The 917010-nt window shown below is 46.4% G+C and overlaps 4 protein-coding genes across 4 annotated transcripts; 2 read left to right on the forward strand and 2 right to left on the reverse strand.

The window, feature by feature from the left end:
- The first annotated feature begins 128157 nt into the window (after window positions 1–128157).
- Window positions 128158–612120, forward strand: CIBAR1 (CBY1 interacting BAR domain containing 1). The gene is made up of 8 exons (XM_086965988.1): window positions 128158–128337; window positions 140253–140487; window positions 212411–212479; window positions 217855–217956; window positions 347863–347967; window positions 472739–472852; window positions 514752–514874; window positions 611580–612120. The coding sequence occupies exons 1-8, from the start codon at window positions 128309–128311 to the stop codon at window positions 611661–611663; spliced, it is 861 nt and encodes a 286-aa protein (XP_086822114.1). The 5' UTR covers window positions 128158–128308; the 3' UTR covers window positions 611664–612120.
- On the reverse strand, window positions 215224–216409 carry LOC147724437 (large ribosomal subunit protein eL14-like). Its single transcript, XM_086967019.1, has 2 exons — window positions 216144–216409; window positions 215224–215374 (listed from the first exon to the last, which is right to left on the reverse strand). The coding sequence occupies exons 1-2, from the start codon at window positions 216407–216409 to the stop codon at window positions 215224–215226; spliced, it is 417 nt and encodes a 138-aa protein (XP_086823145.1).
- A 221230-nt stretch (window positions 612121–833350) lies between the features above and the next one.
- RBM12B (RNA binding motif protein 12B) lies at window positions 833351–877221 on the reverse strand. Its single transcript, XM_086965989.1, has 3 exons — window positions 877056–877221; window positions 836269–836308; window positions 833351–835730 (listed from the first exon to the last, which is right to left on the reverse strand). Exon 3 carries the CDS (start codon window positions 835703–835705, stop codon window positions 833696–833698), a length of 2010 nt encoding a protein of 669 aa, XP_086822115.1. The 5' UTR covers window positions 835706–835730; window positions 836269–836308; window positions 877056–877221; the 3' UTR covers window positions 833351–833695.
- A 1394-nt stretch (window positions 877222–878615) lies between these two features.
- Window positions 878616–880088, forward strand: LOC147724439 (uncharacterized). Its single transcript, XM_086918048.1, is given in 3 exon segments — window positions 878616–878984; window positions 878987–879824; window positions 880006–880088. Coding segments are annotated over 3 exon segments (1290 nt in total).
- The last annotated feature ends 36922 nt before the right edge of the window (window positions 880089–917010 follow it).

A 917010-nucleotide genomic window follows, 5' to 3' on the forward strand; every position in this document is an offset into this window, starting at 1 on the left:
TGATTTTTTAACTGGATTTTATGGTGAGGAGAATTCTCATCCCATCCTGCATGATTTTTATATAATGCAGGGGCTTGGACCACTGCCCATTTTCTAGCAAGTGTGTATTTTTTATGAATTGGAATGTGATTTGAGAAGGCAGGCATAATCATTTCTTCGCCATGTGGGTACTCCCTGACAAACTCTGGTGGCCAGTTTTTCTCTGCTAGAAGGATATCATAGCCTTTAGATAGATTCTCCCAAAAGAGACCTTTTATTTTCCTAGTTTTATCTCCCTCTATACGTAATGTTATTTCATATAGTTTATGGGGCACGCTAACTCGAGTGTCTGCAGTTTCCACTTGAATGTATTCATTCGTGTCCACTGTCTCCAGAAGATTCATCAGGATCTTGCGAGCTATGGTCACTTCTGCTGCACTGTCTAGCATTGTCTGGGCCCACTCTCCGTTTTTCAGTTGTGTCCTCAGAATTCTCGGCATGTTTTATTTTAATACTGGCTACCTTCTTTCTGGGAATTATTTTTTTTACTTTGATGAGTAGGTTCCTTGTCTTTGGACTTGACGTGCTCTTCTTTATGTTCTGACCGTCCTCTTCTTTCTGATTTCTTTGAGGAAGTCTAAAAAGATTGAGAGGTACATGTATCAATATCTTGATATCTGTCAGGTGTTTTCAAATTGTCCCTATTTCTAAGGTTGTATCTTTTTTCAGAGGGCTTCCATTGTTGAGACTTCCCCCCCCCCCCTTCTGGAGATCTATTTCTTCGTAGGGGAGACCTTCCTCTGGACTGAAATTGTTTTTCTCTGGGAGTGGTTTGTTTATTACTCTCCCACTTCTTCTTTTGAGAGTTGAGATTATTTTTAATGAAAGTATTTTCAGGATTTTCAATTAGGTGGGGTTTTACTGGTTTACCACCCAAGCTATCTCTACCTAATTCTTCATAGGATTTTTCAATTATTCTAGCAAGTTCAAAAGGTTGTTCTGCTATATCCGTCTCTTTCAATTTTTGGCGGATCGCCACAGATGCTGCTTCTCCTTTTATGTTGGCTAATAATATAGCCGAGACCTTAATTTCATACCTAGAGTTAAAGCACATTCTGGACTGTATTCATTTTTAATCTGTCTTAGTACGTCTGGTATAACCGCCATAGACGGAACACCATGTGTTTTTGTGTAGATAGAAGCAAAGACTGATTGATGCTGGATGTGAGCCAAATAATGAAGAGAGTGTGGGCCTACCAGAATAAGGGGCCTTCGGCCTGTTGCTCCATGCAGTATGTTCCTTTCCCTTACAAGACTGGAGCAGGGACCCTCTGATATTACACAAGGGAGGATGAAAGCGCTGAGGTCTTTTGCTCCTCAGTAAATGGATTGAAATATTCGTTAGTGTGGGTGCATACATTTTCAAAATGAATGGAGGTATGTCCAACAGGGAAGAATGATGCAGCAGCAAGTGCGCAGTGCTTGGGGAAAGCCATCTCTCCTAGGTTTGGCGTCCACTAGGTCATAAATAGCGATATAGGAGATCACTTAGTGACTGCATTTTTGCACAAAATATTGTTTTGGGGAATAAGGTATAACCTGCATACCCCATACCACCCCCCAACGTTTCTAATCTCGGACACCCCAGGGGAGTTTATTTCGAGTGGGCACTTCCTGTCACATTTTAGAAGCAAGTCGTCGTGTTTCTAAAAAAAGATAAAGCTTTTAATTATCCATCCGAATGCGGACACCTTTACTCGCAGGTTTGCACGGTGTATGAGTTCATTTGTACCTACGAGAACAACTCCCACTTTGCTTAGAAACCTAAACTGTCGGTGTGGAGCCGAGCCGAGAGTACTGAGTACTGAGGGAGCCACGGAGCTGAGGTGCAACTGTCGGAGCAACGAGCCGGAGCCATGAGCAGAGACCCCGCAGTGAGCTTGTTCACAGTGAGGAGCCACGGGTGACGGAGCCGCGAGAGGTGAGCGGCGGCAGCAGCAGTGGCAGCGAGGGGCCGCGGGTGACTCAAACTGAGAGCCGCGATTGGCGGATAGCGTCAAGGAGTCTGTGGGAGGAGCCAGCGGCGGCAACGAGGAGCAGGCTCACTGCGGGGTCTCTGCGGGGTCTCTGCTCGTGGCTCCGGCTCGTTGCTCCGACAGTTGCACCTCAGCTCTGCGGCTCCCTCAGTACTCAGTACTCTCGGCTCGGCTCCACACCGACAGTTTAGGTTTTTAAGCAAAGTGGGAGACACAGGAGCTGCAAATCAAATGCCCAAAAACACCAACCGGAGCCGCAAGTGGCAGCAAGCAGTGAGCAAGCAGTGAGGAGCGAGAAGCCATTGTGGAGTCCAGTGAACTCAGTGAGCCTGTGGTGAGCTCCCACGGTAGCACTTCTCTTTTCTTGGTGCACGGGAGCTGCAAATAGACCGGTGCATTGGTGTAGTGAGTGGAATTGTGCGAGTAAAGTGAGCATTTTCGGCCGCTGTTGTTTCACCAGAGCTGGGCAGGACAGGGGGAGTTTAAACTTGCTAGCCGGACGTGCCCGCCTTTGCCCAACAGCAGTGAGGGTCGGCAGCCACAGTATCTCTGCCAACCTCTACCTCCTCCCCTCCTCCACCCCACTCAGCCTGCTTTTCTGCTTGACTCCCTGCAGGAAGATCATCTGCGCTGGAGGCAATTTGGGACGGCAAGCTGTAAAAGAGATCTGCATTCAGTAAAAAATTCCTTTCCCAGTCCCGGCCTCCGGATTCAAGGGGGACTGAAGGACTCAAGGAATGAAGGCCCATAAGGGGGGATTGTGAGGAGCCGCTGAGGCCCCAAGGACCGTCGTGATAGCGGCAACGACTGTCCTCTGTCCACTGACCTATAGCAAGAGGGAGTAAAGAGTGGGGGGGGAAGCCAGTGGCTGAGGCTGTTACTGAGACTGTGCCAGCGAGAGTGGAGTCTAGCTGGGATTAGCTTCCCTCCCGTGCGGTTAGTGGCAGCCACCAGCATCTGCAGTACAACCCCTACCTTCATTGTGTGAGTGCAAAGTCACCAGTTCCAAGTCTCCTTTAAGATGTAGTGAACTAAGAAGACCTCCATAAGTTCACAGCCAGAAGTTTATGCGAGACCCAAAGAGCGCTAAGGAATAAAGCAGGAATAACGTAGGAAAGGAGATCAGGGAAAGTTCGTCAAGTGGCGGCAAGTAAAAAACCACAAAAAAGTACTCGAGGAAGGCTCCCCTACAAGCCAAGGAGGAAAACCTGCAAGATTGAGAGAGAGGCTGGTCTCGGTACCAACTTTCGAAACAACCTCGCTGATTCCAAGAAGGAAAACCGGGATTTTTAAATACTTTTACTTAAAGGATCCCATGGTGGCGATCTATGCATCAACCGACGAGGCCTCTAAATTGCCAAGCCCCATCGTTCCAGATAACACAATTGCCCCCTCGACACAAGTCTCGACTAAAATTAACGATGCCCCAACAGGGATCCAACCCCCACAGAACCAAAAGTTATATTAACAAATGCACAAGTCAGTATTAGTAACAGCACAAGTGCACCAACTGAAAACCCCAATAAACACAAGGGAATCAACGGGAAGCTCAGCAAAGAAGGGAAGTACAGAGGATACCCCGCCAAAATCAAAACTAAAGAATTTAAGTAGAAGTATAAAACTCTGAGACATAGTATCTGAGGGAACTACAAACGTAAAGGATATCACAAAGGAAACAAGGGAGGAAATGTTAGAGTACACAGAATCCTCCAAGCAGCTAGCCCAAGATGAGGAACCCTGGCTAAACTCTTTTTCCTTATCTAATGACCCTAATCTCTTAGAAATCCTGGAGATAAAAACCCAGAACAAAAAACCTCAAGGGAACGCCTTACTAGCAGCAACATGTTCTAAAGTTCAACAGAGCATTCTGGGAATGGTGGTTTCTACTCCACGAAGTGCCTCGGCTAATAAAGACCAACAACGGTTTGTACTAGAAGATAGCAGTGGCATCCCAATCAAATTAGATCATTCGAATCTCTCAGCACCTATAACAATTTTCTCTGTCAGTATGACTGATCATGAATCAGATGTTTTGCAGAAGTCCCAAGAACAAAAGCCAAGCACTCAATGGTGCCAGTCCTTGCTGGGCACCCTAGACCAAGCGATAAAGGTGTTGAATTATCAATCTGACAAAATGGAGGTCCAAATAGACCTCATAAACTTAATCGCAGGCCATATCTCAGGCATAAATGCAAAGATGGGCTTACTCACGTCACTTCTAACCAATAGGGGGAACCCGGAGCTTCAAACGTACAAAGACAAACAACAGTTTAACTGCGGCTGCAAGATATTGGCAAGTCTACCGGACATTTTAAAGGACATCTTAGGGGCTGTAAAACTGACCCGTAATAGCAAACAGAATAAAGAAGTGCAATACAATTTGGACATACCGGCAATTCCAAAATGCAACAACTTGATAACAAATTTAAGTAACAAGGTAAAAGATGATCTAGAGCAAGCGGCTCCTGAGGAGCAACCGGAAATAATAGACAATCTAATGGAAACAACACAGTCCTCTAACAAAACCTCGCCCCTTGTAAAACCAACAAAAAGGCAAAGAAAACGTGCAAGGGAGGCAAGGCTTAAATACAAAAAGCAACAAAGCATAGACTAAGGAAAAAATGTATCTATATTTAAAATGAGAACTCCCCGCGGAGGCAAAAGTAAATGAATACGTCCCCAGTGCGGGGCATTAATCAACGTAACTCAACAGAAGTACAGCTTAGATTCCATTGCAACGGAAGGGAGCCCTGTCTCTGGTGTAACCATCATTCCCACCTTTCAGAAAAATAAGACGATCCAAATTCTCCCTCTAGACCAAGGTCATCGAGCGAAAAACTAAACGGAACCTAAAAGTAGACAGGAATCGCGAAATGAAAAACCTGAAAAACCTGAAATAATCAAAGGTGCAGGACAAACAGGAGCATCTCAAATGACATAGACATTCGCCCCCGGGGACAACATGCGTCAAAAAAACGCAATGGGAGAGGATTTTCTGCATGGGTCCAAAGGATGTAAAATACAGAACGCATATAGATTACAGGAAGACTTAAAAAACAAAACGCACAAGAGAAAAATAACAACTGAACACTCAACCAAGCCAATCTCCCTGAAAGTTTCAATAATTCGTAGGGACCGAAGATGCACACTACCCACCAGGGAACCAGGGCTAGAACAAACAAGGATAAGGAAAAGAAGTACTCGGAAAATAACAGAGGAAAAAAACGAGGAGGTGAACGAAGTACGAGAGGATCAAGAAGCCCATGCCAGGTGTGATGTCTTTACAATTAACAATTCTGCAACCTTTAAAGGTGATATTTCACAATTGGCCGGAGGCCACCCTAACCATACAGAGGCGTTCGAATCAAAACTGACATGTGTACCAGAATATCCCACAAAAGCAAGGCAGGATATCCTGAATCGAGGGAATCTGTTAAAATTGTTTAAGGAAATCCCTGAATTAAAAGGGATAACAACCAGGATTTCAACAAAAAAGAGAAAATCCGGACACTGATGAATCCGTGACAACCTGGGCCACAAAAGACCTGGTGGACAAGATATATTCTGTGAGACCAGGATTTGGAGCCTGGGGAATTACTTTAAAGCAACATAAACGTCATAGGACGTTTACCCCCTACTTCATTGCCCAAGAAATGCAAAAAAGGAAGATAAAGACGGGAAAAGCCAGACCACATGCATTCGAGGGGCACGCGCCACCACACCAGCATTTCCAATCAGTGGAAATAGGGCTAATATATCAGTAAGCACACAACACATGGGACGTGGAATACTGGATCGGATGGATTGGTCATGGGTGCCAAAGGCGCTAAGCAAAAAACATACCTAACGAAGTTTCAAACACACCAATGGCAATAGAGAAGCAGGACCAAATCCGGAGGGAAAAAAGGCTGCATAGCATCATGTCTTGCTCTTGGAACGTTCATGGTTTTCAGGAAATGGCCCAGGACCATGAAACCCTAGCCTTCTTTCAGCAACAGGATATTATCATGCTCCAGGAAACATGGAAATTGACGCCCATTTCAATCCCAGGATTCAAAGAACACCATATTTTTGCAGAAAGGCTTTCACCTTTTGGGCATCCACGAGGCGGATTATCAACATACGTAGCCCAAAAATACGATTGGTTGTATTGTATTGTATTGTAAGGGGTGCTTGTAAAGCGCACTGACACCATGGGTTTCCTGGCGCTGGTTGGAAGTAAAGAGGACAGAAGGACTAGCCAGATTGGGGGAAAAGCCAGGTTTTTAAAGACTTACGGAAGAGGGTCAAAGAGTTAGAGGTTTTGAGAAATAAAGGAAAAGAGTTCCATAGCTTGGGGGCCAGGTGTGCAAATCTCCGGCCTCCAGATCTGCAGAGCTTGTAAGAGGGGACGGTCAAGAGATGAAGGTGAGCGGATCTCAGATCCCGGGATGGGCGGTAGGGAATGATGAGAGATTTTACAAAAGCGGGGCAGGCCCCAGCTAACGACTTAAAGATGATACAGCCGATCTTGAAGGCTACCCTTGAGGTGACAGGGAGCCAGTGGAGTTTGGCAAGGAGGGGCCTGGCGGATTGCCACTTCGGGATCCCTAGGGCCAGTCTCGCCGCTTGATTTTGAACCGCTTGCAGTCTGGCCATCGATGTTTTAGGCAGACCGTGGTAGATTGCGTTAGAAAAATCTAAGCGGGAGAGGACGAGGGCCATGATGACCCGCAGGAGGGCATCAGGTGTAAGGAGGTATGCCACTTTCCTGATCCTGCGCAGCTGGTAGATGCAGGACGAGACCACCGTCCCCACTTGCGGCCCAAGGGATAAGCCGGAGTCGATTGTGACCCCCAGACTCTTCACCGAGGTCACAGGAGTGGGGGAGGGACCAAGTTCCGCCGGCCAGAATTGTGGCCCCCAGAAGGTGGCGCTCCTGCCAGGAAGGAGGAGCTCCATCTTACCGGGGTTCAATTTTAGTTGGTTGTGGCCCATCCAGTGGAGGATGTGGGACATGACTGCCTGAAAGTTGGGAATAGCAGAGGGGGAGTTAAGAGAAAAGATGAGTTGTAGGTCGTCCGCGTAATTAAACACGGTAACGTCCCACTGCCTCAATGAAAAAAGAAGGGGGCGAAGATAGAGATTGAAAAGAAGAGGGGATAGAGAAGAACCCTGGGGGACCCCACAGGGCGAATGCTCCCTGGGAGCCCTGAAAGTGCCCAGACTAAGGGTCTGAGACCTGCCGGTCAAAAAGGATTTGACCCAGGCCAACGCCAGGCCTTGGATGCCAGCCTGCTCGACACGGTGGAGAAGGATGTTATGATCCACCGTGTCGAAGGCGGCTGACAGATCTAATAATACCAAGGCCTGGGGGGTACCCTTGTCGACACCGTCTCTCAAGGCATCCAGCACGGCCAAGATCACTGTCTCCGTAGAGTGGCCGGGTCTGAAGCCGGCTTGGTTAGCCTTGAGAAAGTTGGAACTCTCGATAAACTGTGAGAGACAGGTGGTAACGTGGGCTTCCAGGATTTTAGAAAAGAAAGGTAGGAGAGAGATAGGGCGGTAATTTGCCGGGATGGCGGGGTCAGCCCCTGGCTTCTTCAGAAGGGGCACCAACACAGCCTCCTTGAAGGCGCCAGGCACCGTACCGGAGGAGAGAGAGGAGTTTAACAGAGGGAGGATGCAGTCGGGTAGAGAGTGGCAGATGTCCCGGAGTATGGAGGGGGGGCAGCAGTCGCCTGGGGAACCAGACTTGATGCGAGTGGCGAGAGTGGCCAGAGAAGTAGAATCTAGAAGGGGAAGTTGTGTAAATGAGTGTTGTGGGGAGGGGAGACAGATCCAGCGCCAGGAGGAATGACTGGAATGGTGTCCCTAATCAATACAATTTTTCAATAAAAAAGGTGCTAATGGTATTACATGCTTCCTGTGTGGGGGCCTGAGTTGGGAGCGTCCTAGGGTCGGAGGTAAATTCATTAAGAACTTTAAAGATTTCTTTCGACTGGCAGGGGGCAGATAAGATTTTCCCTGAAGCGTAAGCTTTTTTTGCTGCGATGATGGCCAGTTTGTACCTATTGCGGGCGGCCACATAGGCATCTCTGCTTAGAGCGCAGTAGTCTCTCCTCCACTTACGCTCAAGCTGCCGAAGTTCCAGGTGAAGGGTCTTAAGATGGGGGGTAAACCATTTGTGGGAGTTACTGTGCCGGGATTGGGGAAACTTAGTTAGGGGAGCAAAATTGTCACTGGCTGACGTGAGCCAGTCTGCCACCGACCCATAAAGCCCATCGGTACTGATGTCATTAGATAGCAGGGGACAGGTTTGGGACAGATGAGCCAGCAGTTTGGGAGAATCGACAGCCTTCCACTTGCGAGCAGTACCGCCTTCCCGCGGGGGGACCCTGATCTGGCCAGCCGCCATAAATGTGGTGTCGATCAGGAAATGATCTGACCACACACAAGGTGTGGGCGAGAGGACTTGACCCCATGGGTCCAGATGTGATCGAGGATGTGGCCACCCTTGTGGGTTGCAGACCTGACTATTTGGATAAAATTCAGGCTCGAGAGACCCTCGAACAGCTCGGAAGCGTGCGGGCCAGCGTCCTCGTGCTGGAACCAGTAATTGAAATCACCAATGATGACTATACGAGGGTGGGAGGTAGCGATGTTGGTCAGCTGATCGATGAAAGATGAGGGGAAAGACGGCATAGAGTGGGGGGGGCGAGAAAGTACCATGAGAGTGACAGCACCTACCTCAGTCCCAAGGCTGAGAACCAGGGTGTCCACTTCCGGTAAAGTCATGACTGCGGAGGTGACAATCTTGAGATCCTTGCGTATCACCGCCGCCACCCCTCCCCCGGTGCGAACCCCTGATCGATTGGTATTCAACAAAAAGTAGTCTGGGGGCAGCGCAGCCAGGATGTCAGGAAGTGAATCATCAGTGAGCCAGGTCTCCGATAACAGTAGGACGTCAGGGCTTTCTGTCATAAGTAAGTGCAGAATGTCTGCTTGGTGCTTGACCATGGAGCGGGTATTTAAATATAAAATCCGAATCTGCGACTCGATAGAGGCCGGGGCAGTAAGTGCTGGCATCGGCATAAGATGAGGGAGTGAAGTGCCTGCAATGCCGAGTGATGTGATACGAGTCCAGGTATCGGGTGGGAGAGGGCTAGCAAAAGCGTGTAGGCACCTAAGAGCGGGAGAAGAGTAGAATGTAGGGGTGGTAGCATCCCTAGCCCCTGGGCCGCGGACGGGCGGAGACGGGCTGGACTTAGGCGCGACTTCGGCACGCTGACGGCGTGCCCGCTGCGCCCATCCGCTGCGCTCCCTGTAAAGGGGCCCCATTTTATAGGGCTGGGTCGGTGCTGGTCCGAGCGCTGCACCGCTCACCCACACACCCTCCCTACCCAAGATGGCGGCCACCAGCGCGTCCCAACAGGAATTAATCTCCTGTGAGGGCGCCCGTGGTCATGAGGCGGCAAGCAACAGGAGCGCGAGAGGGACTGCTCAGCGCGCAGTCAAGGTGAGCCCTGTATAACAAAAAGGGGTTAACATGCACAAAATGAATAAAATGTTTTTAAAATATCTTAAGAGAAGCGCGGCAGGCGCGTATCACAGCGCGAGTCGGGCGAGTGGCTGAAATCCCACTGCCTCGATGCATCCAATCAATTGCATGTCCCAGAACAATAGTTTTTATAGGGCTGGGTTGGTGCTGGTCCGAGCGCTGCACCGCTCACCCACACACCCTCCCTACCCAAGATGGCGGCCACCAGCGCCAACAGTTAACAGAAGAACAGGACGTGGGGGTTAATTAGGCTCAAGTGGTTAAAATTAGTGATAAGTCTCCATTAAAGAATCATAAGTGGCAACTTCGACTGATTAATGTTTATATTCACCCGAAGAGGAAGTCCCAGAAAGAAAAATATTCAACTTTAATGTCCCTGATAAAAGCAATGCAAAGATCCTATGCGCAATGCCCAATGTTAATCTCAGGAGACTTTAATTGCAACCTCATTACAAATATATCAGTTTGAAGGGAAGATGCAAGTGATCTATGGCGGACGAAAAATTACAAACATTCTAGAAGACTTGGAATTGACAATTTTGAATGGCAAAACAAAGGGCGACATGCCAGCAGCTGTCACGTACTCGAGTGGCAAGGCTCGCTCAACAATAGATTTTACAATCACTAGTAATAACTTACTCCCCAGTATCGATAAATTTTCAATCGACCAATGCACAGAAAGTGATCACTTTCTTCAAATAACAAGATTGAACATCTCTCTTATTTCAGCCCTAAGATCGTACTCTCTTATAAAACACCCAGATAAGTTCAACTTTAAAAAATTAAAATGGCGAGGAGAAGGCTTGAAAAGTGTCCAGAAGACGGCAAGGGAATATGTGACTAAATTAGGGCCTCAACTAGAGGAAGAACGCATAAACAACTGGGAACACTTGGCCCAGGTCCTTATCCAAAAATGTCCAGCACTGCCAGGTAGTCAAAAAAGATCAAACACCATGAAGGAGCCTTGGTTCAACACGGACCTACGAGACCAAAAGAGAAGGGTCGCAAGACAGGTTAGACTACAGGCGTTGGCAAAAAGGATGGGAAGAAGTCCAATTAATAGTAAACTATCGGAAGTAAGGAATGCATGTAGGAAGATGTTGAGGGTCGCCAAAACCGCACATAAGGAAACCATCTGGAACAAATTATTGTGCGCAGGTAAATTGCCAAACAGTAGGGATTTCTGGGGCATCATAAATGATCTTAATAAAGATGCAAGTCTCCATCAAGAGGCAGGAATTGGAGAGGAAACGTAGGTCCAACACGTGCGAAACCTGTATTGTAATACAGACTTAAGCATCATTGAAGGTTCCTGTGGGATGGCATCAGAAGTGGGAAAAAGAAAAAGAAAGCTGAGTGTGGATATCAGAGAAAATTAAGAATGCAAACAAGAGATTGGGGGCAATGAACAAAATCTGCTAATCACCAGTAAACAATTGCGGGGCATAATATTAAAATTAAAGACAGAAGGAGCTGCAGGTCCAAATGGGCTGCCCAACGCGCTCTTTAAGAACGACCCAGTCTTCGGGTCAGAGATCCTAACGCCCCTTTTCAACCACATCTATGCACATACTGACGTCCCAGGCTTTTGGAAAGGAAACATAATACACCTGATATTTAAACAGGGAGACCATCGCAAGCCAGCAAATTATAGGTTGATATATTTAATTGATGTAGAGGCCAAACTGTACGCTTCCTGCCTTTTAGTACAGCTACAAGACTGGATGGACGACACAAACATAATTCCCAAGTTCCAAACAAACTTTAGGCAAGGGATGGGAACAATAACAAACATGGGTATTTTTGCGCTCTTAACGGAAAAAGCAGTAAAAAAGGGAACACCGTTGTACGCATGTTTCGTTGATATAAAATCAGCTTTTGACCGAGTGAGCAGAGAGCACCTCTGGGCAAAGCTAAATAAATGGGGACTGCCGAGCCAACTATTAAATGCAATAATCGCCCTTCACAGTGACTCCTGGGCGAGAGTAAAATTAGGCGATGGACGTACTACAACTTCGAGCATCGCGACGCATCAAGGCTTAAAACAAGGATGCGTGTTAGCACCAAGGCCTATTTAACCTGTTCCTTTCAGACATCAGCAAAGTAATGGAAACTGCAGAATGCCACCCGCCGACCATGGCCAACAACTCCATCACTATATTACAATACTCGGACGATATAGTAGTGCTAAGTCAAACACCAATAGGCCTATAACGATCTTGCACAAATCTTTTAATGAACTTGGACGCTTAGACTTATTCACCTCTCCCTCTTGTATCACAATGCAGGATGTGAGTATCATAAAAAAACAGTTTATGTCTAGGGCATGCATGTTGCGAGAAGAAGTAGAATTATCAAAACCATCTGTTCGAATGCACTACTTGTCACTCCAGTCACTTGCAATTGAGCCTTATTTATGTTTTGTCACAAATCCTTTCCACAGATTTTTGTTAACTAGATTTAGATTTAACATTATTCATTTTTATTTGGGCAATTTTAATACCTGGACGAAACCTGAGTTAGCACCCCCTTGCACTTGTGACAATTTTTCAGTTCAAGACAGTTTACATTTTGTTATGTTTTGTGATTTCTTCTCTGCGCAAAGGAAAAAATACCTGCTACCAGTCCTAAGAGAAGCGGGCTTCTCCTAGGTGAGACCAGCCATGCTATATTTAAAATCACTGGGCAATATCTGTATTACTTTCGCCATGGCCAATTTCCTTGTGGCAGCAACCAGAGCCAGAAGGAGCATGAATTTGGAGAACTGATGTACATAACGTGTTTTTTAAATATTTTAATGCATCCATTTTGCCAAATTAACTTGTTTACAAATGAAACTGTTTAATTCTTTTTTAACTGTAAATAATTCTGTTTTTATGTACTTTGTATGATTTTATCAAATCGAATAAAGTTAATTTGACTGACTGACTGCCTATAACGAGCAATAAATAATCTATCATCCTATTTGAATCGGTAAAAATTGGAATTAAATAAAGCAAAAACAATAGTTGTTCGCTTAGCGGATCCAAAGAAAATCAAGTTCACATGAACGGCGAATGGGGCCACGGTGGAGGAGCAAGGGTCCTATAAATACCTCGGTATAACAATTGGACAAGGCTTAACACACAAGGAGCATAAATCGGCAATAAAAGCCAAAGCGCAATCGCTAATTTTTGCATATCGATTGTTAAAAACAGAACTGGATTGCCCGAATCACAATCACCTCTTAAAGGTGATGGCTTCTCAAATTTTGCCCACCCTGTCGTACGTCTAGTCACTTGGTGTGGCAAGGATTCTGACCTACTAAATGATCTTTAGACCAAGATTTACAAGGCAGTTTTCAACCTGCCAAAATCCGCCTCCCCATCACAGGTGTGGCTCGAATTTGGCCTCTAACATCAGAAATTCCGGAGCATGAGCGGCTTTGTGAAGTTATTCCAGAAATTTCGATGGGCAGACCCGGACTCAATGGACAGTCTATGCTCGGACGAAATCATGTATCAGGCGGATCAAGTACCATTGAGTGCCTGGGGAAGGTATTTGAAAACCTGTTTGGCAGTCCATGATTCAGAAACAGTCTGGGAAACCAGGGTAGATAAAGCAAGAATTAGTAGAGCAGTAAATGACGCAGCAAAAAGGAAATCCTTTTTGGAGGATAAAAGTACAATTTCTAAACGCCAGCATGGGTGGATCATCATCACCTCCTATAAATTATTAAAACCGCAAGCATACTTAGTATCACATTTTAGCGGGCATTTAAAAAAAAGCTACACAGACTATCGGATGGGGTAGCACGTCTCAAAAGATCTTATGCCTTCCTGGAAACACAAACAACTAACAGCGCAATGTCATCTATGTGGATATAAAAAGGAATCCTTACCCCACCTATTATGTGTATTCCCAGCAATCAAGGCCCTGAGGACAAGGTACTTAAAAACCATTTTTAATGAACAGGACATTCGTACATGCAGACAGGCGGTAATAAGCTGGTTGGGAGGCGCCTCCATAATTCTGACATGCCGGGGAGTAAAATTCCTGGCATAGGTAAGAAAACGCTTATGGCAAGCCAAGCAGGAGAAAAACAGAGAAGAAAGTTCCTCCAGACCCGGACCTTATGGACCAACTGCTCAATACATGGACTGAATGCAAAACAAACCAAGAGCTTACTTGACGGCAGGATTATAGAAGCTGGACTAGATTTAACATTTTAACTATTGCTTGTAAATCACTTTATATGTTAGCCAATTACATGGATCACAAGTTATAAATGGTAATTTTTTAATGTTGCTTGGTATTATTCGTGACTATTATGTAAATTTTATTTCCTTGGGATGACTATAAAGATTTTAATTAATCATACAATAAACTTTTTTGACTTTTGACACCCCCCAACGTTAAGGCTAGGAGGAAAAGATGAGGTCCAAAATAAAAAAAGAGAATAGATTACTAGTAAAGGCAACTGTTGGAACAGGCCTGATATGGCCTGAAGCTCTGCCTTTAGTACTGCCTGCAATAGGGGAAAAGACTTCTAAAGCAACTATAGAGACATGGTCATGGTGAGAAATATAAAAGCTGCTTCTCTTAGTTCTAGGTGGACTGGGCCAAAGATGGTGAACCAATGCCATGAATGGATCAAGAGGACAAGATGCGGGCAGCACCCCAATGCCTGAGAGGACGGGACCAGAAATTGATGAACATCTGTCACCAAAAGACCTGCGCAACACAACAGTCTAGGAGAAGACAGACCATACCATTTCTATGATCTATGAGGGCCCATCATAAAGTGTCAGAGGGACGTGACATCAACTGATGCTGTTGAGTGAAGTACACAACGCAGTCTCGAAGAAAGGTGATGGTCGGGGTCGTGGCCGAGCCGCGGCGAAGATGGCGGCGTAGTCTCGGAGCTTCGCTGAACTCCCAGGAAACCACTGCCATCCCAGAGCCCACACGTCATCATCGGATGCAGCTTGCCAGCGGCTGTTTTATCTTTAGCACCCTGATCATGGTGGTATTTTAATTTTGATACTGAGAGGCCCGGAACCGCTGAACCCGTGATGTGTATGCCGTGGCCTATGAAGCACCGCTGACCCATGGCCTCAATTGCGTCCTCCCGGCCAGCCGGAGTGACTGGCGACGCCCACTGGACACAACGTGTGCACGTATGGGTGTGAACAAATGGCAATGAGGCATTCGCAAGAGTCTTGTTACTCCCTTGATGTGGCTGTCTCCTCATAGTGTTCCTAAACTACACGGGCACACGGATAGCAGAGGGTAAGCCCGCATGTATATTTTTATGGCCTGGGACGCGGCATGACCTCATCGGGCCTCGTCTGGTTCTGGTGGGCCGGCTGCCTGGTGCTCCCTCTCTCCAGCTGTCCTCGCCCCTTTGGTTACAACCTGACGCACTACAGATAGTGGGGCATAATTTGGGGACGCATGGCAGGCCCGTGGTAGTGTTTGGTCAAATTGAGCTCCTCGAGGTGCCTGATTGAGGAACGGCCTCTCTGAATGCGAAATCCCAACTGAGGTTGGATCGCATCTCAGGGCGCTAACAGCCTGGCAGACCTTGGTCATGCAGGCCAGAAGACATCACAGGGGCGCCACACTTGAGAACTGGAGAGGGTGCGTCTGGAGCCTGATTCAGTCCTCACGGACAACGCCTAGATTTGGGAAAGTACACAACGATAAGTTCAGGGTGTATTGGGACTGTTGGAACTCTACTCCATGTGGCCTCATCCCAAGGCCATGGGCAAGGGGGATCAGAGCAACAGAAATTAACCTTTGAAAAGTCAGGAGTACACACAGACTCGACAAGCACCACAATGGTAAAGGGAGGCGATCAGGCGGCTTCCCCATCACAGACCAACGTGCAGGGCAATGAAGCACTTATGGCAGAACTTAAGGCGGTCTTCCATGCATTAGACTCTCGCTTCGACTCACTGGATAAATGCCTTGACAGAATGGCGGCCCGTCTGAACCAGCACGATAAAAGGCTTGGCACTGCGGGGGCAGAATTTCTGACTTGGAGGATGGCTAAGCCCAAGCAACAAAACAGTTAGAGAGGATGGAAGGTCTGTTAAAGAATGTCGCCATTAAGAATGAAGACCTTGAAGCCAGGGAAAGACGCAACAATGTTCGCATCATGGGCATGCCAGAATCCACGAATACGGATCAATTAGATGAGTTCATTGAGGGCCTCCTAGTGGACGTGTTTGGGCGTGAGTCCTTCATTATCACTTTTGCTGCTGAAAGGGCGCATAGAACCCTTGGTCCGCGGCCTAACCCTAGCTACCCGCCTCGCCCAATCCTGGCAAGGCTGCTGAACTTTAAAGACAGGGACACTGCATTGCGATGGCACGTGAGCGTGGGTCGTTGGAACGGCAGGGCTTTTCCATCTCTTTGTACCCGGACTTCACAGCAATGGTGCAGGTGGCCGGGCAAAAACTTGCGACGATCAAAACCACATTACGTAAGACCGGTCTCAAATATGGCATGCTGTACCCAGAGCGACTGAAGGTGGAGGTTGATTGAAGGACCAGGATTTTTCCCCAGCTGAGACCCAAGAAGTTCTCAGAATTTGATCCAACACTGCTCCACCAAGAAAATCGCCCACGCCAGAGCGATCACCCCCGATGCCGAACTCTGGCTCCAGCTTGGAACTGTTTTCAGCGAGGTAGATGACCTTATCATGAGATAACGTTGATAAGTATTAACGCTATTTGTTCCATGTCTTTATTTACCTTTTTTTCCTCCTAGATTTTTCCTCTTCATAATAGTTCAAACTGTGGACTCCGGGCTCTGGCCGTATTGTACTCTATTTTCTAACATGTTTTTAGATTTCCGGGGGCAAGGCGTTGTCACTACCCTAGAACGTTTTGCCCATTTCCTGCTAATGACTACATTTGGTAGCAGCGATTGTTGCTTGACAGTATTCTGGGGCTGTGGGATTTCCCCTAGTTTTCGATTGTGGGGATGGGTGGGTGGGTGGACAGTGTGGTTTTCTTTGGTTGCACAGTGTCATTCGTTCCTGTTCCTCTTGATTTGTTATGATGTTCCGTATGCTCAAGTTGACGCACTCATGTCCTTTGCAGCTATGATTACTTGCGAAGATGGCAGGTAGGCTCTCCACTATCTCTGATATTAATTTTGTTACATGGAATGTGCAGGGTCTCAATAATGCCAGAAAAGGGAAGCATGTGTTAAACTATTTGCTGCGTCACAAGGCAGATGTGTTTTTTTAGAGGAGACGCACCTGTCCCCCTCCTCCCCTACAACGTTTGCTTCTAGCTGGGGTATGCATCGTTACTCAAATTACAGCACATACTCCAAAGGAACAGCCATACTCATTTGTAAACGTTTTCCCTTCCAACTGCACAAAGTAAATACTGACAGGGCAGGCCGTTTCACATTGGTTACTGGGAGGCTTGTGGGATACAATATCGCTTTCATGCGTATCTGAACACCAAATGTGGATGATCCAGATTTTTTTCACTCTCTGCATACCCTATTGCTCCCCTTAGGCGTTGATTATGTTTGCTTGGGGGGAGATTTTAACCTACTTTTTAAACCTCCATTAGACAGTACTGCAGACTCCCCTGCCGCGAAACCCTGAGCCACTACAGTACTTGGGGATATTTGTGACTCCATTGGCTTAGTAGATATATGGTGCATGAGCTACCCCAAGGACTCCGCATACACCCACAACAGTTGGACACGCCTGGACTTTTGGCTTATCTCCCATACCATGGTTCCCTGGTTTTGCACCATGACTGATTTGCCTAGAATGTATTCAGACCACTCACTAGTCTGCATACATATCCAGATCCCCAGGCCAGAGGGTGTGGAGCTGCAATGGAGGTTCCCGGGACAGGCTTTAAATGATGCGGTATTCTCTACGGAAATTCGAAAGTCAATAGTGACTTATTTTGATCTCAATGTTGGCTCTGTCAGTACATGGGTGACGGTGTGGGAGGCATTCAAATCATACATAAGGGGGGAATACATTGCGAAGCATGCCGGGGTACTGAATTTATTAAGGGGCACACTTACTCGAATAGAGGACCGTTGAAAAACCTTGGGCGCAGACCTACTTAAACGCTCAGATCCAACTAGGCAGGCCAGCATCTTGCTGTTGCTGGCAGAATTCAGGGAAGCGGCAGAGAGTGAAACAAACTTTTTTGGGAAATACGCCACTGCCAGATGGTATGGTGAGGGGGATAGGCCGTGACGCACGCTAGCACAGTTGCGACCTTGTTTGGGGAAGGCTTACATTGCATCTATTCGCTCTGATGATGGACAGATTCACACATACACGGTCGCGATCAGATGAGTTTTACAGTATTACACTACTTTATACAATACACATGTGAGTCAGGACAATGGCGATTGTAGGGCCTGCTTAGATGAGATTGCTATGGTATGGTTTGAGGACTACATGCAGAGATTTTTGGCAGAGACATTCTCTAAGTAGGAAATTATTAGCTTTATATATGCCTTGAATGGTACTACAGCACCAGGACTGGATAGCTCCACTGGCATTTTCTACAAGCATTATAAAGACATTCTCACACCTTAACTTCTTGAGGTCTATGATGAAGCCTTCGCTAATAAATCGCTGCCTCCCACACTTCGCGAGGCCATAATCGTGTTATTGCACAAGCCTGGCAAAGATCCCTTGAGCTGCGGCTCTTACAGGCCACCATCACTTTTGAATTTGGACTCCAAAATCGTAGCCAAAATGATTGCGTTGAGGCTTGCATTAGTCTTAGATTGCATTATATCCCCAGAGCAATTTGGTTTCATTCCCCGCAGATCAACTGCGCTGAATCTGTGTACATTGTTCATGGTACTAGACAGAATTACACCAGAGATCCCACCAGCGGCGGTTTTGTTGGACTCCGAAAAAATGTTTATTTCCTTGGTAAGGCCTTTTTATATGGACTGTAATGAGGAAATTAGGCATTTCCAAGGGCTTTATAGACCTCACAGTGTTACTTTACACCTTCCCCACTACAAGACACCGCTTGAACGGCACTCTGTCTGTCCCATTAAACCTTACATGTGGCACCAGGCAAGGTTGCCCGTTATCCACTTTACTTTTTATACTGGCATTAGACCCCTTGGTTCACCACTTTCAGGAGAAACATATCCATAGAGGTGTACAGGTCAATACAGGTCTGCTCCTCATCTCGCTCTACGCGGACGACATTGTGTTGTATGTATGCTGTCTGCAGGTCAATCTAGACCCACTGATCATGGAGATTCTTCACTTTGGTGGCTACTCAGGATTGGGCATTAACTAGAGTAAATACGAACTGTTCCCTGTGACCAATGGCACCATGGAGTGGGAATGAGAATTCCCGCTGAAGTGGTGTCACGATTCAGTCAGGTATCTAGTTATACAGATACATAGAGAGGTGGAACAGATGGTGCAACTGAATTACAGTACAGCCATACACAACATTGAAGCGCAGATAGAACGTTGGCTACAGCTCCGGTTGTCTATGTCCGGCAGAATTGCGGTTATGAAGATGATAGTTCTTCCGAGGTTTTTACATGTTTCATAACACTCCTATTTCGCTCCCAGACTGTTTCTTTAGGACCCTTCAGTCACACCCGACTCGCATGGGGGGGCAAAAGATCAAGGATACGATAGGACACCATGACTTCAGAATGTATTATCTAGTTTTGCCCACTCATGGTACCACCCAGATCCGCACATTCCCCATGGGAAGCCAGAGGTGGACTTGGCACTACCGACTCCTCTCCATGCCATTTTGCCCCAGGTCTTCCCTCGGGACCCCAAGGAATTTCAGACTGTATCCACCACAAGCTGGGCATGGTGGAACCCCTTGATGATCTCAGGGCACGGATCCCTGTACTCCTCTGACATCCTTGTAGCGCACAGCCTATGGCTCCCCATCACAAATGAGAAACTGGTCTTGCGAACACTTAAATCCCATTCTATGACAACGTTTGGCAACCTGTTCCCGATGGGCATATAGTTGACAACACTGAAAGAGATACTGTGACTCCACTGACCTTTTATGGACCAGTTTATTTTTTACTAGAGTGTTAAGGGCTCTGCGTGCGAAAATATCAGAATACCTGCTTGAGCCGCCTTCATTTGGACCCTTATCCCTTGTTATAACAAACCCTGAGGGGTACCAATTGATATCAAAATTATACAAAGCCAACATGACTCTGATCCTGTGCCACAACACTAAGATTCGAGCCGCCTGGGAGCTGGACCTAGGTCATCCCATCCTGGCCAACCAAGGGGCCTTTTGCTGTGCACAGACTAGGAGTGTCTCCCTCAACAGCAGGCATAAGTTGATACACTTTAAATATCTATGGAGGGCGTATATGACCCCAGTCAAACTTTACACTATTGACCCTTCAAGGCCTCACAACTGCAGGAAATGCAACAGCCCTTATACTGATTACCCCAATCTGACATGGACATGCCCCAAGATTGCTGAGTTTTGGGTAGCTGTTTTCGAAACATTATAACAAATAACTTCGCTGGAAACAGTCCTCTCCCTGTATTTGTGCTGTTAGGATATGTTTATAATATACCCAAGAAATTAAGCAAGTTTGTTGCTCTCGCGTTGCTTTTAGCTAAACGAGAGATAGTGCTTAGAAGGGGCAGTAAGCAATCTCCTACAACTGGTGCATGGATCACCAGTCTCACATTTTGCAATACTTACTGCAAATAATATGCTACACTACTTCCACCCAAGTCCCGACCAAAAGATATCTGGGGCCTGCTCAAGACATAGCTACAGAGTTTGAACCCTGATGCCCCAAGCCATACCCCTGATTGTATAGTTCCGACTGGTGTGGGCTAAGAGACGAATATGGGCAATTTTACCAGGTTTTAACACATCAGATAAATTGGGGTTGGGAGATTGGCTAACTCTGGGATGTAATATTACAAACAAAACTCACATGTTGTGAAATGTTGTGTTTTTCGTGTTATTACTGTGTACCACTTTACGCAAAGGCACTATATGAGTGGAACTGTTAGCGTATTCAGACGGAACGATTTTTAAGATGACATCGATTGTGAAACTGCCCCTGAACAAGATGACTGCGGATCAGGAGGAGAAGCAGATGACCACTCAATGTGTGCCTTTAAATTAATGACACTTGCAGAAAGTGCCCAGGAACTGAGTGACTAAAGTGACACTGTAAAAACAACAGTTAATAGACAGAATGCAGAACAATGTCAATGTAGCCATATGCATTCCATAGAGCAAATAATATTTGTTGGACAATTTTTATGAGTATGCTGCCGGTATAACGCCAGCCTGCTAATATAAAAATAAATAACGATCTCATCAGGATGTATCAATGTGACAATATATGTATTTTATGCAAACACTGTGCCATCCAAAGATATGTAAATATGTTTCATATATAGATATGTATATTATCTACTGGCGGTCACCAGTAGATAGTTATAGTTAGGACCTATTTTCCATAGGAAATCCGCATTTGGAATAACTTTGGTGCCAGTTGACTAATCTTCGCAAAATTTCCAAAACTAATGACCAGCTCCTGTCCGCTCCTATCCTGAAAGTCTCTGGGTGATTCATCAAGTGGCGGCCGAGAAAAAAGGGGGTACCAAAACATGTTTTTCCCATGCAATTTTCCATAGGAACAGTTCATCTCGGCTACAGCCCGGACTGCTGAACGGAATTACACCAAATTTGGCAAAGAGGTAGTCCTTCGTTCAGACTCGTGCCTTTTGCTAAAATGGTGTAATTTCGTTCAGTAGTTCCTGAGAAAATCAAAATTGAAAGTACATATATATCTAGAGCCGCGGAACCTCCCGTGCACGAGCTTTATACTAATTGGCTGTCAACACTTGAAACCAGGAAGTGTTGGTAACCATCTTGTGCCTCGGAAGCAGAAAACAAATGTGCAAAACACGCAAAGGGGGCAGGGTAGACACACCCTGACCCCCTAGGCCTGCTCAGGGGGTCCCACAAGGACCCTCAAGGCCACAAAAATGTTTTATTTTTATTATTTTTTTGGTCCCCAGGGGCTAATTAACAATGAAGCTTGGGAGCCGCGCTTCATTGTTAATTAGCCCCTGGGGGCCAAATCCCGGGACAATATGTATTATGTGATGGGGGCCCAGAAGGGCCCTTCAGCCCCGGGGACCGCCACCCCGGGCTTTATAAAATTATGTGGGGGGCTCTCAGCCCCCCAGCCCCAGAAACCACCACCCCCTGGGCTACAAAATTAAGTGTGGGGGGCTCAAAGGCCCCCCCAAGCCCCGGGGAAAACCATCCCCCTGGGCTTTATTTATATATATATATATTTTTTTTAAACCTGTGTGGGTGGGCTCAAGCCCCCCCACATGCCCCGGGGACTACCACCCCAGAGCTTTGTAAATTGTGTGGGGGCCACGCAGCCCCCCTCCTGGAGCCTGTTGTGGCCCTGGGGTCCGCCACCCCCCAGGGCCGGCTCCTGTTGGTGTCCCTGGGTGCCCACCCCCGGGACCTACTGTTTGCAATGACAGGGCGGGAGCCTTGTGGCTCCCACCCTGTCATTGCAAACTGCTTTGCTTCATTGCAGCAAAGCTGATTGCTTTTCCACATGGGGAGCAGCATGTTAGCTGCACCCCATGTGGAAAAGCAATGCCGGCTCCCGCAGGAGGTGGGAGCCGGCTGGAACTGTTGGGGGATTGGGGACCCCCCATGGCCCCCAAAGGAGAGGGCCAGCCCCGGGGGATGGGGTCCCCGGGGCTACAAGTGGCCGGGGAGGGAGGCCACGAGGCCCCCACAAAAAAAAGGCTAGTCCCGGGGGATGGGGTCCCCGGGGCCATAAGTGACCACAGGAGGGGGGGGGCAACGCAGTCCCCCACCAAAAAATTTATAATTAAAAAGAGGGCCATGCCCCGGGGGATGGGATCCCCGGGGCAGATTATGTTATGTCCTCGGGAGGGGGCCACGTGGCCCTCCTTCCCGATTTGTAACTTTTTTAAGTAAAATTGGGGGCAGGCCCTGGAGATGTCGCGTTTCCAGATGGGAACGAATTCCAGTATGCGCCAGGGGCCTGCGTTGTAGAGCAGTTTTCTGAGGCCACTCCCCTTTTTACACCTCTCTGCAATGCAGCTCCCTGGCGCTTACTGGAGGTACCTGGTGGGCTAGTTGGCCTCAAGGGAATCTCAGGATTCAAGGGGACTTAATCCAACAACTTAAAACGCGCCACAGGCCGCGTTTGCACAGTGGTGAAGGTAGGGGTGGGGCCTGAGGTGAAAACACGCCCTGTGGCGCGTTTCAAGTTGGGGAATGAATTTCTCTTCAATCCTGAGGTCCCCTGGGGGCCAACTAGCCCACCAGGTACCTCCAGTAAGCGCCACAGAGCTGCGTTGAAGAGTGTTGTAAAAAGGGGCATGGCCTCTGAACACCTCTCTGCAATGCAGCTCTGTGGCACTTAATGGAGGCACCTAGTGGGCTAGTTGGACCCTAGGGACCCTCAGGATTCAAGGGGACTTAATCTCCCAACTTAAAACGGACACAGGGCGCATTTACATTGGGGTTAAGGGAGGGGACGGGGTCTGAGGTGACGTGTGCAAACACGCCCTGTGGCGTGTTTTAAGTTGGGGAAATAATTCCCCTTCAATCCTGAGAACCCCTGGGGGCCAACTGGCCCACCAGGTGCTTACAATAAGCGCCATTGTGCTGCATTGCAGAGAGGTGGTCCAGGCTGTACCCCTTTTTATACCTCTCTGCAACAGCGCTTACTGAAGGTACCGAGTGGGCTACTTTGACCCTAGGAATCTTCAGGATTCAAGGGGACTTAATCTCCCAAATTAAAACGGCCACAGAGTGTGTTTACAAAGTGGTGAAGGGAGGGATAGGGCCCGAGGTGACGTGTGGAAACACACCCTGTGGCGCATTTTAAGTTGGGTAAATAATTCCCCTTCAATCCTGAGTCCCCTGGAGGCCAACTAGCCCACCAGGTGCTTCCAGTAAGCGCCACTGTGCTATGTTCCAGAGAGGGAGCCCAGGCCGTGCCCATTTTTACACCTCTCTGCAACACAGCTCTGTGGCGCTTACTGGAGGTACCTAGTAGGCTACTTGGACCCTAGGGACACTGAGGATTCAAGGGGACTTAATCTTCCAAATTAAAACAGACGCAGGGCGTGTTTAAACAGTGGTGAAGGGAGGGGATGGTGTAGGAAAGTGGCTATATATATAGTGGACCAAAGTAAATCAGCCGAACTACGAATTCTGATTTACTCACCTGTTATCAGAAGAGACCTCAGTGCTGCATCTTTGAGCCCAGTACTGAGCCTTAAAAGTAATTCTAACCGCACTTACCAGTAACTTGAATTTCCTTCCATAGGATATCATTGCCTGCTTTTTGCTGAAAAAGTTTCTAAAACTGTTGATTTCTGAAACGTACAAATATTCCTCTAAAATCAGCCGAACTACGAATTCCAATTTACTCACCTGTTATCAGGAGAGACCTCAGTGCAGCATCTTTGAGCCCAGTACTGATCCTGAAAAGTAATTATAACAATACTTACTAGTAACTTGGATTTCCTTCCATAGGCTAACATTGACTGGTTTCACTTGGAAATTTAAAATATTCACCTAAAATCATCCGAACAACGAATTCCGATTTACTCACCTGTTATCAGGAGAGAACCCAGTGCTGCATCTTTCAGCTCGAAAACAACACTGGGTGTGGGCTTCCCACAGTAAGGCCAAGCCACTCGATAACTAAACAACTGAACAAGTGCCAATACTGTTATTTCTAGTTTACAAACCTTGAATTCTACACAAAAAGAATTAAACTTAATGTGGGTTATAGACTTAAGTATAGGTCCGAATGAATCACTTTATTTTTCATATATTTTTTGTAATTTTGTGTTGGTTAAGATTCACCAAATTTCACAATTAATATAGAAGGAGCAATACAAAAACACAATTTCATAAAAAAACAATTTCATAAAAAAACACACTTCATCATTTACTTTCATACATCGTTGATCAACATAAACATTCCAATCTCACACTCTCACACATACCTCACACACATTTCCTTATTTACAATTAAATATAACAAAGCACAAATTATTTACACCAAAGATAGTTATTTCATTAGTTTGAAAATTCTTGTCACATAAGTGAATATTTTTTGAAGAATCTTATGGTGTAGAAAAGCGGTCTATGCGTTTCGAACCCCTAATTAGTGGGGGGTTCTCATCAGGACCTCATAGCTGTGGAGAAGAAAGAAGATCTCTGTCACTATGAGTGAGGGTAAAAAACTACTGAACTAACTGCCCCTAATATTCGCTGCCTCTTACCTTGAGACTGGAGTTAGCCTTACTTCGTGCAATACCCGGCGTGGACAACTGTAAGAAATAGAGTAATCGAGCACAGTCACTAATACCATTCCCAACTCTGGATGTAAGCAAAGTTTAGCCTGCTCAATCATATAAGCATAGACCAAAATCTATGATGTGGGTCTTACTTACCTGGTTTTCAGATTCTGCCATGAGTTAAGTGCTGCCCGAATCACCTTTAGACGGACTTTCTTAAAGAACCTTATAGCTCCAAATTTGTACAGGAAACCATCTTCACCCCCCCTCATGTGTTGCCATAACCTTCAAGATCCTCCCCAAGTTGTTAACAAATAATATCTGGTAATGCAAGCCCCCCCATTAAGTAATCTCCTCTTCAGCTTCTTCCAGGATAATCTGGAGCTCTTATTGGCCCATATAAAACTACCGATCTTACTCTGAATTTTCCCAAAAAGCTTGGAGGGGAATTTGAGAGGGATGGCGCTAAAGAGATATGTTAGCTTGGGTAAGATTACCATCTTAACTATATTTATTCGGCCATATATTGTGAGTTGGAGTTTTCTCCATCTAAGGAAAAGATGATCAATTTCCTTTGTTACTCTATTTAGGTTAGTCAGGGGGATGTTCAGCAAATCTTGCTCTATAACAATTCCCAAGTATTTAAATCCAGGTCTCCCTCGTCTTTCCCAGCCTTCAACACCCCAGCACATTATCTTGGTCTTAAGAGTGTTAACTGCGTGGCCAGAGAATCTTCCAAACTCACTTAAGGAGTGCTCGACCTTTGGGAAGACCTCAGCAGGGTTACTAGTATAGACTAGCAAGTCATCCGCGTAAAGAGCGAGTTTATTATTTAGATCTTGAACTCGAAAGGGGGTTATTTGGGGATCTAGCCTAAGCATTTGCGCCAATGGTTCTATATAATTATTGAATAGTAGGGGTGAAATAGGGCACCCCTGTTGGGTGCCTCTCCTTATTTCGAACCTAGGTGTTAATTTTCCATTTAGGAGAATAGTAGCTGATGCACCATCATAGCATTTTACTAATGATCGTATAAGCAGTGGGCCGAATCCCATAACCCTAAGGGTTTCCCAGAGGAAAATCCAGCTAACACGGTCGAATGCCTTAGCAGCGTCATTCGCTGCAACTGCAAGCGGTTCTGACCTTGCTACCGCTAAATCTATGCAGCCTATTAGTTGTAGTGTCTGTTCTTGTATAAACCTACCCGGCGTAAACCCCTTCTGCTCGTCCCCTATTACCTGTGGTATCACCTTGACCAATCTCCCTGCCAAAATGCTAGTAAAGATCTTATAGTCTGTGTTTAGCAAGGAGAGTGACCTATAGGAGTCTGCTTTCAGTGGGCTCTTACCGGGTTTTAGTATAAGGACAATTGATTCTTCCTTCCAAGACGGGGGTATTCTCCCCCCCTATGTAGATGTAACTAAATAACTCAAGAAGTCTAGATGTAATTACCTCATCGAGGATCTTATAGACTTCCCCTGGAAGTGCATCCATCCCCGCTGCCTTTTTGTTTTTGATCTTAGCCACATGTAGTTTAATCTCTTCCTCTGTTATAGGTCTTTCAAGTGACTCTTGACTGTCATTGGTCTATCTTGGCAGATCTTTATTATTAAGCCACGATTGGATGCAATCAGTGTCAGGGACTGTCTCCTCTTTATATAGCTCAGAAAACAGAGAAAGCAGGCATCGCTGCATATCTTCATGCTTACTTGATGTTGTGCCTAGTTCATCTATTATTAATTTATTAATGTTGTTATTAACCCTCTCAGCTTTTAACTTCCAAGCTAGAGTGGCGCTTGCTCTCTCCCCATATTCATAATGCTCCATTCTGTGAACATTCCATTTAGCTTTCACTTTTCCCTCCAACTTAGCTCTATACTCTGAGCGGATTCGTTCTAAGTCTTTTAGAATAAAAGGGAGGATCTCAGGTTGGCAGTGCAGCCTAACGTTCTCTAATCTGGATATCTCTAATTCCATTTTATGGAATTCTAGCCTATTCTTCTTGTTTTTAAAGGAAGCAAAGCTATGAAATTCCCCTCGAATATAGGCCTTAAAAGCCTCCCCTACGACATCAGGGGTTGATGACCCTACATTGTCTAGAAAGAATTTAGTTGTTGATTCCTTAATGTTAATGATCAACTTTGGGTCTACCAATATACCTCTGTTTAACGTCCAACGGGGGGGGGGGGGGATTTTGCTTTGCTACCTACATGTGTGAATGTTATAGGTGCATGATCAGAGAGAATAGATGGCTGAACAAGAATATCCTCTATATTTTCTACTGCTACTGCGTCCGTTAAAATGTAATCTATTCTGGAGGAATAGCCGTGTTTTTTGCTGAAGTAGGTGAACCTTGATCCTGTTCCCCCCTTGGCTTCCCACGCGTCCGCCAAGGTCATGGATCATATTGATCATTGTTCTCCGAGTGCGCAGTGCTACTACATATTTAGTATAATTAGACCTATCTCGAGCGGGGTCTAGAAGAACATTAAAATCGCCTCCTATTATTATTGAAGTTGTAACTTCTGTTAGTTTGGCCTGTACTTTAAGGAGACAACCAGGGTCATCTATATTTGGGCCATAGTAGGATACTATAGCGATCTCGCTCCCCCCAGGTGTGCCTGCACCAAGATCCACCTACCCGAGCCATCCGTTGATACATTTTTGATGGTATTGATAGCTCCCTTCCTTATTAGAACCGCCACCCCCTTGTTATGTGTCAAATTTTGGGAACAAATGGAATGCTCTATCCATTTATATCTACCAAAAACTTCTTTGGTTTCTACGTGGCTTAAGTGGGTTTCCTGAATAAGAAATACCTGGGCGGTTGACTGCACAAGATATTTCATGATCAGGCGCTGTCTTCTACTACACCGCAGACCATTGACGTTCCACGATAGAAACTTTAGCCTTTCTTCAGCCATATTGTCTGTAGTAATCCATTTTCCTACTTAAATCGATAATCCAAACTAACATACTTGTCTTTAGCAGAACTAGGTTTAAGGACAATTTTTTTTTGTTTTTCCCCACTGCAACCCCACCCGTGCCACAACCTCCCCTACCCCCTTCCCAACCCCTTGTGACCCCTCTACCCCTCTAACCCCCTGGGGAACCCTCCCTTTCTTCTTGGGCATACGCCCTTTGGTGGAGCCCCCCCTGGTTTGTGTGGCTATTTAAAGGAAAAAGTGATACTTAACAATATACAAAGTGATGTCGGCGTTTAATTTTAATTTTGCCCACATTAAATCTATGTCAAAAGGTTTTTTTTTGGTTTTTTTGTTCAAATACAGCATCTTAATAGCATATCATTCACTCTTTACTGACTACCTCACCCCACCTCTATCCTGGTCTCCTCCTGCCCCCCCCCTTTTTGATCTTATCTATTAGGAGATCCACCTCTTCTGCGTGACGCATGTTATACATGTGGTAATCCCACATAATACGAAGGGAGGCAGGGAATCTGAGTTGGGTTTTGGCCCCCAGCTGGTTCAGTATGGCCATCCTTTTGCCCAGTTCCCACTGTCTTGTGGCAGTCCGGTGGGATACATCCGACCGAATAGAAAACGTAAATGAGGTGGGAGTCAGATTGCTTTTCAATTGGCAGGAATAAATGCAAGAGACAGGATTTTCTCTTTAAGGGAGTACGTTAGAAAATGTACTAGTATTTTCCTCGGACGTTCCCTCCCTGGAGTTCTTATGTAGGGATCACAGTGGACCCTTTGTATGTCAAATTTTTTTTTTTAACTTTATTGTGCAATACCAATATCATTACAAGTATGGGCCTACAACCACAGGGGCCGGCCGCTAAAACATATAAGGCAATCATCAAACCTCACAAAGCAGCGACTGATCCCCTAGAGGTCCAGCAAGATACAGGATACATTTCTCTGCAACACAGGATGGAATCAGGATATGGAGATTTTTAATTTTTTAGAAACAAGAGAAAACACAGAAAAACAAAACTCAAGGCGGAGAGCATTATAGACAAGGTTGAGCTCCTACGGGGGGGACCTTAGGTACAGGATGGAGAATCAGGAAGGCAATAGAGATGACCGGGGGGGGAGGCAGTGAGGAAGTCAAACAATCAGGAAAAAGAGTGAATTATTTCAGGAACTTCAGGATCAGGGGGACAGAGAAATGTCCGGAGTGTCCTCAAACGGAGACGTAGAGATGTTCCCTCGGTAGGCGTTCCATTGACCCCAAATTTTATTCGACGCCCTAGGCTTGCCCCTAGCCAAATATACTGTCTTCTCTCTAGACATGCACCAGTCCATATTCTCCTTCCATACTGACACGGTGGGGGGCCGTTGGGAACCCCACAGCTGCGCAATGTCCCTCTTCGCGATCATGTTCCCAAGGCCCGCCCACCGGGCCTGAGCAACGTTGTAATCATTCGGTTCCCACACATTCAACAAGCATCTCCGAGCTTCAGGCAGCAGAGCGACCCCGATTCCAATACGCCGCCACCTCACGGCATTCCCAAATGATATGAAGAAAGGTGGCACTCATTCCACATCCGCGCTTACATAGCCCATCTGAGGAAAAACCCATAGCAACCAAGCGAGGACCAGTAACATATACCCGATGAAGAATCTTAAGCTGGACGAGATGGAGACGGGCAGGAATGGCGACCTCTTTCGGGGAGGATAGCGCAGACTGCCAGTCTTCGTCATTAAACTCCAACCAGTCTCTGGTCCAGGCCTCCCTGCGACGCACAAGGAGATCTGCCCGATTGTTAATTAATTTCTTATAAATCAAGGAGATCGTACTATCGGGCAGATGACCATCAAGTATACGGTCCTCGAGTGGGGAAGACTCGGGACATTCTCATTGGCGGCGAAGACCGACATCAAAGCATGGCGAACCTGCGCATACCTGAAGAACTCCCTATCACTCAACTCATACTCATTCTGAAGCACCGCAAAGGTCTTCACAGCACCTTTCACCCAAAGATCACCAACTCTGCTTATACCAATCATGTCCCAGTTCTCGAAACCTTTCGTTGTCCAGAGGCAACCCAGTCTTTCAAAGGATACAAAGGGGTCGCTCGTGTCAATCGATCATTCCATCCCATGGCCGCATTCACATCGTTCCACACACGCACCGCAATCTTAGTGGGTCCCGTTAGGTTCCTCCCCGCCATCCTAGAATAGAGCGCTCTATTGAAGTTACCGCCGGGCAACTTATATTTGTCCATCTCGAAAGCCGGATTCAGACCGGGTGCATACATTGCGTGGTTGATTGCGGACAACTGGGAGGCCCAATAATACCCCCTGAAATCCGGGAGCGCGATGCCCCCGTTGTACCAGGGGAGAGTTAACTTTGCAAGAGCGATGCGTGCGCGGCCATCCCAAACAAGCCTCCTCTGTAACCCTTCCACCTCCCGAAAGTAGCTCGCTGGAATAACGTCAAACGAGTTCTGGACTGCGTAGAGAAACCGAGGCAGGGACATCACTTTAAAGAGTGCCGCGCGACCGAGTGGCGACAACGGCAATCTACGCCACCGAGCCACGTCCAATTTCAATCGTCGGAGAGGAGGAAGAAGATTGTGCTCGTAGCGGGCAGCTGGGTCTAACGATATAAAAAAAACAAATACTTGAAGCCAGATTGTGTAATATGAATGGGAAACCTACTCGGTAAAGGGGGAAGGCCGCCCGAGATGACGTACACACACGATTTAGACCAATTAATAATCAAACCAGAGTTCTTGCCGAATGAAGTGAGAACGTCAAACAGGACGTTAAGGGATTTACGAGGGGAGGTGAGGTACAAGAGGATATCGTTGGCGTACAGCGAGACTCGATCTTCAAAATCGGGGGCCCACTGAATGCCCTTTATCGACGGCTCCCAACTGAGCCAGGCCGCAAGTGGTTCCAAAGCAAGAGCAAAGAGCAGGGGGGACAGCGGGCACCCCTGTCTAGTACCCCTCCCGATAGCAAAGGACTGGGACACTCTACCATTGATGACCACCTGAGCCAGAGGTTCCGTATATAAAAGTTTCACCCATCTGATAAACTCCGAACCGAAACCAAATTTCGCCAGGGTGGCCCAGAGATAAGGCCATTCTATCGTATCAAAGGCCATCGTGGCGTCCAAGGAAGCCAAGATGGCCGGCTCCGAAAGAGACTCCACCCTAGCAAGAACGCCATGTAAGCGCCGCAAATTGAGAGCAGTGTTCCGGTGCGGAATAAAACCGGATTGATCCGGATGGATCAGGTCACAGATTACTGTGAGTAGACGATTTGCGAGGACCTTGGCTAGAATCTTAGGCTCAGCATTCAGTAGGGAGATAGGCCTGTATGACGCACAACGATCATGAGGCTTGCCCTCCTTGGGAATTACTACGATCGTTGCCAGACGCTGGTCACAAGGGAGGGTGCCAAGATCACGTGACTCCACAAACATATCGCGAAGATATGGCGCAACTTTATCCAGGCGCAGTTTGTACAGCTCAATAGGCAAGCCGTTTGGGCCCATAGCCTTGCCCGAACGGAGGGAACGAATTGCGGTCGCGATCTCGTCCACTGACAACGAAGCCTCCATGCACACTCGATCCTCCTCAGAAAGGCAGGGCAGCGCAATGTCCCACAGCAATAAACGGGAGTCATCTTCGTCTCTATCGGACACCGGGGAGTAGACCACACGAAAATAGTCAGCAAAACACTCCACAATCTCGCCAGGGTCAGTCACACTCACACCATCCGAAGTCTGAATCACTGGGACCACACGATTCGCTCTTTCCTTCTTATCAAGCCAAGCAATCAATTTACCCGCATTATCCCCGACATCATACAGTCTACGTTGCTGTTACCTGTACATTGACTTGGCAGCATCCGTGACAAGGGATTTATAGCCAAACTGCTTCAAACCAAAGGGCGTGGAGTCCATCCTGGGTAACGCATAATTCTAGGTCAGCCTCCAACTCCAGTATTTTGGCCTCCATACTCAGGACCTCCTTATTCCTAGCTTTCTTGGTATCAGCTATTAAAGATAGGGCCTGTCCACGAATGACAGTTTTAAAGGCTTCCCACAGGGACACAGAGGACAAAACAGACCCCTCGTTCTCCAAAAAATAGTGGTCTAGGGTCTTTATCAGACTGTTACACAAGTCTTGGGATTGCGCAGGTACCAAGGATTGATAGGGGCGATCCGCCCCACAGCGTGTATCCCGGTATCCATACTAAGCCACAAAGGAGAATGATCCGAAATGCCCCGGGCCAAGTGTCTGATCTCCCTAACGGAGGAAGACTGTGCAGCCGGCATGAGGATGTAATCAAGCCATGAGCCCCAGAATGAAAGGTGCATTGACATTGTGTCGGATGCATTAACCTCCAGCAATCCACCAGACCAAAGGTGTCCAAGGACCCACTGAGCCATGATTGGGACTTGGGAAGATCCCTGGGGGGGTGGCGATCCATACCGCCAGAAAGCACCGAATTAGAATCCCCACCCATAAGGAGAAGACTGTCAGGGAGCTCCAGCATCACCCGGCCAACATCAGAGAAGGTAGAGGTCTGGAGACCCAGGGGAACGTATACAGAGACCAATGAAAGAGTCTTACCCTCCCACCTACCAGTGAGGGCGGCATAACGCCCTCTGTCGTCAAGGATTACGTTATCAATCTCTAGAGGGAGAGAAGACCGAACCAGAATACCAACCCCTCTGGAACCAGTGGTGAACCCGGAGTGTGCAACCAAGCGATAACCCCACCTATTCATAGCATGACACACATTGCCGACCAAATGCGTCTCCTGCAAGAGTACCACATCAGGAGCCAAACGACGCAGATACTGCAGTACAACACCCCGTTTTATGCGATCCCCCAATCCATTGACGTTCCAAGATAGTAACCTCAATCCACTACCCCCATCCCCACAAGTGATGCATGAGTCATCCCACACAGAGCAAGACACTTAAAGCAGAGAAGAAAACAATACGTCGCCTTGAGAGAGAAAAACACATACACAAACACCCCATCCCACCCCCCAACCAAAACCCGTTACAACTCCCCCCTCCCTGCACCCCTGCAGTAGACTAAGAAGCCACCCCAACATGCAGTGTGCCTGTCGCCCTAACAATCCCATTCTACAAAAAGACCCCGGAGGAGGAAAGAGGCCTGTCACCATCCGACACCCGGATGTGGACCAACAATAAGACATAATATACAAAAGAAATAGCACCCAGCTGAGCAATGTCTGATGTTCGGAAGTCAGGGGCCGAAAGGTCACTTCTGTGTAGGCTCACCACCCTCGGCACCTTTAGCGCTGAAAGGAAGAGGTGAAGCTGCTGAGGTGGTTGTTGTACCCGCTGTTGTGTAGGGGGCCGCGGAAACTCGCAACACCCCGCCCAACACGCTGGGACTAAGCCGCCTCCACTTCCTCGCGGCATCCAGTAACCTACAGCCCAGCAGCTCCCCGGGTGTCTATGCAGGTGGAGAGGCGGGAAAAGAGGCGATTGTACACACCATCAAAGATTACCTCTCTCTCTCCCTCGGATTGGCCCGAGCGCCGCCACGCCACTCCACCGGAAAAAAAGAAGCGTTTTGCCAAGAATCAAGGGTGGAGAGGCAAGAGGGAAAGAGGGAAACTCAGCTGAGCGAAGGGATGCCAATCCGCCGACACCACCGCGTAGAGAGCATCAGCAGAATGCGCGCGCACCCCACATCGCCGGGACTCCTCCTACGGCCGTTAGCTTCCGGCCGTCATGCTCCCCAACATTGGTGATTCTATGTGAAAAAGTTTCTTAAGTGTCAACTTTTAAAACACAATAATATTCCTTAAAAATCACTACTGTAACCAAAACGCTTTTACTCAACTGTTTACAGGAGATGTCCCAGGACTGAATCTAGGATCCAGTCCTGTGGATAGTAAAGTAAACCATAAAGTAACTAATTGCATTTAACTAGAAATTCACATTGACGTCAATGTTGCATTGTATTTGAAATTGTGTTGCCCATTGCAACAACTGTAACTACTGTACTTAAAAGTCTATTGCCTATTTGCAAAGTATTTAAACTAAAGTAATTCATTCTGAGAAAGTATATTTTGTAATGTAATTATAAATTAATATAAAAAATAAAATTTCACAAAAAAAATAGTTTAAAAAAATGTAGTAAATCGGTTCCAAAAAAATAAATAAAACAATTAATACATTTAAAATTGTCATTTATAAAACCTTTGAAATTCACTGAAAAAAACCATAGGTTTCAGACATGTTATAGTTAGGAATTAGCATTTAAAAAACCTTGGAAATTCACTGAAAAAACCATAGGTTTTAGGAGTGTTATAGTTAGCTGGACATTTCACTCGTTCAAAACCATTGAAATTCCTCCGTTAGAGTTAGTTGTACTAACTAGAACTTGCGCATCATTCATGACATGGTCAGTGACGTCACTGATTACATCACTGATGACACTCGTTTTTTCCCTGTATTTCTGTGCCCTCTTGCCTTCTGTGCCACTCGTGTTTTCCCTGTGTTTCTGTGCCCTCTTGCCTCTGTGACACTCATTTTTTCCCTGTACTTCTGTGCCCTCTTGCCTTCTGTGCCACTCGTTTTTCCTGTGTTTCTGTGCCCTTTTGCCTTCTGTGACACTCGTTTTTCCTGTGTTTCTGTGCCCTCTTGCCTTCTGTGACACTCGTTTTTCCAGTGATTCTGTGCCCTCTTGCCTTCTGTGCCACTCTTTTTTCTCTGTATTTCTGTGCCCTCTTGCCTCTGTGACACTCGTTTTTTCCCTGTATTTCTGTGCCCTCTTGCCTTCTGTGCCACTCATTTTTCCTGTTTCTGTGCCCTCTTGCCTTCTGTGACACTCGTTTTTTTCCCTGTATTTCTGTGCCCTCTTGCCTCTGTGACACTCGTTTTTTCCCTGTATTTCTGTGCACTCTTGCCTCTGTGACACTCGTTTTTCCTGTATTTCTGTGCCCTCTTGCCTTCTGTGCCACTCGTTTTTTCCCTGTATTTCTGTGCCCTCTTGCCTTCTGTGACACTCGTTTTTCCTGTATTTCTGTGCCGTCCTGCCTCTGTGACACTCGTGTTTTCCTGTGTTTCTGTGCCCACTTGCCTCTGTGACACTCGTTTTTCCTGTGTTTCTGAGCCCTTTTTGCCTTCTGTACCACTCTTTTTTCCTGTGTTTCTTTGCCCTCTTGCCTTCTGTGCTACTCGTTTTTTCCCTGTGTTTCTATGCCCTCTTGCCTCTGTGACACTCATTTTTTCCCTGTATTTCTGTGCCCTCTTGCCTTCTGTGCCACTCGTTTTTCCTGTGTTTCTGTGCCCTTTTGCCTTCTGTGACACTCGTTTTTCCTGTGTTTCTGTGCCCTCTTGCCTTCTGTGACACTCGTTTTTCCAGTGATTCTGTGCCCTCTTGCCTTCTGTGCCACTCTTTTTTCTCTGTATTTCTGTGCCCTCTTGCCTCTGTGACACTCATTTTTCCCTGTATTTCTGTGCCCTCTTGCCTTCTGTGCCACTCATTTTTCCTGTTTCTGTGCCCTCTTGCCTTCTGTGACACTCGGTTTTTTTCCCTGTATATCTGTGCCCTCTTGCCTCTGTGACACTCGTTTTTTCCCTGTATTTCTGTGCCCTCTTGCCCCTGTGACACTCGTTTTTTCCCTGTATTTCTGTGCCCTCTTGCCTCTGTGACACTCGTTTTTCCCTGTATTTCTGTGCACTCTTGCCTCTGTGACACTCGTTTTTCCTGTATTTCTGTGCCCTCTTGCCTTCTGTGCCACTCGTTTTTTCCCTGTATTTCTGTGCCCTCTTGCCTTCTGTGACACTCGTTTTTCCTGTATTTCTGTGCAGTCCTGCCTCTGTGACACTCGTGTTTTTCTGTGTTTCTGTGCCCACTTGCCTCTGTGACACTCGTTTTTCCTGTGTTTCTGAGCCCTTTTTGCCTTCTGTGCCACTCTTTTTTCCTGTGTTTCTTTGCCCTCTTGCCTTCTGTGACACTCGTTCTTTCCCTGTATTTCTATGCCCTTTTGCCTTCTGTGACACTCGTTTTCCTGTGTTTCTGTGCCCTCTTGCCTTCTGTGACACTCGTTTTTTCCCTGTATTTCTGTGCCCTCTTGCCTTCTGTGCCACTCGTTTTTTCCCTGTGTTTCTATGCCCTCTTGCCTTTTGTGACACTCGTTTTTCCCTGTATTTCTGTACCCTCTTGCCTTCTGTGACACTCGTATTCCCTCATTTTGTATGCCATTTTGCCTTCTGTTCCCTTCATCGTCCCTCACCACCCCCACCGCTGCGTCCCCACTCCCCTGACTGTCCACTACCCATTCAATGCCACTGCCTCCCGCCTGCTCCTCCCTCCCACCTCCACATATAGGCTGGCCGCTGCGCGGTGAGGAGAGCGACCCTTGACCCCACCAGGTAGGTCGCTCCCCTCCGCCCAGCACCGCCTGTGTGTCCCTGCCCCAGCCGCTGCTGCTGAGGAAGTTCGAGGCCCTCCACCACCCGCAGGCTACCACCTGTGCCTCATCCCTCGTGGCCATTGGTAGGCCCTAGGTTTGTTCATCTTCCGCTTTATTGTATTGCCTGTATTTCATTTTTGTGTCTGTGACTGCTGTTGTTCTTCCCCAGCTGCCTGTTCATGGTCCGTGCACATTTTCCTTCCTCTGTTACCCTCGTTGTCCCCGTGTCTCTCAGCCTGGTTTTTCCTTCTGTACCCCTCGCTGCCCCCATGTCTCTGCCCGGTTTTTCGTTCTCTACCCCTCGCTGCCCCCGCGTCTGCCCGGTTTTTCCTTCTCTACCCCTCGCTGCCCCTGTGTCTCTCCGCCCGGTTTTCCCTTCTGTTTCCCTCGCTGCCCCCGTGCCTCTCTGCCTGTTTGTGCCTTCTGTTTCTCGGCTGCCCCTGTATTCTTCTGCCCCTTTTGCCTTAGTTTTTTCCCTGTTTTTCTGTGCCCTCTTGCCTTCTGTGCACTCGTTTTTCCTGTATTTCTGTGCCCTTTTTGCCTTCTGTGCCACTCATTTTTTCCCTGTATTTCTGTGCCCTCTTGCCTTCTGTACTTTTAGAAAAACAATGGTTCAGGGATGGCCTGATAAGGTCCTAAAGGGAGTATAGCGTATGATTAATTAACGCTGGGGAGCTAGAGATGTAGGTTCATATAGAATCTTTTATTTAATTTCTTTTTTATATTAACAATTTTCATAATGTTTTCAGGTGCTCAAGGTGCAGAACGTGACACAAGTGAACATAGTGAAAAAACGAAATGTCACTCAACTACAAGGCTAAAAACCACAGAGATATATACAATGAAGTGGGGGTATTTCCTTGGGTAGGTCGACGACGTTTCGATCTATATGAATTTAGATCATCATCAGGACTGATGAGCCTCCTGAAGCTGCAAAGAGGTGATTGAAATTAAAATTAGCATATGAACCTACAGAATCATTTTCTTAGCTTAGTGATTCTTGTGCTCCCAGTGGCATGATTTATTTCCATGCACATTTCGATTTAAAATAGGTGAGGGGGCGCTTGGCAGTCTCACCCAATGTGTGCTGCGCATATTTATTTATCTTAAAAGGGGGTAGCATGTGAAGGCATGCAATGTCCTTATCGTCGTACAGGTGACTTACTTTGTACTTTAGAGCAGTTGAACTGGACAGAAAAACTTGATTCAGAATAACCGGAATATCCAGTAATTTGCCAGAGAAAATTTCTAAAGGGGACAGAAAACCGGTGTCATTTCAAACATCCGTTCTGGGGTTTAGAGCATTGGGCATGTAGATAGTTGTTAGTTATTGCAGAGCTCTAATGGTCATAGTAGTAGCTTTCCACAATGGTACAGTCTAGCCTTGGACCAGCGTTAACTTGACAAGATGTTATCGCTACAGCATATGGAGTGTCAATGACTAGGCTCAGTAGCGCTTCTAATAGTCATAGTAGTGGCTAGTTTTCAGTAGACTACAGTAGTCGTGGGGCAAGGCATAATTGGTACAGCGTTAAACTGCCAGTGATCAGGCTCAGTTAGCTATGATAAAGTATAGTTGTCAAAGGAGGAATCACGATTAATAGCAGAGCAGAGGCTCAATTAATGCTGGACTTACTAGATCCGAAGGAGTATCTGTTTCCGAAGTTAGAGTGGCTGATCAATTTGGCTTAAATGAGGGTCCTTCTGGAACCTACGGGGCAATATGTCAAGCATTTACATAAGGAACTAGCAGTTTAAAGAGCCTTTGGCAAAGTGAAAGGGCGGGGGGAAAGGAACTTACTGAGTATAATAAAAAAACGTAGTTTTTCTTGGGGGTCCGATTAGCGCTATAGTCGCTATGGAAGAAGGTAGCTTGTTGGTAGAGTCGGTCGCCTGGAACTACTGGGCAAGAGTGCAGAAAATTAATTACAGCTCCATCGATTTAACTCATAGATAGAGCGCGGCCGACAGGGGACTTACTGAATCAAGGCGGGTTGGCGGCTGTAGGAGGGCGTCCGAGTGCCTCGCTGCTTAGCTGCTCTCACGCTGAATGCCGGGTTGGGCCTGCAATAACAATGCTTCCTGGTTGCGCACGCAAGCGCAAGAGCGTCTTGTGTTCGCGCATGCGTGTTAGGAGACCAGCGTAAAGCGCCAGTGTTGTTTTAACACGCTTGTGTACCATTTGAGCTACTATGAAGGCATTTATTCTGTTTGTAGTGCGCCTGGACAGCGTTGGTTATTTTACCTTAAAGATCATCGGATCGGTATTGTGGGAATTGCTAGAGATTAATTTAACGGGACGAATTTGTGGGATTTTTTTGGAATTAACTAATTGCAAGTATGGTGGGGGGGTGATTACTGATTAATTTTCAACTACTATATGTTCAAGCATATATTAAACAAGCATTACAACTTTGCAATAAACAATATTAAACAGCTCATTTTTGGTCGAAGGATAGCATGAGAATATCGCGCAGATAGTGATCAGATACACATGTTCCATGCATCAAGGGAATTGAGTCCTTTCTCAATAGTTTTGCAATAGTAAATCCATTTACATTCCAGGCGATTCAGGATAGTCTGTTGATTTCCACCCCTTGCATTTGGTGCAAGTTTATCGATAACTTGCCACTTGAGGTCATTTTCAGAGTGTCCTAATTCAAGGAAATGTTCAACAAGGGGAGCCGTTGTCACTTTGCACCGAATCCTGCTCCTATGTTGGGATATCCGTGTCTTAACTTGTTGGGTCGTTTGGCCAATGTAGAGCAATTTGCAGGGACATTCAATGCAATAAATTACATTTTTCGAGTTACAATTGGTGAAGAAATTGAGAGTGTGCTTTCAACTTTCATACTCGAATACTTTAGTGTTCTTTGTGAATTTGCATGGCATGCAATTATTACATTTAAAATGTCCTAAGACAGGTGGTAGATTAAGGCTTGTTTCAATTGTATTGTTCTTGGTTGGACAAATTGCTGCTCTCACGAGGTGGTCTTTAACGTTTCGACCTCTTTTAAAAGAGAAAAGGGGGAGACCTGTATTTAGCTCTAGAGGGTCTAGTACAGTCCAATGTTTTTTAATTAGCTTGGATAACTTATTGCTGACTGTATTGAAAGTGGTAGCACAAGTGATTTTAGATAAGGCTTTTTTGGGGTGGGGTTCAAGCAGGTTTTCTCTATGTGTATACCACGCTCTTTTCATAGCCCTTCTTACAAGTTTTCTCGGGTAGCCTCCGGATGTTAATTTTTTGCAAAGGATTTCGGCCTCTGTAAAGAAATCGTTTTTATATTTACAATTCCTTCTGATCCTCAGGAACTGACCGTAGGGAAGGCCGTCCCTCAGAGCCCTTGGGTGTGCGCTGTGGTATTCCAGGAGGGTATTGCGTTCTGTGGGCTTACGGAACAAGGTGGTATATAATTGTTCATCCTCACATTTAATAGTCACGTCTAAGTAATCAACTTGTTGTCTATTATGCGAGTAGGTGAATATGAGGTCTGTTTGATTTGTATTTAGCCAGGCACAGAAGCTGTGTAATGCCTCCTCCTCGCCACTCCAGATCATAAGGACATCATCGATGTACCTGCGCCATAGTTTAATCTGGTCATGGAACGGGTTGCTTTTGGTAAGGATGATGTTTGACTCTAGGTCGTCCACAAAAAGAATGGCAAAGTTGGGGGCAAAAATTGCCCCCATGGAAGTTCCCTTACACTGTCTATAGTATGTGTCTTTGAATAGAAAATAATTTTTGGTTAAGGCTATTTCAAGGAGACTGATTATGAACTCGGTGGGCACTTGGTGAGGTGCTGGGCGGATGTTAAGGTGTTTCTTGATTACAGCTATCCCTTTTTGTTGCGGGATGTTTGTGTAAAGTGACTCCATGTCAAGAGTCACAAGAATTTCACTGTTGGGATGGAATGGCTGTGACTCAATAAGATTAATTAGGTGCGTGGTATCCTTAATATAGGTAGCGGTATCCTGGACTAAGTCTCTAATGAAAAAATCGATGTATTTCCCCAAAGGTTCGACAACTGACACAAAACCTGAAAGTATTGGTCTACCAGGTGGTTGTTCTGCGTCTTTATGCACTTTCGAGAGTGTGTAGAGTACTGGGGTACGAGGGTCTTTGTTATTCAGGAATAGGAATTCGTTTTTGCTAATGAAGCCTTGGTCAAGTGCTTCTTGGGTAATGAGGAGGATTGTCTCACTTGTGCTTTTTACATGATTACCCCTTAGTTGTTCATAGTGATCCTTGTTACTAATTTGACGCATAATTTCATTTTCATAAGTAGTGCGATCTTGGATGGCGATCGGTTTTCTGTCCCCTTTAGAAATTTTCTCTGGCAAATCACCGGATATTCCGGTTATTCTGAATCAAGTGTTTCTGTCCAGTTCAACTGCTCTAAAGTACAAAGTAAGTCACCTGTACGACGATAAGGACATCGCATGCCTTCACATGCTACCCCCTTTTAAGATAAATAAATATGCGCAGCACACATTGGGTGAGACTGCCAAGCGCCCCCTCACCTATTTTAAATCGAAATGTGCATGGAAATAAATCATGCCACTGGGAGCACAAGAATCACTAAGCTAAGAAAATGATTCTGTAGGTTCACATGCTAATTTTAATTTCAATCACCTCTTTGCAGCTTCAGGAGGCTCATCAGTCCTGATGATGATCTAAATTCATATAGATCGAAACGTCGTCGACCTACCCAAGGAAATACCCCCACTTCATTGTATATATCTCTGTGGTTTTAGCCTTGTTGTTGTGTGACATTTCGTTTTTTCACTATGTTCACTTGTGTCACGTTCTGCACCTTGTCACTCATTTGAGCACCTGAAAACATTATGAAAATTGTTAATATAAAAAAAGAAATTAAATAAAAGATTCTATATGAACCTACATCTCTAGCTCCTCAGCGTTAATTAATCATACGCTATACTCCCTTTAGGACCTTATCAGGCCATCCCTGAACCATTGTTTTTCTAAAAGTACATTCTCACCCCAGGTTCGCTTTATGGGGTACCCTTCTTCTCAAAATATACCTCTTGCCTTCTGTGACACTCAATTTTGTGCCCTTTTGCCTTCTGTTTCCTTCATCATCCCTCACCGCCCCCGCCGCTGCGTCCCCTGCACCCCCGCCCCCCTGACGGCCCACTCGCAGCCCCCGCCTCCCACCTCCCAGCGGCTCCTCCCTCCCACCTCCCCATATGTCCTGGCCACTGCACGGCTGCAAAGCAGACGCGTGCAGCGGGTGCGACGCTGGCGCGCCGAAAGCGTGCCTAAGGCAAGCCCGTCTGCGCCCGTCCGTGCCTGAACTGTGCCCAGTGCCAGAACCTTTGGCCCCCGCACCCCCCACGACAATCGCTGCCACTACGACATCAGCACTCAGCATGCTCTCAACTCCGGACGACCCACACCTGCTTTAAGGCCGCCCCGAAACGCACACACGGTCCCATCACCTGCTGGAACTGCAGCTACACCAGCCTCAGAGCCGACGAACCACCCGCCAAGAAAGACCTCAACCTCCACCGATACATACTGCTGAACACCCGCTCCACACGCAAACACGCCATTGAGCTCTAACAACTTCCTGACAGAGACCTGGTTGAACGACTCCTCCGCACCCGACATTGCCATAGCCATCCCAGACGGCTACAAGATGACTCGCAGAGACCGCACCAATGGAGTCGGAGGAGAAATCGCCATCGTCCACAAGAACAGCATCAGGGTCTGGACTAGCACCGACGGCGCGCTCAACACCGCCGAATACATGCCCTTCCAGATCCACACAGACCCTAACTCCACCCTCAGAGGCACCCTCATCTACCGACCCCCCGGACCCCGTCCTCAGTTCAGCGACTCCATCGCCGACTTCATCAGCACGCATGCCCTGACCTCCACCGACTACATCCTACTTGGAGACCTGAACTTTCACCTTGACAACAACTCCACAACCTTGCTCAATAACCTCGCGAACCTCGGACTGAAGCAACTCGTCACAACGCCCACCCACTCCGCCGGCCACATGCTCGACCCCGTCTTCCCTTCAAGCCCCCACGTTTCCGACAGCCACACCACCGAACTCCTCTGGAAAGACCACTGCTGCATCCACTTCACCTTGCAGAAACCCACCACACACCACCGCACCCAACAGATCCCCTGCCGCTGCTGGAGCAAAATCACCGAAGACCAATTACATGCAAACCTCACTCTCAGCCCACCCACCGAACCCTTCAACACCAACGACGCTGCCCACAGCCTCAGACGCTGGATCGAGGACTGCGCCAACACCCTTGCCCCGCTGAAGAAACCCCCCACAGAGACACCAGCAAAAGGGCCAGCTGGTTCACCCCAGAACTCCTTGCCTCCAAGCAAGCCTGCCACAAACTAGAGAAAGAATGGCACAGTAAACAAACTCCGGACAACTACGCAACACACAAGGACGCCATCCGCAACCACCACCACCTCATCAGAGCGGCCAAGAGGACCTCCTTCAAAGACCGCCTCAACAACAACACACACAATAGCAAGAAGCTCTTCAACATCGTGAAGGAACTCTCCAACCCCAGCTCCAACACCAACGACATCCCTCCATCGCCCTGTGTGACTCCCTCGTTACCTTTTTCCACCGCAAGATAACAGACATCCACGACCGCTTCAACACCCAGACAGCCCCAACAGACAAGTACACAACAGACCCTCCGCACACCATCGACCACGACCCCCTGCTAGCCTGGGCCAGCATGAGTGTTGATAACACTATCGAGACCATGAGCACAATCCACTCCAGCTCTCCGTCGGACCCATTCCCGCACCACGTCTTCAACAAAGCAAGCAGCTCCATCGCACCCCACTTGCACAACGTCATCAATCTCTACCTCGAGACCGCGACCTTCCCAGAGAGCTGGAAACACGCCGAGATCAACGCCCTACTCAACAACCTAAGGCAGACCGAAGAGACCTCAAGAACTTCCGGCCCATCTCTCTGCTCCCCTTTCCAGTTTCCAGTTTTTCAGTGAATTTCATAGGTTTTTTAAATGCTACTTTCTAACTATAACGTGTTTAAAACCTATGGTCTTTTCAGTGAATTTCATAGGTTTTTTGAATGCTACTTCCTAACTATAACGGGTTTAAAACCAATGGTTTTTTCAGTGAATTTCATAGGTTAAAATGCTAATTATTAATTATATCGTGATTACAACTTATAGTTTTATTAATGAATTTCAGTAAACGTTTTTATCGGAAAAAAACAGTTTTGTTGATTTGCAGAGTTGTTTAGAGACTCCTTTTTATAGCTCTAGTGGATTAGAGAGTGTGTACCTTGCCTTTTTTTGAACGTTTTGAAATTTGTCAGTTTTTAAAACAGATCGCCTTTGTAAACTTTTGTGCGCGACCGGGCGCGCGCACCGCGCTATATATTTCCGGAAAACATTGCAGTTTCGACCCATCGAATTTCTTCATAGACCCCCCAGAGAAGTTATAATAGGTCAAGGAGACTGTACCTTGCCTTCTTATTAACGTTTTGAAACTTTTGACTAAATCGAACACGACGCCTTTTTCAACTTTCGTGCGCGACCCGGTGCGCGCACCCCAGGGCAAACACATAAAAAGTTGTATACTTTTACAATTTTGAACTTGCATCTTCTGAGAAGATGTACAAGATCACGCTGTGTTTAGCTTTCCTACTTTTTACGTTTTGAAACTTCAGTGAATTAGACCGATACTTCCAAATGACGTGCGTAACCAGGGAAATGTCATCGCGTACACGTCCTAATGTGCGCATGTCAAGTCATGTGACTCGAAAAGAACACTTTCAATTGGTTGTTAGTAGTTTCTGCTCTGGAATTTTCACGGATCCCACCCACTTCCCTCACTATCTTCTTTACTCTCAAGAGAGAAGAACGTTTTACATCTTTCCGAAGACTTTGGTGAAATGGCTGCCGCACAGAATTCATCGTCAGAATCTGAAGAAAATTATCGGCTACCTTTAAGAAAAAAGAAGGAATCTTCCATCTGGCAATTTTTTTCTTTTCCTAAGGATAAAAAAAAAGTGATTGCGCCCAAAGTCACTTGCACAATTTGTGACGCAGTTCTTTCAAGAGGAAATCCTTCCAAAAAGTATTTGTTTTCAATACATACGATGATGAGGCATGTGAGGCAAGTGCATCCTGAGAAATTTGCACAGGCATCGACAAGAGCTCTGGCAACACAACTACCATCAGCTGTGGCCAGCACATCTTCTGGTGGATGACCTGTATCGCCATCCAGTGCAGAGATGGACTTGAGACCATAGTTGTCAAAGGTGCATATGAAATGCAACTTGTGTGGAGAAATTATTGTGTACGTAGAGCAGAGCCTCACTCTGATTGAGAGAAGAATTAATGAACATCAATGCTCCGACAGAAGATGATTTTTCTCATTTCATTTTGATACAGTTTCACAGTTTTAAACTTCAAAATTTCGGCTCCATTTTTAAAAGTCAAAAACAATATAACACTTGTTAACAACAACAACAAAAAACAAAAAAAAAGTTCTTTTCAGAACTAACTCATTGTACCAAAAAGAGCTCTATTCACAAGCTGAAGTATCAACGCTTTTTTTCGGGACAATTATGCAAAAAAGCGACCATACTTGGGGCATATTATGAAGGAGACGTAATACATTATCATCGGTTTCATCGACAGGACACTGCCGATAAAACGACGATAATAGCCTTCATAGTATGTTCTATGAATTGCAACCAAAACCTACGTTAGTTGTCTTTACATCTAACATTAGGTTCGATTGCAATTCATAGAGCATATTATCAAGGCCGTTATCGCCGCTATATCTGCACTTTTCTGCCGATAAAAGCGGCATTAATGTTTTACCTATCCTTGAAAATATTCTCCAGCACCTTCGTGAAAATGGCATTACATCGCCTGCCGTAAGACCACTTTGCATATGTTGCGCACAGTAAGTTAATGACATGCAAAGTGGGTGTAGATCAAAGCACATGCAAAATGTGATTGGAGGGGAAAACACCCTATCACGAAAAGAGGCGTTGCGAGAAAAAGAGGTGGAATAAACTTGTTTATCGCAGGACTGCTAAAGCCTGCTCTAATCAAGCATTCGGCAGCGTTAACATGAGGGTGTGGAAAATAAAACTAAATCCACCCCGTCCCCTAATTACAAGGCACACATTGCTGCGTGAAAACAACGTTTGTTTTCACGCGGGAATGTTAAGTACCCCCGGCTGTTACAGGATTTACTATCACATATGTGTTCCCATTGATATTAAAGCACTAACACCGCGGAAAATTCCGCTGATAGCGTCGATATTTAGAACGCGGAGCAGCGGCGATTTTTCTCACTTACGAGCCTTACTATTATGAAGGTTTATCTCCTAAGTCTCTGATTCTCAAACTGTGCACCGCGGCTCCCCTGTGCACGGTAATGAGGTGCCAGGGGCGCCGCGCACATTCTAGAGTGACTAACCGTCCATAAATTCCACAGACATCCATACCCTGTTATCTGCAATTGTGGCCATCAGAAGGAGCTGCTCCCCTCCGAGAGGCCTCACTCCCACTGCTGGAGCGGACTCGCACTCCTCCAGGAGCACAGGAGCAGCCCCTCCCGCCCATTGAAGTTCTGTATTGGGCTCATTGCCACTTACTGAATGAAAATGGGGCACTGAAGGATGTTCAAGTATGTAGCGCTCCTCCTGCTACAGCGTACAGAAGGGATTGTGTTAGGTATAAAAAAGTGAAACACCCACACTAAAATGATATAGAGCACTTCCTTTAAAGAAGCCTGTGAAATAAGTTTAAAAGATCAGGTTAACCTTCTTTTACTCTCTCATCATTCTTGAACATAAGTATTTACAATAGTATATTCAACAATGCCATGGTTGCTGCTTTTTTATTTTAAGAAATTAGCAATCATTCACAAAGCCAATAGTCATGGCTTCTTTTTCGTGAGAAAATACTTGCTATATTATATATCTGCATAGAATGTCAGAAACAACATAACACCAGTCGGGCGCAACACTATGCTAAGCGCAGATTTTTAGACTATGTATTTTAAACTGCCCTCTGAATTACAACCAACACTCTCTTTGAAGAGACCCCCCAATTTTTTTAACACCTCTTAAAGCCCTGGAAACAACACCATTTAACATCATTAACCTCCAATGTTTTCATATATCAGCGTTGTTGAACTCACTTAGTGAAATGTCGCTGATTTCATAAAATCACTTTTAAGGCGCTCTTTATGACAGTGCACCCAATCCTGTGTGGAAGTGCTCACATAAAACATGACACGGGTATGACCATGATAGACAAAGAAATAACACAGTGATGGAAAAGTTTCTTTATTTTTTATACTTACCTAAGAAATAGTAACAAAGTAAAACTAAATTTCTTTAAAAAACATAGTATCTGTGGAAGAAAAGTAAAAATAAGGTTATAATGTACATTTCATAAAACAAAAATAGTAGGAGTGAATGAAACAGAAAGTGAAAGAAAAAAAGACTGAGGGAGAGTAAGAGACACAGACAGAATGTGTAGTATATAAATCAATGAGTAAGGTAATTAATTGAAAGAGATAATAGCACTGAAGGAATGTGTGTCTAAACGAAAGTAAAGTGAGAGAGAAAATAAGAGTATGATCAGTGATAGTACAGGAAATAAACAGTCTCTTAAAGAAACACAGTAAGAGTACAGGAATATCTTAAGGAGATAGATAAAATAAAGGAAAAACAGTAAGAGAAACAGAGTAAAAAAGGGTGAGAGACAGAAGATGAACGGAGAAGAAATACACAAGGACTGTAAGAGACAAATAAATAGAAATGAAGTAGGGTAAGGGAAGTAAACTATGAGCCTTATTTATGGAGGCCTTGCGCCGCCCATGCATCACTTTTAAAATGGGAAAAAGTGGCGCATCGGTGGCGCAAGGCTTTCATAAATGGGGCCCTTTAGATTTAAGTTTAAGAATTGAGCATAATTAATGAAAGCAGACTAAGGGAATAAAATTAAAGGTACAGTAAGACAAACGAATTAAGATTCTAGAAACAAAGGTGATATAAGGTCAATAAAGGTGAGTCACCATGAGACAATGGAAGAATCAAACTGAAGAGATAGATAGACTGAATAAAATAGTGACAGAAAAGATGTTAGAGAAACAGGAGAGAAAATTAAACAACGCAAAATGTGGATGAATTAAACGGAATAAGCGTGACTGAACAGTACTGACAAAGGAAGGTGATGAAAAGAATAAGGATAAGAGAGAAGCAAAGGAAACTCTCGGATGTTATTAGTTGTACTTACCTTTTAAATGTAATATCTGTGGAAGACAATAAAAAAATGTGTTATAATATATATTTCTAAATCCAATGTAACAAAATAACTTAAACAACATATTACATGGTTTATTTTTGCTGTCCTCAGAATATATTGATTTTCACTATAAACAGTGATTTCAATAGTAATCATCATGGAACAGCGGGGAAAAAAAACACAATCCAAATGATTGTGTTTAAAAAACCCGTACAAGAACTCTATATATAATATAAATACCTGAAAAAAACATGTCTTAAATGTTTTTCTCTAATTCGCAATTTCTTGAGTAAGCACAGTACATCTTCCTCAGTTATAAACTAATTAAACCATAACACTTATTTTTAAATATGTCTCAACTAAGCTCCGTGCAAGTATGTTCTTAAAACATTTATCTTACGTATACATTTTCTTCTCTCATACCTTTCCGCGTGCCAAATAGTATGAGTTAACTCGTTATTTTTTAAATACCTCTCAACAAACTTCCGTCCAAATTTATTCTAAAAACATTTATCTTAAGTACACATTTTCTTCTCTCATACCTTTCCACGTGGCCAAATAGTATGAGTTAACTCGTTATTTTTTAAATACCTCTCAACAAACTTCAGTTGAAATATGTTCTGAAAACATTTATCTCAAGTACACATTTTGTTGTCTCATATGTTTCCGCGTGTCCAAATAGTATGAGTTAAGTAGTTATTTTATCAAATTAGTTAATCTTAGTGTTATCCATTTTTATCTCAACCTTTCAAATAAAAATTCTAAAGTGTTCTGTACCATCAAACATTAAGTAAACTTGTACCTGATACTATCACTATGCCAAATATAAATTTCATTTCTAAATTTGCACACCCTCAGTCACATGATATTTCTAAACAACAGAGTTTTATATCTTTACGGTGTTAATCTTCCTACACCAAGTAATTTTACTGAAATTTGGGTTGCAAAAATAGCAGATAAGAATTAGTTAAGTCAAAAGGCAAACGTTTCTTAAAAGTCAATTGACTATCATTGCAGAGTGTCCAGCCTGTTGGAGACTTCAAATAAGCTGTGTAATGTCCTGATGAAGTTGAAGGCCCTTCATGAAAAATAATGGCTACAGTTACAAATGTTCTTCTAGAAATAGATACTTGAGAAGCCACAACATTTTTAATTAAAGTTGACAATTTACTCCCATCAGCTCTGCATCGTTGAAACATTAAAATTACATATTGTCCATTTCTGTGGATAAATAATGTTGATAACATTTCAGAGTTACATTGACAGCAGACTATGTTCTGATGCGCATCTTTAACTAGTTTATTAAAGGACACTTCTTTAGAGTCTGGTAATGTTAAATATATAAATCTTTCAGTGTGTATATCAGTAGTACTTGAAAATGAACAATTATCACACTTATGTTCCCATTTATAAGAAAGGCCAAAAGACTATCAATATCTACACCTTCATCTTCCAAAACTGTAAGCATATACATAATAAATTCCTGACAATCTTGCTGAATATTCTGAGAAAATTGATTTAGTCCTGCACATATGTCTAAAACATTCCTTAGTTCTGAAACACTTGCTACTTCACTATTATCACTGCTACATTTTTCCAATACAGAATTTAACGAAGAACAAAATGTTTGCTCCCGATTTTGTACAATCTGTTGCTGAATTTTTTTTAGAAAAAAACAACATTAACAACTACATTTGCATAGCAGTTGACACCAGACCTGTTTTCAAACTTAAATCCAACAATCTGTTCAATACTAACCTTTTTCTTACTGCTACATCTTTTTTTATTCGTTTCTCTACTACTTCAGTACATTTTTCCACATTTCTCCTTTTCTGACCAACCATACACTTTTCAATTAAAGGATATTGAGGTAAACTTGGAGCATATTCTCTTCTTAAGCTATTATACTCCTTCACACAATTTAGATCTGCACTAATCTTTGTCTCATCAAAATCAATTAGATAAAGTCCACATAAAGTCCTAACTCGAGATAGAGCAACATATGCCATACCCTCTTTGAATACAGTGCTTCCAATATTTACCAAAGCACAATCTACACTTAAACCTTGAGATTTGTGAATAGTCACTGCATATGCCAAACAAATTGGAAATTGCTTCCGACGGACATATAAGTCTTTCACAAGCAAAAAACGAGTTGAACAGCGACTGAATTGTTGAACTTCCTCAATTCCATCAAATTTGATTCTTAAAAATTCAATCTCATCTCTATTTGAGTAATTGACAAAACCAACAACATTACCCATTGCTCCATTTACCAAACCTCTTTCTACATGTAAATTTCTTCGTAAAATAATACGACAATTTAAACATACATACAGATTTTTTTCTAATCCAGCAGTTTTAGATATAGATTTCTGAAGAGAATCCAATTTTAACTTCAACTTTTCAGACAAAACAATAGTACTACCTTCATGCTCTATTCTATCTTTAGCTTCCAGTTTCTTAATTTCTTGATTTTCTAACTTCAACATTTTTTCATTGAAAACAGAACATTCTTTGAGAGTTGGCATCAAGTATATGACTGACTTATCTGCTACCTCTTTACTATATATTTTCTCAGGTACATTATCTTCATTAGGAAACAGCTTGGAAAGTAATTGTGTTCATAGGGTTTCTTTCGCATCTTCAGTTAGTTTTCCAATCCTTATATCTTGAAGAATATTTCCATATTTAGTATCCTTTGCCTGTCGCATATTTTGAATCAGTTCAGTATATTTGAAATGTGACCATATATTAACATTTCCAATACTGCCCAGGCACTTTCTGGTCTCTTCATGTGTAACAGGTTGTCCTTTCACAGGAGTTAGCTGCAGTAGATCTCCAAAAACTATGACATGTTTACCTCCAAATAACACATCATACTCTGTCTTAAGTATCTGTTGCATTCTTAAATGCACAAAAGCAAGCATTAAATTGGATACCATGCTTACCTCATCAATAATGAGAAGTTTCATTTTTTTAAGGACTCTAGAAACTTCAAAACAAGCTTCTCCAGATAGCTTGTGATATTGTAATTTATTTTCATGTTCAACTGGCAGCATCAGTAAACGATGTAAAGTAATACCTTTATTATTATGTGCTGCCAATCCAGTTGGAGCAGTAACAACACAAGACAGTGTTGACTGAGTTCTTTGCTGTAGATATGTAGTAATTCCTTTAATTAGGAAACTTTTACCAGTTCCAGCTTCTCCACTTACATATAGTCGAATAGGTTCAAATGACATACATGAGCATTCTATTTTCTCATGACGAGAGCCATGCTCAATGTGCTCTGTCACTTCATCATATATCTGTCTTTGCTCAAGATTAAATTGCTTCTTCAATTCTTCTAAGTTTATTACTTCCTCTTGACCTTGCTGCATTGCTCTTTCCACCTCATCCATGGCAGTGGCTGCTTCATTTTGGATAATTGGTTGTCCCAGTGGATCTTGACTTAATAAAGCCGAACTTTGACTACCTTGTGAACTGTCTCTAGCAATCTCCGCTGCAATTGTTGCTTCTTGCTCTATTTCGTCATTCAACATTTGGAGATAATTACTGAAAACAGGACATTCGATACTACTTTTAGATGTGTTAAATGAATCTTCATAACTATCAAAGTCACCAAGTAGTTCCTCTTCTGTACGCCATGGTTTAAAGAGTTGCAAAAGAGCTAAATAGTAAAATTCTCTTTTGTCAGGTGTTTCGCAACTCAGTTTTCGATGATTAATCAAGTGTCCTTTTCTTTGTTTCACCAGACATTCTTCATGTCCAATTACAGTGTGTACACCTTTATCAATATTCTCTGTAATATTCCTTTTAAAACTGTACTTTTGAAGTATTTCATACAGACAAATATTTTCAAGCAGAGTACTTCTATTTGGATAGTATGTATCCAACATATTTGTTTTCAGAATGTCTGTACTGTTTGGTTCTTTCTGTGCTAAATATTCAATTTCTTGCACAGGTTTCAGAACACTGTTTCGTGTTTCTGCAAGACCCAAACTCACCCACAGGATAGTTCTTGATTTTGCATAAAGACTTGCTGATGATAAGCGATCACAACATTCATATGCTCCAATTTCTCGATGAGACAACATCTTCAAACTGTACGTATACAATTCTTGCTTTGGCTCTTTTCATGAGAAATGTCTTCCCACATCTCCTTCAGTTCCGTCTTTTCAGATTTCGTGATGTAAGACGTTACATATCGAGCCACAGCAATAGAGTTGTCTGCAACATATTGTATGTCCATGTTAGCATTCCACATGGACAAAATGACTGGGTTATAGTCATTTATATATTTGGATTCTTCACCTCTTCTTAAATTGTACGTTTTTTTAGGTGACCTTCTTGTTTTGTTATGTCGCAAAGATGACATCAAATTGTTGACTCTTCCTTTTGAAAGTACCGGTCCTGCAAATCCAAAACGACATTTGGTGTAGAATTTAGTCTTTGATTTAAATTTTTGCCGACAATATTTTCCACAATGATGACTTTGAAAGCATAACACTTTTCGTCTTAAGTCCTTATCAGTTGTACTATTAGGTATGTCACAAGTGGCATATTGTTCAATAAAAGACAGTACAGTCTCATCCGAGTCTGTTCCAAATTTAGGAGCATCCTTGATCCATAACAGCATATGAATATGAGGAGCACCTCTTGCTTGATATTCTTTTCTCCAAAAGAAATCCAGTACTTCACCAAGAGGTGGATTTTTCTTGTTTGTAATAAAAGACATCATAGCTTCAAATCTATGATTAAAATATCTGCAAACATTAACCGGATCCATCGAACACAGTTCTCCAGGTGTCTTGTAGTTTATATTTTCCATGTTTGCATTCGCCTCCCGAAGAAATTCAAGTAAATCTTCCCAAGCATACTCTGCACAGCTTAGAGTTAAAAACCATGTAGGTGCTCCTAAGTTTCTAAGCATGCACTTCAAATCTCCATGACGACGGTACCAATACTCATTAGTACCACGCTGACAAGCCATTAAATTAATTAGGTGTGAATCCAAAACACTATCTTTCTTTTGCACTTTATCCATAAATTCCGTTGCTGAAACATTTTGCAGATGCACTCCATTTTTTAAGATATGGTTTACTGCATAAGAAAGACCAGATAAATCACTCTCAAATAGAAGATGAAACAAATATGGAATGCATTGGCGAAACCTCGGATCTTCTGCATATAATATTGTTGTCCGGTACTCAGATGCAGGAATCTGCATAGGTCGATCATCATATCGTGTACCTTCACCTGTAGGGAATAACTGTGGGAAACAACGACCTTCCAAACTTTGTTCCCAAACACTAATAGGATTTCCTTTTGCTTTTTTCATCTGAAATAATTCAATAGCATTCCCTATTGCTTCTTTGGAATGCAGTGGATGAGCACTGTAATGCTCATAAATTTCTTCACTTCTGGATAAGTCAACTTTTTCAATTTGTCCAATAGACAAATCATTGTCCTCTTCTTCACTTACTTCTTCTTCTTCTACGTATACATCTTTATAGTATTTATTGTTTTTAACTAAATAAAACGTTGCCTTTTTGACTTTTCTAACATCCACTAAATCTTGCCGGATTTTCATACTCTTTGTAGGTACACCATTAACTAGAATAACTAGAGGTTCCTCTTCTACATTTTCAACACCAATTGTTTCCATATTTTGTTTTTAAATCAAGTGGCAAATATACAACTCTACCCTTTAATCCTCTTTGTAAATCTGAAGGATTTAATTTGCCAGTCTTAGGCTCCATACGAACAATAGCCTGAAAAGGATGTACACATTGAATCAGAATAGTCTCATAAGTATTTAAATCCATCAGTTCCGATGGAATATTTATCAACTCAAGATTATTATGTACAGCTCTAGCAGGCATTCTATTTTCATTTAATTTATTATAACAATACTTACAAATACATTGCTCAAAACCCAAATCAAAATAGTTTTCTACCAACAAATAAGTTGCAAAATCTTTCCATTGACTATTACTTTCATCTTCACTTTTTAAATATAAATCAACTAACCTAGTTTGACTTTTGTAATGAATGCGTCGACAACACACACAAGGAAAATTTGGTTTCTTACCTGCAATGACCTTAAACTTTGTTATTTCCTGTTCAAAATGTTCAATATTAAAATTTCCAACATTTTCTAACACATTTCCTTCTATAACTATATCAGTTTCTGCATTGTCTTCATCTGGACTAAAATAACTTACCTCAATTTCTGCACAAATCTTCTTAACATCTAATTCACATCCATGCAAAAGAGCACTATTTAACTGTTTAAGTTTAAGTGCTGGACTTTTTGCATAATACAACTTTCTCACTAATTTTCTCATTTTCGTATGATGTACTGCTAACATCCTGAAGTGATGAAACACACTCTGGCATATTTTTTTAGAAAGACAAGCCAGAGAATGGCCTTGCAGACCTATTTTTTCTCGCACTCTGCAATGATCTAATTCTTGCAACATTACAATTTTTTTAAGACTTTCCTTAGTGTACTTACGTAAGAAATTGCGAAAGAAATCAATTGAATCCTGTCGTACACTGTAAATGCTACTACAATTCCAACTGTAAACAGGAACATTAGGACGTCCCTCTAACACTTCTCCAGCTATCACCTCTTCTGCATTTCTAACCACAATTTTCTCTTTCTCAATTACACAACCATCCTTCACCTCATATGCTCGACCACTGATGTCAACTGCATGCAACAAATCGTTACTTTGAAAGTAAATCTCTTCATTAAAAAATGGCTCAGAAGTTGAAGTATGCATCCACTTCCCAGAAAACACTTTACAAAAATTACTTCTATTTATGTGTCTCTTCCATTTACTTTTAGCTTTTAAAACTCTGATTGCCTTATTTAGTGTATTTATTCTATTAATTACTAAAATAAATAATTTTCTTTTTGTCTCAAACACGCGCTGAACAACATCCTCTATATGTTCTTTCTTCTTATAAAAATCAGATCTTCTTTTACAAACTTTCTCCTTTTTTAATAAATTCGAAACTACTCTGTTATAAAACATACGCTTCCTGATTTCCGTAAACTGATTTGTACGTGTTTTGCTGTATACATTTTCCTCTCTGCTGATTCCAGAAACATTTTGATTTTTTGTAGCATTTGTCCTTCTAGATACTGTTAACTGTTTTTCCTTTTGAAGATTATCGTTTAAACTTTTCCTTTGACATAATCTTCTTAAAAATTCGTTGGCTTTCTTACCAGGAGCACTCTTCTTTTTATCCGTCCTTTGTTGTTTTGATAATTCTTGTAATTCTTTCCTCTTCAAATGGTATGTCCATTTATACAGCTTTCTTTTTTCATTTCTGGTCGGCATACTAATTTATGTTTCTGATGAAAATGACAATCTGTAAAACACAAACATAACAAATATTATAGTTGGCTACTAGCATATAACATACAAATTAAAACCACAGATTCATTTTCTAAGTACAATAAAGACAAAGAAACAGTCTCTGAACAGAGTAGGAAATCCTGTAGTGAATGTTGGTTCTAAATTTATGACAGTCCATAGCTGTGTTAACATTATAGACGTATTTTCTGATTCTAATTTTTAAAGCATACAAACAGTACACTGTTTTTCAAGAACTGTCGGTGATCCTAGTGCTTTAATTTTTTTTACTATAATCTCTTATACACTTCATGAGAACATGTATTGTCACTTCCATAAAGCAGATTAACGACGAATAGGACAAGAAAACTGTCTTCAAGAATGCTTTAGTATCCAAAATAATTTTATTTATTTAAAAGTTCATAATCTAAAAGAACTTGAAGCATAATGTCATCGGGTACTTCTTCCAATTCATGACCCTCATCCTCCAAACTCTCCTCTTCCCCTTCCACCATCTCTAAATAAGCACTGTCCAATGATATATCCATAAAGTCCTCATTTTCAAAGTTTTTTTCGTCCTCAAACACTCCTTCTAGTAAGTCCTCCAGCAGATCATTTACGATTTCAAAATGTATTTGCTTTTTTCAGAATAATTCACCATCTCTAATTTTTTTTCATTCTTCTGTATCCTTTTAAAAAAATATAAAGACTAAATTATATCTTTTTCATAAATATATAACTTAAAAGTACCTTTACTAATTTTTAAACTACATACATTTTTATACTTTCTAACTCATTAACTAAATATATTAAGATAGCACCTTCCTCTTGTTTTGAAAACAAATTGACACTATAAGCCTAGACATTAACACTGTTCCTTTTTTTCATTAAATAATTACTGCTGTAAAAAGACATCTTACTGTAAAATTTGTTTTTAATTTTTCTAGATATCACAACTATTGATAAACTTAATAATTAATTTTTAGGGATCCATTTTCTGAGTTCACCACTACAAACTGCTATTCAAACTATATACAGTCTGAAGGGGAGGCTCACATTGTACAAACCATAACATTCACTTAACAGATTACTACTTCCCACAGAGACAGTTGCTTTTATGTTTCAATAGCATACTCAGCATGTGAATTTCATAGCATGTACAAAATTTCATGCTAACCATGAGGAACCACATCATAATAAAACTCTGCAAATATATGTAAAACAGTGCATACACAGTCACAGATATGCAGAAAAGATGCCCATCACACCAAGAGCCATATCATAATACACCTCTGTAAATGAAGAAAAAAGACTGCCAAATATAATACAGCATGAGTTTGAAAAATAATGAACACTTAGCAAGAATTATTCCATGGAAACCGCAAAGAATTTTAGTCAAATGATAGATGAACCAGAACTGCATCGAAAAGAACACATGCACCAGGCCCATAAAAAGTTAATATCAAATGTCAGTGGAAAAATATCTCAAAATACATATCTAGTACAAGCAGATACAGACATGGCAAAAATAGAAGATAAAATCATCCTCCAAACCGAAACTTTGCAAATATTTAAAAAAAATCTTGCTTATTATTTTAATGTGCACCCAAAAAAATTGCCTTTCAAAAATACCAACTCACCTGAAAAAAAGAATATGATTCCTGAAAACTCTGTAACGTAGAAGGCAGGTTGTTGCTGTTCAGCACCAAACACTATAAAGAAGAGAAATAATGAAATGTAATTAACATATTACAGACATATTTATTACACAACATAGAGCCATTGTAGCAAACAACACGCCTAACAGATAAATTACCTAAGATTCTCTTACAATTAGACATCCTAATGCCTAACTAAGTTCAATAATTGTTTTTTGAACACATGACATAACTAAATATTAAATAAAATATTAAATATAGAGTAGAAAATAGATACAGGACAGGAGAGATACAGACTACAGGAAGAGGAACATACAGAGACAGACCAGCATTCAAAGCACAAATGGATAGACAGAAAAATAACAGCAGCACTGAAAAGTCAAGAAAGAAAGGGAAGGTACAATAAAGAAAAAGATGACCATGCATAGGGAGTCACAGAGTAGAAATAACAGACAGAGCACAAAGAAGACAAAAGACAGGAGGCACAGGGACAGAGAGGACAGCAGGCAAACACTACATTAGGGTGAGATAGAGCAGAAGGAACACAGAGATGGACAAACAAAGCAGAAGAGAGAGAAAGATGGCGAGAAGAAGAGTGAATAAGAGGGAAAGAGATATACACCACCATACAGACAATGTAGGAGGAAGACTGAGAACAGGACACAGAGAAAGATACAAAACGAGCACGAGAAAGAGAGAGATATCATAAGGGACAGTGAAGGTAAGAGTGCTTTCAGGCAAGAAAAGAAAAGAATGTCAGAAATGAATAAATATAGTGAAAAGCACAACAAAGACAGAGAGAGCAAGAGAAACAAAAAGAATAGGACACAAAGGGTCTCATTTATGAAAGCCTTGCGCCACAGATGCGTCACTTTTTTCCATGTTAAAAGTGACGCACCACCGGCGCAAGGCCTTCATAAATAAAGCACCATGTGAGGGAGAACAACAACTGCATAGAGAGAAAATGTATGAGAGACAGGAACGGTAAAAATCAGAGGATAGGCAACATGGAGAAAAACTGCACAGTAGACAGAGATACAGAGGGCGAGCCAGACACACTAAAATATATGAAGTGAGCAGCACAAAAACAGTATGTTGAGAAAACGAAAACAGCAACACAGATATATGTATACCGACTCCACTAACTTAGTGCAAGAACGTATCTGTTACAGGAACTTCTGCATAATCTTAACTCACAACTCTTTGTTTCCCTTTAGCCCCAACCCTTTCCCTCTGAACTCTCACCCACCATTGCAGCTCTCGGTCACAAACCACACTGTAAATTTTGCCCTCCATATTTTTACATGTAGGTATGGTACAACACGTAACATCATACCTACAGAAACTAAGTACTAATACCTTTGACACAGATTAATAGCTGCACAAGTTAACTAAAAAGTCTGCCTACGCCAGGCCTCAAAAGTGCAGCCCGATAGACAGCAAGCCTACCTTTAAGAAACTGCCTGTGCTGAAACCCGAACAGACCCGGCCAACTTAAAGCCCTGAAACTATCTTAATTTTCTCCTCTCTCTTTAAACCTTTACATTTCATTTTCAAACCACGTTTGCTTTCCATGACACACGTTTTTTTTCAATGTTCCACATTCATCGCCTAGACACTTTTCCCTTTTTAGTATCCGAAGCCGCAATTGCAACATGGCTAATGCACGAATTAATTAGTCTACCTTTCGCGTTTTTTCAGTGTTCAAATTCTATAAATTTCTTCACATAAATAGATACCAGCGGCTCTGTACCTCCTACAGTCATAAAACCAAGTCGCTCCCTTTCACTTACAAATGCCTGGGAGACGGCAAAAAAATGTTGGGCAGATTTACAACCCCCTTACGCCACTTTAGCGTCACTTTTAACATGGGACAAGTGAAGCAAAAGTGCCGCACGGAGCATGTTAATCTGCCCCTATATCTGTATAGAGATGAGTGTACTGAAACATGTAATGGCACTTTCAATTACATGACTTATTTAACTAGAAGCGCTGTAATGTTGCATGTCTTTTCAAAGATACACCAGTGCCTGCTATAATGCTGACTTTTTCCTTATTCTTCAACAGTGGTTATTTTTTTTCATGTAATGAGAATTAGTATGAGTTTTTAAACGGCAAAGCTTACGCGGTAATAGTAACTCTGCATATGCTTCCCTGTAGGAATGTAGTTTATCCACCCCCGCATGGGAACCTTGATGTTTCCATCTGGCCGCGAATTCTGGCCTTGAATCACAAGACATGAACAACAGCCTTATTGTCACAAAAACAAGTTACCCTACCATCTGTTCACAAACATATCTCTTTCACTTAGCTAATATTCACAGAGAAGTCCATTCCTTATAAAATAGTGACCTTCCTTTACAATTTGCTGAGGTGACTCCCATAATCTTTAACGCATCCTCCACTTCAAGGCAGGCCAATTTTTTTTATTTAATACTAAGCAATGGTTTAGTGACTTCTTTGCCAGAAATTATTTGAAGTCATTCTGCCCTCTGATGGTACTAGAGGCTCCCGTAATTCAAGACCATGTATGTTCTTTTCCTCTTTTCAATTGGATGGCTGACATGTTTTCGGATGATAACAGTGACTTCCTTTTAGAAGCGGTAGCTGCTTATTTCGCCTACTCAGTTGTTGGATGACTCTTATGCAAGCCATTGACGTCTACATTTTGTTTTCCCTCCCTATCTTTTTCACGTTTTCTTGGACTTTTTTTTTTATATGAACAGACCTATTGGCTTTACTAACAGTAGACATTACAATTTCCTGCTGGTCAGATTTTCGTGTTTTATGTGGACTAAATTTTTTTTCCTCAGCTACTCGATTTCGAACTTAACTTTTTATTGAACTCTAATTTCAACAATTCAGTTGCATATCTTATCTTATCTTATTTCAAACGTACTCGGAGCAAAGCAGGGTGATATATGCTACATGTGCCCTGATTAATGTGTAAAGTTAGCATGAGTTTTTATAAGTTTAAACGCCATTTCCCCTTTCAGCTGCTTATTTGCGCCTCACACACCTCTGCTGCTTTAGTTTTCCATGTACTGAAATATTTTTTATTCATACGAGAAAAATATGTTCTTACACTAATATTTGCATTACTTTTCGTGCTGTATTTCTGATGGAGTACTGAAACCTCCAAAAGATATGTCAATACAGTAGTTGTTCTCAACACTGATTTTCGAACGTTCCAACAGATAGCATACATGCACCTCCAGCCAACTTGTCGCTTTTGGCGCGTTTTTTTTCCCTTACACAATAGCATAACACATACTTTCGTGTGTAAAGCTGCAGATTGCGGTATTACCAACACTGAAAGTTGTCATTTCTCCCTTGGCATATCTTCCTCCATTTCTATCTCCGGCCTCCTTTTATATCGCCCTCCTGCTGCGCTGGGGAATTTTGTGGACTCTATTATTGAGGCCATCATTCCATTAGCCGCTACCTCATGCAACTTTGTACTTCTGGGGGATTTTAATCTTCACTTTGATGACCCCAATGACGTGGTGGCAAGAGATTTATTGAGCTCATTTGATGCTCTCGATCTTCACCTCGCTCACTTGGGAGCCACTCATAACAGAGGTCATCAGCTTGACGCTGTTTTTGCTAATACTGCCAACCTGCAAGCCCTCCAGATGTTGGCCCTTCCCTGGACGGATCACCACCTTATTCCTTTCAGTTGGTTGTTGAAGAACCGGGGAGATCCCGTGCCTAGACAATACACTGTGGAACGTCTTTGGTCGAAGCTGCCGGTTGAAAGTTGGGTTGAAGAGCTAGCGATAACTCGCCCTGACCCTGTAGATGACCCCAACATTGCTGATCAACATCTGGCTAATTGGCTCACTAACTCTCTTGATCGACTAATTCCTAAAAAAAGAAGGCTTATCAGGGAGAGAAGAACTGCTTCTGCCCCCTGGTATACTCCGGAACTCAGGAGTTGCAGAACCTCCTGCAAAAGGCTTGAACGTGCCTGGAGGAGAGAGCAGACGGAAGAAAGCCGGGCTAATTACAAAAGAGAGATGAGAAAATACAAAAGTGCACTGAAGGATGCCAAAAAGATTTTCTTTAGTGATAAGATTGAGAGGGCAAGTAACTCTCCTAGAGAATCCTTTAAAATTTTTAAAGAACTCCTCAAAGCCCCAGTCCCGCCAGTCGTGCACGTCAACCCTAAAGACAAATGTGAAGAACTGGCTAGTTTCTTCCATTCTAAAATAGATACAATCCTATCCTCTCTGCCCGCTATGCCTCAAATCTCTGAGTCGGTTACTGGGCCTATAAGCTGCCCGACCGAACTTGTCTCTTTTGGCCCCTTCTCGGAGGAGGAGGTTACAAAGGTCTTGGTGGAGATGAAAAGTGGATCTCCGAGCGATCCAGTGCCCATGAAACATCTGAAACTTGTGGCTAATACTCTGGCAGCTCCCCTTACTGACCTTGTCAACCTCTCTCTCTCTCATGGTATAGTCCCTCAGAGATGGAAAAAGGCAGTAGTAAAAGCCCTATTGAAAAAACCAGGCTTGGATCCCGCCAATCTGACCAACTTCAGGCCTATCTCGCTTCTGCCGGGGTTTTCTAAAATCGCAGAGAAGCTGGTTAACCGTCAGCTCTCTTACTATCTTGAGTCCAACCACCTGTTGGGAGACTCCCAGACTGGTTTCCATCCCGGCCAAGGAACGGACACAGCCCTGCTGGCGGTAGTGGAGGAAGCAAGGAGCACTCTTGATGCTGGAGGATCAGTGGCAGTGATCCTCCTGGACTTGAGTGCTGCCTTTGACACCGTGAGTCATCAGGTGCTCCTCCAACGCCTGTCAGAGGTAGGTGTCTCAGGGACGGCCCTGAAATGGTTGGGATCTTTTCTCTCCAACCGTTTCTACCAAGTCTGGGAAGGGGCAGAGCAGTCTTCCCTATTCCCTCTTCAATGTGGAGTCCCTCAGGGCTCATCGTTGAGCCCTACTTTGTTCAATGCATATATGACTCCACTTGAAAGAGTGGTAGCCCCTTCGGGGTTGAAGATCATCAGCTACGCTGATGATACTCAGCTGGTGGTGGGCCTCACTCAGCTGGCGGAACAACCCAACTTGTTGCATGACTGTCTGGCTAATGTCTATCAATGGATGTCCAACTCAGCTCTGAAGCTCAATGGAGGAAAAACGGAGCTGATGCTCTTGGGCAACCCCAGTCCCTCCATCATTGCCAGCTGTTGGCCCCGGTCTCTGGGCAACCCTCCATCTCCCAAGAAGGAGATCAAGTCCTTGGGAGTATGGCTGGAGGAAGATCTGTCCTTTAGGACCCACGCCAGAAAGAATGCGGGGGTTTGCTTCGGTCTACTGAAGTCTGCCCAAAAGGTACTCCCACTGCTTCCGGATCCAGCTAAGAAGCTTTTGATGCGTGGTTTAATCCTTTCAAGGCTTGACTTTGGTAATGCCCTGTTTCTTGGTGCCCCTGAAGCCACCTTTAAAACCCTCCAACAGGTGCAAAATGCAGCTGCCAGAGTTTTGATGGAGATCCCTAGAAGGCAGTCTGCTGCCCCGGCCCTGAAAGCACTTCACTGGCTCCCTGTTAAGGAGCGGGTGAAATTCAAGGCGTTGTGTACGGCCCATAAAATTCTTCATGGCAAAGGCCCCCCCATCCTTTTTAATATGGCCCGTCCTTATAAACCTCCCCGCCTTTTGCGCTCAGACCAGCAACATCTTTTGCAATCTGCGAGAGTCAGGAGAGCCCGGACTGGGGGCAGGCGCTTCTCGGTACAGGTGGCATCTCTGTGGAATTCCCTGCCCCTTAAGATTCGCTCAGAGCACAAGATCCTAGTATTTAGGAAACTTCTGAAAACCTACTTGTTTCCACAGTAATGAGCTTTCGAGTTCCTCCTTCTTTGGTCTGTTGCGCCGGGATGCCCCCGGGTAAGCTGAGCGCATTACAAATTTCATATAATAATAATAATAATAATAATAATAATAAAGTTGATAGTGCTTCGCATGCAGAGAGCTGATTGTTAATGAGCTGATGTCTAACCACTAGCATTTTCATGTATCGTTGCTAAACTTAAAGGAAAGACACCTTCTTAGATTTAATAAAATGTAATGTACTTCCTCATAACGGTGTAGAATGGAAAGGGAAGACCACTCGGTCCCCCCTAACGTATGGATGGGTGCCCTGATCCCCCCGGGAAACCATTTTGGGCGGGGGGCGTGGTTCGGCTGGTATGCCCAAAGCGGCGTAGCCGGAGCACGCCCTTCCCGCCCAGAAGGGGTTGTCCTAGACACCCGCCCGGAAGACCGCGCCCAGTGGGCGTGCCTGAGGAGGGTCCCCGCCCTCCCGCAGACGGATAAATAAAACGGGAATCCAATGAAGCATCCTCTTGTTCCAGTGCTCTGAAGGCTGCACCCCTCGTTGCTCGTGAGCCCTCGACGGAACAAGCGGCAATTTTGAGAACTTGTAATCTTGTTGTTTCTCTTTCAGTACCAGGAGTGTGAAGGATCTAGGACCTCGTCAATCGACTAGAGCGGAGTACACGAAGCCATGGCTGGCAAAAAAGCGGGAAAGAGCTCCGAGCTGGAGAAGGTACTGCACACCTTGTCGAACCGAATGGCGGTCGTGGACCGAAAACTGGGTAAAGTAGATTCGATCGGTCGGGGTTTGGCCGAGGTTAAAAAGCAGTTAGCGGCCCAGAACAACCCCTCGGGCCGTCCTAAGAAGGTGATAGGTCCGGCCTTGCCGGGAGTCGTCCCTGAGGGTCGGGGGAAGCGTAGTAAAAAGAGGGCGGTTTCCGGGGAGGACCCGGTTCTGGAGGCACCTCCAGCTGCCCCCATCACACCGGCGGACAGCCCGGTACCGAGTCCGGATGTGGGGTTACCAATCCCTGTTGTAATTACTCCGGTTAATGATGATCAGATGCCCCCCAAACTGGCCCTCCAGTTAGCGGCAGTGTTGCCCTGGCTTAAGAAGAAAACAGGGGGGGGCAGTGGCTGCGGGGGACCCGGCCGAGGAAGCTAGATTAATAATCGAGCAGTTACGGCAGTCAAGGGAAGCCGGGACGGCAAATGTTCCTTCTATTTCCCCACAGGTGGCCCCAGGAGTATCTACGGTTGGCCGGGAAAAGACAGCGGACACGGCGGTTGAACCCGGTAAGAACCCATTGCCGATGGTGGGGGAAAGTTCAGTGCCTTCAAGGAGCGAAAGGGTGGCCCAGCACATCCCAGCGGCCACGAAGGAAATGATATGGGGACAAATATGTTAATATGTTTTCATTATTGACCGACCATCGTGAGATGGAATATGCAAAGACCCAGAAAGATTTATGGCACCCCAGCGTATGGCGGGCCAAGATAGCGGAATTTACGGTCGACGAGACCGTAGCGAACTGGGTGAAGGCCTTTTCTATATTTACGGCAGTAATGGGGGAACGTAAGCCTGAAGTGTTGCCCGATCTATCCTGTTACCAGAATAGGATCATGGATTTTTATAACATGTACGGGGGGAATGAGTGGAAAGGATATGACATGCAATTCCGAAAGTCTAAAGAGTTTAATGTAAACTTTAACATGGGATTGCCTCGACACGGTATCGTGGCACAAGCAGCTCTTGCCTGGATCGGCAGGTACGTCCTCGCCGGGCGGGAGCGGGTCTGGGACAGTTCAGCAAAGGCCTGCGCAGCCCTTTCGAGCAAGCGCCGGTGGGGAATCACAGCCCAAGACCGGCAGAAATGGGGGCAAGCGCGGGGTTTGTTGGGGTTTCAACAGAGGTAACTGTAATAGGCCCCAGGGAACATGTAGGTTCCGGCATGCTTGTGCGGGCTGTGGGAACTCCTCACACCCGGAAAGTAGCTGTAGGTCCAAGAGCAGTGGTTCGGGAGGAAAGGGGGGGTCCAAGCAGGAGTGAGGTGATGCTTGGGAAGCAATCATCTTCACCCATCGACATCATGGCTTTGACTCCCTGGTTGAACAAATACCCTGTTCATGTATCCGCCGGGATTTTGAGGAATGGTTTCCTATATGGCTTCAACATCCCGGCGGGGAATTTTCGGGGGAGCCCCTTTTGTAAAAATCAGCAATCTGTTCAACACAACCCAGCAGTGGCAGCCAAGAAAATTACCAAAGAAGTCAGCTTGGGGCGGGTAGCAGGACCTTTTCCATGCCCGCCGGTGGCGGATTTCGTGTGTTCACCTCTAGGAGTGGTTCCGAAGAAAGACCCAGGGGAGTATAGACTCATTCACAACCTGTCGGCCCCGAGGGGGGCCTCGGCAAATGAAGCCATTGACCCGGAGGTCTGTTCAGTTCGATACGCATCGTTCGACGATGCCGTTGACCTACTGAATCACCTGGTCCCTGGTGCTCTGATGGCGAAATCAGACATCGAATCAGCATTCAGGTTGCTCCCGGTACACCCGCGGGACCAGCGCTTGCTAGGATTTGCCTTCCAGGGGAAGTATTACATGGATAAATGCATGCCCATGGGCTGCTCAATTTCTTGGGCTTATTTTGAGATGTTCAGCTGTTTTTTAGAATGGGCATTCACCGAGGCCACAGGGCATAGACAAGTGATGCACTATTTAAACGACTTCCTGTTCTTAGGGCCGGCCGGCACTGCGAAATGTGCACAGGCACTGCAGGACTTCTGCATTCTCATGCAGAAGTTTGGAGTCCCATTGGCACCAGGTAAGACAGTGGGGCCATCTACTTCACTGGAGTTTCTGGGAATTGAGCTTGATTCAGTGGAGGGATGCTTCCGTCTGCCAATGGAGAAGGTGGCCAAGTTCAGGGCTTCCTTAATACAATGCCTGGGCAAAGAAAAAGTGACCCTGCACCAGTTACAACAAACAGTGGGTCAGCTTAACTTTGCCTTGAGAGTAATACCGATGGCTCGCCCCTTCTCACGCTCCATTGCACAAGCTATGGTCGGCCTCAAGGAGGGACACCACCGCACGAGACTGTCGGCAGAGGTTCGCCAGGATATGCGCATTTGGTTGGCATTTCTGGCGGACTTCAACGGTCGAGTAGCGTGGAACAAACCCCCAACGTCGTCGGACGAACTGGGTTTGTGGACTGACTCAGCCGGGAGCGTGGGATTTGGCGCCATTTTTGGTAACCGATGGTCGGCGCAAGTATGGTCGACGTGGTGGCACTCCAGTGGCCTAACAGGTAACATTGGGTTCTTGGAGCTATTTCCCATTTGGGTGGCTCTGTTGGCATGGCCAGAAGATTTTAGGGACCGCTCAGTTGTATTTTGGTCAGACAATATGACAGTGGTCGAGTGCATTAATCAGCAGGCAGCACGCTGCAAGTGCATCTTGAGACTGTTGAATGAAATTGTATTACGTTGCATGAGATTGAATGTACAGTTCAGGGCAAAACATGTGCCGGGTGTACTGAATAATGCAGCTGATGCACTCTCTCGTTCACACATGCAGGCTTTCAGGGGCTATCTACCTACAGCGGATCTAGTGGCGGCACCGTTCCCCGAAGCACTATGGCTGATCGGTGCCCCGGATTACAGGACCTCGTGACAGCCAGTTTAGCGCCCAGGACGAGGAAAGCCTAAGAGGGAGCGTTTTGTTCTTACTGCGCCTTTTTAGTGCCGGCAGGGAGTCATAGCTGGAGGCAGGAGGAATCCTTCCTGGGGTTCCTAGTGGCGCTTCATAGAGAAGGCCGATCAGCCGCGACTGCCAAAAGACATAGGGCGGCCATAGCTTTCATGGCACAGCTCCACGGAATACGGGACCCGACGGGTTCCTTCCTAGTCAGAAAGGCTCTCCGCGGGTGGCAACGCCTTGAGGGTCGCAGGCAGGATACGAGGCACCCGATTGGTTTAGAAAGATTGTCTCTGCTACTAGCAAAACTAGATGAGACATGCTCCTCCACTTCCGAGGTAGTTCTGTTCCGAGCGGCTTTCGCCTTGGCATTCCATGGGGCTATGCGGGTGAGTGAACTTGTAGCGAGGAACAAGAAAGATGTGGAGGGAGGCCTATGCAGGGATCATGTTCAAATACGGGGTGATTCTATGCTAGTCTCGATAGCCAGGTCCAAGACAGACCTGGATGCCATAGGGAGTAGTGTTGTTGTGCAGCGCGCTCGAGGGAGCCCCAGTTGTCCGATAAGGTATGTTGAGGACTACCTGGCACAGAGGCCGGCGACTTGGGGAGGGAGTCTGCTTAGACACAAGGATGGCACCCCGTTGACAAAATTTCAATTTCAGAGGGTGCTGGCGCTTACGATCGCTGCGGCGGGCTTGAACCCGTGCGATTTTGGGACCCACTCATTCAGAATAGGGGCCGCTACTGAGGCTACGGCTAGGGGTCTGGGTGCGGAAGAAGTGGAACAGCTAAGCCGTTGGTCCTCGAACTGTTTCAAGAGGTATGTGCGATTGCACATGTTGTAAAAGACTGATGAAATGCACTCACGCTTGTTGTCTTTTGTTTGAATTACAGTTTCGCAAGCCTGTGACGCGGGGCGGAATTTGGGATCAACCCATCACCAGGGGACCAGCGGTCGAGGATCACCGACTGGAGAGCAAGTGGTATGGGTCGTGGGCCACTCATACGTGAGGTTTGCCGGGGACGTATTCATGGCAGGTGACGCGACTCACGCATCTGGGGAATACGGGTTCAGAGTGACCTTCCGTGGGAAGGGAGGACTCTGTTTTGACCAATTTCAGTCTTTTGTGGAGGGTCTCTTAGGGCGGCAAAGGTCACCGCCATCTATAATCATAGTACACCTGGTGGGTAATGACTTGGTAAGACTGGGTAGACGAGTGTTAGTGGAACACATTTTGTCGGCAGTCAGCTGGTTGGCTAAGAGGCTTCCGGGGTGCACAATTGCCTGGTCCCACATGATCCCCAGGAGAGTTTGGCGGGGGGGTTTCTCTGTGACGGCGTTGAACCACTCCGTAAAGAGGGTCAACAATAAAATTGGGAAATTGTTTCGCTCCGCGCATTTACATAGCATTCCCCCTGGGTGTATTCGGGTGATCACTTTTATTTGAATGATGGGGTTCACCTGTCCAGGGCGGGAAAGGACTTACTCATGGGAGACTTCATAGCATGGCTAGTGGGATTGAGGAGGCATGACCTTTAGGAGGTGTGGGGGGGCCGGATAGTCGGTCAACTATCCGGCCTGTGGCGGTAAGGTCATGATCGGTGAGCAGTAATTTCAAGGTCCCTAGGGGGGACGCCACCCAGAATGGATGGGAGTGCCCGGGGGGAGGCAGCCATTGGCCCCTCCCACGGGAAGGCGGCACCCACTACGGATGGGTCGCCTAGGGGGAGACGGCCATAGGCCCCTCCCAGGGGGGAGACGGCTAGATTCCCCTTATAGGAATTTCCCGGGGGCCGGATATCCGCTCCGGCAGAAGAGAGTGTGGGGAAGTGGGGGAGTCCACGCTGTCCTTCTTACAGATACCTCACACAGGAACTCGGACGACCTTTAAGATGGCGTCGAGTGAAAGGGGGACCCCACGACAAGGGAAGTTACAGTTGGCAACGAGGGTAAAGTCCTCTGCGCATGCGCCACTCACACCGTGAGGGCGGGAGTTTGGTAGTAGGGATCTGACACTGGTTAAGACCTTGCCGTTGGCCCTTAATGCTAGGATGTACAATTTTATTTTAGAATGTATACATTTTCAGGATGCTAGACTCGGCTAGGAAACCTTTGTATTAGAGATCTGTTAAGGTTAGCCAAAGAACATGTCTTCATCAAAATGTAATGAAAGTAAAATTGTACATAATTTATGAAACGTTTTAATTTAATGTTTTAAATTTTGTTTCATATTTTAATAAATACGGCCGGGGGGTAACTCCCCCCCGTCTTCCAAAAGCTCAAACTTGTGTCTGTCTCCTCCCCTTGGGGAATTGGTGTTGGGAGGGGGTGGCGGGCATCCCGGCCATATGGAAAGGGAAGACCACTCGGTCCCCCCGAACGTATGGATGGGTGCCCTGATCCCCCCGGGAAACCATTTTGGGCGGGGGGCGTGGTTCGGCTGGTATGCCCAAAGCGGCGTAGCCGGAGCACGCCCTTCCCGCCCAGAAGGGGTTGTCCTAGACACCCGCCCGGAAGACCGCGCCCAGTGGGCGTACCTAAGGAGGGTCCCCGCCCTCCCGCAGACGGATAAATAGAACGGGAATCCAATGAAGCATCCTCTTGTTCCAGTGCTCTGAAGGCTGCACCCCTCGTTGCTCGTGAGCCCTCGACGGAACAAGCGGCAATTTTGACCCACCAACCAGCCCCTTCTTGCAATGTTTGTTTGACTAAAGTAATTGTTGGTGATAATCGAATGTATTAAAGAGATGCAGTCACATTTTACAGCATTGGTATATGCCTTGATTGGAATAAATGTGTGTAGGCCTTTTTTCCCCTTTTAGAAGAAGTGAAAGAGTGTAAAGTTTTGTCTTGTGCTTTAGGACTTTTTTCCCTTTGTAGAAATGATAAAGTGGATGAATCATCAAGCTGTGCAGATTAGGCGTATTTTCTTTCCTTAGTAGGTAAAATAACTGTCGTATTTATTTTTGGTCAGGCGGTAAGGTCATGATCGGTGAGCAGTAATTTCAAGGTCCAAAGGGGGGGCGCCACCCAGAATGGATGGGAGCGCCCGGGGGGAGGCGGCCATTGGCCCCTCCCACGGGAAGGCGGCACCCACTACGGATGGGTCGCCTAGGGGGAGACGGCCATAGGCCCCTCCCAGGGGGGAGATGGCTAGATGCCCCTCCTAGGAATTTCCCGGGGGCCGGATATCCGCTCCGGCGGAAGAGAGTGTGGGGAAGGGGGGGAGTCCACGCTGTCCTTCTTACAGATACCTCACACGGGAACTCGGACGACCTTTAAGATGGCGTAGAGTGAAAGGGGGCCCCCACGACAAGGGAAGTTACAGTTGGCAACGAGGGTAAAGTCCTTTGCGCATGCGCCACTCACACCGTGAGGGCGGGAGTTTGGTAGTAGGGATCTGACACCGGTTAAGACCTTGCCGTTGGCCCTTAATGCTAGGATGTACAATTTTATTTTAGAATGTATACATTTTCAGGATGCTAGACTCGGCTAGGAAACCTTTGTATTAGAGATTTGTTAAGGTTAGCCAAAGAACATGTCTTCATCAAAATGTAATGAAAGTAAAATTGTACATAATTTATGAAACATTTTAATTTAATGTTTTAAATTTTGTTTCATATTTTAATAAATACGGCCGGGGGGTAACTCCCCCCCGCCTTCCAAAAGCTCAAACTTGTGTCTGTCTCCTCCCCTTGGGGATTTGGTGGTGGGAGGGGGTGGCGGGCATCCCGGCCATATAAATTTTGCTAAACCATATTCATTTTACATCAACTATACCGTTTGTATTCTATGTACTAGTGAGTATGCCGATTACTTTGTTTCTTACAATATCTGTACTCGTATTAGATAAGAAACTTGCCTTGAAATCAGTGCATTTCTGAATAAACATTTCAAATAAACACGTTCTCTCTTTTAATCCATATTCTGAACTGAAATAATTGTATACTGAAAGAGTATTCATGTGTTCCACGTAACCTCAGCTGTACTAAGTTCATGTTTTCTTTTGTCGACCTGAGTTACTCATACTGCAACCCGCAGGCCTATGACGGCCCGTCAAGCCTTTCTTAGCGGGTCACGGACCATGCAAACAGTCGTACCTCTGGTAAGAAAATAATTTATTACTGTTACCAAACACCGCCGCAGTTGCGCTTCACTCACACTGATAAACACTGCTCCCCCGCTTCTACAGACCAGACGCTATGTCGTATTTCACTCCTTATTACCCTTTCATCTCCACTATAACAAACACTTCTCCGCCAGCCACCAGAGAACAGAGTGCAGATGCAGAGGCACTAAGAAGTCAAATACGATATACCCTCTGCTCTGTGGAACCAACCGAGCGGTAATTGTGAAAGTAGACATTCACTAGCGCTTCAAAAAAGCATCTCAATTATATAAATAGTTTTTTGAAAACCTGCCAAGTACTTTGATGCGACTATCTGTGTGTGCCTGCAGAGCAAACTTCCTCAGCCCGGACTAAGATAACACAGGGCAAAGGAGACGGAAAACAGGAGGGAGACAAAGATGGAGTCAAACGGCAGGAGGGAGAGAGATATTTGTATACTCGGTCTGCTACCTCAATGTATGAAGTCATGTCCTGCACAAACCTGTATACAACCTCATAATCACAAGTTTTTATTTTATTTTACTCCGCCCCCTCCCCCTCCCACCCCCACCAGTGCAGTCCGCGGCCACAAACCACATTGTAATTCTGTCGTCTGACAGAAAGTTTATGAATACCTTAAGCATTAGCACTTTTTGACGACGGTTTCATAGTGTACTACACGAACCTGTGTACAACCTCATGGTCACAACTTTTCATTTTATTTTACTCGGCCACCTCCCCCTCTCACCCCACCCCCACCAGTGCAGCCCGCGGCCACAAACCACACTGTAATTTTGTCGTCTGACAGAAAGTTTAGGAATACCTTAAGCATTAGCACTTTTTGACGACGGTATCACATGTAATGTACCATTTCTCACTCTATCTGCATTATCTGTGTCTCTGCTAATACCATTTTTTCATCTCAAAACCAACTTCTCTCATTATATGTAAACCCTTCAAAATCACACAAATAATTACTGTCTATATTAAACATATTTTATATTCCATTTTTTGCTGTTCACTAAAATTATATACAAAACTATAATTTACATTTGAAAGAATGTGAAAAAAAGGCGTGCAACCCCCATTAAATTCACAGACCTTCAGGCCCCCACCCCCCTCCCGTCTGGTCTGGCAGCCCAAGGTAACATATATTCCAGATACACACACAGCCGCACCTGAACGTTTTACATCTCTGTAAACATCCATTTGAATGTTAATTAGGCCTTTCAGTTGTTTTACCCCTTCTAAAAGCCCCTGCAGCTTTACTCTGCCTACTAATTAAACATTCATGTACGCCTAACAATTTTTTTTAATTTGCCCCCCCAAAATTTCGTTCCAGTTTAGTCTCTGACTGACAGTGAATTAAAAAAATCTAACAGTAAAAGATTACATAAGAACATGACTGAAGACCATTCACCTTACTGAAATATATTATTCAAATTTTTAAACTAATAATTGCAAACAAATAATGTTGTTAAAGAGTGATGAAACGAAATGGAAAAATAGTTTTAAAAATACAATACATTATCACAGTCAAAAATAAGGTTACTCAGAGACTGTGAGGGAAATGAACCAATTATAGTGACTAAACCACATTTTACGGTACATGACAAAACAAACAGTTACAGACTTACCTTTACCAATGCTTTGTACGATGTAGAACAGTGACAGTCACAAAACAGATATTCGTTTGCGGAACACTGAATAATGCTTCTATCACTGCAACCCAAATTCAATGGCACAGATATCCTGTCAATACAGACTCATATATGTCTCTTCAACCAATCATATTTGTTCCCGCAAAATTTTAAAATCAAATTAACATTTCAGTTGGTTATCCCTTACAATATTTTCAATGTCACATAAAAGTCACCCATCACCCACTGCCTTCTCTGGCTGTTTCCATGGTAACACCTCATTCTGCACCTGGCTGAAGGCACAGGTCAAAAGTTTGTATCTCAACGTTCTACATCAAACCAAGAATGCTGATTTCCCTCCAAAAACACCTGCCTATCCACTGCCCTGTTACATGTCATTTTTTTGACACCCAATAGTACTTTTCGTTTTACATAAACATTAACATGCAACGTAGTCTTCAATCTTGAGGTATTACAATCAACCAATCATTTTTAGTTTTTCAACCACACCAAGCCTCATCCATTTTTTTATCCTGACTTTCAGCTTCTAACTGCCATTCCACTTCCAGAACCCATCTGAGTACGAGTGCATCTGCCTTTAAAATGAAGGTTTGGCTTTTAGGACACAGCTATATTCACTGGAGTGGAAAATATGCAGCAAACAGACGAATTTCCAACCTTGATTTACCAAATGTGCAGATAACGTGGATTGGCCAGAGAGGATTGAGATGTCACCAATTGATACCATTGGTGAAAACTTTTATGCATCTCCCAGAACCTGACCTTATAATCGTGCACTGTGGTGGGAACGATCTAGGCACATTGACTGGGGTAGGTCTGGAAATGCTTCGAAAAAAGACACCTTTCGACAATTGATGACACTTTTTCCTCGAACTGCCTTGGTATATTCCAATATATGCCAAAGACAGAAATGGAATTGGTCCAATCAACATTGTGCACAAATTGAGAAAGCAAGGAAACATGTAAATAAATCTGTTTCTGCTTTCCTCAGAGATTATAGCATGGGTTCTATTTACCACAACAACTTGCGTTACAACATGCAAGGCATCTATAGGAGAGATGGTGTTCATTTCACGGATGAGGGAAACAGAATCTTCCTCTGTAACATGAGACTCTGCATCGGTACTTACTGGAAAGGGGCGACCATTCGGTCCCCCCGAACGTATGGTGGAGTACCACGATCCCCCCGGGAAGCCATCTTGGGCGGGAGGCGAGTCTCGGCTGGTATGCCCGAAGCGGCGTAGCCGGGGCGCGTCTTTTCCCGCCCTGGAGTGGGTTGTCCTAGACACTGACGCAGATGGCCACGCCCTCGGAGGCAGGCGGGGGCGGGTTTACGCCCGCCCTGAAGACGGATAAAAGGAGCAACAAGCCAAGAAAGCATCCTCTTGTTCCTGTGCTCTGAAGCTGCACCTCCCCGCTGCACGTGAGCTCGAGACGGAACGAAGAGCCAATTTTGAGCGTTGTAATCTTTCTCTTTGTTTTACAGATATCTTCGCTTGAGAATGCCGGGCAAGAAGGTCGGAAAGCGGGTCGGGACCGATCAGATGCTCCGCATGCTCATAAAGGAGGTAGCCGATTTGAAGAAGCAGATGGCGGCTAAGGACGGGGAGGGAGGACCGAAACGACCTTTGCCAGGAGTAGTCCCTGGTGGGAGAGGCAAGAGGTCCAGAAGGGGGGCACTTGGGGGGGAAGCCCCGGTTCCCGATACCCCACTTGAGGAGCCAACCCCGGTGCCGAAGGAGGGGAATCCGATCCCCGTAGTGGTCACCCCCGTGACCGGGGAAGATATGCCTCCCGAGTTAGCGGCACAATTGGCAGCGTGGTTGGGAAAGGATAGCGAGGGCACCACGGCTGACGACGCCCGGGCAGTAATGAGACAACTGCGGGAATCTAGAGTGGCTGCGAAGGCACCATCTTCTGTTACCCCGCCATTTCCGGCGGCGGAAAATGCAACAGGCCCAGGTGCGGCGGCAAATGCAGCTTCTGGTTCAGGTAAGCGGCCATTGCCGATCGCGGGGGAGGGGTCTGTACCTTCACGAAGGGAGAAGGTGGCTCAGCACGTTCCATTGGAAATTAAGGAAAAGATTTGGGCGAATAAGTATGTGAACATTTTTTCTTTGCTTACCGACCATTACGAGATGGAGCATGTTAAGAGCCAAAAGGAGCTCATGCATCCGGGTGTTTGGCGCGCAAACATGGCCGCCTTTAAGGTTGATGAGAACATAGGTACTTGGGGCAGAGCGTGGGGCATTTTTACCTCCATCATGGGTGAGCGCAGGCCCGAGTTGCTGACCGAGTTGCCTATTTATCAGTCACGTATTATGGAGTATTCTGTATCGTACGGGGGCAATCAGTGGTTCTGTTACGACAATATTTTTAGAAAAGCTAAGGAACACGACCCAGTTCTAACTTGGGATTGTTTCGACTCCGTTTCATGGCAAAAAATGGAGAGTTCAGGAATGTTAAAAGTGCCATTGTCAGGGAGTAACGGGGGGGAATCTTCCCGCCAATCCTCTGGGACATCCTTTCGGACGGGTGCAGGTGAGTACCACTCGAAGTCGAGTGGCAACACAGGTAAAAAGGGGATTTTTTGGAATTTTAACAGGGGAAAATGTACGAGGCCCCAGGGGTCATGCAAGTTCAGACATGAATGTGGGGGGTGTGGGCAGCCATCCTATCCTGAGTCCATGTGCAGAGCCAAAACGGGTGATAACGGTGGTAGGGGAAGCGCCAAACAGGTCTGAAATAGTCCGAGGGGCGCCTCTACCTACTCCGATTGATACCATGGCAATGATTCCTTGGCTCAACGAATACCCGGATCATGCTTCCGCTCGGGTGTTGCGAAACGGGTTTTCATATGGTTTTCGCATCCCAGTGGGGGATTTTCAGGGTGTAGCAAATTGTAAAAATCAACTGTCGGTCTTACAGCATACGGCGGTGGTACAGGTAAAGATTGGGAAGGAGGTGACTCGAGGTCGTGTCGCCGGTCCATTTGATTTGCCACCGGTTGATAACTTTGTTTGTTCCCCTCTAGGGGTGGTCCCCAAGAAGGACCCGGGTGAGTTTCGGCTGATACATAACTTGTCAGCCCCACGTGGTCTTTCCGTTAATGAAGCGATAGACCCGGAAGTGTGTTCGGTGCGGTACGCATCTTTCGATGAGGCCGTTGCCATGTTGAATCGCCTGGGGCCCGGGGCGCTGATGGCAAAATCAGACATCGAGTCAGCGTTCCGGTTGCTCCCGGTGCACCCAGACGATCAGCGTCTCCTTGGTTTTATGTTTCAGGGTCGCTATTACATGGATAGATGTATGCCAATGGGGTGCTCGATATATCCTGTGCCTATTTTGAAAAGTTCAGTTGTTTTCTGCAATGGGTATTCACAAGGAAGACGGGTTTTCAGCATGTTATGCATTATCTCGATGACTTTCTGTTTTTGGGGGCAGCCGGGGATCCTGAGTGTGGACAGGCTGTGCATGAATTTTGTGTCTTAATGAAACAATTCGGTGTGCCATTGGCGCCAGGTAAGACTGTGGGTCCCTCAACTTTGCTCGAGTTTCTGGGGATCGAGCTCGACTCGGAAGAAGGTTGTTTTAGATTACCCAGGGAAAAAGTGTTAAAATTCAGGACATCCCTTGAAACATGTATTCGTGCGACAAAAGTAAACCTGCATCAATTGCAACAGGTGGTGGGTCAGTTGAATTTTGCCCTGAGAGTAATGCCAATGGCGCGCCCCTTTTCCCGCTCGATTTCACAAGCCATGGTCGGCCTGAAGAAAGGTCATCACCTTACGAGGCTCTCGGCAGAGGTTCGCCAGGACATGCGCATTTGGTTGGCATTTCTGGCGGATTTCAATGGTCGAATTGTCTGGAACAAACCGGCAGTGTCCTCTGAGGAGCTGGGGCTTTGGACGGATTCCGCGGGGAGTGTAGGTTTTGGCCCCATATTTGGTACACAATGGTCGGCTCAAAAATGGCCGTCATGGTGGCACGAGTGCGGCCTGACGAGTAACATTGCTTTCCTTGAACTCTTCCCTATTTTGGTGGACTTGAAAACATGGCCGGAGGGTTTTCGTGATCACTCTGTGGTTTTCTGGTCTGATAACATGACTGTGGTTGAGTGTATCAATAGTCAGGCAGCACGTTGCAAATGGATTCTGAGACTGCTTAAGGAAATTGTGTTATTATGTATGCAGTTGAATGTGCTCTTTAGGGCAAGACATGTCCCGGGGGTACTGAACCAAGCGGCTGATGCGCTTTCTCGTTTCCGTATGCAGGCCTTCTGGGGTTTTCTGCCCGCAGCGGACCTGGTGGCAGCACCCTTTCCCGAAGCTCTCTGGTCTCTCGGTGCCCCGAACTACAAAACCTCGTGGGAGAGAGTTTAGCACCCAGGACAAGGAAAGCATATGAAGGGGCGTTCCGTTCCTATTTGTCCTTTCTGGGTTCTGCTGGGGGGGAGCTTTGGGGACAGGAAGAGCTTGTCGTAAGATTTCTGCTGTCTTTACATCAGGCAGGCAAATCAGTAGCTACGGCCCAGAGACATCGGGCCGCCATTTCCTTTATGGCAAGGGCTCATGGGATCCAGGACCCGACAGCGTCTTTTGTGGTGCAGAAAGCGCTACGTGGGTGGCAACGCCTTGAGGGTCGCAGAGTGGATGAGAGGCACCCGATAGGTCTGGATAGGTTGACCCTGTTATTGTCCGTACTCCCGGCAACGTGTTCATCCCAGTACGAAGCAGTGTTATTCCGAGCTGCATTTGCGCTAGCATTCCATGGGGCTATGCGGGTAAGCGAATTGGTGGCGAAGAACAAGCAGGATACGATGGGGGGACTGTGCCGGGAGCACATTCAGGTCAGGGGGGAGACGATGACAGTCTCGTTTGTTAGGTCCAAAATCGATCAGGGTGCAAATGGGCACTGCATAATCATTCAGAGGATCCCCGGGTCTTCCATGTGCCCTGTGGTGTGCGTAGAGAAATATTTAGCACAGAGGGTGGCATCATGGGGGGGGACCTTGTTGAGACACGCTGACGCCACCCCACTGACGAGGTTTCAGTTCCAGCGGGTGCTTGCGATGTCGATTTCGGCCGCGGGCTTGAACCCCGGCGAGTTCGGGACCCATTCCTTTCGGATAGGGGCTGCTACTGAGGCTACAGCCAGGGGTCTGAGTGTAGATGAAGTAAAACGTGTGGGGCGTTGGTCCTCGAACTGTTATAAAAGGTATGTGCGGTTGCACATGTTGTGAAGCTGTAATGATGTACTCACGCTTCTTGTCTTTGTTTGGTTTTCAGTTGCGCAAGCTTACGAGGCGGGGCGGACTGTGCAGTCGACCCGACACCTGGGGACCAGCGGTCAGACATCACCGGCTGCGATAAAGGAGGTGTGGGTCGTGGGCCACTCATACGTGAGGCGTGCCGCGGACGTATTCAAAGCAGGTGACATGATTCACGTGGCTGGGGAATACGGGTACAGGGTGTCCTTCTACGGAAAGGGCGGGCTCTGTGTTGATCAGTTTCAATCCTTTTTCGAGGGTTTGTTAGGGCGGACAAGGTCACCGCCGTCTATAATCATAGTCCATCTTGGGGGCAATGATTTGGTTGCCACTGGTAGACGACTTCTTCTTGAGGCAATGCTTTCCACAGTAAGTTGGTTGGCAAGAAGAGTTCCAGGGTGCACAATTGCATGGTCCCATATGATCCCACGGAAAGCGTGGCGGGGGGCTATTTCGGTTTCTGCTCTGAATCATTCAGTAAAGAAAGTAAATAACAAATTGAGTAGATTGTTTCGGTCAAGTACACTGCATTCTGTTTCGCATGGTTGTATCAAAGGGGACAGTATGTATTTGGGGGATGGGGTTCATTTGTCCCGGGTGGGGAATGAGTTACTCATAGGGGACCTCATAGCTTGGCTAAAGAGTTTAAAACATGACCTTTAGGCAGAAGTTGTTGTGGGGGGTCCGGATAGCCGGTCAGCTATCCGGCCTGTGGCGGTAAGGTCATGATCGGTGAGCAGTAATTGGAAGATCCCTATGGGGGGGCGTCACCCATTACGGATGGGAGCGCTCGGGGGAGGTGGCCATTGGCCCCTCAACGGGGAGGCGGTCCTTTCTAAGGATAGGCCGCCGGAAGGAAAGGAAAGGTGGTCAAGGCCCCTTCCTGGATAGGAGGGGCTACGGGCCCTCCTGGGGAATTTCCCGGGGCCAGGACATCTGCGACGGCAGATGGGGTAAGTTGTGTGGGGTTCGGGAGGGGGTTTACGCTACCTTTTAGACACCTCACACGAGTCCTCGGACGACCGTTAAATGGCGTCGAGTTCATTGGGGCCCCCGTCAAGTACAAGGGAAATTGGTAGATGCACTTGAGGTACGCCTCTGTGCGGTCGATCCCCTCACAAGTGAGGGGGGGTATTTCTGGTTTAGGGATCTGACACCGGTTACGACCTTGCCGTTGGCCCTTAACGTTAGGATGTACAATTTCAAGTCAAATGTTTTGTAGGATGTTAGTTCGGCTAGGAGAACCTTTGTATTAGAGATCTGTTAAGGTTAGCCAAACATCGTAATGTGGAAATTAAATTGTACATAATATGAAACTGTTATTCTAATGTTTTGATTTTGTTTCATATTTTAATAAATACGGCCGGGAGGGTCACTCCCTCCCGCCTTCCAAAAGTTCAGAACCGTTTCCGGTTTCCCATCCTTGGGGATTGTGTTGAGAGGGGGTGGCGGGTATCTCAGCCATATGGAAAGGGGCGACCATTCGGTCCCCCCGAACGTATGGTGGAGTACCACGATCCCCCCGGGAAGCCATCTTGGGCGGGAGGCGAGTCTCGGCTGGTATGCCCGAAGCGGCGTAGCCGGGGCGCGTCTTTTCCCGCCCTGGAGTGGGTTGTCCTAGACACTGACGCAGATGGCCACGCCCTCGGAGGCAGGCGGGGGCGGGTTTACGCCCGCCCTGAAGACGGATAAAAGGAGCAACAAGCCAAGAAAGCATACTCTTGTTCCTGTGCTCTGAAGCTGCACCTCCCCGCTGCACGTGAGCTCGAGACGGAACGAAGAGCCAATTTTGACCCACCCACCAGCCCCTGAGGACAGCGAGTTGTTTTGAATAAAGTTTTGATGTGGTAACTCTATTTCTTACAGGTTGTGATGATTGTCGTGATATCTTGAGTATGCAATAAAGAATGGTCATTTTTCAGTATGTTTTTCAAATAAAGTAATTCTGCACTGGTGTTGATCAGTAATCATGCTTGTAATAGTTATGATTGTTTTGTAATTTAGTAATTTAGGTAAATTGTCGTATTTATTTTGGTCGGGCGGTAAGGTCATGATCGGTGAGCAGTAATTGGAAGATCCCTATGGGGGGGCGTCACCCATTACGGATGGGAGCGCTCGGGGGAGGTGGCCATTGGCCCCTCAACGGGGAGGCGGTCCTTTCTAAGGATAGGCCGCCGGAAGGAAAGGAAAGGTGGTCAAGGCCCCTTCCTGGATAGGAGGGGCTACGGGCACTCCTGGGGAATTTCCCGGGGCCAGGACATCTGCGACGGCAGATGGGGTAAGTTGTGTGGGGTTCGGGAGGGGGTTTACGCTACCTTTTAGACACCTCACACGAGTCCTCGGACGACCGTTAAATGGCGTCGAGTTCATTGGGGCCCCCGTCAAGTACAAGGGAAATTGGTAGATGCACTTGAGGTACGCCTCTGTGCGGTCGATCCCCTCACAAGTGAGGGGGGGTATTTCTGGTTTAGGGATCTGACACCGGTTACGACCTTGCCGTTGGCCCTTAACGTTAGGATGTACAATTTCAAGTCAAATGTTTTGTAGGATGTTAGTTCGGCTAGGAGAACCTTTGTATTAGAGATCTGTTAAGGTTAGCCAAACATCGTAATGTGGAAATGAAATTGTACATAATATGAAACTGTTATTCTAATGTTTTGATTTTGTTTCATATTTTAATAAATACGGCCGGGAGGGTCACTCCCTCCCGCCTTCCAAAAGTTCAGAACCGTTTCCGGTTTCCCATCCTTGGGGATTGTGTTGAGAGGGGGTGGCGGGTATCTCAGCCATATTATAAATGCAGAAAAAACTCAATTAACACAAGGGCTCGTTTCAGAGCCACCTTATATCTAAACACTCAAACTTCTGATTTATCTCCATTTTCACACTCTTGTAAATAGGTGTGCGCGACCGAGTGCGCGCACCCCGCAACTTTTATTTTAAAAAATAAAAAATTATTTTCGCGTTCAAGGGCCTTACTGCACCCCCTGAGAAAACCTACGCGGCCAGACAATCTCTACCTTGTCCCCTTTCCATGTTCCAACGCTTTGAAATGTACAATATATTCATTCGCACTAACAAAATGGTGGTCAACACTTCCTGATTTCCTTCGAATCGAACGTTCACAGACGTCACACACCAAAACAAAAATTCCGCTCGCGCGCAGCCGCATTAGTGCGCGCACCCGAGCGCGCTTATAGATATATAATTGAGTTCAACTTTAATTTTCTCAGCAACTACTGAACAAATTTACACCATTCAAACAAAAGCGTAATCTGCGAGCCGGACTCTACCTTTTTGCCAAATTTCTTATAAATCCATTCAGCCGTTAGAGCTGTAGCCGTGTCTAAACGTCCTATGGAAAATAAAATGGAGAAAACACGTTTTGGGACCCACCTTTTATCTCAGCCCCCACTTGACGAATCCCCCCCAAACTTTCAGGGAAGGAGCACAGCGGACCGAGCCATCTTCTTTGAGAAATTCGCAAAGATTCATCCACCGGGGCCAAAGTTAATCCAAATAGAATGTTGAGGATTTCCTATGGAAACTAGGTCCTAACTATAACTACCTACTGGCGACCACCAGTAGGTAATATATATATAGTATAGTATATAGCCAATTCTGATTCTGTGCTGTAAAAATATATATATGTATATATGATGATATAGTTTTTAACTTTATCTTATACATTTTATTTCTCTTCTTTTTCAGATATTTTGATACTATTTTTTCATTCTTAATATTTTCTACTATTTTCTTGTATATACACTTTTAACACAATTTTATATATATGATGATCTCTCTTTTCATGTTTGTGTATGGTTCATCGCATATATCTGGCCAGGAACATCTGGATGTATACACGCACATGTCTATACTGTTTTTAGGGTGATTTTAGTAAATTTTAAATGTAACTATCTCAGGGATCTGAGTACTTACAAGTTACAGATAATGAATTACTTCTTGACCTCGCAGTATGCACTTTTTGCACAATTCTTACACAGTCTCACATGCACTTTATCCTATTGCTGCTTTTCTATTTTTGCACTAATCACTTTATTGACATATCTATGTTGAATTTCTTCATGTAATAGTTTGTGCAATATAATGTATTATCAATGTATTTATACAGATTTACTTTTGTTTCTTAAATATTTATATTATATTTTTGAAGCTTAACCAAATGCAATTTACGTTTTACTCAAAGAAAAAAGAAAAAAACGAAAGAAAGAAAAAAATGAAAATATTTTTTTCATGTCCATGAACATGTGATTCGTGATGTCATCACTAGATGTGTGTTCACTTCACAAGCATATAAAAAAAGCAACATGTTTATAGTAGCATTACAGTGTGAACAAGGGCGAGTTGGCCCGAAACGTGTAGCTGTAACCTGTGAATAAACTACCATCTGCTGTACCTGGCCGGTCCGTCTCCTTCGTTGCTGGCGCGACGCGCTGAGCTGTGTTGCAATGAGCTGCTTCTTTATATATATATATATATATATATACATCCTAAAGGGAGGATTGTTGAAATATATATATATATATATATGTCCATATGAATTCATATGAATGCACTTCAAAGATATCATGCTTAGATATATCACACTGGAATATATGATGTCATACCGCAGACAAACATCCCGCATACCATCATACCGCAAATTTGATCCCGCAAGTACTATTAGGCCGCAAATAAAGAGAACAAATACTTTTAAAACGAATATGCCTTTAACACGCATGCCTTTACAATGAAAAGGCATGCATATTAAAGGTATACTCGTTGTTAAAGTAGTTAAGGTAAGTAAGAGTACCCTACCCAACCCTACACTACACTGTAATGTAGAACCCCTGCACCACCCACCCTTGACACACAGTCCTTTTCCTACATTTACACAACCCAGCACGACCCCCCAACACTTCCATAAAGCACTTTACTTCCCTACACATACACTACAACACTACCTTAATACACTACCCCCAGCATGACCCTACACAAGCACTACAATACCACCCTAAACAACTACACCCCAGCATGACCCTACACTACACAAACACTACAACACTACCCTAAACCCTAAAACACTACACCCCAGCATGACTCTACACTACACAAACACTACAACACTACCTTAAACTCTAAAACACTACCCCTACATGACCCTACACTACACAAAAACTACACTACCCTAAACCCTACAACACTACCCCCAGCATGACCCTACACTACACAAACACTACAACACTACCCTAAACCCTACAACACTACACCCCAGCATGACCCTACACTACACAAACACTACAACAATACCCTAAACCCTAAAACACTACCCCTGCATGACCCTACACTATAACACTACCCTAAACCCTATAACACTTCCCCCAGCATGACCCTACACTACAACACTACCTAAAACACTACCCCAGCATGGCCCTACACTACACAAACACTACAACACTACCCTAAACCCTAAAACACTACCCCCAGCATAACCCTACACTACACAAACACTACACTACCCTAAACCCTAAAACACTAACCCCAACATGAACCTACACTACACAAACACTACAACACTTCCCTAAACCCTAAAACACTACCCCCAGCATGACCCTACACTACACAAACACTACAACACTACCCTAAACCACTACCCCTGTATGACCCTACACTACACAACACAAACACTACAACACTACCCTAAACCCTAAAACACTACCCCCAGCATGACCCTACACTACACAAACACTACAACACTACCCTAAACCCTAAAACACTACCCCCAGCATGACCCTACACTACACAAACACTACAACACTACCCTAACCCCTATAACACTTCCCCCAGCACGACCCTACACTAAACAACCACCACAACTCTACACTACACTAACACAACACTACACTACACAATAACTGCCCCAGCACAACCCCCACCCCTAAAATATTAACCCAAACCCCCTTACCTCTCTCGTCAACGTGGTTTTCAAAACGCAAATGCATTTACCATACATGCCTTTACAACGTAATTCGTTGTAAAGGCATGCGTGATAAATGCACATGCGTTTTGAAAAAATGCGGCATGATGGTATGCGAGGTCAATTTCCTTGCGGGTAAATGGTATGCGGCCTGAAAGTCCGCGGGATAAAAAATGCGGGATAATGGCTGCAGACCATCACACTGACATGAGGCCTGGGGCTCCAAAGGGCTTCCTATCTGACCTTGACTGGACAAGCTTCAACATTCCACCTTAGAGGTCACTTTGCATGTCCTGACTTCATGATAGTTTCCTTATCTGGTTGTGCAATTTGCTTACACAGTGCCAAGCCAGCCTTTCATGGTCTGCCAATTTCTAGCTGTTTATAATTGGCATGGTGCAGATCTTGTTCATTCCTGTTAGCCATATTTGACTTGGTGCCTTATTCTAATTTTGCTGACATGGCATTACTAAAACGCATATAACACCCAGAAACCACTCACTCTGGGAAGAAGTAGTCTGAGAGCCCCTAAGGCAGGAGAACTGACTTCTTCCTTGATGATCAGCAATGATGCATGCATTAGTACCAATAAATACATTTCCCTCTGTTTTCTGAGCAACCTGTTATGTCTGGTGAGTTTCATTCATTTGCTTTTGGGAGGTGCCAGTATCTCCCTAACAGTCTGGACTGGTGCAAGGCGCCCAATCAGTATAAACACCTAATTTAAAAAGATTCAATGCAGTGTCCCCTCATTTTTTGTTATATCCATAGATAATTTCTAAACACATTTCAGGATTAATGGTCAATATTCTTTGTATAGTTCTTGACAACCAATTTCAGTAAGAGCAGAGTATTTCGACACCAAAGTCCAACGAATACTTGACTCCCTCCCACAGGCTGCCCCCGCTGCTGGCGATGAAGCCCCCCCTGCCCCGATTCATTCACCCCGGCTGGACAGTCTTAGAACCATCACCATGGATGACTTCCGCAATACGCTCTCCGCAGTGAAGAGCGGGTCTCCATCTGACCCTACACCCATGTATATCTTTAAACAAGTAGCTGATACCATCACCCCCCTTGCAACAGATTTACTAAATGCTTCGTTCATTAAAGGGGTGGTTCCACCCAGCTGGAAGCAAGCAAGAATCAAGACTCTTCTGAAAAAACCAGGCCTAGATATGGCCGACTTGGCCAACTATCGCCCTATCTCGCTGCTGCCTGGTCTGGGAAAAATTGCTGAAAGAATTGTAAATAAACAGCTCTCTGGGTTTTTAGAAAACAATGACCTGTTGAGTGGCTCGCAAACGGGCTTCCGCCCAGGCCAGGGCACTGATACAGCCCTCATAGTGGTAACTGAGGAAGCAAGATGCATCTTGGATTCAGGGGGATCCGGAGTTCTGATCCTCCTGGATCTAAGCGCTGCATTTGATACGGTGGACCATAAAATACTAGTCCACCGTCTTGCAAGACTCGGGATCACGGGAATGGCCCTGAAATGGTTGGAATCCTTTCTGGATGAACAAGCATTTAAGATCTGGGAAAATGGCATCATGTCCAAATCTACTCCCCTCCAGTGCGGAGTCCCCCAGGGCTCATCCCTGAGCCCTACCCTATTCAATGTTTATATGGCCCCACTGGAGGAGGTAGTAGCCCTGTTCGGGATTAAATGTGTCACCTACGCTGATGACACCCAACTAGTCGTCTCGCTGACGCAAAATTCGGGATGCTCAGACAACCTCTCAGCCTGCCTCTCGGAAATTTTCTCCTGGATGTCTAACTCCAAGCTCAAATTAAACGGAGCAAAAACCGAGATTCTAATTCTGGGTCACCAACTCTCCTCTCTACCCAATACATCTTGGCCCCCCTGCATGGGAGAGGTGCCCTCACCAAAAGACAAAATCAAGAGCCTGGGGGTATGGTTCAAGCCTGAACTAACCTTCAGGGCACATGCCCAGAAAGTGGCAGGCACATGTTTCGGCCTGCTCCGAACTGTGCAGAAAGTCCTCCCACTGCTACCCTTCCAATCTAGAAAACTACTAATTCAGGGACTGATCCTGTTCAGATTGGATTATAGTAATGCTCTGCTCCTGGCAGCCCCGGAAGCCACTATCAACACCCTACAACGAGTACAAAACGCTGCTGCCAGGATGCTCCTGGGTGCCCCAAGAAGAGCATCAGCAAAACCATTGTTGAAAACCTTGCACTGGCTCCCAGTGCGCGAGCGCATCTCCTTTAAATCATCATGCATCGTCCACAAAGCTCTTCAAGGTAAAGGACCCCAGGCCCTAAGTAGCCTGATACGCCCGTACAGACCCTCACGGGCCTTGAGATGGGACCTTGAAAACCTGGTCATAGTCCCCAGAATTAGGAAAGCCCGCTCGGGAGGCCGTCGCTTCTCGGTAAATGCAGCAAAGGCCTGGAACGCCCTCCCGAGACACATTCGCACTGAACCGTCCCTTAGCAAATTTTGCAAATGTCTTAAATTCTTTCTTTTTCCCAAAGCCTCTTAAATTCCCCTGTCCCCTTCAGAGCTTCTTATTTTCGCATGGTAGCGCTGGGACGCTTACGGGCAGCCATGCGCTTTATAAATCCAATTTCATTTCATTTCACATGAAGTTCAGCATATGTGTTCAATTCCCATGGATTATCAGTGCCCACTGATAAGATCCATCTTCATTATTATCTCCGTAGGTTTAATTCTCTATCACCCCCTCTAGGTTTCAACATGATCTGTTGGATTCCATAGAACACAAATTTACTCATGTCTCCCTTGTGCTTATCCCGATTAAATAAAACAACCTTACTTGTGGAGAGAAGACGGGCGCAAGTCATGCCTATGCTGTTTCAAAGGGAGCCCCGTAGTGTGGAGATCGAGCCCTTCGCGGCAGTAATAAGGAGTTATTACTGTCGCGAAGGGCTCGATCTCCACACTACGTCTTCCCTCCACAAGTAAGGTTGTTTTATTTAACCGCCGAAGCCGAAGGGTATTAATACCGGAGGCGCATTTTTTCTTCGGCTTCATTACTACCTGCCTGACCTCGCTGTTTTTCATCAACAGATTGTTGCAAGGGCTTCATATTGCAGGTTCGGGGACGCCCATGGAGCCATAAATTCCAGCGCTCCTAGTAAGATATTACTAAACGCCAAGCAGTGTTTGATTCAAGTTTATTCATTTCTCATCTATTAACTTTCGCTCACACGCAGGAGGTACCCTGGTGCCGTCAGGTTCCCTTGGAAAGCGCGTTTGATTTGGATGCAGATATGTATGTGCTGACAGTAGCTATGCGCACGTACCACGATCACTTCTACCTCGACGACTAGGCATGACACCCACAACGCTTATTACTCTGTGTGACTGTCTTTTTCACTAGTGTGGCCACACGTATGGATGATAGCTCACAAGAAATACGTTTCCAGTGGGTTGAACTAATATAGACACTGATATACGGCTTTTTTTTGTAATAAGCACGTAATGTCTGAAAGTTCTATTGGGCATAGATCACACACTCTCAGTTAGTGTGAATCATTGTTGGTCCGCCACCAGGTAATACCACTGGTGTTGTTGGGACCTCACAAGGTGCAATTATCACGATAAGATCCATATATGTGTATTTGTTTGTACGTATACGTCTGTTACCCACAACCCTCTCCCCATCTCTTTTTTTTTTCTCTAGGTTTTTTTCCAGAATTCAGGAGAACACACTTTTTGATTTAGAATCACATTTTGTGATTCTGACTTCGCTACCAACGTGGACAGGGTGCGCCTTAGCGTGCGTAGACCATCCCGTTGACGCAACATTGGTCCTGACGAAAACCTTACAATCATACATAGGTTGAAACATGTAGACCTCTTTTTAATAACACTATACGACTTATTAAAACACCAACAGCCCACCTAATCGGGCAACAGGTGTCCCACATTTTAATTAGTATCCAAGACACTCCAGAATAGTCTTTGAGTTGATAGCATTAGATACCTTTTAAAAACACGATTACCTCTCTTGTACATATAAAGAAGAAACCAGCTCCACTGTAGTCAGGTGTCGCAGCACACCTGGACGGCACTCGGCTGTTCAGGTGGGACCCCGATGATGAAGCATGTCACCAACCAGGTTTGTGAGTGAGGGGTCTTCTAAAGGACAAAGGATGTCCCATAAAGGGTTGTGATTAACGCACCTCGTCCTCCCCTACTGTGGTTGGGATTGATTGAAAGGGTTTACTCCTTACTTTGTTGTTTAATTCTGATATAAGGGGACCAGGAGTCCCGACCCTGCCTTCACTGGCAAAATACCCTTTCTCTCTCATATTGTTTCGCAAGGGTCTCCAATCCCCCTACGGTCCCGCCAGCTCCCTTTGTCCTTCGGGAGCCAGCATTGCTTATCCACATGGGGAGCTGCTAAGATGCAGCTCCCGTTGTGGAAATTCAATTTGGTTTGTGTTTTGAAAAAGAGCAGGTTTTTAAAAATTCAAACCAAGTTTGCTATGGCAGGGCGGGAGCCGCTAGGCTCCCGCCCTGCGATAGCGAACTACAGTGTCCCAGGGGTAGGCACTCCGAGACACTGTAGGAGATGGCCCTGGGGGATGGCAGTCCCCAGAGCCACCAGTGGCTCCAGGAGGGGGGCCGCGCTGCCCCCCTCCTCACATTTTCAAAGCCCCGGGGGTGGTGGTCCCCTGGGCTGAGGGGTCCGTCACGGACCCCCAATCTAAATATTTAGAGCCCTGAGGAGGTGGCGGTCTCCGGGGCGTGTGTGGGGGGCTTTAACCCCCCCACACAGGAAATTTTTTAATTAAAAAAGCCCTGGGGTGGCGGTCCCCAGGGCTGCGGGGGGCAGTTTGCCCCCCCCGCAATCTCAATTAAGTCGAGCCCCGGGGGGTGGCGGTCCCTGGGGCTTGGGGGCCTTAGAGGCCCCCCAACATTATAATATTAAGCCCTGGAGGGTGGCTGTCCCCGGGGCTGCAGGGGGGGCAGTGTGCCCTCACGCAATCTCAGTTAACTCGAGCCCCGGGTGATGGCGGTCCTCGGGGGCCTTAGAGGCCCCCCAGCATTATATTAAGCCCTGGGGGAGTAGTGGTCCCAGGGGATGCGGGGGGCAAAGTGCCCCCCCCCGCAATTATTCATGCTTTGCCCTGGGGTGGGGGTCCCGAGGGCAGTGTGGGGGGATTGCCCCCCCCCACACTTTATTTTGAACATGCCCCCGGGACTTGGCCCCTCGGGGCTAATTAGCATCGAAGTGCGGGAGCCCGCACTTCGTTATTTTTTTTATCTGCAGGACCCGCGCACCCTGAGTGGATTTTGCTGATTTAAAAAAATAAAAAATTGGCCTTGGGGGTCCTTGTGGGACCCCCTGAGCAGGCCTAGGGGGTCAGGGTGTTTCTACCCTGCCCCCTTTTTGCATTCTGCGTGTTTTTTCTTCTGTTTTCTTGTGCCTCGGTTCTACTGAGGCACAAGATGGCTGCCAACACTTCCTGGTTTGGAGTGTTGACAGCCAATTAGCATACAGATCGTGCTCGGCAGGGTGCGCGGATCCTCCGCGCCCATAGATATATATGTGATTTTACTTTTGATTTTCTCAGGAACTACTGAACGGATTTACGCCATTTAACCAAAAGGGACGACTCTTAACCAAGGGCTACCTTTTTGCCAAATTTGGTGTAATTCCGTTCAGCAGTACAGGCTGTAGCTGCAGCTAAAGGTTCCTATGGGAAATTGCATGGGGAAAACACGTTTTGGGACACCCCTTTTTTCTCGGCCCCCGCTTGACGAATCACCCCGTGACTTTCAGGATACGAGTGGACCGGAGCACCCCACCAGTTTTGAAAATTTTGCAAAGATTTGTCAACAGGCGCCACAGTTATTCCAAATAGAATGTTGCGGATTTCCTATGAATAATAGGTCTTAACTATTACTACCTACTGGCAACTGCCAGTAGGTAATATATATCACGACGTAGTTTTTGGCAAAGCCAAGTCACATTCACGGCGGGCATACACGGCAGGGATGCCACTCCCAAATCTTCCAACACAACCCAGTTGTTAAGAAATAATTCACTGGTGCCGCGGCCACAATTCTTAAACGGTATTTATTTAGGCATTCGGGCAAACCCGGCGCGTTTTGCAGTTAACCTCACTGCTTACCCGTGACAAAGCAGTGAGGTTAACTGCGAAACGCGTCAGGTTTGCCCGAATGCCTAAATAAATACCGTTTAAGAATTGTGGCCGCGGCACCAGTGAATTATTTCTTAACAACTGGGTTGTGTTGGTAGGTAATATATATATATATATGCATATATTTTAGGTGCTCTATATATATATTAGGTGCTATGATTTCTTTGACAAGGGTGGCTATAAATGATGTGAAAATTAGGTGTTTGTCTACTTTACTGAATAGACTTGCTGTAGGCACTGTTGGAGCTTTGAAACAGGTAAATGTAGTGATAGTTGCTGTTAGAGTTATGGTTAAGCACAACAGATTAGCATTAGATATTCTCTTGGTAAAAGAAGGAGGAGTCTGTAAAGAAATGATGGCAAAGAGCGGTTGTACATACATGCCTGATAATAGGAGAATTATAGATTATTCTAATACATGGGTTTCTGTGATCCCTGTATAAAAGCCAGTCTCTAATTTCTTTATAAGCGGCGGCTTGTGATTCACCCAGTCGCCAGAAAAGACGTCAGAACCTGGCTATAATAAGTAAGGCTCCCGGTTTTCCGTTTAAACAGAATTTTACATATAAATACAGACGGAAAACTATTTTCCACTGTCTGTATTTATAAGTTAAAAATGGGAAAATACTAACAAACTGTGCGCCGCAGCCCCACTCCTGCCCAGGTTTACATCGGCAAGCCCCTCTTAGTAATCTACACCACTATGGCCCATTTAAGAGAACTGTTAAGTCACACAAGGCAGCAGATGGCAGTAGGTGTGGCACATTAAGGGGGAGGGGTCGCAGTAAGAAGTGTGAGTAGTTAAGGTTTTAAACAACACTGTGTCCATCACAGGATGCCTAATTGGCGAGGACAAGGTGTTAATTTGTGCATTAGCAGGTCGGCTCCCTGATAGAAAGCTTTATGCCTCATCTGGCGGGGCCTGCTGGGGTCAGTGCCAATAAGATAGCCTGTGAATGGCAATCATTGGCGCAAGGCAGAGACCTGTTAGATGGTAGCGGCGTGCTTTATTGCAGGTGGCAGGCATTGAGGATTTTTTTTTAAATGACATACCGCTAGTGTACAAGCATGATTGCGATCCCATTTCAAGAAAACATTAAATTCTTTCTTCCTTCCTTTATACTTTTTGTTAACTGTTTCCATGTGTAATGCCAACTGTTTCTGTGCAACTAGCCCTTCTCAGCGAGATGTGTGGATCGCAGTCTCCTTCCTTTAATGTTGCCTTCGCAGAAGTCATTTGCCATTTGCTTTCAGGACTTTCTTTATTCCTATTCTAATCTTCCTCAATAACGCTGCGCATGCTCTTTGCATCATGAAGAGTTAGAACGGGTTGCAGCAGGTAACTTCCAAGAGAGATTTTGTAACACAGTTTGATGCCAGTCCAATAACAAAAAAAAATTCAAACATTGCCAAAAGAGAGGCTGCCTCCCCCTTCCCTCCCTCTTCGAACACGGTACGTTACTTGCTTAAAGTTCCCTGGAATTCTGTCATTAAATGCACACTTTCTGTTTGAAATAGAATGTTCTAACTTTCAGTGTTTTCAGTTTGAATTGGTAACTTTCTAAGTGCGTGAAGTTCTTACAATCTCTCCATAGCCCCTCTCTCGCATAAATAAGAAAAAATACTAGCTGCAGCATCTTCTTTTGCTTGGGACAATAATAAATGTGGATAAATACAGATAAAATGACAAAAAAATAAATATGGATAAATACAGAATGAAATGGTAAAAAAATAAATACCATAAAACCGGGAGCCCTAATTATAAGTTATTACAGTTGAGTTCTGGGATCACAATGCCTGCTACTAGTGCCAGCAGCCGAGGTAAAAGGCAGGTCAGGTCACAGAGTATAACTGAAGCAGATGTTTAAAGCAAAGAAAACAGATTTTTTTTCTTTCTTCCTCTCTATTTTAATAACTTACAATGAGAAGTATAGAGAATATGTTTATTTTGTGCACTCCGTAGAGAAAAGCTAGATTCTGTGTGCATGTTTCAATACAATCAGAGTTACTACTGCTTTTTTGATAAAAAATATTGAACTGTTTCTAATATATGCAAAAAATAACTAGAAGGCTTTGATGTGTTTAGTTTTGCATACAATGTTTTATTTTTAGTTTTCAGGTTTACAAACATGCTTGTGCTTACATAGGAAATAAATACTATGCACCAAGGTTTTAAGTGGTTTGTGGGAAAGGTAAATGTATGACCATGAATTATATGGGATAATGCCCCCTGGCATACATGATAAGGATATTGAAAGTCACCTTGGAGTTCTGTAACATTATAAAGGAACTCAGCCTTCAGCCTCATTCCTCTATATGGTTAATGAACTCCTCTGTGGCTTGCAATATCCTTATAATGTACGACAGGGGATACTTTATCTCTTATATATTAATAACATTACTAATCTCTCACACGAGTAGCTCTTGCCAAAATGATCATGGTTCCCAGATTGCTCTATCACTTCACCAATCTCCCGGTAATCCCACCACACCCTTTCTTTCAGGAGCTGGATACCCTGCTCGCAGAGTTGATATGGGGAGGGGGTCGATAAAGGGTAGCATTAACCACATTATATTTGCCCACGAATCAGGGAGGGCTGGGTGCTCCATCCTTTGAAGCATACTTCCTGGCGGCTCAACTACAGTGGCTGTCGCACTGGACGTCAAAACGTCATATAAGAGAAACAGTTACTGATGAAGGTCGCGTACCCCTCCCTGCAATCCGGAGAATGCTCCTGCCAGGCACCAAACCACTGCGCACCTACCCCCTGCAGGTGTCCATAGTCCGCACACGCAAATCCATCGCATGTCCAGAGAAAAACCCCTGTACTCACCTCTGCTCCTACTGGTATGGTTGCCCTGAAAGGATAAATACTATACCACCGGTGCTCTGCAGGTATGGACCGATCATGCAGTCACGGAGGCAGAATTCCTGTTCGAAGATGGACAGCTTAAGACTTACGCCCAAATAGCTAACCACTATGACCTTCCGCTGGGTCAATTCCTGCTACACAGGCAACTCTTAGACAGCAGCCGTCACTACTAAATGAGGGCGAGCCTGCGACACACCTGGTGATACACACCATTTTGCATATGGGAGTGGGTAGACATTTAGTTACATGGCTCTACAAAGCTGTTCGGGAACTGATCCTCAACCCTCTACAATTGGAGACAGCACTAGAATATCCCAAAAAGGTATCCGGGAACGCGTGTTTCAAGAACATTCAATTCAATATCCTGCATACTTCACACCACACCGCCTCCACTGTTTTTATCCCGACACACACTTTGCATGCCCCCATTGCCAGACCCCTGAAGCGGACTTCAAGTACATGTTTTGGAATTACCCCACCATCCAAAAGTACTGGGACAACATACACCGGACACTCCGAGTGACGACCAACATTATGACCATGTCCACATGGAAAGCATGAGCCCTCGTGATATTCAGCAGGCGGAAGACCGAAAAAGTGCATCCCTAGCCATTCTCTTAGCAAAAAGGGAAATAGCCATGCACTGTCGGGCCCCAACGGGACCCCCCGAAGCAGCCTGGGTAGGCGCCATGAAAAAGTAGGGTGCAGCGGATGAAGAGTTTTGAGAGAGGAGGAAGTGAAGGGAATACGTAAACATTCCATATCTCTGGAGTGGGCGCATTTATTATATCAATTCACACATGAAACAGCACCTAATGAATCACCTGTAGCCTCGCAATCTAAGACTCCATCCCTATTCCCCATGGGACCGACAGTAGATAGTACAAGGCAGAGCCCAGACACCTAAGGCCAGCGCTATGTTACGGCCACATTAGGTGGTCTCAACAACTACACCAGGATGATTCACCACAGCCCCTCCATATGCATGACACCGCACCGTGAAATGGAAACACAACCATCCACATAATTGATCCCACAGACATACATTCCGGCAGCTCCCCAACATCTTCCTCAGTTCACCCCCCAAGTCGGCATTTCCGAACTCGATGATTCACAAACAGGAACGCATTCATGAAAATTTTCTGTGATAGCACACAAAGGTAAATGTGGGGATAACACATCAATCCACACTCATGGGAAACGAACCCAGCCAGGTTCTAGAAAGAATACTACTACAGAAACGGAGTCCGGCAAGGGGGTCCCCCCCAGAATTTTTTACTGTGCCTAGTCTATAGTGTTTAATATGCAGTAATGATGTACATATTATTCTGTACAGTCATTTTTCATCTGTCTGCCATTACATGTCAATATACTATACCTATATTATGTGTTAGCATGAAATGCTAAATCCCAATAAACCAAATTTTAACAACAAAATAAACATAACTAATCTCTCACATGTAATTCCCTTTTTTGACTCCCATAATCTTTAACGCATCCTCCACTTCAAGGCAGGCCTATTTTTTTTTATAAATACTAAGCAATGGTTTAGTGACTTCTTTGCCAGAAATTATTTGAAGTCATTCTGCCCTCTGATGGTACTAGAGGCTCCCGTAATTCAAGACCATGTATGTTCTTTTCCTCTTTTCAATTGGATGGCTGACATGTTTTCGGATGATAACAGTGACTTCCTTTTAGAAGCGGTAGCTGCTTATTTCGCCTACTCAGTTGTTGGATGACTCTTATGCAAGCCATTGACGTCTACATTTTGTTTTCCCTCCCTATCTTTTTCACGTTTTCTTGGACTTTTTTTTTTTATATGAACAGACCTATTGGCTTTACTAACAGTAGACATTACAATTTCCTGCTGGTCAGATTTTCGTGTTTTATGTGGACTAAATTTTTTTTCCTCAGCTACTCGATTTCGAACTTAACTTTTTATTGAACTCTAATTTCAACAATTCAGTTGCATATCTTATCTTATCTTATTTCAAACGTACTCGGAGCAAAGCAGGGTGATATATGCTACATGTGCCCTGATTAATGTGTAAAGTTAGCATGAGTTTTTATAAGTTTAAACGCCATTTCCCCTTTCAGCTGCTTATTTGCGCCTCACACACCTCTGCTGCTTTAGTTTTCCATGTACTGAAATATTTTTTATTCATACGAGAAAAATATGTTCTTACACTAATATTTGCATTACTTTTCGTGCTGTATTTCTGATGGAGTACTGAAACCTCCAAAAGATATGTCAATACAGTAGTTGTTCTCAACACTGATTTTCGAACGTTCCAACAGATAGCATACATGCACCTCCAGCCAACTTGTCGCTTTTGGCGCGTTTTTTTTCCCTTACACAATAGCATAACACAAAGTTGATAGTGCTTCGCATGCAGAGAGCTGATTGTTAATGAGCTGATGTCTAACCACTAGCATTTTCATGTATCGTTGCTAAACTTAAAGGAAAGACACCTTCTTAGATTTAATAAAATGTAATGTACTTCCTCATAACGGTGTAGAATGGAAAGGGAAGACCACTCGGTCCCCCCTAATGTATGGATGGGTGCCCTGATCCCCCCGGGAAACCATTTTGGGCGGGGGGCGTGGTTCGGCTGGTATGCCCAAAGCGGCGTAGCCGGAGCACGCCCTTCCCGCCCAGAAGGGGTTGTCCTAGACACCCGCCCGGAAGACCGCGCCCAGTGGGCGTGCCTGAGGAGGGTCCCCGCCCTCCCGCAGACGGATAAATAAAACAGGAATCCAATGAAGCATCCTCTTGTTCCAGTGCTCTGAAGGCTGCACCCCTCGTTGCTCGTGAGCCCTCGACGGAACAAGCGGCAATTTTGAGAACTTGTAATCTTGTTGTTTCTCTTTCAGTACCAGGAGTGTGAAGGATCTAGGACCTCGTCAATCGACTAGAGCGGAGTACACGAAGCCATGGCTGGCAAAAAAGCGGGAAAGAGCTCCGAGCTGGAGAAGGTACTGCACACCTTGTCGAACCGAATGGCGGTCGTGGACCGAAAACTGGGTAAAGTAGATTCGATCGGTCGGGGTTTGGCCGAGGTTAAAAAGCAGTTAGCGGCCCAGAACAACCCCTCGGGCCGTCCTAAGAAGGTGATAGGTCCGGCCTTGCCGGGAGTCGTTCCTGAGGGTCGGGGGAAGCGTAGTAAAAAGAGGGCGGTTTCCGGGGAGGACCCGGTTCTGGAGGCACCTCCAGCTGCCCCCATCACACCGGCGGACAGCCCAGTACCGAGTCCGGATGTGGGGTTACCAATCCCTGTTGTAATTACTCCGGTTAATGATGATCAGATGCCCCCCAAACTGGCCCTCCAGTTAGCGGCAGTGTTGCCCTGGCTTAAGAAGAAAACAGGGGGGGCAGTGGCTGCGGGGGACCCGGCCGAGGAAGCTAGATTAATAATCGAGCAGTTACGGCAGTCAAGGGAAGCCGGGACGGCGAATGTTCCTTCTATTTCCCCACAGGTGGCCCCAGGAGTATCTACCGTTGGCCGGGAAAAGACAGCGGACACGGCGGTTGAACCCGGTAAGAACCCATTGCCGATGGTGGGGGAAAGTTCAGTGCCTTCAAGGAGCGAAAGGGTGGCCCAGCACATCCCAGCGGCCACGAAGGAAATGATATGGGGACAAATATGTTAATATGTTTTCATTATTGACCGACCATCGTGAGATGGAATATGCAAAGACCCAGAAAGATTTATGGCACCCCAGCGTATGGCGGGCCAAGATGGCGGAATTTAGGGTCGACGAGACCGTAGCGAACTGGGTGAAGGCCTTTTCTATATTTACGGCAGTAATGGGGGAACGTAAGCCTGAAGTGTTGCCCGATCTATCCTGTTACCAGAATAGGATCATGGATTTTTATAACATGTACGGGGGGAATGAGTGGAAAGGATATGACATGCAATTCCGAAAGTCTAAAGAGTTTGATGTAAACTTTAACATGGGATTGCCTCGACACGGTATCGTGGCACAAGCAGCTCTTGCCTGGATCGGCAGGTACGTCCTCGCCGGGCGGGAGCGGGTCTGGGACAGTTCAGCAAAGGCCTGCGCAGCCCTTTCGAGCAAGCGCCGGTGGGGAATCACAGCCCAAGACCGGCAGAAATGGGGGCAAGCGCGGGGTTTGTTGGGGTTTCAACAGAGGTAACTGTAATAGGCCCCAGGGAACATGTAGGTTCCGGCATGCTTGTGCGGGCTGTGGGAACTCCTCACACCCGGAAAGTAGCTGTAGGTCCAAGAGCAGTGGTTCGGGAGGAAAGGGGGGGTCCAAGCAGGAGTGAGTTGATGCTTGGGAAGCAATCATCTTCACCCATCGACATCATGGCTTTGACTCCCTGGTTGAACAAATACCCTGTTCATGTATCCGCCGGGATTTTGAGGAATGGTTTCCTATATGGCTTCAACATCCCGGCGGGGAATTTTCGGGGGAGCCCCTTTTGTAAAAATCAGCAATCTGTTCAACACAACCCAGCAGTGGCAGCCAAGAAAATTACCAAAGAAGTCAGCTTGGGGCGGGTAGCAGGACCTTTTCCATGCCCGCCGGTGGCGGATTTCGTGTGTTCACCTCTAGGAGTGGTTCCGAAGAAAGACCCAGGGGAGTATAGACTCATTCACAACCTGTCGGCCCCGAGGGGGGCCTCGGCAAATGAAGCCATTGACCCGGAGGTCTGTTCAGTTCGATACGCATCGTTCGACGATGCCGTTGACCTACTGAATCACCTGGTCCCTGGTGCTCTGATGGCGAAATCAGACATCGAATCAGCATTCAGGTTGCTCCCGGTACACCCGCGGGACCAGCGCTTGCTAGGATTTGCCTTCCAGGGGAAGTATTACATGGATAAATGCATGCCCATGGGCTGCTCAATTTCTTGGGCTTATTTTGAGATGTTCAGCTGTTTTTTAGAATGGGCATTCACCGAGGCCACAGGGCATAGACAAGTGATGCACTATTTAAACGACTTCCTGTTCTTAGGGCCGGCCGGCACTGCGAAATGTGCACAGGCACTGCAGGACTTCTGCATTCTCATGCAGAAGTTTGGAGTCCCATTGGCACCAGGTAAGACAGTGGGGCCATCTACTTCACTGGAGTTTCTGGGAATTGAGCTTGATTCAGTGGAGGGATGCTTCCGTCTGCCAATGGAGAAGGTGGCCAAGTTCAGGGCTTCCTTAATACAATGCCTGGGCAAAGAAAAAGTGACCCTGCACCAGTTACAACAAACAGTGGGTCAGCTTAACTTTGCCTTGAGAGTAATACCGATGGCTCGCCCCTTCTCACGCTCCATTGCACAAGCTATGGTCGGCCTCAAGGAGGGACACCACCGCACGAGACTGTCGGCAGAGGTTCGCCAGGATATGCAAATTTGGTTGGCATTTCTGGCGGACTTCAACGGTCGAGTAGCGTGGAACAAACCCCCAACGTCGTCGGACGAACTGGGTTTGTGGACTGACTCAGCCGGGAGCGTGGGATTTGGCGCCATTTTTGGTAACCGATGGTCGGCGCAAGTATGGTCGACGTGGTGGCACTCCAGTGGCCTAACAGGTAACATTGGGTTCTTGGAGCTATTTCCCATTTGGGTGGCTCTGTTGGCATGGCCAGAAGATTTTAGGGACCGCTCAGTTGTATTTTGGTCAGACAATATGACAGTGGTCGAGTGCATTAATCAGCAGGCAGCACGCTGCAAGTGGATCTTGAGACTGTTGAATGAAATTGTATTACGTTGCATGAGATTGAATGTACAGTTCAGGGCCAAACATGTGCTGGGTGTACTGAATAATGCAGCTGATGCACTCTCTCGTTCACACATGCAGGCTTTCAGGGGCTATCTACCTACAGCGGATCTAGTGGCGGCACCGTTTCCCGAAGCACTATGGCTGATCGGTGCCCCGGATTACAGGACCTCGTGACAGCCAGTTTAGCGCCCAGGACGAGGAAAGCCTAAGAGGGAGCGTTTCGTTCTTACTGCGCCTTTTTAGTGCCGGCAGGGAGCCATAGCTGGAGGCAGGAGGAATCCTTCCTGGGGTTCCTAGTGGCGCTTCATAGAGAAGGCCGATCAGCCGCGACTGCCAAAAGACATAGGGCGGCCATAGCTTTCATGGCACAGCTCCACGGAATACGGGACCCGACGGGTTCCTTCCTAGTCAGAAAGGCTCTCCGCGGGTGGCAACGCCTTGAGGGTCGCAGGCAGGATACGAGGCACCCGATTGGTTTAGAAAGATTGTCTCTGCTACTAGCAAAACTAGATGAGACATGCTCCTCCACTTCCGAGGTAGTTCCGTTCCGAGCGGCTTTCGCCTTGGCATTCCATGGGGCTATGCGGGTGAGTGAACTTGTAGCGAGGAACAAGAAAGATGTGGAGGGAGGCCTATGCAGGGATCATGTTCAAATACGGGGTGATTCTATGCTAGTCTCGATAGCCAGGTCCAAGACAGACCAGGATGCTATAGGGAGTAGTGTTGTTGTGCAGCGCGCTCGAGGGAGCCCCAGTTGTCCGATAAGGTATGTTGAGGACTACCTGGCACAGAGGCCGGCGACTTGGGGAGGGAGTCTGCTTAGACACAAGGATGGCACCCCGTTGACAAAATTTCAATTTCAGAGGGTGCTGGCGCTTACGATCGCTGCGGCGGGCTTGAACCCGTGCGATTTTGGGACCCACTCATTCAGAATAGGGGCCGCTACTGAGGCTACGGCTAGGGGTCTGGGTGCGGAAGAAGTGGAACAGCTAAGCTGTTGGTCCTCGAACTGTTTCAAGAGGTATGTGCGATTGCACATGTTGTAAAAGACTGATGAAATGCACTCACGCTTGTTGTCTTTTGTTTGAATTACAGTTTCGCAAGCCTGTGACGCGGGGCGGAATTTGGGATCAACCCATCACCAGGGGACCAGCGGTCAAGGATCACCGACTGGAGAGCAAGTGGTATGGGTCGTGGGCCACTCATACGTGAGGTTTGCCGGGGACGTATTCATGGCAGGTGACGCGACTCACGCATCTGGGGAATACGGGTTCAGAGTGACCTTCCGTGGGAAGGGAGGACTCTGTTTTGACCAATTTCAGTCTTTTGTGGAGGGTCTCTTAGGGCGGCAAAGGTCCCCGCCATCTATAATCATAGTACACCTGGGGGGTAATGACTTGGTAAGACTGGGTAGACGAGTGTTAGTGGAACACATTTTGTCGGCAGTCAGCTGGTTGGCTAAGAGGCTTCCGGGGTGCACAATTGCCTGGTCCCACATGATCCCCAGGAGAGTTTGGCGGGGGGGTTTCTCTGTGACGGCGTTGAACCACTCCGTAAAGAGGGTCAACAATAAAATTGGGAAATTGTTTCGCTCCGCGCATTTACATAGCATTCCCCATGGGTGTATTCGGGGTGATCACTTTTATTTGAATGATGGGGTTCACCTGTCCAGGGCGGGAAATGACTTACTCATGGGAGACTTCATAGCATGGCTAGTGGGATTGAGGAGGCATGACCTTTAGGAGGTGTGGGGGGCCGGATAGTCGGTCAACTATCCGGCCTGTGGCGGTAAGGTCATGATCGGTGAGCAGTAATTTCAAGGTCCCTAGGGGGGACGCCACCGAGAATGGATGGGAGTGCCCGGGGGGAGGCAGCCATTGGCCCCTCCCACGGGAAGGCGGCACCCACTACGGATGGGTCGCCTAGGGGGAGACGGCCATAGGCCCCTCCCAGGGGGGAGACGGCTAGATTCCCCTCCTAGGAATTTCCCGGGGGCCGGATATCCGCTCCGGCAGAAGAGAGTGTGGGGAAGGGGGGGAGTCCACGCTGTCCTTCTTACAGATACCTCACACGGGAACTCGGACGACCTTTAAGATGGCGTCGAGTGAAAGGGGGACCCCACGACAAGGGAAGTTACAGTTGGCAACAAGGGTAAAGTCCTCTGCGCATGCGCCACTCACACCGTGAGGGCGGGAGTTTGGTAGTAGGGATCTGACACTGGTTAAGACCTTGCCGTTGGCCCTTAATGCTAGGATGTACAATTTTATTTTAGAATGTATACATTTTCAGGATGCTAGACTCGGCTAGGAAACCTTTGTATTAGAGATCTGTTAAGGTTAGCCAAAGAACATGTCTTCATCAAAATGTAATGAAAGTAAAATTGTACATAATTTATGAAACGTTTTAATTTAATGTTTTAAATTTTGTTTCATATTTTAATAAATACGGCCGGGGGGTAACTCCCCCCCATCTTCCAAAAGCTCAAACTTGTGTCTGTCTCCTCCCCTTGGGGAATTGGTGTTGGGAGGGGGTGGCGGGCATCCCGGCCATATGGAAAGGGAAGACCACTCGGTCCCCCCGAACGTATGGATGGGTGCCCTGATCCCCCCGGGAAACCATTTTGGGCGGGGGGCGTGGTTCGGTTGGTATGCCCAAAGCGGCGTAGCCGGAGCACGCCCTTCCCGCCCAGAAGGGGTTGTCCTAGACACCCGCCCGGAAGACCGCGCCCAGTGGGCGTACCTAAGGAGGGTCCCCGCCCTCCCGCAGACGGATAAATAGAACGGGAATCCAATGAAGCATCCTCTTGTTCCAGTGCTCTGAAGGCTGCACCCCTCGTTGCTCGTGAGCCCTCGACGGAACAAGCGGCAATTTTGACCCACCAACCAGCCCCTTCTTGCAATGTTTGTTTGACTAAAGTAATTGTTGGTGATAATCGAATGTATTAAAGAGATGCAGTCACATTTTACAGCATTGGTATATGCCTTGATTGGAATAAATGTGTGTAGGCCTTTTTTCCCCTTTTAGAAGAAGTGAAAGAGTGTAAAGTTTTGTCTTGTGCTTTAGGACTTTTTTCCCTTTGTAGAAATGATAAAGTGGATGAATCATCAAGCTGTGCAGATTAGGCGTATTTTCTTTCCTTAGTAGGTAAAATAACTGTCGTATTTATTTTTGGTCAGGCGGTAAGGTCATGATCGGTGAGCAGTAATTTCAAGGTCCAAAGGGGGGGCGCCACCCAGAATGGATGGGAGCGCCCGGGGGGAAGCGGCCATTGGCCCCTCCCACGGGAAGGCGGCACCCACTACGGATGGGTCGCCTAGGGGGAGACGGCCATAGGCCCCTCCCAGGGGGGAGATGGCTAGATGCCCCTCCTAGGAATTTCCCGGGGGCCGGATATCCGCTCCGGCGGAAGAGAGTGTGGGGAAGGGGGGGAGTCCACGCTGTCCTTCTTACAGATACCTCACACGGGAACTCGGACGACCTTTAAGATGGCGTCGAGTGAAAGGGGGCCCCCACGACAAGGGAAGTTACAGTTGGCAACGAGGGTAAAGTCCTTTGCGCATGCGCTACTCACACCGTGAGGGCGGGAGTTTGGTAGTAGGGATCTGACACCGGTTAAGACCTTGCCGTTGGCCCTTAATGCTAGGATGTACAATTTTATTTTAGAATGTATACATTTTCAGGATGCTAGACTCGGCTAGGAAACCTTTGTATTAGAGATTTGTTAAGGTTAGTCAAAGAACATGTCTTCATCAAAATGTAATGAAAGTAAAATTGTACATAATTTATGAAACGTTTTAATTTAATGTTTTAAATTTTGTTTCATATTTTAATAAATACGGCCGGGGGGTAACTCCCCCCCGCCTTCCAAAAGCTCAAACTTGTGTCTGTCTCCTCCCCTTGGGGATTTGGTGGTGGGAGGGGGTGGCGGGCATCCCGGCCATATAAATTTTGCTAAACCATATTCATTTTACATCAACTATACCGTTTGTATTCTATGTACTAGTGAGTATGCCGATTACTTTGTTTCTTACAATATCTGTACTCGTATTAGATAAGAAACTTGCCTTGAAATCAGTGCATTTCTGAATAAACATTTCAAATAAACACGTTCTCTCTTTTAATCCATATTCTGAACTGAAATAATTGTATACTGAAAGAGTATTCATGTGTTCCACGTAACCTCAGCTGTACTAAGTTCATGTTTTCTTTTGTCGACCTGAGTTACTCATACTGCAACCCGCAGGCCTATGACGGCCCGTCAAGCCTTTCTTAGCGGGTCACGGACCATGCAAATAGTCGTACCTCTGGTAAGAAAATAATTTATTACTGTTACCAAACACCGCCGCAGTGCCGCTTCACTCACACTGATAAACACTGCACCCCCGCTTCTACAGACCAGACGCTATGTCGTATTTCACTCCTTATTACCCTTTCATCTCCACTATAACAAACACTTCTCCGCCAGCCACCAGAGAACAGAGTGCAGATGCAGAGGCACTAAGAAGTCAAATACGATATACCCTCTGCTCTGTGGAACCAACCGAGCGGTAATTGTGAAAGTAGACATTCACTAGCGCTTCAAAAAAGCATCTCAATTATATAAATAGTTTTTTGAAAACCTGCCAAGTACTTTGATGCGACTATCTGTGTGTGCCTGCAGAGCAAACTTCCTCAGCCCGGACTGAAGGCAGACACAGACAGACACACACACTAAGATAACACAGGGCAAAGGAGACGGAAAACAGGAGGGAGATAAAGATGGAGTCAAACGGCAGGAGGGAGAGAGATATTTGTATACTCGGTCTGCTACCTCAATGTATGAAGTCATGTCCTGCACAAACCTGTATACAACCTCATAATCACAAGTTTTTATTTTATTTTACTCCGCCCCCTCCCCCTCCCACCCCCACCAGTGCAGTCCGCGGCCACAAACCACATTGTAATTCTGTCGTCTGACAGAAAGTTTATGAATACCTTAAGCATTAGCACTTTTTGACGACGGTTTCATAGTGTACTACACGAACCTGTGTACAACCTCATGGTCACAACTTTTCATTTTATTTTACTCGGCCACCTCCCCCTCTCACCCCACCCCCACCAGTGCAGCCCGCGGCCACAAACCACACTGTAATTTTGTCGTCTGACAGAAAGTTTAGGAATACCTTAAGCATTAGCACTTTTTGACGACGGTATCACATGTAATGTACCATTTCTCACTCTATCTGCATTATCTGTGTCTCTGCTAATACCATTTTTTCATCTCAAAACCAACTTCTCTCATTATATGTAAACCCTTCAAAATCACACAAATAATTACTGTCTATATTAAACATATTTTATATTCCATTTTTTGCTGTTCACTAAAATTATATACAAAACTATAATTTACATTTGAAAGAATGTGAAAAAAAGGCGTGCAACCCCCATTAAATTCACAGACCTTCAGGCCCCCACCCCCCTCCCGTCTGGTCTGGCAGCCCAAGGTAACATATATTCCAGATACACACACAGCCGCACCTGAACGTTTTACATCTCTGTAAACATCCATTTGAATGTTAATTAGGCCTTTCAGTTGTTTTACCCCTTCTAAAAGCCCCTGCAGCTTTACTCTGCCTACTAATTAAACATTCATGTACGCCTAACAATTTTTTTTTAATTTGCCCCCCCAAAATTTCGTTCCAGTTTAATCTCTGACTGACAGTGAATTAAAAAAATCTAACAGTAAAAGATTACATAAGAACATGACTGAAGACCATTCACCTTACCGAAATATAATATTCAAAATTTTAAACTAATAATTGCAAACAAATAATGTTGTTAAAGAGTGATGAAACGAAATGGAAAAATAGTTTTAAAAATACAATACATTATCACAGTCAAAAATAAGGTTACTCAGAGACTGTGAGGGAAATGAACCAATTATAGTGACTAAACCACATTTTACGGTACATGACAAAACAAACAGTTACAGACTTACCTTTACCAATGCTTTGTACGATGTAGAACAGTGACAGTCACAAAACAGATATTCGTTTGCGGAACACTGAATAATGCTTCTATCACTGCAACCCAAATTCAATGGCACAGATATCCTGTCAATACAGACTCATATATGTCTCTTCAACCAATCATATTTGTTCCCGCAAAATTTTAAAATCAAATTAACATTTCAGTTGGTTATCCCTTACAATATTTTCAATGTCACATAAAAGTCACCCATCACCCACTGCCTTCTCTGGCTGTTTCCATGGTAACACCTCATTCTGCACCTGGCTGAAGGCACAGGTCAAAAGTTTGTATCTCAACGTTCTACATCAAACCAAGAATGCTGATTTCCCTCCAAAAACACCTGCCTATCCACTGCCCTGTTACATGTCATTTTTTTGACACCCAATAGTACTTTTCGTTTTACATAAACATTAACATGCAACGTAGTCTTCAATCTTGAGGTATTACAATCAACCAATCATTTTTAGTTTTTCAACCACACCAAGCCTCATCCATTTTTTTATCCTGACTTTCAGCTTCTAACTGCCATTCCACTTCCAGAACCCATCTGAGTACGAGTGCATCTGCCTTTAAAATGAAGGTTTGGCTTTTAGGACACAGCTATATTCACTGGAGTGGAAAATATGCAGCAAACAGACGAATTTCCAACCTTGATTTACCAAATGTGCAGATAACGTGGATTGGCCAGAGAGGATTGAGATGTCACCAATTGATACCATTGGTGAAAACTTTTATGCATCTCCCAGAACCTGACCTTATAATCGTGCACTGTGGTGGGAACGATCTAGGCACATTGACTGGGGTAGGTCTGGAAATGCTTCTAAAAGACACCTTTCGACAATTGATGACACTTTTTCCTCGAACTGCCTTGGTATATTCCAATATATGCCAAAGACAGAAATGGAATTGGTCCAATCAACATTGTGCACAAATTGAGAAAGCAAGGAAACATGTAAATAAATCTGTTTCTGCTTTCCTCAGAGATTATAGCATGGGTTCTATTTACCACAACAACTTGCGTTACAACATGCAAGGCATCTATAGGAGAGATGGTGTTCATTTCACGGATGAGGGAAACAGAATCTTCCTCTGTAACATGAGACTCTGCATCGGTACTTACTTATAAATGCAGAAAAAACTCAATTAACACAAGGGCTCGTTTCAGAGCCACCTTATATCTAAACACTCAAACTTCTGATTTATCTCCATTTTCACACTCTTGTAAATAGGTGTGCGCGACCGAGTGCGCGCACCCCGCAACTTTTATTTTAAAAAATAAAAAATTATTTTCGCGTTCAAGGGCCTTACTGCACCCCCTGAGAAAACCTACGCGGCCAGACAATCTCTACCTTGTCCCCTTTCCATGTTCCAACGCTTTGAAATGTACAATATATTCATTCGCACTAACAAAATGGCGGTCAACACTTCCTGATTTCCTTCGAATCGAACGTTCACAGACGTCACACACCAAAACAAAAATTCCGCTCGCGCGCAGCCGCATTAGTGCGCGCACCCGAGCGCGCTTATAGATATATAATTGAGTTCAACTTTAATTTTCTCAGCAACTACTGAACAAATTTACACCATTCAAACAAAAGCGTAATCTGCGAGCCGGACTCTACCTTTTTGCCAAATTTCTTATAAATCCATTCAGCCGTTAGAGCTGTAGCCGTGTCTAAACGTCCTATGGAAAATAAAATGGAGAAAACACGTTTTGGGACCCACCTTTTATCTCAGCCCCCACTTGATGAATCCCCCCCAAACTTTCAGGGAAGGAGCACAGCGGACCGAGCCATCTTCTTTGAGAAATTCGCAAAGATTCATCCACCGGGGCCAAAGTTAATCCAAATAGAATGTTGAGGATTTCCTATGGAAACTAGGTCCTAACTATAACTACCTACTGGTGACCGCCAGTAGGTAATATATATATAGTATAGTATATAGCCAATTCTGATTCTGTGCTGTAAAAATATATATATGTATATATGATGATATAGTTTTTAACTTTATCTTATACATTTTATTTCTCTTCTTTTTCAGATATTTTGATACTATTTTTTCATTCTTAATATTTTCTACTATTTTCTTGTATATACACTTTTAACACAATTTTATATATATGATGATCTCTCTTTTCATGTTTGTGTATGGTTCATCGCATATATCTGGCCAGGAACATCTGGATGTATACACGCACATGTCTATACTGTTTTTAGGGTGATTTTAGTAAATTTTAAATGTAACTATCTCAGGGATCTGAGTACTTACAAGTTACAGATAATGAATTACTTCTTGACCTCGCAGTATGCACTTTTTGCACAATTCTTACACAGTCTCACATGCACTTTATCCTATTGCTGCTTTTCTATTTTTGCACTAATCACTTTATTGACATATCTATGTTGAATTTCTTCATGTAATAGTTTGTGCAATATAATGTATTATCAATGTATTTATACAGATTTACTTTTGTTTCTTAAATATTTATATTATATTTTTGAAGCTTAATAGGATTCATCCTGTTACCAAATGCAATTTACGTTTTACTCAAAGAAAAAAGAAAAAAACGAAAGAAAGAAAAAAATGAAAATATTTTTTTCATGTCCATGAACATGTGATTCGTGATGTCATCACTAGATGTGTGTTCACTTCACAAGCATATAAAAAAAGCAACATGTTTATAGTAGCATTACAGTGTGAACAAGGGCGAGTTGGCCCGAAACGTGTAGCTGTAACCTGTGAATAAACTACCATCTGCTGTACCTGGCCGGTCCGTCTCCTTCGTTGCTGGCGCGACGCGCTGAGCTGTGTTGCAATGAGCTGCTTCTTTATATATATATATATATATATACATCCTAAAGGTAGGATTGTTGAAATATATATATATATATATGTCCATATGAATTCATATGAATGCACTTCAAAGATATCATGCTTAGATATATCACACTGGAATATATGATGTCATACCGCAGACAAACATCCCGCATACCGTCATACCGCAAATTTGATCCTGCAAGTACTATTAGGCCGCAAATAAAGAGAACAAATACTTTTAAAACGAATATGCCTTTAACACGCATGCCTTTACAATGAAAAGGCATGCATATTAAAGGTATACTCGTTGTTAAAGTAGTTAAGGTAAGAAAGAGTACCCTACCCAACCCTACACTACACTGTAATGTAGAACCCCTGCACCACCCACCCTTGACACACAGTCCTTTTCCTACATTTACACAACCCAGCACGACCCCCCAACACTTCCATAAAGCACTTTACTTCCCTACACATACACTACAACACTACCTTAATACACTACCCCCAGCATGACCCTACACAAGCACTACAATACCACCCTAAACAACTACACCCCAGCATGACCCTACACTACACAAACACTACAACACTACCCTAAACCCTAAAACACTACACCCCAGCATGACTCTACACTACACAAACACTACAACACTACCTTAAACTCTAAAACACTACCCCTACATGACCCTACACTACACAAAAACTACACTACCCTAAACCCTACAACACTACCCCCAGCATGACCCTACACTACAACACTACCCTAAACCCTAAAACACTACACCCCAGCATGACCCTACACTACACAAACACTACAACAATACCCTAAACCCTAAAACACTACCCCTGCATGACCCTACACTATAACACTACCCTAAACCCTATAACACTTCCCCCAGCATGACCCTACACTACAACACTACCTAAAACACTACCCCAGCATGGCCCTACACTACACAAACACTACAACACTACCCTAAACCCTAAAACACTACCCCCAGCATAACCCTACACTATAACACTACCCTAAACCCTATAACACTTCCCCCAGCATGACCCTACACTACAACACTACCTAAAACACTACCCCAGCATGGCCCTACACTACACAAACACTACAACACTACCCTAAACCCTAAAACACTACCCCCAGCATAACCCTACACTACACAAACACTACACTACCCTAAACCCTAAAACACTAACCCCAACATGACCCTACACTACACAAACACTACAACACTTCCCTAAACCCTAAAACACTACCCCCAGCATGGCCCTACACTACACAAACACTACAACACTACCCTAAACCACTACCCCTGCATGACCCTACACTACACAACACAAACACTACAACACTACCCTAAACCCTAAAACACTACACCCCAGCATGACCCTACACTACACAAACACTACAACAATACCCTAAACCCTAAAACACTACCCCTGCATGACCCTACACTATAACACTACCCTAAACCCTATAACACTTCCCCCAGCATGACCCTACACTACAACACTACCTAAAACACTACCCCAGCATGGCCCTACACTACACAAACACTACAACACTACCCTAAACCCTAAAACACTACCCCCAGCATAACCCTACACTACACAAACACTACACTACCCTAAACCCTAAAACACTAACCCCAACATGACCCTACACTACACAAACACTACAACACTTCCCTAAACCCTAAAACACTACCCCCAGCATGACCCTACACTACACAAACACTACAACACTACCCTAAACCACTACCCCTGCATGACCCTACACTACACAACACAAACACTACAACACTACCCTAAACCCTAAAACACTACCCCCAGCATGACCCTACACTACACAAACACTACAACACTACCCTAAACCCTAGAACACTACCCCCAGCATGACCCTATACTACACAAACACTACAACACTACCCTAACCCCTATAACACTTCCCCCAGCACGACCCTACACTAAACAACCACCACAACTCTACACTACACTAACACAACACTACACTACACAATAACTGCCCCAGCACAACCCCCACCCCTAAAATATTAACCCAAACCCCCTTACCTCTCTCGTCAACGTGGTTTTCAAAACGCAAATGCATTTACCATACATGCCTTTACAACGTAATTCGTTGTAAAGGCATGCGTGATAAATGCACATGCGTTTTGAAAAAATGCGGCATGATGGTATGCGAGGTCAATTTCCTTGCGGGTAAATGGTATGCGGCCTGAAAGTCCGCGGGATAAAAAATGCGGGATAATGGCTGCAGACCATCACACTGACATGAGGCCTGGGGCTCCAAAGGGCTTCCTATCTGACCTTGACTGGACAAGCTTCAACATTCCACCTTAGAGGTCACTTTGCATGTCCTGACTTCATGATAGTTTCCTTATCTGGTTGTGCAATTTGCTTACACAGTGCCAAGCCAGCCTTTCATGGTCTGCCAATTTCTAGCTGTTTATAATTGGCATGGTGCAGATCTTGTTCATTCCTGTTAGCCATATTTGACTTGGTGCCTTATTCTAATTTTGCTGACATGGCATTACTAAAACGCATATAACACCCAGAAACCACTCACTCTGGGAAGAAGTAGTCTGAGAGCCCCTAAGGCAGGAGACCTGACTTCTTCCTTGATGATCAGCAATGATGCATGCATTAGTACCAATAAATACATTTCCCTCTGTTTTCTGAGCAACCTGTTATGTCTGGTGAGTTTCATTCATTTGCTTTTGGGAGGTGCCAGTATCTCCCTAACAGTCTGGACTGGTGCAAGGCGCCCAATCAGTATAAACACCTAATTTAAAAAGATTCAATGCAGTGTCCCCTCATTTTTTGTTATATCCATAGATAATTTCTAAACACATTTCAGGATTAATGGTCAATATTCTTTGTATAGTTCTTGACAACCAATTTCAGTAAGAGCAGAGTATTTCGACACCAAAGTCCAACGAATACTTGACTCCCTCCCACAGGCTGCCCCCGCTGCTGGCGATGAAGCCCCCCCTGCCCCGATTCATTCACCCCGGCTGGACAGTCTTAGAACCATCACCATGGATGACTTCCGCAATACGCTCTCCGCAGTGAAGAGCGGGTCTCCATCTGACCCTACACCCATGTATATCTTTAAACAAGTAGCTGATACCATCACCCCCCTTGCAACAGATTTACTAAATGCTTCGTTCATTAAAGGGGTGGTTCCACCCAGCTGGAAGCAAGCAAGAATCAAGACTCTTCTGAAAAAACCAGGCCTAGATATGGCCGACTTGGCCAACTATCGCCCTATCTCGCTGCTGCCTGGTCTGGGAAAAATTGCTGAAAGAATTGTAAATAAACAGCTCTCTGGGTTTTTAGAAAACAATGACCTGTTGAGTGGCTCGCAAACGGGCTTCCGCCCAGGCCAGGGCACTGATACAGCCCTCATAGTGGTAACTGAGGAAGCAAGATGCATCTTGGATTCAGGGGGATCCGGAGTTCTGATCCTCCTGGATCTAAGCGCTGCATTTGATACGGTGGACCATAAAATACTAGTCCACCGTCTTGCAAGACTCGGGATCACGGGAATGGCCCTGAAATGGTTGGAATCCTTTCTGGATGAACGAGCATTTAAGATCTGGGAAAATGGCATCATGTCCAAATCTACTCCCCTCCAGTGCGGAGTCCCCCAGGGCTCATCCCTGAGCCCTACCCTATTCAATGTTTATATGGCCCCACTGGAGGAGGTAGTAGCCCTGTTCGGGATTAAATGCGTCACCTACGCTGATGACACCCAACTAGTCGTCTCGCTGACGCAAAATTCGGGATGCTCAGACAACCTCTCGGCCTGCCTCTCGGAAATTTTCTCCTGGATGTCTAACTCCAAGCTCAAATTAAACGGAGCAAAAACCGAGATTCTAATTCTGGGTCACCAACTCTCCTCTCTACCCAATACATCTTGGCCCCCCTGCATGGGAGAGGTGCCCTCACCAAAAGACAAAATCAAGAGCCTGGGGGTATGGTTCAAGCCTGAACTAACCTTCAGGGCACATGCCCAGAAAGTGGCAGGCACATGTTTCGGCCTGCTCCGAACTGTGCAGAAAGTCCTCCCACTGCTACCCTTCCAATCTAGAAAACTACTAATTCAGGGACTGATCCTGTCCAGATTGGATTATAGTAATGCTCTGCTCCTGGCAGCCCCGGAAGCCACTATCAACACCCTACAACGAGTACAAAACACTGCTGCCAGGATGCTCCTGGGTGCCCCAAGAAGAGCATCAGCAAAACCATTGTTGAAAACCTTGCACTGGCTCCCAGTGCGCGAGCGCATCTCCTTTAAATCATCATGCATCGTCCACAAAGCTCTTCAAGGTAAAGGACCCCAGGCCCTAAGTAGCCTGATACGCCCGTACAGACCCTCACGGGCCTTGAGATCGGACCTTGAAAACCTGGTCATAGTCCCCAGAATTAGGAAAGCCCGCTCGGGAGGCCGTCGCTTCTCGGTAAATGCAGCAAAGGCCTGGAACGCCCTCCCGAGACACATTCGCACTGAACCGTCCCTTAGCAAATTTTGCAAATGTCTTAAATTCTTTCTTTTTCCCAAAGCCTCTTAAATTCCCCTGTCCCCTTCAGAGATTCTTATTTTCGCATGGTAGCGCTGGGACGCTTACGGGCAGCCATGCGCTTTATAAATCCAATTTCATTTCATTTCACATGAAGTTCAGCATATGTGTTCAATTCCCATGGATTATCAGTGCCCACTGATAAGATCCATCTTCATTATTATCTCCGTAGGTTTAATTCTCTATCACCCCCTCTAGGTTTCAACATGATCTGTTGGATTCCATAGAACACAAATTTACTCATGTCTCCCTTGTGCTTATCCCGATTAAATAAAACAACCTTACTTGTGGAGAGAAGACGGGCGCAAGTCATGCCTATGCTGTTTCAAAGGGAGCCCCGTAGTGTGGAGATCGAGCCCTTCGCGGCAGTAATAAGGAGTTATTACTGTCGCGAAGGGCTCGATCTCCACACTACGTCTTCCCTCCACAAGTAAGGTTGTTTTATTTAACCGCCGAAGCCGAAGGGTATTAATACCGGAGGCGCATTTTTTCTTCGGCTTCATTACTACCTGCCTGACCTCGCTGTTTTTCATCGACAGATTGTTGCAAGGGCTTCATATTGCAGGTTCGGGGACGCCCATGGAGCCATAAATTCCAGCGCTCCTAGTAAGATATTACTAAACGCCAAGCAGTGTTTGATTCAAGTTTATTCATTTCTCATCTATTAACTTTCGCTCACACGCAGGAGGTACCCTGGTGCCGTCAGGTTCCCTTGGAAAGCGCGTTTGATTTGGATGCAGATATGTATGTGCTGACAGTAGCTATGCGCACGTACCACGATCACTTCTACCTCGACGACTAGGCATGACACCCACAACGCTTATTACTCTGTGTGACTGTCTTTTTCACTAGCGTGGCCACACGTATGGATGATAGCTCACAAGAAATACGTTTCCAGTGGGTTGAACTAATATAGACACTGATATACGGCTTTTTTTTGTAATAAGCACGTAATGTCTGAAAGTTCTATTGGGCATAGATCACACACTCTCAGTTAGTGTGAATCATTGTTGGTCCGCCACCAGGTAATACCACTGGTGTTGTTGGGACCTCACAAGGTGCAATTATCACGATAAGATCCATATATGTGTATTTGTTTGTACGTATACGTCTGTTACCCACAACCCTCTCCCCATCTCTTTTTTTTTTCTCTAGGTTTTTTTCCAGAATTCAGGAGAACACACTTTTTGATTTAGAATCACATTTTGTGATTCTGACTTCGCTACCAACGTGGACAGGGTGCGCCTTAGCGTGCGTAGACCATCCCGTTGACGCAACATTGGTCCTGACGAAAACCTTACAATCATACATAGGTTGAAACATGTAGACCTCTTTTTAATAACACTATACGACTTATTAAAACACCAACAGCCCACCTAATCGGGCAACAGGTGTCCCACATTTTAATTAGTATCCAAGACACTCCAGAATAGTCTTTGAGTTGATAGCATTAGATACCTTTTAAAAACACGATTACCTCTCTTGTACATATAAAGAAGAAACCAGCTCCACTGTAGTCAGGTGTCGCAGCACACCTGGACGGCACTCGGCTGTTCAGGTGGGACCCCGATTATGAAGCATGTCACCAACCAGGTTTGTGAGTGAGGGGTCTTCTAAAGGACAAAGGATGTCCCATAAAGGGTTGTGATTAACGCACCTCGTCCTCCCCTACTGTGGTTGGGATTGATTGAAAGGGTTTACTCCTTACTTTGTTGTTTAATTCTGATATAAGGGGACCAGGAGTCCCGACCCTGCCTTCACTGGCAAAATACCCTTTCTCTCTCATATTGTTTCGCAAGGGTCTCCAATCCCCCTACGGTCCCGCCAGCTCCCTTCGTCCTTCGGGAGCCAGCATTGCTTATCCACATGGGGAGCTGCTAAGATGCAGCTCCCGTTGTGGAAATTCAATTTGGTTTGTGTTTTGAAAAAGAGCAGGTTTTTAAAAATTCAAACCAAGTTTGCTATGGCAGGGCGGGAGCCGCTAGGCTCCCGCCCTGCGATAGCGAACTACAGTGTCCCAGGGGTAGGCACTCCGAGACACTGCAGGAGATGGCCCTGGGGGATGGCAGTCCCCAGAGCCACCAGTGGCTCCAGGAGGGGGGCCGCGCTGCCCCCCTCCTCACATTTTCAAAGCCCCGGGGGTGGTGGTCCCCTGGGCTGAGGGGTCCGTCACGGACCCCCAATCTAAATATTTAGAGCCCTGAGGAGGTGGCGGTCTCCGGGCGTGTGTGGGGGGCTTTAACCCCCCCACACAGGAAATTTTTTAATTAAAAAAGCCCTGGGGTGGCGGTCCCCAGGGCTGCGGTGGGCAGTTTGCCCCCCCCCGCAATCTCAATTAAGTCAAGCCCCGGGGGGTGGCGGTCCCTGGGGCTTGGGGGCCTTAGAGGCCCCCCAACATTATAATATTAAGCCCTGGAGGGTGGCTGTCCCCGGGGCTGCAGGGGGGGCAGTGTGCCCTCACGCAATCTCAGTTAACTCGAGCCCCGGGTGATGGCGGTCCTCGGGGGCCTTAGAGGCCCCCCAGCATTATATTAAGCCCTGGGGGAGTGGTGGTCCCAGGGGATGCGGGGGGCAAAGTGCCCCCCCCGCAATTATTCATGCTTTGCCCTGGGGTGGGGGTCCCGAGGGCAGTGTGGGGGGATTGCCCCCCCCCACACTTTATTTTGAACATGCCCCCGGGACTTGGCCCCTCGGGGCTAATTAGCATCGAAGTGCGGGAGCCCGCACTTCGTTATTTTTTTTATCTGCAGGACCTGCGCACCCTGAGTGGATTTTGCTGATTTAAAAAAATAAAAAATTGGCCTTGGGGGTCCTTGTGGGACCCCCTGAGCAGGCCTAGGGGGTCAGGGTGTTTCTACCCTGCCCCCTTTTTGCATTCTGCGTGTTTTTTCTTCTGTTTTCTTGTGCCTCGGTTCTACTGAGGCACAAGATGGCTGCCAACACTTCCTGGTTTGGAGTGTTGACAGCCAATTAGCATACAGATCGTGCTCGGCAGGGTGCGCGGATCCTCCGCGCCCATAGATATATATGTGATTTTACTTTTGATTTTCTCAGGAACTACTGAACGGATTTACGCCATTTAACCAAAAGGGACGACTCTTAACCAAGGGCTACCTTTTTGCCAAATTTGGTGTAATTCCGTTCAGCAGTACAGGCTGTAGCTGCAGCTAAAGGTTCCTATGGGAAATTGCATGGGGAAAACACGTTTTGGGACACCCCTTTTTTCTCGGCCCCCGCTTGACGAATCACCCCGTGACTTTCAGGATACAAGTGGACCGGAGCACCCCACCAGTTTTGAAAATTTTGCAAAGATTTGTCAACAGGCGCCACAGTTATTCCAAATAGAATGTTGCGGATTTCCTATGAATAATAGGTCTTAACTATTACTACCTACTGGCAACTGCCAGTAGGTAATATATATCACGACGTAGTTTTTGGCAAAGCCAAGTCACATTCACGGCGGGCATACACGGCAGGGATGCCACTCCCAAATCTTCCAACACAACCCAGTTGTTAAGAAATAATTCACTGGTGCCGCGGCCACAATTCTTAAACGGTATTTATTTAGGCATTCGGGCAAACCCGGCGCGTTTTGCAGTTAACCTCACTGCTTACCCGTGACAAAGCAGTGAGGTTAACTGCGAAACGCGTCAGGTTTGCCCGAATGCCTAAATAAATACCGTTTAAGAATTGTGGCCGCGGCACCAGTGAATTATTTCTTAACAACTGGGTTGTGTTGGTAGGTAATATATATATATATATATGCATATATTTTAGGTGCTCTATATATATATTAGGTGCTATGATTTCTTTGACAAGGGTGGCTATAAATGATGTGAAAATGAGGTGTTTGTCTACTTTACTGAATAGACTTGCTGTAGGCACTGTTGGAGCTTTGAAACAGGTAAATGTAGTGATAGTTGCTGTTAGAGTTATGGTTAAGCACAACAGATTAGCATTAGATATTCTCTTGGTAAAAGAAGGAGGAGTCTGTAAAGAAATGATGGCAAAGAGCGGTTGTACATACATGCCTGATAATAGGAGAATTATAGATTATTCTAATACATGGGTTTCTGTGATCCCTGTATAAAAGCCAGTCTCTAATTTCTTTATAAGCGGCGGCTTGTGATTCACCCAGTCGCCAGAAAAGACGTCAGAACCTGGCTATAATAAGTAAGGCTCCCGGTTTTCCGTTTAAACAGAATTTTACATATAAATACAGACGGAAAACTATTTTCCACTGTCTGTATTTATAAGTTAAAAACGGGAAAATACTAACAAACTGTGCGCCGCAGCCCCACTCCTGCCCAGGTTTACATCGGCAAGCCCCTCTTAGTAATCTACACCACTATGGCCCATTTAAGAGAACTGTTAAGTCACACAAGGCAGCAGATGGCAGTAGGTGTGGCACATTAAGGGGGAGGGGTCGCAGTAAGAAGTGTGAGTACTTAAGGTTTTAAACAACACTGTGTCCATCACAGGATGCCTAATTGGCGAGGACAAGGTGTTAATTTGTGCATTAGCAGGTCGGCTCCCTGATAGAAAGCTTTATGCCTCATCTGGCGGGGCCTGCTGGGGTCAGTGCCAATAAGATAGCCTGTGAATGGCAATCATTGGCGCAAGGCAGAGACCTGTTAGATGGTAGCGGCGTGCTTTATTGCAGGTGGCAGGCATTGAGGATTTTTTTTTAAATGACATACCGCTAGTGTACAAGCATGATTGCGATCCCATTTCAAGAAAACATTAAATTCTTTCTTCCTTCCTTTATACTTTTTGTTAACTGTTTCCATGTGTAATGCCAACTGTTTCTGTGCAACTAGCCCTTCTCAGCGAGATGTGTGGATCGCAGTCTCCTTCCTTTAATGTTGCCTTCGCAGAAGTCATTTGCCATTTGCTTTCAGGACTTTCTTTATTCCTATTCTAATCTTCCTCAATAACGCTGCGCATGCTCTTTGCATCATGAAGAGTTAGAACGGGTTGCAGCAGGTAACTTCCAAGAGAGATTTTGTAACACAGTTTGATGCCAGTCCAATAACAAAAAATTCAAACATTGCCAAAAGAGAGGCTGCCTCCCCCTTCCCTCCCTCTTCGAACACGGTACGTTACTTGCTTAAAGTTCCCTGGAATTCTGTCATTAAATGCACACTTTCTGTTTGAAATAGAATGTTCTAACTTTCAGTGTTTTCAGTTTGAATTGGTAACTTTCTAAGTGCGTGAAGTTCTTACAATCTCTCCATAGCCCCTCTCTCGCATAAATAAGAAAAAATACTAGCTGCAGCATCTTCTTTTGCTTGGGACAATAATAAATGTGGATAAATACAGATAAAATGACAAAAAAATAAATATGGATAAATACAGAATGAAATGGTAAAAAAATAAATACCATAAAACCGGGAGCCCTAATTATAAGTTATTACAGTTGAGTTCTGGGATCACAATGCCTGCTACTAGTGCCAGCAGCCGAGGTAAAAGGCAGGTCAGGTCACAGAGTATAACTGAAGCAGATGTTTAAAGCAAAGAAAACAGATTTTTTTTTCTTTCTTCCTCTCTATTTTAATAACTTACAATGAGAAGTATAGAGAATATGTTTATTTTGTGCACTCCGTAGAGAAAAGCTAGATTCTGTGTGCATGTTTCAATACAATCAGAGTTACTACTGCTTTTTTGATAAAAAATATTGAACTGTTCCTAATATATGCAAAAAATAACTAGAAGGCTTTGATGTGTTTAGTTTTGCATACAATGTTTTATTTTTAGTTTTCAGGTTTACAAACATGCTTGTGCTTACATAGGAAATAAAAACTATGCGCCAAGGTTTTAAGTGGTTTGTGGGAAAGGTAAATGTATGACCATGAATTATATGGGATAATGCCCCCTGGCATACATAAGGATATTGAAAGTCACCTTGGAGTTCTGTAACATTATAAAGGAACTCAGCCTTCAGCCTCATTCCTCTATATGGTTAATGAACTCCTCTGTGGCTTGCAATATCCTTATAATGTACGACAGGGGATACTTTATCTCTTATATATTAATAACATTACTAATCTCTCACACGAGTAGCTCTTGCCAAAATGATCATGGTTCCCAGATTGCTCTATCACTTCACCAATCTCCCGGTAATCCCACCACACCCTTTCTTTCAGGAGCTGGATACCCTGCTCGCAGAGTTGATATGGGGAGGGGGTCGATAAAGGGTAGCATTAACCACATTATATTTGCCCACGAATCAGGGAGGGCTGGGTGCTCCATCCTTTGAAGCATACTTCCTGGCGGCTCAACTACAGTGGCTGTCGCACTGGACGTCAAAACGTCATATAAGAGAAACAGTTACTGATGAAGGTCGCGTACCCCTCCCTGCAATCCGGAGAATGCTCCTGCCAGGCACCAAACCACTGCGCACCTACCCCCTGCAGGTGTCCATAGCCCGCACACGCAAATCCATCGCATGTCCAGAGAAAAACCCCTGTACTCACCTCTGCTCCTACTGGTATGGTTGCCCTGAAAGGATAAATACTATACCACCGGTGCTCTGCAGGTATGGACCGATCATGCAGTCACGGAGGCAGAATTCCTGTTCGAAGATGGACAGCTTAAGACTTACGCCCAAATAGCTAACCACTATGACCTTCCGCTGGGTCAATTCCTGCTACACAGGCAACTCTTAGACAGCAGCCGTCACTACTAAATGAGGGCGAGCCTGCGACACACCTGGTGATACACACCATTTTGCATATGGGAGTGGGTAGACATTTAGTTACATGGCTCTACAAAGCTGTTCGGGAACTGATCCTCAACCCTCTACAATTGGAGACAGCACTAGAATATCCCAAAAAGGTATCCGGGAACGCGTGTTTCAAGAACATTCAATTCAATATCCTGCATACTTCACACCACACCGCCTCCACTGTTTTTATCCCGACACACACTTTGCATGCCCCCATTGCCAGACCCCTGAAGCGGACTTCAAGTACATGTTTTGGAATTACCCCATCATCCAAAAGTACTGGGACAACATACACCGGACACTTCGAGTGACGACCAACATTATGACCATGTCCACATGGAAAGCATGAGCCCTCGGGATATTCAGCAGGCGGAAGACCGAAAAAGTGCATCCCTAGCCATTCTCTTAGCAAAAAGGGAAATAGCCATGCACTGTCGGGCCCCAACGGGACCCCCCGAAGCAGCCTGGGTAGGCGCCATGAAAATGTAGGGTGCAGCGGATGAAGAGTTTTGAGAGAGGAGGAAGTGAAGGGAATACGTAAACATTCCATATCTCTGGAGTGGGCGCATTTATTATATCAATTCACACATGAAACAGCACCTAATGAATCACCTGTAGCCTCGCAATCTAAGACTCCATCCCTATTCCCCATGGGACCGACAGTAGATAGTACAAGGCAGAGCCCAGACACCTAAGGCCAGCGCTATGTTACGGCCACATTAGGTGGTCTCAACAACTACACCAGGATGATTCACCACAGCCCCTCCATATGCATGACACCGCACCGTGAAATGGAAACACAACCATCCACATAATTGATCCCACAGACATACATTCCGGCAGCTCCCCAACATCTTCCTCAGTTCACCCCCCAAGTCGGCATTTCCGAACTCGATGATTCACAAACAGGAACGCATTCATGAAAATTTTCTGTGATAGCACACAAAGGTAAATGTGGGGATAACACATCAATCCACACTCATGGGAAACGAACCCAGCCAGGTTCTAGAAAGAATACTACTACAGAAACGGAGTCCGGCAAGGGGGTCCCCCCCAGAATTTTTTACTGTGCCTAGTCTATAGTGTTTAATATGCAGTAATGATGTACATATTATTCTGTACAGTCATTTTTCATCTGTCTGCCATTACATGTCAATATACTATACCTATATTATGTGTTAACGTGTAGCATGAAATGCTAAATCCCAATAAACCAAATTTTAACAACAAAATAAACATTACTAATCTCTCACATGTAATTCCCTTTTTTGAAGAATTTTGGTTATGGGAAAGTGTGGGTTCCTGGTTTAGTGAACTAGGAAAGAGTACTGATAAGATTTGCGAATGGATGGATAATTTGGAAGGGAGTATTTTGAGGGTTATACTAACCCCTGTAATATTTATAATGGTTTATGCAGTTGTCATTTCTTTTGCTAAACTTTTCAGAGTGTTTATTTAGAAGACGTAGGAGTAAAAGAAACAAGGCTGAGAATGAATTGAGTGTATTAAGGATCATGTCTAAAACCATATGAAGAGGGCAGTTGAAAATTCCAAAAGGCAACTGAAAGTAATGATGATGTTGACTGTTCCTGATTAATAAGTTTTATTATTTTTTTTTATTAATTGTTACAATAATCAGAGGGAGGAACTATGAAAATGTTTTTAAGATTTGCATTTTCGTGGACAATAAATGTTGTTGATAACGATAATGATTTTAATAATAAATTCAATAACGTACAGAAGTGTGTTTATCCACATATTCTACTTAGGCCACATTTTGATGAAAACTCCATTTTAGGTTAAAATCTATGCTGCTCTGATAGATCTTATTTCACTAATGCCCTTTCTCACTCCAATTTCGTCCCAATGCACTTCTACTCTTTCCACAGGTTAGGCAGAGCAAAGAAACATCTTAGTTCTATGTTAGGACTGGAGGCTCCGATTATGCTTCTCATTTTCTTTACTGAAAATTCTCAGCAGCCAATCAGAAAGTAAAAACAAAAATACATACTACAATACCCAACAACCCTAGTGGGTATCACATGAAAACTACAGAGTATAACCTATATAAGGAGCACAAGAGAATACTACATCCTCTTTCTTTGCTGTTCCGCAGCCAGTTAAGTACATTTCTGTCTTCATTTGCATTTTTTTAGCATTCTTTAACGTTTATATTGCTGAGCTATGCATTTAATTGCCTGTTCATAGTCTGTTTCATGCTATGCTTTGTGCAGCGCTGCTCGCGCTCTGTTAATTGCTCCTGCTGTGAGCCTCAGGCGTGTTGAAGTGTTTGCCTGCTTTTCCCCCGGCGCGCTGTTGTCATTCTGCCTGGCAGGGGGTGTTTGTTTATGGATGTGGCTTTATTCCGTTTTGCAGCTTCGGTGCTCTTGTGCCTTTAGCGCTGTTAATCAGACCTTCCAGGATTTCGCGATTTGCTGCGAAATCGGCACTTTTGTAAAAATGCCGCGATTGTTACAAAAGTGCCCGCGAAATCGGCACTTTTGTATAAATCGCGCAGCATTTTTACAAAAGCCGCTATATCCTGGGGGTCTGACTAATGTTTAAAGACTACATGTCCTAGTTTGCCCTGCGGGTACGCTGTCCTCGCGCCAAAACAAAGGCACGCGCTGCTGGAGGAGAGCCGGGAAGTTCGCAGTCCCACGCTGGGTGGCAGCCTCGGATATAGCTCTGTCGGCGACTCCTTCAAGAGTCCTGATACTTTTTTAGACCCAACAGCCCTCGGTGGGAAAAACAACTGCCGCATGCCAATGACATCGTGCTGCATTTTATTTAAACGATTTACAAAAAGGGGGTGGTGATGAACAGAGTGTCTGAGTTAAACAGACCACTCTTACCCAGTCCAAAGATCAGGGCTTGATCCATCACCGTTATTTATCTCACTGCCCCATCCCAGCTCAGAACCTGGCTATATGCAAATCAGTCTGTCCCTGGCCCAGTGCATCATGGGAACAGGGCAGACTAAACTACCAAGCCAATTCTTCACCAGAAAGGAGACAAGCTACCGGGGACCGGTTTCTGGCATTTCAGCCTTCTTCGGCCCGGCTTGCTTGAATCCTGATGGAGCAGTGAGAAAGGGACTCATGTCTGAGTATACCCTGCCACACCTATAGTGGCCAAAAACGATTTACAAAAAGGGGGTGGTGATGAACAGAGTGTCTGAGTTAAACAGACCACTCTTACCCAGTCCAAAGATCAGGGCTTGATCCATCACCGTTATTTATCTCACTGCCCCATCCCAGCTCAGAACCTGGCTATATGCAAATCAGTCTGTTGGATCTAGCCCTGATCTCTTGACTGGGTGAGAGCTTTCTGCTTAATTCAGAGACTCTGTCCCTCACCACCCCTTGTTGTAAATATTTTTGTCCACCCTAAGCGTGGAAGGGTATTCTCAGATGTGAGACCCTTGCTCATTGCACCATCAGGATTCAAGCAAACCGGGCCGAAGACGGCTGTAATGCCAGAAACCGGTCCCCGGGAGCTTGTTTCCTTCCCAGTGTAAGAATTGGCTTTTGTAGTTTGGTTTGCCCTGTTCCCATCATGCACTGGGACAGGAACAGACTAATTTGCATACAGCCAGGTTCTGAAACTGGGATGGTGCAGTGAGCTAAAAAACGGTGTTGGATCTAGCCCTGATCTCTTGACTGGGTGAGAGCTTTCTGCTTAATTTAGAGACTCTGTCCCTCACCACCCCTTGTTGTAAATATTTTTGTCCACCCTAAGCGTGGAAGGGTATTCTCAGATGTGAGACCCTTGCTCATTGCACCATCAGGATTCAAGCAAACCGGGCCGAAGACGGCTGTAATGCCAGAAACCGGTCCCCGGGAGCTTGTTTCCTTCCCAGTGTAAGAATTGGCTTTTGTAGTTTGGTTTGCCCTGTTCCCATCATGCACTGGGACAGGAACAGACTAATTTGCATACAGCCAGGTTCTGAAACTGGGATGGTGCAGTGAGCTAAAAAACGGTGTTGGATCTAGCCCTGGTCTCTTGACTGGGTGAGAGCTTTCTGCTTAATTCAGAGACTCTGTCCCTCACCACCCCTTGTTGTAAATATTTTTGTCCACCCTAAGCGTGGAAGGGTATTCTCAGATGTGAGACCCTTGCTCATTGCACCATCAGGATTCAAGCAAACCGGGCCGAAGACGGCTGTAATGCCAGAAACCGGTCCCCGGGAGCTTGTTTCCTTCCCAGTGTAAGAATTGGCTTTTGTAGTTTGGTTTGCCCTGTTCCCATCATGCACTGGGACAGGAACAGACTAATTTGCATACAGCCAGGTTCTGAAACTGGGATGGTGCAGTGAGCTAAAAACGGTGTTGGATCTAGCCCTGATCTCTTGACTGGGTGAGAGCTTTCTGCTTAATTCAGAGACTCTGTCCCTCACCACCCCTTGTTGTAAATATTTGTGTCCACCCTAAGCGTGGAAGGGTATTCTCAGATGTGAGACCCTTGCTCATTGCACCATCAGGATTCAAGCAAACCGGGCCGAAGACGGCTGTAATGCCAGAAACCGGTCCCCGGGAGCTTGTTTCCTTCCCAGTGTAAGAATTGGCTTTTGTAGTTTGGTTTGCCCTGTTCCCATCATGCACTGGGACAGGAACAGACTAATTTGCATACAGCCAGGTTCTGAAACTGGGATGGTGCAGTGAGCTAAAAAACGGTGTTGGATCTAGCCCTGATCTCTTGACTGGGTGAGAGCTTTCTGCTTAATTCAGAGACTCTGTCCCTCACCACCCCTTGTTGTAAATATTTTTGTCCACCCTAAGCGTGGAAGGGTATTCTCAGATGTGAGACCCTTGCTCATTGCACCATCAGGATTCAAGCAAACCGGGCCGAAGACGGCTGTAATGCCAGAAACCGGTCCCCGGGAGCTTGTTTCCTTCCCAGTGTAAGAATTGGCTTTTGTAGTTTGGTTTGCCCTGTTCCCATCATGCACTGGGACAGGAACAGACTAATTTGCATACAGCCAGGTTCTGAAACTGGGATGGTGCAGTGAGCTAAAAAACGGTGTTGGATCTAGCCCTGATCTCTTGACTGGGTGAGAGCTTTCTGCTTAATTCAGAGACTCTGTCCCTCACCACCCCTTGTTGTAAATATTTTTGTCCACCCTAAGCGTGGAAGGGTATTCTCAGATGTGAGACCCTTGCTCATTGCACCATCAGGATTCAAGCAAACCGGGCCGAAGACGGCTGTAATGCCAGAAACCGGTCCCCGGGAGCTTGTTTCCTTCCCAGTGTAAGAATTGGCTTTTGTAGTTTGGTTTGCCCTGTTCCCATCATGCACTGGGACAGGAACAGACTAATTTGCATACAGCCAGGTTCTGAAACTGGGGTGGTGCAGTGAGCTAAAAAACGGTGTTGGATCTAGCCCTGATCTCTTGACTGGGTGAGAGCTTTCTGCTTAATTCAGAGACTCTGTCCCTCACCACCCCTTGTTGTAAATATTTTTGTCCACCCTAAGCGTGGAAGGGTATTCTCAGATGTGAGACCCTTGCTCATTGCACCATCAGGATTCAAGCAAACCGGGCCGAAGACGGCTGTAATGCCAGAAACCGGTCCCCGGGAGCTTGTTTCCTTCCCAGTGTAAGAATTGGCTTTTGTAGTTTGGTTTGCCCTGTTCCCATCATGCACTGGGACAGGAACAGACTAATTTGCATACAGCCAGGTTCTGAAACTGGGATGGTGCAGTGAGCTAAAAAACGGTGTTGGATCTAGCCCTGATATCTTGACTGGGTGAGAGCTTTCTGCTTAATTCAGAGACTCTGTCCCTCACCACCCCTTGTTGTAAATATTTTTGTCCACCCTAAGCGTGGAAGGGTATTCTCAGATGTGAGACCCTTGCTCATTGCACCATCAGGATTCAAGCAAACCGGGCCGAAGACGGCTGTAATGCCAGAAACCGGTCCCCGGGAGCTTGTTTCCTTCCCAGTGTAAGAATTGGCTTTTGTAGTTTGGTTTGCCCTGTTCCCATCATGCACTGGGACAGGAACAGACTAATTTGCATACAGCCAGGTTCTGAAACTGGGATGGTGCAGTGAGCTAAAAAACGGTGTTGGATCTAGCCCTGATCTCTTGACTGGGTGAGAGCTTTCTGCTTAATTCAGAGACTCTGTCCCTCACCACCCCTTGTTGTAAATAGCATTTTATTTAAAGTCACTGCGCGGCGTGTAAAGTAGGCATGAGCAGGACCCGCTTGTACCGGAGGAAGGCGCTTTCGGATGCCCAACCGGGAAAACGAAGGGCACGAGGCAGAACCACATTAAGACCCCAAGAAACATCACTGAGGCCCATATGGGAGAGAAAAGTCTGACCGTAAACAAGATCTGCTAGCATTTTCAATAACCTTGCAGGCCGAAGACTATTAGCAGCCGGGCTGCAAACATATGTGCAAACACAAACAAGCAAACATCTTACACGTCAGCTCCAGCACAGGAATGTGAAACGCTCTCACATAAAAGGCCAAAGCAACTTCTTCGGGTCAAATGTCACAGGAAGGCATTGCAGCCAGCACTGGGCGACTTTTCCTCTTTCTTCGGAGTCAGACATATAAAATGGACTATTATCACACTTCAAAGGGCTGCTTAAAGAAGGCTACTTGCTAAAATGGCTTAAAAGAGAAGTAGTTGGATGAAACCACAGTTGGTAGTAATGGATGGCTGCACCTCTGAGACAGTTAGAACAAAATACTGTATCCAATCGGGGCATTTTAGGTATTTTAATTAACTTTTTTTATTAATAAAGGTGAGTAGGGACGCACATATTTGTATGAGAAAAATCCAAGAAAATTAGTTTATGTTTGAGACTGAAAAAATCGGTGCAGACATAAATAATGCTGAATGCCATATGGTGTAGGTAAAACAAAAAAGTTATTCAGAATAAAGTAATGAACTATGACAATGGGTTTGATGCGGTACAGGAGAAAATTCTACAAAACAGGGGGTGGTCAGAACCGCTTATTGTTCTGATGCTGCCTTAAAGTATACACTCTTTCTAATGTGTACCTCTGTTGCGTTATAGCAAGGCTCGCACTATATAAACACGCATGCAGTAAAACAATTCGCTAAGTATTGAGTAGAATTTTACAATAGATGCATACCAATAAATAACAGCTAAAAGTAAAATGCAATAAAAGTACATCACTTAAACCAATTAAGGAGAATTCATTAAGGACTCTTGACATGGTGGTAAGGGTAATCCTTTGGAGGATTTACAACATATGTAACTGCATCTGTTCATGAAGGATCAGGTCATGAGCACTTCATGAGATGTGCTTGTTATGGTTTGCATGGCGGTTGTGTTAGAGATGGACTGTGGTCCTAACCATAAGTTGTGACTCAGTGCGTTTCCAATATAATTGCATCCTAGACGCTAGCAATTAAAGGCCGGAATGTTCTGCAGGAGGCGCATTGAGAGATATGTTAACTGTACTGTTAAGGGCTTATCATTATTTACCCTTTTGGCATTCTGCTAATCTCCGATCTATGCCCTGCTTGACAGCTACTCACTCTCCACGCTATTGAGCCCTTTGTTGTAGGAAAAATGGCCAAATAAAATGCCGCAAAATTGCTGCTAAATTTCCATATTTGTGTCGCTAAATTTTCATTTTTGTGCCGCTAAATTTACTAATCCATGCCGCTATATCCTGGGGGGTCTGGTGCTTGCCTTTGTGATTTCTGCTGCTCTGTTGCCGCGATTGTCGGCGTATTTGTCCTGCTATTTCTCGCGCTTTGTTTATTCTTCTGTCCTCTTTTGGTTCGTTGGGAGCGCTCTTAGCCTCCCTAGCCGGGAGCTGAGTGCCCGCGCTCTTTGGTGGAGCAGGAGACGAGGGAAGAGGACGATCGTCGTTCCGACGCTCAGTCCTATTTTTGTGGCATTGCATCTGGCCGTTCCACGCATGCGCGGTGGCCATTTTGTTTTTTTATTATCTTCCCGATTTTGCAGTTTTTCAGGATTTGACAGGGGCAGCGCTGAACATTGCTTTTTCCCACCAGTGCATGCCACCCTCATTTGACGCTCAGGTTTACATTCTAAGTACCTGGGCTGTATACTACTGCATAGGCTTTGCCTAGAGTGGTGTTATTAGGCACATTCAAATTTGTTTGCACACAGCGGGTCTTGCGTCCCTGTGTTGCTGTGGCTTGCCTGGGGTTTTGCCACTCTCCCTTGTTGTGTCACTGTCAGCCTACCTACTTTTCAGATTTCTTTTTTCTGCACAGACAGTGCATATATTGCTCCATATTTTCCTCTGGTAGGTTTATCAGTCACTTATACGTGGCATTATGTCTGACTATTACTATGAGGATGAATACTTTCAGGAGGACTCCTCTGGGTCTTTGGAGCATGAGCTGGTTGAGGCTCTTGATGTAGGAGTCCAGCACTCCGTCAATAAGGCCATGGTCAGGGCTATTGAACCCTTAAAACGGCATTTGTGTAACTATGCCCTGCAGCAGGGTTGGCTTCCAGGGTCTTTCGTCCAGTTCTACATCAGGCAGAAAAGGTTAAAAAAAACACATTCTTTAGATTTTGAAAAGTTGGCCAAAACGTTAGCTGCTGACCATTCTTATGGCTCTTCCACAAAAGATACTTCTTCAAGCTCGCCTCTCAAGGATGATGGTGATACCACCTCTGATACGGCGAGGTGTCTCCACCTGCAAAAAAGAGACACAAAGAACGTTTTGTGGATGCTCTTTCCCATCCCACTGCCATTGTCCACCCTAATTCCTCCTCCTGGCTTACCTGTACCAAGGTTGCAGAGTATGTGCAATCGCATCTGTGTCAAGCCTTTGATAAAGATGTCCGTGCGAGGTTGCGCTCGGAATGCCCAGACCAGATTTGGCAGACAAAGTGGCGGACGCCCCAGAGTATCAAATATTTGAAGAATTGTGCTTCCTATACACACCATGGCATTTAATCCCTATAGTTGGTAAAGTGAATCACCTGCCTGCCCAATGCAACACAATGTTGTTGAAATTGTAAGGTTTCCTTTGGAATCAAGTACAATCGGGCCTATAAGATGTTTTTCCATCCTGCAACTTGTCCTGAAAAGAAGCAATTGACAATTTTGTCAATTTCTATTTTAATATTTAAAATACAGTAAAAACATTTCAACTGAAGCCTAGCCCTAAATTGTGTTAAAATTGACATCAAAATTATGTTTACAGGTTTAGTAAACAATTTTTGGGGGGTAATTTTAGATGTGCGATACAACTGGTTCTACTCTGGAATTCTACTTAAAACTGCTTCGGGCTTGGGAAGAGTTTCTCAAAATCCGACAACTCGGCGCCGTCACAATCAAGTCTATACTAGCATGAAACACATTCCATCATTAGGTGCGCCTCCTTGATACACTCCAAACTCGCAAAATGAAGTGCGATTTGCCGTTTGTACCGGAAATGTCATATCAAAAAATACCTAATCATCGAGTCATAAGCATGTGCCCAAAACGAAGATTATCGCAGTCCCTAACCCCCAAAACACTGCGAAAAATGCAGACTTCATTCACGTGACGGTCCCCCAAGCCAATTTTAACAGAGCCGCCAGTCGTCTGCACAGATTAAGTGGGTCACAAAATGTGCGGTCATCGGTTAGCATGGACATAAAAAAGGGCTAGAAAGGAGTGTCGTTTAAATAAATCGATTATTTTCGAAATAATGGTGCACGCGATATAGTTTTAGCTTGCATTGATGATCTCATCCGTTTATTCTCCTACCTTATAAAAGGCTCGAAGCTGTGATTTTTGCGATCAATATACAGCGCGAGTGAACAACCAGTAACATAATATGAAAAGAATGTAACGAGCACTATTTTTACATATTTTATTGAACTACGTAATAACACTCTATTTCCAAATATTCATTCAGGCACTTCGGTGACCAAATCTTTACCTTCTTAAAGATGGCAGCAATTTGAAAAATAAAGTAACGAGGTGGGGAATACTATTGTTGTCCCTCTTTTGTTTCCACTTTAATTTGCGCTTTACGTTCCGAAGTCTGAAACGAAACTACAAGAGAAGACGCAAACGTCAGACGCCCAGCGGATTCTATGGCAACTCGGTCGCCAAAGAGACGATTGGTGGAATCTTTCAGAAGTGGGCGGGGCCTCTGGGGCTGGTCCATCCCAAAATCTCTCACCGTTATACTGGGGTGCTGGAGGCGCCAGCATGAACCTCGCTGCTGATGCCAGGGCCAGGTAAGCAGTGTCTGTCTGGAAGGGGAGGTGTCGTTCCGTATTTCCGGTCACCTGAGTGTTTCATAGAGGGACTGCAGCGGGTATCCCAGTGAGCGTTGGACCCAATGAATTTACGGTGGTGCTTATTTTGTTTTTGGGCAAAAGTGGAGGTTCGTGAGCAAAAAATACAACACAGTGTAGCCATATATTGGTGTAGTTAATCGCATAATCTTTCCTTGTTATTAAGTAGCTCCCTTTGTTTTTTCGGTACTTGTGTTAGCTTTTAAATGTGCTGGTAGCAGAACATTTGTCACATGCAGTCTGTGCTGTTGTTAAGTGATCTTAACAAGTGATGGAATACCATAATTATGTATATGCTGTTTTATCTGGTGTGCACACATACCTGTGACAAGACATTTTAAGCAAGTATGGGAAACTCCTTCAGCACTATATGTTATGTGACAAAAGTAAACAACTACAAATCTATACATATCATACAATATGAGGAAGGAAGATAAGCAGTTGGGTTCCCAGCTGTATGTAATTTTCACGGACTGGCCTGAATTTTTGTGTCGTGTCTGTGAAAGCATGACTTGTCTGTTACTAATGTATTTTATCTGAAATGTTACACATTACATTAAAAATACTATCTGATGTGATAGCTGGGCATGGCATTCCTTGCATTTCATTATAAAAGCAATTTAAAGAGCAGTAAATGGTGCCCCAGCTCTTGGGTGTGTGCAGAAAACTGTAGAGCTAATCGCCCACAAAATCAAGACCACTCGCTTTTTCATGATAGCATAAAAGGCCACTTTATTCAGGATATATGAATTCCCATCAAATAAGTTTGTTATCATCATATGCAATTTGGCAAATCAAACTAAACCATTTTTCATCTTAACTTTTAATATGAATTGAGACCGAAACCATCCATATATTTTTCTTGTATTCCAAACTGAAATAAACTTCCCCAACATTTTCTTTACATCCTTCCCCTCAATTGCCTGCGAGCCTGCCGCTGCCTCTCAGCCTCGCTGAGCTAGCCTGCCCGCTGACCACACCCCCCGCCGTCGCTCGGGGTGGCGTCCTGCGCTACTGTGTTTTCCTAGGTGTTTGGGCTGCCTTGTAGCCTTTTTCTACGCTTTTGCCCCCTTTTTCGAATCTCTGTGCCCCCCTTGTGCCGTGTTCCCCTGTGGCCTCCCGCCCCGCTCCCGCTTCCTGCCGGCGTGTCTAAGGACACGCCCCCTTTGCCTTCTGTGCCCTCCCCGCTCCCGCCTCCCAGCTGCTCCTCCCTCCCTCCCACGCACTTCGCCAAAAATGGCGAACGTGCGCACGCGCAGAGTTGAAGCGCAGCGGGCGCACCGATTGTGCGCCGAAGGCGCGCCAAAGGTAAGCCCGTCTGCGCCCGTCCGCGCCTGGACCGCGCCCAGTGCCAGGACCCCTGGCCCCCGCAGACACCAGCCCACCCGCCGGACCTACGACGCCACCGAGCTCAACGCACTCAACGCCGGCCGGATCCCGGGGTGCTACCGAGCTCCCCCGAGACGCACCCACGGACCTTTCTGCTGCCACTCCTGCAAGTTCACCTGCATCCGGACCTGCACTACACCAGCACCGACCAAGACGAGCACCAGCAGCAGCCACCTGAAGTGCATCCTGCTCAACACCCGCTCCGTCCACAGACACGCTGTCGAGCTCTGGAACCTGCTCGATACCACAGCCCCTGACGTCGCCTTCCTCACGGAAACCTGGATGAACGCCTCCTCAGCGCCCGACATCGCCATCCCGGACGGCTACAAGATCATCCGGAGGGACCGCATCAACCAGACAGGAGGAGGCATCGCCATCATCCACAGGAACACCATCCGCATCACGACCAACACCGACGACACCCTCGCACCCGCCGAACACCTGCACTTCCAGATCCACATCAACCCCAAGACCACCCTCAGAGGCACCCTCATCTACAGACCCCCGGGACCACGCACACAATTCAGCGAAGACATCGCCGACTTCATCAGCCCACATGCTCTCCCCTCCGCTGACTACATCCTCCTCGGGGACCTCAACTTCCACCTGGAGAACAACAACAACCGCAACACCACCACCCTGCTGGACAACCTCGCAAACCTCGGATTCAAGCAACTGGTGACCACTCCCACCCACTACGCCGGCCACACGCTTGACCCAGTCTTCTCCTCCAGCAAGGACATCACCTTCAGCCACGCCACCGGACTCCACTGGATGGACCACAGCTGCGTCCACTTCAGCTTCAGAAGGACCACGACCCACCACCACCAGCAACAGGTTGCACGCAGAAGCTGGAACAAGATCACAGCCGACCAGCTCGCGACTTCCCTGAGCAAGAACCCTCCCACCGGCGCAACAAACCCCAGCCAGGCGGCCATCAACCTCACTAAGTGGATCAGCAACTGCGCAGACGACCTCGCCCCTCTGAGGACCCCCGCCTAGCAGACCCGGCAGCAAGAAAGCCCCATGGTTCACCGACGAACTTAAGAGCTCCAAGAGGAACTGCCGAGCCTTCGAGAAAGCCTGGCGCAGAGACCCAACACCGGACAACATGACTGCCCTCAAGCTCGCCACCTGAAAACACCCCCAACTGATTCACGCCACCAAGAAAACTGCATTCAAGGAACGACTGGACAACAACGCACACAACAGCAAGGAACTCTTCAACATCGTTAAAGAGCTCTCCAACGCCGGAAACAACGACATCACCCCTTCACAAGACCTCTGCAACTCCCTCGCCTCCTACTTCTACAACAAGATCGCGGACATACACAACAGCTTCAACACTCAACCGACGCACGCCACGACCGAACCACCGCCCCCCACCACCACCCTCCGCGCCTGGACCTCGATCAGCACCGAAGACACCGTCCGCACGATGAACTCCATCCACTCCGGATCTCCGACCGACCCACCCCTGCCCTCACCACGTCTTCAACAAGGCCGACGCAGTCATCGCACCCCACCTGCGGGACATCATCAACACCTCCTTCGACACCGCTACCTTCTCGGAGAGCTGGAAGCACGCCGAACTTAGCGCTCTACTAAAGAAACCATCAGCCGACCCCACCAACCTCAAGAACTACCGCCCCATCTCGCTGCTCCCGTTTCCTGCAAAAGTCATCGAGAAGACCGTCAACAAGCAGCTGGCCGCCTTCCTCGAGACGAACGGATCCCTCGACCTCTCGCAGTCTGGTTTCCGGGCCAACCACAGCACCGAGACTGCCCTGATCGCAGCCACCGATGACATGAAGAAAGAAACCCCTCCGAGCTTTCCTAACCTGCGCCTCTGCCTACACCTAATCTCGTCACCGCCTACGCTCACTAAAACGCTCCCTCACGCTCTACCCTATCTCGCGCCTGGACTGTTCCATGTGCGCGAAACCCCCCGGGGGAGACGGCTCGCGCCGCTCCCCCTGAGGGCCCATCGCCCACAAAATCAAGACCACTCGCTTTTTCATGCTAGCATAAAAGGCCACTTTATTCAGGATATATGAATTCCCATCAGATAACCGTTTATTGTTATCATATGCAATTTGGCAATTCAAACAAAACCATTTTTCATCTTAACTTTTAATATGAATTGAGACCGAAACCATCAATATATTTTTCTTGTATTCCAAACTGAAATAAACTTCCCCAACATTTTCTTTACATACTTCCCCTCAATTGTTTTCTATAAGTCCCCCTACCCCCCAACTAATGCCTGGAGAAGCACGCTCTAGACTTTTCCTCCCCAAGATTTTTTGCCACCCAGGAAAAACAAAGAGTTTTCCTGGCCCCACCCTCCGCTATCCTGAAAGAAATCACAATTTAGAATTACACCACAAATTAACTTGTAGCTCCTGGGCCAGCATATACCTTATTTCCATTAAATAATAAGCAAGGCTTAAATGCGACAAATGTACCCCGTCCTCCTCTAAAAAGGTGACCCTCGGTGCTCGTGATGTTATGCACAATACATTTGATCTGCATCACAGTACAAAAAACCTGCATTGCTTTCTCCTTGCTTTCTCCACTGCAGTATGACATCTGGCATTTCTCCCAGATTGTCTATAAATGAATTCAGTCCAGATGATGCGAGTGGTCGGCCAATTGGTTTTTAAAACCGCCAAATCTAATTGCATCCTTTTGATGAGTGTGAGGCCTGATAAGTCCACCAAATCATTTTCTCCAAGATGAATAACTAGATAATCTGGGCAACCTTGCATATGAAACATGTTTGTGAGCGTTGGAAACAAATCAGCCCATTTCATATCTCCTTTGCCTTTCCACACCAATTCATGCTGAGCACTGGGAATGCCAAGAGATCTTCCGTAAATCTGTTTTTCCGCAAACAGAGCTGCCCATTTGACAAATGAATGACCTACCATCCACGTTTGCTTTTTAAATTTTGATGAAACTCCCTGAACAGTACCTAAATAAGAAAACAAAAATTAACCCACTGCAAAATTGTTTATCAAGCGTCACTGCATGTTTATTTGCGCACATATCTCTTGTAACAACTGGATTTCCACCTTCCAATACGTCCATCCCCAGCCCCAACCTAGCTGCCTCTGTAGCCGCCCCTATTCTGAATGAATGCGTGGCAAAATTTTGTGGGTTCTCACCTAAGAACGTTAACGCCCTTCTCAATACTGCTAAAAAGTGCGCACTCGTTATTTTGTTTCCATTTTCATGAATGAAAATGTGGCCTTCCTGAAAAGAACGTGAAGAGGAAAATTGTATCCATTCCTGTACTGGGCAGCACTGATCTATCCCGCTGTCGTTCAGAAAAACCCACATACCCCTACCCAACTGATCAGTTTTGGACCTCCTTACCCAAATACCAAGCTTGTGCTCAAAAACTGAAATCTCCTTGCTGCGTAAACCCCCACCACTCTCCAAACCCAAAACGTCTGATACTCTGAATGCGCCAAAAACCATCCAAATCATAGCCAATCTAAATTGCCTCAGTTCCCAAACATCATAACAGACTAACGCCAGCTGCTCTAATAACTGTTGCAGTAGCTCAAACGTAATGGGGGACCTTAGCTGTTGAGAATTAACAGTCCCCCTCTTAAGTCCCTTCAACATTTTCCTAACTAAAACATTATCTACTGGATCATAACCCCACAACAACTGCCCATAAAATGACAAACCCGCTAATTTCCCTGCAATAGTTGTGTGAGATAAACCCTTATCTATTAATCGTAAAACAAAGTCACAAATATTTACACTCTCTGGTTCTGCCGACCCTGCCTTACTGAAATCCTGTTTATAATGCAAAAATTCTTCCCATGCATGTACATAACTTTGTGTAGTCGATGGACTGCTCGACTAGCTGTACGATCCTCATTCCCCTAGGTCCCAAAGTTTGCGTGGCACCCTCGTTTTGCTGACACCCGCCCCCGGCGCCAATTCTCTGAACTTCTGCCAAGAGAGCGAGAAAGGGCGCCAGCAATGGAATTGTTAACTCCCGGGACATGCTTAGCTTTGAAAATCATGTTTAACTGCAAACTCAACAGCATGAACATCCTTAGTAATTGCAATACTCTCACATCCATGGCTTTTTAGTTATTCACCAAATTTACCACCGCCATATTATCAACGTGAAATAATACAGACCTATTTTGGAATTCATGGCCCCATACCAACAGAGCAACAATCAAAGGAAACAGCTCCAAGAAGGCAATACTGCGGCCTTGGTTCTTCCAATGCTCAGGCCAACCTTCGGCACACCAACTCCCTTCCCAAAAGATACCAAACCCACTAGCTCCAGTCGCATCTGAATAAATTTGTACTTGCCAAACAAAATCCTCATCCAGAAATTGCAATGGTATGCCGTTGAAACTGTCCAGGAAACATAACCACACTCTCAAATCCTCCTTAATTCCTTTAGTCACTCGAACTCTATGGTGTGGAAGAGAAGCACCAGATAACGCCATGCCCAATCGCCTACAAAATGTCCTCCCGGCTCTCACTACCCTACACGCAAAGTTCATATATCCTAACAAGCGCTGCACTTGTCTCAACTCAATCTTCCGTGCTTCGAAGACCAGGAGCAAAAATGATCTGATTTCTTGTATCTTACACTCAGGGAGACGAGCAGTCATTTTCAGTGTGTCAATCTCAATGCCAAGAAAAATCATTATCGGGCCCGGCCCTTCAGTTTTTTCAGGAGCCAAGGGAACCCCTAAAGACTCCGTCAGTACTTGGAATTGAGTGAGTGCTTCCCCGCACTGCCCTGACTGAGCTTTCCCCACAAACAAGAAGTCATCTAGATAATGACAGCTGACTCCTGTGGCACACACTTGAGAGAATACCCACTGAATGAAAGTACTGAACATCTCAAAAAGCGCACATGAAGCCGCACAGCCCATTGGTAAAACTCTGTCTACGTAGTATTGTCCTTGGAAAAACATCCCCAACAGTTCAAAATCAGAAGGGTGTATCGGAAGTAGACGGAAAGCTGATTGGATATCGCATTTAGCCATCTCCGCCCCTTCTCACATCAGAGTCACTAATTTAAGTGCATCATCTACTGTGGGGAAAGACACCGAAGTATCAATGGTCGAGATGAAATCGTTAATGGAGCCACCTTCTGGCCAAGACAGATGTTGGATCATCCTATACTGTCCTTTTGACTTTTTAGGTCTCGCTATTCGATGCGCATGCGCATCGAGCTTGCGAGCATATAGGGCTTTAACCAGAGTTAAACTAACTGGGCGATTTGGTGCTGTGCCCGTGGCTCTTAGGTCAATGCGCAAGCGCATTGACCTAAAATGCGCGTGCACATCACCAAATCGCCGTCTGTTCCCTCTCCCCGCTCCGCCCCCTCCCCTGCCCGCTGTGTCGCATTTCTCCTCCCCCCTCCCCTTCTCTCTCTTCCCTCCGTCTTGTTTATTTATTTTTTTACCCGCTCCGCCCCCTCCCCTGCCCGCCGTGTCGCATTTCTCCTCCCCCCTCCCCTTCTCTCTCTTCCCTCCGTCTTGTTTATTTATTTTTTTACCCGCTCCGCCCCCTCCCCTGCCCGCCGTGTCGCATTTCTCCTCAACCCTCCCCTTCTCTCTCTTCCCTCCGTCCATTGGTCACCTACTCTCACACAATCTGCTTATTTCCACCCCAGTGGTTTTTGTAGTCTTGACTGTTCATCTCATCCCTCTCTCTCACACGCTCCTGTGTGGGCTGTGGGCACATCAGGACAGGTCTGTGAGGGGCGTGCACACTGCACTATAGGTGCACTATCATCCATTGCCAGCTCAGACATATGGAATGTCTCCAGCCGTGAATTCACCTTTGACATGTTGGGTGCACTTCTTTTCGTACAGCCCTGTTGAGGCTTCAGTAGGTTTGGTCTGAACACGTCACGGGCAGCATGCCAGGGTGCAACGATCATTATAGCTGTACGTCGCGCACAATGTCTGACCGCCCCAGGAATTGGGTGTGTACGCCTCTTTGTGTTCTCTGCACTCAGTTCTGGCTCATATTGTGCTGTATGTTGCAAACTGTTTCAGTTGTGCAGAGGCTGTGTTCTTTCGGTGCATTCGCCTTTTTACTTGTGTTTTTCAGTTGCGTACTGCTCTGTGTGTAGTCTTTGCATTTGATGCACGCTGGTTTGGTTTTGTATGGGCTGTGTGTTCTTTATGTGCACACTGCACTGGCTTAGTGCCCCGTCTTTGCATTTGATGCACGCTGGTTTTGTTTTGTATGGGCTGTGTGTTCTTTAGGTGCGCACTGCTCTGGCTGTGTGCAGTATTTGCATTTGATGTACGCTGTATTGATTTTGTATGGGCTGTGTGTTCTTTAGGTGCACGCTGACCTGGCTCTGTCTTTACCGTCTTTGCATTTGATTTGCTCTAGTTTTGTATTGGCTGTGTGGTGTTTAGGTGTATGCTTATTTATCCCTGTGTGCATTTGTGCATGCTGCTTTAGCGGTGTACTTGCTCTGAAACAGGGTGCAGCAAAAGCAGTTTTTCATAAGCTGTGTGTTCTTTAGGTTGGAGCGTCCTAAATTTTAGAATGACAACCATTGCGACTCACCTAGGTTTAATGGACATGTGGTGTGCCCCCCCCCCCCATGTCATTTTTTCTAATACTGCTACATTTATTATTAAATAGCAATATCGAAAATCTAATTGCTTGCATATGCTGGGACTTTTTCAACTCGACTAAACTGGCGCACGATCCACCTGTGGGTCACACAACCCACTGATTGGGAAATGCTGGTTTGGCTGCATGCTGCTTAATCCCTGTGTACTTTGATGCACACTGCTCGTGTTATGTGTACTGTCGGAACTATTAATGCATGCTGCTTCAGTTGTGCATAGGCTGTGTGTTCTTTAGGTGCACGGTGCTCATGTTCTGTGTGAACCGTCTCTGCATTTGATACATGCTGTTTCGGTTTTGTATGGGCTGTGTTTGTTTTTGGTGCACGCTGCTCTGACTGTGTGCACTGTCCACCACATCCACCACCACCTCGACATCCACCGCCACATCCACCACCACCACATCCACCACATCCACCACCACCGCCACCACCGCATCCACCACCACCGCATGCACCACCACCACCACACCCACCACCACTTCATCCACCACCGCATCCACCATCACATCCACCACCACATCCACCACCACATCCACCACCACATCCACCACCACATCCACATCCACCATGAAATCCACCACCACCACCTCCACCACCGCCACATCCACCACATCCACCACCACCGCCACATCCACCACCACCACCACCACATCCACCACCACATCCACCACCACCGCCACATCCACCACCACCACCACCACATCCACCACCACATCCACCACCACATCCACCACCACATCCACCACCACCACATCCACCACCATCACTTCCACCACATCTACCACCACTTTCACCACACCCACAATCACAACCACCACATCCACCCCCACCACATCCACCACCACATCCACCACCATCACCACCACATCCACCATCACCATATCCCCCAGATCCACCACCACCACATCTATATGAGTGTGTCTCTGTGTGTGTGTAGGTGCAAATGCAATGTTCTTGGATTTTCGTCACAATAAAATACACTGAACATAATCTTCGCAAAAGTAATTTACAAACGTTTAAGCTATTGCCATTATAAATTACAAAAACTTTTATTTAAGTATTAATTATTTACAAAATTAAAAGCCATTGTTTTTTGTAATATCAATACATTTAAGTCACGTAAATACAACACACATTGCATTACAAATGCTATAGGTGTCACATTTGCAAAAGTCAAAACTATTGACATTGTAACTGACAAAGCTATTAATTTTGCTACTTTCAAAACCAACACATAAATAAAAAAAAGTGTCATTTACAATACTAATAGCTCAAACTTTCCTAATGCGACCGCCACATCCTCCACCACCACATCCACCTCATCCACCACCACCGCATGCACCACCACCACATGCACCACCACCACCACTACATCCACCACCACATCCACTACAACCACCACCCCATCCACCACTACCACCACCACCGCATCCACCACCTCCACCGCATCCACCACCACATCCACCACCACATCCACCATCACCACCACATCCACCACCACATCTACCACCACTTTCACCACACCCACAACCACCACATCCACCCCCACCACATCCACCACCACCACATCCACCACCACATCCACCACCACTACCACATCCACCCCCACATCCACCATCACCACCACCACCACATCCACCACCACCATATCCCCCAGATCCACCACCACCACATCTATATGAGTGTGGCTCTGTGTGTGTGTAGGTGCAAATGCAATGTTCTTGGATTTTCGTCACAATAAAATACACTGAACATAATCTTCGCAAAAGTAATTTACAAACGTTTAAGCTATTGCCTTTATAAATTACAAAAACTTTTATTTAAGTATTAATTATTTACAAAATTAAAAGCCATTGTTTTTTGTAATATCAATACATCTAAGTCACGTAAATACAACACACATTGCATTACAAATGCTATAGGTGTCACATCTGCAAAAGTCAAAACTATTGACATTGTAACTGACAAAGCTATTAATTTTGCTACTTTCAAAACCAACACATAAATAAAAAAAGTGTCATTTACAATACTAGTAGCTCAAACTTTCCTAATGCGAGACCTATTGCATTTCCAATGCTTGTTTGGAATGACACAGAGCGGGGACACCATTAAATTTGGTAAGGGACAGTGTTGAAAGGGACCCGTTATCCTGCCTGCCTTGATTTCTGCGTCTAATTTCTTACTGACCACTTCTGGCAATTCTTTAGCAGAACGCAAATTGTCAGCCCACCTACGATGCCTGGGCCCTTGATATCCAAGCTTAAAACCATCCTGGAAATCCAAGCTTAAAACCCTCCTGGAAACCCCAGAACAATCTGGCTGCCGTGTCAGTATCTGGATATATGTTTAACCAGGGCGTCAGGCTTGACAATCTAATTGGTGTATGCGCCTTTTGGAAAAGCATGGAAAGGGAGCGCCCCTTCCCCTATAAGCCCAGTTGGCCTGTTCGTTAAATCTCTGTTGGTCACCAAATCTGTGACCGCCAAAACCTGCCGCTGGGGAACCGCACTGCGTGAGTGGATGACGCCCTCCACACTGCGAGCACTCGTGTTTAAAAAGGCATAGTTGTCTAGTACACATCCCACTATTATAGTTCCAACAGGCCCCCGTCCCAGAGCTGATACCCCTTCCCCATACACCTGCCCCTGATTGAGCGGGACGCCATAGAAAGGGCCGGTAAGGCACCGGCAGTCCGCTTGCTGTGTGAGTCGTGGCCGGTGAATGCATTTTACTTTGAAAGTAAAAAAAAAAGCAACCTTGCTTTCAAGCTTCTTTATGTATTTGAATATGATCAGGAAGCTTTCTGGTAGCCTTGCATGCATCATCAAATTACACTGGACACACTGCCTGTAATTCAAGCTGATGTCATAGCTCACTGCATCTCCTTATAAGCTCTCACACTAGCTGCATTTCTTTGGAAACGCTCACCCTAACTTAAAGGCTTTTGCATTGGTAATCATGTATACACGAATGAACGGAAAAAAGTCTTGCCTTAGAGGCAGACAGTCTCTTCTTTCCAAGAGCTATACTGTGGTACTATAAACTGGCAACCAAAATGCTCATGCTTGAGGAGGTTGGATCCTTCTTGTCAAGAGGACAAAAAAAAGATGAAAACTTATTGTGCTTGATCCCAAACAATATGTACATAGTGGCCAGCAATGAGAATTCCATACCTCTGGAGGGCAGTTTCAACCTGTGAGACCTAGATTTTAGCTAGACTGGGGAACTTTTTGCCACCATTGGCTTGCTCGTAGAAATGTCCTTGAAATTCAAATAGTTCTTAGTCAAGACAATCTCAATACACTCATGATTAAGCAAGTCAATGCATCATAAAACCATTCCTTATTATTCTGCTCCCTCACTACAGCTTTTAAGGTGGCCATGTAGGGTTTATTAGCATAGAGAACCTCAATATCTAATGTGATCACAGTCCAACTCTTTAATCAACGTCTATCTTGTTTGTCTTGTTTTCCCTTTCTATCTTCACAGCAAAACTTTTTCTGAACTGACAGAGGTATATTGATAAATGGCTAAATAATTCAATAGTTGATCTATCTTTGGGTCTCCTTCTTGGGGATAATATTGGTACCCCAATCTAGAAAATCATTCAATTTTGCAGCTTAGCACAGGGTGGATAGCTGTGAAAGTGATGGCGCATCACTTGCAATTTATATCGTAATAGTAGCAGAATATGCACCTAAAATAGTAGAAGTAAAACAATACAAGTGATGATAATGATAATGATTTTGAGACAGTTACTTTTCTTTACTTGACTGTTAATATTGAAAGTAGTCATTTTCTCACATTCTATTTTTAGGGACATTCATACTAGACAAATCCAGGATGCTGTTACAAATGTGGAAAAGCATTTTGGAGATCTGTGCCAAATATTTGCTGCATATGTTCGAAAAACTGCTAGACTCAGAGACAAAGCAGATCTTCTAGTAAAGGAAGTTCACGCCTTTGCAGATACAGAGACACCAAGCCTGAAACATGGGTTGAAAAACTTTGCTGATGAACTTGCCAAACTTCAGGATTACAGACAAGCAGAGGTAAAACCAAGAAATTGGAATACTTGTTGCAAACTGGTCTCTCTCAAGTGACTTGCACTCCTTTTCTGTAGGGAGAAGATTGTAAAATGTGTTTAACTCATTAGGGGAATGTTCATTTTTAAGATTTCAGAGTGTGTGCTGCTGGTGTTTCTCATGAATTAACACATAAATGGTTTAGCGTAATTATTTTGAATGATCTATTTTTGGTGTTTTGCATATTTTTAATTTTTCTGTTTTGCAATATGTGTAACTGTTTTTTGTTTTTGGTTTTAATCTTGAATGCACATGCACATTAACAGTCTAGCATCTTCAATCTTGTGATGTTATAGCATTACAAAATAGTGGTCTCTAAAATATGAGTGTATAGATTCTAGAAGCCTCCAAACATGTTGTTGCAGAAAGGAGTAAGGGAATGGCTGACGGATGCTAAACTTGTGGAGACCTCCTTTCATAGAATTTTGTGTATTCTGTAACCATGTATGTAGTGATACATATTGATGATGCTTTGTAGACTTTGATAAATGCAGCTGGTGGCATTTTCAATGAAAGCTAAGCCTGAAATGAGGCCCTAACAGTCATGTTAATCTAAGTGTAGCACCAACCGCAGATTTGAATTTGCTCATTTCACAACCCTGACTAGTGTCACACATCGCTTTGTGCACCTAGGTCCCAAAACAACTTCAACAATGTTTCACCAAAGGGAAGAGTTAAGAGCCTGATTAAGATGGCTGCGTGAGTGCCCGGCTCCTCTGGGACTGTCCCCCAGCCTCAGCATCCTGACCACTATCCTGCCACCTGAGCGTGGTGCCCGACATCGGAAAGTGCGCGGTGCACCTAGAGCCTGGTCTGGATCCCCGGGGACACTGGAAGCCTGAGATACAGGCGGCGCGATTTTGGGCCTGCTCCGGGACCAACGCCGGGGCCTGGCGTGGAGGAGCAGCCACCGCGGAGACCAAAAACAGCGGGGAACCGGACCGGAAGTCGCCGGTTGGGTCCGCCCGTGTGAGTCGGCAACTGCGGGAAGCGATGGAGGTTAGCGGCGGGAGGTGAGCAGTGACTGCAGTGGTGGTGAGAGAGGCCCCCCATGCTGCTGTCCGAGCCCTTTGAATTCATTGTGGAGGAGGGGCAGCTGAGGAAAGACCGGAGTGGTGGCGGGCTGCACCCTGTGAGGAGACTGGGGGTGAGCTGAGCTCGTGTCCATTGGTCCCCCTCCCCATGTTGCAGAAGTGGAGAGGGGGAGGAAACCAATTATCGGGCCCTGCCCTTTGGGTGAAGGGTGTCAGTGAATGGGCCCTTAGAGGAAGTGAAGTGCCTCCTTCCTGCATATAGGCCTGTGTGGAGAGACCCGAGGGATTGGTGCCCCCCGCTGGTGGAGGAGGAAGTGTTGCGGTTGCCATGCTGGTGCTAGGAGTGGGAAGGCGATCCTAGTGGGGATTCAGGTGGACGGGAGTCCCATATCGCTGTGGTTGTCTGCTCCTGGCCCCCCTGGCGAGCCACACGCTATTGATTCTGAGTGGACTGGTGGACACAAGCCCTGGGTGGATTTGAAAAGCTATATCCTGCAATCCATTCTCGGACCGAGGCTAGTGAGCGGGGCGAGTAGCTCAAGATATGGTGACCAAACTGGATAGCGAGAGGCACCCATCCAGGGTATCGAAAGGGCATAAGCACGTGCAGACCAATAAGTTAGACCGTTACACTATGCCTAAACGTTCCCCATCTGACTCTCAGCAAGGCGCAGTGGGCGGAGAAGATTCATCGGGACCGGTGGCAGAATTGACGCTTCTTGATGTCATGGGGGGCAATAGAGGGGATAAAGTCTTCCCTGGGGCAACAGATGGAAGCGCTGGACACAAAGGTGGACATGGTGTCGATAGAAGTAAACCTAATACTTGCAGACCTTACTAAAGTAAATGAAAAGGTCAAATCTCTGGACATCAAGACCGCTAGTCTGGTGGAGGACGTGGCGCAGTTGCAGCAAGAAGTGCATGATTTTAAACTGTGACAGGACCAGGTGGAGCGTAAGCTCAATGAATATGAAGGGAAAGCTCGGCGCAATAATATCCGCATCCTAGGTGTGCCTGAAAAATCTGAAGCCCGGCCCGACCTGTTTGTGGAAGAGTTGGTTCTCCAGCATCTCAAGCCCAAGGGGAATGGAAAATTCTTTCCAATCGAGCGGGCACATAGGGCTCCGGGGCAAGACCGAGGCCCAGAGCGCCACCACGTCCCATGATCGCCAGGGTCCTGAATTTTTGGGACAGAGACGCTATCCTGCAGGCTGCCCGTCTGGGAGGACCCCTACGTTACGAGAATGCCACACACTCCTTCTTTCCGGACTTTACTCAACTAGCACAGAAGAAGAACCGGAACTTTCTGGCAGTCAAGAAAAAACTGCGAGAGAGGGGGTACAAATACGCCATGATGTTCCCGGCGCGTCTAAGGGTGGAGGCCGGGAGAAGGGCATGGTTTTTTGATAATCCGGATATCGTATCAAACTGGATTGACAGCCGCCCCCCTGATGGCCCTGGGTTCAATGCTCGAGAGGTGGAGGAAGCCACTGAAGAACAGGATTAAGTCCGAAACTGATTGTATGGACTGTCTGTACTCTGTCAGGTATTTGATGGGTGCACGATCGCCTGCCTGGTAAGATCCTCCCGGGGAGCTCGGAACTGTATCCAGACATGCGAGTTCAGATGGACAATTGTTTTTCTTTTTGAGTGCGGGGTTGGGGGGGTGGGAACAGGTTGCAGGCACCTCCCTTTTTACTACCTTTAGTAGCTTTGTAGTTTTTGTGTGTCGGGCGACGGGCGCACTCTGCTAGTTGGGGATGGGCGTATGCCGTGTGTAGGGGTGCAGGGAGGGGGGGGTGGAGGTTAGGGGTTGTATTGCTTTTTGTGTTTATGTTAGTTAGGTTTGACTCTTGTTTTTTTCTACACTAATGGATCGCAGCACAGGTCTAGACTCTCATTTATGGAGGCGTTGGGTCGCTTGGTTGTGACCTTGCAATAGATCCATTGATGTGCACTAAAAAAGAATTAGGGGTCAGAGTGCTCACTTGAAACGTGAATGGCCTGGGGGACAAGATAAAGAGAGGCATGATTAACCAATTTATTAGAAGGCACACTCCAGATGTCGTCCTTTTACAGGAAACACACCTAGTTGGGAATAAATGTATGGCCTTACATAGAGGAGGGTATAAGCTAGTAGCGCACGAGGGATTCACCTCAGGGTCACGGGGTGTTGGCATACTGGTTAAAAACTCATTCCCCTTCACTATCCAGGCAAAGTGGGCAGACAAGAGAGGCAGATATATTGCGGTGTCAGTCCAATGGAAAGGGAAGACAGACACATTTATGTCGGTCTACATCCCATCAGGCTTGCAGACAGACACATTCAAAGACATAAGTACAATTTTCCTCTCACTCCCAATGGGTCATCTAATACTAGGGGGGGATTTCAATGCAGTAATGTCAGGAGAGCTTGATCGCCACCCACCGCATGCACTTAAACCCGCGGCGAGTTGGTTAAAGAATTTCACAGAGACAATGGGGCTGGTAGATGCGTGGAGGATCGACAACCCGGTTAGGTCACAATACACCCATGTACCAAGCATGCACAATAGTCTTTCTCGCATAGACTATGTTCACGTCCCGGCGATGCAGGCGCAGACTATCCGGGAAGTTAGGCACCTAGGTCGGGGCATATCAGACCACTCCCCAGTGTGGCTAAAAATTAGTATAGAACAGATGAGCGTTGGTAGGCTCCTCTCAAATCCTGGTACTTGAAGGACCCACCCACTCGTGAGAAAGTAGTCGAAGGACCCACCCACTCGTGAGAAAGTAGTCAAAGCTGCAGACCATTACTTTCGGGACAATGTGGGCACAGTGGATTCCGCTCAAACCCTGTGGGAGGCCTTCAAAACAGTCATCCGGGGAGAAATTCTCTCCCTGGTTGCGGGGGAAAAGAAAGAAAGAAAGAGAGGAGGAGGAGGAGGAGGAGGAGGAGGACCACGTGGAGGACCACCACCACCACCACCCGGACCCGGAGGAGGAGGAGGAGGAGGAGGAGGAGGAGGAGGACCACCACCACCACCCGGACCCGGAGGAGGAGGACCACCACCACCCGGACCCGGAGGAGGAGGACCCAGAGGAGGAGGAGGAGGACCACCACCACCACCCGGACCCGGAGGAGGAGGACCACCAGCACCCGGACCCGGAGGAGGAGGACCCGGAGGAGGAGGAGGACCACCACCACCACCACCCGGACCCGGAGGAGGAGGAGGAGGGCCACCACCACCACCACCACCCGGACCCGGAGGAGGAGGACCCGGAGGAGGAGGAGGACCCGGACCTGGAGGAGGAGGAGGACCCTGAAAGAGTACACCTCCTCGAGCTGAGGCAAGATGAGTTTAACAGCATTGCCTGAGATAGAGCTAGGGCTCTGAGCAGAGAGGTCCAAAGTAGGATATATGAACATTGGGATAAAGCTGGAAAACTTATTGCGCGGTTGGACAATAGGGAGTGGGCGTCGCGATTGGTGCCGGAGGTGCAGGGAATAGACTCCATTCCCACTACAGACCCGCAAGAAATAGTAGATGCATTTGCAAAATATTATCAAGGGGTATATCGTTCGATGGGGAGATACACCGAGACGGAGAATGGCGGCCTGCTCAGAGATATAGGGTTGCCCGTACTCTCAGAAGAAAACGTCCAATACTTGGAATCCCCGCTGACAGATGATGAGGTGGCGCAGGCAATTTGGGGGGTGAATTCCGGGAAAGCAACAGGACCTAACAGTATTGAGGAGGAGGAGGAGGAGGAGGAGGAGGACACCTCCTCAAGCTGAGACAAGATGAGTTTAACAGCATTGCCGGAGATAGAGCTAGGGCACTGAGCAGACATGGGTATAAAGCTAGAAAACTTATTGCGTGGTTGGACAATAGGGAGTGGGCGTCGCGATTGGTGCCGGAGGTGCAGGGAATAGACTCCATTCCCACTACAGACCCGCAAGAAATAGTAGATGCATTTGCAAAATATTATCAAGGGGTATATCGTTCGATGGGGAGATACACCGAGACGGAGAATGGCGGCCTGCTCAGAGATATAGGGTTGCCCGTACTCTCAGAAGAAAACGTCCAATACTTGGAATCCCCGCTGACAGATGATGAGGTGGCGCAGGCAATTTGGGGGGTGAATTCCGGGAAAGCAACAGGACCTAACAGTATTCCCGAGGAGGAGGAGGAGGAGGAGGAGGACCCCCTGAAAGAGTACACCTCCTCAAGCTGAGACAAGATGAGTTTAACAGCATTGCCGGAGATAGAGCCAGGGCACTGAGCAGACATGGGTATAAAGCTAGAAAACTTATTGCGTGGTTGGACAATAGGGAGTGGGCGTCGCGATTGGTGCCGGAGGTGCAGGGAATAGACTCCATTCCCACTACAGACCCGCAAGAAATAGTAGATGCATTTGCAAAATATTATCAAGGGGTATATCGTTCGACGGGGAGATACACCGAGATGAAGAATGGCGGCCTGCTCAGAGATATAGGGTTGCCCGTACTCTCTGAAGAAAATGTCCAATACATGGAATCCCCGCTGACAGATGATGAGGTGGCGCAGGCAATTGGGGGGGTGAATTCTGGTAAAGCAACAGGACCTAACAGTATTCCCATTGAATTACACAAATCGGCCCCGAATAAACTAGCGCCCCATATCCGCGCAATGTGGCATGAAAGTAAAGAGAAAGGAATAATCCCATATGATCAACGACTTACCAATATAGTTGTAATATACAAGGACGGAAGACCCAGGACCATCTGTGCCTCATACAGGCCAATTTCACTATTGAACGTGGAACCTAAGGTCCTGGCTAAATTGCTGGCAACACGTTTAGTCCAAGTCATAAGCACCTTGGTGCATCCTGATCAATCGGGCTTTATGCCACACCGTAACACAGCACTTAACCTGCGTAGATTACATGGAGTGCTCGGTAGAGCTCCCACAATACAGGAGTCATCCACAGTGATATTGTTAAACGCTACCATGGCGTCTGACATGGTCGAGTGGCCATACTTCTTCACGGTCTTGCGCAAGCTGGGGTTTGGTCCGGAGTTTACGGGATGGGTTCGTCTTTTGTGCTCCGGCCCCATGGCCTGAGTAGTGGTTAACAACCGCAGATCTGCAGATTTCCCGCTCAAGAGAGGGACACGTCAGGGTTGCCCCTTGTCACCGCTTCTTTTTGCGTTGGCACTGGAACCATTGGCGGCCTGGATCAGGCAAGATCGGGTAATCCGGGGAATGAGGTGGTCGCTTGATTGGGAGGATAAGATATCTTTATATGCAGATGATATCCTACTCTAAGTAACTTCCCCCAGGGTGTCGTTAATTGGCCTTCTGGATATACTGGCTATATTCGGGAGATACTCGGAGTTTACTGTTAATTGGTCTAAGTCAGTGATTTATATCATCCACGGGGACCCACCCAGAATTCCGCCAAACTCTCCAATCCAGTTGCGCCTGAAGACTTTCTGTATCTCGGCATATATGTGACGCTGGACTTGAGGTTCCGATTTGCTCGTAACTTGGATCCTCCCATACAGCGCTTTAAAATGGATGTAGCACACTAGAGATCCCTTCCCCTCTCTTTGTTAGGAAGAGCGGTCCTGTTTAAAATGATGGCCTTGCCTCGCTTCCTATATGCGCTCCAGAATGCGATGGACCCGGTCCCAGCGTCTTACTTCAGGGACGTGGAGAGCCTCCAGAGGCAACTCCTTTGGGAAGGTAGACCTCGTATAGCGCTTATTAAACTAACTCTTAATCGATACGACGGGGGGATCAGCCTTCCAGACCGTAGGAAATAATATTGGGCGTCCCATCTTGCGGCTACCAATCATGGGATATATGGCCGTCCGGATGATCCGGGATATGCTATGGACAGGTGGCTGCTCCCTGGCGGTGACTATAATGGAGTTTTGTATGCCAAACCACGTGGATTTCCCCTGATTGGACCCACGACTCATTCCACTCATGTATGGCATGCAGTTAATAGGAACATGCAATGGGAAAACAAACTCACTCTGGCTACACCACTGTGGGGTTCGGAGACACTTTGGAGCCTTTGGCGTACTAAGGGGTTTGATAAGTGGGACACAATTGGGATCATGTGGATAAAAGACATCTGGGGGGAGGGTACAGTCCTTCCCTTTGCCTCACTGAAACAACAATGTGGTCTGGGTGATACAGAGCATTACAGATATCTCCAGGTCCGGCACGCCTTACTTTACCAGATACCGAGAAATGCCACGCTCTCAGAAGCTTCCTCTATGGAGGATAGAATATTAGAAAGACACCTTCCCGAAAAGACAATCCCCCTTATCTACAAGAAACTATTTAATAATATGGCAGATCCGCTGCAGGCCCTCAAGAGGAAATTGAACAGTGATGGGTTGGAACTTGATGAGGAGGACTGGCAGGTGGCGCTATCATCCCCACGGGAGGTTGCAATTCCGGCCAGATTGCGGTTAATACAGCTTAAAATACTCCACAGAACGTATGTGACAGGTTCCCAACTGGTCCAGATGGGGAAAACGGAAAGTGCAGAGTGTAAAAGAGGGTGTGGAGAACCAGGGACGTTCTTCCACATACTGTGGGAATGTCACTATATACAAGCATACTGGAAGCACATACATGACACCCTGCGGGTAGTGTTGGGGGTACACTTGCAACGAGAGGCGCGAAGGTGTATTCTCAACGTTTGGGAACCCACTGATCTAAATACAAATAACACGCGGTGGGTAACCATGGCATACATGATCGCAAAAAGAAATATTGCGCAGTTGTGGGAGGCGCTCCAACCGCCCCACATAAGGAAATGGGAGGAAGATTTAGACTGGAGTATGTATAGGGAAAAGTCGGTCTATGCGCCTTGATACCTTCGGGTTTAGTCTGCGCGTTATAAGTTGCATAATAAATAAATAAATAAATGCGGCCAAAGGATGCCCTGGGAAATGGAGTGAGGTGTGGGGAGCAGGGAACCACTATAGAGGTGACATTTGTGCCGACTCGACAAGTTGATATAGGCACTCTAGAATCCCCTTGATTTATGTACCTCATTCATTCTGATTGTTATTGCAATTTCAATGTTAATAATGTGGAATGATGTGTCTCTGGCCTAAATGTAACTGTGGTGATATATGTCGAAAGTGTTTAATAAAAAGAACTATGAAAGAAAAAACAATGTTTCACCAGTTTTGTAGTGTAGTTCCTATATTCCCAATAGGCTCTGCGCATTGGAATAATATATAGTAGACAGTAGATACAGTGTAGACGTAGGACTGAGGTCGACTAGGTCTCTACTGACTATATTAGACTTAAGTTTCGCCAGCTAGCTCAGAGGTCACTAGAAACTTTCTCGAATAAACGAGGAGGAGTCTAACCTCCCTGGATAGACAAGAAGGGATTAGCTTCTGACAACCATATAACATGACAACTTTGCTCCCTCAGAATAAGAGTATATCTCTAGAGTCATGTGAAAACAATAGACCGTTACTCAGTCAGAAGTGCATACTTAGTTTCACCAGAATGCAGAGAAATAGAGAGACGGGCGTTTTCAATAAAAGGTGTAATTTATTGAGCAGTCTTTTTTTCTCATGCAAGAGAAATGAATTGCCACAATTGCAATACTTAATGTAAAGTAAAGTGCGTACAGTAAAAAGAGTATTATGAAATAATACTGTAAAAGCATTGAAATGGTTTCTTAGCCATAAGATACATTAAAATGGATAAAATATATACATACATATATACATTGACTAACGTACTCAACTGGTGCTTCTAGAATACGCCTACCGCGGTGTACCTGACCTAAGCCTAATACATGGGAAGGAGTAAGTAAGTAGCAGTTTAAGTTAAGCTGGTTTTGCCAAGAATCTGATTCAAGAATTATCTTTAGGGGTTTAGTCAGCGCCGTACCTGGGTAATAGAATGCAGGAGGTCTGGTATCTCTCCTTCAGGACTCGATATCCCAGCAACCCACAAGGGTAGGCTGGAAACGCCGGAGCTGGATTTTCTCGGCTGGAGAAAAAGACAGCGTCTTTCTCAGCGCGTCAAAGAGGAGGGGCAGCGTCCGTGGGCTCTCGCATCAGCTGGGCTCTCGGGGAAGTAGTTGGCTGCTCCGCTCCAAAACCACCACCGTGTGTTTGCTTAAGGCAACGTTGGTATATTTATACCTGAAAGGTGCCGGGTTTGACGTAAGGTTGGACATAAGACGTCAATAAAGATGTCACTAAGAACTGGCTATTCTTACAGTGCTTCACAGGAGTTCTAGGATGAAATCAAAACAAAAGCAAGTGGGGATTTCCCAGGTTGCTGGAGGTTTGGTTTGTTTATAGAACTCGTTGTGCTTTCTAGGAGCTCGGGGAAGTAGCCTTGCTTAATGTACTGCACGGGCTACAACTAGATATGGATATGATTCCTTATGCCATTATAGGGATATTATTGATTTATAACCGTACAAAGGCATAAAATAGAAATATCAATATAGGTTCCTAGATAAAAACACAATACCCACTCCGCGATCTAATGTCCATCATTACTAAAACTAAGCAATAGTAAACATTTAAAAGTGCATGTGTATTCCAACCCACCACAAAATACATTGTATGCATTCGAAATGGTGCACACGAAATACACGAAAATGATAATTGGTACTGTACGCATTCAAGCAGTGTAATCATTCAGAAAAGAAATTGCTTATATATATCAACCGAATGATTTTGCGAAAATTACACATGAAACAGCTCTTAATACAGAAAAGAAGGTTGAGACCATTTCATCACATTTAAATACAGTTGCTGTAAATGTGCTAGAGGCTGAGGTAATATATTGTCTCTAGAGTTCCTAAAAGTAGAAGCTCTGTTATTTAAGAATAGTTCTACTTTAAGCAGAGTACATGTGCCAGGATTGGGACTGACCATGTTGTAACATTAGTAAGTCCTGATCTATTATATCGATTGCAGATGATACAATACTGTCCAGTGAATATATTCTGGAGGACAGAGTCATTAACCCATTGCCCACAACAGAAAGTGATTTTTCCAAATTAATACGATCAATTTCTCGTATTTTCTCTGCTGTCTCAATTTGCATTACTTTCCAAGCTTCGTTGTACGTAGCATATATACCGGCTGCTATGAAACGGACGCTGTTTGCATGGTCCCATTATGAAATAACGCAAGTCAGCACCGTCTTTAAGTAAAGTCAAGTGTTGCTTAATTTTTGCCAGTGAGGATCTCTCTAGCCATTCAAGGCATAGTTTCCCTACACTGTATGTTGTAACTATCCCTGGATGTTGTCTCTGGGAGTATCTAGGGTCTGGTCTGGTCACTTTGAACCCCTGGATTTTGTTCAGGAATCTATCTTGACAGTTATTTGTGTCTGTTGGCCAGATCAAACACTTTTTCTAATCAGGATGTGTTCCGTTTTGTTGTATAATATGGGATACGTCTATCTCTACATCTGTAGTGGTGTTACTATCAGGTATCGGCTTTGGAATAGACAGTTTGTTTAAGTCTTTTATCTTAGCTAGGCCAAGACAAGTAGTCTGCTGAATGGTGTCATTCAAGAATATTAGTTGTTCTGGGATCATGCAGGCTCTAAATAATGCTTCCAAACCCTGGACCTGCCATTCTTTTGTACCCCAGATGGTTTTCGTTTCAATATTTTCTTTCCAGAAATCAAAACCAAATGTGATCATTTTTTCATAAAATGTTTCGTAATAAATTAATTTAGTATTTGTCAACATTGTTTTTATCCCTGTCTTATTTAACACTTTAAAATAAAATGTTTCTGCATCACGCGTGTTAAACCCTGAGAATTATGGAAATTTCTTATAAAATGTTTTCGAACTGCTTTTAGGTGGAGTTGCACAATGTTCCCATTGATTATATTTAAAAACATCTCTAGGCTGAGCAGATTTATGCAAATGCTGATGTGCATAGTGGTTGTAACAGTAAATCTGTTCATAGTTCGAAGAACCCTGTAAATAATCATGTTCTGTAAATTTTGCTGACAATACTAAATCTGACATCATATTATTTATGCTTTCAAAGTCACATTCATCAGAGAAAGTACTTGGTTTTTCAAAGTCACTTAATGAAACCTTGAATTGATGGGGATATTTCAAGAGTTCAACCGGGCCATAGATTTCGTAATCCGTTTTGTCCCAAGCTACCCCCCCCCCCCCCCCCGGAAATTGGAATGGCTGTGACATTCACTGATGATAGTTCTCTTTTCTCGATGTAAGATGACTTGTGTGGCTTTAGGACCAAGTTGATGTTCTGACTTGCTGTGTCCATTGTACTGTATTGTCCCTCAATGAATTTTCCCAAACAAAGTACCATGATGAGCCAAAGCAGGAGGAAAAGTACACCTAACACAATCCAACATTCAATCCATGGAGAAATCAGATAGGTTTCTTTGAGTTGATGAAAGAATTCAATTACTTTATCTTTGAAAGTTTTTGTTGTTGGCGTTTCTTCAGGTTCGCTTGGATCTTCAGAAAAGTTATCGAAATTGATGAAGTAGCCAGATGCAGTTCTGTCAATTGTTGGAATTGCTTCCAAATTTTCTTTTGTTTTTTCAGATTTTGTTTCATTAGTATACTCTGAAGCCTGTCGTTTCTCGACGAACTGTTGCAATTTGGGTTTCAAGAGGCAAAAGTTCCATGGCATTGTTGCATAGTCCTTTCTTATTTACTTCAGGTTTATCAAATGTGATTAGTCTCTCAGTTTGAACCTCTTGGATTGTTGCAAATTTTGGTATTCTGCTATTCCTTGGGAGTCCACTTGGCCTACTACTTATTACTTACTTATTATTGGCCACATGATTGTGGTTTTACCAGGTCGATGGATACAACTCGGTTCTCCTTTTTACCAGCAAGGGGCGGTAGTACAACTGATCTTGTTCCGCTGATAGCTAAGACAGGTACTGCTTTTCTGTAAGAAGGCCCAAATTCCTTCTTCACCGTGATCTTCTCTCTGACCAGATCCCCAATCTTTGGAATCCAGACAGGCCTTGCTGGGACAGGTGGTTTATCTTCAGTGGTTGTTGGCTGATCTTTTAACTTTATGTTGCTCAGGGTTTTTCTTGTTTCATTTCAATCCTGTAAGACAGCCAAACGATCTTTGATATCAAAGCCTTTATTTTCTTTTACCACTGAAGTCTGACTATCTAAATCCTGAATATGCATTTTAGTTCCGAACAATAGTTCGTACGGGCTGAAACCTTTAAGAGAATTTCTTGGCAGATTGCTAAGACTACGTTGGATACGTGTTAAATGTTGGACCCACCCATCACCCGAACCTAATACCCTCGCCGTTATAGATTGCTTTATGTCCTGGTTTTTTCTTTCCACAATCCCATTTCCCTCAGGATGGAAGGGACAAGAGTACCTCAATGCAATGCCCATGCTGGTCATGGCCTCCTTATAAGCTCGAGAGCTAAAAGCAGGACCCTGATCAGAATGTAGCATGCCAATTGCGTATGTGCCGATATAGACTCGCAAATCTTTTATAACAGTTCTGGCGTCAGCCAAGCACTGAGGCCACAATTTTTAAGTGTATCTAGTCTTAAAAGGATTTTAATGGGACGCTGGACTTTACGTATAGATAGCCTTATGCTAACTACTAGAATGGCCATGGCACTACTCCGGTCGGTTCACTGCTGCGATCTCTGTTGCAGTTTGAACAGCTCTTTACACATTTGTAATGTTGCAGGCGCATTCCCGGCCACCAGTATTCCGATTGTAATTCTATCAGAGATTCTTTGATCTCTTGGTGCCTTAGACCCAATCCCATGTGTGCGTCTGCTATTAAAAAGATTCTCCTGTTCGTGTTTGGAATTACTCTATCCCCCACTCCAGGGATTCGAGCAAAAGGAACGGAGTTTGCATCAATTATGTATGTATAATTGAGTGGATAGTTCACGGGTAGTGCTGCACAGTCGCCTTTTGAAGACATTTTTACCGCCAGCATGGTTTCCCCATCTATGTATTTTTCTGAACGCTTTTTTGTGGCTACGGAAGCCGGTTGAAATGCTTCCGCTGTGGCTGTATTAGCCAATGAATTCCCTGCAACGTGAACGCCATCACGTTGATGACTCAGTGTATATATCACGTGAGTCTTCTGTAGTTCTTTTTGCAAAAGGACTACCTGTTCCCAAAGCTTCTTATGCTTTATTGTGGTACCTGTGTCATCTTTGTAATCGTTTTGAACCCAGTTCTGCAAGTCATTATTGTAAGATTTGACGCAAAAATGTGAATCGCACACTATTAGTGTTGGGAATTCGCGATCAGCATTTTCAAACGCCATCTTTAAAGATCTGATTTCAGCTCGCTGAGCCGAACAGTTTCTCAGTGATTCAGTTTTTGTTACTTTTGGTCTGAATTTACCACAAAGCCAGCGGCCTTTAACAATCGCGCACGCTGCACTGTAGGATATATTATCCACATCGTAATGTTGTGCAAATCTGTCCATGTAGATTACGCAAGAGTACTGTTGGAGAGGCAGAATTTCGAATGGCAGAGTATATTCTTCATATTCTAGATCTTTCCGTTTTTTTTAAATTCGGGTCAAAATAGTATGTCACTTCCTTTGCAGCAAGAGAATTTTCCCATTGTATCCATTCCGGATCTAGTGCCACCGTTTTTAGGTTAACTGGGGTAAATAACGCCTCAAGAGCTGATTCAGCTGTAAAAACAGTTATTCTTTTGCCTTGGGCTCGGGCTCTTTCTTTTGCTACAATAGATTTGACCGTATTTACAATTTTCTCTGTATAACCGAAAGCTCTTTCAACTTGTGTGTACAAATGTGATTTGTAAGCTATTGGTACCGTTTTTCCCTCATTAAAGGTCAGGTACATGAATCCGCATCTTCCTGGGATGACTCTGATTACAAGGTTGCGTGTGTTATGTAATTTCGTTTTAGCTAACGTCTGTTTGCAATGACCTCAAAATTTCTGTGTGTTTCTGAGTCCAATTAATTGGTTTAAAATCAGGTTTTATTAATTCATAGAGAGGTTTAACTCTCTCCGCATAGTTTAGAATGTAAGTTCTTCCGAAATTCAGGAAACCTAGTATTGATTGTAAGTTCTTCAGCGTTTTTGGTGCTTAGAGTACAGCACACTTCTCTAAGAAGTTGTCTGCTAGGCTTTTGCCTTCACTTGATAATTCATATCCTAAAAATAGGACAGTTAGATGGACAATTCGTGACTTTTTAAAGTTGAATTTGTAACCCTCTGCTGCAAAACCAAGTATTATGGTGTTCACTCTTTTCAAGTGAGTATCCAGGTCATCATCTGTGAGATAGATGTCATCGTCATAAGATAATGCCTCATCATCATATATTTGTAGTAACTCTGTTACCCTTGCTGAGAATAATCCTGGGCTAATCTTGAATCCTTGTGGGAGTCGACAGAAATTTGTGTGACCCCATTATTGAGAAAGCGGTTAAGTACCTGCTTTCAGGTGCAATATTTTGACAAAAGAATCCATTAGAGATGTCTGTTTTTCTGTATTTTTTGCAAACGATGTTGTTCATTAGTGCTGCACTATGTGCGTTTTGTACTGCAAATGTTTTGCAACATGAGTTAAGGTGTCTGTAGTCCAAGACTAGACGATATGAATCGTCTGGCTTGGAGACAGGAAACAAAGGATTGTTCATTTGAGAGGTGCATGTTTCGATCACCACTTGGTATTCAAGCTGATCTAAGATCTCCTTGACTTGTTTTTTAGCTTCTTGCTTAATTGGGTACTGCCTTTGTGCAGTTGGTTGACATTTTAACTGGATTTTGTGAGGAGGAGAGTCCTCATCCCATCCTACATGATTTTTATATAATGCAGGAGCTTGGGCGACTGCCCATTTTCTAGCATATATGTATTTTCTATGAATTGGAATTTGATTTGAGAAGGCAGGCATAATCATTTCTTTGCCATGAGGGCACTCCCTGACAAACTCTGGTGGCTAGTCTTTCTCAGCTAATAGGATGTCATAGCCTTTTGAAAGGTTATCCCAAAACAGACCCCTTACTTTCCTAGTCTTATCTCCCTCTATACGTAATGTTATTTCGTATATTTTATGAGGTTTGCTAACTCTGGTATCTGCAGTTTCCACCTGAATGTATTCATTCGTGTCCACTGTCTCCAGATGATTTATCAGGATCTTGCGAGCTATGGTCACTTCTGCTGCGCTGTCTAGCATTGTCTGGGCTCACTCTCCATTTTTCAGCTGTGTCCTTAGTATCCTCGGCATGCTTGATTATCTTAATACTGGCTACCTTCTTTCTTGGAATTTTTGATTTTTTACTTTGAGCAGGTTCCTTGTCTTTGGACTTGACGTGCTCTTCTCTTTGTTCTGAACGTCCTCTTCTTTCCGATTTCTGTGAGGAAGATCGAGAAAGATTGATTGAGAAGGATCGAGAGGGACGTGTGTCAACATCTTGATATCTGTCCGGTTTTCTTATTTAATCCCTATCTCTAAGGTTGTATCTTTCTTCAGAGGGTTCCCTTTGGGGAGACTTGTCTTCTCGGCTTGGAGATCTCTCTCTACGCTGAGGAGACCTACCTCTGGACTGGAATCTTTTCCCTTTGGGAGGGGATTGATTATTTCCATCCCAGTTCTTTTTTGGAGTATTTAGATTATTTTTAATAAATATCTTTTCAGGATTTTCAGTTAGTTGGGGTTTTACCGGTTTACCACCCAAACTATCGCTACCTAGTTCCTCATAGGATTTTTCTATGATTCTGGCAAGTTCAAATGGTTGTTCTGCTATATCCGTTTCCTTCAGTTTCTGGCGGATCGCCACAGATGCTGCTTCCCTAGCCAGTTGAACTAATTCTCTATATGCCTTTGTTAATTCTTTTAGTTTGACTAGGAGTTGTTCGCTTGACATTGTTTTGTAGTCTGGGTGTGTTGCATAGTTGCATAGGACCGGACCCGTTGCTTCTGGTCTACCTAGTGGACCGAGCCTGGTTATGTGATTATTATGTTTTAGGGCGCCTTTGAACCAGAGCAAGTGCTCTTGGTATTTTAATGGGATTTCAACCTCCTCGAAAGGAGTGTATTCATCCGGAGGTTCCTCTATTTTGTGATAGTGGAATTCGTGTGTTACAGCGTTTGCTCCTGGAAAGTTTATCCATGAATAGAATACTTCTGTCTGCCGATATTCATGGGCCTCTACCACGAATATGACTGTACCACCTCGTGATGTCAGTCCGTTTTCTATAAGTTTAAGAGTTATAGTTTTTCTTATGTTGACCGGAATGAGTATAGCATTTCGTAGGAGACTCGTGTCCTCCTCTAGGAGTTGAGCTGCTATTCTAGCTGCCTCCGTTTCTTCCGCACTTTCCACCATTTTTACTGGTAGAAAGTTTTTGTTGCAGATCAAGTTTCAAGGAAACCAAGATTAGGTGCACAATATTTTGGAACACTGTATCCTTCAACGTTGACTAAACCAAAAACTATACATAGGAATCTCTTCCTACTAAGTTCCGGCAGATTTTAACCTCTTACCCACTCCAGACGTCTTTTGGAGTATTTACGGGAAAAAGGGTCTGTGTGAAAAAGCACGACTGAGTTACTCTAACGTCTTGCGTTAGTTTTATCGCCTTACCAAACGTTGGGCGCCATGTAGTGTAGTTCCTACATTCCCAATAGGCTCTGCGCATTGGAATAATATATTCTGCAGTGTAGACGTAGGACTGAGGTCGACTAGGTCTCTACTGACTATATTAGACTTAAGTTTCGCCAGCTAGCTCAGAGGTCACTAGAAACTTTCTCGAATAAACGAGGAGGAGTCTAACCTCCCTGGATAGACAAGAAGGGATTAGCTTCTTACAACCATATAACATGACAACTTTGCTCCCTCAGAATAAGAGTATATCTCTAGAGTCGTGTGAAAACAATAGACCGTTATTTCAGCTCGGGGACGTAGCGATGCTTAATATACTGCACGGGCTACAACTAGATATGGATATGATTCCTTATGCCATTATAGGGATATTATTGATTATAACCGTTCAAAGGCATAAAATAGAAATGTCGATATAGGTTCCTAGATAAAAACACAATAGTTTAATCCAAAGGTGTCTATTTCCAAAGATAAATGTGATCATAAATGAAATTTTACAACCCAGTGTACATTTTCTGCACTTAATAGAAATCGACAAAAGGATTCCCGACAGGAGTATGTGCATTTACAAGTGCAAATTCATCTACCATGAATGTGGAGAAACCTGCACTCGAAAATCCAACTCAACGGGTAGACTTTCCAAGGTGCCTTTTTTTCTTTTCTTGGAAGTTTGGGTAGTCCACAAATCTGTATTTTTGTGGGCTTCCGAAACTCTTGAAAATGGTAAAAATCCTTACTCCAGTTAAAGGATGAAGTAACTCCCCTTCCAAAGTGGAAAGGGGAACTGATCCCCCCCCCCACCCCATTTCATGTGGGTCTGGGGAAAGGCCTATCTCCACGGGGAAAATGTTTTCCTTGCAGAGATGGAAAAAAAAGGAAAATTGGTCATAAGCACAAGGGCTCCCTTTCCTTTGTGGACTGCTCCACTGTGCAGAAATCCCTACAGGGATAGTAGGATTCCTTGGGAATAGACACATGATATTCCAGGAAGCGGGCCTGGAAACCTGAGCTTGGTGCAGCTTTCTTAGTGTTCAAATGGTGATATTTATAAATCATAAAAAAGGAGGAAATCTTTATCCTGTATGTAGATATAAATCAAGTGCATTTTAGTATTCTTTTTGTGTGTGATTTGAGCCTAATTTATGTACAATGTCATTCCGTCGTAAGTGAAGTTTAGAATTTTTTTGGGAGTATTGATATCAATATACAGTTAACTATTCTACTTATCACTGTCATACATTCAAGTATGTTTTTGTTTGGGATAACAAGTTCCACAAAATGAATTTGAGGCACTTCAGGGTCCTGAGCCATTTGTTTTATCCGGACTTGTTATTGCCACTTCAAGAGCAATTCAAATCCATGTCTTAATTGGCTTTCTTCTTTTCAAAGGACAAAGACTTCTCCACGGGATCACTCGGAGTATTTACCTTTTATTATTATTCATTTATTAAGCTCTCATTCACTGAGGCATCTTGGCGCTAAGACCGCCAAAACAAACAAATAAGTGCTATAAATAGCATCTAACGGAAACGTCACAAAGCCAGACGAACCATAGCAAAGACCATAATATACACAAAATCCTAGTCGCTGGCTCTTCATAAAGGGGCCACAATCAAAATGCATAGCCGGTTAGACTAATATTACACCACTATATAAACTTTTCTTCTTTTTTTTTTAAATTTCTAAAAGTTATGAATTGGTCAGATATTCAGTGGAACATTATTCCAAATCTTTGACCCCAAAAAAAATGGAAAATATCTCTACCGACTCAGCTTTACAAAGCTTCAGCACTCTGGTCAACAAAGCAGTACTGGAATGCAGTGTTCTTATTGGGCAATACAGAATAGTCATCCCTGATAGAAAGAGGTTTCATAGATGGTTCTGTGCAAATTTGTAATTCAATCCTTTTTTTAGTGGTCATCCAGCCCAGTTTTTCTCTAGCACCTAAAATGTTTTTTAATTTCTTTTGAGTATACACAGTTCTTATAACCAGGTTCTGAGGGTGCTTAAATGTTGCTAGAGTAGAATTAAGCAATCTGCTATAAATGGAGTTAAAATAAACTATATGTAATAAGAACGTAGGCACACTGGCCTAGTATGAAAAGGTTTCACTCTCCTTAACGTTTTCTAGCAAATTATAGTTGTTTTTCTTAACATATACATACGAAAAACCAGCAGCATAGACAGATCCTACAGTTAGTGCAGTAAGTGTTATTACAAGATCAGTGGTATGTTCTCAGTGCGAAATTACTTTAGACATATTCATCTCATTTCATTCCTCAGTGTCTCCTTATCCCCAATTAAGTCAGTAGACCCAGCCATTTCCCCCCACACGGGTCTTGTTTGGCGGGACAGCCTCTCACTTTGTATATGGGTTTTTCTTGTGCTGCGCACCTGGCTACCCCTCTACGCCATTTAGTGATATTAGGGGGATCAGGGTCCTTTCATGCCGCTGCTATGTTGCGTTTGGCCACCATAATCGCTGTTCTGAGGACATTTTTTTCTTCCTGGGTCCCACCCAGGCCGTTCAGGACTCCCAAGAGCAGGGCTAATGGACTAAGTGGGACCTCCCAACCAGGACAGCGCTCAGATCACACTATTTTCTCCTAGTATAAGGTGAGGGGGCCACAGGTCCATACCATGTGATAGAAATCTGCGGGTTGCATCTGGCATCGTAGGCACAGGGGGGGGGGGGGTGTCTAGAAGCCCTACTCATTGTAGAAGGGCCAGGGTCCGGTATGCACAATGTAGGTAATCGAGCTAAATTAGCCTAAGCTTGGCTTACATGGTGGTTATTCGGGGGGCCATCGGAGTGCCCCTCCAGTTTTCCTCTACCAGGGGGCCCAGCCAGCCCTCCCAGCGACATCTAAGGGCATCCAGGGGGGAAACAACCTTTACAACGCAACTTTTACAACGCACTACCATTACAACAAAACTTTTACAACGCAACATCCATTACAACGCATGACACTACAGCACAACCATTACAACGCATGACACTACAACACATACCACTACAACGGATGTCATTACAACGCAGCCACTACAACGCATACCATTACAACGCATAGCATTACAACACATAGTACCCTTACACTATCCAACACTTACCCTACTGTTGCACCCCCTGGAGTTAGAATAGTAATTTTTACCCCTACACTATCCAACACTTACCCTACTATTGCACCCCGTGGAGTTAGAATAGTCATTTTTACCCCTACACTATCCAACACTTACCCTACTGTTGCACCCCCCTGGAGTTAGAATAGTAATTCTTACCCCTACACTATCCAATACTTAGCTTACATGCAATGTAATGGTATGCGTTGTAATGGTATGCGTTGTAAAGGTAATATGCGATGTAAAAAATGCGTTGTAAAGGTATGCGTTGTAAAAGTATGCGTTGTAACGTCCTACATCCATCTAGGAAGGTCAGTGAGTTATTGACTAGGGAGCGGTAGATCTTAGATACCCCTCCTTTCCCAAGGTCACCCATCAGGATTTTGGCTTCCAAAGGACTAAATTCTGGGAGCGTGGTGTCCGCAGGTGTGTAGGGGGTGACAGCATATCAAAGTTGCAGGTATTTATAGAACTGGGTGGGGGGCAGTGCTTATGAGTTTGGGTTTGTAAGTCACGAAAGGAGCACATGTGATTACCTCTCTATACGTCCCCAAGCTGCGAGATTTCAACCACGTTCCATTTGCAAAAACCCTCTAGTGTTCCCACCTCACCAAGCCAGGCGCCATTCCACAAGGGTGTTTGTATTGTCATTTTATTGTCTCACTGTGTGCAACGCAGCACTGAGCGCCAGGTGACCAAAACTGCTATAGAGACTGTGGCGAGTGTGCGGGGGATCGGAGCTCAGTAGAGCATGGATTGGATCCGGGAGAATCCAAGGTTCTCCAGCTCAATTCGATACGCCTGGTCGGACCATCCAATGGTGAACCAGTGATGTATCCGGCAAAAGTGATGTAGGAGGCAAAAGATTGGTCATGCCCAGTCCACCATTGTACAAGGCCTTTTTACAGGAGGTGAAGTCCGTGCTCAGTCTAGAGGTATTCGATAGGAAAGCTGTGGCTATTCAGTCTAGTGTTCGGAACCATCTGCAAGCGAGGTGTAGTGGAAGCCTCTGAATTATGTATAGAGACCGGGGGAGTATCCTCATTTTTAATAAGGCAACTGTACCCATCGGTTTGAGAGGAAGGGATTGGCATTTGCGGAAGTCCGTTTTTGTTCTCTGGAGTAAGGGAGTGATGTTGAGTGACCAGGTGAGTTCTGGACACAGTGACACCCAAATGCCCAGATATTTAAAAGAGGGGCGTTTTATAAGGATATTCGCCTGTGAGTCTATGCACTCCAGGGACACGTGTAATGGGATCAGAGTCTATTTGGCTGGGGTTAGACGCAAGCCTGAAGCCACTTCGATGGAGCGGAGGAGCTGGAGGAATCTGGGGACCAAGCAGGCCGGATCCGCAAGAAAAACGAGGACATCCTCTGCATAGAGAGCGATGTGGTCCTCATGCGCTCCCTGCCAGCTCCACGGACAAAGAAGGCCAGAGACTCAATGGCTAGAGTGAAGAGGAAGGGCAACATAGGGATCCCCGTCTCGTCCCCTGTCGAATTGGGAAAGTGTCTGAGAGGGCTCCTTTTATGAGCACCCGTGCAGAGGAGTTAGAATATAATACTTGCACTAGACTGAGCCTTCTGTACTGCCTCAAAATATTGCCAGTCGACGGTATAGAAGGATTTTTCAACGTCAAGCAATAGAAGGGGGAGGTAAGGGGTGAGGAGGAGGCAGTGGGCCAATGCCAAGTGAAGGCAGCGTATGCAGTGTCTCATGCTGCGGTATGGCATAAACCTGCAATGGTCTGGATGGATGAGGCTGTTGAGGACCTATTTAAAGCGCGCAGCTAGAACTGTCGCATAGATCTTTACTTCAGTGTTGATTAATGAGATTGGGCGGTATTATGAACAGTAGGCCGATGTGGGTTGTGTCTTAGGTATGACCACTATTGTTGCCATATCCGTCTCCAGCGGGAAAGCTCTTGCCTCTACCAGTTCCCCATACACTTCCCATAAAGCTCATGTAGGTGAGCTATTAGGGTATGCCAGTCCGTCATTTGTTTAGCGTGTTGCGTCCTAGATGGAGACTGGACGCCGGTGGCATACTGGGATGGTGGCATGACTGCATTGAAATTGCCTCCAATTATTGTTCGGTCCGGGGGGAGGGAGGAGATGGCTCCAACTGCAGTTTCAGGGTGGGTGTGAGAGTTGCTGGAGGTAAATAGAGTGAGATCAGGTTAATGAGCATTTCTCCTAGGGTTCCAGTAAGGGCCCAGACGCTGCCCTGTGGATCTCTGGTTATGATGATGGAGTGAGTGAGTGAGAGTGAGGGTAGAGTGTAGGAGAATCGCTGCTCCTCGAGAACTCAATTCAAACCCAGAATGCGAGACCCTCTCGAAACCTTGGCGAGCAAGGAAGGGGCAGTGGTTGCCCATGAGATGGGTCTCCTGGAGCAAAAGTACATTGGGGGCTAGTCTTCGAGAGTTTTTCAGTATTGCAGTCGTTTCACTTTGTCTAGGAGCCCATTTACATTCCAGGAGAAGAGTCGTAGGGTTTGTCCTTGAGGCTCGGTTATAGCCATATTGCGTGTGTGTGGTTAGGGGGAAGCAGCAGTGTAATTCGTAGGCTGGGGTGCCTGAGACCGACTCTGACTGAGACCGACTCTGCCTGGAGATCTAGTCTTCCCATATTGACGGTTATGTGTATCTGCATCTAGTGAAGTAAGGTAAATGCTCCATCTAAAAGCAAAACTTAACAGAACTTTAAGACAATGGTCCTAGTCCCTTCCCACAACCAACCCAGCACCCCATACTTCGTAAAAGGAAGCATATGTCACCCTAACTAGAAGAGGGTGTAATAAGACTAAACAATATGCTTAGTGTATCAGTTGTGTGGTGGACCCCTCCAGGTAGTACGATGTGGTTGAGTCTCAATCAAGTCGTATTAATTACACTTGAGCCATAAATGTTAAGGGCAGCATTTAACGGATGTCCTCTATAGATGGCTGCAATGGCTGGTTCCAGTTAAGTTTTCTTTAGATCGTCAGGGTCTGTGACAGGTTGGTGTCTTCTCATCTAACAATCGGAGGTGAGTGTGGACTCCCTTTGGATCTTGTCTCCTCCATTTCTTGATCATGTGGCTGATCTGTAAAATTCGGAAGCTTGAGCAGTTTATTGGAGGTTCGGGCGGTAGCCGTGGGTGAAGTGGATGTCTCTCTGCGTCTGATTAGTCTCCTGCGGGAGTCCGTTGTTTTTGAGGCCTAGGGCCTTTGAATGCCGTGGTTCCATAGCACAATGCAGGGGGAAGAGGTGGTCTTGCGGTTCCGAAGAAGAGACATTCCTCAGTTGCTCAAGTCCATGCCTCTTCTGGAGTGTCAAAGAAGAGGGTTTTGTTTTGGAAGACCACTCTTAGACGAGCCGGGAACAGCAGTCTGTATTGGAGGTTCAGAACTTTCAGTTTCTGCTTGACTTCCACATAGGTACAGAAAGAGGAGGTCCAAGGATAGATGCAATTATTCTAGTGCGAGATTGAAAAGAATGAAAACAATAAACTCAGATAGAAAGTACATTTGTTATTTAATCACAAAGTACTGCATGTGAAGATTGGCGCATATAGCATTAATGCACAAATCAACATGTTATAATGCCCACAGTGAGAGGGGAGGGGGGAGGAGGAGAGGGGAGTGAGGGTAGTTAAATATACAATGTTGCACAAATAAAATATCTACAGTACAAGTCACAAATACTCCTTTTGCATAAATATTCGGACAATGGGTAAGGTTGCGCCAGGCACAAGAAAAACGTATCAATGGTACTGTATTTAATCCCAATCATGCTTCCAAAAGAGAAAGCCAAATTATTTGTAGCCAGGGCAGGAAGCTGAAGGGGGATCCAGTTGTCGACGTTTCAACCCCATACATAAGTAGAAATTGGTTGGCCCTTACAGGAGGGTCTTCATCAGGACACGGGAGGGTGGGGGGGTTGTGCCTCCTGACTGTGGCCCAATGGGGAAAGAAGCCCGGTGGAAGTGCAAGCGTCGCTTCACCGGTAATGGGTGTCGTACATCTAGCCACACAATGCTAGTCTGTGGGGTTACTAAATTCCTGAGTTGGGCCTGGGTAATAAGAGCAAAATCTTTGTGATGTATCACTTTTTAACTAAACATTCTTAATTTTTATTTTTACAAAGCTTTCACTGTTTAATATGCCTCTTAATCTATTTATTGTAGTATGGACGCTTTTTATTGTCATTAACTCTGTAAATTGTAGTGACCTATGAATTATGGTTCCTTGTTTTTATCTTGTGTATGTGCTTTTATGATATCACATGTTTATCGAAATAAAGCTTTGAATTGAATTGCTTGAGTTTGGCCAAGCGGAGGGTCCCGCTTGCACTTCCACCAGGCTTCTTTCCTCATTGGGCCACATTCAGGAGGCACTAATTAGAACCTTTGGGAGACTCTAAATAATCATAAGATTCACTGCCCTATCAACTCCAACAATACCCCCCCCCCCCACCCTCCTGTGTCCTGATGAAGACCCTCCTGTAAGGGCCAACCAATAGACTCGACGAAGCAAACCCAACACATGAAAGCAACCGCTGGCCGTGTAGGCAGCATGCTCCTTTAATGACAAAGTGCGATTGAGGCGAATGCCCCGGTTTTTAACCAGAGCCTTCGGGGCATGGGGAGAACCAAGGGCTGCTGGCCACCAATCAGGTAACCACAGCAAAGGAACCTCACCGAAGAGCATAATCCCCATCTTCTCAGCATTAAGTTGGAGAAAATTACTTTACATCCAATTTGCGGTAGCTGTCATACCCACCGAGAAAGAGGACTGCGCCAACAAGGAGGATTTGTTGAGCGAAAAGAGGAGCTGGTTGTCATCAGCGTAGGAAATCGGCGTGAAGCCACAAGATCTAAGAAGATTAGCAAAGCGAGCAATGTTGATATTAAACCATGTGGGGCTCAAACACGAGCCATGAGAAACTCCCTTGGTGAATTCCAGAGGCTTTGACCAAAAAGGGCCCAAATTGACAATCTGGGAGCGGAAAGACAGAAGACTAGTCATCCACTGAAAAGCGAAGCAACTAAGTCGAATATCTTCTAATCTCCTGAGCAAGATTTGGTGAGAGATCGCGTTGAACGCAGCTGAGAGGTCCAACAGCACGAGATTCATAGACTGACCCCCATCTAGGGTCATCCTAAAGTATCTGTAACTTCTAACAGAGCATATTCCGTGCTGTATTTGGGCCTGAATCCAGATTGAGAAGGATCCAGGCTACCTGTGATCTCGGCATGGTTCAACCACTGTTTGTTAATATATTTTTCCAACACCTTACTCAGGAGAGGAAGTAGGGAAATAGGGCGGAGATTGGAAAACTCTTCCTTAGGGATTTTTGAGTTCTTACGGACGGGGATAACTTGTGCCATCTTCCAATCCCGAGGAAGATAGCCCTCCCTCATAGAGAGGTTGAAGATGGTACCTATAGGCAAGGACAGTTGCTTGGAGAGGGAGGAAACTACCCTATCAGGAATGGCGTTTAGGGGGAGCCTGATTTAGCTTTACAAGTTTCCACCTCCTCTGTAGATATAGGAAGAAAGCTCTCCAGCAGATGCTTTGTAACAATTGCTGGTGAATCAAGATGATGGGCATCCAATTGCTAGCTCCCAGAAGGAGAAATCTTGTCATAAATACGTTCAATTTTTTCCGAAAAATACTGTGCAATACCATCACAAAGCGCTTGCAAAGGAGTCTCTAGATTGTCGCAAGTTTTCGGATTAGTGAAAGATTTGAGTATTTGAAATAAAGTTTAAGGGGTATTCAACGCCTCTGCAAGCTGGGTGGCAATGAAAGCTTTCCGCGCACCCTTTATGTTTTTATGATGGATGGAAAGGGCTCTCCTAAAATTGTCTTTATCCCTTGTCTCCTGGGATCTACGCCATTGTCTCTCCATATTTCTGCATTGCCGCATTTCAGCGCGGAGGTCCGGGGAGAACCTGGTAGTCTGGGGACGTCTCACTAAATTGTTCGAGAGTGGAATGGAAGTAAATCTTCAAGAAGGGGGGTATCTAGGTTGCAGCACGCCTGGTGAGCGTCAAGGGTTGTGCGCCCGGTCCCCCAGGCCAGGCCAATATTTTTAGGAAGGGGGGGAGAAGGGGATCCCCCGGTCCCACCGTTTGCTCCTTCCACTCGGCTTTGCAGACGGATAGGGCGTAGGACCTCTCCGGTGCCTGGGTGATCTGGAGACTCCCACTGCCTGTGGGCCTCTGCTTCTGCCCAGCATAGGTGGCTGGGGTCGCTTCAGTCAAGGAGCCTCTGCAAGCACTTGCCCGTTGCCACTGTGGCCCCACTGCTGTCTGGTATTTTTGGTCTGTGAGTCAGACCCTGCTCTTATGGGTTGGACCGCCATCTCCTCTGTTACGGCGAGGGTGTGGGACACCTCCGGTGCCTGGATCTTTTAGAGACTCTCACGGCCTATGGGCTTTTACTCTGCTTCACTTTAGGCCTGTTTGGTGGAGGTGGCTGGGATCATCCTTGTGGGCTGCTGTCTTGGCCTGCACCGCTAGGGTGTGGGACAACCTCTGTGTGCAGACGCCTCCAGGATTCCCACGGTCTGCAGGCCTTTACTACTTCTGCAGGGGTGGCTGGGATCGTATTGACTCTTGGGGCCTCTTCGGGCGTAGGCCCATCGTCCTTCAGATTACGGGCCTAGTTGCAGTCGGGCTCCCGGTCCGCGAGCCGGTCCTCGCTCTGCCTTGATGGGCAGTCGCCTCAGCAGTCTTGGGGGGTGCCTTCAATTGAAGGAGCCGCCGGTGGGTGGTCTCCCTCGCCAGGCACTTGCAGCCCAAGGTTTCTTCTCGCACCGTAGACTGTCCGAGGTTATTTCAGCTTGGTATGCGTATCGTTTGGGATTGCCGCTCCTGGGGTCTCTGGCGTAGATTCAGCTGGGTCCTCCATGTACAGTTGGTGCCTGCAGCTCCTTCTCTCGTCCCCACGGACTACACCACTATCTGAGAGGCCACCCATGGCCTGGCTACCCCCCCTCTATGGCATCTTCACTCATCGCTGATATTGCCGGATGGGTGGCACCAACCAGGTTTCCGATGTGATGTCAGCTCAGTGCTTGGAGGCATGACCAGATGATGGCTCACTGCCAGCACCTCCTTGATCTCTTCACGCCCGAGGCCCTAACTCCTCTATCTCTTGTCTGACGGCGGCCATCTTCGGTTTATGAGCGGGCAGGTCGCGGGGTGTTCCTTTACACAGCCGGCCACCGGAGCTGTCGATTTTACCGTCTATGAGCTGTTGCTGCATCGGTGGGTGGGGTCTTCTCCGATTCTGTCTCTGCAACAGCCCTTAAGTTACCGCAACCAGGTTATAGGGCACAGCTACATCGCTGCCATTTTGACTGTGGGTGCACGTCCGTTATGTCGGCACCACCGTTGGCGAAAGTGCAGGACAGTGATTCCATGCTCGCGGGCAACTGCAGGTACTGTCAGTGTACCATATGGGGCAGTTCTGGTGACTTTTGATGACAAAGGGAGGCTCGGGATACGATGGAATGACTGAGGGGTCCAGAGCACTCTGAGAGTGCGACCACCATCTTGACGCTCGAAGCCACGCCCCCACTCTGCTGAGTGTTAACATGCCAAGTGATGTGGCCCATACCTAATGAATTTGATGCAGAAAAATTAAATGCTGGTTAAATAAAACCCCTATGCTCTTCACTATAATACCAAGTATAGGTGTTTCTTCCAGTTGCAAAGGTCAGACATCCTTAGACTAGCTTTCAGCCGATCCTTCAACAATACGTATTTCAGTTTTATTTCCATTGAGCTTTAAGTAATTGTCAGGGTACAAAAAGATATGAAAATCTTGGGACCTAATCAAGTTGCTCAACTGTTTCCCTTCAGTGTGTGCAAAGTGTGCCGAAACATATCCCACATGGTGTATTGTTCTGTAAATATACTCTACCAGAGAGGTAGGTGCCTGCAAATAATCCAGAGTTATATATAGCTTTCCATTGAGTGAGTAGGCCTGTTTCATATTGAACGTACAAAATGTGTAAATCAGGACCCCCAGTTACTAATAGACGCTCCTAGGACAGGGGAAATACAATTGTGAATATGAAAAAATCTCTCGGCAACATGTTGGTCAATTGGATTATTAGACCATAAAAACATAGTGAGGCTAGACCCAATGCACCATAATTGAATATAAAATAAAACATTTTATTAATACAATATATTAAAATAAAGGCTCAAATTTTATGAGTCATGATATCAAATAAAAATATACATAAGATGACCAAACAAGCCTGCGACCAAGATGGCCACTTAGGGGCTCGGCTCCGGCGACCTCTCCTACCTCCCACGACATCCTGCCAGAAATCCTGAGCCCCGTACCCACTCCCTTGTCGCGGAGTGAAAGTGACGCCCGCGGGTGCTGTTTCAAGCTGCCCCTGAGGTCCGGCGGCGGAGGTATGCCGTCGGGAAGATCGCGGCCGTGACAGCCCGGGAAAGCCGGGACCCAGAGTGACTGCGTGGCCGCACAGGAGTGCGTCAACATCGGCCGCGGTGGGCCGGGAGGTGCCGCCCGATCTCAAGTGCAGCTGCAGTCTGCCCGGGCACACAGTATTAACACAGCAGCTGGCCGGCTTGAGGTAGGGCACCGATATTTAGCTACCGACCCAACCAACAGGCATGTTCCGGAGTGGAAGCCCCGGGGGATCCTTGCCGCCTCGGGGGGATGCCCAATGAATGTGATGAGCATGCTGCACTGATGGGAACCGCACTTGAGGGGCAGCGGACCCGTGCTTGAGTAACGCACTGCTAAGACTGGAAGGCGCAGCAGTGAGGAAGGCTTGTCCTGGTCTACATTGGCCGCGCTGGGGCTTGTTGCCATTGTTGTCCGACTTGGGTGACCGGGTCCGCCACTGACCAGGACTCCCTGCGCCATATAGAGACACAGAGAGGGATTGCTCCGAGTTAGCCACGGCATAACTGAGACATCGTGGGGGAGTGGTGCACAGGCTGATACAGTGGTCTGGCCTCTAGGGTCAAACACCGACTGGACCCCCGGGGAGCGAAGATGGAGTCGTAGTCCAGAGGGGCTGCACGGATGCTGGAGGTGGTGTAAAAGGCCATTTATATCACCGGCATGACCATACCGGGGGAAGATCCCTGTGGAAGACCGGAACCGGCCCCCATTGGTGGTGCAGCAGACCAGTTCAGGGGGGTCATACTGATAATAGGCTACTCGGTGGGGCATTGGTGTGTTGACCCCAGCGGGACACGGAGCAAATGGCACACTACACGAGATCAGCCGGAGTCGGGGCGTTGGTGGTGGTAAAGGAGCAAAATGGCGAATAAAACGGACCAAGACAGAGCTTTGTCCCGGAACACTAAAGGGTCCAGGAGTGCTCAGTCCAACAGACTAGACCGATACACCTTACCGAGGGGCTCCCCGGTGGAGGCCAAAAGGCCGCAGGAGGAGGTGAAAAAGACGCTCCAGCAGTGGTGGAGCCAACGCTCACAGATCTCATGGCAGCTATAACGGGAGTTCAGACATCCCTGGGCCAGAAAATGGAGGCCCTAGACACCAAGCTTGACACTGTAACCATAGAGATGGGGCTGATTAGAGCAGACCTCACAAAGACTAGTGAGAAAGTGAAGTCGCTGGAGGTAAAAACGACCAGCTTGATTGATGATGTCCGCCAACTGCAGCAGGAGGTACGTGATCTTAAGGCTTCGAGGACTCTTGCGGATCGTAAACTGGATGAGTCCGAGGGTAGGGCGTGGCGGAATAACGTATGAATTCTGGGAGTGCCTGAGAAGTCAGAGAGGCAGACACCCGACCTGCTTGTTGAGAATTTGATACTCAATCATCTTAAACTAAAGGGCCTCAGTAACTTCATCACGGTCGAGAGAGCTCATAGGGTCCCGGGGGGGCAGCCCAGACCCGGGGCACCCCCCTGCCCTATGATTGCCAGGGTCCTAAACTTTCGCGACAGGGATGCCATACTTCAGGTGGCCCGAGTGGGGCTTCCACTCCGCTTTGAGAATGCAACTATCTCCTTTTTTCCAGACTTTACACAAGCGGTGCAAAAACAGAGGCAGGGCTTCCTATCGGTAAAGCGGAGACTGCGTGATAAAGGAATGAGATATGGCATGATGTTTCCGGCCGCCTTCGAGTGGAGCATAATGGGAAGTCATGGTTTTTTGACAATCCTTAAGTGGCGGCGGATTGGTTGCACAGTGTCTACGTAGCAGAGTCTGAGGGTCAACCCCGAGAGGAGGCGGATGAACAATAGTTATGGTACATGATGCCGAAATGGGACTGATCTACCATGAGCTGGACGAGGAGGAGAGTGCGGGAGGGTAATGCTTACCTGATGCTGCCAATCCGAAGTGATCGTTTTGGGGAATGACTACATGTGGGCAGCATGGTGGGGGGGAGAAGCAGGGGTTATTCCCAGGTCCTCATCCATTTCTACGTTTAGTTTGCTGTAAAGTAGGTTGGGGCGACAGGCCCACTGCTAGTTGGGGATGAGTGCAAGCTTCAGGCAAGGGGGGGAGAGGGGAGGTGGGGCACGAGTTGAGGGGTGTGCTAGAATGCGAGAATTTTTAGCAATTTTGAATTTAATATATGCAGCGAGTTTACAGTATGAGTTTTGTTGTGGGTTGATTTTGGCATCGGGTGACGAGGAAATGATGTACCACGTCTGTCGTCTAGTAAGTTGGAGTTTGGGATTGCCACGTTCAGCTGGAATGTGAATGGGCTAGGGGACAAGATAAAAAGAGGTATGGTCAGTCAGTTGATTAGGAGGCACTCCCCAGATGTTGTGTTGCTGCAAGAGACCCACCTGATTGGAAATCGTTGTATGGCACTACACAAGGGTGGGTACAAATTGGTTGCACATGCTAGGTTCACCACGGGGTCCAGAGGGGTGGGGATATTGGTCAAGAACTCCTTTCCGTTGACTATTCACGCCACTTGGGAGGATAATAGAGGCAGATACACTGGCATTTCGGGGATGTGGGAGGGAAGAACTGTTACCTTTTTGTCGATATATGTGCCCCCGGCCCTGCAGGTTGACACCTTTCAGGACCTGTGTAGAATCTTTTTGACATTGCCCATGGGGTTGTTGATAGTGGGGGGAGATTTCAATTCTGTGGTGAATGGCGAATTGGATAGACATCCTGCCCGGACCCTCCCGCTGTCGCAGTGGTAGCTACCAGATTTCTTGGAAACTACGGGGTACTACACCCACGCCTCCCCCGCGCATCATTTCCTCTCTAGGCTGGACTATATCCTGGTACCGACACCGCGGCTGGCGGAAATCCGGGAGGTGAGACACTTGGGCAGGGGGATATCCGATCACTCACCGCTTTGGCTTAGAATGGAAGTGGGTCAGAGAGACGTGGGTCGGATAGCTCCCATCAGCGCGTGGCACCTGCGAGACCCTGCCACTAAAGTATTTTCAGGACAATGTTGGAACGGGGGAGTCTGGTGGCTCCTTGTGGGAGGCATATAAGACCGTGCTCAGAGGGGAGGTTCTATCATTAATCGCTGGAAGGAGGAGAAGGGGCCGCGCAGAAGTGGATAGAATTGAGGCGGAGTTGGCAACACTGGAAAGGGAGGAGTCGGGAGATAGTACCCCAGAGGAGAAACATCGACTGAGTCTCCTCAGAGATGAATACAGGAGTTTGGCACGTGGAAAGTAGGGTGTATGAACATGGAGATAAGGAGGGGAACTGATAGCGTGGTTGGAGAAGGGAGAGTGGGGGTCCAGGTTGGTGCCGGAGTTGCAGACAGAGTGCTTGGGTAGAATTACGGAACCGCAGCAGATAGTGGAGAAATTCTCTGCCTATTATAGCACAGCGTACACGGCTACTGGTATGTACACGGAGGCCGATAACGCAGCTATCGGAAGAAGATAGGAAGTACCTGGACTCACCTTTTACTAATGAGGAGGTTGCCCAGGCCGTCAGAGAGGTACACTCCGGGAAGGCCACGGGACCAAACGGAATCCCTATAGAACTTTACAAATTGAATGCCAACAAGCTAGCGCCGTTTCTCCGAGAGATGTTTGTGGAAAGCAGGGAGAAAGGCCGACTTCCGTATGATCAATGAGTCTCTAACATAGTAGTTATATACAAGGACGGTAAGCCTCGGACACTGTGCTCCTCCTATCGGCCGATATCACTTTTGAACGCTGAGCCGAAGATATTGGCAAAATTGTTGGCTACTAGGTTGGTCAAGGTGATCACGACCATAGTCCATCCGGATCAATCAGGCTTTATGCCCCGTCACAACAGAGCCCTTAACATTCGGAGGTTGCACGGGATTATAGCCGGAGCATCGCAGGTACACAAACCAGCGGTATTGCTCTCATTGGACGCCACTATTGGGTTTTTACAGAGTGGAGTGGCCCTACTTGTTTGCGGTTTTGGGCAAGATGGGTATAGGGCAAGAGTTTATAGAATGGGTCCGCCTTTTATACTCGGGCCCTCTTGCCAAAGTAGTGGTGAATAATCATAGATCGGATGATTTCCCTTTAGGAAGGGGCACCCGACAGGGATGTGCCCTTTCCCCGCTACTGTTTGCGTTGGCGCTTGAGCCCCTTGCGGCATGGGTGCGCTGGGATAGGACAATTCGAGGGCTGAGATGGACCTCCAAGTGGGAGGATAAAATCACTCTATACGCGCATGACATTCTGCTCTATCTCACGTCTCCCAGGCAGTTTCTGATCAGTTTTCTTGACATAATGACAATATTTGGAAGGTACTCTGGCTTCGCCATTAATTGGGGGAAGTCGGTGTTGTTTGTTCTTAGCGGTGAACCCCCAGTGGTCCCGGGCTCCTGCCAGTTGCAGATGGAGTTGGTGGGATTCCGATATCTGGGCATATATGTAACTAAGGACCCGAAGCTGCGATTTGAAAATAATCTCAGGCCCCCACTGAACAGGCTCCGTAGAGATGTAGCAAAGTGGAGGGCACTGCCGCTTTCCCTATTGGGTCGAGCAATATTGTTCAAGATGATGGCGCTTCCCCGTTTTCTATATGCCCTCCAAAATGCAATGGACCCAGTCCCCCCTTCGTATTTCAGAGAAGTTGAGTCCCTCCAGAGGCAGCTCATTTGGGAAGGTAGGCCACCAATAGTGTTTAACAAGCTCACCCTGCCCTGGTATGACGGTGGGATCGGACTACCGGACCTCCGGAAGTATTACTAGGCCTCCCCACTAGCGGCAATTAACCATGCGATCTATGGATCTCTAGGAGATCCTGGGTACGTGATGGACAGGGGTCAGCTGCCTGGCGGAGACTACACAAGAGCCCTATATGTTAGAAAGAAGCGCCCCCCCCACTGGTGGGACTGGCGGCACATGCGGTTCAGGTGTGGCATACAGCTAATCTGCACCTTAAATGGGATGAAAAGATTATGCTTGCCACTCAGCTGTGGAACTCAGAGGACCTTGGTAGTCTGTGGAAATCGAAGGGTTTCGACAGATGGGACCTAATTGGGATTTCGCAAGTCAAAGATATGTGGGGGAAGAATGGGATTCTCACGTTACCAGTTACGGGAGAGTGAAAGATTCCAATATTTGCAGGTTAGGCACGCTTTGTTGGCAAAGATTCCCCCGGGCCGAGCTTCCAGAGGCCTCCCCGTTGGAGGATCGAGTGCTGGACGGTCACCTCCCCACTAAGACAGTTTCACTGAGGCGTCGTAAAGGTTGTGGAGAGATGGGTACATTCCTGCATATTTTATGGCATTGCACAGAAATACAGGACTACTGGGTTAGAATACACAGCAAGATTCGAGATGTACTGGGGTGGAAGTGCCGATGGAGGCCCGAAGATGTATCCTTAATGTATGGGAGCCAACTGATCTTAATGTGCATGGGAAACAATGGGTGACACTGGCATGCATGATTGCTAAACGTAACATCGCACAATTGTGGGGAGCTACCAAGGTGCCACAGATTGGGAAGTGGATGGAAGACCTTGATTGGTGCATGTTTAGAGAGAGATCAGTGTTTGTGGCCAGGGGTCGACCGAGAAAGTGGGGGAGAGTCTGGGGTGCGTGGAACTCCTATAGGGGAGATATATGTACTCCTCCGTCTGTCATTGAGGATGCTGTGACGTTGGAGTCACCTGACCCTGAGCAAAATCCTTGATAAAATGTTTGACATGGAATTGTATGCATAATCGCAGCGGTTGATTGCCCTTTACCAGATGCCTTTTTATGTTGTTTTATGTTAATAAAAAGATTTTTTTTTTTATAAGATGACCAAACAATTTAATACATTGTGGTCAAAAATAATAATAGGGGACGGTTTTACCATGAAATTTATGTAACTGGATACTTCGATATTGCTTTCACATAACAAAGTCAAGAAATTCTCGAAATAAAGATATAGCTACAAACTATACGCCGAACTATACAAAGCCAATACAAATGATAATACATAAAACGAGCCAAATGAAATTATTAGGCACAAGAAAAACAGTTAATTGAAAAAATAATACAATGTTTGTTCTTCAGAAATTCAACATGAGGAAGTATGTCATTAACGCCCTCCAAAAAGTCATGTTCAATTGGATGCGAGGAAACTAGCATCTTGAAGGATTACTAAGGGATATAGGTATTGTATCTTAAAGCGTTCTCCCATGGGTTTTCAATGTTGAGTCCTCTTCTTATGTGTGTCAAGGACAAAAATCCAAAAGACCTCTCTCGCCTTGTAAGGATTTCACTGCTTTTAGGTTCTTGCGTTATTTGTATTTTCTCTAGAATATGCCATCTGATGTCGTTGGCAGTGTGGGCTTTGTCAAGATAATGTTTGCCTAAGGGAACTATTACTTTTCAAGTCCTGATCGCCAATCGATGATTCGTTAATTGCGTTAACCGTTCAGCCTGGTGGGCAGAAAATATGGATTTTATTAAAGACACTGAGGCGAAGATTATCCCTCTACTTATTAACCCTCCCTAGGGGTTTTAAATTTTCACCTATAGTCTTTTTACTTCCAGAATAAGACGTTTATGGATTGTTAATGAAAGGAGTGACTCGTTCCACGTCGAAATTGAAGTTCTGTTTCACTGAGTCTTGGACTTGGCCCTTCTGGCAGGTTCACCCCTAAACTTTTTGCTTTTTAATGTGACTTGGTGTTAGTTATTTTTTGGCTTCTGCGCACTTTAACACTGTATCCCAGTGTAAAGTGCGTGCGCACTCTGAGTGCGTGTGGTGAGATTGGCCTGCCCTCCCATAGGAATGCATGGGGAATATGGATGTCCATGATAGTTTCTGATGTGTGGGGAGTGCAGAGTAGAGTTTGGTATTTGCGAACTCGTGAGATCAGATGCTGTGCGATGATGTGCGTGGATTTAATGTGTCTGGTGTGGAAGTGCCACTTCTAGAAGTTGGCATGTCTGTGTAATAAATGTGAAGTGACTGTCTGGCTTGTGATTGGCTGGAGCTGGCTGTGTGCCTGGCTCCAGGAGTCAGGATGGGTCTGCCCCGGTGGTGAATTGAGAGATCTGCATGTTAATGGGAGGGGGGTGCACTTGGGACCTGAATAGGGCTAGGCTTTCCCTCCACAATGCTGGCTCCGCCCCCTGTGGTGCGCCTGATGTCCCTAACCTGTCCTGAGAATAGGGAGAGGGGCTGAGCACAACAGAGTGCTCCAGAACCAGCTGCGTCTAGTTTTCCCCCACCCTGCACCCTAGAGACAAAGGAAAGTGTGTATAACAAGCATTTTAAATGTCGTATACTTGTAAAGCGCACAGCTGCCTCAGCAAAGGTGCGTCCCGGTGCTGTATACCGCTGGGGAAACCATCCTGACTTTCCCTGTGAGATGGTCCCTCCTGGGCATCTCCAAGGTGAAGACAAGCATCCCCGGCGCTGATGGGGCCGTTAGTAGAGATTAAGCAAGCTATTGACCAGAGTTGCTGAGTGGGACCCATGGTTGGAGTAGGCACCGAGGAGAGAATTATCGAGTCCGCTGACCTTGGCCCAAGACCCTGCCGCATCTGGAATCGAACCCTGGTCCCAGGCCGACCTCTGCTTCCGGGTCTGCCGCCTCTAACCAGTGAGCCACACCACTCCACACAATGCAACAGTCTCGCCTTTGCAAAAGTTAGAGCTATTGGCATTGTAAATGGCAACATTTTTATTTATGTGTTTGTTTTGAAAACCGATAAATAAATGGCATTGTCATTTACAATGCCAATAGCTTAATCTCTCGCAAATGCCACACACAAACATACAGACCCACACAGAGCCCCATACACACAAATCCCTACACCCACACACAGAGCCACACACACACACACACAGAGCCACACACACACACACAGAGCCACACACACACACAGCCACACACACACAGAGCCCTACACACATACAGAGCCCCACACACACAGAGCCCTACACACACAGAGCCCTACACACACAGAGCCCTACACACATACAGAGCCCTACACACATACAGAGCCCTACACACATACAGAGCCCTACACACATACAGAGCCCTACACACATACAGAGCCCTACACACATACAGAGCCCTACACACATACAGAGCCCTACACACATACAGAGCCCTACACACATACAGAGCCCTACACACATACAGAGCCCTACACACATACAGAGCTCTACACACACACACACACAGAGCCCTACACACACACACAGAGCCCTACACACACACACAGAGCCCTACACACACACACACGCACACACACACACACACACTCAGAGCCCTACACACACACACACACACACACAGAGCCCTACACACACACAGAGCCCTACACACACACAGAGCCCTACACACACACAGAGCCCTACACACACACAGAGCCCTACACACACACAGAGCCCTACACACACACAGATCCCTACACACACACAGATCCCTACACTCACACACACAGAGCCCTACACACACACAGAGCCCTACACACACACACAGAGCCCTACACACACACACAGAGCCCTACACACACACACAGAGCTACACACACACAGCCCTACACACACACAGCCCTACACACACACAGCCCTACACACACACACAACCCTACACACACACAGAGCCCTACACACACACACACAGAGCCCTACACACACACAGAGCTCTACACACACACAGAGCCCTACACACACACACACACAGAGCCCTACACACACACACACAGAGCCCTACACACACACACACACAGAGCCCTACACACACACACAGAGCCCCCCCACACACACACACACACAGAGCCCCCCCCACACACACACAGAGCCCTACACACACACAGAGCCCTACACACACACATAGCCCTACACACACACACAGATCCCTACACACACACACAGATCCCTACACACACACAGAGCCCTACACACACACAGAGCCCTACACACACACAGAGCCCTACACACACACAGAGCCCTACACACACACAGAGCCCTACACACACACACACAGCCCTACACACACACACACAGCCCTACACACACACAGAGCCCTACACACACACAGAGCCCTACACACACAGAGCCCTACACACACACAGAGCCCTACACACACACAGAGCCCTACACACACACAGAGCCCTACACACACACAGAGCCCTACACACACACAGAGCCCTACACACACACAGAGCCCTACACACACACAGAGCCCTACACACACACAGAGCCCTACACACACACAGAGCCCTACACACACACAGAGCCCTACACACACACAGAGCCCTACACACACACAGAGCCCTACACACACACAGAGCCCTACACACACACACAGAGCCCTACACACACACACAGAGCCCTACACACACACACAGAGCCCTACACACACACACAGAGCCCTACACACACTGAGAGCCACACACACTGAGAGCCACACACACAGAGAGCCACACACACACAGCCACACACACACAGCCACACACACACACACACACAGCCACACACACACACAGCCACACACACACACAGACACACACACACACACACACACACACACACACACACAGCCACACACAGCCACACACAGCCACACACAGCCACACACACACACACAGAGCCACACAGACACATACAGAGCCACACACAGAGCCACACACACACAGTCACCTATGACAAAACTCACACATTGTATCGGCATTATACCTACAGATGTGCGTTGTGAGTGTGACATTTTACATCTGTGCGTTGTGTGCGAGCATCTGAAAACTTAGACTGTACCAGCATTATATCTACATGTGTGTGTGTGTGTGACAACTCACATATTGCATCTACGTTATACACACATCTATGCGCTGTGAGTGTGACAACTCGCAGACTGTGTCATCATTATATCCACATTTGTACATTGTGAGTACGACCACTCATAGACTGTATCAGATTTGTACCTACATCTGTGCGTTGTGGATATGCTATGAACATTTGTGTACAGATGGCAAGGGTACAGGACAGGAAGTGGTAGTTGGGGCGAGCCCTGGTGCTGGGCATCAGTCGATGGAGCGGAAAGTTGATCAGAAGGGGAGCGTGTGTTGGAGGCTATCATTGAATGCACAGCAGAGACCCCTAAAGATGGAGGAAGGAGAGAAGACCATGTAAGTATAGAGACCCTGCAGGTAAAAGATTAGTTTAGGAGGTTGGTCTCGATGATTATGGCAGACTTGTGGTATTCAACAAAGTACTGTCGGATGGGGCTGTTGGTGGCAGTAGCTGAGGAAAGCGCCCACCTGCTGGCGGGCGTGCGAGATGACAAGAAACGAGGTTAAGCTGGGGGAATAGTACTAAGAACAGTGGCGTAAACGCGGGGTATGTGATAGCAGGTACGAACAAGTCGTAACAGAGTAATCCATGTAGTGAGAAGACTCATGGGTGAATATGGCCCTGGTGCGGGCCCAGTAGGTCCCCTTAAGGATACACGTTGAGCCGCTGGCCCATGTCCTGCAGTAAATTGGCAGCCTGCTGCCGGCAGCCCAGCTCTTTATCAGCGTCGAGCCCTGCTCGGCGGGACGGGCTCTGTTGTAGCTTCTCCCGGCTGTAATACCAACAGCTACCCTCCATCTTGAGACCGTAGCACAGCGCATGCCCACTTCGCGCACGCCTGTGCACTTCCGGCTCAGAGTGGAAAGCATCTACTACTGTTTCCGGCCCAAAGAGCATGGCATGCGTGTTTACTTCCGTCTTGGAGGACCTTTTAGACAGACCTCTTCCGGCACAGGAACAGATGATGTAAACACTGTTTGAACGCGCACATTAGCGTCTTCTCTGAAGGCCACTTCCTGAAGCTGGTAGTTAGTCCTATTCTCAGTTTTGTTTTTTTACAAAACGAAAAGACATGGCATTGTAGTGAGGAAGACGCGGAGTCTTTTGAACAGGTTCAATAATTTATTTGAGAAGCCATAATAAACTGCGATCTTCCTCTCGCCAGTCAAGCTCAACTGGCGAGAATAGAATGAAACATTTTCTAGCTTATGGGTTAATAGATTTTAGTTTAAGGAAATGATAGCGAGGGTTATGATTCTCGGTTCTTTACTACAACATTTCAGCAGCCAATCACAGTAAAATAAATTAACAAGAACAGCGCAAGGGGGAAAGTTCCACCATCTTTCTCTGAGGTCATGCGGAAATGCCTCGGAGAAAGGCACCGTCATTTTGGGATTCGGGGGCGTGTTTTTCTTTCTCTCCTCTTCCCATTGGCTGGAAGGTAAAATTCCAGCCAATGGGAAGAGGAGAGAAAGAAAGTAAAAAACACCCCCCTGAATCCGGGCTTGAACGGAGTGGTGGCCTGCTCCTCCAATGGCTGGCCTCCGTTTAGGAAGCCAGCCAATGGAGAAGAGGGGCGGGTTCAAGCCCCACTCTGTAAAACATCTCCCCAGCGAGACTGCGCAAGCGCAGCCTTCGCTAGGCGGAGACCTAAAGAGTGGCTGTGACCCCATGTAAAATGTTCTCTCTTTCGATACTATCTGAGGGGGGCCTGCTGCTGCTGGGCGCCAGGAGGTACCGCCACTGGGGACTGCCTCCCTGCCTGGAGGGCCCTGTGAGCTGGACCCTGGGCCCAGCCTTTGCCCCCCCTGCCTTCCTTCCCTGAACCTTGCCCTGGACTTTTTACTTCAAGAGCCTGGTAAGCGGTTTGTTTTCCTCCAGGGGAGCGCTTTTTGGTTGCCAACTGCAGCACGAAGCTGCCGGCATCTTTGGTGGGGATTCTCCCGCAGTTGTGCCTCATTGCGGGGACCTACCCAGCTTATTGTTGTATTTTATTGCGCAGGTGCCCACCCTGTGACTTGACTTTGTGCCAGCTTTGATATATCTCTAGCGGGTGCCCACCCCACTTTCTATAGTTTTAAAGAGGGAGCCCAACCCTCGAATCACCGCCGATTGGTCCAGGGAATCCCCGGAGCACTGCGCGGGCTCCCTGCTGACATCAGAGGGGAGCCGCGCTGTGATTGGTGCTTGCACCGGGAATGCCCAGCAACAGAGGAAGCGTCCTCCAGGAAGTCGGGAATGGTGGCCTGAGCGTGGCTGGAGCACCGGCCCCACGCACTGCCAGGAAGAAGCTAGAGGCAGATGGGAGCCCACCCCGCGCTCCGGTGCCCGAAGGAGAGGTGCAGCTGCCAGCGAGGCCCCGGTGAGGGAGAGCCCCGTCCGTTGCACCAGTGAAGCTGCCGAGGCTCCCACGAGTGTAGAGTCCCGGCTGACTGAGGAGATAGCCTGCGTCCCCCGCCGCCTCCAGAGAGCAGACCAGTGAGTGGAGCTGCCAGGGAGGGAGGGAGGGAGGGAGGGGGGGGGGGGGCTAGAGCAAGGCACAGCACCAGAGTCCCTTTCCTGAGCGGGGCGCCGTTGCGGGCCACTCTAAGGAAGGGGTGAGAAGCAGAGTGCCAGTCTTGCTCCTCCGATCTGGGGGGCATAGTGATGGCCTGTCCCACACCCCATTACTTAATTCAGAGCCCCGTGGCTCCCATCTGATACAGGGGCATTTCTTGGCAATTCCGAGCCCCGTGGCTCCAACGTTGTTTTTGGGGCAAATTGTTAAAGACCCCACGTGGCTCCCACGTGGGACATTTCAGAGGATAGAGCGGCCCCGGTTGGCAGGGGGCCGCTCCCACAGTGTGGCATTGTAGTATCAGAGCCCGTGAGGCTCCAACGTATGGCGCATTTTCTCCAACGTGTGGGGGGCCTTTTTTATGTTCAGAGCCTGCGAGGCTCCCACGTTGTTTTGGGGGCACTGTTGTTTATTTAGAGCCCCAGAGGAGAGCCAGGGTGCACGCTGGTACCCAGGCTCAGTTCCCCAGCTGCCCAGTGTTTACTGGGAAGCTGCATCGTTTAGGCCCTAAAAACCCTTGCGCATTCTTCTTTGGCTGCCTGCGCAGCCCAGCCCTGACATTTTGGACAAAGGGCGTTTGAGCCCCTGAGAGGCCAAGTTGGTCTGGGGGTCAGTGTCTAATGTAATTCTACGCAAGGTGATGGTATTTGTGTTCATGTTGGTAAATGACCTGATGCCTAATGTGATATATGCGTAATGTGCAATGCCTTTGTGCTTGGGATACCTCTAACTGTGTTTATATGCTTAGGAGGTTGTGTTGCCTAGTATATTTTATGCTAGTGAGCAGTGGCGGTTTCTCGTTGAGGGCGTCGGGGCTCCGCCCCCTTTACTTTATTTGGCACTGTCAACTAAAAGCAACGTGTTTTATTCACTGTTTTATGTTACAGTGGAATAATGTACACAGACTAAACACCCATCATTAGTTTATTTTTCTCAGCGCCTGCTACTCACTCTGGGATGAGGCAGTCTGCAGTGACGCTGGCGCTGAGTGACAAGGTCTTCAGTATTTGCCGGGCTCACGATCGCACAGCCCTGAGGTCTGTGACGTCATGAGCTCGGCAAAAACAACCCTGATGCCGCGGGAATACAATTAGCCCCGGGCGTCTTACAGTGAAGCCCTGCAGTGCCAGGGCTTCACGTCAATCAGGGAGTGAAGAATCAGGAAAGTCACACCCCCCACCTCTCTGATCACGTGTGGGGGGTAGGATCACTAACTCCACCCAGCAGCGTCGCAATGTCAGGCTCCATGGTTTTCAAAAACATGGCGGGCTCCTGCAGCTGGGACTTTGGAGGGCTTCGTGCAGCAAAAGGAAGGCAACAGGCAGCTGCAGCCTTCCTCGTAAGAGCCACCTGCATCCAGTGCTTGTGGTAGAAAGGGTTAGTCTCTGGGCAGACTAGACCCCCGGATTTGTTCTAATCGCCACGGGCTGATTTCAGAGTGTTTGCGCCTCAGAGGAAATAGCACCGTTCATAAAGCGGAAGGATTAAGGAAGGTGAGAAGGAGGGATTGAGACTAGAGATAAGTAATGAGCGAGTGCCCACCCTGACCCCTGCACATCTGGAGACTCCCAGACTCCTCGGCGCCTCATCCTTCTTTCTTGTTGCGAGCCGGTCTTCCTTCGTGGGCCCTCAGTCCTCTTCCCTGCACGCCTTCACTTCACTTCACTTTCCCTTCCCTGCCCTCCCTCCTCTTTCATGGACTGCTCTGGTATCCCGGCTTGCTTCTCCTCCGAGATGGGAGGTGACTGCTGCTGGCCGCTGCTGAGAGCCCTGCTGATGATGGCCGCCGTCAAGGGCCAGGGGTGGCCCCTGCTAGCCGAGGAGCCCTCCTGCCAAGGTGCCTTCGACCACTAGTTCGTGCTGGACAAGTAAGTAAAGTGTTATTTAACTTCGAGAGTCAGATTTTCAGAGCACCGTAATGAAGTGCATGGTACTAAAGATCTCACGCCAGCCAGACAGCTGCTCTGGTCAGTTCGGTTCGCAGAGTCTCAGCGCCTGCTCTGAGTAGTAACATCTAATGCAGCACCTTCATACCTCTTGCACAACACAGCACAAGTGCTTCATTTGTAAACATCACAAGTGGCAGGGCCCTCTCAGGAGGCCACTGCAGCTTGCAACACACATTGCCCCATGAAGTGCAGCCGATGATAGTAACAAAACTCCTAACCATCACACGCCTACAAGTGTGACAATTCAGACTATTCTAGGCCCCTAAAGCTGTTAAGATGGCGTGAGCATCAGGTAGTAGTAATTTGTAATGTATATTGAATTAATAATTGACTGTGGTTGTGGTCATCTCTAAATTAGCCAGACCTTGCCACAAGCATCGACTGGTGTTGACACAATTAAGTGCAGGTGCAGAGCCCCGAAAAACGCTGGCTCAAATTAAGCACCACACAGCGCAGTCATGGAGTATTTTTTTATGTGTTCACTGTAAACTGTACTGTCTCAAGTGGAGGACCCATGTTTATTCAGTGCTGTACCTGAAGGGTAGCCAGGTCGTATAATGCCCTTTTCCCCTCCACTATGTTGGATAAGAAAAAATAAGTCAACGGAGAACTTAGTGCCTCCACCGTGATTTTGGTGCTTTACTTGTGCAAATAACAAGAAAAATCTACTTGAAGTTATTTTATCATTCGTTGTACATTGTGATTTCTGCCACGGGTATGAGCTTGCAGCACCAATGGACCCTGGTGCCCTCTGATCCCTGTTTAGAGGATTCTTTAAGACTGGTGCATAGTTTGGTTCTTCATTTTAATACACCACAGCGTAAATAAATTGGTATTGTGTTGTTGGGAATTGGATTTGTTGTAGGTTTGCTGGGTGTTACCAAAAGTCTTGCCAAGATTATACTTGCGAAGCTGTCAGGGTAAGTAGAAAAAAGGTGCAAATAAAACCAATATCCGTGTTTCAGGCTGCTAGTCAGGAGGGAGACAATGGATTAAAGAACCCTCCATTAGGTATCCTCTATTTCCCAACTACGCTTTGTCCATGGAGGCAATGAGTCTATAAAGAGTTGTGCATACCTCATCGGTTCGGATGAGCTGCAAATACTCGAGTGCCTCTTTACATTTCCTAATATTTCAATTCCTCACATGACGTTTCCCTTGCTGTGGTCTCTGTTCTTTATACAACTCACAAATAAAGATAATATACAGTTGCGATCTGGGCACTATTGACTTGCATGGGCATGGTATCAGGTCTTTCACAGAATACACATTAGAGGGATGGGACGCCAACATTTGGGCCAAGGCAAGCCTAAATCGTAATAGGTAAAATCTCTGCTGGCATTGCACCTTTAGCAGGAATGGCTTAATACCAGGAGTTGCGCATAATGGGAGGTATGTCACCACCTCCTTAATTCACTATCCTGTTTCATATCAGCTATTGATCTTAAAAGTTCACTTTTTCCAATGGTTCGGCCAATTGATTAATACACAATGGATTTTCAAACAGTTCCATCCTGTTAATTACCTGCAAATCATCTTTTACATACATAAGCCATTTCATTTTGTGGGCCCTTCCTAGATTTAGGCAATCATTAATCATTGTTTGTGTCAATGCTACTTCAGGCCTGGACCACACTGACAGCCACAGCATAATGGGTGCCTACCTTACAATGTCTTCCCAGTTACAGTAGTCCTAATTCCTCATACGCTATTTTCGGCGGAACGCTATGGGAGAGTGACCGGAGTCTTCCAAACTATCTATAAACTTCCGGAGATCCATCCCCGTGCTTGCCATGAGCACTCAGTCATACACAAGTACGGGTACTGATGGCACCCCATAATAGGCGGATAAGCTGCAGCAATCAATCAATCATGGCATTTATAGCGCGCACTACTCACCCGGAAGGGTCTCAAGGGGCGTGGGGAGGGGGGTCTGCTACTGCTCGAACAGCCAGGTCTTGAGCTGTTTCCTGAAGGCGAGGTGGTCCTGGGTCAGTCGCAGGTGGGCGGGCAGGGAGTTCCATGTCTTAGCCGCTAGGTAGGAGAAGGATCTTCCTCCAGCGGTGGCTCTCTGGATGTGAGGCACGACGGCGAGGGCGAGGTTCGCCGATCGCAGCTGGCGGGTGGGCGTGTAGAAGGTCAGGCAGTCGTTGAGGTACCTAGGGCCCAGGTCGTGGAGAGATTTGTGTGCGTGGGTGAGGAGTCTGAACGTGATCCTCTTGTTGACAGGGAGCCAGTGTAGGTCTCTCAGGTGGCTTGAGATGTGGCTGCGTCGGGGGACGTCCAGGATGAGTCGGGCGGAGGCATTCTGGATGCGCTGGAGTCTCTTCCGAAGCTTGGCTGTTGTTCCGGCGTAGAGGGTGTTTCCATAGTCCAGTCTGCTGGTGATGAGGGCCTGGGTGACCGTCTTCCTTGTCTCGGTGGGAATCCATTGGAAGATCTTGTGGAGCATGCGGAGTGTGTGGAAGCAAGATGAGGAGACTGCGTTGACTTGCCTGGTCATCGATGGGGAGGAGCCCAGGATGATGCCCAAGTTGCGTGCGTGGTCTGTTGGCTTGGGTGCGGTGCCTAGGGCTGGGGGCCACCAGGAGTCGTCCCATGCGGAGGGGGATGTTCCCAGGATGAGGACTTCTGTCTTGTCCGTGTTCAGCTTTAGGCGGCTGCTGTTCATCCATTCGGCGACGTCTTTCATCCCTTCGTGAAGGTTCGCTTTGGCGGTGTCGGGGTCTTTGGTGAGGGAGAGGATCAGCTGGGTGTCATCGGCGTAGAAAATTATGTTCAGGTTGTGGTTGCGGGCGATGGCAGCTAGTGGTTTCATGTAGATGTTGAAGAGAGTGGGGCTGAGCGAAGATCCTTGCGGGACACCGCAGATAACTTTGGTGGCCTCTGAGCGGAACAGCGGGAGGCGTACTCTTTGTGTTCTTCCGGAGAGGAATGAGGTGATCCAGTCCAGGGCCTTCCCCTGGATGCCGGTGTCGTTGAGTCGTTGGACTAGGGTGCGGTGGCAAACAGTATCGAATGCAGCGGAGAGGTCTAGGAGGATGAGTGCCGCTGTTTCACCGTTGTCGAGCAGGGCTCGGATGTCGTCAGTGGCTGCGATGAGGGCGGTCTCGGTGCTGTGATTGGCTCTGAATCCGGACTGCGATGGGTCGAGGGATCCGTTCGTCTCGAGGAAGGCGGCCAGTTGCTTGTTGACGACCTTTTCGATGACTTTGGCCGGGAAGGGGAGGAGCGAGATGGGGCGGAAGTTCTTGAGGTCGGTCGGGTCCGCTGTTGGTTTCTTCAGTAGTGCGCTGAGCTCGGCGTGCTTCCAGCTCTCAGGAAAGGTGGCTGTGTTGAAGGAGGCGTTGATGATGTCTCGGAGATGGGGTGCGATGGTGGGGGCCGCTTTGTTGAAGATGTGGTGGGGGCACGGGTCGGTCGGCGATCCGGAGTGGATGGTGTTCATCATGCTTGTTGTGTCTTCGAGGGTCACCTCGGTCCATGTCTGGAGGATGGCGGCTGGGTGCGTAGGTTCGACCGGTGGGTGCGGGGGTGAAGCGCTGAAACTGTTGTGGATGTCGGAGATCTTGCGGTGGAAGTACGAGGCGAGGGAGTCGCAGAGGTCCTGTGAGGGGGTTATGTCGTTGTTGCCGGTGCTGGGGTTGGAGAATTCCTTGACGATGTTGAAGAGCTCCTTGCTGTCATGGGCGTTCTTGTCCAGTCGTTCCTTCAGAGATTTCTTCTTTGTGGTGCGGATGAGCTGGTGATGTCTGCGGGTGGCGAGTTTGAGGGCGGTCATGTTGTCGGTGGTCTTGTTGAGGAGCCAGGTCTTCTCGAGGGTGCGGCAGGCCTTCTTGGAGTCCTTGAGTTCGTCTGTGAACCAGGGAGCCTTCTTGCTTCTGGGTCTGGTGAGTGGGTCCTTCAGTGGGGCGAGGTCGTCAGCACTTGTGGTCAGCCACTGCGTGAGGTTGCAGGCTGCTGTGTTAGGGTCCGTTGTTCTGACGGGTGGGTTCTGGCTGAGGGAGGTGGCGAGCTGGTCGGCGGTGATCTTGCTCCAGTTCCTGTGGGGAGCCTGCTTCGGGTGGTGGTGGACCGTGTTCTTAGCGAAGCTGAAATGGACGCAGCTGTGGTCTGTCCAGTTGAGTACGGTGGAGTGACCGAAGGAGACGTGCTTGCTGGAGGAGAAGATAGGATCGAGCGTGTGGCCGGCGTAGTGGGTGGGGGTGTTGACCAGCTGCTTGAGTCCGAGGTTGGCGAGGTTGTCCAGCAGGGTGGTGGTGTTGCGGTTGTTGTTGTTCTCCAGGTGGAAGTTGATGTCCCCGAGGAGGATGTAGTCGGTGGAGGGTAGGGCGTGTGGGCTGATGAAGTCCGTGATGTCATCGCAGAACTATGAACGCGGTCCCGGGGGTCTGTAGATGAGGGTGCCTCAAAGGGTCGTCTTGGGGTCGGTGTGGATCTGGAAGTGGAGGTATTCGGCGGCGCTGAATGTGATGCTGGAGTCAGTCGAGATGCGAATGGTGCTCTTGTGTACGATGGCGATGCCTCCTCCGGTCTGGTTGATGCGGTCCCTCCTGATGATCTTGTAGCCGTCCGGGATGGCTATAGCGATGTCGGGGGCTGAGGAGGCGTTCATCCAGGTTTCAATCAAATAATCATCTAGGTCATTGTTATAAAAACTAAAGAGGAAGGGGGCCAGCATAAAGTCTCACATGACCCCTTTTTGGATCTTTATATGTAGCTTACTCTCCTTGTTTGACCAAAACCCAACACTTCCTTTTATATCCACATGCAGCTGGGAGAGAGGGTGAACCATTTTGGGATTGGCACTTTTGTTTATTAACATATTCCACAGCTTCCCCCTTGTGACATTATCAAAGGCTGTGCATGAATCAATAAATGCCAGTAAGAGACAACCCTCTTTGGAGGACACACATTTACTCATATCTAGATGTAGATTCAAGCATTTATCTACAGTCCTTAGGCCCTGCCTGAAACCATATTGTGCAGATAATTAAACTGCACTTCTCATGTGCCCAGTTTTCAAGTCGATCCAACAAAACTCTCTGTCCAGTACTTGGCTGGGGAATCATTTAATGATAATGGATGATAGCAATGGAAATCACTTCTGTCCCCCGTGTGGGACAATTGTTGCCCTAGACCATGGTTTAGGGGTATCAGCACAGCTTGCACTCCGAAGCATATTCAGCAGTATTAGGGCCCAAAGTGCCAAACTGTCCTTAAAAGGGTCAACAGGCACCCATCTGGTACCAGTGCTTTGTTGCTTGGGCATCTACTCAGAGCCGAGATTATGTTCCCAAGGGAGATTGTTAGCTCTTCTGCACCTCCTAGGCCAATTGAATCCTTAATGGCGATAATCTTAATGGGTTCAAGTTTATTAGATTCATAGAAATTCGTAAAGTGTTCGACCCATACATGTTCAGGAATGGTCCCCATACATGTTCAGGAATGGTCCCATCTATGCTAATTGCGGAGCTACTTGAAAAGAAAGGTGCATTGACTTCCTTCCAAAATTGAGACGCATAATTCCTTGCACAGGCAACAATAAGCTGCTCCTAAGCCTCCCTTCTGATCTCTTCTTTCCTTAACCGAATGGCTTCTTTATAGAGCGTCCTACAGTTTCTAATTTCTAGCAGAACCCTCAGCAAGCTTTTTAGAGCTTGTCTGAGGCTAAGATGAGTTGGTGAGCATGAGTTATCAAACCATTTATTGTGCCTCTGGCATACTGTTGCTTAAATAGTGTTAATTTTAATTTCTCAGTTGGCTTCCTACAAATTCTGGCAAAGGCCCCTAGTACCAACCCCAGATCGGGTTCAGCACTGAGACAAAGCTCAAAGTGCTCCCTCTGATTCTCCACAAGCTGGGCTAAGAAGACCTTTGGTTCGTCATCCCTCCATTTATGGCGCACACCCCTATTTCTCATATATTCGATGTGGCAAACCATCCCATTCATAGACACCAAGGGCGGCCGTAGTTTAAGGCCTAAAAAAAGTCGGTTATGGTCATTCAGAAAACTCTTTACAATTTAAACGTACACACCTTTCTAGCCCAAGCCTTAGATAGTGTGATAAAATCAATTAAGGACGTCCTTCCTCTACCTGGGTACGTTACATGACTCAGGATTTCTTTTGCAACTAAATCAATACTGGGTATGAGGCCATGTGTCTTCAAGAGCCTATTCAATTTGTCACCACATGGGTTATGATCAAAATGTGAGAGGCCTTAAAATTCATTGTCACTAGTAGGATTCCTGTTTCTCCCACTGAACATGCCCTGAGGAGTGTGAGAGGCAAAAAGAGCCCATTCTACCACTGAGTTCAGCATTTACAAGCCTGTACATTTAACATAAAAAGTTGGCCAGCACCTGGAATTTGTATGTGCTTTTGTGATTTTTTTTATGATGCTACTTTTCAGGAGAAATTCTTCTGTAACACACATTACAGCTGTAAAATTGTGGCTTCTAGAAGCAGTTACTTAGAGAAGGCTATGAATAGACCTAGGCATTCAGCTCTTGACTGCCGCTACATCTGCGCCTTCCTTTATCAATCCAGTCACACCCAGGCACGTGTCCATAACTATTTAGCCATCCATGTACACTCCCACTCTAAGGCATCCATTGACGCAGCATTACCGACACTGGTGCATTAATACATTCACCAATGTGTGTCTGTGCACGGTCAGTGGCCCCATTGTGTTGTGGCCATACTTTCCTCAATGCACCAGACTTAAACTAGAAACAAAATGGCATAATGTTCTGGGACTTGACTCTTGACTTTCCCTGATCCCAGCATAGCCATGACAATGCAACCTATCCCCAGATTTCTCTGTTTCATGGAGCTGGGGAAGCTTTTATTTTCTCTGCCTTCAAAATGGGGAGATAACGGCAAGCATCCATCTTTTCACACATATATCTTTTCATCCATGCACACATGCTTTCATCTTTCCAGCTATGCACTCGCTCACACGCATGCATTTGCACCCTCTCCCTTCAGCCTGCCAAACCCTTAGTAGCCCAATAGTCCCATTCTCCCAATGCAAGGACCTAGGCATTGGCTTTCATCTGTTATTTTTAGATCTTGCGTACAGCCGCCTTTTAGCTATCTGTGCGTAAAAGACATTCTGGGAACCATATCAAAAGCTTCCAGTGGACTTTGTGCCAGCCCATTGCTAATCATTAGTTGCCTGTCTAATCGCTTGTTGCTTGCTTCTTAATTGATGTCTTTTCTTCCTCTCGTGTTTGTAATTCCCCTGGAAAATAGCTTCTTTACAATCGCTTTGACTGGATGGCATCCATCCTTCCACTGCTTACATTCATATAACTACTTTTTTACGTCTCAGCCTACCAAACCGCATAGCTGTCTGGTTTGCTAAAGACATTGGGGACATTCAGAAAGTTGATCCAGGAATGCATCCGCCCGTTGCTTACCATTAGCTGTGTGGTTTGTAACTCACATTTTCTGTTTGCTGGCTTTGTTTTAGGCTGTCGGGTTTGTCCCTTCCATTGCCAAAATCTTGTATACTGTGTTTTTCCACATACTTGCTTTCTGTAAACAAGCTTTTATATCTTGTTCTTATCTTGTCACATTTGCTGTGCAATCAAAGACAGAGGTCACATGTTAGTCTGTGTCTTCCAGGGAGCTTGGTGTTTATGTTTCTTTCTCTGATTTACATGTGAGTAACCTGTGCGTCCCAGTTTCCCAGGGCTTTCATGAAAAGTGTAAGCAAAGTTTGTGTGCAGGGGTTTAAGTGGGATGAACAAACTGGGGGGGGGGTCTCTCGTCGGGGCAGCCAATTTAATTATAAGTGTGGCTTAAAACTGTTAAGCTAAAAATCTGTACTTCGCATGGTGTGTTGCCCCACTGGTATTGTGCTTCTTCTGTCATTGCCTCCAGATATATAATACGAGTGACATTAAACCTACAACTAGCTAGGACCATAGGCTTTGTCAATGGTGGTAAGTTGCATAAGATAAATAAGAACAAACTGCAGCATTTTCATTATTATATACAATGAAAACATAGTTGGTTCAGAGATGTGTTACAGGTAGGAAACACTTGGAGGGCCTGTTTCCGTTGGTTGTATGTGCTTGGCTTGGGGGTCATTTTGCAAGCAGGCCAGTTTGAGGATTGGGCACATTTTTTATTTGAATCTAATGTTTTCTTCACACTTGTGCTTCAAAATGCTATATTTGGATCCCCCTTTTTTCAACAATTTGCAGTAAATATGTGGTGTAAAACCCACCATTTTAATACATTTTTTTCAAAATTTTCTTGCAGGGGGAGAACCCCCCCGCACCCTCCTTTTCCAGTTCGGGCTCGCTCGCTTCGCTCGCTCGCTTCTTAAATTGGGGTACAACATTTTTCGCCCACCACTTTCTAAATCCACCAGCCGCCACTGCTAGTGAGGTCATGGTTCCCTGCGTGATATATGCCTAAGGTGGTTCGGATTGATTAGTGTGTACCTACCTGTTACCAGTGGTTACTGGTTGTGTTCTGCAAGTATTATTTGGTGCTACAATTATCCTATGTTCTAAGTGATGATTCTGACAGTGGTCCCCGTGGATCTGTCCTGTGTATATGATCCCCTGTAAATACTGCCCAGTGCCAGTTGGCACAGTGTAATTATGTGATTATGATCTAATGTGTTTATGGTAATACAAAGGCTATTTTGATATATAACCTTGTGTGGAGTTCCTTTTTGTGGTGTACCTAGTGTGTTGCTGCTGTGAGTGTGTGTTGCGCAAACGCTTTACACATTGTCTCCGGTATGAGCCTGACTGCTCGTGCAAAGCTACCAAGGGTTGAGCAGGGGTTATCTCGGCGGGTGACTCCCTTGCCCTGACTACAGTGGTGGTTTCTGCCTGGCTTTGGCGCAACATTACACTAGAAGGGGTTTAACCCATGCAGTCGCGGGGACCTGGGCGCTATGTGGTACATATAAGTGGGGGGTCCCCGCAAGAGAGATATATTGCACTAGGAAGGCTAGTACTTTTTGAACACAATTAAAGAGATACTAAAGAAATACACATTTTAAAGCGAATTACCAAGTATTGTGGTTTATTAACAACACTGAGCACCTAAACTGGTGACAATTACTTAATAAAAATTGGTATCTACTAAGAAGCCCCAGGGAGAGGGGAGAAAGGAAAAGAAGGGGGGTGCTTAAAGATGTGAAGTGCAAAAAGAATTAGGCATATTTAATCAGAAACAATCAAACATTGACAAAATAGAATCAAACATTTCAATTGTGATAAGCCGAAATTTGTGGCCAAAATTAACAAATTTTTAGAAGGACATTCAGCGGTCATAGTCTATCAATGGAAAACTCGGGGATTTGGACCGGATGTCAAAGTGAACACAAGCCGTCGACGTTTCGACCCCTGTATGATAGGTCAGATAAGGTCCTTAAGCGGGGTCTTCATCAGGACAAAACAGGGAGGTGGTAATGGGGCAAGATTATCTGAAAATATCAAAACAGAGTGTCAGACATCAAAAAAGTAACAACGAATGTTGTCAAATGACAGAAGACGTCGTAAATACGACGTCAAAATTACTAATAATCACAATTACCATGGTCATCAGGCCCCTAGCGGCCCAGGTGAAGGAACTCTGGTAAGCCACTCAATCGTAATGGATAACCGCCGTGACAAAAATTTCCCAACTACAGAGGATTAGATTAAGAGAACGAAGTCCATTGTTAGACACACTCGGGTCGAGAAGAGTCCTTACAGATATGTAACTTAATTAGTCGATTCACAGAGGGTAAAGCCTCTTACATCAGATCATAGAAGTTATCTCGGAACATAGCGGCCTGTGGGTATTTGACATGATTCACCACACATTCGGTATGGTTACTACCAATGTAATCAAAAGTATGCTCATGATCTAATATAAAGAGAGTTGTTGTCTCATAATCACACTAAATACAAGGATTTGTGAATTAAAACATCAACTTTCAGCAGACATAGCCATAGTGCTCACCCATGTTTTGGAGAAGATTTGGAAATCTAGGAAAACCGAACTGCTTGTTAAAATTGCAGATTTTCTACACATACGTCATGTATATTTAAATCTGCAATTTCTTTGCTGAGGGTGACAACTTGTTCTGCAGCAGTCTCTACCCCCAGCACCATCCAGTTGGCGCAAGCCTTAGCCAACCAGAAATCCCATTTCTAACATTGGTGATGAGCCGTGGGATTTGGACTAGTTTTTGCTCAATACCACAGCGACAACTGGTTGCACTACAAACCTGCATTTAGATAATCATGTGTTTGAGGTTTATTGTTTTTGAGTTCTATTTTTCTTTCTCCTAAAGGTGTCCTTTGTGAATTGTGTACTCCTGTTTTAGCTCATACACCTAGGTTCCTTGTGTTGAATTTTTCTCGAGATCGTCCGCCATAATGGAGCCTGCTTTTGGTTTCTGTGGTCTGTTTAGATAATTATGTTGGAGTTGGTAAGGTTCTGTGAAGAGAGAGACATAGAGGTGGGTGAGTCAAACACCCAGTCCAAACTAATGGACAACCTGATCCTATGGCAGAAGGATGAATGGGAACGTGAGCGCAGTAAGGAGGAGTGGGCCCGGGCCGCACGCCATGAGGGTGGTGGGTCTGAGGGGAGCCCTGAAGAGTCTGAAGAGGAGGAAGAAAATGACAGTACATGGACGCCAGTAGATGGTGAAGACCCCATAGATAGTGAAGACCCCATAGATAGTGAGTCCCTTGCTGGGTCCAGTATCGGAGGCAGTGCCTCATCCCTTTCCCTGTCCCCAGAGGAGTGGGTAGATAGGAGGGAAGAAAGGGAGCACCAGCTGGCTTTGGAACAGCTCAGGTTAAAGCATGCTAAGGAGATAGCGTAGCTGGGTGTTAAGAAGAAAAAGCTCGAGACTGAGAGGGTCTTAGCGCAGGAGAGGATGGAGGAGGCTGAGAGGGCTTTCACCAGAGAAAAATTAGCTCTGGAGGGTAGATTATCCCCTGTGCGCAGTTATAGTTTTCTGGATTCCACAGGGAGGGTTGAGTCCAGTGGTGGCAGCGATATAGAGCCCAGTGCAGGAAGTCCCATTCCCAGAGTATGGTACCTTTTTGCCAAGAAGAGGAGTATAGGTTGAAATTCAGGGGCAGTAAGAAACTGTCTCACCAGACTTGGGAGGAGTTTGTGAATGAATCTGATGATGCACTGGCCAATTGGGTAAAGCTTAACCCCGAACAGATTTTTGAGGAACTGCTCAATATGGTTCTCAGAGAGCAAATGCTCAGTATTTGTTGTTGGCTGGAGTTGCGCCAGCACCTGTTGAGGTGTGACTCCTTTTGTCCTTGGGAGCTTGCAGAGGAAGCAGACCGCTGGGAAAGGGCCTGAGGTTCTGAAGAGTCATTGGTGAGTGATTCCAAAAGTAGTGGTTCAGGTATCTTCCAGACCAGCATGGTGGAAGAGGTTCAGAGTAGCCCAGCTAGGTCCCAGAGTAGTGAGAGGGGTGTAGGAGCTCACGACCTGTCTCAGTGGAGTAGGAGTGAGCTTGTGACCGAGAGTCCCCAGACGCCCGAAGCCTTGTCTCAGAGCCTGGATGGTTTCTTTAGGGAACACCAGGTTGGGGACCTAGGTTGTCCTGTTAGTCCATTAGAGGAGGATCTCCTACTGTCTAGAGGACCTAGAGCATCTGTAAACAGAGCTCCAGTGGTTCTAATGTCCGGCAGTGCCACTCCAGTTGGGAGGGCACAGAAGTCCGAAGTGAGAAGTGAATGGGGGCTGTGTCCACCAGTGGAAGAACCAGTGGGTCAGGGACTAGCGAGTTGGGCTACGTTCCCATGGAGTGACCATGGTGGCACCACTCCTGTTCTGGGGGATCTTCGCGCACTGTCAGATGAACAAGGGACGGGAGATCTGCGCCAGACAGATGTCACACAACATATGAGTCATGTGTTAGCCTCGGGGGATAATGTGTGAGTCCCCAGGAGTCCTGGAGCGCCAGGCAAGTATTCCACCAAAGGTTTTAGACCCAAGGTTGGGAGGCCAGGTTCAGGATCCGCCTGACCTGGAGGGAAGACATCTGTAACCAGTGTCCTGACCGGTTCATCTTCCAGGGGTACCACTCCATTTGGGATGGTGCAGAACTCTGGAAGGTGGTGCAGAGGATTGGAGTCCCCGCCTCTGACCCCGGTGTAACCTGAGGGCTTAAACTCTAGGTTGGGAGAGTGGTGTTCTATGGGTGCCTTACAAAGGAGGAGGAACCCTAGAAGGAGAGGTAAGGGGAGTAGAGCCTCACCCGTGACTTCTAGTCCGCCTGAGGGTGCAGAACCTAGGCTGGAGGATCAGGGCCGTCTAGAACTGCCCTGAGGAGAGGAAGAGTGGAGAATGGCTACTATGTGCCAGGGGTTACTACCCCCCACTCTCAAGGACCAGTGGCACCAGGGTGGCCTAGGGCCTGGTTTGGCCGCGGACAGCTTAGGAGTACCAGTGGGGTAGCCCAGTTGTTCCAGACAGCGTTTTTAGAAGGAACCCCATGGGTTCACCGCGGCGTAGAACAGGTGGGTGTCCCTGCAGTTGCGGGCCCGCGTCCGTGTTCTGTCGCCCAAAGCAGGGAAGCCCATCACGTTGGAGATTCGTCAACCCTGTGTTTTGGCTGGAATGGGGTTGTGTTGGACTTGGCCCTTCTGGCAGGTTCACCCCTAAACTTTTACCTTTTTAATGTGACTTGGTATTAGTTATTTTTTGTCTTCTGCGCACTTTAAAACTGTGTCCCAGTGTAAAGTGAGTGCGCACTCTGAGTGCGTGTGGTGAGATTGGCCTGCCCTCCCATAGGAATTTATTTATTTATTTGTATTCTTCTATAGCGCAGGAATCGACCCAAGGGTATCTCCGCGCTTATGGTCTTCCAAGATGCCAGATCAGAAACATAGTCATAGAGAGCCCAAGATCTTATACAGCCGGAAACAGATGAGTTTTTAGGGATTTCTTGAAGGCATGTATGTTAGTGATTTGTCTTAGGACAAGGGGCAGATTATTCCACAAAGTGGGGCCCTTGTAGGACAGGGCACGACCCCCTTGTCTTGCCTTCTTGATCCGAGGGACTTGTAACAATAATAGGTTGCTAGAGCGCAATGAACGGGTCGGGATATACAGCTGAAATAGTTCAGCCAGATATTTAGGGCCGGCTCCCTGAAGGCATCTGTGGATTACACAGCACACTTTGAACTCAATTCGCTGGCGAATAGGCAGCCAGTGGAGTTTATGCAAAAGAGGGCGTGAAGAGGACCTAGGAGGAGCGTCCAGGATTAATCTGGCCGCAGTATTCTGGACCACCTGTAGACGGCTCAGTTGCTCCTTGTTGGCAGAAAGGAGTAGTCCATTGCAGTAGTCCAATCTACTGACGACCAGTGTCTGGACCAATGTTTTCCTGTAGCAGTCATCCAGGAACGGGAACACACGCCTCAGGAGCCCAATGGTCCTGAAACAGGTTCCCGCTACCAGACTCACATGTTCCTTTAGTAATAGCGCCTGATCAAGCCGCACCCCCAGATTTTTTACTATCTGCTTAGGGAGAGGAGCAGATCCTAAATCCGGGGGCCACCACTCAGGTGACCACAAGAGGGGGGCTTCTCCAAAAAGCACGACCTCCGTCTTGCTTACATTGGATGGCCTCCAATTGCCTACAATGCAATCAGATACTGCTCTCATACCGGTGGCAAATGCATGTTTGATTGCTGGTGTCAGGGTATGGAAGGGGAACAAAAGCGGAGTATCGTCAGCATATGATATTGGAGTGAACCCATATTCTCTCACAATATCCGCCAAGGGGGCCACATACACATTAAAAAGTGTAGGTCTTAGGCATGAGCCCTGTGGAACCCCCTTAGTGAGCTCCCTAAAGATCGATTGATGGGAGCCCAACCTGACGGTTTGTGATCGACCTGAAAGAAAGCTTTTTAGCCAGGCCAGAGCTGAACCGCCTATTCCAACCTTCCGCAGACGACCGAGAAGAATATCATGCGAAACCGTATCAAAGGCCGTGGACAAATCCAACAGCACCAAGATCATGGAGCCTCCTCTATCCTGTGCCATCCTGATGGTATCGGTCACGGAGAGGAGGGCCGACTCGGTGCTGAGGTTAGGTCTGAACCCAGATTGAGAATGGTCCAGACCACCCGCTACCTCGATAAACTTGGATAGATGGGTATTCACATGTTTCTCGGTCATCTTGCTGATATGAGGAAGTAGAGAGATAGGACGGGGATTGGAAAGGTCTGACCATGTTAGGGCTGCATTCTTTCGAATAGGGTTCACTACCGCTCTCTTCCATTCACCTGGCACATGTCCTTCTCTAAGGGAGAGATTGATCACTGTTTGAATTCCAGGTAGAAGCAGATTCCCTAGAGAGCCCACCATCTTTGCTGGCAAGAGATCTGAAGGAGATCCTGTTTTAATTGGACTGGCCAGGGAAGTAGCATCAGGAAGATTAATCTCTGGAAATGTGGTAAGTGAGATACTGGCACACACAAATGGCGGAGGTGAAATAGGTGAAATAGGTGATGTCAGGGAGGAACTGATGGTATTACTCCCAACAATCCCCGACTGCTTGATTTTCTCATAGATAAGCTCTATTTTTTCCCGAAGAATAACAATATTTCATCACACAGGGTTTGAGAGAAGTCATCTGGACTCTTAACAGGCCACAGGTTTTGTAAAGGACTGTAAGATCTTATAGAGTCCTCTGGAAGAGTTGCCTGCTTCAGCCAATTGTGATGCAAGACAGCTCCTCCTGGCCATCTTTAAGTTTTTATGGTAGGAGGCCAGGGCATCCGTATACTCTTTCTTACTATCATCCATGTGTGATTTCCTCCAAGCTTTTTCGAGCTTTCTACACTTCTGTTTCTCGCCTCGAAGTTCTTCAGTGTACCATATCTCTTGTTTGGATACTGGATGCTGTTTATGAAGCTTCAGCGGCGCCAATAGGTCCACTGCTTCTAGAAGGGCTTTATTGTACTTGGCTAAGCCGGACTCAACATCATCTATCGCTGCGAAGATGGGTTCCTTCCAGACCCTCAGTAGTTCATCTGGAGTTACTTTGTGCCATGATCTCCGCAAAATAGCCGGGAGAAACTTTTGATGTGAAGCGGCCAGACCACAGAAGAAGAATTCAACCATATAATGGTCAGACCATCTCACTTGGGACGTTGACCAATATTTAATTTTAGAACAATTGGTGAAGATTAGATCCAAAGTATGTCCACCAATATGTGTAGGACCCTTATTTTGGATCTCTAACCCTAAAATTGTAAGATCGGAAAGTACTAATGCAGTATCAGGGTGACTAGGGAGGTCTGCATGAACATTAAAATCTCCAAGGAGAATAAAATCTTCTTTGGCTTTTAAATATGGAGCCAGGAATTCCACTAGGGAAAGTGAAAAGCCTGCGCTTGACCCTGGGGGACGGTACACTAATACCCCCTTCCAGTGAGTTCTGGGGTGAGATGGATCTTAAAGACCATAGTTTCCAGCATGGGACAGCTTCTTTGTTCTAACAGGGAGATCTTCAAACCCTCTTCTCTATACACTATAGCAATACCTCCCCCGGTTTTGACAGGACGATCCAATTTAAGGACCTTATAACCCCTCGGAACTCCTAACGTAATGACAGGAACTGTGTGGGGCTTTAACCACGTTTCTGTGAGGAAACAGATGTCTGGTTTTACAGTAGTGACCAAATTCAAGATGGTGCTTTGGTAAGGAGCGAATGTTTAAAAGAAAACTTTTTAGACTGTTCGCTGGCGCAGTTTCCTCAATATTAGGGCAGATGGAAGAATTAGGTGGAGATGTTTGAGAACAGGGCCTAATGGGTAGCTTGTATTCCTCAGCAATACCATCAGTTTCCAGACTAGTAGTAGATGCCTGAAAGCAACAATGTCAACATGAAAACGGACCTTCGAGGCATAATAGAGAGCGCACAACACAACCTACCAAAGGATCTGGCTGCAGATCTTTAAGAGCTTGGGAGGAGTACCGAAAGCTAGGACTGATAATTGTAACTGAGTCCTTTACAGCAGAGCCCATGGCCCCTGGTCCCGTCCAGTCGCGTCCCGGGCAAGACTGGCTTCTCTTCGGCTTGTCTTAGGCGCGCTCTTAGGCGCGTCCCTGCACGCGATCGCTGCGTGCTCAAAGCTAGGGAGGGCTAAATAGCCCTTCCGAGGAAAAGCCTAGAGCCAAACCGCTGCTCCGACCGGAAGTAGGTCTGGCTCTTGTCTGTCCGCCCTCCGCTCAACGACACTGATTGCCGAGTCGGAACGGGGCGGGCAGGCTGGAGTATCGAGCCCAGACTACTCTGTATTGAAATGGGCCCCTGTTGCCCCTATGAGTACAGCGTTAGGACCGTGAAGGGAGTTAACAGTGAGTGAGTGAGAGCAAGTATTAAATATTAAAACCACAATTTTAAACGCAATTCTTTAAAACTGATTCCTGGCGTCAGGCATGCGAACACGAGACTACAAGCGTGTCTGACACTCACGAGACAACTGTGCTGGCGTCAAGCGGGTCGGGGAGACTCTGCCACCGTCCTCCCTACGGGAATGCATGGGGAATATGGGTGTCCATGATAGTTCCTGATGTGTGGAGAGTGCAGGGTCGAGTTTGGTATGTGCAAACTTGTGAGATTAAATGCTGTGCGTGGATTTAATGTGTCTGATGTGGAAGTGCAACTTCTAGAAGTTGGCATGTCTGTGTAATAAATGTGAAGTGACTATCTGGCTTGTGATTGGGTGGAGCTGGCTGGTGTGCCTGGCTCCAGGAGTCAGGATGGTTCTGCCCTGGTGGTGAATGGAGAGATCTGCATGTTGATGGGAGGGAGGAGTGCACCTGGGACCTGAATAGGGCTAGACTTTCCCTCCACAATGCTGGCTCCGCCCCCTATGGTGCGTCTGATGTCCCTAACCTGTCCTGTGAATAGGGAGAGGGGCTGAGCACAACCGAGTGCTCCAGAACCAGCTGCGTCTGGTTTTCCCCCACCCTACACCCTAGAGACAAAGGAAACTGTGTATAAAAAGGGGCTGTGACCCCATGTAAAATGTTCTCTCTTTGGATACTATCTGAGGGGGGCCTGCTACTGCTGGGTGCCAGGAGGTACCGCCACTGGGGACTGCCTCCCTGCCTGGAGGGCCCTGTGAACTGGACCCTGGGCCCGGCCTTTGCCCCACCCCCCTGCCTTCCTTCCCTGAACCTTGTCCTGGACTTTTTACTTCAAGCGCCTGGTAAGCGCTTTGTTTTCCTCCAGGGGAGTGCTTTTTGGTTGCCAACTGCAGCACGGAGCTGCCGGCCTCTTTGGTGGGGATTCCCCCGCAGTTGTGCCTCATTGTGGGTGCCTACCCCACTTATTGTTGGATTTTATTGTGCAGGTGCCCACCCAGTGACTTGACCTTGTGCCAGCTTTGATATATCTCTAGCGTGTGCCCACCCCGCTTTCTATAGTCTTTAAAGAGTGAGCCTACCCCTCGAATCACCGCCGATCGGCCCAGGGAGTCCCCGGAGCACCGCACGGGCTCCCCGCTGACGTCAGAGGGGAGCCACACTGTGATTGGTGCTCGCACTGGGAGTGCCCGGCAACAGAGGAAGCGTTCTCCAGGAAGTCCGGAATGACGACCTTAGCACGGCTGGATCACCGGCCCCACGCACTGCCAGAAAGAAGCCAAAGGCCGATGGGAGCCCACCCCGCGCTCCGATGCCCGAAGGAGAGGTGCAGCCGCCATCGAGGCCCCGGTGAGGGAGAACCCCGCCTGCTGCACCAGTGAAGCCTCCGAGGCTCCCGCGAGTCGAGAGCCCCAGCAGACTGAGGAGATAGCCTGCATCCCCCGCCGCCTCCAGAGAGCAAACCGGTGGGTGGAGCTGCCAGGGAGAGGGGGTGGGGGGGCGCAAGAGCAAGGCACAGCACCAGAGTCCCTTTCCTGAGCTTGGCCGCCGTTGCAGGCCGCTCTAAGGAAGGGGTGAGAAGCAGAGTGCCAGTACCGCTCCTCCGATCTGGATCTGTCCCCGCCCCATTACTTAATTCAGAGCCCCGTGTCTACCATCTGATACGGGGGCATTTCTTGGCAATTCGGAGCCCGTGGCTCCAGCGTTGTTTTAGGGGCACATTGTTTCAGAGTCCACCTGGCTCCCACGCTCATGGGGGCATTTCAGAGGGTAGAACGGCCCCGGTTGGCAGCGGGCCGCTCCCACAGTGTGGCATTGTTGTATCCGAGCCCACGAGGCTCGCAACATATGGCGCATTTTCTGTGATTCTGAGCCCACGAGGCTCCAACTTGTAGGGGCATTTTGTGTTCAGAGCCTGCGAGGCTCCCACGTTGTTTTGGGGGCACTGTTGTTTATTTAGAGCCCCAGAGGAGAGCCAGGGTGCACGCTGGTGCCCAGGCTCAGTTCCCCAGCTGCCCAGCACTTAGTGAGCAGCTGCATCGTTTAGGCCCTAAAAACCCTTACGCATTCTTCTTTGGCTGCCTGCGCAGCCCAGCCTTGACATTTTGGACAAAGGGAGTTTGAGCCCCTGAGAGGCCAAGTTGGTCTGGGGGTCAGTGTCTAATGTAATTCTACGCAAGGTGATGGTATTTGTGTTCATGTTGGTAAATTACCTGATGCCTAATGTGATTTATGCGTAATGTGCAATGCCTTTGTGCTTGGGATACTCAAACTGTGTTTATATGCTTAGGAGGTTGTGTTGCCTAGTATATTTTATGCTAGTGAGTTCATGGTTCCCTGCGTGCTATATGACTAAGGTGGTTAGGATTGCGTAGTGTGTACCTACTTGTTACCAGAGGTTACTGGTTGTGTTCTGCAAGTATTATTTGGTGCTACAATTATTCTATGTTCTAAGTGCTGATTCTGACAGTGGTCCCCGTGGCCCTGTCCTGTGTATATAATCCCCTGTAAATACTGCCCATTGCCAGTTGGCATAGTGTAATTATGTGATTATGATCTAATGTGTTTATGGTAATACAAAGGCTATTTTGATATATAACCTTGTGTGGAGTTCCTTTTTGTGGTGTACCTAGTGTGTTGCTTCTGTGAGTGTGTGTTGCGCAATTTCTTTACAAATTGCCTCCGGGATAAGCCTGACTGCTCGTGCCAAGCTACCAAGGGGGTGAGCAGGGGTTATCTTGGCGTGTGACTCCCTTGCCCTGACTAAAGTGGTGGTTTCTGCCTGGCTTTGGCGCAAGCCTTAGCCAACCAGAAATCCCATTTCTAACACTGAGTTTATTTCTTGTTCGCAGCACTTGGCAAAGAAGGAAGATGGCTGCGTGCTCAGGGACTATATACTATAATGGACTGTTGTTTGAAGTTCTATATTCTCTTCATTGTTACTGCTGAGCTGTGGCAATAAAGGAGATTTGCATAATCTTGGCCTCCATGTCTTTAATAAAATCCAGAGTTTCTGCCCACCAGGCTATGAAAAATCAAAATCTTATCTTCAAATTCAGAGAGTTCAATTTTCAGTGAAGCAACTAGTTGTTTAGCTTTCTAGATTATCAAAATCATTAGATCTCTGGAGCAGCTGTTGGCTATCATGCTCCACTTTTCTAGAAATTGTCTGATCTCGACGAACAAACCAGGTATGTTACGTACTCTTAAACCTCGCGGAATGACTCCCCCTCGAATATTGTCATACAATATGCTCTCTGGAAATTGATTCCTGACTTTAATAAAAGAAGTAACTATTTAGAAATTGATCAGATGAAGATGGTACCACATTACTGGATTGACAAAAATATTGTCTGCAACCTCCAAGGGTTTACAAAAGATTAAATGAAGGATGTGACCATGATGTGTGTGGGTACTTCCACCATATTTTTTTAAACTCTTTTTTATTAACATAGCTCAATAGACCATCCATTACAATAAGCATTTCCAACAGTCCACAGGAAGGCAGTCGCAGTACTTCATCAACAGTATGTTTACAGGGTGCTTATAGGCAGTGGAGGCCCCCAATACCGCTCAGTCACCCGAGATCATTCCTCTGTACTTTCGCCAGGGTGCCCATATCTTTTCAAACTTCATAACACAGACCCTACTTTTGTAGATCGTTTCTTCAGCTCGCTGGCAACAATCAAGGTCCCGTCTCCAGTCCTCCAGCGTTGGAGCAGCGACGCGTCCCATCCCCTGGCAATGTTTCTTTTCGCTGTTCCTGCAGTCAAAGCCAACCATATTCCCTTGTGTCTGGACCAGTCAAAGTCTTTTTTTATCATCAGAAGCAACCATTTCGCATCCGATGGAACCCCGCCCCCCTCCCCACAATCCTGGACGTACTGTCTGTGATTTTTTGCCAGTATCTAGCAATCTCTGGGCATGTAGTGTAGTTCCCATATTCCCAATAGGCTCTGCGCATTGGAATAGTATATCCTATAGATATGACGGACTTAGTTGGTGGTACATTTTTGTAGAAGTGAAACACACGTGTTCTTGGATCTGCTTCAGGGAAGACTATCCATGAATAGAATACCTCGGTCTGGTGATATTCATGTGCCTCTATCACAAAAACTATCCTACCACCTCTTGCTGATAGGCCATTTTTTATAAGTGTTATAGTGATGGCTTTCCTTAAATTTACAGGAATGCTTACCGCATCCTCGTCGGTTTCTTGGAAACCTGTTATGTCTAGAGCTTGTACGGCGTTGTCGCCTATAGCTCCATTTGCCCCGGGATTGTTATCCCCTGTTAGGGACATTTTGTTGACTGAAAGTTTGCAAAGCAAGTTTCCAGGAAACCAAGATAAGGTGCACAATATTTTGGAACATTGTTTCCTTCAACGTTGAATAAGCCAAAAAGCTAATACGTTGGATTTTTCGTCCTGCTCAGCTATGGCGGATATTATCCCTTTACCCACTCCAGATGTCTATTGGAGTGTTACGGAAAAAGGGGTCTCTGGGAAAAGCACAACTGAGTTACTTTAGTATCTAGCATTAAATTTGTTCCTTACCAAACGTTGGGTGCCATGTAGTGTAGTTCCTATATTCCCAATGGGCTCTGCGCATTGGAATAGTATATCCTATAGATATGACATAGAGACCTACTGACCTAAGTCCTATCGAAAATACTAGACTTAATAGTGAGTGCCAGCTAGCTCAGAGGTCACTAGAAACTTTCTCGAATTCCCAAGGAGGGATTAGGTCTTGACAACCGGATAAACATGACAACTTTGTTTCCCTAGGACTGGAACAAATATCTTCAGAGTTGTGGAAACAATAGATAAGTATTTCACTCAGTCAATCGTGCATGCTTCGTTTCTACAGAGTTGCAGAGAAATAGTGAGATGGGCGTTTTCAATAAAAGGATTTATTGAACAGTCTTCTTTCTCATGCAAGAGAGGTGAACTGCTACAATCGTTAGACAGAATGCAAAGTATAATGCGAACAGCGTAAACAGTAATATAAAATAATACTGTAATAGCATTGGATGTATGACGTGACAACGCATACTGTTACCACGCATACCTTTACAACGCGGTATTTACAACGAATACCATTACAACGCATAGCGCTTAGAGGTGCTGGATAGTGGTAAGTATAATTTTATATTCCAATTCCCCGTGGACACTAGGGAAGGTGTTGGATATAAAATTATACTTATTCCCTATCCTAGAGCGCCCCCTAGCGCAATGCGTTGTAATGGTATGCGTGGTAATGCCTGCGTTCTAATGGTAGTGCGTTGTAAAAATTCTGTTGTAAACGTTGCATACCAATAGCATTCTATGGTTTCTAAGCCATATAAAAATACATACATAAATAACACAGGCCAAAATACTGAACTGGTGCTTCTAAAATAAGCCTACCCCAATGTACTTAACCTAAGGCTAGTACGAGGGAAGAAGTAAGTATGGTCTTTAGCATAGGTTTAGTTTTGCCAAGAATCTACCAAAGGTTTCTCTAGGTTCTAATCAGCTCCTACCTTAGAATGAAGGCGGTCTGGTATCTGTCTCGGGACTCTATTTCCCAACACCCCGCAAGGGGAGTTAGAAACACTGGTGCTGGATTTCTCAGCAGAGGAGGGCAGCTTCCTGATCAGTGCGTCAGCTGGTAGTCGGCTTCCTTCGGCACTTGCTGTAGCAAGCTGCGTCTGGTCAGTAGTTCGTAGAGCTGCTCCGAACCACCGTGCTTTGCGATAGCAAGTGAAGGTATATTTATACCTTGAAGGTGTTTAGGAATGCCATGTTTGACGTAAAGTCGGGCATATAAACGTCATGAATGAACCCCTAAGGAATAGTTGTTCATTATAAAGTAACTGAGTTCTTGGAGAAATCAATATTCAAGCAAGGGGAAGTCCCTAACGGCTTTAGCTGGTTTTCCAAGAAATCGTTGTGACGTTTGGTGAACGGATGGAAGTAGCCATGCCTGTATTTAGGTTGCATAGGCTATGCCTAAATAAGGGCTAGATTTCTTTGCCTATATAAGGGCAACATGAATTGTACCTAATATAAGGGCATGAATCGGAAAATCCATTTGGAATCTAAAACGCCATACAACGGGAATTCCCACAAAATGTGCATGAAGGTTCCCTCTCCCTGGCATCCCCGCACACATTGCACTGTAGGGATCCTGCCCCATGTGTATAGGTGGGTCCTCGGGTAGTAGGTCCGATGTAGTACCTTGAGTTGCATTAGTCTAAATCGGGAGCGGACTCCTATTTTTCTTGGGCTCTGAATCGCTTCCTGACATTCCTCATCATCTGTGGGTCCCAGGTCTTTTACCCACGTGTCTCGGAGGGCCCTCAAGGGATCAGGCACATTATTTATCAGCTTGCGATAGACCGTAGAGGTTGGCTTCTCCTTGATTGGGTCCAGTAGCAACCTATCCTCTAGTGAGGAGTATTCTGGAATAGAGGTGTCCCTGTGAATGTGGCACGTAGTGCGTATACCTGCCTCAGGTGTTGATATCTTTGAGCTTGGTGCAAATTATATTTCTGCTGCAGTTTCTCCAAAGTAAGGGGGAAGTCTCCCTCCCACATGTCACCCAGGTATTCAAACCCTATCGGCTTTCACCCTTGAAACCCCGATAGGCCCCTTCCTTCCTTGGGGGATCACCCACCCACAACAGGGTTTTACCAGTCCGCTTCCCCACCCAACCTAGTAGTTTCTTAGCCTCTCTCCAACACTGTATCACCATATTGGTGTGCTCCGGCCACTCTGCTTGTGTCTTTCAGGACTATAGAAGAGGCTCACAGTTTTGTCCCGGCATACCACAGCTCTATTTGATCTATTAGCTGGTTCGTCTATGTCTGTGTATATCCAATCATTGATGACCTGGAGCTGCGAGGCCCAATAGTATAGCTGAATGTCGATAACTGCCAATCCACCATCATACACCCCCTTCTGTACCTTGTGCAGCGCTATTCTGGGTGCGCCTCCCTGCCAAAGCAATGTTCTAACTTCCTGGGCCACTCGTTTAAAAACTGTTGGAGAGACTGGATATGGGGTGTTTTGGAGTACATAGGAGGCAAGGTAGTGTCATCATTGTAAATAAAGCCGCCCTACCCATGAGTGAACTTCCACCATATGTTTTAAGCCAATTTCCTCTAATTTCGTGGCTAATTCTAGATTGTTTGAGGTAGAGTTATTACACCCACGGTGATTTAAATCGCTAAATGTGACTACTCTCATGACTAAGGAAAATTATGCTGCATAGTTATACAAACCTCTCTAAAACCATCTTTAGACCCAGGTGGACGATGGGCCAAAATCATTGCAAGAGGAATAGTGGGAAGGGTTTGGACTCTACAGACTAGTAGTTCTAGTAGATAGCCAGTACAGTATCTTTTTTTTGTAGGGAGACTTATTCCTTATTGCCTGATCTCTTTCCTTGTTGAACTGATTCTTGTTTTAAAGTCCTTTCTCCTTTTGCCATTGTTTTCTTGTTTACACTGTACAATATGTTTTGAGTTTTTTTTGTGTAATTATGTGAGCACAGTTTTGTAATTGTTTTTTAAATATTTGTTACCTTAGAAAACATATGTTTTTGTAATAATTTTTTTGTTGGGTACCCCTTTAAGACTTCTTTGTTTAAATATTCCTCTGTGTTTTCATGTGATTGATTGGTTTAATTGCCGATTGTGAATATTGTTCTCGAACCATTGTAGCTTTAATATTATACATGGCGTAATGAGGCAATACCTGAGACCCACTACAGCCCTGTAGTGCCAGGAACGTCTTTGGAATTCTGACTTGCTCTGAGTTTCCAAAGACAGTAAATTCTTAGAGAGACCAGATCCTTTAAGGCTATTTGGGATCTTTTAGTATAAATGATCTCTTTTCACATGCCCAGACCAGTACGTTAGTGGAGAGATTCAGTAAGTTCTTAACAAGTTCAGTGGGTACAATGGATGCTTTGAGAGAAAGTAGGAATTCCTTCTTATTTTCTTTGCCTACTGTAAGTGCTTTTTAACGAGTGAAGTTCAGTCCCTGAAAACACTTGTCTGAGCACCCCAGCCATGACCCCTTGCTTTAGTGCAAAGGGTATGATTTGGAAACCCAGTGCCCTGACTCATAATGTGGTGGACTATGTGCTGGGCCCCAGAAGAATGATGTAGTAAGACAAAGGAGCTCAAAGGCTAGGGGTTGTATAGGAGGCAAGCCATATAAGTTGTCAAAAGGATTATGAAGTTGTGTTCCTGAATCCGATTTATCCTGAACTTTAGTTCACTGTCTTAAATAAAATGAATGATGGCAAGTACATAGTTGAAAGGGAATCTACAGTGATGAAACCCTATAGAATCTATTTTGTGAAAGATCTTAAGCGCTAACCCTGGCGAGTGGGAGTGTCAGATGTATTTTTAACTACAGGATGCCCATCTTGACCTGTAACACAAAGCAGACCTCAATGGCTTTGTGCGGGGAGGGAATCTTGCCTCAGAATGAACACCTAAACATCAGATAGAATAAAGAACAGTGTTGGGTTGCTTTTCCCGCCTGTTCTTTCAAATGCCTAGGTGAACCCTTGATTGTGTACCCAATATTGCCATAGAAGACTGTCTGCCTTTCAAAACCAACACCGCTAGAATTCCAGATAGGCTGCAACACCCTTAGAATGTCAGATAAGCTGCTTTTTTCACCTTTTGATATTGATGCCCAAACTAGTCCTACTTTGTGTGCACAATACTGATGCAGGGTATGGTCTACCTTTCAAAAACAAGATTCATAAGATAATGTTCAGAAATGTATTAAAGTGGAGGTGTTCAGTATTCTGTGCTTCGGAGTCCTTGTTTGCACTTGCAATGCACTGCCCAGCCCAATAGTGATACAGCATGGGATGGTCATTTACACTAAGGCATGGACTATTATGGCCTAAATTCTGTCATCCCTTGAGCTGAAAACCTCACTGGTAAATGGCCCAGCTGCATTTCAGGGGCTGGTGAACCTGGTACTAGCCCAACTCGAAATATTGTTGGCCTATTTATCATGAGTGACCGCTGGAAGGAATACTTGGTACACCCAAAACAGGATTAACTTGCTGCTATGCGTTGTCAGTGGTCTATAGTGCAGCCACATTGTGGCTCTTTTCCTATTGCTCTTCCCCCATACACTTCGCAAGGTACCTCTGGAACATATTGCTCTTTATTTTTTGTTTGTTTCATCTCACCTTTATTGTCATGTCACCTTGTCCATGAAATTCCCATTTGCTCCCGTTTCAAATTTCTAAATTAATGTCACAATCATCTTGTCTCTTTGGTGCACCTCAACCAACTTGTCAGGTTTTCCATTTTTCAGTGTAGTTAACTTGCTTTAGTAAAATGTAATATAAAGGGCCCATATATGCACTTCCTTGCCCTTTCATACTTTGGCAAAGTTCTGCTTGAACTCACCTTCCCTCTTCTCGCTCTTGCATATCCACAAATCATTCTTTAACCACAGTTTCTGTTTACATATCACCCCAGCTCATTGTTTAAGTTTCTCTTCAAATGTAACTTCACTTTAGTATTGCATTGTTACCCTGTAAAGAGCACACTACTTTTCAGTGCCATAGTGCTCTATAAACTGTTAAATAAAATGAAAATACAAAAAATTCAATCTTGGGCATTTCAGTCTTTTACATATCCGCAAGCTTCTTGATTGTTCCACATCTTCTTCTGTAGTGTAAGTATCAGACTCTCATTGTTTACCTTCCTCGTGGTGAAACGCTTTTTAGCCACAAACTGGGCATTACATTGGCTTTCTTTGCTGATATCCAGTATCCAATTGAGAGCAGAGTGGCTGAATTCAATTGCCCCCCTCAAATTTGTTATTATTACACCTTGAACTAACCCCTTTTCTATGATTTGCATGGCTTCTCCTTGTGTAAGTTGTGATCTTTTTGTTTGTACCTAGATGAAGGCACACACACATTCTGTTTGTATTATTTGTATTGTGTTTTGTTTTGTAAAACCACTAATAATTTATAAATTAAAAAAATATATATATCCTGACTAATCCAATTTGAAAAAAGGCATGGCCGTAACGCTCAACCTGGAAATCTCGCTGTCCGACAGTGGGTCTAGTCCAATACTGGGCCTATATTGAATTGGAGACTCTCTGCAGAGATAATTGCAGGGGGTAGGCAAGCACGAACACACACACAAGTGTGAAGGGGCTGGGATTCTTATCTAGATTTTTACCTTATCAATTCTCCAGAATCCCAATACAGGCCTACTGGACCTTTTTGTCCTCTAAGAAGTGTAGAGGGGAGGTTTCCCAACTCATAATTAAACAGCTTTGCAAATTGACAATCAAATTCAATTTAAAGAACCACTGACTACGAACTGAAGTTAAGAATTTATTACAAAGCCAAAAATAATTGGACATACAAGCACCTCAACAAGAGGTTCAAGAAAGAAACTGGCACTAATACAAACATAATCCCACGAAGGAGTCTCAGATGACTCAGAATGAAAAGCAAAGTCAATTCTAGGAACATCAGGCATCCAATTACTGTCCCTATTTGAAGTCTGGACTGTATTAAGGTAAGGAAAGGTTAGTCTGTCCCTACACTAACTCTAAGGTGACATCCCTATTTAACAACTCCCTTTAGGCAAGAGTAAAGGTGTAAGCTGTGAAGACTCCCTAAGAAGTGCATTCACGTTTCTCAAGTAAGTAGACTAACTATTGAGCTCATTCTAAGATGCTCCTTCCTACACCCCACTCTACCCTAAGTTCCCTCAACGCTGTCTAAGATTGCCTACATCCTGTTCTAGCAACCCCCTGACAAGATCTGCTCTCCACCCTCGGGGTCTGTCTCTAATATAAAACTCTCAAAATCGCAGATACGCCCAAGGCATGACCCTCTGGGCAGGTGTTGGTCTTCGGATTTTTCCAGCATGGCATCCTTCCATCCAGCATCCGTTGAGGTGTCCTTGGATTCCAGGCACCTTCTCGCCAAATGTTGCAGATGAACATTCCTCTGGCATCTACTCGTGCTCACTCCTATCGGCCTAACTTCCAAACAATGGATCTTTCTAACTAACAAGCTCTGTGGCCTTGCACCTGCAACTGAAATACATGAGAAGCAACCTTGTGCACATCCAAAGTTACAATTCAATATTCGCTGAGAACAGCACCCTTCCCAACCAGCAACTATTCACAAGAATAACCAATGCTAACTAAAGAAATTACAGTTAGGCCTCTATTGGCTTTTCTTCATGACCCAGGCCTTTACGCGTTTAAATGCATTTATAAATGATTCTACATTATAAGCAGGGCACTCTATTCCATTACAAAGACATTACATTTCATCTCTAAACGTAAGTTCTTTTCCACATTAAAGCGTCACATTCTATCTTCTACACGTGCAACTCTTAATATGGTACGTTTATTAATCTTACAATACACACATTTGGTAGCTTTTGTACCTCATATAAAGCATTACACTCCTGTTAAGGCTCTACATTAATTTGCATCATTATGAATAAATCGATTACACATTGCACTAATTCCCAACCTGTTATATCTCTAAAAACATTCATTAGTATACCCTCTAAATATGCAGGTGCTGACAACGGGAGATATGGTGCACTCCTACAATTTTCAAAATGACATGGCGCTCTCTCAAGTGGAATAAGCACTTGATAGCTTTTCGGGAAGTTACAGACCTCCGCAACAATAACACAGTACCTGTAACATGAAGACCCGCTGGTGAGTGCCTCTGATGGGTTTTTAAACTTTGGAGCCCTTTATCTATGGAACTTAGCACAGCTAACAGGACATGCTTCAAGCAGGGATGCTTTGCTGCAGTGACTTTGACTGCTCAACAGCACTACTGATGGTTTGGTGACCCTCCCAGATGATGTGTTGGGACCTCTTTTCCCATTGTCGTTTACCTGAATAATTGTAATCATTTAATCTGGTCTGGTGTCAAAACTTACATGGACTAACATGTTTTGGAACGGTTTCCCTTTTGCTTTGTTTAGCTTCTTTCAATGTTATTTTTCAAACACTCCAATAAAATATGTCCTTAAAACAATCCTAACTGGTCCAATTCATCGTTGCATTCCTCAGAGGTCGAGTACCATTACATTAAGTATTGGTACAATCAGTTATTTACAATGTTTTAAAATGGCAAAAATTGCAGTTTTTTGTTTATAAAAAAAACAGGCGGATGTTCAATAAAACTGGAATTTTTATTTTATGTATAGCTCCTCACAGAAGAGGGAGGGAATTTGGCATCTTAATACTGTGGAGCCTGAAAAAGTTAGTGGAGTTATCAGCCAGCGGCTTGTTGGAATTCACAATCCCTTTGCATGTATTTGCTCACCTTGAACCTGATCATATGTTTGTTCTGTCAAGCACAGGAGTAAAGTGGTTCCCATAGTGTGGAAGGGCAAACGCCACTCTCCAACTGGTGTAGATTTAATATAATATTTGTACACAGAAACAAATTTCCCCTGTGCAGAGAAACAAAAATGTTAAGCAGGTCAGAGGCACTAATGCATTTGTGAATGTACGCTTTGTAACTTAGTCTCTATAGATGCTGTTCTAGTCTATGCAATCCCCACAGTATTATGGAATTCTTTGTGAATTTCAAGAAAGTTTGATATTTAATTCAAACACAGTGGTAAACCCAGGAGAGCAAATGTAAAATTTTCTGTGAATTTGTCTCGCTGTCAATAAGTTGCATGTTATTTGCATGAAAAACCTATCTTATAGAATGTATTTGAGCAGGGGAAAAAAGGATAGCAAAAAATTATTTTAATTGTATATAAAATAAATGTAGTCAGCTTTCCCTTTTCTGTTTGATGGAAAGAATGGTTCTTTCCACTTACGAACACTGCAAGCAAATCGTACACAGATTCAAATATTCTGCATGTTTTCAGATTTCTTATGTTCTAATTTGAGATGTGCCTGCGTATGTGTGTAAAACACAAACACCTTCATCCATGTTAATTTGTACTTTTTTTTTTTTTAGGTGGAAAGACTTGAAGCCAAAATAGTGGAACCTCTCAAAAGCTATGGTGCCGTAATAAAACTTAAAAGGGTATGTTCTTGGGCTTTCCAAAAGGCCTTATTTATATATTTCTTTCCTTCAGAAGGTATAACTTTTTTAATGATGTTGGGAGCCAGATCAAATGTTAAATGCTTATGTATCTACATGTTGCTTTTGCAAATGATATCACTTGTGGTCCTCTTTAAAAGAAAAGTACTACAATCTCTGTAATCATGTACTGCATTACATATCAGCCTAATGATTAAACCTGCAGACACTGTAGAGTTTTGGACATACCACTTTTAGGTTTCACCTACAGCGCACATTCGCTGTAAGCAGAAGCTATTGCTCATTTAAAAAAATAAAACATAAACTTACAAGGGGCTTAGAGATGGGTCCAGGGCTTTCCTCAGGGCTAGGAACCTGCTTCTCCCTATTTGAATCCCTATCAAGTACATATACGTCCACTCAGTGCACACATACATACTATACAAGTTTCTAATAGCTGGTAATAATCATGAAATTGCAGTTTGTCAATGGTAGGTTTCCTAAATTCGGGACAGTTAAACCTCATGGAGGACTGGAATGGCAGGGGAACCTTGTAGTCAAACATTTGTCAAAGGTCTCTCCCTGCCATCAGCACCTACTCGAATGTCTATGTCCTCCCGATGTTGGTCTCCGGCCCCATGTTGGGCTGACACATGTCGACTTCGATAGGACACATGCTGCGTAATTGTGCCTCATGTGTCCGACATCCTGTTTCTAATCACCCCTACACGACCCATCTAATAAAATACAAAATTTAAGTACAAGTAGGTACACAGGGTTTTTAGATGCCAGGATGCCCTACTTCTTGGAAAATCCCTGAATAGTCCCTCTATCCACAACGAGGGCCGCCTATCAAAGATTTCCTGTCAAACAGATGAAATACCTGAAGAAGATTTGTGACTTGATTCCCGTTCTTTATCTAATTGATTTTTGGTGGTTGACTCCAATTCAAAAGAATTTACTTTTTCCTGCCAATACTCGCACACCTTACTCCTGAATTTGATTTTTTTTTTTGTTGTTATCCAGTTGTTGTTACTTCAAACAACCTTTTATTAGATAAAATTCCAGGTCATGCTCCAATTTACTTTATTGAATGTAGATGATTTTAAAATGCCAAATCTGAAAGTGAGCAACCTTTGATGTAGTACTGACTTTGGAGAACAAGAATATTTTCCACGAAACTTATTTTCACAAAATGATCCCGTACAAACATCTTTTGCGATTAACTGTAATGGATTTTAAGGCTACCATATGTGGAGTAAATATTTCTTTATTGGCTAATCAATCATAATAAGATTAAGTTACGGTTAGGCTTTCTCAATTAGAAATTAGGGTGACGCACTAAAGTATAAAAAAAAGTGCTGGATGGAATGCTTGAATTAATCTCCGCCACTGGTAATCACTTGGGGGCCTGCATCCCAGTCCACTGCTATTTTGCTCACCATGCCACCTTAGTTTGGATCTAGCCATATGCAAAGCATTCCATCCATCCTTCCTTTTTTAAAGTCGTGCCTAGAACAGCGCATGCGCTGTTGCTCGACTTTTAGTAAGGGGATTTTCAAAGTGCTGCCAGCCGCTGGCCTCAAGCTTGCTTGCATGTGCGCATGAACGTGCGCAGAAGATTTGGATTTCACTATGCTGGATGATCTTAAAAGACGTGATATTTATGTATTTATTTGCACGTTCTCTGTGCGTAAGTGTTTACATCTTGTATCTGTATGATCATCTTCTGTCTCATCTTCATACTCCAGACAAACAGAATGCTTCTGATGACATCAGTGGACCCGCCCGCTTAATAAAATTCCTCATCCTCCAAAAATGTTTGCCCTTAGTCGGTTTCAGTAGAACCCCCTCAGAACAATCAAACTAGTCATTCGTCGACTGGAGACCGGTGCTTTAAATGGACGGGTACTGAGTACCTGTACTTCTCAGTTGTGCTACACTGCTTTTAATGGTGGGGGGGAGGACTTACACTTCTTAGGAGCTAACAGATTTCTCTCATTGAAAGCACTGTAGAGCAATTCAAAAAGGCGCAGGGTTATCATTAACTTTGAAATGCGCTCGTGTTTTCATCACCTGTAGGCATGTCACTTGGACACCTCTCCCAGTAGGTTCCTGAAGTCCAGGTTTTCATACTGTTCGCACTTGAGCAGGGAGTACAACGTGGGCCCGTGCAGGCTCAGCGACTGCTTTAGCAAGTCCTTGTCCATGCTGCAGAGACGACGAAATAAATGTCTCCCCTCCACAAAGGCTAAACGAACGTGGGCTAACCCCTGCCTTATACACGCAGATATTAAAAAGCATGACAAGGTCTGCGTATGACTGTAACACCAATTTCGAACGCAAGCACTAGTGGACATTGAAAAACTAGTTTATTGTGATAAACAGGCCAATGGGTGTTACTTTTGTGGCTGTACTGCTTCATAAAGTCTGTGATTGGTGGGTAAAAATGTCCTGCCCCAGATGAAGCTGTCCACCTACCCGGAAGCGATGTCCTACCGTCCCGGAAGGAATTGGATCATAATAATTTCACGTGCTTTAATAAGTGGTTCTATGCTTAGCTAGTTCCGGCTTTCTTTACACACTATTGGTTGTCCAGGTAGCCCTAACTAGGCCCCGCGTCCTTCCGGAGAGCTGTGGTTTGGTTGACTTGGTATGATTTGCGAATTACAAACCGTAACTGAGTGCAGACCGAAGCAGCACCTTAAAGAAGAAAAGAAGAACTCTTTAATGAACCACTCAATTTACTATGGCTTTTTGGAAGCTTTCTTTTGGAGTTTCTTTACTTCAGCCTTGATGATTTTGTTCCTCATCCTCTTGGCCTTCATGACGCGATAGCGGTCAAAATCTGTCATCTTGGCTTTCTTATCTCTGGCATCAATCTTCTTTGAGAAGTTGAGTGCGCTACTGGGGTGTAGGCGCATCCCTGTGGTGGGCACACTTATTTGGTTCTATGTGCTGGGTAACACAATAGATTCCGAAAAAGTTCAATAAACGATTCCAATTATCAAGGTTGTAGGGTTTATTTGAAGGTTTTCATTTAAATGTTTTCATGTTTTCCTTCATGTGAATCATCAAATGATCAATATTGTCAACATCATAAAATTAGAATGGCTCCAATGCATTTCGGACTAAACTAGTCCTTTCTCAAGGAGCACTGCAACAGAAAATACAAAAATGACCCAAATCAATGATTATGCTGGAACATCAGCGTAACAAAATATAGCATTAATGTGTAAGTGGGTCAACCACATGCTGCCCTCAGACTTAAAAACGTAAAAAGACTCCAAAAAGTGTTCGAAGGGTGGTCAAAGAGTGACAAGAGTGAGCGCGAACAGAATGGCTGGCAGTGAATTGTGAGGACGTGATATTCATGCGGGGAAGGTGGGGGCAGGTGATGGGAACAAACAGTGGCAAGCCGCAGGTTTACGAAAGGATTCTAGGCAAGGTAAACAGGAGTGATAGGGTAAAAATCCTCAGAAGCGCGAGGCTTATGTGGTAGTCTCCAAATATGCTGCATTCAGGACGCACCAGAACAGTTGCGTCACCTGTAGGAGCACCTTTAAATTCAATCACCTTCACCTTACTTTCCTCTAACTAGATCTTCAAAGCCCACGCTGTGCGCCGTGCCTACCTTTCCTGCTTATCAATCTTCTTTGCTCATCCTGTTTGAGACCATTTTTCATTTACATTTTCTTTCTCCCAGGAACGTCTTACAAACTTCTGACAAGCGCTATGGGGGAACTTGAGCACAAAGACAGTAAGCTGCATGCACTTGAAGGGCATAGCCTGCCTTTTGACGCCACTGCAAGGGCCATCCACCAGTGCCCTATTTTGGTCAATTACGTCAACAATTGCAACCAGCTTCCATGCATGTGGGTTGAAGGAGATGTAGGCAACCTGGCCAATCTGTACAAAACCCTTGAAAACCATGGTGGAGGTCCATGAGCTGCACCTGTGGCCTTCGCTTCCCCGAGCTCACTCTGCAAGGAGCGTGATTGCTGGAAAGTCTGCTCCAACTGCTAACTTAATCAATGATGCGTAGTTATTCATTTACTCTGACCCCTATTGCCACCTTCGTTTCTCAGGTGTCCTCCTGGAAAGGCAAAGCTTCGGTTAGGGAAATAAGCACTGGCAAAGTCCAAAAGGTCTTGCCTATGCGAATTGGTTTTGACAATGTTTTTTTAGCCACGTTGTGCAGCAGCGTGTCCGCTGTCTAAAACACAGTCCTATGAATGGTCTATGACAGCTGGGCGCTTTATAGAGCTTTTTTATTTAAATTTTTACTTACAACTGTGTGGATAGCAGCCACGCAGCTGCAGACGTGCACACGGCAAATACAACATTGAGAAAGCTAAATAGATTGACAAAGCTAAATAGCTTTACTATTTGGCTTTTTCATGCCATGTTGTACAGCTGCGTGGCATGGTTGAATGTAAAACAAGCATTTGCATAGCCAAAAGGTCTCGCTTTAGGACCTTATAAGTGTTTAGTTATCCAGTACAATATCCTTCTTGCAACAAGATCAAGTGTTGCATGACTAAACACTTATAAGGTCCCAAAGGCCAGACCTATTGGCTACGCCAATGCTTGTTATACTTTAATGTGTCGCCCTAAGCGGACGGGTGTGCTCACACACTGTTACTAGAACCAAACTATCCCTGACTGATGAGTCTAATCTAGGGCAAAACCGGTCCTAGGTTGGTTGTGTTCTAGTTTAGGGAGGACCTGACCGGGCAGTTCGATCTGGACTGTTCCTATTTGAGGAGGGTCAAGGCTGATTTGCATATGGCTGGGTCCGTAAAATATGGCTGGATCCAGAACTTCAATTCATGTCTGTTTGTTGAAGTTGACTGAGATTTGCTTGGCGTTGAAGGTTTTCCTGCCCACCATTAATGGAAGACATGTACTCTTTCCTCTTTACATCTCCACCCCTAGTTAGTCACAGTCTTGTCAAATTATCCATTCAAATGTCACATGCACATAATTTGATAAACGAAGGCTGTTTAACCCCCACTATTAAAATACCTAATGTGTATCCTTTCAACCTAGTCAGTGAGTAGCCCATCATCTCTCTGCCAGTGCAAGCAAATACATGAAAAAGGCAATTGGCCCACAACCACATCCATTTATGCACTCTCGTTCCATCCTTTCCTCTATACAATTTGGGTTCTAACCGTAGCAAGTCCGATCCTATCTGAAAGGAGCAGCATAAATATAAAACTCTGGTTTTAAGTGTAAGGACATTTTAAGTAATTTAAATTAATTGCTGCAACAATAGTGAGTAGAAATGATTTTCTTGTTCTGACATTGTAATTGGGTTTTATATATTGTATAAAATATATGAACAATTTTCAAATGCATATTATACTTTACAGGAGGACTTGAAAGTGACCTTGTCAGCAAGAAATCGAGAAGGAAGACAGTTGGCACAGCTTGAGAGAACACGGCAGCGGAATCCAATGAATCGACAAGTTATAGTATCCTTACAATGCAGTTTTCTTATGTACTTCTTTTATCACAAGTCTGCAACCACTTTAAAGGACTTTTTATGATTTGAAACAAAGATCATCATGCTTGACATTGCTGCACACTTTAGGAGTGATGTCCCAGTATGACTGAAAGGTTTGCTATATGTTCACCTACAACAAAACAGCAATGTTCAAATGATTGAGGTGAGAGCCTCTTTGAATGTGTTATTCAGTAAATGTGCACTTAACCACACAAATCCCAGACCTGTTTTTGAGGGGAAAACAATTGCCCTGATTCGTAGCTACATTACACTATGGCATTCGTGAATGCTGTAAATCAGCGCTTAGAGATCTGTTGGTGATAACGCGCTTAATAAATACCAATTAACAATAACCATAGCAATAAATGAAAAACTAATAAGTATGCTTTTAGAAATGAATTACATGTTGTTGATGCTTTTCCTCAAGAAGGTAGCTGTGGGTAATCGAAAATGAAGCACCTTAGCAGTTGTAGAATGTTACAACCATTAAGAGTGGAGAATTGTTCTCCAAGATTCAGCTGCTATGTCTGCTTTTGATAGGATATTTATATAATATATAAATAAATGATGTACAATGTGGAGCACATAAGAATTGTCAGGTTCATGGATTCCATGAAATGGAATTGAAAAGCTAAAGATATTAAGAAAAATTACTGAAATTGGGCTAAAATGAAAATTTGGTACCTGTTGCCAACAAGATTAATTGTAGGGCATAAGGAGGCATACCTCTCCATGATGGTATTTCCAAGAATCAATCAATCAGTTTTATATAAAGCGCGGCTACTCACCTGCAAGGTTCTCGAGGTACTGATTGGGGGAAGTGGGGGTTAGATCTGCGGTTCAGTCAAAGAGCCAAGTCTTAACATCCTTCCTGAATTGCGGCAGCGAAGGTGATTGCTTGAGGTGCAGAGGTAAGGAGTTGCAGGTCTTCGCAGTGAGGTAAGAGAAGGATCTTCCTCCAGCAGTGGTCTTGCAGATCCGTGCGATGGTGGCCCGGGCCAGTTGAGTGGAGCTTAGATGTCTGGTAGGAGTGTAAAAGGAGAGGCGGTGGTTGAGGTATGCAACCCAGCATTGTGGAGTGCTTTGCAGATGTCTGTGAGGAGCTTGAAGGTAATTATTTTGTTGATGGGTAGCCAGTGAAGGTCTCTCAGGTGGCCAGTGATGTGGCTGCGGCATAGGGTGCTCAGGATGAGTCTGGTGGGGGCATTCTGGATGTTCTCCAGTTTCTTTAGGAGTTTCTGTATAGTGCTGGCATAGAGGGCGTTGCCATAGTTGAGTCTGCTGCTGACGAGTGCATGGTTGTTTGTTTTCTTGGACTCAGTAGGGATCCACTTGAAGAACTTACAAAACATGTGGAGCGTGTGGAAGTAGGACGGCAAAACGGCATTGATTGGGCAGTTCATTGAGAGCGAGGAGTCCAGGATGATGCTGAGGTTTCGTGCATGGTCCATGGATGGTTTAGGGGCAGAGTTCTGCGGGCCACAACGAGTCGTCCCAGGCAGAGAGGTTGGAGCCCAGGGTTAGGACTTCAGTCTTGTCTGAGTTAAGCTTGATGAATAACAAGGGAGTATGGAGGGATGAATATCCAATTTATTTCTAGTAAGGGCACAATTAATTACCCTGACATTACTGTATAATTATTCGTGGACCAATGTTCATTTTAATTTAACACACATACATGCCACTGGACCAGTCTCAGACCCACATATCACTTCAAAAATATACGTGGATTTGTTGTCGGGGAGTTAACTAAATCTAGTGTGGTTGCGTAGTGGTTGATTTTAAGGTGGACGGACCGTGCACAGTTGGTAGCATAAGGGAAATGGAGGCCTGGGTTAATCATACGGCCAGCACCATGTAAGGTAGCCCCAGCAGGGATGCCAGCCCCAGAGGACTGAGGGCGCTTGGATTCAGGAATTGAGACCTGTTTAGAGATTGAGAGCAGATTGAATTGCTTGACGTAAGCCCATAGATTTTGCTTTACCCTTGTCCTGAGGAGGCCTGAAGAAATTGAAGGCTGAAACACGTCTGCGTCAACAGCTTTATATAGAGGAGTCACCATTAATGCAAATATTGTTGAATTGTTCGGAAGAACGTTATTTGAAAAAGGGAGAGGTGTTGTACCCCATGTGCTAGAAGGACTACCTCTAAGTGTATCACCCAGATATTATGAGTAAATACTAGTGATTCAAATATCTTGTTGGAATTTTGGAGATAAGAGTCTTGTATACATTAATGTATGTCTCTTTTTTGTCATTGTATATACATTGTTGTATGTTTTTTTCATCAATTTATTTGTGAAGTGATATGTGGGTCAGAGACTGGTCCAATGGCGTGTAGGCGTGTATGCGTGTTAAATTAAATTGAACATTGATCCTTGTAAAATTATACAGTAATGTCAGGGTAATTAATTGTGCCCTTACTGGAAATACATTGGATATTCATCCCTCCGTACTCCCTTGTTCATCAATTTGATGTCCTACGCCCAGGTATAGGAAGGTGTTTTGGGCATACCCCTGGTCTTGTGTCCTACGAGTTAAGCTTGAGGCAGCTGTCCTTCATTCAGGTGGTGACTGCCTTCATCCGGTTGTGGTAGTTGCTCTTGACAGCTGTGGGTTAGTCTGTGAGGGAGAGAATCAGCTGAGTATCGTCAGCTTTAAAGACAATCTTGAGTCTGTGGCTTCTGATAATGGCTGCAAGCGGGCCATGTAGCTGTTGAAGAGGGTGGGGTTCAGGGAGGAGCCCTGAGGCACTCTGCAGCTGATCTTTGTGTGTTCTGAGTTGATCAGTGGAAATCTGACTTGCAGTGTTCGGCGGGTGAGTAAGGGGCAGAGCATTCCAGACCGCGGAGGATGAGGGAAGCAGTTTTGCCTCGGTTGAGGAGGGTGCGGATGTCATCTATAGCGGCGAGGAGAGCAGTCTCAGTGCTGTGGTTGCATCCAAAGCCGTACAACCAGGACTCATATAACCACTTAGAACATCAACGTAATCATAACCAGTGCTACCAGAACAAGCCAACTCCCTTCAGTTGGATATGAGGCAAAGTCCTGTGCACACGTATATAGAGTATTTAGGCTTTGTGGTCAAAACTAAAAATATACAATAATGTTCTTTAGAAAAGTAATGGAGGTCGACTTCCAAGGTTTCATGTGGTATTTCAAATAGGATCAGTACAAACGTAAACAAACCAGCCGACACGTGTTTCGTCACACTGTGCAACAGTGGGACTCTTCAGGGCGTGGCGCCGGTGTGGTTACCAAACGGTCGCAGTGAAATAAAGGTAAAGGGAGAAGCAGGAAAATGAATAACCGGAATCCCTGTCTCTCAACAAAAGGAGCAACGAGCATCGAGAGGACGGGTGCGTCCAATTTAAATGGATACCTGAGCTCCTGTGGCCGGGTGAAGTGAAACCTCACGTGATCCGAGTGATGGATCCATCACAGTGTGACGAAACACACGTCGGATGGTTTGTTTTCGTTTGTACTCTTTATACGTGTGCACAGGACTTTGTCTCATATGTGTCGTGTGGGTCTTGACCCGCACACTTGCAGGGGTTGTTTCTCCTCTGGGTTTGGTTCCCCTGACCTGTCTGCACCGTGGACTTATCAACTATGATCTTGAACTCCTAAAACACACGCAAGAGCGCCACTTCTTCCTGTACCCAATCCAAACCCTCAACAGTGTTTTCCCTTCAGTTGGATGTTTCACACCACAAGCAGTTAAGAGAAGAACCGGGAAAAGCAACCCTCTAATGCTGGTCCTAGCATCCATGTTGCACCATCTACCAGAAAACCCGAGCAAGTTCCAAGTTTGCTGATCTGATATGTTCTTTTCGGAAGGGGGACCAGAGGTGGAGGCAGGTTCTGTTACAAGGGACGCACAAGAAGCCAAGGATGGCAGAATGGATTTCCACGAATAACCAGAAGCAAGAGGAGAGTCCAGTTTAAATCATAGTGAACCTCTCTTTGTTCTATCTGTGACAGAGAAAGAAGTCCAAAATAAAGGTGTAAGTTTTGTACCCACACAGACTTGATCCCTTAAAGGTAGTACTGGAATTTCAATCTAAAGTGTGGAAAAATTCAATTAACAAGTAGTTCTACCACAAATCTGGCTCACCAAGCTATTTGTTCTGCAGATTTTAGAAATCAGTTGGATTTCACTTTACCTAGACTTGGTCTGGAGATCTTCACTTTGAAATAATGTTCTTCAAGCAGTCACAGAATTGGAAATCGAGAAGAAGAAACTATGCTCCAATCTTACGAAAGAAGAATAATTGGCCCTTGAGAGTTTAGAAAATAACATGAAAATTATTATTAAACCAGCAGACAAAGGAGATGCTATTGTGATGATAAACATCAGTGGTTATCGTAGGGAGGTCAGAAGATTATTAGACAACATGAATAATTGGAACCCCACTATCAAGGGGTCCTACACCTGAACTCTAGGATATGACGTGGAATATAGTGGGAAATACAGCACAATCAAGATGGATTTCCAGCAAGGAGTCCATATTTTTGATTCCTAAACATCCACGAGGAACAACATTTTATATGTTGGATATTTGCTGGATCTTTTATCAACATTTGCTGAATTTCTTTTTGAGAATGTGATTCTACCGCCATCATATGGCAAACATACTGGAGGAGTATTAAACATTTTTAATAAGGTACAGTTTGATCCTTCAACACAGTTTTTCGTGCCAATGGACATTGAATCATTGTACACCATTTTCATTCAGATGGCTAACCTGTTTGGATCTGAGAAAGACCGGAGAAGGAGTGATTGGGTTTATGAGGCTTCATCTGCCATCTTTTCACAGTGCGCTGAAAGTTAAAACTATTGACATTGTAAATGACAAAGCTATTAATTTCGCTATTTTCAAAACAAACACATAAATAAAAAATTTGTCATTTACAATACCAATAGCTCAAACTTTCCTAATGCGAGACCTATTGCATTGCAAGTGCTTGTTTCACAATGGAGATCAGAGGTGCCTTACAGACTGTGGAAAAAATAAAACAGCAGAAAGATGCGAGAAAGAATCCCACCAGAGGGGAGATAGGCGGTATGAAGGAAGATTGCATTAGAAGATGATCTTTAGCAAAGCAGCTTGTTTGGCACTGCTCACATTACTCATCAGACAACAAGTCAAGTATACCTGCCTTTTTAGGTCTCGCCTGAGGCAGCGCATGCGCTGTTTGACTAGACTTTTAGTGAGTGGACTTCAAAAGGCTGACCACAGCTTTTTGTGTGGCCTTGAACGTGCATCCATCTGGCTTTCCTGTTTCGTCATAGCTCACTACACCCTTACAGTCACTTTCACGGCTTCGCTGCCAATGCTTGTTTGGCTTGATGTGAGTCGTGTTTGGCTTTTATCTGTTTACTACATGTCTGTATTTTAGGGGCACTTTCACTTCTATCTCCTTGGGCCCAAAAGTCAACCTGTGTCTCAGCAAGCAGTCCCCAATGCCTGTGTCAGCCTGCACCCAAGGTTCAGTATAACTTCAGAGTATCTCTGCATGCAATCAGCCCCCTGCAGCGGATCAGTAATATATTAGCAGTTGCAGCTTTCTCGCTTACTTGATCTGAAGTGTCTGTAAGCAGTCACGGTCCTGTTACTTGGCGCCGGTTCCAGTACAGGTCCACCAATGGAAAGACTGTGGGCCCCCCTGCCAATATGGCTTCTTTATCCTTCAGTATACTGGAGGCGATCTGCAGACCCCGACACAGATCCTATAGCACATTGCTCTACTGCAGCATTATGGGTGTCTTACTTGTGTAGCTTCGCCTACGAGTGGGGCAGTCCACTGCTTCAGGTTCAGTGAGCCCATAGATATTTCCATGTTGCTCTTCGGTGCAACCCCCCGGGCAGCCTACATCCTCCAGGCTCGAGCACAGCAAATGTGCCAAGACAGCTTCACCCCCCCACCCACTCCCCCAGGAGTCCATCACAGGTGGCTTGCCATCTCTGCTATCGCTCCCGCGGGCCACCCGCTGTTCTTCGGTAGGCTTCCTCAGGCGCCGACCAGCCGCTGCTCCCAGCCATTGTTCTTCCAATCCAGCTTCCCGGTTCACAGTTTGACACGGTAGGGCGGATCCGCGCACTTCCCTGGGACAGCGTTCGTTCACCCATGCACCTCACTCACTCTGTGCTAGCGGGTCCTTCGATGACACCGGCAGTCGCTGCATTGCTGATAGCAATTCGGCCGACGTCTCCAGCCATAATAATACGATAGTTCACTTGTTTATTTATGCCATGACGAAGTGCGACCTAGCCGTGTTGTCTTGGTATCCCAGCCCTTACGTTTGGCTGGGGAGATTGCATCAAAAAACTCCCTGAGGCTGGACCTTCTCAGGCCCCGCACACCAAGATCAATTTACTCCATCTGTGGTACAGAATGGTAGGATTAGGATGGATTTCTTCTCCAGGCCGATAGAGCACCACTAAAATGTGGCCAAGTTGCCTGGGGCACTCTAGGACCCTCTTACCTTGCAAAACACTTATACAGCCTGTTTGTGAAAGTTCAAAATTGCCCCAATTTGCATACATGTGCCACTTTTTTTAGCTATCTAATTCAAGCCTATTCTCTGTCACAGTTCAGCCTTTCTGCCAATTTCTTCCAGGTGGCCTGCAGATACTTTTAGCATTGATGGCCTCCCTAGACTCCCTCATGCCCTGAGTATTGTATGCTCCGTGACTAGTAATGCTGCTCAATGGCCTCATATTGTTGGTGATCTACTGCAATCTCAATGGATTGAAGCATGCCCTTTCTCCACAAATCTAAGCATGCCCTTTCTTTAAAGGCATGTGCTTGGGATTTGCTACTTAAATTGGAGTATAAAGACAAGAGATCGAGGCTTGTTTTTCTTTCCAATGCGCTTCTAATTTCACGTCTTGGAACCGATTCTCATTCTGATGCCAGGCAGGGGAGCTGTAAATAAAGTTTAAAGCACTTTATGGGTATTGCCAGCACAATTATGGGTATTGCCAGCATCACATCGGGATGTTTTTGTTAAAGGGACTTTTCATTTTGTAAGTGCTTCTTCGAGGAGGAAAACGTGGGCAGAATAACCTACTGTTGAAAAGAAACTTCAGACTTGATGTCGCAGAATTAATTTCCAGTGGAGGTCACTGAGCAACACTATAAATGTAGATTTGTTTTTAATTTTTCGCCCCTTTGCAATCGGAAAGCAAACATTCCGATTTTACATAATGAGTAAAGCGAGGCATTAAATCCCATCTAGTCGTAAATAATCGTCGTAATAAACTGCGCTTTTTCTAATACAGTTAATCAATTTGTTTCAATGAAAATTTTTCCTGCTTTTATAAATTGCAAAATGTACATTTTGTTCAATTTGTTTAACATTCCCAGAAAGTTTTTTTTTTTGTTTCTTGTCCGGTTTTGCTGTAAGCCCTTTGATTTTACTTGCAACCAATGTAAATACCTCCTGCTGCCGTTTATATTTCGTGCAGACATATTTGTAATGCGAATTGTTTAATCTTAAAACAACTATTATTAATGAACAGCAACAATAAGTTACTGGCGAGTGTATAATGAATGTGCGCATATAGCTGCAATAACATATTATATTATATACAAAATAATATATTCATTGACATATGTCTTTTTATTTGACCATTTGAACCAAAGGATAAACTCCCTCAGACTAGACCTAATACTTTCGGTAGCAAATGTTCCAATTTCTTTGCAAAAAGTGGCCTACGACTTGGCTTAGTTAATAAATGTTTTACCTCCTTTACACAAAACAAGAATCCCATCCAGCTGTTCGTGCTGTGGGTCCCACCTCCCCTTAAACCCCGCCCCCTCCCCCATTGCTCCACCAGCCCCCGCTTCACCCACAATTTCTGTTTTCTTTGGATGCAGCTAATACTGACAGGGATTTGGGGCCGAGACTACCATGACAATCAAAGAATGCATGGCAAAAAGAGCAGGTCAGCTGGATGACGCCCGCCTGACCCCTCCATCTGGGCCATGCTCCCAGCCTGAGGAAGGGCGCGCTCACCCTGAGAGCACGGGTGGACCCCCATTACCATAGTGTCCTCAAACATCCCAAAGCTACCACCATCACTCTTTCTTCCACTAAAATTGTTCTCCCATCTGCCATGCCACATCTACACCGAGCAGGATCACTCCCCACCCCATCCCTACATGCCACTCTGGGGGCAAGGGCACCACTATCCCACAACACACTCCTAGGTCTGAATAAAGCTCCATATCCTCCATGTCTCCCCTCACACTTGACAGCGAGCCCGATCCCCCACTGCCCCATTTCATCCCCACACACCCCACAAGTAGCAGAGTGCACTCCATCTCCCCACCACAATCCTCAATCTAAATCCCTCCAAATCCGATCACTCTTTCTCTCCATGCAAATCGATGCCTAATGCTCAATTATGTACAAAAACCCCAGCGGGTGTGCCGTAACAAACAGAGCTGCCGACGTTGGACTTGGGGAAGGTATTAGAGTATTGGCGTCTGTTTAACAACTTTGAATTTCTGGGTGCAAATCACTACTCTTGCGCTGCTTCTAAAAAGTGAATGTGTTTTTGTGCAATGTAATTAGTGCTCATGTAAAGCATCCAATACCTTCGGGTCGAGTTCGCACTATTTAAAAGTGCAAAAAAACAACAACAAAGAAACAAACGTTTGGTTGCAGCTGACAAATGCCCTTGTGCGAGTAATTGTTTCTTCAAAAAGTTGCGTCCGGCAAGTGACTTGTATTACACAGAAGAAATACTTCTGTTGTGTTTGCGAACAGTTTTTCCAGTTCTGATTAATGTAGTAACGCACTCGGGAAATGCTTTGGCCCCCCTGTTTGCGTTTTTCAAACAGTCTTTGGGACTCAGCCATGCTTCCCTTGTATGTTGCACCAGAATGGTACACACAGAGTATACAGCTGTGAGGGACCTTTTTTTGTCCGTGTGTCTGTGTGCAAGGCATAAAAAGAATGAACATTTCCTAGAGAAAACACACGGGCACGAGTGCGAGTTTTATAGGTGAACAAATGTGGACTAAGTAATGGTTAGACTGGTCAAACATTGCGCTCTTAATTTAGCCATATTGGTTCTACAAATTGTACTTTTACCCAGATTATTCTAGGACCATTAACAGAAGCTCCACTCACCTCAACTGCACAATATGAACAGCCCGGCTACGGTGTTTGCCACGCGCTGAGGGAACACGTAGTCACTCAATACCTATTATTGCTTTAACTTCCATTGTGGAAGTCGAAATCCTTAGGCCCAGTTTGTTTCCGAACTATCCCTCTCACGTGGGAGCTGCGCAGTTAACCCCATAAATACAGGTAGACGGCATCAATCACATACCCTCCTCCATTCATTTGTCCAGAAAGCTTCTTTGATCCCCTTTACAGAGGAAACTGAGATGCCCTCTGGGCACTGCCAAAGATCAGGGGCCCCTAATGCAGAAAGTGATTGCTTCATATAGCTTAGCCATGGCAGAGTGTTGAGTGTTGACACACATTTGGATTATCTGTTCTGAAAACATTCCAATTTGGGAACCAACCATAATCTCAGCCAATATAAGATTGGTTTTAATCTTACTATGGCATCGATTGGGTAAACATTTAGGTCCACTTCGAAAAAACCCGGTTGTGTCTTGGGGAAGTCTAAGTGCTGTTATGAAAAACTTGTTTTCAACAATACCCAACGTAACTTTGCTATGGCCACATAGTTCAGAGCCATAGATAGATGCATCCAGGGCTTGTGCTCTTCAGATTTCCAGTAGTGAGGATATTGGATGGAAAGATGTATTCTTAGCAAAATTCAGCGTACCAGCTGCCCTATGATTAAGAAGTAATCCACTCTTGACAACCTGGCTGTTCCATGAACTGGTGTTGGACAGATGTATGCCCAGATAGTCAAAGTCTGGGACTCTCTCCAGCTGAACTCCCCCTAATTTAACTCTTTATCAATATATATATCTATATATATATATATATAATTACCTACTGGCGGTCGCCAGTAGGTATATATAGTTAGGATTTTTTCCCTATGGGATTTTTGAAAATTCTATGCCTAATAACTTTGGCGTTTGTGGGCGGAATTGGCTGAAATTTTCAGGAAAATGGCACATTTTGTTTCTGAGCAGCTCCTGGAAATTTGGGGGGGGGGTCGTCAAGGGGGGGCCGAGAAAAAAGGGGGGTCCCAAAACGCGTTTTTCCCATGTTAATTTCCATAGGGCGGTTGGACTCACTTTTAGCCCGAACGGCTGAATGGATTTTCACGAAACTTGGCAAAATTGTAGGGACTGTTAGCCCGATGTGCCTTTGCTAGGTCTCAATATATGTGCTTCAGTGGATTTTGAGAAATTAACGTTTAAATCAAGATATATATCTGTAACAGCGCTTCGGGTAGCGATCCGGTTAGCGAACTTTTCGCGTATCGGAACTTTGCGATGCGAAGCTGATTGGCCCTCCGGTGTCTGTCAACATTCTAAACAGTCCGGAGCGGCCGCCATCTTGTCTCTCGGTAGGATCGAGAGACAAGAGGAGGCCAAAACAAAGGGGGAAATTACCATAAGGGGGCATAGTAGATCCTCGTTGACCCCCTAGGTTTTATGTGGAGGTTTTAAAAGGGCCTAGGAGGGTCCAAAAAAAAATATATACATATTTTTTTTTTGCGTGGTAAGCGCCAAGTTCGCGAACCGGAAAGCGTTCTGGGCAGCGTACTTTAAGGATAAAAGAATGATAGACTTTTCTAATACTGTATGTTAATTATTTGTTGTTTTTGTTCGTTTTTTTTTATTTATTTATTTATTTTGATTTAAAAAAAAATTATTTATTATTTTCATAGTTCATTAAAACTTCCAGCATTATATCATCTGGTATCTCGTCAAACATGGATGTTTCTGTCTCTTGTAAGCTTTGAATAAATTGTTCATCAAAAGATTGATCCATAAAATCTTCATCCACATTTTCTTCAGTTAAAATGTCTTCGGATGTAATGTCGAAGGAAACATTCGTTTTTTCTTGCTCCCCTTCCATTTTTTTGCTGTAAATTGCATAAAAAAAATAATTATATTAGAAGAGTTAGGGCACTGTTGGGTTTAAGTTCAGACATGTAGTTCTGTTTTTTTAACAGTGAAGTTAAAGTAAGTAAATTCATAATTATAGCAGAGAAGTGTAAGTCAATCAATAAATGTAACTATAGCAGGGGGACAGTAAATAATTATCAATAAACGTTTTTACAAATTAATTTAAAGTGCCACTTACAAATTATCAAATAACTTTACAGGGAGGTGAAAAGGCTCTTGAAATGTAGTTCAGGAAGTAGCAGTGAAAATGGCTGTGTTTCCTTCTCTTCCTTTATATATATTCAGGTATATAACCAATCAAATGTCAGGTAATAAAAATTGTAAATGAAAGTAAAGTTTTCATTGGTTGTCAATTCCAATATTTTAGATGTGTTTTGTGAAGTAATTTACCTCAGGGTATTTAGATAGGTCTACAGGCTAAATGAAATTTCAATCAAATTTGTGAGAATGAAAGGGATTGTTATGTAGTATGAGCTAATCTATATTTGGTGAGAGTGTCTCTAGTCGTTTTTCTGCTAATTACTTTCCCACCTTTTTTTAGGACCGCTTTCTGGAAAGCGGCCCAGTTAGCGAACCTTAAGCGTCACGGGAGTACACCATTTTGTGTTTCGGTCGCATTAAGATACAAGATGGAGGGCAAATAATGTTCAGAATGTGTAGAAGGGGGCACGGTAGACTTATCTTGACCCCCTAGGTTTTCTGAGGGTGGCTGAGGAGGCTTATATGTGCAGAAAAAAAACATTTTTTAAAAAAATTCTGCGAGGTTAGCTTTCGGTTAGCGAACCGGGGAGCGTATTTTGTGGAAAATTAGTGAAAAAAGTTAGAAAAAAATAATAATTGTGAGTGATTAGATGAAGGGTAGCTCTGAGAAGAGCTTTTGGGTTTATGGTACATTTAGGTACTTATAAGTAGGTACCAATGCACATTCTTAAATTCAGAATGAAAATTCTGTTGCCCTCATCTGAGAAGTGAACTCCATCTCCTCTGTAGATATCTTGCATGTAGTAACGCAAGTTATTGTTGTACAGGGAGCCCATTCCATGGTCTCTCATGAAAGCTGAAACAGATTTGTTTACATGCTTCCTCGACTTCTCAATTTGTGGACAAAATTGGTTGGACCACCTCCATTTCTGTCTTTGGCATATATTGGAATATACCAAGGCAGTTTGAGGAAAAAGTGCCATTAATTGCTCAAAGGTGTCCTTTAAAAGCATTTCCAGACCTACCCCTGTCAAAGTGCCCAAATCATTACCTCCACAGTGCACTATTAACAGGTCAGGTTTTGGCAAATGCATAAAGGTTTTCACCAATGGTACCAATTGGTGACATTTTATTCCTCTTTGGCCCAACCACTTAATTTCCACATCTTGTAAATTGAGGTTGGGTAAATTTCTGCTCTCAGCATACCTTTGAGCCCAGTGGATGTAACTATGTCCAACAATCCAGACGTTAAACATGGTGGGAGAAGGTTGTGCTGCAGTCAGATGAAGTGTGGTAATGAAAGGGCAGTTGAAACAGTAGGAGTTTGTAAAGAAAAAAAACTGTGGAGTTCCAATGCTAATGATTCATTAGCAGTGATTGGTGCATTTCCATTGCTGAAAACAGAAAGTTAGGGTGCATGGATGTGTTCTTTGAAAGATGTAATTTGAATGGTCAAGGAAGAAACTTTTAATGAAAGATTGCACTGGATACGCAGGTGCACTGAGAGTTCAGAGTTCAATTGAAACATTGTTGTGTGAATTTGCAAACATGAGAGGTCTTCCAGGAGGTCGTTGCTATGGAAAAAAGGCAGAGAGCGCAGAGGGGGGAAGGGTTTTGATTTGAAAAAAGTGAGGGAAGAGTTATGATTGGCTAATATGAGAGATATGTGAAATGAACATCTGTATTTCTGTGCTTTCAATAGCTGCAGACTCTGGAGTGCATCCTTTTTCTTCTGCTGAAGACAATTTGGTGTATTTCTGAGACTGTTTTCAAAACTCAAAAAGTATTTGCTAAGGTGAGAAAAGATTTATTTATTTTAGATAGAGAATAGTATGAATTAAGGAGAAAATGATGAAGAAAGCTGTGTTTTTAAACTGTGGCTTTGTCTGTAGTGATATAGAAATAGATTTTGTTACTTTGAGAAATTGTAATTGCATATTCGGTGTAGCATTCTGGCATGCAGTAACACAAGTTATTGTTGTACATGAAGCCCATTCCATGGTCTCTTATGTAAGCTGAAACAGATATGTTGTTTTTAAAAACCATTTTTGAAATCAATTACATTTCTGGATATGTACTGCTAGAGCTTCATAGGTTGTTTTGGGTCATATTTATAAGGCATTTGAGTGTAATTGATGTTATTTTTTTCCTTTTTAAATGGAAAGCATTCCTCATGGGGCAAGTGTCTTGTAAATACGTTCCCACCTGCGCTTGGCAAATTTAGATTTTGATTATGGGAGTTACATAGCCATGTTAATAATGTCCAAAAAATGGTGCTAGGGCATTCCAGAAAACGCTTTCATGTGTCTCAAGGATATTTTCAGTCATTTCCTCTTGAATGCAGGTATACAATTGATTTATATGTTGTGTTTAAAAACGATTCTTTTCTATAATATTATTTTTTCCTTTTTAAATGGAAAGCGTTCCTCATGGGGCCATGAGCAGTTCTTAGCCATGTTATCCAATGGGAGATGGATAACATGGCTAAAAGCATATGCTGGATAATGCATGAATATCGCTGACTTTTCAGCAATATTGATGCATTGCGGCCGCTTCTTATCGCATTTGCGAGCAGTTCTTAGCCATGTTATCCAATGAGAGGTGGATAACATGGCTAAGAGCATTTGCTGGATAATGCATGAATATTGCTGACTTTTCAGCGATATTCATGCATTGCGGCCGTTTTTTATCGCATTTGCGATAAACCTTGCTAATAGCAAGGTTTATCTGCGATAAAAATCGCCGATGTGCGGCGATAATTTTTGTCTCTAAAGAAGTTATCGCTAGTGGTTGGTAATATACCCCCGCGTTTTTGGTTGCAGGAATCGGGAGGCGGGAGAGTAGCACTGAAATCAGTAGTCTGACGCCTGAATCGGGAGGGTTGGCATGTGTGGATTCTCTACAGCTGGGGCTAGGTGATAGCCTGGGACCGGCCTGGCATCTAAAATGGCTGCCGTGCACGACAAAATTGTGGCATTGTAAAAAAGACAAGATGGCGCAGACAATGTTTATCAATAAGGATTCATTTATAACAAAATATTTTATCGCACTGACAAATTGGTTGTCAACACTTCCTGATTTCCTTCGAATCGAACGTTAACAGACGTGACGCAGCAAAGAAAAAAAAAAAGCTCACGCACAGCCGCTGGAACACATGTATCAACATATATGAGCCTTCTCAGCCACCCTCAGAAAATATAAGGGATTAGGATACGTCTCCCGCACCCCCTTATACTTAGTAATTTAATTAAAACGAAGCACAAAATGGTCTCCCGCACCCCCTTATACCTATTCCCGTTTCGCCAGCAGTTTGCGGCCCAGTTCAGTGTTCGGAAAGCGCTTCTACCGTGAAAAATATATATTTTTTATTTTCCCCACGGGACCCTTTAAAAACCCCAACAACATTCCTAGGGGGTCAAGAGGGGTATACCTTGCCCCCTTTCATTAAATTCCCCCTTCGTTTTTCACCTCTTCTTCTCTCTCGATCCTACCGAGAGATAAGATGGCGGCCGCTCCGGTCTGTTTAGAATGTTGACAGACACCGGGGAGGCAATCAGCTTCGCATCGCAAAGTTCCAATTCGCAGGTGGGAGCGTATTTATAAGAAACTTGCACCATGAAGAACGCTTTCCATTTAAAAAGGAAAAATAACATTATAGACACTCATATGCCTTATAAATATGACCCAAAGCAACCTATAAAGCTCTAGCAGTACATATCCAGAAATGTAATTGATTTCAAAAAATCGTTTTTAAACACAGCACATAAATCAATTGTATACCTGCATTCAAGAGGAAATGACTGAAAATGTCCTTGTGATGCAGTGCTGGTGCAAAAGATTTTCTATGTTAAATAATAAGTAGGGCGTTAAGTTTTTGATGACTGTTATTCATTTACTGTTTGGTAATAGTGGTTAATAACATTTTTTATTATATTTTTCCACAGATTCAACTGCAGATCTTTTTTAAATTTGAAAAATGCCTACGAAAAATAGAATTAGAAAGGCTAGAAAACGTCAAAGACAGCAGGATGATGTTTTATTGCAGCAGTCCTCTTCCCCAAATACTTATCAAAACACCAAGAAAGCTCCGGGTAAGAGCACAAAATCATTCTTAAAAAATATTTTTAGTAAAAAAAGTATTTTTCGCCAAAATGTTTCAGTTCAGAAAAAGAAGAGTAATTTAAATGGAAAGGAAAGACCCATCAAAAATGTTACTGGTAGAGGAAGAGAACTCTGTGCATGATAGTAGAAGGAAACAACAGTTTAGGGACATTCGAAAACGAATGTTCCGTAACAGGATAATAGTTAATTTATTAAGAAATATTAAAAAAGGCCAACAGAAAGCGGCATTTTATAAGAAGAAGAAAAATGTAGAGAAAATTATTGATCATGCTTTTGGAAATAAAGCGAAAGTTGTTTATTTTGGTAATCAATAGAATTAGGAAACTAAGCAAGGTAATTTCTGATTTCAAAACAAACAGTAGATGGAAGAGAGTAGTAAATCGTAGTAACTTTTGTGAAGTTTTTTCCGGAGAATGGATGCATAGTTCAAGTTCTGAGGCATTTTTTAATGAGGAGAGTTATTTTCAGGATAATGATTTGATGTTTGCAGTTGACACCAGTGGTCGAGCTTATGAAGTGAAGGATGGTTGTCCAGTTGAAAAAGAAAAACTTGTGACAACAGAGACAGAAGAGGTGCTAAGTGATGAGGTTTTAGGAAGACGTCCTAAGGGTCCTGTGTACATTTGGAAGTGTAGTTCTATTTGCAGTGTGCGACAGGTTTCCATCAATTTGCTTTGTGATTTTATACGGACATTTAATAAGAAAAGTTTGAAGCAGAAAATGAAGTTGTTGCAAGATTTAGATCCTTGCAGAGTGAGACAAATGACAGGTTTGCGTGGTCATTCACTGGCTTGTCTTTCCAGGAGAGTATGCCAGAGTGTTTTTCATCATTTCAGGATGCTAGCAGTGCATCATAATAAAGTGAGAAAATTAGTGAGAATGTTGTATTATGCTAAGAGTCCAGCAATTATGCTTAAACAATTATGTGCTGCTCTTTTGCATGGTTCTGAAATAGATGTGAAGAATATTTGTGAAGAAATTGAGTTTTGTTACTTTAGTAGTAAAGATGAGAATGTTCAAATTGACCTTGAAGTAGAGGGTAATGTTGAAGATAATGTACAGGTTTCCAGTACAGATAATTTTCAGAAGGAAATTGCCACTTTTCAGATGAAATCAAGTGAGAGGCCTAATTTCACTTGTGTATGTTGTCGACGCACTTATTATAAGAATCAGACTAAGGTAGTGGATTTATATGCAAAAAGTGAAAGGGAAAATAATAGTGAATGGAAGGATTTTGCCACATACTTGATGGTAGAAAATTATTTTGATTTAGGATCGGATCAACGTGTGTGTACTTATTGTTGTAATAAATTAAACCAAAACCAGATGCCTGCTAGGGCAGTTCATAATAATCTGGAATTGGTTGAGATTCCTTCTGAATTGAAGGATTTAAATACTTATGAATGTATTTTGATTCAAAGTATCCATCCCTTTCAGGCTATTGTAAGAATGGAGCCAAAGACAGGGAAGTTGCCTCCAGCAGATTTACAGAGAGGATTAAAGGGAAGAGTTGTTTATTTGCCTCTAGATTTGAACAAAAACATTAACACAATTGGAATAGAAAAAGTGGAAGAGGAACCTCTGGTTATCTTAGTTAATGGGGTTCCGACAAAGAATAAGAAAATATGGCAAGATTTAGTGGATGTTAGGAAAGTCAAAAAGGCAACAGTGTATTTGAAGACAAATAATAAGTACTATAAGAATGTATATGTTGCAGAAGAGGAAGTAAGTGATGAAGAGGATAGCGATTTGTGTGCTGGCCAAATTGAGAAAGTAGAAGCCTCTAAAAGTGAAGAAATATATGAACATTATAGTGTTCATCCTTTGCATTCCAAGGAAGTCATGGGGAATGCTATTGAGTTGTTTCAAATGAAACAAGCTAAAGGGAGTCCCATTAGTGTTTGGGAGGAAAGTTTGGAAGCTCGGTGTTTCCCACAGCTATTTCCCACAGGTCGAGGAGGAAGATATGATGAGCGACCTCATCAAATTCCTGCGTCTGAATACCGGACTTTACGATTGTATGCAGACGATCCTAGGTTTCGTCAATGCATTCCCTATTTGTTTCATCTCCTGTTTGAAAGCGATCTGTCTGGACTGTCATATGCAGTGAACCACATCTTAAAAAGTGGTATACAGATGCGAAATATCTCGGCAAGGGACTTTATGCATAAAGTCAATGTCCAAGACCGTATTTTGGATTCTCACTTAATTAATCTCATGGCGTGTCAGCGTGGTACTAATGAGTACTGGTACCGTCGTCATGGTGATTTAAAATGTATGCTGAGGAACTTAGGAACTCCGACATGGTTCCTCACTCTGAGCTGTGCCGAGTATGGCTGGGAAGACTTACTTGAATTTCTACGAGAGGCAAATGGTAATATTAAAAACATTGAATTCAAGACACCTGGAGAACTGTGTTCTTTGGATCCTGTGAATGTATGCAGGTACTTCAATCATAGATTTGAAGCTATGATGTCTTTCATCACAAATAAGAAGAATCCACCTCTTGGAGAGGTGTTGGATTTCTTCTGGAGAAAGGAGTACCAAGCAAGAGGTGCTCCTCATATACATATGTTGTTGTGGATCAAGGATGCACCTAAATTTGGAACAGATCCGGATGACTTAGTGATGAATTTCATAGAACAGTATTCTACATGTGCTGTTCCAAACGCAACGGAGAAGAAAAGCCTAAGAGAACAAGTTCTACGTTTCCAAAGCCATCGTTGTGGAAAGTACTGTCGTCGTAAATTCAGAAACAAGGACAAGTTCTACACCAAATGTCGTTTCAACTTTCCACGACCGGTGATTTCTAAAGGAAAAGTGAACAGTTTGATGTCTTCACTGCGACATAATGTGACGAGGAAATCACCCAAAAATACATACAATTTGAAAAGGAACGAAGAGTCCAAGTACATCAACGACTACAACCCAGTGATTTTGTCCATGTGGAATGCTAACATGGATATACAGTTTGTGGGTGACAACTGTATGGCTGTGGCTCGGTATGTGGCATCTTACATCACCAAAAAAGAAAAGACAGAACTGAAGGATATGTGGGAGGACATTTCCCATGAAAAGAGCCTCAGCAAGAAGTTGTACAGTTTCAGTCTGAAGATGTTGTCGCATCGAGAAATCGGAGCTTACGAATGTTCAGATCGATTGTCTTCAGCAAGTCTCTATGCCAAATCCAGGAGTATTGTTTGGGCGAGTCTTGGTCTTGCTGCAACGCGAAATCGGGTTCTAAAACCTGTCCGGGAAATTGAATATTTGGCAGAAAAGGAACCAAACAGTACCGACATTTTGAAGACCAACATGTTGGATACATATTATCCAAATCGAAGCAGTCACCTTGAGAATGTTTGTCTATATGAGGTTCTACAAAATTATATATTCAAGAGGAACATCAAAGAAGATATTGAGAAAGGAGTGTATGCTGTAATTGGAAGTGAGGGATGCCTGGTCAAGCAAAGAAAATGCCAATTAGTAAACCATCGAAAATTGAGTGGCGAATCTTCAGAAAAAAAGGAGTTTTTCTATTTAGCACTTTTGCAACTTTTCAAGCCTTGGCGTGCAGAAGAGGAACTGCTTGGAGATTTCCTCTGTTACGAAGACTCTTTCACTGCTGCTAAGGATAGCATAGAATGTCCTGCTTTTCCCAAATATCAAGAAATGCTAACTTTGGAAATTGAGCAGGAAGCAACGATTGCAGCCGAGATTGCCAGAGACAGTTCTCAGGACAGTCAGAGTTCTGTTTCATTGAGTCAAGATCCACTTGGAGGACCTATTATCGAAAATGAAGCTGCCACTGCTATGAATGAAGTAGAAAGAGCCATGGCACATGCTCAGGGGGATTCAGTTAACTTAGAAGACTTGGAAAAACAACTCAACGTTGAGCAGAGGAAAATATATGATGAAGTTACCAAGCAAATTGAGCATGGATTAAGTCATGAGAAGAAAGAGTGCTCATGTACATCGTTGAAGCCTGTCCTACTGTATGTGAGTGGAGAAGCGGGAACTGGAAAAAGTTTCCTCATTAAAGCAATTTCATGCTATCTGCAGGAAAGGACTGAGTCATCGCTGTCTTGTGTTGTCACCGCTCCTACTGGACTTGCAGCACATAACATTAAAGGTATTACTTTGCATCGTCTACTGATGCTGCCGGTGGAGCATGACAACAAATTACAATATCACAAGTTATCTGGGGATGCTTGCTGTGAAGTTTCAAGAGTCTTGAGGAAAATGAAACTACTTATCATTGACGAAGTAAGCATGGTTTCCAATGTCATGCTTGCCTTTGTGCATTTGAGAATGCAAGAAGTACTTAAAACTGAATATGATGTGTTATTTGGTGGCAAACACATCATTGTTTTCGGAGATCTTCTGCAGCTGACACCAGTAAAAGGAGAACCTGTGTTCAAAATACTCACGCATGAAGATACCAGGAAGTGCCTAGGGAGCATTGGCAACGTCAATATATGGTTAAACTTCAATTATGCTGAACTGCATGAAAATATGCGTCAGGCAAAAGATGAAGATTACAAGAATATTCTACAAGATATTAGAATTGGAAAAGTGACCGAGCATGGAAAAGAAGCTTTGAATGCACGATTACTTTCAAATTTATATCCCGAACAAGAGATTGTGGCTGAGAATATTTTTCAGAAAATTACTGAGAAGAAATCCGGAATATGTTTGATGCCAACTCTTGCAGAATGTGCCATCTTCAACAACAAAATGTTGAATTTAGAAAAGCAAGAGATTGTGAAACTTGAAGCTATTGACAAAATAGAGCACATGGAATCAACAATTATTTTGTCAGAAAATTTGAAATCAAAATTGGATTCATTAGAGAAGACTATATCTAAAACAGCGGGTTTTGAAAAGACTTTGAATGTGTGTTTAAATTGCCGAATCATTTTGAGAAGAAATTTACATGTTGAAAGAGGTCTGGTAAATGGATCAATGGGTAATGTTGTTGATTTTGAGAAGTACAGAAATAGAGATGGAATAGAATTTTTTAAAATTAAATTTGATGGCATTGAGGAAGTACAGCTAATTGGTCGTTGTTCTGCTAGGTTTTTGCTTGTTAAAGACTTATATGTTCGCCGTAAACAGTTTCCTGTTTGCTTGGCATATGCGGTAACAATTCATAAATCGCAAGGTTTAAGTGTAGACAGTGCATTGGTGAATATTGGCAGTTCTGTGTTCAAGGAGGGTATGGCATATGTTGCATTGTCACGAGTTAGAACTTTATCAGGATTGTACTTGATTGACTGTGATGTCACAAACATTTGTGCGGATGTAGATTGTGTTAAGGAATACAATAGGTTAAGAAGAGAGTATGCGCCACATTTGCCTCAATATCCTTTGTTTGAGAAACGTGTGGTAGGCCGCAAACGTAGAAATATCAGTAATAGTAGGGAGGTTGTTGCAAAAAGACTAAAAGTCAATGAACCGAAAATTGTTAGCAGAAAGAAAGTGGATTCTGTTGAAGATGTTGTCGGTTTTCAATTTGAAAACAGTTCTGGTGTCAACTGCTATGCAAATGTAGTGGTTAATGTTCTCTTTTCACTAGAGAGTTTAAAAGAACAGATTCTGTTGAATTCAGAACAAATTTGATGCTGTTTATTGAATTCTGTTTTCGAGAAATGTAGCAGTGATCGAACAAAAGTAGAAAGTGTGTCTGAAGTTCGTTATCTGTTAGATGAATGTTCAGGGCAAACAGACTTCTCTGAAAATAATCAGCAAGATTGTCAGGAGTTTTTAATGTATATGCTTGATGTATTGCAAGATGAGGGTGTAGATGTAGATCACCTGTTTGGGCTTTCTTATCAATGGCAGCATGACTGCGAGAATTGTAGGGTATCAAGTACTACTAGTGTAGACTCAGAAAGATTTATATATTTAACTTTGCCAGACAGTAAATCAGTCTCCTTTAATAAGCTAGTAAATGCAGCGGATCACAACATGGAGTGTAGCCAATGTAAATCTGAAATGATGTCAACATTATTTATACGTAGATATGGACAGTATGTCATTTTAATGATTCAACGATGTAGGCCTGATGGATCAAAATTGTCAACTTTAATAAAAAAATTTGTGGCTTCTCAGCTTTCAATATCAGGAAGGACTTTTGTAACTGTAGCAATTATCTATCACGATGGTCCTTCAACAACATCAGGACATTATACAGCTTATTTAAAGTCTCGAAACGGCTGGTCATTCTGCAATGATTCCGTTGTAACTTTCAAAAAAAAATTGCCGTTTGACCTTAAAAATTCATACCTGGTGTTTTTAAAACCAAAATTTTAATGAAAGAATCTCGGGATTTCCTGTGAAGTATTGCAAAAGGTTCATGAAGTAGAGGGAATGTAAGTCTGCAATGCTGTCTAGATTATTGGTCCAAAACTTTTAATTATAATGTCAATTTAAAAATCCAACTATATAAACCTGATGCAAGTAAGTCTGCTTCATAGTAAGCAGTATCAGTGTCCTAGGAAAAGGAGAACATGAGTGACAAAGAAGGGTAAGATATTAGTAGTCCAGGATTGTGAAAATAATCTTAAATGTATTCTTTTTGAAAGTTGCGAAAATAGAAAATGTCGGGATTTGATTGGAAGAATTACAAGAGTAGCGAATCGCGGCAACATGATTTGGCCTAGTGGAAACATGTGATAGAATGAGAGAAGTCTTTTCTTCTATGTAACATATTTTTCGTATCGATGGAGGTTTTCTTTCAGAAAGTGGCGGGCTGAAAATATTTATAGCACAACAGAGTGAATGCTGTTCATAGGAGATCCTTCGACGTCATTGAAAGTAAGTTAATTTTAAGGAGTTTTGAAATCAGATTTCTTAGGTTGTATGGGTTTTTTAAACACAGTCATTTTGATTGTGGTTTTTTTTCCCCGCTGTTACATGATGAATACGTTGAAGTCACTGATTTAAGTGAAATTTGATACATTCTGAGAACAGCAAAAATAAACCATATAACATGTATAATTAATGTTCTTCTGTTTGTACTAATGATATACATTTAGAAATGTGAGGTAGATATGGAGAAACTGAGTCTTCTGTAAGTGTCAATTTTAATGCTTATAGTGCTGTATTTCCGGGTACTGTTTTTTTAAAAAAAAGGAATAGACCTCACCTCAAAGAAAGCTCTTCAAAGCACACATCTTATTTGCATCCTGAAACTATCATTTAAAATATTAGAGACAATTTTATGATGGCTTTACATCTTTTTTGCGCTGCTATTGCATCACTATTGTGAGACATCAGCAGTGCAAAAGAAGTACCATGTTCCAAAATAGGTCTCAGTTCATCAGCATGAAGATACTGTTTATTTAAAATATATATCTTTAGGATTGTGTAGGGGACGTAGAGAAGCAGAGGCTTCTGTAAATGTCAAAATTGTTGAAAAAGTGTTTCTTCTTGAACCTTTTCCCTTTTCTTTTGTAATTTTTAAATACATGTAGTAATATTTTTGGAAATGTTTGTTCTTTCTTTTACAGATTGAAAGTATGAAAAAATATTTGAAGCGAACCAAAAGAAATAGAGCTTGCTAGAGTGCTAAACATTCTAGCAATTTTATTTGAAAGGGGAGGTAGTTCTGAAAAGAACTTTTTTTAAATGTTTTTGTTGTTTTATTTTATTTATTTTTTTTTCAGAACATTTTTTGTTTTTTTTGTATTTTTAGAACAGTTTTATGTTTTTTTTGTGTTTTTCATGGAGGGGAAACAAGAAAAAAACAGGCATTGAAAAGGGCTCAACAGGAGCAAAGAAAAAATTACTGCTTGGGTGGGTTAGGGCAGTTATGGTTATCAAACACCAAGTTTATTAAGTTTACGCTCATGTTGCCACATGAGAGCATAGCACCACAATGTATGCACGTTAACTTCATGTGCTTGAAGTTTGGCTGTATGTTTGGCACAGTTTCCTGTGCCTCTCTTACAGTCAAAGATATATTAGAAGTTGATTTGGCCACAGGAGTTGTCGGGGGATTATCTTGCAGATCCCTTAACTCTGCCCGGCTGTAATTTAATGGATGCCACCTGACCATATGGCGATGCATAGTATAGTTGCCCATACTATACTTTTTCTCTGTGCCTCGAGATAATCTTTTTTTGCAAATTAGGCAGGTGGCATATTTGGCATTAACCTTCTTCTCCCCTCGAGGAATTGAGAAAAATTGCCAAATGAAACTTGTTTTCCTTCCGGAAACACAGGGCAACTCCGGAATAAATTCAGGTTCATCAGTGTCCTCTTCTTCTAAGTCGTCTTCTTCCTCCTCTCTGTTTGAGATGAATTGAGATGGTGGTCCTCTCTTGTCATGAGGAGGTTGAGGTGGTGGTGGGGGTCCACCAGCTGAAGCAAAGATAGAAGCCATTGCAATCAAAATGGAAAGTGGTCTTTCTCTCACCAAGATGAAAGTCAGAGTGAGGAAAGAAGAAGGGGTTTACGTGATTTTGGAAAAGCAAAAGTTCGGAACCAATGAAAAGTGTTATTTTTAGGTCACATGACCTAGTCATACATTATTTGGAAACCAAAAGTGAAATGAACCAATGAAAACTTTGATAAACAAGTCACATGACTTGTTCCGCTCACGTTACGCGGTGCGCGCCGCGTCCCGCATAGTTTCCGGTTCGCGGTCCCGAGCACTTTCGGGAGCGCTAAAGCGGCGCGTCATAAGACGCATTACGCGACAATGATACCTCGCGCTTCCGCGACGCGTCACAGTTCCGCTAACGTAACGTTTACCGGTTCGCGTACTAGATCGCGGCATCAAGATGAGCTAACGGAAAGCTTCCCGGTTCGCTTACCGGAAGCGAAGAAAAAAAATATTTCAATAAAAATTATCAATAAACATCTAAAATATATTTTGGTTTTAAAGTAGAATACATTTTACAGCTACAGATGTTAGCTTTTAAAAAACCAATGAAATTCACAGAAAAAACCATAGGTTATAGTCCATATATAGTTAGGAATTTGCATTTACAAAACCTTGAAAATTCAATGAAAAAACCATTGGTTATAGAACATATATAGTTAGGAATTTGCATTTACAAAACCTTATTTTACTCGCATAAAACCATTGAAATTCCATATATAGTTAGATGCGCTAACTATATATCGCGCACCCGCAATCCACTGCTGATGATGTCACATATTACATCATTCATGACATGGTCAGCAGTGACATCACTGATGACATCACTGATGACATCACTGATGACATCTCAAATGACATCACTGATGACATCACTGGTGACATCTCAAATGACATCACTGATAACATCTCAAATGACATCACTGATGACATCACTGATGACATCTCAAATGACATCACTGATAACATCTCAAATGACATCACTGATGACATCTCAAATGACATCACTGATGACATCACTGATGATATCATTCATGTGACAATACAATGCATCTCCTCACACTTTAATATAACCTCTGTTACATCCAGTGTAAAATACAGAATATAATTTTTAAAAACAATTAACACACCAATACTAGTTACTACATACACACTCACTGATTCCAATGTCTACACACAGATTCACTCATTCACTCATACAATCATTCATACATACAATCACTCATCTTTACAACACTATCATATGCACTCATACACCTATACAGACACTCACACTCTGCCACTCATCCATGGAGTTACTCACACACCTAGTCAGTCCTGTAAAGAATCAATCACACTTCCATTTTCTAATCAATACAGTTAAACATAGAGTACCTTACATTTTCAAACATATATTAACACATACTTACTCTCTTATACAATCATTGATACAAGAACACATTGACCTCCACAGAGTCATACATCTCCCAGCCAGCCACACACACACTCAGTCTCCCATACAAATACTTCGACAATCAATCAATAACCCATATAGTTACTCATATAGCTACTGATCAACACATGCAGCAGTTTACAGACCAACAGACATAATGATGCACAAATTAAGACAGTTTAGTCACTAACCCATGCACTTAGTGAGACACATTTGATCACTCACTCAATCAGTCAGTCACGCACCTACTAAATCCTTCATCCAGACACTTCTACATCTACTCATTCTTCAATATGTAAAACATATTTAAACTTTACAGAAACACACAGTCACTGGATGATGTCCTCAGTGATGTCATCAGTGATGTCATTTGAGATGTCATCAGTGATGTCATCAGTGATGTCACTGACCATGTCATGAATGATGTAATATGTGACATCATCAGCAGTGGATTGCGGGTGCGCGATATGTAGTTAGCGCATCTAACTATATATGGAATTTCAATGGTTTTATGCGAGTAAAATAAGGTTTTGTAAATGCAAATTCCTAACTATATATGTTCTATAACCAATGGTTTTTTCATTGAATATATATATATATATATATATATATATACGAACAAATCCCTATATATATATATACCCCCAACGGAGTGTGCAAGAGGATTAGGTGAAAGCAAGAAAAATGGATCACAATGCATCACCCACCGAAGGGACAAAATGGACAAAATTGTGGGATTGAAGGCGGACCACAGAAACCAGTATGCCTCATTCACTGAGACGAGTGTGGCGCCCACCAGGGGGCAAACTTTCCATCCAGGCACTTGTGACACCCATTTAGGGGGCTTAAAATCATCGTGAATGAGCATTTAGGACTGTGCGCCCTTCACCCAAACTGATGCATCTGGCTTCCTTTGAGAAAGGTCTGGGACAGACCGAAATGCATTAGGAGCAAAAACCGCCAGTATCTTGCATTGAAATGAAAGACTTTCAACTCACCTAATGAGTACGACTCATTCCTTTCTTTGAGAAAGCCCTGTTTCATGTTAATGGCGTGGTCCTGCACCGCCATCACAAGAGCGCCGAGAACTGCCCGCCATCGGACCGAACTTTGTTTCCTGCGAGAGCACATAGGGCAGTGGCTGCCACCAGGGACCGGACCTTGGCCACGGGTCCTCAGCAACCCCCAACGGAGTGTGCAAGAGGATTAGGTGAAAGCAAGAAAAATGGATCACAATGCATCACCCACCGAATGGACAAAATTGTGGGATTGAAGGCGGACCACAGAAACCAGCATGCCTCATTCACTGAGCCGAGCACGGCGCCCACCAGAGGGCAAGCTTTCCATCCAGTCACTCCTAATGAGTGCGACTGATTCCTTTCCTTGAGAAAGCCCTGTTTCATGTTAACGGCGTGGTCCTGCCGTGTGTCTGCACCGCCATCACAAGAGCGCCGAGAACTGCCCGCCATCGGACCGAACTTTGTTTCCTGCGAGAGCACATAGGGCAGTGGCTGCCACCAGGGACCGGACCTTGGCCACGGGTCCTCAGCAACCCCCAACGGAGTGTGCAAGAGGATTAGGTGAAAGCAGGAAAAATGGATCACAATGCATCACCCACCGAAGGAACAAAATTGTGGGATTGAAGACGGACCACAGAAACCAGCATGCCTCATTCACTGAGCCGAGCGCGGCGCCCACCAGGGGGCAAACTTTCCATCCAGGCACTCGTGACAACCATTTAGGGTGCTTAAAATCATCGTGAATGAGCATTTGGGACTGTGCGCCCTTCACCCAAACTGATGCATCTGACTTCCTTTTAGAAAGGTCTGGGACAGACCGAAATGCATTAGGAGCAAAAACCGCCAGTAACTTGCATTGAAATTAAAGACTTTCAACTCACCTAATGAGTGCGAGTCATTCCTTTCCTTAAGAAAGCCCTGTTATATATATATATATATATATATATATATATATATATGTCAAGCGAGGATGGTCAGGATGATGCAACTGAGCCCTCGGGTTTTCAGGAGGAGTATCAAGTCATGCGCACGAAGCAGTATCCTGGAGGAAGGGGCAAACCCCCAGAAAGAAGAACACAAAGAGGAAGACGAGGAGGGGGGGCTGGAGCCACAAAAACCGCAGGCTCGCCACCAGTAACCAGGAGCATGAAGAGTGCCTTCAAGAAGAAAACCTAGGCACTGAAGATAACCTTACGATTGTGAATTTGACTCCTAAAATCCTGACTACCGAGGAGAAAAATATCCTAAAATTGGGATTGACCTTTTGCCCAGAAAAGAATTTCGAGTTCACACAGACACGAATAGATCTGTTCAAATACACCCGCAAACTTAAGCTGTTTAAATACTTTAAATTGAAACCTCCCTTACCCAAGCCAGCGGCTGCTGGAGAGACAGAAGAGAGCATGATGCTATGCAAAGATCTGGAGGGTATTCGATCCCTGGAAGAATTAAGGAGGGAGATTGATGAAGATGATCCTGTCAACTTAAGAGATACACAGATGTTGACACATATGGAGGTACAGCAAAGAGGGGGTGCAACGAACTTCAAACCGAGTTCCACCTTTATGCCTATCATGGGAGCAGATGCGATAGACACCTTTTCAGAAGCTGTAATTCAGGATTTGAAAATTCTCAGAAGTAGACATAAAACTGATTATGGCAAATCTAACTTCACCTATAAGCAAAGGATGTCTTTGAAAAAATTGTGTGAGGATTCTTCCCTGGTGTGCAAGCCCTCGGATAAGGGGGGAAACATTGTACTGCTTACTAAATCGCAATATGAACAAGAAGCATTGCGGCAATTAAATGATCCTAATACATACACAAAGGTGAATGAATCAACATACAATAAGAGCATCCAGGACTACCACGACATGATACTTAAGTGGTACAACAGTAACATGCTAAACGGTGATGAACACTTATTTTTGAGATGTTTAAATCCAGTAACTCCGACCTTTTACTATCTACCCAAGATACATAAGGATCCGGTAAATCCACCTGGGAGGCCCATTGTTGCCTCTCAAGGCAGCCTAACTGAAAACCTATCTATCTATGTGGACTCCTTTCTCTCACCTCATGTTGTCAATTTGAAATCCTATCTGAAGGATACGAAACATTTTTTGAACTGTATTGAGAATATAGTTTGGTCAGAAGGGTATACTATGATGGTCATTGACATTGCTAGCCTGTATACGTGCATCGAGCATGAAGAAGGACTACAGGCCATTTCCTGGTTTCTTGGGAGTAGACCAGTGAAGTATTACGAGCATAATAAAATGTTAATGGAATTTTTAAGATTTAGCCTCATGAACAACATCTTCCTTTTTGGCACCAACCTCTACAGACAGCTTACAGGCGTGGCAATGGGCACTTGCTCTGCCCCAAGCTTCGCGAATTTATTCGTGGGGCACTGGGAAGAGCAGGTAGCTTGGTCCAATACCAACAAAAAATGGAACGAACTGGTGAAATATTGGTATCGTTACATAGACGACCTGTTCATTATCATTGAAGGATCAGTGGAGCTAGCTGAAGAATATCTGGAGGTACTCAACAATAATGAGAATAATCTGAAATTTACAGGAGAAATCAGCCAAAAGGAAGTGAACTATTTAGACTTGACTGTTTTCATTGAAGGAGGCAATCTGCACACTAAGCTCTATCGAAAAGCCACCGCTGGCAACTCAACACTATATGCTACCAGCGGGCATCCCAAGAGCTTGGTTCACAGCATACCCTATGGTGAGCTTTTAAGGATAAGGAGGAACAATACTAAGGACAATGAGTTCAAAAAGGCCGCCAGCGATTGTATAAAAAGGTTCAAAGCAAGGGGATACAATGCTAGAACTTTGCAGCAAGCATTAAGTAAAGTTGAAACCCTTGAAAGGAGCACATTGTTGTAAGATAAAGAGAAGAACAAACAATCGCAGAATGGGCAATTCAGATTAATAACCACATACTCGAGGAACTCTTGTGACATCAAACGCATCTTGCGGAAACATTGGAACATTTTGATGACGGACAATGTCATAAAACATGATTTGCCCTCCTATCCTATGATAACATTCAGAAAAGCAAGAGCATTGAAGGACTATTTGGTTCATAGTCACCATGATGAATTAAAACCAAAACCGAAAATTGAACCTATGAAGGGTTTCTTTCCCTGCGGACGATGTAAGGCATGCAAGGGAAGCAAACGAGTAACCCAATACAGCATCCCAGGCGTCAAAGAGCCCAAAAGAATTTTGAAATTCCTCACATGTTCTACGCCTTACGTGGTGTATTGTCTAACATGTCCTTGTGGCAGAAGGTATGTGGGCAGTACCACCAATCCAGTTAAACTGAGGATACTGGAGCACCAAAGAGCGATACAGAATGCAGATGCAACTTATCCGGTTGCGAGACATTTTGACAAGGAACACGCTCGCAACAGAGAATTGTTGACATTTTTCTGCTTAGACTCTGTCCCGGTGAATGTAAGGGGTGGCGACAGACTCCTGAAATTAAGGCGTTTGGAATCCCGATATATAATCGATTTGCTAAGTAAAACGCCAGCCGGATTGAACATGCATGAGGACTTAGCTGTGCACCTGGGATGATTTGATTCTTATTGACTGGAACTTTGCTTCATGTTTACTCACTGTGTATATATGAAAGGATGAATGAACTTCTATCATGTAAACAATTTAATTCCATAAGGGTTGTGCACGTTGTAGATACCGTTATGGATTCATGCCCATCCAGGGCGATATAGCATAAAGAAAAGAGAGGGACCTCTTACATGGTGTAAGCCCATACAGGGCGCTATGATTTAGTTGATATTGTTGCATTTTGTGGAAACATATTGAGATATTACTCATGGATGTTCTAATATATGTGTATAACACATTGCAACCATTACCATTACAAGATGGCGACCACCATTCTATGTTTGAATTATCCTTTGAGGTTAGTCCTACCTTTATGTTTATTACCCGTGCAACGCGGGAGTTTAAATACAATCTATTGTTGATTATCAGCGTCTCATACCTGACGAAGGCCGAGTGCCGAAAGCGCTTGTGAGATTAAATCTTTGTGCATCTATCTTCAGAGTGCTGCCTCCTAATTCCCTAGGATTGTGGGGAGGGATTGTCGGAGCTGACATATATATATATATATATATATATATATATATATATATATATATATATATATATATATATATATATATATATATATATATTGGATAGTTAGGGTGGGACGCTTTTATGATCTTCATTGTCATCTGTGTTTTAGAACGTTTTATGGACTACTGTCTAAATAAATAAACGTACTTATTTACTTACTTCCTCAGAATTGTTTGTGGGTGGATTTCCATAAATTTTGTTTTGTCAGCATTTATTAGTAGCCCTTTGGTAGTACAGAACTTGGTGTATCTTTCTAACAATGGTTCCAAACCTTTAGCGGTTTTTGACACCAGAAGTGTGTCGTCGGTGAATAACAATGCTGGGAACATATCAAAGGCAGCCTCAAGATCCACAAATGCTCTCTCCATTGAGATCTACAGTTTTCCACCTTAGCATCGGGAAATCAAGAACCTAAAAACCTGATCTTTGGTACTTATTTTTGGGCAGGAACCTGCCTCAAATGGGGACAAAATATTATTGTCTTCCAGCTATGTGTTGCAGAGGCTCAGAACTTATTTACAAAAGACCTTCTGGGCTATATCTATCCGGCTTATTGGCCAGTAGTTTGTCAGGACCGATCTCACACCTTACTGTATATGGGGACCAATGTTCCCTCTAATTTATTTCCTCTGTGTGCAGCAGTTTAGGGTCTCTGCGCCCTGCAGCCATGGCTATGTGCGCCAGAAACCAGACCGCGCGTGTGTGCAGCACCAAATACCCCTCCAAACTTTTGTTTTAAAAACTGAAAAGAGGGTGCATTTCCACACACACAGCGCCACGTTAAGGGTCTTCAGGCAGATACACACAAGCTTATGTTTGTTCAAATCTGCTGAGTGAAGGTAACCATGGTTATGGAATGAGGCTATGTCATCTAGAAGTGCGTTCATACTTTGGTTTTCTTTCGAGGCAGCTATCATTTTGTCCGGCTGTTGCTCCGCTGCTTTTATACGTCGGTGTGGTTACGTCCTTCTGGGTCCCTTGATTTCTGGCCGTGCATCGGCGCTGAAATGTTGCTCATGCTCATTCGACATAGCTGCGGTTTCTCTCCTTTGAAACAACAGCTGTCGCCGCAGCAGGGATGAGATATCCCCGCCTGTGGTTGGCTAGGGCAGGGGGCTGCCGCATGAAGGGAAGGCTTTTGTTTGCTTGCTGTTCCTGGGGCCGCTTTCTGCTTTTATTGGCCTGTTGGCCGAGAGAGAGGAGTTACAGTCTCACGGGTCCGCGCACAGAGAGCTGGTGTTGGCGGATATCTATGGCCTGCCCGCTGCTGTGAGGCATACTGTGGACGGGGTGGCACCATGCCACCAGAGCTCAGCTGCTACCGACAACAGCGAAGTTCCTCTTCGTCCCACCTTCACCCTCCACCCCCGGTTCTCTTTTTGGTACTTATCATTCGTTAATCTGCCTGCCTCCATCCTGGCTTCTGTCTCATTGTCACCTGCCCCACTCTTTCTGTCTTATTGTTTGGCTATCCCTCAGTCCATGAGCTCTAGTGTAACGTCAAGGCTTTTAATCAGATACATATTCCTCATAGTCACACGCATTTCCACTTTATTAATCTATTAATGTACTGATGCTTACGGACTGTTATGGAGCACACATGCATGTTTAGCTGATGTCTCACATATTCATTTATATAACCCAATCCTGGAGGCATTATCCAACCATATGACCATCTGCAACATCTGCATTATGAGACACAAGGGATTGCAAAAGCACATTCTTTCATTTGGTGAAATACAGCAGTATATCTTATAAACAAATCTATCTTTTGTAAGTGCCTTCTCTTATTGGCTTCTCACATACCCATTTTTTCTCAATTCCTATCAATTTGGCCACAGAGCTTTGTTCTCCTCTTTAATTTTCAGTTGTATCACTCGTTTCTCTCAAGGTCTCCCCATGCCTGTTTCTCCATTTCTCCTCTATATTTTTAAACTTTTGACTCTCTTCCGTTCAAATCATCAGAGTATCTTAGTCTATTTTTAGTGCTCCTCTTTCCGTTCCGACTCCTTTTTCCTTTCTTTTTTCTTCACTCACTCCATCATTCTCTTTCTTCTCTGAGTTCTTGCTCACACCCCTCAGTTCTGTTTGTCACTCTATATTTTTTTTTTGCTCTTTACTTATTGTTTCTTTTCCTACGTTCACTCTGTTTCAGTGCCCCCATTCATTATTGCAGGTTCTGTCCCCCAATTAGGAAAAAAAAGCACAGTGTCCAACACGGCGTGTGCTAAAGCACACGTCGTGTTTGAAACTCTGTTTTTCTTTTCTTAACAGTGCACCGCTGCGGGCTGATTGTGGGCATAGAGTTAGTATTCAATGTTAATTGCAGCGCACACGGGCTGCAATTAACATTGAATACTAACTCAATGGCCCACAATCAGCCCCGCAGCGGTGCACTGTAAGGAAAGGAATGCAGCAAGTGCAAGGGCCATTTGCACGCCCTCCCAAACCCCACTTACTTATCTGCTGCTCCGTCTCTTCTTGTCTACAGCAAACAACTGCTTTTCGCGCTGCTCGCATTTTAAAAGCGGCGGCGCGACCAGTATCATGATGTGCATGCTAAATAATGAGCACTGCGCACTTGGGGTGCCTTCAATGTGCACGCGCGGCCGCGCAGGGTATTGGGAACAGTGATGGGGACTATTATTGCTCCCTTCCGGGAATCTGGGATAGGCGCACCTGCCACAATAGTTACAAATGCGGTTTACGTATGGTGCCCAGATTTCAGGTACAGATTTAAATAAATCCCTGGGAATTCTGTCTGGCCCAGTAGCCTTTCCAGCTTTCAATTGAAGGATAGCCTTTTGTGTTTCTCACAGGGTAAATACCAGAGTATAATTTGTGAGCCCTAGCAAAGGCCAAGATAAATCTTGGCCCGTGCCGGGTTGGTCCTCAAACAAAGGATCTTGGACGAGGAAGTCCAGTTCTGTGTAAATTAGTTTACCCTTGCTATTGAGGGATTGGCAGTGGACCACCCAGTTCTTGGGCAAAATGTTGATATCGGGTCTCATTGTACTCTATTTACTTCCTTTGCTAAATATGTGCCAGAAGGTGGCTTAATTTTCAGTTTGAATGGCTGCTAGGGCATCCTCTCAAGTTAGGAATCCCAGGTTTTCTTGCTATTTTTAGGGTTACTTTATACTTGTCTATTGCTTCCCGAATTAATGATTGTTGGTCATTTTTTATGGATTTGACAAGGGAGATTTTAGCCTCTCTGCACTCTTTATTGTACCAAGAGTGATTGTTGGTATGTGTGTAGTTTGTGTTTCCTATGGTTTTGGTGAAGCAGGTGTTCCAAGAACAGTGAAATAATTTCCATGGAGCTTTATTACATCCGCAGGGCTGATTATTCAATAATATCGGGAAGGGCTCTAAGTGTCTGTATAGTTTACTTAAGGCATCAGGATTCGAAAAATACCATCCTAGTTTACATCTCTCCTTTTGCTACAGCCAAAGCCCCTATGGCCAATTCTTTGGCCAGATTTACTGGAGCGAGGCTGCCCTTGAGAGTTGGGAGCAAGGGAAAGTGATTGCTTTCAAATCTTTTCTCAACCCACATGTCTATCAGTACATACCACGAGTTAAGATCTAGGAAGAAGTAATCAATGTTGCTTCTGTAAAGACCCCTTCTGAAAGTGGGCCTCCTCTTTAAATCTGAAGGGTTCCGGCCATTACAGGTTCTTAGTCGGCATGAGAGTGAGATATCTACCAATTGTAGGGCAACCTTGGAAGTAGTTGAAATACAGGGTCCTTGCTGCTGTGGGATGCCATAATGGCAGCCTTCTTCCCTAGCTATTTCTCTGATCAAAACAGAGGGTTCAAAGGATGTATCAAAATCACCCCCAATTATAATAGCAGTACTTCTCTCAGGCTAGATAAAAGCTCTGACGCTACGGCTATAGTGGTTTACCTGTTGTACATATTTTACAAAAAGAGGGTCTTACCATTCCACGGCCCGAGTTGTAGCCCCAGAATATCCTTGGAGTTAATCCTGAAAGGTTTCACTCAACACCTTATCCTAGTACTGACCCATATTGTAAGGCCCCCATGAAGCTCTACCTGAATGAAACTTCTGTGCTGGGATAAAAAAAGCTTTTGTAGCCTTGCTTATCGGAAGCTATTAAGTCCTACGTCTCTTGGAACATAATGATGTCAGCCTTATTAATAAAACTTCCCCAGTCTGTTTGAGGCAATTTACTTTTTAGGCCAGCAATGTTCCAGGATACTTTTGTCAAATTGTCAGCCCCCTGCAGGTTAGTTAGTTGAGCCCCCTCGTTTAACGTTAGCGTGTGTTGGTATTGGTGGTGACTCAGCCTGGGGAGCACCCAAGAGTGCCACAACATTAACTGAATCAGGGAAAAAAGGGTGTCCAGTTGAAGGAGTTCATTATATGGTTCAGGTAGGGGGGGGGGGTTGCCTCAAGCCACAGTCAGTATAGCCCGTCAAGTTCACTTAAGCAAAAAACCTGTTACTCCCTGCAAACTGTGATGAGATTTGCTTTGTTTGTAAGAACCCTATTGAGTAACTAAGGATTTGGGTTTATAGAAATACCCTAGAGGGAGTGAACAGATGTTAGTCTGGGTTTGGCCATAACATTCGTACAATTTCAACAAATTTCTTACAGATTGGAATCTGCAGAAGTTCAATACAATACCGTCCCCATCTGTTGTTCATTGGCCGGCCTACCCATCCCACCCCTCGTACTATTATTATCTCATTTATATTTACAGGGTTGAAATTTTTGTGTTCAGTGAGCCAATTCACACTTTTGTTTCGTAACACAACCTAGGATTCCCGCAGGTGTTCCTTTAAGGGGGAAACAACCTTTACCACGCAACCATTACAACGCGTAATGGTTACATCGTGGTTTTAACAACGCAAGTCATTATGTCGACTTGCACTGGAGGGCGCTCTAGACTAAGGAATAGTATGAATTACTATTCCAACACCTTCCTTACTGTACGTAGACTGGAGTTGGAATAGTAATTCACACTATTTCTAATTCCAGCGCCCTCCAAAGCAAGTCGATGTAACGACTTGCGTTGTCAAAACCACAATGTAAAATACCACGTTGTGATGGTATGGGTGGTATCATCATACATCCCTTTAAGGTGGGGAGGGGGTTAGGGGGTGGAGGGCAGGGTCCTGCCAGAAATAAAACTTGACAGGAAGCTGGTGACAGGTCCAATTGGTCTTTGGGCGGGATGGAATGAGATCCGGGAAGCATTGGTTTGGGAATAACAGACTTGGATGGTCATGGGTTCTGTGCAGTCATGTGATCTATGCACAAGGAGACGCCCTCTGCCATCTGAGAATCCTGATTCCTGGTGCCCTTTAAAACCCCCAAGGAGCTGCCCCCCCTGTTGCAGCTGGCAGGATTAACATTCTTAGTTATGGCTGTGGTTGAAGATGGCATAGAGGCAAATTTGTGCGCGTTCTCAAAAATAGTCATCTTGGTGGCAATAGTGTACAGTCTGCTTTCTATACAGCTTAGTTGTACCTTAATTGGACTGAGTGTTTCCTCTAGGATAGAGCATAGCTTCTCACACTGCATGCTAAGACTAAAAGAACCAGAGATTTCTAGATCGGGTAATTGGATTGGCTCAACATGATCAGATTTTCGCATTGGAGCTGCAGGGGGAGCTGGTTGAAGTGGGAGATTTGGGTTTTGAGGTTCCTGAAGTCTCTGCGTTTTCGGTGTCCTATGTGGAGGTTACCTGGATGAGCTAAGTTTCGGTCCTGGTTTTGCAACGAAAGCAAAAGATGGTTCTGGTTTAAATGTACTTTTCTTTTTAACTGCCGTCTCACAGGGACTGTAATTGGAACTGTGGCTAGGGCAAGGGACAAGGCCAAGCCATGGGTCTGATGTAACAGCCACTGAGCTGGACGTGGGTGCAAGATATCCTCTTCCCTCTCCTTATGACCCAGAGACTGTTGCCATGCAAGGTGATTGTCTTCCAGGTTCTACCCCAAGGGTGGGGGGCAGGATTTGCAGATTGTGAAGTGGTCAACTGCATAGTACAAGAGTTTTGACCTCCTCCGAATCCTAGAGAACACCATCTCTCCACCAGACCGATCTCATTGAACACCACACTACTTACAGCCTGCACTAGAACACAAGAACAAGTCTAAGGTGGTATCAGCTTTAGGGGAGGCTTTGGGAGTGTCTAAAACTTCTTTTACATTTGGTAACTTGTGTTTTACTATTTTGAGTAAAAAATGGTCTGGGCAGGGTGATTGAATGGTTGAGTAATTGAAGATTGGAAAAGAAATTCTATATAGAAGTCAGCCCAACATTGTTTAACAGTGTCTGCCAGTTCCGGCACTGATGGGAACAACCAAAAAAGCCCATAGATGAAACTGGAATCAAAGTCGGTCAGAGCCAAGCAAATTGGGTCAAATCAGTCAAAGATGATGGATAAAGACTACCACCAAGAACTTACCTCCACCCCTGGTCCTCCAGACCTGCTGCCGCCTCCACTGCACACACCGGTATTTTTCTTTCGAGCAAATGAGTGAGCTGAGAACTTGACTCTAGGCCAAAGGATGAGACCTGTTGGCTGAAGGCTGAAGTTAGATCACTGCAGTTTCTAGACAGTCTCTGCATGTTGAGTGTAGAAGATCTCTATCAAACCCCTGGGAGGCACTCGGGGTGCTCAAAAGTTTTATTCCTGCTGGGTCCAATGGGCTCAACGCCTTTACGTGCAGTTGAGCGATTCAGCAACCCGCCCCCGCCCTGCCATACACCTACGCCTACTCGCCTCCGCAAGGAGGCCAGGTGCAGTGGCCAATATGGTGTCACTGTGCCAGCACCGGTCAAGCAACGCTCTGGCTGCTCTGGACCACGAGTGAAGAAGCTGGCCCAGAAATCTTCCCTACTGCACGATCCCACACAGCAACTCTCACTTGTTGACTGCGGGACTGGCACTGGGCTGGGCGGGATCCGCAATCAGAGGAAGGGACTGAACCAGCACAACAGGCAAGGCAACATCCTAAACAGTCTGTGGCTTGCCTCACTTTCACCCCCTCTCGTGACCTGGGAGCCGCACAACATCATCAGGCAGAACGGGCAACGATGCAAGTCACTTCCTGGTCCTGCTCGAGAACCTCCACAGCGTGTTATGCAGGTGTGTGTGTGGGCAGGCATGAGCCCAGCTACGGGGGGAGTTGATACAGTATCTTTCTGAGGAGGGAAGCCAGTTTGCTGGTTGGAGGATCAACACATTAATTGTTTGGGTTCAGGAATAGCCTGCTGCTTGACGAAAAAGCACTCTGGCGCCTCGCGGGTGTAGTAAGGGCTATATAACTGCAATTACAATTATAATTACTATTACAATCTTTGACCGCCCTAAAGCTGTCAAGATAAACTGTTAAAGTTGGTGTTTTTCTTTGTTATAAAAACAATGAATGGGATTGCACTTGCAAAGACCATCTTAAACTACTCCCACCTTCCCCAATCATATATCCCTGTTGAGTCAGGCTAACTGTTTTTAGTAACTTTGTTGTAGCTACTTCTTTATATAATCTTCAATTTGTGCTCATCATATGTTGTGAATAATTTTATATAATTCTATTGTTAGAAATGGGGGTCTATAGTTAGCAGATGTATGCACCTTTGTCCAAGTAGGGACCTTTGTTTCTAGTCAGGGTAAGGGAATTACACATTTTAGATAACCCCTGCTTATCTCAAAGGCAGTGAGTAAAGTATTTGTAGACACAGTAACACATGAAGTGGATGAAGTCCCCCTGACTTTTACTCAGACTGCATACTGTGAAAGTCTGCACCCTTTTCCATTGTGGAAGATGCTGCGTGCATGGCATCACTCCGAGTCGTAACTTTAGCAATTTTAATTTCTGTGCTTTTGAATAGCCCAGGTTAAAGTATTGTTGCGGGGCTAGGGCCTTGTACAAATTCAAAGTCATCCAAGCATGCGCTCTTACAGAAAAAGCAGTTTTGCCCTCCACCAGCGACTGTATTTTCAGCGACTTCCACACAAATTTTTTTTTTAATTGAATGATGATACTGTGTATCCCATAAGGGCGATAAGCCTGTGTTTGCCGGTGACTCCTGAAGGTACAGTCTTGCGGGCCAATTCTCCCTCTGTTGTAGATCTTGCCACAGAAGGTGGTTTAATGTGTTAGGGTTTGATATTCTGATTTTATTCCAACAGTTGATGTATACTACATATCTGGCCCAGGTTTGCTTTATCAGGCCAAACTCCAGTCGGATTTGCGCCAGGGAGTTATAATTCCGGAGGCTGAACATAGTTCTGTATGATTTTACAAGCGTTTTTCCAAGAAGATTGGTATCTCTCCCGCGCAGTGCTTCACTACCATAGGTAATAGTAGGTAGGATTTTGGCCCGTGCTGCCGCTAAAAGAGGGCTAGCGTAGGGCCCAGTAGTCTGGCTGATAAACTTTTCATCGTAAAGGCAAGGTTCATCCCTTTCCTTTTGATCTCTTCTTGTTGACGGGTAAATGATCCTTCCTTATCTAAGAAGACTCCCACATACTTATAAGACTCCACTAGTTCAATGTGTTTGTCGCCCAGATGCCATAGGTAGCTCTTTGTAAATCAAATATGGTAATCATGGTTAACCAATCCGAATCATAATTTGCACAGAGAGCATATGCACTTTAGCTCTGATCAGCAGTGGTAAAGTGCCCAGAGTCCTAAAGCCAACACAAACAGGTCAGGAAAAATAGGAGGAAGAAGCAAAACAACTTGGGAATAACCCTGCAAAAGGTCATTTTCAACATCTATACAATAAATATTTGCTACTTTTTTCTACTTTGCAAGGCCGACCCTCCGTAGTTGGTTGGATGATAAACCATACAACAAGTAACATGAGGAGAGAGCGAAAGAAAAAAATAATCTGGTTGGAACTGAGATCTACACTGGATAATTTAAGGAAATTGTGACAGTAGGTCAAGCCAGAACTAATTTGCATGCCAAAATGGTTTTGGTTGATGTGTGTAATGGTTCTTATTGTGACCAACAAAATTGTATTCTGAAATTAAATGAATGCTCAAATGTTCTGTCCCCATCTGACCGTGATCAATGCCTCCTCTTCATATTCCTTTTACACTGCATCGGCCCCAGCTCTTTACTACCAACTAACAGTCCCAGTCTGGTGAGGAGGAATTACCCTAATTGTTTGTGTGGTGGAAAAAAATCTAACGACAGATACTCTGATGGCGGACAAAGTAAAACCTGAAACCAGACAAAAGGGGCCATGAGGATGTAGTATCACCGATGACTACAAACTCAAGAAAATCAAAATATTATAAAAATGTGGAGTCGGTGGTGTAGCCAAATGCATGAGCAGAGATTTAAAATTTTACAGAGACAGTGGGGCTTTAATGTTACATTGTGTTTAGGTTTGTATATAAGGCACTGCTGCTTCACGGGAGATGCTCAGCCCACGGTAGATATCAACCGACTAACTGAGCGCATGAGGTCAAGGGAAAAGTTGTAGCCTCAGTCCTCTCAATACTCTAATACATAAGATGGTTTTCAGAGAAATGTTTCTACTAATATATATTTATATATATATATATATATATATATATATATATATATATTCCACCAAAGCTGACCTCATTAAAAAATCAGCGGGACACATGCTCCGGGCACAAACAAAGGATTTATTTGGTTCATCATTGGTTCATCACAAACGCACTCCTGTAGTCCGTGAAACGCTATGGCAGACGCGTTTCTGGCCGTCATCAGTGCCGGTCCCACAAGCTATGATATTTCGTGGGCTCCAGAGACCACTCCCTTAATAGCAGTCTCTCGACTCCTCCTCCCACAGGCAGGTGTGTTAATTGCGCTGCGCCTCCCAGGAGCACTGCATGATGGAAGTTGCAGTCCACGAGGTCCCGCATACAAATGTATGGGACACAGGGCCAAATTAATGTCCCCAATTTCTTGGCGCTTTACTGCATTCCACCTCAGAGGTCCTGGGTATGATGTTATGGCCAATACCTTCTTTTGTGCCCTTATCAGGCAGCGTGATGCTGCCTCCTCTCTCCCCTCACGTAGATACACCCCATGTGGAGAATACCTCTGGTTTGGGGGGGCACCGCGTTGTACTCCTCGTACTACACCACTGTTTTGCTGATTACGCGGAGCTCCAGACCGAGAGGGCGTGCCCCATAAACAGCAATTTCCAATCTGGAAAAATCTCACGGACGCCTTGAATGGGTTTGCAGGTAATTTATTCGTACAAAGACTGCACAGCAACGCGTTTCGACTTTCGTCTTGGTCAGGCTGAGAAGCAGAACAGTTTACGCATCCTTATACACATCCTTACTAAACATAAACAAAGGACTAGTAAAACACAGTGAAAAACAAAGCATACATTGAATTAAAGGTGAGGAACGGCGCCGCCATTTTGTCATGGTCAAAACTGACATGAGGTGGTCAATAAATACAGCTGGTGTGAAACAACCAATGCCTAATATGCAACCTCAAAATGTTATGGCAGTTTAATAAACATAATATTGTCTTAATAGATTATATCACAAAATTAAAACGTTGTTTACCATACTAGACTGACTTTATGTAGAATACCATATTTGAGGCTTTGTTGTTCGAAATTTGAGTTGAATACACGTTCCATTCAAAAAGCCCCAAACTTCATTGAGTGGGACGTACATGGTAGTCAATCACCCCTGATCACCAGTACTAGAGTTGCATGAGTTAACTAATTCAGTCTGCCTCATTGGTTGAAAAAACAACACCCCACAATAACGCCCCAGTGGGCTGAGAACACCTGCTGTAAAATTAAATCACACAATTATGCCTAAGTGGGCAAATAATGCCTCATTACTAATAGTAGAGATCGTTCCAAATGATCTTGTTGCAGGTATAATCATCCAAAGACGCCGACCGCCCACACCACAAAAAATGTGCCATAACCTAAGAAATGAAAACACAGCATTAAAAATGCATCTATTTGTAAGAGACAGCAGATATGTACATACCTAAAAAAATGTGCACGGCAATGTACGTGCCTACACATTATCGAGAATTAATTACACAAAATCTATGCAACATTGTGTCAATTAGTGTTACCTAATTAATGAAGGTGCACAGAAAGCTCTTCATTAGAATTTAGTCCAAGCAGGATCATTGTTTCTAAGTCGATGATATATTTTGACTCAAGTTTACGGAGTAGGAGTTTCCTGTTGCCCCCCCCGTACACTTTCAGGAACATCATCAATAACTACCATCCGTAGCTGTTTCTCATCCTGAAGATGATGTTCAAAGAAATGTCTGGCAACTGGCTATTGTCTGTTGTTAGTACTGCCTATATAGGCCTTATTGCACGGACAGATTAATGCATAAACACAATAGGTGGTATTACAGCGTAAGTTCTTCTCGATTGTTACCTCCCTCTTGGTGCCAGCAATGGACAAGATGGTGCAATCCACGCTGTTACTGCAAGCCTTACATTTTCTGCATCTTTTAAATCACCCACGTGAGATTCTACTGATCCCACCAGCTTTGGTTACCAAATTAGGACTCAATTAATCTCTTAGTGACTTACACCTATGAAATGTGATCTGGGGATTAGTATTCAGATGTTTTTCAAGATTGTTATCTGTCAGCAGTACATGCCAATGTTTGCGCAGTATTTTGAATACTTGTGGTGCTTGTCCTGAGTAGCTTGTGCTAAAACGTAAAGTACTAGTTTCAGGATCTTTTTTTATTGTTGGGATACAGTAATTGTGTACGGGTTACCGCATTTACCTTAGTGCAGGCCTCGGTAATGGTTTTACTACTGTATCCTCTCTCCTGAGATCGTCCTATCATGATTTGTTTTTTTTGTAAGTAACTTTCATCAGAGCTAGAGTTGCATCTTGCCCGTAACAGTTCGCCATACGGGATACTGTATACTAATTGTCTAGGGTGAGAGCTTGCGGCACTTAAAATACTGTTACCTGCGGTGCTCTTGCGAAACAATTTGGTCTGCATTGAGTTATCAACAATTTCAACTAGAACGTCCAAAAATTCAATTTTTGTAGTGCTCATATGCTCTGTAAACTGTAAATTATACTCGTTGTCATTCAGCCGTTTAACAAAGGTTTGAGCAGATTCCATGTCTCCATTCCAAATCAAAAAGATGTTGTCTATAAATCGCAACCACAGGACACAGCGATCGTACTGTTCCAAATGGGCGGCCACCCGCTCCTCCCACCAGCCCATTACCAAATTGGCGTAACTGGGGGCGAAGCAGGTGCCCATAGCTGTGCCCTGTGCTTGGTGATAGATGACATCATCAAAAAGAAAAAAAAAATTCAAACAAAATTCAATCATTGTAAGAATCATCTTAGAATGGGACAAAAAGGCAATGGAACGTCTATTAAGAAAGTATTCAACTGCTTGTAAACCCAATTCATGACGTATGCATGTATACAAGCTGCATACGTCCAGTGTAATCATGATGTAGCCAGGTTCCCAATATATACCCTCAATAATAGTCAGAAAATAAGTGGTGTCTTTTAAAGAAGCAGGTAGGCTAACAACAAATGGTCTTAAGTAGTGGTCAATGAACCGTGATGTAGTTTCAAGCAAAGATCCAATGGAAGAAACAACAAGTGCGCAAAATACTGCGCAAACATTGGCATGTACTGCTGACAGATAACAATCTTGAAAAACATCTGAATACAAATCCCCAGATCACATTTCAGAGGTGTAAGTCACTAACACTAGCATGCATCAATCTCGGCATTTGCGATTCCTTAATTGCGATTTTTAAGGAATCGCAAATAAGGAATCGCAAATGCCTATGCATCAAGAAATCGCTAAATAAATAGCGATTCCTTAGAATTCCTTATTTGCGATTAGCATTTTGCGAATCGCAATTAAGGAATCCCTTCCCATTCATTCCTATGGGCCTAGAGGCCCATAGGAATGAATGGGAAGACCATCTCAATTTGCGATTCGCAATTAGCTAATCGCAAATTGAGATTGCGATTTCAAGGGTGCAGGGGTGTCCAAAGGACACCCTGTTGCACCCCTGAAATCAAACAATGCACATATGTTGTGTACACACATGCCCTAAGGGCATGTGTGTGCACAACATGAAAGTTAAAAATATGAACAAAATTGCATATTTCTAACTTTTCGCAAAATTACCATGAGGTCCAACCTCATGGTAATTTTCTCTCTCTAATTGCGAAATCGCAATTTTTTTAAGTTTCATGCATTGCTTTTAAGGAATCGCAAAATTGCGATTCCTTAAAAGCAATCGCACTTGAAAAAATCGCTAATATAGCGATTTTTTCACTTTTAGGTTGATGCATCCCAAATAGTGATTTGGGAATCGCAAACGGCCGAATTTAGCGATTCGCACCGTTTGCGAGTCCCTAATCGCTTGATGCATGTGCCTGTAAGAGATGAATTGAGTCCTAATTTGGTAACCGAAGCTGGTGTGACCAGTAGAATCTCACGTGGGGTATTTAAAAGATGCAGAAAATGTAAGGCTTGCAGTAACAGCGTGGATTGCACCATCTTGTCCATTGCTGGCACCAAGAGGGAGGTAACAATCAAGAAGAACTTAAGCTGTAATACCACCTATTGTGTTTATGCATTAATCTGTCCGTGCAATAAGGCCTATATAGGCAGTACTATTCATTGTGCTAAGAAGCGTGTCTTAGAACATGTGAGGGCTATTAGACATAACAACAGACAATATCCAGTTGCCAGACATTTCTTTGAACATCATCTTCAGGATGAGAAACAACTACGGATGGTAGTTATTGATGATGTTCCTGAAAGTGTATGGGGGCAATAGGAAACTCCTTCTCCGTAAACTTGAGTCGAAATATATCATCGACTTAGAAACAAAGATCCCGCTTGGACTAAATTCCAATGAAGAGCTTTCTGTGCACCTTCATTAATTAGGTAACACTAATTGACACAATGTTGCATAGATTTTGTGTAATTAATTCTCGATAATGTGTAGGCATGTACATTACAGTTCACATTTTTTAGATATGTACATATCTGCTGTCTCTTACAAATAGATGCATTTTTAATGCTGTGTTTTCATTTCTTAGGTTATGGCACATTTTAGTGGTGTGGTCGGTCGGTGTCTTTGGATGATTATACCTGCAACAAGATAATTTGGAACGATCTCTACTATTAGTAATGAGGCATTATTTACCCACTTGGGCATAATTGTGTGATTTCATTTTACAGCAGGTGTTCTCAGCCCACTGGGGCGTTATTGTGGGGTGTTGTTTTTTCAACCAATGAGGCAGACTGAATTAGTTAACTCATGCAACTCTAGTACTGGTGATCAGGGGTGATTGGCTACCATGTACCTCCCACTCAATAAAGTTTGGGGCTTTTTGAATGGAACGTGCATTCAACTCGAATTTCGAGCAACAAAGCCTCAAATATGGTATTTTACATGAAGTCAGTCTAGTATGGTATAAAACGTTTTAATTTTGTGATATAATCTATTAAGACAATATTATGTTTATTAAACTACCATAACATTTTGAGGTTGCATATTAGGCATTGGTTGTTTCACACCAGCTGTATTTATTGAACACCTCATGTCTTTTTTGACCATGACAAAATGGCGGCGCCGTTCCTCACCTTTAATTCAATGTATGTTTTGTTTTTCACGTTGTTTTACTAGTCCTTCGTTTATGTTTAGTAAGGATGTGTATAAGGATGCGTATACTGTTCTGCTTCTCAGCGTGACCAAGACGAAAGTCGAAACGCGTTGCTGTGCAGTCTTTGTACGAATAAATTACCTGCAAACCCATTCAAGGCGTCCGTGAGATTTTTCCAGATTGGAAATTGCTGTTTGTGATAGTGTACAGGGCTGCCGGTACCCTGATCACGGACCGCCCTAAGTGACGGCCTCTTTCACTACCGGAGTTGCTGTTATATATATATATATATATATATATATATATATATATATATATCTCCTACTGGAGGTCGCCATATATATAGTTAGGACCTATTATCCATGGGATGCGAGCAGCATGCGCCCCTGGTGCAGTCTGATATTTCCGCCATTCCCCTGTGGACTCCGGTCCGGATTTTGCAGTGAGCCCCACACGCCGCCATCGAAGCACAGCAGAGGAGGAAGGAGGGGAGAGCTGTTGCCGCATCGTGCACCACGGAGCCGAGCCTGTACTCCGGAGCACTGTGTCCCCGGAGCGCTCGGGGGGCCGCAAGCAATAGAGGCAACAGAGAGGTTGAGCGGACCGACGGTAGAGCTCCTGGTCGGCTCCCGCTCCTGCCTCCCCCCTCCCCCCCCCCCCCCCATCCCATGAGCCAGTCTCAGGTCTCAGCACCGAGAGTGGAGCGGAGCCGTCGCCACCTTACAAACCCGCAGCCTGCAATCGAAGATCCAAGAGTTCCCAAGGAGAAGCAACAGAGGGGCAGTGGGGCAGAGCAGACTAGCGGTTGAGCAGTAGAGCCCCAGCTTCGCTCTTGGCTGGCTCCTGCTCCTGCCCCTGCTTTCTGCTCCCTCGCTCTCCGCCTCTACAGCTGCTGATAAAAACCACGAGTGGTCCCAGGAGGCATTTGTAACCCTGACCTTGACCCTAATTGCAACCAATTTCAAACTGCCACCCAAGCCCCGACGCCAGGAGGCGAGCTGGTCTGCAGGTGAGCAGGAAGGGAAGGGAAGGGAAAGGAATCAAGTGGGCGACAGTGTCCTTGTGTTGCTACGTTGGGGACTACACCTTGCCCACCGAGACCAACCCAGACCAGATCAGCGCGCCTTGAGTAAAGCCTCCACTCAGGTTTTGTCCATTGGTATATTTTCATTACTTCTACTTTTAACCCTCATTCATACCCACCTGTCGCATCTTTCCATAACTGCTGACCCCCCACCAGCCTTCGGGGCAGTAGGGCAGTCACTGGGAGAGACACAGGCGACCCAGGAGAGGGGTCAAGTGAGACTAAAATGAGATCGGGAAAAGAAAGAAAACCCCCAACATAGCTACCATCCAAACGAAAAATATATGAAATAGCCACAAGCCTAGAGATCACAGACAAAAACCACTCAAGCACTAACAATAAAAAGGTTTGTGACAACATCGTACAAAATGTTATCTTGGAGTCATCAAAAATTGCACTGACGATAGAGCGCCAATAGATAAAGCTCAAAGCCCAGCAACATCACCAGGGTAAAGTGACGCGAAAGTTCAAATACAAACGCCTAGAAGCGAAAAAAACGAAAAAAAACCCACAAATTAATCAATATAGAAGACCAGCCCTCAAGGAAAACAAAAAGCTACCTCCAACAAAAAATGTGTACAAAATTTGGCTTCCTAAAAGATCCAGGAAAAGCTATATATTCAACTAACTACCTCATTACTGGCCTAGTCTCCACTGCACCCCGTTGGTGCAAACTGCACGTTTCTTCAGCTCCGAACTTTGCGGTTGCAGAGATACATACATCATTAATTCCAACGGAGACCCCGGCCCACATAAGAAGTATTCCAGGGGCTGACCCACACTGGGCACAAGCACCTAGAAGACCTGTAGCAACAGAGGGTGACACCTGTCAAATCATTCTACCAACGAGGGTAGATGACCAGGATATTACCTCAACGGGACTAGTGCCTGAAGTGGACACACAGAGCAAACATGTCTCTGAGCCCGAAGGGCCTCCGGAGCACTACACCTCCAACCACACTACCAACACCATAAGATGCCAGCAATCCCCTACTCATATCCCCCCACTCAACCAACAGGCACAAACTATAAACGAACAAGAGAGCTTTACATCATACACATATAAAAATAATCCATACGTAGAATCAAAAACTCAAGGGGACACCTCGTCAGCCGACACGCAGGAAACAAAAATCGATCCTGTAAACCCTTCGCCTAACATGGCATGCGAGGACCCAAACACTTCGGATAGGGACATGACCTTCTTGGCATCACAAGAATGGAATGAACTAATGGCATCGTACAATTCTTGGTCATCTCCAAACTGCACCAGTGGAGAGAGCTTGCATCAGCTAACCGAGGGGAGTAAAAGTCCCACCGAAACCTTTTGGGCAACTCTACTCACCACAATTCAGCTGTCGTCAACAGCATTACAGTACCAATCGGATAAACTAGACCTGCAGCTAACAGTCCTGCAAACACTAGATGAGGCTACAATGGGGATAGAAATAAAACTTGCAGATCTCAATGGCCTCATAAAAAGAGGACAAGAGGCAGAAAACTAACACAAATAGAAAGAATAAACTGCGTCTGCTCACCAATAATTGACAAATTATCCAAACTCCCCACGATGCTGGGAAATCTTCTGGGGGATCTTAAACTAAATATTACAACGCCGCTCATAACAGAGGCTAAGCCCAGCAGCTCAACCTCCAACAAAAGCCCACTAGGAACCCACAACGACGCTCACGCTACTATCAATCAAGGGCAACAACCAGGTACATCCAAAGTTTCACTAGAAGAGTACCCTCAGAATATTTCAAACAAAGAAAGGGGTGATCCAACGAGCCCAGTGAATGCGCGTGCAAGTCGCAAACAAAAAAGAAAGGGCAGGAATCCCTGCAAATTTTTTTAACGATTTCATGTGCAGCTGGGCCCACACCTGCGCCCGGTGATCGAGGAGGCGCGGGAAAGTAGAGTGCTCCCACCCGATTTGGAGGCACGCCGAGGTGGTGGTTTTCCTGAAGCCGGGACGGCCTCCGGAGAGCCACGCGTCCTACCGCCCGATATCGCTGATCAATACGGAGGCCAAGGTCATGGCTAAGGTCCTAGCCAATAGGCATAAGCCCTATATCACAGACCTTGTCCACCCGGACCAGGCGGGCTTTATGCCCCGGAGGGCCAACCGACACAATATCAGGCGTGCCCAAGTGGCGGTCTCGGCCTGGAGGAATCTGGATGAGCGGGCTGCCTTGTTCCTGGCAGACATGGACCGTGCTTTTGATTCCCTAAGTTGGACCTACCTGTTTGCCCTGCTAAGCCGCCTTAATATAGGTCCTCGCTTTCTGGACTACGTGCAGCTGTTGTACACCGGCCTCACAGCCTCCGTGCGAGTTGGAGGGGCTGTGTCTCGGCCCTTTCCGGTTCAGAGGGGTACGCGACAGGGGTGTCCCCTCTCCTCATACCTGTTCGCGCTGGCCATGGAGTCTTTAGCCGCGTGGGTGCGCATAGACGCCCAGCTCAAGGGCTTTCGCTGGTCCCCGGGCCCTACGGACAAGATAGCACTATACGCTGACAACGTGCTGTTCTTCCTTACGGATCTTGATCGGTTGGGGCCACGGCTGCTGCGCATCTTGCAGATCTTCGGGGAGTCCTCCGGCCTCTATGTGAACCCGGGTAAATCCACCTTGTGGGTGCTGGGCGGCGGGCGGCGGGCGACCGGTAGGTGACTGGGCAGCTGGCTTACAGTTGGCCCCCGGAGGAATGAAGTACCTGGGGGTCTTTCTGTCCGAGGATGCAGGTGTCTCCCGTGTTTGTAACCTTGCCCCGATTTGGGATCGCACGCGGGAGGATCTGATGGCGTGGGGTCGCATGCCACTGTCCATTTTTGGGAGGTCGGCCATATTTAAAATGGCGGCGCTCCCGCGACTTGTGTATCAACTACAGAATCATCCCTACCCCGTTCCGCCTCGCTGGTTTCAACAAGTTAATTCGGCACTGGGCGGGTTCCTGTGGGAGGGTGGGACTGTCAGGGTTGCGCTACGGACATGCTTTCGGTCCACATACGTGGGGGGCCTCGCTACATCTGATATACTCTCGTACTATCAAGCCGCGCATCTTTTGGTCCTCAATGATTGGTGGTACGGAGACAGGGGGATCCAGCATATGCTGTTGAGCGCCACCTGATGGGCTCATCGTCCATTCACACCCTACTGTACTCGGCACCGCTTCGGCGGAGTCTTCCATCCGCCACACAAGTGGTATTCTCCGTCTGGCGGCAGGCGCTGCACCAGATGGGGTGGTGGAACGTTCTCACTCGGGAGACCCCCTTTGGCACAATGGTCGCCTGCGCCAATTGCTGACCCTCAGAGGTTCGACGGGTGGGACGCCATAGGTGTCTCCTCTCTGGGGGACGTGATGTCGGGCGATACCCTGAAATCGTTCCAAGATCTGCCGAATGACTTTGGGATGCCCCGTTCTCAATTCTTTCGCTTTCTCCAACTTCGACATGCACTGGCACCTTACCTGACGGTCATAGACACCCTTCCAGACTTTAGCCCACTTGAAGCCCAGCTGTTTATGGGGAACCTGCCTGACAAAAAACTGTCCCGTATATACCAATCTCTGGTGCGGCACTGTTCCCCGGACCTACAGAAGTTGCAGGAGGCGTGGGTGGGGGATGTTGGGAGAACTAGAGGAGGAAGGCTGGATGGAGGCCCTGGCGAGTCCTAGGGGGGCGGCGATCTCCACACGTCTGAGACCTATACAATTTAAATACCTCCACCGCACATACTTCACGAGGGAGCGCCTGTGGAAGGCAGGTATAATAGGGTCCCCTGACTGCCTGCGATGTGGCTCAGAGGTAGGCACACTTCTGCACACAACATGGGATTGCCCGGTGCTGCATAGGTTCTGACCGGGGTCTTTCGATGTCTATCAGAAGTACTGGCGTGGGAACTGCCTAGAGAACCGAAACTGGCCTTATTGCATGTTATGGAGGGGGTTGGAGGCAATCGATACAAACGCCGTTGTTGCTTGGTTTGACTTTGGCCAAACGTGACATTGCTAGAGCTTGGAAGGCGCCTCTGGCCCCACCCCTGGCCACCTGGAAGAACGGCATGGACTTCTGTATGGGGCTGGAGCAGCCTATTTTCCTGGCCAGGGGATGCCCCCGTAAGCACTTTCGAATTTGGAAAAGGTGGGTGGATTACAGGGGGCTGGACCTAGACCCTCCCCCGGAAAGTGACTCCACTCTGACATTTTAATCACACTGGAGCACGTTAGTAGTGCTCTGGCGGTTCTGGCATGAGCTCATTGTATATTTTATTGTTTTCAGTGACCTGGTATATGGTAGCAGCGCGACCTGTGGGGGTGGGGGGGGGGGGGGTTGTATCATATAAAAATGTCTGACACTGCTGTGCTCGTTCCATTGCTGTGTGCAACAGAACCCGGTGATCGGGGCTTTGCATTTATACTCGTGCAGACTAATAACATGTGTTGTGAAAAAAAAAGAAAGGACAGGAATCGGAAGCCGGCAGCTGCAAATTATACCGACGAGAATCTCCAAATTACATCATGGGGTAACGAGCAGCCAGGAACAAAACATAAAAATCACCAACCTCACACAAAAACTCACCGAAAGCAAATACATTGAAACACAAAGGGAATTTAAGCAAACAGACTAAGCAGAAGCCCATTAGTCAAATCAACAATTCACCTTCTAGCAACCTATCCGATCTGGACAATGAAGGACAAAGAAAAAATTATCCTTCCACAGGCAAACCTCCGGTAGCCACGCTACAACCGGCCACGGAGGTCGCAAAGCAGCCCTTAGATGAGTTTCCCACAGTCAACACAGACCCCATGATTTCTGCTTCTCCCAAAAAATGTATTTGTAATAGAATTGAGATTACTATCCACGAACCTAAAAGAAATCCTAGGACAATAAGCATCACAGAAGCACCCAGCGCACAGACTAAGGAGCAAACCAAGGGAGAGAGCACATCACGTTGTGCCGAAACAATCAAATTACAACATCTACAGGAGGCAAAGCAAAGCGAGACATCCACACAACAGCAAACATTATCTCCTGGGGAAAAAAGAGTCTGATATAATTCTCTTTATTACAAAAATTTAAATCCAGAGGACGAGTGGTCACCCTAAATAGGGGCAACATCTCAAGGCTCATTAACTCAATCGACAAATTAAAAAACATCAACACAATAGAATTGCTTGAAATCGAATTCTCCCCGCCACCGTCCGACAAAGCCACGAAACAACAAAGACCACCTGGAAAACGAATGACATTGCAAATGTAATCATGGGGGAAACATTTTGATTCTCACAGTGGGGAATAAAACTCGAAGCTGGAAAAAGGCCAGCCTATCCAACCCCGCTCCTTGAAGAAAGAGTACAAGAACACTCCCAAACAGCTAAATCAATATTGAAAGGAGCACGTAGCCACTCGCCAGGCGGTGACGGTAACCGACCGCATCTACAACACCTCATCCCTCATCAATTTGTAACAAACAGAACAACAATACGGCGAACCATATCCATGGAGAAGTGTGGCTCACTGGTTAGAGGAGGCAGACCCTGAAGCAGAGGTCAGACCCGGGACCAGGGTTCAATTCCCGACGCGGCAGGGTCTTGAGCTCAAATGTCCACGGACTCGATAATTCTCGCTTCGGTGCCTGACTTAATCATGGGTTCACACTCTGCAACTCTGGGCATTAAGCTTGCTTAATCTCCACAACGGCCCCCCGCGGCGGGATGCCTGGCTTTCACCTTGGGGATGCCCTGTAGGGGCTATCTCATAGGGAAAAGCCAGGACGGGTTCCCAAGGCAAGTGCTTAGAGACCCCTGGGTTATAAGCGCTATATAAATCCAACATACATACATACATACATACATACATACATACATACATACATACATGGGAGACACTAATTGACAAAGAAAAACAGCACCAACCTCCAAGACAACTGCTACCCCCAAAATTAACATATGTACCTGGAATATCAACGGCCTCTCAGACTAACTGGGGGACCCCGAAATTCAACCTTTTTTCAAATCTTTTGACTTGATTTTACTTCCGGAAACCTGGGAAGAACAGGAAGCATCACTACAAGGTTATACAACTTTAATCCATCCAGCAACTAGAGGCTCCATTTATGGCCACTGTTCAGGAGGCCTGGCGTCACTCGCCTCAATATCATCTATTGGAGCAACGGAAGAAATTGCAATAAAAATCACTCCACCCAGTGCTGTTCAGGCACTAGCTATAACAACTATAAACACTCAATCATTAGGTCCGCAAAAGGTGCTGCGCTCCCTAAAAGCACAGTAAAGGAAAAAAACATGGGAAAGGAAAAGGCAGCTGAATGACAAGCTCTGGGTAAAAATCTTGCATGATTCAAAACAGAAGAACAGCTCTAGATTCTGGAAACTAATACACTCCCTCCAACGCCCAGGCCATAAAGGAATCAATTCTAACATCACTGAACCTGACTGGGCTAACTACTTATCAACTCATTTCAACACCGAAAACCTAGCGGGGTGTTCGCCCAGAGGTAATTGTAAAAAGGGGCGTGGCCTCTGAACACCTCTCTGCAACACAGCTCCCTGGCGCATACTGGAGGTACCTGATGGGCTAGTTGGCCACCAGGGGACCTCAGGATTCAAGGGGACTTAATCCCCCAACTTAAAACACGCAACCGGGTGCGTTTGCACAGTGGTGAAGGTAGGGTGCAGGGCCTGAGGTGATGTGTGTGCAAACACGCCCTGTGGTGCGTTTTAAGTTGGGGAATTAATTCCTATTCAATCCAGAGGCCCCCTAGGGGTCAACTAGCCCACCAGGTACCTCCAGTAAATGCCACAGAGCTGTTTTGCAGAGTGTTGTAAAAAGGGGCGTGGCCTCTGAACACCTCTCTGCAACGCAGCTCCCTGGCGCATACTGGAGGTACCTGGTGGGCTAGTTGGCCCCCAGGGGACCGCAGGATTGAAGAGGAATTAATTCCCCAACTTAAAACGCGCCACAGGGCGTGTTTGCACACATGTCACCTCAGGCCCTGCCCCCTTCTTTCACCATTGTACAAATATTCCTCTAAAATCCCAGCACTGACCCTGAAAAGTAATTCTAAGCGTACTTACCAGTAACTTGTATTTCCTTCCATAGGAATCCATTGTGTGACCTGACCTGACCTAGTCGGAGCCGGTCGCTCCACCCGCCGCGTGGCTCCTCCAGAGTGCGCCGGTGTCCGCGCTGCTGTCTCCTGTCCGCCGCTGCCCCCATCGCTCAGGTGTCCCTGGCTGTGCTTTTCTGTGATTCTTCCCGTTTTTTGTGCCTCGCTGCTGCCTGTTGTGCTGTGTTTTTTCACTGCTGTGTTTTTTCTTTTACTACTATTGTGCCCACTATTGTGCTCACTGAGTGATCGTCATGCCCTGTATTTTCCAGTCTTGTGCCTCCTTGCCGCCTGTTTTCCCGCTGTTCTCCCCGCTCCCTGCTGCTGCTCCCCCGCGGCCCCGCCCCCCTTCTTCGTTCTGTATCATCGCCCCCTCCTTGCCGCCACCCCGCTCCCGCCTCCCAGCTGCTCCTCCCTACCACTTAGCCATAAATGGCGACCTCGCGTACGCGCAGCGGTCACGCGCCGATTGTGCGCCGAAGGCGCGTCAAAGGCAAGCCCGTCTGCGAACGTCCGCGCCTGGACCACGCCCAGCGCCAGGAGCGCGCCCAGCGCCAGGACCCCTGGCCCCCACCAACGCAAGACGACCCGACAAACCTACGACGCCGCCGCCCTCAACGCACTCGATACCGGCCGGAGGCCCACCTGCTGTCGGGCCGCCCCGAAGCGTTTCCACGGACCCTTCACCTGCACAACCTGCAAGTTCACCTGCCTCCGAACAGGCACCGCACCCACCAAGCCAAACTCCAGCAGCGACCTCAAATGCATCCTGCTCAACACCCGCTCCGTCCACAGACACGCCGTCGAACTCTGGAACCTGCTCGACACAACCTCACTCAGCCCCCAACATCGCCATCGCCATCCCGGATGGATACAAGATCATCAGGAGGGACTGCGTCAAAAAGACCGGAGGCGGAATCGCCATTGTCCACAAGAACACCATCCGCATCACGACCGACGCCGACGACACCTTCACCGCCGCCGAACACCTCCACTTCCAGATTCACACCAACCCAAAGACGACCCTCAGAGGCACCCTCATCTACAGACCCCCGGGACCACGCGCACAATTCAGCGAAGACATCACGGACTTAATCAGCCCACACGCCCTCCCCTCCGCCGACTACATCCTCCTAGGGGACCTCAACTTCCACCTGAAGAACAACTAGGACCGCAACACCGCCGCCCTGCTGGACAACCTCGCCAACCTCAGACTCGAGCAACTGGTCAACACCCCCACCCACTACGCCGGCCACACACTTGATCCGGTCTTCTCATCCAGCAAGCACATCGCCTTCAGCCACTCCACCGAACTTCATTGGACCGACCACAGCTGCGTCCACTTCAGCTTCAGAAAAACCACCACCCGCAACAGATCCCACACAGAAGCTGGAGCAAGATCAACGCCGACCAGCTCACCACCTCCCTCAGCCAAAACCCACCGGCAAGCACACCGGACCCCAACGAAGCAGCCCGCAACTTCACGCAGTGGCTGACCGCCTGCGCCGATGACCTCGCACCACTGAAGAACCCTCCCAGCAAACCCAGAAGCAAGAAGGCCCCCTGGTTCACCGACGAACTCAAGGACTCCAAGAAGACCTGCTGCACCCTCGAGAAGGCCTGGCTACTTGACCGGACCACTGACAACATGACCGCCCTCAAACACGCGACCCGCAAGCACCACCAGCTCATCCGCAACATCAAGAAGAAATCACTAAAGGATCGACTGGACAACAACGCCCACGACAGCAAGGAACTCTTCAGCATTGTCAAGGAGTTCTCCAACCCCAGCACCGGCAACATCGACATCACCCCTTCACAAGATCTCTGCGACTCCCTCGCCTCATTCTTCCACCGCAAGATTGCCGACATCCACAACAGCTTCGGCGCACCATCCACGCACTCAACCGTCGAACCAACGCACCCCACCGCCACCCTCCGCACCTGGACCACGGTGACCACCGAAGACACAGCCCGCGCGATGAACACCATCCACTCCGGATCCCCGACTGACCCCTGCCCCCACCACGTCTTAAACAAGGCCGACTCCACCATCGGCCCCCAACTCCGAGACGTCATCAACACCTCCTTCGACACCACCCAAAAGTGCTGGCAGCCACCTTTGGACCAATATACATGATAGTACCCTATTCAAATGCATTAGAGTGAATGGAAGGTTTTGAGGGTCACCAAAAGGAGAACATATAAAGGGTGAGAACAGACTTTAGTTACATTATAAATCATTTATTATGGTACCATACTAATTTTAGGAATTGTGGTGTGTTCTAAGGTTATTTTACCCTGTGAAAAAGCCTTCTGCTGGGATATCGGAAATCATGTTTGATAGAGAACTATTTTCTCATGCTTTTCCCATAGAAATTTGGAAGGTGCTCCAGAAGCTAAAATAAGAGCATATTTTTTACAAATTCACATTATCTTTCTCATGTGAGAATGAAGTCTGACATTCTCAGTAAAACATGTAAATCCAATAAGGGAAGAGATTGTGAGTGGATTCTTTTGTGTTCTACTGCAGCTTCCCAGAGTGTTTTAAAGAGCAACTAGAGCGCTAATAGTCTTTACTTATGACAAAAAGTATGGCACACCTGAAGCCAGCTTGATTGGAATAAACTGGTAACACTTAAAACATTTAATATAAAAAGGAACAAGAGGGGGTTATGTAAATGTAAATGTACAGGAATTTATATAGCGCAAATCACCGAGCGGTTTCTAAGCGCTTGCTTAGGGAACCCGTCCTGGTATTCCCCTGTGAGATAACCCCGGCAGGGTATCCGCAAGGTGAAAGCCAGGCATCCCGCCGCGAGGGGCCGTTGTGGAGATTAAGCAAGCTATTGCCCAGAGTCGCAGAGTGTGAACCCGTGAATCGAGTAGGCACCCGAGCGAGAATTGTCGAGTCCATGGACATTTTAGGACTCAAGACCCCACCGAGCCGGGAATTGAACCCTGGTCCCGGGCTGACCTCTGCTTCCAGGACTGCCTCCTCTAACCAGTGAGGCACACTTCTCCACTGAAGTTCCATAGAAATTATTATTAGTGCTGCAGAAAGTAAAATTGGGGGCACATTTTGAGTGACTTCTCAAATCCTCTTCTATTTCATTAAAAGATTCTGACATGTAGACTGAAACATGATCTTTCAATGCCAGCAGCAGACTTCCAGTTAACTCCTTGGTGAGCAGTACCTTTACTACAGTGATCTACTGAGCAACTAGAGTGCTAACATTCTGAATTCATGGCAAATGTGTGACACATCTGAATTTCTTCTTGATGGAATCAAAGTAACAAACTGAAAGCATTCCTATTGAGGAGACTGCAGTAAATAAGGGAAACTTCATAACAAATAAGTCCCCCAAGATGGCCACCAGAGAAAAAAGAGCCTAAATGTAGCACACATATCACCCAGATGTAGCCCACGTATAGCCCAATGACAAGTGTGCAAAACACTTTTTTTTTGGTTTGTATGCAGTTTTTTATAGTGCAGACTGGTCCGGTATTGGAGTAGTGCATCTTACTTGGACCCCTTTTTGCTTATTTTGCACTAAGTACTTGAGATTGATTTTGTGAAACGTTAAACTTTAATATTCTGTTAAACTGAAGTTGTTCCGAGCCGGGCTTTGTAACACCAGTTTTTACCTACTCGTTTCAATTAATTCATTGTATTGTATTAAGAAAGAGGATTTACTGTTTTTATGTACACTTTTATGATCTATGTTTCTAAATCCCATCAAATAAAGTTTATTGAATTGAAGTCTCCCATCATGGCTACCAGAGAAAAAGGAGCCCAAATGTATATAATTTCTAAAACAGTTTTGATTACATCAAGATGACCTCAGGCGTGCCACACTTTCATGATAAATATAGAATGTTGGCAATCTAGTTGTTCATTAGGATACTGTTGAGATGCAGAGGTCAGGGGCACAGACTAGAAAAATTGAAGGCAGGTAGGAGGCTGCAGAGGCAACAATTTGACCTCACTGGGCAGGCAGGAAGGACAGTGGCAGCAGCCGCAGACTTTTAATGGCAGTGGAAAGGGGGGCAGTGGCAACAAACCAACAATGCAGGGCAGGCAAGAGAGGCTCTGTCAATATAATAGACCATTGTGGGAAGAAGGAAGAGGCAGTGGTAGTACAACAATACATGCCAACAGACCCGATTCAGCCAGGAAATGCCAAATGTTTTTAAGCCCAAATGGGCTTTATTTTATCAGTCTCCTGTCTACAATCTCCTCTCTTTCTATGTAAGTCAATGGGGAAAATCAATTCCCCAGATTTTTTCTCAAAATCTCCCTCTTACCAAGTTCAAAATGTTAGCAGGCATGGTACAAATGGATCATGTAAGGCAGGAGGAATTGGGGTAGGGACATGGACTCTGATAACCGGGGACAGGAAGGACATGGACAGGTGCACCAAACTGGCCTTACAGGTCAGGCATCAGGGTTTGCAGCAGTACAATATACCACACAGGGCATGATGGACGGCAGTGCAGCACTCCAATCCATAGAAAGCAATAGGGAGGGGACTGGACCAGGCACATGGACAACCGAGAACAGAGGGGAAAGAGGCAGGGGCAGCAAGATGGCCATAATAGACAGACAGGAGAGAAAGCTGCAGCATAATTGACCATATGGGGCAGGAGGGACAGCTCAGGGGCATTTCAATGGAACAGACAAGCCAGGAGGGAGGGGATAGGGATCTTCACATGGAAAACCGAGGGAAGGGGGCAGGACAGGAGCAGCAAGCTGACCATGGAGGTCTGGCAGGATGGGCACTAGAAGCACAAGACACCATGGAGGGCAACAGTGAGACTATAATGATATGCACACAGACCATAGAGGGAAGGTGGGAGGGACAGCTAGCTGACCAAACAGGGAAGGTGGGAGGGGCTTGGCAGCACAGAAGACCATGCATGGCAAGCGGGAGGGTTAGTGGCAGCACAATGGCCATGATGTGCAAGAAGGAGGGGGCAGGGGCATGCACAAAGGACCATGGAGGATAGAAGGGAGGGTCAGGACCTGGGCACAGACAAGAGAGGTCAGGGGAAGGGGCCTCACAACAGACCACACGGAGCAAGCAGGACAATGCTAGGCAGGTGGGAGGGGAGTGGCAGCTCAACAGAACACTCAGAGTAGATAGGAGTGGAATGTCCATGGAACATGGTGGGCAAAAAGGATGGAGCAGGGGCATGCACACAGACATCGGAGGGCAGCGGGAAGGAGAGTAGGAGCAGCAAGCTAAGCACAGAGGCTAAGCAGGAGTTGAAAGATGGGGCAGAGAATTGGGCAATGGATGGTAGGAGGAGTGGACTGGGACATCATGCTAAATGGAGAGCAGTGGCAGCACATCAGACCATACATGGCAGAGGGAGGAGGCGTGTGCAAGGATTCAGACAACAGAGGATCGGGAGGAAGTGAATGGGGCAGCAAGCTAACTGGTCTGAGAAGGCAGGAAGGCCAGTGGCAGAATGGCCACACAGGGTTGTAATGAGGGAGTAGGGGCATGGACTTGAACGATGGCAAGGAGGAGGGGAGGCAGGAGCAGCAAGCTTGGGTGGAGGCAGCCCAATGCCAGGTCAGGCCCTGGTTCCAACCCTGTACCATCCCTTGTGATAGGCATCATACTTAACATTAAAAAAACTAGAAATTTGCTTACAAAAAAAACAAAGATTACAGGGACGTTCTAGTTAGACTCAGATTTCACTTGTACAAAACCAGTGAAATTCAGCAGTATTAGTTACCTGAGCTAACTATAACTTGCGCCCCTTAGTGCACTGCTTATGACCTCAGACATTACATCATTCATGACGGGGTCAGTGACATCACTCATGACATCTCAAATGAGCTGTGAATGGAATGGAACTATAATCGCTAGAACTTTATTTAGGGATAGTGTGTGTATATAAACACCCCTTTCTTTCTTTTCTTTTGTGTAAGAACCATTATAATACGCAAAGTGCCCAGATCAACATGGCTGATGGCCTTTCACTTTAAAGTAATGTGAAGTCCATTTAGGTTTCCAATCCTAAGTATGTTTATTATGAACAAGTCAGATTGACGAACATACAGGTATGGTGGTCACGGGGCAAGATATGCTGAAATGACATTGTGTGCATGTCAACACTTTTTTCTTTATTGTATGAATTCCTGAATTTTTGCATTGTGACCAGGCCAATATGGTCCCCAGCCTTTTGGATTAATGTAATATGTAGTCTTAATGTTGTCAACTGGAGACATTTGTACATTTTAAATAAGGAAGCTACAGTGACGTCTTGTATCTTTATCAAGGGTTGGATGAGCTGAAACGCATGGATCGCGTCCTTTGCAGATAATACTTCCAAACTGCAACCTGAGTGCTGATTCCTTCCTTGTAAGACTGAGAGATTGAACACATATATATATATATAATATATAAAATTCACTGGAAAAAAACACAGGTTTCAGGGACGTTATAGTTAGTCTGACATTTCACTCGTACAATACTAGTGTAATTCAGCCGTTATAGTTAGCTGAGCTAACTATAACTCATGCCCCTGCAATGCACTGCTGATGACGTCACATATTACATCACTCGTGACCTGGTCAGTGACCTCACTGATGACATCACTCATGACATCTTAAATGACATCACTCATTACATCATCCAGTGACTGTGAGTATTTCTAAAACGTTTTAGAATGTGATATATATATATGATGATTCAGTCCGTGTGTGACTGTATAAGTGAGTGATTATATGTGTCTGTTTAAATGTATGGGCGAGTGACTAATCTGTGTGAATGTCTGTATCAGTCTGTCAGTTGGTGTGTAAGTGGCTGCATGGGTTGGTGAATAGGTACATGAGTGTCTATATGGGTTATTGATAGTTTGTCTTAGTACCTGTATAGGTGCCCGAGTGTCTGTGTGTTGTGTGACTACCTGCATGGATGTGTGAGTGGGTGATTCACCGGGTGTATGTGTTTATGAGTACATCTGCGAGGGGTTTTATGGGTGAGTGAGTGTGCATATTGCTGTGTTGGTGAATGAATTGATGTCTCAGTGGTATATGTGTGAGCAACTGCATATGTGAATGGCAGTATATGTGAGTGATGGCGTATATAAGTGACTATGAGAGAATGAGTGATTGTGAGTGTGGATGTATGGATGAGTGTGTGCTTGTGTTGGTGATTGTATAAGAGAGTAAGTATGTGTTTGTATCTGTATGAATAAGTGAGGTGGTGTGTGTATAACTATATAGTTGAGTAAATGGCATTGTGATTTACTTTTTGAGTGACTGACTAGGTGTGTAAGTAACTCTGTGGGTGAGTGGTGGTGTGTGAGTGTCTGTATGGGTGTATGAGTGCATATAATAGTGGCTGTATTGATGAGTGATTGCATGTATGAGTGAATATGGATGAGTGAGTGGATGTGTGTGTGTGTAGACCTAGGAATCAGTGAGTTGTTATGTACTAACTGGTATTGGTGTGTCTATGGTTCGATAATGGTAGTCTGTATTTTAGAGTGGGTGTATGAAAGGTTATATTATGGTGTGAGTAGGTGCATCAGAGATTAAGTGGATGATGTCATCAGTGATGTCATTTGAGATGTCATCAGTGATGTAATATGTGACATCATCAGCAGTGCATTGCAGAGGTGTGAGTTATAGTTAGCTCATCTAACTGTAACGACTGAATTTCTCTGGTTTTGTATGAGTGAAATGTCAGACTAACTAGAACGTCCCTGAAACCTCTATTTGTTTCAGTGAATATATATGTGTATATGAATATATGTATATGTATATATATATAAAATTATTTTTTTTTGGAATTTGAATTATCAATGGTTGTTTTTTAGATGCATTTAGTATCATTCTATTTGTGATGTGTGTAATGTAAAAATACTGTCCTTCTTTGATCAAATTATACAAGTTTTTCCTTCATTATCGTCTTCAGACACAGGTGAGGAATTTTGCTCATTTGCAACCTAACACTGAAACCTTTTATAAAGTGTACCTTCAAGAAAGAAACACACATTTTCTTAATGTGCTATACTTCCAGGAGTAACTGAAATTATTGCTGTTTGACGCCTGCTCAAGGGTAGTAAGCGATATATAAATGCGATTACAATTGCCTATTAGAAAACTTTACTTACCTTCACTTGAGAATTACTGTTAAAGGTATAGTCACCAGATTTCTTACCCAATAATGTTTCCCCAACAATGTTTCCCTAACTTCAGACTGGAATTCTGAAATAAGCATTTTATTTTTTTATTTTAAAAGGCTTTTATCCTTCAAGCAGTTTTTTTTACTTCCAGCTTAAATCATTTCTTGATGGCAAATCAAGTACTGGACGGTCTTGGAAAGCTGGTGTGATGATTATTTTTTTATTGCAAACAAATGCCACAAAAATAGAAGCAAATTAGCAATATTCTTAGAATAAAAATGATAAACTAATCAATAACCATAACCTTAAAATATCTTAGAACAGGGGGGCGTGGCTTGGCGGGCGAAGATGGCGGTCGCAGCCTTGTAGAGCTCCCGCCGGCCCGGACTTAATTCGATCATTTATCCTGACCCCCGAGCCCACTGTTGGTACCCAGTGATTGCTTTCGATCTAGTGAAGTCTCCTGTCTACTTTGGTGTGTCGATCCTGCATTTCTTCCCTTCCTGCGATCGGAGGGAGGCGGCGGCGGAGTGCGGCCTGGTGGCCGGCCGGAGACCGGGGTCCTCGAGTTTCGCGACACCTGGTGGCAGTTGCGACCTGGCGGGTGCGGGTGGCATCCGCTACGCCGCCCTTGGCTCATTTCTTTGGCCGCGACCGTCTGGAGATCGGGACGGTGCCAACAGCCCCTACCCATCGGCTCACCCCCTGGGTGACCAACGAGCGGAGGCGGTGAGGCGTGGCCCCGCGACAGTCCGGAGACGGGGTTCCTTGTGCCCCGAGGCGGCCGGTGACAGACTAGTGGACGGTAGTGGCATCCGATCTGCCTCTCCTGGCCCGGCCCGCTGGATACAGCTGCCCACAGACCACGGACCCACGGATTCCACCTTTTGTACCTGGGACGGCTGCTTGTGGGGACGAGTGCGGGTGCGGCCTGTCCCGCCGGGGTGACACCGGGACCTCGATTTTCGCGACACCTGATCACGGCGGCATTCCTCTCTGGGGCCTCATCTGGGCCGACCTGCTCAGGACTTGTGACAGTGCCCGAAGGTTCGAGGGTGGTGTCCGCCCTGCCCAGCGCTTGCCATGACCAGGGACAGAGGAGGTGGCCCGCCTAAACATGGCCCCATCGATAAATTCACCGGGCCGAGTGGTGGCGCCGGGGCGGCCGGTGGCAGCGGCAGCCCCGGGCCGGACAATGCAGCTATACTGGCGGCCATCACCCAATCCCGAGACATGCTCGATGCCAAGATTGGAGCGGTTGGGGCGGATGTCACGCTCCTGCGCCAGGACCTCCGCAACGCGGTGGAGCGGATCGCTGGGGCTGAGACCCGTATCACGGAGACTGAGGCGGACATTGGTGGCCTGAAGAAGCGACTGGCGGAGGTGGAGAGCGTCCAAAAGACACTGGCGGCCCGCGTGGAAGATGCAGAAGGGCGCGCGCGGCGCAACAACCTCCGCTTCATTGGCTTTCCGGAGCGGTGCGAGAAGGACAACATGGAGCGGTTCCTAACCGGGTGGCTGGAGAGCTGGCTCCCCGAAGGGGCACTGTCTACGTGCTTCGTGATTGAGAGGGCCCACAGGGCTCTGACCCAGCGGCCACCGGAGGGTGAGCGCCCACGGCCAGTTATCGCTCGCCTGCTGAACTATCATGACCGAGATGTTATCCTGCGGGAGGCGAGGAACAAGGGCTCGCTCGCCTTCGAGAATCATACTATCATGATTTTCCCGGACTACACGAAGATGGTGCAGCAACAGAGGCAATCCTTCATGGACGCTAAGGCTAAGCTTAGGGGCCTCAAGCTCCAATACTCGCTCCTGTATCCGGCTCGCCTGCGAGTAATATATCAGTCTCGGACCCATTTCTTCGATTCGCCGGAGGAGGTGTTCCGCTGGACCGATGAGGCGGTGCGACTCAGGCCCCATGCCCAGCCGGGGCTGGACCCGGGCAGGTCCCAAGGATCGTCGCCGGAGCGGACGGATCGCCCGAACAGGAAGGGCCGCCATCGGAGGTCTCGCTCCAAGAAAAGATCGGCTTCCCCCAGTGCATCGCAATCGGGTGGTGCCAGGGACTCGGAACACTCCGATGCGGGCAGCTGAACATTGCTGGGCCTACACGCACTTTGTATGCTGCATACTGAACTGCTCTGCTTTGGCTGGTGAGACTGTTTCATTCTGTCCTTGATGTGCCAGTCGGTTCCCATGCGAAGACTTCAGTTATTGCCATGGGGCTCGGAGGGTACCATTTGTGGGCCTCAGACCCTCACGGATGTGAGTGTTGTTGGGGGGGTGGTGTGTGTGTGTCATTGTGGGGTTGTTGGGATCCATTGGTATGGCGGGCCCTGGGTCCTCTGTTTTGGACCCGGGTCTCTCCATGCCGCGACAGATACTTCAATGTTTTCTGAGGTATTGGGGTGGTGGGTGTGGGGCGTGGGGGGGAGTTCTGGTGTTGCACTTGTTGGGGGGGTTCTGGGTTGGGAAGGGGGCGCTGAGTTTGCGGGCTGGGGGGGTGGGTCCACACATGTCTGAGGCTTTGATTCTTGTCGATTTGCGGGTTGCACCAGGGTGGGAGGGAGGGCCGGATTCTGGACTGTGTATTGACAATGGCTGATACTGCGCTTATGTCTCCTTCGAAGACCCTGCGGGTGGTGACATGGAATGTGCGGGGTATCCTGGATAAGATCAAGCGTGGGGCTGTGCTGCGGTGGGGGAAGAGGGAGATGGTGGATGTACTCCTGCTCCAGGAAACTCACATGCTGGGCTCCAAGGCCCTTAGCCTTCAGAGGTTCGGTTATCAACAGGTCTATCATGCTGGCTTTACGAGGGGATCACGGGGGGTGGCCATATTGATACATCGTAGGGTGGCCTATGTCCATGAGAAGCAATGGATTGATCCCCAGGGCAGGTTTGTCTTTGTTAAAGGCCTACTGGGTTCCGAGCCGGTGGTCTTTGGAAGTGTTTACGCCCCTCCCCCCCTGCAATGGGCATTGTCTGAGCGGCTGTTTGCGTTGTGGGACGAAATCCCCGAGGTCCTGACCGTAGTGGGGGGTGATTGGAATGAGGTCATGGATGTGGGCCTGGACCGCCTGAGGCGAGCGCATGTAGTGTCTGACCCCCCCCCCTCGGCTGCTCCCACCCGATTGTGTGCGACTGTGCGTAGTCTGGGCTGGATTGATGTGTGGCGGCATTTTCATCCCGCAGTGCAGGCCTTCACGTATGTATCGGCGGTGCATGGGTCCTTCTCGAGACTCGACTATTTGTTTGTACCGGGTGCCTGTCTGAGCCGTGTCAGGGACGCCACGATACTCCCCAGGGGCCTCTCGGATCATTCCCCTGTCCTGGCCACCGTGACCCTTCCCTCTAAACGGCAACCCTTTCGCTGGCGTATGTCCGCTTGGCAGCTGCAGCGGCCGGAGTACGTGACGCATTTACGCGAAGAGATCGATCACTTCTGGCGCGAGAACTTGGTGGGGGGTGTCGATGCCATTGTTGTGTGGGAGGCGCTGAAGCCTACGATCCGGGGCATTGATATAGCTTGGTGTGCGGCCGCTCGGCGGGAGCGCCGGGAGGCCATTGTGACTGCCGCGGCCCGCGTGGAGGAGCTGGAGCAGCGTGGTCGACTCGGGGGTGACGAGGGCGTCGTGCGACAGCTCCTGCAGGCCCAGCAGACGTATTCCTCGGTCCTGTACGAGGAGGCCCGACAGGCGTGGCTCGCCACGCGCAGCAGGGTGTACCAGTGGGGCGATAAGTCCTGCACCATGTTACATAGGCTTTGCCAGGCGACTTTCCAGCCCCTAGAGCTGCCCGGCCTTACGGCGGAGGACGGCTCGGTCATGACCGACCCGGGTCGGTTGGCGGCTAGCTTTGCCCGCTACTACGAGGCACAATACGCTCCTCGTGACCCCATGGTGGAGGGCGAGATTGCCTCATACTTGGACGACCTACTCCCGCAGGCAGTCCCGGAGGAGACTAGAACGGCCTTGGAGGCCCCGCTTACGTCCGAGGAACTTGGGGAGGCCCTTGGCCAGTTGAATACTGGGAAGGCGCCCGGCCCGAGCGGTTATCCTGCCGAATTTTATAAAAAGTTCCATGTCCAGCTGGGACCCCACTTTCGCAACGCCCTGGAGGCAGCGCGGACTAGAGGCGAGCTGCCACCTGACTGGCGCCATGCCGAGATTGTAGTCTTTTTGAAGCCAGGCAGGGCGCCGGACCGGCACGACTCTTACAGGCCGATCTCCCTCCTCAACATCGAGGCCAAGATTTTGGCGAAAGCCCTGGCGAACCGCCTTCTGCCCCACATCGCCGACCTGGTCCACCCGGACCAGGCCGGGTTCATGCCGCGCAGGGCCACCCGGCATAATATCCGGCGGGCGCAGGCAGCGATCGACGCCATGGGTGCTAGGGATGAACAGGCCGCACTCCTCCTCGCGGACATGGACCGGGCCTTTGATTCGGTGAGTTGGGCATATTTGTTCACCTTGTTGGCCCGCCTCAATCTAGGGCCTGTCTTCTTGTCCTATATCAGTCTCCTATACACCAATGTTACGGCGTCGGTCCGTGTAGCCGGTGCGGTCTCAGGGCGCTTCCAAATCGGACGTGGTACTCGGCAGGGTTGCCCGCTGTCCCCCTATCTGTTCGCCCTGGCTATGGAGCCCCTGGCGTCGCGGATACGAATGGATGCCCATCTACGTGGCTTTGTCTGGAACGATACCCTAACAGATAGGATTGCACTCTATGCTGACGACGTCCTCCTGTTCCTTACCGATCTGCGGCGCTCGGGCCCTCGAGTTTTGGAGATCATGCGGGGGTTTGGCGAAGTCTCGGGGCTTCGCCTTAATCTGTCTAAATCGACCCTGTGGATTTTACATGGCGGAGTGGTTGCCGACCCTTGGGCCGCCGACCTGCGCGTGGCGACGGACGGCCTGAAGTATCTGGGTGTCTTCCTCTCGACCTCGCGAGCCGTGGCCTGGACACGCAGTGTCTTGCCGGTGTGGGAACGGGTCCAGGCTGATGTCAAAACATGGTCCAGGATGCCCCTTACAATCTTTGGGAGGTCGGCCATCTTTAAGATGGTGGGGCTGCCGAGGCTGTTGTACCAACTCCAACACTTCCCGCACCCTATTGGCATGGAGTGGTTCCGCCAGGTGAACTCTGTGCTGAGGCGCTTCCTGTGGGATGGCGGTGCAGCCAGGGTGGCCCTGAGGACGTGCTTTTTGTCCACATACTGTGGTGGTTTGGCCACATCCGACCTCCTCTCCTACTACCAGGCGTCACACCTACTTGTCCTCAATGATTGGTGGTACGGGGACAGGAGTGACCCGGCCTATGCCCTGGAGAGACATCTCATGGGAGATCGTACGCTCCACACCATTCTTTATTCGGCCCGTATACGCCGTGGGTTGCCGTCGGTAACTAAAGTGGTCTTTGCAGTGTGGCGGCAGTCTCTGCGCCGCATGGGTTGGTGGGGCAAATTAACGGCTGAAACGCCGCTATGGCACAACGGCATGCTCCCGGAACTGGCGGCCCTGGCCGGGTTCGAGGGTTGGGAGGCTATTGGGATTACACAACTGGGCCAGGTCGTATCAGGCGCCACCCTCAAGTCCTTCGAGGAACTCAGTGTGGAGTTCCAGATGCCTCAGTCCCAGTTCTTCCGTTACCTACAGCTGAGGCATGCCCTTGCCCCGAGCATTGCTGGCCTCCACTCCCTGCCGGAGTTCAGCCCGATTGAGGCGAAAGTGTTTATGGGAGACTTGGGAGACAAGAAGGTCTCTAGGATCTATCAGTCACTTGTTATTCACTGCTCATCCACCCTCAGCTCCCTTCGGGAGGCGTGGGAGGTAGACGTGGGCGCCCTGGATGAGGACGATTGGAGGGAGGCGCTGGAGTCCCCGCGCGGCACCGCTATTGCGGTTCGGCTCCGCCTGATACAATTCAAATACCTGCATCGTGTCTATTATACGCGTGAACGTCTGTGGAAGGCTGGCTTGATTGCGTCATCGGAGTGCCTGCGCTGTGGGGAAGTGCCTGGCTCCCTGATGCATACGGTGTGGTCGTGTGGTCGCCTGGCTGGATTCTGGAGGGGCGTATGGAGTTGCCTGGCTGAGGTCCTGGGCTGGGATCTTCCTCGAACCCACCGGCTAGGCCTGCTGCACGTTATGGAAGGGGTTGGGGGCAACGTGTATAAGCGTCATCTGTTGCTCCTGGGCCTGGTGGTTGCTAAGCGTGACCTGGCTCGGGCCTGGAAATCTGTGAGGGCCCCCCCCCCTGTCTGCATGGAAGGCGGGGCTGGACTACTTTATGGGTCTTGAAAAACCGGTCTTTGAGGCGCGGGGCTGCCCACGCAAACATTTCAAGATCTGGAAGCGGTGGGCCGACTACCGTGGCCTGTCCTTGGAACCCCCAGCGGAGCAGGAGGAGGACATTTGATCGCAGTGACTCTTCTGGCCCGAATGGCAAAACCCTGGTTGCATTATACCTGCTTCTTCTATGTGTATCGTCTTTGTGTTGCTTCTGTACATGTGTGAGGGGGGGGGGGGTGTTGGGTACGGGTGGGGGTGTAGTTGGGGTTGGGGTGGGCTGTTAGGGCGTTTTTAAAGCTGAGCTTCATTGACACTTGCTTCATGGAATACTATGTATGCCACCATTACATTGATACTGTTGTGGGGATCTTGGTGTGTGAAGATACCACATTCTTGATACTCTTTTGCTCAATAAAAATGGTTGTGAAAAAATATCTTAGAACAGAATGATTTATTTTATTTTATTTATAAAGTTTTATAAAGCGCCAACATGACCCTTGTGGGTATCGGAGCGCTGTACACACGGCGAGTACATGAATAAACGCTGTACAATAGAAGTCAACACAGTGGCCCCATAAGGAGTACACAATCAAGATCAGGGACCTGGTAGTGGGTCACACTAGATCCAATTCTCCTAGGTGTAAAATATTTCCTATAGCATTTATCAAAACATACAAAAGTGAACATGACACAACATAATATAATAATTGACAAACATGCGGGGAGGGGGCACACAGATATTAAACAATTAACAACAAACCTAAAATGCATGGAGAACAAAAGTTGGGATAAATGTTCGGTCAGTCAGTAGGGGACATAAAAAGAAAAGGAACATGATGCAGCAGATAAAGGTTCTCTCAGGAAAATCAGTTTGGCTTGTTTCTTGAAATAGGCAGTGGAAGGATTAGCTCTAATCTCGGCAGAGCGTTCCAGATTCTTGGTGCCAGTTTGGAAAAAGCACGTTGGTTCGTACATTTCTTCTTGAATTTAGGTGGTTTCAAGAGAAGGGTGGACATACTTCTTAAGTTCTGCCTTGAGCCAGAAAGAACGAGCTTGTTCGCTTGATAAGCCGGAGTGTTATAATGCATGGCTTTATGCGTGAGGCAAGCTATTTTAAAGCGAATCCTCGCTTCAATATACATCCAGTTAAGCTGCAAAAGATCTGGTGTAATGTGGTCGTGTTTTTGGAGCCTGTGATGAGCCTGGCCGAGGCATTGAAAGTAGCTCTGAGAGGGGCAAAGCTCTCTTTAGGCAACCCCGCAAGGGTCACCAGACCATATTCAAGGTGTGATATCAATAGGGATTGCACTGCAGGTTGTAAGTCTCTGGTCGGAAGGAAAGGTTTGATTTACTTGAGGGTGTTAAGATGAAAGTTGGCACCCTTAGTAGTGGCACGGATGTGAGCTTGCATGTTAAGTAATTTGTCTAAGGTAATGCCTAACGATTTAGCGAAATCAACCACAAGAGTGGTTCAGTTAAGGGCTGTGAGTTGCTTTATCCAGTCCAGGGTAGGTGCAGATTGATTGTGGGGGTAATCAGCAGGACTTCAGTTTTGAGGGTGTTCAACCTGCAGATGGTTCGGGGCTAACCATTGTTAAGTTTGCGAAAGAGCCCCATTTAGCATTTTAATATCAAGCGGAGAGATCTTCGGGTAAAGTTGCGTGTCATCCGCATACATGTGGTAGAGAATGTTAGACTGGTTTAGAATGACAGTGAGTTGTTCCATAAAAAGGTTGAAGAGCATGGGCGAGAGTGTGGGTCCTTGTGGAACTCCAATCCTGACCTGGGTAGTGGAAGCAAGGGACTGGTTTTGTTTAATCCTTTGAGTGCGGTTGTGTAAGAAAGAGGTACACCACTTTAGGACCGGAGCCACTAAACCCATCCTCCGTTGTAGAAGATTAATCAGTGTTTCATGTTTGATGGTGTCGGAAGCAGAGGACAGGTCCAGCAGGATCAGAAGACAAGGGACATTCTGATCAAGGATTTCAGAGCGTCAGCCACAATGTGCGTTAGTGCAGTTTAAGTACTATGCCCTGCTCTGAAACCTGATTGATAGGGCCCAGCAGTTGAAATTTCTCTATATGGTTGCAGAGTTGCTGGTGGACACATTTTTCGAGAAGTTTGGCTAACGTCATGATGTTAGTGATAGGTCTGAAATTGTTGGGATCAGATAGATCCGAGTTGGGCTTCTTAGGGATGGGAGTGACATGCCCAATTTTGAGGCATTCTGGTTCGCTCCCCTGCAGAAGGGATTCATGAATAATCCGCGACCACAGAGGTAGAATTGCTAAGTTAAGGTCTTTAAAAAATGTAGCAGGAAGCAGATCATTGAAGTGGTTGGCCGGTTTTTGATTTGCCATCTCGTGGCGTAATTCTGTGTAATCTGGCAGGATAAAGGAATTCCAAGAGACGTCAATTTTTGGGGAACCTCTGAGAGAAAAGGAGACTGCCGAGGGAACTAACTGATCCTCTGGAGAAGTGGTGAGGATTGGGGGCGGGCCCATGGGAGTGACCGGTAGGAGCTCAAGTTCAATTTTCCTAGCTTTTTCTGAGAAGTGCACTATGAATTCCTGCCCGCTAGGAAGTGGAGTCACAGAGGAAAGGTTTGGTTTGGAAGTGTGGTTAGTTTGCTGTTTGATGATTTCAAATAGCCTCTTTGATCTGATTGAGGAGCCGTCCTGTTGCGCTCTGAAGTGGTTGGTTTTAGCGATGCAGATCTTTTTTATTGTAAGGGCTTCTCATTTTCTCATTTTCCTTAGCTGAAAGAGGCTTGTGGTGGAAGGATTGTTTCTCCAAGATCTCTCTAAAAGCCTAAGTTTGCGACGTTCCTCATTTAGGGAACCATTAACCCAAGGTTTGGATTGTTTGAGGGGAATCCTTTTAAGTTGTTTTGGCTCAATGGTGTCAAAGATATTGGTCATAGTACTAATGTAATGATCCGAAAGATCATCCAGGTTAGTCATGTTAGGTGGAGGCTGAAGTGTGTTCATGGTGATGGAAGTAAGAGCATTGATGTTTACGTCTGTCATGTTGCGAGACCATTGTTTAGCTTCAAGTGTTTGACCCTTTCTGCTAGTCAACTTTTCCAGTTTGTGGAAGGCAATTTGATGATGATCCTACCAGTCGCAAGGTAAGATGTACTTCAGTTGCATGAGATTGTCTCTAGCAATAATGAGGTCAAGGGTAGCGCCTTTGATGTGTGTGGGTCCCTTACAGAACTGAGAGAAGATGAGATCTGCCAGGAAAGTCTTAAAGGAGTTGACTGAGAGATCATTGGTGTCATTCCAGTGGAGGTTAAAGTCTCCCAGGAAGATATGGTATGGCTGATTAGAACATGAGCTAATGAGGTCCATGATTTGCTCTATGAAGGTCAAATTGTCACCACGAGGATGGTAAATCGTGTGGATTGCCCTTATTCCAAATTTCTGTCATTAGTAGTTCACAGGAAGATGGCGGAGCCTTCTGCGATTGCTTTACGGTTAGGCTGGAGCGATGAATGCAAGCAATGCCCCCCCACTCCCGATTTTCCATGGACGATCACCTCGGATAATGGCATAGTGAGGCGGTACTAAAATGTCCAGAACCGGGGAGGAGACATCGTTGAGCCATGTTTCCATGAAAGTCAGTCAGATCTTGCGCTAAGATGAGTGCCGAAATGTCAGCAGCATGTTTCACAGCTGATCTGCAATTGAACAGCATAGCATTAATGTGAGGGGAGGTGTTAATCTCTTCAAGATGAACAATATTTATTTGTCGAAGAATTTTATTATTAACTGATCTAGAGTTAAACCTGGGTTTCCGGTCAGGATCAGTAGAAATAACGGGGATGTTGATAATGGAGCTAGAGGAGGTGACAGACCCGAGCTACTATACAAGAATACAAGAGCGTAGATGTCTTCCTCCGACAGCTGAGGATGAAACCTACGAGGTCTGTAGTGATGGTTGGACAGGGGCCTAGAGATCCAGCTGGGACTAGATGTGGATCGGAAAAAGGGTGCTTCATCCCCAACCCTGCATATTTCTGGAGTGTAGCAATGCCCATTCACAAGTGGAGGGTGTAGATTCCATATCACCTCCATCTTCATGGAGAACTGTAGGAAGGACTGCATGAACTCTTTGACAATTAGCAGATCATGCTTGACATCAGCGAACTTCTCCTCCAGGTAAGGCCCATTAAGGTACTGCTCCACAGCCCTAGTAAAGGACAAAGGATGGGAGCCCGAAGCTTGTGAGGAACTGGACGGTACTGTGGACGCTTACCGCAGGTACAAAGGGGGCTAGAGTTCCGCTCTATTGTGGATTTGTCATCAGCCAAGGATGGACTATCAGCAAGAGATGAAGCAAGCAGGAGCTGTACCGAACCCGGGTAGGGTTTTGTAACCAGCATGTTAGTTTCAAGACAGACAAAAGGAGAAGCACAGGAGGTAGACACAGGTGTCAAAGGGTAACGTGGAGACTGACCTGCAGCTAGGTCCAGCACCCTGAAGGTGGGAGAAGAGACATAGGGTTATCATGGAGGGAGGTGTAGGGGGCGTAGTCCACAACACTTTTCTTGTTGGCGCTAACGGTTCGACCAGTGTGTAGGGCCGGAGACACGGCAATAGACGTCATGCCGGAGAGAGGAAGAGAATTTGTAGGAGCAAAACCTTGGTGAACATCACTCAGATTGGCACTCCCAGAGCCCAGTGGGGGAATAATCGTAATGTCCGTGATTGAAGAGTGTGCGCTATGAGTGTCCTCTGACTTGTTAGTAGAGGTGCACGAAGCAGATGGTGAGGATATGGCAGTGTGGTTATTGTGCTGAATAGAGATAGCAGTCAAGTTATTAAGAGAGTTTTTAATCCTCATAAAGATATCGTTACAGCATTTTAGATTTCTGTCTGTGACTTGAATAAGTATGTTCCCATTATTATATAAGGAGATGGTCAACTCGGCCTTAAGGGCAGGGGAGGGTAACGTGGTTAAGTGGAAACCATGCAGAGTTTTGACCAGGAGCTTGGTATTCAGCATAGAAGTTAAAGATTTTCTCCACTGCGCTTTTCTATTTGTGAAGAACATGAGGTCAGTCACCACAGAGCCCTTAGAGGTATTAAATGTGTCCGATATAAGTGTTTCCAGCCAGCATTTGAGGAGGTTGTGTTTGTAGTTCTTTTTCGATTTACAAGCATTCATGCCTAGCCGAGTAAGTAGGTCAGAGGTGCCAGATGTGTGTTGGGACATGATGAGTTTAGGTCATAGAGAGAAAGTTCAAGTGAAAGTGCACACTCTAAATCGAGGAGGTAAGGTAGTGGTAGTCAGGAAATAAATAGCAGACATAGGTATCCTAAAAAACCATACAAGTCGGTAGTAAGACTGACCACCACCCATATAAAGATGGGCTGGACGAGTAGCACTCTCTGGCCTTTACAGCGTTGCAAGAAGGCCTCCCCTATATCCATACGAGTGCTAGTTGGTCTAGAGACAGTCCTATATAGAATGATTGAATATAGAATATATTCATATATTATAATTATATGAATATATTATAATATACATAGTCCTATATAGAATGATTACTTCTCAAGTAGCAGGTATACTTAGAACAGGTAAAGAACCCATTTTTAGTTTTGAATGCAGATCACTGGAAAATAGGATTGATATTAGCACAAAGAAAAAGTAGTACTCGCTTCGGTTTACTTAACCTGAAGAAATAGTTCAGAAACACAAGGCTGGCAAAAAAGGTAAAGAATAGAAATTGAAAATCACTTGACTAATGTCTATGCCAACTAGACCTTATTTTTTTCTTGCAAATGTGTGACGAGGAAAAATGCAGTCCCTCCTAGTACAAGTGCACCATTAGTTGAAGTAGACTGAGCCATTGCTCTGTGCTCTGGTGGACGCATGTAAAATGTGAATGATAGCTGAACAGACCAGTGGATGAAAAGTGTGGACCAAAATCATTTTTATGTATGCATATGTGTGAATTTGTTATGATTACTTGACTTACAAGTGTTCATAATAAAGCTAAAGCTGTCTCGAAGCCAGACCTAAAAATAGTTAAAAACCCTAGCACTCGGGAGGGGGTGGTGGGGAGGGGGGGGCTTAGCAGGCCGACATGGCGGACGTGTGCTAACCAGCTCCGTCCAGCCCATCATTGATCGACAATTATCCTGACTCCCTTGGACCTTAATCAAGTCCTGGAGGGGGCATCTTGGTGCCAGTCACCTGTGGTGGCGGTCCGGTGTGCAGCGGCGTTGTCTGTAGTGACTGGGCACTGCAGCCACTGTGTCCATGAGGCACGGCCTGGTCTCTGGTGACGGAGCCGGGGAGTGGAGTTCAACGAGCCCTGGAGGTGGCGCGAGCCGCACGGCTGTCTGTGAGAGCCTACGGCGGTGGATGGTAATCCCCACGGCTTGGTGGAGGCAGCGATCTTCGTGGGGCGAGTGGCCCAGGGGTCCAGGCTGCGTGTGCCGGTGAGGAGCTGAGGGGGCTCCCCAGCCGGCGGGAAGCCTTCGCTGAACACGCGCACCGCGCCCGGGAGAGAGGCTGGATTCTGGGGCCTTGGGCGCGAGGGTCCCTCCCCCCCCCCCCCCCCAGACATTTTGTGACTAAAGTGCGGCAGGGAGAGTGGGGGCCTGCCACTTAATACACATGGGAGAGACCTCCGCCCCCCCCCACCCCCTCCTGGACTGGTGCTGGTGCCTGGGGACCAGCAGCCATATCGGGCCGCTTTGGGGGGGCTAGAGAGGCCTTATGGGAGCGGACTGGACCTTACTTGCTTTGATTTTTGGGGCCCGGTGGTGGAGGCGGCGCATTGGCCCTGCTGCATGGCCGCTTTGAGTGTCTGCGGCGGCATGCCAGTCGCGGGGCGGATCGGCCCCGGAGCTCTGTAGAACTTTGCCGGTGAGTTGCTGAGAGGAGGGGGTCCCCCGGCCTGCTGAGGGGCCCGCGCACCGCGTCCTGGGGTAAGGCCTGGTTCGAGGGCCCCGGGCGCGGGCTTGCGCCCATTCCTGGCTGGTCCAATGCTGCTGGGAGGTGATTGGGTGCCCACCACCCCCCCACCCCACCCCGGCTGTTTTTGCACTGGGGACCAGCGGCTGTATCGGGCTGCGTGGGGAGGCAGGGAGAGCCCTGTGGGAGCTGCAAGGCCCCGCGATATAATGTAATGTGAAATGATGTCTTGTAAAGCGCATGAATCACCCCACATGGGGTATCTCCGCGCTGTAGACCGCTGGGGAACCCGTCCTGGCTTTCCCTGTGAGATGGTCCCTACTGGGTATCTCCAAGGTGAAACCAGGCATCCCCGGCGTATGTGGGGGGCCGTTGTGGAGATGAGGCAAGCTATGATACAGTAGGGGATTGCTGTGATCAGGCTCTGGTGGTGGAAAACCACGAGTGCGGCCGCCCCCCTCAGACTGCGGTTGGTGCCCGGGGATCGGCAGCTATATCGGGCCGCGTGGGGGTGCCTGGTGAGTGCGGCCTGGTTCCACCTTGTGCTCCGGAGGGCCTTGGATTAATGGCGTTGGAAAGGCACCGTGGAGGCCCTGGTGCTTGGGGACCCCTGATCTGGAGCGGCGGTGGGCCTGGCCGGTGCATAGCCTTTTTGTGGCGCTCCGTGGTGACCCGGTGCCCAGTGAGGGGCCGAGAGGGGTGACGTTGCCGACAAGAGAAGTCGATTGATGGACTGCTGACCTTAGCTGCTGCTTGGGCCCTGGGCGGCAGGTCGGTGGGGGCTCCGCAGGCTGGCCGTGGCCCCCAGGTAGTGGATTGCTGGCCCCGCTTCAGGGGTGCCTTCCCTTCTACTGCTCTATCTTGCTGCTTCGCTTGGGATCGGGCCGAGTGACGGGGTGACCTGCAATGTGTCGGAGCTGGGGCGGACCCAGTGTGTGTGCCTAGCCTAGTCATATTGGGCTTACCGGGGGTCCGTGACAAGTCATCATGACCAGAGACCAGGGCGGCAGTGCTCCCACGAAGCATGGTCCAATAGACAAGTTCACTGGCCCGGGAGCGGCGGGCAGTGCGCCTGGGGGAGCCCAGGAGGTTGTGCCTGACAACGCGGCTCTGATGGCGGCAATCACCCAATCCAGAGACATGTTAGATGCCAAAATTGGTGCGGTGGTCACGGATGTTATGCTGCTACATCAGTACCTACGGAACGCGGTGACCCGCATCACGGAGGCCGAGACCCACATCTCAGGAGTGAAGGACGACGTTTCGGTCCTCAAGCAGAAGGTGGAGAACCTGGAAGGCAATATGGAGTGCTTCCTCAATCAATGCCTGGAAGGCTGACACCCTCCAGATGCACTGTCCCGGTGCTTTGTCGTGGAGCGGGCGCACAGGGCATTCATTCAGAAACCGCCGGTGGGGGCTCACCCGAGACCAGTGATTGCGAGGTTGCTGAATTACCTTGACGAGACACTGTGTTGAAGCAGGCCTGTATCAAAGAACCCTTGCTATATGACAAATATTCCATCCTGGTGTTCCCAAACGATACCAGATTTGTGCAGCAGCATCGCCAACTGTTTATGGCGGCAAAAGCCAAACTGAGGGAACTTAAGCTCCCATATGCCTTCCTTGTTGTATTTCAATCCTGCACCCATTTCTTTGACTCACCGGAGGAGGTCTTTAAATGGACTGATGTGCGGTGCGGGTACATACGCCGCTAGGGCTGCAATCTGACTCGTCCCTGAGTGAGGGGCCGTTGAAGAATCCCCGTGGACAACACCGGAGGGGGCACAGAAGATCGCGGTCTCGGAGGTGTTCAGTGTCCTGCAGGGCCTCCTCCCGGGGAGATCCGGCTTCCCAACATCAGCCTGTGGATCCTTGATTCTTGTGTTTTGAATGGCACCGAGATGCTAATCCAATTGGACTGTGTGATCGATTACACTGTTATGTTGAGGAACCCCTAAAAGGGCTGAACCCCTACCTGTGTGGTGTGTGTGTGTCTGGGGGTTATGGGCTATGAGTTAGGGATCCATTGGTGGGTGCAGACTGTGCCTCCTCGTTGGGGGTATGGTGTTGACTCCGCTGCGACAGGTACTTCAGTGTTTTTGAGGTATGAGGTGGGGGTTTTGTTGTAGGAATGGGGTTTAGTTGGGCTTTTACACTGGGCACACCACTATACGCACGCACACTGCCGGGTCCTACTGTCCATAATGTACCATGCTTGAGGCCTGATGGCTAGTGGGGCAGTAGACATTTGGGTGTCTGCGGGCACCCTCCATGTAATGAGCTGGAACGTGCGTGGGGTCTTGGACAAGATCAAACTAGGGGCTGTCCTGCGTCAGGCCAAGAGAGCCGGAGCTGATGTCCTCCTGCTACAAGAGACCCATTTGATGGGCTCCAAGGTCCTTTGCCTGCAGTATTATGGCTTCCAACAGGTCTTTCATGCTGGGTTCACGGAGGGTTCTAGGGGGTGGCAGTATTAATTCACTGCAGTGTCCCGTATGTGCATTCGCAGCAATGGTTGGATTCGGTTGTATGACACTATAACGCGGGCTATTACCACGCGTGCCATTGCAACGCTGTTTTTACAACGCAAGTCGTTACAACGACTTGCGCTGGATAGTGGAATAGTTACATTTTCTAATCCAACTCCAGCCCACGTTACAGTAGGGAAGGTGTTGGAATAGAAAATTAAACTATTTCCTATCCAGCAGCGCCCTCCAACGCAAGTCATTGTAACGACTTGCGTTGTAAAAGCAGCGTAGTAATGGCAGCGCATGGTAATGCCCCCGTTGTAAAGGCTGCTCACCGTTGGATTCGCAGGGGCGCTTCGTGTTCCTTCAGGGCACGATTGGGGGGAATCCCATTGTGCTGGGTTGTGTGTATGCCCCTCCCCCTTTACAGTGGTACTTTGTTGAGCGGCTGCTCTCTCTGTGGGCAGATAGGCCAGACGTGGCCTCAGTAGTGGGTGGGGTACATTGCCGCCGGCAACAAAAATAGTCTTCCAAATTTGGCGGCAATCCCTGAAGCGCATGGGGTGGTGGAACACACTTATGGAAGAAACCCCCCTGTGGTATAATGGGCGCCTGCCTGACATGGCGGCCCTACAGGACTTTCGGGGTTGGGACTCCATTGGCGTCTCCACCCTGGGCAATGTTGTGCGCAATGGCTCCCTCAAATCGTTTCGCGATTTGCAGGTGGAATTTAGCATGCCCCAGCCGCAATTCTTCCGGTATCTCCAGCTCAGACACACGCTTACCCCTAGTCTGGAGGGCCTTGACTCTATTCCCGAGTTTAGCCTGCTGGAAGCGAAAGTTTTTATGGGTGAGCTGGAGACCAAAAAGATATCGCTAATATTCCAGACCATGGTCACTCACAGTGCGTCCCAACTGGGGAAATTACGGGGGCTTGGGAAGATAATGTGGGGGTCTTGGAGGAAGAAGATTGGAGAGAGGCCTTAGCCGCACCACGGGGGGCAGCCATAGTAATGCGTCTCCGCCTCATCCAATTTAAATATCTTCACTGGGTTTATTTTACTCGGGTACAATTGTGGCGGGTGGGGCTGATTGCATCCCCGGAATGCCTCCGGTGAGGTGGGACGGAAGGCACATTTCTACATACCGTCTGGCAATGCTTGTCATTAGATCGTTTTTGGAGAGGGCTATTCGCCTGCCCCTCTGAAGTCCTGGGATGGTCTCTTCCACGTACGCCACAATTTGCCCAATTGCACATGGTGGAAGGGATCGGGGGCAATATCTATAAACGGCATTTGTTATAGTTGGGCCTTACATTGGCAAAACGTGATATTGCTCAGATGTGGAAGGATACTCGGGCGCCCTAGGTGGCCGCCTGGAAAAACAGATAGGACTTCTGCAAGGGTTGGAGCGGCCAATCTTTGTGGCTCGGGTGTGCCCGCGTAAGCATTACAATATTTGGAAGCGGTGGGCAGACTATAGGGACTTGTGGCTGGAGCCTCCGGCTGAAACAGGCGATATCTCGGTGGAATGAGGGTATGGACGTGGTGGTTGGGCCAGGCGCAGGGGGGGGTGGTCTGGGGTGTGTGTGTGTGTGTGCTCGGGTGGGTGAGTCTCAGTGGTGGTTGCGCAACTCAGAGGGTGGTTGGAGGGGGGGAAACATTTGGGGCACATTGGGCTGTTATCCTAAATGACACTCATTATCGAATGTGCTGGTTGTCTGGTTTCCTTAAAGTCAATTGCTGCAATATAACTTTGTAATGTGATACTGCAGTGGACTCTGGAGTGCAGAGCCATGCGCCTCTTGTGCAGTTTGTTTAAAAAAAAAAAAAACCCTAGCACTCGAAGAAAAAGTAACAGCTCTTTTAAATTCTGTTTCTGTGGGACATTAGAGCCCTCTTTGACTTGCAGAGGTAAACGTGTGTAAACTTCGCAGTGTCTACACAACTTTAGCTTCAAGTTGACCTTTTAGAGATGTTCTGTGTGCACTACGGCGTAGCACACAAGAAATTCAGCAGTATTCTACTGGGTATATCTTATTGCTACTGAAAATATGGTAAAAGTCATGATTCACAAGCTTCACAAGTTGAAAAGATTTTCATAGAGTTTATTGATGGTTGCAAAAAGCAGTTCTGTGCGCGCTCCTGCTCAGAACGAAAGTTACCATTTTACTGATGTTTCTTTTTGTTATTAGGATTTTTAATTGTGAATTACCTGTACTACATAGTTTATCAAAATACTTATTGATATTACATCTCACAGTAGTTCTAAAGAGTACAGACACCACACTAGGCTGTGCTTTACAATAGAATAACAAGATGATAGTGTCACAAAAATCTATTCTTGAATCATTACATCATGCACGTGTTTACAGAGCTTAGCCAACTACCTCTACCATGGTACCTTTCTCATCCTGTTTCAAGTTGCACAATTATAACCTGTAGTGACCCCTCGCCCCCATATGTTCTCTCTCATTGAATGCACAGTGAGATAAAACATTCCTGCTCAATAAACATTGCAAGGTAGCTAGTAGTGGCATACCTCATCTATCTCGGTGCAATTTACCTTTTTATGTTAACATTACGTCAAGCAAGATTTCCCTTATTTGGCTAGGAGATAACCTAAGACTGTGCTAGTTAAGTAAACTTGGGATTCAGTGGAATCTACTCTCTTTACAGCCTCGCAGACAAATGGATTTCTGCTCAGGTGCAGGGCAGAGGTCACAACTTCAGTGGGGGATGAGAAGGCGGGAGTGTGATGTCACATCGGGTAGTGGGTTGGGTGGATTGAGGACAGCTACTTGTTTTTTTTTACATTTGGGACTCGGATAAGAAGTTATGTTATGTATGCCTCCATATTACTGCTTTTCCCCCGCATACCAGCTGAAAGCAAGGGTAGATTATTCGGGGGCCCATATGCAACATTACATTATACATGGGTAAAAAGTGAGTGAGATCGTAGAGGACAGGAGCACTCATCTATTTGACTTCACCCAGAACCTTTTTGTGAAAAGCCTCCCATGATTCACTATTGTCTATCTATATTTTGGTATATAATCACCTGACCAGTATCTAGAATAGGGTCGTTTGGATTGAAGTTTCAATTTTCTAGCGAGCAGCTGCAGGCATGACATCATTGAAGCCGAGATACTCTGAGCAAGTGGCCTTCGAAAGTATATAAAATGATTTACACCATATATCGGTGATGAAGTCTGTGTTTGAAAGGAATGTTCCAAATAAGAGAACGCTGAGTCCGTAATTGCAAAAAAGTGTTCAAAATTCCTTTAATGTTCCAATTGAAAAACCAGCCAACGCGTTTCGTTCCGTCAGGCGGAACTTCTTCAGGGCGTAATGGTAGTTGACGAATGTGAATATTTCCTGAGCCGGGATCCCGAGATGCGATAGATATCTATATCCTTTATCTGGATTTTGGTAACGTTCGAAGAAGATTTGGCGCGTGAATTGCCGAGACGCCGACTGAGGGTATTGAATGGGACCCTTTAACTACCTTAATGTGACTGTGTCTTCGGAGCCAATTAGGGATCCACGAGCCTAAACAAGTGACAATGAACAACATGCACATCATATGCTCCAAGGATAACAGCCTGCAATAAACTACACAGCTTATCGGTACTGTGGAGGAAAAAGCAGGAGAGCCTTTTCAAGGAGTACTTCTCTTTGAAGCTATAAGGTGATTACCATATTCGCAATTTGCATCTTGTGACTGACTTTGGTTACCAAAATCCAGATAAAGGATATAGATATCTATCGCATCTCGGGATCCCGGCTCAGGAAATATTCACATTCGTCAACTACCATTACGCCCTGAAGAAGTTCCGCCTGACGGAACGAAACGCGTTGGCTGGTTTTTCAATTGGAACATTAAAGGAATTTTGAACACTTTTTTGCAATTACGGACTCAGCGTTCTCTTATTTGGAACATTCCTTTCAAACACAGACTTCATCACCGATATATGGTGTAAATCTGACGGTTGGAGCGGTGCATTTCAAAACTTGGCTCAATATTGATTTTTCCCAAAGTTGTTGGGATATACTCTCTGGACAGGGAGTATTTTGAAAACTGCACGCTATTTGAAAGAAAACTTAAAATTACATATTGGTGATAGTTGGATTGGTGCTTAGAAGGTGTTAAAAGTGGTCCATTGTCCATATTGTGTTTCAGAAGTATATAAAATGACCAGGGTTTCTACAAATAAAGCAGTTCCCAGAATTCCGGAAGCGGATGCCAAATTACAAGCCCTATATTCCCACGAAACAGGTGTTTCTATTTATTAGTTAAGTAAAGAGGGTTACTGATGGTTATACATTTAAACATTAGCTTAACTTTAGTTCGACATTTCCCCATTTTGTGCCCTTATTACTACTGAATGTTAATCATTTCAATTGTTTCTTATCCATCTTAAGAATGTAACATGTATAGCATTCTAAATTAATATTATATGATTGATAAATGTTGATTTGTACTAGTAAGCAGAAGTGTAACAAGTGAATGAAGTACAGCAATGGTGAGTGGAAAAGCCAATGCAATCTTCTTTGCACCTCCACCAAGCGTGCATCAGCCACCACTGTGCACCATCATGTTGCCAATATGACAGTGACAGTGACGGGGTGCAGAGCAGAGTAATAAGCAATTGCTTTCTTCTTGTCACCACTATCAGTTAAAACCCCAAGGACAAAGCCCTCCTTTTAATGACTGTACGCTACTATAATTTGTCCAATGACAAAGCAGTTTTGAAAGTGACAAAAGCATTCTCTGCTTCCTGGAATAAAAGAAGCAAAAACATTCTCTGTTTCCTTGAATGAAAGCAAAGGCTGTGGGAGGTATCTCTTTTGGTTAGATATTTGAAAAGATTTATAGTTCTGACCTGTTCTAAAACCCAGCCATTCTGCATTACCTCCTCGTTAGTCTTCCTCGCCACATGACTAACAAAGTGAGCTTCAGCTCCACACCCGAACCCTCCAAAGCAAATAAGTCAGCCTCCCATGGCTCCCATCCCTTCCCAATATGGCCGACCCATACACTCCATGACCACTATAAGAGGCGGGCCGGCCCAAACCCAAAGCCTGTTTTTTTAGTTCTGCGCACGTCTCTCCAGATGCGTCAGGTAAGTGGTGCCTGCAATAGCAGGTACATGGGTCTCGGGTGGCGGTCCTGCTCTAGCGGACCCTAGGACCTTGGACTCTTCTCCTCCTCCCCCCCCCTTTCCCCAGGTGTGTTCTGTATTGAGCCGGTTAGGCTCTGCTCTAGCGGGTCATGGGTTTCCAGGGGGGGGAGGGGGCAGGGTACTGTTTGGGATGGAGGCCGGTGCTGCCATGCCTCTTCTGTCTTCAATGTGTCTTTTTCTTCATTTCGGAGTTTTAGGCAATTGTACTTATATCCCTTTACCCTGGGCCCGGATGTTTCTGCCCGCCTGCCTTTCACGGTGCTGCGGCGGGTGGCGGCTTTGCGTGTTGTTTCCCTGCGCTTTGTTCTCGCCGCCCGCCTGCCCCTCGTGGCACTGCGGCGGCTCGTCCTCTTTTCCCCTTTCAGTCGGGGGGGCTACCGTCGGCTGCAGGCGTGCTGGCTGGGGAACCTTTGGAGCCCACACATTATTTTTAAACGGACTCGCCGCCCGCCTTCCCTTCGAACTACGGCGGGCGGAGGCTGTTGTACTTGATTTTCAGGGTTTCCCGCTGGCGCGCCTACCCTTTTAGCGCTGCGTCAGGCTTTCATTTCCCTTCCGATGGGATTGCAGCTTTTAGACTGTGGGGTTTCCCTTTGTGGGCTCTGCGCACTGGTGCTTATGCAGTGTTTCCTGTCTCTGTCTTCAGGTGTGTTTTGAGGCACGGCTACTGTGCGGGCAGCGGCGGTTCTATGTAGTGTATTCCACGCTAGCGCCGCCGGCCCTGACTACGCGGCAGCAGGCGGCAGCTGTTTTATGCTGTCTGAGGCTCGCCTTGCCGTACTCACCGCCCTCCTTCCCTGCAGCAGGCGGCGGCAGTTGTGCTTTTTCATTGTTCCCTGCTTACCTCATGTTTGTTGCCATTCTCAGCTCTCAGCCTGCCCTTCGAGGCGTTGCAGCGGCGGTGCTGCGTGGCTTTTCCCGTCTTTGCGGTGTGGGTCTCTGTCCTATGGGCTGTGTCTTCCACTGAGCTCCCCGGCCCCTCTGGCTTTTCTGCCCTCCTCCCTGTGCCTCTGATGTGATTCTTCCTTACGGGCGGGGTGCCCCTTTCGGCGGCGTTGTGCTCAGGCCTCCGGCTGCAGGTCTGGTCTTGATAAAGGGGAACTGAAGGTCCCCCGAGACCCCTTTAAGGGTGTGGTCACGTTCACTGTGAGTTGGGGTACCGTCTCGATAATTCACTGAGAAAGAAGGAACAATGAGATGAGCTGACGAAAAATCATGTTGAAGTGGCACTTTTATTACACAAAACACATGTATTTCAATAAAACGCATTGCTACTGAACACTCTTAAGAAAACCTGGCTTCACTCTGCCAGGAGTACATGCTAGACAGCGACTGCTTCTAAAAATGCTGCGAGGCAAGCAGAAGTGACTATCTACTAATATATGAGGCTTAATTAAAATGGAAGTTTAAGAAGACATTAGAACCTGTTCAAGAAAATACTTCGCCTCACAACTTTCCTAAAGAACATTATCATTGCAGGTCTAAGCATTGTGGAAAGAACGAAAAATATCAGAAACTAAGATCCTTAAAAAGGTACAGTTGAATTTAGCTGGGTTATACAGAATACATTTCTATCAAGCCTTGTGCCTTGAAGGACCTAACTAGGGAGAGTAACCCTACAAGATCTAATGCTGCAAAGATACCATAAAAATGCACGGAATTGGGTGTGGAGGGAAAAATACTTGGTACGGTCAAGATTTCGAAGAGAATATAGCCTATTGGGGAGGGCATCACCTGATAGAGTAGGCTTGTCAGTCCCAAATCAGATAAACGGCCGGCCGGAGAACTCGCTCTCATAAGGGATACAACAGCAAGTTCAGCCTTCTGATTGTGGAGGTGGATCTTTTAATCCTGAAATTGCAGAACTGACACTGTCCTGACGTACTTTCTGACGCAGGAGGCTTGACCGCATTGTCCTAGGACAGTGGGGGCGGTCAGGTGTCCTAACGGTTGGTTGGCCATGCTTGACCGCACAACATAAACAAAGATCATTTTGTTCCGTACATATTTCTAAAAATGTATGTGAGAACGGAACTTACGCCAGGTGCTAGCATTTGCAAGACGTTGCGGCTTTTATTTCGGCAAGCTAAGTTTCAAAATAATATTTCAGTAAAAAAGTCCAAAGATGTGCCAATTTGTACCAGCTGGGTTTGTGTGCGTGTGTGGGCGTTGGTCTTGATGCTGTTGAAAATTACTGTACTTTGTGGTGGCCCAATTTACCTCGTTGTTTTTAATGCAACAGAAACGCACGTTTAACATTATTTTAGGCCTAGTGGATTTTGGTAACCTAAGGCTTGTCTTTTTGACCTTTGGCTTAGGTCTATAAACCCGGAATTCAGGCAATCTGTGGGATTTAATTTGCTGATTATACATGGCAAAATATGTGGGAATCTAAGCATATTTCCAGATTCTCTCTGGTGGGGCCATATAGGACCTTTATGCTAACAAAGTAGATAAGAGATGCTCTTTTTGGTGATCAGATGGTAGAGCCTGATGTTAACCCTTCATCATCCCCCTCCTCTTGTTCATTTATGAACATACTCTTTATTGAGTATCTTGGTGACCCTTCAGATAGTGGTTGTATCCAGGGTGTGTCGTTAACATAACACTTAACGCTGTCTTGCAGTGGCCCTTGTTGCCTGGCTCTTTCTCCTATTTGCCTAACTAGTATTTCGGCATAATCTGCACCTGATTCATTTAGCAGACGTTCATATTGGACTGCTGCAGGATTCTTGTTTAGTGTGTCTCTACCTGGGGGAAGTGGGGGAGCAGTTGGTATGCCATAGTGAATGCCTGGTGCTGCTAACTCGTTCATTTCTAATTGTACTCCAGTCCCATCCCCGGGAATCCTGTCCATGTCTTCATACTTTGCTACCTGCTAAATCCCTGTGCCAGCATAATTCATCCCTACTGCCTTGGTACTTAATCTTTTAATAGTGACTCCCAATCTGAAAGGTGCAACACAGAAGCAACATAATGTCAACTATGGGTATCATCAATTTCAGTAGTGCTGTAAGCCATGAGGGCATCCAGCCAAAATTGAACCAGTCCGTTGGAATAAAGTCTGCAGGGCACCTCCTTCCTCTGTCATTTCTTTTCCCAAGTTGGTCAACTCCTCAATGGCCCTCGCTATTGATCCGTTATCCTTATCGTTTCCTGGTACTAACGTGCAGCAAGATTTTCCGATTCTATGGCACAAACCACCATCTTTGGCAGTTAGCATGTCCAGGAAGTAGGGATGCTCCAGAACCATCAGTCTTAAGGGGCGTAGTTCTTCCCTAATTGCATTCAGTCCGTCCCTCGTGCTGTTCATGGCCTTCATGACCTCATAGCGCGTCACTTCCAGTCAGCGAGCATTAGCCTGAGTTTGGAACATTGGAACTGCCCCTCCGAAGAAAAGCTGGGCCTCGTTGAAGCGGCGGAATTCTTCTGGAACGTTACCAAGAGGCTCTGTTGTGAAGTACTCAGCTGTTCGCCGGTGTCGGTGGAGGAATGTAATATCACCTGTCATTGGGTGCGACAGTATGTGGGAAGCATTCGATGCCGGCACAACCAGGTGTACTTCATGCCGAGTCACCAAAGAACACAGTCTGAGCCACTGAGGAGATAGCTGGAGATAGAGGCGTTCTCCGCAAGCCCAGTAGTAGTCCATTAACATTGAGGTGCCGAACTGCATATCAAAATTGAAGATAGTTGTGTTGCAATCTGTGTTCCGCCCAACAGATACTGAGCCTTTACCTATGAAACAAAGAGAAGGGTTCTTTAGTTTAAATGCGGTTTTAGGTTTGGACATTCCTTCCCCTCCCCAGGTATATCTGCCACTTTCCTGAGCCCATATCAGTTCACAGTCCTCATCAACCTTCCAGTCAACGTCTCCCTCCTAATCTGTTTCTCTAGTCCAAGGGGGACCTAAGGAGGCTGCTCTACATACTAGGCCATAAACAGGAATCCATCTGCCCTTTGTGTAGACCTGTGCTGATAATTTCAGCACCGTCCTATCGCGGCATGGACATGTGCGGTCGTTATGTGGTAGAGAATCATCGCAACTGGCTTCGGGCACTGATACTGAAAAATATCCTTGTTCCAAGATGGTTGGTCCATAAAGGTCCATTTTCTCATGTCCCCTTCTCCGTGTTGTTCCTATCGCCTCTGTCAAGGCGGCTGTCTCTGTGATAACCTTGTGTAGAATGGGTGTATAGTCACATGTAGTGGTATTCACAAATACTATATCTAATTAAATTTTACTGATCTGTGTCTGTCCCTGTGTGCGGCAAAGGTACAGGTGCAGAAGGCACATAGCAATTGGAGGTGGGACTTCTTTAGGGAAAATTAGTCTGTCAGCTCCTACTGCATGAGGGATGTATGAGCATACGTAGCATGATTCATTTGTTATCGTCTCCCCTACTGCTGTCATGTCCCTGTACCAGGAGTTGTCTACTAGAGAGGAGTGGACTGAATAATCTTTTACTGACTGCTGTAGGCCTAAAATGGGCCCTAGGCCCCTTTGTATCTCTACAAGATGTTGGAATGTCTTAGACCCTGCCCTCTTGTTTGTAGGCTTGCGGGGGACAAGAGGCTTAGTTCTGTGAGGGGCAATAGCGAATCGGCGGGCTCTGTGGTGGCGGGAAAGGCGTCGGCGGGACACTTCTTGTGGTTCTGTGATGTTGGCAGACCTATCCCATGAACTATCCCTGTCCTCTGGGGTGGAGGGTGAGAGTCCAAGATGCACACTGGTGCACGTATTGCTAGCAGTGTTACTCTCTGGGAGTTTGGGACCTAGTGTGCTGCGTGTTGCTGCCTGCTGATTGAGTGTGACCGCTGGTACAGTGGATGGAACCGTGGACACTAAGGCATTTTTGCTTCCTATGTCATGATAACTTTTTACAGCAAGAAAAAAGATATACCAATTAAATGTTGCTAGTGCCACTCCAACGATGATACATAACATGAGTGTGGTAAGAATATATAACTTCGCATCACGGCTGCTATATTCATGGAGCAGCACGTGGGTGTCTTCTCCTTCTTCTTCTTCGGCAGTGGAAGGGAAACCGCTGTCCTCATTCAGGGGGACCATGGGCATGTCGCTTTCTTCTGTTAGTCCATTGTCTGTTGCTGCGGAGGTGCAGGGTCGAGCCGAACATCTCGCCGATGTACCCATGCCTTCCTCTCGGCTATGCGGACGGCAGTTGGAGATGAATCCATCACCTCGAAGGGTCCGTCAAATTTTGGGTCCTTCCAGCGCCTGACGTTCCTCCCGACGAAGATCAGAGTCCCAGGACGAATAGGTGGGAGTTCTGGATTGATGCAGCTCTTCTCCTTCCTTTTGAACACCTGGGCAGAAAGGAACTGCGTAGCGCGGGTTAGTGTGTACAAAAAATCATAAAGCTCGGCCTTACCAATTTCAGAAGATGACTCACTATCAATTTTGGGCCTGGTGGAGGGGATAGTTTCATTTATGGATCGTCCGGTGACAAGTTGGTGGGGCGTGAGGTGGTGATCCGAGCTTTGGGAGTTTCTTAGTGAGTAGAGGGCAAGTGGGAGGCAGTAGTGATATTTTTTACCCTAGGTGGGCTAACCATACGAACAGCACTTCCATATTTGGGGATCGAACTAACACCCAACACGGCTCAAACAGTGGAACTCAACTACACTAAACTGCTTACTAACATCCAAGAGAATATCCGGCGTTGGAAACAACAACCGCTCTCATGGCTGGGTCGGATAGCTGCGGTAAAAATGTCCCTGCTGCCAAAGGTACTATATTTTTTTCAAACCATCCCGATTACCCCCCCGATAGGCATGATCAAGAAGCTGCAGGACGCCATACAGCAATATGTGTGGGCAGGCAAACGCCCTAGGATGCGGCGTGACTTGCTCACTCGCATTCCCACAGAGGGAGGGTTGGGGGTCCCCGACCTACGGCGGTACTTCCAGGCTACGCAGCTGCGATACCTTCTGGAGTAAAGCTGAGTCGGAAATGCCCTGGATCTCATGCGATGCCAGTCTTTAGCCAATAGGTGTGTCTCCTGTAGAAGGCACACCGCCGCCCCAGAATGTTCTAGATATGAGAGGACTGCTCTCCTCTTGATCGGGTTGTTCAGCCCTTTTACATTGAGGGTGAGAATCTGGAGAGCCCCTTCAGCCATGAGATTGTGTGCAATCATCTACTCTCTGCCAGCGTTCCAGTGGAGGAACACCCACCCCGCCTGATCTCTGTGACTGAGCGAACAGGACACCCCCGGACAGAACGCCAGAACTCTTCCCCCCCATCCCACAACCCCCTTCCCCTCCCCTACCCCCCCTGGTCCAAACCCGAAACCCCAACTGGTGAACATTGTCCCAGGCCTTTGAAATGTCTGTCCAGGCCTGTGGTGAATGAGTCTATGTGTGGTGGTGGCGGCTCAAGATCCCCCGTCCCTCCCCCCCCGACCGTTGCGCCACAACTTAGCTGATGACGACCATCGCTGTAGTCTCTCAGGAGTCAGCGGCAGTGTCTTTGGAGACCTCTTGAATCGCTGCGGCCTGCTCTTGTGCCACCGTCTCCGGATTCGGCTTGAGGTTTTTCTTAGGGGGCCGGCCTCGCCTCTCCTTTTGCCAGCCGTGGCCAGTCGTCCGTGGGGATCCGGATGCAGCCCCGGACGATCGCCCTTCGTCGTTGTCATCCGATTGAAATTCGCCGTGCTAAATGCTCAGCCGTGCTGAATGCCCAGCAGGGCGCAAGTGTCACGTAAGGAACGCAGCTGGTGCAGGGCCCCATTCCACTTGAAGATCAGCCAAAACGGGTGCCCCCAGGAGTAGGGGACCCCTCTTTGCGAAGAACGGAGGTGGCTACCTTGAACGACCTCCTTTTTTGCAGGGTGATTGCCGACAGATCCTGGAATAGTTCCACTGCGTGGCCCTGGAAGCGAAAGGCTGTTTGAGACGTGCCGCCTTCAGTATGCGCTCCTTAAGAGGGTAGTCCGGCAGGAAAGACAAGATGTCCGGTGGGGGACCCTGGGATCGGCGAGCTGGGCTCACCCGGTGGGCACGATCAATACGGATCTCAAAGTCATCCTCTTCGTCTAGCACCGTTTGGAACAGGGTCTGTAGGTATCCTTCCATGTCGTCCCCCTCCGCCTTGGATGGTACATTTCGGACGCGGATGTTGTTGCGCCTTGAGCGGTTCTCCAGGTCTTCTGTGTGAGATTGAAGGTCTGTTTGCTGTTCGTTGAGTCTAATGATTTCCTGTCGCAGGAGCTCTATCTCCTCGCTTCTAGCTTGTCCCGTGAGCTCGTTTGCAGCCGCCCTTTCCCCGAGGTCGTCGACATCTCGTCTGAGTTCTTTGTATTCCCCTGCCATTTCTTGCCGGAAGGTTTGGATATCCTCCTTAAGAGAGGTGAAGAGGGCCTCCATGAACGCCTTGGTCGCCGGGGCCTCCCCTTCCGTGCGGTCTTTGTCCTTGGGGGAGGGGGAGGGGGGGGGGGGGGCGCTTGAGCTGGTTTATCCAGGCTTTTGTCGACCTTAGGCGTCCCTTTGGTCAGAATCTCCAAGATAGTGCGGTTGCCTTTGCGATTGGAGGACGCCATCCCTCACCCCTCCGCTGGTGTGGGCCTCTAGTCGAGTAGCTTCACTTGGCGGGTCCGTAGATAGTCCGCGATGGACACGCAGTGGGGGAAGGGGGAGTTGTGCGCCCGACTGTCTCCACGACTCCGCGAGAGCCGTGCGTCTCCTGGCCCAGGATCCTGGAATGTGCTGTCGCGGGGCGTCTTGCTGCAGCTCGTTCCACCGTGCCCCCGAGGCCCCAGGTCGGCCCCCCAAACCGCTACTCCTGCGGCCTGGTCTCCACGCTCCTCGTGGTCCGTGGCAATTCACCGGTCCTGTCCTGGACAGCTCCAGGGCCTTTCAAACTATCGTGGTCCCTCCCCGGGCCTCTCTCGGTTGCTGTATAGTCAGTGGCTCCGCACGACCTCTTCACCTGGCGCGTGGGCCTGGTGGGCAACTGGGTGCCCGGACAGCGTGTGGACCGGCAGGGTCGCTTGTGTCGTCTTGGTCCGAGGCCCCGGACTCCCTTCAAGGCCCGTCGAGCACCCCCCGACCTCTCTCTCATCCGCTCCGGGGTTGCCTCATTCCTGTCGCCTTGCCAGTGATTCCACTGCCTTCCTATGTGGCCATGTAGAACTGGGCCTCTTGGCGCCGTTATGCAGGCTGATGCAATGCTATCCCGGGCCTAGCAGCGTCCCTCCGCGTTGTCGGGCCTCCGGGGACTTGGGAAACCGCTCCCCAGAGCCGCCCCCCCCGGTCACTGTACTGCCCTCTCACGCAGTTGAGCAGCGTGCTTCTGCCTCACCTCTGGCGAGTAGGCCCAAGCCGGAGCCTCGCGTGAAATCGGGCGCCGCAGCTCCCTTCCGGGAATCCTCAGTGCGTCAGTGCTGACTCCGGGGTGCTGCACGGGGCTTCCGCTCTCCCCTCCAGAAGTCGGGTACGCGCGTCTCCGGTCTGCTGCAGCCGGTGACCTCACCTCTCAGCACTTCTTTCGGCCCCGGAGTCTCGTTGGGGCCCCGGCTGCCTGGCTGGTGTCGGCTGCTCCTCCGGCGACTAGGCCCAAGCCGGGGCCTCGCTTAGACCCGGGAGCCTGTCGTGTGGACGCCCTGCCTCGCGGGCCACTCCCTCCGGGCCCGCAGCCAACTTCGGGTGGGTGCCGCTCCCGGACCGCTGTGCTGTAGCGCTGACCCTCAGGGCTCTGCGCGAGGCCCGTATGCTCCTCACTCTGCCGGGGCCGGATCGCGGTTTTCGCGCCTCTGGTCTGTGGTGAGCAGCGCCTCCACTCCGCGGCCCTCCTCCTCGCCGCCGCTGAGTCTTGCTATGGGCCCTGGCTGCACAGCTCATGTACCGCTCACTTTCTGCAGGCAATGGCGGGGCTCATTGGGGAGTAGGTCCGCTCGGAAGGCCGGTCGGGGGATCGGATATGGGGAGCCTCCCTGAGACACGTCTTACCGAGCCGCCATCTTAGCCCAACCCGGAAGCAACTGTTTTGTGTGTTGGGTTTGGTGAATACTGTTGGCAAATAAGGCATTTATTAACAAAGAGTTATATGAGCTCGTGGGTATTGGGAATGAACCAGTCTGCTTGCAACGTTGTGGACATGTTATCTCGGGAGACATGTGCGGGAAGGTGGAGTTGGTCCAGTGCCACCTGCAGTAAGGCTTGTGGCATGACAGGCTTCCCAGACATGGTCTGCCTGTAAATGAAATCAGCAAGGTCCTGCTGTACTCCCCTCTTCTTCCATAGCTCTTTCTCTTGATGTGGTGCACTTTCTTGTATTTCTCTGAGATGCAGTTGGGCAATGTAATCATATTGCTGCGTGTTGTCGATAGGGTAGGAAGCATTTGTGTCAAGACTTTCTTTGTTTATGTCTGTGTGCTGTGCTGGGGCCACACTATCTTCATGTGTGCTTGTCTGGTCCGCTGGAGCTACAGCTTGGGCAAAGATAGGGGTGTTTTGAGATTGTGGCGTAGTCACAGGTGAGGGGGGGTCTAGCTGCAGATTTGGCTGCCCAATCTGCCAGAGCGTTACCTCTGGAGACAAAGTCCTGTCCATTAGTGTGCGCTGCACATTTGACAACCGCTACCTCAGTTAGAAGTGTAAGGGCCTCAATTAAGTCTTCCAGCAATTGTTTGTTGCACACTGGTGTTCCATCTGATTTGAGAAAGCCGCACCTCTTCCAAGCACAGGATGCTTGAGTGTGTCGTTGTTGTGACATATGCAGAGTCTGAGTACACTGTGATGCGGTCATCAGCCCCGTGGTGCAAAGCGGCAATTAGTGACACTAATTCTGCAGCTTGGGCTGAGTAGTGTGGAGGCAATGTAATTTGCTGTACAATGTCTAGAGAATCAGAGGAATCATGCTGTTGGGCCCTGACTACTGCGGCTCCTGTGTACCGAATACCTGTCTCCTGGTCAATGGTAGAGGATCCATCAACAAAATATACAGTGCTGTCTGGCAGGGGGTCCTCTTTTGCTGCTCCTGACTCATCTGGAGAGTATGACAGTCATGGGTGTCGTCATCTGAGGCTGCAATAGGATGGGCAAAGAATGTGGCCGGATTGACTGTGTGACATTTGACAACTTTCAGAGAGGGTAATGACAGTATGACTTCGTAACCTGACACTCTTTGTGTAGTTAATGTTGTCTTGGCTTTCTGAATTATGGCAAAGATAGCGTGCTCTGTGTACATTGTCAGCGAGGATCCCATGACACTGGGGGTACTTTTATCTACAGCAAAGGCTGCAGCAGCGAGAGCTTGTTCGCAGGGGTAATGGCCTTTCATGACTGAGTCTAGCTTGCTGCTGAAGTAGGCAATGGGCTTGTGGTCCATGGGGTATTTCTGAGTAAGGACAGAAGTCCTGACCTGACCATTGCAGTGGGTGAACAGGTAAAATTCTTTTGTGTAGTCAGGTGTGCCTAATACTGGTGCGTTTGTTATTTCATCTTTGAGTTGCTTAAAGGAGGCTGTCATTTCAGGTGTCCAGTCTATTTTGTTGTGTCTGTCCTTGGCTGCTTTGCCTTCAGCAAGGGGGCAATTATCGTGGAGAAGTCAAAGACCCATTGACGGACATAATTGACCAGTCCAAGGAATTTTTGCATTTCTTTCACAGTTTGGGGCTCTGGGGTGTTCCTTATGGCCTCAACCCTGCCTGGTGTGACTCGTCTCCCTGATGCTGATAGTACCTGGCCTAGGTAGTGTACCTCTGTTTGGCAGTATTGAAGTTTGTTTTTGTCCACTTTATAGCCTCTGTGATCTAGGGTGGTGAGCAGAGAGATGATGTCTGTTCTGCACTGCTGTTCTGTGGTGCTGCAGAGCAAAATGTTGTCGACATATTGCAGCAGAGTGCTGTCACATTGGAAATTTGATAAGTCTTTTTTGACAACTCGGTTGAAGACGCTAGGGGACTCACAGTACCCTTGGGCCAAACGGGTGTAGCTCATCTGCACCCCTCTGAACGAGAAAGCCAATATGTACTGACTGTCTGGGTGGAGGGAGTCACTGAAAAACGCATTTTTCAGGTCAATCACGGAAAAGTATTGTGCATTCGGGGGAACATTTGTTAGGATGACAGAAGGGTCTGGGACGATGGGAAATAACTATGTTATTGATCGAGCGCAGGTCGTGTACTAAACGCTATTGATTGGTCTCACGTTTGCGAACGGTAAAAAGACAGGTGCTACTAGGCGATACACAGGGATATATGACTCCCTGATCCAGCAAGGCCTGTATGGTGGGGGAAATGCCCTCCTCTGCTTCCTTGGATAGTGGGTACTGTTTAATTCTGGTTAAAATTGCGCATTGTTTCAGTGTTATTTTAAATGGGGTGGCAGAACGAATCAGGCCTACATCATTGGGTCCAATAGTCCACAGATGCGGCGGGACTTGAGCCAAGTCCGCTTCACGCACTGAATCATATTTTGGTGGGGCAGTGGGTGTTCTCTTTTCCACTGTCACTGAGAGGGGTACCTCATACTCATAGAGGATCTCCGTTATTGGATATCCACCAGGATTACCAAAGAGCTGTTCATCTGAAATGTCTCTCACTTGGTGTCCGGGCTCGATGAAGATTACACAGGCCCAGGAGCACATATTGTCGTCTCCTGCTATGAATGCCCCGTTTGTAGGTGTAATGTGAAGAGCGAGTATGCCTAAGATCATGTTTCTGTCTGATATCTGGTAGTTCTGGGACTGCGGGCGAAAGAGAAACTCCTTTGGGAGCTAAACAGTACGATTGTGCAGTTCTGGTGTGTTGGCTACAATGATATGTACCGCAGTGGAGAATGCTTGCTCATCCACATGGCGAGCTCTTATTTGATCTTTCAAGGAAGAGTCAACAGTGAGTGCCATCGTCCTTGTCAGGGGTGTGCCTGGTATAGAACAAACCATTGTTCCGTTCTCATGGAAGTGAATTGTCATGTTCAATTTTGCCATGAGGTCTCTCCCTAAAAGGTTAACTGGAGAATGTGGCTAGTAAAGCAGTTGCTGCTCCAGCACCCGGTCTCCTATTTGTATGGGTACTGGCTTGGTGAAAGGGACCCTTGCTATTGCCCCAGAGAATCCCTGTGTGTCCGCTACTTGATCCGAAAAAGGCAGAGGTCCGCCTGTAATGCAGGAGTACTTGGCACCTGTGTCAATGAGAAAACTGTATGCTGTTATTTATCGTGACCAGGACGGTGGGGTCATCTTTACTGCTCGTGATGCATGATAAAACTGGGCACACGAGTTGTCTGTGGGCTGTCCTTACAAGTGTATCCTCCAGCTTGGTATTGTTGGATAGTGCCTTGTGTGAAAGGATTGTTGGGGGTAATCTCCACTCCTCCTTGGGGTGTGGTGTTTTGGGCTTGAGGCAACATTTGGTATGTGGATACTTGCTGTTGCATAATTTGCTGTGGGGCGGGTTGAGCATAGGCATACAATAACTGCGGCTGCTGTGAGTACATCTGTCGTTGTTGTTGGAATTGTTGTGGTACCTGTTGGATGGGACCCATGTTTTGTTGGCCTTGGTCTCGAAGTCTAGTACTACATTCTCTTAGCATATGGCCCACCTTGTGACAATAAAAGCAGGTGCGCGGCCCTGCCTGTAGTGTGGCCCTTTGCTGTCCCATCCCATTTCCCCTTCCCTGTATGCCTGTGTTCCTGTTGGTGTTGTGTCTGTCATTGTTGTAGTGCTGTTGTTGGTCACTCCCTTAGGCAGGTTGTGGTGCTACGTATTGTATCGGGGTGCTGTTGTTGTACGTACTGCACTGTAGGCTGTGGCTGGGCCTGTACATACTGTACTGCTTGTTGGGGTGGGGTCTGCACGTACTGTACGGCTGGCTGTGTTTGTTGTTGTGTCTGTGCCTGCACATATTGTATGGCAGGCTGCTGCACTTGTTGCGGGGTAGACTGGGTATTGGTGGCGAGGGCGTTTTGAGCGGCCTGTGGAAAGGTGGTAACTGCTGTCATTTGGCTGACAGGTGCAGCCAACATGACAGTGTCTAGGGCGTCTTTTTTCTTATTAAGCTTCTGCTGTACCAATTTTGCAGCTGCATTCTCTATAGCCAGCTGCCTACTTGTTTCCTGTTCTATTTTCTTTTTGCAGAAATGTATGATGTGATCTTGGATCTCCGGCCATGGTTTTGCCTCCATGGCTACTACCCCATCTAATTTTTCCTGCACTTCTTCTGGCAGTCCTCTCTTGACCATGTGGTAAAAAAGCCTGCTGTTCCCTCCAATCGCATTCCAAGAGTCACCAAACTCCTGATACCATTTTTCTTTCTTCCAAGAAATAAAGGTAATCGGGTCCTTATTTGTTTGCATTGTCAGTGACATGAGAGACCGAATATCTGGAACATCAGGGTACTTTATTCGCAATTTGGCCCAGACTGCCGCCCTTATTTTATCAAAAGGTTCTCCATCATACTCGTTGTTGTTCATAGTTATTAAGCCTCTACTGATACTTTTGAAAATTTCTTCTTCTTCCCCTCCCATGAGGGAGATAAGCAAACTTTTCATATCGCCTATCCCTGGGGTGATGCCTGTAGTATTTTTCTCTAGGACCACTATCCATTTGCTGCCACCCTCCGTGATGGGTGGGAGGTTCTTCTTAGTGGCTTCCTTCTCCGCGTAAGACCAACAGTTATAAACTGGGGGGTCTTTGGCTCTTTTATATAGGAGTGGCATCTGGCGTGCCATCCCAGAGCCCATGTCTCTTGGTCTGGTGAGGTCATGCTGCTTGGCGTATTTCTGCCAAATCTTTAGACTTGCCCGCATGTAGGCATAGTCCCAATCCTCATCCCCTGCACCCTACAGGATACATTCCACTGCTGTGGCCATATGCTGAGGTTCGAAAGACCCTTCTCTTGGCCAGGGGAGCATCTGCGGGGCCAAAGACTCTGTCCAGCCTGCCAGATCGTCTGTGAAAGGGTTGACGGCATAATCTGAACCCTCTCCTTGTGTCACTATTTCGTTGGGAGTTAGGTCATCGTCTCGCAGGGCACATGGTCTGCTGAGGAACATGGCATTACCCTTTTTTTGCTCGAGTGTTGCGCATGGAAGCTGTGCCAGTGACATCATACGTGATGTCCTCCGGGCGTCCGTGTTCCCCCCATACTCTGAGATTCTCTACCTCTGTTGTCCTAGTCCTCCTCCTCCCGTGTGTATCCCCCGATGTTGTTGGTAGAATTGGTTTGTCGTATTTGTGGTGTGTGGATGGCTGGATGAATTTACCATGGCTGTGGCGGATGATGGGGCAAACTGATCCACCACGGGTGCAGTATGTCGTGGCGGTGGCTCTGGTTGTTGGAGTGGACCTGTATTGTTGTTGTAGTTGTATGTGTTTGGTCCGGCGCAGCTGTCTGAAGGCAAGGGGAGCGGGCGCTGTTGCACAGTACTTCCACAAGTCCTTCGTTTTCTCCCCTGTCCCGAAAGGGACCCGCGCTCAGCAAAGGTGTGGACGGGGTACGAGCTGTCAGCTGTGCATTATGGCCCCGCTCTTCATTACCCTCAGTAGTCCTAAAAGGAACTGCCTGTACTGAGTGCGGCTGTGGAGTGCTTATTGAGGCTTGTGTATTTGATTGTTCAGGGACGGCGTTTTTAAGTGTTTCAGTTATTGTTTCATTTATTTGTTCTAATTTTAGCGACATTCGTCGAAGTGAGGGAAGTAGAGAATCGGTATCGGGGTTAGGTACCATCGGTCTGCCGAATATGTCCTAAGTCAGTCGTACTGTACTCTAGACTTTTGTTAAAGTCTGTAGGTGACCTCCAGTTGTCGTAGTGGACTGGCCGCTGGGGGGTCTGTTGTTCCCTGTCCCCATGCTGTTGTTGGATTGTCGAAAATGTGAGTAGTTGGTCTGAGTTTGTGCTGCAAAATGGCAACTGCGTTTGAGGGGCTATCTGTTGCTCCTGGGGTGGCGGGTCTTTTGCGTCCCGGAGGCTTTGAGATCGGGGTAATGGGGTTGCGCATGGCGAGACGCTGAGAATGAGTGGTGAGATGACGTGTGTGAGTTTTTTGATGGTGCGAGGGACACATTGTCTGAATCTTCCTCTTCCTCCTCAACAGGTAGGACTGCGATGGAACTGGGGTTCAGTTGTAGCGTAAATTGCACATTTATTTGTCCTGGTAATCCTGGCACCGTGGCGTGCAGTGTTGGACTACTACCGGTGACGGGTGTTACAGGTGAGGGAATGACTGGAGCTGGCACTGTGACGGGTATGGGTGGGCCACTGCTGGTGCCGGGTGGTGCCGACTGGGCAGTAAAACCTTCAGCGAAAGGTTGAGGGTGTTCGGATGTGGTAGTGAGATCACTTGGGAGTTGACTGTATCCAATAGTTGCCATATTATTAGTTGTACACTGTAGGTCTAGTTCTTTATTTTCAGCGGATGCTATTGCGGTATACATGCCATTGGCCTGGTATGGTGGGGGCACCGAAGGGGCAGTGGGCAGGGTAGCAGTGTACTCTTGCGTATTGTCTTTAAAGATACGCCAGAGATCCAGGGTGGCCTTCCTTTTTTGTAATTTGGTGCCGGAATATTTGGTGTCTAGGAAAGTGGTGGCGTGCTCGAGGATAGTTACATCAAAGCTCCCTTCTGAGGGCCACGGATAATTCATATTTTTGGTCAGCTTATGGAGCTCCCTACAATGTTTGAGTATGCGTTGTTCCTGCCCACCAAATGAATTCAGGACGTGCTGGAGCGGTGTCGCCATGATGAGATATTTGTGTGATCGGAAGGTAGACCCTTCAATGGGGTATGGTGCGGTCTGTGCTGTCCTAGAGATCAGGTACGAGTTCACCTGCTACTCCCTCAAGGACACGGTCATATATGGTGTTCTGTAATTCAATATTTTGGGAGGGAGTGCACCCAGGGAAAAGAAGCTGGCCCCCAAAACAGGCGTCAGCTATTTTAGACTGGTGTGGGTGTCTGGGAAAAACGCTTGATAGGATCGTCGGTCCTCCCCACCCTTCAAGGTCTAGGATAAAATATATATAAAAGCCAGCAGGTGTTTTGTATATAGTAGAACTCAGTATCCTGTTCATGGGGACACTAACGTATTGGCGACGCTGTGTGTTCTGTACAGAAGGGAGGATGTACCTGACCTATGTATTTTTACCCTAGACGCTGGGGAAGCCTGGGAATCGATCTTTTATGAGTTTGTCTCCTACTTCACAGAAAACAATGTGCATAAGTATTAGCCTTAAGTCAAATTTGTCAGGTCCCCGATATATACCTGTAGCTGAGAAGTCAGGAAATTCGAGATTATAACGGGCAAGGGCAGGGATAATCTTACTCTGTATAGGGTTTCGGGCCAGGAAGAAGTAAAAGTGGTGGGGATTTCTAAGCCTGGGGATAATAGACTGATATGTATGTGGATCCACTCTGGTATTTTGAGCGATGATACGCCTATTATTCTTTTGTCAAATACTGCCTGAAGCACTTGCATTAGGCTTGTAATGAAATGAGTTGTGCGAATGTATGAGGGTGTACTATTTGCGTCTGTGTTTGAAGGTGTTTGGTGCTGGCTCAAGGGGGCACGAAAATGTTGGTGCGATATATAGAGTAATCTGTCTGGTGTGGCTATAGTCCATGTTGAGTGCTTGAAGTATTGTGAGAAGAACCGTGCTGGTGAGGGGTGTCACATGGATGAAGCAAGATGGGCAGCTGTCAGAAATGCCCACAAGGTTATCGTTGATCAGAAATATTGTGATATTGTCATGGGTATTATCGATCATTCCTCTACATAAAGTTGGAATAATGGGGTAAGTTGTCAAGGTTAGGTATGGATGCAGGGCCTGCGGGGTCTTGCAAGTAATTGTACAACAGTGCTCTTAAAAGAGGTGCTGTATCGTGATCAGACTGTGAGTGGGAAGAATTGGCGTCTGAGACTGAGGGTGAAGTGGAGTCAGGACCCTCACCTTCCAGAGGTGGAATGGACGCCGCTTCAGATGAAACAGCTGACTGTATTGAATCTACTGAGGAATCCTCGTCAGTAATAAGATGGGTGAGTTGGCAGGATGGTTAGGGTAATCTAGGTATTCACGGGGGAGAAAGGGGGGCAGATAGGGTGTAGGAATTAGAGGCTTCTTCTGCGTACAGCAGGTGAGGGCGGGTAGTGTCTGGAGATGGCGGGGTGAGAGATATATCTGGGAGGGCGTCGTATTTGTCTTTCAAGGAAAGTGTAGACATGCGAAGGTGGGTGTTGGGAGTGAAAGTGGCCCCCAAAATTGTCTAAGCGGCGGTTAGTATATTGCAGAGCCCGTCATCAAGCTGACTGAATTCGCTAGTAGTGGTATTATGGACGACGTGAGGAATGCTGTGAAGAAACTAGATAGTGCAATTGAAAATGCGTGGTGGGGCGTTGGACATCACGAATATAAGGGAGGCAGAACATAACTGGTGTGGGGGGGTGCAGAAAGAGGGAGGCAAGGGGTAGGAGAAAATACAAGTTCTCCCCCCTTGTTTTGGCAATCAATTGCACAAGCAAATGATAGACAAAAACAGTGGATGGTAATTGGTACAACGCGAGGCAAGGGTAGGCAGTGGGGTATGAGAAGGCTATGCTACCTAGCTGGGGTGCAATAAAAGGAAATGTTAGTGGGTATGTGACCCAGACAACGGGGGAACAGTGAGCAAGGAGGTGCAGATGTTATCAAAAGCACAAGCAATGAGACTGATGACATGAAGCACGACAAATGGACATAAAACAGGAAACAAAAACAGTGAAATTTTTTTTGTTTTAAACACAAATACAGATGGAGCAATAAATACTGATCAGGTTAAAAGGATGCATCCTAAAAGAAAGAAGGAATAATATAGACGTGATATCCTAAAAAAGAAACCGGAATGATGGAGATGCTGCAGCGGAGGAACGTAAGAGAGGTAGTGTAGGACATAGAAAAAAAAAGGGGGGGGAGAGAGGTGGTCGGGAGGCAAGTGTGCCGATAGAGAGTGGAGAGGAGGTGGAAGGGGGAGGAAGGTGTGGCGAAGAGAGAGAGTAACATAGCGGGATGAAGAATTCAAGAAAAAAGGTTGTCAGGAGGTGGGGGGGAGGTGCGAGGCAGGCGCTCAATAGCGTCTGTGGAAGAGGGAGGGGTGAGGCGCCATGGAAGGAAATGAGTGACGGTAGGAGAAGATGATCTGCAAATAGCACAAGCAACTTCCTCTGTGAGCGCAGAGGACGAGCTGTCAAAGGCTGTCGGCAATGCTAATGAAAAGTGGAAGTGAGATATAAACAAAAACACCCAACCCGTGCAGAAACAGATCATGAGGAGAAGACAGGGAAAGAGTGAAGGACGTAAAGGCAGTCCTCATAAATGTATTTACAGGGGATAGCCTGTGAGGGGAGGCACAGGCACCGGAACAGGGAAGCAAAATACAGAGCAAAAAGAATATGAAATGCAATGTCAAGGCACAATTCAAATCAGAACTAAAACGGTAAATGACATGGAATGTAATTTTGAAACCAGAATGCAAGGCAGATAAATGCAGTGGCTATTACCCGTAACAAGAGACACAAAGTGCGTCGTTTTTCAAAATCAAAACAAGATAGAAATAAAACGTAGAATCTGTCGCAGAATTGAACTCCGACCCCGTGCAAAACCTGAAGTGCTGAGGGAATAAGAATCTAGAGTCTGTCGGAGAATGAAACCCAGACCCCGTGCATGCTGGGGGAATATGAATCTAGAACCTGTCTGAGACTGGAACTCCGACCCCAGGCACTGACCAGAAGTGCTGAGGGTGTAGAAATGTAGGACCCTAGGCAAATAGGACCAGGGTCCTTCTCAACTTTCAACCATTCCCTCCGGGCTACAGCCGGCAGGGCAAAACGTGAAAACCACAAAACCACGGCACCTGAAGCCACAAGAAGCACAAGGGAGTAGGCAAAGTACACAAGAGGCAGACCATTGTATGTAAGAAGGACGAGCGAAATCGTAAAACAGCATACCCTATGCACACACTTAACAAGTAGAAAACGGATACAATGTCCAGATGTAAAAGTTCGATAATGCAGAGAAACAACAGTAATGTGCAGCTAAATGTGAATAAATGAATAAGTGTCAATAAAGAAGTCTTGGTCTCCTTGCTTTATTCCAACACAGCATGTGAACAACCAGCCGACACGTGTTTCATCGCATCTTGCGAATCTTCAGGGCTGGAAACAATACAGAAAACAAGGAGCTATACTTGGGGATATGTACATTTGTGACCTTGAATAACACTTCAGGTCAGCCGTTGAGACAAGCATCACATTGGATTATCTCATGCGTTAGTCTATGCCCTTGAGATGGTTTTGGGAAAACATCCTTTGTTGTGCTAAGGTGCTTAGAATACGCTCGTATATACCATGCAATTGAGGTGCGCCGTTGTGCACTTAGGCACCCTAATCGATACAGTGAATTCACATGTATATCCTTTGCTGTAATCTCCAAATTGTGCATGGTGAGGTGCTACGCTAAAATCTATGCCGATGTGAGGTATCATGCGTGCAATATGTGCTTGGTGACATAATATTTGAAAATTCCGACACATACCTCCATTGGTTGTGTTTGGACTATATGGTCTGTCGTGATTGATAGATGAGGGTAGATTTTGAGAAACAAGAGAAGGAAGACAATGGGAGAGAAGGGGGAGACAGAAAAGAAGAAAGGTCGAAAAGTTAGATCAATAAAGATATAATTTATTATGGACTAATCATGTGACTAGGCACCAATTGAGGTTAGCTCTAGTAGAACGCAAAAAACGTTTACTTTCATTTCATCAGTAAATTCCGGATATGCGTTAAGTAGCGACATGAAATAAAAAACGGAAAGCTCACCGCTCTTCCGGTGATACTTCCGACCCGGAAGGGCCCAAGACCATCCAATCTCTATTGAGAAGTAAGGTACAATAGCTGCAATAGAGGTGAAAGATATAGAGTTATATACTTCCTGGTATTTGAGAAAGGGAGTTAGTAGTGCTAAACATGATTATCGTTAGGGTTGATAAATTTTAATAGGTGCCTTCTTATGTTTGCGGTCCTCTAGTGAGAGGACTCAACCTGCATCGAGTGAATACATGTTAGACAACATTGCAACATCTCCTAATGTGCTGGCATATTCGTTTCCCAGAACAAATTAAGTTGGGAATGCTGGCGACCTTAAAAACTTTTCTGTTGTTTCATCTATTAAGTAGATGCCACATTCTATTTGGAACGGTCAAAGTGTTGTAAATAAGAGCCACTATTACTGTGAGATAGTTAATCGAAAAATTTCTTGTTCGCATAAGGCGTATCACGTTACCTTGCAAGCGTAATGCGCTTGTTGTGGGTCGCCCGGGGGAAGGTGTGGTTCTCAGTCACTTTGTATCTGAAATGCGATACACGTGCGAGGTGTTAGATTACCATATAAGCATGCTGGCACCAAGCATGTGTTTCTACGTTGTGTTTTAAGATTTGGATTCAGGTAGCCTACCTGAAATTTCGATGTGTCTCGATAAATAGGGGTTACTCCGTAGCCTGTTCCGGACTTGGTGTCTGTAAGACAAGCAATCCGGACAGGCGGGTTAAAAATCTCCAAGCTGTTGTATTTGGCCAGAAACATCATGCCCCATGAAAAAACCCCGCGGTTGCGTTACCTGTAGGCGTCTTGTCACTTCCCTCTTCTCCCGGGTCTCCTCGTTCGAAATGCGAACACGTGACCCGGAAGTGAATCTGTTTTAAGTAGCGTCCGGCCCCCCGGGTGACGAGAACGTCATCCGGGCTAGACAGATTTAAGGCAATAGAAGCAGTGAAAGGGAGCCTGGACAGGGGTGTGTCTATCACAGTTGTGGTGTCAATTTGATGTTAAGGTAAACACGTCGCGAGTAAACTGATTATGAAAAAACGCCCGCTCTCTGACATCCTAAAAACCATCCTTCCCTCAAAAAGACGAGCGAAATCGTGACCACAAAGAGAGAGAGAGTTTAAATCGTGACCAGAGATAGTGCTGCAGGGGACAGGTGGCAGCCAGAGACAGTCCAAAAAGAGTCCTTCGCACACCCAGGCAGCAGAGACCAAGGAAATTCAAGGGAAAAACAAAAACCTTGTCTTACCCGTGGTCTTTCCGCAAAGGAGCGGAGGCGGGACTCTCAGGGACCGTTCGTGGGTGTGCACCAGATCCGCCGCAGACAGTATGTAGTACGATTTTTTCCGTGGTCGCCAGCTGATAAAGGGGAACTGGAGGCCCCCCAAGTCCCCTTTAAGGGTCTGGTCATGTTCACTGTGAGTTGGGGTACCGTCTCAATAATTCACTGAGAAAGAAGGAACAATGAGATGAGCTGACGAAAAATCATGTTGAAGTGGCACTTTTATTACACAAAACACATGTATTTCAATAAAACGCATTGCTACTGAACACTCTTAAGAAAACCTGGCTTCACTCTGCCAGGAGTACATGCTAGACAGCGATTGCTTCTAAAAATGCTGCGAGGCAAGCAGAAGTGACTATCTACTAATATATGAGGCTTAATTAAAATGGAAGTTTAAGAAGACATTAGAACCTGTTCAAGAAAATACTTCGCCTCACACAACTTTCCTGAAGAACATTATCATTGCAGGTGTAAGCATTTTGGAAAGAACGAAAAATATCAGAGACTAAGATCCTTAAAAAGGTACAGTTGAATTTAGCTGGGTTATACAGAATACATTTCTATCAAGCCTAGTGCCTTGAAGCACCTTACTAGGGAGAGAAACCCTACAAGATCTAATACTGCAAAGATACCATAAAAATGCACGGGATTGGGTGTGGATGGAAAAATACTTGGTAAGGTCAAGATTTCTAAGAGAAGTAAAGAGATTATCCTATTTGGGAGGGCATCACCTGATAGAGTAGGCTTGTCAGTCCCAAATCAGATAAACGGCCGGCCAGAGAACTCACTCTCATAAGGGATACAACAGCAAGTGCTGCCTTCTGATTGTGGAGGTGGATCTTTTATACCTGAAATTGCAGAACTGACACTGTCCTGATGTACTTTCTGACGCAGGCGGCTTGACCGCATTGTCTTAGGACAGTGGGGGCGGTCAGGTGTCCTAACGGTTGGTTGTCCATGCTTGACCGCAGAACATAAACAAAGATCATTTTGTTCCGTACATATTTCTAAAAATGTATGTGAGAGCAGAACTTACGCCAGGTGCTAGCATTTGCAAGACGTTGCGGCTTTTATTTCGGCAAGCTAAGTTTCAAAACAATATTTCAGTAAAAGGGTCCCAAGATGTGCCAACTTGTACCAGCTGGGTTTGTGTACGTGTGTGGGCGTTGGTCTTGATGCTGTGGAAAATTACTGTACTTCGTGGTGGCCCAATTTACCTCGTTGTTTTCAATGTAACAGAAACGCACGTTTAACATTATTTTAGGCCTAGTGGATTTTGTTAACCTAAGGCGTGTCTTTTTGACCTTTGGCTTGGGTCTATAAACCCGGAATTCAGGGAATCTGTGGGATTTCATTTGCTGATTATACATGGCAAAAGATGTGGGAATCTAAGCATATTTCCAGATACTCTCTGGTTGGGCCATTAAGGACCTTTATGCTACCAAAGTAAGAGATGCTCTTTTTGGTGATCAGATGGTAGAGCATGATTTTAACCCTTCCTCAGTCTCGTCCGGTTTCCCGTCCCAGAAGCTATAGCTCAGTGGCAATGCTTCTACCTTTGGTGGCAAAAGCTCTCACAGGACTGGGGTTCGAATCCTGCCTTTGCTCTCCACACATCCAAAGGTGGTTAAGTTTCAAATTCTGTTTTAAAATCTCTATTTTATCTTGGGCTGGGTTTTCTATCCTAGTGCTGGTTGGTCGCTCTGCCAGCTCTGATCCTTGGGCGGACGGCTGGTAGGCTTGGATGGCTTGGGCACTTCTCGCTGGTTGTAACGGAGGGTATGTCCCGCTTCTCACGATGGAGCTTCTGAACTTTGCACTCCTATCCTGTTACACCCTGGGGCTGGGCTGGTACGTGCTGTCCTTGTCCTGCCTCTGCCATGCCTCCATTTTCAGCCCCCCGCCCGTCCGTGTAGGCGCGCTTTTCACCTGGAGCCGCTTGCTTCTGCCATAGCCTCTGTCGCCTGTTGCTTGTGGTCTTGGAAGCTTTCGCTGTCTCCCTGGTGTGTGTGTACACTGCTGTCCCGTTTTTTCGCTGTCAGGTAGGGGTCTTGGATTACTGTACCCCGCACCTCTGCATACTGCTGTGGCTTTCGCGGTGTTCTCTATTGCCTTGGGTCGCATTGTCACGTTCAGTTATTCGGGCCGGGTCTGGTGACTCAGTGACTGGTGCTTATGCAGTAAGGGCCTGTGTTAGTCCTCATGGTCACAGATTCTGATCCCGGCGGGTCCACCCTGCCTATCTTCCATCTTATGTTGATAAGGTGAGTTCCATTGAGTTGGGTTCCAACAAACATCTGTTTTTCAGCGCCAGGATGCCCGTAGTGGTGAACGTGCGCTTTGCTCACGGTTTTCTGCTCCATGTTTTCCTGTGTTGCTTTTCTGCACCAGAGTTTACGCAGATTGCGTTTTAACGCATGTGGTGTTGGGTTGCGGGGCCTCTGCTTCATTATTGCTGCATTGTCCCTGTCTCCTTCCTCCCTTACGGGCTTTTGGGCCTGCGGTCCTTTTTGTCCTATGGACTCCTGTTCACACCGTTGCTGTGCTGTCCCAGTCAGTTCCTTGGTGAACGTCCTCTTGGCGGTTCCTGGGGCTGTGGACTGCAGCATGTCTGGTGTGGGCGGGCTGCGGTGGGCGCCTGTCCGTTCATCTCTGGGCTGCATCAGTGGTCGCCTGGTGTTTCCTTGCTGGCTGTTTCTGCTCCTGTCTCGGCGGGCGGTTCCAGCGCCCCTTTCCAGTTGGTTTCCTGCTGTCGCCATGCTTCTCCTCGCCTCCTAGGCGTCGGGGTTTTGTTGTGGTCCTTCTGTCGCCTCTCCTCTCATCCTGAGGGGCATGGTTCCTTGACTCCTGCCCTCTGTGTGCGCGCGCTGGGTGTCGGTTCTTGGGCTCCCCTGCTCCTGTCCTTGGTGCAGTGGCTCTTTGGTTGCTCTGCTTTGGGTGGTGGCTGCTTGGTCGGGCCAGGGGTTTGGCGCCTCCATCTGGTGGGGTGTGCATTCTTCCCTTTCTGTTGCGATGTTGCTTTTGGGCGGTCTTGCTGGTCCTTCTATGCCGGGTCCTGTTCATCTGGTTTCGCTGGGCACCCCGGTTGCTCCGGTTGGGGTTGTCTGCCTTGGTGGGACCTTCCTCGAGTCGTGTTTTGAGTCTTGTTGACTGGCAGTGTTTCACTCCTGTCTGTCCTTTGCGGCTCCTCCCCTTCCTGTTGGTCTCTGTTCCTCTGGCACTTCCTTGGTTCTTTTTGCCCCTGTCCTTCCCGCTCTGTCTACTGGTGCAGCTAGGTTCCTCCTTCCCTAGTGTTGGCGACATTTGCCTTCCTGGAGGGCATGGTCTGGTTCCCGATCTGTGCTGGGTCGATGGTTTTCCCTGTGGGCGGTTTTCACATCTGGCTTTTGTTTGCAGTTCCTTGGCTTCTCTGGAGCTGGGGCTTGTTTGTTGCCATGCTGGTAGGGTTGTCCCCTTCCTCGTGCTCCAGGGTGTTTGCGGGGTTCGCCCCTGTTGGCTTTTGGCACATTGGTACTGTCCTTGCCTGGGCCGTTCTAGCCCTGTATGCTCATGTTCTCATCGGCTCTCATTCGGTGACTTGTGGGTCGGGCCTCTTTGGTGCCTGGTTGGGGGTTCTCCTGGGGCTGTCTGGTGCTGTCTGCTTCCTTTGGGTCCTCGGTGTTGGCTCTTTGGCCTTCTCGTCCAGGCTCCCGGCTTAACGCTTTCCTGGGGTCTTTTTTCTTCCAGGGATTCTGGGCTTATTTGGCCTGGCCAGGGCTTTTGTCCTGTTGGTGGTGCTCGCCTGTGTGCATCGCCATGGTTGTCTGCTTCTGTGGTGCTTGACTTGGGCCCTGTTGCTCACCGGTCCTTGTTTTGCCTATGGTGGTGCAGGTTTTGTGTCCTGCCCCTGCTTTCTTTTTCTTTTGCTGGTTTTTGTTTCTGGCTGTGCTGTTGGGTCTTCCAGTTTTCACAATCCTGGCGGGGCCCTGCAGTTCGGGTGAGGATTGTGTCCTCGTTTTTTGTCCCTGGTTTTGGGGTCCCAGGACCTGTTGGCTCTGGTGGCTCCCTGGGAGTCTTGGGGTGGCTCGAGCTTTCCTTCTCGCCTTTTGTGTGTTTCTGCCTGTGGCTTTTTTTCTCTCTATGCACTCCTGTTCCAGTCGGTTCTTCGTTGTCTGGCTGGGCAGAGCCTGGTTGTTGGTTGGCTGTCTGTATGGCCTCGTGGGTGCTCGCTTCACGGCTCGCTTCCTGCTTGTGGTACTTTCCTGGGAGGGTTTGCTTGGTTCCTGTGCTTGGCAGTCTCGGGCCGCCGCGCCGCATCTCCCTTCCTTCGGCAGTGGGAGGCCTTGTGGGTTTTCAGCTTTACGCTGTTGTCCGGTTGGGTTCCCTCCGGGTCTCTTCTGTGTCGTTTCCGGCAACTTCCTGGGTCCATTTTGCCTTGTGCCTGCCTGGGTTCTCTCCTTGGGGTTACGGTCCCTTCCGGGGGGTCCTTTGTGTGATGGGGGTGTATTCCCCCTTCTGCTTCTCTTCTGCACCCCTTTCCGTTCTTGCGGCTCTTGCCTGTCTGTTGGATTGCGTCTGGTGCCGCTGCCCCGTTCCTCTGGTTCGGCTCTCTCGCAAGGGGTGGTCTCCCTTGCGGTGTTGCTGTGTTTGTCGGACTGCGTCTCTTTCTGCTGTGGCTTTTATGTTGGGTCGCTGTGGTGGGGGTGCCCTCCGTTCTTCTCTCTGGGCTTTTGGTCCCCTCTCGCTCTTGGGCTGTCCGTTGGGCAGTCCTGGTGTGTTTGGTCCAGCTAGCACTTTTCTATTCCAGACCCTGGTTGCTGTTGCCTTTGGCTCCGTGCGGTCTGGTTCCGTGCCTTTTCTCTGTCCTCCTTCGACTTTTGCTTGGAGCAGTTTTCCTGGCGGCACTTTGTGTCTCTTGGGTCTGGGTTTTTGGCTTCCCAGTGTCTTTTGGTCCCGGGCTGGTTCTTCCTGCTCGTGGTTGCCTCTCTCCTGGGTGGTCCTTCCACCCATGCTGGTCTGTTGGGTTTGCCCTCTTTGGTGGGCCTTACCTTCTGGTCTGTTGGTTTCTTGTGAGTTTCCATGAAGCCGCTTGGCTTTGGTATGTGCTCACTTTGTTAGTCATGTGGCGAGGAAGACTAACGAGGAGGTAATGCCCCGATTACTTACTGGTAATCTTCATTACTCAGAGTTAGTCTTCCTCGCCACATGAGTTCCCATCCCTCCCTCCCTGTCTGGCTATCGGCTTCATGTGTGGGCTTGGTAGTTTCAGGCTTTGGGTTTGGGCCAGCCCGCCTCTTATAGTGGTCATGGAGTGTATGGGTCGGCCATATTGGGAAGGAATGGGAGGCTGACTTTTTTGCTTTGAAGGGTTCTGGTGTGGAGCTGAAGCTCACTTTGTTAGTCATGTGGCGAGGAAGACTAACTCGGAGTAATGAAGATTACCGGTAAGTAATCGGGGCATGTCTGGGACATAGGATGGCCACGTGGAAAGATGGCCTAGCTGCGGTTGGCAGACAGGTCTTTCTATGACTAAAATATCATGACTTTAAATATTATATATGGGGAAAGCAAAACCGCTAATTCAGTAAGCAAATACAAAGAATCATGTTTGCATTGACCTAAGGAATCTGAGTCTGAGGTAGCTAGTAGGTTGATAGCATATTGTATCACTAAACAACCACTGTGAAAAGTAGGAATCACTGTTTTTCCTGAGAACATGAGCGAAAATGCAAGGTGACCCTAATTAGGTGTAGTGGAAGTTCTCGTAAGCTGTCTTGGTTCAACTATAGTAGCAAATAGAAACTGCTTTCAGAATATATTGTTTTTGATAAAGAATCTTAAGATTTCTTGATTTCTTGTATCTGAAGAAGAGATCCTTAAAATTAGGACCTCTAAATCTAATGAAGTAGAAATTTAAACAAAACATATTGACTGTAAAAGCATAGGAAGATGACCACTACCAACATGTCTCTTTTGTAGAGAAAATAATCACTTACAGGACAAAGGCTTTATTGTTTATAAGTCTGTTTGTATTGACCCCTAGCTCTCGATAGCAGAAGAGTCCCTGACCTTGACTGTATGGTACATAAGAAACTAAGCAAGATATTTAGCTTCATGTAGATAGGCCTTCACTCCATTCCCACATACTCTAAAAATGTATTGAACACATTTATCCCAAAGGAGAAAACCTACAGATAGCTGGATATATATGGAAGAGCCATGAAACGCTTGTCCTTCAGAGACAAACTGCATATTTCTTATGAGGAGATACTTAAAACCTGTTTATTTACAAATTAGTGTCCTACACTGTAAATAGTCTGTGGTATAAATTAAAAGCCAGCCACATTTCCGAAAAGATCTTTACTTTGGATAGAACTAACAATTCTGCCACTTGAAGAACAGCTTTACTAATAGACTGTCTAATATAGTGAATGAAGTCTAGATGGCCTAGTGTAGAGAAAGAAGTCAGTCACCTGTTTGAAAGGGAAAATTCTTTGAAAATAAAAGGCATTCTGCTGTTCCTGAAACACAAAAAGGCAGATTGTGTTAGATGTGACCCAACATATATTTAGAAATGTTATTATTGAAACTGGGAAATCTTTCAATTTGAGCGATCGATGTGCAGAATGTATGGTTTTCATAGTGACCATAACATTCCTGGCTCATATCGTAGTTTCTATTATTTGGTTCTAATTATTTTTAATTGTAATTATTTGAGAATTTCCTTGATAAACTTATGCAAGCACTAAAACAGTGTTATATGTGAATGTAGTGCTCCTAATACTGTGTAATTATGATAACCAATGTAGTCCTCAAAGTCTCAGTTGCTTATCTCTAACTTTCTGTAGTCTTTATTTATTCTAGACACCATATTAAGCAAAGAACAATGGTTTTGTGGGTAATAATGGGATGGGATGGTCCATCTGTGCTCCGCCACTATATCGCTTACCTTAGCTCTCATGACAAAAATATTACACTCACTGCCCCTCGAAGTAAGTGTAGTTTAAGTAGATTCACAGTGTAGAATAGTAAGCGCATATTTCCTTTGACAATGTAGTGATAGGTGATGTAGTACATTCATGTTTTAGATGCAACGTTTTGTAGGTTGAGGTCAACAAGTTCAATGTAGTGTAATTCAGCCATGCCCCCATTATGTGTGACAGCTGTGTACCCAGCATATTTCGTCCTTTGCGATCTTCGAACTTTGCATGGGTTGGGGTTCTGAGATGTTTTTAAATAGATCTGGCTAGAGAATGCTTTAGCTAGTTCACAATCTATACATAGCGGTGTGCATATGGCAAGCTGCCCTCAACCATGGTTTGTTGTATCATGTATATATTGATCAGGCCATGTTTATCAGCCATTGGTTGATTTATATATTTGTTTTTCATGATCTGTAATTTCAAATTTGTAAAGTCTGATGAGTCTGTATAGGAAAGGCAACTGGAAAATCAGTTTTAAAGTGACCAAGAGAATGTTGCAATCGTGTTCATCTACAGTAACCCCAGGGTGAGACGGCTACTGTGCTGAATGTGAGACAAAGTTCTCGAAGGGCTCTTCTTGAACTTTAGGTATAATAGGAAGAATGCTCACCAATGTCCTCCTGGGGAAGATTAAAACGGGAGAGAAGGATACTCCCTTGTTGCACCAGAGTCAAAATAAAGCCTCAGATGTGCTGCACTGGCTCAGTGTGCGCTTATGGATACGCTGCATCATTCTGTGCAACCCTTTTGACATTTCATATGTGAAGGGTGTGCGTGATTGTTGTGCATTCCACTAAAGCATCCTGTCACTCTCTGTCATTGGCATTCAAGCAAGGACCAACTTTTCAGTTCTGAATTTGGAGTATTAAATATTCCAGAGGGAATAGAGGCATCATGGTATCACAAACTGGATTCCTCTTCTGTCTCTTAGGCTTTATGCGATACAGAGGATAACTACTGTAGTTGTAATGAATACTGTGGGGAATGGATAACGATCAGCTTTACTGTGTACTGTTAGGCTCAGCGTATATGTTCAGATATATATATATATATATATATATATATATACATATATATATATATATATATATATACATATATATACACACACACATACTCATGCAGAAACAATCCCCGACTTCAGGTGCCTGGCAGCACAATCCGGACACGAACCACACGGCAAGTAGGTTTCTATAACGTGATTTTATTCACCACCAAATAGACATGACTCGTTTCGTCCGGTGAACCCGGACTTGATTACATATATATATCTTTACTTGCAAGAGCAGTTTTACGAGCAGAAACAGTCAAACAGTCCAGGATCCTTTGCGGACTACAAAAAAGAATGGCCTAACCAGCCAGGTTAGTATCTAAAGCTATATGGAGGCAGGTAACTGCCTATTTGCATTTGAATGTGTCCCAGATATGTATTAACCTGTTATTCCGTTCTGCCAGCCGTACACTCGCCCTTTTCTTTATCCATCCACACCCCTTCATAATGATGCCTTTCTAATTTGGCCTTCCTTCCACTCTATCCTTCTCTCCACTATTTGGCCCTTAAACTCTACAACCAATGTATCACACTCCTCTTCAACCGTCTTCTTTCCACATCATAACACTTTCATTCAAACCGTGTTCTCAGTTAGATGGTAATCCCTCAGAAATGTTTTTGCTGCCTCTCATCAGACTTCTTCTCCTCCCTTATCTACAATGCTAGCTAATCTCAACCTTTTGCTGCCACGGACAGAGTGGCTGCGACAGCCAACAAAATGGCCGCAACCATGTAAGGCTCCAAAGGCAGCCGCCTATAATCTGACTTGCTGCCTCCTACACTGCGGTTTAGGGCGAGGATGGAAGTCCAGTGATAGCCCAGATGACCGGAAGTGTCGGGTTGCTTGCCTGTGAGCCGCGGTGGCTCTAGAGGCAAATTCCAAGTCGGCGTCGAGACCAGCCCAGCTTGCCTCAGAGCCCCCCCGGAAACAGGGGCAGTGGGAGACTCCGCCTGTGGCTGAGACCGCCTGGTCTCGCTGGTGCCGTCCCAGCATCGGCCACAAACTGATGGCCTGGATGCGGGACCTGGCAATTTGACGTTCGCTGAACTGTTGTCGGTAGCTGCCTCACCCTGCCCCCCATTGCATACCTTTGGGAGTGGCTGCGGGTCCTAGGAGACGATATCGGGAGCTGCCGTGTTGAAGAGTGCTGGCCCCTCCTGTTGTGGCCTTGCCTGCACCCTGTGTTGCCTTTGTACCTGATTGCTGACCAGCCGTGCTAGGATGGAGGCAGGCTCCTGGGTGCCGCGATGACCCGCAGACGACATGGATGATCTGGGACCTGGAGACGTGCAGTGGCTCTGGTAGGTGTTGCCCGGGTTATCCAGTATTTGGGTGTCTTTCATAGATTCACATGCCTGAATCATTCCCCGTCGCCGAGACGGGAGCCTCCGGTACATAAAAAAGTAATGTCCTAAGGACATACATAGAGAATATAGGCCAAAGGGCCTCCCCTTTGGGGCCTTTCCACGTCCTTATGTAAAAAGGACCGAACTCTCATCGTTAGCCAATCAGCTCCGACCTCCCTCTAGAACCTTCCCGGGAGGAGCCTCAGTCCCTCAGATTTTCTACCGCACGTTGTGCTAGGGAGTCTCCAACCTGAGCTCTTCAGGTTTTTCTTGCTTCGAAGTCTCAATCTTCTCTGGAAGTACCTTTGTTCAAAAGAATAATTATCCTATCTTCGACTGCCGTCTCCCATGTCGGAATCCAATAAAAAGGCTTCATCCATGGCGGACTCGCAAAAGAAAGCCCTTCTCAGGGCCTGTTCCTCCTGCGGCAAGAAGCGGATTCAAGCGGAGGATAAGCACGATCTGTGCTTGTATTGCCTGTACCCTGACCACGTCTCTGACAAGTGTAGGGTGTGTAGAGCCTTCCCAAAGAAGACTGTAAAGGAAAGAGAGGCTCGCCTTCTCGAATGGCTCGACAGGCTTAAGGACCGAGACACTCTGGAATCTTCCGAGGGTAGTGTCTCCGTGTCCTCAAAAGTCTCCAAGAAGAGACCCAGGGAGCAGTCCCCTGGAGAGACAGACACTCCTCCCAAGAAGGCGCACAGGAAACCTTCGGAGGCACGTTCCACCACCTCCTCCGTGTCTGTTCGAGACGACCAGAGGTTCAAGAAACCCGCTCCATCTACTAAGCGGACCACCTCGGTCTCGACCACAGTGTCGACCACTACGGCCTCATCGCCCTCCGCAACGGCCACAACGACCACCACTGCGTCCTCAGGCGCACCGGTCTCCTCTACCATTCCTCTGAAGTCTTCGTCCAAGACGAAAACAGGACCATCGACGGTGTCCCCACTGTCTGCGTCATCGTCGCCTAAGAGGTCCAAGTCTACTTCAAAAGGTCCGCCTTCGCCGAAGAAATCTCATACCGAAGGATCGTCACCTAAACAGTCGAGGTCAAGTTCAAAAGGTCCGCCTTCACCCAAGACATCTCAAGTTGAAGGCTCTATCACCAGTAAGTCGGCGGTTCACTTATCCCCGCAGAATTTGGTGCCATCGACACTTTCGGAATCGTTCAAGTCGCCAACCCAAACGGCGGGCGCGCCATCTTCACGCACGTCGTCGGAAGGGACCCCGGCGCCATCTTGGAAGGAATCCAGACTGGTCGAAGTCTCCATTCACTCAATTCCACCTTCCTCGGTTCCCCCGACGAAGGGGTTGACGCCAGAGCAGGAGCAGGTAGCACTGCAGAGTGAGGAGTCCGAGGAGGAAAAACAGCCCGATCCGACCACCTCTCTATCGGACGTTCACGAGGACCAGGAGGAAGTCATGTATCAGGAACGTTCCGTAAGTGTCCGCACGGAAAACACCCCGATGATCTGTTTGCCCGTGTCTCTGGTCAACGATTTGCGCTGCCTAGTGCAAGACTATAAACAACGGTTCCCGGATGCCGACGGCGGAACCCAGGTGCCGGTCACCCAGGCGCAACCGTCTGCGCCGCGCCCTTCCGCTCTCCAGGCCCGACCTCGGAACCAACCACAGCCTCGTGCTCGGGCCCAGCCTCAGGTAGAGGACTCCTCTGAGGACGAGGAGGAGGAGACGGACTTGGAGGAAGGTGAAGTACAAGACGTCGACTCGGACCACAGAGACGACGAGGCCGATGCTGCGTCATCACACCATTCGTCCACCCCGGCATCCCCGCGACCGCGCCAGTCTGAAGCGACGGACGTTGGGGGTTTCCACAAACTGGTGGACAGGGCAGCTAAGAGGTTTCACATGGCGGTGGAATCCACGGAAACAGAATGCTTCCTCCATGATTTCAAGGAGCACAGCCAGAAGTCGGCCAAGTCTATTCCACTTATAGACTTTCTATGGGAACAGGGCAAGAAGTTGATGCTTACGCCTGCCTCGGTGCCTGCGGTGGTTCCGCGCCTAGACAAAAAATATAAGGCCCCGATTACCGCGCCAGCCTGCCTGACCGGCCACCCCAAACCGGACTCGGTTGTGACTCAGGCGGCCCAAAAGCAATCCCGCAACCCATCCTCGCCGCTGTCTGCACCCCCAGACAAAGAAGGCAGGAAATTGGACACCATAGGCAAACGGTTCTCTACCACGTCCGCCATGACCATCAAAGTGGCAAATTCCATCGCCCTGCTAGGGCGCTACAACCGCCAGCTATGGGAAGACATTGCCCCCTACCTGCAAGACCTGCCAGCCACGGCCCAGGACGAAGTGAAAGCTCTCCTGGCGGAAGGACAAAACTCCGCTGCAGAAATCATCGACTGCGCCATCGACGCAGCCATGACAGGATTCCGCCAGCTGGCCGGGGCTGCTGTGCTCCGCCGCCAAGGCTGGCTCAAAGCAACGTCCTTTCGACAAGAGGTCCAATCTAAGGTGCTGGACATGCCTTTCGATGGTCAGTTTCTCTTTGGGGAGAAGATAGACGAAGCACTCCAGGCCATTAAGAAAGATACCGATACGGCGAGGGCTCTGGGCTCCCTCCAGTCCCGGAACCAGTCCTTTCGGGGGGGCCACTCCAGAGGCCAGTACTCCTACAGAGGTTCCTACCAAAATCGGTCGTCCTACTCCTACGGCAACAGGAACCAGCCCCAGCACAAACAACAGAACCGACAGTCGTCCTATGGGAGGTCGTCCTTCAGAGGCAAATCCGCCAAGAAGGGCACTGGCGGCCGCCAGTGACCATTTACTCCAGCCAGTCCCACCACCGTCTCAATCCTTTCAAATTGGAGGAAAACTGACCCACTTCCTCCCCAATTGGCGAAAAATCACTACGGATCGGTGGGTACTACAAATAATTCAATTTGGACATTCCCTCGAAATTGTCAACACCCCTCCCAACACTCCTCCGCTGAAGCGTGCTCACAAACACCTGCACCTCCTTCTCAAGGAAGTATCCGCCATGTTGGTCAAAGGAGCCATCGAAAGGGTCCCAGCGTCCCAGAAGGGGACGGGATTTTATTCCCACTTCTTCCTAGTCCAACAAAAAGGGGACAAATGGAGACCGATCTTGAACCTCCGGGCGCTCAACGCCTTCCTGCGGAGTCAATCCTTCCGGATGGTAACGATCCAGGAGATCCTGGGAGCGCTGGAAAGGAGAGACTCGATGGTCTCCCTGGACTTACAGGACGCCTACTACCATATCCCCATCCTCACAAGGCACAGGAGGTACATGCGGTTCGAAGTAGCAGGCAGGCATTATCAGTTCAAGGTCTTGCCATTCGGCCTCAAATCCGCGCCACGCATCTTCACGAAGTGCCTGGCACCGGTGGCAGCCTTCCTGCGACAAAGAGGTCACCAGGTTTTCCCCTACCTGGACGACTGGCTGGTGAAGGCGCCTTCTCCGGAGGGCGCGACCGCTTCCTCCAACGCCTGCAGCGCACTTTTTCAGCAGCTGGGTCTGACGATCAACCTCAAAAAATCCTGCACTACTCCATCAACGAGGATCACCTTCCTAGGGGCTACCTTAGATACGGATTGCGCAAAGGCTTTCCCCTCGGAAGACAGGACAAACAAAATACTGTCTCTGGCCGCGGCGGTGGCCAAGAAGTCTCGCATCAAAGTACGGACATTCACCTCCCTGCTAGGGATGATGTCCTCCTGCATTCTCCTCATACCACACTGCAGGCTCCGCATGCGTCCCCTGCAGGAGGCTCTGGCGAGGCAATGGAAACAGAGTTCCGGCTCGTTCGAGGACATTATCACGATCACACCGGCCATCACAAAGGCCCTTCTGTGGTGGAGAAACCGGAAACACCTGACGGCCGGCTTGCAGTTCCTCCTGCCGCCGGCACCTCTGGTCATCACGACAGATGCCTCCCTGGAAGGCTGGGGCGCTGTTCTATTGGACCTTCGAGTCAGCGGCAAATGGGAAGCCCAAGAGAAACAACTACACATCAACCACTTGGAGCTGAGGGCGGTGTATCTGGCTCTGCAGGCATTCCTGCCACGTATCGGAACTTCCCCGGTGCTCGTCAAAACGGACAACACCACGACGATGCACTACCTGAACAAACAAGGGGGAACGCGATCTCTCTCTCTCTCAAGAGAATCGCAAAAAATCTGGAACTGGTTGGTGGCACACGGGCTCTCCCTCAAGGCGGAGTACGTTCCCGGGAAGGACAACACCATCGCGGACGCCCTCAGCAGGCAGACCTCTCTCTCCCACGAATGGGAGCTGAACGAAGACACAGTGGCCCACATCTTCTCGCAATGGGGGACCCCGAGGATCGATCTCTTCGCGACGGCAGGGAACGCCAAATGCCCAAGCTACGCAAGCTGGCATCCCCAACAGGGGTCGTTGGGAAATGCTTTTTCCATCGGCTGGTTCAGCGTGTTTGCGTACGCTTTTCCTCCGTTCCCGATGATACCGAGGCTCCTCAGGAAGATGAAGACGGAGCCGTGCACCCTGATCCTGATTGCTCCGTACTGGCCGAGACAACATTGGTTCTCGGACCTGCTTCGCCTTTCCATCAGGCCCCCGATTCACCTGCGACAACACCCGAACCTCTTAACGATGTCCGGAGGCCAGGTACACCACCCGAACCTCCGCTCGCTCAAATTATCGGCCTGGCTCCTGAGCACCGAGAGTTCGGAGACCTAGAGATCCCGCAGGACTGCAGGGCCGTACTAGCCAAAGCGAGGGCGGGCAGTACGAACAAAACCTACTCGCTGAAGTGGAAGAGGTTCTGCTTGTGGTGTTCGGAACAAGGCTTACACCCTCTACGGGTCACCCCAGTGCAGCTGCTACCGTACCTCCTCCACCTGGCTCAATCGGGGCTGGCTCACGCCTCCATTAAGGTTCATCTGGCTGCGATTTCTAGATTCACCAGGACCTCATCAGGACCTTCCCTATGGTCCAGTCGACTGATAAAGCAATTTCTGAAGAGGCTATACAGATCCTTTCCGAGGCCTCGGAAAGTCCCTCCAACCTGGCAATTGAACTTGGTGCTCAACCAACTAATGAAACACCCTTTCGAGCCCATACACCGGGCCACTCTCAAACATCTCTCCTGGAAAACGGCACTCCTGCTCGCCCTGACGTCGGCCAGAAGGGTCAGCGAACTTCAGGCGCTGTCTATTCAGGAACCGTATCTCCAATTCAGGCACGACCGAGTGGTACTCAGGCCCAACCCTAAATTCATACCTAAAGTGCCTTCAGACTTTCATCTGAACGAACCAATTGTCCTCAAGTCCTTTTTTGCCAACCCTTCCACAGCGGCAGAACGGGCGCTGCATTCCTTGGACCTAAAAAGATGTCTCAAATTCTACTTGGACAGGACCAAAGATGTCAGGAAGTCTTCTCAACTGTTCGTAGCCTACAGCAACCCGCGAATGGGTTTGCCCCTAACAAAACAAAGCATCTCCCGCTGGATTTCATCAGCGATTGTGTTTTGCCATGATCAGGCCGGACGGCCTTTAACGGACCGAGTGGCTGCCCACTCTACCAGGGCGATGTCTGCGTCGGCGGCACTCTTCGCTGGAGTAGCGGTCCTAGACATTTGCCGAGCGGCGACCTGGAAGTCCCCGCACACCTTTTCCAAGCATTACTGCCTGGACATCGAACTGCAGAAGGATGCTGCAGTGGGACAAGCGGTGCTACGCCATCTATTCCAATGAGGTGAGCCTTACCTCGTCCCGCCATCCAGGTATGCACATTCTTCATGGTTTTTCTGCTATATGCATGACTGTATACTACCATGTTTCTCTCATGTTGTCTGTAATTTTATGCAGATCTGCTGGAGGTGAGAATGTGCTTTACCACTATGTATGTATAACTGCTGGCTACTCTGATTCAGGCATGTGAATCTATGAAAGACACCCAAATACTGGATAAGAAATGCGTTACTTACCTGTAACAGCAGTTATCCAGTATTGGTGTCTTTCATAGATTCACATGCAACCCTCCCGCCTCCCCGGTAAGGACTCACGTACCTCTATGTCTACATTGCGACACCCTAGCTGGGTGCGTACGAAAATCTGAGGGACTGAGGCTCCTCCCGGGAAGGTTCTAGAGGGAGGTCGGAGCTGATTGGCTAACGATGAGAGTTCGGTCCTTTTTACATAAGGACGTGGAAAGGCCCCAAAGGGGAGGCCCTTCGGCCTATATTCTCTATGTATGTCCTTAGGACATTACTTTTTTATGTACCGGAGGCTCCCGTCTCGGCGACGGGGAATGATTCAGGCATGTGAATCTATGAAAGACACCAATACTGGATAACTGCTGTTACAGGTAAGTAACGCATTTCTTCTCCGGCACCTGCTCTGTTTCACCCCATGGATGTCCTCCATTACCTGTAAGCGGTACGCCTTTTGTGGCCCCCGATCCTGGAGCTGCTGACCCAAGTGGATCTGCCCGCTTCCCAGATCCTTTGATTAACCTGCATCTACAATGTCTTACTGTTTTACATCAGAAAATAAATGTCTTGATCTTCTCCCTCTAGCAGCCACGGGACAGTGGTCTATGCATTAACAATGGCCAGACTGGCTTATATTAAACATCTTTCATCTTGGTGTTCTTGATAAAATGTGCATCTCATTCTGGGCATTCACTTACACAAATCTGTTACCAGACATCTGCATGCATTGCATAGGCTCCCAATTTAGAAGAGGATCCTCTTCAAGGCACTGGTTTGTATGCATCGAGCCAGCTATAGGCATGGACTGCAGTACTTGATTAACAGGAGCCAACTTTACCACCCCCCTTGCACCTTCTGCACTTGGAATTAGGGTGCCATTTTTCTGGAAAGTAAGTTGCAGGGGCCGCTCCTTCTTAATGATAGTGAGTAAGAAATAGAATTGGCTTCCTCGCTCCCTGAAGGCTATCTTCCAGGAAGCCCTGTTTAGGAAGGCATTAAAAAGCTATATTTTTGCCTCCGCCTATGGCGATCTGGTCATTTGACCTCTGGATTTCTTTAGCACCAGGACACTCTGGTAAGTCGCTGAGTGCTCTACAAATTGTGTTATTCATTCATTTACAAGATTGAACATTTTGTAGTCTGGAACAGCTTCCAGGAATTGACTCTTCCTCTCCTATTTGGGCCAATGTTAGTATCTCCCTGTAGGAGACTTTCTTCAGTTAGCATGCTAACTCACACACAGATGCATGACATCCATCAGTGGAAGAAGCCAAATATCTCCATCCCTGATTGACATTGGATTTGAAGGTGCTTTGTCGCAAACAAACCACATGTAACAGTTCAGGAGGAAGTAGTTAAGAATTTGTCACTGGAACAACATGATGTTACTGTCATGCCATGGAGGATCTGATATAGGTTAACCCCTTCCATGCGGCCTCGATTCCCCTGGTGTGCTGTAAACAACACGAACAGGGGCGGGCCGTGACGAACCCCAACCGCCATCAGCACACGAACACCGTAGTGCATGACGGCTGGGGTTCGTCATCAGCATGGAAAGGGTTAAGTGACATGACTTATCAATATACAAACAAGTTTATTAAAAATGCTGTTTCCTTGTTGAAGTTAAACTTCATACTCTGAAGGTTTGTTGTCAACTATTATGGAACAGTGACTCCCCTACCATACTTTCAAACTGGGTACAGAAATAATATTAAAGAGAAATTTTTGAAATATCGTCACAACTACACCTACCTCCATGGCAGCGAACTTCAGGGTTGAGTAGGTGCCGTTTATGCGATGAAGGCATAGAAGACCTGCTACACCTAATATGCTCTTGCAAAGAGCTAATGGACAAATGCAGATTACTATTAAAAGCAATCTTCAACTAACGAGAAATCCACACACAGAGCCAAACCGAGCTGGCTTGCTTTGCCCCAGTAGACCCGCAACTGAACTGCCGCCTAGTGAAGTTTCTCAAAAAGGTGGAAGGGAAAATTGCAGCACTGGTCAGATCTTTGGGCCCTGCTGAGTTTCCCTGATAATCTTGTGTACTATCTTCTTTATTGGATACCCATACAGTCTACTTCGCAATCTGTTCGCCGTGTACACTCTAAAAACCATTGCGACTAATCATATACAAAGCAAATGAGTGCCTGAAAGGAGGGGAGGGGAGTTTCTGTTGAGCCTGCTAGTATCGAGGATTGTTTTGAGCGGATATAGACCTGCTTATGTTGCAGCTTATTTAATCTTTTATCATGATTGTTTATTTTTCTGTCTGTTTGCATATGGCTAATCTGTTGCACTTATGTGCTTGAGCATTTATCATTCACATCCACCTACGGCTCTGTAAAAACTAACTAGATTCTAGAAAAGAGGGAAAGCCTAGATTGTTAAAAGAGCTCGCAAAGACTGTGAGCTAGATCTTTATAAGCACTTTACTTGCTTGCTTGGGAAGCTGTATTTTATCTTGAGTCCTTTGCACATCCTTTTTCCTGCTTTCCCTTGCGGTTTTGCACATTTGGTCAACTGATTAATTGTTATAGAAGGCAGACAAGAATTGAAGATATGTTTTAGCATGAACTTTGTTTTTACAAGTAATAAACCTACTTTATTGGCAGCTATATTTTCTCTTCACCTTGCATTTTCCCCTTTTCTGAACAAAGATCATGGGTTAGGCTCTTATATACATCTTACTTGCTCGCTTGGAAAGCTGTATTTTATCTGGAGTCCTTGCCCATCCCTTTTCCCGTTTTCTTTCTTTTTTTTTCTTCTCCTAGTGGGTTTGGACATTTTGGTCAATGAATCCATTGTTATAGAGGTCAGGCAAGTACTGTAGAATTGTTTTAGCATGCATATATTTTTATAAGTATTTTACCAAGTTGTTTGGCAGCTATATTTTATCTTGAGACCTTGCCTATTCCCCTTCTCTGAACACCTTCTCGCCTCCTTATATTTTTGGCGCGTGGATTGTTCTGTGTCGGGAGTATGCACGCTCGAAAGATCTATCTCAGTATGCACTTTATATTGTATAAGCATTCTACTTGCTTGCTCAGGCATCTATATCTAAGACTCTCACTCCTGATTTTCCTTGGAATTCTGTATATTCTGGGCCATTCCTTTACTTAAGTAGGGGCAGGCAAACACTGAAGATAACGTTTTATTTTTTTTTTAAATTTTTTTTTTATTTTCAATGGCAGAGGCATACAAAATACAAGGATGAAAAAAAAAACAACAAAAAAAAACATTGTAAACAATGACAATCATTCGCATAATTGCTAATACATTATTAACAAAGCCAGGTAAGAATTAGATGAAAAAGAAGAGAAAATAAACCGGTGAGATATAGAAAACATGAGATATCTCTTTTTACAGATGTGGTCGTTAAAAAAATTAAATCCAATTATCAATAGGAGACCATAATTTCCTAGCAAATATCTTCTTTCTGTGTCCTTTCAATTTGTACACTGCTTTATCCATTCTATATACGTTTAACAGCTTTCCCAACCATTGCTCAAATGATGGTGGGTCAACATCTAGCCATCTTGAGGTGATACAAAAACGGTAGATAGACATTCCGATAAACAGAAAATGTTCTTGATCAACAGATAAACTCTCGGGAGGAACATATAAGCCAAAAATAATCACAGATGGACATAACTTAATATTAATATTAAGCAAATTAGTCAAAAACTTTTCTATCCTATCTATATATACAGATAGTTTAGAACAGCTAAAAAACATATGACATGAGTCTGCTGCTAAAGTACCACATCGGCTACAATTAATACCTTTCGTAGCTTTCCATTTGGCCAGTTTTGCCGGTGTATAGTAAAGATCTAAAGATGCCATATAATGTTGACTTTTAAGAGAACTGTTAATTAATGTTTTATTGCTGATCTCAAACGCCCTTACACAGTTTCCTTTCCCATTTCTGGGCTTGTTGGTCGAGATCATCATGCAGCCTGTTGACCATTAGCTGATAAATTGTGCCAATGCAGCTATCCCTCCTACCGCTCTCCATAACAACATTGGTCTCCATTTCGTCGCTATATAAGAGATTTTTTTTTCCAGAAAGCTACGAATTTGTAGATATTTGAAAAATTCGTTTCTGGAGAGACCAAATATATCTTGAAGTTCGGAAAAAGACATTAGAGCCCCATTTTGATACAATTGTCCAATTGAATGAATCTGTCCTAGGCGGAATCGATTCGTGGGGATATCTTGAAGGGTACCAGATAACGAGATATTACAACAGATGGGTGTATAAAAGTTAAATTTTGGGATTATCCATAAAGCTTTATTCATTTGTCTCCAAACCAAAAAAGCAGAAAGAAGAACCTTAAATTTTATTTTTTTGTAGTAGCTCGGCTCCATAAATATCAATAAACATTGGCGCACATGAGCTCCCAAAAGCATTTCAAAAATGGATGGTGACAAGAAGGTTTCATTGACATGATCATGAAATAATAAAACCTTAATTGTTTTAAGAGTTATAGCCCAGTAGTACATTCTAAAGTTCGGAACTCCCAACCCACCACGCCCTTGCGGTAAGATACACCATTTTAAAGATCTTCTTGAACGGCGGTACCCCCAAAGAAATCTGGACAACATCCTAGCTATTTTATTAAAAAGAAACATAGAGAAAAATAGGGGAATGGTTCGAAAAAAATAAAGAAATTTTGGAAAAATCAACATCTTAATAACATTGGTCCGTCCAAATAGAGATAGATGTAGATTATTTATCCTTTCTAAGGTTCTGTTAGTGGATGTAAGTAAAGGATCCAGATTTAGTCCAACAATATCATCTACTTTGGATGATATAGTTACACCAAGGTATGTAGCAGTATCGTTTACTGGGATATCGGTAGGTGTACCAGTTTCAGAATGTACAATTTGGGTTTTTGAGATGTTTAATTTGTATCCAGAGAATTTTCCAAAATCACTAGCAATTTCTATTATTTTAGGTAAGGCGGAAGAAGAATCAGAGGTTACAATGGCCACATCGTCTGCGTAAGCTAGGACTTTGTGGTCAATCTCATGGAGTCGGACAGGTGGAATACCAGGTTCTGTAATTAATCTATTCAAATAAGGTTCTAAATAAAGTGCAAATAAAAGTGGAGAGCAGGGGCACCCTTGCCTGGTCCCCCTGGTGATTGAAAATGGACTAGAAATATCCGCACCTAATCTTATTACACCCTTTGCATTTGAATAAAGTGACTGTACAGCTTGAATAAATTGTAATGGAAAACCCTTCCATTTTAGCACAGACCAAAGGAACCCCCAATCGACTCTATCGAACGCTTTTTCAGCATCAAGTAGAATAACTCCGACTGGGGATTCCTTTGCCTGAGCCCAATCCAACAGTGCAATAACACGTTTAACGTGATCTGTGGTGTCCCTGTGTTTAATAAACCCGTGTTGAATATTGGAAACCAAACCCGGCATAACATCATTTAGTCTATTTGCAAGAATTTTAGAATAAATCTTACTGTCAGCTGTAATCAGGGATATGGGCCGATACGAGCCTAATTCCTTTGGATCCTTGTTCTTTTTGACAAAAACGACTATAGTAGCCGTAGACCAGGAATCAGGAGCTTTGTCTTGAAATGCTATATTAAAGATTTTAAGCAACTCTGGTTTCAGCAAGAATCTGAATGTCCGATAAAATTCAAGAGGAATCTGGTCGGGCCCCATGGCTTTACCAGCTGCGAGGCTCGTGATAGCCCTTTCAATCTCTTCCCAGCTTATTGACCTAGCAAATAAATCCTTATCATCTGTACTCAAAGAAAGTTGGTTAATGGTTTGAAAATCTGTGGGATTAAGAGTCTTGTCAACTTCATTGTTAAAATCGTTATATAGCATCTTATAGAAACCCTGAAATGCCTCTAATATGCCTTCCCTGCTTTCGTGGAGGACTCCATTTGTATCTTTAACACATTGTATTTCGTTATAAGACGATTTTTGTCGTAAGCGCTGTGCTAAAATTTTTCCTGTACGTTCGCTGAATTCGTACCGTTCCGTTTTGTATGGTTTAAATTTTGCGGCTACTTCTTCGGCAATATGTGTTCTAAGACCTGAGCGTTCAATGGTTAATCGTGTTTGTACATCCTCTATGTTAGCATTATTTTTGCATGCGGTAGATAAATCCAACTCAACCTGCCTAATCTTGTTTAACCTGTCCCTAAAATCTGTTTGGTTTTTTTTCCTCTTATAATTTGCAAAGCTGATTGTCTCGCCCCGTACAATGGATTTAAAAGAGTCCCAAACTACTTGTGGAGAGGCAGTATCGTTATTTATTAGAAAGTAATCTTTAATAATATTAACCATAAATTGAAGATATTCTTCATCTAATAATAAATTTCTTTGAAATGACCAGGATCTAGTGGAGTTTTGGTAATCAGTAGAAAATTGCATCTCAGCGATTATGGGATTATGATCTGAGATGACTTGTGGTAATATCTCAATACGAATTTTCTCCAAAAAAATTGAGGATACAAAAAAATAGTCTAAACGAACAAATTTATGATAAGGAGTAGAAAAAAAAGTATATCCGGGGTCATTATAATAAAATTTATTCCAGACATCAGTTAACCCATTACTAAGTACCAGGTCTCTAAGTGCTTTATAAGTTTTAACCTTCCGACCCATATATCTCTTCTCTGATCTAATATTCCAATCGGCTGACATGTGTATATTTAAGTCTCCACAGACTATAATCGGTTGTGTCCAAGTGGATAATTCTATATTCATAGTGTTAAACAATTCGGCATCATCCAGATTGGGACCATAGATGCAACATAAGGTAAATTTACAGCTTCCGATTTTTAGCTCAGCCAGTCCCCATCTACCCCATTTATCAGAGAGTGTTTTTAAACATTTCCCTACTCCTTTTCGCATACAAATGGCTACACCCCTTTTGATACCCATTTGCTTAGATGTGATTAAAACTTCCAATCCCAAGTTATTCAAAAGAAAACGTTTATCCCATGAAATGTGGGTTTCCTGTATACAAAGCAAATCAATATTCAACACATGGAGCATTGTTCGAAACATAGCAATCTTCTTTAAATCATTAAGACCATTGATATTAATAGTACATATTTTCACCTTTTTATACATATCAAAAGTGATAGAAAAAAATCATCGACCATCATCACAAGTATTTGCTCTTCAATGTTATCATTTAAATGCCTTATAGTTATCCCTGCGTTGAACACCTCTGCCTTACACCCCCACCACCAACCCTTGCCCTTGCCCACCCCCACCCTTATTCCCAGAACCCCTCCCCCCACCCTCCCCACCATATGAGGCACAGGAACTTTCAGTTCCTGGAGCGTATGAATGCCGTGTCCCTAGCCCATGGCGTCCCTACTAAAGATAAAGATAAAGAAAGGAGAAGAAAAGAAAAAAAAAAAAAAGAAGGGAAGAAGAAGAATAAGCGAGAGAGAAAGTTCAGAAAGTTCAAGAAAGCAAGAAAGAGAGTGTAGAGATAGAGAAACATAATGGTCCTGCAATCAAATAATTATTGAACGGTATAGTTAATACGCTCAAATTCTAAATTCTAAATTTATCATACTATACATTAAAGTTCCTCTTTTTTATTCAAAGAGAATCCAAGTACTCCTTAGCTTTAATAATAGAAATGAAGTATTTTGTTTGGCCCTTGTATATAGTCTTTAATTTTGCGGGACCCTGAAGAAATACTGCTACTTGCTTCTTCTGAAAATCAGGAATTAGTTGCTTCAGTTGCCATCGTTGAGCCACAGTAGCTTGACAGTAGTCTGGTCTCACAAAAAACTGACAACCTAGGCCATCCGCTTTCTTATCTGGCCTAGCGTTTAGAAATATCACTTCGCGAGCAAGGAAATTGTTGAATGACACCAAAATGGCCCTAGGATAATTTTCCTGTCCTTGTCGTGGTTTCCTTGTTGTAAATGGGAATCTGTGTGCTCGTTGTACTTCCCGAGCCCAATCCCAATCAGTAAATTCAGGAAAAGCATCGTTTAGTAAATTAATGATAAATTTCCTCGGGTCCCCTCCTTCTTTATTTTCAGGGATCCCCAAAAAACGCAAGTTGGTTCTACGGGCCTGGTTTTCCAAACTAGCTAGGTTGTCAGATAGATCGTCCTTTTGTATTTTAAAATCTCCCACTTCTTGTCTTTGGGCCATACATTCTTCTTCTAGTACGGATATCCTGGCCTCAGCTTCAGTGACCCTATCAGCAGTCTCTGAACATAATTTGATTGCACGTCTTACTGCGTTTTTGACTTTGGCGCATGTCATTTGCGTTCATTGATTCTCGGCCTTGCTCTCTGCTCTATGGCACATCATAGTATCAAATATTGTCTTCAGTGTAATCTCGTCGTTGTTCTCTTGCTGTATACTAGGACCATGTATAACGCTATGACTAGACCCCGGGATATCATTGGCAACAGAAGCAGTGGATGGAGAATTAGGAGCAACCTCTTGGCTCATTGTACGAGAAGATCTCTTCTTTCTCCGCTTCTTTTTTATAATGGTTGCTGCATTAGTATTATCAGGACTCATACTAATCTCACCCTCAGAAGATAGGCTCTCACCGCTAAAGTCTGCCCAGTCTTTATTCGCCTCGTCGGATGAGAGTTCAGATAATGAATAAAAGTTTTCAGGGAGCTCTTGATTTTGTTGCTGTACAATGGTTTCTTTTACATTTCGTAATTCGCTTGGCGCTTCATCTGATAGTAATACCAGCGATGGAAGAGAACACGCTCTATTGGTGATAACTCCACCCAGAGCTGGAACTGCAAATCCCATAATACCCCTCCTTGAAGAGTCGGTCGGTATCAAAATGGGTGTCAAAGTAGAGGGATTATTAGAGTTATACTGATTATCACTGCTTACAGATGATTGATTAGCAGATTGTGCTGCGGTTATATCAATTATATCAGTACTTTGATTTTCAATATCAGTTATTTTTTTTTTTGCAGCATGCTTTTCAAATAAATCTGGTAAAGTTTGTAGTGCAGAGCTTTTTGTACCGAGTGTTTCATTAGATTTAACAGCAGCCCCCTTATTGAAGTTCTTACCCTGTTTGGTGATGGTTTTGGTTGCCTCTGCCATCTCGATCTCCTCGTTCTCTTGCTCCACGTTATTCAGTTCAGACCCAGGGCCAGTTTTTCTGTTGCTACGTGTGGCGATAGAAAGTGGAAGTGGCGTCCTCTTTTTCTTCCGTGAGCCACCTCTGCCGGGAAAAACACTGCTCTGTGCCCACCACAGGCAAAGTGTAGCACGCCACAGCGGAGACCGCCGATTGATCTCAAAGAAATTTAGCAACATTCGTAAGCTCCGCCTGATGCAAGGATAGTTTGTAGCAATTTATTGCTGTGTGCTGAAATAACACGATATCGTTATTTTCTTCCCCGTTTTTTTTTTCATACGTTTATGTCACCGTGACTCCGTGACTTCTTCTGACCTGCACAAGTCAAACTCCGGTAAGATCAAAATCAATTGTTGGGTGTTTTTCGCCGTTGCTGAAATCTGCTCGGAAGTGGTCGACGCCTTTCTGCCTCTCTTCCAGCGCGGAGCTTCGGATCCAGCCCTCCGGTCAGAAAATGAAAAAAGAAAAGCCGCCTTTCAGGTTCCGCGGCGCTCCGTTTTCCGTCTCTTTGAGCAGTCAAGCCCAGCTCAGCTCGAACTGCGTCCACAGCGGCGTCCACAGCAGCGATAATGGCAGCAGCTGATCAGTGCTATTCCACGGTCACCAGGTGAAATGAGCCCGTTTACGAGAGCCCCATAGCCGGCTTTCACACGTTAAATCTCGCAGAATAGCTAGATTTCTCCTTCTCCTTCTCTGACGATAAAACGATAGGACGCCAGGAGCGAGGGAGCAAGCTGCTTACACAGCCTTCCCCACGGCAGCCATCTTGCCTCTCTCCCTAAGATAACGTTTTAGTATGCATTTTATTTGTACACTTTGGATACGTTTTAGTATGCGTTTTATTTGTGCACTTTTGTAGTTGTTCTCCATCTTCTAGGTTTTATGCAACCCTACATAAGTGTCTTTACATCTTCAGCCAGGCATAGTTTCAGGCGTTTTTATTAATGGTTCTGACCTGACATACAGACTGCTTTAAGATCTGAGCTCTGATTGATATGTAATAAGGGTGTTCTGTTGCAGCTGATATTGCAAATTGTGTTATTTGATATTGAATTTTTGACTGTCATTCAATGTTTTAATCTTTTGCAATGGTTTTAATTAAACGAGCAATACAAAAGAAACTTGTTAGGAATGATCCAGAAGCACTGCATGTTATGTCACTGTGTAGTGCTATCTTCATAAATGAAGCCCTGAAAATTGTGTTGTAAGATCTAGTTAGAAGATAGACTGCAATTATTTGAAATTGCTTTGAATCTATGGTACTTCATGCTCCAAAGCTATATCTGTGGCTTTGTTATAATCTCTTTAGGATCTACCTTTAAGGCTGCTAAATGGGCTGTGCTCCATGGCATCTGCCAGGATTACTATATGGATACTAATTAACGTGTGGGGCTAAGATTATCCTTTTGGAAATGCCAGTCTGAAGCCTTGCTCTTGCCAGTGAGATAATTTTCCCCCAAAGGTTTTAGTTGCTGTGGAACCTGTTTGCATGTGTTAAGAATAGGAGCGCGTCATGTAGGAGTAAGAAGAATCTATCATTGGGTTTTAGACAATAATACTATAAATTCGAGATTTGATATGCATGCTTCCTTCTTGCCATAAGAAGGTGCCAGGTACCACAGTTGGCCACTTGGAGAGAGCCTTGGAATAAGAGCACTATAGAGTTATCTTTTGTCAATTTAAGATTAAGAATTTATAAAGAAATTGTAATAATTACAAGGCAACGTCAAAGCCATCTGAATTGAAGATAACAAAGATCAGATGGTGCAGCAAGTGATTCAACCAGCACGTTAACTTTTGCACACTGGCTGCCAATTCAATGTCCATAAAACTAACTCTTACATGAGATAATGAACTTCTAGTTTGCCATTTTGGTTGATCTAAAGATCTGTTCATCATCTAGGGATAAAACATTATTGTTTAGTCTCAGCTATTTTTGCTAAGGTAAATCATTCTCTTTGTGTAAAGAAATGACAATGGGAGAAGCAGAGTTTGTGATAACATTATGTTAATCTTTTTGGCAGGCTGAAAGTGAACTACATCGAGCTACCATGGATGCTGCTCGAACAAGTCGACAGCTGGAGGAAACTATTGACAATTTTGAGAAACAAAAAATGAAAGACCTAAAGGTTGGCCCATATTGTTTTTCTATTATGTTTATTTTTTTCTCTCCCTCTTTCCACTGCCCCTCCTTTTTTGTTCCTTGCTCTAGTTCATGATTATATAGGTCGTCATAAAATGTCATGATTAATATAGTTTACGTTGCTTCTATCTTTTGTCAAAGCTATACTAAACAGAAAGACAACTTGTATGCAGTATTGCATCAAAGATAAGAGGCAAATATAGCGATATAAACTGCCTTCTTTCACTGTTTTAGCCTTACCTTTTAGGTGATATGTTGGAACTCTTGCAGCTATTAGTTCCGTATTTCTTTTTCTTAAAGTCCCTAGAATTTTGCCTTACACTTTTAATAACTTTCACAATACATTTTGAGAACGTCCATGCACAGGTGAATTCCATTATCTAACCTGGTGTTGCGGAATAAACTCACTGCTAAAATGCTTTTAGTTGCATCAGTTTTGATCAGGCGCTCTAGTCCGTGTACAATTTTTTACCTGTTATTCTTGATTGCCACTCACGAAGGACAAATATTGGAAGGATAACCCCAAGTTAATCTTGTCACAGTCTGATAGATGTACCTTCACTTTGCCTATGTGCATCTGTCTCTGTGCAGCACTATTTAGCTCTTCGTTATTGCTGTAAAGGCTCTCTCTGCTTCTCAGCTGCTATAAAGTGTCAGCACCACACGTAGGACTGAAAAAAGTTTCTCATAAATATTATTTTCACAAAGTCACTTGTTATATTGATATTCATATCCCCACATAACAAGAGTGGACTAGGCCACTGAGCTAACTCAGCATTTAAAAATGTAAACACCTCGGAATCATCAACATTAGAACCATAGATAGTGCATACCGTTAATGATCTATCATTAATTGAGAATTCGGCAATAACCCACCTCCCCATTCGATCGGTTCGGACCCTTTTGCAGACCCCTACCCCCAGCTTCATAAGAATAGACACTCCTCTTATCATAGATGATTGTTTAGAGCAAGCTATGAGATCAAACCCCGGTATCTTCAAACAATCCCGCCTTCCCCAAGGTATGTGTGTCTCCTGTATACATAAAATATCAAGATACATAGTCTGTACAATTTTAGAAAATAACACCCGCTTCTTAGCATCGTTGAGGACAGACACATTCCAAGTACCTATAACAAGTTTATCCTGCCCCGTCTAAACAAACAAACCAAAACCTGCGTTGTGATTCTCCCATTTTTTTCCCTGATACCTTAAAGCTAGATATATAATCCTTTTGATCTGAACACATTGCCATCTCTGCAAAAACTTCCATAGACCTGCTAATCCTTACCCCTGCCTTACACCCCCCAGCACCAAGCCCCCCTACCCCTCCCCCACCACCCAAACGACCCCACCCCCGCTTCTTCAATATCGTACGAATATGTTTGAGTTTGGTGAGAACTCTGGTAGGTTCTTTCCAAGAGACTCCAGCAGCGAAGTGTACAGAGTTGTGTTGTAAAAATTCAAGATCATATGGGGATAGTCCATGATAGGCAGGAGGGTGTAACGGGAGTGTTCCTAAATTATTACACTAATCTGTATAGGGAGGATGTCTCGAGCTCTTGTATAGAGAAGGAAGTCAAGGACTTTCTATCAGGAGTTGACACCTCTAAATTGTCTCAAGAGCAGAGCAAATTTTTATCGGCTCCTATCCAATGGGATGAAGTGGAACTTGCGGTGATGAACTTTGCGAACGGTAAAGCTTGTGGCCCAGATGCTGTGCCTCTTGAGTTTTTTAAGACATTCTTGGGGGAGATTCGGGTAGATCTGCTTAATGTGCTTAGAGCTGCGCAGAAAGGTATTGTTCCTGAATCCTGGAAAGATACTACCATAGTCCTGTTTTAAAAAGAAAGGCAAGCCGGAGCTTTTACCCTCATCCTTTTGACCTATATCATTAATAAATAGCGATTCAAAAATGTATTCCAAAATGTTGGCAGTTAGATTAGCTCGAGAGATTACTCCTTTGGTTTCGATACGCCAGCATGGTTTCATCCCCGGGCGAGACACGTCAGACGTGTTATAGCTCTATTAGATTGGGCACAGGTCACTGCCTTCCCCCTCGGGGTGATCCTGTTGGACGCCGAGAAGGCGTTCGACAGGGTCTCCTGGGGGTTCTTGTGGGCTGTACTTCAGTTGAAGGGATTTAGTATTGAATTTATTCAAGCAATTCGGGCATTGTATTCCTTCCCAAAAGCTGCACTTCGCATTTCCGGGCAACAGGCCAGTTCTTTTTCTATAAGCAGGGGCACACGGCAAGGATGTCCGTGCTCACCCCTATTATTTGCCCTTTATATTGATCCTTTTTTGAGCAAGATAGAGGGCAATCAGGGCATAATACCAATAAGGGCTGGCGGAATGACGTACTGTACTTTAGCATATGCAGACGATCTAGTCGTTTTAACATCTGATGTTTCCTCTGCATTTAATGCACTTAAGACTTTGGCCGAGCATTTTGGAGCAGTGTCAGGGTACACATTAAACTTATCCAAAGCACAAGTAATTCAGACACCTGATATGCCAATTTCTGATGCCCCAGTTGTTATAGAAGCTATACATCTTGGGGTTCGCATAACTGCAGCAGTGGAAGCTATTCCGGATCTAAACATTCTCCCGGTGGTGGAGGCGGTTAATACCAAATTAGAGCGATTAGACCACCTTCATCTTCCTTTATACGGCCAATGTAGTGTTCTTAAAATGTTAGTCCTCCCGAAGTTTTTATATTTGTTTAGGACGAATTAACACAAAGCAGACTCAGTAAGGCAGATAGGATCTGTAATAGATTCTTGTGGGGCTATAGGCCAGCAGCTAAGTTGATGTGCCTCCCCCGGGCTCGGGGTGGTTTGTCTGTACCAAATCTTTTACTGTACTATTGGGCAGTTATGGCTCAGATGTTGGGTGTACCGCTACTTGGAGATAAGGCAGTTGTGCCATTATGTAATCGTCCAACTATTTTTTAGATAGGCCTAGGCGCTGAGGCCAAGGGTATCTTATTGGAAGTGCTAGAACCAAGTTATTATAAGAGAACGAGATTCAAGGTCATAATGGCTATGTTTGTTATTTGGCGGAAAATCAGGTGGAAGCTATGTATCCCCAATTTGAATATTTTTACCCCCTTTAAAGCTGCTCTGCTTTTGCCTAGCATATTCCAGGATCAAACGATGGTTAGATGGCAAGCGCTTGGTGCCCGGGTTATAGAGGATTTAGTTAGGGAAGGTCAACTTCTCCATTTCGTTTCTTTAAAGGATACATTTAAGTTCTTATCACATGATTTTTTAAATATCTTTACTTTATTAGGTAAACTTCCTGTTATAGAATTAATTAAAAAAAGAAGTAAAATAGGTGTGCTGTATCAGTATTTATTATCTACTCTCCCTGATGATCTGTTGGCGCAAGGTGTCAAGTGGGATGGTAAGCTTGGAAGGACAGGCACTGATTTAACACCAGTTCTGGAGCTTGCCAGTGAGGCTTTGGCTTCTGGGACTCTTAGAACTCATAGCTATATGGCAATGTTAGCTCTATATTATACGCCTGCCAAGATCTCAAAATGGGGTAGTAGAAAGGGAGATTCTTGTGCAAGGTGTGGTTTATATGCTGCTGATTCCATCCATATGTTTTATATTCGCTTAAGATTAATTGTAGTCTGTCTCCAGAGCTGGTGTTATTCGGAGTGGATGCTGGGATTAATGAAGAAAGGAATTCGCGACATATATTAGCTTTTTTGTTTATAGCCATGTCCCAGATCCGGCTTTGCATGACTTCTCAATGGTTGCCCCCTGAAGCTCCTACCTTTATGAATTGGCGAGCTAGATTACTAGCTATCCATAGGCTCGAAATGTCAGTTTTCTCTTTAAAGGGTATAAGGAGGAGGAATTCAGCATCTAGGATTTGGGCACCGGTTGAAGATTGGATTAATTGATTGAGAAATTGTAATTATAGGATTAGTTTATTTATTCCACTCATATTTATGGTTAATTTGCCCGTGCTAAGACTAGCATCTTAGTGTTTCTCTATTTGTCCCCTCCTTTTTTTCTGTATTTGCTCTTTTTCTTCTCCCATTGCTTGTTTTATTTTAAGATATTGGTTTTTTAAGATCGATGGATGTATTGAATTTAAATTTGTTTTTTTCTTTTTTCTCCTTGTCTGATGTATTATTGCCATGTATGCACTGTTTTGGTTGTCAACTCCTGCCAATAAAACAAACAAAAAAAAGTTGAATTGGGAGGAGTCGATTCTGTATGTCTTCCCTATAACACCTCGGATTCCAGGAGTGCTCCATGGTATCAGGGAGATTTCAAGCTATTCAGTCATTATGGTGGCTCTGGTCTGGCATTTCAGGTCTTTTCATAAACCTGTTGCATGATCTACCTCCGCCAGGAAAAAAGCGTCTTGTTCATGTATCCCTCTCTACAAATGCCCAGCCCAAGTACATCGCTCCTGAGGAGTAAAACTTGGGTCAGAAGGAGACTATCGATGGCAGTGCTTAATTTGACCTGTCTGAGGCCTCCAGCACTTACATTTGGGGACGTGCACCTATTTTTCTGCATCCAATATTTACTGAGTACAAAAGTGGGAAAACACAGATTGTAAAGATGGAGAAGAGAATGACGGCAAATCTGTCTTAAAGAGAGAAAGCACGAGCCTGCAAGAGCGAGACAATGGGGAAGGAGTGTACAGTAGTGAATTAAAGACCACCAGCCTTGGTATTTTGTACGCCGATATTTAATTGCACCAGCCACTTCTGAGCAGAGCTTTGGGCTCCGACACTTTTTCTTTAAAAAATTAAGCACTAGGAAGATATGCCATATATGATGCTTGCATGTGTGCACAGTACAGGCATGCAAATTTGTTTGACATATTTTTTGGGATAAGATATTGTAACTGTCCGAATGTACTTCAATATATTACATCTCTATATGATATAGCAAACTCCACCGCACCCCACAAAGCCACATAACCTCCTCTGTCATCACCCAGAGTAGATCATTTGGCATAGCACATGGTTGATCAAATTCTATTCGGTAGGAGGCCAGGGTGATGGAATTTTTTCAGTTAGTAGCACTTACTCTAATTTGCAAATGCTTGTATGCATAACTGAAGCACACAAGGAATAGATAATATGTTCCAAAGGTAACATGTTTCAAATTGTAACTAAGCAAAATATTTTAGAGGGAGGTTTGCCACTTGTCCACTTTATCCAACACTGCCAATTTACCAACAGTGGGCATTTTAATGTAGAGTATTTCATATCCCACTTGGCTAACCTCACCTTCCTCTTACACAGCCTCGTTGCAAAACCATGTGTAAGGGTCACCCAGCAGCCTCAAACCGTGGGCCCAGTTCTTTTGCACCATTTACCAAAAGGATTCAACTTGGAGAGCTCCACCAAAAAGCATCACCGGAAGCCTCACAACTTCAGCTGTCCAAATCAGTTCCACTAGCAGCCTCGACATTCTGGAATGCCATCCCACAAAATCTCGGGTGGAACTAGCAAAAGACCCACTTGTGTAGGTACAGAGTCCATTGATTATTTTATTTGCAGTTTCTTCTTCCTTCAAAGTCTATACTCTTAACACCTTCCGAGCGTTGAAAGTTCAGCGCCCAGTGCTAAACGTTCGAATAACGAATGCTGACCCGTCGGCCAACGGGTGTGCGCAGCACTGGCAAGGTAGTGCTCGTGACGACCATTGGCCGACGGCAGCACTTAAAGGGTTAAGATTGCCAAGAAACGTTGGTGTATTTGTGCTCTGTTTTTGTTATTGTTATTCTTTCAAGCTCGTGAAGCTTAAAATCAAGCGCACAGATTTTTACCAAAGTAACCTGTCTCTACTCAAACAAATTCATTATCATGTTACACTCCTGTTCATCTAGTTTGTCGGTGTCAGCCCATCTATTGTTGGCTTCATGTGGATGGTGGCAGCAGGTGCTGGAAAGTTGGCTACTGCTGCCACTGCTCTTAATTTTTCCACATACTGAAAAAGACTTAGGGAGTGGAGTTAAAAAGGGACCTGTTTTATAAACTACTATTTAAGTCAATGTTTCTTAGTTATGAACAACTCGTTTCTTCAATTGTAGTTGAAAATGCTAAAGGTGGTGCTAGCTACATTGTGAATCTTAGCTGTAATTAAATGTTTTCCCTGCCGCTTACCCATCTGGCAGCTTCCTCTCTGTATAGCTAAATTAATCTTCTAGCTGATGCCTTTGTTGATACACCATCAGCAGGGTGATTGTGGGACTTGGGTCACTAAATTGAGGCTCGTGCGGGCCTGGCTGAAGGTTAAATTACACCAGGATAGTTCATGGCATTTCGTGTTACACAAAACTACTGCACTTACACCATTATGCCACGTCATATATTTGTTTGCGGTTCTCTTCAAGAAGTTACAGCAAGTGGTGAAAGTTCACTGCAATTGCAGTAAAAATATATGGTAAATGCACAGGAAAAGCAGAATACGAGCTGCTACTGTTAATGGTGCTCATGTTTAAATGCATCCTCACGCCAAAAAAATATACGAGAATTCATTTTGTGCTAAAATATGGTGCAAAATTAGAGATTTTCATTTTGTGTAATTATTACACACACCCCTAGGCTGAACCCATTTGTGTTGGTGACTGAGGATGGTGGGCACTGGCACATGTTTTTGGGGACCGGGAATTATTTTAGATCCTAAGACTTTGATCCAGAAAATGCACAGACCAGATTTAAAAGAACAATACAAAATCAGTAGCAAAGGAAGAAAGCAGTGATTAAACAAGCATTTACAATGCAATGGTTTCGGCATTGTTAAAGTTAGAGCTATTGGCATTGCTCATGACATTATTTTTATTTATGTTTTTGTTTTTGTTTTTAAAACATAAATTAATGGCTCACAAATGCGAGACCTATTGCATTTGCACCCACACAGAGCCACACACGCAAAGCCACCCTCACACACACATACAGAGCCACCCACACACACACACACAGAGCCACCCACACACACACACAGAGCCGCCCACACACAGTCACCTACCCACACACACACAGAGCCACCCACACACACAGAGCCACCTACCAAAAATCCTACACACACACAGACAGAGCCCAACACACACAGCCACACACACAGAGCCTAACACACACACAGAGCCCAACACACACACAGACCCCAACACACACACAGACCCCAAGACACACACAGACCCCAACACACATACAGACCCCAAAACACACACAGACCCCCCCCCCCACCCCCCCCCACACACAGAGGTCCACACACACACAGGTATCTTGCATCAGAAAACATACCGATTTTGCCAACATTTAAAAAGGAGGAATAGGGGGGAGGAGCCAAGACAGCGACTGTGATGGCCGCCTAAGACCTCGGCTCCGTGGCCCTTCTCCTCCCGATCGGATATCCTGCAATAGATCCTGGTCTTATTTTACGCTCCTGCGTCGGTGAGGACACCCGGTCACAGGTCGCGTGACCCCGACAGCTCTCCCGGCCACACGCCCGGAGAAACATCCGCTTACATCTTGCGGCCTGCAATGACGTCGGAACCGGGACAGTGCGTTGAAGACTGGACCAGGCACTAAGTGAACAACAGCGGTCACCCGTGCGGGGGAGGAGTCGGTCAGCTGGAGTACTGTGATGATCGGCTTGCTTCTTGCCGAGGACAGCTAGAACAACTAGCGGTGCGGATCGGAGTATGCCCAGCGTAGGAATTTCGAAGTATTGTGTAAATACGCGTCTAATTGCAAGTGAGCCGATCGGACGCTGCTGGCCGCCCGGCCCGCTTTTGGCGGGCTGTTCTCGAATTTTTGCATGAACTGTGCCCTTTCACGGATGGCTCGTATCGGATGCCGCCAATTGGGCATTTATTGACACTGCCCTCACAGAATTGCTGCTGTACTATGGAGCCTGACATGCCTTTGTTTGAGGCTCGGTCCCACACGTTCAGGGAATGGCTTGCTGCCCAAAGCGATAATGTGGAGTGTACCACCCGAAGTGCTGGCTTGCAGCAAGGAGGGGAGTGCATGGAAATGAGGAGCGTGGAAGTGATGGTACATGGAGTTGGATTAACGTGTTATGACCTTCTAGCGGCTCTTAGTGCCCTGCACTCCACCCTGGAACAAGATGCCCAAGCACTGGGGACTAAATTGGATGCCATGGGGTCTACCTCGAGACTTACGATGCCAGACGGTCTTCAGGCTCCCGACGACCTGCCTTGTTCTGTACCCGGGAGGAGCGCGATGGCTGCCCCTGTGAACATTGCAGCACCGGGGGTCCCGGCTTGTGTGGTAACTGGTGCGCAGGCTTCCAGATGTTCGGACTGTTTGGTGGGACTAACACTGGATCCAGAGGCGGCAGTGTCGCTCTACGCTATGCTCCCAAAGAACCTAGAGATGCCTCCGATACTGTCGGACATTTTGTTTCCCTTCTTCCTTCCGGATACTGTGCATGCGACCTGGAAGACACGCTCCGGAGCGGTGTTGAGATCGTTGGACTGCCATGATGATGACTGTGTTTGTATTCGGATATGTCGCCTTATTGTGTGTGGACTGCAGTCTGGACTAGATTTGAGGCTTCGCTCCCTCGCAATATTCGTTGTGGGAATGGGTTGATTGTGGTTGGACTCCGTTGGTGCATCAGATCGCACGGGACAGGGTTGAGGTCGTGTCCTGGATTGCTGGAGTTTGATTTCCTGGTGACTATGTCTGACATGCCTTCTGTTGATTGAAATGATGGTCGCACGGGTGCCGGTTTGAAGGGCTGGGGTTTGGACGGGTGGGTGGCTGGAGGCCAGTATAATAATTTTCTCTCCTCCTCCACTTTCTTTCTCTTTTGTCTAACTATATTTCGGGTCTCCTATTTAGGGCGACGGGCACACTGCTGGGGGGTAGGCCATGGCCTTCTGCAGGGGTGCGGGGTGGGGGGTTGGGGGGGGGGGGGGGTTTCCTTCTATTTTCTTGTTTCCTCCTTGGTTCTATGGCCCTTTTTAGGTTTCGCTGGGGAACGGAGCCGTTAGGCTCCGCCTCCAGAGAAATCTTATGTTTCTTTGTGTGTACTCTTAGTCCCTCCCTCTGTTTCATTGGCTAGCTCCATAAATGGAGGCTAGCCATTGGAACAGAGAGGCGTCCGTCATGGCCGGAGGAGACACGGGGGCGTTCCCGAGATTCTTTGGCTTTTGCCGACGTCACGCGACGCCGGGAACGCCCCCGAATCCATCGACACGTGTTTGGTGCAGACTGAAGGTTTGTGAGCCTTCCCCGAGCAGAGCGCACTAAAATAACCTGTGTGCAGCTTCACCACCGCAACCCGGGATCAGTAAACCCCCGACGAAGGGCCCCGTACCTTTCTGGTACCAACGCGACCGAAAACGAGCCCGCTGCTCTCCGATTGGACGGGAGAGCCGAGCCCCCTCACCAAACGCCGCGACGGGATTGGCCCGTGCGGCGCAGCGTCACCACTGTTGCCGTGTGGTGATTGGCTAGGGCGAGGAGCGTCATCGCAGGCTTGACCCGGGAGCCGCACTGCCATAGGCTGACTCCCGGGTGCTTTGGAGGCTCGCCCGTTCTGCCGTGTCTGGATTGGCCCGCTCGACTGGAGGAGCCGAGAATTCACCGCGATCACCGCCGGGCCCGGGGAAGACTGACCTGACCTCGCCGAGGGACCTGAAAGAGTGCTCCAGCCCCCGGCCTGCCGTCTCTGCCCCCCGCTGCTCCCTGGAGAACCGAGAGCGGGCGGAGGAGCGTACTGAGACCGGCCGGGCTGGAGCGCTAGTGAGCGCTCGCCGCGGGGTGCGCCTGGAAGGGAATCCCCCCTCCCAACAGCATTGCGGTGAGACGCGCTAGAGGCGCGAAGGGTCCCTGACGCAATGTTGGTTTCTGCTGGGTGAATAGTGGCTGCGGGAACCTGGAAATGTGTAAGTGGGTCAGACTGTGTTCCACGAAGTGAGAGTTACAAACAGTGAGTGAGGCTGTGCTGCAAGACGCAATAGTCACTCCAGAGGCGGGACATTACGAAGACAATTAGGAGGCGTATGGTTTGTGCTATTTTGCTAAGTGTGAGACTAGTGTGGTTAATGCTGTTGTAGGTGAGTCTCCATCAAGAGAGACTGCCCCAAATCAGTAGGGTGGCACCTTATGGAGGACTGTCTAAAAACTAGACTCTTGTAGTGAGACTCCCCCAATGCGTGAGCCTCACGTTAAAGGATGAGACCTGCACCCAACAGCGGTAATTCATAGCCTCTGCTGTCTCCCTATTCTTGTATTCTGTTTGCTTCCCTCTGGCGTGTGCGGTTTCCCTCTCTATCCACTTGCTGATCAGCCCTGCTCTTCGCATGCCTGCTGCATCGTCCTGTTGATCTGCCTATCCTGTGTGCGGCTCACCTGTGGGTGAGCAAATGAACCCTCTACCTGTGGCAGACTCCGCTTCCTGAGGCTAAGGTAGGACCCCGCAGCACCGGAAAAGGAACCCTTCATTGAAGAACCCAGCAAAAGAGATGTCACATATAGGTGGAAAAGTGCTTCAAAAAAGCTCCAGTTGTTTGTTTGTGGAAACTAATTGGGGAGAACCACCTCAACCCTGAGGGAGATTAGAAAGAAGCAACGCAGCAGAGAGAAATCGCGTGAGAATGCAGATGAGTCGCTACAGTGACAGACAAATGCCAGATCTCACCCAGAGCGGGAGGCGGATGTTATTTTATTTTTTTCGCCAAGGTTTGTTTTGGGCATTTCTTTGAAGATGGCGCCCGGTGGAGAGTGATTTCAGCCCCTGCTCTGTATCCCGCAGGAGAGTGAGCTCTGCCCGTAATGCTTGTTTTTTTCGCCGTCCCCGCATACTTGCAGTGCACACGTTTTATTGCATGCAACCTAGTTTACATTTTCTTGCTTCTTCACGTGTGTAGAACATCTGTTTATGCCATACACGCTTCACTAAAACATACACTGCCCATTCACACCGACGCACTGTCCCTTGCACACGCTGGCTCGTTCCGGTGACCTTCCTGCGCACTCAGCGGAGGCTGGTCTAGCTCACATTAATAAACAACCTCCTCCATGTTCGCTCGATCCCACCGCGCCCCCGCCGAGCCCCCACATAGGCGGAGGACATGCCACTGATGAACACCCGGGGCTTCGCCACCCTGGGCCAGGCGCTGGACTCCGGCAAGAGCTGGTGAGTTCTGTGCACCCCCAGCTATCACAGGGTCTGGAGCAAATATCAAGGGTGCTGCATGTTAGACTTTTGTCTGTTTTGTGTGTCTAGATGCATGCATTTGTGGAATATATATAGATGCACTGAGTGTAAAATACTGTGTATTCACATTAATTAACTGTGTTTTGTGGGAGTGCGAAAGCCTGGAGTGGCTGACATTGCATCCCACTCGTCCACAATAGTTATACATCGCATATTATGTGACACGGTATGAAGTGTTGTCTCATGCGGTTGTGCTGTTCTGTGTTCATGATTTGACATCTTCACTGTAGTAATATGTCAATGCAGTTCTATTAAGTATATGTGGATTAAATATCGTTTTATCGGGCCACATTCATTTAATCTTGCTTGGCATAAAACAGGCAGTGGGCGGATGTTATTTTTTTATTTTCACCAAGGTTTGTTTTGGGCATTTCTTTGAAGATGGCGCCCGGTGGAGAGTGATTTCAGCCCCTGCTCTGCATCCCGCAGGAGAGGGAGCTCTGCCCGTAATGCTTTTTTTTTTCGCCGTCCCCGCATACTTGCAGTGCCGTCAATTTGTAGTTTCCCCCCTTTTTTTCATGCATTTCTCGATAGCGTTCTAACAAGGGATATGTGTCGGATCTGGGTGATGTACAATCGGCTTTAACAACACTGGCCATTTAATTACTTTTACTACATTTTGTGACTGGTTTTATATTCAGGGCATGCAGAATGAACTACAGGAGGAATAATGAGGACGTCATCCTGTAGTTCTTTATGATATCGCGAGATTTCGATTGTGGTATTTTGAACGCTCCGGGAACTTTACTGAGGACATAATTATGCATCACGAGCGGTGAACCCAATGAAACATCATACCGTGAGTTGTTACATTAACATATTCCATTAGTACAAAGCCATATACAAGCCGGTTAAACTGTAACTAGGGACGTTTTTGTGTGTGTGGCTCTGGGTGTGTGTGTGGCTCTGGGTGTGTGTGTGGCTCCGGGTGTGTGGGTGTGTGTGTGTGTGTGTATGGCTCTGGGTGTGTGGGTGTGTGTGTGTATGGCTCTGGGTGTGTGTGTGGCTCTGAGTGTGTGGGTGTGTGTGGCTCTGGGTGTGTGGCTCGGAGTGTGTGTGTGGCTCTGGTGTGTGGGTGTGTGTGTGGCTCTGGGTGTGTGTGTAGCTCTGGGTGTGGGCGTGTGTGTGGCCCTGGTTGTGGGTGTGGGTGGCTCTGGGTGTGTGTGTGACTCTGGGTGTGTGGGTGTGGGGTTGTGTGTGTGGCTCTGGGTGTGTGGGTGTGTGTGTGGCTCTGGGTGTGTGGGTGTGTGTGTGGCTCTGGGTGTGTGTGTGTGCTCTGGGTGTGTGTGGCTCTGGGTGTGTATGTGTGTGTGTGGCTCTGGGTGTGTATGTGTGTGTGTGGCTCTGGGTGTGTATGTGTGTGTGTCGCTCTGGGTGTGTATGTGTGTGTGTGGCTCTGGGTGTGTATGTGTGTGTGTGGCTCTGGGTGTGTATGTGTGTGTGTCGCTCTGGGTGTGTGTGTGTGGTAGTAATTGCTGTCTGCTGAGCTCGTCCGTAGGGTACAATAGGTCTCACATTTGCGAGAGATTAAGCTAATGGCAATGTAAATGACTGCCATTTATTTATCTGTTTTCAAAACCAACACATAAATACAAAATTTGTCATTTACAATGCCAATAGCTCTAACTTTTCCAAAGGCGAAACCATTGCATTGTAAATGCTTGTTCTTTATTCTTTTTCTGCCTTATCGTTCCACAGGGTTCCTGTAGCGTACTCAGTTTTTGTGGGGTGGGTCAATGGTTTATCACGTGTAGTGATTGTATTGATGGCTACTTTGTATTGTTTATTTCGCCCTTCACTCCCACTTTAATTGCTCAGCTCGTTGCTTTTGTACATTTTGATGGCCAGCTGTAGGTCCTGAAACGATTGCTTGGCATTGATCCTGTAATCTCTAGAAACTTTAAAAAAGAAACCTCATCCATCCTGGTATCGTTCTGGTACGGTCATTCTCCTGAGCTACAATAGGGCAATTGGAAGACGGAATGTTGCATGCTTATGTGCATGTGCATATTAAACTCTGTGCATAGATGTGTGAGCAGTTGATTCACTAGATGTATAGGTTCATAACTGCATGTGGAAACAGCTGTATGGGTGGTTGACTGTGTGCATGAGTGTATTGGTGAGTGAATGGATATCTCAGTGCTACATGTCAAAGTAAGTACATATGTAAAACACAGTACATGTGAGAGTTCACATATATAAATTACTGTGTATAAGAGCTAGTGAATGTGTGAGTGGCTTCATGGATCATTGAAAACTTGTATCAGTGATTGTATAAGAGAGTAAATATGTGTTAGAATATGTTTGAATAAGTAAGGTGTGTATAACTGTATAGTTGAGCAAATGGAGGTGTGATTGATTCTTTGCATGACTGACTAGGTGTGTGAGTAACTCCATGGATGAGTGACAGTATGTGAGTGTCTGTTTACACTGAGTGTATCTAAGGTTATATTAGAGTCTGAAGAGTCTGAAGAGGTTCATCGTATTATCACATGAATTATGTCATCAGTGATGTGATCAGTAATGTCAAATGAGATGTCATCAGTGATGTTATCAGTGATCTCATTTGAGATGTCATCAGTGATGTCATCAGTGATGTCATTTGAGATGTCATCAGTGATGTCATCAGTGATGTCACTGACCATATCATGAATGATGTAATATGTGACATCATCAGCAGTGGATTGCGGGTGCGCGATATATAGTTATTGCAATTAACTATATATGCAAATTTCTATGGTTTTGTGCGAGTAAATTAAGGTTTTGTAAATGCTAATTCCTAACTATAGATGGTCAATAACCTATGGTTTTTTCAGTGAATTTTCAAGGTTTTGTAAATGCTAATTCCTAACTATATATGGTCTATAACCTATGGTTTTTTCAGTGAATTTCAATGGTTTTTTAGTAGCAAATATCAAAAGCTGTCAAATGTCAAGTACGTGATAGGTAAAAACATTTTCGTGTTTATGCACGCTGATGTGCTTTGAACGCTGCCCCCCTTGCCCCCCCCCCTCTTTTCTCTTAGGAGTACTCTCTCTTTGCAGATAGTGAAGGTTAGTTAACGCAGGCCTTTACCCCCGTTGTAATCCGTCGTGCCTGCTGCCCTCTCTATTTGATTGATTGTTATCCAAGCATTTACTGTTTTAGAATTGGTTCTCTTTGGTTCATTCTCTATTTACAAACAAGCACAGAATCGCAATACTCTGTTTAGTCTTTGCAGATAGTGAAAAATCGTTTAAAAAAACAAAAGGAATCGAGCAAAATCAGTAGGCCACTAATGGGATCTCTTTTTGACCTCGCTAAAATAGAAACATTAAGAACAACCCCTCATGAGAAATACGAAACTAGTGAGATGAACTTAGCTCCACACCATGATGGCTGCAAGACAGCTCGGCTCCGCCACCCACCCCACCCAAAATAACGACAAACCCTATGCAATTATGTGTCACATTAAAAATATATAGCACTCCAACAAAGTAGTAGGATTATAACACTTTAATAACTTATAAATATATACAACACACCAGCAAAGTAACAGGGTAAAACATTTTATTAAATAACTATTTACATAACTATTTTATACTTTTTGTTGCCCGATCCGGCTAGCTCAATCGATTGAGCATGAGACTCATGCACTCTGATCTCCTTGGCCTCAGTCAAGCATTAATAGTAAGATTTTCATACGTGAGTGTACTTTTTGCCTTTTGGTGACTCTTCCATTCTTAACACTGTCCCACAATCCGTTTGACCTGAAACGATTACACAAATAAAACATTTGTGACTTTTAAATTTCTGGAGAAGTATAATTCACCAATACCTTTTTAAAGTGGGTATTGATTATACGTTCGAACAATGAATTGACATAGGACGGGTACTGATTACACGTTCGAACAATTAATTGATATTAAGTTGTAATACATCATTGATTACTGTATTTATTATTGAAGGTTCGAATTGTCGACACTTTTGGTACTTGCTCACAATGAATTATCGATATGATTTTGTTGCACTTGTCGCACTTTTTACTATGAAATCAACGACCACTGACTCTGTTATGTTTTCCACAAATAAATACCCCCCCCCCCCTGCCCCCCATTTACTGTTCCAGCCTGCTCCGTGGCCAGCCCACGGGGTTGTAGGCCCGTATTTGGGCACCAACATTTTTATTAAAGGTTTTTGAAAAAGCAAACGTAGTTGTAACGCGTAGATTGGTAAGTTTCGAATAAATGGCCACTGTTTCCGATTTTTTTTTTTTTTAAAAAGCAGTTGAAATCAAGCAGCTCAATTAGTTAAGGGTTAAAAAGTATAGTACGCAGAAACATTGAAAATATGAATGGTCCAGGTTTGTTGTGTGTTTTTCATTTTTGTACAGCATAAAGCAATCGATAAAGATCCTGGTATTTAGCCTCTACTTTATATGCTACCTGTATCAGGGAAGTTGTTTTAAATGCCCCTAAGCCACCCCGAAGGAATGTCACCTGGCCCCCCTAGTACGAACGAAAACGACCCCGTACCACTGTAGGTTATCTCTCTTCCTCAAAAATGACAACAATTACTTTCTAGGACGTTTGGACATTGATGATTTTCATATGATCTATTTATTAAAGGAAAACTCATCTCTCCGCATGAAATTAATTTTCCACATGCTACACAAGTCAATCTCATCTGCCCAAAGTTCTTTTGCAGATTTGAGACCGTTTCCCTTGCCTCTGACTCACTTATTGCTAAGTCATTGGTGGATGTTTTTGCCGGTCGGGGGTTATCCACCAAATCTCGAAGTTGTGCTTTAGAATAATTAAGAGGGTGCCACCTCTCCATGTGCCGATGCATGGTATGATTACCATAGCTATATTTTTTTTCGGTCCCTCTCGAGAGTTTTTTTTTTGCAGATGAGGCAGGTAACGAACCTGGCATTAACTTTCTTTTCATGAGAAGGAAAAGAAAAAAATTGCCAGATAAAATTCACTTTCACATGGGACGTTCTTGGCATTTCTTTCAGAAACTTTTACATCACTGTGTCATTTCTTTGTCTATCCTGGTTAAAGCAATGTCATGTAAATAGTTGTTTAAAAAGTTTTTTTTAACGTGTTTACTTTGTTGGAGCGTTGTATATATTTATAAGTTACTGCTGTTTCCATTGTGCACTGCAAGGATACCGGACTAACTGTGCTGCTTACCGCGTTGCCAGAAGTAAAGGATTGCCAAGTTCTCCGTGTTCCGTTCTGTTGCCTCCCCGGGGACTCGCTGGTGTGAGCGAGAGCTGCTGTCTGCTGCTCTGACCGTCGCTCCCAGCTTGAGTCTCCAGGGTTGAGGCGAGGGCGTAATCAAGTTCTACATCTAGCCCGGGGGACTGCGAGGACCAGCAACCCCTGCCTGGAGCAGCTGCTGCCTCTTCCCCCAGGCGACACGCCCACCGGCGAAATCAGTACTTTAATTCGTGACACCCGCTTCGCGGGCGCCACTCACTTGACTGCTGTTTCCATTGTGCACTGCAAGGATACCGGACTAACTGTGCTGCTTACCGCGTTGCCAGAAGTAAAGGATTGCCAAGTTCTCCGTGTTCCGTTCTGTTGCCTCCCCGGGGACTCGCTGGTGTGAGCGAGAGCTGCTGTCTGCTGCTCTGACCGTCGCTCCCAGCTTGAGTCTCCAGGGTTGAGGCGAGGGCGTAATCAAGTTCTACATCTAGCCCGGGGGACTGCGAGGACCAGCAACCCCTGCCTGGAGCAGCTGCTGCCTCTTCCCCCAGGCGACACGCCCACGGACACGCCCACTGGCTACACGCATAAAGCAACTTGTAGACTCACGCGACGCGGGACGCGCGTGGGACCAAGCGCGGGACTAAGCCCGGACAAAGGGCGCGCCGTCTGTGGCCGTCCGGGGACGACCGAGGACGGGACGGGTCACCCCTCTTACATCGACTTCAGGAGATTGAGCCCACCTGTTTACTTGACCACAATACTCCTCAATGATGGCTTTGAAAAAACTGCGCTCAAGAACAATTTACATGAAACGCATGGGTACCGATGCAGCCATTAGAAAATCTGTCGATAAATCTATGAAACCTGGCCAAATTTCTAACACACCCGCAATAACCAAATACTTTTCTACTCTTTCCGAGAAAAACCACTCCTCTCCCCGAACATCGGTAGAAGAAAACAAACATATTTCTATTATTATTGATAGTGAACGCCAGTCAGAACTATTTGCTGCACTAGGTAATCATAATCAAGAATCATCTAATCCAGAGATAAATCAGCCAAAAAATCCGCTCTCGGAAGAGTATTCTCAACTGATTCTAGAGATGTCGCAAATAACACCAATTAGACAACAGGAGAACAAATCAGCTAATGAGGTCTCCGTGAATATCATTACGAAGACCGAAGAGCAGAAATTAACGTCTCCGTTAAGAAAAAATCAACCATTCACTAGTTCCCCAGATAAATCACCTAAACTGTTCTCTAATCAATCCAATCTTACAAATCTTTATTTTCCTAACACAACCCTTCCAGCTGCCTTTCCACCCCTGTCCAAAGTACTCTTCTCCCTTCAAGACATTCTGGAATCAGTTCTCACACATCTCGGCCAAATCTTAGCCAACTCAGATGACACATTGGACGTCCAAATAGGCATTCTCAAACATCTGGTGGAAGAAAAAAAGAAAAAAGAGTCACCCAAAGCCTCATCCGAGGAACTAGAAACGGTCAACCAGGTACCATCTGAAGCTGGTTGTAAAAAAAGTTCAAGATCTCCAAAAATGCAAAGTGTAAGTACGCAAACATCAGATGCGAAAATAAAGGAGAGTGAATTTAAGAAATTGCAATCTAAGGAAAACCCACCCATAATCTTCTCTCTGAAAAAGCTTTTCAGTGAAGAAAAGGAATACACTTCTGAAAATAGTCTCAAAAATTATCCCATTTTTTCCAACAAAGAAACTGAGATTGGTTATGGTATGATATCCACCGAAAACAACATACATTTGTCGAAGGATAGCAAAGAAAATGAAACCAAACAGACAGGAAAAATTGAAAAAATCACTGAAGTGAAAGAAAATATGGGCAAGAAAAAGCGAGGACGTCCCCTGAGAAGAATCCATAAGAAAAAAGGGAACAAACTCAAATTTCAAAAACATACTTATGCTAATTTGGCGATCACTCCACCGACTAAAATAACTACGCCGGCGAAGCCTTTGAATCCTAATGCAGATGAATATTGCCAGCCAATAGTAAGAAAACCATTAGAGCAAAATATCGTCAATCTAAAAAATCTACAAGACCATATAACTAGGCAGTGGGACAGAACACTATCAAAACACTTAACTATCGAGGAACTCTTCCCAACTGATAATATCCCGCTCAATCGAGGAAGAATAGTCCAGCTATTGCAAGAAATTCCTTCCTTGATCTCTCTGACAAGTAGAGAAATAGACCTAGTAAGCTTTCCAAAAATAGAAAATACTCAATTCGCACAAGTGTCATTCTTCTCTCCAGTTCTCCCAGGTCTAATCATGAGAGAAAAAGAAATTCTACAAAAACACGGATATGATGTAATCTCAATTTCAGACATCAAAACCAACTTGCAAAGTTCCGTAGTAACTAAACAACATCTTACTGATAAAATACCTAACATAGAAAGGGATGAACGTACACCAAACAACACGAGGAAAGACAAATTAAAAATACAAGTAAGGCAAGGCGAAAGGTCGGTGTGGTCAAGGAACATTAATCCAAAAGAAGATGAAGATTACCAACAATCTTGGACGTGGTTACCAGAAGTATTAAACGGCAACAAAATGGTCAATTTACATCAACGTCAGGTTTAAAAAGGTCTGAAAATATCGCTATGGAATATGGCCGGGAAAACTCACAATAAAAAGAAAGGTGTAACAAAAGATAATCCAGATATTCTAGCGTTGCAGGAAACATGGTCAACCACCTCCTTTACGCAAAAAGGGTATTACGTCTACGAAAACCCAGCAAAAAAATCTAAAAGGGGTCACGCGAAAGGAGGTATGGCAATCCTACTGAAAGAAGACTATTGCTGGTCACAAGAAAGTATTGATACATATTCGCACAACCTACAATGTATCAAAATTCAACTCAGATTACAGCCTACAGACACTTATAAGAAAATATTACTTTTCAACATTTATGCTCCACCAAGTAAAAAACATGACTCTTTATTCGATCATCTCTTAGAAACCATATCCAACATCCTCGAAGATCAACATCATCTACCATATATTTTGATGGGTGACCTAAACGCCAAAATATCAAATAGCGAAATAAAGAAATGGTCATCGTTATTTAAGGAGGAATCACTGGAAATAGCACTCCCGCAACTTCCAAAAGGAGTGAAGTCGGATAAAAGAGGAAGCCTGTTATTATCGTTCCTCCCAAGTATAAATGGGATAATTCTAAATGGAAATATTAATGGAGACAAGCCAGCTTCATTCACAAGACAAGGAAATGGAGTCTCCTCCATCTTAGACTACTTTATATGTGGGAATGAGCTAAGAGAACAAATTTCTGACTTGTCTGTCAAATTTAATGATGAAAGTGATCATGCCATTCTCTGCTTAACAACACTCTGGATGCCACCAATCACTCACCAGACTGACCCAATATTCAGTAATCCCACAATAGAAGTAAATCCAGTCCAGCGTCGGATTTATTGGGAGGCGGAAAACTTGGACTATTTGAAAGTATTAATCACACAATCCCAATTGTTAACCAATATTTACTCTGAAGATCCTATCAAGAACTATGAAATTGTACTAAATGAACTCAAAAATGCAATACAAAGCAAATTAAAACAGGACAGACCTGCACAAAGAAAGTGCGTCAGCAAACACAAAAACTGCAATCAGCCAACGGTAAAAATGCTAAACAGGATGATTCGGGCTCAGTACTTGTGTAAAACACCATTATATAAAGCTGAAATAAACAAATTAAAGAACCAAATCCGTAGGCAACGTGCTAGACAGGAAAGGTTGATACAGGACCGCAACTGGATGGACATCCAAATAGCAGCAAGGCAATGTAACCAACGAAAATATTGGTCCTTGATAGCTAAGATGACGGGAACTAAAAAGAAGCTCGAAGCAATCCCCGTCTCAGAAGAAGACTGGGACACATTTTTAAATGATCTGTATAAATCCAACATAAAGGGTAGGGCGAGAAAGGCATTTGAACAGAAAAAGGAAAACAATGATATAAAACTCTCCAGGGCCTCGGCAGAGTCAATTGCCTTGAATATCAAAAAGGCAAGAAGTACGGGTGCATCCGGTCCTGACCAGATCCCGATAAAGGTCTATCAAGCTGACCATAAAGCTTGGGGTCAGATGTTAGCGCCACTATTTAATTATATATTCGACTCTGGGAACATTCCAAACTCGTGGAAAGGAAGCACAATAATTCCTATTTATAAAAAAGGAAAAAGGACTATTGCTGGCAATTATAGACAAATTGCCTTAATGGATTCTGGCGGAAAGATCTTTGCGGCTGAAATTCTTGACCGGTTAAAGCTTTGGGCTTTTTCAATTGGACTAATTCCCATGTTTCAAGCCGGGTTCCGATCGAACCACTCGGTTACGGATAATATAGCTATCTTTCAATTTCTATTAGATAAATACGTAACCGGGAAATCGCAAACAATATATGCAGCCTTCATCGACTACTCAACAGCGTTCGACAGGGTCGATAGGCCGACATTATGGTCGAAACTGAGAAAAATGGGTATCTCAGAGCCTTTATTGCAACTAATCGTGAACCTACATAGCAATACCTGGTGCCGTGTCCAAATGGGGGGCGAGAGGGGCATGTCAAAAATAATACATACATCTAATGGCCTAAAGCAAGGGTGTCTGTTGGCCCCGATTTTATTCTCTCTTTACCTGAGCGACCTGCCGTCGCACTTACAACAAGGGCAAAGCACCCCACCGAAAATGGCATCTCATCCGATACATTGTTTACTTTATGCGGACGATATTGTCTTGTTTGATCTGACACCCTTTGGTCTCCAAAATCTCTTGGACACTTTATACAATTACTCGAAAGATCATTTTCTAACTCCAAATATAAATAAAACTAAAGTAGTTGCATTCACAAAAAAGAATAAAGAAGTGAGGTTCCAATGGAAACTGGGAAGCGAGATCTTGGAACAGACAAAGGAATATACTTATCTTGGAAGAATCTTTTCGCATAACTTGAGTAACAGGAAGCAAATCACCCATCTAAAAAGGAAATGTGACCTACACGCAGGTGCAATATCACGCCTGTATAGGAAGACTGGAAGTAGGCATTTCTCAGCACTAATAAAAGTTTATAGAGCCAAAATATCTCCGGTTCTATCTTACGCCTCAGAACATATTCCCCTAAAACAATGGAGTTATATGGATACAAATGAAGGGAAAACACTAAAAAAGCTATTGAAAGTTTCCAACTCAACACCTGTACAGGCCCTAAGGCTTGAATGCACGATCACCAGCGCATTTGCAATATCAATAGCACATCTGCTAAAAATTGAGATCTTTAGAGAGGATGCCATCAACTCTACTTTTGTGAAAAACTTGGGAGAGGCGTTCTGTCTAGCAAAAATTAGTGCAGAAATGTTATCCTCTTGGACACCCGCACAACTCAAACTATTTTCAAAAACATTTTCCCCAAAATTAAGTTATGAGTTAGATCATTTACATTGTACTAAACTATCTATGTACAAATCTTATGCTGACTCCCAAGAATATAAGTTAAAACTGCCATATCTGGAATACACTCTTACCCATGGCGTAAGGCGTACGATCATGATGTTACGTCTGGGTATTCTCCCTTTGTTATCTTTTACCTCCACCTGGAAACCAAACAGTTCCTCTCAATGTAACCTGTGTTCGGGGGGTAAACAGAACTTAGAACACATGCTCTTTGTATGTCCAAATAAAGTTGTTGTTACTGCTAGGGTAACATGCCTAGAACCAATATATCGGTCCTGCAGGATCACGAAAGCAAGGGATTTCATCTCCATGTGTGCTAATCCACCTAACGAATATGTTTGTAATAAGATTTATACATTTTTTAAAATAACACTGAAAATGTATTAAATTGTATGTAAATGTAATATGTATTTTCTTTTTAATGATTTTGTGGTCCTCGAAAGAGTACCGAAACAAAATAAAAACTTTTGACTTTGACTTTGACTTTTGACTTTGACTTTGACTTTTGACTTTGACTTTGACTATTAAAGTGTTATAATCCTACTACTTTGTTGGAGTGCTATATATTTTTAATGTGACACATAATTGTGAAGACTTTGATGTACAAAAAGGCATCCCTGGAATCTTCCGCTTCAGGCTCGGCCCCACACACCCTTACAGTGAGAATCCCCTCCCCAATCACAATACAGGATAGTTATCAGATAGTAGGAACGCGTGTGGTGTGACGGATCTCATGAGGTGGGGACCTTGATCTACTGTAACTCCTTTGAACAGGGGTGATTCTTTACAGTTGGGGCCATAAACTACATCCGCAGGGCTAGGTGATAGCCTGGGACCGGCCTGGACAATCAGACACAGAGGAAGAGGAGTGTCAGAGTGTGCGGTAGTGAATAGGGTGAAAGGGAGGTGTCGGGCGGGCACAGGGTGTGATACTCAGGGAAGAGCAGCGCAGAAGGGGGGAGGTTTATGGCCCATGCATGAGAGAGAGAGCAGGGGTGACCAGTGCGTGGGGGAGATGCTTGCGAGGGTGGGGAGCCATGCTGAGGATCGGCGGCGTGCAGAGAGTGGGTCTGGTCAAGGCATCTAAAATGGCTGCCGTGCACGACAAAAGTGTGGCATTGGAAAAAAAGCAAGATGGCGCAGACCATGTTTATCAATACGGATTAATTTATAACAATTATTTTTAACAATATATTTACTCGCAGTGTCAAAATGGCGGTCAACACTTCCTGATTTCCTTCGAATCGAACGTTAACAGAAGTCAAGCGGCAAAAAAAAAAAAAAAAAAACTCACGCGCAACCGCTGGAAGACAAGTATCAACATATATGAGCCTCCTCAACCACCCTCAGAAAACATAGGGGGTCAGGATACGTCTCCCATACCCCCTTATACCCAATACTCACATTGCTTTTCCTCCATCTAGTAATTTAATTAAATCGAAACACAAAATGGCGAATTCACGTTTCGCTACCAGTTTGCGACCCGGTTCGCGAACCGAGAAGCGCTTCTACCGCGAAAAATTAATTCTTTTTTATTTGCCCCACGAGACCCTTTAATAACCCCAACATCATTCCTAGGGGGTCAAGAGGAGTCTACCTTGCCCCCTTTCATTAAATTCCCCCTTTGTTTTTCTCCTCCTCTTGTCTCTCGATCCTACCGAGAGACAAGATGGTGGCCGCACCGGACTGTTTAGAATGTTGACAGACACCGGAGAGCCAATCAGCTTCGCTTCGCAAAGCTCCGTTACGTGAAAAGTACGCGATCTGGAGCGCTATTCGGGACGCTGTCACAGATATATCTCTTTTTTAAACGCTAATTTCTCAAAATCCACTGGAGCACATATATTGAGACCCAGCAAAGGCACATCGGGCTAACAGTCCCTACAATTTTGCCAAGTTTCGTTTAAATCCATTCAGCCGTTCGAGCTAAAAGTGAGGCCAAACGCCCTATGGAAAAATGAATGGGAAAAACGTGTTTTGGGACCCCCCTTTTTTCTCGGCCCCCCCTTGACGAAACCCCCCCAAATTTTCAGGGGCTGCTCAGAAACAAAATGTGCCATTTTCCTGAAAATTTCAGCCGATTCCGTCCACAAACGCCAAAGTTATTAGACATAGAATTTTCAAAAGTTCCATAGAGAAAAAATCCTAACTATATATACCTACTGGCGACCGCCAGTAGGTAATATATATATATATCGCAAGGTTGCCCCACATCGAGAACGCGCTCAAGGAACCAGCAGAACTCCAACTTCTTTTTAGCTTCATTCTTTAGTGCAGCAACCAGCAGGCAGCATCTCGTGTCTTTAAAAGCCCTACACGTTTAAGAACACCTCGTTCCTTGTTCACGGACACTTATACAGAGAGGCAGATTCGATGAAGGTGACTAATTGCTTTTATTTACTTCCGGTTGTAAGCCTTCCAGTGGGCGTGGTCAACCGCTGCGTGTTCTGGTACACATAGTCGCTTCTCCTTTTCAATTCACGACCCTCCAGTGGGTTTCTGCCTTCATTGCATAATTTGAGACATTCTTACAGCTCTCCAGTGAGCTACAAGATGTTGGTCTCCGGTTTTCGTTTTTGCCTAAACTGTTCCTTCTGCCAACTGTGCTGTAGTTCGGTCTGTTGCACAAGGCAGCCCACATTCCATTAGTTCAGTGGTGTCGCAGTTCTCCCGACCGGGACTGGTTGGTAAATAAATCACAAGGTTGCCCCACAACGAGAACGCGCTCAAGGGGCCAGCAGAATTCCACCTTCTTTTCAGCTTCATTCTTTATTGCAGCAACCAGCAGGCAGCATCTCGTGTCTTTAAAAGTCCTACGCGTTTCAGAACATCTTGTTCCTTGTTCACGGGCACTTATGCAGAGAGGTAGATTCGATGAAGGTGACTAATTGCTTATATATATATTTATATTATATATATATATATATATATATATATATCAGATTACATTACATAAGTTCAGACTTTTTGTTTATTTTACGCATGGGGAGATTCAGTGGTTCGCCAGAAATTGCAGGATGTTGATCCAACACTGGGACTCAAACCTGCTTCCCCAATTCCAAATTCTGCAGATTCAGATACATTCAGGTTTTTGCCAGGATTTCAAAATGCACACCCAGTAAAATATTCATTAGTGCTCATCTTCTTTATATGTTATCCCTACCTTGAATCTCGGACCTTCTTTTTCTTCATAAAACAATGCCCAGAATTGGTGGCTATATTTTGTGGAATTCTCATTTATCATACCACGAAGCCTCAGTTCCCAAATAATGAAACTTTATCTTTGTTTCAAATGTAAGAATCCTCTTGGGGATTACTGCTTTGTGCACTCTTAATACCCATATGAATATGTATCAAGGGCTTTGATTGCCTAGTTCTACAAGAGAAGGATCTTGTGTAGACTGGTGCTATCCTGAACATCCGGCATGGATCCTACCCTTAGAAACCAAGTTTGGATTAGTATTTTTCCCACATAATATTGAAAACACTAGCCTCGGCCTGCTACAATGCCTTCTTCTTCTCTTCAGCATAAATTTTTGACTTGCATTTGACCTTTAAAATATCGGCTTTGAATTCACTTGCTTTAATGAAACATGTATGCAGGTTTCTGGTATCTGGAAGTCGCACGTTTCTTATCACTGCCTGTCCCTTTCTTTCCGTGTCAAGTCTGGAGACTGTTGCTCCAATCCATCAACGGTCTTGTTGATTAATTTGCCATACAAACTGTCATTTCATTTGAGTGGTCATAACACTCTCAAAGAGGGGCGTGACTTGGGCGGCGATGGTGGAGGCGGCGTGAGCGGCGAGCTCCGTCCCGGATCCCGGCGATTATCCTGATAAACTGCCTGGGTAACGGTGCTAAAGGCAGAATCGGACGTCGGAATGTGCTCGGAGGCCTTTCTGCCTACCGGGACGCGGTCTGGTGTCTCCGGGCGCCCCTGAACTGTGGTTTCGTCTCCGTGGGCGCATCAGGAAGAGCAGCAGCAAGATGGCGGCCAAACTCGTCCGGGGAGCTAGTCCGTGACCCCTCTGCGTCGGGGTGCTGGGGCTCGCTCCTGCAGAAGGACTGTGCAGTGGGAGCGGTTGGCATATTGTCGCCCCGCCTGAACCATAGAGGCTGTTGCAGGCAGTGGCGGGTTGCAAATCGTCCAGGAAGGTGGGCTACTGAAAGGTTGAAGCAACCAAAATGGCGCCAAAGGCAGTGATGGCATCGGGATACTGGCCCTAATCTGGAGGTGCCGAGAGGCCCGGAATGGTCCGTGTGGGGGGGCACAGACTGATCTGCGGCGTTGTTCCATGAGAGCGGAGGAACTGGGACAGATATGCAGATGAAGGAGCCCCGGTAGTACTGTGGGGCTCTGGTGGAGCGGTGCACCCACGGAGGCCCGGAGAGAGACTGTTGTGTTCTATCTAGCACCCCGATCAATATTGTGACCTTATGCCCCTATACGGCTATAATCAATACATTTCCCTATGATGGCATAAACGATCAGAGCCATATTTCAGTAACTCGTCTCTACAGCTCATTAAAGTACATATCTGAAAGAAACAGGTTAGTATTAGATTCCTTACCTTAGAATATCCCCAGGCGTCAGTCTGGATCCGGAAACTTTTGCGTAGCAGTACCCCTGCGCGTCGGTAGGCGTCGTCTGCAGGCGTCCCCTGCGGCTCCGCGTCCGTCGTTGGCGTCGTGCGCCGTGATGACGTCGCTGGAGTATATAGACGCCGCCTCCGCGCGCTGACGTCAGTTCTTCTTTTTTCCGCGCCAGTTAGCGCAGATCCGAGAAGTGCACTACTCCGGTCTTTTGACCAAAGTTTTTTGATCTTTGATTCTTCTTACGGTGCCAGTAGGATGCCTTGTTTTAAGAACTGTGATGACTGCGACCGCACGATGTCGGTCACGGACCATCACCGACTCTGCCTCCGGTGCCTGGGCCCCGACAGGGACGTGGACGCCTGTGTCGATTGCCGGGCCTTGACGAGTAAAGCTAGGCGGGAGCGGTCCCGCAAACTACTCGAGCTGCGGGTGTCGGCCCCGCGTCGAGAGAGGTCCCGGTCCGGCCGGAGGTCAAGGGAGCGGTCGAGGGAGCGGTCGCGGAGCCGTCACGAACGCTCCGGGAGTCGTCACCATTCCTCTGGTTCCTCAGGTAGGAAACACAAGAAGTCGGGGCGTCGTCATCGTACCCCCTACTCCCCCCCGACGCTCCCGCGACGCGGCAGGGGGTTCGGGTGGCCCCACCCCCGCGGCTCCACGTGAGCCGCCGGCGCGGCCTGCTCCATACCCTACGGTCCCTGGGCAAGGCGTGACGCCAGAGGAGATAGAGGAGTTCCTCATGGCCATGAGGAAACTGTCTCCTCCGACGGGGCCTACGGCGCCTTCGGGCCCTGTGCCCCCGTCCGAGGGCCCTAGCGGGTCGGGTGCTCCTGCCTCGACGCGGCCGGGTGCTCAGGCCCCGGCGCCGCCGACGGCTCCGGCGCCGCAGGGGCCTTCAGGATCGACGCCGGCTGGCCAGCCGACATCTCCGGCGCCGATTCCATCGGGGTTGCCTCCTACGCCGTCCCCGCGCGGCGCCGGCTCCGGGCGGTGCCGCCCCTATACCCTCTCTGACTCCGGACACGTAGTCGGACCGGCGTCGCCCGACGCCGATGGGGCCTGTGAACCCCGGGGAGCCGGTCTACTGTGTTGATCCCGAATATGATGAGGATGTAGATTACGGAGAGGATTGGGAGGGGTCTGAGGACCCTCTGACACGTGAGTGTCAGTACAATGTGGACTGGACGGGTGACTTGGGTGACGCCAGTGGTCTAGATGACTCCCCTAACCCTGGCTTTGTCTCGCCTCCTAGCGTGGCTTCGGAGGAGGGGGCTGCTTATTCAGTGGTATTGATGAGGGCTGCCAAGGCCTTACACCTTGAGCTCCCCGTCGCGGCCGTTAGGACTAACATCCTCACTGAGGTCCTCAAACCGCAGTCATGCCCACAGGAGCCACTGCTGCCGTTCAATGAGGCCTTGACTGACGTTCTTTTGGGCACGTGGTCCTGGCCCGCTTCAGGTTCGCCTGTTGATAGGGACGTGGCCAGACGCCACCGTCTGTGTACGGATGACCCCAAGTTCCTATCCACCCATCCCACCCCTGAGAGTCTGGTGATCCAGGCCTCGACTTCCCAGACCGCATTCCCATCGGCCCCGCCCGACAGGGAATCCAAGAGGTACGACCAGTATGGAAAAAGGGTCTTCCCGTCCCTGAGTCTGGGACTGCGGTCTTGCAACACCGCGTGCCTCTTGGGCCGCTACACCCACTCTCTGTGGGATACGGTCGCGGACTTGCTGCCGGAATGCCCACCAGAGGTACGGGCAAAACTCGGCAAAGCTATGATTGAAGGCCGAGACGCAGCGAGATACTCCATCAGGTGTGGTCTTGATACGACCGACTCGCTGGGCAGAGCGATGTCCACGACGGTGGCGATTCGTCACCACGCCTGGCTGAGATCCGCCAACTTTTCGGCAGATGTCCAGAATGCCTTGATGGACATGCCGTTTGATGGCAGTCGCCTGTTTGGCGACAAAGCGGACCACGCGCTGGAGCGCTTCAAGGACTCCAGGGTCACGGCCAAGTCCTTGCGTCTCTCGACCCAGCGCCAGCAAACGGGTTCGTTTCGCTCCTTTCGTGGCCAAGGAAGGGGCGGTCCCACACGTGCTGCCAGCCACGCGCCGCAACAAACTTATCAACGCGGTGGCGGCCGTGGAAACCGCCGTGGAGGTGGTCGGGGACAACGGCGAGGTCAGACCACACCTCCCCCGGCAGCATCCGCCTCGAAATCCTCCTAGTCCGTGCTTTCAGGCCCATGTGATGCCAGTGGGTGGCAGGGTTCGCCATCACCACTGCTGCTGGCGCGCAATCACATCGGACAGGTGGGTGCTGCAGCTCGTCCGAAGGGGCTACTCCCTTCCCTTCGAGACCACTCCTCCAGCCATGCCACCGCAGAACCACTGTGTGTCGGGGGACCACTTGACACTTCTGCAGGAGGAAGTTACAGCCCTCTTGGCCAAGGGGGCCATCGAGCGCGTTCCTGGGCCAGAAGTAGGGCGTGGTGGCTATTACCACTACTTTCTGGTACCCAAGAAGGACAAAGGGGGCCTACGTCCTATCTTGAATCTACGGAACGTCAACGGCTTCCTCCGGAAGGAGAAGTTCAAGATGTTGACTTTGGCTCATGTTTTGGCTGCTCTAGACCCGCAAGACTGGATGGTAGTGTTGGACTTGCAGGATGCGTATTTTCACATCCCCGTCCTGCCGGCCCACCTGCGTTACCTGCGGTTCACGGTAGGCCACGAGCACTTTCAGTTTATGATGCTCCCCTTCGGCCTTACCAGTGCCCCACGGGTGTTCACAAAGGTGATGGCGGTGGTCGCAGCCCATCTGCGCAGGTTAGGGGTTTCAGTCTTCCCCTACCTAGACCACTGGATGTTGAAGGCGGGCTCGCCCCAGACAGTCGTCCACCACCTTCAGATGAAGGCAGACCTCCTGCACGAGCTGGGGTTTTCCATCAATGTGCCGAAATCACACCTGTGTCCCTGTCAAAAGCTCCTTTTCATCGGAGCGGTTCTCGACTCGGCGCAGTTTCGGGTTTATCCTCCAGAACGGCGAGTCCAGGATATACAGGCTTTGATTCCCATCTTTCAGCCGTTATCCCGGGTTTCGGTCAGGTTGACGCTGCGGCTGCTGGGGCTGATGGCTTCCTGCATCCTTCTGGTGCATCACGCCCGGTGGCGGATGCGGGCTCTGCAGTGGGACCTGAAGTTTCAGTGGGCCCAGCATCAGGGCAACTTGTCCGACCATGTCTTGATCTCGGAGGGCACTGCGAGACAACTGCAGTGGTGGCTTACGGACCGCGATTGGGTCAGAGGCAGATCCCTCTCCCTTCCCCAACCGGAGCACGTTGTTGTGACGGACAAGTCCCTCCAGGGCTGGGGAGGCCACTTGGGAGAGGCAGAGATCAGAGGCATCTGGTCTCCGGCGGAGTCCCGGCTCCATATAAACCTGTTGGAGCTACGGGCGATTCGTCTAGCACTGAAGGCATTCCTCCCCTTTGTCAGCGGGAGTGTGGTGCAGGTGTTCATGGACAACACCACCGCCATGTGGTACTGCAACAAACAGGGCGGGGCGGGGTGGGGTCCTGGACCCTTTGCCAAGAGGCTCTGTGCCTCTGGCAATGGCTGGAACATCAGGGCGTGACTCTGATGGTTCAACACCTGGCAGGTTCTCTGAACGCCAGGGCGGACGAACTCAGCCTTCGGTGCTCGATGGATCACGAATAGCGTCTGAACTCGGACGTGGTGCAAGGCCTCTTTCTGCAATGGGGAGAGCCTTGGTTAGATCTATTCGCCACAGAAGAGAACGCGCAATGTCATCAGTTCTGCGCGTTGGAGTTTCCAAGACGGCACTCGCACGGCGCCGCCTTTCGGCGCGAGTGGAGTTGCGGTCTGTTATACGCCTTTCCGCCTATACCACTTCTGCCCAGAGTGCTGAAGAAGATCAGGCGCGACCGGGCCCAAGTCATCCTTGTGGCTCCGGACTGGGCTCGAAGGTACTGGTATCCCGAGCTACTCAGCATGTCAGTCGGTCCCTCGATCCGCCTGCCCCTTCAGGAGGACCTTCTGTCGCAGCAGCAGGGGACGGTCCTCCACCCGAACCTGTCTAGCCTCCACCTCCATGCGTGGAGATTGAGCGGCGACAGTTGAGGCCATTTGACTTGCCTCCTGAATTCTGTGATGTGATTCTGGCAGCCAGGCGTCCCTCCACTAAGTCGGTATACGCCTGCCGGTGGAACAGATTTGTGGCATGGTGCACAGCAAAGGCTGTGGACCCTCTTTCTGCCCCTCTTTCCGAGGTTCTCCTCTTTCTTCTCTCTCTTGCCCAGCAGGGCTCTGCTCTGGGCACTATCAAGGGCTACCTTTCTGCCCTTTCGGCCTTTCTGAGGCTGCCTGATCAACCTTCTTTGTTCAAGTCCCCTATTGTAACAAGATTCTTGAAGGGCATCACACACATGTATCCACCTGTTCCGTTTGTGATGCCTCAGTGGGACTTGAACCTGGTTCTAACCTTCTTGATGTGTGCTCCCTTTGAGCCACTTCATTCCTGTCCTCTCCGTCTCCTGACTTTAAAGACGGCCTTCCTGGTTGCCATCACCTCTGCCAGGAGAGTGAGTGAGCTCCAGTCTCTTTCTGTCAAACCTCCTTTCATGTCCATTCATCCAGACAAGTGGTTCTGAGAACTAGACCTTCTTTCCTGCCCAAAGTAGTCTCTGCTTTTCATATCGGGCAGTCCATCACCTTACCCTCCTTCTTCCCGCCTCCGCATCCTTCAAAGGATGAAGAGCGGCTCCATCAACTGGACCCAAAACGTACGCTTTCATTTTATATGGATCGCACACGCCAGTTCCGGGTGGATGACCAACTGTTTGTTGGCTACGTGGGTGCGAAGAAAGGACGGGCGGTGCATAAACGGACCATCTCTCGGTTGGTCGTTCTGTGCATCAAAGCGTGCTACTCTTTGGCTCGGAAGGAACCTCCTGTTGGGCTGAGGGCCCATTCCACTCTGGCCACGGCGGCAACTACTGCCCTGGGCCGGGGAGTCCCCTTGCAGGACTTTTGTCAGGCGGCTACGTGGGCCTCGCTGCACACATTTGCGAGGCACTACTGCCTGGACAGTCAAGTCCCGAGGGATGGCTTCTTTGGCCGTTCTGTCCTCCAGGACTTTCTGGTGTAAGCTTGTATTGGTTCGCAGACCCACCACCGGGGTTGGTATTGCTGGGGTATCTATTCTAAGGTAAGGAATCTAATACTAACCTGTTTCTTTCAGATGAACAAGTTACTTACCTTCGGTAACGATATATCTGTAAGAAACAGTAGTTAGCATTAGATTCCTTACTGCCCCACCCATCCTCCCCGTTCTGCGAACTGATACATAGGGTTAAGGACATCCCTTTCAGGGCCCTAGTTTCAAATGGCACCAGTGTTGGTTCTTACATGGCTCTGCGTGTTCTGGCGCGGAAAAGCTGTGTACAAAGAACTGACGTCAGCGCGCGGAGGCGGCGTCTATATACTCCAGCGACGTCATCACGGCGCACGACGCCAACGACGGACGCGGAGCCGCAGGGGACGCCTGCAGACGACGCCTACCGACGCGCAGGGGTACTGCTACGCAAAAGTTTCCGGATCCAGACTGACGCCTGGGGATATTCTAAGGTAAGGAATCTAATACTAACTACTGTTTCTTACAGATATATCGTTACCGAAGGTAAGTAACTTGTTCGACACAGCAGAAGCCACTTCCTTAGATTCCTAGATAACACTCCGAGTTCTTTCAACAGATAAAACCCCCAGCAACCTGGGAAAGCCCCGCTTGCTTTGTTTTGATTAGTAATAGAACTCTTGCTAGCACTGTAAAAACAACCAGTTCTTAGTGACATCTTTATTGACGTCTTACGTCCAAAAACTTACGTCAAACAAGGCACCTTTCAGGTATAAATAATACCAACGTTGCCTTAAGCACACACGGTGGTGGTGGTGGTGGTGGTGGTGAATACAGGAGCAGAACAGCTGTCCCTTGAGGAGCCCAGCAGATGCGAGAAGCCCACGGACGCTGCCCCTCCTCCTCCTCCTTGACGCGCTGAGAGAGACGCTGTCTTTCCTCCTGCCGAGAAAATCCAGCACTGGCGTTTCCAGCCTACCCTCGCGGGTAACTGGAATATCGAGTCCTGAGAGGAGATACCAGACCTCCAACATTCTATTCCAGAGGTACAGTGTTGACTAAACCCTTAGAGAGAATTCTTGAAGCAAACCCTTGGCAAAACCAACTTAACTTAAACTGCTACTTACTTACTCCCTCCCAGGTATTAGGCTTAGGTCAGGTACACCGGGGTAGGCGTAGTTAGAAGCACCAGTTGAGGACGTTAGCCAAATGTATATATGAATGTATATATTTTATTCATTTTAACTAACGTATGGCTAAGAAACCATATCAATGCTTTTAAAGTATTATTTCGTAATACTCCTTTTACTGTACGCACTTTTTATAATAACAAGTCTTGCAATTGTGGCAATTCATTTCTCTTGAATGAGAAGGAAGACTGTTCAATAAATAATACCTTTTATTGAAAACGCCGTCTCTCTATTCTCTGCATACTGGTGAAAGTAAATCTGCACAACAGACTGAGTGAAATAGCTGTCTATTGTTTCACACGACTCTAGAGATTGACTCTTATTCTGAGGAGCAAAGTTGTCATGTTAATGCGGTTGTTGGAAAACTGAATCCCTTCTTGTCTGAGCCAGGGAAGCTGATCACTTCCTATTCAGTCAAGAAGGTTTCCAGTGACCTCTGAGCTAGCTGGTACAAACCCAATTAAGTCTAACATAGTCAGTAGAGACCTAGAAGACCACACTCCTACGTCTACACTGCTGTTTGTTATTCCAATGCGCAGGGCCTATAGGGAAAATAGGAACTACACTACATGGCGCCCAACGTTTGGTAAGGCGATAAAACTAACGCAAGACGTTAGAGTAACTCAGTCGTGCTTTTTCACACAGACCCTTTCTCCCATAAATACTCCAATAGACGTCTGGAGTGGGTGAAAGGTTAAAATCCGCCCGAACTTAGTAGAAAGAGATTCCTATGTAAAGCTCTGGTTTATTGAACGTTGAAGGATACAGTGTTCCAAAATATTGTGCACCTAATCTTTGTCTCCTTGGAGACCTGCTCTGCAAAACTTTCATTTATGCAATGTCAGTAGAAGACAACGGAACCGCTGACTAAATGCGACTCAGCAGGGTCCCGATGTTACAGGAATTAATGAACCGGGTGCGATTATCATCCCGGTCAACATAAGAAAAACTATAACGTTAAAACTTATAGAAAACGGACTGACCACACAAGGTGGCACAGTCGTCTTCGTGATAGAGGCACACAAATATCGGCAGACAGAGGTATTCTATTCTTGGATAAAATTCCCAGCGGCAAACGCTACAACACACGAATTCCACTATTACAAAATAGAGGATCCACCGGATGAGTACGCTCCTTTCGAGGAAATTGAAATCCCATTAAAAACCAAGAGCACCTGCTCTGGTTTAAAGGCGCCCTAAAACACAATAATCATATTACCAGGATCGGTCCACTAGGTAGACCAGGAGCAACGTGGCCGGTTCTAGCCAGCTACACACCACATCCGGACATTGCAAAAATGTCTCGCGAAGAACTTTTAGCACAGCTAAAAACATTAATTAAAATACATAGACAATTAGTCCAATATGTAATGCGGACTGCAACAGTCCAAACAGCTGTTAATGTTCCACAGCTGACCCCTCATCAGGGGAACACAAATAAAATTACACCACAGATCATACAATCATGTCTTGGTAAAACACCCATAAAACGGGAACAAATTCCTTTCTGGTTAGCGCAGAAAATTACTCAAATAGAGGCAGTATTTCCGAATACTACCCCTATTGAGAAACACAGAATTCTGACCATCTGCCTTCCAATGGGGGTCGCACCACATGTGGAGGACTGTGACTCTTGGGGTACAGTTTTTGATCCCATTTACACAAAAACACATGGTGTTCCGTCCATGGGGGTAATACCAGATGTGCTAAAACAAATTCAGAATGAATACGGTCCAGAACCTGCTTTAACTCTTGGTATGAAATTACTGAAAGACTTCAAGCAGGTCTCGGCTATATTACTAGCCAATATAAAAGGAGAAGCAGCATCTGTGGCGATCCGCCAGAAATTGAAGGAAACCGATATAACAGATCAACCAATTGAGCTTACCAGAATTATAGAAAAATGCTGTGAAGAATTAGGTAGAGATAGTTTGGGTGGGAAACAAGTAAAACCCCAACTACTCGAAAATCCTGAAAAATGATTTATTAAAAATAATCTAAACACTCCTAAAAAGAGCTGGGATGGAAATAAACAATCCACTCCCAAAGAAAAAGTTTTCCAGCCCAGAGGAAGGTCTCCTCGACGGAGGGAAAGAACTCCGACTCGAGAACACCAGTCTCCCCAGAGGGAGCACTCTGAGAAAAGATATAACCTTAGAAATAGGGATAACTTGAAAAAGTCTGATAGATATCAAAGTATTGATACACCTCCCTCTCGATCTTTTTCGCAGAAATCGGAAAGAAGAGGACGGTCAGACCCAGGAGAGCACACCAAGTCCAAAGACAAGGAACCTGCTCAAAGTAAGAAATTACAATTTCCAAGAAAGAAGTTAGCCAGTATTAGAGTAATCGAACATGCCGAGAATACTGAGGACACAGCTGAAAAACGGGGAGTGGGCACAGACAATGCTAGACAGTGCAGCAGAAATCACCATAGCTCGCAAGATCCTGATGAGTCATCTGGAGACAGTGGACACAAATGAATACATTCAAGTAGAAACTGCCGACACCAGAGTTAGCGAACCTCATAAGATCTATCAAATAACACTGCGTATAGAGTGTGATAAGACTAGGAAAATAAGGGGTCTATTTTGGGATAACCTCTCAAAAGGCTATGATATCCTGTTAGCTGAGAAAGATTGGCCCCCGGAGTTTGTCAGGGAGTGCCCTCATGGCGAAGAAATGATTATGCCTGCCTTCTCAAATCACATTCCAATTCACACTAAATATACATATGCAAGGAAATGGGCAGTAGCCCAGGCACCAGCATTATATAAGAATCATGTAGGATGGGATGAGGACTCTCCTCCTCACAAAATCCAGTTAAAATGTCAACCAACTGCACAAAGGCAGTACCCAATTAAGCAAGAAGCTAATAAACAGGTCAGGGAGATTTTAGATCAACTTGAATACCAGGGGGTGAGTGAAACATGCACCTCTCAAATGAACAATCCTTTGTTTCCTGTCTCCAAACCGGATGATTCGTATCGTCTAGTTTTGGACTACAGACACCTAAACTCATGTTGCAAAACATTTGCAGTACAAAATTCGCATAGTTCTGCACTAATGAATAACATAGTTCGCAAAATATACAAAACAACATTAGACATATCTAATGGTTTCTTTTGTCAAAATATTGAACCAGAAAGCAGATACTTGACCGCTTTCTCAATAATGGGGTCACAGAAAAATTTCTGTAGGCTCCCACAGGGATTCAAGAACAGCCCAGGACTATTCTCAGTCAGAGTAACAGAGTTACTACAAATATATGATGATGAGGCATTATCTTATGTCGATGACCTCTATCTCACAGACGATGACTTTGATAATCATTTGAAAAGGGTGAACACCATAATACTTGGGTTCGCAGCAGAGGGTTTCAAATTCAACTTTAAAAAGTCAAGAATTGCCCATCTGACAGTATTATTTTTAGGATAGGAATTATCAAGTGAAGGAAAAAGCCTAGCGGACAACTTCTTAGAGAAGTGCGCTGTACTCCAAGCACCAAAAACGCTGAAGAACTTACAATCGATACTAGGCTTTCTTAATTTCGGAAGAACTTACATTCTAAATTATGCGGAGAGGGTTAAACCTCTCTATGAATTAATTAAACCTGATTTTAAACCAATCAACTGGACTCAAAAACACACGGAAATTTTGAGATCACTGCAAACAGACATGTTAGCAAAAACAAAATTAGAAACACGTGACAATACACGCAACCTTGTAATCCGAGTCATCCCAGGAAGATGCGGATTCACGTACCTGACCTCTAATGAGGGAGAAACGGTACCAATAGCTTACAAATCTCAATTGTACACACAAGCAGAAAAAACATTCAGTCTCATGGAAAATACTGTGAAAGCAGTGCAAACTGCAATAGCAAATGAACGAGAACTAGCACACGGCAAACGGATCACTGTTCTCACAGCAGAATCCGCCTTCGAGGCACTATTCAGCTCAGTAAACCTGCCTACAGTGTCACTGGATCCGAAATGGATACAGTGGGAAAATTCTCTTGCGGCAGAAGACGTGAAATACTATTTCGCCCCGCACATGAAAAAACTGAATGATTTAACTTATGAAAAAGAATATCCTCTGCCAATCGAAATTCTTCCTTTACAACAGTACTCCTGTATAATATATACAGACAGATTTGTACAGCACTACAATATACAAAATAAATCCTACGATGCAGCCTGTGCGATTGTTAAAGGTCGCTGGCTCTGCGGTAAATTCAGACCGAAAATAACAAAAACTGAATCACTTAGAAAATGTCCGGCTCAGCGAGCTGAAATCAGATCTTTAAAGATGGCGCTCGAAAATGCAGAACGTGAATTCCCCGACACTAATCGTGTGCGATTAGCATTTTTGCGTCAACTCTTACAATAATGAGTTGCAGAACTGGATTCAAAATGATTACAAAGATGACACAGGTGCCACAATCAAGCATAAAATGCTTTGGAAACAGGTAGTTCTTTTACAGAAAGAACTACAAAAGACTCACGTGATACACACTCTGAGTCATCAATGTGATGGCGTTCACGTTGCAGGGAATTCATTGGCTAATACAGCCATAGCGGAAACAACTAAACCGGCTTCCGTAGCCACAAAAAAGCGTTCAGAAAAATACATAGACGGGGAAACCATGCTGGCAGTAAAAATGTCTTCAAAAGGCAGCTGTGCAGCACTACCCGTGAACTATCCAATCAATAATGCATACGTAATTGATGCAAACTCCGTTCCTTTTGCTCCAATCCCTGGAGTGGGGGATAGAGTAATTCCAAACACGAACCGGAGAAAATTATTAATAGCAGACACACACATGGGTGAAGGTCCAAAGCACAAACAGATGAAGGAATCTCTGACCGAATTACAATCAGTATACTGGTGGCCGGAGATGAGCCTGCACCACTATAAATATGTAAAGAACTGTCCGGACTGCGACAGAGATCAAAGCAGCGAGTCAAGCGGAGTAATGCCATGGCCTTGTATGTAGGTAGCATAATGCTGTCTATATGCAATCCAGCGTCCAATTAATTGTTTAAGACTACATTCACTTTAAAAATGTGGCCTCAGCGCTCGGCTGACGCCAAAACAGTTATAAAAGATCTGCGAGTCTTTATCGGCACATACGCAATTGCCATGTTTCATTCTGACCAGGGTCCTGCTTTTAGCTCTCGAGCTTATAAGGAGGCCATGACCAGTATGGGCATTGGGTTGCGATTCTCTTGTCCATTTCACCCTGAGGGAAACAGTGTAGTGAAAAGAAAAAACCGAGACATAAAGCAATCTATAACAGCGAAGGTATTAGGTTCGGGTGATGGGTGGGTCAAACATTTAATAAGTGTCCAACGTAGTCTTAATAATTTGCCAAGAAATTCTCTAAAAGGTTTCAGCCCGTACGAACTATTGTTTGGAACTAGAATGTATGTTCAGGATCTTGATAGTCAGGCTTCAGTGGTAAAAGATAAGAATAAAGACTTTGACATCAAAGATCGTTTGGCTGTTTTACAGGACTTGAATGAAACAAGAAAATCCTTAAGCAACATGAAAATAAAGCAACAGCCAACTACCACTGAAGACACACCACCAGTCCCAGCAAGACCTGTCTGGATTCCAGAAATTGGGTATCTGGTCAGAGAGAAAATAGCGGTGAAGAAGGAATTTGGGCCTTCTTACAGAAAAGCAGTACCTGTCTTAGCAATCAACGGAACAAGATCAGTAGTACTACCGCCCCTTGCTGGTAAAAAGGAGAACCGAGTTGTATCAATCGACCTGGTAAAACCACAATCATGTGGCCTATAATCAACAGTAGGCCAAGTGGACTCCCGAGAAATAACAGAATATCCAAATTTGCAACAATCCAGAGGTTCAAACTGAAAGACTAATCACATTTGATAAACCTGCAGTGCACAGAGAAGGACTATGCAATAATGCCATGGAACTCGTGCCTCTGGAAACACAGATTGAAACAGTTCGTCATGGAACACCAGTCTATAATGATGTGGCATCAGAATGTGCTAATGAGAGACAAATTGAGAAAACAATACCAACAATTGATAGAACTGCCTCTGGCTACTTCATCAATTTCGATAACTTTTCTGAAGACCAAACGACCATGAAGTGACGCCAGAAACAAAGACTTTTAAAGAAAAGGCAACATAACTCTTTCATCAAATCAAAGAAGTATATCTAAATGCACCATTGATTGAGCATTGGATTGTATCAGGGGTACTTATACTCCTACTATGCCTAATTCTAGTTTTCATTTTAGGAAAATGTATTACAGTTCAATGGACACAGCAAGTCAGAACATCAATTTAGTTCTGAAACCTCACAAATCATCTCACGTCAAGAAAAGAGGACTATCATCAGTAAATGTCACAGCCATTCCATTACCCGGCGGGGTGGTGTGGGACAAGACTGACTATGAAGTATATGTCCCGGTCGAGATCTTGAAATATCCTCACCAGTTCAAGGTTTCATTAAGTGACTTTGTAAAACCAAGTACATGCTCTGATGATTGGGATTTTGAAAGTATAAATAATATGATGTCGGATTTAGTGTTGTCAGCAAAATTTACAGAACATGATTATTTACAAGGTTCATCTAATTATGAACAGATGTACTGTTTTTTCACATTACACAGACCATTACTTACATAAATCTGCACAACCTAGAAATGTTTTTAAAGATAACCAATGGGAACATTGTGCTACTCCACCTAAAAGTAGTTCAAAAACGTTTTTTGAGAAATTCCAATGCTTCTCAGGGTTTAACACAAGTGATCCAGAAACATTTTATCATAAACTGTTGGATAAAACAGGGACGAAAACAATGCTGACAAATACTAAATTGATATATTCAGATGCATTTTATGAAAAAATGAAGACATTTGGTTTTGATTTCTGGAAAAACAGCATTGAAACAAAAACCATCTGGGGTACAAAAGAATGGTAGGTACAAGGTCTAGAAGCATTATTTCGAGCCTGCATGATCCCAGAACAAATAATGTTCTTAAATGACACAATTCACCAAACAACCTGTCTTGGCCTAGCTAAGATTAAAAACCTTAACAAACCGTCTATTCCAAAGCCAATACCTGATAATGCAACCACAGATATTGAAATAGACGTATCAAAAAATTTACATCTAAACAGAACACATCCTGATTGGAAAAAGTGGTTAATCTGGCCTACTGACACGAATAACTGTCAAGATAGATTCCTGAACAAAACACAGGGGTTAGAAATGACCAAACCAGACCCTAGATACTCCCAGAGACCACATCCAGGGATAGTAACAACATACAGTGTAGGGAAACTGTGCCTTGAATGGCTAGAATCATCCACACTGGCAGAAATTAAGCAACATTTATCTTTACTTAAAGATGGTGCTGATTTGCGCGATTTCATTATGGGACCTCGCAAACAGCGTCAAAAAACGTTTCATAGCGGCAAGTGTATATGCGGCATACAACGAGGCATGGAAAGTAATGCAAATTGAAACAGCAGAAAAAATACGAGAAATTAATTGTATTAATTTGGAAAAATCACTTTCTGTTGTGGACAATGGGTTAATGACTCGGTCCTCCAGAATATATTCACTGGACAGTATTGTATCATCTGCCATCGATATAATAGATAAAGACTTGCTAATGTTACAACATGGCCAGTCGCAATTGCGTTCTATTGTACAGCTAGGCTGGACGCTGCAAAATCTTCGTTCAGGCTATGTGCCATGGCGTTTAATCAACACAACGTCATTGTTTTCCATCTTTAACCTTACTGATAAACAAATCAGTTTGGCACAGAAAGGAGCAGACTATACAATGCTGAGCATCGAAAAACTTGAGAGATTACCATTGACAATGTCAGAAAGACCTGTCATTGAATGGATAATACACGGGATTATCACAATTCCGATAACAACTTTCCGATTTAAAAATTGCCTTGAGTATATACCGACAGGCCAGTATGAACGATTGGGAAAAGGGTACATTAAGTCATCATGGAAATTACCATATACACACACGTGCTACAGTGACAACAACAAAAATGTATTTCTTAGTGGTGAAAATTGCAAACATTCACTAAGCGGTATACTTTTTGTGCCAGGGTATTAATTTACATAGGGCCTGTGAAGGGACTTCAAACAACCTTTCATGCCGCCAGCATGTCACACCTGCGACGCAGATAGAGCCCTTCTTTAGGCAGCTTCTAACGGGAGTTACATTCTAATAACGGATCACAGCTGTTGTGGCTTGGTGCCAGGGAAAGCATATCTCGTAAGCGTGACTTCCATGGTCATTTGCTGTATGCAAGCATTGTTTCCAAACGGCCCTGGATATTCCGAGACGCCGATTTGGCATCCTTTGAATGTCTCATCCATACGAATTGATACTTTAAGCAGAATGAAGTCTGTGCTTTTACAGACAACAGTACCCATCACGTCATCAAAAGAGACGTATGATCTCCAAGTTGCAAGGACAGCATCGGAGATACATGAACTTTTATCAACAAATTGCCCCGTGCATTTCACAGAAATGCTAAGCCAAATCCTAAATATGTCAGATGCCATTGGTATCTCAAACGTATTTAAGACAATTTTTTCGGGACTGTTAACACCATTCAAAGCAATTCTGGGCATTATTCCTAATTTTGTCCATTCTGTCTTTGGCGGCATACCACTAGTTTTGAGACTTGTAGCAGGCATTTTATTTTTGACCCTCCTGCTCCGATATGGCAAGCCAAAACACAGACATGACTTCGGCAAGGATGGAAGAAACGATCCTAGCAATACGCTACCGGGACCGCATAACTAGAGTCCTAGGATTGGCCCGGCTGAGAGATCTGAACATGACCTGGTTTCTTTCATTCAGACCCATATGGCAGACCTGCATCTTACCTGTGCTTCGATGTATGCTATGCGGAGAAGAATGCGTGTTAGACACCTGTCTTGCACTATTTTCAGCAGTACCAATGGATATCGATACTTTGCTAAGTCCTGTAACGGCTCATGCATCGTGTTGTCCCCAGCGGCAACCAATCCTGATGACGGCATTCGTTGAGACTCCTGCGCTACGACTAGGTGGCGGCAGTGAAGCGGTACATGAAAGCAACATCACCCAGGTACGGCCTTCTGTGAGCATTGCTGATCCAGACATCGATGATAGCAATCATTCTCACACCTGCCAAGTTACAGCATTATCGAACTTGGTCGAACTGTCACCTGAATATGTAGACCTATTCTTTGAGAGCTTGTCTGATATGATGTTCTCCCCTGAACAGAAACAATGAATTTTGGAAAGCATTCTGGTGCACAGCGTTCCCATGAACTCTGAATTCGACCTTCAGTTTTGATAAACAAAAACTACTGTAAAGCGTTTGGAACTCTATTCCCCCGTTCACCATGAAATATTTTTGAATCTGACATTTTTTTCAAAATATTTACCTTTTTTTGGCACATATACTTTTGCTTAAAGTAGAACTATTCATAAAGAACAGAACTTCTATTTTTAGTAGATCTAGAGACAAAAACTTTACCTCGGCCTCTAGCACATTTTACAACAATTGTATTTATATGTGATGAAATAGTCTCGCCCTTCTTTTCTGTGTAAAGAGACATTTCATGTGTAATTTTTCGCAGAATCGTTCAACTGATTACATATGCAATAATTTTTGAATGATTTCTATGCTTAAAAACGTCCAGCACCTATACTCTCATGTATTTCATATACGCCATTTCAAATGCAATATGTATTTTGGGGTGGGAAGTATTACACGCGCATCTTATTGCTTTCGTTTTTAGTAATTTGATGGACATAAATTCGTGGAATGGGTTTTGTGTTCTATCTAGGACCCCGATCAATATTGTAACCTTATGCCCCTATATGGCTATAATCAATACATATCCCTATGATGGAAATAACGATCAGAGCCATATTTCAGTAACTCGTCTCTGCAGCTCATTAAAGTACATGACACAGCAGAAGCCACTTCCTTAGATTCCTAGATAACACTCCGAGTTTTTTCAACAGATAAAACCCCAGCAACCTGGGAAAGCCCCGCTTGCTTTGTTTTGATTAGTAATAGAACTCTTGCAAGCACTGTAAGAACGACCAGTTCTTAGTGACATCTTTATTGACGTCTTATGTCCAAAAACTTACGTCAAACAAGGCACCTTTCAGGTATAAATAATACCAACGTTGCCTTAAGCACACAGGATGGTGGTGGTGAATACAGGAGCAGAACAGCTGTCCCTTGCAGAGCCCAGCAGATGCGAGAAGCCCACGAACGCTGCCCCTCCTCCTCCTTGACGCGCTGAGAGAGACGCTGTCTTTTCTCCTGCCGAGAAACTCCAGCTCCGGCGTTTCCAGCCTACTCTCGCGGGTAATTGGAATATCGAGTCCCTAGAGGAGATACCAGACCTCCAACATTCTATTTCAGAGGTACAGTGTTGACTAAACCCTTCAAGAGAATTCTTGAAGCAAACCCTTGGCAAAACCAACTTAACTTAAACTGCTACCAGCTTACTCCCTCCCAGGTATTAGGCTTAGGTCAGGTACACCGGGGTAGGCGTAGTTAGAAGCACCAGTTGAGGACGTTAGCCAAATGTATATATGTATTTATGTATTTTGTTCATTTTAACTATCGTATGGCTAAGAAACCATATTAATGCTTTTACAGTGTTATTTCGTAATACTCCTTTTACTGTACGCACTTTTTATAATAACAAGTCTTGCAATTGTGGCAATTCATTTCTCTTGCATGAGAAGGAAGACTGTTCGATAAATAATACCTTTTATTGAAAACGCCCGTCTCTCTATTCTCTGCATACTGGTGAAAGTAAATCTGCACAACAGACTGAGTGAAATAGCTGTCTATTGTTTCACACGACTCTAAAGATTGACTCTTATTCTGAGGAGCAAAGTTGTCATGTTAATGCGGTTGTTGGAAAACTGAATCCCTTCTTGTCTGAGCCAGGGAAGCTGATCACTTCCTATTCAGTCAAGAAAGTTTCCAGTGACCTCTGAGCTAGCTGGTACAAACCCAATTAAGTCTAACATAGTCAGTAGAGACCTAGAAGACCGCACTCCTACGTCTACACTGCTGTTTATGTTATTCCAATGCGCAGGGCCTATAGGGAAAATAGGAACTACACTACAAGACGGTCGGAGGCAGGGGGTGATCAGGATGGCGGAGAGAGGACAAGGGTGCCCCCGGTGCAGGACGACTGGAGCTGTGGCAGATGAGGCTCCCTTCCTGGGGCCACTGTTGAGTGCGGTGCTGCGGGCCTGTTCTTGGTGCTGCGGAGGTGGGGGCGGGAGCAGGCTCGTGGCGCTGGGCGACCGGGGGCTGTGGAGGGCTGACTGGAGTGCTGCGGGCGAAGTACGCCCACGATGACGCCTGGGAGCGGCGGCGGCGAGCACTGAAGAGCAGCCCCAACTATGGAGAACAGACAGGGGCACTGGAGGGCAGAGAGGAGCGGCCAGTGACCAGCTTGGGTCCTTCGAGCTACCAGGGCGGAGGTGGGGTAGCAGCCCCGGTCAAAGAGACTCAGTGTGTGCAGGCACAGAGGTCGGGGGTCCTTAAGAGGAGGGCCGGAGGTGCTGGCCTAGGACCGGAGCGGCGGCTGCAGTGGACGGTAGCTGAAGGAGAGGCACCGGAACCGGGGTATCACAAAGGCATACTGGACTCTGCGTGGCTGGAGGCTCCAGAGTTCCAAGAGGAGAGGTGGTGGACTGCGCCGCGTCTATGGATAGTGAGAGGAGTGGAAGCAACAGAGTAGTACCCTGAATATTGTGGATCCCCAGGGGGCTGCGCAGGTCCAGGCCCGGCTCTTCACTTTGAGGGTGTTGGCGAGGGCTTTGTTGCGCTAGTCGAAATCAGGTGACGAAGAAGAGGGCTACGGGTCTACAAGGCATGAAGCCCAAAAGTAGAAAGGAGGAGGACGTGGACCCCGCGGGGGCCCACGGAGAAGGAGGAAACGTTGAGACTTCGTCATTGGAACAGAGGCTAAATAAACGTTTTGATCAAATCTTAGACGCAATAACGGCGACAAAGGAATCCCTCCATCAGGACATAACTCAGGTTGCGACCGGACTGGGGCTTTTAAGAGCAGATCATTCGAAATTAGTGGACAGGGTCAAGGACTCCGAATCGATCCTTCAGGACATCAATCCAGCGGTACTAACGGTAGAACGTAAACTGGAGGATGCGCTGAGGCGACTAGAGACCCTGGAAAAGAAGGCGGAGGATGCGGAAACTCGCAATCGGCGCAACAATGTCTGGATGGTGGGCCTACCCGAAACAATTGAGGGGACAGACATGGTTACTTACATGGAGAACTGGTTTAAGACTATTGTCGCTCCAACGGGCCTCTCTCCTTTCTTTACACTTGAGAGGGCGCATAGGGTCCCAGCCAAGCCGCCCACGCCGGGCCGCCCTCCTCGCCCTGTGTTGGCCAGAGTCCTCCACTACAAGGATAGAGTCCTACTAATCCAAAATGCACGCTCGACAGGTCCTTTCCAGGTGGACAATAGTGCTGTGACGATCTTTCCGGATTACACCCAGGAGATACAAAGGCGTAGGGCCTCATACTTGTCTGTTAAGAAAGAGCTCAGGGAGGAAGGCATACAATATTCGCTGCTATTCCCAGCTAAGTTGAGGGTGATACTAGATGGGTCGACGCAGTTTTTCCAGACGGCAGAGGAAGCTTGGTCATGTCTTGAGAGGTACAGGGCAGTCACAGATCGGAGGAATATGGGTGAAGTTGGGATGCCCAAGCCGCCGCGGATGCGCCAATCACAGCGCCTCCGCAATAAAAGCAGACTACAAAAGGAGTTGCAACGTGCGCAGATGGCGGCTGATAAGCAAGGAGCTCTGGAGGCTACAGCGGCGATAACTGGCTCGCAGCAAGAGGACTCGGCCAAGGGGACAGAGTCTGAAGGAGAAAGGAGACGCTCTGGCTCAGAACTGTCGGGCGATAATAGCACCAAAGGCCCGGAAGTGACGCCTAGATCGGCAGATGATTTGCAGATTGCTTCTTGCTGATTAAAGCTCACGGCTGACAAACTGAAAATGGAGACGTTGGGAGGCCTGGTAACAACTGTGAACTTTATCACTGTGCCCTATTATTGCGGGATGTTGAGGGATGGGGGCTGGCGCGGGAGCTGCCACCTGTCAGGGCCGAACCACAACCCCATTGCCCTTAAGGCAGCTTGTAGTGGCTACTGCAGGATAGTATTGTGTGATTTGTTAGGGTAGTTTGGATGGGGGCTAATAATGTGTTATTGGGACCTGTTCTGGCGGGGAGGGTCATGGAAGTGTTGCGGGGTGTTTTGTGCTTGGGGTTTGTCAGCGCTGGTGTGGACATAAGGGAGGGAGGAGACTGGGGAAACTGCAATGGGACCATTCAGTGAGTTGAAATGTATTACATGGAACGTGCGTGGGTTACATACTATGTCAAGGCGTCAAAAGGTACATGCATATTTGCTAAGGAGGGGAGTACAGATAGCGTTGCTCCAGGAGACCCATCTCACTAAACAAGGATGTGTTGCGCTACAGAGGAAGTGGAGAGGTCAGGTGTTTGGCACCACTTACTCCACGTTCGCCAGGGGGGTGTTAGTGTGGATGCGGGCTGGGATTCCGTTCCAGGTCGCAAATACTATGATAGATCCTGAGGGTAGATATGTGGCAGTAGCGGGGAGATTGTATGATGTAGCATATATGCACCGAACACAGACCAACCCCGATTTTTTGACGTAATTTCTGGAAAATTAGCACATCTCCTGTCTGGCCAAGTGATTCTGGGTGGAGACTTTAACTCAATTACGGATATAGTGCTAGATAGGTCACACCCCCCGTTGGGGGAATCCCAGGTCCGGAAGTTAGCGAAGAAGAGAGCGGACTGGCAGAGCGGATGGGGGCTGACTGACATATGGAGAGTACAACACCCTGAAGAGAGAGATTATTCCTTCTTTTCTGCTCTTCATGAGCACACGTTAGAATCGACACCATCTTATGCACCAAAACACTGGCGCCTTTGGCGACACACTCAGAGTATCTGGCGAGGACAATCTCAGATCATAACCCACAGTTGGTATCCTTTAAATGGCAGCGCGTGAGGGCAGAGGTTCCCACCTGGCGATTAAACCCAGACACACTAGAAGATCAGGCCTTTAGAGACGATATCCAAGGGGGTATTGAGCAGTATTTTACTATAAATAAGAACTCGACTTCTGCTAGAGGAATGGAATGGAATGCGTTTAAAGTGGTGATGAGAGGGTTATGAATCGGTAAACATATGGGGAAAAGAACAGTAGTGTTAAATGATGTCAGAAGAGCGGAGGAGGCGCTGCGGGAGGTTGAGAAGCAGAGACCGGAACAGCGCGAGTTGCAGGATCGGCTTCTGGCATCTAAGGAGCGCATGGCCGCTGAGACAGAAAGGCTGCGTAGTTACGATTTATAAGCAGTATAGGGCAAAGGTGCACGCTGAAGGGGGATAAGGTAGGCACACTCCTAGCGAGAATGGCGAACCCAAGAACAGGGGGATCCCTGGTCCTGAGTGTCCGATTGGAATCAGGGAATATGGTTTATTCTCAGACTGAGATCATCTCGCGCTTCCTAAGGTACTATACAACCCTATACCAGAGTCACTTAGAGGCGGATACGCCAGTTATTGAGCATTATCTGACGGGGATTACGCTACCGCAATTAGAGGAGGAGGACGCAAAAAAACCTGGGTCAGGCTGTCACCATAGCTGAGATTAGGGGAGCAATCAAGCACATGGCCAGGAACAAGACCCCGGGGGTGGATGGTCTCCCCATAGAATTCTATATGACGTACATTGATTCCCTGGCGCCCCAACTGCAGGAGGTCTATAATGAGGCGATGGAGCTGGGCCACCTACCTGAATCCATGAGGGTGGCGCTGGTCGTCCCCTTGTTGAAGCCTGGGACGGAGAGTGATGATGTGACCTCCTATGGGCCGCTATCTATGCTAACGGTGGACTATAAAATACTGAGTCGCATTTTAGCCACAAGATTACTGCCCCACATGACTGTATTGGTTCATGAGGATCAGGCGGGGTTTATACCAACTAGGAACACCTTGCATAATGTCCGGCGCCTTATAAGAGTATTGAGTACTGACCTCGAAGAGGAGGCGACACCGGCTGTGTTATCAGTTGATATAGAAAAGGCATTTGACAGCCTAGAATGGGAATATCTAGATAAGGTTTTGGGAAAATTCGGATTAGGCGATCGATTTAGACGCTGGACGAAGGTATTGTACTGCTCCGCTGCTGCTAGGGTGCGTCAGGGTTCTGCCATATCACCGGAATATCCGGTGCAGAGAGGCACGAGACAGGGGTGTTCGCTCTCGCCACTGCTGTTCGTGTTAGCGATAGAACCTTTGGCGGTCTGCGCCAGGTCGGGGACAGCGTATGAGGGCCTGGTTTGCGGAGGACTTCCGCATTACATATTGTTATATGCGGACGATTTGCTGTTGTTCCTAGCGGACACGACGGTCGCCCTGAAGGGTGCGGTGAGCATGCTATCGGACTTTGGGAGACTATCGGAACTCCGGGTGAACTGGAGTAAAACGTGTGTCTTCCCACTAAGGGCAGATGCGCCCCAACCGCAACTGGCCGCTGGCTTGGTGTGGGAGCGCTCGTGCTTAACCTACCTGGGTGTTCGGATATTTCACAAGACGGAAGATATGTTGGAAGGGAATGTAGGGCGCTGCAAAAGGGCATTGAGGGGCAATATGGCGTTCTGGGCAACAATGCCCCTCTCGGTACTAGGGAGAATTGCATTGCTCAAGATGGTGGCCTTGCCGCGTCTGCTTTATTACTTCCGTGCACTCCCGCTATGGGTGCCCCCCCCGATATTTTCGGGAACGGCGGACACTTACCATTGATTTTTTATGGGGGGCAGGACGGAGACGGGTGGCACTGGATACGCTGTTAAGGCCGAAACAGGAGGGGGGACTAGCGGTCCCTAACTTCGAACTTTATTACCTGGCGGCGCAGCTGCAGATCCTTACACAGAAGGTGGCACGGGAATTTAGGGGTCCAGAAGAACCTCGCGGTCGGGGATACAGAGGCATGTCCTCTCTTATATAATTATGCAACAGCACCTAGTGGTCCGGGATTTAACACTGGAAGAGAACACCCTGAGGTTGTGCTGGAATAAAAGTCAAAAGAGGGCGAGAGTGGTACACCCATATGCACCCGAAATCCCTCTAGGCATGCTGACTGCATTCCCACATGGAGGGGACTGGTCCCGGCTACTGGAATGGGAGGAGCTGGGGTTACAAATGGTGGGTGACTTATATGCCGACGGCAAGTTGCTGCCATTTAGGGTGCTGCAAGATCAATTCGGCCTTCCTGACGGAGCACATGGCTGTTACTAATGCACTGCGCAAACATTGGAGGACGAGGCAATCAGAACCGCAGACCACGATGGCTTGCCAATATGTGGTGATGGCGGCGGGAACGGTTAAGGCGGTCACCTGCCTGCATACATGAATGCTGAATGAAGGTCTGGAACCCCTGGCGACTTTCAAACAGAAGTGGGAAGCGAACATAGGGAAGCCCATTCCGGACACAACCTGGGGTCGTATCTTGACGAGGACCTGGAAAGGATGCAGGAATGCACGGTTTCAGCAGGTAAATTTTTTTTATAATACATAGAGCTTACATAACACCGGGAAAGATCAGGAAATATTTCCACGTACAGGAAGCAGTGTGTCCTAGATGCTTAGCGCCTGATGTAGAACTAGATCACATGATGTGGGAATGTCTGAAATTGGGGTCCTATTGGACCTAGGTAGGGACGCTTCTTAATGAAGTCACGGAGCGGCAAATGGAGTATACTATGGCGACTCTTTTGTTGCTTTGGTTTCCTCATACCAAAACGACCAAGATAACTAGTAAGTTTATCGACTTGGGCCTCATTCTGGTCCACAGAGAAATTACCTGGCACTGGAAGTTGAAGGAAGGTCCCTCTTGTAAGCGGTGGGCGAACGAACTCCATAAGTGGGCCCATAGTGAGAGTACGATCAGATTGCGCCAGGCGGCCCGCACAGCTAACGAGAGCGAGGAGTTTAGAAGCAGCGCGCGCATGGGCAGAACTAGTGAGAGAGTTAAGTGACAACCTATCACCAGTGGGTGACGAAACAGAGAGAGTATTGTGAGTTGTTCCATGTAAGATACAGAAGAATAATTGCGATCCTACAGGTTTCCTCCCTTTTAGGCGTTAAGAGACTGAGTGAAGGCCCACACTAACTGCAGTTCGAGGGGGGTGGGTTTAGTTGAGACATTGGAGATATCTACTATTATTACAGGAAGGATGGACTTATTAGAACCCCATCGGTGGTTATTACGATGGAGAACTTAGGCTGGCGAATCCCTATGAGACGTGGCTGGGAAACCGGGCAATACACGAGGATCACAGAAAAGGGATAAGGGTATGAAGCCAGGCCGGGGCACCACACTGACAGAATCTGAACATACATACCACGTAGAGCATGGGTCGGGTAGCTTAGTAGAGTTGGAGGAAAGGGAATTATAAAAAGCAGATGCTAGTCGTTCTGACAAGCAGAGACTAGGGTTCCCCGAAAAAACGCTAATTAAGACCTTGATTGTTAACGCCGCCCGACCTCCGGGTTGTGGGCTAAATGGCTGTGATATGATTGTGTTGTATTGAAAGTGAAGCGTTTATTTGTTCGCACTAAGCGGGTAACCCAGAACAAATCGATGTACATTGTCTAACTTTGCAATAAAAATAAAGTTAAAAAAAAAACACTCTCAAAGTTGGGTTACCCAAGGAAAAAACATTGCAAAGCCAGTAGGTCTGGGTTTTTGTTAGGCAAAGTGTTTGATTGTTGGGCAACTTTGTGTATTTTGTGCCCAGTTGTCCTTGAAAGAAAATCCCATAATGAAGTCAGAAAGCGAAGTTTGTGTTGTAAGTGGGAATGCTTAAAGGTATACATAGCAAAATCTTGCATACAAGATACTTTTGACAAAGAGACAGTGTTTTATTTCATCTTTAAGAAAGCCCAATAGCGATGTGGGTTTGTGACCAATAAAGGCATTTTAATAGCACATCGCAAAAAAAACAAAGCAGCAATTAAAATATTGTCCTGTCAGCAAAGCTAATGCATCAAAGAATAGACACTGGCTTCCAGTTAGAATTTATCTGCAAGTTTTTTTTACCCCAAAACCTAATACGAACACAAATAGAGTAGAACCATCCACCAAATGCCATGGTCTTCATGGACAGCCAATCGAAGCAATTACAGAGTAAAACAAATCTATGAAAGATAATGGTCGAAGGGTGCTGCTCCGAATCCGTGTACTTCTTTTTGTACTGTTTTAAAGAATTGATAGGCAGACCTTAATAGGTCTTCACAATGGTTTGAGAACTGGAGTTTATACTTTTTAGGCCTGGCCTAGAGGCCACATTAGCTCTCTTGCCAGCCTCATGTTTCCAAAAAAATCATAATAAAAATACATACATATAAACATACATACAGCAGCTTTAAGTTAGTCCTCTCCATCCGTTGGTCTGTTCAGGTGTCATTCACATTTATCTTCTTCCCATCAAAGCATACAGGATGGGGCGGTAGATCAGCCATCTTAATCTATTGGTTCTCCTCACGGTGAGTGACTGCATTTTGCCTATTAACGCTGCTTCCACTTAGAGAACAACAGAGTACCAGTCTGACAGGCAGAATAGTTTCTTTCGGCTGACAACAATAGGTGTTCCTGGCTTTACTCTCCAATCACATCTTCCCTCAAAGGAGTTACTGCTGGCAATGCTTTCGGAGAAATGCTGCATGCGCGGCTGTGCTGGCTGTCTTCTTTTTATGGCCCAAACAAGTATTTATTTGTTGGCCAGGTCCTTCATGCCTGACCACACCAAATGTGCCGCTCTACATGCCAAATTCTGCTGTTACCGGCTAGATCCTCTCGGTCCAAAATGTACTCTGTAAAGAAACGGGAACATCGCAGCAAGACAACACAACATGTCAGTCTATGTGACCGCGTCTCACCATCCTTCAAGCACTCCACTAACTTCCCATTGCAGATGCTCAGCTTTCAAGATTCTACATCAACAACAGGGCCATCTATGACAAAGCCTTATCCTTTATCCAAGTAAAGGTGTTTTTCAATCTCTAGAGGCCTCACTCTAGACTGGCACCCCTGCTGACTGTTTCTCCTAAGAATAAATGCATGTGTCATACTTCCTTCTCTGTACAAGCAGCAAAATTCTCTCTCCACAAGGACAAGAAACATTTAAGACTATATAAAATGTTTGAAGCGGTGAGGAATTGGCTGCTTTTAGGATGATCTTACCCTGAGAAGAAAGAGCATCCTGACATCACTAGAATTAGGGTGAAATATATAGAACTCCAGATCATACCCTTCCAAAACTCGGGTCACCCTAAGGTTGGTTAGCACAGTCACTTCCACAACTATATCACACAGTCGCTCCAGCCATCCACAATCGATTTATGAGCCTTCGCGGTCTGTCTGTCATTCCTTTTGCTTTACTGCATCCCAAGGACCAGCAACAAACATGATAAGAGTAACTGCTCTGGTCCTCACACACAACATCGAAACACTGCTCACATAGCCACAGGGCAATATAAACACTCTTGCTTCTAAGTACTCCCATGGGGAAATCTACTGTCCTCTCTCAAATAGACTTCAGTGCATCATCATGGGTACATAGCGTTATGTAATGCAACTACAATACAATACAATACAATGCACATTTTGGCAAGGCACCCCTTCCTCAGATGAACTGAGTCTCCATTGCAGAATGCTGCCATATTTTTATCTACTCCTCACTCTCTGCCCTCTCTTCAGTTCTGTCTTTAGTTTTGTCAGTTGTGCCTCTGTCAAGATCTGCAAACTAACCCCTTCCCCTTTTACTCTTGGCTCAATCTCCTTAATTTTAGCTGTTTTGTCACAAATAATTACAGCTGTCTCCTTGGCAGATGCAGCCTCTCTGATACATTCAGTGTTGCATTCAATCTCTCCCCGTGCTTAATTTGTGAAAAATTAAGTACAGTGGCACTTGTCAGGTGGCCACTGCTGCCAACATCAGTACCAACACAATGACTAACCGTCGCACTCCGCCAAGTGTGACAGGTCAGACTATTCTAATCCCCAAAGGTATGGGGATGACTTGGGGGCAGTTATTAGCCACTTTAAGACATTTTGAATTAACAAACAACTGTTGTGCACCTCTCTAAATCTATAGACAGCGGCACCATGATGCAGACTATCATTAGTGCCAGTGTTGATAATTAAGTGCCGGTGCCGGGCACCAGAAACCACTGACTCGAATTAAGCACTGAATTCTTCACCATGTCTACTGCCACATATTAACAGCTACACTAGCTCCCCATGTTTCAGCTGCTGTCATTCCCATTGCTTTATGGCTACATTCACTGTTGAATCCTCTGGCTCCTTACTGCATTAATTCTCTTTCTCTGGCTTCTGCTACATCCATCTCACATTATCTGCCCCATCTACATACACTGTCATATTATCTCTAAATTACTAAATGACCTGTTGCATCTTGTCACCCCTCACATTTGATGTAACATTCTCTGCCTCTTACCACATTGAGTTTCACATCTGTTTCTAATGGATACTTCTACCCACAAATAACACTTCTTTTCAGTCCTACCCGGTGCCAGACTGGATCTGGAAAAAGCTTATAATAGCTCCTCTGCTCCTGCAGATATTTTATGCATTCGTCCCTCTAATTTTCCACTCTGTGTGCGGACTATAAAGGGCCTCTTTGCACTGCAGCCAAGGCTATATGGGTTGAAGACTAGTGAAAATTCACTAGGCACCTGAGCATGGAGTGCGATTTCCTAAAATTAGTAATGGTTACTCAGATGAAGTTTTATTTGAAAATCGGTGCTAAATTGTTTATTTTGATTTAGTGTATCAGCACATAAACGTCCCTTGTGAGGCAACTGATTACATGGTATTGCATAGCAAATCAAAATGGTCACATCAGTACCTTTTGATTTGTGGTCACCTATGCCAAAAAGCTAATGGTTGTCTGCAATGCTAAATAAAAATATTTTTTCTCATCAATGCTTATCCGGAATATATGTCATGAGCCCGTCTTTTTCTGACCGCTGTTTGGACACAGCTGAGCATTATTTTACAGACCTGTGGATACTGATTCGATTGAAGCTCGAAATAATAACCTCAAACCAAGTCTTTTAATGTAAGCTCTGGTCTGAAGTCATGAAAATGACTTTCAAGCCAGTGTTTAGTCCCAGAATGCTTGGCACTGTGGGGTTAAGAACTGGTACTGACTGAAAATCAGCCTTCTTACATGGTCATTTGAAAGGCATGCATAATTTTTTTTTATTCCCAAAAAAGAAACTGATTCAGTGTGCCACTTACAATCTCTCAGCTATGGACACAAAACGTCATCTGGACAAATGTTCAAGAGAAAGAATATGAGTGAAAACAATGCACATGAATTACTTGAATATTTTGTCATTTGCACTGGGATATCACCTTATACCTACTCATTCACAGGTTGCATACATTTGAGCAGGGGTTGTCTCCCATCATTGTCGAACTTCTTAACAAAACTAGTCACAGGTATAAAACTCAGTACATGGAGCAATTTAGCTTAAAGTGGACCATGGCAAATAGTCGCCTCACACATCCAACCACCTCTAACAACTAGCATGTCAGCTGGGAAACTAGCTGACAACCATTCCAACAGTTTTTCTGTACCCTCTACATGGAGCAATTTAGCTTAAAGTGGACCATGGCAAATAGTCGCCTCACACATCCAACCACCTCTAACAACTAGCATGTCAGCTGGGCAACCAGCTGACAACCATTCCAACAGTTTTTCTGTACCCTCTACATGGAGCAATTTAGCTTAAAGTGGACCATGGCAAATAGTCGCCTCACACATCCAACCACCTCTAACAACTAGCATGTCAGTTGGGCAACTAGCTGACAACCATTCCAACAGTTTTTCTGTACCCTCTACATGGAGCAATTTAGCTTAAAGTGGACCATGGCAAATAGTCGCCTCACACATCCAACCACCTCTAACAACTAGCATGTCAGCTGGGCAACTAGCTGACAACCATTCCAACAGTTTTTCTGTACCCTCTACATGGAGCAATTTAGCTTAAAGTGGACCATGGCAAATAGTCGCCTCACACATCCAACCACCTCTAACAACAAGCATGTCAGCTGGGCAACTAGCTGACAACCATTCCAACAGTTTTTCTGTACCCTCAAAAAAATGCAAGTGTCACTGTTGCAAACATTGTGGCCAATATACATTTACTGAAAGCTTCCAAATGGCAGTGCATTTTTCTTTCTCACTCACTGTATCTTGGTGCTATTCTACATATTTTAAGTTTTAGAAGGCACCTCGTCCAGCTGACATGCCATAACCCATATAGGGAAAACACTGGGCTTATGTGCTTTTCAGGAAAAATCTGATTTTGCCAGTGCAAGAGCTCATTCAATGACCCATGAGACTGCAGACACATTGGAGCGGTTTACGATGGCGTCCGGTTGAACCACCAACAATTAACAGAAGAGGGGCCCTGAGAAAATTGAATGAGTGGGGGAAGACATCAGGGAATTAACAAAATCAAAGCACACAAAAACTCCCCTCGCACATATAAATGTAATATTGGCAATGAGTCCATTAATAAAAAGCTCCCACAGACCAAAAATATTTTAATAAAAGATTTTTTTTATATGTTGTCCATTTCTTTATCAAAATACATAAATCTTCATATTTTTCTATGCATTTTTCTTCATTTTCATAAATAATGCATAAGACATAACACACATTCAATAAAACAAGACTTAAGCCCAGCAAAATAATATTGTAGGGTACCTATGAGTAAAATATACATGTAACCACCCCAACCAACACTTGAAGGAAAAAAACAACAATACATAAGCTAAACAATGCAAATTCTGACAAAATACAGTGCATGACAAAAACAAATAGGTGAGAAAATAGCGCCAACGAGCGTTTCGGAGATCCCATTTATATCAACCAGCTCCTTCTTCAGGGCGCAATTTATTTGATATATTTAGAAATAACCATATCCTGGTTGAAGACCCATATTCAAGTAGGTACCGGGCTTCTGTGACAATAAAACAATGGTGTGAAATGAGTTCCAATACAAGTAGAGATTAGATGAACACAAACAGTTCGTACAGCCTCCAATGAGAGTTCATGGGCTATAAGGGTCAAGATAGAGAACATCCACTGTCTTCTAAATACATATATAGCCATGAAGTGGGGAAGAATGGATAGGACAGACTTATGCGTTGGGGCCACGGATGAGGTGCAAATACATTCCTACAGTCAATAACTCAAAAAAGAATTCTGAATCTAAAAACACCACAAAGGCATGGAACACTCCTAATGGGCGTGATAAGATTAAGATCGAGCAGCACCCGTCTCCGGCAGTAAGTTAATTAGGCACCCGTATCCAGCAGTCAGTTAATTAGACACGATGCCACGCGGAGATACTAGCATAACGAGCACAGTCAAAGTCCTGCCATCATCAGTCCTAAAGTGCGGGTGTCCAAAGGTGGATATACGACCTTCCAGTTGGATCGCCACGGTCAGTAGTCTGCCCAGCAAGGATGAGGCGGTCCAGCCGCCACATTATGATATGACCGCTGTGCTGGCGTTGGAGAGTACTCCATCCCACGGCGGCTTGTGCCACGGTCAAGGAAAAAGGCCATAGCACTAGCTGCTGTGTTTTGGAGCACCTCCTGCACCTGGTGCCATGCACCATGTCGTGCATGGTACACAGTGCATGGAGGTGAGTGGGGGGGTACTACTTGCTTGTGCCCCCAGGGCCACTTTACAGTGGCCTACTTTGGATGGGTGCCCTGTTTATGGCCCTCAAATTCCATTTCTGATAGCCTTTTCATGGCTGTCTTTTCCCAACTGGAATAGGCTGTCGGAAAGGAATATTGTAATCCTGATGGTGGTGCCATTTGGGAAAACGATTCCAATGCCTCTCCGTCTGGATCACAGATCCTGTCGGAGGTGGCGGTGATTCCCCCCACCTCCCCCCAACACACACAAACCTGTAGGTTCAACCACAGGGATTGTAATCCGGAGGTCGGACAGAAGGGCTGTCGGCGGTGGGACTGCCACAGACGGCCTGTCAGTGACAGTCCAAACGCTATCGTAATAAGGATTGCAGTTTCATCAGACAAAATAGGCATTAAATAAATGCTCACCATTTAATATCCCTGCACCTCCCTTCCCTCACCTGTCTCAATACTGTACGTACTCGCTAACCGGTTAAACTTCACCAGTAAACCTGATATTTAGGTTTGCCATGCAGTGTGAGACAAAAAACTTCATGACTGCCTTATATTAACCATAGTTTAAGCCGTATTGAACAGCAATGAACACCTTTCGCATACAGAAGCAGCTCCCATCCTGCAAACCCAACATAGCCTTCTTGTTTTTGGAACATCATTCATTTGGATTTATTTTACCATATTTCTACCTGCATGATTACATTTCATTGCAAATGAATCATCCTGGCATTTTGGATGTCTAGATAGTGTATGCATCTTCTTAAAGCTGCTTGAAAGTGCTACAAGGAAATAAGAGGAGGTGGTATCAGTCAAGTGGGCCACTCTGGCATTCTGAGTGCTTGTGTAATGATTATATCCAAGAATCTTTCAGAGTACTAAATGGGGTACAGGATTCACAAATAGGGCAATGTGAGGGAGGGTTAGTAGAGATGAAAGATGGATTTACATTGTTTCATACTAAGTATTACAATTCATGAACATTAACCTATAACTGAACTCACCCAGGCACTTTGAGGTGACTCCAGTTCACAAAATACACCATATAACAGTCATACGTTGCATAAAACCGCCTAGAAAAAAATAAGTAATTTTAGAGAAAAAAATGTGAACTAAAATGTGAACTATAAACAGGGACTGTATTATTGAAACTTTAGTTAGCAAAAGGTTCATGAAGTTTCTCAGGTAACTTCCGTTAAGTTAAAATTTGTTATAGGATGTTTTTCATGGGCAATAATCATGGTATTCATTTACCTTGGGCATGGCAAATAAATCATTGTATAAATAACAAACCATGAAGAGAGGGTCCGAGGAATATTTAAAGACCAGCCTAGGTTAGATTCCTCCTGACTCATTTATATACAACTGCAAAACCTAGGGGTCTATAAAAGGGAGTATTATTTACAGCCTTTATGTTTTTATCTGGAAGTCTAGTTTAGTACACCCAGATACAGCCAAGACTAGTTAGTTCCGGCTCAGGATAAGGAATATCAAACAGGTGGGCCACCAATGATTGTAAGGGAAACGCATCTATTTCAGATTCCCATCAAACAATTGTATGATCAATATTATCACTTGGTAATCCTACTAGGGTCGCAAGTCTCTACATCATTGAGACTGGGATCGTACCCTTGGTTTGTGAATGGGATTCCAACCCACAATCATTTTAGGACCATGTGACTCTGATCTTGAGGGAATCAAGTGCAGTGCAGAAAAAATATGAAAGTGGTGAGATTAAAATAGGATAGGGAACCGCAAAATAAATTATTTTTTATTTAAGAGAGAAGCGGCCTCTTCCTGTTAAAAACCAAGAACAGTGCAGTAATAAATGTTTTTTTGCAGTTTTAAACAAATAGCTGCAAAGGGGCTAACATGTTTCAGCCTAATGGGAAAGATGCCCTAGGCTTTCCTCAGGGCCTCTGTTCTGACTTATAAATGCTACTGCAAGTGAAAACTAATGTGCTAAATTAATTCAATAAAGTGTTAACAAAAAAGGATATTGTTTTCCATCATCTGTTTTACTTCGCTGTGTCACCTATTGTCAACAGACATCTGAAACAACAAACAAATGGCGAGCCCACCATTAGAGTCCTCCTTCAATCCGTTACACTATCCAGGCGACATTAAAAACGCTCTATAGGACAGTGGTTTACTCACCCAGTGTGTCAGGAGAACAGACCTCACCTCTCCTGGACCTGGCTCCGGAATAGTGAGACCCCGCTCTGTGGAGGCAAGAAATCCTGAGCTTAAAAGACCGCAGAAAGAATACCTAGAACTGTACTGCTCTGTCCTCTAATATAGTCTACTCAGGCACATGTTATCTCAGCCTCTCAGAGACATACTTGCTCTCTTAGTCCCCACTCAAAAAAGCTGAAATCACTTGGGTGCATGACCCTTATCTCTAGCTATATCATTGCGGTATTGTAGCAGTTACTTCAGCAGTTTAACAAACAGTCACTTGTACTTGTGCTGTCTTTAGAGGACTCAGCAGGGTTAGGCACCTATTCAGTAACTAATCCACAGAATGAAGGCTATCCTTATTATACTTAAAAAGGATAATCTTGGGTACTCATCAAACAGAATTGCCCTGCGGTATCATGCTGCTCACCTGTCCGTCGTTGCCTCAGACTGATCCTGAGTCTGGGGGAGGCAATGAACGTGGCAGGGAGAATCTAATTTAAACGAGCGCCTCTGCTGTTGATTCGTTAAACAGCAAGGCTTGAGTGTTATTCTGATTGGTCTGTTTAATTTAAACAATGAAATAAACTCAAAATATTTTATCCAAAGCACATCGCATCACTCTCTGTAACAGTAGTAAAACTCACCCGAGTACTTCACAGCAGCTGTCCTGATCTCGTAAGTGAGCCTCACTCTCAGATCGTGCGAGGCAAACTCTCGCGAGAGATCATGGCTCGAAACGATCTCGGACTACAGGGTGACGTCATGTCTTGCTTGCGGGTAGTTTGTCGCTTCGTGTGTATTCGAGAAACATTCGGATCTCGCTCTCTGGGCCGTAAATTAACTTTGCTAATAGTTTAGTTTACTGTTCTATTCAGAAAAATAAAGGAAGTAGGCACCTTGGTCTGATCACTTATAATCTAGTGATCTCGCGTAAGATTGAGAAACTACACGATGACGATGTAGGGGCCATTTTGGTAGTTTTGCATCTAAAAATCGTCATTGCTAGTACTTCTTGCCTCTGGCCCATTTGTATATGTGATTTTGGGGTACAGATAAGGGTAAACATGAGATTACCAAAGGTAACAAATAATCATTACTTAATTCAACAATGTGGGAATTTAAAGACATAAACTGCTAACGACCGGCTGTGCATGTATGTCTTACGTAACTAACAAAAAACTCATTATAAATCTGGCAACCTTGATGCTATATGCCACCTTAGCTGATAGATGTCAAGTGATCAGCCTATAAGTTAGTAATATTTAGACTGAGATGTAATATCATTTGGCTGTCTATGTGTGGTAGCTGGTTTAATTAAGACTGAACCAGAGTATTTCATCATTTAACCCTTTGCTGTCTGTCTGTATGTAGTTTGTATACCCATTTCTGTTCCTTATTGAACAGAAATTTGGATACATCACTTATGTGAGAGGGAATAAAAGGTTTTTCAAGAACCGTCCACGTGAACTCTGATTCTCCATGATTGTGCTGTAAAAAGTGTTTTGTCAGTTTGGAGACACTTTTCTTGCAGCGAAAGGTACATTTATGTTCTAACATGCGTGTCCATACCTTTCTGGTGGTCATACCAATGTATCGCTCATTGCAGGGACATTGTAGTTGGTAAATCAGGTTGGAGCTGTTGCAATTAGTAAATTGCCTTAACTCCCATGGTCGATTTGCACCAATGTCTATGGTGGTCATGTTGGTTGTCTGTGAGCACACTGAGCATCCACCACATGGGTGGTGCCCTGTTGCTGCTGGTAATTCCCACAATGTGCCAATTGTTCTCTTCTGTGACTCTTTTGGGCTGGTATGTACAAGAGAGTCTCGCAAGTTCTTTGAACGTTTAAAAGCAAAGAGTGGATATTCAATCTTTTCATTGCCACAATTGAGTACACGCCAGTGTCGTCTAACTATTTTTTGTATAGCACTAGATTTTATATTGAATGTGCTGACAAACGTCAAACGAGACAACGGAGGTTTTTCTATGGATGGCTCTAAGAGTGCATTGCGACTGTTGTTAGTGGCTCGCTTCAAAGATCGTCTCACTAACTTAGCTGGATAATGTCTGGCTACTAATTGGTTTGATAAAGTAGCTGCATGTTTTGTAAAGGTTTCCACAGTTGAACTGTTCCGCCGAGCCCGGAGGAACTGTCCAAACGGTAAGTTGTCACGTAGTGACTAAGGATGCTGACTTTCGTAAAGGAGGAGGGAATTCCTCGCCATGAGCTTATGGAAAAGTTCACTTTCTAGGCCTGTTGGGGTGGTATAAATGGAAAGATCCAGGAAGGAAATCCTTTCTTTACTGGTTTCAATTGTAAAACGCAGGAACTCGTTTTGAATATTTAGCCATTCGTTAAAGCGAAGGACAGATTTAGGTCACATGGTCCTAAAATGATTGTGGGTTGGAGTCCCATTCACAAACCAAGGGTACGATCCCAGTTTCAATGATCTAGAGACTTGCGACCCTAGTAGGATTACCAAGTGAAATCAGGCACCCCTTCAGATCCCATGAGACCGGCCCAATTTCTAAAGGCTCTGGACTTTTTTCTCCCATCCTTAGCCACACTCCTCAACCTCTCCTTCTCCTCGGCAACTGTCCCTACCTGCTGGAAACAGGCATGGGTTACCCCCATTATTAAAAAACCGACCCTGGACCCTACTAAACCAGAGAACTATAGGCCCATCTCACTGCTACCTTGGGTATCCAAACTGGCAGAGGCTCATGCCAATGCAGTTCTCTCAGACCATATGGCCCAAAACATCTTGGACCCCTCCCAACACGGGTTCCGGCCAGGGCATAGTACGGAGTCCGCCCTTCTATCCACCACCGAACATATCTGGAGGTACTAGATGCCGGTCAAAGTGCTGCGCTGATATTACTCGATCTCAGCGCAGCCTTTGATACGGTCTCACATGACATCCTGCTGAGCCACCTGGAAGACATAGGGATCAGTGACCTGGCCCTGGAATGGTTCAGCTCTTTCCTGACGGGCAGATCCTTCCGTGTCTCAGCACCCCCGTTTATCTCCCAATCTCACCTTATCGGCCAAGGAGTTCCGCAGGGATCGGCTCCAAGTCCATCTCTTTTTAACCTGTATGTGCAGCCTCTCGCTTCAGTGGCCAGAGAATGGGGCCTCACGCTGGTGTCGTACGCCGACGACACACAGCTAGTAATCACCCCCCAACCTCTGCCAAGAGATTCAGGGATGGACTGGCTGCAGTTGCCCGCTGGATGACGGGTAACTGTTTACAACTCAATGCAGGGAAAACTGAGGTGCTGCTCCTCGGTAAGAACACCAGCTGCTGGAATGACCACTGGTGGCCATCCTCGCTCGGCCCCACTCCCCAGCCTAAACCCCTGGTAAAAAACCTTGGAGTCTGGTTGGACTCCTCGCTGAGCTACCAAACCCACACCAAAAAAGTAGCAGCTACGTGCATTGGCTTACTAAGAAGCCTCAACCCCATTCTTGGTTTTTTTTTTACCCCAAAACACGGCAGCTCATAGTCCAATCCATCATCCTCTCCCGGCTGGACTATGCTATCTTCCTATTGCTAGGCGCCAACAAAGCAGAGACAACTAGGCTGCAACGTATTCAGAACTCTGCGGCCCGAGCTATAGTTGGTCTTCCTAGGAGATGCTCCGCTAGAGCCACCATACGAAGACTCCACTGGCTCCCAGTGGAAGCACGAATCCAATTTGAGGCCCTTACCACTGCCTTCTAAATTCTTAAAACGGATGGCCCTGAACTCCTCCGCCCGCTTCTTACACTCTACTCCCCCCAGCGCAATCTGCGCTCGCTAGGTCAACATCTAGTAGTGGTTCCCCGCACAAAACTCTGCCGTATCGGGGGTCGCTCCTTGAGAGCCCTGGGAGCTAAACTTTGGAACTCCCTTCCCCCGAACATCCGTCGGCTTGAAAATCTTTCCGCTTTTCGCAAAGCAATAAAAACCCACCTGTTCCCACTGTCCTAGACCCCTGTCCCCCCCTCCTTCTCAGTAGGTTTGCTATGGTTTTCAGCGCCGGGACGCCCCGTTGCTGGGGCAGCTGTTGCGCTTCAACAAAATCCTAACATAACATAACATAACACACGAAGCGGAAAACTACCCGCAAGCAAGACATGACGTCACCCTGTCATCTGAGATCGTTTCGAGCCATGATCTCTCGCGAGAGTTTGCCTCGCACGATCTGAGAGTGAGGCTCACTTACGAGATCAGGACAGCTGCTGTGAAGCACTCGGGTGAGTTTTACTACTGTTACAGAGAGTGACGCGATGTGCTTTGGATAAAATCTTTTGAGTTTATTTCATTGTTTAAATTAAACCGACCAATCCGAATAACACTCGAGCCTTGCTGTTTAACGAATCAACAGCAGAGGCGCTCGTTTAAATTAGATTCTCCCTGCCACGTCCGTTGCCTCCCCCAGACTCAGTCTGAGGCATCGACGGACAGGTGAGCAGCATACCGCAGGGCAAATCTGTTTGATGAGTACCCAAGATTATCCTTTTTAAGTATAATAAGGATAGCCTTCATTCTGTGGATTAGTTACTGAATAGGTGCCTAACCCTGTTGAGTTCTCTAAAGACAGCGCAAGTACAAGTGACTGGTTGTTAAACTGCTGAAGTAACTGCTACAATACTGCAATGATATAGCTAGAGATAAGGGTCATGCACCCAAGTGATTTCATCTTTTTTGAGTGGGGACTAAGAGAGCAAGTATGTCTCTGAGAGGCTGAGATAACATGTGCCTGAGTAGACTATATTAGAGGACAGAGCAGTACAGTTCTAGGTATTCTTTCTGCGGTCTTTTAAGCTCAGGATTTCTTGCCTCCACAGAGCGGGGTCTCACTATTCCTGAGCCAAGTCCAGGAGAGGTGAGGTCTGTTCCCCTGACACACTGGGTGAGTAAATCACTGTCCTATAGAGCGTTTTTAATGTCTCCTGGATAGTGTAACGGATTGAAGGAGGACTCTAATGGTGGGCTCACCATTTGTTTGTTGTTTCAGATGTCTGTTGACACCAGGTGACACGGCGAAGTAAAACAGATGATGGAAAACAATATTCTTTTTTGTTAACACTTTATTTAATTAATTTAGCACATTAGTTTTCACTTGCAGTAGCATTTATAAGTCAGAACAGAGGCCCTGAAGAAAGCCTAGTGCATCTTTCCCATTAGGCTGAAACATGTTGGCCCCTTTGCAGCTATTTGGTTAAAACTGCAAAAAAACATTTTTTACTGCACTGTTCTTGGATTTTAACAGGAAGAGGCCGCTTCTCTCATCTCATGCTCGCTAGCGGAATTCCGCTCGTACGCTGAGATTTTTAAAAGCGCATATTGCGTGACGAGCTGGGCTCGTCATCAGCGTGCGAGGAGGCTACGCCATGACGAGCCCAGCTCGTCATCAGCGTGGAAGGGGCTAAATAAAAAATAATTTCTTTTGCGGGTCCCTATCCGATTTTAATCTCACCACTTTCATATTTTTTCTGCACTGCACTTGATTCCCTCAAGATCAGAGTCACATGGTCCTAAAATGATTGTGGGTTGGAATCCCATTCACAATCCAAGGGTACGATCCCAGTCTCAATGATCTAGAGGCTTGCGACCCTAGTAGGATTACCAAGTGATAATATTGATCGTACAATTGTTTGATGGGAATCCGAAATAGATGCGTTTTCCTTACAATCATTGGTGGCTCACCTGTTTGATATTCCTTATCCTGAGCCGGAAACTAACTAGTCTTGGCTGTATCTGGGTGTACTAATCTAGACTTCCAGATAAAAACATAAAGGCTGTTAATAATACTCCCTTTTCTAGACCCCTAGGTTTTGCAGTTGTATAAATAAATCATTGTGCCAGAACTTTGAAACTCTTCAAATAAAATGCCATATGTAAAGAAAAAAATAACATCCTTTTGAAAAGTGCCTAGTCTTTTCAAGCAAGCTGATGATTGGATCTCTCTCCTGGTGCTGGGTAGTGGACATGCTTCTGGGGAGACACTGGGCACTGATAAAAGGTAGGAAAGCCTATAAGGAATATAAATCATACCTGCATATCGCTATTTATAAATGTGTGATCCTAGACTGGGAGCACTGCAATGCAATGCTATACATGTTATGGAGGGTGGAGCTGATTCAAGATCATGTACACCTAGTGGGAAATACACAATTACATTACATTACATGTCACACGTTATAGAGGCACAAAGAGAATAAGAGATGTGAACAGTATTGCATGATTTTCAGTCATGTTCCAAGGCCAGAGGTATGAGCATTCATCACAGTTTCCAAAGTTTGGAGTTCTAGCCAGTAGTCCACACCTTTACGCCACTGCTTCCATTGTGGCTCTGTTCTGCCCCAGACATGAAGACCTGGAGCTACCTCTGATGGTTGACATCTTTTCCTTTTTTCCTTTTTTCCTTTTTTCCATGCTCCTTGATACAGATCTAGTGCTTGATTTCAGTCAACTCCAAACACTACCCACCCCGAAATGACAAAAAAGTACCTGCGGTAGAACAGGGATGTTGCCACATAAACTATAGGCTTCAGCCAATGCCATGAAGGTCAGAAACAGATGTCCGACACGGATCCACTCGATGTATGTTTGTTGTGGGAGACAGACACACTACCAAAGACAGACAAATGTTCTCATTTCCACCCAAGGCAGTCAAGGAACATGAGGCTAAACTTTACATGGCCAAACCGCAGAAACCAGGGCGATTCAATCATCCGGTGGCCTTTGTCACATAACTCTTTATAAGACTTGCAAGAAAGAGGCAAAAAAACCACAATTGTTTACTTGTCTTCCAGGTACTGTCCTTCATGTGGTTAGTGTCACAGTCTGCATCCACGAGACCTGGCCAGAGCTTTGTCTATTTCATCGGAGACTTTTCCAACTCTTGAACAAATGCACTCAGAGTTCCTTGGGCATTGTCTAATCCATAGCCAATAGCTCTAGCTTCCTCTGGTGCAGCTGATGACCCCCCAGAGCTATAGATCCCTAGTCTCATTTAGACTGGAAAGCCATCCTTCAGCACAAACTTACCCCACTGGAACCCATCCTGATCACTCTTGCATGGTGTGCCATGCTTTTGCACCTCAGTTAAAGGGCTGGCCGGTTTTCAATCCATTATCTTCACCAAGGCCTCCAGCAACATAGATACCAAATCTGTTTGAATTTAGATCCTTCATGAGCAAGTATTAATTCCATGTTGTGCTTTACCATTACTTAAGAGCAGCCCGGTGTTTAAGATAATTCCTCAGTGGCTCCGCTCTTTGACACCGGGGTTTTGAGGGAATCAAAGCTCATCTAATCTCTGCTTTGATTTAACTTTGATACCTTGCATAGTCCCTCATAATGAGGAGGCACACCATTCCCTCCCTCCATATTACTCATGCTGACCTTTTTCTAATAGTCTTGACATCCCATCTGAGTCTGCTTCGATTCTCCACATCGTCCTCCTACTTAGGAGTGTGCTTCCTTTGCAGTGGTCCTTAGAAGAGCTGTGGTGTTGGAACTCCCCTCTTTTGTTGGAGGAGATCAAAGCTTATTTGGTTATAGAAATCATCCAAACTGGACCTTCTACTTCTGCCTCTTTTGCCCTTCTATGAGGTCCTTGTTGATGCTATCTTGGCAGCTTGAATTAAGCAATTTTTGGCCCGGCTGTTAGCCATTCTATTGACATCCTAGACTCACTCCTGGGGACCCAAAATGCTTGATGCCATACCCTACAACTGAGCGTCTGGTAATGCAAGCCTCCACTTGCAAGATGAAATTGGATTTCTTTGCTTCTACTCCTCTGGACAGGGGGTCAAATGGATCAATGCAATGGCAAGAAAGTCTTTTCTTTCCAGAGTTAAGGGCTGTGTTTTCTGAATGTTTCTTACCACTGACTGTCAGTCGAGATGCTCTTTGGGAAATGGAATAACAGGCCATCTCCAAAACATCTCTAAGTGTCCTCTGCTCAAGCAGTTGAAGATGAACTGGGCATGGCCCAGTAAATCTTACATTCTGATCTGGATTCCACAGACTAATTTCTCATACAATGGGGAACGGCTTATATCTGTAGACATGACTGGATTCACTCTATAGCATTTTCAGAATACTTCCAGGGTTCTGTGAGGAATGCCCTCTTAGATGGTAACTGTGAAAAATGCCAGTCTAATGCTGCCTCTGAGAAATCTAAGAATAGCCATGCATCACCACTTTCTCTGGGGCCAGACTGCCCAGCATAACAGTGTAAAGTAACAGCGCAATTTCTGCTACTGTTGTAGTGGCAACCATAGCAGTCTATTCAACAGCCTGTTTAGAACTTTAATGTTTTCAAGGGCAGAGACTGCCTAAAAGGGAGAGAACAGCAGCCATCTTCCACTTCCCCTGGCATCAAAACATGTTGGAGAGTGGAGCAGATTTGCACTTTCAGAACCATAAGCATCCAGTTAGTTTGGGCATATGGGTGCTGTAAATCTTCCAAGTTGTCTATGCCTTACTCTTTGTGGATGCCCCTACACACATAGCCCCAGTTCTCAAGCATGTGTAAGGGATCATGCACAAATACTTTCCAGGGAGGTACTGATGTTGCCCACTAAAGGCATAATTTAAATAGTGTCTGAAGTGGAACGGGTGCCCGGCTCCTACTCATGTTACTTCCTGGTCTCTTAAATGGACGGAGGACTGTAGCTGACTCATAACCTCAAAGTATTGCTCTTGTTTCTTTGAATGGAGAAATTCACAAACCTGATCGTCATGTGAGTTCTGCTGGCTTTGGACCATGAGGACAGGATTGTGTCCCTTATCCTGCAGGACGTGTACTTTTAAGTACTGATCCTGTCCATTCACATTAAATAACTCTGTTTTGTGTTGGTATCAATTCACTTTTGATTTGATTTGGATATCTGTAAAGCGCAGCTATTGCTCTGGGGCTGCATCCTGGCGCTACACAGAAGAAACTAGATTGGCTGCGAAAGAGAAGGTTCTACTATACCAGTGAGGAGCAGAATGCACTGTGAGCCCAAAAAAACAGGTTTTCAGTGACTTTCTATATTGAGTCTTTGATTCTATCGCCCTTAGGTGTGCGGGCATGAGATTCCATGCTGTTGTTCCCAAGCATGCAATGGATTTTCTTTCTTTGGTTTTATTCCTAAAGGAGGGGGCTTAAGAAGGTTTGCTGTAGAGGATCAGAGGGTCCTAGCCGTGACATAATGAGGGAACTTGGCTGCAAGGTATTTGAGTCCAGTGTCTCTAAAGTCTCTGAACGTAATCACCAGGATCTTAAATAAAATTATTTTCTGAATAGGCAGCCAATGCAGCATCCTAAAAACTGAAGTGGCCGATAAATAGCGAGGCATTTTTCGGCACTAGGCGAGCCGCTGCGTTCTGTAAAATCTGTAGCTTTTTTACTACTGATTTGTTGGTTCCTGTGAGAAGGCTATTGCAGTAGTCTAATCTCGAAAGGATCAGTGCCTTTTTCCACTGTCTTCCTTGCAGAGCACGGAATGTAATCCAAACAATTTTGGAGGGTTTTTATGAGGTTGAAACACATTCCTGCCACTGCAAGAGGTTGTGGCCAAAATGAGAGCCAGGCATCAAATTTTACTCCCAGGTTCTTGGCAATTTCCACTATATTCTGTGGGGCAGGTGCATCTTCTGGCCACCATTGAATCGGGTGAAAAAGATTGTCTTTTCCTATCAGGAAAATCTCGGTTTTATCTGTGTTACATTTAAGGTTGTTTTGTCTTATCCAGCGGATGACTTTCAATTCACTGTCCTACTCTATGGCCTTACCGCAACCCCTCTGGTCTTTAGGAAAGTCATGCTGGAGATCACAGCTCATCTTTACAGTTCGGGAATGCACGTTTTCCCATACCTGGGAAAGAATGATTTCGAAACCTCCGTCCATCACCACCCCCTTTTGTACCGCTTTTGGCCACCATAAGTGTGGCAGGGTATGCTCAGACGTGAGTCCCCTGCTCACTATGCCACTGGATTCAAGCAAGCCGGGCTGAAGACGGCTGGAATGCCAGAAACCGGTCCTCGGAAGCTTGTTCCGGTCCATGGAAGACATGGCTTGGCAGTTCGGGCTGGACTGTTCCCATGAGGCACAGGGTCAGACTGATTTGCATATAGCCATGTCTGAACTGGGGTGGCAAAGTGGGCTAAAGAACGGTGATGGATTAAACCCAGATCTTTTGACTGGGTGTGAGTGTTTGATTGATTCAGATGCTCCGTCCATCACCACCCCCTTTTGTACCGCTTTTGGCCGCCATAAGTGTGGCAGGGTATGCTCAGACGTGAGTCCCTTGCTCACTTTGTCACTAGATTCAAGCAAGCCGGCTGAAGACGGCTGGAATGCCAGAAACCGGTCCTCGGAAGCTTGTTTCCGGTCCAGGGAAGACATGGCTTGGCAGTTCGGGCTGGACTGTTCCCATGAGGCACAGGGTCAGACTGATTTGCATATAGCCATGTCTGAACTGGGTTGGCAAAGTGGGCTAAAGAACGGTGATGGATTAAACCCATATCTTTTGACTGGGTGTGAGTGTTTGATTGATTCAGATGCTCCGTCCATCACCACCCCCTTTTGTACCGCTTTTGGCCACCATAAGTGTGGCAGGGTATGCTCAGACGTGAGTCCCTTGCTTACTTTGCCACTGGATTCAAGCAAGCCGGGCTGAAGACGGCTGGAATGCCAGAAACCGGTCCTCGGAAGCTTGTTTCCGGTCCAGGGAAGACATGGCTTGGCATTTCGGGCTGGACTGGTCCCATGAGGCACAGGGTCAGACTGATTTGCATATAGCCATGTCTGAACTGGGGTGGTAAAGTGGGCTAAAGAACGGTAATGGATTAAACCCAGATCTTTTGACTGGGTGTGAGTGTTTGATTGATTCAGACGCTCTGTCCATCCCCACCCCCTTTTGTACCGCTTTTGGCCGCCATAAGTGTGGCAGGGTATGCTCAGACGTGAGTCCCTTGCTCACTTTGCCACTGGATTCAAGCAAGCCGGGCTGAAGACGGCTGGAATGCCAGAAACCGGTCCTCGGAAGCTTGTTTCCGGTCCAGGGAAGACATGGCTTGGCAGTTCGGGCTGGACTGTTCCCATGAGGCACAGGGTCAGACTGATTTGCATATAGCCATGTCTGAACTGGGGTGGCAAAGTGGGCTAAGAACGGTGATGGATTAAACCCAGATCTTTTGACTGGGTGTGAGTGTTTGATTGATTCAGATGCTCCGTCCATCACCACCCCCTGTTGTACCGTTAATCTATCCTACTATACATCAATCTTGTGGTCAATCCTTAAAAAATAAAAAATGCTACTGTAAAAATAACGTGCTCATCAGATAAAAGCTGTAAAACGTGAATTCTGGTCAAAGAATTTAACAGAGGTGTAGTAACCACAATGATTTGCCAAAAAGAAAACTTACAACCGGTCCTTCTCTGGAATGGCTACCAGGATCTGGAATGCTCTGCCCTCTAAAGCAAGATTGAACCCTTCCACGGCCTCATTAAAAAAAGAAGTGAAAGCGATTCTCATGGCCAAATTCACTTGATTTATTTACTTATTACTGTAATATAATTACTAGTCTGTATTATTGAGCACCTTGTATTGGAATCCCCTATATTTAGACTTTTTTTTTATGCCTGTACCTGTTTCCATCATGTGCCATGTAAAGCTCCCTGATACCCGCAAAGGTCTTTTTCGCGCTATATAAAACCTTCAAATAAATAATCATTCTCCTGACTAATCTAAAATAACTACAGAACATGATGAAATGTAAAGTATCTTGTGGAGACACATTGTCTCAGTCACAAGGAACCAGGGAATTAGGCACTCCCCATCCTCTGGAAGCCCAGTACATAGCGCAACATGTTTAATCTAAATCTGGGTAACAGAAATCTATTCCTATTATTTTTAACAATCAATAAATAGGGTTCCAAGGTTTGGGTTGTTGTTAGCAGCATATGAAGCCGTACAGAGGGTTCCAACATTTCCATCTGCTCTCTATAGAACATCTTACGTTCCAGAACATTTTCCCCCATCCATATCAACTTTGTACTAACCCTGGACTGGTGGCTGACAGAAATTCCTCCCTCCCTAGAGTTTTAAAAGATTCCTTGATATATGCAATCCAGGGGATCCTAGTTACATGATCGCGTAACAAACTATCCTTAAGACTCCACCTGTTCAAATGAGACTCTGTCCTTGTCCAGACCTTGATCTAGCATAACAGGGGCCTTAGGGCGATCATATCACCAATATACTTTACTTCTAGTTCTTTATGCACACAAACTGATGGCGTGCTTTAAGGTACGCTCAAGAGACACCTTAAGAACAGATTTTGTACATTTTCTGCCCTCCTGTAACCCAAAATGTCCTTGCCATATGTAAACTTAGAAGCACACTTTGCCTGATAAATCTTGAAAGCGTGGGATGGCCTGCTCCCAAGTCTATGGGCCAAAATGGATACAGCTGCATTCCCCTTAATAAACTCCTCTTTCTTACTGGCAATCAGGGATTTTCAGTTCATACTGGAGTCAAAAGAGACCCCAAGATGAGAAAAAGCTGTAACTTTGGACAGAGTATGATTATACATCCCTAAATGTTTTTGTTCTAGTTGAACGTGGGCCCACCATCATCACAAAGGTTTTACTAAAATTGACAGAAAGATCCAGACTACTTATAAATGCTCCAAATGTATTCAATAGCAACTGTAAACCAAATAAATAAATAAAACTGCGGTTCTGGCCGATAGGACCCCATTGTCTGCATATAGCAGCACCAGGAGTAAACGCTTAGCTATCTTAGGACAGTCCACCTCGGCAGTAAGAAGGGCTTGCTCTTACCCATTTATGTAAAGGGTGTGCAGACATGGGACAAGAACACACCCCTGTTGAACCCTCTTAATAGTTCTAAAACAATAGGTGCTAGCAGAGCCCTTAGTGTACTGAACAGATGCAGTTGTGTTCTCATGTATATCTCTAACGAAATACACAATGTCAGATTCCACCCCTATAGAGAGAAGCATATTCTACAGTTTGTCTCGATTGACCATATCAAAAGTGGACGTGAGGTCCATAAAAGCATGAATCGAATCGGGCTGGCTACTGTATACTTATTGATAATCATATAGAGGTTCAAACATTGGTCAGTTGTTTATCTTCTGGGCCTAAAGCCATGTTGCAACTCGAAAGTTATATTATTCTCTTCCACCCACAACTTTAACCTATCCAGTAACACCCTTCCCAGGACCTTGACAACAGAGTAAATCAAAGATATTGGTCAATAACGTTATGGATTATCTTTAACGCCCTTCATAAACACAGGCACTATAATTGAGGTAATCCATGAAGATGGAGAGCCCTCTCAAACTGCCGCAATTAAAAAAAAAAATCAAAACTGGACCCCAGACCTCAATGTTATCGATGAACAGATCAGGAGGTATTCCATTCAGCCACGGGGCCTAGTTTCTTGACAGTGCTAGGATTCCCTGATTTACTTCATCTGGCTTGAAAACAAGACTAGATGTCCCTACTTTGCTGTGGGGACAAAACCTAGGCCTTTCTCAAGTATCTGTAAGTGTGGTGAGGTGAGCGTTTGTTGTGCAAGGTTTGCGATCAGACTGGGCGAATGCTCGGACCTGGTTGGTGGTTGATGAAGCTCGTCATGCTCCTATTTGATACACCAATTTGTTCTGTTCTGGGTCCCACTGGATTAGGGTTCTCGTTCTGCGTCTGTCATCCCTGGCACGTCCCTAAAAAAGGTGTATTGGTTTTGTTGGTAATTGGCAAAAGGGGCAGTTTGTGTGTCCTAGGTGTTGAATGGGGGCATGTGAGGTGTGGGTGGTGTGCTGTACACAAAGGTACCCGATATGCCGAAGTAACTTGATGTGGTCCCCAGCCCTTAACTTGTCCATGTCCAAACCATCTTCTGTCATTTCTTCTACCCCTGAAAGTACCCTTGGTTCCAATGATAGAACCTAATCTAGTCGATCCGGAGTTTGATGGGTATTGTACCCTGGGTTTCTTCCTGAGGGGATATAATCCTCCCTAATGTATAGGTACACTCTCTTGTTACTGAATTTGCTTCTATCTTTCTTTAGTTTCTGAAACTTGCTTTGTTCCATAGATACCTCAAAATCATTTAGAGCTTGATTTAGTTCTACCAGCCTTTTCTTAAGTGAGCTAAGAGATTGGTAAGTCTATAAATGAACCTCAATAGTCTGGATCTCCGTTATTAACTCCTGCGATAGACGTGTCGCGGTTTTGATAATTAAAGTTAATTAACCAGTCTCTTGTGCAGTACCAAGAGATGACAGACCAATCTTCTTTTAATGCCTTATTGTGTTAGAGAATGAAGGGTTCATTCCTTACAATTAGGCCCTGGGGAGCTGTGTTTGCTTGTAGGTATTCCGTCATCATGATACCATGTATCATGGTTTTTATCTATGTTCTCCAAGTGTGGTGAGCTTGTCCCAGTCTTTATTGTCTAAGCCAGATTCTGACTTTCCTATTCCCTCACAAGGTGACACAGTGCCATCCTCGTCTTTTACTGGCAGAGGATTGTGATGTCCTGTCAGCTACTTCACCGACAAATCCAGAGCCGTTTCCAACCGCCGACATCCACGGAGCCATGGGCAGGCGTTTCCCTATGCAAGTGTGCAAGGGAGTAGCCTTAGTGTAGTGAGTATGGCACAACCGATCCCCTTATTCCTCTTTCAAAAATATTATATTTATATTTGGGACATCCGGGAGGGTATAGCAGAAATTCCGACCATACTGCAAGGGTTTTGTGCTGCGTTCGGGCGCCTGGTCAATGGGAAATGTCTATTGTTTCCACTCAGTCAGCATGCCCTCCACAGCATTTCCTAATCTTTTCTCATCCGCTGAAGTGGGAATCACACATCTTTCAGTATCTCGGAATTCATATATATCATGAAACAAAAGACCTAATAGATGGTTATCTTACTAGAGCTATAGCATTGTGCATCCCCAGATGGCCTTCTGGAGCACTTTACTGCTTACAGTGCAGAGTAGAGTGTCCCTGTCCAAGACGGTGATGCTTCCTCGCCTCATCTGTGACTTCCATAATCTCCCAGTCCATATCCCTCAGTCCACATTTCACATGTTATATTCAGTCATTTGGAATAAGGGAAAAAGACTTGTGGCACATCTTAAGCTGCAGCTTCCAGAGGAGTTGGGAGCCCTGAATTTTTAGCATTATAACCTGGCAGCACAGCTGGAGTGACCTAGACGTTGGTTGGTGGGATGACTCGCCGAGGAGCTGGGTCTTCCAGAAGCTGCCCATGCTTGGCAACTGGTTCAACAGGCCTTGGTGCCCCAAGCCCAGTGACAGCTGGATGCTAATTGTCTGTTCCGGATAGCATACAATAGCCTTAATTGTAGTCTGCGCCTCACGCCACGCACTCCCCAATACTCACCTGAGGTCCCTCTAAGTACTATAGCTTCATTTAGCAGCATGCTGTGTAGGGCAAGATTGGAGACCTGTGAAGCAGCGGGAAATAGCATGTTTGGTGCACTGTTCCACTGTGGAACGCTTATGCCCTATGACCGGCTTCAAGAAGAGCATAAACTGCTAGCAGGCGACTTCTTGGCATATGGCAGGTTGCTGGCTGCTTTCGAGAGTTTATGGGACATCACGGACACAAAGCCTGGCCACTACCTGCTGATACACACGATTTACATATTAGGAAGTGGTCGAAATGTATTACATGGTTTCTTCATGCATTCGCACACAGTACAAGAGGACCATTGGTTGTGACCCACAGATGCTGGTAGGGGGATGTTGGAAGGAAACTAACTCTCACAGGGAATGGAACAGAGACCTCTTGTACCCTAGGAAAGTGTTGTGGAACGCTAAGTTCCAATACATTCAACATATTATCCTCCATAGGGCCTATCTTACCCCAGTTTTTGCTTCATTAAATGTTTGGGTCTTCCTCTGCTTGCCCTAGATGGCAGCAGATAGGCGCTGACCTGATACATATATTCTGGAGCTGTCCGGTCACAGTGACACTGTGGGAGGTGGTCTCGGCTACATTGGCAAAGGTGACCGGGCATACTGCCATGTACTAGAGAACCCAGATATTGCCCAGTACAGCTCATTGGTACAAAGCAATGCTAAAATGGTGCTCAGCGGAGCCTGTGGCACTCAGATGGGAGGAGGCTCGGGGTTGCCTAAATATACCATTGTGACAGATTGGAAAGTTCTGTTAGTAGAACACAATGTTAACCTGGCCTATTTACTAAAATGCTTCTCTGAGTGATTCCTAAATGCACAGACTCATTTTGTGATTCTACACAAATAACAATATATCTTATAAATGCAGTAGTAGAATACTATACTGGTGTTTGAGTAGTGTAAGGGGTCCTGCTGTGATAGATTTAAGCTTTAAAGTAGTGAAATGGTGTTTAGATACTATAGGGAGTCCTACTGGGGTAGTGCTCTAGCATAGTGCAGTGGTGTTTATGTACCGTAGGTGATCATGCTAGGGATAGCGTTTTAAGGTTTAAGGTAGTGCAGTGGTGTTTGTGTAGTGTAGGGGTCGTGGTAGGGTACTGTTCTAGGAAATAAAGTGGTGTTTGGGTAGTGTAGGAGGTTCTTCTGGGGGGATAGATTTAGGGTTTAGGTTAGTAAAGTGGTAAGTAGGTGGTCACGCTGGAGGTAGATTAAGGGTTTACAGTAGTGCCGTGGTGTTTAGGCAATGTAGGAAATCATACTGGTGGAAGTGTCACTGCAAGACTACATGTACTTATTTGTCTGTAAAAACATCAAGCACGCATTCCATATATTTCAGAATTGCATTTTACTATTAATATTAAACTCATTTTGGAAACACATAACCAATGACTATTTTCTAATTCTACCAAAATGTGAGAACACAATACGTTTTTAACCAATTACATGTCAAGAAACACATAAACTACCAAAATGCTTCTCTCAGAGTGAACCCTAAATGCACAGACTCACTATGTGATTCTACTCAAGCAACTCTATACCTTGCTTTTTACAAAAACACATTTACCACTCAACAAGACTTTAGGTAACTCTACACATTGCACACAATTGTCTACTACTCATTAGTGTAGAGTGCTTCAATCAGTATAATTCCTAAATACACACAAGACTCACTGTGACACTAGACAACCAACACTATCCATTGCATTTTACCAAAACACATTTCATAGTCTACTATCAGTACTGCATTTTAATATAGAAACTTAAGTAATTTTTGCAAATAAATAAAAAATAACTTGTTTCTAATTCTACCAAAACATAGAATAGTTATCTTTCTGCAAGCACATAAAATACACAAATGCTTACCTCAGAATGCTTTTTAAATGCACACACACTCACAATAAAATTCTAGAGAAAAAAAAAGTATTCCCTGCACGTTAGCAGGACAAACACATTACTGATTAGAATTAAAATGCACCACATACATTCCCTTCACAAATTAATAACTCACCTTTCAAACTGTTTTGTAGAATAAGAAGTATATCAGTCACACATACAGAATCTTTGTTTTCAACACCTCTCAGGAGAACCAAATAATGGCACAGTTTCCCTCTTATTTTGAACACATCTACACCTTCACATCAAATCACATTGCTTCCCTCATTAATTCAAAAGCAAACACACATTTCTATTGGTTACATATTTCAACCCTTTTCAAATGACATAAATTTCAACCCTACCCCCAATCTGCCTTCTGCCTGTTACCATAGAAAACAGTTCATGGAACGCTTAACTGAGCACACAGGTCAAAAGTTCATCACACAATGTTGCTAATGAAGACAGCAAGTGTGCTTGACTTCTCAGGGAGCCGCTCGCAGTGGAAACTTGGACCCGTTCGCCTTTTTGCCTGTTGCTGCAAGGAGCCCCGTTGGGCATTGTGATCAGCGCCTGGAGCCCCTGGAGCCCCGCTGGGCATCATCTTCATCTTCGTGGGAGAGGTGCTGCGCAGGAGGACGGGACTGCGAGGCCCAGCAGGCTGTGCGTGTGACATCGAGCACACCTGCCGCCTCTTCCCGTGACTCCGCCCCCTGCTGGCCATTTAAAACTCCTCGCGGCCCCCGCTCCACGGGAGCCGCTCGCAGTGGAAACTTGGACCCGTTCGCCTTTTTGCCTGTTGCTGCAAGGAGCCCCGTTGGGCATTGTGATCAGCGCCTGGAGCCCCTGGAGCCCCGCTGGGCATCATCTTCATCTTCGTGGGAGAGGTGCTGCGCAGGAGGACGGGACTGCGAGGCCCAGCAGGCTGTGCGTGTGACATCGAGCACACCTGCCGCCTCTTCCCGTGACTCCGCCCCCTGCTGACCATTTAAAACTCCTCGCGGCCCCCGCTCCACGGGAGCCGCTCGCAGTGGAAACTTGGACCCGTTCGCCTTTTTGCCTGTTGCTGCAAGGAGCCCCGTTGGGCATTGTGATCAGCGCCTGGAGCCCCTGGAGCCCCGCTGGGCATCATCTTCATCTTCGTGGGAGAGGTGCTGCGCAGGAGGACGGGACTGCGAGGCCCAGCAGGCTGTGCGTGTGACATCGAGCACACCTGCCGCCTCTTCCCGTGACTCCGCCCCCTGCTGACCATTTAAAACTCCTCGCGGCCCCCGCTCTACGGGAGCCGCTCGCAGTGGAAACTTGGACCCGTTCGCCTTTTTGCCTGTTGCTGCAAGGAGCCCCGTTGGGCATTGTGATCAGCGCCTGGAGCCCCTGGAGCCCCGCTGGGCATCATCTTCATCTTCGTGGGAGAAGTGCTGCGCAGGAGGACGGGACTGCGAGGCCCAGCAGGCTGTGCGTGTGACATCGAGCACACCTGCCGCCTCTTCCCGTGACTCCGCCCCCTGCTGACCATTTAAAACTCCTCGCGGCCCCCGCTCCACGGGAGCCGCTCGCAGTGGAAACTTGGACCCGTTCGCCTTTTTGCCTGTTGCTGCAAGGAGCCCCGTTGGGCATTGTGATCAGCGCCTGGAGCCCCTGGAGCCCCGCTGGGCATCATCTTCATCTTCGTGGGAGAGGTGCAGCGCAGGAGGACGGGACTGCGAGGCCCAGCAGGCTGTGCGTGTGACATCGAGCACACCTGCCGCCTCTTCCCGTGACTCCGCCCCCTCTATTTCCAGTCAGCATAAGCCCGGGACTAATCACGCGTTAGCGGGACGCGTGTGCGGGACATCACCCGGGACAAAGCCCGGACTAAGGGCGGACCCTCTGAGACCCTCAGAGGCCTGAGGAGCCTGGCCTGGGCCACCACCCCTGTTCGTTTACATTCCGCCTAAGGGACAAATGGACACATGAACTGTAAGTCGTCAAAAATCCTTGATTAGCGTCTGTGGGCTGTTAATCAATGTATTAGTTACCTGTTATATGTTTAGGATCTTTATTACCCTCTACCCTGTGCATTAAGGCTGTTTAAAAATCGGTGGTGGGGTGTACCATGAACTGTCGTGAAACCCGGAGCATGGCAGTCGCAGAAGCAAAAAAATTAACTGGTACCCTAGATGATTTTATTGTTCGTACGCATGCACTGATTGACGAGGGTATAATATTAATGGATAGGAGGGTGTCGCAAGATCTGGCTATGGCCAAGAGATCATCTCTAGGCCCAATTGCCCAGGCCTGCACGCCTAACCCCGAGAGTCGCCCTATTTCCCTTGCTTTGGTACACAATCCTGGGGACACTGGGGATTTTGATGCCTTAAACTCGCAGCAGGATCTGGAGGCCACCCCCAACCTTGATCTCATAACAGTAAGCGACCCAGACAGGATAGAGTTAGCTAATCCCACCGGGGCCAGTGATATACACCAAAAGGGTCTAAAAGAAGGAGCAATTCCCAAGCAAAAGGTAAAAAAACCTACCACTACTAAAGGGAAGAAAGCACAAACGGCCAATAAGCGTAATAATTTCATCTCAGTTCCATCAAATACAAATGGGGCAGTCTGTACAATTGATACCGGGGGGACACACTTAACAAATAACGGCTTGCCTCTAAGTCTTCCAGACGATACCATCATAGATAAAAGTCTGGAGGAAATTATGGAATTAAGTGGAGAAATCACTAGCTCAGTTCAACACAGTCAGGAGGGGTGCGGGTCAAGTTTGCTTGACAACAATAACATCTTGAACATATTAAAATCTTTACTTGAACCCATGGAGGTTAGATTGCGCCGCATAGAATCTATCTTGACTAACATCCATAAAGATATTGGTGCCCCTAGCCTCACCATGAACCCCAAAACATCCCACACTACTAATACAGCCACCAAGTCTTCTATGGCTGGCAAAAAAGCTACTGTGGTTAATAGTAACGCCTCTAACAGTACAAGTAACACCCCTGCTGAGGAAGCCACTAAATCTAAGACCACGGTGATAAAACAACCTGAGAATCCAACTAAACCCAAGCCACCCCCCCAGGTTAAAGCAAATGACCTCATTCCACGGACCCCAAACCCGGCATCGACAACCGGACCTAAGGTCATGGTCCGTAGAAACATCCATCTCCCCCCAGATGCCTGCCCCTATGTAGTGATTCTCACTGGGGTCAGTGAAATTTCATCTCTAGAAACTGAATCCAACCAGGCCTTAAAAAATAAAGTGTGCCATTGGCTCTCTAAAAATTATCCCTTACCGCCCAATATGCCAAGTAACATTTTAATGGTGGAAAGAACCCCTTGGGTGGGAGGAAACAGGAAAAGTCTGCAAGGGGACTGTGTGGTGGTCACCTTTGAGAACACACAGGTGGTAGATTTAATTTGTAGAGGGTCCCCTAGATACCAAGCTAGTACTGTCACCGCCAGGCCCCTCTCTTATTTCTATCTACCGGGTAACCAAACAGATAATAGATGGAGTTGGTTAAGGGGCCCACAGGAGTCAAAAATAACTCATAGGCAAAACCCCCCTTGGGAGGCATACCCTGCAGGCTGGGCTGAAGGTGTTAATGCGGGCTGGAACCAGGTTAGGTCAAGAAGAGGAAGACCGCCCTATGGGGGTTTTGCGGCAGAGCCCCATAATAGCCACCCACTCAACTATCAACAGTTTGCTCAGGGATATGACAATTTTTTCAATTTTCCCACTTCTAACCGATATGATTACTTGTCAACCTTAGACGGGAATGATTGACAAATACAGGTCTCCCCCTGTACAGAAAAGCCTGAAAACAACACCTCATTCTCTATGCAAACGGACAAGAGCATTTTGGGCGGGCAGATGTCCTGTTCAATTACCACTAACTGTGAGGGTGGGGAAGGAGGTGAGCCTCTTAATGTAAAAACGGCTGGGCCCCGGGGGGGCGAGGACTTCTCAATGGCAACCTGGAACATTGCGGGACTTAAAAACAAAGTGGATAACCCAATCTGGCGGGACCTAATGGGCTCCATGGATCTAATAGCCCTGCAGGAGACCTGGGACACTGAAAATCTACTGACTCTGGATGGGTTTACTACCTTCTCAATTCCAGCAGTTGGATCCTCGAGGGGGCGTGCCAGAGGGGGTTTGGTCACTCTGATTTCTGCCAAAATCCCCGGGACATATACGCAAGTAGCCACTGGTTGTCCTTACTGTGTTGCTGTCTTAATCTCCTATAGGAATCATCATAATGTTTTGGTCATAAATTTTTATAACTCATTTGACAGGGACAGTCCAGTAAGTAATTTGATGATGTTAAGTACTTTTCTGGCCGACTTTAAAGAGTCGGCAGAGCATGACTGTACCATTTTGTTGATGGGAGATTTCAATATTCATAGATGTAAGGAAAACTGCCCCCCCAATGTGTTATTTGGTACCCCGGATGAAGAAAATACCCACTTTGAACACTCAGAGCAGGGCACCTTTTTGGAAATAATGTTGGCTGAACATGGGCTTATCTTACCAAAGGCGGATGATGGGGATATCCCCACTTTCACGGGCCATGGCAGTGGCTCTGTGATCGACTATATCTTCCTCTACAGCACTAATGGGGCCCAAAGTAGTAGCTACTCAATCCTAAGGTCCCATTTTAGTGATCACAATCTTGTGGTTTTAAAAGTAAAGAACATATTTGTCATCAAGGATAGTTGTAAAAACCTGACAGACAAGCATGATCTGCGCTTAACGGATCAAGCTCGCAGAATCAAATGGTGTAAAGTAATCCCAGATGAGTTTTTTTGTAACTTGTGTGAGAGTAGTAGGGATGACCTGATGTTGTGTATGGATGATCGGGCTGGGGATGGTGAAGTAATGGAGGCGTATAAAAAGGTCTGCATTGATATTCTCTCCAAATTAACTGCTCATGGTAAAGGCAGAACACAAGGGAATGACGGCTGGTTCGACAAAAAATGTTCAGCGGCAAACCATAAACTCAAGGCTGCCCTTAAGTCAGAACCAGTTGATAGACGGCTAGTAGCTGCCCTTAGGAGAGATTATAAGACCACAATTGAAAAAAGGCGGCGTGAGATTAGGGAGGATGCTTGGGCTGATTTAACCTCCACAGATGTATTAAAAAACAGCGCCAAGTTCTGGGCAGTGGTAAATCAACCTTATTTCTCGGACTCCAACAATAATGAATTGGATTGTGGTATCCAGGAAGAACGATGGCACATGCACTTTAGTTCGGTTTATGAAGACGAGACCCAGGTGGTAGAACGCCCGACCGCATTCCCTCAATCACCATACATCTTATCGGTGAATGAGGAGGAGGTGGCAGTGGCTATTGGTTTGATGACCAGTAACAAAGCCCCCGGGCCCGATGGCGTCCCCTCTGACCTTTTCAAAGCTGAGACTTTATTTTGGTCCAAAGTTTTAACTAATGTTTTTAATAGAGTTCCTAAGACGGGCATTCCTGAGTCATGGTCACAGTCGGTAATCGTGCCAATTTATAAAAAAGGGGACAGGGGGGACCCTGGTAACTACCGACCTATATCCCTTATTGACTCTGCAGTCAAGGTTTTGGGGAGGGTGGTTTTAGGTAAATTGACTACCTGGCTAGAGGAAACCAATACACTTTCACCTTTACAGTACGGTTTCCGTAAGGGACGTAGTACAATCGACCAAAGCCTAAATCTACAGTTGATTATTGGGAAGTACACCTTAGCTAAGCCAGGTTCATTGTTTATCGCTTTCATGGATCTGTCCTCGGCGTTTGACCGGGTAAACAGATCCAAACTGTGGGGCCAGCTCCTTAATATCGGAACAGACCCCAACATAGTTTATTTCCTAGCAGATCTCCATAGGGATCTTACAGCAACGGTCCGCTACGATAGAAAGGGGAACTGCACGGAGAAAATTAGCATTATTAACGGTGTGAGACAGGGGTGCATTCTTGCTCCCCTGCTCTTTACACTATATATCAACGACCTTGGCAAAGCTTTGAGTGGAGTTAGTAAGGATATCCCGAAGGCTGGGAAATATCTATTGCCTGCCTTACTGTATGCGGATGACGCTGCCCTCCTAGCTAGAACCTCACTAGGACTCCAACGCCTGCTGAACTCCTTTTATGCTTTTATGGATAAACTTGACCTGAGTGTTAATTTTGGGAAGTCCCACGTCATGGTAGTAGGTCACAAAGCCAAGTCAAGGAAAAATGTGATGTCATTATTTTGCAATAAACACAAGCTGTCACGAGTTTCTAGATTTCCCTATTTGGGGGTGGTCTTCGATGAGGGCTCCACGTGGAACCCCCAAGTGGTGGAGAAAAAAACTTCCCTGGCACGTTCAATCTCAGCAGTACTAAGATTCTCCCGTAAACTAGGAGTGAAACCCATTGAGGCAGTACTAAAAGTATACGCCTCCAAATGTACTGCAATTGCCACGTATGGGGCCGACTTGTGGGGCTTCAAACAGGTCTCATCGCTCCAGGTCTCAGAGGACAATTTTTTAAAAACTCTTCTTTCCTTGCCTAATTCTACCGCAAACTATATAGTCCACCAGGAGTGTGGTGTAGGCTATTTGGAAGACAAAATTGCCCTGGCCCCCTTATTAAAATGGTTTGCAGTTTGGTTAAACCCAGAGCTTGATGGAAACCACGAAATCTTAAAAGATTGCTTAAGCCTGGACCACTGGGATAAAATCACCTGGTTGAAGTACGTGCAACAAATGTGTGTAAAACTGGGACGACCAGAATTGTTTGATAAACCTACAAGCTTGGTGAAAGGGGACATGAAATGGGTCAAAAATACCTTCTTGCTAAATAGAGGAATGGATAGAGAGGGCAGGGAGCTGCTCAAATCCTCTGTTAGGTCCCACCAGCTGATTGCCTCACCCGACCCTGAACCGGAACTGTACCTCAAAGTTGTGAATAATGCTAATCACAGGTACCTGTTAACAAGGTTCCGTTTGAATAAAATACATCTTTTAATTTCTGGCCGCCCTGTTTGGACTAGGAGTAAGGACCTAGCATTATGCAAATGTGATGGTTGCTCAATTATGGACACGGCTCATTTTTTGTTTTTCTGTGACCACTTCAAAGGTATTAGACTTAAATTTATTATACCATTACTAAAAGGAAAGGGTTTTAGGCAAGTGAAGCCAGCCCTGCTGTACCTTCAATTGTTGGCAGAGATTTGGGTCATTTTCAATGTGGCTAAATTTTTAACGATCGCAACTAGACTTGGCAAAAAGATTGCTTGGCCTTAGAGGACTTCTTATAAATATAAACTACTGTTTAAAACTTCAATTAAGGTCACTGATGTGTACACTGTTGTTTTTAAAAGGAAAAAATATCCTGCCATTATACTCTGTACATTTCTGTTTCTTATCCATGTTATATGTTATATTTTATCCTGGGTGGGTTGTGGATTGTTTTAATGCTTGTACTTTTTTATGGTTTTTGTGATTTAAACCGAATAAAGTATCTTTTGAATTTGAATTTGACTTCTCAATATACCTGCTTATCCTACGTAATGTTCTTTTCAATCACTTTCTGATAACAAATAAGAATCATGCTTTTAAAAACAGAAACATGCACCCTAGTTTTCAGTGTAGAATGTTGTCAAACAACCAATTATTTATTTTCTGTTTTTCAACACTGCATATTATCCACCATTTTAGGAAAATCTTAGTTTTCAAACTGTCACTTCATTTACAGACACCATCTGAGTGCATCCAGACTTGTCTTCAGGCTGCTTAGAGTGTGGATTGTGGGACACAGCTTTATTTTCTGGAGCCAAAGGTACGCAGAACAGAAAGGGATTCACAAAAACCTAGGTTTACCAAATTTAGACATTAAATGGATTGGACGGAGAGGGTTCAAGTGGCACCAATTGATGCCATTGGTTAAATCCTTTTTGCATCTCCAACACCCTGACCTCATAATTGTGCACTGTGGTGGCAAGGACCTAGGCACTTTGACTGGGGTAGGTCTGGAAATGCTTATGAAAGACACCTTTAGAGAATTGATGTCACTTTTCCCCCAAACTGCCTTTGTCTATTCTAACATATGCAAAAGGCAGAAATGGAACTGGTCCAACCAGTTCTGTAACCAGCTCAGTGGACTATTAAAATAATAATTGCCATAAAGGGACCTGCATAGCTGCTCAAAATTGCCAGCTTACTTAAAACTATAAACTGTATACCTATCTCTCTCAGTTCTTCATCCATCACAATGCTAAGCGCTGTGTCCCATAAAGCGATAACTGCACATCAGTGGTTATAACACATGAAATGGAAACACTTTCCTCATAGGAGGAAAACAAAGACAAAATCCTTCCATCCACACACCCAACATGGTGTTAGCGTGCTACCCATGTAAGCAAGAGCTCAGGCGTCTAGCATATGCGATATAAATGTTGTAATGCAATCAAAATACCATTTCTACATACACAGCAGCACCTCGATGCAAGCAACAAACTGTCTGTATCTCGTTTCTGATTTTATATAGATTCCTTTCCTAATAGCCATCAGGTCCTGGGGAGTAGGCAATTTCACTGTTTTTGTTATACTGTTTACAAGGTGTCACAGACATCTCGGGAAGGTAGTGTTGATGATACCACAACTCAGAACTCAACAATCACCCAGCAGCGCAGTTACTGATGTTCAACCCAATGCTTTACTTTAGACAACAAGAGTACTTTATTACACCCACTTAAAGTGGAAATATTAACCAACACAACTAAAGGAACTGGTGCTGGGGATACTGCCCACTCCTTCCCCTTTGTCTTGTGTCCCATCTAGTAAGGCTAACCGGCAGCACACGTCTTCACTCATTCCCACTTCCGGGATAATATGTGCTGTTTGCAGAGGCAGTCTGTCAGTCCAGGCAGCAGAGGTCCTCTGGCATCAACACTGGAACTTGGAGTCACAGGGATCCCACAGTATGGGGCAGGTATTGTTTCTACCCTGCTTCAGGGTCACTTGGTAGTCTGTTGAAGGCGAGGCCCAGCTGAAAGGGGGGGGGGGGGGGACTGACAGCAGAAAGATCAACAGTTTTGGGTGCATGTGGCAAAGTCCACCACAAACACAGTTACCCACCTCAGCAGTGCGGTCATCGTAGTCGCATGTCTGGGCACAGTGTCAGGTTCAACTACAGTGAAACCTCTTGACACAGAGGTGAGGCCCAACACAGATTCAGTATTCCGATCTGCAACCTGCCGTAACACATTGACTGGTGCCTAACTTCCCTACAGCGCCAGTGTCTTGCTGCTTCTGGCTCTACCTGAACAGTCACACCTCCTGCAGAGCATGAAGGCTTCTTCACTCTCTGTCAGGCAGAGTGGATTCTAGGTGCTCCTGGTCAGATGAAAATTATCTTCCAGCAAGGCAAGACTTTAGTTTATGTCCCCTCACCTTTAGGAAGTTACCGGTCAGGCAGACACCATCTTTAGTTGGACAGCAGTTCTCGGAGTGCTCTGTGGAGCACTCCCTTCCTTGGTCAGAAGAAGCTGTGGAACCCCTGTCTGAGAACTGGTTTGGGGTCTTTTCAAGTGTCTTTTCAAGCTACTCTGTAGACACAGCCTTTGTATGGAGTGGCGCTTCTCACAGCAGGGTAGTTTTCTGCACCTGGCAGTCATGAGCCACTCTAAACAGTGATCCGGGAAAGATAAATGGCTGAACGTCCCTCCTAACCTGAACAGCAAAGACTGCAGTCCCACTCTTGACCGCAACCATCTAACAAATGGCAGTTACAAGAAGACTTATCCGCAGCTCCTTTCAACAACATGTGTTTGCCTTGTCTCCTTTCTCCCAACTTCAGTGTTTAGGAATGTTAGTAATACACTTCTACTGTTTGGGAAAACAGCATCTCCACCATTTTGTACACAGGAACAGGCCAGTGATATCCAAATTAGATCCCACAAGCTTCATTTACTTTGATTAACTCATACACACAATGCATGTGCCATACAGACCATACTCACAAACATGCACAATGTTAAAGAGTGAAAAGAGTGATGGCTGAATTGGGATGACCCATTAGCTAGGAATGGGCATAGATGGATATATAGATGTGTATACCATTATATAGGTGTATGTATGTATGTATGTGTGTATATATATATATATATATGTAATACCAATTGCCCAGAAGCTCAGAGGAGCACACTCGGCTCGCCTCCCATCCAGGACTTTAGTTTCAGCCTGCTGCAATGTTCATTTGACTGAGCCTGACGCGTTTCAAGGAAAACCTCTTTTTCAAAGGCTATTGTCTGTGTGCTTCTTGTGCAATGGCTCCTGCACGTGAAAGTGAAAAAGGCGCGGTGAGTGCTCGTTTAAATTTGCATGTTTTTATTGGTGGCTGGCCTCGTGATCCCAGCTGCATTAACATATTACCAATATTGCATTGTGGGACATCTAGTCCTTCGAGCTATTCATTATTTTCCCTAAGTGGGTCCCAAGCGCTTTTCACAAGATTACACCATGTTTTAGTCCTTTAGTAGGATTGTGGCAGGTTGAAGACTTGGCTCACCATGCTGTATGTCGCCAGGAATAGTTCCTAATCACAGCCTCTCCGTTCGTTGTGAGATGGTGCTTCCTCCCTCGGCAGGGCTGCCGAGTGTTAAATGTAATACCAATTGCCCAGAAGCTCAGAGGAGCACACTCGGCTCGCCTCCCATCCAGGACTTTAGTTTCAGCCTGCTGCAATGTTCATTTGACTGAGCCTGACGCGTTTCAAGGAAAACCTCTTTTTCAAAGGCTATTGTCTGTGTGCTTCTTGTGCAATGGCTCCTGCACGTGAAAGTGAAAAAGGCGCGGTGAGTTTGATCACGAGGCCAGCCACCAATAAAAACATGCAAATTTAAACGAGCACTCACCGCGCCTTTTTCACTTTCACGTGCAGGAGCCATTGCACAAGAAGCACACAGACAATAGCCTTTGAAAAAGAGGTTTTCCTTGAAACGCGTCAGGCTCAGTCAAATGAACATTGCAGCAGGCTGAAACTAAAGTCCTGGATGGGAGGCGAGCCGAGTGTGTTCCTCTGAGCTTCTGGGCAATTGGTATTACATATATATATATATATATATATATATATATATATATATATATATATATATATATATATATATATATATATATATATATATATATATATATATATATATATATATTCACTGAAAAAAAAATAGGTTATAGACCATATATAGTTAGGGATTAGCATTTACAAAACCTTGAAAATTCACTGAAAAAACCATAGGTTATTGACCATATATAGTTGGGGATTAGCATTTACAAAACCTTATTTTACTCGCACAAAACCATTGAAATTCGCATATATAGTTAGTTGCACTAACTATATATCTCGCACCCGCAATCCACTGCTGATCATGTCACATATTACATCATTCATGACATGGTCAGTGACATCACTGATGACATCACTGATGACAACTCCTTTGTTGGAGTGCTATATATTTGTAATGTGGCTGTGGGTGGGTGGTAGGGCAGGCATGCTTAGGCAGCGAGGGCGGCGGAGCCGAACTACCCCGTGGCCATCCCGACCGCAAGCTTGGCTCCTCCCCCTGGTTTCATACTTTTTGCAGAGGGCTATTTCCTGGTGTTTCTTGTTTTAGCAGGGTCAGAAAGGATCCTATCAGTGGCCTACTGATTTTGTTCGATTCCTTTCGTTTTGCCATAATTTGCTAGGAAGGTACCGTGGCTAATCCGTATTTTATATATATGTCCTCTTTATTAGGGGTGCCCTCCGGTGGGGCCGGACAAGCTACCTCTAATAAATGGTCCGGGTAGAACCAATTACCAATCAGTGGGGAGAAGATAGGCATGACATATTACAAAAGGGGGGACAAGGGTCCGCACTACCTATCTTTTCACTGCTTGCAAAGACTAGACAGAATATCTCTATTCCACGTTATTTGTAAGCAGAGAATACCTCCAAAGAACTAATATCAAACAACCAGTGTTCGGACAATCAAACAATCAAATGGTGAGAAAGAGATGGGCACGACGGGTTACAATGGGGGACAAAGGTCCGCGTTACCTACCCTTCACTACCTGCAAAGGAAGAGAGAATCTTCGTATTCCTCTCCGTTTGTAGACAGAGAATCTCCAAAGAGGACCAATGTATCAAGTAGCGACCAAGGCTAAACGAACCAATCAATCGAATAATACTAGTATTTTCAAACAATTCCGATACAAACAATCAATCAAATAGTCAATCAGGTGGATAAAACCATCCTGCCAATCAGACGTATAAAACGTCCTACTTTACCTTACCTGGACCACGAGGACAGTTCTTCGCCTTTCCCTTCCAGCGCCCGATCGTCCTCTTACTCCAGTTTTACCACAGCACTCCTGTGGGGTCCCAGTCAGGACAGCAGGTCACTCAAGAGAGGTTCGTTCAGAATCGGTGAAGTTCACTCGATCGGCAGCCAGACGAGGGTCCTCTCCAGGCAGGTATACTCCAATCGTTTAGACGTTCACCCCGTCGTCAGGACCTCTCTTACTGAACCCACATGTCGCTGATGGGCCCCGCGTTGGGACGCCAATTGAGGAAAAGCATCCAGTTACTGTCGAATGCCCAGGCTGTTTGCGCAAGGACGCCTCTAATTTCCCATAGCAAATAGTTACCAAATAAAGAGACAGGCGCTGGAAGCTGGAACGCAAGAACAGGGTTTATTTCTCATGAGGAGAGCCTGTCATTTCGGACACGCACACAGAATGTCTTCGGGAGGTGCTCTGACCACATCTCCGAGGCCTGGCCTCTTATACACAGGTTTATTGCTTTATTACATGTGACACATTCTTGTGAAGACTTTGATGTACAGAAAAGCATCCCTGGAATCTTCCGCTTCAGGCTCGGTCCCACACACCCTTACAGTGAGAATCCCCTCCCCAATCACAATACAGGATCGTTATCAGATAGTAGGAAAAGCAGGACATTCCGCCGATTCCCGGAATGCGTGTGGTGTGACGGATCTCATGGGGTGGGGGCCTTGATCTATTATAACTCCTTTGAAGAGGGGTGATTCTTTACAGTTGGGGCCATAAACTACATCCGCAGGGCTAGGTGATAGCCTGGGACCGGCCTGGACAATCAGACACAGAGGAAGAGGAGTGTCAGAGGGTGCGGCAGTGAATAGGGTGAAAGGGAGGTGTCGGGCGGGCACGGGGTGTGATTCTCAGGGAAGAGCAGCGCAGATGGGGGGAGGTTTATGGCCCATGCATGAGAGAGAGAGCGGGGGTGGCCAGTGCGTGGGGGAGATGCTTGCGAGGGTGGGGAGCCGTGCTGAAGATCGGCGGCGTGCAGAGAGTGGGTCTGGTCAAGGCATCTAAAATGACTGCCGTGCATGTTAAAAGTGTGGCATTGGAAAAAAGGCAAGATGGCGCAGACAATGTTTATCAATACGGATTAATTTTCCACAGAGAGCGGGGGTGGTCAGAGAGGAGGGGTGTTCGTAGCGCCAGGGAGACGTGCTGGGGACCGGCGAGGGGCAGAGGGGCCATAGCGCTTTCAAAATGGCTGCTGCTTGCTAGAGCGTACGTGCCTGAGTGGGGACAAGGTGGCGCTGATTATGTTGACATCACAAACCAGATTTTAACACATAGACATGGAAGTGAAAACTGCACCATTGCTCCCCCCCCCGACTGACACCCTCCTTTGCCTCAGCTTGGATCATCATTTGCTAAAGTGTTCGAAGACCCCACCGTGAGTATAAACACAACCGGGGCCTTACTGCACACCCTGAGAAAAACTACGCAGCAAGACAATCTCTACCTTCTCCCTTTTCCATGTTCCAATGCTTTGAAATGAACAATATATTTACTCGCAGTGACAAAATGGCGGTCAACACTTCCTGATTTCCTTCGAATCGAACGTTAACAGACGTCACGCAGCAACAAAAAAAATTCCGCTCACGCGCAGCCGCTGGAAGACATGTATCAACATATATGAGCCTCCTCAGCCACCCTCAGAAAACCTAGGGGGTCAGGATACGTCTCCCGTGCCCCCTTATACCCATTTCCCACATTGTTTTTCCTCCATCTTGTGATTTAATTAAAACGAAACACAAAATGGCGAACTCCCGTTACGCTACCGGTGAGCGACCCAGTTCGCGTACCGGGAAGCGCTTCTACCGCGAAAAATCAATTTTTTTTTATTTGCCCCACGGGACCCTTTAATAACCCCAACATCATTCCTAGGGGGTCAAGAGGATGGATGGATGGATGGTCTATGGACTATGCACAGAGGGATGCAAAAATTCACTCCTTGTTACTTTCCAACCTTTTATTGAAAGAAAGCCCGCCCTCAGTGGGCGTGGCATTATTTGAGACAACCAGCTGCATGCTGGTACTTGCAGTCCGTACAAGAGGTGAGTACATTCATACCTTGAGTAGGTTTGGTCCCCCTGTGGGTTGCACTAATTAATGTCCTTTAGTAGGTGTGATACTTCTGGTTTGCGTGCGTTTTCACCTTTGGAAAGCGTGCTGAACAGACTGGAATTGTTTCCTATCCGAAGCCTTTTCACTCTTCAGCTACTTCTAGAGAAGACAAAAATGGTACTCCTGTACTACGGCCAAGGGAAGCCGTGCCCGAAATGGATTCAACAAATGAGCCCTTGATCTCGGACAGGGCACATACGCTTTCACCTGCCATCCGGTTTGACGCCTTGCTGAAACACGCATACTAGTTGTCACTTCATTTGGCCATGTCAGACGTGTTTCAAGGCTGCTCCGCCCCTGTATCATGGACTATGCACAGAGGGATGCTAAAATTCACTCCCTTCTTTGAAAATTACGGTTTAAGTCATTTATATATCTATGGGCGCGGTGGATCCGCGGATTGTACGAGGATTGGCATCGTAACATAAGCGCACCATCCCGATCACGCGCTCAATTCCAATTGGCTGTCAAGCGGTTGTAAACATTCGAAACCAGAAACTGTTGGCAGCCATTTTGTGTCTGGGTAGAACCAAGGCTGCGGAAGTAAGTGAAATATGTGTGCAAAACGTGAACAGGGGCATGGTAGAAACACCCTGAACCCCTAGGCCTACTCAGAGGGTCTTATAAGGACCCGTAGGGCAAAAAAAAGTAAGGACTTCTTTTTTTTTTTACAAAAAAGTCGCGGGATGCACGTAGGATCCGCGAATTTCGCCGCTGCTGAAAAAAACGAAGCATGTATTTTTGAGATATATATCAAGCTTCTGTTTATAGATGTTGGGTGGCTCTAAAAAGAGCCCTTGTGTTTATTGAGAGATTTTAGTTCTTACAAGTAAGTACCAATGCAGAGTCTAAAGTTCATGAGGAAGACTCTGTTCACTTCATCTGTAAAATGTACAGCATCTCTCCAATAGATGCCATGCATATTGAAACGCAGATTGTTGTGGTATATGGACATCATTCTATAGACTCAGAGGAAATTAGAAACCGATTTATTCACATTTTTTCCTAGCTTTCTCAATCTGTGGATAAAATAGATTGGAGTAGTTCCATTTCTGCATTTGGCATATGTTAGAATAGACAAAGGGAGTTTGGGGGAAAAGTGAAATTAAAATAGCAAAGAAATGATTGGTTGTTTGACAATATTCTACACCTAAAACTAGGGTGCATGTTTCTGTTTTTTAAAAGCATGATTCTTATTGGTTATCAGAATGTGATCGAAAATAACATTGCGTAGGATAAGGTAGTATATTGAGAAGCCGAGCACACTTGCTGTTTTTTTTTTAGCAACATTGTGTGATGAACTTTTGCATTCTTCAATAGCCGTATTGCTTTTTTGCATGGGTAGATGCTAATTTGTATATGGAAATGCAATCTGCTTTGGATTTTGAAAGTGAGAGCAAATTTCAGTGCACTGTCTTTCAAAATGCAAACTATGTTTGCTATGGGAGGGCGGGAGTCGTGAGAGTCCCGCTTTGTCAAAGCAGACAGCAGTATACCGGGAGTAGGCACCCCGGGACACTGCAGGGGTCAGTCGTAGTAGTTTCCAGGGCCCTCGAGGGCACCAGGTGGAGGGCCACGCAGCCTGCCTCCCATAATACTCAAATTCCAGCGGATGGCGATTCCCGGACTTGAGGGGGGTCGTTAAGGCCCACATAATTTTAATTTTGTACGGTGGGATTGGATGCAAAAGTGATGCAAGGGGGAAATCTGGTACACAGTGTTTTGCTTTACTTTGCTTTCCTTTCTGTCATGTAGATGATCCAGGGTAAATATAATGGTTTCTGTACAGCCAGTAACTTTTCACTGTACCCCCAAACGGCTTTCTGCCTGTTACCATCGTAACAGTTCATGGGACACTTGCGTGAGCACACAGGTTAGAAGTTAACCACACTATGTTGCTAATGGCAATGTACTTTTAAAACTTTTGAATTGGAACGTGAGTTGTAGCTATACACTCTGGTAAAGATCTGGTGAAGAGTTGGCCTCAGAATTATACTTCAAATTATAAATATAATTTCTATTGAGAACTGCTACCCACACAAGAAAAAGACGTATTTACTTTTTTAATTAACTTTTATTAGAACAATGGGGGCGCTATAGGGCGCACACACAGCATGGCCGCCTTTAGGTGAGGCTCCTGTTCCCTGGAGCAATAATCCTGCCACTATCCTCTGAATCTGGAGTGCTGTTGGACTCATACGAGTGGATTCCGATTGCTCAACTTACCTCTCAGACTCGGTTTAACTTTTGTGCAGCTGGGACCCTTGATGCCAGCGTGGGAGGCTTTGACACCTTTCCCCGAGACCGGCGCTGGAGCTCTGGAGAGGAGGGAGAGCGGCGGCCGGCGCTAGGATAGCCCGGGGATCGCCACGAGGCTTTAGGCTTGCGTTGGCCGCCTCTACATCTGGCGGCGAGGTGCCTGCTTTTTCTGCCTCTGAGCGGTGCGTGCTCCTTCCCCCGCCTTTCTTTTACATGCTGGTGTGGCTGAGCTGCTCGTCGGAGGAGTGACCTGTGGCGTTGACTACCGTCGGCCTTGTCGGGGGTGCTCCTGTGTCCCTGTTGCCTGCTGAGTGAAATGGCGGCCTGAGGGCTGGAGGCGAACCTAGTCGGGCACAAAGATCCCCTCCCTTGCAGTCTGTGGAGGGCTGACTGCATCCTGGCTGCTGCGGTGCTATTGTGGATCTCTGACGATCAGAGTGGCTGCCGGTCCCGAGGGTAGAGAGGAGTTGTGGCGCAGTAGTTCAGCCCGCTGCCTGCATCGGCTTAGAGTAGTGCACCGGTGGGAAGATTGCCTGAATGCGGGCTCACACGACACCAGCTGGAGACTCGGACGCTCCTGCGTGAAATGGATCCAAATCCATAATAGCGGCTTGTGAGGCTTGCTAACGTTTGTACTGGCTGGCACTACAGAATGCTGAACAATTTTGGACATTGATTGTTGTGATGCCCTGCGACTTGTGCATGCTGAGCTAGACCTGGGTGGTGGGTTGCTGCGTGCCCTCAGGGACTGGGGGGCACTGGGCAGTGCCACGTGAAGACACCTGACGAAGCGGACTGACAAACAGTGGCAACCCATTGGGGGCAGAAGCTGCGGACAATCCTACCTATTCTGCACCTTTCCTATTGCACTAATACCTGCATGTGGTGCATTTCTGTGTGATACCACCGCATGTTGTACATTGCGGTCCTTGGGAGGCTATTCGTGTGGGTCCAGAGGCTTGCTGTACACGACTGCTGTACTTTGATATTGGATTTGCGCATTGGTGCTGCGGGCCTGGACGGCTTGCTTAGCCGGAGCCACGATGGTGAAACAAGATAGCCGACAGCCGCGCCTCACCTTTTGATGCAGCGAAAAAAGGGCCGAAACCGCCAGTAACGGACCCCAGTGCGAATGCAGCGAGTGTGGCGGGTGGAAGCGGCTACCCCCCTGCTGATCTGGACATGCAGCAAATCCTGCAGGAGATGCGTCGGGGATTTGCCACAGTAGTGGATAAGGTGGACAGGATGTCCTCACGGATGGAGGCTTTGGTTCATAAGGTGGCCCAGCACGAGGAGCGTATAACTGCTGCTGAACAACGAATCTCTGACTCTGACGATATTACTGCCTCTCACAAAGCCCAACTAGCGGGCATGGACAACTTGCTACGAGTCATAGCAGCAAAAAATGAGGATTTGGAGGCCCGTAGCAGACGCAACAACATCCGCGTCACAGGCATTCCAGAATCCACTAACACGGGCAGGATAGAGGCTGCTACGAACATCCATTGGGGAAGACACTTTTTCGTCGCAATTCATAGTAGAACGGGCACACAGATCTCTGGGGCCTGTGCCTAAACCGGGAACTCCTCCGAGGCCCATCCTAGCGCGCCTCTTGAACTATCGAGACCGTGATGCGGCTCTACGAGCGGCCCGCTCCAGGCAGAAGCTTACATGTGACGGTATAACTTTTTCAATATATCCAGATTTCACTCCTATTGTGCAGGAGCAACAACGTAAATTCCTTACCGTTAAGAAAAAGCTCCGGGATGCCCAAATAGACTACGCCTTGCATTACCCAGCGAGGCTACGGGTAACGTGCCAGGGGAAGCAATGCTTCTTCACTAATCCGCAGCAGGTGGAGGATTACCTAAAGACCGTGAAGCGGGCGTAGAGGATTGAACGGGACCGAGCAGCTGCGCATGGTGATGATTTGCCTGAGGTTGATGAGGCGGAGTGACAAGCCGCACGGCTACAGAGACTCCTACTTGCATAGATCTCAGAGACATTGGCCTATATGGGATTTAGACACTGAAGACATGTAACGTTTTGAGAACTCGGAGCCACACGCCCTTTCCAGTGGTAATGTACTCCAGGGACCACTAGCCCCTCCTTAGCCTACTCCGAGGGCGGTACAGGACCTGAGGCTGGGAGGTGGCGAAGTGGCTGCTTTCTTTCTTAAGCGATTTCCCGCATGGGCAAACCCCCACCACGGAACTGGCTCTTTTGGGTATGTTTGAACTACCGGATGGGCAGAAGGGAGGGGGGCGGGCGGATAAGTCTGGCAAGATTGGGTTGCTTCAGTGGGAGGGGGTGGTGGTAGCAGAGTTGGGGGTACACCTGGTTTTTGTTGCACAAATGAATCTGGAGTATCGGGTTGGGTTTGGGGGGGGGGCGGGATCTGCTTGAGAGAGTTGGGGAATGTCAGCATATGGGAGTTAGAAGGGGGAAGTTTAACTCTTTCAGGGCGCAGGGCGAGACACGGGACGAGCTTTGTGGGCAGGTTCAGATCAATACCGGCAGGATGGGGCAGAATGCTTTAACAGGGATGTTCCAGTTTATTGCGTTAAGGAATGGCTGAAAGGATAGAAGCTACACGCTTGTCCATGCTTTCATCGAATGTCCGGGGCCTAAATGACGCTAGACAGGGTAGCCTATTTAGAACGCTAGCATGTGTATATCGCACTATTGCAGGAGACCCACCTCCGAGAGTGGGCCAGTCATTTGCCAGTAAATGGGCAACAATCAGGGTGTTTTCCTCCAATTCGTCGTATTCCCGGGGAACTGTCATTTTGGTCAAGCGCTCGCTTCAATTTACAATGCTTGGCAGCCTTAGCGATCCGTAGGGTAGATATGCTGTACTATGGGGCAGGCTTGGCATGAACACAATAACTATAGCCATTGTTATGCACTGAACGTTGATACTCCTGAGTTTTTTACGACACTGTGGGGGAAAATTGTCAATATTGGCTCTATGCAGGTCATATGGGGTGGGGATTTTAATGTAGCAATGTGGCCCAGTTTGGATAGGGCAGATGGGAGCATACAATATAATACAAAATCTAGAGATGTGTTGCAGGGTATTATGGAGGAGGGCGTCTTGATGGATAGCTGGAGACACTTGCATCCCGGGGAGAGGGAGGGCACTCATTTCACTTCCTACACTAATACCTGGGCCCGGCTGGATTACTGTTTGTTATCTCGAGGCTTGTGCACTGATGTGGGGGCCGTGCTGCATCTAGCACGAACCTACTCGGATCATTGCCCTGTGCTGGTGTGGCTGCAGATGCCGGGATGCACAGATACCAGACCCCAGTGCAGATTACAACCCACTGCGCTCCTTGATGAGGTGTTCAAGTCAGAGTTGGGTGACGAAATAGCTTCCTTTTTCCCTCGTAATAAGGGGTCTGTGGAGAGTGTGGAGGTAGTGTGGGAAGCGTTCAAAGTCACGATGCGTGGATACTGCATCTCAAAGAGCTTTGGGGTATTACGGGACATACTTGGTTCCATATACAAGCAGGAGTGCGAGTTGAAGGAGTTGGAGACACAGATGATTAGATGCAATGATGGTAGCGTTCACAAAGAATTTAGGGCCAAACTGTCGGAATTTGAAGCGGAAGCGGTGAGAGAGGTAAAGTTTAGAGGGAAACACTGGATAGCTCGCAGGTATTGTGGGGGGGAGAGACCGGGGTGAGCTTTGGCGGCAGTGGTGAGGAACCCCAGGTTCGGAACCAATATTTTAGAAGTACGTGCACGGGATGGCCAGTGTTATCAAGACTCGGAAGGTATTCTGCAAGCCTTGAAGTCCCATTACAAGGCATTATATACCACACAAGGGTGGGTGGAAGAGGGTATAGGCCCCTTTTTAGATGATATTGCATTATGCTGGCTTAGTGATGTCCAGAGAAAGTTTCTCGCGGCCCCTCTAGAGCTAGATGAGATTAGGGAAGCGATCATGTCCTTACAGAATGGCAAGGCGCCCGGTAGTGATGGATTCCCTGGCGAATTTTACAAACCGTATATAGATATTATGGCTCCCGTGCTTAAGGAAGTCTTTGAAGACTCGCTAGAAACGGGGATTCTGCCAAGTTCCATGCGGGACGTGGTGATTACCTCCTTATTGAAGCCACAGAAGGACCCTACCGACTGCGATTCTTACCGGCCCTTATCGCTTATAAATTGTGATGCTATGATATTGGCTAAAGTGTTGGCCACACGCCTCTCTCTCCTCATGACTCAGATAGTACTTCCAGACCAGGCCGGGTTTGTGCCTGGGAGGTCTACAAGTCACAACTTGCGTACCCTTTTCTCGCTGATACAAACCATAGCGCCTGAGTTCCCAGCGGCCGCGGTGTTCTTAGATGCCACGCAAGCTTTTGATTCGGTTGAGTGGCAATCCCTATTCACTGTTTTACATAGGATGGGGTTCCCCGCACTATTTATCTCTTGGATACGACTGCTGTACACACAACCTATCGCTAGGGTTTTGATTAATGGGCGCTTGTCCGCTCCGCTTACGATCACACGTGGCACCCGGCAGGGGTGCCCATTATCTCCCCTGTTGTTTGCTATTGTCATAGAGCCTTTGGCTTGTTGCATCCGCCAACTGCATAAGGCGAGTGCGTTTAAATGCTTTCAGCGGCAGTTGGGGTATACCTGTATGCAGACGACTTAACGTTGAATATAACCGACCCGCAAGTGAACCTTAACCCCCTATTGCGAGAATTCTTGGTGTTCGGTAGGATCTCCGGTATACAGATAAATTGGAGCAAGTCGCAGTTCTTTCCACTCACTCCTGCAGTGAAAGAGTTTCAGCTCGATTACCCACTGGAGTGGTGTAGATCAGACCTTAGGTACTTGGGAATTCAGGTGTCTACGGACCAAGATGAAACGCTCCGGCTGAATTATGGCACCGCGATTACTAAATTGACGGATAGTGTCACTCGCTGGATTTCTTTGTCGCTTTCTATGGCGGGCAGGGCATCGCTTATTAAAATGGTGGTTTTGCCCCGCTTTCTATATTTGTTTTCAAATATACCCTATTTCCCTGGTGCGTTCTTTTTTTAAAACACTGCGGTCGGAATTGCTGCGTTTATTCTGTGGGGGCAAGCAACCGCGTTTGAAGTGGTCTGTGGTGACGCAGCCGTATCTCAAAGGCGGCTTTGATGTGCCAGAGTTTGAGGTGTACTATATGAGTGCACAAGCACATTATACTTATCACTGGATGCTGCCCACTCCTTACATGCCACAGCTGGCGGTGGAGGACTGGGTGGCTCGGCCGCTTCCCCTGGCCGGTCTCATCCATGGGGATGTAGAGTCGATCGATACACCGCTCACCACAGTATCCTGCACGATTGATGCTTGGAAACGAATAGCGCGTAGACTGCAGGTGCCGCTATTATATTCTCCACGGATGCCCCTGAAATATCATCCTAAGATGCCACTGCTACAGGAACCAGGGTTCCAGGCGATGTGCAGGCAACTTGGTGTCGCCAGATGGGGCGATCTGTTCTTGGGAGGACAACTTCGCAGTAGGGACCAACTGTTCCAGGGGTCGCAGCCACCCCCCTGAAAGTGTTCTATTATATTCGCTTGACTCCGGGGTTGAAGACAGTACTACCAGACTATCCTAAAGAACCGGAGGTTGTCGCTCCGCTCCATGGGATGCTGGGCTCGACCACGGGTGGGCAACTTGTGTCCTGCCTTTACAGACACATTAGGGTGCAGAGTCAAAGTACTGAAAGCACTGCACGCATGCGCTGGAGCGAGGATTTCGGTTACGACATATCGGAAGCACAATGGGGTTATTGTTGTGGCATGACAGCTACTATTTCAGCGAGCTGTCGGCTTAAGATAATCCATTATAAGTTCTTGCAGCGAGTTTACTATACCCCAGTACTGAAATTACGCTTTTGGCGATCAGAGAATGATAAAGGCAGGGTTTATTCATCTTTCGTGGGAATGTCCTGGAGTGTGGGACTTCTGGACGTAAGTCCATGCAGCCCTTCAGAAAATGACAGAGCACACATTCAACAGAGATCCACTCATTATGCGATTAGGCTACACTCTGATGATACCCAAACCACGCCGGAAGCTATTCGACTTCGCTTTTGTTGGCTAGGCGTAGGGTGGCATGTCGCTGGGGACGCGGCAGGGCTCTTAAGTTCAAAGAATGGCTCACAGATCTCACATACTGTCAGGAGCAACACTGCCCGGATGGACTTCTTTCTTAGCGCTTGTCCCTGTCCTGTATAGAGGGTGAGCACTTTGTATTGAGACTAACTGCTACGTTCGCTGACAATCAAATTGCACTGTATTGCGGCACGCTCAGAGATGATTATCATTCTGCCATATTTGTATGCTATTGCTGCTCCACCTCCATATTGCTGTTCTAATTATGCTGTAATGTGTAATGTATGTAATGGACTATTGCCTCTGGAGATGTCCCCGTGTCCTTGTTGTACGGAAAAACTATAAATAAAGGTATAAAAAAAAACTTTTATTAGAACAATAAATAACTGGAAATATAACTAAATGATAAAAATACAATAAATAACTAGAACCATAACTTTAACAAAACAATATAACAAACAACATATAATATGGACTCCAATAGATGTACTGTAGTTAATCTGCAAAACAAAAAAGAAAATTAGTGTTTAAAATTAAATCGATGTGACTAAATGAGGTCAAACATTACAAGTCAAAGTCACACTTGACGATATTTACTGTGTGACTGATAGAGTTCACTTATGTTATAGGCTTGCATTCAAACGGTATCTGTATAGAAGTGCCTACTGTGTCCTATTTATATTACAGATTAACAGATCTTTAAAATGATTCAGAGATGAGACATAATTAGGTGAGAGATGAAGTCATTATGCAGGACAATATTTTTTAGGGCTTATTCACAAAACTCTTGTGCCACTTTTGTGTTCGTTTTCTCATGTTAAAAGTGACGCAAAAGTGGTGCAAAGGGTTTGTGAATAAGCTCTTTTATTTCTAATGCATTTAATTGGAGGTATTGTATATCTAGGCCGCTCTGCTTTCCTTGTGTAAACACTGTGGCCAACAGAGTTCACAACTTGAACTCCGCTTTGGTTGGTTACTTGCCGGACATGCAAGACTGCTTTCAAGAGGAGACCCCAATAAAGAGTACTGGTGTGGAACTGCAAGTATGCGGAAGGATTTGCAGACTAAGAATCCGGCCAACTATGGAAAGGAAGAGTTAAGGAGATTGAGAGAGGCTCCTTCTGCTTCATGAGAAGGCCCAAGTACCAGTGGAGCAACACCGTCAACCTCTACTGCACAGCCTAATATTCGTCCCCAATTTGGAACCCTTTAAGAGAAAAAGTAAGAAGGTTGGGAGCTTTGTATGCTATCCTAATACCTAATCATCCATTAGTTATACAGAGATGCACCCTGTATCAGACCCATCCGTACAAGTGTGAATTGGACATTATCTGCCACCAAAAAACCCTCAAGTACTTATATCTGTTACTTTTTAACCTCGTCGACTAGTCCTATTGAGAGTATTTACCTTAACGTTATCTGTTAAAAATGTGTGAATCTCTATGGCTTTAAACAACTAGTTCATGCCATATTTGAGACATTGGTGTAATCAGCTGGAACAGGAGGATATACTTTCTTTAACCTCAGCAATTTGCTGCTGATTTATGTAACATTCTGCAAACTGAAAAAAGAGTTAAAATGTATATGTTGTACATATGTCAAAGATTAATTTTAATGTACATAAAAACAGTTGTTCTCAATAGGATTGGGGTTGAAAAGCAATCAGCAGAGGTTATATTTGGCAAGCAAAATATGAAATAGCATTGCATTATACAAATGTTAGGAGGAGATTGGTCACTCACTTCATTTACAAACTTCAGAAACAAACGTCTATAAGACTATCACAATGGAGATTTATATTTTTATAAAAATATTTGTAGAAGCAAGAAAAATTATAACTCATACATTGCTCAATTTAAAATGACCAATTTGGCCAATAAAATCGGCAGGACTTGCTTATTTTTTCGATATCAGAATGACAACTAATTCTATCAAAACAAGACAACAGCACAGTTATCTGTCTGCAAACACATGAAATTCACAAATGCTTATCTCAAAATGCTTTTCTATCATGAAATATTAAAGTCAAGCCTGATAACTCCATTAGGTCCATTGCAATTTTCGGCTGATAGCATATGGAGAGAAGTCAGTGGATCTGGTATGTGGAGTGGTTGACCACCATCTGGTATAGTGCTTGGGCAGGAATAAACAGCTTGCGGCGACCAGTACGTCCCATGGTTGAGATATCTGTATAATGAGATAGAACATGGGACAAATCAAGTTTAAGGTTATTAAAAACTTGGAGAGCGTGCTAAAATACAACATTGGCCAATCGATTACATGTGCAGTGCATGGGGAGGAAGTAGCACACGGCGCTCTAGTTTAAAAAATTAAAGGCGGCAGGATTAAGTGATTTGTTCAGAAACATCGCCTACCAAGGCAAGATATTGGAGGTATGAGAGCTGGAAACCATGCTAAAATACAGCATTGCCGAAAACATTACTTTTGCAATGCATGGGGCACGTGAAGCACCACTTACACGAGAAAAACGACGTCGCCTTAAGTTGAACAGCACCTAGCACACTGCTGCGAGAACGGCCACGTGGCGCTTGGCAAATTAAAGAAACGTGGCAGGATTAAGTGATTTGCACAGAACAAAGGATAGCAAATCAAGTTTAATGTTATTAAAAAATTGGAGAGCATGCTAAAATGCAACATTGGCCAATCGATTACATATGCAGTTCATGGGGAGGAAGTAGCACGTGGCGCAGTACTTTCAAAAATTAAAGACGGCAGGATTAAGTGATTTGCCCAGAAACATCGCCTACTAAGGCAAGATATTTGAGGTATAAGAGCTGGAAACCGTGCTAAAATACACCATTGCCAAAATCATTACTTTTGCAATGCATGGGGCACGTGACGCACTACTTACACGAGAAAAACTACATTGCATTAAGTTGAACAGCACGTAGCACACTGCTGCGGGAACAGCCACGTGGCGCTTGGCAAATTAAAGAAACGCAGGATTAAGTGATTTGCACAGAACAAAGGATAGCAAATCAAGTTTAACGTTATTAAAAAACATGGAAGGCGTGCTAAAATACAACATTGGCCAATCGATTATATGTGCAGTGCATGGGGAGGAAGCAGTACATGGCGCACTACTTAAAAAAATTAAAGTCGGCAGGATTTAGTGATTTGCCCAGAAACATCGCTTAACGAGGCAAGATATTGCATGGGGCACGGGCCGCACTACTTACACGAGAACAACTACATGGCATTAACTTGAACAGCACGTAGCAGGCTGGTGCGGGAATGGCCACGTGGCGCTTGCCAAATTAAAGAAATGCGGCAGGATTAAGTGATTTGCCCAGAAACAAAAGTTACGAAGTCTACTTTAACGATATAAAAAAGCAGGAAAGTGTGCTTAAAAACAACATTGTCAAATCGAACACAAATTTGCATTAACGCGGTATTTAAAGATCGTCCAGATTAATATTTAATTGCTCCTAAAAAAAATGCTCACCTACGAAGAAGTGGATACGAACACTATTTATTTATTATTTATTATTTACGCTTGTAGAGCGCGACAGCTACCCGTGAGGGTCTCCCGGCGCTAAGATACTGCAGCTAACAAAAAGATGGATTGACCAAATGGTTATAGATCGAAAAGCCAGGTCTTAACGGCTTTACGAAAACATATGATACTGTCCTCGGACCGAATGGCCAGAGGAAGAGAATTCCACAACTTGGGCCCTAAGTAAGAAAAGGAGCAACCTCCCATTCTGGAGAGCTTCATCCTTGGGACAGAAAAGAGACATTGAGAGGAGGAGCGAAGGGGGCGGAAAGGAAAGTAAGGTTTTACTAGGGTCTCTAGGTAACTCGGAGCCACCTTGTGCCTGATCTTTTGCATATAGGTGAGGGCCTTGAACTTCACTCGGTTCTCGACCCTTAACCAGTGAAGATCCCGGAGGCGATTAGATATATGGTCAGTTTTGCGGCTACCGCTGAGAAGGCGCGCTGCAGCATTTTGGACTAATTGCAGACGACGGGTGACAGCCTTGGCCGCCCCCAGGTAGAGCACGTTGCGGTAGTACAGCCTGGAGGTGACCAAGGTGCCCACCACCGTCCTTCTTGTGTCAACAGGCAGCATCCACAAGATCTTACAAAGCCAACGTATAATTGTGAAGCATGTGGCAGATACCTTGCTAACTTGACATTGCATTGTCAGGCCTTTATCCATGACTACGCCCAAATTCCGTACCTGCTCCACCGGCACAGGGAGGGGGCCTAGATTTGCAGGCCAATGTCTAGAGGTCCAAAGGTTTGGCTTCTGTCTTAGGACAAGGACCTCCGTCTTCTCACCATTCAGTTTGAGGAGGTTACGATTCATCCATTTTGCTATTTCTCCAAGACCAAACTGAAGGTGGGAGGAGGGGGCCTCGCCACTATTCGTGAGCGAGAAGATAACCTGGGTGTCGTCGGCATATGTGAATAACGTAAGGCCGACATCATCAGCTATATGGGCTAAGGGGGAGACATAAAGATTAAAAAGTAAGGGACGAAGGATAGAACCCTGAGGGACACCATGGAGCTGTGAATAAGTATTTGAAGTAGCAGACAGGGAGAAAATTTGAAAAGTGCGTTTAGAAAGAAAGGAAGCCAACCAGTCCAAAGCTAGTCCTTCCACGCCCATGGTGGCTAAAGCGTCAAGAAGGATTTTGTGGGAGATGGTATCGAACGCAGCGCTGAGATCGAGTAGTATCAGCGCGGCCGTTTCACCATTGTCGATCAGGGACCGTAGATTTTCAGTAACACCTAAAAGGGTGGTCTCTGTCGAGAAGCCCGGCCGGAAACCTGACTGTGAGGGATGAAGTAGGTTGTTAGAGTTCACATGCTGGGTAAGATGAAAGAGGATATGACGCTCCAGGATCTTGGAGAAAGCCGGTAACAATGAAATTGGGCGATAATTGGCAAGAAGTTCGGGATCAGCAGTTGGCTTTTTGAAAGTGGCGTGACCATAGCGTGTTTCCAAATGGCAGGGAACGTGGCAGTCTTTAGTGATAGGTTCAGGACAGTGCAGATATTAACCAAATGCCGGGGGTCAAGCGCCCTAAGTACAGAACTAGGGAGGGGGTCCAGTGGGGAACCAGATTTTACATTGCGGAGCAATTCCTGCAGACCCTCAGGCTGTAATTCAGGCCAAACTAAAAGTGGGTGGGAAAAGAAGGTCATGGGCCGTGGTGCGTTCATTACCAAAGTGGGAAGGGCTGTAATCATATTATTAGAGTTGCAGATGGAGATGTCCTGATGGATCTTCTCCACCTTGCTTAAGAAAAACTGGGCGATTTTGTCGCATGTCCCGTCTGTCAAAGGAGGAGTTTTAGCTAATGTGGAAGAGCCTGCAAGATTTTTCACCAAGCTAAACAAGACCTTGGAGTCATCAATGGCATCTGTTACGGATTTCGTCACAAAGTTGGCCCTGGTAGGGGCACAAGCTTTGTGGTAAGATTTTAGCGCGAATCTATAAGTCTGAGCTGCATGCTGAGAATAGTCTTTGCGCCAGACGCGTTCAAGCTTCTTGCACCAGGATTTCTCAGCTTTTAATGCCTCGGTGTACCGTGGGGCGTGTACCATGGGGCGGGCATCTTATGAGGTACACCCTGCTTTGAAGAAATGGGAAGAACGGTATCAATGGCATTTTCTAGCCTAAGATCGATCAGCATAGCAGAAGATTCCATATTGCCTAGAGTGGACAGTTCCAAAGGGAGATGGGAGGCAAGAGTTTTATTCAGAGAGCCAATATCCAATTTCCTCCATGCCCTGCTCCTTTCTGCACGGTTACCTCTATGTGGAACTGCGGTGGTCAGAACCGAGATTCTAAAATTAACCATATAATGATCGGACCAAAGGACCGGTAAAGCCGGAAGGCATTGTAAATCAGGCAAATTTGAGAAAATGGGGTCTAGAAGATGTCCGCCTATGTGCGTATGACCATGATTATGTAGAATAACGTTCATCGACTGGAGGTCGGTGATCAGGGTTCTAGCTGCAGTATTATTAAGATCATCCAAGTGGATGTTAAGATCACCTACAACTACAAGAGTGCCAACATTAGGTAACAGGGAGGCAATAAGCTCTGACAGATGAGTGGCCCAATCAGTGACTGGTCCAGGTGAACGGTAAATAAGAATGCCATTTAGTGAAAACTTAGGATGAAGAACAAGTCTAAAAGATGCAGCTTCGCAGTTTTGTAGATTGATACGGTCTATGAAGCATTGATACACATTTTTTAAAATGATAGCAATGCCCCCACTGATTTTGGCCACCCTATCACACCTGACCATAACATAGTTAGTAGGGAGCGATTCTGCGATATCCGGGCCCGAACCTTCATGGAGCCAAGACTCCGAATGAAGAGGGCATCCGGTTGTTCCTAGTTTAAAAGGTCAAAAATCTCACGTCTGTGTTTAGGTACAGAACGACAATTCATGCTGAGAAAATTGTATACTGATTTTGAAAACAGTCGACAGTTTAGGTGTACAACTATGACAAAGTTGAGGTGCCTCGAGCGACAGAGAGCAGTTTAAGCACGATTGAGATGACTTAGTTGTTAAATTAAATGTGGAACAGTCTGTGGGACAATAGGGTCTATATGCACGCAGTAGGCTGGCACTATAAGTAATCCTAGAAAGTGGCTTGGCAGTTTGGCAAGGGGGTAAGGCCCCTTGGCGCGGACGGGCACGCCTGTGGCGCGCCGCCGGCGCACCCGCTGCACCCGCCCGCTGCGCGGACGGGAAATCATTGCCGTAAAATACTAGGGAGAATAAAGGACGGGGCCCGAGCGAAGGAGGGCGGGACGGAATGACCAGCTGGTCCGCGACCCGTGGCCTCACCCAAGATGGCGTTGTTCCCGACAGCGTCTCACAACAGTCCCAAAATCGGCTGCGGGATAGCTGAGGATATCCAGGTGAGTTCGAAAGTGCCCCAGATAATGCAGCAGTTGTTAAAATTGTATTAAAAAGCAATTGTGCAAAAGAGCGAAATGGTTTTAAAAGTGGCAGCAAAAATACATAAGCAATGGCCTAAAGCCCCGGCTTTCCGCCTCAGGGCTCGAATAGCAGAAAATCAGGGGGGGGGGGGCTCCAGAATAGCGTCTTTTATGCTGGCGAGGGCGGGGCGGAATGACCAGCTGTTCCGCGACCCCTGGTCCGCGACTATCAATGTCTGTGACTGCGGAATAGGAAAAGTTCAAGAAGGTTGGCAGGTTATAAATGCTTTGCAGAAGGATGATTGGTTGAGCATGATGTCACTGGGTGTGAGAGCTGTGATTGGGCATGTTGTAATTGAGCATGCGCAAATAAAATGAAATACGTTAGGGTTACATAGCCAGATGGTGGGACGTATTGTGCGCATGCGTAACATTAACATGCATGCGCTGCCACAAACATACATGCGCAAAGTGAAAGCAACTCCTAGGGGGTACATACACAGATGAAGTTCGGACAGGGTTGGATTGGGATTAAAAATCGGCCCAGACACGATAAAAAAAAAGTGGCCCACATTTGCATATTGCCTTTGCAAAACACTGCTTCGGCGAAGTTTTATAAAAAAAAAAGGGGGTGGTTAAGAAAAATGCACGGATTCGCTTGCACTGGTGAAACACACACCTGTATACAAGTGAGGTCCTATTGGTCAGGCTCTCTCCCTCCGCTCAATAAGCATATGTTAATGGGCCGGTCCCAGCGAGAGAAAGGGAATGACACCTCTGCCCATTGATAAAAGAGAAGTAATTGAGGCTCATCTGCCTCCAGAAAGGCCACTCAGGCACCCACTGGGCCACTGGCGGCATCCGAATAACGCAGAAACCGCCAACTCGTCCCAAGGCTGCTCAAAAAAGCAGCCCACAGCTGGACATCGGCCCCTTGGGCATTGCCCTAGTGCCCGCGTTACCAATCCGACGCGGAGTTCGGATGTCGATAGAACACCGGCTCCCGCAGGAGGCAGGGAGCCAGTGGGACAGTGGGGAAATTGAAGAGCCTCCTACGGTCCCCAACGGTGACGGCCAAAATAAATAAAAGAAAAAGGCCGTCCCCGGGGCCTTGAAGTGGCTTCAGGAGGGGGGGGGCTATGCAGCCCTCCTCCATAAAATAATAATATATAATTAGCCATGCCCTGGGGGCTGGGGAACCTGGTGCCCCGAATTGGCCACGGGAGGGGGGCCACGCGGCCCCTTCCTATAAAAAAATTGAATACAGATACTCCGCTTATTGTCATTGTACCATAAGCGCACCCTTCCGATCACGCACTGAAGGCTAATTGGCTGTCAAGTGGTTGTCAACATTCGAAACTAGAACTCTTGGCAGCCATTTTATGCCTTGGTACAAGGGAGGCTGAAGAAGCGTGTGAAATGTGTATTTCAAATGTGAAAAGGGGGAGGGTAGACACACCCTTATCCTCTAGGTTTGCTCAGGGGGTCCCACAAGGACCCCCAGGGCCCCTAATCTTTTTTTATTTTTTGTTAAAATCGCGTGGTGCGCGTATGATCCGCGCATTCTAGCAATATTAAAAAAGAAAAATGAGAGACGTGGGCTTCCGCGCGTCTTTGGTCATTTGCATTCTTTCAACTCTTTAGAGGAGATGCAGCAGTGCTGGATGCAGGATGCACCATTGAGTAAGAAGAGGTAACGATAACACGATTTACCTGCTAAGTGAATTTCCTTTCATAGGCTAACATTGACTGGTTTCACTTGGAAATTCTTCTAAGTTTGTAGGTTTGGAACTTTAAAATATTCACCTGGGGGAGGAGCCAAGCTCGACATCGTGATGGCCACACGGTAGCTCGGCTCCGCCGGCCTCCATGCCCAAACTCATCTATCCTGCCGCCCATCCTGCCCAAAAACGATAACATTTTATAGATGAAGGTCTGCTGATACTTACCACCCGTCCTGATGGCTCCGGCGTTCAGTGGGTCCGCAGCGGCGTCCTCCCAGGAAGTGCGGCCTCCGTGGTGTGGAGACCGGGGCCTTGCCTTCAGCGAGTAGCCGGCGAGACGGTGGCGGCCTCGGGTGGAGGATGGAGACCGGCCGGATGAGGCCGTTGTGCGAAAAAGCCGGAGGCAACTGAACGCGCCTGGGACTACCGTCCGATGGTCCAGAGGTGAGGTGCGGCAAGTTGTGTGTGGGGGATGCCATGTTGGTGGCTCCCCCCCTTGTTGCCCTGCCCGGGTTCATCGCTCGGTGGCGGAGAGTGGCTCCAGCGCAGCGGTGGCGCCGGCGGGTCCCCCTCTTTTGGTGGCCCTCATTTTTGCATCGAGGTTGCTGTTTGGATGCTTGAGGGGGATCCCGCGGGGGCCCTGCTTGGGAGCCCGCCCCAGGAGTTGGTTCCAAAAAGATGGCGCGGTAATCGCAAAATGGCGACTGATGCCGTGTGCTGTGGAACGCCCCGGGATGTCGATGCTGTACCTCTGTATTGTGATGGGGCCTGCACTGGGGAGCGTGAACCCACGATTGGCGACGTCCTACGAGCGCTGAAGATTTGGCCGTCCCTCAGAGATGCGGATGGGCCAGAGGTGGTTGCTGTTTGTTTCCCGCATTTTGGTGGGGGCAGCGATGCCTTGGTTCGCCTTCGGGAAGATTTGCTGGGGATCATTGACACTGATGTACATGACTGCCGTAAACAGCTTTTGCATTACCGTCGGCGGAGGAGATCTTATGGGTTGCTTCCATTGGCCGTTCAGCGGCTGCTCCACGGCCTTTTCTCTCTGCTTTGTTTTATGCCCGCTACTTCGACATACATCGTGGCGATAGCTAAGAAAGGACTGGGGTGAGCCCGGTTTTTAATCCGGAGGACTGCTGTTCGGTACACGGAGTTATGGACTGCCCCAAATTGATATAATTTGTCGAATCCTTACTATGTATGGCTACCTGAAAAACATGCCAGTTTCGTTTTGGGCTGCACTAATTGTTTGTATGGGCGGGGGGTGGGGGCTGTGCGCCTTGTTACATGGTATCCTCCCCCCTGGCTTTCCTTTTCCCTTTTTATCTGTTTTCTTCCCTTTCCCTATATTATCTCATTCTATATTTTGGGTTCATGTTTAGGGCGACAGGCACGCTGCTGGGAGGGGTAGGCCATAGCCTTCTGCAGGGGTGCAGGGTGGGGTGGGTGGATTGGGGTCTATTAGATAGTTACTCGTTTCTATGGCTCTTTTGTGTCCTTTTCTTGGGTCTCCATGACTGTGCGTGATTCCCACGGGGTGAGTGCCTGGGGGGGGGGGGAGGTTTGGGTATTCCTATATAATATGGTACTTTCAGGTTCTGCTTATCCTGACTTAGCCTCCCCGCCCCTAAGAATGTTTGCTGTCTGGGTTGTTGATCGCCATTATCGCCGTGGGGCGGGTACAGTAACATGGAGTCCCCTTTTCCTTTTTTCTAGTATTTTCGTTTTCTTTTACTCTCCGGGTTGGGCTGTATAATGATTGCAACTTTATCCGTCTCACTGCTAATTTGATTTTCATGAGTGATGTTCTTTTTGGGCACATGAGGTTGCGGGTGGACACTGACTGAAGAAGAATTGCTAGGGCATCTATGGCTTGAACGCTTTGGACTATTCTGATGACAGATCTATGGATTCCCTATTATAATGTTGTTGGTTCTGTTCCCCGCCATGTGCACCAGGACGCTTATTATACAACCGATCCTTTATTCTTTAACATAAAATCAACCTTCTGTGATCCTGTGCCGGGGGGTTGCACTCAGTTAGCATTATGGACTCGCAGCATTGTGTAGTATTGCGTAACCACTCCGTACTTTTTATTGACATTGGTGCTTTCCAGTTTGTTCTGTGGCCGGCCTCTGGGTTGTAGGCCCGTATTTGTATGCAACCATCTACACAAATAAAGGTTTTCAAAAAATTTTTAAAAATATTCACCTAAAATCATCCGAACAACAAATTCCAATTTACTCACCTGTTATCAGGAGAGAACCCAGTGATGCTGTGTGTGCCATGCTGCATAACCTTGCCACTAAGAAGGGTACACCTGTGGAAATGTGTGATTCTGAAGAGGAGGATAACAGTAAGGTGACATTGTTCCGTAATACACTCTTGAGGTCCAGCACCGCAGGGTATCCTTTGTTGCTGTCAAAAGAGCACTACAAGATGAAGGTATTCAATATTCGTTGAAGTTTCCGGCGCGACTAAAGACAACGGTGGATGGCAAGGTGACGTTTCATGACAGTCCTGAGGAGGCCTGGGACTGGCTGGAGATGTACAAAGCAGGAATCGGGGAAGCGGGGAGGGGCAAGGCTGATGGTACGCTGAGACTTCGATTACGTAGAATGCGACGCAACCGGCACCGCCACCCTGCGACCCAGAAACTAACTGTGACGCAAATGGAGCAGAAGCGCACGGCCGCGTTGCAGGCTGTCACGGATATCTCGCGAGGAGGAGAATCGCATCTGGTGGAAACGAAATCAGAAAAGGGGTCCCAGGGAGAGGACAATAAACAGTTGGATGCCGAAAGCCTGAGACTGCCCAATGTGACCGCTAGGACAGCGGACGAGTTCGTTGATGGGTGAGGTGGACTCTAGCTGGACATGAACAAAGTGATGGGTGGGTGGGAGGGTGCTGGGGGGTGGCTGCTCATTTGGATGACTGGCAAATGGCCGTGCAAAGCTACAGGGTAATTGGGGGATAAGGAGTATTCGTGGAGTGGGTCTAGCAGTTGTACGGCCCCGGAAGGGGCTGGCTCAGTTCTAAGGGGGTCGAGCGCGGGCAGAAGGACGATGAAGTCCGACTCCCGGAAGCTTCAGGCTTACCTCCTGTATGGTTGTGTGGGTGTAGCTCCTTAGGAGCTTGGGGGGTTGTTTACATAATGGATTGGATGGGTTTTAATGTTGTAGTGCCTGTTCTGGGGGTAGGGAGTTGGGGATGGGTTGGGCGGGGATTCGGGGAGGTTGTTACTACTTGTGTTCTCTTTGATGTGGGGCCGGCACGAAGGATGCCATGTTGCAAAGGATGGCACACTACATCAAATTCTCCAGCATACAGGCAGAACTGCAGAAGACCAAGTTGGACTTTTATCAGAAGGCTCACTTCCCTCACGTCACAAGTTGCATTGATGGGACACTTATACCAATTTGCCCCCCTGCTGCGACTGAGTACATCTACCGCAATCGCAAGTCCACACATTCCATCAATGTACAGGTCATATGTGATGCGAAGAACATAATCACTGACATAGTTGCAAAGTTTCCAGGGAGCACCCACGATTCATACATATTCAGGAGCAGTGGGATATATAACCGGCTCCTTGCAGCAGAATTTGGTGAAGGCCACCTGCTAGGTACCTAGCAGGTGACAGGGGGTGTCACCTGCTAGGTAAGGCTACCTGCTAGTTGAGACCCCCTGAATTACAAAACTGTTGATGAGATTGTACGCTGTGTAATACTTACATCTCACACACAGGTGACAGTGCCTATGCAGTGCGCTCTTTCATCCTGACTCCGTACCTGCACCCATCCACCCCAAGTGAAAGGAGATACAATGTTGCACATAGATCGACACGCCGTGTGATTGAGCGAAAATTTGAACTCCTCAAAAGCTGGTTCCGCTGCCTGCACAAAAGTGGAGGTGCACGGAGGTTCTGAATCTAGTTTTGAAAGATTCCAGTTTTTCTTAAGAATCTGTCTTAGCTCACCCGCCTCTTCAGAAAAGGTTGTAATCATCCGAAATGTACTGTCTTCTACTGCCTTAGTTTTATCTTTGAACAATTGGTTTCTGGGAATGCCATTGACCCTCCTCAGTGCACTTTGGAGTATGGGTTCCCCATATCCCCGTGCTCTGAATCTGTCCATACATTCTCTAGCATGGGTTTTGAAATCCTTATCTCTGGTGCCATTCCTTTTAATACGTAACAGTTCCCCATAGGGGATACTCTTTACTAATTTCGGGGGATGACTACTCTGTGCGTGTAGTGTTACCCGCAGTGGGCTTACGGAACAATTTAGTGTTGAGATTGCCATCTATTGCACATACCTCCAAATCCAGGAAGTTCACAGATCTGACACTTATGTCTGCAGTGAATTTCAGATTTACTTGATTAGCATTTAATCTCCCGATATATTCCATAGCTGTTTCGATGGACCCTCTCCAAATAATGAAGAGGTCATCTATATATCGGTGCCAAACGACTATATTCTGGGTCCAATTGCTGTTACCCACCGCCCAGGCCACCTGCTCCTCCCACCAGCCCACGAATAAATTTGCGTAGCTGGGGGCGAAGCGGTGCCATAAAAGGTGGTTAAATGTTGGTGGGTGGGGCAAACCCGGTGATCGTGAGCAAGGTGGAGTGACACCGAAACGCGTAGATCTCTGCGCCTGTTGCCCTTTGAAACGAAAGAAATAAAAAAGGATTGCTGTTTAAATCCAAGTTGGCTGTGCGACCCGTTGTTTTTCCCATCTGGGAAGAAGTTGTTTGATAAATAGCGGCTTGGTTCTGCCGCAGGATACCGCACATGCGAGAGCGCTGCAGAAACTCCCGCGAAGGAACCGCTCTGGCAGTAATATATATATATATATATATATATATATATATATATATATATATATATATATATATATATTCTTTACCACACCAAACCTTGAATCAAAGACGGCGCTGACTCCGTGAATCTGAATCCAAACAATTTATTTTATATGATCAGTTGCTGCTTAGACGCGTTTCGCCGGCTTGCTCCCTCCTTGTTCACTACATCTGCATTACATTTTCATTAGGTATATATACACATATACATGTTCACATGGGTTCAATTAACATACTGTTTTAAACTAGCTGTTGCTATGGTTGCATGGTTACTCCCCATGTATGGACATAAACCAGTTCATGACTTGCACATTTAAATGTCATGGCAGTCTGTTTACACTTTTTATCAAAAACACGCAATTAAATTAAATTAAATTGAAACATTCTTTTGTGCCCTTATTTCTATGCGTTTCCTAATATGCTAAATGTTAAATCGCACCCGCATACCAAAACACGCTGCACCTCTGTGTTCCTTAGAAACATTTCTACTTGGTTACACAAGTCCGGGTTGAGTACGTGTGAAGAAGCTCATACCTGGCCCCGTTCATGTGTCTCATGTGGGCCGTGATTGGCTATTACGTCAATGCGGTTTGTGATTCTACCTGATCGTGTGTGGCCAGGCGGGGAGGTGAAAGCAGAGTCGCGGCTTGCTTACGTGTTTTCTTTCCCTGGCTTACTGCACAATATAACATCCGATCTATGCGCAAGGTAAGTTTTAAAAAATCGCTTATTGTGTTTGTAAACCTTTATCGAGGACAGTGCCCATTATATTCGCAGTACCTCTCGGTTATTCAATGAGTGCCACAGCCGCGGTCATACCTCCCGAGTTTACAGCTCAGTGCTTGTTTGTATAATGCCACCCCCTATGATCTAGGTGTTTATTCCAGATTCTATACTACGTGTTGTATCCAGATTCATGTATGAGCTAAAAGGCTCCAAGTGGAGCTACTCATTAGGACTTGTGTTGGTTGTGTCCGTGGTGATTAGTGGTGGGTGATTGTGACAGTGACGTGAAGTGGTGAGGCTTGGAAAATGTTGTGAGTGCGGTGTCCTATATTTACATGTGAAGTGATTTAATTACAAAAGTAGGTGAACTGCAGATGTTAAAAATGGTACTTAGGAAAGAGACAGTCCAGGCTGGATTATAGATGTACACTTAGGGCCTCATCCGCATTCAGACCGAATGGGATCTTGGAGTTCAGAAGAATAATGTATCTTGCCCTACGCCGCCTGGAGTCAAGTTTACGGTTACCCCCCCTGACATTTTTGGGGATACTGTCAATGACGAAGTATGTTAAGCCTAGGGCGTTCCCTGCATGTGTGTCATGGATGTGCCTCGCTACAGGGTACTCTTGGTCATTATTTGTGATTGCCCGCAAGTGCTGCAAGATTCTCACATGCGCTGGGTGAATTGTGGAACCTACGTATCTTTTACCACACACACACGTCCGCACGTACACCGCATATTCTGTTTTACATGACAAATGCTCCCTGATGGTATATGGTGTCCGTCTGAAGGGTAAAACGACATTGGCAGTATTGATGCCGTGGTTACAGGCTTTGCATTTGCTGCATTTTTTGAAGCCCTTCTGGGATTGTAGCCAGTTATTTGGCTTTTTTATGGCAGGGGCATTGCATACTAATTGACTGTGCATAGATTTGGCTTTTCTGAATGTCACTAGTGGTGTTTTGCCCACAACCTGGCCTATGGTTGGGTCATTACGGACCAAGGGCCAATGCTTCCTCAAGATCCTGCGGAGGTTCGTGTGGTATCTGTTGAACCCAGTTATTAACCACGGAGGTTGTCTTTCTTGGTTGTCATTCCTTGTTTCTTTCTCCGCCGGGAACAATAGTTCCTGTCGTGTTTTTGTGCTGCATTTTAGTTCTGCAATTCGGCATGTCTTGTCTGTGTACCCCCTCTTTCTGAGCCTAGTGAATAGGTTTAGTTTTGCTTCTGTAAGTTCCTCAGTGGTACTACAGTTGTGTGTCATCCTCAGGCATTCAGCATAGGGCATAGATTGTTTAAGAGGTGTAGGGTGGAAACTCTGTGCGAGTAATATCGCGTTCCCTGCTGTTGGCTTGCGATATGTACGTGTTTGTATCTTGTTGTTTTGAAAAAACAATTCTAAGTCAAGGAATTGTATTGCTTCTGTGCTAGTGTTACATGTGAATTTTAGATTCAGTGAGTTCTCATTCAATTCACATGCAAATTTCTCAGCGCTGTCCCCACTGCCCTGCCACGGAATGAAAATGTCATCAATGTACCTTTTGTACACAACCACATTGTTTATCATGGTCTCAGATTCCCGTACTTGTAATACCTGCTCCTCCCACCAGCCCATATGCAGCTTCTCGTAGCTGGGGGAGAAGCAAGTTCCCATGGCCGATCCTTGTACTTGTTTGTAGTGTAGTCTATCGAAAATGAAAGTGTTATTCGTTAGACTCCACTCAGTCATTTCCAGCAGCATGTTCGTATGTTTGTATAGGTTGATAGGTCTTCTTCCCAGGTAATGTTTGATGGCATTTAGACCGTCCTTATGCCTGATGCTGGTGTACAATGATTGTACATCCAATGTCATAAATAGGTAGTTCTCCTTCCATTCGACATCGTAGATTTTGGCCAAAAAGTCACCTGTGGCCTTTATGTAGGCTGGAAGTTTCTTTACTTCTGGTTGCAGGAAGTGGTCTATGAAGACACTGGTATTCTCAAAGAGACTGCCAATTGCTGATATGATTGGCCTCCCAGGTGGTATTTTGTCATTCTTATGGACCTTGGGAATTAGATAAAGTTGGGCGGTGACAGGATAATCATTTTTCAAAAATTCGAACTCTTTTCTGCTCAACAGTCCCATTCCTCTCCACTTGTATAGTTCATTGTGGTATCTCTCCTGGATTCCAATGATATATGTAGGGCTGATTCTTGTGTAACATTCTTGATCTTGTAGTTGCCTAAGAGCCTCTTGATTGTACATTTCCAAAGTCCATAGGACAATGTTGCCCCCTTTGTCCGACCATCTTACAACGATATCTGATCTCGCTTTAATCTTTGTCATCAGGTCGTTGTATTTACGCATCTGGTCTTGATTTTGAGAGTATTGTTTCTTAGTGCTTAAGATGGAAAGTTCCTTAAGGTCTTTTGTTACACAGTCAGAGAATAGGTCTAACCCATCTTTGGGCATTGCTGGCATGAAGACTGATTTGGGTTTAAATCCTGTTTCGATTGTTTGATAAATGTCCATATCAGAGCTCCTGGCTGCCCCACTTGGTGTAATACCCTCATTTTCAATCTGTTACTCCAGATCAATCATATCCTGTAATGTTTACATTTGCGCTACACTCAGCATTTGGCTTGGATAATTTGGTGATGGTGTTCCAAGTGTGCGCTGGCTTGAATTGGCAAAGTACTTTTTTATTTTTAATTTCCGGACATAAAAAAACAAATCGATTCGCGTTTGGGCATAGTCAAAGTTTGTGTTGCTGCAGTACGTTAACCCCAGCGATACAATTTCCAGTTCCTGTGGTGACAGCTCCATGTTAGATAAGTTAATGACTGTGTTGTCTTTTACGGTGTCCATCATCAGCGTCTGTTTCATCTGTATTGTGTCTTGTTTTGTTTTTGCCCTTGCTGTCCCCCATCTTCTGTTCTTTCTCCGCCTGCTTTTTGTTGCTGCCTTTGGTTCGTTCGGCCTCTTCCTCCCCGATCCTGATTTGGCGGGTTCCTTGGTCGTAGTGACCTGAGGCGTTGCATTCGTAAAAAAGCCAATTCTTGAACTGGAGTTGGTGCTGGGCCTGTTGTACCTGCGCCGTGGTTACTTTCATTATCGGTGTCCTATTCAGAGCTGATTTCATTTTCACTTTGCTCCACCGTCGCAGTCTGTCCACCACTCGTTGGTACCGGTGATTGCCGTCTTATCTGATCGTATTTCCTTCGCAAACGTATACTTCCATTTAAATAATCGTTGCGATCCCTCTGGAATTTTATCGCTTTCCTTTCTTTGATGTCGGTTTCGTGTTTTTCCAGCCTTGTTTTTATTTCTTTCATTCTCTCAGCGATTTCGTCTTTGTTTGGTTTTGAGTCCAGTTCTTTTAGTATTTCCTCAATGCGGGTAATCATTTTCGCCCTGTCACTTGCTGCAAATTGTATAAGAATTTTTAACATATTTTCAGATGATTTTGCGCTGTTGTCAGCCCACATCTGTAGCATTTCAGGGTCGGGGTCCTCGTATGTTGGTGCCACTAGTATTCTTAGTCCCCGAGGTATTCTCCCCACATCGAGATACCTGGTGAGGGATTTCACTTCCCACCATTTTGCTACTTCCTTTTTACGAAGTTTTTCCAATTCATTCAGTAATTTTTTCGTTTCATCTTTCTCAGTTGTTTGCACTTGAGCGCTTGCACTGCTCTTGCTGCCTTTGCCCGTGTCTGTGAAGACATCCAGCGCTACCACCAGATGTCCTTGTAGACACAGTGCAGCCAAATCGAGGAGGGTCAGCGTTGGGTTTCCAGGACTCAAACCCTTCGTATTCTTTACCACACCAAACTTCGAATCAAAGACGGCGCTGACTCCGTGAATCTGAATCCAAACAATTTATTTTATATGATCAGTTGCTGCTTAGACGCGCTTCGGCGGCTTGCTCCCGCCTTGTTCACTTTTTTTTTTTAAAATATATTTTTATTGCAGAGTTATAAACCACAGGATACAATGAATCAGCCAGTTCACTCATGACAACTCCCCCGTTCAATAAGAAGTCCAGATCGTACACAGCCATTCAGCACGCATCCCGGAGGCCGGGCGGCATATTACTTCATTCAATAGGAAAACATCACGGTGCACGTCCCATAGGGACCATGGTTGAAATGTCGTTTTGCGTATCTGCTTTTACCCCCCCACCCACAACATCACTCCCGTCAGCCATCCCAGTTATAATCAGTGGTACCGCCCTTGTCGGGACCTGCCCCAGGCGCTATGGGACTGTCACGCCCGGCCGCTCCCCCCAGCCATTCCACACTCCACACAGTACCTACCATCCTAGTAGATCCAAGGTGCCCTGGCGGGCCACCATCTAATGGCTTCCGGCACACCCCAAACTCCCATTAACCAAACCCCCCAAAACCCCCCCTCCCCTGGCAACTGCTAAGGTGTATGCCTCGTCCTGTCGAGCTAAATGGATCCACTACAGTGCGGGGTATAATACTCTTGTGTTCGCCCCGCGGTGTCCACCGGCTTAGTTCTCACTATCCTCATCCTCTACCAATGAGTCACGCAAAGCCTGTACCACTAACTCCCATGCACCCGCCGCATCCAATGCCTTCTCATTCCCCATCTTGACAGCCTGCTTCATCCAGAGCACACTCACGCAGTCAGACCACCGCAGCAATTCATTCTTCCATCTACGCAGTGAGGGTCCCCCCCTGGACTTCCAATGCCACGTTATTTCCCTCTGCGCCAGTATCAGACCCAGGTCGATGAATTTGCTCGTCACCTTGGTGTGTTTGGTATGCGGGAACCAGAGCAGCAGGCACGCCGCCATATCGAATTCCACCTCTCTGTCAGTCACTTCGTTCAGGAGTTCCCCTACCTCCGCCCAATAGGTCCCCAAGTGTGAGCACCCCCAAAACAAATGGTCCATGTCCGCTCCTAGAGACGAACACCGTGGGCATCGGGCATCCGGTACCTGGAAGTACCGCTGTAATTTCTCAGGAGTTAAATAAGCCCTATGAAGCACATAGAAATGCACTTGCTGAAAGCGCGCATTTCTCGTGCCCTTCCACGTGCGCCGCAGGATGTGGCCCCATGCCGTATCCGGTATAGGCCGGCCCACGCTCTCCTCCCATTTAGCCTTGAGCCCTCGGAGCGGTTCCAGTCCCTCGTTCAGCATCCTATTATGGAGGCACGTCACCGCCTTGAACGTACCTGCTGCCATCACCACATATTGGCATGCCATAGTCGTTGTTGGTTCCATGAGCCCCCCTTTCCAGTGCTTCTGCATGGCAGCCACCACTGCCGCGTGTAGGAGGAACCCCCCATCGGGCAGCCCGAACTGGTCCCGGAGCGCTTCGAACGGCGCCAAAACCCCGTCTATGTACAAGTCGCCTACTACCTGCAGTCCCGCCTCTTCCCAATCCAGCAACGGGGACCAGTCACCCCCATGCGGCAAGGCCGTCAGCATTCCAATCGGGATCTCCGGTGCATAAGGCCGCGACGCCTTCGCTCTCCGAAGGCTCCTCTGCCAGCACAGCCGGAGCGTCCGCTCCTCCATGGTGAGGGCCCGCAACTCGAGCCTCTGTTGCATGATGATATAGGACAGCACGTGGCGTTGAATCCCCCGGTTCCGATCCTCCTCTGGACCCCGAAACACCCTATCTACGTTCTGTGTAAGGACCTGCAACTGCGCCGCTAGATAATACAGCTCGAAGTCGGGCACAGCCATGCCCCCTTCTAGCTTGGGGCGAAATAGCGTGCTCAGGGCCACTCTACGGCGGCCGTGCCCCCATAGGAAGCCAATAATCATGGACCTCAGGTCTCTAAAGATCCCTTGGGGAATCCAGACAGGCAGCGTTCGGAAATAATAGAGGAAGCGGGGGAGCGCCACCATTTTCAAAAGTGCAATCCTTCCCAGAACCGTCAGCGGGAGGGTCGACCAGAAAGACAAGCTGCCCCTCAGTGCCCGGACACAGCGACCAATGTTGCCCTCCAATAAATCCGCAGTCGCGTGGTAGATGCGAACACCCAGATAGGTGAAGCAATAGGGCTCCCACACCACGCCCAAGTCGCCGCCAGGGTCTGGCGATCCCGCTCGCAGCGGGAACACACAAGTCTTCGCCCAATTGACCTTAAGGCCCGACAGCCGGCCGAACTCAGACAATAGATCCATCGCTCCGACCAATGCCCGCGAGGTGTCAGCGAGGTACAGGAGCAAGTCGTCCGCATATAGCGATATGTAATGCCACTGCCCGCCGCTGGCTATCCCCGCGTACCTGTCACCTGACCTCGCATGGACCGCCAAGGGTTCCATCGCCAGAGCAAACAATAAGGGGGACAGAGAACAACCCTGTCGTGTGCCCCTGCCCACCGGGTACGCCGCAGACACCAGGCCGCCCAAACGCACTTTCGCCGTCGCCGAGGTATACAAGACCCTCGTCCACCTACGGAACCCCTCGCCCATACCAAACCTCTCTAACACTCCATCCAGGAAAGACCATTCCAAACTATCAAAGGCCTTCTCGATGTCTACGGACAGGACCGCCGGAGCTCCCTCCCCGTCCAAGATGGCGTCCATTATTCCCACTAGGCGGCGGATATTCCGCGCCGTGCTCCTCGTGGGTATAAACCCAGCCTGGTCCCTGTGTACCAGGCCCGTCATATGTGGGGCCAGCCTGGTGGCTAGGATTCGGCTCAGAATCTTATATTCTACCGTCAGCATGGATAGTGGGCGATAAGACCTCACATCCGCCGCATCCCTGCCAGGTTTTAGGAGCGGTACAATCAAGGCCTCCCGCATGGACCCAGGCAGTACCCCAGCCTCGAAAGCTTCCGTATACACCACCAGCAGCCTGGGAGCCAAGCTATCCACATACTGTTGATAAAATTCAATCGGCAGTCCGTCCACCCCGGGCGTTTTGTTGCGGGCCATATGTTTGATGGCCACTCGTATCTCTGTGAGCGTGATCGGGCTACCCAGCTCCTTCGCGTCCTCCTCGTCCAGGACCGGAAGCTGCCTCTCCCCCAAGTATTCCGCAATGTCCTGAACTTCCACTCCCAACTGACTCTGGTACAATTCCTCATAATACCCCCTAAAACGTTCCAATACCGCTGCCTGGGAGTACACCATGTCTCCCTGCGCACTACTAATGCTGAGGATCGGGCAGCCCCTAAGTTCCGGGTTAGCTAGTCTGGCCAAAAGGGTACCCACCTTGTCCCTTTCTGCGTGTGCCCTGATGATATACTGCCTGTAGTCATAGCACCTCAAACGTTCCGTCTCGGTGGCAACCACTTCCCTCGCTTCCAATAACTGGGTCTGTAAATCTGGCCTAGCCGGCCTGCGGCGCTCCAAGTCCCTCAAAGTTTCTTCCGCTTTCGTGAGGTCGTTCAACACAGTCGTGCGAGCATTCGAGAACCTACCCAAACACACCCCTCTCACCACCACTTTCATCGCATCCCATTCAGTGGACCTACTCGTGGCCGTGCCCTCATTCACTCCGAAATAGCTATCAATGCCCTGCCGAACCGCGTCACTGAACACGGAATCCTCAAGCGTCTCCGGCCGAAGCCGCCATGTTGGTATCACTGAGCGCTCTCTCTGCCACTGAATGTGTACCAATAGGGGGTTGTGATCAGAAATAGTCCTAGCCAGGTACTCCGCATGGGAAATCAATGGGGCTAGGGATCCACCGCAGAGCACCGAATCAATCCTGACATGCAGATCATGGAGAGCAGAATAAAAGGAATAATCCCTGGCTCCCCTGTGCCGCTCCCTCCAGACATCTAGCAACCCCCATCTATCCTGCCAGTCCTTCCTGTGCGCAGCCAACCTGCGCACCGGGGAGTCCACCAGGGGGGGATGGGACCTATCCAGAGCCACATCCGTGATCGAATTGAAGTCCCCCCCTAACACTATCGGGCCCGCCAGGAAAGAGGCCAAGGACCCCGAGAGGCTATCAAAGTATCGAGCTTGATCAGTATTCGGTGCATATACACAGCAGAAAACCACATCCCGTCCATACAACCTCCCCTCCACCGCCACAAACCGGCCATCCGGATCCACTACTTGATTCAGCACTTGAAAGGGTATCCCCGCCCTCACCCAGATCAACACCCCCCTGGCATACGCTGAGTAAGTGGTGCCGAACACCTGGCCCGCCATCTTTTCTGCAGAGCAGCGCACTCTTTCTTAGTGAGATGAGTCTCCTGGAGCATAGCAATCTGAACCCCCCTGCGCACTAGATAGGCATGGACTTTGTGACGTTTCACCATAGTTCGCAGCCCCCGGACATTCCACGTCAGGCATTTCAAATTAGGTAATGTCCCCATTCCAGCTTCGTACAGTCCGATTCAAATAACGATGGTTCATAGCCCCCCCAATGCAGTTGCCCCCCCCGAACATACCCAAAACAGAAAAACTTCCCAAACCCCTCTCCCCAGGACAGAGCACACGAACCCAATGTCCGCCCCCATCCAAACCTTGAACCAACGCCTCGCACACTTACCCTGTGGTCTCCACCACAGTCGGCCTTAAGGGCCCAAGGGGGGTGAGTCACCGCCGACCCCAGCAAGAGGAGCCCGCGCCCCGCGCCTTCATCCCCTCCGAAGCACACAGCTCCCCCACCCGGCATCCTGCCCTCCATCAACAGGATACCACCCTACCATGAAGTCTCGATCTAGTCCCAATTCAATCTCAGCCGCAGAAGATACTATCCGATGTCTGTGGGGTCACTATCGGCCCCTTCGAACTTTCCGCCTCTGAGAGTTCCTCTCCTGTCCTGCTTCCTTCCCCTCCCGAGTCCGTTTCTGCCCGTTCACTGTTCTGTTGCGACCCTGTAATGGCCGCCGTCGCTGCGAGCGCATCCCTCTTCTCCGCCGCCATTTGAGCCTCCCGTTTCTCCCGCTGGCGCCTGTTGCGGGATCTGATGCTTTGTGAGTGCCTCACCCGGGGCTGCTTGGGTTGGTCTCGCCTACTTTTATGCGATCTGTCCGTCCCCGCTCTATACGACTCCAGCCATTGCCAAACTTCATCCGGAGTCTGAAAAAAGTGCGTAGAGCCATCCATAATGATCCGCAGCTTAGCCGGGTAGAGCAAGGAGTACTGGATGCCTTCCTCCCTGAGCTCCTTCTTCACCGCTAGGAAAGATGCTCTGTTCTTCTGGACCGCTTGAGTATAGTCCGGGAAGATTGTAACCTTACTGTTCTCCACCTCATACGGGCCCGACATCCTGGCCCGCTGGATGAGGAGATCCCGGTCCTTGTAATGGAGGAGCCGCACCACCATCGGTCGGGGGGGGGCGGCCAAGCCCCGGCGGGCGGGCAGGTACCCGTGAGCTCGCTCCAGAGTGAAAAAAGGAGTAAGCCCCTCCGGCGCTACCACAGTGCGGAACCAGTTCTCCATATAGGCCACCGCATCCTCCCCCTCAATCCGTTCCGGCAGGCCTACGACCCGCACGTTGTTCCGTCTATTGCGGCCTTCGGCATCCTCCGCCCTCCGCTCCAGCGAGTCCAGCCGGGCCAATATGTCCGTGATCCTATGCTCTGCGGTCACCACCGAGGGCTTCAGGTCCAGCAACAGTTGGTCAGGTTCCTTGACCCTGTCCGCTAGCTTCGCATGATCCGCACGTAGCAGCCCCAGGCCCGTGGCCACTTGGGCAATGTCTTGATGCAACGCTTCCTTAGTTGAGGTGATCGCATCAAGTATGGCATCCAAACGCCGGTTCAGCCGCTGTTCTTGGTCGAGCTCCGGGGAGGGACTCTCGCCCAGCCGAGTTGATGTCGCCGAGTCCCCCTCAGCGCGTCTCTCGGCCACCGGCCCTCCTATCGCCGCCATCCTATGGTGCTGCGTCACAGGTCCAGGAGCCCGTTTTGCGCTGGCGCCCGTAGTTCCGTGCCAGACCCTGGGCACCGGGCCGTGCAATGTCCCCACCGACGCTCTCAGGAGCAATGACCAGTTAGACGAGCTCCGTTCCGCCGCCCCCCTCGGAAGCCTGAGGGGGGGAAGGATGAGTCTTAGGGCGGTGGCCAGTGAGGGTCCCCAAGCTCCGGGCGAATCAAGTCAGCGTCCCCTGGTCCCAGGACACAGCACCGCCGATCCTAGTGCCTCAATCAGCCGATTGCAGGATCTCTTGCCAGTCGGCGACAACTTGGCTCAGGGCTGAAGTTCGGGGCCGTCCGACCTCCTCGCCGCCATTTTTTTCGCACCCTCTGCAACACCTCGGCCGCCTCCTCAACACTATCTTCTCGGGGCCAGCAGTTCCCCCGCGACTCTCCGATTGTGCCCAGCTGTCCCCTTACACTTCAGAGGACAGGAGCAACGTCTCCGGGTCGCCTAGGGTTCCGAAAACAGGAGAATTAGCGGGATTCCGCGCGGAGCTGCGAGCTCACGCCGCCATCCCGATCGGCGTCCAAGCCACGCCCCCCCTCCCGCCTTGTTCACTACATCTGCATTATATTTTCATTAGGTATATATACACACATACATGTTCACATGGGTTCAATTAGCATACTGGTTTAAACTAGCTGTTGCTATGGTTGCTTGGTTACTCCCCATGTATGGACATAAACAAGTTCATGACTTGCACATTTAAATGTCATGGCAGTCTGTTTACACTTTTTATCAAAAACACGCAATTAAATTAAATTTAATTGAAACATTCTTTTGTGCCCTTATTTCTATGCTTTTCTTAATATGCTAAATGTTAAATCACACCCGCATACCAAAACACGCTGCACCTCTGTGTTCCTTGAGAAACATTTCTACTTGGTTACACAAGTCGGGGTTGAGTACGTGTGAAGAAGCTCATACCTGGCCCCGTTCATGTGTCTCCTGTGGGCTGTGATTGGCTATTACGTCAATGTGGTTTGTGATTCTACCTGATCGTGTGTGGCCAGGCGGGGAGGTGAAAGCAGAGTCGCGGCTTGCTTACGTGTTTTCTTTCCCTGGCTTACTGCACAATATAACATCCGATCTATGCGCAAGGTAAGTTTTAAAAAATCGCTTATTGTGTTTGTAAACCTTTATCGAGGACAGTGCCCATTATATTCGCAGTACCTCTGTTATTCAATGAGTGCCACAGCCGCGGTCATGCCTCCCGAGTTTACAGCTCAGTGCTTGTTTGTATATGCCACCCCCTATGATCTAGGTGTTTATTCCAGATTCTATACTTTGTGTTGTATCCAGATTCATGTATGAGCTAAAAGGCTCCAAGTGGAGCTACTCATTGGGACTTGTGTTGGTTGTGTGTATATATATATATATATATATATATATATTCTGTAGACCAGACCTAAACCAGTTTAAGGTGTTCATATGTTGCTTAATTGATTTTTAATTGTATATCTGAGTATTAACAAGATATCCTAATAATTAATTTTGTTTTCTTATTTTAGAAAATATTTAGCGAGTTTGTAACAATCGAAATGTTGTTCCATGGAAAAGCATTAGAGGTGTACACAGCTGCCTATCAAAATATACAGAACATCGATGAGGAAGATGATTTGCAGGTAAATTCACAAAAGCTAAATTTGGTACCTTGATAAAAATAACTTTCAATGTACTTGCTCATGTTTATACTTTTTTTTACATATCCAAGCAAAATACTCTAGCACTAAATAATGATGCCTTTTAGAATTATATGTATATAATATACGCGTGTGGGGAGTTTATTATGCCAGGTCTTTCCATTGTTGAATGGGAAGAGGGGCCATGTTTCAATAGAGGTAAGCCTCAAGTGAATCATACTTCCCCACCCCTCCCTTAGTGATGGTACTAAATAACATATTATACTGTGGTGTGCATCTACGGATATGGTTTATGACCAGGCATTTTCCATGTGCTCTTTTTGTAAGAAAGGGTATTTAACCAAATCAAGATGCAAGGAGTTAAAGTCGCATTGAAGAGGTCTCCTGATGATTAGGAGAGTTGTTTCAATGCTTAAAGTAATTGTACTGTGATAAGCGCGTCGGAGCTTTGCACTGTAATATTAAATGTGTGTTTATTTGTACAGTTTCTCTAAATAACATGTTCTTGGGCCACATGCCACATTTATTTTCACTATATATATATATATATATATATATGTGTGTGTATGTATGTGTGTGGACCGTTTGCGCAAGGCTGCGTGTCAGCCGAAACGCTTTACGAGGAGCCAGTAAACTTACCTGAGTATCATTCTGTTGTTGTGTCCGGAGAGTTCAGTATCTCCCTACGGGGTGGAACTTTAGAGTATATATATATATATATATATATCACAACGCAAATTCCATAAGAATGATGGCACTCTACTCGGGCGATCACAGTTGATGCAATAAAACCCTTTAAACGTCCCCGAGTAGAGTGCCATCATTCTTATGGAATTTGCGTTGTGATATTTGATGGGATACTGCCTTGATCCCGACGATGGCACCAGCTCTCCCTGCGACAAGGCAATTTGCGAGGATATATATATATATATATATATATATATATATATATATATATATATATGTATATATATATATATATATATATATATATATATATATTGCGTTAGTCATCACCAAATCAACAGAAAGCTTCTGCAAGATCCCAAATGACGAAGAGTCGACCCAGAAAGTGCTGGTGCAACAGGTTTATTCAGTAAAAGCCAGCGCTGCCGCCATGGCGCGTTTCGCCTTGGAGAAGGCTTGATCACATGACTATATATTCACTGAAAAAACCATAGGTTTCAGGCCCTATATAGTTAGGAATTGGCATTTAAAAAACCTTTAAAATTCACACAAAAAACTATACGTTTTAGGGGTGTTATAGTTAGCTGGACATTTCACTCATACAAAACCATTGCATTTGCTCCTATATAGTTAGTTGTACTAACTATATTTCGCGCACCCGCAATCCACTGCTGATGATGTCACATATTACATCATTCATGACATGGTCAGTGACATCACTGATGACCTCTCAAATTAGTTAAACTAATTACCCTTGCATACTGGGGGTCCAAGGGGGCCAACTAGCCCACCTGGAACCTCCAGTATGCGCCAGGGGGCTGCATTGCACAGAGGTGTAATGAGGCTATGCCCCTTTTTACACCTCTCTGCAACGCAGGCCACTGGCGCGTTTGCAGAGGGGGGACTAATTCCCCTTGCATACTGGGGGTCCCTGGGTCATAGCTGCCCAAACGCAGATATTCCGAACGATTGAAAATGACTTTTCTTGAGAAACATTTGGATTTGGATTATCATGTCCTATACTTTGGAATTTTTGAAAGACTGACTTTGAGGATGCTATAAATTACTCAAGTCTGCCCGAATTGTGTGGGTAAAATTGATACCTAGTCACTTTGAATAAGAATGTACTTACGTCTCGTCTAACATTTGGAAGAAATATCTAGTTATATGACAACAGGATACCGACATAACTTGAAGGAAATAAGAATGCCCTGAAGAAGTTCTGTTGTACAGAACGAAACGCGTCGGCTGGCTGTGGTACATAAACTTAAGGAAAATAAAAGCATTTGAATATACACCAAGATTCAGTGCTTCAATAAGGACTCTAAGTGATATGATTTGATTGGACTTATTGTGCAAGTGGTGCTGCGCCAAAGTTTGGAATATTCTCCACTACTCTCTACTACTTACTCTCTACTACTCCACTACTCTCTAATACTCACTCTACTGCTCATTCTCTACTACTCACTCCCTACTCCTCACTATCTACTACTCTCTACTACTCTCTGCTCTCTACTATTCACTCTCTACTACTCTCTTTACTACTCACTCTTTACTACTCACTCTCTACTACTCTCTACTACTCACTCTCTACTTCTCACTCTCTACTACTCTCTACTACTCACTCTCTACTACTCTCTCTCTACTACTCTCTACTACTCACTCTCTGCTACTCACTCTCTACTATTCACTTTCTACTACTCACTCTCTACTACTCACTCTCTACTACTCTCTACTACTCTCTCTCTACTATACTCTCTCTGCTACTCACTCTCTACTACTCTACTACTCACTCTCTACTACTCACTCTCTACTACTCACTCTCTACTACTCACTCTCTACTACTCACTCTTTACTACTCTCTACTACTCACTCTCTACTACTCTCTACTACTCACTCTACTACTTACTCTCTACTACTTACTCTCTACTACTTACTCTCTACTACTCACTCTTTACTGCTCACTCTACTATTCACTCTACTACTCTCTACTATTCACTCTCTGCTACTCTCTCTACTGCTCTCTACTACTCTCTATTACTCACTCTCAACTCTCTATTGTTCACTCTCTACCTCTTTACCTCTCTCTACTTCTCTCTCTACTAGTCTCTACCTCTCTACCTCTACACCTCTACCTCTCTACCTCTCTCAACACGCACACATATACACACATATATATATATGAAGAAAGCGGTCCAAGTTCCAAAACAGTAAAGGAACCAGCGGTCGGGACCTCACAACACCTCGCAACCAGCAAGTCAATAAAGCCTCAAAGAAGTGGATCCACAATGGAGAGCAGGGAAGACGTATTTTTAATAAGGATGACGCGTTTCACTCTACAAGAGAGCTTGATCACACAGCGCGCCAGAAACAAAAAAAGTTTTTAAATACTAAACATAAACAAAGGGCTACAATGAACACCACTGATGTTACACGCCTTCTCCAGTTAATAAAAACAGAAGAAGGACTGAAAACTATACATAATGTGGAAACAAAGTAACACAAAATATAACATAATGAATGCTGAAACGTTCATGGTCACAAAAGATTACATGAAGTTAAACGCACTACATGTATCAAGTATTAATACTATTCGTAGTGTTATGATTCTTAAAGGAGCTGTGTATTTACAAATAACAGTGACGGCAAGTGCCTAGAAAACCAAAATAAGGTTATACTGTTACTGTCAATATAAACAAGCCAGATGAAGACATAGTGCCAATGAATAACAAAATACTGCTGACAAGGTGCCATAAAGTAATATTGATCTGCTGAACAAAATTAAGCAGCTAAGAATCACAACCTGTGAAGTGCATAACATACCAATTATTTAAGTGAACACGGGACCAAAGCATCATAATGAAGAAAATAAAAATTAAACCAAAAATAAATAATATAACCAGACATATAGGAGAAAGCATGAAAAAATATAAAAAAGAAGTAAATGGTAACAGGAAAAGTAAGAAGGGAAAAAATCATACAAATAGTCGCAGCTGAAGTCAAAATGGCATGACAGGACAAAACATAATAACATTACAGGATATTATGCAAGCAGGTGTACAATTCCTCAAAATACGTATTTCAATATAATTGGAATAAAAACACCTAAACAAAGTATATACAAATGCAGGCTGGCCAGCCGGCCAACCACTCTGTGATAGTCTACACCACATCAGAAAACTCACGTACATAATACAGAGAGAGTTGACATCTCAAACTGTCCCTATACAGTTTATAAAAAATTGCTCAGATCTTCGGTCAAGTTTAGACCATTAGGTGTCTAAGGCCAGAATCAAATGAGATTCTTTCTGACGAAGAAGTTTCATCCTGTCACCTCCCCGTCCGGGTTGAGGTACTGAGCACAGAACTGTATATTCGAGATCCCTCAATTTTTTATCATGGATAGCTCGAAAGTGACGCGCGACAGGGTAGTTGTTGTCGCTATTGACAATTGCACGGATGTGCTGCAATATCCTTTGGTGTACCGGAAGTTTAGTACTTCCAATGTACTCCAGGTTGCATGTGCATTTCAGTTTGTACACTACAAATTCTGATCTACAAGTGAGGTATTCACGAATAGGGACAGGTGTGGAACAAAATGCTGTGAAATAATGGGTACTATTCTTAGCAAAGGTACAAGCTCTGCACGAAGTGCACCGGAAGAATCCTGTCTTGGTGGTTAAACTCTTTTTAGGTGGATCTTCGGGCATGGATCTATCTAGTGCATCACGCATACTAGGTGATCTTCTGAATGGGATATTAGGACTTCTAGATAGTATAGGTCCAAGAATGACACCCGTGAGGATTATAGGCCATTCAGAAGTGATGATGCTCCTGATTTTATGCTCCTGTGTACTGTAGTTGGTAATAAGGCGCACAGTGCTTAATATATATATATATGCATATGCATTTATATATATGTATGTGTGTGTATATATATATATATATACATACATACATATATAAACATATATAATCTGCATATCTATATAAATACAAATATAAATGCGTGCATACATATACATATATGCATACATATGCATGTTATTTACATGAAAGGTTTAAAAACACTAATAAAAGCAAAGCTAAAAAGCCACCTCATTACAAACAGAATGGCTTTTAACTTAAACGAGGGCGAGATCTATTGCATTTTCAATGCTTGTTTACTTTGGTTCCATCAAGAAGGCATTCAGATGTGTGTCACATTTGCCATAAATTCTGAATGTTGGCACTCTAGTTGCTCATTAGATCACTGTAGTAAAGCTACTGCTCACCAGGGAAGTCTGCTGCTGGTATTCAAAGTGCATGTTTCAGTCTGCATGTCAGAATTTTTTTAATGAAATAGAAGAGGATTTGAGAAGTCACTCAAAATGTGCCCTAATGTTTCTTTCTGCAGCACTAATCGTACTTTCTATGGCCTAATTGAACCCCCTCATTTTGTTCCTTTTTAAATTAAATGTTTTCAGACTTACCACTTCATTCCAATCAAGATGCCTTCTGGTGTGAAATACTTTTGTCATAAGTAAGACTGTTAGCGCTCTAGTTGTTCTTTAGAACACTCTGGGACATTCTGTCATTGGGCTATACTTAGGCATCATCTGGGTGATATTTGGGCTACATTTGGGCTCTTTTGTCTCTGGTGGCCATCTTGGGAGACTGCATGTCAGATTTTTTTAATGAAATAGAAGAGGATAAGAGAAGTCACTCAAAATGTGCCCTAATTTTTCTTTCTGAAGCACTAATCATACTTTCTATGGCAAAATGAACCCCCCTCATTTTGTTCCTTTTTAAATTAAATGTTTTAAGAGTTACCACTTTATTCCAATCAAGATGGCTTCAGGTGTGCCATAACTTTGTAATAAGTAGGACTGTTAGCGCTCTAGTTGTTCTTTAGAACACTCTAGGAGGCTGCAGTAGAACACAAAGGAATCAACTGGCAGTCTCTGTCCTTGTTGTATGTACATGTTTTACTGAGAATGTCAGACTTCATTCTCACATGACTGAGAAAGATAATGTGAATTTACAGAAAATATGCTTTCAGTTTAGCTTATAGATCCCCTTCCAAACCACTGTGGGAAAAGCAGAGATAATAGTTTTCTTTCAAACATGATTCATGATATCCCAGCAGAAGGCTTTTTCACATGGTAAAATCACCTTAGAACACACCACTATTCCTAAAATGAGTATGGTACCATCAACAAATGATTTATAATGTAACTATTAACTACAATGCTTTTTAATAAGGTGCTATCGTGTATATTGGTCCCAAGATGGCTGCCAACACTTCTTGGATGAAGTGCTGACAGCCAATCAGATCTCACGATGAGATGTGTGGTTAGGCTCCGCCCAGATATATATGTGTTTTTGAAGTTAATTTTCATAAAAACCACAGGAGCAATTTTCACCAAATATAGAAAAGGCACTTCTGCGTACCAGTCCCTACAATTTTGCCAAGTTTGGTGTAATTCCATTCAGCGGTTCGGGCTGTAGCCTTGTCTATTCGTCCTACTGAAATTAACATGGGGAAAACACGTTTTGGGACCCCCCTTTTTTCTCGGAGCCCGCATGACTAATCCCCCCGAAACTTCCAGGGAAGAAGCGAAGCGGAGCTGGCCTAAATTTTGGAAAATTACACGCAAATTCCTCAACCGGCGCCAAAGTTATTCCCAATAGAATGTTGCGGATTTCCTATGGTAGCTAGGTCCTAACTATATATACCTACTGGCTATCGCCAGTAGGTAATATATATATATATATATATATATATATATATATCTGTGTGTGTATGGATATATATATATCTGTGTGTGTATGGATATATATATATCTGTGTGTGTATGGATATATATATATCTGTGTGTGTATGGATATATATATATCTGTGTGTGTATGTATATATATATATCTGTGTGTGTATGGATATATATATATATCTGTGTGTGTATGGATATATATATATATCTGTGTGTGTATGGATATATATATCTGTGTGTGTTTGTGTATATCTGTGTGTGTGTATATCTGTGTGTGTGTATATATGTGTATGTATGTGTATATATGTATGTATGTGTGTATGTATGTATATATCCTCCATTATCCTGAAAACGACGATGGTGTTGCAAAAAATAGGTACGGACCACTTCGTAGGTTCTTTTTACAAATTCAGTGCTTTATTTATCCAAGACAGCAGCATGACGCGTTTCGACCGGGAAACCCTGCTCTTGATCACATGACATGCCCAAGACCATATGTGGTGCCCATGCTGGTAAGATGGCACATTAGAAGGTTTTGGAGGCTGCAGCTTCTGGGGGATGATGGACTGACCACACTGCTGGCTTCCTGCCCCTTGAGGTCTATGGGTACTACACCCTCAGCCACGCAGAGGGTGGGGAGCATGCGCTGCTCGGTGGCTGGGATAGGATTGGTGGAGCTGTAACCTCCTTTCGTAGCTACAAAAGAAGCGAATGGCGGGGTGATGGTGACCCAAAAGTCCTTGAAGCGCTCCAGCGCCGAATCCACCTGGTCTGTAAGGAGACGGGTGCCATCAAAGGGCCTGTGCATAAGAGAGGATTGTATGGTGAAAATAACTCCTAGGCAATCAGGATAAATCAAGCAATATGCACAACGATGTAATATAGGGAGGAACAAAGGAGAAGAAGAAAAATATGCAAAAATGATACACTCTTTAATAATTAATTGTTAAAAATTCATATAAAAAATTGCATAATATACATAATCCATAATGCATTCAAATTCATATTAACAACATATATGTAAACTAAAATTGAAAAGGTTAGAAAGTGGCAATATCTTTAGATTTTTGACGCGCGTTTAGGCAGACAAAACGCCTTCTTTAGGAGTAGCCACACATTTATTTAGGACAACAGCGGTCCCTTACAAGCATTAAAATAGAATCAAATGAATATAGAAATCGTTTCTATATTGGTTTGACATGTCCAGCCGGACAGTGGTCTAGTATTTACTTATTAGGCAATGTAGGACAAGAATTTCTCACAATATACAAGACGTGGCACAAGCCTGCACCCAACTTAACGTACATACAACCTAAAAGGAAAAAATAAACAAAGGGCTTTTAGGCAAAAGCTTAGTGTTCTGTTATACTGTTGCTTGCACAGTTTAAGATGTGAAACAGAACAATACTGGCACCTTTACACTTTCAGAGGGCAAAATATATTTTTTCAATTGTATAAGGTGCACACATTTGTCAACGGCGTTTCGATCCGTTTATCAAAATACACGGATCATCATCAGGACATTTAATAAATGCCTAACAGTAATAAGCCTCAATTGCCTATGGGGGAAAAAAGAGAAGGAAGATGGAACAAATAACCATTAAGAAAATCCATAGAGTTTACATGGAAACATTGAGCTTCTAGTGCAGAACTTACAATTGTGGAATTAAAAAGTTGAAGGGTGAAGAGACAAATGGGTAAGGGGAGTGAAGATAATTAATGAAGAACAACAAGTGAGTCTGGTGCATAAACGTCGAGAACTGATCAAAGGGCGTCGTGGCGTATCATGCGAGCCTATGCATTTGGGAAGGATTTAAAACCGGGAGCGGGTGTGGCAATGATGTTGGTCTAGATACACGGTGGTGGTGATTGGTCAAGAATTATCGCAACAGTGGTTCCAGAAGGATAGCGTATGTGGTTGGTGATGGGACCAAAAATGGGTGAAGTGAGGGTACGGGGAGTGTGATTTAGACGTGATAAGATGACGGGCGGAATGGGGGTCTGAGCACCCTTACCATTGGCAGGCCAGTTGGGCCCAGGGCCACGGTATCTGAAGCGGTTTCAGCAACGGGGTCCAGTGAAACCAGCGCACCTGTAAAAATAACTTGCATCAGGGCTGAGCAGAGGGGTGATTGCGTGAAGGGCCGTGCATAATGCATGGATGCCAAGCTTACCGAATGAAGAATACAGGGAAGGAGCGTACGTTAAGCCGGGATAAGGCGTTTTCCGGTCGCTAAGGTCCTGCGTGAACGCAGGCTCCCGATTGAAGAATACACAATTGAGCGTCAGTTGGGCCAGGGTAAGGCTTATAAGATCGCTCACGTACTTCCAGCGGTTCGATGACCTGGAATTTAAAAAGGTACAGGGGGAGGTCAGAGCGGCTAGTGGACCTTGTGATAAAGTCGCTCTGCCCTGCAGCGAGTGGACTTACCGGACGTAGAGAGGTGAAGGCTGCTCGATCACAGGTGCAGTTGGTGTTTGCGGGGGTGCATACGCTTAGCTCATTATGGATGGTGCTCGTTCCTGATTTGTCTAATTACCATGTGACTGAATAAACATGGCTGAGGGGTGAAGGTGTCTACGGCAGCCATCTTACGACAGGCTTAACTCCTAAGAGAGGGAGCTCATTCCCGATTGGTCTGATTTACAAGTGACTAAATAAACATAAAGGAAGGGCAAAGGAGAGGGTGTATAGGGCAGCCATCTTAGGGCAGTCCAGGTGATTGATTCCAAGGTGTTAGGAGTGAGTGAGTAGAGAACAGTTTAAGGTTTTATGAAGACATATAGCCATCTAGCAATTACATTTCATTTAGGGAAGACAATTATTATCGTTAGAAAGCAGTTGGTTAGAGGAAGCCTTTTGTTAACGTTAGATTCAGGTTATTTTATTTTATACACTTGTAAGGCGCGCAGCTACCCAAAAAGGGTTTCCCGGCGCCGAGACACAGAAAGAGATAGAGCTGGGAAAAAGAACGGAGCAAAACAATCTATTTCTCGAATAACCAGGTCTTGGTGCTTCTCCTGAAACTAGCATAGTTCTCCTCCTTGCGTATGTGGGGAGGGAGTGGTTTACAGGAGGGAGTAAGGTTCATATCGAGGTAGGTCCAATCTTCAAGAAGATTCAATCCAGAGTTCTGGCTATCAGTCTTCAAAATCCACTTGAGTTCCTCTTTATTTAGGATCCGTGTGATGTCCCCTCGTCTTGAGGGCAATTTGATGGAGCTGATCACTGTCCAGCGAATATCATTCTCTGAGTGTCCTTTTTCAATAAAATGATCCACAAACGGTGCATTCGCTGTTTTACACCGGATTCTACTGCGGTGCTGGGAGATGCGCAAGCGAACTTGCTACTTTATTTGTCCCACGTAGATCATATTGCATGGGCAAAAGATTGCATATATCAAGTTACAAGTATTGCAATTAGTAAAAGACTTCAGTACATTCTTGACATCCTTATATACAAATTCCTTTGCCTCAATGGTAAACTCACAAACCACGCAGTTTCCACATTTGGTGTGACCCTTAAGAGGTGCTAAGGACCACATGTCATGCAATGTAGGATTGGGATTGTAGGTGGTTGGGAGAGCTGCCCGAACTATTTGATCTTTTATATTTTTACTTCTCTTGAATGCAAACATTGGCATGTCCAACTTGAGTGAGCCCGCCTTCAAAATGGGCCAGTTCTTTCTAATGGTTTTACGGACACTGTTATACACAGAGGAAAATGTCGTGACACATACTAGACGCTCTGTATCTGGTTTTGGTTTAGGCTCTAGTAATGTTTCTCGTGGGCAGTACCTCACCCTTTTCATGGCTATCCGCACAAGGTGGCGTAGGTAGCCTCTAGAATGAGTTTGGTGGAAAGTGTTTTTGCCTCAGTGAAATAGTCTGTTTTGTGCGAACAATTTCTCCTAATTCTCAAGAATTGTGAGTATGGGAGACTATCTTTGAGTGCCCTTGGATGACAGCTGGTGTAACTGAGCAGGGTGTTCCGTTCGGTAGGCTTGCGAAACAGGGCTGTGAAGAGAGCGCCATCTTGGTGTTTAATAGTTAGGTCCAAAAAAGGGATACTTGTTTTGCTATGAGTCAGGGTGAATGTCAGACCATTGCAGTTATTATTGAGCCAGTGAAGAAATTACTCCAGGTCACCAAGCTCACCAGACCAAATAAGGAAAATGTCATCAATATACCGCTTCCAGTTTGTTATGCATGTGTGAAAAGGGTTGCTGGGGGGCAAGATGATGTTACATTCAAGTGAATCCATGTACAGGATTGCCAGGATAGGAGCAGAAATGGCTCCCATCGAGGTACCCCGTACCTGCTGGTAGAACTGGTCATCAAACATGAAGAAGTTCCTTGTTAGGCATATCTCCAAGAGTTGTAGGATAAAGAGGGTGGGAACCGGATGAGGGCGTGGTCGTTTATGGAGTATAGTTTCCATAACCAATAGTGAGTATCTCTGCGGAATGTAGAGAGACTCTACGTCTAGTGTGCATAGAGTCTCAGTGGTGGGGTCAAAGGGATGATTTTCAATAAGGTTAATCATAGACATGATTTTGAGGTGGTCCATCTCCCTAGAGGGGATGGACTTTATGGTGGAACACATGCCAATGCTGATGGTCTGTCCAGGTTCTTCCACCTTCGTGGAAAGAACTCTCATGAGGTTGTCTAGTTCTCCACATTTTCAGGAGGGTGAGGGGGGACATGTTTGGCTTGGCATCTTTGGCGTGTTTTCTCCCCTGTATTTTTTGCTCCTGACCTCCTGTTTGTGACTGTATGCTGCAATTCGTTTTTGCTGGCTTTGGCAGTCTGGGCACTTTACCACTGCTGATCACTGCTAAAGTGCAAGTGCTCCCAGTGAAAGTTGTGATTGATTGGTTATCCATGGTTGGCATATTTGATTTACTGGTATGACCCTAGTGAAGTGCATTGTGTGTACCCAAGACCTGTAATTCAGATACTACTTAGTGGGCCTGTAGCACTGATAGTGCCACCCTCATGAGTAGCCCTGCAAACATGCCTTGGGTCTGCTGCTGCAGTGTCTGCGAGTGCAGTTTTAAACTGCCATGTTGACCTGGCAAGTGAACCTATTTGCCAAGCTACAACCTTTCATTTTACTACATTTAAGGTACCCCTAAGGTAGGCCATGGTAGGCCCATGGGCAGGGTACAGTGTATTTTAAAGGTAGGACATGCACTGGTGTGTTTTTACATGTCCTGAAATACTTCTAATCTCGTTTTTTGCTATTGCAAGGACTACCTCTCCCATAGGTTATCATTGGAGCTGCCTTGTAACCTATTGCAAGTATAACTTCCAATTGGGAAAAGATAGAGGTGTGGACTTTGGGGTCTTTGAATGCACAATTTAAAAATACATCTTTTCGTGAAGTTGACTTTAAAATTGCGTGTTTGAAAATGCCCCTTTTAGAAAGTGGACATGTTCTTGCTTTACCATTCTGTGCCTCTGCTTGCCTGTAGAATCCACGTCTGAGGGAGGGTGAAAGTTGGGCTGTTTGTGCTTTCACTCTGGACAGCCACACAAAGGGAGCTGAGGTATGCCCTGCATATCCTGATAGCCCATCACCAGGCTGATGAGTCTTCCTTAATTATAGTGGTGGGAGGCGCTGTCACTGACACCTGAATAGGGCTGTGCCTGTCCTCACACAAAGCTGTCTCCACCAGCCTGTAGTGTGTCTGTAACCAGGTCAGGGAAAGGCAGGGTGTTGTACATCACAAAGACTTCCCTTTGATGTTTGCTTACTTCAAAGGGAGAAAATTGTAGAAGTGCTGGAGCTGTGATCCCATAACTTCAGAACACTTCAGAACTAAAAGGACATTCTGCCAAGAAGAAAAGCTGGAGAAGCTGTCAGTAGTGCCTAACGCTTTGCTTTGCGCTTTGCTGTTTTGGCCTGCTGCTTCTGTCTTGGGAAGTGAAAGGACTGAACTTTGCTTTCTACATCGTGCTTGCCAAGGTTCTCCAAAGGCTTGGTTGCGCTTGCCTCCTGTTAAAAAGTCTCAAGGCCATCAAAGACTTCATCTCCAACCCCTTAACTCCTCTGTTTGGAGTTCTGACCTGCCAAGTGGTGCCAATTCCAGTTCTGGTCCCTTGGAGGTAGTTTTGCTGCTAAAGCACCAAGAAAATCCACACTTCAATTCGCAGCACCTGTTTTTCCCGCCACAGCACTGCTGTGTGTTTAAAAAACGAGATCATTGCCGTGGTGCGGCCAAAGAATCTACGCAGCTTCTGCCATGCTCCTGAAAGATCACCGCAGCCAATTCCCGAGCACCTTGTCACCGCCGTACGTGGCACACGCTCCAACTCCAACCCGGGTCCTGCGCTTAGGCTGAAGAACTTGACACATCACCTGCTTGCAGCTGGGAAATTGACACAGCGCCTGTTCAACAGCATCCACTTAGCGAGTCTGAATTTTCGACACATTGTCGATGTGTGCCCAGTTATTTATTGATGTGGCCCATCAGTAAGGAACCGAGGCACCGTGTCAGGAGATCAACGCATCACATCCCCTTGTAGTAAGGAATCGACCCATCATATCCCCTGACAGAAAGGAACCGGCGGATCACCTCCCCTTCACTGCAGTAAGGAACCAATGCATCCCCTCCCCTGGCAATAAGGAATAGACGCATCACCCACCCCCCACCCACCCCCCACCCCCCACCCCCCAACCCGAAGTAAGGAACCGATGCATCTACTCCCCTGGGAGTAAGGAATCGACCTTCGCTTTGCATTTTTAGTGCCTCACTTCCCCTGTCCCTGTTTTTGTCTTTGATTTTGACGCATCCCAAGTACTTTGTGAGAAAAGTGATGAAGCCATAGTTTCCTATGTACTGAACTGTTTTGAACCTTTTAAAAGTGATATCTTTACTTGTGTATGGCTTGTGTATGTTAGATTTTTGTCTTTTTGATCTTGTTTTATACTAATAAATATTGCTTATTTTTCTAAACTGGGGTGATGTCCTTTTGTAGTGTTTTCACTGTGTGTCTGTGTATGTACAAATGCTTTACACAATGCCTCTGAGATAAGCCTGACTGTCTGTGCCAAACTACCAAGCGGGTGAGCAGGGGTTATCTTAGCTGTGTGACTACCTTACCCTGACTAAAATAAGGGTCCCTTCTTGGACAGGATGCAAACCTCTGCCAACTAGTGACCCCCCATTTCTAACAACTGCCCTAATGGTGGCCTCTAATCTTTTGAACGGTTCCACTGCCTTCAGCACATGGGGTTAGTTGAATGTTGACCTAGAGTTTAACAACACCCAGGATTATATGGTAAGAAATGACATGTATATTGTATCCGATAACCACGCTTATACGTACACATTTTTTCACTTCCTAGGTTATCACTTTGTGATCACTAAGCATATTGGCTTTATTTCTTTACTTATAATGAAATATGAATGAAAACTGTTTTATGTGGCTGTGAGTCTGTCTTTTTGATCAATTCATTTTTAGAGATAATATTGCTTATCTCTTAATTCCAATTTATTACCAATAACACCAAAGTAACCCATTGTTGTTTGTATGTCTTTTTCACTATAACAGTATAGTGGGGCAGATATGCCTTGGCTGGACCCCTCTGGTGTCTGAATAAGAGCAGAGCATTTAAAACTTTCCAACAAAATCAATATATTTGGCAAAATGCTCAGCTTTAGAAATATTTTAGATTCCAAGAAACTCATTCTGTTTGAGATATAGGGGCACATGCATCAATCTTGCATTTTGCGATTTCTAAAGAGCTAATTTGACCAATTCCCTATTTAGAAATCGGAAAATGCAATGCATGAATGATATGCAAAAAAAATGTGCGATTCCTTAATTGTGACTCGCAAATTGCGACTCACAATTAATATTGGGGAAAAAAGGGCACACACCCTGATGCACCCCTGAAAGTACAATTAAAAAGCATTTCTGATGGATACATCTGCCAGTGGATTCCTCACCTTGTGAATATCCTCTGCGCAGGAGCAGCATTCGGAAACTTTTGTAGCTCTCCACGCTGACGAGGACACAGACGACGTCACAGAGGCATGGCTTTGCTCGCGACCTCGCTGACGTTAGCGGAGCCATAAGAGAGCCTCGTTGGCGTGATGACGTCCGTTCCCTTTTTTCCACGCCGTCGACGCTAACGGTTTTTGAGACTCTCCGTAGTTTGCTACTTTGTGTTTTCTAGATTGTATCCTGTTCGCTCTTGTTTTCTCTTTTCGAAGATGTCCTCGAGAAAATCAGGATTCAAGCCCTGCAGGGAGTGCAGTGGACATATGCACTTAATGGATTCAAACGACGATTGTGTATGGTGCCTTCATCTGACCATGACGTCGAAGATTGTGTTTCCTGCTGGAAAATGAACCCAAAGGCTCTGAAAGAAAGGGAAGCCAAGCTGTTTATGGCAAAGATGCGTAAGGAAAAGAGAGGCCGGAGTAGATTAAGGTCCAGATCTAGGTCGAGGTCGGACTCGAAGTCGACGTCGGGTCATGCTTCAAAATCCAAGAAGCATAAAAAGAAGAAGAGGCATGGCTCTCGACGCCGTTCGGAAAAGGAAGAAGCCCAGTCGTCATCGAAAGCCCATCAACATCGTGAGGTCTATGTATCTCCTTCTCCTTCTCCAGAGAAAGCGACTTCTCCTGTGGCTTCGCCGGCCCAGTCACCGTTGCCGATTCCTTCTCCATCTCTGGAGCATTCTCCGGCTCCGGTAGAAGAGGTACCAGTACCTGAAGGGTCATCGACTCCAGTGGATCCACCGTTGGCGCCGGCAGGCCCGAGTCCGGTGATGCCTATGCTTGAGCGTTTCCCAGGCGAGTACCCTCCTTTTCCTGGTCCAGGGCAAGACCCATCGCATTATCTCAGTGCCATGCATGGTGTCTTTGCAATGGCAAGGTACCCTTCTGGTGCACCTCCGGGTCCCATGGGTCACATGGCATTCAATTTGGGAGTTCCTCAAGCATATGCACCAGCTCCCTTTATGCCTTTTCCTCCTGCGGCTCCGTCCTGGCAATTCCCGGCGCCGAGGACTTTGACACCGACGCTGACGTCAATTCCACCATCTCCGGCGCCGTCAGCTCGACCTCGGTCGACTTAGAATGTGCCCCTGGATCCGAGTTCGACGCCGGTTCCGAATCCGTTGGATCCTTGTACGACTCAGTTGGCCCCGAAGATAAGGTCCAGAAGAGATGCACAACGATTGCTGGAGGAGCAGCAATATAGGGAGGATGAGATAGAGGAAGGTGAACTTCAGGAGTCAGAGGACTTTTTTAAAGATTTAAGAGTGGCAAGTAGTTTTGAATTATCACCTGAATGGCAATTCTCTCCTCCTTCAGAGGTTCCCTCTCAAGATGTGGTTCCTTACCACACTGTGATTTTTAAGGCTGATGATCTTTTGGATTTACAACTTCCGACAACGGAATTTAAATCCAACATTCTGACAGAGGTACTTCATTCTCCTTCTGCAGGAATTGAACCTTTACTTCAGTTCAATGAAGTTATCACTGAGCCAATTATGGAAGTTTGGCAAAAACCCTTTTCGGCTCCGGCAGTCTCAAGGTCAGTTGCCAGAAGATATAGGACGGCTCCAGGAGATCCGGAGTTTTTATCCTCTCATCCTGCACCTGAGAGCTTAGTTATTAAAGCTGTCTGCTCAAAGAAAGTGGCTGGAGCTTTTCCACAGACTCCAGGTGACAGAGAGTCTAAGAGGCTGGATCAGACTGCTAAAAATGTGTTTTCATCAGCTTCTATGGCTCTTAAGTCCACCAATGCCACTTGCCTTTTGGGGAGATGCATCCATGCCTTGATGGATTCTGCTAAACAACTGGCCCTAAAGTTATCGTCGGAGGACAGAAAGAACTTTGATGAGGTCTTGTCTGACACTCAGGCGGCTGCAAAACAAGTGATCCAGAGTGGTCTTGATACAGCGGACTCTGTAGCCAGGATAATGGGGTCTTCGGTTGCATCTAGGAGGAGTGCCTGGCTTAAGTCTTCAGAATTCTCTCAGGATGTCAGGCAACTCTTTTGGACCTCCCATTTGATGGTTCTGGACTTTTTGGGGGAAAAGGCAGAGGCAGTCTTGGAAAGATTGAAAGAAAGCAAGGCTACAGCAAAGTCTCTGGGTCTGCAGACACAACCGAGGGGTTCTTCTTTTAGGAAGTTCAGGGGCTTTGGAAGATAGTTCTTTCGAACATACAGACAGCCTCAACAGCAGCAGCAGAACACCCTATATAAGTCATATAGGGGCAGGAACAGAGGTCGCCCACGAGGTCATCAGCCCTCCTCCTCCTCCACCTCTCCCCCTCTTACCACAGCAAAGCAGCCATAGATCCGCCATTCTGGATCATGTTGGCCCTGTGGGGGGTCGGCTTACTCATTTTTTACAAGATTGGGAATCGGTCACTACAGACCTTTGGGTTCTCAATCTTGTGGAGAATGGGTATGCTCTTCCCTTTCGGGAATTCCCTCCAAATTACCCTCCTTGTCAAGGGGTTTGCTCGGAGAGCCATCTTCTTCTTCTTCTACAGGAGGAAGTTCTAGTTTTATTTAAAAAAGGTGTGATAGAGGTGGTGCCGGAGCAGGAAAGGGGTCAGGGATGCTACTCCCGGTATTTCCTGATACCCAAGAAGGATGGCAGGTTAAGTCCAATCCTGGATCTCAGGATCTTGAATCTTTTTCTGAAGCAAGAGAAGTTCAAGATGCTCACCCTAGCGCAGTTTCTTCAAGCGCTGCAGCAAGAGGACTGGATGGTGTCGATCAACTTGCAGGACGCGTATTTTCATATCCCGATCCTGAAGTCGCACAGGAAGTATCTCCGTTTCACGGTGGGGTCGCAACATTATCAGTTTGTGGTCCTCCCGATTGGACTTACTACTGCACCTCGAGTCTTCACCAAGGTGATGGCAGTGGTGGCCGCCCATCTCAGAAGATCGGGGATTCCAGTTTTCCCCTATCTGGACGACTGGCTGATCAAAGCGGAGTCACCAGAGAAGGTACTTCATCATTTGGAGGTGACAACTCAGCTGTTGTACAAATTGGGCTTTTCGATTAACGTGCCCAAGTCTCACCTGGTGCCCTCTAAGCGCAACCTGTTCATAGGGGCGGTACTGGACACCACTGTCTGTCGAGCATTCCCTCCTCCACAAAGGATTCTTGACATTCAGGAAATGATTCCTCTGTTTGACAATGGAGCGGTCATTTCAGTCCTGAAGGTCCTTCGCCTGCTCGGTCTGTTTGCTTCCTGCATTCTGTTGGTCAATCATGCACGGTGGCACATGTGGACGCTCCAGTGGTGTCTCCGCAGGCAGTGGTATCAGCACAACGGAGATCTCAGGGAGTCTGTGAGGATCTCCAGAGAAGCTGCGGTGGATCTGTCTTGGTGGAGCGTGGAAGGCAATCTGTCTCAAGGGAAGCCCTTCCATCTAAAGCTATCGGTGGCCACAGTGATAACGGATGCATCCACCTTCGGGTGGGGTGCTCATCTGGGGGACCTGGAGATCAAGGGTCTTTGGTCTTCAGAGGAAAGGTTGCTTCACATCAACCTTCAAGAGTTACGGACAATAAGTTTGACGCTCAAGGCTTTCCTCCCTTCCCTTCGCGGTCAGTCAGTTCAGGTCCTAACGGACAACACTACCGCGATGTGGTATGTCAACAAACGGGGAGAAGTGGGGTCGCATTGTCTCTGCAGAGAGGCTCTGATTCTCTGGTCCTGGGTTTGGGACTATCAGATTTGTCTGATGGCAAATCATCTAGCCGGAGTTCTGAACGTACGTGCTGACAGTCTCAGTCGGCAGTTTTCAGCCGATCACGAGTGGAGGCTTCATCCGGAGGTGGTTTGTCACGTCTTCCGGAGGTGGGAAACTCCTCTGGTGGACCTGTTTGCCACTCTCACTGCCAGTCATTCTGCAGGCTCCAGTTTCCGATGCAGGGAGCACTGGGGGACGCATCTCAGTTGGGGCTCACAACTCCTTTACGCGTTTCCTCCCATACCTTTGATTCCTCGGGTTCTGAGGAAGATTCGCCAAGACCGGGTCCAAGTCATATTGATCGCCCCCGATTGGCCAAGAAGGGTGTGGTACACAGATCTTCTCCACCCCTCCTCGTGCCCTCCGCTCTGTCTCCCTCTAAGGGCAGATTTCCTCTCGCAGTCGCAGGGGGAGGTTTTACACCCCCACCTCCAGAACTTACACCTTCATGCCTGGAGATTGAACGGGGCAATCTGAATTCTTTCTCTCTCCCGCCTGACGTGGGGATGTGATTCTTTCGGCCAGGCAGCACTCCACCAAGTCTATTTATTCCTATAGGTGGTCCAACTTTGTCTCATGGTGTGGAGAGAAGTCTATTGACCCCTTAAGGGGTCAATTTGCTCTTTTTTAAGCCCAGCAGGGTTTTGCAGTGTCTAATGTGAAGGGCTATTTATCGGCTTTATCGCATTCCTTTGCTTGCCAAATCAGCCGTCCTTGTTAAATAACCCATTGTGTTACGATTCATAAAGGGCCTTACCAACAAATTCCCGCCCACTCCTTTTATTGTGCCTCAATGGGACTTAAATCTTGTCTTAACCTACTTGATGGGTTCTCCTTTTGAGCCCTTGCTTAAGTGTCCCTTGAGACTGTTGTCTTTTAAAACTGTTTTTCTAGTTGCTATTACCTCGGCAAGGAAGGGTAAGTCGGCTTCAAGCTCTGAGTTCAAAACCCCCATTCTTGACCATTTGTGCTGAGAAAATGGTACTTAGGACCAGGGCTGCTTTTCTACCTAAGGTGGTAACTCTCTTCCATCTGGGGCAGTCCATTACCCTTCCTTCCTTCTATCCTCCCTCTCACCCTTCCAAGGAGGAGGAGCGGCTTCACCGCTTGGACCCAGAGAGGGTGGTGAACTTCTACCTTGATAGAACTAAAGACTATCGTGTGGATGACCAGCTCTTCTTGGGCTTTGCTGGCTGCAAAAAAGGCAGAGCTGTGCACAAGCGGACACTTTCCAGATGGATTGTCTTGTGCATCAAGATTTGTTACTCTTTGGCCGGTAAGGAACCTCCAGAGGGTTTAAGAGCTCATTCTACCAGAGCAAAGTCTTCTACATCTGCCTTATCTAGAGGTGTTCCTGTGGAGGAAAATTGTAAAGCGGCAACTTGGGCCTCCCTCCACACTTTCGCGAAGCACTACTGCTTAGATTCCGAAGTGAGGAGGGATGGCCGCTTTGCGAGTTCTGTCCTACAGTATTTCTTGGTATAGAAGAGTGGACACCCTCTTCCGGGAGTGGGGACTGCTGTGGGATTCTATACACAAGGTGAGGAATCCACTGGCAGATATATCCATCAGAAGAACAAGTTACCTACCTTTGGTAACGCTTTTTCTGGTGGATACAGTATCTGCCTGAAGATTCCTCACTGACCCACCCGCCTCCCGGTTGTCCACTCTTCTATGCCTGCATAATGATTATTTTATGGTTATATCTTTTAATAGAAATGTTTATTTCTTCTTGCTTTTTGCATTGATTTAACGCTGTGTGCTGTTTTGAATACTGTGTATACTGTGCCTATTTATGTCAGTCCATCCGTGTCGGTCTGTCCATCCGTGTGCTTAGAGGGCACGGAAAAAAGCGCGGAACTGACGACATCAGGCCGGCGAGGCTCTCTTATGGCTCCGCCGATATCAGCGAGGTCGCGAGCGAAGCCATGCCTCTGTGACGTCGTCTGCGTCCTCTTAGACGTGGAGAGCTACAAAAGTTCCCGAATGCTCCTGGCGCAGGGGATATTCACAAGGCGAGGAATCCACAGGCAGATACTGTATCCACCAGAAAAAGCGTTACTAAAGGTAAGTAACTTGTTCATTGCGCACACACACATGCCCCAAGCGCATGTTTGTGTGCATCATAAAACCTTGAAAAAAGCACTTTTGTGCATTTTTCAAAGTTTTCGCAAATTACCATCAACTTTAAGTTGATGGTAATTTGCATTTCTTAATAGCGAAATTACGAATTTTTTGTTGTTAATGCATTGCACTTACGTAATCGCAATGCGATTCCCTAAATACAATTGAAATTTAAGTAATCACAAATTTTGCGATTACTTAAATAGTGATTTTTCCATTTGGGATGATGCATCCCAAATGCACAGATTGTGGGCGCAAAGGGGCAGATTCTGCGAATTTGCCCCTTTGCGACCACAAAAAGCAATAATGCTTGTGCCCCTAAGTTCCGATTTCAACACTGCAGTTTTGAAAATCTGCTGCATAGCTATTCTGGTCAACTGAACTGAAACTGGCAGTGCCAACTTCTACACTGAGAAAAAAATGCAAGCAACACTTAGTTGCTGTTTTTTGATAACCTGAATGAAATGGCTCAAAGACCAAAAGCACCAAGTCTGTATGTGCATGAGGAACTGTTGAGGCTGAAGCAGGTGCACTAGATGGTGTGATCTCCCATGACCAGCATGCCTCTCTTTAAGACCTAAAACTGACTAGCCAAAGACTTTGTCAGGAAGTGGATGAATCTCTCCTGTGGATTCGGTTGCAGGACAGGATCTTGGTCCAATTAGGATAAAGATACTTTGAACTTTATCTTTACGCCTGACTTACTGAGAAATATCTGTTCTCAGTGTTGTATTTTTATAAGATTTCCCCTGTAAAAAGGTTTGTAAGTGGGAATGGAAACCGCCTTTAGATTTTATAGTAACCTTCAACGTGCCTTCACTGAATGCAATAATTAACTTGGCTTTCCTCTGACGGATTGCACATGCACAGAGGTCAGACCATGAGATTTCGTATTTTTTGTTAAAACACTGAAATTGTTTGACATCAAATCCAGGTGAGCTTAAAGACTGATGTTTTAAGATGAAATATGAGTCTCAAAAAATAATAATAGATAAACGGTAAAAAAAACAAGATCTAAATCTTCCACATGTTCAGACCCACGTCTGTGAAAACACAGGGAACTGACATCCCTAACATCTGTGGTACTTTAAATGCAGCCAATGGGTCACTTCTAGAGGATCCACACAAATCCGGCCCAACACTACACAGTGCTTCTGGCACCTGTGGCAATATGTTTCTGAAGAAACAATTTCAGATAGTCTGGTGCCTGGGAAGGTTGCTCAAATAAAGAATTTGCAGAAATGACCGCATATTAGAAATGGGATCTGCTATAAAGTGAGTTGCCTATCTTCAACATGCCTTTGTAACATTAATGCGCAGGAGGAAATACGTTTGGGGCTACCTAATCATGAAGTCAAGCAGCGGAGGGCGGCACAATGAAGAGGTGGAGGAGGCGAAGGGGACTGCCCTATTTAAAATCACCTCTTTAGAGAACACTACATCACAGTGCAATAACCATCCGCAACCCAACTTCCTTCCTTCTAACTCGTTTACTTTGTGCTTTTTTTTTAACCATTTACAGCGCTCTGCTGCCCTTTGGCTATAGAAATACTACATACATACATACATAAATATAGTATCATTGTACTTGAAAGGGTGCTGGAGGCGTTCATGACTTATGAATCTGTGTCAAATCCTTTCAAGGTCCAATTGACCTGTTAACGTTGCTGTTTCTTGACATAATTCTCCAGTAGCTAGTTGTCTTTTAGGACCATATAATTTGAGTACATCTTTGCCAGCAAGTAACTGCAACTTGGAATGTACCTATGATAAGCAGCCCTTGTCATAGTACCCCAAAACTTTTTGGGGACAAAGTGTAGATGCTCAGTGCGAGTTTGAGTAGTTTCAAGTGACATCTTAGCATTTGTTTGTGATCCTTACTTGTACTATTATTTCTGTTAAACGAGTAAAATGTTTTCTCACTCAGGCTGAAAGAGCGCATGCCACTGAAATGTTCACTGTTCCAGCCTTTCAGAGATATGAATGTCATGGAAACATTATGTTCCTCCCCAATAAAAAAGGAGTCTCCTGTTAGCCTATACTCAAAGTGAACTTGTGGTGTTACATGAGTATTTTGGGGTCTGGGAGATTTCCAAAGTGCCAAAAGAATCTAAGACCTTTAAAGGGGGGGAAATAAGGAAAACTGCCAGATGTCTGTCAGTTCTCTGAGATGATAGGTGCTGCTAAAAGGGGGGATAGGCCCAATAGACCGGAACCAAGTAGGGCCTTCTTATATAGTTTAAAAGAGAAAACTAACCCCCAGATGCATCAAAGTTATGTTTTGCGAGTCCTTAATAGCGAATTTTAAGGAATCGCTATTACTCGCAAAACAGAATGCATGTAGGAATCGCAATGTTATTTGCGATTCCTACTGATTCATTATTTGCGATTCGCTAATTGCTAATCGCAAATAAGGAATGTCTTTCCCATTCAATGAATGGGAAAGCCATTCCTTATTTGCGATTAGCAATCAGCGAATCGCAAATGTGCCGCAATGTCAAGGGTGCCAGAGTGTCCAAAGGACACCCTGTTGCACCCCTGAAAGGGTAATGTTCACTGGTATTGCGTACACAAATGTCCGCAGGAAAAGTTTGTGTGTAATATACAACTTAGAAAAATGCACTAAAGTGCATATTTCTAAGTTTTTGCTTTTTACCACGAAGTTTGGATTTGCGGTAAATAGCGACTCCAGATTGCGATTTCGCAATCTTGGAATGGTTCATGCATTGCATTTAAGGAATCGCAAATTACGATTCCTTAAATGCAATCGCAATTTGAGAACTCGCAATTATTTGCGAATTCTTAAATTGTGAGTGCATGAACCCTTGATGCATCTCAAATGCCATTTTTGCGGGCGCAAACGGACGAATTTTGCGATTCGCACTGTTTGCGCTCGCAAAAATGCTTGATGCATCTACCTGTTGGTATCCTAATCACTTATACAATACTTTTTATACAACCACACTATATTCTTTCGGTGATTGGGGTATTTATTCACCCTATTTTTCACAAACTCTCATCTTTTGGAAGGACTTTAACCTTCCCCAGAACACAGAAATATCGTACATATATTTACATATATCACAATTTACACATTACTTTCCACAATATACAAAACCAAAATTTTATGACAACATATACAATACTTTTGCAAGACTTTATACAACCAAGACTACATCAAAACAAACCAATGTGTAACATATAATCAAGTATTAGCTCAATTTAGATGTCATTAAGTGTTTTATAGAATTCAAATTTCTTCCTTATTTTTCAAAGACTCCGTTATATTCCTTTTTTTATCCTTTATCACATTCAGCTAATTGAATAGCAATTGCCGTTTCAAGCCTCACGGGTTCTCTATGGGCTCTCATCAGGGCATCTTATTTTCCACACATTGGACTCATCTGCCAATGTCGTGAAATCTCCTATTTTTATCCTTTTGATCATGCAAGACAGGATTAATGGATTTAATCTTCATGATTATCTGAGGTACGCATCTCCCTGCTGCCATCCCAACGAAAGTCATAGATCATAGAGAAAGCCATCAACAGCCAACTCGCCACCTCCATCGAAGAGCACAACATCCTCGACTCCTCCCAATCCGCCTTCAGAAAAAAACCACAGCACAGAAACCGCCCTCCTCGCCGTGACAGACGGCATCCGCTCCCTACTGGACAGATGAGACAGCAGCCCTCATCCTCCTCGACCTCTCAGCGGCCTTCGACACAGTCTCCCACTGCACCCTAAAATGCAGACTCCACAACGCAGGCATCCGGGACAAGGCCCTCGACTGGATCCACTCCTTCCTCTCCGGCAGAACTCAGTGGGTCAGACTCCCTCCTTTCCTCTAAGACCCTAAACCAACCACCTGCGGAGTCCCCCAAGGGTCCTCCCTCAGCCCCATGCTCTTCAACGTCTACATGGCTCTGCTTTCCCCCATCGTCAGAACCCACGGCCTCAACAATGTGTCATACACAGACGACACCCAACTCACCCTCTCCCTATCCAACAAACCCAACGCAGCCAAACGCAACTTTCAAGAAGGCATGGAAGCTGTCGCCAAATGGATGAAAAGCAGCTGCCTACAACTCCTCACCGACAAAACAGAAGTACTCCTCACAACGGCTGGAACAACACCTGGTGGCCCCCGGCACTCGGAAGCCCACCCACCCCCACGGACCGCGCACGCAACCTTGAAATCATCCTAGACTCCGAGCTCAAAATGGACCGTCAGGTCAACTCCGTCGCATCCTCCTACTTCCACACCCTCAGCCTCCTACGTAAGACCTTCAAATGGATCCCCCTCAAGCACAGAAAGACCGTCACTCATGCCCTCTTCACCAGCAGACTCAACTATGGCAACGTACTCTACATCGGAATAAACAAATACCTCACCCGCAAGCTACAAAACATTCAGAACGCCGGCGCAGGACTGGTCCTCAACCTGCCAAGACACTGCCATATCTCCCAGCACCTGCGCACACTCCACTGTCTCCCCATCGAGGCTAGAATCTTATTCAAGATTCTCACCCACGCACACAAAGCCGTCCACAACACCGGACCAGCATACCTGAGCAGCCGACTCAAATTCCACGCACCCCAAAGGACCCTACGATCAGCCCAGCTCTCCTATGACATGGTCCCCAGCACCAGAAGGACCAAATCGGGAGGGTGCTCCTTCTCCTTCGTCGCGGCCAGAGCCTGGAACGCCCTACCACTCCACTTCAGACAGACAACATCACTCCCTATCTTCACGAGAAACCTCACAACTTGGCTCTTCGACAGATCCCCTCCTTGATGGACTGGAACCTGCAACTACTCTCCAAATGCCTTGAGACTCTTACGGGTGATTAGTCGTGCTGAACAGACATGTGATTGATTGATTGATAGATTTCCATTCACTCCAAACATCAACAATATCTCTGTTTTGTAATGACAAGTTGAAATAGTCAATGGAAGTGCTCCGAGTCAGTCTCAAATCTGCTCCAGGAATTATGTATATGGCTATGGTGGTAACCTATCTCAGACAACAAAGTTTTTAAAGTCTTTCCATACTTGGATGATTGGCTGATTAAGGGAATTTCTTTCTCTTCCACTAGAACATCTACAAAAGCCTGTCTAAAGTTCTTCAGTAAATTAAGCCTTTCTCTGAACAAGGAAAGATCCTTCCTGATACCTCAAATAGAAGTACATTTTTGGGTGAGATTCTGGAGATCATTGCAGGTAAGGCAGTTCCGTCGGAAGAAAGAGCTTCACTACTTAACAGCTTCAACAGACAACTGAATGAAAAATTTTCCAGGAAAATCAGCCCAGTGCTCCAGTTCAAATCCATTATAGGGATGGTGTTATCTTGCATCCCCTTGATCCAATATTTGCATCTATATATGAGACCATTCAAAGAGGAACTCCACAGCAAGTGAGCCTAAAGCAGAGTGTCAGTCAATGACCAAATACCAGCCACTCCAAAGACAAAAGTAAACTTGCCTTGGTGACTTGAACGGAGAACACGTCTCTAGACCTAAATTTGTAACAGGAGGTAGCTCATTGCATGATGTCAACAGACACCTCCATGGAGGGCTTGGGTGGATACCTGCATGACTTGTGTCAAGTGACGATGGCCTCTACCTAAACGTACTGGAACTAAGTGCATTGAGAATGGGTTTGCAAACCTCCCTGCTCAGAATAAAGGGTTTATTCATCCTACTAGGAACTGAGAACACTACCTCAATGCTTTATACCAACAAACAGCAAGAAACAAGGTCATATCTTCGATCAACATTATCTTCTTTCACTGACAGTGGTATACTTGTTAGGGAGTAGCAGTGATTGGGTAGACACTCTGAGTCGATCCTCAGGAGATTGCAAACAGAGGGCTTTAAATCAGTCAACTATACAGAATCTCTCACCTCTATAGCATGACAAATATGGATCTTTTCGGCAACTTTGTTTACCACTACTGGCCCCATGGTGTCATGAGACCCACACTTCCAGTGTCATGGGGAATGCATTTTCAATGACATTTGCTTATGCCTTTCCTTACTTCATCTCATCCCGAGAGTGCTGAACAAGATGAGACTGGAGCTGTGCTTTCTGATCGTGATATCTTCAATAAAGCCTAAACACTACTGGTCCACAGTGCTCCTTCTAGACATTTCAAAACAATGTAGAGAGAAATGCAGTGGGGAACTCAGTCAGGCCAGATCTTTATCCACTAACTATAGTGAAAACTGTTCTGCATATGTGCAGTGACTAATGTGTTCACCCCCTACCGGTTTTCATCATCCTATTATACCACTCCTGCTACAATTGGCTTGCTCAGGTCAGAGACCCTCCTCCCGCAAAGTATATATTGCAGTTATTTCACATTTTAGAAGAGCTGCTTCCCAGCCATTATTGTGAGCTGACAGGTTCATCAAGGAATTAATGAAAGTGCTCTTAAGATCCTTCCCCAAATGAGATGTTACCAGTCTTGTGGGAGATTAGTACAGTGTTGTCACAATTGCTGAGGATTCCTTTTGAACCTATGCATAGACCAGAAATGAAGCATCTTTCTTGGAGGTGCCCGGTTGCCCCAGTGCATTTCAGAGATTGCCATCTTCGAGTGTAGTTAGTATCCAAATTTTATATAAGGATTCTGGTGATCTAGTGTAATTGGGCAATCCATCAAAAGGCTGTGGGGATACTGAGCTGTGGATACATGCTCTTGCTGTAATGGCTTTTTCAATGAAAGTACTAAAAGAATGTATTTGGATCATGAGAATTGGAGTACTAATTTCTTTGTCAAATTAAGGAATGGTTATCTGAGCAATGTTTTGAGGCATATGCAAGACTGTGCAACAGGAGACACATCCAGATGTGAAGTCTGCTAAAATAGAGTTAAATCATTGTTCATTTTTACAAGGCAGAAGAAAATTGATCCTTTTAGCACAAAGACCTGGATTAAGCAGAATTTGCCTTTATGTACGAGTGTGTGCAGATATAAGGCTTCACACACTGCATTTTAAGGTCGATATCCAATTTCCTAAATCAAAACAGTTGTTGGTAGCTTTAGGACACCACAAAAAGGACAGTCCTTTTCTAAACCGGGCATAGCCTTTTGAGTCATTCTAAAGCAGGCATCCTCTCCAAAATCCTGTGACTGTTCATTCAAACATGTGTATTTAAATGTTGACAGACCTCTTCACTGAAGTGTCTATAACAGATATATGCAGGACGTCTAACTGGAAAAACAGATACACTTTTACTGAACATTGCTGCCTAGAAGAAGCAGTGGGACAGGTTAGCCTTTGGCTTTTTTTCTAGAAGGTGAGCCTGTCTCTATTCATCACACTCCGGCTGTATGCTTGTGTATTATTGTTAACTGCTTGCTAGTCTGATTCAAACAAGACTGAATGAATGAATACGTTTTTTTGTGTGATTACTTAAAATCATTACAAAAAGGCATTAAAAACTGGAAGACAATCAAATTTAAAGTCAGTTTTAAATGCACATTTTTAAAATAAAATTGCTTGGTCAAGTTTCTATTGATGGAATTGAAATGATCCCATGGCTCTAGTAGTTAGGAGGTCTTCGAATAAAGTGCCAGTGCTCTTTGTCCCCACACGCCTCGTGTCTATTCTACCGTGCATTGGTAGTGAGGGAGCTGAAGCGTCCATAGTGGTTTTACGCCCTGCCGGTGGTGAGCTAATCATGTTGGACGAGAACATCCAATGGCATGAACCTCATCTGGCTGTTGATCGCTCCCTTCTACAGCCATTGTGTCTTTCAGAAAGCGCACATGTTGAGCGAATTTGCCAAAGCTGGCCATGTCTTTGACAGTGTCCAAGGAATTGAGCTTTCAAATTGCTTCATTTGCTGTGCGAGTGCTCTGTTTGAGGAAGACGGCCATTAGATGGATTTGGCAAGCATGTCGCAGTGCCGGGCAGCATAAGAGGATGTGTACCAGTGATTCCCTTTTGAAGTTGCACAACTTGCACCCTATGAAACGACAAAGCAGCTTTCAAGTTGGATACAGTTCTCTAAGGGGAAGCAGGTGCAGCCTTGCTGCTACGCTCAGATTGAGGGCTCATCTCCCCATGGCCTGGTTGAGGTGATGCATTGCTGTGTAAATAATTTGTGGAAGTTTCATGGAAATCCCTTGCCTGGAGAGATAATCTAGAGAACAAGACAGAAATCTGAAAGAGACACGTTAGTGATAGATTCCTTACCTTAGAATATCCCCAGGCGTCAGACTGGATCCGGAAACTTTTGCGTAGCAATACCCCTGCGCGCCGGTAGGCGTCGTCTGCGGCTCCGCGTCCGTCGTCGGCGTCGTGAGCGTCGGGATGCATCGTCGGAGTACTTAGACGGCGCCCATGCACGCTGACGTCAGTTCTTCTTTTTTCCGCGCCAGCTAGCGCAGATCCGGAAGAAGCTCTACCCCCAGTCAATTTTTGACTGAAAATTTTTGATCCTTTTGATCTCTCTCTCTTTGTCGAATTCTCGACTATCGGTGCCAGGGATGCCCGAGTTCAAGCCTTGCTCGAAGTGCGGCCGACTCATGTCGGTCACGGACCCCCATCGCCGGTGCCTGAAGTGCTTAGGCCTCGACCACGACGATCGATCCTGCTCCGACTGCTGGGCCCTGACGTCGAAGGCTAGGCGGGAGCGGTCCCGCAAGCGTCTCGAGCTGAGGCAGTCAGCCCGCGCCGCTCCAGGTCCCGGTCCCACAGGAGATCGAGGGACAGGTCGCGAGGTCGGAGTCGTCGACCCTCCGGAAGTGGACACCGATCGTCTGGTTCCAAGTCCTCAGGTAAGAGGCATGAGAGGTCGGAGCGACGTCATCGATCCTCCGACCCGCCCCGACGCTCGCACGATGCGGCCGGGGACTCGGGCGACACCGCCCACGCGGCTCCGCGGGAGTCGCAAGCGTCGCCGCCTGCCCCACACCTTCGGGTCCCTGGGCACGGCGCGACGCCGGAGGAGGTCGAGAGGTACCTCATGGCCATGAGGGCCCTCCCTCCTCAGTCGGTTCCCGTGGCGCCTTCGGGCCGATCGGTTCCGTCTGGAGGTCCTTCCGGGTCGGGCGCTTCGGCCCCGATGACGTCGGGTGCTTCGGCCCCGGCGCCGCTGGCGACTTCGGTCTCGGCGCCGCAAGACCTCGCTGGACCCGGCTCCGGATTCGGGACCTCGCCGGTCGACCTTACGACCTCGCCGGCGCCGTCCCTTCAGGTGTCGTCCCCGGCAGCCGATGTGGTTGCCGCCCCCAATGCCTCCTACGGTCCTGCTCAGGTGTCGGGAGGGCGCCGCTGGGCGCCGATTCCGTCGGCTTTTGGAGACTTTTATCTCCACGAGGAGGCCCTGGCTGCTAATACTGGTCTCCAGGACACAGGTGACGAGGAGCATTGGGAGGGGTCCGAGGACCCTCTGGCACATGATTGCCAGTCACAGCAGGACTGGACATATGAGCTTGGGGAGGCCAGTGGTATTGACACCTCGCCAGACACTGGATTTACATCGCCCCCGACTGTGGCTTCGGAGGCGGGTTCTGCTTACAGCGTAGTGTTGACGAAGGCAGCTAAGGCCTTAAACCTTCAGCTCCCCGTCGCGGCCGTGAGGACTAATCTCCTCACTGAGGTCCTCAAACCGCAGTCAGGCTCCGCGGAGCCCCTCCTGCCGTTCAATGAGGCCTTGTGTGACGTTCTTCTGGGCACTTGGTCCAAGCCCGCCACAGGCCCCCCTGTGGATAGGAACGTGGCCAGACGCTACCGCCCGGCACCGGGCGACCCATGCTTTTTGTCCACCCATCCCACCCCCGAGAGTCTGGTCATCCAGGCCTCAAACTCCCAAACCCCATTCCCGTCGGCCCCGCCCGACAGGGAATCCAAGAGATATGAACAGTTCGGGAAGAAGGTTTTCTCGTCTGTAAGCTTAGGGCTGCGGTCTGTGAACACCGCCTGTCTCTTGGGCTGCTACACCCACACCCTGTGGGACACGGTTGCGGAGGTGCTGCCTAGATGCCCGGAGGAGGTCCAGGCTAAACTCAGCCAAGCCCTTGCGGACGGCCGAGATGCAGCACGCTTTTCTATCCGGTGTGGGCTGGATACAACGGACTCACTGGGCAGGGCGATGGCAACGACGGTGGAGGTTCGACGCCACGCCTGGTTGAGGTCCGCCAACTTCTCGGCCGATGTCCAGGCCACCCTCCTGGACATGCCGTTTGATGGCCGTCGCCTCTTCGGCGACAAGGCAGACCATGCGCTGGAACGTTTCAAGGACTCCAGGGCTACGGCCAAGTCCTTGGGCCTTACGGCCCCACGCCAGCAAACGGGTGCCTTTCGCTCCTTTCGTGGCCACGGAAGGGGCGCCCCACCACGTACCGCCAGCCACACACCGCAAAATGTCCAGCAGCGCGGTGGCGGACGTGGGAACCGCCGTGGCGGTGGTCGGGGCCCGCGGCGAGGCCAGTCCACACCTCCCTCAGCAGCCCCAGCCTCAAAACCTTCCTAGTCCGAGTTTTCAGGCCCATGTGACGCCTGTGGGGGGGCAGGGTTCGCCATCACATCTCCCACTGGCATACAGTCACTTCGGACAGGTGGGTGCTGCAGATTGTCCGAAGGGGCTTCTCCCTCCCCTTCGAGGCATCCCCTCCATCCATGCCACCTCAATGCCACCGTGTGTCGGGGGATCACTTGCAACTTCTGCAAGAGGAGGTTTCGGCCCTCTTGGCCAAGAGGGCCATCGAGCGTGTTCCTGGGCCAGAAGTAGGACGTGGTTGTTACTCCCACTACTTTCTGGTGCCCAAGAAGGGCAAAGGGGGCCTACGCCCTATCTTGGACTTGCGGAACGTCAACGGCTTCCTCCGGACGGAGAAGTTCAAGATGCTCACTTTGGCTCAGGTCCTGGCTGCCCTGGACCCAGGAGACTGGATGGTAGCGTTGGACTTGCAGGACGCCTATTTCCACATCCCCGTCCTGCCGGCCCACCGGCGTTACCTGCGGTTCACGGTAGGCCAAGAGCACTTTCAGTTTACCGTGCTCCCCTTCGGCCTTACCAGCGCCCCACGGGTGTTCACGAAGGTGATGGCGGTGATCGCAGCCCATCCGCGCAGGCAGGGGGTATCAGTCTTCCCCTACCTCGACGACTGGTTGTTGAAGGCGGGCTCGCCCCAGACAGTCGTCAGCCACCTCCAGACTACGGCCGACCTCCTGCACCTGCTGGGGTTCTCCATCAATGTGCCGAAGTCACACCTGTGTCCCTCTCAAAAGCTCCTCTTCATCGGAGCGGTTCTCGACTCGGCGCAGTTTCGGGTTTACCCACCCGAGCAGCGGGTTCGGGATATTCAGGCTCTGGTTCCCATCTTCCAGCCGTTATCCCGAGTCTCGGTCAGGTTGACGCTACGGCTTCTGGGACTGATGGCCTCCTGCATCCTTCTGGTGCGTCACGCCAGGTGGCGGATGCGGGCTCTGCAGTGGGACCTGAAGTTTCAGTGGGCCCAGCATCAGGGCAACCTGTCCGATCATGTCCTGATCTCAGAGGGCACTGCGAGACAACTGCAGTGGTGGCTCACGGACCGCGACTGGGTCAGTGGCAGACCCCTCTCCCTACCCCAACCGGAGCACGTAGTTGTGATGGACGCGTCCCTCCAGGGCTGGGGGGGCCACATGGGAGAGGCGGAGATCAGAGGCCTCTGGTCTCCGGCGGAGTCCCGGCTCCATATCAACTTGCTGGAGCTGCGGGCGATTCGTCTAGCACTGAAAGCATTCCTCCCCTCTGTCCGGGGACGTGTAGTGCAAGTGTTCACCGACAACACCACCGCCATGTGGTACTGCAACAAACAAGGCGGGGTGGGGTCGTGGACCCTCTGCCAGGAGGCTCTGCGCCTATGGCAATGGCTGGAACATCAGGGCGTGACCCTGGTGGTTCAACACCTGGCAGGCTCTCTGAATGCCAGAGCGGACGAACTCCGCCGTCGGTGCATGATGGATCACGAATGGCGTCTGAACTCGGACGTGGCGCAAGGTCTCTTTCAGCAGTGGGGAGAGCCTTGGTTAGATCTATTCGCCACAGAAGAGAACGCGCAATGTCATCAGTTCTGCGCGTTGGAATTTCCAAGGCGGCACTCGCTCGGAGACGCTTTTCGTCGCGAGTGGAGCTGCGGTCTGTTGTACGCCTTTCCGCCTATACCACTTCTGCCCAGAGTGCTGAAGAAGATCAGGCGCGACCGGGCCCAGGTTATCCTTGTGGCTCCGGACTGGGCACGAAGATACTGGTATCCCGAGCTACTCAGCATGTCAGTCGATCCCCCGATTCGTCTGCCTCTTCGGGAGGACCTTCTGTCGCAGCAGCAGGGGACGGTCCTGCACCCGAACCTGTCCAGTCTCCACCTACAAGCTTGGAGATTGAACGGCGGCAGTTGAGGCCATTTGACTTGCCTCCCGAAGTCTGTGATATCATTCTGGCAGCCAGGCGTCCCTCCACAAAGTCGGTATACGCCTGCCGGTGGAACAGATTTGTGGCATGGTGCACAGCAAAGGCTGTGGATCCTCTCTCTGCACCCCTTTCGGAAGTGCTGCTCTTTCTTCTTTCCCTTGCCCAGCAGGGCTCTGCTCTGGGCACTCTTAAAGGGTACCTCTCTGCTCTATCTGCCTTCTTGAGGCTACCAGACCAGCCTTCTTTATTCAAGTCCCCTATTGTAAGTAGATTCCTGAAGGGCATCACTCACATGTTCCCTCCTGTTCCCTTCGTGATGCCCCAGTTGGACTTGAATCTTGTTCTCACCTATTTGATGTGTGCTCCCTTTGAGCCACTTCATAACTGTCCTCTTCGTCTCCTTACTCTAAAGACGGCATTCCTGGTTGCCATCACCTCTGCCAGGAGAGTGAGTGAGTGAGCTCCAGGCTCTTTCTTCTTCTCCACCTTTCCTGTCTGTTCATCCTGACAAGGTGGTGTTACGTACACGACCTTCCTTTCTGCCCAAGGTTGTCACGGCCTTCCACATCGGGCAGTCCATCACTTTGCCCACCTTCTTTCCGCCTCCGCATCCCTCGAAAGAGGAGGAGAGGCTCCACCGTCTGGATCCAAAACGTGCGCTCTCCTACTACCTAGATCGCACACGCCAATTCCGGGTGGATGACCAACTCTTCGTTGGTTACGTGGGCGCGAAGAAGGGAAAGGCTGTGCACAAGATCATCTTGTGTATCCAAGCATGTTATTCCATGGCGAAGAAGGAGCCCCCAGCTGGATTGCGGGCTCACTCCACTCGGGCCACGGCAACGACAACTGCCCTGGGCCGAGGTGTCCCCCTGCAGGACATTTGCCAGGCAGCTACGTGGGCCTCGCTGCACACGTTCGCAAGACACTACTGCCTGGACAGTCAAGTCCGGAGGGATGGCTTCTTTGGCCGTTCCGTCCTCCAGGACTTTCTGGTGTGATATTGGTTCGCAGACCCACCACCGGGGTTGGTATTGCTGGGGTATCTATTCTAAGGTAAGGAATCTATCACTAACGTGTCTCTTTCAGATGCACAAGTTACTACTTGTGTAACGATATATCTGTAAGAGACATTAGTTAGTGATAGATTCCTTACCGACCCACCCATCCTCCCCGTTCTGCGAACCGATATCTAGGGTTAAGGTCATCCCCTTTCAGGGCCCTAGTTTCATGGCACCAGTGTTAGTTCTATCATGGCTCTGCGTATCTGGCGCGGAAAAGCTGTGTGTCAGAACTGACGTCAGCGCGCATGGGCGCCGTCTAAGTACTCCGACGACGTCATCCCGGCGCTCGCGACGCCGACGACGGACGCGGAGCCGCAGACGACGCCTACCGGCGCGCAGGGGTATTGCTACGCAAAAGTTTCCGGATCCAGTCTGACGCCTGGGGATATTCTGAGGTAAGGAATCTATCACTAACTAATGTCTCTTACAGGTATATCGTTACACAAGTAGTAACTTGTGCGACGCAGTTGTTTCTTTATTGTTGTTTGTTGTATAATCAATCATCTTTGGATTCCAGTTCTCTGTGGCCAGAAGTAGGTATTCCTTTGCTGTCGTGAGTTGTGCAGACCAGGGGTTATTTGGTCTGCTGAATGGGATTTTTATGAGAGCCTTCATGGAATTGTCTGGGGCCACAGTAGCCAGGTTGGAATATTTCGCCAAAGAAGCCAGCCCTTCCAGCTTTTGTTGGGTGAGGTCAAATTCTAGGCGGATCAGAATGTTTCTTGTGCAGGATGGAAGATGGAATATTTTCTTGTAGGCTGTGCATTGGATTTTTTCCAGGTCCGCATATAGTATTCTGGGAAATACCTGCTGCACGTAGTTGACCGACAGGTTGGAGTTTGGCCTGTATTACTCTTCCTATTGCCGTGGTTGTGGGACTGTCAAGGGCTGCAATTAGCTTGCAGAAGGCGTGCATGATCTTCCCTTTCAGACTCATTTTTTGTAGGTGAAACCAGGGTTGGTCTGATTCGCACAGCCATGCACCCATATAGTTGTAGCTTTGGAAACAGTCCAGGATGAGTGTGCCCAGCCGCCATTTTGAGAGCCGTTTTTTTTTTGGGTCGTTGCCAAAAATCACTATTTTGGATTTGTTTGCGTTGGCAACCAGCTTGTTCTGGAGATTGTATTTAAATAGTGCATATAGTGCATTTTGAAGGCCTACTTTGCTGTGGTCTAAGAGGACTAGGTCATCGGCGTATTGCATCAGTTGTATTATTTTCCTTCCAATGCTTGGTGTGGCAAGGGAGGCTCCACTTAGCACCGAGCTCAGATCTACAGATTGAAGAATAATGGTGCCAACACGCACTCCTGCTTTATCCCTTGGTCTATGGCTATTTTTTCAGTGGCTGACTCCCCGTTAAGTTTTATCCTTACCCAGGTACCGGAGTATAATGACTAATGGCTCACAGTAGTTTCAGAAAGATGTTCCACCGCTCCAGTTTCTGCCAAAGGATGTTGCACACTACCCCATCGAAAGCTGCTGAGAAGTCAATGAAGCAGGCGAAGACTGGGGGTGTGGGGGGTGAGAGATTGCTTGTTGGGCAAGGTATGAAAGGACAGTGATGATCTCAACTGTCTAACCTCCTGTGCAAAAGCCTGTCTGGTAGAATGGTAGGAGACCTTCTTTGTTTGTGCAGGCCGCTAGTTCCAGCAGGAGGGTGCTGGCCTTGGCCTTCCTCTTGATGTCCAATAGGGTGATTATGCAATAGTTTTTTGGGTCTGTGGTTGCCCTTTTCTTAAAAATAGTCTGTAAAAAAGAGCCCCTTCATGAGTCTGGCCCTTCTTCTTGAAGCCTGCACTTTGTGTACAATGGTGTACGAGTCACTATCCAGAAATCCGTGTCCACTCTGAATAGAGGACCTGGCAGGCCACTTGGACCAGGGCGCCATCTGTTCCAGCACTTAAAAAATCCCCAAATCATTACTAGACCTGAAGGTCTACTAACTTAAAAAATCTACTCAACCTAACTGTAATGCACTTGACCTCTGTGAGAGAATGTCACAAGTTAATAAGATTTAAAGGCATTTTTATTGCTCATTCACTGTCTGAGCAATAAAGATGCCTTTATTTGTTCTGCTTTCAGAGACAGAGGTCCAAAGGCTGTTTGGCTTCCTACTAAAAGGACCTAAAATAGCTTGCACTAATTAAATCTGGCTCGCAAATGCGAGCGGGCGAGTTGATTTTTCTAACCCTGTGTTCTGATCTTTTTTAGAACGTGCTCACTGCTATTTTGCTTGGGTCAGCATGTAGCTCAGTTCCCATTTCTTTGGGTGTTCTCCACAATAAATGCTCATTTTGGCCTGTTTTTTCCTGGTCTCTGACGTAGAGTGACTTCACGTGTGCAACCCATGTCTCAGCTGGGACAGTGTCCTCTGTTGGATGCCCCATAAGTTAAATTGTTCAGATATTACCAGAATTGTCGGGATTTGCAACTCGAAATTTTTTATCTATTCCTCATTATGTGTTTTTCGTATGAATTTCCCAATGAGTTGTTTGTGTTGTTTTGCTGCTGTGTTTAACTGCCTTTTTGATGTTTAGCTTTTTTATTTTCCTGTGTGCCCTTTGTTTAGTTTTTAGCACCAGCGCGCTTTGTTTAATCTGCCAAGTTCTGGAGCCAGCTCTTCCCAGGCCTCAATGATGGCCAGTTTATTCATTGCTGGTGTTCAACCTTCCCATGTTGATTGCCATCTATCAAATTTGTTAGTGGTCATTTATGTCCATTGTATTCTCTGCATAAGTCTTAACTGTTCCTTCCCAGTTTGACCTCTCGATGGGGGAAAGGATATTGCATTTTCCTGGTGTTACCTTCAGACAGACCAACAGGGCTGCGTTATCACTTTTGGCAATTGGGAGCACATTGAAGTTTAGCAAGTCATCCCCTATATGCTGGCTGAGGGAGATAGATTCGATAGTTGTTTGGTTGTTGAATGTGGGTGGATGAACTGACCCGGATCTGGCCTGAATTTCCATGGATTGAGCTGGTTGTAGGTCTGAAGAAGGATATTAAATCTTGCTGTGTCTCCGGCGGCCCTGCCATGAACGGTCCTAGTCGATGCATATTAAAGTCTCCAAGGATCATGACTTCCAGGGTTACGTGGTGTGCTGTTACTGTTTCAATTTGTCGATTAATCAGTCCAGCTTGTCCGTGGGCCCTTGGCCCTGAGGGTTGTGGTATACATTGATTATTAGTATAAATAAGGGCCCTGCCACACTTTTTAGGCCATTTAAGATTCCGGCTAGGAGCATGTCGGAGGTATATAATACAGCAAAGCTCGACTTTAAGGAGTGTTTGATGTGTGTGGAAATTCCTCCAGAGGGTCGCCCGAGTAGGTTGGTTTTTCTGGCTTGTTTGTGAAATTCCGCATATCCTGGCAATGGGGATGGTGCCCATGTTTCTTGCACGCAGATGATGTCTGCACCCTCAAGGAATGTGATTGTTGCCAAACTTTGATGGGTCCCATGGATACCTGCAACATTCCATGTCATATTGTTGAGGGGTTGTTGACTGCTGTTGGGAGGGAGAACCCTGTGCTAGGAGCAAGGGTATTTTTTTTTGCCAGGTTGGAGAAGCCCCAGCTCCAGAATGCTGTGTTGGGGAGGGTGGTGGGCAAGTGAGTACACTATGTGTGGTAGTAGTAGATACTTGCCTTCCCACATTATGGCCATCCAACCTGCCCCTGATGTTCTTGATCTCGTGGTCCATTGGGGTCCCACTATTGCTGGTCTACTTCAGCATATACGCCGTGGAGATGTTTTTGAGGGGTGCTTGTAGAATCCAGGGGTACTTTTGTTTGTCGATCATCCAGATGGCGATACCCCAGTCTGCAAACTGCCCTTTTTTTGTTGAATACTCTTGCTGCTCTACTGGCATCTCGCCATGTTATGATTGTCATTTCCCTCCTTGTATCTGGGCAGGGGATCGAACTGCACCCTAATGATGTCACTTCTGGTAATGTGAGATAGTGATTCGATGTGTTTCACAAGTTTTAGTATGTTTGCTATAGTTAGGATGCCTATTTTACCTCTGGATGTATGCAGCGGGGTCATGCTCATTCTTCATGTTTGTCCATTGCCTTGGATGTGGTTGCTTGGCCATGGGCAGATGGTGCTGTATGGCGCTATTTGTAATGTTTGGGTTACAGGAACGTAAGGATGGGTGTTATTTGGGTCTTGGCTATGCCTTTGGGATGGTCTTGAGTGTTCTTTTGGGCTAAGATCTGCCTGTGGCTCATGTAGCTGTTCTGTTATTTCGTCCTTCTGCCCGGGTTTCTTTTGTGTGTTTGCTGTCTTGGGTCATTTAGTGTCCTTGTTGTTGTTTGCATTGACTCCATTGTTTTTGACCATCTCTGGTTAGTGGAAGGCCTCCATGTGTCACCTGCATTAGCAGCTTCCTTTTTTTTGTTTTGTAGGAGGTACCTCATGACCTTAAGGTAAACCTTCATTAGCAAAGGGCTGGGGTATGTCAGGGTGCTGATCATGCAAGGTCGGGCTTCAGTTGTTGTCGAAGGTGCAGGGGATGTTGCCTTGGAAGGGGCCTCCCTGCAGTTGGTGCCCCGGAAGTGCGCATTGCCTGTTGTCTGTTGATGACTTTTCGTCTCAGAGCTGTTGTATTTTATCCCTTTGTGAGGCTGTGGTTGGCTGGCCGTTGGAAATCTGGGTGTGTTGTTGTTCCTTTGGCATTTTTATGATCATATGACCTTGTGTTGGCAGGCCTGCTGTTGCCCGCTCTTGTGAAATATGGGTTAGAGTGCTGTGATGGGGGGCTTTGTGGCTCGTAGAAGTTGTTTGGTTTGCTGCTTCCATTTTGCCTGTAGTGTGGCGCGATTTTGTAGGTGCTGCTTTTGTCGACTGCTGTTTAATGTGCTCCCATTGGTTCTTTCTTAAGACGTTTATTTTTCTCAAAAGTCAGTTGTGGAGCAGTATGGGGGTGGCTCCTGTCCCAGTGCCCCCCCAGATGTTTTCTTCGGGCTCCATCGTTTGGTTAGTGGGTGTGGCAGTGGATGCAGAAAGTTGTGGTGGGGCTCTTTTTAATGTCACTTGTGGGGAGTTTTGACTGTTTGGGAAGTCTAGTACCTGGCTTGATTCGGTGATCGCCCTTGTTCCATTTTTCATAGCTGGGTCAGGGATGTGAGTGCCCGGGTGTTTTTTGTTAGTAAGTTTCAAATCCTCCACCAATAGGGTAAGTACTGTTGGAAGAGAGGCCAGTTTGTCTACTATCTCTGACCACAAGCAGTCCAGTGTGGGGATCGCATTGTTGCTGGCCTCTGTAAGCTGGTCGACTTTTCTGGCTATGCCGGCCATGGTAAGTGCCATTATTTGGAGGGTTTCCATCTGCATTTCAAGTTTTTCTAATTGCCATGTAAGGGCGTTTATTGCTAAGGAGGAATTGACTTACATTAGCAAGTTGTCCTGTGTGTATGAGAGCTCAAGTGGCAAAAGTGAGTGTGACCTCAGTAAAGAGTAGCTTAGTTCAGGCTCAAAAGGAGTCTTGAATGATGCACGTTCCTTCAGTGTCCTTACATGCATTTGCATCCTGGTGCAGCTGGGCACTTGCTACTGTTCTGTGTGTAGCAGGGGATGTCCGGTGTGGTTGTTGGTTTATCAGATGGGCTCTTCTTGAGGACTGACTGCGTGGTCTATTGAAGTTAAGGAGAGCTCAATAATTGAGTCACTGAAGTCCCCCAGGTAAATACAAGAGTGGTTTCTTTTTTTTCCCCAGGGTTGGCTGGATTCCTTTTGGCTGCAGGAAGCGGATTGTGTCCTTATTAGGGGAAGTAGTTCCATTGCCAGTGTGCCGTCGACTGTACCTGGAAGCGGGCTTTGATCTGTTTTATTCTTTAAAGAGGCCTTAGACTCTGGGCCCTGGACATCTTGGTGTTGCTAGCTTGTTTGGCCATTCTTTGTTTGGCTCTCTGTTGAGTTAGGGTTCGGTATCCATGCCCAACTCTGCAAGTCGTACGCCTTAGTCAGTTTGACTGGGCTTCTATTACACCCATTTGCCTGTGCTGGTGTGGAGACCGGTTTTGATTTGATTTTTGGTTTCAGCCTACCTGCTGCTTGCTGCATCCCCTTTTTTGGCCTTGCGACAATTGCACTAGTGGAGCGGCATCTGCCTGGGCTGAGGCAGTTGGGAATCTTCCCAGTCCGAATCAGTGGGGCTTAATTGTTGTAGCAGTTCTGATGGTTTGTCTGAAGGTTGCCGCCCACCAGCCAGTACAAAGGTCCAGGCGTTGTTGTTTAAGTGAATTAATATGGTAATGTGTTGAGTGGAGCCCTCCCTTGTCCTTGTGCTGTAAGGCGCCAATCTCGATTCCACTCTCCTTTTTGGACTCCTTGTCATCTGGCCGCTCATCCAGGCTCATCCAAGCCTTGCATATGATTGGTGTTGGCTGCTGTTAGGCTGTTGTTGCCGTTAATGCCACGTGTTAAAAGGTGGGCCTCTCCAGCCTCGGTGAAGGGTTCACTTGGTCTGCCGCTGTTAGTGTCTAGTGGGTTTTCGGGTATGGTGAGCAGGGCCCTCCAGGCTCCCTGCAAACTTCACCTGGCACTAGCCGGGCCACCTCAGCAGGGACCACTGGGTTCACTCTTCCAGTTGGTCGCCTGCTCCTTCTGCTGTCCATGGGGGCGATTACAGGTGATCCGCCTGTGTCCCCCAGCCTCCCGATCGCCTAGTCCCTGTGGCCTGTCCGCAGGGGCAGGGATAGTTTAGGGCATTTTGCATCAAATGCTGTGCCCCCGCTTACCGCCACCGCCGTCACCTGTTGTACTGGACGGCATTTCAGCATTTCGGCCAGGCCAACGAGGTGTAGAGGGAGATTGCATGCTGGGTCCCAGTCTCAGTCATGCTCTGAGGCCCACTCACAAGCTAGCAGGCCCCCCGGTCTCCTGCAGCCAACCTACACGTATCCACCTCGCACTGTTGAGCCGGAACTCTAAACATGACTGTATGAAAGATTCAACTCAAGAGAAAAAAAATGGATACTTACCTGTAACTATAGCTCTCCAGCATTGGAAGTTGTAATAAATTCACATGCAGTCCACTGCCCTCTTTGTAACAGGCTCCCCTACCAAATACAATCCTCTACACACATTAGAAAATCTGTGGTACTGAAGCATTTGTAGAAGATTTGTGTTAACTGTGCTTTCACCTGATTGGCTGTAGTTTGGGTATTTTCCAACACGGTGAGGGGGCTGCCAGTCATGCTTAAAGCCTTCCAGGCTATGTTTAACATTGCACTGCTATCCTTTTTTACAATGGGATTCCCAGCTCACCAAGAGGGATGATTCAAGCATGTTAATATATGAAAGTTCCCAACATTGCAGAATGGTTCGTACAGGGAAGTAATTTTTTTCTTTTATCACTTGCCTGTCCTGCAGAAAAGTACACAGGATTCTACAGATGGGAGGCAGTGTGCTATTTATATGAAATACGTAGCCTTTTTCCATGTCTTTGGCCACATCATTGTTTAAGTGTTCACAGGCTGACCTCCTGATACCTCACTATAGATTGTTTACACAGGTCCAGCAAGCATAAAGGATCCTTCCTATTCCATTCAGTGGATTGGAATTCAAACCCAACCATAAGCTTTGCAGTGGCTTACAGAGGGAGGGGGGAAAGGTGAGAGCTGCACAGAGAGACCAGCAGTGATTTGGGTAGACACCAAAGGGCTTTGAGTACTCTTTTACCTGACTTGGGGACTGTTGAGTTACTGTGCACCTGTACACTTTATAACTGCTTATACATGGACAACATATTCTCATAACACTGCCCCTATGTTCTCACATTATCATTTTTGTGCAGCTCTTTCTCAGCTGTGCCCACTCACCTTCGACTACAATCTCCTCTCTTAACATTACCATCACCACTTACCTGAGCCCTTTTAAGATCACCACTTCAGATTGCTCTCTATTCTAAATGGATATGATGGCATAGAATAGGGGGAAGATCCATTTAAAGTCTTGTTAAGTCTATTGCGGACTCACTCATGGACTACAACTGTGAGCTTAAGAGACATGAGATAAAACTGATCAAATAACTAATAACAGGCTTGATGCAAATGTTGCCTAGTTGTGTTAAAGCTTTAGTTGTACGATTCAACAGGTCTTCAGAAGCTCTCTCCGCCAACCAGAATACCAATCTCGCTTAGATGTAGTACGTGCCAATTCAAGATTATCGTTTGATAGTACCTGTGCAACAGCAAAGCGTTTGGAAATGCCACTGCAGGTAAGCTGTAACATTTCAGTCTGAACTATCTATCTATCTATCTATCTATCTATCTATCTATCTATCTATCTATCTATCTATCTAGAGAGAGCGAGAGAGAGAGAGCGCTAAAATGTATGTTGATTTCAATGGCACAATAGAATGTTTAAATACTGTGATCTGATTAATTAAATAAGTGAAATAAAATCTAGTTAAAGAGCACTCTATAAACAACATACGCAGGACACTCATCTTCTCGCAATTTATTGCCCTGTACAAATATGGTTGTTGTACTCTCAATTTCACAATCACCAACTACTGAAAAATTCTTGCCAGGAATAAACATTATGCCATACTTGATAACTCTGCAAAACAACTTACAGACTTTAGACCTTTGTGCAGCACAGATAATATAGTCCATCAAATAGTAGATGCTGCAACACATCATAGACAGACAGAGGGCATTCTTGCCATCTCATTTTCCATGACCTAGAAGCAGAATAGACACAATTAGTCCTACACTTGCGGTGTATGGGGTTGAATGGGACAATTCCTTGATGTTTCTTCTCGTGTTTATATAACCCATCCTTGTAAATAAGAACATCAAACTCTCACTTTCATCCTTTTTCTGGTAGGGGTGGGGGTTGTACATCCACAAGTCTCTGTTCTCTTTTTTGCTGTTTAACCTATTATGGTGCCATTAGGTAAGCTTTCCAACATACCCTGCCATCTGTTCACTAACAACACATAGCAGTATATGAAAATTTTTTAACTTGTGTATGTGTGTGCTATTTATATAGCATAGGGCTGAGCACTGTACGGTGTTGAAGGTAGAGAGACAGTCAATGTATGATGGGCGGAGTAGAATGTTTCAAAGAGGCCTTCCCAAAAGGCATTGCACCTCTTCTCTCTACCTCATCTTGTGTGAAGATAATTGGTAACCTTTTCAAGTCTCACATATTGAATCATAAAATGCCCACTTTTCAATGAACTTGAAATCACTCTAGTGTTAATTAAGTTCATAGTAACCAAACCTTGCCCCCACCCTTTTTTTAACGTTTTGGGACACATACAGCTGCGGCATACATTTCTTTCCTTGACCATACACCAGTTCTCGTTCAGGCACCAGAATGAATTGCTGCTGTCTTCGGGCTTCCCCACATTCCAGCAAATTAAATCAAATAACAAGTAATTTTGGTAAGATCCTTTCATCCTGAAAATGTAATCTCATTATTTTAAGGTTCAGAAACATAGGGGTTTCCAATATAGCAGCCAGTAGGTTCCCCACCTTGCTCCAGATCCTTAGGCCTTTGGTACATTTTCAGAATATGTGGGAAGGTGGCAACCTGGCCACACTTTCTCAGGCATATGCCAGTGTGCATTTTCCCAAGCTTCACCAGTGCATCCTGCATGATCAATTTTGTGTAGAATTTTTGCCTGTGCAAGCTCAAAGTCCGATTGTATCACCACCTTCCTGATATACATTTGTTTTCAATCTAGGGCTTCAAGTGGGCTCAAATCATACCCCCGTTTCACCTTTAGTTGGTACAGTGTATATGGATGTGTTGCTGTGCTCTCTAGAGTTCTCTAGAGTTCTGTAAATCGGATAAACAACTTTCTTGTGTAAGGGCTCAGACTGTACCCTAGTTTCTAATGGAGAATTTTCAGATATTTAGACATATATAGGGAATATCCATGAATATATATGAAAAACATGTTTGATTTCAACAGGCCTCAGACTCCACCAGTGCAAAATCAGCACAGATTTGGTAAAATTATGTTATGCCTTTGGGATACCACACATCACCCAACTTAAATATCCTAACAAGATACCATTCACTAGACCCCTTCATCTGTCTAAAAGCTTCCAAACCTTTTTTCACATTTAAAGGGATCTTCTTTGTCACAGTTTTGCTATGTCGTATCTTCTTGGTTGTTTTCCAGGCATGAATATCAGTTTGTTTGCGTTCTGGCAGCTCCCCAATCCCCCAACAATTTCTCATTTCTAAGGGGGACTCTGAGTCCCACTTGTAATCCCTGATAACTCTGCCCACCCATAGTTAGAGGCGTCAGGTTTTGGTTACTCCATATGGTGGAGTTACTGGAGAAGATTATGGAGACATCTTAATGTGGCCCTAAGAAGGCTGACTGATTAGCACGCCCTTCCCACGCTTCACCTTTACTAAAACTAACCCTGGGTAGTAAACTACGCTCCGATCGTGGACTTTGCGGAATTACCCGCACTCCCCGTTACGCGGAGTTCCGGAAACGGAGCAGAATGTTTTTTCCTTGCTCGCGATTGTCAACGTCAAGTTGGCGACAGCGAGCGAGGAAAATCAACCTCCCAGTGAGATTTTTCCTCGTTCGCGATTGTCAACATCAAGTTGGCGAGCGCGAGTGTGGAAAATAAAAATCCCGGCGAGATTTCTCAACGCGGGGTGGTCAGGTTTTTCATTGCAAGTGGTCGCATATGCTAGTGACCGCTCGTGATAAAAAAAACTGCTTGTTCGCGTTGAGAAAGCTGCTGCACAAGTAAAAATCTACTCGACTAGAACAAAAGGGAAAGAAGGGAGCACTTGCGCTGTGCAAGGGGTTGTTCGCGATGATTGCACAGTGCGGACAAGCATCCGCACTGTGCAATCACCGCAAATGTTTTTTTTCTACGGAACGCTGCCGCTTGCGGAGCTCCGAGTAGCGTGGCGAAGTTTGTTTGCCACTTCGCTCCGCAAACTCCGCCCAGACTTAACTAAAACCCCATCTCTAAACAAAAACACTTGGCCAGTCCCAGAAATATATATATATATCTGCCTGTGCTAAACATGAGATCAATTATGTCAAATATCAACAGACTGACAGAGCCGGTTAAACTAGTTAGGCTGAAAAAGAAACATAAATAAACAGGTGTGCAAGGGAAAAAACGATTTCAATGTTTGAACAAACATTATACCATTAGAACTACAGTAAACCTCCCTGTGCTTTCTGTAGGAGATTGGAAGCATAAGTCAGAATATAGAAGCACAGGAACCAAGGGCTGCAAGGACAGGATTGGTACTCTGAATTGAGATTGAGGAAAGAGTGAGCTGGAAAGAAGTAAAAGGTATACAGGCATTGGAGGGTGAAATAAAAAGCACAGCTTCACCATATCCGATAGAAAAACGTCCTTTTAGAACAAATACAGAAGTATTTTTGGAATGTTACAATTAATTTTCAGATACAGAAGAACCAAACTACTTCACAAAACATAGCACATTTTAAATTGGATTCAAGGTATTCAGATAATCAAGATGACTAATATAATCCAGAAACACACAGGGTACTGCAACAGTCCCAAATGGGGAGTAAAAAAGATTTGTAAACACCTCTGAAAGTTAATTATCTGATCTGAGTGCAGGACAAACCCCCTCCAGAAGTACTACTGATCAACGAGAAAGGGAACACTTTTTGGGAAGAGGATTAAGAAGGGGTAAACGTCAACAACCTGAAGACTAACTGTTAGACCTGGCTTTTACAGCGAGTTTACCCCCAGATTTTTTGCTTTGTGGCCTTCTGTTGGTCCTAACCTGTTTTTGTTGGTTCTATGACTCTGGGCACCTTACCACTGCTGACCGGTGCTAAAGTGCATATGCTGTACCTGTAAATTGTATGTATGGATTGGTGTTTCCATAATTGGCTGATTTGATTGACTAGTCAGTCCCTAGTACAGTGCACTGTGTGTGCCCAAGACCTGTAAATCAAATGCTGCTAGGGGTCCTGCAGCACTGATTGTGGCATCCACATAAGCAGCCTGTAAATGTAACTCAGGACTGCCATTGCAGAGCCTGTGTGCAGTCTAGGTCTGCTATGTCGACTTGGCAAGTGTACCCACTTGCCAGGCCTTAACTTTCCATTTTCTTACTTGTTACTCACCCCTCAGGTAGGCCCAAGGTAACCCTTTGGGCATGGTGCAGCGTATGTGAAAGGTAGGACTAGCCCTGATGTGTGTGGCATGTACTGATAGTGAAATACTGCCAATGTTGTTTTTTTACTATTGTAAAGCTATCTGTTCCCATGGGATAGAATTGGGCAGTGCGCTCATAACATGTTATAATCATAACTGCCCCATGGAACCAGATAGTATAAAAAGTTTAGTATGCCTGAACTCAGTATTAAAATGCATCGTTTAGTGAGGGTGATTTTTAGATTCTGTGTTTGAACAAAAACATATTTTTATTACTGTATTGTGGATTTTCGTCGTCTTAGTCTAGTTTGGTTTAGACAAAGATTACTTATTTTTCTAAACAGGTGTGGTGCCCATTTTTAGTGTTTTCACTGTATTACTGTATGTGTTCACAAATGCTTTACACACTGCCTTTGAGATAGGCCTGTATGCAAAAGAAGGATCCCAGTGTATTAGAGATAATTAAATTCACATAGGGAGGAAAAAATTAAAGCATAACACCTTATAGTAAAGCTTCAAAGAGACAAAAGCAAAAATTAATTTCAAGCAATGTTATTTAATCACATTGGAGAAGGTACATATTTACAAATATGACTTTACATGAGAACATCTCATAAATATTTGCATAAGCGGTGCCCAAGTGAGGGGGGGAGTGCAAGGTAGTTAGTGATGGGTAGGATATTTGAGGTTGTGACAATGAATCGCACTCAATTCTGGTATTAAAAATGCTTATATACCACATATGAAAACTCTAAATATTAGAACCAAGATCCCATTTCACACATATGAAGTCACAGTTAATAGATCACTGTTGAACGGGTGGTGGCAGATTTTCAAAAGTCGACGTTTCAACCCCTTGTCTGTACTTCTTTGTACCCTTACTGTTGGGGTTTTCATCAGGACTAGTGTAGTGTGAGGGGGCGGTGGGCACCTAAAAGGAAAGGGCGGTGTTTAAAAACCAAACTTTTAGGCAGAAAAGTTAAAACAAAATCCCAGGGAGCTGGGCGGAACTAATTAATCTTTACCATGAGTGCAGCGACGGGGAAGGACAACTCTCACAGTCCAACTGTTGGGAGAAGGGGGGGCTCCAAGACTCTCTGGAATTTCAGGTCGGTAGAACGGAGGCGTCACCTAATGGATAAAGGTGACTGTTAGCCGGGGGCAGAGGCGTCGGGTAGAACAAGATCATGATATGCCCTGGAGTGCTTACTAGTAGTGCGACTGGATAACACAAAGCGAGAATGGCGATGTGTGTGTCCTTCTTAAATGGCAACATTTCAACACGCAGGAAGGTTTACAGGTGGTAGGTTCCTCACCTCAGAAGACACCACAATACAGACTATAAACCATAATCCAGTGGTGAACATCTTATCATACCTCTTAAATGAAAACGAAACAAAGGTGCTATCAAAAGGATTAACATTCGTACCCACTAATCAGCCAAATGTTTTCAACATTAAAACTGAACTTTATGCCTTTTTTAGAAAAATACGCCTGAAATATTTTTTCAGGAACAGTGAAGCCACCCCCAAAAAATCCTTGACCGGCCTCAGGGTTCCATCAACTTTCTTTCCTCCAAGCCACGCTATGTCAAATACTATATTAGCCTATGAACACATTGTGGCTAGGGCTGTCCTGAAGACACTAGAAACTTTTAAGCATACCGTCCAGAACATCAGCAAGTCAGAAAAGGTAGCACTCACCAGCCTCCGGAACAACAAAGAGATTGTAATAAAATCAGCTGACCAAGGCGGCGCTATAGTAGTCCAGGACACATCGGCTTACAAGCTGGAAATTCAGAGACCGCTGCAAGAAGGTATTAGCTATGTCCAATTAAGAACTGATCCATCAAAAGAACTAGCCAAAGAATTCTTAACCATCACGTCGAAGGCCCTTGATCAAGGCTTCCTGAGTGAACTTGAGTTTCAATATCTGAACCAGCTACATCCCTGTGTACCGACAATATACATATTCCCCAAGATCCACAAGGACTTTTCCAATCCTCCAGGAAGGCCGATAGTGTCCGGCTGTGGATCTCTCCTGGAACCGCTTTGTAAGCACATTGACTACTTCCTGAAGCCCATTGCTGAGAACACGGTGGCATACTTGCGGGATACCATGCAAGTTATAGCACTAATTGATGCTCGTCCTTTCAACTCTGCAACCCAGCTATTAGTTACCTGTGATGTGGTCTCCCTTTATACCAGTGTCCCTCAGGACCCCGCTTTGAAGATCATAACCACATATCTTGACAGACGCCCAGCACCTGTGGAGGTGCTGACTAAATTGATCATTGACTTGCTCACCATAGCAATGAAAAAGAACTTCTTCATATTCCAAGGCCACTACTACTTCCAGACCAAGGGGGTGGCCATGGGGGCTGCCTTCGTCCCGGACCTGGCCATCATTTATATGGATCATCTTGAGCAATCTTTCATTTTTCTAATAACCCGCGTGAAATTGCCTTCCTGGACATCAAGATCTGTCATGAGAACAACAAACTGTACACTACACTATACAGCAAACCGACGGAGAGGAACTTGTTGCTAAGATACAGCAGTCATCACCCCAGGGCCCTTTGGGATAATCTCCCGGTGGGACAGTTTTTACGAATTAAGAGAAACTGCTCCAAAAAAACTGATTACCAGAAGGAATCCGACATCTTAAGTGCCAGACTCATGACCCGTGGTTATCCAAGAAGAATGGTTAAAAGGGCACAGAAAAGGGGTTGTTCACCCCTCGGAGGACCTCTTGACTCCACGCAATAGACCAGACCCAGCTAAACCGAGAATAATCTGCGGGACCACTTTTTCAACCAAAAGCAATTAAATCAAAAAAGTGATTAACCGCCTCTGGACTTTGGTGGCTGATGACATTAACCAACCAGAGCCACCAATTCACGCTTTCCGTAAAGCCAAAAATATCAAAGACCATGTAGTGAACTCTTTTCTAGCCACAGAACAGAACCCCACGATACTAACTATGTGGAACCTGACGCCTGTCATGGGCCATCACCGATGTGGGGAATGCAAGGCATGCGCCACCACACTTCAGACAAAAACTTTCATCCACAATGAGCAAAGACTAGGCCTTAAAGGATTCACAAACTGTAACTCGACGAACACCATTTATACAATCCTCTGCCCCTGCGACCTGCTATATGTGGGCCAAACCCAACAGAAAGTTGGGGCAAGGATACTCCAACACCTGAGTAGAATACTTTGCCAAGTACAGGGAGCACCCCTAGTCGATCATTTTGTCAATCAATCACAATCCCCAGACCAAATGAGATGGTTGGTCCTTGAAAAAGCTGAGCTAGGCCCTAGAGGCGGGGATATAGGCTCCATTCTTAATGTAAGGGAGTCAAAATGGATGCTAAAATTCGATTCTATCGCCAAGGAGCTCAACGAGCAAGATACTAGCAATGCCCAGCTGGCATGTCTAGGCTTATGTTAATGTGTGCTTTTACCACATGTACTATGTAATAAGTGTGATGTCTCCAACAGTTCTGAACATCTGTGCGCAAATGCGTCAAGTATCTGCACTTGTTGATGGAAATTTTTTCCAGTTCTGTGATTTTTGACTGATTTTCTATTGCCAATGCCTTGTGTACTTAGACCCCTTGCACATTCTGCCACTAATGATGACATTGTTATCTAACTCATGCAATTATCGTCCCTCTGTTCTCATATATCAACTGTGTAAAGTATCTGCATACATGAGAGGTGATCCTGTTGACCCAACTCTGTAACTGAGACCCATGGTTTCCATTTGTGGCATACAAATGAAATTTCCAATGATAATTCTGCCACTGGTTGTAATTATGTTATTTAACCTTAATTTTGCTCCGTCCTAATGACTATCATCAAGATTACTCACTACTTGCATTACACGGTATTGTAATTATAGAAATGATGTATATGCCTTGATTTATGCATATCATATGACACTCTTCATTTTGACATATAACAACGTTACGCATAGGCCTCATCCAAATATTTGAAGTTTGTCATTTGACACTTTGTGCTATTCCCGAGTTTTTCTGTGTCTTATTAATGAATGCACATGTCGATGTTCTTTGCTGCCGTGTGATTTACCCACTTCCTGTTCCAATGACGACTTTTCAGATTGCGTAGCAAGGGCTCTCCACCTTTATTAATTACCAGCAATATGCAACCTTTTGTTTTCGTGGCGAACACAATGCCCCTCGATCATGCGCAGTCTTCTGCTAATCACTGAAGTCTTTCTTCTTCATTTAACCACGCCCCCACGTCACGCCGACTGCCGAGGGTGCACGGTAGAAGCGCTACCCTTATCTTTCATTAGTCAGCAGCGCTCGAAGCAACGGCTGCTTCGGTGGACGCGTCTCCAGTAATCACCAGGTAAGCTGGCTTGTATGCTGGTATCCTATTCCCCAATATGACACACGGTGGCGCCCCTACGCCGTAGTTGTTTCACAAGCCCCATCCTACCGGAGGCTTTTGTGAGGCTCTTTGATAACTTTATTTCGGTCGGAGACCATAAAAGTGCAGATGAAATACATACAAGCACATAATATTAAGACAATAATTAGTAAGCAAATTGTTATTTTAAAAAGAGAATTAGACTAGTAAGTTATCAAGAAGCAGCAGTATAAAATATAATTTTTACTAATGGGTTATAAAACTTTGTCTTCTGCACCACATGCTGAATAAATATCGAGATACAGCATACACAATGGGGGGATTGGTATCATATGTCAAAATCCGACAAGCCTGAGTAAAATGTCGAAGCTTGAGATTCCTGCAGATCGGGATGAACCAACAGTTCCTAATTGTTGAATATGCAGGACAAATAAACATTACATGAGCTACATTTTCACTTTTATAGACACATGCCGGACAAGCTTCTTTATTTGACTTTGACCATTTACATGTAAGTGACCTAATTGGTACGGTGCCATGCTTTAACTGGAGATACAGCTTTTTCGCAAGCAGAGGTTGTATTACATCCATGAATTCCTCAAATTTTGATTCCACTTTTTACTAGGAGGAACTCTGCCGACAGCCTACCCATGGTTGCAGACCTCTGTAATGCAAAAAAGTTCTGCCTTCGGATCTGAGTTTGCAGTTCCTTTCCCAGGAAAGTGCATCTCAGGTGTTTTCCCAGAATTGCGGGAGGCCTATCCGGGTACTAACAGCCCTAATGTGTTGCAGCCATGGGATGTTTTTGCTTTTGAGGGAGGTCCAAACCTCAGAGAACTCAGTTCTATAAGGGGCCAGTTCTGGGACTGACCACAGCCTCTTCCAATATATAATAGGTCTTGCAGTTGTGATCTCCTCTATTGGCTCCAACCCAAGTTTCATGCAGAACAAGCGGGACAGTGGGCCACTTTCACTCCTTCAATGCACCAACCCATATATCACCAGTATTTAAATCAGAAAATTCTTTCAAACGGTGTGCAATTTCGAGTACTCCCTGTCCCAGGAGCACATCCCAGATACAACCTGGGAAAAGTACAATTTTCAATCCAATTTCGAAAAGCACCACCCCAATAGAAATAAATTGCCACTAGGCTTGATTAATAAAGTTCATAGACAAACAGTAGTTCCAAATGGACAACGCTGAATCCGTGGTTGCAAAGGAATTTCTTTAATGTGCCAAGAGAAACCAGCCAACGCGTTTCGTCCCGTCAAGCGGAACTTCTTCAGGGCGCAATTGTGTATTCGAGGGTAGAGATCTATTCCCATTCACAAAGTCTGTTTTGAAGCGGGAGCCGAGTCCTTCTATCTGGGCATCCAATAAGTGTAATCTTCATCTAAGAATATATGCAAAAGATACCTGCCTTTTATGTTCACGAAGTGTCGTTATCAAAGGGCGCTCATTTATCCTTATATTCAATGTTTTAATGTATTGTGTGTTCCACTGGGCCCAAGTCTTGGCCTTCAAGTGGTCTGACGTGCACTCTGTTGGCACCGTCGTATTCTTACTTCCAATGTATTATAATAGGCTCCAATTGTGTAGTCGCATTGAGGTAGTAACCTCTTGGGGTCGTATCTCTCTCCCCAGTTGGCGCGTTCGCGGTCCACGCGCCAAACAATTCCCGGCGGATTGGAAGTAAGAATACGACGGTGCCAACAGAGTGCACGTCAGACCACTTGAAGGCCAAGACTTGGGCCCAGTGGAACACACAATACATTAAAACATTGAATATAAGGATAAATGAGCGCCCTTTGATAACGACACTTCGTGAACATAAAAGGCAGGTATCTTTTGCATATATTCTTAGATGAAGATTACACTTATTGGATGCCCAGATAGAAGGACTCGGCTCCCGCTTCAAAACAGACTTTGTGAATGGGAATAGATCTCTACCCTCGAATACACAATTGCGCCCTGAAGAAGTTCCGCTTGACGGGACGAAACGCGTTGGCTGGTTTCTCTTGGCACATTAAAGAAATTCCTTTGCAACCACGGATTCAGCGTTGTCCATTTGGAACTACTGTTTGTCTATGAACTTTATTAATCAAGCCTAGTGGCAATTTATTTCTATTGGGGTGGTGCTTTTCGAAATTGGATTGAAAAATGGCTCCAACCCAAGGTCTAGTCTAAGAGGAATCAGTGGTGTGCTTGGTGGCAGTCCGACTAGGTTCCTAATAAAGCTTTGTTCCACCCTTCTGAGGTTAGGTATCTGTTTGCCCCCCCAAACTTCGGCACCATATATTGCCGCCGTTTTAGCCTGAAGACAGTATATTTCCAAGGCCGGAGATACCGGTTTGAAGGCTGACCCCTTGAGAACTTTGCTAATGCCCCCCGATACCTGGGATAGTTTGAGCGCCGACTTGGCGGTTTGGGTATTCCAATCAAAGCTTTCCGTCAGGGTAATACCCAAATATACAAAGGTCTTGATCCTCTCTAGGGGGGTGCCATTTAATACCGGGTTTGGGCTTGTCTGCTTCGGGGGGGTTGAAAATCATGAACTTGGTTTTTTCCAAGTTTATTTCCAATCCCCGCAAAGCACAGAACACTGCAAATCCATTGAGAGTTCTTTGAATGCCCGATGATGTTTTCGACAGCAACAGAGTGTCGTCTGCAAACATCAGAGCGGGCACTCTCCCAGTCACCAGTTTTGGGGCATCGTTGTCCACCACACCATTCAAATGGTCTACAAGACCATTGATATAGAGACTGAATAGTGTAGGGGCCAGGACGCACCCTTGGCGCACTCCTTTCTGGACAGGAAAGCGTTCCGTAAGGTCACCATGCCTCCCACACCTAACCTGTGCATAGTTGTCTGTGTGGAGTCTGGATAGTATAGCCAATAGGTAGGGCGGGAGACCCAAGTCTGACAGCACCTTCCACAGCTTCTCCAGAGGGACCAAATCAAATGCGGCCCGCAAGTCCACGAAAACAAGGTAGAGGCTGCCACCCTCCACACTTGCTGTTTTCCAGTATAGGACCTGCAAGCGAAATATTTGGTCTAAGGTGGAGGCGCCAGCCCTAAAGCCAGCCTGAAATGTGGTCAGTATTTCATTTTCCTCTATCCACCCAAGGATCCTATCAAGAATGATCCTCCCCATTAGTTTTTGTGATGTATCTATAAGACTAATGGGTCTGTAGTTTGATGGGGTAAGCGGGCAACCTTTTTTTAAAATAGGCAGGATCTCGGCTCCCAACCAAGTTGCTGGCAATTCTGCTCCGAACAAAATCTCGTTAAATAAGACAACCAAATAGGGTGCCCACATTTTGGGCTGGGTACAAAACAAATCACCAGGTAGTTTATCCAGGCCGGGGGCCTTATTGGGAAGTAGTTTTCCTATTTCTACCTCAACCTCCCTCAGCGTGATAATTTTGCATGCGGGAGATGGGGCTCACTTCCCGCTACCAGTTGATCCCACCGTGAAGTGTCACCCAAGGTCCCCACCAGTCGATGCTCGTGATGGGGGCCTGGGTTGAACACTAATTCCCCCTGTTCATAATCTGCATCCCCTGAGGCTCCTCAGTCTTGCAGGGGTTTAACGGTTTCACAAATTATAGTATCGGTCTCAGTAGCACCATAGAGTGCGCCAAAGTGTATTTCCCACATCGCAGGTGCGATATTCGGGGCAGGCGCAGGGGTAAGCCCGTTCAGGCCTGTAGCAACGATAGACCAAAATGATTTCGGATCCCTACACTTTAATGCGGTTCCGAGCTCCCCCCACATCTTCACCTCCCATTCCTTCCTACCCTCTTTGATTGCCTTTTTATAGAGTGAGCGTTTGTCCCTAATAACTCCTGTGTCCTTAGTTTTTATTGCGAACAACAGGTCTTTTTTTGCCTTTCGACAGGAGGCATTATACCACGGATGTACCTTAATCCTTGGGAGATTTTCCCTTCCCGCAGGACAAAAAACATCCCCTAACTTGGTAGCCAGCTGCTTATGAATGTCGGGAGCCCTTCCCCTGGAACCGGGTCCCCCCATATCAGAAATGAATGGGGTAGCAATCCTATATATTTCAGCGAGTTTTGTTGGAGAGTCCTGAAAGTATGGCCATTTTACCCTTCGTCTGTTATTAGCTATTATTAGGGGTTGGGGAACACTTGTTTGAGCGGGCAGTGGGTTTGTCAACCCGAAACCCCCAGGCTTAAGTGATAGGACAAGAGCATTGTGATCACTATCATGCCTTTTATGAACCCTAAATTCAAGCAACCTATCCCAATACCTAGATTCAATCAATCAATATTGTCAATGACCGAAGTTTGATCTGGTCTATTGAACGTAACTGTCCCAGGTCTGTCAGGCTCCATCCTCCCATTACATGCTCTCAGGGATGTCATTAGCGTGAGCGATTGTATTTACAAGACAAGTGGGGTCCATGCCTTGACCTGGGAAATCTGCGGATCGGGGATGTGCCAAAGCTGATCTACTAAATCCTGTTCACCCAGTTCTGGGCCCACAAGGGGCTCAAACTGGCAGTTGAAGTCTCCACCCAGAACTAAAACGGTGGAGGAATCGACCAGCTGATTAAAGTTTTTTAGTGCGTCAATTGCCTCAGACTCGAGTCCCCGCTTAACTGGGCTTGAGTATACATCTATTATAGCTACCTGTGGCCTATTTTGCGGGGAAAGTAATACGCACTGGACGTCGGGCGAGTTGGTTGGGATTTGCACAGCCCGAATACCCAGATTGACAGTCCACCCGATAGCCTTCCTCTACCCCCTGTTGTTCCCAGGATATCAAAGGTAGCATAGCCCGGCATTGTACTCTCTTCTAGTGCCCAGGTTTCCTGCATCATACAAATATCGTGTGATGCCATAAAGGCAACCCATTCAGGAATGGGCAGTTTGTTTTTTAATCCTGCCACATTCCAGGACAAGATCTTTATTTGCGCATCGAATGCCCCTGGCTTGGTTGGTGCATCTTCCAAAGGGCCAATGAGCCCGGAACTAGAATTTAGATTTCTAGTCTTGCGCCCCCTTTACCCTGTCTCACCGCTTAATATTTCTCTGGTTTGGATAGTGTCCCCAGATATGATCCCATCTATTGCTATCAATTGCTGTCCTGCTTTTACATTTTCAGTGGCAGTTATATGAACATTACCCTCCGTTATATTTGTAGTCCTACCCGTATTGCTACCCTGTACTAGCAGAGAACTCTGCACCACAGGGCGTCAGTTCACCATTTCCAATGGGCTAAACCGGTTTCTTTGGGGAAATAACGAGAATAGGGGAGTGTGCGGGTAAAACCCTTCCCAAGATGGAGTCTTCAATTTGTTTTTAGTGAGGCTTTATTCATGGTTTTTGTTAAAGCCCGTCTTAGTCAACCCAGACGATTACTCCCTTCTTTACATTTTCTACATGTATGCATACCGCTTGTGTCCAGTCAGCGGCCCCTTCTTATTCGTAGCCATTGTTGTGGGTTACAACTGATTCGTGCAGGTACTTGCATGTTTCTATGCATCGTTTTAGAGCTATCGTACTGTGTAAATTGTTTTAGTGAACCTATTAGATGTGATCCCGGGACTAATAGATAGCCACAACCCTGGGTTATACACGTACCTCAATATCCATGTATTATGAGATCCCACAGTTTTTTAGAGCAGCACAGGCTGTTAATGATAGTCCATGTAAGTGTGCAGACATACAGGGTATTAACTGTCTTTGCACTTGTTTGTCACAACTTTGTCCGCATGAATGCAACCTAACACTGGTTTACTTACATTCATTCCCAGCCAGTGTACCCCAGTTGTGCATCGACTTGCACAATTCTCTTTGTTTCTCGTGGGGCATTTATTTATTTAGTTGTATTTGCAGTTGATCTTACTCCACTGAACCCAGTGGATTTCAACCCCAAATCACTGGACAATCACACCATTAGGGATGATTTTTCCCCTCCCATTACGTCAATACCCACATAACTTGAGATCCTCATGACCTCAATATACACTGGCTGGCATTCTAATTGTGCCGACATGCTGATTACGAATTGTCGTTCACCTTTGACGCCACCGCTACTGTGTTGGTTGCTCCATTTAGTGTCGATGCACCTGTTGCATCTCTCTGAACTTTTATATACAGGTCAATCTTGACTGGTTGTTTGCTCTTCTTCAGATTAATTCTGGGCATTTCACTGGATTCATCCCTGCCTCGAATACTTACCCCGATGAAAGAAGATTCGAAGGTCCATATAAGAAGGACATACACATCGCCATTCTCGCTTTGTGTTATCCAGTCGCACTACTAGTAAGCGCACCAGGGCATATCATGATCTTGGTCTACCCGACGCCTCTGCCCCGGCTAACAGTCACCTTTATCCATTAGGTGACGCCTCCTTTCTACCGACCTAAAATTCCAGAGAGCCTTGGAGCCCCCCCTTCTCCCAACAGTTGGACTGTAAGAGTTGTCCTTCCCGTCGTTGCACTCATGGTAAAGATTAATTAGTTCCGCCCAGCTCCCTGGGATTTGTTTTAACTTTTCTGCCTTAAAGTTGGTTTTTAAACACCCCCCCTTTGCTTTTAGGTGCCCACCGCCCCCCTCACACTACACTAGTCCTGATGAAGACCCCAACAGTAAGGGTACAAACACCTACAGACAAAGGGTCGAAACGTCGACTTTTGAAAATCTGCCACCACCCGTTCAACAGTGATCTATTAACTGTGACTTCATATGTGTGAAATGGCATCTTGGTTCTAATATTTAGAGTTTTCATATGTGGTATATAAGCATTTTTTATACCAGAATTGTGTGTGATTCATTGTCACGACCTCAAATACCCTACCCATCACTAACTACCTTGCACTTCCCCCCCCCTCACTTGGGCACCGCTTATGCAAATATTTATGAGATGTTCTCATGTAAAGTCATATTTGTAAATAAGTACCTTCTCCAATGTGATTAAATAACATTGGTTGAAATGAATTTTTGCTTTTGTCTCTTTGAAGCTTTACTATAAGGTGTTATGCTTTAATGTTTTACTCCCTATGTGAATTTAATTATCTCTAATACACTGGGGTCCTTCTTTTGCATACGAATTAGTACCCAGATCCCAGTGATTCCGGGTTTAACCTTTTTTGTAACTTTGATATAAGCCTGTCTGCTCGTGCCAAGCTACCAAGGGAGTGAGCAGGGGTTATTTTAGGTTTGTATCCCCTTAACCTGAATAGAAGCGACGGTTCCTATTTGGACAAATGTACCTACCTCTGCCAACTAGAGACCCCCATTTCTTACACTATTGTATGAATGATAAAAAACCAGAGTAGGCTAAGGCACTACTTATCAAAATGACCTTTCTCCCCAATACAAACACAGCTACTCTTAAAAGGATTATCATTTGTACTCAACTACTTAAAAAGTACAATTGAAATAGCTAGCTGCTTCAGAAGATACAACTCAAGAATAATTCAAAGGAAAATTGTACCAGGTCCAAGAGGGCTTTACAGTGTTTAATCAGTGATCCACCCACTGGCCACCCCCATTCAATTTCACCTGTAGTAATAGCCTTTTAAAGGGCAGTACTTAAATACCTAGACAAATAGAGATTTGTCCTACTAGATATTCCTAGAAAGCAGTTTGATGATAAAATAATGTTAAAGCTAGAATGGGCAGTCCTAAAACTAGCATAAAAAAGATGGAGCATTAGAGGTCCAGGACACCCAGGCGTTTGAAAACATGGTATGGCGCAGCTGAATAGCTACCAACATTATTTCAAGCTTATCTCAACCCCTACTTGAGAGATACAAATATATATTACACAGGTACAAAATGAGGTTTCCAGGGAGTGGGTTTGAGCCAAAAAGAGTTTTCAATAACTCAACAAACTAAAAGTATCTGAAGGTAATTTGATTTTTGAGCCCTTATACAAAAAATATAGGATTTTTTTCTGGAACCTTTTCTACTAGATACATCGAACATTTAAGAAAGTACTGATCTGATTAACACAAATAAAGGATATACATTTGATCCCAGATATTAGATTTTGATCACCATGCATCATGTTGAGGTACTATAAATGAACATCTTATTTGAAGAAGCATCGAGGATTTAGAATTGTCTAAATTTGAGAGAAGGACTGCACAGTGTTCCACTTGTATTCATTCTTAAATTGACAGACATTTGTTTAATAAAAAAAGTTCTTTATGTTTGAGACAGAATTATTACCCAAATCAAGACATAGATATGGTCTGTATTTTAGTTCTACAGAGCAACAATTTACTCAGAACACAGTAACAAAATTAATGGGAATATAACAAAAATCCATACAGTACCAATGCTGATCTGTGGAAAAGGTATACCGATAACATACTCCTAATGTGGAAGATTGATTGAAATAATTGCACTTGTGGCATAACACCCTATCTACTCACGTCCAGTTGGCACTCAGTTCATATAATTGATATTTACTTCCTAGATCTGAAAATAAAAACTTAATGAAAGCATTTACTCGCAACTGGCAGAATAACACTCATCATTACACTCTTCCAGTCTTCATCCTATGAACCTAAGAATAATCTACTGTAGAAACCATTTTGAAAAATAAGAAGACATTGTTCAGGAGTCGATTTGTCTATGGCTAATAAGTTATTAATCAAACTACAAAACAGAGGCTACCCAAAGAGGTTTTTCAAAAAAACAACAATGAAAAAGAGTGTGGTTCGCACTGCGGGTAGCTCTTTTACTACATTATGAGAAACAGGAGTGTCCACTATCCTGTGCTGCTGTTTGTAACACCTTTTTTTGGTGAGACCCTGTCAGCCATGGCCTGCTTCTTTGGCCCATCTGGCCCTGCCGGCACGCCTTCGGGTCCGACTGGGGTCCTCGCCCTTCTTTGTCGGCGGCTCCGGCACCAACGTCAACAGGCTCCGGCGCCGTGAGATCCCCATGTATCCATGCATGGATCTCAGCCGATATCGGTTGACCTTGTACAACCTCCACCGACATCGATGTCCACAGCACTGCCACCGGCGTCGGCCGGCTCCCCGGCTGATGCCGTCCCCGGCTTCCACCCCGACGGTGCCGGACCGGTGTTGATCGACGCCGATGGGGAACTTTTATCCCTAGCTCCATCCTCCTCCATCTTTCCCACCTGCCTAGCAGGTTATGGAGGACTGGGAGGGGTCTGAAGACCCTCTCGAAGCCCAATGCCAGTTAGACCTGGACTGGGCAGAGGATTTCTCACCAGAACCTGGTGCATTGTCGCCTTCTACCGTGGCTACGGAGGAGGGTGGTAATTATTTAGTGGTGTTGCGTAGGGCAGCAGAGGCTCTCCACCTCGAGCTCCCTACAGTGGCCGTCAGGACTAACTTCGTGACAGAAAATCTTCGGCTGGCGGCTTCCTCTGCGGAGTCTCTGCTGCCTTTAATGATGCACTTTCAGATGTCCTTTTGGGCACCTGGTCCAGGCCCAACACAGGGGCTCCTGTGGATAGGAACGTGACCTGATGCCATCGCCCGGTCCTGGACAACCCCATTTTCCTCTCCCAACACCCTACACCTGAGAGCTTGGTTGTCCAAGCCTATGTATCCCCAAGCGCATTCCCTTCTTTCTGCACCTCCGGACAGGGAATCCAAGAAACTGGAGGAGGTTGGGAAGAAGATTTTCTCTTTTGCCAGTTCTGGGCTGTGGTCTGTGAACACTGCTTGCCTCGTGTGCCGTTATTCCCACTCTGTAGCGCAGGTGCTGCCTCAGTGTTCGGAGGAAGCCCAGACGATGCTTTTCCAAGCTATTGCTGAGGGGAGAGATGCAGCCAAGTTCACGATTCGTTGTGGCCTTGATACCGCCAACTCGCTGGACGGAGCGATTTCCACGACAGTGGCGCTACGCCGTCCCGCCTGGCTGAGGACCACTGGCTTTTCATGGGATGTTCAGAACACTCTGATGGACATGCCTTTTGATGGCACTCGCCTTTTTGGTAACAAGGCAGAAAGTGCATTGGAGCGCTTTAAGGACTCGCAGGCTATGGCAAAGACCTTGAGCTTTTCGGTCACGCACACTCCTTCGGCGTCTGCTTTTCGCTCCTTTTGTGGCCAAGGGAGGGGCACCCAGACATGTTTGTTTCAAAGCCACAGGCCTGTGCAGCAACAGTCTCAGCACGGACGTGGGGCTGCTGAGGTGGGTCACTGGCCCAGCAGGCGAGTCAGTCTACTACCTCGCCTGCCACCACTGCCTCCAAACCTTCCTAGTCCGGTGTTTCAGGCCCACCAAACGCCAGTGGGCAGCAGGATTCGCCATCACCTCCCCCACTGGCGCACCATCACTACGGACAAGTGTTTTTTACAGATTGTCCGAAGGTGCTTCTTCCTCCCCTTCGAGAACACCCCTCCAGCCATGCCACTTCAGTACCACCGCATGTCAGGGGATCACTTGCCACTTCTCCAGCAGGAAGTTACGGCCCTCTTGTGCAAGGGGGCCTTTGAGCGTGTTCCGACGCCAGAAGTAGGTCGTGGTTTTTACTCCCACTACTTCCTGGTTCCAAAGAAGGACAAGGGCCTTCGTCCTATCTTAGACATTCAGAACGTCAGTCGCTTCCTTCGGAAGGAGAAGTTCAAAATGCTCACACTTGTTCAGGTCTTGTCTGCCCTGGACCTGCAAGACTGGATGGTAGCATTGGACTTGCAGGACGCTTATTTTCATATCCCCGTCCTGCTGGGCCACTGGCGATACCTGCGGTTCACGGTAGGCCTACCTGCGGTTCACAGTAGGCCACAAGCACTTTAAGTTCACCATGCTCCCTTTTGACCTTACCAGCGCCCCTCAGGTTTTTTCATGAAAGTGATGCCGGTGGTCGCAGCTCATCTGCGCAGATCAGGGGTTTCAGTCTTCCCCATTGCCAAAGTCGCCCCTGATTCCATCTCAGAAGCTCCTCTTTATCGTAGCGGTTCAGGACGCGGCACAGTTTTGGGTTTATCCTCCCGAACAGCGAATCCAGGACATTGAGGCTATGATTCCGATCTTTCGGCCCTTGTCCTGGGTTATGGTCAGGATGACCTTAAGGCTGCTGGGCCTCATGGCCTCCTGCATCCTGCTGACCAATCATGCCAGATGGCATATGTGGCTCTGCAGTGGGACCTGACGTTCCAGTGGGCGCAGCATCAAGGGGACCTGTCCGAGTAAGTCCAGATCTCAGAGGGCGCTGCACAATAATTGCAGTGATGGCTCATGAACCTGCATTGGGTCAGCGGCAACTAACTCTCCCTTCCCCAACCAGGGCACACAGTGGTGAAGGATGTGTCCTTCCTGGGATGGGGCGGCCACATGGGAGAGGCGGAGATCAGAGGCCTCTGGTGTCCTGCGGAGTCCAGGCTCTATATCAACCTTCTGGAGCTCCGGCGATCCTACTTGCACTGAAGGCATTCCTTCCCTCAGTAAAGGGTAGAGTAGTGCAGGTGTTCACAGACAACACCACTGCCATGTGGTACTGCAACAAGCAAGGCAGGGTGGGGTCATGGACCCTATGTCATGAGGCTCTGCTTCTCTGGACATGGCTGGAACGTCAAGGTTTTTCCTTGGTGGTTCAACACTTGGCAGGTTCTTTGAACGCTAGGGCGGACGAACTCAGCTGCAGGTACATGATGGATCATAAATGGTGTCTTCACTCAGAAGTGGCACAAGGTCTCTTTCAACAGTGGGGAGAGCCTTGGATGGATCTATTAGCCACCGAAGAGAACACGCAATGTCAGCAGTTCTGCGCGGTAGAATTTCCAAGGCTTTATTCGCTCCACCAAGCTTTTAGTCACAAGTGGTGTTGCGGTCTATTGTACGGCTTTCCGCCTATACCACTTCTACCCAGAGTGCTGAAGAAGATCAGGCGTGACCGGGCCCAAGTCATTCTTGTGGTCCAGGTCTGGGCTCAAAGAGTTTGGTATCCCGAGCTACTCCGTATGGCCGTGGATCCCCGATCCGGCTGCCTCTTCTGCCTCTTCTGTCGCAGCAGCAGGGCACAGTCCTCCACCCGAACCTGTCCAGCCTCCACCTTCTTGCGTGGAGATTGAGTGGCGACAGTGTATTCTATTTGACTTGCCTCCTGTAGTCTGTGATATCAATCTGACAGCCAGGCGTCTCTCCACCAAATCGGTATATGCCTGTAGGTGGAACAAATTTGTGGCATGGTGCACAGCAAAGGCTGTAAATCACCTTTCTGCCCCTCTTTCAGAAGTGCTTTTGTTCCTTCTGTCTTTAGCCCGGCAGGGCTCTGCTCTGGGCACTATTAAGGGCTACCTTTCAGCAATTTTGGCCTTTCTCGGGTTCCCTGTTCAGCCCTCTCTTTTCAATTCCCTGTCATAAGTAGATCTCTCAGAGGTATTACTCACCTTTTCCCTCCTATTCTGTTTGTGATGCCACAGTGAGACTTGAATCTGAATCTTACTTAGATGTGCGCTTCTTTTCAGACCCTTCACAACTGTCCTCTTAGTTTACTGACTTTGAAGACTGCTTTCCTGGTGGCCATCCCCTCCACTAAGCGGGTGACTGAGCTCCAGTTTTTTCCTTTAAGCCTCTTTTTCTGTCTGTTCATCCGGACAAGGTTGTGCACTCTTCCTTCTTTCTTGCCAAAGGTTGTTACTGCCTTCCACATCTGGCAAACTATCACCTTGCCCACTTTCTTTCCGCACCTTTCCAGAGAGGAAGAGGGGCTCCACTGTCTGGACCCAAAACGTGAGCTCTCATTTTACCTGAACAGCACACAACCAGGGCTGGACTGGCCCTAGTGGGCCCCGGGCAATCCCCCGGTGCGGTGTACGGGTGAGGGGCCGGTTTGGGGCCCCTGGGGCCCGTTTTTGTTACAGGGCCATTTTTGCAGCCTAGCCCTGTAAATCGGCCATGTAACAATATCGGCCGAAAAGCGGCCCTGGCAAAGAGCTTGGCTGGGGGGGGTTCGGGGGGAGTGGGCCGTAGAGCACTTTGCCAGGGCCGGTTTTGGTTCCAAGTCCGGCCCTGTACACAACAGATCTGGGTGGATGACCAGCTCTTTGTTGGCTACGTAGGCTACGTAGGCGCCAAGAAAGGCCGGGATGTACACAAGAGGACCAACTCATCTTGTGTATACAATCCTGTTATTCTCCGGCTAAAAAGGAACCTCCGGTGGTGCTACGCGCCCATTCTACCAGGGAGACAGCAGCTTCTACTGCACTGGGATGTGGTGTCCCCCTGCAAGACATCTGTCAGGCAGCCACGTGGGCCTCGCTGCACACTTTTACTAAGCATTATTGCCTTGAAAGCCAAGTCCGGAGAGACTGCTTCTTTGGCCGTTCTGTTCTCCGTGACTTTCTGGTGTGCTCTTGGTTCGCAGACCCACTACCGGGGTTGGTATTGCTGGGGTATCTATTCTAAGGTAAAGAATCTATCACTAACGTGTCTCTTTCAGATGCACAAGTTACTTACCTTCGGTAACTATATATCTGTAAGAGACATTAGTTAGTTATAGATTCCTTACCGTCTCCCACCCATTATCCCCGTTCTGCGAACTGATTTCTAGGGTTAAGGTCATCCCTTTCAGGGCCCTAGTTTCAATGCACCAGTGGTCAGTATCTTGCATGGCTCTGCGTCCCTGGCGCGGAAAGTTGTGCACAGTACAGACGTCAGCGCGCGAGGGTAGCATCTAAGTAGCTGCCGTGACGTCATCCTGGCGATCATGACACCTGCGACGGACGTGGAGCTGCACAACGCCACCTTCCGGCGTGCAGGGGTACTGCTGACGAAAACTTTCTGGATTCAGTCTGACTCCTGGGGATAATTCTACGGTAAGGAATCTATCACTAACTAATGTCTCTTACATAGATATATCGTTACCGAAGGTAAGTAACTTGTGCAATTTTCCCACCACTTGGAGTCGTGCAATGACCCAGGAAACTCCAGGCCACGGAGTCGTTCCCCTTCTGCAGAACCAATTTTCATGCTAGTTCTGCTTTCCCAACAGTGACGCCACAACAGCTCTACTACCTCAAGATGGCTTTGGACCACATCTTTTGTGCCACACCAAATACCTCTGGACTGCTTTCAGGTCCCATGGGTTCGAGGGTACAACCACTCGGTTTACCGTTGGGGGATCTGTCCTAGACACTGACTGTTTATAGAGATTAGTCCCCTGGCAACCATATTCATACCTCAAATGTTCATTAATCTCTCATACAGGTATTCCCATATATATGTGGCACAAACAAATGAAACTAAAGAATGAATTTTATTCTTCTCCTTTTTATTTTTTCTCCTTTATTTATAAAGTGACTCAAAGATTCACGAAACCGCTACTTAGCAAACATTTCATATAGTAGAAATTGTCCCATAGGTACTTAGTCCAGACCAAGTCTGAGAAGTCTTACAGTATCATTTTGTTTAAAACATAAGCCCCCCTTCATTCTTCCTCAGTCCTCATCACTATCACTACATTTACTCCACATGCCACTGCAAACACACTCCAATTCAAATAAAATATTAATTCATAGGCAAGCAAAGAACATGATATATATATATCTCCAGAAACACCAAACACACGAGTCACTCTGAAAGCAGGTGCTTGTAACGCGATGGTGTTCGCGTAATTAGATGCAAGATCCGAATACCGGCTGGGTATTACAAAGGAATTCGGAGCTTGCATATATATATATATATATATATATATATATATATATATATATATATATATATATATATATATATATATATACGCACACCTCACTGATTCGCTTTCCTTATGTTCAATAATAGATAATACAATTATTCCATGCGTTCCACATATTATATCTTCTTTTTTTATTCCTTCTGTATCAATTTTTCCTATGGTATTTATACATGATTTTCTTCATTACTTTTCAACATCAATACAGTAATCCTCAGGATTGCCACAAACAAAGACCCATTACAACTTCTCACAACCTAAAGAATTTTCATTAAAATCTTTTTGCACAGCCTCGTATATACGGAAATATTGGCCATGCTTTATCTCAACCTTATAGTCCATTAACCTTGCAACCTTTACAATTACTCCTTATAGCCCACTTCATTTTGGAGAAGGTGGCATTTAAAGCGTTTCTACCATAAAGAGACAGGGGTCACCCAAATCCGAATGATCAACCATGTTCAAAAGACAGGGAAACATGTGTTTACAACCAATCAGAGGAAGAGCTGGTCTCTAAAACGAACAGATTTATAACGATAAACGGGGCTTAACAAAATTCCTAATTCTATACTTTTGCCACTACACATTTGGACAATACTGATATACTGGTTTAGAGACAGTCTTCAGACGAATAAAGTAATTTTCTTTTCAAACTAGCCTGCTGTGCTCTAAAGCCGTTTCTTCGCCTCCTGCTCACATATATTCTTCTTAACACTATATGTAACTGAGATAGAAAGAGGCATGTCACTTAGGTTTGAAAAGCTCACAGGGTGATGTCAGTAGCACATTAGGGACATAAGGTGATTATGCATGCATGAACACTCTGAAACTCACAATATGGGCTAAGGTAACTAATATGCGGTGGCACCCAATAGATAGAACTTATATATGTGGCTCTGCAAAAAAAAATGTGTGAAGTGTTTTTGGGTCGTGAGAAGTTCTGTAGTAGGGGATCTCTGTGTATAGTCTTAATCTAGTGAATAGTCCCGCCCATGTGCGCGGACCCCGGAGCAATCAAAAATAATCTCTTAAGCTGTCAAAACATGCAGACCTGCATAGACACTTAAGAGAGAATTTAAAGACAGATAATGCAGCCTATATCCACAGGCTACACAGTCCAATACTTCAACTAGAAATTCCACCAAAAACCACAACAGCACAGCCTGTCCAGGGTTTTCCACAGAGAAAACCTTGCCTTTAACAGCAAAACCCTCTGGAATGATAGAGAGGAAGGAGTGGACAGACCAGCCCCATAGGCTGCCATTATGTGGCTCAAAACAGGATACTGTGCCTTTAAGAGAACTTTCCAGAAGCCTCACGGTATCCCAGAATGCAGTGCAGGTCCCTTTCACCTTCAGTTCTTTTTTCCGGCTCCTGCTAGCAGGACCCTGGAGCATTAGCTCTTCTTTTTTGAGTTTTTTCTATACAATTTTTGTGATATTTTGGGATTTTTGTAGCTTCACTCGACGTCTTTGGCCTTTATCTGCATTCTGCTGTGTTTTTTTTTGGCAGAATTTCTGCAGTCTTCTTGTCTTTAGACTATTTTTAGTCTGACAAGTGCTTTGTCTGCAGCTGAACTGAAGGCCAAAGCTGAAGCTCACAGGGTTTGTACTCTGTGCTTGCCTGTGTCTTTTGACACCTGTCTTCTCTGTACCTTCTTTTCTAGGGGGCTTCGGCTTCCAGGTTTCAAACAGAGGAGTTTGAAGGCATCTTCAGCCTCTGGGTGAGGAGAGGGTAGGTCCTCTACCGAGTCCCATGCTGTGATCTCTGGGGTTATCCCCAGTAAGGGCACGTCTGAGCTATGACGCGGTTCCGGTCTACGCCGGGGCCGTCATGGAGGGCCTCGACGTCATGGGGTGCCTCGACGTCGTGGGGTGCCTCGACGTCATAGGGTGCCTCGACGTCATGGGGTGCCTCGACGTCATGGAGTGCCTCGACGTCATGGAGTGCCTCGACGTCATGGAGTGCCTCGACGTCGTGGAGTGCCTCGACGTCGTGGAGTGCCTCGACGTTGTGGAGTGCCTCGACGTCGTGGAGTGCCTCGACGTCGTGGAGTGCCTCGACGTCGTGGAGTGCCTCGACGTCGTGGAGTGCCTCGACGTCGTGGAGTGCCTCGACGTCGTGGAGTGCCTCGACGTCGTGGAGTGCTTCGACGTCGTGGAGTGCCTCGACGTCGTGGAGTGCCTCAACGTCATGGAGCAGTGATGCTCGACGTCATGGAGCAGTGATGCCCGACGTCATGGAGCGGTGATGCTCGACGTCATGGAGCGGTGAGGCTCGACGTCATGGAGCGGTGAGGCTCGACGTCATGGAGCATTGGTCGCTTGGGCTCTGCTCTCTTCTGTTGGGTCCGGACGTCACCATTAGGGATGGCTTGGGGTCTCCGTGTTTGACACCGTAGTGACATTTTGACGTCTGAGTGTTGGTTGTCGTAGAGACAGTCACTGTCTTAGTGATGGTGACGTCGTAGTGAGGTAGACGTCATGGGTTACAGCCGCAGAATACTGCCGGCTCTTGACGCCTGGGTCTTGTTCCTGGCCTCGCTCCTTGGTGAGCCTCTCTTCGTAGGAGGGGACTTTGTGTTCCTGGCACCTTCCACTCACGACGCAGAGCAGTTGATCAGCGTCGAGGAACGCTTCTGATGGGGAGTTTGTGGTTATTCACCACGTGTAAGCAAGGGACGTTGGTCCTTTTGCTTAGTTTTGAGTACTTGCATACCTGCACGTCTGCTAGGTCGCCTCCGGCTAAACCACCACTGGTGAGACCCCCGGGGATGTTTCAGAGTCCTCTCGGTTCCCTCTCCCGCCCACCACCCCAGGGGCCTTTGGCCCCTCAGTCTGCGAACCTCCGTGCCTTGATGCCAGGGATGCGTCTTCCATGAGTACGGGGAGTCTCTCTCCGACTCTTTACTGGTTGGCGGGACTTAACTTTTGTCCACTACCACCTGACAGGAGGTTCTGGCTCCGACCGTGCTCCTGACTTGGTCGCAGGGGTGGCGGCATGTAGACCTCGTGCTGTGGCCCGCTGTTGCTGGACAGTTGTTGTGAGATCCCTCTGTGGGGGTGTTTTCTTCACCGATTTGTGGTTCCTCTGCCGAGAGACAGGAGGGAAGCCTTACAAGAGGTGGTCTAATGGGCCTGATAGTTCTGGATCTAAGCATCGGTGTCGGAGCGGAGTTTTCTCTCCTGCCGACCCCCAGGTATTGTGGGTTTGTCCTACGTTGCCATACTTTTTTTCGCCTGACGTCTCTGCAGCCTGCGGCTCAGCAGTGTGCTTCTACTCTCCCATTCTTTGGGCAACCCTTGGGCTGCCATGAGAGTAGTGAGTGGCTCACATGAAGTCTGAATCGGAGACTTTTGGACGGCTGTAGGTTTGGGGCATGGGGAACGGCTTGAGGCCTTCTGCCTTTTCTAGCGGCGTTTTTCCTCCCAGGATTTGCCGGTGGTCCTGGGCCGCCATTTAATGCTTTACAAGTATATTGTGCGCATACGCGGGAGAGCTTGTTGCTCTTCGGCGAACAAAGGCCGGCTGGGTCTAAGTCAGGCTTCGGTTCATCGCCCCTCCTCCAGCAATTCCTCCGGTCGGCTCGCGGTTTCAGCTGCGCGGGCTCCAAGCAGAGGCCGATATCCTGTTTAGGAAAAGGGCGATAGAGGACGTACCTCTGTCCCAAAAGGGAAGAGGTCTGGACTCCCGGTTCTTTCTGGTTCGCAAGAAGGACAAGAACGAGTTCAGGCCCATTCTGGATTTGCGACAAGCAAACAAGTGGATTCGCAGAAGAGGAATTTTGCATGCTGTCGTTGCATCAGGTTTATACTCAGCTGCAACAGGGAGATTGGCTTGGTGCCATAGATCTACAGGATGCATACTCCCATGTGCTCATTGCACACAAACACAGGAAGTTCCTGCGATTCCAAGTCGGCGCCCATCATTATCAGTACACAGTACTGCCAGTCGGGCTGAAGTCTGCGCCCAGAGCATTCTCGAAGTGCATGGCAGTGGTAGCTGCACGCCTGAGGAAAAACGAGGTGGTTTCTCTATCCGTACCTGGACGATTGGTTGATCAAGGCCTCCTCCTTCTCGGAAGCTCAGGCACACTTCCAGAGGACGTGCGTTCTCTTGAACGAGCTGGGGTTGCACATCAACATGTCCAAGTCTGTCCCGATTCCGGCCCAGTGCATACAGTACTTGGGAGCCTCCGTCAATACGCTGTCAGCAAGCGTGTCTCCTTCGGAGGAGAGACGATTATCTCTCCTTAGGAAGGCCAGGCTCTTGTGACCGCCCCATCTACAACAGTGAAGATGGTGTCTTCTCTACTGGGGTCGATGGCCTCTTGTATATTCCTCACGCCACACGCACGGCTGCTCATGAGACCTTTGCAGGAGTGCTTGGAGGATCAGTGGGATTAGAGGGAAGGATCTTTGGGCGACAAGATACGACTGTCTCTGCGTGCTCTTCAGTCTCTGAAGTGGTAGTGTTCAGCGGAGAATCTCCTAAGAGGGGTTCCCTTTCACAAGGACATTTCCACACAGACTGTCGTGACGGATGCGTCTCCCCACGGCTGGGGGGCGCTTTCCGGAGACTTGCAGATACAATGAACGTGGTCCCCGATGGAGTCCACGTATCACATCAATTTTCCGGGAACTCAGAGCTGTTCACTTGGCACTGAAGGCGTTTCTTCCGTCCTTCCAGACCAACTCTCTGCTTGTACAGACGGACAATATGACCACAATGTATTACCTCAACAAGCAGGGGGGTTCGAGATCGCGCACTCTGTCGCTGGAGGCGCGGGCGATCTGGCGCTGGTTTTTATCCAGAGTACTGACGCTAACGGCTACCCATCTGCCAGATGTGCAGAATGTTCAGGCAGACGTGCTGCGCAGACTGATTCAGGAAAACCACGAATGGGTCATAAACGACGAAGTACTAGGAGAAGTCTTCGGCAAATGCCGAGAATTCGCCTCCAGGTACTGCCTGCGGGGAAGTTGGGCAATGCGTTCTGGATTAACTGGTCGAACAGCTTTCTGTACGTTTTTCCACCCTTTCCCTTGATTCCGGCGGTGTTCATCAAGCTGTCCCAGTCCAGGGCACGGATGATCCTGATTGTCCCGGAATGGCCCAGACAGTGGTGGTTCACGGACCTGCTTCACCGGTCTCTCCGTCCTCACATACGGCGGCCTTGCAGGCCGGACCTTCTCACAAAGTTCAGGGGGCAGATGTTGCACCCCAACCTCTCGTCTTTGAGTTTGGCTGCATAGCTCCTGAGATAGTGTAATATGGCCATTTGAATCTACCAGAAGTTTGTATGGACATACTGAAGGAGGCTAAGCATCCTTCCACTTGGACTTCTTATGCTTACAAGTGGAAGAGGTTTTGCATCTGGTGCAAGTCCAAGGACCATGACCTGACGACGTGTAAGGAAGATGTCATCCTTCCGTATCTTCTACACCTGGCGCAGTCGGGCCTTAGTGTCCAATCCATTACGGTTCATCTTGCTGCGCTGACTGCCTACAGGAAATGCCCTTCAGACTTCCTTCTTCCAGATCCCTGTGATCAAAGAATTTTTGGAAGGCTGGAAGAAAGCATTCCCTCCTGTCTGGCTTCCTTCGCCTTCATGGGAATTGAATGTGGTGCTGTCCAGATTGATGAAGGAGCCTTTTGAACCTATTCATAAGGCTTCGTTGCAGCACCTGTCCTGGAAGGCGGCGTTCCTCGTGGCCATCACATCGGCCCGCAGGGGGAGTGATATTCAGGCGTTGTGTTGCCAAGAACCTTATACTGTATTTCATGCTGCTAAGGTTGTTACGCATACTCACCCTAAATTTCTTCCAAAGGTTATTTCTGATTTTCATGTCAACCAGACAATAACTTTGCCTACGTTTGTTCAGAATCCTGCATCTCCAGCGGAAAGGTCCCTACATTCCCTGGATGTTAGGAGGGTGTTGGAATTTTATCTGGATAAAACCAGAGATATTCGTGGTTCAGATCAATTGTTTGTCAATTATGGATCAGTCAGGACCGGTCTTGCTACCTCAAAAAAGTCCATCTCTAGGTGGATTGTGTCCTGTATACAATTGTGTTACCAAAAGGCTAATACGACCTTAGGAGGTAAACCTAAGGCTCATTCCACCAGGGGCAAAGCTGCCACGACTGCTTTGCTACTTAATGTTCCGATTGCAGAAATCTGCAAGGCCGCCACTTGGAAGTCGGTCCATACCTTTGCTAAGCATTATTGTCTGGACACTGATGCCAGGGCAGATGCTCAGGTTGGGCAGGCTTCGCTGCGAAATCGGTTCGCACAGTAGTGGTGTTATTTCTCGGTTCTCCACCGCCGCTTTGGTGTGGGGATGGGCTTGCCATTCTATTCACTAGATTATGACTATACACAGAGATCCCCTACTACAGAAGGAGTAGTTTCTGTCCTGTAACTCCAGTTCTGTAGTAGGGGTATCTCTGTTAGTCATAAGCGCCCGCCCTCCTCCCCGGTGGAGAGAGATATTCTTGTAAGAAATGCTACAGGTCTGGCGTGTTGCGCTTTCAAAAAGAACTGAAGTTGAAAGGGACCTGCACTGCTTTCTGGGATACTGTGAGGCTTCTGGAAAGTTCTCTTAAAGGCACAGTATCCTGTTTTGAGCCACATAATGGCAGCCTATGGGGCTTGTCTGTCCACTCCTTCCTCTCTATCATTCCAGAGGGTTTTGCTGTTAAAGGCAAGGTTTTCTCAGTGGAAAACCCTGGACAGGCTGTGCTGTTGTGGTTTTTGGTGGAATTTCTAGTTGAAGTATTGGACAGTGTAGCCTCTGGATATAGGCTGCATTATCTGTCTTTAAATTCTCTCTTAAGTGTCTATGCAGGTCTGCATGTTTTGACAGCTTAAGAGATTATTTTTGATTGCTCCGGGGTCCGCGCACATGGGCGGGACTATTCACTAGATTATGACTATAACAGAGATACCCCTACTACAGAACTGGAGTTACAGGACAGAAACTACTCTACTTCTAAAGGGTCTTGGTTTTTTGCAATCCTGAGGAAGGCGGTTCATACCGCCGAAACGCACATAGATTTAATTAAAAGGCCAAAGTGTATATATAAAATGGACAAACCGGTGTAAAAGTGACAACAAAAAAGAAAGCGTGTTCAAAAACGTTTTTTAGAAAACTATTCTACTCCCTAATAGTGAATACATGGAAAAGGAAAGGGATATCAAATGCATGGTAAAGTGTTATAAAGTGTTTATTTGAGATGTGTTGTGTCTTATGATGTATCCATAATCACTGTTTTGATGTTAAAAAGTAACAAAGATCATACCCAATTGCAAGGGAAAAAATGATAATGAAGGAAAAACAAGGAAGATATAATATGTGAAATGCGTGAAATAATTGTATTCCCCATTAGTGAACATATGTAAAGCGAATCGATGAGGTGTACGTATCAACTGTAGAAATTAATGTGATCTTTGAAGACCTATTCTTTGTTAACTTATGAATTAAAATGTATTCATAATTTATATTTTATATGAATGGGGAGTGTTGGGACATGTGGAGTAAATGTAGTGAGAATAATGAGGACATGCAAGAATGAATAGGGTGGGGGGGGGTATGTTTTAAACAAAATGATACTGTAAGACTTCTCAGACTTGACCTAGATTAAGTACCTATAAGAAAATGTATGCATGGGCTGTTTTCTACTATATGAAATGTTTGATAAGTAGATGCATAGTGACTCTTTCAGTCGCTGTATAAATAAATAATACAAATTTAAAAGGAGAAAAATAAAATACATTCTATAGTGTTTATTCATTTGGAATATATATGTATACTGTGGAACTGCCATGGGCTTTTCCTTCTCACCGATCTACCCGAATCTCACTATGGGGTGGTGGGAGAAGGAGATTGCCCGGGGCCCTGACGATCAAGAAGATTTGGACAAAATCATATTGTGGTCACATTACATTGATGACTTATTCATCATTTGGAACGGTAAAAAAGATTAATTTGTGTCCTATTTCAATCAATTGAACCACAATAACATCTTACTAACGTTCACTTTCTCTACCAGCAAGACCGCCATTAATTTCCTTGCAAGACTGCCATTAATTTCCTTGATACAACGTTCTACAGACCAGGGACAGATCCAAACCACGTTATACAGGAAACCAACGGTAACAAATAGCATCCTTCATGGCACTAGTTTCTATCCGAAGTCCCTCAAAACAGCATTCCGTATGGAGAGTTCATACGGATAAGAAGGAATTGTTTAAAGGATGAAGATGCAAATATTCAAATCACAGAAAGTGCAGAAAGGCTACATAAGAGGGGATATAGACCCAGAGATCTAAACAAAAGTCTACAAAAGATTGCAACAGTGACCAGGATGGACACCCCTATTCCAAAAGCTGATGCACAGAAAGAGCTTATTGCATCAGACAGGGCGATACTGAGACTCATTCTAACTTATAGTAAGGAGAGCCCACGTATTACCAAAATTGTGCTCAAATACTGGCATCTTCTGAGCAATGATCAGGACATTGGCTGCATGTTTGGTGACAGGACGCAGGTAACAAATAGGAAAGTGTCTTCGTTACAGGATACCCTTATCCGGAGCCGTTATCAAACAAAAGCAGAAATATGCTGGCTGGATGACAAACAACTGGATTTTAAAAAATGCAATAAATGCAAGGCATGTAAAGTTGCCGTAAACAAAATGGAGTATGTTGATTACGAAGGAAACCGGATTAAAATCAATCACAGAACTACCTGCACAACACTATTCGTGGTCTATATCATAAAGTGCGCATGTGGCTAAAGATACATTGGCTCAACCGTGTGTATGTTGAAGAAACTGATCCTTGAACACATCCGTGCAATAAAAAACAAGGATTTGAACTATGCTACAGCGAGACATATGGTGCTATGTCAAAATAATGACTGGAGAGGTATGGAATTTTTTGGTCTGGACGCCATCCCTCCCAATGAAAGGGTAGGAGACAAAGTCAAAGTTGAGACAATTAGAGTCCAGATACATTATTAAATTACGAACCAAGACCCCGAGTGGTCTTAATAATGATGAGGAACTTCATGTCCATCTATAATTATTTCCAGGAAATTTGGGGAAATTCTTGGACAAGTGTGCTATGCTGGCTTTATGATCATATACTTGAGAAAGCATGGATGTTGTTATGTATCTAATTGCTTTCACGTTTTGCTTTTCCTCTTTTCTCCTTTTTCTCTTTTATCTACAATCTTGCAAATCTCTTATCCTATTCTTTGTGCTGCACTCCTATTATAGTCGGGAGATATACAATTCAAATTGAATCACAATTGATTTTATTGAAATTCTGTATTTCAACATTTTGTTACCCGATTGTCTGTGTTACCATTAGATGTGTATAAAAGATACATATGAGATTTCTCAGTATGTATGTTATGATAATCTACATCAGTAGGCGGCATCCATTGGTGTATAAGGTCACTAGACTTGGGGATACATGCACGGTAGTGTGGATAATGTACTTGTGACATATAGAGTTACTTAACTTTTTAGGTCACAACATTGACTAATTTGGCAGTACAAAGTGTAGCTTTAGAACTGTAATGGCAACAATATAACATTGCGTATTTACACAATGCTTGCAGCACGCATCGTCGTAAAAATGCTTAATTGTAATCGTACAAGGTACAAATTATCTGTGAAAATGAGGATTTTCAAATTGTTTGTAATTATTTACACTACATTTCCCTGGGTGCCTCATTGTGGACCATACTGGGTAAAAGTATAAATAGTACATTATGAGTAACAGTCCTCCAACCGTGAGCAAGGCCTTTGTGGATGAAACGCGTTGGTTTGTCTCGCTGACGGAGGCTTAATGGCAGACTCAAATAAAGTTAATGAACTTTGAATCCTGAGTGCGGCGCAACTTTGTTAAAAAAATTAACTTAGGCCATGGATTCGGCCTCGTACAGGTCGCAAGCACTACCTCCGTAGTGCTGTGCATGTCCGTTGGTCGACGCGGCCCGCCCACCCACTCAAAACCGCAGCACCGCAGTGGAATTGCCGCCGTGGTTAAGCGGATAAGAGATTGATGAAAATGTCAGATTTAAATATGGTTGCCAAGGAACTATTATTGGAAAGCAGGGGGTCCTTCTCTTCAGATAAATAGATACCGACTGTGGCACTTACACTCGACCCAAGGACGGGCTTGACCTGCGGTCCAGGCCCTACTGCTGCAGGTCCATGCCATACCAGACCCTGCCATCAGTTCCACATATGATGCCATTGACCTGGGGACCGCCCCGGGGACCGACATCACGGATGCACGAAACCGATCCAATAGTACTCTCCAATTCTGAGCCTTTTCCTGCATGACTGATACAATATGCCCATTCAGAGCCAGATATGGTTGTACCACACTTCAGATATGGGGACGATGATGATGATGATGCTGATGGTAATGTCTTTGGCGGCTTCCAGGATGTTAGTGGCCTGGATACATCCCCCAGTCCAGTGATTGCTGAAGAATCTACCTCCTTTACCAGAGCCATTAGGAGAGTGGTGGAGGTTTTAGATCTAGCCCTACCTACTACTGACGTAAATAAAAATTTTCTTTACAGGAGTGCTCAACCCAGCACAGATTTGTCAGGCACCACTTCTGCCCGTTAATGATGCCCTCACTGATATCCTGACTGGCAGCTGGGTGAGTAGGATCTTGCACACCAGTTAATAGGCAGGCAGGCAGCACAGACCTGCTCCAGCTGACTGACCCTAACTTCCGCCTAAGGCAACTCGCCCCCTGAGAGTTTGGTAGTGCAGGCTTCCTCCGGCTGCCTAAACCCAAATTCGATTCCCACCACAATCCGACAGGAAATCCAAGTGAATGCAACATTTTTTCAAAAGGGTGTTCTCCAGTGCCAGTTTCGTTCCCTGGTGCGTTAATCCTTCTTGCCTCTTAGGAAAGTACTTGCATGCATTGTGGGGCAGGGTAGTGACCATCTTGTCCGTTGTCTCCCATGAAATAAGATGAACCCTACAACGTCTTATCTTAGATGGATGATGCGGAGTAATACGCAATTAGGTCAGGTCTGGAAATAACCAACTGTCAGCATAAGACAGTCTGGACCAATGTGGTGCTTCAGTGCCACATATGCATTTGGCCTTCTGGCTTTCCATCTCACATCCAGCAGTAGTCAATGGACATGCATTTTGACGGCTCTAAGCTGTTTGGAGTGATGGCTGACCACCTTGGAAAGAATTAAAGAGAGCAAGGCCACTGCATGCCTTCTAGGCCTAGCTCTCCCTACTTGGCAGTTTCCACTACAACAACGCACCCTTTTCAAGTCTTCAGTACGGGCTACCAGCAGAGGCATCAACAGGCCTCCCAGTCTTTTCGAGGTCAAGGCAGGGTTGCAGACCAACAGTGATCAGGCCCAAACTTAATACCCCCACCATGAAGCAGCCACAAAACCATGTTAATTTGTCCTTGGTGCCACACAATCGACCATTAGGAGGTTGAGTCACTTTTTACCTCCTCAGTTGGTGGAGCATCATGTCAGACAAATGGGTGCTTTAGATCATAGAACACGGATACTCCTTACCCTACCTGCCCTATACCCCGCCCATGTCACTTACACCACAACACCTTCCAGAGGACCATTATCCATACTCTTTGGAGAGGCTCAAGCTCTCTTGGCCAAGCGAGCAATAGAGAGGGGTCCCAGCATCAGAGATCAGGACTGGTTGCTACTCTAATTTTTGGTGCCAAAGATGAATGGAGGTCTTCATCCCATCCTAGACCTTCTCCCGCTTAACTTCTTTATCCAGAAGGATAAGTTTAAGAGGCTCACCCTGGCCTAAGTTCTGTCTACCTGGATCCAGGGTACTGGATGGTAGCGCTAGAAATACCGGACTCATACTTTCACATTATGTCCTGCAGCCCCGCAGGCCTGCATAAAACTTGTGGTTTCAGGTAGGCCACAAGCACTTTCAGTTCTCTGTGCTCGCCTTTGGGCTTATTAGGGCACCGCTTCCTGATGGTGGTAATCGCAACCCATCTATGGAGGTGGGGAGTACCAGTTTTCCTATACCTCGACAACTCACTACTAAAGGAGGGATCCCCTCTAACTGTCATAAGCCCCTTCCATGCACCGACCAACCTGTTGACATTGTTTGGATTTTCCACCAACGTACGGAAGTAACACCTGCCTCCTTCACAATTACTCCCTTTTATCAAAACCGTCTTGGATACATTGCTCTTCTGAGTCCTTCCTCCACCTCAATGAATCCAGGACTTTCGGGCTAGGATCCCGATGTTTCAACCCTTGACCTTTGTCTCAATGAGAGTGACTCTCCAGTTTACGAGCCTCTTTACCTCTTGCATCTTGTTTGTGGACCTCACCAGGTCGCACAGGCGGGCTCTACAGTGGGACCTGAAGTCTCGGTGAGCTCAGCACTAAGGCAATGTATCAGACTCTATCCAGGTGTTGAAGGAGACTGTGAAAGATCTGCAGTCATGGCTGCTCGACTGCAATTGGACAGATGACAGAGCCCTCTACCTACCCTACCCAGGGCTAATGGTTGTTGTGAAGGATGCAGCGATGCTGGGTAGAGGTCACCCAATGTAGGTGGAAATCGGAGGACTCTGGTCTCCAGCGGAGGTTTGCCTCTGTCAGCTTGTTGGAGTTGCAGGCGATTCGCTTGGCACTGAAGGTGTTCCTCCCAGCCATCAAGAGGGAATGGATTCAGATTCTCAAGGACAATGTGACCATTGTGTGGTATTCCAAAAACCAAGGTGGCATGGGGTCATGGGTTCTGTGCCACAGCGCCCTGCACCTCTGGAAGTGGCTGATCTCTCAAAGCCTCTCCCTGATCCCCTGCACCTGGTAGGCTTTTTAATTGCCAGGGAGGACAAACTGAGCCGACGTTGCATAGTTTTTTTTAAATTTTTGAAAACCTTTATTCGTGCATATAAAAAGAACAAATACGGGCCTACAACCATCAGGCCGGCCACGACACGTTTAAGCACTGGTGCAAACATTACGCCCCCTTAGCATCAACGGTCAATAGTAGCAACGATTTATAGGTATTACACTGGGGGACCCGTGACACCAGGGGAAAGGAGAAATGAAGGTTAATTTTAAAGTTTTAAGTAGTTGCATCAGGAAAAAAGTCAGTGAAGAAGAAAGGCCAAGGAGATTCGAGTCCGCACGGTATCTTCACAGCACGGGAGTGCGGCAACATTATATAACAACAATGGAAAGTAAAATCCCAGGCAGTGAGGCGGTGCGATTCAGTAACAGGATAGTCACAGGAGCAATTACGCACCCCTTCAGTGCCGCCCCCACTCTGCCAACCCCACACCCGGACTCAGAATAGAAGCAAGGAAAGTGCAAAACATAAAAGAAGAAAAAGGCCCATAGAACTAATTAGAAGTAGTAAGTTACCCCCCCACCCTACACCAATGCGGAGGCTACGGCCTGCCCCCCCCCCCCCCCAGCATAGTGCCTGTCGCCCTTTAAACCCGAAATATAGAAAAGAGAAGAAAGCGAGATTAGAATAAAGAGAAGATAGAAAAACAGTTAAAATTATAAGAAAAATTTCACATTTGAGACATAGGGAGTGAGAAAAGAACAAGCTAATCTACTTCTCCCAGGAAAGTCGCGAGGAGGGCCAATTCTACACGCTCCCGGTCTCACCAGCCACCCATATATCTTCCTCCCACAAAGCATCAGTACATTAGCAAATGGCAATATAACTACAGTTGGAGAAAGTTATTACACGGTGCGCGCACAAAGCATATGCAGAACTGTTCCAACCCCGTCTCCGCCAGCCCGTGAGTCGATGGCAAACAAAAGCAGCCTAGCCCTGACCCGATCGTGGAGGCACCCCTGTATACGCTCCCCTGGAGAAACCCATCCCCTCAGACACAAAGAGACAAAATGGCCGCATGAAAGAAGGAAGCCCACCAGGAACGCAAAATGGCCGTCTATAGTCACCACAGAGTCCTTTGTCCACATGGCGTAGATCCACCGGGATGTCTGGAGGAGACTGGTGCCACATGGAAAGAAGCGAAGGCCACGATGAAGGAGCATGTGAGGGGGCCAGAGGTTGCGTTGTCGGTTCCCAGGTCAATAGTGACGGCGAAGGCAACAATGAGTCAGGCTCCGGAGGAGGGAGAAACAAAGTAGCACAAGCGGGTCTGGCGGGCGGCCGGCCGCGGGCGCCAATGGAATCAGTAGCGAGCACACAGCCACTGCGATCACTGTGAAACACTGTATCTCCGCATGACGGCAGAGGCAAATCCAATCCTGCCTGGAGGCAGACATCGCAGTCCTGTCCCGGACGGGACACCATGTTATCAAAGTATGCACCCAATGCCTGGAAACTGCTGCGCATAGCTAGGCGAAAATCAAACAGGGCGGTCAGGATAGACTTACATGATGACGGTAGTCGCAGCTCCCCTGTCCCCACATTCCAAGAGGGTGCATGCGAGACGGTACACGGCGCAGGGAGGGTGGCACAGTCCGTGAACAGCAGTGTGTGTCCTCCATTGTGCCACGGATCTTTCGACAAAGCCATGGTGCCGATGATTTAGTACAGGAGATGAGGCAGCCGCGGCACATGCGAGAGCCAGCCTAGGTCTCAGATGCCACCCAAGTGCATACACGCAGGCGCCCGTCGCCTGGAGCCGTCTCACAGTAAGCTGGGCGCCGGGACAGGGAAGCAGGCAGCATCCATCCGGTCCGGCCGCCGAGCGTCCCACACAGCACACAGTCAGCTTCACAGGAAGGGTCCGCACCTCCGAGGCATCCCGCCCCAGCGGGCGCTTCCAGGCGCAGCACACGATAGTCCACAGCAGGCAGGGCAGTCAGGACAGCGTCCCATAAAAACGGCGCCGCTTGCGAGTCTTCAGCGCTACACGGGCGACCCGGCCGCCATTACTCCATCGAGGTCCGGTGACGAGCGGCAGTACAGACGAGGGTCCAGGGCCGCCAACAGCCCTGTGAATATCTCCGACCCCCGGGCAGGCTGAGAGCTCGGGGAAACACGGGCGAAATCAGCGCATCTTCAGAAACGTTCCGCCACCGAAATAAATCAGGATAATAAGCAGGATGACGGTGCGGAGCTCAAGGGCTGGTGGAGCCGGGAGCCTACACGTCTGCTCCGGTCGCCATCTTGGCTCCTCCCCCCAACGTTGCATAGTTGATAAAAAATGGCAGTTAAAGTTGGAAGTAAGTACATTTTATTATGCAGATGGCACAGTATTTATGGACCATACTAGGGCAGGCCTCCAGAGAGCCCTGAACGCACTCCACAGCTACAATCAGGAAAACTACCTGCAAGATTGATTAATTAAAAATAGGCATAGATAATCAACACCCTCCTCCCCCCTCCACCCCCTGCCATCCACCCCGAGTCCCAGAGCAACTTAATCCCACAGATCAATTATCTTCTCGTGTCCTTATTGATTTACTCTTGCTGGAGAAAAGATCATTTTAAGTGTGTTATATTGTGTGTCACTGCGTTAAAAATATCCCACTCTAGAAACCCTGATTTGATCAAATTAGAAAGTCCTGAGTCAAATTCATTGGTGGGTGCAATTAGCTGTACAATCCCCCTGCCAGAGTTAGGAGCCTGCTTGGCTACCACTTGGTGCAATAAACTTTAAAGTGCAATGTGCTATCCCCTTGGACCGAGTGTTATTCCTTATCCGCAGGCTAGTGAATTCCAGTAAGATTATCGGTTCATAATCTGATAAACTTGTGCTACTGGTGGATGGCCCTTACTGTGCACTTATGTGGAAGGTTGCACTGCTGCTGCCTAGAAATTATAGGATGGGCCTCGTGCTAGTTAAACTTGCATACTTAGTCTAGCAGCTCATTGTTAGCCTTCAGGTGAAAGTGCGCCATGCCAGTTCTAATGTTCTATGTTTTAGCCTGTCGAAGGATTATGAGATCTGTGACGACTTTTTGAGTGCTAATATGATTAAATGTGTGACCTTCGCCACTCTTGTGAGGTTGCAAGCCTTCGTTTCACTAAAGTGCAAGTCTGAGGGCCCCTTACAAGTCCTCACTCCCTTGGCCCTGAAAATGGGGCGAAGCAAGTGGTGGTAATCTTCGACCAATTTGCGACAGCAGCACAAGTGCAACCAAGATTCCTTGCGGTATGAGCATAACCTGCACGAGGCTGCTTCCCCCTTACGTCCCCAAGCTGGGTTAAAACCAGTGATCCTTGATGCAATAAGCCTCATGTAGAGTATTTTCCTGTGGGCCTGAGCTGACAGTGCATTGTATAGAAAAGGCTGAGATTGCCCCAGGTTGTAAGATTTATCCAGTGCAGCAGTGATGGAATTGTGGTGAAATGTTGGCAACTCCTTTTCAAACGAGATGACCATTACCTGCCTCTTCACTGCATTTTTCCAAGCAGATAGTGGGTGAGTGCAGGCCTTTTGCTTTGATCTTCGAGCTACAAAAAGCTTGCCCCAGCTTGGAGTGCCGGGGGAGTCCTCTTCCTTGGAGATAGTTCCCGATTGATATTTGAGTGTGTTTTCTGGGGCTCTCAAGACCCTGGTGTAGTAATTGATTATGTCCCCCTTTTACCACCAGACCTAACCTGCCAAGACTAAATTCCAGCCTTAACCTTGCTTTTCTAGCTTGTCTCGGAGCAGGCAGCACTGACTTGTGTGCTTTGGCCTGTGCTACTACTATGAACTCATCCAGGGCACTCAGGAAGGCCAAATGGCGTAGTTAATGGCCAGTATGAATTTCAGTTTCAAGACTGTCAACATTGGCTCGCCGGTCAGACTTGTCAGGTGTTGGTACAGTCGTTTCAGTGTGTGGATTACATAGTCTGGCTTTGCGCTTAGGTGTTTTAGGTGAGTAGTCAAATTGGCCTTCTCTGGGAGCCAAACCACAAGTTAGTGGCAGGCTGTTTTTGTCCCTATTTTATGTTCTCCTAGTTGCCAGTGGGCTTGCCTTTTATGTGGATATTTTCCAAACACAACTACCTTGGGTTTGCTCTGGTTAACTTGCAGGTAGTTTTCCTGCGTGTAGCATTGGAATACTTTGAAAGCTCTCTGGAGGCCCACCCAAGTATGGTCCATTATTGCTGTGTCCGCATATTATAAGGTGGGAAGCCTCACCTAGCCAGCCTTGCAGCGACATGCAGGGCGGCCCCAAGGTCTGCAATGTAAAGATTGAAAAGTAGGGGGGCCGAAATATAGCCCTGCTTGAGCCCTGTAATTTGTTGCGACTCTTGATGTTACTGTGGTAGGGCTTGTTTTGACCTGAACTCCTGCTGTAAGGATAGAATATCCTTCAGGAGCTTGGGCTGGAATCCCCCAGGTGGTCCATTTTTCCCATAATGTACAGCTGTCCACCCTATCAAATGCCATGCTGTAATTTATGAAACAGCAAAAGAAGGGCGGGTGCTTTTCCTTGACCGCTTGTTTGGAAAGATATGCCAGCGCAATGATGTTATGCATAGTTGTACTGTGTGGCCTAAATCTGGAATGAAAAAATGGGAGGATTCCTTTTACCTTTTACAGAATGATTCGGGCATAAGCCTTGGCTTCTAGATAAAAACAGGACAACAAGCATATAAGTTGCTGGATTAGAATGTTTGCCTTTTCTAGGGAATAGAATAGATCCTTTCCAGGACTACAGCATTGTTGCAATCACAAAAACATGGTTAAAAAGTAGGGTCAAGATCGGAGCAAGAAATGCCTGGTCTGATTTAAATACTGGGGCGGAGATCTTGTTTCGCCCTGGAGCTACATCACTCCTCCATCCACTCCGGATCCCCATCCGACCCCTGCCCTCACCACGTCTTCAACAAAGCCAGCACAACCATCGCGCCCCACCTCCGGAAAACAATCAACAGTTCCTTCGAGACAGCAACCTTCCCGGAAAGCTGGAAGCACGCTGAGATCAACGCCCTTCTGAAGAAGCCCAAGGCGGACTCCAAGGACCTCAAGAACTTCCGGCTCCCGTACCCGGCAAAAGTGACAGAGAAGATCGTCAACAAACAGCTAACCCGCTACCTCGAAAACAACAACATCCTGGACCCTTCCCAATCCGTTTTCGCAGCAACCACAGCACCCAGACCGCCCTCATCGCCGCCACTGACGACATCAGGATCCTGATGGACAAAGGAGAAACAGCCGCCCTCATCCTCCTGGACCTATCAGCAACCTTTGACAGTCTGCCACCGAACCCTATCAGCACGCCTCCATGACGCCAGAATTCAAGAGAAGGCCCTGGCCGGGACCACATCCTTCCTCTCCGGCAGAACCCAGAGCGTCCGCCTCCCACCCTTCCACTCAAAAACCACCGAGATCATCTGCGGCGTCCCACAGGGATCCTCCCTCAGCCCGACACTGTTCAATATCTACATGGCACCGCTCGCCCACGTTGCACGACAACATAACCTCAACATCATCTCCTACGCCGATGACACCCAATTGATCATAACCCTCACTGAAGACCCCCACACCGCCAAAGCCAACCTCCACAGAGGAATGAAGGCCGTAGCCGACTGGATGAAGGACAGCAGCCTGAAGCCTAATTCAGACAAGGAGGTCCTCATTCTCGGACCCACCCATCAGCCTGGGACGACTCTTGGTGGCCCACATCGCTAGGCTCAGCCCCGGAACCCACAGACCACGCACGCAACCTGGGGGTCATCCTCGACTCCACCCTCTCCATGACCAGACAAGTCAACGCCGTCTCCGCATCCTGCTTAAACACTCTCCGAATGCTCTGCAGGATCTTCAAATGGATCCCCCCGACACGAGAAAAACAGTCACCCAGGCCCTCGTCACCAGCAGACTTGAATACAGGAACGCCCTCTACTCAGGAACAACAACCAAGCTCCTGAGATGATTACAACGAATCCAGAACGCCTCGGCACGACTGATCCTCGATGTCCCCCATCGCAGCCACATCACACCCCACCTGAGAGGCCTGCTCTGGCTCCCCGTAAACAAGACGATCAGCTTCAAACTCCTCATCAACGCACACAAAGCACTTCACAACACCGGACCTACGTACCTCAACAACCGACTCAGCTTCCACACCCCCGCCCGAAGCCTCCGCTCAGCCAACCTCGCCCTCGCCTCAGTTCCTCGTATCCAGAAAGCCACCGCCGGTGGAAGATCCTTCTCCTACCTCGCCGCCAAGACCTGGAACGCTCTCCCTACCAGCCTACGACAGACTCAGGACCTGCTGGCCTTCAGAAGACTTCTCAAGACCTGGCTCTTCGATCAGTAGCACCTCCCGCTCCCACCAGCGCCTTGAGACCCTCACAGGTATGTAGCGCGCTTTAGAAATTCAGTGATTGATTGATTTTGTTAATGACCTTGATTACTTTGCCATATGTAAATAATGTACCTTGGGTGATGACTCCGGCAGCTCATTTCAATGGCCCCTCGTCTGGTGAGTCTTTCATGTGGAGATATTTAGCTACTTTTTCCAGTTGTTTACCGCAACCCCATGCTCCTTTTGTCATTCCTTGGTTGTCAAGCTGGTTAATGAACCTCCACAATCTGGAATGGTTCTTTTCCTTCAGCCATTTCCCTTCAATGTATTGACATTTACACTCCCATGCTGTGTAATCCTGCCTGCAGCTTGCCATTGGTTCACTTCCCGCTACTCTTCTTGCCTGTCTCCTTATTGGTTATTGCTCCCAATACCTCATTTCTGGTTTATGCCGAGCAGCACAACTAACTACAGTGTACTTATGCTGTAGCTGGTTAAGTCTTCCTTTAGGGACTACTTGCTTTTTGTTCTACTAGTGATTCCCCACGGTGCCGGTGTCCTCTTCTTTGGCGGTTGGATGCTCGTCCGACCTCCATCTGCCACCGCGTGCCACTAACAGCAGTAAAGAGGCGAAGTGCAAAACAGCAGTATTATTTAAAAGCACTTTTGCCTGCGCTCCAATGTATGATTAATTGTTCTTTTGTTTTGTGGCCCTGGCATATTCGTCTCCAGTTACAGCAATTGTGCTCCTTCCTCAATCGCACATTTATGCCATTTCCATCACGGTCAGTAATAGTGTATTCAGCACTATTAAAATCATTGTGCTGAGGGGTCTCCCGCCCACAACGGTCAACAGACAAGTTCCATTTATTTTCCCGCCTTGTCCACACGCAGAGCAGCTATGTGATAAGCGTCACTTTCCCATGGTGCACTGGGGTTACCGTTCACGTAATGTGATGGTACAGGCCAGGTCATCTCTGCCTGCTGCTGGACTCGCAGTTCCAGTGGCCAGCGGTCACCAGTTGCTACCTCAAGCTGAGACTTGTCTACCCTTTTTTTACTACGAGTAGTATGGCACCTCCATTTCCCCTCTGATTGTATGTTAGAAGCAGGAATGAATTATTTGGGATGGTTTCTATACCATATAAAATGGCAGATAGGCATCTGTGAATAATGAGGGTGCTATTCATCTCGCGGTTCTAAGTGACATCATAGGTAGCGCAAGTTTCACTCTGGGCCACAAGATGTCACTCAAAAGCCGCCCGTGAATAACATCCCTTTATTCCCTGTTCTTCTGCTATAATTCTGTATGTGACCATCCTCCCTGGTTCGTACTGGACTCCGCCACTGTCTACACATTGTCTTTTCCTTTCCCTTTTCATAGCTTTTCATGCGTTCTGCTGTCAGTCCCTCCTTCCTCCCCAACATTCCCTTCACCTCCTTCCCTCCTTTCTACTTTTCACCCTTGTCTTTTACCATGTTTCTATTCTACTTTCCCTTTTGTCTTTCTTGTTTCTCCTTTCGCTTTCCTTCCCTTTTTCTCACTTCTTTCTCACTCGCAAAGTCCGTCCTTCAGTACTGCTTTTGTTCCTGCTGCTTCCTTTACTCACCCTCTTGTCTTTGCCAGTCTTTCCTCTGTGCAGCGTTCAGCTCGTCCTCGCATTTAATTTATTCCTTCCTGTTCCTACAGTTTTTCCACTCCCTTTTCTCATCCTTCTGTCTTCTCTCCTTCCTTGTCTCCCCTTTCTCTCGTCCCCTCTCCCTTCCTCCTCTTCCGATTCGTCTGTTCTCGTCTCTTCTTTTTCTTTGTCCCCCTGTCTATTTTCCTATTGCTCAATTCCCTCTCTTCTCTTGTTCCTTGCTCCCCTTTATACCCAGCCATTCCATTTCTCCTCTTCAATATGCATCCTTCCCCTCACTTCCTTCATTCCTCATGCCCTTTCTCCTTCATTCTCCCCATTTACTCCCTTCACTTGACCATCCTTCCCTTCTTTACTTTTCCTTCACCCCATCATTATCCACATGAAATCATGCGGGTGTTTGGAGGGGCTTCTGGACACTGTTGACATATGCCTTTCCATCCATTGGTGCATCATCCTCCCCTCCCCACCTCTCTCCTGTTACCTCTTCCGGTTTCACATCCTTGTGTGACACTTTTCAAAGTCCGGCCTTGAAAAAGTAGGGGCCTAAGTCCCAAATTCCTTCAAGCGTTGGAATGTATGCTTATAGCACCCTCAAATAAACATGTGGATGCTCTAAACATTTGTATCTGAAACCCATCACCTCTGAGGAGGCCAGGCAGAGCAGGAGAGGACTATTTGCATGGGCCTGTCTCTAGGCCAGTCATTAGAAAACAGGCCTAAATAGTATGTGCTAAAGTATGTGATCGGCATTTCTATGAGGGATTTGCCATATTACAGGCAGGTCTATTGGATTTGCCAATGATTGTTTATCAGTGTATGGAGTGCTCCAGTTTAAAAAGTGCTAATCCGAACTAAAATATTTACAAAAGTGAGAAAACAAATACTAAACAAATTTCTTTCTTATACAATGCATGTATGGCAAAGAATCAATCAATCAATCAATCAATCAAGGCATTTATAGAGCGCACTACTCACCCGGAGGGTACCAAGGCGCTGGGGAGGGGGGGGGGGGGGGGGGGGGGGTACCGCTACTGCTCGAACAGCCAGGTCTTGAGCTTCTTCCTGAAGGAGAGGTGGTCTTGGGTCAGGCGAAGGTCGGGAGGGAGGGTGTTCCAGGTCTTGGCGGCCAGGTAGGAGAAGGACCTTCCTCCTGTTCTCGCTCTTCGGATGCGGGGGACGGCGGCGAGGGCGTGGTTGGTCGATCATGTGACTATTTAGTGCACTTTTGAGATGTATAATAGTCTATCATGCATCATGATGATTAACCAAACAGCCCCCTAGCACCAGAGGAGAGAGAAATACTTGTGCCTCTGGGCAGAACCATGCAATGCGATAGGTCTCGCATTTGTGAGAGTTTGAGCTATGGACATTGTAAATAACACATAGTCCTTACTTACCAGAAGCAAAGCTGACAGTAAAAGAGACGCAGTTAATGCCAGCCTTGCGTCTTGTAAGCAACCACTATAAGTACAAAGTGCGTGTTTACGCACCACTTGCAGGTTTTCAAACCATGCAAATAAAAGGCATTGTCATTTACAATGCCAATAGCTCAAACTTTTGCAAATGCGAGACCTATTGCATTTGCAAATGCTCGTTATATGGTGCCCTCAGAGCAACTATGGAGCACCCGTGAAACGATTTGCCGCCTCTTTTCTTGATCTCCAGTGCCCTTCGGAGGGGGTGTTTGCACTGAATTAGGCCCTTCGATGGCTGGGTGCATGAGGTGTTATTTCTAAGCTTCATGAAGTTGGAGGTGGCACAGGACATCTTCCAGCAATAGGGAGAATAATGCCTAGATCCATTCACCACCGCAAGGGAACGTGCATTGTCCAAACTTTTGCAGGTTGGCTTTTCCAGACATTCTCTCTTTGGTACACCTTCCACCTGCTTTGGGGTCAGGACTCCTCTATGCCTTTCTGCCCCATCCTTGCTCTCCTGCCCTGAGTGCTGAAAAAGATTAGAAAAGACCGGGCCTAAGTTATCCGGACTGGGCGAAGAGAGTGTGGTAGTCGGACCATCGAATGCAGTTCTCACTTTGGCAAGACATTCTGTTGGCAACAGCATGGCCTGGTCTTGCACTTGAGCATGCACACCTACATCTCCATGCATGGAGACTGAGTGATGACAGTTGACTGCCTTTGATCTCGCTTCCAAAGTGAATGGTGTCATCTTGACAGTCAGGGGTCCATCCACCAAAACGGTCTATGCAGGGGGAAATTTGTTACTTAGATTTCCTCCTTAAGCATCCAACTCCTGAATGTACAGTTATCACATGTTCGCCTGTTTTGTTTGTCCTTATGTTATGTTATGTTATAACCTATTTGTAAAGCGCACTTCGACCAAGGTTTTATGGCGCTTAGCACAGCAAGGCCTTACTGAGGCAGAAGTTGAAGGGTACCTCTCGACCTTCCTACTTTCAGCTGCTCAGTAATCCCTTTCCAAATCACCTGCTGTGATACGGTTTCTGAAAGGGCTGGCCCATGTGTTCCCGCCAACACCCCGTTTGTGATGCTGCAGTGAGACTTTAACTTGATACTCACTTACCTGTTGTACACTCTTTTTGAACGAACTATGAAGACAACATTCATCATCACCCTTTCATTAGACGGGTGAGCGACTGATGCTCAGGCTTTGTCAATGATACCACCATATACATCTTTCTTTCTGGATAAGAAAAAGTAGTCACGTCCTTCCAGAAAGGGCAATCCATCCCCTTCTTGTCTTTCTGGGCACTGCCTTATCCCTCCCAGGAGGAGGAACAGCGTCATCGCCTCTCCCCGTTGAAGGGCCCTTAGTATCTGTCAATCAAACCAGAGATTACCAACTGGACAACCAACTTTTCATCGCCTCCTCTGAATCTAAAAAAGGGAAATCTGTACAAAGAGAACCATATCAAGATGAATTGTGTTATGCATCATGATCTGCTATGGGCTGGCCAAGAAACAGTCCCCAGAGGGCTTGGGCGCTCACTCCACCAGAGCAAAGGCTGATACCACCTGGCTGGTACATGGTGTGCCATTCATGGACATCTGCTAGGCTACTATGTGGGCATTCCTCCACACGTTCATAAAGCGCAATAGCAATAGGCAATAGCCTGGACAGCCAGTTGCAGTGGGCAGAGGGCACTTCACCCAATATGTCCTGCAGAATTTCCTTGTCTGAGTCATTCCACAAACCCACCACCAGAGGTGGCATACTGCTTTGGTATCTATTTACCAGGGGCAGAATCTGTGGTTAGAAGTATCTGTCAGAAAAACATGTTGCTTACATTCGGTAGCGTCTTTTCTGATAGAGCCTCTATTTAACAGCAGATTACTCACCGAACCATTCTCTTACACATTCTGTGGATTACACTTAGACAATTCATTGATAAGATGCCATCCAACAGTCTGCACACCGCTATAATCTGATAGTAACGGCTCCATGTCCGTTAGCGCAAACTTAGATTAGAAAGAAACCGCATATGGTGGTGGCACTGATATAGGAGCCACATAGACTCATCTAAAATGGGATGAACCCAGAGTGGAGCCGCTAGACCCAATCTACCTGCAAACAAGGGAATTGCTACAAAATTTCCGGATCCAGCCTGACACCTGGGGAAATTCCCACAGTTGAGGAATCTGAGGTTAGCTAGAGTCTCTCTACAAGAAAAGGCATTACCGAAGATAGGTAACTTTTTCATTTGGCAGATGAGCAAGTGGATATTGGTATAAGGGTTTCCTCTTATGTGCATGGGTGGATGCACAAGTCATGGGGCACACAGAAAAAAAAAAATTGCGTCATTTCATTTGCTTCCATTATAGAATACCAGTAATAAATAAAAGGAACAGAAATTGCGGGTGTGCTTGTAAAATGTAAAAACAAAAAAATACTGTACGGAAAGTATTTATGGAAATTGCTTACTAGCAAATTAATTATCAAACGATTACATCATATGTCGAAAGGTGCTCGGATAGAGAATTTGCTACCATGCCATAATAATGCTAGGACGTGTTCTGGATACACAAATAACTGTGCATGCAAAAAATGTAAAACAAGCTGGAAGTCTTGCTTGGTGTCATCTAGGTAAAGGGCATCTCTATGCAGTGCTCTGCATTCCCCTCAGCCTATGATGCATCATCCAATCAGCAGGCACCTTGCCAGCTAAGCTGTCTTACTAAATATTTGTGTTTAATTAGACATTGTTATGCTGTCCTCAGGGGCAGAAGTAAGCCTCAGATTCTGCCTGGACAAACTACAGCATTGTTCACTTCTCCATCGATGACCCGCTGGACCCCCGACAAGTAACCCCTCCCTCCCGCGACACAACTAGAGCAAAGTCACTGTACCCCTCTGGACAGTCGCCCTCAAGGAAGCATGACCAGCCCCTGCAGATTCCCTCGAACTTGACTTACAAAATTTCTCCTACTGGATCACCTCAGCCACCGACGCCATCAGCCCCCAGAAAACCACCACCAGCCTGTCCTGCGAATCAAGCAAGCTAGTACTCCCCAGAACTTCTGACCCTCATACGCCACTGTAAGAAACTGAATAGACACTGGCACTCCAACAAAACCCCCACCAACCTCAACTCCTTCAGATCCACCCTTAACTACTACCACCACCAGCTCAGAGAAACAAGAAAGAAGCCCTCAACACCCACATCAAAATGAGCACACCAAGGACCTTTTCAGTATCGTCCATGAATTCTCCTGCCTTCTGCCACTGAGAACATGATCCACCCTTGCCAAGCCCTCTACGACACTCTAGCACACTACTTTCACTGCAAGATCGACCCCCAACCCACTGCACTCATCCACCTCCGCACCTTAACCCTCGCCTCCCACCAACACCAAATCACTGACTGGAAGCAGCTCTCGCCAAAGACTTCAACTCCATCATGAACTCCATTCACTCCAGATCTCCCTCGGACCCTTGCCTCCTCACATCTACAACCTAGGAAGAGAAGCAATCAGAGGCCCCTCTAACAGTACTCCTCAACACCTCCATCACCACTGCCACCGTCCCAGACGCTTGGTAGCACACAGAGGTCAAACCTCTTCTGAAGAAACCCAAAAACGACCTGCCCATCGCTCTCCTCCCTCACCAAAGTCCTGGAGAAAAGCCTTCAACGGCCAGCTCATGGACTACCTTGAGGAAAACAATCTGCTTGAGTGCTCCCAATTAGGATTCCGGCCTAACCACAGCATCGAAACTGTCTAAATTGCAGCAACGGAGGAAATCAAACTCCTCCTCAACCTAGGCATATTGGCCGCCCTCATCCTCCTCTACTTTTTGGAAGGCTTCAACACCGTCTCTCACCGTACCCTCATCACCAGACTCCACCACTTAGGCAGCCAGGGCAAGGCTCTCGACTGGACCTCCTCCTTCCTCTCCGGCTGAACTCAGAGGATCCACCTTCCACTCTTCTCCTCCGCACCAATGGCATCATATGTGGCGACACCCAGGGGTCCTACCCCAGCCCCACCCTCTTCAACATCTGCAGGACCTCTGGCAACCAACGCCTGCATCCACGGACTCACCATCATCTCCTATGCTGACAACGCCCAGCGCGTCCTATCCTTCACAGAAGTCACAGACACCGCAAGAACCAACTTCCAAACCACCATAACTGACGTCGCCACCTGGATGATGACCAACTGCTTAAAACTCAACTTGGACAAGACAGAGGTCACCATCTGCGGAAACTAGCCCTCCCCCTGGGATGAAACCTGTTGGCCCTCTGTACTCGGACCACACCAACTCCTACTAACCACGCGCACAACCTTAGAATCATCCTAGATTCCCATCTCCCCATGAAGCAACAGATCAACACCATTGCCTCTACCTGCCTCCATACCCTCTGCATGCTCCGCAGGATCTTCTGATGGATCCCCGTCTCAATAAGGATGATAGTCACCCAAGCCCTCATTTCCAGCCGACTCGACTATGGCAACGTACTTTACACCGGGACCACCAAACAGTTCCTGAACCACCTCCAAACTATCCGGAACTCGGTAGCTAGATTCATCCTCTACCTCCTCAGAAGATCCACCATCACCTGCACCTCTGAGCCCTCCACTGGCTCCCAGTCAAGAAGAGATGTCTCTTCAAGCTTCTCATGCACGCCTACAAAGCCCTCTACAGAATCATACCCGCCTACATCAACAGCCACCGGACTTTCCACCAACTGACTAGTGAACTCTGCTCCTCCTCAACTCTCGCCTTGGCCCGCATCCATCGCAGCTGCTGAGGAGATCGCTTCTTTTCCTACCTTGCTGCGAAATCCTATAACTAATTCCTCCTCCAACTTCACACCGCCCCATCCCTGAAGGTCTTCAGGAAACCGCTCAAGACTTGGCTCTTCAACCACCACCACCTCTCCGAACGAGGCTCGCACCTACTCCCAGTGCCTGGAGCCCCCCGGGTGACAAGCCTCACTCTATAAGAACCTCTAACCAATTGACTGAACTCTATCATAGCTTGTCTGTTTCTTCCCACAAGCCGCACAACTCGTCACCTGTGGCACTCCCTTTAGGAGGAGCCTCACAGGCACTGCAAATCTGTAGCTCTGCAATACTTTGTGCAGAGGGAAACAAGTCCTTTTAGCTGGAGGTGCAAAAAAAGAACATGAAGGCTCCAAGCACATGTATGGTCTTAAGGGCATGATCATTCAAAGGGGATGTTACCAGCAGCGGCTCCTCAGCTATGGGGGAGGAGCATCGCCCCTTCCAAAAACGGTAGGAAAGGAAAAATAAAACAACACTTTTTATTTCTCCTTTACTGTCATCTTAGGGGTGGGTCCTGGGGGGTGACAACACTAAAGGGCGTGGTGTGTGCACTCCCTTCACTGCACATGGCGTTTGGCTGGCCGTTTCAGGCTGGCCAAACCATCATGCGCAGTGAAACTCTCTCCAACCCCAGCTGCATTGCTGGGGTTGGAGAGAGCAGGCAAAGACTCCCAATGTGTTCTGGAGCGCTAATCGAGAGTGCTCAGGCTAATCCTGAAGCTGCTCTCATGCAAGAGCTGCTTCAGGATTGGCCGCAGGGCAGGCTGGGAGTCTGTGCCTGAAGAAGTGGAAAGAGCAGAGCAGTGCGACACGGGACGCAGTCGGCTGAATGTAAGTTTCTTTTTTAGATCATGTTTATTTATCCCCCCCCCCCTTTACTTGCGACCCCCTATGCCCGCCTAGCCAGCTCCCCCTCCCCCCGCCCTCCCCATCACTTGTAGCAAATACCGGCTGCTACGGGATGTTACAAGGTGTGTCAGATAGCAGAAATCTGGCATTGTGATAGAGGGAAGATGATGAAGTGTATTAGAGCGCCAGAGACATTGACATTAGGCACTGGAGAGGACCGGGCCAGCATTAAATGTTCTGCTAATTTTACATTTTACTTGCTCACCAAACTCTTTTGCATTGGTGAATTTCTGTGTGAGGTTCACATTAGGGTTGGAAATTGATTGTTTGCAACATGTGCTGCTGTAGATCGGGAGTGGAGCACATTCCTAATGTGTAGTATTACATTCAGATTTTGCAAGTTGTCTTTTTCGAAGTAGAGTTTTCTGTTTTGAGGTGAGTTGTTATCCCTCCTCGAAAACCCAGTGCACCAGGACAGATCAGATTTCTGTTTTTTTCCCACCATTGTGTTCAGATGTATCTTCCTACAAAAGCGAAATTATTCACTTTGACTCATTGGAACCGCAACCAGCAACACTCAAAGACTTCGTGTGCCTTTTTACCTCTTTAGAACTGTATGAGACTTAAAATGTCAAGGCAGCCTGTATGAGAATGAATTGTGTGGCAATGGGGTATGTTATATCCTAAACACAACAAGAGGTTTCTGTGGTCAGGTCATCATGGAGTCTATAACCTCGGTTTCCAAAGGGACCATTAGCGAGGAACAGACCATTTGGCCTGCCAGGCCTTTCAGGTGTAAGAAGACCTGCAAAGATTGAAAGGGTGGCAGGTGCACTATAGGTTGCAACGCCAAAGCTCTCCTGAGACATCAACCATGCCCAGTTTTAAAGTAGGCAAAAGCAAAATCTTTGATAGAGCAAGTAAAGGTCTCTCTAGGGACTCAGAGGGAGCCTAGTCCAAAGTATGTGTTGTCAAATCACTCCTAGATCAGTTGCGTAAACTAAGAGTTTGGCTTGGCTCTTCAAGGTTTGTTTTCAAACCCTCTGTGACACGAGTGAGCTTAGTTCAATGCACCAATGCTTGAATGTTAAAGACAGGTTATTGTAGGCCGCAGAACCCCACCCAGGACATAGTTAAAGTGGAGTCAATCCTTTTCAGTTACTAACAATCCCTAAACTGGGATTTAGGGAAGACGTGGTGATTGGAAACAAACCGGTTTTGCTCTTCACAATACTACACACCCAAACTGCATGGGGAAAACACACTTTAACTAAAAAGTGTTTTATTTTAATACCCTCATTCTGTTGCTTGGCACATCTAAAAAAAACCACACTGAATATAATTAAAAAAGCATAAATTAAGGTTGTGAACAAGTAGAATAAAATATACATTTCTACCATAGTTAAAATGTCATCTAAAAACCGAACACCCTGTAGCCCATGACTTCTATACGCTACATCCAGAGTTTCTTAGGGAGAATCATGGCACTGCATACCGGTTTACAGCTAGAAGCTGTAATTGTCAGTAGTCAGGGAGGCTGTGTTCCCGTCAAAAGGCAAACAAACATCAAATCAGCTCCTCTCCTTCCAGGCTTGGCTCGATGTCTGCTTTCACTAGAAAATTCGATGCAGCAGCATCTCAGGCAGTCAAGCTCTTCTCTGGCAGTATCTTGAGGGATAATCTGGGGTGAAGGACCTCTACTAGAAAGTGGCAGCATTTTTATACTGTATTTATCTAAGATGGGAATTTCCTGCATAACTTGAGGAATGTCCTACATAACATATAAGCATTAAGATGCTAATCTTATCTGCACTCTCATAAACAAATCAGGCAAAAACACATCAATTCAGACTACACTGTTTAGGCTTTTGTTCTTGTCTAACCTTGAAACTCAAACCAAAAGCAGTAGCGGAAGATCTCCTAAGAGCAGTTTAGAACTGTTAGAAGACCTGGAGCATCTCTGCCTAAGGGTACTAAACGGAAGATTTGTCGACGACTTGCCCCCAGCCGCTTCATTTCACACAGAACTTGAACATTCTACAATAGACTATATTTTAGCTTCTCTTTCCTTTTTTCAACATGTAACAGGCTTCTGCCTAGGAGACCAAGGGGACAGTAACTATCGGCCTCAGGAAGTCTTAATTCAAGGTCACTCACATAAGTCGATACTTAACCCAGTCGGTACGCACGCCTGCCACACCATAAACCGAAAAAGAATCAAGTCATCCATAGCAAACACCAGGGAGGTGCTCTTGGCAGCAAAACTACAGTTAACTGAGCTTAATGATCCCATCGGAAACCCTTCCAGCATATGAGAAACCTTCACGGCTTTGTTTGCAAACTCTTACTCAACTGCAGTCCAATACTCCGCTCGCAACGATCCAACAGCCGCAGGCAAGGTTACGCGCTCACAGAGGACCAATTTGAAACTTCTCAAAAAATCTATAAACAAACTTTTGAGATCGTAGAGGCTTTACCCTGGGGAAAAGAACTTAAACTACCAACTTCGCAATAGAAAGGCCAAACTTAAAAAACTCAAGTTGGACATGAACTGGTCCAATAAAAATGAATTCTGGGCAAAACTTCACCATGACTCTAAAGGAATCAATAGCGCACGCTTTTGGTCATTTATAAATAAAACCTTACACCAGGCACACAGAGGCTTAACATCACACAAAAATGCATGGATATCCTTTTTACATTTTCATTTTAAGCAACAGATACCTGTTTCCCACGTACACCTGGACAGCCAACGAGCTCCTTTCACCCAAACCGTGATGATTACAGAGGAAGAGCCCAACGAAATCGATGCTGTCATGGTTAGGAAACACATTTCTAAAGGGAGGAAAGAAGGAGCCCCAGGGCCAAACGGGATTCCACCTACCCTTTTTAAGCAAGACCCGGAACACTGGTCAGAAACACTGGCCCCTCTCTTCTGCTCTGTCAGGCAGTCCTGGTCACTACCAGCATCATTGAAGGGCTCCAATATTTCACCAATGTAGAAGGCAGGCAACAATTCTTTACCAAAAAACTATTGCCTGATTGCATTTTTAGATACACAGGCTAAATATTTCTCAGGCAATTTACTCGTAGAGCTACAGGATTGGGCAAAAGAAAGCGATATAATCCCTCATTACCAAACAGGGTTCTGCAGAGATACTGGTACAAAAACTAACCTACTAGCAATGTCACTACTCATCGACAAGGCAAAACTATCTAAACAAACTATTCATTTTTGCCTTGTGGATTTCAAGGTGGCATTCGATAATGTCAACCAAGCAATACTGTGGTGGAAATTGGCACTCTGGGGGATCCCCCCATCTTTATTGACCCTCCTGATGCAACTACACTCCAATACTTGGATACAGGTCAAGCTCGGCAATGGCTCCCATCTCTCGAAGCGCATACCAACATCTAAAGGCCTCAAACAGGACTGTGTGTTGCACCAACTTTTTTTAACCTTTATACAGCAGATATGACACCAGGCCTCAGTGCCCAAGCTCCTCGATTAGGTGGTAAAGCCATTTCCAGTATGTCATACGCGGATGACGTTTTTTTAGCAAGCCATACTCAAGTTGGTCCACAACGGCTACTCAATAAGTTGCACAAATACGCTGCTGAAAACCATCTTGAAGTTAAAGTTAATAAAACCAAAACCCTGGCCATTATTGGGAAACAACGGTCTCATTCCTGGTTTTTGTCAAAAACTTAAATTGTGAACTCCTTAAAGTATAAATATGTAGGGGTAATAATTGACATGGGTGGCCATTTCGTCAGACAGCTCAAGGCTATCAAGAGGAAAGGGATGGCGATAGCGTCAATACTAAGGCAACTCAAAACAAAATTGACAGGGCCAATTGTTTTGCACTTGCTTCATGTAGCGCAAGCAAAAATTCCTCCCTCTATCACTTATGGCAGCGAAGTCCGGAGGGGTAGGGGGTCAATGTTGCTGGACACTACCCTGGTGAAAGCATATAGAGTCATGCTAAACCTCCCGTCTTATACATTGCCTGCACATATTCGACTTGAGTTTGGCCTAGCCAAACAACTCCTCGCAAGGCGAGGTTACTACATCAAGTGCTGGCACAAAACTAAGAAGTCCCCCAGGAACACATTGAACTACCAGCTCTCGCAAGAATTGTGCAGCACACCTAACTCGCTGGCCAAAGAATACTTGGAGGAATCATTGGCCATTACTGGATATGCTGACCTGTGGGAAACTCCAACCACCCACTTGCACTTTGGTAAACGACCAAAATATATAATCCAAAATATAGAATGGACAGAATATCGACTCCAAAATATAGATAGGACAGAATATCGAATTACCAAAATATAGTTAGTCAGGATATCGAATTTGGGGTAGGAAATATCGATTTCCATATTATCAACATTTTTTTTAGTGTTATGTATGGTAGTATATTTGTTGAAATTATGTATTAATTTTGTAATGTATGTTTGATTTTTTCAAAGTAATGAATGTTATGTCATTTAATTTTTGCGTAGTTTAATTCCGTAGCGCGTTGTGGGTTTATAAGGGAATAGGGTGGGAAGTAATTTAATAATAGTAAATTAAATATAAATTTTTATATATATATGTATTGATAATTAATTGATTGGAAATTAATTATTAATTGGTAATTAATTTTATTAATTGGTAATACATTTTTATTAATTGGTTATACATTTTATTAATTGGTTAATTGATAATTATGTTGTATTTATTTGGAGCGGGTTGTGAGTTTATAGGGGAATAGGGTATGAAGTAATTTAATTGTAATAAAGTAAATATTTATTTTTATTTATATGTATTGAGAATTAACCCCTTCACTGCGGCGGCAATTCCGTCGCTGTGCTAAGGGGTGAGGGGGCCGCATGGCTCACCTACTCTTGTGACGGAACCGCTCCGCCACGCGCCTCGGGTGAGCTGTGCTAGTGACGGAACGGTTCCGTCACGAACGCGCCCGCTCAATAGAACGCGCCGCGCAGGCGCGAAATCAACGCCGCACAGGCGCGTCGAGCGGGCCGTGACGGAACCGTTCCGTCACTAGCACAGCTCACCCGAGGCGCTTGAAGGAACGGTTCCGTCATAAGCGCCGAACGGGTTAATTGATAATTATTAATTGGTAATTCGTTTTTATTAATTGGGTATTATTTTTTTATTGGTAATTCATTTTTATTAATTGGTAATTATTTATTTTTTATTTTTTATTGGTATTGATAATTAATTTTATTTTAGTATTAAATCATTACTTTCCCTACTGTTGCACTCACTGGAGTGGGAATAGTAATTTTTACCCCTACGCTATCCAAAGCTTTCCCTACTGTTGCACTCGCTGGAGTGGGAATAATATTTTTTACCACCCCCCACCGCTATACAACGCTTTCCCTACTGTTGCACTCTCTGGAGTGGGAATAGTAATTTTTACCCCTATGCTATCCAACGCTTTCCCAACTATTGCACTCACTGGAGTGGGAATAGTAATTTTACCCTCTCACTATCCAACAAATTCTCTACTTTTTGTTACATTACATTTATTATTTTAACATTTTAAGCTTTTTTACATTATTTTAAGTGTTTTATTTCATTTTTTTTATATTTAATTAATTTTATATTATTTTTAATACATAAAAAAATTGATATTAAGTAACTGAACTTTGCACTTTAAGCACGTAGTCTCTCATGGAAAAAAAAGCAGCCTTTGCCAGTAGGAGCCATGCATGGATGACACTGAGTAGTTACAAATCCTTCGGTCTGCAGGCATATTTTAAACTAGGGTATTCAAGGAAAACCAAAGAAACCTTTTTAAAATATAGGTTAGGTATCCTCCCAGCTATACCGCATCTTCCACCCTGGCTGAGTGAGAATTATGGGAACTCATGCAGGCTATGTGGGGTCGGAACTGAGGACATAGAACATCTTGCATGCTCTTGTACTAAGTTAAAAGAGGAAATTGTAGGCGTACTAAAATCCCACTTCAGCGAACGAGGGATACAAACCCGGAGACAGGTGGTACTTGCTTGCTTTGATCATAAGGACCAGTAACTAAATGGGAAGTTAGTGAAGTTCCTGTCATTAGCAGCAACAAAGCAAGACCGGCGGTAACCTGAGCAAGCGCAAAAACTATACAAGGCCTTGTCTTTAGAACTTTAAACTGTGTATAGACCCTGGACTGACTTAAGCATAACGAGAATAAAAGGCCACTCTTATACCGGAGATTCCTCATCTCTTAGCAATGTATTTGTACCTTTTTTAACATACAGCATCTTTTTTTAGCAATGTGCATTTTTGTAATGGTTTTATTTAATCAAAAACAATAAAATGGTTACTTACTTACGAGCTTGGATCTTTTCCTATCATTAAAAACCAATTATCTCTAGGCAGTGAAACCCTACACCAGCTCAGTCACCTGCACAGTCTCAGTCTTTTTCACACTTTGTTCAAACAGAGTACAAAGAGCCGTCTTGACAAACTATAGAGATGACCCTTGGTTGGATTACAGTTGAGCCCTAACCAATCAAATCATCTCCCCCTCCTATATCCCCTCCTGTCATGCAGTAATCCATCCTGCAGTGGACCATCAGAAAGTCAAACTTCAGTGGAGGAAGAGGACGTCCTCATTGAGACACTCTTGAAAATTGATCAATCAGTACAGTACCTACCTGTGCTCAAAAGCATAATGAAATGATCCAGTAAAAACTTAAAAGACTATGGGCCATATGTATCATAGTTCCGTTTTGCGATTTCTAAATAGCGATTTTTAAGGAATCGCTTTTTAGAAATCGCAAAATTGTATGTATGTAGAAATCAGCTTCTTTTTAGCGATTTCTTAAAATTCCTTAATTGCGATTAGCAAATAGCTAATCGCAATTAAGGAATAATTTCCCATTCATTTCTATGGGCCAGGAGGCCCATAGGAATGAAGGGGAATGAAGGGGAAATGTGTGGTTAGCAATTAGCTAATCGCAAATTGAGAATATTTTCAAGGGTGCAGGGGTGTCCAAAGGACTCCCTGCTGCACCCCTGAAAATGACATGTGTGCGCATATGGCGCACATACATGCCCTAAGGGCATTTATGAGGGTCACATGGCACCTTTTTGTTTTTAAAAAAATTGCTTTTTGAAAGGAATTCGCAGCTTATCACCAACTTGAAGTTGGAGGTAATTTGCGATTCCTTAGGGACAATTAGCAATATTTTTTTGCATGATGCATTGCATTTAAGGAATCGCAAATTGTGCGATTCCTTAAATGCAATCGCAAAATAAGGAATCGCAAATTGTGGGATTCCTTATTTTGAACCACATTTGCTTAATACATACCATATTGAGAATTCGCATTCGCAAAGGCCGAAATTCTCCGAATTTCGGCCTTTGCGAATGCGAATTTCAATGATACATATGGCCCTTAGTCTAGTACAGGGTGGTCATACTGTGGGTCAAGAAAAATATGAAACTGCATTGGATATCTATCTGAGGCAATAGGTCATCCTATTCACTTGCGGTTCATACTGCTTGTTGAACGACTTTCGCCCTGGGCACATAGGGTGCACATTCCTCCCAACAAAGTAAGTAAGCACATCAATGCTGCTTGTAAAGCGTAGCTTTCAGTGCTGACACTCAGTGTTGCATAGCTAACTCTGTTGGGCAAGTGTCACAATACAATAGGTACCACTGGAAAGTGACTGACAAAATAAAACACCTTCCACAGGCTTACAGAAAGTGAGGAAAGAACTTGTCCAGAGAGGTAAAAATGTTCTTATAACACTAACACCAGATGTGTACTGCACACAGCAGACACTTCCTCACGAGAAGCTAACTCCAGTATTCTCTGACAGTATACTAAGCTAACAGATTCTGGATTCTGACTAGAAGTCCAGCAACCTACCCTTAGTGTGACTTTTGATGAAAAGCACCATTATGTTCCATGTTAGAACTGGCTATTTCTGGTAGGCTAAGGCTGACGCCAAAGCCAGGCAGAAACCACCATTCTAGTCAGGGCAAGGAAGTCACACGCCAAGATAACCTCTGCTCACCCCCTTGGTAGCTTGGCTCAAGCAGTAAGGCTAAACTCGGAGGCAATGTGTAAAGCATTTGCGCCAGCGCACAACAGCAACAACATACTAGGCACACCACAAAAGAGACTCCACACAAGGTTATTATAAAAATAACTTTTGTATTGTAAAAACACATCAGATAAAATCACACATATACATTGTGCTAAATGGCACGGGCAATATTCACAGGGATTATGTACACAAGACAGGGCCACATGGGCGCCTGTCAAAATCAGATATAGAACTTCTAGATAAAGTGTAGAATATAAAATCACTTCTAGAATAAAGAATAAATGTAACATAAAATAATAATCAAAGATAACCACCAGTAACCACTGGTAACAGGAACCAGGACCTTACTTGGACCACCTGTACTAAGAAAGAAGAACCACCTAAGTATCACACAGCATTTAGGGGTCTAAGAAAGAATACATTACTCATGATGCAATAAACTTACATTCAGAGGAGTAGAAAAGACAACCACCTAAGTATCACTCAGCGTTTAGGGGTCTGAGAAAGAATACATTACTCATGATGCAATAAACCTACATTCAGAGGAGTAATAAGGGAAAGCAAACACACATGATGCAATAACACATTCAGAGGTGCATAATAAATCAATAGCGCAAAAACTCACATTAGCAATAACTATTAAAAAGCATAGAAATCACATTGCGCCAACACTACATAAGCCACTACCTGTGGCGGTCCCTAGGCCAACTGGCCTTGGGGGGCAAAGATGCCCTGTGTCCAATGTCAGGGCGCGCTGCCATGCAGCGCCAGTTTCAAAAGTACAAAAAGCCTAAACGTGGCAGCTGCCCACAAAGTGCTGGGCAACTTGTACTAACAAGCTGTGGCAGGGCTCTCAATAGCCCCTAGAACAAATCTGCGCCACCTGAGCCACACAGGCTCTAAAACAAACATTGCGCACGTTGGAGCCACACAGGCTCTGGCCAACACTGGTCAAACGTTGGAGCCACACTGGCTCTAAAGCAACATGCCCCCTGGAGCCTCCCTGGACTCTCCAAGCGTTGGGGCGACCCACTGCCAACCGGGGCCGCCCTTGAAGCCCTCGTGGCTTTAGATACAACTGGGCCCTTTGGGGACGGGCAACGACAATCTACCCCGAGCCCTCTTGCTCTCCAACAACAATGTGGCCGACTCGGGAGCCTCTCAATCAATAATGGCCCCCGGGCCTCTCAGGCTCTAAATCACGTTGGGGCGGCCCACTGCCATCCGGGGCCGCCCAATCTCCAGGCCCACAGCTGGTGCCTCGCATCGGCACCACAACAGCCTCGCGGAGCCCCCTCCCAGCCGCTTGCACTCACCGGCTGTCATCGGCGGGGGCTCCTCTCTGCAGGTGGCGGCGCAGGACTTCTCGGGGGCTCTCTCCCGGACATGGGAGCCCCTTAGCACCACTCCTGCTTCCTTTTCTCTCGCCGGTCTTCTCTCCGCGGCGGGGGCAGGCACCGACAATGTGCCTCGCGCCCCCTCCGCTACCGCTCTGCTCCGCCTCAGATGCCGCCGGGCTCCCTCAGCTCACGGGAGCCCGGCCGACCCGCCGCCATGCTTCTCTCCTTTCTTCCTCGGCCGGCAGCGGGGGCGGGACTTCCGGCCGGCCGCGCTGCGATTGGCCGGCCGGCCAACCACTTCCGGGTCGCTGCGGGCAGCGCAGCGGCCCTTCTCCTTAGGCAGGCAGGCGGGGGCTGAGTTTACCGAGGAGTGGGCTCCCTCGAGTAAGAATCAAGATTAGCGGCATGGCCGTGGGGCAAATGCCGGGTGGGCACCGGCTTAAGAACAATCACGCAATCGAGGTGGGCACTCGTAATTAATTAAATAAATACGGGCATAACGCAGGGTGGCACCTGCAACATCTCACGCAAAATGCGTGATAGCGACACGCTCGCTACGGATGAAAAATAAAGCGCTCTCAAGCGCTAGGAGGCAGAAATAAAGCGCTTCCATCGCGCTGGGGGCACTGACAGCCTCACAAGCCCCCAGAGATGACCCCTACATCAAGAAGGGTCCCAAAAGTCTTGAGGCATCCAGGAGGCAGCACAGCAGCTCCTATTATGGGAAATCCTCCAGCAAAGTTCTTCAAAGATGCAGCCAGGCAGGGGGACAGCCAGGAAGAGTCCCCCAGCAGTCCATCAGATGTCCAGGAGCTGGGCAGCAAGCAGCAGCATGCCCCTGGCAAGATTCAAGTCCACAAACAAGAATATTTTGGAAGGGGACACAGCCCCTTCTTATACACTGAAAAACCTTTGAAGTCCTTTGAAGCAGGCAGTGTGAGAACCAGCTAGACTGGTTTAGAGGGAAGTCCCCTTCAGTATCAGGGACAGAGGTGTCAGTCGCCCAGCGGGAGGTGGAGCCAGCTTTGTAGTTAGGCAGGCACAGCCCTTCACTATCAGGTGCCATCTCCTCCCACTTCCCTGGCAGCAGATGCTGCCTTTCATCCATGGGCTGACTCAGACAACTTCCTGGGCTCTCCAGCCCCTGTCATCCTCAAACCAGACAGTCAATCCACAAGCAGGCCCAGGCACTCTGGGCCAGGCTCACCAGCCAATCACACGCTAGCACCAACTTACACAAATATTCCAACTTCCAAAAGTAGTACTTCTAGACTAGGCACAGTCATGCCGCATACATCATTTTGCAGCATTCACTCTCACGAGTTCATACATACCAAACTCGCCCCTGTACTCCCCACACATCAGGAACTACCATGGGCATACATATTCCCCATTCATTCCTATGGGAGGGCAGGTCACTCACCACTCATTCATAGAGAGCTCAAGCACTTTACACTGTACCACAGTGAAAAAGTGCGCAGAGGCCTAAAATCACCAACACCAGGTTCCATAAACAGGCTAGGAAAAAGCAAAAAGTCTAGGGGTGAACCTGCCCAACGGGCCGGGTCCAACATTCCACATGCGGACACAGTGCTAGAGAAGATTTTTTTAAAGGACAGTCTTGCAGTCAAAGCAGTGGTGGCTGATCAAACCCAAGCTGCAAGGTCAGGGTTTTGGAAGCAAAAAGCGAGAGCTGGGTCCACGTCAGCAACCAGCTTACAACACCCTCAGGATCAGCCACAACAATCCTTTCAGGCAGCCAAGTCTTATTCCAGGGAAGGCTTGCAGGGCAACCATTGCTGTAATGACAGTGGCACCCAAGACAAGGGTTACTGTGTCTCACAGCGATGACCCTCCCCATATCCCAACAATTAGACAATACCGGTTGAGGGACGAATAAGGTTGAATCCCGAGTGGGAAGAGACAGTCTTGTATTGTAGGTGTTTTTTTATCATTTACCACAGATGTTGCCTAGAGTTTCATACCATGTCTCTGACCACACCGTCAGAGCATCAGCCAAGACACCAAAGCCTGCTGCAAGAGTAAGTGTAATGCAAACACAAAAAGATGATGAATGGAGCACTAAAACTTTTTAGACACTCACCCCCAGTTACTATTAGATCTGGGTTAAATCCATCATTGTTATTTAGCTCACATCGCCACCCTGGTTAAGACCCAGCCACGTGCAAATCAGTCTTGACCCTGTTCCTCATGGGAACAGTCCAGCTGGAACTGCCAAGCCAGATCTTCTTGGACCAGAAACTAGCATCCTGGGACTGATTTCAGGTTAGCACCCCTCATCAAGCAGGCTACTTTGAATCCAGTGTCAAATTGAGCAAGAGACCCATGTATCGGCATACCCTGCCAACTTAGGACGAACAATGCAAACGCAATAAGATGATGGATGGCCGCTGAAACTTTTTCAGACACCCCAGCCACTATTCGATCTGGTTTAAATCAATCATCGTTGTTTAGCTCACTTCGGCACCCCAGTTCAGACTCAGCCATATGGAAATCAGTCTTAACCATGTTCCTCATGGGAACAGTTCAGCCCGAACTGCCAAGCCAGGTCTTCCCTGGACCAGAAACAAGCATCCTGGGACCGGTTTCTGGATAACACCACTCATCAGCCAGGCTAGCTTGAATCCAGTGGCAAAGTGAGCAAGGGACCCATGTCTGGGCATACTCTGCCAACTTAGGGCGAACAATGTAAACACAATAAGATGATGGACTGAGCGAGGAAACTTTGCTGACACTCACCTCCAGTCACTATAAGATCTGGGTTAAATCCATTGTTATTTAGATCACTTCACTATCCTAGTTCAGACCCAGCCATATGCAAATCAGTCATGTTGACCCTGTTTCTCATGGGCACAGTCCAGCCCTAACTGACAAGCCAGGTCTTCCCCGGACCAGAAACAAGCATCCTGGAACTGGTTTCAGGGTAATACCCCTCAACAGCCAGGCTACATTGACTCCAGTGGCTAACTCAGCATTCACTCACCCAGAGTGTGACGGGTATTTGTTGGTCCTGTGCGCTCCGTGCCAGTGGAGTCAACTTAGCCCGGCTGATGAGGAGGGAAACCCCGAAACTGGTCCCTGGATGCTTGTTTCCAGTCCAGGGAGGACCTGGCCTGGCAGGTCGGGCTGCACTGTTCCCATGCAGAGTATGGTCAAGACTGATTTGCATAAGGCGGGGTTTAATCTGGATTGCCATGGGGAGCAAAAAATTACGGATTTTGGCCCAGATCTCTTTACATGGGTGGATGTGTGACATTGTTCAACAATCTGACCATCAATTGTTCTTTTTGCATTTGTCACCCCAAGTAGGAAGTGTAAGCACTGGTTCACCAAGGAGCAATTGAACCAATTCAACTACACCATCAGGGACAAGGTGTTTACTCCTTTCATGTTCTCATCTCCAAGAAAGGTGGCACACTTAAGCCTATATTTTTCTGACTGCTCAACTGGCACATAGTCTCAGAACTTGTCAAAATGACATCTATACAAGACCTCAATCTGCTGCTCTGCATTGAAGACTACATGGTGACCCTCAATGTCAAGGATGCCTGCTTCCACATCCCCATTTACTACAGCCCCATGGATGTTCACAAAGTCTGTAAGTAGTTGCAGCGCACCTTCAGCGCAAATCTTTTTATGTCTTTCATACCTTGGTGACTGGCTGGCAAAGAGCAATAGCTGAGAACAATGCCTTGCTCACACTTAACCAGCAGTATCTCCCCACTGTATATGGGGGATCACAATCCATGCCACAAAATCTCACCTGTCCCAAGCAAATACAACTGTTCTTGGGAATGATACTGAATACAGTAAGAGGAAAAGCCAGCGTGGAGAGGGTGTGATGGCATTTCAAAGGCTGCTTCTCCTCTACCAGACATTGCGTCCTCTGGCAATGAGAATGATCTTGAAACTGCTGGGAATCTTGTATTTTAATGTTACCCAAATGCACAGTTACACATATGGGCCCTCTGTAGTACTACCTTATCAGACAATGGCCTCCAGGCTACTGGTCAGCGGGCGGATCTTGTATTGGTGGAGCCCTGAGTTCGGGACAAACTCTTACGGCAGACAACGAGAACTTATTACAGGACAGATGATTCCTCAACCCCCTGCCTCCCCAGCCACTGATGGCCATCAACACATCTGACTCCCTCAAATGGGAGCACATCTGAACCAGAAGAGAATGCAGGGCCTATGGTCTCCTCAGTAACAGAGTCTGCTAATCAATGTGCTTGATTTAATAGCAGTTCAGTTAGCACACTGAGTCTCACAAACTGATTCACAACAAAACAGTGCTCTTTAGCACAGACATGACCACAATGTAATAATTTCAAAAAAAGAGGGAGGCGTGCACTCAAGAATTGTTCACGCTATCGCAGACAATCTGGAATTAGGCAATATAATATTACTCCTTCTTCTAATGGAACATCCCCAGGAGTAGACCATTCATTCTGAAGAGTAGGTCTGCAAAGTTATTAATGTGCATACAAATTGGATATGAATGCCTGAATGACTACTTCAGAAATACTTCCAGCACTAGGGGATCCCGGTAGTCAATCTTTTGCAAAGCTTTGCCTCCAGTTCCTATTTATACAGTCCATGGGCATGATGAACTGCTCAAGGATATTTGCATACGCTTTTCTTTCCACTCCTACTAATCCGTTTGAGGTGAGGAAATGAGGCAAACACCCATGAGACTAATTCTCATAGTACCCAATCGGGCAAGACGGCCATGGTACTCGCTCTTTCTGAAAATATCTGTTCATCCCTATGAAAGGTGGTTGGCCCCCGTAGACCAAACTCCCACAACATCATGGACAGTTGCAACACCCTGCTCTCAGGATAGTCAATCTTGCAACTTGGCCCCTGAAGTCTTAGAGTTTGGATAGCTTCAACTCGCAGAAGGGTGCATGCAAATTCTTAAGGGGACCCCAAAGCTAATGACAAGGGAATGTTACACAGTTAAATGTAAATTATTTTTCTACTATTACTCTAGTCTTAGCAAGCAGCCCCTACAGGCTGATATATTTGTTGTTACATGTTGCACCTACAGAAGGCAGTCATTTTACACACTCCAATCAGGGTACACGTTGTCACTGTGGCTAGCTTAGATGCAAAATAGACAATACCAGTCAATATTCAAAATACCAGTAATCAGAGCTTTATTGGAGGACCCATTGATTCAAGTGAACAAAGATCCGATCAGCCTTGAGACAAGCCCTTAATTTCATGTCACGCAAACCATTAATTAGTCTTTTTTTTTTCTCCCAAACACTATTTGCAAAAAGGCACTTAATTACACTAATATATATGTATATATGTGGTTCTTTTCCGTGGAGAAGAAACAAAGACCACGAGGGGAGTTCAGAAAAAACAGCAGCTTTATTTCAAGGGTCCCAGCGCAGGCGGATGCATTTCGGCGAGTGAGCCTTCTTCGGCGCCCCATGCTGTTAGGATGCCGTCCATAATTTACTCCTCCTGTTAAAGTCTTTGCTCGCACCTGAATCTCCTCCCCCTGGCAATTGGCTGACCAGTCAGAGTTCGTGTAAAATATGGCGAACTCCAAGTCCCAGCATGCACTGTATTTGCATTGAAGAGATGGTCACATGGAGGAGAGAGTGAACGTGGGCTCTGTGCAAGCTTCACAGGTGAGTGGCACGGATCGAAGAACAGATGAAATGGCCGTGTTCCCTCCGAGTCCCCTCTGACTGTAGCGACCAGTTTCATCAGGTGTCAAATAGGGTGGGGGCGGTCAAATGTGAGACGATGTGCCCAATTGAGATGAAATATCTCGATCCTCTCTTTTGTCTTCCTGATGTTGCTGGCAGAACGCCGGAATTTCCAGTAACCTGGATCCAAGGTAGCTGCAAGCAGCGAGTTGCCAAAGTAATTTCCGGGTCTTTTTGATGCTGCAGGGTCTTTGGACTGAGCCTTGGCAAGCACAGAAAATATGAAAGTGGTTCTTTTCCGTGGAGAAGAAACAAAGACCACGAGGGGAGTTCAGAAAAAACAGCAGCTTTATTTCAAGGGTCTCAGCGCAGGCGGATGCATTTCGGCGAGTGAGCCTTCTTCGGCGCCCCATGCTGTTAGGATGCCGTCCATAATTTACTCCTCCTGTTAAAGTCTTTGCTCGCACCTGAATCTCCTCCCCCTGGCAATTGGCTGACCAGTCAGAGTTCGTGTAGAATATGGCGAACTCCAAGTCCCAGCATGCACTGTATTTGCATTGAAGAGATGGTCACATGGAGGAGAGAGTGAACGTGGGCTCGGTGCAAGCTTCACAGGTGAGTGGCACGGATCGAAGAACAGATGAAATGGCCGTGTTCCCTCCGAGTCCCCTCTGACTGTAGCGACCAGTTTCATCAGGTGTCAAATAGGGTGTGGGCGGTCAAATGTGAGACGATGTGCCCAATTGAGATGAAATATCTCAATCCTCTCTTTTGTCTTCCTGATGTTGCTGGCAGAACGCCGGAATTTCCAGTAACCTGGATCCAAGGTAGCTGCAAGCAGCGAGTTGCCAAAGTAATTTCCGGGTCTTTTTGATGCTGCAGGGTCTTTGGACTGAGCCTTGGCAAGCACAGAAAATATGAAAGTGGTTCTTTTCCGTGGAGAAGAAACAAAGACCATGAGGGGAGTTCAGAAAAAACAGCAGCTTTATTTCAAGGGTCCCAGCGCAGGCGGATGCATTTCGGCGAGTGAGCCTTCTTCGGCGCCCCATGCTGTTAGGATGCCGTCCATAATTTACTCCTCCTGTTAAAGTCTTTGCTCGCACCTGAATCTCCTCCCCCTGGCAATTGGCTGACCAGTCAGAGTTCGTGTAGAATATGGCGAACTCCAAGTCCCAGCATGCACTGTATTTGCATTGAAGAGATGGTCACATGGAGGAGAGAGTGAACGTGGGCTCGGTGCAAGCTTCACAGGTGAGTGGCACGGATCGAAGAACAGATGAAATGGCCGTATATATATATATACTGACCTTACGAAACACAAAGTTGTTCTTTGGTTGGTTTTTTTTTTGGAAGGCCCCAATTAGGAAAAACTACTTTCAAAGTGGGCCTTGCTAGATGGATTATCATGTGCATTATGGTTTGCTGTGCCAGAGGAAGGCACACTACACTCTGCCAGGGGCACTATTCACTCGTACAAATTGGGCCACTCAGCACAAATTTGAAAAGATGTGGGGCCCCTTAAAGAACTACAGGGGATATGTATAATATTTTACTGTGGAAGCACCAGCTATCCGGATAATATCACTGGTTAATTTGTATAAAGACACAATCGCCTAGGATAAAGATATTGATAAAATGTTCGCTTACCATAGGGGTTTTCACCCTGCAAGCTGAGAATAATGACTGAAATATTGTATTGCTATGTTAAAAGCTGCTAGTAAAAAGAGTTTGAAAACAATTAAGCCACTATTGCTTTACTAGGTAATTGCCTGCTTCCAGCTACATTTAACATTCATTAAGTCATTCATTCCTGCCAAGAACCACAAGTTAGGCAAACAGTACTTAAAACCGTTTTCCAAACATCTTCGGCTACAAATTGCTAGCCAGCTCTTTAGAAACCAGGGCATTTGGTTTTCAGTTTGATTAATGCATATGATCTACAGGAGCACATTCTGAAAATGTGACTTACCTGTAACAATTAGTTTGCCGCTTATAGTTCTATACATTCAAATGCATTCTCCCACCTCCCTGGATGATAGCCTGCGGTATGATGTTTTTAACATTAACTGTTAAATACGTAATGCGTTTTTACATTACACTATTAAGCAGACTGACCTGTCTTGCATCACTACATTTGCTCTCACTTGTATGGTTACATTTTGAGGTAGTCTATGTCCTGGTGCATGCTGGGTCTCAGGAAAGGGATCACGCGTCTCCTAAAACAGGAAAACAACAACTTGCTACCTCCATGCCCAACACTAGAGAGCAGGAGTGTGCACAGCACGTGTATCCACAGCATTACAAACGGCAAACCTGTTACAGGTAAGAGGTACGTAATGTTTTCCTTTTTAGGTCTTGCCTAGGCAGCGCGCATGCACTGCTTTAGGAGGGCCTTTGGCCATCGGTCTGCGCCTTTTCAAGCATATTCGTGCTGGCATTCACCTTGCGGGAGTGAGCAGTGGCACGGGTGCTAATTGAAAACATATGGCTCTCGTGTCGCCGCTGCTCGCTCCGGCAAGGTGGATGCCGGCACAAGCACGAGTGCTTAAAAAGAGCTGTGTGCATTTGCCTGCTCCGAGAGCGCGCAGGGTGCCGTCTGGTTCCAATTGTCAGCCTTTCACACGTGGCTTGGTCATGCTCACTGTCACCCTGGCTGGGCCTGTGGCCACGCCCCTTTTCTTTCGACCAGGCCTCCAGGTCTACTCCATGCTACTGCTCAGCTCTTGAACCGGGCGCATGTCACACCTATTGCGTATTACATTTATCTGCTTTTCAAAATTGAATTTCCACTCGCATGAAAAGATATTGTTATGCATATGAAGGGAAGAAACCTGGGAGAGATTCAAGTCCTTTGTGGTGAAGCCAGCAGCAGTGGGAAACAGTCATGCCCTCTGCACGCTCAACCTTCGGGACACACGTGCGCCCTCCCGTGCGGCTCCTTCTCCAGCTTGGCTCGTTAGACACTGGGTAGGTACCCCTTCGTCGCGAGTGCTCTGGAGCTCTGTAGGTTGCACTTGTGTCTGTGTGTGAGTGAAGTTTCTACTCCCAGTGCCTGTGTTGCACCCAGCATGTTTGCCAGGAAAATGGATACAGCTGCATCCCAGGCTATGTCTGTTTTGTATACGTGTGACTATTGCAGTACCTGATTTGTATGTGTGAAGAAAGAGTGCACTGTTGTATCCCTTCTTTGTTCGTGAGGAAAGCTTTCACTGTTATGCGTGTGATGTAAGGGCATAGTTGTGTATGTGATGGAAGGTTGGACTAATGTCTGTGTTTCTCTTTTTGGCGCAAAGGAACTTGCACTGCTTCTCGCCTGTTTTTTCAAAGTGGCTCTGGACCTTGCAAACTTTTCTATTGTGGGCGCGTAGAGTTTGTGTCTCTTTCTATTCTGATATTGGATATGCGCATATTTCCGGTTTGTTTTGGGTTGTCTATTTGTATTTGTTGTGCTTTTTATAGCACTCTACAGTTGCACTCCAGGGTATGTAAGCAAACATATATTCAGTGCCATACCTTCACTTTAGCACCCAGTATAATGTAGTGCATGGCTAAATACCTATAAGGTCCCAAAGGCGAGACCAATTGGCTATGCCAATGCTTGTTGGTGAGGGGTGTGTGGATCAATGTAAGCAGAGTGGTTTTGTTATCTTGACGTTTCAGTATCTATACCAATGCAGTTTGGGGATATGGAAGACATTATATGGACATACGTTTTCCACACTGTGTGGGCCAGTTTTCGTTCTGGAAGTTAAGGTGGCTATTTTTCTTGCTACTAATGAATGCTTTTGATAGGGAATGCTGGGTTCTATAAAGTTGTGAGAAGTGTGTGGGCAGAGGCACACGTATTTTTATGATTGTATAGTAGTATCCACATAGGAAGTTCCCCACAACTGCTACAGCACGCTTACATACGATTTAGAATGCAACTTGTGGGGTCAAATTCCCCAGAGGCGTTGCTACTATTAGTGAAACAGATAAACTGGCATTAGTGTCCAGGAGTGTAAGGCGCGTACCGCATATCAGTTATAAAAGACTTTTACTTCTTGCCATGGGCCCAGTTTCCTTTCTTAGGCTGGGTCCCTTGGTGCCGTTGCTATTCCAGTGTCACAGGGGTTTAAGTTTTCCTCCCTATTACTGTTCAATTTACATGGTCAGCCTCCTATGCACCATAAAGATGCTTAACTTCTACTCCATGGTTCCGTTTTTCCCCGGCACCGCCGTCTTGAGTTCATTAGCTGGGCGGTGCACGGTTAGTATGGTCACCTTTCACAGTTAAATCTTGTGATTTTTGATGCATGTTGACAGCTTTAAGTGCCTCAACATCTCTGCTTTTGATGCAGTGCATTAAACCACATTGTGCCACTAATTAATGGGGTGTTGGGGATATCTCATGAGAACCACTAGATCATGTCCCCCTCTTTTTGGGTTGCAGCTATAGAAACTAAATTTAAAGGTGACGTCATAATTTCTCTGGTTGCTTCAGTGTCAACATTTTTACCTTGGTTTCTCATTTTCACAATTAGTTTTAAAATGGATAAATAAACCAAGCCCATTTAAGTATAGGGATTTAGGGAGGATGCCCTGACAAACAAATCATTGTGTCACACTACATACAGTGTCTCTCAGAAATAAGAGATGTTATCTGTGCTGCTAACTGCAGTACGTTCCCATCGCTATATTCACTATATTTGCCTTTGCTCTCTGACGACTGTTGGTTTGGCATTATTTCCTGACCTTTTTCCATGCAGCTGGATAAATGTTGCATGCAACACCCTTTGCGTTACATGACAAGACTTGCAAGGAGGACTCCATAAAGATTTTTTTTTACTGACATCCCTTGCAAGGAGGACTTAAAGACTGTGACCACCAACAGCGATGGAGACTTAGAAAAACTTTGTTACAGCCAGGCAATATACTTTAGCTCCTGTCACCTAGAATGCACGTTTTCTGTTTTAAGTTTATGCCACATTGTGAATGTACAAAAAAACTGTTGGAACGTTGAGGTGGCTACACCTTTTAGGTCTGGGTTGACAGCTTAGCTGTGGGAATACCTGTTGCTTACAATATACACAGCGTATTGTTATGGTGGCTTCTTTTAATCATTGACTTCTTTGCACAAGCCTCTTTCACCCTTTGGCTTGCTACTTTCTCAGTCATATATTGAGTCAGCCCAAAGAAGTATTGCTCTCTCCCCTAATGTTAATGAGTTTAGGGATTATCATTGCACCTCCTATGGAGTTTTGCATTCTAATGCCCAAGTGTCTTTTTTACATGTTAAAAGTACACTGAGTCCTTTATCTCACACATGGATTTTAAGGAAAATTCAACCCTTAATATGTTCTCTTTTTTTAAAATAGATTGCATGTTCTTCATTGGTTTTGTCAGGACTCAATTGTAAGATTAACAAATGGGTTGTCTGATAGGACAACCATTTTAAAATCATGCACGTACTCAAATCGTGTCAAAAAACCTTGACAAATATAACTGTTTTACAACTCTTAGTGTAGTATAGCTCCTAGAATTAACCTTGTTGTAATTAGTTGCAAGATGGTAATGATAACAGATGGAAACCTAGAAAAAAGAAGTTACATGGGGACAAAATAAGGAAGGTTCCTAAGGGATTAACCATGTTAGAGAACCTGCAAGCACAGGTATGTATGCTAAGGATGTTTCTAAAAGTTTTAGACATTGCCTCCCACACCAACATAGGTACCAACCTTCATAAGAGGGTTGTCCTATCTGCTTGACAGTCTGTTGGGATGGGACTGATGGGCTCATGAAGAGTTCAAGAGCAATTTGGTGGTTGTGATGAGCTTACCTTCTGAGGACTTGGAGGATCAGTATGTACAAGTAAAAATTATTTTCAGTAGAATCCATCCTCTAGCATTTATTCAGGGATATTTTGCTTTTGGATATGAAAAATCCAGATATTCGAGGCTGTAGGGGTTATCATGACTCCCTCCACGACCCTGAAATCAACATGTTTCGGTTCTCTTATGGTCCCTTTGGGAGTCCGCACCTTCCTCAGGACTGAGATCCTTCAGTGCTGCAAGTCTCATCTACATTCATACATAATCAAACAATAGGAACACATTTATAAGCTTGGTGTTCCCCGTAGATGCATTACTGTTGTCTGAGGTGTAGTACCTGTAAAATATAAAAGACAAGACATACATTAAACATATGAAATAGCTGCCAGGATATGGTTCCTGGAGGTTAGTAGCAATTGGCTGGTGTGAAGAAAGCATTTTGGCAGAAGGAAGTGGCACAACATGGCAGGTTCAAGCTGCTCTCATGGTTGTGTGATGCTCTGCAAAAAAAACACCCAAACATGCATAGAACAATGCAGCAGAAAGCAGTACAAATGCCATACCCTGCATCCCACCAGTCTCTTATATATCCGTATCAAAATACTATAATATTCTTATACCAGTTGTAGATATATATCACTTCTTGTTGGGGGTTCCTGGTGTGCCTGTAGTTATACACTGTGTCCCAACAAAATAAATAGGTAGTAGATGGGTTAAAACAAACCCATCGTAGGGTCGAGAGTATCTTATTGCAAAAACCTTTTTGAGATACTGAGTTCATCAAGGTTGGCACCAGCAAGTTGCCTACTGAGTGACTGCCACGTCTGGCTCTTGCTTCTAGCACCCAGAAATGAGCTTTAAAAAAAAAGTGGAAAAGCTGCTACTTCCTCTGATAGTGCGAGGAGTGTGGCATCATCATGTGTATGACATTCTGTACGTCATGTGTGTACCCTTTTGAAGAACTACAATGCGTCTCCAATACCTTTGGTAATGATGGAGGATGCAAGCGGTGTTTACTGAAGAAGAACTTCAATGTGTCTCAAAACACCTCTGGCAACGTCGGAGGCTACGATTGTGCAGTGTTAATAAACCACGTGTACCCTGGGTTGAGAGTTAGTTTTAAAAAAGCCTCCTACATAGAGTGGTGCCAACCCTTTAAAACACTTCATCAGAAGCAACTGAATGAGTAGTGTAAGTGATGAAATACAATTCATGAGTATGCAAAATGTGGTTATGACTCTGCCCATCATGCCACCTGTTGAACATGCCCAGTTGTAGCATATGTCATATAGGGAAAAGAACAATGAGGTAAACTGAGTAATGCTAGAATCAGTATTACTTGGGAAGAAGTGCCAGGGTGAACTCAGATAGTGGATAATAAGTATCCTATATAGAGTCCTGGAATATCATAATTTAAGTCAGTAATCAGACGTTATTCCCACCTCTGGTCCTTCATATGGAGAACTTCTTGTGTGGTTAGATTGCCAGAGTAGTTCTTCATTTGTTTCAGGTCCACCCATTTGATCTTGTTCTCAATATTCCCCAATTTGGTAAAGTAGGATGTCATTTGCGTGGTACCGCACTTGCACCTGATGTTACTGTGATGGTCACTTATACAGAGTTTAACCTTTCTAGTGGTCACTCCTATTTTCCAGAGATTGCACAGGCATGACACCATGTAGATAACGTTAGCAGTTTTGCAATTGGTGTGCTTTCATTTTTCCCACAGTCTGGTAGTCCTTAAGTCTACACTTTTGATTGCTTGTGTGTAGGGCTTATGGAGCATCCCTCACAGGGAAAATGTCCTATTACTGGAGGTAGGCCTCATAGACAAGAATGTAGGTGTTCTAGTGTTTTTTTTACAGATGGGCATTGTGTGTGTGTGTGTACCACTGTATTCCGTATGTTCAGAATCCTTTTGTAAGAGAACAGAGGGGATCCCAAGATATTCCAGTGATATTTAGTATTCTCCAGTTTTTGGTGTTGATATTTTCTGTAAGTTATTCAATAGGTGTGAAAAGGAGGTAACACATTATTCTACCTGTTTCTGGTTTAGCAAATGATTCCTAGAGGACTGTTTGATACCATTTAATAATCCTCACAGGATGGTGTTTAGCACGCATTATATCAGATAGTTCAAGTGTTAGTTCATTGAATTTTTGTTCTGTTGAACAGTATAAACGTATTCGCTCGAATTGTCCTTGGGTAATAACTAACGAACCTGAGGAGACTGGTGGCAGCTGGGAGTGGATCCTTTAATTGTTTAAATAAACTAATGGGCGTGGTCCTGCTGCAAATGGAGTGAGACGCACGACGCTTGAGCTCCGGGCCGCCGCCGATTTTATTACCCGCAAAACACAGCGCAACTGCTCCAAAAGTGCCCTGGTCGAATACATTCACTCACCGGAGTGGCCTGAGAAACTGCCCAGAGGCTCGGTGATCACCCGACGTGGCGGACAGCAGAGAACCATGCCACGTGGAGGAACGGCCTAGCCGCCAGCGTCTCATCTGCCATTTTGGCTGCCCCGGTCCCACTCACCTGCGATCGTCTCTCCTGGTGGCACCCGGGGAGACAGAGTCTACACAGACTGCGAGAAGCATGCCGCGGACCAGGCAGAGCCTTCCGCCACCAGCCCTCTGCTGCTTCTGTTGGGGCTTCACAACACAGCGGGCTGTGAGGGACGCCCGCCATTTTGACTGCATTGGCCTTGCTGGCCCATGATGGAGACCCTGGGCGGCGACGGGGTGTAATTCAATGTCTGATGCGGCTCCAACGGGGTGTGACTGCAGCCCGGAGGGGATTCGATGCCGAGGATCTTCCAGCATGCTTGGCGGGGAGAGAGAAGGCGCCGGTGGAAGGGGGCACGCCCACCACCTCACTACCCCGTGGTGCCTGAGGCCTCGCTTTCACTTGGACGGCGGTGTTCGCCAACGCAAGTGACTACAGGTACGGAGGCAAGGAGGTGCGGACACCGCGAAGCGGAGAGCTTCCTGAAGACCTGGGCATTCGCCAACGGTCACCAGCCTGCCACCTCTTGGGACCCGGGAAATACCTTGGCAGAGACGCCCCTACACTACACTGCCCAACAGGACTCCCTAAGCCCCACCTGCCCACTGCACTGACCTGTGGACTGGGGCAACTTGCTGCACCGGACCTGGGCCCAGCTCTCCTCGGCTGGACGCCGACGCTGTCGCCATCTTGGAAGCCTGCCGGGGCCCTCTACACGCCTGGTCTTCCCCCGCCCCCCCCCCCCCCCCGTCAATGGTGAGGGGCGCAGACGGGCGAGTCAGCAGCGGGCCCCTCAAAGCGCCACTGAGCTAGCTGCCCAACCCTGTGGAGTGCTAGGGCATAAGCAAACCATAAGTCATTGGGGCCTGCCTGAGCACCTTCTCCGAATCCGTGGGGACTCCCTGGAACGAGGACCTGTTGCCATTTACCCCGCCGGAGAACCCTGCAGAGTTCCACGACGCTGGCACTCGTGCCATAGAGCTGCCTGAAGTGTTGCTCCGTTACTGCAGGTATTTCTAGACACCCTCACAGACAAGCGTCGGCGCTGCTGCCGATCCCACTCTTCCTGCTGGAGATTGGATTGGGGGACACGGGGCTTCGTTTTGTCCATCTTGTGCACTGGGACACCACTCATACCACAGTATAGCCCTGCTCTCCTTCTGAAGACCCCAGGGGGGTTTAGGCGCCTTGAACGACATCGCCAAGTAGAGGCAACTGAATGGCCCCCGTTGGCTCAGTGTACACAGAGAGGTGCCAATGGAACCCGACTGGCCCGGTCACAGCTCCATCAACGGCCTAGCCTAGCCTGGACTCTGTGTCTACTCGGGGCCTCGGGGTGGCGCTCTGGGCCTCCAGGGAGCTACGCAAGTTCTCTGCCCGTTGCGGCCCCCCGGGAACCCACAGGTCCCCGGAGTGGAGAACACAGTTACCGCCTGGAACAGATTGCTGCTGACACGGCGACGCCTCCCTCGGGGTCTACGACATAAGACGCCCGAACTAAATGACCATGACCCGCTCTAAGATCGGAAAGGAACCCTCAACAGTCCCTAAGGACAACACGGTCATCGCCCTGTGGAATAAACCAGAATCAGCCCCTGTGCCGGATACGCCGTCAGCAGCCGGAGGCCCCTCGGAACCTGTCACACAATCCTTTATGACCCACTTTATGCAAGAACTGAAGTCCGAGATAGGGTCCCTGTGCACGGAGGTTCATGCCTGTGTCAAAGAGCTCCGGAAGGATGTGGGGCAGCTGGGAGGACGAGTGGATGTTCTTGAGAAGACATTGGATGCCCGTCCGGAAGATCAGGAACACCTGTGGCAGTGGTTGGCCACCCTTGAAGAGCAACACATTGAGCTACAGATAAAACAAGAGGACCTGAAAAATAGGGGGCGCCGGAATAACATATGCTTGAAGGGGATTCCGACCGGGGCAGAAGGCTCGGACATTATGACCTTCGTGGCTGACCTGCTCCACGACATCAGGGGAGACGATGATGCCTCCCCACCCGCCTTGGATCGTGCACACCAGGTGCCTGACCCACCTGGGAGGCCTGGCCTTGTTCCCGACATCCTGCCTCGGATCCATTTTTTCATTGAGAAGGAGGCTACGCTTGAAGGGGCTAGGGACAAACCTGAGATCCTGTTCAAGGGTTTACTCATCTAACTGTTTCAGGACCGAGCCCCTACGACACTTTGACGCCGCAGGGCCTTCTGACCCATCACGGACAAACTCCAGGACCTCAACATCGGCTACCAATGGGGGCACCCCTTTGCTCTCATATTCCAGTGGGAATTCAAGCTCCAAATGAGATGGTCCTATAGGGAGGCAGCCCAACTACTCCAGATCCCTGACACTCCCCAGTGAGCCCTACACGCACGCCTCCTAAGGCTCGAATTCCGCTGTAGCCACAGTGGACCACGGTGCACCATGCAATACACTTGTCCTCGCGGGGACGGCACAGCTCCTCTCCAGAAAAACAAGATATAATTCAGCACATTCGATCTTTAGAAGGAGGACTGTCGCCTTCTGGGTCTAACGCATCTGACAACAAATAACTAGACACTACACCAGTTGGCTAGCTGGAGGTGTCCTCTCCCTCCCTAAGCTGTCTTATTGCCAATACACGATTACCACTCCGTCCTCCTCTTGACCGCCAAATCGGCCCTACTACCCAGTGCTTGAACGATGCAATGACGGCGGCCTGGACTACGCTTCTGAGTAAACAACGCAATTTGTTCTGCCTTAGAGATGACCAGCCCCCACTCCTATTTCTTGGAGAGTGACATCTCCAGAATAGCCTGTGCCACTGTGCCTGGCTTCCCCCTAGACTGGAATAGGCTCTGTTGACCTTGTTGGCCATTGTTACTCGTTTTTTATTGCCTACCCTTGCCCTTTTCCTTCTCGCCCCTTCTCCTACCCGTGCCTCCGGCGGGGGGGCCCTCAGACACTATGAGAGATCCCCATGAGACGACTTACCCTTTTTCCCCTCCACTACTCTGCAGCGACCACACCACAATCCCAAGGTCTCTCGGCCTTCCCCTGGGTATAGGTCAGTCTACCTTACACACTACTCCGAGCCACATGCTTGGGACAGCGCTTGCTCCTGACACTAAGCGACTATGACCTCTGCACCCTGCCTGAAGCTTTTATCCCTTAATGTGAAGGTTCTCAACTCCCCCAACAAGCAGCATCAGATATGGAGATGCCTCCTATTACAAAGCCCAGACATAGTCTATCTACAGGAGTTCCACCTCCTTAGGGTTGACCTATCTCGCATGACTCACCCACGATTCCCTCTCCAATTCTGGAGCTCGGCGCCCTCTAGAAAAGCGGGTGTGGCTATCGTCAGTCAGGCGGGTATTCACCAGGGAGAGGCAGGAATGATCCGTAGCGCGGATGGCAGATTTCTCAAAGTGGTGGTCAGGATTGGGCACTGCACTCTCACACTATGCAACACCTATGCACCAAATAAAGGCCAGGACTCTTTCCTGCGGGAACTGCTATGGAAACACATAGCACATGTTGACTCAGACCTTATACTGGGGGAGATTTTAATATAGTATGGGACGCTGAACTTGACCGCAGCGGGGGCTCACTCCATGGGGTGGGTGCCATGTCTGCAGCAATAAAGAGACACCTCACTACATTAGGGCTTGTAGACATTTGGTGCTACCACTCCCTGTGACCCGAGATTATTTCTATTATTCGCACGTCCACCGCTCCTACTCACCCATCGATTACCTCTTCCTCTCGCATTCCCTGGTCAAGGACGCTCTCTCAGCCTCTGTCTGACATCTCGATTTCCGACCATGCGCATGTTGAGCTCCTGATCCATGAACGTTTCTCTGGCCCCAGGCGACCCACTAGATGGTGGTTTCCCCCCCACATTCTTAGGGATCCTGCAGACATGGCGGAACTCCAGACTGCCATCTCGTCTTACTTTGAGACTAATGATCTACCGGAAACGCCGCTTCCTATCCTTTGGAACGCATTCAAGGCTACGATCCGCGGAACCCTCTCATCTATCACTATTGCCCGAGCTCGGGAGGGCCGCTTGCTTGAAGATAATCTCACGTGCAACATAAAGATGCTTGAGAAACTGGACCAGGAGTGCCCCTTAGCGATATACAAGAGGCGTTTAGCCATACTTAGGGGCCAGCTTCGGGTCCATAGAACCAACAAAGCTGAAAAACGCTCTCCTTGCATTGCGACAGCGATATTATGATGGAGGGGACAAAGTTGGTAGGCACCATTCTGGCGCGCCGATTACGAATGCGGGCGGCTAAAGCGCACATTGCTAAATTAAAGCTAGTAGACGGGTCCTGGGCCACACTACTATGCATCTCTGAACACAAGCAACACGCTTGACCCAGACCAAATATCGGCTACCTTAGATGTTTGCGAGTGTCCCCCTCTTAGCCCGTATCACACGCTCGATGAACTAACAAACGCCCTTAAGGACCTTCCACTCTGCAAAACACCAGGCCCAGATGGACTCCCAGTCTCATTTTACCGTGCCTTCTTGCCACAACTTCAATCACATATGCTACGCCTTTTATGGACGCAATTGGGCCTTCTACAGATATGGCCATGGCCGAAGTTGGCATAATCCCAAAGCCGGGAAAAGACCTCACACTTTGCTCCTCCTTCCGCCCCATTGCCCTATTAAATACTGATCTCAAACTCTACACTAAGATACTAACTAAACGCCTCAGCATACACCTGCCCTGCCTTATTTAACCGGATCAGGTGGGCTTTATCCACCAGTGCCAAGGGGCAGACAATGTGTGTCGAATTGCACATCTGGTTGAGAAAGGGTGCCATTGGAAGATACCCTCCTGCTTACTCTCGCTCGACGCTGAGGAAGCATCCGAGTGGACTGGGGTTTCCTCCACACAGAAAATAGGGTTAGGTCCACGGATGATCGCGCGTATCATGGCCCCATACCGCTCACCGCTGGCTAGGGTACGAGTGAATGGCCAGCTCCCGCAACCCATCTCTATCCTTAGGGGCACCAGGCATGGGTGCCCCCTGTCCCCTCTATTATTTGCCCTGGTGGTGGAGCCCCTTGCCATCCTGATCCGTCAATCGCCCAACATCCATGATATTACCCTCGGTGGGATCAAGCACAAGATCGCTCTCTTTGCGGACGACCTACTTCTCACACTGTCCAATCTGCACTTCTCGCTACCAGCGGTACACACCCGGCTCCATTCTTATAAACAAGTCTTAGGGCTTAAAATCAACTCGGTGAAATCATGGGCCCTCAACCTCATGATCCCTGCTGTGGAAGTTGCGGCTCTGCAAGCTCTTGTACCTTACCAATGGGCGACCAGCACTTTTAAATACCTGGGACTTCATCTGACTTCTGACCTGGCCACCTAGTCCCAAGCAAACTGGCAGGAATGTAAAACCGCTGCCTTAACTGACCTAAGGGCGGGGAGGTCCCTACCAATGGGCTACCAGCACTATTCAATACCTGGGACTTAATCTGACTTCTGACCTGGCACCCTGGTCCCAAGCAAACTGGCAGGAGTGTCTTAGCTGACTTAAGGGCGAGGAGGTCCCTACCACTCTCTTGGCTGGGGCGCCCTAATACTGTAAACAAAATGGTAATCCTCCCAAAGATACTCTACCTATTCCAGACTCTGCCCCCGCCCATTCCAGAACATCGAATCCAGAGCCTCCAACGTGAACTCGTCGCGTTCATCTGGAGAGGAAAGAGGCCGCGGTTTTCCAGCAGAATTTGTATGCTCCCGCGGGACAGGGTTGGGCTAGCCTGCCCTAATCTGCTGGAGTACTACTGGGTATCGCATCTCCGTTTCATACCGGAGTGGACGGTTCAGGAAAGCGAAAAAATATGGTTTCACACGGACAGGGCGGTTACTTGTCGCCCTATCTGGGATCATGCGTGGCTTCCTCGCGAGGCACGTTCTCGTAGGGGCTAAATGGTGGTTCCTACCAGGACTGTACTTGAGATCTGGGATAGGCTCGCCACCCGCAGAGTCCTCACTTCCTTCCCGTCTCCAAATACCCCAATTGCCCTCAATCCCCACTTTCCCCCCACGCTTCACCCGCCCTACTTCGCAGAATGGATGGACAAGGGCTGTAGAACGATACGAAATCTCTTTATAGGGGACACTATTAGAACTTTTGACCAATGCAAACAGGAATTCCGGCTCTCGGAGAGGGCAAGGTTTCAATACGTGCAACTCTGCCACTGGGTACAGGCGTCCTCCCCCTCACAAGTGGTCACTCGACCTTTCACCCCGTTCGAACGGCTGGCCCGTACATTTGATAACTCCAGGGTGCTAATATCCTGCATTTATCAGGTTCTCCAGCACTCACAACGCCTTAGCCCTCACCTTTACCCGCAGCGGTGGCAAGCGTTATCTGATGCCGACATTGCACCTTCTCATTGGGAACGCCTCTGGCCCGATATTCGGAAAACCTTTCACAGTATCCCCCAGCAGGAATCTGCCTATAAGGTAATGGCACAATGGTACTATACTCCTCACAGGCTACGCAAAATGTTTCCCAACTCATTGCCCCACTGTTGGCGTTGCGCTACCACCCTGGGGGATTTCATATATATCAGGAGGTTGTGCCCACTCTTGACCACTTACTGGAAAGAAGTTCTCGGGCATATTAAGTGGGTACTAGGTTACCCACTACCTGACGACCCACTCAGTCATTCCGGGCCTCAGGCCGATGAACCTACGAGCCTTGACTCGCCGAGATTGCCATCTAAGTCTCCATATGCTTGGTGCCGCTAAGCAGACCATCGCTCTCTACTGGAAAAAGGCAGAACCGCCTTCAATAAACGTGTGTTTCGCCTGCCTGTGGAACACAGTGGCAATGGAATTGCTCACAGCGCGCCTACAGCTCCAAGACTCCAAATATATGAAATTGTGGAAGCCCTTAGTAGATAATCTAGGTCGATTGTAACATGCTAGACTACAGCCACCAAGGTTGTGGGCCCTGCGTCTCTTCGAAGATGCCGTCCGCCCCACAGACCCAGCCAGTCTTTGGAATCCCCCCCTGATTGACGAACCAGCTCTGCATCCCTAGGTACCTGCTTTGGCTTGGACCCCGTATCCTCTGGTGCCCTGGTGGCAGCCGCTGCATCCAGCCTCACCCAGCATGTCACCAGAACAGCTACATAGCATGGCCTCAACTACGCCCCCATTTCTGTGAGTTACCTCACATGCAGTGTCGCACCTCCCCCACCATACCCTCTCCCCCTCTAATAACCCTCTCACTCTTTAACCTTTACTGTTTTTTGTTATTGACATACTGCCTATAGTTTTGCCGGCAGTGCCTATATGTAGACCTGGACTGGCCCCATGGGATTGAGCCCTGCAGAGGCAACCCACCGCTTTGCGCTTTGGTGACTCAATTGCTGTCATAGGGTTGCAATGGCTCAGCGACCCCCGCGCACAAGATAAGTCATCAGGGAACTGCCATGGTTGGCTCCTTAATCTATTACTATGCGCAACATCCTTGAAATGAGCTACATAAATTGGTGTGGCGGCAATGCTAGACTTAATATAGCAGCTACAGTTCTTGGTGAGGACACTTCAAAGTGCTACTGGGTGGCACTCGCCAGTTGTAGTTTTAATACGGCGCAAGGGCCTCGCGCAAATACAACTCAAAACGAGTTTGCAAAAAAGCAACAATATACACGAGTATCTTTCCTTTATGACTGTACAAAAGTGGTGCAGTAGTTCTTCTGTTTGTAGTTGTAAATCACACTGCTATTGACCTCATGCTGACCCTGCTTGAACATGCTCCAACTAATGCGGCCGGCCCGATGTGCTTGTAGGCGGCTTGCTGTGTACTCCTTCCCCGTCCTTACTGCATTCAAATATGCTACTTTGCAAGGCCGGCCCATCCAGGGCTGTAGGCACCATGCTGTGTTCTCTGCTTTATATTCTTAACAAAGGTTTTGAAATTCCAAAATAAATAAATGAACTAATTTCTGTGTCACCTTACCCCTGAGTGACATGGATAACGTAATACAATTCTCATTGTGCACAAATGATACACCCTGTTGATCTCTGGAGTGCAGGCTGCATGCTTGAAAGGAGAACCTGATAAATGGGTTAACTGACGTGCAATGGCAGGTCCTGGCAACTTTTTCAACAGGCAGCTTGGAGTGGGTTGAGCTGAAAGTACAGTAAGAGCAAAACCTTCTACGTTTTTACGTACACACTGTTATTTTGTGTGTGAGTGAGATTATGGTGTGCCCGTATTTCCAAGCAACAGCGCTGAATGACGCAGTCTCAAAAAGCATAAACAATCACAGACACGTTTCATGCTGGGATTAATAGACATGATAGATTTTATACGGTGTGAGAGCTATTGATCTTAAACAAACCCTTATTCATATTCAGTGCCTTGACTGTTATGGCTAGTACAATTCGTGGAAAATAATACACCTGCTGAAGAGAACAGTTATAGTGCATCACTAATCATCACACCCGAGCCTCAACCACTGTATGCGCTGTTCGCTGGCAGTGGTATTGTATACAATAAAGGGCTTGGAGCCTGTCCATTGCTTAGCATTCTTTGGCTTCGTTGTCACTCTTCTGTGCTGCCGCCTAATTGGCTAAGCATTCTAGGCATCACTTTCCGTTTCTTTAGGACCTAGCAGAGATTGATGCATCTTCTTGATAAGTGCCCTTCTGTTTCTTGAGCTGTGTTTGAGATACTACAGAGATTTGTGTGCACACCACACAATGCCACTCCAAACAATTCCACTCCACACAGTGCCACACAATTATCCAGTATTGAGGTCGCTTTCATAGATTCACATGCCTGAATCATTCCCCGTCATCGAGTTGGGAGTCCCACAGTAACATAATCAAGCAGTATCTAAATGATGCCATTGGCTATAATTACCCTAAACCATGTTTCAAATAGCCTATCTATGTCCTTTTTTTTTTTTGTTGAAAAAAAGGACCAAATGCTGAATGCAGCCAATCAGCTGCTAGAACCCTCTAGAACTCTCCTAGCTGAGACAGTTTCCCTCAGATTTTCACCACACGTTGTGTGTAAAGGGAGTCTCGCTGAGTTCTACTTAGTTTTCTTCATTCAATCTTCTAGAATTTTTCTTGAAAATTGATCTTCACCAACATGTCAGATAAATCAAGCCTTTTCCGCCCATGTAAGACCTGTGGCAGGAAAAGAGTTCATGTGAACGATCTACACAAAGACTGTATTTATTGCCTCCACCCTACTCATAAGGTAAGATAGTGCAAAATCTGTCAAAGACAGAGGGATAGAGCGGGAAGGCTGCTTTTGTGTCTCCAATCCACAAAGCAACAAAAGTCTTCTGAGGAGGACAGTGATGGATCATCCAGGCCTCACGAGATTCAGATCCCAGAACGACACCCCTGGAGAGGGCAGGAAACACCTCAAACACTCCCAGGAGAGTAAGAGCTTTAAAAAGGATAGGCACCATAAAGTCTCCCCAGAGCTTGTGACATCGGTGCCCACCACTCCTGTGAGAAAGGAGAAATTATAGAGCCTCCTCCACGGATTCTGTGAGGCACAAGGGCTGAAAATCACTGTTGACTACGATAAAACCTAGATCTTCGACGACGATAAGTATTACAGTCACATTGTCCGCTCTATCGACGGTAGGAATAACAGCAGCCATTTCAGGGCCAATACAGTTGACAAAACTCTCATCTTCAACACCTCTCCCGTCGACGAAGACTCTGTTGAGGAAGAATGCACCGTCGACGAGCACACCATCGATGACCATCCCGACAGCGAGCCTGTCGGCGACGAGAATCTTCTGAGGACAACACTGTTGACAACAACATCATTTATGGTAACTACAGCGATGGAATAACCTTCTTCAGTGTTGATGGTACAGTCGATGACTTTAAATATTACCAGGGTGACGAAGACCTTTCTCTACCCAGATGTCTCATCCTTCGCTAAGATTTCCCCGTTGCCTCCTACGCACCTATTACACTTTCAATAGTCAGAAGATAAGGATGAGAATCACAATGGAGTATATGGGGTGGCGCATAGCCCGTCCGAATTGCATGTGAAATGACAGGATGAAGAGGATGATTATGAAGACCGCTCGCAGCTGACTACAGAAACCGCGACCTTGCCTTATCTTTCCCTGCTTGTTGTGCCCTGAAGGAAGAAAGGGTGAAAACATCGTCTTGGAGTGCGTGAGGCTGTTCTAACAGGGGCCGGGACTGCGAGACCCAGGGTTCCGCGCAGGATCACTGAAGCGCACCTGGAGTCTCTTCCCACCCCCTGCTCCTCCCTGATTGCCTGCCTGCCTACTTAACAGCTCGCGGCCCCCGCTTCGCGGGCGCCGCTCGCAGCTGACTACAGAAACCGCGACTTTGCCTTATCTTTCCCTGCTTGTTGTGCCCTGAAGGAAAAAAGGGTGAAAACATCATCTTGGAGAGCGTGAGGCTGTTCTAACAGGGGCCGGGACTGCGAAACCCAGGGTTCCGCGCAGGATCACCGAAGCGCACCTGGAGTCTCTTCCTGCCCCCTACTCCTCCTATAAAGACACACCCCTGACGCATAGCAGGACGCGTGTGCGGGACGCCGGCCAAAGCCCGGACAAAGGGCGGACAGTCTTAGACAGTCCGAGACTGGCAGAGACTGAACTGGGCCAGGAACGCTGTCCCTTTATCTTCGTGAGTGATTTCAACTCTTTGTGATAAATACGAAATATCATAGCCATAGCGGACATAAGGGGAGGTCTCATAGTACTTGTAAGTAGTGGTCTCTGGACAATAGGCTTGGTATTTATCTTGGGCCACTGTGATTGTTGAGTGTTGTCACAGGTATGTCAAAACAAAAGCAATGTATCGCTCCCTCAAACACCATGGATAATTATCTATTCCAAGTGGTCGCTAAGATAAATAATGATAGGTCTTCCCTGGGGTTGAGCCCAACACCCACTAATATTTCATCCGAATCACCCCGAGTTGATTTACAGGAACTAGAAGACTCCACTGAAACAGGGGTGCTTTCTCAGATTAGTACTGTAAGCCCCGCTCACAACGCATCCTCACTTGCAACATTGAGTAAAATAGATGAGGTTGATCATGATGTTGCAGACTTGGATTTAGAAATAGTGGAGGATAGCTCCCCTAAACCTGCGCCTGTTCCTGCGCCTAGGGTGACTAGAGGGGCCACAAAGGGCCAACCTAAGCGTAGTGGGTTACGCTCAAGCAGAAAAAGACCAGCAACTCCACCTAGGAAAAATGGCACAGAGGATCTAGGGGTTGAGGATGAGGGTAGTATGTTTCGGGATGAGGCCAACATTAAGAAACTCATGGGAATGTTTGATCAAAAATTGAGAGGTATAATTAAACCATTATTATCTAAGATTGACCAACTTACTGATAAAGTTAACAAGCTTGAGGGCTTTCTGTTGAACGCAAATGAAAATATGGGGGAAATACCAAACCAGGTGGTGGACAAAATTGAGCAAACAAAACATAGGGAAGGCGGAACTGGAGAAGCTAGGGAGTCGGTGGTTCCGACTCATCCACTTATCCGCACACCATGCTTAGCGACAAGCATCCATCGCCCAGCGGATCCGTTGTTAATAAACAGGTCCAGTGAAGATTCTTCCCTGGAACCAGGCCCAATGGAGTTAATTGTAGAAGCATCCCCGTTGATCCTGGTCCTAGCTAATGTACCAACCCTGAAGTTTGGCCAGACAGAGTCTCCTGAATCACTCTTAAGTAAAGCTCTGTACTGGCTGACCAATAACATGCACATCACACACTGGGCTAAACATAAACTCTCAGAGGAATTATTAACCGTCAGAAGAGTGAAATGGATAGGCAGTAGCCCTAAAAAATTTAAAGGCGACTGTGTGGTACTTAATTTTAGAGGACCTGAAGTTTTACCTGATATTCTACCCAATCTCCTGCCCCCTCAACATAGAACAGCAGAAATCATTCCTCTCACACTTGACTTCTTTTATAGCAGAAGAGGCTTCATTGCTAAACCAAGTGTCTTGAGGACGAAATGGACCACAGTGGCTAATAGAAGGGGCGGGGTGAGGGTGGGGGTGTCCAAAGTTGTGACTGGGGTGTAAATCTAGAAAATTGATTTGCAGCATTGTCTAACCTAAACGAGTGTGATTGACTCGTATATCGAAATAATATGACAAGATACGCCCATGTTGTGAAAACAGATCATGGCAGTGCTAATAAGGAGGGCTTTTTAGCCCAGACCCAGGAAGCTAATTGCTTGGTAGTACCCATTAGTAATAAAAGAGAGGGGGTGCTTGATACCTTGGAGTGGCATACCACTCTAGTCCGGTGTAACAGCAGTGAGCCATTATCCGAGTTCCATCTAGTTGACGTCCCTGGCATCCCTTCGGAAATCTTAGTAACAGATACTACTCAGCAGAATATAAATACAAGTAACTCTTCAAGACTTGATCAGCCAGGGCCCACCACAGTTAAATCAACATTGACCTTTATTTCTTGGAATCTTGCTGGGATAGCGAACAAAGTAACATCCCCTGAATGGTGTGCTTTTATCGATTTACATAATATTATATTTAGGCTGTGGGGTTTTAGGTTTAAACCTATAATAACTGATAAAACCCCACTGAAAGAAAAATAGCCCTCACCGGTGAAAACATATAAACACTGAAAAAACACCTGCACAACCACAAACTAAATGCCATTCAAAGAAAGGAAAAAGAAAGTGAAAGAGTAATTTTGTTCTTACTGAAGGGGTCAATAACATGTAACTTTGTATTACAAGCTAGCAGTAGGCAGTAAGAAAGACTGGCTAACATTATTCTGCTTGAGTTTTGTTCTTTAGGGAAGCCACTAAATAATTGTTTCTTCTTCCTTTTACTTTTTTCAGTTTTATGGCCTTTGGTCTAAAGTTGCAGGGTTTAGTTTCACGTTTTAGGTTTAAGTTTAATTATTTTATAAACTGTAGAGAATCAGGACATATCAAACTCACATTTGATATTTGATATTTTGGCTGCATTTGATTCTTTCACTAATAGGTAAAATGGCTAGTTTCATAAAAATCTTTCCTAATATGTGTCATTACATTTACCCACAGAGAATGGGTAAAAACCATAGTTTCTAGTGGGTCAGTATTGATAGTAGGTGAATTCCCAACACCTCAGGCTTTAAACATTAAAGGCAAGGTATAGTGACAAGTATATATATTACCAAGCATCTGGGATAGTGGTGAAAACGTGTCACTAGACTTTTGGAAAGCATGGAACGCAGTCACTTGTTATGCTCTGCAAAAAAGGTTCTTTCCAAGTTCAACAAAGATTGGAGTGATATTGTTTGTATTTGTAGTGATCCAGCTACGTATATAAAAAACGTGTGATTACCTGTCAAAATTGATACTCTAGCTGAAATGATTCCCTGTAGGAGATCCTTGCCACTTGTTAGATGGTATGCTGAAAGCATCTTTACAATCTTCAGAGTTAATGAGGGATGCTATTGACTTTAGTCCATTCTGGTGCACTGTTTTCTTAAGCCCAGGAACTAAAACACAGATATTTATCATTTCGTGCTTTATGTGGCATCAATGAAAGAGTCATCCCAACTGTGTCCCTTAGCTGACGGTTCTCAGCCCAAGGGGCTATGAATGCTGAGAGGGCCTTTTCACAGAAGTTTACATGGGAAGAAAAGCACGAGCGCACATGACCAAAGACTGACTGAAGTAGTATTGTATGGTGTACTGCAATAAGATTAATTTGCAAAAATCTCTTTGGACGTCATATACACTATACATACTGTCTATATACCATGTTTTTTCAGTGCAGAAAGCAAGCAACGATAAAAGCAAAACGTTCCATAAACACCGGAAAAACACTTATTCTGTTGTTTGTAATGGCGTGAAAGTGTTCAACCACTGATAACTGTTTTTTAAGATATTGAAAACACTGAAAAAACCCCACCAGAATTTACCAAAAATAGAAACAGAAAACAGGACAGCCGAATTATATTATTCCAAGAAACATGGTCACAAAGCTCTGTATATCGGGTGGGGTACCTTAATTTCTTTATTCCTGCAGTAACAAATGGCAAAGGCCGCCCATCAGGCGGTATACTGATCTGGGTTCGACAGTCGTTGAACTGTACAATCCAGCAAAGATCCCTTCCATCCGGGGATATACTAGCAGTTAATATTAGATGGGACAATGGTGAAGAGCTTGCCCTTTTTAATATATATGCTAGGGGGGTCAGAGGGGGAAAGACCTCAGATGTAATTACGGTCCTTGAACAAGAGCTAGAATCATTGCCCCTAGAACAATCTATTATCGTTGGGGGGGACCTAAATACTACTTTTGAACCTCTGGGTCAAGAGGATAAATTCTTAGCGGAGGAAGAGGATAGCAAATGGGGTATCCCCCAGCTTGAGATAGCTGCAGTTAAAAGATGGAGTACGGTGGCCATCCAAGTGAAAAGCCTCTGTCTTGCTAGAGGCCTTAGAGCTGCAAATGGTCGCACATCCTCTGACCGTGCTGGGAACATCACATTTGACAACGGTCGGGCATCCAGTAGAATAGATTACTTTCTGGTAGATACCGGGGTCTGGAGCAAATTGATTGATATGACCGTAGTAAAAAGAATGGAAAGCGACCATAAACCGCTGTGTATGGCCTTCAAGTCCTATGTAGAGGAAAGGGGGGTAAGCTCAGAGGAAGAGAGAGTGACCCTGGATTTAGTATGTACAAATAATCAGCGACATCTAAAATGGGGGAGGCTGGCAGAGGATGAGGGGAAGCTAGATGAACTCAAGAGAATAGTAGGTGAGGAAGTAAACAACATAAAACTACTCATAATTAACTCTAACTTTCTAGACATGCTGATGGAGGCTCACAAAAAATTCTTTTGTAGACTGCAAACATTCTTCCTAAAACCAGTAGGCCATAATAAGGGCAAAAAATACCAAAGCAGGCAGGGATGGTACGATAAAAGCTGCAGACTGGCACGTCAGAACCTTAGTAGAGAGCTGCAATCGGGGAACGCTGAGGCAGTTAGGAAAGCCAGGGACATATATAGACGCACCCAAAAGCAGGCGAAGAGGCTTTGGGACGAGGAAGTATGGGGTGAGCTTAAAACTGCATGCGCGGCCAAAGATTCGAAGTTATTCTGGTCCACGGTAAAGTGGGATAGGGGAGGGCTGGCTGCCCCCCCCCCAAAACCATGTTGCAATCAATAGCTGGATAGAATTCTTCAAACCTCAATATGCTCGCGATCAGTCGCAAGCCTGTATTACTTTGCCGCCAACTGTTTATTACAAGTATAATGTGTTTAATGAAAAAGATGTAAGTGTTGCCCTTGATTGTGTAACGAGGGGAAGAGCGCCAGGCATGGACGGTATACCAGCAGACGTTTATTTAAGTGATCGGAACACATGGTGTATATATATTTTGCTTGGCTTGCCAATGCAGTGGCGATGGGTGGTGAAGTACCTCTGTCCTGGAAAGGAGCGGAAATTATTCCAGTGTTCAAAAAAGGTGACAAATCTCTCCCTAGCAACTACAGACCTATCAGTCTCATTGATTCAGCTCAGAAACTGATGGGTCGCATGGTGCAGAACAAGCTCCAAGTATGGATAGAGGAAAATAATATCTTGTCACCATACCAAGCGGGGTTCCGCCCCCTGACAAGTTCTATCGATCAAGTCTTTTACTTCATTGCCCTGTATTGGAGGAACGTCACTTTAAACAACGGCCCTCTATATGCTGTCTTTGTGGATCTAAAGTCAGCTTTTGACTTGGTCCCCAGAGACAAGCTTTGGAAGGTCCTAGCTGATGCAGGGATAAGCCAAGAACCTCTTACACTCCTTGTACGATTGCATGATAATAATTATGCCAAAATTAGATGGGGGTCACAGGGAGAAGTAACCGAGCCTTTCCCCGTAGAGCGGGGGGTAAGGCAAGGTTGCGTACTAGCGCCAACATTGTTCTCGATATATATAAATGGTATAGTAGAATTCCTGAAGAGGTCCCCCTCCGATGCCCCCACAATAGCTGGCTCACATGTCCCCGTCCTAATGTTTGCGAACGACACGCTTATATTATCACGCACACCAAGCGGTCTCCAAAAGGCGGTCAACGCATTTGGTGAGTTCTGCGATTCTCGAGGTTTAGAATTGAACACCAGCAAGACAAAGTTTATGTGTATGAACCGCCGTACATCGTTTAAAGGCGTTATTACGTTTAAAGGCATTCCTCTCGAGCAGGTAGATGCTTTCACCTACCTTGGAATAACACTACAGAGGAACATGAAATGGAATGCACACATAGATACTGCTGTATTAAAGTTTAGCCAACTAAAGTTTAGCCAACTAGCAGGAGCACTATCATCAAAACACAGAGCTTCTCTTACCAAACCAGTAAAGTGTGCTCTTGAGATCTATCACATGAAAGTTATCAGTGCTAGTTTATATGGCTCAGAGCTATGGGGTTTCTGTAACCTAGCAAACCTGACTATAGCAGAAAAGAAGTTTCTTCGGGGGCTGGTAGGGGTGCCGCAAAGTACGCCCACTGTTCCTTTGAAATTAGACCTTGGGAGGAAAAATATTGCGGATCTAGCGAAACTGCGTCCACTGCTGTATTGGAGACGTCTAATGGTGACCCCAGAGTTAGCTCACTATGCTTCAGCACTGACAGACATTGTTCTACTTGACCGCTTTCATAAAATTGTTTGGTTGAAAGATTTACGGGGGGTACTGTCACAGTTAAAACTAGACCACCTATGGGGTAATACTGATGTGTCCTGCTTCCCCTCAAAGATTAGGCTGAAACAAATTTACTGGGAGATGGTGAATCTTAGAACTTTTGCCAATGGGACTAACTCTTCTCTGACGAGACGCTTCCTGGACCTAAAAATGTCCCCCTCGTGTGAAGCGTATTGGGACTTGATTGAGAAGCCGCACGACAGGAAGTTGTACTTTCAATTTAAAATCGGGTCGCTCACAGTAAATGCGTTTAAAAAGAAATGGTCTACAACCTGGGATGAGCATTGTTACCACTGTAAAGATCAAGTTGAGCATGTCTCCCATGTACTGTTTTGTTGCCCTCTATATGCCAACCCAAGGCATAAATGGATAAGACCCGTTTGCCTCAACTTGGGGACGCGTAGTCAAGCTACGGCTCTTAGAATTCTGGAAACTGATTGTTCTCCACTGTTCGTAATTGCTGTCGCAAAGTTTTTGGCCTGGGTGATTTGAACACGTGCTCTATTAGGAAAAATGCTGTGAGGTATCTTGGCTACCATGTTTTTAATGCTTTGACGTGTGAGTAAGTGTCAAGGTTGTTCTTAATAATGATTTAATAGCTTATTGTATTCGATGGATTTGTGTTTAATACTTATCTTAAATCTTGTGTATTTTAAATTTAGTATTTATTGTATTGTGTTAGAATGGAAATGCTTTTATGACTGAAGTCGAATAAAGCTTTGAAATTGTTGTTGTTGATTATGAAGACTAACAACAATATTATCAGTCATATCTAGTTCCACTGCGCCATTACCGACCTTACCGCTATCCTCCTGAGCCTCGTCCTAGAGAAATGGCGCATTTACCACCATCTCTAATCCAAGACCTTCAAGCCATTTTAGTGGACTATAGGCAGAGATTTCCACCCCAAGATGTCCAGATTGAGCCACACCATTACAGCCGCAGTCCCCAGGAACACCAGCTTTACCTCAACCAACAACGCCTGCTGTACCGCGTCCTTCGATTCAGGCTCCTGACCAGGAAATCCCCTCTTCTTCAGATGAAGAGATAGAGGAAGGAAAGATCCCGGAATCCTCACCCACCTGCAGATCCCTGGGATGATTAAATCATTCCTACTCTCTCTCCTCCGCCGCATCATCCAGCGGACTGACCTCCAGAAGACATCGGATGGGGTTCCACAACTTGATGGAGAGAGTTTCCGAACAGATTCCATTTTCCCATGGCTGTGAAACATACAGATTGCTTTCTGTATGATTTTAAGGAGGAGGTCAGGAAATCTATTCATTCAATCCCCATAATAGATTGTTTGGCAGGAGAGAGTAAAAATAATGAAGATGCTTGCCACGATATCACCAGTGCACCCTCGAATAGATAAAAAGAATAGGACCCCTGAGGATTCCCCTTCTTGCCTAACATGTCAGCTGAAGCTGGATTCTGTCATTTCGCAGGCGGCCCGATCTTGACTCCCCCGGATTAGGAGAGGCGTAGACTGGCTATCACGGTTAAGCACTTTTCTACAATGGCTGCAGTTACCATCTGTGCCGCCAATGCTCTAGCATCATTGGCTGTTAAGATTGGCAGATATGGTCGGATAGGGCATCTTTGTTAGACCTCATCCCTGAAGATAAAAAACAAGAGGCAAGGAAGATCCTTCTAGAGGGTGAATGAGCAGCCTCTGAAACCATTGACTGTACTATGGATATAGTTAACACAGGTTTCTGACAACTGGCAAGCGCAATAGTGTTAAGGCGCCAGGGATGGTTGAAGGCCACCACCTTCAGACCTAAAGTCCAAACAAAGATCTACAATATGGCATTTGATGGAGATTCCTTATTCGGCAAGCACATCAATGATGTTCATCTCTCCATAAAAACTGACACAGCAAAGTCATTAGGCACCTTCCAGTATAGAAAGATGCCTTTCAGAAGAGCAAAGGGGTATGGCGGTTTTCAGAGGGCACAGCAATACCAGCCATATTAGGCGCAATACAGGCAGACCTATCAGCCTTCCACCTACCTTCAGTCTTCTACGGCTGGTTTCTCTTGTCAAGGAGACTGCAAGAGAAGACCGTCCCAAGGGCCAGACAACAGAAAGAAACAGTGAGCCTTTCACTCACATGGGTGGAAAGATTTGCAGTTTCTACCAGCCATGGGAGAGCATAACATCAGACCCATGGGTGTTGGATCTAATTGCCTTTGGTCATAGTCTGGAGTTCACAAACACACCTCCAACTACTCCACCCAAGGGAATCCCTCGTCTTCACTTATTGCACAAGGAAGTAAAGATCATGCTCTCAAAAGGTGCAACCAAGGAGGTTCATACTCTACAAAGAGGTAGGGGTTTCTTCTCCCATTTTTTCTTAATAATGAAAAGTCAGGGCAGTGGAGACCAATACTGAATCTCTGAAAGCTCAACAAGTACCTGAGAAAGCAAACTTTCAGGATGACTTTAGCCAAGATCCTGCGTCGCCTCAACAAAGGAGACTTTATGATCTCACTCAATCCCCATCCATCTTAAACACAGAAAATTCTTCAGGTTTACAGTAGCTGGTACCCACTACAAGTTCAAAGTTCTCCCTTTCGACCTCTAGTCAGCACCCATAATATTTACAAAATGCCTTGCACCAGTGGCTGCAACCTTACGCTCTCAAATCACCAAGTATTCCCCTACTTGGAAGACTGGCTGCTGAAGGTACCAACAGAAAGCCAAGCGGCTAGAACCACAAATGTTTGTCTCCAGCTATTCAACAAACTAGGGCTGAGAGCGAACATCAAAAAGTCTTCATTTCTTCCCTTTGTACTGGGGTGAGTGTAAGACCTTGTTCTGCATTCTGTCCATCAACTGTGTTTTTTGCAATTTTCACCCCGAGTGGGCTGGGTATGCTCAGACGTGAGTCCCAGGCTCTCCACATCACTGGAGTCAAGCTATCCAGGCTGAAGAAGGCTGATAGCCAGAGACCGGTCCTTGGATGCTTGATTCCGGTCTAGGAAAGACATGGCTTGGTAGTTCGGGCTGGACTGTTCCCATGAGGCACAGGGTCAAGGCTGATTTGCATATAGCCATTGTCTGACCTAGGGTGGTGTGGAGTGCAAAAAAACGATGGATTTAGGCCCAGATCTTTGTACTGGGGTGAGTGTAAGACATTGTTCTGCATTCTGTCCATCAACTGTGTTTTTTGCAATTTTCACCCCGAGTGGGCTGGGTATGCTCAGACGTTAGTCCCAGGCTCTCCACATCACTGGAGTCAAGCTATTCAGGCTGAAGAAGGCTGATAGCCAGAAACCGGTCCTTGGATGCTTGATTCCGGTCTAGGAAAGACATGGCTTGGTAGTTCGGGCTGGACTGTTCCCATGAGGCACGGGGTCAAGGCTGATTTGCATATAGCCATTGTCTGACCTAGGGTGGTGTGGAGTGCAAAAAAAGATGGATTTAGGCCCAGATCTTTGTACTGGGGTGAGTGTAAGACATTGTTCTGCATTCTGTCCATCAACTGTGTTTTTTGCAATTTTCATTTCTTCCCAGTCAGTTAACAACATTTCTGGGAGCCAGGTTGGGTACGATCCTATGCAAAGCCTTTCTTATCAGACAAACGACAGGCACGTCTATGGCAGCTGGCTGTGACCAACTCAAGAAGAAAGTCCATTTCATTAAGAAGGTACAAGTAAGAATGTGCTTATCCGCAATTGCCTAGTGCCCTTAGCCAGGCTCAAAATGAGACCGCTTCAGGAAGAGCTTCAGAAACAATGGCTGCAAACGTCTGGATCCTTTAAAGATACAATTCCTAAAACCCCAGCCATGAACACATCAATGCAGTGGTGTTGTCTTGGACCACATCTTTCGAAAGGCCTCACTTTCCTGAAAGATTCCAGACTACCTCCTGATAACCGATGCCTCCCTGGAAGGCTGGGGAAGTCACTTGTAGGTCCTTATAGGACCTCCAAATCCCAGGCAAATGGTCCAATTCTCAAAAGCAAAGGCACTCAACGACGGGGAATGATAAAGGCATGTGAATCTATGAAAGATATCAGTACTGGATTACCGAAGTTCAGGTAAGTACATTATTTTCTTCCACTCAACGCAGTGCCATACATTTTCATTCTAAGCCACACATTTCCATTCCACACAGTGCCACACAATTCCACTCCAGACAGTGCCACACAATTCCACGCCACACAATGTCACACAATTCAACTCCTTATAGTACCACTCCACTCCATATAATTCCACTCCACTCCTTACAATTCCACTCCACTCCTTTCCACACAGTGCCACCCCGAGGGACCCCCTTCCACTACACACACTTCTACTCCATACCACTCCACCTAATGCCACACACTGCCACTCCACTCAGTTCCCCTTCACTCCATCTCATACAATACCACAGAGTTCTACTCCACACAATTCCACTCACCTCTACATAATTCCAATCCACTCTACACCACACAATTCCTCTCTATACTATTCCACTTCAGTCCAATCCACTGAATGCCACTCCACACAATTCCACTCCACACCACACAGTGCAACACAATTTCACTCAACACATATCCACACAATTCCACTCCACACATTGTCACACCATTTCACTCCACTACAACACTGTCACTCTACTCAATGCCAATCCGTGCCTCACAATTCAGCTCCAAACAATGCTGCTCCACCTCATGCCACTCAATTGCACTCCACCTCACACAGTGCCACTCCACATAATGAGACACAAATCCACTTTACTTCACTCTACATAGTGTCACTCAACTCCAGGCCATACACTGCCACTCCACGCATGTGCACTCAATGCCACACGATGCCACTCCAATCCATTCAGTAGCACTCCACACAATTACACTCCACTCAGTTCCACTCCATGCCACACAATACCACTCTGACACACACTGCCACACCACTCCAGACAGTGCCGCTCCACTCCACCAAAGCCAGCAGATCTCCGATAGGCGAGACCTAATGGCCTTGATGATGCTTGTTGGGGTTTATACCCCTGATCAGGACATATGCCTAAAGTGAAACTATGATAGGTTTTGATTAGAAAAACCACTTCTACAATGCAAACCCAAAGTAGTTCAGAATAATGTTACAAGGAAAGGTACATTGAAACAGGAACCGAATCAGCAATAGGTACTGAACAACTTTAATAACAAAGAGTAAAAACTCATCATTGGTAAAGCCAACAGGCTCCCCAACACGAGACCTATTGGCTTTAATATTGTTTTTTTTAGAATTGATGTTCAGAAAAGAAAATGGTGCTAAGACTTTTACTTTCAACATGGCAAAAAAAGTGTTGACAAAATAGCTCTACTAGATTTCTTCGTCAATGCTTTTTAAGAAGGTCTCACATAAGCGAAACCTATCACCTTTGCCAATGCTTGTTTTCTTAATAAATGAATGCATTTATTGTAAGTTAATTAATATGCTTATTGTATTGTATTTACATTGTTTCCTTTTTTGTAATGATATTCTCGTTTTGCATCAGTGTGAAATAAATAATTGTTTACGATTAATAACCAATGTCCATCTACACTGTTTTTCATTTTTGGATGTATCAGAGACAGAATTTAGAAGATTGTGATAATTATGGTGGAGACGAAGATGATGGGGATGAAGATGATGCAACAGATGACGAAAATTAATCTTTATCGCAATGCTAATTTATCTTTTCCTGGATTAAAGGAATTAAAGTCGTCTAAGCACTTGAAAGACTTTTAAATTCCGAGTGCTGTTGTAAAATGCCTTTAATTAATCCAGAAGCAAGAAATCAATCGCCTTCCTATTTGAACTGACCATAGTAGTATTGACTCGACCATCGTAGTATTGACTCGGTTATTTGGTTATGCCATGATTTGAATTTTCTTAAAAACATTTAGGCATCCTTTATTGTAAATTCGATAATGCCACTGCCTGAGAAGAATGCCTCAAGTTTGAATTGTTCCTATGTCCGATTTTGGACTTTTAATGTTGAGATATCATTATAAAACAAAGCAGTTCACTTTAAATGTTGCAGGATTAATTTGAAAAAGTTTTAAAATCTTTTTGTAATATAATGTGCCTTTGTTCTTTGGGAAAAAAAATAAAATGTGTTCCAACTCACCACCACATAGTTTTCTTTTCTTGTAAAGGAAATGTCCTGTCTTGCTGAGTGGTTCACCAGTTTAGATACTTTGAGTATTGCACAGTTCCTTGTAAAACTAAAGCCCTCTCTTGAAGTCCAGGGTGCCCTCTGTTGAATTACATGATGACCAGAGCCCTCTGTTGAATTACATGCTGGCCGCAGTAGAGAATATCACTTCGATCATTATCCTTCTGCAGCCATTCGTTAGATTTGGACAATAGTGAGGTTACTGCTTTGAGCCTTCCCCTTCAAAGTTTAAATCTTTCCCTCACACTGTTTGACATGCTCGAGTGGCTAATAACAAGTTCATCTCATTTTCCTTCAAGTGCAAGAATTGTTGCAGCTCCTACTGCAGCTCCATCATATGTATTTGTTTTTTATTTTTATTTTCCAGAGAATTAACTTTTATTTGACCAGGTGCTCTCTGGCATTTCTAAAACAAGGTATTTTCTGTTTTGGTATTTTCAGCGAGCAGTTAGAGGGTACAATTATTTTTAGTTCTTGCCTAGCAAACGCAGAGCATGCACTGCTTTGCCTTGGCAAGACTATTGTTGTCGGTTTTGCTAGCGAAGGGAGACAAACCAGGTGCGCGCACGGACCTGTGATGTGCACACGCATGGCGTCTCTTCTCTGGTGTCTCCTCTCACACTTCTCTCCTTGCGCGCTTCATTTAGCTTTCAGTTTCACTGGCAGCCACAAGCGCTTGTTTTCCATTGCATTCTGCGTGTCTTTTCATTACAGCCTTTCAGCAGAACACGCACGGTTAGGGACAGGAGATATGCACGCGCGCTTTAACACAGAAACGGCTTGTTGAAGCTTGGATGTAAACAGACCAATGTGTGAAGAAACGTGATTGACCTCTCAGCCTCTTCAGACCACGGCTCGGAGCTTGCTTGAATAATTAGAACATGTGGAAGGGAGGACGCGAGGCACAATCTATTTATTTTTAACAGGCTGGGTCCTGTCAGCAGGCCGTCCGTTGAGGCGCTCAACTGATTTCTGGAAAGAAAGTTTAAACTTGCAGGATTGGCGACCTCAGCAAACCTTCAAGACAGTGAGAGCATTTAGAAATGCCCTGGAGGTTTCCATTAGCTTGCCAGTGGAAGCTGGGCCGAGGAGGGAGCTGGAGAGCGCTCGGGCTGGAACCCCAGGCTTCTCTCTGCTATCCGCCGGGGACCCGTAGGCCCAGTCTGTGGGCCCCTGTCTGTGTGTGCACTTTACCCTCCTGCGGGAGGACGGAAACGGTGAGCGTTAGCCTACCACCCCCACCTCGAAGCAGCTCTTGATGGAGACACTGAGTCACGGCGTAGTGCTTGGAAGCATAAACTGGGCAGATCACAAGTTTGGGCGCGTCGGTGAGTGTTGTTGTGTTCAAGGCACTGCTGGGCACGAGCTGAGCTGTTGTGCTCCACTCTTGATATTTATGAGCTGGACGTGTCTTTATTTTTTTCTTATGTCTCCATTACGTTGTCTGAACATCTTTATATCTATCTGTCAGTATCTTCTAATCTGTATTTGTGTATGTTTTCCTCTGTTTTTCCATTTTTCTCTTCCCATTTATGTTGTCTTGATCTTTAGCTCTTTTCTGTTCTTCTCTACATTTGCTATTTTCCTTGCTCCCCAGTTCTCAAATGTATGTCTGAAATCCTTGAGGTGCTTTAATCTCTGTATTTCCTCTTGACTCGTTTTATCTGTTTAGTGCCCCCACCTCCTCCCATCCTTGGCGGTTCATCCGTGTTTTTAGTGTTAATGTTTTTAGGTCTCGGCCTATTCCATTCCGCAGGAATGAATAGGACGAGTCTATTGCGGTGAAACCAAGAGTTAAACTAAGCTCTCCAAAGAAGCTGATTTGCACGAGTGCATGTGCTCTCGTGCACGAGCTTTTGTCTGAGCCGCCTGCCTCCAAGAGCTTCACATCCAAGCCATCTGTTACTTCCCCAGCGTGGTGCCTCCAGCAGCTTCACTTCAAGGGGTTCCGCTCCGCCCCCTGCTGCATCAAAGGCTTTCATTTCGCGGCCGTGGAGTTTTTTTTTTATGCCCCTTCAGGCCACAGACTTGCTCCATTACTTGCGTCCTATTTTTTTATGTGATACAAGTCACATCACAAGTACAAAGTGTGGCGCCCGACTTGTATTTTACTGTTTCCGTCATTGCATCTAAATATATATGATACAAGTTTCATGCTTTTGGTAAAATGTATTTCTTATCCTTTACTGCGCGCAAACACGTAGACCACACCCTCTCTCTGTCAGCTGCACGTTTGTCTATTCGACCCCCTCTCCCTCTCATGCATGCTCTTCGCTCTCCAAACCCATTACTCAGACCACAGACTCCATTACTTGCGTGCTATTCTTTTAGGTGATACAAGATGCATGCTCTTCGCTCTCCAAACCCATTACTCAGGTCACAGACTCCACAGACTCCATTACTTGCGTGCTATTCTTTTAGGTGATACAAGATGCATTCTCTTCGCTCTCCAAACCCATTACTCAGGCCACAGACTCCATTACTTGCGTGCTATTCTTTTAGGTGATACAAGTCGTCATTGCATCTAAATATGTGATACAAGTCACACAAGTACAAAGTGTGGCGCACAACTTGTATTTTGCCGTTTCCGTCATTGCAGCTAAATATATGATACAAGTTCATGCTTTTGGTAAAATGTATTTCTTTTCCTTTACTGCGCGCAAACACGCAGACCACAGCCTCTCTCTGTCAGCTGCACACTCGTCTATTCCACCCCCCCTCCCTCTCATGCACACTCTTCTCTCTCTAAACCCATTACTCAGGCCACAGACTCAATTACTTGCGTGCTATTCGTTTAGGTGATACAAGTCGTCATTGCATCCAAATATGTGATACAAGTCACACAAGTACAAACTGTGGCGCCCGACTTGTATTTTGCTGTTTCCGTCATTGCATCTAAATACATGATACAAGTTTCATGCTTTTGGTACATTTTTTCTTTTCCTTTACTGCGTGCAAACACCGAGACCACAGCCTCTCTCTATCAGCTGCACGTTCGTCCATTCCACCCCCTCCCTCCGTCTCATGCACGCTCTTCGCACTCCCATTGTTTTTTATCGCAAACCCCATTAATCAGGCAACAGATTTGCTCCATAACTTGCGTGATAGTCATGATTTTTAAAAGTGACATAAGACCTACTCACTATGGCCTCTGCACCACAGAAAATTTGTAACAAAGACTAACGCAAAGCTCTGCAATTGTGTGTACCATCATGTTTTTTTTTTCGTGAGAGGGGGGGGGGGTGTCTGGGGACGAAACCACACCAGGATACTGGAGTGCTTTAAGCTCAGCCATAAAGATTCTTATCTGTTGGCGGCCATCCGCTGTGAAATGCAAATCTGATCTAAAGGAAACGAAAAACACAACGGCCCAGCCACAGTCACATCATAAGTACAAAGTGTGGCGCCCGACTTGTATTTTGCTGTTTACGTCATTGCATCCAGGGCTTTAAGTGGGCCGGGTCTCCAGGGGTCTGAGCACCGGCAGTTTTTTAAAAGGGGCCTCGAAACGGGTCTCTATCGGGCTCTGTTTTGGGCGCTGGCACAGACGGTCCGTTTTTTTCCGGACTGCAGTTTACTGTCACTCCAGTCCGGAAAAAAGAGCCAGGGCGCAAAACAGCCCGATAGAGACCCGTTATGAGAGCTCAGGCACATCGCTGTGCGCTGCCCGCACTGCTGACTTCTCACTAGTCGAGAAGTTACGGCATGACGTCATGCCAGGTGAGGGTTGTGGGGAAAGGGAAATCCTTTTAAAGAGTCATTTTCTTTCTGGATTTCCCTTCTCTTTCTGAAACGCAAGAGCAGCAACATTGTGGTAGGGTCACCAGGGCTTTAATTGGAAGCGTTTTCAATATTATATGTAACAAGCCATAGTTGCAGCTTATTTATCTTATGCAACTAATAACAATTGACAAAGCCAATAGTTCTTACTTGTTGTAGGTACGATGTTACTTGTTGTATCACATACCTGGATGCAATGGCAGAAACAGCAAAATACAAGTCGGGCGGCACACTATGCTAAACGCAGATTTTTAGCATAAGTGTTTTAAAGCCACGCCCCTAATTACACTGCCACACCCCTTTGAGAGACCCCCCAGTTTTTTAATCCCACTTAAAGCCCTGATTGCATCTAAATATATGATACAAGTTTCTTGTTTTTGGTACATTTCATTTATTTTCCTTTACTGCACGCAAACACGCAGACCACAGCCTCTCTCTGTCAGCTGCACGTTCGTCTATTCCACCCCCCCTCACTCTCATGCACGCTCTTCGCTCTACATTTTTTTTATCTCAAACCACATTACTCAGGCCACAGACTTGATCCGTTACTTGCGTGCTATTCTTTTAGGTGATACAAGTCGTCATTGCATCCAAATATGTGATACAAGTCACACATGTTCAAAGTGTGGCGCACAATAGAATTGGATGGATAGAAGCCTCAATATACTGGCAAACAATAAAATTATAGTACAAATACATATTTTTTTTATTCGTAAAAAATGGTACATAGAAAGAAGAATTACAACTACATATAAAAAGGCAGTGCAAGAATTACACATTTAACCAGCCATAATATAATTCTTAAAACATTTTATAAAAACATGTGTATACATAAACAAATCTCGGAGATTGTCGCCGTTTATACCTTAATTCTTGAAAACCTCTGTTACAATTTTGTTTATGTATACACATGTTTTTATAAAATGTTTTAAGAATTATATTATGGCTGGTCAAAGGTGTAATTTGTGCACTGCCTTTTTATATGTAATTGTAATTCTTCTTTCTATGTACCATTTTTCAATAATAAAAAAATATATATTTTTACTATAATTTCATTGTCAGTAAATTGAGGCTTCTGTCCATCCAATTCTATGCTTAACCTGATTTCAGACAGGTATGCTGTTGCCTAGGAAAAATTATTATTAATATCAGGGATTGTTTGCTCCATACCCTGCTATGGTCTAACCTCCCACCACGACTAGGAAAGGCTACCCTTCATAGATCAGTTTATGAGGGAGGTATAGCTTTAACAAATGTCCATAGGTATTATGAGGCTGCCCAGGAAAGCATAAATAAATGATTGACCGTATACCCTATTAGATGATCAGGCCTTTCAGGTCGATCTGGCTAATATGGGATAGAAGGGATACCCCCACATGTTATATGGAGGCAAGATAAGTGCAGGTGCCCTTCCAGCCATGGTGACAGTGATATCAACATTGTGTAAGCTAACAAGGGAACTAAGTTGGTACAATAGATTCTCCCTCAACCCCCCACTGTGGTGGAGGATGGATTTTGCCTGGCGACCGAGCTACAGGGATTTAAAAAATGTGATGTAATTGGCCTCTCAATACAAGGACACATGTGGGATACAAATGACATAGTATGCCTTGGAGTACCTACAAACGGAATACCAGATGGCATCAATGCAGACTTTCACTTGTGTTCTGTTGCGACAAGCCCTATAGGCGACGATCCCTCCTGACGAGGAGACCAAAGGGGTTCCCTGCGGGAGAGGAGGCTGCTCGATAAATGTATGACTGCGAAAGGCTATCTCCCATACCTACGCCACTTGAATGAACAGCACAGCATGCAAGATGACATTGGAAGGTTGAGAACACAATGGCAAGCGGGTGCAGTAGATTTTGTATGATGATGACTGGTGGGACATTCTGCAGTCCCCTAGAGAGGTGGCCAATAAGGTGACATTAACTCCTCATCCAACTCAAAATATTGCATAGTGTATTATATGAGAGCTCTGCTGTTCAAAATAGGCAGAGCACGGGACAACAGATGCCCAAGAAACTGCGGTGTAAGAGGGACTTAATGCTCATGTTCTGGAACTTTTATGTAAACCGAAGGTGGTCACGGGAGTAACTATTGGGGCGCAGCCCCCTCTGACACTTGGGAATTTGGAGGGAGTCCTAGACGACACATAAAAGAGATTGCTAATCAACTTGGATTGCTACTGGCAAAAAGGGAGATCGACCGGAAATAGGGTAGTCAGATCTACCTGCCATTCCGAGACTGGACAATGGGAATGGAGGTATGTGGATTGACAGGACAAAATTGTGTATGAGAGGAGTGGCTGGCCCAAGAAATTTGACAAAGCGTGGGGGTGATATCTCACTTAGGACTAGCGCTGTGGGGCATTGGAAACAATGCATCATACATAGGAGGTGGGGGACGCTCTGTGTCTCTTACAGGCTTCAGGATTTATGAAGGGGACCCAGACTTAGAAACGAGAATGACATAAGGGGAGATAACTACAGTGGGTAATATCTTACATGTTGTGTGGAACTTACTGGGGTGAGAGCTGAGGGAGTAATGGATAATGGGTATGTGGCTAAGTGTTGCCATGTTCACTGTTTGGCTACTCTATATGTTTTGTCTTTCGTTTGCCATGATTGTACGTTTGACAACTTCATGTCTATCAAAAATCAATATATATTATTTTTTTTAAACTGATTTGAACACTTTGTGGCCCCCAACCCTGAATCCTGCAGTGGTGCAAGACAGTGTGAGAAGAGGCCCAGGTGCCTGCCCAGCAAATTTCCTGCCAAAAGACACCCTTGAAATCAGCCCAAGAAGCTGCCAGTCGCCTTTTTGGACATCGCTGGATAGAGGAAGCAGCGGAAACCTTAGCAGACTTATAAGCCACAGAGATAGATTCACATATCCATTTACAAATAGTAATACCTGAAGCCTTGTTACCCTGCTTGACTCCACCAAAGGTAACAAACAAATGTTTTGATTTCCTAAAGGGCAGTGTACGATCTCCATAAACTAAAATGGCTCGTCTCCAACAAATTTAGCAACCCCTCTTCCTCTGAAGAGGAATGGGAAAAAAAGGAGGGAGAAAAATGTCTTGGTTCCTGTGAGCCAGGGAGGGAACCTTAGCTAGTCCTCAATATGACCCCCATTGTCCATGACCCTCAAACCTGAAGATTTACTCAGCAGTGCTCCAATTCTCCTAATCGCTTAGCTGAGGAAATGGCAATGAAAGCACCACATTCAAGGTCAACCATATTAATTCCACCATGGAATGACGTTCAAAGGGAAGATGTGAAGTGAGAACCAGAGAAAAATCCCATGGAGGAGAGAAAGATATTGTACGGGTCGATAAATAGCAAAACTCTTAACGAGTGGGACTAACAAAAGATCTTTGTCAGAAAAACCACCACCAGGAGCACAAAATGCCCTAATAGCAGCCCATGGAGCCCTTAAAGTAACTACTGCAGGACCTTTATGAAAACCATCCATGGGAAATTGTAACACTGGCCCAATTTCAGAAGTAGGAGATTAATGTGTCTTATCACACCATCTCTGACTATTCTTCCAGTGTTTAGAATAAAAACATAGAGTTAAGGGACGCCTGTACTGCTGGATAATCACTGAAAGATGATCAGGAACCCATTTCTTCCTTAACTCTGCACTTTGAATCTCCAGGCTGATAGAGAAATATGAGTTATAGGGAGAGACCCCAGATATACCAGAGGAGGAGGTGACAGGGGGATTCTCTTGTGAGATAGAAGAGACATCCGGAATAAAGGGAACCAAGATCTCCTGTGCCAGAAAGGTACTGCCACTATAATCTCTGCTCTGTTCTCCTGCCTGTTTGCTGGTCTCCGTGGAGCCTTTCTGCTGTTTGCCACATCGCTATCCTCTTGAATACCCCTAGTGGGACGAGGGTCCCAGTGGTTACGACAGTTCTCCTGCGACTTTTGCGGCAGCCTGAGTCCTTACACTCTGGGGTGGACTGCAATCCTCAGAGTGCACCGCTGATACCACACACCTGCCGTGAGTGAGGGGGAGGCGGGGCCAACGCGCTCATAGCGCCGCCTCTCCCGCCGCGCCGCGGGTGTTCTCCTGCCTGTATGCTGGTCCCCGTGGAGCCTTCCTGCTGTTTGCCACGTCGCTATCCTCTTGAATACCCCTGGTGGGACCAGGGTCCCAGGGGTTACACCGGTTCTGCTGCGACTTTTGCAGCAGCCTGAGTCCTTACACTCTGGGGTGGACTGCAATCCCTCATAGAAATCAGGGCAGTATAAGAAATGTAACACTGAACACGCTTATTGAGGGACGCACTTTGACTCTGGAAAATATATAAAAAAAGATCGATGAGATGTATGCCCATATGAAGGGTGCACTTAGGAAATTAGCTGATAGAGTGGCGACTCTAGAGGGGTGCTTAAAAGAAAGAAATATATCAGTTGAAAGCGGAATGAATATACAAGGCACCGAGAATCTTTCTAATCTAAACATACAAAGTAACTTAAGTGGGTCAAACGACATGAACCCTCCAGCTATCGCAGTTCCAGACCAGGCATTCAGGCCGCCTCCCATAAAAAGCATTCCCAGTGGAAACGAACAGTCGGCAAAACCTGGATATAAAACCCAAGATGTGGGGAAACATTATAACTCTGGGAAAATCACAGGGACATTAGACATAATGACGAAACGTACTCTAGCAATGTCAGTGGAGGATCGACTAGATTTACCCCCGGTGGTGACACCCTATATACTAATCCTGGCCAATGTTCCTAAGCTGCTCACACTAGGGCAGGAAACATGGGAAGAGCTTAACAATAAATCACTGCATTGGTTAGGACGACACACTGAGCTCAGCGAACAACTGTTTAGAACCTTCAAAATGGCTAGACTGGTCATGTGGGTGGGAAAAGAATGTAAAATCTTAGAGGGTGATTGCATAGTCCTAACAAATGGGTACCCCAGATTAGTGCGTGCAATTCTGAACAAGAGAGGGAATTCATCTTTTAACTACATGGAAATAAATGTCTTACCATTGGGGGCTTTTTATCCCTCTTCACCCTCATACCTGCAAGTAATTCAAAATAGGAACCTGAACCATGATGCAATTAGACCATGGACCTTGCCACTCCAAAACCGATTTGAGTTATTAGGGTCGATGGAAGATTTAGACTGACCAAAAGCACAGTACAGGAGATGGAGTGGGGTAGTGGGGAGGGGGGATTAGGCTCGCGACACAGGCAAGTATTCCGGGAGTACAGGGACACGATCAAAGCCATACTACTCGGGTAGAAGCAAGACAAACTATATTGAATACTGAAGGTTGTAACTGTGAGACAACACACCAAAGATTACAGTTGGAATAAAGAAGAAACACTGAGAGAGTCAAGGGGACCGACAGTAGATAGTAATATAGGAGTAGATTTGGGACCAGGAACCAAGCTAGAAACAAGTAAAATGTGTAAAATAGTATCTTGGAATGTTGCAGGGCTCGCGTCAAAGGCGAGAGACCCCTTGAGGTTAACGTTTATAGAGGATTACTCCATAGTTTGTTTACAGGATACATGGGTCATTGAAGAAATGCATATAAATGGTCTTCGTACCTTTCATACCCTTGCCAGCTCTAGTAGCATGGGGCGTAATAAAGGGGGTTTATGTACTTATGTGTCAAACATAGCGGGGAATTTGACTGTGAAGCTTGAGTATGGGTCCGATTTTTACCAGATATTGTCAGTAAGAATTGGGGGAAAGAAGGGCACAGTTTTAATACATTTCTATAAAAGCATCCCGAAAACCCAATTTACTAAGGTCATAGGGGATCTATGTCAAACGTTAGGACATCTAGAAGAACATCTGCAGGGGGATATGTGTATCATCTGGGTTGGTGATTTTAATTGTTCGTTACGTCCATATGACAAACAGGGTATCTGTGGTATGGGCAAAGACAAGGAGGACACACTAACCCATTTCTCCCATACAACTATGGGGAATTTGTTGAACGAAATAACTTTCCAATTTGACCTGGGATATGCAAATGAACTATGCACACCCCCTGTACCCTTTGAGCCCACTTTTATTGGAAGGGGCTGTAATTCAGTTATTGACTTCGCCCTTTTGCCAAGTAGGTATGCCTGCAAGGTTATTTCTTGTAAAACTTGCAAAATAGCGATGAGTGACCATCATCCTATTGGTCAGATGCAATTGTGACCCCGAACTTTAAAAAGGGTGATAGAAATAAACCCAGTTGCTACTGCCCAATCTCATTATTGGATGCACTTCTGAAAGTCGCTGGGAGGTTGATTTTAAATAAACTACAATTGTGGGTAGAAGAGAAAGATTTACTATCCAAATTTCAATATGGGTTTCGGGCAGGGTTGGAAACGACCGAACAGGGATTAAACCTAGCATTAATTATGAGCAAATATACATCAGCCAAAAGGGGAAAGCTCTTTTTAACGTTTGTCAATTTAAGTTCACCTTTCGACTGCGTAAATCAAGATAAATTATGGAGCACTCTAAATGAGATGAATGTTGATCCCAACTTGCTACTTTTCATTAAGGAACTGTACAGGGGAGGAGCGGGTGCGAGGGTTCGTTATGGCAAGCAGGGGGAATGTACAACTAAGTTTAGCATAAATAAGGGGGTAAGGCAAGGATGTATACTTGCCCCGTTCTTATTCTCCCTATACATAAATAGTGTAGGTCTTTATATGACAGAAGATAGGCAGGATTACCCAGTCATTGAGAACACCCCTGTTCCTATTTTATTGTATGCAGACGACGCCGTTATTATGGCGCGGACGCAGATAGGCCTCCAAAGAGCAGTTATTAAATGTACTACCTATATGAAGGAGAGAGACCTAAAAGTAAATATAAGTAAGACCTATACCATGAGCTGTAGGGCTAAGAAATGTAAACCATGTAAACTTTTAATTAAAATGGAAAAAATAGACAACATAAAACTGTCCTACTCCAGAGCAATAGCTGCAGTGTTTAATTTTTCCCAAAAATTGGGTGGTAGACCAGTCCCGGAGTTATTGGATATCTACAAAGCGAATTGCATATCCACTGCGATATATGTGACAGGGATCTGGGGTATAGCGAATGTCCAGCATATTCAACGCTGTGAAAACGCTTTTTTGCGTTATCTTTTAGCTGTCTCTGGCTCTACTTCCATGTACGTATGCCATAAGGAACTTGGTCTGCCGTATATATTTGATATCATCAAACTAAATCCCTTGTTACTGTGGCATACGGTGTGGACTTCTGTTGAAATTGGTTTTAATAGAGATGTAATTGAGGATTGCCAGACTAGACCGAGTTGCCAGTATACCTTGGATCAATTATGTTAAAAAATGATCGTACGATATTGGCCATCCCGAGTATTTTGACTCCCCAAATAGCCTGTAAAGGGTATCGAGAAAAATTCTAAAAGCAAACTGTTTAAGCTATCTAGAGGAAGAGCGCTGGCTCTGCAAAGAAATCAGTTATAGAGAATCACCTGATGTTGCAATGTCAGGGTACTCAACTATATCTGGTACAGGTGCAGAGTTGCTTCTCCTGCATGCTATTAACATGTTTTTGCTGCAGGTCTTTCTTCAGAATGGTGACCTTTCCAGAAGCTAATACTTGGTCTATAAATCTGCCCCCTTGTCAGTGTGACGATATCTCCACCCAATCCACCCTACACTGCACATTTTTCTGTAAATATTTTGACTTTCCCTAGGAGAAGGTTTTTAATTCCTATTTTAAAGAAATGGGGACTTATACAGTGTAGAATAGCACTTCTGAGACTTCAAACTCTAGAAAATGATCAAATAACCATTGTTATGTCGTCTTTCTTAAAAGCTATTATCAGACATAGGAACTCTATTTATTAATTTGTTTTTATTAAATTGTAGTCTGTGTTAAAGACTTTCTTTCAGAAATATTACAAGTCGGGCGTGGACAAGCAGCATGGCCGACAGGACGTAAGCTCCTTCGGCTCCCGGCAAGCCAGCACAAAAATCCTAAATAAAATCCTTCCTGGGGGTTCTCGGACCGAGAAAAAAGGGTCCACGAGTCGTGGTTACATAGGGGCACATCCTGCTTCGGGATTCGCCTGTCTGCTGGATGAAGAGCGGCGGCAGCCCGGGCTAAGTGACGGCGGCCCAGAATCATGCGAGGCCGGGGACTGCGGCCTACACTAGCGTGACGGAGGCGGCCCGTGCTTTGAGCGCCCACTGCCATCGGGGCCTCAGTGTCGTGTGGGACATCAACGCAGGAGAGAGGCCAGCTGCCCCCCGACGTGGAGAAGATCGCCAGTGTCCCGATTGAGCCCCAAGGTGGGGGACCGGCGCAACTGCAGCAGCGGCCTGGGCCGGAGCGGAGGGGGCGACTCGCTCTCCTCGGGCCTGAGAAATGCATCAGTTAGGGAGGCGCCCACTACCATCGGGGAGCCTCCCGTGTGACCCGGAGCTTCGGGGATGCGTTGGGGCCTGGAGGCGGATACCAACGTGTGAGAGGTGAGGCCTGCGGCCTGCATAATTGAGGTAGGGGCGCTCTCTGCCCTTCCTGAAACCGTACCTGCAGAGAGGTTGGCCAGTGGGGGAGGCACCCACTGCCATTGGGGGCCTCCCGGGTATCGAGGAACGCGAGCGCGCCACTGGGACCCTACAGTTACCCATCTCCTGTAATGGACTAGGCCGGGTCTGCGGCCTGCGCTGTCAGTGCGGAGGCGTCCCGAAAACCGGGTGCCCCATGCAGCTGGCCCCAGGAGGATTGAAGGAACAGCGAGGGGGGCCCCTGCTGCCATCAGGGGGTCCTCCGAGTGGTGCGCTGAGCCTGTGCCCCGTCGAAACCCTGCAGGAGTGGGCCTGATGTGACGGGTGGGGCTGAAACTGAGGCCTCCCCTGGAGTAGCATTGGACCGGAGCCAGGTCGTAGCACGGGTGGAGTTGGCGGACGCTGTGTCTTCCCCTGGGGGAGCCGGGGCCTCGTACTGCTCCTGAACTTTGCATATGGCCCACGAGGAGGGGCGGTTGGAGCTGTGGTACCTGATGAGTGGTGAGGGTCCGCTACTCGTGTGCAAGGACTTTGGACCCCTTCGGCCGCGCAACTGCCCCTGTTGCACGGCGGGGGGGGAGTGGTAACGCCTAGAGCTGGCATATGGACCTGGCCTTTCTGCAGCATTAACGCGGGCCCACTCTCCTTGGGGGTTTACTACGACCACGCCGAGACCGGCCGGTGGAGCTTTGGACATTGTGGCCCGGTACAGTGGGACTTTATTGCATGGGCCGAGCCTCTTGACGACGAGGCATCGGTGAGTCTGTGCTGGTGTTGTGGGGGGCCGGAACCAGGGAGTCAGTTGCGGATCAAGTGCATCCTCACGGGCCTTTGAGTGGGTCTGCTTAGGGACATTTCTACTACCCGGACGCCCAGGAGCGTTTCTTTTGGGCAACTGCAATGCATAAAGATAAGATGCCCCACGCCTCTCAGCCAAACACCATAACGCATTACACCACTCAGCGACACCCCTCGCAGCGGATCACGCCTCAGTCGGGGCAGGACGAAGGGAGTGAGGTCCCTGATGAGCCCTCCCGGGCGGAGCTGCTGAAGGCGATCCAGGGGTCCCATTCCGCCTTGGAGAGACAGATCGAAACGGTTTCCATAGATGTAAATTTACTACGGACGGATCTGCGAAAGGTGGCAGATAAGTTTTCCGCTGCAGAGGGAAATATCGCCTAGCTGCAGGGAGAGGTGGCGTCCCTCAAAAAAACAGTCTCGCAGCTCACCGCTTCGACGGGGGCGCTGGAGCGGAGAGCAGAAGATGTGAAAGGGAGGGCACGCCGCAGTAACATTAGAGTTCTTGGCATCCCGGAACGTTCGGAGTTGGGCAATGCGGAGCTTTTTCTGGAGCACTGGATCCGTACAACACTCTACCCCCACAGGTCTGTCTGAGGTCTTTGTAATTGAGTGCGCCCATAGGGCGTTGGTTCCGCCCCCGAGGCCGGGAGCTCCACTGCGTACCCTCTTCGCGAAGATCGGGCCAGAGACTGCATCCTGAGGGCGGCAAGGGAAACGGCGAACCTTACTTATGAAAACGCCAGGGTCTCCATTTACCCGGATTACACCCACCAAGTGCAGGAGCAGCGGAAGTCCTTGTTGGCAGTCAAACAGAAGTTTCGTGAGCTACACCTACAGTACATGCTGCTCTACCCAGCTAAGCTTAAGGTATTTCCCATAGAAAAAATCCTGAATCCAGTTTCCATGAGGATAAGCCTCCCCAATGATTACTCGATTCACCCCGTTTTCCATGTATCCCTCCTGAAACCATATAACCCCTCCACAAGACCCGATAACCTCCTTCCACCCATTTTAGTCGGGGATCATATTGAGTATGAGGTAAATAAAATCTTAGATGCCAAGCGCTTTCATGGCCGCCTTCACTATTTTATTGACTGGAAAGTTTACGACCGATCTGAAAGATCCTGCGAACCTGAAGCAAATGTTCATGCTCCACGATTTATTAAGGCTTTCCATGCACTCCACCCAGACAAACCACGACCTCCTAGGCGACCTTTGGGGGGGAGAACTGTCAGGGGGTCACATGCTGTCACTGGTTAATTGTATGCAAGGGTTACACACTATAATATATAGTGCACTCTGTGTCAACACATTATTGGTACAATGCTTGTTGTGTGCACTGGTACTTCATTTTATCTCTTGCCTTTGCTTATGCTTCTTTATGTATATTAAGTAATACTCTGCTTATGTGATGTTGCTCCCTTCACGTGTACAACGGTGAGTGACCTCCACGTGAGGGTAACGAAGGTTCCAGGTGCATCACTGTATAAATAGCTGTCTTGTGAACACGGCGACTCTGCTTCATTTCGAGCGTCACCGTGAGAGCTCCTCTATCTGCCTGGGTCAGCGCCCAGAGAAAACCCCGACCAACGCTTATCTCCGATCACCGCCGGAGAGACTCCTGTCCTTCGTCCTTCCTTTCAGAGCCCTTCCGCTTCAAGTACCGATTTGTTTTCCCTTTCACATGTTTTGTTCCCGCTTATCTGAAACTCCCTCCTTGGACACAGAAGGCTCGTCGACTCACGTCCTGGTTCCTCGTCATCTCCGGTGAGCTGGACAGCCTCTTCTTCATGCGCAGTAAGACTCTGTTAACGTGAACCCTGTATTCGAGACATAAAAGAAAGAGCGTTAGTCACAGTCCTTAATTGAGAATAACAAACATTGATAAAGACAATCGTATAGCCTTTTTGAAGAGTTTATTGTGTCTGACAAACATTGGCAAAGACAATTGCATGGTTTACAACTGTGATAAAGACGGATTGTGTTACTATTGATACTCCACAACCTAAAACAAACGTTGATAAAAACACATTGTGATGTTTACTTATGTGTGCCACTTCCCAAACAAACATTGATAAAAACAAAACTGTGATGATTACATATTTGTGTTTGTGAACAAGGCGTGACAGTATTTAGTGAAAAGCCAATAGGAGCTTATTGCTCGGGTTGGATATTTTGTTTTTCTTGTTTTCTTGATCTCTTTTCAGAATCCCCGCATCGTAAAAAAACAATTATCAGGTATGATTTTGAGATTTATTGAGTTAAGATAATTCTTAACCCAAGCACTAACAATACTAACGGAATGTTAATTGAGCTATTGGTATTTCATGTTCATGTTTCACCTTTCTTGAAGGTATTCACAAGCCAAGAGAAGACTTCTGGTAACTGATAATTGTAGAAGTGTCAGCAAGGGCCTGTAAATGTTTGGTATGTGCACTCAAAGTCGATAACAATTATAGGTTAATTAGTGTTCAAAGAATACTTCATGCAGGTATTGATTTCACGTTTTGCGCACAGTACCAGTCAACTCGACACCAGAGGCCCGGCACACTTCAACAAGAGAAACGTCCCTTGGACTCTGCAAGAACCAGTGTTTTGTATGTTTCTCTCTCCACTTCCCCTTTCCCTTGCAGAGAAATCAGAGTGATCAAGTGTCTGTAATCCTTGTTACCTGATTGATCCACTAAGGAATTGGGAGTTTGCAGCATTAAGGAGAAACGCACAGGAGCCTCGTGGCAGGAAGCTCAACACCAACAGGCCAATCTAGGCCATTTTTGTCAAAGCCTGAATTACTGCATAGAACTGCCGGAGGGAAATCTATACTTGCCATCATGTTGTGATTTGAAGGACCATCCTATCTGAATTCTTTGACCCTGCCCTTCATTATATTGACAATGAGAAGCCTGTCAATGATTTGATAGTTTAGTATGAGAAGAGAGGGATGAAGAAGGCTATGACCCGCAAAAAGAAGAATGTTTCTTCTCCATAAACATTCTGTGTAGTTTCTCATCAAAATCTGGTCCCAAAAGTTTCACCCCCAAACAGCAGGCGAAGAACTGCATTCTTTTGCGTATAATCAGTATGCTGGCCTCTAAGAAAGTCATTGCGTCTAGCAGCTATTGTGGCCCATTCTAATAGAACTTTTGCCTCTATCACATCAAATGAAATGGCTGATAGAAATTACGTCTGTTTCTCAAGGTTGTCAATTAAACTGGAACACACTCCTCTTCCTCCTGAAGTGCCATAAATAAATGTTTAAAGTCAGCCAGCATAGATTGTGCAATATATTCTCCATAAATTCTAGTTCGCAGTGATAAATTTGATCCTGCATAAGAGTTCTTGAGGGCAAAATATATATTTTTTTGTCAACTGAATCTCTAATCATATTTTCTTTTTCCATAGAGGTACGACTCAAATGACTGGTCATCAAAGAATCCACTGAAACAACATTTGAGAACTGTTTATTAGAATCCTTGATGTTATAGTGTAGACATAAATTAGGGTCTGAGATTCTGTCGTGATTCCCTGAGAATGGAAGGATCCGATCTAAAACATGTTGGTGAATAGGCAGCAAAGAAGTCTGAGATGAGATGAACTGATGCAAAACTGGCTCAGTATATGTAGATGATTTTACTAAATATGTGAATCTCATATTGAGAGACACTTTGCACAGGATGTCAAGTAACCAGTCTTTATCGATATAATTGCCACTTAGTTCAGACAGTCTAGGCCTCCTCTTCTCCCTCATCTGAAGGATATGAAGAGGAATCTGTTCTCAGTTTATCCACCTTCATAGGCATGCTCTTCAAATCACCCAAGGTTTTCAGCAGGATTCTCCTGACCTTTTCCTCCAAAGAATCATCACCATGAGGAGACCTGGACTTTCTAGATTGTTTCTGTGGAGGAGATCTTGATCTGGAAGGCGAATTATGGAGGAAGAGTCTAAATGTCTGCTCTTCAAGTGGTTCCCCATAATAATAAAAAGTCAAACACAACCAGGCAAAAGTTAAATCTTGTAGTCAAAAGTAGCACAACACCTTATCTGCTGCCAATGCTTCCTTTAAATTGGGATAAGGAGCGCCGACAGAACGAAAGCGCGGGCATGTGTGTAGCTACAATACGCAAACACGCATGCTCCCAAGCAAGACCGATTCCCCTTCATGCACGCTCCCTGCACAAAGAGGAAAATACACATAAATCCAGGCCAACGTTGCAGCAGCCGAGAGTAAAATACACCCTGCCTCCGGGCCTACTGCAGGCAAAAGGAATTCTGCCTTACCCTCAAACCTAGGGTAGTGCTATGTTCCTGCACAGCTCTCGTGCCTCTGGTCTTTCTCCCAGTTATGTCCAGCAGCAGACGTGAGCTGAAATAAACAAAGGAAGTCTCGCAGGAGCAACAGTCTCCACCGTACATCCCTGCTGCTCCCACTGCGCGTAGAGAAACCTCTCAGGGTGCTGTACACTTCTACCATAAGAATCACCTAGATCCTTAGTCTCCTACCTCCATGTTTCAGTCATTGATACAGGAACAAAATTAGGAAGAGGAATGGGATTGGCCATTTCTTATACCACCCTAATTGGGTGGGATTAAGTGAAGTCCACTCTTACTTCGTGGTTTTGGCTCTATCAAGGAGGGGGGTCCATCTCATGAGTAATTAACTAGGATGGGAATGCAGGACATAGGGATAATGTGGGTTTAAAAAAAATTAGGGTAATATATATATATATATATATATATATATATATATCACCAAAAGAAGTCCCCAAGCTTCAGAGACGCACAACCACGAAGAACAGTTCACAGAACCCTTTATTGACCGGAAACAGCTGTCACACCTGATTAGTAACTGTCCCTGACGCGTTTCGATGCCACAGGCATCTTAATCATAGGGAATGCAAGTTCAAAAACAAGAAATGGACTGCCGATAAATTACTCACAGCGTGCCCTCTCCAGTGCAAGGCATGCTGGTTTCAGTAGTCCCGATTATTCCCCTCCAGTGGGGTCCGTTTTTGAACAATTATTTTACTGCCAATGTTAAAATTTCTGTTTGTTTAGCCCTCCGGTGGGCCTCAGGTTTAGATAGCTGTCTCCCATTTCCTTTGTTCCTCGTGCTGGAAAAGCGGCTGCAACAAGCTTTTTGCAGCCTCACAGACCTTCACTTCATAGTAGCGGCGGTGCAGTCTCTCACGGCCGGAGCAGCCGTGTATTAACATCACCAAAAGAAGTCCCCAAGCTTCAGAGACGCACAACCACGAAGAACAGTTCACAGAACCCTTTATTGACCGGAAACAGCTGTCACACCTGATTAGTAACTGTCCCTGACGCGTTTCGATGCCACAGGCATCTTAATCATAGGGAATGCAAGTTCAAAAACAAGAAATGAACTGCCGATAAATTACTCACAGCGTGCCCTCTCCAGTGCAAGGCATGCTGGTTTCAGTAGTCCCGATTATTCCCCTCCAGTGGGGTCCGTTTTTGAACAATTATTTTACTGCCAATGTTAAAATTTCTGTTTGTTTAGCCCTCCGGTGGGCCTCAGGTTTAGATAGCTGTCTCCCATTTCCTTCGTTCCTCGTGCTGGAAAAGCGGCTGCAAAGTGAAGTCTACTCTTACTTCGTGGTTTTGGCTCTATCAAGGAGGGGGGTCCATCTCATGAGTAATTAACTAGGATGGGAATGCAGGACATAGGGATAATGTGGGTTTAAAAAAAATTAGGGTAATATATATATATATATATATATATTCACTGAAAAAACCATAGGTTTCACACCAGTTATAGTCAGCTGGTCATTTTACTCATACAAAACCTTTGAAATTCCCCTATTATAGTTAGTTCAGCAAACTATAACTCGCGCGCCCGCAATGCACTGCTGATGACGTCACATATTACATCACTCATGACCTGGTCAGTGACATCACTCATGACATCTCAAATTACATCACTGATGACATCATCCAGTGAATGTGTATCTTTCTGAAAAATAAATATTTTTTATACATGTATATCTAAAGGTTGATGGAAGAATAAATGGGTAAATAAGTGTCTAAATGGATGTTTTTTTGTAAAATTGATTGTATAACTGACTTATTAAGTGTATCTTAGTGAATACGTGTATTAGCAAGTAATATTTAAATATGTAAATATCTGTATCATTATCTCACTTTGTGTATAAGTGGCTGCATGGGTTGGTGAGTAGCTACATGAGTGTCTATATGGGTTATTAGTTGTTTTTTCAGTATCCTTATGAGTGTGTGTATGGTTTGGTGGGGGTATTACTTATCACATAGATGCATGAAGGAGTGACTCACTGATTGTTTGTCTTTTGAAGTCAGCATGTGTGTAGGACTGTATCGGTGAATGAGTGTGTGTATGGGTGTGTTAGTGAGTGAATGCGTGTCTCAATAGTGTCTTTATGAGTAACTACATATGTTTTAAACTAGTATATATGAGTATTGATGTATATAATTGAGTATATGTGAGAATGAGAGTTTGGAAGAGTTCCTGTATAAATAAGTATGTGTTTCTATAAGTGATTGTTTAAGAGAGTAAATATGTGTACGTTTCTGTAGAAGTAAGTGTAGTGGTGTGTATATAACAGTATAATCAAGTAAATGGATTTTTGATAGTTTATTTACATGTGTGAATAGGTGTGTGAGTAACTATATGGATGAGTAGTAGTGTGTAACAGGATGTAAAGGTGTATGAGTACATATGATGAGTGAGTACATTTATGAGTGACTATATAGAACTGTTGGTGAATGAGTGGATGTGTATGTAGATGTTAGAATTTCTGATTAGGTTGTTGTAATTGGTATTGGTATGTCCATTTTTAAGAAAATGTTAGTTTCTATTTTTGAATGTTTGTGTCAAAGGTTATATTTACGCTTAGAGAAGGTCTGCCACTTTGTCACAAGGATGATGCCATCAGTGATGTCATCAGTGATGTCATTTGAGATGTCATCAGTGATGTCATGAGTGATGTCACTGACCATGTCATGAGTGATGTAATATGTGACGTCATCAGCAATGCATTGCGGGCGCGCGAGGTATAGTTAGCTGAACTAACTATAACGGGGGAATTTCAAAGGTTTTGTATGAGTAAAATGACCAGCTAACTATAACTGGTGTGAAACCAATGGTTTTTTCAGTGAATTTCAAAGGTTTTTAAAATGCTAATTCCTAACTATAATGTGTGTGAAACCTATGGTTTTTTCAGTGAATTTGCAAGATTTTTTAAATGCTAATTCCTAACTATAACGTGGCTGAAACCTATGTTTTTTTCAGTGAATTTCAATGGTTTTGTAAATGATAATTTTTAAATGTATTAATTGTTATATTTTTTAAACTGATTTGCTACATTATTATAATTTATTTATTTTTAGATATTTTATTTTTTAAATTACCTTATATATTTTTAATATAAATTGAAAAAAAAAATGTTTTTACACCTCTCTGAAACTCAGCCCCCTGGCGTGTTTGCAGAGGGCGAACTAATTCCCCTTGCATACTGGGGGTCCCTGGGGGCCAACTAGCCCACCTGGAACCTCCAGTATGCTCCAGGGGGCTGCATTGCAGAGAGGTGTAATGAGGCCACACCCTTTTTTATACCTCTCTGCAATGCAGTCCACGGGTGCGTTTGCAGAGGGGGCACTAATTCCCCTTACATACCAGGGGTCCCTAGGAGCCTACTAGCCCACCTGGAACCTCCAGTATGCAACAGGGGGCTGCATTGCAGAGAGGTGTAATGAGGCCACACCCTTTTTTACACCTCTGCAACGCAAACCCCGGGCGAGTTTGCAGAGAGGGAACTAATTCCCCTTGCATACTAGGGGTCCCTGGGGGCCAACTAGCCCACATGGAACCTCCAGTATGCGCCAGGGGGCTGCATTGCAGAGAGGTGTAATGTGGCTATGCCCCTTTTTACACCTCTCTGCAACTCAGCCCCCTGGCGCGTTTGTAGAGGGGGGAACTAATTCCCCTTGCATACTGGGGGTCCCTGGGGGCCAGCTAGCCTGCGTTGCTTTGCCCCAGGGGCAGCGGTCCCCGGGGCAGTGAGGGGGGGGGGATTGGGGCCCTTTGTGGGGTGATTGTTTCCGTGGTTTGAGGGGCGTCATTGAGGCCCACACACTTAATTTTGTAAGGGGGTAGTTCTGCATGGGAAAATGTAGCAAGAGGTTTGTAATTGTGGTACACATTGTTTCGTATTACTTAGATCTCTTTACCATGTTGTAGTGTAACCGGAGAAAATATAACTCAGTACTTTTCAATCCTACTCTTGAACATCTTACTATAGTACTTCAACATTATAAATATTATTTTTATTGTGGACCTTCACCCCCCCACAAACAAAACTTTTATTAAAAGAATAACTGTAAACGAAACTTAATGATAACTATATTATAAACAACTAGAAAAATAACTTTATATAAACAATATTATAAACAAATTGTGAAGTGGACTCCAAAAGACGTACGATTGGTAATCTGCAAAACAAAAAAGAAAATTAGAGTTTAGAATTATGTAGATGTGAGTAAATGAGCGGAAGCATTACAAGTCAAGGTAACAATATGATTTTACGTGTGCAGTGTGCCTGGTACATTTCACTTCTGTTATAGTGCTGCGTTCAAGTGGTGTCTATATGGAAGTAACTACTGCGTTACTGACAAAAAAGTGGCACAACAGGATTGTAAATATGCCAATTTATTTCTAATGCATTGTAATGAAGGCATTTTATATCTAGGCCTCTGTGCTTACCTTGTATAAACACAGCGGCCACCGGAGTTAACTACTTGAGTTCAACTGTTGTTCTAGACATCAAAGCAGACAGCATGTTCTATAAGTTTAAAAGAGAAAGAGAAATGATGTCACAGAGAGTGAGAGAGAGAAAGAGAGAGAAAACAACATTAAAACTGTCTCGCAGAGTATGGAGTTGAGAGTCAGACATAGATTTACAAGCTCCTTGCGTCCCTTTTCCCATGTTAAAAGTGACACAAAAGTGGCATAATAAGCTTGTAGATCTGTTTGTCAGACTGTTGTAACCTATCGTGTCACTGTTTGGAGGTAATTATACATTTTACACAGTGAAGCTGGTGCACACTACCCACTCACTCCTTTCACAGATAATTTGTTGTTGTTTCTGTAACAAAATTCTTTGTCACCTAGTGCCATTGGGGTGATAAAAACATGGTGCTCTACGTGTGAAAGAAGCCTTCACTGTAATCAAGAGAGCTAATCATTTCAATTCAGATAAGGTTGTATACAGCAGAGTGGAGATAGCAGTGTCAAAAACTTTAAAAAAAGAAAGAGAAACGATGTGAGCGAGTAAGAAAGAGAAGGAGAAAAAGGGACATTAAAATGTGGGAGAGACACACACAACAGGGGAGGGGGTACCTGAAGCCCGAGGCGCAACCACAGTCAAAAATATCGGGGGGAGCTAGAAAAAATGTGGGGTGGGGGCTCAAGTTCAAGCAAGAAGAAGAGTGGAGCTGCAGGGGCTGTAAGCGGGGGGATATCAAAGCCTCATTAACAAGCTAAATGTCTTTAAAAGACCTGTGACGTACTCGGGTGCGACTGTGTTTGAGCCCAGGAAGCTATCTCATCCTAGCTGAAGACCCGTTAGCCCAATGTGTGTTTTGCGCGCCTGCTGCATACTACAGATTCTCTCCTTTCACAGATAACTTGTCGTTGTTTCAGAAACAAGCTTCTTTGCTCACCTTGTGCTATTGCCGTCGTCATTGTTACATAATCCATCGTGAATCTGTACATCTAAAAGATATTAAAAGAAAGATGTTATGATTGGTAATTGTTGCTATATTAATTTGGAGTTAGATAATATTTTGCTTTTATAGACGTTGATTGTCACATTTCTATGAACTGTTTGTATTGTGAATATATTCTGGACATTTCAGCGATTATAAAAACGTTACTGCTATTGGGAAAAAAAATTAAACATGGAAATTAATACATTATGTAGGACTGCGTTTGTCTAAAATACTAAGTCGCATTTTTGTATGTAGTCCGCTACAACCCTTTGACTCCTTCCGATGCGCACTCAAGTCTCACTGCCCACCTTTTCGTGGAAAAGACACCTTCTTCATGATGTAGTCCCCATCTCCACCAAAGAGGTCTCATACATGGTGCCGAGTCTTGATATCTGTATGGCTAACGACATACTCGTGCTCCCATCATCATCGCAGGTTCTTCACCCGCTCAGTGCTTCGGGCACCACTAACGCAGTGACCAAAGAGGCCATGCATGTAGTAGTGGGCCCCTTGTTTGGTGCTTTGAGAACAACTCTAAAATGGCGTACAACACGTGCGCTCCGTCTTTTTTATACATAGGGTCAAGTGTGTAGTGATGGATACGCTGAATGGGTGTGGTGTGGGTATATACCAGCCATGAGGGAGTGTGTGTGTCGATCTGACAACTAGACTTGCAACTAAGAAAACTCTACAATGGAAATGTGGGCCTTGTACTGTTGTTGTGTTTTCCTGGTAGCGTACGAGTGGCTTTCTTTTTTCTATGTGACGTTACCATACAGTCACCATGTATGTAGGCTATTTCGTGACGCATTTTATTGTATAATTAATTTCAAAAACTAGTTGTGGTAGGGTGTTTTTAAATTAAACTGTGTACTCTGCTTCCGAGTTTGTTGAGTGTAGAAGTATTTTTTATTTTTTTCTATTTTCTATTGTATCATAATTGTGCTGACTTTTCTCCTTTAGCATACAGTACTATATTATTTTATAAAATGTATAACGGTTGAAATCATCTTTGAAAGTAGAAAGGAAGCATGTAAGCTGCTCTCTGTGACGAAAAGCTATGCCGGCTCCCGCAGGAAGTAGGGTGTCAGCTGGGACCGTGGAGGCCTTGGGGCTCTTCCCATGGTTCGCAACGTTACATTTGAGTCCCGGTGCATGGGGTCCTCGGGGATTATAAAAAAATAGTGATAAAGGCTATTTTATTTATGGTAGATTTATCGTACGGGTATCAAGCACGTATGGACGACGTACTGTGCGAAGATTGGAAGTCGTCTCATAAGTGTACTGAAGGAAGAAAAATAATATTTTTCAGATATTTATGAAGTGTATGTGTTTAGATGTTGGGTGGCTCTAAAAAGAGCCCTTGTGTTTATTGGGTGATTTTAGTACCTACAAGTAAGTACCAATGCAGAGTCTAAAGTTCAAGAGGAAGACTCTGTTTCCCTCATCTGTAAAATGTACACCCTCTCTCCTATAGTTGTCATGGATATTGAAACGCAGATTGTTGTGGTAGATGGACCCCATTCTATAGTCTCGGAGAAAGACAGAAACCGATTAATTCGCATGTTTCCTAGCTTTTTCAATCTGTGGACAATGGTGGTTGGACCACTTCCATTTCTGCCTTTGGCATATATTAGAATAGACAAAGGCAGTTTTGGGGAACAGTGTCATCAATTGTTCAAAGGTGTCCTTCATAAGCTTTTCCAGTCCTACCCCTGTCAAAGTGCCACCACAGTGCACAATTATGAGGTCAGGGTGTTGGAGATGCAAAAAGGATTTCACCAATGGCATCAATTGAGGACACTTTAATCCTCTCTGTCTAATCCATTTAATGTCTACATTTGGGAAACGTAGGTCTTTGTGAATTTCTTTCTGTTCTGCGTACCTTTGACTCCAGAAAATATAGCTGTGTCCCACAATCCACACTGTAAGCATCTTGAAGAGAGGTCTGGATGCACTCTGAAGGTCTCTGTAAATTAAATGGTAGTTTAAAAAGTAAGATTTTTCTAAAATGGTGGACAACATGCAGTTTTGAAAAAAGAAAAGAAATGATTGGTTGTTCGACAACATTCTACGCTAAGCTAGGATGCATGTTTCTGTTTTTTAAAAGCCTGATTTTTATTGGTTAAAAAAACTGATAGAAAAGAACGTTACATAAGATAAGCTGGTATATTCTGAAGTCAAGCACACTTGCTGTTTTAATTTGCAACAATGTATGATGAACTTTTCACCTGTGTGCTGAGTTAGGTGTTCCCTGAAGTGTTTCTATGGTAACTGGCAGATTGTGGAATGGGGAAGGGTTGAAAGCTTTGTCAGTTGGAAAGGGTGCAAAAGTTCAAGCAATATAAAAGTGTGTTTCGTTTTGATTTAATGTGGGAATAAATGTGATTTTTTTATTTATTTGTATATGTGTATAGATTGAGTGTGTAGATTGACAAGAAAAGTTTGCTATTTCTATAGGACTTCCTGTCCCCTTAGGACTGCTTAGGGGGGTTTACAATGATCCAAAAGTCAAAATCTTTGATGGCCTTTGTTGAGCCTTTGATGGCTGTGGGGACCACCACCTCCCAGGGCCGGCTCCTGTAGTGTTACCTATCCCTGGGACACTGCTGTTTGCTATGGTAGGGCGAGAGTTCTCTTTCAAGTAGGAAAGCAGATTGCTTTTCGTCTGAGAGAGCAGCATGTAGGCTCGTTTCTCTGACAAAAAGCAATGCCGGCTCCCGAAGGACGCAGGAAACCGGTTGGGACCGTGGGGGTTTTGGGGCTCCCCCCACGGTGCTGAACGTTATATTTGAGCCCCGGTGGATGGGGTCTACGGGATTGACAAACATTAGTGATAGATGCTACTTTTTTTTTTACAGTATATTTAGTGTACTTGTACTGTGCGAATTCTGAAAGTCGTTTCATAAGCGTACGTAAGCAAGAAAAAATCAATAAAAAATATATATTTTACAGATATCTATCAAGTTTATGTGTTTATATGTTGGTTGCTTGTAATGCGACCTTTTCTTTGTATTGGTACTTATAAGTAAGTGAATATGCATAGTCTAAAATTGTTGAGGAGCAGTGTTTTATACAGTGCTGAACTTTTGACCTCTGTTGACAGTTGACTTTTGCATGATCTGTTGGGGGTAGGGTGGAAAGTTATGTCAGTTGGAAAGGTTTGAAATGTTAAAGCAATAGAAATGTGTGTTTCGTTTTGAATTAATGTGTGAAGGATTTTAATTGGTTGTTTATATGTATGTATGTGTAAAATGAGAGGGAAAATGTTCCATTTCGTGGTTCTGCTGCAAACACTGAACTAGAGAGATTCTGTATAAGAATATCTACTGTGTGAGTGGCATTCTTCTTAATCTACAAATCAATTTGAAAGGTGAGTTGATAAATTGTATGGGAATGTATGTGGTGCATCTTTGTACATTAAGGAATTATGGGGCATATTATCAAGACAGGTGATAAAATTATCGCTGCTTAATCGGCAGAAAACTGCCAATAAAGCAGCGATAATGCGCTTGATAATATGCTCTATGGAATTCCAATCGAAGCCCATGTTAGATGTGAAGGACATCTAATATGGGCTTCGATTGGAATTCCATAGAGCATATTATCAAGCCCATTATCGCTGCTTTATCGGCAGTTTTCTGCTGATATAGCAGCGATAATTTTATTGCCTGTCTTGATAATATGCCCCTATATTCGTCCCTTGTTAAAAGTTTTATAGTAGTAAATGTGTTTTGCTATAATGCATGCTGTTATATTTTATTGTTTAATATCACATTGTGCGTCTGTGTACATTAAGGAATTATGGGCCATATTATCAAGAAAGGGCGATATATTATCACCTCTTTTATCGGCAGGAAACTGCAGTTAAAGCGGCGATAATGGGCTTGATAATATGCCCTTGTGAATTCCCATAGAAGCCCAGGTTATGGTGTTAACGTGGGCTTCTATGGGAATTCACAAGGCCATATTATCAAGCCCATTATCGCCGCTTTAACAGCAGTTTCCTGCCGATAAAAGCGGCAATAATGTGTCGCCCTTTCTTCATAATATGGCCCTATATTTGTCCCTTTTTCCATAATTTCTAGCCTCTCTTTTTATACTTCCCTCTCTCTCCTCTTACTCCTTTCTCTCTCTCGGTACTACTGTCTTTTTCTTATATTGTCCTCTGTGGTCATATTGCCCTTTCCTGTTTCTTCTCTTATTCCTTCTGTCTCCTCATTTTCTTCCCTTTCTCTTCATATTTAATTTTTTTCTCGATACTCCCTGTTCTGTCCTCTTTCTTGTTTTTCTCCCTCTGTATATAGTCTGGGTCAATTTACAAGCCCCTTGTGCGTCTTTGTTGTTTTATTGTGTTAGTTTTTTTGATGTAATAGTGGTAGAAATAATGTAGTAAATTGCATATGTATTTGAAAATGAGTCCGTGTTGTTCACTGAAATGTAGTAATTATATACATGGAACATGTATAGTCACTTAAACGTTTTTCAGTAGTAAATGGTAAAATGCATGGTCTCATATTTTTTTGTCTAATATCACACTGTGCATGTGTGTACATTAAGGAATTATGGGGCATATTATCAAGTACTGGTGTTAAAATGATCGCCGTTTTATCGGTCGGAAGCCCATGTTAACATCAGAACATGGATTTCTATGGGAATTGACAAGGGCGTATTATTAAGCCCATTATCTCCGTTTTTTCTGCGGTTTCCAGCCGATAAAACGGCGATAATTTTAACACCAGTCCTTGATAATATGCCCCATATTCGCTCCTTCTTAAACGTTTTACAGTAGTAAATGTGTTTTGGTAAAATGCATGGTCTTATAATTTTGTGGGTAATATCACAGTGTGCATGTGTGTACATTAAGGAATTATATTCGCATCTCTTTGCATATTTTCTACACTCTCTTGTTATACTCCCTCCTGTCTCGTCTTACTCCTTCCTCTCTCATTATACTATCTTCTTTTTCTTATATTCTGCTCTCTTTTTATACTTTTTTTTCATACTTGCTCCTCTTTTGCATATTTGTCCTCCTCTTTATATTCTCTCTTGTCTTTATATTCACCACTGTTGTCTTAGTGTCTTCTCATAGTACTCCCTCTATCCTTGTACGGTCAGTCTTCCTTTATAATTGTCTTTTCTCCACATTTTTGTCTGTGTCTTTTTACATTCCTTCCTCTTTCTTCATATATACTCTTCTGTTCTTATATTCTCTGTTTCTTCTTATTCTCGCTGTTCTTGCAGGTACTCCCTATTGTTTTTTCATACTTTTCTTTTTCTTCTAATTCTCTTCTCTCTGTACTCACATTTCTCCTCTCTTTTCTTATACTTTGCACTCTCTACTAATATTGCCGTCTTTTCTTATTGTCATATTCCTCTCCTCATTTTCCCCCCTGTTCTTATACTCCCCCTGTTTTCATATTCTCCTCTCGCTCCTCTTACTTCTCCATGTCTCCTCATACTACTGAGTTTTTCTTATGTTTCCTTTTGTCCTATACTCCTTCTCCCTGTGTTCATATTTTCCTCTTTTTCTTGATAATCTTTTCTATTTTCATTTTCTGTTCTCTCTGTTTATACTTCTTAAATCTGTCCATATTGTTTGCTCTCTTCTCTTACTCTTCCTTGACTCCCTCCATACACTCTGCAGCACTTTACTCATATTCTCCGTCTTTTCATACTAATCTCTCTCTTTATATTTGTTTCTCTTGTCATACTTCTGCCTCTTTCGTCATACACTTTTCACTCTTCATAATCCTCCATCTGTTTATACTCCTTCTTTTCACCTCAGACTGTATCCTCTGTTCTTGTACACCCCTTTTTTCCTTATGCTCCACTTTTCCCCCCACATTCTTCATGCTCTCTTCTGGTACTGTTCTCTCTGTCCTTATGCACACTGTCCTTTGCTAGTATTCCTTTTTTGTTCTTATAGTTGCGCGTCTTTTCACATATTCCTTTTTTTTCTTTAGAGTCTTTCTCTCTCTTCTTATAGTGCCCCCTCTGTCGTCTTACTCTCTTTTTTTCTTCTTATACTCCTCATATTTCCATCTTTCTCTTCATACTCTCCCTCACCTATTGATACTTTCCAGTTTATTCATACTTCCTTTATCCCGTTATATTGCAGTGTTTGTGTATACTCCCTATTTTCGTTATATTTTCCCTTGTTTCATACGTCTTCCTCTCTTGTTGTAAGTACTTTTATTTTCATAGTCTCACGCTTGTCCTCATAATCCTCCCTCTGTTCTTATAAGTAATATTATAGAATATTTTGCATATTTATTTTTGTAATGTTATATATATATATATTCTTTTTAATAGATTCTGTTTATCAATACTGAAAAAATTGTATCATGCCTACCAAATCTCAAAAGAGGAAACAACGAAAGAAAGGTGTTTATTTGAAGAGAAGTCATCCACAAGATTTACATGAAGAACCATGTGTTAAGAAAAAGCAAAAAAGTCCTCGTAAGAGAAGGAACACTTTTCTGAGGAAAATATTAAAGACTAGGAGTAGTGTGCACAAAGTGAAAAATGGTATTAGTGTATCTGCAACGTAAAAGAAAAAGAAGAATAAAAAGAACAATCATGGAAAGTCAACTGCAGAAAAAATAGTGTATAGTAAATGGAGGAAAAACCAATTTATGGAAATTAGGAAAAAAATGTTTTTTAATAGAGTTGTATTAAATTTAATTAAAGAAATTAAGGGATGTATATATTTATAAGAAGAAGAAAGGTATAGAAAATGTAGTTGAGAAAGCTTTCGAATTGAAAACGAAATTGTTTATTTTAGTAATCAACAGAATTTGATCACTAGATAAGCCAATCCATTTAATGAAGGCTAAAAGTAAGTGGAGAAGAGTAATTAACATAAGTAATTTTTGTGAGTTTTTTGGGGGGTGAATGGAAACATAGTTCAAGTTCTGAGCCTTTTTTTAATGAAGAAAGTTATCTTCATAGTAATGATTTGCTGCATGCAGTTGACGCTAGTGGTCGCGTTTGAGGTTAGAAATGCTTGTCCTATTGAGAAAGAGATAATTGTTCCTAGAAATGCAGAAGAGGTGCTAGCTCTTGAAGATTTAGGGAAACATCCTAAAGCTCCAGTGTACACTTGGAATTGTAGTAGTATTTTTAGTGTGAGGCAAGAGTCTATTGATTTTTTACGCAATTTCTTACGTAACTATACTAAGAAAAGTGATAAACAAAATAATAAGATGTTGCAAGCACTAGACCCTTGCAGAGTGAGAGAAAATACTGGTTTGCAAGGTCATTCTCTGGCTTGTGTTTCTAAAAAAGTATGTCAAAGTGTTTTTCACCATTTCAAGATGTTAGCAGTACATCATTCTGAAATGAGGAAATTAGTCAGAAGATTGTATTATGCAAAAAGTCCAGTTCTACTGTTAAAAAAGTTGAACAGTGCTCTTTTGCATGGATCTGTATCAAATGTAAAGAACGTTTGTGATGAAATTGAGGTTAGTTATTTTGGTCCCGAGGAAGACAGTGCAGAAATTGAGATATTATTAGAAGGAAATGAGAAGAGAATGTATAACATTGTAGTACAGAACCTTTTTGAGCAAGAAATTACAAAGTTTAAGGTGATTTCAGGTGAAAGGCCAAATTATTGTTGTGTCTGTTGTCGACGAACTAATTATAAAAATCAGACCAGGACTGTTGATTTGTATTTAAAAAGTGAAAAGGAAAATAATGAGGATTGGAAGGATTTACCAACTTATTTGTTGGTAGAGAATTGTTTTAATTTGGGTTCTGATCAGCATATTTGTAAATATTGTTATAACAAATTAGACGAAAACAAAATGCCTGCTAGAGCTGTGCATAATAATCTTGAGTTGGTAAATATTCCTTTTGAACTGATGGATTTAAATACCTATGAGTCTATTCTTATTCAATGTGTGCATCCATTTGAGGCTATTGTTCGTATGGAGCCTAAGACAGGAAAATTGCCTCCTTCTGATTTACAGAGAGGATTAAAGGGAAGAGTTGTATATTTGCCTCTAGATTTAAAGAAAAATATTGAAACAATTGGTGTAGAAAATGTAGAGGATGAACCTTTAGTTATTCTTGTTAATGGTGTTCCTACTAAGAGTAAGAAAATCTGGCAAGAATTAGTGGATGTTAGGAAAGTGAAAAAGGCAACGTTGTATCTGGTAAAAAAAATAATCAATATTACAGAAATGTGTATGTGAGAGAAGAAGAAATAACTATAGAAGAAGATAGTGACTTGCCATCTGGACAAATTGAAAAAGTGGATGTGTCCAGAACTGAAGAAATCTACGAACATTACAGTGTTCATCCACTGCATTCTAAAGAAGTGATGGGGAATACTATAGAGTTATTCCAAATGAAAGAAGCAAAAGGAAGTCCCATTAGTGTATGGGAAAATACCTTGGAAGCTCGTTGTTTCCCTCAATTGTTTCCCACAGGAAAAGGAGGACGATATGATGACCGACCTGTGCAGATTCCTGCATCTGAATACCGGACATCAAGATTACATGCAGAAGATCTAAGATTTCGACAATGTATTCCGTATTTGTTTCATCTTTTGTTTGATAGTGATTTGTCTGGACTTTCTTATGCAGTAAACCGTATATTGAAAACAGGTGTACATCTGCAAAATGTTTCGGCAAAGGAATTTATGGATAAAGTACTGCAGAAAGATAATGTTTTGGAATCTCAGCTAATTAATCTCATGGCGTGTCAGCGTGGTACTAATGAGTACTGGTACCATTGTCCTGGAGAACTGAAATATATGCTAAGGAACTTAGGAACTCCTACATGGTTCCCTACTCTAAGCTGTGCTGAATATGCTTGGGATTATTTACTTCAATTTCTTCAAAATCGATTTACAAAAGGGGGTGGTGATGAACAGAGTGTCTGAATTGAGCAGACCACTCTTACCCAGTCCAAAGATCAGGGCTTGATCCATCACCGTTATTTATCTCACTGCCCCATCCCAGCTCAGAACCTGGCTATATGCAAATCAGTCTGTCCCTGGCCCAGTGCATCATGGGAACAGGGCAGACTAAACTACCAAGCCAATTCTTTACCAGAAAGGAGACAAGCTACCGGGGACCGGTTTCTGGCATTTCAGCCTCTTCGGCCCGGCTTGCTTGAATCCTGATGGAGCAGTGAGAAAGGGACTCATGTCTGAGTATACCCTGCCACACCTATAGTGGCCAAAATCGATTTACAAAAGGGGGTGGTGATGAACAGAGTGTCTGAATTGAGCAGACCACTCTTACCCAGTCCAAAGATCAGGGCTTGATCCATCACCGTTATTTATCTCACTGCCCCATCCCAGCTCAGAACCTGGCTATATGCAAATCAGTCTGTCCCTGGCCCAGTGCATCATGGGAACAGGGCAGACTAAACTACCAAGCCAATTCTTTACCAGAAAGGAGACAAGCTACCGGGGACCGGTTTCTGGCATTTCAGCCTCTTCGGCCCGGCTTGCTTGAATCCTGATGGAGCAGTGAGAAAGGGACTCATGTCTGAGTATACCCTGCCACACCTATAGTGGCCAAAATCGATTTACAAAAGGGGGTGGTGATGAACAGAGTGTCTGAATTGAGCAGACCACTCTTACCCAGTCCAAAGATCAGGGCTTGATCCATCACCGTTATTTATCTCACTGACCCATCCCAGTGTAAGAATTGGCTTTTGTAGTTTGGTTTGCCCTGTTCCCATCATGCACTGGGACAGGAACAGACTAATTTGCATACAGCCAGGTTCTGAAACTGGGATGGTGCAGTGAGCTAAAAAACGGTGTTGGATCTAGCCCTGATCTCTTGACTGGGTGAGAGCTTTCTGCTTAATTCAGAGACTCTGTCCCTCACCACCCCTTGTTGTAAATATCAATTTCTTCAAAAGGCAAATCCAAATATACTAAATATTTTATACAAGACACCTGGAGAATTGTGCTCTTTGGATCCAGTTAATGTATGCAGGTATTTCAATCATAGATTTGAAGCTATGATGTCTTTTATCACTAATAAAAAAATCCTGCTCTTGGAGAGGTTCTGGGCTTCTTTTGGAGAAAGGAGTATCAAGCAAGAGGTGCTCATCACATACACATGCTAATATGGATCAAAGATGCTCCCAAATTTGCTACAGACTCAGACGATACTGTGTTGTCTTTTATTGAAGAATATGCTACATGTGATATACCCAAAAGTACGCAAGATAAGGACTTAAGACAAGAAGTCTTATGATTCCAAAGCCATTGTTGTGGGAAATACTGTTGTCGAAAGTACAAATCTAAGGACAAATTCTACACCAAATGCCGTTTTGGATTTACACGTCCAGTAATATCGAAAGGAAGAGTGAACAGTTTTATGTCCTCTTTGCGACATACTATCACAAGAAAGTCTCCAAAAAATACCTACAACTTAAGAAGAAATGAAGAGTCAAAATACATAAATGACTATAACCCAGTCATTTTGTCCATGTGGAATGCTAATATGGATATTCAATATGTTGCAGACAATTCCATTGCTGTTGCTCGATATGTAACATCGTACATAACAAAATCAGAAAAGACGGAATTGAAGGAAATGTGGGAAGAGATTTCCCACGAGAAGAGTCTAAGTAAGAAATTATATACTTACAGTTTGAAGATGTTATCCCATCGAGAAATTGGAGCATATCAATGCTTGGATCGCTTATCTGCAAGTCTGTACTCCAAATCTAGAAGAATCATTTGGGTCAGTCTAGGTCTTGTTGCAACACGAAACCGAGTTCTTAAGTCTGTACAAGAAATTGAATATTTAGCTGAAAAAGAGCCAGAAAGTACAGATATTGTGAAAACAAATATGTTAAATACATATTATCCAAATAGAAGTCATCATCTTGAGAACATTTGTATCTATGAAGTGCTGCAAAACTATATTTTTTAACGGAATATTACAGACAACATCAAAAATGGTATACATGATGTGATTGGTTCTGAAGGATGTCTGGTGAAAGAAAGAAAGGGACATTTGATTAATCACCGTAAACTGAGTTGCAAAACACCTGACAAAAGGGAATTTTACTATTTAGCTCTTTTGCAACTTTTCAAGCCATGGCGTTCAGAATTGGAATTACTTGGAGATTTCGAGAGCTATGAAGATTCCTTCAATGCAACTAAAGATACTATAGAATGTCCTGTTTTTGCTAATTATGTGAAAATGTTGAATGATGAAATTGAGCAAGAAGCTACAATTGCAGCTGAGATTGCTAGAGACAGTTCTCAAGAGAGTCAAACTTCTTCTCCGTTGAGTCAGGACCCACTAGGAGAACCAATTGTTCAAAATGAAGCAGCAACTGCTATGGAAGAGGTGGAAACAGCAATGTATCAAGCTCAAGAAAATGTAACAAACTTAGGAAACTTGGAAGAACAAGTAAATCTTGAGCAGAAAGAAATATATGAGCAAGTGAGAGAACAAATTGACCATGGATTACTTCATGAGAAAAAAGAGTGCTCTTGCTTATCATTTGAACCTATCCGTGTGAGTGGACAAGCTGGAACAGGCAAAAGTTTTTTAATTAATTTTTTAATTAAAGGAATCACAACTTTTCTACAGAAAACAACTGAGTCGCATTTGTCTTGTGTTGTCACTGCTCCAACTGGATTAGCAGCCCACAATATTAAAGGAATTACTTTACATCATTTATTAATGCTACCAGTAGAGCATGAAAACGAATTAGAATACCACAAGCTATCTGGAGAAGCTTGTTTTGATATTTCAAGAGTCTTGAGGAAAATGAAACTTCTCATTATTGATGACGTAAGCATGGTATCAAACTTAATGCTTGCCTTTGTGCATTTAAGAATGCAGCAAATTCTTAAAACAGAGTATGACGTATTATTCGGAGGAAAACATGTCATAGTTTTTGGGGATCTTCTACAACTTACTCCTGTAAAAGGACAACCAGTGTTTAAAACACTGGCGCATGAAGATACCAGAAAGTATTTGGGGAGCATTAGAAATGTAAACATTTGGTCATATTTTGAGTATAAGGAACTTATTACAAATATGTGACAGGCAAATGATGCTGATTATGAAACTATTCTTCAAGATATAAGAATTGGAAAAATGACTGAAGATGGCAAACGAGCTTTACAGAGACGATTACTTTCCAATTTGTTTCCAAATGAAAATATTGTTCCAGAGAAAATATATATGAGCATTGCAGAAAACAAATCTGTAATCTGCTTAATGCCAACACTACGTTAATGTTCTATATTCAATGAAGAAATGTTAAAGTTGGAAAAGGAAGAAATTATAAAATTGGAAGCTATTGATAAAATAGAACATGAAGGAATCACTAAGAGGAAATTGGATTCTTTAGAGAAATCGATAAGTAAAACAGCTGGTTTAGAAAATAATTTGTATGCATGTGTAAACTGTAGGGTAATTTTACAAAGTAATTTGAATGTGGAAAAAGGTTTAGTAAATGGAGCAATGGGTAAAATTGTTGATTTTGTTAGTTATGTAAATCGAGATGGGATTGAATTTTTAAAAATCAAATTTGATGAAATTGCTGAAGTACAACAATTTAGTCTTTGTTCATCTCGGTTTTTGCTTGTAAAAGAATTGTACGCAGAAAACTGTTTCCTATTTGTTTGGCATTTACAGTGACCATTCATAAATCTCAAGTGTAGATAATGCTTTAGTGAATATTGGAAGTACTGTGTTTAAAGAGGGTATGGCATATGTTGCTTTGTCTCGAGTCCGAACTTTATCTGGATTGTACTTGATTGATTTTGATGAGACAAAGGTTAGTGCAGATGCAAATTGTGTGAAAGAGTATAATAGGTTAGGAAGAGAAAATGCACCCAATTTAGGTCAATATCCAGTATTTGAAAAGCGTGTGGTAGATAGAAAAAGATTTGAGAATATCTGTAGTGAAACTGTAGAGAAAGAAAAAAAACAAGATGAAGTTGCGCCTGCAAGCAAAAAGAAAAAGGACAGGGGGGAGGAGAATGTTGGTTATCGGTTTGAAAATAGTTCTGGTGTCAACTGCTATGCTAATGTAGTTGTTAATGTTGTTTTTGTTCTTGAGTTTGCAAGAGCAAATTGTTGAAAATCGGGACGAAAGATTCTGTTCATTGTTGTATTCTGTTTAGGAGAAATGTAGTAGTGATAAAAGTAAAATACAAAGTATTTCTGATATTCGAAATGTTTTGGACATATGTTCTGGTTATAGTCAATTTACGCAGAATATTCAGCAAGATTGTCAGGAATTTTTTATGTTTATGCTTGGTGTACTGGAAGATGAAGGTGTAGATATTGAAAACCTTTTTGGCCTTTCTTATAAATGGCAACATGACTGTCAAAAATTGTTTGTTTACATGTAGCACTAACATAGACACTGAAAGATTCATATATTTGACTTTACCTGACTGTGAATCAGTGTCTTTTAACAATCTAATTAGAGGAGTCAAAACATGGAGTGTAGCCAATGTAAATCAGAAATGTCATCAACATTATTTATACAAAGATATGGATAGTATGTAATTTTCATGCTGCAACGTTGTAGAGCTGATGGAAGAAAATTGGAAACTTTAATTAAAACATTTTTAGCTGGTAAAGTTTCAATATCAGGAAGAACTTTTGTAGCCGTTGCAATTATTTTTCATGAGGGACCTTCTACAACATCTGGACATTACACTGTTTATTTAAAATGTCTAAAAGGTTGGATACATTGTAATGATAGTCAATTAGTTTTTAAGCAACGTTTGCCTAAAGAGTTAACAAATTCTTATCTAATATTTTTAAAGCCAAAATTTTAAGATCAAAATTTGGCCTTTCAGGATTACTGCTGTTAAGGTAGATTAGTCTGGTGTTGTAGAGTATTTTGTAAGTGAGGGTGAGTAGCTTGAAGGTGATCCTCTTGTTGATATTGAGGCAGTGTAGGTGTATCAGGTGGTGGGTGATGTGGCTGCAGCAGGGGACATTGATGATCACTCAGATGGAGGACATTTAGATTTGTTGTAGTTGTTGTAGGTGTTTGGCTGGAATTCCTGTGTAGAGTGTTTTGCCACAGTGTAGTCTGCTGCTGATGAGGGCCTTTGTCACTGTTCTTCTTCTTTTGGTTAGGATCCACTTGTAAATGTTGCGGAGCATGTGGAGGGTGTTCTAGCAGTACGAGGAGACTGTGTAGACTTGCTTACACATGGAGAGGGAGGAGTTGAGGATGAATCCTAGGTTGTGGACATGGTTGGTAGGTGTTGGTACTGTCCACAGTGAAGTCAGCTAGCAGGAATCGTCCGAGGCTGAGTGGGTGGGTCTGAGGATGAGTACCTTCATTTTGTGCAAGTTCATGTTTAGAGAGCTGCTCTTTATGTAGTTGGTGACGTCCTTTATTGTGTCATGGAGGTTGCTTTTGGTGGTATGTGGCTTCTTGGTGAGGAAGAGGATGAGCTGGGTATTGTTGGCGTAGGAGATGTTGTTGAGGTTGTGATGGTGGGCTACTTGTGCGAGGGTGGCCATGTAGATGTTGAATAGCGTCGGGTTGAGGGATGAGCACTGGGGGACGGAGCAACTTGTGTCGGTGGTTTTGGATCAGAACGCTGGGAGGCAGATGCTCAGGTTTACTATTGAACAATTTCCAAAGTAAGAATTTGACGCATGCTTTTTGGCCGTGCGGAAATGTATGTGAAACCAATACCGAGTTTTTGTTGTATATTTTAACAGTATATATTTGTAAGTAACATTATTTTCAGTGTATGAAAATTAATCATAATGTTTTGTTATTTTATGATTGTTTGAGATGTCATATTTACGTAAGAAATTGCTCTTAGAAAAAAACATTTAAGATATGTTTTATTTCTATTTTTTAGATTGTCATTGAGAATGTTGAATGGCTTTTTTTTACGATAATCTTATTGATTGTCTTTTTTTTGCCCGCTGTTATGTGATGAGTACTATTGAACTCACTGTTTCTAGTGAAATTCAATATATTCTGAGAACAGCAAAAAAGGCTAATGTAATATTTTACAAATTATTTTGTGTTGTAAAAGATATATTGTAACTGTATGTTTTTGTGCCTTCCACAGATGGTAATTTTATAATATATAATATTTTTTATCATTATTTATCATGCTTAAGGTAAGTACAAGTAACTGTTAAAAATGGTCGATGGAATGTGCTTCAACCGAGCTGAAGTAATAAAACATGAATGGAGAACATAAGTGTGTGAAGTGGATACGATAATGACTTATCTAAACCGTAGCTGGCGCAGGAGAGATGAAGAATCCGCAAGGAAACAGACTTGGAGTGGTTTAGTGTAACAGAGGAATTTTAAGATGGCCGCCTCGAGGAAAGACGCGGTGGCGGTCTAGTCATTTACCACACACCTGTGGGGAATCCCTGGTGAGGCGCGCGCTCCCTAACGAGTGCGCACTTCACATAAGACGTTCCCGAGTTCAGACCCGTTTTCAATTGCTCCATAGATACTCCTGAAGAGAAAGCACAAAGGTTGCAGATAAACACTAGAGGAGAGGCTAGTTCGAAACACCAAGAAGAAGGTAATTAGTAGCGTTAGACTAAATTATAGATAAGGAATAGAGATAGAGTAGGGTAGGTTATTAAATAATTGTTCTTTGTTAGTTTCCTTTATGTATCCATGTCAATGATACAAAGATGGTTTGTATCTTTTATATAGATTTGAAAAACTTGAAATATAAATATACTGAGTGTTCCAGTATTCTTTGCATTTCACTACAGCACCTCTACTAGTTTGGACCAGGTAAGGTGAATAGAGATATTGTACTTTTTTTTACTACTGCATTTTATAAAAACCGCCTGTTTTTTTCCGATAGTGATAAGGAGTGACTGGTTTGGTAATTTAAGACATTTTAAAACTGAACGTTCATAAAAATAATTATAATTATACATTGGTTTAAAGAAGTTGAGAATTGTATTTATATAATATTTATTAAAGGGCAAATTAGTTGATAAAGCTAGTTTTGTGTTCTGTATTAGGAACAAAGATAAAATAAAGTGTTTAGGTTTTTGTAGAAGGAGGTCAGCATAACAAATTTACAATGGAAAATCAAGAAAACAATATGGAACACGATTTTGAAAATACTAACACTGTCGTAGAAGAGATAAACATATCTTTTATGAGCAACGTTATTGAAGTGGAAGAAATGAATGCTGGAGACATCAGGTGTGGTTTTCTTGATGAAACCTTTAATGATGCTTTTGTGGAAGCATTAGATGAGATTGAGATTTATCAGATGATTTTTGAAAATGATAACCAGGAAAATGAAATACCTGATGAAATTATAATAGAAGCTGTATTAACTTATGAAATGTTACAAGAATAAATGTATTATTATATCATAATAATGGTTTGAGAGACTCTGCTTCCAGAATTGTAATCATTTAGCTACTACCCAAGTACTCATGGTGCAAAGTGGTCCTTAGGGTATGGACTGTTTCAAACCCTTATAGACAACATATGTATTTTTTTATGCACCGGCAAACTTGTCTTTTAAAGGTTCTATTCCCTAGTCTGTATCATTAGACTTTCACCAAACACTCTCACACTACTGTGTCAATGTTCTAGTGAGTCATTCAGCATTATGTGCTTGTGTATATACTGTTCTAAAAGTGAAGCTGCTATACATTCAGCCAGGCACTCTCTCTTTCACTCTCACTTGGCAGTTTCACATTCACCATACACTACTAATGTATTCATTCATTCATTTATGAACTACACTTTCATTTTGACAAACTTTTACAGAGTTACATAGAAATATAGTTCTTTCTTTGACCAGTGAAGGTAGTTCTGAAAAGAACTGTTTTATTTGTTTTTTTTAGTTTTCTATTTTTTTTTCAACAAGTTTTTTTTTTAAACAAAAAAAGTGTGGAACAGGAACAAAAAAGTTAAAAATAAAATTAATGTTTTGGACAACAGTGCTCTTATTTTCTCTTCACAATGAGATCAATAGACTGCTGATTGTAACAAAGTAATTTGTTGCAATATTTACAATGAAATTTCAGATCTGCAAACTGTGGCACAATAATAGGATGCAAACTGCTTGGAGGAGGTGGTGGTGCAGTTGAGGTAGTAGGAACTGCAGGTTGAGGATTCTCCTGCAACGTTTGTGTTGCCATCATTGCAGTTATTTGGATGCAAATTTTTGACATGCTGGATGTACTGAAAGAGTACTTTTTAGTGGGATCACCACTGGAAAGAGTAACCTCACAGATCTTGCAAGTTACTTTCGGTGCATTGACTTTTTTCAGTCCCTCAGGATATGTAAAAAACTTCCAAATGAAAGCTTCTTTTCTCTTTTTCTGAGGTTGCTCTGCATCAAATTCTTCCTCAGAGGAATGTTCTGAGGAAGTTTCAAAAAGAGCAGCCATTGTATAATTTAGTTCTAAGGACTACAGCTCCACAGAATAGATGCTTCTCTTGAGAAAGTCCAAGTAGAATGATCAAAATGGGAAGGGTCTTTCAACAGTTTAAATAGGAAGTATTATGAATGAATCAAAACTTTCCTTTTATGCTCACATGGCTTTGCATACGCTTACGGTGCGAGTACATACGACATACAGTTGCATTTTTGGTAATTGCTTTCAAAAGTAATATACGGTTATTAAAAGTTAAAAAAAAAGTATTTTCATGATTATCCCAGATAATGTCTTCGCTTAGTATGTACATTAAATACATAAATATATATTTTTAAACAATTAGAAACTTTTGAGCCGTACGCGCACTGGGCTCGTACATGTCGTCACATGGAAGCATCAGTGCGACGCATAACATCAAAACGTATTCGTAACGTATGCACTTGTACGCGCAGTGTACGATTGCCCATACAAAGTATGTGCGATCACCGTACACGTTCAGTACGATTATACAAAAAGGAAAAAGGAAATATATAGAATTTGATTTTATTATATTGGAGAAAAAAAATAATTAATAAAAAAATTATTTTAGAATTTTGTTTTGTTATTATTTTACATTAAGAATATGAAATATAACTCAAATAATAAAATAACTATAAATAATTATAATAAAAATGTAGGAAATTTGTATAAAAAGACAGAAATATAATAATGAATACCTTTAAAAATTATAATTTACAAAACCTTTGAAATTCATTGAAAAAACCATAGGTTTCACACCTGTTATAGTTAGGAATTAGCATTTAAAAAACCTTTGAAATTCACTGAAAAAACCATAGGTTTCAGCCATGTTATAGTTAAGAATTAGCATTTAAAAAACCTTAGAAATTCACTGAAAAAAAAACATAGGTTTCACACGTTATAGTTAGCTGGACATTTCTCTCATACAAAACCATTGAAATTCCCCCGTTATAGTTAGTTTAGCTAACTATAACTTGCGCGCCCGCAATGCACTGCTGATGACGTCACATATTACATCACTCATGACATGGTCAGTGACATCACTCATGACATCTCAAATGACATCACTGATGACATCATCCTTGTGAATGCGTGGCAGACCTCCTCTCACCCTAATATAAACTTTGATGCACACATTCAAAAATAGAAAATACAATTTTCAAAAAAATGGAGATACCAATACCCGTTACAATGTATTCAGTAATTCCAACATCTACATACACATCCACTCATTCACCAACATTTCTATAGTCATTTTTACATGTACTCACTCATCATATGTACTCATACACCTATACATCCTGTTACACACCAACACTCATACATAGTTACTCACACACATACTCACACATGCAAATAAACTATCAAACATCCATTTACTTGCATATACAGCTATACACACACCACTACACGTAATTCTACAGAAACATACACATACTTACTTTCTTAAACAATCACTTATAGAAACAAATACTTATTTATACAGGAACACTTCCAATCTCTTACTCTCATATATACTCACTTATATACATCAATACTCATATATACTAGTTTAAAACATATGTACTTACTCATAAAGACACTATTGGGACACTCATTCACTCACTAACACACCCATACACAAACTCATCCACCCATACAGTCTTGCACACATGTTGTCTTCAAAACACATACAAACAGTGAGTCAGTCATTTATGCATGGAAACATGGGCATAGACAAAGCACAGGGACAGGGACATGCAATACAAACGCAGCCAGGGACATCTGCTATCCCCAAACAAACAGACACTTCCCAAGCAAACATGGAGCGAAATGATAGATTTCAAGGCCCCTTACCATATGTAAATCTACCACCAGAAGCGAGCCCCTTTGTTGTCATCTTTGCTGGGGTACCCAAACTCAGAATGGGGCAGAGAGAATCGCACATGGAACTTAAAAATAAGATCATCAATTGGCTAAATACTCACAGGCCACTGCAGGGGGAGGAAGTGGGGGAAATCTTACACGGAAGGAGGGCAAATTGGGTTGGCAGTAGAAGGAAAGACATATAAGGGAATTGTATCATTGCAAATTTTAGGAACCCGAACCTAGTGGAGTACATATTGGATAACTATAATAGAAACACAACTAGTACGATAAGGACTATGCCACTAGGGTACTTCTATCCCAGGAAATTTGTCACACATCCCCCAAACTTCAAACAGGTTCGAAGGGGCAGAATCACAAATGGATACTGCGCAAGGCACAACGATTATGGCGCCCAGCCCTCACCACATCAGGGTGGGTTACAGTGGACAAATAGATTTAGCCCCTTACAGTCCCTGGATGAGAATGAATGACTATTGCAAGAAGGGAAACAAAGCGAGGAGAAGGATAAAAGGGGGATAACGGTCGAGAGTGAGACAGAAGCCCAAGGGAGTGAACAAAGGAAGGAACCCGTAGAATACCCACTCAGCCAAGATAGAGAAAAACAGAGGGGTAGGCTAGAGAGGAGGGTTAAATTTAGGCTAAGTGAGCAGGGTACAAAAGAAGGGGATGAGCTAGGGGAAAAGTTGTGGAACATAGCGGGCCTAGCTGGAAAATTTGAAAATATAGATTGGAGGAATCAACTTCAGGGCTTTCATATATTAGCTTTCCAGGAGACATGGGCAGTTAACCCCTCGCCCTACCAAATAGAGGGTTATAAGTGCTTCTTTATGCCCGTAAGTAGAGTGAGAAGAGCAAGAGGTGGGTTAGCACTTTATGTCGACCTAAGCCTAGAAGGTAGATGGTCAGTTCCAGCCTGGACATCACATACTCTTCAAGCAGTAACGTTCCAAGGCAGAGGGTTGAGGTTACAGCTGTTTAATGTTTATAACTCAGGGCCAATAAATGGGAAGAATGCTGTCCTACGGGAGTTAGATGAAAGACTCACACAAGAGGCGGAACAGAGAAAAGGGGGGGACCAATTGTACTATTAATGGGTGACCTCACTGCCACCTCTGTCCAAATTTGGCCCCCATATTAACAGACTGGGACACTTGCCCGCTTAAAAATGGGCCGCATTTTTAACATAGCCACGAGGGCACAGCACTAACTACACTGATAGAAACCCATTCACTAGTACACACCATTGATCTGACAGTTCCGGAGGTGGAGGGCACATATGTCCCAACGTTTAAAGGAAGACGTTGCTCCTCCATCATAGATTACATAATGATATCTACCTTTGCTAAAAACAGAATTACAAAGGTTAGAACGGAATGGAGCACCTTTAGTGATCATAGCCCCTTAGTTATGGAAATAACACACACTGGCTGGGGGGGTAAGAACAAACAAGGGGACATTAGCCTGCAGCCCACAGATCAGGGGAGGCGACTAAGGTGGGCAAAAATAAACCCTCAGGAGTTTTATAAAACTCTAATCCAAAAAGGCGGAAAACAGGTTGAAGACTGCCTGGACTCTCTAATAGAAGGCCCGGAGCTAGTCGCAACATTTGGATCTTTGACAAAACTGGCTGACAAATTATTGGAAGCAAAAGGTCCAAGTAAGGGCACTAAGCAACCAATATGGTTTGATACAAGTTGCTCAAAAGCATTAAGGAACTTAAAAGTATGCCTTAAAGCTAACCCAAGGGATAAGGTTGAAGTGGCCAAATGCAGACAAATCTACAAATCCAAGGTAAAGGAGAGGAAGGCCACCCTACAAGCAGAAGTATGGGCTGATTTGAGAGAGGCAGGAGAAAAGAGGGATTTTACAGAGTTTTGGAGGATTGTAAATAGGCCCTGTTTTCAAGACAACATCGCCCCGGTGATTAGCACCAATATCCTCCCAGAGCAATGGGTTATTCACTTTGAGGGCCTTTACAACAACTCAAAGGTAGCAATCCAAGAAGGGGGCTGGGAGGGCACCCAGAGTTCCGAAATAGATTTTTCATTAGAGGAAATAACAAAGGCGATCCAAGGTCTGACCCTGAACAAAGCACCAGGGCCCCTTGGTACCCCGCCAGACTTATATAGAGGCAACATGGACCTTTGGGCCCCAATCCTAACTAGGGTCCTCAATGCGGCTATTAGATCAGGTCTACCACGCTCCTGGTCCACTGCATTGATTGTACCTATTTTTAAGAAAGGGAGTAGGGACGATCCAAAATGTTATAGGCCGATCTCATTAATTGATGTCTCTGCCAAAATATTAGGTCGAGTGATTCTGAATCGGCTTATGGAGTGGACAGAGGAGCACCGCCCTATAGTTGACATACAGTACGGGTTTAGAGCCGGTAAATCAACCAGTGATCAGTGTCTAAATCTGTACTTGTTAATCGCCAAATACACCAAAGCCAGTAACAGCACGGTTTACATGGGTTTTATGGACTTGGCTGCGGCCTTGGACAATGTGAACAGGAATAAACTGCGGGCCATGATGTACAAGATGGGCATAGATGTGGGGCTGATAAACATCTTAAAAGAGTTGCACTGGAACACCTCTGCTAGGGTTCAGAGGGGGGGCGTACAGACCCATTTTTGTGCTCGGGAGGAGTAAGGCAGGTATGTATTCTCGCCCCTTTCCTCTTTTCACTTTATATTAACGGTTTAGAGAGCACCCTCATCTCCCTGAATGTGGACTGTCCCAAAGTAGGATCGCGTCAAATCCCAGTACTCCTGTACGCGGATGACGCAGTTCTTCTTGCCCGAACACCAAGGAGTCTACAACAACTGGTGGATGGATTTGTTAAGTTCATGGCCAATTTAGTTAGACCTGTCTGTAAATCTTAAGAAATCCTTTGTTATGGTGTCCGGCAAAAAACCTTCTAATAAGTTTGTGTTTAAAATAGGGACACACACATTGGATACAGTAAATACTTTTCCCTATCTGGGCCTTTTGTTTGATGGTGAAATTCAATTTAACCCATTGGTTGAGGAACACTGCACAAAGCTGGTCTCTTCAAATGGTGCAATATTAAGCTTTGCTCGTAGGCTGGGACGATGGTGCCCCAAACAAATAATGACTCTATATGGCTCAATTAGTAAGGCAAAGGCCCTGTACGGTGCTGAGGTGTGGCTTCAGGGACTCTAAACAACTACAATTAGAGGAAGATAAATTTCTCCGCAGAATCCTGAAAATCCCACATTCCACCTCTGCCGAAATTGCTCACACAGAACTTGGGATTCCATATATTTTAGACCATGTCAAGATGAGACCAATTATAGCATGGATCAGAATATGGACCAACCCAGAGGCAGCATTGAGCAGGGAAATTGTCACAGACTGTCTGCAAAGGGATAAGGGGTTACAAATTCCCTGGATAAAATAAGTTAAAAGCACTTTAGAGAATATAGACCAGCATCTCCTTTTTAGCGACCCGTCCTCAACTTCTATCAGCTGGAAATCAAGAGTCAAAAAGTTAGCTTATAGAAAAATTTGAAACTGTTAGACTTGGTACTGGACACTTAAAGAGATCAATAGCAGCTCATGGTCTAGTCAATAATGGGGAGGGCATGGAACCCTATCTGTTTTTGATGTATAACCAGCATGATAGATTTTTAATGTGCCGTTTTAGGCTCAATCTGTTACCTAATATCTTAGCTTATCCCTCTGGTTTTACTGTAACGATTGAGCAGAAGGGTGCCTGCGGATGCGACAATAGGTCTCCGCAGGACACCCTTCATTTTGTACTTTTATGTTCATTCTATCGAAACCCTAGGCGTAGATTTTTGGTTGACATCCTCAGGAAGCAGAAATTTCGTCATGCAAGAGCAGCACTGCTTTTTTTACAGAGAGCAAATGATACGCACACCTTATGCTCTATTGTAGGTTTTTTAAAACTAGCAGTAAGACTGAGAAACACAAGAAATTAACCAACTTTTGTGCATAATAATTATCTCTCTTTATGAATTGTACCCTCTACTCCCTGTAGTTTTAATTTGTCATAAGTTCAGAAATGTAATTTAATTAAATTTTTATTGTATAATGTATTTTTTTGATGGTTTTCTAATCGTCGAAATAAAGATTTACTGAACTGAACAATGGTTTTGTATGAGTGAAATGTCCAGCTAACTATAACATGTGTGAAACCTATGGTTTTTTCAGTGAATTTCTAAGGTTTTTTAAATGCTAATTCCTAACTATAACGTGGCTGAACCCTATGGTTTTTTCAGTGAATATATATATATATATATATATATATATATATATGAAGTGCTCAAAACCTCGAACAGCTTTGCGAAGAGAAGACGACACAACGTGATGGAAAAACCTTCTTTTTATTCGTTAGTCGCTGTCAACGCGTTTCGCCTGACCCAGCAGGCTTGGTCGCGAATGATATATATATATATATCATTCGCAAAGCCTGAAGTCTTTTTTGTCCATCTCGAAGTCATTAAGACATTCAGGTAGGAAGCATAGGACAAAGAGTAAGAAGCAGAATAGTTCTTAGACTTCTCCTCGTCCATCGGCTGATAAGAGGAGGGAGCCTGAGTATTCTAGGCCTCGTTCTCTGTGCCTAGGCTGACTCCGACCCTTCCCAAATTTCTGAAGACCAGAGCATCCCGCAGCCAGTTGAGAGAGTTCTATGAGGCCAAGCATGTCATTTTTTGCCAGCCCAATACTGGCCATGCGTCTTCAGGCCTAACGAGATCCAAGGAGCTGCCTCTGGTTCTGCACCTGGGGCACAAGCCCCACCTCCATTCCTGGATTCAGACTGGCACCGGTCACGCCACCTCCACCTTCCCCGTCCCGACACTGATGCTCACGGCACCATTCCCATTTTCATCCCCGACTCTAACAGAACTGGAGGGGCATCACCCAATGCCAACTCAAGACGCCAATGGAAGCCCTACCTCCCAAGTTGAAGCTTGAGCCTTATTTTTATTGGCTGGGCCTCTAGAAAGACTGGTAGGGGTCACTGGACCCTTTAGATTACCAGCCCTATGGTGAACAGAATGTACACTGGTGTGAGGATCTGGGTGAGGCCAGCGGCCTTGATACTTCTCCAGGTGCTGGTCTGCTTTCTCCCCCTACCTTGGCTACTGAGGAGGCAGCCTCTGATGCTGTGGTGCTGCATATGGCGGCTAAGGTCCTTGGCCTTCAGTTGCGCATGATGGCAGTCAAGCCTAATCTCTTGACGGAGGTGCTGCAGATGGAATTCTCCACATTGGAACAATTACTCCTGTTCAATGACGTTTTTTTGGGTACCTGGTCCAAACCCAGCACAGTGGCTGCTGTGAATAGGACAATTGCCGTTTGCCAACGCCCTACACCTGGGGGCCCAAACTTCCTCAACCAAAACCCTAACCCTGAGAGTTTGGTGGTCCAAGCCTCCACCTTCCGAGGCGATTTTCTTATCGCTGCCCCTGATCCATACGGTTCCCTGATCAGCCCTCTTTGTTCAAGTCCCCTATTGTACATCAAGGGTCTTATTCATCTCTTCCCTCCTTCCGTAATCATTATGCCTCAGTGAGTCCTTAGTTTGGTTTGAACTTTCTTGATGTGTACTCCTTTCGAGCCTCTATGTAATTGTCCCCTCAGGCTTCTCACTTTGACAACTGCCTTCCTTGTGGCAATTACATCGGCCCGCAGAGTAAGTGAGCTGCAGGCCTTATCTTCTAAGTCGCTCTACTTTTCAGTCTATCCTGACAATGTGGAGCTTCGCACAAAGACCTACTTTCTACCAGAAAATGGTCCCCTCTTTTCATGTAGGCCAATCTATCGCCATGCCTACCTTTTATGATCCTCATCATCCCTCTAAGGAAGAGGACTCCACCTTCTGGACCCAAAAAGAGCATTGTTGTTCTACCTTGACCACACACAAGAGTTCCGGATGGACGACAAACTCTTTCATGGGGTATTTTGGAGCTCTGATGATCTGCATCAAAATCTACTATGCGCTGGCCAAGAAGTAACCTCCTGCAGATCTGCATGCTCACTTCACCCAAGCTAAGGTGGCCACCACTGTGTTAGCACACAAAGTTTTTTTCCTGGATATCTGCCAGGCAGCAATGTGGGCTTCCCTGCACACGTTCACCAAACATTACTGTCTGGACAGTCAGTTCCACAGGGATGGAATCTTTGCCTGTTCAGTCCTGCAGGACTTTATCTGTTGAAATTAATTTGCAGACCCTCTTTCGGGGTTGTATTGCTTGGGTAACTATTCTAAGGAAAGGAATCTGTGGCTAGAAGTCTCTATCAGATCAACAAGTTACTTACTTTTGGTAATGCCTTATCTGGTAGAGACTGTATCTAGCCACAGATTCCTTACCGACCCACCCATCCTCCCTGCTCTGTGAACTTCTTTTTCTTGGGACATGGATAACTCCTTTCAGGGCCCTAGTTTTTACACACCGTTGATCAGTGTTCTTCATGGCTCCACACTTCTGGAGTGGAAAGTTGGGAAAAGAAACTGACGTCGGCGCGTCTGGTTGGCACTGTATAGCCACTGCAGTGGCCAGAGCGGCTGTCTTCAGAGAGCGGGGGTCACGGTTCGATCCCCCTGGCAGCTTAGCTCAGCATCATGTGACTCTGGGCAATACCTCACTTAATCTCCCCAACGGCCCCCAATGCCTTGAAACCCTTAAGGGTGATATGTTCGCGCTTTACAAATAGGAATTATTGTTCCTGCATGGACGACGCCAACAATGGACACAGAGCTGACTGACGCCACCTGCTGGCACACAGGGGTACTGCTCATAAAAAATCTTCCGGATCCATTCTGACATCTGGCGAAATTCTAAGGTAAGGAATATGCGGCTAGATGTAGTCTATACCAGATAAGGTCAACCAAAGTTAAGTAACTTGTTCTTCTGTCATTCTGTGACCTCAAAGCACAAAAAATTCACAAGTCACTATTCTACACTTAACCAACTAAGATTTAATTCTGTGGCTCTCTGGTGACTCACAGACCTCTGCAGTGCATTAACTAATAGAGGTTTCATAATGTACTATAGTGCATTTCCTACTGAGTAACAACTTTTAAATTAATTTTTCTTTTGAGCTGCACGTTATTTTATATTACCACGGTTTTGGTCCTAGATGGACAGAACGGCGCTCACAATTACGGCGGTACGTTGACTCCCTCAGCAGGACCACACCGTTAATGTTTACCAAATCCCAGTGCCACAGCACTAGACCAAGAGGACGCACTTCCGAGCAAGCTTCTTTTTGCTTCTTTTATTTATTTAAAGTTAGTACAGCCACCCAACATGTTTCGGTCATCTCACAGGCCCGGATCACGGGTCCCGATTGCATCCCCTGTGTCTAGTGCTGTGGTGCTAGGATTTGGTAAAGCACGATTTTATATGTAGCCACCTGACCCAAAAAAACATACAGAATCGGTTCTCATACTTTTTTTAATGCACTTCGACCACTGCTCCTACATTCCCCAAGAATCTCTTTGCTTGTTCATCTGTAATACAGTGAAGGGACACTGGTATGCTTGCAGGGGCAGTTTCTCCATTAGGGATCTGTGGCTGCACCCCACTGAAATTCCTACACATTCCTGCATAAATATCAAATAGATGTATTTATTTAGACATATGATCATATCTCTAAACAAATCAATGCATGTAAGTCTGGGCTGTCTTCCCAGGCTGCACGTGCCCCCTTGCTCTGAAGCAGAAGATGGAAGCCAAGCGGTTGATCAATGTTCTGACCTGTGACGCACAATGCAGGGCTTACCATTCTAAAGGCCTTCATTGCCATTGTAGTCTAGGATAGTATCCACTATAGGCCAATGATGCTTTCAGCGTCACGGTTTCGGCCGTCGGAAACCCCGTCTCTGCCTGTGGGCAGCCGTCTGTCATTTACGGGCATAGATCTCACCCTTTCCCGTTCGTCACACGAAGGAGTGGATGCAAGCAGGTGTGATTTGGTTCCTTGTCCTCCGTAATGGTAAGTTTTATAATGCTAATCTTGTGTTATATATACATTGTGCCGAGACTCCTGGTCACGCTAAAATCCCCCACTGTGCATGTGACACTTCTGGCCCTGGCTGTACATCGCTAGCCCTTGAAGTTGAACTGCTGTATGTGTTTTTGTTCCTTTGCGAAGTTGAGTCAAATATCTGAGTCAAGCACAAAGGGAGAAATATGTGCTTAAAGTAAAGACAATTATCTGCTGTATTGCGATAAAACTGGCCTTATCTTCATGGCCTTAAAATGAATGCCAAAAACATGGATTGATTGTCTAACAATTAATGTTAAAAATATTAAGGCTGCGCATGTCAGTGATTGAATTCCTCTTACTTCATATGTTTTCCTTGATCTTGCATTCCACCAGAGTATTAGCTATTTATCATGTTGTGTTTCTTTATCTTATTTTCATGCCTCTTATTACTCTTGCATAGTCCATACTAAGAGCCGTGCCAGTGTTTATGAGGGGCTTTGATTAAGATCTCTGAGGCGGAAGCCAAAGCAAAGTGCATGCCAGTGAGGTGGCCTCTCTACAGAGCATGTCTGGGAAACCTTACTCCGAGTAAGGGTGAATTCAACAGCACACCTAGGCAGGCGATGACACGCCAATAAGTAGTTAAATGTTTGGAATCCAATCAATAAGTATCTTAGATTGATGTCTTTTATTTCAATATTGATCAAATCATATTTCGTCATATGATAGCATATCCAATGGTAGGTACAACATCAGGCGTCCAAATTATTCAATTATTTGTTGATGTAGCAGTACACTGAGACATCTGTCCCTGATGCATTTCGAGTCGGGTGGCTCTTCTTCAGGAGGAATGTTCTGGAAAAAACATGTAAAACATACTAAGGTCTTTGTCCTAGGGCCAGAGGGCGACACATAATGGAGGATGGAATACTGGGTTTTTCCCAAGTTAAATATTATAACAAATCCTTGTTACTCATTTATCTTAAACAGCTAACAACCATTGACAAAGCCAATCGTACTGAAAACATTTAGGTGTTTGGCAGTTGCTGTGTTATATATCTAGCAAATACATCTCAGAGAGAAACCAAAAACCAATCTGGTGGCATACTATGGGTAACACAGAAATACATTTTACATGTTCCCTTTTAGAGAGCCCCCACGTTTTTCATCCCACCTAAAGACCTGTCTGCACATTTTTCTATATGACTGAGTGTTGCCAGCAGCTGTGAGTGCTTCCTGAAGACTGGTTAGAGCGTTTTTTTCCAAACATTATGCTCCATGCATTGCAAGACACTGGGCAGGTACACACTTTAAAGGATTGAAGTTAGTTGCTCTGTAAAATTTGCACATTTTAGTAACTTTTGAACAAATTAATGCAGTAGGATGTGGGACAGTTTTTTTATGTCTTTAATATTTCAACACTGTTTTATAAGCTTTGGCTTATCACTAAGTTCATTTGCTTTATAATTCACCATTTGGCGATCTTATTTCAGGTTTTTTTCTCAGGAGGACCACCCACCCTGGACCCCACATGTGTCCATTAAGCCTTCTCGCCTTGCTCACTACTTAAGTTATACCCAACTTTTATGCCTCACAGCTTTCAAATGTCACTAGCTGCCACTATATGGTTGTTTTTCAGTCTGCAAGATGCCATACCCTCTTCACATCAACTTTTGGAGATCATAATCCGTTGATAGCGGTTTTACGTTTAGGACCCAGCCCCGTGTATGCTACCTCCCATGAGGCGAGAGATATCACCCCCTCAACAGATAACTTAAGGCTAAAATGGAGGGGAGTAGACACCGGCAGTATAGTAGAAACCGTGATAGAAGAACATGGGCTCTTAATCAATTCCTGTACATCGATAGTTGGAAATCATATAAGGAAAATTGAAGACTTCATTAAACTGTGTTCTGTAATAAAATCTCTCCTGTCAGTGCCAATACACAAGATAGATAAAGAACCCAGATGGTTTGACCACAGCTGTTCAGAAGCGAATAGGGCTTTACGCAAGGCCCTGACCTCCAAACCTAGGTGCCCTATGGAGATAATGGCAGCAAGGAGGACATATAAAATTAAGATCGTTAAACGAAAGCCTGCCTTACTGATGGAGCACTGGGAGGCATTAGTTGACTCTGCAGTTGGGAAGAATGGAAATTCTTCTTTTTGGCCCGCAGTTAGGAACATGCGTAATATGGGCCAACATCTGACAACAGTTAGTTGCACTATTTCGAGTGACCTATGGGAGAATAATATCTCTAAAATATACACTGCCCCAATAGAGGACAAAGTTTGCTATGTACCAGGACACCTATGCTGCTTACAAATCACGCTGCATGAGGTGGAAGTAGCCATCAGACAGAGCCATGGCAATAAGGCTCCTGGCCCTGACGGCCTTCCAATAGATATCATTAAGTGGAAGCCGGAATTCTTGGCCCCAATTTCATTAAATGTTTCTAACAGTCTGCCCTCAGCTCCCATGCCTGACACTTGGACAACTAGCATCATCGTGCCGATATATAAAAAGGGTGACAGATCTGACCCGATCAATTATAGGCCAATTTTGCTGTTGGACAATACACTGAAGATTTTGGGGCGAGTACTTTATAATAGGGTTTTGGAATGGACGGAGGAAAGTGGAATATTGGACCCTTGCCAGATGGGTTTTAGAAGTAAGGTTGGTACGGTCAAGCAATGTTTGAATCTCAAACTAGTAATTGGTAAATATAATATTGCTCGATCATCCCCGATCTATTTAGCTTTCATGGACTTATCGTCCGCGTTCGATCTAGTCAACCGGGCTAAACTCTGGTCCATTCTTTTGGACTATGGACTAGACAAACCCCTGGTACACTTCCTGGCATTCCTACATACTGACCTCAAAGCACAAGTCAGGATTGGGATGGGTGGGGAGATCTCAGGCGCCATCAGGGTGGGAAGAGGTGTTAGACAGGGGTGCGTTTTAGCACCCCTGCTTTTTATCATCTATATTAATGGGTTGAGCAACTCTCTAAGGCAGGCAACCTCAGATGTTCCAATAATTAAAGGGAATTACTTCCAGCACTCCTTTACGCAGATGATGCGGTCCTTATGGGCCGCACTCCAAATTCTCTGCGTATTTTGGTCAAAACCTTTGTACAACATATAGATGACCTGGACCTATGCATGAATTTAAAAAAATCTTTTATCATGTCATGCGGGCCAGGGAAACGCCAGCTTAACTCTATTTCAGTGGGGCTGATAGATTATACTCCACTAGCTCATTCCCATATTTAGGGATGGTCTTTGCTGCGAACGGCTCGTGGACTGGACACTTCGCCCACACCACGAGCAAGTTCTCAAAGGCCATCAATTCAATCCTCAGTCTACCACGCCCAAGGAAAATAGGCGCCACTAAAGCTATTTTAATTTTTTTTAAATTGCAATGCGCTCCAGTAGTTGCATACGGGGCAGAGATATGGGTCCTGGCAAAAAATTACAGCATCCAATTAGAAGAAAAACGATTCTGCAGAAAAACCTGGGTGCACCGATTTCTACCTCTGAGTATATCTGTCACAGGGAATTAAATTTGCATTTTACTTGTGATCTTATTGGAACAAGACCAGCGTCATTCTGGCTCTCCATCTGGAAGAACAATTCAGCCATTCTGACGCAAGAAATTATAAGCGACTGCATCAATTGCAACAAAGGTATGGAGATCCCCTGGCTCTCAGGAGTCTACAAAAGCTTATGCAGTGTGGATAAAGGACACCTTTTCCAGGATCCCACTAGAATTGAGCCTAGTGATAAGAAGGAGCTAAAACTTGCACTATATGCACTTTACAATCTAGATAGGACAAAAAAGGAACTTACCAAAACCTCAGCCGCGGCATACATGAATAATGAGTTGTACAGGTATCCATTATCACTTTACCTCACCCTGCCAATGTCTAATTGGAAAAGATCCCTCTTGTTTCGCTTAAGGGCAGGAACTGTAGGAGTCTTGTTATGTTTTCCCCTTGGCTATTGTTCAAAATCACACTGTAAACCATGTCCTTGTGACGGAGTGAGCACACAAAACGATCTGCACTTTTTCTTCTTCAGTAAATTTTACCTAAAATATGTCAAATGGTTTTTAGCTCCGTATTTTAGGAAACATAGACCCCTTTCCCTGGAGCAGTCCTACTTGATGTTGCTTTCCCTGGACACTGAAGAACTAGTCTTCCGCACTAGCACTTTTTTGATTATCCGTTCTCGCAAAATGATGGAAAATCCATGAATTGTTATTTCATCTTAATTGCCACAATAATCTGTTGCCTAAATTTGGAAGTTTGTAAAGGTAATTTATAAAGTTTTCTAAATGGGATTTTATGATACTCTGTTTATGAGGTTGCTTTTATGAATTTTTAAAATTCGAATGAGCATGAATTGTGTGCTTGCACAAAGCGTATTAAACACAGTGCCACAAAAACATGTGTGACTCCTGTAATTTAAAATTGCCACAGAAGCATGAAAAGTGGGTGCCCTGCATTGTGACCCTTACTGCACCTGTAGTAAAAGTATTATGCTTTATAAACCAAATTGCCTGCAGGCTGGCATTGTTTAACTCCTCTGATCTGCTCTAAATAGAGTGAAATGCATATTAGGAGTATCGAAATGCCAGATACTATAGTGCAACCCCAGCCACTTCAATGGTTATCATATATTAAGACCTAAACTTTGGCCACCAAGCCAAGGTCTGGATGAAGTTGAGAATTTCGTTAAGGAGAGGACTCTGCTTTACAATCCCTGCTTAGCATGTGAATGCACTGATAATCTTCATTACCTAATTGCCTTGCCTCCTCCTTCCTGTTTGCCCGCCTACCTCGCCGCCCTCCGTCTTCCCTCCCCGCTCCCCGCTTCCCGCCACCACCGCAGACCCCGCCCCTTTTTTCCTTCTGTTCCCTCCCCGCTCCCGCCTCCCAGCTGCTCCGCCCACCCGCGCACTTCGCCTTTATATGGCGACCGTGCGAACGCGCAGCGGTCACGCGCAGCGGGCGCGCCGATTGTGCGCCGAAGGTAAGCCCGTCTGCGCCCGTCCGCGCCCAGCGCCAGGACCCCTGGCCCACGCAGACCCCGACCTACCCGCCTGACGTACTCCGCCGCCACCCTCATCGCTCTCAACTCCGGCCGACTCCCAGAATGCCATCAAGCCACACCACGACGCACCCACGGACCTTTCAGCTGCCACGCCTGCAAATTCACCTGCATCCGGACCTGCCTCACACCAGCACCCGCCAAGTCGAACACCAGCAGCACCCACCTCAAGTGCATCCTGCTCAACACCCGCTCCGTCCACAGACACGCCATCGAACTCTGGAACCTCCTAGACGCCACAGCCCCTGACGTTGCCTTCCTCACGGAGACCTGGATGAACGCCTCTTCAGCTCCCGACATCGCCATCGCTATCCCAGAGGGCTACAAGATCGTCCGGAGGGACCGCAACGCCAACCAGATGGGAGGAGGCATCGCCATCATCCACAAGAACACCATCCGTCTCACGACCAGCACCGACAACACCCTGACCACCGCCGAACACCTGCATTTCCAGATCCACACCAACCCGAACACCACTCTCAGAGGCACCCTGATCTACCGACCCCCTGGACCACGCACACAATTCAGCGAGGACATCGCCGACTTCGTCAGCCCGCATGCCCTCCCCTCCTCTGACTACATCCTCCTGGGGGACCTCAACTTCCACCTGGAGAACAACAACGACCGCAACACCACCACCCTGCTGGACAACCTCGCCAACCTGGGACTCAAGCAACTGGTGTCCACCCCCACCCACCTCGCCGGACACACACGCGACGCAGTCTTCTCTTCCAGCACAGACATCGACTTCAGCCACGCCACAGAGCTTCAATGGACGGACCACAGCTGCGTCCACTTCACCTTCAAGAGAACGACGACCCACCACCACCAGCAACAGGCCGCACGCAGAGGCTGGAACAAGATCACAGCAGACCAGCTCGCCACCTCCCTGAGCCAGCACCCTCCTGCCAGCTCAGCGAACCCCAGCCAGGCCGCTGACAACCTCACGAAGTGGATCAGCATCTGCGCGGACGAGCTCGCCCCGCTGAGGACCCCGCCCAGCAGACCCGGCAGCAAGAAAGCCCTGTGGTTCACCGACGAACTCAAGAGCTCCAAGAAGAACTGCCGAGCCCTCGAGAAAATCTGGAGAAGGGAACCTACACCGGACAACAGAACCTCCTTCAAGCTTGCCACCCGGAAGCACCACCAGCTGATCCGCGCCGCCAAGAAAACAGCATTCAAGGAACGGTTGGACAACAACGCACACAACTGCAAGGAACTCTTCAACATCGTGAAAGAGCTTTCCAACCCCAGCGCAGGAAACAACGACATCACCCCATCGCAAGACCTCTGCAACTCCCTCGCTTCATACTTCCACAACAAGATCGCGGACATACACAACAGCTTCAACAACCAACCAACGCACACCATGACCGAACAATCACCCCCCACCACCACCCTCCACGCCTGGACCCCGATCAGCACCGAAGACACCATCCGCACGATGAACTCCATCCACTCCGGATCACCGACCGACCCCTGGCCTCACCACGTCTTCAACAAGGCCGACGCTGTCATCGCACCCCACCTGCGAGACATCATCAACACATCATTCGACACCGCCACCTTCCCTGAGAGCTGGAAACACGCCGAACTCAGCGCCCTACTCAAGAAGCCAACAGCGGACCCCACCGAACTCAAGAACTACCGCCCCATCTCGCTCCTCCCGTTTCCAGCCAAAGTCATCGAGAAGACCGTCAACAAGCAGATGGCCGCCTTCCTCGAGACGAACGGATCCCTCGACCCCTCACAGTCCGGCTTCCGAGCCAATCACAGCACCGAGACCGCCCTCATCGCCGCCACCGATGACATCCGAGCCCTGATGGACAATGGAGAAACAGCGGCCCTCATCCTCCTAGACCTCTCCGCCTCCTAGACAGTCTGCCACCGCACCCTAGTACAGCGCCTCAGCAACATCGGAATCCAGGACAAGGCGCTGGAATGGATCATCTCCTTCCTCGACGGAAGAACACAGAGAGTCCGCCTACCACCGTACAAATCAGAGGCCTCCGAAGTCATCTGCGGCGTCCCTCAAGGATCATCTCTGAGCCCCACCCTCTTCAACGTCTACATGAGCCCCCTTGCGGCCATCGTACGCAAACACAACCTCAGCATAATCTCCTACGCCGACGACACCCAGCTGTTCCTCTCCCTGACCAACGACCCCGCCTCCGCCAGAGCCAACCTGCACGAAGGGATGAAAGAGGTAGCCGAGTGGATGACGACCAGCCGCCTGAAACTGAACTCTGACAAGACGGAGGTCCTCATCCTGGGCTCTTCCCCCTCCGCCTGGGACGACTCCTGGTGGCCTCCCGCCCTGGGCACCGCACCCAAACCGACAGACCATGCACGCAACCTGGGCTTCATCCTGGACTCCTCCCTCTCCATGACCAGGCAAGTCAACAACGTCTCCTCGGCGTGCTTCAACATCCTATGCATGCTACGGAAGATCTTCCGGTGGATCCCCACCGAGACCAGGAAGACCGTCACCCAGGCCCTCGTCACCAGCCGACTGGACTACGGCAACGCCCTCTACGCCGGTACCACCGCCAAGCTCCAGAAGAGACTCCAGCGGATCCAGAACGCCTCAGCCAGACTCATCCTCGACACCCACGAACCAGCCACATCACCGGACATCTGAGAGACCTTCACTGGCTCCCCGTCAACAAAAGAATCACCTTCCGCCTCCTCACCCACGCACACAAAGCCCTACACGACCAAGGCCCGAGCTACCTCAACAGCCGGATCAACTTCTACGCTCCCAAACGCCACCTCCGATCAGCCAACCACGCCCTCGCCGTCGTCCCCCGCATCCGAAGAGCGACTACAGGAGGAAGGTCCTTCTCCTACCTGGCCGCCAAGACCTGGAACTCCCTCCCTCCCGACCTGCGCCTGACCCAAGACCACCTCTCCTTCAGGAAGAAGCTGAAGACCTGGCTGTTCGAGCAGTAACCCCCCCCCCCCCCCAAGCGCCTTGAGACCCTACGGGTATGTAGCGCGCTCTATAAGTGTCACTGATTGATTGATTCCTCCCAGTACTTACTACAGAGAGGAGAGATCACAAAACATTGCGCTAAACACCTTTTACCACTGTATTATTTAAGCAGATTTGTGGCTACTCTGAAAGATTGCGGTTGAGGTGCCAACAGCAGTACAGCTCAACAACATAATAAAATATTAAAATGCATCAGTAGCACAGCAAATAAAAAACACAAGACATTAACAAAGTTCAACAAATCAGCAATACAACACAAAAAAACTCAGAACAGCAACACAAAAGAATAGCAACACAAATTTGCAATTGTTTTTTTAAGATGTGTTACGGTTATGTAATGTGGTGTTATTGTACTGTGTCATGTTGGTTTATGGCACACTGGTGTGCTGTTGTAAAAGTGTGTGACTGGTGTATTGTATTGGTGTATTTGTTGTTTCACTGGATTCTGTTAAGTGTGTTACTGTTGTTTGTGTTGGATCATTGTCATCTTGTTTTGATTTGTTGCAATGTATTTTTCTTTTTGTAGGTTTTGTTGCAGACTTGTGCTTTTCTATTTTGTTATTGGTTGTGCATTTTGATGTGGTGGTAAAATGCTATCTTGTTTTTCTTCTCTTTTTATTGCACTGTTGCATTGTGTTTGTGTTCTCTTTGTTATTGTTAAGTTGTGCCTTGGTGTTGTATTTTTATTTATCGTTGTGTTAGGTTATTGTGTGGTGTTGCACTCTGTTGTTACTTCATAGATATCAATGCATTCTGCTAAATTTCAAGCCAAGAGCAGCAACTCCATTGTTTTCTCCTGAGGCGAAAAGCCGGGAGACCGTCTGTATTAATGACAGTGTTTTTAACTTCTTTGTTTAATTTATTTGCGCCACAAAGCTTTTCCCTTTTTAAAACAGTACACTTGCCTGCAACGCCCTGCATTAAATTTCGTTTTGATGCCTCACATGCAGCCGAACTAGGTGCTGAGTGGGAGGTGGTATTTAGCGCCCATATTAGGAGTAGTCCCAGCCTCAGCGCTCTAGCGCTCGAGCCCACAGTATAAAACCATACGGTGATGCCTCCGCGCAGCTGACACAGTCAGCGAGCGCGCAGGAGCCGCGCCGAAGTCAAGCCTAAGTCCTGCCCGTCTGCGCTCGTCCACGCCGAGGACGAGCAGAGGGCTAGACTTTCTGCCCAGGTAAATACCTTACCAAGAGAAGAGTTAATAGTCCTAAATAAACACACTGATTTTTGCCAACACGCTCTTAACGCTGATACATGGGTGGGACCTATTAGTTGCTATGGCTGTAGGCTAACTCTAGAAACTCACAACACCCCTAAAGAGGAATCTAAACAAAAATACTTAAAAGGAGGATTGATAAATGCACGGTCAATGTGCAAAAACTCCCTGCACATATACAACCTTATCACTGAAATGGAGCTAGACTGCTTATTTATCACTGAAACTTGTTTACGCGAATGGTCAAATCCTGACATAGTGCATGCCCTGCCTCCCGGGTTCTCTATTTACAGACAAGACCGAGTAGAACAGCGAGGTGGTGGGCTGGCTATTATTTATCGAGATACCCTAAAATGTTTAACAAAGAAGCTTACAGATATTAAAGGAGCTGAAAGCCTCAGTTTCTGCATCCAAGTGTGTGATACATTCACTTTTGCAGGGGCACTGCTGTACCGCCCTCCTGGCCAACCCACGCAGTTTTTGGAGAGCGTTGGGGAAGCCCTCAGTGATCTGACCCTTAGGTTCGCTAATTTTACTCTATTAGGTGATGTGAATCTTCATTTGGATGACCCTAATGACCATCATGCATCCAGTTTTAAAGAAACGCTGCATGTTTTGGGGCTGACAATGAAGATATCAGAAGCGACCCACGAGGCTGGACACACTCTCGACTGCATTGGCCCCAATATGGATGCTATGACGGTTGAACCCTCTGTGCGGCAATCCTGGACCGATCACTATTTCATTGAATTTAGCTCCATGATAGAGGGAAAGAAGATAAAATCAAACAAGACATCAATAAAGGCTACATCCTTACCCTGCTGGGGGAAAATCATAGAGCACCCTGACTTGGTAAATGGATGAAGGAGAGCAAACCTGCTCTCACAGGGAACACCACGGCTGACTATCAAAGATTTGAGAGCTGGATGACGGCAATCGGTAATCAGATTAAAAATCCAGTTAGAAGTTCTACTTCTAGGAAAAGGAAGATATCTGCATCTTGGTTCTCATGTGAACTAAAAGAAATGCTAATCAAAGTTAGAGTTCTTGAGAGCGAAGGTGGCGACAAAACTATGGGAAAGAAGAAAAAGAGGCATATAAGAGAGTAAGGAGGCTCTACCATGCCTCCATAAAAGGCGTGAAAGCCAAGTACTTCACGTCACAAATTGAAGCTTCTAGTAACCAACAGAAAGAAATATTTAAAATTGTTAACAGCTTTAGAAAGCCCAAAGTTTTAACTCGAGAGATCCCACCTTCCCAGACCCTCTGTGACGCGAAAGCTAACTATTTCGTACAGAAAATTGACACCCTCACGAAAGATTTCCCGCAGTTTGATAAAGTGAAGTTAGAGGATAAAACCAATATAGATATTCATAGACCCTGCTGGGAAACTTTCAATCAAATCAGTCTGAAAGATACTTATCAAAGGTTATCTGCAATTAAGTCAGGATCTCCTCTCGATCCCTGCCCCCCCTACGCTTCTTAAAGCAATAATAGAAGAAGTCAACCCTGAAATTAATTCTATCATAACTTCATCCCTTCAATCAGGTGAAATCCCCCTTCAATGGAAAGTGGCAGCAGTTAGACCACTGCAGAAAAAGGCTGTGCAGGACTCTGCGACCCTTGCCAACCTGTGCCCTATCTCACTCCTCCCAGCACTTTGCAAATTAACGGAATCATATGTTGTTAAGCAACTCATGGCCCTTCTTTAAAAGAATGAAATTCTTCATCCATGCCAAGCAGGTTTCAGAGCACACCATTCAACTGAATCTGCACTGTTGTCGTCAACTGAAACCATTCGAGCTGCATTGGATCAGGGCAAGATGGCAGTCCTGATCCTATTAGATCTCTCTGCAGCGTTTGATACGGTGTCCCACGCTATCCTTTTACATCGTCTAGCAAATGCGGGCATAGCGGGAACCGTTCTAGAATGGTTTAAAAATTATCTGGCGCATAGGCGCCAGATCGTTATGTTGGGAAACTTTAGGTCTGAGGAGAAAGTGCTGAATACGGGGGTGCCGCAAGGCTCTAGTTTGAGCCCCACATTGTTCAACCTAAACATGGTTCCCCTGATCAATTCAATTCAAAAACGCTTTATTCGATTTTCACATATAAAAAACCATAAAAGCAATTCATACAAAAAATCAATACACTCCAACAAGCATAAATACATTTTAGATTAAAAAGAGAATTAAATCACTTGCAGTGGTTAAATCGGATAATTAGTAATTCATAGTGAATTCCGTCGTTTAAAAACACTTTTTAAAAACATTGTCATAGTCATTATACATAATGGAGTTCCCAATTGCTGCAAGTTCAAGTATGCTGGCCTACACTGCCGCCAGGCCCCACCTCTCAGATATTGTTTAATCCATCTGGAGCGTTCTTTATCATATAGTTTACAAAACAGAACCAGATGGAAGGTAGTTTGGGGAGATACATTGTCGCATGGGCATACAGCCAGAGTTCTACTCCAGTCATTTTTGGCTGGGAATGAGACTAAGTGGTGGAAAGTGTTAAATCTAAATCTGGTCAACACAAAACGATCAAACCCCAGAGTCACGAAGTTCAGGTATGGTTGCATTTTGTGGGTAGTCAACAACAGCTGATGTTCAGGCACAGATTTTTTAATGACTTCACCTCCAAGCCTTAGTATATTAAAGTGCTCCATGCAAAGATTTTTCAGTACTTTCTTTGGGATTTCCCCAATTAGTTTGGGGTTGTTGTACCATTCTGGCCTGTCGATGTCCATTAGGACTCTCTTAACGTACTCAAGCCATTTAATACGTTTTGCGTTATCTAAGGCCATGACGTCGCTGATTATTCCTTGGTTTAGGCCTAGTTCTGGTGTCGCCCAAACTGTACGCCAGAGCAAGATTGGTTGGGTTCTGATCAAGTCTCTTAAATGGTCCATACCTAACTCCGCGTGGCAGTTATAGACAGATGTACTCTTCGGGAGGGCCAGGAGGTATCTAAAAAAGTTGTTTTCAACAATTTGGAGCGATGTTACATCCTGATACCCCCAGACCCCTGCTCCGTACATAGCTATACTCCTGCATTTTGCCACGTATATGTTAAGCATGATTCCAGGTTGTTTTTTACCCAATTTACTAGCAAAATTTATTATGGCTGCAATTGATCGTTTAAAAGCTAAGGTCCTATTTTTCACCTCTGGGCCCCAAGCCCCGGATGCATCAATTGTGACCCCCAAGTATGGAAATGTTCTTGTTGATTGAACTTGAAGGCCAGCTACATTGAGTTGGTTACATCTGGCGCCGCCTTTACCACAGCACATCACAAAGGACTTTTTGGCATTTAGTTTAAGGCCCCTTGCCTCCATGTATTCCACATATTTGGCTAAGGCCCTTTGGGCGCCCACCTTCGTTCTAGCCATTAACACGGCATCGTCCGCATACAAAAGGGAGCGGATCTGCCTATTTCCAATCTTCGGTGAATCAATGTAACTGGCTCCCAATTCCTTCTCTAGACTGTTGGTGTATAATGAGAAAAGGAACGGGGCCAGTACGCAGCCTTGTCTCACCCCCTTCTGTATGCGGAAAGACCCTGTACATTCCCCCCCCAAACCATACCTTACTTTGGCGGTTGCGTTTGAATATAATTGTCTCAGAAAGAGAACAATTTCTGGGTCCACATTCATCTCCTCTAGTATTTCCCAGAGTTTAGTATTTATTTTATTTATTTTATGGAGTTTGTAGAGCGCGCAGCTACCCCCGAAGGGGTGTCCCGGCGCTAAAATCCAGGGTCAACCAAGTAAGAGGGGAGGTGAAAAAGGAAAGAAGTGGGGAGGCTAGAGTCCGGAGAAGAGCCAGGTTTTAAGTTTGGCTCGGAAGATGGTTTCGGAGGGACAGAACCTCAGCTCAAGTGGAAGGGAATTCCAAAGTCTGGCAGCAATGACACTGAAACCTCTGCCGCCGGTTCTGGACAGTCTGAAACGGGGCGAGATCAGGAGGCGAAGGTCATTGGATCTCAAGGCTCTGGTGGAGCAGGATATCGAGACCCGGTTTTTTAAATAAGTAGGACCGAAGTTGTTGACGGCTCGATAGGTAAGAGTGAGGACCTTAAACTGGATGCGGCTAGCCACAGGGAGCCAATGGAGTTCCCTCCGGTATGCAGAGACAGATTGACGGTAAGGGATATTACCGATCAGTCTGGCTGCAGCATTCTGGACAATCTGCAGCCGGCCAATCAGGTACTGGGGAGCCCCTGCATAAAGACTATTGGCATAGTCCAAATGGGACGTGATGAGGGCCTGGGTGACTGTACGGCGGGAAACCAAGGGGAGATAGGGGAGGATCTTTTTTATCATGCGGAGTTTCATAAAACAGGCGGAAGTAACTTTATTGATCTGGGTTTTGCATGATAAAGAGTCATCAAATTGGAAGCCAAGATTTCGCGCCGAGTGAACCGGGGATGGGGCAGGATCAAGCGCCGTAGGCCACCACCAAGCAGACGGGATAGGGGTTTTCTGATTGAAGAACAGAACCTCTGTTTTATCTGCGTTCAATCTGAGGTGGTTCGTGGTCATCCAGCCACTGATGTTATTAAGGCATTGGCGGAAGTTGAGAAATGCGGAGTCCGAGTGGTCCCGAAAGGAAAACACCAGCTGTGTGTCGTCAGCGTACGAGACCACCCTGACTCCGTAAGATTCCACAACGTCAGCCAAGGGGGCCAGATAGACATTGAAGAATAGGGGGCTTAGGGCGGAGCCCTGCGGCACTCCACACGACAGAGGTTTTTTCTCTGATTTAAAAGGACGTAACAGAACCCTTTGACTTCTGGATGAGAGGAACGACTCAATCCAGCTGAGGGCAGTGCCGCCGATGCCTATCTGCTTAAGGCGATCAAGAAGGATGGGGTGGGAGACCGTGTCGAATGCTGCGGACAGGTCGAGGAGAACCAGCATGGCCTCCTCGCCCCTGTCCACGCATTCTCGGATGGTTTCAGATACCTCCAGCAGGGCCGTCTCGGTGCTAAATCCTGCTCTGAAACCGGATTGGGATCCATGAAGCAGAGAGTGGTTTTCTAAATAGTCCGTAAGTTGGAGCTGTACGGCTTTTTCCAGGACCTTAGCGGGTTTAGGAAGCAGGGAAATGGGACGGTAGTTAGAAAAGACAGCGGGGTCTGCGTCTGCCTTTTTCAAAATAGGGATCACCAAAGCCTCCTTCCAGGTGGTAGGGAAGAAGCCATGGTGAAGGGAGGCATTCCAGACGGAAAGGAAAGGGCAGGCCAGTGAAGGCGCCAGTTCTCCCATGATTTTTGCAGGGACCGGATCCGAGGGGGCACCAGATTTACAGCAAATGAGTAGTCTGATAGCCTCGTCCTGGTTGAGTTTGTTGAATGAAAGGAAGGATGGAGACTCTGGGGGACTAATAAGAGAAGATGGAGTGACAGACTCTGTGGGGAAGGAGACACAGAGTTTGTTAATCTTTTCCAGAAAGAAATCTGAGAGTCCCTCGCAAAGAACCTGAGAAGCGGTGTTCTGGGGGGCCCTAGCCGGTGGGTTAATAAAGTCTTTAACGATGCTAAAGAGCGTTTTTGATGAATTTTTGGCTTTATTGATTTGAGCGGCAAAGTGATCTTTCATCGCGCATTTTTTGAGTTTAAGGAATTGTTTTAGGGCCATTCTGTAAAGATGTTTGGCTTCAGGGTCGTAATTAAGTCTCCACTTGCGTTCAAGAGCCTTACATCTGCTTTTCTCCTCCCGAAGGGGGGTGGAGAACCAGGGAGCTGAGGGTCGCGACCTGGTGGAGGAGATGGTTGTCTGGGGGGCAATAGAGTCGATTGCTTTAAGGAGAGTAGAGTTCAACCTATGTATTACGCAATCGAATGCAGAGGAGAGATCTACAAATATTGCATAGAGGCGGCCTTCTTTGGCTTTGGTATACTTCGCTTGTAACAATACAAAATTTTAAATCTGTTCAACCGTACCCATCCCCGCACAGAACCCATATTGTACAGGTGTTAAAATGTCATTTTCCTCTGCCCATAGCTGTAATTTGGTCAGGACGACTCTCCCTGCAATTTTCATTAATGAGTCCAGGAGGGATATGGGTCTATAGTTTGATGGACTTTCCCTATCACCCTTTTTATATATTGGGATTATTACTGATTCTGCCCCTGTTTTAATAAAACCATTTGCACATCAGGCACCTAGAACCCGCAGACAAAGTGGTGCCCATAGGTCAGTATTCATCTTGTAGAGATCACTGGGAATCCCATCTGGTCCCGGGGCTTTATTATTCTTCGTGGAGTTTATGGCCATTAGAACCTCGTCTAGGGTGAACTCAATTGAGATGGGGCGGTGATTGCTCACTAATTGTCGCTTCTCTTGAGTATTGCAATAAACATTTGAGAAAAATTCTACCCACGATTTTTCATCAATGGCTATTTCCATCCTGGCTGCCTCTTTATTGTTGAGGAACGGTAAATTAACTGCCTGCCAAAATAATTTAGCATCTCTACTCTCCGCAGCCTTTGCTGGATATTGCCATGCTTTTTCTCTAATTGCTTTCTTTCGTTGGTGCCTAGCTAATTTATAAGCCTTTCTAAGTGACCTTATTGCCTCATGGTCCCTTGTCGTTTCACTCAGAGCTAGTTTGAGGGCCTTATGTGTCTTTGTGCATTGAGAATCAAACCAGCCCTTAGAGGTATTACATTTTTTGGGGCGGGTCCTAGTTAACACACCCTGTGTGATGCTAGAAATACTGCTAAATGCCTCCAGAATTTCAGCGTTTGTGGACTTCTCCTCTAGGCAAACCAAAATTGGGGAAAGGGCACCTTCCACTATTTCCTGGAGTGTTTTTGCAGGGTCAATCATACTCCATTTCAGGGCCATATCATTTTGCCGTGCTACAGCGAGGTCTTGCGACCATGCCAGGGTCTCAGTTATCGTGGGGGTTATAGTACCTGGGGCACTAAGAAATATTTTCAGCGGCAAATGGTCGCTCAATCCAATAAAGGGGGTCTCGTATTTGGCCACCCGGCCGCCAAACCTGTTCGGCATGATGATAAAATCAATGGTTGAGTGAAGTCCCCTAGATAAAAAGGTGGAGATAAACTCTTCCTTGGGGGAGCAAAGCCTATTTGCAAAGCCTAGATCGAACTTGGCCATAATGCCATTCAATATTTCCCCTTTATCATTATGTTGAAAGTGACTACTATCCGCATAGACCCCCTCCCTGTATTCCTGAAACCCACAAGTTTCACTAGCACATAGGTTGACATTAAAATCACCTACCCAGACCCATATTAGGTCTTTCCCTTTCACAGTTTTTATCTTCCTTATTTCACTTGTCAGATTTGATAGCTCTTCCATAAAGTCGGAGTTCTTAATATTATTATAAAAGTTGGCCACTATCAGCACGTCAATGGAATTTAAGGGAACTGTGACCAATTGGAAGTAAGGTGAGCTTGATCTTCCAGAGATAATACTAGAATTTAGGCGGTTGGACACATATACACATAACCCCCCTTATGCCTACCATGAATAGAGGGTACAGCAGGAACGTGGAAGGTCCTAAATCCATCTAGGTGCAATTCAGTTAGCACCCAGGTTTCCTGGACACATAGTATGTCAATGTTGTTAACGAACTCCCCCCACGCTGTTTCTTGGACTTTATTTGCTAGCCCACACACATTCCAGGACACTACGCTTACTTGGCGTTCATGTATGTTTATGCCTTTGATTTTAGGTAAATTTTTACCTTTAGTTATTTTGCATGGGATCTTATTTTCCGTGTTACCCCTCAACATAGCCCCGTCAGTTACATTGCCCTTGACAGAAACATCCTTTCCTGACTTACTATTATGCATGGTCCTAATTTCCCTATCTCTGGGTATAATTACCTTGGTTTTAAGATGCGACTGGCCATGGCAGGTACTGGGATGCTCGGATACTGCCTCCTTTGCCCCTCCATTTTTACTGCCCGGTTTGAGAACTGGAGTGCCGAGTCAGTCGTTCAGGTCCAAGCCTGAAAGGGGTTCAAAGAGATTGTGTATCTGAATATTCCAGTATTCATTCGGATTTGTGGGGTAATGATCATATTCATAGGGATGGACAGGTCTATATGGACGTTGGGGTGGAAAGAAAAACGGAGGATTATTTGTGTGGTGTCTTGTGATTGTCGGATACTGTTTACGATTAAAAGATTGTTGGGGGTCGGGACGGCCCCGCTTAGGGGGGTAGGTGCGGGACCTCGTCAGTGCTTCAGGGTAGAAGTAGCTCAAGTTTCAGGAAGATACACTACCCTCCTGTCTGCCCGAAAACCACTCGCTAATGTGGGTGACAACTCTGTGGTCCCTGAAATTTATTATTATCACGTCCTCCTCTATATCTTTAGGTCTCACCCCTACCCAGCCACACCGTCTAACGGACACTATATCCCCATTTAGATGTGGTGGGAGGGGTCTATTGTTACGCAACCAGTGTATGACCTTGTTTTTAAGGCTGGTGTTGAATTCAATGCTACCCTCTGGTACCTCTGGAACTCCGGTCAGAATAATAACATAGTTGGATGATTCTGGTGGTAGATCAACATTTTTCCTAAGATTTGACTTTACGGAGTTCAAAGGTGGTATGTTGATTGGGATGGAGTCTATGTGGACAGGGGTTTTTGAGGGGCCTGGCTTAGGCTTTGCTTTATGTGAAGCTTGTGTAGACGCTGGTCTGGTGGTATTGTTTTGTTGTAAGGAGGTTTTTTAAATGTGGGATTGTCCTGTCGTGGGGTCATGTTATTCTGTGCTCGTGGTTTTATTGCGGGGCGTGTTTCCCTTGGGATGTTTTCTTTCGGGGCTTCCCTTGGGATATGAGCAGCTAAGATGCGGTCCATGCTTTCCCCTAACTTTTTAACTCTCTCTAGAAGAGGCAACATTAGAGATTTAAAGAGGCGTTCAATGTCCTCAAGTAGCCCTTTAGTCATTAGTGCTTCTGGGAACATACTCGTGTTTGTTTTTGGCCCACTTGTAGTATCTTTCTCTGAATACTTAGTAGGCTTGTTTAGTAAAATCTTTGATGGTAAAGGTGGATTTGTACTTTTGGACCCTTTTCTGGCCCTAATATTCCTCCTTTTTTTCCTTGGTGGCGAGTGACACTCTTCCTGGCCTCTCTTCTTTTTAGTGGTGTCTTCAGATGCGCTAACTATTTGGGGTGATTGTGTCACTATTTGGACTGCCTCCTCCTGCGATGGATTCGATGCAGGGGGTGAGGCAGTTGTGTTGGACTGTGAGGCTTGATCCAACACTATGGAGGAATTCAGGTCAATTAAAGAGTGCGATATGGATGGAGACTCGTTGTTGTTGGTGACATTGTTCGAATCATTACTAGTTAAAGGGGGTAACCCGTCCTGGAAGATCAACGGAATATCATTGGTGTTAAATAAGTCAACTTCTGAATCCCCCACAGGTAAATGTTAGAGGATTTGATGCCTCTTTTTGAACCAAGGCTGAGGGCTTATGTGTCAGGAGTTCGATGGAGAAGCGGCGCTCAGCTCGTTTCTCAGCCAGCGCTATCTCTCTATCTATTTCTCGCGTTGCCCTTGCAAAGTACTTGTCTAGGGGCCCAAGTATAGTAACCCCTACAGTGGAGGGTAGAGGATTCAACATGTCTAAAGACATACTAGCACCTCAATTCAGTACTAAATAATATGGGGGGGAAAAAAGGAAAGGCAGTAACAATAGACAACACAGTTTTGTGCAGAGCCCCTGTATCTAAGGTTTTACCTTAGGTGGATGTACAGACTGACCAGTTACAGCTTCCTGATCCAGTTGCTATGGCCGGGGGGTTAAGGTAGGAAACTAAGGCCGATGTTAGGGGATGGGCCCAGCCCAGCCTCCTTCGGCCCCTGACGGCCACGGACGGCCCGCCCTTTGCCCGGCGTCCCGCGAGACGGGGCCGATGTTGATTTTAAGCGCCTCCTGGCGCTCGTCGATGACGCGGTACACTGCAAGGGCCTCTGGACAATGAAGTCCGCCCCTCGCCGGTCTCCGCTCGGCGGCCCCGCTCTAGGTGTTCTCGAGCAGCCGGGCAGCGGGAGACGGGCGGGCGGGTCCGCGCTGGCTCAGGAGATCGGTCAGGCTTGGTGCACAGCATGCAAGGGTTCACTGGCGGCTATTACGATAGCGTGAAAAGTTCTCCCCTCTCAATGGGGCCGATATTGATTTTAAGCGCCTCCTGGCGTTCGTCGATGACGAGGTACACCGCAAGGGCCTCTGGACAATGAAATCCGCCCCTCGCCGGTCTCCGCTCGGCGGCCCCGCTCTAGGTGTTATCGAGCAGCCGCGCAGCGGGAGACGGGCGGGCGGGTCCGCGCTGGCTCAGGAGATCGGTCAGGCTTGGTGCACAGCATGCAAGGGTTCACTGGCGGCAATTATGATAGCGTGAAAAGTTCCCCCCTCTCAATGGGGCCGATGTTGATTTTAAGCGCCTCCTGGCGCTCGTCGATGACGCGGTAGACCGCAAGGGCCTCTGGACAATGAAGTCCGCCCCTCACCGGTCTCCGCTCGGCGGCCCCGCTCTAGGTGTTATCGAGCACCCGGGCAGCGGGAGACGGGTGGGCAGGTTCACGCTGGCTCAGGAGATCGGTCAGGCTTGGTGCACAGCATGCAAGGGTTCACTGGCGGCAATTATGATAGCGTGAAAAGTTCCCCCTGATCAAATTGATCTCCTCCTTCGGTATTAGCACAATTGCATATGCCGATGTCACCCAGATGGTTCTGGTTCTTGATAAGAATCAAACCAAGGTAGAAATGACCCTGAAAGAATGCCTATCGGCAACATTTGCGTGGATGACAAACAATCATTTAAAGTGTAATTCTGCAAAAACAGAAATTCTGCCTTTCGGACCCAATAACTGTTTTTCCCCTCATGACTGGTGGCCTAAGGAGGCAGAGGCTCCACCAAACTCTATTAATGCAGCACGGAACCTGGGCATTAAATTTGATAACACCCTGTCCTTCACACATCAAGCAAAAGAAGTAGCAGGACTATGTTTCAATATTATTAGGGGCCTCAGAAAATTCTTTGACCTGCTTCCCCTGCATGCTAGACGGACAGTTGCAGTGGCGCTGATAACATCAAGACTCGATTACTGCAACAGTCTGTATGCAGGGCTTAATAAATCTGCCCTGCACAGACTCCAGATTGTCCAACATGCAGCTGCCAGATTGGTCCTCAGATGGCCTAGAAAATCTTCGGCATCTGCTGCATTAGATGCCCTACACTGGCTTCCAGTACATAAACGCATCCTGTTCAAGGTCCTTATTATCACCTACAGAGCCTTTCACCAACAGGGTGCATTGTACCTGCGTAGGCACTTTACACAATATCATCCAACGCGCGAACTTAGATCATCTACAGCAAATCTCCTTCTCGTTCCCAGTTTCAGGCGGAAAATCCTTAGCAGTCATTGGTGCAAAGGCATGGAACAAACTACCCCTCTTCCTTCAGGAAGCCACCGCGGAGCAAAGGTTCAGAAAAATGCTAAAAACATGGATTTATGCACTGTCGGATACAGGCTGTAAAGCCCTGCTATGATTACCTGTTTCAATCTTGGGTGGTCCTAGTGTGGCTATCTGCTGGTAATTAGGAGTTGCAGCGCCAAGATGTTCCTTGGAGTGGTAGTGCGCTATGAAAATGCCTCATCACATCACATCACATCTTCCTTTAAAGTTCCAGTGACAAAACAACTGTTTTCCACTGTCCATGGTAGTAACTTAGTGCTGCTTCTGATGTGCAGTTATTTAAGACACCAGTCAGGTAAAACTACGTTGGAGATCATGCCTTAAATTAGCACTTGCAGAGCTCATTTTTGTGATCTTGCCCAAGGTGAGTCCACTTATTGCTAAGTTACCACGTTGCATAGCTAAATCTAAAACGATATTGCTCTTCCTTAAGGCCCTTCCCCATCGGGGGCTATGAAATGGAGCACACCTCTCCCTTGTCTGGTCATCACCAAGCACAGGTGATTGTGGTTGTGAACATGAGAAGGGGGAGATCACATGAGGCATGAGGACTGGAATGAGAAAGAATAATCTGAGTAATGAAAATTACTGGTCAGTAATTGGCGCATTATCTCCTCACCCTATCCCTTTCCAGTCAGTACTACATGAGGGTACACCAGAGCAGCAAGTAATCAGTTCGATACAACAATGATGAAAGTGCTAGGGGGGTGTGGCTAGCTAGCCAAGATGGCGGACGCAGCCGGGTACTGTTCTGCATCTTTCCCATTTATATCCTGTTCAATCTTGTGTACCCGTACATATTCAGACCGACGGCAGGCGTGGAATCCCTTCCAGGTCTTGAAATCCTGAACCCAGAAGAGAGATGTGGCTGCGGATCGGCCCCCCACAATGAGTATGGGGAAGAAGCTGCAGCCCTGCGCCAGATAAATTGAGGCCTATAGTCTGTGTGGGGCTACCTCGTGGGGCCTGCCACTAGCCGCTCCGCAACCCGTTAAGGGGTCATCGGTGCTCCCACAGACTCACAGCAGCGGGAAACAACAAAAATACTGCCTGGCCTGTAGACCCAGTGAGGTGCAGTGACCTGAGCGAGACTGCCATAATTGATCCATGAACCACCCACATAGAGATTCCTGGGTTGCCTCGGACCCCAGGGTTGCCGAAGCGACTCACGGCTGCCCTGAGATACGGAGACGGTGGCCTGCCGCACATGAGCGGAACAGAGTGCTGAGGTGGTGACTGGGGCCTGGGTTCGGGCCGCCCCTGCGTTTGAACAGAGGCGATGAAGGCGGCCGCGAGAGTCTGTGGCCTACTGGAGGCGGTGGAGGCACACGGAGAGAGACTATATACTGCTGCCCGGACACAACATGACATGAGGTGAGCCCTTGCTGTGAGGCTGCTAGCTGGGGCCATCGGGTGAGGCTCGGAAGTCAGTTCAGTCCTAGGCCCCAACCCACGTGTGCGGACAGAGCTCGGGGGCATCGGCACCACGTTAGGGACCCCCTCGCCGGTCTGAGTATCAGAGAGGGTCCCGAATAATTTAACCAGTGCCTTCCGGAATGCAGATACCTGCAAACCACACAGTGAGGCACAGTTCAGCGAGCGGTGGCGCGCATGGAGCTGCGTGGCTAACTGTTGGGCCTAGTCAAGCAGGGGGTGGCCCGAGTTCTTGTAGGGTATAGGCCACTCGTCTCAAACACACTTATTCCAAATTAGAAGTTAAGTGACTGGAGGTGGCACCACCCCTTTGCTGCAGGGCAACCGAGGGACTCAAATACCCCGGGCTGCCTCGTGTGCCCATGATACTACCACACGCTGCAGCATCCATAGCAGAGGAGGGCTAATGTAGAATAACTTATAGCGGACACCAGGCACAACAGACCAAGAGACAGGACTGGTCACACTCAACATGCTGAACACATCTTTCCCACATCAGTCAGGTCTTGCTGGCAGCCCTTTTCATTTACAGACACCACAGGGAACACACTGTAAGGAATAAATGCCAAGATAAGTCCACCCACGACTAGCTTATAGCTACTTCAAAAATCATCAATCTGCACTGGAGGAATAGCAGATAGCTACTGGCTACTGCCACGAATGACACCTGATCGGCTCTTGTGCAGTAGACACTAACCAGCGACACAGCTGAGATAACCCACATATACCTTCAGTGCAAAAGCTTGCCATGGGTCGCCTTTGGTCAAATAATCCACAGGCAGTGACCCACCCTGAAGTAGGTGAAGTAGGTGACCTCCCAGACTGCTCGCAGTCCAGTTTGGAGCTTCTCCGAGCAGTCAGCCGGGTGAGGTGAGGCCTTCCTCCCACATAAAGCTGGGAAAGAAGAGGCAGCTCTTAGATGCAAATGCACGGTTTGCATGTCGGGTAGGGTGGCGAAGACCACAACTTTACCTAAATTTTCTTTAATTAATTAGTTTTTCACTTATTATAAAAAAATGTTTTGCAGTAGCGTGTATCACTTAAAACATCTAGGTCCTGAAGAAAGCCGGGTTAATTAACCATAGCGGCTGAAACATGTCGACCTCAATAGTTATAGCCAGGAGATAGTTATTATTTCACATACTATCAGGTTATTTTAATATGGTACTTGGACATTTTTTGATAAATACATTTTTTGTCCAAGCAACTATTTTTAAATTCTCACACACCTTAGCACTGCACCACAACAGAGGACATACGGTTTGAACTTTCACCTTGGCATGAGTCGTTTAGGAGTATGAGGTCAGGTACCCAGCAGGGCCAGCTTGGCTCAGGACTGTGGTCCTAGACCTGAATCTCCCTGAGCTCCAAATGACGATGTTCCGCCAGTAAGGGTGGGCCGATGGACTCTTGGATCTAGCCAGGTGATGGGTCAAATATTTGAATTGGCTCTTTGCATTTTTGTAGCATTCAGTTGTTTCCAATGCCTCTCGAACTAGACTGGGCATCTCTTCATTAGTTGTGTTGAAGTAGGTAAGGCACCACGTGCATAGGTGGAAGAGCCCCAGAGCCCCCACACTTGACGTTAGCCACTAAATTGGATGCAGTCCTAGCAGCAGCCGAGAATATTGGAACAACACTAGACCAAACATGCACCTCCCTGGAGTCCAAAATCGATAGTCACAAAGTCACATTTGACTTTACACCCTTGAGGGCCGACCACCATAAATTAGCGGAGAAAGTCCCCTCCAATGAACTTGCACTAACAGATCTACAACCAACAGCCTGCACTCTTGTGGCAGCTTTGTAGGACTTACTAGACCAGGTGAACATCTTAGAAAACAAACTTGAAGATGCAGAGGGGCACTCACGCAGTAACAATGTGAGAGTGGTAGGCCTACTGGAAGGGGTACGACTCAATGGCCTATTTTAAATACTGTTTGAAGGATCTCCTCCCAGACTGGGTGCTGTTGCCCCAGTTCGTAGTGGAACGAGCGCACAGGGTACCAGCCTGCAAACCTCTGCCTAGGGCTAATCCACAACCACTCCTATTCAGAATGCTGAACTAAAGGGACAGGAATTCCATCCTACATGAAGCCCGCACGGGAAGCCCCCAAACTAGATGACCTCAAGATCCAAAAAGCCCAGGTCATGTAGTTCACCAGATCACAAAGTGAAGATGATTTCACCCCTCCCCCCCTTGAACTGGAGACCTGGATCTGCCAGTTGTCATGCCTCAAACATCGGATTATATAACTTAAATGAACACAAGGTAACAATCCACTGAACTGTAGCACACCCTTTCCGCGTAAGGCAGGGGTGGTCACCAGCCGGATACTCTACACGACATTCAGCGGTACACTGTTCTCCCGGACGGCCCGGGTTAAGGAAAACCAAAGGAGTAGATGAACAATAGTAACTCACAACGTGCTAACCCCATAACTAGACATTGACATACGCAGCAGTTGCCATGGTTGGGCAATATTGTTTGGTTAAACTCTCTTTGCGAGTTCGCTCTAATGAAGTTACGCAAGTTGCACTTCAATCCTCATTTTTTCCTTTGCAACCAAAGGACCACTGACCAGCTATCTGGTCCCCCACTACTTTCATGCACCGCTTGACAAGAGCAGACGCAACCACCCTCTGCTGTGGTGCTCAATAATATCATTACATGGAACATGAGAGGTATACATACCCCTGTGCATAGATATTCTGTATACTCCTATTTACCGCGTAGATCCACCAGCATAGCTTTCCTGCAAAAAACTCACCTAACTCGAACGTAGTCGGATCGCCTTCGCCGGCGAGGTCTAGTATATAGCACTAATTACTCCTCTCATGCCAGAGGAGCCCTGGTATGGGTAAAAACAGGGGTCGCTTATATAGTAGAGGAAGTAGAGGCCGATGCAGAGGGCAGATACGTGCCAACAAAGGGCAGACTAAATGGCCTAAGCCTCCTTATTGGCTCAATCTATGCCCTAAAAGTTGAGCAGAACTCCTTCCTTGACAAATTTGATTGAGGTCCTAGCCTGCTGGAGCGGAATCCCATAACTAATAGGCGGCAACTTTAATTTAGTTTTAGATGTGACACTAGGCCAATCATTCCCACCCCTGACACGCACCACAGCCACATCAAATGCGCAGGCGTTGATGACATGACTGACCCACTGGTCCCTGGTTGACATGGTGTATTCGCAACCCAGATGTGCATATATACTCCTTCTATTCCCCAGTGCATGACCTACATGTATGACTAGATTGCATTGTGTGATTCCCCCTCCTTGCTTCCCTTATTCAGAAAGACTGAATACCTGGGTTGCACACACTCTGATCACAATCCCCAACTCTTGTGGCTCAAATAGGAGGTTGGCCCACCTCCCATAGGCACCTGGCGCCTTCGATCGGTGGCACTGGAGGATCAGGCATTCTGAACCTCTTTGGGGGTCGCGACCGTGGAATACTCTGAGGCAGGCAGCAACTCCATTGGGGTCATACTCCTAGAATGGGATGCTTGCAATGTAACCATCAGAGGGTATAGTCTAGGGCTCACCTGTAATATTTGCAAACTGACCAACACAAAACCAATGCTGCCGCAGAGGTAGGGGACACATAGCAACTGAACAAACTGCGTAGCGAACACACAGAATTTTTGGAAAGGCTTTGATGCCACAATTATTTGGAATACTCCAGCACGTTACTTCCAGTTGAGCAGGCTGAATCTTGCCATGGCTGTTACGCCAGGAACAGGCATGCCAACCCATACACACTCTCTGTGTCGACATGGGACATGTTATACATGCAGCACGAAAGAGGCATGCCATAACCTCAGCAGGTGTACTGTGGAGCTGGTGGGAGGCGGGGATCAAGGACATGGGGGACCTGTACCGGGACGGCGTCCTAATACCATTTGCCACATTGGTCAATGAAGACGGGTTAAACTCTGGCCGGTTCCTGCTACATCGATCGCGCCTGGCAGCTCTCACCATCAGAATGCTGAACTGGAGGGTAAGGGATTCCATCCTGCTGGAAACCCACAAACTAGATGACCTCCAGATCCAAAATACTCGGGTCATGTTGTTCACCTGATCACAAAGTGAAGAGGGTTCTACCCCCACTTGGACTGGAGACCTGGATCTGCCCGTTGTCATGCCTCAAACATTGGATGATATAACTTAAATGAACACAAGGCGACAAATAACTGAACTGTAGCACACCCTTTCCCCATGACGCGGGGGTGGTCACCAGCTGGACACTTCACATGATACACAACATTCAGTCGGTGCACTGTTCTCCCAGATGGGCCCGGTTACGGAAGGGCCGGGGAGTGGCGCTTCTCCCTTGCTTGGTAATGCACACACTAATAGTAACCCTACTGGACACAATTGGTAACAAATAGAAAACCAAATGGGTAGATTGACAACAATAGCTCACAGGGCACTAACCCCATTACTAGACATTGACATACGCAGCAGTTGCCATGGTTGGACAATATTGTTTGAGCAAACTCCTGTTGCGAGTTCGCTCTCATGAAGTTATGCAAGTTGCACTTCAGTCCCCAGTTTTTTTTAGCAACCCTGAGGAGCACTGACCAGCTACCTGGTCCCCCACTACTTGCACGCACCCCATGATGAGGGCAGACGCAACCACCCCCTGCCATGACACCCACGAATATTATTATATGGAACTTGAGAGGTATACATACCCCTGCACATAAATATATTCCATGTACTCTTATTTACAGCATAGATCCATCAGCATAGCTTTCCTGCAAGAAATTCGCCTAACTCGAATGGAGTCGGATCACCTCTGCCGGCGAGGGCAAGTATATAACACTAATTACTCCTCTCATGCCAGAGGAGCCCTGGTATGGGTAAAGACAGGGGTCCCTTATGTAGTACAGGAAGTAGAAGCCAATGCAGAGGGCAGATATATACTGATGAAGGGCAGACTAAATGCCTGAAGCTTCTTCATTGGCTCCAACTATGCCCCCAAAGTGGAACAGAATGCCTACCTTCATAAATTGACTGAGGCCCTAGCCAGCTGAAGTAGAATACCTTGGCTAATTGGTAGCGACTTTAATTCAGTATTAGATGTAACAGTAGACCTGATCCTCCCCACCCCTGATGCACCACAGCCACATTAAATGCGCAGGCGTTGGTGACATGGCTGACCTACTGGTCCCTGGCTGACCCACTGGTCCCTGACTGACATATGACGTATCCCCAACCCTGACGTGCTTATATACTCCTTTTCCCCAGTGCATGACCTACACATACGACTAGATCGCATTGTGGGATCCCCCTCCTTGCTTCCCTTAGTCGTCGAGACTGAACACCTGTGGTGCACACACTCAGATCACAAACCCCTACTCTTGCAGCTCAAATGGGAGATGGTCCCACTCCCATACCCACCTGGTGCCTACAACCGGTGGCACTGGAGCATCAGGCATTTGAGTGTCCCTGGAGTTCGTAATCACTGAATACTTTGAGGCAAACAGCAACTCCACTGGGGATATACTCCTAGAATGGGTTGCTTTCAATGTAACCATCAGAGGGCATAGTTCAGGGCTCACTTGAAACATTCGTAAACAACTGAGCAAGTCTCTTAGTAGAATATAACACCAGCTCCTCCAACAAAAAACCAATGCTACTGCACATATAAGGGCCACACGGCGACTGAACAAACTGCGTAGCGGACATAGAAGTATTGGAAAGGATTTGATGCCACAATTATGTGGCATACTCCGCACACACGCAACATCCAATAGAGCAGTCTGAATGCTGGCATGGCTGTTACGCCAGGAACAGGCTCACCAACTCATAATAATAATAAAGCCATTTATACAGCGCAAAGCTACCTCGGCTGAGGTGTCCCAGTGCTAGAGCGGAAAACAACAGAGCAGAGAGAGCGAAGTGCTACTCCCTGTGCCTGAGCAACCAGGTATTCAAAGCCTTTCTGAACTCCAGTTCAGAGTTCAGCATATGTAGATGAAGAGGTATGTCATTCCAGCGTTTGGAGGCTCCTACCTCAAACGTTCTACCCCCAGCCCTCGTTTTAGCAAAGCGAGGGATGGTGAGGTAGCACTTATAGATGGACCTCATAGATCTACCCTGCTGGTAAGGGCGAAGTCTCTTCCTTAAATAGTTAAGGTCTCTGCCCTATTAGGCCAAAACTCAAACGTAAAGGCCTTGAGTTCAATTCTCTTGGTGACCGGGAGCCAATAAAGTTGTCTGAAGTGAAGAGATATATGCTGGTGGAGTGGAACCTTACAGACCATCCTCGCTGCCGAGTCTGCACTATCTGCAGCCTTCGGATCAAGCTGCTAGGCAGGCCAAGGTAAAGTCTGTTGGCATAGTCGAGGTGCAAGGTGACCAAAGCATGCTCCACAGTTTTACAGGATTACTGTGGAAAGAAGTCGATGAATTTTCTAATTGATTTCATTTTACCAAAGCAGGAAGCAGACACTTGCGGGACACAGTCCGAGAGGGACAAGTCATTGTCCCACCGGACCCCGAGGTTCTTAACCGATTCCTTAGGCACAGGAGGAGACCCCAGTTCAGCAGGCCACCGCAGGACTGCCGGGAGTGGCACTGCTTGGTTGAAAAATAGGACCTTCGTTTTATCGGCATCAAGTTTTAAAACATTGTTGTTCATCCAGACGGCAATGCTTTTGAAACAATCTCTGAAAGAGCCAAAGACTGCTGACGACACATCTCTAAAGGAAAACATCATCAGTTGGGTGTCCTTCATGTAGGATATCACCATGACCCCCTATTTTAACGATGAGATCCGCCAATGGTGTCAGATAGATGTTATAGAGTAGTAGGCTTAGGGCCGAACCCTAAGGCACCTCTCATCTGAGTGGTTTCGCTTCAGAGATGAAAGAGTGGAAAAAAATGTGTTGGTCTCGGCCGTGGAGGTAGGAGGCGATCTAATCCAGCCCAATCCCACGGATGCCAAATTGCTTAAGTCTATCAAGCAAGAATAAATGAGACACCATGTCAAACGCTGCTGACAAATCAAGGAGTACAAGCATGGTCGCAGAACCTCCGTTCACCGCCCAGCGTATAGAATCAGACACCTCAATCAGTGCAGATTCAGTGCTGTAGTCAGTACAAAAGCCAGACTGAGAATCATACACCAGCTCATTGGTTTCTATAAAGGCAGCCAACTGCTGATGAGCTACTTTCTGCAAGATTTTAGTGGGGGCTGAAAGAAGAGAGATGGGCCTAAAGTTACTGGCAACTTCAGGGTCGGCGGTGGGCTTCTTCAGGATAGGAAGGAAAGCATATTTCCAGGCGGAGGGAAAAATCCCTAACCTGAGTGAGGAATTCCAGATGGAGTTGAAGGGCGGGTTGAGCTACTCTGCTAATAAACTATATTGTCGAGCTGGCCAGGGATCACCAGGCGACTCAGATTTTCCTTTCTGCAGTTCTGCGAGCGATTCATAGACTGGGACCATGGAGAATTCGGTGAACACCAGCTGGTTCTGGGCATGGCCACGAGAGTTGTCCTCTGCACTGAGCCAGGGAGACGCAGGGAAGGAGGCATATATCTGAGAGATTTTATCCTCAAAGAAGTTCGAAAGGCTGTTGCACAGTTCCAAAGAAGGAATAGCTGGGTGCATAAGTGCTGTGGGGTTAGTAAAGGATTTCACGTTCCTAAATACTTCCCTAGAGGAATTACTAGCACTCGCGATGCGAGCAGCCAGGAAATCTCTTCTCTTATTGTTTGATACTCTTTCAGAGCAACTCTGTAAATAATGTTGTCCTCAATTGCATATGACTTTCTCCACTCGCACTCCAATTTTTTGCAGTTGCTTTTTTTTTTAGCTCTGATGTCCTCGGTGAACCAAGAAGTGGAGGGGTCTCTGTGGAGCGATTTTGTCGAGGGTCTCCACGATCCAAGCATTCAAGTTCACAATGCTGACAGCAGGGTAATTTGAAATGGAGGGCTCATAGTCACTTAGGAGAGGGGCTAAAGACTCTGATGAGACCCTGCTCCAGTTCCTCCTCCTTTCCTTAAGGAGAGTAGTGTCCCTGGCAGTGACCTTCAGATGTAGCTGGAAGGGGACTAAGTAATGGTCTGACCAGATCACCGGTGTAGGTTTGTTCACTTTCACCTCCTGCAGATTGGAGCAAATGAGGTCAAGCGTGTGGCCCGCTTTGTGAGCTGGAGCAGAGACCAGTTGGGTCAGGTTAAAGCCAGCAAGTGACGCAATAAAGTTGGTGCTATGTGAACAAGAAGGGTCATCAACATGTAAATCAAGGTCACCTAGGACTGTGAAGTTTGAGTAGCGGGTACACACCTGTGTGATATAGTCTGCCAATATGGGGGTTGTGCTGTGGCAGCAGCACAGGGGCTTTAGAGGAGGAGCCCCGCAAAGGAGGCAATGGGGGACAGTGTTATACAAAAAGGGAATCCTTCAATACTTCCCATCTGACCAAAATTGGTTGTGGCCATCTCCCAGATGTCTTTGTTGATAATTGCCACACCACCCCCTGGTCTGTTGTCCCTCCTATTAGCACAGACTATGATATAGCCGTGGGGGATGGCTAAGGCCACTGCCGGGATTGGAGTCTTTGTGCAACCAAGTCTCAGTGAGAAACATAAGGTCCCAATCATTGTCAACAAGGGATTGCTGTATGTCGAGAGCATGTTTGGGCAGCAATCTACAATTGACGAGACAGGCTGTTAAAACAGCGGGCCTTGAGGACCTAGGAAGGGGCGTACCCAACTCTTTAGCCTCCGAATAGCAAGACTGGGACTAAGAGTGAAGTTACAACAATGGCAGCAGAAGGGACCGCCCCTCTCTCGTAGTAAGGCACACACCTGGCCCAGGCAAAAAGAGGGCCTAAGTGCTAGCAACTCATCTCTGTCCCAACCAACAATGCAGTCTGCTGCAATTATGGGCAGCATAACTGGTGCTGGCCGCGCACTGGTTTGCTTTTAGCGGGACGTCTGCTACGCGTACGCATCGCCATGGCAATTAAATAGCAGCCAGAAAGAACTGGACTTTAACCCCCCAAAGATGTCGGCGGAATATGTCCCCACCGGCGCTAGTCAAAATGGCACTCAGGTGGGACACATGATATACATGCAGCACGAAGGGGGCGTGCCATAACCTCAGCAACTGTACTGCGCAGCTGGTGGGAGGCGGGGATCCAGGACATGGGGGACCTGTAACGGGAGGGCGTCCTAATACCGTATGCCACATTAGTCGAGGAAGACAGGTTAAACTCGGGCCGGTTCCTGCTACATTGATAGCTCCTGGCAGCTCTCACTGCTGAATGAGGGGACATAACTAACACACCTCACGATCCAGTACCTGCATGTGATGGGACATGGCAGGCACCTCACAAAGTGGTTTGTCGCTTCCCTTAGGCAGCGCACTGTAATCACGCTGGTACCATTGAGGCTCCAGTGGGAGGGAGACCGAGCCTGCCATTTTCGGATTCCGAATGCGCCGCTGTCTTAGAAGGTCCCACGTGCATCCCTGGAATATGTGCCTTTTCCAGATACAATACTACATCTCACAGATAGCATATCTCACTCCCGCCAGTTATTTCCATCGAATGCCGCCTGCCCTTGCTGTCGCCTTGTCAACGCAAACTTACTACATATGTTGTGGGATGCCCCTGCCTTCTAATGTACTGACACGTGGTTGCGGGCACCCTCTTCCACTGTACGGAGTATGACATTCATTTAGAGTGGGAGACTTACATCCTACACCTCTATAGGAGAAGTAAAAAACATCAAGTGACCTCTCGCTTTCCAGACTTAGGACTGGCAGTAGTGAAGCGGCTGATCACAAGGAGATGGAAGAACCCTGAGCCCCCACATATGCTGGTCTGGAAGCATTTCTTATTGGCATGGGCTAAGGCGGCGAGCATTGAGTTACACAGAGAAGATATACTGGGTATCCAGAAGACCCCACTTACTCCAAGCTGAGATGCAATCCTGGTCGAGCTACACAACACTCATACCATTGAGATATGCATGCCAGTCGTCAATGACACCGCTGAACATGCACCAGGGGAGGACTAAGAGGCCTGAAAAGACTGTAGCTGAGCGTCTATGGCTGGCGGGCGTGCCCAAGCAAAGCTTGGTGTGGGTCTCGGAGCATGCACCACAATAACCTAGCGTGTGTATAACAGAGGGGATGCATAGATACGGGGGACCATGAAGACCTCCATTTTGACACACACTCGCCTCTTTTTTTTTTTTTACTTTGTCCCTGTTTATTACTGCCACCCCTCCCCAGTTCACAAACCATCACATAATGGACACCCGCTGAAATCACTAACAAGCTCTACTTAGTTGCTAAACGACTGCTGATTGTACCTGAAGTTAACCTGTGATACATAGTTAAGCGCCATGAAACCTAAGGATGTACGTGCGCTTTATAAGTGCTTATTAACATAGCATAAGCTGGGCATGTACACACGACTACTGTTATTGGAAATGCAGACATGTCTTGGTTGTGTTTGTATGAAGGTATACCACCCTCCAAAGTATCTAACCTTTAATAGCTATTACAGAATGTGATTTTCACTGTATATGTCTGTGTTAATCGAAAACTAATAAAACAGATTCAAACAAAAGCAATGACGAAGGTGCTACCTAATGAGAGGTGACGGCTCAGTGTGCTGAAAGTGCAACTCACCAGTAAAAAATGACCACCCAAGAACAACCACCCAGGCAGGACTTCCAAACCCGGCAGTTGTCTCTGGCCACACACTGCGACAGCAGCAAGCAGACCGTAACAAGCATTTGCAATGCAATAGGTCTCGCATTTGGCGTATAATTTTGTGGGTTGGATTGGAATTGTTAGTTGTGGAATTGTGTGGAGTGGATTTGTGTTGTGGAATTAAGTAATATGGTGGATAGATAGGGATGAGAGCTGCAAATAATAGATAGCCCATATCTGGATGTGTCGACACCAATCTGATGATATGAAGATATGCCGACATCAAGATTCACCAACATTAAGGTATGCCGATGTCTAGATACTTAGTGCTTTCCCTGAAGGCCTTCATGGCATGGGTTCTACTGAGTGGTAGCCTAAGAGTTGCACAGGCTTGGCAGTAGGTACATCCACTGATGGGTGTTCCACTACTTCAGTCTAGTCTCCAGGCCGTGGGGTGCAATTTATCCAAGAGGTGGGACACAGCAGCATGTGTTAAACTAGGAGCAGTACATGGAGACCAATGTGGGGTCACTGCAATATGGCCTCCAACCCTGTGAGTGAGTCTGGCCATTGGGCAACCTCTACCATACTCTGCCTTACTGGCGATGGGCACAAGTGGCATTCCATGCAGAAGCATAGAAAAGTATCCTAGTACAGGAGTCTAGGCAGCACAGTCTGTGGTTGATTCCATAGAGACTGGAGAGGAGTGGAATGTATCATCATCTGATGCCTGTGGGCTTCGATTATCTCAGTCCATGCTGCTTCTCTTTAGTCATGTTGATATCCTTTAATACTAAATTGGGGCTAACCTATTGTCAACTAGAATAACTGTCACAAACAACCCTAGTTTAGCCGGGTCTGGTGGCTCAGTGGACTAATGCATCCACTGCAGGAGTCTGTGTTCGACCTCATGGTTACATGTTCAAATCCCGGTGGGTCCACTCAGCCTTTCATTCATCTGAGGTCAATGAAATGAGTACCATTGAGTTGGATAACAATAAACATCTGTTATTCAGCGCCAAGTGACCTACTGGTGAAGGTGCGCTTTTACAAATACATATGTTAATGTCATGATGAATGCATATTACTCCTTTTGTGCACCACAAGGCGCTGAAATAAGAAAACATGCCAATGACGTAGAAGTCTGATAAGTAATGCTGCATTTTTGTTTTTAGGATTGTGAAAGGAAGGTGAAAATAAATCTGCATATAAAATGCCTACACAATAGTATGTAGGGCTTTGTTGTGACATGACTCAAAAGTAGTGTAGCTAAGAGAAAATGGACTATACATAGCGAGGAACAAAGTGGTGAAGCTGAACAAGGAGAATTCGAGATAAGAAGTCTCCTAGGATGGGTATACACTGTCATAAATGTGAAAAAATATACACCGTCACGAGGATGAAGTTTGTCACAAGACTGTGGGTGAGAGTTTGAAGTTCTTTACAATGAGACATTTCCACCTTGCAAATCCATTTACACTGACCAGCAGACCCTATAAAAGACTCTGCAGCAGAATGAACGAATTTTCCACAAAGTGCCCTCTTTCCCTTTTTGGTTAGGATGGATAGTTTTATTGCCATACGTGACATCCACTGGTAATACGCTTGAATTAAGTTTGAGTTTTGTAATAAACAAGCCAATTAGCATGTATAATATAATCTGCCGCTCTCAGAATTTCATGGAATTTTCACTGAAGTATCTTTCTTTCCTTTTTAGATAATTGATGCCATCTTATGGCCTTCTGTTACAACAGCAGTCAGAGATTTTTTATGAGATGCTTGACGTCAATAACTTTAATATTTTTAAAACGAATCAAATGAATCAATCTGATCAAATGCGCAAAAAGCACTGTTTTAAGGCAAGTGCAACTCAACTTCTGAACTGAGTGAGATTTTTGTGAGCTGTACTAGTGATTAAAAAAAAAGGTACCATCAGAAGCAGCATTGGTAAAGTATGTTTCGACTGCACCTATACTTTTTCCCACTTGATTGGACTTCACTAAACATGCCCAAACGTCTTAAAAGCAATAGAAACACATTTCTTGGAAACAGTGTTGTACATAAGTCCAAAAATGTTTTAAAAGCTAGCGGTACCCTTACCAAAATTCAGCTGATAAATATTTTCTGTTATAAAAACACATCTCCCCAGTAATCCTGATTAAATGTAAACATTCACATTTTGTCAATCACCTGACAGTAGTAGTTGATCGCTTATCGACTGACACTGCTGGAGGGTTTCTAATGATAAATACCGAAATGGTTGCTATCAGATCTATGGTTTTGCCCTTGATATATTACAAGCAAAAGAAGGTGGAGCCTGTAAATTGTTGAAAGCGCAACATTTTTGCACTTACATTCCTGACAAAAGCATAGAAATTGGGAAGTATATTAAGAATATTACAAATCTGGGAGAAGAATTAAAACCACTGGAAGTTGATGATGGATGGAAAAGACTAACAAATCGTTTAACTTCAATATGGTCTTGATTTACAAGTTTATGTAAAGGAGTAACAGGTGAAGTAATACTATGTATATTTGGAATGGCATTGATATGTCTTATAATAATGATTTGGTGCAAATGCAGCAAAAGAAGAAGAAAATATGAAATAAACAGGAAAAGAAAAGAAAATATGGAGAAATTGGTCTGGAAGAATTGAAAAGTGAATTATACAAGAAAATGAAGAATAGGGAAGGGAAAGAAGAAATAGAAATAGATTAATTAGAGAAGGGAATGGAAATATGCTAAAGTTGGCATTTGATTTGGGTATGGGTAGTTGTTGATGGCATAAATGCCATAAGAGAGGAATTGATGGAGCAAGGATTTGCATATAGGCAACCTTCTGGATGAATCCTCTCCTTTAATCATAATATGGTTTAAATAATTGCCGTCATACTAATTTACACAAAGTTTGCACATAATGTAGAATTGGGAGAAGCTGGTCTATGTGTCTACTAACAAGTAATTGAATGACACTAAAATGTCCGCTGAAAAACGCGGGAAACAAATTGCGCATGCGCCAATTGCATGTCATCATAACACTTGGAGGGAAAGTTTGCTTCTGTGCACTAATGTACAAAATGGCCGCCTCAACTCACATGCTAAGCATCTGCTTTGCTTAAAACTAAACTACGTATTACACTAAGTGCTAGTACATAAAGAATTATTTTGATTAAATGGTATTAGAGTAGTGATAAGTGGTATACAGTGAGACCATTTTATTTGAGTCTAACATCTTGTTTTTCTGACTTCTCTGTTAGTTCGTTATTGAGCCTCAATCGAGATTCGAGGCTTAAACCCACGTGGGTAACTTGCGCTGACTCTGTAGACAGGAACCCTGAAGTCATGATCTCAAGCCTTGGAACGTGGTCAAGGACTATGTTTTCTCAGAGGGAGAAATGACGAAACATCCTGAGGACTCAATGAACAAATGTATAAATGTAATACAATGTTTGAAGCAGACTTAGAATTTTTCAAATAAAATTTAGGAACGAGAGTGTGGAAGAGGACTGAGGAGGCGGGGGACTAGGAACGAGGTGCGGAAGAATTGTCAAGGAGGGAACTAGTAACTGAGAGGGGTTTCACACTGGTGTTGAATCCAGAAAGGTGAACTGTCCTGTCTTAATCCTGTCCTGAGCATTTGTGGGATCCAAACTCTTGGCCAGAGGGGTCTGATCGTACACCACCCTAGGTAAATATAAATGTATTGTGTCAATGTTCCTTTTCTCTCTATCCTCTATTCCTGAGGTACTTGTCATAAAAAAAATATATTAGACTAATTTAGGTGACTGAAACTTTTCCAGAATGATGAAGTTAATACTGTAATTTGTATTTGATTCACTAAAATATTTTCTTATAAAACTAGAACTGAGCCTGTGGTTATTCATTGAAATAAATAGTAAATGCTTTAAAGTCATTAATTACTATCTCTAACTCAACTAAAATCGATCCATGAGTAAGTAAGGGCGTAGTAATTAAATTAGGTCCAAAATTCTATAGGCAAACGGACATATAGAAAAGCCCTACATTGATTCCCAGCGAGATTTCATCAACTGGATACTGTAAGTTAGTGTGGTAAATGGGCCAGAAAGTGTGTGATTTAGTGATATTTGTCCGCAAGTTGGTGTCTCGCTGGATCAGTACTTTGATTATATCACTTTTCAAATACCAAGAGACAGAATTATCTACAGTTGCCGCCTGCTCAAATTTGACTAGCAGACATAATGACACATTCTTCCCAATCCTATAATTCAAAAGCAGCAATGGGGGTAAAGACTGTCAACAACTAGTAGATGTTGGTTCAAAGGAACCTTACTTTGCTGCTTTGGAATTGTTAGTCATTGGTTACTGACTATTTGGTTTCATACACACTTTCTTGTTGTAAAATTGGCTTAAAACAAATTCAATCCAACAATGTTATTAAGGATTACACATCCAGAGGAAAAAACATCACATGCTGTTCTTTGGCTGCTGCATTCGGCAAAATGCAATGTTACCCTCTCAGACTATATTAAAGATGATAAACCGTATTTACTGCTAAAATTCATTTAATAAATAGCAAACAAAAAGTAAGGATTTTGGGAAGCGTACCAGTCATAATGTTTCCTGTCATGCTGGAGGCAAGTGGCTTCTCCAGAAACTACCATGAGACCTGTCAGCTATGATGTAATGTTACTTCCTGTTGTGGGTTGCTAGGATATGGTGTGAGGCAACATTCCAGTGCTAGAATGCAGTCACAGGGGTCGCAGAGGAGAACAGGATAAGGAGAGATGTGGACGTGATGTGCTGGATGTGGATGTGATGGAGCTGGAGCTTCTTTAATGGCATTGACTAAAGAAGCCTTGGGTTTCACACCTTGAAGACAAATTGTATGCCCTAGATATGATAACTTTTCCTTAGCAAATTTGCATTTTGACAACTCAACAGTGAGGCCATTATTGCCTAAAATATTCTCCTGGGAGGTGAACTGCTGTAATCATAAGGTTTCTGGTCAGAAGCCACTTCCAGATCGCCAGGGCTTGCCGAGATAACGGTCTAGATCGCGAGCCTCCCTGCTTGTTGAGGTAGTACATTGTTGTTGTATTGTCCTTCTGAACAAGCAGGGAGTCAGAGCAAAGTGATGGCTGAAAGGCTTTCAGCGCCAGATGAACTGATTTGATTTGATTATGGATTTGTAAAGCGCAGCGAATGCCCATGGGTGTCTTGGCGCTAAATAGAATACTAGACCGAACTGCTCAAACCGGAGCACGACTATCCCAAACTGAATAACCATGTTTTTATCTCTTTACGAAAGGAAAGTAGAGAGGGGCAGTTCATGATTCAAATTGGAAGTTGGTTTCACGCCTTCGCTGCATACAGCAGGAAGCTTCTCCCTCCCCATCTGAGTGGTTTATATCTGGGGACCTGTATTAGATTGAGGTCGCTGGATCTCAAGGACCTGTTCAGCTGGTACCTTACCAAGTGGACTTTTAACGACTGTGGGCCTACCCCATGCAGGGCTTTATATGCCAGACACAATGATTTCAATTTTATTCTGTTTTTCATAGGTAACCAATGCAGAGCTCTCAACCCGTGGGCTATGGACTCATGTTTGGGTATGTTCAGCACCAGTCATGCTGCTGCATTTTGTAAACGTTGGAGTTTCATGAGGTGTTGGGACTGCATCCCCGCATAAAGCGCATTGCAGTAGTCTCGTCTTGATAATGCCAGCATGGTTACTACTGTTTTGCATGATGTCAGCGGAATAAAAGGTAACAACTTCCTAATCATCTTCAGGATGAACCATATCGATGATGATAGCTTGTTGGTTTGTGCTTCATAGGACAGTTTGTTATCTAGGAGTATGCCTAGGTTTTTTACGTTGGGTACTGGCGAAGGACATTGCCCTAGATTATCTAGCCACCAGTCCTGGGACCAAGAATGCATGTCTGAGCCTAACAGCATCACTTCACTTTTGTCGCCATTAAGCTTAGGACAATTAGTCTGCATCCAGTAAGTGATCTGTTCCATGCAGTAGTTGAACCTGGTCGCTGTCTCTTGTGTATTGTTAGAGAATGAGACCACAATTTGCGTGTCATCTGCGTATGAAACTGGGAGAAAGCCACAGTTCCTGATAATAGTCGCCAGGGGCGCCACATAAAGGTTGAAAAGGGTGGGGCTTAGTGACGACCCCTGGGGTACCCCACAAGGAGAAGTAAAGGCTTTGGATTTGGCTTCTCCCAGTTCCACCGTGAAGGACCTGTTGGATAAAAAGGATGCTAGCAGGGCCTGAGCTGACCTGTGTAGTCCAGCCTCCTTGAGCCGGTTAAGTAGAGTGTCGTGGTTCACTGTGTCAAAGGCCGCCAAGAGATTTAACAAAACCTGGGCGGCCTTCCCCCCGGCATCCAGAACACTCCTAAGCTCCTTGGTGGCCATCAGAAAAGCGGTCTCTGTTCCGTGCCCTTCACGGAAATCGAATTGAGAGTAGTCCAATACATTTGCTTCTGTCAGGAATTGCGACAACTGTCTATTCAGAAGCTTCTCTAATACTTTCGAGGCAAAAGGTATCCTCGCAATAGGTCTGTAATTACCTGGTTCTAGGGGATCTAAATTGGGTTTCTTAAGGAGGGGTAGTACCGAAGCTGTTTTCCAGGGTGCGGGGAACTGATTGGTTTTAATTATATTGGTGAAAAGCAGGGATAGTTGCTCGCTCAGAAGGTCGTCAAATAGGTGCATCACCTTCGGCGGGCAGGGATCAGATGTATCACCCGATTTTGTTGACCTGACCACCTGAAGAATCTCTTCATAAGAGGAGGGCTGGAGAAGAAAACTGTGACCAAGTGAATGGCATGAACTCTCTTCTTGTGTCTGTATTTTAGTCTGCTTGTGCCTACCCACCTCTGATCCTCTAAATGATTCGTAGACTGTAGATACTTTTTTGACAAAGAACTGGCTCAGTGTGTTACAAAAGTCTGAGCTCATTTCAATGGGCATATTGGTGTTTGGTGTTTGTGTTTGTCAGTTTTCTAACTGTCGAGAAGAGTTCTTTGTTAGAGGTTTTAGCCTCCTCAATTTTTTGGGTAAAATATTTACTTTTCTCAGCCAGTATTAATTTTTTATAGATGAGGCTTTGTATTCCTCTTTTGGTCCTTGTTCGTAAGCTGCTCTCCATATTTTTTCCAACTTTCTGCAGTTATGTTTTCTTTTTTTTTTAGGGCCTGCGAAAACCAAGGCCCTAAACTGCGCCTATCTCTAGCAGATTGATATGGTACGTGGATTCTAGCATAACCATTTGCCTTGAATTTGAAGGTGGTCTATGTGGGCTCCCCATCCTTGGAGAGAGGCATCCGTGACTCTGGTCTGGACAGGTATATCCTTGTGAAACTGGATTCTTTGTAGGAGATTGTCAGGGTAGCATCACCAATTGATGGACTGGATGGCATGTTGAGACAATTGAATCTTGTTTTCCCAATCTCCTGTTCGCTGGTCCCATTGGCCTTCCAGGCATTCCTGTAGGGGCCTCATGCATTCAGTGTGAGGAATATGCAGGAGGCAGTCAAGCCCATGAGTGTGGATACCCTCCTCACAATTGGCTGAGATATTGCCATTAGAGCCTGAGCCTTCTGAAGGATCGATAAACTTCTCTCCTCCGAAGGACACAAGTTTGCCTTGAGAGTATCGATAGAGGCTCCCAAATACTGCAGGCACTGTACTGGGATTGAGGTTGACTTTGCATGGTTGACATGAAGGCCCCCGGAGGAGAGGATCGGAGTGCCAATTGAAATGAAGATGAGCCTCCTGAGATGTGGATGCTTTGATTAGCCAATCGTCTAGATAGGGATAGACAAACATTTTGGGGCAGATTTACAATTACTGGCGCTTCCCTGCAAATTAGCAGGGATGCACCAGTAATTGTGCGCTGCAGCTCCGCCACCCATGATGCGCCACATTTACAATGCGGCGCACCATTGGGCCAAAACGGCACAGATGCGTCACGCATCTGTGCCGTAAAAGTGGCGCATTGCTGGAGTTGCGTAGCAAGCGCGACGCAGCTCCAGCAAGGCTCTGGGGGGGGCCTATTCTTTCAATGCTTCCTCAAGCCTCATGCCTGCTTCAAGCAGGCGCAGGGTTTTGACGCAGCATTGGCCTAAAAGTGACTGAGTAAAATCTTGTAGATTTCACTCAGCCACTTTTAGGAGGCGTTCCTGCACAGGAACGCCCCCCATCCTGCGCAGGAAAGCCTCCTTATGGCGCAGGGCTTTACAACGTGCCGCATCTCCCAGATGCGGCACGTTGTTAATACCCTGCACCATGCGCATCTTTTGCGCCGCCGCTGCATCACAAAAGTGATGCAACGGCGGCGCAAAAGAGACGCAAGGGGCTTGTAAATCTGCCCCTTTGTGTTTCCTTAGATGGGCAGCAACTATCGCCATGCTGACTTCAGTCCAAATGGAAGTACCCAGTACTGATAGTGGTTGTGCCCCTCTGCAAACCTCAAGAACTTACGATGCTTTCTGATCATGGTTCGGTGAAAGTATGTATTTTGGAGGTCGATGGCACATAGGCCATAGCCAATGACTTTGATGTAACTGAGGGTACATTTGGTGCAATGCCAGCATCTGCAACATTTCTCTTCCAATTCAATTGTTGGCTGCTTTAGGTTGAGAATAGGCCTGAACTTGTTCTTGTCTTTGTCCTTGACAAGAAAGAATCTGGAGTATAGCCCCGTGCCTCATTGTAGAAGAGGTACAGGTTCCACCGCCTGGTTCCGTAAGAGAATGTTGGCCTCTGACTGTAAGAGGCGCAGCTGGAACCTGGATTGTTTCGGAGGTATCGACGGTGGAGGACTGATGAATCTAAGAGAATATCCATTGGGAACAATATTCAGCACCAACTTTCTTGTGTGATGTTTTGCCACTCTGCCAGATAATGTTGAATGCTCCCCCCTACCTGAGTGGGTAGCGGAAGAGGGGGAAGAAATGACTCAGGGTTTCAACCCTGCTCGTATTTTGCTTCCTTGATCAGGTTGCTTCGCTGATCTTCCTTTGGCCTGCTGTGTCTGATAAGGCTGAAACGAGCGTTGCTACTTTTGTTGTGTAACTGACTGGCGGCACTGATCCCACCAGGGGGTTGAACCCTCTGTGTAGGACAACGGCATTGAAAAGGTCTGAAAGATTTCTGCTGATCCTTTGGTCTTTCTAAGCCAACAGCTTTCTGCGTCTCCATTTCTGCCTCTCCATTTCTGCCTTCATCCTGACCATTTCTTCATCAGCATGCACGCCGAAAAGGGTTGTCCCTGAAAACTGGAGATTTAGGATGCACTGCTGTGATTAAAGTATAAAACACATCCGGCGCAGTCATGAGTGCCTTCGAAGGGTCACACCGCTGCAGTACTCGTGTGCAGCAAGAAGAGATGTGTCTGCTGCTGCATTTATTAACTGATTTGAGACCATAAGACCTTCTGTTAAGATCTCATTAAAGTCCTCTTGTTTCTCTCTTGGGAGGTAGTCCACAAAATGTTGGAGCGATTCCCACAGTGCCCGTTCATAACTGCCTAGCAAGGCTGTGGCGCTAGCTGCTTTCCTGGTAGTTGCTGCTGTGTTGCAAACCTTGCTCCCTACAGAGTCTATTTTGTGGCTCTCTTTGTCCATTGGCACTGTAGCGTATGGAGCCATGGTATGTTGCCTTTTTGCCGCCACCACAATGACAGAATCAGGAGCTGGTCTGTCCGCAGGAAAGCAGAGTCCTGCTCTAAAGAACTGTATTTCTTTAGCAGCCTGGATAGAGCTAACTTAACCGAAAAAGTTCCATAGCTGGCGCTAAGAAACCCGGCACAAGAGGTAACAAGTGGCGTAAAGCCTGTTTTTGCTGTAGAGTTTTAAAAATGGCAGAAGTTGTCAGAGTATAAATGGACACTGGAATATCTAGTTTGGAAGAACCTCGCACCAGAACCTCTTGAAAGATTGATATGTCAACCACTCGGCTGGGCTTGAAGAGTAGGTGTCCCTGGTATGTCTTGAATGAGTCCTTCCTTCGTGAAGCCAACTATGTGAGTGAGTAGAGGATCGTCTTCTTCTGTGAGACTGATGTTGAGTACGAGACCTAGATCTTGGTTTTGGTTGTGGTGGAGGAGAAGGTGGAGGTGGTGGAGGAGGAGCTGTTGGAATTCTTGAATATATCTGATAGCTGAGGAGGAGGCTGTTGAGGAGGCAGCGTTGGCGTCGGAGAGGGAAGTTCCCTAGGTGGAGTATAGTTTCGGGAATACTCTGAATCCAATGTATATATTAGCCTTGTCCTTTTGCACAGCTCTTGAAGAGGCTGACGAAGTCCCTGAAGACAATCCCTCCGCCCCCCTCGACGTCGATTTACTTGTCTATGGCGACCACCGACGTCGCCTCCATTGATCACAATGCCTTAGCGCCGACCAACGGTGGGAGAACGTGGGCGATCAATGGCAGTGGCAGTGACGTCGAGCAACTGTGACAGTGTGTCGATGTCGCTCGCGTGGATATGTGGACACTGATATGAACCTTGACTGTGACCTGCGAGGTATTGTCGTCTGCCTGGACTTTTGACGCCGACTGGGGTGTCCTCGTCATCGGCTTTGTAATCAATGTCAAAGTTCTTCATCTCGATGTGGAACGACAATGTCTCTTCAGCTTGAGCCCTGGGTCACCGGTGAACAGGTCGGCGCTGTACCTTCTTTCAATGCCATCGTCCTTGTCGGGGACCGGTGCCATTTTTCAGCCCTTCTGCTGGGGAGCCTCCATTAGGCTGCAGACTGAGCCCTGGTAGAGGAGTGACCCTCTCCTCCCTCCGAAGTCCCACCTTAAGACTGGGCCTGCTGTTTTTGCCTCTCCTCTGCTCCTTGGGGTCGAATCTTCTCTATTTGATGCAGAGTCTGCTTTGGGAAAGTTTTACAGATGAGACAAGAGTCAGGAACATGACTTGCAGGACAGCATAATATACACAATCTGTGAGGATCAGTCTTGGCATTCTTTCTACCACAGTCTGGACACTTATCAAAAAGATATGGCGTTTTTGACAAAAAAATTGGAAATTCCTGTGGGAAAAAGACAGAAAATGGTAGGAGAAGGCCAAAGACGTTGAGTGAAGTAGTTATTTGGTAAATTCAGAAGTGAATTTTGCAGAAAAAAAACTAAATTGGTCGAGCTCAATGCTCCAGGGTCCTGTTAGCAGGAGCTGGAAAAAAGAACTGAAGTAGCTGCCACTAGCTGTGCATGATGGGATACTAGTGATCTCTGGATTCTTAAAGGGACAGCTTCTATTTTCAAGAAATGTAATGGCAGCCTATGAGGCTTTCTGTCCTCTCTCTTTCACCTATATCATGAAAAAAGGAGTTTTGGGAAGGGGTTTCTTCTGTGAGTTAAGCTCTACAATATTCCACGAAATATAGTGTACTGGCACCCTTTTTTCACTGCAAGATGAAGGTGCGGCGAGTGTAGCCTTATCTCTTAAGTGTCTTTGCAGGCCTTCCTGAAGAAAGGCAAATAATATCCACTCAAGAAGATAGATCTAAAAAAAGTGCTCCGGGGTCCCCGCATGTGGGTGGGACTATTCAAGTGCTTATGAGTATACATGGAAATCCTAAAGGAGAGAAGCTTTTGTGGATGGGAGGAGAAGAGAATGCTAATCTTCATTGCCTGGCTGGATGTTTGGATTGGTGAAAGTAAGGAAGTTGCGGATGGTCAGGAAGGTCTGGAGGTATCAGTGGAACAATGTGAGGATGGCGTGAGTAGCAAGAGGTTGAGAACAAGGAAACCTCCTAAAGGGTTGGAAGAATATGTACAAGATGGCGTTGATTCATGTAGTTTAAATGATAGTTATTATTTTAGGGGTTTTTTTAAATTCTGAATTTGCTTTAGAATTTAGTTGCATTAAATTGTATTGAACTTTTGTGCTCTATAAGGTTACTTTTACTTTGTTGTTCTAATAACACACTTGCTTGTGCTAAACCTAGCTTGAAAAACTTCTATTCAAGATTCTTTATAAGGGTAGCACACCCAGAGGGAAAAACATCACATGCTTTCCATTTTATTTTTAGACTCCAAAGTATACTTTAGCTGCTGCATTCCACAAAACGCAATGTTACACTCTCAGGCAATATTAATTAAAGATGATACACCATCCTTGATTTGGTACAGTGTCCCTAATCAAACTTGGGATTATGCACAAAATATCAATGATCTATTGTAGGCTGTAATGTTGATTGTTTTTTTAACAATTAAAAATTGAAAAATAAAGTTTAAAAAAAAGATGATACACTGTAATCACTGCTAATTGAATAAATGGCGAACAAGTAGTAAGGATTTTGAGAAGCATACCTGTAAAAATGTTTCCTGTCACTCTGGATGCAAGTGACTTCTCCAGTAACTACCATGAGACCTGTCGGCTACGTAATGTTCCTTCCTTGTTGTGGGTAGTTAGGATATAGTGTGAGGCAATATTCAAGTGCTGGAAATTCAGCCACGCGGGTAGCAGAGGAGAATGGGATAAGAAGAGATGTGATGTGCTGCATGGCTCCAGACAATAATCCTGTGTACTTTATTTGATGTCCTGTTGTTTGTACACAACCCAGGATCAGTTCAGATCCACGTCGTTAGCAGGTCAGTGAGAACATGGCTCTCAGCAGAAAATTAGCTGAAGAACATTTCAAGAACCCATTCAAATTAAAACCTAAATTAATCTGACAGTGATGGTGGTCAGAATGACTGTGGGTACTGGTGAAATCCTCATGTAGACGCCAGTTCCCAACTTGTTTACATAAAAAGGAAATGTATTTTAAGATTAAATTGAGATCACCAGCAATCATTTGTATAGTGCTATAAACCCTATTAGAACTTCAGAGCGCTGAGACATAAATTCAGACGGAACGCTAAGCCAAAAATGAATGTGCCATAGAACGAATGTTTCATTAACAAAAGACAAAGGGGATGCAGAGTGGAGCAAGCTCTGGTGCATGCCGAGAGATCTTTCCATACTTTGAGGGCCAGAGCCTGTATCAGATATTACCGCAGACATTGCCTGTAGCAAGCACCAATGCATGCAGTCTCACATACTTTGCAAAATACATATACAGTGCGTCTTTACAAGTTCAAAACTGACCTACTTTGCAAATGCGTACCACTTTTCTTGCTATCTGGTTTGCTAGTATTTGATCTGAATATTAATCTACGAGTGGATCCCCACCGAAACGAGAAGAACGGTCACCCAGGCCCTCGTCAGCAGCAGGCTGGACTACGGAAACGCCCTCTACGCAGGAGCCTCGACTAAACTCCTGAAACGACTTCAACGCCTCCAGACGCCTCTGCAGACCTGATCCTCGACATCCCCTGCCGCAGCCACATCACGCCCCACCTGAGAGACCTGCCCTGGTTTCCCGTCAACAAGAGGATAACCTTCAAGCTCCTCACCCACGCACACAAGGCACTCCACAACACTGGACCAGCGTACCTCAACAGACGACTCAGCTTCTACACCCCCACCTCCCAGCTTTGCTCTGTCAACCTCGCCCTCGCCACAATCTCCTGTATCCATAGAGCGACTTCTGGTGGCAGATCGTTCTCCCACCTCTCCTCCAAGACCTGGAACACCCTCCCCACCTTCCAAGGCCAAGACCTACTGTCCTTCAGAAGACTCCTCAAGACCTAGCTTTTTTAGCAGTAGCAGCATTTCTCCCCCCCCCCCCCCCCTAGCGCCTTGAGACCCTCATGAGTAAGTAGTGCGCTTTACAAATGCTCTGATTGGTTGACTGATTGATTGAATGCCATGTAGGTCAGACCCACTCCCACTCCTTCGTCGTTTTCATATCTAGGACCCTAATTCTACACTCCCGATTCATGCCCTTGTGAGGTTATAATCAATATTATCCTGATACAGGCATAAGAATCAGATTCAAATTCATGTAATAGCCCATGCAATTTAAAGCACAGCACGGCTACTCCCATCGACTCCTAGAAAGCACAACACTTTCTTTAAACAAACCAAGCCTCCAGCAGCCCGGGAAAACCCCCCTGCTATTGTTTTGATTTGAACAAGAACTCCTGAAGTCCTGAAAGAACTCTTAGTTCTTAGTGACGTCTTATGTCCAACCTTACGTCAAACCCGGCACCTTCCAGGTATAACATACCAACAGTTGCCTTAAGCAAACACACGGTGGTTTGGAGCCGAGTGGCCATCTACTTGCCCGAGAGCCCAGCTGATGCGAGTGCCCACGGATGCCGCCCCTCCTGTTCGATGCACTGAGAGAGACGCTGTCTTTTTCTCCAGCCGAGAAAATCCAGCTCCAGTGTTTCCAGCCTGCCCTTGCGGGTTACTGGAATATCGAGTCCTGAGGAAAGAGATACCAGTCCTCCCACATTCTATTACCAAGGTACAGACTTGACTAAACCCTTGAGAGAATTCTTGATGCAGATTCTTGGCAAAATAATCTTAACTAAACTTAACTTAAAAACTGCTACTTTCTTGTCCCTTCCCATGTATTAGGCTTAGGTCAGGTACACCGGGGTAGGCTTAGTTAGAAGCACCTGTTGAGTACGTTAGTCAATGTATTTATGTATGTATATATTTTATCCATTTTAAAATATCATATGGCTAAGAAACCATATCAATGCTTTTACAGTATTATTTCATAATACTACTTTTACTGTACGCACTTTACTTTAAGTATTGCAATTGTGACAATTCATTTCTCTTGCATGAGAAAGAAGACTGCTCAATAAAATAACACCTTTTATTGAAAACGCCCGTCTCTCTATTTCTCTGCACTCTGGTGAAATTAAGCATGCACGATTGACTGAGTGAAATAGCGGTCTATTGTTTTCACACGACTCTAGAGATACACTCTTTATTCTGAGGGAGCAAAGTTGTCATGTTTATGCGGTTGTCAGAAACTAATCCCTTCTTGTCTAAATCAGGACGGTTAACTCTTTCCTGAACATTCGAGAAACTTTCTAGTGACCTCTGAGCTAGCTGGCAAAACTAATTAAGTCTAACATAGTCAGTAGAGGCCTAGATGACCTCAGTCCTACGTCTACACTGCTGTTTATGTTATTCCAATGCGCAGAGCCTATTGGGAATATAGGAACTACACTACATGGCGCCCAACGTTTGGTAAGGGGATAATCTAACGCAAGACACTAGAGTAACTCAGTTGTGCTTTTCACACAGACCCCTTTCTCCCGTAAAAACTCCAATAAACGTCTGGAGTGGGTGAAAGGTTAATATCCGCCGGAACTTAGTAGGATGAGAATCCTATGTATTAGTTCGCGGTTTAGTCAACGTTGAAGGATACAGTGTTCCAAAATATTGTGCACTTAATCTTTGTTTCCTTGAAACTTGATCTGCAACAATAAGAAAAAAACCTTTCTGTCAGTAAAAATGTCAGAACAAGGCGACAACAACGAAACCGATTAAACCGCAGTAAATGCGAATCAACCGGGTGTCGACCTTACAGGGTTTAATGAAGATAACAACCCGAATGCTTTAATCATTCTAGTCAATATAAGAAAAACTATAACTATCAAACCTATAGAGAATGGACTATCATCAAGAGGTCGTACGGTCATATTCGTGATAGAGGCACATGAGTTTCGGCAGACAGAGGTGTTCTATTCACGGATACATTATCCAGCAGCACACGCTGTGACAAAAGACTTCCACTATTACAAAATAGAGGAATCTCCGGATGTATACACTCCTTTCGAGGACGTTGAAATCCCACTAACTTACCAAGAGCATCTGCTCTTTTTTAATGGCGCCCTAAAACATCAAAATCACATCACCAGGCACGGTCCACTAGGTAGACCAGGAGCCACGTGGCCGGTTCTAGCCAGCTACACAACACACCCAGACATTGAAACAATGTCAAGCGAAGACCTCCTAGTTAAACTAAAAGAATTAACAAAGGCATATACAGCCTGATTCATCAACGGGCCGTTTTGCGAGCCCCTAATAGCGAATCATAGCGATTCGCTATTAAGGACTCGCAAAACGGTAATCATGTAGGAATCGCATAATAAAATGCGATTCCTACTGATTCCTTATTTGCGATTAGCAAATTGCTAATCGCAAATAAGGAATAACTCGCCATTCATTCCTATGGGCCAAAAGGCCCATAGGAATGAATGGGGAGTATTCCTTATTTGCGATTCGCAATTAGCTAATCGCAAATAAGATTGCGATTTGAAGGGTGCCAGGGGTGTCCACAGGACACCCTGTAGCACCCCTCAAATGAAATTTCACACAGGTGTTGCACACACACATGTCCAAAGGACATGCAACTCAGAAAAATGCATTTAAATGCATTTTTCTGAGTTTTCGCAATTTACAGCGAGGTCTGACCTCGCAGTAAATTGCGGCAAGAAATTGCGAATTCGCAAATTTAAATTGGATGTTGAATTGCATTTAAGGAATCTCTAATAGAGATTCCTTAAATGTAATTCCTCGCACATTTGCGACATCGCAATTAGCGATTTTTGCATTTGGGATGCTGAATCCCAAATGCAAAAATCGCTCTCGCAAAGGGCCGGATTCTCAGAATCCGGCCCCTTGCGAGCGCAATTTAGGTTCATGAATCGGGCGGTTAGAGAATTAGTTCAATTGGCAAGGGACGATATAAAGTACCTGCAGAAATTGAAGGAGACAGATATAACAGACCAACCATTTGAACTTGCCAGAATCATAGAAAAATCCTATGAAGAGCTAGGAAGAGACAGTTTGGGTGGGAAACCAATAAAACCCTAATTAACTGAAAATCCTGAAAAAAACATTTATAAAAAATAATCTAAATACTCCAAAAAAGAGTTGGGTTGGTAATAAACAATCCACTCCCAAAGAAAAACGATTCCAGTCCAGAGGAAGGTCTCCTCAATGGAGAGAAAGATCTCCTGGCCGAGGAGACAAGTCTCCCCAAAGGGAACCCTCTGAGAAAAGATACAACCTTAGAGATAGGGATAAATTGAGAAAACCTTATAGATATCAAGATATTGATACACGACCCTCTCGCTCTTTTCAGACTTCCTCACAGAAATCGGAAAGAAGAGGACGGTCAGAACACAAGGAAGAGCACGTTAAGTCCAAAGACAAAGAACCTGCTCATCAAAGTAAAAAATCACAATTTCCCAGAAAGAAGGTAGCAAGTATTAAAATTAAACATGCCGAGGATTCTGAGGACACAACTGAAAAACGGAGAGTGGGCCCAGACAATGCTAGACAGCGCAGCAGAGGTGACCATAGCTCGCAAGATCCTGATGAATCTTCTGGAGACAGTGGACACGAATTAGTACATTCAGGTGGGAACTGCAGACACACGAGTTAGCGTGCCTCATAAACTATATGAAATAACATTACGTATAGAGGGAGATAAAACAAGGAAAATAAAAGGTCTCTTTTGGGAGAATCTTTCTAAAGGCTATGACATCCTGTTAGCTGAAAAAGACTGGCCACCAAAGTTTGTCAGAGAGTGCCCTCATGGCGAAGAAATGATTATGCCTACCTTCTCGAATCACATTCCGATTCATAAAAAATACACATTTGCAAGAAAATGAGCAGTGGCCCAAGCCCCTGCATTATACAAAAATAATGTAGGATGGGATGAAGACTTTCCTCACCACAAAATCCAGTTAAAAAATCAACCTACTGCACAAAGGCAGTCTACAGTAAAACAAGAAGCTAAAAAGGAAGTCAGGGAGATCTTAGATCAACTTGAATATCAAGGGGTAATTGAAACATGCACCTCACAAAAGAACAATCCTTTGTTTCCTGTCTCCAAGCCAGACGATTCATATCGCCTAGTTTTGGACTACAGACATTTAAACTCCTGCTGCAAAACTTTTGCAGTACAAAACTCACACTGTGCAGCACTAATGAACAACATCGTGCGCAAAAAATATAAAACAACATTAGATATCTCTAATGGATTCTTCTGTCAAAACATTGCACCTGAAAGAAGGTATTTGACCGCTTTCTCAATAATGGGGTCGCAAAAACAATTTTGCCGACTCCCACAGGGATTCAAGAATAGCCCAGGATTATTCTCAGCAAGGGTAACAGAATTACTACAAATATATGATGATGAGGCATTATCCTATGTCGATGACATCTATCTTACAGACGATGACCTGGAGACTCACTTAAAAAGAGTGAACACCATAATTCTTGGGTTCGCAAGAATTGCCCATCTAACAGTCCTATTTTTAGGATATGAATTATCAAGTGAAGGCAAAAGCCTGACAGACAACTTCCTAGAGAAGTGTGCAGTACTCCAAGCACCAAAGACGCTGAAAAATTTACAATCAATACTAGGCTTCCTGAATTTCGGTAGAACATACATTCTAAATTATGCAGAGAGGGTTAAACCTCTCTATGAATTAATAAAACCTGATTTCAAACCAATACATTGGACTCAAAAACACACAGAAATTTTGAGATCACTACAGACAGACATGTTAGCTAAAACAAAACTGCAAACTCGCGAAAACGTACGCAACCGAGTAATCCGAGTCATCCCAGGAATATGCGGATTCACATACCTGGCCTCTAATGAGGGAGAAACGGTACTTATAGCTTACAAATCACATTTGTACACTAAGGCTGAAATGAAATTCAGTTCTACAGAAAAAATTCTGACAGCGGTTCAAACTGCTGTAGCAAGAGAAAGAGCCCTAGCCCAAGGCAAGAGAATAACTGTTTATACAGTAGAATCAGCTCTTGAGGCATTAACAAGTCCACGCAATTTGAATACAGTGGCATTAGATCCAAGATGGATACAATGGGAAAATTCCCTTGCTGCAGAAGACGTGAAATACTATTTTGACCGAAAATTAAAAAACTAGATAATCTAGAATACGAACAAGAATATCCTCTGCCAATCGAAATTCTGCCTCTCGAACAATATACCCGTGTAATCTATATGGACAGATTTGCACACCATTACGATGTAGAGAAAAAATCCTACAATGCAGCGTGCGCGATTGTTAAAGGTCGCTGGCGCTCTGGTAAATTCAAACCGATGATTACCAAAACTGAATCACTGAGAAACTGTTCAACTCAGCGAGCTGAAATAAGATCTTTAAAGATGGCGCTTGAAAATGCCGATCGCGAATTCCCCACACTGATAGTGTGCGATTCGCATTACTGCGTCAAGTCATACAACAGTGACATGCAGACATGGAGCAAAAACGGTTACAAAGATGACACAGGTGCCACGATAAAGCATAAAAAGCTTTGGGAACAAGTAGTTCTTTTGCAGAAAGAATTACAAAAGACTCACGTGATACATACACTGAGTCATCAACGTGATGGCGTTCACGTTGCAGGGAATTCATTGGCTAACAGAGCCACAGCGGAAGCAGTTCAACCGGCTTCCGTAGCCACAAAAAAGCGTTCTAAAAAACACATAGATTGAGAAACCATGCTGGCGGTAAAAGCGTTGTTAAAAGGTGATTATGCAGCATTACCTCTCAACTATCCACTCAGTAATACATACATAATTGATGCAAACTCCGTTCCTTTTGCTCAAATCCCTGGAGTGGGGGATAGAGTAATTCCAAACACGAACCGGAGAGTTTTCTTGACTGAAGACGCACACATGGGACTGGGTCCAAGGCACCAAGAGATCTTGAAATCTCTAATAGAATTACAATCAGAATACTGGTGGCCGAGGATGAGCTTGCAAATTTACAAATTTGCAATGGATTGTCCAGACTGCAACAGAGATCGCAGTTGTGAACCGGACCAGACTATTGCCAGGACACCTTTATTAGAAAGCATCAGGCTATCTATACGCAGAAATCCAGCCGGAGAAATGCGTCCCAGTAATTATTAAGACTGAATTCACTTACAAATTTGGACCCAGCGCTCGGCTGACGCCAGAACTGTTATAAAAGATTTGAGAGTCTTTATCGGCACATACGCAATTGGCATGCTACATTCTGACCAAGGTCCTGCATTTAGCTCTCGAGCTTACAAAGAGGCCATGACCAGCATGAGCATTGCATTGCGGTACTCTTCTCCCTTCCATACTGAGGGAAATGGGTTAGTGGAAAGAAAAAACCGTGACATAAAGCAATCTATAACGGCGAGGGTATTAGGTTCGGGTGATGGGTGGGTCAAACATTTAATAAGTGTCCAAAGTAGACTTAATAACATGCCAAGAAATTCTCTAGGAGGTATCAGTCCGTATGAACTTTTGTTTGGTACTAGAATGATTATCCAGGATCTGGATCGTCAAACTTCAGTGGTAGAAGAAAAAACTTTTGATATCAAAGATCGTTTGGCTGTTTTACAGGACTTGAATGAAACAAGAAAGAGTCTAAGTAACATAAAGTTTAAGCCAACATCCACTGAAGAACCACCTGTCCCAGCAAGACCTGTCTGGATTCCAAAGATTGGGGATCTGGTCAGAGAAAAGATCGCAGTGAAGAAGGAATTTGGGCCTTCTTACAGAAAAGCAGTACCTATCTTAGCTGTCAGCGGAACAAGATCAGTAGTACTATCGCCACTTGCTGGTAAAAAGGAAAACAGAATTGTTTCCATCGACCTTGTGGAACCACAAACATGTGGCCGATAATACATAGCGGACCCAGTGGATTACCAAGAAATAGCAGAAGACCAAACTTTGCTACAATCCAAGAGGTTCAAACTGAGAGACTTATCACATTCGATAAACCTGCAATAAATAAAAAAGGACTGTGCAACCAAGCCATGGGACTCGTGCCTCTTGAAACCCAAATTGCAACAATTCCTGATGACACACCAATCTACAACGATGTAGCCTCAGACTGTACACATGTAACAAAAGAAAATGCAAATATCAATGGAAATCCAGAAGCAATCCCACCAATTAACAGAACTGCATCTGGCTATTTTATCAACTTCAATGACTTTTCCGATGATCCAAGTGAACATGGGGACAAGCCAGCAAGAAAAACTTTCAAAGAATAAATAACCAAGCTTTTTCACCAAGTAAAAGAAACATATCTGATTTCACTGTGGATTGAATTTTGGACTGTTTTAGGTGTACTTTTCCTCCTGCTTTGACTCATCATGGTTTTATACTTGGGTAGATTCATTGATGGAAAATATAGTACAATGGACACAGCAAGTCAGAACATCAACTTGGTCCTAAAGTCTCACAGATCCTCTCACATCGAGAAAAGAGAACTATCATCAGTGAACATCACAGCCAACCCAATACCTGGCATGGGACAGAAATGACTATGATATTTATGGCCCGATTGAGTTCTTGAAGTATCTACACCAGTTTAAGGTTTCCTTAAGTGATTTTGTGATACCAAGTTCTTTTACTGATGATTGGGACTTTGAAAATATTAATAATATGATGTCAGATTTAGTAATGTCAGCTACATTTACAAAACATGATTATTTACAGGGTTCATCAAATTATGAAGAGTTATACTGTTACAATCACTATGGTCATCACTATTTGCATAAATCTGCACAACCTAGAAATGTTTTTACTTATAATCAATGGGAACATTGTCCAACTCCACCAAAAGGAAGTTCGAAGACATTTTTTGAGAAATTTCCATACTTCTCAGGGTTTAACAACAGTGATCCAGAAACTTTTTATTTTAAAGTGTTAAATAAGACAGGAATGAAAACAATGGGGGGCGTGGCCAGGAGCATGCCGAGCTAGACGTGCAGCCCGGGAGCTCCCGGCCGCCGATGCCCGAATCCGCCGTAAAACTAATGCCACACACTCCAAAATTAACCTGCAGAGTGAGGGAGACCCACGGCAACTGAAACGCCGTCGGAGAAACCAGCCTGGTGCGACAAGAAGCACAGAATCGGCAGTTTGCCTGGCTGACAGACGCGGGAGCCGCGGAGGCAAGATGGCGGCGCCGGCGCGACTTTGAAGCGGAGCGACTGACAGAGCTCCTGGAAGGCCCCGCGGAGAAGAGGCGATCGATTGCGGACGCCTGGGGGATCCGGTACTGAGGAATCGAGATTGGCAGCCCGTCAGTCTGCCACGGGCGACGCCGGCACCCAGCCGCACCTAACCAAGATGGCAGCATGAACAGGTCGGGGTGATCGGGAGCTCGCAATGCAACAGTCCTGCAGCGCAACGAAGAGAAACACTCCCGGAGCCAGAGAGCCATCACAGCGGCGGCCCCGACAGGTCAGGTGCTGGCGTGAGAGTCCCCCCCTCCCCCCACCCCCACCCGTCAAACCTACCCAAGATGGCGGCCTAACTCGTCGGCAGTTACCGGGAGCCGCGAGGAGGACCCAGCCAGGGCCGTGGGGGGTCCAGCACTGACGCAGGGGAGGACTGTGAAGCGGGAGATAGGCTTGTCCTCCTCTCCCTCCTGGCCACCCGTAGCACAATTAGAGGCCAGGTGCACACTATCGGCGACCACCAACAGCGGGATAGGAAACAGGAGCCCGCGAGGAAGCACAGTGGGGAGAGCCAGATAAAGGCGGCGAAGGGCAGACGACTCCGCCGGAATCCGCTACCTCACGGGCGTGGAGCGCCAGGGGAGAGGGGGACAGCTGAGTCCACCCGGGCAACTATTCCAGGTGGGAGGACCTGGCGGCAGGATAGATTTCATGGACACTGCTCCGGTTCGATGATCGGGGGGTAACAGCTGGAAGCTCTGGGTAAGCCACAGACTGTGAGCAGTTGGCAACGACAGGCCCGCACTGAACCACGACCCACCTTCGCTTCTACGAGAAACAGCGACGACGACCCTCATATAGCGGCAAGGCAGCGAAGATAAGTGACGACACGGACCTACGGCAGAACCACGGTAGGGGCCCTGATAGCAGACACGAACATTGTGGACACTCTGCTGGGAGGACCAGGGCGGCCTCCGGAGGCGAAAGCACGTCAGCAGCAACCCGAGTGTACAGACCCACGCCGGATAACCATGGGGAAGAAAGAGGTCGCGCCCAAATCCCTGAAACAAGGCCCAATGGACAACTTCGCGACCGCCCGCCAGGGCAGGGCGAACCCCACCACGACTCAGGAATTACCGATTGACACTGACAGACTCCTAGCAGCTATTCAAGCCTCAAGGTCGGACATCCAAGAATCTAGAGCGGCGCTGGAAGTCAAGATCGGCGAGGTGGGGTCGGAGGTCACCCTCCTGCGCCAGGACTTCAGGAACCTGTCAGCGAGAGTCACAGTCACTGAAACACGAATTGGGGAGGCGGAGGACTCGCTCACCTCGCTCCGAAAGGACATGGCGGAACTCCAAGCATGAATATATACACAGTGGGGTGAGTGCACAACCTATGTTTGACACAGTTCGTTTACTTTTGGGTGCTCCGTGGGTGGCGGCCAACGTCCCTGGGCGCCTAATTAACAGATTCAATGTTGTGTCCCTAATGGAACATTAAGGACATCCCCTTGGGCACACCTTAGACTCCTCCCTTGCAATCAGAGGATTCCACACATATTTGTATTTCTTTAGTCCGTTGTTTTTATTTCATATTTTAGATATTTTCTCTTCATTTATCTTGTGCTCATTCAGATGATAAATTCTCATCATTCCAACATCAGTGACAATTATTCCTTTGTATTCCAATGCATTTCGGGCTATATCAAAATGCCCTTCATCAGGGAATCAATACTATAGAAAAACACAAAATCATAAAAAATAGTAATTGTAATGGTGGTCCAAAAACTCAATGAATTGACTGTGCATACCTAAACAAAAAAACAAAAAGTATTCCAGTGTATATGACATAGCTTACACCTATTACCCTTTATCTACCCGTGTTCCTATCTACCATATCGAAAGTGCATGCATACACTCACGTGTCACTGTTCTTCTCTTTAGACATTTATATCTGAAAAAACAATATCATGGGAACAGTGCGTAAGCACATCGCTCTGACCGGGTCTCTTAAATATCAGAAGAAATAGTTACCGGTTTTTCTTAGAAAAGACTAACCTGATTCTCGCTAACTCGGCGTTTCATTCTGCATTCTCTACAACTCCATTACAGATGGTTGTCAAGGTTACCAACAAGCTATGCTTCTATTCGTTACCGTTCCGCTCACGTGACAACGAGCGCCACCATGAAATTTGCCAAGCCTTGCGATTAGAGTTTAACCGCAACCTTCCTCCTCTACTAATTAGAAAGAGTATTACATTGGCTAAAACGCTAATGACACTAGTAAGTAATATGTTAAAATAAAAATAAAACAACCATTCTGCTTTCAAAAAAAATTCTATACCTACCGGGGATTCGAACACCTAGAAACAGGTGATCAAAAATCTAAGCTCAAACACGGTGTGCTATGGTGGACAAGTGGAGTGTTGTGGTGAAATAATACATGTGAAAGGTTGGTTCTGTGTGCAAAACAATGGCTCAGAAAGCACTAAATGATAATACTAAATGATAATGCAATAAACAATATAGTATATGGTATCACAGGTATCCTGTCCAGAGTAAGGAAAAAAGCAGACTCTATATTCAATGTTAAATTAGAAGTAACATGACAATTCACTCCGTTTGTTAAGCCCATTCGGGCTCTGAGTACACAGTTTATGTATCCAGTAGTTCTCTCGTTGTAACAAATGTTTGGTGTTGTCTCTTCCTTCTGTTTTATCTGCTACTTCCAACACTATGTATTGCAATTGGGAGATGTTATGTTTTGCCTCCATGAAATGGGTGGCTACAGTAGATTTTGCGTTTTTGAGCCTTATGTTGGATTTGTGCTCTGTTAGTCGTGTCTTTATGCTTCTTTCCGTTTTTCCAACATATAGTTTCCCACACGGGCATTTCAGTGCGTATATAACATTCTTAGTATTGCATGTCGCATTGACTCTGACCTTGATATTGTATCCTTTCATTGGATGATTTATGGTGTTGCCTTTTATGATGTTGTTACAACTTCCACAACTTAGACATGGCTTAGTTCCTTTGAATGATTTGGTTTGAGGTTGTCGCTGCTTGAGGATTTCTCCCATATTTCGGGCTCTTGTGTGTGCGAATATGGGAACTTGATCAAAAGAATGTTGGAAGTCGGGTTCTGACTTCAGCATATTCCAATGTTTGGTAATGATTCTTTTGAAGTTGTAACTTTGAGTAGAAAATTTGGATACCGCTACTATTCAAGCTTCCTCATGTTTATTGGACGGTTTTAGGAGGTCCTTTCTGTCCATCATATCCACTCTTTTTCTAGCTTTGTCTATAACCTCTCTTGGGTAACCTCTATTCGAGAATCTTGTGGCCATTTCATCCAATGAACTTTTCACCTTGGTGCTGTCCGATGTGATTCTCTTGACTCTTGTCATTTGGGAATATGGCAAATGTTGTTTTAAACTTGGTTGGTGGAAGCTAGTGTAGTGTAACATATTGTTTCTGTCTGTCTCTTTTCGATATACATTTGTTTCAAAGCCTTTGTTGGTTATGTTGATTCTCATATCCAAAAATGTTATTGTGGAATCTGACATTTCCCAAGTGAGTTGTATACGACTGTCTTCTTTGTTGAATTCACATAGCGCTGTTTCTAACAGTCTTTCTGAAGATTTCCATAAAATGAAAATGTCGTCTATGTATCGAACCATGAATTTGAGATTATCTCTCCAAATTGGTTTGGAGAACATATTGATTTCTTCGTAGCTTTGCATGAAAATATTAGCGTACACCGGGGCTGCCGAAATTGAGCTTAGATTTTTGATCACCTGTGTCTAGGTGTTCGAATCCCCGGTAGGTATAGAATTTTTTTTGAAAGCAGAATGGTTGTTTTATTTTTTATTTTAACATATTACTTACTAGTGTCATTAGCGTTTTAGTCAATGTAATACTCTTTCTAATTAGTAGAGGAGGAAGGTTGCGGTTAAACTCTAATCGCAAGGCTTGGCAAATTTCATGGTGGCGCTCGTTGTCAAGTGAGCGGAACGGTAACGAATAGAAGCATAGCTTGTTGGTAACCTTGACAACCATCTGTAATGGAGTTGTAGAGAATGCAGAATGAAACGCCGAGTTAGCGAGAATCAGGTTAGTCTTTTCTAAGAAAAACCGGTAACTATTTCTTCTGATATTTAAGAGACCCGGTCAGAGCGATGTGCTTACGCACTGTTCCCATGATATTGTTTTTTCAGATATAAATGTCTAAAGAGAAGAACAGTGACACGTGAATGTATGCATGCACTTTCGATATGGTAGATAGGAACACGGGTAGATAAAGGGTAATAGGTGTAAGCTATGTCATATACACTGGAATACTTTTTGGTTTTTGTTTAGGTATGCACAGTCAAGTCATTGAGTTTTTGGACCACCATTACAATTACTATTTTTTATGATTTTGTGTTTTTCTATAGTATTGATTCCCCGATGAAGGGCATTTTGATATAGCCCGAAATGCATTGGAATACAAAGGAATAATTGTCACTGATGTTGGAATGATGAGAATTTATCATCTGAATGAGCACAAGATAAATGAAGAGAAAATATCTAAAATATGAAATAAAAACATCTGACTAATGAAATACAAATATGTGTGGAATCTTCTGTTTGCAAGGGAGGAGTCTAAGGTGTGCCCAAGGGGATGTCCTTAATGTTCCATTAGGGACACAACATTGGAACTCCAAGCATCCCACAGACAACTCCTGTGGAAGGTGGACGATGCAGAAAATAGGGCACGCCGCAACAACCTGCGCTTCGTGGGATTTAGAGAGCGAATCGAAGGGAACAACATGGCGGCTTTCCTCCACACTGGGCTGTCCACGACCTTCCCGACAGCGCGATTCTCCGCGTGCTTCGTCATTGAAAGAGCACATAGGGCACTGCTGGCGAAACCTCCTGAAGGCGCGAGGCCTAGACCGGTGATAGCCCGCTTTCTGAACTTTGCGGACAGGGACCTGATACTTCGGGAGGCTAGGAAACTGGGTGAGATAAGACTAGAGAACACTAACATCATGATCTTCCCAGATTATAGCCAAGAGTTCCAGAAGCAGAGACGCTCCTTCGATCTGGTGAAGGCAAAGTTGAGGGCTTTGAAGATCACCTACATGCTGCTCTTCCCAGCAAAGCTTAAAGTTATTTACAAGGAAAAATCGTTCTTCTTCAATCACCCTGAAGACGCTTGGCAGTGGCTCGAGGAGAGGCCTATCCTCAACAGTAGAGAGGCGGCAGGGCGTGAGGAAATGGACAGGTCCCTAAGAGAAAGGGCGCAATGGAGGCTGCCAAAACCCCAACGACGGAAATCCAGAATACTGCATTCTCGCGCTCCGGGGACGCCATACCAGGCTCGTACTCCCACGAGGGTCAGGAGAGGGCGATCGGAGTCGCCGGGTCAATCTTCAACTGCCGACTCCAGACGACAGGCCCTGCATCAATCGACATTCTCGGGCGGGGAAGAAGACGACCGAGCAGAAAACGGAGTAACAGAGCCCGAGGAGGAAGAGCCGAGGGAGGAACTGGACTCGCTACATCCGCTTGAGAAAGAGATCCGCAATTTGGAACGGGACACATCCGACAAACATAGTGGAACTGACTCAGCTACACAAGACTCACACTCATGAACGACTACCACGTGGCATGATGGAATCGGCGGCCGGTGAGGCCAGAGTCACGCAAGTTGACAACCCCTTTTGTACTCTTCATTTTGCCCAGTTTGTATGTTTTTTGGCAGTGGGTACTTTATTCGGCTCAGCACGACACTGGGCTAGTGCCCTCACAATTCTCCACACTGGGGGCAAGGTGGGGGTAACTGAGTAAGGGAGGGCGAGGGTGGGCGACAGACCGACTCCCGCTGAAAGCTTCGTCCTATATGGGGATGAGTCTGGAAGGGGAGGGTGGTGGGGAGGGGGGGGGCATGAGGGGACACAGAGTTACAAAAGTTGGGGAAAGGGGGACCAAGGTTGGGGGGGGGAAACAGTTGGGGGAAAGCCACGCACACACATCTGGACACTCCATCCCAGACTTCCTCCGTCGACACCGATGGCAGGTGAGACTCAACCAACACAATGGCAGGTACATTAACAGCACAGCCTAGGGAGGACAGGGGTCTCTCTATTCTATCGTGGAATGTGAACGGCCTGGGATCAAAAGTCAAACAGGGACTAGTGAATGCGTATATTAAGAGAATAGCACCGGACACCATTCTTTTGCAAGAAACACACCTTAAAGGGGATAACTGTGCATTCATAGCAAGGGGTAGATACAGGGTCCTGGCGCATGCAGGGTACACCTCAGACTCCAGAGGGGTGGCGATATTGGTCAATAAATCATCCCCATTCTGCACAACACGCACATGGAGCGACCCCCAGGGCACATACGTGGGGGTACAGGGGTCTTGGAGGAGACAGCGATACACGATAGTGTTGGTATATGCACCACCGAAGCTCCAATCACGCACGCTTAAGGCGGTCACGTCCATCCTCATAGACACAGCAGACACCATACAAACAGCGGGAGGTGATTTCAATGACGTCTTGTCAGAAGTCTTGGACCGCACAGGTCACACACATAGAAGGGAGACGCAGACCCCCCTGGCACAAACTATGGACACGGTCGGACTCACAGACACATGGCGCTGGCGTCACCCCACTCAGGCAGCCTACTCCTTCTATTCGGGAGCGCACAAAGTCTTCTCCAGGCTTGACTACGTATTCATGGCGAGGCAACACCTGACGGCAGGAGATGTGATTTAATACAAGGCGAGGGGTATCTCGGACCACTCACCCCTATATGCGAAGCTGGAGGGTGCGAGGCGGGGGAGAGGCGCGGAATGGCGACTGGCGGCATGGGATTTGCAGTCCCCAGAAATCGCACGCGGCGTTAGAGCTGACATCAAGGTCTACATAGCTTAAAACGAGGGGTCCGTCTCCTCGGGGGTAACTCTCTGGGAGGCGATGAAGCCGGTACTGAGAGACAGGATTCAGGGGAGGTTAGGCGAAGCAGGACGCAAACTACAGGAGGAAGTGGCAGGATTGGAGGCTTCCATTTTGCAACTAGAGGAAGATTATCAAACATATAAGAGGGAGGACACTTTGCGTCTACTACTAGACACCCAACGGACATACAGGGAGGTAGTCTCGAACGAGGCAAAGACCCAATCGCTGGCAACCCTTCATCGTTTATACGATGTGGGGGACAAATCGGGTAGACTCCTGGCCTGGCTGAGCAGAAAAGAAAGGGATGCACGGTGGGTGGAACAAATCAAATCGGGGGATGGGGTCTTGCTGCGCACAGATGAGGGGATAGCGACTGTTTTTGCGACCTACTACGAACAATTCTATAGGGCCAGAGACCTGGGGGACATGGAGGGGGCTGAGGTAATTGAAATTTCCATGGTCAAGTATGTCCCCTAACGTGTACCCCAACGTTTCCGTGTACGTGCTTAAAGTACATGTAATTTCCCTCCATGACCGAATATGAAGACGCAAACACATTTGCGTCCTACGTTAACATGTCCTCTACCAGATCCACCTTGAATGGATTGATAATTCAGTTTCTAACCAGGCCGTGCCAACGTCTTTACATGGTACACTTTTAGGTTTTCCTGGCTCTGCCGAGCTAGGCCCTGATTTCTGACTTCGAACCACTTCTGTCTCTGCCTCTGAAAGCTGCAGCTTGGAGATGCATCCCTGACCTCTGCCTTACTTCCTGCCAGCGCAGCGGTGCCTGGCTCGGCCTGGACTGCCTGCCAAATTCATGTTTTGCCTTCAAGGTATCAGTTCAGCCTCCTCGAAAACACATTCCAGTCTAGTGAAATAGGTAAACATATTCCCGGCTGCAGAGCAAAGGGCCCGGCCATTTCTGTCCTCCTTGCAAGTGATTTACTGACTCCGTAACAATGGTAGGCCCATGGCTCCGCACGTTGCACCCAGACACGTATGCATGCACTAGCTTTCAGTATTTGATGGCCCCTGCCCGAGAGACCTTTTACTTCAGACACTACATCCTCCAAACATAAGATACTAGATATGTTATAGGTACAGGTTGCCCTGACACTCCAGACACCAGTCTCCTCCACTAAGTGCTAAAGTCAAAGCCCCAGTTTCACGTCATGCTAGCTGCGCGCGCATCCAGGTTAAGGGTTTCTGCTGATTCTGCAACTTTTCTCTATGCATCCACCCACATGTGACGTATCTTGTGACGTTTCTCTGACATGTACAGTGCACGCCCATGTGTACGCCTCTTTTCACGCCTCCTCTTACGCACATGTGTTCTTATCTCTCTTCTTTCACCTGTTACGCCTACTGTATTGGATTCAATTGTAAAGTTTTACTATATATAATGTGTAATGTTAAAAAAACGTTGACTGTCCCTTCCTGAACCTTAGAGGTGACGGAACATGATGCTCCATCCTTAAGGAAATTGCCATTAAAGCCCGTATGACTCAGATACCACGGACTCTGCCTCTCATTTGAATGAGCTGTCTTGTAATGATAATTATACGGAAAAATGAATAGGTAAATTTATTTACCACAGGGCGCTGCAATACATGGAACATATAGAGATACCTGCGCTACCCCCGGAAACCTGCTCGGCACTGGAAACGGACATAACACTAGACGAAGTGTCCGAAGCCATAACCAAATTGAAAACAGGCAGGACGCCGGGCCCTAACGGGTTCCCAGCGGAATTCTTTAAAAAAGTGACTGACCTCCTGACACGCCACCTTAAAAACCTGTTTACTGAAACATACCGGCAGGGAACTCTGCCACCGGACCTCACCTTGGCCACCATTGTGCCGATACATAAAGAGGGAAAACCCAAAGAGGATTGCGCATCCTATCGTCCCATCTCACTCCTTAATATGGAGGTGAAGGTGTTAGCGACAATCCTAGCAACTCGCATGAGAGCGGTGATCCCAGACCTTGTTCATGCGGACCAGTCGGGTTTTCTCCCCGATAGAGCGACAAAATTAAACCTCAGGCGCACACACACCTGGCTGCAGGAAGTCAAAGGGAGGACCGAACCGCATTGGTTCCTCTCACTCGACGCTGAAAAAGCGTTCGATGCGGTGCACTGGCCTTTCCTCATGGCGGTACTCTAAAGGTTTGGCTTTGGCCCGAAACTGTGTGGATGGATACAGCTACTGTACACTGCCCCGAGAGCACGAGTGAGAGTGAATGGGAGGCTGCCCCGCAAATTCCGTATCGAGAGAGGTACCCGCCAGGGGTGCCCACTGTCCCCCCCTTTTATTTACTCTGACTATCGAAATCTTGGCACTCAACATAAGGCGGAACCCGGACATCCAGGGTTTCTCGCTGGACCCCTCAATGGCGGAGCAGGAAAAAATTTCGTTGTATGCCGACGATGTCCTGCTGTACATCACAAAGCCCGACACGACAGTGCCAGAATTGTTTAGGGTACTGGACAACTTTGGGGCACGAGCAGGCCATACTATAAACTGGCACAAGTCGGTCCTTTATGACCCACAGGGGAGGGAGCAGTGGGGAAACGTCCCTGAACGCTTGGTCACTACATCCACGGGCTTTCAATACCTAGGTATATACATTACCCGAGACAGGAATCTCTCCTTCTCCAAGAATGTGGACAGAATAATGGGAGACGCAGTGCAAGACATGGCCAGGTGGAAACGGTTGCCGCTCACGCTTCAGGGCAGGGCGGCGATGTATAAAATGATCACCCTGCCTAAGTTCCTCTACGCCCTCCAAAATGAATACTACCCATTACCGACTACGGCGCTGCGAAAGATTCATGCCGATCTTCGCACCTTTTTATGGCTGGGAAAGCAACCGCACCAACGCCACCAATATAGCGGGGGCATCTCCCTGCCTAACCTGGAGGCCTATTACTGGGCGGAGCACCTGACCCCGGTCAATGACTGGATACATGTTCCGGCGGACCACCCGACATATGCGCTCGAAAGATATAAACTGTCACCCCAAAACATACTACACTATCTGTACGGCGGTAAACTTAGGAAGTCACTCTTACCTGCGACTGTGATCACGCTGAAAGCTTGGCGACAGGCTACCAAACGCAGGGGTTGGGAGGGGAGACCCACCAGGCAAACACCGCTATGGCATTGCCTGTGGCTGACAGAACTCGATAAGCTCAGGGGATTCCAAAGATGGGACGACATCGGAATATCGACCATAGGCGATGTGATCTCCAGAGGTGAATTGAAGTCGTTCCAGGCTCTCCGGAGCGAATTCGGACTACACCAGTCACAGTTGTTCAAATACACACAATTACGACACGCCTGGAGGGCACAAAATATCCAAATCACAGAGATGCCCGAATATGCACCGCTGGAAGGCAGACTCCTCCAGGAGCATGTAATGAGCAAAGCGGTGTCCCTCACCTACAAAACCCTGACTAATAATATGCTAGGGGACTTGTCGAAGCTTAGAGGAGTATGGGAGGCCGAGGTAGGGGAGCTGGAGGATCTGGACTGGGAGATTGTTCTCATGCACCCCCGGGAAGTAGCGATCAAATCTAGGCTACGCCTCATTCAATTAAATGTGTTACACAGGACATATTTCGACAGAGTACGCCTCCTAAAAATGGGAAAAATAAGTGACCCAACTTGCCTCAGGTGCAGCCGACAACGAGGGGACTTCTATCATATCATTTGGGGGTGCACAAACATACAAACCTACTGGTCGCACATCTTTACGGAACTCGGGGAGGTGTTAGGGGTAGAACTCACGCCAGAGCCTAAGCTTGCCCTACTGGGCATGACGACGGAGGTCGATCTGCCGAGACCTTTGCTCATTTTCTTAGTACTGGCTTTGGTAGTCGCAAAAAGGGACATAGCGAAATACTGGGGGCCACTGAACCACCGAGCATTGAGGAGTGGCGACGAGGGCTTGACCTCTATATGGCAGCGGAAAGGGTGACATACAAAGCGAGAGGGTGCCCTAAGAAATTCCGCAGAGTGTGGGCCAAGTGGAGACAGTACCACGGCTTGGAGGGGGGACAATGAGGGAATGTGCCTAAGGGGAGAGGAGGGGCCACACTGTAAATGAGTCATGAGCGCCAGGACTGAGTTCAAGGTCACCCCAGTGGTGAGATGCATGTGGTCACTGAGGCCAGGTTGTGACACAAACATGCTACGCAATGATGCCGGTTTCGCAGGGGAGGAGGGTGGGACGGGAGTGGGAAGGCTGCACATTAGTAAACCAAGGTACCCGGGGGATAGGCTTCGGCAGCAGCCCAAGGTGTAAGACGTGGTTTGACGTAAGACAGTCGCAGCAGCGACAACTCAGTTGAATTGTTGGGGATGGGGGGGGGATAAGAGTTGGGGGTTCGTGGGGCCTTATCTTAAACAAAAAGCAGATGTTCACTGTGATTTGAAATGCCACCACCAGCTCGGCTGGTATGCCCGAGATGCTGAACCTACGCATGCCGCCCGACCTCCGGGGTGTGGGCTGAATGGCCGTGTACACAACATTTCATGTAACGACTCTCCCACGTCAGTGGCGGCTAAACAATGCATACTATGCTGGTGATTTTCTTGGTATCTGCAAATAAAAATTATTTTTTAAAAAAAGGAATGAAAACAATGTTGACAAATACTAAACTGATTTATTCTGAAAAATTTTACGACAAAATGTCTACATTTGGTTTTGATTTTTGGAAAAACAACATTGAAACAAAAACCATCTGGGGATCAAAAGACTGGCAGGTACAAAGTCTAGAATCATTATTTAGAGCCTGCATGATCCCAGAACAAATTATATTCCTGAATGATACCATTCAACAAACTACTTGTCTTGGTTTAGCTAAGCTAAAAGACTTAAATAAACCGTCTATTCCGAATCCCATACCTGATAGTAATAGTACTACGGATGTGGAAATAGACGTATCCCATATTTTTCACCAAAACAGAACAAATCCTGATTGGAAAAAATGGTTGATATGGCCCACAGACACTAATAACTGTCAAGATAGATTCCGGAACAAAAAACAGGGGTTCAAACTGGCAAGGCCAGACCCAAGATATTCCCAGAGACAACATCCAGGGATAGTTACAACATACAGTGTAGGGAAATGATGCCTTGAGTGGCTACAGAAATCCACACTGGTTGAAATTAAGCAACAGTTGACTTTACTTAAAGAAGGTGCTGACTTGCGAGATTTCATAATGGGACCTCGCAAACAGCGTCAAAAACGTTTCATAGCGGCCGGTATATACGCTGCATACAACGAAGCTTGGAAAGTAATGCAAATTGAAACAGCAGAAAAAATACGAGAAATTGATCGTATAAATTTGGAAAAATCACTTTCTGTAGTGGACAATGGGTTAACGACTGTCTTCCAGAATATATTCACTGGACAGTATTGTATCATCTGCCTTTGATATAATAGAGCAAGACTTGCTAATGTTACAACATGGTCAGTCCCAATTGCGTTCTATTGTACAGCTTGGCTGGACGTTGCAAAACCTACGTTCAGGCTACGTGCCATGGCGTCTAATCGACATAACGTCATTATTTTCTATCTTTAACCTTACTGATAATCAAATCAGTTTGGCACAAAAAGGAGCAGATTATAAGATTCTGAGCATTGAAAAACTTGAAAGATTACCATTGACAATGTCAGAGAGACCTGTCATTGAATGAATAATGCACGGAACAATTGCAATTCCGATAACAACTTTCCAGTTTAAATATTGCCAAGAATATATACCAGCAGGCCAGTATGAAAGGTTGGGTAAAGGATACATCAAATCAACCTGGTATTTACCTTACACACATAAATGTTATAGTGAAGGGAAAAAGGAGATATTCCTTAGTGGCAATAATTGTAAATAATCACTAAGCGGTACACTTCTGTGTTAAGGTATTAACTTGCATGGAGCTTGCGAAGGGTCTTCAAATAACCTTTCATGTCACTTGCAAGGCACTCCTGCAACACAGATAGAACCATTCTTCAGACAGCTTTCCAACGGGAGCTACGTTTTAATAAATGACCACATCTGTTGTGGAATGGTGCCAGGAGAATGCTATCTCGTAACTGTTATTTCCAGGGTCTTTTGCTGTATGCAAGTATTGTATCCAAAGAGCAATCCAGACATGGAGGCAGCAATATGGCCTTATGTGAATATCTCTTCTATTCGAATTGATACTTTAACAGACTACTGTGCCACTGACGTCGTCCAAAGAAACGTATGATCTGTAAGTTGCAAGGACGACTTGAGATATGCATACCCTTTTATCAACAAATTGCCTGTGCATTTCGTAGAAATGTTAAGTCAAATTTTAAACATGTCTGATACCAGTGGCATCGCACATGTATTTAAGACAATTTTTTCGGGACTGTTAACACCATTTGAAATAGTTCTGGGCATCTTCCTGAATTTTGTCCATTCTGTCTTTGGCGGCCTACCTTTAATTTTGGGACTCGTAGCAGGAATTTTATTTTTGTTCCTTCTGCTCCGATATGGCAAGCCAGTCCACAGACAAAACTCCAGCAACGATGGAAGAAACAATCCTAGCAATATGATACCGAGACCGTATTACTAAGGTCCTCGGATTGGCCCGGCTAAGAGATCTGAGTACAACTTGGTTTCTTTCATTCAGACCAATCTGGCAGGATTGCATCTTACCTGTGCTTTGATGTCTGCTATGCGGAGAAGAATGCGTGTTGGACGTCTGTCTTACACTACCATCAGCAGTACCAATGGATATCGATACTTTGCTTTGTCCTGTAACGACTCATGCAACGTGTTGTCCCCAGCGGCTACCTGTTCTGATGACGGCATTCGTTGAGACTTCACAATTATGAGCAGGTGGCGGTGAAGTACGAGAGGAAAGCAGCACCAAACAGGTACAACCTTCTGTGAGCATTGCTGATCCAAACATCGATAATAGCAATCACGCACAGAACTGCACAGTTTCAGTATTTTCAAACTTGGTCGAACTTCCCCTGATGTTGTAGACCAATTTTTTTCAAGCCTGTCTGATATGATGTTCTCCCCTGAACAACGAGAATAACTTTTAAAAACAACAAGCACACAGCATTTCCTGAACTCTGAATTTGGCCTTCAGTTCTGTTAAACAAAGCAACTGAAAACATTTGGAACTATTTTTTCCCCTGAAAGCAAAATTATTTTTCTTTCAAATAAAAAATATTTAACATTTCTTCCGGCACATGGTACTTTGCTTAAAGTAGAACTATTCTTAGAGAACAGAGCTTCGATTTTTAGAGACATTAGAGACAATACTTTACCTCAGCCTCTAGGACATGTACATTATCATATAAATATGTGATGAAATGGTCTCGACCTTCTTTTCTATATACAGAGCCATTTCACGTGTAATTTTTGCAATTCATTCAGCTGATATATATATATGCATTTAACTGAATGATAACCCTGCTTAAAAAACGTACAGTCCCAATACTCATTTTTCATGTATAAACCGTACACCATTTCAAATGCAATTATGTATTTTGGGGTGGGTTGGAAAACACACATGCATCGTATGTTTAATATTGCTTATTTTTTAGTAATGATGGACATTAATACGTGGAGTGGGTGTTGTATTTCTATCTAGGACCCTAATTCGATATTCCCGATTCATGCCCTTGTGTGGTTATAACTACTAATATCCTTATAAAGGCATAAGAATCATATCCATATTTAGTAATAGCCCATGCAGTCCAAAACACGGCAAGGCTACTCCCATAGACTCCTAGAAAGCACAACGCGTTCTTTAAACAAACCAAGCCTCCAGCAGCCCGGGAATTCCCCCCTGCTTCTGTTTTGATTTGCACAAGAACTCCTGGAGTCCAGAAAGAACTGTTAGTTCTTAGTGACGTCTTATGTCCAACCTTACGTCAAACCCGGCACCTTTCAGGTATAAATATACCAACGTTGCCTTAAACAAACACACCGTGGTGGGGAGCAGAGCGACGTTCTACTTGTCCGAGAGCCCAGCTGTTGCCAGAGCCAAAGGAAAACGCCCCTCCCTTCGACGCACTGAGAGAGACGCTGTCTTTTTCTCCAGCCGAGAAAATCCAGCCCCGGTGTTCCCAAGTCACCCTCGCGGGTTGCTGGGAGATCGAGTCCTGAGAAGCGAGATACAAGACCTCTTTCATTCTATAACCAAGGTACGGAGCTGATTAAAACCTTGGAAAGAATTCTTGATTCTGATACTTGGCAAAAACCTAACTTAACTTAAACTGCAACTTACTTACTCCTTCCCACGTATTAGGCTTAGGTCAGGTACACCGGGGTATGCGTATCTTAGAAGCACCAGTTGAGTTTTTTAGTCGATGTTTTTATGTATGTATATATTTTATCCATTTTAAAGTATCATATGGCTAAGAAACCATATCCATGCTTTTACAGTATTATTTCATAATACTACTTTTACTGTACGCACTTTACTTTATAATAAGTATTGCAATTGTGGCAATTCATTTCTCTTGCATGAGAAAGAAGACTGCTCAATAAAATAACACCTTTTATTGAAAACGCCTGTCTCTCTATTTCTCTGCACTCTGGTGAAATTAAGCACGCACGATTGACTGAGTGAAATAGAGGTCTATTGTTTTGACACGACTCTAGAGATACACTCTTTATTCTGAGGGAGCAAAGTTGTCTTGTTTATGCGGTTGTCGGAAACTAATCCCTTCTTGTCTAAATCAGGATGGTTAACTCTTTCTTGAATATTCGAGAAAGTTTCTAGTGACCTCTGAGCTAGCTGGCAAAACTAAATAAGTCTAACATAGTCAGTAGAGACCTAGATGACCTCAGTCCTACGTCTACACTGCTGTTTATGTTATTCCAATGTGCAGAGCCTATTGGGAATATAGGACCTACACTACAAGAGAAAAGGATAGAGGGTTAGCTGACGTATAAGCAAGGCAGAGTTCTGGAGTCAATAGTTAGCGCTACAACAAGTATGTATTGCAGCCGTCACAGGAATTCCAAACCCCTACTGTGAGGAGGGGAGAGGAGAATGCTGAAAATTAAGAGTGAAAAGAATAATTGATGGACAGAATGCAGAACAATGTCATACATTCAATTGTGTGTCTTTTGCTTTCTCACCCTAAGTGAGTCGAGTATGCCCAGACATGGGTCCCGGGCTCTTGTGCTCCTGGATTCGAGCTAACCCCGAAGCCGGTCCTGGGATTCTTGTTTCCGGTCCAGGGAGGACCTGGCTTGGCAGTTCGGGCTGGACTGTTCCCATGAGGCTCAGGGTCAAGACTGATTTGCATATGGCCAGGTCTAAACTGGGGTAGCATGGTGAGCAAAAGAATGATGGATTTAACCCAGATCTCTTGACTGGGGGTGAATGTTTTGATTTGTTCTGCATTCCGTCTATCAATTGTGTGTCTTTTTCAAATTAAGAGAGCATCAGCCTTGGAAGGATGAGCAAGGAGGAGTTCCCATGGTCACAATTGTATCTGGGTGACTGGTCCTCTGTTGATAACGCCCAACCCCTGCCCTCTACATCTCACTTTTGCCATGTAATCTGTGGTCCAGTCCCCCAAAGTGTCCTCTGCTATAAGCTGTCCCGACTGCATGGCGCTCTGCCACTCCACTCAGGAGATGTCTGACTAGCACCTCCTCACATCTAACACTGCAGGACATCCTTCTCTTTACAGGCCGTGATCTAAAGTAAGTTAGTCAGGAACTGCAGCCAGTCTCTATTGGTGCCAGAAGGACATGTTTCTCTGCAAGCTACGGTATCACAAACAAAGTGCAATGTTCCTCGTTCCCTTACATTGAGGAATATCAAGTATGTCATTGTAGATCAGCGAGCAGGAATGGTTGTAGAATGATATATGCAATACTGCAAGGTGTCTGCAGGGATTACTATGCAATGCTGCGCTACTGTATGGTACATGTAAACTTACAAACATCTATAAAATTATGTTTAAAAAAAAATGAACCACCACTGTCAACGTTTAATGTCACGTGCTGCGTTAGTATTAATGACTTCTAAGACTTATACAGCCTGATTCATCATTGTTAAATCCGGTCGCAAAGGGCCAGATTCTGAGAATCTTGCCCTTTGCGAGCGGTATTTTTGCATTTGGGATTCATCATCCCAAATGCAAAAATCGCTATTTAAGAATTCGCATATTTGCGAGGAATAGCATTTAAGGAATCTCTATTAGAGATTCCTTAAATGCTATTCTTGAAACATTTTAAAATTGCGAATTCGCAAAAATTTCCCGCTATTTACCGCGAGGTCAAACCTCGTGGTAAATAGCGGAAACTTAGAAAAATGCATTTAAATGCATTTTTCTAAGTTTCATGTTACACACACACATGTCCTTGGGACATGTGTGTGCGCAACACCAATGTAGCATACATTTCAGGGGTGCTACAGGGTGTCCTTTGGACACCCCTGCACCCTTGAAATCGCAATTTCAATATGCGAATCGCTAATTGCGATTCGCACATTGAAATGTCTTCCCATTCATTCCTATGGGCCTTTGGGCCCATAGGAATGAATGGGGAGATATTCCTTAATTGCGATTAGCAATTTGCTAATCGCAATTAAGGAATAATTAGAAATCGCAATTTATTTAGCGATTTCTTGGTGAATAGCATTTTGCTATTCCTTAATAGCGATTCCTTAATAATCGCTATTAAGGAATAGCAAATACTCACCTTGATGAATCAGACTGATAGTTTGCTAAAACAGGCAATAAAGCTAATCATATCCCTATTTGATTTTTAATGTTGTCCTCAGATCTTTAAATTGTATCCCCAGAGTCAAGAAGTAATCTCATGTAGGGCCTCATATAGGAAAGTAATCAAGCAGCAAAGGAGGGGCATTACGAAAAACACATCGGAGGACCTGGAAAAGACCTGTGCTCAGAAGGATTCTGCAGCTTTCTAGAAAACAATTAACGGATGTTACTCTCACTCTAAAGGTGAATATTGCAGCTGAGTATTGAGTTGCACATTTATTTGGAATGTATAACACAAAGGAGTGCTAGAGTCTTTATATACCCCTGATAAGAATTCAATTTTCTCATGGTTTGAGGTAACAGACGACATTATGATGCTTTCTATCTGGAAAAGATTCTGGACTTTTCTTTTAAGCCAATGTGGACTCCTGTTATTACCAAGATAGTTATGGCTGCTAGTGTGGACTCTATTCCTGGTTCCTGGACATCTGGTCAATTATTGTCCCCATTTATAAAGAAAAAAAAATGATGATAGTGGTGACCGTACATGTTAATGAACAATGTCTCTGAAGGATTGAGGCTTCAAGTTGGTCTGTAAGGTGGGGTGGTGGGTGTATGGCTAAAGACTAATGGTGTTGGTCACATTTCTACAGAGCTCTGTGACTGACTGTTGATCCTAACGACAACGGACCTGGAATATGCCCTATCAGTGAACCAGTATGGAGCCGAATCAGTACCTGATGAATGCAGTTCTACGTGTGAATCTGCTGTGCCTACACATTTCGATTCCACTATAACACGACTGTGGACAACTCAAATCGTCAATAAAGTAGCATCATGTTAACTTTCCGCATCTGTTCTATACTCCTGTAACTGGTTATAACATCGTCTTATATCAACAAATAATGAACAAACCCACAACTGTACTTATCCCTCCCCCAACCCTCTAGTCCTGGGTGCATACAAAACTACTAATTTCGGTATTCGGCACCATCATAATTGCATCCTACATCAGACACGTTGCATTCTACTCATGTCCAGGGCCGTGCCGGTCCGAGTCCCAGTTTCAGTCACCTTCTTGCGTGTTACTAGCAGTAGAATCGAAGGCTATATCCAATGACCTACACACTTCCAACATGACATCCCATTCCATCGCAATCGGGGTCTTTCGTAGCCCTCTCGCCTCTTCCCGCCTCAACGCAGCACTCTCTGCTCCCCCCCACCGCACCAATTCACTGTGCCATGCATACGTATTGGGCGGTGTTTTTGATTTCCATTGCATGATGATCGTCTGTACTGCCAACTGGAGCGCCAAATTTACAAATCTATAATGCACAAGAACCTTTTCTTAATCCCAGTATACAACCCTCTACTGTAGCAGGTATCTGCCTGTGTGTGATTTCTGCCGTATGGCATCTGACCAAATGCCAATACCCTCCAATCCGTTGGTATGACCATATTGTGTGCACTAGGTCAGCTCTCTCTGATCTGCATCTGGGGCAGTGGTGTTGTGTGGTTGGTAAGACCACCTTTGTGGTCACCCGAAGGGACCCTTTGTGTTTTTCTCCTATGTGTCCCCTGGTCCCAGACCCATAAGATAAGGGGGCCTCCTTTACTTTATACGTTGTGTGGATGGGTACATCTTGTCTAGTTTGCGTGGTGTAAGATACTTCCTGTGTAAAATCATGGTTTGGATAAACTTGAACCTCACGTTCCGTGATACCTTTTTGGGGTGTTCCACTACCCACTCCTGTTCCTTATCCTCAAGGGCCCTACCTATGTAACCCTCCCAGGCAGTACATAGCGGTGTCAGGTCAACTTGTGTGTGGGAGCGCAGCCCTACATATAGCCACCTAATGAGGTGCTGGCCCCTTCCCATGTCATACAGTGTTTTAACTAGATCATTTGTGGGGGGTTCTTGCCTTTGTGGGGCCCAATGCTCTCGAACATATTGTAATAGTACTGCGGCATATGTAGAGGAGGCCCTGGTGTACTGTAGAGCTGCCCTCCAGCACTGCAACACTGTGCGCAAAAGAGGGGGGAGATCCTGCAGGATATTGCTATTTGGCAGCAAGAGGGTTTGTAGAGCCCCATGTCCTATGTCCTGCTCAGTCATCCCTATCTCCTGTAGGTTACGCCCCGCTGTCCATAAGGACAGCTACTGCAGTTGACAGGCGTAGAAATACGCTCTGAGATCAGGCACTCCCAGGCCCCCTTCGGATGTGCTGCACTGTAATCTCTTTAGGCTAATCCTCTGCCTACCCAGCCCCCAAATGAGTTCAATTAGTAATGTGTTCATTAATTTAAAAGTGGTGCTCAGGAGCATAAGTGGTATGTTTGTAAAATAATAAAGTAGCCGCAGGAGGGCCACCATTTTCGCGATTGCTGCCCTACCCGCTACTGACAGTGGTAGAGTGGTCCAGAAGGTAATGCTAGATCATAGGGATCTCAGGGTTCTGTTCAGGCTGCCTGGGTCCGATATATGTGGATGCCTAGATTCTTAAACGTGTGAGGTGCAACCTTGAACTGTAGTGTGCCAAACTGAAAGTCATGTAAGGGCGCCTGTTCTTTAAAGAAGAATACCGATGATTTCATTGGGTTGATAGCAAGACCCGACAGCCGTTCGAAACGTTCAAACATCGCAGCCATGGCGTCCATAGGGGTGCGGAGATCGCGCAAGTATAGGATAATATCATCCGCATCTGCCGACAGCAAGTGTGTGGTGTTACCCACCGTTATCCCCAGCTCCGCCCGGATCTTCAATGCCAAAGGTTCAAGTGCCAGTATAAAAATAAGTGGCGAAAGCGGACACCCCTGCCTCGTTCCCCTGCGTATCTGGTATTTTGCTGATATGTGCCCTCCCGTCCTTGTTCTAGCCCTAGGGGAGTTATATAAGAGGCGAATCCATCTGACATACTCTTCCGGCAGTCCAAATCTCCATAGTGCCCTGAATATGTATTCCAACTTGATGATGCTGAATGCTTGGCGCATATCTAACTAAACAAAACCCGCATAATCCTATAGGTTTGGGGCCTCTACAAGTAGGTGGTGCAGTTTCCTACACGCAGGCAGTAAACCTGTCTGAGCTATATGTATCAGTTTATGCAGTGTCGGCAGGAGTCTATTAGCTAGGACTTTACTAAGTATTCTATACTCCGTCGTTAACAATGATAATGGACAGTAGCTAGCCATGTCAGTAGGGTCCCTATCTGGTTTTGCGAGTGACACCACCAGCGCCTGCATTGTGGTGAGGGGCAGGTAGCCCTTCTTCAGTGCTCCTTTACATAAGATTTCCAACTGGAGCACAAGGATATCCGCATAGATAGCATAACATTCAGACGGCAGGCCATCCATCCCAGGGGTTTTATTTCGGGGGAGACCCTTAATCGCCTTAATTTTTGACTCAGTGATGGGGCCCAGTAACCCTTTCTGTGCGTCTGCTGATAGCTGAGGGCATGGTATTGCGGATATAAATTCATCTATGTGTGCGCTCACTTATTCCCCAGGCTCACAATATAGTGTTGCATAGTATTGTCTAAAAGCCTCATTAATATCTCCCTGGGTAGACACTGTATCTTCTGCTAGGGTAGTGACCTCATTAATAACAATGTTGGGGGGTTGTCCCATAGTAATTTTGCCAACAGGGTTCTAGCCTTGCCTGCCTCTGTGTGACTCAATTGCGTGTATTTTTGATGGTCTATGACACGAAGAGACTCCAGTAATTCGGCATGTCTGATTCTGGCCTCATTCAAGGGGGCTCACTTGTTGGCGTCCAGCACGGCTTCCAGCTCCAGCCTGCTTAGCCTCTCTTCTATGACTATAAGGGACTTATGAACCTCCTGTCATGCGCTTACCGCCACCCCTATTGCCTTCCCACGGACCACCGTCTTAAAGGCGTCCCACTCGATCAATCTAGTAGACGCTGTGTTACTGTTTTCAGTAAAGTAGTGTTGGATAGTTTCTGAAATAGTAGTGCGGAACACAAAGTCTTCTAGAATTTGGGGCCATAACCGCCATGTTGGCACTGTGGTGGGCACCCTGCCCCACCCAATCACTATTTCCAGTGGGTAGTGATCAGAGAAGGATTTCGCCAAGTATGTAGTAGTCATCACCTGCATTGCAATTCTATTTGAACAGTACATTCTATCAGTTCTTGTGTGTAACATGTGCACTGGTGAATAGAAGGCGTACTCCCTGTGTGTTGGGTGTCCCATCCGCCACATGTCACATAACCCCCATCACTCTGCCCATCCACATAATGTACTCGCCTGTTTACAGACCCCCGTCCCATGGAGGGGAAGATGCGACCTATCAAGTGCAACATTCATCACAGTGTTACAATCCCCACAGATTATCCATGGGTAACTCTCCCAACCTGCTAGGGCACCAGACAGCGTACTCGGGAACTTCTCCTACTCCGAGTTTGGTGCGTATATAGAACCCAGGACCACTGGTTGGCCGTCTAAGGTAACCTGCACCAGAGTGTACCTCGCCTGCTGATCCACTATTTGCTCCACTGACGTAAAGGGCACTCCATGCCTGATTCAAAATGTAGCACCGCGCTCAAACCTGTGGTAGAGAAAACCTGGCCCTTCCACTTCTTACGAAGGTTCCCAACTTCCTGCTCAACCATATGGGACTCCTTCAGGAAGACTAGCTGCGTCTTGTGCCTCAGTAGCTGTGCATGTATCCTATGGCATTTCTGTACCGAGCACAGGCCCTGAACATTCCAAATTATTATGGTATATTTATTCTGTGTATGCATTGTGTACCCAGATCTGGCCGCCATGGGGCCGGTAGAACATGTGAGGTGCTGTGCCAACCTAGGAGAATGCGCAGCTCAGGACCATTTCCCTCCCCGATAGTACCCAATACTCGGTCCGGTCGAAGAATTATACCGGACCACCCAACTAAACACAAAATATAGAAATCAAAATTGCATCCATACAGAGCCTTCGCATTTTGGTGTACGTGGCCAGACCTACCCATACAGCGCACACTCTTGTTCAGAGTTACAATGGTATTCAGACGGCCCCCGGGACATATTTTCAATCAATTCGATGCCGTTAAAACAATTATAATAGTAAGGATACAGTGTTGTGTACATTACTGTTCACTTCTGGGTCCACAACACAGTCCATCCAGCTAGGGAATCAGTCCATCTGCCGTCTGTGGAGTCACAGAGGGAAACAGGGCTACGCTCCCATCTGACTTCGATCTCTGAGTGTCCACATCGAAGGTGGTGAAGTCGCCAATCTGCGTTGTAGTTCGGAAGGAAGAAACCGTGAGGTTGCCTTCTCCTTGCAGTTCTGCATTTGCTGGGTCGTTGGGCGGAGCTGCATATTTCTTTTGCGCAGTCGGCGCGAGCTGTGTTGTCCTGTCAGCCGACCATCACGTGTAGTGTAAGTCGAGGTCTGAGAGGCAGTCCTCGATTGTCTCTCTGGTTCCATCACCTCCAGCCAATCCTCTATGTCAGCAGACTTTCGAAGAAATATGTCTTCCGCTCGTGAATGATCCTTAACTGTGCCGGGAAGAAGAGGACGTATTGCAGATTAAGTTCGCGTAATTTGTTTTTAACTGACAGGTAGGAGGAGCGTTGCTTCTGCACCATGAATGTGTAGTCTGGATATAACGAGACCTTGCTGTTCTCCAAGTTAATTTGGGGCACTTCTCTTGATTTCTGCTGCAGCATGTCCCGGGCCCTATAATTTAGCAGTTTAATTATGAGTAGTCGCGGTGGGGCCCCCGGTTTCAAACGGCCTCTAGGAATCCTGTGTGCCCGCTCTATGCAGTATTGATCTGAAAGTCCCTCAGAGGTGACGTAGTCCTTGAGCCATCCCTCCATATAGCGGGCAGCATCATTCCCCTCACTTCTCTCCGGCATACCAATTACGCGGATATTGTATCTCCGCGCTCTCCCTTCCGCATCCTCCACTCGCTACATCAGGGTGGCAACTTTGGTCAGTAGTTATTTAATATGGCGGGGTTAGGGGTTTGCTTAGGGGATAGGACATCCAACTCTACCGAGTGGTCCTTCACCTTGTCAGCGAGTTTGGCATGGTCAGCCCGGAGCAGGGACAGACCAGTCGTGAGGGCGCCATTTTGAGTTTAAATGGCTTTTCTAGAGTCTCGCACTTCCTGTAATATTAAGTCCAGATTGTCAGTTTCCTCCACTGCATTAGTAGGTGGTATACAGCTGGACAGTTGGGAGGCGTCCATGGATGCTGCAGTATATGGGACGTGATCTATGCCGGTATCGCCATCTTGTTGCTTGCCTTTTTACTCGCCCCATTCCAGAGTTGCAAGGAGCTTTGTCCCCTACGATAACGGTGGATTTTCACACTCTGTCTCCGTAGGACCAGACACACGCACTGCCAGACGTCCGACAAGCCCCCCGCTGTGCAGCTGTCCCAGCCGGACCTACCGTCCGCTCCTAATCCAACCTGTAGTACTCGCCTTCAATCAGCGACCTGCGAGTCTCTTGCCCCGTCTCCGTTGCACCGTGCTGTGCTCAGCTCTCCCCTTCTTCAGCTTTGCAGTGCTGCTCATCTGTTCAGGTCTAGGCCGTCCAGGGGAGTAATCACTCCAAGTTTCCCATCTTGCGCTCTCTCACCAGGGCAGTCTCCTACCGACCATGCCACCGCTACCACCAAATCACCTTATGCGCTAATTCCACCCTCTGTGCTTTGGTCTTCTCACCTCCACCGGTCTCGGTGCAGCTCTCGCCAGCTACACACTATCAGGCGGCTGTTGGCCCGTTTGTGGAGTCCAGTCAGCTATATGTAATGATGAGAAGTCCACAAGTGAAGTAGTATTTAAGTGATACTTTAATCCAAGGTGTACAGAGAGACCCCACCAGGAGCATCCAGCATGGTGCTCAGCCCAGCCAACTGTAAACTCTCAGGCAGAACACCTACATTCTGAAAGGTGCATCACATGAACATTCCAATAGAGGTAGAGAAGGATAGCATAGAGAAAACCAAGATACCACATTATCCTCTCCTCTCAACAGAAAACAAAAAGCTAAAAAAACAGCAACGGAGAACAGGAAGACATGAAAGCAAGTAAATTGAGCAAAAGCGGAAAAAGAAGAACAGTAAAGAGGAAACACCTTTAAAAAGAAAACAAGAGAGAAGAATGGAAAAAACGTATACACCATCCACCCTTCTTACACCATACAAACCATCCTCTCTTCTTACAGAACTTTAAAAGTAAGGAAACAATGGAAAGCAATAAGAAAAGAGACAGAACAAAAGAAACAAACATTTCAAGAACAAGAAAGATGAGGAAGAGTAGAGGTGAAACCTCATCTGAACACTATTACCTCTAAGCAAAATACAATTAAGTAACGCAAGAGATAACAGTGCAGGAAGTTGCAATAAAAATACGTCAAATCTAAACATACTTAGCAATGAAAGCATAAATGGACATACAAAGTGAAAACATTAGCTAAATATGTGGATGTAAAATTAAGCATTGTCAAATGATGGTGGCAAATGGGTGAAACAAGCAGAAATCACCAAACAACGTCCATTGTTTACTCGAAAACATGGACCCAGTTCTGTAATTGAGAGCCTCCTCTTGGCAAAGACATTAAATAAAACTAACCAATAGTGAAAAGTCACTGCTGCCAAATGTACCCATACTTGAACAGTCACATATCTTTCCAGAAAGGTTAATGCTTACCCTCACGTGAAGGCACAGCATAGGATGAGCCAAAAGCTGAAAAAAATTGGGTTTACTCTTGAGGGCACAGCTCCAACACAGTATGTAATAGGCTCTCCTTGTAAATAGGACAACAGGCAGAGTTGGCAAGAGGAATGCTGACCCTCATGTGAGGATGGAGCGTGAGTCCCAAAGTCAAAACAAACAGGCTTACCCAGAGTCAGGGCACAGCTCCAACTAAAAATTTGTAGACTCACTGTTACACAGGACGACTGCCAGACTGCTGTGGGCGACCGGTTATAGGCCACTGGTGGGGTCATGCTGGCAATTGGGGTAGCTTTTCTTGTTGCAGGAGGTCCTTTCATGGTTTGTAGTTTCCTTTCTTAATTTCAAACAGTTTGAAGTACTTCCAGACTTGACAGGTGTAGGTTCTTTCTTAAGATCGTCGCCATGAATGTAATGATGAGAAGTCGGGGGCGTGGCTTGGATGCCGAGGAGGTAGGCAGCGTGAGCTCGGAGCTCCGTGCCCGATCCCGGATAATATCCTGAAAATTCATTTGAACCCCGAGATAAAGAACACTATCCGGTACTGGACGGTACTGCGGAGGGTCCGGGACCCACGGAGGACGACACCGAGCCTTCCCACAGCAGTATCTCGACTTTGAAAGCTAAACTCGGCCGAGAAGTCGCGGACCCCAAAATGGCGGCGAGGGCATGAGATAGCTTGTGACGGAGACATCTGCCCGGAGACCCACTGAAGATCATTCCCGGACACGCTAGAGGTGTTGGTAGCCGCGTCGCGCCTCTCCCCAGGTGCCGGATGGACTTTTGGCGCGCCCTTGGGCGGTGGTTGAGGACCGTCTCCTGATTGGGGCAACAACGGTGCGACAGTGACCCGGAGACGAGGACCCCGGACCTCTGGCGCAACTGGCGCTGGCCGGGCCACGACCGCTCGGTGCTTCCTGCTTCTTGGTGACATTTCTGGGCCTGAGAACCCGGCCGGAGGACGGTGCCCGGCGACGCTCGGAGGGCGACCAAGTACACACTTGAAGACCACCGCCCATCCCGGCCCAAATGGGGAAGCCGAAGGGGAAAGGAGATGGCGCGACCGACACTGAGGCGGCGGAAGGAGCGGAGAGAGACCAAGCGGCGTTACAGCGGATGCAGGATCGTATCCTGGAAGCCATCGCCACCACAAAGGATGCCCTGCAGCAAGATATAGCTCAGGTGGCAACGGGCTTGGGCCTCCTGAAGGCCGACCACGACAAACTCAAGGACAGGGTGAAATCCGTGGAGTCCACGGTTAAGGACTTAGCCCCGGCCCAGGCAACGGTGAAGGCCCAGATGGCCGACGTGATGGACCGTCTGAAGGTGCTGGAAATGAGGGCCGAGGATGCAGAAAACAGGAACAGGCGCAACAACGTACGCCTAGTGGGCCTGCCGGAGAAAATTGAAGGCGACGACATGGTGGGCTATTTGGATAACTGGCTGCGGACGGAGGTGGCACCAGAAGGTCTGTCCCCCTTCTTCTCCCTGGAGCGGGCACATAGAGTTCCGGCGCGTCCGCCAGCCTTGGGCCTTCCTCCTCGCCCGGTGGTGTTCAAGTTGCTCCATTACCGGGACAGAGACTGGCTTCTGCAGAGGGCGAGAGAGGCAGGGCCCTTTCAAGTGGAAAACAACAGAGTCACCATGTTCCCGGACTACACGTTTGAGACTCAGCGACTCCGGGCAAACTTCCTGTCCCTCAAGCGGGAGCTCCGCCAGGAAGGCATCAAGTACTCCCTGTTGTTTCCTGCCAAGCTAAGAGTGGTGGTGGATGAGAAGTCTTTATTCTTCACGACTTCCGCGGACGCATGGGACTGGTGGGACACTTATAAGGCAGGAACGGACGGTGCTAAGGCCAGGGAGGAAGAGGCTAAGGTGGAAAAGCCGATCAGGCAGTCCCAACGGATCAGAAGGAACCGCAAGAGGACCGGGAAACCATCGATGTCGCAGACGGAGGCGGAGAGGCAGGCGGCCCTACAGGCGGTGGTGGACTTATCTAGAGCCGCCAGGACTCAGTCTGGGAAGGGTACGGATTCGGAGGCCCCGGGCACGGGCTCAGAGACAGGACAATCGGAATTTGGTGGAGCCCGGGGCCCTATTGTGACGCCGCAGACCTCGGGAGAGATACTGGAGGCGTGCTGAACTGGTTTGGCGGAATGGACTCGCTGGTTGGACACCGGGGCGATGGACCCGCAGCGGATGTTGATTGAGGTTTTGGGGAGCTGTAATGTGGGGATTGTGGGGTGGAGCGCGCGGGGCTGATTTGTTGGAGGTCTTATAGCATTGAGCCGCGCCTTACTGGCCCCTAAGGTCATCGCAGTGGGGACTGCGAATATTACCACCTTTCCTTGAGGGGTGGTCGGGAGTGTTGGTTTGGATGGGGGTACTTCCAGTTGCGGGGGGGCCTGTCCTGGGGGGGTGGGAGTTGCGAGCAGTTGGGGTTGCTCAGGGGGTTGTAGTTGTTGGAGGGGTTTGGCTTCCTGTTTGGAGAGGGTGGGGGGGGGGGCCGTGGTCGCGGGACTTATACGAACACTGTTCTTTGCTGTCTGGTCCGGTTGTGTAGGGGGGAATGGCTAGTACTGGAGCGTTGAAATGTGTGACCTGGAATGTGCGGGGTATGCAGTCCATGACGCGCAGACATAAGGTTCAGGCGTACCTCAAGCGTAGGGGGGTTCACATAGCGTTTTTGCAGGAGACGCACCTAAATAAGCAGGAAGGGGCGGCTCTACAAAGGCGCTGGAGGGGGCAGTTATTCTATACGACATTTTCGGCATTTGCGAGGGGGACATTGATTTGGATACGGGCGGGGGTCCCCTTCCAGGTCTCGAAGTCGTCGATAGACCCAGAGGGCAGGTATGTGGCGGTGGAGGGAAGGCTGAGAGGCAGGATGATTTCTCTCTGTAATGTGTATGCTCCTAATGTGGATCTGCCCGCTTTCTTGTCTAACATCTCGGGCAAATTGGCGGGTTATTTGGCAGGGCCGGTCCTCTTGGGGGGGGACTTCAACTCAGTTGAGGATGTGCTACTAGATAGGTCCCATCCCCCGCTGCGCGCGTCCCCAGCACATAGGATCGCCAAGCGTAGATTGGAATGGCAGGAGAGCTGGGCCCTCACGGATGCATGGAGGGCGTTGCACCCCACCACTAGGGACTACTCCTTTCACTCGCACTTGCATGATTTACATGTGAGGCTGGATGCGTTTCTTTGTTCGGAATGTGTGCTCCCCGCGGTGGGAGGGGCGGAATACTTGGCCAGGACGATATCAGACCACAACCCCTTGTTGATGTCTCTGGAATGGATGGTGACTGTTAACTGCGTGCCAACATGGCGCCTGCAACCTGACACCCTGGACGACTTGTTGTTCAGGGAGGCCCTGAGTGAACGTATTGAGAGGTATTTTGAGGAGAACAGTGGCTCGGCTTCCACGAGGGCGGTTGAATGGGATGCTTTCAAGGTGGTGGTGCGGGGACACTGTATTGGGCACACGGCAGGGGCGCGGAAGACTCTGTTGGATGATTTAGACAAGGCTGAGACACGGCTGAGGGATCTTGAGAAGAGGCGCCCGAATCACCCTGAACTGCAGGAGGGGCTTAGCGGGGCGCGGGAGGGGCTGGCGGTGGAGCTGGAGCGGCTGCGTAGCTTCGACCACAAGGCGTACGTGACATGGGCGCATGCGGAAGGTGATAAGGCGGGGGCGATGTTGGCTTGGCTTGCTAACCCTATCCGGGGGGGAGGGCCGATCATGAGGATCCAGGAGCCAGGGGAGGAGCCTTGCCACTCCCAGCCCGGGATCCTGAACAAGTTCCGAGCTTATTATGAAGGGCTCTATCTGAGTGGTGACACGGGAGGGACGGAGGAGCTTGAGGAGTTCTTGGACGGGCTAGAGTTGCCGCGAGTGGAGGACTCGGAGGCAGAAGAGTTAGGGCGGCCCATCTCCCTCGGAGAAATAGGTTGTGCTGTAAAACAGATGGCTAGAAACAAGACCCCGGGCCTCGACGGTCTACCGATCGAATTTTATGGCAAATACCTAGAACATCTTGCTCCGCGGCTGCGCGAGGTATATAATGAGGCGCAGGAGAAGGGCCGACTCCCGGGCTCTATGTGCGAGGCCCTTATGATCCCACTTTTGAAGCCGGGCAGAGAGGGTGCGGCGCTGTCCTCGTATCGTCCGTTGTCTATGTTGACGACGGACTACAAGATCCTCAGTAAAATTCTGGCCAACAGATTACTAGTGCACATGACGGGCCTGGTTCATGGTGACCAGTGCGGTTTCATACCGACACGCAATACCACTCATAACATCCGTAGACTCACGAGACTGATGGGTGCGGATTGGCCGGACACCGTCTCCCCATTTGTCCTGTCCATCGACATTGAGAAGGCATTTGACAGCCTCGAATGGGGATACCTGTATGAGGTGATGCGTCGCTTTGGGTTGGGTGACGGATATATACAGTGGACCAAGGTCCTCTATACTGAGGCGGTAGCAAGGGTCCGGGTGGGTGCACTGATCTCAAGACAGTACCCGATTAGGCGTGGCACTAGACAGGGTTGTTCCCTATCCCCGCTACTGTTTGCGTTGGCAATGGAACCCTTCGCTGCGGTAGCCAGACTGGGCCGCCACTACGCAGGTTTGTCTTTTAGGGGGAGGCCACACCTCATCTCCCTATATGCGGATGACTTGTTGATGTTTTTGGCCGATGCCGGCGCCGAACTTCAGGGGGCGCGGAGGCTACTGGAGCAGTTCGGTAGGTTATCGGGCCTGAGGGTCAACTGGCCCAAATGCTGTCTGTTTCCCCTGAGGCCGGGAGAGCCGTGCCCACTCACTGCTCAGGAACTCCGGTGGGAGCCGCGCTGCCTACATTACCTAGGGGTTTATGTTTACCACGCCCCGTCCGACCTGCTGGATGGCAACATAATTCGCTGTATTAACGCCCTGCGTGGATCTATGGACTTCTGGGCGACTCTACCGCTCTCCCTGGCTGGTAGAATTTCCCTGCTTAAAATGATAGCCCTGCCCAGGCTTCTGTATTATTTTAGGACACTGCCGGTATGGATCCCGAGTTCGGTTTTCAAACGCCTGAGGTCACTGATTATAGCGTTCCTGTGGGGCACGGGTAGGAGACGCATAGCGCTCGACACGCTGTTACGCCCCAAAGATGAGGGAGGTATGGCAGTGCCAGACTTCGAAGGATATTACCTCGCCGCGCAGCTGCAGACTTTTACTCAGGAGGTGGCAAGAGTATATAGAGGTCCCGAAGACGCGAGAGCCGAAGGCACCCCGCGACACGTTCTGGCTTATATTACGCTGCACCAGAAACTCCGAGTGGGAGACCTGACGGTCGAGGAACAGACTTTCCGGCTATGTTGGGACCGGGCCCGTAAGCGGGCGGGTGTCCGCCTTATGTATGCCCCCGAAATACCGCTGGGAATGGTCACTGCCCTCCCACACGGAGATGATTGGTCACGCTTGCTAGGGTGGGAGGAGGCGGGAGTGCACGTGCTGGGTGACCTCTACGAAGATGGGGTGTTGCTGCCGTTTCGGGACCTGCAGGAGAGATTTGACCTACCGAGGGGTGACTACCTGCTGCACGCGGCAGTCACGGGCGCCATGCGAGCCCACTGGGGGGAAGGGCTGCAGGAACCAGGCACCTCGATGGCTTGCCAGTACGCCATGATGGCGGCGGGAACCTTTAAGGCCGTCACGTGCCTGTACTCGAGGATGCAGCGGGAGGCCCTGCAACCTTTGGCAGCCCTGAAGGCCAAGTGGGAGCTGGACCTCCAGGTGGAGATACCAGACACGACCTGGGGCCAACTGCTGAGGAGGGCGCGGAAGAGCTCGAGGAATGCAAGGTTCCAATTGATCCACTTTTATGTTATCCACAGGGCATACCTCACGCCCGGGAAAATCCACCAGTACTTTGGGGCGACCGACGCTGCTTGCCCCAGATGTAATACAGCGGGGGCGGATCTATGTCATATGCTGTGGGACTGCCCCACTTTGGGCGACTATTGGCAGGAAGTTGGGCGGGCCCTTAACGGCGCGACGGACAGGGATATCCAGTATACTAAAGCAGTTGGCATCCTTCACTGGTTCCCACACACACCTAGAAATACGATGTCAAGTAAATTTATAGATTTAGGGCTTATCTTGGCCAAGCGGGAGATCACGCGAAATTGGAAGTCCAGAGTGGGGCCCACGTATAAAAGATGGTATGGGGAGTGTCTGAGATGGGCCACGTGTGATAGTACCCTACGGTACCAGATGGCTTGGAGGTCGAATGACGAGAAAGCACTGGAAAGGGCGACTGCATGGGAGGTGATGGTGCAGGCGCTCAGGGATGTAGACGATGAGGGGCAGGAAGGCGAGAGCGAACTAGCTGGAGCAGACCCTAACACCATACAGGAGAACACACCTTAGCGATTGTTTGCTTCCTCCTACAACACACCGGGCACTAATACATGGTTACCCAAGCGCTGCGCGACCACGGGGGAGGGCGGGTAGGAAGCTGGATTGGAGGGATGTTGGGGTACCGAAATTGGGGGAGGGGGAGGGGCGTAAATCACAAAAGCATTCCAGGGTTATGTGCAAAATGAAGCGGTCAGACAATGTAAGCAGTACGAGACCAGAACGGAAATGAAGCCACCCGCGTCAAGAGCGGGATGATCCCCCCGGATGAAGAGCGAATGTCTTCAATTGCATCGGTTCATGTCATGCTATTTTTGCTGAATATCTTGTCTGTACATTTATATTGGTGATGCAATAAAAATGTTAAAAAAAAAAAAAATGATGAGAAGTCCACAAGTGAAGTAGTATTTAAGTGATACTTTAATCCAAGATGTACAGAGAGACCCCACCAGGAGCATCCAGCATGGTGCTCAGCCCAGCCAACTGTAAACTCTCAGGCAGAACACCAACATTCTGAAAGGTGCATCACATGAACATTCCAATAGAGGTAGAGAAGGATAGCATAGAGAAAACCAAGATACCACACTATACTACATCGGGAGACTGTCCACACATCATCACAGGGTCTTCTCCCCTTCAGTTCCCTATTTGCACCTCCCGCCTGCGTTCCGCTCCTCTCCGCTGGTGGGGTGACTCTGCCTTCTGTCGCCTGGTAAAGTAGGCCCGTGCAGGCTGCGCTGCGCCCCCGGCACTCGCGTAGTCGAGACCCGGGCCCACGCACCAAGCAGGCTGGGGTTCACCTTCAGGGCCACGTCGGGTCCCGGCTTCGCTCCGACTTCCCCACACGACCCCGTCAGGTCTTCACAGCACCGCTAAGACCTTGTCACCGCAGATCCTCCGTACGTATTATAATGCTATGCATAATATGTAGCGCTGAACTATGAGTGGCAACAGAATGCACCAATGTGAATCAAACTGTAAATCTCTACCGTTTTCACTATTTAGGTTTCCTGACAACCAGCACAGATGTCTGTCAGTCTAACCGTTTCAAGAAACGCAGCCGGCCCGAAGCGGTTGTAGGCTTATGATGTTCTCTACTGGACTACTTAAAAAGCGCTGCCGGCCGTCATATGGTTGTAGGCAATACGCTGTGTCTAGTGTTATATACAACTAATAAACGCTTTTGAAAACAAAAAAAAGAAAAAGTATGTAAACAAGACATGTGAATCGGTGTTAAGAATTCCGAGCTGCCTTTAAAGCCCAGATGGGGCCTCATTTGAAGAATTAAGGCCAGTCTGGGCTCCAGGAGGGTGGATACATTTCCTTATAGGTCTCCCATTTTAGGTCTCGCCTACGCAGTGCTCATGCACTGCATAGGAGACCTTTAGCCGTCTGCAGCTCTTTTTGAAAGCGCATACTTGCGCTTATGGAGGTTTTCGCCTTGCGGGAGTGCGCAGCGGCACGCCACAAGCACAAGTATGTGCTTTGAAAAGAGAAGACTGCTCGCGCACGCATACACGCACGCACCTCTCAGCATTAGCCAGTGAGCTAATGACAAATTTTAGCCATATATCCACATTGTTTTAAAATATCGGCATTAGTAACTGTGCTTTAAAATATCCGCTTTGCTTTCAAAGCCTTAGTTATTCACTCACTCGTGCACAGCTTTTTTTTTCAATCTTAGGCATCATGTTTCTGTGTGATGGCACGCCTCCCCAGCGCGCATCCTATAATTTTACCATTCCTGCTGCATAATATGGTTTTCAAATACTGCAATCGTCGTGTGTGTCCCATATCACACTTATACTTTCAAATCGTGGATATTACTGATAGTAGTTTTTTTACGTGGTCACCTATCGCCACCTGCAAGTCAAAACTATAATTTGTGTGCTGTAATCATCTGTAGTCGCCACAAGAAAGATTATAGGGTGTCTGTTCACAGGGTTGAACGTGTAATTTTTAAGTTCGGCTTATAAAAAAAAAAAGGTATTTTGTACTCGTTTTCCTTTCGCAATATTCAAGTAGTAGGGTGAATATGTAATTAATATTTTGCCATTTTAAGAGTATATATTGCAATTGCAATAGTTATTCTGATTTCCAAACAGATTTAATGCACTAGGACTCTTTAAATAAAATGCTGCAACCCAGGAAGTGTAGCTGTTAACAAAATGGCAATAAATATTTCATGCTATTTGAGACGTTGACTGTTTATATCTGCTGGTCACTTAGTGTAACTTTCACGAAACAAAATCAGATTGTAAATTTCAGGGTGCTTCCACAGACCACAAGACCAACCTTTTATTTAGGATTATGTCAGTGAGAAAACATTCTTAGAAATCCCTGTATAAAGAAACTACCATGAAGAAAAGCAGTGTTTAATGAAGTCTTTTTAGGTCATTTTAAAGAAAAGAATTCAGTTTTTCCCATCCAGTGTAACAACGATAACACAAGCATTGGCATAGCCAATAGGTCTCGCCTTTGGAACCTTATAAGTATTTAATAATGTTGCACAATATCCTTGGTGCAACATCAACTGTTGCATGGCTAAACACTTATAATGTCTCAAAGGCGAGACCTATTGGCTATGCCAATGCTGGTTAACCCAGCGAGCAAGAACTACTGGAAAGGTTAGTGGCCTTCCTCTGGATTAGTAACAATTGTGTATCAATTACCTGCTTTTCATTTGGTTGTTCAGCCTCTACGGAACAATGGCTTAAGGGAAGCCTAAACAAACAAAAAGATGGCCAGTCATTTTGGCAGGGGGAAAAGCTCTGACCTGGACCCCGCTACAGCAGGCCGTTCTATAATGGAATAGAGCTCCAGGTCCACAATGTGGCGCTAAAAGTGAAAGTCTTGGACTGGTGTAAGACAAAGCAAAAGCATTTTCATCAATCAAGAAATAAAATCATTGTTCAAAGACTTTCATATAGTCTTGTAGGTTTAATCATAAACAATGCTGACCAGTAATCAGTGGAATTATTCCCATTACCCCTCCGAGCAACTTGCAAGAAACCAAAATCTTAAAGTTCCAGGGGGAGTGTGCCTGCAAAGCTGAAACTCAGAGGAACTGACCCAAGTCACCATCAAGAGTGGAGCCTGCAACTTAATTGGATTCAAAACAGCAGACCTCAGCCGGCCGATCACGGAAAGGATTGGCAGATTGATAGCTCCTTCTCAGTTCTGTGGGTCGTGGCGCACAACCAGGCTTAAATTGTTGGAGCAATTTGGCAGGCAAAATTAGATAACAAACAAAGGTTCACCACAGTAACTAGTTAAGCCACCCCATGTGGTCAGCGCCCAGTTAGTGAGCCTTGCTTAGGCCTGGTCGCCCCCTCGCTCCTCCCGCTGCCTGCCTCGTTGCTCCTGTGCCCCAGCACTCGCCTAGGGCGACCCAGCCACCGCTGAGCCGCCCGCACCAGACTTTCTCGCCGCTGCCTCCCTGCGGCCCGCCCCCCCCCGCCAGCCCATTGGGCGACCTGCTCCCACCACTCAGCGGACCCTCCCTCCCGGCTACCTTTTTAAGGAGACCTTCTCCCATCCTCGGGAGCGACCACTGAGCCTTGCTTAGGCCTGGTCGCCCCCTCGCTCCTCCCGCTGCCTGCCTCCTTGCTCCTGTGCCCCAGCACTCGCCAGCACTCGCCTAGGGCGACCCAGCCGCCGCTGAGCCGCCCGCACCAGACTTTCCCGCTGCTGCCTCCCTGCGGCCCCGCCCCCGCCAGCCCATTGGGCGACCCGCTCCCGCCACCCAGCTGACCCTCCCTCCCGGCTACCTTTTTATGACACCGCAGCGGGCGCGCCGAAGGCGCGTCAAAGGTAAGCCAGTCTACGCCCATCGCCAGAACCCCTGGCCCCCGCAGAGGCCAGCCCACCCGCCGAACCTACGCCGCCGCCACACTCCACGCACTCAACACCGGGCGAACCCCCGGATGCTACTGAGCCACCCCGCGACGTACCCACGGACCCTTCTGCTGCCGATCCTGCAACTTCTCCTGCATCCGGACCTGCACCGCACCCGCCAAGCCGAACACCAGCAGCAACCACCTGAAGTGCATCCTGCTCAACACCCGCTCCGTCCACAGACATGCCGTAGAACTCTGGAACCTGCTTGACACCACAGCTCCAGACGTTGCCTTCCTCACGGAAACCTGGATGAACGCCTCCTCAGCGCCCGCCATCGCCGTTCCTGACGGACACAAGATCACCCGGAGGGACCGCATCAACCAGACTGGAGGAGGCATCGCCATCGTCCACAAGAACACCATCCGCATCACGACCAACCTCCGCCGAACACCTCCCCTTCCAGATACACACCGACCCCAAGACCACCCTCAGAGGCACCCTTATCTACAGACCCCCGGGACCACGCACACAATTCAGCGAAGACATCTCCGACTTCATCAGCCCGCACGCCCTCCCCTCCGCGGACTACATCCTCCTCGGGGACCTCAACTTCCACCTGGAGAAAAACAACGACCGCAACACCACCACCCTGCTGGACAACCTCGGACTCGAGCAACTGGTGACCACCTCCACCCACTACGCCAGCCACAAGCTTGACCCCGTCTTCTTCTCCAGCAAGGACATCTCCTTCAGCCACTCCACCGGACTCCACTGGACAGACCACAGCTGCGTCCACTTCAGCTTCAGAAGGACCACGCTCCACCACCACCACCCGCAACAGGCCCCCCGCAGAAGCTGGAACAAGATCACAGCCGACCAGCTCGCCACATCCCTGAGCCAGAACCCCCCCCCCCCCCGCCAGCTCAGCGAACCCCAACCAAGCCGCCAACATCCTCACGAGGTGGATCAGCAACTGCGCAGACAACCTCGCTCCGCTGAAACCCCCCCCCCCCCCCCGCCAGACCCGGCTCCAAGAAAGCATCCTGGTTCACCGACGAACTCAAGAGCTCCAAGAAGAACTGCCGAGCCCTCGAGAAAGCCTGGCGCAGAGACCCTACTACACACAACTTGACCACCCTCAAGCTCGCCACTCGTAAACATCACCAACTGATCCACGCCACCAAGAAAACCGCATTCAAGGAACGACTGGACAACAACGCCCACAACAGCAAGGAACTCTTCAACATCGTCAAAGAGCTCTCGAACCCTAGCGCCGGAAACAACGACATCACTCCCTCGCAAGACCTCTGCAACTCGCTCGCCTCATTCTTCGACAGCAAGATCGCAGACATACACAACAGCTTCCGCACACAGCCGATGCACCCTATGACCGCACCAACACCCCCCACTACCACCCTCCGCGCCTGGACCCCGATCAACACCGAAGACACCATCCGCACGATGAACTCCATCCACTCCGGATCTCCAACAGACCCCTGCCCTCACCACATCTTCAACAAGGCCGACTCCGTCATCGCCCCCCACCTACGGGACATCATCAACGCCTCCTTTGGCACCGCCACCTTCCCAGAGAGCTGGAAGCACGCCGAACTCGGCGCCCTACTGAAAAAACCATCTGCGGACCCCACCAACCTCAAAAACTACCGCCCCATCTCGCTTCCTTTTCTTGCCAAAGTCATCGAGAAGACCGTCAACAAACAGCTGGCCGCCTTCCTCAAGACGAATGGATCCCTCGACCACTCGCAGTCCTTCTTCCGGGCCAACCACAGCACCGAGACCGCCCTAATCGCAGCCACCGACGACATCCGAACCCTGCTCGACAACGGGGAAACAGCGGCCCTCATCCTCCTGGACCTCTCCGCGGCGTTCGACACGGTCTGCCACCGCACCCTAGTACAGGGCCTCAACAACATCGGAATCCAGGAGAAGGCACTGGAATGGATCAGCTCCTTCCTCGCCGGAAAAACACAGAGTCCGCCTCCCCCCGTTCAGATCAGAGGCCACCGAAGTCATCTGTGGCGTACCACAAGGATCATCACTCAGCCCCACACTGTTCAACATCTACATGAGCCCCCTTGCGGCCATCGCACGCCAACACAACCTTAACATCATCTCCTACGCAGACGACACCCAGCTGATCCTCTCCCTCACCAACGACCCCCCCACTGCCAGAACCAAAATACACGAAGGGATGAAAGTCGTAGCCGAGTGGATGATGAACAGCCGCCTGAAACTGAACTCAGATAAGACGGAAGTCCTCATCCTGGAATCTTCGCCCTCCGCCTGGGACGACTCCTGGTGGCCCCCTGCCCTGGGCAGCGCACCCAAACCAACAGACCACGCACGCAACCTGGGCTTCATCCTGGACTCCTTCCTCTCCATGACCAGACAAGTCAACGCCGTCTCCTCGTCATGCTTCAACATCCTGCACATGCTACGTAAGATCTTCTGGTGGATCCCCACCGAAACCAGGAAGACGGTCACCCAGGCCCTCGTCACCAGCCGACTGGACTACGGCAACTCCCTCTACGCCGGAACCACAGCTAAGCTCCAGAAAAGACTCCAGCGCATTCAGAACGCCTCAGCACGCCTCATCCTGGACATTCCCCGACACAGCCACATCTCCGTACACCTGAGAAACCTGCACTGGCTCCCCGTCAATAAGAGAATCACGTTCAGACTCCTCACCCACGCACACAAAGCTCTCCACAACCAAGGCCCAAGATACCTCAACAAACGCCTGACCTACACTCCCACCGCCAGCTTTGATCGACCAGCCACGCCCTTGCCACCGTCCCCCGCATCTGAAGAGCCACAACGGGAGGAAGATCCTTCTCCTACCTGGCAGCCAAGACGTGGAACTCCCTCCCCATTCACCTCCGACTGACCCAAGACCACCTCGCCTTCAGGAAGCAACTCAAGACCTGGCTGTTTGAGCAGTTGCGGACCCCCCTCCCCTCCGGGTGAGTAGCGCGCTATACAAATGCTTTGATTGATTGAGTTTCTTGAAGGGAAAAGTAGAGTTCATCCTCATGCAATTCAGCAATAACAGATCTGGGATGCACTAAACTGATTATTTCATTTAAGTTAATGGGGTAACCCTGTATCCCTCAGAACCTGGGTAATATTGTTATAGTCTACAATGTGTTCTGTTGGGTGAAGAAATTGCTTGGACAGACGGACACCCTGCCCAAGCAATTTCTTCACCCAACAGAAGACACTGAATATATTAGCATGCCTATCCTACACTGACAGGAGGGGATGATGCACTGAACCCTCTTTGTGACGGGGAACGGGAATTGCAAATATTTCCTGTGAATAAAGAATTTCAGTGCAGTCCATAGTCCTTTGTAAAGTGCTCCCTCCCCACCCCCTTCTTTCTTTATACACACTGCCCATTGCTACCGACTCAATGGTTTAGCGAAGTCCACATATCAGGTGCTCTGAGAAGAAAATAAAACTTGACTATGTAGACAAAATCTTACTAAGGTTACTGTATATGAACCTGTAGAAAGAAAGATTTATCACAGAATCCTGAGCATCTGATAGCAGCAGCCTCAGGCTCACACAGTAAGGCATTAATGACATGCAGGTTACAGATAAATCTCTGGACTTCGTGCTTAAGTCACCAAAACAAATGTCTATAGGTAGATGTTCCAAACAAATATCATGCACGTTCAAGACTTCAGCATCCTACATGATGGGGAACTTGCTGTTCGTGTTATTTGGTTTCCCCACACATGGAGTAGTATCAGTAAGCCAATAAGGGTGGGTGTGTTTTTTTAATAAAATTAAAAAAAACAGCACAAGTACACTCTAGACAGGCACCAAGATGCCACCATCTTTGAAAAGGTTTTGAATGTGTGCAATCCTAATCTCAGTGGTGCACCAGTTAAATATGTTGAGGGCTGTCACTGTTGTCCTAACTTCTCTTTCATTTGATCTCTCACACAAGCCAAATATGCCCACAAAAACAAAAGTGTTCATAGTATGGATGGTTTTGGTTGCCTATGTAAATTTTAATGGGTTTGGTCCAGCAGATAGTGTCTCAGATGTTAACCCTTTTGCATCAAGTGAAAACACAATACTTTAAAAAAAGAAAATCTTTATTGATTTTACCAACATAGTTATACACACAGGTTTTAATATCAAGTTTCAGTGCAACTGATCTTAAATGCAGCCTACCATCAGGTCACTTTTGAACCACTTTAATTATACCCTTTGGAGCTTGTAAGTATTTAAGGTTACTTTTGGGCAAGCCAGAACCACAAGGATTATGTGACCCCCCCCCCCCTAAAAAACAAAACTCGAAACGAGGAACTTTGTAAAACTGCTGCAATTTTTACAAAAGCCCCCGCAAAATCTTTTAATCTTTTATTGATCTTGCAATGCCACGCTGGCTCGGCAGTAGAGCGGTGGTTTCCAATATCTTTGCTTCCACAGCCAGGAGCAAAACCATAGACTGCACTGCAGGAGACTAGGATTTATCAGGTAAGTTAATGCCCCGGCATCCTTTGGCAGTCTTTGGGCCCTACCGGCACAGTGGATGGACTAAAGTCTGAGCTCTATCAAAAACCCATGGCTCGTAACTCTCTATTGAACTACCACAGCTGCCACCCAAAGTCCCTTCGGGACAATTTGCCATATGGGCAGTTTCTTCGCATACATAGAAACTGCTCGGATAAGAGATCTTTCGAAAATCATGCAAACAACTTAAGAAAAGATCTCTTAGAGAAAGACTACCCCAAACAATTGATAAACCGCTCCAAGAAAAGAGCACAAAACAACAACAGAGCGAGTCTTTTGGAGATCTCATCACCAAAAGAGAAAACAGAAAGAATGACATGTGTGACAACATTTGGTACACTATCTAACCAAATAACTAGTGTCATTAAAAAACACTGGGGCATTTTGAACACGGGAAATGACACACTACCAGTTCCCCTATTTGCCTTCAAACGGGGACCCAGCCTTAGGGACAAACTGGTCCATACAAGACCAAAAACTGAAATCCCCAGAAATATAGGCACCCTGTGGGATATGCCAGCTGTAACTGGACACCACCCGTGCGGACAATGTGTTATGTTATGTTATGTTATCTACATTTATTTTGCGCACAGCTGCTCCAGCGAAGGAGCGTCCTGGCGCATGGAAAAGGTGAACATAACACAACGCGAGGAAAAATGTGAATAACAACATAAAAAGTTTAAAACAGGTAGGTTTTCACGGCCCTGCGGAATGCTAGTAGATCCTCTAAAAGGCGGATTTCCAAAGGAAGAGAATTCCAGAGGACCGCAGCTCTCACACGGAAGGAGCGCCCGCCCATCCGGCTAAGCCTGAAACGCGGGGTAACCGCAAGGGATTGCCCAAGAGATCTGAGGGAGCGAGTCGGGACATAGGGGGATAGAAGATTATTGAGGATCTCGGGCGCCGATCCTTTTAAAATTTTAAAAGCGAGGCTGAGTACATTAAAATGGATTCGACTTTTCACTGGTAACCAGTGTAGGGACCGCAGAGTGTTGGACGTGGGACAGGACCTCGGCAGGCCCACCACTGCTCTCGCAGCCGCGTTCTGGACGCGCTGCAGGCGGACGATCTCAGCTTGGTTAGCTCCCAGCAGGAGCGAACTGGCGTAGTCCAGCCGGGAGATGATCGTTGCTTGGATGACCAACTGTCTCGTCAGGGCATCGAAAAATTTAAGCACCGGCCTCAGTCCGCGCAGAACACCAAAGCAGCATGCTGCCACTCGCTTGGTGTGGGTGGTAAAACATAAGGTGTGGTCGAGCCAAACTCCCAGGTTTCTGAGCTCCATCACCGGTATGGGGGCAGGCCCGAGCTCCTGTGGCCACCAATTGTCCCCCCAGCAGTCCGTTCCTCTTCCCACGATCATCACCTCGGTTTTTTTTGCGTGCAGCATGCCCTCAGACCCGTAAATCCACAACGCTCGATATTGGCACAGAACTGTAATAGTTCCAACCTCATTTATTTAATCAGCTGTCCCTGCGAAAAAAGGTATGTGGGTATGACCACGAGAAAAGTGAAGACAAGGATCTCAGAGCACAAGAGTTCAATACGTTGTAATAAACAAACAACTTGTATGACAAAACATTTTTTGGAGGCACACCATACACCTACAGACCTCCAATGGACTGTGCTCGAACAGCCGATGATCCCTAAACATATCACTGACATCAGTACTTTTTTACATCGCAGAGAACAGAGATGGGTGTACAAACTTCAAACCGATATTACGGGTCTGAATGAAGACATCCCGTGGATGTCCCTATAAATTAGGACAGCAATTGCATAGTACCCAGAGTGTTTACTATCAATACCCACTGGGAGTAGCAACATATTTGTCTCCATACTGCTCCCCATCAGTCCTTTAGCTAGGGACTGCAATTCACGAATACTGAAGATTTGTCATTCTGAATCGGTTTAAAACTACAGGCATGCTAGTCCATCAGGTGTACATTTCTGGTTACCACCCTCAAATCTACCTAGAAATATATGATTTAAACTTGGACACAGTACACATTATAGACTTCTTTTCACAAATAAGAAAGGGGATTTAGCGCTGCAATTAAACTTCTAAACCCTCAATTCTATCCGGCAATGCATAATTTTTTCAACTTAGACACACTTCTGTTTTTAAAAAACAAGAGGATCAAGCGCCACAATCTAACTACAAATCCGATCTATTTTGTAGTTCTAGTACCGATTGCGCGCTATTGTATACACACATTTCCGAGAAACCATAACACGCACGCTATCGCGAGGTTCACTTTGTCCCCTCGGCGAATAGCTAGCACAGAAACTACCCAGCGGGTGCTTCCGGACTACATTTCCGAACTACGCGCTTGGTGACGCACGGCAACACGTAGCACACGTGTTGTGCGCTTAACCAATCAGATCAGGGATAAATATCCCGCTTCCTGTCCTGTCGGTACCTCCCAAAGTCAGCCTAGAGGAAGGCTAGGAGTACCGACGGACAGGTAAGCGAGACGGGGTATTATGGAGCAAATCTATGTGGCTTCTGGTTCTTCCTTTTTAAAGACCATGTTGGGTCTGTTATCTTCTACTCGAAAAAACGGGAGGACTCGAAGGCAGATACCGGATAGGCACCGGGGCAAACTTAAACAGGCTAGTTGCATTCCGGATTTAGAATACGGCGGCAGTACATATGTGCGTGCTGATTAGATTGGAGAACACGATCGGTCCTCGAGTATTATGTGCTCAATATGAATAGTCACTGCAATATCTAGTTGACATTATGGTACTCTGAAAATACTTAGTATACCATGGCAGAGTTTGTTTGCTTACTGCGTATATTGGACTACCAACTCTAGAGACATAACAGATCGCCCTTCCGCCGCATTAAGCAAGGCGTCTTCACAGTAGTTCCAAGTATGCTGGATTAGACTTAACAACGCAGACTGTGCTAACTGAAGCAGGAGATTATATTTGCCCACGGCTGAATATCACAGGGCAACATAAACATCAGTAACTCGCCTCTACTTCTGAATAGAAATCCCCAATGATAGAGGCAATGTGTTGTCAGATTGAGTTCTAGCGAACTCTTCCTCTTTCATCTCTTATTTTTTTGTTCACATCTAATAGAGCCGTGCTCCATTTGTACCTGAGCTGTTGCCGGGTGAGGTGGAGAGTGCATTCCCCAGAACTTGGGTGAGTGAATATAAGTTTGATTAAACCCAGGATATATGTACCTGGCTCATATGTTTGATTGATGTTACAAACACTGACCATGAATTGCTTGGCATATAAGTACTTCACGAGCTTATCTCTGTGTTTTGCAGCTTTCGTCATTAACTGTGTGCATTTTTGTTGTCTTTTATGTGTGTTTGTCCATTGCTCATTGACTGGATCATATCCACTGGTGCTTGCAGGTGATATGATTTTTAATACACACTTTACACTTTAAATTAGCAGTTGCACTTTATTTATAAGAAGGTCCTGATGAAGCAGACTGGTATCTTTCGAACCAACGAATACTGCAGAAACATGTCGACCAAGATAAAATTTGAGTAGTTATTTGTTACCACTACTTGCACTGTTTTTTAGCCTTGGGTGTGGGTAGGACCCCATTAAACTTTGTTTCCACTCCCACAACCCAATATTAATTCTTTCACTTTCACACGCTACATTGAGCACTTCATGCACTGCTTTTTGTTAATTCTTTGTGCCCCCTGATACCTTCATAAATTCTAGACCCACACACTTTACATTCCTTTACACTCTGATTAGGCCACAATCTACCTAATCCTAAGTGGTTCTTTCCACTTCCTTCGGGTGAAGGATCCCAAGTGATGTAGGGCGGTACAGGACGGGTATCTAATGGGAACATATTTTTTCACCAAGAATACTTGGGATTCAGGGATTGTGTTCCTCTCTCACACACAGTCATTTAGTTAGCTGCATTATTTTTCTGTTGACCCATTGTTACACATTGTTTGTTATGTAGTTACAGGGACTGTAACAATGCTAGGTCATTAAATATTTCCCACCCACGCCCCCCCTAGTGTATTATTGTAGTATCAGTAAGCCAATAAGGGTGGGTGTGTTTTTTTAATAAAATTTAAAAAAACAGCACAAGTACACGCTAGACAGGCACCAAGATGCCACCATCTTTGAAAAGGTTTGGAATGTGTGCAATCCTAATCTCAGTGGTGCACCAGTTGAAATATGTTGAGGGCTGTCACTGTTGTCCTAACTTCTCTTTCATTTGATCTCTCACACAAGCCAAATATGCCCACAAAAACAAAAGTGTTCATAGTATGGATGGTTTTGGTTGCCTATGTAAATTTTAATGGGTTTGGTCCAGCAGATAGTGTCTCAGATGTTAACCCTTTTGCATCAAGTGAAAACACAATACTTTAAAAAAAGAAAATCTTTATTGATTTTACCAACATAGTTATACACACAGGTTTTAATATCAAGTTTCAGTGCAACTGATCTTAAATGCAGCCTACCATCAGGTCACTTTTGAACCACTTTAATTATACACTTTGGAGCTTGTAAGTATTTAAGGTTACTTTTGGGCAAGCCAGAACCACAAGGATTATGTGACCCCCCCCCCCCCTAAAAAACAAAACTCGAAACGAGGAACTTTGTAAAACTGCTGCAATTTTTACAAAAGCCCCCGCAAAATCTTAATTAAACCCTTAGTTAACCTTCCTTTTATTGATCTTGCAATGCCACGCTGGCTCGGCAGTAGAGCAGTGGTTTCCAATCTCTTTGCTTCCACAGCCAGGAGCAAAACCATAGACTGCACTGCAGGAGACTAGGATTAATCAGGTAAATTAATGCCCCGGCATCCTTTGGCAGTCTTTGGGCCCTACCCTCCCCCACCATGTCATTTATCCATGCTCACCCCCACGCTTGTTAATCTCTCCACAACCTGATGCCTCAGTGGCGCAAACCCTCCTGCCTCAAGCACCAATCATGCACAATTAACGTGAAATACATTGTGTTAAGGGGAGCTATTACTTTAGCCGCCTATGCCCTCCTCTCATCTTAACTCAGTGGTTCCCAAACTTTTTCTACCCGCTGCTCCCTTGGCTAATTGGCTATTGCCCGTGGCTCTCCATGGTTACATTTTTTTTTGAGGGAGGGGGATGTAAGCCCAGCCTCAGGAGTACTTACTTTTCTCCCTGAAAATAATTGGGATGAAGTTGATGAAGGTATTCTAATCATATACGCAGGGTGTTTTGCATTACTAAGGCGGCACCTCTAATAAAATATTCCTAGTTATACTTACTTTTTTAGAGTAACCTCAAAAAAAATGTTTTATATCACTTACAGTGCTAGATAGCACCCCAATGCATGCAGGCCCCATTGCCAAAGTGTTTCTGTGCTTGAAGAATATTTACAAGCACTTCCATTTCTACCCAGGTCACACATGCCAACACAGCTTTCTCAGCAGGGTGACTCACGATATTTTTAAACCACATACAGCTTTATTTTTTCTGTCTCCTCCCTCAAATTGCCTCCAAATCAATGCAAACCAAAAATATTCCTCCGATTGTTTTTTTTGTTTAAAATATCCCTCTCTTGCTTCAAAATGTTGGCATTATGCCCTATATGGTGTTTTACTTCCCTATGCTCAAGCAGAGAGTAGGTCTGTCTAGAAATGTGTGTGTTATGAAAGAAATGTGTACTGGAAGTACCTATGGTTCAAGTACAAATGTCAATACTTAGGAATACTTTGTGTTTAATAGACCGGACAACTGTACTTTCCTGATAACTTGCATTGGTGTAAAATGCATGGAAAAAACGTAACTATTATCAAGTCTAACTAAATAAATCAGGCATCATCCGCTTACCTTGGGAGTGTTGGAATGTGGGGATCCAGTGAAATATGGAGGTCATCTCCCTCGATAGACATGTCACTTACAAATCATCGACATCATGCGTTTAAGTTCAATTAGTTTAGCTGAAGCAAACAGATTCTTCAACATTAAATGCATTTCAGGATAACATCGTGAGTTAGGCACCAACACAGGCAGAACCCAATTTAGTATTGACTAAAGTATGTGTTGCACATAAAGAAATAGACATGACTAAGTAAGCAAATATACATTTTTAAAATCCAGTGGATTTATGATTCACTGTATTAAGTCTGATGGGGAGATCAAAAACGATCATGTCAGCAAATGCTCTACCACCATCTGATATGGGTACATTCAAGTCCTTTATTTGCCAGAATGAGTATTATGCAAGGCCGATTAAAAAAATGTGAAGGACAGTAAGAGCTCCAGCTTTATAACCTTTCACAGCAGATGTCAAGTGCAGCATTACAGTTGAAGAAGGTGTTGTTGGCTTGGGTGATGTGTAGAATCCATAGATCAAAGGGAAGAAAAATATGATAGCATTTCATGAATATGGAAAAAAGCACAACAGAGAATAAGGCACTCGCGTATTCATAACCATTTGAACAAATTATCCCGCGTCCTCCATTTATCTTTCTTTCATTTACAAATTGGGTGAACATGTTTGTTAAGGTTCTATCAACAATAATTTCACATTTACAGTAATACGTTGTGGTCAGGTGTATTTCAGGTAGAACCAATGTATGTCTTCCTTGGACTAAGAAAAAACCTTCCTCTGGTACAGAAGGCCCACAACATCTAGAACCAACCCTCAAGCTATGGTTTTTAATGTGGTTTCATTGTGTAATGAAAATGTATGATCTGAGAATTCTAAACTTCAATGAAAACAAACCGGAACAAAATACAAACTATGGGGCCCATTAGCAAGAAAAGGCCAATCTCCACTGCCGGGTAGGCGGTGGCCACCGCCCACCAGATGGCCCCATATCACCGTCCCCATATTTGAATGGCATGGGGCACCACAGCGGACGGAAAGACAGTCTGCCGCTTTTCCGCCAGTCCGATTAGTATGAGGCTTTTTAAATGCCTTTCCATGCCATATGAAAAGCATGCAGATTTCGCTTTGGGGGCCCGTTGTAGGCACCCAGAGAGGTGGGGGCTGCACTTGGGGGCTACCTATGGTACCTCCCAACATTGGCATGGTCAAGGTGGCAGGCACCGCGTGGTGTCTGTCACGTTGTGCATGCCAATGCACAACATGCATATATTGCATTGTGGCAGATGCCGCTTACAGCACCGCCGCCACAATGCAATATATGCGGGATGCCACCACCACCATGGCAGTGGCATCCGAATTGCAATGGCGGGACTGCCACACCTCTGGCAGTTGGTCAAAGTCCGCCCGCCATCGTAATGGACCACTATGTATTTTTTTTTTTAAAGTCCCCACAAATCGGAGGTCAGGAATAGGGAGCCATTTGAACCATTCTTAATTATCCGTATCCCCACACAATTCAGTAGAAGTTTTTTTTGGGGAGGGGGACGTTTTTGTGGACACAGATTATAGAAGGAAGCCATAGATATACTGACATTCCATAGACAATAGGATTCTGTAATTCCAGGCCAAAATAATGTCTTGGAGGTGCTACTTTCCTAGTCTCTCAAAATTCTATGCAGTGGTTGTATGTCACTAACACCACAATTACGCAAATCACTCAAACACAGCGACTACAAAGGTACATCATGTGCACCACTTCAGAAGGAAAAGGTAAAATATTTTACATACATATTTGTATACCAACACATTTTTTAGCATTAATTTTACCAGCAGTTTTTTTTGTACTCGCTCCCTATAAATGTATGGGTTTTCTTGCACAGGAGATAACCACCTCCTATCCCCCCCAAACATTTTATATACATTTTATTTTATAGCTTTAATCGGGTAACCTTACCTGCTTTTTAAATGCATGTGTTAACCCTAAATTGTTCTTCTCTGTACAAGAGCATTCTTTTAAGGGTGTTAAACCTCCCCATACCACAATTTCATTTTTTTACGCAGATCTCTTTAGAACAAGTTAACATCTTTCAGCAGTTTATATTTACAAATACTTACTGTGCTGTAGTCTCCCTTTGAATGTAGCAGCTTCCAATGTAATTGTACCAACCTACATGCGTGTATTAACTCCTGATGGTAGGGGATAGTTGTTCCCTGGTTAAAGTCATGCATGGTTGTGGATGCATAGTAATGGATCAGCACCTTCTCAGATTTAGGAATTATGCTCAGGCCTTCATCCTAGCTCTGCCTCAAGGGTACCAGATGCCTACCTAAACTCCATCCTCTTACTTATTCCTTTAAATCTTGAAGCCGTTAGTTACCTCTACACATGCATTACTGCCCAGCAGTGTTGCCAGCCCTTGGGTCTCGTTTCAACAAGCGGTCCATTCACCACCTCATAAGCAATTCTTCTCACACATATTACTACCTTCAGTGTTAGGACACTGGAAACGATGTGTTTCAGGTGTTTACCGGGCGGGGATCCAATAGTAGAGAAGCTGTCCGAAAACGTGTGTGTTTTCAGGAAAGGCGTTGTGCTCCGAGATCTTGAGTCCCTCCTCCGTTGTTGCCCGGTGGCCGTCTGCCGAGAGCGGACGGCCACCGGGCAACAACGGAGGAGGGACTCAAGATCTCGGAGGTAGTAATACGCCCGAATAGTTTCTCAAATGAGTGGAGATCACTCATCTGGCTCATAACTCCACTGGACAACCTACCACTTTCTACCAACAAATACTAGATACAAAGAAATCCCAGTGTCTCTCTCGAGTTACCTACGTGAGACTTCACCACATTCCCAGACTAAATCTCAACCCACACGCAGGAGTTGAGTCCTAATCCCTGAAGAGTCGTGTTGACTCTACGGCACACGACGAAACACGTGTCGGCATATTGTGACATTCCTTACGTCTGGACAAAATAAATCTTCGCCCTGCTGGGATAAGAAACACACCAAAGAATCTGCTTCTATTATATTGTTGTTATCTGTTTTATTTATGCTCATTGTGTTACATTATCTGGTGGTTGCGAGAGCTTCACTGCAGTACCCCCAACGAGGCGCCAAAGCGCTTTTCAGCGAGTAGAACACTACTCCGCAACCCATACAGGATTAGTGTTGAATTAATATAGTGAAATATGAAAGTAATTTGTGTGGGGGATATCTTAGTTATTGGAATTGAGAAGGATAGTGGAGGGATAGAAGAGGGAAAATGTTTCTTTATATATAGCGCTTACTACCCCTGATGGGGTGTTGCAGCGATTGTTCGGTGAGTAGCACGCTACTCCGGAACCCATTAAGGATTAGTGGTGAATTATTACAGTGAAATATAAAAGGAATCCGAGTGGTGGATATGTCAGTCAGTTATTTGGATTGATAAGGATAGCAAAGGGATAGAAGAGGTCCATCATTACCTGTTCTACCCACAACCCACCCTCCCCTTTCAACTAAGGAAGGAATATGATGTGCTGCATCACTGCCTTGAAACACCGGGACCCAGGCACCAATAACTGGCCTCTCCATATTCCTGCTGTGTCCATCAGAGCCCAAGAATTGCATTCTCACACACTTTACTTACCTCCTTTCGTATGACATTCTGCTCCGCAACAGGCTCCCTTAAGATCATACAGCCTGACACCAGGAACACACCATCTTCTGCATCTATCTCCACAGCTTCACAGACAGGAGAACCCATCCAGTTCAAGACTCAGTAATTGGCATCCATTTGTTTTGGTCACTTTTTTACGAATGAGATAGATTTTTCATTGGAGCTACAGCAATTTAAACTTGTTGCTCGGTTCAACAGGCCATGGCTGATTCACTGAATTTACAAATGTGCTTGAGAAACAGAGAGCTGCGTTTGCTCAGATGCTAAACAGAAAACAAATTGACCATTAACCAGTAGTAGTTTTGTAGCTAGAAGAGTTATCTGGATTCACATGCTGTGTATTATTCCTCCATCTAGTGGTTGGGTCTGGAATCTTCGTTAGCTCGCTTTCCTTTTTGTAGGACATGTTCAGCAGCTATTTGGTGCCAGGCTCGTTCTCCTTTGACCTCAGTCTTACACCCTCAGAACCCCAAGTGTGGTAGTCCTCTTCAGATTCTTCTTTTCCCCTTCGTCCAATTTTGAGTCATTTAGCGTCGTCTGTCTTCAGTGTTGCGTAAGCCCTTTCCTTTTAATCTCACCTTATTTTTTACCTTAAGGAGGTGGAGGGTTGAATGTGAACCTAGAAAACTAGCTGCAAAACGACTCCTACTGGTAAGTAACCATGTCAATTTGCAGCATGAATCCATTTCTGGATTTCCATGTTGTCCACTGCTTTTGTAGCTCTATCCCCCAATTGCGGGGGGTGGGGGTGGTGTCAAAAACGAGTTTAAGATTGCATACAGATTTTTCAGTATTCATTGGCCCACTTCTGATTCTTTGTTTACTTGTAAAACCACGCAATAGTGTTTGGTGAAGGTGTAAGACTGACCATGTGACCGCCAATCATAGTTCACTCAAAGGTATGTTTGTTATGAAGGCAAGAGTCACCCCTTTCTTTATTGTGGTGTGTGCACTGTCCTTGGGTTCCAGGCACATGGCCTGCCGTTTTTAGCATAATTAGATTTTTGCACTATCCACATTGCAATGGTGTTCGTTGTCACCAGGGAGCCATTCCTGGAGTCTGCAAAGAAAATGAAGACTTAGCTTCCCTTTGTGCTCGCCATGTCCTTGCCAACTAGTAAATCATGTTTAATATATGCAGAGGTCTTTCTGGCTGCATAGACTGTTGCTAGAAGAAAGCCAATAGTTAGATTGTTTGGCTTACAATGAATTGAGATAGGACCTTGGAAGGAGGCGTGGGTTAGTCTGCATCACTATCTTGCCCTTGTGTATTTGCAGGCAAGATTCTTGGATTGTTAGCTCCTGCAGCTCACTCACCCAGCGAAGTGACCTGATTGGAAATAGAAAGGCGGTCTTGAGGGTTAGGAATCATAGCTCTGCCTTGTGCAGAATCTTAAAGCATGGCTTCAGGAGTTGCGTTGATACCAGATTAATGTTACGTATTGGTCCAACCTGGGTGTAGCTATCCTCCTTGCTGCCTTTGAACCACTTGACGTACGAGTTACATACCTTTGGTAACAATGTATCTGATAGAGACGATTCTAGCCGTAGATTCCTTAACGTAGAATTATCCCCAGGCATGAGACCAGATCCAGAATTATTTTTGCCACAGCATCCCTGCGGGAAGGCATCACGCGATTCCGCCCAGGCGTCGCCTGCGTACGTGACGCCAGCGAGGTCACATTAGTCCCAACCCGGCGCACTTACGTCAGTTTTCTTTTGAGAACTTTTCCGCGTCACAACGCGGAGCCATCAGACAAACGTTGGGAGTATGGGACCAGTATGCGGAAAAAGCCGAAACATTGGAAAAAGGGGTGATGAACATCACCATAGGTAGCAGTGCAAAACACTGCAGTACCCAAAGGCAGGAAAAATAAGAAAGAACAGAGCCCAGCCCTAAGCAGCAACCCTGCCAGTACAGAGACAGCCCCCCTTGGAGACAAGGAACATATGTAAAAATGTCATGACATGTAGCAGAACTACAACCTCAACCAATAACAATGAAGTGGAACCAGTGTAAGACAAACAAGAAACGTTAAATCACCAATCATAGGTTGGGACGACCACCATAAGGAACAAAGGGCAGAGGCCCAGCCAAAAGACCCCAACCCAAGGATAGGAGGGGGACCAGAACCCTTAGTAATAAAAGGGAGGGACGAGAGAAAAGCATGCCCCAGCCTGGAGCAACCAAAGCAGAAGGGCACAGAAGTACCTATAAACACATCCCCCAACGTGCCCACCGAGGAAAGGAAAAAAGAAACGGGACAAATCATCCTGTCAGAAAGAGCGAAAGAAAGCACTCACGAAGACATTACCACCCACCGGAAGGCGAGTGCAAAAGACCAAACCAAGGTCCTCGCAGAACGGGGAGGAAGGGCAGGCCGTGAAGGAATCAGCGGCTAGAATCGTCTCTACCAGATACATCGTTACAGAAGGTAAGTAACTCATAAATCTGATAGACTACTAGCCGCAGATTCCTTTAAGTTGAATAGATACCCTAGCCATACCCACGAACAAGGAGGGTCTGCGAGAGGACCCCACAGCCTGGACATAACAGAGGGTCCCACAGGGGACGAGTCCAACGGACAGGGCGAGGAGCCCTGCCCCCCAGGCAAGGGGAACCCGTACAAGCAGAAGCCCACCGACCTCAAAGGAGACGCGGGAAGAATAAAAGAAGAAGAGGAAGCCCATTCAAACTCCGCAGAGGAAACAAGGGCCAGGCAAGAGGAGGCCGAAGCATCCCATGCCCTTACAAGGCAACAGAACCTCCACCCAAGGCCAAGGCAAGGAAGAGAAGGACAGAGGAAGAAGATCAACCTCGAGACTCCGAGAAGAATGAAGAATGAAGACAAACCCTTCCACCAGGAACACACCTTGTGAAGAGGGCAGCTGAGCCTACCAGAGCCAAAAGTCAATAGACCAGAGAGAACGGTGCTGACAGCAATAAGAAAGTTGGCAATACTGGTATTGTGTTTTGGTTTATAGTTTATTGATAGTGAGGCTTGTCCTTATTGCCAGTGAGCCCAGACCCTGTTTTGGTTTTGGGACAGCAATAAGAAGGCGGAAGCAGAAAAGAAGCCCGGGGTCACCCTGGAAGAACAAGGTAGACCGCACCCGAAAAACAGAGGAACACATAATCCATCGCAGCCCTCAGGGCGGAGCGGCAGAACCGAGTACAAGGCCCAAGAAAGAAGTGGACAAGGCAAGAATGGCCAATCCACCAGAGTGCTCAAAAGGCACAATGGAACAGAAAAACAATACGCCGGCACCGGCAGCCTAGTTAAAAGGGAGAGAACCCGCAATACAATGCACACAGGGCAAACCAGACGCCAGCCGAAGACAGAGAGCAGGAAGGCGAAGAAGGGCCCGGACACGCCTCAGAGAGGAGCACAATAATAGAATTGCAACTGCAACGTACTGTAACGCCATGGAGAGCAAAGGCCCAAAGGCGACCACAGCTCCCAAGCACAGAAAAAACTATATAACAGCTACCACTACCCCACATAGGGTATGTTTAGTCCTAAGACATGGGAACCCTCTTAGGAAGAAACTTCTGCAGCAGAGGACAACAGAAAAAACCAAGGGAAAAATCCCGCAGAAGGCTTGTCAGCAACTATAGAGAAAAAACAGAAGGCCTAATCTCACGGCCAACCTGATGTAGATAACCCAGAGTAAAAACAGACAGTCAAGAAGGGCCGGCCAGCAGCCAACAGAACAACAGTCCCAACAAGAGGACTCTAATGCACATGCAGCACACAGATCACATACCTGGGGAGACTCGCCCCACAAACAAACAACTCCCAAAAACCAGATCAACGCACAGGTCACTGATGAGGAGAGGAAGAGGCCGAAGCCCCGCCAAGAACCTCTGGATGGCCAAGTCTGCAGGGGCATGGAACAAAGAAGTGCCATTGAAGGGAAGATCCACCAGCCGTTCCCTAACATTTTCCAGGAACACACTATCCCGAAGCCAAACATGGCGGCAATGGGCAACCAAAGAAGCCAAGGCAGGACCAAGCACCTCCGAGATGTCCAGAGCGAAGCGGAGAATAAATGCTGCCAGCTCTCGGCCGTTTAACTCCTGGTGCCGCAAATCAACACCAGCACCCTCCTGAGAAGCAGCAGACCCAAGGGACCCCGCTGAGTCCCACAAGCAAGAAGTGGCCCTAGCCGACACACAGTGTTAAGGGCCCGCAGAGCCGCACTAGTCGAAGCGAACAGATTGCACTCCCAAGAGTCCAGCCAGAGGTCCTCACGTGATGGTGGAGACAACAGAGGTGGCAGGGAAGGAAAAGCAGTCTGCAAAAGGGGGCTTCTGGTAGAGGGGTGGAGGGAAAGACACACCTGGTCCCGTGGTGCTGGAAGAGGACGGTGCAGAAGATGTTGGGGCACCGGATTCCAAGACCCCATCAAAGAAGAATGAAACAAACCCTCAAAAGGAATCAGCAGCTCCCTACCACCAGAGTCCTGGTGAAGAACTTCCAGGAGATGATCCGCGGGGAAAAGGGCAGCCGGATCTCCCATGCGCAAAATACCGACAGCCGTGTAAACAGCGCGCGAAGGCTTCACCCGCCTCCGTAGGGCCCCGTGGTGGGGAAAGCAGCTCCTCTATAGGTGATGGCTGCAAGGTAAGGAAGGCGGCCATCCCCTAGGCCAACCAGAGTGGGGAAGGGCCAGGCCCGGAAAGGAGGAAGAGGGGTCAGGGAGTGGGGGACCTGTGGCTCCTCCGTCGAAAACCACGGCAATGAGCCGCCTTTGATGACATCGGGGAAAAAGCCACCATGCGGCGGCCCGTCTTCGGCAAAGACAACACCAGCAAGCGCCCAACTTCCGGGGAAGAGGGGACGTCCGAAGAAGAGTCCACGACAACGCCTGTCCAGTGCCATAGAGTCCGCAACCGGAGTCAGGACATCGTCGACCGGACCCGAAGGAGACACCGGACAGGTCTCCTCCACACCACAAGGCGCAGAGGACTGGAGCTGGGCCGCAGCCGAGGTGGCTAAGGGACCGCGCTGAATCGACCTCAGATGAGGCAGTTGCCTGGGCAGAGGGACGAGAGGAGCCCGGGGAATGACAAGGAATCCCCAGCCAGCCTCAACCCAGGAGGGGGCAGGAGAGGCCCGCCGACCCCTGTGGCGCCGCAAAGGTCGACTCGACCACTGACAAGGCAGCCGCCTGCGCGGCGGTCCGAGAGGGACCCGGGGGAGGGACGACGGGTCCCCCGCCAGCCTCGACCCATGATGGGACGAGGGGGTCCGCCAACACCTGTGGCGCAGCCAAGGCCAGCAGCCGCCGGCGCCGTAGCGGCGTCACCCTGGCATCAGACAAGATCACCGCCTGTCCTGAGGGCTGAGAGGGGCTCGGGGATGCGACCCGAGCCCCGGTGAACTCCGACACCACAGAGACTCCCGCGGGAGTTTGCGGAGAAGCAGAGGAGCCGTGGTTCGAAGGAGGGAGCCCCGAAGGGCTGCACCCACCTGCACCACATCCTCCAAGCCTGGAGCCGAGCCAGTCGGCGCAAGAGATGCCGCAGAGGGCCCCGCACAGAGCAAGTGATCCGCAGACGTCCCAGGAGGGGAAGGAGGCGGAGGAGAAACCAGCGAGGCCTACAAAGCCGCCGCATAGGTCTCCATCTGGGCTCTCGACACCCCCTCACCGGCAAATGGTGGATAGGGGACGATACGCAGGACTGCATCACCCGCGGAGAGCCCACGCTTTCAACAGGCCGGAAAACAGCCCTCAGGAACAAACTGCGACACTTACCAACAGGGGAGCGATGCTCTTGCGGCATAGGGGAGGGATGAGGACGACGACGACGGCTGTTTCCAGAAACTTCACAGAAGCTGATCGAGGTGACGAAGCCGATCTGGACATGCGACCCAAGAGAAATTTCATCCGGCGCTCCCGCCGAGGCTTAGGCTTCAACTGTTGGCACGCCTCGCAATCAGTGGAACCGTGATCTTCCCCCAAACACCACATGCAAATGAGGTGAGAGTCCGTCGCCGACATCAGACGTCCACAAGACAAGCATGTTTTAAAGCCCAAAGGCATCCGCACACTGAAGCATGTTTTAAAGCCCAAAAGCATCCGCACACTGTTCCCACAAACACCAGCAATAGTGAAAGGAAAGGCCTTAACAGGCCCAGACCACGAACCGGTTCCGCGTTGCATGCAGAAAAGAGAAAAAAACTGATGTACGCGCGCCGGGGGGGGGGGGGGGGGGGGGGTTGGTGGGGACTTATGTGACCACGCTGACGTCACGTACGCCGACGACGCCGTCCCCACGGCTCGCAGGGATGCTGTGGCAAAAAAAATTCTGGATCCAGTCTCGTGCCTGGGTATAGTTCTATGTTAAGGAATCTGCGGCTAGTAGTCTCTCAGATAGGAGTAATGTGAGGCTCCTTCCTATGTGCCCCCATATGTAGGCTACTATTGCCATCAAGTGTACAATAAGTGAGGCATACTCTAGCCCATGGGTACTCAAAAACTTTCTCCCGGGATCCAAATTTACAGTGTGGTTTGTGTCCGAGGCCCGCACCGGTGGGGGCAGGGTCAGTGGGGGAGGGGGTGGGGCTAGAGCAACAAAAAAAACTGTGACTATGAGGTTGATCACAGGTCCCTGCAGCGGACGCCTTCGTCCACTGAGCCACCAGACCCGGCATACACACATCTCTCTCTGCCTCTTTCTTTCTACCTCTCTCCCTCTGACTCACTCACTCTGACTGCCTCACTCCCTCTGTCTCACTCTCTGTCTCCCTATCCCGGTTTCCCTCTCCATCAGTTGGTTTCCCTCTCCGTCACTATATTTCGCTCTCCCTCGCTCGCTCTTCCTCTGTCTGCCCGTTTCCCCCCTCTCCCTTGCTCCCCCTCGCTCTCCCTCTGTCTCCCTCCCTCGCTCTTCCTCTGTGTGCCTGTCTCCCTCCCTCTCGCTCTCCCTGTCTGCCTCCCTCCCTCACACTCCCCGTCTCCCTCACTCACTCTGCCTCGCTCTCCCTGTCTCCCTCTGTCTGCCTCTATCTCCCTCCCTCGCTCTGCCTGTCTCTCTCCCTTGCTCTCCCTCGCTCTGCCTCTGTCTGCCTCCCTCGCTCTCCATCCCTCGCTCTCCCTCTGTCTGCCTGTCTCCCTCCCTTGCTCTCCCTCTCTCTCCCTCCCTCGGCCTCCCTGTCTCCCTCCCTCGCTCTGCCTGTCTCCCTCCCTCTCCCTCCCTCCCTCGCTCTCCCTGTCTGCCTCCGTCTCACTCCCTTGGTCTGACTCTGTCTACCTCCCTTTCCTTCCCTCTCCCTCCCTCCCTCCCTCTTCCTCTGTCACCCTCTTCATTTCACCCTGCCTGTGTGTGCCCGGGCTGAGACAGCTTCCGACACACACACGCACAGCCGCACCCGAGCACTTCACAGGTCTTTAAAGCATAAGTTACTTACCTTCGGTAACGATATGTCTGTAAGAAACAGTAGTTAGTATTATATTCCTTACCTTAGAATATCCCCAGGCGTCAGACTGGATCCGGAAACTTTTACGTAGCAGTACCCCTGCGCGTCGGTAGGCGTCGTCTGCGGCTCCGCGTCAGGATGACGTCGCCGGAGTACTTAGACGCCACCCTCTAGTGCTGACGTCAGTTCTTATGCACAGCTTTTCCGTGCCAGAAACGCAGAGCCATGATAAAAACCAACACTGGTGCCATGAAACTAGGGCCCTGAAAGGGGATGACCTTAACCCTAGATATCGGTTCGCAGAACGGGGATGATGGGTGGGGAGGTAAGGAATCTAAAAGTAACTACTGTTTCTTACAGATATATCGTTACCGAAGGTAAGTAACTTGTGCATCTGAAAGAAACAGGTTAGTATTAGACTCCTTACCTTAGAATAGATACCCCAGCAAAACCAACCCCGGTGGTGGGTCTGTGAACCAATAATCACACCAGAAAGTCCTGGAGGACGGAACGGCCAAAGAAGCCATCCCTCTGGACTTGGCTGTCCAGGCAGTTGTGTCTTGCGAACGTGTGCAGCGAGGCCCACGTAGCTGCCTGACAGATGTCGTGCAGGGAGACTCCCCGGCCCAGGGCAGTAGTAGCCGCCGTGGCACTAGTGGAATGGGCCCGCAGCCCAACAGGAGGCGCCTTCTTAGCTAAAGAGTAGCATGCCTTGATACACAAGACAACCCACCGAGAGATGGTCCGTTTGTGCACCACCTGTCCCTTCTTAGTGCCCACGTAACCAACAAAGAGTTGGTCATCCACCCGGAACTGGCATGTGCGATCCAAATAGAATGAGAGCGCACGTTTTGGGTCCAGACGGTGGAGCCGCTCTTCCTCTTTAGAGGGATGCGGAAGCAGAAAGAAGGTGGGCAAGGTGATGGACTAACCGATGTGGAAGGCTGTGACTACCTTGGGCAGGAAAGAGGGTCCTGTCCGCAACACAACCTTGTCCGGATGGACAGAAAGGAAGGGAGGCTTGGATGAAAGAGCCTGGAGCTCACTCACTCTCCTGGCAGAGGTGATGGCAACCAGGAAAGCAGTCTTAAGGGTAAGAAGATGGACAGGACAGTTGTGAAGTGGCTCGAAGGGAGCGCACATCAGAAAAGTAAGTACAAGGTTCAAGTCCCACTGAGACATCACGAAAGGAACAGGGGGGAACATATGAGTGATGCCCTTTTAGAATCTGTTAACAACCGGGGACTTGAACAAAGAAGGCTGATCAGGTAGCATTAAGAAGGCGTAAAGGGCAGAAAGGTAGCCCTTGATAGTGCCCAGAGCAGAGCCCTGCTGGGCAAGAAAATGAAGGAAGAGGAGAAACTCATAAAGAGGGACAGAAAGGAGATCCACAGAATTTGCTGTGCACCATGCCACAAACTTGTTCCACCTGCAGGCGTATACAGACTTTGTGGAGGGACGCCTGGCTGCCAGAATTACATCACAAACTTCAGGAGGCAAGTCAAATGGCCTCAACTGTCGCCGCTCAATCTCCAAGCATGGAGGTGGAGACTGGACAGGTTCGGGTGGAGGACCGTCCCCTGCTGCGGCGACAGAAGGTCCTCCTGAAGAGGCAGACGAATCGGGGGGAGGGGGGGGTCGAGAGACATACTGAGTAGCTCGGGATACCAGTATCTTCGTGCCCAGTCCAGAGCCACAAGGATAATTTGGGCCCGGTCGCGCCTGATCTTCAGCACTCTGGGCAGAAGTGGTATAGGCGGAAAGGAGTACAACAGACCGCAGCTCCACTCGCGACGAAAAGAGTCTCCGAGCGAGTGCCGCCTTGGAAATTCCAACGCACAGAACTGATGACATTGCGCGTTCTCTTCTATGGCGAAGAGATCTAACCAAGGCTCTCCCCACTGCTGAAAGAGGCCTTGCGCCACGTCCGAGTGCAGACGCCATTCGTAATCCATCATGCATGGACGGCTGAGTTCGTCCGCCCTGGCGTTCAGGGAACCTGCCAGGTGTTGAACCACCAGGGTCACGCCCTGATGTTCCAGCCACTGCCAGAGGCGCAGAGCCTCCTGGTAAAGGGTCCACAACCCCACCCGCCCTGTTTGTTGCAGTACCACATGGCGGTGGTCTTGTCCGTGAACACTTGCACTACACTCTCCCGGACAGAGGGGAGGAATGCCTTCAGTGCAAGCCGGATCGCCCGCATCTCCAGAAGGTTGTTATGGAGCCGGGACTCCGCCAGAGACCAGAGGCCTCTGATCTCCGCCTCTCCCATGTGGCCTCCCCAGCCCTGGAGGGACACGTCGGTCACAACTACGTGCTCTGGTTGGGGTCGGGAGAGGGATCTGCCGCTGACCCAATCGCGGTCCGTGAGCCACTACTGCAACTGTCTTGCAGTGCCCTCTGAGATCAAGACATGGTCGGACAGGTTGTCCTGATGCTGGGCCCACTGAAACTTCAGGTCCCACTGCAGAGCTCGCATCCGTCACCGAGCGTGATGCACCAGAAGGATGCAGGAGGCCATCTGGAGTACCGTGCTGCATCTCGACCCTCCGCAAGGGCTTGGGTGAGTTTAGTCTGGACCTCCGCCGGACATTGTGGCAGCACGTCCGCGACCGTGTCCCACAGAGAGTGGGTATAACGGCCCAAGAGGCACGCGGGGTTGACTGACTGCAGCCCTAAGTTTAGGGAGGAGAATACCTTCTTTCCGTATTGCTCGTATTCTTGGATTACCAATCAGGGGGGCAGTTGGGAATGCGGTCTGGGAGTTGGAGGCCTGGATGACAAGGCTCTCGGGGGTGGGATGGGTAGACAGGAAGCAAGGGTCGCCCGGAGCCGGGCGGTGGCGTCTGGCCACGTTCTTATCTACAGGCTGACCGGTAGCGGGCTTGGACCAAGTGCCCAGAAGAACGTCAGACAAGGCCTTATTAAACGGTAGCAGAGGCTCAGCCGAGCTTGCCTGCGGTTTAAGGACCTCAGTGAGGAGGTTAGACCTCACGGCCGCGACGGGGCGCTCCAGGCCCAAGGGCTTGGCTGCCGGGGTCAGTACCACACTATAGACAGCCCCCTCCTCCGTAGCCACGGTAGGAGGGGAGACAAAACTAGTGTCCGGCGAGGTATCCAGACCACTGGCCTCCCCTAGTTCACCTGTCCAGTCCTGATAAGACTGACACTCCCGTGCCAGAGGGTCCTCAGACCGCTCCCAATCCCCCTCGCCACCCATCTCCTGAGACGGGTCATAGAAGTAAAAATCTCCCATCGGCGTCAGATACGGTGCAGAGCGGCACCGTTTTGGCGCCGGACCCGAATCGAGGGAGGGATCCGGGACGGCGCAGATCAGGGACGGCGCCGGGGTCGACACCCTGGGGGCCGGCGCCGTCGACCAGCGACGACCCGGATCCGCACCCCGCGGGGGCCTGCGGCGCCGGGACCGAAGTCACTGGCGGCGTCGGGCCGAAGCACCCGACCCGCTGGGACCCCCAGTCGGGGATGCTGGGCCCGGAGGCGCCGCGGAGCCCGACGGAGGAGTGAGGGACCTCATGGCCGTGAGGAAGGCCTCGATCTCCAACGTCGCGTTCAGCCCAGGGACCGACGGGTATGAAGCAGGCCGCGACACCTGCGGCTCTGGCGGAGCCACGAAGGCGGTGTCGCCCGAACCCCCGGCCGCGTCACCAGAGCGTCGGGGGAGTCGGATGAGCGATGACGTCTCTTTGACTTCTTGTGCTTACCTGGGGACTTCGAGCACGAAGACAGAGGACGACTCGCGGAGCTATGGTGGATCTGACCGGGACCTCGAGCGGCGCAGGCCGACTGCCGGAGCTCGAGTCGCTTGCGGGAGGAGTCGGATGAGAAAAGACATCTCTTCGACTTCTTGTGCTTACCTGAGGACTTCGAGCCAGAGGACGACTCCCGGAGCTATGGTAGCTCCGACCCCGCGACCGGTCCCTCGACCTCCTCGCGGACCGGACCTCGAGCGGCGCGGGCAGGCTGCTGGAGCTAGAGTCGCTTGCGGGACCACTCCCGCCTAGCTTTAGACATCAGGGCTAGACAGTCGGAGCAGGCCTGATCATCGTGGTCGTGGCCCAGGCAATGAAGACTCCGGCGGTGTAGGTCGCAGTCGGCAGGGTTTGAACCCGGGCATCCCTACCATCGGAGTCGTTAAGACTTCGAAATGGATCAAAAAATGATCGAAAAAGTTTAGTCAGAAATTGACTAAGAGGTACCACTATATCCGGATCTGCGCTAGCTGGCGCGGAGAAAAGAACTGACGTCAGCGCGCGAGGGTGGCGTCTTAGTACTCCGGCGACGTCATCCGGGAACCAATGAAGACGGACGCGGAGCCGCAGACGACACCTACCGACACGCAGGGGTACTGCTACGCAAAAGTTTCCGGATCCAGTCTGACACCTGGGGATATTCTAAGGTAAGGAATCTAATACTAACCAGTTTCTTTCAGATAGACCATTCACATGTTAATGAGGCTTTGTTTACCACAGACTATAGCAGGAATCGCCCAGCCCCCACAGAGCAGCAGTCTCCGAGTCGCGCTGCCGGGGTGTTTGCCGACACTCTTCAAAAAAAAAAAAAAAGTAAAAACACTGGTACGATGTCTGTACGGTCCATGGGCCGCCAGGGAAGGCTTGCCGGGCCGCTGGAGGCCCGCATTACAAGTACCAGTGGTCTAGCCGGTTACTTAGCAGGTACTATGGTGTCCTCTGTTCTGTTCCTTAACGTTTTCTCTGCACCACAAGACATACTGCTTCGATTTTGTTGTGAAGCACTTCCTAGTGCTTGCCCTTCTAGCTTCTTTGAGGAGGTCCATCAAGTGTACAATAGTGAGGCATACACTAGTCTGTTATTCAACAGGTACTATGGTGTCCTCTGTTCTGTTCCTTAACGTTTTCTCTGCGCCACAAGACATACTGCTTCGATTTTGTGTGAAGCACTTCCTAGTGCTTGCCTTTCTAACTTCTTTGAGGATGTCCATGAAGCATTTAGGTAGGCTGAAGTGTCCAAACTCTAGGTCCACAGAAGCCAGACTCCAGCTCCTCATTATTTGGGCGGTGAACCTTCCCTACTTGCATAGAAAGATGATTGTTTCTGGTAGCTTTTTTTATATTTCCACCAGGTCTGAGAACTGAGCTTGTCTGAATACTCTGAGGTGACTAGGATCAGAGTCATTTGCTATCTCTTGCACTTTTCTAGCTCTAGGTGTATGAGGGGGTAAGGGTGTAAAAGTGTAATCTCCCTGACCGGTCTATCGACAGGGCATTCACTTGGGATCAGTGGTGTGGGTGCCTGGATGTGAAATCTACCCGTTTTGCATGATCTGGTTATGTTATGTTAAATAAATTTATTCAGCGCAACAGCTACCCGTAGGTTTCCCGGCGCTGTGGAACGTCAAAAACAGAGCGGAAGAATGCCAGAGAAGTGATCTAATGATTAAAGAGCCAAGTCTTTAGGTCCCTGCGAAACTTATAATATTGTGGTTCTGTGCGCAGCGAGAGTGGCATGGAGTTCCAGAGTACTGGGGCCAAGTATGAAAAGGAGCGTCCCCCCATCCTGGATTTCTTAATTCTAGGCACTAAAAAGTAGTGCTGGCGAGCAGAGCGAAGGGATCGTGAAGGGTGGTAGTGGTGCACCAACGCTTAAAGATAGTGTGGTGCGACTTCGGCATTTATCCTATGCATAAAGCAGAGAGATTTAAACTTAATGCGACTTTCCACCCTCAACCAATGGAGATCACGAAGTGCAGCCGAGACGGACATCTTTGCAGGAAGATTGCAGAGCAGCCTGGCGGCCGCATTTTGAACAGTTTGTAATCTGTTCAACACCTCCTTGCCCGATACAGCACATTGCCTTAATCAAGCCTAGAAGTGACAAGCGCCTGAATTACTGTTCTCTGAGTAGGCATGGGAAGCATCCAGAGTATCTTTTTGAGCCATTTCAGTATGACAAAACAAACGGAGGCTGCTTTACTTGCTTGTTGTCTCATGGTAAGCTGGTCATCTACCACGAAGCCCAGATTACGGGCAGATTGAACCAGGGTTGGAGGAGGCCCCATTTGAGGGGGCCAATGTTGCGGGCCCCATAGGATTTTATCTTTGCCAAAGAGCAGAAGCTCTGTTTTGTCACAGTTTAGCTTCAGTTTGTGGTCATACATCCAGCTGGCAATGTTAGTCAATCCTGTTTTTAGTGAGGAAGTGTTCTTATTAGACTTGGTAGAGAAAGAGTAAATAAGCTGGGTGTCATCGGCGTATGAATACACCGTGAGCCCTGCTTGTTCTGCTATAGCTGCCAAAGGGCTAACATAAATATTAAAGAGCAACGGGCTCAAAATTGAGCCCTGAGGGACTCCATGCTGTGACCCATGTGTCTCAGATTTAAAAAAGGTGGAGAAAACCTGAAAGGTACGATCTGTCAAAAAGCTCTCTAGCCACTTTAAGGCCTGGCCCGTGATGCCGCATGATTGAAGGGTTTGTAGAAGAATAGAGTGCGAGACCGTATCAAATGCGGCTCTTAAATCCAGAAGGATAAGCGCCACAGTTTCACGGCTATCCACTAGGTGGCAGATGTTATCAGTAACGCCCAGCAGTGTTGACTCAGTGGAAAAGCCTGCTCGAAACCCTGACTGGGAGTCGTGCAGTAGATGATGTGTCTCAATATGTTGAACCAGCTGGGTGTTGATGTGTTTTTCTAAAATTTTGGAAAAGATAGGCAAAAGTGAGATGGGACGGATGTTGGATAATATTTCCGGGTCTGAGTTTGCTTTTTTTTTTTAGAAGGGGCATGACCATTGCGTGTTTCCACGCTGGTGGCACAGCGGCTTCTCTTAGGGAGGCATTAAAAAAAAATGATACTTGGATAGCGCACTACTCACCCGCAAGGGTCTCAAGGCACTTGTACGAATACCGCTGTGGAACCCATCCTGGCTTTCCCTGTGAGGCGTCCGCTCCTGGGCACCCCCAAGGTGGAGGCCAGGCATCCTTAGAGTTGTGGGGGCCGTTGTGGAGATTAAGCAAGCTATTGCCCAGAGTTGCAGAGTGGGACTCCATGATTGGAATAGGCACAGAGGCGAGAATTATCAGGTCCGTGGAATTTTGAGCCCAAGACCCGCCGAAGCGGGGAATTGAACCCTGGTTCCAGGCCAGACCTCTGCATCAGGGTCTGCCGCTCTAACCATTGAGCCACACTTCTCCATTTAGTAGTTGCATAATTAAGTTAGTTGATGGGAAACTGAGAGACTGTAAAATTGACGGGATAAACAGGTCATCTGGGGAACCAGACTTAACTCCATTCAAGGTTTTATAAAAGGAAGAAATGTCCAGTTCATCCCATTGATTTAGAAAAGCCTGATTAGGATTAGAAATATCTGTCTTCATGGAAGTAGGCTTTTCTGAAAGGGCGGATGTTCCTAGATTCTGCTTTCCAAAATCTTTATAGATGGTTTCAATCTTGGAGACAAAGAAATCCGCAAGATCATTGCAGCATTTAGCATCCAAACAAGGAGGCTTGGGCTGACATGTGGCTCCAGAAAGCTCTTTTACTACTTTAAAAAGAGATTTTGGGCAGTTTTGAGCTTCTTGGAAGGTACCTTTAGTATGCTCAGCTTTGGCGTTGCGGCAAAGTAAGTGATAGCTGCTCAGAGCTAGTTTATATTGTGTTTTTGTTTTAGGGTCATATAGCTTCCGCCATTGCCTCTCTAGATTTTTACACTTAGTTTTTTCATTTTTTAAGGCCTCTGAAAGCCAGGGGGCAGGGGCATGGTGGTAAGTATTCACTTTCGTATTAGAGACAGGCAGACATACGTCGATGGCTGATTTAAGCCAAGAATGCATGACCACTTCCTCTTCCAAGGAAGAGATTAAATCAACTGTTTTTTTATTTTCGAGAAGCAAATTAAGTTTTACAGTATCCAAATTTTTCCAACTTCTCCCCTTGATTCGATCGGACTGTAAGTTCTTCCATTGTCGTTGTTGCTGGATTTGAAATTCTATTAAAAAATGGTCAGACCAAAGGACGGGGATTGCAGGTTTACACATAATCATGTGTAGATTGGAAAAAATTGGGTCAAGCAGGTTACCCGCCTTATGAGTGGGCCCCGAGTTGTGAAGAATGACGTTTAGTGATGCCAAGTCCGCTATAAAATTAGCATTGATGGGTTGAGATGTGTCATTTAGATGTAAGTTTAGGTCGCCCACTAACATAAAATTGGGGGCTTGAAGCATGAGTGGGGCAATAAAGTCCGGAAGGGATGCCGCCCATATATTGGCTGGTCCTGGCGGGCGATACAGTAGTACACCAGAGTGTAAAGTTGGGCGAGAGACCAAGGTTAAATAGGCCGGCTTCAGTCAGGAATCGTAAGATTAGTCCACTTACAGTTATACTTGTTCTTGTATATAATAGCGATCCCACCACCCTCTGTACCCACCCGATTTTTTCCTAGCGAGGTGTAGTTAGGGGGAAGGGCACTGGCGACATCTGGTCCAGAGCTGTCGCTCAGCCAGGTTTCAGTGAGAAAAATGGCATTGGGGGAGAGATTAGACAGTAAGTCATACTTCATGCTTATGTTTTGGGAGGGATCGACAATTAAGACTTAGAAAAATAGGTTCTACATGTTTTTTCTTACTGACAAGACTTTTTGTACTGGGTTTTGAAATGTAGTCGGGAAGCCACATACATGGCAATGGAATAGTTCAGCATCACAACTTAAATGAGTCAGGGAGGCACAGGTGTAATGTCGAAGAGATAAAAGCGACTTACGTGAATATATTAGTCTGCTGCCGTTAGTTTGAGAAGGGGGTATAGCCCCTGGTGTAGCAAATATTCAGTATCTGGGGTACCCCACAGACAGAAGACATTTAGGAGCACCGACTTGTTCAGTTCCCATTCGAGCGAAACCGATACTTGCCTGCTTAGTCGGTCTGCCTCCCCGTTTTCTACGCCTGGCAGATGTATTGTTATATAAGGGTTATTTCTCTCTGGATGATCAATCCTCCTATCTCGTGGACAGCATGTTTCACCTTGTTCCTCCTGGATTGTTTAGGTAGAATATCACAGTTGTGTGGTCAGTCTAGATAAGCACTGTCCTTCCCTTAACTTCCGTCTGTAAGGTCTATAGCACTAGGAAGACCGTTTTTAGCGCTAGGACATTTATGCGCTGCATCACTTCCTCTGCCTTCCACAAGGCCCTCCATATGCGTTCCCAATCCTGTGTACATCTGTGGTGATAGTCAGTTGCTTGTATGAAAGGTTTCCCACTGTCACATTGTCTGTTCCACCATTTTATCGCCTCTTCCACTCTTTGCATTACAATCACTTGATCTTCCCAATTACCCCTGGTCTGTGACTATTGGTTGAGGAGCCATTCTTGCAGAGGTCTCATGTGTAGCTTTGCATGTGGGAGAAGTGGGATGTATGAAGCCATCATGCTCATCAGGTTACCCACAGATCTCATTGTCAGACTGACCCTTGCAGTAGAGGCAAGCTTTCTCGATCATTGCCTAGATCCACTTGGGATGGGGAAGGCTTTTACCCTGACCATGTTGATTATTGCTCCTAGAAAGGGCTTTCCTCTGTCTGGTTTTGTTGAAAGCTTTTCCAAGTCTATTGTGAAACCCAGTCTGTGAAGTGTGTTCATGTCTGTCCTATGGTTCTTCTGCACTGGTAGTATACACATGCTTTTGTTAGCCAGTCAATTTAGGTATGGGTACAAATGTATTTCCTTCCTCCTTAGGTGGGTTGCTTATGGCTGGGCTCTTACTGAATACCCTTGGGTGTGGACATGATACTGAAGGGCAACAACCTGAATTGCAAGTGGTCTTTGTTGACCACAAACTGCATATATTTTCGGAGTGGGTTTCCGGGGGCTGCGTAGGTAGACATCTTTGAGGCCCATAGTTGTCATGTAGTCCATTTCTCATAGCAGCTGGATGGCCTCTAGCAGTGTGTTCATCTTCAACTTTTGCTTTTTATTAATTTGCTTAGGAAGCGGAGATCTAGGAACGGTCTTAGAAAGTTGACTTGTTTTGGGAAGAGGAAGTACACAGAGTAGTCCTCTTTGTTGATTTCGGTTATGGGTACTTTATTGCTTTATTCTCCAGCAGTTCCTGCATTTCTTGCTGCAGATATGTTCTTCCCTTGTTTGTGGTCGTTCTTACATTTGGCTCACTGATCTTTTTATGAGTTTTATACAGTAGCTTTGTTGGATGGTGTGGATTATCCATTTATCAGGTGCCCTTCTTCCCTTTGTGCAGTAAGACCTATATTCTGCCCCACTGGTGTTTTGTGGTGGGGCATCTGGTAGGTTCAGTCACATGGAGGAGGTGGCTCCTCTGGCGGGTTGCCCCTTTCCCCGGACCCTTCCCCAAAGAATAAGTTACTTTTACTCAGTAGCGCCTTCTCTGGTAGAGACTATTCAGCCATCCATTCGTCAACTTAGAATATTCCCCAGGTTTTAGACTGGATGCGGATGTTTTTGAGCCTTACCTGTGTGCCGGTAGGCGATGTTCTGAGTCAGCTGCGCCAGACAAGACATGTGCAGGACCTGTGTAGGTGCCACCCCAGCACCTATATATGTCCGAAGGAGCTGACCATATATTTGATGTAACTGCCCCTGCAGCCCTTGTTGTGGGGCTCTGTTGGTATGTAGCTGTAGTGTTGAACTATGGAAACCGCTGTGGCCTGTTGCTCTTATTGTTGGGTTCGCTCCCCTTATGCACTGGCCCCAGGACTGTAGTGCCCCCACCCCCCCCCCATTGCTTAGCTGTGTTTTTTATTTTTTTGCAGGAGGTCGTCTACATCTGGTCCAAGCAGGTTTTGCTCCCGTAAATAGTGCATTTATGATGCACGATTGACTTATTTCTGAATCCAAACACCAACAGCCGGGCAAGACTACTCATCGATGTTCCTGTAATTATCTGCCTGCTGGCCATGTAAGTCCCCTCTAAGTTAGACTACAAGCGTTTGCTATTACTTTCCCCTCTTCAACCATTGTTGCTCCCAGTTTCTGGAATTGCTTAAGGAGGTGTTTCAGAAGTTCTCCAACATCTTCCCAGTGGCTGTGGACGTAACGGTTGAGGAGTGCATTAGAGTTAGCAATTCTCCACTGATTCACAGCACCCAACTCAACTTTCAGGTCTACCATTTTCAACCTCTTGCTCTCATTCTCAGGAGGGGGCACATGGATGTTGGTGTGATGGCCTTCTACCTTGCCGTGGCAACAATGATGGAGTCCTCCCCTGTAGTCCACAGATTTTTGTGGGGTCTTTTGAGGAGTTTGTATTTCTTCTCAATTCGTGGTGTTACTGTCTTGTATGATGCTGGTTCCTTGAAAGCTTTCCTTCCATGATCCAGGATTATTGGCAGCATGGGGAGGTATTGGTTCCTGCTCTGGGTTGGCACGAGGAAGCAGGCCTGTGTTTTCTCTTCTAGCAGTACTCCATACCTGTCTGCTGCTCTCTTCAGAACTACATTATACACAGCAAATTCGTTGAGACGATGGTCTCGAGGGGTAGGTGTCAACCAACTCTTCCAGGGAGTTCACCTTGAGGTCTTGCCACAGTTCGTCGGCACTTTCAGCATCTTGTAAGGAAAACAATAATCGAAGGGAAACAACTCGTATCCCTCTTGTTACAGCTCGGGGTTGCTGAAGGCTCGAGCTCTCCATGTTCTTCTTCACCCCCCTACAGGTTTCAATGGAATCCTGTATTCCTTCATTGCAGCATCAAAATCTTTTTTTCCTTTTGCCATATCACTGTCATTTCTGCCTTGAGCAATCTTTTCTTCCTCTCGATTTTAAGGGTTTCATCGTCGATAGTTTTCTACAGTCGTTTACTAGAGTATGGTGCGTCACCGGCTCGCCTGTCTCGTTCGCCTTTGGATGTTTAAGGTTTGTCCGGGGGCCAACCTCCATTGGTGACTCCCTTTCAGGGTGCCCGTGATGGCATTTTGGTCTTGACTTCCCTTCAGTTGCTGAGGGATACTATCATCAAGGCAGTCTGTGGTTATGGGTACGAACATTTAAGCACAATCCCCGAATATTTTTGGGATGTTACGTGGCTCTCCTTTTGAGGATCTCCCTCCTTGAACTTCTTGGTCCGTAATTGTCTCCGTTTTGCTGACCTGCTCCCCCTCCCCTTGGCGAAACCTATCTCTATTGAAAACATTGAATATGGTGATCTGTGATAAACATAAAAATAATTGAGAAATAAAACAGACACCAATAGAGCTATACTTTGTGGATATACATTCTTGAAGTGTGAAGGAATTGGGGATACATTAATGATCCAATGTGAATTCTATATGTACCCGGTATATTTTTACTTATTGACTGCTGCTCAGAACTAAAGTGTAAACTTAAGTAATCTAGGACCATTGTTTCTATACCAGACCTACTCTACTTCAGCATCGAAGGCCTCCCTCCACCTGTACCAATTCAGTGTCTGTGACATTAACCTCTTCCTCATTGGACAGTCAGCGATTTCTCAGGATCTTTTCATTTGTGCCTGCATTCTTGTGTGGTGTTCTCATCCTCATTGTTTCCTGCTTTCAGGGTCTTAGGCCTGGATTTAGGGCTTGATTTGCAGGTCCTAGAATCGTGGTCGCTTGGCTGGAATAACTTTCAGTGTCACTGAGGGCAGAACCTAAAGAGGTTATTTTCCATGTCTGAATACAAGTGACATCATAGGAAGATGGGCACAACACAAAATGGCTACAGACTGCGTCCAACGGGGGCAGGTGGTGGGGGAAGAAGACGACTAATAAGATCCCGTGCCCCAACAAGTAGATGGTAGAATAACACATAGCATGTCAAGTCAAGTTTAAATTTGTATAGCGCACTACTCAGCCAGAGGGTCTCAAGGCGCGTGAGGGTGGGGGGAGCTTTACTTATCAAATATCCAAGTTTTTAGTTTTCTGAAGGAGAGGTGGTTCTGTGTGAGGCGGAGGTGGGTGGGGAGGGAATTCCAGGTCTTGGCCACTAAGTAGGAGAAGGATCTTCCTCCCATGGTGGATCTTTGGATGCGTGGAATTGCGGCGAGGGCTTGGACGATCGAAGTTGGCGGGTGGGGGTGTAGAAGGACAGGCGCGTGTTGAGGTATTCGGGTCGTAGAGGGCTTAGTGTGCGTGGGTGAGGAGGCGGAACGTTATTCTCTTGATGACGGGGAGCCAGTGTAGGTCTTTCAGGTGACCGGAAATGTGAGCTTGGCGGGTGATGTCTAGGATGAGTCTGGCTGAGGCGTTTTGGATGCGTTGGAGTTTCTTCTGTAGTTTGGCTGTGGTTCCGGCGTAAAGGGTGTTTCCGTAGTCTAGTCGGCTTGTGACCAGTGCATGGGTGACCGTCTTTCTTGTTTCGGTGGGGATCCTACGGAAGATTTTGTTGAGCATACGTAGGATGTTGAAGCATGATGATAAGACGGCGTTGGGGCTGATACTAAGATGAGGACTTCAGTTTTGTCCGAGTTTAGTTTTAAACGGCTGTTCTTCATCCACTCGGCTACTTCTTTCATCCCTTCATGTAGGTTGGTTTTGGCGGTGTTAAGTCTTTGGTGAGGGATAGGATCAGCTGAGTGTCGTCTGCGTAGGAGATAATGTTGAGGTTGTGTTGACGCGCAATGGATGCGAGGGGACTCATGTATACGTTGAAGAGGGTGGGACTGAGTGAAGATCCTTGGGGTACGCCGCAGATGACTTCGGTGGCTTCTGATTTAAAAAGGGGGGGGGGGGCGAACTCTCTGGGTTCTTCCGGCGAGGAACGAGATTATCCAGTCCAATGCTTTTCCTTGTATTCCGATGTTGCTGAGGCGTTGTATAAGGGTGTTATGACAGACTGTGTCCAAGGCTGCGGAGAGGTCGAGTAGGAGGGCAGCAGTTTCTCCGTTGTCCAGTAGAGTTCGAATGTCGTCTGTTGCTGCGATGAGGGCGGTCTCGGTGCTATCTTTGGCTCGGAAGTCGGACTGTGAAGGGTCGAGGGATTTGTTGGATTCGATGAAGGCAGCGAGTTGACTGTTGACGGCTTTCTCAATGACTTTGGCAGGGAATGGGAGGAGCGAAATGGGGCGGTAGTTCTTAAGTTCAGAGGGGTCTGCTGTAGGTTTCTTCCAGAGGGCGCTGAGTTCGGAGTGTTTCCAGCTTTCCGGGAAGGTGGCAGAGTTGAGGGAGCAGTTGATGACGTCTCGGAGATGGGGTGAGATAATGGAGTCAGCTTTGTTAAAAATGTGGTGGGGACATGGGTCGGTTGGCGATCCTGAGTGAATGGTGTTCATCAGGCGGATGGTGTCTTCAGTGGTGATTGGGTTCCAGGTGTAAAGGTTGTTGGAGGGGCGTTTTAGTTCGGAGGTGGGTGGGGTGGGCTGGTCTCCAAAGCTGTTATGCATGTCAGCGATTTTGTTGTGGAAGAACGAGGCTAGAGAGTCGCAGAGGTCTTGGGATGGGGTGATGTTTTTGGTGCCGGCGGTGGGGTTGGTAACCTCTTTGACGATGTAGAATAGTTCTTTGCTGTTTTGGGCGTTGTTGTCGAGTCGATCCTTGAATGCTGATTTCTTGGTGGATCGGATCAGTTGGTGGTGTTTGCGTGTGGCGTTTTTGAAGGTGGACAGGTTGTCAGAGGTTGGGTTTTTTCACCAGGCTTTCTCGAGGGTGCGACAGATCTTCTTGGATTTCTTAAGGTCATCATTGAACCAGGGGGCTTTTTTGCTGCCTTGCTTGATTTGATAGTTTTTCAAGGGTGCTAATTCGTCAGCGCTGTGGGTGATCCATTGTGTGAGGTTGGTGGCTGCTTGGTTGGGGTCCGATGATTTTGCAGGAGGGTTTTGGTGAAGTGATGTGAAAAGCTGGTCGGTGGTAATTTTATTCCAGTTTCTCCAGGGAATTGGTTGTGGTTGGTTGTGGGTCGAAGTCTTTTTGTAGTTGAAGTGAACGCAGCTGTGGTCCGTCCAATGGAGAGCTGTGGTGTGATTAAAGGAGATGTGCTTGCTGGAGGTGAAGATTGGGTCAAGCGTGTGCCCGGCAAAGTGGGTGGCGGTGTCGACAAGTTGTTTGAGTCCGAGATTGGAGAGGTTGTCCAAAAGGGTGGTGGTTTTGCTGTTGTTGTTCTTTTCCAGGTGGAAGTTGAGGTCTCCCAGTAGGATGTAGTCCTCGGAGGGGAGGGTGTGAGGGCTGATGAAGTCAGTGATGTCTTCGCTGAATTGTGTGTGGGGTCCGGGTGGTCTATAGAGGAGGGTGCCTCCGAGTGTGGTCTTGGGGTCGGTGTGAATCTGGAAGTGAAGGTGTTCGGCGGTTGTGAGGTTGTCATCGGAACTGGTCGTGATGCGGATGGTGTTTTTATGAACGATGGCGATTCCTCCTCCTATTTGGTTGATGCGGTCCTTTCGGATGATCTTGTAGCCGTCCGGGATAGCTATGGCGATGTCGTGCGCTGATGAGGCGTTCATCCAGGTTTCTGTAAGAAAGGCGACGTCCGGCAATGTGGTGGAGTACGTTCCAAAGTTCAATGGCGTGTCTGTGGACTGAGCGGGTGTTGAGTAGGATGCACTTCAGGTGGTTAGTGTCGGAGCTCTGTTTGGAGTCTGTGGATTTGGTGTGGGTTCTGATGCAGTCGAACTTGCAGGAGTGGTAGGTGAAGGGTCCATGGGTGTGTCCTGGGGGGGGCTTGGTAGCAGTCTGGGAGACGGCAGCAGTTGAGTGCTGAGAGGGTAGCGGAGTCGTACTTTATGCGGGTGGAGAGGAGTTTGCGGGGGCCAGGGGGCTGGCGCTGGGCGCGGTCCAGGCGTGAACGGGCGTAGACGGGCTTACCTTTGGGGCGCGTCCGCTGCGCGTAAACGCTGTACGCATATGCGTCTGTCATATGTGGATAGTGGAGGGGGGAGGGGCGAGGGAAGGTCAGCTGGGAGGCGGGAGCGGGGTGGAGAGCCGGGCTGTGAGGCACAACAACAATCAACAAAATGGCAGCAAGCCAAAAGCGAACCAGGACGAGATTGGAGCACAACCTTGTACAACGCTATGAACTGGGCAGCACAATCAGGCAACAATAATCAGAGCAGGCAAGAGAAGCAATACACAGTGGAGTAATCGATATTAAAGAACGGTCAAGCAGTATAGCGCTACGATGACTGAAAAATCGGCGCTAAGTAGTACAATTAAGCAGTGCGAGCAATAGAGAAGAATACAGTATAATTAAGCAGTGCGAGCAATATCAATTGATGGCAGTGATCAGTCTGGCAGTAAGCGCTACGATACCAAAGCAGGGAGCAGCGTGGGGAGCGGACTCCACAAAAGGATACATACTGCAAAACAATGGTTTAACACAGCTACAAATGCAAATGCTCTACCTGTAAAACATGACTGTGGAACGGTTACATTTCATTTAAGAGATTATCCATTAAAAAATAACTGAATGAAAAAGGAAAGCATCCGAGGCAGTTCGGTTTTCCCTGTGATGTGATCCAGTTGTAGCTAGAACAATAGGTTGATCACCGCCTCCAGACAAACTTCAGAGCAACAGAAGATCAGGTGGATTAGAGTAGGCATACTGACCTGGCACCTTCTCACACAATAGTACCCACATACTTCCTAGAACATGTTTGATCATTATAAAAGCTGCTTAAAGTTTCAATAATATAATGACACTTTGGACAAAACATACAAACTGTATTCTTAAGCAATAAAAGAAAATTTAGGTTGTGATTTTTTTAAAAAAAGCAATGGGGCTTAAACCAAGTTGTACATCAGCTTCCTCCAATGTTGAAGGTCACAGCCGTTTCTGTCCATCCTGTGGAAACGGTTTACACAAAAAGCAGTGTTGAATTGCTGTTAGAATTCTCAGTGTTTGAAATTTTTTCTGTGGACACAAACCACTCAATCGACATGGTCTGACCAAAAGCAGAATATTTGGAATATTTGAAAAGAAAAATAAGCACCTCTCCCACTGCAGTATTCTTTTAGTAGACAAATAGATAGTACTACCGAAGGCGCAAGTGTCCTTGTGCCGTGGAAATATTTTAGGATTGATATAATAAATGGAGTCAGGCCCTGGGACTTGTGGTTGGTTGGACCATATAATATCTGGGGAAAAACAAACAAGTACCAACCACACTCTTTTTCACTCCTCTTACTGAAGGAAAAAACAAACCAATATTGCTCTTAGGTCTGTTGGGTGTTTCTTACCCTTTTACTTACTATTTTTAATTTTCAAACAAAGATTTTATGTGCAAAAAGAATACGAGACATTTAAAACATTTACACAAAAATACAAAACATTCCTCACATATATATACAAATTGTACAAATTTTCTTATTTCGATTAATGTACTCAGATCCTTGTCTAAATTTGACAAAATAACGCACGGTAAGGATGACAATATATTCAAATAATATAAACCATAGTTCAATTCATTGGTCTATAGATCAATTGATGTCATATTTTCTGTGCCTACGCGTTTCGAACCAGCTGATGTGAATTCCTAGGTTCTCTTCAGGGCTCTGTCTTTTAGTAAATATCTGCAAATATGTACAAAGATGACAATTTTATTTTGGGTTCTAAAATCATAATTTCTTCTCTCCATTACTTCAACATTATCGCTATTTCTACCTGTTTGTCCAGCAGCCGCCGGCCTACAGGTTTCACGTTTTTCTCTTTTCTTTTTGCGCGATCTTGATCAAGAGTCAAAATGGCCAAGGGGATTGACATGAAGACCTTGGCTGGAATATTGGAAAGCTTGCAAATCTAGTTAACTCAGACAGTTGAGGAAAACAAAAATTTAAAAGAAGAAATCAAAAGGTCCCAACAAGAAACGCATGTAAATAGGCAAAAAATTGAAGAATTATTAGCTGGACTCATCCATCTTCCTGGGTTAGACACTAGTAGTACAACAGCTTCAGAAGTAGCTACACAAGTAATTCATTCAGGCTCCCCGATGGTTCAATTGGCTAATCCAGAAAGGAATAGTGGGGAACCTCACAAGGCTCAAGTATTTCTTACGCAATGTTCTTTACATTTCCTCTGTAGGTCAGTAATTTTTGCAGAGGATCAGGCCAAGGTCGCATTCGTGCAGTCTTATTTGAGCCGTGATCCTGCCGCTTGGTCAATGCCCCTAATCTCTCGCAATGACGCAGCCTTATAGGATTTCAAACTTTTCAAAAGTGAATTTTTGATAGGTCTGCAAACCAAGCCATAGACAATGAATTATTAGACCTCAAGCAAGGGAATAGAGATTTAGTTGCTTATATTGCACAATTTAATAAATTAATTGTGGAGACTGAGTGGCCTGAAAGAGGTCGGCCATTTTCTATTGTAGATTAAAGGATGAACTAAAAGATGCATGGACGCAAATTCCTAAAATACCTCAAGATGTCACCAGTTGATTTATTTGGTGCTACAGATAGAACATCACCTTTTTGAGAGAAAATCAGAAGAGAAGAAAGAGTTTCTTTCATTTGTCCCGCGATTTGATAGATTCAAGTCAGAAGCCAGTAAACCCGAGTGGTCGTCTAGTGAAGAGCCTATGCAGATCGGTTCAGTTAGGGGTACTCTTTCCAAAGAAAGAATGTGAAAAGAGAAGATCACAAAATCTAGGTTTGTATTGTGCAGCCTCTGGTCATTTTTTGAAAGATTGCCCCAAGAAGTCAAATTCCGTTTTGGGGTTAAAAGACAGATCCCATTAATAGAGGAAGTTGCTCTGGCGGGAACAAAAAAAAAAAAACAAAAAAAAAGTCAACTCCAGAAACTCAACATGTAGTAAACACGTTACAGGCAGCAGCTCCACATCTGTTTCATTTGTTGCCAAGTTTGGTTCCACAGAAATAAAAGATGTATCAGTAATGATAGATTCAGAAGCAACTGGCAATTTCTGCGATTTGAAGTATGCCAAAGAAACTGGAATTTGAGCTATTAAAAAGAAACATTTGGAGGTGGTCAGAGCAGTCGATGGTTCAAATCTGTTAGCACGTGCACTCACCGGGAGCATTCCCAGTGTCTGGAGGGTTGAAGAGGATACAAATTGGAGTATATCCTCCTAATAGACTATATATCACAAAAAATACTCCAATAAACTAATCAATGGTCAGAATAGATGGTATGTCACCTGTACCTTCGTGCAGGGAAAAAAACCAAGAGAGAGACCAGAACCTCTCTAGTGAAGGGTTGTGCTAGTCACAACGTGTGTTGGAGATAAAGCACTTTTTGATTTTAAATTACCCCCACACACCCTAGTGGTGTCATGCTTCATCATCGAGTCACCCCGGGCCCTAAAAGTCGGGGTGGGCTCAACCACAGAGTTGGGAGCTTTTCAGATAGACGAAGACCGAGAGGCTTAAAGATAAAAAAACCTCAGTCAGACCGCGGGATTCCCTTTATAAAATTGGGTCTGGCTGGGTCAATAAAAATTTTTTTAAGAAAGGGTCTTGTTGAAGTTTAATGGTCCTAAGACCCTAGTGCCGACATGTTTCAGTCCAAGGTGGCCGTAAAGGTCAAGGATTTCTACAGGGCAAGAGGAATTATACACCCCCTCTATGTGTAAGGAATTATAGGATGGGAAGTCCCTATCCTCTCTGCGATGCGATGGAAGAGTAGCTTCTCCTCACGCTGTGTGTGGTGTCAGTATGTTTGTGTTTCGCTAGGCTCCATCCAACTTGGAAGGACTGCACAGGACCAGATCGATAATGTGGGTGGTCGTGTAGTCAAGGTCTCACCCAGCGTCTGCCTCAAAATGAACCAACCATTCCTTCAAACAAGATTATAGGTGCCATTCATTTGAAAGAATTCACCAATAAAATACAAGAATCCGGTCAACAGAAAGATCTAGAGAATTGGGTGAAGGAATATTCACGGAGACAGATCAGAGATGGTCTTTATTATGACAATGCTTTGTACTTACCACCGAAGATCTCCTAGAGAAGGCCTTAAAAGGCTGTCATGATGACCAGTTGGCTGGTCATAAGGGTGTGAAGAAGACCTTGAATTTGGTTAGACAGCATTTTTGGTGGCCAGATATGGCGGCCCAAGTACACATCAACCTGTGAAATATGTATCAAAGTCAAACCTTGCAGACAGGCTCCACTGAAGTTGTTACAACCTTTGCCAAATGCTCCACATCCTTGGCACACCAGGTCTATGGATTTATTTGTGGATCTTCCTAAAAGTCGAGAGTTAAAAACAATATTGGGTTTTGTAGACACCTTCTCTAAAATGAGTCATTTTGTTCCCCTTAAAGAGTGTACCCACTGCCTCTCAATTGGTTCAGCAATTTATTAATTTAGTTAAGCCTCATGGGGTGCCACAGATAGTCATCTCCGATAGATGCTCTCAATTTGTGTCAAGATTTTGGAAAAAGTTCATGCATAGTCTAGGTATAGACACCAGATTTTCCAGAAACGGATGGTCAGACAGAACAGGTGAATCAGGAGTTGGAGCAGTATTTGAGATTGTATTTACTGGAACAGGAAGGTAGTTGGTCAGATCTACTCTGGACAGCTGAATTTGCATACAATAATGATGTACACAACGCCACTGGGTATACCACTTTTTATTTGAATTCTGAAAGACAACCCTGTGTAATGTTGGGAAAGAAAGAAGAATCAGTCCCAGCAGTAAAAGATTTAGTTGAAGAACTACAAGAGTCATGAAAAGGCCCAAGGACATTTGCTTAAGGCAAAAGTCACATAAAAGACACGCAGATAAGAGGAGGTCAGGTCCACATTATGTAGAAGGAGATGCAGAGTCGACAGTCGCAGAGTAGCAGAAAACTTCCATCTCAGTCAAGAGGCTGTCTCTCTTTTTATCCACTTCCTCTTTCCCCCCTGCTGTTAAGCTCACCAGTAGAGAGTGTGTTGGTGGGAGTACTGGTGCCATCTTCGGCTCCTGAGGAATTTATGAACATAAGTAACTTACCTGTAAACTGTGGTTCTCCAGTATTGGTGTCTTTCATAGATTCACATGCTTGAATATTCCCAGTCTAAGTGGGAGTCCCACGGTACATAAAATAGCAGTAATATTTGCATATATAGATGAAAAAAATACATATATACAAATAGAGCAATAAGATATAAAGATATCATAAAGTTAAGAAAGTACCACTGTTGGACCTGGGCCTCTTGGCAGGGTCATCCCTAAACTGTTTGCCTTCCTGCAATACTCTCTCTGACCTGTTTTTGTTGGTTTAATGACTCTGGGCACTTTACCACTGCTGACCAGTGCTAAAGTGCATATGCTCTCCCTGTATAAAGTATAACGGTGATTGGTATACCTGATTGGTTCATTGGATTTACTGTCAGTCCCCAGTAAAGTGCACCAGGAGTGCCAGGGCTTGTAAGTGCCAATACTGCTAGTGGGCCTGCAGCGCTGGTTGCGCCACCCACAGAAGCAGCCTTAAAATGTGTCTAGGGTCTGCCATTGCAGAACCTGCGTGCAGTCTGGTACTGTCATGCTGGCTGGGCAAGTGCACACACTTGCCAGCCCCTAAACCTTCCCTTAACTTCATATTAGTCACCCCTATGGTAGGCCCTAGGGCAGGGTGCATTGTGAGTGTAAGGTAGGACATGCCCTGATGTGTGTGGCCTGTCCTAATAGTGAATTACAGCCAAATTCGTTTTTCACTATTGAAAGGCTACCTGCTCCCTTTAGGCCAGATGGGCTGCTGGAATTATTACACCCTATAATCCCAGCAGGCTCAGGGAACATGGTAGAAATTAATGTTTAGTATGCCTGAACTCAGAATAATAAAATATTTCTTTTAGTAAAGTTTATTTTAATATCCTGGGTTTGCAAATGCTACTTTTAGAAAGTTAGCATTTGCTTGTCTAACCATTTCAGCCCGCCTCTGCTCTTGTGTGTATCTGACTGTCTGGGTGTGTGAGTGACAGGGCTGGGAGTTGACAGGTAGTGAATAGCCAGATGACACCTTAGTGGGTGGTGGGAGTTTCCCCTGAACGATGCATCAGGCTGTGCTCTGCCACCACAATGCTGGCTCCGCCCTCCTGGGGAGCGACTGATGACTCAGCCTGCACCTGGCCCAGGAAAGACCGAAGTTTGTCAACAGAGTGCTCAGGCTGCCCCTGTCTTCACAATGCCGGCTCCGCCCCCCTGGGGAGCGGCTGATGTGCCTGCCCTCACACTGAATGCAGAAGCAGAAGTACCCACCACAAGTGCTCAGGAGCTGAGAGCAGTTATGCAGAGGCCCCCCTGGCCAGTGAGAACAAAAGAAACTGTGTATAAAAGTAGGAGCCCTGCTCCTTGTAAATTAGAATCCTGTTTTACCACGAAGGACCTCTGCCCGCCTAGAAGGAGAAGAGACGCTGGGAGAACTGGCCTGCTGCTTGCCTTGCTGAGAAAGGAGAGGAAAAGACTTGATAAGAAAAGACTTTGCTGCTTTGTGCTTAAACATTCTCCAAGGGCTTGACTGAGCTTGCCCCCTGACCTGAGCCACAGGACCATCTGGCTCAACCTGCCTCCGCTCGTCTGCCGGTAATTAACCGGGATATCTACTACTGCCGGAGCTGTGACCTTGGTGCCCCCCAGCCCTCTCTGAGGCCGTGACCGACTGTGTCTCCTCGTCCCCGCCGAGGAAGAGCTCCGCTCCGTTGAGCCGCTCTCCCCCCGCTGAGGAGATCGCTGTGTTGACCGCCTGGAAGGCTCGCTGCTGTGGTGCCCCCCAGCCCCTCCCTGAGGCCGTGACCGACTGTGTCTCCTCGTCCCCGCCGAGGAAGAGCTCCGCTCCGTTGAGCCGCTCTTCCCCCGCTGAGGGGATCGCTGTGTCGACCGCCTAAGAGGGCCCGCTGCGGTGCCTCACCCTCCCGCCAGAAATCCCCACCGGACGCAAACAGACCCAGGGGACAGACCTCCGACTTGGACGGACGCCTCGGGTGCCAGCCTCGCTCTGCCTGAGCTGCTGGGCACCTCGCCTTTGTCCCCGGAGGAAAGCCGCCACCGAGACCGTCAACGGGCTCGGGGCCCGCAACGTTTGTTTTTGCCCTTTTTGTTGTGCCAGCCGCCCTGCCTACGAGTGCCCCCGGCCTCCAGATCAGCTGTGGTGCGAGCCGCCTTTCGCAGCTGACTCGCACCGCTCTCTGTGTGCCTGCTCGCGGCGCCGCTCCGCTCTGTGCGAGCGCTCCAGCCCCTCCCGCTGGAATCCGATCCAGGCGGGCGAGGGAAATCACAGGCTGCATCCAGCGCCCCGGCCACAGTGACAGGAGCGGCCCCAGGTCCTTTGGCCCTTGCCTTCCGTGGGCCGCTCTGAGGCCAGCACTAACCCCCGCCTGAGTCCCCCAGACCCGTGGGGGCCGTGCGCATCACCAGCCCCGGCAGGGCCGAACGCGTCCCACGCGGGAAGCGTGAGCTTTGGGCGGTCGGGCCCCGATCTCGGCCCGGAACGGGCAGAAAGCATCCCGGAGCCCCTGGGCTGGCTGCAACAAGTTGGGAAGGAGCAGTGTGACCCTCTATACCCCCCAGGAACTAAGAGAGCCATCCTGAAAGGCACACTGCAGGAAAACATCCGTTGATAAAGACTGAAAGTACATTTTGAACTACAACAAAGAAAGCTTGCCTATTTACAACCTGTGGGCACCCCAAAAACGTTATTTGATCTTGTGATAAGTCTGACCTAAGAGATATATATATTTTACATAAAGAAGCGTATTTTTATATACTCACAGCCTGGTGTCCATTTGTGGGGGGATTGGTATGTTTTACTGTGTGTGTGTCTACAAATGCTTAACTGACTAACGCCTGGAGAATCGCCTTGGCTGCTCACGCCACGCACCTAGAGGGTGAGCAAGGGTCATTCTAAGGGGTCATCCTTCGCCCTGACTTAGAGGAGAGGGTCCCTGCTTGTCACAAGTGCATACTTGCGCCAACCAGAGACCCCCAATTCTAACATTGGTCGCAGCGGTGAGGATTTGCGAATTTGCATTTGTAGTTTACATACAGTGAACTACTGATCACCACATAGGGAGAGCAGATCTATAACGTAGCCACAGGTTTCCATTTTTATAATTTTTCTGGGAGATCTCCATGTGCTTGTGAAACGTCATGCCTGGTTCAGTGAGGATGGAAAAGGCAGCAACCAGATGCTTGTCGCCAGAGGAGTTGGCAGACAAGGCAGCAACCAGGGCACATGAAATAGAGATGGCGAAATTAAAAGGACAAATGGAAAGGGACAAGCATAAATTGGCAATGGAAAGCCAAAAATTAGCCATGGAGGCGCTAAAACGCCAAAGAGATCACTACTTTAGGATGAAAGAACTTGATTTGGAGCTTGAAGCCAGGAGGGCTTCCGCCCAACATCCAGAGATTTGTGTAGCTCGCAGATTGAGCTTTGCTGAGTTGGAGGTGGAGTCCAGCTCAGATGGTGGCAGCAACATTCAGGTATCTAGTGCTGACAGCATAGTGCGCGCACCTAGAGATATGGCACCTGACTTGGAGGGGGTTAACATACACCAGGAGGTTCAAGGGCATGAGGTAGCTCCAGTAGTGCGCAGCGTCCCTGAAGGGAATAGGGTGGCGGGCGTAGGAGTTCATGGTCCTAGTGGTGGGAGGGATTCCCCCATGGTTGAGGTCCTGGTGGGTGAGTGTAAGGACCGCCCAGAAGAGTGTGGGTTGCGTGACAGAGACAGTCCGCTACTGTCTAGCCAGTCTCAGAAGAATGGTGTGGAGTATGTGTGTGAGGCGCTGGATGGTGAGGTGAAGGATAGTTTGGTTAACCCTGCTAGGGGGCTGTGTAACCCAATTGTGGGAGAGCATACCTTAAGTCCCAGTTTTCCAGAGCTATGCCAACACCTGTTTGAGAGTGAGTTCTCTGACCCCAGGGAGCTCACATTGGAGGCAGACCTTGTGGTGGATTCCAGAGGGTCTGGAGAGGCATTGGGGTGTGATCCTGTGGGGAGTGGCTCAGGTATCTTCCAGCCCAGAGCGGTGGAAGTGGCGCAGAGTAGCCCAGCTAGGTCCTGTAGTAGTCAGAGGGGTGTAGGGCCTCACGTCCTGTCCTTGAGGGGAAGGAGTGAGAATGGGTTTTGTCCCGGTAGTGCCCAACCTCAGTCTCAGAGCCTGGATGGTTCTTTAAGGGAACACCAGGTGGGGAGCCTAGGCTGTCCGGAGGAGTCACCCTCTGTGGGGGATCCCCCAGTGGCTAGAGAACGTGGAGCCTCTGTAAACAGAGGTCCAGTAGTTCTGGTATCTGGCAGTACCGCTCCAGTTGGGAGGGTGCAGAGGTCCAGATGGAGGGGCGAGAGGGGGAAAGAGTCCCCAGTGGAAGAACCAGTGGGTCAGGGGCCAGCCAGCAGGGCTGCGTCCCCAGTGAATGACCATGGGGACACCACTTCTGTCCTGGGGGATCTTCCCGCACTGTCAGAGGGACAGAGGCTGGGAGATCTGCGCCAGGCAGACTATCGCACGGCACATGAGCTAGGTGCCACCCTCAGGGGGGGCATGCGTGCTCCCCAGGAAGTCCTGGTGCGCCAGGCAAGTGTTCAACTGCAGGGTTGGGTCCCTGAGTTGGGGAGCCAGGTTCAGATGTCTGACCTGGAGGGTGGGACCACTGTAATCAGTGTCCTGACCCATGTCACTTCTAGGGGTACCACTCCAGGGGGGAGTGGGCAGTACTCTGGAAGGGGGTGCAGAGGGAGGGAGTCCTTGCCTCTGACCCCAGTGCAGTTTGAGGGTTTAGACCCTAGGATAGAGGGCCAGGTGCAGGGTGTCCCCCCTGACCTGGTGCCCCAGTTGCAGGATAGCACCCCTGAACTTGTGGGCGAATTGTGCAGGTCACCTGCTACAGGTGCCCTGACAATTCTGGAAGGGGGTACCGCTCCAGGTGGGAGGGTACAGAGCCCCAGGGAGGAGGACCGGGTGTGGGAGAGGCCACCCCCGTGTTTGGTCCAGCAGCCAGGTACAGACCTGGAGCTGGTGGGTCAGTGCCAGGATGAAATACCTGACCTGACAGGAGGGAGAGTGGACAAAGGGTGCCAAGCACCTGGGGCTACTGCCCCCCACTCTCTGAGGCCACAGATGTTTGGGAGCCTTGAGAGGCATAAGGCCTGGGTCTCATTCCTGACTACTGTCAGTGGCCACTGTGATTTGATGACTGTCTGTTGGGACACACCTGGGAGCGAATTAAGACTAGGTGCTGCCAAGGTGGTGTCCACAGAGGAAGAGAAGGGTGCCCCATGGAGTAGCTGGGTGGACCCTGAGAGTATGTACAGAGGATTTAAAATAGGTTCTGATTGGCGTAGAACTGGAATGTGCCCCTGCTGTTGCGGGCCAGGTCCATGTTCTATCGCCCTAAGCAGGGAAGCCCATCACAGTGGTGATTGGTCTACCCTGCGTTTTGGCTGGAAGGGGGTTGTGTTGGACCTGGGCCTCTTGGCAGGGTCATCCCTAAACTTTTTGCCTTCCTGCAATACTCTCTCTGACCTGTTTTTGTTGGTTTAATGACTCTGGGCACTTTACCACTGCTGACCAGTGCTAAAGTGCATATGCTCTCCCTGTATAAAGTATAACGGTGATTGGTATACCTGATTGGTTCATTGGATTTACTGTCAGTCCCCAGTAAAGTGCACCAGGAGTGCCAGGGCTTGTAAGTGCCAATACTGCTAGTGGGCCTGCAGCGCTGGTTGCGCCACCCACAGAAGCAGCCTTAAAATGTGTCTAGGGTCTGCCATTGCAGAACCTGCGTGCAGTCTGGTACTGTCATGCTGGCTGGGCAAGTGCACACACTTGCCAGCCCCTAAACCTTCCCTTAACTTCATATTAGTCACCCCTATGGTAGGCCCTAGGGCAGGGTGCATTGTGAGTGTAAGGTAGGACATGCCCTGATGTGTGTGGCCTGTCCTAATAGTGAATTACAGCCAAATTCGTTTTTCACTATTGAAAGGCTACCTGCTCCCTTTAGGCCAGATGGGCTGCTGGAATTATTACACCCTATAATCCCAGCAGGCTCAGGGAACATGGTAGAAATTAATGTTTAGTATGCCTGAACTCAGAATAATAAAATATTTCTTTTAGTAAAGTTTATTTTAATATCCTGGGTTTGCAAATGCTACTTTTAGAAAGTTAGCATTTGCTTGTCTAACCATTTCAGCCCGCCTCTGCTCTTGTGTGTATCTGACTGTCTGGGTGTGTGAGTGACAGGGCTGGGAGTTGACAGGTAGTGAATAGCCAGATGACACCTTAGTGGGTGGTGGGAGTTTCCCCTGAACGATGCATCAGGCTGTGCTCTGCCACCACAATGCTGGCTCCGCCCTCCTGGGGAGCGACTGATGACTCAGCCTGCACCTGGCCCAGGAAAGACCGAAGTTTGTCAACAGAGTGCTCAGGCTGCCCCTGTCTTCACAATGCCGGCTCCGCCCCCCTGGGGAGCGGCTGATGTGCCTGCCCTCACACTGAATGCAGAAGCAGAAGTACCCACCACAAGTGCTCAGGAGCTGAGAGCAGTTATGCAGAGGCCCCCCTGGCCAGTGAGAACAAAAGAAACTGTGTATAAAAGTAGGAGCCCTGCTCCTTGTAAATTAGAATCCTGTTTTACCACGAAGGACCTCTGCCCGCCTAGAAGGAGAAGAGACGCTGGGAGAACTGGCCTGCTGCTTGCCTTGCTGAGAAAGGAGAGGAAAAGACTTGATAAGAAAAGACTTTGCTGCTTTGTGCTTAAACATTCTCCAAGGGCTTGACTGAGCTTGCCCCCTGACCTGAGCCACAGGACCATCTGGCTCAACCTGCCTCCGCTCGTCTGCCGGTAATTAACCGGGATATCTACTACTGCCGGAGCTGTGACCTTGGTGCCCCCCAGCCCTCTCTGAGGCCGTGACCGACTGTGTCTCCTCGTCCCCGCCGAGGAAGAGCTCCGCTCCGTTGAGCCGCTCTCCCCCCGCTGAGGAGATCGCTGTGTTGACCGCCTGGAAGGCTCGCTGCTGTGGTGCCCCCCAGCCCCTCCCTGAGGCCGTGACCGACTGTGTCTCCTCGTCCCCGCCGAGGAAGAGCTCCGCTCCGTTGAGCCGCTCTTCCCCCGCTGAGGGGATCGCTGTGTCGACCGCCTAAGAGGGCCCGCTGCGGTGCCTCACCCTCCCGCCAGAAATCCCCACCGGACGCAAACAGACCCAGGGGACAGACCTCCGACTTGGACGGACGCCTCGGGTGCCAGCCTCGCTCTGCCTGAGCTGCTGGGCACCTCGCCTTTGTCCCCGGAGGAAAGCCGCCACCGAGACCGTCAACGGGCTCGGGGCCCGCAACGTTTGTTTTTGCCCTTTTTGTTGTGCCAGCCGCCCTGCCTACGAGTGCCCCCGGCCTCCAGATCAGCTGTGGTGCGAGCCGCCTTTCGCAGCTGACTCGCACCGCTCTCTGTGTGCCTGCTCGCGGCGCCGCTCCGCTCTGTGCGAGCGCTCCAGCCCCTCCCGCTGGAATCCGATCCAGGCGGGCGAGGGAAATCACAGGCTGCATCCAGCGCCCCGGCCACAGTGACAGGAGCGGCCCCAGGTCCTTTGGCCCTTGCCTTCCGTGGGCCGCTCTGAGGCCAGCACTAACCCCCGCCTGAGTCCCCCAGACCCGTGGGGGCCGTGCGCATCACCAGCCCCGGCAGGGCCGAACGCGTCCCACGCGGGAAGCGTGAGCTTTGGGCGGTCGGGCCCCGATCTCGGCCCGGAACGGGCAGAAAGCATCCCGGAGCCCCTGGGCTGGCTGCAACAAGTTGGGAAGGAGCAGTGTGACCCTCTATACCCCCCAGGAACTAAGAGAGCCATCCTGAAAGGCACACTGCAGGAAAACATCCGTTGATAAAGACTGAAAGTACATTTTGAACTACAACAAAGAAAGCTTGCCTATTTACAACCTGTGGGCACCCCAAAAACGTTATTTGATCTTGTGATAAGTCTGACCTAAGAGATATATATATTTTACATAAAGAAGCGTATTTTTATATACTCACAGCCTGGTGTCCATTTGTGGGGGGATTGGTATGTTTTACTGTGTGTGTGTCTACAAATGCTTAACTGACTAACGCCTGGAGAATCGCCTTGGCTGCTCACGCCACGCACCTAGAGGGTGAGCAAGGGTCATTCTAAGGGGTCATCCTTCGCCCTGACTTAGAGGAGAGGGTCCCTGCTTGTCACAAGTGCATACTTGCGCCAACCAGAGACCCCCAATTCTAACAACCACAGACAAGAATAGGCCCATAGCAGCCTAAGGGAAAATTCACTTTAGTAACATATTAGAGTCATTTTAATGGTCCACATTCCAGCCAATCAGGCTACAGCACCCTCTAGAAACTTCTCCTCAGAAGCCCAAGTCCTCAGATTTTCGTAGCACAAAGTGATCAAGAGTGCATGAGGAGAAGGGAGCCTCTGAGGGGAGGAAGGGTGAGTCGCATGTGAATCTATGAAAGACACCAATACCGGAGAACCACAGTTTTCAGGTAAGTAACTTAAGTTCTTCTCCAGTATTAGGGGTGTCTTTCGTAGATTCACATGCTTGAATAAGAATAGAAAGCAGTAAAGCACAACATGAGTCATAAAGGTAGCATAAGCAAAATACATAACACCACTGTGCATACTATGATTAGTTTGAGAAAAAAAAACCTTTATGACTGGAGGCGGGAAGCAACAGAGGCTCACCTTATTGGAAAAGATTCCGTAGAACCGCTTGTCCCACAGCTGCGTCTGCTGCGTCTGCTGATCCGAGACAGTAGTGCTTCGTAAACGTGTCTGCTAGACCACGTTGCAGCTCTGCAGATGTGGCGTAGAGGCAATCCCGCAAAGAGGGCTGTGGAGGTTGACACCGCCCTTGTGGAGTGAGCTCGTACAGGAGTAGAGAGGGGATTTCCAGCCCGCTGGTGGCAAAAAGCAATGGTACATGAAATCCACCTAGTGATGGATTGTTTGGTAACTGGTTGTCCTTTGCAGATTGGGCCATAGGCCACGAAGAGCTGACAAGATTTTCGAAAAGGCGCAGTGCGCTGAATGTAAAATTTCAAACAACGGTTTAAGTCCAATGAATGCAGGGAACGTTCTGCAGGAGACTGAGGATTAGGGAAAAATGTCATAAGGATGACAGGTTCATTAAGGTGGAAATCGCTTGGAAACTTAGGAATAAATTTTGGGTTGGTGCGCAATGTAACCGCTTCTTTAGAAAACTGAAGAAAAGGAGGTTGGATCGTAAATGCTTGAATGTCACTTACTCGCCTGGAGGATGTTAATGCGAGTAGAAGAGCAACCTTCCACGTGAGGAATTTTAAGCCCGCTGAATGGTTGGGCTCGAAAGGAGGTAGGAGGAGCTGAGATAGGACCATATTTAAGCGCCAAGCAGGTTGGAGGGCGACGAATGGGCGGAAACATCCGAAAAAGTCCCTTGAAAAACTGTTGGATAATTCAAGAGGAATATAATGACATGGAACCATCATGACGGAAGCGGGAGAGTGCCGCCAAGAAGACTTTCAGGGTGGAATGAGAAAGTCCTGATTTTGCAAGGGACAGGAAAAAAGGCAGAATTTGTTCAGGCTTGGCGGTCATTGGATCCAAGGCTTTAATGTGACACCAGACACAGAAAGCATTCCACTTTAGTTGATAGGTTTTAATGGTGGATGGAGCACGAGCATGAGCCAGCACTTCTCTGCAAACTGCGTCGATGTTCAGACGTGCAAAATCATGGTGTTCAGGTTCCAGGCATGTAGCTGGAGATACGCCGGATCTGGATGGCAGATTTGCCCTTACTTTATTGTCAGGAGGTGAGGCAAAGGATGAAGCGGAATTGGATCGCTCTGAGAAAACAGGAGATCTGTGAACCATGGGCGCCGTGACCACCTGGGTGCTATTAGGACGACATGAAAGGGTCGAAGCCTCATCCTGTATAACAGGCGCAGAACTAGAGGGAGCGGAGGGAAAGCGTAGATGAATTTGTTTGACCAATTGATCGAAAATGCATTCCCGCTCGACTCTGTGGGGATGACGACTTGCAAAGCGTTGGCATTTCCTGTTAAAGGCAGTCGCAAAAAGATCCATCTGTGGCTGGCTCCACTGACTGAAGATGAACTCAAGAGTTGTTTGATTGAGTTCCCACTCGTGATTGTCTGTGAGAGACCTGCTGAGTGAGTCCGCTAGGACATTTGAGACACCCGGCACATGGATCGCTGAGAGATAGACTTGATGGTGAATCGCCCAGTCCCATATTTCTTGTGCTTGCCTGGAGAGCAAAAGAGACCTTGTGCCGCCCTGTTTGTTGAGGTAGTGCATGCTGGTGGTGTTGTCTGTCCGCACCAGCAGCGATTGGCCCTGCACTACTCTCTGGAAAGATTTTAGGGCAAGGAAAATTGCCAGAAGTTCTAGGCGATTTATGTGCCACGTGCGTTGGAGAGCAGTCCACTTTCCTTTGACGGACAAACCTTCGAGGTGTGCTCCCCAACCCTCCAATGACACGTCTGTTGTGAGCGTCAGTGTCGGAGTCGTCTCTTGAAAAGGTCGTCCCATGGAGATGTTTGGAGGATGAGCCCACCACTCCAGTGCAGATTGAATGCGGGTTGTGAGGTGAATCTGGTCATTGAACGACCCAGAGATCCGTTTCCACTGCTTGTCTAGTTCCTCTTGCACGACTCTCATATGTACTCTGCAATGTGAAATCAGATGTATGCAAGAGGAGGCCATGCCCAGGAATGATTTTAACGTCCGGACAGAAACGTACTGTTATGACTGCAGGGAAAGTACCATTTTGAGAATGCGGTACTGTCGTTCCTGGGAGACAAACACCTTTGCCAGTTGAGAATCTAGATAGGCTCCTAGAAAATCTCACTGCTGAGATGGGCGAAAGTGTGACTTTTGGCAATTGACTGAAAGGCCCAAGGTGCGATAAAGCGAGATGCAGACCCGAATGTGTTGATTCGCCACCTGGTATGACGGAGCCTTTATAAGACAGTCGTCTAGGTAAGGGTAAATTTGGATGCCCTGAAGGCGCAGAAAAGCAGCTACCGGAGCCATGATCTTTGTAAAGACCCTCGGTGCTGAGCGAAGGCCGAACGGCAGGACTTTGAACAGGAAGTGCAGATGTCCGACTGTGAAACGAAGATATTGTCTGTGTTTGTGGTGAATCGGCACATGAAAATATGCGTCCTGGAGGTCGATAGTGGAGAAGAATTCTCCAGGATTGAGGTAATTTAAAATTTGGAGTAGTGTTAACATTTGAAATGTTTTTGCTGTGATGAATTTGTTAAGGGCCCGCAAGTCCAAAATAGGGCACCATTCTCCTGACTTTTTCTTGATTAAAAAGAAGCGGGAGTAAGAGCCCTTGCCCTGCTGCCACTGAGGTACCACTTAGACAGCCCCTTTTTTGATCATCAATTTGACTTGAGCCAATAGTTCTTTGTAATGAGGTGGGGGCGGACCAGTAGGTGGGCAGGTGGGAGGAAATTTTATAAATTCTAGAGTATGTCCCTTTGAGATCACATCCAGGACCCAATGATCGGAGGTGATGTTTGACCAATTTAAGATGGACTTGGAGATCCGACCTCCAATTTTCACAGACTGTGTGTACTTTACGCTGGGGTTGTCACTGTTTTAGCGTTGGAACCACCTCTGTACGTGTTTTATCTCTGGTATGGTTTTGAATTGGTCTGGCGACTTTGAGATTGGTAGTTATTTTGTTGTCTATTGTCGTTATAGGTACGATATTGGCTGGAGCCACGAAAAGTGGAAGAGCTGCGGCCCCTACCACGTGCTCCTCTAAACGGCGGTTTCATATATTGGAGGGTTGCTAAAGCCTTGGCCGTATCCGTATCCTTTTTAATTGCTTCGAGAGTCATCAACATGTTTGCTGAAGAGCGAATCGCCATCGTAGGGTAGGGTAGATCAAGCACTCGTGCTTGAACCGCTGGACGAAAAGCAGTTGACTTTAGCCATCCTTGGCGTCACAACACAGCGGCCCCCGCCAATTGCCTGAATCCCGTAGATGAGATGTCGACAGCACAGTCGATGATCTCCGAGGAGATCTTCTCTCCCTCCTGCACAATGGCTTGAGCTTCCGCGCGGATGTCCTCCGGAAATAGTGGGATCAAGGCTGCAATTTCGGACCACATCTAGCGGTCATACCGTCCAAGAATTGCTAGGGAATTAGCCGCCCTAACTGTTGTGGCCACCATAGTGGTAAACATTTTCCCGATGGAATCCAATTTGCGGCCCTCTTGATCAGGGGGAGATGTGAGCGGTGTTGCAGGATTGCGAGACCTTTTCTGAGCCGCCTGTGTTATGACGGAATCCACCTTTGGCTGAGAAATGAGGCATGCTGGAGAGTTTGCAGGCGCTTTATATTTTTTATCAAGTCTAGGTAAAACGGCCGGGATCGAATTAGGCCGCTCCATTAGTTTGAGACCTTCCTTCCAAATGTGATCGATGATCGGGATGGTGTGGGCTTGCCTCTGAGGAAGGTCTTTGAAATCATATAAAAAAGAGTCTGTCTGTTGGACTTCTAAAGTGAGGTGAAATCTTTTGGCAGCACGGATCATCAAATTGTGAAAACTGCAATGTTCACTGGAGGCGAAGCTCTTGGCGATGTAGGCGGAGTAGAAGGTGTTTGAGCCCTGTAGTCATCCCAATCAGCTAGGACGTTGTCGTCATCTTGATCCGTGTTTTGAGGGTCCTGGTCTTCATAAGTATCCTGCTGAAGGTGTACAGGTGATTTGGGTGTTACTGTAGGTACATAAACTTGTGGTTGTGGAGGAGGATGCGGAGCTGGAGAAGCAGGTCTAGATGGTGGAAACCTGCGATTGTAATCATCCAGCATGTGCTGCAAATTAGACACTAAAGACAGTGGTATTTGGGTCATCTGTTCCGTAATGGGTGTTTCAGAGTGATCTATGGGGAAAAGATGTGCCCCATCTTCGGTTTCCTCTTCCTCCTCCTCGTCATAGTCCTGGCACTTAATGTTAAGTTCAGAGGGGCTAGACGCGGGTCGGAACGCATCATTGACATATGAGCCGTCATTAGAGTCCTCCTCCGCGGATTGAAACAATTGTTCAGGAAGAGCAGAGCCACTCTTTACAGGACTTAAATGCAGAAGAGGTACCCGTCTTTTGACCATCGAAGCAGTGACTACTGTGAAAGTGGTGGCTGTGGCCAGTGGATGGTGTGAGGTTGACGAGCTAGTCAACAAAGCAGCAGAAGATTCTGATGGAGGCTGAATTGTTAGCAGTGGGTATGATGAAGAATCCGTAGCCGGCTGTGACTTCCCTTTATCCTTCGTCGATGAAGGTTTTTTCGCCGTCGACGAAGAGGGTAGCGTCGACACAGATGTCACCGTCGACGAGGATGCGGTCGTCGGAATTTTACTCGTCAATGAAGGTGGGACCGTCGACGAGGATGCAACCGTCGACTGAGTTCTCACCGTCAACGAAGAGGTTCCCGCCGACGATGGTGTAGCTTTCGTCGATGATGGTGTAGCTTTCGATGAAGATGGACACGTCGACGAAGATGGACGCGTCGACGAAGATGGACGCGTCGACGAAGATGGACGCGTCGACGAAGATGGACACGTCGACAGGCTTTTTCGTTGACTAAGATGGACGCGTCGACTGAGGCTTTTTCGTCGACGAGGTCTTGGCAGTCGTCAACGAGATCTTAATGATGGAAGCAATGGGTCTCACCTCAAGGGTCGTCATCGACGAGGTGGATGTCGTCGACATAGTTCCTGAAGGCATTGAACATGTCGTCGACGTAGAGACAGCATCAACCGATTTGGTCGTCTATGTCCGTAGACGAGCGCGTCGATGAGCCAGTGCCCGTTTTAGAAGATGATGGCACAGCTTTGGACTGTGACGCCAGAGAACCAAGTGCCATAGGGGTTGAAGGCAAGTCCTGTGGGGGAGACATGCTTAGAGACTGCAGCAAGTCTTCTTTTCTTGAGGAATGGAGAGGGCATCTCCGTCTCAGACCCACGCTTCTGAGAGGCCTTGGAATGAAATGAAGAGACACTCTCAACCTCCTAGACCACAGAGTCAGATGTCTCCAACCTCTGTAGCCACAGAAGGAGACGGGCCTAGTCTTATTAGAAAAAGTACGACAGTACTTACAGTTCTTGACTTCATGGTCCGGATAGAGACAGTAAATGCATTTACTGTGTGGATCTTCATGAAACAGTCTGTTTGCCACAGGATGAACATAGTCTAAATAAAGATTTCTTAGAGGAAGACATTTGTCAAGTACAAATGAGCTATGAAGTAGAAAAAACTGAGCAGAGCTCAGGGAGACTCCCTTCACACGACGTGCGGTAGAAAATCTGAGGACTTGGGCTTCTGAGGAGAAGGTTCTAGAGGGTGCTGTAGCCTGATTGGCTGGAATGTGGACCACTAAAATGACTAATATGTTACTAAAGTGAATTCTCCATTAGGCTGCTATGGGCCTATTCTGTGGTACTTTTTTTAACTTTATGATATTTTTATATCTTATTGCTCTATTTGTATATATGTATGATTATGTAATTTTTTCATCTATGTATGCATATATTACTGCTATTTTATGTACCGTGGGACTCCCACTTCGACGACGGGGAATATTCAAGCATGTGAATCTATGAAAGACACCCCTAATACTGGAGAATAAAGTTTGACAGAATGCGCCATTGACCTGCAGCTCTTCTCTCAAATGTTCTTCGCACCACGTCCATGGTCCTAATTTCTTTGTCCATAGGGGGTCAAGATGCAGTGGAGAAATGATGCTCTCTTTCTTGCTGTGGCAGCAATAAGAGTTTGCTGGTACTGTCCCTATAATAAGAGAGTGGGGGTGTTTGAAGAATAATTTGTAATTCTTTTTGGCCCTTGGTGTTACTGATCTGTATGTTGCAGGCCCCTTGAAGGCCTCTCTTCACGGGTCCAGTATGCTGAGGAGCATGGGAAGGTATGGACTCCTACTGTGGAATGGTAATAGCGTCTGTAACAGGAAGCATAATTGAGCTTTGTCTTTTTCAAAATTGACTCTATACTTATCTGCAGCCCTTTTTATCAATTGGTTGTACCTGGTGATGTCATCCGGAGGCAAAGGCCTCAATGGTTAGGTGTCAAACCCCTCTGGGGAATTAGTCACTAGTTCCTGCCAGAGTGTAGAGGTATTCACACCCCTCAGTATCCTGGAATATCTTGGGATTCAGGATCATCATCTTCCTCAAAGAACATCTCATATTCCTCTTCCCATTGAGGTTCTGGGCTAGTTCTGACAAGTCATTGTCCTTTTGTCTGTTTAGTCAAGGTTTTGGACAGATTACTGAACTCCGACAGAGGTGTCAAACTCTTTCTTTTGCAGCATTTAGTCATTCAGACACCTGTTCTTTTGTTTATCTGCCACACGATCTTCAGCTTAGAGCATGGGTGTCTACTTTTTCAACATTGAGGCTACCTTTTGGAACTCCCTTCCCCTCAGATCCTCCTCCTCGGAGTTTTGTAAGGCTCTAAAGACCTTCGTATTCCAGCAAGCCTTCAGTCCATAGTCCCTGCTGTCCTACTCAGTCCTGAAATCCTATAGCGCCAAGAAACTGCTCAGTGAATGCGTGATCTACAAATAACTAAAAAATTCAACAACAACAAAAAAAATCAAATTGTTGTCATGGTCTCACTCAACCCTTTTTTACCATACTCTTTCAACTTTGGTCATCCTTAAACGCCATCGCCTTCTCAGAAGCTCTTCTACCTGCAGTGTTCTTTGTATAGAATCAAAAGGGCTCTTTCAACGTCTGTGTGCCTTCAATCAGCAAGATTTTCTACACTGAGGCAATTTTAGCTTGCCCCCAGTCTTATATCAGCATTACCTCCTAACATTTCTCCCTCGGTTTTCAATGTTCTCTCGGCATCCGAGCCACCTCCTTTGGCGATGTTCTCCTCCTCCTTGCTTGGCAACCAACAGTCTCTCAGTGATGGAATCTTCTTTGGTCCCTGCATCTCACCGTGTGCTTGCCTCTGCTTGTTTATCACATTTAAAGTCTTCGGTTTGAAGTCTGCACAGGCCTCAGTTCTTCTGTGGTCGAGCTCAAGGCAAAGGTTACACTTCCAGTGGATATCATCCTGTGCAAACTTGTGGTGGCACTTCCGGCTCAGCAGAAACCGTGTGTTTTCCACGTCACATGATTGATTGGATTTATGAAGCTTGTAGAGCGCACGGCTACCTCCAAAGGGGGTGTCCCGGCGCTGAAGACTGAAGGCTCAGAAAAGGAAAGGAAAACCGTTGGGAATAATTTTAAGAAATGGAAGACAACCAAGTTTTTAATTTACTACGAAAAAGATTCAGAGGAGCTAAACCTCAGGTCAAGTGGAAGGCTATTCCAAAGTTTGGCGGTCATTACGCCAAACGCTCTTCCGCCCATTCTGGAACGGCGAAAGCGCGGAACAATCAGGAGACGTAGGCTGTTCGATCTCAAGGATCTGACCGATTGAGACAATACAAGTCGCTTTTTCAAGTATCCTGGGCCGGAGCCATTAAGAGCACGAAAAGCAAGGGTCAACATCTTGAATTGAATGCGACATGCAATGGGAAGCCAATGAAGCTTCTTGCGGTAGGTTGCTACCGACTGACGATAGGGGATAGGGGATAGGGGATATTGCCAATCAGTCTCGCCGCCGCATTCTGCACGATCTGCAGACGCTCAATTTGGTACAGAGGGGCACCGGCATAGAGACTGTTGGCATAATCCAAACGTGAAGTAATGGGAGCGTGAATGATGGTTCTGCGGGCATCTAGAGGAAGGTATGGGAAGATCTTTCTGATCATACGTAGTTTCGCAAAACAAGCTGATGTGACCTTGTTAATTTGGGCTTTACATGAGAGCGTGGGGGGCACTGTCCAGACTTTCTCTGGCCTTCCCTCAGTGTGAAGTCTTGATACCTTTAATCAGTTGTTTTTTCTGGTTCTTCTTTGACAAACATCCGAATAAATCTTTCTTCATTACGGTGATAGGAGAGCCTTCAGCAACGCTGGGAAAGAATCTGAAGATGGCGACCACACATGGAAGCTTACATGGAGGACGTATGACAGTAGAGGATGGATTAGGCACCAAATGGTGCGACAGTCAATGCCCAACAACAAAAGAAGTACTAATAATACAAATGAGACTTCCAGACCCAACCACTAAATGGCAGAGTAATGTACAGCATGTGAATCCAGAAAAGATTCACCCTGCAAAAATGTTCCAGTAAACACTGCTCTGATGAATTCCAGGCCACACCCAAAGTTTGCCCAATATTTTAGAGGTTACAAACGGTTTGGAGAGAAACCTATTAGGCTTTCTTTGCTTGCTTACTACAATCTATCTGCAGCATAAATTAAGATTTTATCAAAAGGCTTTGCACACCTTTACTGGTAACCACTCAATTTCCTGGCTGGGGAGGTTACCTATGTATTAGCAAAGCTGTCTTCAGCATGCAACAAAAGCCTTGCTGCTAAAAGCAGCAGGTTAAAAGAATCCCAAACAAACTCATTTCTTCAAGGGCTGGTGTACACCAGGATGCGCTAAAAGGCAAGGAAAAAAAAATCATTCTGTCCGGTATGTCTGAAGTACACAAACCATTTAGGGTTTTTGTTTGCTGCTATTGATAAGCCATTCATTTGAACAAAAAACTGTCCATCCATTATTTAAATCAATATGGTCACACCCTTTCACATACTGAATACAACAGTCAATTAGCAATGTTCAATTCACTTCTGCAGCATTTGCAAGGTGTTGCTGCACATGTGTGGTTTTACACCTCCACATTAAATCTAGTTTAGTTAGAAATCTTTTTGCGAAAATTAGCACATTATGCAGATGATCGCAGATTAGGTCACAAATTTGACAAACGCATATTTACACACAAATAGCTGCAGTGTCTTGTTTCCAAGAGACCCTGGCAGTAGACTCGACCTGTACCAAGTTGTCATGAAGTATTGTTTATTAACAGAAAGGTGCATCTGTGACACTCCCCGAGGTTACACACTAATCCCCACATGACTGGTGCAGTAATGGACTGTTCGCACGACATTGACATATGTAACAAGACATTCTGGGGTACAATAATACACCTGATGACCTAGCCTGTGACACATAGGGAACTTTATAGGTTTCCTGGTTTCTGGCAAGATGGAGGCTGCCGTACTTGAAATGCAATCTGGGAAACTTCCTTTCTGACCACACACCAGTATTATTGGAGTGGGGTGTGGGTTGACACAGGCCAAAGGCCTCCCTGTGGCATCTCTGACCAGAGACACTTCGAGAGACCCTGCTCCGGAAGGAACTCAGGGAGGTGACAACTGGGTATTTTGAGAAACTGGCTATTCACCTCTGATAGAGGGCTGGGGTGGGACACGTTAAAAGTGGTGAAACGCTGCAAGTGCCTAGAGACAGCTCATGGAGGCAGAGGCGGGTGATATTTGGGACAGATTGGATTGCCTCACTAATTGCAAATTCAGCAAACTATTACACTCGGAAAGTGCCAAATCTGGGAGGCTTTGGCGTGGTTACTGAAGCAGGAAAGCCCACCCAGCTCATACAGACACTCAGATCCCCAACGGACTGGAGGCCACAAGCCTGCTGCAAGACCATTTGGCAGGAGTTGATAAACAAGGCCCACAAATTGACGAGAGCATGGACCACTGCAAAGCTCCAGGCTAAGATGGGCTGCCAGTGGAGCTGTATCAGACATGCTCTGAGCCTTTGTTGCCACGCTAACTAGACACACTCTGGGAGTACAGCTGTGCAGGCTCCCTGCCACCATCCATGCTGGAGGCCCAAATATTCATGCTCCCTAAGCCAGGTAAAGACCCGCTAGACCTTGGGTCGTATAGTCCCTTAGCCAAAGTTTTTACGTCCACCTCCAACATAGTTAAGACCTTGGAAATGTGCCTTGGCCATGTGAACATTCACATCCATTTCAGTGTGGTTTTATGGCAGGCAGAGGTAAAGACATGAATCTGTGGCAATTTTCCCAAGTTGTTCGCTTGATGGTAGGTGTTTATGTCCCACAAGCAGTTGTTGCCTATGAAATTGAAAGAGCATTAAATACCCTAAGCTGGGAGCATCCCTGCGAGGTGCTAGAGCTGCTTTATAGTAAACCAATGGCACGTGTCTGCAACAGGAGTGTTGTATTTGAGGGCATCTCTATAGAAAAGGTCATGAGGGAAGGGTGTCCTCTTCCTTTGCTACTGTTCACCATGGAGCCCTTAGCGATACAATATGCCTGGGTGGGACATGGGGTTAGGTGGGGGCTTATGCACACCATCTCCTTATACATCAATAACCGATTGTTCTAGGTTTTCCACCTGGAGAGGTCAGTGCCTGCCCTATTGGGGGTGCTATCCTCCTTTAGGATGGTCTTGAGCTTACGTGTCAATCGCCAGAAGACTGTTCTTTTACCCTCTGGCAGGGTTAGTTGGGAAATATGCTACCGGTCTCCCTGTGACAGAAGTACAGTGGCCGTGGAACTTCTTTCGATATTTGGGTATACAGCAGATCATCCACACAGTTGAGGCAAACTATGCGCTCAACATGGGTGCCGTCCTTCAGGGTGTGGATGCTTCTGTTCGATTTTGGAACCACCTCCCTCTTTCTATTAAGGGGAGAGTTGCCCTAAGCAAAATGGTCTGCTACCGTGTTGCCTATACGGCTTACAAAAACTCCCTTTGCTACATTCCATGTACCACTTTTACTACTATGAATAGTCTCCTGGTATGAGCCGGCAGATGCAGTAGGGTGAAGTTAGAGGTGTTTAAGCTAGACCGAGCCTGGAGGCGTTGGCCTTCGCACCTCTGCCTCTATTATTTTGCAGGCTTATTGCAGTATGCTGCGCAGTGGTGTGCAGCAGGTCCAAACATCAAAAAGGCTTTATAAGTGCAGTGGGGCAAGAGTTCAGGTCTCCCGAGGTGCCCAATGATGTGATCACAGGTCACCTCCAGCTATCCATTCATAGCCCGGATGTTGGCAAGAGTTTGGGAGCGGGCAGTTATTTTGGTGCTCAGCAGGGCCCCATACAGCTTCCGTAGGATAAAGAATCTGATGGACCTTACACGGTGGTATGCAGGGGGATGCTTGATGGCTAGAGATCTCATATTTTAATGGGACCTTTCTCACTTGAGGGAGCACCATCAAACATCACTGGGTCACTGCTCTGTGTGGCGTTTGCGCCGTATGGGACGTCACAGTCACCCAGGCACGCAAAGTCAGTTACATGTCACTTTTTCCACACCAGAAGAGCAAAGCCATGTAATGAAATGACTGTCAAAACTATGGCCCTGAAAAGGGAGAAAACCTAGCCCTATAAATGAGTCCACGGAGTGGGGAGGCATGGGTGGGACAATCTTCTGCTAGATATCATCTATTCCAGATAATGACTTACCAAAGGTAATTAACTTGTTCATCTGTTAGAGACTTCTAGCTGCAGACTTCTTACCTTTGAATAGATACACAGGCCATACTTCCTGGTGGTGGGCTGCAGACAAGACTAGACTAGGAAGTCTAAGGGCAGAAGGGGCAAAATGCCCATACCTGCGGACCAGACTGTCCAGGCAGTAGTGATTAGCAAACATGGGCAGCCAAGTCCATGCTGCAGCCTGGCAGATGTCCATAACTGGCACTCCACGAGCCAACGCTGTGGTCGCAGACTTCTCGCTGGAGGAATGGACTAGTAAGCCCTCTGGCGACTGCTTCTTACCCAGGGTGCAGCAAAATTTAATAAAGATAACAAGCAAGCACAAAATGGTTCATTTCTGTACTACCCAAACTTTTTTTTAAGCTCCCACATAACCCACGAAGAGATAGTTGTCCACCTGGAACTCTTTCGTGCAACCAAGGAAGAAAGCAACGCTCCTTTTGGGTTCGGCCAATGGAGACGCTCCTATTCCTTAAAAAGATGCAGAGGAACAAAAAAAGGTGGGAAGTGTGGCCTAGATGGAATGGGGTCACCATTTTAGGAAGTAATGAGACTCTTGCGCAAAGGACCACCTATCCAGGAATGTCATTAGATAGGGATCCTTGGATGATAAAGCCTGCAGCTCACTCATCTTCTTGGCAGATGAAATATCCACTAGGAATGTTTTGATAAGCAGCCAGAGGTAACAATTATGAAGTGGCTCAAAGGGAGCAAATAGGAGGGAAGTGAGAACCAGGTTGAGATCCCAATGGGGCATAATAAAGGGCGTAGGGGGAAACATATGTGCAAGCCCTTTCAAGAACCTATTTACTATAGGGTACATGAAAAACGAGGGTTGGTCAGACAGCCACAGGAAAGCTTTCCTGGCTGAAGACGGTCTTAGGATGCTTGATTCCAGTCCAGGGAAGACTTGACTTGGCAGTTCGGGCTGGACTGTTCCCAAGAGGCACAGGGTCAAGGCTGATTTGCATATGGCCATGTCTGAACTGGGGTGGGGTGGTGAGCAAAAAAACAATGGATTTAGGCCCAGATCTCTGTACTGGGGTGAATGTATGACATTGATCTTTATTCTGTCCAACTGTTTTTGCCATTGTCACCCCGAGTGGGACGGGTATGCTCAGACGTGAGTCCCGTGCTCTCCACGCCACTGGAGTCAAGCTTTCCTGGCTTAAGACGGCTGATAGCCAGAAACCGGTCCTAGGATGTTTGATTCCGGTCCAGGGAAGACGTGACTTGGCAGTTCGGGCTGGACTGTTGCCATGAGGCACAGGGTCAAGGCTGATTTGCATATGGCCATGTCTGAACTGGGGTGGTGTGGTGAGCAAATAAAACTATGGATTTAGGCCCAGATCTCTGTACAGGGGTGAATGTATGACATTGATCTGCATTATGTCCATCAACTTGTTTTTGCCATAGCCGCAGGAAAGCAGAAAGATAACCCTTGGGACGGCCCAGAGTAGAGCCCTGCTGGGCAAGGGTAATATCAGAGGCAGCAAGAGGCTCAATAGACCTTTCTGTACAATATTGATTTTTTTTTTGCTAAAGCAAGAGTATATAGTTATAGTGGCTGGGCGCCTAGATAACCTCACAGACTTGGGGAGGAAGGTCAACTGTTGCCGCTCAATCTTCACACGAGGAGGAGACTTGACAGGTTTGGGTGGAGGACCATACCCTGCTGCTGCGACAGAAGATCCTACTGAAGAGGAAGCCTGATCAGAGGATCGATGCTCATTCAAAGAAGCTCTGGATACCAGACTCTCCATTCACAGTCCTTAGCCACAAGATTGACTTGGGCCCAGTCGTTCTTGATCTTTTTGAGAACTCTGGGCAGAAGCGATGTGAGCGTAAAGGCATACAGGAGGCCTCAGCTCCACTCACAACGAAGAGTGCACTAAGTGATAGTCACCTTGCAAACACACAACACTGCTGACATTGTGCGTTCCCTTTGGAGGCTAACCGATCTAACCAAGGCTCACTCCACTGCTGAAAAAGCTTGCGCCACCTCCGACTGGAGACACCCTTCTCGATTTGATAGGCATCAATGGCTGAGTTAGTCCTCCTGGTGATCAGAGAACCTACCAGATTTTGAACCACCAGGATCACAGCCTGCTGTTCCTGCCATGCCCAGAGGCAAAGGGCCTCTTGACAAAGGGCCCACGACCCCCACACCTCCATGCTTGTTGCAGTGCCACATGGTGGTCGTGTTGTCTGTGAACACGTGCATCACCTTCCCCTTGACAGAGGGAAGAAAAGCTGTCAATGCTAGTCGGATCGCCCAAAGCTCCAACAAGTTAATGTGGAGCCTCAACTCCGACAGAGACTAAAGTACTCTGATCTCCACTGCCCCCAGATGGCCGCCCCATCCCAGGAAAGACGCACTATAGTGAGATCTGGCCCAATCGAGATTCATTAACCACTACAGCAGGTCTTTAGCAGTTCCATCTGGGATCTGGACCATATCAGAGATGGAGTAGTTTCTGCCCTGTAACTCCAGTTCTGTAGTAGGGGTATCTCTGTTATAGTCATAATCTAGTGAATAGTCCCGCCCATGTGCGTGGACCCTGGAGCAATCAAAAATAATCTCTTAAGGTGTAAAAAATGCAGAACTGCACAGACACTTAAGAGAGAATTAACCCTTTCGATGCTGATGACGAGCTCAGCTCGTCATCACCCACGGGTGTCGTGTGCTGATGACGAGCTGAGCTCGTCATGAATAGAGAATAAGAGTAATTTCCAGCACAGGAGGGGGAAAACGCCTAGCAGCCAAGGTGTTAAAGACAGATAATGCAGCCTATAAAACCAGGCTACACTGTCCAGTACTTCAGCTAGAAATTCCACCAAAAAATCCACAAACAGCAAAGTCTGTCCAGATTTCCCTTGCTTCAGCAGCAAACACCCTCTGGAATGATAGAGAGGAAGACATGGACAGACAAGCCCCATAGGCTGCCATTATGTGGCTCAAAACCGGATACTGTGCCTTTAAGAGAACTTTACAGAACTTCACAGTATCCCAGAATGCACTGCAGGTTCCTTTTACTTTCAGTTCTTTTTGAAGGTGTAACACGCCAGACCTGTAGCATTCCTTACATGAATATCTCTCTCCACCGGGGAGGAGGGCGGGCGCTTATGACTATAACGGAGATACCCCTACTACAGAACTGGAGTTACAGGACAGAAACTACTCCTTCTGTAGTAGGGGATCTCTGTGTATAGTCATAATGGCAAGCCCATCCCCACACCTAAGCGGCGGTGGAGAAACGAGATATAACACCACTATTGTGCGAACAGATTTCGCAGGAAACTTGCCCAACCTCAGCGTCTGCCCTGGCATCAGTGTCCAGGCAGTAATGCTTGGCAAAGGTATGGAACGACTTCCAAGTGGCTGCCTTGCAGATTTCTGCAATTGGAACATTACGAAGCAAAGCTGTCGTGGCATTTCCACTTGTAAGCATAGGAAGTCCGAGTGGAAGGTCGCTTAACCTCCTTCAGTATGTCCATGCAATCTTCTGGTAGATTCAAATGGCCATATCTCAGGAGCCATGCCGCCAAACTCAAAGATGAGGTTGGGGTGCAACATCTGCCCCCCAAACTTCGTGAGAAGGTCCGGCCTGCACGGCAGCCATATGTGCGGAAGGAGAGACAGGTGAAGCAGGTCAGTGAACCACCACTGTCTGGGCCATTCCGGGGCAATCAGGATCATCCGTGCATTGGACTGGGACAACTTGATGAGCACCGCCGGAATCAGGGGAATGGGTGGAAAAGCATACAGAAAGCTGTTCGACCAGTTGATCCATAATGCATTCCCCAGCGTCCCCTGCTGGTAATACCTGGAAGCGAAGTCTCTGCATTTGCTGTTTACGGCGGTGGCGAACAGACCTACGTCTGGAGTCCCCCACCTTGCGAAGACTTCTCCTAGTCCTTCGTCATTTATGACCTATTCGTGGTTTTCCTGAATCAGTCTGCTCAGTGAGTCCGCCTGAACATTCTGCACACCTGGCAGATGGGTAGCCGTTATCGTCAGTCCTCTGGCCAGAAGCCAGTGCCAGATCGCCTGCGCCTCCTGCGACAGAGTGCGTGATCTCGAGCCCCCCTGCTTGTTGAGGTAATACATCGTGGTCGTATTGTTCGTCTGCAAAAGCAGAGAGTTGGTCTGAAAGGACGGATGAAAGGCCTTCAGTGCCAAGTGAACAGCTCTGAGTTCCAGGAAGTTGATGTGATACGTGGACTCCATCGGGGACCACGTTCCTTGAATCTGCAAGTCTCCGGAGTGCGCTCCCCAGCCCTGGTGAGAAGCATCCGTCACGACACCACCACTTCAGAGACTGAAGAGCATGCAGAGACAGTCGTATCTTGTCGTCCCAAGACCCTTTCCTCTGATCCCACTGATCCTCCAAGCACTCCTGCAACGGTCTCATGTGCAGTCGTGCGTGCGGCTTTAGGAAGATACAAGAGGCCATCGATCCCAGTAGAGAAGACACAGTCCTCACTGTTGTAGATGGAGTGGTCATAAGAGCCTGAGCATTCCGAAGGAGTGGTAATCTTCGTTCCTCCGAAGGAGACACGCTTGCTGACAGCGTATTGATGGTGGCTCCCAAGTACTGAAAGCACTGGACCAGAGTCGGGACAGACTTGGACATGTTGATGTGCAACCCCAGCTTGTTCAAGAGAACGCACGTCTTCTGGAAGTGTGCCTGAGCTTCCGAGAAGGAGGCCTTGATCAACCAATCGTCCAGGTACGGGTAGACAAACACCTTGTTCTTCCTCAGGTGTGCTGCTACCACTGCCATGCACTTTGAGAATGTTCTGGGCGCAGACTTCAGCCCGAATGGCAGTACTGTGTATTGATAGATTGGTGCAGACTTGAAATCGCAGGAACTTCCTATGTTTGTGTGCAATGGGCACATGGAAGTACGCATCCTGTAGGTCTATTGCACATAGCCAGTCTACCTGTTGCAGCTGAGGATACATCTGATGCAACAACAGCATGCGAAACTTCTCTGCAAATCCACTTGTTTGCCTGTCGCAAGTCCAGAATGGGCCTGAACTCGTTCTTGTCCTTCTTGCGAACCAGGAAGAACCGGGAGTACAGACCTCTTCCTCTTTGAGCCGGAGGTACGTCTTCTATGGCTTTTTTCCTTAACAGGATATCGGCCTCCGCCTGGAGCTCGCGCAGTTGATACTGCGAGCTGACCGGAGGAATCGATGGAGGCGGGCTGATGAATCGAAGACTGTATCCATTGCAAACAATATTCAGCACCCACTTGTCCCGAGTAATTTTTCTCCACTCTGCCAGAAAAAAATGAACGCTTCCCCCCCACCGGAGCGGGTAACGGATGAAGGGGGAAGTAACAGCTCAGGGTCACGACCCTGCCGGACCCTTGTTCGCTGTAGAGGACTGCTGTCCCCCTCTACCCTTCTGACGCTTTTGGAAGGGTCTCCGGAACTGCTGCTGTTGCTGCTGCTGTCCCGAAGACTGCCCTCGTCCTCTTCCCTGTGCACCGAACCGTCTATGGAACGGGCGGTAGGACTTCTTTTCTTTGGGCTTCTCCAAGCCCACAGCCGTCAGGGTCTCTGCCTCCGCCTTCATGCGGGCCATCTCATCGGCATGCTTTCCGAACAGGGTTTCCCCGGAAAAGGGCAGATTGGCCACTCGCTCCTGGCCTCCGGCTTGAGTGATGTGAGCCTGAGCCAAGCATGGCGCCGCTGGCTGATCCCATGACAGTACCCATGGGCAGCCAAAAGAGATATCCGCAGCCGCGCTGAAGACCTGGTTTGACACCAGCATCCCCTCTTTGAGGACCTCTAGGAAGTCCTCCCTCTTGTCTTGTAGCAGAAGGTCCGTGAACTGTTGCAGGGATTCCCACGGGGCACGGTTGTACCGCCCATCAACGCCGCATCGCTGGAGGCCTTCATGGCAGTGGACACAGTCCCACAAGCCTTCCTTCCAGCCGAGTCGTTCCATCGGCTTTCCTTATCGGGCAGCACGGTTGAGGACAGGGAGGTAGAGTGTAACTTCCTGTCGCCGTCACTATAATAGTCTGGTACCGGATCTATCCGCAGAAAGGCCGGGTCCGAATCCAGGGCCCTGTACTTATTCAGAAGTCGAGAGGGAGCGGCCTTCACCACCGCTGGCGTGAGGAACAGCTCCTCCGCAGGATCTACCAAACCTGGCACTAGTGGTAGAAGAGGGCAAGACAAATGCTTCTTCTGAAGAGTCTCAAAAATCACGGACGTCGTGGGTGTTGGGCACAGTCACCGTGATTCCCAATTTTCTAGCTCCCCTCAGGAGAACCTCCTGGACGTGCTGATGTCGTCCACCAGAAACACCCTTGTCCCTGGGGAGTCCGACAAGGTCGGTGAATAGGATCTTGTCCTGGAGGAGTCCGTGCGGGACCTGGATCCCCACCTCCTATGGCGACGTCTTGATCTAGTGGAGGATCTATGTCGACTTCTCGATCTTCCTCTCCGTCCAAAGCGCGATCGCGACTTCCTAGGCCTCGGTCGATCCGCCGGTTCCACCGGCGTGGGCGTCTTTGGTTTGGCTGGGGCCTTCGGCTTAGGAGTCTCCTTGGGAGGGGTTGGAAGTCTGGATAGTGAGACCGACCTCGGAGGGACCGGAGGTGGCTTTTCTGGCAACTAAGGTAGAGGTCTGGGTTGCGGAAGTGGTGGTAAAGGAGGAGGGGTAGGGGCCCTCGGAGGAAGACCCCTCGGCAATGGAGGCGGAGGTGTAACCGGTCTCTGTGACGGAGCATACACCTCTGAGTACACCGAGCCCGGTGATCCGCCTTCCTTTCCAGCCTGGGATGTTGGCGAACCTCCCATGGTGTCAGGCCTCCTTCCAAGTCTCTTCGGCGACCGAACGGCGAGCGTCGGTCCCTTGACGTCTAGCGTCTTTTCCTCAGCGTCGACCGTCTCCCCCTCGACGGCGACCTCCTGCGCCTCGACGGCGACCTCCTGCGCCTCGACGGTGACCTCCTGCGCCTCAACGAAGATCCCCCTCGACGACAATCTTCTCCTTTTCGCCAACGGCGGTGTCGCCTCGACGGCGAGCGTCGACGTCGGGCCTTTTGACGTCAATCACTCAACGATGACTTCGACGAGGACGAAGACGAAATAGTCACAGGAGACTTCGACAGCGGTCTGTTCAATTCCTTCGACAGAGAGTCGACGTCGCTTCGTCCCAGACTATGGGGAACAGAATGTAGTCATCCCTCTCGACGCCGTAGTCGGTGCAATCGACCCAGACGGAGAATGGGGACGCTTGCTGGTCTTCCTGCCCCTGGGGAGCCCCCCCCCCCCCCCAGAGGCCTATGCACGGGTATAGGAAGCCCCTCCAGACCCACCTTGCGCCTTCAGCCTTCTTTCCTCAAGGCCCTGAAGCCTGATCTTCTTTCTGTCCTTCAGGATCCTGCCAGAGAAGCCCTGACAAATCACACACTCCTCTGGGACATGGGAAGAGGGAAGGCAGAGGATACACACCTCATGGGGATCTGATTTGGCCTTCTTCCTGGAGCACTCCGGACATTTGTCAAATAATGCAAGCATATTTGACATCAAAAGGGTGCAAAAACCAAGAAGAAAAGCACGAAAGAACTTAGAAAGCACTCAATTTGAAACAAAAGTGAAAATCACCAATAAACCCTTGAAAAGGGAGAGCTCAATGCTCTAGGGTCCTGCTTGCAGGAGCCGGAAAAAAGAACTGGAAGTAAAAGGGACCTGCAGTGCATTCTGGGATACTGTTAAGTTCTGGAAAGTTCCCTTAAAGGCACAGTATCCTGTTTTGAGCCACATAATGGCAGCCTATGGGCTTGTCTGTCCAGGTCTTCCTCTCTATCATTCCAGGGTTTTTTTGCTGCTGAAGCAAGGGAAATCTGGACAGACTTTGCCGTTTGTGGATTTTTTGGTGGAATTTCTAGCTGAAGTACTGGACAGTGTAGCCTGGTTTTATAGGCTGCATTATCTGTCTTTATCTCTCTCTCAAGTGTCTGTGCAGTTCTGCATTTTTCGACACCTTAAGAGATTATTTTTAATTGCTCCGGGGTCCACGCACATGGGCGGGACTATTCACTAGATTATGACTATAACAGAGATCCCCTACAACAGAATTCTTTGATGCTGTGTCTACTGAAGCATCAGATCTAGCTACAGAGCCCGCATACGCCACCTGGAATGACTTACCAACAAGATGCATGAGCCATGAGTCCCAGCAGCCTCAGTGATACTCAACGAAACCAGGAGAGGCTGAAACATCAGTATCAGAACCTGAAAAGCCTCAGTGATACTCCCAGAAACCAGGAGAGGCTAAAACATCAGTATCATAACCTGAAAAGCCTAGACTCGCTATTCTGGAGGATACTCCCAGAACTGAACTTTGTAGCTCTGATAAAAGTGTGTCTTGAGAAAGGTATGACTGACTTCAGCATGTTTATAGTGAAACACACCAAATGCAGGAAGTCAACTGTAGTCTGGAGGTGGGAAAGAACAGTCTGGGGCGAGGACGCCTTCAACATACAGTCGTTGAGGTAGGGGGAAGACTGGCACCCCAAGCCTGTGCAGATGAGCTGCAATCACGGCCCTCACTTTGGTGAAAACCAGAGGTGTGCTGGTAAGGCCAAAGGGTAGCGCAGTGAGCTAAAAGTGCTCCTGGCCTACCTTGGCTGCAGGTAACTGGATGGGGATGTGAAAATATGCATTCGGCTAGTACAAATCTACCAGCCAGTCTCCTTGGTCTAGGGCAGACAAGACCAGAGCCAATGTGAGCATCTTGAGTATCTCCTTTTTGAGGATAGGATAAAGACCTGTGTTCTTTTGTGGTATCAGAAAGTAGCGGGAAGAGTAACCACTGCCTAATACTGTAATCTGACCCCTCTCTATAGCCCTCTTTAACAGGAGAGCTAAACAGGATGATCCTCCGCCAGCCGTTCTTGAGATGGTGTAAAAAAAAGGAGAAAAAGATAGTAAAGTGAGGCAGTAACCTAAATGAACTGCAAGACCCATTTGTCCGATGTAATAGACTGCCAGTGGAGGAGATGTTGATTCCTCCATTCAATTGGACACTAATGGCCTTGCAGAACTAAATTAGGAAGGCTTAGAGCCTGCAGCTACCGAGGAGTAGGTGGAGGACGATTTCTAGCTACCATTCTCATGAAATTGGAATGTACTGCGCCCTCGCACACCATGGCTAGTCTGTGCAGGACGTTGGCTGGGGTATGGCTGACGCTGTTGATAGCCCCATCCGTTGCCTCGAAAAGGGCAAAAGGAAGACTGGGAACGAGGTGTCACTGAGTGGCCTAATTACCTGGCCGTAGCTTGTGTGTCCTTGAAGCGCTCCAACGCAGAGTATTTCTCTCTGAAGAGAAGAGTCTCATCAATGGGCATATCCATAAGGTTGGCCAGGAGATCACCCGAGAAGCCTTATGTTCTCAGCCGGCATGGCGCTGCAAAGCCACTGTTGACGAAACTGCTCTACCCAGCGAGTCCATCATATCCAAACCACAACTAATGGTGAACTTGACTGCATCCCTCCCATCTTTCACTGCTTGGGAGAGAACAGCCTAGGCCTCCTCTGGGACCTGTGGCAGCACTTGCCCAACGGTTTCTCAAAGGGAATGCACTGGGGGACACAGTCTTGGACCACCAACCTCTCAGTGGTCAGGTGTTGGCTGAGGAAACCTGGATCACCTGGTGGTCCTGTTCACAAGCGCCCTTGTGCTAGGCTTGGACCACGCGCCTAGAAAGACATCAGTCAGTGCCTCATTAAAGGGCAAAAAGGTGGGAACTATGATACCCCAAGGCTGAAGCACTTTGGTCAAAAGATTAGTCTTGACTTGCACTGAGGGCAGCTCCAGCCCAAGGACCTCTGCTGGCCTCTTGACCACAATAGCATAAGAATCCCCCTACTCCGTGGCCACAGTAGGTGGAGAGAACAAGCCAGTATCTAAAGTTGTCTAGACCACTGGCCTCAGCAAGCTCCTCATACCAGCCTAAATCCTCACCAGGATTGTCTAACTATTGTTTTAAAGGGTACAAAGACCCCCTCCCATTCTTCCCCCATGACAGAAACTTTGTCAAAAAGTACAGGCAACTGCCACGAGGCTCTGGCATTGCAGGAGTCAACCTCAACAGAAGGCAATTAGACTCAGTAGTCAAGAATCAGAATGGGTCTGGCGGCAGGAGCATCGGCTTTGGGCCAGTGCAGGTCGTGTTGGTATGACCAGTGTCTAGCAGGAATCGGATCCCTGAGACCCCACAGGTGCTGAGGCTGCAGCAGTCATGATGTAGCCTCCTCTGGGATCGAAAGCGCACTGAGGGCTAGGCCCGCTCAAATACTCGGCGCATAACTTTGTAAAACTCGTACTGGAGTGTTGAGGCAGTGGGCTTTGGTCCGGCTCCTGGAAAGGGTAGGTGAGGGTTGTACAGAGTCTAACCTGGATCCTCTGCAGAACAGTGCCTGGACCTTTCATGTTTCTCGCTCGTCACTCCTCAACAGACTAGGTAAAGTCCAAGTCTGCTCAGACTTAATTTTGTACCTCTTCAGAGTGTCCCAAAAACCTAGAGTGGGGTGATGAGGACTGGAGCTCCTGGAGCAGTCCCGCAACCTTCTTTTCCTCGATCGGGACCTCCAAGGAGTCGCACTCGATGACGTCGACTGCCGGGACGCAAGAAGCTTTAGGGAATTCCCCCTCAAAGCCAGTGGCACCATTCCCCGGCAGTCCAAGCAGAACTTCAAGTCATGGTCGCACTCGAGATACCGTCGGAACACAAGGTGAGGGTCAGTAACCAACATGGCGCAGTGACAGGTACCAGTTGAGTTAAACCCTACCTTTCTAGATATTACAAGATTTACGATGAAAATACCTTCAACAAAATGTCAAAAAAAGACAGCGGGATAAGCTCTTCTTCGGATCAACGCCAACTGCCGAGGAAAGAAAAGAACTGACGTCCACAAGCTTCGGGGGCACCTATATAGGTGACCATGACATCTCATTTGCTGGTGACAACACGCGGAGCAGAACGAGCCACCAGATGGTGCGCAGGGTTACTGCTCATGCAAAGGTTTCAGGATCCAGTCTGACTCCTGGGAAATTCAAAGGTAAGTAATCTGCAGCTATAAGTCTATATCCGATTTTATACAATTTACATCGGTGTCCATTTGTAAGGTACCTCACTGTGCTAATTCTCAATAAAAACAAGAAAAAAGAACTATCTGAATGCCCTATAATATGAAGGGTATAGACTTGAAACTGAAAACCTGTTTTACAAACTGGTAATACAGCAGATAAATGAAGCACATTTGAAATAAACAAAAGATTTGTACAAATAATGATGTTTTTTGTTAATATCAGCACACTACGTTTTATACACTATTTTATTCATAGATCTAGAAAGCACAAGTTAACATTCTGTCTTGCTTTAAAGCACAAACATGCAGTTAACTGAAGATCCTTTTGAACAGAGACTGCAAGAAGTGCAGTTTCCTTTATCAAGATAACACTGGGTTAACTTTTGTATCCATGTGTGAAAAATTACTATATTAGTTACATAATGCCTCAAAACTTGTCAAATATACATTTCCTTGCCGAACAGGTTTGCCCCTTATTGCTGCATATTTCCCTGTACTTTTAGAAAAAGGTGCAACTCAGTAACCCTGGGAAACGTAAACCTCATCTTCATCGGTAATACAAAGAACCACAAATAAACAAATTATTCTATATTATCAGCAGTTCTTTTTTTTTTTTTGCAGAGTGTCACGAGGGTAGAAGGGAAGCGAAAGACCAATGGGGTGACTGGTGGGAAGCCTGGGTGACTGGTGGGAAGCCTGGGAACTTTCAACCCCTTTGTTTTCTCCTCGCCAGGAAGAAACGTAGCCAACCTCAAATACGGAGCGCTCTACTTGTGAGGACGGTCCCTTTAACTGGGAAGAGGACGCCCCCTCCTCGGTTGTCATGAGCTGTTGTCCAATAAGGAGCCCCAGAATACGGACCGCGGTGTGCGTCGACACCGGAGGAAGTCTGGAGATTGCGGAAGGATAAAGACGTTGGAACAGTACAGCCGAAGTGAACCCGAGACAACCAGAGAAGATATCCAGAGAAGACCTGCCACGAGACTGGGATCTGAATCCAGGAGGCCAACGGGAACACGTATCGCCGAGCCACGCCCCCGGACGAGCGTGGCTGACCCAGGTAGGGCCAGATTTTCAGGCTGTGTCGGGAGGCGGGAGAAACCGGAGGGTTAAGAACTTTTGCCGACCACCGCCTCCCCGTGTACATTTTGTAAATATCCCTCCCTCACATTCACTCCTGTCACCCCGCGTCCTCGCTGCCTATTCACCGGTGCACCAGAGTGATTCCCCACACCCCTTCCCCGTGAGTGCTAAGACGGCCGGGACTAGATACTGATCTAGATTTGTGTTTTTTGGGGGTATACGGAGAACATTCCCTGCCTTGACCAGATGTGCAGGACAGGACGAAACCAGCCGGAAGAGGAGGAGGATTCCTCATAACGTTCTTGTTTATTTCTTATTTATTTTTTCCTTCAAACGTTGATTTAACAAGAAGTACTAAGGGGTAAAAATGGCTTCTCACAAAAGACAAGACTATTTAAAAATAAAACCATCTCTACCCAAACGCAGTATACTTTGTTTTCCGTCAGACCCCGCTACACCGAGGAATCAGCGACTCCAAAAATGTGTGCTAACAGTTAGGGAACGGTGTGCTCAAGGACATGGGACTGTCTCTAAAAGCAGCCTTAAAGACGTGCACACGGCGCTCCATTCACAGATCCTAGACTTTGTTTCCAAGAAGGTTTGGGACATTTATCATTTGTTTGGGTTCCTTAACTATCCTATTCAGAGACACAGAGTCTGTCTTTCAGCACACTGATCGGACGGTGTAAGCACAATATTTTGGAGTCATGGATTCCTCTTGCATAGAACAATTGCCAATACTGTAGGATTCAGAGAGTTCTCAAACTAGAATATTCATCCCTGCGTCTAATCTACACATCCAACCGCCCATGTGGATCCATTCCCATATTGTTCTAATAGAGAACCACCTCAGGCGTACCATCCTTTAGGTGCTTCCAATCATTATTCCTTCGTCCTGATGACCCCACTATGAAGAACTGTATATGGTTGAAATGTTAAAATTATACCCGTGGACTGTTTTTAATTTGTTTTGGAGCATATCACTGTTTGAGTGTACATTTACCAGCAATGTATCCATGTCAGTCACTATTCTTTTACATATATTGTATTCACCTATTTCACTTTCACTGTGCAGTTGCAATATTGGCTGTAGCAGTTTACAGTGAAAAGCCCTAAAATGAAAATGTTACCTCTATTTTGGATTATAACAGTAAGTAATAGAATAAAATTGTTCTTTTTTTAATCAAAAAACAATCTTTTGGATTATTATTAAGCATTACCGAGGTGGTTGAGATTTACGCATATTTTCAGTGGCCCTGGCTATAGGTTCTGAAATGGATCGAATCTCTGGCAAACTTTCAGAATACCCACACAAAATTAGCAATTCAAAGTAAAACAAATATACAAAATGAACATGGAAGTAATTTACGCTGTCCATATTATCCACTTTAACAACCCTGCTATAGGCTATTAAATTTGCAAAATATCCTACATAAATCGTCACATCGGATTTCTGTAGCCGTCATATTCCAAACTGAAACAATCCAATGACCACTTTCCAAAACACAATCAGCATGTGGTGCCATTAGTCCCAGTAAAACAAGTTAAACGACTCCATACAATAGGAACTTCTTGGACAAGTCCCATTAAGTGTGCAGGATAAGCACTGAAGATCATACATTTTCCTCAATCCCTCCATAGCATGTTGTTTAGAAGTCTTCAAATGCTGAAAGCGAAAGTGCTCAATGAAGAGAAAGTAAAATTCAGACACTGCACGAGCAGTCAGAGTCACCTTTCAAGAGCCCAATCGGAACCGGTGCTTCTCCCACAAAAGATACTAAAAAAATAAAGTAATAAAAATAAAATAAAAAAAGTGGCTCCCAAATTGCTTAATAAAATTTTTTGATGCTATATTCAAAGACGCTGAAATAAATAAAAAATAAAAGGGAGACAAATAGAAAAGCAAATAAGTATATAAAATTGGAACAACACGGATGCTCAGCATTGGAATATGTTAACATGAAAAATAAAAACGTAACATCTCAAACCAACAAGTAATATTTCGCAGAGTTCAATAATGGTAGGAAAGCATACAATTTTGCGACAGGATTCGGGAAATCATAATTACATTGTTAATAAGTTGTCAAAGAATAAGCCGAACTTGCCATGTTAACATATGGCCCTGCAAACATTCTATAACCCACCCCAGTAAACATATCCTCATTAAAGGAAGACTAGATGACAATACTGCATTTTCTCGTAGGGCAATTTAGGTGAGAAGTGCGAAGGACAATAATAAAATAAGCATTGAAATGAAGATTGGTCCAAAAATCCCAGCAACCGATGGTTGAGGCCCTGAAACAAAAGCTAGTCAACCATTAAAATCTACCCGGCACAATGGTCTGGCAAACCAAACCAAACCACGTTATCTTGAACACTTTATGATCCATGAATGGTTGCTGTACATTCTTCAAAGGCATGTTATCCAGCTATTTTACCCGAAAAGCAAAGGAGATCCAATATCAACTGACAAGGGATCGAAAAACATGGACAGTTTAAATCTGAAGGCCTCCTCCAAGTAGAAATTGGTTTCTTGAAAACCTCAGACATTCCGACACCTAAGTGTGCTTCAGAATAAATCGCAAGTTTAAAGAAACCGCAGATCCAACGCATTTGTAAGTGGCATTTCTTCAAATTACTAGTTAAAGTCTGCCGAGAAGTTGCTGATCCTCAGAAACCCACTTCTATGTTTTTGATGAGAACAGAAAGAAGCTCCTTTACGTCAAACATTTGTGTCTCCATCACGAACATTCAGAACTAGGTCCGGTCACTGCCCACAAAACCTCATTTACTTAATTCATTCTCAGCCACACCAAGAACCTCAAACAAGTGGACTGTGGCAGCTACTGGCAACAATGAGGCAAGCCACTAGTCTGGCCGGCATACATGGCTGCTTCCATCCTTCAACCCAGCTGCGCAAGAAACCAATAGCAGGCGCCAAGAACCTAATAGCCTACTTGAAACCTCAATTCCAAGCATGATATCAGAATGAATTATTACAGGGGACTCTTGACAGTTTGTAGGGGTAAGCATCCTAGCTCCACGATAGTCAATGCAAGTGCTGGCAGCCAGTGACATCAAAATCAGTCTTTACACACATCCAAAAGAAACTTCTCCTGCCCTTGAAGCAAGCCAACCAGCTGAGCAAATCCACATATGGAGCAGGTGGACAAATAATGATTTCCCACATGAGACTTTAGGAGGGGAGTAATTTCCAAACCAATAATGCACTTCATGAAAGTGCACTTTTGCAGACTGACGTAAAGAAATCTGATGCAAATGTATAAATATGGTGCACAGTTGCCCCCCACAGTGACAGGAGAATCCAACTATCATTCATGTCTCCAGGTACTTTGAACCTGTTAAATGACAGATTTTTTTCTGTGTTTACGAATCAAAAACGAGAAGGAGTTCTGAATGAAACCAGAAACACATTATCCACAGCTGTTCCCTTGACTGCATGCCCACTCACTCTGGGCCATTTTAAAGTCAAAAGGTTGTAAACCATTTTCAATATGGCTTTCCTTTCGTTTTTGGCCCAAGAAGCAAGCTATTGAGCCCTTAGGGCTCTTCACGCCTCCTTTCTACACTATCGTCATAGTCCATTCACTGATGATGTAAACTAAACCTCTTTAGGAACATCTTCCCTTTTCTCGATTCTAATCACCAATAATATTTTGAGGGATTTTGGCTCTCCCAAGTTTGGACAGCTTCAATAAAGTCTTGGTTGGTCTAGCCAAGAAGCAGCTCCAATGCGCATTGAACAGGGGGGGAGAGAACAACACTCACTTCAACATGAAGCAGTATAACCATACTGTTCAGGCTCTTTACCAGCTCCCGGCAATATAACACATTTAACAAATGTTTATTTGAATCATCCGCATGGGCTTCTGGGAAAAAAAGGTATCTTTAGAACGTTACATTCACTATGAGCTTTCGAGTTGGACTTCCTTGATCAAGCAAACAAATTTGAGGTGGGAAAAACACAGGAACATGCTCATGGAGCCGAGCTATGAAAAAACCTGACCCAAACTACTGTAATAACCAAATGATCAGAAATTCATGAGAGCTTAAAGCATGCTCTTAGAGGTCTTCCACCAACAATTCCCTGTACAGGACCACCAGGCTCTGTGCCAGTCCTACTGGCTGACTAATCAAAAATGACACTCATCTACAATTAGTTTATGCCGAACAATTGTATATTGGCGAGATGTTGCACAAACAATTCCACTTCTCCATGCTGGCACTATAACAGCAGCACACCAAAGCCTACTGTTCACGAGTTTACTTGCCTGGAGGGAAAAAAATAAAAACAGAATTTAACTGTAGGAGGAGTTTTACTCAAATCGCAAATCTTGCCAGCATTGCTGATGCCCCAATGGCAACCAATGCAGCAGACATCAGCTCTTTCCCAACTCAATGAGAAGGTAATATCAGCTTTAAACATAACCATTTTCAAAACTACTGCCCACAGGCAAAAATGCCACCAATGGTAAAAAATGCTTACCAAATCAGACCTGAAAGGGGGTCTTCTTCCACTGCGTCCGCAAATCTAAAGAGAGCTAACATTTTAATGCCTGCAATGGGTGCTCAAGATTGTCAAAAATAGCAATCGCTGCTTGAAGTGCACCAAAAGGCTTCACATTAAAAGCAGGTGAAGTCAATATATTCATTCTCTGTTTTAGAATTGTAATCAAGCGGCAAAGGAGGAACGTTTTCCTACAAGAAAGTCAGAGGGATCCGAAGCAAATTGCTTGCGCTGGGCAGAAGACAAGAAAGACAATGCTCTGTACAACTCTGGTACAGCCTCTATGCAAAATTCTTTGAAGGCCCCCCTCCTTAGTTTTGTTGTCACAGTTGTATGTAGATGTCCTCTTTTCAAATAAAGTTGTGAACAAACACTGCACCATGACATTACTTCTAAGGGTAGTACAGATCAGGAGTTAAGAACTTGCTCAACGTTGAATATTTTCCTGCCTGTTGCTAAGGGGTATGGTCAAGACATTTGAAAAAGTCAATATGTCACACAGGCTATTAAATCAAAAGTGATATTTTCCATAGTGCCAGTATTTCAACAATTTAATCATTACTTGAGCAGTGATTCAGGACAGTCATTGTCAAAAGTGCACTCTTTCCGCAACATTGCTGGGGGCGAGTAATATAAAATAAATCAGTAGAAGAGACTTGCTCCGTTTAAGACTAGTGTCGTTCATTGCCTTAACCACACTTCACGTGAAGAAGGTTACAAAATTTGACTTGTATGCAGTTGAAGAGAATAATGAAGTCCTTAAGACATTTACAAAGCAGACAGCTAGTGCAAAAGCCAAACTGCAGATACTGTTAGAAGAAGAGATACAGCAGCTGACTTTAATGAAATCACAGGAGTGAATTAGCCGCCTACATACAAATAGGCGCTAAACAACTAAAAAAGGAAGATGTATGCGGACACTCAAAAGGCTTCTTTTGAAGAAGAAAACAGAGCAGTCGTTGAAGTGTGAGCCTGTGTCACATTTTACTTTTGGGAAATAAACCAATAGAATTAACAGGAGTCACTTACTTTGTTACCGATGCTCCTGTATATTACACAAAACATATCATACATTGATAAAAGTAAAAAATAAACTGCTACAAAGTAGTAAAATGGTATATGTTTTTTTTTTTAATCAACTTGGCCAACCAGCATACCATCTTAAACAATTAAAAAGTAAAACTGTATCAAAATTTTGAGCTTCACTAATAATGCAACAGCTAAAAGTGACTCAGCCAGGAATTGGGCTGAGGAGTACATATGTATTGGTCATAAAGAACAGTGCTGATGTTTACAGTTGAGGAGTTCAATGTGCATGAAACCGAGACAGCAAACAATTTGCTGTAGAGAACCTGCACTATTCAAAAAACTAGAAACTGTAACAGAAAAGCCAGTTAAACGAAAATTAGAAGTGCATCTTACAGCACCAATAGTGGGACATTGAGCCATTCTTTTATGTATGCATAAATTCAGTCTCACTAAGCAAGCTTAAGTTAACTTTACGTGGCCCAATAGGTCTGTCATTTAGTTCGCGTATGGCAGCAATAGCTTCTTTATAACTTTCGACTGCAAGAATAGCAATTCCAGTTGGCAAACCTTCTTTTGTGTACGCTATGGTTACAGAATCAGGTATTACTCTATAACCATAAAAGAAATCTAAGATTTCATTAACTCTAACTGTGTAAGGAACATTCTGCAATCTTATTTTTGTTACTCCTCCAGGAAAATCCCCAATGCCCTGATTGGTGAACCTTTCTTCAGGAAACCTGCCCACTTTTGCTCTGCCAAATGTGTCTGCTTCAACGAAGTCCATGGGTGGTCGGGGACTTCTAAAATGATCAGCTGGAGCATTAAAGGCTTCTGGACCACTCCTGAAATCAGGGCCACGTAAATCAACAGAAGGCAAATATTCCTTTCCACCGTAAGGTGACACTGTGTGGTCTTGACCCTTAGATTTGAGTCCTGAAAAAGCCTTCAGACCAAACTCTTCCATTTGTTTTGAAGTGATACGTTTCAAAAGGACCTCTGTTCCCAAAAATCTACGTCTGTCTAGACATTCAGCATTCTTTGCCTGTTCTTCAGAAGAAAATTTTACCAATGCTTCTCCGAGCCCCACGCCCTTCTCATCACTTAACAAGTAAATGTCATCTTCATGTACATTAAAGCCGACAAAGAACTTCTGCACTTCAGGCTTGGTCACATCAAATGGAAAGTTTCTTATGTATATACATATTCTTGGGGCAGAATATGCATCAAAACGTGTTTCTGGCAAATTCTCTTCTCCTTGCCTTTCTTTAGCAGCAGCCCGTTTCCTCTCGAAAGCTTCAAAATCTTCAATCATCTCCAACATAGACTTCCTAGAAATGGCATATATGTATACTCGTTGTTCATTGAATAATTCCTTGTGAAACCCAAGAGCTCTTTTATAATCCAACTCATTCTTAAACAAGACAAACGCATCCATTGTATTGTGTTTTGTGGTTATAATTTTGATTTGGGTATCTGTCAAATCAAAACTTTTAAAGAACTTTCTTATAGATCTCTTTTCTGTTTGTACAGGCAAATTTTTCATGTGAATGTAAAACTCTAGACCAGAGGGTGAATGAGATCGCCTCTGCTGTTTCCTCGGAGGGGAGTTCGAACCTGTATGGTGTTTTGGATAAAGGTCTCTCGGTGGTGTTCTCTCTCTACTTCTAATGCGAGAAGGCTTTGGGCGATTTGTTGCAAGCCCACCAGAATTTATCCACTGTTCTTCAGTGGATGGCCTAACTTTTACAAATCTTACACCTATATACTCATTATTGCGCTTCAGTCCTTCAAAAGCATCTTTATTTGTTGCAAATTTTACTATTCCACTGCCATTTCTACGACCATCTGGGTGTCTTAGAAGCATAATGTCATCAACATGAAGACCTTTAAAGAAGACACGTACTTCCTCTTCAGTAACCGTGAAAGGCATTCCTGATAGATGCAAATACTGAAGACTCTTTGAAGTGAAGGTCTTAGTTTCTGCTACATTGCCACCATAATTAATTTTAGATGCACTAGTGTTAATGGGGCGTGTACCATTGGTATCAATTCCCATCTCTTGACGACTTGGATAGTCAGTTGAATGTACCCCTTTTCTCATAGCAGTGACTGCATTTGAAGGAGTCCTGGCTCCAGCTGCACTGGATCCCCTGCGCGTTCCTTTGTCATTTTTTCGATTTGATTCTACTGTGTGCTGCATTTCGGCCTTACTGCTAAGAAACAGTTGTATTGTTGATTTCTTGATAAACCCTCCTGTACGACCCATAGCACGCCTTGCATCTTCGTCTGTTGCAAATATAATGAAAGCTTCACCACGTTCGCCACCAATAATATGAACCCCTCCATCAGGAATATGCAATCCAGCGAAGAAATGACGAATATCTGCAGAACCCGCAACAACAGGAAGTCCCTGTAAACGGATGACTACAGCCATGTTGAGTGTAAACAGTGAAAAACACCTGCAGATAAGAAAAAGGCACATGAAAGTACACATCTTTAGTAACAATAATACATTAAAATAAAAGATTTGAACAATTTAGATTTTTAGAATAAACTACAGTCAAATAGATCTGTTTAAAACATTGCTTTGGAAAGATATTTCAAAAGCTGTTAGTCTGATTCAAAGAAACACAGTTGTGCCACTAAAAAGTTTTCAATATGTAGAACAATGTTTTAAAACAATTTCCCTATTTTAAAAGGGGCTGCGACGCTTAATGTCTCAACACACGTCAACATTTTAGCAAAGCGAAGACTCCATTAGATATCAAATTAGGATTGTACAAGAAGGGTTTTACAGAAAGCAGAAGCAAAGCTGAATTAACGGTTCTGTTCTAGTTGCTGGTTTATGGCCATTTCTAAAAACCTTAGACCCAAGTGAATTTTTTTTTTAAAGAAACCGTAGAAAAGTCATTTGCCATGGTTAACTCTTGGAAAAGTAGTAAGTACATCGGACATTCAGGAAACCACTAAACTCCTTACCTTGATTAAATAGCTTACCTTTATTTGAGGAGCTGGTAATCCTATACAACCAATTTTTCTGCAAATAAATGGAAAAGGATATAAATGCCAAATAGATACAATATTATGAAAATAACAAATCTCTACCTTTGAAACATTCTCTCCCATGCCAACATTTAGAAATATAAAAAGAAAACTGCATTACAAATCCACGTTCCATTAAATGAAAAAAGGTAGATATGGAGATTTATGCTTCCTTAATAAAGGCTTAAATCACCCACCACCTTTATAACTTTTTAACAAATTCAGTTTTTGAATGTTATTTAATATACTAGTTTCAAATGACAATGCTATACCAGGCTATAAGAAAATAGGTTATGTGTACACATTACTGAACATAAATAAAACCCCTTAGAAATATTTCTGGGCCCTAGTTGGTCCATTCATGGTCACAAGTCTCATCAATGATCAGCACTATTTCCTGTGTTCTGAGAAAATGGGAGTAAAGGTGTCAAGAACGATACAAACCAGTGGAGTGGTGTGGCTCACTGGTTAGAGGCGGCAGACCCGAGAGCAGAGGACGGACCGGGACCAGGGTTCAATTCCCAACGCGGCAGGGTCGTGGACCAGGGTCAGCCGACTCGATAATTCTCATCTCGTGCCTATTCTAACCAGGGATCACACTCGGCAACTCTGGGCATTAGCTTGCCTCATCTCTACAACGGCCCCCACATACACCGGGGATGCCTGGTTTCACCTTGGAGATACCCAGTAGGGACCATCTCCCAGGGAAAGCCAGGACGGGTTCCCCAGCGGTCTACTGCACAGAGATACTCCTTCAGGAGTCGATTCTAGAGCATTACAAAACCACAATTAATTAATTTAAAAAAAACACACAACACTACAGCTCATCACAAAAAAACACACAATTCAACAAATTAATTGAAAACACACTATAACACATATTAAGACACAACAAAGTAAGTGGTGGAGCAGACGTGGTGGGCGCACCATGAAGGAGCTCTGCATTGTGTTTAAATATCCTGCATCATACTAACACAAAAACAAAGGTTTTTGCCTGAACTGACCCTCTGCCGGTCAGGAAAGTTCTGCAGCAGAAACCAATCTTCTGGTAGAATATCTTTGATCTGCTGATCGGCATGACCCTTTCTGTAGCCTAGACAGTATCTGTAGCCCAACCCTCTCCTGGAGGGCCCCCAGTGCACTCTTCTGGTCAGGAGCTGGGGAAACCTCAGGACCAGATGGCTTAGTCAGTGCTGACAGGGGACCAGCTCTTTCAAAATAATGGCAACCCGGGATGATCGGAATGTGCAGGTGAGCGCAGGGTGACTCCATGAAGGGGATAACATTATTTCTCTACACTATTGCTGGGGCACACAGTAGCTGGTGGACTCCTGCTCTTAATAAGCTAGGTTACAGTACATGCTGGTACCCAGGGCCCTAGGAAGATTGCCAGAGTGCCGAGTGTGAGGTGTTGGCCAGCTGCAAAGAAGGAAAATGTTGGCAGTGTTGAGGTGACTTAAAAGTGAGGCCTAAAACAAACAGCCGCTGACAGGGCAGCTCGAGTGGCCGATCTTACTGGCTAACTACTGTGAAGAATCCTGTGCCCCCTTCCAACCCCATCCCTATTATCAACACCGGGCCAGATCAGCAGGGGATAGAAGGCTAGGGACTATTGTAGACCTAGGTCAAAGTCTCTGTGGGGGCTCTTTCCTGAGCGAATGAGAGGGGGGTTGAGGAATTATTTCACCTCCTTCATGAGTGGATCAGCTGATAGCACCACTCTTGCTGAGGTTCGGGCAGTTGTGGGTAGCAGAGAGGAGGTGGACCAGGTGGATAGGGGTGATAGCTGCTGACTAGATGGAAGAGGAGAACACCATTGGTTCATTCTTTGGGGGGGGGGGGGGGCAGGGCTGGCCTTAGAAAATGGCATAGTCAGACCAACTATAACCAGAAGGGTCCTCCCTCCACCCTGAACTAGTACTCCAGGGTAGAATAGATTTACCAAGCAGATTGGGGGCTGGGCCACTTGGCTAAGTGCTCCCACACTGGGGGAGACTTCCAGTCAGAAGGTGAGAACCTACACAGTGATTGCTCGTGTCAACAGCAGAGAAGCATGCTGCTATCGAACATAAGGGCAAGTGGATAAACAATGGGAACTCACTCAAGGAGAAAGCCAGATTATACAAGCAACAGAACAGTGAGATACAAATTGGTCAACTTAATGGCAGCTGCAGAGCAATGGCTCCCCCACATAGTTGAGTGGGTGGCCCAAACTTGTAGCTACACCACATTCGCCAGAAACCCCCCTCCTGCCCCAACATGCAAACGGGTCCACGGCAACACCAACAAAGGCATGGATGCCTGTACCCCAATGTCCCTTAAATTGTGTTCAGGGTTACAAACTTGTTTTGCCACTTAATAATTCAATTTGTCAACCTTATCTTTATTGAAGGACAGGCTAAAAACGTGTGCCTTGCAGACTGCACGCACCCTTTTGCAGAGACTACCTAGTTACGTTCACTGGACTGTAATGTGAGTTTGCCCACTTGAATTTCTGATTTATAAAATCAGGCGTAGTGTTTCTGCAAGTTCACACAAAGTGCGGGAACAACAGCCAGGATATATTTATACATGGCTGTATTTTACATTTACAAGTTGTAGCATTATTTGAAAACATCTTGTTCTGCGAGGGGCCTATTACGTGTTCATTAACTCAGATGCTGTTCTGTTTTCCGACGAGACTGCGGGGCAACTGCACATTTATAACTTGTCCCCTTTCAAACGGAACTTCTCAAAATAAACTAAATAAATGAGTTAATGAGCGAGCAGTGTCTCCCCTGTATGTTGCGGCTGGAATAAGCTTCATCCTGCATTCAGGCCCTGCTAGGGCGTCAAAAGACGGATAATGTTTTACTGCCTACACACGTCTAAATGCTATCTTTCCCACCTCGTGCGCGGCGCCCCTGGCTACTCCCAATGGCACACCAGGGCGCCGCGGCGCACAGTTTAAGAACCACTGGACTATGCCAATGCTGGTTCTCAGAGGCAATGTTAGGTTATATGGGAATTTGTAGCGCGCACAACTACTCTGGAGTATCCTGGCGTGGTAAGATCTCAGACAAATGGCTAGAAAGATAGTTAGTAGGCCTGCTTAAAAAGGTGAGTTATGAGAAGTTGCTTAAAGCATCTGAAGTCCTGAGAATGGCGCAGCACAGTAGGGAGGGCATTCCAGAGAATGGCTACTTTGACTGAAAAAGACTGGCCACCCATCCTAGTCCAACGAAAGCAAGGGGTAGCCATCAGTCGAAGGGCGGCAGACCTTAAAGATCAAAGAGGTGTGTAGAAGGCCCCTCTTTTCCTGATATAGGAGGGGCCAAAGTCATGTAAAGCTCTATGCGCTAGGGCGAGAACAATGTGTAAAGCATTTACATAACGCACAGTAATACAATGAAAACTCTACTAAAATCACTAGTAAATCAAATATCCCAATCATGGAAAACCAATCATAACACACTTTCCAGTGGGATAGCACTAAAAAAGTGCACAGAGACACTAAACCAGGAAAAACGAAGACCAGCACAGAATCAAAATCATGAGGTCAGAAGGCAAAAGGACAGGGGACACACGCCAAAAGATGCCAGGTCTAACACTTTATGATACAGATAAGGTGCCTTGAACAGACATCTTTTACGAACTGGTAGCCAATGATTGAAGAACACAAAGCTGGCCGTAAACGAGTGAGCAACAATTTAGTGTGTAATATTTCTATAAGAATATATTTCTTGGAAATAAAGTACTTTTGAATCTGATTAAGCCCCAGAATTAGGGGAAACATTTTCCCTCAATCTATCTAATGTAAATTCCAACTAATGTGGGTTGTGACTAGGGGGTAAGCGGTGCAATAAAACAGCGAGGATCCCAGCCCTGACTATTTCTTGCATAGGATCACAATCTGTAACACCCTTTTTCGTTGGTATTTTTGGTTTGTTTAATGTCCTGCTCGGCATATTATGCACAAGACAGCGTCTAATATATGAACCGGACTAGGGCCCCTAAAAAATTGGCAATGGTGGGGTCCAGAAGAAACAGTAACCTCATGTATGTCTGGAACAACAGGACCTTTGAGGCAGTCGAGTGGGATCCCAAGAATTACCCCAGGCACCTCAGTAGCTGTAGGTGTAGGTGTGTGCTGATCCGCAAGAGCAGTGAGGCAGGAACCCAGGGACTAAAGAGATACTGCAGTAGTATGTATCTGGGGTTTAACCAGAAATAGAGGGAGTGGAACACATAAAACACCAGACTCCTCAGTATGATATATAGATCTATATATTTACATACCGCTTTGAAAGGTTATCAAAATCATAAGCGACGAAAAAGAAAGTGCATTTGACAATGAAAGGGATATGAAAGAGAAAACAGAAAGAACACGAAAAAATCCCTAATAATGATAGTTAGAAATAGGAGGAAAGAAAAAGGGGAATGAAGGGATAAAAAGACAGTCCCCAAAAATTTCTGTGCTCCAGCGCACCACCAAATACACACCAACCACAAACATCAACGGCCACAATTTTCGAATCTGTTGTCCCACTTTTCCATTCCTCTGGAGTCTATCAGTCATCGCCCTTCCACTCACCGCCGGCGCTGCTGCAGGTACCGCGGTGCTCCCCGGCGAGGCGGAGGGCTGGGACAGGCTGGGGGTTGGAGGCCTTGGAACCGGGCAGGGGGGTTGACGCCCGTGCTGCGGGGTGGCAGGGACCCCGCACTCTGCTGAGGCTGAGAAGGCAAACCAGGCAGGCAACTGCCAGGGGCATTGCCACTGCAGCCGGCAGAGGTCTAGGTTGGCAATCACCACGGCAGGAAGTGCCCAGGAGTGGCACTGGGTCCCCCTGGGGGTACCGACTCTGAGTATCAGCCATGGGGCATACATCACTACGGCAAGAGGTGAAATCTATGTGCACCTATGCAGTGTCGGATTGGGATCACAATTCGGCCCGGGCACTGACGAAAAAAGTGGCCCACATTCAAGAGGCGTGGCCCATATTTAAGGGGCGTGGCCCACATTCAAGGGGCGTGCCCTTTCATGAAACACCATTTGCACAGACAAGGAATGAAAGTGGGAGGATACTGTTCTTGCACACGACACAGGGCCAAGGTGACAATGGCCTACATGCTGAGCAACTAAAAAAAATAGCAAGGCCCCTTTTTGTCACAAAATTATTCCAGCCCTCCAGCACAGAAGCACCTGAAAAGCAGCAAAGCCCCTGCTATTACTAACCTACTCAGCCCTCCCCAGACCTTCAGCTCAGGAGCACATGAACAGAGGTAAGGCACCTGCAATTAGTAAATTAATCAACCCTCCAGGCCTTGGGAAAATGTCCTGTCAGGGAAGCACAAAACACAGCTTTCTGGGTCATCCAAGGTAGCCAGGTAGCCAGGGGGGAGGCTGAGGTGAAGCTGGTGCATGGGAAGTGCCTTCCCAGTGTGTTCCGGCAGTTTGAGTGTTTACCATTTACTGTAGTATTACCCTTGTACCTGTGTATGGTACCCTTTTGTAACTTGATCAAGTAACTTTTCTCTTGTAACACAGTTTGCTCCTCTCACTTTTGTTTGCTTTAGATACTTGCACAAGCGCCACCATTGCCTATGTAACGTTTGTTCTTGTGCTGGAGTGTCTGCCATTAATTGCAGTATTATACCTCTACTTGTATTTTGTACGCTTTTGTAACCTGCACACATGTCACTTTTTCCTCCTGTAATGTATCGTTTGCTCCTCTTGTATTTTGGTTGCTCACTATTGTCACTTTTGATTCATGTAACTTAACGTTTGCTTTTGTAATTTGTCCACTTATAATTTTCTCCTCATTTATTATTGCTGTTCCTAGTGTGAAGCGCTCTGACACCTTCGGTAAAGTCCGCGCTATATAAAATCGCATAAATAAATAAATAAAACAAAAAAATTCCAAACATCACCAGGCCCCACAGCAAGACCCATCCTTCCTCGCCCACTATGCCCTGAATGTGAAGGGCTGTGGGCGAGGTGTTAAGACTAACACCGTTTCTGGGCTGCATGGGCGCCAGGGGGCCGAGGTGCAAATGGCTCAAAGGCCTGAGAAACACCTGGCCCCCAGGGAGGCCGATTATTGCAAACAATCACCCCTCCCAGCCCAGCCTCAGCTTGATTGCTTGGCAGGGTAGGGGTGAAGGAGAGCCCACAGCTGACAATCGCTGTCTGGCCGCACAGCGAGGCTGCTTGCATTTTCTCAGTCTCTGTGCCCTCTGTGGGCCGTTTTTTTTTCTCCCCTTTCCTAGTCCACTCTCTGTGGACTGGGACAGGGGAGAAAAAAAACGGCCCACAGAGGGCACTGAGGCACCGGCCCTTCGGCCCATTCTCGAATGCCCGCCTTGCCAATCCGCCCCTGCACCTATGGATGAAAATCAAAGCAGACAGCGAGCCACGTCCCGCTGCTCGTCCAGTCTCCCTCCTCCCCACCACGGCAGGCGGCCCTTGCCTCCCCCCCCCCCCCCACCCACATGTCTTCAGGGCTGCAGCTCTGGAAGTGCCGTCAAGCAAGCCTCACCTCCTGCTCGCAGGACACCAGGCCAGAGATCAAATCTTTAAATTTCTACCCACTTTCCATATCTGAAAGAAAACAGGTCAGCGCTGGGAAGCAACGGAGCGCCAGGAAGCAACGGAGACACAAGGCAACGGAGGGCTGAGCCCACAGGTCGAAAGAGCGTGAGAGAAAAAACAAGCGCCGCTGCCGGGATACTGAAGGGGCAGGGAAGTGGCTTTGTGACATGTGAAGCAAGCTTGTGAGGAGAAGGGGGCTGAGGCTGTCGCCAGTGTGAAAAAATATAGTTCGTCCGTGTCTCCCGCCGCAAGTAAAGCATCCAGTCCCCGCGTGCACATCTTCCTTCCTGTCCGTCCGCGTGCACATCCGGAATCCGTATTTATTCCAAAAGGGAGCAACGCATGCGCGCCGCTATCGCCAGGCGAGACCTAACAAGCACTGGCACAGCCAATAGGTTGCTTTGCTAATGTATTTTAGCATTACTTCTTCAGCACTCCACAGCACTCTGATCTTCAGTTCGCCACATGTATGTTCCCCAGCCATGGTGATCGTAACAGTAGCAGTTGGTTGTGTGAAAAGTCTGCCCACTCATGATATTCCACCAGACTGCCCAAACCCCCCACCAGTTACCTGGGACCACTGGTTTTGGATCCACTCGTTCTCAAGTGTAGTCTTGCATTTGGTATCAGGGAAATGCATGAATCCATCATGCCCATTTTCTACACAGGCCTCACTAGCAGAGATGGACCCTTGCAGCAGAGGCAAGCCTATTCTGTGATTGCCTCATACCTCTTGAAGGTAGAGAAAGCTCTTGCCTCTACTGTGTGGATTGTTGCTCTCAGGAAGATTTTCTCTTTCTGGCTTTATGGACTACTTTTCTAGGTTGATTGTGAACCCTAGTCTATGAAGGGTATCTAGGACTGTCCTGGTGTGCCTCCTGCATTGAAAAGAGCTTACTTTACTAGCCAGTGGCCTAGAAACCAATATATGTGGATATACTTTTTAGGTAGGCAGCAACTGTGCTAACTTGAGTCAGAAAGGGAGCACTCTGAATTGGTAGATGTTTTGGTAGACGATGAACCGTAGGTAGCTTTTGTGCTTGAGGATCATATGGATGTGTAGTTACACCCATTTAAGGTCCATGGTTGCTATGTAACCCTTTTCCCGGAGCGTTAGAATGACCTACTGCAGCATGGTCATTTTTTTGTGCGTTTTTATTAACTAGTTTAAGAATCGGAGGTCTAGAATTGGTCATAAGAGACCCGTCTGGTTTTAGGATTAGGAAATATGAGGAGTAGATTCCTTGGTTGATTTCCATTGCCTTTTATTCAATGAGCTCCTGCGCGCGCAGTGTCTTTAGACGTTCTATGCAATTCCCATGTTGGACGATATTGAGGATCTATTTGTCTAGCGTAGCCCTCCTCCACTCCTGAAGGAAGCCCTCTAATCTGCCCCCGACTGTGTGGTGAGGCGATTGATAAGGAGGTGGGGAGGAGAGGCGGCAGGGGGGTCACTTGATTGAGAAGCAGCCTCCTGGGAGGGCTGTCCTATTCCTCTGCGTCGATAGGGTTTGACACTGTTTTGTTGATGGCTGTTGCTGCCCTGCATTGTGGCAGGATGCCTATGGCGGTATGCTCTGAAAATGTCCCCTTCCAGTTGGACTCCTAAAATGGTATTTCCCTCCGCTTGTGGCCTTGAAACTGTAATGCTACCATGGCCTTGCCTTTTTTTTTTGAGTTGTTGCAGCATGGGTATTGGTAATGCTTCCCTGCACCTCCCTCTTGAACCCAGACACACACAGCCAGGCGTGCCTCTTCAGGGTTGTGCCTGTGACAATCAGTCTGCAGAACCACCACCGGAGGAAGATCATTCTCCTACCTAGCAGCCAAGACATGGATCTCCCTCCCCACACCTCTAGAAACGACCCAGGACAATCTCACCTTCAGGAAACACCTCAAGACCTGGCTCTTCGAGCAGCAGCAGCAGCAGCTCCCACCCCCCTTTTCTCCTTCCAGCGCCTGGAGACCCTCTCGGGTGAGTAGCGCGCTTTATAAATGCTTGATTGATTGCTGGTTGTGTCTGTGGCGTAAAGGGCAGTCTTATGGAATTTTTTGGCGACTGTCTTACCCTCTTCCACCAGGGCGGCTACCAGGCTTTGGAACAGCTCAGGGAGAGGTTTCATTAGTTCTCCCATTTCTTCCCTGTGTTCATATAGGAGGGAATTGGGAGTTTGCGATTTTCCACTGTATTGCTTTATCACCCCACCATTTCCACTCTCTTGCTTTTTAATTGGAGGTGAGCTTGTGGAGATGGATAGGTTGCCTCTTTTTGCTGTGGTGGATTATGGAATCCACCACAGTATTTCCCTGGGACGTACTGTGGATACTTGGAGGAGTGCTTCTAGTTCTTTCCAACCCCTGGAGACTTGTTGGCTCTCTGAAAGACATTCTTCTCTGATCCAGAATGCTGGGGGCATCGGGCTGTTTTGGCTTCTGCTTTGCAAGAGCCCAGTGTTTCAAGGACAATGCATGTCTGTGCATCCTCGAATTGGACTCCATCCATACCGGTCTGTTGGCTTTTTTTTTTTTTTTAAACCTGTTTATTGATATATAGATGGAGCTGTGCTCGCATACATACATAACATTTGCTTGACTTAACAGGAGATGAACAGTCATGGTACACCAAATAAGATTGTAGCCATGTTTTCACAGTGTCTCATGCAATGTGCCACATCAGTGAAGTTGCCAATGACTGTGTAGTTTCAGATAGGCTTTACATTTAAGTTTAACAATTAGACAATTTAAGCATGAACAACAAGAACTTCTCAGCATTCTAGTACAATTTCGTTTGACCCCATGAAATAAATTGCCTACGTCTTACACAATACTATAGTAACAAAGCAGATGTGTGCGAAACTGCACATCAGCTCGCTGCTGTCTGATTTATACAGTTGATTTAATACAGAGAGGGGCGGAATGCAACTCTCCTTCGGTGAGCAGGACATATGTTTCTAATGTGGTATATTTTGTTTGTGAATGGGTGTTGCATGCATGATGGTATCGGCTGTTACCACAGGGCCTCTTCCAGTAGTGCCGGCTGCAACCTATCGTGAATGGTGACTCCAGGGGAGGTAGTGGCTGGGGACCCCATCCCGCCCTCCAGTGACCTGTGAAACTCTTGCAATATAGCCTCCCACTGTGTTGCAATAGGTATGTCCTCTGCATGGAGAACTCTGCCCTCTGCTCTTTCCCATCCCGATTGACTCCACGCTGATCTTAAGGGGGTCCAACTTTTTTTTCCACTTTTTGGTTATCCAGCATTTTGCCTAGATCTAAAAAGAGGAAGTGGCTTTTAGCTTCTTGCTTCTAGGATAGAGATGCAGAATACATTCCTCCCAATTAGGCTCCAGCTGGCGATTAGTGGCACCCACCAGGGCGTCACAGACTTGATTCCAGTATGTATGCAAGGATGAGCAGGCTCACAGCATGTGTAACAGGTTGGCTCCTAGGTGCTTACATCTGGGGCATACCTAGTCCGCCCTTCCATAGTACTTATTTATTTTTCTCAGAGGGGAGATAGGCCTTCTGGAGTATATAGTGCTGTACAAGTCAAAAGCGTGAGTTACGCGGAATGTATATAGGACTGAACAGTGTCTGACCATTCTCTGTCTGCCTATTTCTAACTGGCATTGTTGTTGCGTAGGCGTAAGTACGTAAATCCCTGAGGTCTATCCGAATAGCGTCAGTGTACAGGGACGCTGCATGTGTGCCATCACCCAGGTGAATACCCCTCTCTGTACCCTGAGCATTGCGGCCAATGGCTCCACTGCCAAGCCAAGTAACAGTTGAGACAGGGGACACCCTTGTCTGGTACCACGCCCGATCAGTATGGGTTAAAAAATGGAAGTGCCTTTCTTCTCTCTTGCTGTTGGTTGTGCATACAACAGCTGAACTAAACAGAGAAAACGGCCTGCAACATTCAGTTCATTAAGCACTGCAAAGAGATAGTCTCACTCCAGCAAGACGAATGGCTTCTCCAAATACAACACCAGGCAGCCAGAGTTTTGCCAGCTTTGGGAGAATAGGGAGAGACCCTGAAGAAACGGCGAAGATTCAGTGACAAATTGCGGGCTGGGACGAAGTCATTCTGATCAGTTCCCACGAGCAGGGGCACCAGCGGTGCCAGACAGTCAGCAAGCCCCTATGCCAATATTTTGAAATCCATGGTTAGCAAAGCTAACAAAGGCGATATGATCCAGGCTCGGTCGGGTCTTTGTCTGGCTTAAGAGGCATGAGTAGTGCTTCCCACATAAAGGGGTGTGGGGGTTGAAAGGCCCACATCAAATGCGGTGTTATACCATTGCTGCAGGTGTAGTGTCACTACAGGTGCGTAAGCTTTGTAATAGAGGCAAGGCCATCCATGCCCGGGTTTTGCCAAAGGCTAATGCTCGTATTGCCGCTCCGATCTCAACTGGAGTGATGGGCTCGTCCAACGAGAAGGTTTGTGCCTGATCCAGTGTCAGGAGTGTTAACTGGGAAAGCATGGAATAGAACTGTGTCACTGAATGTGCTTCTGGATGTGTAGATGGCTGTATAGTAGCGAGCCAGCTCTGCGTGTTTTTCAACTTGCCTGCAGAGCAGCCGGCCTTCTACATCACGGAGGGAAGTTATGGACTGCGATATTTGGTCTGGTGGTATAAGCCATGCTAATAAGCGGCCTGCTCGATCAAAGTGCACATGCACTCTGGCTGTGTGTGCCACATAGTTAACATTTCGCAGGCGTTTCAATAATTCTGCCAATTCACTCCGTTTTGCCTCAAGTGCCGCTATGTTCTCTGGCATGACTGCCCAGTCCGTTTCTAAGTGCATCAATTCGTTCTATACGCTTCCCCCAGCTCCCAGGAGTGCAATTTGAAGAACTGTTCAAAGTGGCAGAATCCACTCTAACCGTATAAATTACTCTAAAAAGTGGTGTATAAGAAATTACAAAAGGGAGAGAGCAGGTGCCTTGGGTAGCAATGAACTACTTGCTTTTAAATTTTGCACACTATTAACAATGAAAGTGTTTCACCAGCAAATGTTTGGGGTCAGGAAGCTAAAGTGCACAAACCAGTGTGCATTCTACACTACAAGCACATGGGGGGGGGGGGGGGGGGGGGGGGGGGGGGTAGATAGAATACACCAACGTTTGGAGCCTAACAATGCAGCTCGAAAGTCACATCTGGTTGAAAAAGTTGGCATTTGTTCCATTCGGCATGCTTTAGCGCTTAATTTGTTTTCATAGCCAATTTTCCAGATTCACACATGACTTTTATAGTTTCAGTAAACTGCAATCTGCAACCTTGAGGCAAACAAGTGTTCAGAGAAAATCTATGGTTGAGAATGAGGCTAGATTGAAAGATTCCATGTGAGAAGGGACTGGATAGCCCCATCTAACCTTTCGCACAGCTCCATGCCGTCGCTGACGTGCATGTTTTTCACAATCATTTTTTATCAATTTTTTCAATTTACTTAGTTTTAACCACATTTTAAATTCTTCATGTATCCATCTTTTATCATTTTTCTCCAAAGGTCCACTACCGGTTTACAATGCCATTTTTAGGTCTCGCCTGTCGATGCGCATGCGCATCGAGCAAGCGAGACTATGGGGGCTTATCCACTCTTTATCCACTGCAAGGAATCGTGGCGATTCCTTGCAGTGCCCGTGACTTTTAAGCTCAATGCGCATGCGCATTGAGCTTAAAAGCGCGTGCACGTCCGTCTTGTTTTACCCGCTCCGCCCCTCCCCTTCCCGCCGTGTCGCATTTCTCCTCCCCCCTCCCCTCTCTTCCCTCCGTCTTGTTTGTTTATTTTACCCGCTCCGCCCCCTCCCCTGCCCGCCGTGTCTCCGATCCTTTCGCTTGAGGAGAAAATAACGGTAATTTACAAACCAGTGTAATGACGCCACACATATAAACCAACAATTTCGCAAGAAAACGTCTAGCTCAGACTCCTGCAATCATAGAATAGACAACTAAATAGCACGGATCACAGACTCATTGAGGAAGTGGCCAGACCATCCTCAACTTAGTCACCAAACTGCAAACCCTACTCTCCTCCTCCTACTCTCCTCCCCCCTCCCCTTATCTGGCCTTCCCTCCGTCTGTTCCCTCTCCCCGCTCCGCCCCCTCCCCTGCCCTACCCCCCAGCAATTTGGCCTTCCACTGCGGCGTCAGGAATGGCAGGCGTTGTTTCGTCTTCCTGTGCCACTCGTGCTGCTATACCGGCCCATCGTCTGTCTCCCTCCTCGCCCCGTCGCTGTATCGCTCGTTACCCACGCTGCGTGGGGAGAAGGGGCAGGAGTTGCTTTTCGGAAACTCCCAGATCTCGCTACTTTTCTGTGGTCTTCGTTTCCGCTTGGGTTGGGAACGTACCTTGCTGGCATACACCTCTTGGGGCACGGATTTCTTTCACCCATACTCTGGGAACGGCCTGCCAGTAGTACTGCTCACCCCCTTCAGCAGGCATTTTCCTCCACGGCACACGCAGAGGTGCTGGCGCCGCTCCCGTCAGCCGCGGGCGGCATGCTTTGACTTTCTGCTCTGACCCCCACTGCAGCAAATTCTTTCAGTTCACTGCTGTGCTTGAAAAAAACGTTATCACCGGAATGCACATAATAAAAGAGGGGCACCTTTTATTATAAGTGTGCACATAGACTTTTTTGTGCTAAGTGCAAATTGCAACTTTTCAATAAATATTTTACTCTGAGTGATAGAAGGGGCTCTGTTAGTAAAAAGCTGTTACGTACTTTAGGATGCAATTTAATCACTTGTTGAGTAACATTTTAAACCCCTCACCCTCCCTCACCCTCAACGACTCACCCTCACTCACTCTCAACCCCTCACCCTCAACCCCTCACCCTCAACCCCTCAATCACCCTCACCCTCACTCACCCTCAACCCCTCACCCTCACACAGTGCAATAGGTGTCGGAGCATTTGAGTTAGAGCTTTTAGAAATGTTTATGGCTTTTTTTTTTTTTAATTCTTTAGCATTGGCTACAGGAAACAAAAATGCTAAAGATTTACAAAAAAAGCCATAAACAATTCTAAAAGCACTAACTCTAATGCTGCGAGACCTATTGCATTTCCAATGCTTGTTCAAATTTCTGCTATTCAAGTTGAGCCATTCCAGGTCTCTTTCAAAGAATAGGACTGATGCAGAAGTTCTTCAGAAGCAATCTTTATTATACGTAAAAGACCCAATGCATTTTGGGCTGCTGAGGCCCTTCTTCGGGGGTCACTGGAAATTAAAATGAATACAAACAATTAATACCAATGATTCTAAGTAGATGTGTCATCCTAACATAATATAGATACGCATTCCTTATTCCGTATGTACATGTTGACAAATTAATTTCAATAAAGGCATAGCATACGTTTCACTCGATATTCTACCCTTATCACTCCATTCTTTTTTTTAAAAAACCTTCTTGGGCACACACCCTCATTGCCAATCCATCAACAGTTCCTCCCCGATAATCCCCATCTCTATCGCATCCTCCTCGTACTGAAACCCTCAAATCTGTGTTGCAGGCGCTCTATTTCAACAACGTCCCTACTCTTCGCTTGTTTGTTTATGAAACCGCTCTGCATGTTTTTTAGGCACATTAGTTTCATGCTCTGCAATCATACTGCTATGTTGGTAACATCACTTATTACGGATCGCCCTGTTAAATAGACCAAATGACAGTGCCGATTTCGCGTACCTGCTTCGTTCATCGTTAAAACCCAGCTGTTACGCCATCTTCCTGAACTCCAAAATCAATTCAAAGATTGCCACTCATGAATACATTCCTCCAACAAACCAAAAAATACTTTCCTTTACGGAGATTCCAAAGAGGAGTACGAAATGACATTCGTATGTATTTTCCTGAGTGTCCTTCTAAACATGTCCTATGTGTGTCCACATGTTTTGAACTATACCATACACAACTCAAGTACAGGGAGCAACCATGAGAATTAAAGACAACTGGCAATATGGTCTGTATTACTACAAATTTCTGTTTTGACATCAGGCTGCCAATTATTTGATGTGTTTACCAATACCTGGTAGCATGCAAACTTTATCTTCTACCAATAGGTAGGTTATTTTAAAATTAAGGGGGAAAATACATTGAACTTAGGTTGCACTCTTTAGTTGCATTAATGTTTGAGCTTCGCATGTGCAATAGATTTAATCTGGGAGTGTTTTAGAAATTAAAGAGGCATGGAGCTTCAAGGTGACATCAAAGTTGCGATTTGCTTGCAGTATAGGGTAGAGGTTGGCTGGCAAGGTGCGGTGGCGGTTGATTGGCGTGTTTGGTGACTTACTGATGGAGTGTTTGTAACTTGCCTGATGTTATGTTATGTTATTATTTTTTTGTATAGCGCACGGATGCCGCAGCCAAGAGGCGTCCCGGCGCTTGGAGAATTGGATAACACAACACATCGGAGAAGGCGAAGGCAAGAAGACAAGACTAAACTGTGGAAAAGAGGAAGGTCTTCAAAGCCTTCCTAAAAAGAAGCAAGTCAGGGATTGAACGGAGTGGAGCTGGCAGAGAGTTCCAGAGGACAGCCGCCAGCACTGAGAACGAGCGTCCACCCATTCTAGCTCGTTTAAAACGTGGCACCCTGGCGAGGTTCAATCCCGCAGAGCGAAGAGCTCTAGCAGGGACATAGTGCAGGATAGTCTGTGAAAGAATAGGAGGGGAAGCTAGTTTAAGAATTTTAAAAGTTAAGCAGAGGGCTTTCTTTAAACTTAACTCTTTGCTCAATCGGTAGCCAGTGGAGATTCTGGATAGTTCGGCGAGCTGAGACAAATTTCGGGAGGACGACAAGCATCCTAGCCGCCGCATTTTGGACCCTCTGAAGGAGAGATAGTTCGGCCTGATTTAAGCCCAAAAAACAGAGAGTTGGCGTAGTCCAATCTGGTAAGAACCAGAGCTTGGACTATAATCTGTCTTGTCTCAGCATCAAAAAACTTAAAAATAGGTCTCAGACATTGCAGAGTACCTAGACATACGCCAGCCACACGTTTAGTATGGGAGGTAAAGGAAAGCTTATCATCAAACCACACCCCCAGGTTTCGGACTTCACTCACGGGGGTGGGAGCAGGGCCAAGATCAGTGGGCCACCATTGATCTCCCCATAGCCCACTTTCTTTACCAAATATAATGACCTCGGTCTTAGAGGCATTAAGTTGGAGTCGGTTGTTCGCCATCCAGCCAGAAACAGCTTTTAACGCTGACTGGAAGGTGGGGGCGTCCATGTTAGAGTCACCATTAAGTGCCACCGCCAGCTGCGTGTCATCGGCGTACGACACTAAGGAAAGACCAAAACTATGGGCTACCTCCGCCAAAGGCTGAACATATAAATTAAATAAAGTGGGGCTAAGAGCCGAACCTTGGGGAACGCCCTGAAGAATAGGGCGTGAAGCAGAGACAAAAGGAGGTGTAGACACTTTGAAACCTCGATCCTTAAGAAAGGAGCGGAACCACTCAAGTGCCATCTCTCCAACTCCAGCCTCCATCAGACGATGTAAGAGAATCTGATGGGACACCGTATCAAAGGCGGCACTAAGATCCAGAAGGATCAGTGCAGCCATCTGACCCTGATCCAACATCTGGGTCAGACGGCGGACAATGTCTGGGTGATTGGTTTGATGCGAGTGTTGTACTGTGTTGGGCCCCCAGCAGACATTATGAATGGCTGTGTGTGATGCATGAAAGACGTGTGAACGGCCTGTAAAGTGGATGCTTCCTTCGCTAGCTTAGCTCAATAGCTGTGAGTCATAGGTTCAATATTTAGACATTACAATTAACTTATTAACCCTTTTTGTGCGTATGTCGGCCAATGGTCGACACACGCACTACCTCCCTGGTGCGGGTAACGGAAACTGGCTGACACCGGGGAGGGCCTCCTAAAATTCAACAGTACATAGCACCTTTGCACCGCAGGTTGCTTTTATTTTAGGCCTCGTGTGCGAACGCAGCGCATGCGCTGCCCTGCTCTGCTTCCGAGCCTCTATTTTGCAACTTTCTGTCCCGAAGGGAGACAGGAGGTGGCACGCGCAGACAGGAGATGTGCACTCCGTACGCATGCACATCTCCTGTCCCCGGAGGCTGACAGCGTGCGCTTTCAGTTTCCATCCTCCCCAGCCAGCTCCACAGAGCCAGCTGGTTTAGATTCAGTCACCAAGAAAAAGTCAAGTGTGTCCACTAGAGGGAGTCAGCTAGCTTTCGCAAAATTTCTTCTGTCCCTTTCATTAAGAAGAATTAAATGCAGTATTTATTTCTATTGATGTATATCCTCTGTCACAAAGGCATATGGGTTCCTGGCGAAAAAAACGACTGCAGGAAGGAAAGGTTTATAATGTGCGAGAGCCAAAAAAGAGCGAATGCAGCCCAGACGGAAGAGCACTAGGAGGAAAGAAAAGCCAAAGCACAGCATTTGTTCCCTTTCCCAAGTGCACTTTTAGTAACATGACTGTCCGATCAGTCCCACTAATGCGAGCCTGCTCAGCACCCGAGTATAGACTCTACTCTAATAAAGTGGATAATGTCATAATAATTCCTATTCCGCACACTATATGTGAAGCCTGCATGATCAAGGGACACATCAGTAGATTTTTTTTGTTTTACTTAAAATAAACAAAGTCGTGGTCCCTTCAATACAAGGTTACGTATTTGCAAGGGACAAGCACGAATATCACAGCTAACTTTAAAGCACAGATCCCTCCCTCCCACCGCACTCAACAAACGCAGCCTGTCACCAAAGTACAAGTAAACAGAATGACAAAAATAAATAGGTTGTACACCTGCAGTACGAGGTCCAGACTTTGTTATGCATTTTGGCACAACCTCTCCACTTACAAATCTCCTTTTCGCCGTCACAGCAGCAGGTCATACCTCTTCGCTAGATAGTGCCAGTGATGAGCAATGTCCCATTTGGCCAAGAGGGACCCAGTGCATGTGAATAACCTACGGTATGTAGTATCAAGCCAGCCATCCATTAGTACAACCCTAGCATCCAACTCTGCTGCTTCGCACATGAGCTGCCCATGGAGTGAGGCCCTTTGACCAAATAAGGTGATAGAAGAACCCAGTGGGGTTGCCACAGTGTGTGCAATCGGGCGAGCTGGCGCACTCCATGTTTCAGAGCCTATCTGTGCTGTAATATATGCTGTGAAAACAGGAGAGCTGGATGAGCCAGAGGTTAGAGGGTATGACCAACACGCTCAAGGCCATCTTCGTGTCCCACCAGTCATCGTCCAGCTCCCCCAGGTCAATCGACCAGCTCTGTATAAGCTGAAAAGAGGGTGCGGGCGTTAGGGAGAAGTGAATAGTATTGATGGGGAATTCCCTGTCGCTTAAGGGTTGCATCATCAACTTTATCTCTAAGGAGTTCGCTTTGGATACTGACATGAGCAACTATTTATACATGTCAGGGGTGTGCCTCACCTGCAAGTATTGAAAGAATTGTGAGTTATGGTGTGCTTCCTCTCTTTGGCCAAGCTGGGATGTGCTTCCTCTTTTTGGCCAAGCTGGGATGGAGTTGGGGAGCTGCCGATGAGGAGCCGCTGCTTTGTCCAGTGTGCAGCCTGGCCGCCTGGTCCTGGGAGCTACCGGAGATCATCCGGGCCCTGCGGCTCCTCTGGAAGTCCAAGGGCGCGCTGCAGGGCCCCGATGCCCAGGGAGCAGCTGAAGCCAAGCCCGCCACAGGAGAAGGACCGGGAAAATATGGAGTGGGTAGAGGGGCACAGGTAGCGTCACGCAGCTTTTCAAACAACATGGGGGTGTGGGGTCTAGAATCGCGCAATACAACATGTTTTGGTGCCTTCTTCCCCCTCCACCCACCCTCCTGTTGTCCGTGCCTTCTTTTCCCTTGTCCGTGCCTTTTTCTCCTCCCCACCTTCCCTCCTGTTGTCCGTGCCTTCTCCTCTCCTATGCCACCTCCAACTGCCCGCCCTCCTGTTGGCCGTGCCTCCCCCCCCCCCTCATTTGAATATTACAATCTTTATATTACATGAATAAAAAAGATGAAATACGAATATGGTAAAAAGCAGGTTAATCGCTGAAGGGACTGAAAATCTCGACTACTGCAAAGATGTGATGCAAGAGGTACTTGGCGAGGTGCTATATGGGAAGTGCATAGAGTGACATAACTTAGGCTATACTGTGACTAACGGACCCAACGCAGTGTCCCTGCGGCACGAATAGCAGTCTGTTGACTTGTATTAACAAGCATTTGCAATGCAATATGTCTCACATTTGCCAGAGTTTAAGCTATTAGTATTGTAAATGGCAATGCATTTTAGTTACGTTTTAAAATCCAAAACATAAATAAAAGGCATCATGTACAATGCAAATAACTCAAACTCGCATGAATGCAAGACCTATTGCATTGCAAATGCTCGTTTAAGCCACCGGGGAGACGCAGAATTACTACTGCATCTCTCCCCGCCCAAGAGATATCGGACTTTGTCTAATGGCAGTTTTGACGCCATAAAGTAGAGCAGAGGGTCTGCTGCAAAGAACAGATCTGTATTTTATGTGAATAGTAAGTAGAATATTTAAGCTTTAAAACAAATTAAATCTATGTATGTGAGAGGAGATATGGAGAGAGGAGGGGCACATTTGCTGGGCATTAGAGAGGGAATATACGGAGGTCATAAAATTAATTTGTAAAGCATGCGTTCAGCCGTGGGCATCTTGGCACTGAATAATAGATGTCTAATGGCGGTCTTGGGAGGGGTGCGCAAAAAAGATTGTCACATTGGGTGCCACCAGCGCTTAAGATTGTGATGATTAGTACGTGGCAAGGTGAAGTAAGAGTCTTTTAGGTCTCGACCTCTGCCAATGCACTTGCAGATGACGAGATCAATCAATCAATCAATCAATCATAATACTTGTATAGCGCGCTACTCACCCGGAAGGGTCTCAGGGCGCTTAGGGGAAGGGGGCCGCTACTGCTCGAACAGCCAGGTCTTGAGTTGTCTCCTGAAAGCGAGGTGGTCCTGGGTCAGCCGAAGGTGGATGGGGAGGGAGTTCCATGTCTTGGCCGCCAGGTAGGAGAGGATCTGCCTCCGGCGGTGGCTCTTCGGATGCGTGGTACGGCAGCGAGGCTAGCGGACCGTAGCTGGCGGGTGGGCGTGTGGAAGGTCAGGCGGTTGTTGAGGTACTTGGGGCCCAGGTTGTGGAGAGACTTGTGTGCGCGGGTGAGGAGCCTGAACGTGATCCTCTTGTTGACGGGGAGCCAGTGCAGATTCCTCAGGTGGCCGGAGATGTGGCTGCGTCGAGGAATGTCCAGGATGAGTCGGGCGGCGGCGTTCTGGATGCGTTGTAGTCTTTTCTGTAGCTTGGCTGTGGTTCCGGCGTAGAGGGTGTTTCCGTAGTCCAGCCGGCTGGTGACGAGGGCCTGGGTGACTGTCTTCCTGGTTTCGATCGGGATCCATCGGAAGATCTTGCGGAGCATGAGGAGGGTGTGGAAGCATGAAGAGGAGACGGTGTTGACTTGTCTGGTCATCGAGAGGGATGAGTCTAGGATGAAGCCCAGGTTGTGCGTATGGTCTGTCGGCTTGGGGGCAGTGCCCAGGGCTGGGGGCCACCAGGAGTCGTTCCAGGCGGAGGGTGATGGTCCAAGGATGAGGACTTCCGTCTTGTCTGAGTTCAGTTTCAGGCGGCTGTTCTTCATCCACTCGGCGACGTCTTTCATCCCTTCGTGGAGGCTGGTTCTGGCGGTGTCGGGGTCTCTGGTGAGGGAGAGGATCAGCTGGGTGTCGTCGGCGTAGGAGATGATGTTGAGGTTGTGTTGGCGTGCGATGGTTGCGAGGGGTCTCATGTAGACGTTGAAGAGGGTGGGGCTGAGTGATGATCCTTGCGGGACGCCGCAGATGACTTCGGTGGCCTCGGAGCGAAACGGGGGGGGGGGCGAGCGAGGAACGAGGTGATCCACTTCAATGCCTTCTCTTGGATGCCGGTGTTGCTGAGGCGGACTAGGGTGCGGTGGCAGACAGTGTCGAACGCGGCGGAGAGGTCCACTTTTTCCCCGTTGTTGAGAAGGTCTCTGATGTCATTGGTGGCTGCGATGGGGGCGGTCTTGGTGCTGTGGCTGGCTCTGAAACCGGACTGCGAGGGGTCGAGAGATCCATTCGTCTCGAGGAAGACGGCAAGCTGTCTGTTGGCGATCTTCTCGATGACTTTGGCAGGAAAAGGGAGGAGCGAGATGGGGCGGAAGTTTGAGGTCGGTGGGGTCCGCTGTTGGTTTCTTCAGTATGGCGCTGAGCTCGGCATGTTTCCAGCTCTCCGGGAAGGTGGCGGTGTCGAAGGAGGTGTTGATGACGTCTCTGAGCTGGGGTGCGATGGTGGAGTCGGCCTTGTTGAAGACGTAGTGGGGGCAGGGGGCAGTCGGAGATCCGGAGTGGATGGTGTTCATCGTGCAGGTTGTGTCTTCGGTGGTCACTGCGGTCCAGGTGCGGAGGGTGGCGGTGGGGTGCGTTTGTTCGACGGTTGGGTGTGAGGATGGTGTGCCGAAGCAGTTGTGGATGTCGGCGATCTTGCGGTGGAAGAATGAGGCGAGGGAGTCGCAGAGATCTTGTGAAGGGGTGATGTCGTTGTTGCCGGTGCTGGGGTTGGAGAACTCCTTGACGATGCTGAAGAGTTCCTTGCTGTCATGGGCGTTGTCGTCCAGTCGATCCTTCAGTGATTTCTTTTTGGTGGTGCTTGCGGGTCGCGTGTTTTAGGGCGGTCATGTTGTCAGTGGTCTGGTCGAGGAGCCAGGCTTTCTCGAGGGTGCGGCAGGTCTTCTTGGAGTCCTTGAGTTAGTCGGTGAACCAGGGGGCCTTATTGCTTCTGGGTTTGCTGGGAGGGTTCTTCTGTGGTGCGAGGTCATCGGCGCAGGCGGTCAGCCACTGCGCGAAGTTGCGGGCTGCTTCGTTGGGGTCCGGTGTGCTCGCAGGTGGGTTCTGGCTGAGGGAGGAGGCGAGCTGGTCGGCGGTGATCTTGCTCCAGCTTCTGTGAGGAACCTGTTGTGGGTGGTGGTGGGTTGTGGTTTTTCTGAAGCTGAAGTGGACGCAGCTGTGGTCTGTCCAGTGAAGCCCAGCGGAGTGGCTGGAGGCGATGTGCTTGCTGGATGAGGAGACTGGGTCAAGCGTGTGGCCGGCGTAGTGGGTGGGGGTGTTGAGCAGTTGCTAGAGTCCGAGGTTGGCGAGGTTGTCCAGCAGGGTGACGGTGTTGCGGTCCTTGTTGTTTTCCAGGTGGAAGTTGAGGTCCCCTAGGAGGATGTAGTCGGCAGAGGGTAGGGCGTGCGGGCTGATGAAGTCTGCGATGTTTTCGCTGAATTGTGTGCGTGGTCCCAGAGGTCTGTAGATGAGGGTGCCTCTGAGGGTAGTCTTTGGGTCGGTGTGAATCTGGAAGTGGAGGTGTTCGGCGGCGGCGTAGGTGTCGTCGGCGTCGGCCGTGATGCGGACGGTGTTCTTGTGGACGATGGCGATGCCTCCCCCAGTCTGGTTGACGCGGTCCCTCCTGATGATCTTGTATCCATCCGGGATGGCGATGTCAGGGGCAGAGGAGGCGTTCATCCAGGTTTCAGCGTCCAGCGGTCATGAGCACATTGACATCACAGGCCAGCCTCCCAGCGCTGAGGGACAATTGTGTACTAGACTGCCCCCATCAACTAACGTCCCGACTCCCGAGGGAGGCTGCAGAAGTGCACTATAGCCAACGTTCAGCAGAGGGGGCCGGACGTCGCTGGAGCAGCGCTCTGAATGACAGCTGTTCAGAACGAGGCCTGACACGCAAATAGGTTTTTCGGCTGGGAGAAAGAAGAGGCGTGACACGCACAAACTTCCTGAAGGGGCGGAGAAACAACGGAGCGGGCTGCGGAGTCTGGACACGGAGGGACAGGACGAGAGGAGCCGGTGAGGGGGGCGTCGGGGCACATTGACTGTGCCCGCCCCCCTAGTGATGGAAGCCCTGCATGTGCCCGGTGAGCCAGGTTGGGAGTGTGTGTGTGTGTGTGCGCGCTTGTGTGTATGTAAGCCCTTGGGGGGGGGGGGGGGGCGTGCCTGCGTGTGTTGTACCTGTGTGTGCGGTACGGTGAGGGAGGGGGTGGGTGCGAGTGTCTGTCTGTGTATATGCGCGCGCATGTGTGCCAACTTTAAGACATCAGAGGGATGTGCACGGCGCGGGGCGGAACGTTCGCGCACCCAAATCTGGCAGCAAAAGCTCGTAACACCCTCTTGTCCCTCATTCCCCCGAGACCGGCAACTAAAAGTCTCCAGCTGGACGCATCCTTCGGATGCAGTACCAGCGAGACCTAAAAAGGTACAACTGCATTCTTAAAATAAATAAAAATTGTTCTATAAAAAAAATTGCTGCCATAGCTCAAAAAAGGGTTTGAAACAAAGACATTGTTGCCTCACCATGCCAGTGTGACTTGTTTTAGCCCTTGCCTTTAGCTTACGTGCTACGTTTCCAGGTGGCCAACCTTGCCTTACTCCACATCTGCACAACCACTCACCTCCCAGCAGCCACTTCCTGTTGGCCACCTTATCTGCCGACGGCAGTTCTCTGTTGCAGGTGAGCGTGGGTTTTCCGTGGCGTCCACTCAAGAGATAAGCTACTCTAGCCTGCAAGCTGAAGCCATTTTAAGACCGGCGGACAGGAGTGGATACTGGCTGAAAAAACGAAAGAGAAACTAAATACTTCGGCTCCAATATAAAAGCACTGGAAAGTACACATGCAAGGCAGGATCGAGTGACAGCTGTTGTAGATTGGTTGCTTATAAAAAAGAAAGCAACGGGGCGGTGGACGTGATGCACACTGCAGTGCTCAGTGGAGGGTTCTTTAAAAGGGTCTCAGCACAAGTCTTCCACAGATCTGGGCTGATGCCAGGTCTCAGAGGACCTTCAAACAAACACCAATACACGCTTGATAACAAGTTCGCTAAAAGGTTGCAGGCTGTTGGCTGGGCTGCGGCCGGGTCCTGAGGACAGCCTGGGACGACGGACTCTACCCTACAAGGGAGTGTGTCCCAACCCCACACATCATCAAATATGGATAAAGCTGAAAGTAACAACTCTAGTCAGTGGGTGCAGGGGGGAATGCAGACTGACATGGGTGTGTGTGTGTGTTACAGACACCACCAGTGTAACGAGGAACGCTGGGCAGTCCTGGAGAGGTGTAGTGCAGCAGCCAGGGCAGCTGAATTCAGAGTACATGGTTCACAGTTCGGTCCCCGGCGGCAGCTCAGCACCATGTGACTCTGGGCAACAGATCACTTAATTTCCACAACGGCCCCCAGCACCTTGAGACCTGTAAGGGGGAGTAGTTTGCGCTTTACAAACACGGATTTACATTTTACATCTACAAAGAGGCAAGGACGGAACCCATGTACGTAAGGCAGTAAAGGAGGCAAGCATGGTAACAAGAGGGGTAGTGGTAGTGTCAGCTGTACTATGCGGGGAGAGGTCACAGCAGCGCGGCGAACGCTCAAATTAAAAACAGATGGTGACATGACCCTGAACAGATGGCGCCCCTGCTCGTAACCACTCTTGCAAGTACGGCAGTAAAGGAAGTAACCATGGCAACAACAAGAGGGGCAGTGGCAGTGTCAGCTGTACTATGCAGGGAGAGGTCATGGCAGCGCGGCAAACGCGCCAATCAAAAATAGATGGTGACATGACCCTGAACAGATGGCGCCCCTGCTCGTAACCGCAAGCCGTGGGCGGATACATTTCCTGGCAATGGTGGAACATGCACCCGCCTTTGCCCAGTTGCGTGCGGTCTTTTTATAAAGACGAACGCAAAGCCCAATAGAAAAAATGTTTAAAAAAACACACGCACAAGCGTGTGAAAAGTCCCGAGTGGTTCCAAGAGGTCGTTTTCCTAAAGCAGCTCAGCGCTCTGCTCGACCTAAAAAAAATTGTCACGCGGGGTCTCAGTATTAGAAAAATCTATATTTTGGAAACACCATTTTATTGTAAAACTTTGTGCGTTTTGCAGCAGTCCATTTTATTATGTGAGCAATGCTTGTATAAAAGAGTGACTTACAAAATCACACTGCTTTCTGTCACAGGTGTGACTTTGTAGCACTAAAAATACACAAGTCACAAGAAATGTTCCCTCTAATTTTTTTACTCTGTGTGCGGTAGTGTATGGTCTTTGTGCGCTGCAACCAAGGCTATGTGCGCCAGTAACCAGACTGCCCGTGTGGGTGCAACGCCAAATATCACTCCAAACTTTTGCTTAAAAAAGTAAAAAGACGGTGCATTTCCTCACATACAGATCCACATGAACTGTGTTAAGGCCTGTTTGAAACCGTCCCACATAGCAATTTAAAAACTTGGCAGCTATGTTGCGGCATTTCTTTTCTTTATAGAGCTGGGCCGCGGGGTGATTGTGTGCATTTGTTCAAGTTTTCATGTTCTCATGATGGGTGCTGCGTTTAACATGAAAACGTTAACAAATGCAGGAAAAATACAATAAGAAAGTGATTATAATTCTACTTTTCGCAGTTTCAGGGCTGGGTTAGGGTAGGGCTGCATCAAGCCTTCGATTACTGCATTTTAATGTTAGTGTCCGCATCACCGTATTAAAATGCACGTATTCTAGAGCCCCTCTGGCAATACTGCAATTGATGCACACTGCTAAGAAGGCAGCACCAGTACGCTAAAATATAAAAGCATGCAACTGCTCCTTCAAATTTGAAAGGCTATGCGTCAGAGATAGAATATTCATGAACAGCGCTGAGCAGGCAGGCCAGAACTTAACAGATCAATTAGCCGTGCTCCAGTCAACCTTCATGTGAGTCGACTCTGGGGGTACCAGCCATCACCTGGGTGATCCATGGAGCGAGTCTTGCCTGCTGTTTCCCCACAATCGCACTACCCTTTTGGTGACCACACATACTTCGAAGATTAAACACACTGGCGGGTTGGTAGCTTGGTTTTGCCTTCCCTCACTCTCCAGCAGAGGAGTCACATTACCTGAGCCTCTTGCGCAGGATGTTATGGTTTACAGCCTGCTGGACCCATTCCATCCTAAACCCCCGCATCAGCCTGGACAGAGATTGTTGACAAAACAGTCAACTTTTCAGTCCCTGCCATGCTCTCTGAACAGGTGTACTTTCATGAACCGAAGGCACAGTATTTGTCTAGTCACTTGATCCCGGAACTTGATTATAGTCAGAGCGGCACACAAGTGTTAAAGTGTGACCGGCAGAGGTAGGAAGCGTTTTTAAAAACCAGCTTATAATCCATATTTTCAGACATTCTGTTTGTATAATCTGGGTTTAAAGCAATAATTGCTTATATACTTCAAAACACTGTTTTGGAAATAATCTGCTTTGCCACACTTTTCGAATCATCGTCGTTTAACTAGTCTCACCTTCAATAAACCTTGCTTTACCTCTCAAAAAGACAAATTGTTTTTTGGAAAAATTGACTTTGGGAGATTCAAGTCATTACCCAACCCGTACCCCAGCCACCACCTTCTCCACAAGGATGGCGCACCGCAGTCTTACTGCTTTGTCACACTGTAGCTGCTGCTGAGAGCACATCATTTCAGGGGTCAAGAATTATGTTTTTAGGGAAGGGGATTGGGATTTGTAATTCCAAGTGTACGTGATTCAGGACCCCAAGAGTAAAAAGTAGAGCTCATTTGCGGTGTCACCGGATGCCAACAGCATCCATTGATAATGTATGACGTGGCCCTTGTTATTGTCATTGCCTTCCCACATACTAGTAGTAACCAAAAATATAGCTTTAGGTACAAAGTCCGAAAATACAAAGGGATGTAAATTTTAATGCCATAAGCATTGAAATATCACGTTTAACTCAAAAGGTCATTTGCGCTTTCCCAGGGTATCATTTTTAATCACTTGAAATAACCAGGGCCCCAATACGGAGACGTGAAATTGAGGCCTCGGTGATTGCAGGAGTTCACTTTAAAATATCTGCAAATACTTCTTGTGGGAAATTTGTTGCCATATAAAAATTGATCATGTTAGTGTTACAGTACAGATGCATAACTTTGGCAGCATTTTTTTTTTACTTTTGAGAAATTAAATTACATGGCTGTAGTAGAAGCCTATCCTGATTATGACTCAGGATATGGCAAATGTCTTTGGGGATTCAATTGCAGATTAAGTTTCAAGCTGTTAATGTATGCGCTTTTATTTTTATCTGAAAGGGAAAATGAACGTAGTTGATTCGTGTAAAGCGGACTAATCGATTGTGAATGGGACATTATTTAAAATATGTCTTCTACAAAGCTTTATTTCAGTTTGACATCACCCCTGATGAACCCATCCCTTTTAAACATTAGATAGCTTGAGGGTGAGCTGCTGCGTTAGACCTGATTAATAGTCGCCGGCCCCAGTCCAACTTTTATAAAGGTTTAATCTGAGACGCACAGAATAAGCGAACATCAACAACTTTTATTTTAAAGCAAAGGCATCTTTCGATTTGTGGTCTGTGCAACAGACGCCAAGTAGAAGGCTTAGTGGGTCGAGCACCCACTGGCTAAATGGGTGTAGAACCTGAGGCTAACCGGTTCAACCCCAAGCAGTGCCTGCTCAGCCTTTCATCGTTGTGAGGTATAAAAAAAAATCACAAATGTCATCATTAATTGCGTAAGAACCCTAATTATACTCAGCAGTAGAAAATTTAGTTTGTGGTGTGTACTTTATAAACGGTTAATTAGAACTCTCTCAATTTTGAAAATTCTACCTTCTCCACCCCCACCCAAAGACGGGCATTTTGATTTTTAGGGTGATATTCGGTGCATGCTTTTTCCCGTTGCTCTTTCAAGATGTATGCAAGAGAAAGAGAAAAGGGGGAGAAGAAAAGTGCAACATAGTGAGGGCTTTATCTGCGCCTGTGTGACAAGTTGCAACTTAGCCTTCAGAGTGGAGTCGTACTTGCATCATTTTCTGCACTTCTACGTTATTTGAAATGTGCTCTGCAAGTCTGGAAATCTGACAAAATGTGAAATTGCTTGAGACTTAATGTCGTCAAACACACACAGACATACACTGGAAAAAATAAGGAAGAACCGGAGGGAACATATCACAGGTGTGGCAGCATACAGCCTATGTGTGCTGAGAAAGGAGCGGATGACATCAGAGGCTCCAAAAAAGGATAGATTATCGATACCCCAAGTCTAAATCGGTTTCCCTCCAGATTGCTGGCGGTATTGGTATCGCGGATGCGCAGGAAGTCCCTTTGCTTAAGTTGACTCATTCAGTGACATCTGGCTGGCAGTTCATTATCTCATTGCTCCAGCCTCACCACCTTATGCCCTCCTTTAGAAGAAGCCAATACTCCTTCAGAGTCGATGGCGTTCGTAGCTTCTAGAAACAGGACCTGCTGCAAAATCCGCGCTTCAATCTGTCAGAGGCTGGCATGCAGGGAGAGGCGGTTGTCTCAGCATGTGGGGCGCGGGAGGAGGTATTCTTAAACGTAGGCACTGCTCCCGGGCTGCTAAATATATACCACTATGCACTGACAGAGCAAACTGTCTGAACAGGACAGCACAAAGACACAGGAATAAATCTGTGCAAGCAGCGACAACAGCCTACATAACAAGATAAATGTACGCGCTAAAGACAACTACAAATGCCACGTTTGCAGGCTTGCTGCATTTCTTCTCTTAATAGAGCGCAGCTGCGGGGTGATTGTGTGCCTTTCTTAAAGTGTTCATGTTAATGACAGGGCCCTTCATGAGCTGCAATTAACATGAACTTTTAAACAAGCATTAGAAATGCAATAGGTCTCGCAGCATTAGAGTTAGTGCTTTTAGAATTGTTAATGGTTTTTTTTGTAAATCTTTAGCATGAGGTTGAGGGTGAGGGGTTGAGGGTGAGTGAGGGTGAGTGAGGGTGAGGGGTTGAGGGTGAGTGAGGGTGAGGGGTTGAGGGTGAGTGAGGGTGAGGGGTTGAGGGTGAGTGAGGGTGAGGGGTTGAGGGTGAGTGAGGGTGAGGGGTTGAGGGTGAGTGAGGGTGAGGGGTTGAGGGTGAGTGAGGGTGAGGGGTTGAGGGTGAGTGAGGGTGAGGGGTTGAGGGTGAGTGAGGGTGAGGGGTTGAGGGTGAGTGAGGGTGAGGGGTTGAGGGTGAGTGAGGGGTTGAGGGTGAGTGAGGGTGAGTGAGGGTGAGTGAGGGTGAGTGAGGGTGAGTGAGGGTGAGTGAGGGTGAGTGAGGGTGAGTGAGGGTGAGTGAGGGTGAGTGAGGGTGAGTGAGGGTGAGTGAGGGTGAGTGAGGGTGAGTGAGGGTGAGTGAGGGTGAGTGAGGGTGAGTGAGGGTGAGTGAGGGTGAGTGAGGGTGAGTGAGGGTGAGTGAGGGTGAGTGAGTGAGGGTGAGTGAGTGAGGGTGAGTGAGTGAGGGTGAGTGAGTGAGGGTGAGTGAGGGTGAGTGAGTGAGGGTGAGTGAGTGAGTGTGAGTGAGTGAGGGTGAGTGAGTGAGGGTGAGTGAGGGTGAGTGAGGGTGAGTGAGGGTGAGTGAGGGTGAGTGAGGGTGAGTGAGGGTGGAGTGAGGGTGAGTGAGGGTGAGTGAGGGTGAGTGAGGGTGAGTGAGGGTGAGTGAGGGTGAGTGAGGGTGAGTGAGGGTGAGTGAGGGTGAGTGAGGGTGAGTGAGGGTGAGTGAGGGTGAGTGAGGGTGAGTGAGGGTGAGTGAGGGTGAGTGAGGGTGAGTGAGGGTGAGTGAGGGTGAGTGAGGGTGAGTGAGTGAGGGTGAGTGAGGGTGAGTGAGTGAGGGTGAGGGATTGAGGGTGAGTGAGTGAGGGTGAGTGAGTGAGAGTGAGAGAGTGAGTGAGGGTGAGTGAGGGTGAGTGAGGGTGAGTGAGGGTGAGGGTGAGTGAGGGTGAGTGAGGGTGAGTGAGGGTGAGTGAGGGTGAGTGAGTGAGGGTGAGTGAGGGTGAGTGAGTGAGGGTGAGGGATTGAGGGTGAGTGAGGGTGAGGGATTGAGGGTGAGTGAGGGTGAGGGGTTGGGGTGAGTGAGGGTGAGTGAGGGTGAGTGAGGGTGAGTGAGGGTGAGGGGTTGAGGGTGAGTGAGGGTGAGGGGTTGAGGGTGAGTGAGGGTGAGTGAGGGTGGGTGAGGGAGGGTGAGGGAGGGTGAGGGAGGGTGAGGGAGGGTGAGGGGAGGGTGAGGGAGGGTGAGGGAGGGTGAGGGAGGGTGAGGGAGGGTGAGTGTGGGTGAGGGTGGGTGAGTGGGGGTGAGTGAGGGTGAGGTGTTGAGGGTGAGTGAGTGAGGGTGAGTGAGGGTGAGGTGTTGAGGGTGAGTGAGTGAGGGTGAGTGAGGGTGAGGTGTTGAGGGTGAGTGAGTGGGGGTGAGTGAGGGTGAGTGAGGGTGAGTGAGGGTGAGTGAGGGTGAGTGAGGGTGAGTGAGGGTGAGTGAGGGTGAGTGAGGGTGAGTGAGGGTGAGTGAGGGTGAGTGAGGGTGAGTGAGGGTGAGTGAGGGTGAGTGAGGGTGAGTGAGGGTGAGTGAGGGTGAGTGAGGGTGAGTGAGGGTGGTGAGGGGTGAGTGAGGGTGAGGTTGAGGGTGAGTGAGGGTGAGTGAGGGTGAGTGAGGGTGAGTGAGGGTGAGTGAGGGTGAGTGAGGGTGAGTGAGGGTGAGTGAGGGTGAGTGAGGGTGAGTGAGGGTGAGTGAGGGTGAGTGAGGGTGAGTGAGGGTGAGTGAGGGTGAGTGAGGGTGAGGGGTTGAGGGTGAGTGAGGGTGAGGGATTGAGGGTGAGTGAGGGTGAGGGATTGAGGGTGAGTGAGGGTGAGGGGTTGAGGGGTTGAGGGTGAGTGAGGGTGAGGGGTTGAGGGTGAGTGAGGGTGAGTGAGGGTGAGTGAGGGTGAGTGAGGGTGAGTGAGGGTGAGTGAGGGTGAGTGAGGGTGAGTGAGGGTGAGTGAGGGTGAGTGAGGGTGAGTGAGGGTGAGTGAGGGTGAGTGAGGGGGTGAGTGAGGGTGAGTGAGGGTGAGTGAGGGTGAGTGAGGGTGAGTGAGGGTGAGTGAGGGTGAGTGAGGGTGAGTGAGGGTGAGTGAGGGTGAGTGAGGGTGAGTGAGGGTGAGTGAGGGTGAGTGAGGGTGAGTGAGGGTGAGTGAGGGTGAGTGAGGGTGAGTGAGGGTGAGTGAGGGTGAGTGAGGGTGAGTGAGGGTGAGTGAGGGTGAGTGAGGGTGAGTGGGGGTGAGTGGGGGTGAGTGGGGGTGAGTGGGGGTGAGTGGGGGTGAGTGTGGGTGAGGGGTTGAGGGTGAGTGAGGGTGAGGGGTTGAGGGTGAGTGAGGGTGAGGGGTTGAGGGTGAGTGAGGGTGAGGGGTTGAGGGTGAGTGAGGGTGAGTGAGGGTGAGTGAGGGTGAGGTGTTGAGGGTGAGTGAGTGAGGGTGAGTGAGGGTGAGTGAGGGTGAGTGAGGGTGAGTGAGGGTGAGTGAGGGTGAGTGAGGGTGAGTGAGGGTGAGTGAGGGTGAGTGAGGGTGAGTGAGGGTGAGTGAGGGTGAGTGAGGGTGAGTGAGGGTGAGTGAGGGTGAGTGAGGGTGAGTGAGGGTGAGTGAGGGTGAGTGAGGGTGAGTGAGGGTGAGTGAGGGTGAGTGAGGGTGAGTGAGGGTGAGTGAGGGTGAGTGAGGGTGAGTGAGGGTGAGTGAGGGTGAGTGAGGGTGAGTGAGGGTGAGTGAGGGTGAGTGAGGGTGAGTGTGGGTGAGTGTGGGTGAGTGAGGGTGAGTGTGGGTGAGTGTGGGTGGGTGAGGGTGAGTGAGGGTGAGTGAGGGTGAGTGAGGGTGAGTGAGGGTGAGTGTGGGTGAGTGTGGGTGAGGGGTTGAGGGTGAGTGAGGGTGAGGTGTTGAGGGTGAGTGAGTGAGGGTGAGTGAGGGTGAGGGGTTGAGGGTGAGTGAGTGAGGGTGAGTGAGTGAGGGTGAGTGAGTGAGGGGTTGAGGGCGGCGTAGTGTCGCAGAGTTGCCCTCAAAGAAGGGAGAACCAGGCCCTTAATTGCCAGTAATTATTGCAGCAGATCGAGAAACTGATTTGCATGTCTCTGCCTTGCAGGGGACCTAGACTATCTACTTTGGAAATGTAAACAGGCCTTTGAGCGCCATATGTGAAGAAAAACAAAGGAAAACATACAAGACCGTGAGAGAGGGGTCAGGGCCCCTCGCCCCAAGAGCGAGATAAAAAACACAGTTTGCTTTATTTTACCCCTATTCCTTGATATAAAAAACGTTACTTATTAAATCTAAAGACGTGAGGAGGGGAGGGAAACACTGTTTCGGTATATAGGCGGCATACAGTGAATAACATATCCAATGCGCGGGGAATATAGGAATTAACCCAACTTTATACATCCGTTCTTAACCTTTTCGACGAGGAGGCGACAAGGGAATATCACCACTTAACTATACAACCAAGTTCACTGTAAAACGTCTTCCTAATTCTTTTTAAGGTTTCATAAAACCAACATTTAAGAGGAGACATAAAAAAGGCATCATTTACGTCAAAAAGTGATTGAAAGTACTAGCGAGTCATGGACATTCCGTGGAGGGGGGCGGTGCGGGATAATGGTTTAGGGTTCTTAGTTCTACAAAGTATATGTCGTTGTCAATTCCCATGCTGTTATATACCATAGAGATATATAGAAGACGAACATTTACTAGCTAAAGCATCACCTGAATGTGCAAAACCACAACAAAATGGTTTGGGGAAAAAGCAATGCAAGTAACCCATTCAAACTTTGGCACTGCAACCACTTCTACGAAGGTGAGCACACTTTCACTCTTTTGTTAACTTTTACCAAAAGAGAGCGTGAGAATGACAAGCGCTTTCCTTTAGAGACAACCGTCTGCGCGAAACGGTATTAGTAGATATTTACACAATTTCTAAAACATTCAAAATATAGTTACCAACACCGACTGCAAAAATATAGCAATCGAACAACCAAAGAAAAACTTGCGACTCCCTATGATGAAGGTAGCATGCAATTGGAAAACAAGGAGGCTTACCAACCAGAGCAATCTCAAACTCTGTTCGACTTCTGGGGCAGCAAACTAAACAAGCCTTTCACCGTAACACGGCGGGCAGGGGAGGGGGCGGGCAGGGGAGGGGGCGGAGAGGGGAGAGGTGCGACACGGCAGGAAGACGGAAGGAAGAGAGGGGAGGGGGAGGAGAAATGCGACACGGCGGGAGGTCAGAGCAAGGAGGCAAAGCCATCAAGAAGGGCAGTTATAAAAAATGTCTCACTACTTATGGAATTGTTTTCGCTTTTAATGTTGCACGGAAATTCAATACCCACCATTGTCCTCACTTTATGTATGTTTTATGGGTTTTTAGGTTAAAAAAGCAAGTTCGCCATGGTGCAAAGTCCTTTGTACCCGGAAAACGGTTGCAGAATTTAATTTGCGACCATTACTGTTTGGCTTGGTTTGAATTAAGCGAGTAGTGAGTTTTCTTTCTCACAGTAGAATTCACAGACCTCTTTTGTGGAGTAAACTTCTGGACTCCCTCTGAGAACTGTGCTTTCCAGGTTTTAGCTCTACCCCGCTCTATAGTTCTCATAAGTTTATGCAATGTTTGCCTTTTAATGGCAAGGTGATACACTTGCCTGGATCTAGATTCAGAGCAGGGTCAGTCAGGGTAATATATTTCCCTCCAGTGATTTAGTGCGGATGACGGCTGGTCTGTGGATGCGACACCTAAGCGTGCTTGCTTCTGGCTGGTCAGTAGCACGCGCCTTGCATTGGACAGTGTTCCCGGTAGAGCATTGGGAGGTTTGGGCCATCTTTATGATGGCCAACACAAACAAAATGGCTGTGCATATTTCCACCTCGTTTAACGCCAAGGAATTCATACCTCGTCCAAGTTTTGATGGGGGTCCAACCGTAGCCGTGAAATAAAATATTTCCAGGACGCAGGCGACAAGAGAGGCTTCAGTTCTCTGCGTCTGGCCGCAGCCAGACTTCCACCATACCGCTTGATTCACGGAAGGAAGAGAGGGGAGGGGGAGGAGAAATGCGACACGGCGGGAGGGGGCGGAGCGGGTTAACAAAGACGGAGGGCAGGGGAGGGGGCGGGCAGGGGAGGGGGCGGAGAGGGGAGAGGTGCGACACGGCAGGAAGACGGAAGGAAGAGAGGGGAGGGGGAGGAGAAATGCGACACGGCGGGAGGGGGCGGAGGGGTTAACAAAGACGGACGTGCACGCGCACGCGCTTTTAAGGTCAATGCGCATGCGCATAAGCTCAATGCGCATGCGCATTGACCTTAAATTTATCGTGCACTGCAAGGAATCGCCACGATTCCTTGCAGTGTGGATAAAGAGTGGATAACTCGCAATAGTCTCGCTTGCTCGATGCGCATGCGCATCGACAACAGGCGAGACCTAAAAAGGCACACAATCACCTGGCAACTCAGCTCCATTAACCCGTTCTATGCTCATGATGGAGCCACTCCGTCATGAGCCTCTGTTGAGCTGTGCTCATGACAGAGCGGTTCCGTCATGGCCCGCTCGGCACGCCTGCGCGGCGCGAATTTCGCACCTGCGCTGAGCGTTCCATTGAGCGGGCGCGTTCGTGACGGAACCGCTCCGTCACGAGCACAGCTCAACCGCGGCTCGTGACGGAGCGGCTCCGTCACGAGCATGCGAGCGCCGCTCGGCAGCTCCACCCCCTTAGCGCTGCGGCGGAATTCCCGCCGCAGCGAAGGGGTTAAGAGAAGAAATGCAGGAAGTCTAGAAACACAGCGTGTGCTTTTAGGTGATTCTACAAGCACACGATGTGTTTGGTGCTGCATTTCTTTCATTTTTCAGAGTGCGACTGTGGGGCTCATGGTTTGCTTTTGTTTAAAGCATTCACGTTAATCGCAGCTCCTGACGGGCTCTGCCATTAACACGAATACTTAAACGCAAACAATGAGCTCCACAGTCACACTCGAGAAAACAAAAGAAATGTAGCAAGTTACTTGCTAAATTCCTCTTTAAGTTTGACATGCCCGTTTTTCATGCTGCAGTGGTGGCGCCAATGCTCTCAGGGATGTGTGCGTGCCACACACAGCACTGCGAGCTTGGGGGCACTAAGTGCGAGCGTTCGAGGGAACACTGGTCACAAGTCCCCCCCCTGCATCAGTCAAGATGTTAATTCTGTAGCTCTCTTGTTGCACCTCCGCAGTGCACTGACTAATAAAGGTTTCATAATGTTCTATAGTGCATTTTCCACTGAGTAGCAACTTTTTATAGTCATTTTTCATTTAAGCTTCCCATTATTTTATATGTAGCTACAAGACGATGAAGGACCTAAAAAATGTACAGAATAGTTTGTTGTTATTCACTTCTTTTATCACGTCCCATGTTCAGACTCAACAGCAGCAAACTAATATAACCAGGAGTCAGTTTTTGCTAAAATAGAAGAGTCTGTTTTCATAATGTTACAAATAAAAACCTTTTTAGAAAAACTGTCAGAGAAGATTAAGTGCCCCACTTCCTGCCATGGAATTAAACAAAGCATCCTACTTGGACCTTAAAGTTCATCATTAATGTTTTTAAACTGTATGTTTTAATTATGATGAATGATGTTCAGCAACCTCCAGTTCCAGGCAGCTGTAAAAGCCAAGCCGTCAGCATACTATGAAATATAGTATGGTTCTCCTCGGATACCTTGCACTAAAGTTGCAGCCAATGCATTACAGACATTATTCCCAGGGCCACTGGAAATATAAGATTGTGTGCCTGCTGCAATTTTGGCATAATTATGGAGTCGCCGAATTTGCCACATAAACCATCATCTGCTGCACAATCTTTAACAAAAAACATTTAATTACGCAAACAGTTCAAAAGTTAAAAAAAGCAGTGAAATGTGTTGCTGCGCAGTAGAGGGCCCTTTGCAAAGCTGGACTGATCACCTTTTTGTTTCTTATTGCTATATTTGGGTGTTAACCTGTTGCGTGCGCCAGCCAGCGACCATCGCGTGCAGTACCTGCGTAGTGCTGGGCACGTCTGTTGGCCGACGCGGCCCCGCATGCGCATGGAAACGTATACACCACGGCGGATTCTACGCCGCGGTAAAAAGGTTAAACTGGTACTAATGAGGTACAACACAGATTGAACGCTCTGGAGAAAAACAGGCACACCCGTCATTAGTTCAAACAAGCACTGGAAAGGCAATAGGTCTTGGATTTATTTGAGTTAGAACTAATGGCATTGTAAATGGCAATGTCTTTTAGCCATGTATTATGTAGTGTATGCATGTGGTGTGAAGTGGAATTATGTGGGTTGGATTGGAATTGGAGCAATGGTGGCATGCTGCGCTTTAGATGAATATGTGTAAAAGTAAAGTGCACCATATTGGATTGCTACAATAGTTAGTTGTGGATGCGTTAACAATTGATGTGTGCACTGATGGTGTGTGTGCCTGTAGAAATTGTGCACTGCCGGCTGGGTGTGTGCGCCCGGTGAAAGCGTGCACTGCCGGCTGGTGGTGTGTGCGCCCGGTGAAAGCGTGCACTGCCGGCTGGTGGTGTGTGCGCCCGGTGAAAGCGTGCACTGCCGGCTGGTGGTGAGAGTGTGTGGGGGTCTTATGTGTGTGTGTGTGTGGTGGACTTAGTTTTCGTACCCTGCACACTCACACACTGCTCACCCTGCACACTCACACCCTGCACACCCACACACAATGTTCACCCTACACACACACACACACACTGCTCACCCTACACACTCACACACTGCTCACCCTACGCAATACAAAAAGACCTAGCTCTGCCCTTTGGCCTGTGTTGTAATCGTACAGTAGGTTATGAGTAGTTGGGCTTGATTGGTTGGGGCGTCCCCTCCTTGCTGCTCCCCTCACAGAGGGCTGGCTGCCTCCATGAAGCTCCCAAGACTTGTTCACCTGCTCTTTATTTTAGCTCCTGTGTGTCAGCGCACTTTGTAAGCGCACAAGCATACCCTGCTCTCTCTGGAACACTCACTCTGCAGTTGCTCTCACTCATGCTCACTCCTGCAGCCACTCTCACTCCTGCAGCCACTCTCACTCCTGCAGCCACTTATGCTGTCGCTCTAATACCTTTGGGTACTGTTTACGCTATATAAAAGTGCATAAATATTCATGTATTACGAAGGTACTTTGTCAAAAATATTGTTGCAAGGAGGGGTTTAGGCGTAAAAATTACAGGGTTATGCAGAGCACGCTGGCTGTTGTATAGTTTAGAATTTGAGATTAAATGATCATGCGTTTTACGTCTGCACATTTCTATACATAATGTGATTAGTGCCCGTAAATAAACTCCTTACATCAGACGCCAAATTGTCACGCGTGCCCTCCAAGTTCACTGCAAAGTCCCCTCGCAGTTCATTAAATGCCCTATATTGATTTAAAATTAAATGTGGTACATCCAGAGAAAAATCCCACTGGAACGCATGTGGTTTTCAGGGCGCAATCAGATTGACATTAAACAGCTAAATACTTGTTGCAATTCTCCCCAGGATCGAAAGGCTGCGACTGTGTAACCCCACCCCCCACTCGCCATCCTCCCCACCAGCACTGAATCAAAGGCGCTAGGGTAAATAACGGAGGGGGGCCAGAGCTAAGGTGCCAGGAGGCGCGCTCCCTGGGGCAGCTGAATAAAGCAATTAGTAGCTCCCCTGAAAGCCGCGCGGCTGATCAGTGTCACGTGCATGCGTCAATATCGTTATTAGGTCAGAATGTAGGCAATGATGTTGATGTACATTGTGTGAGTACAGCCTATAAGGCATTAAGGTTTCGTTTCATTTTAACCTCATGCCAGAAATGATTTTTCTGCGAGGTGCACTTTTTTTTTAATCGAAGAGACTGCCCTTTAAAAACAAGAAGGCATCGCACTAAGGGCAGGCACGGGAAGAAAGACGGTACTTCTTGTACACGTTTCCGTGAACAGCAGTAAACAAAAACATATCAGCGCCCCACAGCCTGTGGCTTTGCAGGAAGACATCAGCGCTTCGCCGTGAAATGGATCTAAAAAAAAAAATGCTTGCGAGTGGTGCCGCGCCACTGCGAGTACATTTCTTCAGTGATGGCGGCCGAGTCTGGCTGCCATAATTGAAGATATATGGCCTATGGCGCGCGTAACAGACACTGATAGGCCATAGGCGGAGCTACGCTACAGCCTATTGCATGTTTTGTTTAAAAACAGCACGCACGCGAAGGCCTATGAAAATGGCCCTTGGAAATCCACACGCACAGCTATGTAGAATTTCAAGGTCCATTTTCAAAACGCCTGGAATAGGACTCTCGTCGCTGCGCAACACTGCTGCACAGTGTACAAAGAGCCCGAGCCCTAAAAAGTGTTACCATCTGAATAAGTGGTGTCAAATTATGTTTTGTTTGTGAGAAATAAAGTACCATTGTGCATTTTTTCTGTGTTGTTCTTTTAACTGTTAGGTAAGCGTCTGACACCAAACCACAGTCACCCACATACCTTTGGTTTGCTAAACACGCTTTAATATTTCCCCATCGTAACAATTATTTGCCATGAGGGGCGTTTATGGCTGTTAATGAAGAGAAGTTCTAGGTTATAGATATTTTTGTCAAGTGCAGGTTCTTGCGCCTAAAAAATGTTGGAAGGCCTCTGGTTTAGACTTTTCAGGACCATATGCAGTATTGCCCTCAGGAAGGAGGTATTTAATTCTAGATGTTGACTATTACTCAAATGGATAGAAGTTTGTTGACCCACTGGATATGGAAACGGCCAATAAGTGGGAGTAAAATATTTTTAACAGAAGGCGCTTCCAGGTTCATTGTCACAGACAAGGTTGTGTAAGTTCATACTTATGCAAGACATATTTCATCTCAAAGTTGCGCTATACTCTCCCACTCCGAATGTTCTAGTGGAGCATGGCAATAACACCATGAAAGAAGGCATACAGACAGCCATTGCTTCAAGGTTGGATGTAAGTGATTTCATTGAACTGAAGGTGTGGAAGTATAATACATCACCACACTGCACTATGGGGGGTTACTCCATGTTCTTTATTAGGGGGCAGTGAGGTGCACACATCTCTGTTCCCATCATGGTCGAGTGAGAAGAAAAATGTGGCCAAAAGTGATAACTACGGTTGCCATGAAACAGATGACAAATAAATTTGCCATGAATTATGGCTTAAGTGGTTAAGGACTGGTCAGTTGGCGATTGGGTGTTAATCATGAAACCCCTCAAAGTAAGGAAAGGGGAGTCCCAAGTTTTTCATGCCAGTACAAGTGAGCAAAGTTAACTAAGGCGCTGCATTTATTGTAGGGAAAGGTTAGTGGAACAAGAGAAAACTAATGAAGGTTACACTTGAACAAGCCAACATCATGCAACAGAAGTAGTTGTCCGTAGATAACCAAGATCGGGCGCATTGGCTGCCATATGACATGTGAATGCAGCCACAATTTCTGTAAGTGCGAGTAGTGAACAAGTGTAGCCTTCAGGATCTGTTCATGCTGACGTTAGTCACAATGGTAATGGAAATGTGAGTGGTTCACGATTCAGAAAAGTTCCTGAAAGTGTGATGACTTTATTAGGTATTAAGTAATAGACATGTAAAGTTTATTTTAAATAGTTTTTGGGTCCGGAGTAATGTTGGCATGGCATCTTCTGCACTTCCACCGCGCGTTACTGTACACTGTTTAGCTCATGAGATGTATACTGTAAGTGATGTAAATTAATGCAAACTCGCACACAGCGGCCCCTGTGAAGGCTTCGAATGGCAAGTGAAAGATAAAGTTTGACTTCCGAGCCGGATGAACGCGGCATGCTGTGGGTGATGTCAAAAGTGGAAATAAACCAGCTTTTCTTAAATAACGCTGTGTTGACTTCACTTACTTCAAAAACAGCTAAAAGACGCTACTGATAAACACTTGGAGCAGAAACTATGAAGATTTAAAAAAAAAAAAAAAAAAAAAGCTGTGACGATACAAATCTGTATTGCTTGCCTTTAGTACAGGTCATAATTCCATGTATGCCAAATAGCGAGCTGAATTCGTAGCTGTTGGCATGACATACCGGGGGTCAATTAAGCAATCTGCAATACATCGGGGTTCAGTATAATGTAGCTCATAAGCTTGCCAAAGACAGCCACAACACAAATAGTGAGAATAGATTGCACTAAAGTGCACAAAATGTTAGGCAGTGGAAAAATAAAGTAACATTCTTTTGGTTTAAAAATCGTGATTCTGCAGTGTGCAGCCTAAATGTTGATATGCAGCCTTTCCTAAAGTAGAGTACAGCACCAGGAGTATGCCGACAGGTAATACAAAACAATGGCCATAGAGTTTGTGGCGAGAATTATATACACAGCTTAGTCAAAGTAAAGCGTTTAATTATAGATTCTAATATACGATAGTTTAAATGTGGCGTAGCGCTTTATATTGCTTCTAATTTTAGTGGATATCTTCTAACTTTAGTTGAGAAAATAAATACGAGCCCTATTCTAAAACAGAAGAAAGCCATAAAGCAAAATGTTCATGTCTGGCATGTGAAGGTGACAGATCTCTCAAGTTATGAAAAATTATTGTATGCGACAACTAATCATCGTATCTTAAGAACGCATAGGAAGAGGCGTCACACATTGATACGGTTTCATAAGACAGGATCCGGCAGTTGAACGATAAAACAATCAAAATGAAAGTAAAATTAAAAGGCCACCCCAAAAGCTCAATAAGAATGTATGACAAAGTTGTGAGGCGACTCTCCTTTATGTCCAAATCTGTCCCTTCTTCTAATGAAAGATTGCATCCCCCCACCCCCTCAACCGGTGATACAGCTTCCGGGAGCCATTATGTCCATAATAGACTTTTAGAGAGGTGCATTTAAAGATCAGGTCCTAGTCTTCCAAATACGTGACATTTTGCCTGCTATCACGAAGAACTGAACTAAACCGCCAGTCCATGTTTGTGAGCCCCACTGTGAATAAGGGAGACTTTACGTATCTGGGGTGACAACCCTACACAATAAAACACGTATACAATTGAACGCGCAATCCCAATTAACCCTTAAAAGGGCGTTCTGTGACAGAGACCAGAGGCAAAAATGTGCGGAGCTGTAACCTGCTCATTACAAGCGCAGTCACTAAGAACATGCGGCCTGAACTCTCTGCCGAGCCCTCGCTTGCGGACTAAGAGTCTAAGAAAACGTAGCTGGTATGGAGACTGTTTCGGACTTTGAGACGTCGACTACGGCAACTTTTTCTTTACCACGCAGACACACGACTCATTAGACTAATTCACCCGCCCGAGATCGTCCCGCACTCACCGCTTCCTGCCGCCTCCTATCTCCCCCAACGTACAATGCGACAAAATGGCGCCACCACAGGATGCTCGAGAGCATCCCTCGATTACTCCTTTCTGCACCGAAAGCAAATGGCGACTTACTGACTTCTGTCGTCGAGACTTGTTTCGGAAGCGCTCTCACCTGCCGCGGTGCAGACTGGGAGCGTCATGGCCACGCTCCGATTTCTTTTCTGCTTTTTTCGAATAAAACTTTATAAACAAAATCATCAATGCACAAAATCAATTGCAGTATGAAAGAGGCATAACGCGGCACAAAAAAAATGAACTGAAAGTCATTACATCCCTTAATTAAAAACAATAGTTTTGTGTCAGAATTTACTAGTTATTTGATTTTAAAAAGTTCCATTAACGAACATTTCCAGCAAATTGCATTCTACTCTGACTGGTCATCTAAATTTAGATTTTTCCTTTGGCAACATGAGTGGGATCTTTCACATGTGTTGTAAAGAATAAACGTAGCCGCAGTTTACAGGTTATCCTTTATTGACAACATAACCCCGATACTATGAGGAGACGCGGACGCCGCCGCCGACCAGCTTTCACCACCTCAACCACTCGCAACGGCCTCCCACACCACATGAATCCCCACCACAATTTGAATCATCACATTAGGCAGAGAGAGGATGCACGAGCACAATAACACAGCTGTGCAGTCCTCGAGCCTAGGAGTACAAGGAACAGATTCTATGGCAGGACGGAGGCTCCGATTATGCTTTTCTCTATTTCTTTACTGAGAAAACAACAGCAGCCAATTAGAACACAGTAAAGATGAAAACTACAATACCCATAAGTCCACTGATATTATAAATAGGGTCACAGAGGTCATAACTTCTTCTTTCTTTGCTGCTTCGCAGCCAGTTAAGTGCATTTCTATTATTACTCACTGTTTGCTTACATGTATGCCTTACTTTGTTGTTTGCTGTATACAGTTGCTACGGCGTTGTAATATTGCCCGCACTTGTGTGCTTCTGTGGTTCCTTCGCGCTTTTTGTCCTCTTGGATGCGCGTTGTTTAATTGCTCTTCCCGGTCTTCCGTGACTGTTTTCTTTCGGCTTTTGTTTTGAGAGCGCGTGTTCGCCTCTCTGCAAGACGCGCTGTGTCGCGTCTTTGTTCTGTGTGGAGCGGGAGGTTTACGGGGCTGGAGAGACGCGCGTGTGTCGCGCGTCCCTCCTATCGGCTGGCTGCTGCGCACGCATGCGCGTCGGCGTTTGTTTTGGTTTGCCAACGCACGTCGCTGCGCTTGTCATTCCTGAGGCATTTCTGACATTTCATGGTTTCTTGTGTGCCGTGCCCGGTTCTGCCAGCCGCTTGAGCCCTATCACGCCCCTCTTGCCTTCTAATTGCAGGGGTTGTAAAATATTCGCAAAGGCTCTGCCTAGAGTGGTGAAATTGTTTTTGTGGTGCAAGCCCTCTCTCCACTTTCAACTACATTGTACCCTGCTTGTCAGGTGTTGTGTTACTGCTTGCATTGAGGGGTTCCACTCCCCAAACTTGGCTTTGGCCTTTTAAACTTGGACCAGTTATGGCTGATTATTATGATGAGGAAGAATATGGCTACTATAATGAGGAGGAGCCCTCTGCCTCCATGGATGACTTCATGGGACAAGCTCTGTTTCAGGCGATTGCGCCATTGAAAAAACATTTATCTGACTATGCTGGCCAGCAGGGCTGGCTGCCTCCTTCCTCTGGGCGCAGTGGTAAGTCGCCTAAGAATCCACATCGTTCGGACTTTGTAAAATTAGCGAAGTCCTTGTCTTCAGCGCCACGGCCTAAGAAGCGCTCTGCTCCTGCCCGTGATTCTCCTTCTTCGGCTTCAGATGATGGTTCATCTTCTTCCTCATCCTCTTCTGAACCGGCGAGGCCGCCACCTTCCAAGAAATCCAGGAAGGAACACTACGTGGTTGCCCCGCGACTCCTTAGGTATTGACTTTCGATCCTGCAGATATAGTGCATCCAAATTCTTCATCCTGGTTGCCCTTTCCTGAGGTCGCTGATTACATACAGGATCATATTCGCACTCCTTTTGAGAAGGAGGTACGGGCGTGTTTGCGCTCTGAGTGCCCTCGTCCCGATCTTTCAAACAAGTTGGCCTTTACTCCTGAAGTGGATCCCACTATGATAACTTACATGAAGAAATATTCAAAGGATCCTACGAAGGGTTTGGATCGTTCTTGGCGTTCGTGTCAAGACAAACTTTTGGATCTGCTGGGACCCCTCACCAAAATCCTGGATATGGCCTATCGCGCCAAAGAATCCGGTGCTTTACTTGACCCGGACAAGTTGGTTGGGTGGTCCCAACGCGCCGTATGCATTCTTGGCAATGCGAACTGCGCACTTTCATCGGAACAACGCCGTTCTATTCTTATGAAACTTGATCCCAGATTGACAGACCTAGCTTCCTCTGAATCTGGTCCTCAGGCGCAAGGCTTACTTTTCGGTGCGCCTTTCCTCAAGGAATTGACGAAGTTCGTCTCCCCCTTCAGTGGGCTGGACAAGGCCCAAGCCAATCTCCGACGTGCCTTCCGTCCACTTTTTGGCAGGGCCGGACGAAGGGGACGTTCGTCCGGCCATGGAGCTGACCAGGCCTCGCAGAGAGGCAACAAGTCCCAGCGTGGCAACCAGTCTTATTCAGGCACCAAGTCTTCTTTCTATCCTTCCAAAAAGGGCAGAGGCAACTTCGGAAAAGGTGGTTACAACGGTAACCAAGAAGGTTGTCCAGATTCCGCCTCAGGTGAACTTGATTCTAGCTTCAGATGTGATTTTGGAGGGCAGAATTCGATTTTTTATCCACAATTGGCAATTGATCTCCAGAGATGCCTGGGTGCTGGAAACGGTGCAGGGGTTCAAGATCGAGTTTTATTCTCGCCCTCTCCAGCATCTTCGGCCGCGTCCTCTTGTTTTTTTCCTGCAAGATCAAGAGTTTATCTCCGCAGAGATCGCCTCTCTTCTGTCAAGAGGGGCCCTTGCCCCACGACACCTCATCCCAAAGGTTTAGTCAGCAACGTTTTTCTGGTTCAGAAAAAAAGGGGGGGGTCTCGTTTGGTCCTCAACTTGAAAGAATTCAACGGCGGAGTAGTCTATCGCCATTTCAAAATGGAGGGCATTCATCTTCTACGAGACTTACTGCAAGAGGGAGACTGGATGGTTCGTCTAGATCTCAAAGATGTTTATCTCTCAGTGCCAATTTTTGCCCCTCATTGTCGCTATCTTCAGTTTCAATGGCTGGGAACTTGGTACGAGTACAAAGTTCTCCCCTTCGGTCTTTCCTCGGCTCCGTGGTGCTTCACGAAGCTTCTCCGTCCTGTGATGGAGTCTCTGAGGTCTCGCGGAGTCTGGCTGATTGTTTATTTGGACGATGTCCTTCTTTTGGAACAATGTCCCATTCTCCTTCGTTCACATTTGCAATGGTCCATCGATCTGTTACAATCTTTGGGTTTCCTGGTGAATCCTCAAAAATCCGACTTTATTCCATCTCAGTCGATGGATTTCCTGGGCTTTCGGATAGACTCTGTCTCTTGTCAACTCCTTCTTCCCGGACAGAAAATCAGGGCGATCAAGCGGGACTTACGTCTCCTTCTTGCCAAACAGACTGTTTCCTTGCGTTCCGTGGCCCGCATTGTGGGTCTTCTGTCCTCCTCCATTCAGGCAATTTTTCCAGGTCCTCTGCACTATCGGGCTCTTCAGCGTCTCAAGATTCGGCATCTTCAAAAGGGTCTGCGTTACTCGGATCATGTTCCTCTCTCGGAGGATGCTCGCTCGGAGATGTTGTGGTGGCTGGACCACATGGAAGCCTGGAATGGCAGGGCGTTGTTTGGGAAGACCCCCGATGTTGTGATAGAGTCCGATGCCAGCCTCTGGGGTTGGGGAGCCCGTTGCGGTTCTGTGTCGACGGGGGGTCGTTGGTCGCAGGAGGAACTGTCCCTCCACATCAATTGCCTGGAACTTCTTGCGGGTTCCTTTGCCATTCGATGCCTCTCCCCTCAGCAAGCGAATTTCTGCATTCTTCTCAGGATGGACAACATCTCTGCGGTTCGGTATGTGAACAAACTGGGGGGGACAAGTCCAAGCTGCTTTCAGAGATTGCGAAAGATTTTTGGCACCTATGTCTGCAACGCAAGATCACGATTATTGCAGAATACCTGCCGGGTTCTTGCAATCAGATTGCGGACTGAAATTCTCGTCACCTCCGAGACTTCAGCGACTGGAGGCTTCATCCTCGGGTCTTTCGAAAATTGACTCTCCTCTGGGGGTCCTGTCATCTGGACCTCTTCGCATCTCGTCTCAACGCCCAGCTTCCCAGATTCTTCAGCTGGCGCCCGGATCCGGAGGCCCTGGCGACGGATGCCTTTCTCCAGCCTTGGCCTCCGTCCCTGTGCTATGCCTTCCCTCCTTTCATGTTGATTCCCCGGGTTCTTGCCCGGGTACGTCTGTTCTCTTCGGAGCTCATTCTGATCACCCCTCTTTGGAGGGCCCAAGCGTGGTTTCCGCTTCTTCTGGAGATGAGTTGCTCGACACCATTCATCCTTCCACTTCTGTGGAACCTCCTCTTGGATCCTCTGCACAATCCTCATCCTCTGATTTTATCGGATCAACTTCTGTTGGTGGCTTGGAGGATTTCGGGGGACGCTGGCAAGTCCCGGGACTATCAGGAGAATCTACCCGATTTATCAATGAGGCTTGGGCCCCCAACACACGCAAGTGTTATGCGTCCAGTTGGAAACGCTGGTGTGCTTGGTGCGCACAACCGTCAGTGGATCCCATATCAGCGGATCTCCCTCTGATTAGTAATTTTTTGGCTTCTCTGACCTCTTCTGGGTTGGCTTATCGAACTGTCAACAATTTCCGTTCAGCCATTTTGGCAGGTGATGTTCCGATTGATGGCAAGCCTGCGGGTGAACATCCCTTGATTTCTAAATTACTTAAAGGCATTAGGATGGTAAAACCTCCTTGTCCCAAATACGTTGCCTTATGGGATGTGTCTGTGGTTCTGAGATTCCTGTTGTTTTGGCCCTCCAATTTGTTCCTGACCCGTAAACAACTTTCTGCTAAGCTAACTATGCTTCTATGTTTGATTTCTTGCAAACGGGTTTCTGATGTGCGAGCTTTAGATCTTGCCGGTCGAACTTTTTCGCCGGAAGGTGTCACTTTTGTTCTTTCCAGACGGACGAAGTGTAATACCTCTTCTGTTTCTTATCCTTCTTTTCCCCACAATCCTCAATTGTGTGTAGTCCAATGTCTCAAGGATTATGAGGTAAGCACTGCATCTTTACGACATGATTTACAAGGACAACTTCTTATTGGTTTGCAGAAGCCTTTCAAACCTGTTACTCCTGCAACTTTGGCGCGTTGGGTACGTTGGTTCATGCAGGAGGCGGGCATTGATGTTAACTTGTTTGGGGCTCATTCCGCTAGAGGAGCGATGGCTTCAAAGGCTTTTTCAATGGGTGCTAGCCTTCACGACATCATGAAGGCTGCAGATTGGTCATCTGAATCTGTGTTCAAAACTTTTTATTTTAAACCAATAGTTGATGTTGCTTCTGTTGTGGTGGATGAGCTTTAAACAAGCATAATCGGAGCCTCCGTCCTGCCATAGAATTAAAAATTTGCTAACATTCGTGCCAAGAATTTTCAATTCTATTAAGGACAGGAGGCGAGGATTATCCCACCCTTGCTATTCTGACTGATAATGCATTCATATATTGTTCTGTGCTGATTTATATATGCCTCTGTTATGAAATGTAATGCAATGTGTCCCGCCTTCTCTTGAATTTTGACCCTTCTTCAGTTTGGGTGTAGGTATTACGACTTTGTTTACCATTTGAGGTTCCGATCTCAAGTGAGCTCTGGATCCAGCGTCTGCAACTACTGCTGTGGTTCGTCCCCCTGGTTCTTGGCTTTACCTGCTTACTCGCCTTCTGGATGTCCTGCGGCCGGATGTTCTTTATGGACCCCTGGTTTTTCCTTCTTCGTTTTTTAATTTATGACTTAACTGTTGGACAACAAAGAGGAAGTTATGACCTCTGTGACCCTATTTATAATATCAGTGGACTCATGGGTATTGTAGTTTTCATCTTTACTGTGTTCTAATTGGCTGCTGTTGTTTTCTCAGTAAAGAAATAGAGAAAAGCATAATCCTCGCCTCCTTTCCTTAATAGAATTGAAAATTCTTGGCACGAATGTTAGCAAATTTTTAATTCTATGGCAGGACGGAGGCTCCGATTATGCTTTCTCTATTTATTTACTGAGAAACAACAGCAGCCAATCAGAACACAGTAAAGAAGAAAACTACAATACCCATGAGTACTCTGATATTATCAATAGGGTCACAGAGGTCATAACTTCCTCTTTCTTTGCTGCTTTGTAGCCAGTTAAGTGCATTTACTGTTATTACTCACTGTTTGCTTAATTGTATGCCTTACTATTGTTGTTTGCTGTATGCAATTGCTACTTCATTGTGATATTGCCCACGCTTGGTGCGCTTCTGTGGTTTTTTCTTTGCGCATTTTGTCTGCTTTGGCGGCGCGTTAATTACTTTATTCTCGGTCTCCCGCGGCTGTTACTTTCGGTTTCGCCTTTGGTTTGAAGGACCGGGTTTTAGAACCCAGCGGCGTCAGGGAGAACGCCTGGAACCTTCGAGTTCCCCTGTCTTGGCAAACAGAGACACGGGATACTTCTTGATGACGTCAAAGACCAAAGTTTATTGGCTGCAACCAGGAACAGAGATCTACAAAGCACACACGGGTGGTTCGCTAGAGACTGCACAAATTCAATAAGCGGAGCATGGTCTTTTATGCCAAAAATCAAGCCTTAGGCAACATTCCAAATTTACATTCGGTGCATACAAACTGACCAATGACAGTGTAACATTTCAAAAGTAGCGTATGACGACAATCTCAGACAATCCCATTTTCCGTTGTCCAGCCCACCAGAAATGACCAAGCGAATTCCAGGTTTCCAGTTCGATCAGGCCGGACAAACCCATCATAAAACCTTCAACCCAAATCAATGATTATGTCGTAAAGGAAAGGCAGAAACAGATTGTAAAGGAGATAGAAAGGTGGGAGCAGTGTACCATAAACTCGGGCATGTCCTGCTCTTTGATCTTTATCAGACCAGCTGCTGAACAAGGAACTGGCTCAGCAAGGTCAGCCTCGGGCAAGGAGTCAGTTCGGCCAGGTCACCCAGGAGTCAGCTAAGGCGTACGTGTCTCAAGGACTCGTTCGGCCACAGTTATCGGGCCTATGTTAGGGCAACCACACAAAATGGCTGCTGTATACAAAATGGAACCCGGAGGTTCAAACTAAATCCTTGAATACGAAGTGTTCTCCTATATCGATTCATACAAAAACACTCAGACACGCTACACTCGCCATTTGCGGTCTGCTGATACCAAAATCGTCTATTTCCGACGATGTTTATTGAACGGGTTCCGGAACCATCGAACCCAGTTCGCGAACCACGGAACCACAGGCCCTCCTTTTGCCCTTACATAGGCAACAGACCCAAACCCATGTTAATCTGAATCCGGATCTATTTTCATCAAATCATCGATATGTTGCTGTAGCATCATCCTATTACTTAGTATCTCTCTCCGGACAGGTCTCCTTGCACACGAAGTAGCACAGAGGCCACAAATAGCAGGAGCACACTGTACACAGAGACAGAACAGGAAAAGGATAGCTAAGACCATCCCAATGACCATCAGAATCTTCCAACCCCAAGTGGATATCAATCCCCATAACCATCCCATCAACGACCAATCTCCTTTGTCCAAATGGACAGAATCGGAGATCTTATGTAGCTTGGAAATGGCCTGGAAGACTGACGGAGCGTTGTCTGGAATGAAAACGCAGCAGCTCGATTGAATCAGTTTACAAACTCCACCTCGATCTGCTAGTATGACATCAAGGGCAACTCTATTTTGAAGTGTCATAAGTCTATCCGACTGGAGCTCAGCAGTCAAGTTATCAAGGGCACCTGCAGTTTCGACTATGGTGGACTCAACCACTCTCGTCAACTGGCGAATATTCCTACTGTTAGCCGTAGGTCCCCAGAACGACAGAAAACCCTTAAAGAAATCTCCCAGTTCTTGTCCTGCAGTGTCTTCTTGACTAAAGACACCTCTAGCAACTCTTGTCTTATGGTAATCTGCCGCAGCTGTAAAAGTGGGAGGCAACAGAAAGGAAACAAAACCTGTGCCAGAGAAGTCGGGGGGCAACCATGTATAAGCTTTGTCATAGCAAACAAAGTAGGTACCCTTAGCAGCTAAGAACGCGGGGGAAGACTGAGACGCAAATACATAAGTCTCAGCGCAAACACTCTTCCCTAACTGAACCTTCGGATTCTTGCCATTGCCCTGCAGACAATAGTGGCCCTGATGGGGCACTATCCAAATCGGTGGAGAACTCTTCGCTCGCTGGTTAACACTCAGACTAGCTCCATATCCGGTAACGTTCCAACCAATGTAAGCTAGTGTCTCATCTCTCGGAATAGTCTCATACGAGCTAATCCCTCTAATCATGTCAACAATGCCTTTAACTATAGCGCTATTCTTTGGGTTGTCTTTCAATGAACGTTGGGGGTAAACACTATGGGCATAGATAAACATCGTTCTATAAGCCCAAATCGAACCGTTTAAGCTAAAGGGCAAAACTAAATAAGGAATACCTTTATCAGTTGTATGAGACATCAAACCACAAATCCAACAATTTGTCGTGTTCATCACTAACTGGTGTTGATGCAAAAGTTGGATAAAAGAATTGTTAGCAAATTCCAATCGTCTAACTACCTCATGCTCGGGCAAAGGATGAAAAGAATGAGAAGAAATAGTGGGTGAAGGTGTAGGTTGCACAGTGGGATTAAACGTCATTTTAAAAACAAATGTTACATAACCGGCTATAAATATCACGAAGCTCAATAGTAAAATTAAACATGGGATCAAAAAACTTTTCTTCAATATGATTTTGCATATCCACTTTCTGAAAGTCAGTGTCTGTACAGGTCCCTCCAACTCAAAGAAATCCATCCTATACTAAATGTGCTGCCCGCGGTGGTAGGTTGTTTCTGCTCAGGAATGCCTCTGCTAACCCAGGAAGGCTGCCTTGGACCAACAGAACCCTCGACCTAGTGTCTCAGGCTTGCACTCCAAAGACTGATGGCAACCGCGCCCTAGCAGCGAGAACCGGATGGCGGTTTCAGAAAAACAAAAATGAGTAGATCCTTGGTGGAGAGTTAACCTGCAAACAGAAAAAAATCATCAAACTTTATTAGTCTTTATTATTTGTCCGTAACTCTCGGTCTCAAATTATAGCGATTCTTTCCAGCTAATTCTTGATCAGCGAATAAAAGGTGAGGCTCTGTAGTGTCCAATCGATCTGCAGGAGGTACTGATTCTTGCAAAATCCTGTCGCTCTCTTCCTCTGAGTTTGTTCCAATCAGTTGAGCATCTCTGAACGGTATAAACCGTGGGACAACTTCTGTTTCAGAGTCTGCAAGTCCCTCCTGGACCCACTTATCATATGGCAAGGGCAAAGGTGCCTTTTTGGTATTGGATCCGTGGATCCAGTTTCGCTTGCCTTGTACTCGGACCGCAGATCTTGTTGACAGGAGTACTTGGTAGGGCCCCGTCCAACGGGGCTGTTCGTTCTTGGTCCGCTGGAAGTGACGTACAAAAACCCACGATCCAGGTTCAATGGAATGGCCTGGATCTTCTGCAGCTTGTGGAAGACTGTCATGCACCTGTTGGCGTAAAACACTCATTTTAGTTGTCAGTTCACGCAAGTAGTCAAGCAACACAGGATGCTCGAGGTCACTGAACCTCGTTGGTCTTGGTACGCCCCAAATATTTGCCGGGCGACCAAACACAACCTCATACGGACTCAAACCCATTCGTGAATGCACAGTCATTTTTGTAGACAAAAGTGCTAATGGCAAGGCATCTGGCCATTATAAACCAGTGCTCTCTTGGATTTTGGCCAATTTTAACTTAAGAGTGCCATTATAGCACTCGACTAAACCAGCTGATTGGGGGTGATTTGCAGCGTGGAATTTCTGCCTAATTCCAAGACCATCACACACTCTCTTCATAACTTGACCCACAAATTCACTCCCATTATCACTCCAGATAATTCTCGGCATTCCAAACCTCGGGAAAAATTCTTTTATCAAGGCCTTCGCTGTGGACAAAGCAGTATTGTCCTTAAGGGGGTAAGCTTCTACCCATCTAGAAAAGGAGCAAACAACCACTAACACATATTTCAAGTTGTTGCATCTCTCCATATGGATAAAATCTAGCTGCAAAGCCTCGAACGGATACGTAGGAGGAGCAAAATGACCAGCTGGTGTTGGAGTTCCCTTACCAGGATTATGCATCAAACACACCATACAGTTCTTGACCAAATTCTCTGCACATTTGGGGATTCCCACATTCTGCCAAACTGGGGCCAACAACTTACAAATCCCTTTCACACTAATATGCGCCATTCCATGAGCCATTGTAACAACTGGAAGCACGCATTAGGCAACAACCATCTCTGATGCTCTGACAAGTCAGTCCAACAACCATTCGAATCCAATCGACCCTTACTTTCTCTCCATTCATTCAACTCTTTCTCTGTGGCTTCACCTTGAATGGATTTCACGCTCTCAATGGTATCATCACACATACTCTTCTCTGGAACCCATCTCGCTGGACCCGCAACATACATTCGACTCATCACGTTTCTTGCAGTTTCTTTCGCAACTTCATCCGCAAACGCATTACCACGACCAACGTAATCCGTAACCTTTTTATGGGCACTGCATTTCACAATCGCTACTTGCAATGGTAACGTAAGAGATTCAAGAAGTTAATTCACCAGTTGTCCATGTTGGATCTTCGTCCCATGCGATGTCAAAAATCCACGCTCACGCCACAAACGTCCAAAGCTATGACCCACACCAAACGCATACTGACTATCCGTGTACACATTCACTTGTTTTCCTTTCGCCAACACACACGCTCTCGTAAGCGCGATCAATTCAGCTGCTTGTGCTGAGTTATGTGGGATATGTGCAGCTTCAACAACCGTATGCAAAGTCGTCACAGCATATGCTGCAGTCGTATCACCATTCAGCAACTTAAAACACGAACCATCAACCCACAAAGCATCATCACGGTCAGGAAGAGGAGTATCGCGGAGATCTACTCTCCCTTTTGTCTCTTCTTCGGTTCTTAGAAAACAATTGTGCTGTTCTTCACTGTCATCATCTGTCTCAAGCGAAATCGGCAACAATGTAGCTGGGTTTAAGGTATTACACCTTTTTATGTGTACATGACTCGCTAACAATGTAAGTTCATACCCTGACAACCGAGCACTAGTTAAATGCTGTGTCTTGGTACGATTCAACAAGGTATCCACTGCACGTGGAACCATGACCACTAACGTGTTATCCATAACCAAACCAGCAGATTGTCGAATTGGCACAGCTGCTGCCGCTGTAGCTCTCAAGCAACTCGGCAACGCTCTAGCTACAGGATCTAAAGTCGACGAAAAGTACGCACATGGGCGTTGCTTATCGCCAAACTGCTGAGTCAAAACCGACAATGCACATCCCTCTCTCTCGTGGACATACAATGTGAAAGGCTTACTGTAGTCGGGAGTACCCAACACAGGAGCCGAACACAACGCATTGCGTAATTCAGAAAAGCTCTTCTGACATTCATCCGTCCAAGGAATAGGATTTGAAGTATCCTTAACAGTAAGAGCTATCAAAGGCTTCGCTAGCAAGGAAAAATTAGGGATCCACTGTCTACAGTACGACGTAATACCAAAAAACGCACGTACTTCTCTCTGTGTCGAAGGAACAATCATTTTCGCAATAGCTTGAATTCTTTCTGGGATCAGTTTCCTTCCCTCCTTCGATAAGAGGTGGAAATGGAACCCGGAGGTTCAAACTAAATCCTTGAATACGAAGTGTTCTCCTATATCGATTCATACGAAAACACTCAGACACGCTACACTCGCCATTTGCGGTCTGCTGATACCAAAATCGTCCATTTCCGACGATGTTTATTGAACGGGTTCCGGAACCATCAAACCCAGTTCGCGAACCACAGAACCACAGGTTCTGGGAGCGCGTGTGTTCGCCTCTCTTCTAGATGCGCGGTGTCGCGTCTTTGTTTACCGTGGAGCGGGAGGTTGTCAGGGGCTGGAGAGACGCGCGTGTGTCGCGCGTCCCTCCTATCGGCTGGCTGCTGCGCGCGCATGCGCGTCAGCGTTTGTTTTGGTTTTGCCGACGCGCGTTTGAAGCGCTTGACATTTCCTGAGGCGTTTGAAGAATTTGTGGTTTCTGGTTTGCCGTGCCCTGTTCTGCCAGCTGCTTGAGCCCTGTTACGCTCCTCTTGACTTCTAAATTGCAGGGGTTGTAAAATACACGCATAGGCTCTGCCTACAGTGGTTCAATTGTTTAGTGGTGCAGGCCCTCCCTCCACTTTCAACTAAATTGTACCCTGCTTGTCAGGTTTGTTTATTCTTGCTTGCATTAGGGGTTCCACTCCCCCAAATTTGGCTTTGGCCTTTGAATCTTGGGACTTCGTTCCTTCCAATTGTAGGCACTGCTACTTACATATCAAGTTATGGCTGAATATTATGATGAGGAAGAATATGGCTACTATAATGAGGAGGAGCCCTCTGCATCCATGGATGACTTCATGGGACAAGCTCTGTTTCAGGCGATTGCGCCATTGAAAAGACATTTATCTGATTATGCAGCCCAGCAAGGCTGGCTGCCTCCTTCCTCTGGGCGCAGTGGTAAGTCGCCTAAGAACCCACATCGTTCGGACTTTGTTAAATTGGCGAAGTCTCTGTCATCAGCGCCACAAGCTAAAAAACGCTCTGCTCCTACTCGTGATTCTCCTTCTTCGGCTTCAGATGATGGTTCGTCTTCTTCCTCTTCTTCTTCTGAACCGGCGAGGCCGCCACCTTCCAAAAAATCCAGGAAGGAACACTACTTGGATGCCCCCGCAACTCCTCAGGTATTGACTTTTGATCCAGCAGATATTGTGCATCCGAACTCTTCTTCATGGTTGCCCTGTCCTGAGGTCGCTGATTATATACAGGATCATATTCGCACCCCTTATGAGAAGGAAGTGCGGGCGCGTTTGCGCTCTGAGTGCCCTCGTCCTGATCTTTCTAACAAGTTGGCCTTTACTCCTGAAGTGGATCCGACTATGATAACTTACATGAAGAAATATTCAAAGGATCCTACTAATGGTTTGGATCGTTCTTGGCGTTCGTGTCAAGACAAACTTTTGGATCTGTTGGGACCCCTCACCAAAATCCTGGATATGGCCTATCGCGCCAAAGAATCCGGTGCTTTAATTGACCCGGACAAGTTGGTTGGGTGGTCCCAACGCGCCGTTTGCATTCTTGGCAATGCGAACTGTGCCCTTTCATCGGAACGACGCTGTTCTATTCTAATGAAACTAGACCCCAGATTGACAGACCTGGCTTCCTCTGAATCTGGTCCTCAGGCTCAAGGCTTACTTTTCGGAGCACCTTTCCTCAAGGAATTGACGAAGTTCGTCTCCACCTTCAGTGGTCTGGACAAGGCCCAGGCCAACCTCCGTCGAGCTTTTCGTCCACTTTTTGGCAGGGCCGGACGAAGGGGACGTTCGTCCATCCGTGGAGCTGAGCAGGCCTCGCAGCGAGGCAATAAGTCCCAGCGTGGCAACCAGTCCTATTCAGGCAACAAGTCTTCTTTCTATCCTTCCAAAAAGGGTAGAGGCAACTTCGGAAAAGGTGGTTACAACGGCAACCAAGGAGGTCGTCCAGATTCCGCCTCAGGTGAGCTTGATTCTAGCTTCAGATGTGATTTTGGGGGGCAGAGTACAATCTTTTCTCCACAATTGGCAATTGATCTCCAAAGATGCCTGGGTGCTGAAAACGGTGCAGGGGTTCAAGATCGAGTTTTACTCTCGCCCTCTCCAGCATCTTCAGCCGCGTCCTCTTGTTTTTTCCCTACAAGATCAAGAGGTTATCTCCGCGGAAATCGCCTCTCTTCTGTCAAAAGGAGCCATTGCACCGACGACTCCTCATCCCAGGGGTTTCGTCAGCAACGTTTTTCTGGTTCAGAAAAAAGGGGGAGGGTCTCGTTTGGTCCTCAACTTAAAGGAATTCAACGGCGGAGTAGTCTACCGCCATTTCAAAATGGAGGGCATTCATCTTCTGCAAGACTTACTGCAAGAGGGCGACTGGATGGTTCGTCTAGATCTCAAAGATTCTTATCTCTCAGTGCCAATATTTGCCCCTCATCGTCGCTATCTTCAATTTCAATGGCTGGGAACTTGGTATGAGTACAAAGTTCTCCCCTTCGGTCTTTCCTCGGCTCCGTGGTTCTTCACAAAGCTTCTCCGTCCTGTGATGGAGTCTCTGAGATCTCGCGGAGTCCGTCTGATTGTTTATTTGGACGATGTCCTTCTTTTGGCACAATGTCCCATTCTTCTCCATTCTCATTTGCAATGGTCCATCGATCTGTTACAATCTTTGGGTTTCCTGGTGAATCCTCAAAAATCCGACTTTATTCTATCTCAGTCGATGGATTTCCTGGGCTTTCGGATAGATTCTGTCTCTTGTCAACTCCTTCTTCCCGGGCAGAAAATCAGGGCTATCAAGAGGGACTTACGTCTCCTTCTTGCCAAACAGACTGTTTCCTTGCGTTCAGTGGCCCGCATTGTGGGTCTTCTGTCCTCCTCCATTCAGGCGATCTTTCCGGGTCCTCTGCACTATCGGTCGCTTCAGCGCCTCAAGATTCGGCATCTTCAGAAGGGTCTGCGTTACTCGGATCATGTTTCTCTATCGGAGGATGCTCGCACGGAGATGTTGTGGTGGCTGGACCACATGGAATCTTGGAACGGCAGGGCGCTGTTTGGGAGGACCCCCAATGTTGTGATCGAGTCCGATGCCAGCCTCTGGGGTTGGGGAGCCCGATGCGGTTCTGTGTCGACGGGGGGTCGTTGGTCGCAGGAGGAACTGTCTCTCCACATCAATTGCCTGGAACTTCTAGCGGGTTCCTTTGCAATTCGGTGCCTCTCCCCTCAGCAAGCGAATTGCTGCATTCTTCTCAGGATGGACAACATCTCTGCAGTTCGGTATGTGAACAAACTGGGGGGGACCAAGTCCAAGCTGCTTTCAGAGATTGCGAAAGATTTTTGGCACCTATGTCTGCAACGCAGGATCACAGTTATTGCAGAATACCTGCCGGGTTCTTGCAATCAGATTGCGGACTGGAATTCTCGTCACCTCCGCGACTTCAGCGACTGGAGGCTTCATCCTCGGGTCTTTCGGAAACTGACTCTCATCTGGGGGTCCTGTCAACTGGATCTATTCGCATCTCGGCTGAACGCCCAGCTTCCCCGATTCTTCAGCTGGCACCCGGATCCGGAGGCCCTGGCGACGGATGCTTTTCTCCAGCCTTGGCTTCCGTCCCTATGCTATGCCTTCCCTCCTTTCATGTTTATTCCCCGGGTTCTTGCCCGGGTACGTCAATCCTCCTCGGAACTCATTCTGATCACCCCTCTTTGGAGGGCCCAAGCGTGGGTTCGAGTTCTTCTGGAGATGAGTTGCTCGACACCGTTCATCCTTCCACTAATGTGGAACCTCCTGTTGGATCCTCTGCACAATCCTCACCCTCTGATTTTATCGGATCAACTTCTGTTGGTGGCTTGGAGGATTTCAGGGGACGCTGGCAAGTCCCGGGACTATCGGGAGAATCTACCCGATTTATCAATGAAGCTTGGGCCCCCAACACATGCAAGCGTTATGCGTCCAGTTGGAAACGCTGGTGTGCTTGGTGCGCACAACCGTCAGTGGATCCCATATCAGCGGATCTCCCTCTGATTAGTAATTTTTTGGCTTCTCTGACCTCTTCTGGGTTGGCTTATCGAACTGTCAACAATTTCCGTTCAGCCATTTTGGCAGGTGATGTTCCGATTGATGGCAAGCCTGCGGGAGAACATCCCTTGATTTCTAAATTACTTAAAGGCATTAGGATGGTAAAACCTCCTTGTCCCAAGTACGTTGCCTTATGGGATGTGTCTGTGGTTCTGAGATTCCTGTCGTCTTGGCCCTCCAATTTGTTCCTGACCCGTAAACAACTTTCTGCGAAGCTGACTATGCTTCTATGTTTGATCTCTTGTAAACGGGTTTCTGATGTGCGAGCTTTAGATCTTGCCGGTCGAACTTTTTCACCGGAAGGTGTCACTTTTGTTCTTTCCAGATGGACGAAGTGTAATACCTCTTCTGTTTCTTATCCTTCTTTTCCCCACAATCCTCAATTGTGTGTAGTCCAATGTCTCAAGGATTATTATGAGGTAAGCACTGCATCTTTACGACATGATTTACAAGGGCAACTTCTTATTGGTTTGCAGAAGCCTTTCAAACCTGTTACTCCTGCAACTTTGGCACGTTGGGTTCGTTGGCTTATGCAGGGGGCGGGCATTGATGTTAGCTTGTTTGGTGCTCATTCCGCTAGAGGAGCGATGGCTTCGAAGGCTTTTTCAATGGGTGCTAGCCTTCATGACATCATGAAGGCTGCGGATTGGTCATCTGAATCTGTGTTCAAAACGTTTTATTTTAAACCAATTGTTGATGTTGCTTCTGTTGTGGTGGATCAGCTTTAAACAAGCAAAATCGGAGCCTCCGTCCTGCCATAGAATTAAAAATTTGCTAACATTCGTGCCAAGAATTTTCAATTCTATTAAGGACAGGAGGCGAGGATTATCCCACCCTTGCTATTCTAACTGATAATGCATTCATCTGCTGTTCTGTGCTGACTTACATATGTCTCTGTTATGGAATGTAATGCAATGTGTCCCGCCCTCTCTTGAAATTTTGACTTTGTTCAGTTTGGGTGTAGGTATTACGACTTTGTTTACTATTTCAGGTTCCGACCTCAAATGAGCTCTGGATCCGGCGTCTGCAACTACTGCTGTGGCTCGTCCCCCTGGTTCTTGGATTTACCTGCTTGCTCGCCTTGTGGATGTCCTGCGGCCGGATGTTCTTTATGGACCCTTGGTTTTTCCTTCTACGTTTTTGAATTTATGACTTAACTGTTTTTGGACAAGAAAGAGGAAGTTATGACCTCTGTGACCCTATTTATAATATCAGAGTACTCATGGGTATTGTAGTTTTCTTCTTTACTGTGTTCTGATTGGCTGCTGTTGTTTCTCAGTAAAGAAATAGAGAAAGCATAATCCTCGCCTCCTGTCCTTAATAGAATTGAAAATTCCTAGCACGAATGTTAGCAAATTTTTAATTCAACAGGAAGCCAAACTCGCCTCTGGAGATAAATCACCAGAAACTTTTGCACGAAGAGAGACAGACAGAAAGCGCAATAAATACAGAGAATGAATCCTAACAGAAATAGCAATTAAGTTAATAAACATTGTGAAAGCAAGGAAACTATTTTTGAAGCATATGAAATCATAACGAAATAACATGAGGGGAAGAGAATAGAAACAACGGCAGGGGTTCAAATAAAGGGGAAAAATAATATCAAAATGTGCGAAAGATTAAAGGGTAAATAAAGGTAAAAAAACGGCAATGAATAAAGCAAAGTATTAAAATGGGGAAATAAAGGAGCAGATTTACAAGCCCCTTACGCCACTTTTAACACAGGAAAAGTGACGCAAAAGTGGCGCAAGGGGCTTGTAAATCTGCCCTAAGGTGTTTTGATTTTCATATAATGAATATGTTGCAAGGTGTTAATGACAAACATATAACTTGCACAGTAAGTTGAATAACAGTGCATGTTTAGTTTGACTCCTTCAACATACTTGCCGTTTTACCAGCTGCCCTATATTTTGTGTCCATTCTAATTAAACAAGCATTGGCAACGAAATCAGTCTCATACTTTTGTGAAAGTTAGAGCTATTGGCTTGTAAATGACAATGATTTTTACTCATTTGTTAAGTCGAGCCTGGGCAGCCCATTTGCTACTCTGTGGCATGATGTATTGGAGTATGGAATAGAAGCCCCGCCCACTCTCCTCCCATATTTGAATTTGCTTGTGTCATTGTCCTTCGTAAATGCTGGCTTCTGAGGCGATATTCCCCGGCGTTTAACAGACTTGAAATTCAATTGTGGGTGTATTGTAGCACTTCAAGCGGCTACCAAGAGCAGGAACTTGCATTTTAAGCGGCTCCCTCTGGTGTGAATCTGGAAATACAAGCTTTGTGGCATACAGGTGTCGAACTTGGATTCAAGATTTAAGCAAAACTATTGGTCCTGAGGAGAACCCTTGATCCATTGGGGTTCGAAACGCGTCGACCGATCTGGTCCTGGGTCATATAGTACATAATATTGGAATCGTGACTGTAAATAGCAAAAGGACGTTTTCCTTTATCAGATTATTTGAATAGTTTGTAATGTAGTGAAAAAAACTTTTGCCTTTATTCATTTTCTTGTGTAGTATTTTTTGACACTAGGGCCTTCTTGTGTGTGAATGTGGATAGTGGTAGTGTGGTATGAATGTTTGGCCAAGAATGTGTGAAATATATAGTGTGTAATGTAATTTCTGTGTCTAGTGACATTTTCACTTTTCTGATGTATGTATATACATGTATATAGCCTGTTTGTTTCATTGGTATTTCCATGCACAAATAATCATGTGTAAAAATTCAGTGATATGTAAAAAAGAGTAATAAAATTGTATTTTTGCAAATTCAAAAGCAGGTTATTATGTTATGTTCATAACCATTTTCTTCCCCTCAAAAATAGGAGGGGAAGGGGAACACTAGGACCTTCTTGTGTGTGAATGTGGATAGTGGTAGTGTGGTATGAATGTTTGGCCAAGAATGTGTGAAATATATAGCGTGTAATGTAATTTCTGTGTCTAGTGACATTTTCACTTTTCTGATGTATGTATATATATATATATGTATATAGCCTGTTTGTTTCATTGGTATTTCCATGCACAAATAATCATGTGTAAAAATTCAGTGATATGTAAAAAAGAGTAATACATTTGTATTTTTGCAAATTCAAAAGCAGGTTATTATGTTATGTTCATAACCATTTTCTTCCCCCCAAAAATAGGAGGTTAAGTTGATGTTCTCAGCGCTGGCATCAGTGTTGTTTGTTCACTTTCTGAGCAGCCCAGGATAATGGCTACCGCTTCTTTGAACAAGAGTTTTAGCTATTGTCATTGTAAATGACGATGCAATTTTTTTATGTGTTAATTAGCAAAACAGATAAATAAAAGTAATTGCCAATAGCTTAAACTCTCGCAAATGCGACACCTATGGCATTGCAAATGCTTGTCAAACATGGCTCCTGGTGCACACTGGTGGCAGACATCTGATGTTTGTTTCTCACATTGCAGGTTTTCTTACGTAGATACTGGTGCACCCTCGTGTCTCAAGCTGCACAGCACACATTCTGGGACTAGTTTCCTTACTGCCTTTGTTCATACACGGATCCTGGTGCACGCTGGTGGCTCACGGCATACATTCTGAAACTGGCTTCCTACGTGGCAGGTTTTTGTACAGGAATTCTGGCTCACGCTCATGTCACTCACTCCACAGCACACTCTTAATCTGGTTTTCCTACACAAATCTGGGTGTGTTCTTGTGTCGCATGCTGCACAGCATACTCTAATGCTACTTTTCCACATGTCTGGTTTTCATGCACAGATTCTAGTGCACGCTCATGTCTCATGCTGAACAGTACACAGAAATGCTGGTTTTCCATAGGGGTATTTTTCATACACTTATCCTGGTGCATACTCGTGTCTCACGTGGCACTGCACACATTTTGATGCTGGTTTTCATACACAGATCCTGGTGCACGCTTTTGTCTCACACTTCACAGCACATTCTAATGCTGGTTTCCCACATGGCAGCCTTTTGCGCAAAGATCCTGGTGCACGCTCGTGTCTCATGTTACACATTACACACTAAGGCTGGTTTTTCACAGGGCTGGTTTTAATGCACCTGTCCTGGTGAACGTTCATGTCTCACGCTGCACAGCAAACTCTAATGCTAGTTTCCCACATGGCTGCATTTCGCACACTGATACTGGTGCACGCTCATGCCGTATGCTGCACAGCAAACTCTAATGCTGGTTTCCCACACGGCTGGTTTTTGTGCACAGATCCTGGTGCACGCTCATGCCTCACGCTGACCAGCACACTCTAATGCTGGTTTTCAGATGGCTAGTTTTCGCACACGGATCCTGGTGCACTCTCATGCCTCATGCTGCAAAGCACACACTAATGATAGTTTTGATACATGGACACTGTTGCAAGCTTGTGTCTCACGTGGCACAGCACACTCTAATGCTGGTTTTTCATAATGCTATTTTTAATGCGTAGGTCCTTGGGCACACTTGTATCTCATGCTGAACAGCACACTTTAATAATGGTTTCCAACATGGCTGGTTTTCACGCACAGAACCTGGTGCACGCTTATGCCTCACGCTGCACAGCACAATCTAAGGCTGGTTTTCAAATGAGTTTCTCTTAATGCAGTGTGAGAAGAATGGGCGGAAGAAGAATCGAGGAGGCCGGATTATGGGCTCAATGATGGTATATTGTTTTATTTAAGTTGACAACACTGGGAAATAAAGTTATTCAAGAAGAGTTGTAGATATTTAAAAAAAGTATTTTCTCCCGCATGGCGATTGGGTTGTCTGTTTCGTGATTTTTGGGTGGTTGTCCGTTGACAAGGAGGATATCCCAGGAGTCTCGCAGGAGAGAGAAGCAACATACAAAACAAAAGAAGCGGTTAGTACTCTGTCCTGGTACTAGTATGGCAGGACAGAACCCTTCACCGTTTGTCAAGAAGTTCATAGGGGTGCAGCATATTCAAAGTAAATAAAAGAATGCTGGACTGAATAGTAAAGGAAATCAAAGTATCAAAAAAAACCACAGAAGTCGAATGTCTTGACTGAAGGCTGTGTAACACCGTGGGATACTTCTGATCCGGCAAATCCAGATCAAACACGAAAGGTACATGTGATTGTGATGAGGTTATCTAGAGTGACAGCAGGCGGAAGTGATATGGCGTGAGAAGTCGGGGTAGGTGTAGAAGTTGGTGGGGCACACACGCACACAGTAAATACACGCAGTGAACCCTTAAACTACCCTTCCATTACTCCCTCCCTGTACTCCCTCCCAAGCCATGTACCGCGTCACCCGCAACTCTCCTGAGCTGCAGCTGCTCTCTAGCGTCCTCCGGGGGTGTCCACCACTCCTCCGTCCAGGCGTGGAGTCCTCCTTCTTCTTCGAGGTCCTGGATACTGAAGCCCTCCATGGCATCACTCAAGATAGCTCTGATCCTGATATGGTTTCTGCAGCCCTGCGTCTTTCTTCTCCTTCTCGTCCTTCGAGCTCACCAACGCTGCTTCCAGGTTTACTATTCCTTCCTTTAGTGGGCGTGGTCCCGCCCCTTCGTGTCCTGATTGGTCATCCCCACTCAGTTGTTTGGCGTTAACTCCTGCTTTCTCGGTTTCAGCGTTTCGCTATCAGTGGTTGCAATGTCATGGGGAAAAGACAGGAGCGATAGCGTGGAGATCCCGTCAGCCCTGTCAGCTCTCTCACATGCAGTTAGAACAGGCCTTCCTGCAACATTCAGCCCGCCATGCGTGCTTTCAATTTCCAAGCAGCTCGGGACAATGGCGGCTACTTCTTTACAAGGAAATAGGTTTCGTATTTACAATAATTTGAGCTATTAGCATGTGTTAATTACAAAACAGATAAATAAAAGGCATTGTCATTTACAATGCCGATAGCTTAAACTCTTGCAAATGCTTGTTTTTGTTTGCAGTGGAGTGTTACAGCTATTTGCGTTGTAAATGTAAATATTTATGTGTTATACAGTAGAGTCAGTGCATGTGGTGTGTAGTGGAAATATGTGGCTACCATTCAGATAATGTGAGCATTTAAGAAGCAGAGGTGCAGTTAGAATGAATGGGTTGGTGGAATGATAGCTATGTGTATGAATGATTGAATGGATGGATAGCTGTATGAGTACATGCAAGGATGTCTGGATGATCAGTTGAATGAAAAGATGGTAGGTGATGCATGGGTAGGTGTAGGAACTGGGGTCACTAGTTCCTCAGGGGGTAGCTTGGCGCGAGCAGGTAGGCACCCGAAAGCTTAGGTGTAAAGTGACCATACAGCACACACATCCACTGAGGCAGGTAACGCACACAATGACTGAGACCACACCAGTAAGTTTGATTCAAATCAATAAGTTATATCTAGATCAAGATCTCACTGGCATCTCATTCAGGGAAATTTCAGTAATCAAGGGAGCAGTAACTCAATAGTACATCCCATTGGGGGGGAGCAACTATTCCATCGGGCAAGAGCAAACCATTTCATGTGGTAAAGATAGGCATCTCCTCAAGTAAGTATAAAACATTTCATCTGGTAAGAATAAACATCTCCTTATGCAAAGCAACCATTTCATTATAGAACTGTAGGCATTTCATCAAACCTGGCATTAGGTAGGAGTCAACATGTCATGGAGAATCGGGCAACATTTCTTTATGCCAGGAGGAACCGTTCCTTAAGCAAGAATAAGCATTTCATTACTCAAGAGCAGACATTTCCTGCGGTGACTCCTATGCAATTCCCCTCTCTCAGTATTTACTGCAACCCTTATCAGGCAGGAGTAAATCTTGGGCATGCAGGCTCCACCAACCTTTTGCCAGAACAGAGTAACATTTCCTTAACCCAGTCATATGGGCAACTAACAGTCACATTCCCCTAGTCGGGGGTTAACCTGAATCAACTTAGGCGCCAAAGGCGTCTCTCGGGGCTCTGGCCCAGTTCCAGTACTTTAATGGGCCAGTTAGGGCCAACGGGGCCCAACTTCAGCTTCCCCAGAGGAGGGGCGAGCTCGGGGACTCCTTCCGCCTTCCGCCCCAGCCCTTGCAGTGTTTTCTGGAAGAGAGGAGGCCTCACGCTGGCGGGGAAGGGCTCCGACCTGCTGGAGGACCGGTCTCGGGCCTCCCGATGACTCCTCCTGCCTCGGGACCGGTCCGGGGACGTGAGGAAATGGCCGCGGCTACGTCAGCCAATGGAGGGGCAGTAATGGCGTGTACCGAGCCCCCGAGCCGATCCGAGGCTCGCTTGCCGGGGGCTCGGCCACGCGGCCAATCAATGTGCGGCGGGGGCGTGGCCCGTGATGCGGCCGTCGGCCCCTGTCACGTGATGGTGATTCCCGGCCTCGTCTGGCCTAGCGCGGCCTGCCTACGATCCCACAGCGGCCCTCCCCAAGCGCGGGCCAGCGCGGGAAGCAGCACTGGTGCAGAGCAGGTTGGGCACCACAGAGGGGTCGCGTTAGCGGTTCGCGACCCCAGGCACACCCAGCCACAGCGCCCGATGGCACAGGCAGACCCGGGGCGGTAGCAGTGAGTACCCCAATTAGGGCTCTGGGGCCACAGTGCTTCGATGAGGCATCGCTCTGGGGCACACAGTCTCCAATAGGCCGGCGCTGTGGGGGATTTTTAAGCGAGAGCGCTCTGGGAGATGTCAGCGCTTTGGCTAGCGCCACGTGGGGCACAGAAGCAGTCCAGGTAATAGCTCTTTGGGAATACAGCGCCTCGGGGCAACAACAATTTCTGGAGCCACAGTAGTTTTTGGTGGCACAGCGCTTCGGCCAGTCCAGCGCTAACAAGGCACAGCAGGGGAGCGCTGAGGAGCAGCACAGTTTGGTTCAGTTTTAGGCAGGTTAGCAGTTCAGACAAGGCAGGACAGTGGCAGATCAGCAAAGGGGACCCAGGTGGAGTCAGGGAGCCCAGGGGTTGACACAGCGCCAATACCTGGTTGATCCCCAGTAGTCCTGTGGGCAGTTGGAGGGTCTTCTTGGTTCTTGTTGGTTCCTGCGCCCTTAGTAGCTGACAGATTCTTGGTTTCTTGGGAGGGGGGGGGGGGGGGGGGGTTGAGTTGAAGGCTGCTGACAGGATGCCTCAGCAGGTCACTGCAGGTGGTCCCTGGGTTCCCCTCCCGCCGGGCCATATCAGTGGGCTAGTTCAGTGTTCCTCACACAGCTTGGTGGGCAGCGCCTAAACCCTGTCACCCCCAGTGGTATAGGTTTCTGACTAGGCCCTACCGCCTAAGTCTCCTGCGTGGGGTCCCCCAGGTCAGTGAAGCCCCAACTGACTGAAAACTTTCCCTCCTTTCTTTATTTTTGCCCAGGTCAGATGACCACTCTCTAAGGCGGCAAAAGCAGACCCTGCCCCTATTCTAGAAGGTTCCAGGAGCTTCCCGACTCTAACTATGGGCAGGCAAGGCAGGCTGGAATGGCAACAATGTTTAGGGGTTCCAGCCAGCTCCTGGCAACTAGGGTGCTACACAAAAAGACCACGCTGCAGTAGCAGGGGCCTATGGCAGCCATGTTTGAAGTAGAGAGCACCTGCACCTTAGCATTGGTTAGCAATGGGAAGGTGCGCGGAGACCTAAGGCCAACAAAAAAGAAGGTGGGAAAAATGAGGCAAGGGCGAAAAAAAAATAGGGGAAGACCACCCTAGGGCTGACAGGTCTAACAGTAGGAAAGTTACAGATGGTTGGTATGGAAATAAATAGATGGATACATAAGAAAAATGTTTATAAAAAGCAAATTGTAGTACTTTATTGGACCTTTGGCAAGACTGGATGATATATCAGGCTACATGGTGGCCCGGATCTCAATAAACATAAAATCCCATTTACAATTCAGAAGTTGGTGGTGGTTTTGTGCCCTTACCCCGAAACTATGGTTCCTTGTCAGCTGTTTGGATGCCTGCCAAATCTGCAGTCTTCCAACACAGTATTACACATGGATACTGGTTTAACCCATTCAAATCTTAAATGCTGTGTGCCTTCAAACGTTACAGGAGAAAGTTCCTAATTATGACTGATGAAGGAAAAGTCTGATGACTGGTCCCATTTATAGCCCTTGCATGTGGTGTTCTGCACGTTGCAAGGACACGTTGACAATGACCTGTTGATAAACACAATGATGCCACTCTGTGGCATTGAGACTGCCATATATAGGTCCTTTGTAAACGCTCTAGTGCATGCAATGCACACAAAAGGCATGCTTCATGTTTCGAGAGCCTTGCAACTTGTAAACCTAAAAGGGCAAGTAAGGGATGTCATGACTGGCACAGCAGGGGCAGCATTACCTTCTTTTTGTTCTGAGGACTGCAACATTTCCGGGTGAGCCTTCACAGCAGCAGCTTCCCAGTATCTCTGTTGCTTACACGATTGGAAGACCAAACAAAAGATATCACATTCTGGGGCCTTATTACAGATGACTGCACCAGCGCTAATTGTCACTGTGCGCCAGATCATGCGCCCAATGACATTACAGAGGATCGGCCTGTAATGCGCTGTGATGTTGGCCTAGACTTTGAACTCTGTGTTTATATGCGTTTGCGTCTGTGCGGATATTGTATTAGCGCACAAATGCATATAAAAACAGACATACTCTGGCGCACAGCGACAATTAGCGCTGGCACACTCATCTGTAGTACTACACCAGAATGTTTAATGTACTGCTTTAGTTGTTGGGCTAGGTGAAACTCCTTAATCTATCACCAAACACCTGACCCATACATTCACTGAAGCACTACAAAGTCGAAATTAGGCTACACTGCACTATGAAAAAACAATAGTCTAGCCTCACAAATCAGAAGTATAACTGTACCCAAAGCCCGCTCCATAAATATTTTGTATGCCTTGCAAATATGCAGATAACAGTCTCAGGTGTTCAGCATGTATTGCATCAAAAAGCACTCCTGCCGAACTTGTGATACTGTACCTGCCCTGGTCAGCCCACCACCCTTGCCCTACCTGAACAAATGGAGCTCCAATGCTATGCACGTTGCCTGCTCCATATTTGCCGGGCCCAGTTTCAACTGTTGCTTCAGAAGCGTGGACCCCACGGGCTGGTTACTTCCTTCCACGGCCTCCAGCAGCTCAGCCAGCACCGGAGGCAGAAGCAAGGCAAAAACTGGATTAATTTGACCAGCACAGAACCCGTACATCTTCACCCTAAGGGCGCCATACTAGTTAAGGTACTATCAACACTGAAGGTAATCAGCATAGGATGCTCCATCTTTGTTAAGGGATCGCAAACTGCGTAATCGTGGTTGAGGGCTTGTGAACCTAATACAGCGGCAGCAACATAAAACAAGTAATAGCGAAAGAAGCGCAATGGCTCTTAGCAGAGGCACTGTCATACGGAGAGCAGACTTCATGCAAATAAATTCACAGCATCCAGGCAAGCTCCACTATTTTATTTTCACCACTGACAGATGAAAGAAACAGGGGTTGGGGACTGGAAATGAGAGAAATGCAGGGGTCGGCGGCTGTACATGCGAGGTGGGGTGTACATTTGTTGCACAGTGATAAAGTATGGCTTGCCGCACTGCAACAATAAGAACAAATAGTTCTCCTCAACAACAGATGAAGAATGCAAGCGGAAAGAAACTGTATTTAGGCGGTGCTCCTCTGTGAAAAACTGAAGTGAGGTATCGCTGCATGAACCACTCAGGAAGCAACAAAGAAGAGCGACACTTGACTGAACTAATGGTAAGCAGCAGGCAGGAGCAAACTCCTTTATCAATATAACAGGTCTTCCAGACAGCACATGTGTGTTGCCTAGGCTCAACCTAAAAAGTAATACAACGATGTTTTTTGTTCCTTGTGACATATACACTTAAAACAAGAAGCACACAAAGCAGTCCTTTAAAAATATGCATTTCTTTTATGATTGCAAGGAATTGGATTCATATTTGGGGTGGACAGCTACACAGCTCAAGGAATAATCACAACTCGAGACAGCGTGGACCTTCAAAGTCGCTAATTAACCTAAGCTCCATCCGCTGATAGGAATGGTTTAGATAAGATAGGCTTAATTTAGGGCAATGTGTGACTTATTTATCCACTGCCAGAACAGTAATAAAGTAAAAAACACCAAGCAATAAAACCCCCAAACCGAATTATAAAAATAGAGTAAAATGTTATAAGCAAAATGACACCGAAACAAGAATAATCCATTAAGGGATGCTACAGATATGAGTTTTAAAGATCAAAGTGATAATAGCACTGGAAAGCATTACGCGCCATTTATAGACAATAACCACAGTAGAGTTTTTCCTTGGGACTTGGTCTCTGACATTGACGTCAAAATCCTTCAGTGGGTCAAGCTGCCAGGCTGTATCCAACTGTGTGTTCCATGAGGCTGGGTACCTTATCAATCAGGGCCCACTGATGTGCTGCTGCGGCGAAGCTCCAAGTGGGAGAAACCACTTTCTTCATATCAGTGTGACTATGCCTTGGGTGGATAGAATGGGTGTGTGCGTTTCGGTTCTCCTGAGAACTGGAAATTTAAAACCTTGACAGTCCCAACTTTTCAGAGGTGGTATGACAAGTGTAGTTAGACACAGCTAAGGTTTCCAGGACCTGAGAAACAACAGTTGGGAGTCAAGACTCAATCCAGGAGAGGCTATCAGCAGGTTCTAAGTCAGTTCCAGTTGTTATTGGTCAGCTGGGCACTTCAAGGAAAAGTGCTTTTGCAGCTTGTTGTGGCCCTATAGCAACACAGGTCAATAGGCGTCTACTTTTTTGCATTGGTTACAAGGGGAAGCAAGTCCAATCCTTCAAGACTCTGCTCTTGTTACAGAGATCAGGTCCATTCCTCTTCTCTTCTTCCGCAGGTCCATAAAGTGTGATTAAAAAGGGTGTCTTGAGGTTCCATATTAATGCTTGGTACCAACTAGTGTATTGCTCCTAATGGCGCCCAAAGCGAATGGGTAAACATTCTGGAGGTAGCATTTGGGGCCATCCTGATAAGAAGGACATAAACCCGGACCTCTCCAGGTGTCACCAAACATTTGCCTGTTACAGGGGCCACCCCTTCGAAGTAAATTAAGTTCCTGGGCCAACCCCACTGGTCTTTCTGCCTTGGGAAGAGGAAAACAGCTCCTGATTCCCAAGCCATTGTACCTGCCCTATGATCATTTTTCATACCATTCATCACAGCTTATTCCTGGCTGTGCCACTGCTTATGAGAGAATGCAAATTAGCCCAAGCAGGACAAATGTAACTTTCTAAAATATACCTTTCCCTAATATTCATTAAAAATACAACTTCACACCATTGAGTTGGGATTTTAATAACTAATAGATAATAGTTGTTTTGTCATTTTTGTAGCTGGACCCTAACTGGAGATATCAACATTTATTTTTAGCATCGCTTCCCATTGTTTCCCTTTGGGATAACAAGAGCCTTCTCACAGTAAAAATAGCTTTTTCGTGCAAGTCACTATAAGGGCATGTTAACTGTATATTTCTACTGTTCTACTTTTATAGATCATGCACACTGCCTTGTGGGCTATACGGCCTACACAGGAGTGGCTTTCTGATATTTAAAAGAAATGTTTTTACCTAACAACAAAAGTTATGTTGAATGAATGCACAGTAGGTTTTACAGTGCAGCAGTCAGGGATACACAGGGTAGGCCTGAAGCCATGTGTGCCCTGCCCATGTAGTGTATGGCACTATAGGCACTGCAGTTCTTTAGTGCCTTTGCATTTCCGGACCAGGTGTTCACTTTCTAAATCATATAGTATGGACATCCAAGCAAGTTAAATGTTCCAATGAGGAATAAGCCAAATTAACCATATCTAAGAGGGTGCACAGGCACTCATCTAGCATGGGGTAAATTGCACAGAGTTGTAAAGCCAGCAAAGCAGAAATGGGGATAATCTGGGGGGATGCCACACAAAATATGGTCATTTCCTACAATGATTATTAAAAGGAAGCATCATTGTTAGAAATGAATATAGGACATTTTACACAAATACCTTTTTGTTGGAACCTAATGTTGTCAGGTCACCTAAGGTAGCCTGGCCTAGGGTAAGGCAATATCAACAGAGGCACATGTGTGAAGGTTGCAAACCACCCAGCAGTAATTAAATGCACATCCACACAAAAATGACGCTACACCAATCTTTTGTGGAAAAATACGACTTGTTTTATAAAAATAGTTTGGTTCTTCTCTATATCTCTTTTCTTTTTACATCAATATTTCTCCTTATTTCTTTCTCACTTTACTTATCAGATTACACTTACAATTTTCATTTCACATTCCAATTACATTTGCTTTGTCAGTTTCAAAAGGGTTCACATTAAGCCCTCTCTTTCCTACAGCTCTATATCAGCGAAACTCAACGTGGTGGGAAGCAGGGCAAAAGGTAGTTTGAATAAACCTTTATAGTTCCCCCAATTACCACCTTCCTTCTCTCACACTTCCTAATGATGCAGTACAGTCAATGGACAAGAGACAGGAGTGAGGAGAATCAATAAACGCAATTACTACAGTGAAACATTGGCCTGGTCATATAAGTTAGGTACTCTAGGCTGATGTCTCAGGAATTCCCCCCCCCCCCGTAGAACTATTATCATTGAACTCCTTTGCCACCCCTAACACCAGATTCTCTCCCGACCCAGTTCCTGGACCGGTGTCCCTTATAACATTACAGACTTACGAGTCTTTGATGTAAATCTTCAAGGCTTTTTGAGTTAATTACCTGCGCATTCGATTCTGCGCAACAAGAAAGTGCTCCCTGCTCTCCGGCTTCTCACACACACAATCTCCTTACTTTCAAAGAGGGCCCTTCGTCACACGTTGTCTTTGGTCACTGGAGGAAAGGGAGGTAGGCAACAAGGGGAGCTCCACAGAGGCGGCTTGCTTCTTAAGCTGACCCGCCAGACCAGCCGCTCTCCCTCCGGTTAGCGCTAGACGTGTGGCTTCTTAGGCGGGGGAGAGACGTCGTGCACTTCTCGCTGGGCTCCTCGGTGAGAGACACTTCCGCCTCACTTCCAATCCCGCCGAGGGTCTTCTTCAGCCCTTCACTAGGCCTGCGCGTCACCTAGACGCTTCTGCGCTTCTAGGGCCGCCCGCTTACTGAGGCTGCCCGCCTCCAAGACAGCGCTCCGCCTACAAGGCACTGCCCCGCCTCACGCCGGGCCTGCGCGACTCTCGGGCCACTACCTTCCCGAAACAGGCGTGGCTCCTCTCAAAGCGGGACACCGCTCCGCGCCTCTGGGCATGCGCGGGGAGCAGCGTCTCCCGAATCAAGCACTAGTCCGACAGCCCACTGCAGTCCCGTATCTCCGCCTCAAGGACTCCACCTCTAACACGGGGCGTCTCCACTCCGCTCCTGGTAAGATCGGTAAACAGTCCAGAGGGAAGGGGTTTTACCCAGCCAGCAGCAAGGTGTCAGCTTAGCTTAGGATCTCAAGGAGGAGCCAGCGAAAATCACGGAGCTGACGCCCTCAGATATCAAGGTCCCACCAGAGGGTTTGGTCAGTAGCTAAGGGGGAACGTCTTCCAGAAGAGGCTGTCAAGCTTCCTGCCAACTAACTTATCTCTGTGCGTCCACCTCCACTCGCCACTGCCTCACTCCTCACACTCTCTAGACTACACAAAATGGCTTCCTGACCCCTGCCCTTATATAGCCTGTCCACACAAAGTCCAGTGGGGTCCAGAAGGTTCTGGAAGGCCCCAATGTTAATCTATGGGAGCAGTCTAGGATATGGCAGTTGGGGACAGTTGCTAGCCACCATTTTGTGACTCTCAGTGAATCCCTGTCAGGAAAGGCACCTAGGACCGAGGTGAAAGATTATGAAGGTAAAAGAGCACCTATCCCCCTGTCCAACACCATAAAAAAATCTAGTGGACACAAAAATAATAAAGACATGAAGGGCAAAAAGGGGACAAAATAAATAATAAATTGGAGGGACTACGCATAAGGCCAGACAGGTCTAACACGCGTCCCCCCCAGCTGAAAGTGGGGAGAACTACCCAACCCCTTGGGAGTCCTCATCACTAAGGCGGAAATACCTAGAGAGACCGTCTGCATTGGCGTGGTCTACTCCGGGCCGATGTTCCACCCGGAAGTCCATTCCCTGTAGGGAGATGGACCATCTCAACAACTTGGGATTTTCCCCCTTCATCTGCATCAGCCAACGAAGGGGGCGATGGTCAGTCTGAACCAGGAAGTGCGAGCCAAACAGGTATGGCCGCAGCTTCTTCAGAGCCCAGACCACTGCGAAAGCTTCCCTCTCAACTGCACTCCACTTCTGTTCCCGGGAAAGCAGTCTCCTGGTTAGGAAGACTACAGGCTGATCCAGGCCCTCTTCATTCAGTTGCGATAACACTGCCCCAATGCCATGTTCTGATGCATCTGTCTGGACAATGAACTCCTTGGAGAAGTCTGGGGCCCTCAGGACCGGTGCTGCACACATTGCCTGCTTCAGTTTTTCAAAAGCTTACTGACAAGCCTCCGTCCAAACTACCCGTCGAGGTTGTTTCTTTGAGGTGAGCTCTGTAAGGGGCGCTACAATAGTGCCATACCCCTTCACAAAGCGACGGTAGTAGCCTGTGAGGCCCAGGAAAGCTCGGACCTCAGTCTGTGTCTTGGAGGGTTCCCAGGCCATGATTGCCTCAATCTTTGCCTGCAGGGGCTGCACTGTCCCCCTACCCACCAAGTGTCCAAGGTACACAACCGACCCCTGCCCAATCTGACATTTGCTGGCCTTGATTGTCAATCCAGCTTGTTTCAGGGCCTGGAGAACTGCTTGCACATGTTGCAAATGGTCCTCCCAACTGCTACTGAAGACAGCAATGTCATCCAGATAAGCAGCGGAGAAACCCTCCATTCCGGAGAGGACCTGATTCACCAGCCGCTGAAAAGTGGCAGGGGCATTCTTGAGCCCAAAGGGCATCACGCAAAATTTGAAGTGTCCCTCAGGCGTGGAGAAGGCTGACCTTTCCTTTGCTCCATCTGTCAAGGATATCTGCCAGTACCCTGAAGTGAGGTCAAAGGTACTGAAATATTGGGCAGCTCCTAGCCGGTCAATTAATTCATCCGCCCTAGGGATCGGATGGGCATCAGTTTTTGTAACTGAGTTCAGTCCCCGGTAATCCACACAGAACCTCAGTTCTGGCGTGGTGCCTGGTGGAGCGGCTTTTGGCACTAGCACCACCGGACTGGACCAGGGGCTGTTGGAAGGTTCTATAACTCCTAGCTCTAGCATCTTGGCAACCTCTCAATGGATGCTAGCCTTCACCTTGTCGGACAGCCGGTAGGTCTATGACTTCACTGGTGGGCTGTCCCCTGTGTCCACATCATGGGTACACAGGTGAGTCCTTCCCGGGACAAGGGAGAACAACGTAGAGTACTGCTCCAGTATCTGGCGGCAGTCCTCCCGCTGTTCAGGAGTTAGGGATGGGGAGAGAATCACTCCCTCCACCGACCCATCCTTTTCCTGAGACGAGAACAAGTCTGGGAGAGGTTCACTTTCCGCTTCCTCTCCCCCATCAGTCACCATCATTAAGATGACCTCGGGCCTCTCATGGTGGGGTTTGAGTCGGTTGGCATGAAGCACCCGCAGGGGCTGTCGTGGGGTTTTAAGGTCCACCAGGTATGTGGCCTTACCCTTCTTCTCCAACACCTCAAAGGGGCCTGTCCAGCGATCCTGGAGGGCACTAAGCTCTCCAGGCTCCATCACCCACACTTTCTGGCCAGGCTCCAATTCCACCTGGTGAGCATTGTGGTCATACCACTCTTTCATGACTGCCTGGCTGGCCTCCAAGTTGTCAGAAGCTTGCTTCCACAACTTCGCCATTTGGCTCCTGAAGGCCAGCATGTAGCTCACCACATCCTGGGGGGGTTTCCTGGGAGACTTTTCCCATCCGTCCTTCACCAGGCTGAGAGGACCGCGTACAGGGTGCCCATACAGAAGTTCGAAGGGGCTGAAGCCCACTCCCTTCTGTGGCACTTCCCTGTAGGAGAATAGCAAACAGGGTAGGAGGACGTCCCATTTCCTCCGCAGGCTTTCAGGCAGACTTCTGATCATGCCCTTCAAGGTCTTGTTGAACCTCTCGACCAGTCCATTCGACTGGGGGTGATAGGGTGTGGTGAACCGGTAGGTCACTCCACACTCCTTCCACATGGCCCGCATGTACGCTGACATAAAGTTGGTCCCCCTGTCGGACACAACTTCCTTGGGAAAACCCACTCGGGTAAAGATCCCCATTAGGGCCTTAGCCACCACAGGTGCAGTGACAGCCCTCAGAGGAATTGCCTCTGGGTACCGTGTGGCATGATCCACCAGAACCAGGATGAACCTGTGACCAGCTGTTGTTGGTGGATCCAAGGGCCCTACAATGTCGATGCCCACCCTTTCAAAGGGGGTGCTAACGACTGGAAGTGGTTCCAGGGGAGCTTTCAGCTTCACCCCTGTTTTCCCACTGGCCTGGCAGGATACACATATCCGACAGTAAGTGTTGGACGCCACTTTCATCTGAGGCCAGTAAAAGTGGGGGACAAGCCGAGCAAAGGTCTTGTCCTGACCTAAGTGTCCTGCCAAGGGTATTGCATGAGCCAATTCCAGCAGAAAGGCTTGGTATTGTTGCGGGACTACCAAGGCCCTTGATGAACCAGGTAGGGTACCTTGGGTTCACTGTAGAGGAGTCCATCCTCCCAGTAAATATGGTAGTATCCCGCAACGTCCCCTGCTGCCTGGGCTTCAGCCTGTCGCCTCAGTCCCTCAAGGGTAGGGCACTCCTTCTGGCCCTTACAGAACTCCTCTCTGGTAGGCCCTCCCTCCACATGCCACTCAGCAGGGATGGGTAGGTCCTCCAGAGAGACTACTTCCCCCTTCACGGACTCCTGGTCCACCACCGCAGGTGGCCGATCTGTCACATGGGGTGTGGAAGCCGAAGCAGGCTCTTCCTGTCTTCGGGTCTGTCCCTTTTTGGCAGCGGGTTGGGCCATTGTTCCAGGCTCCAACCCAGGCGAACTCCCTCTCCGGGCAGTCGCAGACCTTGTGCTCACTCAGGCCCAGTCAGGTGTACCCAGCATCGCAGAGTGCGTCCGGTATTCCACCTCTCTCCAAGCGTTGTGCTCCATATCATTCCCCAGCAGACAATCAACTGGCACGGCAGGGCTTACGGCAACTCGAAGTGAACCTGCAACCCCTTCCCACTCAAAGGGAACCTCAGCCATGGGATAGTGGCCCATTCTGCCGTCAGCCATCGCGGCGGGGTGGAGTACATGGGGAACCACCTGCTCTGGAGACACCAGTTGACTTCTCACCATAGTTATACTGGCTCCTGTATCTCTCAGAGCCTCCCCTCTCTGGCCATTGATGGTGACCCATTGCCCATACTTGGCAGTATTTGGGGGCACCTGGATCTTAGGAACCATCTCCCGTTCTCCCAGGGACACTAAGGTGACACCCGCCCACTCACCCCCCTTATCTAAGGGCAACTCCTCCCCGAGCGCTACACTAGCTACTCCCGGTGGTTTTCCTCCGGTGGGAGGGGGTGGTCTCTTTGGGCATCTGACATCTCCCTTATAATGTCCAACACCACCACACTCGAACCAGTGGAGAACCCTTGGCTGCTGGCTTTGGCCAGGATTAGGGTTTCTGGGCGGGTTAGCCTTAGGGGTGGAACCTGTTCCCTTTCCCTGAAAATTGTTTTGGGAACCTTTAGAGAACTCCCGCTTTTTATCTCCCCCCTCCTTCTTCTGGGGGGCGCCCTGTTCGTCCTTTTGGGAATCCCCTCCAGTCCCCTTTGAGGACACCCGGGTACTTGCCCAGATGTCCGCCTCCTCTGCAAGCTTCCGGGGGTTGGTCAGCTTGCTGTCCACCAGGTGTTGGCGCAGCTCGGGAAAGCATTTCTCGAGTAGGTGCTCTTTCAAAAATAGATCATACAACCCCTCATAATCCTTCACCTCACTTCCCTTTACCCAGCCCTCCAATGCCTTTCTTACATAATCAAGGAAGTCCACCCAGTTCTGGGTGCTCAACTTGTGGCTCCCCCTGAACTTCTGGCGATATTTCTCTGGGGTTAACCCAAACTTCCTGATCAATGCTAGCTTCATGGTGGGGTAGTTGGTCTGCTCCTCTGGTTCCAAGGCTAGCAAGGTGTCCCGACCAGTAGGAGGCATGTACTTGTACAAACCCCCCCCCCCCCCCCCCCCCCCCCCAATGCTTCTCCTGCACCCCATGGGCTCTTAAGGAGACCTCATAGGCAGCCAACCATTTGGCTATATCATCCCCTTGACTTTAGCTAGCAATTAGGTCTTTAGGCAAATAGGGTCTGGACTCCCTGGCTGTTTCTCTGGATTCGCTGCCACCATTCATAACAGGAGAGGATTCCCGTTGCAGGACCTGGAGTTCTAACTCTTTCAGCTTGAATTCATGAGCCATCCTCCGCTCTTCCTTCTCCTGCTCCAGCTTAGCCAACTCCCATTTTAATTGCCTCATTTCCCTCCTGTCAGTGAGCTCTGCTTCGGTCAAGCTTTCCCCGGAGACACTACTGCCCCTCCTAGAGTAGGACACTGGTCCTGGGAGTAGGTTTTCCACCTCTGAGTGGAATAATCCATCTACCTCTACAACCGTGTCCCGGTCTGTCCCTTCATCCTCCTCCTTCCCTTCTCTGTATGCTTCCACCCAAGCCCTTAAACTGGTCTGGAGTTCCCCCTTCTTAGCACCACGCTTAAAAAACACCCATTTGTTGGCAGAAATCTTTTAGTTGGGCCACAGAGTAAGTGTCCAGTTCTTCCAGCGCAAATTCCATTTTGCAACAGGCAATTCAAGGCTACACACACAAGGAAAATAGAGCTACAAGGGCAACCTGAAGCTACCTCCACCCCACCACCAGGAACAAATTTGGAAAAAACAAAAGTAAAAATTAGGAGGGCCCCTAGGAGAAAACTCCAGGTGTAGGTTAGTGGATTACACCCAATTACTGCAGAGTAGTCGCAACCACAGTCAAGATCCCACCGCTAGACACCAACTTGTTGGAACCTAATGTTGTCAGGTCACCTATGGTAGCCTGGCCTAGGGTAAGGCAATATCAACAGAGGCACATGTGTGAAGGTTGCAATGCACATCCACACAAAAATGACGCTACACCAATCTTTTGTGGAAAAATACGACTTGTTTTATAAAAATAGTTTGGTTCTTCTCTATATCTCTTTTCTTTTTACATCAATATTTCTCCTTATTTCTTTCTCACTTTACTTATCAGATTACACTTACAATTTTCATTTCACATTCCAATTACATTTGCTTTGTCAGTTTCAAAAGGGTTCACATTAAGCCCTCTCTTTCCTACAGCTCTATATCAGCGCAACTCAACGTGGTGGGAAGCAGGGCAAAAGGTAGTTTGAATAAACCTTTATAGTTCCCCTAATTACCACCTTCCTTCTCTCACACTTCCTAATGATGCAGTACAGTCAATGGACAAGAGACAGGAGTGAGGAGAATCAATAAACGCAATTACTACAGTGAAACATTGGCCTGGTCATATAAGTTAGGTACTCTAGGCTGATGTCTCAGGAATTTCCCCCCCCCCGTAGAACTATTATCATTGAACTCCTTTGCCACCCCTAACACCAGATTCTCTCCTGACCCAGTTCCAGGACCGGTGTCCCTTATAACATTACAGACTTACGAGTCTTTGATGTAAATCTTCAAGGCTTTTTGAGTTAATTACCTGCGCATTCGATTCTGCGCAACAAGAAAGTGCTCCCTGCTCTCCGGCTTCTCACACACACAATCTCCTTACTTTCAAAGAGGGCCCTTCGTCACACGTTGTCTTTGGTCACTGGAGGAAAGGGAGGTAGGCAACAAGGGGAGCTCCACAGAAGCGGCTTGCTTCTTAAGCTGACCCGCCAGACCAGCCGCTCTCCCTCCGGTTAGCGCTAGACGTGTGGCTTCTTAGGCGGGGGAGAGACGTCGTGCACTTCTCGCTGGGCTCCTCGGTGAGAGACACTTCCGGCTCACTTCCGATCCCGCCGAGGGTCTTCTTCAGCCCTTCACTGGGCCTGCGCGTCACCTAGACGCTTCCGCGCTTCTAGGGCCGCCCGCTTACCGAGGCTGCCCGCCTCAGAGACAGCGCTCCGCCTACAAGGCACTGCCCCGCCTCACGCCGGGCCTGCGCGACTCTCGGGCCGCTACCTTCCCGAAACAGGCGTGGCTCCTCTCAAAGCGGGACACCGCTCCGCGCCTCTGGGCATGCGCGGGGAGCAGCGTCTCCCGAATCAAGCACTAGTCCGACAGCCCACTGCAGTCCCGTATCTCCGCCTCAAGGAGTCCACCTCTAACACGGGGCATCTCCACTCCGCTCCTGGTAAGATCGGTAAACAGTCCAGAGGGAAGGGGTTTTACCCAGCCAGCAGCAAGGTGTCAGCTTAGCTTAGGATCTCAAGGAGGAGCCAGCGAAAATCACGGAGCTGACGCCCTCAGATATCAAGGTCCCACCAGAGGGTTTGGTCAGTAGCTAAGGGGGAACGTCTTCCAGAAGAGGCTGTCAAGCTTCCTGCCAACTAACTTCTCTCTGTGCGTCCACCTCCACTCGCCACTGCCTCCCTCCTCACACTCTCTAGACTACACAAAATGGCTTCCTGACCCCTGCCCTTATATAGCCTGTCCAGTGGGGTCCAGAAGGTTCTGGAAGGCCCCAATTTTAATCTATGGGAGCAGTCTAGGATATGGCAGTTGGGGACAGTTGGTAGCCACCATTTTGTGACTCTCAGTGAATCCCTGTCAGGAAAGGCACCTAGGACCGAGGTGAAAGATTATGAAGGTAAAAGAGCACCTATCCCCCAGTCCAACACCATAAAAAAATCTAGTGGACACAAAAATAATAAAGACATGAGGGGCAAAAAGGGGACAAAATAAATAATAAATTGGAGGGACTACGCATAAGGCCAGACAGGTCTAACACTTTTCATGTGCCAAAATTTGGCTGTTTCAGAATAGTAAACATAACCAAATGGTATTTGTTTCTGGTGCAGCCCCAGTGTCAAGTCTCTCTTTATTATGAGAGATGTAAATCTCCACTTTTTAGTCTACATTGAGCATTCTCTGACTTTTAGTTTCTGTTTTAAGAGTGACAGTATGGCTGAAAATTGAAGCATGCAAAGCGCTCATGTAGTTTAAAAGAGAAGACTCACTGGCTTGGGAACACTAAAAGCGCTGTGTGGCACTGAACAGTGTAATGGTCAACAACCCAAAGAGAATCCAGACATTCAAATACCCGCAGCACAAGCATCACTTTAACACATGAAAGTTACTGTCAGCGTTTATAGGTGTGCTAGGCAGTTGCTTCAGGTGCCAAGTGAAGGGCATGCTGAAACTTAAGGATAAACATTGCAAATTAAATAAAACTGAAAGCAAAAAAATATCCTTAGCCTCACTATGTTATTTGGTTGTAGGTGGTGGATACTCTCTCTACTTGGCCTGGTTAGTGACTAGCAGCCAATCTTGGGTGCTACTAGTTACAGCACAGTCCCCCTTTGCTCTATAGAATTTTGTATTTCACATTTTGGAAAAAAAATGAAATGGGTAAGTAACAAGACATTTCCATATTGGTTAAGTGAGCACAATATGTTTTGCTAACAATGTGTACCAATCTTTGTGTTTTCCAATATCATTTTGAATGGGGGTAGCAAACAAAATTGCTCATGCATTAATATATCTTTGTCTTCACTTTTCAAAGGTTTCCTTTTAGCCACTGACCAGTTTAAATGGCCTTTTATTTGTTAGATGCTTACGGTCTTGTTTTGCATTTTTTATACAATTTCACAGCTTTCCCATCTGGTTTCTTTGGAGTATACCAAATATAGTGGCCTGTACAGTCTATAATATTTGGTAGCCCCTATTTTTCCGGAGATTGAACTTGCCAGGATACAATTTGACATGGCCTCACGTTGACTCTACGAACACATTACTTTTTCTACCAGATATAATCCATGCTTGAGTTTTCCAACATCTTTTCCTAAAGTGATACCTCATATTACAGCTCATACATTTCTGTAAAGTCTGGTTTCCCCTACTTTTCACCTCATGTTGCCTTTTATTTGATAGCAGACTGCAGTATATTTTCCTATTTGTGATTTCAGCCCATAAGCTTTCACATCATGGTCCTTCTGTGGATATTAAATATAATGCTTTGCAAGGGCTGTAATATTTTGTGTTCACTATGTTACTTGGGTTAGAGCTTACCAGGATTCATTTTGGCATGGCATACTTTGGGCTGGAAGAACATAGTATATTCCTCTCAATTAGCACCCTTCACTTTGTTTTCCAACATTTATATACTGTGGGGATATCATATATTACTGCTCCTGCACTGCTGTATTTTCTGATATCCCCTACTTTTCAACTGTTAGCTTTTAACCACTGACCAATTCAAGTTACCTTTTAAATGATAGTAGATTACACTAATTCTTTGCATTTTTTCATTTGATTCTACAAGCTCTCACATCTGGTTCCTTCTGGGAAATCTTGTTTTGGTTAAAATATATGGTATCCCCTATATTTCTTGGGTTAGAGCTTACCAGGATTTAATTTGACATGGCATTCTGTGGACAAAGTATTTTCATGCCAAATAGCACCCTTCCCTGTGCTTTCCATAATATTTTACTGTGGGGATACCACATATTACGGCTTCTGCAGTGCTGTAATATTTAGATACCCAAACATTTCAAGTGTTATCTTTTAGCCACATATCAACTTAAGTTGCCTTTTATGTGCTAGCAGACTGCTATCTCTTTTCACATTTTTGATTTCATTGTGCAAGCTTTCACATTTAGTTCCTTAGGAGGATACCAAATATAATGTCTCATAAGGGCCATAATATTTGGTATCCCTATGTTTCTCGGGATAGAGCTTACCAGGATTCCATTGGACATGTAATTCTGTTGTCTGGGTGACCAAAGAGTTTTCCTCCCTAATGGCATAATTCCCTCTGTTTTCCATAATATTGTTCTATGGGAATACCAAATATTACAGCTTCGGCATTGCAGTAATATCTGGTACCATATGTAATGGGCTCTACCGCCTATAGAATTTGGT

This window comes from Lissotriton vulgaris, chromosome 4_1 (assembly GCF_964263255.1).
Source record: "Lissotriton vulgaris chromosome 4_1, aLisVul1.2, whole genome shotgun sequence".
Taxonomy (NCBI): domain Eukaryota; kingdom Metazoa; phylum Chordata; class Amphibia; order Caudata; family Salamandridae; genus Lissotriton; species Lissotriton vulgaris.

Bases quoted from the DNA above. Each gene is read 5' to 3' on its own strand.
- CIBAR1 (XM_086965988.1), top strand. From the start codon at position 128,309: ATGAACCTCGCTGCTGATGCCAGGGCCAG. The intron at 140,488-212,410 runs GTAAAACCAAGA...TTTTTTTTTTAG, and splicing joins AGGATTACAGACAAGCAGAG to GTGGAAAGACTTGAAGCCAA. The intron at 212,480-217,854 runs GTATGTTCTTGG...TATACTTTACAG, and splicing joins CCGTAATAAAACTTAAAAGG to GAGGACTTGAAAGTGACCTT.
- LOC147724437 (XM_086967019.1), bottom strand. From the start codon at position 216,409: ATGGTTTTCAAGGGTTTTGTACAGATTGGCCAGGTTGCCTACATCTCC. The intron at 215,375-216,143 runs AGGATGAGCAAA...CAGTAGCGCACT, and splicing joins AATGAAAAATGGTCTCAAAC to CAACTTCTCAAAGAAGATTG.
- RBM12B (XM_086965989.1), bottom strand. From the start codon at position 835,705: ATGGCTGTAGTCATCCGTTTACAGGGACTTCCTGTTGTTGCGGGTTCT.